This window comes from Pisolithus orientalis (assembly GCF_024613125.1).
Source record: "Pisolithus orientalis strain OTSU chromosome Unknown F5J12scaffold_16, whole genome shotgun sequence".
NCBI classification, from domain to species: Eukaryota; Fungi; Basidiomycota; class Agaricomycetes; order Boletales; family Pisolithaceae; genus Pisolithus; species Pisolithus orientalis.
Window position 1 is genome coordinate 1 of NW_026260797.1, and position 911,344 is coordinate 911,344.

General features: G+C 50.0%; 353 protein-coding genes, 7 non-coding genes and 1 pseudogene across 361 annotated transcripts; 184 read left to right on the forward strand and 177 right to left on the reverse strand.

Moving 5' to 3' along the window:
- Window positions 1-6,429: 6,429 nt before the first annotated feature.
- F5J12DRAFT_905771 (cytidine deaminase-like protein) lies at window positions 6,430-7,230 on the forward strand (the record flags this gene model as incomplete). The annotated part of the gene is made up of 6 exons (XM_051748711.1): window positions 6,430-6,435; window positions 6,531-6,599; window positions 6,659-6,763; window positions 6,828-6,918; window positions 6,980-7,043; window positions 7,101-7,230. 6 exons carry the CDS (start codon window positions 6,430-6,432, stop codon window positions 7,228-7,230), a joined length of 465 nt encoding a protein of 154 aa, XP_051599294.1.
- A 280-nt stretch (window positions 7,231-7,510) lies between these two features.
- On the reverse strand, window positions 7,511-10,943 carry F5J12DRAFT_833922 (prolyl oligopeptidase). Its single transcript, XM_051745825.1, is given in 17 exon segments — window positions 7,511-7,831; window positions 7,889-8,020; window positions 8,080-8,098; window positions 8,157-8,245; window positions 8,300-8,367; window positions 8,421-8,452; window positions 8,506-8,690; window positions 8,730-9,078; window positions 9,149-9,338; window positions 9,389-9,486; window positions 9,542-9,633; window positions 9,719-9,830; window positions 9,921-10,174; window positions 10,290-10,367; window positions 10,424-10,496; window positions 10,549-10,645; window positions 10,665-10,943. The coding sequence occupies 17 exon segments, from the start codon at window positions 10,790-10,792 to the stop codon at window positions 7,647-7,649; spliced, it is 2,181 nt and encodes a 726-aa protein (XP_051599295.1). The 5' UTR covers window positions 10,793-10,943; the 3' UTR covers window positions 7,511-7,646.
- An 869-nt stretch (window positions 10,944-11,812) lies between these two features.
- On the forward strand, window positions 11,813-17,366 carry F5J12DRAFT_721591 (uncharacterized protein; the record flags this gene model as incomplete). The annotated part of the gene is made up of 9 exons (XM_051741320.1): window positions 11,813-11,985; window positions 12,067-13,060; window positions 13,172-13,248; window positions 13,621-13,682; window positions 14,277-14,406; window positions 14,466-14,938; window positions 15,027-15,835; window positions 16,652-16,940; window positions 17,089-17,366. The coding sequence occupies 9 exons, from the start codon at window positions 11,813-11,815 to the stop codon at window positions 17,364-17,366; spliced, it is 3,285 nt and encodes a 1,094-aa protein (XP_051599296.1).
- Window positions 17,367-17,905: 539 nt separating this feature from the next.
- On the reverse strand, window positions 17,906-19,533 carry F5J12DRAFT_833938 (copper fist DNA binding domain-containing protein). The gene is made up of 6 exons (XM_051745826.1): window positions 19,424-19,533; window positions 19,347-19,375; window positions 19,073-19,284; window positions 18,921-19,019; window positions 18,263-18,870; window positions 17,906-18,211 (listed from the first exon to the last, which is right to left on the reverse strand). The coding sequence occupies exons 1-5, from the start codon at window positions 19,424-19,426 to the stop codon at window positions 18,263-18,265; spliced, it is 951 nt and encodes a 316-aa protein (XP_051599297.1). The 5' UTR covers window positions 19,427-19,533; the 3' UTR covers window positions 17,906-18,211.
- Window positions 19,534-29,553: 10,020 nt separating this feature from the next.
- On the forward strand, window positions 29,554-29,801 carry F5J12DRAFT_678910 (uncharacterized protein; the record flags this gene model as incomplete). Its single annotated transcript, XM_051740221.1, has 2 exons — window positions 29,554-29,633; window positions 29,678-29,801. Coding segments are annotated over 2 exons (204 nt in total), but the record flags the coding sequence as incomplete, so codon positions are not given.
- A 629-nt stretch (window positions 29,802-30,430) lies between these two features.
- On the forward strand, window positions 30,431-32,327 carry F5J12DRAFT_833961 (cytochrome P450). The gene is made up of 6 exons (XM_051745827.1): window positions 30,431-30,849; window positions 30,901-31,014; window positions 31,073-31,147; window positions 31,200-31,863; window positions 31,919-32,110; window positions 32,148-32,327. Exons 1-6 carry the CDS (start codon window positions 30,539-30,541, stop codon window positions 32,241-32,243), a joined length of 1,452 nt encoding a protein of 483 aa, XP_051599299.1. The 5' UTR covers window positions 30,431-30,538; the 3' UTR covers window positions 32,244-32,327.
- Window positions 32,328-34,718: 2,391 nt separating this feature from the next.
- Window positions 34,719-35,504, reverse strand: F5J12DRAFT_905774 (HSP20-like chaperone; the record flags this gene model as incomplete). The annotated part of the gene is made up of 6 exons (XM_051748712.1): window positions 34,719-34,766; window positions 34,789-34,827; window positions 34,884-35,099; window positions 35,156-35,213; window positions 35,272-35,378; window positions 35,445-35,504. The coding sequence occupies 6 exons, from the start codon at window positions 35,502-35,504 to the stop codon at window positions 34,719-34,721; spliced, it is 528 nt and encodes a 175-aa protein (XP_051599300.1).
- Window positions 35,505-35,653: 149 nt separating this feature from the next.
- On the forward strand, window positions 35,654-36,836 carry F5J12DRAFT_120595 (uncharacterized protein). Its single transcript, XM_051738027.1, has 3 exons — window positions 35,654-35,699; window positions 35,759-35,863; window positions 35,918-36,836. Exons 1-3 carry the CDS (start codon window positions 35,695-35,697, stop codon window positions 36,564-36,566), a joined length of 759 nt encoding a protein of 252 aa, XP_051599301.1. The 5' UTR covers window positions 35,654-35,694; the 3' UTR covers window positions 36,567-36,836.
- Window positions 36,837-38,042: 1,206 nt separating this feature from the next.
- On the reverse strand, window positions 38,043-40,364 carry F5J12DRAFT_120590 (beta-1,4-mannosyltransferase). The gene is made up of 10 exons (XM_051738026.1): window positions 40,166-40,364; window positions 39,924-40,114; window positions 39,722-39,870; window positions 39,585-39,674; window positions 39,461-39,533; window positions 38,962-39,409; window positions 38,791-38,905; window positions 38,668-38,743; window positions 38,294-38,617; window positions 38,043-38,242 (listed from the first exon to the last, which is right to left on the reverse strand). The coding sequence occupies exons 1-9, from the start codon at window positions 40,227-40,229 to the stop codon at window positions 38,441-38,443; spliced, it is 1,383 nt and encodes a 460-aa protein (XP_051599302.1). The 5' UTR covers window positions 40,230-40,364; the 3' UTR covers window positions 38,043-38,242; window positions 38,294-38,440.
- Window positions 40,365-40,727: 363 nt separating this feature from the next.
- On the forward strand, window positions 40,728-41,438 carry F5J12DRAFT_783115 (HIRA-interacting protein 5; the record flags this gene model as incomplete). The annotated part of the gene is made up of 2 exons (XM_051742825.1): window positions 40,728-41,291; window positions 41,340-41,438. The coding sequence occupies 2 exons, from the start codon at window positions 40,728-40,730 to the stop codon at window positions 41,436-41,438; spliced, it is 663 nt and encodes a 220-aa protein (XP_051599303.1).
- Window positions 41,439-42,344: 906 nt separating this feature from the next.
- F5J12DRAFT_833992 (WD40-repeat-containing domain protein) lies at window positions 42,345-45,098 on the forward strand. Its single transcript, XM_051745828.1, has 10 exons — window positions 42,345-42,547; window positions 42,605-43,167; window positions 43,216-43,339; window positions 43,390-43,494; window positions 43,546-43,601; window positions 43,660-44,097; window positions 44,152-44,446; window positions 44,506-44,615; window positions 44,669-44,785; window positions 44,844-45,098. Exons 1-10 carry the CDS (start codon window positions 42,376-42,378, stop codon window positions 44,979-44,981), a joined length of 2,118 nt encoding a protein of 705 aa, XP_051599304.1. The 5' UTR covers window positions 42,345-42,375; the 3' UTR covers window positions 44,982-45,098.
- A 44-nt stretch (window positions 45,099-45,142) lies between these two features.
- Window positions 45,143-47,820, forward strand: F5J12DRAFT_120704 (HEC/Ndc80p family-domain-containing protein). Its single transcript, XM_051738028.1, has 8 exons — window positions 45,143-45,431; window positions 45,507-45,918; window positions 45,977-46,163; window positions 46,215-46,309; window positions 46,359-46,503; window positions 46,551-47,104; window positions 47,158-47,288; window positions 47,339-47,820. The coding sequence occupies exons 1-8, from the start codon at window positions 45,184-45,186 to the stop codon at window positions 47,484-47,486; spliced, it is 1,920 nt and encodes a 639-aa protein (XP_051599305.1). The 5' UTR covers window positions 45,143-45,183; the 3' UTR covers window positions 47,487-47,820.
- A 174-nt stretch (window positions 47,821-47,994) lies between these two features.
- F5J12DRAFT_834010 (uncharacterized protein) lies at window positions 47,995-49,245 on the forward strand. Its single transcript, XM_051745829.1, has 2 exons — window positions 47,995-48,227; window positions 48,303-49,245. The coding sequence occupies exons 1-2, from the start codon at window positions 48,182-48,184 to the stop codon at window positions 49,097-49,099; spliced, it is 843 nt and encodes a 280-aa protein (XP_051599306.1). The 5' UTR covers window positions 47,995-48,181; the 3' UTR covers window positions 49,100-49,245.
- F5J12DRAFT_834013 (uncharacterized protein) lies at window positions 49,246-51,447 on the reverse strand. Its single transcript, XM_051745830.1, has 8 exons — window positions 51,186-51,447; window positions 50,763-50,863; window positions 50,663-50,681; window positions 50,439-50,608; window positions 50,358-50,384; window positions 49,856-50,302; window positions 49,701-49,802; window positions 49,246-49,647 (listed from the first exon to the last, which is right to left on the reverse strand). The coding sequence occupies exons 1-8, from the start codon at window positions 51,423-51,425 to the stop codon at window positions 49,467-49,469; spliced, it is 1,287 nt and encodes a 428-aa protein (XP_051599307.1). The 5' UTR covers window positions 51,426-51,447; the 3' UTR covers window positions 49,246-49,466.
- Window positions 51,448-51,481: 34 nt separating this feature from the next.
- F5J12DRAFT_834024 (carbohydrate-binding module family 43 protein/Glycoside hydrolase family 72 protein) lies at window positions 51,482-53,633 on the reverse strand. The gene is made up of 6 exons (XM_051745831.1): window positions 53,381-53,633; window positions 53,122-53,323; window positions 52,854-53,069; window positions 52,649-52,798; window positions 51,985-52,598; window positions 51,482-51,930 (listed from the first exon to the last, which is right to left on the reverse strand). Exons 1-6 carry the CDS (start codon window positions 53,535-53,537, stop codon window positions 51,590-51,592), a joined length of 1,680 nt encoding a protein of 559 aa, XP_051599308.1. The 5' UTR covers window positions 53,538-53,633; the 3' UTR covers window positions 51,482-51,589.
- Window positions 53,634-54,023: 390 nt separating this feature from the next.
- Window positions 54,024-54,107, forward strand: F5J12DRAFT_t118. Its single transcript has one exon. It is a non-coding gene; the product is annotated as a tRNA-Lys (tRNA).
- A 100-nt stretch (window positions 54,108-54,207) lies between these two features.
- Window positions 54,208-58,712, reverse strand: F5J12DRAFT_834030 (ARM repeat-containing protein). Its single transcript, XM_051745832.1, has 16 exons — window positions 58,627-58,712; window positions 58,505-58,566; window positions 58,227-58,436; window positions 58,124-58,162; window positions 57,449-58,058; window positions 57,338-57,396; window positions 57,118-57,288; window positions 56,739-57,053; window positions 56,452-56,689; window positions 56,231-56,401; window positions 56,009-56,175; window positions 55,819-55,932; window positions 55,602-55,772; window positions 55,431-55,550; window positions 55,273-55,383; window positions 54,208-55,222 (listed from the first exon to the last, which is right to left on the reverse strand). The coding sequence occupies exons 3-16, from the start codon at window positions 58,320-58,322 to the stop codon at window positions 54,683-54,685; spliced, it is 2,922 nt and encodes a 973-aa protein (XP_051599309.1). The 5' UTR covers window positions 58,323-58,436; window positions 58,505-58,566; window positions 58,627-58,712; the 3' UTR covers window positions 54,208-54,682.
- A 337-nt stretch (window positions 58,713-59,049) lies between these two features.
- On the reverse strand, window positions 59,050-62,719 carry F5J12DRAFT_120946 (UV radiation resistance protein and autophagy-related subunit 14-domain-containing protein). Its single transcript, XM_051738029.1, has 10 exons — window positions 62,455-62,719; window positions 61,304-62,392; window positions 60,947-61,245; window positions 60,789-60,891; window positions 60,635-60,716; window positions 60,451-60,580; window positions 60,045-60,395; window positions 59,913-59,991; window positions 59,761-59,864; window positions 59,050-59,703 (listed from the first exon to the last, which is right to left on the reverse strand). The coding sequence occupies exons 1-10, from the start codon at window positions 62,647-62,649 to the stop codon at window positions 59,118-59,120; spliced, it is 3,018 nt and encodes a 1,005-aa protein (XP_051599310.1). The 5' UTR covers window positions 62,650-62,719; the 3' UTR covers window positions 59,050-59,117.
- F5J12DRAFT_707065 (uncharacterized protein) lies at window positions 62,669-63,859 on the forward strand (the record flags this gene model as incomplete). The annotated part of the gene is made up of 4 exons (XM_051740581.1): window positions 62,669-62,719; window positions 62,771-62,826; window positions 62,877-62,982; window positions 63,044-63,859. Coding segments are annotated over 4 exons (1,029 nt in total), but the record flags the coding sequence as incomplete, so codon positions are not given.
- A 284-nt stretch (window positions 63,860-64,143) lies between these two features.
- On the reverse strand, window positions 64,144-65,118 carry F5J12DRAFT_893110 (uncharacterized protein; the record flags this gene model as incomplete). Its single annotated transcript, XM_051747627.1, has 1 exon — window positions 64,144-65,118. One exon carries the CDS (start codon window positions 65,116-65,118, stop codon window positions 64,144-64,146), a length of 975 nt encoding a protein of 324 aa, XP_051599312.1.
- Window positions 65,119-65,370: 252 nt separating this feature from the next.
- On the reverse strand, window positions 65,371-68,258 carry F5J12DRAFT_834044 (uncharacterized protein). The gene is made up of 5 exons (XM_051745833.1): window positions 67,964-68,258; window positions 67,788-67,908; window positions 67,725-67,731; window positions 66,728-67,673; window positions 65,371-66,667 (listed from the first exon to the last, which is right to left on the reverse strand). Exons 1-5 carry the CDS (start codon window positions 68,246-68,248, stop codon window positions 65,504-65,506), a joined length of 2,523 nt encoding a protein of 840 aa, XP_051599313.1. The 5' UTR covers window positions 68,249-68,258; the 3' UTR covers window positions 65,371-65,503.
- Window positions 68,259-68,319: 61 nt separating this feature from the next.
- F5J12DRAFT_834047 (NO signaling/Golgi transport ligand-binding domain-containing protein) lies at window positions 68,320-69,253 on the forward strand. The gene is made up of 2 exons (XM_051745834.1): window positions 68,320-68,653; window positions 68,706-69,253. Exons 1-2 carry the CDS (start codon window positions 68,376-68,378, stop codon window positions 68,935-68,937), a joined length of 510 nt encoding a protein of 169 aa, XP_051599314.1. The 5' UTR covers window positions 68,320-68,375; the 3' UTR covers window positions 68,938-69,253.
- Window positions 69,254-69,402: 149 nt separating this feature from the next.
- On the forward strand, window positions 69,403-70,513 carry F5J12DRAFT_721465 (uncharacterized protein; the record flags this gene model as incomplete). Its single annotated transcript, XM_051741315.1, has 2 exons — window positions 69,403-69,570; window positions 69,629-70,513. The coding sequence occupies 2 exons, from the start codon at window positions 69,403-69,405 to the stop codon at window positions 70,511-70,513; spliced, it is 1,053 nt and encodes a 350-aa protein (XP_051599315.1).
- Window positions 70,514-70,949: 436 nt separating this feature from the next.
- F5J12DRAFT_702154 (high mobility group box domain-containing protein) lies at window positions 70,950-71,471 on the reverse strand (the record flags this gene model as incomplete). The annotated part of the gene is made up of 1 exon (XM_051740518.1): window positions 70,950-71,471. A coding segment is annotated over one exon (522 nt), but the record flags the coding sequence as incomplete, so codon positions are not given.
- A 1,471-nt stretch (window positions 71,472-72,942) lies between these two features.
- Window positions 72,943-74,044, reverse strand: F5J12DRAFT_834060 (uncharacterized protein). The gene is made up of 4 exons (XM_051745835.1): window positions 73,977-74,044; window positions 73,873-73,925; window positions 73,403-73,832; window positions 72,943-73,354 (listed from the first exon to the last, which is right to left on the reverse strand). Exons 1-4 carry the CDS (start codon window positions 74,035-74,037, stop codon window positions 73,137-73,139), a joined length of 762 nt encoding a protein of 253 aa, XP_051599317.1. The 5' UTR covers window positions 74,038-74,044; the 3' UTR covers window positions 72,943-73,136.
- A 1,136-nt stretch (window positions 74,045-75,180) lies between these two features.
- On the forward strand, window positions 75,181-75,887 carry F5J12DRAFT_834064 (uncharacterized protein). Its single transcript, XM_051745836.1, has 3 exons — window positions 75,181-75,375; window positions 75,427-75,662; window positions 75,718-75,887. The coding sequence occupies exons 1-3, from the start codon at window positions 75,205-75,207 to the stop codon at window positions 75,797-75,799; spliced, it is 489 nt and encodes a 162-aa protein (XP_051599318.1). The 5' UTR covers window positions 75,181-75,204; the 3' UTR covers window positions 75,800-75,887.
- Window positions 75,888-78,881, reverse strand: F5J12DRAFT_742896 (uncharacterized protein). The gene is made up of 7 exons (XM_051742044.1): window positions 77,905-78,881; window positions 77,741-77,855; window positions 77,674-77,688; window positions 77,489-77,619; window positions 77,362-77,436; window positions 76,211-77,311; window positions 75,888-76,161 (listed from the first exon to the last, which is right to left on the reverse strand). Exons 1-7 carry the CDS (start codon window positions 78,701-78,703, stop codon window positions 76,025-76,027), a joined length of 2,373 nt encoding a protein of 790 aa, XP_051599319.1. The 5' UTR covers window positions 78,704-78,881; the 3' UTR covers window positions 75,888-76,024.
- A 56-nt stretch (window positions 78,882-78,937) lies between these two features.
- On the forward strand, window positions 78,938-79,660 carry F5J12DRAFT_834072 (proteasome maturation factor UMP1). The gene is made up of 5 exons (XM_051745837.1): window positions 78,938-78,973; window positions 79,029-79,187; window positions 79,242-79,343; window positions 79,398-79,491; window positions 79,539-79,660. Exons 1-5 carry the CDS (start codon window positions 78,971-78,973, stop codon window positions 79,598-79,600), a joined length of 420 nt encoding a protein of 139 aa, XP_051599320.1. The 5' UTR covers window positions 78,938-78,970; the 3' UTR covers window positions 79,601-79,660.
- A 742-nt stretch (window positions 79,661-80,402) lies between these two features.
- F5J12DRAFT_121271 (uncharacterized protein) lies at window positions 80,403-81,548 on the reverse strand. The gene is made up of 3 exons (XM_051738031.1): window positions 81,271-81,548; window positions 80,689-81,221; window positions 80,403-80,635 (listed from the first exon to the last, which is right to left on the reverse strand). The coding sequence occupies exons 1-3, from the start codon at window positions 81,382-81,384 to the stop codon at window positions 80,521-80,523; spliced, it is 762 nt and encodes a 253-aa protein (XP_051599321.1). The 5' UTR covers window positions 81,385-81,548; the 3' UTR covers window positions 80,403-80,520.
- On the reverse strand, window positions 81,468-85,706 carry F5J12DRAFT_834085 (RdRP-domain-containing protein). The gene is made up of 7 exons (XM_051745838.1): window positions 84,049-85,706; window positions 83,042-83,997; window positions 82,922-82,994; window positions 82,756-82,869; window positions 82,117-82,710; window positions 81,583-82,068; window positions 81,468-81,524 (listed from the first exon to the last, which is right to left on the reverse strand). The coding sequence occupies exons 1-6, from the start codon at window positions 85,636-85,638 to the stop codon at window positions 81,778-81,780; spliced, it is 3,618 nt and encodes a 1,205-aa protein (XP_051599322.1). The 5' UTR covers window positions 85,639-85,706; the 3' UTR covers window positions 81,468-81,524; window positions 81,583-81,777.
- Window positions 85,707-85,775: 69 nt separating this feature from the next.
- F5J12DRAFT_121259 (microfibrillar-associated protein MFAP1, Zn finger, CCHC type protein) lies at window positions 85,776-87,786 on the reverse strand. Its single transcript, XM_051738030.1, has 8 exons — window positions 87,333-87,786; window positions 87,242-87,282; window positions 87,116-87,183; window positions 86,914-87,059; window positions 86,577-86,860; window positions 86,272-86,521; window positions 85,888-86,213; window positions 85,776-85,824 (listed from the first exon to the last, which is right to left on the reverse strand). Exons 1-7 carry the CDS (start codon window positions 87,649-87,651, stop codon window positions 85,927-85,929), a joined length of 1,395 nt encoding a protein of 464 aa, XP_051599323.1. The 5' UTR covers window positions 87,652-87,786; the 3' UTR covers window positions 85,776-85,824; window positions 85,888-85,926.
- On the reverse strand, window positions 87,671-88,983 carry F5J12DRAFT_834109 (SBDS protein C-terminal domain-containing protein). The gene is made up of 7 exons (XM_051745839.1): window positions 88,839-88,983; window positions 88,733-88,784; window positions 88,639-88,682; window positions 88,455-88,584; window positions 88,204-88,404; window positions 87,970-88,143; window positions 87,671-87,912 (listed from the first exon to the last, which is right to left on the reverse strand). Exons 1-7 carry the CDS (start codon window positions 88,868-88,870, stop codon window positions 87,796-87,798), a joined length of 750 nt encoding a protein of 249 aa, XP_051599324.1. The 5' UTR covers window positions 88,871-88,983; the 3' UTR covers window positions 87,671-87,795.
- Window positions 88,984-89,143: 160 nt separating this feature from the next.
- On the forward strand, window positions 89,144-90,826 carry F5J12DRAFT_905792 (uncharacterized protein; the record flags this gene model as incomplete). The annotated part of the gene is made up of 8 exons (XM_051748713.1): window positions 89,144-89,172; window positions 89,279-89,319; window positions 89,376-89,408; window positions 89,434-89,484; window positions 89,541-90,030; window positions 90,097-90,280; window positions 90,317-90,646; window positions 90,695-90,826. 8 exons carry the CDS (start codon window positions 89,144-89,146, stop codon window positions 90,824-90,826), a joined length of 1,290 nt encoding a protein of 429 aa, XP_051599325.1.
- Window positions 90,827-90,845: 19 nt separating this feature from the next.
- Window positions 90,846-92,272, reverse strand: F5J12DRAFT_121415 (uncharacterized protein). The gene is made up of 5 exons (XM_051738032.1): window positions 91,979-92,272; window positions 91,608-91,911; window positions 91,511-91,551; window positions 91,329-91,446; window positions 90,846-91,267 (listed from the first exon to the last, which is right to left on the reverse strand). The coding sequence occupies exons 1-5, from the start codon at window positions 92,048-92,050 to the stop codon at window positions 90,951-90,953; spliced, it is 852 nt and encodes a 283-aa protein (XP_051599326.1). The 5' UTR covers window positions 92,051-92,272; the 3' UTR covers window positions 90,846-90,950.
- An 11-nt stretch (window positions 92,273-92,283) lies between these two features.
- On the forward strand, window positions 92,284-93,391 carry F5J12DRAFT_834132 (uncharacterized protein). Its single transcript, XM_051745840.1, has 4 exons — window positions 92,284-92,629; window positions 92,687-92,768; window positions 92,821-92,966; window positions 93,017-93,391. Exons 1-4 carry the CDS (start codon window positions 92,492-92,494, stop codon window positions 93,035-93,037), a joined length of 387 nt encoding a protein of 128 aa, XP_051599327.1. The 5' UTR covers window positions 92,284-92,491; the 3' UTR covers window positions 93,038-93,391.
- A 1,299-nt stretch (window positions 93,392-94,690) lies between these two features.
- On the reverse strand, window positions 94,691-96,873 carry F5J12DRAFT_121984 (ammonium transporter). The gene is made up of 6 exons (XM_051738034.1): window positions 96,687-96,873; window positions 96,464-96,615; window positions 96,000-96,416; window positions 95,528-95,941; window positions 95,158-95,474; window positions 94,691-95,093 (listed from the first exon to the last, which is right to left on the reverse strand). The coding sequence occupies exons 2-6, from the start codon at window positions 96,489-96,491 to the stop codon at window positions 94,851-94,853; spliced, it is 1,419 nt and encodes a 472-aa protein (XP_051599328.1). The 5' UTR covers window positions 96,492-96,615; window positions 96,687-96,873; the 3' UTR covers window positions 94,691-94,850.
- Window positions 96,874-96,997: 124 nt separating this feature from the next.
- F5J12DRAFT_121699 (ATP11-domain-containing protein) lies at window positions 96,998-98,548 on the forward strand. Its single transcript, XM_051738033.1, has 3 exons — window positions 96,998-97,336; window positions 97,411-97,600; window positions 97,685-98,548. Exons 1-3 carry the CDS (start codon window positions 97,185-97,187, stop codon window positions 98,426-98,428), a joined length of 1,086 nt encoding a protein of 361 aa, XP_051599329.1. The 5' UTR covers window positions 96,998-97,184; the 3' UTR covers window positions 98,429-98,548.
- F5J12DRAFT_940760 (NAD-P-binding protein) lies at window positions 98,497-99,247 on the reverse strand (the record flags this gene model as incomplete). Its single annotated transcript, XM_051749685.1, has 1 exon — window positions 98,497-99,247. Exon 1 carries the CDS (start codon window positions 99,157-99,159, stop codon window positions 98,497-98,499), a length of 663 nt encoding a protein of 220 aa, XP_051599330.1. The 5' UTR covers window positions 99,160-99,247.
- Window positions 99,248-99,258: 11 nt separating this feature from the next.
- Window positions 99,259-100,315, reverse strand: F5J12DRAFT_834140 (lipoyltransferase). Its single transcript, XM_051745841.1, has 2 exons — window positions 100,260-100,315; window positions 99,259-100,194 (listed from the first exon to the last, which is right to left on the reverse strand). Exon 2 carries the CDS (start codon window positions 100,087-100,089, stop codon window positions 99,304-99,306), a length of 786 nt encoding a protein of 261 aa, XP_051599331.1. The 5' UTR covers window positions 100,090-100,194; window positions 100,260-100,315; the 3' UTR covers window positions 99,259-99,303.
- Window positions 100,316-102,271: 1,956 nt separating this feature from the next.
- On the reverse strand, window positions 102,272-102,955 carry F5J12DRAFT_688215 (uncharacterized protein; the record flags this gene model as incomplete). The annotated part of the gene is made up of 1 exon (XM_051740344.1): window positions 102,272-102,955. A coding segment is annotated over one exon (684 nt), but the record flags the coding sequence as incomplete, so codon positions are not given.
- Window positions 102,956-103,007: 52 nt separating this feature from the next.
- F5J12DRAFT_893130 (uncharacterized protein) lies at window positions 103,008-105,601 on the reverse strand (the record flags this gene model as incomplete). Its single annotated transcript, XM_051747628.1, has 3 exons — window positions 103,008-105,040; window positions 105,088-105,353; window positions 105,441-105,601. The coding sequence occupies 3 exons, from the start codon at window positions 105,599-105,601 to the stop codon at window positions 103,008-103,010; spliced, it is 2,460 nt and encodes an 819-aa protein (XP_051599333.1).
- A 3,154-nt stretch (window positions 105,602-108,755) lies between these two features.
- On the forward strand, window positions 108,756-110,610 carry F5J12DRAFT_893131 (ammonium transporter; the record flags this gene model as incomplete). The annotated part of the gene is made up of 7 exons (XM_051747629.1): window positions 108,756-108,798; window positions 108,870-108,882; window positions 108,951-109,021; window positions 109,071-109,487; window positions 109,546-109,959; window positions 110,013-110,329; window positions 110,386-110,610. 7 exons carry the CDS (start codon window positions 108,756-108,758, stop codon window positions 110,608-110,610), a joined length of 1,500 nt encoding a protein of 499 aa, XP_051599334.1.
- A 1,329-nt stretch (window positions 110,611-111,939) lies between these two features.
- F5J12DRAFT_834178 (Prenylcysteine lyase-domain-containing protein) lies at window positions 111,940-114,375 on the reverse strand. Its single transcript, XM_051745842.1, has 8 exons — window positions 113,982-114,375; window positions 113,732-113,916; window positions 113,588-113,679; window positions 113,332-113,533; window positions 113,136-113,273; window positions 112,626-113,081; window positions 112,487-112,575; window positions 111,940-112,427 (listed from the first exon to the last, which is right to left on the reverse strand). The coding sequence occupies exons 1-8, from the start codon at window positions 114,247-114,249 to the stop codon at window positions 112,250-112,252; spliced, it is 1,608 nt and encodes a 535-aa protein (XP_051599335.1). The 5' UTR covers window positions 114,250-114,375; the 3' UTR covers window positions 111,940-112,249.
- F5J12DRAFT_834180 (uncharacterized protein) lies at window positions 114,355-116,508 on the forward strand. Its single transcript, XM_051745843.1, has 6 exons — window positions 114,355-115,146; window positions 115,181-115,462; window positions 115,652-115,910; window positions 116,031-116,133; window positions 116,185-116,430; window positions 116,486-116,508. Exons 1-5 carry the CDS (start codon window positions 114,617-114,619, stop codon window positions 116,232-116,234), a joined length of 1,224 nt encoding a protein of 407 aa, XP_051599336.1. The 5' UTR covers window positions 114,355-114,616; the 3' UTR covers window positions 116,235-116,430; window positions 116,486-116,508.
- Window positions 116,509-117,074: 566 nt separating this feature from the next.
- On the forward strand, window positions 117,075-117,422 carry F5J12DRAFT_721453 (uncharacterized protein; the record flags this gene model as incomplete). Its single annotated transcript, XM_051741314.1, has 1 exon — window positions 117,075-117,422. A coding segment is annotated over one exon (348 nt), but the record flags the coding sequence as incomplete, so codon positions are not given.
- A 3,245-nt stretch (window positions 117,423-120,667) lies between these two features.
- Window positions 120,668-120,940, forward strand: F5J12DRAFT_690769 (uncharacterized protein; the record flags this gene model as incomplete). The annotated part of the gene is made up of 1 exon (XM_051740377.1): window positions 120,668-120,940. A coding segment is annotated over one exon (273 nt), but the record flags the coding sequence as incomplete, so codon positions are not given.
- A 6,472-nt stretch (window positions 120,941-127,412) lies between these two features.
- Window positions 127,413-129,849, reverse strand: F5J12DRAFT_834247 (uncharacterized protein). Its single transcript, XM_051745844.1, has 9 exons — window positions 129,536-129,849; window positions 129,418-129,458; window positions 129,233-129,356; window positions 129,067-129,167; window positions 129,004-129,009; window positions 128,819-128,940; window positions 127,914-128,754; window positions 127,771-127,841; window positions 127,413-127,703 (listed from the first exon to the last, which is right to left on the reverse strand). The coding sequence occupies exons 1-9, from the start codon at window positions 129,603-129,605 to the stop codon at window positions 127,640-127,642; spliced, it is 1,440 nt and encodes a 479-aa protein (XP_051599339.1). The 5' UTR covers window positions 129,606-129,849; the 3' UTR covers window positions 127,413-127,639.
- An 849-nt stretch (window positions 129,850-130,698) lies between these two features.
- F5J12DRAFT_122337 (uncharacterized protein) lies at window positions 130,699-132,226 on the forward strand. The gene is made up of 4 exons (XM_051738035.1): window positions 130,699-131,052; window positions 131,107-131,248; window positions 131,304-131,535; window positions 131,600-132,226. The coding sequence occupies exons 1-4, from the start codon at window positions 130,917-130,919 to the stop codon at window positions 131,906-131,908; spliced, it is 819 nt and encodes a 272-aa protein (XP_051599340.1). The 5' UTR covers window positions 130,699-130,916; the 3' UTR covers window positions 131,909-132,226.
- A 196-nt stretch (window positions 132,227-132,422) lies between these two features.
- Window positions 132,423-133,723, reverse strand: F5J12DRAFT_769258 (rab-type small GTP-binding protein). The gene is made up of 6 exons (XM_051742228.1): window positions 133,565-133,723; window positions 133,487-133,508; window positions 133,299-133,429; window positions 133,133-133,241; window positions 132,869-133,076; window positions 132,423-132,820 (listed from the first exon to the last, which is right to left on the reverse strand). Exons 1-6 carry the CDS (start codon window positions 133,706-133,708, stop codon window positions 132,691-132,693), a joined length of 744 nt encoding a protein of 247 aa, XP_051599341.1. The 5' UTR covers window positions 133,709-133,723; the 3' UTR covers window positions 132,423-132,690.
- A 1,839-nt stretch (window positions 133,724-135,562) lies between these two features.
- On the forward strand, window positions 135,563-136,396 carry F5J12DRAFT_834262 (Endonuclease/exonuclease/phosphatase; the record flags this gene model as incomplete). Its single annotated transcript, XM_051745845.1, has 2 exons — window positions 135,563-136,065; window positions 136,094-136,396. Coding segments are annotated over exons 1-2 (665 nt in total), but the record flags the coding sequence as incomplete, so codon positions are not given.
- A 1,840-nt stretch (window positions 136,397-138,236) lies between these two features.
- On the reverse strand, window positions 138,237-141,048 carry F5J12DRAFT_834268 (uncharacterized protein). The gene is made up of 4 exons (XM_051745846.1): window positions 140,535-141,048; window positions 140,337-140,484; window positions 139,297-140,281; window positions 138,237-139,242 (listed from the first exon to the last, which is right to left on the reverse strand). Exons 1-4 carry the CDS (start codon window positions 140,828-140,830, stop codon window positions 138,341-138,343), a joined length of 2,331 nt encoding a protein of 776 aa, XP_051599343.1. The 5' UTR covers window positions 140,831-141,048; the 3' UTR covers window positions 138,237-138,340.
- A 25-nt stretch (window positions 141,049-141,073) lies between these two features.
- On the forward strand, window positions 141,074-141,806 carry F5J12DRAFT_940807 (uncharacterized protein; the record flags this gene model as incomplete). The annotated part of the gene is made up of 3 exons (XM_051749686.1): window positions 141,074-141,259; window positions 141,291-141,312; window positions 141,364-141,806. 3 exons carry the CDS (start codon window positions 141,074-141,076, stop codon window positions 141,555-141,557), a joined length of 402 nt encoding a protein of 133 aa, XP_051599344.1. The 3' UTR covers window positions 141,558-141,806.
- A 44-nt stretch (window positions 141,807-141,850) lies between these two features.
- F5J12DRAFT_834285 (uncharacterized protein) lies at window positions 141,851-143,173 on the forward strand. The gene is made up of 2 exons (XM_051745847.1): window positions 141,851-142,949; window positions 143,047-143,173. Exon 1 carries the CDS (start codon window positions 142,307-142,309, stop codon window positions 142,931-142,933), a length of 627 nt encoding a protein of 208 aa, XP_051599345.1. The 5' UTR covers window positions 141,851-142,306; the 3' UTR covers window positions 142,934-142,949; window positions 143,047-143,173.
- Window positions 143,157-144,157, reverse strand: F5J12DRAFT_122593 (reactive mitochondrial oxygen species modulator 1-domain-containing protein). Its single transcript, XM_051738038.1, has 4 exons — window positions 143,951-144,157; window positions 143,766-143,837; window positions 143,602-143,695; window positions 143,157-143,533 (listed from the first exon to the last, which is right to left on the reverse strand). The coding sequence occupies exons 1-4, from the start codon at window positions 144,001-144,003 to the stop codon at window positions 143,381-143,383; spliced, it is 372 nt and encodes a 123-aa protein (XP_051599346.1). The 5' UTR covers window positions 144,004-144,157; the 3' UTR covers window positions 143,157-143,380.
- On the forward strand, window positions 143,955-145,497 carry F5J12DRAFT_122541 (Pex12 amino terminal region-domain-containing protein). Its single transcript, XM_051738037.1, has 5 exons — window positions 143,955-144,157; window positions 144,209-144,286; window positions 144,343-144,423; window positions 144,474-144,760; window positions 144,823-145,497. The coding sequence occupies exons 1-5, from the start codon at window positions 144,106-144,108 to the stop codon at window positions 145,288-145,290; spliced, it is 966 nt and encodes a 321-aa protein (XP_051599347.1). The 5' UTR covers window positions 143,955-144,105; the 3' UTR covers window positions 145,291-145,497.
- On the reverse strand, window positions 145,340-146,076 carry F5J12DRAFT_122497 (Sm-like ribonucleoprotein). The gene is made up of 5 exons (XM_051738036.1): window positions 145,990-146,076; window positions 145,910-145,936; window positions 145,773-145,835; window positions 145,526-145,607; window positions 145,340-145,445 (listed from the first exon to the last, which is right to left on the reverse strand). The coding sequence occupies exons 1-5, from the start codon at window positions 146,026-146,028 to the stop codon at window positions 145,390-145,392; spliced, it is 267 nt and encodes an 88-aa protein (XP_051599348.1). The 5' UTR covers window positions 146,029-146,076; the 3' UTR covers window positions 145,340-145,389.
- A 75-nt stretch (window positions 146,077-146,151) lies between these two features.
- On the forward strand, window positions 146,152-157,573 carry F5J12DRAFT_783149 (dynein heavy chain protein 1; the record flags this gene model as incomplete). Its single annotated transcript, XM_051742826.1, has 21 exons — window positions 146,152-146,157; window positions 146,207-146,453; window positions 146,510-147,074; window positions 147,126-147,210; window positions 147,266-147,360; window positions 147,420-147,499; window positions 147,551-147,564; window positions 147,612-147,657; window positions 147,707-148,819; window positions 148,877-149,164; window positions 149,222-149,297; window positions 149,348-149,689; window positions 149,745-150,200; window positions 150,253-152,143; window positions 152,194-152,900; window positions 152,951-155,361; window positions 155,416-156,465; window positions 156,517-156,677; window positions 156,729-156,867; window positions 156,973-157,257; window positions 157,314-157,573. The coding sequence occupies 21 exons, from the start codon at window positions 146,152-146,154 to the stop codon at window positions 157,571-157,573; spliced, it is 10,317 nt and encodes a 3,438-aa protein (XP_051599349.1).
- Window positions 157,574-157,713: 140 nt separating this feature from the next.
- On the reverse strand, window positions 157,714-158,891 carry F5J12DRAFT_722084 (homoserine kinase; the record flags this gene model as incomplete). Its single annotated transcript, XM_051741343.1, has 3 exons — window positions 157,714-157,935; window positions 157,988-158,107; window positions 158,172-158,891. 3 exons carry the CDS (start codon window positions 158,889-158,891, stop codon window positions 157,714-157,716), a joined length of 1,062 nt encoding a protein of 353 aa, XP_051599350.1.
- A 406-nt stretch (window positions 158,892-159,297) lies between these two features.
- Window positions 159,298-160,200, reverse strand: F5J12DRAFT_893145 (uncharacterized protein; the record flags this gene model as incomplete). Its single annotated transcript, XM_051747630.1, has 2 exons — window positions 159,298-159,561; window positions 159,613-160,200. 2 exons carry the CDS (start codon window positions 160,198-160,200, stop codon window positions 159,298-159,300), a joined length of 852 nt encoding a protein of 283 aa, XP_051599351.1.
- Window positions 160,201-160,899: 699 nt separating this feature from the next.
- F5J12DRAFT_834313 (HAD-like domain-containing protein) lies at window positions 160,900-162,519 on the forward strand. The gene is made up of 9 exons (XM_051745848.1): window positions 160,900-160,965; window positions 161,018-161,037; window positions 161,106-161,277; window positions 161,333-161,416; window positions 161,468-161,510; window positions 161,565-161,732; window positions 161,792-161,942; window positions 161,993-162,408; window positions 162,469-162,519. The coding sequence occupies exons 1-8, from the start codon at window positions 160,936-160,938 to the stop codon at window positions 162,042-162,044; spliced, it is 720 nt and encodes a 239-aa protein (XP_051599352.1). The 5' UTR covers window positions 160,900-160,935; the 3' UTR covers window positions 162,045-162,408; window positions 162,469-162,519.
- Window positions 161,707-168,968, reverse strand: F5J12DRAFT_940825 (uncharacterized protein; the record flags this gene model as incomplete). Its single annotated transcript, XM_051749687.1, has 41 exons — window positions 161,707-162,331; window positions 162,385-162,408; window positions 162,469-162,578; window positions 162,632-162,646; window positions 162,713-162,959; window positions 163,011-163,136; window positions 163,190-163,212; window positions 163,264-163,327; window positions 163,384-163,513; window positions 163,563-163,569; window positions 163,623-163,672; window positions 163,735-163,854; window positions 163,905-164,007; window positions 164,073-164,312; window positions 164,362-164,423; window positions 164,477-164,620; window positions 164,667-164,835; window positions 164,884-165,145; window positions 165,198-165,290; window positions 165,344-165,403; window positions 165,450-165,462; window positions 165,521-165,608; window positions 165,661-165,709; window positions 165,765-165,874; window positions 165,925-166,230; window positions 166,284-166,346; window positions 166,399-166,425; window positions 166,478-166,505; window positions 166,555-166,600; window positions 166,647-166,782; window positions 166,832-166,862; window positions 166,920-167,016; window positions 167,063-167,126; window positions 167,176-167,557; window positions 167,609-167,723; window positions 167,775-167,821; window positions 167,878-167,918; window positions 167,975-168,038; window positions 168,092-168,268; window positions 168,316-168,579; window positions 168,630-168,968. The coding sequence occupies 41 exons, from the start codon at window positions 168,966-168,968 to the stop codon at window positions 162,206-162,208; spliced, it is 4,662 nt and encodes a 1,553-aa protein (XP_051599353.1). The 3' UTR covers window positions 161,707-162,205.
- A 404-nt stretch (window positions 168,969-169,372) lies between these two features.
- Window positions 169,373-172,442, forward strand: F5J12DRAFT_834336 (uncharacterized protein). Its single transcript, XM_051745849.1, has 15 exons — window positions 169,373-169,535; window positions 169,593-169,613; window positions 169,669-169,793; window positions 169,847-169,917; window positions 169,990-170,121; window positions 170,169-170,403; window positions 170,455-170,583; window positions 170,633-170,712; window positions 170,763-170,836; window positions 170,893-171,196; window positions 171,248-171,277; window positions 171,329-171,415; window positions 171,467-171,542; window positions 171,596-171,816; window positions 171,869-172,442. Exons 1-15 carry the CDS (start codon window positions 169,405-169,407, stop codon window positions 172,307-172,309), a joined length of 2,157 nt encoding a protein of 718 aa, XP_051599354.1. The 5' UTR covers window positions 169,373-169,404; the 3' UTR covers window positions 172,310-172,442.
- Window positions 172,443-173,281, reverse strand: F5J12DRAFT_834342 (40S ribosomal protein S27). Its single transcript, XM_051745850.1, has 4 exons — window positions 173,128-173,281; window positions 172,964-173,075; window positions 172,796-172,906; window positions 172,443-172,743 (listed from the first exon to the last, which is right to left on the reverse strand). The coding sequence occupies exons 1-4, from the start codon at window positions 173,128-173,130 to the stop codon at window positions 172,718-172,720; spliced, it is 252 nt and encodes an 83-aa protein (XP_051599355.1). The 5' UTR covers window positions 173,131-173,281; the 3' UTR covers window positions 172,443-172,717.
- Window positions 173,282-176,039: 2,758 nt separating this feature from the next.
- F5J12DRAFT_123054 (uncharacterized protein) lies at window positions 176,040-177,292 on the reverse strand. The gene is made up of 4 exons (XM_051738039.1): window positions 177,024-177,292; window positions 176,938-176,949; window positions 176,780-176,882; window positions 176,040-176,637 (listed from the first exon to the last, which is right to left on the reverse strand). The coding sequence occupies exons 1-4, from the start codon at window positions 177,090-177,092 to the stop codon at window positions 176,267-176,269; spliced, it is 555 nt and encodes a 184-aa protein (XP_051599356.1). The 5' UTR covers window positions 177,093-177,292; the 3' UTR covers window positions 176,040-176,266.
- Window positions 177,293-180,516: 3,224 nt separating this feature from the next.
- Window positions 180,517-182,041, reverse strand: F5J12DRAFT_834398 (uncharacterized protein). Its single transcript, XM_051745851.1, has one exon. It carries the CDS (start codon window positions 181,896-181,898, stop codon window positions 180,555-180,557), a length of 1,344 nt encoding a protein of 447 aa, XP_051599357.1. The 5' UTR covers window positions 181,899-182,041; the 3' UTR covers window positions 180,517-180,554.
- Window positions 182,042-182,056: 15 nt separating this feature from the next.
- F5J12DRAFT_834403 (MFS general substrate transporter) lies at window positions 182,057-184,553 on the reverse strand. Its single transcript, XM_051745852.1, has 14 exons — window positions 184,367-184,553; window positions 184,299-184,310; window positions 184,131-184,246; window positions 184,057-184,075; window positions 183,815-184,004; window positions 183,736-183,767; window positions 183,651-183,687; window positions 183,140-183,601; window positions 182,976-183,091; window positions 182,784-182,927; window positions 182,651-182,728; window positions 182,549-182,599; window positions 182,475-182,497; window positions 182,057-182,419 (listed from the first exon to the last, which is right to left on the reverse strand). Exons 1-14 carry the CDS (start codon window positions 184,449-184,451, stop codon window positions 182,219-182,221), a joined length of 1,566 nt encoding a protein of 521 aa, XP_051599358.1. The 5' UTR covers window positions 184,452-184,553; the 3' UTR covers window positions 182,057-182,218.
- Window positions 184,554-184,651: 98 nt separating this feature from the next.
- Window positions 184,652-186,270, forward strand: F5J12DRAFT_893152 (DNA glycosylase/AP lyase; the record flags this gene model as incomplete). Its single annotated transcript, XM_051747631.1, has 11 exons — window positions 184,652-184,667; window positions 184,735-184,847; window positions 184,906-184,951; window positions 185,012-185,088; window positions 185,145-185,222; window positions 185,284-185,542; window positions 185,598-185,767; window positions 185,823-185,861; window positions 185,909-186,028; window positions 186,083-186,142; window positions 186,196-186,270. 11 exons carry the CDS (start codon window positions 184,652-184,654, stop codon window positions 186,268-186,270), a joined length of 1,053 nt encoding a protein of 350 aa, XP_051599359.1.
- A 385-nt stretch (window positions 186,271-186,655) lies between these two features.
- On the reverse strand, window positions 186,656-196,895 carry F5J12DRAFT_905816 (STKc type histidine kinase; the record flags this gene model as incomplete). The annotated part of the gene is made up of 59 exons (XM_051748714.1): window positions 186,656-186,720; window positions 186,774-186,903; window positions 186,949-187,004; window positions 187,062-187,112; window positions 187,161-187,253; window positions 187,308-187,830; window positions 187,887-188,121; window positions 188,174-188,300; window positions 188,431-188,509; window positions 188,568-188,614; window positions 188,668-188,710; window positions 188,763-188,800; window positions 188,852-188,916; window positions 188,969-189,021; window positions 189,072-189,388; window positions 189,437-189,492; window positions 189,550-189,652; window positions 189,709-189,738; window positions 189,787-190,034; window positions 190,087-190,187; window positions 190,236-190,287; window positions 190,336-190,400; window positions 190,455-190,503; window positions 190,555-190,689; window positions 190,741-190,826; window positions 190,848-190,851; window positions 190,951-191,095; window positions 191,144-191,201; window positions 191,250-191,278; window positions 191,326-191,387; window positions 191,442-191,555; window positions 191,604-191,700; window positions 191,753-191,802; window positions 191,857-191,876; window positions 191,933-191,988; window positions 192,048-192,177; window positions 192,204-192,367; window positions 192,414-192,430; window positions 192,483-192,583; window positions 192,638-192,734; window positions 192,787-192,851; window positions 192,905-193,193; window positions 193,250-193,396; window positions 193,448-193,479; window positions 193,527-193,749; window positions 193,806-193,834; window positions 193,884-193,929; window positions 193,981-194,339; window positions 194,390-194,451; window positions 194,502-194,548; window positions 194,598-195,022; window positions 195,146-195,187; window positions 195,271-195,360; window positions 195,410-195,936; window positions 195,991-196,013; window positions 196,156-196,205; window positions 196,311-196,551; window positions 196,608-196,744; window positions 196,809-196,895. The coding sequence occupies 59 exons, from the start codon at window positions 196,893-196,895 to the stop codon at window positions 186,656-186,658; spliced, it is 6,912 nt and encodes a 2,303-aa protein (XP_051599360.1).
- A 574-nt stretch (window positions 196,896-197,469) lies between these two features.
- On the forward strand, window positions 197,470-198,958 carry F5J12DRAFT_893154 (mitochondrial carrier; the record flags this gene model as incomplete). The annotated part of the gene is made up of 12 exons (XM_051747632.1): window positions 197,470-197,489; window positions 197,545-197,552; window positions 197,621-197,635; window positions 197,691-197,730; window positions 197,779-198,068; window positions 198,100-198,242; window positions 198,294-198,314; window positions 198,376-198,392; window positions 198,455-198,573; window positions 198,634-198,680; window positions 198,730-198,864; window positions 198,917-198,958. The coding sequence occupies 12 exons, from the start codon at window positions 197,470-197,472 to the stop codon at window positions 198,956-198,958; spliced, it is 897 nt and encodes a 298-aa protein (XP_051599361.1).
- A 1,025-nt stretch (window positions 198,959-199,983) lies between these two features.
- F5J12DRAFT_834462 (P-loop containing nucleoside triphosphate hydrolase protein) lies at window positions 199,984-202,292 on the forward strand. Its single transcript, XM_051745853.1, has 9 exons — window positions 199,984-200,107; window positions 200,181-200,603; window positions 200,660-200,930; window positions 200,985-201,051; window positions 201,098-201,292; window positions 201,341-201,708; window positions 201,757-201,832; window positions 201,885-202,046; window positions 202,107-202,292. The coding sequence occupies exons 1-9, from the start codon at window positions 200,027-200,029 to the stop codon at window positions 202,177-202,179; spliced, it is 1,716 nt and encodes a 571-aa protein (XP_051599362.1). The 5' UTR covers window positions 199,984-200,026; the 3' UTR covers window positions 202,180-202,292.
- A 342-nt stretch (window positions 202,293-202,634) lies between these two features.
- Window positions 202,635-204,243, forward strand: F5J12DRAFT_123729 (uncharacterized protein). Its single transcript, XM_051738043.1, has 3 exons — window positions 202,635-202,918; window positions 203,001-203,740; window positions 203,794-204,243. The coding sequence occupies exons 1-3, from the start codon at window positions 202,858-202,860 to the stop codon at window positions 204,154-204,156; spliced, it is 1,164 nt and encodes a 387-aa protein (XP_051599363.1). The 5' UTR covers window positions 202,635-202,857; the 3' UTR covers window positions 204,157-204,243.
- A 113-nt stretch (window positions 204,244-204,356) lies between these two features.
- F5J12DRAFT_123719 (uncharacterized protein) lies at window positions 204,357-207,107 on the reverse strand. The gene is made up of 9 exons (XM_051738042.1): window positions 206,593-207,107; window positions 206,241-206,495; window positions 206,069-206,170; window positions 205,849-206,013; window positions 205,732-205,795; window positions 205,196-205,672; window positions 205,024-205,137; window positions 204,870-204,970; window positions 204,357-204,821 (listed from the first exon to the last, which is right to left on the reverse strand). Exons 1-9 carry the CDS (start codon window positions 206,737-206,739, stop codon window positions 204,558-204,560), a joined length of 1,689 nt encoding a protein of 562 aa, XP_051599364.1. The 5' UTR covers window positions 206,740-207,107; the 3' UTR covers window positions 204,357-204,557.
- Window positions 206,927-208,219, forward strand: F5J12DRAFT_123683 (rab small monomeric GTPase). Its single transcript, XM_051738041.1, has 7 exons — window positions 206,927-207,078; window positions 207,139-207,161; window positions 207,245-207,325; window positions 207,394-207,439; window positions 207,506-207,730; window positions 207,788-207,933; window positions 208,002-208,219. Exons 1-7 carry the CDS (start codon window positions 207,058-207,060, stop codon window positions 208,069-208,071), a joined length of 612 nt encoding a protein of 203 aa, XP_051599365.1. The 5' UTR covers window positions 206,927-207,057; the 3' UTR covers window positions 208,072-208,219.
- Window positions 208,220-208,239: 20 nt separating this feature from the next.
- F5J12DRAFT_834475 (uncharacterized protein) lies at window positions 208,240-209,269 on the reverse strand. Its single transcript, XM_051745854.1, has 2 exons — window positions 208,986-209,269; window positions 208,240-208,915 (listed from the first exon to the last, which is right to left on the reverse strand). The coding sequence occupies exons 1-2, from the start codon at window positions 209,180-209,182 to the stop codon at window positions 208,348-208,350; spliced, it is 765 nt and encodes a 254-aa protein (XP_051599366.1). The 5' UTR covers window positions 209,183-209,269; the 3' UTR covers window positions 208,240-208,347.
- Window positions 209,270-209,292: 23 nt separating this feature from the next.
- F5J12DRAFT_721682 (PXA domain-containing protein) lies at window positions 209,293-211,067 on the reverse strand (the record flags this gene model as incomplete). Its single annotated transcript, XM_051741324.1, has 3 exons — window positions 209,293-209,758; window positions 209,814-210,280; window positions 210,330-211,067. The coding sequence occupies 3 exons, from the start codon at window positions 211,065-211,067 to the stop codon at window positions 209,293-209,295; spliced, it is 1,671 nt and encodes a 556-aa protein (XP_051599367.1).
- A 66-nt stretch (window positions 211,068-211,133) lies between these two features.
- On the forward strand, window positions 211,134-212,620 carry F5J12DRAFT_834480 (uncharacterized protein). The gene has a single exon (XM_051745855.1). It carries the CDS (start codon window positions 211,333-211,335, stop codon window positions 212,203-212,205), a length of 873 nt encoding a protein of 290 aa, XP_051599368.1. The 5' UTR covers window positions 211,134-211,332; the 3' UTR covers window positions 212,206-212,620.
- Window positions 212,434-214,856, forward strand: F5J12DRAFT_123879 (aminotransferase). The gene is made up of 8 exons (XM_051738045.1): window positions 212,434-212,825; window positions 212,884-212,964; window positions 213,017-213,083; window positions 213,141-213,304; window positions 213,361-213,469; window positions 213,535-213,681; window positions 213,744-213,911; window positions 213,979-214,856. Exons 1-8 carry the CDS (start codon window positions 212,661-212,663, stop codon window positions 214,359-214,361), a joined length of 1,284 nt encoding a protein of 427 aa, XP_051599369.1. The 5' UTR covers window positions 212,434-212,660; the 3' UTR covers window positions 214,362-214,856.
- F5J12DRAFT_123812 (uncharacterized protein) lies at window positions 214,107-215,556 on the forward strand. Its single transcript, XM_051738044.1, has 2 exons — window positions 214,107-214,855; window positions 214,910-215,556. Exons 1-2 carry the CDS (start codon window positions 214,439-214,441, stop codon window positions 215,327-215,329), a joined length of 837 nt encoding a protein of 278 aa, XP_051599370.1. The 5' UTR covers window positions 214,107-214,438; the 3' UTR covers window positions 215,330-215,556.
- A 118-nt stretch (window positions 215,557-215,674) lies between these two features.
- F5J12DRAFT_742993 (uncharacterized protein) lies at window positions 215,675-218,784 on the forward strand. Its single transcript, XM_051742045.1, has 7 exons — window positions 215,675-215,848; window positions 215,915-216,033; window positions 216,094-216,474; window positions 216,542-217,845; window positions 217,902-218,114; window positions 218,179-218,259; window positions 218,319-218,784. The coding sequence occupies exons 1-7, from the start codon at window positions 215,784-215,786 to the stop codon at window positions 218,553-218,555; spliced, it is 2,400 nt and encodes a 799-aa protein (XP_051599371.1). The 5' UTR covers window positions 215,675-215,783; the 3' UTR covers window positions 218,556-218,784.
- Window positions 218,785-218,911: 127 nt separating this feature from the next.
- On the forward strand, window positions 218,912-220,727 carry F5J12DRAFT_905827 (uncharacterized protein; the record flags this gene model as incomplete). Its single annotated transcript, XM_051748715.1, has 5 exons — window positions 218,912-218,917; window positions 219,391-219,566; window positions 219,625-219,681; window positions 219,738-220,655; window positions 220,712-220,727. The coding sequence occupies 5 exons, from the start codon at window positions 218,912-218,914 to the stop codon at window positions 220,725-220,727; spliced, it is 1,173 nt and encodes a 390-aa protein (XP_051599372.1).
- A 152-nt stretch (window positions 220,728-220,879) lies between these two features.
- Window positions 220,880-225,375, reverse strand: F5J12DRAFT_921301 (uncharacterized protein; the record flags this gene model as incomplete). The annotated part of the gene is made up of 11 exons (XM_051749289.1): window positions 224,741-225,375; window positions 224,415-224,595; window positions 224,205-224,362; window positions 224,054-224,153; window positions 223,791-224,002; window positions 223,662-223,736; window positions 223,425-223,604; window positions 222,956-223,369; window positions 222,772-222,900; window positions 222,304-222,701; window positions 220,880-222,227 (listed from the first exon to the last, which is right to left on the reverse strand). The coding sequence occupies exons 1-11, from the start codon at window positions 225,347-225,349 to the stop codon at window positions 220,880-220,882; spliced, it is 3,804 nt and encodes a 1,267-aa protein (XP_051599373.1). The 5' UTR covers window positions 225,350-225,375.
- Window positions 225,376-225,515: 140 nt separating this feature from the next.
- F5J12DRAFT_893165 (uncharacterized protein) lies at window positions 225,516-227,099 on the forward strand (the record flags this gene model as incomplete). Its single annotated transcript, XM_051747633.1, has 5 exons — window positions 225,516-225,605; window positions 225,680-225,920; window positions 225,981-226,141; window positions 226,193-226,485; window positions 226,541-227,099. The coding sequence occupies 5 exons, from the start codon at window positions 225,516-225,518 to the stop codon at window positions 227,097-227,099; spliced, it is 1,344 nt and encodes a 447-aa protein (XP_051599374.1).
- Window positions 227,100-227,482: 383 nt separating this feature from the next.
- F5J12DRAFT_783165 (uncharacterized protein) lies at window positions 227,483-232,949 on the reverse strand (the record flags this gene model as incomplete). Its single annotated transcript, XM_051742827.1, has 19 exons — window positions 227,483-227,815; window positions 227,872-228,206; window positions 228,261-228,560; window positions 228,611-228,944; window positions 228,996-229,475; window positions 229,530-229,891; window positions 229,980-230,054; window positions 230,122-230,304; window positions 230,370-230,371; window positions 230,454-230,517; window positions 230,686-230,746; window positions 230,914-231,512; window positions 231,565-231,729; window positions 231,780-231,904; window positions 231,954-232,040; window positions 232,090-232,140; window positions 232,191-232,285; window positions 232,349-232,748; window positions 232,828-232,949. The coding sequence occupies 19 exons, from the start codon at window positions 232,947-232,949 to the stop codon at window positions 227,483-227,485; spliced, it is 4,173 nt and encodes a 1,390-aa protein (XP_051599375.1).
- A 124-nt stretch (window positions 232,950-233,073) lies between these two features.
- F5J12DRAFT_834550 (uncharacterized protein) lies at window positions 233,074-234,095 on the forward strand. Its single transcript, XM_051745856.1, has 2 exons — window positions 233,074-233,802; window positions 233,860-234,095. The coding sequence occupies exons 1-2, from the start codon at window positions 233,159-233,161 to the stop codon at window positions 233,927-233,929; spliced, it is 714 nt and encodes a 237-aa protein (XP_051599376.1). The 5' UTR covers window positions 233,074-233,158; the 3' UTR covers window positions 233,930-234,095.
- A 2,649-nt stretch (window positions 234,096-236,744) lies between these two features.
- Window positions 236,745-238,068, reverse strand: F5J12DRAFT_124242 (uncharacterized protein). Its single transcript, XM_051738046.1, has 4 exons — window positions 237,737-238,068; window positions 237,552-237,669; window positions 237,383-237,477; window positions 236,745-237,197 (listed from the first exon to the last, which is right to left on the reverse strand). The coding sequence occupies exons 1-4, from the start codon at window positions 237,922-237,924 to the stop codon at window positions 237,044-237,046; spliced, it is 555 nt and encodes a 184-aa protein (XP_051599377.1). The 5' UTR covers window positions 237,925-238,068; the 3' UTR covers window positions 236,745-237,043.
- On the reverse strand, window positions 237,957-238,933 carry F5J12DRAFT_834574 (Rhodanese-like domain-containing protein). The gene is made up of 3 exons (XM_051745857.1): window positions 238,626-238,933; window positions 238,324-238,559; window positions 237,957-238,276 (listed from the first exon to the last, which is right to left on the reverse strand). Exons 1-3 carry the CDS (start codon window positions 238,857-238,859, stop codon window positions 238,213-238,215), a joined length of 534 nt encoding a protein of 177 aa, XP_051599378.1. The 5' UTR covers window positions 238,860-238,933; the 3' UTR covers window positions 237,957-238,212.
- Window positions 238,934-240,522: 1,589 nt separating this feature from the next.
- On the forward strand, window positions 240,523-241,347 carry F5J12DRAFT_893171 (uncharacterized protein; the record flags this gene model as incomplete). The annotated part of the gene is made up of 4 exons (XM_051747634.1): window positions 240,523-240,640; window positions 240,696-240,785; window positions 240,849-241,066; window positions 241,144-241,347. 4 exons carry the CDS (start codon window positions 240,523-240,525, stop codon window positions 241,345-241,347), a joined length of 630 nt encoding a protein of 209 aa, XP_051599379.1.
- A 1,187-nt stretch (window positions 241,348-242,534) lies between these two features.
- F5J12DRAFT_721790 (Ctr copper transporter) lies at window positions 242,535-243,165 on the forward strand (the record flags this gene model as incomplete). The annotated part of the gene is made up of 3 exons (XM_051741332.1): window positions 242,535-242,742; window positions 242,795-243,002; window positions 243,060-243,165. 3 exons carry the CDS (start codon window positions 242,535-242,537, stop codon window positions 243,163-243,165), a joined length of 522 nt encoding a protein of 173 aa, XP_051599380.1.
- A 231-nt stretch (window positions 243,166-243,396) lies between these two features.
- Window positions 243,397-244,446, forward strand: F5J12DRAFT_124376 (uncharacterized protein). Its single transcript, XM_051738047.1, has 4 exons — window positions 243,397-243,592; window positions 243,649-243,738; window positions 243,807-244,024; window positions 244,101-244,446. The coding sequence occupies exons 1-4, from the start codon at window positions 243,475-243,477 to the stop codon at window positions 244,302-244,304; spliced, it is 630 nt and encodes a 209-aa protein (XP_051599381.1). The 5' UTR covers window positions 243,397-243,474; the 3' UTR covers window positions 244,305-244,446.
- Window positions 244,447-245,573: 1,127 nt separating this feature from the next.
- Window positions 245,574-246,666, forward strand: F5J12DRAFT_834603 (uncharacterized protein). Its single transcript, XM_051745858.1, has 3 exons — window positions 245,574-246,033; window positions 246,092-246,254; window positions 246,320-246,666. Exons 1-3 carry the CDS (start codon window positions 245,934-245,936, stop codon window positions 246,465-246,467), a joined length of 411 nt encoding a protein of 136 aa, XP_051599382.1. The 5' UTR covers window positions 245,574-245,933; the 3' UTR covers window positions 246,468-246,666.
- A 128-nt stretch (window positions 246,667-246,794) lies between these two features.
- F5J12DRAFT_834618 (uncharacterized protein) lies at window positions 246,795-247,983 on the forward strand. The gene is made up of 3 exons (XM_051745859.1): window positions 246,795-247,218; window positions 247,272-247,326; window positions 247,383-247,983. The coding sequence occupies exons 1-3, from the start codon at window positions 246,803-246,805 to the stop codon at window positions 247,509-247,511; spliced, it is 600 nt and encodes a 199-aa protein (XP_051599383.1). The 5' UTR covers window positions 246,795-246,802; the 3' UTR covers window positions 247,512-247,983.
- Window positions 247,669-249,160, reverse strand: F5J12DRAFT_834621 (Rhodanese-like domain-containing protein). Its single transcript, XM_051745860.1, has 6 exons — window positions 248,749-249,160; window positions 248,653-248,689; window positions 248,389-248,585; window positions 248,242-248,329; window positions 247,868-248,177; window positions 247,669-247,810 (listed from the first exon to the last, which is right to left on the reverse strand). Exons 1-6 carry the CDS (start codon window positions 249,086-249,088, stop codon window positions 247,757-247,759), a joined length of 1,026 nt encoding a protein of 341 aa, XP_051599384.1. The 5' UTR covers window positions 249,089-249,160; the 3' UTR covers window positions 247,669-247,756.
- Window positions 249,044-251,091, forward strand: F5J12DRAFT_834627 (ATPase V1 complex subunit C). The gene is made up of 10 exons (XM_051745861.1): window positions 249,044-249,066; window positions 249,143-249,382; window positions 249,462-249,713; window positions 249,772-249,863; window positions 249,920-250,018; window positions 250,081-250,149; window positions 250,212-250,304; window positions 250,357-250,450; window positions 250,512-250,649; window positions 250,732-251,091. Exons 2-10 carry the CDS (start codon window positions 249,236-249,238, stop codon window positions 250,921-250,923), a joined length of 1,176 nt encoding a protein of 391 aa, XP_051599385.1. The 5' UTR covers window positions 249,044-249,066; window positions 249,143-249,235; the 3' UTR covers window positions 250,924-251,091.
- A 516-nt stretch (window positions 251,092-251,607) lies between these two features.
- F5J12DRAFT_124438 (cytoplasmic protein) lies at window positions 251,608-255,426 on the reverse strand. The gene is made up of 10 exons (XM_051738048.1): window positions 254,939-255,426; window positions 254,588-254,884; window positions 254,220-254,540; window positions 253,955-254,164; window positions 253,668-253,892; window positions 253,152-253,610; window positions 252,898-253,098; window positions 252,423-252,843; window positions 252,169-252,362; window positions 251,608-252,089 (listed from the first exon to the last, which is right to left on the reverse strand). Exons 1-10 carry the CDS (start codon window positions 255,245-255,247, stop codon window positions 251,709-251,711), a joined length of 3,018 nt encoding a protein of 1,005 aa, XP_051599386.1. The 5' UTR covers window positions 255,248-255,426; the 3' UTR covers window positions 251,608-251,708.
- Window positions 255,427-256,895: 1,469 nt separating this feature from the next.
- On the reverse strand, window positions 256,896-258,419 carry F5J12DRAFT_905840 (pyridoxal phosphate-dependent transferase; the record flags this gene model as incomplete). The annotated part of the gene is made up of 6 exons (XM_051748716.1): window positions 256,896-257,153; window positions 257,205-257,658; window positions 257,712-257,775; window positions 257,827-257,891; window positions 257,948-258,173; window positions 258,302-258,419. 6 exons carry the CDS (start codon window positions 258,417-258,419, stop codon window positions 256,896-256,898), a joined length of 1,185 nt encoding a protein of 394 aa, XP_051599387.1.
- A 304-nt stretch (window positions 258,420-258,723) lies between these two features.
- On the forward strand, window positions 258,724-259,512 carry F5J12DRAFT_124696 (DUF1909-domain-containing protein). The gene is made up of 4 exons (XM_051738051.1): window positions 258,724-258,934; window positions 258,990-259,115; window positions 259,176-259,198; window positions 259,292-259,512. The coding sequence occupies exons 1-4, from the start codon at window positions 258,926-258,928 to the stop codon at window positions 259,362-259,364; spliced, it is 231 nt and encodes a 76-aa protein (XP_051599388.1). The 5' UTR covers window positions 258,724-258,925; the 3' UTR covers window positions 259,365-259,512.
- A 4-nt stretch (window positions 259,513-259,516) lies between these two features.
- F5J12DRAFT_834668 (Tim10/DDP family zinc finger-domain-containing protein) lies at window positions 259,517-260,113 on the reverse strand. Its single transcript, XM_051745862.1, has 2 exons — window positions 259,880-260,113; window positions 259,517-259,828 (listed from the first exon to the last, which is right to left on the reverse strand). Exon 2 carries the CDS (start codon window positions 259,780-259,782, stop codon window positions 259,552-259,554), a length of 231 nt encoding a protein of 76 aa, XP_051599389.1. The 5' UTR covers window positions 259,783-259,828; window positions 259,880-260,113; the 3' UTR covers window positions 259,517-259,551.
- F5J12DRAFT_124698 (WD40 repeat-like protein) lies at window positions 260,077-263,146 on the forward strand. The gene is made up of 6 exons (XM_051738052.1): window positions 260,077-260,408; window positions 260,468-260,635; window positions 260,697-261,118; window positions 261,175-261,955; window positions 262,015-262,464; window positions 262,519-263,146. The coding sequence occupies exons 1-6, from the start codon at window positions 260,148-260,150 to the stop codon at window positions 263,125-263,127; spliced, it is 2,691 nt and encodes an 896-aa protein (XP_051599390.1). The 5' UTR covers window positions 260,077-260,147; the 3' UTR covers window positions 263,128-263,146.
- Window positions 263,147-263,503: 357 nt separating this feature from the next.
- On the reverse strand, window positions 263,504-264,361 carry F5J12DRAFT_721446 (uncharacterized protein; the record flags this gene model as incomplete). The annotated part of the gene is made up of 6 exons (XM_051741313.1): window positions 263,504-263,605; window positions 263,668-263,793; window positions 263,849-263,861; window positions 263,916-264,036; window positions 264,091-264,169; window positions 264,233-264,361. 6 exons carry the CDS (start codon window positions 264,359-264,361, stop codon window positions 263,504-263,506), a joined length of 570 nt encoding a protein of 189 aa, XP_051599391.1.
- A 200-nt stretch (window positions 264,362-264,561) lies between these two features.
- Window positions 264,562-265,818, reverse strand: F5J12DRAFT_834677 (peptidyl-tRNA hydrolase PTH2-domain-containing protein). Its single transcript, XM_051745863.1, has 9 exons — window positions 265,769-265,818; window positions 265,490-265,710; window positions 265,383-265,437; window positions 265,334-265,336; window positions 265,226-265,275; window positions 265,139-265,164; window positions 264,985-265,086; window positions 264,876-264,928; window positions 264,562-264,825 (listed from the first exon to the last, which is right to left on the reverse strand). The coding sequence occupies exons 1-9, from the start codon at window positions 265,779-265,781 to the stop codon at window positions 264,776-264,778; spliced, it is 573 nt and encodes a 190-aa protein (XP_051599392.1). The 5' UTR covers window positions 265,782-265,818; the 3' UTR covers window positions 264,562-264,775.
- On the forward strand, window positions 265,798-267,903 carry F5J12DRAFT_769365 (DEAD-domain-containing protein). Its single transcript, XM_051742229.1, has 6 exons — window positions 265,798-266,135; window positions 266,192-266,391; window positions 266,442-266,559; window positions 266,609-266,910; window positions 266,966-267,286; window positions 267,340-267,903. Exons 1-6 carry the CDS (start codon window positions 265,862-265,864, stop codon window positions 267,790-267,792), a joined length of 1,668 nt encoding a protein of 555 aa, XP_051599393.1. The 5' UTR covers window positions 265,798-265,861; the 3' UTR covers window positions 267,793-267,903.
- Window positions 267,904-269,432, forward strand: F5J12DRAFT_834681 (uncharacterized protein). The gene is made up of 8 exons (XM_051745864.1): window positions 267,904-268,033; window positions 268,103-268,205; window positions 268,260-268,302; window positions 268,375-268,387; window positions 268,444-268,491; window positions 268,561-268,615; window positions 268,667-268,825; window positions 268,885-269,432. The coding sequence occupies exons 1-8, from the start codon at window positions 268,019-268,021 to the stop codon at window positions 269,193-269,195; spliced, it is 747 nt and encodes a 248-aa protein (XP_051599394.1). The 5' UTR covers window positions 267,904-268,018; the 3' UTR covers window positions 269,196-269,432.
- Window positions 269,426-270,085, forward strand: F5J12DRAFT_834684 (uncharacterized protein). Its single transcript, XM_051745865.1, has 2 exons — window positions 269,426-269,731; window positions 269,798-270,085. The coding sequence occupies exons 1-2, from the start codon at window positions 269,527-269,529 to the stop codon at window positions 269,899-269,901; spliced, it is 309 nt and encodes a 102-aa protein (XP_051599395.1). The 5' UTR covers window positions 269,426-269,526; the 3' UTR covers window positions 269,902-270,085.
- An 81-nt stretch (window positions 270,086-270,166) lies between these two features.
- Window positions 270,167-272,996, forward strand: F5J12DRAFT_834686 (CBS-domain-containing protein). The gene is made up of 6 exons (XM_051745866.1): window positions 270,167-270,462; window positions 270,618-270,893; window positions 270,937-271,071; window positions 271,130-271,658; window positions 271,712-271,806; window positions 271,856-272,996. The coding sequence occupies exons 1-6, from the start codon at window positions 270,313-270,315 to the stop codon at window positions 272,726-272,728; spliced, it is 2,058 nt and encodes a 685-aa protein (XP_051599396.1). The 5' UTR covers window positions 270,167-270,312; the 3' UTR covers window positions 272,729-272,996.
- A 1-nt stretch (window position 272,997) lies between these two features.
- Window positions 272,998-274,849, forward strand: F5J12DRAFT_834699 (uncharacterized protein). Its single transcript, XM_051745867.1, has 11 exons — window positions 272,998-273,168; window positions 273,215-273,324; window positions 273,383-273,393; window positions 273,460-273,614; window positions 273,664-273,758; window positions 273,808-273,923; window positions 273,974-274,005; window positions 274,074-274,128; window positions 274,181-274,227; window positions 274,283-274,565; window positions 274,627-274,849. The coding sequence occupies exons 1-11, from the start codon at window positions 273,130-273,132 to the stop codon at window positions 274,668-274,670; spliced, it is 987 nt and encodes a 328-aa protein (XP_051599397.1). The 5' UTR covers window positions 272,998-273,129; the 3' UTR covers window positions 274,671-274,849.
- Window positions 274,850-274,928: 79 nt separating this feature from the next.
- F5J12DRAFT_834710 (uncharacterized protein) lies at window positions 274,929-277,003 on the forward strand. The gene is made up of 7 exons (XM_051745868.1): window positions 274,929-275,427; window positions 275,479-275,651; window positions 275,703-275,771; window positions 275,823-276,306; window positions 276,360-276,426; window positions 276,481-276,567; window positions 276,638-277,003. The coding sequence occupies exons 1-7, from the start codon at window positions 275,080-275,082 to the stop codon at window positions 276,727-276,729; spliced, it is 1,320 nt and encodes a 439-aa protein (XP_051599398.1). The 5' UTR covers window positions 274,929-275,079; the 3' UTR covers window positions 276,730-277,003.
- Window positions 277,004-277,203: 200 nt separating this feature from the next.
- Window positions 277,204-277,800, forward strand: F5J12DRAFT_905849 (uncharacterized protein; the record flags this gene model as incomplete). Its single annotated transcript, XM_051748717.1, has 4 exons — window positions 277,204-277,214; window positions 277,270-277,459; window positions 277,520-277,576; window positions 277,645-277,800. 4 exons carry the CDS (start codon window positions 277,204-277,206, stop codon window positions 277,798-277,800), a joined length of 414 nt encoding a protein of 137 aa, XP_051599399.1.
- Window positions 277,644-280,351, reverse strand: F5J12DRAFT_834732 (cysteine proteinase). Its single transcript, XM_051745869.1, has 10 exons — window positions 279,659-280,351; window positions 279,512-279,593; window positions 279,434-279,463; window positions 279,339-279,383; window positions 279,203-279,276; window positions 279,071-279,150; window positions 278,600-279,017; window positions 278,412-278,552; window positions 278,271-278,357; window positions 277,644-278,219 (listed from the first exon to the last, which is right to left on the reverse strand). Exons 1-10 carry the CDS (start codon window positions 280,244-280,246, stop codon window positions 278,049-278,051), a joined length of 1,716 nt encoding a protein of 571 aa, XP_051599400.1. The 5' UTR covers window positions 280,247-280,351; the 3' UTR covers window positions 277,644-278,048.
- Window positions 280,352-280,435: 84 nt separating this feature from the next.
- F5J12DRAFT_t119 lies at window positions 280,436-280,541 on the forward strand. Its single transcript has one exon. It is a non-coding gene; the product is annotated as a tRNA-Met (tRNA).
- A 37-nt stretch (window positions 280,542-280,578) lies between these two features.
- Window positions 280,579-282,377, forward strand: F5J12DRAFT_125075 (mitochondrial carrier domain-containing protein). The gene is made up of 3 exons (XM_051738053.1): window positions 280,579-280,973; window positions 281,024-281,261; window positions 281,309-282,377. The coding sequence occupies exons 1-3, from the start codon at window positions 280,620-280,622 to the stop codon at window positions 282,154-282,156; spliced, it is 1,440 nt and encodes a 479-aa protein (XP_051599401.1). The 5' UTR covers window positions 280,579-280,619; the 3' UTR covers window positions 282,157-282,377.
- Window positions 282,378-282,932: 555 nt separating this feature from the next.
- F5J12DRAFT_921323 (TIP-1 family-domain-containing protein) lies at window positions 282,933-286,177 on the forward strand (the record flags this gene model as incomplete). The annotated part of the gene is given in 14 exon segments (XM_051749290.1): window positions 282,933-283,124; window positions 283,180-283,316; window positions 283,336-283,458; window positions 283,516-283,731; window positions 283,784-283,906; window positions 283,957-284,083; window positions 284,139-284,252; window positions 284,310-284,568; window positions 284,619-284,780; window positions 284,834-285,120; window positions 285,182-285,423; window positions 285,488-285,668; window positions 285,733-286,035; window positions 286,055-286,177. The coding sequence occupies 14 exon segments, from the start codon at window positions 282,957-282,959 to the stop codon at window positions 286,175-286,177; spliced, it is 2,565 nt and encodes an 854-aa protein (XP_051599402.1). The 5' UTR covers window positions 282,933-282,956.
- A 15-nt stretch (window positions 286,178-286,192) lies between these two features.
- On the reverse strand, window positions 286,193-289,188 carry F5J12DRAFT_834745 (MCM2/3/5 family-domain-containing protein). The gene is made up of 5 exons (XM_051745870.1): window positions 288,380-289,188; window positions 287,711-288,323; window positions 287,142-287,654; window positions 286,618-287,078; window positions 286,193-286,562 (listed from the first exon to the last, which is right to left on the reverse strand). The coding sequence occupies exons 1-5, from the start codon at window positions 289,153-289,155 to the stop codon at window positions 286,352-286,354; spliced, it is 2,574 nt and encodes an 857-aa protein (XP_051599403.1). The 5' UTR covers window positions 289,156-289,188; the 3' UTR covers window positions 286,193-286,351.
- A 151-nt stretch (window positions 289,189-289,339) lies between these two features.
- Window positions 289,340-291,864, reverse strand: F5J12DRAFT_834748 (pre-mRNA splicing factor). Its single transcript, XM_051745871.1, has 7 exons — window positions 291,618-291,864; window positions 290,764-291,555; window positions 290,450-290,713; window positions 290,191-290,401; window positions 289,871-290,138; window positions 289,770-289,815; window positions 289,340-289,718 (listed from the first exon to the last, which is right to left on the reverse strand). Exons 1-7 carry the CDS (start codon window positions 291,828-291,830, stop codon window positions 289,713-289,715), a joined length of 1,800 nt encoding a protein of 599 aa, XP_051599404.1. The 5' UTR covers window positions 291,831-291,864; the 3' UTR covers window positions 289,340-289,712.
- Window positions 291,865-292,089: 225 nt separating this feature from the next.
- On the forward strand, window positions 292,090-294,468 carry F5J12DRAFT_721860 (uncharacterized protein; the record flags this gene model as incomplete). Its single annotated transcript, XM_051741336.1, has 8 exons — window positions 292,090-292,236; window positions 292,286-292,590; window positions 292,658-293,129; window positions 293,265-293,677; window positions 293,731-293,914; window positions 293,963-293,994; window positions 294,051-294,246; window positions 294,319-294,468. The coding sequence occupies 8 exons, from the start codon at window positions 292,090-292,092 to the stop codon at window positions 294,466-294,468; spliced, it is 1,899 nt and encodes a 632-aa protein (XP_051599405.1).
- Window positions 294,469-294,774: 306 nt separating this feature from the next.
- F5J12DRAFT_834765 (TPR-like protein) lies at window positions 294,775-296,340 on the reverse strand. The gene is made up of 4 exons (XM_051745872.1): window positions 296,180-296,340; window positions 295,692-296,121; window positions 295,209-295,626; window positions 294,775-295,157 (listed from the first exon to the last, which is right to left on the reverse strand). The coding sequence occupies exons 1-4, from the start codon at window positions 296,286-296,288 to the stop codon at window positions 295,080-295,082; spliced, it is 1,035 nt and encodes a 344-aa protein (XP_051599406.1). The 5' UTR covers window positions 296,289-296,340; the 3' UTR covers window positions 294,775-295,079.
- Window positions 296,341-296,393: 53 nt separating this feature from the next.
- On the forward strand, window positions 296,394-298,142 carry F5J12DRAFT_743075 (nuclear matrix protein NMP200). Its single transcript, XM_051742047.1, has 3 exons — window positions 296,394-296,574; window positions 296,636-296,852; window positions 296,920-298,142. The coding sequence occupies exons 1-3, from the start codon at window positions 296,406-296,408 to the stop codon at window positions 298,067-298,069; spliced, it is 1,536 nt and encodes a 511-aa protein (XP_051599407.1). The 5' UTR covers window positions 296,394-296,405; the 3' UTR covers window positions 298,070-298,142.
- A 259-nt stretch (window positions 298,143-298,401) lies between these two features.
- Window positions 298,402-301,524, reverse strand: F5J12DRAFT_834768 (OPT oligopeptide transporter). Its single transcript, XM_051745873.1, has 6 exons — window positions 301,119-301,524; window positions 300,914-301,048; window positions 300,274-300,862; window positions 300,185-300,218; window positions 299,882-300,097; window positions 298,402-299,828 (listed from the first exon to the last, which is right to left on the reverse strand). Exons 1-6 carry the CDS (start codon window positions 301,427-301,429, stop codon window positions 298,765-298,767), a joined length of 2,349 nt encoding a protein of 782 aa, XP_051599408.1. The 5' UTR covers window positions 301,430-301,524; the 3' UTR covers window positions 298,402-298,764.
- Window positions 301,525-303,183: 1,659 nt separating this feature from the next.
- F5J12DRAFT_893195 (uncharacterized protein) lies at window positions 303,184-305,344 on the forward strand (the record flags this gene model as incomplete). Its single annotated transcript, XM_051747635.1, has 5 exons — window positions 303,184-303,193; window positions 303,260-303,651; window positions 303,709-304,288; window positions 304,343-304,759; window positions 304,818-305,344. 5 exons carry the CDS (start codon window positions 303,184-303,186, stop codon window positions 305,342-305,344), a joined length of 1,926 nt encoding a protein of 641 aa, XP_051599409.1.
- A 1,879-nt stretch (window positions 305,345-307,223) lies between these two features.
- On the forward strand, window positions 307,224-308,227 carry F5J12DRAFT_125559 (uncharacterized protein). Its single transcript, XM_051738055.1, has one exon. The coding sequence runs from the start codon at window positions 307,363-307,365 to the stop codon at window positions 307,975-307,977; it is 615 nt and encodes a 204-aa protein (XP_051599410.1). The 5' UTR covers window positions 307,224-307,362; the 3' UTR covers window positions 307,978-308,227.
- On the forward strand, window positions 308,115-310,101 carry F5J12DRAFT_125305 (glucosyltransferase). The gene is made up of 9 exons (XM_051738054.1): window positions 308,115-308,343; window positions 308,407-308,495; window positions 308,563-308,857; window positions 308,911-309,052; window positions 309,110-309,238; window positions 309,303-309,459; window positions 309,513-309,572; window positions 309,627-309,769; window positions 309,822-310,101. Exons 1-9 carry the CDS (start codon window positions 308,251-308,253, stop codon window positions 310,064-310,066), a joined length of 1,353 nt encoding a protein of 450 aa, XP_051599411.1. The 5' UTR covers window positions 308,115-308,250; the 3' UTR covers window positions 310,067-310,101.
- A 33-nt stretch (window positions 310,102-310,134) lies between these two features.
- Window positions 310,135-312,617, forward strand: F5J12DRAFT_769402 (uncharacterized protein). The gene is made up of 2 exons (XM_051742230.1): window positions 310,135-312,370; window positions 312,427-312,617. The coding sequence occupies exon 1, from the start codon at window positions 310,254-310,256 to the stop codon at window positions 312,363-312,365; it is 2,112 nt and encodes a 703-aa protein (XP_051599412.1). The 5' UTR covers window positions 310,135-310,253; the 3' UTR covers window positions 312,366-312,370; window positions 312,427-312,617.
- Window positions 312,618-316,100, reverse strand: F5J12DRAFT_834810 (kinesin-domain-containing protein). Its single transcript, XM_051745874.1, has 11 exons — window positions 315,601-316,100; window positions 315,137-315,544; window positions 314,535-315,086; window positions 314,333-314,479; window positions 314,131-314,283; window positions 313,815-314,076; window positions 313,656-313,756; window positions 313,483-313,605; window positions 313,298-313,426; window positions 312,892-313,241; window positions 312,618-312,838 (listed from the first exon to the last, which is right to left on the reverse strand). The coding sequence occupies exons 1-11, from the start codon at window positions 315,877-315,879 to the stop codon at window positions 312,724-312,726; spliced, it is 2,619 nt and encodes an 872-aa protein (XP_051599413.1). The 5' UTR covers window positions 315,880-316,100; the 3' UTR covers window positions 312,618-312,723.
- Window positions 316,101-316,106: 6 nt separating this feature from the next.
- On the forward strand, window positions 316,107-317,371 carry F5J12DRAFT_834824 (S-adenosyl-L-methionine-dependent methyltransferase). Its single transcript, XM_051745875.1, has 7 exons — window positions 316,107-316,193; window positions 316,244-316,328; window positions 316,381-316,439; window positions 316,490-316,557; window positions 316,614-316,823; window positions 316,875-316,979; window positions 317,024-317,371. Exons 1-7 carry the CDS (start codon window positions 316,127-316,129, stop codon window positions 317,090-317,092), a joined length of 663 nt encoding a protein of 220 aa, XP_051599414.1. The 5' UTR covers window positions 316,107-316,126; the 3' UTR covers window positions 317,093-317,371.
- Window positions 317,372-322,913, reverse strand: F5J12DRAFT_834827 (tricalbin). Its single transcript, XM_051745876.1, has 19 exons — window positions 322,567-322,913; window positions 322,189-322,505; window positions 321,451-322,140; window positions 321,141-321,406; window positions 320,807-321,087; window positions 320,280-320,745; window positions 320,198-320,225; window positions 320,076-320,142; window positions 319,988-320,026; window positions 319,917-319,933; window positions 319,824-319,865; window positions 319,321-319,771; window positions 318,999-319,270; window positions 318,830-318,944; window positions 318,717-318,779; window positions 318,555-318,667; window positions 317,909-318,501; window positions 317,748-317,859; window positions 317,372-317,697 (listed from the first exon to the last, which is right to left on the reverse strand). Exons 1-19 carry the CDS (start codon window positions 322,793-322,795, stop codon window positions 317,482-317,484), a joined length of 4,377 nt encoding a protein of 1,458 aa, XP_051599415.1. The 5' UTR covers window positions 322,796-322,913; the 3' UTR covers window positions 317,372-317,481.
- F5J12DRAFT_834830 (uncharacterized protein) lies at window positions 322,914-324,538 on the reverse strand. The gene is made up of 3 exons (XM_051745877.1): window positions 324,243-324,538; window positions 324,116-324,186; window positions 322,914-324,066 (listed from the first exon to the last, which is right to left on the reverse strand). Exons 1-3 carry the CDS (start codon window positions 324,397-324,399, stop codon window positions 323,377-323,379), a joined length of 918 nt encoding a protein of 305 aa, XP_051599416.1. The 5' UTR covers window positions 324,400-324,538; the 3' UTR covers window positions 322,914-323,376.
- Window positions 324,539-324,594: 56 nt separating this feature from the next.
- F5J12DRAFT_834841 (ABC transporter transmembrane region 2-domain-containing protein) lies at window positions 324,595-327,793 on the forward strand. Its single transcript, XM_051745878.1, has 17 exons — window positions 324,595-324,886; window positions 324,937-325,068; window positions 325,128-325,368; window positions 325,416-325,449; window positions 325,505-325,674; window positions 325,734-325,990; window positions 326,046-326,110; window positions 326,164-326,213; window positions 326,264-326,422; window positions 326,478-326,596; window positions 326,649-326,676; window positions 326,727-326,780; window positions 326,831-326,953; window positions 327,003-327,166; window positions 327,213-327,382; window positions 327,434-327,508; window positions 327,561-327,793. The coding sequence occupies exons 1-17, from the start codon at window positions 324,674-324,676 to the stop codon at window positions 327,628-327,630; spliced, it is 2,124 nt and encodes a 707-aa protein (XP_051599417.1). The 5' UTR covers window positions 324,595-324,673; the 3' UTR covers window positions 327,631-327,793.
- A 100-nt stretch (window positions 327,794-327,893) lies between these two features.
- Window positions 327,894-328,716, forward strand: F5J12DRAFT_125763 (PRELI-like family-domain-containing protein). Its single transcript, XM_051738059.1, has 3 exons — window positions 327,894-328,012; window positions 328,070-328,241; window positions 328,297-328,716. Exons 1-3 carry the CDS (start codon window positions 327,981-327,983, stop codon window positions 328,627-328,629), a joined length of 537 nt encoding a protein of 178 aa, XP_051599418.1. The 5' UTR covers window positions 327,894-327,980; the 3' UTR covers window positions 328,630-328,716.
- A 74-nt stretch (window positions 328,717-328,790) lies between these two features.
- Window positions 328,791-331,170, reverse strand: F5J12DRAFT_125760 (BRF1-domain-containing protein). Its single transcript, XM_051738058.1, has 7 exons — window positions 331,020-331,170; window positions 330,786-330,963; window positions 330,665-330,736; window positions 330,406-330,614; window positions 329,347-330,352; window positions 329,247-329,296; window positions 328,791-329,183 (listed from the first exon to the last, which is right to left on the reverse strand). The coding sequence occupies exons 1-7, from the start codon at window positions 331,020-331,022 to the stop codon at window positions 328,803-328,805; spliced, it is 1,899 nt and encodes a 632-aa protein (XP_051599419.1). The 5' UTR covers window positions 331,023-331,170; the 3' UTR covers window positions 328,791-328,802.
- Window positions 331,171-331,289: 119 nt separating this feature from the next.
- On the reverse strand, window positions 331,290-335,866 carry F5J12DRAFT_834848 (uncharacterized protein). Its single transcript, XM_051745879.1, has 5 exons — window positions 334,181-335,866; window positions 333,914-334,132; window positions 332,182-333,860; window positions 331,827-332,127; window positions 331,290-331,776 (listed from the first exon to the last, which is right to left on the reverse strand). The coding sequence occupies exons 1-5, from the start codon at window positions 335,803-335,805 to the stop codon at window positions 331,422-331,424; spliced, it is 4,179 nt and encodes a 1,392-aa protein (XP_051599420.1). The 5' UTR covers window positions 335,806-335,866; the 3' UTR covers window positions 331,290-331,421.
- Window positions 335,867-335,873: 7 nt separating this feature from the next.
- Window positions 335,874-338,301, forward strand: F5J12DRAFT_834858 (P-loop containing nucleoside triphosphate hydrolase protein). Its single transcript, XM_051745881.1, has 19 exons — window positions 335,874-336,007; window positions 336,063-336,078; window positions 336,127-336,141; window positions 336,194-336,207; window positions 336,271-336,432; window positions 336,485-336,553; window positions 336,608-336,719; window positions 336,774-336,925; window positions 336,982-336,987; window positions 337,044-337,107; window positions 337,155-337,192; window positions 337,242-337,275; window positions 337,328-337,354; window positions 337,405-337,442; window positions 337,498-337,556; window positions 337,605-337,728; window positions 337,793-337,851; window positions 337,959-338,038; window positions 338,089-338,301. The coding sequence occupies exons 1-19, from the start codon at window positions 335,990-335,992 to the stop codon at window positions 338,100-338,102; spliced, it is 1,101 nt and encodes a 366-aa protein (XP_051599421.1). The 5' UTR covers window positions 335,874-335,989; the 3' UTR covers window positions 338,103-338,301.
- On the forward strand, window positions 338,302-340,107 carry F5J12DRAFT_834880 (beta-lactamase-like protein). Its single transcript, XM_051745882.1, has 6 exons — window positions 338,302-338,842; window positions 338,896-339,008; window positions 339,060-339,086; window positions 339,135-339,259; window positions 339,311-339,395; window positions 339,450-340,107. The coding sequence occupies exons 1-6, from the start codon at window positions 338,607-338,609 to the stop codon at window positions 340,019-340,021; spliced, it is 1,158 nt and encodes a 385-aa protein (XP_051599422.1). The 5' UTR covers window positions 338,302-338,606; the 3' UTR covers window positions 340,022-340,107.
- A 120-nt stretch (window positions 340,108-340,227) lies between these two features.
- F5J12DRAFT_721436 (MSF1-domain-containing protein) lies at window positions 340,228-341,079 on the forward strand (the record flags this gene model as incomplete). Its single annotated transcript, XM_051741312.1, has 4 exons — window positions 340,228-340,259; window positions 340,327-340,659; window positions 340,698-340,803; window positions 340,858-341,079. The coding sequence occupies 4 exons, from the start codon at window positions 340,228-340,230 to the stop codon at window positions 341,077-341,079; spliced, it is 693 nt and encodes a 230-aa protein (XP_051599423.1).
- A 114-nt stretch (window positions 341,080-341,193) lies between these two features.
- F5J12DRAFT_125816 (RIC1-domain-containing protein) lies at window positions 341,194-345,436 on the forward strand. The gene is made up of 18 exons (XM_051738060.1): window positions 341,194-341,285; window positions 341,347-341,521; window positions 341,578-341,685; window positions 341,732-341,916; window positions 341,969-342,150; window positions 342,207-342,567; window positions 342,619-342,849; window positions 342,904-342,940; window positions 342,990-343,044; window positions 343,102-343,166; window positions 343,213-343,329; window positions 343,380-343,613; window positions 343,662-343,926; window positions 343,976-344,061; window positions 344,114-344,336; window positions 344,386-344,480; window positions 344,528-344,836; window positions 344,889-345,436. The coding sequence occupies exons 2-18, from the start codon at window positions 341,369-341,371 to the stop codon at window positions 345,129-345,131; spliced, it is 2,949 nt and encodes a 982-aa protein (XP_051599424.1). The 5' UTR covers window positions 341,194-341,285; window positions 341,347-341,368; the 3' UTR covers window positions 345,132-345,436.
- Window positions 345,437-345,472: 36 nt separating this feature from the next.
- Window positions 345,473-346,922, forward strand: F5J12DRAFT_893207 (Clavaminate synthase-like protein; the record flags this gene model as incomplete). The annotated part of the gene is made up of 8 exons (XM_051747636.1): window positions 345,473-345,566; window positions 345,604-345,769; window positions 345,823-345,844; window positions 345,896-346,070; window positions 346,115-346,175; window positions 346,232-346,281; window positions 346,339-346,526; window positions 346,575-346,922. The coding sequence occupies 8 exons, from the start codon at window positions 345,473-345,475 to the stop codon at window positions 346,920-346,922; spliced, it is 1,104 nt and encodes a 367-aa protein (XP_051599425.1).
- Window positions 346,923-347,005: 83 nt separating this feature from the next.
- On the reverse strand, window positions 347,006-351,685 carry F5J12DRAFT_721385 (glycosyltransferase family 1 protein; the record flags this gene model as incomplete). Its single annotated transcript, XM_051741308.1, has 17 exons — window positions 347,006-347,353; window positions 347,402-347,592; window positions 347,644-348,021; window positions 348,059-348,263; window positions 348,311-348,334; window positions 348,388-348,424; window positions 348,477-348,637; window positions 348,685-348,792; window positions 348,842-349,354; window positions 349,388-349,512; window positions 349,563-350,466; window positions 350,522-350,713; window positions 350,768-350,881; window positions 350,929-350,996; window positions 351,042-351,092; window positions 351,119-351,508; window positions 351,562-351,685. The coding sequence occupies 17 exons, from the start codon at window positions 351,683-351,685 to the stop codon at window positions 347,006-347,008; spliced, it is 3,933 nt and encodes a 1,310-aa protein (XP_051599426.1).
- Window positions 351,686-352,387: 702 nt separating this feature from the next.
- Window positions 352,388-353,850, forward strand: F5J12DRAFT_834948 (SUR7/PalI family-domain-containing protein). Its single transcript, XM_051745883.1, has 5 exons — window positions 352,388-352,554; window positions 352,605-352,733; window positions 352,785-353,214; window positions 353,271-353,513; window positions 353,564-353,850. The coding sequence occupies exons 2-5, from the start codon at window positions 352,637-352,639 to the stop codon at window positions 353,583-353,585; spliced, it is 792 nt and encodes a 263-aa protein (XP_051599427.1). The 5' UTR covers window positions 352,388-352,554; window positions 352,605-352,636; the 3' UTR covers window positions 353,586-353,850.
- On the reverse strand, window positions 353,774-353,858 carry F5J12DRAFT_t125. Its single transcript has one exon. It is a non-coding gene; the product is annotated as a tRNA-Lys (tRNA).
- Window positions 353,859-354,414: 556 nt separating this feature from the next.
- Window positions 354,415-355,549, forward strand: F5J12DRAFT_721784 (uncharacterized protein; the record flags this gene model as incomplete). The annotated part of the gene is made up of 2 exons (XM_051741331.1): window positions 354,415-355,210; window positions 355,266-355,549. The coding sequence occupies 2 exons, from the start codon at window positions 354,415-354,417 to the stop codon at window positions 355,547-355,549; spliced, it is 1,080 nt and encodes a 359-aa protein (XP_051599428.1).
- A 524-nt stretch (window positions 355,550-356,073) lies between these two features.
- On the forward strand, window positions 356,074-357,018 carry F5J12DRAFT_834954 (clathrin adaptor complex small chain-domain-containing protein). The gene is made up of 5 exons (XM_051745884.1): window positions 356,074-356,140; window positions 356,197-356,468; window positions 356,536-356,607; window positions 356,665-356,740; window positions 356,794-357,018. The coding sequence occupies exons 1-5, from the start codon at window positions 356,119-356,121 to the stop codon at window positions 356,940-356,942; spliced, it is 591 nt and encodes a 196-aa protein (XP_051599429.1). The 5' UTR covers window positions 356,074-356,118; the 3' UTR covers window positions 356,943-357,018.
- Window positions 357,019-358,476, reverse strand: F5J12DRAFT_834959 (MED6-domain-containing protein). The gene is made up of 6 exons (XM_051745885.1): window positions 358,231-358,476; window positions 358,033-358,175; window positions 357,887-357,978; window positions 357,751-357,833; window positions 357,192-357,699; window positions 357,019-357,137 (listed from the first exon to the last, which is right to left on the reverse strand). The coding sequence occupies exons 1-6, from the start codon at window positions 358,300-358,302 to the stop codon at window positions 357,118-357,120; spliced, it is 918 nt and encodes a 305-aa protein (XP_051599430.1). The 5' UTR covers window positions 358,303-358,476; the 3' UTR covers window positions 357,019-357,117.
- Window positions 358,463-361,568, reverse strand: F5J12DRAFT_834969 (SGT1 protein-domain-containing protein). The gene is made up of 9 exons (XM_051745886.1): window positions 361,179-361,568; window positions 361,034-361,121; window positions 360,595-360,969; window positions 360,362-360,541; window positions 360,231-360,305; window positions 360,002-360,165; window positions 359,637-359,942; window positions 359,072-359,583; window positions 358,463-359,021 (listed from the first exon to the last, which is right to left on the reverse strand). Exons 1-9 carry the CDS (start codon window positions 361,496-361,498, stop codon window positions 358,522-358,524), a joined length of 2,520 nt encoding a protein of 839 aa, XP_051599431.1. The 5' UTR covers window positions 361,499-361,568; the 3' UTR covers window positions 358,463-358,521.
- F5J12DRAFT_126756 (ATPase, V1 complex, subunit F) lies at window positions 361,480-362,566 on the forward strand. Its single transcript, XM_051738062.1, has 5 exons — window positions 361,480-361,660; window positions 361,711-361,792; window positions 361,851-361,933; window positions 361,995-362,082; window positions 362,171-362,566. Exons 1-5 carry the CDS (start codon window positions 361,604-361,606, stop codon window positions 362,221-362,223), a joined length of 363 nt encoding a protein of 120 aa, XP_051599432.1. The 5' UTR covers window positions 361,480-361,603; the 3' UTR covers window positions 362,224-362,566.
- Window positions 362,433-363,824, reverse strand: F5J12DRAFT_721769 (TIM21-domain-containing protein; the record flags this gene model as incomplete). Its single annotated transcript, XM_051741329.1, has 5 exons — window positions 362,433-362,524; window positions 362,588-362,636; window positions 362,726-363,208; window positions 363,279-363,439; window positions 363,524-363,824. 5 exons carry the CDS (start codon window positions 363,822-363,824, stop codon window positions 362,433-362,435), a joined length of 1,086 nt encoding a protein of 361 aa, XP_051599433.1.
- A 276-nt stretch (window positions 363,825-364,100) lies between these two features.
- On the reverse strand, window positions 364,101-364,173 carry F5J12DRAFT_t124. Its single transcript has one exon. It is a non-coding gene; the product is annotated as a tRNA-Thr (tRNA).
- Window positions 364,174-366,348: 2,175 nt separating this feature from the next.
- On the forward strand, window positions 366,349-368,780 carry F5J12DRAFT_721580 (uncharacterized protein; the record flags this gene model as incomplete). The annotated part of the gene is made up of 4 exons (XM_051741319.1): window positions 366,349-367,812; window positions 367,865-367,885; window positions 367,936-368,388; window positions 368,442-368,780. 4 exons carry the CDS (start codon window positions 366,349-366,351, stop codon window positions 368,778-368,780), a joined length of 2,277 nt encoding a protein of 758 aa, XP_051599434.1.
- A 358-nt stretch (window positions 368,781-369,138) lies between these two features.
- Window positions 369,139-370,339, reverse strand: F5J12DRAFT_721742 (kinase-like protein; the record flags this gene model as incomplete). Its single annotated transcript, XM_051741326.1, has 2 exons — window positions 369,139-369,549; window positions 369,605-370,339. Coding segments are annotated over 2 exons (1,146 nt in total), but the record flags the coding sequence as incomplete, so codon positions are not given.
- A 1,263-nt stretch (window positions 370,340-371,602) lies between these two features.
- On the reverse strand, window positions 371,603-373,866 carry F5J12DRAFT_721771 (amino acid permease ScVBA-like protein; the record flags this gene model as incomplete). The annotated part of the gene is made up of 14 exons (XM_051741330.1): window positions 371,603-371,707; window positions 371,764-371,808; window positions 371,858-372,016; window positions 372,079-372,272; window positions 372,325-372,505; window positions 372,558-372,634; window positions 372,685-372,813; window positions 372,864-372,928; window positions 372,979-373,108; window positions 373,167-373,202; window positions 373,262-373,445; window positions 373,503-373,565; window positions 373,613-373,759; window positions 373,810-373,866. 14 exons carry the CDS (start codon window positions 373,864-373,866, stop codon window positions 371,603-371,605), a joined length of 1,572 nt encoding a protein of 523 aa, XP_051599436.1.
- Window positions 373,867-375,022: 1,156 nt separating this feature from the next.
- Window positions 375,023-376,794, reverse strand: F5J12DRAFT_721893 (DnaJ protein; the record flags this gene model as incomplete). Its single annotated transcript, XM_051741338.1, has 6 exons — window positions 375,023-375,260; window positions 375,313-375,652; window positions 375,702-376,269; window positions 376,321-376,401; window positions 376,460-376,626; window positions 376,686-376,794. 6 exons carry the CDS (start codon window positions 376,792-376,794, stop codon window positions 375,023-375,025), a joined length of 1,503 nt encoding a protein of 500 aa, XP_051599437.1.
- Window positions 376,795-376,933: 139 nt separating this feature from the next.
- F5J12DRAFT_834998 (SET domain protein) lies at window positions 376,934-377,971 on the reverse strand. Its single transcript, XM_051745887.1, has one exon. It carries the CDS (start codon window positions 377,959-377,961, stop codon window positions 377,326-377,328), a length of 636 nt encoding a protein of 211 aa, XP_051599438.1. The 5' UTR covers window positions 377,962-377,971; the 3' UTR covers window positions 376,934-377,325.
- Window positions 377,972-378,085: 114 nt separating this feature from the next.
- F5J12DRAFT_941252 (Pkinase-domain-containing protein) lies at window positions 378,086-379,918 on the forward strand (the record flags this gene model as incomplete). The annotated part of the gene is made up of 8 exons (XM_051749688.1): window positions 378,086-378,167; window positions 378,223-378,299; window positions 378,359-378,639; window positions 378,669-378,762; window positions 378,815-378,979; window positions 379,050-379,198; window positions 379,248-379,396; window positions 379,445-379,918. 8 exons carry the CDS (start codon window positions 378,086-378,088, stop codon window positions 379,510-379,512), a joined length of 1,065 nt encoding a protein of 354 aa, XP_051599439.1. The 3' UTR covers window positions 379,513-379,918.
- A 3-nt stretch (window positions 379,919-379,921) lies between these two features.
- Window positions 379,922-381,394, forward strand: F5J12DRAFT_905895 (mitochondrial carrier domain-containing protein; the record flags this gene model as incomplete). The annotated part of the gene is made up of 7 exons (XM_051748718.1): window positions 379,922-380,209; window positions 380,275-380,332; window positions 380,387-380,415; window positions 380,475-380,816; window positions 380,872-380,949; window positions 381,002-381,312; window positions 381,373-381,394. The coding sequence occupies 7 exons, from the start codon at window positions 379,922-379,924 to the stop codon at window positions 381,392-381,394; spliced, it is 1,128 nt and encodes a 375-aa protein (XP_051599440.1).
- A 330-nt stretch (window positions 381,395-381,724) lies between these two features.
- F5J12DRAFT_893221 (ribonuclease H-like domain-containing protein) lies at window positions 381,725-382,861 on the reverse strand (the record flags this gene model as incomplete). The annotated part of the gene is made up of 5 exons (XM_051747637.1): window positions 381,725-382,062; window positions 382,167-382,388; window positions 382,442-382,510; window positions 382,564-382,790; window positions 382,848-382,861. 5 exons carry the CDS (start codon window positions 382,859-382,861, stop codon window positions 381,725-381,727), a joined length of 870 nt encoding a protein of 289 aa, XP_051599441.1.
- A 554-nt stretch (window positions 382,862-383,415) lies between these two features.
- On the forward strand, window positions 383,416-384,131 carry F5J12DRAFT_893222 (uncharacterized protein; the record flags this gene model as incomplete). The annotated part of the gene is made up of 2 exons (XM_051747638.1): window positions 383,416-383,652; window positions 383,709-384,131. 2 exons carry the CDS (start codon window positions 383,416-383,418, stop codon window positions 384,129-384,131), a joined length of 660 nt encoding a protein of 219 aa, XP_051599442.1.
- Window positions 384,132-384,805: 674 nt separating this feature from the next.
- On the forward strand, window positions 384,806-386,571 carry F5J12DRAFT_127239 (uncharacterized protein). Its single transcript, XM_051738064.1, has 6 exons — window positions 384,806-385,456; window positions 385,513-385,654; window positions 385,708-385,722; window positions 385,774-385,849; window positions 385,904-386,079; window positions 386,129-386,571. Exons 1-6 carry the CDS (start codon window positions 385,066-385,068, stop codon window positions 386,310-386,312), a joined length of 984 nt encoding a protein of 327 aa, XP_051599443.1. The 5' UTR covers window positions 384,806-385,065; the 3' UTR covers window positions 386,313-386,571.
- Window positions 386,572-388,042: 1,471 nt separating this feature from the next.
- F5J12DRAFT_127384 (Translin) lies at window positions 388,043-389,269 on the reverse strand. The gene is made up of 6 exons (XM_051738065.1): window positions 389,150-389,269; window positions 388,874-389,094; window positions 388,719-388,818; window positions 388,525-388,672; window positions 388,387-388,470; window positions 388,043-388,335 (listed from the first exon to the last, which is right to left on the reverse strand). The coding sequence occupies exons 1-6, from the start codon at window positions 389,243-389,245 to the stop codon at window positions 388,184-388,186; spliced, it is 801 nt and encodes a 266-aa protein (XP_051599444.1). The 5' UTR covers window positions 389,246-389,269; the 3' UTR covers window positions 388,043-388,183.
- An 89-nt stretch (window positions 389,270-389,358) lies between these two features.
- F5J12DRAFT_743161 (uncharacterized protein) lies at window positions 389,359-390,273 on the forward strand (the record flags this gene model as incomplete). The annotated part of the gene is made up of 4 exons (XM_051742048.1): window positions 389,359-389,568; window positions 389,665-389,692; window positions 389,749-390,051; window positions 390,121-390,273. Coding segments are annotated over exons 1-4 (681 nt in total), but the record flags the coding sequence as incomplete, so codon positions are not given.
- A 109-nt stretch (window positions 390,274-390,382) lies between these two features.
- On the reverse strand, window positions 390,383-398,974 carry F5J12DRAFT_913406 (uncharacterized protein; the record flags this gene model as incomplete). The annotated part of the gene is made up of 49 exons (XM_051749092.1): window positions 398,641-398,974; window positions 398,345-398,587; window positions 398,176-398,293; window positions 397,758-398,109; window positions 397,600-397,701; window positions 397,267-397,550; window positions 397,156-397,198; window positions 397,064-397,104; window positions 396,814-397,014; window positions 396,635-396,766; window positions 396,560-396,577; window positions 396,206-396,506; window positions 395,849-396,151; window positions 395,767-395,797; window positions 395,705-395,717; window positions 395,481-395,655; window positions 395,366-395,424; window positions 395,207-395,312; window positions 395,117-395,153; window positions 394,960-395,064; window positions 394,723-394,912; window positions 394,626-394,675; window positions 394,474-394,575; window positions 394,314-394,426; window positions 394,259-394,265; window positions 394,176-394,209; window positions 394,008-394,122; window positions 393,829-393,956; window positions 393,740-393,779; window positions 393,508-393,692; window positions 393,300-393,461; window positions 393,242-393,247; window positions 392,982-393,190; window positions 392,693-392,934; window positions 392,525-392,644; window positions 392,348-392,472; window positions 392,075-392,296; window positions 391,981-392,028; window positions 391,738-391,931; window positions 391,596-391,683; window positions 391,523-391,547; window positions 391,338-391,465; window positions 391,247-391,286; window positions 391,138-391,196; window positions 391,031-391,086; window positions 390,925-390,979; window positions 390,683-390,874; window positions 390,492-390,630; window positions 390,383-390,432 (listed from the first exon to the last, which is right to left on the reverse strand). The coding sequence occupies exons 1-49, from the start codon at window positions 398,898-398,900 to the stop codon at window positions 390,383-390,385; spliced, it is 6,048 nt and encodes a 2,015-aa protein (XP_051599446.1). The 5' UTR covers window positions 398,901-398,974.
- On the reverse strand, window positions 398,975-400,105 carry F5J12DRAFT_835123 (uncharacterized protein). The gene is made up of 3 exons (XM_051745888.1): window positions 400,035-400,105; window positions 399,799-399,979; window positions 398,975-399,747 (listed from the first exon to the last, which is right to left on the reverse strand). Exons 1-3 carry the CDS (start codon window positions 400,049-400,051, stop codon window positions 399,055-399,057), a joined length of 891 nt encoding a protein of 296 aa, XP_051599447.1. The 5' UTR covers window positions 400,052-400,105; the 3' UTR covers window positions 398,975-399,054.
- Window positions 400,104-402,076, reverse strand: F5J12DRAFT_127531 (biotin synthase). The gene is made up of 9 exons (XM_051738066.1): window positions 401,577-402,076; window positions 401,508-401,528; window positions 401,176-401,446; window positions 401,071-401,125; window positions 400,872-401,014; window positions 400,743-400,818; window positions 400,518-400,692; window positions 400,448-400,464; window positions 400,104-400,392 (listed from the first exon to the last, which is right to left on the reverse strand). Exons 1-9 carry the CDS (start codon window positions 401,806-401,808, stop codon window positions 400,255-400,257), a joined length of 1,128 nt encoding a protein of 375 aa, XP_051599448.1. The 5' UTR covers window positions 401,809-402,076; the 3' UTR covers window positions 400,104-400,254.
- Window positions 401,865-403,360, reverse strand: F5J12DRAFT_127665 (uncharacterized protein). Its single transcript, XM_051738067.1, has one exon. It carries the CDS (start codon window positions 403,248-403,250, stop codon window positions 402,345-402,347), a length of 906 nt encoding a protein of 301 aa, XP_051599449.1. The 5' UTR covers window positions 403,251-403,360; the 3' UTR covers window positions 401,865-402,344.
- A 472-nt stretch (window positions 403,361-403,832) lies between these two features.
- F5J12DRAFT_769489 (thioesterase-like superfamily-domain-containing protein) lies at window positions 403,833-406,829 on the reverse strand. The gene is made up of 15 exons (XM_051742231.1): window positions 406,638-406,829; window positions 406,294-406,587; window positions 406,084-406,244; window positions 406,010-406,028; window positions 405,611-405,960; window positions 405,176-405,364; window positions 405,112-405,120; window positions 404,763-405,059; window positions 404,572-404,706; window positions 404,485-404,516; window positions 404,363-404,432; window positions 404,281-404,312; window positions 404,186-404,222; window positions 404,084-404,131; window positions 403,833-404,030 (listed from the first exon to the last, which is right to left on the reverse strand). The coding sequence occupies exons 1-15, from the start codon at window positions 406,681-406,683 to the stop codon at window positions 403,935-403,937; spliced, it is 1,815 nt and encodes a 604-aa protein (XP_051599450.1). The 5' UTR covers window positions 406,684-406,829; the 3' UTR covers window positions 403,833-403,934.
- On the reverse strand, window positions 406,830-409,334 carry F5J12DRAFT_835155 (histone deacetylase complex catalytic component RPD3). Its single transcript, XM_051745889.1, has 13 exons — window positions 409,180-409,334; window positions 409,074-409,126; window positions 408,944-409,019; window positions 408,765-408,882; window positions 408,628-408,702; window positions 408,472-408,579; window positions 408,391-408,421; window positions 408,197-408,338; window positions 408,055-408,147; window positions 407,898-408,006; window positions 407,707-407,847; window positions 407,489-407,656; window positions 406,830-407,434 (listed from the first exon to the last, which is right to left on the reverse strand). Exons 1-13 carry the CDS (start codon window positions 409,228-409,230, stop codon window positions 406,947-406,949), a joined length of 1,653 nt encoding a protein of 550 aa, XP_051599451.1. The 5' UTR covers window positions 409,231-409,334; the 3' UTR covers window positions 406,830-406,946.
- On the reverse strand, window positions 409,335-410,456 carry F5J12DRAFT_835158 (uncharacterized protein). The gene is made up of 5 exons (XM_051745890.1): window positions 410,104-410,456; window positions 409,795-410,054; window positions 409,701-409,742; window positions 409,621-409,644; window positions 409,335-409,570 (listed from the first exon to the last, which is right to left on the reverse strand). Exons 1-5 carry the CDS (start codon window positions 410,324-410,326, stop codon window positions 409,481-409,483), a joined length of 639 nt encoding a protein of 212 aa, XP_051599452.1. The 5' UTR covers window positions 410,327-410,456; the 3' UTR covers window positions 409,335-409,480.
- A 300-nt stretch (window positions 410,457-410,756) lies between these two features.
- Window positions 410,757-412,422, forward strand: F5J12DRAFT_783215 (succinyl-CoA synthetase beta chain SSC-beta; the record flags this gene model as incomplete). Its single annotated transcript, XM_051742828.1, has 9 exons — window positions 410,757-410,795; window positions 410,857-410,925; window positions 410,986-411,058; window positions 411,112-411,211; window positions 411,257-411,347; window positions 411,395-411,744; window positions 411,791-412,030; window positions 412,084-412,287; window positions 412,338-412,422. The coding sequence occupies 9 exons, from the start codon at window positions 410,757-410,759 to the stop codon at window positions 412,420-412,422; spliced, it is 1,251 nt and encodes a 416-aa protein (XP_051599453.1).
- A 114-nt stretch (window positions 412,423-412,536) lies between these two features.
- On the reverse strand, window positions 412,537-417,387 carry F5J12DRAFT_721645 (uncharacterized protein; the record flags this gene model as incomplete). Its single annotated transcript, XM_051741323.1, has 6 exons — window positions 412,537-413,547; window positions 413,605-415,350; window positions 415,413-416,450; window positions 416,505-416,638; window positions 416,681-417,024; window positions 417,113-417,387. The coding sequence occupies 6 exons, from the start codon at window positions 417,385-417,387 to the stop codon at window positions 412,537-412,539; spliced, it is 4,548 nt and encodes a 1,515-aa protein (XP_051599454.1).
- Window positions 417,388-417,710: 323 nt separating this feature from the next.
- F5J12DRAFT_835168 (breast carcinoma amplified sequence 2) lies at window positions 417,711-418,631 on the reverse strand. The gene is made up of 4 exons (XM_051745891.1): window positions 418,447-418,631; window positions 418,215-418,387; window positions 418,004-418,157; window positions 417,711-417,947 (listed from the first exon to the last, which is right to left on the reverse strand). Exons 1-4 carry the CDS (start codon window positions 418,615-418,617, stop codon window positions 417,801-417,803), a joined length of 645 nt encoding a protein of 214 aa, XP_051599455.1. The 5' UTR covers window positions 418,618-418,631; the 3' UTR covers window positions 417,711-417,800.
- On the forward strand, window positions 418,611-419,806 carry F5J12DRAFT_835170 (F420H2 dehydrogenase). The gene is made up of 6 exons (XM_051745892.1): window positions 418,611-418,793; window positions 418,842-419,292; window positions 419,346-419,368; window positions 419,417-419,457; window positions 419,510-419,586; window positions 419,637-419,806. The coding sequence occupies exons 1-6, from the start codon at window positions 418,700-418,702 to the stop codon at window positions 419,743-419,745; spliced, it is 795 nt and encodes a 264-aa protein (XP_051599456.1). The 5' UTR covers window positions 418,611-418,699; the 3' UTR covers window positions 419,746-419,806.
- F5J12DRAFT_835175 (maintenance of telomere capping protein 1) lies at window positions 419,807-421,372 on the reverse strand. The gene is made up of 5 exons (XM_051745893.1): window positions 421,307-421,372; window positions 420,702-421,254; window positions 420,494-420,651; window positions 420,314-420,442; window positions 419,807-420,262 (listed from the first exon to the last, which is right to left on the reverse strand). Exons 2-5 carry the CDS (start codon window positions 421,243-421,245, stop codon window positions 419,879-419,881), a joined length of 1,215 nt encoding a protein of 404 aa, XP_051599457.1. The 5' UTR covers window positions 421,246-421,254; window positions 421,307-421,372; the 3' UTR covers window positions 419,807-419,878.
- Window positions 421,362-424,836, forward strand: F5J12DRAFT_128167 (uncharacterized protein). Its single transcript, XM_051738070.1, has 15 exons — window positions 421,362-421,507; window positions 421,561-421,601; window positions 421,658-421,672; window positions 421,722-421,750; window positions 421,804-421,928; window positions 421,979-422,061; window positions 422,119-422,235; window positions 422,288-422,550; window positions 422,599-422,670; window positions 422,722-422,739; window positions 422,790-423,156; window positions 423,207-423,813; window positions 423,865-424,024; window positions 424,079-424,421; window positions 424,472-424,836. The coding sequence occupies exons 1-15, from the start codon at window positions 421,453-421,455 to the stop codon at window positions 424,526-424,528; spliced, it is 2,352 nt and encodes a 783-aa protein (XP_051599458.1). The 5' UTR covers window positions 421,362-421,452; the 3' UTR covers window positions 424,529-424,836.
- An 853-nt stretch (window positions 424,837-425,689) lies between these two features.
- F5J12DRAFT_835219 (uncharacterized protein) lies at window positions 425,690-426,312 on the forward strand. The gene is made up of 2 exons (XM_051745894.1): window positions 425,690-425,921; window positions 425,994-426,312. Exons 1-2 carry the CDS (start codon window positions 425,697-425,699, stop codon window positions 426,039-426,041), a joined length of 273 nt encoding a protein of 90 aa, XP_051599459.1. The 5' UTR covers window positions 425,690-425,696; the 3' UTR covers window positions 426,042-426,312.
- Window positions 426,313-427,526, forward strand: F5J12DRAFT_835221 (peroxisomal membrane protein 4). The gene is made up of 3 exons (XM_051745895.1): window positions 426,313-426,549; window positions 426,615-426,816; window positions 426,875-427,526. The coding sequence occupies exons 1-3, from the start codon at window positions 426,404-426,406 to the stop codon at window positions 427,157-427,159; spliced, it is 633 nt and encodes a 210-aa protein (XP_051599460.1). The 5' UTR covers window positions 426,313-426,403; the 3' UTR covers window positions 427,160-427,526.
- F5J12DRAFT_721753 (uncharacterized protein) lies at window positions 427,218-428,306 on the reverse strand (the record flags this gene model as incomplete). Its single annotated transcript, XM_051741328.1, has 5 exons — window positions 427,218-427,280; window positions 427,333-427,426; window positions 427,500-428,071; window positions 428,106-428,149; window positions 428,201-428,306. 5 exons carry the CDS (start codon window positions 428,304-428,306, stop codon window positions 427,218-427,220), a joined length of 879 nt encoding a protein of 292 aa, XP_051599461.1.
- Window positions 428,307-428,751: 445 nt separating this feature from the next.
- On the reverse strand, window positions 428,752-429,603 carry F5J12DRAFT_721839 (small GTPase superfamily; the record flags this gene model as incomplete). The annotated part of the gene is made up of 5 exons (XM_051741333.1): window positions 428,752-429,112; window positions 429,166-429,199; window positions 429,251-429,344; window positions 429,447-429,485; window positions 429,538-429,603. 5 exons carry the CDS (start codon window positions 429,601-429,603, stop codon window positions 428,752-428,754), a joined length of 594 nt encoding a protein of 197 aa, XP_051599462.1.
- Window positions 429,604-429,919: 316 nt separating this feature from the next.
- On the reverse strand, window positions 429,920-430,695 carry F5J12DRAFT_128154 (uncharacterized protein). Its single transcript, XM_051738069.1, has 2 exons — window positions 430,574-430,695; window positions 429,920-430,511 (listed from the first exon to the last, which is right to left on the reverse strand). The coding sequence occupies exons 1-2, from the start codon at window positions 430,575-430,577 to the stop codon at window positions 430,237-430,239; spliced, it is 279 nt and encodes a 92-aa protein (XP_051599463.1). The 5' UTR covers window positions 430,578-430,695; the 3' UTR covers window positions 429,920-430,236.
- Window positions 430,696-431,768: 1,073 nt separating this feature from the next.
- On the reverse strand, window positions 431,769-432,538 carry F5J12DRAFT_128722 (Yippee/Mis18). The gene is made up of 4 exons (XM_051738071.1): window positions 432,258-432,538; window positions 432,159-432,202; window positions 431,995-432,103; window positions 431,769-431,939 (listed from the first exon to the last, which is right to left on the reverse strand). The coding sequence occupies exons 1-4, from the start codon at window positions 432,354-432,356 to the stop codon at window positions 431,859-431,861; spliced, it is 333 nt and encodes a 110-aa protein (XP_051599464.1). The 5' UTR covers window positions 432,357-432,538; the 3' UTR covers window positions 431,769-431,858.
- A 541-nt stretch (window positions 432,539-433,079) lies between these two features.
- On the forward strand, window positions 433,080-434,610 carry F5J12DRAFT_905910 (uncharacterized protein; the record flags this gene model as incomplete). The annotated part of the gene is made up of 6 exons (XM_051748719.1): window positions 433,080-433,089; window positions 433,145-433,234; window positions 433,283-433,570; window positions 433,622-434,294; window positions 434,350-434,427; window positions 434,481-434,610. 6 exons carry the CDS (start codon window positions 433,080-433,082, stop codon window positions 434,608-434,610), a joined length of 1,269 nt encoding a protein of 422 aa, XP_051599465.1.
- A 157-nt stretch (window positions 434,611-434,767) lies between these two features.
- Window positions 434,768-437,403, reverse strand: F5J12DRAFT_835261 (NPL4 family-domain-containing protein). The gene is made up of 7 exons (XM_051745896.1): window positions 437,130-437,403; window positions 436,998-437,078; window positions 436,827-436,945; window positions 435,579-436,776; window positions 435,292-435,525; window positions 435,109-435,235; window positions 434,768-435,053 (listed from the first exon to the last, which is right to left on the reverse strand). Exons 1-7 carry the CDS (start codon window positions 437,130-437,132, stop codon window positions 434,854-434,856), a joined length of 1,962 nt encoding a protein of 653 aa, XP_051599466.1. The 5' UTR covers window positions 437,133-437,403; the 3' UTR covers window positions 434,768-434,853.
- A 407-nt stretch (window positions 437,404-437,810) lies between these two features.
- Window positions 437,811-439,085, forward strand: F5J12DRAFT_835269 (uncharacterized protein). Its single transcript, XM_051745897.1, has 3 exons — window positions 437,811-437,967; window positions 438,046-438,478; window positions 438,534-439,085. Exons 1-3 carry the CDS (start codon window positions 437,848-437,850, stop codon window positions 438,824-438,826), a joined length of 846 nt encoding a protein of 281 aa, XP_051599467.1. The 5' UTR covers window positions 437,811-437,847; the 3' UTR covers window positions 438,827-439,085.
- Window positions 439,086-439,114: 29 nt separating this feature from the next.
- F5J12DRAFT_129021 (uncharacterized protein) lies at window positions 439,115-439,687 on the forward strand. The gene is made up of 4 exons (XM_051738072.1): window positions 439,115-439,245; window positions 439,298-439,409; window positions 439,461-439,620; window positions 439,683-439,687. Exons 1-3 carry the CDS (start codon window positions 439,161-439,163, stop codon window positions 439,561-439,563), a joined length of 300 nt encoding a protein of 99 aa, XP_051599468.1. The 5' UTR covers window positions 439,115-439,160; the 3' UTR covers window positions 439,564-439,620; window positions 439,683-439,687.
- Window positions 439,688-440,378: 691 nt separating this feature from the next.
- Window positions 440,379-442,021, forward strand: F5J12DRAFT_905913 (PLC-like phosphodiesterase; the record flags this gene model as incomplete). The annotated part of the gene is made up of 11 exons (XM_051748720.1): window positions 440,379-440,492; window positions 440,545-440,600; window positions 440,653-440,704; window positions 440,764-440,832; window positions 440,881-440,986; window positions 441,043-441,251; window positions 441,302-441,340; window positions 441,401-441,441; window positions 441,490-441,724; window positions 441,780-441,843; window positions 441,912-442,021. 11 exons carry the CDS (start codon window positions 440,379-440,381, stop codon window positions 442,019-442,021), a joined length of 1,095 nt encoding a protein of 364 aa, XP_051599469.1.
- A 258-nt stretch (window positions 442,022-442,279) lies between these two features.
- F5J12DRAFT_835317 (FAD/NAD(P)-binding domain-containing protein) lies at window positions 442,280-444,477 on the forward strand. The gene is made up of 6 exons (XM_051745898.1): window positions 442,280-442,741; window positions 442,796-443,268; window positions 443,323-443,520; window positions 443,582-443,654; window positions 443,707-443,866; window positions 443,923-444,477. Exons 1-6 carry the CDS (start codon window positions 442,685-442,687, stop codon window positions 444,282-444,284), a joined length of 1,323 nt encoding a protein of 440 aa, XP_051599470.1. The 5' UTR covers window positions 442,280-442,684; the 3' UTR covers window positions 444,285-444,477.
- An 11-nt stretch (window positions 444,478-444,488) lies between these two features.
- Window positions 444,489-445,694, forward strand: F5J12DRAFT_835322 (Rieske [2Fe-2S] iron-sulfur domain-containing protein). Its single transcript, XM_051745899.1, has 4 exons — window positions 444,489-444,852; window positions 444,907-445,428; window positions 445,484-445,512; window positions 445,563-445,694. Exons 1-4 carry the CDS (start codon window positions 444,627-444,629, stop codon window positions 445,623-445,625), a joined length of 840 nt encoding a protein of 279 aa, XP_051599471.1. The 5' UTR covers window positions 444,489-444,626; the 3' UTR covers window positions 445,626-445,694.
- F5J12DRAFT_835326 (kinase-like domain-containing protein) lies at window positions 445,695-447,958 on the reverse strand. The gene is made up of 6 exons (XM_051745900.1): window positions 447,796-447,958; window positions 447,373-447,741; window positions 447,067-447,319; window positions 446,874-447,019; window positions 446,710-446,817; window positions 445,695-446,661 (listed from the first exon to the last, which is right to left on the reverse strand). The coding sequence occupies exons 1-6, from the start codon at window positions 447,852-447,854 to the stop codon at window positions 445,791-445,793; spliced, it is 1,806 nt and encodes a 601-aa protein (XP_051599472.1). The 5' UTR covers window positions 447,855-447,958; the 3' UTR covers window positions 445,695-445,790.
- Window positions 447,959-449,986, reverse strand: F5J12DRAFT_835332 (SprT-like family-domain-containing protein). The gene is made up of 11 exons (XM_051745901.1): window positions 449,852-449,986; window positions 449,635-449,795; window positions 449,367-449,573; window positions 448,968-449,315; window positions 448,860-448,921; window positions 448,711-448,810; window positions 448,615-448,657; window positions 448,521-448,560; window positions 448,442-448,463; window positions 448,348-448,388; window positions 447,959-448,289 (listed from the first exon to the last, which is right to left on the reverse strand). The coding sequence occupies exons 3-11, from the start codon at window positions 449,486-449,488 to the stop codon at window positions 448,072-448,074; spliced, it is 996 nt and encodes a 331-aa protein (XP_051599473.1). The 5' UTR covers window positions 449,489-449,573; window positions 449,635-449,795; window positions 449,852-449,986; the 3' UTR covers window positions 447,959-448,071.
- A 49-nt stretch (window positions 449,987-450,035) lies between these two features.
- On the forward strand, window positions 450,036-450,139 carry F5J12DRAFT_t120. Its single transcript has one exon. It is a non-coding gene; the product is annotated as a tRNA-Lys (tRNA).
- Window positions 450,140-450,298: 159 nt separating this feature from the next.
- On the reverse strand, window positions 450,299-453,295 carry F5J12DRAFT_835335 (MCM-domain-containing protein). The gene is made up of 13 exons (XM_051745902.1): window positions 453,145-453,295; window positions 452,967-453,093; window positions 452,333-452,914; window positions 452,074-452,281; window positions 451,876-452,021; window positions 451,742-451,825; window positions 451,451-451,687; window positions 451,314-451,397; window positions 451,135-451,259; window positions 450,956-451,084; window positions 450,563-450,902; window positions 450,491-450,507; window positions 450,299-450,430 (listed from the first exon to the last, which is right to left on the reverse strand). The coding sequence occupies exons 1-13, from the start codon at window positions 453,288-453,290 to the stop codon at window positions 450,418-450,420; spliced, it is 2,238 nt and encodes a 745-aa protein (XP_051599474.1). The 5' UTR covers window positions 453,291-453,295; the 3' UTR covers window positions 450,299-450,417.
- A 114-nt stretch (window positions 453,296-453,409) lies between these two features.
- F5J12DRAFT_t121 lies at window positions 453,410-453,482 on the forward strand. The gene has a single exon. It is a non-coding gene; the product is annotated as a tRNA-Thr (tRNA).
- On the forward strand, window positions 453,420-455,118 carry F5J12DRAFT_835338 (maintenance of mitochondrial structure and function-domain-containing protein). Its single transcript, XM_051745903.1, has 9 exons — window positions 453,420-453,640; window positions 453,693-453,769; window positions 453,827-453,955; window positions 454,006-454,094; window positions 454,143-454,380; window positions 454,427-454,519; window positions 454,581-454,681; window positions 454,787-454,855; window positions 454,909-455,118. The coding sequence occupies exons 1-9, from the start codon at window positions 453,567-453,569 to the stop codon at window positions 455,029-455,031; spliced, it is 993 nt and encodes a 330-aa protein (XP_051599475.1). The 5' UTR covers window positions 453,420-453,566; the 3' UTR covers window positions 455,032-455,118.
- On the reverse strand, window positions 455,119-456,156 carry F5J12DRAFT_835346 (leucine-rich repeat-domain-containing protein). The gene is made up of 4 exons (XM_051745904.1): window positions 456,029-456,156; window positions 455,941-455,981; window positions 455,551-455,886; window positions 455,119-455,489 (listed from the first exon to the last, which is right to left on the reverse strand). The coding sequence occupies exons 1-4, from the start codon at window positions 456,108-456,110 to the stop codon at window positions 455,202-455,204; spliced, it is 747 nt and encodes a 248-aa protein (XP_051599476.1). The 5' UTR covers window positions 456,111-456,156; the 3' UTR covers window positions 455,119-455,201.
- Window positions 456,157-459,009, forward strand: F5J12DRAFT_835354 (SacI homology domain-containing protein). Its single transcript, XM_051745905.1, has 14 exons — window positions 456,157-456,252; window positions 456,313-456,413; window positions 456,464-456,547; window positions 456,599-456,873; window positions 456,918-456,943; window positions 456,996-457,038; window positions 457,092-457,125; window positions 457,178-457,491; window positions 457,542-457,670; window positions 457,720-457,838; window positions 457,894-458,114; window positions 458,171-458,436; window positions 458,490-458,556; window positions 458,608-459,009. The coding sequence occupies exons 1-14, from the start codon at window positions 456,224-456,226 to the stop codon at window positions 458,907-458,909; spliced, it is 2,010 nt and encodes a 669-aa protein (XP_051599477.1). The 5' UTR covers window positions 456,157-456,223; the 3' UTR covers window positions 458,910-459,009.
- A 69-nt stretch (window positions 459,010-459,078) lies between these two features.
- Window positions 459,079-460,385, forward strand: F5J12DRAFT_835363 (uncharacterized protein). The gene is made up of 6 exons (XM_051745906.1): window positions 459,079-459,237; window positions 459,290-459,501; window positions 459,554-459,706; window positions 459,753-459,896; window positions 459,954-460,261; window positions 460,320-460,385. The coding sequence occupies exons 1-5, from the start codon at window positions 459,102-459,104 to the stop codon at window positions 460,122-460,124; spliced, it is 816 nt and encodes a 271-aa protein (XP_051599478.1). The 5' UTR covers window positions 459,079-459,101; the 3' UTR covers window positions 460,125-460,261; window positions 460,320-460,385.
- A 585-nt stretch (window positions 460,386-460,970) lies between these two features.
- F5J12DRAFT_941471 (acetyl-coenzyme A transporter 1-domain-containing protein) lies at window positions 460,971-463,534 on the forward strand (the record flags this gene model as incomplete). The annotated part of the gene is made up of 15 exons (XM_051749689.1): window positions 460,971-461,316; window positions 461,371-461,390; window positions 461,447-461,462; window positions 461,510-461,733; window positions 461,780-461,846; window positions 461,900-461,914; window positions 461,963-462,089; window positions 462,139-462,241; window positions 462,291-462,369; window positions 462,422-462,758; window positions 462,807-462,882; window positions 462,940-462,997; window positions 463,052-463,117; window positions 463,167-463,328; window positions 463,380-463,534. 15 exons carry the CDS (start codon window positions 460,971-460,973, stop codon window positions 463,415-463,417), a joined length of 1,734 nt encoding a protein of 577 aa, XP_051599479.1. The 3' UTR covers window positions 463,418-463,534.
- Window position 463,535: 1 nt separating this feature from the next.
- Window positions 463,536-467,976, forward strand: F5J12DRAFT_129524 (uncharacterized protein). The gene is made up of 6 exons (XM_051738075.1): window positions 463,536-464,000; window positions 464,057-464,225; window positions 464,287-464,841; window positions 464,892-466,834; window positions 466,890-467,202; window positions 467,258-467,976. The coding sequence occupies exons 1-6, from the start codon at window positions 463,656-463,658 to the stop codon at window positions 467,554-467,556; spliced, it is 3,624 nt and encodes a 1,207-aa protein (XP_051599480.1). The 5' UTR covers window positions 463,536-463,655; the 3' UTR covers window positions 467,557-467,976.
- On the reverse strand, window positions 467,909-469,779 carry F5J12DRAFT_129383 (uncharacterized protein). Its single transcript, XM_051738074.1, has 3 exons — window positions 469,242-469,779; window positions 468,193-469,178; window positions 467,909-468,138 (listed from the first exon to the last, which is right to left on the reverse strand). The coding sequence occupies exons 1-3, from the start codon at window positions 469,665-469,667 to the stop codon at window positions 467,991-467,993; spliced, it is 1,560 nt and encodes a 519-aa protein (XP_051599481.1). The 5' UTR covers window positions 469,668-469,779; the 3' UTR covers window positions 467,909-467,990.
- Window positions 469,780-469,881: 102 nt separating this feature from the next.
- F5J12DRAFT_941505 (glycoside hydrolase family 16 protein) lies at window positions 469,882-471,880 on the reverse strand (the record flags this gene model as incomplete). Its single annotated transcript, XM_051749690.1, has 6 exons — window positions 471,105-471,880; window positions 470,765-471,043; window positions 470,403-470,678; window positions 470,164-470,347; window positions 469,977-470,107; window positions 469,882-469,925 (listed from the first exon to the last, which is right to left on the reverse strand). Exons 1-6 carry the CDS (start codon window positions 471,397-471,399, stop codon window positions 469,882-469,884), a joined length of 1,209 nt encoding a protein of 402 aa, XP_051599482.1. The 5' UTR covers window positions 471,400-471,880.
- Window positions 471,881-474,460, reverse strand: F5J12DRAFT_129379 (vacuolar protein 8). Its single transcript, XM_051738073.1, has 9 exons — window positions 474,366-474,460; window positions 474,221-474,307; window positions 473,931-474,167; window positions 473,745-473,867; window positions 473,476-473,598; window positions 473,171-473,422; window positions 472,746-473,120; window positions 472,572-472,694; window positions 471,881-472,518 (listed from the first exon to the last, which is right to left on the reverse strand). Exons 1-9 carry the CDS (start codon window positions 474,397-474,399, stop codon window positions 472,007-472,009), a joined length of 1,866 nt encoding a protein of 621 aa, XP_051599483.1. The 5' UTR covers window positions 474,400-474,460; the 3' UTR covers window positions 471,881-472,006.
- Window positions 474,461-474,608: 148 nt separating this feature from the next.
- F5J12DRAFT_893257 (ATG16-domain-containing protein) lies at window positions 474,609-475,630 on the forward strand (the record flags this gene model as incomplete). Its single annotated transcript, XM_051747639.1, has 4 exons — window positions 474,609-474,699; window positions 474,765-474,897; window positions 474,952-475,210; window positions 475,268-475,630. 4 exons carry the CDS (start codon window positions 474,609-474,611, stop codon window positions 475,628-475,630), a joined length of 846 nt encoding a protein of 281 aa, XP_051599484.1.
- Window positions 475,631-475,866: 236 nt separating this feature from the next.
- F5J12DRAFT_129874 (uncharacterized protein) lies at window positions 475,867-477,490 on the reverse strand. Its single transcript, XM_051738076.1, has 3 exons — window positions 476,512-477,490; window positions 476,204-476,459; window positions 475,867-476,152 (listed from the first exon to the last, which is right to left on the reverse strand). Exons 1-3 carry the CDS (start codon window positions 477,391-477,393, stop codon window positions 476,103-476,105), a joined length of 1,188 nt encoding a protein of 395 aa, XP_051599485.1. The 5' UTR covers window positions 477,394-477,490; the 3' UTR covers window positions 475,867-476,102.
- Window positions 477,491-477,854: 364 nt separating this feature from the next.
- On the reverse strand, window positions 477,855-479,242 carry F5J12DRAFT_835407 (band 7 family-domain-containing protein). The gene is made up of 9 exons (XM_051745907.1): window positions 479,117-479,242; window positions 478,962-479,065; window positions 478,835-478,912; window positions 478,565-478,777; window positions 478,416-478,511; window positions 478,351-478,362; window positions 478,268-478,298; window positions 478,184-478,215; window positions 477,855-478,135 (listed from the first exon to the last, which is right to left on the reverse strand). Exons 1-9 carry the CDS (start codon window positions 479,148-479,150, stop codon window positions 477,914-477,916), a joined length of 822 nt encoding a protein of 273 aa, XP_051599486.1. The 5' UTR covers window positions 479,151-479,242; the 3' UTR covers window positions 477,855-477,913.
- On the reverse strand, window positions 479,243-481,775 carry F5J12DRAFT_835412 (asparagine synthase-domain-containing protein). Its single transcript, XM_051745908.1, has 13 exons — window positions 481,612-481,775; window positions 481,369-481,553; window positions 481,290-481,307; window positions 481,134-481,234; window positions 481,059-481,080; window positions 480,814-481,011; window positions 480,697-480,759; window positions 480,400-480,647; window positions 480,116-480,347; window positions 480,041-480,064; window positions 479,923-479,988; window positions 479,673-479,867; window positions 479,243-479,619 (listed from the first exon to the last, which is right to left on the reverse strand). The coding sequence occupies exons 1-13, from the start codon at window positions 481,712-481,714 to the stop codon at window positions 479,284-479,286; spliced, it is 1,791 nt and encodes a 596-aa protein (XP_051599487.1). The 5' UTR covers window positions 481,715-481,775; the 3' UTR covers window positions 479,243-479,283.
- On the reverse strand, window positions 481,776-484,127 carry F5J12DRAFT_835423 (6-phosphogluconate dehydrogenase). The gene is made up of 11 exons (XM_051745909.1): window positions 483,942-484,127; window positions 483,855-483,888; window positions 483,700-483,802; window positions 483,232-483,648; window positions 482,912-483,178; window positions 482,645-482,856; window positions 482,526-482,588; window positions 482,391-482,475; window positions 482,192-482,337; window positions 482,058-482,136; window positions 481,776-482,007 (listed from the first exon to the last, which is right to left on the reverse strand). The coding sequence occupies exons 1-11, from the start codon at window positions 483,953-483,955 to the stop codon at window positions 481,952-481,954; spliced, it is 1,476 nt and encodes a 491-aa protein (XP_051599488.1). The 5' UTR covers window positions 483,956-484,127; the 3' UTR covers window positions 481,776-481,951.
- Window positions 484,128-484,492: 365 nt separating this feature from the next.
- F5J12DRAFT_905932 (Oxysterol-binding protein-domain-containing protein) lies at window positions 484,493-487,062 on the forward strand (the record flags this gene model as incomplete). The annotated part of the gene is made up of 10 exons (XM_051748721.1): window positions 484,493-484,598; window positions 484,651-484,864; window positions 484,913-485,021; window positions 485,071-485,206; window positions 485,262-485,845; window positions 485,894-486,093; window positions 486,143-486,291; window positions 486,343-486,409; window positions 486,467-486,647; window positions 486,673-487,062. The coding sequence occupies 10 exons, from the start codon at window positions 484,493-484,495 to the stop codon at window positions 487,060-487,062; spliced, it is 2,136 nt and encodes a 711-aa protein (XP_051599489.1).
- Window positions 487,063-487,228: 166 nt separating this feature from the next.
- F5J12DRAFT_941569 (aconitate hydratase) lies at window positions 487,229-490,890 on the forward strand (the record flags this gene model as incomplete). The annotated part of the gene is made up of 17 exons (XM_051749691.1): window positions 487,229-487,533; window positions 487,648-487,750; window positions 487,802-487,941; window positions 488,028-488,164; window positions 488,221-488,303; window positions 488,352-488,412; window positions 488,462-488,652; window positions 488,705-488,863; window positions 488,910-488,924; window positions 488,965-489,093; window positions 489,150-489,183; window positions 489,303-489,489; window positions 489,510-489,708; window positions 489,760-489,843; window positions 489,927-490,089; window positions 490,180-490,235; window positions 490,287-490,890. 17 exons carry the CDS (start codon window positions 487,229-487,231, stop codon window positions 490,536-490,538), a joined length of 2,298 nt encoding a protein of 765 aa, XP_051599490.1. The 3' UTR covers window positions 490,539-490,890.
- On the reverse strand, window positions 490,576-494,144 carry F5J12DRAFT_941573 (muts domain V-domain-containing protein; the record flags this gene model as incomplete). The annotated part of the gene is made up of 12 exons (XM_051749692.1): window positions 490,576-490,888; window positions 490,942-491,163; window positions 491,215-491,566; window positions 491,617-491,701; window positions 491,796-491,877; window positions 491,924-492,072; window positions 492,120-492,211; window positions 492,269-492,740; window positions 492,796-492,897; window positions 492,950-493,643; window positions 493,698-493,766; window positions 493,869-494,144. 12 exons carry the CDS (start codon window positions 494,142-494,144, stop codon window positions 490,688-490,690), a joined length of 2,796 nt encoding a protein of 931 aa, XP_051599491.1. The 3' UTR covers window positions 490,576-490,687.
- A 74-nt stretch (window positions 494,145-494,218) lies between these two features.
- On the forward strand, window positions 494,219-496,208 carry F5J12DRAFT_835444 (septin). The gene is made up of 11 exons (XM_051745910.1): window positions 494,219-494,392; window positions 494,451-494,582; window positions 494,642-494,723; window positions 494,776-494,913; window positions 494,969-495,086; window positions 495,135-495,236; window positions 495,288-495,436; window positions 495,488-495,583; window positions 495,636-495,717; window positions 495,794-495,873; window positions 495,928-496,208. The coding sequence occupies exons 1-11, from the start codon at window positions 494,323-494,325 to the stop codon at window positions 495,980-495,982; spliced, it is 1,104 nt and encodes a 367-aa protein (XP_051599492.1). The 5' UTR covers window positions 494,219-494,322; the 3' UTR covers window positions 495,983-496,208.
- Window positions 496,209-496,272: 64 nt separating this feature from the next.
- F5J12DRAFT_769592 (uncharacterized protein) lies at window positions 496,273-499,562 on the forward strand (the record flags this gene model as incomplete). Its single annotated transcript, XM_051742232.1, has 4 exons — window positions 496,273-497,311; window positions 497,371-499,131; window positions 499,181-499,239; window positions 499,295-499,562. Exons 1-4 carry the CDS (start codon window positions 496,517-496,519, stop codon window positions 499,560-499,562), a joined length of 2,883 nt encoding a protein of 960 aa, XP_051599493.1. The 5' UTR covers window positions 496,273-496,516.
- Window positions 499,563-500,137: 575 nt separating this feature from the next.
- On the reverse strand, window positions 500,138-501,125 carry F5J12DRAFT_783241 (uncharacterized protein; the record flags this gene model as incomplete). Its single annotated transcript, XM_051742829.1, has 2 exons — window positions 500,138-500,760; window positions 500,945-501,125. The coding sequence occupies 2 exons, from the start codon at window positions 501,123-501,125 to the stop codon at window positions 500,138-500,140; spliced, it is 804 nt and encodes a 267-aa protein (XP_051599494.1).
- A 3,097-nt stretch (window positions 501,126-504,222) lies between these two features.
- Window positions 504,223-504,911, forward strand: F5J12DRAFT_722056 (peptidase S24/S26A/S26B/S26C; the record flags this gene model as incomplete). Its single annotated transcript, XM_051741341.1, has 2 exons — window positions 504,223-504,294; window positions 504,348-504,911. Coding segments are annotated over 2 exons (636 nt in total), but the record flags the coding sequence as incomplete, so codon positions are not given.
- A 983-nt stretch (window positions 504,912-505,894) lies between these two features.
- On the forward strand, window positions 505,895-507,422 carry F5J12DRAFT_835458 (saccharopine dehydrogenase). The gene is made up of 4 exons (XM_051745911.1): window positions 505,895-506,170; window positions 506,222-506,698; window positions 506,749-507,018; window positions 507,076-507,422. The coding sequence occupies exons 1-4, from the start codon at window positions 506,013-506,015 to the stop codon at window positions 507,275-507,277; spliced, it is 1,107 nt and encodes a 368-aa protein (XP_051599496.1). The 5' UTR covers window positions 505,895-506,012; the 3' UTR covers window positions 507,278-507,422.
- Window positions 507,403-508,948, forward strand: F5J12DRAFT_835463 (uncharacterized protein; the record flags this gene model as incomplete). The annotated part of the gene is made up of 4 exons (XM_051745912.1): window positions 507,403-507,411; window positions 507,535-507,865; window positions 507,925-508,668; window positions 508,697-508,948. The coding sequence occupies 4 exons, from the start codon at window positions 507,403-507,405 to the stop codon at window positions 508,762-508,764; spliced, it is 1,152 nt and encodes a 383-aa protein (XP_051599497.1). The 3' UTR covers window positions 508,765-508,948.
- F5J12DRAFT_835468 (uncharacterized protein) lies at window positions 508,949-510,925 on the reverse strand. Its single transcript, XM_051745913.1, has 9 exons — window positions 510,803-510,925; window positions 510,433-510,740; window positions 510,198-510,373; window positions 510,075-510,140; window positions 509,653-510,013; window positions 509,481-509,597; window positions 509,371-509,424; window positions 509,232-509,315; window positions 508,949-509,178 (listed from the first exon to the last, which is right to left on the reverse strand). The coding sequence occupies exons 1-9, from the start codon at window positions 510,862-510,864 to the stop codon at window positions 509,027-509,029; spliced, it is 1,380 nt and encodes a 459-aa protein (XP_051599498.1). The 5' UTR covers window positions 510,865-510,925; the 3' UTR covers window positions 508,949-509,026.
- A 195-nt stretch (window positions 510,926-511,120) lies between these two features.
- F5J12DRAFT_721744 (Tim10/DDP family zinc finger-domain-containing protein) lies at window positions 511,121-511,504 on the forward strand (the record flags this gene model as incomplete). The annotated part of the gene is made up of 3 exons (XM_051741327.1): window positions 511,121-511,153; window positions 511,208-511,296; window positions 511,351-511,504. 3 exons carry the CDS (start codon window positions 511,121-511,123, stop codon window positions 511,502-511,504), a joined length of 276 nt encoding a protein of 91 aa, XP_051599499.1.
- Window positions 511,505-511,600: 96 nt separating this feature from the next.
- F5J12DRAFT_927752 (uncharacterized protein) lies at window positions 511,601-513,142 on the reverse strand (the record flags this gene model as incomplete). Its single annotated transcript, XM_051749416.1, has 5 exons — window positions 511,601-512,191; window positions 512,260-512,391; window positions 512,512-512,622; window positions 512,684-512,853; window positions 512,884-513,142. 5 exons carry the CDS (start codon window positions 513,140-513,142, stop codon window positions 511,601-511,603), a joined length of 1,263 nt encoding a protein of 420 aa, XP_051599500.1.
- A 577-nt stretch (window positions 513,143-513,719) lies between these two features.
- Window positions 513,720-517,130, forward strand: F5J12DRAFT_941600 (uncharacterized protein; the record flags this gene model as incomplete). Its single annotated transcript, XM_051749693.1, has 4 exons — window positions 513,720-514,078; window positions 514,115-515,317; window positions 515,382-515,608; window positions 515,658-517,130. 4 exons carry the CDS (start codon window positions 513,720-513,722, stop codon window positions 516,842-516,844), a joined length of 2,976 nt encoding a protein of 991 aa, XP_051599501.1. The 3' UTR covers window positions 516,845-517,130.
- Window positions 517,131-524,768: 7,638 nt separating this feature from the next.
- F5J12DRAFT_893276 (uncharacterized protein) lies at window positions 524,769-525,425 on the forward strand (the record flags this gene model as incomplete). The annotated part of the gene is made up of 1 exon (XM_051747640.1): window positions 524,769-525,425. One exon carries the CDS (start codon window positions 524,769-524,771, stop codon window positions 525,423-525,425), a length of 657 nt encoding a protein of 218 aa, XP_051599502.1.
- Window positions 525,426-527,362: 1,937 nt separating this feature from the next.
- Window positions 527,363-528,584, reverse strand: F5J12DRAFT_893277 (uncharacterized protein; the record flags this gene model as incomplete). The annotated part of the gene is made up of 6 exons (XM_051747641.1): window positions 527,363-527,668; window positions 527,730-527,902; window positions 527,961-528,076; window positions 528,126-528,198; window positions 528,256-528,356; window positions 528,403-528,584. 6 exons carry the CDS (start codon window positions 528,582-528,584, stop codon window positions 527,363-527,365), a joined length of 951 nt encoding a protein of 316 aa, XP_051599503.1.
- Window positions 528,585-539,166: 10,582 nt separating this feature from the next.
- On the reverse strand, window positions 539,167-539,955 carry F5J12DRAFT_685291 (uncharacterized protein; the record flags this gene model as incomplete). Its single annotated transcript, XM_051740302.1, has 3 exons — window positions 539,167-539,451; window positions 539,518-539,656; window positions 539,696-539,955. Coding segments are annotated over 3 exons (684 nt in total), but the record flags the coding sequence as incomplete, so codon positions are not given.
- A 2,884-nt stretch (window positions 539,956-542,839) lies between these two features.
- On the reverse strand, window positions 542,840-543,343 carry F5J12DRAFT_783249 (uncharacterized protein; the record flags this gene model as incomplete). The annotated part of the gene is made up of 1 exon (XM_051742830.1): window positions 542,840-543,343. One exon carries the CDS (start codon window positions 543,341-543,343, stop codon window positions 542,840-542,842), a length of 504 nt encoding a protein of 167 aa, XP_051599505.1.
- Window positions 543,344-543,512: 169 nt separating this feature from the next.
- On the reverse strand, window positions 543,513-544,142 carry F5J12DRAFT_721406 (uncharacterized protein; the record flags this gene model as incomplete). The annotated part of the gene is made up of 1 exon (XM_051741311.1): window positions 543,513-544,142. A coding segment is annotated over one exon (630 nt), but the record flags the coding sequence as incomplete, so codon positions are not given.
- Window positions 544,143-544,717: 575 nt separating this feature from the next.
- Window positions 544,718-547,796, reverse strand: F5J12DRAFT_905944 (uncharacterized protein; the record flags this gene model as incomplete). Its single annotated transcript, XM_051748722.1, has 12 exons — window positions 544,718-545,167; window positions 545,223-545,534; window positions 545,584-545,778; window positions 545,829-546,008; window positions 546,060-546,113; window positions 546,215-546,324; window positions 546,409-546,620; window positions 546,680-546,876; window positions 546,940-547,119; window positions 547,168-547,352; window positions 547,436-547,655; window positions 547,695-547,796. 12 exons carry the CDS (start codon window positions 547,794-547,796, stop codon window positions 544,718-544,720), a joined length of 2,397 nt encoding a protein of 798 aa, XP_051599507.1.
- Window positions 547,797-565,671: 17,875 nt separating this feature from the next.
- On the reverse strand, window positions 565,672-565,744 carry F5J12DRAFT_t123 (annotated as a pseudogene). Its single transcript has one exon. The product of its transcript is annotated as a tRNA-OTHER (tRNA).
- A 15,438-nt stretch (window positions 565,745-581,182) lies between these two features.
- F5J12DRAFT_941603 (chitin synthase-domain-containing protein) lies at window positions 581,183-582,355 on the reverse strand (the record flags this gene model as incomplete). The annotated part of the gene is made up of 4 exons (XM_051749694.1): window positions 581,183-581,656; window positions 581,715-581,799; window positions 581,920-582,008; window positions 582,062-582,355. The coding sequence occupies 4 exons, from the start codon at window positions 582,353-582,355 to the stop codon at window positions 581,183-581,185; spliced, it is 942 nt and encodes a 313-aa protein (XP_051599508.1).
- Window positions 582,356-594,536: 12,181 nt separating this feature from the next.
- On the reverse strand, window positions 594,537-598,524 carry F5J12DRAFT_905946 (uncharacterized protein; the record flags this gene model as incomplete). The annotated part of the gene is made up of 12 exons (XM_051748723.1): window positions 594,537-594,854; window positions 594,922-595,251; window positions 595,311-595,489; window positions 595,601-595,757; window positions 595,848-595,902; window positions 595,984-596,120; window positions 596,174-596,375; window positions 596,433-596,629; window positions 596,682-596,762; window positions 596,929-597,108; window positions 597,279-597,503; window positions 598,513-598,524. 12 exons carry the CDS (start codon window positions 598,522-598,524, stop codon window positions 594,537-594,539), a joined length of 2,073 nt encoding a protein of 690 aa, XP_051599509.1.
- A 1,479-nt stretch (window positions 598,525-600,003) lies between these two features.
- F5J12DRAFT_783253 (PAXNEB-domain-containing protein) lies at window positions 600,004-601,570 on the forward strand (the record flags this gene model as incomplete). The annotated part of the gene is made up of 3 exons (XM_051742831.1): window positions 600,004-600,470; window positions 600,535-600,781; window positions 600,833-601,570. The coding sequence occupies 3 exons, from the start codon at window positions 600,004-600,006 to the stop codon at window positions 601,568-601,570; spliced, it is 1,452 nt and encodes a 483-aa protein (XP_051599510.1).
- Window positions 601,571-602,866: 1,296 nt separating this feature from the next.
- On the forward strand, window positions 602,867-607,431 carry F5J12DRAFT_721494 (uncharacterized protein; the record flags this gene model as incomplete). The annotated part of the gene is made up of 8 exons (XM_051741316.1): window positions 602,867-603,659; window positions 603,715-605,875; window positions 605,929-606,270; window positions 606,331-606,628; window positions 606,682-606,875; window positions 606,925-607,205; window positions 607,264-607,341; window positions 607,397-607,431. The coding sequence occupies 8 exons, from the start codon at window positions 602,867-602,869 to the stop codon at window positions 607,429-607,431; spliced, it is 4,182 nt and encodes a 1,393-aa protein (XP_051599511.1).
- A 509-nt stretch (window positions 607,432-607,940) lies between these two features.
- Window positions 607,941-610,154, reverse strand: F5J12DRAFT_783255 (amino acid permease; the record flags this gene model as incomplete). Its single annotated transcript, XM_051742832.1, has 10 exons — window positions 607,941-607,949; window positions 608,071-608,304; window positions 608,356-608,684; window positions 608,738-608,813; window positions 608,861-609,073; window positions 609,129-609,348; window positions 609,412-609,556; window positions 609,678-609,807; window positions 609,859-609,979; window positions 610,027-610,154. The coding sequence occupies 10 exons, from the start codon at window positions 610,152-610,154 to the stop codon at window positions 607,941-607,943; spliced, it is 1,605 nt and encodes a 534-aa protein (XP_051599512.1).
- A 1,525-nt stretch (window positions 610,155-611,679) lies between these two features.
- Window positions 611,680-614,276, reverse strand: F5J12DRAFT_835519 (uncharacterized protein). The gene is made up of 6 exons (XM_051745914.1): window positions 613,729-614,276; window positions 613,679-613,706; window positions 613,551-613,623; window positions 613,452-613,497; window positions 612,547-613,396; window positions 611,680-612,492 (listed from the first exon to the last, which is right to left on the reverse strand). Exons 1-6 carry the CDS (start codon window positions 614,128-614,130, stop codon window positions 611,903-611,905), a joined length of 1,989 nt encoding a protein of 662 aa, XP_051599513.1. The 5' UTR covers window positions 614,131-614,276; the 3' UTR covers window positions 611,680-611,902.
- Window positions 614,277-614,385: 109 nt separating this feature from the next.
- F5J12DRAFT_835521 (uncharacterized protein) lies at window positions 614,386-616,162 on the reverse strand. Its single transcript, XM_051745915.1, has one exon. The coding sequence runs from the start codon at window positions 615,706-615,708 to the stop codon at window positions 614,551-614,553; it is 1,158 nt and encodes a 385-aa protein (XP_051599514.1). The 5' UTR covers window positions 615,709-616,162; the 3' UTR covers window positions 614,386-614,550.
- On the reverse strand, window positions 616,045-618,307 carry F5J12DRAFT_130879 (RNI-like protein). The gene is made up of 6 exons (XM_051738077.1): window positions 617,864-618,307; window positions 617,623-617,810; window positions 617,411-617,576; window positions 616,825-617,343; window positions 616,413-616,766; window positions 616,045-616,362 (listed from the first exon to the last, which is right to left on the reverse strand). The coding sequence occupies exons 1-6, from the start codon at window positions 618,203-618,205 to the stop codon at window positions 616,333-616,335; spliced, it is 1,599 nt and encodes a 532-aa protein (XP_051599515.1). The 5' UTR covers window positions 618,206-618,307; the 3' UTR covers window positions 616,045-616,332.
- A 55-nt stretch (window positions 618,308-618,362) lies between these two features.
- F5J12DRAFT_835530 (uncharacterized protein) lies at window positions 618,363-620,057 on the reverse strand. The gene is made up of 4 exons (XM_051745916.1): window positions 619,594-620,057; window positions 619,373-619,529; window positions 619,009-619,323; window positions 618,363-618,983 (listed from the first exon to the last, which is right to left on the reverse strand). Exons 1-4 carry the CDS (start codon window positions 620,006-620,008, stop codon window positions 618,449-618,451), a joined length of 1,422 nt encoding a protein of 473 aa, XP_051599516.1. The 5' UTR covers window positions 620,009-620,057; the 3' UTR covers window positions 618,363-618,448.
- F5J12DRAFT_835537 (uncharacterized protein) lies at window positions 620,058-621,472 on the forward strand. The gene is made up of 9 exons (XM_051745917.1): window positions 620,058-620,226; window positions 620,387-620,488; window positions 620,543-620,590; window positions 620,643-620,687; window positions 620,745-620,789; window positions 620,872-620,907; window positions 621,051-621,121; window positions 621,172-621,237; window positions 621,282-621,472. Exons 1-9 carry the CDS (start codon window positions 620,101-620,103, stop codon window positions 621,391-621,393), a joined length of 651 nt encoding a protein of 216 aa, XP_051599517.1. The 5' UTR covers window positions 620,058-620,100; the 3' UTR covers window positions 621,394-621,472.
- A 216-nt stretch (window positions 621,473-621,688) lies between these two features.
- Window positions 621,689-623,809, reverse strand: F5J12DRAFT_905951 (uncharacterized protein; the record flags this gene model as incomplete). Its single annotated transcript, XM_051748724.1, has 5 exons — window positions 621,689-622,539; window positions 622,568-622,694; window positions 622,744-622,774; window positions 622,826-622,993; window positions 623,043-623,809. The coding sequence occupies 5 exons, from the start codon at window positions 623,807-623,809 to the stop codon at window positions 621,689-621,691; spliced, it is 1,944 nt and encodes a 647-aa protein (XP_051599518.1).
- Window positions 623,810-624,320: 511 nt separating this feature from the next.
- F5J12DRAFT_893304 (NADH-cytochrome b5 reductase) lies at window positions 624,321-625,678 on the forward strand (the record flags this gene model as incomplete). The annotated part of the gene is made up of 7 exons (XM_051747642.1): window positions 624,321-624,588; window positions 624,651-624,732; window positions 624,789-624,882; window positions 624,998-625,412; window positions 625,472-625,499; window positions 625,547-625,607; window positions 625,664-625,678. The coding sequence occupies 7 exons, from the start codon at window positions 624,321-624,323 to the stop codon at window positions 625,676-625,678; spliced, it is 963 nt and encodes a 320-aa protein (XP_051599519.1).
- Window positions 625,679-626,048: 370 nt separating this feature from the next.
- On the reverse strand, window positions 626,049-627,528 carry F5J12DRAFT_941627 (uncharacterized protein; the record flags this gene model as incomplete). Its single annotated transcript, XM_051749695.1, has 6 exons — window positions 626,049-626,556; window positions 626,617-626,842; window positions 626,901-626,960; window positions 627,018-627,113; window positions 627,166-627,277; window positions 627,337-627,528. 6 exons carry the CDS (start codon window positions 627,526-627,528, stop codon window positions 626,490-626,492), a joined length of 753 nt encoding a protein of 250 aa, XP_051599520.1. The 3' UTR covers window positions 626,049-626,489.
- A 78-nt stretch (window positions 627,529-627,606) lies between these two features.
- Window positions 627,607-630,121, reverse strand: F5J12DRAFT_131112 (uncharacterized protein). The gene is made up of 11 exons (XM_051738078.1): window positions 630,106-630,121; window positions 629,715-630,055; window positions 629,399-629,656; window positions 629,210-629,326; window positions 628,945-629,155; window positions 628,779-628,892; window positions 628,713-628,731; window positions 628,351-628,667; window positions 628,098-628,298; window positions 627,924-628,048; window positions 627,607-627,869 (listed from the first exon to the last, which is right to left on the reverse strand). Exons 2-11 carry the CDS (start codon window positions 629,805-629,807, stop codon window positions 627,705-627,707), a joined length of 1,620 nt encoding a protein of 539 aa, XP_051599521.1. The 5' UTR covers window positions 629,808-630,055; window positions 630,106-630,121; the 3' UTR covers window positions 627,607-627,704.
- A 722-nt stretch (window positions 630,122-630,843) lies between these two features.
- F5J12DRAFT_905954 (DNA-directed RNA polymerase III subunit Rpc5) lies at window positions 630,844-631,802 on the reverse strand (the record flags this gene model as incomplete). The annotated part of the gene is made up of 3 exons (XM_051748725.1): window positions 630,844-630,951; window positions 631,010-631,359; window positions 631,412-631,802. 3 exons carry the CDS (start codon window positions 631,800-631,802, stop codon window positions 630,844-630,846), a joined length of 849 nt encoding a protein of 282 aa, XP_051599522.1.
- Window positions 631,803-632,087: 285 nt separating this feature from the next.
- Window positions 632,088-632,744, forward strand: F5J12DRAFT_905955 (P-loop containing nucleoside triphosphate hydrolase protein; the record flags this gene model as incomplete). Its single annotated transcript, XM_051748726.1, has 3 exons — window positions 632,088-632,285; window positions 632,335-632,480; window positions 632,531-632,744. The coding sequence occupies 3 exons, from the start codon at window positions 632,088-632,090 to the stop codon at window positions 632,742-632,744; spliced, it is 558 nt and encodes a 185-aa protein (XP_051599523.1).
- A 210-nt stretch (window positions 632,745-632,954) lies between these two features.
- On the forward strand, window positions 632,955-634,334 carry F5J12DRAFT_835586 (cyclin-like protein). The gene is made up of 4 exons (XM_051745918.1): window positions 632,955-633,090; window positions 633,202-633,451; window positions 633,504-633,696; window positions 633,747-634,334. Exons 1-4 carry the CDS (start codon window positions 633,024-633,026, stop codon window positions 634,257-634,259), a joined length of 1,023 nt encoding a protein of 340 aa, XP_051599524.1. The 5' UTR covers window positions 632,955-633,023; the 3' UTR covers window positions 634,260-634,334.
- On the reverse strand, window positions 634,335-635,106 carry F5J12DRAFT_835589 (uncharacterized protein). The gene is made up of 4 exons (XM_051745919.1): window positions 634,834-635,106; window positions 634,711-634,779; window positions 634,631-634,663; window positions 634,335-634,582 (listed from the first exon to the last, which is right to left on the reverse strand). Exons 1-4 carry the CDS (start codon window positions 635,081-635,083, stop codon window positions 634,575-634,577), a joined length of 360 nt encoding a protein of 119 aa, XP_051599525.1. The 5' UTR covers window positions 635,084-635,106; the 3' UTR covers window positions 634,335-634,574.
- Window positions 635,107-638,351, forward strand: F5J12DRAFT_835595 (uncharacterized protein). Its single transcript, XM_051745920.1, has 4 exons — window positions 635,107-635,855; window positions 635,910-636,516; window positions 636,574-636,596; window positions 636,647-638,351. Exons 1-4 carry the CDS (start codon window positions 635,463-635,465, stop codon window positions 638,213-638,215), a joined length of 2,592 nt encoding a protein of 863 aa, XP_051599526.1. The 5' UTR covers window positions 635,107-635,462; the 3' UTR covers window positions 638,216-638,351.
- Window positions 638,352-638,457: 106 nt separating this feature from the next.
- F5J12DRAFT_893309 (uncharacterized protein) lies at window positions 638,458-640,532 on the forward strand (the record flags this gene model as incomplete). The annotated part of the gene is made up of 3 exons (XM_051747643.1): window positions 638,458-638,678; window positions 638,743-638,884; window positions 638,937-640,532. 3 exons carry the CDS (start codon window positions 638,458-638,460, stop codon window positions 640,530-640,532), a joined length of 1,959 nt encoding a protein of 652 aa, XP_051599527.1.
- Window positions 640,533-640,657: 125 nt separating this feature from the next.
- On the reverse strand, window positions 640,658-642,032 carry F5J12DRAFT_131126 (GTP-binding protein ypt5). Its single transcript, XM_051738079.1, has 5 exons — window positions 641,777-642,032; window positions 641,620-641,660; window positions 641,424-641,561; window positions 640,988-641,372; window positions 640,658-640,934 (listed from the first exon to the last, which is right to left on the reverse strand). Exons 1-5 carry the CDS (start codon window positions 641,835-641,837, stop codon window positions 640,783-640,785), a joined length of 777 nt encoding a protein of 258 aa, XP_051599528.1. The 5' UTR covers window positions 641,838-642,032; the 3' UTR covers window positions 640,658-640,782.
- Window positions 642,033-642,199: 167 nt separating this feature from the next.
- F5J12DRAFT_721389 (uncharacterized protein) lies at window positions 642,200-644,893 on the forward strand (the record flags this gene model as incomplete). The annotated part of the gene is made up of 17 exons (XM_051741309.1): window positions 642,200-642,361; window positions 642,418-642,521; window positions 642,574-642,660; window positions 642,714-642,727; window positions 642,786-643,086; window positions 643,145-643,163; window positions 643,220-643,247; window positions 643,298-643,337; window positions 643,384-643,410; window positions 643,470-643,539; window positions 643,595-643,684; window positions 643,741-643,884; window positions 643,995-644,222; window positions 644,282-644,419; window positions 644,478-644,505; window positions 644,564-644,784; window positions 644,834-644,893. The coding sequence occupies 17 exons, from the start codon at window positions 642,200-642,202 to the stop codon at window positions 644,891-644,893; spliced, it is 1,761 nt and encodes a 586-aa protein (XP_051599529.1).
- On the reverse strand, window positions 644,841-649,270 carry F5J12DRAFT_131357 (uncharacterized protein). The gene is made up of 5 exons (XM_051738080.1): window positions 648,703-649,270; window positions 647,191-648,649; window positions 646,713-647,130; window positions 645,924-646,663; window positions 644,841-645,869 (listed from the first exon to the last, which is right to left on the reverse strand). The coding sequence occupies exons 1-5, from the start codon at window positions 648,919-648,921 to the stop codon at window positions 645,031-645,033; spliced, it is 3,675 nt and encodes a 1,224-aa protein (XP_051599530.1). The 5' UTR covers window positions 648,922-649,270; the 3' UTR covers window positions 644,841-645,030.
- Window positions 649,271-649,509: 239 nt separating this feature from the next.
- Window positions 649,510-651,463, forward strand: F5J12DRAFT_743325 (uncharacterized protein; the record flags this gene model as incomplete). The annotated part of the gene is made up of 7 exons (XM_051742049.1): window positions 649,510-649,723; window positions 649,789-649,888; window positions 649,943-650,094; window positions 650,141-650,466; window positions 650,521-650,803; window positions 650,860-650,946; window positions 651,006-651,463. 7 exons carry the CDS (start codon window positions 649,510-649,512, stop codon window positions 651,164-651,166), a joined length of 1,323 nt encoding a protein of 440 aa, XP_051599531.1. The 3' UTR covers window positions 651,167-651,463.
- On the forward strand, window positions 651,445-652,372 carry F5J12DRAFT_131675 (conidiation-specific protein 6). Its single transcript, XM_051738082.1, has 6 exons — window positions 651,445-651,463; window positions 651,531-651,668; window positions 651,732-651,858; window positions 651,909-651,924; window positions 651,971-652,128; window positions 652,184-652,372. The coding sequence occupies exons 3-6, from the start codon at window positions 651,841-651,843 to the stop codon at window positions 652,262-652,264; spliced, it is 273 nt and encodes a 90-aa protein (XP_051599532.1). The 5' UTR covers window positions 651,445-651,463; window positions 651,531-651,668; window positions 651,732-651,840; the 3' UTR covers window positions 652,265-652,372.
- Window positions 652,373-652,411: 39 nt separating this feature from the next.
- Window positions 652,412-653,045, reverse strand: F5J12DRAFT_721853 (RNA polymerase I; the record flags this gene model as incomplete). The annotated part of the gene is made up of 4 exons (XM_051741335.1): window positions 652,412-652,520; window positions 652,573-652,607; window positions 652,660-652,910; window positions 652,961-653,045. The coding sequence occupies 4 exons, from the start codon at window positions 653,043-653,045 to the stop codon at window positions 652,412-652,414; spliced, it is 480 nt and encodes a 159-aa protein (XP_051599533.1).
- Window positions 653,046-653,071: 26 nt separating this feature from the next.
- F5J12DRAFT_835627 (maintenance of mitochondrial morphology protein 1) lies at window positions 653,072-654,607 on the reverse strand. Its single transcript, XM_051745921.1, has 5 exons — window positions 654,240-654,607; window positions 654,078-654,194; window positions 653,925-654,023; window positions 653,738-653,875; window positions 653,072-653,686 (listed from the first exon to the last, which is right to left on the reverse strand). Exons 1-5 carry the CDS (start codon window positions 654,501-654,503, stop codon window positions 653,414-653,416), a joined length of 891 nt encoding a protein of 296 aa, XP_051599534.1. The 5' UTR covers window positions 654,504-654,607; the 3' UTR covers window positions 653,072-653,413.
- Window positions 654,608-656,379, forward strand: F5J12DRAFT_835628 (tubulin-tyrosine ligase family-domain-containing protein). Its single transcript, XM_051745922.1, has 5 exons — window positions 654,608-655,417; window positions 655,511-655,548; window positions 655,593-655,634; window positions 655,678-655,926; window positions 655,981-656,379. Exons 1-5 carry the CDS (start codon window positions 654,700-654,702, stop codon window positions 656,281-656,283), a joined length of 1,350 nt encoding a protein of 449 aa, XP_051599535.1. The 5' UTR covers window positions 654,608-654,699; the 3' UTR covers window positions 656,284-656,379.
- A 104-nt stretch (window positions 656,380-656,483) lies between these two features.
- On the forward strand, window positions 656,484-657,966 carry F5J12DRAFT_893319 (Pkinase-domain-containing protein; the record flags this gene model as incomplete). Its single annotated transcript, XM_051747644.1, has 6 exons — window positions 656,484-656,971; window positions 657,025-657,309; window positions 657,362-657,525; window positions 657,630-657,720; window positions 657,770-657,835; window positions 657,888-657,966. 6 exons carry the CDS (start codon window positions 656,484-656,486, stop codon window positions 657,964-657,966), a joined length of 1,173 nt encoding a protein of 390 aa, XP_051599536.1.
- On the reverse strand, window positions 657,888-659,846 carry F5J12DRAFT_131651 (uncharacterized protein). The gene is made up of 7 exons (XM_051738081.1): window positions 659,812-659,846; window positions 659,664-659,759; window positions 659,341-659,613; window positions 659,076-659,293; window positions 658,904-659,024; window positions 658,356-658,855; window positions 657,888-658,303 (listed from the first exon to the last, which is right to left on the reverse strand). Exons 1-7 carry the CDS (start codon window positions 659,812-659,814, stop codon window positions 658,036-658,038), a joined length of 1,479 nt encoding a protein of 492 aa, XP_051599537.1. The 5' UTR covers window positions 659,815-659,846; the 3' UTR covers window positions 657,888-658,035.
- Window positions 659,847-659,948: 102 nt separating this feature from the next.
- F5J12DRAFT_131785 (uncharacterized protein) lies at window positions 659,949-664,244 on the reverse strand. Its single transcript, XM_051738083.1, has 6 exons — window positions 662,660-664,244; window positions 662,415-662,611; window positions 662,228-662,364; window positions 661,978-662,175; window positions 661,394-661,927; window positions 659,949-661,343 (listed from the first exon to the last, which is right to left on the reverse strand). The coding sequence occupies exons 1-6, from the start codon at window positions 664,111-664,113 to the stop codon at window positions 660,117-660,119; spliced, it is 3,747 nt and encodes a 1,248-aa protein (XP_051599538.1). The 5' UTR covers window positions 664,114-664,244; the 3' UTR covers window positions 659,949-660,116.
- A 37-nt stretch (window positions 664,245-664,281) lies between these two features.
- Window positions 664,282-666,510, reverse strand: F5J12DRAFT_835656 (Pescadillo N-terminus-domain-containing protein). Its single transcript, XM_051745923.1, has 5 exons — window positions 666,335-666,510; window positions 666,042-666,285; window positions 665,725-665,986; window positions 664,526-665,659; window positions 664,282-664,474 (listed from the first exon to the last, which is right to left on the reverse strand). Exons 1-5 carry the CDS (start codon window positions 666,453-666,455, stop codon window positions 664,412-664,414), a joined length of 1,824 nt encoding a protein of 607 aa, XP_051599539.1. The 5' UTR covers window positions 666,456-666,510; the 3' UTR covers window positions 664,282-664,411.
- F5J12DRAFT_905970 (uncharacterized protein) lies at window positions 666,478-667,145 on the forward strand (the record flags this gene model as incomplete). Its single annotated transcript, XM_051748727.1, has 6 exons — window positions 666,478-666,492; window positions 666,645-666,812; window positions 666,860-666,880; window positions 666,933-667,009; window positions 667,059-667,078; window positions 667,126-667,145. The coding sequence occupies 6 exons, from the start codon at window positions 666,478-666,480 to the stop codon at window positions 667,143-667,145; spliced, it is 321 nt and encodes a 106-aa protein (XP_051599540.1).
- A 453-nt stretch (window positions 667,146-667,598) lies between these two features.
- F5J12DRAFT_701382 (uncharacterized protein) lies at window positions 667,599-667,797 on the reverse strand (the record flags this gene model as incomplete). Its single annotated transcript, XM_051740510.1, has 2 exons — window positions 667,599-667,684; window positions 667,734-667,797. Coding segments are annotated over 2 exons (150 nt in total), but the record flags the coding sequence as incomplete, so codon positions are not given.
- A 73-nt stretch (window positions 667,798-667,870) lies between these two features.
- F5J12DRAFT_835669 (uncharacterized protein) lies at window positions 667,871-672,297 on the forward strand. Its single transcript, XM_051745924.1, is given in 12 exon segments — window positions 667,871-668,123; window positions 668,149-668,319; window positions 668,372-668,446; window positions 668,510-668,535; window positions 668,582-668,748; window positions 668,804-669,008; window positions 669,064-669,093; window positions 669,141-669,923; window positions 669,974-670,872; window positions 670,924-671,715; window positions 671,735-672,173; window positions 672,227-672,297. The coding sequence occupies 11 exon segments, from the start codon at window positions 668,041-668,043 to the stop codon at window positions 671,861-671,863; spliced, it is 3,360 nt and encodes a 1,119-aa protein (XP_051599542.1). The 5' UTR covers window positions 667,871-668,040; the 3' UTR covers window positions 671,864-672,173; window positions 672,227-672,297.
- A 1,803-nt stretch (window positions 672,298-674,100) lies between these two features.
- On the forward strand, window positions 674,101-675,961 carry F5J12DRAFT_131904 (cyclin-like protein). Its single transcript, XM_051738084.1, has 2 exons — window positions 674,101-674,706; window positions 674,767-675,961. Exons 1-2 carry the CDS (start codon window positions 674,440-674,442, stop codon window positions 675,799-675,801), a joined length of 1,302 nt encoding a protein of 433 aa, XP_051599543.1. The 5' UTR covers window positions 674,101-674,439; the 3' UTR covers window positions 675,802-675,961.
- Window positions 675,962-677,256: 1,295 nt separating this feature from the next.
- Window positions 677,257-680,212, forward strand: F5J12DRAFT_835692 (uncharacterized protein). The gene is made up of 2 exons (XM_051745925.1): window positions 677,257-678,252; window positions 678,308-680,212. Exons 1-2 carry the CDS (start codon window positions 677,607-677,609, stop codon window positions 680,131-680,133), a joined length of 2,472 nt encoding a protein of 823 aa, XP_051599544.1. The 5' UTR covers window positions 677,257-677,606; the 3' UTR covers window positions 680,134-680,212.
- A 642-nt stretch (window positions 680,213-680,854) lies between these two features.
- Window positions 680,855-684,565, forward strand: F5J12DRAFT_132062 (chromatin remodeling complex protein). The gene is made up of 12 exons (XM_051738086.1): window positions 680,855-681,074; window positions 681,137-681,312; window positions 681,375-681,449; window positions 681,507-681,534; window positions 681,582-681,896; window positions 681,958-682,226; window positions 682,280-682,565; window positions 682,622-682,952; window positions 683,003-683,322; window positions 683,378-683,990; window positions 684,043-684,156; window positions 684,205-684,565. The coding sequence occupies exons 1-12, from the start codon at window positions 680,944-680,946 to the stop codon at window positions 684,331-684,333; spliced, it is 2,787 nt and encodes a 928-aa protein (XP_051599545.1). The 5' UTR covers window positions 680,855-680,943; the 3' UTR covers window positions 684,334-684,565.
- A 1,707-nt stretch (window positions 684,566-686,272) lies between these two features.
- On the forward strand, window positions 686,273-686,506 carry F5J12DRAFT_704793 (uncharacterized protein; the record flags this gene model as incomplete). The annotated part of the gene is made up of 1 exon (XM_051740554.1): window positions 686,273-686,506. A coding segment is annotated over one exon (234 nt), but the record flags the coding sequence as incomplete, so codon positions are not given.
- Window positions 686,507-694,833: 8,327 nt separating this feature from the next.
- On the reverse strand, window positions 694,834-695,773 carry F5J12DRAFT_721903 (ARM repeat-containing protein; the record flags this gene model as incomplete). Its single annotated transcript, XM_051741339.1, has 5 exons — window positions 694,834-694,874; window positions 694,930-695,061; window positions 695,109-695,491; window positions 695,540-695,642; window positions 695,698-695,773. 5 exons carry the CDS (start codon window positions 695,771-695,773, stop codon window positions 694,834-694,836), a joined length of 735 nt encoding a protein of 244 aa, XP_051599547.1.
- A 298-nt stretch (window positions 695,774-696,071) lies between these two features.
- Window positions 696,072-697,462, forward strand: F5J12DRAFT_905974 (WD40 repeat-containing protein; the record flags this gene model as incomplete). The annotated part of the gene is made up of 8 exons (XM_051748728.1): window positions 696,072-696,249; window positions 696,309-696,472; window positions 696,522-696,648; window positions 696,721-696,823; window positions 696,874-696,939; window positions 696,992-697,245; window positions 697,296-697,315; window positions 697,373-697,462. 8 exons carry the CDS (start codon window positions 696,072-696,074, stop codon window positions 697,460-697,462), a joined length of 1,002 nt encoding a protein of 333 aa, XP_051599548.1.
- Window positions 697,463-697,684: 222 nt separating this feature from the next.
- F5J12DRAFT_905975 (DnaJ domain-containing protein) lies at window positions 697,685-698,597 on the reverse strand (the record flags this gene model as incomplete). The annotated part of the gene is made up of 6 exons (XM_051748729.1): window positions 697,685-697,729; window positions 697,783-697,922; window positions 697,974-698,040; window positions 698,094-698,321; window positions 698,376-698,442; window positions 698,503-698,597. 6 exons carry the CDS (start codon window positions 698,595-698,597, stop codon window positions 697,685-697,687), a joined length of 642 nt encoding a protein of 213 aa, XP_051599549.1.
- A 102-nt stretch (window positions 698,598-698,699) lies between these two features.
- Window positions 698,700-701,744, reverse strand: F5J12DRAFT_835752 (uncharacterized protein). Its single transcript, XM_051745926.1, has 5 exons — window positions 701,580-701,744; window positions 701,164-701,526; window positions 699,739-701,060; window positions 699,197-699,688; window positions 698,700-699,145 (listed from the first exon to the last, which is right to left on the reverse strand). The coding sequence occupies exons 1-5, from the start codon at window positions 701,647-701,649 to the stop codon at window positions 698,777-698,779; spliced, it is 2,616 nt and encodes an 871-aa protein (XP_051599550.1). The 5' UTR covers window positions 701,650-701,744; the 3' UTR covers window positions 698,700-698,776.
- On the reverse strand, window positions 701,727-704,171 carry F5J12DRAFT_835763 (FMN-dependent dehydrogenase-domain-containing protein). Its single transcript, XM_051745927.1, has 12 exons — window positions 704,016-704,171; window positions 703,911-703,965; window positions 703,606-703,866; window positions 703,479-703,548; window positions 703,266-703,432; window positions 702,875-703,222; window positions 702,777-702,825; window positions 702,650-702,724; window positions 702,431-702,556; window positions 702,307-702,377; window positions 702,145-702,255; window positions 701,727-702,097 (listed from the first exon to the last, which is right to left on the reverse strand). Exons 1-12 carry the CDS (start codon window positions 704,060-704,062, stop codon window positions 702,056-702,058), a joined length of 1,422 nt encoding a protein of 473 aa, XP_051599551.1. The 5' UTR covers window positions 704,063-704,171; the 3' UTR covers window positions 701,727-702,055.
- A 79-nt stretch (window positions 704,172-704,250) lies between these two features.
- F5J12DRAFT_835767 (uncharacterized protein) lies at window positions 704,251-706,699 on the forward strand. Its single transcript, XM_051745928.1, has 7 exons — window positions 704,251-704,356; window positions 704,418-704,482; window positions 704,533-704,914; window positions 705,033-705,134; window positions 705,193-705,431; window positions 705,478-706,213; window positions 706,248-706,699. Exons 1-7 carry the CDS (start codon window positions 704,288-704,290, stop codon window positions 706,386-706,388), a joined length of 1,734 nt encoding a protein of 577 aa, XP_051599552.1. The 5' UTR covers window positions 704,251-704,287; the 3' UTR covers window positions 706,389-706,699.
- Window positions 706,700-722,153: 15,454 nt separating this feature from the next.
- F5J12DRAFT_835782 (CMGC MAPK protein kinase) lies at window positions 722,154-724,544 on the reverse strand. The gene is made up of 12 exons (XM_051745929.1): window positions 724,363-724,544; window positions 724,049-724,295; window positions 723,794-723,987; window positions 723,680-723,740; window positions 723,557-723,630; window positions 723,257-723,505; window positions 723,097-723,208; window positions 722,896-723,044; window positions 722,777-722,842; window positions 722,659-722,719; window positions 722,572-722,607; window positions 722,154-722,522 (listed from the first exon to the last, which is right to left on the reverse strand). The coding sequence occupies exons 2-12, from the start codon at window positions 724,113-724,115 to the stop codon at window positions 722,479-722,481; spliced, it is 1,113 nt and encodes a 370-aa protein (XP_051599553.1). The 5' UTR covers window positions 724,116-724,295; window positions 724,363-724,544; the 3' UTR covers window positions 722,154-722,478.
- Window positions 724,545-724,630: 86 nt separating this feature from the next.
- F5J12DRAFT_913483 (putative rRNA pseudouridine synthase) lies at window positions 724,631-726,913 on the reverse strand. Its single transcript, XM_051749093.1, has 6 exons — window positions 726,676-726,913; window positions 726,435-726,619; window positions 726,000-726,386; window positions 725,767-725,949; window positions 725,464-725,714; window positions 724,631-725,414 (listed from the first exon to the last, which is right to left on the reverse strand). The coding sequence occupies exons 1-6, from the start codon at window positions 726,882-726,884 to the stop codon at window positions 725,106-725,108; spliced, it is 1,524 nt and encodes a 507-aa protein (XP_051599554.1). The 5' UTR covers window positions 726,885-726,913; the 3' UTR covers window positions 724,631-725,105.
- A 57-nt stretch (window positions 726,914-726,970) lies between these two features.
- On the forward strand, window positions 726,971-727,636 carry F5J12DRAFT_835793 (ribosomal protein L22e). The gene is made up of 4 exons (XM_051745930.1): window positions 726,971-727,063; window positions 727,126-727,303; window positions 727,353-727,458; window positions 727,512-727,636. Exons 1-4 carry the CDS (start codon window positions 727,061-727,063, stop codon window positions 727,564-727,566), a joined length of 342 nt encoding a protein of 113 aa, XP_051599555.1. The 5' UTR covers window positions 726,971-727,060; the 3' UTR covers window positions 727,567-727,636.
- Window positions 727,637-727,780: 144 nt separating this feature from the next.
- Window positions 727,781-733,136, reverse strand: F5J12DRAFT_893342 (P-loop containing nucleoside triphosphate hydrolase protein; the record flags this gene model as incomplete). Its single annotated transcript, XM_051747645.1, has 20 exons — window positions 727,781-728,017; window positions 728,070-728,154; window positions 728,206-728,469; window positions 728,526-728,585; window positions 728,641-728,791; window positions 728,853-729,075; window positions 729,125-729,295; window positions 729,355-729,496; window positions 729,551-729,629; window positions 729,678-730,124; window positions 730,173-730,345; window positions 730,396-730,490; window positions 730,541-730,850; window positions 730,902-730,999; window positions 731,049-731,195; window positions 731,243-732,345; window positions 732,404-732,440; window positions 732,491-732,642; window positions 732,702-732,810; window positions 732,870-733,136. The coding sequence occupies 20 exons, from the start codon at window positions 733,134-733,136 to the stop codon at window positions 727,781-727,783; spliced, it is 4,350 nt and encodes a 1,449-aa protein (XP_051599556.1).
- Window positions 733,137-733,326: 190 nt separating this feature from the next.
- Window positions 733,327-739,309, reverse strand: F5J12DRAFT_835814 (SNF2 family DNA-dependent ATPase). The gene is given in 18 exon segments (XM_051745931.1): window positions 733,327-733,838; window positions 733,887-734,118; window positions 734,165-734,773; window positions 734,820-734,961; window positions 735,011-735,302; window positions 735,360-735,521; window positions 735,573-735,781; window positions 735,836-736,004; window positions 736,052-736,306; window positions 736,361-736,542; window positions 736,597-736,800; window positions 736,848-736,952; window positions 737,010-737,349; window positions 737,401-738,222; window positions 738,271-738,399; window positions 738,437-738,493; window positions 738,554-738,843; window positions 738,863-739,309. The coding sequence occupies 18 exon segments, from the start codon at window positions 739,032-739,034 to the stop codon at window positions 733,434-733,436; spliced, it is 4,776 nt and encodes a 1,591-aa protein (XP_051599557.1). The 5' UTR covers window positions 739,035-739,309; the 3' UTR covers window positions 733,327-733,433.
- A 49-nt stretch (window positions 739,310-739,358) lies between these two features.
- F5J12DRAFT_835821 (L-Aspartase-like protein) lies at window positions 739,359-741,644 on the reverse strand. The gene is made up of 13 exons (XM_051745932.1): window positions 741,453-741,644; window positions 741,320-741,402; window positions 741,113-741,269; window positions 740,969-741,055; window positions 740,809-740,912; window positions 740,612-740,753; window positions 740,430-740,561; window positions 740,287-740,376; window positions 739,956-740,234; window positions 739,825-739,888; window positions 739,650-739,772; window positions 739,543-739,601; window positions 739,359-739,517 (listed from the first exon to the last, which is right to left on the reverse strand). Exons 1-13 carry the CDS (start codon window positions 741,453-741,455, stop codon window positions 739,461-739,463), a joined length of 1,380 nt encoding a protein of 459 aa, XP_051599558.1. The 5' UTR covers window positions 741,456-741,644; the 3' UTR covers window positions 739,359-739,460.
- A 181-nt stretch (window positions 741,645-741,825) lies between these two features.
- F5J12DRAFT_132958 (peroxisomal biogenesis factor 11) lies at window positions 741,826-743,303 on the forward strand. Its single transcript, XM_051738089.1, has 7 exons — window positions 741,826-742,010; window positions 742,067-742,187; window positions 742,242-742,384; window positions 742,439-742,555; window positions 742,608-742,717; window positions 742,774-742,884; window positions 742,952-743,303. The coding sequence occupies exons 1-7, from the start codon at window positions 741,924-741,926 to the stop codon at window positions 743,010-743,012; spliced, it is 750 nt and encodes a 249-aa protein (XP_051599559.1). The 5' UTR covers window positions 741,826-741,923; the 3' UTR covers window positions 743,013-743,303.
- F5J12DRAFT_835831 (uncharacterized protein) lies at window positions 743,137-743,627 on the reverse strand. Its single transcript, XM_051745933.1, has 2 exons — window positions 743,481-743,627; window positions 743,137-743,429 (listed from the first exon to the last, which is right to left on the reverse strand). Exons 1-2 carry the CDS (start codon window positions 743,566-743,568, stop codon window positions 743,338-743,340), a joined length of 180 nt encoding a protein of 59 aa, XP_051599560.1. The 5' UTR covers window positions 743,569-743,627; the 3' UTR covers window positions 743,137-743,337.
- On the forward strand, window positions 743,628-745,269 carry F5J12DRAFT_835833 (uncharacterized protein). Its single transcript, XM_051745934.1, has 8 exons — window positions 743,628-743,878; window positions 743,928-744,123; window positions 744,177-744,333; window positions 744,385-744,442; window positions 744,494-744,691; window positions 744,714-744,766; window positions 744,823-745,001; window positions 745,052-745,269. Exons 1-8 carry the CDS (start codon window positions 743,670-743,672, stop codon window positions 745,160-745,162), a joined length of 1,161 nt encoding a protein of 386 aa, XP_051599561.1. The 5' UTR covers window positions 743,628-743,669; the 3' UTR covers window positions 745,163-745,269.
- Window positions 745,270-745,418: 149 nt separating this feature from the next.
- F5J12DRAFT_722071 (ribosomal protein S28e) lies at window positions 745,419-745,663 on the forward strand (the record flags this gene model as incomplete). Its single annotated transcript, XM_051741342.1, has 2 exons — window positions 745,419-745,457; window positions 745,511-745,663. Coding segments are annotated over 2 exons (192 nt in total), but the record flags the coding sequence as incomplete, so codon positions are not given.
- A 363-nt stretch (window positions 745,664-746,026) lies between these two features.
- On the forward strand, window positions 746,027-747,571 carry F5J12DRAFT_133037 (glycosyltransferase family 8 protein). The gene is made up of 5 exons (XM_051738090.1): window positions 746,027-746,364; window positions 746,421-746,445; window positions 746,500-746,642; window positions 746,698-747,385; window positions 747,495-747,571. The coding sequence occupies exons 1-4, from the start codon at window positions 746,093-746,095 to the stop codon at window positions 747,188-747,190; spliced, it is 933 nt and encodes a 310-aa protein (XP_051599563.1). The 5' UTR covers window positions 746,027-746,092; the 3' UTR covers window positions 747,191-747,385; window positions 747,495-747,571.
- Window positions 747,256-748,273, reverse strand: F5J12DRAFT_835843 (uncharacterized protein). Its single transcript, XM_051745935.1, has 3 exons — window positions 748,099-748,273; window positions 747,774-748,016; window positions 747,256-747,719 (listed from the first exon to the last, which is right to left on the reverse strand). The coding sequence occupies exons 1-3, from the start codon at window positions 748,234-748,236 to the stop codon at window positions 747,630-747,632; spliced, it is 471 nt and encodes a 156-aa protein (XP_051599564.1). The 5' UTR covers window positions 748,237-748,273; the 3' UTR covers window positions 747,256-747,629.
- Window positions 748,274-748,277: 4 nt separating this feature from the next.
- On the forward strand, window positions 748,278-750,068 carry F5J12DRAFT_835844 (pyruvate dehydrogenase). Its single transcript, XM_051745936.1, has 6 exons — window positions 748,278-748,396; window positions 748,461-748,603; window positions 748,659-748,721; window positions 748,774-749,438; window positions 749,495-749,657; window positions 749,707-750,068. Exons 1-6 carry the CDS (start codon window positions 748,363-748,365, stop codon window positions 749,974-749,976), a joined length of 1,338 nt encoding a protein of 445 aa, XP_051599565.1. The 5' UTR covers window positions 748,278-748,362; the 3' UTR covers window positions 749,977-750,068.
- Window positions 750,069-750,136: 68 nt separating this feature from the next.
- On the forward strand, window positions 750,137-752,792 carry F5J12DRAFT_743387 (uncharacterized protein). Its single transcript, XM_051742050.1, has 4 exons — window positions 750,137-750,331; window positions 750,387-750,588; window positions 750,645-750,930; window positions 750,987-752,792. The coding sequence occupies exons 1-4, from the start codon at window positions 750,258-750,260 to the stop codon at window positions 752,450-752,452; spliced, it is 2,028 nt and encodes a 675-aa protein (XP_051599566.1). The 5' UTR covers window positions 750,137-750,257; the 3' UTR covers window positions 752,453-752,792.
- An 85-nt stretch (window positions 752,793-752,877) lies between these two features.
- Window positions 752,878-754,524, forward strand: F5J12DRAFT_905995 (nuclear protein DGCR14; the record flags this gene model as incomplete). The annotated part of the gene is made up of 5 exons (XM_051748730.1): window positions 752,878-752,901; window positions 752,939-753,082; window positions 753,129-753,653; window positions 753,706-753,919; window positions 753,968-754,524. 5 exons carry the CDS (start codon window positions 752,878-752,880, stop codon window positions 754,522-754,524), a joined length of 1,464 nt encoding a protein of 487 aa, XP_051599567.1.
- A 94-nt stretch (window positions 754,525-754,618) lies between these two features.
- On the reverse strand, window positions 754,619-755,504 carry F5J12DRAFT_905996 (N-terminal domain of NEFA-interacting nuclear protein NIP30-domain-containing protein; the record flags this gene model as incomplete). The annotated part of the gene is made up of 6 exons (XM_051748731.1): window positions 754,619-754,868; window positions 754,919-755,042; window positions 755,097-755,136; window positions 755,187-755,204; window positions 755,259-755,322; window positions 755,386-755,504. The coding sequence occupies 6 exons, from the start codon at window positions 755,502-755,504 to the stop codon at window positions 754,619-754,621; spliced, it is 615 nt and encodes a 204-aa protein (XP_051599568.1).
- Window positions 755,505-756,390: 886 nt separating this feature from the next.
- Window positions 756,391-758,002, forward strand: F5J12DRAFT_835853 (uncharacterized protein). The gene is made up of 5 exons (XM_051745937.1): window positions 756,391-756,649; window positions 756,706-757,225; window positions 757,279-757,380; window positions 757,435-757,492; window positions 757,545-758,002. Exons 1-5 carry the CDS (start codon window positions 756,535-756,537, stop codon window positions 757,920-757,922), a joined length of 1,173 nt encoding a protein of 390 aa, XP_051599569.1. The 5' UTR covers window positions 756,391-756,534; the 3' UTR covers window positions 757,923-758,002.
- A 48-nt stretch (window positions 758,003-758,050) lies between these two features.
- Window positions 758,051-758,716, forward strand: F5J12DRAFT_133163 (uncharacterized protein). The gene is made up of 3 exons (XM_051738091.1): window positions 758,051-758,252; window positions 758,304-758,338; window positions 758,395-758,716. The coding sequence occupies exons 1-3, from the start codon at window positions 758,088-758,090 to the stop codon at window positions 758,522-758,524; spliced, it is 330 nt and encodes a 109-aa protein (XP_051599570.1). The 5' UTR covers window positions 758,051-758,087; the 3' UTR covers window positions 758,525-758,716.
- On the forward strand, window positions 758,560-759,793 carry F5J12DRAFT_835857 (uncharacterized protein). Its single transcript, XM_051745938.1, has 6 exons — window positions 758,560-758,595; window positions 758,646-758,808; window positions 758,860-758,938; window positions 758,992-759,227; window positions 759,259-759,311; window positions 759,363-759,793. Exons 2-6 carry the CDS (start codon window positions 758,802-758,804, stop codon window positions 759,636-759,638), a joined length of 651 nt encoding a protein of 216 aa, XP_051599571.1. The 5' UTR covers window positions 758,560-758,595; window positions 758,646-758,801; the 3' UTR covers window positions 759,639-759,793.
- A 278-nt stretch (window positions 759,794-760,071) lies between these two features.
- F5J12DRAFT_721703 (ribosome biogenesis protein SLX9-domain-containing protein) lies at window positions 760,072-760,598 on the forward strand (the record flags this gene model as incomplete). Its single annotated transcript, XM_051741325.1, has 3 exons — window positions 760,072-760,120; window positions 760,172-760,427; window positions 760,484-760,598. Coding segments are annotated over 3 exons (420 nt in total), but the record flags the coding sequence as incomplete, so codon positions are not given.
- Window positions 760,599-760,715: 117 nt separating this feature from the next.
- On the reverse strand, window positions 760,716-763,407 carry F5J12DRAFT_941828 (uncharacterized protein; the record flags this gene model as incomplete). Its single annotated transcript, XM_051749697.1, has 4 exons — window positions 762,955-763,407; window positions 762,672-762,905; window positions 762,569-762,624; window positions 760,716-762,543 (listed from the first exon to the last, which is right to left on the reverse strand). Exons 1-4 carry the CDS (start codon window positions 763,216-763,218, stop codon window positions 760,716-760,718), a joined length of 2,382 nt encoding a protein of 793 aa, XP_051599573.1. The 5' UTR covers window positions 763,219-763,407.
- A 1,077-nt stretch (window positions 763,408-764,484) lies between these two features.
- F5J12DRAFT_941850 (uncharacterized protein) lies at window positions 764,485-766,937 on the reverse strand. The gene is made up of 7 exons (XM_051749698.1): window positions 766,432-766,937; window positions 766,163-766,383; window positions 765,960-766,116; window positions 765,879-765,910; window positions 765,557-765,825; window positions 765,168-765,505; window positions 764,485-765,113 (listed from the first exon to the last, which is right to left on the reverse strand). The coding sequence occupies exons 1-7, from the start codon at window positions 766,656-766,658 to the stop codon at window positions 764,789-764,791; spliced, it is 1,569 nt and encodes a 522-aa protein (XP_051599574.1). The 5' UTR covers window positions 766,659-766,937; the 3' UTR covers window positions 764,485-764,788.
- Window positions 766,938-769,141: 2,204 nt separating this feature from the next.
- F5J12DRAFT_906000 (uncharacterized protein) lies at window positions 769,142-771,405 on the forward strand (the record flags this gene model as incomplete). Its single annotated transcript, XM_051748732.1, has 11 exons — window positions 769,142-769,158; window positions 769,180-769,231; window positions 769,265-769,303; window positions 769,325-769,360; window positions 769,388-769,513; window positions 769,547-769,781; window positions 769,812-769,897; window positions 769,935-770,255; window positions 770,281-770,438; window positions 770,459-771,135; window positions 771,191-771,405. The coding sequence occupies 11 exons, from the start codon at window positions 769,142-769,144 to the stop codon at window positions 771,403-771,405; spliced, it is 1,962 nt and encodes a 653-aa protein (XP_051599575.1).
- Window positions 771,406-771,450: 45 nt separating this feature from the next.
- Window positions 771,451-773,260, reverse strand: F5J12DRAFT_906001 (uncharacterized protein; the record flags this gene model as incomplete). Its single annotated transcript, XM_051748733.1, has 6 exons — window positions 771,451-771,615; window positions 771,677-772,070; window positions 772,095-772,880; window positions 772,943-772,977; window positions 773,044-773,135; window positions 773,188-773,260. 6 exons carry the CDS (start codon window positions 773,258-773,260, stop codon window positions 771,451-771,453), a joined length of 1,545 nt encoding a protein of 514 aa, XP_051599576.1.
- Window positions 773,261-773,457: 197 nt separating this feature from the next.
- On the reverse strand, window positions 773,458-776,091 carry F5J12DRAFT_906002 (translation initiation factor eIF-3b; the record flags this gene model as incomplete). Its single annotated transcript, XM_051748734.1, has 9 exons — window positions 773,458-773,853; window positions 773,909-774,177; window positions 774,227-774,385; window positions 774,435-774,579; window positions 774,647-775,330; window positions 775,377-775,502; window positions 775,550-775,727; window positions 775,781-775,966; window positions 776,021-776,091. The coding sequence occupies 9 exons, from the start codon at window positions 776,089-776,091 to the stop codon at window positions 773,458-773,460; spliced, it is 2,214 nt and encodes a 737-aa protein (XP_051599577.1).
- A 147-nt stretch (window positions 776,092-776,238) lies between these two features.
- Window positions 776,239-778,889, forward strand: F5J12DRAFT_835902 (uncharacterized protein). The gene is made up of 12 exons (XM_051745939.1): window positions 776,239-776,811; window positions 776,864-776,908; window positions 776,957-777,093; window positions 777,141-777,257; window positions 777,304-777,375; window positions 777,424-777,683; window positions 777,730-777,810; window positions 777,858-777,995; window positions 778,050-778,298; window positions 778,347-778,442; window positions 778,490-778,715; window positions 778,761-778,889. Exons 1-12 carry the CDS (start codon window positions 776,265-776,267, stop codon window positions 778,815-778,817), a joined length of 2,025 nt encoding a protein of 674 aa, XP_051599578.1. The 5' UTR covers window positions 776,239-776,264; the 3' UTR covers window positions 778,818-778,889.
- Window positions 778,890-782,204, reverse strand: F5J12DRAFT_835912 (FtsJ-domain-containing protein). Its single transcript, XM_051745940.1, is given in 12 exon segments — window positions 778,890-778,998; window positions 779,048-779,562; window positions 779,615-779,641; window positions 779,661-779,736; window positions 779,785-779,929; window positions 779,952-780,619; window positions 780,674-780,769; window positions 780,823-780,940; window positions 780,986-781,309; window positions 781,362-781,701; window positions 781,753-781,913; window positions 781,964-782,204. The coding sequence occupies 12 exon segments, from the start codon at window positions 782,023-782,025 to the stop codon at window positions 778,951-778,953; spliced, it is 2,580 nt and encodes an 859-aa protein (XP_051599579.1). The 5' UTR covers window positions 782,026-782,204; the 3' UTR covers window positions 778,890-778,950.
- A 63-nt stretch (window positions 782,205-782,267) lies between these two features.
- On the forward strand, window positions 782,268-783,104 carry F5J12DRAFT_835917 (uncharacterized protein). The gene is made up of 5 exons (XM_051745941.1): window positions 782,268-782,409; window positions 782,471-782,577; window positions 782,629-782,762; window positions 782,814-782,867; window positions 782,913-783,104. Exons 1-5 carry the CDS (start codon window positions 782,334-782,336, stop codon window positions 782,932-782,934), a joined length of 393 nt encoding a protein of 130 aa, XP_051599580.1. The 5' UTR covers window positions 782,268-782,333; the 3' UTR covers window positions 782,935-783,104.
- A 165-nt stretch (window positions 783,105-783,269) lies between these two features.
- F5J12DRAFT_709191 (uncharacterized protein) lies at window positions 783,270-785,104 on the forward strand (the record flags this gene model as incomplete). The annotated part of the gene is made up of 2 exons (XM_051740613.1): window positions 783,270-783,945; window positions 783,999-785,104. Coding segments are annotated over 2 exons (1,782 nt in total), but the record flags the coding sequence as incomplete, so codon positions are not given.
- A 328-nt stretch (window positions 785,105-785,432) lies between these two features.
- On the forward strand, window positions 785,433-786,872 carry F5J12DRAFT_835923 (P-loop containing nucleoside triphosphate hydrolase protein). The gene is made up of 8 exons (XM_051745942.1): window positions 785,433-785,668; window positions 785,726-785,757; window positions 785,816-785,854; window positions 785,909-785,927; window positions 785,983-786,164; window positions 786,220-786,326; window positions 786,381-786,514; window positions 786,574-786,872. Exons 1-8 carry the CDS (start codon window positions 785,653-785,655, stop codon window positions 786,624-786,626), a joined length of 582 nt encoding a protein of 193 aa, XP_051599582.1. The 5' UTR covers window positions 785,433-785,652; the 3' UTR covers window positions 786,627-786,872.
- F5J12DRAFT_835924 (Prephenate dehydratase-domain-containing protein) lies at window positions 786,851-788,281 on the forward strand. The gene is made up of 5 exons (XM_051745943.1): window positions 786,851-786,956; window positions 787,005-787,062; window positions 787,120-787,340; window positions 787,391-787,598; window positions 787,654-788,281. Exons 1-5 carry the CDS (start codon window positions 786,888-786,890, stop codon window positions 788,001-788,003), a joined length of 906 nt encoding a protein of 301 aa, XP_051599583.1. The 5' UTR covers window positions 786,851-786,887; the 3' UTR covers window positions 788,004-788,281.
- Window positions 788,282-791,177, forward strand: F5J12DRAFT_835933 (uncharacterized protein). The gene is made up of 12 exons (XM_051745944.1): window positions 788,282-788,408; window positions 788,474-788,503; window positions 788,571-788,611; window positions 788,665-788,709; window positions 788,761-788,864; window positions 788,920-789,238; window positions 789,296-789,422; window positions 789,475-789,945; window positions 789,994-790,337; window positions 790,392-790,548; window positions 790,598-790,707; window positions 790,756-791,177. Exons 1-12 carry the CDS (start codon window positions 788,349-788,351, stop codon window positions 790,874-790,876), a joined length of 1,929 nt encoding a protein of 642 aa, XP_051599584.1. The 5' UTR covers window positions 788,282-788,348; the 3' UTR covers window positions 790,877-791,177.
- On the reverse strand, window positions 791,178-792,297 carry F5J12DRAFT_835947 (uncharacterized protein). The gene is made up of 3 exons (XM_051745945.1): window positions 792,028-792,297; window positions 791,616-791,973; window positions 791,178-791,559 (listed from the first exon to the last, which is right to left on the reverse strand). The coding sequence occupies exons 1-3, from the start codon at window positions 792,178-792,180 to the stop codon at window positions 791,297-791,299; spliced, it is 774 nt and encodes a 257-aa protein (XP_051599585.1). The 5' UTR covers window positions 792,181-792,297; the 3' UTR covers window positions 791,178-791,296.
- Window positions 792,298-792,446: 149 nt separating this feature from the next.
- On the forward strand, window positions 792,447-795,752 carry F5J12DRAFT_893365 (uncharacterized protein; the record flags this gene model as incomplete). Its single annotated transcript, XM_051747646.1, has 10 exons — window positions 792,447-792,585; window positions 792,642-792,808; window positions 792,860-792,964; window positions 793,015-793,080; window positions 793,138-793,652; window positions 793,703-793,829; window positions 793,887-794,151; window positions 794,201-794,320; window positions 794,370-794,719; window positions 794,787-795,752. The coding sequence occupies 10 exons, from the start codon at window positions 792,447-792,449 to the stop codon at window positions 795,750-795,752; spliced, it is 2,820 nt and encodes a 939-aa protein (XP_051599586.1).
- A 114-nt stretch (window positions 795,753-795,866) lies between these two features.
- On the reverse strand, window positions 795,867-797,573 carry F5J12DRAFT_906009 (uncharacterized protein; the record flags this gene model as incomplete). The annotated part of the gene is made up of 6 exons (XM_051748735.1): window positions 795,867-796,039; window positions 796,086-796,502; window positions 796,554-796,645; window positions 796,756-796,986; window positions 797,009-797,067; window positions 797,364-797,573. 6 exons carry the CDS (start codon window positions 797,571-797,573, stop codon window positions 795,867-795,869), a joined length of 1,182 nt encoding a protein of 393 aa, XP_051599587.1.
- A 241-nt stretch (window positions 797,574-797,814) lies between these two features.
- On the forward strand, window positions 797,815-802,051 carry F5J12DRAFT_906010 (Metalloenzyme, LuxS/M16 peptidase-like protein; the record flags this gene model as incomplete). Its single annotated transcript, XM_051748736.1, has 22 exons — window positions 797,815-797,968; window positions 798,024-798,062; window positions 798,109-798,145; window positions 798,192-798,301; window positions 798,350-798,456; window positions 798,504-798,598; window positions 798,649-798,740; window positions 798,797-799,113; window positions 799,167-799,252; window positions 799,300-799,486; window positions 799,544-799,716; window positions 799,763-800,126; window positions 800,177-800,238; window positions 800,296-800,544; window positions 800,593-800,816; window positions 800,871-800,968; window positions 801,018-801,089; window positions 801,138-801,278; window positions 801,340-801,426; window positions 801,477-801,542; window positions 801,600-801,686; window positions 801,740-802,051. 22 exons carry the CDS (start codon window positions 797,815-797,817, stop codon window positions 802,049-802,051), a joined length of 3,159 nt encoding a protein of 1,052 aa, XP_051599588.1.
- Window positions 802,052-802,084: 33 nt separating this feature from the next.
- F5J12DRAFT_722006 (uncharacterized protein) lies at window positions 802,085-803,348 on the reverse strand (the record flags this gene model as incomplete). Its single annotated transcript, XM_051741340.1, has 3 exons — window positions 802,085-802,276; window positions 802,340-802,907; window positions 802,972-803,348. The coding sequence occupies 3 exons, from the start codon at window positions 803,346-803,348 to the stop codon at window positions 802,085-802,087; spliced, it is 1,137 nt and encodes a 378-aa protein (XP_051599589.1).
- A 665-nt stretch (window positions 803,349-804,013) lies between these two features.
- On the reverse strand, window positions 804,014-805,150 carry F5J12DRAFT_906012 (uncharacterized protein; the record flags this gene model as incomplete). Its single annotated transcript, XM_051748737.1, has 3 exons — window positions 804,014-804,735; window positions 804,827-805,057; window positions 805,117-805,150. The coding sequence occupies 3 exons, from the start codon at window positions 805,148-805,150 to the stop codon at window positions 804,014-804,016; spliced, it is 987 nt and encodes a 328-aa protein (XP_051599590.1).
- Window positions 805,151-805,354: 204 nt separating this feature from the next.
- Window positions 805,355-806,498, reverse strand: F5J12DRAFT_835987 (60S ribosomal protein L13a). The gene is made up of 5 exons (XM_051745946.1): window positions 806,417-806,498; window positions 806,108-806,272; window positions 805,789-806,055; window positions 805,630-805,725; window positions 805,355-805,574 (listed from the first exon to the last, which is right to left on the reverse strand). The coding sequence occupies exons 2-5, from the start codon at window positions 806,264-806,266 to the stop codon at window positions 805,494-805,496; spliced, it is 603 nt and encodes a 200-aa protein (XP_051599591.1). The 5' UTR covers window positions 806,267-806,272; window positions 806,417-806,498; the 3' UTR covers window positions 805,355-805,493.
- A 58-nt stretch (window positions 806,499-806,556) lies between these two features.
- F5J12DRAFT_893371 (uncharacterized protein) lies at window positions 806,557-807,447 on the reverse strand (the record flags this gene model as incomplete). The annotated part of the gene is made up of 3 exons (XM_051747647.1): window positions 806,557-806,949; window positions 807,000-807,104; window positions 807,154-807,447. The coding sequence occupies 3 exons, from the start codon at window positions 807,445-807,447 to the stop codon at window positions 806,557-806,559; spliced, it is 792 nt and encodes a 263-aa protein (XP_051599592.1).
- F5J12DRAFT_835997 (acyl carrier protein) lies at window positions 807,422-808,529 on the reverse strand. Its single transcript, XM_051745947.1, has 6 exons — window positions 808,290-808,529; window positions 808,156-808,236; window positions 808,048-808,105; window positions 807,965-807,994; window positions 807,517-807,911; window positions 807,422-807,459 (listed from the first exon to the last, which is right to left on the reverse strand). Exons 1-5 carry the CDS (start codon window positions 808,464-808,466, stop codon window positions 807,904-807,906), a joined length of 354 nt encoding a protein of 117 aa, XP_051599593.1. The 5' UTR covers window positions 808,467-808,529; the 3' UTR covers window positions 807,422-807,459; window positions 807,517-807,903.
- Window positions 808,530-808,857: 328 nt separating this feature from the next.
- Window positions 808,858-809,982, forward strand: F5J12DRAFT_835999 (ribosomal protein L17). Its single transcript, XM_051745948.1, has 4 exons — window positions 808,858-808,943; window positions 808,993-809,077; window positions 809,126-809,587; window positions 809,643-809,982. Exons 1-4 carry the CDS (start codon window positions 808,879-808,881, stop codon window positions 809,907-809,909), a joined length of 879 nt encoding a protein of 292 aa, XP_051599594.1. The 5' UTR covers window positions 808,858-808,878; the 3' UTR covers window positions 809,910-809,982.
- A 31-nt stretch (window positions 809,983-810,013) lies between these two features.
- Window positions 810,014-811,669, reverse strand: F5J12DRAFT_941942 (GroES-like protein; the record flags this gene model as incomplete). The annotated part of the gene is made up of 7 exons (XM_051749699.1): window positions 811,599-811,669; window positions 811,304-811,549; window positions 811,105-811,253; window positions 810,816-811,056; window positions 810,561-810,765; window positions 810,229-810,508; window positions 810,014-810,176 (listed from the first exon to the last, which is right to left on the reverse strand). Exons 1-7 carry the CDS (start codon window positions 811,626-811,628, stop codon window positions 810,014-810,016), a joined length of 1,314 nt encoding a protein of 437 aa, XP_051599595.1. The 5' UTR covers window positions 811,629-811,669.
- A 162-nt stretch (window positions 811,670-811,831) lies between these two features.
- On the reverse strand, window positions 811,832-812,953 carry F5J12DRAFT_769745 (uncharacterized protein). Its single transcript, XM_051742233.1, has 3 exons — window positions 812,745-812,953; window positions 812,308-812,692; window positions 811,832-812,245 (listed from the first exon to the last, which is right to left on the reverse strand). The coding sequence occupies exons 2-3, from the start codon at window positions 812,514-812,516 to the stop codon at window positions 812,065-812,067; spliced, it is 390 nt and encodes a 129-aa protein (XP_051599596.1). The 5' UTR covers window positions 812,517-812,692; window positions 812,745-812,953; the 3' UTR covers window positions 811,832-812,064.
- F5J12DRAFT_836013 (uncharacterized protein) lies at window positions 812,954-814,477 on the reverse strand. Its single transcript, XM_051745949.1, has 4 exons — window positions 814,302-814,477; window positions 814,154-814,254; window positions 813,848-814,105; window positions 812,954-813,793 (listed from the first exon to the last, which is right to left on the reverse strand). Exons 1-4 carry the CDS (start codon window positions 814,423-814,425, stop codon window positions 813,392-813,394), a joined length of 885 nt encoding a protein of 294 aa, XP_051599597.1. The 5' UTR covers window positions 814,426-814,477; the 3' UTR covers window positions 812,954-813,391.
- Window positions 814,478-814,546: 69 nt separating this feature from the next.
- F5J12DRAFT_836017 (ML domain-containing protein) lies at window positions 814,547-815,549 on the forward strand. Its single transcript, XM_051745950.1, has 5 exons — window positions 814,547-814,737; window positions 814,785-814,897; window positions 814,953-815,032; window positions 815,083-815,174; window positions 815,222-815,549. Exons 1-5 carry the CDS (start codon window positions 814,605-814,607, stop codon window positions 815,326-815,328), a joined length of 525 nt encoding a protein of 174 aa, XP_051599598.1. The 5' UTR covers window positions 814,547-814,604; the 3' UTR covers window positions 815,329-815,549.
- F5J12DRAFT_836021 (uncharacterized protein) lies at window positions 815,550-818,760 on the forward strand. The gene is made up of 14 exons (XM_051745951.1): window positions 815,550-815,634; window positions 815,687-815,759; window positions 815,807-815,929; window positions 815,985-816,088; window positions 816,138-816,200; window positions 816,255-816,492; window positions 816,550-816,596; window positions 816,646-817,026; window positions 817,080-817,247; window positions 817,293-817,388; window positions 817,438-817,857; window positions 817,906-818,040; window positions 818,096-818,155; window positions 818,218-818,760. The coding sequence occupies exons 1-14, from the start codon at window positions 815,587-815,589 to the stop codon at window positions 818,494-818,496; spliced, it is 2,235 nt and encodes a 744-aa protein (XP_051599599.1). The 5' UTR covers window positions 815,550-815,586; the 3' UTR covers window positions 818,497-818,760.
- F5J12DRAFT_927804 (RlpA-like double-psi beta-barrel-protein domain-containing protein-containing protein) lies at window positions 818,761-820,263 on the reverse strand. The gene is made up of 4 exons (XM_051749417.1): window positions 819,595-820,263; window positions 819,447-819,543; window positions 819,334-819,395; window positions 818,761-819,280 (listed from the first exon to the last, which is right to left on the reverse strand). Exons 1-4 carry the CDS (start codon window positions 820,082-820,084, stop codon window positions 819,138-819,140), a joined length of 792 nt encoding a protein of 263 aa, XP_051599600.1. The 5' UTR covers window positions 820,085-820,263; the 3' UTR covers window positions 818,761-819,137.
- A 75-nt stretch (window positions 820,264-820,338) lies between these two features.
- Window positions 820,339-821,870, reverse strand: F5J12DRAFT_836033 (uncharacterized protein). Its single transcript, XM_051745952.1, has 5 exons — window positions 821,651-821,870; window positions 821,439-821,598; window positions 821,215-821,385; window positions 821,065-821,164; window positions 820,339-821,013 (listed from the first exon to the last, which is right to left on the reverse strand). The coding sequence occupies exons 1-5, from the start codon at window positions 821,813-821,815 to the stop codon at window positions 820,473-820,475; spliced, it is 1,137 nt and encodes a 378-aa protein (XP_051599601.1). The 5' UTR covers window positions 821,816-821,870; the 3' UTR covers window positions 820,339-820,472.
- Window positions 821,871-821,959: 89 nt separating this feature from the next.
- F5J12DRAFT_906022 (cation efflux protein) lies at window positions 821,960-823,676 on the forward strand (the record flags this gene model as incomplete). Its single annotated transcript, XM_051748738.1, has 9 exons — window positions 821,960-822,032; window positions 822,083-822,134; window positions 822,186-822,225; window positions 822,281-822,428; window positions 822,485-822,565; window positions 822,619-823,122; window positions 823,177-823,475; window positions 823,527-823,602; window positions 823,654-823,676. The coding sequence occupies 9 exons, from the start codon at window positions 821,960-821,962 to the stop codon at window positions 823,674-823,676; spliced, it is 1,296 nt and encodes a 431-aa protein (XP_051599602.1).
- A 337-nt stretch (window positions 823,677-824,013) lies between these two features.
- On the reverse strand, window positions 824,014-827,261 carry F5J12DRAFT_682345 (mediator complex subunit Med5-domain-containing protein; the record flags this gene model as incomplete). The annotated part of the gene is made up of 14 exons (XM_051740270.1): window positions 824,014-824,314; window positions 824,374-824,578; window positions 824,638-824,843; window positions 824,894-825,069; window positions 825,120-825,200; window positions 825,244-825,417; window positions 825,465-825,572; window positions 825,625-825,775; window positions 825,824-825,942; window positions 825,990-826,055; window positions 826,106-826,312; window positions 826,360-827,003; window positions 827,070-827,145; window positions 827,205-827,261. Coding segments are annotated over 14 exons (2,571 nt in total), but the record flags the coding sequence as incomplete, so codon positions are not given.
- Window positions 827,262-827,522: 261 nt separating this feature from the next.
- F5J12DRAFT_836058 (uncharacterized protein) lies at window positions 827,523-830,765 on the reverse strand. The gene is made up of 8 exons (XM_051745953.1): window positions 829,846-830,765; window positions 829,651-829,790; window positions 829,559-829,601; window positions 828,969-829,510; window positions 828,313-828,915; window positions 828,155-828,262; window positions 827,845-828,105; window positions 827,523-827,793 (listed from the first exon to the last, which is right to left on the reverse strand). Exons 1-8 carry the CDS (start codon window positions 830,699-830,701, stop codon window positions 827,716-827,718), a joined length of 2,631 nt encoding a protein of 876 aa, XP_051599604.1. The 5' UTR covers window positions 830,702-830,765; the 3' UTR covers window positions 827,523-827,715.
- Window positions 830,766-830,780: 15 nt separating this feature from the next.
- On the reverse strand, window positions 830,781-831,972 carry F5J12DRAFT_836060 (peroxisomal membrane anchor protein conserved region-domain-containing protein). The gene is made up of 6 exons (XM_051745954.1): window positions 831,893-831,972; window positions 831,635-831,841; window positions 831,529-831,582; window positions 831,195-831,479; window positions 831,030-831,135; window positions 830,781-830,992 (listed from the first exon to the last, which is right to left on the reverse strand). The coding sequence occupies exons 1-6, from the start codon at window positions 831,953-831,955 to the stop codon at window positions 830,841-830,843; spliced, it is 867 nt and encodes a 288-aa protein (XP_051599605.1). The 5' UTR covers window positions 831,956-831,972; the 3' UTR covers window positions 830,781-830,840.
- A 28-nt stretch (window positions 831,973-832,000) lies between these two features.
- F5J12DRAFT_134572 (translation elongation factor Tu) lies at window positions 832,001-834,209 on the forward strand. Its single transcript, XM_051738093.1, has 14 exons — window positions 832,001-832,099; window positions 832,156-832,245; window positions 832,297-832,365; window positions 832,419-832,625; window positions 832,677-833,033; window positions 833,081-833,116; window positions 833,164-833,207; window positions 833,266-833,350; window positions 833,399-833,424; window positions 833,477-833,621; window positions 833,671-833,786; window positions 833,835-833,905; window positions 833,955-833,983; window positions 834,039-834,209. The coding sequence occupies exons 1-14, from the start codon at window positions 832,042-832,044 to the stop codon at window positions 834,077-834,079; spliced, it is 1,374 nt and encodes a 457-aa protein (XP_051599606.1). The 5' UTR covers window positions 832,001-832,041; the 3' UTR covers window positions 834,080-834,209.
- A 129-nt stretch (window positions 834,210-834,338) lies between these two features.
- Window positions 834,339-835,173, forward strand: F5J12DRAFT_721404 (glycine cleavage H-protein-domain-containing protein; the record flags this gene model as incomplete). Its single annotated transcript, XM_051741310.1, has 6 exons — window positions 834,339-834,450; window positions 834,528-834,677; window positions 834,784-834,827; window positions 834,880-834,967; window positions 835,030-835,067; window positions 835,123-835,173. 6 exons carry the CDS (start codon window positions 834,339-834,341, stop codon window positions 835,171-835,173), a joined length of 483 nt encoding a protein of 160 aa, XP_051599607.1.
- A 226-nt stretch (window positions 835,174-835,399) lies between these two features.
- Window positions 835,400-835,864, reverse strand: F5J12DRAFT_721534 (ESSS subunit of NADH:ubiquinone oxidoreductase-domain-containing protein; the record flags this gene model as incomplete). The annotated part of the gene is made up of 3 exons (XM_051741317.1): window positions 835,400-835,511; window positions 835,563-835,678; window positions 835,727-835,864. The coding sequence occupies 3 exons, from the start codon at window positions 835,862-835,864 to the stop codon at window positions 835,400-835,402; spliced, it is 366 nt and encodes a 121-aa protein (XP_051599608.1).
- Window positions 835,865-835,932: 68 nt separating this feature from the next.
- Window positions 835,933-836,981, forward strand: F5J12DRAFT_134593 (uncharacterized protein). Its single transcript, XM_051738094.1, has 2 exons — window positions 835,933-836,652; window positions 836,713-836,981. Exons 1-2 carry the CDS (start codon window positions 836,013-836,015, stop codon window positions 836,799-836,801), a joined length of 729 nt encoding a protein of 242 aa, XP_051599609.1. The 5' UTR covers window positions 835,933-836,012; the 3' UTR covers window positions 836,802-836,981.
- A 431-nt stretch (window positions 836,982-837,412) lies between these two features.
- On the reverse strand, window positions 837,413-838,242 carry F5J12DRAFT_893386 (uncharacterized protein; the record flags this gene model as incomplete). Its single annotated transcript, XM_051747648.1, has 3 exons — window positions 837,413-837,616; window positions 837,669-837,894; window positions 837,950-838,242. The coding sequence occupies 3 exons, from the start codon at window positions 838,240-838,242 to the stop codon at window positions 837,413-837,415; spliced, it is 723 nt and encodes a 240-aa protein (XP_051599610.1).
- Window positions 838,243-838,635: 393 nt separating this feature from the next.
- F5J12DRAFT_941972 (uncharacterized protein) lies at window positions 838,636-839,873 on the forward strand (the record flags this gene model as incomplete). The annotated part of the gene is made up of 4 exons (XM_051749700.1): window positions 838,636-838,952; window positions 839,013-839,169; window positions 839,217-839,285; window positions 839,339-839,873. The coding sequence occupies 4 exons, from the start codon at window positions 838,636-838,638 to the stop codon at window positions 839,522-839,524; spliced, it is 729 nt and encodes a 242-aa protein (XP_051599611.1). The 3' UTR covers window positions 839,525-839,873.
- Window positions 839,874-840,151: 278 nt separating this feature from the next.
- Window positions 840,152-842,317, reverse strand: F5J12DRAFT_836084 (RIO1 family-domain-containing protein). The gene is made up of 9 exons (XM_051745955.1): window positions 842,212-842,317; window positions 842,017-842,158; window positions 841,847-841,960; window positions 841,711-841,765; window positions 841,529-841,649; window positions 841,385-841,473; window positions 841,138-841,332; window positions 840,900-841,086; window positions 840,152-840,843 (listed from the first exon to the last, which is right to left on the reverse strand). The coding sequence occupies exons 1-9, from the start codon at window positions 842,272-842,274 to the stop codon at window positions 840,352-840,354; spliced, it is 1,458 nt and encodes a 485-aa protein (XP_051599612.1). The 5' UTR covers window positions 842,275-842,317; the 3' UTR covers window positions 840,152-840,351.
- An 8-nt stretch (window positions 842,318-842,325) lies between these two features.
- F5J12DRAFT_134876 (acyl-CoA N-acyltransferase) lies at window positions 842,326-843,388 on the forward strand. Its single transcript, XM_051738096.1, has 7 exons — window positions 842,326-842,417; window positions 842,472-842,530; window positions 842,579-842,668; window positions 842,728-842,904; window positions 842,955-843,076; window positions 843,126-843,162; window positions 843,215-843,388. Exons 1-7 carry the CDS (start codon window positions 842,379-842,381, stop codon window positions 843,312-843,314), a joined length of 624 nt encoding a protein of 207 aa, XP_051599613.1. The 5' UTR covers window positions 842,326-842,378; the 3' UTR covers window positions 843,315-843,388.
- F5J12DRAFT_134874 (Eisosome component PIL1-domain-containing protein) lies at window positions 843,214-845,222 on the reverse strand. Its single transcript, XM_051738095.1, has 3 exons — window positions 844,746-845,222; window positions 844,353-844,684; window positions 843,214-844,295 (listed from the first exon to the last, which is right to left on the reverse strand). Exons 1-3 carry the CDS (start codon window positions 845,092-845,094, stop codon window positions 843,462-843,464), a joined length of 1,515 nt encoding a protein of 504 aa, XP_051599614.1. The 5' UTR covers window positions 845,095-845,222; the 3' UTR covers window positions 843,214-843,461.
- A 32-nt stretch (window positions 845,223-845,254) lies between these two features.
- F5J12DRAFT_836089 (eukaryotic translation initiation factor 4E class I) lies at window positions 845,255-846,749 on the reverse strand. Its single transcript, XM_051745956.1, has 6 exons — window positions 846,707-846,749; window positions 846,317-846,656; window positions 846,071-846,261; window positions 845,959-846,022; window positions 845,793-845,906; window positions 845,255-845,740 (listed from the first exon to the last, which is right to left on the reverse strand). The coding sequence occupies exons 2-6, from the start codon at window positions 846,515-846,517 to the stop codon at window positions 845,414-845,416; spliced, it is 897 nt and encodes a 298-aa protein (XP_051599615.1). The 5' UTR covers window positions 846,518-846,656; window positions 846,707-846,749; the 3' UTR covers window positions 845,255-845,413.
- On the forward strand, window positions 846,536-848,005 carry F5J12DRAFT_134926 (mitochondrial carrier domain-containing protein). The gene is made up of 5 exons (XM_051738097.1): window positions 846,536-846,656; window positions 846,707-846,836; window positions 846,895-847,165; window positions 847,216-847,846; window positions 847,900-848,005. The coding sequence occupies exons 2-5, from the start codon at window positions 846,707-846,709 to the stop codon at window positions 847,930-847,932; spliced, it is 1,065 nt and encodes a 354-aa protein (XP_051599616.1). The 5' UTR covers window positions 846,536-846,656; the 3' UTR covers window positions 847,933-848,005.
- On the reverse strand, window positions 848,006-849,503 carry F5J12DRAFT_134927 (Phox homologous domain-containing protein). Its single transcript, XM_051738098.1, has one exon. It carries the CDS (start codon window positions 849,174-849,176, stop codon window positions 848,079-848,081), a length of 1,098 nt encoding a protein of 365 aa, XP_051599617.1. The 5' UTR covers window positions 849,177-849,503; the 3' UTR covers window positions 848,006-848,078.
- F5J12DRAFT_906036 (uncharacterized protein) lies at window positions 849,406-850,748 on the reverse strand (the record flags this gene model as incomplete). Its single annotated transcript, XM_051748739.1, has 5 exons — window positions 849,406-849,690; window positions 849,742-849,978; window positions 850,029-850,228; window positions 850,301-850,413; window positions 850,516-850,748. 5 exons carry the CDS (start codon window positions 850,746-850,748, stop codon window positions 849,406-849,408), a joined length of 1,068 nt encoding a protein of 355 aa, XP_051599618.1.
- A 122-nt stretch (window positions 850,749-850,870) lies between these two features.
- F5J12DRAFT_783323 (concanavalin A-like lectin/glucanase domain-containing protein) lies at window positions 850,871-852,796 on the forward strand (the record flags this gene model as incomplete). Its single annotated transcript, XM_051742833.1, has 3 exons — window positions 850,871-851,255; window positions 851,318-852,397; window positions 852,465-852,796. 3 exons carry the CDS (start codon window positions 850,871-850,873, stop codon window positions 852,794-852,796), a joined length of 1,797 nt encoding a protein of 598 aa, XP_051599619.1.
- Window positions 852,797-852,921: 125 nt separating this feature from the next.
- F5J12DRAFT_134976 (uncharacterized protein) lies at window positions 852,922-855,174 on the reverse strand. Its single transcript, XM_051738100.1, has 7 exons — window positions 854,949-855,174; window positions 854,538-854,900; window positions 854,340-854,483; window positions 854,129-854,288; window positions 853,696-854,077; window positions 853,519-853,642; window positions 852,922-853,469 (listed from the first exon to the last, which is right to left on the reverse strand). The coding sequence occupies exons 1-7, from the start codon at window positions 855,087-855,089 to the stop codon at window positions 853,194-853,196; spliced, it is 1,590 nt and encodes a 529-aa protein (XP_051599620.1). The 5' UTR covers window positions 855,090-855,174; the 3' UTR covers window positions 852,922-853,193.
- A 1-nt stretch (window position 855,175) lies between these two features.
- On the forward strand, window positions 855,176-857,228 carry F5J12DRAFT_134971 (pyridoxal phosphate-dependent transferase). Its single transcript, XM_051738099.1, has 6 exons — window positions 855,176-855,618; window positions 855,671-855,780; window positions 855,832-855,960; window positions 856,023-856,244; window positions 856,298-856,848; window positions 856,899-857,228. The coding sequence occupies exons 1-6, from the start codon at window positions 855,513-855,515 to the stop codon at window positions 857,053-857,055; spliced, it is 1,275 nt and encodes a 424-aa protein (XP_051599621.1). The 5' UTR covers window positions 855,176-855,512; the 3' UTR covers window positions 857,056-857,228.
- Window positions 857,229-859,094: 1,866 nt separating this feature from the next.
- F5J12DRAFT_836118 (uncharacterized protein) lies at window positions 859,095-860,411 on the forward strand. The gene is made up of 5 exons (XM_051745957.1): window positions 859,095-859,516; window positions 859,567-859,635; window positions 859,689-859,910; window positions 859,968-860,093; window positions 860,146-860,411. Exons 1-5 carry the CDS (start codon window positions 859,306-859,308, stop codon window positions 860,223-860,225), a joined length of 708 nt encoding a protein of 235 aa, XP_051599622.1. The 5' UTR covers window positions 859,095-859,305; the 3' UTR covers window positions 860,226-860,411.
- A 502-nt stretch (window positions 860,412-860,913) lies between these two features.
- On the forward strand, window positions 860,914-862,346 carry F5J12DRAFT_836128 (uncharacterized protein). The gene is made up of 2 exons (XM_051745958.1): window positions 860,914-861,984; window positions 862,042-862,346. Exon 1 carries the CDS (start codon window positions 861,318-861,320, stop codon window positions 861,879-861,881), a length of 564 nt encoding a protein of 187 aa, XP_051599623.1. The 5' UTR covers window positions 860,914-861,317; the 3' UTR covers window positions 861,882-861,984; window positions 862,042-862,346.
- A 195-nt stretch (window positions 862,347-862,541) lies between these two features.
- Window positions 862,542-864,382, reverse strand: F5J12DRAFT_836132 (3-ketoacyl-CoA thiolase). Its single transcript, XM_051745959.1, has 10 exons — window positions 864,138-864,382; window positions 864,031-864,085; window positions 863,777-863,975; window positions 863,646-863,712; window positions 863,496-863,594; window positions 863,169-863,444; window positions 863,024-863,119; window positions 862,900-862,976; window positions 862,813-862,850; window positions 862,542-862,759 (listed from the first exon to the last, which is right to left on the reverse strand). Exons 1-10 carry the CDS (start codon window positions 864,345-864,347, stop codon window positions 862,617-862,619), a joined length of 1,260 nt encoding a protein of 419 aa, XP_051599624.1. The 5' UTR covers window positions 864,348-864,382; the 3' UTR covers window positions 862,542-862,616.
- A 252-nt stretch (window positions 864,383-864,634) lies between these two features.
- On the reverse strand, window positions 864,635-864,855 carry F5J12DRAFT_679717 (ribosomal protein L32p; the record flags this gene model as incomplete). Its single annotated transcript, XM_051740225.1, has 2 exons — window positions 864,635-864,708; window positions 864,756-864,855. Coding segments are annotated over 2 exons (174 nt in total), but the record flags the coding sequence as incomplete, so codon positions are not given.
- A 153-nt stretch (window positions 864,856-865,008) lies between these two features.
- F5J12DRAFT_893402 (Ndufa5, NADH-ubiquinone oxidoreductase subunit) lies at window positions 865,009-865,461 on the forward strand (the record flags this gene model as incomplete). The annotated part of the gene is made up of 2 exons (XM_051747649.1): window positions 865,009-865,331; window positions 865,386-865,461. 2 exons carry the CDS (start codon window positions 865,009-865,011, stop codon window positions 865,459-865,461), a joined length of 399 nt encoding a protein of 132 aa, XP_051599626.1.
- A 530-nt stretch (window positions 865,462-865,991) lies between these two features.
- F5J12DRAFT_721595 (uncharacterized protein) lies at window positions 865,992-867,306 on the reverse strand (the record flags this gene model as incomplete). The annotated part of the gene is made up of 6 exons (XM_051741321.1): window positions 865,992-866,219; window positions 866,272-866,617; window positions 866,663-866,758; window positions 866,812-866,917; window positions 866,986-867,216; window positions 867,267-867,306. The coding sequence occupies 6 exons, from the start codon at window positions 867,304-867,306 to the stop codon at window positions 865,992-865,994; spliced, it is 1,047 nt and encodes a 348-aa protein (XP_051599627.1).
- Window positions 867,307-867,424: 118 nt separating this feature from the next.
- Window positions 867,425-870,383, forward strand: F5J12DRAFT_135262 (uncharacterized protein). The gene is made up of 2 exons (XM_051738101.1): window positions 867,425-867,520; window positions 867,577-870,383. The coding sequence occupies exon 2, from the start codon at window positions 867,852-867,854 to the stop codon at window positions 870,285-870,287; it is 2,436 nt and encodes an 811-aa protein (XP_051599628.1). The 5' UTR covers window positions 867,425-867,520; window positions 867,577-867,851; the 3' UTR covers window positions 870,288-870,383.
- Window positions 870,384-870,461: 78 nt separating this feature from the next.
- On the forward strand, window positions 870,462-871,723 carry F5J12DRAFT_721599 (uncharacterized protein; the record flags this gene model as incomplete). The annotated part of the gene is made up of 4 exons (XM_051741322.1): window positions 870,462-870,613; window positions 870,668-870,759; window positions 870,812-871,475; window positions 871,525-871,723. Coding segments are annotated over 4 exons (1,107 nt in total), but the record flags the coding sequence as incomplete, so codon positions are not given.
- Window positions 871,724-871,924: 201 nt separating this feature from the next.
- F5J12DRAFT_721889 (Sm-like ribonucleoprotein) lies at window positions 871,925-872,520 on the reverse strand (the record flags this gene model as incomplete). Its single annotated transcript, XM_051741337.1, has 4 exons — window positions 871,925-872,095; window positions 872,152-872,267; window positions 872,325-872,393; window positions 872,466-872,520. The coding sequence occupies 4 exons, from the start codon at window positions 872,518-872,520 to the stop codon at window positions 871,925-871,927; spliced, it is 411 nt and encodes a 136-aa protein (XP_051599630.1).
- Window positions 872,521-872,682: 162 nt separating this feature from the next.
- F5J12DRAFT_t122 lies at window positions 872,683-872,772 on the forward strand. The gene has a single exon. It is a non-coding gene; the product is annotated as a tRNA-Ser (tRNA).
- F5J12DRAFT_135311 (histidine phosphatase superfamily) lies at window positions 872,692-874,132 on the forward strand. The gene is made up of 7 exons (XM_051738102.1): window positions 872,692-872,890; window positions 872,948-872,978; window positions 873,031-873,082; window positions 873,147-873,228; window positions 873,288-873,353; window positions 873,406-873,869; window positions 873,920-874,132. The coding sequence occupies exons 1-7, from the start codon at window positions 872,860-872,862 to the stop codon at window positions 874,001-874,003; spliced, it is 810 nt and encodes a 269-aa protein (XP_051599631.1). The 5' UTR covers window positions 872,692-872,859; the 3' UTR covers window positions 874,004-874,132.
- Window positions 874,133-874,153: 21 nt separating this feature from the next.
- F5J12DRAFT_906046 (MEMO1 family) lies at window positions 874,154-875,620 on the reverse strand (the record flags this gene model as incomplete). Its single annotated transcript, XM_051748740.1, has 8 exons — window positions 874,154-874,568; window positions 874,615-874,746; window positions 874,802-874,913; window positions 874,963-875,075; window positions 875,124-875,192; window positions 875,252-875,357; window positions 875,410-875,448; window positions 875,599-875,620. The coding sequence occupies 8 exons, from the start codon at window positions 875,618-875,620 to the stop codon at window positions 874,154-874,156; spliced, it is 1,008 nt and encodes a 335-aa protein (XP_051599632.1).
- Window positions 875,570-876,504, reverse strand: F5J12DRAFT_836199 (60S ribosomal protein L32). The gene is made up of 4 exons (XM_051745960.1): window positions 876,232-876,504; window positions 876,046-876,178; window positions 875,843-875,988; window positions 875,570-875,787 (listed from the first exon to the last, which is right to left on the reverse strand). The coding sequence occupies exons 1-4, from the start codon at window positions 876,276-876,278 to the stop codon at window positions 875,727-875,729; spliced, it is 387 nt and encodes a 128-aa protein (XP_051599633.1). The 5' UTR covers window positions 876,279-876,504; the 3' UTR covers window positions 875,570-875,726.
- A 125-nt stretch (window positions 876,505-876,629) lies between these two features.
- F5J12DRAFT_836204 (kinase-like protein) lies at window positions 876,630-879,374 on the forward strand. Its single transcript, XM_051745961.1, has 4 exons — window positions 876,630-877,883; window positions 877,935-878,385; window positions 878,436-878,553; window positions 878,608-879,374. Exons 1-4 carry the CDS (start codon window positions 876,954-876,956, stop codon window positions 879,029-879,031), a joined length of 1,923 nt encoding a protein of 640 aa, XP_051599634.1. The 5' UTR covers window positions 876,630-876,953; the 3' UTR covers window positions 879,032-879,374.
- Window positions 879,352-881,520, forward strand: F5J12DRAFT_836208 (translation elongation factor EF-1 alpha). Its single transcript, XM_051745962.1, has 8 exons — window positions 879,352-879,646; window positions 879,698-879,832; window positions 879,891-879,985; window positions 880,044-880,256; window positions 880,310-880,446; window positions 880,495-880,812; window positions 880,863-881,272; window positions 881,327-881,520. Exons 1-8 carry the CDS (start codon window positions 879,613-879,615, stop codon window positions 881,362-881,364), a joined length of 1,380 nt encoding a protein of 459 aa, XP_051599635.1. The 5' UTR covers window positions 879,352-879,612; the 3' UTR covers window positions 881,365-881,520.
- Window positions 881,521-881,568: 48 nt separating this feature from the next.
- On the reverse strand, window positions 881,569-883,623 carry F5J12DRAFT_135461 (dienelactone hydrolase). Its single transcript, XM_051738103.1, has 13 exons — window positions 883,075-883,623; window positions 883,004-883,019; window positions 882,874-882,944; window positions 882,766-882,825; window positions 882,691-882,716; window positions 882,611-882,640; window positions 882,495-882,555; window positions 882,416-882,444; window positions 882,354-882,362; window positions 882,164-882,304; window positions 882,090-882,107; window positions 881,967-882,038; window positions 881,569-881,915 (listed from the first exon to the last, which is right to left on the reverse strand). The coding sequence occupies exons 1-13, from the start codon at window positions 883,187-883,189 to the stop codon at window positions 881,739-881,741; spliced, it is 825 nt and encodes a 274-aa protein (XP_051599636.1). The 5' UTR covers window positions 883,190-883,623; the 3' UTR covers window positions 881,569-881,738.
- On the forward strand, window positions 883,434-884,366 carry F5J12DRAFT_942018 (uncharacterized protein; the record flags this gene model as incomplete). Its single annotated transcript, XM_051749701.1, has 3 exons — window positions 883,434-883,580; window positions 883,637-883,799; window positions 883,850-884,366. Exons 1-3 carry the CDS (start codon window positions 883,469-883,471, stop codon window positions 884,364-884,366), a joined length of 792 nt encoding a protein of 263 aa, XP_051599637.1. The 5' UTR covers window positions 883,434-883,468.
- Window positions 884,367-884,376: 10 nt separating this feature from the next.
- Window positions 884,377-885,835, forward strand: F5J12DRAFT_836228 (uncharacterized protein). Its single transcript, XM_051745963.1, has 4 exons — window positions 884,377-884,686; window positions 884,740-884,862; window positions 884,914-885,347; window positions 885,398-885,835. The coding sequence occupies exons 1-4, from the start codon at window positions 884,404-884,406 to the stop codon at window positions 885,584-885,586; spliced, it is 1,029 nt and encodes a 342-aa protein (XP_051599638.1). The 5' UTR covers window positions 884,377-884,403; the 3' UTR covers window positions 885,587-885,835.
- F5J12DRAFT_721572 (uncharacterized protein) lies at window positions 885,806-886,898 on the reverse strand (the record flags this gene model as incomplete). The annotated part of the gene is made up of 2 exons (XM_051741318.1): window positions 885,806-886,380; window positions 886,433-886,898. 2 exons carry the CDS (start codon window positions 886,896-886,898, stop codon window positions 885,806-885,808), a joined length of 1,041 nt encoding a protein of 346 aa, XP_051599639.1.
- Window positions 886,899-887,017: 119 nt separating this feature from the next.
- On the forward strand, window positions 887,018-888,600 carry F5J12DRAFT_836233 (PUA-like domain-containing protein). The gene is made up of 11 exons (XM_051745964.1): window positions 887,018-887,380; window positions 887,428-887,481; window positions 887,533-887,562; window positions 887,614-887,709; window positions 887,760-887,776; window positions 887,829-887,869; window positions 887,919-887,981; window positions 888,028-888,104; window positions 888,165-888,198; window positions 888,248-888,307; window positions 888,363-888,600. The coding sequence occupies exons 1-11, from the start codon at window positions 887,025-887,027 to the stop codon at window positions 888,411-888,413; spliced, it is 879 nt and encodes a 292-aa protein (XP_051599640.1). The 5' UTR covers window positions 887,018-887,024; the 3' UTR covers window positions 888,414-888,600.
- A 9-nt stretch (window positions 888,601-888,609) lies between these two features.
- Window positions 888,610-889,540, forward strand: F5J12DRAFT_836239 (uncharacterized protein). The gene is made up of 2 exons (XM_051745965.1): window positions 888,610-888,810; window positions 888,866-889,540. The coding sequence occupies exons 1-2, from the start codon at window positions 888,754-888,756 to the stop codon at window positions 889,268-889,270; spliced, it is 462 nt and encodes a 153-aa protein (XP_051599641.1). The 5' UTR covers window positions 888,610-888,753; the 3' UTR covers window positions 889,271-889,540.
- On the forward strand, window positions 889,535-890,948 carry F5J12DRAFT_836244 (metal-dependent protein hydrolase). Its single transcript, XM_051745966.1, has 8 exons — window positions 889,535-889,595; window positions 889,648-889,735; window positions 889,785-889,956; window positions 890,001-890,088; window positions 890,137-890,289; window positions 890,340-890,513; window positions 890,566-890,806; window positions 890,858-890,948. The coding sequence occupies exons 1-8, from the start codon at window positions 889,584-889,586 to the stop codon at window positions 890,911-890,913; spliced, it is 984 nt and encodes a 327-aa protein (XP_051599642.1). The 5' UTR covers window positions 889,535-889,583; the 3' UTR covers window positions 890,914-890,948.
- Window positions 890,949-891,293: 345 nt separating this feature from the next.
- F5J12DRAFT_721843 (uncharacterized protein) lies at window positions 891,294-891,940 on the forward strand (the record flags this gene model as incomplete). The annotated part of the gene is made up of 3 exons (XM_051741334.1): window positions 891,294-891,436; window positions 891,486-891,627; window positions 891,677-891,940. The coding sequence occupies 3 exons, from the start codon at window positions 891,294-891,296 to the stop codon at window positions 891,938-891,940; spliced, it is 549 nt and encodes a 182-aa protein (XP_051599643.1).
- A 498-nt stretch (window positions 891,941-892,438) lies between these two features.
- F5J12DRAFT_135970 (uncharacterized protein) lies at window positions 892,439-894,274 on the reverse strand. Its single transcript, XM_051738104.1, has 9 exons — window positions 893,915-894,274; window positions 893,724-893,862; window positions 893,416-893,674; window positions 893,315-893,368; window positions 893,185-893,269; window positions 893,009-893,133; window positions 892,831-892,945; window positions 892,719-892,784; window positions 892,439-892,632 (listed from the first exon to the last, which is right to left on the reverse strand). Exons 1-9 carry the CDS (start codon window positions 894,117-894,119, stop codon window positions 892,616-892,618), a joined length of 1,065 nt encoding a protein of 354 aa, XP_051599644.1. The 5' UTR covers window positions 894,120-894,274; the 3' UTR covers window positions 892,439-892,615.
- Window positions 894,275-894,512: 238 nt separating this feature from the next.
- F5J12DRAFT_906058 (ribosomal protein L15e) lies at window positions 894,513-895,319 on the forward strand (the record flags this gene model as incomplete). The annotated part of the gene is made up of 5 exons (XM_051748741.1): window positions 894,513-894,589; window positions 894,637-894,791; window positions 894,844-895,034; window positions 895,085-895,171; window positions 895,224-895,319. The coding sequence occupies 5 exons, from the start codon at window positions 894,513-894,515 to the stop codon at window positions 895,317-895,319; spliced, it is 606 nt and encodes a 201-aa protein (XP_051599645.1).
- A 248-nt stretch (window positions 895,320-895,567) lies between these two features.
- Window positions 895,568-897,624, forward strand: F5J12DRAFT_836289 (glycoside hydrolase family 16 protein). Its single transcript, XM_051745967.1, has 14 exons — window positions 895,568-895,843; window positions 895,901-895,936; window positions 895,999-896,010; window positions 896,070-896,186; window positions 896,236-896,312; window positions 896,365-896,383; window positions 896,444-896,471; window positions 896,519-896,591; window positions 896,642-896,685; window positions 896,737-896,896; window positions 896,948-897,088; window positions 897,140-897,154; window positions 897,208-897,290; window positions 897,343-897,624. The coding sequence occupies exons 1-14, from the start codon at window positions 895,713-895,715 to the stop codon at window positions 897,490-897,492; spliced, it is 1,086 nt and encodes a 361-aa protein (XP_051599646.1). The 5' UTR covers window positions 895,568-895,712; the 3' UTR covers window positions 897,493-897,624.
- The last annotated feature ends 13,720 nt before the right edge of the window (window positions 897,625-911,344 follow it).

Genomic DNA, 911,344 nt, shown 5'->3' on the forward strand with positions numbered 1-911,344 from the left:
CTATTGCAGAAGCTCAAAGTGGCTCAAGCAGCAGCACCATTGGCAGGGCAGGCATATATAAAGCTAGATGAAGCCTTGACTGCAGAGCAGTGAAACAGCTGGTGAATGCAAGAGATTCATGCACTGCACAATCACATTGACAACCCATCTGTCATGGACATCTTCGAAGTTCAATTAAGGGCAGGTATGGCATCCACCTTTTTGGATAAATGCAAAATACTGACATATCATGAGAAGCACCAACAGTGCATGCCATCAAACTAGTGTTATTGGAGGAACCAAGACCCAGCAGAAGCCTACATGGAGCAGCTAGTTGGCTAGCATGTGGTTTATGCTTAGAAGAGGCCATAACCTCACTTCACACAGACAGAAAGGATGTTGGGGAATGGGCATCAGAATTGAAAAAATTGGCTATGGCACACCATGCTGATCACATTGCATCTGAACAATCAGGTTTTATCATGGATGCCACAATTTACTTGAAGTGGGCTCCAACACTTCCACCAGCAAATCTGTACAGCAGACCATGTTTCTTGATGCAAATTCAGAGTAGGATTATGCTTTGGATGATGGTTGGCTGGACAATGTGGGGGATGAGTTGCCCACTTCAGATGGAACCCTGGCAGGACTGCAGGACAAATTGCCAATTCCATCCACTCTTGGCATTGATGCATGTCAAGCTAATGATGCACTACATGGCCTCCATCTTACATTGGCAGACAAGGCAGCTGTCTTTTGGGGGGTGGTGTGCACAGCTAAGAGCTATTCTGCAAAAACTCAGGCCTGGGATATGATCTGTGCTATCAATGTCTCAGTAAAACAACAGGCCATGATTTATAATTGATGCAGAGATGCCATGGTTGTACTTGGTGCAGGTGCAGATATCTTAGGATGTTATCAAGAGCTTCATAAAGAAGACCTGGCTGTGCAGACAGTGGCCTTCTCCCAAAATGCACAGGAGCACTGTGGAACCCATCTTCCATGGTTTTGGTTGATTGACATCCTGCAGGACACAGAATCAAAGAGTTGGATGTCTGAATGTATGTTGACCTTACTGTTCAACAGTGCTTTAAGGTTGATGAACTTTCTTCAATTAGTTTATCACATTCATTGGCTGTGAGCAAAAATCCATCAAAGATCATTGGGAAGAAGAGGAAGAGCTCATAATATCAGAATTTCAATGGGCTATAAGTTTCTTCAGATTTCAAGCAAAAGAATGGCATAAGATACAGATGGGAAGCAGTGCTATTGGAGCTCCTGGGGTGTGGTGTTATGCAGCAAGGCAGAGGATGATGTATTCAAGGTTGGCCAAGCATGCTGAATGCAAATGGCAGGCCATGAATGTGACTGATATTCAGTTTGTTCTGGAGAAAGATTTGTAGTTAAATGTTAGCTTAATGTGAACCTGCAGTTTCTGTTCCCTGCCCTTGCATTCTGCCCTGTAGCTGATGGGCAGGTCAGCAGGTACTTTGCAGGAGATGTCCAGTGGCAAGCTAGCCCATTCATTCACCTTTTTCATGTTTTATTTCCATTGTGGATATGTCTCATATAACATGAGTATGTATATTGCTTGTCTTGAAAGGCTCATGCATCTGTGGGCTGAGATGAATGGCAACAAACCATTGTTGGGAAACAGAATACTTATTGCTCACTACAGAGGGTGAATTGGTCACTAGTGACTGGCTGAATGCCCTTGGTTGTATTTCCATCTGCAGAGAAATATTTATCTGCTCATTTGCCAAGCTTCCACCTATCAAAATACATTGGCTCCTGCAATAGCAGAATGCATCATTTTCCCTGAATTGAACCTTGCAAATCTCACAATCTGCTTGTTTGCACATGTCCCACCTGTAGGCATACCTTGGATCCTACATTAGCACAATGAGAATATTGCTTTGCATTTGCATCTGATGACTGATTGCTCTCAGCCTTGCATCTTGCACAGTCCACTCATTTTGAAGGGTTCCATCTATCAGGATCCATCAAATGCCATGTTAGCAGGTCGAGACAGTCCATATCAACCCCCACTCATTTGGAAGGGTTCCATCTATCAGGATCCATGGAATGCTGTTCTCACAGGCTGACATCTTTCTTTGCATCATTATTCTATTATTAGCCATTATCTTGTTTTGTAACTCTCAAGTGAACACTGTAAATAGCATAGCCCACTCATTTGCCAGGTGTCCATCTATTCAGATTCATCAGTGGCCATATTAGCAGACTCAGATGTGTTGGCCAAATCAGACTATTAATTTGTGTCAAATGGCAGGTTGCTATTGCATATCACACAGTCCATTCATTTGCAAAGGTTCTGTCTATCAGGTTCCATCAGCTCCAGTTTTAGCAGAATGAGACCATCCCACTATCTCATTTTTTAAGTTTCAAGTTAACTATTCTATGTCAAAAAGCCATGCATTCACTAAGCTTCCACCTATTGGGATACATTAGCAGCTGTTTTAGTAGAATGAGATTATCCTTTGCAATTTTGTTGGCTGTCTAGCCATTATTGTCTTTTTCTCACTCTTGAATAAAGGTTGAATATACAATGCAGCATGAGTGGTCAATTAAAATGGAAATACAAAATGACATCATATGTACCATGGAGGAGTAAAATGATAGATGGCCTCATTCACCCTGCTGTCCTATCTGCCCTTGTCTCATCTGCCAGAGGCCCTAAGAGATCAATGAGATCATCACCCAATGCTTGTCCATATACCCAAATATGCAGAGCCTCTAGCTTGCAAGCCATCCTGTCCAGCATCTGCATGGTTTCATCCTGTTGTATTTGGAAATCATACATTTGATCCTCATAGTATTGGCAGTGGGCCTCAGCATCATGGAGTCAATGTTCCAAATCTTTGATTCACTCTTTGATTGTGTTGGATGTTTGTGACACCTTGGTGATTGGGGCACAGATGGGTGACAGTGTGCTGGGAGTTGCAGCAGTTGTGAGTTGGACAGGTGCTGCTGTTGTTGATGGGTGGGTGTCTGCTTTGAATACAAGGGTTAACTGCAATAATTAGCATCAATGTAGAGTGATTAAATGTACCTGCTGCCATAGATCCCTCTACCTCCTGTGCAATGGATGGGCCAGCCTCGACAATCAAATCCACTTGTACAGTGGCTGGGATTGGGCAGGAATCCCTGTGTTTGAATGCAGGAATATGAATCTCTAAATAAAATTTGAGTCAGCATAAATACATGAAATTGTGAACATACTGAGTGAAGATCCCTTGGGGATCATCTCTCCCTGGTTGGAGGGCCCAACCCCAGTGTTGATGGCTTTAGAAGCCATGGAAATGTGTCACTTTGGGGGACAGTTCCTTTGGACTTTGGGATTCTTGGGCCTCCATTGTCAGGGACAGACTTTGAGCTTGCTTTTTTCCCCTGGCTTGTGATGGATTCCATCGAGTTGGAGTGGCAATCCCACCTTTGGCATGGCTACATCAAATTTTGCAACTGTCACACAGGAAGCAGAACTTCCCAGGGCTCTTGTAGCATTGGACCTTGTGTCTGTAGCACAAGTCACAGGAATGAGGGTTGGGGGAAGGTGTCCTTCTGGCAGCTACAGCAGCATGACCATATAGTCTGGCCAACAGTGGATGAGGCTTGCATTTCAATTGGCCTTGAGCAGGAATGTCTTCATCATCATTGGTTTCTGCTGTTGCCTTCCTAGAGTGGGATCAACGTCTGGATCGATGGGACATCATTTTCACAGCAGCTTTGTGCTTCTGCCTGCCTCACATTGGTTCTTCCTTGTTGTCCTCCTTCTCTGGCACCTCATCTTCACCCTCATCATCCACCTCCATCCTGTGCGAGCTATCCACTATCATTTGCTCCACCTCTGCCTTGGTCACTTTCCATTTTCCTTTGTTGCTCATAGGCATTTCAGTCTCTTGAGCAGGTGGTGTTGGTGTTGGCACAACATGGGGCATAGGGAGGCCCAACTGGTGGTAGTCATATCAATGCTCGACAATGTCAAGCCACTTGTGGTTGGCGATGTTGGTTTTAGAAGGGGATAGGGCAGTCTTCCACTCAGGCCATGGGTGCTCAATCAAGCCAAGGTCTTCATGCCACTTTAAGAACATGTTGACACCAATGAGAGTCATCAGAATCTCATCCATCCTAGCAATGAGGTTGCATACAGCATCCTGAATGCATCAGTTAGTGAAAAAAATGTGATGATGCTATGATGCACTAGTTCATTGTTTATTGCCTTGATGGCACCTCTCCACTTCACAATCTTGTCTGCCTTTCCCAGCTTACTGCTTTCTGTGATATCCTTGAAGTAAATTTGAAGGATGCAGTTGGCCACAGCATCAAGCTCAGGTGATTTCTTGAAGAGCTTGCAAGACAACGACAATGACATGTTTCTGATGATGAGATGATGGAGTAGTTTGACAGTGAGAGTGGTGATGGTGATTGGAGAGTGGAAGAGTCAGAGGTTAAAGACAGATGATGAGATATGTGGATGTCACATTTTTTATCCTGCCTATGAATGATTCCCATGGCATGATGGCAATACTGGTACAAGTCAATAATCCTGAATGCATATATGAAGCAGAAGCTCAGATAAAAATATGATGCATTGTTCTGGAATAGCATTGCTGTTTGTTTTGTGTGTTTCCCATCTGCTCCAATGGCAGAGCCTGGCTCACAGCTACATAGACCAGCACCTGAGATTCCAACTAAATAGGCAAATCATCCAACATGAAACACAATTTATAGTGGGAAATTCAGATACTCTATAGTGCAAGAGGTTCTGCTTTCTTCATTTCTTGTCTTCCTGGGCCTGTCTTATGCAGTGACAAGGGTTTGTAATCCTGTGATGGACAGATCAGCCCATCTTATGTTGTAACACTGGTTTTTGTTTTCCCTTATCTGCTGCCTGAGAATACCATGGATGGGCCCATCCTTATGTAGATCCCTTTGATCTCCCTTTCTGCCGCTTGAGAATGCCTTACATGGACTGTCCTTATGTAGATAGCTTGGATCTCCCTTTCTGCTGCCTAAGAATACCATACACAAACTCATCCTTATGTTTCAACAGGGGTGCATCTTGCTAGATGGGCCCATCCATTTGTTGTGATGATATACATGATACTACTGAAGGGCCTGTCCTTATGTTGTGATGCTATTAGATGATATTACTGACAGGCCCATCCATATGCTGCAACAATATAAAAAATACTACTGAAGGGCCCATCCTTATGTTGTGACACTATTAAACAGCATTACTGATGGCTGTCTTTATGTTTCGACAGGGTACATCTTACTGGGGCCAGGCCTGCCCATATGTTGTGATGAGATAAATAATACTACTGATGGGCCCATCCATACATTGTGATGCTATACATGAGATTACTGATGGGCCTGTCTTTATGTTGTGACAATCCAAATAATATTATTGAAGGGCCCATCCATATGTTGCAACTCTATTAAATGATATTAGTGATGGGCCCATCTTTATGTTTTGACAGGGTACATCTTGCTGGGGCCAGGCCTGCCCATATGTTGTGATGATATAAATAATACTACTGAAGGGCCCATCCATATGTTGTGACTCTATTAAATGATATTAGTGATGGGCCCATCTTTATGTTTCAACAGGGTACATCTTACTGGGGCCAGGCCTGCCCATATGTTGTGATGATATAAATAATACTACTGAAGGGCCTGCCCATATGTTGTGATGCTATACATGAGATTACTGATGGGCCCATCTTTATGTCTCATCAGAGGTACATCTTACTGTGGACAGGCCTGTCCATATGTTGCATAATTCTACTGATGGGCCCAACCTTATGTCATGACTCTATTAAATGATACTAGTGACAGGCCTGTCTTTATGTTTCAACAGTGGTACATCTTACTGTCAACAGGCCCATCTATATGTTGTGACATTATGAAGTGACATTACTGACAGGCCTGTCTTTATGTTGCAACAGGGGTACAGCTTATTATGAACAGGCCTGTCTAGATGTTGTGACACCATAAATGATATTACTCCCAGGCCCATCCATTGCCAACTTTGTATTCTAATCATAGATGGGCCTGTCCTTATGTTGTGACCCTCTCCATGTTATGATAGGCAGGCCCACCTTGATGTTGCAACAGCCACTGAGTTCATTCACATTGTGATGCCACCAGTGTGTTGAAGCCACATCCCTCCTCATGAGTAAGGCTCCATTTGCCCTCCTAGATGGTGGGAGACGAGCGTCAGCCCGTCGCGTCGGGCAACTCCCTCCTAACACCCAGGATCCGCAGCTAACACTCGTCTCGTAGATCACCACCTCATCACGGCCGGAAGGCGCTGCGCGCCTTCGCCCACTCCTGCTTAATCGTTACATACCGCTACTAGCACCCCTTTTCTCACTTAACTCAGACAGCAGCGATACGCAAAGAGTACAGTGTTTGATGTGTATCAGTATGATGGCAAGTGTTGGAATTTGAACTTGGGTGCTGTTCAAGGTCATGGTTGATCAACGCAGACATTCATAGTTCCTCATAATAACATGGCTAACAATGAGCATCTGGTCCTCGACTCATCTGACGCAGGTTCCGTCCACCTCAACTGGATGCGCATGGCGATGATCATGGTGTGTCCGCCGACAGTCGACCGTGCACTACAGCGGTGCTGAGAACATATTATATACAGGCGGAGGAGGCACTTGCAGCGGGAGAGGTCCCTGTAGGGTGTGTCTTCGTGCGCAACGGCGAGGCCATCGCAAAAGCGCGAAATGGGACTAATGAACCTCGCAATGTAAGAAGGGACTTCCTTCTGGTCTTCTTTGTCCTCTCCCACTCAGCCCCATATTCATTTCCAGGCATCGAGACACGCCGAGCTTGAGGCTATCGATCTCATTCTTGCCAACAATGACGGCGGCAACCGGTATCCCCTCTCTGACACCAATCTATGTGACAGTAGAACCCTGCATCATGTGTGCCTCGGCCCTCCGACAACTTGGGATCAAGCAAGTATTCTGCGGCTGCGAAAACGACAAATTCGAGGGATGTGGAAGTGTCTTGGGAGTAAATGCGCCGTCGGTAATCTCTTCCCTTTCTCTCTTTTCTCTTGATTTTCCTCCTGTCCCCCGCAGTTCGGAGCACTCTATACACCCGGCCTACGATGCCATCGGTGGTTATCTTCGCGAAGAGGCTATAATGGTATTGCGGCGATTTTATGTTACCCAAAATGCGACCGGTTCGTCGTTCCTATGCAAAATGTGATTAGTTTAAACTTTGTTATATTCATACAGCGCCTATTCCAAGACAGAAAGGCACCCGCGTCCTGAAAACAGAGATACCCTCTCTCTCGTACCAACGGTTCGTGAGTTGTCTCCTCCACACACGTGGAGGCTAGAACTGCCAGGACGCCAAAACTACCATGGATCGCTCATACGACGTCGAACCTAAGTCTATGTGTACATAGTTGTATTGATCATTTCCGTGGTAACAATGATAGTACCCGAAATGTCCGTTTGATGAGGAACCTCCTTGGTCTAATTGGACTCCTTCCACAGGCAGCTTCGTCCAAGTAACCAAAAACTTCGGAGGGTATATCACAAGACTCCTGCCATTTCAGACCCATAGACTGGGCCACGAAGCCCCATCTGTCTGCTGCGTCCTGGATCCTGCGCATGGGATCAGCACTGCCATCTTGACACTCCACAAGAACGAGAGAATATATACCGTTTCTCAGTACCCTTACCGGCCCCGTGTCCAGCTTTCTTGTCGATTCTAATGAGAAGGGGGTGAGCGTTTTGAGGTAACGTATGCTGGAGTGTGGCTGCGTGCTTGAATGAATGTAGAGGGACAACTCGGTCGTCATCTACGTGTAGACACTTGTCAGTTGCTGGTGTCAGTGATAGATAGCTGCTGTACTGACGATCGGCCGTCATCAGCAGTAACGGCGACAACACCTTGTCTGCCGAAACATTATGTAGTGGAGAAATAGGATATATGAAGTCAAAGTCGTGGGGGTCGTGTGGGTTACCGTAGCCAGATACCCACGCCTTGCCTACAAGGTTTGGGTGAGTAACAGTCACCTCCAGATTGGCACATGAACGTTAGACTGACCGATGGTGAAATCTGCAAACTAAGACCCAACAACCAATGTGAATAGCGGAGGGAGATGCAAGGCAGGCGACACACACCTTCAACATATCCAAGACACCGACCTCGGCAACGGCTGCCCCGAAGGTGCCTTGCGGTGCGATATTTACGCACGCGGCGACGAGAAGACCTATGAAAGGGATGGTCGGATCACCCTCGACGGTATGAAACAAATGAGACATACCTCCATTAGAGCCGCCATTAATGGCAACCTTTCTCGGGGCAGCTATTTTGGTTTTGATGATATGGTCACTAATATGGAAGAGCGTTAAGCGGTGACAGAATGTAAAACTTGACGAACTCACGTAGCCGCGATGAAGTCGTTGAACACGTTGATCTTCATTGATATCAGATAAACCCGGTCATACTAATCCGCTAGCAGGCCCTCACCTTCTTTTCTCGGATACCCGCTTCGTGCCACACCTCACCGAACTCCCCTCCTCCACGAATGTTTGGCAGTGCAAATACAGCTCCGTATGACTTGAGGAAATTCAGAATTGCCGGACTGAAAGAAGGGTTTACGGATCTGCTAAAACCTCCATAACCTACCGTAGTCAAGTGTGTTGAGCCAAAATCTGGTCACGGCATTCCGGTAAATCCGACTGCAAACTCACCGTATTGGATGGCCGGAGCAGTCCCGTCCCTTTTGGTGCTCTCATGCCTTGCGAGGAACATTGGGATCCGGGTGCCATCCTTACTCTCGTACCAAACCTGTTCAGCGGTGAATTCCTCTGCTTTCAACCCCTTCACATGCGTCGTTCGGTATACACTCCATTTCTTTCCGTCGTCCGCTTCACTCAGGTTGTACCGACCGATAATACCAGGATTGGTGAATCCGGTAAGGGTGACAAAGAAATCATTTTGAGAGCGACGAGCGCTAACCTCGGCGGTGCCGACAAAGTCGGGGGCAAGTCGGGTAAGGCGCTGTCCATCCAGGGAGTAGACATATATCTCATCGATGACCTATGAGTGCATGTGGTTGTCAGCCTTCAATCTCAAGCTCATGAAAGACACGAAACCATGTCAGACTAACGTTGCGCTTGTAGACGACGGCGAAGTGGTCCTTGCCCACGGCTGTCACATCATCGAGGAAAGCGTCCTTTTGTTCTGGAATTAGGTCTTTGCGCTGACACTTCGGATCTGCCAGATCAACGGTGATGACTTTGTACCGAGGTGCATTCTCGTTGGTAAGGATGTACAATTTCGTCCCGTTGTTCGCAATTCTGATATGATAGTTTGCCAGATGAGTCAAACAGCGACGCCACGATCTTACACTTGATATTTAGCATCAAAGTTGTCGATCAACTTCTCCCATTTCATGTTTGGACCGATTGCACTCTCCTGAAGGTCGCAAACCCATAGCAGATTTTTCTGTGTCGCCTCGAGTGTGAGGATCACAGTAGCATGAACTATATGGGGAACGTACCCTGGCAGTGTCCCTCTTGACACTCATGTAAAGGTAGCGCCCATCCAGTTCAGACACGGAAGCCCCCCACAACCACTCCGGGTGTTCGGCATCTTTCATGATTAGGATGTCCGCGGCCGGTAGGCATCAAATCGTCAGCCCATTGTAGGTAAGGGGCTTGTAGAGTCGGAGACTGACATTGTGGGGTCCCGACTTTATGGTAGTAGACCATTGCATTCTTATCGTCGATGGTCTCGATCCTCGCTTTATCCTCCGGAGTGATACCATGAGACTCACGGTCGGGAAAGCGCTAAATCGGAAAAAGAATGCCATATAGAAAGCGGAACGTGGCAGTCAACAAGCCGTCACCATGATGATTTCCGAGATAATTCATATTCACCTGGTAGAAAAATCCCATTGAGTCATGCGTCCAAGTGATAGCAGAGAATTTGACAAATCGGATTTCCTCCGACAATCGTTTCGCATGACGATCATTGCGTCCCCCATCTGCGGACGCCAGAGGATCACTGGTGCGGCGGGCATAGATCGTGCAGAAATCACTGCCCTGGAAAGTGGCAGCTTGGTTATGAGATCGCAAAAATTCCATTAAAGGGGAGCTTGCCAACAAAGATATGCCATACGAGTAGTATTCACCTGAGTGGGAGAACGCAGAGCTGGCTATGGCCACTGTCCCATCGTCGGATAGCAAGTTAGGCTGGGAGAAAGAGTAACATAGTAAACGTCAGGAAGAGTGCGACAAACAAGGGACGTACATCGAAGAATACCTCTCCTCCTGAACCACCCTCGGAGAAGTCAGGAAGTGCGTCACCCTTGGAGCGATAAAGGACTACAACCCAGGGTATCAATGATCCCATGAGAATTCAGAGAGGCCAGAACGCATACCTGGCTGAGCCTGTAGGCCACTGTTGCAGAACCAGTACCATCGCCTATCGAATCTGAACGATGGCGCAGTGAACTGCACATTTCGTCAGATTTACGCCTAGTGCACTTTGAATCCAACGCTGTACCTTTTCGTAGTCGGTATTGGTTCTGATCTCCTTCTCTAATGCGGCACGATATTGGTTCCTGTTCAAGTACGCCCGAGTAAACTCATCTTGTTGTCCACTTATCAGTCTCCTCTGACCGATCTTCTAGCCACTGGTAGGGATCGTGGACGCGAACTTGTCCGTTTGTGTCACTATTGTATACGTCGACAAGATCAGAGCGTCGAGCTGTCGGATACTGGTTCGGGATCCAGGGAGTAGGAGACATCAAAGTCCTGGTGTGGGATAGTTTGCAGATGAACGAGAAGCTTACTGCTATGGAAAGCCGGACAACCGCGCTTCGTTTGGCATGTGGTTCTTGTGCCGATGGCAAACGTGCAGCACGTTTTTCGGTTTCGAAGTGCTGTCAGCAGAGGGGCGCCAGACACTGCAGTAGTGCAGTTTTTGTCACGTGACCCCTTCTCCTCTCAATCTCTCGGCTTCATAGTCACGTGACTTCCGCTCTGTGCGCGCGCAGTCTCGGCATCTCGACACACACTAGATCGCATTCTCCTTTGTGATCTACGTTTGTCTAGTCACTTTCGTTCTGTTCACTTCCTTGATCACTTAGCTCGTATCTTCATCTCTTCACCCCGTTCGTTCACCTAGCTACGAAGGCAAAGTATTTGTCTGTTTAATGGTAGACTCACAGGTACTACATCAGTAAAGCTAAGCGTTCAAAAACCTGGGTTTTCAAGCGCTCAATGTTCGCCAGTGTTTGCGGAGCATTCAAATACAGTCTAACGTGCATGCTGTAATTTGGCTGAATTTACTGATGTTGCAACTCCCAAAGGAGACCGGAATGATTTTCAATTTTGCAAGTGATGCCGAGATGCCGGGGGATTGGCGGTTCTGAGACAGAATGACATCATACGTCGGAAAAGGGTCTAGAACGCTGGCCTGGGTGTCATGACATCTTGATGATATCATACCCCGTGACCTCCTTGCCAGGGACATGAGCGCGGGACGAGTTTGGGGGAGAGAAGGACACAGAACACTGGAGACTACGAGGAGCAAAGTGGAGCGCTGTCCCGACTATCCATCACCGTGCGGCGACGGCAACACTGTCCACGTTTCGACATTCCCTTATTTAATAAGGTGGCCAACCTTTTCTAGTGGGCGGATACATGCGTGACCTGTTGGACTTGTTCAACTGCAGCTGATCTTATTGCAGTGTACTGTACTACAGAAGTCAACAAGGTGCCACCTTGTGTCATTATTTTCTGCGTCTTCCCTTCCTCCACCCTTCATGTCGGACGACTTTTTCAACAGTGTGCCTTTCTCGGGTCAGAATACCAACGAGCAGGAATCTGTCGACTCCTTTGCACAAGCAATTGCCGCACGCTTTGGCTCCGCCGATCTTCTTACTGCGAGGCTCCTCCCTGACGACGCCCAAAAGGACGACCACAAGCAGCAAGTCCAGTCGCACGACCGTACCCGCCCTCCCAAACCATCAATTCCCCTCCCTCCACCCGCCTTTCCCCTGTTGCCTCCGCCTTGCAGAGATCCCCGACCCGACCAATCTCCCTCTGCATCTAAATTTCCTGAAAATTCACCGCCGTCATTAAATCAGTCTTTCACACCGGTCTCCCCTACTGAGCTGGCGTCTTACCTTTCGGAACACCCTACTCTCACCCTCGACATCAGACCTCATGCCGCCCATGCTTGTGCTCGCATCAGTCACGCCTTGTCCCTTTCAGTTCCGTCAACTCTTCTCAAGCGTCCTCTTTTCTCTCTCTCTAAGTTGGCTCAGATGATCCCCTCCTCCACTGCTCGCTCTCGGTTCTCTGCATGGCCAGAAGCATCCCATATCCTTGTATATGATGCGGATTCAATACATCTACCACATAGCAGCAATGTTGCTGGCCTTCTTCGCAAATTCCGCGCAGAGGGTTTCACCGGTGAGCTTGGCTGGATTCGGGGAGGTTTCCAAGCTGTATGGAGGGAAGCTAGAGAACTCACGACCACAGATCAACCGAGTCCGGAGGATGATGACACGGAAATCGGCAGTGGGTCAGATGCCCTGAGGACAAAGCGCCTCCCCAAGTCAGCCTTTTCTGCTACTTCAACAACAATGGGGTCCACAGGGGTTGGCGCCGATACATCGGGGGTAGCTCAAACTCCAGCACCGGCCATCGCGCGCGCTGCCAACCCATTTTTCGATGCTATCAGACAAAACGCTGAGCTATCGCAAGGCATCACCGAACGTATACCTCTTCGCCTTCCTCGACGTGTTAGGAAGCGCATCAATGATCTCCCCTTCGCATGGCTTCGGGAAATCGCCTGTCGTTCTACCGTTCGACACTTGCCATCATCGTCACGAAGCTACGGATCAGAGTCGGAGTCGAGTGATGAGCCACATGCGTCCGATCCAGATGAACACGACCCAGAAGTAGAAGAAGGCACAGAGGCACTGGCGATGCAGTTTTATCGGATAGAACTCGCGGAACAAAGACGATTGTGGACTGTCATGGAACACCATTCGAAAGAGAACGATGTGGCAACTACAGGTAAGATCATACATGCCGGTAGAGAGAAAAGTAAAGCTGACTGAGCGGTCTATGATCGCATCGCAGGTGAGGGTATGGGACGCACGCCGATGACCAAGACTGTGCCAAATACACCCCATCCCTCTTTGTTCCCATTCTCGATCACCGCAGGCGTGGAAAAGGGTGCAAAGAACAGGTGGGCCCTTTCGGAATATTTTACCCTGTGCTGGTTTTTCTTTACTTGTCCTGTTTGTTATCCTGTCCCGGTTACTTTCCTTTTTCTTCTTTGCTTGCATCTCTTCACGTTTCCCGATTTCGCTGTTTGGTATGTTTGCTTATCAAGTTGTTGTCCTGGCCACGATCCCGTTCTTGTTTCGCGTCCACGTAGCGAGACGAGTTGTGCACGTTCCGATTGCCACTGATCGGTCCGGAAATTGACTTCGACGGCATTCTATGCCACATTGCGTGTCTTGCCCACGCCTACGGATAACACTCCGCTGAGGGCAACTTCAGTTCTCTCTGTTGCCTTGTTGGTGAACCCTATACTTACCACTCTCTCTGGACGTAGATACACCCACATCTGGCCTTTCGAACACGCCCGTGTGCGCCTACATGATGGCCGACACCAGGGTTCTCACCCTGGCAAGGGGAGCAAAGGGAAGTCAGCGAATCTCGCGTCCAGTTGGGTACATGAAGGGAAGCGCCAACGATCCACTTCAGCCACGGACGGTGTCGGCGTGATGGATAATGCTAATGCGACCCGGAAGCATCATTCGCTTGGCATTAACAGAATAGCGGAGGGTGCTGGCGATAATGATCCAGGCAACGCTAAGCAAGACCTACTACGAAGTTCCTCAGATCTTTTGTGCCAGTCTAATCTTGTGGACATCGACACGCAAATACCAGAACCCCTCACTCCTGCCAGCGGGCTCCAACGGCGGACACTGATAGCTCCTATGCAAATGCGACCCCCTTTCACACTTCCCTCCACTTCTCTCCAGATGGACGCGCGAGACTCGCACGCAAGAAATAGTGCAGTTCCCAATAGCGGTGCTCAGTCTCAGATGAGTCCACCTGCACTCGCTTTGCAACTGCCTCGCCCTCGAAGGGGTTCTTGGTCGCCCACGACGGCCGGACCCAAGACAAGTATTCATATGCCATCTGTTAGCGAAGATGGTATTCATCCCGATATTGATCCGGATATGCGGCTGGGGAACAGAACAGGGAATATTCGGAGTGAACCCTCACCTTTGGATGATTATGTCAACGCTTCGTACGTACAACCGTTAGGCACTCGCAAGAGGTACATTGCGACACAAGGCCCCTTGCCTGCCACCTTCCTTGACTTTTGGACGTGCGTTCCCATTACTTGTTGCCTACTTTCTAGGTTTTTCTGACAACATTATTGAGCAGTTTAGTTTGGGAGCAAAATGTGCATGTCATTGTTATGCTCACCCGCGAGGTTGAGAGTGCCATGGTCAAATGTGGAGCCTACTGGACGGATACATGCTACGGACCATTCCGCCTCCAGTTACTGTCGACTTCACCACCGCTTTCTCCCTCGCTACTGGCTGATTCTATGGAAACGTCCAGGCAGGGATTCTTCTTTGCCCTTCACGAGCCAGGCACTAGTAGCAGGAGCGGAAATACTCCTACCACGATAACGCGCAGATTCGCGCTCAGTCACACGTCCTACCCTGGTGTACCCCCTCGCCACATTACTCATCTGCAGTATCTTGACTGGCCGGACATGAATGTCCCTGATGACGCTCGCGGAGTTCTGGATCTCGTTAGGCGTGTCGAACATGCTGTAGCGGAAACTACACCGGCTCCTAGTCCGAGCGAGAGCTTGAGCCCTGAATGTAGCACTAGCCCTAGCCCTGGAAGTGCTTCTCCATGGATCACCGGCCCAAAGAGGGCACGCTGTACATAAAAAGCGCGGCCATGGCTGGCGGCATCCAGAACTTGACCCAGCGACTGGCATTGCATCGTTTGCATTGGGGAAACATCCACCAGTGCTGCTTCATTGTTCAGCTGGGGTGGGCAGGACGGGTGGTTTCATCGCAGTTGATGCAGTGTTAGATGGCATTCGAAGAGAACTTCGAAAGCTCCGGGAGACGAGGGCAAGGGGAAACAGAGATATTGACACCGAATCCAGAGCTAGTGGGACAGAGAGTAGGGCTTCCGACGCTAGTACCGGAGGAGACGAGGGAAATAGTATGGACGTTGATGGGCCACCAACTAATAATGGCGAACCCCACCTGTACGCACCAGTGCGCCAACCGACTGCGTTACTTCATGTCACCGCTGGCGAGCGCAAAAAGGGCAGAAAGCAGTATGGTACGCGTGCGACCAGTTCGGAGTCGCTAGTCTTGCATGTGCCAATTGCAACGGTCCATCGAAGTGCTGATGACGACACCACTAATATGCAGTTCGACAACCCACGGACGGCGGGCTGGAAGCCTTCGTCGACTCGAGAGTGGGCAGAACAAGTCTCAGATCAAACGCATACCAAGGAACACTGCCCTGAACCTCTCACAACCGCCACGTTCATATCAGCTGTCCCTCCTACGCGTAGAACCGGGTCTCCTAGCTCTTCGAATAGTAGTGGACCTTCGGTGCTAAACTCAGCCGACGACTCGGTTGGCGGGTCAGCAAGTGTAAGCGGCTCCGGCATCGGTAGCAACAGTAACGGAGATGGAAAGAGTACGAGCGGGAGTGTTTCAGGGAGCGGCGGCAGCCTAGCATGCGCCCCACCTTCGTCTTCAGCCTCGATGTCCCAGGTCTCCGGTTCGATCTCGGCTTCAAACTCAAATTCTGGTAACGGTTCTGGAACTGGGTCTGATAGCTTGGGAAATGATTCGACCGGCCTCTGGAGTGTCATGCATTCCCGCCTTGCGGAGAGCTCTGCGACATCTTTGTCCAACCTTTCTGCTGGGTCTCCTTTCCCTAGATCATCGAAGTCACCAAATGGACCTAGCCTTATCCAACAGCCGTCGGCCGTGTATGGATCATCAAAGGGACGTACCGATATGGATATTGACGAACCCCCACGTGCCGTCTCCGTCCCGCTTCAGCGTGCAAAACAGGTCCTCTTGGATGAAGTTAACCTTCGCGGTGCTCCTCATCTTCACCGACAAGGTTTGATCGGATCATCACCAGTGGCTAGCCTCTCAGCTCCGTCGTTAACTACTGGCGCACCGACTAGTGGCGTCGGGTTTAACAATACCGGCAAATCTGTCTCACCTACGAATTCGAATCCAAGCTTGGACGAGCTTATGAGCCCTTGCCGGGAGTCCGAAAGTGGCAGAAGTGTGGATGCAGACAACGCTCCGAGTATACACATGAGTGTAAGGAGCAAGTCCGTTTTCACTGGTGAGGCCACTAGGACGAACAAGTGCACGACGAACAACTTTCAGGTAACTGATGTTGACCAGAAGCTTGGGGCGGTCGTAGCCGGAGTTACAAAGCGCTCGCCGCTACCTTGTGATACCAAGGGTGAAGCCAAAGCCGAGCCAACGCCTATGCGAATTCTAGAGGTGCCTGCGCAGCGGGTGGGTGGCAACGCTGGGGACTTTGACCCTGGAACCAACGCAAAGAATTCAGTCATCGACTACAAGCTGCCACGCGAACTGCATTTGGATATATCCCCACCATTGTTATCTTCGTACCAAAACCCGATCTGTATGGTAATCCAGGACATGCGAGAGCAGAGGATGAGCTTATGCCAGAGCCTACGGCAATACGTTTTTGTCCACGCCGTTGTGATAGAGGGTGCCTTGCAGATCATAGACGAGGAACAGGGATCGTGGGGCGACAGTGGCGGTAGCGACGATGGGCCCGAACTCGACCCCAGCGTCTTCGAGAATGCGAAGGAATCAGTTGGCAGTGAAGCTCAGGATGCGTGGATCGAAGACGTGAGTAATACTAAGTTGTAGATGATGTGGTGTCCGTTACTCAGATGGATGGTACTTCTGCAATTAGGCCTCTGCGAGAAGTGGAAGTCAGCATTTTCATTTCACAACCGCTGTTCCAGCATCCTCCGTTCTCTCTTCTTCGCCGAGCAAAGGTAAACGGAGACCCAGTCCCACTGAACTCCTCAAAGAGGACAAAACGGGCGCTCTGTCGCTAGCCAAACGCCCCAGTGTTAAGCGCAAGACACCCAGCGACGATGAAATACCACCCACCTTTGAGAGCAACGCTTCGGCTGCGGGACCAGTTGGCGTCCCTGCCGGGTCAGGCATCGCCGTTCCATTGGCTATAGGACCTTCATCGCAGGAGCACGGTGGTTGGTCTGGCCCGGCTGTGGAGTAGTTCAGAGTACGTGTGTGTTCAAAATTTGAGGCCCGTATCGATAAATATATCTCTAGTGGATGGATATCAAGGACTTTTTGGCACAAACTGTAGAAGAAACCAATCGTGCCCTTCTGTATCCTTATACCGACTTGTCTTCTTTGAAGCGCCCGTGTTGGCGACCTATTGCATCGGAAGCTCTCTTATATACCATGTAATTCTATTTTGCGTCCCTTAGTCACCTGTGCTGTCAAGCCTCTCGAAAATGCGACAAGAGTATTGTATATCGTCCATGCTGCAGGAGTTCGCAGGAGTGTTGTTTGTATGATAATGATGGAGTAGTAACCCAATGAGAACGTTCTCGGACCTTACTATGGTAGAGCACAAACGTTCTTATCTGTTGACGGTAAGCGTTGGAGCTGACTCCCGATCGACAGCCCCCCAAACTTCTACCCTGAGTTCACCTGCCATCTTTGCTCAAGGCTCCCTGATGAGGTGCCAAATATTAAAATGACAACCGGTTTTCGGTCTGGGAGGCCGTTTAGCCTCCGAAATTGAGTAGATCCTAGTGGTCCCCATTATTTACAGTACTATGGACGTATTTTACAAACCTTCCGCTTACGAGTAAGCGTGTATGCACGGTGTATGATCAAGCAATATGTGGAGCAGTACGTAACTATCCTGCATTCGGGAAGCCATACAACAACGAGCCCGTGAATACCCTAATGTGGTCCCGAGCTAACTCGCACCAGCGTCCAGTGATCGTCGCCATGGTCCACAGAAACCGGGTGCCGTGCTCCTTGCTGTCATTGTGGAGTGGAGGCGCACTTTATCGACCACAAGAACACGTATTCAAATGAAGCGCTCTATATCAATTCTTAGTGATCGAAACGTGACATCGAAATGCTCGGACCCACTTATTGTTTGCTGGGATATTCCATATTAGTCTCCACAGAATTGGCGATATTTGACCTCGGTAACCCGGGAAGTGCGGGCAAACGATCAAAAAACGCGTCAAGCATATTACCTTTCGGACTAGCTGGAAACAGTCCGGGAAGCGCGATTGTACTATGATCTACACAGTCTCCACAACCATCCTTGCAGTCTCTCAACTCTGTCGTTGCTTGCTGTGGGTTTCGATGCTCTGCGCACCCCGGACAGGCACAATAAAGACCACAAGTGCACCCTGAGCCTGCGATGGATTTAATGGCCTCGAGTGGAGGCATAAACGAAAAGTCAGGAACTTGTGATAGGGATCCAGAAGAACCGGAAAGAATAGGCGGCAGATCAAATTTTTGAGTAGTGATGCGCGATGAGGATGGTTTGCTACAGCAAGATCGTGTAGAAAATGTCGGTTGAACCGGAGACTTTTGATTTACTTTTTCGCTGGACATTGCCGCAGCATCTGCAAGTGCTGTTAAGCCTGAAAAACGTTGCTCGAGAACAGTAGGTCCAGAAGTGGTCGTCGAACCACACGTGCACGGGCCATCACCCAGACATTGACACGGATTGAGCAACGCATCAACTAAGGGCGATTAGTACCACAAGCTCGACCATCTGCCAGATGATACGCACGACATTGCTTCGAACTGGATGGACCCGCCACCTCCGATGACTTGAAGACATCCACAATCCCGTTGGGAAGAGTCGGCACACTAGGCATGAACCGCCGAGCTGGAGGCACTGCCCTATCAGCGAGTCCTGGACTTTTGGCAAAGATGACATACGCTTCCTATCCGGACGAGCCGCAGGAATGGGGACCTTGTCGATCGCCGTTGACGATGGATTACATGTACACTTGGAGTGCACCCGCTTTGCCTGACGGAGATCACGACATTTAGGACACTGGGAGACAGGGCGACCTTTCTTCTTCACTTCAAACAAAGGCCGCTCGGTATGCCCACAGGAAGAAGACCTATGTCCCTTGATACAGGACTCGCTAGGTTACGGTCGACATGGTTAACGCGCTACTTCCGGAAGGAGCATCGAACACCAGCTCACCAGGCATACTTCTTCTCGTTTATAAACACCTAGCATGCCATCTAGCTGTGCTGGAGAATCAGAATAATTCCACTCACCATAGTTACTGGCAATGACTGTTCAGGTACGTGTGGAAGGCAAGCGCTCTGGCCACCCACGCCAGTGTTGGTAGCCAGGAACCGGATGTGTATGTCACATATGGCCGGCCACATGACTGGTACCGTAACAGTTTGTTGCACCGGCGGCAGAACTTCCTTAGTCACGGCTCAAGCGCTCATTCGCGCATAACCACCGACTTGTTGTATGTACGTATACTAAATCTCTTAGGTATTTATCGCCGAGTAAGCGTGCAAAGATTTCTGAAAATTTACCTACATCATGGTGCTTGCACGGCCAAGTTCAAATCCGACGCATAGATTACGTAAGTGAAGCACCGCAAAGTCACTAGTAGCTCTATTAACAGAGCTGCTTCTGGCTGTGCAAGACGAGAGGCAAATGCGCAAGTGGTTGACACGAAAGCTTCGGTCTGTCTGGAAACTAGGTGTGCGCTCGCGCGAATATCCCTTCTACGTGCTGGACCTTGCTCCCTCCTTCAGACGTCCGTCATGTTAGCCTTGTGACTGTTGGCTGTTGGAAATATTCCTAATAGTTCCGACGTCTAGATTGATCCAGATTTACACGTGTATCAACATGTTGTTCATCACATGACATTCCTTAGCAATCAGCTCCACAATGATGTCATAATGATATCATACTATATGTCATATTCCATGACCTTCTGTGCTATTCCTTACTATACTGAGTAGTAATTTCCTTTTACATTACTGGTCCATGCGTACCTACTCATGTATATAAACTCGGGGATTTCTTCCTCAATCCCTATTGAATCATCGAATCATCATATTCGTTCTTCACTTGTCTACTCAACAACTGAGCCCCTCAACGCTTAACAAGCTTACTTCAAATGCTACTACCGTTCTGATAAAAGGCAAGTGTTCTTGCCATTGCTCTTCGTTCCTCCCGTTCCTCTGCACAATAGGTTATGAGCCCCGCCAACTAGGCGGTTTGCTATTTGCGGTATTTGCATCGAGCATTCACTGCCGACGGGCATAACACGATGGATATCGTAGGCCTAGATGCACTAGGAGCGGTAGTAGTAGTCTTCGCTGTGTCACTGGTCGCTGGTGTAAACCAGGCCGTTTTATTACTTCATTATGGTGGCCATGATCCAATTCATCTATGTGAGCTTTGCATACGCTTGGTGGCCTTTTGGTTTTCTTTTCTAGGTCTCTCTGCCTGGTGGTGAAGGCGACAGAACTTGCTTCAAGAGCAAATTCTTCGCAGAGCACTACTTCAGTGTCTCATACTTCATCCACCGACTCCACCACCTCATTACCTTCACTTCCATCTTCCCGATATCGATCACAACACCGATTTAGATCCTGTTCCGCCTTATGACAAGCTTGAAGTGCGTGACCCGCCTTCTGCACGTCGGGCACCTACTCCTCTACCTGAGGATGTTGTGGCTGTCAACGAGTTGTTGAATCCTAATGTCATTCTCGCTATCGTTGATGATAACGCTGAGTTCGATTTGCTTTAAAAACTCATTTGCTTTGTCGAACAACAGGAACTAATTGTTCAAAAAGATGTCTCTCGTCGTTGCAAAGAAACTCGAACTTGCTATTGCTGAGCAGCAGGATGGAATGTATGATGTAAAGTGGCGGAAATATGCAGTTAAGGAGATCATAGAATATATTGAGATGGTATATGTACGAGATTGCACCAGCTGGAGAGAGGCTGTACCGTCGTCGGTGGCTTTCTTCAAGAAGCCAAATCCTGTGACTTATCTTGTCCCTATTGACACCGTGGAAACAGCGTGGCAACAAATGCCCCACTTTCCTGGTTTCGAATTGCCCTTCTTCTACCCAGGCCTCCATTTAGCCTTCCATGGCTATCTTACCAATTTCTTTCCAAAATTATCCCATACCTCGACTCCTCACGCCATAGCTAACTATAATGGTTGTGATCTTCCCAGTGCTTACTATGAAGATCCTTCCCTCGACACTGTTCCCGCGTTCACCATCACCCATGATACGTTTATTTATGTCTACTACAATGTCCACCCCCTCTATGATCCATGCTTCAACGGCGTCATCCCTCCTCTCCGCCTTTGGAACCAGCATCTTGAGTTCCATTTCAGAGGAACTTGGGTTGACGGATCGACCGACGTTACCTGTATCCCGGGATGGTTCCGAGAACACCGACGCGGAGGAGACAGCTTTGATAGCGACCTATTTAGGTCTATACGATGATATAGGGATGAGGCAGATGTGGGAAGTGCCTTGCGATATAACTCTGCTAACTGGCATCTTTCATGGGGCCTCGACCCCGCTAACACAGAGTTTGCTTACTGGCCTGGAACAGAAGAGGTTCTACGTGATCTCGAACGTGTCACGGACGACACTACTTTTGATTATCTCGCAGCATCCCGACCTCGCGGAATTCGCACCATGGCTCTTAGCCGAGCTCGTGAAGCTCAAGCCATACGACAAAAGTTATCCTCTTCCAAACTCACTGGACGCACTGTACGTATCAGGCAGCTGAAACCATTGGGCAACTAATACTTGTACTCTTTACGAGTCATACAATTGTTTAGAAGTATTAGTTAAGGACCGACATCCTCGCTATTCTGTTGCACTAAATGTACCATATTCTTGTGCCGATCCCTATCTTGGGTTTCGAGCAGAGGGAATTCCATTGCACAATTGCAATTGGAGTTTTATGGCTTGTCATTATTTCCCTCCGCTAGACTTTTTAAGTCTAGAGCGCAATAATTCTTGCATCTCATCTTGGAGATTCGCTGAGAAAGGTACCATAGCACCAGAGAACAAGTTACAAAAGCGAAGGAATCCTTGTCCTTATCATAACAGCCAATGTACCTGCAAGTGTCGTCCATCTCAAGCTGCTAGAGCATCTGCTCGCAGACCCAAAAGGAATCGGATTCATGAATTAAATCCTCCATCCATCCAAATTCATCTGACTCACTCGTTCTTATACGAACACCTGCTTATGGACTTTTGACACTAGATGTCCAAAGGTCTTTCCAAGCAGATCCCCAAGCTTAATGGCTTGAACTATGCCTCTTGGTCGGTTCTTATGAAGGCTTACATGCAAACTCTCGGTATTATGGGAATCGTTGATGGCACAGTCGCTCTACCTGGAGCAGCAGCTGGGCAAGCAGCAATTGATGCATGGAATGTCTCCGACACCCACGCACAAGGAATTCTTACGCTCTATTGTGATCCAATGATCGCAATGTCCATTGATGGACAAGCTTCAGCTCATTTAAAATGGCAGGCTTTACAAGCCGCATATGGCGCTCCTTCGGCCATGACTACATTCATGGAGTTTCAGTGACTCATTCGCATTCAAATCAAACCGAAGGATGACATCATGACCAAAATTGCGGAAATCACTATGCTTATTGCTGCAATTAGTGCTCAGGGCATCGCCCTCAATGATAAAATGAAAGCACTAATTTTGGTACATTCGATGACACAAGCCTGGGAACAAGCTCCCGTCAATATTCTATCCTCCATTGCTGCCGATCAACTTTCTCCCGATACCGTAATCCCTCGCATGAAAGAAGTCTGGGCCCACAAATCGGGCAAAACTATGCTTCCTCAACAGGATAAAGCTGGGTCATCTTCGACCACGGTAAAACAAGAATCTAATTCACTCCTGGCACGTATGAATAAGCCGCCACTCTGTCAAATTTGCAGAGGTGGACATAATACTTCCGATCATCAATCTGGATCAGGATCAGGATCCTTTCGCAGTTACCATGGAAGTCGCGGAAGAGGTCGCGGAGGTTGTGGACGTGGACGTGGAGGTTATACTCCCTATACTCCACAACAACAGCAGCAAGGTTCAGGTTCTCGTGGCCGAGGCCAGAATCGTCACCGAGGCAAGGGCAAAGCCCGAGCCAATAATCTCGAAGTAGAAGGCGCGGAAGCAATTGACGCTGCCTATATCGAGGAACTTCCTGATGGTTCCTACGATCCAAATTCTAGATCCTGGGATGTCTACCTGGATCAACAATACTTCGAAAATGCTGCTACTTCTTTTGATGCGGGAGACTTTGATATTACCACACTAAATATACCTGTCCGCGAACCATCTCCTGAATATTCTCTCCCGGAAGCTACTCCGGTTGAACGAGTCTATTCTTCCGACCCTAATACATACCTTGGACAACATGTCATCACTGACACCGAGATGTATGATCCTGATCTTTCCCACCAAGATTTACAAATGGCGATGGAAACTGTTGGGGATAACCCAAACTATCCAGTTGATGTGACAACCGGAAATCTTGCTCCTTGGTATCTGGAGGAAATTCAGAATTTCCAACCGGATCAAGTTGAGTCAGTCAAGATTCATGTAAATATTCCTGGCTCTAATTCCTGCCAATGTTCTATTTGTCGCCGGACAGCCACAGCTTACAACCTGCTGGAGGTTTCCCTTCGGGAACCGGAGCAACGGGAGTACTCGGACTCTCATCCGAGGAAGATTTCCCTTCCCCCTGCTGAGCAGGACAGGACACGTCAGAGTGGTTCCCTCAAACCCTCAGTACGAATGGGAAATACTGTTTTGGCTGGCGAGAACTTGGTGGAGAACAGGAATGTTAAGGATAATGGCAATGCGTCTTCGGCGCAACAACAGACTTTTAATCTCTCTTCCCCTCGACTTCGAGGACAGAATAGTAGAGATGGAGGATCTCTCCGAAAATCCGTATTAGTAAAAGCCACTAAAAAGCGTGCTAAGCCTATGTCCTTATTTCAATTTCACGAATCTGTGCCAGAATCTCCTGTTGTAAAATCTCTTCACATAAAGCATAATCCAGACATCGAATATGACCCAAACGAATCTGCTTCTGGGTATTTACCCATGCAATTCGATGGTCATGCTTTCGATTCTTATGACTTGTACCCCTTGGGTGTGCCATTGTCATATGCGAATCTCAAAAAGAACCTTCCAAAGGGTGAGTCATTATGGATGTTGGATTCCAGAGCATCACATCATGTGACTCCTTTTAAAACTGATTTCTTGACTTATCGAGAGTTTCAAAATCCACCTTTGGCCTCTACTGCAGGCACTAAAAAGGTTCAACTTCTCAGTCAAGGAACAGTGGTTATTTGCCTTGAAAATGGCAGTAACCTGCCACTACATAATGTTGTTTACAGTCCTTTGTTTTCAAAGCGACTATGTTCAAGAAGTGCGCTCCTGGATAACGGGTGTCGGAGCACTGCGACACTTACTAGCGAGACTATCAGAGCACCAAGTGGCTGGATTGTCCTTGAAGCAAAAGTAGCTTCACCGACTTCACCTCTACACTGGTTTGTGGGCGTACCGCTTCCACCTACCACTGCTTTTGGGGTCCTTTGCCCTTTGGTCAAGGAAACACAGGAGTCTCTATGGCATAATCGCATGTGTCACCCTGCACAAACAGTTCTCAGACATATTCGCAGATTAGGCCTTAAACAAGATATACATTTACAGGGGGAGACTACCTCTTGCAAAGGTTGCGCACAAGGCAAACTTTCTTCTGAAGCCTTTAAACCTTCTTGGAAACGTGCAACTCGACCACTCGTGTTGGTTCATGCGGACCTCCTCGAATTACCTGTTGAATCTTATTTTCGGTCCAAATATATCTTAACCCTCTTGGATGATTACTCGTCCTATGGTTTTTGCCTCTACCTTCGCAACAAATCCAACACCTATACTGCTTTTGCCAATTGGATGGTGTCTGTCCAAAATACTACTGGGCATCATCTTCTTGCACTCCGTTCGGATCAAGGGGGAGAGTTTATGGGTTCTACTTTCAAAGCGCTCCTTTCTTCATGCAGCATTACCCATCAATTGTCTATAGCCAATCAACCACAGCAAAATGGTCATGCTGAATGCTTTAATCGGACTATTTCCGAGAAAGCTGGGACCATTCGACATCATGAATGTGTTCCCAAACGCTTCTGGAACTTTGCTTTTGACTGTGCACTCCATGTGTACAATCGAACTCCTCTTAAGAGGATTCAGTTCAAGACTCCGGTTGAACTTTTCTTAGGAAAAATCCCAGACATCACTTACTTTCGCACCTTTGGCTGCAAAGCTTTTGTATGGGTTCCGAAAGAACAAAGAAAAGATAAACTGGAACCTCATGCAGTCGAAATGATTTTCTTAGGCTACGAGCCTAATACAAAAGGATATCGGTTCCTCCATGGACAGAAGATAATTCTTTCTCGTACTGCAAAATTTGTAGAAGACTCTTTTCCTTTCTGCTCTGGTCAAAAGAAATCCAAAACCTTTGACCCTGATACTGAAGACGACCATGAATCATCTGTTTCCGATACAGAAAGCCTACATTCCGTTCCGGATCCTGATCAGATCCAACCGCTGACTCATCACTGACAACCACCTCGTCCTAATACTCCACCACAACCAAACCCACAGCAGAGAGCTGTGGACCAGCCTAGAGCTCAACAACAAAGAAGAGCACCTGCTGCTGCACCATCAGTCAACCCTCGTCATCTTAGACATCCTTATCAACCAGAATTTATTCAAGGAGACTCGCACAATGTTCGCAGAGCTCATCCTCCTCAAATGACAGAGAACCTCGTCCAAAGCGTCGTTTTATACCAGTATCTCGTCCTGGAAATATTTATGGAGATAGACCTCCTGTTCAAATCGAACGAGATATTCAGAGAAATCGGGATCAAGCACAACAGTGGATTCAAATGCTGAGCAACATGCTTGTAATTCCAGAGAAGATATTTGGAGATATGCAGAAGAAAGAAGACCTCCTTCTCCGAGGTTACCTCCTGCACTTATTCCTCCTGAAGTTCCTCATCAGTGGACTGAACATCCACAAGGAACTACTCCTTCATCTCCTGGATCTCCACTCTACTCCACTCCTGGATACTCCTTCTTCACCCTAAAGGCATGCCAGACCAACATGCACAAATGCCAGGTCCAGAAATGCATCCTTTCGAGTTTGCATTGGCAGCCAGGATTAAAGAATCTCCGGAGCATTATAAAGATGTGCTAAAGTTATCTCCCGAATTTACAAACGAAAATGGTTTCAATGCTATGAAGGACGAATTAAAGTCTATTGAAGAAAGACAAGTATGGACCTTGGTGGATCCTCCTAAAAATCAGGAAACCATGTAAAGTGTCGATGGGTTTTTCGCTATCAAAAGCGATGGTCGTTATAAAGCTCGTCTTGTGGCAAAAGGCTTCACACAAGAATTCAGTACCGACTTTGAAGATACCTTCTCTCCAGTAGGCTCGCTTTGAAACATGTTCGCATTCTACTCGCTGTTCGCTGCCCAAAGGAATTGGGACACAGAAGCACTGGATGTTAAAACTGCCTTCTTATATGGCAATCTTGATGAAGAAATTTATATGGAGCAACCAGAAGGTTTCAAAGTTTCGGGTCAAGAACATAAGGTTTATCGGTTGCTTAGAGCCCTATATGGCTTAAAGCAAGCTGCACATTGGCATGGAATAAAGCCCTTCCATCAATCTCTACTCACTATGGGCTACATTCGATCCAAAGTGGATGCTGGGATCTATATCCACATATTCCAAAGCTGGAATCAGTCATCTTTCTAGTCTATGTCGACGATGGACTCTTTCTAGGATCAGGACAGATGTCTTCTTAAAGCCAAGAAAGAACAATTTATGAAGAAATGGGAATCCAGAGATCTTGGTGAAGTCAAGGAATATCCTTGGCATTCAAATTCACCGGAATAGGTCGAAGAAAGAACTTTATCTCGACCAAATACCTTATGTCAAAAAGGTTATCAAACGATTCAATATGGAGACTGCTCGAAATGTTCGCACTCCGTTACCCTCTGGATATCAACCGGAAAAAGCACCATCAGATTATCAAGCCACATCATTCTCTTCGGTCACAGTACCAGTCAATCATAGGGTCATTACTCTATATGGCTCTTGGTACTCGTCCCGATATTGCCTATGCGGTTATTCGCATGTCTCAATATATGGCAAATCCGACCGAAGATCATCAAAATAAAGCCTTGCATATAGTTCGCTATATTGCATCTACTCCAAAACTGGCTTTATATTATTCGGGACTTGAATCTCGAATCTATGGCTTTGCGGATTCTGATTGGGCTTCAAATAAAGACACTCGTCATTCCACTACCGGTTATGCCATGTATCTTGGCAATTCCCTCATTTCTTGGTGATCAAGAAAACAGAAGACTATCGCACTTTCCTCTACTGAAGCCGAGTATATGGCTTTATGTGATGCTGCCAGACAAATCAAATGGCTCTCAATGCTATTTGATGAACTACAACTCAAGACCGAAAAGACAATTCTTTACTGCGATAATATGGGAGCTCGCTTTATTGCTGAGAATCCTGTATCGGATGGTCGTTCAAAACATATCGACATCCAATGGCACTTCGTTTGCGAATGTGTTCAAGATAATTTGTTCAGTATTGAATACGTTCAAACTGACAAACAGAAAGCAGACGGTCTTACAAAATCGTTAACTTGGCAGAAGTTCGAAACAAATCGCTTGTCAATGGGTCTTGTTACCCTACCATTTTAGAGTGAGGGGGAGTGTTGGAAATATTCCTAATAGTTCCGACGTCTAGATTGATCCAGATTTACACGTGTATCAACATGTTGTTCATCACATGACATTCCTTAGCAATCAGCTCCACAATGATGTCATAATGATATCATACTATATGTCATATTCCATGACCTTCTGTGCTATTCCTTACTATACTGAGTTGTAATTTCCTTTTACGTTACTGGTCCATGCATACCTACTCATGTATATAAACTCGGGGATTTCTTCCTCAATCCCTATTGAATCATCGAATCATCATATTCGTTCTTCACTTGTCTACTCGACAACTGAGCCCCTCAACGCTTAACAAGCTTACTTCAAACACTACTACCGTTCTGATAAAAGGCAAGTGTTCTTGCCATTGCTCTTCGTTCCTCCCGTTCCTCTGCGCAATATTGGCCAGCTAATGCCATTCCTGCAGTGGACGGCTATTTGTAGAGGTCATTCACTATCGTGACTGGCTACCTGTACTAGTGAACTCATCCCCTCCGCACGATGGTGAGTAAGTTCCGGCGCCGTGTAAAAGGGTAAAAGGGAGTCTCGCGCCCAGATAGTATCAGTTTATAAGGTGTATCGACGTCACTGCAATCTTCGCCAGCCCGACAACGGCAAGAGTTGACATTCAAGGAGAGTGGCAAGGAAAAATGACGATGGGAGTTTCATGTTAAGGCTCCGGCACTCAAGCTTCATGTAGGTACAGCCGCAGGTTTATGAACATCGCACCTTATGGACCATATGGTAGAGCTTCCCTCATTCGTGTCTTGCAAGTAGTCCCTGATTACTGATACTCGGTGGCTGATGCTGTGGGTAATAGTGTCCCTGTGGCGACTGATCGCCCTTCTACTATGGCTTGGTGACTCCTCAAGTAAAGCACCAACATGTGTTATCCAAGGGAACTTCACCCCCACCCAGAACGCAAGTCGTTTAATAAAAATATATCCCGTCGGGGATGGCCGACCAGTTTCCTCCCGAACGGACTCACGGCGTGGGTGAATCACATGGCTTACTCACACTTGTTGTGTTTGGTGCCCTCCCCAGATCGCCTCGGCAGCCATAACATCCACGTTCACAACCTCCGCGTCAGGCAGATTTATCTTGAGGCGAGCTGCACTGGCGTCACTGCATCTGGTCCAACAGCCACATCTTCTTTTTTAAATACATCGGGGCTTCCAATGGATCGCTTTTTCAATACTACAGCAGTGCCCAGTGCCGTTGCCGTGTCGCAAGGCCCGTTCCAGAACCATTCCACGTAGGGTATTACTCTTTCTGCGCACTACGGTGTGACCCACCCCAGCGAATAACTGCATCGCCTCTGTGGGTGGGGATTTCCTCGGGCTTGCCTCGGACGACGCTGTTGACCTCGTCGACGAGAAGAACGTTGGCTGAGCTGAACTTGCCTACAGATGGTTACCAGGCATTCAACTTCGCGAATCCTGACAACTACACGTACTACGCAAGCACAACCCTTTGATCGTTTATATCTCTGTGGCCCAGAACTCGACGCGGATCAAAAACCTTAACGACTTCGCTTATGAATGAGGGCGCTCCAGTCAGATATGATATGGGGTGAATTTTATCTGCAGGTGGGAAACAATACGCTATCTCAGTGGATACTTGTCACGCCCAACTTGAGGGAGCAAGTGTTATGGTATCGATGTGCAAGGGAAGCCGCTCACAAGCATCCAGCGGCGGGCGCGACACGGATGCTGTCTCTATATCTGATTGGTCGAGCTTTCGGCTTCTGCCTCTGCTCCAAGACCCAAACTTCAATACTTCGAAGACACTCATCTTGGTGACCTTTGACGAGTCAGTTTGTCACCGCCGACGCGTGAATCGGCAAACTCACTAACCAGAGACGTACACGATCAACACCCAGGTTTACATTACCCTGCTCGCCGGTGTCATCCTACATTCACTACCCGACGTGAGGATACCCCCTAAGCTATGTGTGACATTGTAGTGATTCCCGCAGGATCTCTACGGTCGAAAACCTCGGCAACCTTGGGCGTCAGAACACCGACAAGACTCTAGCCAGTACGTGGAAAATTTAATATCATAGGACCGCTGATGATTATCACGGCTACGAAGAATCCATACCAAGTACTCCGTGCCGTACCCGGCACCGCACACGAGTGGCGTGGGAGGTGATGATGGATCGGCGAACGGTACGAATAATGCTCCTGTACCAGTGAACCTGGTGGTCTCGAGTACCAGTGCAGCTGTGGCCGCGGCATCCTGGGCGGTATCTTTGGTCGTTCCTTGGTATTGTGATAATAAAAATACATAACACCATAGCTAGTGAGTATGTACAGGGGATTCTAATACTCCTTTGAGCACTTGCAAGAACGTGCGCCGCGTTCGTTGTGGTTGCCGAAGCCACGCGACATGTCCGCGAGGGGTGGCGAAAATGTTGAAAATACTTAAATTGCGTAATGATAATCGACCCATTCCGATAAAAATTCGTCGGCCAATCGTCAGTTGCGTATTTCTTTTTTCTTCTTTTCTTTCTCTGAGCCCCCCTGGACTCTCTCTCTCAGTTGGCCGGTCATGGCGTCCCTGCATTCGTCGTCCCCCTCAATGCCGACCTCACATTTCAGTTCCTTTGTCGACATTCCCGTCCCGTCCTTGCCGTTCCTCTTCTCCCAGCGTGCGACTTGGCTATATACTACGGCAGCACTGGTCGGCGCGCTTCTTGTCCTCGAGCAGTCCATCTACAGGTATAAGAAGAAACATCTCCCTGGTGCTGCATGGACAATTCCAATCATAGGCAAATTCGCTGACTCCATGAAACCAACCATGGAAAACTACATGGCACAGTGGAACTCCGGTGAACTCAGCGCTGTCAGCGTTTTCAACATGTCAGTACCCACGCTTAGTTCTGTTCGTTTGTACAAACGTCACCCCCCTAGTTTTATCGTCATGGCCTCATCCAACCATTACTCGCGTAAGATCCTCAACACACCAACCCATGCTGAACCATGCCTCGTAAACTCTGCTAAACACATCCTCATGCCTGACAATTGGTATGCTTCCGTCTCCCCCTATTTACTCGACAGCCGACGCGAGCATTAAATTGTGTAGGGTCTTTTTGACTGGCAAGGAGCATATCGAGTATCGCAGAATCCTCAATACCCTTTTTACAAAGAAAGCCCTCAGGTATTCTAGATGGTACTCTGTTATGCGATTTTACTCACACATGCCCTCCAAGCATCTACATCGGCGTACAGGATGCCATTACACGCAAGCACTTTCACCAGTGGCTCGCAGATGCGGCTAAAGATCCCTCTCCAAAACCGATCATGATGACTGCTCGTAATTTGAACATGGACGCGTCTGTTCGCGTATTCTGCGGCAACCATATCCCAGAAAGTGGGGTTGTGGAAATTTCTGAAAAGTACTGGGACATCACACAAGCTCTTCAACTCGTCAACTTCCCATTTGCATTTCCTGGCACAAACGTCTACAAAGCCATCCAAGCCCGCAAGGCCGCATTTAAATGGCTTGAGATGGCCGCTGCCAAAGCCAAAATTGCCATTGCTAGCGGTGCGCAGCCGCATTGTATGCTCGACGAGTGGGTCCAAGTCTTACAGGATCCTACCTACAAGGGCCGTAAGGACTTTAGTGACCGCGAGATGGCCATGGTCGTCTTTTCGTTTTTATTCGCTTCTCAGGACGCAATGAGCAGCGGCTTGATTTATGGCTTCCAGCATTTATCAGACCACCCTGTGATTCTGGCGAAGATTCGTGAGGAACAATACCGTGTTCGTGGTAATGACACCAACAAGCCAATAACCCTGGAAATGTTGGAGAACATGCCTTACTTGAAAGCCTTCGTCAAAGAAAGTTTACGTGTGAAGCCACCCGTGACCATGGTATTTATCTTTTCTCTTTGGTTTTTCTTCTACTCCTCACTTCGCCGCCTCCCAGGTGCCTTACAGGGCGACCAAACCATTCCCACTTTCTGATAACTACACGGCCCCAGCTGGCAGCATGGTGATACCCTCTTTCTATAACTCACTCCATGACCCCGAAGTATTCCCTGATCACGACTCATTAACTCCCGAGCGCTGGCTGGACCCTAATAGCCCCGCGAACGCAAACCCGAAAAATTATCTCTGTGTTTGGCAGTGGTCCTCATAGATGTATTGGTATCGAGTACGCCACCATGAACATGGCACTCGTTCTGGCTACTGCTAGTATCCTCATGGATTGGGAGCACCATCAGACCGCTGAGAGCGACCAAGTCGAGTGAGTGTTTACATTCGACATCTGCATATAATTATTTCCTTCTGATACCCATCTCCACCACTTAGAATCATTGCAACGTTGTTTCCCAAAGACGGCTGCCAACTCAAGTTCACGCCGCGCCCCAGGCCACAGAGTGCATGAATATCCTCATCTGTCGTTTCGAATCACTGTGCTGGATACAGCTGCCTCTATGCCAGGTTAACTTACGCTCTCACCAACACGGCAGTATATTTCATCTCATTGCATGCATGGGCGTGGCAGCCACAACACACCACGCTCCTTAATGTTTCTTTCCCATCTTACGAATGCTCAAGTAACCTCGTCGCTGGACATGTAGGCACCTAAGTTCCTTGGGTACTGGCACCTGAACGTACGGACAATAGAGTCGAGTCCATCTTGGAAAGCAAATCCAGCTTTGTCTGCTCGACTTTATACACTTACGCACCTTGGATAGCAGTATCGTCATGGTTTCCCTGTCACTCGCACTTCCTAATCATCCTCTTAATAGAACCAGATACCCGTATACAACTTCCATGAAGGCCAGGTTGCCGGTGCTTGTTACCTAAGATATGATGGTCGGCGCGCGATGTCTGGACAGTGAGAACTAACTTGAAATCTCTCAAGGAATCGTCTGACGAGGTAACAAGAGAGCCAAAGTACAGGCCACAATAGTACTGACATCGCCGTGGCACACTCGATCTAGCAAGGTGTGACTGAAATGGGATCCTTGCCATTTTTGGTAGTATGTTTTAAAGGTTCCGAGTGGTTTTCTTCTAATGACCATAAAGAGCTTAATTTGCTGCTCTCCAGCCGACGGCAGGTTTTTCTGGACGAAGATTGGTGTTGCCGCCATGTGAACCAAGGTGAAGTAATGGGGCAATTCGACCCGACTTCAATAGTCGAAGTGCGACCGAAGGGAGTTCACGAGAGGCTGCAAATCTAGATGTGGCCTGACGTGCCGTTCGGGCCGCAGCTGGCCGCGCTGCCATCATGTCATCGTGCCAAGCGGGCACCGTATGGTACTCCTTGGAAAGATGTCTGAGGTGGTGCTTCATGTCGCTGTGATAGCTGCAAGTCCCGCTGTGCGATGACCAAAGAGTAGGCCAGGTATCCCACCACTAATGAAGGATACTCGTAGTCTATCGAGGGTGTGTCTATCGTCTTTGCCCTCGTGGGGAACGCTTGGGACATAAAGACAATCGGAAAGCGGATGGTACAGAGAGCGTCCTCCAATTCTGCATATAATCTCCATCAACGAGGTAGTTTCCATCTTAAAATCAACCTGGGAGGGGAAGTAAAACTAGCAAAACCTGCTAGCCCATCTGCAAGCACGTCCGACCAGTCAAGGGCCGAAGCCCCCTCCGCCACCTCAACTATCAGCAACCAGAAAAAGCCCGAGCAACCGCCCACAACCCCAAAGATGTCGAGCCGCACCTGGTCTGATGGTGGCCTGTACCCTCTCAACCCAAGATTATTGAATTGCTGTCAGTAACACGCAAGGGCAGCTGGCAGTTGTTGAAGGCTCTACTACACTCCGCGAATATACATTTGAACTAGTATGGCATGTACACTTCGAATAGCCCCCGCGAGATGAACGACTTCGGAAAATCGAAGTCTGGGCGCCGAAGTCGCGAGGTCATTTTGCACCACCTCCAACTGAGTTCAGTTCGTGCGGCAACACTAGACGTGATCCCCGAGGATCGACCCAAGAACTGAGTACGCCCTACAAGCTGTGGTGCTTCGATCGCTCCGTCTACTGATACGTCATTACATCCTAACGGCACAACCTCTTAGGCCCCAGTACCGCCTTCACGGACCAGGTTCAACCACATATACGGCGGACGCACTGCATGTTATCACGACCTGATGTAATGGCTGCTTCGCCTCAAATCTCGAAATCCACGATCTGATGGCTCATCAACCGCACCGAGGTACGGACAACCACATTCGGATTCGACCGCTGTAATCTTCCATTTGGGTGTGACTGTTGTCCTGCCTGCCGGAGGTCCTCCCGTGCGAGAATTTAACACTGTTTTTGTGGGTGAATGACCTTCATCTACTGCATGCTGGCGACAATTGGGGACGCATACGGTAAATTCCATCCGCGTAGCGTACGTTTCGTAACTTCACCCGCTTAACCTCAGTTCCAGTCAAGCTAAGCCACGGGAGTCCGAGGGGCCACTGTGCTCGCATAACTGGGACAAGCCACCGAACCCGAGTATATGAATACCTAACGAACGAAATCGATCAACGCAGCTTAGTGCGCCGAAAGGCAGAGTCATTTTGCCCAGTGACAGGCTGAAATTACCTAACGATGAGTATCGTAGAAGCTTGACTGCCCACTGCATCGTTAATGAAGGGATGACACCAACAAGTGGTGGAAGGCGTGTCAATATGGACTCATCACAGTAGTTAATGGTCATAATGAACTCCTAACTGGTTGCCGCGTTCGAAACCGTAGTGCATTTCCATGACGTATTTAAGCGTCCTCCAATGGAGGTGGGCCGTCGTCATCGTCCGATTCAGCCTCAGTCCTCCGGAATAGGAACACTTGCAGTGCCTGTATCATTTGCATCACCTCCCAGCATCTGGTGTTCAACTTACTCAGCCTATTGCAAAAGGGGACAGCGAAGAAATTGGTCACCTTACTGAAATCCATATTGCCGAATCCGCCATCCATACCGAAATGGTCGTCAGGGGCTCCGTCTTGCTCGTCCTCATCGACCCATTTGTCAAAGTCTGTTTTGACGAACGGCGTCTTGGCCTTTTCCTTTGTCAACCGAGGCCAGTATTCCAGTTTCCTGTCTTTCTTCCGGAGGACAGCTGTGAACGAACGGGAGGTAAGTTTGTGCTGAGATAGCTGGAGTACATCAGTCTTGCGCTGCGCAATTTCGTGAAGGAAAGGAGAGACAATACCTCCGGAATAATATCATTGTATAAATCCAAAGAAAACTCGTAGTGCTTGGTTTCGGCACTGGTTCACGGCGCGGGTTAGTTGATACTGTTTAGTGACTACATGAAGAGTAGCGTACTTTGCGGGTCCAGCATTGGCTGCGAAGTTGATACTTGCGGGACTCAATTCATATTTTAGTGATGAATCGTGGATATTTGGAAGGCTGACGGTCAGATATATGACGTTCTACGAAAGCGCCGTGTCACAAATTGTCTCAGATCGGCAGCGCTGCTAGGGGCGAGGGGGCAATACCTTTGAATCGTCCGACTCGCTGCTACGCTGAGCCCATAGGACCTCTGGGTGCGTTGACATCATGATGCTTCCTTCTCTGTAAACAACGTCGACGTTATATGTAAAACGTTGGGTCGGTTCGAATTATACCGAAAGACGGAGAACGTCCTCGATAACTTGATTCAATGACATGCCGATAGCCACACAGTCACGTGCTCCTGGCTTAGCAAAGCTCAGCGAACTGCCTCGCATCCCTTCGTAAGACTCAAGTATGTGGTACGTCGGTGCATATCCAACTAATAGACGCAAGAGTCGCTAACGGCCACACTGTACAGGTGCACGAGGTGGTTTTTGCCGCTGTTGCTGTTACCACTCCCTACCGCCCCCCCATACTTCTTAGTTTTGTTTCTTTTTACACTTGCGCTACACGCGAGGCCATGGTGAGTACGTTTGGGACGTCAGCAGGTCCGAAGTCTTCTGAGCTTTTTTCCCAGTTTCTATTGCATCATTCTCCTCGCTGCGCTTTTTCTCAGTTCATGCTACTGGCAGTCGTTCCCCTTGCACGCACCTCTCTCAGCTCCATGGGCAGACAATATCACGACCTTCCGCGAAGCGCTAAATGCTAGCGTTTCACAAACCCTCGACATGTATGAAGTCGTACCGCCAATCATACGGGTTTCCGACAGATGTTGGTGCGATTTTGCGTTTGGAGTCTTCGAACCCTACGATGTACAGAAATGGGAAAGGGATAGTGTGGAGAGAGCGGTGGCCGAGATAGAAAATCAACTCAAAACCCGCCTTGAAAACCGGTCAGACGAAACGATGTTCGCATCGACGTTGGACGGCGGTGAGGCAGGGTCAATGTCTCACTCGCAAAAGTCACCAGAGCAGCGTGCTGTACCGTTGAAGGAGTCTCTGTTTATCCTTCGAAGTTTGTTCGGAAGAGGTCGCTCGAACGATGTAACATCCATGTCTACCTCAGATTCCCCGCAGACATCAGAGACGACATCAGAAGACCCCGCAGAGCGACTGCCTCCTGTCGAAGCATCTGCTCCCGACAACCCCCTTTTCCCTGGGCAATTGGACTTGCGGCCTCACGGATTCGACGTCATACTTGACTTTCGATGGTCCAGAACCGCATAGCGAGTCGTTCATGTGATCTTGGGTTGGCGGTGTAATATATCTGGGCTCACTCATTCTGAGGGATAGGTCCGCATTCTGAGCGTGACGTGATATCAATCCGTACGCCCAGGGATGATTGACCTGTTTTTTTGGGAGTTGCGGTATTTATGGTGCTAGGATGTTTGGCCGGTGCATTGTGGGGCCAGAACTAGATGTATGCCATCGTAACATATCTGCTGTACTACTAATGACAGTTTACTTCTGGTCGTCCGCCGTGCCATGAATAGCAGTGGTGCTCTAAGAAGACCAGATCGATGTAAGACCCTCGGCTGAGGCTGCTACGATAGAAGGCAGTAGGTAGAGTGTACATGCTAATTATCAGTACTCCAGGACCAGTGACTAGTTCCTAGCTTATCGGCATACTATATGTCGAGCAGCCCTCAGTGTCGCGCACTGAAAGCATGTCGAGAGGACAGCGCGGATTGACACTTGGCACGCTGATCAGGGTCGCTTGCCATAGCCGAGAACAACAGTTCATTGTACTTGTCAGTCATCTAGAAAATGCGACATCCGAGCAGTCCTAATCGCCCAGGGTGCTGGGATGTGTGTGGAGCAGTCTGGTTGGTGTGTGACTTGAGGACGTCGAACGCGACGTATTTCTCAAAGGCTTCCCGTGTTCGCACCTTATCGTCGCGTGTAATAATATCACTCACCCTGCCGTCAATCATATCACCTGCCTCCTTCCTGGTCCGCTTCGAGAATAGACCGCTAGTTTAGCATGCCTAAGTCACCAAACCACGGTTTTTGAACGATACGGTGCACACGATCCTGAGCTCGGCGACGAGTGATACCTGCCAGTGTCAGCTCACCAGTCACTCTCGGAGCTGTACGGCCAAACACGTTGAGCAAACTGTTCACTGGAAATGAAGAATGATGATGACATACACGAGAACTGTGTCTGGTCTGCAACTTAGACCAGCTCTCGTGGACAATATGAGTACATTGATATTCAGATTCTCCGCATTGAACTGCCGCACGAGCACGGCGCGCTCTCGGTCTTCGTGCTTCCACTTCCATCAAGCAGATCATCTTCATCTTCGTCTTCGCGTCCGTTGCCTCGATCGTCTGGAAGATAAGGACCCGGAAGCCCGAGGCGAGAAACTGGGGTAGGACACGCGAGAGGAGTGGAGCCTCAGATGCATGGGTGAGCTTGTTGTCGACTACCTTGCCGGGGTTGATTTTACCCTCGTTGCTCTGAAGGAAAATCAAACAGGAAAGGGTGGCATGCTAGTAGAATGAGAGCATCGAGAAATCGGATCTCGCCATCCACTTTTCTGGCACTCCCGCTCCTCAGACGAGGGAGATAGTCCATATATGACTATCCATTGCAGATCCCTGAATTGACAGTCTTTGAGATTTCCATCATGTAGTAATGACGACAGCCTCCTAACTTTTTTCGATATCCGTGGGCTACGGTGTAGTGATATACCTTGCCTTCCTCGTCGGAGCACCAAATGTCACTTCGCTGGCCGGGCCGTCCTCACTCTCAATAGGGGCCCGCCTCGTTCTGTTGGGTGATGACGACTTTAGCCAACGAATCCAGTTGGGAGTCTGTCTGACGAAGGAGGTGAGTGGTACACGTATCCTTGGCCGGAAAGAAACTGGAAGTACATGAGGGCGAATAGGAGAGGAGGGACCTGGACACCGTCGTCACTCTTCAATTAGCATGGGGGGAAAAATGTCTCAGCTTGCCATGGCCGTGGTCACAATACCATCAAGCACGGGTCACTTGGATGTGAGACGTTGCGAAAACTCTGGATTCCGCAATGTCTCACTTCCATGATATGGCCTTGGGTCAACGACAGTAACGAGCTCTCAACACTAATCAAGGTGCTCTACTCATCCCTCAGTACCAACGGCTTGACAGTGCGGTTCCAGTTGTCGGCCCAGCTGCACCATTCCCCCTCCACGCTACCTGAACTTAGAAGAGCATCAGGAAGTTTCGCCGCTTCCCGAAGAGACGAACGAAGTGCCTCTAGTCGGGCAGAGTTGGGGAAGGACTTCAAAAGAGCCTAAGATAGAATGGTTAAAGATGCTTCGTATTGGGGTAAAGCCGACGCACTTCCATCTGATTCGCCAGTTCTCCCGACCCTTTGAATACCATGCCATTCCGACCATCTTTGACAAGTTCTGGGAGACTGTTGGACGGTGAAGTGAAGCCTGTTATCAACATAAAGCAACGTACCATTTGAAATCAAGGGCGCAGACAGGTAACCCGCATCCGAACATATCTACCACCTTCATCGGCAAATCCAACGCAGACGAGCTCGCATGCAGGCATATTCCCAAGTCTGCAGATCCTGAGAGATTCAATCGTTGGAACATGCGCGAACACGTTCAACAAACGTGAACTAACCCAACAGGAGCGGGTAGTCCTCCGCCTCAAGCCACAAGCTGCTACACCTCACGAATTTCCACTGTTCCTGGAGCTTCAGCACTCTGGACATGTACATCGTCCGAAGAGGGCCTTTTCCAGTGATCACCATCCATATTTTTGGGAGTTTCCCCAACGAGGAAGATTCGAGATTGTCGTTAACTGTCCGCGCGCGCTCCTCGTATAACGCCAAAGCTTCCAGGAGGATGTTGAAGTCCTCATCAGGTGTCCACGAAGTACTGCTTATGAGTAAAGCAACTCTATCCTCACGTAACTTGGGCATATTTATTTGCGAATGCAGCGACGAAACACGAGAGTCACGAGAAGGCCAACTTGTCGTCGTAAACTCAGTAGAGTATGGGGCATTGGGTTTCGGCAGAAAATCTTTCAGGACAGGATCTTTCAACGAAGGGCCGATGCGGATAAAGAGCTAATGGGCGAATGTGAGCAGTGCGCCTACCAGAGGAATCTTGTTATATACCTCATGTACTTCGGGTGGCAAACATCTATGGAAGTGGCTCGGAGGACGATCGTAAAGGACGGCCATTTTACCACTTCAAAACGGTCAGCCAACATGAAGCTATATAGACAAGTTTACGATGTACACCAAGTTCCAATCATTCACGAGGTGGTCACGCATAGCTTCAGTAACGAATAAGTGGGCATATGCAGAACGCCCAAAAATCTTCTCAAATCTGCTTCACAGTCAGCTCAGCACTCCGAATACTGTGGTGTCACATACCGTTTAGCAATCATTACAAACGGATGGGCGTGGCCCAGCTTTAGAGCCAGGATGCTATGCCCAAGATTGTGCCAATCAATGATGACTTTGGTTGCTCGGACCCGGCCTACAAGCCATACAAGGGCAAGTGTAGGGATACTGGGTGGGTTCTACAACGAAGTTAGATAGGCCTGCATGTCAGGAGTGTGGGAAGCGAACGAACCTGCACCACGATGAATTCTGGTGGATGAGTCATGGCAAACATCAGTGTGTACAGAATGCTAAATGTCTGGTACACTATCTTGACCAAAGCAGAGAGTCCGAATGACACCTTCCCGACGAACGTCGGAGGTTCAGGTAGGTAGTGGAGGTGCACGTGGGGCAAAGAAGTGAGGGATGGAACTGGTTTCGAGCCTAATCGCAGACAATCTCATTAGCTGAAGTTGTTCTCGTTCTGTTGCATACCTCTATATCCGATGAGGTAGGTTCTGAATCCGAGTTTTGCAAAGCTCTCCGCATGATACATCATCCTCGGGCTGCGTCCCACATCGCCGAGGACGATAATGGCGACAGTGTGTTGTGCCGGCCGCCGCCTCAGATAGCGAGAAATAGGAATAGCAGCTGCAATCAAAAGACTGCAGGATAAGAAGGGTGTTCATCCGAGTAGCTTGGAGTCGAGTTGAAATACATACCAGTTACAGTGTCCGGCACGCTGACGTAAGCTGGATTTAGCTTACCAACTTCAAGTTCTTAGTTCCCTCTGACTTGTATCGACATGCAGCGTTCGACGAGACATCTTAGGGCCGTTCTCAAGGCCAGACCGAACCCAAGAACCTGTCTCGCCATAAATGCGTCATGCAAAAGACACGCCTCCTCGGCCACACGTGCTGGCCCACCGTTGGTAACACTTCCCCTCGGGATGCTCACACGAAGTCCGACGTTCCCATCTAGTGCAAACTTTCAGCAAAGTGAAGATTTTCACCTCCTTCCGGGTGTTATTAACTTATTTTTTTCACTAGGACGTTCCATGTTCATACAGACGGAAACGACGCCTAACGAAGATTCGCTGAAATTTATACCAGGAGTGAGTGTCATGGGCGAAGGAGCTGCCGAATTTCTCGACACCCGATCTGCTATAAAATCGCCTTTGGCCATTCGGCTTATGGGTATCGAGGGTGTTAAGGGTGTGTTCTACGGACCAGACTTCGTCACCGTGTCAAAAGAGGCGGAGACGACGTGGTCGGTGATCAAGCCGGAGGTCTACTCGACATTAATGGAACACTTTTCTTCCGGCATGCCCCTCTTTCGGACGCAAGAGGACAGAGACGAAGCTGGACCTCAAGATACACGGATCCTCGACACGGACTCGGAGACCGTGGCGATGATCAAGGAGTTGCTAGAGACACGAGTACGACCCGCGATCATGGAAGACGGTGGAGATATAGAGTATCGTGGTTTTGGAGAGGATGGATGCGTCAAAATCAAATTAAAGGGAAGTTGTAGGGGATGTTCTTCAAGCACGGTGACGCTCAAATCAGGGATAGAGAGGATGTTGATGCATTACATCCCGGAGGTGACAGGTGTCGAACAGGTGAGGGCGCCGAGCGGTCTGTATGTATGTGGTACTGAGTGTTTCTAGGTGCTGGATGAGGAAGAGATCGTCGCGCAGAGCGAGCTGGAAAAGCTAGAGCAGCGCCTAGCTAGGGAGAAGGAGAGACCGAGAGAAGAGCACGAGTAGGTTGGTTAACGTGTTGTGTTGATCGTAAGCTGATGAGTAGGGACAGGATGGCGAAGTATATGTCTGTTTAATGGTCTTGTACGCATACATGCCCGAATGGGTGTGATCATCGAGGAATGAACGTCCTGAAACCTGGGGCAGATCAGAGATGTTTCGTGAGAGTGGACTGTAGATCGCCGTCTTTGAGTTGAGGATCGCTTGGAAGCAGCAGCAGTAGGGAGACGGGGACGACGCCCTTTGTCGGGGCGAAGATTTTGCTTTTCCAGTCCTGTTGCGACATTATGGCTTGTTGGAGTTCGAACACCTGTATTTGGGATGTTGACCTGGTTGGGCGTGAACGACACGTCCCGGGACTGGTGTAGAGCAAAGGGGTTCTTCGCAGCGGCAGTCATATACATATGTCAAACCAACGCTATGTACAAGGTGATGAATGTGGCCGTCTGCAACCGATAAAGGTATGTAGGCGGGAGAGTTTCATGGGGCAGTCCGTGGTGCTGTTGAATGGAATACGATAGATGACCAGGTCCAGGACAGATCAAGCGTTGCCTGGTGCCATTCCTGGCCATAAGAGTTGGGAATCGGCAGGGGAGACAGGAACGATCTCGTAGAGCACCACCAACCCATCGCCAGTAGCCCAGTTATGCACTTGATAGTATTGTAGGACACTCGCAGGCATACCCCGTGGCGCATGCTGGTCATTTGGCGTGTCGCCTGTAACTCTTGGCAGATGTTTCTTGTACTGTCCGATGGCATCAAAGTGCCAACTCTAGTCTTCCATCAAAGGTCTCGAGCAGTTCCTCTTCAGATGCGGCATCTAGGCGGGCCGGTCATCCCAAAAAGGGAATGCCCCTGTCCCATCGGAGTTTGAATAGTACTTGAGTGAGTGTGGCACGTGATGAGCGTGGTCTTGGTTATCCCGTCGTGGTAATGCAACCGTATGGCTTCTGGCTCCAAGTCCAAGTCTGCTGAAGATAGGAAGGAACCAGTCTATACGGCAGACGGACATAGCTCCTCTGCAGCCTCTCAGTCTAAACTAGCATTCATGTCGAATACCCTCCTCGCTCCCTTTGCACACAAGAAGGCCGACTCCACGCGCATTCTTTCTGACCGTGAGCTGGTTTATATTCAGTGTGGTCATGACTTACCTCTTTGAACTCGTGACTTAGTTGCTCCGGTCATCATGACACCGCGGATGATGAATGCAGCGGCGACAGTCACTTCCCGCTCGCGCGGGGGCATTAATGGTGTTCTGAAAGGAAGCTCTCGCGTGGACTTTGCTGCCCTCGGGCGCGCCCCGATGCGTCTAACTCTCGGTGCCCGCCGCGTCACCTCACGCGACCTGCAGATCGTCGAAGCAAAGGAAGAGCTCCTCGGTGCTGAAGTACCCGAACCAGAGGGCATTGCGTCAGACGTGAGCCTTCTCCGTGGATTTAATGCAACGATTCCGAGCTCGGACAGTAATAGAACAAGGAGACGACAGGTGCGGAATGTGGATACACGCAACGTCGGATTAAAGCGGGGATTGTTCACGAGGGGTATTACCGACGAGGGGGGGGAAGCACCGAGTGCGACTAGCGAAGATGGTGCTCCAGTGGTTGGTCCTGGGAAGAGGAAGTCCAAGAGGAGGCCACGGGAAAGCTTGAGCACAACAAAACTGCTCGGAAAGGACGAGCTCTCACGACAGGCGCAGGAGATCGTCCGGGACAAGGAAAACATATATGTTCGCCGGGTTAGTAAATCTCTATGGATAGTTGCACTTTGCTGATATCGCGAACAGAGCCTGATCACAAGTGAAATCGCCGAAGTAGACAGCAAGATCACGGCTCTGAACGAAATAAGACACCAGTTAGAACGTGACCTTCTGAAGACTCAAGAAGATGAATTGGAACTTGATGATGAACGTGTGTCCTTTCAGCTCACTTCCCTGTCCCACGTCTTACTTTTAAATCAGTGCAAGGAGTACGTGAACGCTTGGAGTTCGAGGAACTATCGTCGAAGCAACAGAAAGCTACGCCTGTTCATACTACGCACGTCGCTCCCTCGCGCCGTCGCAAAGGTATAGTATCTGGCTTGTCGTAAACGTCCGTATTCATCAAGTATTATACAGGCCCTGTCTTCCTGCCTTCTGAACACGATGAACTGCCACCGGCCGTGGCTTTCATGGTATGCAACTGACGTCCTTTTTTATGTATTTTTAAAAATCTGTTCATTTTTTCCAAAGACTCTCGAAAGCCACATTTCGCCTGTAACTGCTCTCGATTTCTCAGAACCATATGGTGTACTCGTCAGCTCTTCCCAAGACGACACACAACCCCGCGTTTGGGATCTGATGACTGGCTCTGAGGTAGGTCGGCTACGAGGGCATCGTGGGACAGTGAAGTGCATACAGGTCGAGGATAATCTCTGTCTCACCGGTTCGGATGATGGCTCTGCTCGGTTGTGGAATCTTAGAGCTGTCGACGATGACTGGGAAGAAGCGACCTTGAGTGATGTGGCTGAAGAAGACGGAGACAACGACGGAGAACTTGTCGAAAAACCCAATAGCATCCGGTGCAGTAACTCGAGTCAAGCGAGTACAGACGATGACGGTCCCTGTTTACGTCGTCTAGAAGGACATAGCAAGGCAGTCACTGCCTTGTATTTCGAGGATGACTGTCTGGTACATCATTCCCTTGCTTCTCTCTGTGTGGGGAATGTGACTGATTTGAAATAGGTTACTGGTGCATCGGACAAGACACTGCGCCAGTGGGATCTGACCACAGGACAGTGTGTTCTAACAATGGACATTCTTTGGGCGATTTCGCACTCTTCAGTTGGTGCAGCTGGTGTCCTGTCTTCCACTCCACTTTTTCCGGGATTGGCGGCAGCGGGGGCTAATTTCGCTGTCCCCACGCCGCCACATGCGGATGGTAGCTGGGAGATGTACGAAGATTTTGTGGGCGCTGTACAGTTCTGGGGGTGCGCCCTCGTAAGCGGCAGCGGCGACGGTGCGGTAAGAATGTGGGACAGTGAGTCGTCCGCCCAATTGTGACGCACGTGGATAGAATGACATGATCGATTGTAACAGTGCGTACCGGACAAGCTCACCGAACACTTACAGGTCACACCGGGCCCGTGACCTGCCTGCAATTTGACGAAGTCCATATTGTCAGTGGTAGTCTTGACAAGTCCATACGGGTACGTGTCCAAATTGCGAAGTATGTAAAGGGTGATGCTGAAGGCATTGACAGATATGGGATGTTCGTACTGGTGGCACGTTTGAGACGATCGAGTATGATCATGGGGTGAGTTGCTTGCAGTTCGACTCGCGCAAGGTTATTGCTGCCACCGGTGAAAACGGCATCAAGGTAGGCACCGTTCCACGAAGTGTTTTTTTTTTTTCACTCTGTAACTTCCTCATGGCAGATATATAACCGCACGACGATGCAACATTCAACGTTGACCACTAATGGTCACACCCGGCCCGTCGAGCGGTTACGATACATGGACAGGTATCTCGTATCAGGTGGGCGTGACGCTACGGTCAAGGTATGGACGCTTTGAGGGTTTGGTTAATTTAACAGCCACGCCGCCACTACGGAGTGTGATCGTGAATACCATTAAGCAGTTTATCTCTCGGTAATATCGGTAGATCTGCAATACATGTAGCATACACATTTGACTTCCCTGGCTTGTCACGTGAGCGCGCCGTCATCGATATGCCTCACCGACCGACGCGTTCGCCGCACACAACTGTGTTTTATCTATGCTACCTGTCCAGGACACCCACGGGAACGCTCGTTCAGGCATTCCGATGCCATCTACAGTGAAGAAAGCGCCGCCGTCGTCAGTACGGATGAGTCTGTCTGGACCAGCGTTGCGCGCGCCATACTTCCCTCCAGCGGGTTCCGGTCCAAGCTCGAATCCACGACACTCTGTCTACAGATCCCAGAATGCCAACCCACTTTTACAAAGCACCTCAAAGCCACATTACGGAAGAACACCTCTTCACAAGTGAGCAGCCTGTCTTTGATTCTGTGTGACATCGCGTTCATCCACACAATCGCGTACTCCGACTCCATTACACAGTTCTACGCGGCGTGGATCGATATGGACAGGCAACGCTGTCCTAGCCGCTCCGTCTGGGAGCCAAACACTGAAAGATCCCCGGCCCATACGCGAACGCGCCTACCAATCAAAGATGCGTCAAGAGATTTTCTCCTGGCTTCACGCCACGGGCTACGAGATCTCAATGCAAACCTTGACGAGCATCACTGGAAAGGACTATCGTGCCATGTTTCAACACCTCGTGAATCTCATCGACCCCTGTTATCCATTTGAACCCAAAGTACGATTCGAGGACGAGTTTCAACCGGCGTTGAGGGCACTTCGGTATCCGTTTGTCTCACAGATAGACAATAAGTGGCTGGCGGCACCAGGAAGCATGCATTCGTGGCCTGCACTTCTTGCAGTACTACATTGGCTGGTGGACACAGGCAAGGTGCGGCGTGTCTGTTACTTGTTCACACCCCTCATATGAACTCCACGCGTTGTCCCAGGCACGATTACAGTACTTGGAAAGTGACGACCCGACACTCCAAAATATAGAGAGAATACCGGAAGAATTCCACGAGCCTATGCACCACCAAGCACTAGCTTTCGAATATTTTTCCGAAGCGTATATCGCATTCTTCCACGGCGCAGATGTATTCACAGAGCAGGACAAAGTACTCGAAGCTCGCTACGGTGAAATAACTGGTTCCGTTGCCTGAATCTCGTTCTCATGCGTTGTGACAGCAAAGAAGAACGAGAGAGTGCTGAATGATTTGGAAGAACAAAAGGAACAGCTTACTCAACTGCATGCGGAGTTTGCTCAGCTGCAAACTTCAGGGGTAAGGAGAGTGATGCTCCCTGATACTACTTCCTCACAAACTCTTCCAGGCACCTCTGGAGAAACTTCAGAAGACCCATGGCTACCTGGTCAGCGATCGAGCTAAATTTCATGACGTTCTTCAGAGGTTTGAGGGCAGGAAGAAGCACCTGATCGACACCATCGCACACGAGAAAGAAGAATTGAACCTGCGAAGTACGGTTTTTCATTGCCCCTTGTGTTTTCACTAACCCTTTTCGTAGTCGCGAACCTCGAACAACTCGAAAGCGAGCACAACAAACTACTTGACACTGTGAAAGCTCAAAATCTCACACCCGAGGAGGTGGCGCGTATGAACAGCGATCACGAGACGTTATCGCGAAACCTCGTAGAGCTTAAACAGAAGATATCCGAAACTCAGAAAACTGTCATGTCGTTGGAAGTGAAGATGACGAACCACGGAGCAGCCGCAGAGGAGGCACTGGACCTGTATACAAATTTATTATCGTCCCTTGGATTATTCCCACCGCTATCGCCCCCCTTCGAAGGTGTCGACCTCACTCTCCAGCTCAATCTGGCAACAACAAACGTGTCACAATTGTTGATTGGCGAAGATATACGCAAAGTTATCAAACCTATGTTAAATGCTGTTGCGGAACTGAAACGGACAGAGCGCGCCGAAGTGGAGAGCGAAAGAATCAAAGTGGACAATGATCTCGACCAGTTGACTTTGGAATGCGAAAACATACACGAAGAAGTGAGGGAGGTAGAAAAAAAAGTGGTGGTTTTGAACGAGCAAGCAGACGAGCTTCGCGATGTGAGTGGGGCAATCTTGCTGTACGTCTTGACGCCCATAATTTGGTTAAATAGGCTGCCCAGCAAGAATCGATGGTTAGCAATGCAGAGGCAGCTCGGCTGGAGAGGGAACTGGCACACGCGCGCACAGCGGCATTATCGAGCGGGATGGGCGTGAAATCTCGGTTACAGGCGTTACAATTTGAGTAAGCGATCTACTTGCACCACTGAGCTGGCTTCCTCACTGTCTGTTTAGCTATCGAGAGCAACAAGCAAAGATAGCACGCCTCAAGGACGAGACCATTCGGGCGATCGCCAAGAACAGCAACGAAATTGCTTTGTTTAAAGAGGAAGTATCGTCACGCCTGAGAAAGCTTAGGGACTTCGTTGAAGAGGGAGGGTAAACCGCAAGTATGATAGGGTTCAGGGTTAAGGGTTAAGGAACGTCGTTCCCACGTATGCCGCGACAGTGGGGCTGGTTGAAACAGCCATCACAATCGCTGGTAAGCACAGCATGGCAGGGGTGGGTGCTTCATAATCGGCTTCGTGCTTGTTCTTAGAGATAAGGCCACATGGGGACAACATCCCACCAGCGCCAGTCAGAACTTGCCTTGCTTGGCGGCCCCTGACGTTCGAAAACCCTATTAGTGCAGAGGGCAACCCCTTAACAGGAACTTGATAAGAGAAGAGTGGAGACAGGTGGGGGACACTACAGTACTGTGCCAAGTCGAAGTGAGGCGTCTGCATTTGACGCTTCTTACTAAGAATTACAACCATAGTTGGTGGCTATGAAAACTAAGTTACGCGGCGACTTCCGACACAGCGGTACAAAGGCCTTCTTGTACTACCCGGACAGCGGGCGTAGTTATAATGCCGGTAACCCTTCCCTAAGTGATACGTTCACCACAGGAACAATTGCATCTCAGCGCTGAGCTCTTTATGCGAGCCGTGTATGGACGACAGGGCCCCACAAACTAATTTTGGGGGACTCCACTTTGTTATTCCCACCCGAAGGTGCCCTCTTTTTGGGAGGCTATAAAGTTCTCATGCCTGGAACACAGTGCCCAACACGCAGCCGTCCTCTATCTGCTGATATACGATGAGTTCACTCTGGAAAGGCGTGCGCGCTAGAAACATCAACGTTGGTATGTCTAACTTCCGTCTTGGATGTTTTCGAGTGTGGAACTCAAGGACTCTTATCCATGTTTGGACCTCTTCAGGCCAGTGGGGCTCTTGTCGCACAGCACTCTCGTCTGACAACGGGCGCATCCGCGCGTTCCACTCCTCCCCACGTGCCCTTACTCCGTCTGAGTCCTATGCAGTCGACGATCACACCGTTCCAGACTTCTACATTAGGCACAAACTGGGTCGCAAGGGAAACTCTAATCTGCCGTCGTCCTCTTCAGCAAGTTCAGTATCCCAGACTTCGTCGTCTTCCCAACTTCGAACGGACACGACTGCGGATCCAGCATCCGTTACCCAGCACGACGACCCATCAAGCCTAACCACGCGTTCAATCAAAGCCCGCGAACATGAGGAAGCTGCACTCATGAAACAACTTTTTGACTCGGTGCTTTCCGATCAGATTCTGGCAAGCACTCGTCGGCTCAAGGCCAAGATCCCGGTCGAGCATTACGACCGCACGCATGACCTTATACGTCACCCAAGTGGATTTGTTGTTCCAGGCAACGGACATGCCAGTGCCAGCGACGCTGCGCGCGCCAAGGAGCACGCTCGGGACGAGGTAGAGGACCGCGCTGTGCAAACGACCAACGTCGCAGAGCGTGTGAGGGAGTCTGACTTGGACTCTGTGCATGCTGCGTGTGCGAGCACCCGTCCGCGGATGAGCAAAGTACCTTGCGAGGTTCGCGAACCAGATGGCACGTTCAAGCATCCCAGTGGATTTGTCCCCCCCACTTCCGTTCAAGAGTTTGAACGCGTTGGCACTGCGCCTCTGGGAAATGGTACCTACGAAGTGGTAGTCAGACAACGTATCCTTCATGATTCAGGTCGCTAGATTCAGTTAAAGTTACATTTTATGTCAATACATTAGTTTATCAAATTACAGCGTCACTTGTAGTCGTACATACTTCGTCCTGCAGTCCAACATAAAGGGGGAGAAACACTTCAATGTACATTACTGTAAACGCTCTTGAATTCACTCATTTTTTTTCGCTTTGTACTTCTGGAGGTCATACCCATAATGGAAGTAATATTATTGTGCAAACTGTAGACGAGCGAAAACATACCACTAGGGCAAAGAGGATCTGAGCAGTGGCAGACAAATATTCAACTGAGGCGTAGAGAAGACTAACAAGCTATTTATGGTACCTGCTATGGCGAGGGAAAGCACACTTGCCAGAGAATTTCAGAAGCCAGTACTTTCAGAGTGGCCTGTAACTGTTGCCGGAGTCTCGGCCGTTATGATAGTAGTCCCTGGTTCTTCCACTATCCCGCACGGATGCCGAGTGCCTGTCGCTCGCATACCCATTTCCAGAGTAGTTGCTTGAGTTGGAGTAGCCACCAGGTTCATACCTCGAGGAACGAGGGCTGAGAGAGCGACGGCTGACGGGACATCGTCAACTTGCGGAAAGTAAGTCGTTTAGACGTCCACCCACCGATATCGGACTGTTTCCAAGCTGCGGCTGCGAGCATAATCGACAGAACGAGGTGGGGTAGTTGGCCGACCACGTTCTACACGTTCCGGAGGTTCAAAGCCGCTACTAAACATGTTAACTATTGGTGTGTGCAGGTCACATCAGTCGTAGCGTACCGCGAAGGCCGATCGTAGTGATCCCGACGACTTGGAGGAGGGCCAGGAGGCGTCCTGGGCCGGCCGCCAGGCGGCTCATACCTGTCATCTACGAGTCTTCTTTCGTATCGATCATAGTCCCTAGGTGCGGGTGGATTCATCGACGAGTATGAGTCCCGGTCGTATCCGGATCGGTCGTAACGCGAGGATGGCGGGCCCCTAGTCCTGCAGTCGTCGTATTCACGCGAGGACCGCGGAGGTGGCATCGGATAGTCACGGTGGTCCCTTGGAGGGCTCGCAGGGCGTCGGTAATCCCGCGAAGGTGGCGGAGGGGTGTCATAATAGCGACTTTCTCGAGGTACATACCGACTAGGGTCGTCGCGGTAAACAGGATAGTCACGTGCCGTTGGGTAGTCCCGCGGATGTAGGCGATCAAGTAGAGTCGATTCAGTTGCTGCGCCACTGCGTCTAGAAAAATGGGTATGAGCGACAACACAAAGAGAATGCCCACAGCTTAGCCTACGAGTGCGTAGTTTGGCGAGAACATTCCCTGTCAAACCGCCCGTGAGTAAGTTCGCACCTATGGTGCTTAGAGCGTGCACACTTTGCCCAGTGACCATTTTCTCCACATTTAAAGCAAGCACCAGGATCTTCTGTTCGCTTCGTGCCACGTCCCTTACCGTGCGCTATCTCGACTCGCACCTTGTTTCCCATGAAGTACCCCTCGTGGTACTTCGCAACACTTTCTTCTGCTGATTGGCGATTGTCAAATTCCTAACAAGGACGTTCGATATCATCTACCAACGGGTCGATACTTAATACACTCACCACGAAGCCATAACCAGTCCTGAAGAAAAGGTAAAGAGAAAAAGGGAAGAGTTCAGAAGTGCGCTGCTGAGGATAGAAAAAAAAAAGTACGGTGACCTACTTCAACTCGATATTAACGATTTTCCCTAATTTCCCGAACCCATTCCGAAGGTCCTCCGGGCGTGTGTTTTCCGGGAGACCGCCGATGTATACTTTGTTCGGCTGCGCAAGACGCAAACTGAAGTTCAATACCAGGAAGACAGGAGACAAGAACAAGGTAGACAAGGCCGGCCGTAGAAGTAGAAGGCTCCTGCATGAGACGGGAAGTGTAGAGGGGCCTAGCCAGACCTCTTAATAGACATGTGCATGGCGACCCAGCCTAGTAACAGTCAAATCAACAGGAACCACCGGCGCCACGTAAACATCAAGCATCCAGCCATGAGGCAGCGAGGAGTGGCCAAGCAACAGCAGATGACTCGCCACGACGAGCGAAGGCAGAGACGCAGGAGAGACGGAACGGCAAAACAAGTGAATTGTTAAGCACCTTGGGTGGTCTGTCGCGAGCAGCGTCGTCCCTGGGCTTGAGGGTGCTGGTGGAAATGTCTTCGCCGTTGCCGTTCACAAAAGCAGAGGGGTCTTCCGCAGCGATGGCAGTCGGCAGGTCGTCCATGACAGTATCATGGTCGAGTTTTACAGGGCCCATATCGTCGATACCTTGGTCGTCTACTGCGCCCCACCTGTCCCTGGTTTGGATGTCGTCCACAACACTGGGGGAGGCAGCCATCGTAGTGGAGGAAAAAGGAAAAAGTTGTCAAGCAGGCGCCCACACAGGGGAATGACCTCAAAAATCAAACTCCGCTTGCTACGTAGCCAAATACAAAAACAGTCCAGTAAGAGAATAAAAAAGAAAAATTAGGAAGTAGGTCCATCCTCAAACTATATACCCTACTACGCAAGTGTCATGAAACCGCTGACCATACTCGTCACCACAAGAACGCCGACGCCAAAGAAGACCCTCGCATCGAAAGCGGCAATCGGAGCGCCGCCTGACGATTTTCCGGATCCCGATCCGCTAGAAGATCCAGCTCCAGTAGGGGTCGTTGAAGCCACTCCGCTGGGCAACGTGGGCACGAAGGTGCCAGTGGCCGTCGCCAAGCACGAAGATGCCGCCGAAGTAGGTGCGGATTTAGCGTTCGAATTGACGGTACCGTTGCCACCAAAGCTGCACGACTGAGGGTTGTTGCTAGTGGCGCTGTAGTACTCGCTCATAACATATGACAACATGACAGCTAAAAGAAATAAACGTCAACGAGCATCCCTGTTCGCATGGATACAATACGTACTGGGATCACACTCAGAGACAAGGCCATATGTACCACTCGTGCCATTGGCAGAAATATCATTGCAGGAGCCTCCGGACTGACCGAGTAGGCTGCAGGCGTAATCCAACAGGGAACCCAGGATCGAAGTATAATTGGATGTCGTAGGAGTAAATTGACAGCCGAGATTGTTCTCTAAGCACGTGCATGCTGATAGGTTGGGTGTTGGAGGTAGGGTAGTCGAGGCTACGAATGTGGAATTCTGTTGAGGGCATGAGGGGTAGCTAGTCGAACCGGCGGAACTTTCCGACGGCGAGTTCGGAGGGGACGCCTGAGTGTATTGTGCCTTGAGATTATCAAAGTCTTGACCAGTGGTAACAGTGCTGCCGTCAGACGAGATGTTCACCATGCCGAACTGGCCTTGAACACTGCTTGCCGGGAAGTACGAAAATGCAATACCACCTGACCACTCGGGGGACATCTCAGAACTGAAAATGGCGCCGACTTCGGTCCAAGGACGTGGAGTTCCTGCTGTAATACATCCGAATTCACTGAAGTAAGCCGGAACGTTGTAACCGGCGAAGTTGCCCTCCGTGCCCGCATAAGAAGCTTCGAAGGTGGAGTCGCCACACCACTCGCTAGAATATAGAGTGAGTCGCACCAACCCAATGCACCGACTAACACTGACTAGTTGTTCAAGCCATAAAGATCAATGGCTGTAGCACCTGAATTCGAACCAGACGGATCACAGGACAAGTAATTAGCCAGAGGAACGATCCAGGATGCATCTCCGTCTATAGCTGCATAACCAACGAGAGCGGATGATTGGATGGAGTTGCTGACATGATGCATTAAAACGTGTTGGCCAAAGTAGGAACGTTTGCACTGCTTACAGGTAAGCCTTGACGTCACGAGCTGCGGCTTTGACGAATGTAGCTGCGCCGGTTTCGTTCGCCGCCGTGACAACCTCGTTACCAACATTGTAGGCAAGCACGTTGTCGTACTTCGAAAAGGTGTTCACGGTCTCGAGGTAGAGATCCAAGAGATTCGTAGTCCATGCAGGGGAGTCGCGGTTAATAGACCCATTGACTGGCAGTGACAAATCGATGCTGAAAAGCTCATGTTCGTCGGATAGCGGAAGTACGAGAGACAGGAACTCACATAGCGTATATACCTGCGTTGCTAAATAGTTGCATACATGTGTCGTGGTTGAGACTAGAATCGACGCTGTAGGCTCGAATAGTATTGACTCCAAGTTGCTGGAGGTAAGGTAGGTCGCGCTGGCAGTCGGTTCCGTTGGCGAGAGAATCGATATACGTAGATGGCTCCAAGAACGGATTGCTAGTGTCAGCCACGACAGCACCTATTGAAAACCCATCGACCCCGAACGAAGACGGAACATGCACTACGATTCACGGACCTTGCTGCTGATACGCGACGCCCTTAATGTAAAACCTGTTTCCGTCCGCAGTATAGAGGTATCTACCAGCCCTTGAGACTCTTTGGATGGCATGCACGCCAGAGACAGCAAGAGCTGCGGCGGTGAGGCCGGCAGCGATGCGATACAGGGAGCGCATAGCAGCCAGCTTAATAGTTTTGTAAAATTGAAAGGGAGTGTAAGTGAGAGGAACAAAAAAAAATACTGAGCGGGTGACTTGCGTCCCTCTGGTTCGGCAACGTTTTATGGACTAAAGTGATTAGTAATACGTCATACTTTGACTCCCCGCAGCAACTTGTCTTCCAGATCTGATTATCGGACACTCAAGCTCAAGGATGTCGTGCTAGAGTATTAGACAAACCCCTACAGCACTGAAGTGCCGAAATTTCCTGCACTGGTGGCTGAACTCGACACACACCGGGAGCTGTAGTTACGGGGTCCATGAGATACCTAACCCCAGCAAATACTGTAGCATCTGTCGGTCATTTCGCAACTCGCACCTCCATACGTCCCTGACCCTGCTTTGGCAAGCCTCGAACGTGGCCCACTTAAGTGTACGATGCAGCACAGTCGCACTAAGTGACAAGCTGCTGTCTTTTGTGCTCCAATGGAGCGCTTTAACGTCGCCCGCCTAGCTCAATCGGATAGAGCGTCAGACTCTTAAACCTAGGCGATCTGAAGGCTGCGAGTTCGACCCTCGCGGTGGGCTATGGAGCTTGTCTTTTTTTGTTCACCTACCTTTCGCCACAAACGGTTTCGTCTTGAAGCTTGATCCTCAGAACTGATGTTAGCCACAGGCATCCTAAAACGTCTGGTTACCAGGCCTACTCAGGTCCGGAAACATACATACAAGGCTCCGTTAGCTCCGAGTCAACCATGGCATAAAATTGCACAATAAGTACAAAAACGTAGTGCTGCGACAGTTTAAACCATTAAACAGAACATTGCTTTAGATGATGGAGAGACCAAGATTAAGGCTATACAAATGCGACGGAACGGTGGGGAAAGTAAAGTGTTCAGAAAGCAAGCAAAATAGTACTGCAGGGAAATTGGTTGTATGCCGGATCAATGTACAATTGCGGTGGTGGTATTGATCGAAGCCGGCCGATCCCTTTTGGCGTAAGTACCTCCCAAACAAACCGCCAGCTTGAGCGAGCCATGCAACGCGAATGAGGTATCGGTCGTCAAAATGCAAGGGCCATAGAATATACATAGAAATAGGGAATGGTGAGAGCCACAACGTCGACCGAATTGAATCAGTGTGCAACTCAGCGGACCACCCTTTCACATGCCGTAGCCGTAGTTCTGGTAAGGATCATTTAACGACCCAGTAAGGCCGACGTTGCCAAACGCGCTCACGCTAGCATACCCGGAAACGCCAGAGTACCCCCCACCGTGGGTGTGGGGTGGAGTCAACCTGGAGTTGTGGGGAGAATGGCTTTGCAGAACGTATTCATCAATCGATCGTGCTCCGAGACCGTGCATCTGGGGAGCCAATGGACCATGACCATACGATCCTTGACCTTGCATCCCGTAAAGGCCAGGTTGAGAGCCGTACAAGTCCGCCATAGGCATATTTTGGGGAATGTGACGTGTAGCAGGACCCAGATGACCATGTCCAAGTCCAACGGCTTGATTGCCGAGGTTCATGTTGACTATCGCCTGGGGACCCTGGTATCCACCGTTGAAATTGTCAACATGTTCGCGTTGGAGCTTGTTTTGAATCCGTTTCCCATAAGGGGTATTCCGAATCAACGGCAATACAGGTCGAATGCCTTCGACCAGTAGCGCGCGTTGACCAGGGTCCGCATAATCCAGGGCAGTCTAGAAGAAAGAATTCAACGAAAGCGGACGGGCTAGCGCACACTCCTCACTTGAACGCAGTAGTTGCCGTACGAATCGCGCAGAAGTTTCTCCAAACGCGACCGGTTGAGGAGTTCTTCGATAATAATCTTCCTGGTGCTGTGCTCAGCAACCCGGATGCACTAGGTGATGGATGAGCAATACAAGAAAGTACCAGATGAAGACCAACCTTCTCGATGACGTTTGAACTAAACTTCTGTACAGATAACGCGCAAATATTCCCCGTGAACTGACGGATGACTGCATCACTGAAGCGATTATCGTTCAGATCCAAAATATATTGCACGACCTGAGGCGCTGGTGAGCAGTCGCAGTCAGCAGGGCGAATATAACGACTCACATAGTTCCCATATGGATCTTGAACCAGGGTAAGAGCATTGTAGGTGATTTCATTGACAAGCTGGATACGCTGGTGGTCGGAAGCATGATCAATGCACCGCTGTAGTACACAACATCCATGACGATGAGTGGCAACTTCCACACAATTTGCAGCAACAGCATTGTAAATAAACTTTCACAACGTCAGATAAACTACGAGGGGATTAACAGCTCCGTACCTGATTGTCCTCGGGAACAAGCTTGTTGAGGCACTTTTGTATGACATGATTGCCGTTGAGGTCTTTGATTAGCACAACAACGTGAAGGCTAAGCGCAACAATGATCGAGTGAATCTGTATATCGTATCTTTGATCAGCCTACACTCTTGCCGTAAGTGTTGAAGTGAAAAGGCACTAGAATCTGACTTGCCTGTCGTCTAGTTGACAGGAAGTCAATCATTTTTTGTACAGCACGAGTACCGTGCATGTTCAGCGAGATATTGACCAAATCCTGGGCGACAGACTCGCAAATCAAGTTCCGTTGCTCGTCCGTCGAGTACTCTAGCAATTTCTGACACAGGTAGTTGCCAAACGGATCTTTGCAGCAACACGTAAATGCCTCCGCAAAAGACAGAGGAACGAAGAGACATACCCGTCATCAGATCAGCGAAGTGACCGAACGTTTCGCGAAATATCATGTCTCGATGTTCTGGTATGCCCTCTTCCAGTTTCTTCTGGAGGTAACGACATCCATGTTGATCCTTGCAAAGGGCGAGAATCTCTCCTTGTAGGTCCTCCAGACGAGTCCCAGCGAAACGGTTAACTACAGAAGACACTCAGCCACGCCACAGCAAGAATACAGGAAAAACTTACGATCCATATCACCTCGCTTGTGCTTGGGTCCATGGAGTCCGTTCATCTTACCATCGGGGCCACCGCGACCCATGCCGGGCCCGTAACGCGAACTGTTGTGATGATAGAGAGCGGTCGGACCACTAGCAGCGCCGTTCACACCGTGGCCACTTCGAGTACTGGAATCAAAACCGTAAGTGTTGTAGCGGGTACCATCGAGCTGGTTGTTGAGATTATACACCGAATCAACGCTGTACTGCTGCAATGGTATTGAGTGAGAAAGAATAAGGAGAGCGCTGTCCTCGCACCTCGAATGACAAGGCGGATCCGTCATATTGACCCGACGATAGACGCGACAAAGAAGGCTGAATATCAGTTTTAACCTCGCCACCCAAGTGCTGACTGCCTTGAGCAGAAATGCGACCACTCATACCCTGAGTGTCAGGAGTGAGCGGAGTCCCAGGGGCTTGAAGCATATGAGAGCTCCCATTCGTAATAGAGAGAGGCGTAGCGGGCACTGATCTCGTCGAAAAGCTCTCCAGAGCCCCTGCAGGAGAACTCCTGCGAGACGAGGGCGCCGCACCGAGGGTAATCTGAGGATGTTGGCCGATTGGTGGTGTCGACTGCTCCGGTAACTATGCTAGACAACTTGGCACTGAGGTCTAGGGGAGATGATGTAAGTGTAACCGTCGGCGTTGTGACGGTACGCCGTTCAGCACGTGAGGCGAGGCTTTCTGGGACGCGGGGATTACCAGTGAACTGCGGCCACTCAGACGGCTTGTCGCGACCGGTAAACGAATTACGTGGGGAAGTCTGCGACCGGTGCGCAAGATCCAAAGCGGCAGACGACGTCGATATCTAACCTAATATATGGGCTCGGTGGGGAATGTAGACTAGAAGTGCTCACCTTATTTGCATAAGCTGCAAATTTGTCATCGTCTGACGTTGGTAAATTCCTCATCGCATCTTTGAAATGTAAGGAAACTAGTACAAAAACGAAAAAAAAAGAATGGCTCACTATGCATTTCCTGGTCTAACTGTTCGTCGAGCATCATGCCAAAGTTATATTGTTGGCTGGTGCGAGTGTGGTCCTCCTCGCTGAAACGTGCTCTCGTCAACATAGACTGAGCCACGGGTCCCGGACTTGGAGAAGCTCCAACGGGTCTTTCACTGGAGAGGGCCATGCCTCTGAAATGTTCAGCAAGTTCCTCGTCGTGACTGCTTGTGGACGTGCGACGACTTGCCGGCATACTCTTCGCCCCTCCGCGAGCGTACTGGCCGTTGAGCACATGAGCCGACCCAAGTTCGGGGGAACGATCGACGGAGGGTGCATAGGTGACAGACTTTCTCTTGTCGACAGCAGAGCCAACGGCTCTCGACAAGACGTCAGCATCGACTGAAGAATGAGATAATGATGACTTGGCGAGCCCATCTCCTTGCAAGATAGCGTTTACCCGGGGAGGTGTCGTCGGGGCAGAGACAGCCAAATGAGCAGAAGTCATCGACTCGTAAGGGATACTGAGGAGCTCCTGCGCTTGCTGGTGCTCCAACGCACGCATCTGGTCTTCGAACATCTTCCTTTGCAATGCGCGCTGACGTTCATGTTCCAATCTCTTTAGCTCCACGCGCTTTTTACAAGTATCGAGGTTGAGATGGACAATCTTGTGCGAAGGGTTGAACACAAAAAACTCACCGCCGAGATGTCGGGCATATTGGTACCCAACCTCGCAGCCTGCCACGCGTCGCAGTCACATTTTTTAAGAAAAAGCGTTGCTGTATTAGGGTGTTGAACGTACCGAGTCTGCGAGGTCGAGGAAAGCAGGAGGGCTCTGCTTTCTGCCATCGGACGTACGATTATCGGCTGAAACATTAATGTTTTCTGCAGCATTCATCTCGAGTAGCGCAGGCCGACAACTTTTCTTCCAAACGTTTGAAAAGAGGGAAAAGGTATGTGACGAAGCGAAAGAAGATTAGAAAACGGTAAGGGTAGTCACACAATGGCAATCCTGCATTGAATCGACGCGAGAGATCAAAAATTGCAGAGACCGGGATATATGTGCCAAGGGTGTCTTACCTGCAAGCCAATTTAAGCCCGTCTAGTATATTGGTGATGGTACAATGGGGGTGTATGGGCTGCTGCGGGCACGATACGAGGTAAATGAGCGTCTGACGTCGTGTTAGATGGCTCTGAAATACCTGTTGGGAAGTGTCCAGATTTTTTCAGAGCGCAATGCGAGGGAGGACGCTGATAGGCTTGTGTTGTTAGGACCAGCGAATTTAAGGCACTTCGGTAGCGCGTGGGGGGGTGTCAAAAAGCCCGGACTTGGCCTTATTTTTCAAAGTCCGCCTATTTTTTGACTTCTTTTTTTTTTTGCGTAAACGCCGATCGTCCTAATAGTGTTCTTTTTTTCTATTCCCCGTCCCCGATCCCTGCTTTGTATCCGTTTATTTGATGCATGTATCAGTATACTCGGTGTTCGGACGACCTTTCATGTTTGCTGTGGGATTTTATGCATTATCGCTTGTTTTGTGTTTTTACGGAGCAGCCATCATTACAACATGCCGCAAAATGAATTGACTCCAGCCCTTGAGTTCGATTCGACCGGACGTCTATTATTGCCACGGATATCATTTTTTTGACGTCGCATCGGCTATGGCAATCGTCGGGGTTCACAGACAAGCGTTCACTAGCAACCGCTCTCATATACATGAACGACAGTAGATGGCGTAGTCAACGACGATCCGTCAGTGAGCTTCTCTTCCGTAGATGGCTCAGAAGGCACACGTCCATTCATCACTTTACCCTCATCTGTCTGCTCTGTATGGTGAACACGTACACCCTTGATCGTCCGCCGATCGTCGTCATCTTCACTTCCAGTCTGCCTGACTGATTCCTCAGGACCCGACGAACTTGCTGTACTCCACACAGCAGACGACCGTGGTCCTTCTTCGGTCTGTTCACATGCAGACCTGGGAGAAGAGCGCAAAATAGAAGCCGGGTTTCGGGGACGTAAGAAGCCCGTTAGAGGCGGAAAACCAAGCGTAAGCTTCGAGTACCGTGAGTGCGTGGTACCCTCGGTAGGTGTGGTGGTCCCCATTCCTCTGCCACTCCGGGGAGGCGAGTCGACCTCCGGAGGCAGCTCTGAATTGACAGAGTGCGGACTCCGGCCCGCCTTGGGCGTATCGGAAGACGGATGAGTAGGAACAGACGACGGCGACCCAGGAGGCGTAGCCAATCCCGAAGTAGCCGGGGAATCTGGTATCTGCGAGTATCTAGTGAATAGCACCGTAAACCGAGCCGACTCTAAAAAGCACCGAACGAACACTAACCGGAGGTTTGCACATTCTCCGTCAGTAAGTGTAAGGAGTAAGTTCTTCAAATTAGGTAAGGTATGTCGCATATCAAGGGCTCGTAAATCTCGCTCTGCCATAAGCTTCAAAGCAAGTTAAGAACTAGAACTCAGCCACAGAGTATGGCTTACCATCTCAATGTCTTTGTTCAATAGAAATACACCATATTCAAATCTGTAAGTATCAACCCCTTTGGAGAAAAGAGGGAACCTTGAGCAGACAATCAGTGTTTGTGTGGGGACCCAATACACGACATTACCAACATTCGTGGACCAACCATAGCGGAGATATTATCTTTGATTAGACTCCTGCTTCCAACATAGGTGACGGGATACACCAGTCCTTTTCCCATGTACACAGCAAGCAGCTGGACTAGGTGTGCGGCGTAACCCAAGGCCGTGGCGACCGCATCTTCCGTCACTTCCTTGTGAGACGGGAGCGAAAGCGGAGGCGCTGGCTCATTTCCATTCAGAGGAATGGGCAAAGGAACGCCGAGAATTGTGTACAGCAAGTCGGAGGGAGAGTCAAGCTCGATCGGGTATATGGAGGCCAATACCGAAATCAACGATGTCCGGGTAGGTGGTATACGATTGCGCGTGGCCACAACAGCACTTCTAAAACAACCAAGGAGCGTTACAGACGTGTCAGTGTCCGCACGTTGAAACTCACCTTTGCTCAGCAACTCTCTCAGCTTGAATTGAAAGTAAAATAGCACTTTCAGCATGTACAGCCCTGGCTCTTTCGAGGCTCTCTCTACGGGCCTGTATTTGTTCACGGCGCGTAACAATGTCGCCACGCACTGCGTACGAAAAGACACGTGAGACACGTAAAGCGTAACGGGTCAAAAGCTTACAGGAACTCATGTGCTCGATAACGGTACGGACCTCGGCTTGTCGGTCCTGAATGCGCACCTCGCGCTCACAAACTTCCCGCCTCTGGAGGGGCGGACCCGCGACATGACGTTCATGGGTCAGTTCAGTGTGCCAGGTACGTCAAGGTCAACATACCAGAACCATGACATCGCTATTTTCCAATAGTTTATCAGTCCCCTTCACAACAGCACGAAGCGACTGCTCGGTGTCTCGAATGCAAGACTGCAGAGTCGCGAGTCTGTCATACTTTTTAACTTGCCGGCTCTTTGATTGGAAACAGAACGGTAACACACTGAAAGAGTTCCTGAAAGCTGGCAGTCCTTGCAGTGGACCTACGAGCTCTGCGCGACAAGCTTAATTGCGAGTAACTATCGGAAGCGTGCGTGGTCTCAATGGGGGTCGACGAAGCGGCGTGGTCGAATCTGCGAATCTCGGCTTCCGGGTCAGTGTTGTAACCAGATGGAGATACAGATCGGGAGCGGGAAGGACCCTGATGCCGGGGTTGTGAGACGGGCACATAAAAACTCTGTCCGGAGGGAGAAAAGGTTATGACAAGCGAGTTCGAAGGCAGGTAGGACTGGCGATTTTCGAGCTTGGAAAAATAGAAGAAGTGAATAGACTTGAAGTTAAGCACGGTCGCCGAATCTTACCTCGGGCGGGAGTGGTACCATGTCTGACAATACTACGTTCCATTCGTCAAGAAGCTTCCACTCCGACCCCTGTGAAGAGACGTCATTTTGGCTACTGATTTCCTTCTGCTTTCCTTTGGAGTTTAATGACAAGCTTCTTTCCTCTGTCTTTGCCCAAAGTTCAATCCTGACGGTGTCTGAACTCAGATCAGTACCCTGAGTAAACTCGTTTGAACCGGAATCAACTGCAAAGATCGGGTTGGTCGAAGGGAGATGAATAGGAGATATGTAGTTGGGTACTTGTCTCGTTCTGACTTCTGGAGTGGCGGGTGGCGGTGGTTGGCTGTTACCCTTCTGCGAAGGGAAAGAAGATGAAGGCTTGTGTGTCTTGAATGACGATGACGCCGTAGTGGGCTTAGATGGAGCATGAGCTTTACGGGTCGGGGCAGCAGTCGGCCGCGTAGCCGTCGCGGTATTAGCACGCGTTGCAAGTGTTTTAACTGCGCCAATACTCGCTGAACGAGAGGCCCGCGGCGCCTTAGGCAAAGGAGGAGCACGCGTATTGCTGGATGATGACAAGGAAATAGCTGAGCCTGCAGGTGGACCACTCTCGGCGCGAAGCCTTGGGTTGGGACTAGCCTTACTTGACATGGACGAAGGAGGGGCTGCAGTTTCCGGGACGGTGACTGTGATGAATGTTTCTACGAGTCGCGACTTGATAACTCTCTCCAGCATACGCTGGGAATTGTCGAAGGAAAAAGTAGCGGTTGGATGGGTCGGCACGCTTGCGGAGACGGAAGCCAAAGCTCCGTTTCCACTGAGACGTGCAGGGCCTTTGCGGCGGCTCCTTCCTTCGAGATTGCCTCTGGCTTCGTCCGGGGAACCAGTAGCGTCGTCAACTATCAAGTTCTTTAATGTACTACCTGAAGCGGACGATATTCGACGGGGTCGTTTGCGAAGGAGCGTCAAGTCGAGGTCATCGGAGAAGTTTCCAAGTGGTGTGAACTGAGAGTGGGCTGCGGGCTGTGACAGAGCAGTAGCAAACGCATCCCTGATTGGAAAAGGCGTCAGGTTGACGACCTGGACGGAGGTTATGTGACGGAGTCGCCGCTGAAGGCATGTCTATCAGAAGAGTGTGATTGTCTCTGTGCTGCAATGGGGGGTCTGCTCACCACTGCATGCCACGGAGACGGCGACGGCACACGTCCATCTGGCAAACTGGGCGTAGGTGCTTCGTCCTGACCACCCGCCGACATGATCTGCGTTGAGGTCGGCTGGAGCTCTCCGGCGAACAGTACCACTGCTTGGATCCATGTCGGTGACGATTTGGCACTTCCTTTCTGGGAATGTGCTCCTCGTGGAATCATGTCGTCTGCGACGAGTGACCCGCCTGGAATTCTGGTACCCGAGATCGACGCACTCACGACCGTTCTCAAGGTAGATCTTGTCTTGATTCACCAGTGAAGACATTCTAATGTGCGACCACAGAACGCCGTCTTTAAGACAGGCCAGATATACGCCTTCCACGCTGATTCGCACAGACTGTGAGCTCTTTACTTGTATCGCACTACCACTCAGCTCTCTTGTGAAATAGTGGTTTGCGCAAATATGCACCGCACCCGCCCCGCGATTTAGCAGCTTCCCTTGGTCACGAACTACAAAAGTACGATCAACTGTGCGATGCTATCGAAATACGTGTGGTGCGTAACAATCTCGTCCATCCTGCCTCATCGCACCATCTCAGAGCCGCGCTTCCGATAGCTGCACGCCATATCTGTCCTGAAACGAGACTTGGCCCGTGAGGAGTATCGCACCAGACAGGCGGAAATCGCTGCTATAGCAGCCCAGGCGCCGCCGCCTGACACGGGCTCAATCACAGCGGATACTACCATGCAGCCCCCTCCCACACCTATACACGGACCCGCTCAGGGCCCTACCCCTTCCCGCCGCCAATCCGCAATCTCCTTGTCTTCACTTCACAGACAACCCTTTCCCCTCAAATTGGACTTGTCATCGTCGTCCATGCACATGTCAGCCGAAGAAGCTGCTCTTTATTCCAAGGGTCTTCTCGCTTCTCCAGTATCACTCGCACCTAAGTCAGCACGGCCAACCGGTACCAGCGACATCGACTTGATGGCTGCATTTGCCTCCGCTACCGCAGCCGGTGCGTCGCAGCACGTGGATATCGACTTAACCGTGGATGACAGTCCTCCCACCATGATGTCAAGAATTAATGCTTCCCTGGGTAGCTCCGCTGACAAGCCAATCGAACTCGACTTGGAGGGTATCGACATGAATATGCCAAGCATGACAGATTTATTTGGAGACGGTCCAGAATCGAGCTCGGGAGACGGACAGACGGGTATGGATGGTCTGTTCACACCCACCACCACCGAAGCTGGAGGTGACGTGCATCCTAAGGATGCGAGATCAAGCAATGCCGTGGGCATGGGAATCCTCGATGCCTTAACCGCCGAAAGCAGTAATCATGGATCAAACTTGTTTGAAACTATTCAGAGAGGCTCCAGTGGCCAAATGAACGACGGCGGCCAACAGGCAGCGCATGGAAGTGACTCTCCTGGATCGCTTCTGGCAAGCTTCACCAACCAGTCGCAGCATGGCTCTGGAGCGGAACACATGCAAACGGACTTCGACTTATCGTCAATAGACTTTTCCAATCTAGACTCGGCCATATTTGGGGGGCAGGGCATGGACATGGATACTCTCCTAAATATCCATCATCCCGGAGCCAGTTCCGATGTGCAGAGGTCCAATCCATAGCTAACTTTTGTAATGATATGTCTGCTGCGAGTCAATGTGCACTAAAACAGGAATGATAGCGGTGATGTTTAACTGGGCCATCATGAAGGAAGATCTCTTGCCAGAGTTTTCAGTTTCTTTCGCAGCGAATGGGTGTTGTGCGCTCCCACAGCGAGTAACATCTCGTCAAGATCTGAGGCCAGACCTCGCCGTGTCACTTGATCCACCCCTTGCACTTCCAAAACTTTTTGTACAGCACGAACTAGCCGACCTTCGGGACGGCCCATCTTGGGTTTGGTGACGGACGGCGCTCCTGCTCTCTTCCTCCTCTTCGTTTTTGGGGCAGCCAACAAGGGCTCGACGAACTCAGTTCGGAACCGTCGCAATGCCAACGCTTCTATCGTGACGACGCGGTCCAAGGGACTTGCTGCCTCGGCACATAACTCCGCCAGTGCAAGTTGCTCGGGCGATCCGCCATCCTGATATCCCCACTTCTTGATTTCCTGCATACGCTTCCTCTTGAGTTTTTTCAAAATTTCCTCTCGCGTAACACCACCCCCGTCCTGAATTGACTTGGCGACTGTGTCGAGCATATCACCAAGCGTTAGCCATCCTTTGTCTTCGTCCACAGCTCGTTTCACGTAGTGCCTGTTCACGTAGTTGAGAAGACGGTTGATAGAATGTGCGCTAACAGTGTAGCGCTTGAAACATGGAACGAGATACTGAATCAACGTCGTATCATCCTCCGGTGCACCAAGGTGCAGTTCGCGCACGAGATCTGCGAAAAACTGGTCCAAGTGCATGTACAGGTCCGCTCCCCTCACCATCTGCTTTTCCCTGCCGCTGGCGGTCACGGTTGCTGTTGGGTAGGTGCCAGGGGTGCCATCCCGCAGTGTAGTGAAGTAGTCGTAAGTCGCGGTGTGGATACCCATGCGATACGAAATGTCAATACCGGGCGCCTTTTCGAAGTCATTGGTGGGGGAACGGGCTATGTGGTTGAGCGCCGGGAGGATATAGCCCCACAATGCGGGAAGCGAAGCAGACGGGTTGGCGCTCCCCACCGACGGATTCGACATTGTGGGTAGCAGGAGCGACGCTGGCAACGGCTCTACGTGCTTGCCTTTGTTGACCGACATTGGCATCTGGGGCGCGAAAACCGACATTTGGGCCACACTTTTGTAGGGTGGCAGGTGGATCAGTAAGTATTAGCGTCGTGTCCCTAAAAATGGCACGTTGGGACCGAGGCCTGGAACACCAAACATGCCTTGAAGCCAAGATCTGATGGTCTCGCAAAACATCCCTGAGGGACATGTCAAACCGAACCTGTTTCCGGTAAGAATGCAGACAAGTATGTACTAAGTAGGGTAAGTACAATGAACCTGAGTAAAATCAAGAGGGAATGTACATCCTAGTACATCGAAAATATATCCAGATATTTGCCAGTACTTCATATGTACACCTCTAAACAACGCCAAGAAGGACGGTAGCTCGTAAGCTTACCTCCTTTGGTGTGGGGCCAGACCGTTTCGGTTGGTCATCCTCACCCCCGTCGCCTATATCATCACTCCGTAGCGAACTTGACTTCCACCCCCAACTCTGGCTTACGGAAAACACGTCAGGGACGCTGGTGAAACGGGTGATCGAAGAGCCCGTAGAACTCATGCACGAGACAGCGAAGTAAGCAGCTACGGATGGTCTAGGATCTCTGTACGGCTGGACAGGAGCTATAGGTGGTGCTGTCGCAGGAATCGCATTGCCAAAGGATTGATGCGCCTTGTCAGACCCGTGTGAAGCTGAGGGTGCTGAGTTGGGCGTTATGCTTCCGGAACGGGGATGTATTGATGGGGAGTAATGAACCGTCGGTGAAGACACCGATGTGGGGATATGGTGTGGAAGGGATGGGACCCTGTTGTGGTTGCGTTCCCGTACACATTGCACGGGAGAAGATGCGCCAGGGATAGGATCCACACTCGACTGACGATGAAGGTATATTCCAAGTTGTGCGCCTTTCTTACGCACCACCTGGACATAAACATTGAAGAGATTGCCAGCGTACCAGATCGTGTGTGAGTGGAGCCGAGATTTCTCCTTGAGAGCGTCGATGTCCCAAAATTCAACCGCAAAACGGCACGGGGGGTATTGAGACCAACGAGTTTTGCCGGTCGAGTCAGTGGCAATACACTCCAATGCTGTCTTGCGCTCTGTTTTGAGACCAAAGAAATTCGCCTCCGAAGTTGGAGTTGACTTGCTATCGGACAATGACGTGGTGTGTTCAAATAGTTGGTCCATGGATGCACCGTCCAATCCACTGCTGTCTCCCAGTCTCATGGACGAGTCCTGGGGAACAGGATGGTAGACCTTTTCCTTCTCGTCGTCAGGGACAGCTTGTTGCTCTGATGGTGAGAGGCGCGAGAGAATCTGGGCCGTAGTTAGGCATAGTCCAAGTTCCTTGTCACGCATTGGCGGGCTGGGCGAAGGCAAGGATGTGTTGGTAGACGATGTTGTAATGTGACAACGCAATAGAGACTGGTTCCAATGTGCAGCTTGTAATACCGGCGTCGGTACGAATGGTCGTCCGGTTGAAGGAGAAATATCCTGTGATATCGCGATGATATCCTCAACCAGCTATAAAGCGAGCACGATGTCAGCATTCTGGTCTAGGGGAGATAAAAGGATCTCAAGTACCATGTTAGCATAGTAGATTCCTTCGGAAAACATTGTTTCCCAGTCTTTTTCCTCATCCTCATCAATGCCCTGTTTCCTCCTAAGTTCGACTACGGCTCGCGCCAAGTCATATCTCTCGCGTTCCGCTTTGACGAATAAGCTATCCGAAGATATCAACTCCCGTATCCACTTGGATGTTAACCCACCTCTGGCCCATATTGTTGGCAGGCGAGGGGGGACATGAACTGCGGCTTCTTCTGACGGTCGGGAAGGTAGCGTCTCTGCTCTTTTCCTGGTAGAAGGCGCAACAGCGGGTGGTGAGAGAGGGAAGTCTCGCCCCGATAGTGCCTTCTCTTCGTATACGAACATATCCGGACCCCATCTTGCCAGCCAACAAACAGCTGCTTCGCCTATCTTATTCGACACAGCCCCATAATCAAAGCAAGGAGTATATCGTGGCCGATCCTCACCCTCACCGTCAGACCGGGTATCAGATTCACCAGGATCTTCTTTCTGTACAGCCAGCCCGTGGAACTTGTCAGTGAGTAAGTCTCGTGGCTCAGCTTTACTGGTATCGTGAGAAGTTAGTGTGGAGACGGAGCTGCTGCCGGGGCTGGTCAGGACAGCGATCCTTTCCAGGCCAACTGCGGCCTCGGGCTCGTCGTCGTCCGATGCTTCTATTGGTACACCCGTAGCAAACCGGAGATAAGGCAGAATTGTATATGGTCCGACAGTGTTCAGAATGCAGCTGAGCGCATGAGATGCAATGGTAGGAATGCTCAGGTAGACCGCGGTCGCAAGCAAGGAGAGGAGAAATCGGGGTGTCGCTGGATGATGGCCCTTTGGGAGTTCTGAAGACGATGAAGGAGAGGAGAATGACGGCGTGAGTGGTTGATTCTGGGTCGGGATCAGGGAAGGACAGACGTGCAGTGGTGGCCCACCGCCATACAAACGCGCGATGCACACTCTGCAACATAAATTATGTCAGACAGCACCATGCCAAGCCTCGACAACGTACTCGAAAGCTGGAGAGCATGTGATGTCAGGGGATGTGGTAATAAGCTGTGGATGACGGACGTGCCTGCACGTGTAATGTTGCAATCGTCAAAGACGATGTTAACGTCCTGTTGTCCTGACGGGCTACCTGATAGACTAGGCGATGACTCGAGAAATCCGGCAGTGAAGAGCGAGTTAAAGAATCCCTAACTGGTGCATGAGCACGTACAGGACGACCGCGGTACCGTCGATAGCACTTACTGCCTGGATAAGAACGACTCTGTGGAGCTTGTAGACGGCTTGCCATGTTCCCTTGACATGGAGAGCGACATCTGCTGTGCGCGATTCCAGCAGGGAATTGTAGATGTGTTGTTGAAGATCTGCGGGGGAGGAGCTGCTGCCGGTGCCTGGGTTCATAGACGGTCGATGCGTGCCCCTAGAAAGATCTGACCCAAGGGAAACGTTCAATCTGAAGGCTGGCAGAGACGCAGACGCACGCAGAACGTGACTGGGAGAAGGAAGAGGAGCTGCCGGGCGGGTGTCCATAAGTACTTCGCTTGGCTTCGGCCTCACTTATGTCACGCTGGGCGCATTAATGTATTGATCACGTGCCCATACCGACATACTATATCACCCCCTGCACTGTTGCACTGGTAGCACTAGCGAGGTGACAATGCAGCAACCCCATTCTCGTTTCTCGGTGCTGTCAAACTCTTCCTTGTCTTCAGCGGACCTCCTGTCCCCAACAGGCTCGTCGCGTTTCTCCCTCCCGTCTGCCCCGTCGATCAATGCAACCCTCGGCCAGACTCGACAGCGTCCCAACATTTATGACAGAAACCTCAACAAGACCCGATCATCAGAGGTATCGGCTTCGGCATTCGCGTTCCTTTTCTCAGAGATCGTTCAGTACACTCAGAAACGCGTCAGCGGCATAAACGATCTCGAGAGGCGGTCAGAGTCATCCGTTCACTGCACGAGAGCAACTTGTTTCATTTCCCTCTAGGCTAAACATATTGGGCTACCGCGTCGGAATGCGCGTCCTAGAGCTCATGACATGGCGCACTGAATCATCGTCCAAGGCTCCCAAACGAGAAATTCGCTTCCTCCCGGCTCTGATGTCCATCCATACTCAAGTCTGGAGAGCAGTATTCGGAAGACCGGCGGACGCCATCGAAAAGAGCGTGGAAAACGAAGATGAATGTCCGTTTCCCCCTTACTTCGCGGTCGGTCGTTGAGCTTTTATCTGGCACAGACATGATTATCGACAACGATCCCCTCCCCGAACGACACATATCGGTACCAAGAGACATGAGCCAGCTCAGTTGTTCGTCCTTCACAGCGGGTATTGTTGAAGCTGTTCTAGATGGACTGGGGTTTGTAAGTCACACACGCACTTTCGCTCAGGCTATGCTGCTGAGGGCAACGTTAGCCCGCACGCGTAACCGCCCATAACACTCCCACTCAGCAGTACCCATCGCGAACGACCATCCTTATTAAACTAGAAAAGTCTGTATTAGAACGAGAAGAGATTGTAAAGTGATGTACGCTGGTCATGTACCTCTCGAGGGTTTACCCCTGCTTCGTTATCTTATCATCGAATGCTTATCTGCCCCGTGCATGTAACATGTAACAGCAGCTCGAAGAACTTAGATACTTGCATTCACCAACACAACATACCGCCGTCGCCGTGGGTCCCGTCGATGGTCAGGGTTCGGGGAATAGACGTTCACCCTCCGTTGCTGAACACATCCTGCGCCTGGGCGTCTGACCTGCAGCAACTCACAGCACTCTATGATTGCCTGCATACGGGCGCCGTGAGCACACGGACAGCAACGTTATCTGGATTCAAGGAAGACTCTTCGCATACTGTTGGTGGGCGACTTCTCGTTGCAGCGAACGTGTCCGATCTTGAGGTTGATCTGCCAGGTAGCATTTCTAGCTGGCTCGTTGTCGTCGATCAACTCGTACGGGTACTCACCGCACCCTCTGTCTTCCTATATAACATGGGTGCGAATGCTCCTCGAACGGGACTCCCTATCTTCGAAACCCTTCATTATCAGCATCACGGAGTCTGATCCAGAGTCTCTCCGCAAGATGATGACGGCCATTCAAGATCTGCGCGCTGCACACCCCTCCTGGCACGCCCGGATAGCCATCGAATTCAACGCGAGCTGTCCAAACATCAAGGGACACCCGCCTCCTTCCTATAACTTCTCCAGCCTCTCTCCCTTTCTGGATATCTTCGCGGAACACTTCTGGGCTGACCCCACCTTGACAATTGGTCTCAAGCTACCGCCTTACACCATAGCCACTCAATTCGACGACGCCATCAGTGGTATTACGACGTACACTCGCCAGCGCGGACCTTCGGGACAATATGTGAATCCACTCGCGTTCCTCACCTGTACAAACACCCTGGGGAATAGTTTGGTATTCTCCGATCAGACTGTCGATAGTGGGGCGGATGCATCATCCTTTGCACTCCCTCCTGGCATTGGCGGTCTTGCGGGAGAAGCAATACACTCGTTATCTCTTGGGAATGTGTATTCCTTCTCACGGTTGCTCACAGAGTCGGCTGATCCGGCACTGCGGGAGATCGCCATCATCGGCGCTGGCGGTGTTACTTCACCAGAGGCTGTGGCACGCATGCATCGCGCTGGGGCAAAGCTTGTCGGATGTGCAACGCTCCTTGGGGCACTCGGTATCGCGGCGTTTGCGCACCTCAACAGAGAACAGCTGAATGCAGCAGTCGATGGATCCAGCGACTCCAGCAGGGACAAAGCGACAGGATCATGCATTCGAAGGAGTTGAAAAGGTACTATGTGGATACAGTGGCAAACAAACTCGGTGAAAATGCTACATGAAACAAATAGATTCGGTGTACTGGAGTCAACCAAAACAAACTAAGTGAGGAAATAAATCAATATACATGGGCCGCCGCTGTCCGTCAGAGGTATGAGGAAGACGAAGAAGAGCTGGTAGTGGACGAGAAACTTTCGTCGCCCCACGAAAATTCAGGCGACGACAAAAAGTGTCCATGGTTGGCATAGTCCATGAATGGCTGATATTGATCAGCAACGGGAGTCAAATGTACAGGCGGCATTCCAGTCCTAATGCGACAGTCATCCCAAGGTGTCGTCCATGGTGCAGAATCGACGGCAGGAGAGACGTGAACGACATGCTCTTGGTAGTCACTAACTTGAGCGTCGGTAAGATGGAAGACCGGCGCAGAAACGACAGGATCAGCAGGAGGTAGTAGAGGGCTGCGGAAGGGAGGAATGTTGGAATCCTCCGAGTCACTAAGTTGTGACTGCCAGTCATGGTCGTTCACTGGTGACTCTTCGGCATCTCGAGAGGCGGCGTGATCCAAGGCTTCTGTCTTGAGGGAGATGTCGACCTGCTTTACAGCGTCCTCCAACTCTTCGCCCGACTTTCCAGCGAGTAGCAGCTCTGCCACTTTCTCGCAGCGTTTCTTGTCTTCGATTCCGTTGCGGCGAACGTTCCGTTTGATTGGCTTCGTGGTTCGCCCGATAGGTGAGAAGCGGTAGTTTGGGTACTTCTCAGCATGCAAGGCCTTTTCTGCAGCAGCCTTTTCACGCCACACCTGCTTGTCGGCATCGGAGAGGCGGTTCCAGCAATGAGCTATGATGCGCGTGATGTGGCGGTTGTCGTGCTCGACGGTGGTTCTAATCTTCTGAGCTGCTGCGAAGGCAGAGCGGAAGAGCATGAAGGCGTTACGCGGTCGGGGAATGTGGTTAGGAGACTTGTTGCGCGACGTACCGCGTGCAGGAGGGATGGGCATACTTGCCAGCTCTGCGGATGAAGGGAAGGCGTGGGATTGGTCTAGCATGTCAGGAAGACCGTTTACTCCAACAGCAGGTGACGGAGATGACTGAGTGGATGACGACGGAGAGGTGGAGGCAGATGAGGGGGGATACATGACGGGGAAATCCAACGACGGCCATTGGTGATCGGGCGGGACCAATGGGGCGTCAAAGATGGGCGGAGAGATGAAGTCATGCAGGAGCGCGGTGTGGATGTCCGCCCCGTCGCCAGCTGCTTTTATGATGCTTATGACCGACCGCGTGCCACACGAGACATGCAGGACGTACCGTAGATGGTGCTTGGAATGGGAAAGTGGATGAAGTGAGTCTGACTAGACATGGATTTAGTAGGGGACAGACGGGGTTGGAAGGAGTGGTCCTGCCAGTGGACTGCAGAGCCATTTTTATACGAGGCGAGTTATCTTACAGATGTGACTGCCTGGAAGGAGGCGATCAGAGGAACCCTTCCAACAAGTCACATCGTGGCAGCCATGTGCATCCACCTGTTCTCTATTTGGAAGCAACCCCTTGCTGTGATCACAGCATACTACCCGAATGGGATGTGACGTCGTCGGAGAGTTGCGAGTTCGGCAATCCCCTGTCCACGTTGCACGCTACAGTCGGGCATTGGCGCACCCGTCAAACGATCCTCCTCGGAGAATGGAGCCAGCTTCCAATTCGTCCGGATGCCCGCACCGACCTGTCGACTCGGCTGTCACCTGACCCAACCGCGGATGTCTTGAATAACCGAATGGTATCACTGGTCACGCGATGTACAGTCAAAACATTTCACGTCTGTTCAATCTTTATTGGCGTCTAACGACAGCCATGGGTGTCAAGGCGACTAAAGACATAGGTATGAATCAACAAGCTAAATGGCATGATGCCAGCGTTGTACTCGAGAATTTGCGAAGGTGCATATGCATCCTGGATGTCACAATGGTTCCGTATATATAACGAGGTGAGAAGTAGTGCGTATCTTTCTCGGACAGTCAACCAGATCTCCTCTGCAGTGAATATCTCCATTCCAACTCCAGATGCAGCAAATCGCTCGAACGCATAAACGAATGACGTGCCATACTGGATTTTCCAACCTTGTGAAGTCCTATTTTGTGACCCTCATATAAAGGCGAGCGAAGACGCAAAGGTCAGCCGTCAAGCAGCCATAGCTCTTCTTGGAGTATGGCGAAAATGAATGTTAATCTGCAACAGTATTCCCCCGGGGGGCGTACTTGGTGTTTGCGGTGATGCATGTGTATTTGATCAACTCTCGCTCTAGTTGTTGCAAAAGCCTTACCTGTGCCAGCTCATCGACACGCCTCTTCTCGGTATTTGTGGAGGCGGGGGTGCCGTCACCAGAGTACGGTCTTTCTTACGTAGAGATAATCCAACTTCAGAGCGAAGAAATGAAATACAATGAAACAATACTTCCAATCTAATCCAGAGCTGTCGTTAAGAACATCCTCTGTACTCAACTCGGCACAATACTGGCAAATATGCTCCCAAAGCATCGAAACATCCATTGCACACGTTTCAATCAAATATCCAACGGCCCAAATGTCGAGCGCTCTTCTTTTGCGTATGTAAAAAATGCTATTCTAAGTAAAACCCTAACCGTGCGCGTCCCGAAAATCATTGACACCAGACGGAACGAGGTTGGCCAGAAGGGGGAGAAGAGGTGAGAGATTGATCAGGTGCCGTACGTTGGCAATTCGATCCTCCTTTGACTTTAGATCGACGGTGATTATATCACAGCGCCCTGGCTTCTTTCCTTCGGCTGGGGCCGTAATGGCAGTGAGAGTCATTTTAGTTCCGACACAATAATAGCCTATGAAGGGAGTTCAGATAGCTATGTAACTGAACGTAGAACACTCACCGAGCATGTAAGGGGCAGGGTCATACCTCCATATGAACTTATCTATCAGCGCCGCCTTGGGGTTATTTGGGAAGTCTAGTGCCGTCTCCTCGCCACGAAACGGGCATACGTTTTTCAAAATAAAAGCGAATCCGGGGTGCGTCGGGCCAGAGTGGAGGCAATCACGGATAGCTCGGCCATACGGCACGAGGATCTGGAGGATGGAACGAATATTACTGTCCCAAAAATGAAGCAAGCCATACGCTGTACAATCGTCATTAGGCGCAGGCTCAAAAACGGCATTATAATTAGCCGTGCAGTCTGTGTTGAAGTCGCCTATTTTGAACAAACTGCTGGCCGCATCCATGCTACACCTGCCACGGATATGTTTGCCAACGAGAAATTCAAACATCGTCTCCGTAAGCGGGATCTTCTCCGACTTGTCTAGGGCCTTCTCGACCAGTTTCCGGAGGTGGCCAACCGGAAGGAACGTCCGTCATGCACCGATTGGTCACCCACGTGCGAACAAGATCGATGCGGTCGGCTATGGCACGTAGGAGATCAGTGGTCCAGAGGTACATGGGCATTGACTTACGTCGGGGTCGCTTCGCAGACACATTGAACAAGATAATGACGTGCAACTTCACATGATCCATATTGAGGGATGATGTGGGAAGTAAGGGGGAAACTTTTCCTTCCAAAAATTCTTTGTCTATCGGCCCAAGCTGGGCCTTAACGTCATTAAACGACCGTTCACGCCAAATGACAGGATTCAGCAGCTGAATGAAGGTGAGTAATGGAATGTATTGGGAATGCGAGTTTACATGCCTTGTAGGCCTTGACAGCAACCTCGTCTGAATCCAAGAGTTGATAGGCAGCGTCAGAGGCGTGGTCAAGCAACTCTTGGACCTCCGAGATGTCGTGGGTGATCTGAACGTCATAGATTTGGTACACTTCGGATGATTTCTGAACTAGAAGATACACAACTCTGGGCATAGCGTTCAGTAGTGGTAGTTCTGGTACAAGGGTGGTGGCACACCTCTTAGGGGGTTTACGCTGGAAGCCCCTATTTCTATCGGGGGTCCAGCCGTCTTGTGCGGTGATTCGTCAGCGCTTTGATCTCCATACCTACGTAGCGGCAAAAGGAAAGCGGAACTGAAAGGAGGGACCAAGTGATTTGGTGATCGCCTTACAAGTTACTACTGATCCCCTACTATCCCGAAGTGTTGCCAACGCACTGGCGGTCAGGAATGCGTCGGGGACTCGGGATGCGGCTGACTTACACTGCAGTAGGTCACTCTAGCAGAGCGAAGCATCAACGCAGCAACGCTAAACGGTGTTCCCAAGAACAACATCCATTCCCTGTTCTACTGATACTGCCCACCGCTGACTCTCTGCAAGGGGACCAAAATCGGGGGGTTAGAAACTGAGTGGTAGACGATAGTACGCTGTAGACATGCAACCTGCACGTGGGTAAGTGCCATCCGGATTGGCATGTCGCAAACACTGGTGACTGGCCAGTTGGTTGAGACATAACCCTAATTTATGTTGTCCCCCGCATCATGACTGCAGTGAATGGGTATCTTTGGTCAACTTGGGTTTCGTTAAACTCGTTCTGATACGGTGTACCTGGGCACGAACTTCGTGTGTAATATATACCTGGCCATGGTTCCAATCAAGAACTTAAGAACACAACCAAGTTTTGTAGATGGCACAATTTACGGAGGTCCTTGTATCTGTAAGCAGCTGACTGAGCGTCTCCGTGCGAAATTCGCCGCCCGTGATTGGCCGGCCACCGTCAAGCGGCTCTTTCATGCTCTTTCATGTTGACTGCACTGGCACGACGACGCCTCCGCCTCCCAGCATTGTCCCTGTGTCGTGTCCGCACGGTGGCGTCAGAAAGCTCACGATCACCACCAACACCACCAGCAGTACCGCCGGGCGTGCAACGCACCCGTCCTAGCCCTCGAGCTACCAAGGCAGTGATTGCTATTGTACGTTGACTTATCTCCCCATTGCAACCAACCTTCGTTAACGAATCTCAGACCCCTCATGCCGTTCGAAGACTGCAAGATTTGCTCCACGGTCCTACACCTCGACTCATTCGGATCGGGGTGCGGAACAAGGGTTGTGCCGGGCTTTCATACCACTTGGACTACGTCGACAAGCCCGGGAAATTTGACGAAGTGGTGGAGCAAGATGGCGTTAAGGTGTTCATAGACAGCAGGGCGTTGTTTTCTATCATTGGTAGCGAAATGGACTGGAAGGAGGACGCGCTAAGGTGAGTCCCAGACTTTCTAGTCGTTTGAGTTTGTTAACCAGGGCTGGTTGTGAAGCGCGAAGTTCGTTTTTAATAATCCTAATATCAAGGACGCCTGTGGATGCGGTGAATCATTTACAGTCGGCGCACAACCCTAATCAGATGTCGTTAGGCCGTCAGGTCAAACACTTTATATCACTACAGCCCACTCAGACAATTCTGTATTTCTAGCACTTCATGCTCATGCAAGTTATAGATGAAGGTTGGACACGTTCGACTTCACTGCCGTATTACTTTACATCAATGATACGGAATAACAAAGTCCTTTGTTTGGAACCTGAGTCCATCGCTGCTGCGTTCCTAGACTGTGGTAGTGCTGTTCATCAATTATCGAGAAATTCCTTTTGAATATCTGCGAACGCAGCAGCTCCGTTACCCAGCAAGGCCAACTGAGTGAGGCATACGGCGGTCTGGCGGTATAACCTGTCCAACAAGGGTTGTGTGGGGTGTCCTTGGGATTCTTTGCGGTCATCAGAACTTACACATCATCAGGATCCCGTTGTACGTACGCAAAATAGCTTGATTCAGCTCTGTAGCAAGTGCCACTCTTGCAGATTGTCCGGCGACTTCGGCCGCATCACCTCCAGCCTCAAGAGGGTCATAATAGGCCATGATTACGGTCATTCGTTTGAAAATCGTCCGGACCTCCGAGCGATGTTTGTAGTCTGCTTCCAGCTGCTGCCCGTACGTTACGGCCCTTTCAAGGGCAGCGCCATACTGGGCAGCCGTGGCGGCTGCCGAAGTGGCAGTCGAGGACGTTGGAATAGGAGCCGCCCGTGCAGTCCCAGGACGAACATCAGGATAAACCCTAGACCCGTTAGCAAGGCTGTCCATCCCCATTCCCAACATTTCATCATCCACGTCCATGTCTGTGCCCTCTTCAAAGGTCCTAGTGTTGCTACCATTCAGTGCATCGTCGTGGTGCGCGAACTCGACGCTCATTCCACATTCCTCCGCTCGCATTTTCTTCTTCATCTCCGCTGCTTCTAACACGAGCTCAACAAACTTTCTGCAACGGAGCTTAAAAAGCATGATTCCACTGTCCGCTTCAAGAACAAGTGGGTAATGTGCTCGTGTTTGCGCTAGTGCGGTATCGATGTCACCAGCTATAACGGATTGTACGATGTGTGTGCGGACCTCAATGTCGTCGGTTGTTGCTAAATTGGAAGGTCTGCGGGTGGAAGACGCAGCCACAGAGGTGTCTTTCCCCATATCCATTTCCATAGCACGGCCCTGGGTTGAAGTGGATGGTACCACTGGGACCACTGGCAACAGTGAGGCTGATAGCCCTCCCCTATTATTGCAGCTGGCCTCGAAAGCGCGAGCTGTACGAACGTAGCCATGATGAGACAGATACGCAAGTACAAGTTCATTTATCGACATCTTCACGTCCTCTTCGGGAGTTTCGTGGGAAATACTTTCATTGGGCCATTTGAGGGGAGCAAGCTGGATCTTGGTCCAGGTTTGGTTACGCTGTTGCAGCACGTGGTCTTCTATGTCGTACTTGAAAGGATCCTGACCAAAGTTTGCTCGGATGGATTCTCCGGTGTGGCACAGTCCAACAGAGGGATAGACATCGCCATCCTTTCCGACATTGTCAAATACAGTACCTGGATATCAAGATGAAAATATGACAATGCTAAAGACGGTAAGATATTACCCAACATGGAGCCGTTCTTGGTGTAAAACACCTTATTCTGGCAGAAGTCCATACCACAACCAATGATATCTCCCACTGCTCGAGGAGTCACTGTCAGTTCTCACGCCTATGAGGAAGGTCTGCGCACCTCCAAACGTAGTTCCAAAGGTCGTGCCATTCCTGTCCCCAGAGCATATAGTGCCACTGTCACCATGATATCCCCAGGAATTCTTCTCCCACCCTGGTAAGCGGGAAAGTTTGACATCGCGACCTACAAAGCTGTACGTCCAAGTCATTGATTAACCCCGTGTCAAGACACGTTGAGATGCTAACCCAATGCTGACACGGCTGTGCACACGACCTCAACAAACGCTCATAGAACGAAAGTACATCCACGCACCTCTTTGAGGCCTTGCCTGTCAACTCGATTTCAAAGTAATATATGCCACATGCAGAAGGGACGGGAACAATTGTACGAGCAGTGGCAGTGTCTTTCTCAGATGTGGTTGGGGTTCCTAATGAGGGGTAAATCATAAAGCTACCTGTCTACATGTTTCAGCTCACCCTGATAAACGAGGTCTCTTCCATCGCCCGATACGCTGAGGAGTGCGTTCCTGTACTCGTCACACCACCGGGTGGGTAATAACAACGCAGGCAGGGATGCTGAAACTACGGGAGGTGGGCTTTTGCGCAATTCCCTGGGTGGGCTGGAGTCCTCTTCGTCACTATCGACTGAGGGAGATCTGCGGGATCTGCTCCCACTAGATGAACTGTCCACTCTAGTAGTCGTCTGTGATCCGCATGGGGGAAGTAAAGATGGAGCTTCCGTCTGTAACAGGTCGCGCAGAGCAGAATGTTCTAGATAGGCTGGGCGAGGAAATGGCACTGGCTCTGAACTGGTGGTGAGATACGGTGCAGAAGACCTCTGGGTGCTTGGTGCCCTGGATGGGCCAGCACCACTTGGTCGTCGAGCACGAGGTGACACCGACGAAGATGACGGACAGGTGGCGTCCGCATTGCGAGCCCCGTCAGCTCTAATCACGCGAGGTTCATAAGTAGGATAGGGAGCAGTGGTCCCTCGACCGGAGGAGACGGAATGTGCCAAAGGCAGAGCACCAGTCCTTGTCGGCAGGCTTGATGCGACAGTGTTGTTCCGGCGTACAACGTAGGAAGCTCCGAGAGATCTTTGTTCACCCACTGAAGCGGTTCTTGGCGACCATGCTTGGGTCATGACCCGAGGGCGGGGCTGGCCTGTACTGATGGAGGAAGGCATAGAAATCACAGACTCTATGTTGCGAGCAGGAGAGGAAGTGATTGTGGCCCGAACTGGGATACTAGAAGACCTGGAGGGTCTATTGGACATGTTAGCAACTTCCACGCCAATGATAGTCCAGGGATGGATCCGCGAGTTTACCAGAACGAAGTGGTCTGCGTAGATCGGAAGACAGGCAGCTTTAGACGTTGGACAGCAGATGGAAACAAGCAGAGAGGCGCGCGCTCCGTGTCGTGTCGACAGTGCCCTTGGCTCGGACAGATTAGAGTCACGCTGTGGGGAAATGTCACAGAGTGGTCACATGTCACACCCAAGCACATCTGTCATGACGCGTCCACTGACTGACACCCATCCACCATGGTATGTCTGGCAGCATCACGTCGGCGCACAGATGGTTGACTCAGGCCCGTTCCAGGAACCGTCTATGCGCATCGTACCACCCGCACCGTCCAAATCTGCGTCGCTGAGGGACACCGCTGGCAGTCTTGGTCTGCATGACACGCTGCAGTTTGGTCCGCGAAGCATCGTAGCTGAGACCAAGTCAACTGATGGTCTTCAACACCGTCTTGCTCACGTACGTCCTTGGTGTTCCTACCCTACTCTATTCTAGTTGATCGGCTCCTCGAAGTGGGAGGAAACGCAAGACAACCTGAAGTTGACCATGTTGCGTGATCTGTATGGCCTTCATGCACCCGCTCGACTTCTTATGGAGCGCAGAGCGGTGTCCACAGTAGGTCTCTTGTATATGGTCGTTCTGCCGCCCACCGATTGGCTGTCCTCCTAGAACCCTCATATGCCTGCCTTGCAACGTAGCAACATTCACCTCGACATCTTGATGGGCCGAGATGAAACTCTGGATCCATCAGACTTCTTCCTCGGTACGTCTCCGCGATGTTTTATGTATTCATGGCTGACGTACTTCAAGGTATGGAGTCTGGCCCATCTCTCAACACTCACATGGAGATGGAAAGGAAACTGCAAATGTAATCGTAGATTTCTGTACACACCAATCTGATCAGCACGTTATTTGGAAAACTTGGTCGTGTTCAGTTGAGCTCGTGACTGAAATCATGACCAGCTATATATACACGACGAAGTTTATACCCAAGAGCTTCCGTCCATGCAGTGGGCCACCACCAACTACGTAGAGCCGCTTCTTTTGAATAAATCATGAGTGGGCATACCATCAATCAGACGGGTATGGTCAGCATAAGCAAACGGCAAGGTGAACACGACGAAGAGACATCACTAGATCTACAAAGCTGGTGTATAGCTTACTGTTGTCAACAATGAACAATGCAGCCCCAGGACCATACAACTTGGGGTTGGGCCTAGAATAACCGACATTAGCAAAGTACAAAGACTTTCTTACATGGCGATATTCCAACTTCAAAGTGAGGAAATGAACAATACCTTCTGTTAAGAAGCATAAGAACATCCTCTGCACGCAACTCGGCAGAACACTCACAAATATGCTACCCAAGCATCCTCAAATCCGCTGAGGTATGCACAGTTGCACACGTTCGAATCAAACGTCGACCTCTGGTCCGTGACTGTCTTCAAATATAACTGAGGAGTACTCGTCTTTAGGGAACGATACCATTCCAAGCAAAGCTCTTACATACCTCCACACCTCTTGGAGATCATCGACAGCAGACTGCACGAGCTTGACCAGGAGGGGGAGAAGTGGTGAAAGACTGACCAGGAGCCGTACGTTGGTAATGCGATCCTCCCTTGACTTCTGATCGACATTGATTATATCATGAAGCCCTGACTCATCTCCTGCGGCTGGAGCCGTTATGGCGACGAGCGTCATTTCAGTTCCGATACGTTAGTAGCCTATGAAGGCGGTTTGGATAACTGTGCAACTGAACATAGAACACTCACCAAGCACATAAGGGGCAGGATCATACTCCTATATTAGCTTGTCTATCCGATCCGCGTACCGTCTCCTCGCCGTAAAATGGGCATATGTGATTCGAAAGGAATACAAAGTCGGGGTGCGTCAAGGCCAACCGGAAGCTATTGTGGATTGGTTGGCAATCCGGCAGGAGGAACCAGAGGATGGAACGAACATTAACGTCCAAAAAAAACCCAAGCTATAGTCTGTGCCACGGTCATCAGGCACAGGGTCGAAAACCGCACAATAGATAGCCACGTAGTCTGGGTTGAAGTCGCCAATTTTGAACAAAGTTCTGGCACCATCCACGCTACACGCGCAGCAGAGAATGAGACCTTCAAACATGGTCTTCGTGATAGAAATTTTCTCCGACTCGTCTAGGGGTGTCTCGACCGGTTTCTGGAGGCGTTCAACGGGAGGAACGTTCGTCCTGCATCGACCGATCACCCACGCGCTGACGCGGTCAACTATGATGCATGGAAAATCAGTGGCTCGGAGGTACATGGGCATTGATTTACGCATGAGTTGCTTCGCAGACGAATTGAAGATGACGATGACTCGCAACTTCAGGACACCCGCCTTGAGGACGGATAGGTCAGGTAATAGGGTAGGAGTTTGCCATCGGAAAAACGCGTTGTTTATTGGCCCAATCTGCTTCTCAACATCACCAAGCGGCCGGTCATACCACTGAGTGACAGGATTCAGCAGCTATATAAAGGTGAGTAGTGGAAGGTATTGGGAATGCAAGTTCACATGCCTTGTATGCCTTGACAGCAACTGGAACTGAATCCAAGAGTTGACAGGCAGCGTCAGAAGCGTGGCCAACCAACTTTTGAACGTGTGAGATGTCGTGGGTTATCTCAACCTGCATCTAGTACACCTCGCATGATGTCTGCGGAACCAAAAGATACGCGGTCCGGGGCATGGCATTTTAGCGCTTGGCGTAAGTGGTACTGAAGATTCTCCATGTTCCACACCCTGGGGGTGGCGGTGGAGATCCTACATGTCGAGGTGAGGATTCCTCCTAAAGTTCATGCATATCAGGCAATCCATGTTTCAAGAACTACAGATGGAACATTAAATTTCTGTACCGATCAGATGAACGCGTTATTCGTAAACTTGGGCGTGTACTCGGACTCTTGACTTGAACCATAGCCAGGTAGGTCATTTGTTCCGACAAAACAACCAGGTATATTTTACACAACGAAGCAGGTAAACGGAATGAGTTCCAAAATGAAATCCAAGCTGACCAACAATATCCCATTCACTGCAAGTACTTCGCCGCCTTGATCAGCTCCAGCATCCATCCGAGAGCTATGAATCCGAAACTCTGTGGCCCGTACGAAGCCGGGTATTCGCGCAGTGCCTCCTCCGCAACGTACCATGCCGCACATGCACGACGGAAATGGTTGGCTATCACCCGGATCTCTCGATAGAAATCGTCTTCATCCTCTTCCTCATAATAGTATTCATCAAAGTCTTCCTCCTCGTCAAATTCGAGCCCTGTTTCTCTGGCTCGTAGTTCAGCCCGTACAGCGCGGACAAGCTCATAGGTCTACCGAACATGAGAATTGTGTACAATGAGGATTACAACAACACTTACTTGCCGATTCATGGCTGCGACAGCTTCTCTACGTCGGTGATGATCCGACCACGTAGCCATGAGTGTCCCACTGACGAGTTCAGCCTCTGTAACCCAAATGTCTTTGTTTTTAGAAAGAGTGTGAGACTTTGCAATGGCGCTCAGTTGGTCACAATACTCGTCCAGGAGGTATCGCATTTCATCGTATAGCTCTGGAGGTGGTACCTGCAAAGAAGGAAGACCAAGGCCGTACAGTCCAACTCCACGTAACGCCTGTTCGATCATATCTCCTTGAGAGGGAGAGTCTGCTTGATTCCATTCCCGGGGAGTCCATGGGTTAAGAGGGACCTTGCGATACAGCAGTCCGAGAAGTTTCTCGCTGTGGTAAAACTGGTCGGTCGTCGAATCCCGGCCCTCATGTGCCAGGAAGTCGGGCTTGGGCACATCCTTGAGTCGTGGTATGTCCTGGAATCTCACAGGTGTTCCGGTTTTTGGAAAGTCGACCGCGTGAGAACCATGTTCTGCAAGTTTCAGGCATTCTTCGCAGCTCGGATCCTTGAGATCGGCAAATCTTAAATGCATTATCGAGATCTGTCCTACTAGGTCTGACTCGATCTAACAAAGATTGAGTACGAGACGGGAAGTATATATCAGACTCACGTAGTCGAAAACAAAGTCTACAACATCCGAAATTCCGCAGGGATGCGGCGTCTGTTTGATTCCAAGCGATTGATACGCTCCGGGTATGCATTGTATCACGGGAAGCAGAAGAGGCTACGAGACTCAGTGAGCGGCAGAGTTTGAACAGACGGCGCCTAAGACATACGTCTAGGATGACATTAAAGTCGTCCCCATCAAGGTCTCCGCCGCCCAGACAAGAAGCCAGTGGTCTGTCACCCCTGGACATTGCTATAGTCAATGATACCCAAACATACGGAGTACTTACTTGCACGAAAATACAACTACGTTCGTCAAGTGCTCCAATTGCGGGCGCCTAACTGCAGTTACGAGCTGGACATCGCCTGGATGGATTTGAGGGCTACGGGTTATGGCAACACAACCGGTGATCTCCGTCCTGGTGCCCTTCTTCTCATCCAAAACAGTGGCATATATCTCGCCTTCGTCCAGGCAATTCCACTCGTCTGACACCCCATAAAGCGTAAATGAACCGGGCACAGCAATATGACCCCGATACTTCAGTTCGCGCAATACGTGCGTTTCAGCACAGGCCAACGAATTGAGCAGCAAGTCACTGTGGTAACCTTCTTCTCCATCTTCCGTCTGGAAGTCTAGATAAAGTACAGTTTTGATGTTCTGGACTAACGACGGGAGTTTAAAAGAAGAGCCCAGCCCATGCTGCTGAAGTACTCTGGATGCGTCAGTGAGCGAATGGCGGAGGGATTGAGCTTCGGAGATGGCATTTGATTGCAGTCGAAGAATGTGCTCGGAGCTCGCACCAAGGTACTCCAGCAGGGCAATGAGTGGTCGGTTGAGGAACATGGCCTTTGGTCGCAAGGAGGTGGCTTGAATATCGAACGTACGGTTTTCCGGTGCGTCGAATTTGATCTGAGAGGGGCGAAGACAGACCACTTTACCGACCAAAGTGGGATCCTCGACAACCATTCCCTTTGCACCCCCCAAGCGAAACTGTAAGGCGGCAGGACGAGTACATTTCGAGCCGTATTTCTTGTTTCGCGAATACCCCTTCCAAATGTCACGCAAGAGATCGGTGGATATTGGACTGCATCCATCCGTCATAACAGTTCCCGACGGTGACCTCCTGTCGTCAATTTTCAGAATCTCGTCGGGTTGAATAACTACTGATGGGTCGGTAGCGGAAAACGCCTGAGACCAGCGGGCTCCAAGTCTCGCCGGCTGATATAGGAGTTGCGAGAAGTCTCCCTGAAAGAAGTTATGTCAATGGTGTGGTCAAATGGTACTTGGAAAACGTACCAGGCTCTTCCTGATAGCCTCAGCGTCCCATGATTTATCATCTACATCTTTAAATGGTACGACAAACCACATGGAATGTTCGCGGAGGCCGCTCATCGAATAACCAAGGAATTGAAACGTCCGTCCCGCTACCCGACAGCCGTTGAGCAGGACCGGGCGGTAACGCCTCGCTAGTAATTCATTGATGGACGTTTCGAAATCTCCTCGTAGCTTCGAACGGTTCTCATCTTGGAAGGAAACACGAAGGAAATATTCACTGCTTCCGAAGCGGCGAAGAACGCTGTTTGACTGATCAGCAATTGGACCCTCCAAGATGTGTCTAGTCGGCGTCAAAACCAATTGGAAGGTGTACGAAGGGGCAGACTTCGATGGTTGAAGTCTCCCCCTTGGTCTCTGCTGTTCTGCGATGTAATCAAGGCGAGCTTGCCTGAGACGCGCAGCCAAAGAAGGGTCAGCCGCATTCCGGCGACGTCTCCTACGACGGCGGCGACGTGCCGAGCCCTGTTCTTCCAAATCAGCTACAAATCTTCGTAGTATGGTCGCGGCGTCGTCCTGGGAAGCCTCGGAAAACTCGGTCAACGGATCCTGCAGAGACATCGCTTCCCCGATGGTAATAACACGGTTTGTAATCGCCTTCTCTACCTCAAAGGCGACTTCGAAAGGAAGACTCGCAAGAAAATCGTCGAAAGCACCCTCGCTGTATGAGGTATCGCTTTGAATGACGGGTACGTCGGATAATGGGGTGTAGTTTATTCGCAGCCTGTACTGGCAAGCGTGGAGAAACGCGTTGCGATCATTGCGACTGTTGAATGTACACATCAAGCTGAAACAGCCTGGAGGCATCGCCTTGTCTATGAACAGGCCTTGGGCGCGTGACACCTTGGTATCACCCAAAAGCCCCGTCTTCTCCACTTTGAAGAGCGGAAACGTAGTTGCCCGAAGGAAAAGCACGAGGGAGTCCGTCGTATCACTTCCCCGGATGTCGCTCAAACAGCTAGGCGGGTACCAAGCAGAAACTGCAGCATCCGATGACAAAGCCATGCCTAGCATCGAGGCGATGTCGTCAGAGTCAGACCCGGGATGTCGTCGTTGCTTGCGAAGTGTTAAGCGAATCTGACGTCGCTCCAGATCGCAAGCAACTTCGGCATCCCCTTCCGCTGTGCATTCGGCAACGAACTTCCCATCTGCAAGAAAGTGGCCGAAAGCGAACTGAGTCAAATGATACGGTTTTCCCTCGTCTATCAGTCTCTCTCGTTCCCTTTGCAATTCCAGCGGGTCTTGCCAAGGTGTGGAGTTGAGCTGAGTGATCTTCTCAGGGGTAATGGGCTTCGTACTGTGTTTGAAACGAATGCGAGCACCTTTGACAGTGACTCCGGACGAGCCGTAGGAGCGCAGGAAGGTCTCGCCGGCTGAGGCTGTTGGGAGAGCAAGAATCCCAACGCGACCCCGTGAGTCATATTTGGGGAAAATAGTGATGTCGAAGTTTAGAGGGTCTTCGGGAAAGGGTGGCTTATGAAGAATCTTTGCCAGCTCGATTTTGACGTCGTCTGCCCTTGCAGCCAGGGCCACTTGGGTCATAAAGATATTCATCTGGAAGATGGTGTAACGAGGAGATGGCGTCTGCTAAGGTGACACTCACCGTATCAATCAATCACCAGCGGTACACGACAAAGAGTCGTGCTACGTGGGCCTTATAATGACCCCCGAGCCACAGCATTTTCTCCACTGATTAGAGATGTCGATAGGAGATAAGGTTATCGATGGGATGACAGAAACCTTCCAGAAAACGCGATCGGTCCACAGCAAAGGGAGTAATAAAGGTGCCTATTAATCACTTACATGAGATATACAATCACACAGCGGATTATTGTAATATAGCTAATCTAGGCGGCGGCGCTTTGTGCCACAATCATCCCGGGCGTGCCCTTGATCCTTGACTGTCCGGCTGGCCCCGTATGGCGAACTAGGCGGTGACTGTCGTCTCCGAGAACTCGGATTATAGTGCCTATCGTCACTATCTAGACGCCGAACTTCGCCTTTCTTTGTCGGGAGACGATCGTCCTCATTGCGATCACGATCACGCCTGGCACCTTGATGTCGCATGTCGGGTTGACTGTAGGTCGCCAGTCCTCGCACAAAGCTTGGTGCCATGTTTTGGGGACAGTCTGCCAAAGTAAATCTTAGTGAGAGTCGGAAGCCCCATCACAGAAAATTTGCTCTCACCCTTTTTAAGATGTGGTCCACCACACAGAAAACAGCCACCCCCATCTGTCGAAAAACCACCTGACCTGATCGAACCTACCCCACCAAAACCACCGGCCCCTGCACTAGTATCTTGGTCAAGAAGATGCGTGTATTTGGTCCGGCTGCGCTTTCCGAAATTTTTCACTTGCATCACCTTGGGCAGCATCGATACGTCCACAGTAGACTCCGTAGCTTCCGTGTAGTCGTGTCTTTTGAGGATGTCATCATCCTGCGAAGTGGTATAAGGAATTGGGCTACCGCGACTCCTAAATGAAGGCTCTCACCTGGTGGAATGCACCCTTATGCCAATATTTTTGGAGGAATTTCTGTTTTCCCTGTGGCTTCTCCTCCCTTGACTTTTTCGCCCGCTCCAGATCTTCCTTCAGTCGCTGTTCCTCCGGTAGGGCGCGCCTCCGTTCGATCTCTTCCCTTTCCTCTTCCCGTCGGAGTTCCTCCTCCTTCTCCTGCCTGATCCTTCCAAGTTCCCGCAACCTCCACGCCTCAAACTCTCCCTCAGGGTCGATTCCATCAGTATCATCGACATCAGGAACGCTGTCTTCTTTCTCCCCTGCAAGTATGACACATAAGCGTATGGAATAAACCGGTGAAAAAGGGTCATACTTTCTGCCAACTCTCGTTTGATGCTTTCCGCAACAAGGTCGTGACTTTCTTTCTTCCTCTCTTCTGCAGCCAGCTCCCGTCGCCGTTCCATCTCCTCCACTTCTTGATTAATAGCATCTCTCTCTGCTATTGTGGTCCGCCCCCGTCTGTGATGCACGATCGGTTAGTAAGTGGTCCGGACCGACGAACGAGCACCACGTACTTAGGTACAAAGACCGGTCTGAATATAAGCGCGGGTTTCTCATCCTCTGACTCTGATTCTTCGCTAGACTGAGAATAACTTGAGCATGATAGCAGAGTTCAACGACACAATGGTCACCTCTGATACCTCTTCTTCTTCGATACTTTCCTCCTCGAACTCTTCTTCGACTACACTTTTTATGTATTCACGATGTAAAACATTGGTGACAAGAACCTACCCGACTCCACGCGATCAGCAACAATGACCTTTCCGTCGCGTGATATCTGAACGTCTTTGAGAGCTACGTTGATTTTTGCGCTCCTAACTACAGAGGTCTTGGTCGGGAAGCTGTCGGGTTCGCTGTCCTCGTCGCCAACCTTTGGGGACTCATGCTCCCCGGCGACGGGCACATCCTGTTCTGCCTGTTGTTCCTCATCTTCATCCGAGTCCGAGGCAATTTCAGCACCCTTTGGTGCCCTGCCCTTCCAGTATCGCCCTGCCGCCTTCGCTGGGCCCTTGGCGTGCTTTCTGACTTGTGTTGCAAGGATAGTGGACATGATCAGAGAAGATTGGGATTGAACGGCTGTGTACGTAAGCAATTGTGTTCATCAAAAATACACTACGCAAGCTGCTACTACTAAGGACCGGAACCCTTCAAGGGTTCGCCTGCATGTGCAGTCACTCTGCACTCAAAAATGATTTTAACCGCTGTCAGCCATAACAGCCAGCATAAGGGTCTCCACTCGGCCCTTCCCCTTACATTCTTTCAGTAGCAAGTCATTGAGAACTTTGAACTGCGTTGGATCTATAAGCATCACCTAAGTTTTACAAACCATCAGTGCTGGAAAACCAGTGAATTGTGCGGAAGAAGATACCATCTCCCAAATGTCGTCACGCTTCTCTGCTCGTTCAACGCGCTCTGCAGAAGATTTGATCTGCGGCTCAAGACGTTCGCCATCTGCGGAGGGGATGACAACTCGCACTCGCATCCGTGCACGTTGGATAGGCAGTTTCGAGCCAGCTTGGATCAGTCGCAAAGTCTCTGCTACCTAAGAAGTGTGAAACGAGTTTAGTTGCAAGGCAGGCAGATAGGGGTAAATGCTGTATACCTGGCTTTTGGCATTCTTGCCAACCTTCACACTCACTCCGGCTTCCGTCATCGCCTTTTCGATCATACCAACCGGGTAGGGTCTCTGGGTAGCGGGGTCCACGCACTTCTCGGCAACCATGGTTGCAATTTCTTTGCGCAAAGCTGTAAGGTCGTGTTCGCGCTCTTTCTCGCCCACCTGAACTTCTCCTTTTTTCAATATCTGAGATGAAGGTAAACCATAGGTCCCCAAACAAGTGATCTTCACTTTACCTCCTTTACAACGTCATCGACGGATGAAGTCCCAAACGCTTTTTGGAGGTCATTGAACTTGGCCACTTCGCCTTTAGATACATTGATAAATACGTTCGAAATTTGGAGAACATCATCTAAACTCGTCTCGCTGAAATTATTGTTAACCTCCGAGCGGGAATTGGAACACGGATGTCAGGCGCACACCCCGTTCCGCCATTCTTGTACTTTGTTCTTATAACATGCGATCTGGTAACCGATGTAAGGATTATCCACGCCTGAAACGTGGTATCACTTGCCTCAAATCGCTTTCCCCCTTTCTTCAGACGAACGACAGAAACGTTCGTAAGCCTGAACAACCGATATGTTTGACCACGGAGTAAGAAGTTATGATACGGTACTCACTTGATTTGATTTGACGGCTGTTGGATGGGCATGGTAGCGATACAGATATGTCAATTATGAACACAGTCTTGAGAACGATACAACAAGTTATCTTTCGGTTTATGGCACTTGCCACTGGTGCACTGATGACTGGTGTCGATGCCAGACCTTCCTTGGCTGGTGCCGCAGAGTTACGTAAGCAACGCTATCATCCGGGTCCCCTAAGGACGCCGTCGTAGTTTGACCATCGGTCGTATCCCATTGATCCTCGCCCAGGCTTCAACCACGCGAAGTACATTTGAGCCCCACAGCTGTGCCTCTGCGCAATGAAAGGCCTAACCAAGGCGATCAAACGGTGAGTAACTTCCTCTTGCCCCAAGACAAATCGAGCGCAGCCTCCTGCGTTCGCCCCAATTTTCTGTGGCGGGGTTACTCGCGGTCTCTGACAATTTTTCGTCTAGAACACCACATTTCGTGACGTCAAAAACAGGCTTCTCGAAGAGTGAGCACGATTCTGTTGTCCTACCCCTGGACATCACCAAGTACGCTCTGCCTTAGCATCCTCCGATCCCGAGTTCGATGACCTCAATCGTCACTTTCGCCGTTCTCGAGCAAGCCACAGAGAAGCTTTTGAAAGATACCAAAGCCTTCACGGAGGCAGTTAAAGGTAAGCTTCCTCCTAGTACCTATGTAAATCTCTTAGCTATGTCGCTCCTGTCAAAGCCCTCTTTACTTCTGCAAATGCCTTCGCAAACCACTTTAATTTCCTCTTCTCTCCGATTTCGGGCGAACTCAGCCTCGCGAGCAAGCACCCCTCCGCAACGGACACGATCAACAACACACCCGATTATGCCAAGTACATGGATGAACTTCGCACGACCCTATCTCCAGAACTTGAGTTAATTGACAGTCGCGTCGTCGGTCCCCTGAAGGAATTCCAGGGCGTGCTCAAGATCATTCGCAAGACAATTACCAAGCGCGATCACAAGCTTGTCGACTACGACAGGTTCAATAACTCACTCACCAAGCTCAGGGACAAGAAGGAAAAAAGCTTGAGTGATGAGAAGAACTTGTTCAAGCTGGAGCAGGACTATGAAGTTGCCACGAACGAGTATGATTATATCAACAATACTCTCAAACAAGACCTCCCAAGGTTCATGCAACTTGCGACTCATTTCATCGATCCTCTTTTCCACTCGTTTTATTACATGCAGTAAGTCAGCCTGCAACTCGTTCGGTCGATGCGGAGAATTGACCACCGGCGTGCATCCTCCTCCAGGCTTAACATCTATTATCTCTTTCTCGAGAAATTGAACACATTTGCTGAGGGTAGATACGATGTCAGCACCGTCCCTGGGTCCCAAATCCAGTCGGAATACGAAAACAAGCGGACGGACGCGTGGAGCCAGATTGAAGATCTTAATATTACGAAGAGAATTATCTCTACCTGTGCGTCGGCGTGCGTCTCTCTTTAGCCTACTGACCCCGTTTCAGCGAAGCTCGTGCAAGCGAATCGATCTACGCCGACCTCATCCCTTGGTCGCGCTCCTAGCGTGATGACCACATCCAGCACAGCCAGCGCAGCTGCTCGCAGCATGCCATCATCGTCACATCCGGCACTTCCCCCATCATATGTCAAGAAGGCACCTCCGCCGCCACCTGGCCAGCAAGCCGCTCCTCCACCGCCATACACACCTTCCTCATCTGTCACTAGCAATGGTGCTAGCACTGCAGCAGCAACGAAGCGACCTCCACCGCCGCCACCACTGAAACCGAAACCCAAGCCAGAGCCCGAGTATGTTACTGCCTTGTATGATTTTGATGCGCAGGTGAACCCTCTCTCGTCTTGCCGTACTGACCAATCTAATGCATCCCAGGCGGAGGGTGATCTGTCGTTCAAGACCGGCGATCGCATCGAAGTCATTGCCAAGACAGAAAGTCAGGAAGATTGGTGGACTGGTCGCCTCAATGGCGCGCAGGGTGTCTTTCCTGGCAATTATGTGCAGTGATCATTAAAGGGACCAAAGCAAATGTAACATTACATAAATTACAGGACGTCGGCACGGACAGAAATTTGCTAAGAACAACCGGACATAAGATTCTCGACTTTGACATACTCTCTCTTGATCTTCGTTACAGGGCCAGAGTTTCTTTCACAGTCTTGAAGTGGAAGCCCGGAAATAATTTGTTTGCTGATCCCGCAAGCTCAGGATCGTCTTTGCCCACGGTGATGTCATAACCTGTGCTCATCGCGCCTTTCGCCGTATAAGCCTGTAACCATTCCCTGCCGTCTGCACGCGGAATATCCTTGGGAATGCTTTCGACAAATTCGACAGGCGCATCGTATAACTTGCTGAGTTCCCGCAACGTAGAGCGCTCGCCTTGAATACGCAGCTCAGCGTTGCTGAGTTGCTCAATCGGAAGGGTTGTGAGGACATATGCAAGATATTCTATGTTGCGGCGCGGGCAGGATAAGTAAGATGAACGGGTAGAGCTTAGGTGCGGAGTTACCTCCGACGTCAGGTATGGCAGTCAGAGAAAGGGGCTCATTTCCACTCCCCTTGATTAGAAACTTTCCGGCCTCCGGCACACCAACCATGAACGGGAGGAATTCTTGGTACAGACCATCCTGTCCGGAGGACGTTGTGTCAGCTGCGTGCGTCTTTCCTTGCGCAGACATTATCCGTACGTACGTAGATGCGGGTGATAGGTAAGCCAATCGACTGCGCATAGGCTAACGACCACATGGGTCATTCACCCTGTCCATGACATCGATGGGCAGGCACTCACCTGCAAGTTTATTCTTCTCCCCCAACACTCCTTCTGTTGCGCCACTTGTCGGCATGCCGAACTCGGAAGGCACGAATAACTTTACCCCGGCTGCCTTGGCTGCGTCTGCTAGCTTGTACTGTGCATTAAACCCATCTCCCGACAGCGTAGAGATGACAACATCAACCGCATTCTCTCGGAGAGCAGCTGTAAGTGCGTCGTGGTTGAAATAGTCGACAGGAACAGCCTTAGCACCCTCCGGGAAGGTCTTCTTCGAAGACGGGCGAGTGAGAACAATGACTCGAGCATTCCTTGCGAGGAGAGACTATAAAAATGCGGATAATACGGGTTGAGCGGCAGGTGAATAGCTAAGAATTGGCAAAACTGTCTACCTTGACTATGGGCAGCCCTACTGTATTTCCTACCCCAGCGACCGCGAACGATTTCAAGGTATTGGTCGACATGATGAGGGTTCGGACAAGAAAGAGTGTCGCCTCTACGTCATCAGGGTAAAGCCCCTCTTCACTTAAAACGACGATGCGGCGCAAGTTTGCATCTGCTTCGGCAACAGGCTACGCTCGACTTACTAACGCTCGAACGAGTACGTCGTCGACGCGGTACGCGTCTGGAGGTAAAATATCGTGGAACTCTACGACCACAGAAACATACGTGGAGAGGCGTGGACGAGGTCTCGACACCATTACCCACGGTAATGACTCCAAGAAGGCAAACGTAAAATCGTTCCCCCTCCATCAGACAAACGGCGATGCCACGTGAAATGACATATGCGTTTCTCAGGTGTGACGTCATGGCTCCTTGACGTCTGCTTAAGAGCCTGAGCACTCGGTGCTGCTCCTCACAACTCGTAAAGGTGTTGGCATCTCGTTCTATCTATTACCTGCCGAATGTTGCGAACGAAGCTACACGGCGTTGCACGGAGTGCGCGCGCTCTCCGACCAACCATTCTATATTCTTGCCAGATTCACGACACTCGCATAGCATCAAAAACAGTCACAGAGAAAGTTGCAGAAGTCGCCGATAAGGTACCACCATGTACGAATCATATCGAATTCTCATCGCTTACTCTTCTATTGCGTCAGGTCAACATGAAAGTAGGGAAGGGTTTAGCATCCGCGATTGAAGCCGGCGAAAAGGCCACGGAAAAAACCAAAGAGACTCTGGGTAGATAGAGATTTACGTCACTCTCGGATCCTTACTCAATCGTTCCCGTTAGCAGCCTCGTCGGCAAAAGCAGAACGTGTATCACAGACCGCACAGGAGAAGGCTGAGAGTGCAAAGCGAGCTGGACGTGAAAAGATTGAGAGCGTGAAGAAAACCACTGGAGAAGCAACTGAGGAAACCAAATGCAAGGCCAATGAGGTCGGTGATATATATCCCTGAAGATATTGACATGACCTGGTTTATGACAGGCGGAAGGTAAAGCAAGCTAGAAGTGGGGTATAGCTCCCCTCGACTGTAGCTAACCAGCGACGAATTGCCGTTCACCTGCGTTTGTGATATGACCGTTCGTCCGGAGGCTCGTCGAACGTTATGGTGACGTGTCTCCCAGTATGAATACCGTGCTTGTACTTCGGAGATCGATGTAGTCACTTTCCGTATCGTACTAGTATGGACAACATTGCTCACGAAGTGCTCTGCCAAAACACTTTACTACTACAGTAAAGTATTACCATGCATGACCAGCCCAGCATCAGGTGAATTCACTAGCTCAGTTCAGAAGTTGATGTCCGAGTGCAACAAAATCTTGCGCGCAAGACAAATCGGTGTGGAAAGCCAAAATCAAGTAGGGCGTCACGAATGATGTATTCTTGTAACGAAGTGGGTGGCACGGTAGAGATCGGATGCAGAGCGTTGCTACCGGGCGTTGTAGGAACAGGTTGAAATGGATTTGGCTCGGTAGCGACTAGCGGATGGGTTGTGGAGGAGGGAGATGAAAATCCCATTACAAATGGAAAAATTCATGTGCTGCTCAGACCCGTCGCCTGTCTCTGGTTTGATTTGCCTAGGAACCGGTAGAACAAAAGGACATCTTTTTGCAAGGTTCGTCATCGTACGCTTCGAGATCCAAGGACAAGCAAACATCCGCCCTGCTCGTTCCTCCAGAGCCGGTGGGTGGTTTAAAGCGCAGGTATTTGTGGTGGCGTATGTGGGGTGACCAGTAACTTGGCGACATTCAGGATGCAGGACGAAAGTAGTTAAATACGAGAATGATGCAAGTTAGTCAAGGAACACGATTCCAAGGCGCAGCAGGACGCAACCTGGTAACCGACCTCATGCAAGACTCATGAATTGTATGTATCTTGATTGAGAGCTATCCTTTCGCGGGCTAGGGAAATTCTTTGTCGTGGATTGGGCAACTCCGAAATCGGTTGCCGGGATGGTCCTGGAGTAAAATCGCCGCACAATGGCAGTATCGGCTTCCTCCTTATGTCTGCGAAGAGATTCCTGGCGGGCCTGTACCTTCAGTTCATCAAGGGCCATACCTTGCTAATACGCTATGCCCATTCTGTTGGTAGGGAAGGGTTTAGCATCCGCGATTGAAGGCCACGGAAAAAATCAAAGAGAATCTGGGTAGGAGATCATGAATTATGTCAGTCAGATCCTTACTCAATCGTTCCTATTAGTAGGCGTGTCGGCAAGTGTAACACAGACCTTACATGAGAACGCTGAAAGTGCAAAGCAAACCGGACGTGAAAAGATTGAAAGCGTGAAGAGAACCCCGCAGAAGCAACTGAGGAAACCAAATGCAAGGCCAATGAGGTCGGCGATATATATCTCTGAAGATGTTGACATGACCTGGTTTATGACAGGCGGCAGGTAAAGCAAGCTAGAAGTGGGGCATAGCTCCCCTCGACCGTAGCTAACCAGCGACGAATTGCTGTCCACCTGTATTTGTGTCATAGCCGTTCATCCGGAGGTTCGATCGAGCGTTGTGGTGTCTCCCAGTATGAATGCCGGTGCTTGTACTTCGGAGATTGATGTAGTCACTTTCCGCATCGTACTAGCATTGCTCACGAAGTGCTCTGCCAAAAGGCCCAGTCATGTTTCTGTTCAACCCATCAGGTGTAATGAAGTGAATTGGTGGTAGCCGTTCATTTTGACCATGGTGCTTTCAATTTTGCGTAAGTCCTACGTAATGTAATGGTGACGATCAGCCTCCCTAAAGGTAAGTACCAGTAGGAATCAGAAGTTTGGCAAAGTCAAGGACAGTGCGGTTCAATCCCTAGAATTTTACCAACGCGATTAACGCTCCTCCGGAGTAAGCTGCGGTTCGTCAACAATTCCAGTGTTCTTCTCGTAAATTATCTCGAGGGCGGGATCTTCCAACCGGAGGCGATATCCGTCCTTCTGGTGTTCTGGCAAGCCATCTTTACTACCGGCTGTAAACATCTCAGACGTAGCCGAATCAGCCTTGTCATTGCCCAAGGCTGACCAGTCGTGGAAGTGTCTCCGGACTTCAATGTAATCGTTGGCGAACTCGCCGATCTGCAAGCAAGCAACTTAGCCATTCCAGCATTCTTAACAATGTCACGAGACGGATACAACCCACCTCGACCTCATCCAGACCGGCCGACTCACCCTCGGGTGTCGTCCTGAGATGTAAACCGGGTATCATGTCGATAGCTTTGGCAATAATAGCCGTCGCTGCAAACGTATACACGCACGCCGCGAATGCGTAGTTAAACTGGATATACAATTGCTTCCAGTTGTGATCGATCCAACCACCATTAACGTTAGTGTTGATGCCATCAAGAGCAGTGATGGAGTGAGAGGCAAAAATGCCGTTAAAGAGAAGACCAATAATGCCGCCCACGGCATGCTCAGCGAAGAGATCCAAGGCGTCGTCGATACCCAGAAGGAATTTCACTAGTTTGCGTGGGTTGTCAATATCAGCAATCGTCGAGGTTTCCGTGACTTACTCTTCGTTGCGTAATTACACACTGCACCGGAAACGATGCCCATGATAACCGATGCCCACGGGTGTATGTAACCGGAAGCCGGTGTCGCAGCAACCAAACCAGCGATAGAACCGGAACAAAATCCGACCATACTGTATTTGCGTTCCAATCTGTAGTCAATAAGACACCATACAATACCGCCAAATGCCGGGGCAAGCATGGAGTTCCAGATTGCCATTATGGCACGAAGATTGACACCAAAGGCGCTACCTCCATTGAAGCCGAGCCATCCAAACCAGAGGATGAAGGTACCGAGGTTCACCATGGCTACGTTGTGTGGTCTGAAATTAAGTAACTCCTTTTCATGCCGCCGACCGAGGATCCATGCATATGCAAGGCCTGCAACGCCGCTGCCGATCTCCACAGGGCCCCCACCTTCAGGTCGGGTGAGCAAACCAACTGTTCTCGGATCATGAATGGAAGTGCTCCGCACCTGCATAATCTAACACGCCCCACTTAAAACCCCAACCATTAATATTCCAAGCCCAGCAAGCCAGCGGACAATAAACAAGGGTCATCCAGAAGAATGTAAATACCATGGCTGGAAGGACCCGACCGCGCTCCGCGATACCTCCTACCAAAATCCCAATTGTTACACAAGCAAATTCCATCTGATAGAAGCTATAAAGCAAATCTGGAATGAGGGGCGAACCAGGAGAGGGATCGCCGAGCACGTTTAGCAGTCCAAAATTGGCAAGATTGCCAATGAAACCATTGGTGGCAGTAGGTGAGAAGGCGAGAGAGTATCCCCACAGGTACCACTGGAAGATACAGACGGCATTGCTTGCAGAGACGGCCCATATCAGAGACAGGGCAGATTTCCTTCTCGAGAGACCGGAGTATAGGAAAGCTGAAGATATCAGGATAGTAAGGTCATGGCAAATTAAAGTTGCGAACCTAAACCCGGTATCATGAAAGATACCATCGCGCCTGCGACGATGATAAACGAGACATCCCCACGATCGAATCTGGGGGGGATAGCAGAACAGATACGGGTGAGTTCTGACACGGGAGGCGTTGGCTCTCATTGGCTCACTGGCCGGAGTCCCCTGAAAGCAAGATAACGAGCGCGCAAATCAGGAAACTGTTTATCTGGTGTATGGAACACTCGTGAACGTACTTTTCAGCAGAGAGGGTATCGCAGAGAAGTCGCCGAACTTCATTTTCCACAGCTCTGAGAGGTAACAAGTATGAAGCAGAGCTGTCGCTCGCGTCTTCCACCGCTGGTGTCAGTTTTTCTTAGGCGGCCTAGGGTGAAGAGAAAGTTGCGCTGGTCGCGGTCTCTGTATTCATACTCGGGTGTGCATGTCCTGAATAGATAAATCCCTGCTTGCCCATTGGTTGATAGCAGACACTCGGTAGGTTATGTTTCATGCGAAAGGGATCAAATAGGAGAGGATACGAAGTATACGCGGGGAAGCCTCGTTTGAAATGGACACATTGTACTCGTTCGGGCGGGACTGTTGTCAGTTGGTAACTGGCGCCACGTGGCAACCGGATACGAATCGAAGATCGACGTGGACAGCGTGAACCCACCGACTTCTAAGTAGTGTGTCACCGCTGGAGTCGAGGCTGTCGAGGGCCGATTTGCACTTCAAGTTGTTCATTTGGTGCAGTCATGTACTTCCGACCCGTTCTCTCTTTCACCAGAACCACCGCTCGACGTGCTCACCTGACGAACTTCTCTTGGCTTAGACGGGTTCATACGCAATCAGACGTATCTGAATATGATATCAAGTATGCGGACAAACTCCATCAAAAGGCAAACGAGTTAGTGGCACCTTCCTTTTCGTGCACTGGAATGACAATTTCTGACACTTCACATAACCATACTTTCCCAACAGAAAGGGTGTGGCTCTTGACGAATTGAAGGTACAGGCCCGCCAGGAAGCTCGTCGCAAACAGAAAGAGGAGGCTGAAGTTGCCTTAGTGCGAAAGTTTCAGTCCGAGACCATCCTGAGAGCCGATGGAGTTACCCAATCCACAGCAAAGAAACCCCTTCCTAGCCCGCGAAAGGATAGCTCTCCAATCAAGGTACATACATTTCGTGAGCAGTGGGTTGGCTGCGCCTTGGAATCTTGCTCCCTGCATAACTAGTGTTCATATTTTGATACTTAGCCACTTTCGTCTATCCTGAACGTCACCAAGTTACTGGCCACACCGCATACGTCGTCACAAATATCTGCGCTTTGGACCGCCTACCATGCATCCCGATCCGGAGGCACGGGTAGGGGGCACATCTGTGCCTCCTTGCCTCTCGATGCGTATGACACGATGACGAACGTTGCAAAAAGATATTCTTCTTTCGTTCTACCGTTGCCTAGGCAAATCAAGCCAGAGGCGTTGTCAGTAGGTGATACGTCTGAGCCAGCGCACGAATTTTTCTATTTGCAGTGGGATTTTCATCCCCCTCCATCGCAACCATCTGCTACCGAGCCACATCTATTTCAATCTGTTCCTCCAACTCCGAGAGGTACCGCTCTGCCTCCGGTCTCTACCGTCCTATTCACACCGCTGCAAGAGTACAAGAGTCGTAATTCATTTGCGACGCCGTATTTGGTCTTGACATTCCACACCGATTTGTCTCACTCGCATGGCCTCGTTCTTCTCCGTGGAGAAATAACACCGTCTGCTGCCATGACAAATGGGGAACCTACGCAGGACGTGGCAGGGCGTTATCTGCTAAATCAGGTAGATGCACAACTGCTGGCGATGGGTATACAGAAATATTATCTGTGGGGTGAGAAGAAGGGTGCGAAAGCGAGTGGCTCTCCTGCTGAAGAACTGTTAAGGCGGTTCCACGAAAGACCAGACGATTTCGATTGGCAAGAACTGTTAAAGCAATCGGAGGTTACGGTGTAGTACAGCTTAGGGGGGCAGAGGGTGTGGGGACTTAAGTACTACTGTTCGTATGACAAACTACTGAGTTATCACGGAGAAGTCACAAGCGGACGAGCTTTCACCCACTCCTTCTTGGTAAGTTCTTGTAACACGAATGCCACAAAAGCGATTCTCGTCAGACTAGTTGTAGTCTGACCGTCACCGACATATCCAGCGACGAAGGACTCGTTACTGCCACTATTCAAGAGAGGCACGCGAACGATGGTCCAGTCGATGGTGTCGCCTTCCCTGCAGATGGTTTCTCCGATCGCTACGATGTCCTTGTATGCCGTACTGGCAAAGGTTGCCACGCCGCAGACGATGGTGGACATGACTAGACTATGCTTGTCGTGGGGATCTTTAATGCTGGGCGTGCCCAGCGCGATGAGCCGGGAAACTCCACGTTCCTTCATTACTTTGATAATGAGTGAATACGCATGAGCGAGGGGCTCTCCTCTGGGATGAAACGGTCCGCGAGAGACAGCGGGGCCGAGCGCAGATAAGACAGTATCGACGTCCTGTAACGCATCGGACAAAGACTCTGCATCCGTCAGCTGACCCTTGCGAATGATGATCTGGGAGCTGTCTCGGAGGTTCTGAGGGAGTTTCTCTGGGGAGCGGGCATAGACAACAACGGTGTGTCCGTCCGCGACAGCTCTTCCGACGAGGAGCACCCCTATACCACCTGTTGCCCCGAGAATAAGAACGCGCATGATGGAAGTCTGAATGAAGCTTTCAAGCGCAGCTCAAGGCAGGTTGGAATGTCAGGACCGTCAACGTCATCGAACTTGACTGACACAATCGTGCACTCCCCCACGGCATCTGATATGCGTCCTTGGTTCTGTTGTAATTACATACTAGTGGGGTAGCGTAGCGGGACTCTTTGGCCAGTCTCCTGCTGCCAGTGCCTCTTCTTCCAAAGCCACGATAGCTTCCCCAATCTCACCAGCAGACTCGACCCTCAGCCTTTCCATATGTCTGCCGTACATCGTTCCGAACGCAGCGATTATGCCTTCCACCATATCATCAACTCGAACGGCCTTCCCGGTCGCCAGCTCTATACACCCCGCTTTCACCTCCCCAAGTCCACAAGCCACCACCCTGTCGAACCACGCCAACGGTTCCTTGGTTACGTTCATCGCAAATCCGTGCATTGTCAGTCTATGGCGGACCTGCACACCAATACTAGCAACTTTCGTCGTAGCGTCCAGGAACACGCCTGTGTGCTCTGAAGGAACATTCCGCAACCCGTGTTCCCCTGCAAGACATGCTTGTATCGCTCGTTGCATCCGACATATGTAGTCCCTAGTTCCCATTGCCGGCGACGTCCGACCGAGATCGAGAAGCGGGTATCCGACGAGCTGACCGGGTCCGTGATACGTCAATTGACCGCCACGTGACGTTGTAGCAAAGTCGGCGCCGAGCTGAGTGAGACGCGTTCTTTCGGCAACGAGCTCTTCAGCGTTCTGCCGACGCCCAGCCGTGTAAACGGGTCGGTGTTGCAGGAGCAGAAGGACGTCATGATGGGATGAGGTGCGACGAGCAGAGAGCTGGATTTGGTGCAGTCTCTCTTGTAAAGCGAGCGTTCTCGTGTAGGGTAAGGGCGTTTGGAAATAGTGGTAAAACACAGGAGGTAATGACATGGCTTTGAAGTCTCCCCGCGTTGGCACGACCGCCTATTGTGCGAATTTTTGTTAGCTTGGGCTCAAACAGGCTCCATCGACATTACGCGGACACCACAACATCAACTTCATAATAATAACATGAACACATGGTAAGTATGACCTTATGAAATGTGCAAGAAAACGGATACATTTGTTGGATCACGATTGGGGTCGGGGGCAATCAAAGGCTAAGCTGAAGCCCGGTCGTACGTGACGTTCACTCACAATAGTCAGGAGCTCTCGTCCGAATTGTGCGATATGCGCATTCTAGGCTAATGGTGAAATTCAATGTATGCCCATGGAGCATGTTCTCGTTTAGCTGGAATCTGTGACGGTGAAGCCATAAGCAGTTGTCTTTGTTTATTTTATTACTACACTCAACTTACTACTTACACCACAGAACTCCCTCCAGTTAGTTCCAGTTGTTCCGTCATCCAGTCGCCCATACCCACAGTGAGAGACCTCATCGATCGTTCAGAGGCGAGAATAGAGCGAAGACCTGTGCTTGGACTCACCCTTTTCCTCCGAGGTCTGAATATCGGAGTCTGGAGGCAATGGTCTCCTCACGTGAATCCATAATTGTGACTGTCTTACTACGTGACGAAACCGGGAGCGTCCATCGAATGGCACGTATATTGTTGTGATGTGATACGTGCACTTGTGTACTTGTGCAGTATCAAACCAAGTCTTATCTGTTCACCAGCAGGACACGTATATCTTTCCTTTCTTGCACAAACACATGCGCTGACGATACTCAGTTCGCAGACGTACGTACTCTTCCATCGATCTTGAATAGAGTCATATACTGCCTTCTCAAACGACAATTATACCTGACAATGGTGAATTAAGTAAATCCTGTCTTTTTCTGTTCTTTCATGGTGTCCAATGACACTTCAGCAGGTTAATGGTGTAGGTCGCCCGCGCGGTTCTTGACACGTTTGGGCAAGGGACCTTTGCCTTTGAAAACTGTGGGGGGGTCCATCACGAAACAGAAGCGCCTGTACAGCTCAGTGCAGGTCTACTGAGGCTCCTTCATGTCTTGATCGGGGGTGTCGCGTGTTTTATGGTTTTCCACGTGTTCATGATCATATGCAACAAGATTCAATATTGGCTGTAGGAACGACGTACACCTTTACTTTCATTGCAGAATGAGATGAAGCATTCTGTGTTCTGTTTCACGCTCTTCTGACTACACCATAATTACTGGGACTCAAGATGATTGTGGATTACGATCGAGTGTTGCCGTGGCATGCAGGCAGACATCGCCATCAGCAAATGGTGATTCGACGAGATGTTGTCGACTCTGCTCTTCTCCTTGATGTCAAAGTGCGGAGCGCGGGGAAACAGCGTTGGCGTTAGACATCGTGCGCGGATGTTTTGGTACCTGAACAGTGAGTGTAGTAAATGTTCCGAGGTTTTCTCTCTATATTTCCTGGGAGGTAGGTACTGTACACCTCCAGGGTTCAAATTCACTACGTTGACTCTGCGTCAGATTTCAGATCAGTGTGAAATGAGAACGGTTGGCATAGCACGAAGTGGGTATAATCGCCTCGGCATCGTGGCGCATGACTATCTAAACTATGGTAAATGTCCTAACTTTGCTTTGCAAGATACTGGTGCAGTCTACGGGCTGGGCGATGGTGAAGGTGGAAGACGCAATCCGTTTATATTCGTTGTGAGGCAGTTCCACCAACAGAAGAGCGTTAAATGGCCGCTCCAACGTTGACAGCAGCCGCTGTGCGGCCGTGGGGTCTAGCCTGGCAGATGGACCAAGTAGCTTCGAATTCCAAGGGCGAACAAGCTGCAAGACACCCGGTGACGTTCCTACATTTTCTAGCTCCCGTGGCAATGTAATCTCGAGTGGTCTCAGACCAGACGCCTCAATTTTGTATTTAACGTGAGAACCTGACTTTTTCACTTGAATCGCCGTAACACGGTAGGCGAGGCATGGCAGTATGAGGCGTCGATTGATAAATCGTGGGAGAGATGACTTCGCGAGCGAGCTATAAAGCTTTCGCAGTGCTCTATTTGACGTAGCCTCCTGGCCCGTCGTCGATGCAAGTTCCTCTGCATCAGGCTGGGGGGACGGCCGTAATGGCAACCTTTGGTATGAGGCGACGTGGGCTGGGAAACAGCTATGAAAATGCGGCGCCTCTCCTACCCAATCCAGAACTGAGATTTCCCCAGACTGTGCAATGATTTCGGCTAGCAGACGACCCAGAGCCTCTTCTGGAGGTTCGCCATAAAGAACGGGTAGGTGGAGACCGAAGATCCCAAAAAGCGAATAGGCGGTATCCTCAGGACGGGTGGTAAGCCGTGACGATGCCCACTGCAGTCTTGAACGTGCGTCATCCATGCCTGGAGAAAAGTCCGCCAGGAACCGAGACGCTATTCCTGTTGCACTTTCAAGCTCTTCTAGCACGATACTATCTGATTTGTGATTTGGAGACCCGAGGTTCTTGTAGAGCGACCAGTTTTGGGTGTAGAACAGTACAGTGCGGGGAGCTAGCAACTCCTGGAGGGTCCACCCGCGCTGGAACCACTTGCTGCTAACAAGCGAATCGTGTTCCAAAATGTCGGCGAGGTACACGACAGTTAGAGCGGACCTTCGATACCATGCGAACATCGATCCTATCGCTTCCTGCAACTCGGCACTGCTCTCCTTGTTAATGCAGCACGTATCGCTCCAGGCCCACAAGTACCCCCGCCTGCAAGCAACAAGACAGAAGTCTTGAAGCTTTCTGAGACCCGCCTTTGGCACCACGGCCATGTCATATATGGAGGAGCCCTCGACGTCGCGCAACGATGGCTCGCCATCACCCCAGTAGTGAGAAAGAGTGACAAATTCAAAATATAACAAGACGGCAGGACGAATGCACTCGAAGTCGATGTATGGATCACATGTTGTCACTGACGACAGGAGGCGGTGGTATTGTTGGCTGTTCACGAAGTGGGATTACCTGGACGTCCCGGCTGCACAACTTGCCGGTACGCGTGTGTAGCAATCTAGTCGGCGCGTTTTTCAAGGCGTCAAATGCGACGTGCCAGATGAGTTGCTCGATGCCAGCTCGTTCAATGCCTGGAGTACCAGAAGTGATCATCCCCATTGGCGAATGGATCTTCATGTGCAGGTAGGTTGTAAGACGCTCCAGGAGTAGGTCATAACCCGGGTCTCCGGGCGTTAGTAGGTCCGTGGCTGCTTGTTGGAGTTCAATCGCCTTGTCTAAATCAGCCCTTGTAGCGTTTTCACGAAACCTGTCCACTAGGCATAGCGCGAGGGTGTGAAGAGATGAGGCACGGGCAGGGTGTCGAGCTGGACGGAGTCGGATTACTTGCTGAAGTGCCATAACAGCCTCGTTTAAGTCAGTAATGTCATGGTGGCTGCAGAACCTGTCCCGAAGGAAATTCGCGAGGATGTGTAGATAGTCTACCACTCGCCCAAGGATGGCAAATTCATCCAACCGTTCCACCAGGGCCAGAGATTGAGCTCGTTGATGAATGAAAGGGGTTGCGGGTCTGATAAGGGTTGTGCCGCGATTTGGGAGTCGGAGCTGCAAAACGGTGGTCGCAAGACGAATAGCATCGGCTAAGTCGACCGTTGCGGCTTGTTGCAGAACCGAGTGCCGAAGGTACAGTGAGAGGTTGTGGGGTGACGAGGTAAGGACAAAATGATCTGTTGAATGGGCCCTCGAGAAGGTTTGACAAAGAGATTGTGCCTCGACCGAGCTGAGCAATGCGAAGTGTCTCAGAAAACTCGCCCAAAGAGGGACAGCAAGATCATACAGATACTCGCGACGGTCAAGATGACCCATTGGATGGAGATCGAGTAGCATGTGCCTAAGCATCACAACCTCCTCGAAGTCAGCAGTTGCCTTCTGCCTGTTAAACCTTTCGGTAAGACAGGCAGCAAGCTTGTTGAGGGTCCAAGGTCGATCAGGATGTCCAGAAGGACATTGTTCCAATGCTTCACGGGACAACTGAATTGCCTCTTCTAAATCATGCATCGTAGCCTGCTCCTGGAAGCGTCTCCTAAGGTAATCAGCAAGAGTGCCAAGAGCTTTGTGACGACATGGATGCCCTGGTGGACGGAGTTCTAGTACCACATGTCCGAGCGTGATGGCTTCTTCCAGGTCCGCAACTACCTCCTGAGCATCATATCTATCCCTGAGATAGAGGGCGAGGGAAGAGAGCAAACACGACCGATGAGGATCTGCAGAGGGACATAGATCCAATGCTTCACGGCGCAACTTGATTCCCTCCTCCAAGTCACACATTGCGGCTTGTTTATGGAATCTCCTCCAGAGGAGAGAGGCAAGGTTCCCGAGAATTTCGCCACGACCAGGATGCCCAGGTGGGCAGAGCTTGAGCGCTGCACGTTCGAGGGCTCCAGCTTCTTCTAAGTCAGCAACCTCCCCATGATTGTCATACCTACTCGAGAGACAAAGAGCAAGGTGGTGGAACATCGAAGACTGATCAGGATGCGCAGGCGGAAGTAGTTCCAGTGCTGCACGGTAAAACTCAGTTGCGTCTTGCAAGTCACATATTGCAGCTCGTTCCCAGAACCTCTCCCAGAGGTAATGGGCAAGATTGTAGAGACATATGCCGCGACCTGGATGCCCCAATGGGCAGAGTGCGAGTGCTGCACGTCCGAATGCAATAGCTTCTTCTAAGTCGGCAGTTACCCCCAGATTGTTGTATTTATTCGAGAGATAAAGAGCAAGCGAGTGGAGCGACAAGTACCGATCAGGATGTCCAGATGGACGTAGTAGCAATGCTGCGCAGTGCAGCTCAATTGCCTCCTCCAAGTCGTGCATTGTAGCTTGCTTCTGGAACCTTGTCCACAAGTCACAGGCAAGAGCGAAGAGAGCTGCATGACGATTTGGATGCCCTGGTGGGTGGAGCTCGAGTGCCGCACGTCTGAGGGTTATGGCTTCTTCGAGGTCGGCGACCACCCCCCCCCCCGATTGTCATACCTACTTGAGAGGCAGAGAACAAGATGGTGGAGCAATGGAAACCGGTCCGGAAGTCCAGACGGAAGTAGTTCCAGTGCTGCACGGTAGAACTCAATCGCGTCCTCCAAGTCACATATTGCAGCTTGTTCCTGGAACCTCTTCCAGAGGTTATGGGCGAGATGGGAAAGAGTCGTTTCACGACACGGATGTCCTGGTGGACAGCGCTCGAGTGCCGCACGTCCGAGAGCGACAGCTTCTTCCAGATCCGCTAGTATCCCCGTATTGTCATACCTACACGAGAGGCCAAAAGCAAGTCCGTGAAGTGATCAGGGCCGTTCGTGACTTTCAGCCGGTCGGAGTGCAAGGGCAGCGCGGTACATGGCAATTGCCTCATTCACGTCATCGATTTCCTCCTCATTTAGGAACCTATCACAAAGGGCCTCTGCCAGGTTGTCAAGTGCAATGTCCCACTCCTCATGCCCTGGACAGTAACGTTCTAACTCTGCTCGTGCATGCGAAACGTCGTCTGTCAAACTCATCGAACACCGTTACACTGGGAAGATAAATGCAGTGAAAATGGTTTGTCTTTCGGAGTTGGTTGGGCAATCAGCTGCAATAAAACAGGAAGGTGAAACCATACATTATCTCCAAGCACGAGAAATCAATGGAGCTCAAGAAATCTTGAACGCCAGAATGCTACTTGAATCAGCGAGCTAGGTGAACTGAATACCATATGTGAAATTACTCACGGGTAAGGATGCCAAGTATATAATTCTAGAGAAATCTTGGGTATCGGTGAGAACAAAGCGTAGATTTGATATACTCGGAGGTCAATGGACACAACACGACGATGGCCGATAGGGAATTCACCAGTAGGTGCGAAAAATGCAAGTTGATAGCGGATTTTAAGTCCGGGAAACCGCCCGTCAATCTACTAGACCTGGACGTCTTAAATGTAGCAGATAGTACAGGATTACTGCCCACATCAGGGGGACAGGGAACAGTGGAATCACTGCCATGACCAGAAAGGGACATCTATTCGCTTACTGATGTGCCCCTGCCCTTGGCCAACACGAGTCTGCCGCACTCCGAAGCTCCTGCAATACTTATCCTAAACAGAACAGCTTTTACAGTAATGCAGATAAAAAATGCAGATGCACATGAATAGGCACCACCCCGAACAAATGCCTTCTCATAGCGGCTTCGTAATTCGTCCAGACATCGCCGAATAAGAGCCAGTGAACTCTGGAGTTCTCGAAATTAAACTTTCTGGCGGAAAGGAACGATGATGGTATCAAAAATCACACATGCCAAAGCTCTGGCGCTTCTACAGGGGGTGACAAAAATTTCGGGTTGTTCTACCCATGTGGTTCTGTTTATATATATATCAGCACCACGGATACTACAGTTGGTCTACGTACTAGAAACCACAAGCCCTCGAGATCACAGATCACCAGTGAAAAGGCAGAACCAATCTGACTCTGGGCAATTCCCTGCTACAGGAAGTGGCGTCGCGGACTAGCAAAACGAAGGAACTTGTGAAAACCTGCATAGAGTTGCGTAGGCCCTTCTGTTTTGCCGACGGGCAGCTATGGGGAAGGCGACGCCGTCGACTGCACGGTCTCCCGCGCGCCTCTCTTGAACAATAGCAGCGGTGACTCCGTCGTTGGTTCTGTTGGTAATGATTAGATCGCACCTTGTCAGACGAGAATTGCTATTATGTTACAACAACTTTCAAGGAGCGGGTGAATGCTCGTCCGCTGGTAGCTTCTCTGTGAATTGCTGCGCAATTGCGCGTCAGTACTTATTATAATTATAAGCCTCCACATTCCCTACCTGTACTCACCGATTGCTTCAACAGTTCTTGCCAATCGAGATCGTCTGGTCCTTCGTAGAACCGTTTCAACAAATCTTCAGCAACAGGATCACGCACTTCCGCACCCTTCCTTTTACCACATGTGTGTGTACCTATCGCCAACAGTCGCACGTCCATTTCATTCAGCACATAACGGTCTGCAATGACCCGTCCGAGTTACGCATCTGTCATGGTAGCAGGCAGCGCTATTTCTCCGCGGAGAGAACACAAGTCTTGTGCACAAGACAAACCGGTGTGGAAAGTCAAAATCATGTAGGACGTGGCGAATGATGTATTCTTGCAGCGAAGTGGATAGTACGATAGAGATTGGAGGCAGAGGGCCGCTCCCGGGAGTTGTAGGAACAGGCTGGAATGGATTTGGCTCGGCAGCGACTAGCGGATGGGTTGTGAAGGAGGGAAATGGAAGTCCCATTGCAAATGGAAAAATTCGTGTGCTGGCTCTGAACCATTGCCTGTTTCTGGTTTGATTTGCGTAGGAACCGGTAGAACAAAAGAACATCTTTTTACAACGTTCGTCATCTTACGCTTCGAGATCCAAGGACACGCAAATACCCGCCCTGCCCGTTCTTCCAGAGCCGGTGGGCGTTTTGAAGCGCAGATATTTGTGGTGACGTATGTGAGGTAGCCAGCAACTTGGCGACATTCAGGATGCAGGATGAAAGTAGTTAAGTATGAAAATAATACAAGTTAGGCAAGGAACACGATTCTGAGGCGCAGAAGGGCGCAACCTGGTAACCAACCCCAGGAGCACTAATCGTGTGTACCTTGATTGGGAAGCTATCCTTTCGCGGGCTAGGAGAATTCTCCGGCCAACTCCGAAATCGGTTGCCGGGATGGCTCTGGAGTAAAATCTCCGCACAATGGCAGTATCGGCTTCCTCCTTCTGTTTACGAAGAGACTCCTGGCGAATCTGTACCTTCAGCTCATCAAGGGCTATACCCTGCCAATACGCTATCCCCTTTTCTGTTGGTAGGGTATGGATACCAGCGAGCACGCCATCGTTACGAAGTGTCAGAAATGTCATGCTGATGCACAAGAATAGGAAGGCGCCTCTCACTCCTTCGCCTTTTGATGGAATTATCCAGGCATGTCTGATTGCGTATGAAGCCCTCTAAGCCAAGAAAGGCTGGTGTAGTTTGTCAGGTGAGAACGTCGGTCAGCTCCAGTGAGAAATGAGCAGGTCGGGAGAACATGTCATGAAGCACTGCATCGAATGAACGACGTGCAGTGTAAATCGACCCTTGACAGTCTTGACCCCAGGCGCGATAGTACAGATAGCATACTACAGTGTTACACTGTACTGAGTGGGTCCATGCTGTTATCATGTCGACGTCGATCCCGGTCAGATTCAATACAGAGCCGGTGACCGGGTCGCCAGGTGACACCACTCACCGACCGACAGCGAGTTCAGTGAGGCCCGGTGCCCACACCACCTGCTTGAACGAGTAGATCGCTGAGCACGGATTTCAAACGAGACTTCTCCGCATGTGCCTTGCATGTCTGTCCTATTTGATCCCTTTTCGCAATGGACCAAAGGGGCGGTTCGAGCTGTCACTAATCACCACGACAGCCTTTTTTTCGCCTGTCTTCTCCGACCCTGGTGATTACATAACCGACCGAGCCTCGCCTCCGCTATCGACCAATGAGCAGGCAAGTATTTATCTGTTCAGGACGTCCACACCCGAGTATGAATACAGAGCCCGGGGCACCACAAATTTCTCCCTCGTCCTGGGCCAGCTAAGAAAAACCGACACCATCGGTAGAAGACACGACGGACAGGCCCATTTCATACTTTTTACCTCTCAGAACCGAAGAAAATGAAGTTCGGCGACCTCTTTGGGACCCCCTCGTTGCTGAAAAGTACGTTCAGGACCATTGCCTCCACCAGATAAACAACTTCCTGATTTGCGCGCTCGTTATCTCGCTTCCAGGGGATTCCAGCCAGTGAGCCAATGAGAGTCAACGCCTCCTGTGTCAGAACTCACCCGTTTCTGTTTTGCTATCTCCCCCAGATTCGATCGTGGGGATGTCTCGTTTATCATCGTCGCGGGTGCGATGGTATCTTTCATGATACCGGGTTTAGGTTCGCAACTTTAATTTACCATGTCCTTGCTATCCTGATCCTATTCCAGCTTTCCTATACTCCGGTCTCTCGAGGAGAAAATCTGCTTTGTCCCTGATATGGGCTGTCTCTGCAAGCAATGCCGTCTGTATCTTCCAGTGGTACCTGTGGGGATACTCTCTCGCCTTCTCACCTACTGCCACCAATGGTTTCATTGGCAATCTTGCCAATTTTGGACTGCTAAACGTGCTCGGCGATCCCTCTCCTGGTTCGCCCCTCATTCCAGATTTGCTTTATAGCTTCTATCAGATGGAATTTGCCTGTGTGACAGTGGGAATCTTGATGGGAGGTATCGCGGAGCGTGGTCGGGTTCTTCCAGCCATGATATTTACATTCTTCTGGATGACCCTTGTTTACTGCCCACTGGCTTGCTGGGCTTGGAATATTAACGGATGGGGGTTCAAGTGGGGCGTGTTAGATTATGCAGGTTCGGAGCACTTCCATTCATAATCTGAGAAACGTTAACGTTCTTCCCGCATCAACAGGTGGTGGTCCTGTGGAAATTGGTAGCGGCGTCGCAGGCCTTGCATATGCTTGGGTCCTCGGTCGGCGGCAAGACAAGGAGTTGCTTAACTTCAGACCACATAACGTGGCCATGGTAAACCTCGGTACCTTCATTCTCTGGTTTGGATGGCTCGGCTTCAACGGAGGTAGCGCCTTTGGTGCCAATCTTCGTGCCATAATGGCAATCTGGAACTCCATGATTGCCCCGGCGTTTGGCGGCATTGTGTGGTGTCTTCTTGACTATAGATTGGAACGCAAGTACAGCATGGTCGGTTTCTGTTCGGGTTCTATCGCTGCTTTGGTTGCTGCGACACCCGCTTCCGGTTACATACACCCGTGGGCATCGGTTATCATGGGCATCGTTGCTGGTGCTGTTTGTAATTATGCAACGAAGCGTAAGTCACGGAAACTTCGACAATTGCTGATACTGACAATCCACGCAACCTAGTCAAGTTCTTGATGAGAATCGACGACGCCTTGGATCTCTTTGCTGAGCATGCCCTTGGCGGCATTATTGGTCTTCTCTTCAATGGCTTTTTCGCTTCGCACTCCATCATTGCTCTGGACGGTGTCAACACTAACGTTAACGGAGGCTGGGTCGACCACAACTGGAAGCAACTTTACATCCAATTTGCTTATGTATGTGCGACGTGCGGATATACATTTGTGGCGACGGCCATCATTGCCAAAGCTATCGACATGGTACCTGGTTTACACCTCAAAACGACACCAGAGGGCGAGTCTGCCGGTCTGGATGAGGTCGAGGTGGGTTGCATTTATCTTGCGGCGGAGTTGGAGACGGCTAAGCCGATTACTTCCAGATCGGCGAGTTCGCCAATGATTACATCGAAGTCCGGAGACACTTCTCCGACTGGTCAGCCTTCGGCGATCGTATGGTTGATTCGGTGGCGTCTGAGATGGGCGGCTTGCCAGATCTCCAGAAGGACGGTCACCGCCTCCGGTTAGAAGATCCCAACCTCGAAATTATCGAAGAGAAGAACAGTGAAATTATTGAAGAGCCGCAGCCTATTTCGCAGGAACGTTGATGTTGCGGTTGTTCTATTGGGTCCGAGCAGAAGCCGAGACAAACTTGGTTTCATTGGGTGTTTCCCAAAACTCCTGGCAATTTTGCGGTTCAGTGATACCTTGCATCACATACAACTTAATATATGATTTGCTTATTATCTCGGTGCACTTCTGTATTTCAACTGTGTGTTCCAAGTATCGTACCTCTGCCCTTGAAGGGCACCTCGAAGCGTTCAGGATGAGCTACGAATGTTGCAACCGTATTTCCTTGCGGACTACCGGTGTCATGTCTCGAGGTTGAAAGGTGATGTATGCCTTCATGGTGGTTGTAGCAGTGCGGGGTGTTACTGATACAGAGCCGAACGGATCGGCATACGCTCTGTACTATATTTGCTCGCCGGGAGCAACCACACTTTGAACTGCAATATTCATCGATACCTATGCATACGAACAGGCCTAAAATCAAGTCCACTGCCCACCAGTTTTATGGGACATTCGTGATGGACTTGGGAGGGATACTGGTTGTTACTACAACTATACGATTTACTACTCTCATGATGCCTGCTCTTCAACTTGTCTGGGAGTCAAGCTAGCACTCAGTGTCGCGTCCGCCAGTACGTTTAGGGGCCTTCAGACCTTACTTAGTCCATATCATTGTTGACTCTGCACGCGTCAACATTATTACAACTGTTTTCGAAATGGTATCGAAAACTTACTGGTTGAGAATCTCAGTGCTCGGAGAGGTTTCCAGTTCAGCAGGTTCTCCTGGCTGAGGATGAACTTGTGACCTCTGGACTGACCCTCCAGCCTCCAGGTTGAGAATGAGCGGGTGAATGTGGCGAGAGCTGGATTCGGTTCCTGTTTCTGGGTTTGGCTAGGCTAACTCCTCCTGAGCTAACCTGAGAGACCAGGGGCGTCTTTGAGAGTTACGGTCGTCCATCTCATTCGTCCACAGAAATACACACATGACAAGCTGTGGGGTGTTGGTAGGCCGGTGTGTGTGGTAATTTGGTGTGAACGGAGCACAGAAGAAGACAGGAGTTGGGACGAGGCAAATGAATGGAAAGGACATCCCGCTTATGGGCCATTGATGCAGAGAGCCCCCACATCAGCATTCAAGATATCGGGGTCAATGCCGTCATTGGTGGAATGAACATACTGGACGATGACGGTGAGAGAAGGACCTCTCGGAGTCTTGGCTCTTAATCCAATCTTTAGTGAAAAAAAGCAGTGGTTTTGTGATTTGCAAGAGTAATCGCACGAGACAGGCACCCCGGAAATAACTGAGTCCGTCTCGAGACAATTACATAATATTCGCACCTCGCCAACTGCGTCAAGGCGCGTCTGTTCTGTATCATATCTGCGTTTAGCTGCAATATCTTGATGGTTATGCTTTTGAAGTGTCCAAAAGCCGCTGCGATTTCGTCCACCCTGTCTACTCACTTTCGCGAGTGGTCTTCGACAAACCGTGTCTCACTTCAGCTGAAGTCGTCAAGGTGCCCCAGATATGGCAGATTCAATATCCGAGGGCACCCTCAAGTATTGCTTGAAAAGAATCCGTGACACTTTCGAGGCCGACAAGGACGGAGATGGACAAAGTAAGAACTGGTAATAAAGTAGTTATCCAGCAGATATATACACACAAAGTTCCCGGAATGCCTAACAATCCCAGCCAAGTACGAAATCTTCAGAACCTCCATCGTGTCCCGGGTTTCCCTCGCTAGTCTCAGGGCCAGAAAGCTGTGAGCCACATATACCGCTGCCAAATTCTTCGTGCAATAAGAGGTCAACAACGTTGCGCGACGCAATAGTTTCAGTTTCCATCGTGGATATGAACCTGCGGTGGGGACCTGAAGTAAGTATACCCGAATACTGTAAGCGAAACATATGACGCACGGTTCGAAGGCGTTCACGTAGTAGAACCCTTGTTCAAGCCTCATAGGGGGGAACTTGGTGGTAGGCGGTAGAACGGGGTAAGCATCCCACTGAGGTAGACTTATTAAACTTCGAGTACCGTGCACAGGAAGAGACCAACCTCTTTCCGATAAACCCACCCAACGTGCCCGAATACTTTCTCCAGCCATTCATCAGTGATACGCTCTTTGGAGAATATTTTGACTTTCCACTCTGGTTTCTCGTCTGCGCTTCCGGGAGCTCTCTGAATTCGTCCATGGACGGAAATGGAATTAAATTCCGGTTCCACACCGCCGGCGCGTGCACCCTCGTGTGTAGTGAGTATCACCTTTGGAACTTTTTCGCCGGGTGATAAACCGAAGTAGGTTGGGTTTGTGCTCTCGGATCTCGTAGTCAGTAGCGTGACGTGGAGATGAACGTAGGGTTGCGGAGGAATGAGTTCGGCGAGATCAGAGGCAACACTAATATTGGTCTGGTGGAAAGGAGCGGCCAAGATGACAGCCTTGTAAATTCGGGAACCAGAAGAAGTGTGGAGGATCCAACGTGATGACCCCGGGACGCGTAGAATGTCTCGGACCTACGGGAGAAGTTTTCTAGGAAGACAACCCTAGCATAGCTGAAAGACACATACCTCGGTATTTAGATAAACATTGGCGCCAGAGTGCTTCAGGAAATTTTCAAATATGAGGAAGTTCCCATCGCGGACGCCAGATGCACCGGTGGCTGCCAAAGAGCAAGTGCCTTCCAAAGCGTGGATTTTGTCCACGTCCTACATACATGCTGAGCACCAGTGTCGCCTGCCGATAATCAGTGGCGCGGAGACCTACCTGTCCATAATTAACCCGAGTAGCAGCCTCGACCATTTCTCTTGACCACTTCTCTGCAACGCCTTTCGAAGAAAGATATTCGAGAGTCGTACTATTTACAAAGTCGGTCCAATTCATCTTCTCAACGAGGTCCGCGATGCCATCCCAACGATGTGATGTCGCCGTGTATAACGAGAGATACTCCGCGATCATATTCTTTACGCTTCAGGGCCGATCGTCATCGAGTCGCAGGTGATGCCAACGATATTGTACTCACATGGACTGCGTTTTCACTGGCGCTGAATAACCATAACGCCACAATACCTTCAACGTAGTCCACCAGCTCTTAGTATAAGTGCCCTCATTCAACTGGTGAAGCCTCTCAGCGAGACTGTCAAACTTGCTGATATAAATTACATACTACGATGTCGAATTTCTGTCCGTCCCATAAGCCGGTGTCGGAGAATTCGTCGATGAAATCCTTTAGGGTCAGATTGAACTCCTTGGCTGCCCTCATCAGGTTTTTGTTTGCGTCAACAAAGATTGAAGCTCCAAGCTCCATTGGGGCGAGCGTGGTGTCATTATAAGGGTATACAATAGTGCTGCCTGGATAACGGAGAGCGATGAGGATGCTACCCTAGAAACAGTCGAAGGGATCTACAAGCACTCACGTCCACCTATGTATGATGCACGTTCGTACACGTCTATTTCTACATCGATGCCAAATCTTTCTTTGGCTTTAGAGATCCAGAAAGCAGCAGAAGATCCTGCGGCACCTGCACCGACGATAGCGATTCTTGGGGTAACCTGAGGTGCTACTTGGTTGTCCGTGAGGACATCGACTTTCTGTTTGAAGAAGGGTAGCTTGAACGGGAACTGGAGACAAACAGCCGAAGTTGCCAATAACGAATACACCGCGACCTTCGTCAGCGAAGACATGGCGGTCGTCGTCGTCGTCGTCGTCAGCAGACGTCTAGCAAGTGATGGGCGTGCACAGGTGTCCAAATACCTACAAACAAATATCTGAGGTCATCATTTAATTCATTCAAATAGACTTGGTTGCACTTCCCCTGCCCTAATACTAGCCTTATAGGCTGACCAGGGATTTGGAAGAACTGCGCACGTCGTACGTGTCAGTGACTCTAATAAATTGTGGCATATGGGTTTTCCCTTCCTGTGTTTGATCTACACGGTGTAGCGAAGCCGCTTTCCCATTTAATTGGAAGAAGCACAACGTCTTTTCCACGTCTCTTCTTAAGCCAACCAACGACGGTGGATCCTTCCCACCCCCCCAGGCCGGACAGTGATGAAGCATAGAAATGGGATCCAATCTCTGTCGCCAGAGATCATCGAACACGCCCTGATACATTGTCACCCCCGAGACGTGGCAGCTTTCTCTCAGACCTGCCGTGCTGCCCGCCAGCTCGTGTACCACAACAAAGATCAGTATCTCTGGCGCCAACTTTTTCTCTCTTGCCCGTTCGATGACCCTGGCAAAGCACTTCAGGGGCTTCATGGGTCCTTCGACTGGAAAGGCGAACTCCAGCGAAGGGTCTGCGCAGAGATGATAGCCCATTCATCCCGTGCTACAGCTGAAGAATTGACGGGTGCCCTCGAAACATTTCTTAATGTCGTGCGCACGGCATCTCCTGTCACACAAGGATACGAGCGGGTTCCCTCGCAGAGCTTGTTATGGGTCGTCGACGTACTGCAATCCAGCAACATGTTACATACTCCTTTGTTTGACCACTACAACACGTCCCAGAATCTCGCCCACCTGCGATCCTATCTTGCTCTCACTCTGGATGATTACGACAACGATGACGACCTAGTGTGGTATTGAGTGGATGAAAGTATTGCGGACCAAAAGTCGCTGCTACGTGTACGACCTCAGCAACTATTGCAGGGAGAATGATTGGGGCCCCTTCCGGAAAAATGGACGTGTCAATTGGGTTCATGTGGAGAGTATCATAAATGTTTTGTTGTCAAATCTGGCGGAGTCGTCCGAACCGTCTCAGATGGATATAAGGCCCCCCTGCGGACTGGAAGCGACACGGGCATACTCTGCGCCAGGCGCGACAGCTCGTAATCCAAAGGATTGGGCAGGGGTTGAAGGGACCTGGGCACGATATGTTTCGTTCTTGGACCACCGGTGAGCGTGCCTCATATATGTTAGATCATTGGAAAGTTGATCTGTTGATTTCTGCATAGCGATTTATATGGTAAGCCATTACGAACCTGTGGTGGTGTTGACTAATTTCCTTTCGCCAGCGTTCAACGTAAATTCCATTCGAGCCATTTCTTGCCACCGGCTGACATGCTTTGGGTAGGCCACTACGAGGAATTTCCGTCTGGACGGTGGTGCTTTCTTCGACGGAGCACGCTACGGGGAAGCCACTTTCTTAATTGACCTCAATTTATACATCATAGAGCCAGACTCCATCCCAGACTATTATACTCTGGAGAGATTTCCCGAGTCCGATAATCATCTTTATCCTACTCTGTACTTCTCTGGGACATCCATTGGTATTCAAGGAAACGAAAACCAAATTATCGGATCCGTGTACATGAACGAAGACGGAGTGGTGCGGTGGCGATTCGTGAGTACAATTGTTATTCTATTGCTTAGGATATAAGCTTTACGCACTTGAATCCAAGGCCTCTGTGTATAATAACCACTCGCGATGGAGGTGATTGTCCGACGAATTCTCGCTATCTAGCTAAATGCTCATCTTGTCTTCAGCTCAGAGGGAGTTCAAATGGGAAGCATAGCTAGTGCAGCTGGCGTCGTCGGATCGTGGACGAGTGTGTATCACGAACATGGCACGTTAACTCCTTCCGTGCTCCCTCCCTAACTAACCATGCAATTTTTAGCGGACCCTGTTGGTAAGAATGCAGACCTTCAGTTATTTGCGTCAGCATGACACTTGACAGGTCCGTTCTGGCTCTGGAAAGTATCCAACCCAACGTAATCAAGCCATGACTCAGAACTAGTTTATGACCGCAATGATCTAACTCACGACTTTTCTGCTAACGCTCCAAGTAATCATGTCTAAATATCATTGCGTATACGCTCGATGTTCTTCACGAAGGAGAGATATTGAATGGTCACAATACGCAGTAAATTTTCTCTACTTGAAACGGATAACACGCCTTCCCTACCGTCACCCATTAGATATATAGCACTGAAGTAGGGGGGAATGAGGGACAGGAGGAGATAACGACGACTACAGCTGACGATAACAACTGAATCTGCCTACTCTAACACCACTTCGACATCACTAGAATCTTCGGTAGGGAAGGAAAACTCGGGATCACTTGCTGAAGCCTCTTCGTAAGGGATCTCGGAGTCGCCCTAGATAGAAACCCCCCGGAACTGCAATCCTGAGGTCCCTGATGGTTCACACTGCCCGCCTATGGGTATATACTGATGGCGGGGATTGCGCCTTCCGCACGGATGGCGGATGTTCCTTGTTTTCGATGGGTGGCGCGTTCTACACGGATGCGGTCTGTTGGGGTTTCCGAGCCTGTGTGGGTAAGTTGTTACTATCCGTCTGCGCCTCCTTATGTTACTTATAACTGCCGTTGTGGGTTGTGTTTCTTTTGCGGCTATGTCAGCGACTACGGTGTTTAGCTTCTTGGCGTTGTCGTTGTCCGGGGGTCAGCGTGTCCAAATTACGAAGGTAGATGGGTTTGCCACCCTCTTCACTAACCCTGTCGTCGTCGAATTCGGCTTCGCCTGCCCGCCGTAAGAGCAGGCCGCAATTGCGGCGCTAGCCAGCCAGACCTTAGTCGGCAAACTTGGGCATGCATTCTGGGAGGCCTTTCTAGGTTCTTCGACGACAAGTCCTTCATTACACCTCGCCCCTACATCTGCAGCTATGTGTAAAGAGTGGGATGCCGAGAAAGTCCGCAAGGTGGTGGACGTTGAGCCTGCGCAAAATGTCGTACAGCCTGTTCCGTCGGCATCGGCATCCTCTTCATCAGCCCAGCAGCCGAAGGCGTTTGAGTACCTGTGGCTGCCCTCGACGACAAACGTCGGTGTACAATGCCAGACGGAGACCAATGGAGCGCACGAATTACGAGGCGAGACAGCGTCAGTTTTATTGTGAAAATTGGTGATTTTCGACGACAAACCCAACGTTTTGCCGAAGATCGGGATGAGCAGGTCACCCGTGCAACGCAGGCAGTATTTGCAGCTACCCAGTATAGGGCAGAGGAGCTTGCAGAAGCTTTGGGACAGCTGAAACGGGAGAACGAAGCCAGTGAGTAACCTATGGTGTTGTATTTCTCTTTCCCGGGGATATTATTTCATTCGCCAGAACGCGATCGTGTGCGGCTTATGCGCACGACGCGTCATGCTTGGCATTGGGCCCGTAGGCGTGCCCTCCTCAGCAGTTATCACTCCTTTCTACACCATGAATCACTTGTCACACGCAGGCTCTCGCTTCCAAGACTCGAATTTCTGGAATTTTAGTCGAGCAGACATTTGTGCCGGGGTCGCTACAGAGGGAATGCCAACATGTGTTGCTTGAGACTTGCTTTGCAACCCTCGGCGATGATTTCAGTAGGGGACACGTAGGTTTTTCTATTTGCAAATGACTTCACGCATGTGTCCCAGGCCATCCTGCCACCTGCTGATTTCAGTCATGCCTACCGTTTGTTTATATATCTTGGACACACAGGATGCTGAAGACAACGATCTTGACGGCCCGTCAGGGTATGAAGAGATTCCATGCGATGAGAGTGGTTGTTGAAGAGCTTGAGGAAGCCGGCGTCGCAGGCAAGTGCATGGGGACATCATCAAGCCCATCTTTAAACCGTCGTTGTGAATCGCTTGCAGAGGAGGCACTCAAGGCGCTACGGCTTACCCTGGTGGAATAGTCGCAATGACGTGGATTGTTAGCCTACTCGTAATGGGGAACTCATAATACATCAGGAAATTAACACTTTACTATTTTTGACCTTTTGTGACTTTTTTTGACTTTTTTGTGACTATTGTGACTATTTGTGACTTTGTTGTGAAGGAACCTACTAAATGGACTTAGTTCGAAAAATTTGTAGGTGGCGATGCCGTGGGAACTTCCTTAAAAGGAAAAGCCGCCCTCAGGTGGGTGGGCGGGGAGGGGGTTCGGGCATTCGAGTGGGCCTGCGGGGCATCACACCGTCAGGGCTCGGGCGGGATGGCTCGGGAGGTTGCCGAGGAACTCTGTTCACGTCCTACACATGTTTATCTATGCTCTTAACCAACGAAAAGTGGGAAATTTGCATCGGGCATGGGTTGCAAAGTGCAAAATCCATTGTAAACTGTGCTAAGTGACTTAGCACCGGGAAATTTGCAGCCAGATAAGCAAATTTTCCCAGGCGGGAGGGCGGCCCGTGCCAATTTTTTTGCGAGCGCGCGTTCGCACGCGCCACATGCGAGGCGTGATCACGTGACCGCTTCCCGCGCCCGAACACCACTCATCTAGCAAATTTGGGCGGGTCTCTTCGCAGAATACCCATTTATTTCGTGAATAATTACATGGCCGACATAGAGTGGCTTCCAGTAGCATTGAATTGAGTACAGATGTACAGGCAAGGGTTGTGCACAGCCCGCAAGTCTCCCGACCCTCACTTTCTCGCAGGCGCGCCTTCTGCTTAGTCAGCGAATTTGCAGTGGCTGTAAGCACAGCCACCTGCAAATTTTTCGGAATAAATGGACTTTTTTTTTGACCATATACAGCATTTTGAAGAATGAAAAGAGAACAGAATCTATTGAGACAACTAAGTGATGATATATCTAAGCCAAGAAGACTAGAAAATGTCTGAAAATTCAGAGATATTGAGCCATTGGTGTGATGCACACTGTCTGAGAGAAAAATCACAATATCTCTTTGGAACCTCCATCAATTTGAATGTATGTGGTATCTACTGAAAGCTATGAATTAGGTGGTTTGAACAAGACCAAAATCAGCAAGAAAAGTGCAGCCATGCCTGCAGGACATGGGGAATGATAGTAGATTCCTTCCCAAAAAGTCACATTAGTCACAAAAAGTCAAAAATAGAAAGTGTTATTTTCCTGATGCTGCTGGCGCAACAGCTTCTATTTTTCAGAGTGGCACACCTCAATCCACGCCAACCCTGCCTACCACGTATGCTAGTTCCTTGAACCTTCAGTCCCAGTGAAAACTGTGTAGGATTGGGTGGGATGGGAGCTGCTCCAGCCAGATTTGGTCAGAATTCGTCTGTCGGAATTGGGCGAAATAGGATTCTTGCCAACAATTTCATATTACATGTAACACTTCTGTAACACATTACATGGTCGTCATAACACAAGAAGTACTCATACAGCGCGATTGCATCGATAACACGCACTGCACTGCGTGCATTTGTTACATCATCATATGACGCATTGCACTGCTCACTTTGTCTTGTCAATGTAATGCGATGTGACGGTACGTACAAGTCTTGGAAGTCCTGTAAGGTACTAACCATATGCTCTGCAGCACTTCCCAAGTTGACCAGATACCGAAATCCAAGCATGCTCGGCAAGCTCACCATGCTCTAGTAAGATCTGGTACAGGTGTAGCAGATGGAGTTCGAGGACGCACTAAATGGGCATGTTCACACCAGGAGGTATGTCTTTTATATACTCTTCAGCTATGCTTGGTTTACAGGCCCTTTAGACAGACGCTTCTACCAGCACTGGTTCAAATACACCTGGAGAAGTGAGTATTCCTGTTTTATGGTCCCAGATTCTCACTGACTCCTGCAGATGGGATGAACTGGTCTTCAAATCTCCCAACAGGATTCTAACTGTGAGAACACCTCTGTGACAGGACCAGCTGACGATAACCCACCTCAAACACCTCCCTGAGAGCCATCTCCACCCCCCCTACCTGGAGAGCCAGCAAACTCTCCTCCATGGGTGCCGTCTCTGCCTCCTTCACCTGGAGAGCCAGCAAACTCTCCTCCACGAGCACCGTCTCCACCTCCTTCACCCAGAGAGCCTACAAACTTTCCTCCTTGAGTGCCACCTCCACCTTCCCCGCCACCTGCTCATCAGAATCTCTCTACCTCCCATGCGACTATTGACATTGATGCTCTCAGGTGCCTTGCTATCAATCCCAAGCAAACAGATGCCATCAAATTCATTGATCTTCTCACTGAAGCTTCGCTGGACAATCCTGTCACAAAATTAGATGATGCAGCTCTCTATAGGCTACACAATCCACCCCATGCTCAACTCACAATAGATGATGATGCTATCTGTTTTGGGATTGAAACATACTTCGCACTTGAGCACTCTGCTATCAGTGCATATGAGTCCATATGACAATCAGCAGCCCAGTGTTTCGATGGGACTGCCACAGATATTCCTAGTCATCACACCATTGAGAAGCTCATTGCTGGGTACATGGGGGTTGACTCAATTGAGCATGATATGTGTCCAGATACCTGCGTGGCCTTCACTGGCCCATATTCTTCACTTGACATGTGCCCCATATGCGGCAGAGATTGCTACAACCATATCAGACTATGCACTAGTGGGGGGAGGTCTCGCATGGCCCATCAGAAATTTGTCACCATACCACTTGGCCCACAGTTGCAGGCTCTCTGGCGTGATCCACAGCATGCCAAAGATATTGGGTATCTGCAAGAGGAGATGTGTTGCATTCGGGAACAGATGCAGGCTAGCAGTGGTTTGATTGAGTTATTTGATGACTTTTGCAAAGGCTTGGATTACCTTGAGGCCATCCAGCGGGGTGACATCAAATCAGATGACATGGTTCTCATGATTTTGCTCGACGGTGCTCAGCTCTATGAAAGCAAGGAGTCCAACTGTTGGATATACATCTGGATCGTTATGAACCATGCCCTGGACAAGCGCTACAAGAAGCGCTACATCCTGCTGGGCAGCTTTATTCCAGGTCCCAACAAACCGAAGAACATCGACTCCTTCCTCTTCCCCAGTATCCACCATCTCACTGTGCTACAAAACAAATGTTTATGCATCTAGGATGCATCTCGAGATATTACCTTCCTGTCAGACCTGTATCTTCTCTTTGTGATGGCCGATGGCCCAGGACTTGTCTACTTCAATGGGATGGTGGGACATAGCGGCCGCAATGGCTGCAGACTCTACTGTGGACTCCACGGATGCCACAAGGGCAATCACTACTATCCTGCACTACTCCTCCTGAACAACTACAACGTGGAAGGTAGTGATCACCCTGACTGCAGTCCGTATGACATCCAACAACCTGCAACATCCGAATACTTCAAAAATCTCTGTGACTTGGTCACCGCCTGCAATCCAACACAATACAAGAAACTATGCATGGAAACTGGGATTACCAAGCCCTCGATCCTTCTCGGTCTCTATCCTTCCCACACACTGGGCATCCCAGACTGCCTTACCCCCGATATCATGCATCTCGCAGGACTACTCTCAGATCTACATCTATCGTTGTGGCGCGGTACCATCGACTGTACACCCCCAGACCATGTCTCCCGATGGCCATGGGCCATCCTCAAGACCTCCAAAGCCTGGGAGACACATGGTGCACTTGTCTCGTCTGCCACACAGCACCTTCCCAGGTCATTTGATCGGAAGCCACGCAACCCTGCTGAGAAGATCTCTTCTGGATACAAGACATGGGAGTTTCAGCTGTATATGTTCTGTCTCGCACCCATGCTACTTTATGGAGTCCTGGGGGAACTGTATTGGCGCAATTACTGTAAGTTGGTTTGTGGATTTCAACTCATATGCCAGAACAACATCACCCAGTCTGAACTTTGTGATTCTCATCTTCTGCTTATGGAGTGGCCACTCGATTTTGAAGAACTCTACTGTCAGCGCTCTCCCTCTCGACTCCACTTCATTGGACCATGCATACACCAAGTCGCCCACTTGACACAGCAGACGGTCAAGAAAGGACCTCCTAGTTGCTATGTGCAGTGGGCCATGAAGCGAACGATTGGCAACTTAGGTCAAGAAATCCGACAGCCATCAAATCTGTATGCCAATTTGTCTCATGAGGGAGTCTGGCACTGTCAAGTCAATGCACTGAAGGCAATGGTACCTAGCCTGTGCCCTGACAAGCCATCCTTTCCATCAACAGCTGTCAAGCTAGATGTCGGATATGTCTTGCTCCACAAACGTGATCCACGTCCAATCTCTCCAAAAGGGCTTGCAGCAAGGGCAATCTCGCATTACTTAGGATGTGCATCCGACATCAAAATACATCGTTGGGCCCACCTGTGTCTACCCAATGGACAGATTGCCCGAACAGCATGGAGAGAGCTATGATGACCACTGGAGCAAATATGTCCGGCTTGCTTTGTGAAGGTAAGTATCCACTCATTTAAATGATCATATGCCCTAATTATATCTCGTAGTTCTTACTCGAAGGAAGTACATATGTCGCTGAGGTCCAGTACTTCACTCGCCTCAGAGTTCAAAACGAAGATCCCAGCTGCACATCTCGTTGGTTTTGGAAGAATGTCACCATCATTAGAATGTTCTCGCCCCCCGATGCAAACCTTTTCTCACTCTCGTATCAGACAGTCTTTGCATGCTGCCCTCTAGATGAGGATGTGCATGTCATCGAAGTCAAATCGATCACAGGTGTTGTCGGGATGGTGCTGCATAACTTTCAAGGATTAGGCCATTGCTTTTTTATGGTAGAGTGACCCGGGCTTGACATCGCTACATATGGTGTTCCATATGAGGGGGAGGGCGCACAGGAGGATATGGCCAACAATAATGATGACAATGAGACAGATTCCATTGATTAGTACTTAGTGTTTTTAGCTGCTGTTACAGTCCTTATAGTCCTCATCAAAATGGATGGCTTCTTGTTCACTTTTTGTGTGCCGTATCACTTCAGAATCCATAAGAAATTGACTAACTATCGTTACAACACTTCCTCTAGTTCACTCTTCCAATGGCATATCATATCAAAATTCTTATCTTTTCCCTCCCAGTCATACCACTTCGAATCCTCCTCTCGTGAGACATACTTCCAATAAATTGAGCCAGGAGGAGGTGGGCTTGGAGTGGCGAAGATACTTTTGCGAATGGGCATAGGTTTCTTGATCATAATCGCATCAGTGGCTGGACATGCCGTCGAGATGTCTTCCGTTGGTGGTGGGGTTTGGGTGTGCACTGGCACATCCGACTCAGACTCAGTTGTCGAACCTGGAGAAGGGTGCTGTGCTGCGGTTGGGACAGTGGGGATGGCTGGCCAAGGGGTGGAGATATGCTCCAAGCCTCAACAAAGGGCTAGCTTATGATTAGATAGAGATAGTCTTCCATGTACCTACCTGGATCAGACTCTGGCTCTGTCATCAAGCCAGGAGATGGATGCTGTATTATAGTTGGCCAGGGGGTGGAGACATGCTCCAAACCTTGTGGAAGTACACTATGGCTGGTTAGAGATAGCAATCTGTGTACCTACATACCTGGATCAGACTCTGGCTCTGTCATCGAGCCAGGAGATGGGTGCTGTGTTATGGGGTGTGGTGTCTCTTCCACTTGGCAGGTCGATCTTGTGCATACAGGTGGGGGGTGCTCGAACCTAGAGTAGAATGCCTACAAATCAATTGAAGACACAATATCCAAGCGTACTCACAGTGCGTCCGTCCAGTCCGTATCAGAGGGGGTTCCTGGGAGCCTGTATGGAAGAAAACAACATTTAAGTTGCGCATATTGATTGGGGTGGGTCTGCTAATATTCCGGGTCAAGAAGCTGATCATCAGAGGCAGTTAAATGGGGGCTCGTGCTGCTCTCAGTGATGGAATCACTGAGAACGGCATTGTCGAGGTTGATATCGGATGGGATATCGAAGAAATGCTGGACGGCCATGGGTAAGTCCATCACAAAGTTTATACTTAGCCAGACTTATTTGCATGAAGTCAGTGGTAGCACGGTGTAGTACGGAGGTCACGAGTTCGTGGGAAATGTCTCAAGCTGGGTGAACACCAACTGATCATTATCTCCATCTCCCTCCTTCTCGACAAAGGATGGACCCGCTTGCCAGATCACAGTCTGGCTTTCTGAGCAGGACTCCATCGAGTCTTTTAGATACCCCTGACATCTCTACGCAGATTGGGATGAGTCGCCAACAGAACCAGTTCAACACGCTCAACGAATCGCAGTCGTTCTCGCACGATAACTTCTCTTCCCATCCATCTCAGGTGTGTTCAATCGTAAAACATCTTTCATTTGGCCCAATTGATCGCTTGATTTATGTGGGGTGCATATATGCGCCATGTAGCACCAACAGAACGCCATTTTCACGTGCACACACATGATACACGGTGCAATGTATGAGACCAAGATAAATGACTTACAGAACCAGTTGACCAAGGTTACCGCCGAGCATGACACAATAAAGTAAGTAACAGATGTACCACTATCATTGTTTGACTTGTTTCTTTTCAGGGCAGCGTTTCATACCCTCGCATCTGTGCTGAAATTGCCGGATGACATGGACCCGCTGACATTCTCACTCACGGACATTGACTTGCAAACGAAAGTGAGCAAGGATAAAGGCAACCTCAGGGAAAAATACCCGAAGATCCGCTTCTGGTCAAGGTCCGACTACAAGGCTTTCGTGCTATCACCGGAAGCTCAAGGCATCGACCGTGGGAAAGCCCCATGGCTAGAACTAGAGAACGGCGACCCTGTTACAGCAAAGACACTCAAGGCCATCTGTGCAAGCGCTCGCAGTATTTGGGCTGAGCTCGTTCAACAACAGATTGTGCCACTGACATGGACCCGAATAAGTTCATCTGTGAAGGCTCTTGTGTCCAAGTATATGCTCAAGGAACATCCCCTTCTCGGCCTCGATGAGGATGGCTTCAAGCTGGAGATGCTCTGCATCAATGACTATTCAGGGTGGCGCAAGAACCACTTCACACCAAGCAGTGAACTCAAGGGCGCATCATCAACGAAAAGCGAACCAAAAGAAGAACCTAAGGAGGAGTCGAATGATACGATATCACCACTTGCTACAAAAGGTAATAAGCGCAAGAGCAACCCCGCCCATTCCATGAACGCGCATGTGAAGTGGCCAAAAGGTGTGTTACTTCATCCGATTTGTGCGGTTTGGGCTGATCACAACAATCCGAGGATGCAATATTACTACAGAATTATCAGCGGAAGAGACGCAGAGCCTAACTCTGAAACCTAGCAACACAGACATAGGTAGGGTGAACGCAAGCATAGATGGGGTGAACAGCAGTATTTATTCAGTGCTAACTTCACTGAAGCGACAGTCGATGATAATAGCGAGTCAGCGCGACCTCAGCCAGATCCCGTTTTTTCCCAGCCGCAAGACGAACTCGCGATGATGCCTGTCGTTCCCATGGACGACAGCCTATTGCTCCAACCATGCTGAAGTCCCCCCAATATTCCCCATGGTGTTTATTTACCAATGCCCCACCATAGCCATTCGTGGTCCTGATCAAATTCCATCACACGTGGTGAGGCGTCCAAGGCTGCTGGTCCATCCAGCCTGTCTTGCCATAACTCAAACAAAGAGAATGAGTTCCCACTCCAGAATCCTCTGTAAGTGTTTTTCATCACACAGATTGTGAACTGATACCGTTTTCAACTCAGTATGAATGTATTTGGTCTGAATGGAGTCACAAAGAAGGTGCCACTTGCACCTTCTCAGTCAAAGACGAACATGAACATGGAGTCGTTGACGTTGACCACCTCAGTAAAAGGGGAAAAGAAAACTAAGATGCGACCTGGCACAGCAAAAAATGCGAGGTATGTCTAGTATCTATCTCGTTACAATACTAACTATACATTTTCTAGAAACCTCTGCACACTTAGGTGGCACAAACATATCAATTCGACTGGGACGACCGAAGAATTCCGTGTGTACTGGGATGGATTGACAGCGGAGACACGAGAGAAGTATCGCCTTGAGGCTGAGCGCCTTCAGAAGGACAGAACGTGGACAAAACCATCCGACCCAGCTGCCTGCAACGGTACAATATTTTAGACGATGCAGGTGCTTCTCACTTTCATTCGTGCTTGGCTTAATGTTGTCGCAGGTGTCTCTCAATTGTCGCCTGCACCCTCCGTCGCACTGTTTCGCTGTACCCGCCATTCGCAAGTTCTCGACTGCCAACTCGATGCCTCATTCGCGCTGCTGCCCTGCTGTGGCTGCCGTTTTATCACCCGCTCTCCTCCGTTGTTCCGTTTCGCTGTACCTTCCATCCCGGGTTTCTCGACTGCCAACTCGACGGCTCGCTCGTGCTCCTGCTCTGTTCTGGCTGCCGTTTTATTACCCGCAGGTATTGGGGCACGTGTACCGTGTATAATATGGGCACGTAGTGTTAATTGTATTATTGGACTGCACCCGATGGGACTGGAATGGAATTTGTTGCATTCTGACCCAATATGTGTGAATCTGGTGAGACCAGAATGAGAGAACCCTAATCCAATCCAGACAGACGTGCACCGCTGTCATCATATTTATGCTACAGACAGAGAGGTAGCTACTATCTGCTGAGATCTGTCAGGATCGGATCATGAGTACCAAAATCCTACATCACCCAATGTCGGCCTGCCTCGCCGTGCAATATATGCGTTGATTCCAGTTCGCACCTGATCAAAACGGATATTTTGCTTACCAATCGACCCCGTCAGATCTCGCCCGACTAGAGCCGCCCTCATCCTGGTAAGTTTTGACTGGGCTTCAGTGCTAACGCATAAACGCCCACTGAGTGTGCAGTTGCAAACACGGCGCTAGGTGCCGGGACTCTGGTGGGTACTGCAAAGGCTGCGTACATGCCAACAGCGTGGCCCGCTGGAACCGTATGGGTCATGTAACCGCATATGTGCGGTCTGTGATGTCGCCCACCGTACAGACTCCGGGCGACTGGGACATAACCCATAGGATACGGATCTGCAAGGTATTCCGGGCCGTACCAAGCGACACTTCGTCGCTGCAGCCATGACATGACACTCGTAGTAAACCATTTGACGTCAGCAACTTGGAGGGAAGTACCATCCATTGGGACGGGACTGGTCGTGGAATGCCAATGAGTTGTAGAATGACACATGAATACACTCCTATCCAAGCTCATATCGATCGAGCGTTCAAGTTTTTGCCTCCAAGGGTAACCACTCCGAAGTGAGCCAGAACTCTGACGGGGAGAAGAATTCCGATCAACACTAGTCCGGGTCCGTAATTACAGAAGTTTGAATCGAAGGAAAATAACCCAAAGCATAGTACATATACACGACAGCCAACGTCGACAGCATATGCAAAAAGAAAATAGCTGCAATACAATGCTCATGCTCATGCGCTATCATGATTCATCATACAAGCTCCACGAAATTGGCCGGAAAGATGCCTTCCTTGCCATTAACTTTCCCGGTCCACCTGTAAACAGTCACCACAACCAGTGGAGTCGTCAGCAGAAGTACGACAAGAAATAAAAATGACTTACCAGTCGTCCGTGCTATCACTCTTACGAGTGACAACGATAACATCTCCTTTCGAGAAAGTAAGATCACCAGCCTACCCCCCACCAGATCAGAAAGAAAGTTTAGCCCGACGAGAAAGCGATCACGCAAACAAACACACACGCACCTCGACGGCATGAAAGTTAAAAAGCGCAATAGCGCGAGCGACTCCCTCCTGAGGAGAAAGTGGTTGAGTCAGTTCTCGCTTAGCATCGATGACAAACGGCTGCTCGAGACCATCCGCTGCTTTTCCAACAGGAAGAGAATTCTGATAATGCGGAGGAACATCAGAAAATGGGTCATCATAATTCGGCACAGTGTTTGGCGGTTGATGCGTGGTGGAGGGAACACTAAGTGAACGGTAATGTGAAACTGCCAGTCCCCCAATGAAAAAAGTCTCGTAATCAAGTAAAGAAGACGCACGGTCATTGCCAGATGTTGATCCAATGTGCCGCCTATCCAAGCTAATACTCTGCGAAGCGCGATGTCGATCCAAAGGGCGAGACGACAACGTCGAGTCAAAAGTCTCGGGAGGAGGGCCCAAGTCACCGGTGGTGTCAGAGTACGAGCTATAATCATTTGACGTGACCCAGTGTCGTGGAGGGAATTCTAGACCTTTCTTCTTGCCAAAAAGCGAAGAACGCTGACGTCCTCCTGTGGGTGTGACCTGAGGCGAGGCAGGTTTACCGCCGGGAGCCGTAGTACCGCCACTGATATCAAACGGGTATGAAGATGGTTCATCAACACGGTCATCGATCCATCTTCTCGTTCCCGGAATGCCAGTACACGCTTCGAGAGTCCTGACTAGGGAAGACGCCCACTCTGGACGAGGAACGGCACCACTAAGAAGCATCTTAGCCGTGACATCTTGTTTGTACGCAAGCGCATTGGCATCCTGGCGCTGGACGATGACAGACCCTTCGACGGAGACTCCTCCGAAGAGCCCCCTTGTCTTTGAGTAGCTGTACCTAAAGAGAGTTCGATATATTATATCGAGCAACACGCGCAGTGATGATACTACACAATACGTACATTGCAGCAACTTTTCCACTAGAGTTTACGGAACCAAGTGCTTCGCCGTTGCGGCCTAGAGGCCCAATGGCGACACTCAGATTTCCACCAAGCGTTAACGACCCGGAAGACATGAACGATTTCTAACGTTTCATAAAATCCGTTTAGATGAGTTTCGTCCGCATATATGTGTTACCGACACCTACAACTGCCTGGGTATGGACTGTCAGTTAGGTGAGTTCGTGGCGCAGACATTGATGGAAACTCACAGAAGTTGAGTTAAGGATAATCAAGAAATCCGTCAATTCTGCACCAACCTGGCCTCCTACACCCAAACCGGCACATCCAATTGCACTGGGGGCAGACCAGTCTGAAAAAAAAAAAGCGAGATCGTTTGGATGGGGCTAGTACAGAACTGAAGAGGAAGGGACCTACTTCCATCACCTAACTTTGCGATGACGATGCCAGTGCCGGCCCTGGCTGAGAATAAGAACCCGGCCTTGAAGACAGTAAAGATAGCAAATCCTTTGGCATTCTCAAGTACGTTTCGCGGGATGACCTATGTAGTAGCAAAAGAGCGTTAGCAGTGGATCTTGCAATGAAAGCGAGCCCACACGAACGCCATCGAGACCGTTATTCTTACTGTCGACGAAGGAGCTAACTGCAAGAGACGTGTGTCACGGGTGTCTGCTTATTATGACGTATGTGTGTGAGAGATGGGTGGGCTCTCTGACTCACAGATTCTGGCTGCTTTCTCGCATTCCTTGGGCAATGTTTGTGGTAGGGCAGTATTTATAAGCTTCATCATGTATCGATTGGCGTGACGGGGGAAGGATGGCCACTAGGACGCTACCACTCTGTGACGAGTCTGAGAGACTTTCGAGTAGAGCGGCACCACCGCAGTAGGAGCAGGACATGCAAAGGCAGTACTGTCCCCTTGCGCAGTAAGACTAGGACTCATGGTAACACGGCACAATCCGACTCGAGCTCACGAAAGCGGTATTCGCGTCCCAATCGCACACGAATATAGGAAAACGCAACTACATATCCTTCGTTGCTCTAGGAAGATTACAGTAATTTCCTAGTCGTCCTATGAGACCACGTTTGTCTCAAGTTTGTTTGGGTTTAGACTTCTTTACACGACAAGAGTCGTAGCATAGCCACCTCTGGCTTGCCTGTGCGTCATTGCTCACGTCGTCGCTGCAGGCCTGGCAGTTTCAGGGGCTAGGCTGAACCCTCCTGACCGGTTCCCTCTTAATTTCCCGTAGTCTTTATCTTCTTTTCTGACCGGTTCTCCCCATCTTGCTAGCGTAGCATTTTTGAAGAGCCCAACCCTCCCTCCCGCTTTTTACGCATCCTAGAATAGCGTCCATCTCGCGTGTGGTTTTGCGTTTACTGATGTATTTGTATGGCCGTTTGTCCTACCCTACGGTGCTCACATTTTCGAGTGCTATGCTATGTAGGGCTGTGCTTATTGCGGCCCCGGTTTTTGCTATTCTTGCCCTCCTATCTGAAGCCGGTCAGCCAGTCATAAACCAGCCCTTCCTACGAAGGTCCACATCCACTCCGATGACTGACTTGAACGCATACGTTGAACCCTCTCTTGAACAATGCAGGTGGCTGCGGAACCTGACTCGAGCTTGTGGCAGCGATCGGTTGGTCTGTATCGATAGGAATCGCTCACCGGGGTTTACTACAGTGGATCGCGATATTTAACACGGCTTCAGCTAGCTTCCGCGATCGGAACGTCACCCGAACATACATATCGCACAGCAGAAAAGCTCCCGGCCCCCAATGAGGCCTGAGGCAGGACACTGTTCGGCGTTCCGTGGGTGTCGACTGCATCCGTGTCCTCACAGCCACCTAGAGAATGAGACTATAGGAGCCTGCACCCGCAACCGACTGCACCCGTTGCACAGATTATGCTGCACAGCCTTTATGGTCATTTGTATGGGTGCGTTTTTCGGCAGATTGATGCAATCCCTTGTCGCGACCGGTCCGCTGCACGTTGCCTACAAAAGAAGGGCGTTGATGGTCCATCATCCTACCCCATCACGTTTCCTATCCCTTCATCCCGTTGTCTTCGTTGTCCTAAAATCGCGGGTGCACATCCCAAGCAATGTCTCTCGATAGCCAAGGCATCCTCGCAGCAGTAACTCTCGTCATCTATCTCCCAATACTCTTTCTCGCGGTCCGCATCGCGATCAAATATGGACTCCAAAATTGCTGGGTACTTCTCATCATATTTAGTTTGAGTACGTCTGCATTTTCCCGTATTTTTCTCATCGACTAACCATGCCATACCATAGTACGGATCATCGGAGGGGCGTTACTAGTAGCTGCCGAAGAAATAACGCCGGCTGTGACTGGCCTCTATATTGGAGGATATGCCTTGGAGGCATCTGGTTTATCACCGCTATTATTGTCCACCCTCTCGTTGTTGCAGCAAACGTGGGTCTGCCCTGCTAACCATTTCAATGAACAAGGCTGACTAACTCGTGCACAGGACACAGACTCCGGATGGACAGTTGAGATATGGCCGCGTCTTCAGGTTACTGCACTTGGTGGGAATGGGTGCCTTGGCTTTGACCATCGCCGGCATCTCAATCAGCTCGTCATCGGGAACTACTATGCGTCGTGTAGGTGTACTTCTTTTTGCTGCGCTGTGCATCATACTTGTCGTCGGTGCCCTTGCCCAATGGGCTAAAAAGCAACAGGTCATGAAATACCGCAAACAGGTATGTCATAATAACCTCTCCGTAGATAACTCCTTTTAATTCACTTTGCGATACTTGAAAACAGCTCTTGATCGCTATTTCGGTTGCTTTACCCTTCCTTGCCGTCCGCACACTATACAGTGTGCTCTCCACGTTCTCGTCGAGTACATTCATCGTCACAGACTCGACGACGACGACCACTACGTCAGATGGCGCCCTTGCCAAATTCAACTTGGTCACTGGCGAATGGCAGATATTCTTCGCAATGGACATGCTCATGGAATACATTTGCGTACTTATTTACGTTTTCGCGGGCTTGAAGCTGAAGCTGGACCAAGACTATGAGCTGCAGGACCATGATGAATACCCGCTTTACCACTCCAAACCCTACTAGAGCTTGTAACATTACGACCTTGCAGAGCATTACGACGATTCGATGGCCGACGACCATACCATACATTGTAAATGTTACTGTCACTAGGGATAACATATATATTTGTTTTATGTAGTAGAGGATATCCGTCAGCGATGTCAGAGCTGCAGAGTCAAGCCCTTCCCATGCTGCCTCTAAGGGCAGTCGCCAACGGGTCTGGGAAGCGCTCCGGCTTAGTTGAGCTCCTTGGACTGTCCGTCTTCCCTCCAAACTGCATACCCGTAGCCATGCGCAACGTTGCTGGCAGAGAGTTGCTCCGTTTCCTATGCCCGAAGCCGAGTGGAGGTTTGTGAAGAAAACCTGCGAACTTGCCACGCGTGGACAACCAACGTGATTACATAATACACAATTCAACCCCTATCTGCAATTCTGCATGAGCGTCAACGACTCGTTACGTATACCAGACCATTTAATGACCCTTATAAGGAAACGCGCAGGCATTGTCAGGCGCCTCGAAAATTTGCGACAGGGAATGGCGATCTTTGCAAATACGGAAGAGTTCAAAGATGTAGTAGTTACTCGACAGCGATACGAGGGGTGGGAACTGGAATGCTGCCCAATAGTCCACTTACGAGTGTGTAGATAGGAAGTACTCGCAATAGTTTGATCTTCGGGCCCCTCGCTTCCCCGTCACACTGGAATTCGACTAGCCCTTCATGATAGGTTAAAAATCGATGCACGCGTACTGTCCTAAGGTATAGGTACGAGTAAGAGTGAGTGTAACACGTGTAGAGCGACAGAGTTCATAAGCAACAGGTCGACATCGAGTGTGCAACTGGTTGGTTGACTTTGACGGATCCGTCAGCATTTGTAGCACTACCTGGCGAGCCAGCGACGTCCGCCTGCGAGTCGATTAACCTCGTTTTGCACGCCCTGTTATAGGGTTATACAATGTGACAAAGAGAGAAAAATACAACGAACCGTGCGAGAGTGAAAAAAGCCTCTTCGACGCCGTCGTTCAATTTGGCGGACGTTTCCATGAACCCGATACCCAATTCCTGGGCTAGTGCCAGCCCCTGCTCTTTGGTGACGACACGTTTGTCGTCCCAGTCTGATTTGTTACCGATGAGGATTTTGTTTACACCTTCTGACGCGTGCTGTTCTATGTTGGCGTACCACGTGCGAATGTCTGTTTAGGGCATCTTGTTTGGAGAAAATTCAAAAGATAGCTGTACGGCAACTTACTATTGAATGAGCGTTCGTCTGCGACGTCGTAAACGAGCAGGATGCCCATAGCGCCGCGATAATAAGCCGTTGTGATGGTTCTGAATCGTTCCTGACCAGCGGTATCCCACTACAAATTCCTATGTAAGTTCGGCAGCGTAAGATGCGCACGACGGAATGCACTCACGATTTGAAGTTTGATTCTCTTTCCATCTAACTCAATCGTGCGAATCTTGAAGTCGATACCGATGGTCGTGATGAAAGATGGAGTCCATGCGTCGTCGCAGAAGCGGAGAAGGAGACAGGATTTGCCAACACCTGTTAAAGGAGCATGAGATGGTCAGACCTGTAAGGGGGGGGGAGGGGAATACTCACCTGAGTCTCCAATGAGAAGGAGCTAAGAAGGTGTTAGTATGTATTTTGTGACAGGATAACCGAATACAAGTGGCGTACCTTGATGAGAAAATCGTAGTGTGGAGGAGGCATTATTCTGCAGACGCATTTGGTTTCAAGTCCTGTGCAACCCGTCCGCCGGCTGACATAATCAAGGAAGAGCACGGGGTCCCACGGCTCAACCCACCCTGGACACACCCGCATGAGGGCATTCCCACAAGAGACGCCTTGCTTCGCTCTGGCAGTAGAGATGTTGCATATCTGATATTTCAAGCTGCAAATTGTGGCGTCGGTGTCTCCCCAAGTGACCCCCGGGCTCCAGTGCCATTTTTTGAATTGCTTTTGGTTCACGCCGCCGCCATTCTTCGCATTGCTTTGGGGCATGTCTCCATGCCACCATCAATGTAGCTCATACGGTATAGTGAGCACTGTGACATATCTAATATTGTAGCATCTATGACAATATCTACGAGGAACATCCCAAATGCACTTCAAACATTTGACTGGGGCTCAACGAAAGAAGGAAATACACCACTTGCAATTCACAACTAAACTAGCAACACAATAATTTAAAAAAAGCTAATGAGAAAAAAATCCATCAGACAGACACCCAACTCGCTGGTTCTGGTTCACTGAACTGTAAGCAGCCCAACAAAGCACAGAACCAAACGTCCTCAAGACCCCGCCGGAGCGAAAGGCCATGTTCTCTGTCGAACGAGTAGGCGCAGATGTCATCGAGTGGATTTGAAGGATGTGGCATGTGTAAACATGCGAGACTCGAGTTAGTTTCTATAAAATAGATCCTAGCTGAGTATGTTCTGAGGAAACAGGTATGTCGGGGTGGGGTTTATATACGTTTCAGAGGTGGTCCGTGCGCACGGACACGTGATGTCTTTAGGGCTAGTATGTAGTATTGGAGGCCAGGGGCTAAGGATAGCATGTGAATTGTCTATGCAAGTTCGCAAGTCCTAAGTAGCTACGTCATCAAAGCACCATCTCTTCGAACGTGATATTGGTGGTCACTTTTGGATCACATTCCATCCCATTGTTCGTACAGATAAAGAGTGCGATAGGGGCGGTAGAACAGGATGGGCTGCAGTTTTGGTTGTTCGTGCAGGTCATAATAGTACCCAACCGAGGAATTCGCTGCTATCAGTCATCTTTCTGCAAGATGACAATATTTGGGTGGGTCAACACTGTGCAAGGTCAATCAGGATGTCCAGAGGGACATAGGTCCAATGCCTCAGGAGACAGCTCACTTGCCTCGTCTCAAGTCATGCATCGCAGCTTGTTTCCGGAACCGCCTAAGAGGTCACAAGCAGATTTCCGAGAGTTACGCAGCTCCCCCTTGAGACAGAAGGCAAGGTGGTGGAGCGATGAGCATGTCCAGAGGGACATGGCTGCAATGCTGAAAGGACGCACGCTCGTCACCTACTTGTAATTCATCATCCCAAGTCTTCAGAAGGACACATTCCAACTGGTGTTTTAATCCGCAGAGCTACGAGCTTGCTATCTACTTCGGCGATTTCACTTGTGATCAGGTTCTGTTATGAGATATCACCATAATGCAATTAGCCGTAGGGATTTACTGAGCAGAGGAACATGTAAACGTTCCTTGTCCCGGTTGAATCGATGATCCGCTGCGACTATCGTGAGAGCTCGTCCTTGCCAAGTAATAGTTCCGTTGTGCTCAAGCTCTCCCGCGGCATCCTCTCGGCCTTCCTCATCCTCTCGGCCTTCCTCATCCTCTCGGCCTTCCTCTTCCCAGGATCAACCGCCAGAGCACCTCCGCGAGCCAAGCTCTGTACTTCCTCCCCCTCTTCCCCTAGGTTCGGCGTACTCCTTGTGGGCAACCCCTGCCTTAATCAGGGTTGCGCGTATCCACACCCCGTACCTGCCATCTCCTCATTTTCTTCCTGTCCGAACTCCGAACCGTTGCATTGAATCCGCGGAGAAGGCTCCCTCTGGTTCGGGTACTTCAGCACCGAGGAGCTCTCACTGCGGGAAGTGAGGTCAGTTTTTTTTCAGTGACTGAGACGCTGATATCATATATTTAAGGGAGAACTTTGAGTATATCGAGTACATATTTCACTAATTTTGCTCAGTTTATTACTAAACTAATGGGTCGATGAGGGGCACTTCAACCCCTCCACCTGAACCTGGGCACCCATATCTTCGAGAAACGCACAGAGACAAGTCATGCAAAGGCTTTCTCTCATATCATGGAACATCGACGCCTTCTCCTTGCGGGCCATCTCACGCACCAAACTCATCCTCAGCCATATCCTCGAGGGACCGAAATCTCCTAATATCATCTTTTTCCAAGAAGTCACGCCCGATGTTCGCACCTCTCTCCTGAAGGATGCGAGAGTCCGTGCTGCCTTCCTGGCGACTGATGCCGAGGACCAAACGTTGTCCGAGAAAGTACCCTTTGCAACCATGAGGTTGCTGTCCCGCGCGCGGTTTACCTCTGGCCTGTATTTGCAGAAGGAAGATGATGGGATCGAGGGAGGGGAAAAGTTCATGCTCGGGCGCATCTCCCGAGTAACACTCCCGAGCAAGTATGGGAGGGATGCGCTCTGTGTGGAGATCATCCCCTCCAAGCGCGCCGGGCACATTCTTCCGTCTCATCAACGTGCACCTTGACTCGCTCGGGGATACGCCACATTACCGCGCCCAGCAAATGGAGATACTGGCCAACACCCTGCGCAAGCCAGGATGCGGTGGCGGGATCGTTGCGGGTGACTTCAATGCCATCAGCCCCGAGGATGATGGGCTTGTCGACAAGAACAAATTGGTAGATGCGTGGGTCGCATTGCATGGGAGGGGAGACCCTGATGGAGCTACGTGGGGTGTTGGCGTGGAACAGCGGGACGGACTGGGGTCAGGCAGGTTGGACAAGGTTGCAATGATGGGCTTAAAGGCTAAGGAAATGGAAGTCCTGCGCCCTGGTCCTATTGAGGTGCCCAGGCCGGGAAAGATACCTCTCGAGATCCCTTGGAGTGACCATTGCGGCCTGAGATGTACCTTTACCATCTGAATACTGTCAAGTAGGTTTGGGCTGGTATCCTCATTGTCGAGTCCCTGAGACATCGACATTTCAGTCGTGACAGATATATGTTCTTTGGACATCGCTCAGTTCGCGTGGTTATGTAGAGTAGTAAAGTGTTGCTATGGGATTTAAATACAGGGGGAAGCGATGCGAGGGCGGGTGGGAGCGCCTCGCAGGGCGGACGTACCGGCGGGTTGTGCTGACGCGCTCGGGACCCCGGGAAGTGACTGAGAGCAAGACAACTACGATCATGATGCCAACCTCAGTCCCATTTGGACACTAGGACACAAAGTGGGGTAGGGGAAAGCATGACTTGATTGGTATTCAATCACACCGCCTCCCATTGAAATGAGTTCTCTGTGGCAAGCCTGAAAGGCAGAAGGGGAACTATGTATGCAAACGAAAGATTTGCGCTAAGCAAGTTGGCATCAGTCAAGTGATCTTCCTTTGTTTCAACGATCTGCAGCTCGCGTAAGGTGACGCGGCGAGCACCAATAGTTAGACGCATCGCGGCACGTCCGATGGTCCGTTCAAAACACCGTTGGTGACCGGAGTAACTAAATAGCATGTTAGCAGAGTTGTCGCGTGGCGGGAAAGGAGCCCCGTCCGTTTGCCATATATAGGTTCCCTCCTATCTTCAGAAAACTTGGACTTGGAGGTGGAAGCTATACCGTTGCGTCACATGGAGGTATCCAGTTGACTCACTATGACTCCGATAGATTATATGACAATACTACGAGTGCCTCCTACACTCCTTCATTCCTCCTTTACAATGTCTCATGTCACCCCGCCGAAATCTGAATTCCGTGGTGCATCCAGTGGTAAGCTCTAAGTTGTGTTAGCCACCCGTTGACCCATCCATCGATCCTAGGGTGTAGATGCAGTACCCGCTAAGGGTCCACTCATGTTGAGCCGTGTCTTCGTTGATGACTATCAGAAAGGTAGGCTCTAAGCTCTGTCATCTACCCGCTGACCCACCCATCCATTCCCGTGCGTAGATGCAGTACTCGTCAAGGGTCTACGATTTGCATCTGGTATCGATAGCCATCGAAAAGGTAAGCTCTAAGCTGCGTCAGCCACCCGTTGACCCACTATTGATTCCCATATGTGGACGCAGTATCCGCTAAGGGTCTACGATTCACATTTGGTCCAGACTCTATTGATGACTACAAGGAAGGTAAGGTCTAAGCTGTGTTAGCCACCCGCTGACTCACCCATTCATTCCTGTGTGTAGATGCAGAACCCACCGAGGAGGGTCCGCCCGAACAAGACATTGCGGTAGCGTATGCGGATCTCCTCTCTGTCCTCAATCGTTGACAGCCGCCGGTCACGTCAAGTGTTCTACAGGAACTGGAGAGGGTTATACAGGAGATTTATGCATTGCGCCAAGACATCTCTGCGCTATCGTGCAAAATTGACGAATACTTCAGACGTGTCGATAGCATACAAAACCACTCCCATCCCGAGTATTCCCAAATAATAACCATGTCGTCCTTGCTTTATATGGCCAACTTACATAACTTGACTAGCTGTTGGTCTGTCCCAGCTCAGGGACGACGAGCTGGATCTGCATGTACAACATTTCATACTCTAAGACGACGGACTGGGACACGAAGCTTTCTTCCCTACTGTCTTTTATTGGTTCAACCTAGTACAGTAATAAGCAGTACTAGCTAGAATGTATGTATTTACGTGTGCCATTCTACAGCCTATTCACATTCCTCACAATTCAATCTGTCCCAGTCCCCCACAGTCGCGCTGAATAGTTACGACAAGAGGTATTGTCACGACTGCGTCGGAGACGGTGTTGCTTGGTACGCCCCATAATAACCTGCAGATCCATATCCTGTGGGATATGGCCCAGCCACAGCAGCAGGAGCCTGTGTAGTGGCTGACATTACAGACCGCATATGAGGCGGCAATGCCGTTGCGGGGACATAACCCGTACCAGGCGCGGGGGTTCCTGCGGGCCACGCTGCTGGCGCATATGCGGCCTTCGCAGTAGCACCCGCCGCAGTCCCAGCAGCCAACACTGTGTTCGCGACTGCACGTTGACCGGGCGTCTGTGCGTTAGCACTGAAGAAACTAGCGTATGTGGTGGGCAGGGTTGGTGTGGGTTGGGACGCGCCACCTTGAGCAGTGGAAGTCGTTGTGCCAGCAGCAGCAGCGGCCTGGGCCTGAGGAGTGTACTGGTACCACGAGTAGGCATACTGTTGTTGTCCCGTCGGATTATAATGCTGACCTGGGTAATACTGGGAACCTGCCTGTGTCGGCCCTGACGATGTCTGGGGAGCGTACGCATTGGGGTAGTAGGGTTGCGGAGCTTTATATTGATACCCAGGGCGGAAGGGTGCGGCGTAGTTGTACGAGTAAGCCGCGTAGGGCTGGGTCGACGGGGTGGCCGTCGTTGCGGGACCCGTCGTAGTCGGCGCAGGAGTGGCCGCGGCAGGGGGGTTAGATGGGACGGAAGTTGCGGTCGACTTAATATAAAGGGTCGAGTCGTCGCGTAGGGCGGTAGATTGGGTAGACGGAAGAGTGCCATTCCAACCGGGGGTCGGGGCTGTGGGTAACGTTCGGTGAAGCTTGCGGAGCACGGAGGCAGATGGGACCAGCGGCGGAGTATCGTTGCCCGATGACCTCGGCCGTAGCGATGCGAGAACGGCGAGCGAATCGAAGATGCCTTGTGCTGTAGTAGGACATGTTAGCAGGCAGGGCACATGTGATCAGGGGGGAAACAGACCAGTTTCCCACTCCTCTGAACCTTCCTCGACTGGAGTGAACCCGCCAGGCTTTGTCAAGCGTTGGATCTGGAGCTCTTCGAGCCGTTTCAGGGCCCGCGCGTTGCGCTCCAACAATTCCTGAACAGCACCCTCGACCTCGAGGCTGCCGAGAGCGTCTTTCAAGAGTCGTATTTGGTCCTTGGAGAATAAACCCTCGAATGAGTCCTCGTCCTCTAGGACTCCGTTACTTAGGGAGGGGTCGACAGTGTGCGTAGTGCCGGCGTCCGGACTATCCGATACCGGCGAAGATACATTGTCCTCGTTACTATCGGTTGACGAGCTCGAGCACTCCTCCGACCATCTCCTCTTGCGCTCCTCCCAGCTACGATAGACTTCGCCCAAAGTCCATCTGCCGACTTCTACACCGTCTTGTTCGAAGGATGGGCCAAAGCTAGCATAAGGGCCGTAGTCCAAGAAAGAACCACAGCTCACACGACGTGGCCCAGGAAGTTTTTGTTTTTGTCCTGGTGGCTTCTTGGCACCGTAAGTACCTAACGTTGTGGGCGACGGCTTTGCCTCTGCGGTATATCCTTGTGGTGGCGTAGTCAAAGGGTCGACGTTGGATGGCGCGGGTAGAATTGCAACTAATTCTGCGTTTGCAGTCTGAAGATCGGTAATGGCTTTCTCGTCAGAGGGAACGAGGTCGGAGCTAAGTGACGTCCACCATGTTGATCCAGATGGGAAGCGCTGCATCAGCGCGTATCTGCATTTCTGGTGGTGATGAGGCGGTTTCTTCCAATGGGAGGGTTCGAATTCGCCGTTTGCAGGTGATTCGGGGACATCGGAGAGGATAGTTTCGATATCGAGGGGTAGTGGGACGGAGTGGAAGGATGCCTGGTCAAGGAGAGACTGTGCTAGGTTGCAGAAGCGAAGTTGCTGTGTTGCAGGGGAAGACGTCCGCGAGCGGGGGTTATATGATATGGGGAAGAGGTTTTTAACGGCAGCCTGAGCGGATGTCCATATGTGAGGGGGAGAAATGGCGAGAGAAGAAAGTACATACGCGGAGTAAACGAAGTGGGTGCTGGGATGATTCTCTGAGCAGTGCGCGCAGAGAGTAAGTCCCCGACTGAGACTTGGATGTAGATGGCTCGGAGAGGCTAGAGGACGGTAAGGGGAACACACGATCCAGCAAGCCTTGGGTGTCGACACTGCAGACGATGAGTGACAAAGAAGGGATGGAAGGGATGATGTGACATACAGCTCGAGGATGTCGAGTATTTGCTGGGCGTCGGAGGCGCGGATTGGGACGTCTGCGGCGAGGTCGAGCTCAGGCAAAGCTCGGATTGGGGGTTGTTCGTCGTCGTCTGGGATTGCCTCTTCTTTTATGCCGTTCTCGGGGTGGTGCTGCTTGAGAGGTGGGTGATCGCCGCTGTCTGCAAGCGATACGCGTTTGCGCTTCTTTGTGGATTGCTTTGGACGGGGTGGGGCCGAGGCAGCAGGATCAGGCTGTTTGTCCTTTTCGTGAGCAGCGGCTGAGCGAGTCGCACGGGCCATTGCAGCGCAACTATTCTACTAATTGGCTTTGAATTGGCTAGGATTTGTTGTGTTGCCGAGTCGAGTCGCGTCGCGTCGATGATCCTACTCGAATATAGCTTTTCCGTTTCGCTGGGATTCACGCGTGAGTCTCACTCGGGGCTGACGTTGGCAGCCAGAGCCAGTCCCCCTTTCAGTCGCCGATCCAATCCCTCCCCCTTCGCTTTCCATCTCCGACCCAAATCTCCATTCGTCCTCTCTCCGATGGCCACGCAGCACCTATGGCGAGCCCAGCTGCGCTCATACCCAGCCAACGGGCACACCGCGTTTCTCCCCCAGATCCGTAAGGTCGTGCTCGAGTTCTGCCAGCACTATCCATCCTCAACCAACACCCGCACCTTCATTTCAAACCACCTCGAACGCGTCGCACGCCAAAACCCTCACTATCGAGTTTGTCGTCAGGCAGCGCAACGGTCATGAGCCCATAGCACGCGGCTTTTATGGTATATCCATTGTACTCAACAACCCCCCGGTTAGCTCACTCGCCCGCCTAGCGAACGGCCGTGACAAGGTCATTCCACTTAACAAGCTGGAAGTGACCGGCATCGAGAGAAAAGTCGAGCTGCTGATGGACTCTTCCGGTGCAAAAATCAGACCGCTAAAAGGAGCACGGACGGTGGAGAGTACCACCGAGTCTGCCAGGGGAGTGTGGAGTGGACTGCATGTCGACACGCCATTCACCATATAGTCGGACCTGTACGTATCTATATATCGCTGGCATTCTTTCTATACACTACACCCGTTCGGAACGACTTCGCTAATGGACTCGACCCACCGGCCGAGCAGCCCGGAAGAGCGAATTAAAAATAATGTGAAACCTGTGCCTCGTTGCACTAGTGTGTCTTGTCTTGTCACGAAACACGCCTTCGCCACCTTGCAAATGCCCCGCCCAGCTTTTTGAGTATCTTCATCTTCCGTCCCTGGCTTCCAGCCCTCTCTACACGTGGAGCACTCATATACCTCGAGACCTCTCGCACCCATGGTTCCTGGCTTCCCCTCGTTCTCTACGACGATCATGTCCACTGCCTCATCCTCAAAACCCATCGTCGTAAGTCCCTCATTAACACTGGTGTCTTCGAGAACACACGTACCTTCCTTTCCTAGTATCCAGAGTTTGAAAAGCCCGCATCTCCGAAGAGCGACGAAATCCTGCGAGATTGGCTTGATACGGAAACAATCGTGAATGTAAGCTCCCTGCCGTCCCATGGGTCCCGATCATAACGCCCAACCCAATTCCACTTCACTGCTCAGCCCACTCCGGACCTTTCCCCAGTCACTACGCTTAGCGATCTCGCCGTGAGCTCGCCTCGCCATGTCAACACCCGGCCCCACTGACGTCCATCGCCAGGACGTCATCCCGGAAAAGGACGAGTATCGTGCGATGCCGCACAGCCTGCGTCGTGTCCTCGTCAGTCCCGTTCTCTCTCGTATTGTACCATGCCTTGCTCAACCCTCCCTTGCCAGACTCCCCCCCAAGAAGATGACGAGCATGCTACCCGCCAACGTAGCGTTCTCTTCGACTCTTCCGTTTCGCCTCCCTCGTCACCAACTTCCCCAGCGTCTCCGTATTTCAGACAGAAATGGCCGCCAACGCTAGATCATCCCACCAACAACGGCGTCTCCCGTGCTAGGCAGAGCGTCTCTTCCATTGGCTCTTGCTCCACCGTGCAAACCCGGACCGCACCCGTCAAATCTATCTTGACGAGGCACGATTCGGGCATATCAATGGCAACGACGAAGACACGACGAACAAAAAAACGCTCTCCACCGTCGGTCAAATTTGTGGACCCTCTGACGGGGCACAATAATGACTCAAGACTTAGCTCCCCACCATGCTCTCCCCCATTAACGGCTTCATCGTCCAGTCGACGCAAGCTGACACCTGCTGAATGGTTTATGAAATGGTGGAGGAGAAAGCCAAATCCACCCCCACGACCGACGATATCTGGACCATATCGTCTGTCGCAAGCAGCATCACTGGCAGAGTCGCGCGCCAAGTCCCGGAAACCGGAGCCAGGGAAGCTTAAGCGTCTTTGGCTACGCGTAACCAATGCTACAGGATAGCACGGGCTGGCCGCAAGTGAGGGGTTTTTGCGGTCGTGGTGCTCCCTAGCCGCTAACGCCTCATGCTATCCACCATACGCGCTACTCACGCATCTTCACTATGAACTCTCAAGGCCTTTCTTCTGCGAGGCTGGGTATGGCTATGTTTGGGGCCATGCAGCTTCTGCGTTGTTAAGCTTTAAATCCGCAACCATCCGTGGATCGTCTGGTTGTGATTAACCGAGCCGCGGGACGCTCGTGCTAAGTTATGGATGCATAATCATCCATCGCTCATGATATATGCACATGCCACGTACATAAATGTCATCATCATCGCATCTTCACGATAATGCAACGCACGCACGCACGCACGCACATATCTGTAGTCTTACTTGACATCACTCACTGACTGTTCGCCAATAGGCTCTTACATGTATTGACGATAGTCGAAGTAGCCGAGTGAGATGATCATGAATCCGCCGATTGTTGTCGAGCTTTTTCTGCCTCCCAGCGTGCTCGCATGCGCATAGCCCCTTCGTAGCGCGAACGTACGAGAGGGGAAGCAAACTGCATCGATAAGGGTTGCAGATGAGGAGGAATATCTCCCTCATTCCGAATGACCTGATTTCGCAACAGACATGCATTTACCTTAGACCACGTAAGTCGTTGTTGAGGGGAAATACACGTACAGAACCGATAGCAAGGAAAAACGAAAATGTTGCTGCACTGCTGATCATGTACTGAGAGAGCGTAGCCAAGAATCCTCTTGGTCCTGCTCCGTTTCTGTCAGGTGTCATTGGTTTGTTAACAAGCTGGAATTGAGGCCCACTGGACAGGACATTGGACTGCTCACCTGAGGATGCTATACGAACCGAAGATGAATCCAATCGTCAGACCGACGCCTCCTCCCATGAGGGCACCCATCCTGAACAAAAAAGTGGATCCTTGGCTAGACTAAGGTGAAATGTGCACGGAGACATACTTTACTGCACTGAGTGTCAGAAGACTTGCGTTTCGAGAAACGATCCATATATTTACTCACACTTCTGCCATACTGAAGGCTCCTGCATGTGTCGCACTGGTGTTGCCATATGTCTGAGTATACACGGGGTGAACGGGCGACTGAGTGTTGTTGACGGAAGAAAAGTGTGGTGTCGGGTGGAAAGCTGTTTGACCAGAGGTTACGGCACAATATGGCTCATCGACATCCACCAGCGTTTCCCCATGCTCGACAAGCTCAGATCAGTGGGTCTTGCATTACTTTTACACACGATTTCATCTCTGACTGCATTTCAGTCCGCGCAAACCAGAGGGATTTATTTCATGTAGTTTCGTTGAAGGAGCAGGTGGAAAACGTGCTCCGGTCTTGGCTTGGTAGGGCCCTCACTACGTCATACATCGCCGTCTAAGCCACTGCTGAACGCGCGCAGGGACCAGACGGTTGATGCGATGGGACAAGGAAGTCGAGTTGATGGTAAAGCTGTTGTACTATGGCCTGTCCATGAGTAGAGGTGCGTTCTCGCGTGTTAGCGACTAGTGTTTTGACCCGGTCCTCTCGCAGCATTACAGACCCTTGGTGAAGAGTATACAGACATTTGGGAACGTTCTACGACAACCGGACGATCCCCGTCCAGGGTTACGCGGATAGCACTAATCCTTCTGCCAACCCTACCCTCTTACATTTATGCCAGGTCGGAGTCGCACTTGGATAAGCTGCCTCCCAAACTCGCCTGGATGTTGCGAACGTTGCCCACGGTTTTGGAGGTGGCGTCTGATGTGAACCTGGCCATATTTTACCTGAGGGGAACATATTACGACCTTATCAAACAGATGCTGGGTATTCGGCATGTCGGTTGTCATTTCATTATTCTGCAACACAGACCGAGGATGACTATTTTCCTTGTGCATAGATTTCGTCCACACCAGAGAATCCGCACGTCCGACCTCCTTCGTATTCGCTTCTTGGAGTCCTCATCATGATCAGACTGCTTTATCGACTCACTGCTCACCTCCGGAGTAGGTTATCGTCGGAGCCATCAGCAAAAACACGTGCTGCAGATGTTGGTGCACGCGAAATGTTTATCGATGACCGACCCGTATCTACCATGCTCGATGCAGGTGATTTTGATGCACAGCAAACCAAGTCAGCAGAGGATGACCAGAACACGGTCCTCGACATTAGTTCATTGCCGCCTCGAGTGAGGGCGGCGAGGACATGCACACTGTGTCTCGAAGAAAGAACTGACGGTTGTGCAACCGAGTGCGGGCATCTATTTTGTTGGAACTGTATCATGGGATGGGGGAGAGAAAAGGCAGAATGTCCACTCTGTCGACAGGCGTTGAACCTTACCAGACTGTTACCGATCTATAACCTTTAGTGTAGCCCAGGAGATTTCACGCCTTCGCATTTATTATACAATACATGCATGTCCGGGCGTACGCAGGGGGGGGATCGTTTTTACAGATCAGAGTCATCGTCATCCGACGATTGGCTGGATAAGAGTGATGTTGTCGCCTTTTAGCAGAATACGACCTAAACCGCAATATCGTAACGGTGAAAAGTTAGCACGAGCATGGGGGGAAAAAGCGCTCCGGATAAGATACGATTCGTACCGAGTTCTCGTCGTGGTTTTGCATCTTTAACGTAGACCTCTGTGGCTTCGTCCATAACGAGATTCATGAATTCGTCGAACCCCTGAAGAAGATATGATTTCAGTAAAGAGGGGATACAGCGGCAAAGTAGGTAGGCATATGACAAGGGGTAAGTAGCGTGCAAGTGGGTCAAGGGGTTATGACTAACCCCACAGACATATATAACATTTCAAGTGTGTGCGATCCTCAAGAACCAGAAAACACGTACAATGATGCGTCCTTCGATCCTCATGTCTATATTGTCGTAAAGCCATATGACGACTTTCGTTCGCTGTCATGTATGATTGTGTATGTGGTTAGCGATCGCTAAATCCACGAGGGTTAAGGTCTGGCTCCAATATGTACCTGCTGCAAGTTTTTGAAGATCACGTTCTGGGTATGAATGAGAAATAGGCTCTATATAAAAACTGCCAATTTGGACGTACGATGGGCTGAACCATCACTCTCTGCTGTCGGGACCCCATGGCTGTTGTGTTTCTGTGAGGTGGACGCGACTACCAAGGTGATCAGTGTGTTGTCTTACATAATCACCGCCCACGCGTGCTATATACGCGCGGTCTGCCATCGAAACCAGTTGCAGTGACACGATGGAGGTGAGAGACGTCGACGACAACTGCAATTGTCCGAACTCATTTGTTGCAGGTGTTCAGTCCCTCCAACTCATCCACCGCAGCAGCGGTGACGTTCATCACTTTCGTGCAGGACCTCAAACGCAAGACCAAGACATGGGGTCCCATGATAGAACTTTGCGCAAACGGAGAGAAGACACTCGAACGCTTTCGATTCCAGTTCCCAGATGACTGGCTCTACAGCGACCAGCTTCGCGGGGAATGGAGTGCTTATAATGAAATACTGAAGAGGAAGAGCGACTCTATTCAAGAGCAATTGGGTACAGAGCTCCGTGTTCACGCCGCTTGCTTTTTGTTGATTTGAGAAATTGTATAGCGGGTTTGCAGCTGAAGATTGTTGCAGAAGATAAGATCGTGGAAAACAAGATCAGCGATATCCTTACAGAATGGGAACAGACGCGACCCGTACAAGGGAGCATGCGCGCTGATACAGCACTGAACACGATCAACGTATTCGAGGGGAAGCTGAACCGTGTTCAGGAAGAGTATGATCTCGTATGCCGAGCGAAGGAGGCCTTGGACCTCGAATTGACGCGTCATACCCGACTGGAACCCGTTTTCGAGGAGTTGCGTGGCCTCAAAGCGGTCTGGACCGCTCTTTCTGGTGTCTGGAACCAAATCGGAGAACTCAGGGAGATGTCGTGGTCCACTGTGCAGCCTAGAAAGTTAAGACAGCAGCTCGACGGATTACTTTCTTCCACCAAGGACATGCCCACGCGTATGAGGCAGTATGCCGCGTTTGAGTACATACAGGACGTTCTCCGCGGTCTCTTGAAATCAAACCCAATTATATCCGACCTCAAGTCCGAGGCTCTCAAGGATAGGCACTGGAAACAATTGTTCAAAGTCCTCAGAGTGCCCGCGCAGATCAGTCTTCCAGTGTAAAGTGGCCCTCGTTGATTCCGCGTTATCTCTCGCTGATTCAAGTACAGGATGACCCTAGGGCATGTCTACGATTTAGATCTCAAGAAGAACGAGAATCCTATTCGCGAAGTCATTGTCCAGGCGCAAGGAGAGGTGAATTCGATCAATGTTATAATTGGTGCCCGCAATTGACTGACATGATTTCAAGATGGCGTTAGAGGAGTATATCAAACAAGTCAAGGAGACCTGGACCAACTATACCCTAGACCTGGTTAATTATCAGAACAAGTGCAGACTAATCAGGTATGCTGTTGCTAGGATAGTTTTGGTGTGGAGTTTACGTTGCGATTGTGAATTTACAGGGGATGGGACGATCTCTTTAGCAAGTGCAGCGAGAACCTCAATTCATTGACTGCAATGAAGCTGTCACCCTACTACAAAGGTAGGTCCAGACACTGGCTTGTAGCAACCTGGTCCTAACTTCCCTGCGCAGTGTTTGAGGAAGAAGTATGTTCTGCAGCATTTATTCAACTAGCTGTTAACATTTGGTAAAGGCTGGCTCGTGGGAGGAGAAACTCAATAGGATCCATGTGTTGTTTGGTGGGCATCGACAATACCCATTGATATCTGTTACTGATTCCCGTACAAGATGTCTGGATCGACGTGCAACGTCAATGGGTCTATCTCGAGGGTATATTCTCCGGCAGCGCCGACATTAAGCACCTTTTGCCAGTGGAAAGCGCCCGATTCCAGAACATTAATGCGGAATTCCTCACTGTCATGAAGAAAGTGTACAAGTCTCCCTTCGTCATCGACGTCATGAATATCCAGGGTATCCAGAAGAGTCTGGAGCGATTGGCGGACCTTTTGAACAAGATCCAGAAAGCTCTCGGTGAATACTTGGAACGCGAACGTTCCTCCTTCCCTCGTTTCTACTTTGTTGGTGACGAAGATTTGCTGGAGATCATCGGGAACAGTAAAGATATCCTGCGTATCATGAAACATCTGAAGAAGATGTTTGCGGGCATTTCAACCATCAAGCTGGACGACGACCTGACGGAAATCCAAGGGATGGCGTCACGCGAAGGCGAAGAAGTGACGTTTAGCGAGCCTATTTTATTAAAAGATTATCCGAAGATCAATGATTGGCTTGCACGCCTTGAATCTATGATGCGGCTTTCGCTTGCGAACCTGCTCTGTAATGCTGTCGCTGATTTGCAGTCCTTCTATGGGACCGGATCTTCTCTCGATCGAGACCAGTTGATGTACTGGATGGAGAAGTACCCTGCACAGCTTGTCACCCTCGCCATTCAGGTCGCGTGGACCACGTCAGTGGAGGCCACACTTGATTCGGGGATACTTCCTGAGGAGCCTTTGGACACCATTGGTCAAGCTCTGGACCTCTTGGCTGATGTCGTCTTGCAGGAGTTGAAGCCGGTGACACGTCGCAAATGCGAGCATCTGATCACGGAACTTGTCCATCAACGTGATGTTACCCGTACCCTCATCCAGCAACGAGTAGCGGACACCAAAGCTTTCACGTGGTTGTCCCAGATGCGGTTCTACCTAGAGCGATTGACGGAGAATTTCTTGGACCGTCTTGTGATTCGAGTTGCGGACGCCACCTTCCCCTACGGCTGGGAATACCTTGGTGTACCCGATCGTCTTGTCCAAACTCCTCTCACCGACAGAGTGTATCTTACCCTCACACAAGCACTGGATAATCAACTTGGAGGCTCTCCATTTGGTCCGGCGGGAACAGGTTTGTTTTTTGTGGTTTTTCTTTCCCCAGGCGCATGCCTTTAATATTTGTTACTAGGCAAGACAGAGTCGGTCAAGGCTCTTGGTGTTCAACTCGGTCGTTTTGTGTTGGTATTCTGCTGCGACGAGACCTTTGACTTCCAAGCCATGGGCCGCATTTTTGTCGGTCTCTGCCAAGTTGGGGCATGGGGATGCTTTGATGAGTTCAACCGACTTGAAGAACGCATTCTCTCTGCGGTTTCCCAACAGGTACAGAGTATCCAACAAGGCTTAGTTGCTCTAGCGAAGAATCCGAACATTGAGATCGAGCTGGTTGGAAAAACACTAAAGATTAACAAGAACATTGGTCAGTTATTGCAGTTGAATCCTGACGACCAATGAGACTAATCTTCGTTTGCGGCAGGTATTTTCATCACTACTAATCCCAACTATGCTGGGCGGTCTACACTACCCCCCAATTTGACAAAGCTGTTCCGCCCGTGAGCAAACACCCTCGATTTGCATGATTTGGGCCCTAACTAGCTATCAGGATGGCGATGACGAGACCCGACCGTGAGCTGATTGCCCAGGTCATGCTATTCTCTCAAGGTTTCCGCACGGCGGAGTCACTGGCTTCCAAGATCGTTCCGTTCTTCAACCTCTGCGATGAGCAACTGTCTCCTCAACCGCATTATGACTTTGGTCTCCGTGCGCTGAAAGCGGTTCTAGCTAGTGCCGGTATTCTCAAGCGCGAACGCCTTCAAAATACTAAATTGCAAGACGACGCTGGTGGCCTCTCTGACACCGTGTCTGAGCAGATTATCCTTATTCAGAGTGTCACAGAGACCATAGTGCCTAAGTTAGTTGCCGATGATGTGCCTCTGTTGACCAGGTGAGTTCTCAGTACGCTTGCTGAGGATGGTGGATATTAATGTATCATCAACAAGCCTCTTGGCTGATGTCTTTCCCGGCACCGACTACGTTCCCGTCGATTTGGATGCATTACGCGAACAGATTATCCAGGTTTGCAACGAGCGCCGCCTGGTCCCCGGCGAGAAATGGGTGGCCAAGATCCTGCAACTATACCAGATTCAGAAGATCCAGCATGGTCTCATGATGGTCGGTCCATCTGGAACTGGAAAGACTAACGCTTGGCGTGTTTTACTGCAAGCGTTGGAACGACTTGACGGTACGGAAGGTGTCGAATACGTTATTGACCCCAAGGCCATGCACAAGGATGCCCTCTATGGCACTCTCGATCCGACTACTCGGGAGTGGAATGATGGTCTATTCACGCACATCTTGCGCAAAATCGTGGATGATGTGCGTGGTGAAAGCTCTAAGCGCCACTGGATCGTCTTCGATGGTGATGTCGATCCTGAGTGGGTTGAGAACTTGAACAGGTAAGGGCGCTTGTCTAAGATGTCCTACGGTCTGATTCTGAATTGTGCGCAGTGTGCTCGATGACAATAAGCTTCTTACACTGCCTAACGGTGAACGCCTGAACCTACCACCCAATGTACGCATCATGTTCGAAGTAGAACATTTGCGATACGCAACTCTTGCGACCGTCAGTCGTTGTGGTATGATATGGTTCAGCGAAGATGTGATAGAGCCTTCGATGGTCTACAAAAATTACCTTACCACCCTCTCTTCCATACCTCTGGACGCCGACGACGAAGATGCCACAGATGTACTCGGTCGACGCCCAGATGCTCTAAGCACAGAAACATCCGGCGCCGCTCACGTTATTACTCAAACTCAGGTCGCTTCCATCCTGGAACGTTACTTCGCGGATGGCGACCTTGTGAGCTCTGCTCTCGAGTTTGCAGAATCCATTGATCATATCATGGACTTCACGACTACACGTGCGCTACATACGCTCTTCTCTCTTCTCAACAAGACGGCACGAAACATCATTGAATACAATATCCAGCGCCCAGATTTTCCTCTGGCACCCGAGAAGGTGGAACAGTACGTCACGAAGCGTCTGCTAGTTAGCATAATTTGGGCCTTCTCTGGAGATGCTAAACTAGATCTGCGCGCGGAGCTGGGAGATTTCTTGCGTAAGCAAACCGGAACCGACCTTCCTCCCATGGCTCCTGAGAACTCACTTATCAACTTCGACGTCCAAATTGCAACTGGGGACTGGGTTACATGGCAATCGAAGGTACCTTCCATCGAGATCGACGCACACTCTGTTACGGCATCGGATGTTGTCGTCCCTACTGTGGACACAGTCCGCCACGAAGAAGTCCTTTACTCATGGCTATCGGAACACAAACCCCTCATGCTTTGCGGTCCCCCGGGTTCCGGAAAGACGATGACCCTGTTCAGCGCACTTCGCAAGCTTCCGGATATGGAAGTTGTTGGTCTCAACTTCTCTAGTGCAACTACCCCTGAGCTGATCTTGAAGACCTTCGAACAATATTGCGAGTACAGGAAGACTCCCAATGGTGTGGTCCTCGCACCTGTACAGATTGGACGTTGGTTGGTCATATTCTGTGACGAAATCAACCTGCCTGCCCAGGACAAGTATGGCACTCAGCGAGTCATTTCGTTTTTGCGTCAGTTGGTTGAGTGCGGAGGTTACTGGCGCGCGAGCGATAAAGCATGGGTTAAGCTCGAACGAATCCAATTCGTTGGTGCATGCAACCCACCCACAGATCCTGGCCGTGTCCCTCTCAGTCACCGATTCCTTCGTCATGCTCCACTTGTCATGGTCGATTATCCCGGAGAAGTCTCTCTCAAACAGATTTATGGCACGTATAATCGCGCGCTTCTCAAGGTCATACCGACGTTACGGGCATATTCTGAGCCGCTTACAAATGCCATGGTTACCTTCTACTTGGCTTCTCAGAAGCGGTTCACTACGGATGTCCAGGCCCACTACGTCTACAGTCCTCGTGAACTAACCAGATGGGTACGTGGTATCTACGAGGCCATTCGTCCCCTCGAGATCCTTTCAGTGGAGGGCCTTGTACGAGTCTGGGCGCATGAGGCTCTGCGTCTCTTCCAGGATCGTCTGGTTACGGAAGAGGAGAAACAGTGGACCGACGAACACATCGACCTCGTCGCCATGGAGCACTTCCCAACTATCAACCGTGACGAAGCACTCAACCGCCCGATTCTGTTCTCGAACTGGACATCCAAAGATTACATCCCTGTGGATAGAGAGATTCTCCGCGAGTACACAAAAGCTCGCCTACGTGTGTTCTACGAGGAAGAACTTGATGTACCTCTGGTCCTCTTCAACGACGTTCTGGATCATGTCCTTAGAATAGACCGTGTCTTCCGTCAAGTGCAGGGACACTTGTTATTGATCGGTGTCAGTGGGAGTGGAAAGGTGCGTACACAGATATGCACAACTACATTCATTGCTCATCGGCTTTGCAGACGACACTTTCGCGCTTCGTTGCGTGGCTGAATGGGTTGAGCATATTCCAGATTAAGGTGTCCAACAAATACACCGGCGATGACTTTGACGACGACCTGCGGACCGTTCTCAGACGTGCTGGTTGCAAAGGCGAGAAGATTTGCTTCATCATGGACGAATCCAATGTGCTTGACTCTGGATTTTTGGAGCGCATGAACACTCTTCTAGCCAATGCCGAAGTTCCTGGGCTGTTCGAGGGCGACGAGCACGCAGCTCTTATGACTGCTTGCAAGGAGGGATCGCAAAGGGATGGCCTTATGCTAGATTCTCACGAAGAACTTTATCGATGGTTTACCCAGCAAGTAGCGAAGAATCTGCACGTTGTCTTCACCATGAACCCGCCGGAGAACGGCCTGGCTTCTCGTGCTGCTACATCCCCCGCATTGTTTAACCGTTGCGTACTCGACTGGTTCGGTGACTGGTCTGATCAGGCGTTCTACCAAGTCGGCATGGAGTTCACCCGCGCTCTGGACTTGGATTTGCCAGCCTACTCTGTCCCTGCTCACTTCCCCATTGCTTACCGGGAGTTGTCTATGCCTCCTACACACCGCACTGCCATCGTAAATGCTCTTGTCTACGTGCACATGTCCATGTATCAGATCAACCAACGCATCAGTCGTCGACAAGGTCGGTATAACTACGTCACACCCCGCCATTATCTGGACTTGTAAGTCGATTCAGAGAAGAAGAAAGTCAGTTATCTGATGGCTTCCACAGCATTAATCACTACGTCAGGCTGTACAATGAAAAGCGCGACGAGCTTGAAGAGCAGCAGCGGCATCTCCATGTTGGTCTGGACAAGCTCAGGGATACGGTGACTCAAGTGGAAGAGCTGCGCAAGAGTCTTGCCATCAAGCGTTCCCAGCTTGAGGCTAAAGATGCTGAGGCGAACGAAAAGCTGAAGCGCATGGTGGCAGACCAACAGGAGGCCGAGCAGAAGAAGGCTGCCTCCATTGAGATTCAAGCTGCTTTGGTAGAACAAGACAAAAAGATCGCGCAGCGTCGTGCTGTTGTTATGGCCGACCTTGCAGATGCAGAGCCTGCCGTCTTGGAGGCACAATCCGCAGTCAGCAATATTAAGAGACAACATCTACAAGAAGTTAGAACGATGGCAAACCCACCAGAAGCAGTCAAGCTTGCTATGGAATCTGTCTGCACCCTCCTCGGTCATAAAATCGATAGCTGGCGTACAGTCCAGGGCATTATTCGCCGGGATGACTTCATTCAACGGATTGTAAACTTCGATACTACTAACCAGATGACCAAAGGACTTCGCGAACTCATCAAGAAAGAATTCTTGAGCAGACCTTCCTTCAACTTCGAGACCGTCCAGCGCGCCAGTAAGGCATGTGGCCCTCTCGTCAAGTGGGTGCTGGCGCAAGTACGCTTCTCGGAAATTCTAGATAAGGTCGAGCCATTGCGAAACGAGGTGCAATCCCTCGAGACACAGGCCGAGACGACGAAGAAGCAAGCAGCCCAGATAATCACTATCGTTTCCGAGCTGGAGTCCAAGATCGCCAAATACAAGGAGGAATACGCCCTGCTTATCAGCGAGACTCAGGCCATCAAGTCCGAAATGGAACGTGTTCAGAGTAAAGTGGACCGTAGCATGAAGCTTTTGCAGAGCTTGTCATCTGAGAAGGAAAGATGGGAGGCTGGTAGCCGTACATTCGAAGTGGAGATGAGCACCATCGTTGGAGATGTCCTACTGTCAGCAGCCTTTCTCGCGTATGGTGGCTTCTTCGATCAACACTACCGGGAAGTTATGTGGCAAGATTGGTCGAACCACCTCATAGACGCCAACGTCAAATTCAAACACGAACTGTCCTTCACGGAGTATCTATCTACTGCTGATGACCGCCTGAACTGGCAATCCAAGTCTCTACCCGCGGATAACCTTACCACCGAGAACGCCATCATGTTGAAGCGCTTCGACCGTTATCCTCTCATTATCGATCCCACCGGCCAGGCTACTACCTTCCTGCTAAACGAATACAAGGAACGAAAGATCACAGTCACCAGCTTCTTGGACGAGGCCTTCCTGAAGGTGTTGGAGAGCGCTCTTCGGTTTGGAAACCCGCTTTTGATCCAAGATGTCGAACATCTAGATCCTATTCTCAACGCAGTGTTAAACAGAGAAATCCGCAGAACTGGAGGACGTGTCTTGATCCGCATCGGGAACCAGGACATCGACTTCTCTCCCGCGTTTACTATGTTCCTCTCTACTCGTGATCCTTCGGTGGAATTCTCTCCCGATATTTGCAGCAGAGTCACTTTCGTGAACTTTACGATGACAAGGAGCAGCCTTCAGAGCCAATCGTTGGACCAAGTCCTGAAAGTTGAACGTCCGGATACTGAACGCAAAAGAACGGACCTGATGAAAGCTCAGGGCGAATTTCGTCTTCGCCTGAGAACTCTAGAAAAGCTGCTTCTCCAAGCCTTGAACGAGTCCACAGGCAATATTCTCGACGACGACAAGGTCATCAGCACCTTGGAGACGCTAAAAAGGGAAGCTGCGGAAATTACTTACAAAGTGGAAGAAACAGACATCATCATGAGGGAGGTAGAACAAGTTACGGCGGAGTATCTTCCATTAGCGCAAGCTTGCAGCTCTGTGTTCTTCATCCTAGAGCAACTCAACTCGGTCAATCATTTCTACCAGTTTTCCTTGCAGTTCTTCCTTGATATATTCGACTACGTGCTTCACCACAACCCCAACCTCAGGAACGTCTCCGATTACAACCGACGACGAGACATCCTTCTCAATGATCTCTTCCTGGTCGTATACAAACGCACATCGAGGGCATTGCTCCATCGAGATCACATTATGCTTGCTGTACTCCTAGCTCAAGTCAAGCTACGCGGGACCGAGGACATTAGTGAGGAACTTGAATTCCTGCTGGAAAGTGGTCAGGGAAGAGCTGCTGCGCCAACCAGTTCTTTCAATGGACAAAGTACGACTGCTGTGCTCTCCCCCGACCAAATAACAAACCTCGAAACCTGCGCGAAACATAGCTTGTTCAGACCCGTTTCAAGTCACATCTCTGAGAATCCGGACGACTGGCTTCCGTTTTTGCAGTCCTCCAATCCTGAATCAGTGGTTCCTCTCCCTTGGGAGCCAAGTACGCGTAAGTTTGTCCTCGTGTAGTCTTCCAATTGAGTCTTGGCTAACCTCGCCTCAGCCGCCGTTGAAGCCCTACGGTCTATGCTTGTTATCAAATGCCTTCGTCCAGACCGCTTGCTACAGTCTACAGCGCTGTTCGTAAGGACCGTGTTTCAGAACGAGCTATCTACCGAATTGGATCTGGGGGCTATGGTTGCAAATGAAGTTCCTTCGACTACACCTCTGGCTCTCGTTTCTGTAACCGGTTACGACGCCAGCTACCGCGTGGAAAACCTCATACAAACCGTCGGCGCGCGGTCGTCGTCTGTCGCCATGGGTTCACAAGAAGGTTTCACCCTAGCGGACCAAGCAATAGCCGCAGCGTCCCGCCAAGGGACTTGGGTTCTCCTTAAAAACGTCCACCTGGCTCCGACGTGGTTGGGTCAACTGGAGAAAAGGCTGCACACTCTCAATCCCCATCGTAACTTCCGCCTGTTCCTGACTATGGAAGCCAATCCAGCGATACCTGTCAACATTCTGCGCCAGTCTCGGATAATCATGAACGAGCCACCACCAGGAATTAAAGCTAATCTCCTTGACTCCCTTCGTTCCATTGCACCGCAACGTCACTCCCAGGGCCCTGCTGAAAAGGTCCGCCTTTACTTCCTCTTGGCCTGGTTCCATGCTGTCGTACAAGAGCGTCTGCGCTACGTACCACTGGGTTGGAGCAAGATTTACGACTTCAATGATTCCGACATGTCGTCTGCGTTTGCAACTATCGATACTTGGCTTAACAGGGTTGCCAAAGGCAGAACCAACGTTGATCCTGCGACAATACCATGGGATGCTCTCAGAACCCTTATCAAGCAATCGGTTTACGGAGGTCGAGTCGACAGTGACTTCGACCAGCGAATCTTGGATGCTTTTGTTGACAAACTCTTCACTCCGGCTGCATACAACGTCGATTTCAACTTGGTGCCAAGTGTCAATGGAGGACAAGTTCTCGAAGCCCCCGAAGGCACAAAATTGGAGCATTTCTTATCATGGGTACATGGCTTACCAGATCGTGAACCGCCTTCATGGTTGAGTTTGCCACCGACAGCTGAGCGAGTCATTGCAGTGGTGCAAGGTAATTTGCTTCTTGACATTTTGTATCATCATATTTATCACAAAACACTAGGAAATGAGCTCCTGGGCAAACTGCGCAAGATGCGAACGCTAGCGGACGACGACGACGAGATCTCGACTTCTGGTCCCTACAAGAGTCAGACGTCTCAACAGCCTGCTTGGATGCGTAACCTGCACGAAAGGTGCCGCGAATGGCTTACGCAATTACCACAGGTAATTATTTGATTCCGTTATTGGTGAGGAAGCCACTGACCCTCTTTGAAGTCAATCAACACGCTACGCAGGCAGGCTGGTGACAACACAGATCCGCTATACCGTTTGTTCTCCCGCGAAGGTGCTATTGGCCACAAGCTTCTAGACCAAGTTCGCAAGGACCTCGCAGATGTGGTCAAAGTGTGCGAAGGTGCACTTAAACAAACCAACCATCTTCGTACTTTGATGAGCTCCCTGACCAAGGGTCGGTACACCTCTGGAATTTCCCCTTTGCTGATACTAAGATATGTTCCAGGTACCATACCCACGCATTGGAAACGGTACAAAGTTCCGAAAGCCATGTCTGTATCTGAGTGGATTCCGGATTTGGCTCGCCGTCTGGCTCAGTTAGACGGAATAACAGCAATGCAGCCATCTTTGTCCGATGTTGAGGTTTGGCTCGGAGGACTGTTCTTCCCTGAAGCATACATCACTGCGACGCGGCAAGCAGTAGCACACCGCAAACGATGGAGTCTTGAGACCCTGCATCTTAGACTAGACATTGGTCAGATGAATGATCCAGAAGCTTTTATTGTCGATGGTGTGTATTATATCTACAAGCACCCATATCCATCAGCTGACTTGGTTGTTCCCAAGGTTTGATCCTCGAAGGTGCTGGCTGGGACGCTGAAGTTGGCAAGTTGGTCCTCAACGACGGCGAAGCAGTTCACTTGGAAGCATCCCAAATTCGATGGGTGCAGGATGACGAGGATATGCACGACGAGAACTTGGTGACACTTCCCGTCTACCTGAACAGCGACCGGAGTGATGTCATGTTCACCGTAGACCTTCCCTTTGAGGACAGCTCAGCGTCACTGGTGGCCATGAGAGCTGTTTGTCTAAATGCACGAGGATAGGCACAGCACGAGGAACGAGTGTTATGATTTATGATACTTACTCCATCCTTATCCACGATGTAATAGTCATGATGCATACCTACCATGAGAACAATCTATTATCTCCTTCTAGATTCGTACATTGTGGCCTGCACGTAAGGTTAGACCCCCTTGACCTCACTTCCCCCGACTACCTCAAGGAGTTTCCAGTCGACTTGTATATTCTCTTCCGCAAAAATTTCGCTTGCAGATTCTGCGATAGCCATGAAATTCTGAGTTGCCAGCGCCAGGATCGTCGGGCCAGCCCCTGATAAACAAATCCCAAGCAAGCCAGGGTGTGACTCGGGAGTGATCAATGAAGTCACTGCAGGCAGTCCGGGAATCTTCCGGAATAAATTAGCGTTCGCTTCTTTTTAAATGTTGCAGTATGCTCACCAATGCTTTTCGGTACGGTTGGTGGACGCGATCTTTCATCGCCTCGTATATTAGTTCTGGGTCTGGTGGTGACTGCCCTAACGCTGTTGACAGTACAGCCAGACGTTGCATGTTGAAAACCTTGTCAAGGAAGAAACAAAAAGATTTCAAGTATTGCACTAAAACCAGACGGAAAGCATTGTACCAAGTCTTTTCTGGAATACTGCATTGGCAACGCCTCTCTCGCCTTTGCAGTACTGAGCTCAAACCGAGGTATAATTGCGACAGCCTTGATGCTAGGGTTCCAACTGAACTTTACGTAGTGGCCAATGCCCACTGGAGGGAGTGGGGGAGACAATCCCCAATCTTCACCTGCGTCAGGAGGGTACTCGGGTAAGACTTCGGAGAGAGGGACTTGCGATGCCACCGTTGCGGCTGAATCAAGCTCCCTTAGATATGACCCGACGAATCCGCCGACAAGTGCCGCGGTGACGTTGTCTGGATGGCGCTCGATCATGAGTGCGTAGTCCAGTAATCGTTCGTTCGTGAGGTTGAGTTTTCCAAGAACGTTTCCAAGAAGGACGCCGGCAATGACTGCTGCGCCAGACGAGCCGAGTCCACGGCCGAACGGGATCTGATTGTCAGCATGGATACTGACAAGGTCCGCCGGGAATGAGCTTTGATTGTTGCATCGGAGAACGTAGAGCGCAACACGGGTTAGGAGGTTTTGGTATGGATTAAGGGGGACCTCGTCTGCGCCTTCACCGGAGTAAGTGATCGTGAAAGGCTCCGAGGATGGCGAGCCAAATTTGACGGTGAGTGTGAGGTATAGGGACAGTGAGAGACCGACGACGTCAAATCCGGGGCCAATGTTGGCCGATGTGGCAGGAACTTTGATCTCAACGGTTGGTCGTATGTCCGACATGTTGGTAATTACGGGCTGCTGATTGTGATACAAGCTAAGAACTTCCACCAATAAGTCATAAACGATCATCATGACCACCGATGCAATACTGAAACTTGGTCACTTACACGTCTTCCCCAGATCGCAGCTCGGTTGACACGCTCTCGAGAATAGATAGATCGCTGACAATCGCTACGAGAGCAGACCTCGGGTCCTCCTCGCATCGTGATCTCATCGTGATTAGCGACTGCCTGCCATATCAGGAAAGTTCAGGGTCACTGAAAGTTTATGTATTACTTAGGCAGAGTGTACTACATGCTGGCTACGATACAGGCGATACATTTATATCATAATGACAATTCGAGGAACGACCTTGAGCTGATCAACAGCTCACCGGATGTCATACTAGAATACAAGCAGATCATGCCTAACAATCAGTATCGTCAGCGCCAGATGGTGTAGGTGAAGGCGTAGCAGAGGTAGGTTCTGCAGGCGTTGGCGTTGGCGTCTCTTCCCCACAACCAGTGTCGTCTGCAGAGGGTGTTGGGGTGGGCGTAACGGGTGTCAATGTATTCACAGTGGGAGTTGATGCCGACGGAGCAACCGAGGGTGTTTGTGAAGGCATGGCGGAAGGTAGTGTAACGGCTGTCGTGTTTGAAGTGCCATTGTTGCCACCAGCAACGACGGAGAACTAACAACGAAAGATAAGTTTTTGAAGACATCGCGGACAGCAGAGACTCACATATATGGCATCATCTAAAGCGCCACGCTGGACGACAGGTACTAGCAAAGGCTGATGATTCATTGCCGCGCCGATCGAGGACATCCTGTATGAGCCTTCAGGTAGTCCGCCGGTGATATTGGTATACAAAAGACCCTGGGCATCCGCCCTGCCATTCAAAGCAGAAAAGAACGCAAACTTGGTGGGATCAGTAGGTGTGGTTTGTGTGAGATTGTCGAGCTGTTCAATAACGATGTGGGCGTGGCCCATAATTTGGCCAGTGGTCATGTTCAACTGCTGGGGAGCGGCAAGATAATTGGTGTCCGCATTGGCGAAGAACCCGGTTTCTAGACCCTGAACGGCCAGAGCAACCTGAAATGTGGTATTGGGTGGGATGACAGCCAAATTACTGGGCGAAACGAATTTGGCGCTCGGCATGTTTGAACTAGACGGGATGGCGCCCATGGGAGCTGGGTTACAAAAACCCGACTGCATTTGAGTGCCGTTGGTGATCGTCAAATTGAGCGTTGAACACCAATTAATGAAGTTGTTCTGAGATGTTAACGACGGAGTAATTCCAGGCTCTGAAGCCATTGCCCGTCGTGCCATTGTTTGCGAAGGCAGGAACGAGAACGGATTGAATGAGCGTAAGAGAAGCCTGCGAATCTGTCGTGTTGCCGCCCGAAGGACTGGTAGAGTTGACAGGGATCGTGGAGTTAGCGGGAACGGTCGTGCCATTTGTGCCGTTGATTGGACCACCCGTGGCATCAAGATAGGTGTTGTAGAGGGCGCCACGCCGCGTCAGACTTGGTCGGGCAGAGACAAGGGAAGTGAAGGCAAAGAAGGTGAATGTACCGAGTTTCATTATTATATCTAGAGATTTTTCAACAAAAATGAGGGCGGGGTTGGCCCAGGGAGCGAAGGCAACGAAAGACACAGACTCCGGGTCTGGATGAAGGAGAGTGGAATGTTTAAGTGTGGCCGGGTTGCTTTTATTGCAATCCTCGAAACTGGCGTAGCCGTAAACAATGGAATGTCATGATTCTGTTTATTTATTTAGCCCACCAGCACAATAGACAACTCGCCTGTAACCTCCGACACGGACCTGCAGCTATTTATATGACCATGCACGAAGACATGGAAGCCAGGTACGAACATTACCATGGACACCACTCACTGAGTGATGGCCATCTCATCTCTTCGAAGTCCCGCATTGTCCACTACAATAGTTGCCAAAACAGGACTGTTCCTGATTACGTCATACGTCTATAAATCTAATCTTATCTACGTACGTTCAAACGGCTTGCTGATCAACGAGCCTGCGCTGGCTGTCTCAAGGTTGGAATGATACCCTCTACGATCTCTGCTGAAGCCGTACGATTTCATTTCATTTCATTTTCCCTTCCCCCTCACATATTTCTTTCAGATTCTCTTCGATCTGGATGGGTGCGTGCAGACTGGCACTACCACAAGTCCCACGCAACAATCTGACGGATAATTACTTACCGCCTTAGAACCCTGATAGATTCGACACAGGGTGTGTTTAATGCTTGGGAGGAATTCGGAAAAAGACATCCTTTCATCGACGACCTCGGCTGGAGGGATGTGGCGCATAAGACCCATGGACGGCGGCTGGTCGAAACGCTGAAGCACTATTGCAACATCCCGGACGATGAACTACAGCAAGTTGGCCCGTTTCGAGATTCGTCTTGTTACGAATTGTTGATTTCTCCGATCAAAGGCGGTTTATGAGTTTGAAGATATCGTCATAGATCACGGTGGCGGACCTGAAGTGCTGCCTGGTGTACCTCAATTGTTGAGCGAGGTATTCTCGATTCCGAGCGTGAATGTTCAACAGCCCTGAGTGAAACCCTAGCTCAATCGAATCATACCCGACGGATGGACTATTGTAACCTCTGGTCAGTCTCAGTGACATGCTTTGGCTGGAGGTGCTTATCTTAGGAGTGCTATAGCTTCTAGCAGATACGCATCAGCTGCTCTTACCAGGTGTAACTTGCCTGTTCCAAGTAAAGGTTTCGTCACTGCGGATGACATAGCACCCGGACAGGGGAAACCCAATCCTGCTCCGTATCTCGCAGGTGCTCGTAGGATTAGCAGCGAGGATGATTTCATTACTAAATGTTGCCGGGTCTTCTCTCCGAGTTTATGGGGCTGTTGACTGACCGATGGGATCTTGCAGGTCTTGTCATCGAAGATGCTCCATCAGGTCTCACCGCAGGACGGAGGGCCGGTGCTGCTACGCTTGCAGTTTGCACCAATCATACCCGTGAATTCTTAGAGACTCGGGCCGGTGACGAGAAGCCCGATTTCGTCGTGGATAACCTCGAGCAGTAAGAGCACTACTAGTGCACGAAGATTTCGTCGACTGACAGGCATCCAGCTTAATTGTCCAAGTTCTTCCATCGGGAGGCTTGTCGTTAACCATCGACTGAGCAAGCGCGAGCTCTTTGGTGCCAAGCCTGGAGCAATTACACCATGACACATGAACGACATTCACAATCACTAGGTTGGCGAATGTCTATTTATGAGTAAATACAATCTGCCCTTGAAATATTTCTACGTTCAAAGTATTCTCTTAAGTTCCTTCTGGGATTTAAGTGGTCGTTTCCTCCCCATCTGCCATGGCATACAGTACATCTTCGTCGCCGCTCTGATCGACGAGGGCACGAAAACTTCCCCGCTCGTTCTGAAGTAGTTCTTTGGGACTCCCAAACTCGACCTATTAAAGTATGTAGTCAGCCATGACGAAGTTAGTGTGCTTGTTCGACGCACAATTCTTCCCGCGTCAAGTACCATCTAGGACAAATGCGAAATTATAGTTAGAGCTATCGTGGAGAGATGGGACTTCAAGCTCACAATTTTGTCAGCGTCCATGATAGTCTGCAGACGATGCGCAATGATCAGCTGGGTAACGTTCCGCATCTCATGCCGGAGAGAAGTTTGGATCGCCGTGTCTGTCTTGTAATCTATGGGGGGAATAAATGCATAATGAGAGAAGCATTATAAACTGAAATCGTACCTATGGCAGACGTCGCTGTTGTCGTATGTGTTTTGTCGAAAAAAGTCAATCGCCGAACACAAGCATTCCATACAAACATACCTTCATCCAGTATAAGCAACTTGCTTCCTCTGACCATGGCTCGTGCAAGCGCAATGATCTGACGCTGGCCAACGGAAAGGTTGCTACCACCCCCTGCGATGGCACTATCAAGAGTCAGTCTACCATCGTCCAAATCATCTTGGATGGCGAAGAGGCCAGCCGAGCGCAGTGCATTGTTAAGGGTGGCATCGTCATGCTGGTCGAACGGATCGAGATTCTGGCGAAGGGTTCCGCTCAGTAGTTCGGGCTACTGGAATGTTGAAGGTCAGAAACTAAGAGATAGATACGAGTGACGTACGATCTGAGGGATGATCGTGATGTTAGAGCGAAGGGCATCAAGGTTAATACCGCTCGTAGGGATCCCGTTGTAGTAAACATTTCCTTCGGTTGGGATACAACGTAATAGCGACAGGGTTAGCGAACTCTATAGGCCGCCTGAGTGATGCGATAGATTTGGAACTTTTGTGGCTAAATTACCTTTCCACTTCCCGTCCTCCCAACTATGATTAGATTTAGAAGTGGACTACGCAAGCAAGGCATACGATACGCACCAATACCAACTCTCTCTCCTGATTTAACATGGAAAGACAGGTCGTGCAAGACTTTCGGGCCATCCTAAAGAAATGAGATCAATGTAGCACGTGGATTGGCAGCCAGAAAAATCTACTAACACCCGAGTAGCGAGCAGAGAGCATTTCGACGGTGAGGTCACCACCTGTAGGCCAGTGGGCTGGAGGCTGTCCTCCCTCGATTGGCTTGGGTTCTTGCTCTATGTTGATGTAGCTGTTGATACGCTCAACGCTATAGCGCGGATTAGTTTCCCTGATTCAAACACACACAGAGAGCCTACCTGTTGCCTAGGCATCGAATAGGGGTAAACAGTGGATCTAGTATGTAAATGATGACCTACCGTCTACCTCAGCATTGTTCAAGATGCGGACCCAGAACAATATCATGGAGCTGAAACCAACTACGGCACAACTAAGAGATCGAAACGGCTTAGTTAACGGAAGATAACGGACCAGCCATGTTCAGAGAGAAACCGACGTTGCCAGCTTCGGAAGTGCGCCCTGTAAACAAGGTAGGCTGCAAGAGCGCTAGTAAACAGTCCACCGATGAAATCGATACGGATGCAAACCCATCTAGTCGAGAAGTTAGTTTCTACGAACAGAGCATCGAAGTTTTGCTTTACCGGTTTAAGTTGTAGAACATGCGTGCCGACCTCGAGTAGCAATCAATACGGTCCAGAGACTGAAGCCTGAAAGCATCTTGCGCTCCATAAGCTCGAATGGACGCTTAATAGGAGGATGGGAATAAAAGGTCAGCGTTGAGGGTTAAAGGTCTTCAAATAGGCAATCACTCAATCCTGCAATAGCCGCGCCGAAATGGCCAAGAACGGGCGCCTTCGCATTGCTCATCTCCCGTTTCACCGACAGTTGAGCTTTCATGTAAATCCGGCCAACCCATGTACCGACAACGCCCACAAGTACCCCTGGCAGAAGGAATAAAGGGGTAAAGAGAACGACTGCACCAAGCTTGAATAGGAGGCTGATGGTGAGTTCCACGACCCACGAAAGTTCCTGAGCAAAGGGTCCATCGGCTGTAAGTACGTCAGTAAAAAGTCACCGCATTCGAGTAGGCCACCATACTTGCGCGAATGTCTTGTGTACAGCGAGTAATGACGCGCGAAGTGGGCGTAGTGTCAAGCCATCTGTAATGCGTCAGAACGGAGGATACGTGTGCCTATATATGGGGTGGACACACCTTAACGTGGTACCCAAAATAGCTTCAACGAGTTTCTTGTGGATTGCCCGCGATGCCCTCAACGTGCCCCGGTAGTACAGTATGAACCCAGGGATATACAAGCAACAGCCAAGCAGAAGAAGGGCGCCGTACACAGACAAGTAGCTAAAGCCGTTGAATATACGTCGGGCTCAGGGAAGATCACACTCACAATTTGACATCCACCTCGGATGGCAACCTGTACTCATACTGTGAAGCCCAGTAGCCAAGGAACCAAGTTTGCACTACGCCTACAACTTCAGTTGCTGACATCAAGAACAGAAACGCGAACCAGAACAGCATGGTATGACCTCCACCGAGACCGGCGAAATAGAGTTTTACTACCGGTGGTATGAGTTCGACATCAGTAAAACGGGGTAGACACGTACGCGCAGACCAAGAAACGCGTCCTTCCAGAATTTCCTCTTCCAAGACGAGTTTTCCTTCTCCTTTCTTCGGCGGCGCCTGCTCAGCGCTGACGATAACTTCCTCTTCTATTTCCAAACCTTTCTGCTCCTTTGCAACTTCCGCAGCCAGTTTGTCATCTGTGGCGATTGCCTCCGAAAGAGTTCCTTGGCTAGCAATGCGACCATTCGAAGCGAGCGACACCACAAATTGCGCCACCGGGCTGACCATGGCTACGTTGTGAGTCTGTATCGGAACCTTAGCGAAGTAAAGAATGTTAACATTGGAATTCTCGAACCACAAGAATGATTGTGCGATTTTTAACCAGGTCACCAGCAAAACACTTCCCAACAATCCACTTAGACGTGTGAACGTCCAACGCAGCTAGAACCTGCATCAATCAGTCCCACCGAGCCAATTGCGCCAAGTTGTTCATGAACTCACATCGTCCAAAAGCAGAATTTCTGCGTTACTGTAGATAGCTCGAGCAAGCGTGACCCTCGCCTGGAACTAGTAAGAACCTTGGTCGAGTAGCCCTCACGTCACTCACCTTCTGGCCGCCACTGTAGGTAGGGATGCCATGAGTTCGTAGGTTTGGTTAACAATTTTTAGAAGTCGTACCTCAATGTGAGCCCCTTTTCACCCACTTCGGTGCAATCGCCGGCTTCGAAGAGCTCCAAATCACGCTCGAGTGCACATTGATAAATGACTTCAGCGCATGTAAGATACTCCAATACGGGAGGTGGAGGAGTCACTTTCACCTTTTTTATAGCGTGCTTCATTGTAAGGCGCTCCGAAAAGGATATTATCCTTGTGGAATGAAGCATTCACCAAATGATGATGCATGCTTTCAGAGTTTACTCACTCTGATAGTTTCATTCTGCACCCATGACTCCTGAGGGGCGTAAGCTACACCCCCCTTTCGTGGAAGATTATACCATGAATTGGGACTGGAAGGCACGAAATGCATTTCGCCTAGGAAAACATGAGAACAAAGAAAACCAGAATTGCGCGGCAAAACCAACCAAGCAAAGCCATGAGTAATGAGGTCTTCCCTGAACCTGTCGGCCCAACAACGATATTCATGCAACCTCGCTTGAAAAGGACCTCGCTGCCGGTCCGCAGCTTGAACTTGCGCCTACTCTGTGTCAATGTCCCGTTTGATTCATTCGACCAGGTGAAAATCGCGTCTCGGAAACCTATGACTTCTGAATTTTCGTCCCTGATCTCAGCTGGGAATATCTGGGGCTGGTCTTCTCCGTGGGAAGCGTATTCATCCAGAAGCTCGGTGTTATTGAGGAAGTCATTGATACGACCGAGTGAGACCTTAGCTGTATTCCAGACATCAGGGACCTCTCGCCTGCAAATACTACAGGGTGCTCACCTTGTATGATGGGGGGTAACATCCAGAATATCATGGCGAGTTGGCCTCTCATAATGTCAAAAACTATAGAGATCGAATTGAGAAAGCCCGAGTCCCAAAGCACTCAACTACTAACCTGTCATAGAAGAGAAGACCCGTGATGCTAAGCACCCGCTCAGTAACGGGGCTAGACTGCTACGACTAAGTGGCCATACCGGTTAATTGCTTTCCCATGACAACAGTCTGGGACGGTTGTCAAGCAAGATAAGGAAGAAGGTTCCAAGAAACGTACGTATGTTGTATAACAGGCCATCATGGTGAACAAAGGAATAACGAAACTGCGCAGCTCTGGAGTGATATCATTGGAATAAGCATGGCACTTACTTCAAGGTATTGTTGGCGAGGTCCAAAAGTCGGTACTTCCATGTCCACACGAGCTCAATCTCTCGTTTTTCGCAAATGCGTTCGTTCATTTTCTTCTCCCAACCGAAGAGTTTGATCATACGTAATGCATTCATAGCTAGGGAGTTCCTTATGAGATGTCTTTCGTCGAACAGCAGGCTACCCACTTTCGGTGACAGTCTGCACTCTCGCATCGGTCTTGGTAGCGCACAGTATTGCTCAGCTACATGGGATTGCTCGCGCCAATGGACTCACCTTTTCCATTTTAGTCCGCTGGACACTCTGTATCTTTTTAGCTACCATGCCAGGCAGAGGGAACAACAGAACCATGACAGCAAGACCAACGAAAGCACTAAGGAAGCATGAGGGAGCGAGAGAGGAAGACAATATGGCCGCACCTCCAATCCAAAATATGGTATAGGAACCAAGTACATAAGACCAGTTGCAAAGGTACATAGGGAACTGAGAGAGAGTCACGTTAAACCAGACAGAGTAAATGATCCAGACTCACAGAAAAGGAGGAAATCACGTCCGTCTGTGATGTTGCCCAGATCGGTGGTAATGAGGTTGTTGATCTTGCCAACGAAATTTTCCGTACTCGATGCAGACTTCTCGCCACCGGTATCTCCTCGTTTGCCTTCGGACTGTGGCTTTCCATTCGTCACTGACGCCGCTACGTCAGTCGTAGAGGATCGACCCTCGTCAGGGCTGCCTTCACGGCTACTCTCCACAGCAGTAGCAGACTCCGAAACGGAAGCGCTATCTGGAGTAGTTACTGTGGAATCAGCAGAGCCTTTGTCAGTATCCGGAAGTTCAGCTTTCATGCGAATCCTCAAAGCATGTTCGAACACGAGTTGCGTAATAATGCATTCGGCGCGAACAATCGAACGGGTCTGTAATCACCCATTAGGGAGTACGAACACGGTGGCATGAGATAAACCCACAGTCAGGAATATATACCACTGGAAGATTATGGACCCAAAGAATTGCCCAGCAAAAATGGCTACAATCCAAACCCATGGGCGGATAGTGGCACCTACGCCACCAGTCTCCAAATATCTACATGTCGCGCAGTTAGTAGTGTCAAGACAATCTAATCCAATGATTTACTCAAGAAGCTTGTTAATGCTAACGGGGGCAGCGAGTGTGGAAATGACCTGACGAAAGAGTTGTTTAAGTGTCCAGGTGCGTGAGATGCAAGGTAATGCCTTACACGGAGGACAACCAGAAACGTCATGATTGTATACTCGGTGCCTTTGGAATCAAGGTCATGAGCTATGGCACTACGGAAGATAACTTGGAAAACGGACGGAACACCCTCATAAGCCCAAAGAAGAGATGTCGCTTCCCCCCGCCAACGAAAGGGTCCAAATGCTAACGCCACAGAATAAGGCCAATAACTTTTGCCAAGGAAGGTTGGGACGTACTGGAAAACTCTGCTTTCTTAGATTGCGAGCGTAGTCGTAGTCAGCAAGAGGCGGCAATTGGTTACGGGCCAGATGTGTTACGCGCTGCGCCTTGAAGACGATGGGGTCTAGCCAAGTGTACAGAGAGAAGGACAACCAAGATGTTGTTTGTTCGGGATGAGGGAACTCGGAGGGATACTAAAACGAGTAAATCCGCCAGAAACCTGAGAAACAGGAAAACATACTTTCGGGTCAACAGGAATATACTGAGTAGGGCACATGACAGGTAAAACGATACTGGTCATCGTCAATATGACGAGTTTGGCCCAAAGTAAGCGGCCCTCTTGCGAATCCCGTGGCTCCTCTGTAAACGTTAACAGGGGATACAAATCCCGGTGGGCATACACAGAAAATAACGCGAGGAGCACGACCACAAGGTGGGCAGAAGCGGCGCGACTGTGGTTAAGTTTCGTCGTAACCGAGATCAATCCCAAGACAGAGGCGTATGCCTGCCAAACCATGAAGAACTGACACAAGGGAACCCACTTGTCGAACTTACAGCGGTTGCGCAGACTGCGAGTTGTGGTTGATCCAAAACTTTGAGTGCCGGAGAACTTTGTTCGGACGATTTCAACAAGGAGGCTATACAAAGCCCCAGAAACGCCAGACAGCCGAGAAACCTCGCAAACTTGAAACCGTATATAATGGGACCTCCCAAGGATATGATGAGGGGTTGCTCAGGACATTCGCTGAAGTCAGGACCTCTGTCCACGCAGCCTGGTTGCCTTGGGCACACGATCCGCGCGATGTATTTTCGCAATGCCTGGGCAGGAGAAGTAGAAGCAACTGCACTGAGGGCCAGAAGCACTGCAGACGCGATCGCGAGATAAGAGGGCATGGTCAGAGAGTCACCCAACGCGCTACCACACCAAACCCTAAGTCCGTGACTGTGGGGTACGAGAAGGCAATAACTTACGCGTCCGTGGAAATATTGAGCGCAACGAAGGGACTATTGGGCAAGACGACTTGCCAGTGTCCCGGGCCACTGAGCTGAGCTGACCAGGACATTTTTTTGCGGTGTGGGTTGCTTCCGCCCTCAATGATGGGCGAGAGCTGACTGGTCACTAGGGTCCGCTAAACGGGTTAAGTACCCGGTTATCAGACGCGCGTCCCACATGGTTCGCCGAGCCGCTTATAATTACCTGAGGCTGGGAGAACAGAGTTTTTGGGGTCCTGTTTGTACGTGTTTGGATACGTTGCAGATTCAGGAGGCAAGGGGCGATCAGCGTACGAACGGGTCAACAATGTCGAACACACCTTCGTCATAGTCTGCCATGTCTGCCATAACCACTGATTCTGCACGACCTTCGACTTCTGAGGCCCCAGCTCAATCGGGGCCAGTACCACTGTTTGATCAGCACCTCAAAGTTCTCTCAGACTCATATCTCAGCTTCTTCCAGGACAGGTACGCACACTGGGTATACCTCCATCATTACTCTGACCATCGCCATGTGTCACGCAGAAAACGTATAGAAGAGGTTTAGTAAGTCCAAATTTGTGCAATTCTCCGTCGGTTGTATTTAACTAACGCATGAAAGTGTCGAGTCCTTGCTCAGATTGCATCGCAAGATTAAGTCAGTAGACGCTTGGTTAGACGATCGCAGCACTGAACTCAGTTCTGCACGTCGTGCTTGGAGCGAAGTCGTCGATAACGTTGAACGAGGTCAGGATGGCCGTCTCTGACGTCTGGGTGCCTGACCAATGACGTGTGTGCAGAGGCCCAGACAAGACAAGCTTTTTTGAGTACTCTGACCGAAGACGCGGTAAATGCATTGACCACATTGAAGGTATGTTTTCTTTTTTGGATAAAAAATAGGTATCCCATGAGGCCGAGCCTCCCTCCATCGTAATTTAATTAGGAAACTCAAGAACGGACGCGTAAACGGATAAAGGACGACATCAAAGACTCTAACAATGCGTACGCGGACTACGCAGAAAACACCTTACCCAAGTTAAAACGTACTTATCTCAGGAAGTGTCAAGAAGTGGAAGTGCGTAGCTTGCGATTGTTGTGATTCGTCTTCCGACTGCATTTCAGGACCTCAAGGCTGCCGCTACAGCACCCGCCCCCAGTGTTCAGAACACACCTTATATGGATCAAGAGGGAGGCAATGTACCCAGTTCCCGATCGAACCCGAACTTGCCTGCCAAGCCGGTTGTCACTGGGCCACAAGTCCTTCGCCCTCTGGATCGTAGACCCTCTGGAACCGCACCTGGACCCCGCAACCGCTCGCCATCTTCTTCTGGCACATTTTCTGATTTTGCTCAACATGGTAATTAAGTGCTCTCGTTCTTCAAAGGCAAGCTCATCCTGAAGCCCACAGGGAAAAAGCAGCTTAACCAGTTGATGACATTTCTGGACAAAGGTGGAAATGTCAGGGAAACCCTGGGTGTGCGTTCAGAAAATAGTGCTTTGCGGGCTGTGCGTGCGAAACGTGAAGCCGATGAGGCTGGTGAGAATGATTTTCATACGCGCATTTCATCTAACTCATTAAGATGCAGATAAGGAATACAGAAAAGGTGTTCATTGGTTAGAAACACTCCGACTTCGCAAGACAAAGATCCTCAAAAGTGCCTACGCTGTCCGTAACTGGCTTCTTTGACGTCACGGGTGTTCTAATATATCCTGCAGAGTCTGGAAACTTTTACCCATGAATACACAAGTACGGTGAAGATCGTACTCGAGAAATATGTGGACAACTTGATGTGTGGAAATAGTCTTATTCTCCAGCGCTTGGACTCATCCTACATACTATTTTCAGGGCGACTACCGTGACCCAAACACAACTATCCGAACACGCAAGGGCGGTGATTCAAAAGATTTCACCGGAAAAGGACTTAGCCCTAGCCACCAACCAACTACCCCGTTCCATGGCATCTTTAATCCAGAAGCCAATACTATACTACAACTACAATGTGGGGGAATGCAACGATTTGATTTTCGGTGTCAGCTTAGTGGACTATGCCACATCGCGAGGTCTGTCAGAGGGTGTGGTTCCTAGGATCGTGCAGCTCTGTATAGCAGAGGTAGACAGGAAGGGACTGGAGACAGAAGGTATTTACCGAGTAAGCATTACTGTTCCATTCCAAACGTTTTTTGTTCACGAAACGATTCAGGTTTCTGGCCGTCACGCCGTAGTTCAGGATGTAAGGAATCTTACCTGCCCGTGCGTTCCCCGTGTAACTGAAATATCTCAGCTACAACACAAGGTGGAAAGGGACGAAACCAATTTCAAATTCAACCCCATTACGGACGATGTGTATGCAGTTGCCTCTTTACTCAAGGTATGTGTTTCATACACCGTGGCCAAACTCTATAATGACACAAAGTGACAGATGTACCTCCGCGAACTGCCGGAGCCATTGTTCAAATATCCCTTACAGGACCGCGGGGAGTACACAGATGCACGGGGTATGATTTTCCGACTTATTAGCGGGGTAAATGAGTCACCCCAGTTGCCGCAGAACACAGCCAACTTTCTCAGATGCGTTCTAAGATCCGAAGGTTGCCTGCTATCCACCGGGAAACGCTACGGACTACAGTTGAACACCTCGCCCGAGTGGCGGAACATTCGGACAAGAATAAGATGGACATCAAAAACCTTGCTATCGTATTTAGCAACGTAATATTTGGTGAGGACGAATTACCAAAGGGCGGTGATCTTCTCAGCATGCAGCATGTGAAGGTATGCACAACTACATCCTCTGTGACATAGTTTGACTCTAATTTGGCGCCAGGATACACGTATGGAGGATTTGATTTTGAACGCTCCCCAGCTATTCGAAGAGCACCCACTGAGCAGCTCGCCCCCACTGCCTGCAGCACCGGCAGGAGAGGTCCCACCTGTGTACCAGTACGGTTCGTCCCACACGAGGATCGCAAGCGTTCCGCCTGCCTTGCAATCCCCAAGACGAGAAGAGGATTTCACGCCAGTCCTCCCCCCACGGCCGACGAGCAGTATACACCCTTCACTTCGCGCTAATCCTGTTTCTCCTATCCGGGCGACGGCAGAGATACCTCCCTTACCGCGACCGCACACGCTCGAAGAGAAGCTCTCGTCTCCCAATACCCGGTCTCAGATGAATGATCAGTTGATATCCGATCCTTCCTTACCACTACCCCAATCTCCCCAAGCCAGTGTCATCTCACTTCCCTCGAGCGAGTCTCCTACATCTTAGTATGTCGTTGTATGTATTTTCTGCGTGTTTTTCGTACTGCACTAGGGACGCCTTGAACTCGTTGAATGTGGTTTGTATTGGTACGTATAGGTTTAATATAATGGACACCAAATATCAGAACGTGACCCTGAGGGCAGACGGTACCGATCACAGCTAGTGCAATTTCAAATGACTCGCAGTAGTCGAGAAGATCAAAACATTCGGATGCTGCGGGGTGAGTCACCCCTGCGGGTGTTTTAGTATTCACCGAGATACATGGATGGCATGTCGGAAGGTACAAGGGAAGTGATATGGATCATAGCATTTTCCATAATCTTCATCTTCGAAGAGTCAAACTAAGTAGATCATGCGATGCCATGCAACACGAAGGGGAAAAGACAAAGTACAGTGCAGTGTAGAGATGTGCATCTAGTTCTTCCGGCGGAATGACGAACCTGACAAGCATTTATCAGCACCGAGTCATCCAGCTGTGGTGAGATACGGAACCTTCTGTCAACCTTGCCTTACCACCTGTGGGCTGGCAGAGCACGCTTGCACACGACCCGCAGAGCACTACCGACTGCGCATGCGAGAAAACGGTTGTAATAGCAAAGCAACCTGACAAATGATGTCTGAAGTGACTAGTCATCCCACCGAGCAAGGACCTATACACACCTGGACATTTGACGTCCATAAAGTAAGAGTTAGGTGACTGCACAAGACGCTTGAGCTTGTGCTTTTTGTTTTCTGCCTCAGCTGAGGGGTTCAAGAGGTCGATGACAAGAGGCTGGGCGCAGGATTGAGATCTACAGCCCTACGCCTCAAACAACACAGCGCACCATTTTGGCGTGTTAACAGGTCGTATTTTCGGTTTGGTTGACGATGTGCGACGACGAGAAAATGCGAAAACGCTGAGTGTGTGGTATGCTCAAATGCGACAAGCGAGAAGTTGGGGCAGCGACGGTATGGCGAAAATTAGGTTAAGGTTTTTTCGGAGTATGAAAGTTTATTTCTCCGCCAAAACTCCTACCGGACGGCCGATATGATCTCTAGCATCTCGTCATTGACCCCTGTTGCCAGCAAACTCTACGCGGGTCGTGGTCAGTGGTTTCAGCATTATAGAAGGCCACTGGTCACTGATCACCAAAGAAAACGTACGAGTACCTCCACTGTCGACTATCACCTACTACATTTCGTTATTTGAACAGGTGAGGTATTCGATGGCAGGTCGATGAGGTTCTCCAAGCGACTGAATAATGGTGTGTGTGTGTGTGCTATACGTATCGGACACCCGGTAGGAGCTGTTGTACTCAGACAGTGTCGATGCCGCTTGCCAATGGAAAAAACTGTCCATCATGGTGAATAACATACCGCAAGAGACGCCTCACTTCACTCCGGCAGTAGAAATGTATATGTAGTATTGGGGGCTGAGGGCTAAGGATAGTGTATGGACCGTCTGTACAAGTTCGCTAAGTCCTAAGTAATTGCATCTTCAAAGCAGAGGTCGCTAACAACAGAAGAAGACTGTAGGTGTGCTGGTATGTTTTGCAACGTTGGAGTACTCGTCCAGTGGCGTGCGTTGATTCACATGTGAATAAGCGCATGCCACTGGGTGGTAACAGCGCTCACTGCAGCACCGCTAAGCCAGGCGTACGCCTACAGCTGGAAGGCACACCACCAAACGCCTCATAGTGCTGTGGGGTAATCCTTGTGAACACCCTCGAGTTGCGGAGACTAAAGGCTTGGACGTCCTTCTGACCCGATCAGCGCGTGAACCTCTTCATTCGATCAATGGCCAATAGCTTCGAGGTTATGAGTATGCTGGCATATGCTGTAGTGTATCGTCGATTCATCAATCATGTCGAAGATAGCAGATCCGCTATAAATATACTAGGATATCAGCGAGCAACGATATTCTCCGAAAGCGTATGGACACTGAAAGCCATAGAACAAGGAGTGTAGTTTGTGCATTTTGAGGATCACTGGATTGCGGAAGGCGCAATACCTGCACACTAAGGCAAGTCAATACTACTGAGGCACGTCTCCCCAGTATCTCTCGATCATGAAATCTTGGTCCATCTCATCATCTATACTACCCACCACCCATTCGTCCATGTTCGGTTCAACCATCCAATCCAGTGCATTGTCAGTTTGGCTGACGTCTGAACGTTTCTGATTGCGCAGTTTATCCCACCATTCAAGTACTTTGGGATGCGTCGTGACTCTAAGTCCATATTACATCATTGCACTGGTTAGATACAAGTCAGCTCACCTCCCTGGGTCGAAATTTAGGATCTCAAGACCGTCCATACTTGTTGCTCTCGACAGAGCGACATAAGCTGGAAGATTACACTACTAAGTCTTGATCAATTAAAGGCAATTAGTGTGCAAACCTTGACCTTTCTCAAAAATACGACCGAGATCAACTTTAACTCGAGAAAGGGTTTGACCTTGGGACTTGTGAATTGACATGGCGTATGAAAGAGCAAGTGGTATTTGTATCCTCCGTGCCTCGATGCCGCCCTTTATGTTTTCGACAGTAAAGTCCGTCGGAGCACAGAGAAGCTGTTTTTCACCAAACTTGACTAGTGGGAAAGCTTCACCCTTGCAAAATTCATGCACTGTATCAGCCGGAGTGAGTGTATGATTTGGAGGCAGCTCCCGGTTGCTCATGTCAGCAATATCGAGGAGGCGATTCCGGGCTTCTCGTATGGTAATAAACTCCATCACCCTCCCAAGCGACCCATTTACAAGGTCACCCTCGGGTTGGTTCTGGTATCCAGTCATTCAGTAGGGATTAATAGGGTCTAGTGAATCCAGCACAGACACGAAGTAACATCACTTGGGCCCCTACCTTGGAAGTTGGATGCTTCAGCAACACCTTCTAACAAATGAGGGAAACTCACTTTCAACGTCACTACCTTGGCTACAACTAGCCTCTCCAGCAACTGCTCACCCAAGTATGCCTCAATTGGCATGTCGTTGATGTCACGGCCATACGAATCCATTGCTCTGAACACGAAAGCTTCTCCTGGCAGAGTGCGTAGTCTTTCGTGGTTGTAACGCTCTACGTCTCCTTTCCGAGGGAAGCTAGCGCATTTAGTAGTATCATTCGCCCAGGACACCAGCAGGCCACGTACAGCTGGGTTGGCTCGATGCCATCCACATAATGAAGGGGGCGCGACAGCTTGTAGAACTCCTCGATTTGCCGCCGTTCCAACTTTCCCACTCGCATGGCAGAAAGCATATCAATGAATTCTGTGAACAGTATCCCGGTGCGTCCATGATAGCATTGCAGAAAACTCACTATCGTCCTTCTGTCGAAAAACCTTGCTTAGCTCCCCCATGAAATCGATACACCGGGACCAGCATTGTGCTTCGAACGCGAACAGTGCAGGTATTGAGGTGGTGGAGTCTTTATCGCTGACAGGAGGAAGTTGGAAGAAGTCACCTGATATTACAAGCTAGATGTCAGGGAATTTTCGGTGAGTGTGGCAACGGGAAGATCAATAAACAGACCTGTATCCCCCCGAAAGGCTTACTCGATTCACAAAGAGGGGGATCTTCCCCGCGAACTAACCGTCCTATGTGTTCCTGTCAATGAGACACCTGTTTCAAACAAAAGTATATTCATCATGAAATGGTACTTACCAATTTGTCGAACAGATTGCCGTCCAGCATGGAGACTGACACCAAATGGTTTACGGTAGTGGATGACATGACAAGTGGCACGCGTACTTTCATCAATGATTAGGGCCTTCGTGGACCTCCACCGCCTTTTCTTAGACATTGAGAGTCCATTGTAGAGTCTTTGAACAGACTCTTTCCCATAACCTACGCCCGCCCACGAATGAATTGTTCTCCCGCCAATGTTGAGTCCAGCCACACCCGTAGGTGCGGTTATAGCAACTTCCTCAGGACTATACATATTCGTAAGAACCTTAATAATCTCCCGAAGTAAGACAGATTTCCCAGTTCCTACAAAATGGTATCAAGGATGCTTCGTCGATAAAACAGATCGAAGGCCGCACCAGCAGCACCTGTGAAGAAAACATTCTTTCTTCGCCTCACCAAGTCCAAAATGCTCTCCTGTTCCTCTGAAAGTGTAACTTCCTGCTCCGGGGGAACAGGTGGCGGAACCTGACTCGGAGGCTGTTGAACGTGCTGAGGCGGCATGTGTGACCCCATATGTGTGTGATGCACTGGCTGCCGGGGAAATGTACTTGAACCGTGGGTGACCGACGTTGTCATTGCTGTCGCAGCCGTCGAAGATGTCTGTGCCCCTGCGCCAGGCGGTTGCATAATATTATTGGTGATGTTGACCGTCACATTGATATTTGTATCTGTACCTGAGTGGAAGAGCGAGTGAGTGGCAGTACGGAAGGATAGGAGCTCTTAAGCCACAGCACGAGGTCGAACGTATGCGGGTCGAAAACGACTACGAGAGTGGCCCTCCACCCCACAAGAAGATGGGAGGACGACACTACTCACGCATTTGCATCGCGGCCATTCTGCGGAAATGCATATTTAACCACTGTTGAGCCTCCTCAATCGTGTCAAAGCCTCTACCACTCGCTCCGCTCAGCCCATACGTCTGGGTTTGGTAACAGGTCAGAGCTACCGCCCATGCAATGTTTCAGCTCACTTACCGCTCTGAAGAACTAGCAGTTGACACGTGCATCCCCAACCTATGTATCGAGATTGTAAACGATGATGAACAAAGAGGGCCGCTCACCTTAGCGGAGTTATCATAAATCTGCGTACCCTCCCTCCCAACCAACACAGCATAATAGTTGTATGGCATACCCAGGTCAAAAACTCTAGAGGTACAGATCACTGTGGTCGAAGAAAAAGTAGTAACATGTGTCGTAACGGGGAAACATTGAACAAGTACTCGTGGCGACAAGCTATGTACGTAACTGGATCACCGGTAGCTCCTGATAGGGGTAAAATTCACTCGTTAGATCACACTTGCCAACTCAATGTGCCCTCCTCAGATAAGTGTACGCTTTTCACCGTCACAAGGACGTTCCACTGTCACCATTCCATTTCTTCTTCTTCCATCTCGTTATTCCACTCCAGCACACGGCGATGCACCATGACCCTGGATCTTAATATCAGTCATTCAATCCCATTTCTCTTCAAGTTGACCCACTTCGAGGCATGGAAGTTATAAACTTCCAAGGCATTGATGCTCGTTGCGCGCGAAAGAGCTACGTAAGCTACAGCCCGTTTCAATTATTTCGGAAAAAGCATCAGTAGAGACACTGGCCTTGACCCTTCTCAAATGTACGACCCAAGTCCACTTTGACGCGCTCCAAAGTCTGACCTTGTGACTTGTGCACGCTCAGTGCCCATGCGAGTATGAGGGGGATCTAAACCAAGTTTTTGTTATTGATCCGCAATTAAGATAGACCTCTTCAACATACCTGCCATCGGGTGGCCTCCACTTCCCCATAGGCATTGCTGACAGTAAACTCAGCCGGTACGCATAACAGTTCCCTTCCATTTGTAAACCGCACCACAGGCCACTTCGCATCGGTGTATCTGGTCACGTCTCGTAGCGCTTCGGCTTTATTACCTTTTAGACCCTCCTCCGTACCAATATCGATTGGGCTTTGCGATGCTTCCTGTGGTGTGCAAAACCCAATGACTTGGCCTACGCTACCGTTGACTAGTTGACCTTGGACCAGGTTCTCAAGAATAATAGCGTCACAATAGCTCTATCAAGGCAAAAGCCGACCTACCTTGATGAGCATGACCTGAGCACCAACCTTCAGAAGAACAGATCGAGGAGCTACGAGTCGGTCCAGCAAGCGTTCCATCTGTGGAAGGCTTACTCGCTCTCCATAAGAATTGATTCCCGGGGTGTCGGTAGCGTCGTAACGGGTCCCTGAACCGGGCAAAGCATCAAGTCTTGTTCGATTTGCACGTTCAACTTCTGCTCGAAGCGGGTATCTGGATGGTGTTAGCACAGAGATTCGTCATACGAACGAGTACTCACAACTCGGTAGGGCCGATTCCATCAGTATAGGGAACGGGCCTTGCTAGGCTCCTAAACGTCCGGACTACTTCGCCACTCGTTTTTCCCCAGCGCAGAAGATTGAGCATGTCAACAAAACCTGGGTACTGGTGAATCAATGTTGTGTAACTAATGTCATGAAAACGAACCTTGCTCCTTCTGACGGAACACCTTCGTGAGTACGACTGGTCGAGGAATACACCGCCTCCAACTCTTCGCCTCAAAGGCAAAAATCGCTGGCATACTGATGCCATTCTTGTCGCGGTCGGGAACAGGAGGAAGTTGGCAGAAGTCACCAGAAACCACTAACTGACAAGACACAAGCTGTATTTCTGAGTATCTCACGTGTGAGTGAATCGAAGTTACCTGTATGCCTCCGAAGGGGCGTTCATCTCTTCTCACCATCCGAGCAATGTATTCCTGACATGTGTAAAGCCCTGATTCCTCGCCTCGATATATTTGTGACTCACCAGCTTGTCAAACAAGATACCATCGATCATGGAAACTGAATCACGTTGAATGTCAATGAAACTCGAGTGCTCAGTCGGGGAATCCGGCCACTCACTTTCGTCGATAATTAGAGTCTGGACTTTACGCCACCGCTCGACGACGCTCTCAAACTTGGGCTGACCAAGAAACTTCCCCGCCAGCCTCTTTGCGTCTTCTTGTCCCAAACCTATCCCTGCCCATGAATGTACAGTGGTACCGCCAATATTTATGCTGGCTATACCCGTCGAAGCGGTAATAGCTAAGCGGCCAGATCCACGCCCTCCACAGACTCGGATGATTTCACGAAGCAGGACCGATTTACCGGTACCTGAAAGATGAGATCAACTGAGCAAGGTAGGAATATAGAATGTACGTTTGCCTACCAGCAGATCCGGTGAAAAATACGTTCTCACCCCCTTGAACCATAGCCAACACTCTCGTCTGCTCAGGGGAGAGAACGATATCTTGCGGCGGTGATGATATCGATGGCGTCTGGCTCCGCTCGGCGTTCTGGTCATCAAGGGTGATGCATTTCCCGACGGTCGCTGGCGTTGGTGTGGACGCGCCCGCCGGAATGAATGGCAAGTTGGCAGAAAAAGTAGCTGTGTAAGAATAGAAGCACATTCGATCTCTGCTCTGTCTAGATATATTTGATGTCAGAACCTCACCTCGTCTGGAGGGTGCTGCCATCCATTGCACTGCATCTTCTCTGGAGGTAAAAGATTTGTATTCAGCACGGGGCCACCTCGAAACCTCAACTTGAGGTCCATTTCACTGATCTCAATTTTTTGTAGCAAGTGAACTCACGTTAGCGTGGCACTGGAATAGGAGGTCAGTTACCATCGAGCACGGTAACAGTGACGCTAGCGAACTCGCCTCCGACCAAGTATCATAAATCTTCGGACCCTCGCGTCCTTCCCTCACTGCGTAATATTTTCTTCGGGATGAACTTGGCATATCTGTTCTGTTTGTAGTTTAAAGTCGCCTTCAGATGTTGATAATTCGTTGTAATCCACGCCACTGCAAATGGCTTTGGGAGTTGAAGCTTGAAGCCCCGCGATTCCCCGCCCCGGTGGTGCATGTACCAACCATCGAAGGTGGCATTAAATGATAATGTCTTGCCCAGAGAAGCTTCGGAGACGCTCTTCTTACTTGAAGGACTTTCCTCAAAAAGCAGCTTCTATGTGCGGTCACGACTCCAGCTTCTTCGACAGTTTGGGTCGGCAGTCGAACCATGTATGAGCTGTCGTGCCCGACGAGTTCCAAACAGCTACGTGGATGGAATTAACGGATAGGTAGGAAGAAACAGAGGTAATATATCTATGTGTCGACGATAGGTGTGACCAACTATCTTTATATGGCACACTCCATTCCACTCCAATGCGTATATGTATAATAACTTGATCACCTTCCATACAGGCATTTGTCTCCCGAGATAGGAATATCCAGACGTACTCTCTTCTGGTTTGACTTCGGATACACGATCATTTCTTCAATCGTTGTCGGGAGTGGGTATAGGCGGCAAGCATCGGAATGCGGAGCAGCGTCGTCACCACACATCTCTGGAAACACCGTGTCAGTTTCAGAGACGTCTTCTACACCCGGCGGTGGCCTCCAACCCAACCGTGCAGTCAGCTGTTCCGCAGCTGTGGGATATGAGAGGTACCTCGGCCCACGGCGGGTACGAGGGGGTTCATCATCATCAGACACTATCTCGTCTCCATCTGCATCCAAGTGCGCTGTGTGATAGTGCGCTCATAAGCCAGAGATGTATGAGTACTCATAACCAAACTTACCCCATCTTCTTCGTCGTCTGGTTTGACCAGGCTGTTGTTGTGGAGAGGATGTGCGTTCGCTCTGCCCGGTACTAACATTGACATTGTGATTTCCCCGTCTGGCCACTTCAACTGTTGGATGAGTTGAACGGTCGGGGCGCTCCCGTGCGAGGAGGTCTCGTAGTCTATCTCTCACTTCCACTGGATTATCAAGATCCAGGAAGACAGGTAAGGCCACCGGAACATCAGGCGTACCAGAAGCAGTTCGGTCAGAGCCAGGGGCATCGGCAGCAGAAGAAGTTGTTGGCAGAAGACCTGATGAAGATGGCGGCGGGTCGGGGTGTGTTGTAACATCGACACCCCCAATTCTGGATAGTGGTGTCCGCTGGGAGACACCTCTAAAGTGACGCGGCGATGCCAAATCATTGGGAAAAGGACCCAAACTAGCATGCGGTGGCTCATGACGAGTAGATCCGTAGGCTGCAGTAGGGACAGCCAATTGTCCAGTCCTACGTGCAATCAATCGATCGGTCATATTCTGCAGCTCATGTGCAATCTGAGCTGTCTGTGCCTGTAACCTCTGCTCCAACGAGCGAAACTGCGAGGTGCCATGCGAGTCGTCTGTCCAACCCGCAGCGACCCGAATTGCAACGCGTCTTCCGATCGTCGTGCTTGCTTCATCCAAGTCACTGCCCAAGAGTTCATGACGCATGTATGGGCGCGGCTGCGTGGATGTACGTGTACCTGGTACCATGAGATCTGGCATCGGTGGCGACCGGGAATGGAGAGGCGACACCGTCGTTGCTTGGAAGGAAGGGACATCATTTCTGAGATACCTCGGCCTTTCGCCGTGTAAAAACCTCTCCCATTGGAAAGGCTCCCTCCTGGTCATTCGTGTCCTCTCGAAGTCCTCCAGTCTCTGCCGAGCAGATGGAGAGATGAGCGTCCTCAACCTCTCCGCTCGTAGATTCAGCTCTCCTGCAAGTTCGCCATTCGAGAGCATTATTGCTGAGTGATCAGGTCCCATTCCTGCTTCTGAACCTCGATAAGGTGGTGATTGAGGAGTACTCCCGGGTGGCACTCGATTTAAGAGGCGGTTTATGCTAGTCCGTAGTTGAGTTATTCGCTCATAGGCAGCGTCTAAGGCTACCGAGGCTTGCCGCAAGCTCGCCTCGCTCTGAGCGTCGAGGTTTGGGGGTGATGTCCAGGTTCCGCTCGAAGACGACTGCGAAGGACCGTCGAGCGTCATCTCGCTACCTGCCGGAGTGGAGTCCACTCGAGAGACATCCGTCGGCGGTGGAACGTCACTCTCGTCCGGGTCCATGCCAAGCTACAAGAACGATTAAGACGACATAATCACTGTGTGACGAGAAAGTAGGCTTCCACCTCATGAAATTACCCTGTCAACTTTCGAAAGGGGTGGCGTAGGGGAATTCCAGGAGATGGGATAGCCACGGGACTCGGTTACTATGTAGTTATAGTAGTATTAACAATCATCATGCACATTTGTAACCCGGGATGCTTTGTACAACCAAACGCGGCATTAAAGTACTTCCTAAGAAAAACAAGGAGGGATTCTAGGCTATCTGACCACGTAGGTATATATTATTGAAGAGGGTCCAAAAGCTTGACTACGGCCCAATCCTACTCTCGCGCAGGTGGCTCCAACGTCTGTTTCTTCGGCGGTGATGTTTCCTGATCATTAGATGCAACGTGGGGTCGGAAGACCTTTGAAAGCAAGGGATCCGGCCCCGTATAGCAGAAGGCGAGTATGATGCACATCATAATTAGTGCTACCGTTATGACACAGATCGCTACCCATCCACGCCTGACATGGTCGTAAATCTACCAAGAGTCTAGTCAACACTAGCCAACCGTCAGAATGTGGACGCATGCATACCTGTCCGCCGATCACAGGGCCAACTTGGAAAAAAATCAGCCTCGTGAGAACAAATTCTGACGTACTGTTCTCACCTGCGGTGCCAATTCCGAATGCAAGATTGAACGCTCCATATACATGTGCATCTGAATCGTGAGGTTAGCCTGGACCCGCTGAAAGAATCAGAAGCCACGCACACCCTACGCCCTCCATGTTCCGTGACACGGCAGCCAGCTCGGAAGTGACTGGTGGGACAACCCCACCGACAAAGAAACCTGACATTTGGTTCACAAAGGACACAGACACAGAAATGGCAGAAAAACTACTCACTTTGTATAGCCAAAGACGTGATAAATAAAGCCAAGGATTTTCGCAGTGTCAGCACTAGCCACCATGGCGCTGTAAAGGCTAAGCAGAGTACAGTAATGTAGTCTGTTCCTATGCGGTCAGCTAGCCAGCCGGCGATAGGCGACGCTGCAAGACGAAGTCAGAACGTGTGTAGACAAGTGAGATATAACCAACAGATCAGAGCTGGTATGAAAGCAGCGAGGTACACCAGACCAACTTGACTGGAATCAAGGCCCCATACAGCTTGTAAGTGTAATGGCAAGGTTGGCTCCTCCATGCTATTCACAACACTGCCGAGAAGATGAGTCGTGAAACTGGGAAATGTAGGTGATATTCACCCATAAACCAACGACATGAACAGGGCGGTGAGAGCACGAGGCGACCGCAGTAAATCGGTAATAACAGAAAGCAGAGAAGAAGGTTTCCGCACAAGGGCGGCTTCGGAATCTTGTAGCATCCCAGCCAACGACCGACGACGTGGTGATTCAGGTGTGATAAGTCCAAGTTCCAAAACATTTGTTTGGTCAGATATCGCTGTCGTCACCGTCAGGACAGAATCTGATGGCATGGAAGTCGGTGGACGTTGTACGTCTGTTACCAAACAGGCCGCCGACGCCGATCCAGCTGGTGGGTGATACACAGCCCATGGATCGACGCCCCATGCAATAGCTTCATGTCTTTCGATCACAAGAAGACGGGCAAGGAGATCCAATGCCGCGCATATTGATCCGAAAATGAACGGTCCGTGGAAGCCAAAACGAGAATAAAGTGCACCTCCCACGGGTGAGCCAACAAGCAGGCTAGTCACAAGTCAAACGACGACAGTCAATGCTGATTGGTGGAACTTACCCCACAGGCAAGCCAGTCATCGCGATGCCCAGTTGCCCTGCATGGTTGTGTTATAACCAGCATGTCCGGACGATCAAAGACTTACTTCCAACCTTGTGCTCCGGTGTGGTGTCGCATCTGATCGCGGTTGAGCCCAATCAATCAATAGCAGAGTGGCAACTTACAGTAGAGCGAGGCCGACGACCCATATCATGGAGGAACTGATACCCTGGGATACTCTGGCAACAGCCATAAGGGCATAATTTGGCGCCAACATCATGAGAATTTGAGATATGATGAGGGCGATGAGACCGATAGTGAGGGGTATCCTCCTACTACTGCTTTTTTCGGAATAAACGGCAATTGGAATTGTTGCTGGTAAAGAGGGTGGGCAAAGAATATGAGCTTAACGAAGGGATGACCTTACAGAGAACGAGGCCGGCGGACTGTGACATCCATGTCAATGACAGGGGCTAGTCAGAGAGGAGGAAGGATACGCACGTATGCGCACAGCAACCATCCTGTGAGTGCAGATACGCTCTTATATTGCAGACGCTGCAGTTGGAAAGGGATGACTGGAATAATGATCGAATAGACGAGTAGGTCCGTCGTGATACCTGATGCGGGTCAGGAGAAAAATATAAATATGAGGATGAGAGAAAGACAGACCAAGACTGACGACTGTTGGGCAACACTGTCAGCGGGAAAGAGGGGGCGCGAATAAGGGCGCAGCGTACCGGCGGTGACAAACCATACAGAAGACCGCCAGCGTAGTCCCCAAGGTCTTCTTGTGGCCACAGTGATCCTCGGCAGAACAGGCATTGTGGGAGGGCTGCAAAAGACAGCCTAGCGGGTCGTGAGGGAAACGGGGGGAGATTAAAGAGAGGAGTTGTTTTTGCGAATACACGGTCTAAGTACTGCATGGATGACTGCAATTGGTGCTTGCGCCGACTCTATTAATACTGTCTTATATATACCAATTTGGTTCCAAACCTCGAATTTCCCACTGCCAGCTCAGTTCCATGCCAGAACTCCCAGGTAAGCCGTTGATCTCTACCTCGGCAGGCTGATGGGACCCCACAATCTGGCTGGCTGGCAATTGCAGAAGTAGAGTATGCCGCTGCTCTCATCCGTGAGCATGCAGTGGGGAAATTGATTCATCACGTCGACACGTTCGATGACAGCCTCGTCTTCTCTGGCTCTACCCACCAGGAATTTGTGCGTCTCTGCAACCCACGTTCCTGTTCCTCGGCTCATCATTTTCGCCGCGCACCAGGCGCGCGAAATCACCGGTCGCATCGTGGATGATGCAGCTCGTTACGGTAATAGTTAGCGTCGCCTCATTACAACGTCGTACGATTTCTTTCCTTCTACTTCCCCAGGAAAATATTTCTATATTCAACTGCAAGGAAACGGAAGGATGCCCGTTCTCCACTTCGGCATGACTGGTGCTTTACAGGTGCGAGGCTACCACGTGTGACGTCACTGTTCCCGTCAGACACGTATCCTACCAAGGTGAGAGGCCATGCCACGGTCAAGTACAAAGTTGGCGCCACCAGCCCATCCGATGTGTGGCCGCCACGTTACGTGAAGGTACAGCACACCTCTGTCTTCACGTCTGTCAATGATTGGTGATACTGTATCCCGTCCCCAGTTCATCCTATACATCCAGAATGGCAATTCTGCTACGTACTTCACAGAAATTGCATTCTCAGATGCCCGCCGCTTAGGTCGCATACGTTTGGTCGTGTCCCCACTCAATGAGCCGCCTATATCAGAACTCGGTTTCGACCCCGTGTTATCTATGCCTTCGCTAGAGGATTTCCATGCTTCCTTGTCTAAGAGGACTTGCCCAATCAAAGCCCTTTTATTAGACCAAGCTTTCAGCGCCGGCGTCGGGAACTATCTCGCAGGTATTTTCACACAGGTATCACTTTAGACTGCCATTTACTTGAACCCTATTCCCAGACGAGATCCTGTATCAGGCCCACGTGCACCCAGAACAGAGGTGTAACACTCTAGATAGAGATCAGGTTATCGCTTTGCACCACCATGTCGCTGACGTGTGCCGTATCACGGTTCAGGCCAATGCTGACAACAGCAAGTACCCTAAGCATTGGCTATTTAAACATCGTTGGGTACGTCCAAGCTCTAATCACCGCGGTCAGTACGAAGACTCGCGTGCGCTAACAGGGGAAAGGCAAGAATGTCAAGACAACCATGACACTTGTTGTACCCTCTCCTGCGTGTCATTAGCTCGGTCACTGACTCATCGGTAGCCGTCGGGTGAGCCCGCCACGATCAAGTGGATAACCGTAGGTGGCCGCACATCGGCGTATGTCGCCGAAGTTCAGAAACGTTTGCCATCCTCAAAGGGGAACGATCCCGTTGCAGCTGCCGTATGTCGTGTCACTAGTTACATGAGCCGTATTCAGCGATGACATTCACTTTAGGCAAGCGACACTGTTGCAGATCATGACGACGTTGCGCAACGCAAATCACGGGGACGACAGGTACGGTGCTTGGAATGCCCATTGCATCTGGTGGTAATCCAACTATCCCACAGTCCAGACGTGTAGATGACGACATCGTAGAACAAGGGTATACAGTGCGTCCGAAGAGAAGACGGACCAATACATAAACGTCATGATCCCTGTCGGGGTGAATACAACAGGGGACTTCGTACGTATACGGTGACATAAAATGCATCCGCTTAAACTCATCGATCGCGGCAACGCCATCAAGCGTTGCATCGAGTAAGGCTGATCGACTATGCCCTAGCGACCATATCAATGGTAACATACATATGTCCTAGCAATACTTCTGAAGAGCAAAATCTAAGTCTGGGCCTCATTGAATGTATCAGATAAAATACAACTATGGTAATTACTGTAGTACAATTCAGCGTGTATATGTGTACCTACAATGCGTAATAAATGCGACAACGCGAAAGAGAGTTGGACACCGGATGGTATATGATATGTAGTGATATATATCGGTGCATAACCGGACCTCGTCTCAAGCTATCAGTGAGGGCTTACAGCGGTGGCAAGGGGAGGACCGAACATTTCTAATAGAGAGGAAAGATCGGCTGGAGAGGACTAAATCAGCAAACAGTAGCAGCATAAGACGAGCCAACTCAACTCTTCTTCAGTGGCTTACTCAGGAATAAATTCATCCCGGCACTCAGGCAGAACTGCTTCGTAGATTCTTGAGCATCCGCGCTCAAGGCAATGACTGTCAACAAGAAGTAAGTAGGGTGTAACAGCAGAGCCTCGTACAAGTATGTACCTGGCAGCGAGATTGTGGGACACCTAACGCTCTCAAGCTTCCTTAATCTCCTGGTCGCCTCGACACCATCACACACGGGCATGTCTGCAAAATCGAGGATGAGTCACACCTACGTATATCAATCGAGAAGAAATCGCTAACGGTGATCGAAGAGAGCAAGTGCAAAGTAACCAGGTTCACGTGATTCCCATGCTGCACAACTGGTCAACAAGTAGCTAAGCCACCAGGAAGCTAGACAACCTTTCAGAGCCTCAAGACCGTCACTTGTCGCAACGACTTTGAGTTGGTATCGTTCAAGCTGTTTGATCAAGAGACTCCGTGCCACGGCATTATCTAATGAATGATCGGTAAGAGAAAATGACAAGTATGCTGCAGATCGATAATCACCTTCGGCTATGAGAACATTGCCAAAGAGCGTCCTTCGTGGGGTTTCCGCCACCGGGGATGTCGTAACGACAGGAGACAGAGGTGCAGAGGGAGCTACGACGCCTCTCAATTCCGCAAGAACTTGAAGAATACGCATTTTGCGAGCGGGCTTGATGATCTTGGCAACGTTTGGATTCCCCTCGATGGCGGCTGATTCCGACAATGATTGTGAGGTCGGTGTGTAAAGGTGAATGATCTTGGTTTGGCGAAGTCCAGGTGTGTTCGACCATCGGAGGATCTGTATAACATCTACGACTTGTGTTTGGCCCTGGTCGTCGAGTATCAGGAAATCTAACCAATCATCCTTTTGATATTGCCCCAAATGGGAATGCAAGGCATCCAGGTCAGACAAAAGAGTGACGTCAAAACCTTTCAGAATGCTGCGCAACAACGCGCGTGTCGCAGATGAGACAGCACAAATCACGACTTTGCTGGGGCGTAGTCGAGTCAAGGCATTCCGAAGATGCTCGATCTCTGAAGAAGCCTTTCAAAAACCATGGATTACCACAGGTCGAGCCTCAGCAAGTAAGAATAACTAACCTTCCGCGAATCTTCCGTCTCACAAGTTTTGACGGGGATCGTGAACCAAAACGTCGATCCGACATCCGCATTAGACTCCACTCCGATAGAACCACCAAGCAGTTTGACTAGCTGCCGCGAGATTGACAAACCCAAACCAGTCCCTCCGAAACGCCGTGTGGACGAATTGTCGACCTGTTGGAAAGGCACAAACAACATTCCTCTGGCATCTGGAGACAAACCAATGCCCGTATCCCTAGTTGAACAATGTGAGCCCAAACGAACTTCACCCAGAGGAAGCTCCCTACTTGACTGAAAACTTGATAAAGACTTGTCCCGAACAGGAGGGTACTGATTCCTTATCGACAGAACATAGGACGGTCACAGATCCGGACTCGGTGAATTTGATGGCGTTCCCAATGAGGTTCATGAGGACTGTATCTCGTCCGTCTCAGGGAACGGAAACCGGCAATGGGGCACCCACCTTGACGAATGCGTGTATGATCCGATAGGATCCCTGCATCAGCTTCAGAAAGTTTCCAAAAAAAAACAGTTGAAGACTAACACTCTGGAACGTCCTCTTCGATGTTATATGACAAATGCAGCTTCTTCGCGGCAATCGGAAGAACTAGCTCCAGGCAGTCCTGGAAAATGCGGGAAGATAGTGAAGATGATTGCGACTGTTAGGCGAAAATCATTTACCGCAATGACATTCTCAACAGGGAAAGCCGAGAAATCAAGTTTCATAGCTTGAATAACAAGTCAGCAGAATCCACGAACGATATAGGGAAAGCATAATTACCGGAAGCTTCGAGCTTGCTGTAATCCAGTATGGAATCTATGATCTGCATCACATACTAAGTAACCTAACACATCAAACCATCGCGTTTCGCCCACTTTCAAGAGGATTTCACAAGACTGTTTTGCTGTGTCCACTGAGTGCAGTTGAGAACTGAAAGGTCATCCGAGGCAAAGAGAACACCTGCCGATTTCCCTTTGGCCTGCATTGAGTTCCGTCCCGCTTAGGAGATCAAGCAAACCATAGAAAGAACTGTAGCGAAGGAGATCAGCACCCAGAATAAGGTCAAAAACACGCATCCAACCTAAACGGTGTCCGCATCTCATGAGACATGTTGGCGATGAAGCGAGATTTGACCTAAAAGACCGTCCGTAAGGACGCTCCCGATCAAAAAAGTGCTTAATTACCCTCGTGGCACGGATGGCATCCTCTCTGCTCTTCCGTGCAGCTTCTAGGGCCTCTCTTTGAGAAGCTATCATCTTCAGGTTTTCTCTGGTACCCGCCTGCACTGAGCGGAACAAAATCGCACTAGATATGCTGATATTTGCTTGTTGGCAGAGGACGTTCAGGGTGATCACAGTAGTCTGCGATAGAACCCTTTTGGTCGAGACGTAAAGCGCTCCGAGAATCTGGCCTCTGTTACTGAAGATTGGTAGACCGATTTCAGACAGAGGCTCGTCATTGTTGTGCTCCTCTTTATGGTAGTTCTGTTTTGAGTCCAACACTTGTACCTAGTTAGCATGGCCTCTGTCGATACATTTAGACGACTCACCACTTTGGATGGCAGTTATTTGTGACGACTCCAGCATTCGCAACGGTTTCGGATTCCTAGTACCCGAATATTAGCACCTTTGCAACTATACCAAAATCACCATGATCACGTACTCAAATACCCGGCAGAGTTCCGGAGGTTGGAGAATTGTCGCCACGCCATACTCGCCAACCTCAGTCATGATTACGATACAACAGCAATGAGACTGACACATGTCTGGTTTTGAAGTCAGAGCACAGCGGGAATGGTGCGAGCAGCATACGAATACGAACCAGCAGTGATCTCGGTCAGTCTTTGCAGAGCTACCACGTAGTTAATTACACTACACCAAGGAGATCGAGGAAAGTTACCCGACGACAGGCTTATGCAGTCCGCTATTTCTTTGCTCCTCCTGATAACCAACATCAGGTCGGACGGAGGTAGAGACGATATGCCGTTCAACTCGTCAGTTGCCTGGGTGTCCAGAGACATTGTCCGCGAAACAGACAAAGGTGAGTTGTCAACGTAGATATCTGTTTGAACCGCTGTGTTCACATAGGACACAGAACGCCTGGGTGGGGGCCGAACATGTGGATCCACGATAGCTGTTAAATTGCGGCTGCGAGATGGATAAGAAGTGTGAGTCAATCATGACGCTAAGCGCAACTTACACGATGCCATATGCGCCCCATTGCATTTCCTTCGCTATTCCTTGCTGCTGTAACTCGGCTCCGAGGCCTTCGACGCCAGTCCGGACAAGATGACTGCCTTCCTTCGGGGACGTGAGGCGAAATCAAATTGAGTGAGCAACCTTGCGCACCAGATAAAGGGCCAACCCTTCCTCAAGGACCCACCCATGGTTATTGGCCAATCTAAACGCTGGTTAACACCAAAATCGCGGTTCTTGCGGTTGCACGTACTTGACTGCCATGTCGTATAACCGCAAGGCTCCATTTTCGCCATTTAAAGAGGCCATCTCCGCTTCCTGCGTAGCATCTCAGGCAATACCGATGAAGTTAGCAGTGGAAGCGATGCGTACAACGAGAGCAATCCAAGTTCCTGTGTTTACCGGGGTTGACGCTAACCACCTGCGCGCGATTAAGAGAAACCAACAGTATAAAGTGCAATTTGACCCGTACCTGCGAATGTACGCTTGGTTCTTTATTACTTGGTCCACATAGCGCGACCGAGTTTTTGAGTCGAGGTCTCCCCGTCTCAGACAAGCTATCAGGGCTAGACTGTGGAAGAACGTAGAATAACGGGCGTGTCGATGACTGTACTGAGACGTCAGAATCTATACCACGCTTCGAGAAAATCTCACCGACTTCGGGTGACATCCACGAGCATCGTAGACCATAAAACCGAGTTCGGCGGCGGCATCGACGAAACCAGTACAATATAAGGCAACGACCTATTGGGATAGTTAAGTAACCCGCCTACTAGGTGAGCAACAAAATGGGAAGACCTTGAATGCATTATACCTTCGAATAGTGGATGATCAAAGCTTGGACGGCAGGACGTATGATGCCACTCACCAGCCTAGCGACAAGAGACTGTTACCGGTGATCTGGGTAATTCTTTCCTGATACTCTTTATCGTCGAATGCGTCAGTGTTGAACACAGTGTCAATAGACGATGCATCTGTATAGCCGCCCATCGCCCTGACGCAGTTAAGAAGACCTATTTCAACTCAGTAGAGAGCCGTTTATTGCACTAAGACAGACAGACCTTGAGCCAAAATCGTTCCGTCGCTGTTCGGCGTCCACGCCTCTACGTCGTTAGAGCACTGTATCCATAGTGAGCCAACACAACGGATCAAAACAACTGTGCGGACCTCTTCTGCAGCTACCACCAAGTCGGACACTGTAGTCCGTCAGTCCCACTTATGACTATATGCATTAAATACCTACGGTGTTCACACGTGTAAAGCCTGGCAAGTACGGTATAGACGGACACGAAGCATGTATAGCCGCTGACGTCGCTATATGAGAAACCATAATGAATTGTGGTTGCCTTCGCGACTTACCGATCACCAGAGCTATGACCATACTTGAGCCCATCCTCTAACAAGGGAATGGTGTGGCGCATATGAACGTTGTCATAGGGTGCCACCAGAGCAGAATACAACAAGGTAGCACGGCTGGCAAGATTTAGTCAGCGAAGATGGATCCAAGGGCCACACACTAACCATTTTTCCATCCCCCCTCCATGCAGATATGCAATGCGTAATGCCAACTTTCCGAGGTCAACAGAAAACTTGAACAATTCTCGCTTTTCAGCTGCGGCTATGTGAAGAGTCACCCCACCACGTGGAGGATAGGACAAGAGAATAATCACCTCCGATTGCCCAGAAGAAACCTAACGATGTCCCCGGAGAAAAACCAAACCTACGACATCGTTCAGCTCTCCAAACGGCTCGATCATCAACACAGTAGACTTACCTTAAGGCAAGATTGATTGTCTGGTCGGAAGGATGCCTCAAAACGAACAGCATTGTTTAAAGTAAGCGTGCCTTACAGTCAGACCTATGACATCAATCATACTCTCCGACAGGGTCCAGTAAGCATTGGTTCCTTTTTTCGGTAAAAAGGACATCAGCAAAGTCTGAAATGTCAACAACAAAGCCGCCTACCAGCGTCATTCAGAATCGATACTGCTAGATCTATTCGTGGGTTTGTTGCCCTTGGTATCTTGAGCATCTCTTCGTACCCAATAGCAAGAATCCGGCCTTTGACATCCTCAAACATCACATCTGCAACCTCCTGAGTAGCAGATGATCCATTTCGACACCTAGAATACGCAAAGCGTGAACGAGCGTATCCAAAGCATTACTAAACTCATTCCGTAGGAAATGGTTGTTGGCTCGTATTCGGAGAGCGCGAGCTTGATCTTCAGGAGATTGAGCGTGCTGTATGTATTCCGCTATCAGGCTTTCCGACTTTGTCAAGTCGCCTAGCGAATGTTTAGAGCAGCCCACACCACGACAACCTCACGTTACCTTTCCAGGTACAAAGTCTCAAATGCGGAATAAGCATAAATGAGACGGCGCATGATACACGGAACTCACTCGGCCAATTTAGAAAGCAACAAAGAGGATCGCTTGGGATTGAGGGTCCAGTGATCCGTACTCAAAAGGCTTTGGGCACTGAGAAAAGCCTGAAACGCAAGCTGCGAAGGGTCGATCACTCCCATTATACATAGCAGATCGCCATCATACTATACCTCATGTGCCCCTCTTGCCCAAGCAGATTCACCCGCGTCAATAAGCACGTCCAACAGTTGTTCGCGGTTGGGCTGCTTCAACAGAAGGGGTATACATCTATAACCAAGAGTCACGAAATTCATTTGTCAAGTCTCACTGCGCGACGAACCGTCCAGCATGATCGACAATCTTATGCACGTCCGGAACCGCATCGTGCAGCACCGCCAATATGATCTTTAAGATTATCAACGTCACATGTTACGCAGGGACCGGCACGATTGACTTACACGAAACGACATCTTCGATAACACATTCCCAGGTAGAGCTGCCACTTCTTGCTGAACTGCAAGTCGATACTGGTCATGCGCAAAACTGCACATATCACGTCCCTTCTGGACAAGCCATCCCTCGTTGATAGCCCCTTGAAGCCCTCGCATCGAGTCGCCAACACTCGAGCCGCGGTTTTTGAGGATGGATATGGCTTTGGACAAGTTCCACACATCTTCGTCTTCGTCTGAACTGCTTCCGCTACTGTCCTCCCAGTCGATCAGGAGTGCGACTTCATTGGCCTTAAACCTGGAAGTAGCATGTCAACGACGTGGACACTATACTCGCATGGGGTCGCCACTGACGTCGTTCCAAAAAGTGAAGCCCACATAAGGTACTTCTTCGTGGCTTCAGGAAGCTCACGAAAATTCTCAACGAGGAAGGACTTGTCCATCGGGTCCGAAGTGGTTTCCTGATTTACCAAAATAGACTCGATTGTGGTTATGTCAAACCTGTCACAATGTTGAACACCCTCGGTCTGGCTAGACCTATCGCATACTCACTGCCAGTGATTCCGAGCCCAGTCGAACGTGATCTATGGCCGCCGTGAGCAAAGTGTACGAATCTCACGCATACACCCACGTGGTGATGTCGTTGCATGGCATTCAGGAGGCTTCTGGCCAAGAATGCATTACCCCCAGAAGCCGTGTACACTAGTCTTGACAGACGCGAACATTCTTCTCTAGGTCGGTGCAATGCTTTTGCAACGAACGACGATATCGCAGAAAACGGCAATTGTTCTAGGGTAATCCAGGTCGCCCTTGCGCGGTGAGAACACATCGAGCGTATTCGGTCCATTAGCTGCCTACATAATGCACGTCCATCTGTACCGTCGGGATGCGAGGTCGTAGTAGGACTTACCCCTCCGGTTTAACTGTAGCGAAGACAAGCTGTGAAACCCTTAGTTTACCGAAATTATCCACTAGAGAGGGTACGCACCATGCGACTCCTGGAGTTGATAAGGGCCTCCACGAGATCTAGGGACCTAGCGCACACTTCAGCTGGGACACTGCCACCGCACAGTTGCTCGACGTACGCGTTATCTGCTTCATGTAGATCATCCAGAAACAATGCGACGGGTCTGGTTTCAGTAATGACGCTAAAGACACTTTCAACCAGGTTCTGAAATCGTGCGCTTAGTTCGCCCGTTGCTAATCTGGCCCATCCCCCCGGTTCTCCAGAAGCTTTTTCGATCGCGTTTTCAATTCCGTTTCCTAAAGCGGCAGTGTTCATTCCCCAAGCCTCGAGTACAGCTTTGACAACAGGAGATCCTGCGAAAAGCAAGGGTAAATTGGCTAGTTGGGGGCCAAGGCGTTCTGTTAAAGTTCTAACGAAATGATAGGCGTCAGCCGGTTTGAACGTCAGCTGGCGAAGCGCGGAGGACAAGGCAGAGAGCTGTGATTGTTTCAGCGTCCTGAACGTTACAGAAGAAGTAAGCTACGTGCCAAGGCCGCGAAAGGTGCTTTGTCTGTGGTCTGAAACTTAGCCTGCGCCCATAATCCATTTACTGTTTAGTAATCAATTAGAAACCAGAAAAGTGAAAGGATTGCAAACTACCTTTCCACTTCGATTGATTGGCCATCACTAGTGAGCTCTTTCCCACGCTGAGAGACATTACAGAAAAACGGTGATGAATTGGAATACAACACTCACCCTCCATCCCCAACGACTACAATTGCATGAGTCTTAATGCCCCGCTCCTTAGTCTGTAACGCGGCTCTCCGCAAACTTGTAGCTACATCAGATGTCCCAGTGGGGGGCGGAAACACTGGCTCTCTGGCATCACGCCCGGACTTCGCAGCCGAGTTAATGGGCGACGCGGTGGCTGCGTTCTGACCGACTGGCAAGCTGTATACGCCCTCTACCTTGGCGGGGGCTAGTTTCGGACTCTCCTCGGTACTGACAGCAGAAGAGGATATTGCATCCTCGTCATCGTTGTCTGTCCCCGTCCCTTGAGAGCTCGTGGAGGAGACGGACGGGGGGGTCAAAGCTTTCATTATCGATGATTGACGGGAGAACGACGTCAGGCTATGTCTGATGACGTTCCGGATGGTTTCCAGCTCCTTGTCACGACCACACTGCCCAGGCGGATGACTTTATTTGGATTGTGCAACGAACGGCACGACTCACCAGTGTATGTGGAATGATAAAGGTCTACAATAACTCAACAATGAGCAGCAAGAAGCGTAATTCAGACTCACCGAATATTTGTCTTCTTGTCCAATTTTAAACGCGGGTATGAGCTAGACATAGATCAACGTCACATCCGGAAAGCACCAGCAGCTTGACCTGCCTCGGTCGATGGCTCTAATGAAGATGTCGACACACTCGACAGCAAACGTTTTTGGCATTCAAGCAAGTCAGCCTTGAGCCCATATGCACTCTGATATCGCGCATCGGGCGACTTCGACAGGAGCTGAAACGTGGTGAGACACGAAATAAGAATATATAGGATCTTCTCTCACTTTATCGATGATGTCGCCGATAACAGTGGGGACGTCACTTCTTACTTCACTAACGGGAGGGGGTCGTTTGGTTCCCAATGCTGCCAAGACCTCCGCAGGACTGACGTTGCCATGATTGCTTCCGCTCAGGGCAAAAGGTAATCGACCTCTGCCCACAACACACGTCCAGAACAGCATGCCAAGTGAATAGAGGTCTGCGCGATGATCTTCCTGGACAACTGAAGGTGAGGAAGAAACTTGTTCGGGAGCCAAGTAATGAAGTGCTTCGATGACCTTCTCCGGGGATATCGATCGAGATACTAAGATGGTATCGCTATAATTAGGGGATTTGGACGTGGAAATATCGGGTGATGAAGCGCTGGCCACCAACTCTAGTGACGAAGCTGAAAGGCCATAATATGGATGAGAGTAGTCGAGGACAAGTTGTGTTGGACCCCCTGCTTCCTCCAAAGATACAGAGCGGTTTCCGAAGTGCACGATCCGCACAACACCCGAGTGGACGTTAATGTGGAAAGCATTGGCACGAACTGAACGGATTTTCGTGTGAACAATAAAGCGACGATCATCACTGGATAACCTACCCTCTCGATGAACGAAACCGAGCCTTAAGGGGACAGTCAGAGTACTCCTTTTATATATAAGACATGATCGCACCTATGTACCATGTCAAGACAATGGGTTGCCTGAATAGCAAACCTGCAAAAAGTCACGTTCGCAACGGTAGGTTATGGCATCAGATGACGCACTCTAGGAACGAGGCAAGATCCATCACATCATATCTCTCCTCCTCGATGTCCTCTACGTCGTTGAAATCCAAGTTGTCGAGGGGTAGAAATGCACCATCGTAAATGTCATCGTGTTGTTCTTCTGTTCTCTGCGTCTCGTCGGTACCCCCGCTGACTGTGGATAGCTCCTCTGTGAGAGAAGTGTCTGGATCACGATGGGCCTGTTGTGATCCTTCAGCCTCAGCTAGGAGAAAATCATTCACTTTGGATGGGGGAAAGTATTTCGGCAGTAGGTTTGCGCCAGGATGCACAAGCAGCAAGACCACACAATCCCCATCAACACGTGGTAGTACCAGAAATTCGATCAACCGCAACGTGGTGCTTAAAGCCTCTGGAGACTCTCCGAGTTTACTCAAACTATACGAAATGGGAAATGAGTGTTTGAAATTGAAGCATAGGCAAAAAGTGTTCACATATGGGCCTCGCGCTGGAGACATATTGAAGATGCGGAATGTGCTGGGGCCATCTTCGCGAGGACGAGAGCACCATCCTTGAGACTGCGACCCTCTGCAATGAGAGTAGAGCTGCCAGTGTCGTTCCATGGGTAAGCCTGGCAGTCAGACGGTAGTTAGAAAGATTAGATTGCACAGGGGTTCCGACGAATGGAAACTGACTTTCTCGAATGCGTAACCTGGCACAGAAAGTATGTTATCCTTGAAGTAGAGTGTCGAGCTGGACTGGGAGGTGTCTGCTACAGACATGGAGGATACGGACGAGATATGAATGGACTCTGTCGTGGAGGAAGTCGGGCTACGATCGAAGCCCGTCAATGACGTATCAAGAAGGTATTAATGGTAAGTCTCTTCCACGAAGATCGAGGCAGGAGTGGCATGCCAAGCCTTGTCGTCACCCACGACACGAAATTCTGAGGGGTTTTCTGGTCGCCCACTGGGCCATGGTCATATACAATTGCGCAGGATGTACTTGTCGCCACGCCCAACACCAACTGGCGTCGATAACACTCCATTTCCCCACCAATCACTATAATAATCAGATCTGAGAGCTTGGTGGCCATGCATTATTACGTATCTCCGCATCGCATGCGGTCGCCGTCTGCGCAATTTTTCCTCTTTTTTCCCCCCGTCAAACTTGCGACAAGTACTGCAGCACGTAGTCACTCGCTTTCTTCACCTAAACTGACCAAGGACAGGAACTGCAAGTCGCCAGTGAGAGGAGACCAGCAAGCTGGCCAAACAGAAGTTCCGCACCCTTCCGTGCTCCAAATCCTTTAAGGACAGCAATATCTAGTGGTTGGTGATAAATTAGAGCCTGGTCATGTCCAATTATCCATTTTGGTGAGTGGAATCATCTGGTATAGCTTTATCATGTGTGTTCACCAATGATGACAAGGCTTGGAGGTTGGTCACTCGTTGTCGCTCAGAAATCGTCTAAATCAGTACCTTACTCAAGTTCTTCGGGCACGCAGGCATTGCTGCTTCCAGTGTGTCGTGATTTATCTGGCTAACTGCTCCTGCTCTCATGTAGACTCTTAATAGTGGCAGCATCCATCACCCATCCATTGGACCTCACCAAGATGTAAGTTCCGTTGGCCATTGTCCAATAGCACTTGCTTGACCATGGCAGCCGCATGCAAACCCTCGGCCCAGCAGCACAGCCGCCCTCCATGATTGCTGTAATGCGGGCTTCCCTGGGTGAAAGTGGCTTGAGAAGCTTTTATACCGGTCTTTCTGCATCTCTTCTCCGACAAATGTCGTATACGCTCGTTCGGTTGGGTAGTTATGAAGAGATGAAACGAAGAATGTCTCTAAGAGGTCCACTTCCGACCGGAAAGCTCCTTCTGGCGGCTGCAGCAGCAGGTGCACTTGGTGGTGTTGCAGGAAACCCGGCAGGCATGTTGAGGCGTAGAGACTTTCGTTTGCAGCTCTTTCGCTGACTACGGTGTAGACATTCTCTTGGTACGGATGACCAGTGACTCTTTAAAACGTCCGGAGAAGCGTTACGGGTACCGTAACGCTCTGACAGGCCTCGTCAGCCTTTTGAAGGAGGAAGGGATTAAAGGTATTTACAGAGGCCTTGGGACCAATACGGTGCGTTTCGACTTGTAACTTTACGATGGCCCAGCTCTGACTGGCTTCAAGGCACGTGCAGTGTTGATGAATGTATGCTTCAATGAGTTGCTTTTCTTTCTCCGCTGATATAATGATTGTTTTCGCCCAACAGATATCTCAAGTGGGATCGTAAGTAGGGCTGATTGCTCGCAGTGATTGATGCTATTCTCACGAATCGTCGATCTTCCCAGGTATGACTTCTTCAAGGCCACGCTCCTTAAACGTCGTTTACCTCTGGTAAATTATCAATTCCAAGATAACTTCTCGCTCCACTCCGTAGCAAGCTTCGCAGCAGCGACGTGCGGTACAAGTGCGTTGACCGCGCTCGCGGACTCATGAATCGATGTTGACTATAGTACTCGAATTCTAGCTGTTTGTTCACCTGCTGACGTTATAAGAACGAGAATTATGGCCTCGGTCTGTCTGAACGCCCCTTTGACAGTTGCATATGTTGATTGTCCTCCAGTCGGCGCAGGCGAGCCCTATACGCATCGTCATGCGTTCTTTACGGGAAGAAGGTCCGATGTTCATGTTCAAAGGCTGGTGTCCAGCCTTCATGCGCTTGGGACCCAACACAGTTCTCATGTTCGTTTTCTACGAGGTGAGTCTAAAACAGCGAATGGATAATTTACGGCCCTGATGTGGCTGTACAGCGACTCAAACGCTGGTGGTCCTCTATTGGCCACACTCGGTAGAAGTGGTTGTCGGGTCTCCTCCCTAGAGTTTAATTGGCGCGTGCCATATAGTTAGCTGCGTTGAGCATTTTACACTTCGTTTTGTACAAGTTTTGCGTCACGGCACTGATATTATACCTTGACAAGACACATATCCCCGATAGTGGGGGAGGGTTTTCTCTGCGGCAAATGGTCAGTGACCCTGCAAAAATGGGTTAATGCCGTGAGATTGAGTCGTGTTAGCAACTACAAATGATGCATATCTCACCCTGGAGATGGCAAAGGCAAGAGGAGAGGAAGACAAGTGACAAGCTGCCTGTGGGGTCTCCACTGAAGAAAGTTGCTGTCATGAATGACATGGTCCCCATGGAGGTGACTATGTAGTTTCCGTTCTGATTCGTTTCTTGGTGCACCAGAAGACCAAAAAGTTAAACTTAGTTCGAATTGCCTTGTACTACATGTGTTCTCAGCAATGCATCCGTGGCTCGGGCACATAGCCTTCGGAGACCTCGATAATCACGTCCCTCACCCCCATGACCGACTCCTCTCTCGCGCGAATCAACGGCAATTGGCTGAAATCGGGATCTCCTGCAATCCGCCACACGCTCTCGGATTGACGAACCGAACGCTCTTAACACCCGTCCAGTAACCTATCATCCCGATGCACACACGGAGACAGAGAGATCACTCCACGCCCCATTCAGCAAGCCTAACGGCTGACGATTCAGTGTAATTAGAATACCACAATTGACAGAAGTCTTAAGCTGTCCCTGCTACTAGGTGGAACGTCTGAAACGGCCGGCGGGAACGGCGGCCGAAGGCCTTGCCATATAGTGCAGAAGTCGCTCACTAGTAGGGAATGTGCGGGTTACGGGGGGGGCCTAGTCAGTACGCTGCTTAGGACGACAAGCCCTAATACACTTAAAATGCGAAAGAAAGTCTTTAGGGTCGGGGACTACATAGCGCCCACGCTGCTATACTAGATATTAACGTAGATATTGAGTAGATGTACCAGAGCGTGAGTTTGAGTCTATTTGGCCAACTACCCTGCTTTTGGTACGTGCGGATTTTAAGACAAGAACTGCACTCATGGATGCCTTTCAACTCCTTTCCCGGGGGGGAGTACGCTTTGACAAGCAAAGATTCCAGTCGGATGTACGGCTGTTCAATGTAAGTATGTACAGCAATCTTCCATACACGGTCTCAGCCTCACGGTTCACGTCGTTTTCTTTGGACGTGTCAGAAATCGAATAACACTGAAACCAAGGCTGCCGTGTCGGTTTCGCTGGACTCGCAGTTGCCTCCAGAGCTCGATTTTTTCAAGTATGCTACGGGCGGACAGAGCAAAAGAAAAGTAACGCATGACGAGAGCGTAGCTGGAGCTTCGAGACCGGCGGACCCCTCAGGCAGTATTCAGAAAAGGCGAAAGGTCGATGCAGAGGATCAGCTTTCGGATGATGGTTCAAACGATGAAGAAGCGGACGGTACTCCGGCACGCAAGCATCGCGTGGTGTCAAAGGGTTCAGATGTTCCGATGCCTGCAGATAAATTTGAGGAATTGGCGGAGCGCTATGGGATGGCTCCCCGTCTTCTTGCAAACCTTCGTGAGCATAATTACAAGCACCCAACAGGTGTACAGGCACACGGAATACCAATATTACTTGAGGTGAGCCCGTGTGGAGATATAATCATCTGGCGTTTTCATTTGATTCTCTGATGCAGGGGCGTGATCTTGCTGCCATCTCGCCTACGGGTACCGGAAAGACCCTTGCGTATCTACTTCCCGTGTTTTCGTCTTTACGTGCCCCAGTAGCAAGTCTGAACGATGCGGGGTCAGGCGTTCGTGCTCTCGTACTCGCACCCACCCGCGAACTAGCTCATCAAATACATAACGAATGTTTGAAGCTAGCGACTGGCCGCAAATGGCGGCTAGTTTTGTTCAACAAGGCTACCGCTAGTACCTTACGCGACAAGAATGTGAGAGATAAAGTAGGTAAGATTATCCAGATCAAAGATAGATCTCCAGGAAGATGATCATTGTGCGCAGACATTATTATAAGCACACCGTTACGTCTCGTTGCTGCAATCCAGGAAGGTAGCCTCGAACTCAACAAGTAAGTCACTGAACTACAGTATCTGGGGTTAGCTGACTTGGGACAGCGTTCGACACTTGATACTGGACGAAGCAGACCGCTTACTCGACAACGAGTTCATTGCCCAGGTCCAGGAAGTGGTGGCAGTATGCACGTATCCTGACGTGCGCAAAGCCGTATTCTCTGCAACCCTACCAGCTGGTGTCGAAAAGCTGGCAATGGGAATGCTTCGCAATCCAATTCGCATCGTGGTTGGCTTGAAGTATGTTTATCCTCCTTGTCACCTTACAGTTAATAACCGCGACACAAGGGATACTCCTCTTCCGTTAATTGCCCAATCTCTCACTTACGTTGCTGACGACGCGTCGAAACTTCCGAGTCTTTTGACCTATCTCGCTCAGCCTTATAATCCCCCACTTCTGATATTTACTTCAACGCAACCCCGCGCTAGTTCACTGGCAGAAGAGCTCACTATGAATGGGGTACCTAACATAAATTGCTTACATGCGGGAATGACAAAGAAAGAGCGTGACGATGCGGTTAGCCGCATGCGCCGTGGAGAGAGTTGGATTATGGTAACTACGGAAGTTATGGCGCGAGGGATGGACTTCAAGGGTGTAAGAGAGGTTATCAACTATGATTTCCCGATGAGCGTGCAAAGTTACATACATAGAATCGGTCAGTGTTCTCTGCATCAAGCAAAATTTATGAACTCATCATTCCCAGGTCGTACTGGTCGCGCCGGTCGAGAGGGCAAGGCAGTAACGTACTTCACCGATGCTGATGCTCCCTACTTAAAATCGTATGTCTTCTTAGTTATAGCAAGAGATTGCCACTCTAATCGAGTTCTTCAGAATCGCAAACGTTCTGCTACAGTCCGGATCCTCGGTGCCGGAATGGATACTCAAGCTGCCCAAGCCCTCGCGACTGAAGAAGAAGCAGATGGGGAGGGTTAAGCGTGCCGAGACTGTCAATCCTGCGCGGAAAATTGGGCGACGGGATGCAATCAGGAAAAGGTGAGGTTTTCACGAAAAAAAAATTCGGGGATACCAAAGGTGTTGATTTAACACCTCAAGGGACATGGTTACTGCGTCCAAACGGCGGAAAGAGAAGGAGCAGGCTGTTGAATGTGTGGATTCCGCAACCTGACAAGTTTTCTTTTATCGGTAATAGTAGTGCGCATGCAAATTATTGCCCCCGTAGTGATTAGGTACTGGGCATCAAACACTTACTTACGAAGGAAGTGATTGTGAAATGTGAAGAGTTAACTTCGGTTTCACAATCACTCACCGCGGATCGGCGGCTGCTTTTGCAGCTTATGGTAATGAGTACGACTCGGTACGGGTGGCACAGACAAGAAACATTTACAGCAATCCGTGACGGGTGGCATGTTACTCGGTGTCATGGTAGATATCCGTGGACCAGAAACAACAGCTAGAGAGTAGCAAGTTCCAGGAACGCCTTGGAGAAAGCCCAAGCGGACTCGACCGTGGACCAAACCTGTCTGTATTTTGGTTCCGTCTCTGTTGTGACGGCACAGCCTATCAAACAAGCAAACTCGTGCAGGGGCGATCGAGATTTAGCGACATATATGGTTGATCACAAACACTCGGAAACCTCGAGGCTGCCTCGAGGTGACGCGTTGAAGAGGTCCTACCCTCTTCGCAGAACAGGTCGAATTTGGCCTTGCACTTCAAAAGGAACCACAATCTACTGCGAGATGGGCCGTGAATCTACTAGTGGCAGATTACCGGTGTTCCCCCCAACTCGCTTAAGACCCTACTCTACTACGTTGTTCTCTCCCTCCTTGCCTTCCTTGCACTCGTCATGCCCGCTCAACGGACTACGCGCCGATCCCGTCGGCTGTCCCGACGTTCGCCAATAAATCGTAAGCCCGGATTTATTGTTTTTCACGGCCATTGACCGTGATCGTTCTCCGTTTCTAACACACCTTCCAAATTCGGTTGCAGTCGCGGACTATGGCGTCTACGAAGATTCCCCTGTTGCAGATCACAATATTCCGTCTCTTCACGGGGGTAGTAGTAGCAGCAGTATTGCTATGCCCATTCCAATCCCACTTCCACCGTCACTCCCGATGTTCACAGCTAATACATCCGACGATGTCCCCTCTTCTTCACCCTCGCCTACTATCGCCACACACCTCCCATTTACCCCTGGTTCGTCTCATACCAGGAACCGCAGGAAGGGTCATATCCCTCGTCCCCCAAATGCCTTCATGGTTTTCCGCTCCTGGTTGTGGAACAAGGACAACCTCAAAAATGTCGAAAGAGATAACCGCAACGTTTCTCGTATTGCAGGACGCCTCTGGAACGACCTCTCCGAGGAGCAGCGTGCTCCTTTCCGGAAAATGGCTGGAGAAGCCAAGGTGCGCCATGCACAGCTCTACCCCGAGTACAAATATACCCCGACTTTCCGCAAGCCCAACAAGTCCTCTCAGCGTCTTCCCAAGCGTCGTCGCGAGGGATCGACGAAGAAGACCCGCATTACCGTACCGGTGGTACCTCAAGTCAACTTCCAGGTCCCACCAATGGCGCCTAGTTCTCAAACCGCCGCAATTAATATCAAGCAAGAAACGCCCCCTCTGTCAGACTTCCGTACCCCAGATCTGGTATGGCCACTTGAAGAACCAGAAGAGTTCGTCCCCACCGAGGATATACCTCTTCTTTCACTAGACGACTGCTGCGTCATGGTAACTATCCCCCCACCTATTTAAATGACTGTCGTTCACGTCACACCATTTAGACTCTCAAGATGCCCGAAGATTGCCCACTGCCGCGGTACGTAGACCCCGCAGTTGATAGCGCTCTTTGCGGTGTAAAACCAGAAGCCGCACTTTTCGTCGACGAATGCATGCTCACTGCCTTCAATTCGTATTCCCCGCTGCCTTCGACGTCTCTTTTCGCCCCCTTCGAACAATCCCAGTCGTCTACCTACGATGGCTTTTCCTGGGGATCCTCTTCCCCTACACGCTCTCCGATCATGTTCTCAAATCCGTTCGAATATTCATCAGACGAGAAGTCCTTTTCACTACAGACCCTTGATCAACTCTTCGACCAGTCCATATCGCCCATCACTCTCATCCCCCCTCACATTAACCACTGGTAAACGAGATGAAGCTAATTTTCTCACTGGCTGGATCCCTTGAGCGCAATTGAACTTTTCTTCCATTCCCCATTCTTTTGTACTACGCATCGCCAATACATACTCGGCGTTTGATGGCTCGCATACTTGTAAATAGATTCTTGCGGGCCACTCATCCTCCACGCATTCTGTACATCTTCATTCACTCTCTTTGGCACTAGGTCCGCAACTGATCCCCAATACCCCTTTTCCCGCTGCACATATCTCCACATTCCCAACCCCATGGCTTTTGTATCTATTACCTGGTACTGTGAACTTTTCGTAAAGGTAGACAGACGTGTCTCGTGGATACTCGTGTAGATAAACCGCTTGTATGATAATATGACAATGTTGAAGCAACAGAAGAACGGACAGGCATGAAGTTGTTAAACCCCTCCCCGACATTGAGTTTGTCGCTTTGCTCTCTTTGACGTTCCACCTTCACCAGCCTGAGTACGTTTACTACCTGATGTCGACTCTATCAGTGCTTGTACGTTTATTCGTCTCGAGTTACACTCCTCCTTAAGCCAACTCGCGCATGCAGCCTTGTCACCTTCGGGGTGCTCAAGTTGCCACTCGAAAACTTTGTCAAGTACATTTTTGGTCCAGGGACCCGGTTTGCTTTCAACCAGGTTGGTGACTTCGTTGCCCTGACGACAATGTCTGAGAGTGTGCAAGAAGCCCAGCGACTTACTTACATCAAGTAGAGGTTTGGCGTCTGCGATGTTACCTAGCCCTAGCTCATCGATCCGCTTCGCGAACGTGTTGTATCGCTCGATACATTCTTTGGCCGCACCATCTACGTGCGGGATGTAGGTCATCGAAAGGGGGGTAGCATTACAATGAACTCACCATTGGGTAGATAGCCTAAGCGAACCAACTCGCAGACAAGTGAGAATAAAAGAGAAGAAGTCCAGTGAGTGCCCGAGTGCGACTTGTGTAATTTCGGATTTCTCAAAAGCAGTCCTGGGAAGATGAATCAATCTCGGATGGGCATATTGCAAGGGAGGCCATATCATCATACCTAAGGAAACGCGTTCCGAAGGATTTTTGAATCTATCCTGACCCAGGGAAAGCCCGTTGACAAGCTCGGATGCAGCGCTATAGAGTGCTGGTATTGCGTCGAGGTAGTAATTCTTGTTTCCCAGCTTTAAGCCCTCGCGGATGACAGCTTCGACAAGATGATGGTCCTTTTGTTTCTGATCCTTGTACGTGATCCCATAAAGAGGAAAGAGACTAGCAGCCAAGAAGAGACGTGCTTTCGTTCCTGGGTCACGCGATATGTGGGACAGAAGCGTAGGGTGCACTGGCACCAATGGCTGATTGGTAGAAGAGGATCCCGGGGACAAAATGTTCTCGAGAATTGTGCACGCAGTAACGGAGGTCTCTGGAGAAGTCGAAGGACAAGATGCCGCAGCAAGAATATTATCAGGGACATTAAAAATGCAGTGGTAGAGAGACAGCTCGTTTATAAGCTGTACCGCGCGAAGCGGTTGGACACCTATGCGGAAGTCGTAAGACAAGTCCTGATCGTCGCCGGGGGAAGGAACTATCACATACCCTTCATCATCTTGTCGAGCTCCTCTCCTATTCGTTCACGGCTGATTTTAGATATCAGTGCTTCCTTTTTGGTTGCGCATGAGCACATGGAACACCGTCATAGTTGAGACACGTTACTTGTATAGAACCATCTCGTGCAGCGTCCCGTAATTCAGGAGTCATCTCAAACCCGAATCGGCTAGCGAATCTGACACAGCGTATAACTCGTAGCGGATCATCACGGAACGTCTGCAGGGGAGGTAGAGGGGTCCTGACCACCCCGCTCCGGAGATCATCTAATCCCTGTCAGAGTGGCCATTTAAAAAAAACCAATACGTCTGACTGCGATTGATGGCACCTTCTCGGTAAGGTCTTCGACGGCTCGTGTGTGGACGTTGTAAAACAGTGAGTTGATCGTGATGTCCCTTCGCAAAGCATCTTCCAAGGGAGTACCGAATTTCTAGGAAAAGTCACTGGTCAATTGGATAATCTGATCCACTCTCCCGACCAAATGATGATCGAACACGTACGACCTCCGTCGGTATGCGACTATTTTCAGTATATTCTTCACTCCTAAGATTGACAAAATCCAAGTCGATATCGAATAAGGTCGTCCGTGCAGTTTCTAGGTGTTTTGATTGACCGGGGTTACTTTCGATCTTAGCAATCTTGTGCACGGGGATGTGCTTCTTCTCGGACAGGTAGGCCACGAACTGCTCGACGAAGGGCATGCCCATCATGTCGGATAGACAGATGTCTACATCATTGCTATCTTGACCTAATAACTGGTAAACGAACAGGACAAATTCCAAACATCAGACCCGTTTTGCTTTCCTCCAAAGGAGGTCTTATGAGAAAAAAGAAAGAAAGAAAAAGATTAACCTTGTCCCTGACCCAACCTCCGCTGATCCGGCATGTTGTCCTGACGCCTTTTTCCTTCTCAAGGTGGCCCGTGAATTCATCCAGTAGGGCACATAGTCGGTCTTCGGCATCAGTCAAGTCAATTTGTTCTCGTATTTGGGGTGCCATGCGATTCAAGCTCAGGTTTGAGAACGCTCCACCCGGAATGAACAGTACTGACTTGACAGCTGCGAGACCTTTTCAGCAACGACGAGCAGCGCAGAAGCATCCGCGGCCAAGCCAAGTCTAATAATCCAATATATCCACCGAGTCACTGACGCGGTCAGGGGGAGATGAATTTCACGCGGAGTTTAAACTGCGCCCCACCCATGTGCCGTGTTGCCGGAACTACTAGTACTTGCGACTTCATTGCTGTGACCGAACCCCTGCAACAGTCCCGGACGACTCTTCTCAAACGACAAGCAAGCCTTTCATTCAACAGTCTAAATGGGTCGTGTACTTTTAAAGGTTCGTACCGCCACATTGCCCTGCCCCAGCCAACCAGTCTGACTCCGCCATGTGTACAAGGTCATCATTTTGGGCGACAGTGGGTGCGTTACCTCCTGACAGGCGGGTCTTCCTACATGGTCGGCGGCGCACTTATCCCGTGAATTGGTTCTATTCTCCTGTATAGGGTTGGCAAGACGTCTCTCATGAATCAGTACGTGAACAAGCGATTTAGCAATCAATATAAAGCCACCATTGGAGCCGACTTGTGAGTGTTTGTGTCCCCTCCCAAAGCGCTTATCGAATTAATATTTGTGACCCTTGGTACTAAACTAGCCTAACAAAAGAAGTCATGGTGGATGACCGCCTGGTAACAATGCAAGTACGTGTTCGACGGTTATGACGTGAACCGAAGTGGCTGTATCTCTCAACTTCGTCATTCCGACAGCTTTGGGACACAGCAGGCCAAGAACGATTCCAGTCTCTCGGAGTGGCTTACTACCGAGGCGCAGATTGCTGTGTGCTCGTGTACGACGTTAACAGTGCCAAGTCGTTCGAGACGTTGGATAGCTGGCGGGACGAGTTTCTCATCCAAGCTAGCCCACATGACCCGGAGAACTTTCCCTTTGTCGTTCTCGGAAACAAGATCGACGTAGAGGAAAGCAAACGGCAGGTACGTGATCCAATAGAGAAAACCACACGAATACCATTTGCTGAAATGGACGTGTAGGTAACGCAGAAACGTGCAATGGCATGGTGTCAGTCGAAAGGCAACATTCCATATTTCGAGACGTCTGCCAAAGAGGCTATCAATGTAGAGCAGGCCTTCCAGACGGTGTCGAAGAATGCGCTACAACAAGAAGCAGAAGAGCAATTGTGGGTGCCATGTTCCCTATGACGTATCCCTTCCCTACAACTCACCACCCTGCCCTGCCCTGCCGTAGGTATGTTGACTACCCAGACCCCATCCAAATCGACCGAGAGGGAACCCAGAACTACGGTTGCAACTGTTAATCTATTAGACCACGGATTTTTTGTGATATTTCTGTGATCCACTGTTGGCAGCGGCGACGGGCCGCTTGTTACCCATTTGTCACGACGATGAGTGTTATCTTACCGCTGTTGCCTTATGCACATATTTCACTGCACGTTTTACCGGGTGAAAGCGTGTCATCATCGTGAGTGCGAACAACAGCGTATCCATATCTGAAGCCAGTTAGGCATAAGTACACCCAATGGTCGTACAACTAATTACAACATTCCAATCTCTGCCTCATTCCACTCTACCGATCACATGCTGAAGGACGATTTGGGGTACTGAAGCTTCGCCGATGCACTGTCATCCACAAACCAGTACAGCTGGCCTGGATGGACAGGTCTCACCCGCGAAGCAGGAAGCCCCTTTTCTGGATGGTCCAAAATCATGCTAAGGACATCCGCCTTCCCTTCGCCCGTCGCGACGAACGCGACACGGGCAGCATGGTTAAGGACAGGGTACGTGAGCGTAATACGTTTAGGGGGAGGTTTAGGTGAGTCGTCGAGGTAGGCGACCCATGTGTCCTCTTCAATGAGTAGCTCGTGGCCTGGGAAAAGCGAGCAGGTATGACCGTCTGATCCGATGCCCAGCAAGATGAGGTCAAAGACGGGGAAGCGAGCAGAGTCCTTTGGTGCGAACTCGCGAATGAGTTCTTCCTCGTAAGCAGCTGAGAGCATTTCGAGGTTATCTAGATGCGTGGGATCGAGCGTGTGAATCGCAGGGGGGTTGGGTAATTTTCCGAAGAGCTCCGTCATGCAGAGGTTGTGATTGGAATCTTGGTCATCGAGCGGGACAGCGCGCTCGTCAGCATAAAAGACCTGCCTGTGGCGGCATCGACAAGTCAGTCAAGATCGGATGCGAGTACTAGAGGGAGTTGTCTTTTTGAACTTGCCATTTATCCCATTTGACACGTGGGTTGTCGATGAGGTCCTTGAGTTGCTGGGGGAGAGAACCGCCCGAGAGCGCGATCGTGAACCTGCCCTTCTTATTAACCGATTCGTCCTGAGCCTTGAGGATGAACGTGGCGAGCGCTGAGCTGAGGCCGGTCCTCAGGGAGTATACGACGGGTGAGTTGGGCGGCTGGTGCATCGTTACCGTGGTTGTGGTCAGGGGAAAGACTCTACGCCTTATCGTGCAAATGACGTCGTCGGTGCAGCTGCGATGGAGAGTACACAAACACGCACAAATCACTACACTGCCTAGTACTTGTCTACTAGACTAGATGGCGTGGGCATATCCTCAGCGATGCTTTCCACGTCGCCTTCTCCACCCTCGAGACTCTCCGAGAGGACACCAGGGCTCACTGTCTCCATCTTGGACGACGACCCTTGCATCCCTAACTCAGGAAATACAGTCAACAACACGGCATCAAACAAAAACACGACCAGATGGATGTTGCATGTGTTGTCACTTAAGGGATCGATGACAGCTTCGAGTGACGCAACCGGTGACGATCCCAGGAGAATAGTCGATACGGGAACCGGCAACATCTCTGAGACCCTCCGGATCAGCAATCGACGAATCATGGCTTGTTCTTCCGGCGTTGGATCCACCGGGGGCGGTCCGGGATAACCATTTGGGAACAACGTCCGCTTCGATAGACGAACGAGCGATAGCATGGATGAAAAAGATAACACCTGGCTGTACAACATGTAGGATAGGAAGCTGAAAAAGCAAAATACTGAGGGAAACGTAGACGTCGGTCAGATATGACGCGTACCTGTTGATAAACGTCCTGAAACAAGTACACAACATGAACAGAAAGTTGAAGGCTACTGCACTGGAAAAGCGCCAATGCATCCTGAATATTTCACAGAACATCACTAGCAGTCCCCGAATAAAATCGTGAGGGGCTTCGACAGCCGTGGCTTCGGGCAAGCGCTCAGGGGTATTCGTCGAGGGAACAGATGAGGAAGACGACGTGCGAGACATCGGTATAGTACAATTTTGACGTTTTGAAGGCGGCACCTCCGGTCTTGATGCATTTGATGTCGCGTTTGCAGCCCTCGGGTGTTTCGTGGCAGTAGACTCGTTAACAAGTTTGATAGTAGATATAGCTTGCTTGTATACGTGGATAAGGGCAAGACATGCACCGGACAGGGACTGGATGGTCGAGAGGAGCAGCACGATCAAGTTGGATAGCTGGGAGAAATGGCCATGCGAACTGGAAGATGAAGCGTGTGGGGGCTGTTGAGGTGTCAGTAACAAGGCTCAGCGGATAAGAACGAAATTATACTTGGGAAGGCACGTCTTTCTCTGGAGGCGGTCCGAGCAAGTCGAGGACGGTTTGTTGGATAAACCAGGGTTGCGTCACTCGGGGGATGATGTCTCGAACAATGAGCTTGAGGAGGACTTCCCGGATGATATACCTTTCGGCATCGGGTGCATAATCCTCGGGAGGCAGGCATATTTTGAGAACGAGATCGAGAGCATGTCTGAAGTACTCCTCGTCTATGTTACCCTCTGGAGAGACAGCCAGGTGGGGTTGAAACAGATGGAAAAGCTGAGGTACGGTGTGAGCGCCGCCAGTCGCATAGGAAGTAGACACCTTAGAAGCGGCATGTCGGTAGTCTATGAAGTGTTCGGTGACGAGAGCTGGGACGTCGCAGAAGACCAGGGTTGACAGATCTGCGCTGAGTATACGTTGTTCGAGCACCCGGATGACATGGACGAGTACGTTGGTGAGTTGGGGGAGAAACTCCTTGTCGTAGCGGGTGATCTTTGTCCACCACGTGTTGACATATGCTCGCAAAGACAGCGCGATGAAATCGTAGACCTCAGCATGCAGTTCAGGCGGACATGTGGGCGACAAGAAGAGCGGAGGCAGGTCGGAACCAGGTGGGGTGTTGGGGAACAGCAGTCGTTTGGCCAGACCAGCCTGCTGCTGTTGCCTGGCATTGGTGGACGCCAGCGACGCTGTTGTCGTCGAGCGTGCGCTGTGTGTCGGAGGCCCACGGCGCAGAGCTGCTGGCATCGCCAACGACAAACGTGCGCTTGACGTCGATGGCGACCATAATTGATTAATTGATTACCACCACCCCTGACTACTGCTATGTAATGGCACTTGACGTTTCCATTTCCTAACCTTCACCTTTACGGTTTTTTTCTCGATGCACAGGGAATCCTTGTAAGTTAGCCCGGCACCGTTGACACACGCTCCTTTTCTCTGTAGACCAACGCTCGTTACATCCCGACACTCCTTTCATGTTCCTTGTGGTAGCCTGGCAGCCAACACACCCATGAATGCAGTTGCTGCTCATTCGCGACCCCGCAGGCGCTTCATGCTGCCGGGCACCAGCCAGACAACGACCATTATCGTCGTCGTCGTCTGTGCCATCGGCGTCCTCACACTTTTGTACGTGTTCTTCCGCATGACGAGACGCTGTTGGGGTCGCAAATCGGTGCCGCTGCCTCCCGTGCAGCCAATCGCCTACCAAAGACAACAACTGGCCCAGCTTGCTGAACGGAACGCTATGTCCCTCACGCCGACTTACCCGTCGCGTTTTTCCACCCCGGAGGACTTCTCGCCTTGCGGGAGCGATTTTTCTCTACCACCAAACAGGGAATATATAGGCTCCCCCTCTTCCTCCTGCCGGCTCTCCCCCTTGCTTGATACCTTACCTTCGGGCAACGTTATCTTGACCGATTTTCCGACCCTCTCACCTTCAAATGGACAAGCGGGCGAACGTCTCTTACCAAGGGCCTCGATGTACGACGCTCGGAGGAACAGCGGTAGTTCTGTCGGTTCTGGGTCCCTGAGGCCACCATCGACGATTCACAGCTCGACATCTCCTTACGGACCTTCTCGTGTAGCCCGTCGCAGTCATTTGCAATCGATAACTTCACATCATAGTACCAATACCAGACATACGATCATTGGCTTACCTCACAGCCGACACAGTCCTGTGCAAATCGTCCTCCCCACACCTCTAGCACCTGCTGTGGCACCATATCTCAGCGGGTCCAGATCAAGCGAAAATATTCGGGATTTAAGTGCTGCTGAAAGTCGAGGTCGCACGCGTCTTAGTGTTGCAGACCCGTGGACCCACACATTACACCAGTTCGGAAGCGATGGTCACCTATGTAGGACTCCCTCCGAGGCTCACCGATAATGCGTACTGACTTCCGACTCGAGATTCTACCCGCGCCGCAGTTCGTCGGCCAGCTACGGCGTCGCTGTCCCGTCTAAAAGTTCCATCTTCAACCCACCATATCACACCTGGTCCGAGAGATCCGCCTGTTTTTCCTTCGTCCCCCTTAGTCCCTGCCGAGCACAATGCAAGGGGCCCACCATGAGATGTTCTCGTGTCGCATGCCCCGACACTCTAGCATCTTTACCATATTTATTGTTTATTTGCAAGACTACGTATTTTATTTTATCTTGTCAATTGGTCTCGGACGGTATATGGAGAAATAACGTGGTCATGAGGAAAGTAGTCGATATGATCGGGTCCAGATTACTCGGGTGTTTATCTTTGCTCCGTTTATGTAGTGACTCGAGGCGTATTATAAAAAAAATTACGAGGCGAGGTTGTCTCAGCAACTGTCCCTTCTAAATCGCTATCAAATGCTTCTGTCCCGACTTCCTTCGGCGCCTCTGCGACCTGCAACCACCTCGTCAGCGCGTCTTCCATGGCTTGTGGTCACCGCAGCGAGGAGATACATGTCCAACGACGTCGGAGTAGATTCCACGACGGGCGAGGCCATCAGGACGGACTCTGCTGATATCGAGGTGCTTTTTTTTCTTCGTCCACTCCTTCCTCGCAGACGATGTCTGACTCCCGTTGCAGCCGTCCCTACTCACCATAACGCGTACCATGGCACCCAGAGAACTCCCTCCATCCTCAAAACTACTCTTTGGCCGACATTTTGTACGTACAATTTTCTCTCGAACGCGTGTCCAGCTTACACGCGGTCCTCCAGTCGGACCACATGCTGAAGATCCGGTGGACTGAGGCTAGCGGCTGGGATGCACCTTCCATAGAGCCATGTAAGTGATCTCCATCAGTCTACCACCCACTGTGATGTGCTTATCACACTGCGGAAGACGCCCCCCTCAGCATATTGCCAAGCGCAACCGTACTGCACTATGCTCAGGCCATATTCGAGGGCATGAAGGCATACAAACATCCAACAGGCACTGTCACCATGTTCCGACCTGACATGAACATGGAGCGGATGAATACGAGCGCACGGCGTTTAGCATTACCTGTCAGTCTCCCAGACCTGGGTGCAAGGAGAGCGCGTTTAATGAAACCTTTATTCAGACCTTCAATGGGAACGCTTTCATCGAGTGTATGAGACAACTCATTGCCCTCGAACGCCGTTGGATACCGACGGAACCAGGACATAGTCTATATATCCGGCCCACTTTGAGTGCGTGTCCATTCTGACATCTCCTGACGACGACTTTCAACCAACCGGTGATATTGTTCACTCAGTCGGAACAAATGGCACTCTCGGTGTGCAACCGCCCACTGAGGCTCTACTCTTTGTCATTTGCAGTCCCGCGGGCCCTTACTACCCTCAAGGTTTCAAGCCAGTGCCTTTGTATGGCACAACGGAGTATATCCGTGCTGCCCCTGGCGGTCAGTTCATTGGTCATGTAGTTTGACTGTTGTCCCACACAACCTTGGCCTTCCTAACGCAGGCACCGGTGCTTACAAACTCGCTGCCAACTATGCGCCAGGCGTAATGGCACAGAAGATGGCTGCCAAGGCTGGCTATGCTCAGAATCTCTGGCTTCACGGGCCGGAACATTACCTGACTGAAGTGGGCACGATGAACCTGTTCGTTGCTCTCAAGGGCGAGGACGGAGGTGAGTTCCGGTGTCAACCCGGTTACAAATATGTCGCCCTCTGCTACTCTAACACGCATCTATTCAGTGACTGAACTCGTCTCGCCACCGCTAGATGGGATGATCCTTCCGGGCGTGACTCGTGACTCTGTGCTCACGCTCGCTCGGAACCACGTCTCCGGCAAGAAACGACTTCCTGGGCTTCCGGATAAGCTCAAAGTTTCTGAGCGGCCGATTACGATGGGTGAGGTTAAGACCGCAGCTGAGACTGGTTGCCTCGTCGAGCTCTTCGGGACGGGTACTGCATGCGTCGTCACTCCTGTGGAGAAAATTGGATACCTCGGTAGCGACGTAGTCATCCCTACGGGCGAGGACGGGATGGGTCCATTGTCGAGGCCACTCTGGACTGAGCTCACGGGCATTCAGACGGGTGAGATTGAGAGCGAGTGGAACTTTGTGGTCACCAAGTAGAGAGATTGTAAATCTGATTGATCAGCTTGGGATCCATTGGTTCTTGGTGTCTATCAGCTCATAGCTTTTAGGGCAGTATGAAGGCTCCCCTATCGATTCGAGCATATCCATATGCCAGACGAGCGCAGCTGCTCCCCAGGCTATGTCCGACACCGTTTCGCCAGCTGTTCTCGTCCTTGTCTCGCGATGTTGAAGCTGCGCTAGTCGCTGACCAGCGCCCTCCTGGGGAACTTGGCAGATTCGTCAGAGAGTATGAGCAACGTTCTGCAACAGTCCTTCAATCCCAGTTGCCGATAGAACACATCCCTTGTCCGACCAGGAAGGTCGACGTCAGCTCACCCGACTCCGGGTCGGTGCTTATCGTGCACGCGTTGGACTGTGGTCGGGCTGGTGTGAAGAAAACAATCGGAAGTGGTTTTGCCATACAACCACGTCCTGCCAGTTCGTTGGGCGAGGACACAACGGTGCTGACTTGTGCACACACGCTAGAAGAGGTGTTTTACAGAGCTGCATACGATCGCCCTAAGTACTGACTTGGAGTGTGTTAGATCGTTCAAATCGCGTCTTCGCACTCAGAGTCAGATCAGGATCGTGACGATAAACACCCGTACTCTCGCTCAGGCAGTTGGGTGATATCAGAAGTTGATGGACAATCCACTATGGAACCTCTCCGCTCCGTACTGTCTGCTGTACGGCACGCGGATCTCCTCCTCCTATCCGTGCGGAGTCGCTTGCCCCTGCGTACCCTCCCCGTCTCGCCTTTCCCTGCGACCGTCGGCTCGACTGTGTACGTTCACTTTGTGTTGGCCGAGAAACCTGAATCCGTTGACCACGAGTGGTTTCCCTGGGTCGGAGGAACATGGAGGACTTGGATGCCCTGCACGGTGACAGGCTACAAGGACCGTCGAGGAAGAGTTGCCCAGGTATGTTTCCAGCAAGCATTTAGCTCACGCTATAACCGCAACTAACGATGATATATTGTCCTGAACCCAGGCCGGAACGTACGACGAACTAACACAGATGACCTTCCACCCGGCGCCGCCTCCAGGTTCCAGTGGCGGGCCCATCGTCAACGAGTGTGGGACTGTTGTTGGCGTCACGCTTGGATCGATGAGAGAATATGGCCAGCCGCAACACCAAGGATGGGGAGTGCCAGCGCAAGATATTTACGAGGTGAGCCAGATCATCGTTGTCCGTGCGTGAGTTGAATAGTGCGCTAGATGTTCACTCTAATAGCGAGGTAGTCGGGTATTACTTAGTGTAGAGTAGCACTTGCTTAGTCATGTATTATCCGCGCCACTCTCGAGAAAAGTCAGCGAAACCAAAGTCAAAGGCACGCTCGCCATCGTCGGCGCCGTTCTGCTCGTCGTCCCAGCCCCCGCCTAGTCAGCCGTGTGCACAGTCGCAGTTGGGTACTGGAAGATGCTCTCTGATCCATCTACGGTGCCTCACCTCAGACAATGGCTAGTCAGGACGCTCGAACCCATGTGCGTGTTTGCTAGCAACCGGTGTGCTTTCGCTGACTTGGATAATGTTGTCTTGCAAATCGCAAGATGTGACGCCGAGCCAGGGGCTCTTGCGGATTATGTTCTTGCTCTGCTCAAACACAATGTACCAGAAAGCGAGATGCGAAAGGAGCTTACCATACAGTTGGACGAATTCCTTGAGAAAGGTACGTAGTCCCCCCTCCCCCCTTCCTCCTACTTGTATCGTCCGCTCACACATTCTACAGAGGGTCCTCCGTTTATAGATACATTATTCACCGTCCTTCGGACTAAATCTTATCTTCCTTACGACAACACCCTTGCCTACCCTTCCTCGTCCACCCATCACCCCAACGACGTTGGAATTCCTATACCGCTTGATGGCTTAATACAAAACAACTCCACGTCCCCAGAACGAGGACAGAAACGCAGTCTCGAATACGATGACCATCGTCCCGTCAAAGGACCTCGTTTAAGTGCCAGCGGCCCGTTCTCGCGCTATTCCGACGTTCAGGACTACCGCGTTTGGGAGGACAGGAGCGACAAGTCAGGTATGGGAGGTGTGAACGGGCAGCGAATCCAGTCATACCAACCACCCGACCGGAGGGGGATATGTCGAGATTATCACAGTGTGTATATTCCTTACCCTCCTGCGCATCCTCTCACGCGCTTAACGCGACCTTGTTCTTCTTCTAGAAAACGGGTACTGTGCTCGTGGTGCCCTTTGTAAATACAGTCACGGTGATGACGCCTTTGTTCCTTCCCAATTGTTCCCCATGAATGGGTCAGGTCCACTGCCTTTCTTGCCTATGTTCCCGCCGTTCGCGATACCTGGTCCTAGCGCAGCTTACGACCCGCACGAGGCACGCATGGACATGCGACCTGGCCCCGGAATGATGGATATGAATGGTCGAGCTCACCAACGTCCCCCACTCATTCCTAGAGCACATCAAGAAGAACATTCACGCTCGAAAAGCACTGGGGAATTGCCTGTAATACAGGATCTCACGCCTCAAGACGCTGCGTTATTGAAAACGTCGCCTCAACCGGGACAGAGCGCCATCCAGGACACCCTCTCCATGCAACAGCAAAGCGAGGATTTGGATGTGAACATGGTCCTAGAGGGAGACACGACAAGTCCTTCCGCGCGCGACATGCGCAGTGGATTTGAACCTAGAGGTACACGAGGTGGGAGGGGAACTTTCGCGGGGAACGTTCAAAATTTCCGTCCAGGAAGACGAACAGATAAAACCCTCGTCATCGAGAAGATCCCACACGACAAGCTGTCGCTTGATGCTGTTAATAGTTGGTTCAAGCGGTTTGGAACTGTAACCAACGTTGCCATCGACGTGCACAACGCTAAGGCGCTTGTCAGCTTCTCGGAACACCACGAGGCAGTTGCTGCATGGAAATCTGAAGATGCAGTTTTCAACAACCGATTTGTGAAGGTATTCTGGCATAGGCCATTGGAAGGTCACGGTCAGAAAGGTACACGGATGTTGGCAGCATCTGCTCCTCTCGTGGCGAGCATCTCCAGTCGACCATCAGCTTCGGCGAATGCTGCTTCCCCTCCTGTTCAAGCGGAAACACCGACACTTGCGCCTGCACCGACAGCCGTCCCCCCTCGCAAGCTACCGGTGTCCAATACCGCATCAGACCTCGCCACAAAGCAAAGACTTCTCGAGCAGCGGATCGCAGAGCAGAAATCTCTGATGTTGGCATTGGCAACGGCAACCTCGGAGGAAAAGAAGCAAATCATGGCCCGGCTGCGAAAACTTGGGGAGGAAGTACAGCCGGGGGCGACCCCTGCTTCAGCTGCCGAGATACCGCAGTCACCGTCGCCCGCCGCAGGACGAGCGACCAGTGCTACTGCTCAGGCATCTGACCATGAGCAGAGGGAAAGGGAGCAGTTAGACAAGGAACTCGAACTTCACAGTGCAACCTCTGGCCGAGAGTCCACGGAGGAGTTGCAGGCTAGGCTGGCAAAACTGAGAGAAGAGGTATGAGTATATTCACGTTATGTTTACATGCCGTTTCTCACTCGCCATGTATGTAGGCTGCAACCTTGGGCATAACGGAATATGGGTCTCCTGTGCCTGGAGCCTACCGACCTTACAGGGGGCGTGGTCGTGGAGGTCGTAGTTTCCACCGGGGTGCGGGAAGAGGCGGCCCTCCTCGAGGCAGCATGAAACTGGACAACAGACCCAAGCAGTTACTCATAAAGGCTGTTGCAGATGATGCAGTGCCAGCAGTACGTAGTTGGTTTGAGGTGAGGATACTCGTTCCCTGATCTGAGCCACTACCATACTGAAACTCTTGTGGGTCATTACCAGACAACTGGTCAGTTGGAATCCGTTGATACTGTGGATGGCAACGTTGTCGTTGGTTTCCGCACGAGAGCAGCGGCGGAACAAGTACGTTCGGGTCTGACTTCCATCTTTGTGCTTCCTCTGAGCAACCGTTTTTTTCTCAGGCTCTTGCCAAAGGCAACGACATACCTTCCATCGGCACCGTACAGATCATTTGGCATACTGCCCAACAACGGCCGAGTTCTGGCTCGCAAGCGCCGGCGTCGTCTGAGCAACAAACCGACAAAGGTACTGGTACTGAGGAACCTATACGAGATTCCCCTCCGTCACCTCGCCCGCAAGAGGAAGAGGTTGTTTCGAGTGGATGGGGTGATGCTGGCGAGGATGGCATGGGATTCTAATTGCATCGTAGAAAGAGTATCTTTTGCTGCGAATATCCTTATTTCTGCCCCTTCCTATGTGCATATCTGGTCTGCTACTTTGTTCTCTCAGCTCACAGTTTATTCTCGGCGTGAGGTGGACATCCATGTTTCCTAACACATCAGCTGCGGAGCCACCAGAGCGAAAGTTGAACATGTGTTCCTGTTTTAAATCAATTACCAGCTGCATCAGTGAAATTAGATTTTGGCCTGTCTGGCATGAAGGATCTACCATAAGAGCCTGGCATTTCACCATGGTCACAGTGAAATGAGACTGGAAACTAGCTAGACAATCACACTTCCATATGGCCAAGATTGGGAATTTTTCTAGTGGCAAGATGGCTGTGCAGCACATATAGTTGAACCTCCCTTAACCCATAATTCTTACAAGAGATGCCTTGTAGGTAGGTAGTATTGGAAGCTAAGGGCTAAGGATAGTGTGTGAACTGTCTGTAAAAATTTGCCAAGTTCTAAGTAGCTATGATATCAAAGCAGAACCACTTTGATTATGATGGTAGTCACCTTACCTCCAGGGTGGAGTAAGATCCATGCATATTGCTGATGATGGATATGAATAGTGTTATGTATAACTGTCCATGAGCATCTGTAAAATGGCTGAATCTGCCAGTGTGCTGCAGGAGACCTCCAAGACAAAAATGGAATTTTATGATTACGAGTCAATTTCCTGAGATAAACTGACTTGGTGAATCTGTCATGAAACAAATAACACCTGAGAACACAAACAATGTCGGGCTGAAACCCTGCACTCTCCCCTCCAGGGTACAAAGTCCAAATAGCACTTGGCTAATTTGCTGAGACTGAGATGGACCTTTCCTCACTCTCCCTCTTCCCAGCCACTCCAGAACAAGTTCTGATATCTCGTAGGCGAACATGGCCCCAATGGGGTGGTAAACTGACAGAGGAACAATATCTCGAAAGGGACAGGCAGATGGATGCCATGGAGCATGCTTCACGTTCCAAGCTAATAACATGGTAAGGTCCCAGCACCCCAAGCATGGGTGAACCCCTTGGTATATGTTTAGAACTTCAGGGTCTTAGCGCCAAGAGACAACCCAACGACTCTGAACTTCATGTGCTCCTGTGAGACGTAAGTGGGTCCCACAGGATATCTGGTACACTTCATGGCAAACTTCCTATCTCCAGCTTTCGTCGTCGTGGATTAGTTCGGTACCTCGAATCCAACGAACAACAGAGCGGGATACAGGAAGTCACCTGCTACGGAATAGCCAGCGTGTACACGCTACTTGACAAGCGAAGGAGGGGATATGCTTCGCATATGATGCGACTCTTGCATTGGGTACTATCTGGTCGCGGCAAAGATTATAACCTACCTAAGTTCCCAGTGGAGTGGGGTCAACCACCCCCCGAAGTGGAAGAGGCCGGGAAGGGGCTATTTTCTGCGTTATACAATGACATTGGGGGGAAATTCTACCAGACGGCTGGTCCTGGGCTCGTTGATTCAAGCGGTTGGGAAGCGAGGGATCCCATCTCCACAGTCTGGGAAGTACCTCAAGAACCTTTCGCCTCGCAATTTTGTTCAGGTTTCACGTGGCTCAAATATGAGGATCTTGGCCGACTGTGGGCGAAGGATGTCCAACTAATCAAACGTTCCATAGCGGACATGCCAACCTCGGCAGGTTTGACTGCGCTTGTATCCTTCCTACCCGATGAGGGAGTCGCTTCTTTCCAGATCAACCGCCCGATTGTTGGAACTGAGAAAGACGTGTCTATGGACGTTTGGGGGGTCGAAAAAGACCATACAAGCACTGATCGACCCACGTATGCAGTGTGGTCAGTCGACACACATCTCTCAGTCCCAACGCTTATCGTGATTTGCCTGCGTGCAACGGAGGAGACATTCCCCGATCTCATTCACATGATCCAGGAGGCAGCTCGTAGGCATGGGGTATGGAAAATGGAGATCTGGAATTTACCCGAACCTCTGATGGGCCTTGCTGCACACTTCGGGGGGAAAACCTTTGAAAGAGACGAGCATCTGCCGTTCATTAAATGGTACGGTAAAGGGGACACTGCTGATATCAAATGGGTTTTCAATGAGAAGTGAGTCTTGGTGTGTAGAATGCTCGGACGTGGGTTCGCGCTGACAACGCTTTCAGGTTCTGTTGGTGCTAAAAACGTTGTACGAGCAGTTGCCTTTCAATCAGCAGTGTCTACACCCCTTTGCACCTGTCTTCATTTAGCGACGCCAAAGCGATACGGAATCCGTCAATACTATTAGATGTTACATTACCGGCCACTGCGGATAACAATAACCAACTTGGAATTCATTCGAAAGAAAGGTCCGCGTCGTCGGCTACAACAAAACTGCCAAAGACGTACTCATCGGGCTCGTCGCTCTCCCTCGGAGGCGAACTCGAAAGCACAGGTTGACGTCGCGAGTGCTCGCGTGCCGTTATGAATGCACCCTTCTTCACTGGCTTGTTTGCGAAAACAGGCAAGCTTTGCGTCTGAGGAACTTGAGTGAGAAGACTTCGTCTATAAACCTGGAATTGGTCGTATGATGGCGAAACCTGAGTGTCCGGTATATCTTTTAGGAACTGTCTGTCGGACTCGCTTTCGACATCGTCCGCCGAATGGGATGAGCCGTCGCTCACTTCATCTCCGGAGTGTTCCGCTTCTCCGTCCAACCAGGGGTTATGGCGAATAGAGACCATGGGTTTTCTCCGTTTCTTTGGCTGAGGCGGTGGTGATGGAGGCCGCGAGGCAATCTCAGTGTCCTTCCTTACTAGCCTCCGGTTAGGTGAAATAGCTGGTGAGAGTGGTTCCCCATCTTCGATTGCACCGATGTATCTTTTCTGGAGACGCTTGCCAGCTGGACGTATTGCGAATGATGCTTCAGGGACATCTACATCGGAGGACCACGATGAGGATTTTAGGTCACCAGGGGAGGGGGGTCGCGCCACAAGAGAACTGCGATTATGCCATGTCTTGGGCACCAGAGACGACCCGGTTACGCCGATGTCGAGGTCGTCATCGTCATCGTCATCGTCATCCAGTAGCCATGATGCAGCCTGATGGATGTCTGGTGGTGGCAGGTCACCATCGCATGCAGAGGGTTCTTTACCATCCTGCTCATGCAAGATTGAACGACTAGGGGAGGGTGACAGTGGGAGCGACGAAAGGGGCGATGGGGAAGAGGTTAATTCAATCACTTCGCCTACAGCTGGCTTGACGGATGATGAACTGGGAATAACCGCTGGACTAGCAGGCCTAGGTCCGAGTTGGGGAGAACAGCGCCGAATGGGATCCAACTGCTTGCGACACTTTATTGGCGCTTCATCAGAGGCAGGAATCTGAGGTTGCAAAGGAGAAGCGCCCGTAACGATTATATCGGGTGATGACATCCTAAAGGCGGGCGAGCCACGAGATGATGGGGTTATAGAAGAGACATTAGAGGAGCGGATGGCAGGAGATATGTCGGGCTCAACGTCCATATCATCACCAGGAACTTCGCTCTTGAGGGACGGTTGGCTAACAGTAGACCGTCCCTTGCCTTTCCCTTTCTTGCTAACGGAAGCTGAAGCCTGTTTCCTCCCTGGATTGTCGCTACGGGCTTTGCGTATAGAAGTTTTTTTCTTCGAGTTCTGCTGGGCAGCCGCCGACTCGGATACGCTACGGCCTGTGCACATGAGATTGGTCTGCAGTTCCTATATCCGTCGAATCGTCTTCCGCCAGTGTCTCGTCGAACCTCCTCGCTTTGGTTTTTTTCTTTTTCTTCACAAGCAAGTCTGCGACGCTTACAAAACCTTTGGTAGCTTCAGGTGGGATATTGCGGTCAATGTCATCATTTCGTTTTCGCTTCTTGCCCTTCGCAGCTGGCACGGCCTTCGTTTTGACACTGTCGGGCTTCTCGCGGCTGTATTCTTCGATCTCCATCTTCTTCTCCAAGACCTGCGGCCGCGTGTGATCGGGCAGTAACCGGGGAACATCACCATAAAGTTCGAGCTGGTCTCCACGAACAATACACCTCTGCATCTCTCCGTATGTGTCCTTCGCTTTGTCCCAATTAAGTTCTTCGCGAACTTCAGCGAGGAGGACATGAACGTAACCATCACGTTTTCGGCCCGTACGCCCAACACGCTGGAGCTGGAGGAAGGTCAGTAAGGATCGATCGATAGACACGTGGCATGTGGCAGCGGCGGACGGAACTACGTACCATTCGAATCGGTGTCTTTTGGGCGTCATAACATACGATCATGTCGACTTCGCCGATATCAAGACCTTCTTCACCAATTGAAGTTGACACCAGCACATTAAATTCTCCAGCCTTAAACTTCCTTATGACCTATAGATCAATGTCAGACAGAAGAATGGAATTCTACAACCAGACTGCACCGTACCTCTAGTTGTTCCTTTTGCGCAAATCCCTTGCGCCCTTTCTTGTCAAGACCTTGCCCAACGAACTTCGTTGCCTTTAACAGTGGCCTTTCCTCGTTGAGCATAGCTACTATCTCGTCCACGCATTCGCGATAGGTGACAAATACCATCGCCTTTGTGTCTTCGCTCGTTTCCTCACCGTCAGCCATGCGCGAGCCGAAATGTTGCATCAGAAGCAGCTTAAGGGTCTCCATTTTAGGGTGCATCCCAAACCCGCCTGGCCGACCCTTATGACTCTCAAGCTCGGAGAGGAGCTTCTGGAAGGTTGGATCATTCTTCAGAGCATTTTTTGGCCCTTTCTTTCCATCGTGATCTTTTTCCTTCTCGGTGACATACTCCTGAAGACAATTCATGCACATCTCAGTACTAGCTTCCATCTGGTTGCCATGAGCGTCATGTGACCCCTTTTCAGCATGCACATAGCATACATACCAGGTAACCCATGGCACGAGCCATCATTCCCAATTTAGAAAGTACCCCCAGAGCCCACTTGTGCGGATGGTTTCGCTGGCAACTAATGCGTTGTTGAGTTGCTAATGCACGGTACGGGTGCATTTTAACTACATCGAGTGGTTCGATGACACCTTGTGCGATAAGAGGTTTCAGTATGCCCTTGGTGTGACTCATATTCAGGGTCGGGTCATGGAAGGTGAGATACCATTCACGAACCTCCATAACGGTCTTCAGCAGTTGCTGAAAGTGAATTATCTCGTCGTTCATTTGAATAATATGTTGTTTGATTTGCTGTTTTAATAAAGCATTCAGCGTGTGAACGCCTCAGCAGTGTTGACAACCAACCTTTTTATGCATATACTCTCTCAAATCAAGACTCCGCTCATCCCTAATTTCGATCCTACTTATGTGCAACGAGTCGACGATTGCTTGCACGGCCTCCTGTGAGCTCCCTGGCGTGGCAGTAAGCGCAAGCACGCGAAAGTGGGGATTCTTCGCCATCAAAAACCGTACGACCTGTGCGTACGCATAGTCCCCTGTGCCCTTGTGTGCTTCATCTGAGGGAGAAATGCATACTGCTAACTGCAACGATCGTATGACAGACGTACCAATAACAAGAAGGATTATGTCTCTCGGGTCACAGTTCTCCGTGACGAGGTCATTCATCAAAGTTTGGGGCGTCATATAAAATACACGCTTCTCCGTCCACTGCAAAGAGCCTGGTTAATGCCGAAATGCACCCAATACGCACCTACGCACCATTTGCGATCGATAGGTTCGGGAGTTATTGCCTGTCAATTCTACAGCATCCCTGCCCGGAATACCGCACGTCTGGTGGCAAGCGGTGATTTGTTGTGCGACAAGGGGTTTGGTTGGCGCAATAAAAACCACCTTCCCATCAGGAAACCAGCGGTAATCTGGAAGAAAAAAAGCTCATGAGATTAGTTGGAGCGAATCCACCTTGCTTACAATTGAGCATCACCACACCGGCAATGAATGTCTTTCCGAGACCAGTCGGTAGGGCTACGAGAGTGTTGTCGAATAAACAGCGCTGTACGATATTGAACTGGTAGTCCCGCTTCGGCTGATTTAGCGGGTAGATCCAATGCTTAGCCTCTAGCAGATCTGCTTTAAGTTTCAGAGGGGGTGGCTTAGGAGTATGGGTGAGTTGTGTCTTGGAAACTCGTAGAGAACGAGCGTACTGGACTTTGATAGTGTGCGAACGGAGGCTGGGTCATCAGACATTCTATGCGCTTTCATAAAAGGACATACCCGACTGTATCATGAGTGAGTACGGATATGTGACCATTGAAGGGGAACGCACCTGATACAAACGGCGCCGGAAACTGTTCAAATTCTATTTCTTCTTCTTCTTGACTGTCATGAGGGTCTGCGACACCTTTCCCCTTGCTTGGCTTGGGTTTTTTCCAGCCGGATTTTGCGAATGCGGTATGGTCCCACATCTTCGTCTTAGGGGCTGGTCCACCAGCAATATTTCGGGAGTTCGGTTTGGTAGAAGTCCGCGCCACGTCTTTAGCGCGACTCGTTGATGGAGTAGGCTGTAGTACGTCACCGAACAGTGTGGTTTGCAACGACAGTCGCTGGGAACTCGGCTTTGATGAACTGGTTGGACCAGCCACTGCAGCTGGTTTCCCCCGGTATGCATCATTAACGAAAGAATCCAACCGTTGTAGTTCTGTTGCATCCAATTCCAATGAGAGGTCAACGTATGAGTCGTCAGCTTCGAGTCCTCTGGGTTGTTTCGCCGAAGCAGGACACCACGACTGTGGATTCGGCTTTGGCGGAGGTTTAGCGTCTGCACGGTGCGCAGCTTCTATGACATCAAGTTGCTGTAAGACACCAGAATCGAGCTCATCGTTGAAGTAGTAGTCGTCAGAATTCATCGCTGGGGAGTCGCGACTAGCCCAAGTCCAAGAGACGCGACCTTCCGTGTTCCACTGGACTCGGCGAGACGCGTGATCATGTGATCTATGACGGCTTGTCCCAAGCCAGCAGACTGACAGCCTGTGGCCAACACAACGACCTCTTATTGTTCTTGTACTGCCAGCAATGTCAGAACAGTCGATTGCTCGGTGGAATGCTATTCCTATGGAAAGACAAGAGTTGGAGAAGGAACAAGGCCGGGGTTCATCCTTGAAGGTACTCTGCCATATTTTTTGGGGCCATTAGAAACACGGAATACTGCCCTTTACTCTTCCATTCCCCCCATCCAGCGATCACGCTCAGATCCAGATGACAGCGTTGACGAAAGTGAAGATAATGTCTCGCTTGTCTCTCGTAGTCCTTCACCTCCGCCACGAGCCATGGATATCGACAAATATGACGAGTACATCCGCGGAGCCCCAAGAGAAATAATCACTGTCGAAACGAAGATTAAGAGCACAAACAAAGGGTTCGCCATGCTCGCCAAGCTTGGGTGGTCGGAGGGCCAGCCGCTGGGACTCTCGGGGGATGGTACGCACCAGAACCCGTCGTTTTTCTCTAGAAATCCCTCACAAGTTCATGTACATACAGGACGCACCGACCCCATTCCCTTTCATATCAAGAATGACTTAACTGGTCTTGGAAAGACAAACCAGGACTTCCGCATGATCGAAACGACAGTCGCGCAGAGGCGCGTGCTGGACTCAGAGAGGCAGCGCAAAGAAACCGAAGATCAACGCAAAACACGAGAAGTACATCCGGCACTTTGTGGGTTGGAATTTTCGCCCTAACTTGGAACTTAGGACATCGTGGCCCGGCGTGCTGCCGTGAAATCAGAAATCACCGACACCTTGCGTCCCTTTTACTGCGCTCTCTGTGAGAAGCAGTTCCAGAACGTGGCTCAATACGACGAACACACCAACTCTTACGCACACCATCACAAGGCACGTTTGAGGGACATGCAAGCCAATGCACGTCCGATGCTTCAAGAGGAAGTCGAGAAACGAAAAGAAAAGGAACGTAAGCGTGAAGAGAAGGAGCTGAGGAAGCTTGCAAAGGCAGCTGGTATCAAAATAACTAAGCCACCCCCTGCGGCGTCCCCCGCTTCCTGTGCTTGCACCGGCTACTAGCTTCGACACCGCAAACATCAGCGAAACGAAATCGAATGGGTTCAAGAAAGCTGGCTGGACTACCATCAGCACTAGTGAAGCCGATTTCACTCGTACAGGTCGGTCTGCTGTTGACCCGGCCACTACTTCGTACAGTCGTCCACCTTCACTGCCACGACCCACTCCACCTTCACCCCCACCTCCCCGCCAGTCGCCCGCTGCACCGTCTTTCAGGGCAGGTGGTTGGACAACGCTGGACACTGGGAATTCGAAGTCATTTCCCTCGTCACCGCCTCCTCAAGAACCATCAGCTCCCCCTCCATCCCCACCACCTACACTGGCGTTTCCACCGCCTCCGCCTGCTGACGACTCACAGCGACCTCCCCCGCCTCCTCCGCTCTCTGGTCCAGGGTTTGCCAAGGGTGGTTGGGCGCCCGTTTCGTCTCAGCTGACGGGTGGTCCTCCAGCTTCTGGACATACACTTACGTCTTCGACTGGCTTGGCTGAGCGTGTTTCTGTCCCACCACAACCTGCACCTCAGGAACCAGCCAAGTTAGGCTGGCAGCAGTGGAAGCAAAACAAGAATTTTAGGCGCAAATAACATGCTGAAGCTTTTCCAGTTGCTCTCGTATGATCGCTTGGTTATGTAATACCTCGTTCGTTGGGTTTTCACTTCCCTGACATCGCACAGGAGCGCTGCTACCCGCGTTTCAGGTGACTAGAGGTCCCAATAGACCACAACTCGCTAGCTAGGATTAACAGTAACTACATTGCTGTTCTTTAATTTTAGTGACAGTATGTATGTACGCAGGTGCAGAGTAGAAAAAAATAAGGATGAGCGATCGGTTCAAAGGAAAGTGATAAAAAATCGAAAAAAAGGCCACGCTACGAGCATGGTTATGTCGAAGAGTGGGGAGCCTGACACCACAACCGCAGAAAGTCCAACGCCATCTATCTCAGGAAAATATATCGCGAAATGCATGCCTACTCGGACTCGCTGCCCGAACTGTCATCTGAACTGGAGTCCGATGAATGTTCGCTATCGTCGGCTCTGCCAGCAGGCGGAGGGGGACCGGTCGTTGGTCCGGAGCTCGCCTGATCGAAAAGCCTCATGCGCTCCTCCAGTTGCCGAATCTTCTCCGCCTCGATGTTCTCATCCATGCTCTTCCGCTTTAACCCTCCCGTACCAGTACCTTTACCAGTGCCGCGACTGCGCTTTTGAGCTGGCTGCCGTAGTGGCCGTATGACGAAGTTGTATAGCTTCGTCAGCACATGTGCAGGAAGAAGATCAATTTCAAGCTCAATTTCCTCGGTGCTCTACAAAGGTGCATGTAAGGAAACCAATATATCGAGGACGAAGATTGTCGACATACGTCGCGAATCTCGGGAACGCCCTCGTGAATGATGTTGATAACCTTCTCGAGTTTGGACTCGTCCAAATTCGAGATTGCCTCGCTCAGATCTTTCTTCTGCTCAAATGTGAGGATGTCGTCGTCCTGTGTTTGCTTCTTTGACTTCTTCTTTACAGCGCCGTTCGCGGCATTCGCGGCTTTAGATATACGTGAACCCGACGCTTTCGACGTTGAGGCAGTAGACGGCTTCTCTTTCTTCTTCTTCTCCTTCTTCTTCTCCTTCGCAGGTTGGTTTTTGAGAGCAAGCAAATTGCCCCGCATGGACTCGATCTGTGCTTCCATATTTGCAATCCTGCCTGAACGTGGCGACCAATCAGTACAAGTATACAACCGTGAAGGCAAGAACCTACGCTTCCGTTCCTCCTCCGACTCATTCTCTTCCTCTTCTTCCTCCTCGTCACTCGCCTCCTGCAGTGGTGGCAGATTCCTCCACTTCTCATCAAAGAGCCGCTGCAACTCAATGCCTGCTTGATTGACTGGTGTACCGGCAGGGTTGAAGGTGAAACAATTGCGAATCATGAGTTTGAAATCCTCGAAAAACTTGGTGGCGTTCGCATATTCGCCGTTGTCGAGTTTCTTTCGCATGGTCGAGAAATCCATCGGCTTCTTGATGATCTTCGGGTACGTTGGAATGTCGAGCTTGACAGGATCTGCCAGGAATTAACCTCCAAAACACGCACAACTGGCGACGGACACGCACCAACTGGCTCGTAAAACGGATGCGCGATTGCCCAGTGCTGCTTACGGTGCAAATCATTCAGGATTTTGGCACAAAACCTCAGCTGCTCTGCAGTGCCATCATCCTTGACCTTGGGTTTGCGCAACCTCTTTGGCACATCGGCATATGGCAAATCCTTGGGCGGTGGTGGATGGATCTCTCGCTTGGGTCGCGCAATTGCCGCGTGTTCACTATCGTTGCGACGAATAACAGGAACGGAGGTGGAGGCGCGGCGCGGGGGTGCAGTGGCTTTCTTCGGTTGAACTGGTTGGGGTAGAGGCGGAGGCGTAGCTGCCTTCTGAACACTGGGCTTCGCCTAGCATTATGAATCTCGTTTACTCAGATTACAAAAAGCGCACCAACATACCGGTGCAGGAGGCGGGAGTTGTTTGATCTGTTTATCAAACACAGTTTCTAAATGCTTTCCTGCTACCGAAATGACGTGATCGGGACCGTTGAAAGTTAAACAATTCGTGAATACTAGACGAACATCCGCAATAAATTCGTCTGCGCTGTTATAACGAGGATTATTTGAATTTGGGTCTGGTTTGGCAGGACTTGAGGACATGAGTTTCCTTTCGATGGTACCCAAGTCCATAGGATTCTTAATGATGCTCGGATAATGAGGAATATTGAGGGCGATGGGATCAACGGGATGCAGGAAGGCAGAAGCGTCCTTCAGCTTCTTCAAGGACCGTATCGTCGACAAACAGAAGCGGTGCTGTGCGGCGCTCAAGGTCGAGGCGCCCGAAGGGGCAGGCAAGGATGGAAGAGGAGTTGGGCTTTCAGCAACCTGATCACCCTCAGTTTGGATGGACGAAGCTGTCACTGGCGGTGGTGAGGCCGTCTGATACGAAATATATTAGCATACACAAGAACGAAGAGAATGGAGAGTTCCTACATGGGCAACAGAAGCCTGATCCGCATCAGAGAACTTGCGCGCCCGTTTGGCAGGGGGTGGTTTACTATCATCGTCCGTCTCAGGGTGGGATGGGGAAGCCGAAGCTGTGGGTGGCGGTGACATTGGAGCAGTGGGAGATGGACCGCCCTTTGTGTCCGTCGAGTCAGCTTGGCCGTTCACGAGCGGCGATGGTTGTGTCATGGTAACGTCGCCGTCGGCATCGAGTGAATGACCGTTGATGCCATTGGTGGTCGTGGTAGCTTCACCAGGGTCGTTACCGTTGGCGGTAGGCTCCGAGGGAGCCATGTCAGCCACCGGTGACGGTTCGGCCATTGAGACATCTTCAGACGGATCGCCCTGTGCTGAGGATGGGGTTGTGATTGGACGACATACATGAAGGGACGCTGCTCAGATAAGACGGTGGTTGTGCAAGGGACTCCACCTACGGACCTGCATAGACTTTGGGCGGGGCATCCATGTCAGAGACAGCGTTGGGCACTCCGCTTGGGGACTCGGCGTTTATGTCTTTGAATTATTATTTTGCATAAGAAAAAGAATTATATATATAAATAAAAAGTCGAGTCACGTATACCTGGGGCGGGGGAAGGATTGGGAGAGGATGCTTTGTCATGCTCGCTGGTGGTGGGCGGGGTGTGTTGTTCAGCGTCGGTCGCGTTCATCGGGAGGCGCGTGACGTGTGAGTCACGCAGTGTGACGTTGGCAGAGAGGGGAAGGGAGATTTTGGATTTGGGGAATCGGACGCCACCCATTGGGTCTTTATAGGCGACCGGAATTAAGGTTCGATCTCAAACCAACGCAAGGACCACCGAACTCACTCACACCTCATCACTCACACAGACGTCTTTGACAAGCTACAATGAATCCACAGCCTCCAACGTCGCCCAATCCACACGTTCTCCCTACTTTTCCTCCTCCTCGTCCTCGGACACGTTCGCAAACACCGGCTTGGGTTGGTTTTGTCGCCACGCTGCGAAAAAAAAAAAAAAATAAGTTCAGGTAAAACCCGCCACGTCAGCCGGCCGATCGGAACAAACACAGCAACACAAAACTTCAGACTCCGCTACGGCAACTTTCCTATTGTTGACTCCGCAGCGGCGAGACTGGAAACACATGCAAAAATAAACCATCCACTCACCTGCAGTCCAGACTGGATCGTCTTCTGTGAGCTTCGCATACTTGAGAAGCGCCTCTCGAGGCTGTCACGCAACAATGTAGTGTGAAAGAAAGAGGAAACATTGTCAGTCGCTCGACATCATGGAAACCATCAGAAAGAAAAGAACAAAGGGTCACGTGCCACGACCCGATGCCCAAACTCAGGCACAGCAAGAGCAAGATAGGAGATATGATCAAACAGAACACTCACATCTTCGTCTCGTGTGGTGTCCCGTACGAGGTTCTGTACAATGTGCTGTGTCGCACTTGCACCGACGCGACCTCCCTTCCCTGGACCAGTGACAGGTAACTCTGGTTTTCTGCTCTTCCTGGGATCCATCCGATCTTTCTCCCTCCTTCGCTTTGTTCCTTTCACGACACCGTCACCATCCCGGAACATGGGAAGCGCGTGTGGCGTCAAAATTGCAGGCGCCGCAAGCGCGTCAGAGAGATCTTCCACCGTTGGCCGCTTCGGTGCTCCCTTCGCCAGCAACAACTTCGCACCATTGATCGACGTCACCGGGGAGTAGAGCACTGATACTGTGCCGTTCGAAAGTCCGGTCAGAATTTGATTTATTTTCGAGTGCCAAACCACTTTGACTGGCGTCGTCTCCATATCCGTCTCTTCTACAACGCTCAAATCTGAGCGCCGAAGAAAGACCAGCTTTCCCCGTCCTCCCTTTTGTGATGCGCCGTCGCTTGTGAGAATGAACTTCTCGTCCGGGCTGAATACAGCGTTCGTGCCCGGATATAGCGTCGCTAGGCCTGAACCCACGGCAAGAGGTTTTTTGAAGGAGCGAAGATCCCAAACTACACGATCCATCAGAAAGGGTAGCCCCTGCTTTTCGAACATCGGACATACGTTTAACAGTCTCATCCCCCCCTCGTGTGAGGACGATTCTCCCATCAACGGAAAAAACGATCGAACCGACGTCGCTTCCCTTGGTGTGGGCGCCTTCGACGGTCATATTTGGCCGGACGAAATTTGACGATGCATTCCACATGTGCAAAGATCCGTCAAGGCAAGCTATAGAAACCTGCATTAGAAGTCGGTACAGATCGTACACAGGGACGTACCTCCACTAATCAAGTTTCCATCAAGAGAGTAGGCGCACGTGGTTACCTTGGTTCTGGCACCTCTCTCCTTGGATTTCACAACAATGACACTCTTTTGCTTTCGCTTGTTCTCCACATCCCATATTCTCCGGAAGTTTAGTCAGACTAAAAGATGAAATCAAAGATGCAAAATACCTAATCGTTGAATCTGCAGAACTAGTGATGAAGTATTTCCGATCTTGTGGATGCCACGCGCATGCGGACAACTCCCCAACGTGACCGCTATCGTGTGTTCCAGTCAAAGTTGTTAGAACACAAGAAATACACTCACGCAGTATTCTTCATATCCCTGATATACATATCGCCCTTGACGAATGTTGCCCTGCGGTCATTCAAGCCATTCTGCTCCCAAACGAAACGAGTCAAACTTACTTTTCTTCGCCGTCGCGGTCGTAAAGTTTCGCTTGGATCGTGGCTGAAATTACGAGAAATTGTTGGCCATCGTTAGAATATTTAAGGTCGTTAACCTGGCCAAGTAATGGATGTCAGTTCCACGTTCTCGCCATGTCCTACTAGGCACGAGGACCTACATAATAACTGCCGGCTGGCTCCCAAGTCTTGAATGATCTTGTTTGAGTGGTCATACCACCAAAGTCCCAGAGTTTGCAATCATAATCGTACGACCCGCTCAAAACACGTGCACCACTGGGGTCGAGCGCCAATGCCGAAATGACCTTCGTGTGCTCCTTGAGCGTCGCCTCATGAGTGATAGGAAACTCAGGCCCTGAGGGAAGTGATGGGTCGTACTCGGGTTCGTCGTGCGCCGCGTCATCTTCCTCTCCAGATACCTCACCACCATCGCTTGCTCTCGAGGGACCCTCCTGCCTGGAGGTTGACGGTTTGGAGTCGTCCATTTCATCGTCTTCATCTTCCGATTGCGCAGCGCGCACACCAACCTCGGAGGAGGGCTTACTTGGACCTGGTACAGGTCTGGATACGACAGATGGAGGTTGGACATGCGACGGCTTAGGAATGGTTAACACGCGACTGCGGTACGGTAGCTAAGCACCTTACCACGGTAGAATCCACCCTCTTCGTTTTGTCGAATCTGGAGGGGTCTAGTTCCCGCTTTTTCGCAGCTTTCCCAAAGCCTGATATGCCCATAGCAGCGAATACGTCCATGTCCGCCATTGTAGCGAGTGTCCTGTGGTTCTACCGCTGAGATGCCACCAGCACTAAAAAGCCTCAGGGTATTATTACGCAAGGAGTTGCCAATTTTGGAAAGTCCATATTATTATTTATTCTGGACCAGGCATGAGAAACAGCCTATGGCACAGACAAGCCACACGCTGACGCAACTACATACCCTTCCTACCTGACGAGCTTACTTACCCAGCGACATGCTGAAGCGACAACGACCAGTCACGCCTCCGCCGTCTTCACTTGACTTTCCTACGTATTTACCGGACATACTGGCCAAAGGGCCACTTCCAAGTCCAGACCTAACCTCGATAAGCGAGTCCTCTGGTAAAAGGCGACGGTTGGAGCGGCCAGACAGGGAGACGCTGAGAGGTTGGACACTGCCATCATCTGACGTTTCACACGGAGAGCACGGCGACGGCAAAGAAGACGTCGAACGATCGAGCCATGGTGACGGGGCAGAGGGGTTATATGATGGTATCCCTAACCAGAGCATATTATCCCCGGGAGACGGGGGATACAAACAGACGAATAACATCCTCCATGAAGTACATGTCCTCAACCAGCACAGATTGGTATTCTCCCCTTCGGAACGCCCACCCCAAAGTCATGCACCCGAGATATCTCCACACTCCGTCCATATCCATCCAAACTCTCAGGAAGCTGCGGAATCTAGTTACGGCCTCCCGTCGTCAGCTTACAGGAAGTCACCAGTGGGATCGAATTCTTTCCAGCCTGTACATCGCATCCCGGCAGGCCAATCATGTTCTGCGAACGTTGCAGACGACCATGCTGACCTGCAAGAGGCGCAGGCTGTGTGGGAGCACTATGGAGGCACAAATAAGCAAGTCTTCTCTGCCGTGTGTGGCTGTTGCACGTGCGCTAATGCACTTTTCTTTAGACTTCTGGGTTCCCTGTTCCTCTCTCGCAGGCGTGAACTTCAAGGGGCTTTCTACACCCTCGAATCTTAGCGGTGCAATTCCTTACGCTGCTCTGCTTTCTTGGCGATCTCAAATCAACATGCCCCCTTGTAGCAGCCCTATCCCGGTTTCCAGTCGTGTGCAATGATTGTATGTGTTGTTCTCCTTTCATCGGATGGAGCTTATCTTTCACTTCGCATGTTATCTTCATTCTAGGGCTCTACCCATCCATTTGAGCGGATCAAAACACGCACGCACGTTTCCCCAATGACATCGTAGATTCCACTTTCTGGCTAGCGGCAATTAATTGGCTTTCCGATGCAATGGTGAAGCCCGAACACTTGTGTCACATCTCGATCCACATGTATTTTATCCATACCACGAAAATTGCCAGATCGTATCTATTTAGGAACTACATCACGCAATGTTTAACTGCTGCTCGAGATGGCAGTCGATTCAGGGCGCTGGGTGCTCCCCTGACGTGTACCTGTGGCTTTGCCTCACGGTGGGTGGGTTTCGCTGCGACTCCCTGACCAACCCGCTCGATAAGGAGTTTCGCATGGCCATCTTCGCTAGTGATCGGCCAAAATTACACAGGCATCTCCCTCTTCATTGCTTGGATCTTGCGTTGACACGGAGTGCCGCTTTCGCCTCAGTCAATTTACTCCCATGAATCCCCCAATCCCAGAGCAATCTTAACAGAACGGTGCTGATGTATGTATTGTAGTTCATGCGAGGCTCCCGCCGGCCATGTTGCCCGGGATATTGTGCACTACCACACATAAGGAGGTATGTCTTTCATATCCAGTTGGACGGGAATGCACTCCTTGGACTGATCCACAGATTGTAAATGCGTATCCTGCGCATTTATTGACGTTGGTTCCGACTGGTACTTTGCAGTGGATTGCTGGATCCAGAAGTGGCAGCTCGACTTCGATCATAGTCACATCGGAAATATAAGAACCATACATGTTGGTACAAGGCATCGGTCCACCACTCCCTTGTCGGTATCCACCAATCCCTTCAAGAGTAAGAAGGATCACTCCTTACACCTTGTGACTCCAAGACATCTCGGACTGTTTCCGGCCAAGGCTTCGAGGTGACCACGGGTTTCTGCTGGAGTCGTCTGTGGAATAACCGCATAAGTTGCACTTTGACTCTGCTCGAGGCACTGTTCAAATTTTGCTTGTTCCCCATCAAAGCATTCCAAGTATGTCCTTTCCAAATCAGTTCCTTATGACCAATTTTCGGAAACTTGTTGTGTCGTCCTAGGAACGCTTCCCCTTGACTGATAGCTTTCTTCCCTTAAGATGTCGACAAGCGCACTGTTCGATGTGGGTAACCACAACAAATGATCCTACAGTAACGCCGCTGCGCCCCCAATGACGGGAGCACATGTCTTTGCAATTGAGGTTGGTCCGAATATTCTTCTCTACTGAGAGAGCAATGCATATGTAAGCCTCGTTTGAACGGCTAGTTGGAATTCCATCTGCTCTACTGAGTGAAAGACAGGTTTTGGCCGATATCGTCTGAATATAGGGGTGCAATGTCTCGCTGCCTTTCTGTTGACACTTCTGCCGTCACAAACACCCTTCCGGCACCACGCTCACGCTCTCCAGGGACGCTGTCGGATTTCTTGCGGTACGCACTTCAAACAGGACGTGTAATACCCTCTACGAACAAAACTCACTCTCGCCCACGGGATGGCCATCAATCAACCTCCATCCGGGTCACCTGTAATGGACGGTCGCGGAATCTCGACAATGTTTATAATCGACGTGGACCGTCATGTCCTCTTGTGTACTCGACATTATCATGTTCGTGCAAGAGGACCGTCTTCTGGCTACAGATGCCACTTAGTTCTTCTAATAAATGGTGCAAGATGATCTTACCTCGCAACAATCGCGCCTTTCTGTCTCGTAATCGCACCGATGTTATCATCCAAAATGTCTAGGGTAGTAGCAACGGTCTCCTCTATCAAGTTCATGTCAAGCATTTGAAGTTTGGTTCGGTCGGGTCGCCAGAACCAATTTCATTTCATTTGGTCTCGGTTCAGATTTGTGAATGAAAGTAATGTATGCTACCACGCCAAATAATGCGAAAGCCTAATTGCCCGGATATTGACTACCAATACGCCGATCGCGATGCACACGGATGGCGTCGCCGGAAAGGCGGGACTGCGCGTGGACTCGTCGTAGCGGTACACCTGCGTCAGGGGCCCCGCTTTTCTGTCCGCGGGATGGACGGATATATTTTACGTCCATCGACTGGTTGAATTGTGGCTTTTTGGCGCAATCTGGAAGGGACACGGAATTGCATAAGATGGCCCGCTGCTGTGAAAAACTCGAGCTGGTTTCGAGGACCAACATGCCAAGTCATTACTCGGCGGCGGCGTCAGGGCAGCCCACGAGGGATTCACGTGTAAGAAGCGACTCTGTCGGATGAGAAAGCGTTTGGACCCTTTCATTGCGGTTGTAGCTATGGATTGGAATGATGGCGATCACAGGCGAGAGCAGCCAGGATCTACCGAGTGACCCATGATGAGTATGCAGGGACTACACACGCATGGATTGTGTGGGTACAATTATCTTATCTGTCATTTTATGTACTTCATTCACGCACCTCGCGTTTAGAGGGACCAAAGACACGGGGTTCACGTTCAGAGCAAAATAGGGCGAGAAGATGGTGACCGGTGGATCGTGGCGATTGCGTGACCTTTCCATGCTTCAGAGGCACTGAAGCAAGCTGGCGACGGTAGAGATAATGCGTACATACGGTGCGTGAGGTGGGTCACTTAAGGGAAGGCGTGGGTCTGGAACGGAGGTTGCATGCAGCCACAATATGATGGAATCTAATATGTCAGTGCTTAATGACGGGTCGGGTAAATATTGTGTGAAATGAAGCAAAAATGGGGGATCAAATTCATAGCCGAGATGGTACTACCGACCCACACCTCGACAATTGCAAATTGGCCAAGCAGCGTAAAGGTCATATCACTACTCCTGCCCGAGGTGCCGCATCGGTGACCGAGGCATTCTCCTGGGGTGCGGAGGAGACGGTGGGGGGCGTGTATACAGTCTGCACCACTTCCACGTGGGGGGTTGCAACCCGGCGTTTCTCGATGTCGAAATCTGCAGCATTTCGGAAAACGATTCCAAAGGATGTCTACGCCAAATCAGAAACTCGACCTAAATCCAGACGGACATCACGTCCCAGCATTTCGCTTAGTTCACGTTGCAGCAACATGCCCAGCTCTTCTCCGTCCCTGGAATATCGCCAATCATCCGTAGCTCTGACGTAGTCGTACCGTTTCGGACCGCTGTTCAGGATAATAGAAATATAGGGGGATCGTGTACATCCGCGTTATGTTCAAATTCACGTAAGTGGGTAAACAGCCGATTTTCAGCAGAACATGTTGCAACATGAGTAAGCCGAGCGGGAACGTATGGCATCGATGCACGAAATTGAACAAGATGTCATTCAGCTTGGAACCGTCCCACTCACCTAAGTGGCGAGGAAAGCCAAATTTGCTTGTTGGGAGGCTGCTTGTTGATCACGTACGTTCCGTGCGGTCCGAGCTTAAGCGTCAGCACACCGCTCTGAAAATACGTTAATACATCGCGCGTGGCTGCATTCTATACCCATATTTCAGGAGCATTTGCTTTGAACTCACATGGTAATCTACTTCCGCGTCGTTATTGCCAAGCCCGTCAAGCAGGTCCTCCAGTCGCTCGAGCAGTGTGGTCATAGTGGCATCTGAAAGGGTATGGTACTCTTCTATGTGAAGCTCACTGCGGGTAAGGTGCAGGTTTCATAAGCACCCATGACCTGTCGGGAAACTGAACAAGAGTTTCTGACCTGAGGCCCGTCTGTGGTGGTGTGGTTAATGACCGTTTGCGCATGTACAGCTGAGACCTCCCATGACGTGCCTCTCCTCCAGAAGAGAAAACAAGCGAGGAGAGCCTCTTTGACGACGAAATCAAAGCGCTGTGCGCACAGATAGCTCCAATCCTCGATGTACGCTGGCAAAGCGCTCGTGAAAGCATTGGCAGGGTAACGGATGAGGCGGGGAATATTTGTGTACATGTGATTGCGCAAACACCCCGTTACAACGTGCAATAGCCGACAGAAAACATATACGTGGACACTCGGTTACAGTAAGATAGCAATCAACCACAGCGACAATTCAAGTACGGTAACATGGTACAGGGAATCTTTATTGAAGACCATCGCGGAACGTACGATTTACAACTCCTGATGACATTACCCCACTCAATGAACGGAGCACACTGCGAAACTCCCAGTCAACCGCCATTTCCACTGGATCGCAAAGTTCAAGGTTTCTGCCCACCTTCCTTTGCGACCCAGTCCAGCCACGACCCTTCGTAATTGAAAAGGCTTTGCACACGTCAGCAGCGCAAAAATTAAATTGACGGTTGACTCACTTCTGGTATCCGTGCCTCCGCGCGATATCACATGCAGAAGCACTCCTCTTCCCACTCCTGCAGTAAAACACAACTTCTTGCGTGGTGTCTGGTTTATCGAAGCCGTATTTCTCACGAAAATCCTGCGGCTTGAGATTCAGGGAAGTGGCAAGTGTTGATAGAGGAAGGTTGACGGATGAGGGAATGGAGCCTCGGATGACCTCGTCAGGCTCGCGCACGTCAATGAGATATGCGTCCTAAATAAATAAAATAAAACCACAGCTAGTGAGGAAGAGACCAAAGATCAAAGTGGAAAAACAAACATCGCTTGGCTGTAGAGTTTTTGGCTTAACCTGTTCATAGGTAAGAATAGGGCTCTGCCAATTCCTCTGTAGGGCGTCTTGAAGCTTGCGCGCAGCCCTCAAAGCCTCGGGATCAGCAGGCTTAGAAGACTCATATCGTGCGAGCGCTTGGAAGGAAGGTCGGAAAACGTGAGTAGACACATACGCAGACCGCAGCGAAGTGCGGGGGGTGCTAACTAGTGCTGCTCGCAACATCTCTCGTGAGTGAAAGTCAATTGCAAGTCGGGGCAAGCCGCCGTTGCATTTATGGAACTGCTTGCAAGTACCCGTGCCAGCAAAGCCTTGCTGACGTGATCCGATGTAATGTCGTCGCTGAGCACGTGATCGTGAGGATAGCTTGGCTAATAGCGGTGCTTCCGGCAAATTTGCCTCACGCATACTAATAATTGCCGCATCGACCGTCTCCATGGCGCACACGACATCCACCCTCCAAGTCGCTCGCCTCCGACCACGCAAGCTCAATCTGTATGCAGTCGTTGGGCATGGAATAGCCATCTACCCATACCTCAATGTCAAGTTCCATCTGCTGGCGAGCGCTTGATGGCAGATCGCCAGACAGGTGGGAGCGTGGTTCTCAACAAACCTGTCTTGCGATGTGTCATCTTTTGCTCTCAAAAATTCTCCTGTGGATATGTGGCGTCGTAATTGTTTTTTATTTAAACGGTCGCTCTGCGATTTTCTTCGTATCAAATCGCAGCGACAAGCGTTACAGGCGAACCCAATGTGTGATTACAAACTTGGAACCTGTAGAGCTACTGAACCTTCCAGCACACAAGATGGAAGTATGTAACGCTCTGTCATGGTTGTGAGTCCCTCTTCTTTCTTGTTGAGAATGTGTCATTATTGCGTATGGGCACAATCATTTAGGTACAGTAATTGACTCAACGATCCTAGGGTTTCTGCACCGCTCTGATGACGAATGTCCGGTTGCGTTTTTGGCAAGCTCGATTGCTAACTTTTCGAAACATGTGAACTTCCACGTAATGGTACCATCGTACACCTATCCTGGCGTTCGCTGTTCTTGATCGTTCTCTCGCCGCGTCGCATCGCTCATTGGAGGACCATCGGAGAACAAGGTGGTTGTGCACATAATGGCTACCAACTCATCGACGGCGGTCAGTAGAATGCTTGCTTTTCTCCAAACGCGGCGGCGCGCACGAGATCATCATCTGCCTCCAAAAGGCTGTAAGTATCGGGGAAGTTGTGGTCTAAATTTTGTGCCTGACTACCCTGAGGTCCATCCCCCACTTCATATCATCCCATGACACCCCCTCGTGTGATATTTCACGCCATTCTGACGCTGATAGTCATGTGGGCCTAGCGCTGTCAAGATTTACTGAGTCAACCCGCCGAACTAACTTCTGTCAGATGTTCAGGTCTGCCTACATTATTCCGGTCATCTTGGGACTGTGTAGGGGTTCCGTTTGGAGTACTACATGGCAAGTACATATGTGCCTGCTTGGCGCGTCGGGTTTATTGGGCCCTCAGTTATGCCCTCTCCCACCATCAAGTACTGTGTCCTTCAGTACCGTCCATTCCTCCCAGCAGGTGAAGCTCAAGTTACCTCAGCGCGGGAGGCCAATGTATCGAATCAAATCACTCGTACCACGAGATACATATGCTGAAGGCCTACCGGCTGTTTAGTGGCAACTCAAACTACTATTGCTCAAACGGACACGATTATGGAACCGGATGCCAAGCATCCCTACTTGACAGATGATAACTCAACAAAAGCAACGTCGGCCGCAAAAATACGAAAATTTCCACACCCTAGTAACAGTTAAATAAACCAGTATATCAGCCATTTCTTCGTCCAGACTGAGCAGTCCCTAACGTGCAATACTTAAAAGCAGTCACCATGCTACCAGCGACTCTCTTCCCTCTGGTGCTTGCTGCCGTAGCAAATGCCCATTTCCAACTTCAATATCCTGCTCCTAGGGGACCATTTGTAGCCGCCCAGGAGCCCACGTTTTGTGGTAAGAACTTCACGACCCTTCTTGTATGTACGATACAGGCTACGATCACACACAGATGGCTACACGGATGCCGTATCCAATCGGACAGTATTCCCTCTCGCGAATGGGGTGGTTAACTTCATCAGCAAGCATACGCAGTGGACTGGTATGATAATTAATTCGGTTGGTGGCAGTGATCATTCTAATTAGATCGGTCTGGCTCGAGCAGCCGGCGTCATTGTATCCACGAAACAGAGCCCTGCGTCCTTCTCCGACTTTAACTCTTCTTCGGGATACCAAATGGCTGTCCAATTTTTTCAATCAAGCGGGGAGGGGCAATATTGCTTTCCGATGGATCTAGCAACCTCAGGTGTCTCAGGAATTCAAGACGGTGCCAACGTGACCATCCAAGTTATTTACGACGGTGGTGATGAGAACCTCTATCAGGTACGTATCATTACTTCATTCCTATCACTCAGTCGCGTTCTCAATTTCTTCAAATTTGATATTGCGTATCAAACCAGTGTGCAGACTTAACTCTTTCCGCAAATGCAACGGTCCCAAGCAATGCGACCTCCACTTGTACAAATGTCACCGCAAGTGCGAGCGGAACTGCTTCTGCTTCCACTTCGACTGCAACGCATACCAGTAGCGCCAAAAAAGATTGCGCAACGGTTTTTGGGATTGTTGCCGCCGCGTTTATGGCCTTAGGGCTTTCGTTTTTCTGAACTCCCAAGTACATAGTTGGCAAAGGCGACAGTGAACGTCGTCACGCTGAAAGGGCGTAGCTACTTCCAGAGCAGTAACAAGGACGAGTGCGCGGGAAACCCACGATTCACGCCAGGGATGCATCGGCTAGCCTCTGCATTGCTGGTAGCATGCTCAAGGAGCCTCAGGAGTATGAACATTAACCACATCGCCTGAGTTTGACGCGCCAGACAGGCTCAGGGCTGGATGCATTCTGCTTCTCTGTGTCATGGTTGAATTCAGACATCGTCCAGTCGTCTAGACTGGTCAGTGCATAGTGACGTCGGGACCCATACACACGTTGGGTTAGGTATGGAAGCTCCAGTGCGAATGGTTGAAAGGTCAAGAAACCCGCGCGCAAGCCGCAATGAAATGCGGGAAATGTGCACTAGCACTATTCCCAACATCTCTCGTAGATGAAGTCGACGTTGCAATCGCAGGTCGGGGGCAGGCCTAATTGCTTGCGAGCGCCGCAAGCCTTGCTGAGTCATCCAATTAACACGTGATCGTGGGTATAGTGTGTTAATGCTGCGATGCTTCTGCCATTGGCTGAAAAATTGGCTCAACGTCAAAGAATTGCCTCACTTCGTTTTGTCTGCACACAACGTCCCCCCTTCAAGTTGTTCGCCTCTAACCAAGCAAGCTCGATCTCTATGCAATCGTCGGGAACGACGCATCGCGTATCCACATCTCCATGTCAAGTTTCATCTGCTGGTAAGTCCCTGGTAGCACATCGCTAGACAGGCGGGGGCGTGGTTCTCAACAAACCTGCCTTGCGATGTGTCATCTGTTCCATTTAATTGTTCGCTCTCAAGTTGCTCCGATGGACATACAGCGTGGTTGTTCTTTTTGATCCAAGCAGTCGTTCTTCGATTTTTACGATATCAAGTCCCAGCTGTCGCGCAAGTGTTCCAGGCAAACCGACGCGTGATTACACATCCAAGTCAAAAGCTGTTGGGCACGCACAGAAGGGAAGTGTACTGATGTCCTGTCATAGTTTGTCTCCTTGTTGACTATTGGGTACGTGTGCCTTCACCTCATTGGTCGTTATGCATTATGCATCATGACCTCGTGTGAGATAACTTCCAAATAATGTTCGGCAATAGCCGAAAGCATCCGTACTGTAGTAGTTAAGGTTGTCTGGACATGTTCGACAACCATACTGACCATGAATGCCTGGTTGCATTTTGGAAAGAGCGATTACCTGCTCTTCGAAACGTGGAGACCTTCGTCTAATGGTGCCATCGCCGGTACATGTATAGCTATCTTTGCGTTCGCCATTTTCGATCGCTCTCTCGCTGCATTGCGTCGCACTCGGGAGGATCATTGGAAAACAAGGTTGGTGCATACACATAAAGGCTTCCAACTTATCAACGGTGATCATTAGAACGTTGGCTTTGCTGTCAAAGCAGCTGGCGCGCACTCCAGCATTATCTGCGCTAGACGGAGGAAAGGCTGTAGGGACTGGGGAGGTTGTGGGAGAAGTTCTTTCGACCGACTCCCCGCACGACGCCAAAAATATCTCCCGCGCTACCCTGAGGTCCATTCCCCCCTTCGTACCATTCCATGACATCCCTCGTGGGATTATTTATGCCATTCAGACGGCGTCTTCTTACATCCTGATGCTAACAGTCATGTGAGCCTAACACCGCCAAATTTCACCGAGTCGGCCCGCCAAACTGACTTCTGTCAGGACGTTCAATGCGGCCTACATTATCTCCATCATTTTGGGATTGGGTGTGGGAGAGGTTTTGTTTGGACGTATTGCGCCTGGGCCAAGTACCCACCCGGCACATTAGGTTTATCAGGTCCTTGACCTTAATTACTCCCTTAAGTACTCTGTCGTTAAGTGCCGATATAACATCCTCCCAAGTAGGTGGAAGTCCGACTTACTTGAGCACGGCAGGTTGATGTATTGAATCAGTTCAAGATGGAGGCAGCTCAAACTACCATGCCCATGGAAAGTTGTATCATATATTTGTCACACTTACATAACAGATGGTAACTAAACGAGCCACGTCGGCCGCGAAGAAAACTTTTTCGCACCGTAGCATAACAGTTAAATAGAGCGAATCGGCCGTTTCTGTTGAGAGTGAACAGAAACCATCATGCAGTTAGCAACTTTCCTACCTCTGGTACTCGCTACCGTAGTGAATGCCCACTTTCAACTTCAATATCCTATTCCAAGGGGACCATTTGTAGAGGACCAGGAGCCCACGTTTTGTGGTGAGCGCTTCAGACACCCTTCTTGCAGGTATGATGCAGATTACGATCACCTACAGATGGCTACACGGATGCTGTGTCCAATCGGACAGTGTTCCCTCTAGCAAATGGGGTGATTAACCTCAACAGCGAGCACCCGCAGTGGGCTGGTATGATCTTCATTTGAGTTGGCGGCACCAGTGGTTGTGTTCTAATTAGATCCCTCTGCTTCTTATAGTCGGCGTCATTGTATCCACACAACAGGATCCCACATCCTTCGCCGCCTTTAGCTCCTCTTCGGGGTACCAAATGGCTGTCCAATATTTCGAAACTAGCGGGGAGGGACAATATTGCTTCCCGATTGATCTGGCAAGTTCAGGTGTCTCAGGAATTCAAGACGGTGCCAACGTGACCATCCAAGTTGTCTATGATGGCGGTGATGGCACCCTCTATCAGGCACGTATCACTGCTTCGTCCCCATCGCTCGGTCACATTTACAAATCTTTCATTTGATATTCCTTATCAAAAACAGTGTGCCGACTTAACTCTATCTGCCAATGTGACGGCCCCAAGCAATGCGACTTCCACCTGCACGAATGTCACCGTAACCGCAAGCGGAACTGCTGCTGCCGCCGCTGCAACTGCAACAAGCACTGGTGGCGCCAAAAAGGATGGCATAGCAGTTTCTGGGATTGTTGCCACCGCATTGATGGCCTTGGGGCTCTCTTTTGTCTGAACCCCAAAGTCACGACAGGGAACGTGATAACAGAAAGCGGCGGATGGATGAATGAAAGTAACTACGCGGCAGTAACAACCCAAGTGTAAACATGTGTCCCATTTGTTGGGAGGGCCGAGACCTAAAGACGTCTCCGTGAATGAAACAGAACCCTGCAGAAGCAGGAAGATGGAATGGACTAGGCTGTCAGCAACTGTTATTGCGCTATTAACGGTCGTCCCGCGACTGCGGGGGGAAGCACGAGGAAGCCTCGCAGCACGCCAAAATAACACTCATGAAACGACTTATTTTAATTCATATGTATAGAGGAAAAGGCCGACTTCGCTCACGAGTAGAACGAGGGGTTCTTGGCAAGGGTGTGTCTGGTTTTGAAGGTGCCTCGCAGACTCCAACGTTCGGGGCATCCGATTGCCTGGTATGGTCATGATGCTGGACTCACGCACCTTGGCCGCGTGGTGCATTTCAAGAAATGAACGGAACAGATAGCAAAGGCACATATTGGTGGCACTGCGACTGAGTTGATGGTATAAAGATGGAGGGCACTGACCTCCAGCGATGACCTTGAAACCCGAACAATACCATCAACCACTGATCGTAGTAGTTTTTATTTGATCGTAGATACGAGATATTGACAAGAGGTTTTCTAAGCGTGTGCTCATCATACGAGAGAGTTGTACGCACCACATTATGTCCAGGGGGGATCCCAAGCACGAACAGCCATACGTCCGAGGATGGAAATATTAATATAATGGGTTAGCTAGTCACCGTGTTAATGAGCAGATGGATTCCTGTGTAAGGCGCCTCCATTATGATGGCAATAGCTACGCGGACCTTCCTTGAACATACCGGACGAGGATGTCATTGAAAGGTGGAACAAAGCTACATTGTGTAACTACTACAGAAGCCTGCAGTCTGTCGTCCTAACAGAGACAAACACCCGCTGACCTCATTGCCACGCTAAAAGTCCGTGTCAGGCGTGGGTAGGCCCTCCACATACATTCAAGGTCAGTAAAAGTAGACGACCCGCCGCCGATCTGCGACTTACATATTACAGGAATCAATGGCGGCTGACTCAGTTATGTATAATAGTGGGCTATTCCAGTTTTATTCACCAAGCGATGACGCGTCTCTGGGGACCTTCTAGTCAATTGCCGATAACGGACATGCCAGTGGGACGCGTGTCTGTTATCGGCAACAGGCAGTGAATCGAATCACACACAGTGGGACTTCTCAGGGCAAGGGTTCTTGCTACTTCGTATTGGAAATGACTGACGAATCTGTGTTGGCCGGGTGTCAGCTGGTATCAGCAACCGTAATCATCGCAACAATCGCTGGTACGCTTTACCCAAGCCTCCCGATGGGTGTCTTTCCTGACTTAACGCGGGTTATTGGCCCATCACTGTGGTAGGCGGTTTGACTCATGCCCATCTTATCTGAATCAGCCAAACTTGATGGCGCCCAGCCACTGCACTGTAACAGAGGCTTACGTCTCATCTGATACCGCCTGCGCCTCGTAGTGGCGGTGCCGAAGAGGCTTCCGACGGGGCGTCTTTAAGTAAACGCGAAAGACCAGCGAATATCTTCGTCCCTTTTCTTCCCGGGCTGTATTGTACTGGAGATTCGCCCACCATGAAGTGGTTCCAGCGGCGGCGTCGCGAGGACCCTTGGGAGGTTGTCGGATGTGAAACCGTAAATCCTGTTTTCATGCTCGATTCCGGGGACGACGATGGTGTTTACCCCCTCAATCTGTGCTCCCGACCGCGACAATGCTAACATTTTTGTCATAGATCTAATATATGTACATGAAGGGGACACGTGTGGGCGATACATTTTCGACTTCACGAAGCAGGTTCCCAGTGGGGTGCACTGTGCCAGCGCGCTGCAGTTTGCGAGGCAGCAGCTTCTACAGCAAGTTACTACAAAGGGTTACAACATCTTGCTGGAAGAAGGGTGAGTATTTCTCCGCTTATACCGGGACGGGATATGACTCGCCGGAATCTGAGATTTGCCTCCAGGTGGTCACTGACCCTTTTGCGGCGAGGAGAGCGTCATCGTATACAGGTCGACTACACAGGGAGACCCGGCTGCATGTCAGGGAAATTACCTCCACTCCGAGCACCTCCTTTCGTCGCCCTTTTAGAAGGGAAACATATTTTCTCGTAACTTATCGATCGTACGTGCATCCGACCACCACCACTCATCCTTGTATCTCTACCTTTGTAATTATTGTCAAGCTCCATCCGTCTATATCACGCCTGTAAACTTATGCATACTGTTTTTCAAATTACAAGATCCATTAGGGGTACCCGCGACTGCGAGCCAGCTCGTTGGGCACGTTCAGATCACACGCATCTTATCCAAGGAAGTATGATCGTGAGCAAGTGATATTACATCAAGTCCTTGTTATTACAATGCCTCGTGTAAGGGTCCTGGTTAGCAAACGGTGAAAGCCTTTCACATCGCTTCTTTCAGTGAACCGGGAGGATGAAGGACAAAGAATGCCGGACTCCATAGCATATAAAGAGACCTGGGCACAACCATCCAGGATACTACAAGCTTCTCCAGCTTTCGTCTATTGGATGTACTTGAAGCTCTCTCCCCCACGCGATATGTTCGACTACTGCCTTCACGTCTTCTCGAGCCTTTGTAGCAATCAGTTCGCCCTCTGTCGCAAGCTTCGCGACGTCGGCGGGGCGGAAGATGATGACTGCAGTGTAAAGAGTTCATCCGGACCAGCACGTACACATGCTATCCTCGCCGACACCAAACCCGTCAAGGTCGGCCCCCGTGTAATACACACGGAGCAGTTCATCTGCAAAGGAGGTGTCGACACGGGGAGGCTCCTCGACATATCTCGCAAGAAGCTTTATACGACTGCCAAAGCAATGGGCGGTAACGTCCTTCTTGATGAACAGTAAGTCTTGTTCTTGATCGCCCCCTCTGCGGCTGCTAACGGAAAGGTTGTAGGTGGGATTGCAGCATTCGGCATCCTAAACTTCAGAAACATGAATTTAAAGTTACGGTGGGTAATTTCCTTGTAAAATCCGGGTCATGGAAGTAATATAACGTTTCTTACAGATTCGTTACTCCGCCACAGTAGCACGGTCATTCTTCCCAGACGGCCAACGGCCAGTGGGTATCGAAGCCGCCAAAGGCATCAAGGGCCTGATGACCGTTTTGGATCGCCAAGTAGAGCTGTGGTGTTAAGGCGGATGATACACCTAGTCTTTCCTTTCTTTCTTTTTGGGTTTCAAGGGTTTTTCAGTTGGTATTTTATGACTCAGGGATAACCGCTTCCACGCGCTGTAAAAATAGTCACATCATCAACTACGCCTACAAAATAGGGCACACGGAAAGCTTGCGATGTTGTACGACCACTTACGAACTACGATACCAGTTCAATTAGTTTTTCTCTACCTACATAGGTTGGAATCACCTCTATACAATCAACTTCAGGCAGATTTTTCTATCCGACTCTCGCTTCGGCTCGCGTAGCCAGTCCAAGACTACACCGCCAAAATGTTCATCATCAGCAGTCAGTCAAATGAAGATTGACGACTCACTTCATCATACAAGGAAACGCTTTTGGCCCCCAACATTCTCAATCCCAGCCACAAGATACCAGCAGTCATGCCGCTTCCGCAGGAGGTTGTTATCCTCCGTTTGCCGGAAAGGATTACCTCCACTTGTTCGGTCCCTATGGCATCAACAAGTGCTTGTCGTAACTCAGATATAGGAAGGAATGTGGTATACTGGGTAGATGTATTAGGTATAGTGTGAGTCCTCAGAAATGCGTTGAATGGGAGCGAGAACGAATGCGGTATGTGTCCTGAAGATAAGCCAGGTCGTGGTTCGGGATCAGTACCCGTGAAGCTACATTGTATTAATGACGAGGAGTCAGTACAATGTGATGTGGAGCGGTAGTCAAAAGGCGCACCGGCCACGGGAACGTGCGTCCACCACCAGTTCAGCTGAGGGGTCCAAGGCTGGGTCCAGCATGGAGTTCTCCACTACCTGCTCGTATGCTATCGCAGACCCTGAGGATCAATAGGATTGGTAGATAGGGAAAATGAAGGTCTCTCACAGCGGACAACGGTCCTATCAAGGATAGGAGTGGGATACGTGGACTTTTTCCGGTCTACTGGTGGTGCATCCTCCGTCTCAAAGCCCCCTGTCTCCCAACGCGGTAGACCGCCGTCCAGGATGCTGGACTTGCTGTGGCCAAATGCCCTGAACATGAAGAGGGCACGAGGCGAAGAAAAGACGCCATGTGTATCGTATCTAGGGAAGAATGGGGTGGTTTTAAAAATGTCCTGTTCATTCTGCGGAAGGTGCCTGTGCAACGCACATTACTACATGTGAATTAGGTTCAATGCCGAATCCCTCTGGCACGGGGAACTGGGTGTCAATGAAAGAATGTGGGACGATAGCCTACTCCACTGACCGCACGCGGCCGCGAAGACGCTTTCGGAAGGCATCATGTGTTTGAGGCCAAGCTCATGAGGGCTAGCCACTTGGTCTAAATCCAAGAACTGTGCGCCAGGAATCCGCTTTTTGTTGAACTCTTCCTGAGGTTTGCGGGGGGAATTTGGCATGAACCAACTAGCGTCCAAGACCGATACTCCGCCAGAGGACTGCAGGGACTCATGCAACTGCGACGGCGATATCAAGTACGGGGTCGTAGCCATTGTGGACATCGTGGACGACCGAGACCGCCTGAAGGAGGTCCTGATCGTAACGTTCCGCACGCCAATCCGACTTGCTACGGGCAACATGGCCGTCATTCGACGAATGACGGAATTACAGTAATTATTATTATTAATAATATTAATACTTACACATTTGTGTAAGCCCCGATTTGGCGCTGGACTCAGCAGCCCTCTTGAACGAACTTGCGTGGAGGAGGCTTCAAGCAGAGGCCAGGACAGGACATGCCATCTGATCAGAGCACCTGGTTGATTGCTGTTCCTCATGATGGTGATGCAGAAGGCTTGTTGCCCGAAATTGCGACCAAACTCTCCCAATTGTCACGATCATCCTCGAGCACCGTGGCAGAACTGGGTATACCTTGTTTCAAGGTCTGTAACCTTGTTGGCCAGCTACAGGCTTGCACACGCACACGCACACACTCATATATTGATGCCGTGCTGGCTGTAGACAGGAACACTAGACTCCCTCATTGCGTTGTCTGAGGAGCTCCCAAAGCAGGACGCCTTCTTCACTTCCGTCGTTGCCAAAACCGTCGAGGCTCTGCGCAACCTCCTCAACAATGACCCTGTCAAACTCGCGCAGCATATCGTGATTGATGAGAGAAGCGTTGATGACTACCTTCTGAAGGGTTGGAGGTGGAACGAGGGGAGATACAACATACAGCGGAGCCTCCGTGAAACCGTCGATCTTCTGAACAAGGTTTTTCTTTGCCATTGCCTTTCGTAGTGGCGGAAATCACGCTAATCACGCCATTCAGGAAATGGCCTCTATTGACAGCATGATGAAGGCCAAGCTAAACAACTACAACCTTGTTAAGGGTTCCCTCGTGCAGATGCAACGAAAGAAGACGTGTGTCGTACGTCCTTTGCTGTCGTGGAACCAGTCATTGAGATTTCCTCCCTCAGGGGAAACCTGTCTGTACGGTCTCTCGTGGATGTTGTGTCCAGGGAATATATCATCCAGGACTCGGAATACCTTGAGACCTGTTTCGTGGCGGTACCAAAGTCAGTTACTTCGTTTCTGCCACGGCTCCCCGGCCTTCTTTACTCACCCTCTCGATCCTTAGTGCTCTGAAGAAGGAGTGGAGTTCGAGATATGAACGACTAACAAGTATGATTGTACCACGTTCGTCGATGTGAGTCACGAGTTGTTCCATCGACGTGACTACAAACCTTGACCAAGTTACCACATGTAAAGGCTCATCGCCTCCGATGACGAATATAGCCTTTTTGGTGTCGTCGTGTTCAAGAGGGTACACGACGAATTCGTCCAGAAATGTCGAGAAAATAAGTGCGTCTTCTCTAGTTGACCGGCAACGCCACTGTTGAGACCCCGTGGCTAGGTTCATTGTGCGCGATTTCGTCTATTCCGAAGAAAATATATCCAAAGAACGCGAAGAGTTGTCTGTGGCTGATGCAACCGAGAAGGAGCTTTGGGTATTACTTTTACTTTTCCTCAGGGGACGTTTTCCTTTGACCTTCTCGTATCCACTCTTAGACAGAGCTCCTGCGAGTGTCTCGCACGAATTTCTCGGAGTCCTTCCAGATTTTGGTGCACCTTAAAGTTCTACGACTCTTCGTAGAGAGCGTTCTTCGATACGGTCTACCAGCTGACTATATGGGTCTAGCCATCAAGGTATGCGGAGATCTCATTTCTTGCTCCGGGACCTGCCCAGCGCTCTAACTGCCCTATCCGTGCGCGACGGCTATGCCATCAGCCCGATCCCAGATATCTCAAGAAAACATTCAACGTTCTCACGAGTCAACTGAACTACCTTGCACCTCGTTCTGGGCGTTCCAGCAAGAAAGACAAGGGAGGTGGCGAGGAGTTCATTGGAGAATACCAGGCGTTACTGGAGCAAGAATTTTACGACTTCGTACTGTATGAGGTACCATGGATCATTTATTGATTGCAGAGCTTTTCGCATGGCCGATTTGAAACGTGGCTCTCACTCACCAGTTTATTGGCTATTTTTATCGACATTAGTTGAGGGAAGTACCCCTTCACCACGCCTGCCACAGTACTTTTTGAGCATATCTGTTGGTCTCACTGTTCGGCCAGACTCTATCAGATGGATTGTGCTTTTCATTAGTGGAAGGATAACAATATGACCAGCCCACTACGGTAGAAATATCAATTCGATTGTAATGTACAGAAGACCGAGATGAGAGACATCAGATTGACAGAGATGAAGCGAGCAAGAAAGAAAAGAAAAGAGAAAAGAATGGGTGCTGTAGTGAGATTGTGGAAGGGAATGTAACACCGGACCGGCAATGAGACACCAAGAATCGGGAGATAGACCTTGTGGAAGAATGTAGCGCTAGTAGTGACCGATCGTTACTGGAAAAACTGGGGAGGGGGTGACAAGTGCAGGTAGCATTTGTGTGGGTGACAAGGGTGAGAGGGAGGAATGGCTGGAGTTGACGGTTGACGCAACAAGTGACATGAAACTGTACTGATGATGGTTGCAAGCGAGAGTGTGTGGTGGAGCATAGATCGTTCGTAGTACAAACCCCTGGATAAATAGGAATCCTATGTTTGGATGATAACGGATGCGAGGACAAGATGATGAGACAAGAAAACGAGCTACGGGTGACCCTCCGTAGAGGGTATGTACACATGCAGGCTGTCGTCCCTCTAAAAATTTTCACTGCGGCTCCTTTTTTTTTCGTTGCTTCAAGAAAAGACCTTGGTTCAGAGGCCAAGGTTGGACATAACTCGCGAAACCTCGTCCGTCACGTCCTCAGAATCTCTCACTCGTGCATTCCGTTGCGCAGATGAGCCGATGACGGATCGCGGCCCATACACACTAGGGAAGGACGGAGCGGTAGCCGACGTTGGGCTAGAATTGCCGCCTGTTCCGCCCGTCGACGTAGTCGGCGACTCAGGCGGCGGAAGACGTGCGGAGGCATCAGTCAATCGCGATAGTGAGTATGTGAGATCAAGGGACTGCGCGCGGTTCTGGAGGGATCGCGGCTTCGAGATTTGTTCCTTGATCTTGGACTCCAGCAGCGAATCGGAACCGCGCTTCAGGGCGTCTTCCGTGTTGCGGGTACGTGTGGCAATGCCCGTTCCCTACAGATGCGCGTTTGCGTAAATGTCGGGGAATCACAGCAAGAAAACATCACGTCAGGGTTGAATGAATGCTACTCACGATCGGGGGTAGTGGTGTCCAATAATCGAGCCCAGCAGATCCCGGAGGGCCATACGCAGACTGCGAGTCCTCGCGTTCATCCAAATCGTAGATGTAGGGTGGTGTGTTAAACAACGCCTTCACGTCGGGTGAGGAATTTGCAAGCCTAAGCCTCCGATCGCCGAGGATCTCGGATCGTGACAACTCGACAGACTCTGTTCCTATGTCGTCAGAGATCAAATATGTGGGACGACAACTAATAGCCCCCGACTCACCGTGCCGCCTAGCTGTCAACACTTTGCTGTCAAAGTGGGGGAATGCTTCGGCGAAAGAGTCGCCTCTCTTATGTGTATGCGCCGTTGCAGACGGGTACACATGCACATTGTGATTCAACAAAAACTGCTCGAGCAACTCCCGCGCTGCGAGCAGGAAATCGGTATTGGATCGTTGGCAACGGAACTTGAAGCTGCAATCCCCTGGTGCTCCCTGGGCCTGTGAAGATGACTGGCCGTGATCGGCAGAGCTACTTGACCCATTCGTGTGCACGGGAGCTGTGGATTTAATGGTGGGCATGATGGAAACCTGGAAGTCCCGTTTGATGCGTTCGATGAATGCGCTGAACTCCGCTGATGCGCAGACCCTGGGGAGATCAGGGCTCGGGGGAACGGCCATATCTGCCTCGAACGGCACGTGTTCCTACATAAAGATCGTTAAGAGAGTACACCAGCCGTCCGAAAACTTGCAACTCACCAGTAGCATCGCAGCAGCAATTTGAACCTGGTTTTCCGGTCCAAAGATGACTACCAGGTCGGACGCTGTCTCCTTGTCCGGGAACCGCACTCTCGAATTTGTCTTGGTCTCGATATCGTGAATGAAAATGCCTTTCTCTCCCAAAAGCGTGCGATGATACCGCCTTGGGATGGAAAGGGTTTCGTTGACGTAGTCCTTATCCTACAGGGCACTCTCGGCAAATGACATCGTACGCGCACAACCAGTATACGCACCTTTGGGTTCACGATTTCCATCACTGACTGCTTTAGGTTATCCAAATTGACCGCATTCTTGGATGGTGTCCGTGCGACCACATTGTCCTCATTGTCGTTGTATCCGCCCAAAGCCGCGAACTCCTCTGCATTCGAGAACTTGACATACACGCCGTATTTCTTCATGATCCGTTGAATATTCCGCCCGCCAATACCGATTATACGCTTGTGATATGCTTCGGGGACGTGGAAGGAAATCTCTGCGGGTAGTTCTTCCTGAAGCAATGTCAGACCTTGGATCACAGACGCGTCCGAGCCGGAAAGGTCTATCAAGAAGTTGTGTTCGTTGAAGGTCTCGAATTTGATCTTGACCCCCGTGCTTTGCATGATTTTGTTTATTTTCCCATTTTTCTTACCCGAGATGAACTCGCGATGTTCGTTGGCGAGCTCAACCTGGAAGCGAATCTCGTGGTGGAACGGCTAGAAGAACCTGTCAGGATGCCACGGTACGGTATCAACGAGGGCCTCTAAACTTACCTTGACGATATCCAAATCAAGGATGGTGCTAACGGCAGCTCTTACCTCGTATTCCAGTCCATGAATCTCGAAGCAGTTACTCTTAAACACAATTTCCGCGCCAGTGGTGAGGGAGATTTGCTTAAGCAAAGTCGCGACCTGTGCTGGGTTTAACGACGACGGCGGAAGGAGGACGTTGAATTGCATGGGGAGGAGCCAAAATGATCCAACGTAATGTTGGCATGCCTGATAATCACAATGGAAAGCATCAAGGAAACGGACATAAGAAACCTTGTTGGACTACGTACGAGTTGCATGATGCTACGGATCGTCCGCTGCACGTTGACAAGATGGTCACCATACACTGCTATGAGACTTGTGCTACTCCCGATGGGTGGAAATTGAATAAACGTCGCGTTGTCTGACATGATGGACTTGAGGTCGTCGGCGCGGTCGAGCACCATCCAGTCAAGTTTACGAGGTAGAATGACGGTCTCGCGGGATTGAATCGCTTTGCTCTGAAGAGTGTACAGTTAGCGTATGTATGCGCATGAGAGGAGACGTCGTGCGCACCTTTTGGACGGAGAGTTGGAATAACATGTCCTTGGCTCTCTGCACCCCGAAGAACTCGCCTGTTATCCAGATCACGTTCGGACTGTAAGCTTGTGCCTGAGCTGGACCAGCCTGCACGCCTGTGACATGTTGTTGACCGGGAGTCTGCGGAAGTGTGGCGGCCGTGATGATTTCGGGACCGACGAGACCTTGTAGCGGTGATGGAAAGTAGATATTCGTTGCGGTGTCTTCCTGTACCTTCTGGAGAACATTGCGCTTGCGCCCTGCGGTGATTGCATGTAGTTTATGGTCGATTTCGCAGGGTTCGGCATGGAGTCCACTCTAGGAGGATAGTGAGCACTGGTGAGGGGGTGAGATAGACGACTGACCAGTTCGTCGAGCATGACGAGCAAGCGAACGCGGGCCAGCTCGATCGCGTCGCTTGATCCGGTAATGACGAGTTCGCATACGCGTTCTGTCTCAAGACCACTCCAACCTGCGGTACTGGATACGCCATCTGGAGGGGTACGGGAGGAGATGGAAAGGGGTGAGTTTACGACGGCGATGTGTGCGTAGGTGAGGGAGGCGATTTCGTCCAGCCGACGACGGACATCTTGCTTGAGGACAGGTTTTGCGGAAGGAGGGTCGAGGATATCTGTACGGGGGACCTTGATGGTGGTGCGATGCTGAGGAAGGGGGGTGAGCAGCAGGGGACGATGCAGAGCAAGGGGTACACGGACCTGCACGGGACTATCTTTGAGCAGCATTCCTCGAGCCTGCATTACCTGTGGATACGCCCCAGATATGTGGAAGTTCCAGCTTCTGCCGCCATCTGCGAGGAGCCAGGAGACCTGGACGTTGAAGAGGGAGGAAGCGAGCTTTGTGAGCTTTTCTACGGTGTCGTTGTCGGCCTGGTTGGCGACTGGGTGTGTTAGGGAATGTTGGAGGGGGAAGTGTTCAGAGTTGTTTCTCGGATGCGGGTCGAACGGGACGTGTTGTTGTTGTCTGGACCTGCGTGGGTGGGTGAACGAGACCGAGTAGACGTCCATCGTGGACGGGTATGCCAACGCAAGGCTAGTAGTGCTAATCGTGTGGGTATGCAGTCGATCGCTCGCCGTGCTCGTCGTGCTCGCCGCTGCCCGCCTTCGTCGTCGTTGCTGTCGATGCCAGTCGTTGGCTGTCAGTCTGTCAGTCTGTCCACTGGCACGCTGACTTTTAAAAAATGCATGACAAACTGGTCGACGCCTGTGATTCTATAAGTAGTAGTTCTATTACTATCAAATTCTAATTAGCATTAGGCGGGTGCCGTGTGCGGGCCATCCCCCGACCCGCCCGCGCCTTCTCCTCCTTCAACTACCCAACCTTCCACCGCATCACCCGCCGTCTAGATGTGAATCATCGTTCGCGACCCATTCAAGTGCATCGGCTTCGGCAGCTGTCCAACACGGCCTCAGTGCACACTCCAGGTTGTCGTCCAACCCACACTTGCCATGCACGTCTCTGTCACGCTCGAGATACCCACCCCAATCTCTTCCAGCTTGCCAGAGCATGCACCAGGGGGAGGTGATGCGTCAGTGCAGACGCCGCAAGGTACGTCGTCTGTCGCATGCCTCCCCCAAACACCTTGCGGAACCACCTTGAACCCTTTGGTCCCCACCAGACAGGAGCGCCTGCGATGCCCAAGTCAGTCACGATCACTTATCCATCTCGTCGCGACGCACCAAGGCCCCTTGAGAAACACAAACTGACAGACTCGAATGGCTCGCATAACCCCTTCATCAAGGGACCCGTCACTACCGCAACATGCCAAAGGCGCACACCATCAAGGTGTATAATGATTCCCTTTTCTCGTGCGTGCTTCGGTGCGGAATCACGGTCCCGTTTAGCGTATTCTCCAGGGAGATAACGCGCGTAGGTGCTCTGTAAAATTTGTCATTATGACGCAGCAACCAAAATGACATGTCGCATCCTTACATATGGGCATCAGCTCCACTGAAAATTCGGGGCCCAATGTCCTCCCATGCAGGGTGATATGAAACACGGATACACGATAGCGCTTTCTGTTCATACCGCAACACTTGCCGTTTTCTGGGAACACGGGTGTGACGTTCGCCCCAGAATGAAAAGCTTCCATACCGCGGGTCGTTAATATCAGTAGCCGAGACTCTTGCTATCTTGGCCTACCGGTACACATGTGCCCGCGCCATCACACAAAACAGGATAGGGGGGCTGCTGCAAGTGGGTTCGAAGTGCCACTTGATTGCACATCGTCCCAGTTGGCATGAAAAGTCCGGCTTCCTTCCCGGTCAGCCGAGCAACATGTGATTCGACCGCGGCCGTTGATGGCTCGGACAATTCAAGTGGAGATGAGTCCTATCTGTGACCGTGTCTGCTACATCATGTCGCCGCTTTAACTTCAACTCGCCACCTAAGCGCGCCACTCACAAACGAAGGTCCTTGAAATCTCCACCCTCCTAGCATCATTATCTCCGTCTTGAGTTTTGGAATGGACATCACACCTTGACGTCTTCAGCCAATTTGGCGAGTCTGGTCTCCGTCATAGGCAGCATGACAAGTTCTTTGGTACGTCATCGGTTCATCCATTATATCTGATAAGGCTGAGTCAGGAATCAGTTCCCGCGAGCGTAGAGTATTCTCTGGTAATGACATCACTACATATTCTAAAATTACCCTCCACTACGCTGTCGGATAACCCCTTTCCGCGTCTGTGCCGCTCGGGCCGACTGGTAGGTCGGGCGACTGTGTGAAACCATCTTTCAGCTTGTTTTCCTTCAAGGTTCGCAAGACAGCCAAAAGATCATCTATGGCCTCGGTGGTCGTTTGAATATGCACCACCAGCCGCGGTCCCATGGCTATTATTGGCTGCGGGAGTGCTGCAGCCCTGTCTTGAATCTCCTGATATCCGATCCCAATAGGCGACGGATCATAATACAACTTTTGCGCAAATAAGTTCTCATTTTCTAGGAGGTCGGTTCCTCTGCTCACCATGCAAGTCTCTGCAGGAGACAGGATACGAACACCGAGGTCCCGTAACCCTTGTTCCAAGCGCTTAGCCAGCGCGTGCACCCTCGGCAGCTGAGGGAAGTTATGGGTGAGTGCATAAGCTATCGCTGCAGCGATGATGCCAGTCTGTCTCATGCCACCGCCCCATGCCTTGCGAAACCACTTGGCTTTCTGAATAAACGCTTTCGACCCGGCGAGGCAGGTACCCATGGGAGCACCAAGTCCTTTGCTAAAACATAAACTAACCGAGTCGAGCGGCGCACACAGTACCGACATCGGGATATATGTCGTCGCGGCGACATGCCACAAGCGCGCACCGTCAAGATGCACCAAAATACCGTTCTCGTGGGCGAATTTGCAGATATCGACGATGTCGCTCTGGGGAAAAATCAACCCATCCAGGGTGTTCTCGAGGCATATCAGACGCGTCGGGGCACTTATGGCCGCCTAAATAGGATGATTTGCAGGTGAACAAACCTGTAAGCTTACCTGTGTATGTCCTCCCCTAGCACTACATGAGGTCTGATGTCCTTGAGGGTGAGGTGGTGGTGTCCTGAAGCCTCCCATTACGGTCATACCAGGAACTGACGAAGGCGTAACGTACCGTTTGACGGCATCAAAGGGACGGTGTGAGCGCCCGTATGTAGTGCAGCTCCACCGGATTCAGATCTACGAATAGAACGTCAACTACACGGCACGACGAGTGCACAGAAACAATAACTGACTTATTAATATGAGACCGTCCATCACAGATAACGGAGAATGGTGGCTGGTGCAGATGAGTTCGGACCGCAAGCTGGTTTGACATTGTTCCACTCGCGACGAGGAGGGCCGCCTCTTTTCCGGTCAACTGGGCGATGTGGGCCTCCAGGGCCTCTGTTGATGAGTCATGCCAGACAGCGTCGCCAACGGATGCCTTCGTGGCATACTCATACATTTCCTTGGTAGGAACTTGACAGCGTTATGAGCTTCATTACTGGTATCAAGGATACTAGCCAATGATTACATGCCTGTAACCGTATCCGCTATCGTGCAACAACTCAGGATCAGCAAAGACTGACAGACAGAGATTAACTTACTCGCAAAACACCTCGACACTGCTTCTAACTGCTTGGCATTATCCAAGTCGTGCGTGGGGGATACGGCGTCAACCTTGATTTGGTTGATTATGGACTCGAACGATGGATCTGCCGACATTTTACGAGGTAAAAGGGGGAGAAAGAGAACGTTAACCGCAGTTACCCAGTTCGCACGGCTGTGCACATCACCGTTGGGAGAAAATCCTCATGAGGTTAAAGCGTCAAGAAGTTTGGAGGAGACGACAAAGTTCTGACAATCGTTGTAATACTGTACCCTGTCGCTCACACCTGATACGAGTCTTTCCAGATGGGTCAGTCGACCCGTTGCTCATTCTATGAACATATGAGATAGCAGTGCACTAGCAAGTGCACACGATAGTATCATAGGCACGATTTGATTATGACACACTAATCTTGTCCGTATTGTTCCATTTACGCGATCGACACTTCACTTTCCTGGCAGCTGTCTTGGGTTATAGGCTGATACCCTTCTGGTGCCTATGACATTAGGGTGCACTTGCAACTAGTATTTGCATTACATAATACTGTCCTCGTGAAGGTCTTCTCCGTCGCCCACAACCTCTTCTACATCGTGTCATCGTCATCGTAGCCAGTGGATACCCAATGGGAAACGCAAGTGCATGTCATTTTGAGTTCAACACGCTCGAGTCTCATTGCCAGAACTCAGGGCGCCAAGGCTGCTCAGAAACGAGAGCGCAATGCTAGCAAACAAGCTGACAAAGGGCCCACCAGCCGGCTCAAGGTCAACGAGGCTGCCAAGAACATCGTCTGTCAGATATGCAGACAGACCTTTGTGCGTCCTTAATACGCAGTTTGCATTCTAATGGCCTGACATCGTTATCGTTTTATATAGTTACTGACCACGCGTGCACCTGCGTAAGTCCTTTCGGCTCAAAACCTCACATTTACTCTATGCAACTAAGACAAAAAAAGTTGCTAACCGCGGTGTTTATGTGTGTATACATTTAGGTTGGAGGAACATGCGACGAATAAGCACTCCAAATCACTAGCTGAGTGCTTCCCCGGCTACACTGGCAAGTAACCCTGATAACGCGCGGCCCACGTGTGTTGTATGGATAATTTCAATGACGTATCTTGCTCTACGAGCGCACGCAGCTGCACGACTCCTGAAATGCTATCATGCCGAGGTAATTGGTTGGATGAGGGGTGACGAGACTACCATACAGAACTTACCATGGTAGGATGTGAGCATGTCAATGCCTTAGGTATCATAGTGAGAAACTGGTAGAACCCGTGGCCTGCGCATTAGCCCCTGCGCTCTGCATTTTTTCGCCGACCTTTTTGTTGACTTCGAAAAACTTGGCGACACATCTATCAATGCAAACGCTCTCCCCCTTGTTAAGGTCACCTTCAGCGTATCGTGGACTGATGCACTTGCTGTGGCAGGAACTAGAGAAAAGGGTGATTGAGTTGACAACACATTGCTGTACATACAACATGGCTCACGAGACGATCCGGTTGAACACGTCAGACACCATATCGATTCTGGAAAGGGCACGGTTTAATTAACGAAGTGAACTGAATCGAATGACGCACTCGTTGATGGCCATTTCAATGCGTTCTTGATTGACGGCCCCAGAAGGGGTTGGTGCGCCACGCCCGAACAACGACATCTTCGAGGTCGACGGTGGGGAGGTATGGGGAGGTGTACGTCTGAAGTTGGAGCCCTCAAAGACCCGGTGCAAAATAACTTGTCCGTCTTCCGGAGCCACGTGACCATCGACGACACGTCCCAGAAAGGCAGGCGGGCAAGAAAAAAGTCCAAGTCGAAAGTGATGTCCATCGTGGACGACAAGGCATCGATATGAACGATAATCCAACGCCCATTGCACTGCATCGGTGCAGATTTGTGGACTATTCGCCGTCGCCGATCACTGCGTTGGCTTTCCCCCCCTTACCACTCCCGTCTCTGAGAACCAAGAAAGCAGGAAAGGAACGTGAGCGCGATCGCGTGCAGGAATACGGAACACTCGTGGTGGGACATGCGAACGGGAACATCGATCTTCTCGAGTGGACAGGCGAAGATGACGAATTGCAGGCACGACAAGCCTGGCAGCTGCGCAAGGTGGGCTCGCTGCAGTGGCCTTGACTCTGTGTCACTTACACTCTTCCCGGTAATAACAGACACTGCCTGGACCGAACCCTTCAAAAGTGGATACTTTGGCACTCACCATCCGATTCCCAGACACCTTTCCGTCTAACAAAACTCCCTCCCTATCTGACCTTCGCTTGTTCTCCTGCGGCGGTGGAAGCGAACTCCTGGAGTGGGATACGGCCAGGGGCTGCGTGAGGGTATGTCGTCCATTTGTTGGCGTTGCTTTATGTGAACTATCTCACTTACTAAACAATGCAGCGAACTGTACCCTCACAAGGCGGCTCGATATGGAGCATGGCAGCCAATCCCGCGTCCACGATGCTTGCGTTGGGATGCGAAGACGGAACTATTCGTCTTCTTTCGCTCGCTGCAGATACGCTCGAGCATTTCCGTCGCTTTGATCGTGTCAAAGGCCGTCTCTTGTGCATTGCATGGGGTCCTCCGCTACCACGACTATCGAAACCAGCAGCCGCAGAGAAATCGGATCCCAGGGATGATGATGATGATGCTGAAAGCGATGACGATGACGAAGAAGAATGGAGTGACTCTTGGCTAATAACTGGAGGGTCAAACAGTTGTTTGCAAAAATGGGATGTTAGAACTGGGAGACCTATCGATCGCATGATTACAGACAAAATGAAAGGGGAGAGGACCTTAGTATGGACTGTGGGCGTACTAGCGTGAGTCTCTCCCCTGTTCATTTGCGGTCGCTTTTCGTTGAAGGGAACTTTGGCAGAGACGGCACAATTGTATCCGGGGACTCTCTCGGGACGGTGAAGTTCTGGGACTCGATGACTTGTACTCAAAGCCACAGTTTTTCAGCCCATGCAGCAGACGTTCTATGCCTGACCATTGGACCTGAAGGCACTACGGTCTTCACCTCTGGCGTAGACCAAAAAATCGTCCAGTTCAGCTATGTGTCTGGCACACCAGAAGCGCCATCCCCAGCGAAGTGGATACAATCGGCCTCTCGGCGGGTCCATTCGCACGATGTGCGTTCGCTTGCTATGTGGCCCCCACACACGCCTTTGGCGGCATCCTATAGACGGAAACCTTCCCCTGGATCACCATACATTGCACCAGTCCTTGTTTCTGGTGGTTTGGACATGTCTATTACCCTGATCCCTGCTCTCCCTGCTCATCTAACGACATCTAATGTTGCTGCCCGTGTTATCAATCCCATAGCAAGCGGTGTTGCGACCACCTTTGAGGATTCTTACTATCGCCGTATTCCATATCACACTACGATGTGTGTCGCGAGGAAAGCGCGTCTCGTCTTGTGTATGTATGAGACAGGGTTGAGAATCTGGCGTATCCTTGACATTCCCAATGCCTCTACGGTAATTGATGGAATGGACAACACCACAGATCCGGAAACCAGAGTTGGTTGGGAGAACGTACTGGAAATGGAATTAAATGTTCATACCAACCTGATATCCAGTGCGTTGTCGGACGATGGCCAATGGTTGGTTGCCTCAGATTTATACGAAACGAAGTTATTCAAGTTGACAACAACTGTGAGTGCATTTGCGAGTATGCCAACGATATTCCTGAGATTCAAGATCCAAAAATTTAGCCGACTGGAGCCGTGAAGCCGAAACGCGTTCGGTCGTTCACGCCTCTACTTCAACAACAGCTTTCCGTAGCGGGTTCAAAAGAACTACCATCGACGGGAGGGAGCAAGTTCGTGTTCACGCCTGACTCGACCAAGATGATTATGGCCTCCGCATCTACGTCTATCATTGTCGCGATCGACCTTGGGCCTGCCGAACCCACTGTCCTTAGGCAGTTTGAACATCACCGAAAGATCAGCTCTCTGAGTGGTGGACGGGTAATCCGAGGGTCCAGCAGGGGCAAGACAACGCATGCAAGTCATCAAGACGAGGAGCATGACGGCACGGACGGGATGAGCAACTCAGGAACAACGCCATCCATACTTCAAATGGCAGTCAGTCCAGATGGACAGTGGCTTGCGTCTTCGGATGAATGGTGTCGGACATTCATATACAACCTTGATTCTATCCAGGTAACGTCCCTTTCATCAACCTTCAGATTCCTTCAATAACACGTGTAAATGCAGTATCACATCACCATTCCTTCTTTACCGCACCCTCCAAATGCCATGGCGTTCGTTCCCAATAAACCACAAATTCTCTTTTCCATCTTACCTAGCAACACGATACACGTATACGACGTTGAGACCGGGGAGGTCCCTTCATGGGCTCACGACCTCAATTCTCGTATCCCACAGCAAATCTTCAGTACACCCGACCCCGTCCTCGGAGTGCTCTTTGAGCCTGTGGAGTCTCCGCAGCCTCTAGCCAATGGTGATGTCATTATGGCGGATAGCTGTCAGGAGTCCCCCCGTAGTACCTCAGCCCTACCACCGACCACTATCCTGTGGGGCTCCTCCTGGTTGTGTAAACTAAGGCTCGATTGGCTAGGCCAGTACAGCAAGCAACGAAAGCGACGAAAATCTGAGGTAGAAAAACAACACCTTCCTCCCGTATCGGACATCCAAAACAGCGCCAGTGAAGCACGCAATCTGCGTATCATTACACACTACCGAGCCATTCTCGCCATGGACTTCCTAAAGTCCCGTGAGTTTGTGCTCGTCGAACAACCATTAGTCAACGTACTGTCGAAACTGCCACCAGCTTTCTTCAAGCCCAAGTACGGTCGCACATAGTGCAGCCCTTTGGCATCGTACCTGCACAGCTGCATAACTTATCTAGTAATGCGAGGTACAATTATCTTTACATTGTATGCATCCAACGCAAAGGGACAATGCCAGAGGGGCTCATCAATCGTAAGACCTATTGACTTGATTACAACAAAAAACCCATGGGAAGGTAGGGAAATACTACTATACATGCTAGGGAAAACAGTCTAAGGTAAATTGTCAAGAGAGGAACGGGTAAATGTGGGAATAAATGGATCTAACGGCATCTAAAGGACCTCTAAAACGTCTACTGGGTTTGATGGATTGTGATCTTATGCCCCTGTTTCTCGTCTTCCCTGTAAATTGGTCAGGCAAAAAAGAACCTCGATTCGATACAAAAGACCTACTTCGCATTCAGCAAGGAAAGGTATAACGTCCAGAAAACACCACAAGTCGATTGGAAGGGGATCCTGTATGGTAATGGCGCATACCGGAAGTTTATAAGCTGTTCGTCCGGACATGAATATGCGATGAGAAATAGCTGCGGAAACGTCCCGAAGGGCTTACCTGCGCCATGGGCCAGACCTTCCAGTTTGCTAGTAATGCAGTGGTATACATGTCGCTGTATCTCTCGCGTATTTGAGCAAAGCTTCGGCCTTCCATTGCACCCATACAACCGACGAACAACACAAGCTATGGATGAAACGAGATGTGATGGAACCGACAGTTGCAAGCCATAACTACTCACGCCGAAAGGTGCCCTAACCCAAGAAGCCTCAGCGCATGATTAACACAAGATACTAACAGAAGCTCACATTAACAGCTGATCTGCAGCTACGCGCTTGGAGAGAGCCCAAAAGTTAATCTTGTGGCTCCTCCGTCTACACAATGGAAACCTGCGCTCAAGGACGACATTCCATCTGCCAAGTAGAGGGCCTCCGAAGAAGCGGGTTCAAGGTTCGCCCTCGTTAAGAAAACCAAGAGACGTACTTATCCCAAATCCGAAACAAAAGAAACGCAAAGTCCGTGCAGCATCCCATCCCGGTCTGCGCTGGTGATCTTCGCACAACTACAAGATCGTAGCATGGGTGTCGAATATGAGATTTACATAAAAAAGAATAATAGCACAAACCGTATTCTGGGACACCTGCGCGACAATGTCGCCAACTGCGTTAAGTATTCCGCCTGTGAGGGCAAGAGTGCCGTTGGGGTGAGTATCGAAAAAATGCTGATAGGCTCGAGTAATCGTTAGGGTAGTCATGGAGGAGCGAATAGCCTGGAAATATGGGGGGGGAATGGCAACCGTTATATCATGGCCGTGAAGCTCCAACCCTTTACTCCAAGAAAATGACAGAAGATTCAAGACAGCCTATTACGACGCCGTCTAGATCAATACATGGAACTCCGCGTGACTGACATAATACAAATTTGGAGTATTGCACATGATTTCCTCGCGTTTCGAGAGAATGCAGCCCGAGTCAATTACTGTAAAGTAGGGATGCCAGCATCACGGGGGCGCACTGTCTATGTGCTCCAAGAAACGAGCTTATGACGGATCCACATCGGACGCAAAGTGAAATACGTGTAGGAAATGAAGAAAGTCTACATGGTTCGTGGTATATATAGCACCGACTGTACAGTGACCTAACCATACTATAACAGTTGGCAATAGTGACTATAGCAGCTTGAGGTGGCCAGTGACCTGGTTGATCAAGTCGACCGGTGCTGTAAAACGTTAGCCATAATGAGCTGATAAAGTCTAGGTCCCAACGTACCCGGACCAATGCCAAGGACAGTCCGTGAGCCCGCTGCAATCTGCGTACGGCCACTGCAAGTTGGTTGAATTCAGCCTGAGCATAATTTTTGTCAAACAGGCCAACTCACGCGTCTAAGATGGAACGGGCACAGAGGTTGAGGCTCTTTGCAATGGCCTCTAGCTCTAGTAGTTCGTCCTCTGACGAACTCCTCAGAGCAATTTTCGCCTGTCTGTTGTAGTTCATCAGCCATAGGCTTAGAAGCAATTCCAAGTAATAATTACCCCGTTCGTTCCCAGTGCTGGACAAGCTGTGTGTATATCAAACACTTAGTCAGCTCTATTGCACGGAAGTTTGGTATCTTGTTTCACCCTTGGATTGGTTTTCATGAGAGCCTTGTAACATGCCAGAGTCGCATGACTGGAGACGTCAGTAGCCACCACCGAGCTCTGCAGAACGCGGGAATCATTACCTACCCACACCTATGGGAACGGGGTTATATATTACCAAGCCCAAGGGTGAAGACGTACTGAGCCGCGATCTTTCCTGTTGTCATCCCCAGATCCGTTCGTACCACAAGCACCTTGTATTGGCATTCATTTGCATGTGTAAGCAGGGCGAGTTTCAGGACTTACAAGTTTGCACTGTTGCAGCATTCCTGGTTTGATAGCAGCCAAGTCACCATCTGCCAAATCCTCCTCTTCCTCCTCCCCGTCTTCCTGATCACCTTCCGGTTGATGTTGTGCGACCGAGAGGGAAGGCGCTGTGATCGAACTGGAGCGAGATCCTATGAAGTAGCCGAGTCCCACAGAAACCCCAGCGACAACGAGACAAGACAGCGCTGTAATGTTTCGAACTGAGAACGGTTGTGCATGGGTAATGGCAACTGTATTCCAAAAGAATTACACACTGACCTGACGAGAACATAGAATGATTTTGAGTCGGAGTTTGCCGAATATCCCCGTCCTGGCATCCCATCAGAGCCTTAACACGAAAATACTAAGCAGATGACAACGGAAAAATCTGCTACACCAGCCACGGATCGGCAGGATGCCGCAAACCGCGAACCGTTCTCTTCGCTGGATCTTTCGCCGCCGACAAGCCGTGCTCTCAATGACATGGGATTCGAGACAATGACGCCCGTGCAAGCTAAGGCGATCCCTCCGTTACTTGCAGGCAAAGATGTCCTAGGCGCGGCACGCACAGGTTCGGGGAAAACACTCGCTTTTTTGGTTCCTGCTGTTGAGCTGCTGCATCGGATGAAGTTCAAGCCTAGAAATGGTGTGTTCGTCTTCCATGCCCTGAAAAGCAAGCATATGTAACTGCGGGTGATGCAGGGACAGGTATCATCATTATCTCCCCCACACGAGAGCTGGCACTACAGATATTCGGTGTTGCAAAGGATCTGATGGCGTATCATTCACAAACTTTCGGTATCGTTATTGGTGGTGCGAATCGGAGAGCTGAGGCGGAGAAGCTTGAGAAAGGGGTGAACCTCCTTGTTGCAACTCCCGGCCGGCTTCTTGACCATCTAGAGGTACGTATCTCATGCATGAAGCCTGGAATCACGATATTCATTTCAAGCAGAACACCAAAGGTTTTGTGTTTCGCAACTTGAAGGCCCTTGTGATAGATGAAGCAGACCGTATATTGGAAATCGGTTTCGAGGAGGAGATGAAAAAAATCATGGCCATTCTTCCAAATGGTAATATGCTCCCGGTATTTGAATGGTCACTGGCTGAATCTTAGCCCAGAGGGACGGCAGTCTATGCTATTCTCCGCTACACAAACAACAAAAGTTCAGGACCTGGCCCGTGTATCACTCCGCCCTGGGCCCCTCCACCTTGACGTCGACAAAGAAGAATCGACAAGCACTGTCTCCACCCTTTCGCAAGGTTACGTTGTGTGCCCGTCCGACCGGCGTTTCCTACTGCTATTCACCTTCCTAAGGAAGAACCTCAAAAAGAAAGTCATAGTATTTTTCTCCAGTTGTAATTCCGTGAAGTACCATGGAGAACTACTTAATTACATCGACGTCCCGGTACTGGACCTGCACGTATGTCAGATAGGCTTGATTTTTTTTAAACCCTGCTTACATGGAATCATGACAGGGCAAACAAAAGCAACAAAAACGCACGAACACATTCTTCGAGTTTGTTAATGCAGATTCTGGTATCCTTTTATGTACGAATGTTGCAGCTCGTGGACTGGATATCCCACGGGTTGACTGGATCATCCAGTATGATCCCCCAGACGATCCCAGGGACTACATTCATCGAGTCGGTCGGACAGCACGTGCTGGGAAGGTCGGGAAAAGTTTGTTGTTCTTACTCGAAAGCGAACTCGGTTTCTTGCGGTACCTTCAGCAAGCCAAGGTGCCTCTGAATGAATATACGTTCCCAACGGAGCGTATTGCAAATGTGCAGAGCCAGGTAAATATATTTTTCTGATGTTTTCGGCGAGATTCACTTTGCGTTGCACACAGTTGGAGAAACTTCTCCAGAAGAATTACTTCTTACACCAGTCTGCACGCGACGGGTTCCGGTCATATCTTCAAGCTTATGCGTCATATTCATTAAAGCAAATTTACGATATCAACAAACTTGACCTCGCCAAGGTTGGAAAGTCATTTGGCTTTGCAGTGCCTCCGCGGGTGAATCTGAACATTGGTGGGGGAAAAGTAAGTTCAGGGAAGAAAAGGAAACGTGAAGTAGATGAAGACGATGAGGAGTGGGAAGACGTGCCCTTGGGTGAAGGTGCGGAAAGTGAAACGGAAATAGATATCGTGGGGCAGGAAGAGTCGCGGAGTACCTCACGACGGCAAGGCAAGGGTCGACGGATAGAGACACTGGGGAAGAAGACGGTTGAGAAGGAAGTGTATCGGAAAGGCAAGACAATGCATAAGGCTAAAGCATCCGGTCAGCAATGGAGTCGGTGACGAGCGCTGTACTACGGGTCTATATTCGAGTACCTATGGTTGTGCAGCATGTGTTGTGTATACCTCCTGGATTCCTCGTGCCTGTAATCGTGTTGACACGAGCTGCTCACGTGTTCACCTGCCCTAAACCAAGCAGGAAGCATACGTCGTTCACGTTTGACCGACCTTGCAGCCAAAATTTCTATCGTTACTTGTCTTCTTCTTGCTCAGTGTAGAATTCCAGATAATGGCGACGACGCAGGTACCTCTCCGATGCAATTCTTCATGGAATCGGGCTGTATTGACTGAATCTCGCTGCAAAATATTACAGCACTACGTCTGGGCTGGCGGTCACTTTTTACTCCTCGTCTCAGCTCTAAGATACCTCGTCGCTTATGTCACGTTCAAGACTGTGTCTCCCTGGTGGTACAGAGGTGAGCCGTTGTATTCCCTCCGGTCTCTCTGCGACGTTGTTTAACCCTGCGCAGCAAGTTTCTTAGGTGCACTTGTCAGTTATGCAATCGTATGCTAGTGAGTACGCCGTTTTGCGTAGAAGCAGGACAGACCGTAACCTATTCGGCGTGCTTTTATCGCGTTGCGCAGTAAATCTCTCGGTGTGAGTGCCGCACTTCTATCGCGTGTGATACACTGCTCACGTGTGGGGTCCCTCAGTCGCCTCAACCCACTGGAACATATATCAAGAAGGCATTGATGGACGAGGTTCGATATTCGCTAACTCTGCTTTGGTAGCTGTGGACGCCGCTGAACTTTTAATCTCACGTCAAACAGAACGTCCAGTACTTCCTCCTCGCGTCCTTCTGGTGGAGTTCCAAACCAGTCCCACGTACGTTGTTTTCTTTCGCTTGTGGTGTATTTTGTACTCACATAAGTGCAGTCGCATTAATACCGTTTTTCATCTTTTCGTTGTTCCACGTCTTGACGTTTACCCGTACGACTCTGATGCCTCGCTTCCTTCCTCCTGGCCCTCCCGCAACTGCAGGGGGAGCGCCTCAACCTCATCCTTTGGCCAAACGATTACAGTTGTGGGTTAAGGGTGTGTGCTCACGAATATGTGGACGTATATGCCGACCTTAACGTTCACCGTGTCTTTAGTCAACTATGACAAGGCGATGCGCGTTGTTGCCTACGCTGAGCTTGCTATCTTGGTCCGCGTTGTGTTCGGTGCCATTTTCTTCAAGAATTCGTTTATCGCGCCGTTAGTCTTCTTGCACTTCTTGCGGCAACGCTACTATCAGTCTGCATTCACGCGTGATGCGATCGCCGTAACCGATGCTCGCGTGACTGAGCTCGTGCGTCGCTCGGGCAATCCTGTCGTCGCTGAAGTATGGGACAAAGCGAGGGAGCTATTTGCACGGTGGGCAGCTGGTCCAATCCAGGCTGCAGGTGCTACAAGGAGAGATTAGTTGGCGAGTGGTTCAAGGGTCAGTCGGGATATTGTGGATTCTCGCTGGGTGGCGAGCCGGTTATCGATATCAGCGACTTCCGTCAGATGAAACGGGTCCATTTTGACCACATCGTACTCTACTCGTTTTTTACCAAGCTCAGTTTTTGTGATCCCAGTAACTGTATTGATTTGTCGTACCATAGTTAAGATATGAACGATAGATTATTGTTGCCTGCGTTTGTGAGGTCACTCCAGGCTCCAACTTATGACGCACTTGTGATGCCACTGGTCTGCAAAGGGGTATAAACCAGCTGCCCCCGGGAGGCCAAGGTTGGACCAAAAGCCTCATCATGACAGCCTCCCTGATATCGCCCCTAACAACCTTCGGACACTCGCTCGCTTGTATTGGCGCGTCTCTGGCACACTCGGCTGTGTTGGTGGCTAGTGCAGTACTAAACTTTGCGATCACGTTGGTCGAATCTGTGATCCAATTCGGGAGGAGTGTCGGGACTTTGTTGGTGGAAATGTTCCAGAGCATATTGGGATTTATAGTCGGTAAGGGATTGCGAAGTTGCTGCACCGTGCCTGTCATCGAGCCCCCTGACTGAACTACCCCGATAGCAAACTTTGCTGCCATCGTTATCATCGGTTCTATCTATTACGTCTACACCCGTAGGAGGCAAAGGGGAGTCACAGTTCCAGAGTCTCTGAAGAAGATACGTTGAATAGGGAGAGGTGCAGAACATGAATGTTGAGAAGAAGCGGGTTTGTGTGAAGCTATTCAGAGTGACCATGTATTCTTGCGGAATTCCAATGCGGTATTTCGCCCCCTTCTACTGGAAGATTTCCTGAGGGACCACTAGGGATCATAAAGTAAATACAGGCTTCCAAGCTTTGAGCAAAGCATGGTAATGGCTGGTAATAATGTTTTCCTTGGCGTTCTCTGGGGTCTGACGGCGCCACTGTGATCAAACAAGCACAAACAAGGTGCTCCCCGTTCTCCCGAGTTTGGCTGCCGTCGGAAGAATTTTGGAGAGTTGGATTGAGTTGGACCAGAGTGACCTACGCCGGCGACCCTGCGAACATCGCGTCTGGCAGGACTGACCCACATTATATAAATTCCTTTCTGGTTTCGGATGTCTCGCATCCCCGTCCCAGCTCATTCTCCGTCTGTCCAGAAAACACTTGACCGTTCTTCTCCAGTTCCTCCTCGGCAGCCAAGTACCATGTCTGCGTCGAACCTCTCCCTCTCTGATACACGGAAGAAGCAGTCGAAACGTGACGAGGTGGGTGTCTCTGCAGTTGTTTCGTTCCGTAGGCAGCAGTAGCGCCGCCTTGCACGCACTTAATCACTTGAACATTCGAGAGACCGGAGACGCGTCCACCCCACTTACAGACTTGGGTCTAACACTCGTGACAAGCAGCTAACCCTTTCTCGTAGGCCATTCGCAAAAAAATCGAATCTGAGCTCGCCCGCAAGCGCACTATCTCAAGCACTCATCATACTGGCACGCGCAGCAGGCGAACGGCAAAACCAGCTGTTGCAAAGGGGACCGTCGCGGCTCTCAAACCAAGTCCGGCACTCACTGTTCCGGATAACATTACTGTCGCCGAAGCCAGTCAGCTTTGCGCCGCCAAGCGTACGGATTGCGTACTCGTTGTCGACGATGAGGAGGGTCTTAGTGGCATATTTACAGCCAAGGATTTGGCCTACAGAGTGCGTCGTCTACCTCTCACTTTTTAAAGCTAACGCAGCGCAGGTAACTGCAGATGGGCTGGATCCACATCACACACCCGTCAGTCAAATAATGACACGGAATCCCATGGTCACTCGTGATACGACGAGCGCGACCGAAGCTCTTCAACTCATGGTACAACGACACTTCCGACACTTGGTATTTCGTTTCTTGTCTTTTTCCCCCTCCGTCAGTACGTATTTACCCGCGAAACTAGCCTGTCTGCAACGAAGAGGGCAACGTCGTCGGTTTATTGGATATTACCAAAGTATTCCATGAGGCTTTGGATAAGGTCGAACGCAGTTCGTCCGCATCCGAGAAGTTGTACAATGCTCTTGCCGGCGTACAGTCCGAGCTTGGCCCAGGAGTAACATCCAACCCTCAGGCCGCGGCTATGCTTGCATACGTCGATGCTTTGCGCGAGAAGACTGCCCTACCAGATCTGTCCACGGTGATGGATTCGCGTACCCAGCCAGCAGTTGTCTTGCCAAAGACTACGGTTCGCGACGTTGCGAAGCTGATGAAAGAACGCCGGGTAACTGCAGTTTGCGTAATGGAGAATACCCCCGGCCCCGACAGCGCGCACCCCAAGATCGTGGGCATTTTTACGAGCAAGGATGTCGTTCTTCGAGTTATAGCGGCGGGATTAGATGCGAATATGTGTAGTGTTGTCCGGGTAATGACACCACATCCGGACACTGCTCCTCCGACGATGAGCGTGCATGATGCACTCAAGAAGATGCATAGTGAGTGTGGTAAATCAGGGAAATGGCTTTGCGTTTTGATGACCTGCTCGCAGATGGTCACTATCTCAACCTTCCAGTCGTTGAGACGGACGGCCGATTGGTAGCCATAGTTGATGTCCTCAAACTCACTTATGCCACCTTGGAGCAGGTTTGTGTCGGTTTTCGTCGGCAGCAACTGTCATTCATACCCGATACAGATGAATGCAATGAGTACGGAGGCGTCCGGAGATGCAGAAGGTGGACCAATGTGGGGTCGCTTCTTCGATTCCATTGGTGGACATGAAGATACGGAATCCGTGCTTTCTGGCTCGCACCATCACACGGACGCTCACTCTCTTTCCACACGCAACTTGTCTTATCTCCATCAATCCCCTAACTCTGAGGTTCACCCCAACGACTCTGCTTCCGTTGTCGATGACGACTCTGCCCTCGAAGGATACCCAAGGAAAAAGGGTGACATCCCTGCTATATCCGGCGCGGCGTCTAGCATTCCTGTTGATGATGGTACATATGTATTTAAGTTCCGCACGCCAAGTGGGCGCACGCACCGCTTCCAGGCCCGTCACGATAGTGTGGAGATGCTTCGAGAGATTGTATACGGGAAACTCTCCACGGATCCTTTCTTCATCGAGTTTAGCGGGAACTCAGAGGATAAGCCGGACCCTACTGATTTTACTTTATCGTACACGGATGCGGATGGAGACACGGTGCTAATGACATCCGACTCTGACATTGCGGATGCTGTCAAGATTGCAAGGACGGGAGGTTCGGACCGTGTCGTTTTGTTCATCCAAGGTGGTAAACATTGGATCGAGGCTGGAGCAGATAAGAGTGAAGATGGGGCTAAGGCAGCTGCAGAAGCTGCAGAGGAGCAATTGAAGGCGATGGACAGAACGGAGTTGACTCCTGAACCTGCACCTACACCATCACCGCCATCGAAGGTGGTCCTGCCACCAGACCAGGAACTCGTACTGGGTATTCCCAAGGACCTTTTACTCCCTGCAAGTATAGGTGTATTGGCGGCGGTCATTCTTGGTGTGTTTACCATCTCGCGTCTAACACGCGATTAACCGAAAGTTGTGAGGAAGTAGAGGTCTGGCAATGTCATACCATCTTCCACTTATTTGCAGAAATCTCTTTACTTTCATGTTATCTGCTTCATTTACTTTCTGCTACGTACAAGGTGTCATTGCTGGCTTACCCATCGTCTTCCACTCGTTTGCGTATACAACGTGCCCTTGATATGATACCTGACGACCTCATGCATTGTCTTGATTTACCGGAATTCAATAAAGGAATTTCATCGCGATTGGATTGCTACCTCAAAAGTATCCCCTTGTGTTCGCTCTAAGATGCTCGCTTTATCTTCAGGCAATAACAGTTCCGAAGTCACGTGCTGCCGCCGGAGGAGGCCTTGCAATCGACTCTGAGCACTGCCAGTGTGTATTGTAATTTCAGACTTGCAGAAGGAATGTCCAAGTCAGAGAGGGAGGACGTCATCTCACATTTGGTACGTATGGGTCATTACCGCAGTCCGAGTTCTAACCACCCCTCAGGCAGACAGAATATTCTCTGCTATGTTGGACGAGCTAACAATGGATGCCGCCCTCCGGGGCCATCGCGAAATAGCTCGAAATAGGTCTGTTTGTCGAATATGTCATACCCAGTGAGAATTCTGTTTAGATTGAATGACTTTGAGCTGCCGACTCATCTGTATGGTGCAGCTGTGGCATGGGTGCGACCCTTATTTGATCGATGTGGTTCACCAGAATTCACAAAATGTGATCCTGTCTCTATGAAGCCCACGCCAGTAATGGCCACCAACAACCTCAAAAGGCCCAGAACGACGAGCGGTCACTGCTGGAAGGGAAGACCGCATCGAGCACCGGTACCAATACGCCCACCAGTACGAAAGATGGGAATGTACTGTTCGAATGCACTGTGTGCAAACGTCAAGTATGTATTTTTTATAAGGGTTTCCTCGCGTTACACTCCCATCTTTCAGGTTGCTTCGAATCGGTACGCACCTCATCTCAGTGGTTGCATGGGCATAGGAACTGGGTCCAGACGCACGGCGGCACGCGGGAATCTCAAGACAAAGTAAGAGGCGATGGAATAATAATAATCCTTCTTGCCTCACCAATTTCAGATTACCTATCGAGACCATCCGTGCGGACTCACCCCTGCAAGGTTCAGAAAATGGTAACGCCTCTGACGACAATTCGGGCGGGAAAGTGAAAGGGAAGTCAAAAGGTAAAAACACCGGTGAATGGATACATTGTCGTCTCAGGGAATATATTCTCATTGCCGCAAAGATGACGATGAATTCAATCTCAAGCGCAAACAGGCAAGCCAGGTGTTCGTTGCGAGAATTCGGAACATGTATTCACCACCATTGGATATCCTTCTTCATAGCCGCTTTCGCCACAAACCTCCCCCGCAAAGAAACAGAAGAAACAGAAGACAACAGGCAAGTCGCCACTACTTCCATAACGCTCGTTTGCATAATTACCCTCCCAAAGGTTCAGTGGCATCGCGTCTCAAGGAGGGTACAGCTACGGGAAGTCAGGTTAGTCGTAGTCCTTGTGTCATATTCCCTGACCTTGTGACCCACGTCGTTACAGTCGAAAATTCCTTCCAAGTTGCGATCCTCGTCTACAGCCTCATTTTTGGACCGAGATCGATCAGCAACGCCCGCTTCCCAGTCTTCTTCGAGCACGCCCATCGCGACCTCTGTCTCCTCGGTAATATCGGGTCAAAGTCCTGCCGGGACGGGGCCACCAAAGCGTGGTCGCCCGAAGGGCAGTAAGACCGGGATGGGTCGTGGAGCGGCTGCTTTGGCTGCGCAGGTAAAACGACCGAGTCCTCCGCGACCACCACCGCCTCCGCAGCCCGATTACCTCATAGGTATGTTTCCCCCCAGCATACTGCTGTGTCCGCGGCGACGTTGCTGATTTTATTTCTGCAGACGTTGAAGGAGACGAAACTGGTTCATCGACAGACACGGACTGAGGATTTATTTTACTTCCACTTTTGATCCGCCGACGGCCCGTCGCGTGGTCGATACGTATGCGTATTGTTTTAGGCGACTGTACAATACCCTTGTTGAAACGTTGAGCTGTGATTCGGGTTATATAGAGTACATAGAAACTTTTGTAAGCAATTCCACAAGCGAAGAGTCTAGATGGGTGGCATTCTTGGCATGCTATAAAAGGTAGTGTTTTCCCGCCATCAATGTCGGTGGGTGCGAGGTGTCGGACCCTCTGCAAAGTACTGGCACCGCTGTGCAACGACTCTCTCGACGACCAGCAGAGCCTGACAGCCCTTCGCGCACTCCTTTGTCTTTCGATACCACGCTCGCTCGCAGGACGAACACATTCATTTTCCAACTCCCTTCGTTGACGCTCTTCCATCTCAAGCCATGGCTCACCAATATACGAACCATGGGGACCGCTCAACCGACTACCTCTCCACACTCCATGCCAACCCGTCGAACCTAGACGAGTTCAAGTCATCATACGACGACCTCATAGACCAGTACGCAGAACCTTACTCGAGAATATCAACCCACCAAACCTTCCGGGTTCAAACCGACCTCACCAGCGATCTTGACTCACGAAGGCCGTCGTATTCTTTGGACAAGAAAAATCCATACAACGTGGGCAAAGGGGAAGAAATAGAGGACGACCCCGCTCACTCACTACCACAAGCTTACCCTCCTAGACAAAAGCAAGAAAAGATCGTGGACAACCGGAGCTTTGTTTCAAGAGTAGGCGCACGTCTTGGTATGCCCGTTAGTTAACACCTCACAATATGATAGGTTCTTCCGGACTCTTGGGCTTGCCGACTCTTCGTTATCACTGTCGTCGTCGAAACGGCTATAGACCTTGCCATTGAGGGCGACTTACTCGTACGATTACAAGACGGAGGCGATGCCGAAAGTGAAAGTGCGAAGAAAATGCCCGTATACCTTAGCATCTTTGCACTTGCGCAGTAGGTTTCAGTCGCCACATATGCATGAACGAAGCTTCTCACAGTTTACAGCATTTTTCAGCTTGTTCTTGCTGTGGATGCAGTGTATGCTCGAAATACGCTGCAGTTTATCTGTCTCATGTAAGGGTTGTTCAGCGCTTCTTTACGATAACCTTCCAACATTTTTCGTAGATTGTTCAACCTCCTCTTCCTGATCTACGCCGTCATCCAAATAGGGGAAATACAAGGCTCGACGACGACTTCCGATGGGCCCATTCACATACCAGTGAACGTGCTTACGAACATAATCCCTGGCGTAATATCGGCTGCAGAACTAGCGTACATCGCCCTCGGCTGGAAAATTTACAAAGAATTCGGCTGGAAGGTATACAAGTTTCTTGGTGCCGACCGACGCATCAAGAAGATGTATGCCAGTTATCAGATCTTCCAATGTCTCGTCAAATTTGATCTCTTCTTCTGGATCGGATTCACCGTTCAGTTTCTCTGGCTAGTCCTTGAAAAGAGTGACTGGGAATACTACGTCACCCTGGCCGCTTTGCCACTATCCATCATTCTTCTCATTGAGGGTCACCTCGCAGCACGCTACGAGAACAAGTGGATGATGGCAACTTTCATGTCAGGATGTATTGGGGCTTTAGTGTACTTCATTTACAAGGTGAGGTGACGTCTAGACGTCAGGTTGTCACGCTAGCTGATGCTGTGTGTCAGCTTTACAAACTCTTGAAATATCGCAATACGGACTACGCTGACGTATGGCACTCGCTAACCACCTTCTGTATGTACTTCCGAATCTGCTCAGTTTTGTTTATGGCCGTGATTCGTTTTGCAGCTGCCATTGCCATCTTTTTACTTTTGATAACGATTGCTTTCACCATCATCGTGATGCGAAACTTTGGCAGAGGCTTGAAGAACTCAAGTAAGCAGAACTGTGAATTTTGGCACTCCCTCGTCATTGAACTTACCCCTGCTATCCCCACCCCCACCAGTTGCGAGAAGCACAAATCACGCGCGTACAGGTTCTCAGCCCTTCCACCGCGGACCGATGAGCATGAATCCCAACCGGATGAGCATTGACTGAAGGCATAATTTTGTTTGCCCATTAAATGGACCTTGTGTACTTTATAGGCGTTATCGCCATCTTGTTGACTCATTATGGCGCTCCTCTTCCCTCTCCCTTGACCAGCATCCATAAGTACTCCCCCTTTTTCGGCGTCCTTTGCGCATATTTCTCCATGATACATATATACCGTCTCACCCTTGCCTCCTTTGATTCTTGATTTATAGGTATTAGTATGATATATCCTCACGCTTGATGCGTTTTTTGTTATCATATTTGTGAAGTTCATGCCAGACATTGAAATTTGGGCGTGTAATATGAGCCTACTCACTGCTGATCGTCGCGGGGCCTTGAGCTGAGCTGGTCAATTACCGTTCTCAAGTAGACGCCGGTTCCATTTACTTACGTGGCATCCATTGTCCAGCAACCCGGATCCAAAGGGGTTCTCCATTACGCGCTCGCAGTACAATTTGACTTTGCAGAACTTCGCCAAGCATGTCCCAACGGTGAGGTCGATTCGTACCGGCCAGTATGGGCCCGGCGATAACACACACCCAGCAGATTTCGTGCACCCAACACCCTGCGCGACCGCTCTGCGTTACTTGGCGTTACACCTCCACCCTCGGGGCGTTCGTCTCCTTTCGACCAGTCGTCATACCAGCCTTCGGGGCATCGTTATGCAGACGATTTGGAGAACCAAAACGACGAGGCACTGGAGGGTTTGTCTGCCAAGGTCAAGCTTCTCAAAGACGTGGGTCTACGGCTTTGTTGGCCGGCTATAGAGTCAGTTCTCATGTGTTAATTTCTGCAGATCACTATTGGCATTGGGAGCGAGGTCCGAGAGTCTACTATTCAGCTTAGCCAGATGGTATGTTTCCGGACTCTCATTTTCTTTCTCCTGTCCTTTAGATCATGATATATCATCTTTTCTTCCAGAACGATGCGTTCACGGAGACAGGTGGCATCCTTGCAGGGACATTCCGCAGAATGAACAACATGGCAGAACGACAAGGATGTCGTTGGCTGTGGTACATCGTCTTCCTTATACTCGTCTTTTGGTTCTTTATCATTGTATGGTGGTTTCGAAGATGATGTTTACTCTTCCACCATTATTTTGCTGTGAACAAAAATGGACTTAACCCAGCCCTACAGTGAGTGTCTTCAATATCATGCGCATGCTGGATGACAACCAAACGATCAAGACTCTCCCCCTCTCCCATCCAGTATCATTATACTCGTACCGAAGGCAATTTAAACTATTTCCAACTTGTCGATAATGAGGTTGATATATGGTGCACGTTACAAATAATAAGACACATCTCAACGGCGGCGGCCGAATGCTATCGCCAGTCCAGGAATTCTGCGTGTGCTATTTCCCATATCATTCGCCGTCGGAGGCAAGTCATGTCACGCTGAGAAAAATTAAAACACTCCTCTCCTCGAGACAACGATTCCAAGAATTGGCACGTGAAGACACCACAGTCGTAACCATTTTCCTGTTGTGGCGTGTCCTGCGAAAACAGGTGAGTAGAGGGGATGGGCTAAGAGAAAGACGATCTTACCTCAGGATCATAATCTATCCAATCCGTGAAGTCAAATGGTTTCCCTTTCTTATTTCTGTGTTCCAAGTCAAGATACTGGCGCAGTTTCTAATGACTGGTAAGTGATTTTGGTGCAATGCACGGAGAGCTGGGAAGACCCACGTGGAACACCAGCTTCCGAGGCACATTCATACTGTCGTACGATTCTATTCGCTTTTCACGGAAGTTGATGGCAGCTCCCGTCCAGTGCATGTTATCGTGGTTAATAGGGATAAGGATAATGTCCTTTGCGAAGATATCGAACTTGACAAGTTATCAGCGGTGGATGAATGGATGCCTGAATGAAATACCTTTTTCGTCCATTTTGCAAGTCTAGCGCGTTCATAGCCCTCGCTCAGCAATTTGGTCCAGAAGAAACTACTGAAGTAGTGTACATCCAAAATCTTACTCTTCTTGGTACCATTCAGTGGTGGCTTGTGTCTAAATAATTCGGAACGTGACAAGATCATGGCGCCGTAGAAATTGATAATCTCATCGTTAAGCCACTGGCACGGCTGCAGACGCGAGATGTCTTTGTCGCTGACTTGCTCCCGTGCGATCTTGGAGATGATACCTCTCTTGCGCAAAATTACGTTCACCTCGGTCTCTATTTCCGGGGGCAACGCCTTAGGAAGAGGGGGCCGAAGGAGTCTGTTAATAGCTTCATCCTTCCTACGAGCCGCTTCGCGCAGGCGTTCGTGACGAGAAAGTAGGGGTGGCGGGGGTGGGCTGTGGATTGCTCAGTCTGCGAATTACGGATAAGCTGGCCCTGAGAAACCTACGCAGCGAGAGTCGACTTCGCTTTTTCAAGGGCGCGCTTTAAAACTTCAAGGCTAACTAGCTCGTGTCCGTCCACGCGTTCCTGGCAGTGGTCAATCAGACAAGGCGCGTAATTGTGCCAAAGAACCCCTCACTTCTCCATGTGAGCGCCTGCGGGGGCGAACGGGTAACCGCTTCTTCTCGCGCAGGTCTGACCATGATTGAGATGCTGGAATGCATGACGCCGGTTACGACGGAAGTACTGAGACCGTATGCAAAACAGATACGCACGCGTAATTCCGCGCCTTCTGAGCTTTTCTTCGTATCCAAGCAGGGCTATAAGTAGAGATAAGCAAGTAGCTGCGAAACGAGGAAATGTCACCTACACTCCAACGATTCGATATTCGAGGTAAATCCTTGCCAGCCGTGAATCTATCGCATCCAAGAAGACAGACTTTGAATACCTTGTTTGCGTTTGATTTCGTGTAACTCCTCCAGCATCTTTTGTCTATCTTGTTTCCGTGTTTCTCGTACCCGCGTTTCATGCTAGAGCACGAGTCACGCGATGCAGTTAGGGCGACAGCGCGAATGCCAGACGCAGTTAGACATACCTGGCGCTGATAAATATGAGGCTTAGTTGGGAGGCGTGCCAACATGGTCTGAACGGAATGGTTCATTTGACATTGGTGCAATGAATTCGCAAGCCCGACATCCAGCGAATTGCTCTGAGCCGTTGGGACCGGTACAGACTTGATGGAGGTGGCACTGGTGGAGGTGGAACAAGGTGCACCATCGGTATCTGACGATACGAAGGACGTTGAATTTGACGGGACGGACAGGTCATTATGGGCTGGGGGCTCATGCGATTCTGGTGGTGGTGATGGTGGAAGAGGAAGTTGAGACGGTGAGGAAGCTGCATGTGGAGGTTGAAGAGGTGTCGGATATAGAGTCTCCTGTGCATGATTGCCAGAACCTGAGGGGGAGTCCATCGCTAAGTGGCCTCGGGGGCGGAGTGGGAGAGACGTACCAGGTATAAATTGGATCACAGTGTCTATCGCTTTGGCTGCTGTATCGCATATAAGCTCGTAGGCGTCCATGGCGAGGATGCACCAGGCAGCCCGCAAGTGCGTTCTGGGGTGTTTCGGAGGCCTGTGGGTTGGCAGGAGTGAATCGGGCGCCTTCCTCTTGCGAGGATTCATCACCAAGGTATAAAGAAGGTTGGCGACACCAATGCCAGCGAGTTTGTGCTTGAAGAACAAGCGACGATCTGACGAGGACCAGTTGGACTGTCTGAGACGAGGCGGACGAAAACAAAGTATCACCGGGAGTAGCGCTCTGCCCCACGTGACAACCACTCTCGGACGTCCGTCGACGGGTTTCACACCGACGCCCGCTTGGCTCAGTTGGCTAGAGCGCAGGTCTCATATCACATGATATGACGTAATCGTGGATTGCGTAATCCTGAGGTCGCAAGTTCGAGCCTTGCAGCGGGCATTCTTTTTCTTTTCTTTTGCATTTTGTTTTATTTATATTTTCTATGTCCTTTTGTCGCATGTTTCTCTGATCCACGCTATGGGCACCAGTCCGTCCCTCCGCGACCTGTACAGCCCTCCCGCTCATTCCTGGACATTTGTCCCTCCCAACGGCGCACCTTCAAAGCCGAATCCCTCCAGTCCTTCATACCAATGGAATGCCCGGCCGTCATCACCTCACATCCTACATCTATCGCTGGACACCGGAACACCCCCCGCACATATCACCCTCTTCTTCCGCTCCATCGTAGTGTCGGCTCTGGTGCACTATAGTAGCACCGCACTCGCCATGCCTTTGGAGGTCGGAAAGCTCCTCCTGCAGATTCAGTGGGTGCCCAGAGATGCTCTCTCCGCGCCGTCAGACACCGAAGAACAGGGAGACGATGGGGAGGATGTGAGTGCCATGGGCTACCCCCCTTTCACCGTCTACTAACATGTCGGTAGCTGAGCGACACTACAAATGAAGAAGATTCCTACTTCGTGGATCCCGGCGTTGGTCCCACTCCCAAGTACCCAGCGCCGAAGCTCGTCGACGATGACGGGTACGTGGTTAGGACTTCTGTCATGGAAGAAGGCACCCGTCCAGAGTATATCATCCCAGTTGGCACCGCCAAGAGTACGTGGGCAATGGTCAAGCGTCTTGTCAGCTTCCGTGGAGAGGGATGGTTCTCCCCTTGGAAGGGTAATTGTCAATGAGCTCCTATCTGTCGTATCTCATGTTTAGTGCAGGTTTGTTTACGACCTGCATACATGACGTCTTGCTACTCAGCATCCAACCATCCGTCGACAACGTTTTGTCTTCGTTTTTCCTCTCCCCGTCCCGTGGATTTTATAGGCCGCCCTTGTGGCTCCCGGTGGCTTCGCACGTCGTCACTGGATTTGTTCTTTCCCCTTTAGACCTCGTTCGCACACGTCTCATTGCTCAGTCCTCCATGCCTAGATATAAGAACTATACAGGCCCCCTTGATGCCCTCTCTCAGATCCTCGTCCATGAAGGCGGATTGAAAGGGGTATACTTCCACCCTCACCTTCTCCTTCCAACTATTCTCGATACCGGGCTGCGCGCTTTCACACACGTCCTCCTGCCCTCCCTCATCGCTCCGTATTTGGGCTTTGGACCTCATGTTGCTGCAGATACACATCCAATAGCATGGGCACTTGCAGAAGTGCTTAGCGGGTGTTTGGGATTGTTGGTTACCTTACCAATAGAAACAGTGCGTCGAAGACTGCAAGTCCAAACCCGTGGTGCAGCGAAGCCTTTACGAACATGCGTGGAAACCCGGCCAGTCCCATATAACGGCGTCGTCGACGCATTGTGGCACATTCTGACGGAAGAACGGTCAGACCTACCCATCAGGAAGCCACGAAAACATCGAAGAGACGGGCCAGGAGGGTCGGGAAGCGACGAGGCAGAAGAAGAAAGTGATAGCCGGCTAAGACACACGGGCATCGGACAACTTTATCGTGGGCTCGGTATGCGCCTTGCAGCGAATACTATTGTATTCCTATTGGCTTCCTTCGGTGGTGAAGAAGTAGATGGTGGATGGGCCGAACTTGTAATGCCCTGTATCTTTTGAATATACGACATGGATTTCCCTCTCTTCTCAACATCGGCGCATCGAAACCCTTTTTTCCCCTTCACGGGATCATCGATGCCGATACAGTAGTTAGGAGGGAATTTGGCCACGGCCTCCCTGCGACGAACGCACCGTAACACGAATCCGGACACCAAAATTGTCAGTGTTTCATCTGTGACCAATTGGCTCGCGTCCAAAGAACGGTACTGGTAGCCATGCTGAGGTAGTAAGGCACAGTTTGGATCAACTACCTCAACCATCACTTTGCATTGTTGTCATCAGTACGTTGTTACATCCATCAGCCTAGCTGGCCTATCGCGTTACGACGGCAGACATTGAGCCAGACTACTGAAAATACCTTCACGGTGAATATGCTACCAGCGTTGCGGAAACATTGACTCCGCACCACAGGGATCCAGAAAGCCCTGCAGGAGTACACGACTACACAACGAGACAAGAACACAGACTATCATGATGCGGAGTTTTGTATTCACTAAACAAGCAACCATGCATGCTGCTACGATGCAGTGTGGTTCGTTCGAAGGTGCAAATCTTCAGTTGAGGATGACGGTGAAGAACGAGATTACTCCTATCAGAAGAGCTAGCGGCATGGATAGGGTCTATGTTTGCATGATCTAGGATCCATGATGTGATCTCGGAAAGAGAAATACGAAGGGCACCTACGTACAATTCCGAGTTTTTACACCTTCTGTTCTATAGATAAGATAACCACGTGACATCTGGAGCACGCCGATCAGCAAGTGTCGCCGGAGCAGAGCGAAGCTTTGCAGAAGGGATTTATGTCTGCGCAGACACTACACCAGCTCCAGGAGCCCCCAAGCACGAACCTTGCACACAAGGCGGCCGTCGAAGTTCTCAACGCGAATTTCGCCGACGCAACCCACCTTGGAGACCTCGAACACGTGTTGCGGGACACGAGTGCAGGACAAGCTATAACGAAACAACAGGTACGCACCTATGGAGCCGTTCATGTCTGCTACATACTGACAACGGAATGGTTAGCTTTTGGAATCCGAGAAAGCTCTAGGGTCATTTATCACCAAGACTAGGGTTGAGGCCATAACCCAGCTCGAGAATGCCCGAGACCTCGCCTCTCAACGAGATGGAATAGAAGATGAACTTTGCTTACCTTTCCCATTGTCTCGTTTCTTCCCTTAGTCCTACAACTGAGGACAATGTCGCTACACTGCTAGAGGACATAGAAGTTATGCATCGTGCCTTGAAGGAACTCGAGAATGTCCGTGCCTATGTTGCAGTCGTCCAACGTGGTCTTGCACTGAGGTAACTGCATTCTTGATTACCTAGATACAAAATTATTGTCCCTGACATTGGATAAAGCGAAGCAGCGGTGTCGCAGTTGCATACTCGATCCTCTCCTCTCTCTGCTACCTCAGTCTCTGAATATGTCGCCTTGCAAAGTTTCACTGCCGACGTTACTCGGACATGTAGAGCCGTGGAAGACCTAGGCAACTCCCATGGTTCCCTTCACCTCCTATCATTCCTAGAAAAGCTCAGCGAGAAGACTTGGACCGACATGAAGGCGATTCTATCTGCGTATGTACTGAACTTTGGTTTCCCCAGGCCCGCTCGGTTTATGACCTCGTAGGACGCTCGTGTCTGCGGCAGAAAACGTGAATTGGCCGATGGCAATTGACTTCTCCGCCGCAAGCGAAGAAGTGCGTTCCAAGTTCGACTCGGCTTTCTTAGACCTATTGCAGCTTCAAGAGATGTGAGGCTGTTCATTCCATTCTCTCTTCCATCCGTTCTTACTCTGGTCAGTGGACAGTCATTGCAGTCTTCCCAAGAAGACGAGAGTCTGTATCCTCTTCAGGCATTGGTACACCCAGTAACGTTGCGCTTCAAGTACCACTTTGATGGGGAACGGGAGACAAACCGGCCAGACAAGGTGACAAGTTTTGCACATCACACACATTACATGTTTACATTGTGACCATATCTAGCCTGAGTGGTACTTCACTCATATTGCTAATGTCGCTCACGACCATAGACCATTCATGGAAGGTGTAGTGCAAAGATTATTGATCGGAACCAAATTCCAGAATGTCAATGCATGGGTCTGCACATTCTCACAATTTCGTCATTTGCATAATAATAATCACCTCTTTTCATAGCACCAATATGTCAAGCTCCTTTTAGGCATTCTCGAACGCAAAATCAAGCGTTCCGTGCCGCAACTCCTTGGTAGTCCTGCTTTATTGGCACACACAATCTATCAGTCATTGCTGTTCGACTCCAGTTTGCGCGAACTGGGTTATGAATTCGTTCAAGTAGAGGGCAAGAGAGACGAGGAGGCTGAGAAGGGGGGTATCAGCAGACTAATTCTCGACGAAAAGGAGTGGTTTGATGCATGGATCGAAGGAGAAAAGAAATGTATGTCTCATCTTCTTCCTTTCAAGTAAGCTTACCAGGGGTATGGTTAGTTGCGGATGACCAGTATCACGAAATAATCAGCGCCACCGACGCATGGGTTATTGTTAATGATCACTCAGCCGACTCTGGAGAGCTCACCCGTTCAAATGAGAGTGATATTAAAGCGACGAATTCTGCTCGGAGGGTAAAGGCTCTGGTAGAGCAGATTACAGGTAAACAATCCTACTTATGTCTACTCGTTTCGCTGACATTCTGCCCCCATCAGATCGCTACATGCCTCTACCTTCTTTCCGTCAACGTTCTCAGTTTCTCATCTATGTTCAAGTTCCTGTACTCGAAAATTATCATTCACGAATATCTTCGTCTCTTGATGCGTTCGAGACCCTTTCATCCGCTTTCGTCCGGGCAGTGCCAGGTGCTCTCGGAGTCGATACCACAAAGACCGATTCCAAAAGACTTACTGGAGGTGTGGAAGGAAGTCAGCGTCTATGCAAGGCACTCCTGAGCGCCCGCTATGTCGACAGCGCAATGAGGACATGGGGAGAAGAAACTGTGCGTAAGATACCCTTGCTGTCGGCTTACCTATGGTTGAGACGTCGCTTTGGTACTACAGTTCTTTTTGGAACTTTGGGCCGAAATTAACCGGCGTGCATACCTCCGTACTAGAGTTGGTGCACATCCCTCCTTGCCGCATCCAAACACGTGGAACGTGCAGGGAACACCTGAGGGTACGATCTTCGAGGAGTTGGTAATGCAGTACGCAAAACTCGTCTCGCGAGCTGAGGACATGCTCATTCAGCAAATTTATGGAGAATGCGAGGCTACCTTGAAAGCTCATTTCAATGCCTTAGCTAGGTGAGTTTGCATACCTTACTCCGCATCCTCTCTCAAGGGTGGGATATCACGCGTTACCGGTCAGCCTTCCGAATAGCACAGAGGGAACTGCAGACAGCATAATGATTCCCCCAACGCTCTTTCCCTCGGTTGCCCTCCTCTCGTCCCACCTGACCTATCTTCGCTCTACGTTGCCATCTTCCGCCGTCACTCACCTATATCGGCGCATTGCCTCCCGCATCTCCGAGCACGTCCTACAACGTGAAGTACTCTTTCGTCCCGGCCTTGGTCGAACCTCGACCTGGCCGCCATGTCTTCACACGTCCCCAGGCCTATACCATCCAGGCAGAATGCGAACTCTGGGTGGAGACCTGCCAGGGGGCGCTGAATACGTCACATGCGCGGGCGGAGAAGCCTTGGGGTAGGCTACTCGCAGCGGGAAGGTTGTTGGCTGCAGAGGTGCAGGGTCACGAACGAACGTTTCAGACGTTTTCGAGCGAACGTTGGTGGGAGGCAGATGAGGATGAAGATGTTTGGGAAGATATATTGGATGACTTGACCGGACTGGGAACGGGAGGCCTACGGAAGGATGAGGTGAAGGCAATTTTGAGACTAAGGGATATCGATACCCCAGTGAGTACGAGTTCGGTAGCTTCTTTTCACTACATTGTACCCCTTCTACCCACTCTCCCGCTCTCACTCTCGTGAAGAACGGGATGTCACTGTCACTGTTATCATGCATGCAATCGAAATATTTTCTGGCTTCCAGCTGTAGGACACGGAATCTGGAGCTTAGGTAGTTGCCAAATACCTGCATCACAGGCGCACATTAAAACTATGAAAACTACAAAAAGATACATGCGTGGGCAACGATAAATAAACCTACAAAAGGATGCACGTGGTCCAACGACCCCAACGACGAACCAGGGGTGTATACAAACACTGAGATCTAAACTTTGTACACAATGCCTTCGCTTAGCATAAGCTCGTCGGAATTGCTCATGATCTCGCATATCGTTGTTGCCTCAAGGGTTCCGAACAGGGCGTCCGTCGGCAAACCGTCGTTAATCATCTCCACAAGCTCATGAAGGAAAACTTGTTCTTCGTCTTGGAGGCGTGTAGCGAAGATATTGGCTAGTTTTGAGCGGAACAGTTGTATTCTGTGGTTTTAAGTGAAGTTATCGCCAGATATACAGTCAGAAGTAAAAGGCGTACCTGTCAGGTTGTACACCGTTGACTGGGACAGACCCAGAGGCGCTTGTCTCAGGCACTGTGGGAGTTACGTCTGGCATCTGCAAGTCTTGACTGTCATCTTGCCATAGAGAAGATCCCTGACTGGCTTGAGCCTGATTAGGGGCCGGGGCCGGGGGGGGTGGTGCAGGCATCTCCATTCGCTTAGTTTGCGGCGGTGTCGGGTCCTCTTCACCATCTTCATCGCTGCTGTTCTCATCTGAGCTGTCTTGCGAACCATTCTCGCCATGCTTTGCACCTGGAAGCTTGCGCTTCTTGCGCTTCTGCCGACGACGCTTTGCGACCTCTTTATACAGAGCATAGCGCATAATTTCTTCTGCCACTATGGCATCCTGTTCTTCTACTTTCAAAGAAAGCCGAGATTTGGCGTGTGCAGTCGAGAGGCGGATGAGAGTTTCGAGTGTACGGGCCGTCAGTGGCGCCGTCTACGCGTCATAAAATAGATCGGGTGAAAAAGTCCGTGCCACTATGAGAGAAATTCAGCCCACCTTCTTCTTGTTCGTTTGTCCCTCGTCTTCATTCCGCAGGTTGGCATATACGTTCACGATGTGATTGGCAGCACCACTTGTGAGAACGGGGACAGGCCGGTTCTTGGCGTACTGTATGTACTTTTTGATAAATGTTACACTCAGCACTTCAACCTTGACCTGTTTTCCCCGACGTGTACGTGACTTGGCAGCAGTGAATCCAGCGTGTAGGAGGGGGTCATACTTCTCGAACGGGCTCGTCTCTGCTCCTCCACTGCCATACGCAGCCACATCCGGATCGGCAGGGGGGACTCCGGGGCCCTCGATCGCGAGCGGCTGCGAGAGATTATCATGGACGGGCGTACCCTCCTCGAGGCCAGGGGGGAGATACCTGTGCATCCGGAGAACATGATCAGCGATCCTGCGGTCCCGTTCTTCATCGACATCATCTGTCACGACAAAGAGCAGGTCGAAACGGGAGAGAAGAGAATCGGGGAGGGCAATATTTTTGTGTGGGTCTTTATGGATATCGTACTGTACACAATAGATGTTGTCATTGAACCTTAGTGCTCCCTGAACAATATACATACCTGTCCATATATGGGGTTCGCGGCTGCGATAACGCTACACCGCGCATTCAAGCTCGTGTGGATACCCGCCTTTGCAATGGTGATAGTTTGTTGCTCCATGACTTCATGTATGGCAACGCGGTCAACGTCCGACATCTTATCGAATTCGTCAATACAGACGACACCTCTATCCGCGAGGACCATGGCCCCCGCCTCAAGTCGTCGTTCGCCTGTGTCTCTGTCGGTAGTGACAGCAGCAGTCAGACCAACGCCGGAGCTACCTCGACCTGTGGTTGCAATTGCGAGTGGGGCAGTGTTTAAGACAAACCGCAGGAGTTGCGATTTGGCTGTGGACGGGTCGCCAACCATGAGTATATTTATGTCTCCACGTATATGCGTGCCGTTGGGCAAGTTCTTTTCTGCCCCACCCAATAGTAAGAGAAGGATTGCCTCCTTTATTTTATCATGGCCAAATATCGAGGGTGCAAGGGACTGCGATAAAAGTCGAAATATATCGCGTCGCTTCGCAAGCTGGTTAATTTGACGGATATCAGTATCCGTGAGGGGAGTCTGGGCGACTCCGCCACCTATTTTGGAGGATAGTAAGTTGACATTGTTCGCAAGGATGAGGGACCTCATAGACAAAATTCAGCGTCTCTCTAAGTTAGGAGAATACACCGATTGACTTACTTGAATGCGCCAGTTGAACCACCTCCGACGCTGCGATACAGACCAACCATCTGCACACGGTCACCAGGCTTACACTTGTCCACGAGGTCATCGTCAAGAATAATATCGGTACTCCGTGGCAGCTGCCCAGGAGGGGCCCGTTCTGGCATTTCCTGAATGCTGATCCTCTGATGGTCCCTAAATACACAAAGACCATATTCCATCTGCAAAGGACGACCATCATCGTCTTGCTGCGGGGTTACCGTCGATGTCGGAGGCAGATTGGATGTCGAAGTAGTCGAATCCCTGTACTCTCGTGCATGGAAAAGCTTGGTCTCCGGACAGTAATGTACCGACTTGAGCATTTTGGGTCTCACAAGTGAACACCGTGTGATGATGCCCTCAAGGGAGATCATCTTTCCGAGATGTTCAGCGCGCAGTGTACGCGGGCTGACGTGGTGATCTCCGAATGATCCACTGAATCCGACGCGGTAGCTCTTGCCCTCGAGCGTGTGCTTGTCCGTATCATGAACTTGGGTGACAATGTTAACAAGAGCATCGTCAAATGCGGGAAGAAAGTCGGTGGGTTGCTTGAGAAGTCCATCCGCATATTCACGGTTGTAGTCGCGAAGGTCATCGATATTGACGATCAGGCGGGTCCGGTCGGCGCGCAGCATGCGTCCAATGTCATCGCGATAATTGTAGATTGGCGACTCGAAGGTGAGGAACTCCTCAAATATGCGGGTGCGGTCCCGCATGAGATCATCTTGAGGTATTGGCTCGTCGAGCATCGACATCGTGGGCGATGGCGTTGGGCGTCCAATTGCAGCTAACGGACGCGTTTTTCACGCAAACGCGCATTGTCTTGCCCTAAATATATCACGTGACCCGCGTCTATTCTATTCACAGGCACCAAGTTCATGATAGAAAGGGCACTCTTGGGAAAGAGTACCACGTGAAGTCAAAGGGAAAAGGAACGGCCAACCAAAAAGACATATATTGGTCATTCCTGGTTACATGGATGGGGATGCAATACCATAGCGAATAAGGAGGACAGGGAATAGGTACACTTTTTGCAGCCAGCGGTCAGGGATGTGAGCAGAAGGATTCGCGAACTATGCAGGAGGCCGCGGGACTACGACGGGACCGCGCGAGAGCATGGCTGCTGTCCGCATATGGCAGTGGAAACGACCTTGTGCCGTCGCTCCCGCATGCTGTTCGTTGAAGCCCCCTTACGGTTCCGAGAGTGCGCTTTCCCATAGTAATATCTCTCAGCGACTGCCTTCGCTAACAAATGCATAATACGATGTCCTGCGGCATTGGATAATAGGTGATACGTGTACCGGTACAGTCATTAGTCCTATGGATGGAACGTTCGTGAAATGTTCGATACTAAATTTAAGCGACTCACCCATAACTTTATCAATCCATCCCATGACGCCGTCACAACCTTGGACTACAGGTCGAATAGTTAATACCATGCACACCCACGCGGGAAAGCACCACCTACCTGTCTCATGTGGTAGCCACTCGTGAGCAATCACCACCTTGCTATGAGCTTTTAGCCGCGACTTGATTCGACCAGTCTTCCAATCCCAGAATATTACATCTCCTGTACTGTCTCCACTACTAATCCACTTCCCGTCAGGCGAAAACCCAACCTGGCAGGCATACCCAGCAACAGAGTGTCCAGCGAACCGTTTCTTGCGGTTCTGCCGGAAATTATCCGTACTGTAAACAAGAATTTGGTTGTCCAAGGACTGTGCCGCAAAGTACTTTTCTATTTGACAGAGTCAGCGGTAATTTTTCTGAAAGGTAGTGTGTCAACCCACTAGATGGATGAAGAGTGACAGCAGGCATCGAATGCATGTGGGGTTCAGCAATGTACTTGATCACCACTGGAATATCAAAGTCCCACGCCCGGATTGTTTTGTCATCCGAGGTAGTCACAAACCGGCGGTTCTCATCCACGAACGTGATCGTGTTGACGGGTCCCAAATGCTGATCATACTCTTGTGTAATCTCCCCCGAACTTATATCATACTACTGCCTCGTCAAATGTGGTCATCGCAATCACATGGAGCTCCTTACCTGGATGATCTTCTTGTCCGACATACCGGCGAGGAAGATATTTTGTTTGTCGTCGTCGGGGTGGAACCGGACAACATATGGCGTCTTGCCGTTGCTAAACCGCTGAAGACATTGGCCCGTCTCGGTGTCCCAAAGTTTCATCTGGCGGTCATACCCGCAAGACAGAAACCTCCTCCCGTCGTTCGAAAAGGTGACATCCTTGACGGCTTGAACGTGGCCATGAAACGTTCTGAGACAATTTCCATGCGTGTAGATGTCCCAAAGCTAAACCAACGATGTGGTCATTAATTACGGGATACAAAGGCTATACATACCTTGATTTTGGTGTCCATAGATCCGCTGAGCAAAAGGTGACCTGTGTCCGGGAACAGGCGTATGACGGACACGCCTTGCGTGTGCCCCGTCCACGTATGAATGCATTGCTTGGGGATGAATGTCTCCTGAGATCCGGCCTCGTTTGAGAGGTGGGGAGCTTCGGCAAGGGGGGCGTGCATGTATGTGCGTCCTTGGTAGTCCGTCATGGACTTGCCATGGAACACGGACATTTCTTGGCCCACGGCCCCACGTTTCGGCCTAGCCTTTTTGCGGGGAACAGAAGATTCTGGTTCCTCTGCCTCTTCGGTTTGGCCTTCTGGTACCTCTTCGACACCGTCGAGGAATCCGACCTGCTGTTCATCGTCCCAGGATGCCCACGGGCCAACGTAGGCACCCTCACCGTCAACAACATCGACGTCACCCTTGTCTTTCCGTTTCCGCTTAAGTTCCCTCTTCTGAGTCCTAGTTGTTCTGAGAGAGTCAATGGTAGCGAATCCATTCTCGCGGGCTTTGTCTAGGGAGCCGACGATCGCCGGAGCACTTGGGTCCATGGATGGATTTGCGGAATACCCGAGAACAGCATGCGTGAGGTGCTGTGCCTTGAAGGCGTGGTCGGACATGGCCTGTTCCTCAACGTGTCCGGCAAGTGCGTTTTGGTTGAGGAAACGGTTCCGATCACTAAAAGGGTTCTCGGGGCCTTGAAGGGGCATGATCATGTCGGCGTAGGGGATGTTGACATTCATCTGGGTGTCCGTTGGTCGTGTGACGAGCGAGGTCTGGTGGAGAGGATCCTGTCATTGGCCTGGGTGAGTCTGACTGCGGTGAGTTGGAGATGACAGACAGACATCCATACCTCTGCCAGGACGTGAGGTGCGGCATCGGCGACTATCTTCTGCTCAGCCTCGTCCGCACGGGCTTTGTCTGCGAGTGGCAGACTTGAAATGCCGAATGCATCGTTAGTAACAGCGACATCCTCGTCTGACGAGTAGTAGCCTTGAACGAGGGACATGCTGCTGTTCTGTTCGCAAGTTGACAGCACTAGTGGTGGAAAGGGCGTGTACGGCATTACATAATCAGCTGGTACAGCCCAGTTGAGGTCGGTCAGTAGCCGCTCGGGACTTGAAGGCCTTGTTTGGTTTTTTTTCACGTTCCGTTCATTCATTCATAGCTGCGTGCGCGGGACACTACTGACTCGAGAACGGGTGATGCGGTATTTGCCAACGACGTCCTCGAGGCACAGATATTCATATTAGCCATTTTGCTTAAATAACAATCGGGGCCCCTCCACCGCATCAGAAGATCTACCAGACAAACATATTGGCTACATGACGGCAGAGCGCAGCGTAGGACGGCCGTGGACCACGCATGAAGACGAGCTGTTGGCTCGAGCAGTCGCGGAGCACGGAGAAAATGATAACTGGAAGCGGGTCGCGGAGTGCGTCCCTGGACGGACGAACAAAGCCTGCAGGAAGGTAAGCAGGTATGTGACGTATGGGCTGCGGAGCTCTAATGAATCATCAGCGTTGGCTGCACTCTTTGTCGCCGGACGTGAAGAAGACAGCCTGGACCGCAGAGGAGGATCGGACGTTGCTTGAATTGTACGATATCCATGCCGGTAAATGGGCGGCGATTGCAAAACACATCCCTGGACGAACGGACGACGCGTGTTCGAAGCGTTATCGAGAAGCGCTCGATCCGATGTTAAAGAAAGGAGAGTGGACACCGCAGGAAGACTTGCAATTAATGGAGGCGTACAAGGAACTCGGTGGACGATGGGGACAAGTCGGGCAACGTCTGCAACGCAGTGGGCTTGGCTGCCGTAACAGGTGCTTTTTTTTTGTTTCCTTTGCTTCGATCGCGTCGGTGTTCACCCCATTTATGCTCACCAATTAGATGGCGTCTATTGGAACGAAAAAGATCGACAACCGCCAATAGACAAGACTTGCCGACGACCGACTTGAACATGTCACAGCAGCAGCAGCAGCCAATCCACCTCAATCCCTACCACACTTGGGATGATATGCAGGCCGCAGCTGCTTCGTTCCAATACGGTTCCTCGTCACTCAGCTCCGCCCTTGTCGCATTGCCACCCACAACACCGGAGCCTTCTCTCGCTCACTACGAGTATTCCTCCACGTCCACCTTCGCTGGCCTGCCTAGCACCTCCACCTCCCCGGCGACCCATTCAATCGAGTTCGCCATGACCAACGCCGCGCCAACTTCTGTGTACGAGGACGATGCAAGGCAATATGATCAGCTCCACCGACGAACACCGCCCCACGATTACTACATCACACCTGCAACACACGAGGATCGGCGCATGTCACATTGTCAACCTTCTTATCCCCATCAGCACCCTGAACGCGTTCCCCCCTCGCTCCAAAGATCCGATCTCTTTTATCAGCAGCAACTACAGCAAACTAACCATTCATACTCATCACGTGATCTTACCCCTCAGCACACCATGATCGTGCATCAGCCTCGCGCCCAATACTATCAGGACCCGCATCCCGATCAGGACAGCTATCCCTCACCAGCACGCCCGCCGACACAACATGACGTTCATTATGCCCAACAACAACAACAACAACAACAACATGAGAACCTTGTCAACCACTCTCCACGCCCTTCGTCCCAGCCGGATCCTGGGTCGTCCGCTGATCAAAGCTATCCGCCTCCGTCTCAAGCACACCCATCGCTTGTACACCGCTCCACACCCACGCTTTCGATGGCTTCAACCACGTCTCCATATCCAAAACCGTCCACCTTGTTGGATGCTTCACAAGTTAACCAAGAGGATCCTAGTACTTCTAGCCTACGTCCGAAACAACGTACTCGGACACCTGCAACGCGAAAACGTCCGGATAGTCAGGCACCGTTGCGCTTATCATCCGATCTTCCCGCTACGTCCGAGTACGTGCTGACGTCTGTTCGTGATGTCAATGATGTATTGATGACGCTCACAGCCCATCGATCAAGCCATACGCTTGTGGTCACGAGAGCTGCTGGCCAGCTAACGCACTGACGAGTCGTGCATGTTACTCCACGTCGCGCAGCCTTTCTGATCATAACAAGGCCGCCCATCCTGATGACGTAGGTAGCGATAGACCTTATCGATGTGGACTTGAGGGGTGCGGCAAATCTTGGAAGGTAGGCGATCAGATTGTAATCGCATACCTCATGGTAACCCTGCCGTAGAGCATCAACGGATTGCAGTACCATTTACAAATGTAAGCCCGTCTCTACGCTAGAATTATGTTCATGCCTGACATCCCGTTATCTGCAGTTCAAAAGCTCACTTCCAACATGCCATCACATCCACCTATTTAACCCCCTATATGGAAGGTTTATCTGTCCCTGCATCAGTGGAAGCATCAACGTCCGGTCAGACGGAAACGAAAAAGAAGCAGTATGCATGCCCACATGAAAACTGCCCTAATCGGTACAAGCAACTCAGTGGGCTGCGATACCATTTGGCACACGTCAGTCATTCCGTTGTTCTGATTTCCCTACTGACACTGCCCTCCTTCCCCCGTCCTCTCTTATCTTTTTAGGGCCATCCTGCCGACCTCCCTGCGCAACTCGATCTCGTACCACCTGCGTTGAGCCGAAAACTAGAAGAGAAGATGCGGATGCAGGGCCAAGCCCAGGGCTCTGATCTTTCTGCCGGTCCCTCTGCGTCGGCGCATCAGCAACGACCTTAGCAAGTGAAACTGTCTCTCCTGTGTCACAAGTAACTAGTGGACAGCCTCTCCCTTGACGGCGGCTGATCATCCACTGCCAGCTCCGGTTCAAGATTTACTTTATGGGCCCCTCATAATTAATAAGTCGTTGCTCTGTTTATCAAGCTACCGTTTCTCCTGTCTCGACTGATCGTCGTCGAGTTGTATTAGGCGCTGGTCACGGATTCTTCATTTTACTTCCCCGGCGTTTGGTGCGTCGTAGCTAATGCCTGCTTGCCAAGGTCACTGTCATTGTAAATAGCTTATGCCTAACTATCTCACTTGCCTTGGTCGTCCTTGACTCTTCGCGGTACGTATGTATGTCTAGAGTAGATCTAGCACACTTCCTTGATCCACACCTAATCGTCTCGGCTTTCCCTTTCATTTATTGTATGTAACGTGTGCATATAGTATTGTGGTGCAGACCAACAACTCTCCAAAGACAAAAATCATTGTGTTACCTGGCGCTGGAACCTTGCAAACAAAAAACTCTTCATTGCTCAACGGGTACCACCTGAACCTGCGCCAAATTGACTAGCTCTGTAGGACACGCGTAAGTACGAAAGAGGGTAACCTGACGGAAAATGAGACGGTTACAGGTTGCGCATAGTTGGATCAGACATGAGTTCTTCCATGGAGGGAAGGCCGCCGCCGTTCTGTACACGATTCATCTGGCAATCGTGATCAGTGCAAGAAAACCATATAGGGAAACGGATACGCACCATATTTGCCACGGATGGATTGGACATCATCCGCTCGAGTCCGCCATTTGCCATGAGTTGCTGGGCCATCTGCATCATCATTGGGTTGTTCATCATACTTCCGAGATCGGGCATGCCGCCACCTTCTGCCCCACCAGCGCCGCCCATGTTGCGGAACATGTCTGCCAGACCGGCCATGTTGGGGAGTCCACCTGTGCCTGCTCCACCGCCTGCACCCCGGGTAGACGCTGAGGAAGGTGAAGAGGGTCGCAGTTGATCCTCTGGAATTAGTGGAGGCGGAGAATCGTCGTCGTCTGACACGCGGTCAAGCGCGGATTTAAGTCCGGATTTGAGGTTCTCGTTCGTCGGATCTAGTTCAGTACCCTTTTTGAAGGCGTCGGCTGCAGCACGATAGTTACCAAGCGTGTAATGTGCATGACTATTGGGAGAGGTCAGGATTGTGCATAGGCAGGTGGGGAAGACTGCAGTACAGAGGACACGCACCCCAATCTCGAATACGCCTTAACGAAGTTCGGATCAACCTCGATCGCACTCTCAGCGTCGAGCACCGCGGCAGCGTTATCGCCCTTGCTCGTGTGTGCAGCGGCGCGATTAGAGTAGAATACGGGATTGGAAGGGTCAAGGGCGATTGCGCTCGTGTAAGCATCTATTGCAGCGGTATAATTCTTGGCATTCATATGCGCGTTTCCTTTAGCTTTGTGCGCCTCCGCCTGTTTCTTAGCTTCTGCTGACGGTGGAGAAGCCTTTGTGGTGGAGGGGCCGCCGGACGAGGGAGCGGTAGACGGAGACACCTTACGGCGCGTCTTGAGGAAGACCTCGAAGATGGACTGGAGTGTTGCGGGCTTGATGGTGAGCTGTTCGCGTTGCCTGTCGTCCGACGGATCGACCCCAAAGGCCTCGCCGATACACTGGACTGCATGTTGTTGGTCGGTGAGTGATATAGACGATTAGATATGACGGTCGCGACGTACTTGCTACCTCCAGCCCTTCCCTGTCGTCCTGCTTGATGGTTCCATCATCTATGGACTTGTTCAGGAAGTCGATGATGGAAAGCACCAGCTGCTGTTTCCTGTCTGCCATGCGATTGCGCGTCTTATCCTAATGGCACGAAGTACGAGAGGGAACGCCAAACAAGACACAAACAAAAGAGTCGACACAGCGCATCTCCCCCCGCTTATAGTCATCGACAACGACGAGATGTACTTCTGCGGTATATCAGGCGAGGCACCTCAGGACCCGGTCATCTCTGCAAAGTCTGGTCACGTCTACGAGCGACGCCTCATCCTCAAATACATCACCGAAAATGGCACAGAGCCGCTCACAGGTGACAAGCTGGAAGAGTCCGACCTGTTGACCATAAAAGCCAGTGCGTGTCCCCCCTCGCCGTATTCATGGTTCCTACACACTGACACGCCACTTGAACGCAGGTCCAAAAGCTGCAGCACCGCGCCCACCAACCGCGACCTCCATTCCTGCTCTCCTACACACCCTCCAAAACGAATGGGACGCGCTTGTGCTCGAGACTTTTGGCCTCAGGCAACAGTACAATAATACTCGACAGGAACTTAGCTACGCGCTTTATGCACAGGATGCTGCTAACCGCGTAATTGCACGACTCGTTAGAGAACGCGACGCTGCAAGAGAGTACGTCTCGCAACTTTCCCTGTGACAAACGACCGGTCTCCTTACGGGGCATTTTATTGCTTTATAGAGCGCTTTCCAATGTTCAAGCTACCCTTACTGTGACACCCGCCCCTGCAAATGGTGGAGACGTCGATATGGCAGAGGAGGGCGGGGAAGCAGCACCTCAAGAAGGTGTCCTCCCAAAGGAAATCGTCGACGAGATCGACAAGACACAGCAGGCCCTCTCCACCACGCGCAAAAAGCGCAAGGTCCCGGCTGGATACACCTCTGCGGCGGGCGTGAAGACGTTCACAGCAAAACACACTATTGCCTCTCTGCACTCCCCATCCCCTGCCGGTATCAACTCCATCGCCCTCTCTCGGTTTAATCTGGGTCGGTTCGTCACGGGCGGGAACGACAAGATTGTACAACTATATGATAGGGGGACAGATAAAGTTCTCGCTACTCTCAAAGGGCACACGAAACGCGTTAACCAAGTCGCCTTCCGCGAACGCGAAGGAGATCCCACGCTCGTGCTCTCCGCAGGCGCGGACAAGATTGCTAAAATATGGGCGCATGACGAGGCGTCTGGGGAGTACCAGCCTCGCGCAACGATCCGGACGCATAAGAGTGATGTAACAGGCATCGTTGTCCACCCAACCTCGACGTTCGTTATGCTTTCATCCCTCGATAAGACCTACTCCGCGCACAATCTCTCAGACTTTGCCCAAGTGTACCACTCGGCGCCGTCTGAGGATCCTTTCACTGCGCTTGGTGTCCACCCCGATGGAGCGCTGTTAGCTCTCGGAACGCCAACTTCGAAGATCCAGATATGTGACGTCCGTTCGGGAGAGGTTGCAGCTTGCATTACACCACCCGAGGCAACTACCGGCCCATTCACAATCAATACCCTGTCCTTCTCTGAAAACGGGTACCATCTGCTTGCTCCGGACAGTTTGTCCTCCGTTGCGATCTGGGATCTCCGGAAGATGAAAGCGACCCACTCAATTGCACTAGGCGACTCATTTAAAGTTAGCAGAGTCGTATATGACTGGGGCGCGCAGTATCTCGGCGTCGCTGGGAACGAAGGCGTTCGGCTGTATGCTCATAAGACGTGGGAAGAGCTCATTCGATTTGATGATCTGGCTGACGTGACGGATATCGTGTTTGGCGAAGAAGGGAAAGAAATCTGGGCGACTAGCGGGAGGGAAGTAAGAATTTGGGGCGTGCCAGAGTAGGTGTACATACATCTGTCCGTAATTCTTTTCTATCGTCATAAGATTTCTGCCTTGTGCGATGCGTTTGTAGGGTCCAATTACTCGTGACGCATGGCAAGTTCAACGTTCAACAGTGACTTAGAACGAACTAATCGTTCAAGGACATTCAACTGAGTAGGTAGAACGTGTCCCGTTTACTATTAGCTGACCCTGTTGCTGGACTCGTTGATCCGCTCACTAATTGGGCTTCCTGCAGGGCTTTTTGCATGCCTAGCTGGTTAGTGAATGGATAACAGGTATCCTTGCTCAGCAAGATTTTTTGACAATAATCCATAGATGCAAGGCTTTGCATAAGCGGGGCAAGAACGCTTTGGTAGTGGCTGTAAATGGATTGCAAATAACCAGTACATAGTACATTACGATGTGCACGGCTTTCAAAAAAAAAAAAAAATGAATGCGAAGAAGAAGAATAGTAATGCGAAGGTAAGTATGTATCCAACAGTTGATATGAAAGATTGTGAATGCGGTCGGAGCATAAGGGCGCAGGAATGATGAAAAATAATTGATCCACTACAGGCCACCCATTTGTCAAAGAAAAGAGAATCTACAGCTCATAAAAAATACAACACTGATCATCCACTGAGAAAAAAATTCGTTGCATACTCGGCCGGACTGACTCAGGGCGAGATGTGTTGCGATTCCAATTTGTTATGACACTACCACGACGAAGGACCAAACGTCTGGCCCTGGGCAACGGTGCGCATTGGCGTACCAAGGGCATCGGCCGTATTCTGCCATGCGACGTTGCCCCACCAATTGAGCTGGATGCCACCTTTGGGCATCTGCAGTGCGAAGAATATGAAGAGGATGCCGATAGCGACGCCAGCGTCGAGACCAGCAGAGAGGATGTAGTTGTACCGCATCCACCAACGGAAGTGATATCGGCGCATGAACCACTGGAAGATAAAGCCGACGAGGACCCAAGAGGAGTAGTTGATTCCGGTTGCTGGGGGGAACGCCCCAATGCCTGCGAAGAGGACAGGAATGTTGATGTACCGCCAGTACGAGAGGGGGAAGCGACGAGCAAGATAATAGAATGGAATCGGCAGGACAGCACCGATGAAGAAGAACCAGAGCAAAGGACTGTACATAGCACCTGGGCTGAATAGGCGTTGCGGCCCGATACCTCCCCAAATCAAGGAGGACGTGGCGAATACGGTAGTGGATGGGCAGGTAAAATAGTCAGGTTGGTTCGGTTGGCAGATGTCAACAATATTGGTGAACATCCAGTTCTGTACAGAAATGACCACGAGACTGCTGACCAGAGCGGCAATAACTTGGGCAGTGAACATAAGCCGAGGTGGAATCTTCATGTAGTGACCGAGCTTCAAATCACCAGAGAACCCAACTGCTTGGGTGGTTCCAGCGAAGGCAGCAGCCTTGAAGATCATAACAGCGATCGGCTTTCCAGGGAGGAGATAACCGCCAAGAAGTTCGTACATGACGTTTAGCGCGATCTGCTGGTTGGTAATGGCCTGAAGAATGCCAGCGGGGACTGACATCAATGCTGCAAGAAGCAGGGCAACACAGAGGGCCCAAATCGGGAGGTCTGTCGGGAAAACCTCAACGACGATAATAAAGACGAGAAGCATGACGATGCCCAGCGTGGCATACCACCATTGCGGGACCTCTGGGTATGCTTGCATAAGGCGCGAGTGAACATCGCGTTCGTCACGCAGATCACTGCGGAAGCGCCTGACGATATCGCGGCGGTACCACACTGAAAGTAATTCAAGTTAGGAAGCGTCATCCAAATCACCTGAAGACACATACAGAGTGTATGCACGACCACAGATGCGAACGCAGCGAAGGCCACTCCATACGCAATAGCTAGCGTTGATGGCATGAAAGCAGGAGAGTAGGCTGCGTACTTCGATTCGTCAAAGGTGCCATTAGTGACGATTTGGGTGGGATCGTAAGGCATGCCCGTATTGTCAAATGTGACGCTAGCTGACATCGGCAAATATTGCATATACCAGGAGTTCGTAACTGAAAATCTCATCAGGAAAGGCAAATACTATCAACGTGAAGACACCTGCAGTAGACGATCGGTGCAATGATCCAGAAGCAGATCACCTAAACCAACAGCGGTATTTGCCTCAGACCACCACTGCGACAAAGACGTCAGTGTGCCGTCATGCTAAGCTCCAACATCGCAAACGTACCGGCGTAACTAGAGGACTGCCAATATACGAAATCATAGACCAATCGAAGGTGAGAAGTCCCATCCCCAGACCAGTGGAAGTGCCAAACAAGGAGTTGACCGCTACGTTGGTTGGGACAATCCAACATACCCAGTTGAAGACGCTAAGTCCCGTCCAGAGGTAGCCTGGCAAAAAGTACCAAAGGAAGCTACACGCAACAACGATTGCAAAGAATTTTCCTCTGGAGATGTGACGGCGCTCTGGTTTTCCGTACGTTCTGTGTAACGTGTTGAAGAGAGCAGAGTTCACTAGGGCTCCAGGCCAGATCATGCTGCAGGGGTAGACAAGGAATCGTCGGAGGAGACCGCCCAAAGAGAATCCGATAAGTTGGGTGGCTAGCACAAGGAAGTACTGATAAGAGTTGCTGAGTGACTGATTATAGAAGCTGCGCTGTGTAGCGAGGATATCAGTAGCGTACGCGCCATTGACGACAAGATTTGCCATAACAGTGATGACGACGTGTTCCTTGATGTTGAATGGACCAGGATTGAGTGACCAAGTGTAGCCAAGGGTACAGAAGCGGGTGGTTGGCAAAACACGTTCCAAAGCCCTTACCCAGTGGTAAGGCGGTCAACTGAGCCACAATACCAGTGATGATGACGAGAGGGATATCGCATTAGAGAAGAATTGATTTAGTCCAGATATGAGGACTGCGTAGGATAACCCAAGGAACCACATGCGGAAGGTATTCACAGGCATCGTTGGATCATCGACGCTTGATACCTGCAGCCCTGAACTTCGGGGTACGGGGACTCGCTATCGATGCTGTGAGTTAACTGATCAGCTCGGACGGCAGGTCCACTTACTCATCATACTCAAACGAAGACGAAGGTGTGTCTGTCCTGGACGCTGTAGAGTACCTCATGGAGCGGTGTGAATGTGACTCAAGATCGGAAGTCATAGTTGAGTAGGCGTCCGCAGTTTTGTTGTGCTCCAGCTCGTATATCTCGGTGCTGGCGTCCATGCTGGAACGAAAGTCTGCACCGTAGTCAAAATTGGGGTCATTCAAGTGCTCCATGAGGAAATCCACGTCCTCCGGCACATCTGGGATGCCCCGATGGCGGACGGTTGGAAGGACTGCGACATCTGTCGCAGAGGAATACGCTTTCGGCTCCATGACACAACCAGGTCCAGGAGTAGGGTATGGAAATCAGTCGGAGATGGTGTGTATGGGCAAACTGGGCGTTAGGATGGCAGGGGGGAAGGGGGGAAAGCTCTGACCTTCCTGCCATGAAGTTCCGTGGCCTTTTGAGGACGCTCGGTTGGAGATCGCTCGAGTTCAGGTTTTCGTTCCACACCACCAGGACAGGGTGATTCCTGGTATGGTAATGCCGACACTCATGACACGGCACAAGACAATAAGCCCAATTTGATATGAACCAGGCTGGAACAAAAGGCTGGGAGAGCTGCTAGATAGAACTCGGTATCTCGCAACTACTCCCTAAAGGATTAGCACTGACCCCGGCAGGATGAAACCAAGTATGAATGTCCTTTGCGCACCGAAAGTTCCGGCAGATAATGCCTCTCTCAACCGCCAACTAGCTGTAATCAGGTGACAGATAGTAGCAGTACTAGCGCATAGCAAAGCAACTCCTCGGTGCGGCGGATCACCGGGAACGCCTATTGTGTGTCCATGCCGGTTTGAGACATGTACTATTGTCTCGGCAACGTCAATTGGGTTCTGTCCTAAAATCGTAGGACCTTGAAGACAATAACGAGTTTTACTAAGGGTCCGGAGATTTACACGGAATGCCGGCCCTTTCCGTCTGGTCATGAATTAATCACCCACCATTTTATTCTCCATTCAATTTCGTTTCGGAATCATATAAGTTCTCCCCGGGTGATAATACTATTCTCATCACATGTTCATGTTCTTCAAATAAAACGTCACTCCTCAATGGATAATGTATGATATGACGCTGCATCTGTAACATTAAACAAACAAAAATAAAACAGTTGATTGCGCGACTTTTGCAGCACTGTTCCTGCGCAACTTTTTATACTACCCCTGCATAATTTTTAACACAGCCACCTTGTACCACTTTGCACTAGCTAGGAGGGCAGATAAAATAGATAAACGTAGGCAGGACGTGAACGCAGTTCGTCGGCACCCTCCCCAGTCATCCCGCCCAATCCACGAGGCCGTGATGCCCCACAGGGCCCGCTCGAACGCTCGACCCCCTCCCCCGCCCCTCCCGCCTGGTGGCGGGATTGCTCCTTCGGGAAATTCCCACGGCATCGCCACCTGCAAATTCATGTGACCGCACTCCGCGCCACAAGTCATCACTGGCCTAGCGAATTTAGGCCCATTTCTTGGCAAATACCCATTATTACATGGGTTATGTACAGTAGCATCGAAACGAGTCCCGAGGAACGGGCGAGGAGTGCGTGTAGCCCTGACTCACTCGCTCCCCCGTGCACGTGCCCTGCTTTGTCGCAAATTTATTTGGTCCATTGTCACGTGCCCCCATTGTAAGCAGCATGTAATGGACCACTTGCCATTATAATGGTCAGGTTTGGCTAGATTATAGCAAATATGTGATATTTTATCTAAGATATAGTGCAAATGTGTAAAATATTATGTACAAATACCCATTTTTGGCAATCTTTCAATGACACATGGGTGGCATTGGCATGGCTTATAACGGAAGTGTGAACAGCCACCGTTAACATGTATTATAAGGTTCTTATCACGTGCCCAAGAAATTTGCGACATTAGTCAGTAGCTGTGGGCACAGCCACCTGCAAATTTTCTGCGCATTACTGCAAAAGTCGCGCAATCAGCTGTTTTATTTTTGTTTGTTTAATGTTACAGATGCAGCGTCATAATGCAGCGTCATAGGGGAGGCTAACAAGTTGGTAAGCGATAGTATGTCGAATGGTCAGTTTTTTTCCTGACGTTTTGTTGCTCTTCAGCCCTACTAATCCACCCGTATCCTTTACTTAGCTGAAGAGGTTGACCTTCCCGTCGAAGAGAACCTCGAGGACTACGTGAACACTGCCCGGTTCGACCAGGAGTGCTCCACAAAGGCACACTTGCACGCCTCATCCTCGGATGAAAGCAGTGATTCCTCCGACAACGAGAGCATCTGGTCTAGCTCCACCAGCGAACCCACTGCTACCACGGTTGAAAGTGATCCCTACAAACCTTCCAGGATCGAAGCTCATCTCTACTATGCGGGTCTCCGCCCAAAGGGTCGCGGGCCCAAGCTCGTCTATAGAGATTCCTCTGACGTCTATGAGGAATTCTCTGGCCCCGAGGAATACAAGCGACTCATGAGACTGGTTGCCGTTCCAGACGATCCGAGTTCGGGAAGGATGGCTTGTGGGATAGGGTCCGTGATAAAGTGCGTGGCCTCCTCGTAACGCAGCAATTTGCCTAACGTTCGTTCTAAGGTCGTGGAGCTACTCGACGCAAAGAATGTCGAACCCACATGTGTCGACTTTATTCGATTCACCTGGCTCAACAAGAAGAAGGACCGGGAGATCGAGGAGGGCGAGGACGAGGACGAGGACGACAACGACAACGGCGATGAAGAAGATCTCGACTACGACGCCATGGCTCCCATCATGCCTGTCGAAGACGGCGACCGTTACACCACCAACCCTACCATCTGGGTGGGTGTAGCGCCCGGTGCTCTCACCGCTACCGCTGCGTTCGACGTAACCAAAGATATTCGCGCCTTCCTTGACGGTCTCAATGTCACCAAAATCGACATCGCATATCGCGAGACAGTCCCCAAGTCCTCACCCGGTCACGGGTCAGCTCTCTTCCCTACCGTCGAAGACGGCGAGCCTCTCAAGGAGGTCATCGACAATGTCTCCGTCGCGCTCAGTCTTCCTATCTCTGGTCTGAAGACCACGATGCAAGGTACTATGGGACCTTACTTCCACGCCGGCAACAGGCTTTTTGCCGTCACCATCCGTCATAACCTGTTCCGTCCCGAAGCGGGCAACGCGGAATATAGGTACCATGGTACGTTTGCTTTTGACTTGAGCATCTGAGATCTTTCTGATTCTGGCCATTCAGGATCTGGACCCAAGAAGGATGTCGTTCTGATGGGCAACCCTGCCTTCACGAATTACCTGGTCTCCATCCAGGCACATATTGGAACGCTCCTTGAAACCGTCAAATTTATCGAGAGAAAAATCAACACGCTCACAATCAGGGTGCGGGATCGAATCAACCTCCCAGAGTCGCAGACCAGGCTCGACGAGAACGTGGCCGAGCTCGAGAAGGTCCGCACAAAGATTGACGTGTTCAAGGATTTCTACGTGAACATCAAGAAAGGGTGGAGTAAGATCAAGCAGCGTGTCATTGGATACGTCGTCTGGGCGCCCCCTATCGGTGTTGGTGTTACACCTCACCAGTACACGCGCGACCTTTGCGTCGTTGAGTTGTATAAAGATAGGTTCATGCATCTCACCGGAAACGTGCTCAGTCTTGGTGCGGTGCTAGTTCTGTTTCATTAAATGCGCTAATCTGAAATGTACATCTCTTCTAGGTCCCGAGCACACCCCATTCAAGCTCAAGGGGTTACTACATGAACGCGACAATGTCCCGTCCGGTTTCAAGTACCCTGAAGATGGTCTGCTTCGTCTCCAAGGCATACTCACCGCCGAGCAGGTCAGGAACCCTGACACGAAGAACCTCCAAGGCGACCCCGTTCGTCGTGTTCTCAAGCGTGGCTTCACTACCAACACCACCGTCGGCACAGCCACCAGATTTATGTCCTTTGTCCGAAAATACTTCCCCACCGGCAATCTAGAGTCGATCGAGTTGCCCATTACTCCTCACGAAAACGAGACTGGCACGTTCTCCAAGGGAGGTGATTCTGGGTCCACCATCGTCTCCCCCCTCGGCGAGTTTGTTTCCTTGCTCACCGGCGGGACCAACAAAGGCACTGACGGCTCCGATATCACTTACTCTACTATGTTCGAGTGGGTGTGGGAGCTTGTGCTTGCGGAGTTCCCTGATGCAAACTTATACTGGGACGACATTCCGGCCTTCTTGGCCGCAGCGGCGGTCTAGGTTCGTCTCTTTCTTCCATCTCTATCCTATCATACCTACCAGTAACTAACAGCCTTTACGTCAAGGAATGGCAACTCGACCCTCGTCCTCAACTTTTCTGCGACCCCTTTCCTGTCTTCTTACCCCCACGCTCACTACCAGTTTGTGACTCGTTCTGCGGTTTCGGTGCTCGCTTCTATCTATTGGATCGTGATTATTGGTGCAGATAAGATTGCTTTGACCGTTGGGCGGCTGAAAAGGTTCGTCTGCTATCTTTGTCTTGTATTCTTTTGTCCTCATAACTGACGATGTCGATAGCCTGGGCATTGGCCGAGTCGTTCCACATTGCCTTCTTCTACATCCTCTTCACCTCCATAAAGAACTCGGGCTCGCCTCGTTCATTGCGAAAGACACCAACGATTAGGTCCTGCGTTTTATTTTGATGTCAGTCTCGACATGGATATAGGGGCTTGGGAGCAAACTCGCGCTGTAAGGAAAACCTCGACCGCTCCCTTGACGGGCAGTGGATGGTGTTCTTCCAGTACTGACGAACAGTCTTTAAGCATGCCTTCTCGCCGTTATATCTGCCATCAATAGCATGGGCCATCATCCGCATGAATTCTTCGGGCGTTTGGAAGTTATCGAGCTTGGCACCGGGTTCAAGGTCCTGGTAGCTGTTGGTCACGATGAGTACAATGGGTCTGAGGCTATAGGAGACGTTGAGGAGGTAAAGTTGCGCTCTCCGTGTCCCTAGTGCGCGCTTGTAATTGGTTTCGGTCCCGGATGCAATAGGTCTCCGTTCCTGTTTGTTGTTGACGATGCCTTTCTCGTCGGGCGGACTTCGCTCTGCGCCCTTCTTGAGGAACGCCTCAAACGACTTGGCTTTGGGGGGCATGGCTGAGAGCTAAGAGTGGCGAGACTGTAATAGAGATCAAGAGCTGGGCCTAGTCAGATCGGCAAGGACGTGAGTGGGGAGTGTGTAGAGCATCGAACACGAAATAGGACCTCCTTATATAGGGCTAGGAGCATAGCCCCCTCGACTCAAGGATCCCATATCGGCTTTGGACTTGGATAAACGAAGCTCATGGACTAGGCGGTGACGACAAGAATGGTCACGCTTACGCTGTGATATCCCGGACACAGGATCGCGTCGTGGCCATATTTGGAAAGACTCACCTCCAGATAGGCGCTTGTTCATGTACAGACCTTGGACAAAAACGGACACCCAAAGTTCTGCGACCGTCTATAAGAGTATGTACTGTATTTCCATAGGCTCACCAACAATGACGCCGTACAACGAATGGTGTATTGCATCGCCCTCGCACCCCATGGTACGTGTAGCCAATTTAGAGCTATACCAATCAATGCGATCCCTTTCACTTTGATCCAAGTAAAAAATTGACCAGTGTCCATTGTTTTCCAAAGCTCAGTCAAGGCTGCTTGTTGCAGGATGCGCACCTAGTCATCGCGCCTGCCGGTCGGGTATTACTATCCCGCAGCAGAGAATCTGAAGCGTCAACTTCGCCGCTGAAGACAGTGCCATACGATATGCTGATTACCTGCCGGTGAACATATAGCATTCCATCTCGAGTTTTCCCGCTCCAGTTGGGAACCACGAGCACGAAAAAAATCCCTGAACGACAGCTTCCATCGCGTTGGTGCCACAACTTTTCGCAAGACGCACATCTCCCTCTAACACCACCCGAGTTCACCGTTAGTGCAGCTTCCGCTGCACGTTTTAGGACTGCCAGAAGTATCATAGATTCCAAGTTTAGGCACCAAAATCCGCGGAGTTAACCTATGTAGAGCACCTCAACAGCAGCGAGAGCGGAGGAACGGTCTAGCGCCTTGGAAAAGCTATTGACCTGGGCCATACAATGGGAAGGGGCCGTGGGGAAAGGGATTGTTGACATTCAGGGATCAATCGAACCTCGTTCATCAGAAGCCAGAAGTGTATCCGGAGCGGAGAAGATAACCCCTAAAGATTCGTGAAATGTGTCCATTGTTCGCGCGTGGCATCTGCAGTTCCTGTATGCTTGATGAATACTCGGGAATCCAGGTTTTGTATACAAATTGCATCTGCCCATCCCAAAAGTTGCACCATCCGGAGTATGTGTCGGCATTCTCAGATTATAACTAGAACGAAAATCGTCGAGCATTCCGATGCTTTCGTACAACCAGTTATCTGGGCATTTACACTCTTCCTTCTCTCACAGCCCGTGATTAGTAGTGAATCGCTTTACATGCGTCGACACGCAAGAAGTTCACCTTACTTTGTGGCCCTCTCGCACGCTCTCGATCCGGTACATTATGATGGTGAGCAAGTGAACATCTACCACTTCGGAAGTCGGGGTGATGCTACGCGGGACGAACTTGTGGAACACCCATTGTCAATTATGTCGACAATAGGTTACACGACGCACCGTTGCTCTCAAAGTGTCTTGCCGGGAACAAGGAAGCGAGGGAGGACGCTGGTGGACAGTAGGTGGAGGCCTTGGGCTGTACAGTATCATGAAAACTGCTCAGGTCAAGATACGAAACTTCGCAATGATACAAATATTCATTTTGGGAGAGTTGCCGCGAGCTGGTATCACCTCTCGAGCAGAGCACCCTGCTCCACCGACCAGCAGCAGGATACCGTGCTCTCCACCTGAGTACAGACATGACAGTTAGCGGGCGTGTTTGCTGTGTGCACGTAAAACGTACTATGCAATAGGGTCTTTGGATTGTAAGGACATGTGCAATTGCAAAGCAGTTGCAGAGCTGTGTAGAGTGGTGTTTGTTGTCGGCTTTCCAGTGCGGGTACGGACGGGCGCGGTCGCTGTTGGCACGGGTTGAAGTCATATCGCGCTGTACCTGTACCCGTGGGCAACCATAAAAACGCTTGCGTCCAGATTCCCAGAATTTGACGCACGACACCTTCCAGCATGTCCAACAGTGGAGCACTCTACCTGGTGTACTGTGGGGTTGCCGTGTCTGTGCTCATGGCATTCAACGGTGAGGTCATGGACCCCTACATGGTGAGTCCTGCATTTCCACCATTGCTGTATTGAATTACACCCTACAATCACCCCCCCAATCAGGACGAGCCATTCCACATCCCGCAAGTCCTGGCGTACTGCCGAGGAGAGTGGTCTACTTGGGATCCAAAGATCACTACACCACCTGGGCTGTACGTCGACACGCTTGCCGGCGAACGGTGAGGTGAACGCGGTGCGCTGACCATTGACAAAAAATAGATATGTCCTGAGCGTCTTGATACATCGTATCTTCGGGTTTGCTTGCAGTCTATGGACGTTGCGCGCGACTGTAACCCTTACTCTCATCACTCTTCCACTTTTCCTCACCCAGCTTCTCGCGTTCCATCAACGACGCCCTTCTTCTCTGTGCCCTACGACGGAAGCCGTAGTGCTGTCTACTTTCCCCCTCGCTTGGTTTTATGGCTTTCTATATTATACAGACGTCCCGAGCCTCATCTCCGTACTTGCGACCATGTTGTTCTCGACTCGAAGCCAGCATAGTCTAGCTGCAGTGGTACGTGATTACTTGTCAAAGAACCAATCATCTTGCGTGAAGAAACTACGTAGTTTGGCGTGGTTAGCTGCTTCTTTCGCCAGACAAACATCGTTTGGGTTTTGTACGCGTTCTGCGCAAGCCAACTTCCTTGTCTCCACCTAAAACGCGGAAAGAAACCACTGTACGACCCGCCCGCATTAACCGCTTGCCCAGGTAAGAAGCACAGTTCCAAACTTGAGTCCATGAGCGAGGCACTGAACGGAATTGTAGGAGATCTCGTGAGATCGATATTCAGTCTGTTCGGCAAAGTACCGCAACTACTCCCACCGTTCGTGCCTTACATGCTTGTACTGGCCGTTTTCGGTGGTTTCGTGTTCTGGAACGGCGGAGTCGTGTTAGGTGCGTGTATCTGGGGTAGGTGCACAACCGGACCTCCGTTAATCTGCGTGATTCTGTGTTGCAGGTGACAAGGCCAACCACGTTCCAGCGATGCATGTACCCCAGCTGTATTACTTCATTGCTTTTGCGACAATATTAGGATGGCCTGCTGTTGCCCTTGCTCAGGACGGTCCCCGAACGCTGATGTTGGAGGTAGCGGGACGAATGTTCGGGAGCACACGGTTCGTGGAGACCAATTTCTGGGAGACTTGCAAATGTTCCAAGTTCTAAACAGGAGAGTCATTGTAACTGCCTTCCTTGCGGGGATGATGGCAATATCAGTGAACCTTTTCACGTGCGTCCCAAACTTTGGTGTATGGTTATCTCATTATAGAACGGGTGCTGGCAGGATTCATCATCCATTTCTACTTTCCGATAACCGCCACTACACGTTCTACGTGTGGCGCCGGGTATTCATGCGACATCCAATCATGCCATACTTATTCATACCAGGGTATCAAGCATGCGCCTGGGCGTGGTGGCTTCGAGTTGGTGAGAAGTAAGCTTATCATCGGCACATTTGACCCTAAACGTCATAAGCCAGCCCGTAACCGATCGTTGTTGGAAACTCTGGTGTTGCCTCTGGCGATAGTGCCTACCCTATTGCCCACACCACTTTTGGAGCTGCGGTACTTTTTGATACCATACATTTTACTGCGATCGCAGGTGGTGGGTGTTGGTCGTTCTGGACTGGTGGTGGAGGGACTGTGGTATGCAGCGGTCAACCTTGTGACTACGTATGTCTTTCTTTACAAGGAGCGACCGGGCGTAGGTAGATTCATGTGGTGAGGGGACAAACAAGACCACACGCGTTCGGGGCTGCCACTTGCGCGCGAAAAAAACAAACACAAAAAAGGGTGGTGTTCAGGTCCTGACGACCACGCAACGTTCACGAACTTGACAGACTACAGTAGTGCAACCAAACAGTTCCCATCCTGGACACTTCCTCGTTTCTTCTCATTTGATTCTTGTCCTCATGTCTCCGGAAACTACCTCGAAGCCGTCTCGGCCTGCCAAACCAACCACGCGCGCATCGCTGCGGCAATCGTTAAACTTCACTTCAGTAGGCAAGGCCCTAGCGGACGTGATTAACAAAGATCCCCGTGAACGCGAGGAGAAAGCCCCCAAGAAGTCAAAGGAGTCCTCTCGTCGCCTCAGTGCTCTCATGACTACTGGCACAGCGATGCCGAAAGCCACTGCTGCTAACCAGAACTCAAAGTCTCCTAACCCCACATGTATTAAGGGGGGCGAATCCCCCACGAATAAGACTCTCACCCGTAGTAATAGGAGACAGTCTGGTCTGTTTAAAGGCACATCCCCTTCAGACGAACTTGGCATCAAGGTCGCGGATGCTCGTGCGGCGAGTCCTGTCTCCAGACGCTTGTCCACCCTTCGTCCTAGAACAGCGACTGGGAGTGCTACTTCTGCCCTGCCCAAGTATCGGCCAAAGTCGGTGGTCGTCGCGAAGCCCGCTTCTCCAGCTCATGCAGGATCAAGGAGGCGTTTAAGCACCTCTGAAGAAGACGACGCAGAGCGTGGAGAGTCCCCTAAGAGAAAAGGATCTTTACGACTGTCTGATGCAAAGACTAGGAGGCCTGTCAGCCCCCTACCTCACAGGGCGTTGTCGGTGAAGGTCAATTTGCCCAGCCCTACGAGACCTTTAACCCCCCAGAAGAGCAAATCTACCCTCTCCAAAGACAGGCCGAGTGGGTCTCCTGCTCGTAATGACTCCGCACGACCAAAGAAATCCTTGAAGACGGGGTCCCCATCGCCCTCGCGATCGACTTTTGTGCGATCCGCCTCGTCGGCTTCATCCACCAGCTCCTCACGGAGCCAGAATTCTCCGTCGACACCATCATCACTTAAGAATCCATTCGGGTTCAAATGTTCAAAGGCTTCTACCCAAGCTCCGAGCCCGCTACGAAGCGCTGGTCGTCCTATTCCTGAATCACCATTTGCAAGCCACTCCCGACACGGTTCCAGCAGTCTTGGATTAGAGAATACCCCCACAGGCGCTGCCCAGGGCGGGAGTGATGATAGTATGGAAGTCGGCGAGGTCGATCTCCTACTTGCACCTGTTGCGTCACTGGCGGTGCCGACGCCAGCAATTCCGAGGATTCAGTATCACCAAAGTGATTCTCAGCCGCACACTCCATCCCGGCCGCCCAGCCTCCTCCCAACTCGCGCAAATCTTTCATATCTGTCTCCCATTCCCCCAAGTTACGAGAGCTCGCCTGCCTTGCGCCCAAAGGGTGGTAGTCACGACCACCACCATGGTTCTGTTTTCTCATGGGACCATTTAGCTGATCAATCGCAATTGCTGGCACAAGATGAAGTAGAGAGTATGTTGGCCGACGTGACGGCCCCCTTTACTCCCGGAGGGGTTTCACCCAATGTAAGCGCTATGGGCTTAGAAATGCCCGATAGCCCTAGTCTATCTGCTCTACCCTCTCCTGCCGGCTATGGTTCCATATCGCAGGTCCTACTTCCTGATGTTACTCCTTCACCCTCTGTTCATCATCTGACGCAAGTGTTCGAAACTTCGACCGAACTTCACGTACCTACGGATTCTGGAACTGTCGCCCTTCTTCGTCTTCAAGTTGCGCAAGCTGAGAAGACTGCCAGAGAACGTCTCTCACTAGTGCATGAACTAGAGGAGCAGCTCCACAGTCTGAAGCAGTCTCGTTTGAAAGAGACGGAGGAACTAGCGAAGCAAATATCGTTCCTCGAAGAGCAGCTCCACTCGAGCGTCCAAACCAGAGAGCGGATGGATGAAGAGCGTGTGGCGTTTACTGCATCATTGCAGGATGAGTTGAGGCATGCGGAGGTTCGGCGCGAGCAAGCCGCTCAGGAGGCATTCGTCAAAGGACAGGAGGAAACTCGCGCCTCGTTGGATACTTTGCTCGATGCGTTGCATAAGAACTGGGAGCTTTCTTCGGCAGCGAGGGAAGCCAGTTCTCTTTGGTCATTTGTAAGGGGCCAGGCTGAAGAGGAGAAGAGTAATCTTCAAGCGAGTCGCGATATGCTACGCGTTTTCTTGGCTATGCTGGACAGTAGCGAAGACCAGATTCAGGAACTCCTTGCCTGATTCACGTATGTATTTCGTTAATGGCGTCTCCCCAAGTTAGATTGCTCATCGCTCGCCATAGGACATTTATGATATTCATACCAACGTTTGAATTATTGTACTCCATACCCTCAGTGATTACTATGTTCACTTTCACTCCGTTCGTTTGTTCTGTCCACTGTAATGGTTCTACGCAGACAATAACGCACACCTCGCTACGACCGCTGATGTTCACTACTTATGACGATACAAATGCATTGCATTATGGATGGACGGCAAGGATCACAACAGATGCGCAAAGTACAATAACTGGCGTAAGGCCAGGATGCAGATCGAGTAGTAAGATACAGCATGCAATTTCATCTGTGTGCGCTCGCGCTTAACTTGCTCGGGCCATACGCTTAATTCTCGTGCTTTTGTCTGTTTTCAGCTCCATCGCTCCTACCACCTGCTCTACCTGCTCTTGTGTGATGACGGACTTTGAACCTAGTTGTCTTGAAACAACTATCAGCAATATGCGTGCGCTCATCAGGACGCAAGGCATCACCTTTTCTTCTTCTTCACGGCGTCCAGTTCACCCTTGCCGGGTATATAGACGACTCCTGTATCCGTACCTGCTCTCCTGTTCGGTACGATGATAATTGAATCATCAACTTCATGGTCCATGTCGACTGTCTTCGCAGATGTAACAGTAAGAGGCATGTTCTCGTCACTCTCGCCGACTAACATTTTGCTGTCTTCCATGGTTGCACTAGTTTCACCCGATCTTTCGTCGGCCGGTATCGACAGCAAGGTAAACTGTTTTGTTATGCTTCCAATAGATTTTCCAAAATTCGCTTTTCCATCAAGTGGTGAGGAAGGCGGGTCAGAAAAATCTTCCGCCACGCCACAAGAACCCTATTTAAAAATGCTTAGAGCGTACGGACCGAAGCACCAGATAACCCACAACATACGTCTTCATCCAACGAGATCGAACCATCTATCTCGCTTTCTGACACAACAGGTTTCTTCGCCGTACCAAGCAAGCCAGCCTGGTGTAGCATATCGATCTTGGCATCCATCTTCCGTTCGTTTCGTTCCACCTGATTCCGTCAGCGCCGTCAGCAGTTACAACATGCTTAATGTCATTGATCTATACCTCGCTCATTAGTCTCTGCGCGTAAGTTCTCTCGACTTCGCGCATCCTCTCTTCCATCTCTTTCATGACTTCCTCTCTTGTCTCGGCCTCTACAACGGCACAGCGGATCTCTGCTTCGTATAACTGAAGATGTGACCGTTGAAGAGACGTCCGGTGTGCGACATTGGATTTACCTTCAGCCTGAGATTTTCTATTTCGTCGAACAGCGCATCTACTAATGGATTGATGGCTTCGTCATCGGATTCATCCTCCTTTCCGTCCGACTCTTCGTCCTCTTATATTCATACGGCGTATTTGAGCGTGAGATAAATCGCAGACGGGTTGAAACATGCCTTCAAGTATAGTTAACTGGGCTTCGCTGACTTTCTTTCCTGGTCCAATACTGGAGATTGTCACCTTGCGTACAACTCCTCGCGGTATTCTAGAAGGGTTTAGCCCAACATGCAGTCCCAGCTTGTTAGGACTGGATTGCAGTCGGGGCAATGGAGCATTGTTAACGACAGTGGAAACCTCTCTAGCCAACGCAGAGAATTTCATAACATGGGAAATTTCTTCGAATCCCGTGTCGTATGGATTAACATTGACTATCATGACCTGTAATGAGACCTCAGTAACAATTGAGTCAGCAACCGTAAGGCAGTATCATACCACTTTCCCATCCCCTACGAAGTAGTCCATTAAGATTTCTGTGAGTTTGCTGTGTCTGAAGGGTACGATCGCTAAGGCCTTCCTAGGTTCCTGAGCATCATGTCCTGGAATTGCCGAGCCACGAGCCAGGCGCTTTTGGTTTGTACGCATGGCCTAAAGTGACATTAAAATAGAATAAAAACAGCGGGAGAATTTCAGATACCTCCATGCATTGACCAAGTATCATGAGAGATTTATTGATGTTTCCAGCTTCCTTTAGGCGGTCACCACTGGTTTGTGCGTTTTTTGCACGTTCCGAACCGGCGAGATCAACCACAGACAGTCGTGACATTTGCAAGGAGGTAGGATCCTGAACTTCCCTCTATGAAGAGGGATATGCAAGAGTAATTGAGTTGGGGACTCACGTCTCTTTCGGCACGATGTCCTTTGAGTACTCTAATTGTAACAATGCTGTGACTGCGACTGCTCTGGCTATTTGCCAGCGTGCCAAAGACGCGTCGATGGAGCTGGCCAAGTTTGATTAGTGCTTTTGCTTGCAGAGCGTCTGTAACACGGAATTGTTTCAATCCGGATATATATCGCCCGGTGCTCCCACTGTCGATAGTGTCCGTTGTGGGTGACGGCTTCACCGTGAGTGCCTTTCGCTTGAGCAGTAAGGGGTGCACACCCTGTTCTTGGTGATACCCAGTGCCTTCTTCATTCTCGTCTACGGATGCCAGTAGGTCATACACCTTCTCATTGTAGACCTCCACATAGGAAATCCAAATAGAATACTCATAATTGCGATCCACTTTGATCACTGTCGGGTCAGTATTGTCAGTTGGTTTATCTGTAGTTGCCAGATGTTCCTCCAGAACCTGGGCGAGAGCAGGTCCATTGGGAACGTCGAACTCTGTAGGTGGAGCGGACTCCGAAGGGTCGGCTTCTTCGACACCATAGAGGCGCACTGGCCGATACTGCGACATCCTTTATGTGTATACACGAAAGGTGTTTTTTGGGTACTTACTCGACCATCACTATGCAAGCCATCGACGCTATTGAACAGCACATCCAGAGTCCTGGGCAAGATGCCAGCCGACCCAGGTTCACTTCCACCCTGAATCGTGTATGTCTTGCCCGAATTTGTTACACCATATGCGAAGAGAAGCCCATTTTGACCATCCAAAAGATCCCGAATGAGAGGGAGTGTTGTTGTTGCAAAAAAATCTTCTTGTGTCGTCGAGGGAGGGAATACGTGCGAGAATTTGTATACAGAGGAAGGCGCGATGACCGACACCCGACAACCAGATTTTGCGCCACCTTGACGATCGATGCTGGGATCCGACATCCTGACTGATGTGTCTGACAGTGACTCCAGATACGGCATTGCCATCGGTTCGTCATCTCCCAGGTGAGGTCTGATACGAAGATACGCCTGACATACTCGAGTATAAGAAAAAAGTACTGGTGCAAGACCCGAACTGGACATACCACCGTCGACTCGCGTTCCACATACGTTGCCTTTGTCGGCCGAGGGCCACCTCCAGCTCCAATATTTGGTGCAGTAGAATCGTCGTCAGGAGCATTGGCCTTGTTAACAAACGGTTTACGCGATGCGGCTGTCTTTGCTTTCGACGGTCCTGTTTGACTTGCGGTTCTGCCCTTTGCCGTCCTGACCACGGACGGCCCTGTGCTAGGAGCAGGAACAGGTGTCTTAGTGCGCGTTGAGGCACGTGTGGCTGGGCCAGCTGTATTAGATCTTGTCGCCATCACGTTAGGATGTCAATTGGCCTATGGCAATGGAAAATAGTGACCACTACGCCGTGCACCGAGCAACTTCCTTACTGTAAAAGACGCTCAGTTGCAGCAGGCACGGGGTGTGTAATAGCAATAGCAAACTTAGCCTGACATGAAATCTTGAGACGCGACGCGCTGTCAAGCCACGTGATCCTGAAATATAATAATCGGAATTTCGAGGCTACACACAGAAGCGTCATCTGAGGACGAGTTTCCACGAATGATCCCGACGCCAGATCTTTCACATCTTACAGATCAAGATAAACTCCACGTGTATGACCCTGCCGGTACGCGTTTTGCCCATGCTCACCGGACGGGAACATCTCACGTTATTTAGAGGACACATTCTTATTCCTTGACGCGCTCGAACAAGACGCCGAAGATCTCAAAGGTGAAAAGCCGTTGATCTGCCTTGAGATAGGGTACGAGGGACAGTTTCCTCGTCTTCGCTAACATGTGACGTTCCCAAGATAGCTCAGGATCAGGATGTGTCTCTGCATTCATAGGTTCAATCCTGGGATCCACAAATACACGTGAACGGGTTCATGCTCTCGAGAAATGCACTCTCTGAATCGTTCTTCAGTCTATCTCTGCACGGACATAAACAATCGTGCTTCAGACTGTACTCACAGAACTGGTCGCCGTAACAAGGTATTGTTTGCTGAAGTGAAGACCCCTGCCGACCAATTCACGTCCTAGCAATCTAGATCCCACTAGATCCAATCACATGTGATCTAGCTCGACCACTGTTAAAGCGTTTGCAGCGCTCGGTCGATATCATCTTGTTCAACCCGCCCTATGTGCCAACGGAATCAGAAGAAGTATTGTCTGCCCAGTTAGATCGTGGCATTTCTGGTTCATGGGCAGGGGGGACCAATGGCATGGAGGTAACCAGTCGCTTCTTGGAAACCGTCGAGGTGCGAAGCCTTGTGGCATTGAACCAAATATCGTGTTTATTTAGTTGCCAGGCACTACTGTCCGAGCGGGGCAAATTCTATCTCGTCACTCTGGATGGTAATGACGTTCCGGAGATCCGCGAGAGAATGTTTCGTGCATTCCGTCTGCAGTGCCAGGTATGTCTCTAGACATGCAATAATCTTGAGTTGACACTTGCCAGATCGTAGCGCAGCGGCGGGCGGGCATCGAGAACTTACACATCTTGCAGTTTTCACGGGTGAATCGGTAGTGCCTGCTGAATCCAGGCAGCAGCGATCTGGTTGACTTTGCCCTATTTGTTGCGAAGTATGCATACGAAGTGACTGCAACAACAATTTGCTCTTATGAGTTGCAACGGATAAGCTTTCCACTATCTGGGGAATATGGCCAAAGGGCTGGTTCCCTCCTGCTGTTGTTGACTGCGAGAACTGACTTATGTATGTCACGCTACCAGCCCAACTGTGCAATCGCAACCTTCCCATGGCATACCCACCTTCGTGATGCTTACCGTTGATACCAAAATCTGACTGGCATTGATATACTATAAGCTCCATACATCATTAGGATAACAATTCGAGCGTATCGACTCGATCAAGAAAGTAGCATGAATGTAACAGACGGTTAGCACGTGCCAATGCTTCAGCTGTCATCGGTCGCGCCAGGCCGTCGACCTCGAAGGCTGAACCTCGAAGGTGATACCGGTGTTGGGCGTTCCAAAGAAGTGACTGATGGGTCGTGAGCGTGCGCGTTAGCGTCGACATCGAATTCCAAGTGGAGTCGGACTTGTCCTCCTTCTCGTAAATCTGCAGTGAGGTCGGCGACAGAAGACTGGCCCGGTTGGAGGTGTCGCCAGATCTAGGTGCCAGAGGCTGAGTCACGATATTCGCTATACAAAAACCACATACCTCGACCTCTCCTTCCCCGAGTACCTTGTCTTTTCCAAGGGTCTTGTGGTCGTAAACCCACACGTAGAGTTTTTGTGTCGACGAACTGGCGGGAAAAACAAATGTTTCGTTCCTGAAAACCAGTTACTAGGCAGTAACACTTGGGGGCATCGGATACGTACCATTCTGGAGTAGAAGTCTTGCTGTGGCCATGCTTGGTTTTGTGCTCCTTCTCGCCAACCCGAACAAGTGCGTAAGGCTTTGCTTCGTTGGTGTGAAGGCCTTTCGCACTGAGTACCACAACCTTCAACACACCAGGATCTGAAGGTGCGCCACCGGTTGTGTGAAGGGATTCCACTGATCGTGACGCAGCGCCTCCGCTTCCCAGTGACTGGGTCGCTGCCAGAATTTCTGGATGTGAAGGTAGACTATTTTCCTTTTCGTGATCCCGTTTGAATATACTTCCGACACCCTGCAAAACACCTCTCCCCGCTTCTATTGGCAGACTGCCAATATGAGTCATGGCACGACCGGCGACAGAGAACGTTGAAGTGCTCTTGCGTGCCCTAGCGATGATTTCGGGTTGGAATACCATGCGCAAATGAACAGCCCCTTTCTCTCCGTGTTTCTCCGACGAGAGGGTGACGAACCGCTCTGCCGATTCCAAAGGTTCAAGGTCATCAAGACGGATGCGACCAACACCGAGACTCTTATCTTGCTCAAGCTGGTTCCAGTCGAAGACCTCCACTGTGAAGTCGGCGGCAACGCGGGAAGGCTAGAGGGGCTTTTCAGCGACAGGGAGTGAGCAATGTCGTACAGCGAACATACCACATTGATGTTGAAAATTTCGTTCCATTCCGGATGCAGAGTTTTCTTCTTCGTTTGCGACTTACACTCCTTCTGTCCGTTAAGCGTGAAGACAGCGTAGGGGTCAGATTTGCCTACGATGAAACATTAGCGGAACAAGCGCTACAGGGTATCACCACGCACCCGTTCTATCAGCGGATCGAAGATCTTTGGCACCGACTAACTCGACACGAAGCACACCCTGGTCTAATGACAGTGTCAGAGAACATCCATTGGGTCAAATCCATCAAACTAACTGTTGATACTCTCCCTGGGCTCTAGTTTCACGGGGACCGGAACGTAGCGCGTCTCGATAACCACGGTGGAAGTTTTATCTTCGTCGTTGGTGAGGGTGTAGGTGCAACGACGATCCTACAAAAAACAAACATCATAAGCACCTCCCTTAGCTTGTCGCGTAGAACTTACCAAAGTGGCATCCACGAAGGGTTTTGCGTTGCCCTTCCATTCTGCAATGATATCATCTTTGTCACCCTCCGCATTCTCGTTCAGTCTTAGCCAAATACGTCCAAAGTCCAGTTCCTTGATGAATGCTTCGCCAACGTACTGCCATTGCGCACGCGTGCTCCGCGCTTTAATAGTGCTAAATGCCGGCCAATAACCGTCATCCAAAAGTACCTCCAACCGTGCCTTCTTGTGTAGTTGCCCAGATAATATGTGGAAGATGATGATACCAGATTCTGTGGGTAGATCAGTTGAGGCTCGTAACAACAAGTGGCCCAATACACACGATGCTTCAAAAGCTCTTCTTTGCCGAGCTCCACTCCTGATATCTCCTTGTCTTTTGTCTCATCACCATCAGGATCGCCCTCCACCTTACCCGCAACGCCGTTGCCAAAGGCACCTTCACGCTCTTTCCCTTGCACACCATCCATGGGTGGACGGACCGTGACGTCTCGTTTCTCGTTGCCAGAAGAGTCGCCGATATCGCTCACACGATGAGCCACTTGTTGCATTTCATTCTCATCCGCATCAAAGTGCACATTCTTGAGGTTAAGGCAAGGTATGAACTCGGTAACATAGTGGAGACGGCCTTGGAATGTCTGTCCGTTACCACCGTCTAGCTTGAGGGGGTCTTCTGCCTCCTTCTTTCCGGTAGATTCGTAGCGGTACTGAGTGTCTGTCGGGGACTCCCGAGCTAGCTCACTGACATGGAGTTCCACGGAACCAAGTGACCGGTCCTACGGAGAGCCAATTTCGTAAACACCGGTCAAGAGAAAACAATTTGCTCACCTTCGTCAAGTGTTGGTAGTCCATAACTTCCATGAACATGGACTGTAAAGCGCCTCAGCATTTACTACCCGAAGCAGTAACATCAACGCAAACCTCTCTGAGTGAATGAACTGTAGGTGAAAAATCAAACGGTAATCAGCCAACTGCCATCTGGATGGACATACCAGGAATATAGATGATTTGGTCCCAGTTCGGGTTGAGGTCTGCGAATGCTAAATTCCTAAACATTTCTATGTGTGGACAACGGCTTACTGTTGTTGATGACTTCCGTCCTCCCCTTGATGACGTTGTTCACCAGTACTCGTACATAGGGGTCGCTCTGCATGCAATACTATTAGTCCATGGGGACAGCAGCAACACCATGCCGATTTCACCTTGCCACCGAGAGCCGCTTCAACGTTCCTAGACCCGGCGGTCAGCACATCACCTACCACGAGTCAATCTACAATCACTTACTTGACATCCGTCGCTCTCTGCAACCACAATCTGACGACACCAATGGGAGGCACATACTGGTCCACACCACCAAGTACACCAGCCATTTGAAGTGGTTTCCACTGCAAGCTGATACGAATCTTGCCAGATTTGCATGCACTGAGGGGCCACCAGTCACGTCCTTCCGACATACCCACGAGTAGATCCTCCAGCCGAACAGACATGTACCCGATCACTGGATCCTTCAGAATGTCGCGGTCGTCGACTACTTTAAGGGTAATCAAGGAAGACCGTTTATCCATACACAGGAATTCGGTTGGCGATTCCCAAACAGGGTTATTCGTGTGCTTGATGATCTGCGTACGGTGGATGGCGGAAGGGTCCTCGCCTAGATAAACCTTCACGAGTGGAGTGAGGTCGCCAGTAAGGGACTTAGTAGAATCAAGGTCCTTTGCTTGATGTACGGTAAGTCGAACTATGCCAATATCTGCCAAAAAAATAGGTTCAGCAAAAAAAAGATTGTGCCTAATGTCAGTCGAGCTACGAACTCGTGTCTGGAATTTGCTCCTTTCCTTCGATCATCTCCGGTTTCAGGACTGGATAGTATGACAAGTTAAAACGCAACAAGCCACGCTCCTTGCCATCCTTCAGTATAGGTTGTTCAATGCCTTCGATGGTTGCGTCATCCTGTAGTTTTTGCAAATCGAATGTAGCCGACCCAAGACGAGTGTCCTTCCTGTGCTCGTTATAATCCATGACATTCAACACCAGTGGTTCTCGCAAGGTGTTCACCAGGATAAATTTAGTTTCTGCCCACGTTGGATTATATCTATATAGGCAGATTAACTGGGTCGACTTGACGGCGTATGTATGCGTACTCACGTATTACTCCAGTGATTCGTCCTGGAAAGCTCTTGCCGATCATTTATGGTCACACTAACATATGGATCGGGTGATCCACCGCCAATCTTGCTACCCTTGAGTCCTCGAGCAGCTTCGATGGTGATCTGAACAACACCAATTGCCGCATCCAGCGGGACGCCTGACAGTAGTTGCTCCAAATTAAGCGTGAAAACGTTGGGATCGTACATCATCGGCCCGAGGTTGGCATGTACCATCTCGCGAATAAATTCGGATAGCCCAGGGATCTGTGCACGTCAGTAAGTATCAAACAGGTTGCGATAAAACTTACGTGGGCGATATCAAAACCAAACGTATCACCTCCTACGGGTTTCAAGACATAGTCAAGGGTGGGTTTCTCCAGGAAAGTGATGTCAACAATTTGAATATGGGGAAAGTTCGAGACCAGCTTAAGTTTGACTCGTATAAGGCCCGCGAAAGTTATGTCCTCTATAAGAATCGGCATCGCTGCACTCGCCAATCCCCTGCCTACTCTCACTGACAAGACAATCTTTGGATTGACCTTCTTCATTGCCTCGCGAGGGGTCATATCGGAAATGTCGTTTGGCATAAAGGAGATGCTCCAGTCCATCATCACGATATCATCATCAGTGTTGGGAAATGTGCGAACTTTGACAATACGGGGCGCCTTGGTACCGAGAGTGAAGGTACTGAGACGAAGAGAGTCCAAGAAGGCAGGAGTACTAATGCTGAGGATCTGATCCACGGTAGCCACGAGCGATTTAGAGAGTACCGGTTCATATATGAGCCAAAAGCGATCGAGGAAATTGTTCAGCCAGTCGGCACTTTCGTGTTCTGAGGCCAGACGAGTCTTGACCAGTTCGCGCTGGATATCATCTCGCGCGCAGCGCCTGACACGAGCCATCGACGTTGTGTAGTAAGTGCAGCAGACTGCGAGAAGGATAAATAGCCATCCCCATCCGAAGTTGAAACGCGTGAAGAAATGAGATGCACACACAGCCTGCGGAAAGTGAGCCGGATTAAAGTTGACAAGTCTCAACAGACGCACGAAAACGATGATACCAGCGTTATGGTACCAATCACCGTAGAATTGTTCAGGCAAGAAGCGTTCGAGGACCGCCTTATCCGTCGTTTGTTCGTCTTCAGACCGAGGAACGTCGACGTTTGCCACAGAACGCCATCCAACTTTATACCATTCCGGTATCTCTGGGGCTGGCCCGGACGGATAAGCGCCTATGTCAGAAGGTGAAGCAGGGACTGGAGCGGCTTTGTCCTGCTTCTCCAGCTTCTCTTCAGCTGGTCTGTCTGCATCTTCCACAGTAATGGTCGGCACGACTCCCTTCGTTCCAGTATCAATAGGCATTTCTGAACGCAACCGAACTGTTAAAGGCGGTCGAAATTGCCAGAGGTCGCTCGAACTACGTACCTTTGCATGCAGGGACGTCGCTGCCTGAACTCGTATAAGGCTTGAGCTTATCTTGGCTCTTGGCCACGTCAGAGGCTTTCTTCTCTGGAGGAGCATCTGGGTCAAATACGTGGACGGCAGCGCCCCTGGATGCAGCTTCGTCGACAATTCCGAGCACCTGCGCGTGTGCGTCCTCCTGGATCTGTTGCTGGCGGGCCTGCACGCTCTCTGGCGGCGCGTTTGTCGCCATCTCCAGAAACGACGGTGAGGAAGGAAACTAAACGGTTTTATAAGAAAGAGGAAGGTGCCAGTCGAACTACAGAAGACGAGAAGCGAACTACTGCCAACGGGTCAGGTAGAATGCAGCGTGCCCTTCTCACTTCTGCCTAGAGACGTCACCCTGATGTCACTGCTGCCTTTTAAAGCAGCTACCACCCCGACAGATACTAAAACAGTACACTCCTCCGGCCGGCCTAATACCTGCCTTCCACTTGGATCGTGCCTGATATAGAAAGGCCGAACTGTAACAGACAGGCTGTCAAACGGACCGTCAGCCCACAGTATATGAGGGTATACACCTGGATGATTTGATGGTGCGACAGAGTCTGGCTTGACATCACTTTCCAACTACCTGTAAGTAGTTCTATCCTGTAAATGTCCCAGAAAGTGCCAAGGTGCGCGTGCGACGGAGGTGCCGCTTTGAAAAGAAAGAATATTAACTTGGACAGTTGAAGTTCTTGTTCAAGTTTGATGACGATATGGTGGCAAGGCCGGAATGCGGAAGTGACCTTCTAACACAAGCAAGGAAGCATCCTGCAGAAACTAGTGGTCTCACAACCTTCCGGCGGCCCTCTCTGCCTCCACATGCGCAACAACCTCGTTCCAGTCTTGTACACGTTTCACGCGGACCTTGGGCGAGTTAACCTTCCTCAGCTCTTCCTCGCAATGGATAACGTCGCGCTCAAGAAACCGGTTGTCACCTTCCACCTCAATGCGCTTGGCGTACACCATGTCATCCTGCTCCTCCGAGTGCTGAGATAACCGCTTGTTCCACTCGTACGAACCGAAAAGCAGGACATGGGGTGGTGCAACCCCACCGCCAGATTCGGCCGTGTGCCGCATGCATGCCATGGCGTTCTCGACGGAATCATCGATGAGCAGCTTTGCGCCGATGTCCATGCATACCTGGGCCTTGCTGAGTCTGGTGGCCACCGCATGTCCGTTGTTTGCAACGAAATGCTTGTAAGTACCATCTGAGACGGCTTTCTGAGCATTTGCAAACTGCCCAGTGCATATGATGCATTCAAAGAGGTCCCCGAAGTGGCGATTGACCCACTTCCAGCTGGCATGCTCGACTTCCTTGTTCCGCGCCGTTACAATGATGAGACGATAGCCCATTCGACGCAGTGCTTCCACACCCTCCTTTGCCCCCGATACGAGTGGTACGTGCTCGATCCAACCTGTTTGATAGAATTCGCGAACTTTACCATGGGTAACACTGGGTGATCCCCAGAATGGGTTCTGCTCATGCCTTGCGTTACGAGATTACCTGAAGAAGAGACGCACTTACTTTCCAGTAATAGTAATAGTAGAAATTAGAAAGGTTTATTTCGTCTGGTGTGCCGTAGTTGTCATTGTGCCCTGTTCGTGTGGTTATGCTGGCAAATACAATAGCTGAATCACAAGGACTCACTTACACTTGGAAATTGCGGAATTCGTCTGGCATAGTACATCATCTAAATCCACGGCGAGAACGGGACCTCCAGCAACTAGAGAACTGAGATTAGTAGTGATTGACACTGTGTTAGCATCGCTTGGGGCATCCTCAGGTCTTGTAGGCTCTCGAGGAGACATCTAGAAATAAGGGTGTTCTCGTGCAAGGCGCCGAACACGATAGGAATCCGATTTTATACGCCCGCGGCCAGTAAGGATAGCGATGGGGTATTCTGTGACTACCGAGTTCTAGGTGGATGGCAGGCTCGGACAGTGGGTTGAGCATTACATAAGCTTATATGGCCACAAGGAATCACATGTGCACGGCTGGATGCTGACACCGTCCTTGTATGGGGATCCCCGCCAGCTCCGGCCTGGCTTTAACTTTGAGACTGGACACCTTTCCCCAATCACGATGGCTATCCTCTCCAAATGCCGTCCTTCAAGAGAGCGTATCGCCGGGCTTACACGTGCCTACTCAGCTCACAGACCCCTCATTCAGCGGGGCCTCATGACCGGCTTTGTGCTTCATGTCCTGCTGGCTGCCTATCGAGGGGTTGCGGCTCGTCCCAGTCCACGGCGGAGGGGTGGAGCGAAACTATCGGACGGTAAAGCCACCCGTGTGGCGGTGGGTACCCAACGAACGATCACGGGGAACACTTCAATAGCGATTTACAGGTTGATGCGGCGTTCTACCAGCGACTCAGAGTCATCCTACGGATCGTCATCCCAGGCATACGCACGAAGGAGGCGCTCTTACTTTGCATGCACTCAACCTTGTTGGTGTTTCGAACCGCGATCTCTCTATATGTAGCGGCACTGGACGGAAAGTGAGTGGCTCGGTGAACATAGTGCAACTGACGAACAAGATCAATGCATATACAATAGGATTGTTGCGTCAGTTGGTTCGCGGACAATCTTTCCAATTTTTGCTGAATATCATCCGCTGGTTACTTGTTGCTGTACCTGCCACCTGGACAAATAGTTGGCTTAGTTATGTCCAGAATAAATTGACAATCGCATACCGGACGCGTTTGACGAATGAAGTTCTCAAGCAGTATTTTGGGGAGGAAGCTGAAGGGCCAGAGGGGAAGTGTTATTACAAGCTTTGTAAGTGAGCGAACGCGGAGGCGTGTATCCCGCTCACAGTCATTCAGCAAGTCTGGATGACCGTATAAAAGTACCCGACCAGTTAGGTCCCGTACACTTTTTGTTTTTGCTTTCGTTGTTGACGCGCTTTCTTTAGGATGATCACTTATGATATCCAGCGGTTTTCCGCACACCTTGCAGCTATCTATGCGAATCTCGCGAAACCCACTCTCGATGTTATTCTCTATAATTACCAACTTGCACAGAATGTAGGTGCGGAAGGGTTGGTTATTCTGACAGTTTTAATTCAAACATCTTCCGCTTTACGTACGTTCATATCTCTCTTTTTTTTCTCCCAGTGATGCCAACGTTTATTTCTTGAATAGTCCGGGTGTTATCCCCGTCCTTCGGTACTTATACTGCCCAGTCTGCAGCACTTGCAGGCAATTTGCGGCACGGTCACTCTCGTTTAGTGGAATTCGCAGAAGAGATCGCATTCTTCGGCGGGCAGGAAACAGAGAGGGAGTTGCTTGAGAGAGAGTATATCACACTGGCAAGACACGAGGAAGAGGTTATGAATAAAAGGTGGTGGTATGCTTGTGCGGAAGAGGGGATTATCAAGTGGTTGTGGGGAAGCTTCGGAGTTAGTGGTCTTTCTTACTATGTCGGGGCCTCCACCAACATGAACTATCTTCTAGCTGGTCATATGCGCAATTCCGGTATTCTTCAAATTTCCAGGCGCAGCACACGTTGATCTAGGGAGGTCGAACCGAAGGTTTCTTCGTGTTCTTTCATACGCGACCTCGTCTTATTCAGCCTGTATTCAGGTTTTGTTACCAACCGGAGATTGCTGTTGTCATCATCAGGTACGTCGATGCATATCCTTGTGTTGTTGCGGTGATTGATGCGTAAGTAGATGCTGTCGGCCGTGTGATGTACTCATACAAGGATCTCGCTGAATTGGCTGGGTACACGTCTCGTGTTTTTCTCATTTTGGACGCCTTATCCGATGTGCGGGCAGGCAAATTTGAGAAGGCGCTAACAAACGGCGCAACGACGGGAGAGAACGGTGCAAGTAAGTCACGCAGTCGATTTGGCAGTCAATTCCTGCTCAGCCTTATTGCCTTTAGTCCTACGTGGTCGTGGCCAAGTTTTCCTGTCGGAGGATATCCAATTCGAGAATGTTCCGATCGTCACTCCGAATGGTGATGTACTTTTGCAGAGTTTGACTTTCAGTGTCAAACCGGGGGTAGGCATGCGCTTTCTCGTAGGTGCTCATCGGTTGAAATGACACATTACAGGAAAATTTGCTCATCGTTGGACCAAACGGTAGATTAAGATATATCCTTGATTGCAATTTGAATAATGATTTCGTCGAGGCTCTGGGAAATCTTCACTGTTCCGAATTCTTGGAGGTCTCTGGCCAGTTTACGGTACGCATCTAGTCAGAACCTCTGAAGCAGAATACATAAGCATTTTCCAGGCGGCGTTGTGCGGAAACCCCCAGCCTCCGATTTCTTACTGATCCCGCAGCGGCCGTATCTTTCTTTGGGCACCTTTCGAGACCAAGTCATCTACCCCCATTCCGAAGAACAAATGAGAGAGCGTACGTATGTCCAGATCCACCGCCCTTACGGTCCTGATACACTTTGTAGGTGGGGTATCGGATACCGATCTACTTGCTGTGCTGGCTGTGGTGCAAATGGATGGCATGGTGGAGCGTGAGGGCTGGGACGTGACACGAGAATGGAGAGAGACTTTGAGCGGTGGTGACCAACAGAAGCTTGCTTGGGCCAGACTCTTTTATCACAGACCTAAGGTAAAGTTTGGACCTGCACCTGAGGACCCTGTCTCATGTTTTGCAGTATGCTATCCTTGACGAGGCGACATCACTTGTCCCTCCGGATGTGGAAGGAAGAATGATGGAGCATGCTACTGCTTTGGGCATAACGCTTCTGACAGTCTCTCACCGGTCTTCGCTGTGGAAGTATCATTCGCATATCCTACAGTACGATGGTCAGGGTGGATATATATTGTGCGTCGACTCGTTTCTAACCGCAATGCTGGGGACTGACCACTATGGTAGCACGAAGCTCGATGTGGAGAAACATTTGGCACTGCAAGAAGAGAAGCTCGACCTGGAAGCAAAACTCATGGAAGTGTAGGTATTTTTGACTCCGGGGGAATGAGTTATGGTTAATTCCCGCTGCTAGACCGAAGATGAAGGTGCGCCTGGCTGAGCTCAGGCTGCTCGTGGATGCGCAAGGGGGGAATATGCCGTAGTTCTGAAGTTGGTACAGGTTTGGAATAGAAGGAAATCGTGGCCGACACGAGGCCGTGAAATATACTGTACACTACACACAATGTAAAGACAGATAGCTCATACAGTCGCGAAAACATGCTCGGTTAGAAAGACGGCACCAGAAACATGGTGGGGAAGAGGAAGTAGAAGAATGGACGAAGCTTGACGGCAATTGCAGAGTCGTAATCACGTGGTCACAGGCTGGCCGAAAAGCTCCGTCCTGCCCCGTCCTGTCGGATCGGAAGTTGACAGCCTCACTGGGTGTCTGTGCTCCGCAAATTTTCAGCTAGGGAGTCCCACCCTTTCTCCGCTCCAGCAATCCTCCCCTGTGATGCACTTCTTCTCTCAGACATTCAAGTACGAGTACGTGTAAACTTTTGCAGTGATAGGTCGCATATTCACGCTCAGGGCTTTGTTCAGTCATCCATGGTCCCATGTCATTATTGGGATGTGGCACAAATATCCAAACCCGCACTGCACTCATGTTGTCACGATCGATGTCGTTGATCGCTCTGTAGACCCTGAAACTGGCATAGTGCGGACGGAACGGGTGCTTGGTTGCAAACAAAAAACACCAGCATGGATCGTCAAGGTAGATTCGCACTCTCGTCCTTCAGATGCCGCTCGTCTGACCACATCTCGCTCAGCTCTTTGGGGGATCAGAAGATGCTTTCGTTCGAGAAGTATCTTACATCGACCCCACAGCGCAGACCGCAACCATTACTTCGGTTAACTTGTCTCTCTCGCAATTTGCAACATGTCTGGAGCGGATAGAGTATATGCCGACGTCACCACGCCAGACTTCCTTCTCACAAACAGCGGAAATACAGGCAAGGGTGGCAATGTGGCGAAGTATGGCCGACAGAATGGAGAGCTGGTTAGTGCAGCGGTTCGAACAAAATGCCAGACTCGGCAAGGCTGGGTTTTCAGATGTGCTGAGAGCAATGTGGGAGGCAAAACAACACGAGGTAGCATCATAGATTTCTTATTTCCACCCATATTCGCCCCTCCTCACCTTATAGATTCTCTCCGAAGACTACCGTCGGACCTATTACAATATTGGATGCTCATATTATTCCCGGATATCGGGTCATTATACATCTCTGGATATATAAAAGCGGCGCGGTGATACATGGAATTGTGAAGACTACTGCTACACTTCTTGCTCATAAGCATCCTCCCATCCTAGGGTCGGCACTTCATCACCTTTCTCGCTGTCTTCGTCGCCAAGGTGTTCTGCGTCGGTATCGGGTGAGGGGTAACGAGTCCGTGGTTTCTGGATACCAACACCATCGTCCCCTTCTTCCACTACAACCGCGCCGTCATCGGTCTTATCGTCTATAGAATACAAATCGTCGTTTTTGTTCAGGGCCGGGTTGGAGCTGCTTCCATCAACGAACAAGTCTTTGAGGGCATCGTAGTTAATCCTTTTGCTGTATTTTGGATTTTTCTTTATGAGATTGCGGACGGACTCAGCAGCAGTGCTGCCTGACGGTGTTGATTCATCTCGAGGTTTCATGGTTGTTTTCCGTCTCTGACCAATAGAAAGTCGTCATGCGAATACTGATTAAAAATATGGCGGCGAGAGGAAACGAACCTTGCGACTTTTGGGTTGCACTACGCCATTCCGCGATTGTTCCTCCTTCGCTATTGAAGGCCTCAACACAAATGTACTTCGTAACTAACTATAATCGTACCTGCAAGAGCTTCCAAATAATCTCGGTTGATTTCCACCCAGACGCGCTCTTTAATTTTCACCTCCTCTTCAGACAAAATGAATTGGGAAAGCTCTTCTTCGTCCAATCCTTTCAGTTCGTCAACTTCTGCGAATTGAGTTTGTCGTCGTTCTTCTGCCTCGTCCAAAGCTTGACTGAGCAAGAGACTTTGTTGGCTTTGAAGGAAAGTCGCGACTTGCTCTGCCAGCGCTCTATCGACAGTCTCATCAATGGCCGCGGCCTCAGATTGCAACGTTTCAGAGCCCTGTAACCCCTCGATGACGCCCGGGCGGAGCATAGGGTCAATATGAGCGTAAACGGACTCTTCTTCCTCCGGGTAGAAAAGCGGGGGAGCTGAAGAAGTGCTAGCAAGTATGCCCTGACTGAAAAGTGCAGGATCGATGACCGGTAGCAGGTGCGCTCCAGATGTACCTGTCTGATTAATCTCGGTATCGTCGCCCTTGGTGTCATCCTCTGCCCTCTTCCGTTTCCCAGTCCGTTTCGATTCCGGTACTTGCTTCCTGGTCCCATTCACCGCTTGCTCTTGCTCCCTCTCCTCCCGCTCCCTTCCTTTCGTGAAAGCAGGTGGATCCATCTCTTCGTCCAGCCATACCGTCCTAAAATCGGCCAATGTAAGCATGCCGCTGGGCGTCTTTTTGAATTCTTCGAGTCGTTTCTTGAGGGTTGTATCTGCAATCTTCACTACTTGGACAATTTCTTCGATGGATCGCCTGAAGTTGTTCATCCGAGCAGCAAGGAGGAGGGCGGCACCACATATCCCAGCGGGTCTTCTACCTTTGGTAACCCAGTCTCGATCGAAGCGCTGCACCAAACGCACAGCATCCGTCGCAACTTTGTGTGTCTCATCACCGAATTCCAACAAGGCAGCAAAACGAGAGATGTAGTGCGACGGGTCTACTAAAGGTAACTTTAGGTTAAGGGTTTGCACTAGTTGGAGGTAGATGTGACCAAGGTCAAAGACATTGACCTAAGACAAAGAATCAGCATGCAACTCAAAGGTAAGGTACACAACGACTTCACCTGAAGAAGGTCCGAGAAATCGATGAGCATGTAATTGCGGGTTTCTTTCTGTCTGCATGCAACATAGAGACAGACTGCGGCAACGTGAGTACTCCGCCGACCTTTGGTGAACTTGTGTTCTACAGCTAGTGTATAAAGACGTGTTGCGGCAAGAGCGACAATTTCTGAGAGGCGGAGGGCTGCAGCAAAACTTTGTATCCTTCTGCTTGCTTCACAAATGTTTATTTCACTTGTGTGTCGAATATCATCATAAGCGTACCATTTGCAATAGTTTGTTCCCGAGATTCACTGCTACCCCTGTTTCCAAACGGACCGCTCAGTCGTGCACGCGCTACATTTAATCAGGAAAAGGCATAATTTTGGGGAGGACTCGTACTTACTAGCCCCCTGTCCGACATATGCACCTTGAACCATAGCCGCTCCCGTGGATGTCTCACCAAATGTAACCTCCGACACTATGGTGTTTTCCTCCACGACAGTACCACACTGCACGCAGAAGCCATTTCCCGCAGCGGCGTCATATTCAATTACTGTTCCTCCACAATCAGTACAAGTGGTCTGAATGAATTGAATGTTGAGAAAATGCAAGTAAGCAACAAAAAATAAAAAGCTACCATGGTTGAAGCAGATTACTACAAGTGGGACAGACAAGTCGGCCGTTAATAAGTCGTATGGAATATCTTCCGATGATTGCGCGCAGTCGATGACAAGAACGTTGTAAGATCGCAATCTTGGAACATACTAGTAGTAATAGGTTCAAGTCGGTGATCGAGTCAGACCACCTCAGTAATCTGTGGCGGTTGTCACGTCACAAAGTCACATGATCGATCCCGAAGTTGACCTGGCACTTACATAGAACTTGAATTGATAGTGTCCAATGTCGTGAAGTGTGGTACTTCGAGATGCCGCTATTCGCCCAAACTCAAACCGCGTTGACAGCATGGCACAGCTATGTTGGATGACAGCGACAACTACAGGCAAAGCAACTAAACAGCGAAGAATACAAGTGACTGGAGTTACTCGGGGGTAAGAACGCTCGACGATGACAACGTTGGAGAAGGCAACCGTATAGTTTCAACCTCCTTTTCCCCAATGATGGCTGCTTGCCTCGCCACCAATGCCGACTCAAAATTTTGCTCCGGAGGTGTTTCCATAGGGGGACTCCCTGACAACTGAGATTCGCCATAATCAAGAAAAGATTCGCCAAATTGGAGCATCCAGGGATGGTCCAGAAGCTCAACCGCCGTCGGCCTCGCCATCGCATCGAGAATGAGGCATTGCTTGATAAAGTCAATCCCCAGGTCACTCAGTTGTCCGGGTTCCGGAAGAGGTGGGTGTTGTCTTGCAACACCAATATGGAACATGATGGCCCTGGGACCATTTAGTATCGTGGTAGGGCGAATGGCATGATGCCAACATACCATTCGTTGTCAAGATTATTCCATGGCTTCTTCCCTGTCGCAAATTCAAGCACTACGCAGCCAAGCGACCATATATCCATAGCACCATGCCTTCCCCGTTTATCGTTCTTGATAACCTCCGGCGACATATACATTGGCGTTCCCGTTAGACTGTTAAATCCTAGATTACCGCCAAGGGCGCCTGCCTTCACATTCCCCGCGTCCCCGCGCCGTGAACGCTGTAAAGTGCGATTCTTAGCGAGAATCTTGGATGCTCCGAAGTCAGCATATTTGATCACGCCTCGATGGTCCAACAGAATGTCTACCGGATTGTCAGACAAAACTTTCGTTGATAGTCCAAACTGAATGCACGCACTGTCGGGCTTAATATCACGATGCACAATCCCCTTCGAATGCAAATACGCCAAACCTTCGAGCATCTGCATGGTATACAATTGTATGATGCACTCGTCCTCAATGCGGCCATGTTCCAAGAGAGCCGCTAGGCTACCACCCTGACAATACTCTTCGAATATGTACACCTTATCCCGGTGGACTTCAATGCCATAATATTCCACAACATTAGGATGGTGGAGCACCTCCATGATGCTGAGTTCGTCTCGTATCTGGGAGTACAAGTTCGGTAGTCCAGTGAGTTCCTGAAACTTAATTTCCTTAACAGCCATGAGCGAGCCTGAGTCGAGGTTGACAGCCAGATAGACTGAACCAAAAGCACCAGCACCAATAAATCTCCGTTGCTGCCAACGGATCGATATATTCGAGCTGGATGATGCAAGGAAAAGAAGGGAGCGGTCCTCCAGTTTTTCGTCGTCGAGTACGCGACCGGCGATCCGGTTGTCGCAGTTTCTCTTCGCTCGTTCGTCCTCCAACGCAGAAAGGGCTCTAGAGATCCTGTCCCAATAAAGACGCACACCTGTATCTGTATACGCGTGTCCGTTTACGCCCAAGAGGTGGTCATCACTGATCGGCGATTGAGATCGAAGAGTGTGGTCCGCTCCATCAAGCGACGGGAGTCGTCTGCGACGTAGCTCCTCTTGTCTCTGCTTCTCCTCGCGTACTTTTGAACGAGCACCCAAGACGTCGAAGTGGTGCATGAACAATTCCATACACCGAGCAACTTTCCGCTGAAGCATCCTGAATTGATCGTGGGGCATTTGGAATATGTTGCGGCGAGTCTGACGGAGAGTAAACTCGAGAGCATGTATGGCCCATCTAAAAGTTTTGCGATCGGATACGTCGCAATCATCGCAAACGAACGACACCCAAGAGATGGCGAGACGGATCAGGGAGCGATTAAACTTGCTTAAAACTGTACGTTCCATGTACTCTTGTGCGTGTTGCCCGTGTTCTGAGGCGAACGAGTACCAGTTCTCTAGCAATTCCTGATACTCGGCAGTGGTACGCAACGAGTTGCGGACATGATGCACTGAATCGACGATAGATTCAGCCAGCTTGTTCGTGGCCCGAGCAATCTTGCGGAGTTCTCGATTGACAGCAGGGATATGTGCTTGTTGCTCAAATATGCAGTGGAGGGGAGGCAGTGCGTATTCAGCTGATTCGTCGTCGTCGTCATCGACGGGAAGGAAGATGTCGGCAAACTGCTCCTTTGCTATAGCAAGTCGCCTCTGCGTTCCGTCCGCAACTAATCGCACGCGGTTATCCTTCATGTCAAATTCGATTTTGGGAAGATCCAGGACAAGCACCAGGCCATGCCACATGAAGGCGTCCCGCGGAGACAGCAGCAGAAGATACTCCGCTTCTTCATCCTCATCGCTTTCGGCATACTCCGGATCACCCGCATTCATACCTACGTCTGCGCCCTCATTCACATGAAAAGACTCCAATAACATGCGGCGTATGGCATCCGCACGATCGCGTAGCGCGCTCGATGCAATGATGTACGTTCCTTCTTCCTCGTACGTTCTGGTGTAAACCAGAAAATGATCAGAAGCTATCAGAGCCATTATAAATTGCTCCAATGGAACGCCTTCGAGGCTGTATTCCGCGGAATTGCTAAACTTTTGGGAATGAGCCCTACGGAAGTGTATATGTCAGCAAAATCCCGAGGGATGACGAAGAGAAAGCACCTAGCAAAGCGTTGTAGTTTGCGGTACCTCAACCTCACATTGTCGAGGATTTTCCCGTACCAGGCTACCTTCTGCTCATCGCTCATCTGTGCATTACTGATGACATCTGCTTGGAGCATTGCAGCCTGTGATTTCCGCGAGTGACTTTGAGACATAGGAAGGCGGACTTGGGTATCGAAGTAATTTGCTACCCGAACCATCAGCCGATTGGTCAGTGAACTATACAGAAATGATCAAAACAATCCTACAGGAAATGAAAATACTGACCAAACTTGCTCTGCCACGAGAGATGAACCACCTGCGACCGTCATGCTCACATCATTGAACGTTGCCCACTGCGACTCTATGACATCGGTTTCTTTGAAGTAAATACCCTTGACACCACTCTTCAGTTTCCAATGGATCAGTCTGAAAAAGATTGTTAAAGCCTCGAGGATCGTCGTGTCGTAATCGTCACTTATACAGCGTGGCAAATTCCACTTTCCTGGATCTGGCGCGAGAAAAGCTTCGTATTGCCGCTTGAGAGTACAAGCGAGTCCCAGGCTGATTTTCATGTCTTCTGCCACTTGATCAATAATAATGACCTCAGGATCCTTGAGCTTTTGAACATAGCCTAACCGAACGCGGAGACATGCTTGGGCGAGTTTCGTTGGGAATGAGATGAGGGGTACCAGCTCACTCTCGAACGTAGGCAGGTTCATCTCAGCAAACAGTGGGGACAATCTGACCTGCTCCTGGCGAGCCGCAGTGATAAAGGCATGGACGGTAGTGAGGAAGCCCTTCTCGAATGTCTTTTGCAGGGAATCCTCCTTCAAGACTCTCTCCACGAATGTCGTCTCGACAGCGAGGCCACCCGGATATACGCAGGGGGGGCTAGATGATTGTGTGTCCGTCGCTATGGATGGATTTGCCACATCAAGCGATTCGCTCCCTGTCCAGCGCTGTAGAAGAGTAATATGACGTCGCAAGGACATAACGACGTGGGACCATGTGTAAAGAGTTTCGCATCGTGCCTGGAATTTGGGGTCAGCAGCAGCAGTTTTATCCGAGTAGAAGGATTTAAAGGTAGGGTAGAGACTCTGGGCTGCGTCAAGACGAAGGAGCAAAGCGTTGACTCGCTTGAGCGCCAAGCTTGGTTCCCGTTCCTCATCCTCTAGCCTGAAATTAATGATCTCCTCCAACACCGGATCTACCGTGCGCATTCTCCTCTCTTCCAAATACTTTCGCTCATCGGCTTCCGAGCGGCCGTTGAACTTCGCCCGCAAACCTAGCCATATGCTGAGGTGCAGGCTGTTCTGTTGCTCCTTCGACGGGTCCAGCGCACCTGCTATACGGGTTTTCTCAGATTTAAGCACGTGCCCACGGAGAACGGATGCAAGGCAGTATCGCCAGTCCAAGCGCATCCGCTCTTGTGCATTCCGGGGTTCCTCCGGCTCGGACTCTTGGGTATATGTAGAGTAACCGCCTCCGCCTGTCATGAGCCCCGGACGCCCGATGTCCTCATCGTCGCTATCCCCTGCATCCACCAGTTGACCCAGGCCTCTGTAGAAGTAGTTGCTATCCGGGTCGTTGCGTGGGTCACCGTCCAGCCCAGGCTCAGATCTGTAACGTTTCACGAACTGGGAGTAGACATCTGAGTACCTCGGTGCGTTAGATGGGGAGTTGTAGCTATATGAAGAGACAGAAGTAGAGGAAGCGAATCCCGGGGCATTTTTCTGTCTTATCTTGCCTCTGCTTCGCAGAGAGTTGGGAGTGCTGGACGAATGCATGTTTGGGGGTGAGGAGTGTGCTCTTGCTGAGATTGGCTTGTCCCATTGAACATCTTCACCATCGTTCGAGTCCTGTTCCTCAAGGGCGAACAAGGACGGAGTGTGTGAAAGCCCTCTTCGCATCAGGCCTTATGCTGAGGTTGCAAGTCAGAACCCGGTTGCTGCAGGTGCCAGAGCCCGTTTGCCCTGCTCGCCTCTCTCCCACGTGACCATGCGATCAGTTGCCAAGTACTGTTGATCAATCTACTGGTGCTACCAAGGTTTGGCGTGAACTCCCGACTTGCTATTTAAGCGGACGTCAGGCAAGATGGGCATCGTGGAGAAGGTAATGACTCTTAGTTCTCAGCCTTTTGCTCTAACCTCTCCTGATTGTTGCTTAGATCAAAGAGATCGAGGGTGAGTAACACGTTTGGCGGCGTTGTTTCCTCGTTTGATTAGTGACAGAGGAGATGGCTCGAAGTAAGTATCGTTATATCCTTGAAGCTGATCCTGTGGTTTGACAGCTCCTAAGCCCAAAAGAACAAGGTACTCGGGCTTTGCTCCCATGAGAGAGGCAAGGACCATTCTAATGTCATGCCATACAAGTAGGCTACGGAGTACCATCTCGGCCTGCTCAAAGCAAAACTAGCCCGATATCGGGCCCAGTTGCTAGAGCCAACGTCGAAGTCTGGTTCGTCCGGTACAGGATTTGACGTGCAAAAAGCTGGGGATGCTCGGGTAGCACTGATCGGATTTCCCTCTGTCGGAAAGGTGACACTCCCAGTCGACAGCGAGTCTCTTCTGTTCTGAACTTGCTCGTCAGTCAACCCTTCTGAGCAAATGCACGAATACAATGTCAGAGGCTGCAGCTTATGAGTTCACAACGCTTACGGTAGGCCACTGGCGCATTTGCAGATAATTATACTTTCCAGCCTAAACGGACCAGGCCATTCCAGGCGTCATGGAATACCAAGGGGCGCGAATCCAACTTCTTGATCTTCCAGGTATAGTGGAAGGTGCCAGCCAGGGCCGTGGCCGTGGTCGACAAGTGGTGGCAAGTTCGTGCCGTGCTGCCTAGCGACAGCTACCCTTTCTCACTTACCCTCCTGCAGCCGCCAAGACGGCGGATCTTATATTAATCATGCTCGATGCAACAAAATCTGAGGAGCAGCGTCGTCTTCTGGAAATCGAGCTGGATGCAGTTGGCATTCGGTTGAACAAACGAAAACCTGACGTAGTATTCAAGCGTCGCACTACAGGAGGCGTGAGTAATCTTCTGCTTCTGCATGCTAGGTAACAGACTGAGTCAGATCTTTCCAGATCACGGTATGATACTTTAATATACACAAATTGTCTCAGGTGTGACTCGATTGTCATTCCAGCTCACGACGACCGTCAAATTGACGAAGACGGATGAGAAAACCATACGGACCATTCTGGCAAGCTGTACGGGGTTCCTCTCACACGAATATAGATGACTTAGTCAGAAACAGACAAGTTACACAACTGCGACGTGATGATTCGAGAAGATGTGAGGTTGCTTAGAATTTACTATCACATATTCACATGCGCGCCTCCAGATTACTACAGACGAATTTATCGATGTGTTGATAGGTAAGTTCAGTTCGCCTCTCCTCGAGGTCGCTATCGTCTGATTTCCCCGCAGGCACGCGCAAATACATCCCTTGTCTATGTTTGTTTCCAGATTCGCTTTGGTTGTTATCATTGACTCCGGCTCCGTAGATGTGTACAACAAGATAGACGCAATCAGTCTAGAAATGGTGCGCATCGACCCCGCTCTACTGTTATTATCGAAACTTTGACAATTTGGCACAGGTGGACAAACTGGCTCGCAGCGAAAACTCGGTAGTGATCAGCTGTGAGATGGCCCTGAAGTAAGCATGTCTGACTGTCGAAGGACTGGATTCACGTATGAAGTTTAGCTTGGACTACCTTGTCGAACAAGTATGGGAGAGCCTCGGACTAGTCAAGGTCTACACAAAAAAACGAGGGGAACGCCCTGATTTATCTGACCCAGTGTGTCTTCGAAAGGGTGCAACGATAGAGGTATGCCCTACATCTGCTCAGTACACTCAGGGTATTCTGGAATGAATATCAACCCGTGTCCCAGGACGTTTGCCTTGGTATTCATAAATCGCTAGCCACCAACTTTCGATATGCTCTCGTTTGGTGAGATAAGATACCTTCGCATGCGCTGTCGACACTGACACTGTCTTTGACTTAAGGGTAAGGAATATACAAGTTCGACAGGTGATATTACTCAACTCATTCCTTTAGGGTCGGTCCTCCAAGTTCTCCCCGCACGCGCAGAAGGTCAGTTTAAATCATCAAGTTCAAGATGAAGATGTTGTTTCGAGTAAGTTCCTTTGCCCAGTGATTTCCGTCCCTCTCTAAGTCACTCCCCAGTATTCACCAAGTAGATGCTGCAAGAGGTGTGGTTGGTTATTAGCGACACAAAGATCGTTGCCCAGGTGGTTGTTTGACCTCACCGTTACCAAGCTCAGTTGCCCAGTGACTTCGTCACTATCACCAAATGTTTTGCGAGTCACTACAATTCCACAAACCTTATTTAGTATAGTCGGCTGAACCAGTCCCAATCGATGAGTTGTATTTCGAACCACCCTACAGCAACTCCACAGCGTAAATCTGCGTTGTTGTAGATACATCATGAATATGGCGCGCCCAAGCAAAGCTGGCCGTTACGGTTTTCTTTCCCGCACCCTGGAACTCGAGGCATCAGAATAATGTACAGTAGCTGTCTGTCCAATGTCTGTCAATGGGGTACGTGGCACGCGACCCCTCCATATCGAATTACCTTACTCCGATAACTCCACTGCACTCATTTTATCGATCGCCCACCACCGTGCGTGTTTGATTGTTGCGAGGTTTGCAGGCGAAGAGGCTTGGATCCTTCCTCAGCTACGATGAGTTCAACGTCCTCAGTTTCGTCGATCGACAGGACGCCTCCATCAGATATCGAGCTTATATTTCTGGGAACAGGAAGCTCGTCATCTGTACCTCATCTTGACTGCTTAACGGCGCCTTCAGATAGAAAACCTTGCAAGACGTGTCTCTCCACTCTGACCCAAGAGGGGAAAAAAAACATTCGCCGGAATACCTCTGTTGTGGTTCGCTTTACTGGCAAAGATCAGAAGAAAGTGTAAGCTCGGCGTTCACAGAGCCACCTTTTTTTAATCAAGCTGATCCCCACAGGACAGTCGTCATTGATGTAGGCAAGACCTTCCAAGCAGCAGCTATGGAATGGTTCCCGAAGTACGGCCTTCGGGAGATTGATGCCGTACTTATAACTCACGCTCACGCAGACGGTAAGTAGAACGTTGTCCATTACGCGACGGGGGCTGAGCATATATTACCAGCCATGAATGGACTAGATGATTTGCGAGGTGATAGGGACCGCGATTCTTTGATGGCTTCCTGAACAGGATTAACAGGATGGACACTTGGGGCCGCTATTCAACAACACATCGATGTGTATGTCTCCGGTAACACTTTCCGCGAAGTAGAGAGGGCTTTCCCCTATCTGGTTTCAAAAGAATTTGCTTCGGGAGGTGGTGATGTGCGTGGAGTGCCGTGTCAGATAATAAAAATTACCTAAGCAATTGAGCAGGTTCCAGAATTTAAATGGCACATTATAGAAGATAAAGTGCGTTTCGAAATCAAGGATACTGGGGTTTGGATCACCCCGTTTCTAGGTGAGAGTCAGCGAGTTCTTCTTTATGAGGGTAGGTCAACTTCATCCCATGCAGTGCAACATGGTAGACTATTCACCAGCCCGGCGACATTTGCCGCACCTTCCCCATGTACGACTCAGCCCACAACTCCAATCGTTTCAGGACGATCCTCGCCGAGAGTGGGCGAAACTTCGCTGCCGAAGGTCCAACCCTTTTGGTGTTTCGGCTTCGTAATTCAGAATGCAATTGTCTACATGTCCGACGTGTCACGTATACCACAAGATGCATGGGAACTCATTGAATCTGGGCAGAGGAAATCGGTGTTGGTGATTGATTGTCTGAGACTCCGTCCACACACGTCGCACATGGGGATTCGGGACGCGGCTGCAGCGATTAAAAGACTGGCTGCGGAGAGAAGCTATCTGATAGGTTTTAGCCATGATCTCCACCACGAGGAGTGGGTGACCGTCACCGAGGCTGCTGGGAATGATGCAATCGGCTTGTCAGGCAAGAGCCGGCCGGTCCGTGAGGGAGTTGCAATGATCTTGGAGGAGAAGGTAAGCGGATGTTGGGTACGACCAACTCATGATGGACTCAGAGTGTTGGTGTCGAGCGATGGATCCATACGAGACGAGACGTATGATTAGACCGCCATACCTTCCTACTTTCCACTTTCCCAATTAATAAGTTGTCATTAGTAAACAAGTACGTGACGTCGGCTGCACGTGACGCTGTAACAGAACTTCTCTTCATACCTGCGTTCCGTACTTTCGACGCCCCCGAAGTCACCCTGTCTATATTAAAGGTGAAGTAGGTTGCTGTGAGCTTCTCCGGAGAACAGGGGTCGTTGGCCATGAAGTTCTTTAGCCAATCCTTCTTGTACGAGTACGTGTCTTCTTTCAGTGCAGCCCCGGACGTATGATGCTCAGCTACAACACTTTTTTTTCCTCAGCGATCCCTGGTCAATCGTTTCTCTTGCCTTTTTCCTGCGCTATCCAAATCCATATGCTGCACACGTAGTTTCCTGCGATGTTGTCGACCGCCAACACACCAGCTCCGGAACCTTGTTGACCACAAGGCTTATACTAAAGCGAGGCGCTCTTCCGAGATGGGCCCCGAAGGGCATCATTTCGAGAGCAGAATCATGGGTCATCGAAGAGAGCGAGATCGACCCCTACGGTAAAGTTGTCAAGTGTCAGACGAAAAATCTCGATCATGTCAAGGTAATGCAAATCGTCGAGACACAACTGTTTGAGCAAGCAGCAAACGGGTATGCTACTCCTATGTATTCACGACCTAGCACCACTGAGCATTACACGGCAGAACACTGCAAACTACGGAAGCGTACATAACATCGAAGTTCGGCTGGGGTTTAACGAGGAGAATCGAAAATCATGGTCTTTCTCGGTTTAAGGCGCATGTCCAAAGAGTAAGGCTGTTCTTAGCTCGGCTTTATCATGACCATCTAATGTGTTTACTATAGTCCCGGCAAGGAGTGTCGCTGATGCTGGATCTTATCCGACAAGCACGCCTTCAACCAATGACACTAGGTTCATATACTTCCCAGCTTCACTCGGACCGGACTTCTTTTGCCCCAAATGCACCAATTTCGTCTCTTGACGTCAACGAGGACACATGTCGGGAAGACCACTCGTCACCCCCACAAAGCGGCAGGTGGTATGGCAGGTTCTGGGGCAGTAGGTAATAGTGCGCGCTCTCCTGAGAGAGGAGTGCTACATTTTTTGGGTTCCTGTGACTAGCTAGGTTTCGTACGCACCAGCATTATTGCTTGTTCCATCACATGTCAGTTGTACCAGTGATTCAATAAACAATGTCACCACTCTTTGGGTTTCATTGCTAGCGGTCATGAGCATACCATATCCATGAGAAGTCTGTGACAGGTGAGGACAGGTGCATATGACTCTTAGATTGTCAAGCCCGTGCTTTGCATTCAAGTATTGCCATCATTTAGCCGTCGAGATCAAGCGGAGACCATGTACTTCCCCACGTCAGCTGCAAGACAACTATGCACAGTCCCTACCGTCCCCGACGCAAAAGCAGAAGCCCTCTTATGCATCGAACCAAGTCCTCGAAAATCGCTATTTTGTGCCCTCACAAGAAACGAGCTGACAGTCTGGCGTGTTCGGGTGTGTGTTCCCTTATCAAAGCGGTGTCCTCGGGTTGACATTTAACTGTATGCAAGCCTTCCGCCCCTCTGGCGTATTTAGCGAGGTCAGAAACGTCCCTCAGCGAGCACGGCGAGAACGTCGCCGTGTCATGGTCCCCAGACGGGAGTCGCATAGTCATTCAGGTGAGCTAACTACTTCCACGGTGATTTCTACCAATACCACTTGTAGACTACCCGCCCATACCTGGTACTGGTCACTGTCGAGTATGTTCCAGAGATCTCCGCGTATCATGCCCCGGAGATTGCGCAAGGTGCTCAGCGCAAGTTCTTAGCTGGCCCCGGGGAGGCACAAGCACTTCAGTCATTGAGTCTTGCGTTTGAAGGAGTCATACGCACGGAGGGTAATGTCATTAGGTGCGGTATGCCATAGCTCACATACAAAGAAACCTGACCCAGACATTTATAGCGTTCTTCCATGTAAGCACTACATGTTATTTTCGACCGCTTCTCCCCCTGCCGTACAACGCATCCCTTGGCCTGCATATGATGACAGCGACAGTGGTGGCCTCCTTGTGAAGCAGTCGTTCGTAGGGTGCAATACATGGGTACTCAATGACGAAGAACTGCCGTGGTTAGTAGATCCCGATGGTGCGCCATTTATTCGCCACGAGTATATCCACATAGGCCACATCTCCCCGTTTTAGTTACGGTTACGGAGATCCAGCAGCCAGCGGCAGGGGTGGAAACATGGATCACTTCAGATGGACGGGTATACTTTGTTCGTTTACAAGAGAGTAGAAATTCGGACAGTGGTAGTGACGAGGGAGATGCAGCAGGTTTTGGTGAGGCCAGCTCCCTTCAGGAAGGTCACCGCAGCTCCACACCCGAACTCCAGCAACACTGGCAGGGTACTTGTGTCCACCACTACGAAGTCCCACGATGGGTCCAAAAGTCACGGCGGGTTGAAAGGGACAGCTCCGTGCGTCCAGCGTACGTGGAACCCCGACGTGCAACAAAAGTGGCTGTGAACGCCAGATTTTCCCTGATTGCAGTAGGAACTCTTGGGTGACTATTTTTTCGGCTTGTAACGAGAGAAAATCTTACACAAATCGCTAGTGGGAATGTTGAGTTCACCACTTTCCCCATCTCAGGATTTCCCCCGCAACCTGAAATTGTTGAAGTCCCTAATCTTTTAAACCGACCACGGGGGGAAGTCCTGACGTTGGAGTGGAGTTCGGATGGTTATGTCCTCGCTGTTGGTTGGCACCATGGCTGGGCGATCCTAAGCATAGGGGGGCGCTGTCTGGCATCCAATTTCGGTGTCGACGGTAACCTCGATAAAGGGAGGTAAGTCGTGCGAAGCTGGCTGGTGTCGAACACATGGAAATGATGAATGGTTAGATTACAGGATATGTTCATGCACGGCATACGGGATCTTGTAGGTCCATTTTGCCTGTGTTTGTGGGAAATATCTGACGAATACTCAGTTTTGGGGGCCTGGAAATTTCGAACTGGTTGTGCTTCCTAACTCTCGCCCGACTAGTCAGTTGCACTTTCCATCTATTAATTCTAATAGAGGACTACAATCGTGACCGCCAGAAACGGATGGCCAAATATTTATCCTCCCTTTCGCCAAAAGCGCAACGACATCCCAACTCTCGCCAGTTAGTCGTTTGCTCTAAGGTCCGGTATGCGGCTCATTTCTCTCAGGACAACACGCGATACGCGTTTCTCCAGTTGGACGACCGTGCACTCGTGTACCGTGGAGCTGACCAACCAGACATGAGTGTAATCAATCCGGAGTCTGATGTCTGGCAACATATCAAGGTAAGTCAGTATGAGCGCTCGATTTTCCACGCTGACTCTGGAATTGTCAGGTTCCTCAGCCGTACTTGGCCTCGAATTGGCCTATCAAGTACTCTGCACTAAGTAATGATGGTCGATTGGTCGCGGTTGCCGGTCGTCGTGGTTTAATCCATTACAGTGCAACCTCCGGTCGATGGAAAGCTTTTGCCGATTTCAGTCAAGAGCAATCCTTTACTGTGAAGGGTGGACTGTTATGGTTTCATCACGTCTTAATCGTTGCTGTTGAGATGGCTAAGTCATATCAGGTATGCGCGTTTTCTCTCTTTGGGACGAAGTTAAGTTATGCCTCGTAGATACGCTTGTATTCGCGCGACCTTGAGCTGAGCGACCAGAACGTGCTTTACCGCGAAATAATTGTGTCGCCAGTAGTTATCCTCTCCTTGGTGGATAACTCGTTGTTGGTTTATACTGCAGACAACATGCTCAGCCACTATTTGATCATTCCCACTTCTGACGCGATCCAGCTACATTACTGTGGTAACATCACCTTCAATGGGGTCATTGCTGCACCCTCTTCTGTTAGAGTGTTGAGCTGGATGATTCCAAGCGCACAGAAACGTGGGGTATCATGTCTTATTGATGCTTCGTCTGACTGGTATCCTTGCAGAGTTCGGTGATCCTGCGGATGATCTTGCAGTAGCTACTGTTCTTTTGATGGTTGGCGGCCAACTTGTGCTGCTCCGGCCGAGGAAGGCATGTTTTCAAAAATCAATATCCCGAGTCTATTGATGATATCCTTGAGCAGGGGGAAAATCAGGAGGTGAAGTATGACATGCAAATTTTTGCGGATCGGATCGAGTTTTGTTGGATACATTTGCGGGGCATTGGGGCTCTCGAGAATTCGCTATGGGGCTACGATGGGCGAGGTATGCGTGTATGGCTCAACGCCCTTACCATGGAGTCGCCTTCATCGGCTCCTCACCGTATCAAAGAAAGTGTTAATATTCCGCTCGATTTTTACCCATTATGTACGTACTCTGGTCATGACTTCTTTCCTCACGCTGATGCGATCCTTAGCCGTACTCATGGACAAGGGGATTATCATAGGCGCTGAATCCGAGTTAATTGCACGAAACAACCTTCCATTCGTGATATTCAGACAAGCAACTAGTGTAAGATGTTTCAACACTCTATGAAACTTACTAATAAATGCTTTCAGTCTCATCTGTTCCTTCATCATATTTTGCGGGTTCATCTGGAGTCAGGCCAGGTGCGAGAAGCCGTCCAACTTGCGACACAATATCAGAATCTTGTCTATTTTGCACATGCACTTGAGATCCTTCTTCATATTATAGTGGAATCCGAGGAACCAGGAGATTCGCCCGGTACATCATTGCCTGCCGTGATAGAATTTCTAGATCACTTCGATGTTGCATTGGATGTCGTTGTTGGTTGTGCGCGGAAAACGGAGGTCACAAGGTGGAGGCGACTCTTCAATGTTGTTGGGAGTCCTCAGAAACTCTTTGAGGTTTGTAATATTGGTATATTTGCAACGTTCTTATGCAACCGGCTACGTCCAGATATGCCTTGCGACCGGTCGACTGAAGACTGCAGGTTCCTACCTGCTGATTTTGCATAACCTTGAACAACTTGACGAAAATAACGAAGATGTCATCCTGCTTCTACGCAACGCTCTGGATGCTCAAAACTGGCAGTTATGTAGAGAGCTTTTGCGATTTCTGCGCTCTGTTGATGATTCCGGAGTCGCCCTTAGACATGCATTGGCAGAGACTGGTCTATCAGCAGAGAAACTCCGTCCATAGCATGATGTATAACAGCTTCATCGCGATGCGAGTGGCTAAGGTAGTCTACATAGTCCTAGTCACCATCCACTCTCTTTCGGTTGTAATTGTAGCATTGTGTCGTGGCGGAAACTAATACCCAGCCTCTACTGAGGCCAAGACACTAGACAAATGCTAACGCTAGAGCGCTAAAGCTCGGGCTCAAGTTCTACCAAATAATTGAATTGCACGACACCTGCTGTGACCTCTGTACTAAAACTCGCTCCTGATGGCAGTTAACCCTAACCAGGTTATGCCAAGATGGAGATCGGCGATGATATCTCTTACCTCTTACCTGTAAACTACAGACATCAAATACCAAGATGCCTGGTGTCGTGTCAATCTCTTATCCTACGTTAGTGTCGTCACCGCTTTCGTTGCGAACTTCCATAGGCGAGTCTGTATCGACTTCTGATGGTAGGGTCGCAATACCTAACTCCCCATTAACGTTCAGAACAAGCATTCGGGTCTCATCCCCAGGCACTCGGCATTATTCTCGTTAAGGATCTACCAAGTGTCTACAAGTCTTACAGAGAGACGCTATTGAAGTTTAGTTACAAATACGCTCATTTACCAGAGGATATCAAAGAGCGTTATACCGATCCAGACAGCAGTTACAGGTGTGAATTCAAGGTACTGCTGAGACACTTGCCTGACAGTGGTTTGCGGATAGCTTTGGGTGGTCGCATGGAAAGGTTAGCCTTTTTGATGATGTTGGAAGGGTACTTACAGATGTGACAACGCAGGAAATTATGAACGGAAAGCCAGGTGGGTTCTGCGAAGGCCTAGTCGCACGCATTTCTTCGAGTAGTTATCTAGACACTCTAAAAGGGTCTTATTATGCTAACCCCATCGTCGACGTCCCCAATGTATCGCCAGCAATAAGAGAACAACATCGGGAGTATTACCGAGAAAACATCTGTAAGCGGTTTCGCTCTGCAACAACAGATACTAACCTAAGGCAGGGCCGGACGCCAATGAGAAAGGTGTCGAGGGGTTCGAAAGTGCATTTAAAGACCTCGGAAGGTAGGATCGACTGTAATTGGCTGCGTACATGGTTTTGTCATCGTCGATTCCCCCAGGTTCGTCTTCCAGGTGGGATGTGAGCTGGCTGCGGCCTGCGAGCCTTTTGGTCAGTCGACCAAACCGGCGTCTGCGTGATGGGTATTTCTTACCGGAGTACCCTTAGTTTCAAAGCACTTGGGCGACACGTCATTTTCTCTAGCAGAACTTATTGCTCGTTCGCAAACCACCAAGGCACGGCTCCTACATTACTTTCCCCCTAACCCAGCAGATGTGAAAGAAGTGGATGACGAACCCATCGATAGCTGGTGCGGCTTTCATCTTGACAATTCGCTTCTGACTGGGCTGTGTGCAGTAAGTCGGTCATTGATGGAGCTAACTGTAGATTGAACGTGCGTTTAGGCCGTGTTCTTGCGAGAGGAAGATGACGGACAGCCGAGCGTGGTTCCCTCCCCTTCCCCAGAATCCGGCCTATATATTCGAACTAGGGGAGGTGAGTTAACCAAGGTTTCGATACCAGACGACTGTCTGGCCTTTCAGACCGGCGAAGCCCTTGAACTAGTCACTGGTGGAAGGCTGCGGGCGACCCCACACTGCGTTCGTGTTGGGGGAAGTTGTGAGAGGATATCAAGGGAGACTTTTGCTTTGTTCATGCAACCCGACACACACCAGAAGGTGTCTGCTACTGAGACTTTTGGACAATTCACAAAAAGAATACTAGAAAAGCACTACGGGAAAAACTCTACGTGATTTGACAGCTGACGAATATCAATACCATCCCACGAAATTCGTTTATACTATAATACAGACAATCGACGGACGTGTTACATCCCTTACGGATGACGAGACGATGTAGAATTGGAGCGTCGATGATCTGAGGACGCAAGGGCACCAGGAAGAACGGACATCACCGCTGCTGCTAGACTGTGCCGTTTTAGCGACGTGGGGTCACTCCGTCGAGAGCCAAACGACGATCGACTTTCATCTGGGTCTGAAACCATGCTCCAGTCTTCACTTCCACGCTGAGAGCCACCTGAGTCGTATCTCGATCGAGACCCAGCGCCCTCAGGCGTAGGAGACTCTTCAGCTTCTTCAACGGCGTTTGGTGGCCGCTTGATTAAGGAACGCGCATAGTCGAGATCGCGGTAGATGGCCTCAATAGCAGTCGCAACCCCATTTTCCTGCAACAGTATGTGAACATCCGAGTTCCGGAATAGCCACACACTTACCGAGCGAATTTGTTCCCCAACGAGCTTTGCTCGGTCAATTTGCTTCTGGTCCGTTGTAGCAACCACAAGGGCATCCTTTAGATTTTCGACGGTAAGCTTACGAACGCTGGCTCCAATCCCCAACGCTTCAACACGGTCAGCCCAGAAAAACTGATCTCCAAAGAATGGCTTGATGATAGTCGGTATTCCGGCTATAAAGGTAGTTCACAACGGGGGAATAATTCGAGAAGACACGGACGAACCACGAAGACTAGCCCCAGTTGTGCCAGCACCACCATGATGGCACGCAGCGTCGATGCGTCGGAACAGCCAGTCGTGAGGTATAGATGAGATGGCGTATATCTGCTTTGGAAGTGGTTCTTCCGGTTCACAAGCTTCCGATGTCTTGGTATGTAGCCTGTCCGACCATCCTTTGGAAAGAATGGCATAAACACCACTCTCGACAATGGCCTCGATGATACAGCGGGTCATCCCTCTCGGATCAGATACCACGATACTTCCGAAGCCGATATATACCACTTTCTTCCCAGCTTGGTGGGCGTCATCAATGAAAGAGATAAGATCCTGAGGGGGCGTCCACTTCTTAGCCCCTACCTCAGCATCATCCAGGAACCAATAACCTGCCCTGTCCGTTAACACACGGAACATTCGCAGAACCAGCCGGCTTGCCTGTGACACGAATCCATTCCGGCCAGTCAAGGGGCTGAGGCACAATCGTCGGACTAAAGTTGTACAAGAAAGGAATCTTGTGGGGTTCCATGCGATCAAGACTCGTATTCTCCAGGTGCAGTAAATTGCGACGCCAACGGTTAATTTGACCGGAGATTGCACGCCAGAACACTTGATCAAACATCACATAAGACTGACAGAGTAAGTTAGGGATGTGTGCTTGGAAAAATCTCCGCATACCATGTAGTTATAGCCACCGCCCATCTGACCATTTTTCAGCGCCGTTAATCCTGATGCATTGAAACTCGACTGCGTACCTTGTGGTCAGGAACAGCGAAGGCATGAGGGTAGGCTCTGCGTCAAGGATATGACACTGCATTCCTCCTGACAGTAAGAAAACACGAACCTTGTCCGCGTCCACGTCATAGTGAAAGCTCGGAAATATGGGATCCTCAAAGCTTCTGCGATGTGATAACCCCCCATTGCGCTTGGGCTCTCAACGAGAACATCAGTGCCTTGACAGGCTTCCCAGGACGTTTTGAGTAAGTCATCCAACCATCCACGAAACTATCACCACCTAAGTGCTACGTTGGGTGTACAGAGGGAGAAAGTACCTTTAGAAGTCCTTCCTTCAAAAAGGAAACGGTAAAAGTGCCATTTTCCACACAGATCCGCATGAGCTCTGCGGGGTCTCCACCAACATAACCAAATTCAATGCCGTGCTTTGAAAGGTAAGACCACGACAAAGAGAATGTAGTATAATTGTCTCACAGACTCAATCCACGCTTGAAACTCTCCGTGAGTAGCAATTCTACAGCGATGACCGTCTGCTATCAGGCCCTTCGCAAGGGCGATATAGGGCTGGACATCTCCTCTTGTGCCAACAGTAAGGAAGGTGAAATGCAACGACTCCTTGGGCTTGAATGTCAAGAACGTAGACGAGGCGGACGTAAACATGACGGCAGGCAAGGATTCTGACAAGGCCTCTGATGGAGGAGCAGGATCAGTATCGCTAGACGCTGAGTTCCGGGGTTCGAACTCTTCCAAGATCAGAGCATCGCGCTGGCCTTGGCTCAGTTTCGGGATCTCACCGCCACTGGGACGTTTCCTCAGGTCCTCCATTTGACGCTCTAGGATAGAAACGAAGGCGGTCCGTCGGTCCTCAACGCCAAATTCGAAAAACAATTCTTCGTGGCCTTTGATAACAACGGTAAGGCCGTAGTGGCCAAACCTAGTAGCCCTCGACTTCTCCACATTCAGGATATCTCGAATGGGTAATATCATCTATACACGATGTCAGTATCATTGGGAAGAGACGGTACACATGGACCTTGCCTTTGTTTTCGGAGTTAGTGGTCCACTGGATTTAAAACAAAAGTAATTTGACGACACATATAAACGCCCGTAAAGAGGTAGAACTCGAAATAGGTAACCTGAAAAGTCTTGAATCAAATTTAGCGGTCACCGTAACCCCTGCATAAAAAGCACGTACGACCAAGTAAAACCTCCCTGTCATCAAAGGCAAATGCAGCTCTGAATTTCTCGGTTGTCTCCGGGTCGACTACAGCTTCAGCTGTCTCCAATACACTGTATCCGAGCTCAGCAGCTGTACCAAGGGGTTGATCGGAGGACGACCGCCGAGGTGCTGAATAAACCTCCCGCACACTTCCAAGACTTTGGGACGATGTAGGCGTTGGACCGATTCCAGTGGTAGAAACAGAGCTGCCCGCGGCCTTACGGGCGCTTCGCAGCCAAGAAGGCACGCTCATATTCCAAGGAACACCCGATGGCAGGATCCTGATGGGAGATGAAGTATTAGATTCAATCGAAGGTGTCGTCGGTGGGTATGTGTGGTCTCGGACGAGTGCTGGAGTACTCGAGGGTATTGCAGGCGTGGAATTATACGTTGTGGGCGAAGCTAATTCATTAGCAGAGTAAGACTGAGGTGACGCTGTGATTGGGACGAATGTGCCGCGTTTGGATATGTGCGTGTACTCCTCAGCGCCGTTTGGCGGTTCGGGTGAACTGGACATACGAGCAATCGGAAGAGGAAGGGAATCTTGAAACGGTCGAAAGAGTAACGATAGTCGAGACGGAACAGCACCTTTAGCATCGGACGTAGGCAAGCTGCGAGCGCGATCGATTCCGGGAGCTACACCTGTGGATGGCTTGACGGTTGTGTCTAATACAGACTGGGGAGACGTGGGGGCCAGTGCACGGTGGGCGCGCACAGCATCGCGAATGTGGTCCAAAGCAGCTTGTATGTCATGGAAATATGCGAAAAAATAGGAATCCGGGGAGTCGACCTTGTCCATAACTTTGACTTCGATCGTCTCGCTGAAATCCATAGCTGTGGATTTCTCTACATCGAGAATGACTGAATAAGGTATAGCAATCTGAACAAAAGTGAATAAATGCAATTTCTTCAAGAAACTGCAAGGCAACCTTGACGGTGTCTCCCATATTCTGCGCCTTAAACATCACCTTGCGGATTGCTTTGACCCATTCATCCCTGCTCGGAACCGAGTCCGCAGATAACAGCACATTCTTCTGATTTGTCCGAAGCCGTATCTCCTTCTCACCTACTGGTTCACAAGCCATGACATATCGCAAATCGACAATCCCGTTCAGAAAGTAAGGATCCTATTTGGGAGGTCAGAATATATTCCAGTAAAAAAAACACATCGCAAGAAGCACCGATGAGGACTGGTACCAAGACAGCGCATCATTCTTGAGAACAAACCAATATTTAATCCACCGCTTCGTCCGGGTGGCTTTCTTGCTGAGACTTCCAGATTTCAAAATTTGGTCCTGCAAAAGGTTGGAAATGGCAAGTGCCAGTAATAAAATATCTGTACCTCTCTACTTGGCATGTGGGCAAAAAAGCATATGTGCGAATTAGTGAGATACATATATCCCTGTAATACTACTCGCGATGAGTTGCATTTTCCGCCGCAAACTCTGAACTCACAGACGGAGCGCAGCAACCAACACGGCATCTCTGAGGCATAATGAGAATTGGCTCCTAAGTGCATGATGATCACCTACCAGCCCAGACTTCATGGAAAACATCAATATCAAAGATCTCCCTGAGCTTCTCCGCCAAGCGAGCTCTGCGACTGACTTTCACAGTCGCCATACTACCAGTACGACTGGCTGCCCGCCGTTTTAGGGACGTACTCAGCTCTGCAGCCATAACAAGTGGCGACGCCTCAGGTTTCCGAATGTCGTCCGGCCGCGGAGTCGTCGCTTCGAAGTCGTCGGCATCGACGTCGTCTTCGAAAGCCATGCTCAGCTCCGGATCTAAATCAGTTTCTCCAGACACATCTGCCAAAACAGATCGTTGTTTCGCTGAGAGATCAGGGAGGGAAGATCCTATATGTCTCGACCACGCCACCGGACGATAGATGGCATGGATAGACGACGCTACATGTCCCTCTGTGAATGAGATGTTCAAAACCGTTGCTCGCGATATCCAAAGGGTGACGTACTAGAGCCGTCGTCAGAGTCGATATTCGGTGCCGTGGAAGACCCCGGATCGTCGTCATTGTCGGGATCGTCTACCCATGGAAGTGCTTGTAGTGCTTGGATGAGTGTCTGAGTCCCGGCACGCATCTGTCATCAAGAGATTGTAAGATTAGATTGCGAGCCCAGAGCAGAACCCTTTACGCACAGACCCTACGCCCTGGATCGCTTGCAAGGATGGCCGGTCCGGGAGAGTTGGCGGAGGCGAAGGAGGCCTTATGAACGGGGAGTCGTCGATTGAATTGAGGGCAGATGCTCGTTCAGGTAAGGTTTGGGACTGGGTTGAGTCCGCATGTCTCTGAGGACGCGACGGTGGCGTCGAGAGACCGGTGGCTTGATCTACTTCAGTGAAGGACGTTTCACCACGTCGTAATCGAGTGAAACAAAGTACCTTCTGCTTGATCCCGGCCAGGGGTGTCCTTACCTTTACCCTTCCTATTCGAGCTGAACACACGACGAGATTCTGGAGACGTCGAGGAGGACTGCATTCTTCCAGTGATGCTCTTTCTGAGGTCAATGGTCCTTGCTGCGACCCTCTTGATACATTCTTGAGGTGAGACATGGTCTTCTCGGCCCTGTTCGCCGCTCTCGCCCTGAGACGACGGGTCTCGTGCGTCATCTGTGGAGACCGGACTGGTACGAGACTTTCGTGGAACTAACCTCGACATTGGTGGTCACTGGTATTTCCGAGTGATATGATGAAGTAGTGACTGCTGGGCGGCACGGCACTGCACGTCTGCCTTGAGCGTTCGTCACCCCCGTTTGCTGAAATCACGTGATAGGCTGCGGGGAGAACGGCACGCTTGTGTCGCGTGGACGGCGCAAGTGGGAGTCGCGTTAATTGAACTTGTCTCAGAGGACGACAGTCACGACTTTGCTTCTCGTTTCTTTGCTTCAGCACTGAGAAAAATAACGATAATGAGGGGGGAGTATTGCATCGGAGGCGCATCTTTTCTATCGTAGGGCTTGCAAATTCTCGTGTTCTTCTGGACCTCACTGCCTTCTCAAGTGCCGTCGCTGTGCTACTCATGATCTTTGTCCATGTATGTCAGAGGAAGAAGTCTCATGGTCACAATCTTATCGACGCCCGCAGGTCGGACAAATCAACACCTCATCAGTTCCTTATGGAATTTCCATGGTAGCTCGTTCATGTTTTCTTTGCTCTCCTTGACTGACCGCGCTAACACAGGCAACTCTCAACGTCTCGGGCTATGGGTGAAGATTCTCACGCGGAGGTTTATCGCCTTATTGACGTCGACGTTCTCCAGCTATGCCCTCTATCAGGCTTTCCAAGATCCCATACAGGGCTTGTACACTGACGATGCGTCACTGCCTCTAGGACAGGGGCTTGGGCTTCGACAAGAATATAAATTCGGCTTGTATTCGTACTGTGCCTATGTCAATGGCTCGGCAGGGTCCTGTTCGAACCACACTGTTGCCAGCAGATTCGAGCCGTACAGCGCCATAACAGCGGACATGCTGCAGAACTACTCGCAATACTCGGATTATATCTTCGTCGATACCACGTTCAAGAATTCATCATACCTGGGGTACAACTCCCACGTCGCCTATTACTTTTTGCTATTCGGCACGCTCTTTGCGTTCCTCTCATTGTTGACGTGAGTGCCACCCGGCTTGTTTCCCGTTGTTTGCATCATCTGAAGCTTTGTTCCAGCGGAGTCCTCAGACACACGTTTCTTTTCTTCATTTCAGCCGCGTTGGCCATCTTGTCCACGATCTTCATCCTGATTGGGGCTGCTATATGGACATCCTTGGTCAAGAAAGCGGAGGGCGTAAACACTCTGCAAATTTCCTCCGGTGTCCCGGATGGCATAAGCATGTCATACGGGACTGGGATATACCTTAGTTGGGCGGCCTTTGCATGCTTAGCGGCCTCCATTGTGCCATATTTGATAAGGTATCCGGTTTCTAATCGAGGACTCTAGTCATCTAACCGTGATTTTATAGTTGCTGCACTTACCGTGGATAAGGTGATGCCGGGCACACGAAGCAGAATGATGATATGTTGGCGACACGTCTAACGAAAATGATACCACACACCCTGACACCCCACGCGAAACCCCTTTTATGTATGGAAATGACGGACAATGAAGCATACATAGTAATGCATATTTAAGGCCTGTCGACACGGTGTGTGAACAAAAAAGAGAAGCCAGTAGCCCACCGCGAGGGTCGAACTCGCAGCCTTCAGATTGCCTAGTGGTTAAGAGTCTGACGCTCTATCCGATTGAGCTAGGCGGGCGACAGACAAAGTGCGACGCTGCTGCTATAAGTATGTGCCCAAGGGCAATTGCCAATTGGAAACCGGGTGAACGGTATCTCCGTTTGAGTACAGCCTTGTCGTTGAAAGGAACGCCACACAGATCCGGTATTCGCTGGACACATGCGTTGCAAGGGTCCTCACAATACTGCTGCAGGACGGAAAGAGGCACCCCGACCTTTCCATCACTCTTCATCTGATGTGTCGTGGTGATGGAGCGAGGCAAGCTTGCCAAGGGCGTGGCGCACGCACGGACGGACGACCGACGGGGCTACACGATGCGAGGTCGTGGAAGGCAATGCCAATCACAGCCGCGCATCTATCGTCGGACACCGCCGGTGCCTTTTGCTGAGGGCACAAAAGGAGAATGAGTGGGTGGGGATGAGTCAGCGACGATGACGATGCCGATGACAAATCGATATTTGTCCGTATAAACAAACTGTCGTGTTCCGCAGTCGCTGCTCCTCGTCCACATAACTCCCCACTTGACTCCTCCCAACGCCTTCCGCAACCAACGACGTCTGCGCAGCGCTTGACAATGTCTGATCCTCGAGACGACAATTTGTTCTCCTCCTTTGAGCTGTATGGGCCAGAATACGCCAAGCAGCAGCAGCAGCAAGGCCTTGACTTTGTTTCATTTCACTCGCCATCTGACATCCTCGCACCTCATCCCGATCTCTTCGAACTTGAATTGGACTCCAGCCTCGCGGCCTTCAACGAAGGGGTCCACCTCCAGCTTCTCACCGTTGACTCCAACGACGCTTACTCCTTTTTGAGATCCGACACCCCAACGTGTGGCCCCCCTTCCACTATCACAGCTTCCTCCGAGAGCGCCTACGAAACGCTCTCTTCTCGTTCCGAGTCCTTTTATAATTTCTCAGACTCCTCCTATCCCACTACGAACTGTCCCTTCCCTCTCGATATCGAAATGGATTTCCAGCGCATCCGTGTAACGAACAGCGGATGTTCCGAGTACGGTACCAGCGCAGCTGTGCAGGCCAACCCCAACAACATGCCCGTCACTGTAGACCCAAGTGCCTTCGGTGCTTTGCCCATCAGCCCTCGCAGTTCTCCCACTGCGCCCGTTGACCACTCCGTCAAGCGGGCCAGCTACTCCGATTATGGCGGTGCATCCCGCATCGCCGCTGTTCCACGCTCCAGCACCGCCGACTTCTACCTGTCCTGTATGGGCACAGATTCCGCCGTCTCCCAGTCTGGCATGTCTCAGCTAGCTGTCACGCCCTGCCTCTCTCAGTCGAGAGCCGTCCGTAGTTCAGAGGAACATTCAAGAGACGATCCTCGCAAGAAATATCAATGCCCTACTTGCCCCCGTGGTTTGTCTCTTCTATCCAATGACATCCCCTCTACGTTGCTGACTGCTGCCAATAGCCTTTGCTCGTGCTTACAACCTGAAGACGCATATGGCAACGCACGATCCTAACCGGCTGAAACCTCATGTATGTCCCCACCGTAATTGTGGACGTTCGTTCAGTCGCAAGCACGACTTGGGTCGACACCTCGTGAGCATTCATCGGGAGGAGTCCGTTCGCTCTCTGCCATCCGCAGCGCCCAAGCCTATCGGTGTCGACAGTGGACCGAGGGGATGGTGTGACAACTGTGGCAAGGGTTGGGTTGGCACAGCCACCGAATGTTCGTGTGCAGACATTAAATAAAATACTCGTTTGCGATGACCTCTGGTTCCCTGGTGGGTTGTCTTCTCTCCAGTTCCCGCATCAAATTGATGTCGGATATTCAGGCCGGGCGATACTTGTCGCCAATCGCTTCGTCGTAGTTGATGATTGATTCGTCTGCTGCGCACATTTGTGACGTGTTCAGTCATCCATTCTACGCGTTTTTATTCGTGTATCCGTATCGTACCGTTCGTGCTATGTCACGGACCCAGCGACGAACGTGATCTCGAGCTCATGTATGGCAAAGGGTATTTTAACTGGTGCCTTCCGCGTATCTATGTTCTTTACTCGACTGCCCTCGAACATTTCTATATGATTTTGTATATACCTAAACTGTGGATGGTCGTAACTATTTTGCTACTTCGACGTCTCCCCTTCCGCTGCCTGCTTTTCATGTTTTACCTGCATTTCGCTGTCTGTTGGGTGAAGGTGTGGTGGAATTCGATCAGGTTGTGGGCGATCACGTGCCCTGCGTATCCAATTAATTTCCGACCGTCTTGCAGAGGCAATGTTAGTACAAACCATTGCAACACCCCCTGTAAACTGTTGATATGATTCATGCCGTGCTCATATGTGAGAATTAGCGTTCCTTTGCGCCCCGTACGGCTCCAAACTTTGTAGGACCCTAGTCAACACCTCTGGCATCCCCAGACTGACCAAGTTCTATACCCCCCTCCACCAATCCTCCCAAACCGTTGTCCAGAAGATTTTCTCTCTCATATCTGTTCGTCCCCAAGGACTCTGCAACTTCCTAGATGCACCCGAACTCGAGGCATTCCTGGGCCCCAAGGATGGCTCGAATGAACGGTGGAGAGTCGTGTACAGAAATTATGCTACACTTTACTTTGTTTTCGTCGTCGACGGCGCAGAGAGCGAACTCGGAATACTGGATTTGATCCAGGTATGCTTGCTTGTGTCCTTGTTGGCTTCCTACTTCTCGTGAAATGAATCTCAAAGTCCTTCTGGAGGTGTTCGTAGAAGCACTCGATCGTTCCTTCCAGAACGTCTGCGAACTGGACCTTGTTTTCCATTTCGATGAGGTACGTCTGGGTTTTGATACCGATAAGCGTGCGGATCGCTGACCACATCCGCCAAAGGTCCATCATATCCTCGCAGAAATTATTCAAGGCGGTCTTGTCTTGGAGACAAACGTCGAAGAGATTAACAGTTCTGGTTGGTTATGGCCGAGTCTACTGCACCTCTGACAATGACTCTTCCTTCCACAGTAAAGTCGGCACTCAAGGCAAGAAAGGACTCGTTTGTATCATCAAACCCCCTAGCCTTGGGTGGTAGTGTTGGGGGGTCACGGAATGGTGGCCTACCAACGCCCCTGAACTGGTTGACCGATAGACTGACAGGCGTAAGCGGGCGGTGAGGCCGCTGTTTGCACTACATATTAAATACGTTGCATACCGTGTACTATACAAGGCGACTATTTTGTCAATTCCTGAATTATCATCATCGGTTTCACTTGAATAACTACTACACAATTTCTTGCCCAAAGTTCCTTCACATGTACTATCTCGAGCAGCGTTCAGGAAAGCAATCACTTATGATGCTAGCGAGGCACCTAAATGTCAGCTTGGTGTTATGGTCGCGCCTATAAGAGGAATAGTGCGCGTACGTTTCTTCTTCTTCTTACCAGCGCCTGCAGAACTCTTCGCGCCCGTGGTATCTTGCGGCGTAGAAGCATTCGAAGAAGAAGGTCTGGGTGTGGTGCCCCGCCCAGCGGGCGCAGGCGTGACGGAAGTCCGTCGACTGGTCCCAGGGACAACAGATTCAGGAGGGTTGCTCTCAATATCTGGCACCAGCGAGCGTGGTGCCACGAACGTGAGCGTCGAGTGCAGTGCGGTCGTCTTCATCGCATTCATCATGAGCATATTATATTCCTGTTTCTTCGTGACGTTGGTACCTGCACTACCGCCAGTTCTTTGCTTGTCGAGCTGTGACGGTGTCGATTCGCCAGTTCCGCGAGTGCCAGAGAGCACTTCTTCTCCCGAAGGCTTTTTGCCGACATTTTCCGCCGAGGATGTATCGACTATGGGCCAGACGAAACCGGTACGAGGGGTGTAGTTAGGCCTGTACTTACGGAGAGTGTCGAGAGAGAATCGAAGTGAACTCAACGACGCCAACTGAACGAAAATCATCAATTACAACTCGCTGAAAAAATATAGGCTAGGCACCAAGCGATTGGATAGCAGTGTGTAGACGTCCGGTGATTGATAGATGCGGTTGTTGATGACAAAATACGCCGCCAGGGGACGAACTGGCCTCAAGATGTCAAAACTAGGTCCCATCGCAAGCAGCAGACAAACTTACCCTCCTGTGGAGACAATCTTTCTCGTTTATGTATGATGAACAAGGATGGCGGTTGTGCATGTACCAGAGCGAACTCTACACCTGTAAATCGCCTGATTGGAATTCACGTAGTCAAAAATATGCTATTGCAACAGCACGAGACGTACTTGAGTTCCTCAGCTTCGTTCAGTATTGGCACGCCGGTATGCATCGTTTGCATCCTCAAAACTTGGTTGTTACTCTGTTTATCGTAGAACATAGAGGCTGCGAAATAATCGAACACATTCTCTGTTGTGAGAGGTCCATTCGCCTGAGCAAGAGGCATGAGCCAAGCGCTCGATGAAGAATGAATCAATGGAACGAACTTGAATCCACTCGTACCAGATGAAAAATCTGTGACTGTAATCGTCCGTAGGATGTAGGTCGTTAAATTCCATGACCAACTTCGATATGCCACCAAAGTCGATTGAAGGTAACCGGTAACGGCCCGATCCCGCCCGCACGGCGGATAGGTGCGATAACGAAAAGTGGTGTAGTGTGCACTGATGGTCAGGTCAAGTATTATTTGGAACGGACGGGTTCTCGATGCACTATCTTCGCGAAACACAGTTCGTATTAACCTCAACCAGCCGAGCTAGACCTACATCACATGTAAACTAGGCATCGTCCCTAGGCATTTTCCAATCTGGCACTAGCCGTCCAGCAAGATTGCTGACTGGCCCAGAAAGACCAGCCTGACTCTTGAAACTCTCGAGGAAGTTTTTGATAAGATTGTAGTCCAAAGAAGTCTCGTCTTCATCTTCCGAATCTTCTGCATCACCTTTCTCAAGGGCAGCATTAAGTTCGGCTTCCATTGCGGCTTCGATATCGATATCCAAGCCAGCACTCGGAGGACCTTTTCCTTTCCCCTTGTCTGCGGGCCGGGATACTTTCGCTGTTCCGGCTTCAGGTTGACGGAGACGTTTGAGCTCCGAATCCATGGCCTGCATGACGGCTTCGAACGAATTAAGGTTCGGGTTAGCATTAGGACGGGGACCACTAGTCGGCATGCGTAATGCCGCTTCCGAGGTTGGGGTCCCGGTCTTCTGAATCTCTGGCTCTGTTTGCTGAACTTGCCGGAATTTCTTATCAAATTTCGGATACTTCGGAACGAACGCTGTTTCAACGGGCGTCACTACCGGCTAGATCGTTTGGGCAGGAACATACCTCCTCGACGAACTCGTTCCTGGAGGATGTCGTTCCACATATCATCGGATATTCCGAGTGTCTGGCGCGAGAATTCGATGAACTCATCTTGTTCTTCTGTCATATCGATTTCCACTTCTCCCACCACTTGTGGGCGGTCCTCTTCTGACTCATATTCATCTTCGTCGCCTGCGATGGGGTCAGAGGAGGAAGCTTCGTCATCGGAGTCAATCCCTTCGTATTTATCGCGTGGTAGAAGTGGTCGGCGGATCGGTCGAGTTGAAATAGCCTCTGTGGTTGCACTCTCAGACGGAATGTCCACGGTTTCGTTTTCAATCGTAGTTTTAGCGACACGTTGGGTGTTGAAAGAAGCAGGCATCTGACCATACTCAGTGGCAGGAAGTGGGGGGACAAGCTTGGCCATCGCCTCTTGGCGAGCGACCTCGCCAGCAGTGAACCCTTCCGGTTCCTCCTCATCTGTGTCGACAATTTCTTGAACACTGTCGCTGTCATCACCATCCGAAAATGCCTCACTAAAACGAAAGTGTTACGTTCCTCACAAAGTCCCAGTCATGGAAATACGCACTCTTCGAAGCGTGCACCTTCCAAGTCACCTTCTCCCTCTACAAACTGCTCTACTTTCGAAGCAAGGTCACGCAACCTTCCCGACTGTTCCTGAATGGACCGACTGTTTTCCTGCCCGTCAGAACCAATATCCATGATGTCCGGTTCGCCATCATTCACGGATTGTGTGAGCATTGCATCAAAGCTTGAGGCGTCAACGTTCAACCATTCATCTGAGTCTTCTGGTCCAACGTCGTTTGGAAGAACCTCACTAGCACGGGATAACGCCACGTTAAACTGGGTCGTGAACGATGGTCTCGACGACTCGCTGGATTGACACCCATCAGATGAAGTAGCTCACGGCCTCTGGGCGAACTGGGCACATACCTTGTACGGAGGGCTTCGATGTAAACTTCAGATGCTTTATCTTCAAGTTCCTTCCAAAGTTGGGACCCCTCGCGTTCGTCACGGAAATAACCATAAGATACTAGTCTCGAAATGAAAGATCTATATTCCAGTGTGCGATGTAGCGCATCCTTCCTAGCCTCACTCTGTTACCTAATGGTCAGAATTCCAGTGCAGTTGGGTTAGAGTAACCCTGACGATGCGGACTGACGGAGGATGCAATTTGGTCGGTCGTAATATTTGAGCGACTCTTTGACTCTTGATAGAGCATCTCGAAACCGCAAGCCTGGAAGATGCAGTAACTAAGTGATGCCAGACATAGCATCGCAACGATTAACTCACAAGTTTCATACCAATATCACGCCAGCGCCATGCGTTAGTATCTTCACGCTCCTCGAATTGCCCAAAAATTCTTGGAGGGTGAAATTTTTGGCCCATAAGCTGAGCAAATGCTGTTCGTGTCATCCGTACATTTCTGAGAACATTTGGGGACGGGGGAAAGCGTGCCATACGGTGCGCCGCCTAACGCTTGGCTTCAGTGTCAGCTTACTGGATACACGAGAGGGACTACCTACTCGGAGTTGGATAGCGTCACGGGTGTAGAAAGTTTCGACTGCCTTTTGGACAAGGGAACGATCGACGGAAAGTGCGCGAGCAACGTCGACAGGAAGGTAGGCCTTGGTCGTGTGTACATGTCTTTCTGCGGCGCTGGGATATCCAGATATTCGCTTCCAAACGGCGTCCTCCACCTCATTCGGAGCTAGAGTGCAAATGCACGCATCTCGAACGAGACGTAAAGCATCGTCAATAGCAATATAATCCTCATCGCTGTCCTCGAGTCCGGTACTAAGTTCCTTCTGTTGTATAGCAACGGGATGTCTTCGTGATTTGTTTGGCACCGAGACGTGAGACAACGGGATGAGATGCAGGCGACCACTGTATATCCATACCTAGTCATGGGAGTTAATTTGGTCTATGATCCTTACTCCTGGTCACCAAAGAGAGTGTGCGCACCCGGTTCAGTGCATTTGAAGGATTGACCCAGCCAGGGAGGAAGTCTGCAGCTTCGATAAGCAGAAATTCGCCATCCGAGTCGTTGACGCTGGATGACAAGTGCGATGAGCGCAGATATACGGTGGTGGTACTGCAAGACGAATACCTGATGACCACATCCCAACGGGATGATATCTCTCTGAGGAGCCAGACCACGCACCACTCATCGTCCACGCAATCCCCGATGCGCATACGGCCTTCAAAGGCAAATTTATTGTCTTGCTGGCTGGAAGCGGGGTCTGGAATGACCTTGAGCTGGAAGGAATCCCGATGCCAGATAAAATTAGGCAACAGGGAGGACGTGAAGTCATGGATGCACGCTGCTAGTGAGGCCGCAGACGCCTTGTCCTGTAAGGCGGCAGGTAGAACCACCGTGTAATGCAATGTATCCTCGGAAACGGATGGCGGTCGATTGAAGATATCCATGGGTGAACTTCACGGTGGACGGCGGTGTAGTGATAAGATGGATACGTCACTTGTAATGCCAGCTTTGTGTACCTCGTACCAACGGTCACCCAACTTGAAGAGGGCATGGCATCTCACACGTCCTTCAAAGACAGAAACCTCATTGCAGTCATCGGAGATGAAGTAGGAGTGCCCATTCCAGTTTGCAGCCGCACGCTGACATCTCGTCACAGGATTCGATCACAGGTCTCCTCCTTGCCGGGATAGGACACATCAACGAACAACAGAAGAAGAATTTCCTGGTAGTGGATTCCAGTGAGCTTCACTCTTGTCTGGATTCATACCCGGTGGCCAGGCTAACTTCTTCCTCTAGAGACACAGGTATCCACAATCGAGGCAGCTTTCCAGGAGTTCACAGAACGCAAGGACGTTGCAATATTGCTCATTAACCAGCATGTGTGTGCACAGCAGTGAACTTCCCCCGTCTCCCCCTTCACTTACGGACCGGCGCGTCCAGATCGCAGAGAAGATTAGACCTACCGTTGATCGGTATCAGCAGGCATTTCCAACTCTCCTTGAGATACCATCGAAGGACCATCCATACGGTAAGTCATTTTCCAATTTCATTCGGGTGCGCGTTGTTCATCACACCACTGCACTCCGCCCCTCCTTCCACACGCCTGGCTTCCGTAGATCCCGCCAAGGATTCAGTTCTCAAACGCGTGCAGAAACTCTTCGGCGAATAATCAAAAACCTCACTCTCAGAACCGCACCCCTTCCGAGGCTCTGCTACGTAGTAACCCTACCTTTCTCGTCCATTAAACTCAACGGAACATGCAGCCATTCATTTATATTCATTCATGTAGTACACATTATATGTACGCAACGCCGCCTCGTTCCAGTATTCGTTGTTGCTTATCTCCGCGAGAGCGTGCAAAAAGGCAGCGAATGTCCTCTATGAGGTGTGGAACCGCACAATAGGCTCCTTTTCTCGGACGTCTGGTGCTTTATCGACGTATACCCTGAGCGAGTTACGGGCTTCTGAGCCTTCGTTACCCAATCAAAATATTCAACTTGAGCAATGTCAGATGAGAGCATAACATCACGTACTTGGAATGTCAATGAGCAGGTACCGGAACGTGAAGTAGCCATCGTCGTTCTGTTCATTCACGTCAGCGTGTGTCACTGGGCAGACTGTACAGGTATGCATGCTCCAGGCGCCATGCGCAAGATGTCGACCTGACTTACCCGCACCAGCTCGGCGTGTACTTCACCTTCTGTCCATACTACGTCGGTGTCCATACTAGCCTCGCCAGATGGTCGCCATCTTCGCAACCCTTTGAAAAGCCCAGTGATCCCCCACAATGAGCGCTCCTCGTTTCTTTCTCTCTCTTCTTGTTTTTCTTCATCGACGGGATGAGGAACCTCTCTTGGAAGAACGACGTCTCCACTCAGAAAACGAAAGGCGCGCTTCGTCGAATCGGCCAAGGACCAGACCTTTTCCTTGATATCGTCGTAGGTGAGCTCGTCCAAGACCCACTGGGATTTATCTTCATCTGGGGCAGAGGACGTTGAGGATGACCCTTGAACGTAAAAGCTCAAGAACATGTGTTCACGTCCTGATGAATCCACTGCGATTTGGGACGCAACATGTCGGTGACGATGGCGCGGGCGAATAGCAGAAGGGGGGTTATTATGGAACGTAAGAGGAGCACGGAGGTACCTCGCGACCTAGTAAAGAATACGTCAATAAATACTCTGCAGAAAGCCAGCAGGAAGGATATTTGCCGGTGAGTCGTACCTGAGGGGACGACTTGATGCGTTCGCATGCTTCATTGTAGAGCACCGTTGGCGAATTTTTGGAGAAAAGTTCGGATGTCAGGGCATAGAGAAGCACAGCAGACAGACCGGCGCCAAGCAGTATGACCGTCAGATTTGTCGTCCGTTGGGTTGTGCGTAAGACTGCACGACAACGTCAACATTCATTCGCGTATTTGAGACTCAATGCCGACACGAAGGGGTGGGCAGTAGCATGAACTGACGGACCTTTCCCAGTTGTACTCAATTCAGACCATCGTTTCACTCTCTTTCCGTGTTGGGGGGAGATACCGAGCTGAAATGGACCGACCGACTCCTCACGCTGAAAATCCGCAGAACGCTGTTTCCGGTCGAGAGCAGAATTAAGGAGGGGCGACGGTGCAGTGTTGTGACGGGTAGCGTATTGCCTGCATGTTCCTTGCAGTTCTCGTATATTTCTACCCGAAAATGCGACTATGAAGAAACGGCGAGGATTTCCGAGAAGGAACCGAGAGCCCAGAGGCCGTAGACTAAACGATGGGATCGTCATGGACAACCAGCTGGACTTCGCTCAGGCTGACTTGCATCGACGACCAGCCAAATGACAAGCAGGGTCCCTTTGCCCACTTTGGGAAATAAGGTCGGCGTTCCATTCGCTGATAGCGGCTACTACGTACGAAATGTTGCGATCATACGCGATGCAATCCGCTCAGTGCACCGTACGTACGATATCTTAGGGTCTAGTAAGGCGACTGGGCTCGCAATAGCTTGCAGCGGTATACATGACAAGTCTTTCACACGAAGTTGGGAACGCCAAAAAAGAAATTTCCCATTAGCCGACTTGAACGACTGACCTCGTCATTACTAGTGACGCGCTCTACCAACTGAGCTAAACGGGATACATATGAATGTGCTTGAGACTTATATACTAAGTGCTTCCCTCCAAGTTCACCAACATTTCAACTGCACTGGTTCCGACGGCTTCCCTTGTATAACGCCTTATTACTTGGACTTTAACTCCCTCGGTGCTCACCGGTGCTGCCATGCCTCAGTGTGTAGTTGCAAAGTAGGACCTGGTTCTCCGCTGTTTGCTGGCAGTGCATAAACATACAAGCTTCGGCAACAGCGCTAGCTTTCCCGGCGCTGCACGGAGGGGAACAGGTGGAACGTGGTAGCTTCCGTGAGCGGTGATCAAGTTGGAATCCGAACAAGAATGCGGATTAACACTAGTCACACGTTGCACACTTATAATCTATAGGGGATACGCGAACTCGCAACATACAGTTGGGTTTTTCGCCTTCTTCATTCAATAGGTAATCCCCAGGTTCACGACCCGAACATTGCGCCGATGGTTGTGCGTATGTATGATGCCTATCTGATCAAAAGCCGCATCAGTGAAATGATGGCGCGTGATGAGCCTCGTTTTCCGCTGCCAGATGATAGGGGGCACATGTCCCTTATCTACAGATAAATCACATCGTGGGGGCTCCGATCATTCCATGCAGCTTTGTTGGAGGATAACGAGTCTATCTGCCATGAAGGAATCGATGGTCCTCCGCAGATACGATTTTCCGACCAAGCGCGGAATCAGAGCAAGCGCATACACTACACCTTCCCGATTTGGGATTGTTTTTGGCAGCCCGCGACGGGATCCGGGGTGGACGCGGCCACGATGGTTCCGTGCCTTTGCTTAGCATACAGACGCCACGCCGTGCGAGCTCCCACTCACAGCAGATCGGAACGCGGGATGCTGCAACGGGATTGTAAACTAGTCCAGAATTTCTCTGGCAGGGCCAGCCGAAGTTGCTTGCCATCACCCCCACCCACGTGGTGGCCCTGGGAACACCAAGTTGCGCCCGTCTGGAACACGTGACTCATGATAATCAACAAATTTGACATCCAACATGGGCTGCCAAGGGACAGTGCATACATGCGTGTATGCTGCCTGAGTTTTGAGATTTATTTCTCCACTCTGGGTCATATAATAATGAGTGATTGTGAAGAGTGAGTGGGCTTGGGGAATGGAGAGGTGGAGAGAGGTGAAACACCCCAGCCAGCCAATTCTATTGGTCGCACTTAGTAACCAACTTGGACGGTTTACGACACCGCAAGGCCCCAAAACCAGTGCAGGCGAAGTCGAAGAAATGCGGTTCGTTGTCTTTCGTCTGTCTCTTGCAAGTGGACGACTACCATCGTCCCCCCGCTATTTAACAGGCCATCGATACGACGGACACGAGTCTTCAAGCGTGCTCTTCTTGGTTGCTAATTCGGAGGTATCTAACGAGAGACCTCACTATTATTATTGCCAAACGCCGCCTCGAGAAGGGCACGTTGCAGATCAAAATCCTTCACAGTTCTGCCAGTCCTCCCCTTTACCTCGTTCCATCACCATAACTCACAAAACCCTCGACCGCCCCATCATCTGTTCCTTGCCAGACAGTCGTACTTGATCTCGACACGCGACCTATAGTCCTCACGTCCCTCTTAAGCCTAGGTTTCGCTCATCTTGATTTTTATACCTATCTTGTGCTCTCTTCCTAGATCTCTATTCCTCGTCCCTCTTACCCTGCAGTTGGTGACGACGAGTTCTATCTATCTGTCAATTACGCTCTCCCAAACATCTTATACTATACTCCACCGCATCCGTTGATTATTATCTCATCCATCTCAGCAACCGTTTTGTCCTGCATTCATCATTCGGACGCACATCGACTCTAATTTACTGGTCAGTCCCCGAAATTTGCTGTTTCTCTGGGCGCTAACCCTGCTTGATCATCTCAGATTTAAATGCAAAGGGTGGTCGCCAGTACTGCTGCATCGAAGGACAGTTTGTACGTTGCACACGAATCAGCCTTATCGATATTTCCTACCCGACCGCAGTCGAACGGCGTACTTGATTGGACTCCAACACGTGAACACCACCAACTCAGTCACGAGACAGGAAGAGAGGTTGGTACTCGTGTACTCCTCGCTTCTTCTTTCTCACAAGCTCCCAGCAAACTTGGAATCTTACTGCAATCCAGCATTCAGCCCCAGAATTGTCTTCGCTGCTCTCACTCAAAAATTCATCGAACATGCCCACGCGTACTAATCTGGGAGAAAATAACAACTCTTCAACGGACACAAGTTGTGCTTCCGATAGAAACTCGAGCAACGGCCTTCGTTGGCGGGTCAATGGCTCTGGCCAACTCGTCGACTCAGGCGCAACGCAAGAGTGGGAACTTGCTCAGGACATCGCCAAACTCAATCTGGGTTCGGTCAGTGACCTAGCTGATGAAGTGCATGGTCACTTGAAAACTCCACCTCAGTCCAAGCTCACGAAGGCAACTGCTGTGCAATTCAACGAAGCCAGTCCGCTGGAGACCGCTTCGCAGACAAGTATCGATTCCTCACAGCACTCGGATCATCAGATTTCTCCATCCCACTCCCGTGTATCCTCCACGGATACCCTGGACTCGCGCGAGTCTGTCATGTCTTCCGCTAGCCACACCCTACGTGCCCCCCCGCAGCTGAAGATCGCAACCGGCGGCGAGGCAAAAGAACGGCCGCATTCATTCAGTGGAGGACTTTCTACTGCTGACTTGCGCCGCTTGAAGCAAGCTGGCGAAGAACCGGCTGGGCTTAGCCAAACTGGTAACGGATTGTCGGCCCACCAGTGGTCATCTTCCCACTACCGTGACCTCCTTGGTAGTGCAGATAAGACCTTTCCCACTGATCAGCCGTCTTACCCGTCCTTGGTGAACTCTGGCACATTCGGCCGTGGTCAACAGCAGTATGACTATCGGCCGCCGCGCGGAACCGTCAACGGAGCTCTACAATCGGAATACGGTACTGCTCAGAGGGGTTTTTTCCCTCCCGCTCAAGGGATCCCTAGTGCATCTCAACATTTCGTACAACCTCGACCTACGGATGCCGCGCCCGTGAAGGCGTATCGTGCTTCGCAGCGTGGGTTCCCTCAAACTGTTTTGCCAAACCCTACAGGTCTTGGATATCCAACAGGTCACGTCCCCCACTTGTCGTTGGGTACTGCACAGCAACTGTATGATATGGTTGTTCCTCATGCGGATCACCCTGCGGTCACGCGGGTTCAACAACAACACAACGTGTTTCGTGCAACCCATCAGCATTCGGCTTCTGACCCTGCGTCACTGAGGGACGCTGCGGCGTTGGCTCTACTGAATAATCAGGTATTCGGCACTCATGGCCTGTATCAAGCTGCGCTGGCTCCACCTGCTATGGGGTTGTTTTATCCGCCTCCTGATAGTTATGCTCCAGACGTGGCTACGGTCAACAGGCTGCAACCTCAGTACTCCGGGCCCTACGGTGCTGTGTCCAACCATACCGGCCACTCAAACACCGCAGGATCAAATGGCGGTTCACAAGTAACTGGTGGACCTAGTGCAAACAATCGCAAGCTGGGTTTGTACAAAACAGAATTGTGCCGCTCTTGGGAGGAGAAGGGTTCCTGCCGTTACGGCACTAAGTGTCAGTTTGCTCATGGCGAAGATGAACTTCGCAATGTGCCTCGCCACCCCAAGGTAGTGTTCATTCTTTGTTCTCGGTTACCCGCCTTTCTGATCGTTGCGTTAGTACAAGACTGAAATCTGCAGAGTAAGTATGGTCCTCCAGTTGCGTACATGATTTCTCATCCATTGTTATAGACTTTTTGGGTATCTGGTGCTTGCCCGTATGGCAAACGGTGCTGCTTCATCCACACAGAACTTCCCGTCTCTGGAGCTACCCCTGGTGCAGATGGAGCTCCCCCGCCGTCGGCGACCACAGCAAACCGAGAGAGGTCCAACAGTGATCCCAACGAAGTGTCAAACTCGTTGCTGGCGCGGATTCAACGAAAGAATGAAGCTACCCCGGTCGACGTTGCACCTCCTTCTAATTCGTTCTTCACCCGACCTCCCACTGGGTCATTGCGTGTAGACACGTCTGCGCTCAGCAATGTCTCCAAACAGAACAAGTCCGCGTACCCGACGTTCGCGAGCAACGCATTGATGCTCTCGAACCCCGAGCAAACTACTATCAAATCTCCTGTGCCTCTCACGGCTGGCCCTGACTTCGGAAGGCACAATGCAACTAGGCTTGATATTGTGGGACTCAACCAGGTATGATTAATGGCTTGCTTCTGACCTCCTTGTCTTACGCATTGGTTGGCTAGCGTCTCAACAAGGCTTCGACTAATCCGACTGCACGTCACTCGTTTAACGGGACAGATATAGACCTCGATTTCACCTCACCGTCGACTCCATCTGCTGCCAACCCAGTCTCGTCTTTTGCGGTGTCCAATGACCGCATCCCTGGAGGCAACGCGGTGCCACGTAGTCACCATGTGAGATCCGGCAGTGCTGGAAATTGGGGCAGTGTTACACGCAGCACCAACTTGACTGCCACTTCTGCGTACCCACAATCCCCAGAGGACAATAATGTTTCCAGCGCCCCGTGGTCGACGTCGGAGCTTTCCGTTGGAAGCACGAGGCTCGCCGACAGTTGGATGTAATAACCCATCCGACTGTCATTAGAGGAGGCAGCTCCTTATGTTGGTCCGTGGAAATCCGTAAGGACACTGGAGGCACCACCGCTAGTTGGAAAATTGTTTCCTAACCCTGAACACTGGTGCACTTAGCCTTTTGCCTTTCCAATCCCTCGCACACCGTCACTTTTTACTTGTTATCTGTGTATTTGTTATGCTTTTCATATGACCACGCCTCGCGACGATATCAGAAGTCTCATGTTTTATGACCTTGTTTTTACTTCCGTTTGAAAATCTGTTCTGCCGCATCCATCGTTTGCAAGGATGGGATGTTACATATAATTACGAGGTATACATCGTATACAGATCGTGAAAGGCGAGCCTATTAAACACCTAGTTCCTCGAGATCGCGGATAAATGCTTCCATTCGGCATTTGGCATAGCCAATGTAATCAAACTCGCCCGCTCCTATTCCTCTTTCTAAATTATCCTTAGCTTGCACGATACCCCACACCGACCACATTGCGTGGGATGATGGGCTCCAAATATGTACTTGACGTTCTAGTCGTGCCAGACTAGTTTCACTGATAACATCATAGGAGGCAGAGTTGGACGACTTGACATGCGAGAGGTACGCTTCGTAGAAGTTGCGCCGTTCTTCGGGGGTGGGATAGCGAGATGGATGGAGAAAATGGGGTGTCGACGAGCGGTAATCTGCCGTCCATTCATGAAAATGGTTGGCGATGTCAAAAGCAAGCGGATTTGGGGCTGCATACTCGAAATCGACCACAACAATCTCCAATTGACATCAGCAACAAGGGACGGGACGGAATGACGAAAGCGTAGCATACTTTGTGGTGTTCTGGAGTTCCCTCTGGCAATCTTCGGGTCAACCTCAGAAGGTTGCCGTACTGAGCATCGTTGTGGGCAAAGACACGTCGACTGCAGCCTTCAGCTTTCTCGACATGAGAAATCCATCGCATGTATCTCGACCATCTCTGACGAAAAACATCCATGTTGAGAACAGTAGCATCTTCTTCTTTCATGTTCGGGTGCGCAAGAACCTCGGCGGCCAGGGGCAACCATGCCTTGATATTCCTCTTAACGCCTATCTCCCAACTCTTCCCTTCCTGGCTGCTGATTGCTAACGGACCTTCCACAGCACTGATCTTGACTGAATGAAGCTCAGCCATTCGAGCGCCAATCCAACGACTGATGGTCTTCTCCCGAAGATCACGGGGCGTAAGTGTGACGGAGTCAAAATACTCCTCAATGCGACCATTTGTGAAAGTGCCGTATATAACGGGTCCAATGCTGTACTGTGACGATAGAATATGAAGGATATTCAGTTCACGGGGTCGTGATATGAGGGAATCGGTAGAGAAGCCGTAGATACGCAATAATAAGGTAGGAACGCATTGGGAAGATGGGCAGGAAACGAAATACACAGAATTCGTCAAGGACCCAGACACCTTCCGGACAGAGAGCAATGTAGGGGTGAGAGACGCCCTGCACCAACCGGGCACCTGGAGAGCGACGATTATAGACAAGAGTTGCGCTGCAAAAGTCTGAGATTTGTATTTCCTGTAAAGGAAACAAAGAGAAGGGACATGAGTAAAGTCACCGGACCAGAGACGAGACACCAGACCGTCGATGACGTGACAGGGGGTCAACTGTACGAGAGGCGACCGTGCGCAGACAGTGAACGGCGGTCAAGTAGAGGGATGGCTTACCTCGGGTCTAGCTTAACGTGAGCAACACGAAGCCCATTGACAATATCAACCGCAAGAGCTGAGTTTGAGGTAGATAAGGGAGTGTGGAATGATGTTCTGGAAGAACCATCCTGCTTTAGGGCAGTGGCAGGGCGAAATGAAGGGGATGCTGTTTCGACCAATGACATCTGAGTATCGGAGGTATTTCTTGTCCCGGTGGAAGATGTGGACTCTGTGACCAGCGCCGTCTCAGCCATGGTCGTCCGGAGGGAAGCAAAGCTGGCAGCTGTTTTCCGGCACGCGACCGGTAAGAAGATTATGTAATCATCAGGACCCCCGACACTCAAGCTTCGCCGAATACGAAAGGGTTATTAGCTAAAGATTAATTCGACTAGGACAAGCTTGCAGACACAGGGGCGCTGCTACATAAAACCCGCGGGGAAGGCAACTCCATCCTTGCATGGCAGTTTCGCTACCGAATTGGTAGTGTTTAATCACTCCCACCGATCAATTACGTGCCCCTCGGCATTCAAAGAAATACCAGTCCATGTAATAACACTCGAGGTCGCCCCAAAATTCTAATTCTTACATCATTAGAATATCAATCGAAATCATTGTCTGGTTCTACCATAGCGCCACGGATTCACGTGTCACACACTTGACGCATGCAGGCAATATACTGTTTCCTTGCCGCAGTTTCTCGGCGAAGCCCCCTTGTGTTCGAATGGAACCTAGCACGACTTACATGTGATAAATGGGCTGCTCCGGAAAACATTGTGCTTCGTGCGGTACTTCGGGACTTCATTTCAGTTTCTTATTACATGTTCAGCGGGCTGCGCGGCGGACTCTAACCAGCCTCGTGCACACCATGCATTTCGGCCGCTCTTTGCAGGCGAACCTCCAGGCGACATGGAGATAACTTAGGCTGATGTACTCGTGTCCAGGGGGACGAGGGACAGGTTCAACGCGTCTTTATCATTATCGATATACTCCTGTTGATCTGAGGTACATGCCGTGAAAGGTATATGCAATGCGATCAGGTACTCCTTACAAATGTACGTGGCAATGAAATCGTGCATAGAAAGAAAGAGATGATTTGCCTACAATGTTGTACCAATCAGATAGAGTTTGAATGTTCTACACTTCAGATCCCGAGACTGAACATGGAGATTTCGCGCACTGCTTTTCTTGTGAGTTGCAGTCCGCATCTTCTATCGAGAACCGCTTCGTAAACAGGGATATCTACCGATACTCGGCTCAGAGATGCGATGAAACGACTACAGGGGGGACCCACTGACCAGGAATGCTAAGCCTAGAAGTGGGGTGCAGACAACCCAGATCATCTACAAGAAAACGTGTCAGTGACAAATAGCATATCACGTACACACCGACCTTGATCGCAACGGCTACAGCGTGCAGTACTTCTGATCTAAGGGATGTCGGTTCGATAAACTGTAATGAGCTCCAATCAATGGAGGGAGATGACTCGATCCAGTAGGTCGCTGGCATGCCACGCATGAGAGTTTCATTATAGACTAAACCTGCTACCGCCTAGTATTTCCATACGCGCGGGTCAGGCCTTAGCGAGATGCAACCTAGAGAAGCGTCCTCACCAGACCAATTGTGGCACCCGTAAACCGTACCAAGAAAAAGGCACTCGTGCCCGTAGCCAAAGTAGCGGGATCTAGCGCTCTCGCAAATACTTGGTATGGTGCATGGAACAGCATTCCTATTCCAATACCGGCTGTCAATGGAAGAATGATTTGTAAAGCAGGCGTGGTCATGTCGTCCAGTAGGGTGAGGAGACCTGACTGTGGCGTTAGCGGAGGCGGTCACTATCAATGTTCGGAGAGGATTACCAAATCCAACGGAAGAAATGAAGAGTCCCATGGTGATGATCCATTTTTGCCCATTAGTATCACCGGTCTTCTTCTGAAGATGTCCAATGAGCCAGGCGGCAGGCATAGAGGCAAGTGAGGATCCAAGAGAATATGGCAACATCTGAATGCCAGCATCCAGCGGTGTTAAACCATAAACGGCCTTTGTACGAGAGATATAAGGTCTGGGGTTCGCAAAAGCGCAAGAGTCATACCTGAAAGTATAAAGCAAGGTAAAAAGTCCCAGCGTTGAATGCAAAGTTATGCAAAAAAGTGATGACCAAGATAATCACTACAGTGCGCCTATTGAGCCGTGGTCGATGGAATGATATCCGTTCTTACCAACTGTAAGATCCTTGAAAGCTGAGGGCGGGAACAAAGCGTCTCGTTTGGTATGGACCTCATAAAATCCACCGAGGACGAGGACAAGGGGTCCTGATATGACGAAGGACAGAGTAGAAGGTGAATTCCCTGAAAAGGAGTCAGATCAAGAACCGTTCTGCCGGAAATGATCGCCTGACAACCGACGTCCATGGCAAAACTAAAGCCAACTGTGAGACACCCCGTGCCAGCCATAAAAAGCAACCTAAAAATCTATCATGAATGCGAAGAATGATCGAGAAGCTTTCCGCGTACAACCCAACGAAATCAAAGCGCTGGGCCAAGGCATGCCACGATGCACATTTAGCGCGTCCGAAGCGGATGTTCCGAAGTGACGATGTGATAAGAACCAGAGCAACAAAGCAAACGGGAAGATTCAAGTAGACTGATTGGAGATAACTTTAAGTGATAACTCTGCGCCCTATTGCCAAGTTACGACTTACAGGCCCATCTCCAATTAAATGTGGTAGAAGCACCAGCTGCGCATTGTAAGCGCCTGTTACGTCATTCCCCCACAGCTGATAAGATTACTTACAACTGAATAAGCCACCCAAAAGCGGGCCAGCAATAGCTGAGCAACTCCAGGTCACGCTGAGCGCCAGCGACCATTTGGCCCTACTTCTTGGTTCTACAATTTCTGAAGTTAGTACCCATACTGAACTGACAATTCCGCCGCCCCCAATCCCAGCCAAGGCTCTGGCTAAAATAAGGCCTTCAATAGACTACGATCAGCTGAGTCAAATGGTATGAACATTGGCAAAGAATTGAACGGAATTCACGTGTGCTGCACCGCAAAGTAATGAACCGATGGAGAAAATCAACATGCTTCCATATAAGATGTTCTGAGTGGTTATCAGCACCACAACACTGCGTTTGTCCAGCTGCCCACCTTACGTCCCATTAAATCCGACAGTTTTCCGTAAAGCGGCTGAAACGCTGTCTGCGTCAACATATAGGCTACGCCAACCCACGTATATTGGCTCTGAGATGCTGCCAAGTCACTAGCAATGGTTGGCAAACTAGTCGAGACAATGGTCTGCAAATATAATATGAGAGGAAGGCCCAGCGTAGTGCCACTATACGTACAGCATCTGTGGTTGCTAGAAACAGTGCCATAGCAGCCCTATGGCCTTGATTAAGCATGTCGGAAGGAAGCACATTCCGGAAGTATATTTACCCTATATGCACGAAGAGCAAACGCGAAGTAGAAAAACCAGGATCGGCCTGCGCCCCTTGTGAAGGGATCGGGGCAGCAGCTTGGATAGGGGAACCAACGGCCGCCGAAGTTGGCGGCACTCCAGGAGTGGGGGCGGGTTCACCGTTCGTCAACGAAGGGGCGGCTGGTTTCCGACAATCGAACGGCAGAGAAAACATGACTTATGGGTCAGGGGGTTATAGACAGGGATCTTAGTGTAAACTGTGTTGTCTGATCATAGTCCTCCCCCCCCTCCACTCCATTTTATACTTGGCGAAAGAGCCCCGGAAGTGGCTTCGAACCATGGTGGTGACCTATGTTCATTGACAAACGCCGCGATTCGACCTGAAAGGGTTTTGACCCTTTGAGCAGCCACGAAGGGCTGCATGATGACAACGGGACGCGCTTGAAATGACCAGCAAAGGTTGAATGAAGGGGCTTTGTGCCTAGGCCATAACGCATAAAGAAGCAAAGAAGACAGATTGCTGCCGGGGGGCACGTACTTTGAAAGAATATGGAAAGCCGGTATTGTAGGTTCTGGTCCCAGGAAAGAAATCCCTCGTCACATCTGCGCAAGGAACGGTTGGATCGTTTATGTGATGAGACCTACGAGACGAGATCTGGGAAGCTATCGCGGCCAAATCAATAATTTTTGAGTTTGAAACTTCGAAGGCCTTTCCAGGACAATGGTCAGATACGGATGGTAAAGGAACGTGAAGAGTCCTGGAGATGATAGTGGTTCCAAGTGGTTTCACCGCGGTGCTTTCAAGCCACGCGCCGATCTGAATGTAATCGAGTGTGCAACTCATTAGTACTACACCCGTCCCCTTCACATGTCGTCCACGCGACAGTGACGTCCGTTAATGTGGTCAGAATTCACACATATATCGTCCGTATTATTCTACCATTAACCATGCGTAGATAACATGGTGTTTCTATGCGGCGTGCAGCTAAGCTGTAGCCCTCCTCTTGGAATCCTTTTCCGCGTTGTCCGGAGAAGTATCGTCCGTTGCAGCGTCCCTTGTATGAGGTCCCTCTACCGAGTGGGATTGAGGAGCAATTGATGACATCAAGCGAATGTCGCGATAACAAACCATGGATAAATCAATGCCCAGTGAGCTCTCGTATTCTCTTCCGCACGCGAGACAACCACCCGTCCTCGGAGGACAGTGGTGAATGAGGAAAAGAAGCCGTACCGTTATCAGTAGATGCATTAGTATTATATGAGCTTCGGCCGTCAGGATTCCCCTTGTCCGCAGTGGTCGATGATGAAGTATTGCTCCGGCCCTCAACATCGTCTGCATACTGCTGTAGTATCTCCCGTTGCCGCTTCGATAGAGATCTGTCATCAGATCAGTTTATGACCCCACGAACTCATTACGACAGCACTTAACCTTGGAAGCTGAACAATGAACGATACAAACAGGTCTCCCTTGCCACTGTCAAAGACGGATGGTACACCATGATTACGGAGAACCATTTCTTCGCCATGTTGCGTCCCGCTTGGTACACGAACATCGACGTGTCCGTCGAGGGTAGGGACCCTGATGCGACCACCTAGAATAGCGACGTGCATAGGTATTCGAGCTTCGTGATGCAGATTAGCGCCTTGCCGCCGGAAAACCTTGGAAGGGGAAACGCTGACGCGAACGAGAAGGTCTCCGTGGTTACCTTTCCCAGCCAAAGGGGCATCACCGGCTGCAGGTACACGTATGGTCATACCATCTTCCACCCCTAATATTGCCGGTGAATAAAAACTTCTAATAGAAGACGCGCGACTCACCTGGCGGTATATCAACCTTAACAGTCTTCTTGGTTCTAATATGACCTTGCCCGTTGCAAGTGGAACACTGACTCCCTCGAGGGACAGTGGATCCCGTTCCAAAACATGCATTACAAGTGCTTGCCATCTGGAAGCCGCTGTCGATAACAAAAGTCTGCGTTCCAGTACCATGGCAGGAAGAACAAGTTGCCCGTTTCGCGCCTCGCTTGAGACCAGTGCCGGAGCACGTAGGGCACGCGATGACTGGGTTCACATTCACATCGAGCGAAGTTCCTTTGCAGGCATCCATAAAGCCAATATTGACGCGAGCCTCGACATCAGCACCTCTAGAACTCTGGTGAAATCCCCCAGAGCGAGTGCGGCCGCCGAATGCCCCGCCAAAAAGCTGGGAGAACAGATCGCCCTGACTAGACCCAAAAGCCTCTTTGAAATCATGGAATCCCGAGAAACCACCTGCGCCTGCATTTGCAAAAGGATTCCGAGCAAATGCGTTTGGGTCGAAACCCGGCTGTTGTGAAGCAGAACCATATTGGTCGTAAGCTGCTCGCTTCTTGTCATCTTTCAAGGTCTAGGAAAGTGTAAATATGCTTTGTAAATGGCACGAGGCACACACACATACATCATAAGCCTCCTGTATCTCCAAAAACCTCTGCTGAGCTCCCTTGTCTGGGTTGGTGTCCGGGTGGTACTTGCGCGCAAGCTGGTACCCGAAATGGATAAGCCAAAATGACCACGAATAGATTAAATGAAGCCCGTACAGAGAAATAGGCCTTCTTGATATCAGTGGATGATGCGTCCTTGCTTACACCGAGAACTTCGTATGGATTTTTCGCGCCAGCCGAAAGTGGTGCGGATGTATGAAAGCCTCGCTGTAAGGAAATATGGTTAGAGGACGCGTGTTTCACGGAAGAAATGGAAATTGAACCTTGGATTTGCATTTGCTCCTGGAGACACGATGAGTTAGTGTGTCTAGCGGAGGTAGACGAGAGCATGTTCCGGGGTGGTTTCGATAGCTATGCGTGAGCTGCTGTCTTGCGCAAGCGTAAAACGACACGAAAGAGGAAAAACCTTGTGAAGTGAACCGAACGATCATCTGGCGCCGGCGTCCAGTTGGCAGCAACCAAGCCAGTCGACTTTTTAAATTTCTAGTACCGCCTCAAAGGGTGTCCAGTCAAGCCGGTGTTTGAGTCTATTTGGAGGTCTGACTAATCACCCCCTAATTGGATTGTGCGCAAGTGGCGTATTACACTAACTTGAGGTGAAAATCCTAAAGGTACGTACGGCAACGATATCACTTCTCACAGTTCTCCCGATTGATCCGCACGGTCTCAAAGTTCAACGTTCAACATTCACATTCATTCCTAAAGCATGCAAGGGAGGGGACTGGCACACCCGTTGTGAATTTAATACGGATGTAGAATAGAACACACACGTAAACTAACTGCCTCCATCTCAGGACACCGCAAGTGACACGGCCACCTCTCCCCAAAGTCCAGCCCGTGCCAGCCTGGCGTACTAGGAAAAAAATATTTTGACGGTGAAGATGGTCAGCAGGTCTAAAGAACCCACGATCTATCGCTCACCTTACAAGGTCAGCTCAGATCCAGGGCAAGGTAAATTGATGTTATCCACCATGTTGGTCCCCTCTGAATCGCCACCAAGACTTGCCGTACGACACCAGTATCTCGTCACCCTTCTGAATGTGGTCTGATGAACTCCATACACTCATGCGCAATTCTCCCATGGCAGTGCGATACTCCACGAAGATAGCATTGGGCTTGCATCGGATGCCTCGATAGTCGTTAACAAATCTTGCTTCGTTTCCCATCTTACTGGCGTCAACGCCCACATTTACGCCGTCTTGCGAACGATGAAGTGATAGATCATAGTTCGAATCTAGTCTGTCCTGGCAATGCACTTCACCGATATAGTCAATGATGTGTGTCCTTGGGGGAATCTTCCTGGCGGCGAAAAGCCCAAATTGTCCTCGTGCAGGGTGAGAAGCATCCGAGATGGATCGAATGCGCACGACGGTGCTCATGGTGCTATTAGACGGCTTTGGAGGGGCTGGATGGCTTGTATGTCTTGCGCCATTAGTCAGGAATAGCCGCATATCAGTTCGTACAGAAGCATGGTATCGCGGAGAGGTGATGTACTGAACGTCTGGGGGCCACAACGAAGGTCTGGCCACGGACTGCTTGGCCATGTAGCCTATAACTGCGTTGACTGACACGTCGGAAGGGAGAGGGCGTCTGCTCATGGCTGGCGCTGACGGACCGTGGGAAAATTCCGTCTTCCACCAGTCCCGTAGTACCACTACGGGCAGCCTCAGTGCTTGCAGCCAAGATTAAAACCTCAATCATCCCACTTCACGAAAAATATTCATGGTGCGACCCCCAGCGAAGTCTGTCGCACGCGTCTACCGGGATGTCAATGCACAGTTTGGCCCTGCGTGGTATGAATATGGTCAGCGCGCTTGGCCTTTGTTTGCCGTTCATCAACTGAGCCTTTGCTACCACAGATAATCTGCAAGTGCAGTGGGGTTCTCAGGATCACTATGAAATCGTGCGCAAGGTGGGGCGTGGAAAGTACTCGGAGGTGGGCCAATGTTGGAGATCATGCCATCTGCAGATGCTGATACCCTTGATCCTACCAAGGTATTCGAAGGCGTGAATATCGTAAACGACGAGAAGTGCATTATCAAAGTCCTTAAACCGGTCAAAAAGAAGAAAATAAAGAGAGAAATTAAGATCTTGCAGAATCTCGCCGGCGGTCCGAATATTGTCGCTCTTTTAGACGTCGTCCGAGACCCGGCATCGAAAATTCCCAGTTTGATCACAGAATACGTTGACAATGTCGATTTTAAAGTGCTATATCCAAGGTTTACGGATTTTGACGTTCGCTACTACATGTTCGAGCTCCTCAAGGCAAGTTTTCTGTCGCAATCTCCTTGTGTACCCGTTGAAGTGTCATCCAGGCTCTTGACTTCTGTCACTCAAGGGGGATCATGCACCGGGACGTCAAACCCCACAACGTCATGATCGACCACGAACGACGAAAGGTATCTATTTTGCCATCGCACTTCGAAATCAGCTACTTACATGTTCTCGTAGCTGCGGCTTATTGACTGGGGCTTGGCAGAGTTTTACCACCCAAGAATCGAATACAACGTTCGGGTTGCCTCCCGCTATTTCAAGGGGCCGGAACTTTTGGTGGACTTCCAGGAGTACGATTATAGTCTTGACATGTGGAGCTACGGATGCATGTTTGCTTCAATGGTAAGACCATGATGTGCCAATCGTCTCTCCGGATTCCCTTCCTCTCTTCTTTTTTATGCTTTGGCTGTAGATATTCCGCAAGGAGCCGTTCTTTCATGGACACGACAATTACGATCAGCTCGTTAAAATTGCGAAAGTCCTTGGCACGGATGAACTAAACGCTTACATTGAAAAATATGGTATCCGACTTGATCCACAATACGACGAGCTCCTGGGAAGGTTAGTATTGCCGTTCGGATAATTAGAAACAAGCTCAGGTTTTGGTCAGGTATCCTCGCAAGCCATGGCCAAGATTTATTACTTCAGAAAATCAGCGCTATGTCTCTAACGAAGCGATAGACTTCTTGGACAAGTTGCTGCGCTACGATCACCAAGAGCGGCTTACTGCACGCGAAGCTCAAGCCCACCCATACTTCGGTGAGCACCAGTTTATTATCGACAATGTTGTACTCACATCCCAGTCAGATCCTGTGCGCAACGCAGCTGCGGTCGCTGACGGTGAGAGCGAGGACTCAGGCGCGTCCTCGGTGTGATCTATAACTTTCTAATTTCTGCCATCTTGAATCTCCGTACACATTGCATATAGATATTACGAATTTGACTTGCGGAATACCCGGTAAATCGCTATATGTCGACAGATATCTGTAATCCATACTCAGAACACCTCCTACTTTGATGCTGGCACTTGCTGTTTCACCCTTTCCTCTATCTTTCCCTGTATACCGCACACTTGGTGCTTTCCTCGAGTGCTTTGAGCTTGGGCTAGGCTCCATTTACCAACAAAGTCTGGCCAGTTGAACGTCCTCTCAACATTCCAACTATGCTAGGCCTACTGCCACTCAGAATGAGTCTGCTAAGATGCAAATCATGCTTAGCAAGTTATTAACCGAAGTACACATTCGTTAGGCGCCCCTAAAGCATTGCAATCTCCCAACGACGACCATGTCAGTTGGGGCCAACGTCGCGGTTGTAGAGGATGTGGATGCTGTCGCACCAAGCGAACCAAGCGAACAGCAGCCCCTCCTCACCTCTTCTACCAAACCATCGCACTATACGGTCGTTGTCACAGCCTCTCAAGACGACGAAGTAGCGGACTCAGATGTAGATGCTGCTGCAGCAGCAAAGCCGAGGTCAATTCAGAAGATCTTGTTTCAAACGCTTGTCGTACTTTTCGGAGTGTTCATTCTCGTCCTTTTTATTAAAGGATTTATCGATGCCGACGACGTGGAGGTATGAGACATGAGTTCATGTCTCGTTGTCTCCTCCTCATCCTACGCCCCCGCAATATCCCTTAGTTCGATCTAGGAACTGCCCTCAAGAAAGCTCTTGGTGGCGGACTCAGCGGCGCTGCAGGTGAGAGGGAGGGTGACACGCGGAGGGTACACCGCTGACTTTCCACTAAAACAGCCATGGTCCTCCAGGTGTTGACTTTGATGGTAAGTCCTTCGGCTCGGTCGCTCGATGGGGATTCAAGACGACAATTACATTCATCCAGCCTCTCCGAACGGTAATGAACTACCAATACCGCTACGGGACAACAACTACCGAAGCGATCAAGATCCTCAATGCAGATGGTGGATTTTCTCGGTTCTACCAAGGTCTCACTGCGGCGCTCATCCAGGGGCCCATCGCGCGATTCGGCGACACGGCTGCCAATGCAGGGATTCTTGCCTTACTGCAGGGTAATGTGTACATGAAGAAACTTCCCACTTTGATCAAGACTGTGTTCGCGAGTGTTGCCGCTGCATGCTTTAGGATGATACTTACACCTGTGGATACGGTCAAGACGGCCCTGCAGACGCAGGGCAGGGATGGATTGAAGTTACTTAGGGAAAGGGTAACTGGAGTCGGTGTTGCATCGTCTCCATCTTAAAGCCAGCCATTTCTTTTAGGTGAAGAAATACGGTATTGTCAGTCTCTGGTACGGCGCATTTGCCACGGCAGCTGCGACCTTTGTTGGCCACTATCCCGTACGTGTCTCTGTGTTGTCCACGGGTGAAGCTTGAAAAGTGAATTCATCAGTGGTTTGGGACATACAACTACCTGGACGCTGTTCTTCCACTGCCCGTCACTCTGGCACAAAAATTCCTTCGGTCTGCATTTATAGGCTTTGTTGCATCTGTTGCTTCCGATAGCATTTCCAACTCGTTACGTGTCGTCAAGACGTATCGCCAGGTAAATGCGACACGTATCAGCTACATCGATGCCGCGCGGGCTGTCATTGCTGCGGACGGACTTCAAGGATTACTTGGGCGGGGCTTGAAGACCAGGATATTGGCTAATGGATTACAGGGATTGATGTTCTCGGTCCTATGGAAACTGTTCATGGACTTGTAAGTTCATGTGCTTCGATTTAAGTGGTATCTTTGGAAGACTAATGACGGCTTTGACAGATGGAATGAGAAAACCAAGTAATGCTTGCTTATACCAGATAGCCTGGCGTGGGTATCAGTGATGTGAAGGGATTTGGTTTTTAGATCGTGTTCGTCCCTAGAACTACCTGGTATCATAGATCCGCGAATTTCACTATGGATATATCAGCAGGGATATGGTGACCGAATGTAGTAAAAGTTTGTCTCCAAGCTCCAAAGCAATACACCGACGGTTATTCGATGAATAATATAATTTGATTCAGGCTTCGACTATAGTGTGTTGTATCCCCGCACTTCATCTAATGTATACACACCATTGAAAGTTTTCGCGCATTGCAGACGCTATTCAGTACGCTCACGATACAGGCATCAATCATCGACGTCGTCGCTTAGGAGAAATGCCTTGTCGCAGTACACTCCCTACGGGTGGCATTGATAATTCCCCCAAGGACTCCGCGGCGTCTGCAGTCGTCGGAACTGCATTCTGGGATTTGACCCTTTGAGGGGTCTTGTTCTTTGGGGGCGGGGGCGGTCCGGGGTCATAATTCGGATTGTTGGGTGCCCAAGCAAAGCGGTTGACGCGATCATACAATTGACCACTAACGCAACTAAACGAGTAGCAATCCAGGTGAGGAGGTGGAGTCATGGTCTGCGCGATGGTCTGCAGATGGGTATAAATAGTGTAGCCAGCGTGTGCGTCATTGGCCGCATCTAGGGGGTTGCATTAGAAAACTGAAGGACAGGTCCATTGGAAAGGGGTTTTCGCAACACCGAGATTTATTGTGACGAAAAGACAATGTTGTCGTGTCACTTACAAATTTGCTGGGTAGACGAAAGAGGAAGTTCCCAGTTGCTTCGTTGGGTTCTTCCTTTATGAAGGGTTGTCCCGTGGTAGGTTTGAAGAAGTCTTGCCAAGCCGATGGGATTGGTATAGCGCCCCTTCCATCGGGCGTTGTCGACGGACCGAGCCATTAACGACAGGTCAACACAATTACGAACGCTAAGGCGATAATCCCTGTATAATTTTTTACAGTCCTCTGCACAGATAGTGTAGGCGATAACGTGGGCGTAAAGGCGAAAAGCGAGTTACCTTGTATGTTGACGCCAACTTTTATCCATTGTGAACCATTTAGTACGTCTCTAATCTTGTGTGGAATTTCTGCCGAGTGCACGGGTGTCAGAGAACTACGAACATGGTATGCGTGCCCGTACCTCTCATCTTGCATATGTGGAGGAGCAGAACGCAGTCAGCCGCCGCGAGCTGTATGAGGGCTACGCGGTTCTGTGGCTGATCCTTGCGATAACAGGGTTTCCATTCAAGGTCGAAACCAATTGGGCCATGTGGGAGGGCTGAAAGACAGTTGTTCGCGACGTTGGGATCGGTTATGTAGATTGGGGGGAGAGGAAGAGAGTGCAGCGGGTAAGTTTCCTGGTCACTCCTAAGGAGCGTTTAGTACACGATAGCCTGTGATGTATGATATATGAATATTGCATACTGGGAGGTTGCCATCGTCGGACGACACAGGCCACGGGGTTCATGGGAGGGGGGGTATAGTGGGGAGGGCGGGGGGTCGAGATACCAAAGAGAGGTTTACGGTAAAAATAGAACAAGGCCACAAATTGAATTGGTCAGACGGGCCGGTTCCTGGCGTAAGCAGGCGACCAAAATGAATGTATTTACCACGGATATAAATAGGAAATTCCTGCCAAGACATTGTTAAAAAAAGGTCACACCTGGAGAGTGTCACACCGCGTCACACGTTCTTCGTCTGATGCCCTTGCTGGTGGCGATCTGAGGTCGACTGGACCGTCGACATTGGGTGGGACTGGATGGGATGGACGGACGGACAAGGCAGACAGCGAGAGAGCAGGCGTGCAAGGAGGCTGATCGACCCTCAAATATAGATTCCACTCCACTCAGCAACTCGGATGGTTTGAGCCTCGACTTTGGCTTGGCATTCTAATTTTGAAGGACGGTCGTGCTCAAAGATAGAACGTTGGACTTGGCTCTCCTACAAAAACTATGCCTGCTCTCCTCACAGCCCCCCTCACTTCATCCCAGCCATGCACGCCCCCCCCTCCCAGTCCTCCGCCGACCTCAGCCGTCTCCTCAACTCCTCATGGAATCTCATCGAACAGGTACTCCAATCACCCCTTAGTGTTAAACCCCTCATATATATTGCATCTCCACAGTCTCCACCTCCCAGCCTACGGGAGATCCTTGGGGCCTACAAGGCAAAGGGTGACGGCGACAGAGACATGCTCTTGGCCATGCTCAACGCCAAAAGTGCCGAAGACCAGGTTCGTGTGGCCCACTCCCCCTTCATCACTGTGCCTCATCACATATCAAAATCTAGCGACTTGCTGCCGTGGCTTCTTTGCACAGGACTCTTCTTGACTTGTCTTCTCTGCACCATGCAACACCTTCCGCATCATCACAACCGCTTTTCCCCCCCTCCTCATATAACCGCAATTCACGATACACTCCCTACCCTGCTGACCTACACGTCCCACGTCATCCCCCCAGGGATTCCCAATACCATTCCCAACCGTTGGCCAAGCGGCGTCGTTCTCGCTCTCCGCCTTCTCATATCGACGCCCGTCCTTCCTCTCACGACTTTCCTCCCTCTCCGTACTCCTCGTCGCGAAGCGGTTCTGAGGAGTACTCTCCCCGCTCAAGGGCTTCCATGGCTATAGGTTCTTTACTCTCCACGGGTCCCCCCAAGGATTCTGTATCAGATGACTCCCAAGGTTGTGATCGGTCTCGTATACCTTGTTAAGAAGCCACGCCCGCCATTCCCCCACTGATCATATCACTCTGATTTATTCGGTTTCAATTGTGTACTCTCCATTGTACAGTAGTTTCGTAGCCATATCTTTGTTACCTCATGCACTCGTAATAGACGCACCCTCTCACTCCTGAAACCATGCCATTCAGTCCCCGCTGTCAATGTTTTTTCTCCGACAATGGCGGCTGGTGTTCTGTGATAATTATCACTTGGGCTTGGCTTGATGGCCTTCCTCCAGAACTTGGCATGTTGGAAAATCTTCCCAGCCCATACACGTGCGAGGCAGTGCGTCCTATAAGCCTGTGAGGGCCGTGACGTACGCTATAACTGCATGTGTGCGCTCGAGAGGGAAAGAAAAGATGGCTATCCATGCAGCCGATTCGCCGCTTGCGCGTGTAGCCCATCTTGCCACCTTTGTCTTGCCTGCATTATATCGCCCATCCCAAGCTCCCCTGGCCTGGATGTTTTTTTACTGGGCCGGGGGACAGCCTCGGACAACAAAGTAAACTCTTTCCGCTTCTACGATGTTAGATTAAATTTGTGGGGAACTAATGTGTGATTGCCAGGGTATCACGCCTGAGAGTGTCTCTCCGGCCATACTGACCCAGATCTCACTGGTCATCCGAAATTCGGCACCGTTGTATCAAAGCCGGCCTCTGTTTAAGGAAGCGCTGCGCTTTGTCTTCTCGTGCTCGAGGCATACGGAACAACCCTGCAGAGCCACCGTGTTTGTCAGAGATTACGAAGCCAACTACATTGATGGCATAGCTCTCCTACCTCAATATCAATGTCAATGGCTGAATTGAACCAGACAGGCGGCGGTCATTTTCGGTGCGCGGATCTGGTATAGTAAAACACTGGTACAGTCACGTGATTCTCGTGTTGAGCGGACCTGTCATCGTCGTCGTACTTTGTGTTGGGTCCAATGCCACACTCAGACAGTGATGACGAGTTTCCAAACGACTTTGACGGTGTCGACTTCAGCGCTGTCCCTGAACTCCAAGCCCAGCAACTTCCACCATCTCAAGCCGGACCCTCAACAATACCCTCTAGTCAGTCGGATCGTGCGGGTACCCCCACATCCGGCCAAGGAATTGGCATCGTAACCCCCATTTCCGGGACCAGGAGTACTAGTCGGGCGTCTTCTCATTTTGACTCTTTCGACGAATTGGACGTGGATCCGTACCTCCTCGCCGCAATTGACGAGATCGAATCGCGTGCCCTTCGGGAACATCAGTCAGGTACAGTCCCCGCGTTTCCCGAACCCCCTTTCGCGAACGTGTCGCCCTTGGGTGATTTTGGCAAGGGGAAAAAACGTGAGCAAATGCTACACTGGGACATGTATGTGCATGCACACTGACGCTTGAGCAAGGCTCCATTGCTGAATGTGATTTTGATTCACAAGTTCTGATAACACCTCCCGTAGTCTTAAGATTGGACGCACCCAAGTCCAACTCTGGAGAGAGCCTACAGACCATTCTTGAGGGGTATGAGAACGAAATAATGTGTCCAATGCATGTCTTTCAAGTCAACTATCCACAAAATACGTCATTGACCTTGTATCCAGCTGCTGCGACATCCTGTACGACGACCTTGCGTGACATCGAACACAATCGTTGATGTTATTTTTCAGCGTTGCTGCGTTCATGTGTAACCCGTGTGGCCATACAACTTGTGGAGACTGTGGCTATGGATGGATATCACGCAACGTGCGCATTTGCATTACTTGATCTCCCGTGTGCCTTTATTCGCCTACCTTTCAGAAATATTCCCCTACATGTGCTGTATGCCGCTCAGAACTCATAAAATCGAAACCTCTCCTCCCAAACTATGCCATTGACAACGTCGTTAAACACCATATCAGTGCTCTGGCAGAGAGCGGTCGAACAGAATGGCAGAAACAAGGATATAGGCTTATTGATTGGAAGAAGAGATTGGAGTAAGGTACCACTACGACATATTCCCCCCCACTAAACCTTCGCTCCCAGTGCATGGAAGAAACAGTATCCGAGTATACTAGCGGAAGAGAATGCTCGAGAGGTGCGAACACGACAACCCGTCGATCACCCTGCCGAGTACTACGAATCTCTTCGGCGTGCTTTGAACTACAGCCCGGCACCACCTCCTCCAACTAGTAATCGTCGGTCGAGACGGAATCGACGGCACCATTAACGACGTAATAGTATCACGCTTCTCCACTGGACTTCCGCTGCATCCTGTCAGAATTCGAACATTGACTTCTTGCAACTAAGGAATTCTGCACACTATCCTCTGGGACTTTTTCGGACCGACATCCGTATCTGTGACACTAAAGTTGTATCGCGCAGCGTACTAGTTTTCTTTCTCCTCATAAAGCTTTCATTTCCGATTCTAAGCTATGCCAAAACGCTCGTCAGCGCTGATCCAGGAATAGTCAGAATAAATAAGACGAATTAGAGTCGGGCGTACAAACTAGAGACCGTATTGACCGAAGTGGAGTATTGAAGCTGTGACCAGTGTCGTACTAAGGCGGTGTAAGCATTTGCGGGTAGCCTGCGGAACGAGTACGGTGACGTCGCAGCCCTTGCAACGTACACCCCGACAAAGCTGTAGATGCATCAGACATGGAGCAGAGCCCTTCGCCAAGCTATACAAAAAAATATCCATTCAAATAATGCCGTACGCAAAAATCACCAATAACCCAGGGGTCCATGTCACCGGGGCGGAAAAGGGGGAGATTACTAGGTATCATGATATTGATACTGTATGGGAGCTCAGTGTCGGGGAAGGATCTGCTTGTCATTCACAGGCCATGGGAAAGTAAAAACACGTCGCATCCTAAAAGCGACGCCAAAAGAGCTGTGAAAAGCACGGCGGGAAGAGGTATGGGATGCGGGAACGGATGCAGCTGAGCTCTAACATTAACTCAGTTGATCGGTGATCGTGAGAGTGAAACCCACCCTTACTCGATATCCGTAATGAGTGCTAATAACCAGGGCTTGATAAGAGCAATGCGTGGTTGTCTGGCTTCGTAATTTCCTACCTTGCTGAGAAAGCAAGTTGACAGTACGATGCAGCCTACACGCTGCAGCTGAGATCATAATCTTCTAGAACACCGTAGAGAATGTTCCCCTTCGGTGTACTGTACATAAAAATCGGCGACCTACACTCGCGTAGACTTCTGAGAACGTTTTCGCCATCAATAAATGTTCCTCGACAGTCGATACTAATCAGCAAGTATTTGGAGTAAGCTCGAAGTGTGCGACGAAAGTGATCTGTTGGATTATCAGTTTCGATCAGAATCGTGATGATCCAAGGACGTAGCTGGGATCCTGGCATGACTGTGGCGTTCAGAACCAATACATACGTGGTCCGCTGAAACAACGGAAAGACTCTTGGCAAAGAAGACATTAATATGATTCTATCACCGCTCGGCAAAGTTGTGTCAACCTATCCAATCAACATCGCCAAAGCATAAGTAAACTTCATGCACCACATCACAAGCAGTTGATCCACTCAGTTCAGTTCATGTAGAAGAATCGGCATATCTCCGATGTCGTCGGAAAGTGAGTGAAGCTTGAGCTCACCGTTTGGGGAAAGCTGGATGTTTGGAATGTCAGCGGAACCCAAACAACTGCACTGCCCATTCTTCGATGTCACTGTAACTATCTCGTCCTGGACAGGTACTAGCCAAAACCTGATCTCTTGCGGCATGCGGCATTCCTGGGAATAAGGGCCATAGGCGGATATAATTGACTGTTTGCGCCTGGCAGGGGAGAGCATGAAACTTCGTGTTCAGGGACGCACAAATCATGCTTTACGCCTGGTTCCGCCCAATAGAGGCAAGAACGTTACATCCCGAAAACTTCTTATTCTACACCTGGATCTCCTGCCAGCATCAGCTGAAATATTTTGCGCGCAGGGTACGGATAAGAAATCGGTTCCCCCGTAAGGGTCCGATCCACCCTGATAGAAAAAGAATTGGTCTGGTCTGTCCTGCGCTGGAGTCGTCGACAGTACGATGGGAATTGCGGGAGTATTAATTGCAGACATTGAAACGGTGCTCAGTCATCGTCGCGCTCGTCACCACAAAAGTGCCGACCACTACCCTGAAAATCTCCGCCGCAGCTGGTCGATATTGATCGCGAAATAATACCATCGAGAATTTCGTCGGACAAGTCGTACTCGGAGGTCCGAATGACAGTGGCGTAGACGGCTACAAGGCATGTCAGCACTCAGGAGCTAGAGTAAGCACCACTATAAACACCATCTTCGATTTTTGCCAACGACTCTGCGGCAACAGCCTGCTTCTTGCGAACCTCTTTTACAAGTGGGGCGCATTTGCCAAGTTCTGGAAACTTAGTAGATCAAGTAACCTTAAGCTTGTAGCCCCTGAGTTACTCGCCAGTCCTGCACTCTCGGACAATACCACAGATTTGTCGCGCCCGATCGCGTCCACCTTTGCGGGCAATACCAGATATCGCTAATCGCATGAGTTCCCCCGTCAGGTCTGACAAACCGCAAAGGTAGTCCTCCAGTGGGAGGGGAAAGAACTGAAGTCGTAAGGGAATGTTGACGAAGTTTAAGGCGAATGCATACAGGGACACCGTTTTCGTCTGACAGCTCCTGCTGAACCTGACTAAAGGACACCAGCGTAGAGTGTCCAAGGTACCAAGCGAAGCTGGTTGCCTCCACGTACCTAGCCGACGTGAGTGATTTCAGAGAAGAACAGATGAGAGAGATGGGCAGTTTACTCCTGCAAACATGGGGAAATGGCTCGATGGTGACGCCAAAACAAGTCACCCTGGAGCTCCATCTTTATCTTAGCGTATAAGGCTTGGACCTCACGTAGCTTTTCCATCCCAGACTCGGATGCCCTCTTCGACAGCGCACTGGCGTCCTGGACATCCTCGTTCATGATACGATGAAGGAGGAAGATGACCTTTTTAGAAAGATTGGTGATGTCGCGACTTGCCTGGATGACCAGCTCCTAAGCGGTGGGAAGTCCATAGGTTCTGTCTATAAAGTACCTTGATAAGAGACTCCCTTCTATCATTTTGAGCGTCGAATTCTTTTTTGAACCCGTCGAACATGTCCTGGATCATGCATACGTCCGATGTAGCCATGGTTCTGTCCTGTTCTCATTCTGTCCCCTGAATCCCTATGGAGGAAGTGTCACACCGTGACCGTGACAAGCGGGTGTTCATTTCTCAGCGCTTGTCCGGTAGCGCTGCCGCCCTGCAATCATCCTCATGGCATTTGCTCCCAAAGCTGGCTGTCCCATGTGTGGGACTATCGCTGACGCGGTCGCGGCTGTGCAGACTGCGAGCTCTTCCACGCCGCATCCAAACGTGAGCCCGGATGTCCTTTGGAAAGATGACAATTTTACTGCGTGCCGGGAAAGTGTGAATCCTGTGTCCAGCAAGGGTCACATAATAATAGCGTTCAAGTAAGTTTCAAATGTATATGGTTCCTCCTGGTCTAGTGAGGTCGCGTTTCAACTCATTGATCATTGTACTTGGTTGCAACCAATCCAATGGCACAGCTTCCACGTCCCCTCCTTGTACCATTTGGTACGTACCGCTCAGTACTTTGCACTTACCCTAAGAGCATCTGATCTTGCACTCAGTCATCGAGTGACCTCCCACTCTTAGCGTCCCTTAGGGATCTTGCTAAACGCCTCCTCTCCTCCATTTCTCCTTCAACAGCTCCGGGGCCGGGATACACGTCCCCCATTCCCGCACGTAACGACGCTCATTTCCGCATCGGGTTTATAACGCCGCCTTTCAGAGACAGTAAAATCCCTGTCACGGGCCATCTGCACGCGCACGCCTACATCGCTCCCGCAGATCTTCTCGGCTGGTGGAGAGGCCTCGCATATAGCTCACTAGCTTGGTACGCCATCGACGATCTGATTGCGGAAATTCGGTCTGTTGCCATTTATTTCTGGCTCTTTCCCCCACACCTGATAGGTTTGGTGGCTGTTCCTTTCATCAGGGAGTCTGTCTCCAACAACCGTGTCAAGTCAGGCTACGAAGGTCGCACGAGTGCCCCAATAGATTCTGTACCCGAGGCGGGAGCCAGGACAGGCTTTGCGAACGGTAATGAACATACCATTCCCAGCATAGCCGTTTGCGACAAGGAACTTGGGGAATCGTGAACGTTCTAGTCCGAGTGACGCACCCTGCATTGGCTTGCAATACTGATTGTCAGGGATACAGTTACCCAATTATTCTTTTTCCATCTGATACCTATATACCAACTTATAACCTCTTATATCCAATCAATTGACATGTCAAGTGTTGCACCGTGCCTAGGCATCTGAGGAACGCAGTCAGGACACACCAAGGTTACTGATAAGTCAACACTCACAGTATGACGACCCAGTCAACAGAGTTGAGAGTGCAGCCAGTTGATCCTCGGTGAAGCGGCGGGAGTCCTCGTGCCAAGTATCTTGGTGGGTCTTCCTAAAATTACTCGCGCACCTGTGAATGGTCGTCGAGATAGGGATCTATAGAAATGAGTCAGATTCCATGGAAGTAAGCATTGCATTTGATACAAACAGGATCATGCGCATGCTCTAACATCACAGTCGTCAAAAGTTCCGGCATCCACTTCTCAATAGTGTACGGAAAACTGTCAACCAGAGCGCATATACCGATAATAGCCGCATGGCGTTGTCGTAGAGAAGGGTTATATTCCAGCGATTCGCGGTTAGGCAAACAGCTCTTGCTCGCCAGTTTTACGAATCGGTCCTGTCGCCAAGCTCAACATTACAAAGACGACAAAACTTATTAATACTTACTCTCAAGTTCAAGACACTACGTCTTGGGGACAACCTAAGTATTCCAGAGAGTGTCCTGCAAGCATTTAATTCTTAGTCTGATAGTCGGGCAAGCCCATCAGCTTACGTTCCGGCCATCTCCCGTACTTCAACCACGTCATCATCGAGGCATTTACACAAGACCTGGGAGTTCCGATGAACGGGGCCATCTGTGAACGCGAAACAAGTACTCACATCCAAAATTTCGACCACCTTCTCTTCGTTGATGAGGGGCAATTGCCGGAAGTACAAAACTGTCAAAATAACCGTGACAAGAAAGACTATACACAGGACAAGATCATACCTTGCAGAGTAGGCAACGCTTTCAATCGCACTTTCCAGGACTACGGTGCGGCGGCATGAGCGTGGAACTGTAAGCATCGAGCAGGACGTACTGGCGAATTCTGTATGGCGGCGAATATGGCATCTAGAAGCGGTGAAATCAATGGGCGCGGTGGAATAACGCCACACATGCGAAAGAGTAGGACGCTGGCTCGCCGAGCCAATTCCTCGTTGTCACTGACTAACCAGACAGAGTGATGAGAACAATTTGCACAGATGTGAGGAACGGTATATTTACTTTCGGTGAAACGGAAAATTTCAGGCTAACAACAGCAGTCAGTAGCAGTGTGAAGTGAGAGCCAGTTACTCACAAGCAGCGGGAGTATATAGTCAAAGGCTGACATTGCTTCTGTGTCGTGTAGAGATTGGTATAACCACCGACAAACTGTTACCCCCACCCTAGTACATCACTAAACTTAGCTTGCCGACGAGGATCCGTGGGAACAAGCATACCTATCATATGTTGACTGGAAAGCACGCACACCTGGCAGACGCTCTTCACGCCACTTCTTCAAGTTCTCGACCAACTCTGCTACCCGTTGGGTATGGTATGTGCCGCGTATACCCATAATATCGTGGTCCAAAGGAAGTGTCCGGCACTCTTTAACAAAAGTTTCGACGTCGGGTGACGAAGGTCGAGGATCCCACTGAAAGTGGGATTAGTGGCGGGGGTTGACTAGAGAAAGCCAAACAGACCTTTATGCCTCCGCACACAGATAAAAGTTCGGCAACGTAGGCCCGTACCTGTTTAGCCATGAGTAGAAGCTCGCAGACAAAAACATTCTCTTACATCATCATGTTCACTATACACTTCCGGCCAGAGGCGTTCTAAGATGGCGTCCGTCCAGGGCACGAACTTCCATCCCATGCCGGTGTAGAATGCACGGAACAGCGACAAGACTTTCACGGAGTCGATTGCTAACTGACCGTTGAGATCTATTCGGCCAAGCAGATCCATCACATGGTTCACAAGCGGGATAACGCGTCGAGGGTCCTTGCGGTGGAACATGTACTAGAGGAAATGTTAAAATTCGGCTGCACCAGAAGCGGAATGTACGAATACATCTAAGAATGTTGACCAGATTCCAACGTTCTCAGTCTTCATGGTTTGGTTGAGCGTCTTATACACGAGAGGTTTGGCCCAGTCCCAAACGCGCTCTTGTTCCTCCAGACTCCAGTGTTTTGAACCTAATTCCAATCGACTCGTCAATTCGACGGTCACACCGGTGCCAGTCCTTACCATTGAGTACGCCTGCTAGCAATTCTGCAGCCGCACGTTGCTTGTTCTTGTCTGGATCAACCAACAGTTCTTCCACTTTCGGTTTCATGATGTCACAGATTTCACTTCCTAGAAGTTGGACTACACGAGAATCAATGAAGTCGACGCAAAAGCAACAGCGATACTCACATATAGACTTGATGCAGGAGATATGGTCTTGTACAACTACACTCTCCTGAGTTTCCTCCGCGTAGTAGCCAGAAACCTTGGTCCAGAAGTCTGCATTTAATGCCATCTCGCGCACACAGGCTATTGCATCTTTGCTTTCATGTTCCCACTGGAAAGTTGGTGCGAGGCGATGCGGTGGTCGATAGGCTGTACGAGTCTTACGGCAGGCGAGCCACCCTTCGAGCATATCATCAAAGTAAAGGCTATTGCACTCAGAACACTGTTAAAAAGACAAATATTTCCTACCTACCTTTGTGGGGAAAGGTGTTCAGAAGGTGTGACTGGCTTTCCTGCGAAATAAGCGTCGAAAATTTCTTGCGTACTGGCTTTGCAATCACTGACGGGCCATTCGACCTTGAGTGGGGTAGAGGGGTTGGTCAGGGCAAGGGAAGCAGGATCCGGACAGTATGTTCTGAGCTTGATGTATCGAAGCGCCTTCATGACCGCACGTTGCGCATACTGGAATTATGTTTAAATCTGGAGTGGAGCTATAACCAGCGCTTCACTCACGTAACGCTGTACTGCGTCAGACAAGATGATAGAGACGGTGGTAAAAGAACAGACACACCATGCTTGGATTACTATCATATAGTTTCTCGAGGAAGAACTGAAGATGGTCACGCGCTATGGGCAGATCGCTTCTGATGAGCGACCGCAATGCACGGGTGGCTGCAATTGCGTAACGCCAATGGGTGTCTGCATCGCTAGCCACTTTCAGCACTGCACTGATCTAAAAACGAATGAATTGATCCGCTTTCCACTAAACTAATGCATACCGTTTCGTTTGTGGCACTGTCGATGCGGCTGACACGTTCGACACGTTTCGCTCTGGCCTTGGCGACTATTGGATCTTCAAGGAGGCCCTGACCCACGCACTCATTCAACTTCTGATTTGCATCGGCAAGCGCTGCGTTTTCGACTTGGAATACAAGGTGGCAGGGTTCTAACAAACGAGAAGCGGCTGCAATACTCTAAGTACCAAGCACGCTTATTTTCAGAGTCGCTTACTATTGTCAGCTACACTTGCAACGCAGTTTTGTATTGATGGCTGGTTGGAACGATGAGTGACAAGTCCGAATGCATAGTTAGAATAGCACCTTCTCATTGTGGTGACAGCCAAGAAGGGTAATGATAAATTGGGTTGCTAGCGTCGGCTCTAAAAGAGTCGTGTTAGCGGTGATCCATTCCAAAAACCACTCCACTATACCCGATATTGCGAAACGGCCTGCGAGAACTAGTTAACAGACCAGAACTCGTGCGTGCCTTAAATACTTACCGACAGCAGCGATGTTCAACGTCCACAGCGCTCCCTTCATACGGTCGTCTTCTGTGCCGGGCTGCAACGCCTCGTACAGTTTCGGAAGTGCACGAACTCTCAGTCCATCGTACACCTCAATGTGAGGAAAGTCAGTGTCTTCGAGAAGGCTTGCACATTCTAACACACCGAAGTCAATGATTCGAGAAGTGCTTGGCTGGACCTGCAGCCGTGATTAGGGAAACTAATAATTAATCAACTTTTGTACCTACTGTCGCACTGCAAGGCAAGTCAGCGTTTGTTGTTTGGCATGTAAAGTCTACTTACCGGTGGGATAGTGCCACATACACCACTCCACCACGTCATCGAGCAAACAGTCTTCAAGTGGTCCTCGTGCACGCTCGATAGAATTCCAGTGAAGCCGAGTTGTATGGTAGAGCCTGTGAAAGTTTAAACATCTTCTGTCTGTCTCAAGTCGGAGACTTACCGCGCCCGGCGCACGAGAACGGAACGAGGCCATACTTTCTGACCCGCGTAATAACGAGCAACGCTGATTTCCGACGAATACTGCTCTGCGTTAACGTAGTAACTAGGGTAAATTCAGTGCATGCAGACTCTTGGTAATCCATGTCGACGGACCCATCCCGACTGTCACCATACTCCAACAAATAGACACGAATTGAAGAAATCTGGACATCTTTTAAGTCAGTGAAGATGCTACTGCAAAACATATTACCAGCATTTGAACAGCATCCACCGTATTCTCTTCCCACTGGTCTCGCAATGCCAGAGACGCTTGATGCAGGAACTCCCCAAATTGGCGTTTAAGGGCGGTTATGTATTGATAACGCTCGTCCGTAGGATCTGTAAGACAAAACCCAGAATTCAGAGAGTCGACTGATGCAATCATCTCCGGTATTTCATCGCTGCTGAGGTGAGAAACAAGGCTGGTTCCCGAGGTTGCTCGACTTACAGAATGTCGCTGGTGTCGAACATTGCCCTTCGGACTTCAGGAGAGATGTATTCTTTGTATAGGGTGGGTATTCCTGAGAAGGCTTGCCGCACAAAACACAGACATCTGATCGTATGGGCTTGAACTCAATCTTTTGCAGTCGATCGACTGGACTTACCGACAGAAATCATTTCGCCAAACAGCATCGCGTATTTCTGTAAAGGTGGAGGTGAAGCGAATCACAACGTACATTCTAACATCGACATACCTGCACTGAGAAGTTGATTGAGTTTTTCCAAACAAGGCTCGACCAACTCGCTGAATATCTGCAATGCAAGGTCGATTTCTTCCTCATTTGGGACGTGCCATGTAATCTGTTTAGTTTCTAATTAGTTTAGGGCAAAAATCCAAACAGAAATAGACGTCCCTTCACATCTTCTGGCTTGTAAAGTTTTCCCCAGTGAAGATAATGTTTCCGTTGGAACTCTGAAAAAAGCAACATATTACGAGACATGACCTCAGCATATGCGGGTCCCACACACCAGGATCGTCCCATACGTCGGGATTCACAAATTTATTTTCGGTGGGATAAGTATGAGTGAGCGTGATTAAAGCGCTGGATAGTAATTTCGCGCTCCAAGAAAAGCCACGCTTTGAAAACGTTTTATCTCGAAGTAGCCTCAATAGCGAGAGAAACCGTTCTTTATATTTTAACAACTATTTCGCGTGGTCAACCAACGCCAAGGAACACATTTAACGCACGCACCACTTTGCCATCACTAGCCAACAGCTGTCAAAGAAAAGATTTCAAACAAAATTGGCACTCACTTGTAGACAGTACCCCGAAGGATGGCGAGACCTTTTTAAGATATTAAGATGCGCGAAGTTCGGTAAGCTATGTTATACTCACTCCAATGTAATGTAGCGTCAGATGGAAGCGGGGTAGAACTCGAAGTCGTTCGAACAGAACTGGCACCATGCTCTATTTCGGCGCGAATTGATGCCTCGCAAAACGGGAAGAACTTGGCCAGGGTCTTCTCTGGATTGGCATTGGCAACACACTCTACGAGCTGATGGATCGCTCGGACAGCATTAGACCGAACGTTTGTGGTGGCGTAATCGAATATCATGTTCAGGACAAGGTCAAATAAGGAGTTCGACAAGTGAACACATATTTGACTGCAAGCCCCCGTGACTGCATCAACAAGCTGGACTACCAGACGCCACGTTAACGTACGCCGAGCCTCGAGTACGCCAGAAACCTCACCTTCAGATGCACCGCCCGCAGTGCCATTAGCGCCTTCGTCAGGGAGATTTTCGAGTAGTTGGATTACCCGCCTAATGAAGCTAGCGATCCAAATAGCAAAGCTTCCAGTCGTGTCCCTGAGCAAAGCGTCCTCTTCTGCAGGGGATAGCTCGTTGACGTCATTCGTGTCACCACTGTCTTCTCTTATAGTGATCCCTGATGCATCGGGAACGTCGATATCTCCGACGTCGTTCTCCAAAGACGTGACGTCGTGGAACATGACATACTGCGACACTTCAGATAAAAATGCAGTCGTGCACATCTAGACAAAACCCTAACTGAATAAATCTTACTCGGAAATCAAGAATGACGTACTGTCTTCGTTGGGTCGTTCTGATATACAAGGAGCGTGTTTAGTCAGATGGCCTTCGCTGTAAGTCTAATGCTTACCAGGTCGATTCCAGGAATAAGTAGCTGTAGTATAGTGATGAGATGCTTAGCTCCAGAGTAGTAGATCTCCCGCGAGTGAATGGCAGGTGCTATGGCACTGAGCGCTTTGATAACCGACAACGTCCGCTGGGTCTACAGCAAGTCAAACTGCCTGGGTAACCTCGGTTGTTTGTACGCACCTCGACCAAAGCCTCTAACGATGGTATGGCCCGTTCAACAATGGGTTGGAATATGAGGTTCGGCTCCATGGTAGACATGGATTTCAAGCAACTCTGAACATTAGAAACTGTCGTAGAGTCTTGAGAGAACATGGCAAGCAAAACGACCGTGCGAATGCTCTTCACGAGCTCGCGCCTCATTTCACGCGTCAGGCGGCGATTCTGAAATTCATGTGAAGAGAATCCAAACACCACGCGAAGACCAACTTACTGGGGGTGTTTTACAGTCCTCCTGCTGTTCTTCGTGCCACCCTGGAGAAGACTATTGGGAAGATAGCTTCAGGCAAGAACGATGCGACTCACTTTTGTTGAATTCATAGACGAGATACTTTAAGAACGCAGTAAGCTATCAAAATGACCATCAGCTTAAAAATCAACAGCCATAGATGACGGGGCAATGACAGGATAACGTACATCCGAAGTCCAGGAACCAGAGTTTGTCGGATGAAAGAAGTGCTCGGTAGACGCGACCAGACGAGCGAGGGAATCAAGTGCTTTGGAACCTGCAAGGTAGGTTTTTTGCGTAGGATTCCAACGGTGGAAGAAGCCCGTAACGTAGTCTCCTACGGAGTCCTGGGGAGCCTGGGGGGTGCAAACCCCAGATGTAATAGGTGTATATATTGGAGTAGGAGCACTTGAGGCGGGGGATGAGATGCCATCTTGGGCCATGGAATAGACGATTATTCGAGCAAGAGAAGCTAGCGGATGGTTGATTCACAGATTACCAGGAAAGTCACGAACGCTTACGAATCCGCCACGCAGCTTTAGGCAAGCGACCTATCTCGAAGCTCGAAGAAGTGTCCGCCGAAGGTCCGGTCGTTAGAGATCCGGCATCCTTTAGCAGAATCTCTGCAGGCACGAGCTCACATCAGTTGATGGGACCTAGAGTTTTGGTAACTACTTACCCATTGAAGCAAGACACTTGCACATGATAAAATTCCACTCATGCTCAGTAAATATTCCAACATCCTTGTACAAACCAGACCACTTCGGCGAAGCGGAGAGATCATCGCGACCCCAACAGGGTCTATCTTCACCCTCAGACCGTTCATCATCTGGTATACTCTCTACTTTAGCAGGATCACTGATAGTCGGATCCACATGCATTTCTGCGAGCGTGGACAGGAATTCCAGCACTCGTTCATCAAACATGTATGAGTTGATGGATTCCCACAAACGTGTAAGCATTGGAAGATATGTTTGGGGATGTGTCAAAGGAAGGAACGTTAGAAGATAGTATTGGGACGTGAGGATGCTCTGAAAAAATGAAAGAAAAAAAAACGTTGAGCGGTCCTGAGCTCTGTCCCGATAGAGAGAACTTACATCGAGGTTTGTGCCATTGATGCCCGGGACGAAAGTGGCGAGCATTTCATTGGTAGCAGCAGGGTGGAAAAACCGCCGGACTGTATCGGCAATATGACCCATGTACCATGACAGCTGACTGACGAAGTCCTTCAACACGAAAACTTACAAAAAAGATGAAAGTACCAACCTGTATTCGAACTGCCGACGAGTCAAGAACAAGTCCTTTCTAAGGATGTCATAAAACGGCTTCCACGGAAGCCGCATGTCCTCTACGGACAACTTCTTCTTGGACCGGGTCAAGTTTGATAATCCCTCCGCACAAATAGCAATTACTTGAGTGGACATTCCTGGAGTCACGCAGATTTCAAAATACAACTTCGTTAAAAGTATCCTTTTCTCCTTCGGGATTGGATATTTCAACGTGCTCCAGCTAATACGCAGTATGTGAAGCCTTGCCAGCGCCTAGACACCGGAGCAACTTACTAGCTAAGCATGCTATCCCACTGGACCAAACCTGGTTCGTAATCTTTCGCTTCCACGCATTGTGTAATGCGTAGCAAGATGAAGTCCAGCATTTGCAGCATCTTCGCGTATGGCTCAATCGTGTACGGTAACGAGAGCGCATATTGCTTCAGTTTCTTCATATACCTGTCTGTGTCGTCCTCAATATCTTCTGGCAGTTGTGGCGCATATTCGGGTTTCCGGCTACCAAGCGTCAACCTGGATATATCGGGGACGGTCATGGTAAAATGGGAAGATATAGTTCGAGGTCAAAAGTTGCTGAACGTGAGTCTGTACAAAGCAAACCCTCCGAGCGCCTTATGTTGTCCTTGTTATGTAAGACGTGGCTACATAAGAGCGCCCGTGTACAGATATCTACTATCTTGATAGTTGGCATCAATCTGCAACCGCGTTAAGCGCAGTATCTTGTACCTCCTCGACGGCCTTCTCCCTCACGATCCCCCACACCGTGTCGCGCTGGGAGCGAGCGTCTCCCAAACTCTCCCTTATCTCCTCCAGTCGCTCCACATACTCCCGTCCATCATCCTGCAGCTCTCGCAGCGTCGCCAGCGCTTTTTCCAGGCTATCTCGTTGCATCTCAGGCGAAGCAAATTGAGATGGATCGAGTACAGGTGCGTCGTTTTCGGGATACGACGTCAGAAACAACTTGTGGGCGTTGGGAACCGGGTCCGGCGCGCGTTCAAACCTGTGGTCCAACTCCTCCTCGTCTACGTTGCTGTCTGCATCCTCTCGTTTCGGTACCACCACCTCTTCTTCTTGAGCATTTTTGTCAGGATCATCATTTATTACTTGCCAGAGTCTCCCCAGTGCCCGTTTCATCACAGCCTCGCCCTCGATGAGCCTATTGGTTGCGTGTTCGAGCTCGTCCAGTAAACTCGAGCGGAATGAGTGTGTCACGGATCGATCCATTACGAACGATGTGAAACTTAGGTGTTGTGCCAGTGGAGGTGGGTAAGGGGCGACTGGAGGCGGCGACAGCGAGGGAAGATGGGGAAGATGGAGGGGAGATGGTGAGCGCCGCTCTGTGGGTAGCAAAGATCGTATACGTTGCCGTGCCCTGTCCTCTGCCTAAGTACTGTTGCATGAGTAGCTGCCACCCAATACAACTCAGATTCTGACCTCCCACTCGTCTATACCGGGTCCCCAGGATGCGATTTTACCCCTGCGCACCCATCTGGATCCCTTCATAGTTTTCTTCCCCCAATTTCCCCCAGCAACGCTGGTATTCAGCGATTCCGTGTCAGAGTCAAAGCCCTGAGAAGGATAATACCACGCATTATGGTCGTTCGGGACCAAAGGACTGTACAGGGTGAGTTGTTTGGACACGCGACCTACAGCGCAGACAGACGGCGTACTTTGAGTCCTCCAACATGTTTGAGGGTGCTGTAGTATGAACAGAGTTTCGATAACCCACCGGAATCGAGTTGCGCGGCAAAGCCCGACTCCTGACGTGCCTTGCTCTATGTTCGAGTACAGTACAACTCACTGTAATTTATTGACTACACAGACCGTTCCAACCTCGCGACTCACACAGAACGCCGAAGTGGCTTAGCCACTCCTCGCGACCACCATAGTCTATGGTCTGATCGCATCACAGTGCGTATCACCGGATACCCCGCCGTCGCGGAGGGTAGCACCCTCTTTCCGTGCAACACTCTTCTGTTCAAAACTTTCCATACCCTTGAGTCCCCACTTATCCATCATCGTTTTGTCCTGATGTGGGTGAGCCAGATTCCATAGCAGCAGTAAGCCCGATTGTGAAACTTACCACATCCCAAGGAGAACCTACCATGAAACCACTGAGTCAATGGAGGCTGAGATTCGTAAAATATACTCACACGGTGTCGTCAACATCTGCTCTCCAGTAAAAACGGCATTGGCACCAGCCATGAAGCACATCATCTGCTCTGCTTCGGACAGCGTATTTCTACCTGCAGCCAATCTGATAATTGTCTCAGGAAGAACGATGCGAGCAGTGGCGATTGTGCGGACAAGCGTGTCATGTGGAACTCTCTGTTCCGTTGGTCAGAACGGACGGACTACGGCCGCTTGCCGAAACGAACCTCGTTCCCTTCCAGCGGAGTTCCTGGTATCGGCACCAACGCGTTCACAGGGAACGATTCTGGGTGTTCAGGCATGCTAGAAGTAAACGTGTGACGGGGATACGTAAAGAAATCGTGAGCTTCACTTGCCGTGCTACCTCATAAATGAGCCCCACCCTATCACGATCCGATTCTCCGAGACCAAGAATACCACCGGAACAGACGCTGATTCCGGCGTCACGTACGGCTTGGATGGTTCCGAGGCGATCATCGTAAGAACGCGTTGAGATGACCTGGAGAGAAGTCAGCTACTGTCGAGTGCAAATTATTGCGAACGTGAAAAATGTACCTGCGGATAGAACTCCCGCGATGTGTCTAGATTGTGGTTGTATGCTGTCAAACCGCTAACGGGGATGTGAGGCCATTCCCAAACCCAGCATAAAAAGAACCTCACGCTTCTTTAAGTTGTCGCGCTTGATCAGGTGTTAGCATCCCTAACGTTGTACACACTTCCATGCCCATCGCCCGGACCTCCCGAACCATTTCTAAAATCCGTTCAAAACCCCGCTTGCGACCTCCTACATCCCTCCATGCGGCACCCATGCAAAACCGCGTGCTGCCATTTGCCCTAGCCTTCCGAGCTGCCTCGAGAACGGGACCGACTTCGAGGAGGGGAGATGCCGTGGTCGGAGTGGAATACCGCGATGACTGCGAGCAGTAAGAGCCTAGAGAGCGTCGTCAAGCATGTTAAGCACATGGTGGGGCGAGGCTGATCATTGGACTCACAATCCTCAGAGCAACCCCCAGCTTGAGGAGAAGGTTAGCTGTGGTGGGAAATAGGGAAGGTGGACACACTCTTGATATTCATCAACGTGCAGAGCTGGATCTTGCTTGGGTCATGGTGTTGGCGATGCACCGTGCTGGCCTGGTAGACGAGATCCATTAAAGAGCTGTCGTAGATCTTTTGAATTTCATTGCGGGTCCAGTCGTGTCTTGTTGCACTGCTAGGAGCAACTGTAGCAAGGAACCGGCTCGATCTTAAGATAATCGAAGGTCGAGCAACCGCATGGAACAAAACTTGCGACATGGTGAACGAGTAAATGCAAGGTGCCCAAGCAGCACTCTCTCGGATTCTTCGGTCGGAGATACGGGGGTAGGTCACTGACACCACTGACAGCCTGTGGGTACTACTCAGTATTCGTACCAGGCCTAATGCAGACGGTGAAGAGGTGTGAACCGTGAAGTCATCGATGCGGAGCTCACTACGTTCAGGCACTGTCAGGTCCAGAGATGCATAGCGAAGCTCTTCCAGTTATTACAACAAGTCTATCATACCCAGTGGTGCGAAAGCACAGAAAGCAAGTTAAGGGGAAAAAAGGAAAGGAAAGGAACACGTGCAATATGAAAAGATGATACACACCCGAGAGGAATTTGCATAAAGAGAGGAAGGTGGACGACAAACCAGGAAATGCAATATCGGTGCGGTGATATAACGTTAAACGAGAAAATGCTAAGATATAAGATAGTCCGATAGTTCAGGAAACGTTGGCTTTTCGTGCATGAGTGGCGTAGTGGTGTCATGAGCAGGTAACAAAAGGAGAGTGGCGACTAGAATAGTCTTCTTTACGCTCTACGCCAGTTCGAAGTCGGTGCAGGTGCAGCCTTTCCCTTGACGGGCGGAGCACCAAGCATGACTCCACCGGTGAGCACAGTAGTCTTTCCACCATCATACGGAGTCACCTCAGTCTTGGAGGTATCCACAAATACCCGCGCCTGTCTAGCTTTCTCCCTGCGAGAAAGCTTGGAGGATACGGAAGAGTAGCATGAACTGGAAACGCGAGAGTCCGTTCGTGCACTAGAAGAATAAGACAGGCAGGAACTGGAGTTTGATGAGCGAGAGCTGGAGCGAGAATCGGTGGATATCGCCGAGAGGGGGGACTCGGAGCGCAGAGGGGTAGGGAAGTGGTCGATGACCGGGGTCGTCCATGTTGGGGCACTGACTTCATCAGCGATCATGGCAAACAACTCGTCATCTTCCGCACTGTCACCCTCCAATAGCTGCTGGGCGAGCGTCTTGCATTGACCACGGTAATTGGTACAAGTCCCTTTTACGAGAGAAAGGTCAGGAAGGGCAGTTAGCTCCGCGGCGTGATCCTCGGACCAGAGATTGACGAGCTTCGACTCTTTGCCGAAGCGAACTGAGATGCATCCAGGGTCGACGAACAAATCAAATTCACGACCACCCAAGGAGGCAATCCAGTCAAACCACTGGACACCAGTTGCTAGGCATGCAGAATAGATCGTCCGTGGGGGCAGGCATGTGGGGGATAGCGTGAGGCACCGACGACCGGAGCCGCGGAGCGGGTCCTCGGGCACCCAAGAGGATGCAAAAAGAGCGGTAAGGTTAGCCTCGAGGACAAGCTGGAGTCTGATGACGGTCGTGGCTGGGTAGGAGAGGCTGAGAGGGCGGGTAAGATAAGCAATGGCCTGCGCAAGTGTTACAGAAAGGCTGGTAGCAGGGGATGCCATGACGTGCACTGGAGGTCTAAGGGAGGGTGTGGCGGGGACGTGTAGAGTATATGAACGAAGAGAGAACACGAAGGAAATCGACCAGCGATGTGTGAGCGGTGCGGGAGGTAAGCTCGCTGAATTGGGGAGAGGGAGTCGAGATTCAGGTCAATCGTTCGTCTGAGTGAGACCGTAGTGCGTGAATCCACCTGGTGACAAGTCAAGTCTGCACCTGGGTGGGTTTAATGAAAGAAAGACTGACCTCGCAGACTATTAATGCCGGGAACGGCGGACGTGGAAAGCGGAAGAAGGACGGGTAAGCGGAAGTGGGGACGGGTCTAGCCGGATGAAGACTTACCTCGCTGCAAAGTTAGCTATAAAGAAAAAAAAAATAGAGGGAAAGGGAGAAAACGGGATTGTCAAAATCCAGATGGCAAAAGCTTGGGGCGGCCATCCTCTCTGCGATTTATACCTCCCCCAGGCGTGTGGGTGTATGGCAAATAAACGGCCACGCTGTCTGCACTTGCATTTTAGAGAACAAAAGAAATCGAAGCACACTTTCCTTTTTCGTCAACAATAGATGGTTTATGGAAGGACTTGTTCGCCCTCTTTTGTTGTTACGCCCATCAGAAGACTTCCTTACATATATTCATACACTGTGGGTGCACTGAAATCAATTGCGTTATTACATAGCATCCTCCAGGTCTACAGCTTCGCTTGGGGCTCTGGACCCCTCCTATCCGCACGAACAACACCTTCCTGACAGGTAACCGCAACAAACGTCCCCGACCGGCTGTATAGCTAATGCGGAAAACGTCGATAATTAATAAACCCTGCAGAAGCAACGCACTTACCCTTCCATGTACAACTCCGCGTCCGTCCCCCGCCAGAGGACAGCTCACCTGGTTACATCTATGTACACAATAATACACCAACCGCAATGGAAAAGGACGTACCACGTAAAGCAACCCATCTTCACAGCAAAAATTGTCGCTATAGCACGAATTGATGAGCGCTCCAGTTGGCGGAACCAAACCCACGGTAAACCTACTCGTAATACCAAATCGAGTGATCCAAGGTCGACTACATGCCTACGAGTCAGGAACGAAGCGAAACGACAGATAATTATTCACATTCATAGCCAGAGCATCGGGTCCAGTGGCAAACCGCCGCAGCTTCAGGGTGTCAGCTGCGACGGCGATGCTGATCAAGGTTAAGAAATATGCAAATACCAGAATCGAAGCCATTGGCTCACAAATTTAGGTCTGACATGTACGCCAGTATACACTATAGACGCCTGAGTACCTCAAATCAGAACAAACGATAAGGTTGCTACACACACCTTTTGATAAGGTACTTCGTAGGACTCTGACCTTCCAGTCCGCGCTTGCATCCAGTACGTCGACGCAACTGTGTCATTACTTTCCTTCACATTCCATGGCACCCTCCTAACCGCAATGGGACCATTGGCGCGTTCCTGCATTTGCACACTTCCCGAGAACGCGCTTATGCACGGAGGCGGATTCTACTCACAGTAGCATACGTCAGATATATTTCCTTGAGCCTCTTGTCTATGCCACTTTGCATCGCCCGCCGCCTAAAAAGGTCCTCTTCCAGCTCGCAGTCCTCGAGTTTCGGAGCGTCAGGCATGGGCCATTGGTAGGAAGGCTGCCACGGTTCGGGCGCGTGGAATGAGCATAGCAGCATAAAGATGGCCTTGCCACTCTGGACAGCTTTCACGCCTCGCGTACTGTACGAACGCCCCTCACGCAGTCTCTCCACGTAATAGATGATAGGAACGGCCGGAGATGCACTAAGCAGGAAGTAACACTGGTTTAAAATATGAGGGGCGGCAAATAGGCCACTGGCAGTCCGAGCTTACATGAATCGACTAGCCTCTGAGTGTCAGCAAAGCGTCGACAGCAATATTATGCATGGGTGCTTACATGAAGGCCGAAAGCAGGATTAACGCATTGCGTTGCGGAGACGATGGCCTGGGAGATGACTTGACCGCCAAAGACGCCTTTCGAGCGCATGGGCACGAACAGACTGACTGAACGAAACAGATTGTTATCAATTTGTTCGACCTCTAGAGAAGTAGAAATTTTCGAATGTTCTGCTTGGTCGGTCCGCACCTCCATGTCGTTTACGCAGCAACAGACAGGGCAATGGTGAAGAATCTGTTGCAACCCGTGATGAAACACTACTTGGCCGGCATCAAGTACTATCAAACATGAGATCAAAACCTGATGCTTGGGCGCGAATATTAATGCAGAAGCACGTGAAAATCCTTATTTGACCGGACGTCCCAACTCCTACCAGAAGATATAGACTTCCCGTGACCCGAAGATAATATCATGTTTAGTTTATATGATCTCCACGTCCACAGTAAATCCGCACTCATGACAAACCTGACGGTCATGTCCGTCTTCGGTCCTGTGAGCGGTCCCGAATACATGCTTGTGTTCTTGATTCTTTCGCCTTTGCCATATACCCTCTCGCGTACGCCGTCGTAAATCCCGTAGTGACTCCTCGAACTTCTTGTTTTTCTTTTTCTTCTTCTCTTCAACCCGACGTTCCCACTCGGCATCCAATGCTTCTGGGGAACCCCATTTCTTCCATGCAAAATCCTCAACCTGAAGTCGCAGAAATAGCATCATGTTTGCAAATGTAGATTTATGCGGGTTCGCTTTAAGCAAATGAGGCAGGAGTTCGCGGTCCCGCAGCTCGGCTCCAAGAAAGTGAACAAGCAGCAAATAGTACTTGAATTGGACACCCACCATCTGTCAACAAATAATCCTGCAAGCGTTGGGATTAAATTCGGGATGCTTAGATGGATGGACAACTAGCGAACCTCTTTACACTCGGTCTTCGTCAGGAGGCTGTACTTTTCTGGATACTTCTCCTTGCACGTGTTGCAAACTAGACACCCAAAGACCTTCCGAAAGGTGTAGTCAATATCGACATTTTGACATTCCCTGCACTTTGCGTTGAGGATCGGATCAAGGTAAATCGCTGCAAGTGCCTCAGGAAGAGCAAATTCTCAGTAAGAGGAGCAACGCACGCGGCTCTACATTCTGCATTGCGCGTTCTCTTTCGCGCTGACGCTCCTTGGCCCTCATGTCTTCATCTACCTCTTTTCCATCCTCGACCAAGAAACCACCCTTGGAGTTGACCATCTTCGATAGGTCGTACTCGAAGTATGAACCCAAGCGAGAGTCGCGTTTGAGTGGCTTTGACGCTTCGGGACGAGTGGGAGAATTGGAGGTGGCAGGCGTCACCTCGAGCGGGCGTTTCTGATTCGCGTTTCGCTCAGATGAAGACTCTACATGTTCCCGCTGTTTCTGGCGAGCCTTTGCTGAGGGAAGAGCACTCCATCGTTGTTCGGAAATGTTTCTTTGTACTCACCTTTCAGCCGGTTGAGCTCGATCGTCCTCAACTCCTCAGGGATCATAGTGCTCACACGTCAAGTAGACAACCTGCGGAAGTGGTATACGGGGGCAGTTGGCCCTTTCCGATCTCAGGTCGTCAAGTTCTTGAGTGCTCAGCACGAATGACTGACTCAGATAGAGACAATATTAGTGGTTTTTCGTCGAGGACTGTACAGCCAAGAATCACTGGAACGGGTTAATTATTATGTAATCTATACAACACGAAATGTGCGGCAGACGACATGCATTGGTAGCCTCGGATTTGAACCCAAAAATGTAAGAACATCTACGATGCTTCCCCATCAGTGAGAGGTTTTTCATCCGTGGCTGTCTCTTCTTTATCCCTGTCCGGAGAGACGTCATCCATAATCCCCTCCAATGGTGTCACTCCCCTCTCCGTTGCTGACGGTATATCGTCGACGTCCATAGAGATGAGCGCACTCGCAGTCTGTGGAAACGTCGTGTGCCCGCTCGGTCCAGCTCCGTGAGTCGAGCCAGAGGGACCCGAAGTAAGGATGCCCACACCGATTCCAAACTTCCTCATCCCTCCGTCCTCGGTCTCACTTGAATGACTTCTGCTCTGGCTTCCCCGTTCTCTGTAGTTGGAATGATCCCTCCTCCCACCTTCTCCTTCGTCATCTGAATCAGAAAACTCTCCGTCGGCTTGGACGCGTGAGTCAAGGAGGCGTCTGTGTCGTCTTTCATTCGGAGGTATAAGATCCTCGTCCTGATTCATATCGTCCATCGCGTCGTCCATCGGCAACTTTGGAATATCTGCTCATTTCAAAACTACTCAGGGAAATTGTATGACAGAGTTGACTGCCATACCTGTCATTTGCACACTAGGTGGGCCCTTCAACCTGCGTAGATTGTCAAGGACAATATTTTTCACTCGCTCGAGATATTCCGGGGTGTTCATGTCCTCCGTATTTGACGCTTTCACATCAAGTTCATAATCTGGACCAAAATATTCGTAGTACTCGTTGACTGGTATATCTGGCCACTCATTGTCAAAAAAATGGTCGAACAAGTTAAAGATTACGAACCCCGTCCGAGTTCCACCCCGGCAGCCAAACCCGTTTCGTAAGCCCACGCTCGGCTGACGTTACGCATGGTGTAGCCGCCACCACCAAGAAGGAGCAGTGGCTTGTTGAAGGACTTGACAAATTTGACACAGTTCGCGTGGCCTATTAACTCAGTCAATTTCGTGCGAAAGCAAGATCATTCCGATTCGGACCTCTCATGGACAGATTTAAGCAACCCAACTTGTCACCTGATAGCGAATCTGTTCCACATTGCAGTACAATTGCTGAGGGGTCGTAGTACTCCATCACTTGTCGGATGACCTGCACGAGTATCAATGAGAGGAACCAGGAAAATGGCGATGGACTGACAGGTTCGAATACGGACTTGTAATTCTCATCAGAGATACCGTCCCGTAGCGGAAAGTTGAGGGCATAATGCTTTCCTTTACCAATGCCTATGTCCTTCTCCGGTATTCGCAAAGCTACATGAAATAGTAAAGGAAGGACCCACGCGAAGTTCACCGGTCCCAGGGAAATACTCCCCGTATTTGTGGAAACTGACGGTCATAACACGATCGGTAGTGTAGAACGCTTCCTCTACCCCATCGCCATGATGCACGTCAACGTCAATATAGAGGACGCGACTGTGATACCTGGAAACATGAAGTGTTCAGATCCTGCTCATGAAGAGCGACCGATTCTCACCTGAGGAGTTCCAGTATACCCAATACAATGTCTACTAATTATCAGGGCTAGTCTAAACTGCAAGGATCTTTGAAAGCGTACCGTTAACATAGCAAAAGCCACTGGCCTCGCTCTTCTTCGCGTGATGTAGCCCCCCTGCCCAGTTTATCGCAATATCGCATTTGTCTCGGCTCAACCGCGCAGCACCCTCTGTTGGCGTTCAACAATTATGGTCGCGAATAGTAGCAAGCTACTTACCCATCGAACCACCGGCAGAAATGGAGCAGTAATCAAAGAGACCGTCGAACACAGGACAATCATCACCAACGTTGTCTGCAACGGATTGTAACAACGCTTTAAGAATGATAATTCGAGCGAGGCACAGAGAGGCTAACATTTATGCTGCTCTTTGATGTATTGATTCATGTTGCTGGGCGTTATTCGACTGAGGAAGTCGACATACTCGTCAGAGTGAAACTGCGTCATCTCGCGTTTCGTGGCTGGTTTTGCACGCTAAGACAGCATAAAAAGATTAGGGTCTCATGTGGGCATAGGACTAAGACCGTGCACTGACAAAGATCTCCATTTTTTTGTAGAGGCCGTAGTTCATGACGAGGGAGTGACACATTCGTATCCTGGTAGGTTTCATCCTGCATTTTGTACAAATATTAACGGGTCATGTCAGTCCTCTGAGGTGCACTCACGGATGACCGGGTCCATAGTGGAAACCCCCGATGTCCGAGTCGAAGAAATAGCACTACAGTTAGATAGGGTTAGAGGACCAAGTCGAGGATACCGAGAGCTATGTACCACGCGTTTCCTCTGAGTATCACCTTCAACAGGAGTCCATTCCCCTGCCATCTTCCCTGACAAGAGAGATTACCAGTGATCCCGACGATTATTTCTTGGAAACGTCACAAGAGGGTGAGGTCGAGAATTGGGCTGAGGCAGATTTGAAACAGGGTTACATATGCATACGCTCCTTGGCACGTGGCACCTTAGGAAATCCCCCTGTCAAAAAGCCTCACTGCAACACTGCGACAAGTTTACATCCGAATTCGTATTACAAAAAAGCTCGCAGATGATGTACCAAGTAACTCTCCTCCGTGTTTCATATCTTAGCCTTACCTAAGGGTGCATCGCTGCCCTTGTGGACGAGAGTGGATGGTGCAAATCCGAAATCATCAGGTAACATTATACCCTACGACGCGGGATCAGGTTTCCCTACGGCAACCGAAACGGTGGGCATACCTGCTCGCTAGCTATCACGCGGATCTAGAGCGAGACGAAAAGTCAGCGACTGACCAGGGTGAGGAAAGTGTCACCCGTACCATAGACCAGTGATGGACCGCGTGCAATCCAGCGAACCATAACTTGAAAGAACACGAATTATGTCACAGTTCTCATTCGTTCTGAGATCCTTACCTCTCGGCCGAACGTTGTTTCGAACGTTTGCGGAAAGGGCGTTATTGCGTTCAAGGTCATTGGTTGATCTAATTTCGCGAGAGGTGCGACGGCCTTGACTTGCGAGATGGCATCTGCCAGTGCGATACGAGCTTTGGATAGGCTGCTCTCCATGGGAGTGTTACGACTGCGAGTGTCGTACGAAAAGACGTACGGCCCATCTCCGCCTATGCAGTCCAGGAGCAGAATGAAATGGTCTCGCGCGTGTCGCAAGTGTTTTCCTTGAGCTTTTTCAGCTACGCTGTAAGCCAAGGTAAATGGACGCCATACCTATGGTTGAGCCAGGAAGGGACTTCGATTGTTTAGTGAGTTGGTCATCATCAGTGAGGATGTCGGTAACGAGGTCGAGAGCCTGTCGCAGGACAGTGGTAGACACGAAGACCAGGTCAGCTAGCGGATCAAGGTGGTCATGATCACCGGATTCGACTGGAGTTAATGTAGATGGCAGTCCGGACATGATAGTCAACCGAGACTGTGCTGCGCTGGACAACATATCGGTGTGTGGGGATCAGTACTCAGTGATCTGTCCAACACACGTTCCAGCGAAGAAAGGAATAATCAAGCCGATATTTATATGATAGGAGACACAGCGGTAGCATTCAAGTGAACGGAATGATAGAAGTGTACCATACAGGGATTGCTGTATATTCCTCGAGCCAAATTTCGGACATCCCACTTTGACACGATAAGCTGCCCGAACTCAAGACGAGGACCGCGAAGATTTCTCTACCAGAGATGCTCCAAAGCGGATCAGAGACAGGAAGATGAACAAGAATCGATCAACCGTCGTCGTCACGCTGGCCTCGCAAGAGTAGAAAGAACCATCAATCCTGAGAAGCTGGCCTTGGTCTGCTGACATAATCCACTACACTTCTATACCCGGTTCTTCCCTCCGATGGCTTCCAAATTCTCCGCCATTAGACATGTTCACGTCCCTCAGGCAAGCTCGTTTGCTGGTCCAAGTAGGTGGATTACAACAGAAGCCTGAAACCCTTTAAGTGACCAGTCTGTTTTCTTGGACAGGCAAGTCACGCCGGCCAAAGGCGTTTCCTCTCTCTTCACGAATACCAGTCTGTGCAGCTGCTCAACTCGGTGGGTCTGCCCGCGTACCAATTGATGCCAAATTGACGGCAATTTAACTCGTGTCCTTAGTACGGTATTCCAACGCCTAAAAGCATACTAGCCAAAACCCCCGAAGAGGCATACAGCGTCGCAAAGAATTTCGGTATTCCACATTCATGAAGCACGGCATCGAGGAGTAGTAATCAATTTCAACAGGTACCGACGAGCTTGTTATCAAGGCCCAGGTTCTCGCTGGAGGCCGGGGTAAAGGCAAGTTTGACAATGGGTTCCAGGGCGGTGTCCATGTTGTCAGCAGGTACGTTTCTCGAAGCAAAGTTTTTCACGTACCCACCTGTCTTAGCCCCGAACAGGTTAAGGAATATGCGAGTAAGATGATCGGATCCAAGTTGATCACCAAACAAACGGGTTCCGCTGGCAGAGTTTGCAATGCTGTGCGCACTTTTCGAATGTCCCTGTATCTATATTCAATCCTTGACAGGTAATGCTTGCTGAACGCCGTGACCCCGCTCATGAGTACTACGTCGCTGTTCTCAACGATCGAGCAACACAAGGACCAGTGTTGGTTACTTCGAATCAGGGTGGTATGAATATCGAGGAAGTTGCTGCTAAGGATCCCAATGCCATCATCACGACACCTATCGATTTTGACAAGGGTTTGGATGCAGCCGTTGGTCTTGACATTGCCAGGAAACTCGGTTTCAAGGGCGAGACTGCCCAACGCGAGGCAGCGGGTATATTTGCCTCTCTGTATAAACTCTTCAGGGAGAAGGATGCTACACAAATCGAGATTAATCCTATGGCAGAAACCGTCGATGGTCATGTCCTTTGGTTTGTTTTCCTTCAAAGCCTGTCTGAGTTGCTCTGACGATAACAGCATGGATGCGAAGCTTGGGTTTGATGATAATGCCGAGTTCCGACAGCGGGATATTTTTGCCCTTCGAGACATCTCGCAGGAAGAGCCTTCTGAGGTTGAGGCTCAGAAAGCAAATTTGAATTTCATCAAGTTAGATGGGTCGATAGGTTGCCTTGTCAACGGTGCTGGTCTGGCAATGGCAACCATGGACGTTCTTTCGCTGCATGGTGGAAATCCAGCCAACTTCCTTGACGTGGGAGGGTATGCTCGTCTACTATCACTACTGTCCTTGCTTGGCTGATCATACCCTATAGCGGCGCCACCCCGGAAACTGTCAAAAAAGCGTTTGAGATTCTGCTTAGTGACCCGAAGGTGAAGAGCATATTCATCAACATCTTTGGAGGCATCATGCGGTGTGATTACATCGCCGAGGGAGTGATCAAAGCAACAAAAGAGCTTGGTCTCAGTATACCTTTAGTTGTCCGACTCAAGGGTACGAAAGAGGCCGAGGCAAAACAGTAAGCTACATACTGGAGATTTTTCTGAACTGGCTGACTTTCTTCTGTAGGATGATCAGAGAGTCGGGTCTGAAGATTATACCCTTCGATGGTCTTGACGAAGCTGCCGCCAAGGCAGTCGAGTTAGCCGTGTAGTTTGCTATCGACTCTATTTTATGAGTTTGATGTACACTTGATTCGTGCGTGTCATCAGGGGAGCTAGATAAGAGGTACTACCGGGCGCATGGGATAAATACTATATCGACACAATCAACACCATGGACGAGAAAATGGAACATGACTGTACACAGGTTGAGAATGTTGGTTTGAGGGATGTGACTGCTGGGTGAGGGGGCTGCCGGTTACGCCGTCCGCACGTATCGGTCCACGGGGTGGAACAGCTGGACTCATGTATGGTGGCCGGTGTGCCGTCGGCATTATTGGAGGGGGGTGCATCATGACGGGGCTCCCACCATAGATCGGAACATTGGCAGTGGCCGCAGGATGCATAACAGGGCTCATCATTGGTACGCCACGAGGGTGCACGGTCCCACTGGTTGAAGTCGATGTGTTTTGATTCGTAGATGCAGGCCCATACACAGGAGGCATAGCACCTGCTGCAGGATACGCAATCATCTGGGTAGGGTAGGGTGATGCTATGGGTCTCATTGCACCATTATGATTTTGTGAGCCTTGTATTGGAACCCAGACGTGTTGGCTGTATGCTTGAGACGGGCCATTCACTGGCACTCGCGGTATAGGGCTTGTTGTGGCGGGGTATAGATTAGGACTTGAGGAATGCACAAGCATCGGAGAAGGAAACCCCGTGTAAGCAGGTCGCATAGGAAGGTTGGGAGGCTGGACCGGGTTGGAATACGTGAAGGTGGATGATCGGGTAATAGGGCCACTCGGAGCCTGTGGGGACATCGGAGCAGCTCGATATGAGGTGCCAGAAGAGGTTGGCACTTGCTGGAAAGCTCTCGTAACCTCATGGATTGACATTTTCGAGGGCATAGCAGAGCTTGTTGGAGGCGGGGTTTCGCCACCTTCGGACTTGACATCTTGGATAGTGAACGGTAGAGCAGTGAGGTCGTCAGCGATCCCTTCCAGTGAATTCACAGCCGGAATTGGTTCCTTATCAGCAGCTTGTGACCATACTGCTTTCAAGTGTTCTGGATCCGGAGCCCTTGCAGGCGAGTCCTTGGGCGTGAAGTTCAGTGGAGACTTTGTCCACGATGGCCCGAATGACGCTGATGCCGGGTTGAGCAGTGAACGTTCGGTCTGTCATGCAAAACAGGCCAGTTAGTCTGAATAATGAAATTCGAGAAGTAAACTAACAGAACCCTCAGAATTCTTGCTTTCAATTTGCGCGTTAGTAGCAGTCTTTGGGGACTCCATATCCTTTGCAGGCTCGCGAGTAACAACATCTTTGGAGTTGGCAGGCAACAATGACAGGGAGCTTGAAGGAACCGAGGGCGTAATCGCGATGCTTGGCTCTTCTGAAGGCAGATGGTGTCCATCCTCCAGCTCGCTACCGACAATGAAATTGACTGAGCCATTAGGTTGTTGAGTAGTCGAGCTAGGATCGCGATAGAAACCGACAGCCGAACCTGGTGGCAGTTTGGGCTGGGTCCTTAACCGCAAGAACTGTTTTTCCGCTTTAGCAGAGGTATCATCCTCTGCTGACTCCGAGATATCTCCCGCGGAAGGTTCGGTGGTGCGCGCAGAACCGTGTGAAACATCGCAAGAGGGGGGAAGTTCCCCTGGCTCCACGGATTGTTCAGACACCTGACCTTGTGAGTTGGAGTGGACCCGGCGCCACGATACAAGCTCATCAAGTGCCTTCGGTCTCCCGGGTTGTGGACTAAACTTCGAAAACACTGTCGGGAGGTGTACCCTGGGTGCATTGCCCGCTTGCCTAGTGGGACGTGGAAGCACGATTTGGTACTGGTGGCTTGTGAATTTTTTGAAGAGTACGTCATTGATCGAGAAATCATGCTTGTTCATCTCCTCCACTGGAGGATCCCAGGACAAAATGTCCCATCGCACGCAATCGGGTCTAGTAGCAAGGTATAGCTGTTGCTCGGGCACTGTGTCAATGTGCCGAGAGACATGAGAAAACTTCACTTTGACACCCGATGTGAGTTGAGGAGAATGCAGTGGGTCACGCCCTGTGACTCCAAAAGCATCATGTTCATAGTTATGATGCAAGCGCGGGAGCCTCAAAGCCGGAGGTAGCCACCTTTCTTCTTTCGGAAGCGTTCTAGCGGCCGCTAGGGGTTTCTTTGACGTCTGGCCAACAGGCCCCGGACGACCATCAGCCACATCGCTGGGGACATCCTTTGCCGAATCCACCTGCATGTTGTCGAGCGCGCCCTTGATACGGGATATAACGACTTCTAGAGCTGATATAGGGGCCTCACGGAATGACGTGAAGTTCCTCTGTGGCCGATGGATTGAAGAGTGGCCGATACCCGATGAGAAACTGTCAGTGGAGGGTCGGACGGTCGAAAGATTCTGATTGAAAGCGAGGTGTCGTTCTGTGGTTGAGCGTTCCGCAGCGCCTACAGTCTGTCTTTCTGTAAACTGCCTCATCCCTTCGCGTTCTTGGGATTCAGTAAGAATCTGGTCACCGGGTACATCTCCCAAGAAATCACCTTGAAGAGGTTGCCCATGTTGCAAGGGGGGTTGGCCCCTTGAGGACGCCGCATGAGTTCCCTCTGCACTGACAAATCGGTCGAGGTCCGAAAAATCCACGACTTCGAGGCTTTCATCAGGAGCGTTGGTGTCCGGTGCTTCACCTCCATAAAGCATTGGAGGGCGGGACAAAGTCAGTGATGGAGTGAGTGACAGCGGTCTTTGTAGAGGAGTACGTGCATTGCTCCTCCAAGATTTTACATCACCAGGGCTGGACGGTTCTTCAGGAGCGGAATCGTGGGAAGTCGCGCTTTGGTGCGAAGGCCGAGTATCTTGCTTCAAGGAAGGTGTCCTCTCTAATATTGTTGGTTGGGATGGAAGCGAGGACGTCTCTAGGTCATGGGCCAATTCGGCCTCTCCCGTAGAGCTGGCTGCCATTTGACCAATCTCGACAACAGGGGCCTACTCTATCGGTCAGCGGAAGTTCTATCCGTTAGGTAATGATTAACCTGGGCTTCCTTATTAGCTTCAGCAACGTTCATCTGCAGCTCCAGTTCAGCAGCTTTCCTCCGAGCACGTTCTTTTTCCTTCTCGCGCTCTTCTTCTTCACGCTGCCATCTTTGCCTTGCCTTCTCGGCAGATATATGCATAGCCGTCTTGTGCACAATCTCCACATCTAATTCCACCACTTTAGGCAGAAATACCTCGGATGGTGCCGCTGCAGATGCAACGCCATCGGTCAGTCCTTTGTTTTCCCGTGTATCCAGCGGTAAGGAAGATGAGGGTTGCAGGGGCGATTCTTGCAGATGTGCGAGAGGAACTCGGTAAGTATTGTTCGCCGGAACACCGAAGTGAGACTCACTTGACGGACGTCGAGGTTGTAGTCCACTAGTACCGCGGACACCGTCAATCCCTGGTCCGGATGGTAGATTTGTATCTCTTCCTCGTGGTCCGTTTTGGCCATAGTGAGATAAGAGCGCTGGTGAAGCACCAAGGCCGATTGATGGCAGATCTCGCGAACCATGCACCGGTCGCGGAACGCGATTGCTCTCTGCAGATTTTTGCAGAAGGTGTATAGCGGGACCGTTCGGTACAGCATCACGACCGGGCGGTTCTAATCTACTGTCCCTCTTCGAACCGCCGTGAGGTCCGCTTAACCGACCCGGTGGATATACGCTGTCATAGGGTTCCAATCGGTTGGACCGCTCATTGAACAAAACCCTGGGTCCCTCCAACGGTGAATGACTAAATTGCGATGACACGGGAGAATCTGATGCTTGACGAGGTGACAGACTAGAGTAATCCTTCGGTTGGGTGGAGGGCGAGTGCCTCGAACGAGGCCAACTGCGATCAAAGTCGTCCGCAAATCTGTCTTCCTGGGTGCCGGTTTCACTCAGAGTCTGATTTATGACATCGGTGGAAGTGCCTTCCTTTTGGGTAACATGACTACTTGGGGGCCGTTCCGGCTCCGTTGGTATTACCTTGTACTGCCGGCCATCGCCAAATTCAATAACGTTGTCCAGGAAGTTATCATCATCCTCTTCCATCTATAGTGTACTTAGTAGATGTGAAAGGTAGGGGAGAAAACAAGTTTTACAAACCTCGTCCCAATGATGAGCATTCGGGTCAAGGTGGAGTCCCCTGAAGGCGTCCGCTTCTTGTGGAGCCGCTCCCTTGGATGGGAGCAACTCGTCAGATTTGTCGTCGTCAGCTCTTGCACTCCTTCCTAAGTGACCTTCAACACACTCTTTTCCAGGGCCAGAAAAGCCCAACTGACCTTGAGCCACTTCTGCCGCAGTGGGGAAGTCAACGGCATTGTCAGTGAACGATACTCCAGAACTAGGTTTCGAATTTCGCCAAGCGGGTTTGGTGGGGAGGCCGTCCTTCTTTGTGAGCAAGGCTGTGGAAGACGCTGTGCTTCGGGGTTGTGGTTGAATGACTTTCCCCACGTGTGGAAGTTGGGGTGCAGGTGGAACCGGCACAGACGGTAGTGGCTGTTGGGCATTGGAGGGGGTGGGAGTCGTGGATGTAGCGGAAGGAGCAGCAGAAGAAGGGCGGGACCAGCTGGGGCCAGTAGTTCCAGACAGTTGGGGTGTAGAGGTGAGTTTGGCAGTCACGAGCCTTGAGTGGGAGCCAGAAGGCTGCACGATTGGCCGGGCTGCCCAAAAGAACCATATCAGGAAGGGCCAAATGATCATAATGTGCACACATACGAGCGGGACTGCCGGACTTAACAATGCTTAAATGGCTGGACGCAGCAGAAGGCGCCGACGAGGTGGTAGAAGTCTTCTGAAGAAATTTCTTGTTGATATTTACTGCACTGAATTTCTTAGGGGGAAGATTGGGAAAAGCAGTGTGGGATGAAGAGTTTCCAGGAGGGGGTGATTGGTGCGAAGGTGGGGCAGAGACATCTGCAGTGAGGGACGGCGAAGGGGGACCTTTGACGGAGTGCGCTGGATCTGGGTGTGTGACAGGAGGTTGCATAGAGGTGTCCACGGGGGCATCTGCATTCCTGGAATCTCCTTTCGTGGGGCCATCCTTTGCACTGGATTCTGACGACCCTGTATCTGCTCTGTCGATACTGGCCATAAACACGCCCACTTCCTCACGGAGATGTTGCCTTTTGCACGCCAGGACGATTGCAATGCGAGCCGGAGAACAAACGATGTCAGTACTGCAATACTGAGCCGAGACACGGCCAACAGCGAGCTCAAGCAACACACACTCACGTTTTGCAGAAAGTGACAAGCTTTGCGAGTGGTCTGTGCGACAATGTCTCCCTGCAGCAGCAAGGAATAAAGAAAGCTGTCGGCAGCAGGAAATCAACCATTTTAGGCATTCATATGGGACCAAAAACCAGCGTGCAAATGCTAAAATCGAATGCTAACAGTACTACGCTACATGTTCTCCAGCTCTGCCTCTCGCTTGTGGATACGACTCACTTCTGCGTCCAGCGCGACATTGGCCATCTCTATCTGCAGAATGCTGGACAGCAGCTCTGTCCATTTTATTTCCAGTGCTGTTAGCTGCGCGCCGTAGTTGGTCTACCAACACCAACAAACTCTGAGCACGCGGTGGAAAGAGAGGTGGCGCGTATTACCTGCGTGTTTTTGCGTTGTCTGTTCAGCTCGACCGTCTTCTCCTTTAGCTCTTCCAACGCTTTCTCGGCTTGTTTTGCTGCCTCCTCTAGGCGGTAGTTATGTATTCGCCACGCATTAGCACCATACGACTGCAGCAGGGCGAGATTGGTGTGCCTGAAAGAGAATGTGTTTGACTAGGTTACGGGAAATCGAAAAGAGTGCAGTATGTACCGAATACGTTGATGCTCCAGCTGAGCGTGCGCATTGCGGAGCGCTGCTTGCCATTCCTCATCGGTGCCTGGTGACGTCGTGGGTGCAGGCAGTTGGTATCTGACGGTGTCAAGGGGTGGCAGAGGCTGGTGAGCCTCCACGCGTGCTAGTTCCGCAGCCAGCATCGGATTGTTCTACCATGCATCGTTGACACTCAAGGGGTAACAAGAGTGCTTAGTGTAATGGTGCGCACCTTGAATAGGTCATAGGGAGGGGGAACCAGTGGATGCAGACCTTGTGGTGGCTTTGGCTCTCGTGCCAGTTCCTGTTCCACCTTCTCCTTGAGAATGGGATACTGTTCGAGATCGCTGTCATAGTACGGTAGCGAGTCGAGGACTGCTGACGGTCTCTGAGTGCCATCCATGTTGTAAGTGAGCCGTCATCCGAATTCCGATCCGACACGCCTTCGCTTTGCCACCCTCGAGTCGTTGACGACCATCTGAACGATGCTCAGAACGCTCGCACGTCCCTGCGTACGCCTGTCATCGTCGATTGGCACTGTCGGTCGACGCTGCATCCAGTCCTCTTCTGTGTCCAAGGGTAGGCGTATTGTCGTCGCACTGTCGAGTCTGGCTCACCCTCGCACAGCTTCCGCCTCCCCGTTCACCGAGCCTACTTCTCCCAATCCCACCGCAACGAAATATGCCCAGACCACCGAGTCCTTACACACCTACGGCTCCTATCTCACTCAGTGCCTTCCCAAGTTCATTCAACAGTTCTCCGTCTTGAAAGACGAACTTGTTCTCCATGTCGCACCCTCGGCGATCATTCCTGTCTTGTCGTTCTTGCGGGATCATTCTCAGTGCCAGTTCAAGAGTGCCGTGGACATCACAGCCGTCGATTTTCCTGAGAGAGAAAAGCGCTTCGAGGTCGTGTACAACCTTCTGAGTGTCAAGCACGCAGGCAGAATTCGGGTTAAGACCTACGCTGCCGAGTCCGACGCAGTCCCAAGCTGTGTATCTGTCTTCCGTGGTGCAGACTGGTATGAGAGAGAGACTTGGGATATGTTTGGCGTGTTCTTCTCTGGTCATCCTGACCTGTGAGATTCTTGACTTGCTGGTTGACCTTCTTTAACTAACGTCCTCTCGATAGTCGACGTATACTTACCGACTACGGTTAGTCACATGCTCAACCTCTCCATCCTTACTTATTTTCTTTTCCAGGCTTTGAAGGACATCCACTTAGAAAAGATTTCCCCCTGACGGTAGGTCGTATGAAGCGAGCTCGCGTGTCACGTCATGTTCACATTCTTCCAGGGCTACACAGAGGTTCGCTACGACGAAGAGCGGAAGCGCGTTGTATACGAACCGCTGCAGTTGACCCAGGCATTCCGGTTCGTTCATTCACCTGTGTTGACCTTCGCTTCGATAACTCTTCATCTAGCAACTTTGAGTCGCTCTCACCCTGGGAACAAGTAGGTGGGGGAACTGAACCTATACGGCCAGCAGAACTCAAACCTGTCCCACCTCCTGCGGACAGCCCTCGAGAGTAGCACTTTTGCAAATCAGTACATTCCCTGTTAGACGCCGTTCAGGCCACACCATATAATACATCATCTCAGGGTTGTTGCAGTCATGCAGTTCCAACATACAATCGTCGTGCAGATATGCTCACGTGGCTATTCCTCATTCTTTCTGCTGATCTTCTCTCTTCGCCCAGCCCATTCTCGCTACAATGTAGTCCTGGCCGAGGATTTCCACAGCGACCCTCAGGCACTCTGCAACGGAGTCTTCCACCCAGTCATACCGATCCCATAGCTCTAGCCAGGCGGTTGGTACTGCCTGAGTTACCGTAGTGTGCACGAGGTTATGGTCAGGGTCCGATAAGTGCAAAACGAACTGCAAATAAGATGTCTTAGAGGTAGTGTCGTCACTAATCTGAGGGAGCGTCAGCACGGTGTTGAAAGGTTGAATGCGCAGGTAGATGGTGGAATAGGTGACAGGGTTTTCGGCTGATGACGCCTTCCGCTCTAATTTGGAATTATCTTTGGTAAGTTGATCCAAATTTGCCTGATAATCTCGGGTTAGCAAACGAAGATGAGGAAAACGCAAGTGCGCTACCTGGGCAAGTTTGAGGGCGGCTTCATAGCCTTCCACGGCGTTGATATCTCGCGAGTCTGAAGTATCCTTTGGCCGAGATTCGTTGCCCCTGTTGACTATCAGGTCTCCACCCTCCACTTGCTCCATGACCTAGAAGCATATCAGCAAGACGCTGATGCACGCCTACAATGCATCACTTACTCTCGTTAACGCCTTGTACACAAGACCCTCTACACCATCATAGCCTTTCATGTCGTGACTGAGCCATACTTGAATAACTTCGTGTTCGGAAATGGGGGGAGCAACAGCATTTAAAATTTCGTTCAGAGTAGACAATCCCACTCTTTTGAAATCCTGACCTGTGCATCCAGTGAGTTTGCGAGTGCCTCGGCGCGAGCGTTTGACGTACCAAGTTTGTCCAACTGAGCATTCTTTGCATACTCAAGGACGCCTTCACTCCATTTGCTTACTTGGTCGTTCTTCGGTAAACTCTTCACCTGCTCGTCCACAACAGACCTCGCCTGCTGGTAAGCAGCGGATGCACTCGACCACACGCCTGACCATCCCCATCGACCAGAAGAACTGGAAGCGGTGGTATCTGGTGCCTCGGACTTGCTTGGCACTGATGGTCCGGGTGACGCCGACTCAGATTTACCAGACAACGAAGAAGACGAAGAGACGGGGTGGACACCAACTTTGACACGTTCGGTGCTCTTGCGCAGTGAAGGTGTGCCAGCACGAGAGATGGGACGCTCCGTTGGCGGCGCCGCTATTCGGGTGGGTTCTGAGGACTTTTGCGTGATCTCATCGATGAAAGCCAGCACGTCAGCAGGATCTCCGTCTTGCTGTGCCCCTTTGCTAGTAGGAGCGGCAACATTGGGAGGATTGAGAGAATCGAGATCATCGAGAAACTGAAGAGCCTCCTCTTGTTTAGACTTCGCCTTTGAAACCATTCTGTATGACTTTGTGGTCACTTGGGTAGGATGTCAGACTTGCCGCGTCGTGGTTACTCACGAGTACTGGCACCAGCGGGGCATTCAGCTGTAAGTGATTGTCGTCAACGCCATGCCCGATTAGGAAATCTCTCCACCTTGCCACCTTGCTTCCACAGAGCGGTTTACGCTGTTGCTGCTAAGTAATATCTGACATAACAAGGAAAAATGCCGAGAAAGAAAAAAGCTGCAGAGGATGAAGAGGATGAAGTTTACCACGTCGGTGAGTGTCGCGTGGCTATCGATCGTCAACCAATTCTAAGAGTAGTCTTGCAGAGGTTATCACGAAGGCTCGAGTTAGTGAGGAGGGGGGTTGGGTGCGTGTTGTTTCTATCGAAACGTATTGGCCAAATATTACCTTTATAAACCATAGGAGTACCTCGTAAAGGTAATGCGTCGTTGTCATCGTTCACGAGTTGTCACTTACGATCGGTTAGTGGGCAGGATACGACTCGGACGCGGATAGGCGAGTATCCTGATATGCTCTTGGAATTCTCTCTCACAACGTTTGGGCACTAGTTGGGAACCTGCAGAAAATGTCAAGCAATGTGACCGTCTACTCGGCAGTTTCTGGAGGCATGTCGGAATAGACGACGAAGACTATGCTATTGGGTATGAAGTGGCTGCGCGGAAGGAATGGATTAGTGAGCCATTTGTTGTCTCTTTAACTCTTAATGTCCAACAATTTGTGCAGACAAAGAAAAAAAGTACTTCGCAGACACATTCGTCAAACCTGCAGATACGAAAAAGACAGAAAAAGAGACCAGAAAGAAAGATGTCAGTGCCTCCATTCTCCATTCCTCCGTTTACCACTCTCATAACCATGAATGACAGGATAAACGGAAGCCGCAGGTAACAGCCTCGAAGAGTGACTATAGTCATTCGGATAGTTCAGACGATGTTCCTTTGTCCAAGGGCCTTCCCAAAAGACGAAGGGTCACTCATTCCAAGGTAAGTAATCTAATTCGCGGATTTCTCTTGCATGGAATGACTCGTCTGTCAGTCTAACCCCAACACGGATGCCGATAAGTCGCTCCATCCCCCACCAGTGCTGGGAAAGCCAGGCGCCCTTTCGAGCAGCACGTCGAACGCGTTAAAATCGCTATCCTTCAAGAAAAGCAAACCACAAGTCCCTGCTATTCAAGCGAAGGATTACACGAAGTTAGCTAGTACAAGCGCAGCACCACCTCCGCCACCCACCAGTGGGACTGACAAAGAAGATACGGCAGATGATTCATTTAGTTCCCTCCCGGAGGACATACCAATGTGAGGCCTTTATTGGTTCTCTGCAGATAGTGTGTTGAGATGTTGTAGCTTTGAGCCAGCTACAGAACCTTCGGAGCAACTCATGGCAGAAGATTTCTTGAAAACAATTGACATTCCTGCGTAAGTGTGTTATGTGGTGTCATACTTTGTTCATGACAGAATGATCCCCAGTCTTAGTGCACCAATATTGTGAGTTGGGCGGTATCCCATGAAATGGATGCCTACTGATGCCATTCCAGGGAATCTGAGAGTACACCTGGCTCTGTCGTCATGCAGAAAATCACAGCCACCATAGCAGGCCCTCTGAGGATACCAAAGAAGTGGAAGTGGTCAGGAGATTTGTTCATCAGTACATCTGACAGGGTTGAGCTATTGTGCAACATCACCATCAAAAACCCCACTGGTTCTGGTGACAGCTCCTCTATCAGCATGCTGATGTCACAGATGGACATGTTACAGATGTCCAAACTCTACCATGTCTCTGAACTTTGGCCACTGCTTCGAGCATGTAGCAAACCTCAATACTTTGCACAACTTGAATCTACACAACTCCAAGATCAAGTGCTCATACAAGGTTTGATGCACTATATGACCCATCAGCAGCATGTAAGTTGTCCCCCTTACCCATGATATTTTACTGACTTTTGGATGTGTAGGTAGCAATGATAGTCCTCTCCTTGGATCAAAATGAAGTTGCAGTGCTTGTGGTATTTCCAGCTGCATTTGTCACCATGATCAAGCTCTTGCAGGTTCCTGATGACCAGGTTGTTGAGGGATCACTGCAGGTTGTGCTTATACCCTTCTTAATTCCTCTGCCATTGCTGGTGAAGATGGGGAATAGAGCCATTCAAGGCATCCAAACCCTGTCCCTACCACCTGGGAAGCTTCATTCCCTTCACAAGAAGCCCCTCATTTTCCAAGCAATTGTCTGCCTTGGGTTTCCTGCTAGTTTGCTGGAATTCTTGGACATTCCAAACAGAACCTATGCAGTTTGGTTTTCTTCCTCTGACTGTGGCCAGTCAACCTCTGGATTGGAAACTGCACTCCTCCAGCTTGTTCTGGGAGCTACAAAAAGCACACTGTCCAATGTGAAGGATGATGTTCGAGTGGTTTTCATCCACATTGGCTCTCTGTCAAGGATCCAAGCCTTGCCATCTGTTGTCACCAAGCTATCTGAATTTCCAGAAACCCAATTCTTCACATATGGAACTCACCCTAGTGTGGATAGTCAAAGGTGGGGTGTCCATGAGATTTTCCCATTGGGTAAGTTGGGAGTTCTGTTGATGAACCAATTATCTGAATGCCCCTATGCAGGTGGAGTTGTGAGCTTTACACCAGCTGTACTGGCTGAAGAACCAGTGCAATGCTACCAAATGATGCTCAAGATTTCTGAACATCCAATTTGGGATTGCTTTATCACTCCAAATGTGCTGGCTGCAAGCAACCTCCTTGCCATGTCATGTAGCTCTTCAAGGTAGGTATACAAAATCTAAGCACATGAAACTTGCATTGTTAAATATATACACAGCAGTTCATCATACCTGGACCCCATTCTAGAACTCATTGATTCTGGCCAAGTATCCCTGATCAGGTTCCCTGGTGGTGGTGGCAGCAGCCAGCTATGGCTACCATTTGCTGTCAAGGAGCATGCTCTTGCAGGGAATGAGCTACTTGAGGCCTGTTCTGCAGGTTTCAGTGGTCAGATGGACATGCCAGACTTACCTGGACCTATGCTCAGATCAGGGATTAATAATGAGCTTGTTCAGGATATGGCCAAAATTCAGCAACAACCTCTCGTTACGGATAATTACCGAAGATTTGTAATTATAAAGGCATCATCGGAAACTGACATACCCTATGACAAGGATGGGGTGCGTACATCCCCTCCCCTCCCCCGGATGACAACTGATGGTTGCTTTAGTTCGAGTGGCATTCCCTTGGCTCGTTCACTTTCAAAGATAATTTCTTCGAGGATTAAGGACCTGTAAGACAATTGTAACTAATAGGGCACAGTCAAACCAACTTTGCCTACATAGGCCAACTCCATACATCATTACCAATCTTTAAATCTGTGAAAGACGGTGCGATCAGTTAGGTTGTGTCCGAACTCACTCAATTTGCATTCCACCCGATGTCGTCATGGAAAGTTTTCACGAAGCCCCTCGACGTGTACCCACACCTGAAACCTGACAAGATACAAAGTGAGGGACGTGAAGAAAATCACGAAGCCAAAACAACCACCGCCGTCCAAGTGGTTATACATACGGGCAAACCTTCCTAATGCTTTCAAGGTTTGTTCTCCAGCGTCTCTGGAGGCACTGGCCTATAAGTACCGTTGCAGGAACGCGGCGCTGTTCCTCGCGAATCCTGGTCTAAATCTTAGAGTGAGCCGACAGTTGTTGAAAGCTGTAAATCAAGCCGCTGCCCATAATATCCTAAGGAGAGGCACAAAATATCTGGAAGACGGCCATCGCCGTCCCGCGGCTCAAGTCCTTGCCGCCTTCCCAGGTAGGATCCTGTAAAATTTCGATATATTCTTCGAGTATGGACTGTGGTTCAGCGCCGTTAACGATTGCAGCTTTTTCCAAAGGATATGCGGCGTTGGTTGCATGTACCGTTGGTAGCGGACAAACATACATGCCTGGCACCATGCATTTCCTTTCCCGTCTCGGTGCGCGTATATGAAGTCCGCAGTCTTCTCCGTCATGTAGTCTGCTTGATCGATGTGAAACCAGGGATTGTAATCAAACCAGCACTCACCTGGCAGATAATCGCCCCCAACGGTCTCTTGCCTGATACAACGGCTGATGTCCGTCCGTCCGTCAGCCACGCCCAACTTCGTTGCGACGGGTCATTACGCGTCAACATTCATCGGGTCAGGTCAACCTGTCAGAGAAGATCAACACGTTGAAACTGACTTAGCTAAATAGTCGAAAGAGAGAGTCCACGCTCCGTCTAGAAGAGGTCGGTTAATGTGCTAAATCAGGTACAGTGCGCGTGTACCGTAGCCACAAAACGTTAGGGGGTTAACGCGATGGTTGACTTGGGGTATCAAAAGAGAGCGTAGAAAGCTGAAGACCTCAGCAGGTCGGCAGCCCACTCATCCACGTTCTCAATCGGCATCAAAAAGCTACATTATAAACAAAATGTTCTCTCGCACCTTTGCCGCTTTTTCCCTTGCTTTGCTCGTCACCGCCAATGCACATCTCGAGGCTCGTGACCAGTACAACACGGAAACTATCCAGCGTTGTCAAAGCCTCCAGATGATGAACTTACCTGTTGATTTTTTTGCTGTCGCAATATTTGACGGTGACGACAATAATAGGCGAGCCAAAGCGTATCGTTGGTTCAGAAGTGCGGGTGAACGGTTACTGGTGCCGCCACCCAAGGTCTAGTCGGCACAGACTGCGTGTTGCAAGAAAGTTTACTTGCTATATCCTCACCTCTGTTCGAGTCTGACCAGGTTATTGGAAGTCAACATCAACGCTTAGACGTTACCCGTGAGGTTGCACCGGAAGATTGTTGTTGATAATAATAGCGATGTTCCAACCGTCGTTATCTCCATACCGCGCCATGTGTAGTCGCTCTTGTTAATTCAACAGCGCACTTCAACCCCCCTCATCTCGTCTCTGTGTGATTTGTCTGTCTTGTGTGGGCGTTTTCGGGTTGACGTCAACACCTGTTGAATTGTGTATAATCGCAGTTTTGCCATGCAGCTTGATAGTTTGGGCGGTTGTCCAAGCCGTCTACATGTGATTGCAGTGGAGAGCCACGGCAAAAGTGCACCGGATCCGGCACTGATGCGACTGAAGTCTGAAGGAGAGCCAGTGACTTCTTCTACTGCCTCTGTACCATGTCTACTGTTGATACATGGTTGCTAAACCCTGCGTTCCATGACTATCTCGCCATCCTTAAGGGTGCTCGAAATGGATTCATCTACGGTGTAAAAGTCAGGTTCCCGCACGCTTTAGTTATGTCGGTGCTGTTTGGGCGTGGCGAGTGAGTCAAACTATACCTCAGCATTCGGATGAGCAGTCTTCTCATGACCCATTGTGGTGACTTAGCTGGATAACACGTCTACGGGCGATCCTACGAGCGACGAAGGAACATGGTTTCAATTTGGCGAAGTTCGTCTCACTGTACAAGACTATTCTTTTATTACAACGCAAGGCCAACGGAGGAAAGGAACGTGGTTGCGATACATTCATCGCCGGATTGATTGGCGGGTACGTTGTCTTCGGAAACAGGAGCGCCGTAAATGAGCAGGTACGTCCCTCTGGTGCGACGTCCTGTGAGTCTTCTTGACACCATTGTTATGGTCAAGATCGTTCTTTATGTCGTTTCGAGAGTACTGGCATCTTTCCTCCCGCGTGCAAGGACCAACAACCCTACTTCATCCGCGTCGGCTACAGGCGCAGCTGTCCGACCCATGCCCCCAGACGCCCAATACTTCTCGGTTTTTGCAGCGCTATCCTGGGGCGCCGTTATGTGGCTTTTTAAGCACCGGGGCGAGACTATCCAACCAGGGATGTTCAACTCCATGACCTATTTATACCGAGACTCTGAGGTCTGGACTGACTTAAGGACGTTACTGTGGTACAACAAGTGACCCATATCCATGGGTAATCGCTATGTTTGTTGATGTCTAGAGATACTTTATGTGATCCTCAGGTTACCTGTCTACTCGATGGAAGATATCCTATGGTCCTTGCAATGCGACGGCATTTATACTCGGATTGCAGGCTTGAGTCCACGGAACAAGCAATTATGAAATGGACACACCTCGAGCATCTCGGTTGCCGCTATACAAGCTTTCCTGCACGTTTGACAGGATGAAAGTTGATCTACTAACGTTCGCATCTCTGCTGCTATATCGCTAGCTAGAGGGACGGAAGGATTAGGATTAGGATTAGATCTCCATCTCGACAGGAGAACCTTCACGGCTGCACTCACCTGCCTCTATCTTCGGAACAAGCTCCACTCGCCGGTCGTTCCACAATCGGGCAGTTTCGTCGGAATGCAGGGTGCACAAGCCATATCCAAATGGAAATATTTCTTCTGACAGTAAAACCTCCTGCAGCCTCTTTATCCTGTGTGCGTGAAGTTGTACAAGATCGTGGTAAGCTGCGACTGTTGGGATAACCGAGATATCATCCTTGCTGTAGGATGCAAGCGGCGGATGTAGCAGATAAGTACTTGCCTCTACGGCGACATCCTCAAGCCCGTTTTCTGTGGCAAAGCCGTACACCTTGAGGGGATGCAAGAACGCATTTGCGACCAAGTGCAAACGCAATGAACGAACGAGCGAGTCTGATAGACCGTATTTATCGGCCAAGCGGATCATTCCAGGTAAAAGTGGAAAAGGTATCACTGAGTCATGCTCGTATCGTTGGGAGAACGGTAGTTTCATCCAGCGCTCTTGTGCGGACTCGCAGTCAGGGAGGGAGAGCAGAGGTGGGGGAGGTGGCTGACGGAGTAGTTCCAATAGGGTATTCAGGGCCTGGGCAGGCTCATCAAAGTTCTACATAGCAACCCGCGTCCGCAAGGGTTTTGACCCCAATGGACGCAGATCCCTGATCGCAGAGTGCAAACATATCCCCTGTACATATACTTTGTCGGAATCAGTCATACATTGTCTATTGGCACGTACTGAAGATTTCTGACTTTTCAAGGTCACGTCGCCATACTTTAAACTCGATCTGGTCAGGGATCGACTTCACGACGAAGTCCGTCTGTTCAGTTATCGGTATGTCCATTGCGGAGGGGATCGATCAACAGGGTAGACGGATATACTGAATACCCTTTGTACCTGGTCTTCATGACATGTCCCTTCGGCAGCGCAGCAACGTGGCTGATGCGGATTAGTTGGTGCACAGCAGGCAGGTTCACACCTGCATTGCGAGAAATGTAGATCAGAACTCAATCAGGTACGTGGGAGATGTTATAGGACATGATGCAGAAAATGAGAGAAATGTTTCCCGTGAGTTCAAAATACATCGTAGGCCTAAATCGCGTATGACACAGTGATACGGCAGAACAAATGCGGTGCGGTTCGGTTATAGTGGAAAGATCTGCCTGGAAGAGAGAGAAACGAACTCAATGCTGAGCAAGCGACAAGAAGCAGAAATTGGTGGAGGTATCATCAAACAGAGGTAAGAGACGAGCAGAATCTAAATCACCGAAAACCCAAGAAAATATCCGTCACATCACTACGCATTTGGGCTTCTTCGGATCCTTCAGAGGCTTGTCCTGCTTGCCACCGGGGCCGGTCTCCAGTCGTTTAGTCTGCCGCAGCGCACGGACAAGGTTGGTGAAGAGAAGCTCCACATTGTACGCCGTCCGGGCCGATGTCTCCATGAATTCGCATCCAAATGATCGTGCCAGCGCTATGCCCTCTTCGCGCGATACCTCACGCTCATATGTCTTGTCACATTTGTTTCCCACCAACATGAAAATTGGTTTTTGCCGTTTAACTTTGAGCATTGACTGTCGGAAAACTTCAAGCCGTTCGAAGGTGGATCGTGAAGCAATCGAGTACACAAGAATAAAACCTTGGCCCTCTCTGAAGCGCTCTTCACTTACGAAGTCGCGGCGCAGTTTAACAATGATACCCACCTCACCCATTGATCACGGAGAGTTGCGTATTCCTCTGTACACCTTTTAGAACTGATATCGTAGGGGTAGAAAAGTGTAGCGTCACCTTGACCGGCAGTGTCAATAACTTCCACAAAGCACATCTTGTTGTCCACAATTAATTGCTTCCTATACGCGTCTTCTATTGTGGGGTCATAGGTCTGAGAAGGCACAAGAACAGTCAGGACAGGGCCAGAACACCGAATGAAAGTTGCCCGACCTCTGCAATGGGAATGTCAGGGTATAAGTCCAACAACGGATACAATAGCGGATAACTTACCGACGAAACAATTCAGAGTAAACTGGGGAGGATACTCAATGAACAGCGAAGGTGGAGGTGACGGAAGTACATACCTGAACAGCCAAAGCAGTTTTACCTACACCACCATCACCCAGAACAGCGACTCTCCAGCTATCCATTGTTCCAAAAACGCTTGGCAGAAGGATCTAGTTGAAATGGATGGCGAAGCGAGAGAAGAGAGTGGGGGATAAGCCACAAAAACGTAGAACGGGTCTGGGGTCGGAAGGTCGATGAGTTGTGTGAACCGCTTCAATGATACAGACACAAAGAGAGCCTTAGTAAAAGAACAAGACGTCGTAAAAATCGTGTAAGGTCGTAAAAAAAGGTTCGCGAGGCCCTTCGCAGGAGACTTGAAAGGATGTGGCAGTGGGGAGGGAAGAGAAAGTGAACAGGCGATGATGGAGGTGCGGCTGTCCCCTGGAGGCGGTTAATCCTTTTGCTGCTACAGCATGGGACGAATTTGCGTCTGCTTGCAACACACCCGTTTTCAAAAGGTCCGGTGTCTAAATCAAGCGGCCAATTCTCCACGCGACAAAAAAAAACATTCAAGACTAGTAGGGTAAGGCGGATACATGAACAGGGTATTCGTACGACTGTTACTATGCGGCATAATAGGTGGGGTATATGGTAGTACAACAGGGAATGCAATATAGTCAACCCACCACAACCGCTCAACGAAGCGCGAAGTGTCAAGGAATACTGAGCCATCCGAGGAAATCTCACGATGCCGAGTGAGGGGTTAGGCATGACCATCAGTCTCTTCGACTGAACTCCCCCTGCGTCAGGTCTAGGATGAAAGTCGTCTTGAAATTTTTCGGTGGTTCAATGATTTTAACCGGTCTCTTCGACAGGTTCTGGGGGAGAGATGCGAAGGGTCGCAGAGGGCGAGACTGAGGGAAGTTGGCAGCAAGCTTTGGCACAGCTCCAGGGGGTGTGGAGGATGTATGCGACGACCCAGCCAGGGGTGACGAGACATACGGAGAGGTTGCTCCAAAAGGACGACGCATGGACGTCATGGTGAGGGCAGCTTTCCGGAAAATACAGGTGGGTCAACTGCATTCTCGTATGGCTAGCAATATGTAGACCTACCCATTGCAGGAGAGTTCGAAGATTGGGAGCTATTTGGTCGCAAGGGTGCGGGGCGAAGCGAAAAGGGACCGTGAAGATGGCAAGTCGCAGACTGGCTGTCGTTAGCTTATACGTGGGTTTTTATAACACCCCGCTGCAATTCTCTGGGGCGGGTTTCGCGAGTGTCAACGGGGTTTCGGGTTGGCCAAACATCGCCAAACATCGCCCTGGAAACTTCCACCGCCCCAAAGCTATGTGCAAATGCCACGGATGCAACTTGAATCAGTGCCTGACGCGGTAGACATTATTGATCTGTGCAGACGTCTCCAGCGTCGTTGGTAAAAAAGAACTTTGGACTTGCCAACTATATTCGCATTATGGCTGGTTATTCCGTGTGGCCGCAGCTTACCCGATTCAGCATCTAATAGTGTGGAATGTTCCCCAAAAGTTTCGAAAGACCCGCTGCGGCAAAGGAGTGGCCGTTAATATTGCGTTCGTACATGTCAGTGCACACCTAGCTGATCGCAATACTGTTGGCAATGAGCATGATAGATAGATTGATGGTCAAGTGATTGTGACCTGTGTGCGCATCTACGCTTGACTGCTTGATAATGATTGATTAGGTGATAACAATCGGATCTCGCTTGACAATGAACCATAAATTCTGATTGAAATGCCACCACGATGTACAAACCGACGTATAAATACAATGCTATATGAAATATACAAGATTCACAGACAACTTGGTCGTCCTTTGCCTGCTATAGAAGGCAAAGAAGTAAGGTGGAATGATAGTTAGACAAGGTGCAGGCTTGGATTTCGTGGCTGCAGTGACGACGGGGGGAAGGCATATCAAAACGGGAAGAAGAGAAATCCTACTAGTTTCATTAAAATGTCAGTTGGTAGGATATGCAAAGGAAATGTGATGGGCGCCGATCAGATAAGGAAAACCGATCGAAGCGCGTTGAGCGATGGGCATCTATGTTCGCAGCCGACGGGTGACGCAAGATGTGGCGTTGGCTCGTGTGTTCAGATGTCAATAAGGACGTTGCCTAGCTGGAAGAACGTTGCGCATAATCTCAAGAGTGTGTGGCCCTTGCGAAGCTATTTACGTGAAGTTGGATGATTAGGTGTTTGCTTGCTTGCTGTGCTAGGAAACTTGGATGCAGTTTACAGAGTCCAATCGCGGAAAGGTGGCTGGCGACGGTGATAAGTGGACTTCATCAGGAGGAAAACCACGGTGTCGGAAGAAGTCGAGAACCTCGACGATCAAGGAACTGCCCAAACAACTGGCGTGTTTGAGAGCTCATTGAACATCTACAAGGAGGTTGCGCTCGAGGATATACTTTCCCTCTTTGTACCTCTGCGAGGCTTCGTATGCACGGTCCTAACGTTTAGCGAGTCGAGTTTAGAATGAGGATGGAAGGTACTTCAGCACTCACATATTTCCATCCCAAGATGGTAGCACACTTGACACAGTAGATATCCCGGACGGTATGGTTGCCAGTGGTCATGAGGCGGTCACTTGGTTCCCCTTCGACGACGTTAACGCTGCAGAGGATCTAAATATTTGGACGAACGGGTTGGGCTGAGGCAGAACACTTACACGCCTTCGAACAAGTAAGCGCGACCATGTTGACCATTGAATGCCTATCGGAGCCATTAGTCGACCAGGCGCTGGAGGGGACAGATGGGGGACACTCGCTCGTGATATCATCGAATGTATTGTAGCTAAGTGGGTCTTGCACTTCGAGCAGCCGTAGATGCGCTCACCAGCAAGATAGCGACGATATTTCATACCCATGGTGGATGTAGTCAGGCAGTAGTAGTGTAGTAAAGTAGCAGGGGTGAGGTAGCGAAAAGGCCAGCAGGAGAAGGGATCGTCCTTTATAGAGTAGACGTGTGAAGAAAGGTGAGAGAAAGGTAGGAGGAGGAACGAGTCGGAATGAGTGGAATTATGGTAATGTGCCGCAAGGAGCGCTGCCGAGCGACGCTGCCAGCCGTCCAACCCACACCCCTCCCTTCTGTCATTCTCATATTCCGTGTACCTAGCACATGCGATCGTACTTATTAGACAACGTCTGTTTCAGTCGTCCGCCGTGTATATTCACTCTGGCATTCCACAGGATTACAGACGGCACCTCGCACGCAAAATGCAATCAGGGTGCCTTCTAACTGCGCTCTAACACCTGACCTTTCCACAGTCAGCGGGCTCCGTTGAGCTCATTTCACCGGAACGGACACGCCGAGGCCTCGAGTCCATGCGGCATCATCCCCGCGTGTGGTGGTAAGCCAGCACCTTGCCAGCACCTAAGCTGTGCTTCACCCACGTGAAAGCATCAGTATTAGTGTAGTGAAGTCATAATTAGCCCCTGATGACTGGTGGCTGGGGTCCTGGCTGTTCGAGTGGCAGGGGTCTCCCAGTAAGCGCGGAGCCTTTCCCCAACGTTTCGGACGCAGAGATGCGAAAGGCTGCGTTCCTACTTGAGGTATTAGATCGAGTAATCCTTAGGAGTCGGACTACACAATGGACCAAGGTAGGCTATCGATCATTCGCCAGAACTTCGTTGACCGCTGCTGCTTCTATCACAGGGAAACGAGCGTCTGTCGTGCAGTTGCTGTCGCGTGCGCTACTCAGTATCCGCACCACCCCCCCACGCATCATTGCTTCCCCTGCCACTCGTAAGTGCCTTTGCTCCGCAAACCTTCTAACTACTACCTACCGTGCAGAGCCTCGTCGTGCTGCCGTCGCGATCGTCATTCGTGTGGCGCCTTCTGCCCCCCCGTCTCCGAACGACGCACCCGTACCTACTCTCAGCCAGTTTTTCGACCTTGAATGGGTAAATCACCCGTCTGCACGCCCAGAAATTCTTTTCGTAAGAAGAACAGGCTTTGCACCTGATGGCGTGCCCGGACCTATTGGCGATGCAGGACCCAAAGCCAAGAGCAGCGAAGAAGCCCATCTTGCCTTTCCTGGGGGCCGCACTGAAGATGGAGACGAAGGGGGTCTGTACACCGGTATGTACGAACGTGACTTCGCTTAAACTCGACTGTTCACCCTACGTACAGCTATGCGGCAGACATGGGGAGAAACTGGCTTGGACCTTGCAGAAAGGGACTTCATTTGCATTGGGCAGTTAGATGACCGAGAAATTACCACCTCATTGGGCAAGCGCCTACTCATGATACTTTCCCCATTCGTTTTCCTGCAACTCACGCCCAGTACACTACCCACCGATCCGTCAGAGGGGACAACGATTCATTGGATTCCTTTGCAGTCACTTGTAAACCCCGTGCTACCCCACGCAGTTCGTCCATCGGCCTTGGCAGGAAGGTGGTCCAGCGTGACGGTAGACGCTGCATCAAGACTAGCACCTCGCCATGCTGCTATCTTGAAGGTCCTCGTCAGACTCTTATTAGGGAGCATGCAATTCCCTGCCATACTCATCCACCTACCGGACCCCAACTCTTCACGGCCACAGAAGACATATACGGATACTGTATCCAGTCAAACGACGAGAACGTGCGAACTAAAGTTGTGGGGTCTTTCCCTGGGCATGACGCTCGATTTACTTGCCAAGATGGTTCCCGACATGGAGGGTGGTACTGGATGTCCCTCTGCAGCCTTACGATTACCATTCCACCCTGTAGGAGGTGAAGGTATGCGGATTGATGCAATTGCGCCAAGCTTGGCGAGCGTGTTCCCGCGGTTCTCGTATCCCGATGTCAATTTCTGGATTTGGTAAGCCGTTCAAAGAGTCGTCCTCCCATCCCTCTCCGATATTGACTGTTTTTAGGGTCTTTGGGAAACGTTACCGCGAAGTTATACGTAGCTGGGAATCCAGCATACGTGAGGGTGGGGCGAACGACAAACGGTGGGTCACCAACCATCGACTGCCATCCTTCCACTGACACACCGCTTCGTCAGCCTCAACTGGACAGGCACTGCACTAAGCAATTTCTATGCCGCTGTACGCAAGGCGCTTCTGGTCGTTCTGGTTCTCAGAGCAATTGGTGTCGTGTTCGGCCTAGCCTTATTAGGGTGGTGGGTAATTTGACCCCGGTTCCAAGGTCTCGTCGCTGGTCTTGCATCGCCCAGCCAGGCGTATCTGACCCATAGTGTTTGATTGGCAATCATTCAGCATCAGCTTTCACACTTCCAAGACAACCCTCGTCCTAGTATATTGTGTTTTTCCCGTTTTATCAGGTTCATGTAGGGTAGGTAATATGTCATTTGTCTATTGTACAACCGTGCAGTGTGTGTATTGCGAGACCCATTAGTTTCCTACAGGCTCAATTCTCTAACCCAAAGGTAGGCCACAGACTTCACAGTCGCTTCCTCCGTGATCATTCTCAAAAGTACAATGAGGACAAACTCTGGTGCGGGAGCTTGTCCGGACTTCGCGGGACGCTGCTTCTTCTGCAGCAATTTGGTCGAGAATTTCCTGTGGAATGTCATGGTCCACGTGCGAAGTCGATGCTGACGGTAATGGTTGAGAAGCTATGAGGGAGACTGGATGTGATAATGAGCAGGACGGGTGTGCAATACGACTTACGAGCACTTTCATGCGCGAATGTTATTAGCGTTTGCCAACCCTCCGTCTTCATAAGCGCATCCAGTGATCTTGAGTCTTCAACCAAACTTGGTGACGTAGCTGCCCGTAAGAGTTTCTGTATATCATCCTGATCACGAACATTGTCGGGACGATAGCACTCATATTGGTACCAAAGTGTCGCACCTTCGACATCAGCTGAGTAGAGTCTAAAAAGGCAATGAGATGCCAGTCGCTCAACCACTTTGCCAACTTCACATGATTGGACAATTGGCGGCTTCCTTGGGTCGAGACGCTAAGCTGATTCAGAGAACCAAACAGGTTCTCAACTTGTTGGTCTTCGAGACCTGGGCGGTTCTCAATGGCAAAATTGGTAGAGCGGAAGAGGGGAGACGGATTTTGAGGGAAACCATGCGTAACCTGGGGGTTTGCTTCATCAGTGAGACTGGAAGGATCAAAACGGATTGTCTCACATTCACGAGAAGGTACTCAACCGGGAAGCACGGCTTCGCACTCCTCTTCACGTCGATGCCATACTCGTTCTTGTATCGGTAAAACACGTCCGGGACATAACGAGCGGACTCGTTACTCCGATCTTCCTCCTTGACACGCACAATTCCAGGCTCCACGCTAGCTTCGATCATGTCGGCATCTACCATTGCACACGCTTGTTCAGACACCTGATAGGCAGATATGTCTACCTGCCCGTCTTCAGAGGCTGACAGTATAGCTGTGACCATACGTGAGCCAAAGTATCCAGTCGCCGAGGATCTCGATGGCGTCGGGTTGGCGTTTTGAATTGTGGCTGCGAAGATGGTTTCCAGAGAAGACACAAAGAACGACTGTGAGTGTCGCTTGTACACGTTCTTCGTCCTGTCTTCGGCAGTGGGTTCAAGGTCGGTAAAGATGTACCCGACAATTGTCAGTGGTATTGTTGCTGATTGGGCAAGTTCCCTGATGCGAGGCTCGTCCTCCCACGGGATGCCAAGAGTCAATCCGTCCAGTTCACCTTCTTGTGAAGGTTCATGAATCGCTTCGACAACCGCTTTGATGCCCATGGGTACTTTTTCATACGGTTCGTAATGACCTATCAGCCAGCCAAAGCGTTGCAAACCCGTCGCTCGCCACGCCTGCAAGAAACGTTCCACAATTTCCTGGGACGCAATCTCTAAGTGATCCACCATCCGAAATGGTTGTGACTGGAGGGTGATCGGAGACGGTTGACAGGCAGTACATATCCCTGCCGGCCAAGATGGATGCCCGCCGCTTGGACAAGGGACTTTCACCTTGTACGAGATGGGTGTCAGGGGTGGAAGAGCCTGAGCAACGCTTGAGGACGTCTTTGGATACATTTTGCGCAGATACGCATGGAACGACAGATGTTTGATATTGTTCTCTGCTTGATAGGCAGCATCGTAAGGCTCCAGGGGCATGCAGTAATCGCACATGCCATTAGGACCGTGCTTGCAAAACCGAGAGTCACGGTTTCTGGGAATTTTTCCGTCCTTCTGCCGCCAATATAAGTCTACAGCATGCTCCTGCACGCGCTCCGAGACGTTGATGGCGGAGTGGGGTGTCGAGGATGGTGGCTGGCTGGGATTGGCGGTTTCTGCATCGGGGGGTACAGATAGTGAGGCAGACTTGTAACCCACAAAAACTAGATCACCATGTCTGAAATGAAAGTATGAACATTTTCGCAGGGAGACGTAAACGTAGCATACTTCAAACCAAGCGACTGCAAGGTTCGCCCCTTAAGACGCGATATAGGTGTTTCGTTACCACGAGGCTGATTTGATATGGTGATCGACGATGGATCTGCATCTTGCGTGGTTTCAAGGATCTGTAGAACAGTTAGCAGATGCGCGTCGCTGGAGCCCTGGTCTGCATCATACCTTGTTCAACAGCTTCGAGATATCATCCGCGGGCTTCAGCTCGAAGCGAAAATTGCCGTCCTTTGACCTGATTCTGACCAACTTTCCTAAAGCATCAAATATGAGTCATGGAATAAGACCGATCTATCTCACCATGATAGTATGATCTGAGGACTGTCGGCTTTGGTGAAGCTATTAGCTGGACCGAGGTTACGTTCAAGGCAAGGTTACTTGGGACGCGTAACGGCCTTTAATCTAGCCGAGCTGACTAATCCACGGATACGTTCTGTGTCTCGTCTGGCAGTCGTTGGGGTACTTACAGCGGTGTGCGACGACGTCTATATTAATGTTGCTACTAAATCATGCTGACAAGCTCTGTGCGAGTCGTACCCAGATGCGTAGAAGGGGGCATCATAGCTTCTCACTTGCTCCTCCCCTCTCTCGGGCCCCTGTTGCTGCACAACTCTTCCCGGAACCACACCAGCCAGAGGACACACCATCCTAGTAGTCTAACGTCGCCCATGTATCACTATCTTGCAATGAAATACACCGAAGTCGTATGGCGAGGAGATAACGATTGAGGCGGTGGTTACGTAATCCGTCTTTGCAGGTTCCGTTTACCAACGCAATCGGGCTGGCTTTGTCGCAATCCTGAGAACGTATTGCGAATTGCACACCCTCGGATACGTTACAAGTCCTTCAATGCAACAGCGCTCTACCACCACGCATCTTTCGGCGAGCGCTGCAGCTGGATATGTCCTTGGCCGTTGGCAGCGCCGTCAACGTCAACCTTGAGGAGCTTGATCCCCCCTCTCTGGAAAGTATCCAGACTGAACTAAATAATTGGCAATATATCACCTTCTACGGAGACATGGACAACTCTTCCGAGTCAAATGATTCAACCAGCGGCCAAAATAATCGTCCCTCTCTGTCAGCCCCTTCGTCATCCATGACCACATCCGCACATGACGACCGCACTGCAAGTAATAATGTAAGAACCTCCCTTACCACCCGCTTTACTCGACTCTGCTGGAGCTTACCGTAATGAACGCACGCTCTTCGTGATCAGGTTCACCAACCACTAATCAACAACCCCTTCTTGCCCCCTCTGCTTGTCCCTCCCCCACAGATCACCCCCGAAGCATACAACTACCTTATCCACGCTTTGCTCGCGTTGCAGCGTTCAGCAGGACATCAGCATCCCCTGCCTCTGGGTCAGCAGCACACACAGGGTTTATCACCTACTTATGAGTGGCCGCCATCGAATAATACCCCTTCTGTGACAAGCATGGCTGGACAGCCCCCGGGGTACTCACAGGTGTATCATCATAATGCGATGCCTTCGTTTCAGAACTCGCCTCCGCAACCGATCGAAGCCTCGTCGTCGTTCGCGACAACATCGCAATCGGTAGTAGCGCCCACCCATGTGGTGGAAACCGAGCAGACAGACGAGGCCATATCGACCGCAGAGGACAAGCGACGTAGAAACACCGCGGCATCAGGTGGGTCACCATTTCGAGTCCTATGAATTCCATCCTGAAAGATCCATCACATTAGCCCGCTTCAGGGTTAAGAAGAAAATGAGGACGCTTAATCTTGAGCGTACCGTTGCTGATCTAACTGGTCGTACAGAAGAACTTGAGCGGGAGGCTGCAGATCTGAGACGGGAAAACGGGTGGTTAAAGGAGATAATCTTGCTCAAGAGTCGGAGTATCGGTGGGCTTGGTCCGACCGAGTCCCAGCCAGTAGGGTCAGCTAGCATTCGGGAATCGCAGCAAGGCAATGTCGATGGCAGTCCGTCCATCGAGAGGAGAAGCAGTCAGAAGGGTAAGGGTAAAGACAGTGGTTGATGGGAGAGAGCAGTCACTCCCTTCGAGGAGAGTCCGCAATTTATATGGCAGGGACCACCGTCCTATTAGCACCATTTGGATAAACATGTAATAGATATTTTGTATAGGTGGGTGAGCCCGACGCTGACAGCCAAAATTATTCTATGTGTAACGAAATCAAGGAACTAAACCTTCTGGGCACTAATTAACACTCGCAAGAGGCCGTCCACTCGTCTCTACAGTATTAGTAACTCTCGAACGTGGATGTAAGGACTTGGCTCATTGGCATGAATATATATTGCACTCTCACGTCGCCAAGTGTGGCGTCAAAGCGCTCGAGCACATCGAATTCGACATGTCTTTCGGCCGACCACCATCCGTTAACGTTGGATTTAAGACGACACCCCCAGACCGTGGATCGTTTCCTCTCGACCATTATGGTCAGCCCGTGGTTGATGCTGTTCTATTGAGTGCATTGACTTGCGACCCCAGGTGAATGCAGCAAGCAAATGAAAGAGTACATGGAATGTCTCAAGAAAAACTCGAGCACCTCAACACCTTGCAGGACATTCAATAAACAGTATTTGGAATGCAGGATGTCAAAGTAAGTTCTTGCTTTTCCTGATTTATGGGTGTTGGACGACCATTGGTTCAGGGGTTTGATGGAGCGTGACGAGTGGTACAAGCTCGGTCTAGGCGATGTCGAGGACGCTGCGAGCACAAAAGCTAGGGTTCCGTCACAATCTACAAGTACGTAGTCCTGAAGGGAATTGCACGTCATGTCAATTCGCCTTCGTTAAGTCTTACATTTTCCCGTGCGTGATCATATGTGTTGACTCGTCTCCACCTCTCCAACGTTCGCTTACTCACGGGACAGTAAGGAAGGAGCATAGTACTGCCGAGTGTGTTGGGATAAGCATACCTACCTCGAGCATTTAATAGACTAGTGTACCAAGCGTCGAGCTAGTCCCCCTACGCAGACCAAACTAAAGATTTGACAGACAACAATCGTTCTCTCTCGACAATACGCCCAAAGCCTTTTCCGATTGGAGATTTGAAAGGTCGGTTCCACTATGAAAGCATGCTCAACATTTAAACTGACTTAAACCCCCTAGCAGCCATTTCCTGACCGAATAAACGGTTTTGCAGAGTTTTCTGGAAAGTTTGGGCTGTTAGTCCTGAAACGGCCGACCAACAAGGGACTCCGTCAAGCCGCCCATATCGATCGGATTGTTCCGTTGTGACCTTCCGGCGAATTTTTTTTCCCTCTCTCCCGCGACCGGAACGCATCTTTCACTAATCCATATACAATCGGATGATTGGTTACCATTCCCTTTCTATACAGTGGTGTTTCGCCAACTTACGGTAACACCCGCACGTTTCCCCTCCCGTCTCGGTCGAGGTAGTACTTACCATATCAGGCAGCCCAGGGATTGCACCAATCGGATGCTCCCATGCAGTGAAGAACGTTCGTCCCCCTCACAGCCCGACGTAGGCGGCGCCATTAGAATGCACCCCAAAGCCCACCTATATGAACACCGATTTGTTTTTCATTGTTCTGCAGTGAGACCCGATGTCCCATATCGCTCTTTCCGCTCTCGCTGTACTAGGCACCTTCCTCGTATCGGCATCGCCTACACAAGATCCTTTCTCTCTCGATTCCAACAAGAAATTTTATGATGTCCAGGTACGTACGCCTCTTCTGATGAGGTAGCTGTTGCTCACGCGCAGTCGCCCAGGCCCACCGTGGCGGCAGAGGGAACACTGTTGAGAGCACTCTGCCAAGCTTTGCATGGTACAGTGGTGACAATAGACCTTGCCTTCGTCTATTCCATAACTGCCTGTAGGGGACTCGTCGATGGCTCTACCACTCTTGAATTAGATAATGGCATCACCCTCGTAGGTATTTCCGCGGTGCACATATGATAGTGGTCACGGACTTTTTCCTTTTTTTCTAGGATGGAGAGGTTGTCGTGTGGCATGACGTAGGTATTATGGCCAAGAAATGTCGAGATACCAATCCCGTGGTAAGCGGAATTTGTGACGATGCATCCTAGTTTTCCAACAACCCTCAGGTTCCAAATGATCCCATGTTCCCCTACGTAGGGAAGTTAGTTGCTAATCTCACTCTGGCCCAAATTCAAACCCTCGACTGTGGGTCACAGCGCCAGGCAGACTACCGTGAGGAAACGTCCTTCATCTGCTTGTGGTATGATAGGAATAACATTTGAGTGCAGCTCAACAACTACTCTATCCCGGCGCGCGGATACCGACTCTGAAGGAGGTGTTCGACTTCGTTTCATGCGCTGATCCTTCACATCGGATTTTGTGGAACATCGAATCGAAGATCGACGCCCGCTTCCCTAATCGCACCGCTGGCGTTCAAGACTTTGTCCAGAAACAGTATTCGATTTTTCGAGACAGTCCCTACTACCGATCCATAACGGTATGTTTCCCTGGAAATCGAATTTGTGTCTTTGTGAACCATGCCAGCAGTACCAAAGTTTTGACTGGAGAACCCTCATCGCTATGAAGGCAAGAGGACTGCCGATTGACGATGTATAAGTACATAACCTAATCTGGTCCCACTAATAGGAACTCGACCCAACGATAACTACTTCTGCATTGATTGACGAGTGCGTAAAGTAGTTGCTTCAAACACAGTTAATGCTGACCCAAACCAGGGACACTGTGTTCGCACCTGAGTGGTTGGCGGGTTTGCAACTAGACAGTTTCCCAGGGCCGTCTCTCGGGGAACAGATGGCCCAGGCTGCGCACGCCGTTAAAGCCGACATCTTATCACCTACTGCAACTGTTCTTATCCCTTCTCCTGAGGATCCCTCTGAGAGCATAAAATTCACCACACAGAGCCTAGTAGACGAGGCTCACCGACGTGGCATGCGTGTGAAGCCTTGGACGGTAAGTCATATTTGTCGCTTCTAATTGTTTGTTACGCATTCTGATTTTATGTTAGGTAAATCGTCTGGATATCGCTGATGAGCTCCTTCGGTGGGGTGCGGATGGGATAATTACGGATTGTGAGCCAACTAAGTCACACGGCAAGAAGTTCACAGTGCTAACGAGACGACGATTCTACCATGGGCAGATCCCAACGTGGTTCGCAGGTGGGCAAAACAGCAAGGGCTTCCCGTGGCACCTAAATACCCCAAGCAGCGTGTCTTTTCCTGCTTGGAGAAACACATGCGAAGGGTCTAGATGCGTCAACAGGACGTGGTATGTATGCTTTCTGACGCACGGGTAGAGGTATAGATATGGACGACCAGGCATTTGTACTTTAATATCCAGGTTACACCTAGAAATTAGACACACGATCATAGAAATACTCGTACCTGCGTCTTGGTTTGATGGTGACGTGTTCATTGACTGTTGGCGTTTGAACTGTCATGGAACCTTGCAGAATTCGATCAGCGAAGTGTCAATTAGGATTAAAAAAGTCAAGATGTTACCTATGATCTCACGACAGCACAGCACCTCTGACGTTTTCTCTAGGCAGACGTCGATCACACACGTGATCAGCATACGTGGATTGCAGGCTCAAGCACTCGTGCCGCAAGTCGTGGCGGGTCGGCGACCGGCAGGGATTGCGCGTCTCCAAGCGGGTCGACGACGCCGTGACACCCTATCATCAAGTACTTTTGTGGAAGACGTGCAGCTCAGGGTAGGTCACTCCACATGCCATGCCACTGATCGCAGTTACGTTGCTACATACGCGTCTCGCCGGCACTGCCAGTGACGCAGAGAATACTTGGGGAATAATAGGAACCAAACAACAGCTGCGGGGCTGCTGTGCAGTCATCAAGTCGCATATAAATTGCCGGTCATTGTCCATTGTCACTGATCTCCTATTGATCTTCTGAGATGTCGCACGGGGGCGAAAAGTTTCAAGTTATCATTGCAGGAGCAGGCATTGCAGGGGTGAGTACAGATTTGTAGATATCATTGTGACCTCGTCCAGCTCAGCGTCATTAGGCTGCTATGGCTCTCTTCCTGTCACGCCTAGATATTCATCTTACTATCCTCGAAAGTCGTACCTGTCGGCCTAACACAGCTGAAGGCGGGATGATTATGCTCGGACCAAATGGCATGAACGTCCTCCATGGACTCGGATTGAGCAGAAAACTATTTCAGAGAGAGACCGGTATCCAAGTGTCGCATATTACGATTAGAGATGGCTCGGGTGACCTTATTGGTCAAGTGCCTCAAGGCAGCGTGGAATGCCATGGCTCCGCATCCACTGCACTTCTGCGGTGGGATATTCATGAAGTTTTGTTGGACGCCCTTGAGGAGAGGCGAATTGACCTTCGGTGGAGCTCGCGCGTCGAGTCTACGGAAGAACTTGACAGCGGTATCACCGTCCGCTGGTCGGAAGCCGGTGAAGTGAAGGAGAAGAAGGCGGATCTCTTGATCGGAGCAGACGGTATTTGGAGCACCACTAGACCCAGGTATCTTTCGCTTTGATATAGGCGACAATGTGTGTTTGACTTTGTCTCGTGAAGTATGTACGAATGCCTGGGGTTGGCGGTGCCTAAGCCAAGGTACAGTGGCCTCGTTGGAATTGGGTTTATCCTTGACACAGACTCTGTACCGGGCCTTGCAACTTTCATTACCCTGGAACAACCGATCGTTATGGTCCATGATCGTCTCGGTTTCGTTGGTATAATGTTATATGACAAGAAGGGCCAGAAAGTAGGCTGGTGGGTAATTTGGCTACCATTGCGGCTCTCGGCGCTCTTGATCGTGATTTTGTTGGCATAGGTGGACGACGCATGAAGCCTCCGAAAGGTCTCGTGAGGAGTGGAAACTTCCAAGAGAACAAATACTTCATGAGGTGAGGTCCCAGAAGCAGCCTGGGAAACCGAACTGACTACCTAGCTACGTAGCTTTATGAACGATACTCTACGTGTGCGTTCCCCATACACCAGCTGATACAAGCATCAGAAAATTCCGGAGATCAGCCCTTTATCTGGCCGGTATACGAAGTAGAGAAACTTGGCCACTGGCATAGCCGAAGGACGGTGTTGATAGGCGATGCTGCTCATGGTAAAGACCGGCCTCACTCAGAATGGATGTGGTCTAGGCGACTGACGAACTCTTAGCCATGCCACCGCACTCGGGTCAAGGGGCATCGCAGGCCCTTGAAGACGCTGGGTACCTTGCCCACCTCCTCCGCCAGTACCTCAACCAGCACCGCGACTCGGTTGGAGTGTCCGCGACGGCAGATTTGCATTCCGTCCTCGATACCTTTCAGAAAGAGCGACAACCTCGGGTTGATGAGATTGTCAACGAAGCCAATCGGCGTGGAGACATGAAACGCGAAACTGGTAGGGTGGGGATGTTCGTCCGAAAGTGGATGATGAGAATTATCTTCTTCTTTATGACACAACGATGGATGGACAGATGGTTTGCATATAAGGTGCCAGGCATCGAAGATTGGGAGACATCGTGTCCGGGAGAGTAGTTAGTCTCGCTATCTTTGTTCATTAACTCCGACATGTCTTCTCTGACGACTTCCAGCAGTACGTATGTACCATGTATTTTGAATTCTTAACACAGGATGCGTTTGGTCAATACACTCACCCACTACTGTTTCTCCAACATCGCGCCCTTAGTGCCTCTCACAATTTGCTTGCAACCATGTTTTATCTTTCAAGGCTACCAGTGACTTGGCATGTTGCGTAATAGACGGCCAAATAAAGTCAACGTTACCGGGGAAGACCGGGTTTGACAGACATTGAACTCCGACAAGCAAAGACCTGCCAGTAGAAAATTCAGTGAAAAGGTTGTTGGCAGCAGGATAGACATGGCCTCGTCCTCAGTGGTTAGGAAAGCCATCAACGTTCCTCCTACGGTCCGCACTCTTCCCAGTGGAATACCCAGCGCACCCCGTCTCAATTTAGCGGCGCGCGCGCCCTCGGACGGTCACCATCATGGCCGTGGTCCTACCCTGCGCTCAGACACTCCAAGTCGTTTCACGGGTGGTGGTCTGAAGACCACTCCCGCGAGTCTTCTCTACAAGACTGTTGTCTGTGAGTTATTTGGACGACAGTTTCTGTAATGGTAACAATTCAATATTTGCTCAGCACCAGCAGTGTCAACCCAATACCACCAGCGACACATTCACAGTTCTGCCATCGCAAAGGATGCACCCGAAGTCCCTGACTACTCTGCCTACCGCTCACGGTCGGATAGCAATAACCGCGCTTTGTCTTATTTCATGGTTGGCTCTCTTGGTGTGCTCTCCGCTTCCGCCGCCAAGTCCACCCTCACCGGTTTCCTGGAAACAATGGCCGCTTCGGCTGATGTCCTGGCCATGGCCAAAACTGAAGTTGATCTTGCGAGCATTCCAGAGGGCAAGAATGTCGTTATCAAATGGCGAGGGAAGCCTGTTTTTATCCGACACAGAACCTCGGATGAAATTGAAGAAGCTCAGAGTGTTAACTGGAAGAGTCTGAGAGACCCTCAACCAGACGAAGCGCGAGTTAAAAAACCGGAGTGGTTGGTCATGCTTGGTGTTTGCACTCATCTCGGTTGCGTCCCGATTGGCGAGGCAGGTGACTATGGCGGATGGTTCTGCCCATGCCATGGCTCGCATTATGATATCTGTAGGTGTTACTTTTGGAATCAGATTGTGTCTGGATCTGATGTTTCAATCTGCAGCTGGTCGCGCGCGTAAGGGACCTGCCCCTGTAAGTCCATTTGGCTACGAGGTATCCTTGATCTGACCTCTTTTATCTAGCTTAACCTAGAAATTCCTCCCTACGAGCTGAATGAAGCCGATAACAAGCTTGTTATCGGATAACAGTCCATACTACTACATTGATATATAGTCCCATGTACATGGGTAATATTATCAGATGGCTATCATAAACCTCAAAACGAAAATAAGCTCCAACGAACTGAAAGAAATGCGAAGTCGCGTTCGGTAAGGGTACGCGAGGGTATATGTAATAGTATACTGCTCCACTCATGATAGCAAACGGGGACGCTGTGAGTACGACAAAAGTGACCCACGCCTACCAAAGAAACGTGCAATTCCGCCTGTCTTGCTATCCTTCGCGGGCAATTCGTCGCCCTTGAGAACATTGCGAGACGCGCTGCGGGCAATCCTGCCCCATACGCTCGGCGCAGTGGCAGGTAGCGCTGCACTTGGCATCTCCGTGTGAGGCGAGGTTGAAACAAGAGATATTGACATGGAACGCAGGCGCCGACGAATTGGAATTGGGGCAGAAGTGGAGACACGCTGGTCTTCCAACGGGATGGTCGGCTCTTGTTCCAATTCCTGCAACTGCGAGGATTTAGATCGCGAAGATTCTGAAGATGCGGTTGGGGAAGACGAAAGGGGTAGAAGTAGTGATCCTAGGATATCTGGTTCCGTCTCATCTTTTAAATCCATAGTCTCCAGCAGCAGATGGCTGGCGGTTGGTGGACTGCCTGTGGCTATAGCGACACGTGGATTAGAAAAGTGTTCCTCCTGTATATCTTCAGGCGCCACCAGGTCGATTTGTGGGTGAAGATCTTTGCGTGACAGAACGGAACGTTGGAAGGAGTCCACTTCGAAACTTCCCCTGAAGCTGAGGGGTGGCGAGAAGTTCCTTGCACCCTGAGGTACTCTTGAATTGATCGTCCCGCGTATAGATGGGGCACTGGACCCGATTACGGACGAGCTGAAATCCCACGAATCCACCGTACCTTGGCTCGTGAGACTCGGTGGATATTTTCGTCGCTCCTGGCGAACTGCGAGAGGTGGAAGATCAGCTAAGATCGTCCCTATAAGGTATGACTTCTTCTTCGCGCTTCTGAAGAATTGTGTCTGCAAGAGCTGTGCAGCTGTCGGCCTGACAAAGTCTTGGCATGACGACGTCATGTGGCTGCATAACACTCACCGCTTGGCAGGGTCCTTTGTAAGGCAGGCGTCAACAATGTCTTTGAAAGTTTGAGAGTATCGATGAACGCCACTATCTCGGTCTAAGGTAGGTGGCTTCCCTTGGACACTGCATCGCAAGCAGAATAAATATCAATTGGGAATATGACAAAAAAAAACTCGCACATCTGCAACAAAACAGAATGAGGGCTTTCACGTGATCTTGGAGGCCGCCCCTGTGTCAACTCGATACAGGTTATGCCAAACGACCATATGTCGGCTTTTGCGTCGTATCGCTTTCCTTCGATAAGTTCCGGGGCCATCCAGCACGGCTGTGGCGCCGTCAGAACATGAAACGCGAAGGTGGTATCATGCGCACCGTCCCAACAAAGGATTTCCGCTTTCCCACTTGAGGGCGTGTGCGCCCTGTAACTGAGCTCCGTTGTGCTTGAACACGATCAGAGTTCGTCGTCCCCTCCTCATAATTTAGAGTGGGTCGGCAAGAGAAGTCTGTGTCTTCGGTAAGAGATGCTGCTACGCCTAGATCACCCAAGAGAACAGTGCCATCATCGTCGATTAATAGGTTAGCTGCCTTGATATCGCGATGAATGAAGCCGTTCACATGCAAGTAACTTGAGGAATGGCAGATGAGATTCCACAAAAGCACGAAATGCCGTGTGCATACTTAAGGCCTTCAAGAGCTTGCTTGAGGATACACTTGATCACTTCCTCTTCCATGCCACCTGGCCAGCCATAACGCATGATGTCCGCAGCACTCCCTTTGTTCATGAGGCGAAGGGCAATGTATAATTTGTGGCCATCTATCCACGAACCACGAACACGTAGGACGTTCGGATGTTTTGAGAGGGACATAAGTTGAGTTTCGCGCTGCAGCAAAGAAAGAGATCGGGGAGGGAGGACATCGAGGTCAAGAACCTTGAGAGCACATTGAATCGAGGGTTGCGGAGGAAGGAGATGGCAGACAGCGTCGTAAACAATAGAGGATGCTCCGAAACCTATGGGTGCGCCAACGGTATAATCACGAGGGCAGTCACTAACGTACTTGAAATAAGGTTGACGCCTCTACGTGAGCAAACTTGAAGTATACCTGAACATCTGCCACTCATCCTGGACAGCGCCAATAAACTTCCTGGACGAGCTGGCCATGGCTAGCCCACAGGATGGGGGTGGTAACAAGAAGCAATACTTGACCTGGAGATAAGGGGCCCTTATAACAGTTCTTGCTGGGTGACAAATGTAGAATAGGTCCGGGATAGAGTTGGACAACGCGGTTCCTTGGCGATGCCGGGACTTGGCCGGACCGGTCACCAAATCACTAGTAGTACGTATATCCCTCAGCACTAGTCCAAAAGCACTTTAAATCCTAAAACCTGCGACGTTCGATAATTAAATCCCTCAATGCATCGACAAGCCCGTCTTCTTCCACCAAGGGTGAGGGATTGACGGGTACTGCGAGCCGAGTGCCATTCAAAGTATCCTCGCCAGTAGGTATCAAGGCCCTCGTAACATTGATCTTCTTTGCCCTGGTCGTCTTCTGGGGGAACAACGGAGTGAGTTTGCCAACCTTACAAGCTCCACAGACTTGCAGAGCGGGGTCATCATTACGCAAAGGCGTGGCAATTGTGACACAAAGACTTACTGCACTCCTCTGGCTTGATGGACTTGGCGTATCTACCGTACCTGAAGCAATACTCGTCACGCATTGCGCCCCATTCAATGAACGTTTCACTTACACTTTGGAGCACAGGTTACATTCTGTCGGACAGCTGTCAGCAGCCACCAGCATTATGACAGAAGGGGAAGTAGACTAACTCCACTGATAAGGGTATACGATCTGGTAGTTGTGACGAGTCTTCGATTGGTAGTGGTCAGTACATCGTCTGGACAGCACACGTACTCCTCTTACTGAAACCTGAATGTCGGGGTACCTCCTCATGATTTTTCTCGCCCTCCAATAGACCGTGAGCTACTTTTGCACCAATATTTCAGATCTGAGCCATACCATGATTTGAACAGTCGCCCGTGCCCTTCCCGCGGATTGTCACTGATTATCCAACATGCCAAGTGACACATCTCATGGGACAGAGTATTACGAATACGTTCTATCGAGAATGTCTCCATCTTCGACAATCTTCCAACACGTCAACTCACCATTGCAGTCCAAAATCTTAGTGGCAAGTTCGATCTTCGTGGTTTGTATACCATCTTGCGATCTGCATACGTATTGGTCTATGATTGCTCGAGTCAGATAATACCCACCGGTGCCAGCGCGCTCGCCCGGCTGTGGTCAGTAGCCGTGTGTTCCATTCTAATTTTGTATTCTTGGGAAGACCATCATCGAAGACGGTGTGGTTAAGCTCTGCGAACAGATCTGCTGCATATTTCTCCCTCCCTGACTGCTCCGCTGCGTCTTGCGTTTTCTTTGATGTTTTTGTAGGTGACTTTTCAACAGAGGTGGGAGCCGCCCTCTTGGACGGAGGGCACACTGGCACTGGTATGGTATCATTGTTCCTTTTCAACGCTGTGGGAAACTTGCGCTTTGGGGTATCTTTGGCCGGATAAGTCATTGTTTCTGGTCTTCGAGATTCCAGGGAATTCTCATTGAACCTAAATATTCATTTGGATCTGGGGTTGCGGGTTGGATGGAGGGACACGCACCGAGTGAGAATTGCCTCCTTATCAGAGCTATCGTCACTCGTGTCGGCATAGAGTGGCAAATATTTCCGTGCAGCAGGGCTTGTTTTCCTCGGAGATTTCGGAGGGCATGGTCGGGTAACCATCGGAGACAGTAGGTCAGGAAGCTCTAGAGACGTATCGCTGTCTATCAGCTCAATTATATTCCTGCACCCTGAATTATCCGTGTTTCTGTCGAACGTTAGCGGAACGGTTGGGAACGTGTGGACTGGCATAACCGACAAGGCCTTACATGGTACCACGCGTATCGCAAAAAACACTATCAGGCAGTGAGAATGAGACGCATGGCGACAAGCTGATGGTTATTCCAAGGAGTTGTGATCACCTACATATCAGAATCTGAGTCTGACGAGATCTCTATGAACTTCCATGGGTGGGTTCACTTTACATGCCCTAGGACGCACGTAGATATGGATTAGCTAAAGTCGCGACGATAATGGAAAACTTACCGCAAATCCTCTTCATCACTTGAAAAGCTAGCGTGGCTTGAGTTCCCAGCCATTTGATCTGTGTTTTTGGCTAAAGGAACTGTTTGTGAGATTGACCAGGACGCGTCGCGTTTGGTCCCGTGACTCAAATTCAACCCTGCTGACTTGTGGGGAGTTCAGGAGACTTGGTTAAGTGACATTCACTGCCCGCCTAGCTCAATCGGATAGAGCGTCAGACTTTTACAATCCGTACGAGTCGTACGTGGCGGTGTGATCTGAAGGCTGCGAGTTCGACCCTCGCGGTGGGCTATAACTTTTTTCCCCTTCTTCCTTTGTAATCATCCAAAATAGACCACAGCTCACCGTTTTCAGGAGGACGAGGAATTTGGAACCAGATTGTTGCGCCCAGATCGTCGATCACTAGATAATTCTGGGACTTGTATGATCATGTTGCGCATAGTGTGAACACTTTGGTAACCTTCAAGGTATCTTGCTGAGCACAGATCACCACAGAAATCTACAATATTTTGTAATACACGACAATACGGTTTATTCGAGATACAAAAAGCATGAGGGAACCTCAGCATTCATACACCAACCCTACGCGGACGTCATCGTCAGTAAAAATCCTGTTAGATGAGTGTTCATATTCGGGCTCACCTATGGACGACTTTTTTCTGCAATCGAGCTGGTCAGCAAGTGCGGGAGCGATATCCATATTTCCGCACTTACCTGACTCGAGTATCTGATAATTTCCCGCTTCTCAAGAATGTAAAGAGTGCGTTCAAGTGCATGGCTCGAGTAGCCCTGCTGCGTCACGAACTCACGGACTAAGCTCTGATAGCTCGTGCTCCACCCAACGGGAAGCCGTCTTCGAAGTTCTTTCTCTATTCGAGACATCTCTTCATTGAGTTCACCGCGTGACATGCCATCCACCGAACCAGCTGACACAGCGTCCATGGTCGAAAACTTGAAAAGTCGTATGGCCTCTTCCACGTGGTAGTTTTGTACAACCGTGGAAAGTGTAATTTTGGCCAGAGATTCGGATATACGAATGATAGCTTCCAGTTGGCTGAATGTCTCTTCGTCAATGATGAGATTGGGTATCTTTTACTGGGGACTAACCGCACTGTAATGGGTATAGAACTCCGTTCGTCGTTGTCGCGCTCCACTTGCTGTACCTGCTTTCGCAAGCTCACGAAATGGCTACTCAGCATCTCTTGAGCGTCGGGTGAAATCCTGGGTGCACATTTACTAGGGACAAGTTAGCAAGTAGTTAGAAGAGTTAACATTAGCCCATTCACTTCTTACAGTAGGCAATATACCGCCTCATTTTGTCGATATCAATTTCACCCACAGCCTCGCCATTCTCGTCGGTATTCTGATTTGGTCTATTCATATGGATGTTCATGACGTGTTTAGCAATCATCTAGTTGCGAGGGTCTCAAGGTACTCAACCCATCGAACAGATTGAGAGACATACCCTGTCCCGTTGTTCATTATGTTCATCCTTGACAATGAAGATCATGTCGAACCGTGACAAAATCGTGGTTTGGAAGTCGATGTTCTGAAAGAGAAAGATAGTATCGGCAGAATTTAAACAGTGTACGATTGCTATACCTCGCCAGGACTTCGCCCTTCGTCGTAGCGACCCCATACAGGATTTGCCGCAGCAAGAACACTTGTCCGCGAATTCAGCACAGTAGTAATACCAGCCTTTGCAATCGAGATAGTTTGCTGCTCCATAGCTTCGTGGATTGCAACTCTATCCTCATCGCGCATCTTGTCAAACTCGTCAATACACACTACTCCGTTGTCGGCAAGCACCATGGCACCGCCTTCTAAATAAAATTCACGCTGTCGAGGTTCCTCAACTAAGTTGCATTCAATTACCCCATTGCAATGACTTACAGAAATGGCATCGCGTTGGACCGAGGCTGTCAGACCAGCCGCACTTGAGCCCTTACCTGACGTATATACAGCAATCGGTGCGACCTTGTAGCGGTATTAGTCACGAGTTCATGACTTGATCATGAGAAACTCGCCTTCTCGACAAATTTTAGTAATTGACTTTTTGCTGTACCGGGGTCGCCCAACAAAAGAACGTTGATGTCTCCTCTTAGACGCATGCCATCAGGCAAGACCTTTTTAGAGCCTCCAAATAACAAACAAGTGATAGCTTTCTTGATGTCTAGATATGTCCTCAGGTCTCTTCTTTTCGTGCGCGCAAACAAACAACTGACCGAGGCAGCCAAATATACTAGGGGCCACACTCTTCGCAAATCGTTCGTAAAAGTTGTCGCTCCTCGCCATTTCAGCAAATTCTTCCTCCTCCTCCGGGCTAAACTGGGTCCCAAATGGATTTGAGGCGCCCCCAGCCGACGGTGATGACATTTCAATGTGTACAAGGCGAAGATAAGGCTGTCGAAGTGCAGCGGGGCCTGCAGATTTCTGAAGAAGGGTCAACATTAGTCGAGTGAGACGTAAACACCGCAAACTTACGTTGCGTGAGGAATTGAATGTTGAGTAGATTCCTGTGGCAATTATACGCGAACCAGGGACAACCTTCCCAGTGAGGTATCTGTCCGCAGAAAGTAGCATATGGCGAGGTAATTCTCCTACAGGGACCATATCTGGGGCCTCTTGAAGCTTAAGGGTTTGCTGATCTACAAAGGCGGACTTGTTGTGGTTTATCATATAAGGGTCCAAAGGGCAATCTTTCTTTTGATTCTCTAGCTCGGGGGCGTCACAGGTTCTAGGAAGGCCGCGATCCGATCCACCCCCCAGCCCACCAAGTCCACCAGGGGGGTATATTATCTTGGTAGATTTACATGCTCGGCACTGAAGGTGAAGTTTGGTGGCTCGGGAAGACAGTACAGAAGCAGATATCACGATGCCAGGCACGCGGACAAGTTTGTTCATAGTATCAGCTGTTAGATCACGGAATCGTTGCATGTTCAACCCGGATTGCATCATGATCTGAATTCTGGGAATGGCCTGTAGTGCAGCTTCCGCTCGGTCATCCGAGCCACTGGCGAGCGGGAATAGTATCGTCCTAGCTGCCTTCGTAGCCGCATTTTCAAACTGACGCAGGGGTGGTCAATTCATCACAAAGCTGAAGAGGGGAACGACTTACCAAAGGCAGGATGTCCGCCGGCCTATCTTGCATGGCATGGGCGAGTTCATCGTTATACAAGCTGAGATGGCGAAGGTCCACCTCAAGTTGATATTGCTTCAACAACAAGTTTGCGCGCAGTTTATCTCTACGGGAGAGTTCAATACGTTTCGGCAATTCATTGCTTGCATGCACTGACCTGTAGACAAATTCTTCTCCAACCCTATACTGTAACAAAAAGTCCAGAAGGAGTTTCTCCAGTTGCGACGGCGTTTCTGTAGAGGGAGCGCTGGACCGGTCGCGCACGGATACTGAGAAGACATGGTTTGCGTCGAAACCAGACATGGATGGGTGAGGGAGTCGTTGCGCGCGGGACGCGATAGCCAAATGAATATAGGGCAGGCTCTTTCGCGCTCAACGGTGGAAAATGAAACGTATTGGCTATCGTAGTGCCCACTAGTGTCTCCCGTTTAGCTCAGTTGGTAGAGCGCGTCACTAGTAATGACGAGGTCAGTCGTTCGAGTCGGCTAATGGGAATTTTCTTTTTCCACCAATGGTGCCCCTTTGGTAGCCACCCACTGAACTACATAAATAACTTGTGCAGGTCCGTCCTACCACAGCATGGCATCCATGGACACCGACGAACAATCAGTTGTGCTATCTTCTAGCGCAACTTCAGGCCTTTCACTCTCGCTGTATGGCCTTTTTGCTACCCCGGAAATTGATTCGATTTGACAGCAACACTAGACATCCCTTACCCATCTTAAATATATCAGAGCACTTGACGCGATTGAAGTTGCAAACGAAATCGACTGCACCTTTTGGTCAGTGAACCCTCTCGCGGCTCCAACCGTTGCCTACCTTACGTAGAATTGCTATAGTTTTGGGCGCGTTGCTCGGTACGCAAAATGGCCGAGAAGTGGAGATTGTCAACAGCTTCGAGCTCGCCACTGAGGCTGGGCATGATGACATCGTAGATCACGGTTTCCTAGTCCAAAGGAGAGATCAATGTAAGTCGCGTGCTTGTTGCTGGGTGAGTTCCATCGCCAACGCATTGCAGACAAGCAGGTTTTCCCCTCTCTGGAGTTCATCGGATGGTACACTGTCGCATCTACAGTCACTTCACAACACATCGCGCTCCACGAACAGGTATATCCACCATGACATCTAGTTGAGCAATTAACACTCGTTTCGCAGTTTACAGGATACTGCTCAACGCCACTTCTCCTTGTTCTTCAATGCTCTACGAGCTCATCATCCGGGGCGGACGTTACAAGTCAAGCCCTTCCCTTTAAGGCGTATGAACCCTCGGTTGAAATCAGGGAGAGGAAGACACGGTCTGTATTCATCGAAGTACCGTTCATGGTAGAAACTGGCGAGGCCGAACGTATCGCTGTGGATTGGACCGCCAGGGGTGGTGGTGGAGGCACCAGTTGTGAGTATTTAAAACGGTATAACTAATGTCCACCTCATATTTGCAGTGGAATCGCATTTACATACACAACAAGCCGCTGTGAAGATGCTGCATGAAAGAATCTTGGTGTTGGTGCAATATGTAGCAAATGCCATAGCAGGTACGCACTCCAGTAATGCCTTTGTCTGCAGCAAATCATGAGGCTTACTTCATTGCTGTAGGTCAAGTTCCGAAAGACCATACCGTTCTCCGATCAATCTCTGCCTTGATTGCTTCCCTCCCTGCCAGCGAGGACGACGCTTTCCGCGAGGAGTTCAATACTGTGAGTGCAGTCTTTTCTCGAATTAATATAGTGCTACCTGCACGCTACTCTGCTTGTGTACCAAGCGATGTATTATTATCTGACCTTTGGCGAAATCCTATACAGGAATACGAGGATGTCAAGCTCACGGCTTTCCTCTCCGTACTCACTAAATCCACGAACACCTTAAATAATGTGAGTTGCCCAGATCACTCTACTAAAATCACATTGACCTTGCGGGTGTACAGCTCGTGGACAAACACCTGATAATGAATGGTGGCATGCGTGATGAACGGCCGCTAATACCTGGCCCACGAAGGCGAGCGGGAAGGCCAGGCGGTATGCCTGGAGACTGGTCCGCGCATGCCTGAGTCTCATGATCATGTGGAGTCTGTCAACAAGAGCCTCCCAACACCCGTAGAGTCGATGAGCCATTAGTCAAGTACGACATATACCGGTGGCATGAATAATACAGTTCTCTGGTTGATTTCCAGGCCCCAAGGTACTTGCACATCAGGGAAAGACTACACTTTACAACACATCATGCGCCTACCAAGTCCATTCCCGGCATATAACCCTCCTTAAGACTCCTTTCTAACCTCCTGATCTCCTCGATGGAGGTTGCTTTTGCAATTGCCTGCTTGACTCTCTCCGCTTCCTCCTTCGTCATCAAACGACCTGCCTTCCCGGAAGGCATGGTCGGTTTGGGCTCGTCAATAGTAATAGCGATTTTGGTGCCGTGTTTGGAGACGGTCGTTGATATCGTGGTTGCAAGGGCAGTGAGTTGGCCCTCAGGTGTGAGGAACAGTGATTTGCCCTTCTGCCGTTCCTGCATGTACGATTCCCTTGGTGAGTTGCGCCCTGCTAGCAAGCCGGTGTCATCCGCGCACCTTGTCCCGAATCCTCTGAAAATCTAGAACTCTCAGCGACGGTATTCTCCATGCAAGCCACTCGCGATACCATTTTTTCTCCCGCACAGGATTCCCAAGTAAGGACAGATACTGCAATGCCCTCAACTCTTTCAATGGTTCGAGGTCACCCAACTCTGAAATATTGTTCCCATTGAGAACCAGCGTTGTAAGATTCGGAGCAGATAGATGAACGGAGGGAGAGATGGACGTGATTCGGTTGTTTGCGAGAAGCAGAGTCCGTAGTCGCTTCAGTAGGGGGAGATTACCCAGTACAACGATGGAATTGTCCGTCAAATCGATCGCGTCGTGCTGATCCTATACATGAGAGGTGACATGAGACTAGCCTGAACAGAATGCTACTGCACTTGCCTTGGTGACACCGAGGTTTTCGATAGTAGGTATTTTGTAGCCTTAAAGGGTATGAACGCGACCGAAGGGATATTTTCGCAGCACTTACCCCGTAGATCCAGCTGACGTTCTTTGACGGGGTTAAAGCCGGCAGCTGCTTGAGCCAGGAGCTCTGGGGTGAGCTTGACCATGGTGTGTTTTGGAGGCGTGTCTTCGGCGTTTCAGACTCAGCCGTCGACGCGAAGACAGGCCAAGTCAAACAGGCAACGTCCACCTTCACCGACCACGCTTGACATTGTCCCCCATGAAGCCCGTATACCAGAGACTCAGTTTGTATGCAATTACCTGTCTATTTCCATACTGGCCACCCGTGTGTTCTGACAGTCTCCCCAGATTCTTTGACGGCGAGGCCGCATATACTTTCGTCCCAATCGAGCCGCTCGGTGCGCAATCTCTCACCATACACAGGGCTACTGGAGACATTGTCTTGAACCGTAAGCATAACATGCATGTGTTCTGGCTGTCTTCGCTGACACAGGCAAAGCCCCGAACAAGGCCGTTCCTTCCACTGCCACGAGGTACGAGAAAACTGTCTATGGAATCCTTGGAATGATATCGCTCGCTCTTTGTAGGCCTTAGTTTGTTGTGTTTACATTGCAGCTGACCCGTGACCTTGTAGCTGAATACGTCGTCATCATGACGGGTCGCGAACACCGGGCACGTTTCTTGGGGCATGACATATATCGTGCAGCCGACTTTGACATCCTCCCCCTCAACCCGAGCGTCTCTGTGCAGTACCCCTCTCATCCGGTGGAGGGTCATCTGCTGGCGCTTGTACGAGCACACCTGTTTGGAGGTTACTTTTTATTTAGTTACACCTTCGACCTGTCGCGCCGCCTTCAGGCTCAGTGGAATGAAAGTGGGAGTGACGCTACGAGGCCCTTGTGGGAACAAGTGGGTTGATACTCAGCGAATGATTCCCTGCTGACTTCTAGCAGGCAGACGATAGGTTCTTCTGGAACAAGTGTGTGCCTCCCCCCTAAATGTCCTTTGTTCTTGCTGAACTGCCGCTCTAGGTTCCTGCAATCTAGGTTAATCGACACTGAAATCGCCCAAGACGTAGGTGATGTTCTCCTCACGTCTGCAGTTCTAAGTAATCAGCAACGTTACAGCTTAGCCCGTACATACTTCCGATCGTTTACGGCAGTCGGTGGTCTTTTGCTTGCAATCATTACTATGCAACTCATATGACGACTAGCATTCGACCTGCGTACTGCTTACATTCACGGTCACAAAATCCAGTTATGTCTCATAAGTAGGAGGTCACGATACCGCGCAGGGACACGGTACTTCCGCCGTGGTATCGATCATCAAGGACACGTTGCTAATTTCAACGAGACGGAGCAAATTGTACTCGTCGAAGAGTCCGCTGCGGGGCGCATCTCCAACTCTGAAATTTTCACCCACAAGCTTAGCTTTGTACAAACCCGCGGCAGTGTACCAGTTTTCTGGGGAGAGATAAACACTCTTAGATACAAACCCGACCTCCAAATTATGGATCTTCAAGATACAGTTGGTGGATGTCGCAGGTCATCGGAAGACGCTCGTTGATTCTTTGACAGGTTGATGCCATGCGCTTGCATTTAAAGGAACAAATTTCACTCTATGGGGAACAGTGTCTTATCAACCTAGTCAACCAGAAGGGTTATGAACAGCCTGTGAAAGAGGCTTACGAACGCATTGTCGCCCAGGTATGTTTCCTATCTTGTCTCGTATATCACTCTCAAGCGTCCTTTTCAGACTGAGCTGCCTGAGGCCAGGTACCGCTACTTCGATTTCCACAACGAGTGCAAACATATGCGGTGGAATCGCATAAATATCCTCATTGAAAGGTTGCAGGAAGACCTCCTCAATTTCGGGTAAGGAAAACTGCCCTGCATGATGCGTCCCTCCGCATGTCAATCTTCTTGTTAGATACTTTCATCTCAATATGAATACGTCACAAGTCGAGCCAGCAGTGAAATTGCAAAACGGCGTGGTCCGTACGAACTGCATGGACAACTTAGATCGGACCAACGTAGTTCAAGCCGCTCTAGCCAAGTGGACTCTGAATTACCAGCTAAAAAGCCTTGGTGTCTTGACGGAAGGCGAAGAACTGGACGACTTCCAAGCGCTTTCCCAGGATTTCCGAGAAAGTGGGTTTGCTGCTTCCCTCTTCATTCAAGCTTGCTGACTTGCACTTGTGCTCCAGTTTGGGCTGACCACGCTGACTTGATTTCAAGGGCATACGCAGGGTCTGGTGCTCTGAAGACCGACTTTACACGGACGAACAAACGCACTAAGCTGGGCCTTCTCGAGGATGGTTACAAAAGCGTAATGCGGTACATCAAGAATAATTACTTCGATGGGACAAGGCAAGATGGTTTCGATCTTGTAACAGGCGCGTGGACACCACGGAAGAATCCCATTACAGCTGTCTCGTTATTGGCTGACACGAGGCCCCTGATAATCCGTTCGGTGAGTTTTGTAATCTCTCGGAAGGCTCCCTAACCACTCAAATGATCTTCCAGGTGCCTTACATCGCGTCTTTCTCGTTGTTCATGATCTGCGCGGGCCTCACTCTACCAAGAACTTCAGGCAAGTCCATTTGTTCCGTGTTGTCACACGTCGCCCAACATGACGTCCTAGATTACTCCCTCCTTTACTACTTCATGCTCTGGTTCATGATCGCTATGCTTTCTATAATCTTCATCATGTTACACGGCATTGAATACGTTTCTTGGCCACGGTTGATACCTCCAACGGACATAATCCACTACAATGGGCCTGGTTTCCGCTCGGCACATCATGGAAAGGGATTAATGGGACCATTGGGCAAGAGATTCGCCACTCCTAGGAAAGCCATCGCTGCCAATGGGATTGGGCGGAAAAGGGCTCCAACAAACTACATGGAGGAGATCGAGAAGGGAACAAAGTCAAGGGTTGATTAAGTCTAGTGAATGATTGCCCTTTACTTCATACATTGGTACCCTAGAATGTCATTGTTTTGGATGTTAACTTGCATACTCGATCGATCTAACATTTCCACATATGGCAAAACCACGCCACAGCGGAGTTCGGAACGATATATGTCCAAAATTTCGAAGACTCTTCCACTCACATCACGTCTCAGCTCTCCTACAATGTTTGGAAAAAAGCGCGCGTCCCCCGGTGCTAACCAGGAGATTAACCCACTTGAGGGCGTCGAACTTAATGACGAGGACGCCAAAAAGCTCCAAGATGTCCAAAAGCAGATTGAACGAGTTGACATATTGATTGGTAGGCGTTTCATTCCACCGGCCCTCTCGAGAGATCAACGTCTGTCCTGTAGAACGTTACAGTCAACAACAACTTCTGCCTGTGTATGAACGGAGGCGCCCCGTAGTCAAGGCAATTCCTAAATTCTGGCCTGTCGCGTTGATGAACAACCCGTTGATCTCTTTTCAAGCTCAACACAATATCGACCGTATTGCTTTGAGTTATCTAGAGGACCTGTGGGTGACTCGTGATCCTAAGGAGCCAAGATGTTTTACCATCGAATTTGTATGCGCTGTCATTGGTTCGTTCGGACTTTGGTCTGACGCCGTCGCATTAGTACTTTAAACAAAACCCTTACTTCACGGACTCTGTCCTAAAGAAGGAGTATAAATATGTCTGCCCACCAGGCGCCGCCGACGAGACGCCCGACGCTGATGGTTTGAAGCCTTCCATGTTGGATTTCTCCTGGGAACGCGACGTGCAGCCCTCCGTAAGTTAATCCAACCGTGTATGTGCTTTGCTAAGCCTGAGGGTAGGCCATCAAAATCAATTGGAAAGACCCCCAGAACGCACTGACTAAATTACATCCTCGCGTCGAAGATGAAGACGAAGAGTCAGATATGCCTGCTGAAGCTGGCAGTTTCTTTAACTTCTTCGAAATCACCTCTGACCCCTTCGATGTGAGCTGTCTTGTTGCCAGCTGCGCTGCACTATTCTCCTGACGTCCTGTACTACAGATTGGTGCAACAATTGCTAATGAGGTCTTCCCCAATGCCACTGACCACTTCCTTGGCACCATTCCTGGTGACGATATGGACTCTGACGAGGAGAGCGAAGAGGATGATGATGACGACGCGGACGAGATCGATTTAGAAGAGCCTAGACCCAAAAAGCAGAAGAAGGAGTGATACTACATTCCCTCTGCACCCCCAGTATGCAAAGGACCAGTGGTGTTGCCTTATTTAATTGTGATCATGTCTTTGATATCATACGAAATGTTGTAGGCTGATTGGCCCTTGTCGACTGATTTTTGTGACCCACAGACACCTTGTGAAGCGGAGTTAGTGCATCTGCAAAACTACCCGAGGGAGTGAGCAGGTTATACCTGCCTCCGTTTGGAAGTGACTTGTCGTAAGACTCGCTAAGACATTTGCTGGCCAATGAGAGAGCTCGTTCAAGTGCGGAAGAGCTGTTAACAGCCGCGTCGCGTAGCTGTTTCCCAGATGTGGAAGGCTGTGAGGAAAATAGACTGGTTTATGTAAAGTAAAAACGTCATTCACACTTCATCGTAGGGTGGTCTCGTTGCGTGAGGGTAGAAGTGCACAATGCTTGAAGAGTGTTCGGATAACTATACTTCACACTGCGTCTATTTACTTGGGTAACATGGAAAGTGGCCTGATCCAGAATGCAATGGGGTGCTCCGGTTGCAAATGACATCGTCAGTGAATACACTAGCGAAAACAAATAATTTACTTTCATCCATTAATCCTACTCAGAATTTATGGATATAATAAGGATAATATGTGGCCCCAGACTTGAAGCTTGAAAGCTTGATCGGCGGGTGATGGCGTGTCAGTTGGCCATATTTGGCAACCACCGAGAATCAAAAATAGGTGAACTCGTACTACATTATCCTCTTTACGACCCCTGGTATACTTTTCATACCTCAACAACTTCACGGGAATCACCCAAAGGTCTCGAGTCTACAGATCCGCAGAGTCCACGTCCAGTCTGACTCCATATCTAGACCCCGCATGTCAAGCCCCCGGAAACAGACGACCGCGAAACATACACCTCAATTGCGCCATAGGACTAGCAACGTCGCCCCGGACGTGATGGATCCACACATGTCTCGTCATAAAAGTGCTGTCGCATCTTCCCTGGATGATGTAATAATTTCTCCCCGCGTTCCCTCTACAGTGCGACCCGCTCGAGGGTCTCCAGACGTGGTCGAAGGTGATGAGGTGGAACTGAGTCTTCTAGATGGTGATGAGAGGCTAAGGGCCGAAGAAGGCTTTGGCGACGACGAGCTGGCGACAATGAAGTCCAAAACAATTTCTGCAAAGGACAGGCGAGCCATGGTCTTGCTCATTATACTTTGTTGGTGTCTTGCACTTCAACTCACTGGCACCTATTGACGTGTCGACTCCAAAGATTTAATTCAGGGTGTTCCAGTACGCAGCGTCCATATTTTTGGGTATGAATGAGAAATTCTGATGTTTGTCTACAGTTGGGCCTCGCGCTTGGTAGGACTCGTCTCTACCAAAAAAATATCTCACTTAATGTGACACAGGCTCAATTCCATTCATTTTAAGGGATCATCTGTCTTACTCCCAGCTAGGAGTATTCGCTCTTTCCAACTATCCATATTCACTCAAGCTTCTATGGTCCCCTCTTGTCGACTCGATTTTTATCCCTTCGATTGGCCGTAGAAAGTCATGGATTATTCCCATGCAGCTCATCATTGGTTCTATGATGCTATACATCGCTGCAAATGCTGAGAGGCTATTCGAACATGTAGGTTGGCATAGATCGTCCCATTAAGAGTACGAACAATTCGTAGCCTGCAGATAATATCTACGAGCTCACGTTCGTGTTTACGTCCCTCGTCTTCTTTTCCGCCACCCAAGGTACGCGTCTTCATGAGTTTAGGAAGCTCGCACTTACAGGCTCCTTTCAATAGATATTGCGGTTGACGGTACGTGGAGAAACTCTCCCTCGACATGATGTATCTTAGGTGGCTCAGGTTGGGCTTTGACATTACTCTCCAAGGAGAACTTGTCATTCGCATCAACCTGCCAGACGATTGGATTAAATACGGGATTTTTTGCTTCCTTCACGGTATTCCTTGCGTTAAATAGTGAAGTGTTCTCGTAAGTCGCGAATTATCGTTTACTTGCCGGACGTTGACCAGGGGCTCAGCCAGAAATGGGGGATACCGCGTTTGACCTTGACTGGATACCTTCAATCATGTAGTATTCTTTGCTTTGCGGTGACAATATGGCTTGTTTTCTTCGAGAAAGAGGTGTGGAAGGGTGTGTGTTATTTGCTTGGTTATGCTGACCGTGATGCAGGGTCGAGAATCTCTCGATAAGTCTGAGATGACTGTAACGACAGTCTACAAGACCATCTGGGACATATGCAAGCTGAAACGTTGGTACCATGGATGTCTATTCCATAACTATTACTCACCCTGGTTGTAAAGACGTCCGCTCCCTCATTATCATGCATTGCTTCGCAAAGGTCGGGTTCCAGGCTAATGAAGCCGTCACCAGCTTGAAGATGATTGAGAAAGGGCTTGGGCGCGAAGACCTTGCGATTGTCGTTCTGATTGATTTCCCCTTCCAGATTATCGGCGGTTGGCTGGCAGCAAAGTGGGCAAGTGGAAGTCAGCCACTACGTCCATGGATATGGGCGTTTGGACCGAGATTGGCTTTCGCCCTTCTGTCGACTCTTATCGTTTATTGGTTTCCGACACCACCCCTGTCTTACAGCTTCCTGGTATTCTTGGTAATTCATACTGTGCTGCAGGGGTTTGCATCGTATGTGGTTTGCTGATGTTCGCCGATGGTGAAGTTAACACATCGTAGCACAATTCAGTTTGTTGGTATATCAGCATTCCACACTAGAATCTCCGATCCCTTGATCGGGGGAACCTACATGACGGTCAGTTCTGTGGATCAACGGGGCTGACCGGATGTTAACGAAACCATTCCTTTATAGCTTCTCAATACATTTACCAATCTCGGAGGCACTTGGCCCAAGTATTTCGTTCTGAAGGGTGAGCTAGTACAGATGACATTTTGGTGAAATGAAACAACGAGCCACGTCACAGGGGTGGACTTTTTCAGTGTGGCACACTGTACTGTCAAGGACACAGACACAGAGTTCGTTGTCAAAGGTAAGAACATCATCAACACGTGCGTTCGAGACACTTACCGGAGGTTCAGCGGCGGAATGTGTGTCTGAACTCGGAAAAGAACAGTGCTCGAACATTGGTGGCGAGTGTGTAACTGAACAAGATGGCTACTATTATGTATCAGTGATATGTGTCACCTTTGGGGTGATCTTCCTCGTTAGTTACATCATCCCGACTGCACGCAGACTCCAAGGTGCGTTCCTTACTGACTGCAGTCGTCTTGTTGGTCACGATTTTTCCGCAGCCCTGCCGACTCGCCGGTGGCGAGTGGGGTCCGAGTGAGGGTTAGATAGAAACAATTCATAGAGTCATCTGGGTGGAGAACAATTCTGTAGCATGATGTACTGTTCAGGAGCGATCCCTGAGTTGCCTGCCCTAAATCTATTTAGCGTCTAATCACTTCGGGATACACAAGTCTACGCTATTTTCCACAAGAAAGTTGCAATTCACCGACTTCAACGGGAGCCGCGACTTATCATTCCAAAACACTTCTCTTTAGCCAACCTACATACCGAAAAAAATGACTACCACCATGCATTTTGGCCCCGAGTGGATGCGCGCAAAGCCCCAGACTCCAGCTCGCCAACAACCTCCGCCATCGCCTCAGCCGCAACAAACCGTACCAGCTACACACCAATCTACTGTATCAACTTATTCTTCTCTCGTCACCTCAGCAGTGCAGGAGCAGGAGAAACACGATGAATCCCGTCCGTTCAGATACACTAAGGAAGAGATGCTCAGGATTTACAAAGAGGGTGGAGGGAAGGGCGGTCTGGGACTCGAAGTAGAGCGATGGGAGGGGATAGTACACGAAGCTGGCAGCGAACCTGCGAGTCTGCGCGAAATGGACGAGGCCGAGAAGAAGGTCAGATGAAAACCTGTAAATTATATCATGCACTTTTCACTCACACGAACATGCAGCTGTTTGCGGGGCCACTAAATTCTGAAATTCGTCGACGTCAACCAAGTGATTTAGTAAACACTTTGTCTTCAACATCCGATAGACCCAGAGTGAACCACGTAGGTGGCGGGGGTGGTCCGGTGCGCGACCGCCTTGGCCCGATGATGGGCAGAAGAAGGGAAAGCGCAGGTGAACTCTAGCTGGTTTTCGCTCTCTTGTTAGTCTGACACCCATTTGTTTGTTAATCAAGATCAAGCTGCATTGATGCCTCGAAAGTTGTCACTGTCCAACACGCAGGGTAGTTCGTTGGCCTCCCCTCGTGAGGCACTTTCTTCCCCGCGCAATAGAATGGGTACCTTTGGTTCTGGTTTTGACGGCGTTCTTAATAACGGGGACTCTTGGTCGAGGAGACGTCCTTCTACGAGTCTTGTTGGAACAGCCGGTACTCCAGTACGACTGGAGGGCAAAGATGTGGAGTCGAGGCATTCGAACATCAAAGAAGAGGAGGTTCATGTTCCCTTGGACGTTGATGAAGATGACTCACCGGGAACAAACCAACAACTCCCGTCAGCCAGTCCAGATCGGTCTCGGGCGGTGTCTGCGGATGACAGTCAGCCACCCACATCTATTGTTAGTTCTGTTGTCCAGGGTATTGCTGATATGAACTTGGGAGAACCAAACAATTTGGATATGAGCCTGCAAATCACAACGGCTACTAGCGCTCCGGTAACCGGTCCCCCGCCTGGTTTACCAGATTCCGCAAGCGTCGAATGGTCTTACTTGGACCCTCAGGGTCAAGTGCAAGGTCTGTCTGACCCTTGGGAAGTGTTCGATGCTCTTACCCTCATCTTGTAGGTCCGTTCCGTGCTGATGTTATGCAGAAGTGGTTTGATGAAGGTTACTTTACCCCCGAATTACTCATGAAACGCACACATTTGGACGTCGAATGGATTCCCGTTGCAACTCTTGAGCGACGCTCTAACGGAGGAAAAGTCTTTCTTTCGCAGCCGCTCTCGGTTCCTGGTCCACCGGGATTGACTCTCTGCACGGAGTCACCTCACGGCTACTCTCCCGCCCATGAACATAGCACCTTTGATGGTCACCAACCTGTACCACAACGGGCAGTACGAAGCACGACCTTGGATCCATCATACCTCAGTAATGTCTCTCCTTCAGACTCTCCGTCCTCATCCTTGGGAGCTGCCACATTCGGTGACGGCTCGCCGGACCCAACAGTATTTGGCAGTAGAAGCGGAGGTAGCGCGTACTCCGGTGATATTAGCTATGGAGGCCGTGGACTTGCACCACGGGTGCAACATCAAGATCCAGTTGCAGATCCCAGAGTACCGTTCAATAACAGGGCACCTGGCAGGGCTACTTCGCTTGATACATTTGGCAGTTACAACGAAGGAACACCGTGGTCGACAGGTCTCAGCCCATTGAACCAGGGCCTCAGCACGAATGAACGACATCCTTTCTCCGATGGCTATAGCAGCGTAACCTCGAATATGATCGGTCCCAATATTCCCGTGACCCAAGTCCATGGATTCAACCAGGAGCCGTTCAACGATGCACCGTACAACGACATCGGCGGCCTCGGCGGTCACCAACATCCTCCATTCGTAAAACAGGTTATTGAGGCCAATGGAATAGCGTTTAGTAATGGCATGATTAATGGTCTCAGCGAATCGCAGTACAATTCTCCGACTCGGTCTCAGTACTCCCAGCCGTCTGCCTCGTTCCCACCCTCTGCGCAACATCAGGCTGTGTCCCCCTTTGGGGAGGCGTTGACGCAGCCCTCAGTATCTCCTCACGTACCTCACCCCCCGACCTCTGCCGTACAAGCTAATAGTGGTACATCACCCTGGCCTGACCCATCTCCTGTCTGCCGTACGAGAACAGTTGACACCTCTGCTACCTCATCACCGGCTGTGACGTCTGCTCAAGCTCAGCAAGGATTTAACTGGGCTCGACCGATTCAACCTCCTCAGGCCGTACCTCAACTGAACGATCCATCTCCTTGGCTGACGGCGTCTTTGGGGGGTACTGATGACAGATGGAAAGAGATCCCTGATGGGCAAGGCGCAGAGGATGTTTGCGTTGCCGGTTCTCCTGTTGATGGAGGAGTCCCTACTCTTTCCATCCCGCAGACACCGGCGGATGAGCTTCCAGTAGCGTCCGCAGTTCCAATACCAGCGTCTCAACCAGTCCCCCCCAGTAGCGAGCCCCAAGTGACAAGCAAACCTAGCCGTAAGTCAACAGCACATGATGCTCATGCATCAGTTACTGTTACTGTACCAAAGGGTACACCGGCAAGCGTTGTCAAGGGTCCATCTCCTGTTTCTATAATCTCCCCGCCTGCACCGAAATCTGTGTGGTCCAGTGCGGACGAGGAGAGGAAGGCGAAACCTGCTGCGACAATGAGTTTGCGCGAGATTCAAGAGGCAGAGGCGAAGATGGCGGAGGCACGTAAGGCTTCTGAGAAGGAGCGGGAACGTGCCCGCAGTAACATTACAACTTCTCTCGTTGCTTCCGGTTCCGAAGACGCCCAGCCGTTTACTGCATCCTGGGGATTGCTGACATCCCAAGCGGGAGGAAGAAATATCGCAGCACCGAAGGAGCCCCCGACGCCTGTTACCCCGAGCGCACCTGTTTGGACGACTGCTGCACCAACCGCTACCGTGAAGAAGTCGATGAAGGAGATCCAAGAGGAAGAGGAGAGGAGGAAGAAGGTAGTAGTGAGAGAGAGCGTGGCGTCCGCCGCTGCCCGCCGGCCTTACGCTGAGACTACCTTCAAGGTTGGTGTTAATCTGTCTTGTCAGTTTCTCTGTTGCTGACACAGTACTACACTAGACTGCGCCTTGTGTACAGAATACTGGCAGCGGTGCATGGACAACTATTGGGGCAAACGGTAAACCAGCCACGCCTGTGGTTGTTCCCCCGCGACCCGCGGCGACTACGCCTGGCTCAGCAGTTGCTGTAGGATCTCCGGCTACAGTACCTCGACAACACGGTGCTGCTACGCGTCCGGGAACGTCGGCGGCTACGCTGGCACCTACTAAACCCGCTGCAACACCACGTGTGGAGGATTCTCCTGTTACTCCGTCGCATGACTTTTTGAAATGGCTGAGTGATTCATTGAAGGGCTTAAATAGCTCCGTCAATTGTGAGTAATGTTGTCGGCACGATTCTAGCTAACTCGTCTCTGAACCCCCTTGCAGTGGAAGAGATCACTTCGATGCTTTTCTCGTTCCCGCTTGACCCGGACCCGTCAACGATCGAGATTATTTCTGACCTTATCTATACCAATAGTACGACGCTTGACGGTCGCAGGTTTGCTTCGGAGTACGTAAACAAGCGCAAGGCCGATGCTGCGGCGAGGCGAAATGCTGCCGGCGTAGGTGGTAACAGTGGCAAGCCTATTTCAATCGCAGACGTTGTGAAGACCCAGCCAAAGACCGTCCAGCAGGAGTGGGGTTTCAAGGTAGTCAACAAGAAAAAGAAGGGGGGCAGGTCGTAAGCAGGCCGTGATGTGTCGGCCAGAGTCACATAGGCAACCCCAGCGATATATTACTCGGGTAACCAATGCATCGTTCCCTTCGTTGTGCTGTATCCTGTGTGATACCCCTCGAACACTTAATAATATCTTACCATGCATCATATCTACGCAAGATTCAGTGGTTCCTCCCTCAATCCCACTGCTACGTACACATTCCCACTGTAACCATACCGTGGTTTTTGCAACACTGCGAACATCGACATGACATTTGGAGCCCACGAAGTAGCTCATTTGTGCATATTATTCAATCCTCGACTGAGACAGAGCTGGAGGATACACCACCGCGACAAGATTGAGGGTGACTATTGACAAATATCATCTACTAATAGTGTACATTTGACAGAAAACTCGAAGATCACTTGGGAGTGAGGTACATATGTGACGTGGGAACAGCGCTATGCTTCTACATCAACCCAGGCATCCTCGTCTTGTTCGAGCTCGTTGTCGGGCATTTCGACAAGTAGGGCGTCCTCTGCCACGTCTGAACTAGTCGATGCTGAGGACGCGGTCGTCGGCGACGGCGGTGACGATGACAATGATTGACTGAGCAAAAATGCATCAGCTTCAGTGTCCTCAATCGGATGTGATTCCGACGACCTTCCAACCTCCACGGAAGGACTCGTCGGTATAAATCGCAACGAAGAAGTGATGGCGACTTCATCTGGGGTGCATGCCGCGTCAACCTGACCGTTGGTCGTCACCGAGGCTGCGACAGTCTCTACATCCGGCGACACTGGCTCCATCATTGTACCTGTCTCGTGTGCGGAAGTAGAATGGGTTGGAATAGTTGCCGGTTCAACCATGTCCGTGTCCGGTGCGTCTCCTATATCCAGCTCGTCGTGCCTCTCTGTCAGTGGCTCGCCCTTCTCCATTCCGTCGTCGCGCTTTTCTTCTTTCGCCTTGTCAGTATCGCCAGCAGCTGCTGACTCTGACTCCGTCGGGCCACTTGTCATCTCATCGTTCATCTTCAGACTTCCGCCTTCAATAACTTCGTCACCCTCCTCGCCCTCTCGCTCTTCCAATGACGCTACATCATTCGCAGCTTTGCTTATTTTCCAAGTGGCGACCTCTTTCTTCCTCTCAATTTCTTCTTCCAACCTTTCTAACGCCCTCTCCACTCTGTTGACAATCGCCCTCCTAGCTTCCCTCACCCTCGCCGAACCATACGATGCAACAGTGTCCAGCTCTGACAACAGCTCTTGCAATGCATGATCGTAGTATCGCACAGGCGCATTCCGTGAGGTGTAGGCAAGCTTCAGCTCCGGTAACGAGGAAGGTTCGAAGTCGAGTTCGTCGGGGAACACAAACTCATTCTCGAGCTTCTCGAAGGATGTTTCGATCTCTGCGATTCTGGATATCGATTTTTGAAGAGCGCGCGGATCTGTGGCGCGTTCAACCTCGGAATCTGTTCCAAATTCACTGGCAGACTCCAGTTCGTTTGCAGGAGAGGGTGCGTTTGCGCCGACTTGTTTCGATTTCCCTTTCGTTTCGAGATCTTTATTAGGGGTCGAGATTGGACACGAAGTGGACGTTCGGGGGTTGGGATTGGTTGTAGTGAATCGATAGCGATGAGACTGCGAAGGCTTATGTTCCTGTTTCATTAGTTCGGATGATACACATTGGCAGCCGGTACTCAAGGCGCTTACCAGTGTCTCCTTCATGCTGAATCCGTCCTCCCTTTCCCTTGCGTGGAGCTCTGCCGAATTCTGAGCATAGGGGCAGTTGCCCTGTCCAAAGTATGGGTTGCCGCAATTGTGGTCAATAGGTCCCCAATTAAAATAGGTAGGGGCGTGCCAGGGGTATCCCTGTCCCGTGGCGGTGGATGAAAGTGGGGATTCGTACGTGTCATCGAGTTCTAGCGCTCCAGGCATTTGTATGGGCAGAGCATCGAGAAATGCTTGTCTCTGAAGCAGTTGGCGGTACTCCTGTTGTCTCCGGGCACGTGCCTCCATTGCGCGTCTCGCTTCCTCTGCCTGGGCAAGTGCTGCACCGAGGTAGTGGTCGCGGGACAAGGAGGCGGTGTATGGCGTGTGATACTCGTAGCGGGGCCGGGGGTCTATCACGAACATCATCGTCAAGCTGTGGGTTGGCTTGTGTGCTTATTCCCCGTCCTCCCCTTCCCCCCTCTTTTATATCAGCTATAGGGGGAAGTTCGACGCGTCACCTGCCAATTCCAGAAACATCCCGAATGTCCATATATGGATGTGGTACGCGCGTCGCCCTGTATAAGCAAGTGGTTCCATTGGTTTCTAATACAAAATATTACATTCCACCCGTCGTATCATTTCATGACTGATATTGGTATATCTTTACACTCGAAACTTCCCAATCTGTCGCACGCGAAGTTAGCTGAGATGCCAGGAACCGTAAAATGTACTCACAGGCCTCGGCAAATGACGCGCCGCTATTCAGCACAAAGTCAGAACACGATGAGTATCCAGTCAACTGTGCACAACTCTCCGACTGCCCAGGGACGCCAGTTCCAGACCAGACGGCCCCAGCCCAATCACCGCTGCGGTATTCCACGGTTAGGTCGGCAATTTTTCGTCAAAAAAGCATGCTACCCACCAAAGTGTCGTGTCAAATATCACGCTGTGGTTATAGAAATGCGACGCCATGTTGCAATCCGTCGAGGGCCAGTTGGCCATCGGCGTAGACCAACTTTGAGGTTGCGGGGCGCCAGCAGTGATATCCGAGGGTATCGATCCTCTAGGGAAGAAATAAACTTGTATACCAGAATCTTGCCACAGCACTACCGGAATCCCTCAGTACTTTGCATTGCCAAGCAACAAAATAGAGTCACTTACTTGCGTAAACACCACCCGAGATAGAATTAAACCCAGAACCAAATGTATAGTTGTAGTTGGAACGAACGCCACATCCCTCGTTATCAGTTTGATCTGCGGCGCAGTTCGTCCCACCGACCACCGTGCCAGCTATATTAAGCTGCGTCGTATCAGACGTCGGTAAAGAGCACCCGTCGCTGGTGTGAATCGTCGCCTGGTTGTTTGTATAGTTGTTCACACCTTCAATGATATCGATTTCGCCACCAGCTGGCCAGTTTGGACCGTTTGACCAGAAAGCTGGACAATGATATAAAACAGTGCAAGAACGCACGTTTGTCAGAATAGTCGCACAGACGACCGTAATGCCAAGGTATGTCGCTCACCAGGCCATGTCGCACATCCCGTTGGCATGTGGACGGCGTCCAATATAACGAGACCCTCCGTGAATATCAAATTAGTGGTGATACGAACGGAATTCCTGTTCGTCGACACCGTAGGAGTCGTATCGACTCGCATGACGGCGTTACCTGCTGAATTGATTTCGACCAGCCCTGCGTTCTGTGCGTCACTCTGAGACAGATACTGTACGGTTCCATGCGTTGGATCCGATGCGGTATAGAAGGACCAGCCATTGAAGAAGGTGGAGCCACCGTAAGTCGACACTGGCTTCCAAGGAGATGATGAAGCAGAAGCGGTGGGAGCAGACGTAGGATGACCTCGTACTGCTCGGAGAGGCGTGACCATTCGCAAGGGAGGTGCCCGAACTGGTGGGCAAGGAAGTGCCGTTCCCTGCGTCCGAGGAAGAAACACAGTAGGCCTTTTGTTCTGGGTTAGATTGCGGCTCGGAGACAAGGATGCCAGTGAACGCGATGCGGAGATCGCGAGCAAGGCCGGTACTGTGCCTTACGGCGATCTTGTGAGCACGAGAAATGAGGGATGAGCGTGTAGCGCAGGCAGATTGAGGGGTAAGTGCGAGTGTAGCCGCGATGAGAACGGCAATGCGAGTGAAGAGCTGCATGAAGGCTGCACGGCAGGGGAGAACAGAAAAAAAAAAAGAGAAAGAGCAAATCCAAATGCCCTAGGCTCAGCCTGAGGACAGTCGATGGAAAATTGGGACGAAAAAACGGTATAGATTGACGCTGGGCAGAACAAAGGAGAAAGACAAAAGCCAGAGCGCCGAACCCTCACAAAGACAGACCAAAGGACGTCCGACGGATGGCCGTGGCCCGGGCTTATCTATTTATTGTGTGCGTAACATGTACACGTTGCAACGACGTTTGGGGCTGCGGACTACCACGACGAGACCGTGTGTGGACACAGCTCTTTGCAGAAAAAAAAGGTGCGGACTTCACGGATCAAAGCATATCTCATTGAATGTCGAACGTGCAAAACGACATCCATTCTCAGCGTGAACTTGGCATTTACGCAGTCGTCGCAACAAGCAGGGGAGAGAAAGAGAAAACATGTAATTACTGCTAAAGAGGGGAAACCCACACGCATCGAAGACCGCCCCTTGGTCAAATACAACAAGAATGCACATAAAAATGGAGACCACACTTGATGAATGGAACCCTCACAGCGACAGTACCTACCTCAATGTCCATGCACAGCTGCTGCCGTTACCGCTAGTGGTATGATCCGGTGGACGAAAATGCCTCTCGAACACTTCGTCTCAACTCCTCGTGCTCTCGACCCGTCGAACTTGCCACCGATGATGTGCCAATATGTGAACCGGTAACGCTCCGCGGAACACCTCCATCTGTGTCCTCCTCCACAATCTCCTGTATCCGTCGTGCCAACAACTGGATCTCCCCATGGCCATCCCCCGCTTCGGTATCCTGATACGACTGCGTTTGCGAGTGATGTGATCGAGGGGTACCAACAGACGCTGTCGGTGTTGGCGTACGCGACGTCGCCAATTGTCGGATAGCCGGAATCAGCAGGTTCGAATTCCGGATGTTACTGATCAGCTGCGGATCTCCTGACTCGAGTAATTGCACAATCGTCCACACAGCGATGTGCTGAAACGTCGCATCTACGCTTGTCAAGAAGTTGTACAAGTACCGATGCATGCCACCATCGGGTTTGTCCCACACATCATTAAACGCCGAGTAATCGTCAGAAGCCGTTCGTCCGTCTGAGTCGTGTGTTAGCATGAATGCGCTTCGTCAACGTTCAACCTGTGCTTGCCTTTGGATGACAGATTACCAAGAGCCGCCGCACTGTTTCCCTGCACCTCCGAGCTAGGGGAATTCGTTAATGGTATCAGCACTTCACATATACCCATCTCTAAAAGTCGTCCCTTGAGCTCATCTGCAACAACATCAGTCCACGTACGAGCAACCCTCCGCAATAACCACCCACCACTCAATGCCAAAACGGCAATGCAAGCCGTCATCTCGCTCTGTACATTCATCGGCACCTCAAGCACCAGCTCCTTGATCGTCTGTACAGCCCCAGCCTTCACAATGGCCGTCTTATTCTTCTCCGAACTTGCCGCCAAATTCCGAAGCGTAGAGATCGCATGACATTGTACCTCCTCGTTGTCCTTGAACGAAAGCAGCGAAATTAGCGGTTGCAGGAATCCCGACTCGATGATGGGTGACTCGTTTTGAGGGTGAATAGACACGTTCCGTACGCACGCCGCAGCTGAGAGTATAAGCGGCAAATATGTCGACTGCAAGAGACGTAAGAGGGGAGTAAGGCCATCTGCCTTCACGATTTCCAGTTGATACTTCTCTTCAAAGTATGTCAGCACTACACGCAATGACGAGGAAGAAGTGGTGTACCGTCACTAGCTAAATTCCTCAAGGCAAGTGCTGCCTGGCACTGGACCTTGAGACTTGGACTGTCCATGAGCGCAACGAGACTCGAGACAAGCTTAGGTTCCGTCTGAGCAAGCTTTTTTCTGTTCACGCCGTCGACCGCGATGTTACTCAGCGCTGTCGTGCAGTAGTATTGCACGTCCGTATCCACAGAGTTCAGTAGACTGACAAGCACAGGAATGGCACCGGCATTGACAAGCTGCTGTCGGTTCTCATCTAGGCATGTTGTTTCAGCAGCAGTAGTAGGGAACCAGTCAGGATTGACATACCGGAGTGGGTCATGTTTAGGAGTGCGCCTGTCGCGTTGCGTTGGACCCGCATGTCCTTAGAACGAGCTAATCGAGTAAGAGGCACGAGAGCCCCAGACTTTGCTATCTTGGTCTTGTTGTCATCTACACGTGTAGCGGAGAGAAGTGCAGAGGATGGAGGCAAATAGAAGCCGTGGAGGAAAAGGGGCGATACATCATTAGATCATCGATTAAAGAAGGCACTCACGGAAGGAAGCACAACAGACATAAGACAGGGATGGGACACTTACCGTGAGTAGCGAGGTTGGTGATACACCCGACGGCGTTGCACTGAACCTCTACATTCGGGGAGAGCATCTGGCGGATGAGAGGTTCCAATCCGCCCAGTTTGACAATGAGGAGCTTATTCTCGGCTGAGGTGAAGTGAGTAAGGGATGCGGATCAAAGGAAAAGGAGGACGGCGGAACGGAACGTACTGTTCACTGCCAAATTGCCGAGCGCAGCACTGGCGGCACGTTGGACTTCGGTATCCTGGCTACTCAGGAGGAAAAGGATGGGATCGAGTGTGTCCCGGCCAACGGGACGGACCTCCTTTTCGGTTATCTCTGCGAATGCGAGAGCGGCGCTACGTTGTAGGTCGACATTGTCCGAGAAAGACAAAGTGGTGAGAGCAGTGAGGGGGGAGCCTTGAAAGAAATTAGTGGTAGTACGGTCTGGAGGGTGTGTCAGAGGACGTCTGGGAACGAGAGAGGAGGAGAGGACTGACTCTCGAGATATTGGAGAAGGTCAGCTACTGCTTCCCGCTCGTTCTCCAGCAGGAGTGGCTCGTACTGCTGAGATCTCCGTGAACGGACTGTTTCCAAGGAACAACGTTTGTAAGTTTGACACGAAGAGGGGGGAACAACACTTGCAGCAGGATTCACAGCAACTGCTCACGACGCCCATGACTGAGCTGGCAAGACCAGGACAGGGTAACCAAAAAAAAAAAAGATGGAGAAGGGACTACTAACAACCCGTTTACAAAATGAATACACCGCCAACAGCGAGCTCGACGGCTCACCCGTGGGAAAATGGACCGCACGTTGCCGAATGAGGCTTACGTCATCGACTGCACCAAATAATCGTGTGCTGGGGTGGACTGACACGGGCTTGCGATGGCCGAGCCGTCGTGGCAAGAAGCAATTCGCATCCGACTCGTCGAACGAAATGCTAAACAGACGGCATTCGCGTCCATCATCGAGCAATGTAGGCCATCCCCAGATCAGCAGCACCAGAACACCTCACCCACCCAACCCATTCATGTCTGTCAGATCGCAGACTTGCTCAGCAGACGAAGCTGCTCAAAGAACGCAACGCGTCACTCCTCAAGGCAGTTGGATCTGTCCGCCCCAATCCATCTAGTTCGACTGTCTACATACCCGGCACTGCTGGATCAGGCGAAGAGTATGTCTTTCCTCTCCCCCCGTTCTCATCACATTCACCGCTTCCATACGACAGCAACCCCGTCCGCGTAGCGTACATCGCGTCTCTCGAGTCCCAAATCTCGTCCCTTCGCGACGAGCTCGCCTCGGTATACAAGACACAGGGTCAGAATGCACAACGCCTCCTTGCCATGAACGAGACCCTTCGCGAGAAAGAGGAGCTCTCTCGTATCGACTCCGAGAACCTTCGCAAAGCTCGTGATGACATAGCCCATCTCAGGCGCAAGGTAGACCAACATAACGAGATCATGGCAGAGAAGGACCGCACGGCCCAGGTGAATATCACATACACTCTCCACACTTCGATCTTATGCCCTCTGCCCCGCCCACAGGTCCTCCATGACGAAATCAATACACTCCAGCTCGAACTGGGCCAAATCGAGGAGCGAAATCAGATCCTTGTTAAGGACAACGCCAAGCTTTTGCAGCGCTGGCTCGATGACAAACAGGCACAGGCCAACAAGCTGAACGAGGCAAACGACCTCTACGAAGACTTGCGTTCTCGGCACCAAGCCGTGATAAACTGGCAAGGCCAACCACAACCACAAAACACGCCTGCAGGGACCGCTTCGCGGATAACAATGGCATCTCAGTCGGGAAACGGAGTGCGCGAGGGGGAGGGGAAGAAAGAGACGACGACAGCTGGGCAGCGCTCTCAACCGGAGACACAGCAGGATCAGAGTCCGAATGGCTGATAGTCAATGCATGAGTCCCTTAGTTACACGATAATCACACCCCCTCGCGTTGCACATCTCACTATGACTCATGCAGTGTTCATATAACGAGGGAAAACGTTGTCGGAAATGAAGTTGAACGAGAAACCGCGCATCTACCATGGCAGTGGTGAGGATATATAGGGGAGCAACCGTGACTGTGGCGCAAAACAGAAAAATAAAGGAAGAAACGGTAGCAAAATAACAAGAAAAAAAAGCACTCAGGGGTACACCAGCTACGCACCACAACAGACGCCTGGAACAACAGGATCGACAGTTCCTGCAGTACCGTACAAAATTGGTAGTTCGTCTTTTTGATTCATACTCTTCAAGTGGTTAGAAAGAACAAACCGCAAAACGGATAACTTCAGTGCGAGAAATAAAGCTTCCATGGCTACATTCAATGAGAGCGCAGATGACGCTTTGAGCGTGTTTAGAAGGCAAATGATACACATTAAGCACCCTGGCCGTCAGAGCCCTGTTGAGCCTGTTGACCGTAATATCCTTCGTACTACGTCAGCACTGCAGAACAACAAGACAAACGTCAGAACGTACCACCCCAGTAGTTCGAGTAATAACTGGGATCACCGGTGGGCCACTGGGCCTGAGCACCGATGGCAGCACCAGCGGCAGCAGTAGGATCCGCTGTGGACTGTCCAGCCCCAAGACCGGTGCCCACGGCACCAGTACCGGGCTGGGGAACACCAGGGCTTGCAGGGTTGGCAGTACCAGCAGCTTGGCTGGGGAACCCGCCGTACGCACCGAACCCATATTGACCGTAGGTGCTAGGCTGTGGCACGCCATACATAGGCTGGAGAACCGCATCAGCAGAGCACTATTGTGTGAATTGTCGATTCGCTTACCATGTTACCATACGGAGCCGCGGTGGGAGAAGGGGTCAGAGCACCCGGCTGGACAGTTGCGCCATCGGCTCTATCTTTGCCCCAGCTGCACTTGATAGGGCGGCCATGCACCATCTGACCTTGGAGTTGCACGATGGCCATGGCAGCATGCTCGTGAGTATCGAGTTTTACAAAGGCAAAGCCCCGATCAGCTTGCATGCGGATCTCCGACAAGTACCCGATAGATTGAAAGAGCGGTATCAAGTCGGCCTGAGTGCAATAGGGAACCAAGTTACCAACATAGACGGTGGTATTGTATGAAGGCGTCTGCTGGACGACGGCCTCATACGAGAGGGGTCCCCCTTGGAAGTTAATAGGTGCAGGTGCAGTACCAACGCTCGCAGCAGGTCGAGGCGCAGCAGGGGCACCCTGGGTTTTTTGATTGGCCCAATTGACACGGATAGCACGGGAGCCGAGCCATTCACCATTCATCGTAGCGATCGCTTGTTCAGCGTCTGTCTTGTCCCTGAAGGCCAGGAAACCATATCCCCGCGACTTTCCCGAGTTCATGTCCCACATTACGCGAGCATCTGACAAAGTGCCAAAGGCACTGAAAGCCTTGGCGAGAATATCATCGTTGACCTCAGGGCTAAGATCACCGACAAAAACATGGTAGTGACCAGAGGTGTCCTCTTTGTTTTGTGAGCCCTGATAGGCCCAATTAACCCGAATCTCGGTGTCGAAGATCTTGCGGCCATTAAGAGTCTGTAGGGCAGTTTCCGCAGCACGCATATCGAGGTACTCGACGAAACCGTAGTTTAGACCGCCGTGTTGGTAGTTGCGGTCAGGAATAATTTTAACGTGCTGGACCGGACCAGCGACGGCGAATATCTCCGTTAGCATGTACTCGGTAACCCGAGGGCTCAGGTTTCCGACGTACAGATGAGCCCGCCTCTATAGGAAAAAATAGGGTGTGAAAATGGGATGGCGTACTGAGATGGGTGAACAAACCGGAGCTTCGGCAGGGCCTCCCATTGCACCCATTGGATTCATGACTTAATAGACAGACGAAACCTGGGGAAGCGGAGGTGGATAAGCGGTTCTATCGAGGAGATCTGAAGCTTGGCGGCGTATGTGTGCGTGCGTGTGTGATACGTACAGGAGGAAACAGAGAGAGAGTCCGTCACAGATCAGAGAGAGAAAACCGAGAAACGGAAGGAGAAAGAGAGATGAAATGAGAAAAAGAAAAGAGACGACAGAACAGAGAGATAAAAAAACTGGCTCGACCCTCGCGTCGTACTCGACAGATCAAGAGAACGTATTATCTGCTGACTCACAGCCACACAGCCCGTCCGCCTCCCTCCCACCGGATATCCCCGGATCATGTGTTTGGAAATGACTACACATTGATGATTACTCTACCTCACTGCTTCGTAGGTACGTTCAACAATACGTTGCCACCGCTACTTGGAATGTACGATACGTTGCTGTTGTTGGCCAGCGACTGCACGATCGCTTTGCTAGCCTCAATTTTCCTCAGCGCGAGGAATGCATCGCCTGCCTTCTCCAACGCTTTTGAAACTGTAGCCGCAGCCTCTGCCTCACCCTCGGCGCGAATTACCGCCGCTTGTCGCTCTTGCTCGGCCTAAAGCACTATCAGTCATATGGCCAGCTAAACACCGCAATAAATAACCTTTTCGACAATAAACTTGGCCCTTTCCGCATCTAAGACTCGCCGTCAGCTCGTCAAGACATCTGCAAGAGGATTACTGCCCACCTTGCTGTGCTATTTGCTTCGCCTCGACAGCCTACGGAAACTCGGGTTTACTCATAACACACACAAAGGCGTAAGATACAAACCTGCGTGAATTCCTGTGAAGATGTTGAGCCGTGCACATACCCCTTCTGACCAAAAAAAAACTCACTTTGCCAAATGTTAAATGTGTAATGGAAACATCTTCCAGTTTGATGTGGAATTCGTCAGCACGTTGCAACAAGTCCGACCGTATTCTCGCAGATACCTATCCAACAACCATTCACAAGCACGTCAACGGCAAGACACCATACCACATACCACCTCTCGTTGGGTAATCAGCTCAGCAGCGTCGAACTGGGCGACGATGGCCTTCAAGACCTCATTTGCAATCGAAGGTAGTACGCGTTCATCGTAGTCCAAGCCCAAATTTTGGTAAATGCGGGAGAGATGGCCGACGTCTGGCCGCGACAGCACACGCAAAGTTATGGACACCATTTGCAGATCTTTTGAGCCAGTAGTCGACGAGATATTCTAAAATTACAAGCAAGTTGCGGAGCCGTGGATGTGACTCGTGAACGTATGGCTTACCCTCGGCTTAATGCGACAGTCGAAGAGGATAGCTTTCTGCAGCCATGGAACGAGGAAATGCGTTCCCTCGCCAGTCGCCTGGCGAGCTGTCAGCATGTAAAAGCCCTTGATCAAACGGCAGACCAACCTGATCCTTTACACCGGCAAACCGGTCGAACATGACTGCTCGGAAACCTCCCGGAACATCGTATATGCTGCTCTGTATCAAGACTACTGCAACACCCAGGGGTACTGCGTTCAACAAGTCAGTTTCAACCGTGCACTTATAGGCGGGCTTCTCACCAATTACTCGGTTCAACCTGAGTGGCAAAGACATCTCGCAAGCTTCGGAATGGACCTTTGGCTTGGAGGAATTTCACGAACCTCACACAAATACCCGAGCAAACAACACACTGGCCAGTGGCGTGACGCAACGTACGCGGCAAGTACGGTCACACAGAAACTAAGATCTACAGGTCCACAGGAGATACAATTATCAACTCTCCCCTTCTCTCGCTCCCGCCTGCTTCCATGCGTGCAGAGTGACTACCGAACTGCATCGCACGTTTCTTTCTTGCACTTGCCTCTACCAGTCCAAGCTTGTGTGCAGCAAGTCTCAACAGTGTCTTATCTCCCTTCCCAACATCCAGGCGTGGGTCTAGCTTAAGATACACCGGTAAACCAGCCAAGAAAGACACCACCGACAACGATAGGAAAGGATGTCGTGTCTCTTTGCCGTGCGAGGAGATGATGCGGTCGTCCCGTCCGAGATTACGGGTTGGGATGCGGTCGAGTTCTAATTGGAGCTACGCGATATCAGTATGATGGTTGCACGAGCATTTCAGTCAGAATCTTGTACCTCGTCGATGACACCTCCCCAACCCCTCGCAGTGAATGCCGTGCGATGCCGACCATATCCACCAAGCAATTCATCAGAACCAAGTCCGTTTAGCAGTACCCTTGCATGGCTCGTGTATGGTTGGTAACACTCTGATGGCGAACTGCGTATGCGACCCACGCCCCGAGATGCAAAATACAGCGCCATTGCCAAACTCTACATCTCGCCTTTGAGTCAACGTGACAAGCTTGGATTGTCAGTGACCGCTTACCAGGTCCATAACGGTCCTGCTAGGCCACATAACTGCCTCTACACCAGATCTTGCTGCCAGACTTTCCTAACCACCTGAACAATGAGAATTTGCCAAGTTGATTATCACTTAAAATGACCTCATAAGGGACATCTACTTCCACCTTCAGACGTTTTTCAGTGATATAACAACTCATTGGGAAAAAAAAACTTACAAAATTCCATGTTCTCCCCGGACATAGTTTCCGCAGTTCTTCCACTTCTTGTAAGCCCGTGATACGGTCCGGCACTAGGTACGACGTGGTTCCTCCATCAGCAACTTTCCGGTACCTCTTCCTCTCCCTCTTTGGAAGCATGTCCGATTTACCTCCTAGTTGCACTTGGATCTTTCGAGGGTTCTCGAAGGCAACGTTTATCAAGTCTATTGTCTCATCTCCAGGAACGTGACTAGCAAATTCGTCCACGAGCTGAAATTATGTATTGTCGACATTGTACGCACCGATGAGCTAGAAATGCTAGCATAGTGGAGTCAATTCCACCGCTGAAAAGGACGGCTACCCGGGCCTTCCTCCCTTGACCAAACTGAAAAGGGATATCTTTTACTCTCAACATTACACTCCGATCCAGGTGCGCAACGAGTTCATTCACTGCGTCCGACCATGCTTCTGGACATGCCCCGCATCCGAAGGGGTCCAAGGAAGGTAAATTTTTCGGGGGGAGTGCAGTGTTCACCCTGGATATTTCCGCCTGAACATCTAATCAAAAGGCTGGATCTCATGGGAGTCTTGCTACTTACAAACTTTGCGGCTAAGGCCCTTCGGGGTATGATAGATAAGGAGCCATCGAATCCCTTTACAACCTGCGATGAACCTCGGGTCAGCCATCGCTGCATCAGTATGTGTATGGTACGTACGTCGTTCGATTGGCGCATTCGGCCGACGTCAAGACATAAGATACTTTCTGTGGATAACTCCTCAAATTGATATGCGGGGTGATTGCCTGCGGACACAGACGAGAGGAGAAGGTACGGGAAAGATGGGCTCGGCCTGTGTAGTAGCAATGACCGCCTGCCTAGTGGGTCGCGCGCAAAATAGAGCTTCTCTGAGCTAGACTACAAAGCTGTAGCACGGCTCCGATTTTCGATTGAATGAGACCTACATGATAAAAGACAAATGCATATCTACTGAAAAGGTTAGCGATGTAGCAGTCGGGGGTTACCAAGAGATTACTGACGGTCCCTCGATATTGCCAAGTAAACCAGGCACCGAATCAACAGTACAATCAAGTCGGAGTCGAGCAAAGAGTTTTGCACCATCGTTCTCCTCAGGGCCAATCTGTGTTCGGGAAGGTCGATATGAAGTCGCGATGTGGCGTCGGAGATATACATACGTCAAGCCCTTCGAACACCTGTTGGTCACCATAATCAGGGCCATACAATGCCGAACGACTTTTTCCCAGAGGTACCCACCTCTCCATTCCAACAGAACACGTCCCCCTCTTTCTGATGGGGCTGGACCACTGCAGTATGGCCCCTTAGCAGGAGCTCGGATGCAAAGAATTCGATTTGAAGCTCGGTGCCACGCGCTTGTCCCTCCGAAGGATTCCGGCGTAGAGCAGGCAAGCGAAATGTGTACGATGTCTGCGCATCTGGTCCTGATGATGCGGGTGGGGTCAGCTGTCTGTAAAGCCCGCACGAATGACTTGGGCCCACCTCTAGCGCCATTTGCACTCTTCAGTGGTTGCGACAAGGCCTGGAAAACTTCTGCATCGACATGGTGGCCTGTAGCAGCTATAGAGCAGTATATGCCACACATGGAAGTCGGAACGATGGTAGCGGATATCGATGCCCGCCGCTACTATATAGTACTTCAACAACTGTACATTGACTCTTCGATCTAAGGGAACTGACACGTCTAACATGTTACACATCAGAAACAAGTCGTATTTGCTATCACTATAATACGAAATAGCACGAGCGGACGAAAGGTACAACATGCGAAACGCAAGGAAGTCTAAAGGGATGCACACAAGTCGGGCACGCGGCCTGAATTTTATGCGGAATATGTGCTGGCGGACACGGTCCCTCCCCGCCCAGTCCAATTGATATCTATACAAATCGTGTGAAGCTAGTCAAGGGAATCAATGAAGAAGACGCACGAATGTCCTGGTCTTTCTTGAGCCTGTCGTTTTCTTTACCAGGAAGCACACGGAAGGTGTGGGCACCGAAATAATCACGCTTTAAGTACCATCACTCCGTCAGATTGTGTAATCTAAGTATGCGATAAACATACCTGGGCTTGGATAATATTGGCAGGAAGGATCTCGCTCCTGTAACCATCGAAGAATGCCAAAGCCGTGCTGAATGCAGGAGTTGGAATGCCCCAGAGAACAGCCTGGGCAATGATACGCCTCCAGCCCGGCTGTGCGTTGTGAACAGCTAAGTAGAACATAAGATCAGTGTTAACACAACTGAAAAAGCTTAGCAGTAACCTTTGTTGAAGAAGTTATCGAATAGCAATGACTCGAGATCTTTGTTCTTCTGATAAGCAACTGCGATGTCGTTTAAGAAGACACTCTAACATGAGATGTATCAGATACAATTCGCTATAGGTAGGGTATATTTACCTTTATGATGCAACCACCTCGCCACATGCGCGCAATACCAGCGTAGTTGAGGTTCCAATTCAGCTGATATCACGCAAAACGTAAGCGCGCGGAATTAAGACTTCCGAAGACATGTGCACCTCCTTAGCAGTTTGTCTCATCAACATGAAGCCTTGAGTGTAAGAAATGATCTTAGAGGCATAGAGTGCTTGCTCGAGGTCGTCGATGAACTGTTGCTTATCCCCGCGGAAGGGTTCCTTCTGAGGACCAGCAAGAACTTTGCTTGCACGAACTCGCTCTTCTTTCGCAGCGGACAGGAAACGTGCGAACACCGCCTCGCCGATCAAGGTAACTAAGAAAAATTGTCGACATATTGCATTGATTGGGTGATTGATAAGGGTACTGACCGGGAATTCCTGCGTCCAGGGCGGCTACGGCAGTCCATTTGCCAGTACCTTTCTGGCCTGCCGAATCGAGGATTTTAGTGACAAGAGGGGCACCGTCGTCATCGTTGAACTTCAAGATGTTGGCTGTAATCTCAATGAGGAAAGAATCCAGAACACTCTTGTTCCACTTGGTGAAAATGTCTCCAATCTCGCTCTCACTGAGTCCGAGGCCGCGTTTGAGGATGTCATATCCTTCGGCAATTAATTGCATGTCACCGTACTCAATACCTAAGATAAGAGACTTAGATTTCGGATCTCTGTCGGAGCAACAGATAAGTTACCGTTGTGAACCATCTTGACATAGTGACCGGCACCTCCCTCGCCAACCCAGTCACAGCACGGCTCTCCGTTAACCTGTGCGGCGGTTGCCTGGAATATCTCCTTGATGGCAGGCCATGCAGCTGGTGAACCACCTGGCATGAGAGAGGGACCATGTCTTGCACCCTCTTCACCGCCAGAGACACCACAGCCGACAAAGAGGAGACCCTTTGCTTCGAGCTCCTCGCAGCGACGTATGGTGTCTGGGTAGTGTGAGTTTCCACCATCGATGATGATATCACCTGGCTCAAGGTGAGGTACGAGCTGCTGGATAAAGTTATCAACGGCAGGCCCTGCCTTGACAAGCAGGATGATTTTTCGGGGTCTTTTGAGCTTCGCAATGAGCTCATTGATAGAGTGAGCTCCTTGAACGTTTGTTCCTGTGAGGGTCCATTAACAGGGGTATGTGAACAGGATGATATCATAGCCACCTTTGGCTTCGTTGTTCAAAAAGTCGTCGACCTTGCTGACCGTACGGTTATAGGCGACTACGTTATACCCCTTGTCGTTCATGTTCAAGATCAAATTTTGGCCCTTGAGGTGCGAGTTACGTCGGCGGGCACAAAACGATGTCTAGGCTTCTTACCATCACGGCCAGGCCAATGAGGCCAATGTCGCCACTGATAAGAGACATCAGCATCATTCGAGGCGGCAGGAGGGGGGGAAAACGTACGTTGGAGCTGACATAGCTGAGTAGTGGATGATGGGTGGTAGACGGGGGATACCAAGGTGGGATGACGGATGATATATGATAGACCGATGATGGATTAGATCACGTATCTATTAGGAGTTAGCCAAGGCGTGAGACGACCAAGGCCCGATATGGCTGTCAGTGACCGTGATGACTGATCAATATATTGTCTCGACGTTGCGGCCGACGACGAACTTGCCTGAATATATACATATGATAACTAGTCGACGTGTCTGGATGCTCCTGTGAGAGAGGATGTCTTCCGTGGGTCACTGGTGGGCGTCCCGAGAGCCACTACTGTGCACTTCAAGAAGAATGCACTTATGAAACGTCATCCGGTTGCAACCGTAGTTAGCGGCGGTCCGCAGGCAGCTTCTCAGCTACCCTCCGGATCCGCGTCTAGGTCTGCGTACCATGTTAATTTCCCCCTCTAGGCTCTAGCTTGCTGTTCGTGAGACATGTGTTCAACATATTCTCCCCCTGGTCATCCACGAACACGCTGTCCACGTACCTTGACTCTCAGGATCGAGGAAATGTCACTGTCATACTTACATCACTCTGCTCATCTAGCTGTCAGTCCCGACCAGACCATCGTCTGTGAGGGATGGCTCCTCAAGAAGAGAAGGAAGAAAATGCAGGGTATGCAACCTTCTATCGTACACGTCGATCCTGAAAGCAAGCCTCGACACAGGTTTCGCTCGTCGCTATTTCGTGCTGCATGAATCTGGCATCCTCTCGTACTCTCTCAGCCCAAAGCACCCAGTTCGCGACCAAATCGCTATTCCCCACGCTGCTCTCTCTACTGCAGAGGGGCGCAAGGATATCCACGTAGATTCAAACAATGCAACTTTCCATATCAAATGCCTCACCACGGAGGATTTCAACACGTGGATGGCAGCGTTTAGGTTGGTCAAGTCCCGTCAGGAAGCCTAGCCATTATGACCTTTGCCTAGAAAGTTCATCACAGCAGACGGACGTAAATCTACGGCAGCCAGCAGGATATCGAGACTCGGCCACTCGCAATGGAACCGGTCCAGTATCATTGCTGAAGACATGGGCTCGGTGTGTCCATCTGGTTGTTAACGTCCCCAGGGTCCCTGATTATCGACAGGTTATTGCCGAACTGGAGACTGCAATTGCACTCCTCCAGATAGATGACTCGCACAAGAAAAGCAGCTCCCTAAAATCCAAGTCAGACAAGGAGAGGCCCAATCACAAAGATAACAAGTTTAGCATGTTCAAGAAAGGTGAATCCTTGCAATACATTGTGCGTCTTCCGTGCAATGACACCCTGCCGCGAAGCTGGGGGACACCATGAAGATGGAACACTCGCCAAACCGATGACCGAAGCCGATTTTCATGCGCGCTACCAGCGAATAATCGCAACGCTTGAAACACTGAAAACTCAACATGCTATGCTACTTCGGTCCCTCAATGGCATGCAGGGCGACGCGTCCCAGCCAGCAGCTAGAGCGTCACCTCTCCCCGCAACAGCCGAAGGCAAACCCGAAGAGTTACTGCCTCCTTCGCGTTTCTCTACGGCGCTGACGCGTAGATCGAAGAGGGCATCGTCGATAAGTAGTCTGAGTGATGGTGCCCCGGTGGAGTGGTTCGATGCTCAGGATGATGTTGGAGAAGAGTTTGTGCTGGAAGAGCCGACCCCGGATGAAGAAAGGGGTCCTATCGCGCTGCAGACTAGTTTCTCCGGCGATAAAGAATATGAAAGCACGTCTAGTGATGATGAAGAGACCGCACCGCATCTATCAAAGCCAGAGCCAGACTTAACGCTGCAAGCGCGCCAAGTCGCCCGGAGGACCTGTCTGCCGTGCGGTCCAGTAGGTGATGAGGGTAGTTTGTTCACTATGCTGAAGAAGAACGTGGGCAAGGTATGGCATTCTTTGCTAAAAGGTTTGAGAATCTGCAATTTGGCATAGGACCTCTCGACCATTACTTTCCCGGTATCTTTTAATGAACCTTTGACTATGCTCCAGCGGGCAGCGGAAGAAATGGAGTATCATGAACTTCTTCAGCAGGCTGTTGATAGCAAGGATCCCGTCGAACGAATATGCTTTGTTGGGGCGTTCGCAGTATCTGGCTACGCACACACAAGACATCGTACTGGTCGGAAAGGATTGTAGGCACGCGCACGTCACTCTACATGCATATGGTTGACCCTATAGCAGCAACCCCATGCTTGCAGAGACCTTTGAAGATACTCGCATGAAGTTCATCGCAGAGAAAGTTTTACACAACCCAGTCGTTATTGCTTATCACGCCGAAGGCAATGGATGGCACCTAGACGGAAAGTCTGCCGGCAAGACAAAGTTCTGGGGTAGTTTGATTTTGATAAGTCGTTGTTATGAATGTTGACGACTTTGTACAGGGAAGAGCCTGGAAGTTATACCCCTCGGGACAACTCAACTTAAGATCGAGGGAGACGTCTACGAGTGGCGAGTGTGATGTTCTGTACGTTCGACAGTTTCGGCTGATCTCTACCTTGTACTTAGGAACAAGCCGTCGTCTTTCATACGAAATCTGATGATGGGAACGAAATATTTTGAGCACTGCGGCAAGATGACGATCAAGAACCTCACGAACGGACTCAGTTGCACCATAGAGTTTAAACCGGCTGGTTACTGGGGCGTGTCGAATGAAGTTGCGGGTGCAGTTGTATCACCTTCAGGAGAAGTATAGTGCACGTATCGAAGGCAAGTGGGATGAGCAACTCGCTTTGGCCCTTGATCCCTCGCACCTTCGCGTGCTATGGCGTATTTCGCCGTTCCCGAAACAGGCCCTCGATTACTACGGGTTCACAGCATACGGCATCACTCTAAACGAGATCACAAGTGACCTAGAAGGTAAACTTCCGCCAACTGACTCGCGACTGCGCCCGGATGTTCGGGCTCTTGAAGAGGGGAACGTTGATTTGGCAGAAGAACAGAAGACACAGTTGGAAGAGCGACAGAGGGAACGCCGAAGAAGGGGGGCCGACAGAGAACCCCGGTGGTTTAAACAAAGTGGGGAGGATTGGTTATATGTCGGAGGATACTGGGAAGCAAGGGCAAAGGGATGGAAGGACTCGCCGGTGGAGCCTTTGTGGTGATGAGCATCTGGCGTACACGTGTTTACCACATGTTAGTACATACCTAATTAACAAGCCTGGAAACCTTCAATTAGTTCGGCTGCCAAGAGGTCACTGCTAAACAGTTTTACTTCAGGAAATACAAATCAGGCTGAGTGGGAAAGGCAGGCTCTGACGAGGAAACATGATGTCCTTTCCAGCCCTTCGGAAGGGTGTCGTCGCCAGACGCGCTGTACAGCGATGTCTCGCAACTCATGCGCCGGTCGTCGAGAAAGACTGCACTTCCATCACGCCGCCTTACGAAAAACTACTGGGGAAACTCGAGCGCGTACGGGAACTACTCAACCACCGCCCACTCACCCTAGCGGAAAAGATTCTATACAGTCACCTAACTGATCCCGAAAAAAGCCTTGCCGGTGGAGGGAAAATCAGGGGGGATGCTTACTTGCAGCTAAACCCTCAACGCGTAGCCATGCAAGACGCCTCAGCACAGTCAGTTATTCTCTTCGATGGTTGAGAGGAAACTAATTGCCGCACCGCAGAATGGCCCTGTGCGTTAAGCTATACACTAAAATCCGCCCTAACATTTGCTGATGTCCACTATAGCCTACAGTTTATGAGTGCTGGTCTACCCCGTTGCGCGGTTCCTACGAGCATCCATTGTGACCATCTCATCCAGGCTGCTGATGGGGCTGCATCTGATCTTGAGGTACTTCGCTGCCGTTTATTTAAGATTATCCTGCACTTTAAAGATACCTAGAGATCCATCATTTCGAACCAGGAAGTGTTCGATTTCCTGGAGAGTGCCGCGCGTAAATATGGCATCGAGTTTTGGAAGCCGGGTTCTGGAATTATCCACCAAATCGTCCTAGAAAACTATGCTGCTCCTGGAATGCTCATGTGAGTTGTACCTTGCTCCCTCTCATCTACTCACTCAGCGTTGTGTTAGGCTTGGAACCGGTAAGTAAGGCGTACGGCGTAAGCAGGCCATTAATTTGTCCCGCAGACTCACATACACCCAATGCTGGTGGTCTGGGCTTACTCGCTATAGGTGTTGGAGGAGCGGACGCGGTGGACGCTATGACAGGAACACCTTGGGAGCTGAAGGCACCTCAGGTAGTCGGTGGGTTGCTTTTCAGATCAAATTTCCACAGGCTTTAAGTGATGGTGTAACGCTAGGCATACATCTGACTGGTGAACTTGATGGCTGGGCAACTCCGAAGGATATAATCCTCTACTTGACCGGGAAGCTCACTGTTCGGGTGAGTACGAATCCTGCAGGGCACACTATTTAGTTGATCAGCATTTAGGGAGGCACTGGTCGCATCCTGGAATATTTTGGTCCGGGTGTTCATACCCAGTCTTGCACCGGTAGGAGTCACTTCCTGGATTTTATGGCCTAGACACAAACTCTGTTCAGGACTTGCAACTGTCGCGAACATGGGAGCTGAAGTGGGGGCGACAACGTCTACATTTCCCTACACGGCTAATATGCGCGCATATTTACACGCGACCGGCAGAGGTCCAGTGGCCCGTGCTGCCGATGAAGCCGCTGCCAAGGGTTACCTTAGTGCTGATGAGGGCTGTGATTATGATGAGGTCATCGAAATTGTAAGTTTTGCATGACTTGGCTTAAGCGGATTTTGATATCATTTCTATGTAGAACCTCTCGAAACTGGAGCCCATGATCAACGGGCCGTTTACCCCTGATTTGGCAACCCCTTTGTCGAAGTTCGGTGCATTTGTTCAAGAACGCGGGTGGAAGGATGAGGTTTCTGCGTGTCTCATCGGCTCATGTACCAATAGTTCTTATGAGGACATGGTTGGTTCAAGTGGTTTCAGGGTAATATCAGCTGACGACTTTGAAGACTAGGGTTGCTGAAGTCGCTGAGCAAGCGAGGGCTTGCCGGGCTCAAAACCCAGGTTCCCTTTTTATGCACACCTGGTTCTGAGCAAATTCGTGCCACCATGGAGCGTGACGGAGTAACGACCAGTTTGCAGGAGGTAGGCGCCATGGTTCTCGCTAATGCTTGCGGTCCATGTATTGGTCAAGTAAGTGGTCGGTCTACACCGCCGCTTCCGGTTCGTATTCTAACTTTTTCTGTAAGTGGAAGCGAGATGACGCCAAGGGTAAAGAGAACGGTGTGTGATAGAACTGGGAAAGTTTTTCACAGTAGCTGACATGCACAAAGCCATCCTCACATCCTTCAATCGGTAAGGTCTCTTCTGCAGATTTTCCACCAGTATCTGACCATCCACAGTAATTTCAAGTCTCGTAACGACAGGGAATAGTTACACTATGAATTTCCTCGCATCACCAACTATCGTTACCGCAATGGCCTTCTCTGGGAAGCTTTCGTTCAACCCGACGACCGATTCTATAACTTTACCAAATGGAGAGCCTTTCAAATTCTCTTCCCCTAGAGGTCAAGATTTGCCTTCGAATGGGTTTTCCCTCGGGAAACCAGAGTTATTACCCCTAGCCCCATACCAGAGCCTCAGCCAGAAACTGAAGTGATCATTAAAAGTGACTCTCAACGTCTTGAACTTCTGGAACCTTTCTCAAGTCACTTTGGACCCCAAAATCCTAGAGGCCTCGAGCTCCCTGCATTAAAGGTGTTGATGAGGGTAAGAGGCAAATGCACAACTGACCATATTTCTGCCGCCGTGAGTGATCCTTCCCTATCAGAAGGTCAGCAGTGTTGATCGATTGTCAAGGGCCCCTGGTTGAAATACAAGGGACACCTCACCAACATCTCAGAAAATACTTGTTCGTCCCGTTCTATCGAATTCGAAAGAAGTGTACTGACTAGTTTGCATCCTCAGTGATCACGGTGAGATAATGATACATTAATTTTTCTTCTTTTCTGAAACTGTGACTTTAGGCGGTGAACGATGAAGGCGGTGATATCAATGTCGCTTTCGATCATGACCACGGTGCAATGGAAACTGCCAGTGATACCATCCCGACAATCGCCAAGAGACTCAGATCCCGTAACCGACCATGGGCGTTGATCGCTGACGAAAACTATGGCGAAGGCAGCGCCCGTGAGCACTGCCGCACTGCAGCCCCGATTTTACGGTAAGATTTTTGCTCTACATTCCAGCTCTGCAGGCAAGCATTCCTCATTTCCTTAGGGTGTGCCATGATTGTCGCGCGTTCTTTCGCTCGCATTCACGAAACGAACCTCAAGGTGAGATCAGACATTCCGTAACCTACGATATTTGTTCTGAGAATCATCTAGAAACAAGGTGTCCTCCCACTTTGGTTTGTTGATACGGCCGATTATTCTCGTATCGGGTCCGGAGACACAATCGAAACTGTTGGTGTAGCTACTCTCCTTGGTGGGGATCCAAACGCCGCCATTAAGCTTCGCATTTTGAAGCGCAGTGGAGAAGCCATTGAGATACCCGTCAAACATACGATGTCTGCTGACCAGCTGAACTGGTTCCGGTCAGGATCGGCATTGAACTACATCCGCTCACAGATGGCATGACTACGACTACGTGATCCTTAGAGCCAGTGTACTAGCAGGGACATGCAATATATATGCACTTTTGGTACGAAAGGTTCCCCGAAGATTAAGCCCGATGAAAACTGGCTTTCATGACCCTCCCATGTCGCAGAACAACTCCGAGAAGAGGGTTACTCAGTGGTAGTCGCCATTTGCCCAAGCTGCGAAAGCTGCGCAACACTCAAATGCTGCTGTCCTTGTAGCGCACTTAAGACATTCTTCGCAAGTAGTACAGCGGACGTCGGCATCCCTGCCAACTGGGCAACTTTGAGCGCATGACTGTCGCGGTTGACGCCCGGCCTGAGGCAATGAGAGTAGGTGAAGTAGCCATCCTATATGTAAATGAGAATATGTTCTTTGCGAGTGACGAGTCAGCAGAACATACTTCAGTTTCACGTACATCTGTGCAGAAAAATCCGACGCCCCGAAAGACCCCACCACCATGGTGGTCGACTTCGGAGTAGGAGAGTAGATCAGCCAATTCATGGAAATGGGTCGCAAACAGTGCTCGACATCGGTTGTTTACGACTAGATGATGCACGGTGGCAAATGCGATGGCTAAACCGTCTCTGACCGTTGTGCCCCGGCCAACTTCATCCATGATGACCTTCAACTTGATAAGTTGTCTGATTCATCGCCATGGGTGCATGTAGCTCACCAAACTTTTGGGAGTCGCACGTCGAAGGATTTCAGCCGTCTCTAGCATCTCGACCATAAATGTACTCCTATCTCGAAACAGGTCGTCTTTGGCCCCGACCCTGGAAAACAGCCTATCGACTACACCGATAACAGCATGTTCAGCAGGTACAAATGATCCAGTTTGAGCAAGAATCGCAATTATTGCAGTTTGCCTTAAGAATGTTGATTTTCCAGCCATATTGGGTCCAGTAATGATATGTAGCTGTGAGTCAGCTTTCAGCGACACAGAGTTTGGCGTAAAAACTCGACCAGAGGTAAGAAGACCAAGTTCGACTGTCGGATGGCGACCATGTATCACTTCGTACCCAGTACTGAAAGACGTGACATCAGATTGAACAGAGCTGCCACAATGGATACTCACCCATCTTTTACAACTGGCCTAGTAAGCCGGAATTCTGCCGCAAGGTTAGCAAAGCCGATCGTAACATCCAATTCATCCATGATCACTGGCATTTCGTCTCAGTTGGGGAGCAAAAACCTTAACCTACGACAACTTCAGCAGGCGTCGAAAAATGTCGTCGAAGAAAATGACCTCGTCACGCAAAGTGTCGAAGATTTCTTTCTCAGCATTTGAGATAGCTGTGGCGATTTCAACGATTTGGTTACCAAGTTGCGACCAAGGCTATCATTGCTCAGCATGAGAGAGGGAATCGGTCAAAATAACATACCAGATAGAAGAAGCTGCCAGTGGAAGCATTCTCCGAAATACTGATGAACTCCGGAGAGGATTTTATCTTACTCTGATCCCGTTTCGCCCGAGCAAGGTGAACATGCATACCCTGACCAGGGGATGTGCGCAGTGTCAAGGAAGGTGCATCTTAGGCGATCTCAGTAGTATCTAACGCATGCGTGAGCCTGACATACTATATTGAACTTGTAATTCTCGCTCTAGCGTTCGCCGACGGTCAAGGAGGTTGCTTAGCCTCTGGTGTAATTCCGCAAGTTCTTCTGCAAAGCTATGGCAATGGCTGAGCATCCTGCCGAAGACACGGAGCGATCATATGGAAACTCACTCAGGTCTAACCGTCCATTTGTAAACGCCATTGTATGCAATCGTTTTCACGGCTTTATCTTCCTGAGAAACGTCGTCTTCCTCTGGTGCTTGCGTGGAGGGATCCGCACTTTCGACGTCATCCAATGCAGATGCGATGCGATGCGATAAACTCTGAAGGTCCGCAATGCTAGACATCATAGCATCAATGTTGCCCCATTCGCTAGCGGTCGAAGTTCCGCGTTCGAGAGTCTCCATCTTCCTCTCGAGTTCAAGCCGTCTTTGTATTAACATCCAAACTTCAATGGTCCGATGGATCGATAGTAAATCCCTTAGTTCTCCTTTCCGGAGGAGAAACATTTGAACAATGCGAAGAGTGTCCTCGCATTCCTTCAACGATTGCACGATGTCTTCGCGGAGGTAGGGCCTGTCATAGAAAAAAGCCACCAGTGATTGGCGTGTCCCAATCTCCCTGACTGATGTACTGGGTGAACCTGATGAATTTGTCAGCGCTATTGAAGTCAACGTCAGTAATGTGGCGACACCCACAAAGTCTGCGACTCAGTAATCGTGTCCCACTGCTGGTCACTGTTCTCTTAACCACGCTAAGTAAACTACCCGCTGTCCCTCCTTCCCTTGCGCTCTCTCTGACTTTCAAGAGCTTCGGTGGTGTGAGAGTCGATATGCATGCGTTCCTCCATACCCTCCCTGCTGGGGTTCGAAAGTTGAGGCATATGTTCCAAGAGGTTTAGGCGCATGTAATTCGTAAGGATGTTAACAGCTTCTAGTTCGTGGGCCGTGTACGTGCCAGAAATAGAGGAATCTGACGGGGGATCATCAAGAGGAGCCCGCACTGTGGCGGAAGGGGGTGTATACGCGACAAGAATGTCTTCGTCCTCTACTGCTTTTCGGACTGGATGATCGGCACAGGATTTCAGTTCGTCCGGGAGAACGATTTCTCCGGGACATATCCGGGCCAGATGGTCTTTCAAACCTTCTAAAGGAAGGGTTTTGGTAAAAAATTCCCCCGTAGACACGTCGATCCAAGCCAAGCCAATGGTCCCTGTGTCCTTCTCACTATTGGATGATAGTGAAAATGCAATTGCGAGAAGGTAATTGTTCTGGCAGTGATCCAAGAACGGTTCGTCTATGAGGGTCCCTGGGGTGATGACACGAACGACACGGCGCTCGAATGCGGGTTTTTGGCCTGGCTTATGGAGGGGAAACTCTTCGCACATGGCGACGAAACGTTTGTGATGAAGGACAAGGACCTTGAGGTATTTGTCAAGATGCATCAGGGGGAAGCCGCACATGGTGATATTCTGCTTGTCCCAGACGCGAGAAGTCAGCTTGATGCCCAAGAGACTCGCCACCTCTTCTGCTTGATCAAAATATGACTGAAGAAGCATGTTACGATTAACCAATCGCTTCGCGGACAGTTACACACATACCTCGTAAAATTGGCCCACTCTTGTGAGTAAGATACAGTGGGGGAAGTTTTTGAGATTGGTCAAGATTTCCTTGGCAAGCGCGTTTCTAGGCTGCTTGGAGCAAGAACTGGCATCTGGGTGGTTTCCATTTGGCGGGTCAGTTACTCCTGAAATCTCTTCACCAGCATTTACATGGAGAGAAGGCCGTTTTGCTTTTCGTCTCCTCGGTCTCGGTATGGGCTCAGAGATACCGGGAGCAGGCGACGGATGGAAGGGGGTATTGTTGCCGTTGGAAAGCACGCTGGCGGACAACGCGTCGCACGTCACTGGCGCGGTCTCAGACGCGGACAGCTGCTTGCGAGGGAGTTCAGAATACTTTTTCTTGGTGATCGTCACGGATGGTCTCTTGGGCTCAAATGCTCCGGCAGAGGAGTGAAAGACGCGTATTAGCCTGACGCGGTGTGCCATTAAAGTCAATCAATTAGTTGGTACGCGTCTGACAGGACTCTGGGGCTTCGCGGCGTCGCGGTGGCGCCGAAGGGTCGGAGTCTGAAAAGTGGTTGGGACGAGTTGCTCCCTCTCTTGCCTTGCCGTTCGCAAGTCTAGCAAGCTCACTGACACCAGACAACACCCTTCGTCCATCAAAATGTCTTTCGCTGGCAGACGCAGAGGAAACAAGATCAAGAAGGGTGTCCAGTTCACTCTCATGGTCGTCGGTTCGTCTCCTGCCCCTCTCTTTACACGCAAATTTTGACTTTTTGTTCGCTTCCATAGGTGCTTCTGGAACGGGTCGTACAACTTTTGTCAACACCCTCTGTGACTCTGAGGTCTTGGCCCACAAGGTGTCCGACAACCCAGACACGGCGCACATCGAGGAAGGCATCAGGATAAAGCCCGTCAACGTCGGTATGTCCGTTTCCTGGCGGCCTAACATTACCGCGTTATGTCCAACCCTTCACTTGTAGAACTCGAGGAGGATGGTGTCCGCATCGCGCTCACCATCGTAGATACGCCTGGCTTCGGTGACAACATCGACAACGAGTTCGCGTCAGTACTACCCTCTCGCTTACGTGGATTGGTTCGACTCCTTTTTTCGTAGTTTTCAAGAAATTGTTGGCTACCTCGAGCGCCAATACGACGACATCTTGGCGGAAGAATCCCGTATCAAACGTAACCCTAGGTTCAGGGACAACCGAATCCATGCTCTGCTTTACTTCATCCCGCCAACTGGCCATGCGTACGTCAGCTCAAGTTGCGCGTGACGTCTTTTGCTGATATTCCTCTCTCAACAGTCTGAGGGAGATGGATATCGAGTTAATGCGCCGCTTGTCACCTCGCGTCAACGTGATCCCTGTCATCGGCAAGGCGGATTCTTTGACCCCAAGCGAACTCCGGGGTTTCAAGAAACGCGTCAGTATTGGCACACAGAATTTGTTCCCGCACTGACTTGCACGACAGATCATGGAAGACATCGAACATTACGACATCCCCATCTATAACTTCCCCTATGACATTGAAGAAGACGACGAGGAGACCATCCAAGACAACAGTGAACTACGGGTTGGTATTTCGACACATATCCGTCCTGCCAACGTTAATCGTATCGTACAGGCCCTCCTTCCCTTTGCTATCATAGGTTCTGAGGAGGTGCTCGATGTAGATGGACAGTCCGTTCGCGCCAGGCGATACCCTTGGGGTATCGTTGAGGTCGACAATCCGAAGCACTCGGATTTCAGCAGACTCAGGAGTGCCCTCTTGAAGTGAGTTGATTCTGCACCGTCATGTGAACATTTACAAGAAAGAATGGATAGCTCTCACCTCTCGGACCTCAAGTCGCTCACCCACGACGTGCTCTACGAGACGTACCGTACCGAAAAATTGTCCAGGACGGTGCACGCCGATGCGCAGTACGAGTTTTGGTTTGTACCCCGAATCCATACTGACCAGTGGTGTCTACAGTGACTCGTCTATTCTCCCTGAGGAGCTTGCCACCCAGAGCGTGCGTCTCAAGGAGGAACAACTCCGCCGTGAGGAAGAGAAGGTTCGTGAAGGGTGCTACGCTGGTTTCCGGTAACTATGGCCTGACTGTGTTCCTCTTTTTTTTTCTCTTTTTTTAGCTTCGTGAGATCGAACTTAAAGTACAGCGGGAGATCAATGAGAAGCGACAGGAGCTGTTGGCCAAGGAAGAATCTCTGAGGTATGATCTGTTACAAGCGATGATTGACAGGCACTGAAGAAGACCATGTGACAGAAATCTGGAGAGCCGACTGGCTGCCCAAGGTTCACAGGGCGAGTTCCGAGACTGATGGAGTTTCGATTGGTGAAAAGCATCGGACTGTGTGGTCTAGAGTATACCCTGTGCCGCGTCCATTCCTTACTGACTTGTCCATTCCCTCGTTTGTGGTTACTTCTAATCTCTGCGACTCTATTAGCGGATAATGCAGACGCTCCTTGTGTTGCCTTGTCACTATTTCTTGTCTTTGTGTTCCTTGCTCCATACAAAATGCCACTGTCACACTTGACGCGTCGGAGTTGAATCAGCTGTGAAATACTTGTAACTCCGACGTTCCTCATTTGGATATTGAGTGATGCGGCCAGTGAGAGCACGCACGCCCCGTCGTTGGCACCGCGCAGCCCAGCGGTCAGCACACAGCCGTATACGCATCGGCGCCGCTCTGCATGGTCTCCAGGCTGTACAGTGATTAACACCACCGTTTGGACACTGGACGCGGCCGAAGTTCGCTCTTGTTCGCATTCCGGTCTTTGCTCCAACGGTTCTGTTTTTTTTTTTTTTTCTTCGTGGCTTTGTGGTTTCCCACCGCGACCTTCGATTCCGCGGTATGGTCCTCGAGCTCAACGTCAACCCCCGACCGCCGTCCATCGTCCATCGCTCTCGCCAGTGGCATGATCACGTGTCGGGACCTTCCCAGCCCTCGTCCCCCTCTCCCACTGCTGCGTCCTTTCCACACGCCCAACGCCGTCGTTCGTCCGCAGCTACCGTACCCCCCGCCGGCCCTCCCCCAACCCAGCCCATCCCTAGTCTCCCGGCGACATCCTCAGCACTCACAAATGGTGCGGATATGTCCGACGAAACTCGGCTCGCGTCAAGACACAGGCCTAGCGTCAGCTCTAGTCAACATACTTACAGTCGACCTGCTGCGTCTGCCAACTTGGTCGCCGTCGCTGCCTTCCCTCAGGCTCAACAAGCTTCTGTTTCGCCATATCCCACATTCGAATCCCATCTATCCTCGACCGCAGTTTATCCGTCGATTCCCTCTGACCCTACCCCGAGGATTGGACCATCTCATTCGCATTCGCATTCAACCACCCAGGACATCGTTCCTGACCGTCTGCTGCTGTCTCCGGCAGAACCACACTCGAGGACTGAATCACGGCCCTCCTCGCGTCGGGCACTGACCAGAGCACTTGAGTTGGCGCGTGAAGCCGTTCAGCTCGACGCTACCAATCACGACCCTCATGCTGCTGTCATCGCTTACGGAAGGAGTGTCGCTCTTCTCAGTGAAGTCATGGAGAGGGTAAGGCGAGGTGAGGACAGCACAGACAGTCGGAGACGAAGTGGTCGTCGGCGCAGCGTAGTTGCTCAGGAGGAGGAAGTCAAGCGACTGAAGTCCATTGTAGGTCGTTTATACTTACGCCTTGCCACATATGCGAGAGGGCGCTGACCATTCCTCAGCACGACACGTACGCTGACCGGATGAATATCCTCAGCTTGATATACAGTATACCACCAATACCACACTCACCGACGTCCTTGTATGCGCTTTCCACCTCGACAGAGTCTACTCAACCTCCATCGCCCTCCTCACCGTCCCTGTCATCAGATTCCCATAGGTCCTCGTCTTACCGTACAGACCATACCCAAGATGAGCTCCACCCCTTGATGCAAGGTGACCTAAGTGATGAGCAGGATGCACATGAAGGCATCGGTTCTGCTATGTTGAACGCTGCCCACTTGTCCCAGGATTACTCTTCTCCTACCACCCCTGTACATCCCTATGCTTCGCCTGACTCTTCGCCAAGCAGACACCAGACTACCCTCAACCGACCCAATCAACCACAACACGCACCCGTTCCTGTTGGCAGACCTCGCGCTTCCTCTGTACAACAGCTGCCTCCCCGTCCGATACCATCCCCTCTTCCGCCTCCTGAGATCGCATTGCCTCCTCCGCCCGCAATACCCCCGCAAGCAAGTCGGCTCCTCGAGGTCAGCAGGACACGTGGAAATTCGCTTGGACATAAGAGAACGGGATCTGGAACAAAACTTACCTCCGTCACCGAGGAAGGCGTTAGGCTGGATGGTCCTTCGCAGAGTGACGATGCCGAGCATGATGACAGGTCGGGATCCGTCCCATCCCTTCCTCGGAGACCAGATACTCCGCACACGGTGAAACGAGACTCTCACCCGCTCCCACCTCTCCCGTCACCAACTCAAGTCCACCCGTTCCGTACGCCCACCGTCGCCGCTGTTCCAAAACCATCAAGTTCCCCAGCCACCACGCAATTCCTCACTTCACGGCCCCGTGGGGAGTCAATGATAGTGGCGGGTGCACAACCGCTCATCAACTCTTCGACGGCGATGAGTACTTTACAGCAGCGACGGAACAAAATGTCCGCTCCACCATCGACTACCACTACAGACTCGTCATCCCCTACCGAGTCCTCTCCATCGCCTTTTTTACCACCACCGTCAAGACCATCAGATTCACCCACACCCTCAACTTCTACTTCCACTTCGGTTACTGGACGAAGTCGTGCCTCGTCTCAGCCTGGTCGTCGACCGTCTGTCGTTAACGGTCGGATATCTCCGTTCGAACCTCACCCTCCGCGGTTACCTCAGACAGCCCAACCCAACCCACCCCGCAAAGTATCCAACGCTTCCAAATTAAACCAAAGTATCAACGTCAATGTAAATCTCCCACCTCAACTTGTTGTACAAACAGATGTCTTGTCCCCTCCACCTGCCCTGACCCTCGCTCCACCATCTGCAATGCTCACTCACCTTCCGACCACCCCAACTTCTCCCCTTCCACCTGCTCCGCCCGCTGACAGTCAGCGAAAGCCGTATCATTTGATGAAGCTCCTGGCGAGCACAATGAACTCGAAGTCGGGTGGTTATATTACCCGCCGTCTACACGTACCACAGGGTGTATGGTCGCAAGGCGGAGCGAAACTTTCGAACATCCCTGAAAAGGTTCGGGTTGTGGAGGTCCTCTGCTCGGCTCTCGAGGAAATGCAGCAAGTTTCTGTTGAGCTCTTTGGGGCTGGAAGTGTTTGCAGTGGATTTGCACTTGGCATTGGTAGTGTTGGGCGCAAGGAAGCAGAGGCCTGGGTGGCAAAGTTGGAGGACTTTTCATCGATATGCGATAGTGTGGTTGCAAACTTCGGCAAAAAGCTGGGCGTTGGGGAAGGTTTTGTGTTGAAGAAGAGTGGTGGAGTGCGTAACAATCAACAACGCTTTGGAATGTCCTAACATTGTAACTCAGGTTACTTCATGGGGCGGGAAGTTGACACGTCAATTCGACAAGTTCACGAATGGCAAACAGTATGTCTGACCTCAGATGTGTTCAGTGATTACCACTTACTCACTCTCAATTTAGCCTTGATTCGCCCGCAGCATATGTAACCGGCCTTGGCAGGCTGTTTACGGATGCACAATTGCTTGACGAGCATTCGCAGGCATTGCTGGCGCAACCCTTGAGCCCGATATATGCTACATTCCCCGCTGAGGCCAGGAGTGCCGCCGAAGTAAAGCTCAAACGTGCCTCAGAGTTCTTCGCCAGCGTCGTGCTAACGTTTGTCATTCGTGATCTTGCTCAGTTATTGGACAAGTACGCGAAGAAATGCGAGAAGTGGCTTGCGGAATGAAGTACTTATCGCCCCTGAGCAGGGCTATAGCCTTCTTTTTTGAACGCGCAAAATGTATTTTATTTTTGGGGACATGACCAGTCAGAACACCCTTCGTTCTTTTCGTCTGATGGTCTCTTGATTATGGTTTGGTTTATCGCATACTACGATATACATTCTAGAATTTGTGCCATAGTAGTCAATATATAGGGCCTGTGCTATTCGTTCATGGAGAACGGTATACTGTAACGCAATGGAAATGCTATCGGCAGCGCGCACTGTCACGACGCCTATCAGAACGGTTTTCTGGTACCGAACCCGTTGTCTCTGGCGTTGGTGACTTGCCTCGCAGTCGAGAGATAACTTGTATTCGCTTAGCTGCAGGATGTCAGCCCACAGATGGTATGTACAAGTAGCTACTGCCAACTCACAGTAGTCGAGTCGAGTGTGTATGTCAGGGCATTCCTCGTCAGAGTCCGCCAGAGGATCCGAATTGCGAACCATATGCCAGGCATCTGCTCGAATAGCCACCTTGGTCAGCTAGGCTTCTCTCAAAGTACGACTGGCAGGATCAGAACGCCTACGTTGCAACATGTTCACGCTGTGGGACAGCCGACTTTGATGATAGCCCTGAACGCGGATGACGGGGTGGGGCATGAGAAACATTTGGTCGTCGACACCGGTGCACGTCCACGGCGGGTGCAGGACGATGGACTTCGTGTTGTACCGATTGCGAAGGGGGCCGTCCGCACAGGTATCCCCCTGGTCGGCAGGAACTCGGTCGCAAGTGAGCTAACAATAATATCAACATTATCGTTATTTGGCAACGAGTTCGCTCGCGTATCGAAAGAGATGGGTGGGTGCTCACCGTCCGAAAATCGTTCGCTGGCCATGGGTTTCATTGGGTGTTCTGCGTTAGGCGCACTTTCAGCCTTTCTTTTCCTGTCTCCGGTGCTGTTGGATTGTGGTTGGCTCGGGTCTGTGGCAGCTGGTTTCAACACTGGGCCCTTCCGTTGCTCTAATTCCCTGTCTTCCATTGCCGTAGACTTGCTAAAGCGGCGTTGAAGGATAAAACTGATATATGGCAAGTGCCTTGGATTCTTTCGTGAATGCCGAGATTCTCGGCGTATCTGAGACTCTGAGTCGAGCGTCAAACGGTAACTCGCTGGCTCGACGAGGACGACAATCACACCAGAGATCGGCTGGGCCCCTCGGAAGGCTGGTGACAAAACGTTCTACAGTGATTTGCAACCATGACAAGGGTGTCGTATGTGTTTTTCTTGTACCAGAGGCTATGTCGAGCCTATCTCCAGCGCTTATATCACACCGCAATAGATTATCATCGTTGATTGAACGGCGTCGCACATCCTGACCCTCTCGTCTTCAATTCTCATTCTCCCCACTGCTGGACATTGGGTTGGCCACTTCGTCTCTGGCAGGCGCTCTGGGTTCATCCCTGGCTTGAAGCGGAACGTGAACATTAATATTATACGTGAGATGCTGGCCATCTCCTGGCACCGCCATCCATCCAAGCTTGGCCGAGCCTGGCTGGGCTTTCTTTTTCTCGTCACGCTCCCGTCCCATGCTCACGATGAACAATTATATGAAGGACCATGTCTTCCCTTAAGATTGGAATCGTGGCTTTACGGGTTTGGTGACGATGCGGTGGTCTGCGATCCATGTTGTGTCGTCATCCTACCAGCTGATGACCCGCCGTTACTGGCCACTGTTGGTATGTCGGTTTATCCCTTTGGGTGTCCCTCTGCCAATCCTACTTTCTCCATGAAGGGTCCTCACCGAGTGTGACATCTTCGCATGCATTCACCACCCCTTCGATTGTCCTGCCTAGCACTGTTCCACAAACGTACTCGGGACAGGCGCAAGAAAGTGGTGGTATTCCAGGTTGCGTTAGCTCGCACTCAACTGCCTCATGTACTGCTGCTACACCCGTTACACCCTCTCTTGCATTCACTGCACTCTCCCCGACGACGCTTTCACCAACTTTGGCATTCTCACCCCTCACCTCGCCTCCACCCGGCTCCACGGCTCCGTACACAATGTCCCGTCCAAATAACGCTAATGTTCAGACGTCAGAATTATCCGCGACGGTCGTCGCTGTCATTGCCATCGCCTCGTTTCTCGGGTTGGCGTCCTTGTTACTGGGGGTACTGCTGTACGCCCGAGCGCGTCAGTCATCCCAACGACGTTCGCGAATACGGATCTCTGACTCAGAGTTGGGCAACTCGAACACATCCAGAGACTGGTCGGCTTCAGGCAAGATTCTGCCTCGTCGGCGGAACCCCTACGAAGGTTTGGTCCCTTCCCACCACATCCTCCCTCATCCAACTACACACCTTCTTTTTCTTGTGGCAGGACACACAGGCCCTGGTCTTGCCTTGTCCTGGCTCACACTGCCCCACTGTCAGACTCACTACACAGCAAGTACAGGGGGGCCACCTGGTCACAGTGACCACCACAGAGGTCCCAGGGACCCTCTGGGTGGTGTTGATGTCATACACCACACTGCATAGTCTAAGAAAAATGAGGCTGCGAGTCAGTTCCACCTGACTCATGGTACTCCACCACTCACCTTTGTGCAGCCTCATCCCATCTGGCCTGGGCCCTCTGCCTCTGTCTTTCTGCCTCCTCCTCTGCCACCTTCTTCCTTTGAGCCTCCTCTTCCTCCTCTGCTCTCTTCCTCTGCTCCACCTCCAGTCTCTCCTCTTCTGCCTTCCACCTCTTGGCCTCCTCATGCTTGGCCTTGCACTCTGCCTTGCACTCTTTCTCCCTCTGCTCAGCCTCCTCTCATCAGTGCACCTTCTCCACAGACTTCTCTCACTTGGTGTCAGTGGAGTCATCAGTCAGGATGACCAGCTCTTCATCCATGACTTGGGAGTAGTCATGGATGTGACTAGGGATTGGTTGGGGGGTTTTGCTCTGGCACTGGGAAGGCATGGTGATGGGAGGAAAGGACAAAGGTTCAGTATCCTGACATGTGTTTTTTAAGCAGTACTTCGAACTCTGATGAAGCTCCACTGTGGCTAAAGCCATTATCCTTGAGGCATCAAAATGGTTTCAAATGATCAACTTGTGTTGATCCCATCCCATACATGTGGCCTTCAGGGGTTCAGGCCCTAAGGGGGGGCACTGTCATAATCATGCACTCATCCTAAGTCCTCACTCACTCCACACCCCTTTCTGCCAGTCATTCACTCACTCCACACCAACTCCACCTGCCCCCTGATGTTTATGAGTCATCTCTGCTCTGACTGCTGTTGGACTTGTACTGCTCTCCTACTGGACTGAATGGACCATTCTCTGAGGGGTCATGTGACTACCTTTGGACTCCTTCCTGACAGCTTGCAGTCAGGTACTCTGCAGCACATGCACCACATGGTCCAGCGCCTGGACTGTTTCCTTTTCTGGATGTTCTATGTTACCCATTCATATGTCCTCCATCTACCCTTCATTCATCATCTAGGAAGTTTTACTTGAAAATTTCTGGGTCTCCATATGTCAGTTCCAATTCTGGTTACTGTACCTCCATAGTAGTATAAAAGCATGCATCATACTCTGCCATTCCTCAGTACAAACATCAACTTAGTTCCTACTCCCTCTGTCTCCATCTTCTGCCTGTCAGAGTTACCTCCAACTGTCTGTCTGTACTCCCCCTCTGAAATACAAGGGCTGAGATCATGCAAGGGGGTAGCACACAAGCTAAACCTGATGCCCTCACTTTGCTCTGCCCTTACCTTCAGCAGACTTCATTCTTGCCAACACTCTGCCAGTCAGAGTCCTGCTCTTTCTGTTGGACTTGCTTCCAAACCTCTCCCCAGACCTCATCCAGCATTGGAGTTGGTCAGAGTAGGCCTGGACTTGACAGGTCAAAAAAAAGCACAGATAGTAGATTCCTTCAAAAAAAGCCACAAATAGTCACAATAGTCACAACATAGTCAAAATAGTCTATGTGTTATTTTTCTGATGACTGGTGGTGGCAGGAGATCTCAGCAAGGGTCTAGTACAGTGGACTTTGCTATCCAGCTTTCACATTTGTACCTCAGACAACTAAGATATAACACCACAATAATGTCTCCTATCAAATACTGTACAATAAACTTTGCTGTCGAGCTCTCGCAGTTGTGCGTTGGACGGACACCACAATAACGTTTGCCATCAAGTACTCTACACTAGACTTTGCTGTTGAGTTCTCGCAGTTGTGCATTGGACACTTACGAAATATTGACAGTATTGGACCCCTATTACACGGCAGTCCGGAAATGGAAAGAATCCCCGTGGTGAGTTGGCTCCCACGCATTTATGACCCCGGTAGAAGCCTTGCAAGCAAGGTAACCTCGAAAACTGCCAAAACGAAGCCAAAACGGGGGATATCAAAGCAAACTGCCGTTTTCGGCCTTACCCGGTCAACGAAACGAAAACGGCATCGAAAACGCACGATAACGACGCATGAAAACGCGCTGTGAATTCCCCTATTAGTATGAACTGGCTTGGCGAGCGCGCGAGTCGGGTCGTTTGAGGTGGCCGTCAAGTTGTCGACCACCACCAGTACGTATGACAACGCTGCCATGGATGCACCAGGCCAAGTTCCTCCTCAAAAAATTCGGTCTGGGGTCTTTGCATGTTCGGTTCCATCAGCTCCTCTATGACATACAGGTACTGACATCGCTTTCTGCAGGCAGTTAACTTCGTGTGCGCCTTCCACCTGTTCAAAGAAAACGTAGGCAGCCCATGTCTCGTAGGTCGTTTTACTCCTCATCCTACTGTGAATGGCTCATACATACCTCTTAGATGGATGGTCCTTCCATGTTTCCGACGTTTGACGTCAATGGTGAAATCGCCGTAGAATGCGTCTTAGCGTACCGTCTGTTCCCCGACTTGGTCCGAGGAGAACTGGTTTCCCTCAAGTCACCGTTCAACCCTAACAGGATCGTGTGCAAGAGGGTCATCGGGCTCGCCGGAGATACAATCTGTGTTGACCCCACGGGTTCGAAGGCTCCCTCAACAGAACATGTCGTCGTACCGGAAGGCCATGTCTGGGTAGCAGGAGACAATACCTCGTGCTCAATAGACTCCCGCGACTACGGACCAGTATCCATGGCGCTTATCAGGGGCAAAATTGTTGCAAGAGTATGTGTTTGGTTAATTTTCCTGGACGACATAACGCACTCGGACTACAACAGGTTTATCCTTTCGATCGATTCCAAATATTCATTCCAGGGGTCACGTATGTTGACCAAATTAATAGTAGCTACAAGTGCGACGGTGATGGTAAGGGAAATAATGCAGGGTCATGATAAAGTCAGCGGACGAAGTTCATCGAATAACCTCCTTGCCCGTTTGGTTCAAACTTGAAATTGTCCGTAGAGAGTCCGAACCGCCCTGTACAGCGTCGTCAATACGCGCAAGTTTGCACTCGGGTGTCTACGAACCAAGAACACTGTTGCCAAGACATTTCAACTTGTCGATCATTTCATCGGTCTCTCTTTTCTGAGCGGCTTTCACCCGAGGTTCCAACAATTGTAACGCCCTCTTGATTCGCGATACCTCTGGTGAGCCCGCGGGAAAGAGCTCTAAGAGTAGTTTGTAATCTAAACCCGGTTTAAGTCACTGGCTATTGAAAAGTCTGAATCCCTGACCATCCTGAGCTCGGGCTAACAAAGACCACGAATCAATTTTCTCGCTAGCGGCTGCTCTGCGTTGAAGAGCTTTGATGTAGTGCGGATCATCTTCTAGAGCTGTGGGCAGAAGTGAGACGCGCATCTTTCATCACATGTAGTATGCGATTGTACCGCTTGTACAAGCGTCTATGACACCTTTGTTATCGTCCTGAGACCTGGAGTCAACGATATACCTAACGGAGAAGAAATCCAAGGCTCACCAGCTTAATCAAACACGCAGCTATATTGGCGTTGACCACGGCGCGAGCTTTCGAGAGCTCCACTTCGTCTTGGGTGGGAGCTTCTGGTGTACTCTCTACTGCCTTGTCGTGCTCGTCTGGGGTTTCGGTGATGTCGCTGGAAGAAGGGTCGACATCGTTGGGTTGGTTAACAGTGGCAGGGCGCTTTCTCGGGGGCAAATGGCTGAGTGCTGTCCTATAAGCAACCAATGCCTCGGTCCACTTGCCTGCCTTGAACAGGTCATTCCCTTCTAGTTTCAGGCCGTTTGCCTTGTCCAGACATTGCTGGCGGCGCAGATCAGTTACCGCTCGACACGATCGCTCGAAGGCCCGTTCAGTGTGCTGACCTTGACCGGCGCCGCGTCCTCTGAAGACGGTGGATTGTCGCAGGGTTCAGACATGAGGCGTTACACTCTCGAAACGAATGATAGCAGTGCTCGATCAGATCGGGTGACTACACCTGGTAAGACAAATATTGTACTTAGTATCCATCACATGACTCCGAGTCATTTCCGATTTTCACTCAAAAAACTTGAGTTCCAGTTCGGCCCTCCATCATGGCTTCCAAGGTGTTCTGGCTTCGCTGCGAGACCAAAGAGTTTGAGCGTCGCTCAGCTCTCACTCCATCCACGACTGAACAACTGATCAAGGATGGCTTTACCATCTATGTAGAGCGCGATCAGCAACGCATCTTCGATGATGAAGAGTTTGGAAAGTATGTGTGCTACTTTCATCCGATCTCATTTTATTCACATCGCACCCGCAGAGTGGGATGTGAGTTAGTCCGCAACAGTTCGTGGCCCGGTGCGCCGCTCGATATCCCGATCATTGGGTTGAAGGAACTGCCCGCATCAAACGATCCATTGCCGCATACCCATATCCAATTCGCGCACTGTTACAAGGGACAGGCTGGGTGGTCATCCGTACTGTCCCGCTTCCAAAGGGGCGGAGGTACTCTCTACGATCTGGAATTTTTGACGGACGCAACTGGCCGTCGCGTCGCAGCATTTGGATTCCATGCAGGCTTTGCTGGTGCCGCCGTCGGTGCGCTTGCACTGGCCTCACAGAAACAAGGGCAAAAATTGGGCCTCTTGGAACCTTACCCAAACGAAGCGGCAATGGTCGAAAATGTAAAGACCGCCCTTGGCGGCAGTGGTAAGGGTGTCAAGGCGCTTGTTATCGGTGCCCTGGGCAGATGTGGACGCGGAGCGGTAGATCTGTTCCGTAAAATCGGACTTGATGAGTGAGTGTTCTAGTTGCTTCGTTACTAAGGTTGATTGGCAACTGCTGAAGGGATGACATCCTCAAATGGGATATGGCTGAGACAGCCAAGGGTGGACCTTTCGAGGAGTTGCTCGGCGTTGACATTTTTGTCAATTGCATATATCTCTCCTCAGCGATACCTCCTTTCTTGAACAAGCAACAGCTAGAAGCTGCTGGCACGCAAAGGAAATTGTCTGTTGTGGTAGACGTCAGTTGCGATACTACAAATCCGTTCAATCCATTACCCATTTACAATGTCAATACCACATTCGCCGAGCCCACAGTTTCAGTCGATTTATCGTGAGTGGGGGTCTTGTTCGATCGCCTGTATGATGAACAAGTCTGATAATGATGCAGCCAAGGACTACCACTTTCAGTGGTTTCAATTGACCACCTACCGACCCTTTTGCCACGGGAAGCATCGGAGCAATTTAGCTCGGACCTACTGCCATCCCTGAAAGAGTTTCCTCAGAGGGAGACTTCACGGGTTTGGACAGATGCCAAAAAGTTGTTTGATGATAAGGTCGCAGAAGCGGTTGCAGACCTGGCAGGGTCGTGAGCACCTCACCTCACTGTCGAATGATGTGCGCATATTACGGATGTAATGTACACATAGAAGAAAAGATACTTAGATATTTGGTGTGTATCTTTGCGGCTGTACCGGGGGCTATGGTCGGCTGTGCGATGCGGAAGGTTGGTGCAGAAACCAGAGCAAAATCGCTCTCCTTCGTTCGTTCTTGTCGGCGCAGGTCGCCATAAGTCTTTAGCCACGTATCGTCGGTCATTCTAGCTACCCCAATAAGCCTCATGTTGCAGCCCGTCGGCTCTCCCATTCCTTTGATATGCGTCTCTCCAGCCTCACCCGAAAAGCCCCAACCAGCGCCCTACTCTCCATTTCCAGATGGCGAGCCAGAGGCAGACGGCGACGGTTTCAGAGCCAAACATCTGTCTCCACCACCTAATGTGTCTCCGAGACATCAGACTTCTCCCCTGCGGCAGTCGACGTCTCTCGTCCCCAAGGGTCTAGGTCGTGAGCAGTTCGATATCTTACTCAAAGCGTCTCGCGAACGGAGGGCAATTCTAGGAGCCCCAAAAGCCCCTGACCTGCGCAAAGAACTGGCGATAAAAAACCAGAAAAGCAAGCAGCGTATGTGTTTCGTGCGATGTGCTACGCCGGTCTGGTCGCTCACACTACCCACCCCAAAGTCAAACGACGAGCTCGGTTTTTGTCCAAAGTGTCTGAACCACCCTCTCCCACAGCGGCCACTACCCCGAAGACTCCGCCAGAGTCGCCGGCGATCCTCCACTGCTCGTTGCCTTCCCCAGGGCTGGAGTCTCCACGTGCAGTATTCGCATCGGTGTCGAGAAACGGTTGCGGAGAACAACCGGACGGTGGGATGTCTCACCAGGGTTGGGTCGAACAGATTGACTTCCGCATACCCATCGGCAAACAACGTTCTGCTGGCAGAGCAGGTTCTGCTGACGTGAAAACCCCCACGAAGCTGAGGAAGTTCGCACCCTCTCTTGATGAGATTACTACTCGCATGAGCAGCGCTACTCTCGGAAGGTCCTCTAAAGACACAGTCGCCTTTTCGAATCAACAGACCAACCACTCATGCCCCCAGCTCCCAAGTGTCCCCGCGGAACCCCGACCGAAACTTAACGTTGGAAGGCTGCACATGCCTCTTCGGGAGCTATCACCTGGTGCTTCCTTCGCCGACGGCGGGGAAAGGTGCTTTGTTCGGGCTCCACCATCAGCTCTCCTTACTCCTGCATTGGAAGTCACGACAACATTTGTACCTCGCACTGTCAGGGCGGCGCCTTTCCCTCTCAGCGAGTCGAACCTCCAAACCTTCAGTCGTTCGTACACTGCAAGAGACATGATTAGGACGCTCAAGCGTCGCAGCCTGTCACCACCGCCTCTTGGAGGACTGCGAGGCGAAAAACCGTGTTCTTCAGAAGAGGTGGAGTGCCCCAGCTGAGCTTTATGGCTGTGGAAGAACTAGCTTTCAGCATGACGTGCTGTCAATGCCAGGAATCTTTTGACTGACCTGGAGTCTTTTATTTTCGAATGGATGGTGGCCAACTACTAACTCCCCCTCTCCTAACCACATTGCTCATGCCCAAGCTCACCGTTCCTTTATAAATACGCTCACTAGACATCCCTGTCGTTTGTACATGTCTAACATGTCTCAGATGACAATGCATTCCAATTTATGGAGCACGGTGTATGCGGCAAGTTGTATAGTTTACAAGTATATGCACGGCTGTCGTGTATCCAAAGATAAAGGCGCGTAAGCTTCCAGCCTTACTTCCATGATTCCACCGTCCGCCATCGATGCTCGCGGCTGTTGGGCACGTTGTTCGTATATGAGGCATCGGGGATGTCAGTAGCCACTGGATCTGGTGGTGGGGTTGGCGGCTTCCCACGCAGTCTGCCGATGACATCTATGCGGCGGCCTGCAACAACTGTGTAAGAATTCAACAGACGTTGGGAATCGGAGACTACTCGCTGTAGTCAGCCCTGACGCACTCGTCCATGAGCTCTTCGTCAGAGTCGGCTAGGGGATCGGTCTTCGTTATCACCTGCCACGCGTCTGAGATGGTGTTTAGTAACGCATGACTTTCCAACAGGTCTGAAATGTCACTCACGTTCTAACATCGACCGTTGAAGAGCGTGTGCGCTACTTCCCCCAGCTCGAAGTTCTGCAGTAGCGGACAGGGTAAACGGCCGGATGACCAGAGATAGGAAGAGCACGAACCCGGGGGATTTGATCCTGGCACGGATCGCTGTGGCGGCAAGTAATGAATGTACGGCTTTTCTCCAGCACCGTCATCTGACGGCCGTGCTACGCGGGATCGACTAGAACTGGAATCGGCTACGGAAGAGGGGGACGTTTAGAGTGGAGGCTTCTCTTGGGGCAAAGTACATACTTCGTTGCATCGATGACGCAGCTTGCGCACTCTTTGCCTTCTTTTCGTTTTCCTGCGAAGTTACGAGGCGTTGCAGGAAAAGGTTCCTTTGGGCTGACATGGTCTTGCCCCATTCGATCTCCTCGATAGTATCGACGTTTTCCGCTGCCGTTTCAGCATCCGAGAGACGACGCAACCGCGGCACTTTGCCAACGTTCTGACGAGAGTAGTCGTCGTCATAGGGGTTTGGTTGATCCGGCCCCTCCAGATAATGAAACATCAACCATAGAAACGCTCTTGCACGATCGGCGGAGGAAATCTTCATGGGGAGGAAAAGATCGAGAAAATTGAGGGGAGGATCGAAGTGAGTAGCAGCAAGAGGCTAGTCATTATGGGGTGTGTGACCCTACTGTGATTGGGTCGAACTGGGCCATAAAACTCACAGCTGCGTGGTTTGCAAGGACAAAGATTAGATTAACAACACTTGTTGGAGGGAGCTGGCGTGCACGCTTGGATCGGAAGTGTAAGTGTGATGATGGGCAATGGGTCTCAATTAAGACGCGCACCGCATTCTCGAGGATCTCTTCCGGCGTTGATGGCGCCATGGATTTAAGTTCTGATGGTAACAAGGCTGCTTTCAGACAGTTCTTGATCCGCGGTGCATCTTGAGCATTACCGTCGGTTTTTTGGAGTGAGGGAACGGGATGATAGGTTCTGAGGGCCGTCTTCATCTCGGGGAAAACTGACGATCTAGTTAGGGCGATCACGCGGGAAGCAGGAGGAACGGATCCTCTGACGTACATGCCATAGTTGTGTTGATCCGCCCAACGTTTGTGAGCAAGGATATTTTTGCAAGCTCGACTGCAAATGCAGGGGTTTCGATCATCTTATCTTTGAGAACTTTAGAACATTTGCTAGAATTGTACAGTGCATTGACATAGAGATCGCAGAAGTTGACTTTGCCGGAAGAGCCAGGTGTTTGACCCGTAAAGACGGCCTGGGTATCACAAAAGATGTGATGGAGGAGATCGTACTGGACATCCTCTCGGGTGAGTGGTTCGGCATCATTTCGCTTTATGGGGAGGGCCTTGCGGCTCAGGTATCCTACGCTGGATGGTCGGGTGACATGAGAGAGCTAGTCGATCAGGCAAAGGGATCGAGAGATACGCACAGCGGGACGGGATCGTTTGGCCAGCCAGAGCTATGGGCAGATGACTCTGATATAGAGGTCATTTGGATGGGAGATGGGAGTCAACATGAGGCAGACTTGCCTATTCATGATTGCGGCAAGCTGGTCAATTGACGGAAACTCCACGTGTATAGTGCTTATGGATCGACCCGATGACTCTCTATTCGCACGACCAACTACAACCGTGTCGGAGAGTTTGTGTGACTACGACGGGTGTTTTGTTGGCCCATCGCCCGTAACGGTTCGCGAGTCGACCGAAGGCTACATAATTACCTAACACCCGGTTTTTATAACTCTTCCATGGACCAACTTCAGTTCGACGATGCAACCAAGGTGGGCACACTATTTACACTCGCTCTTCGCACAGCTTTGCAGACGACCTTACAGAAAGAGCTCGCCTCCTTTCTGGAGCGCGAACAGGCTCATGCTCGTGTCAACGATTCCATCCGAAACTTGACTGGCATGTGCTGGGACAAGTCAGCACCCCAATCCTTTCCTTTCCTTCCTCCATGCTCATGTCTTCTTTCTAGGTGCATCACGAGCACTCCGGGAAGTCGTTTCGCTCGTGGTGAAGAAAGCTGTCTGTCCAATTGTGTAGAGCGCTTCTTGGACACCAGCATCTACATCGTCACCCAGGTGCAACGGCAGCAACAACAGCTGCTACAGGCACAGGGCGACTCTTGACATCCCCCTGAAATGGTTTCCTCACACCAATCAGTATACCCAACTACCGTACACATCCAACATTGCCCATCCCGACAGTAGTCAGTCCGTGCTATACTAAAAAAACTGCTTCGCCAGCTTTGACCAGGTGTAAGCCACAATGACAGGTATGAAGTAACAGTATGCGCCAGCCACTTGAACCTTGCCTTGCAACTCCAACGGGACCTGCACTGGTTTCTGTGCGACTGACGTGTCACCCTCGAGAAATCGAGTCATATACCGATCCTTGCAAGTCCATAGTTCCCGAAGCCATTCGTCAAAGCGTTCCCTTTCACCTTCGGGGATCCCAGTCTCATAGAGACTGGGAGTCGCCCACCCATTGGCTATAGCGGTAGGCCCGCACTTTGAAATGTTTCCGATGGGCACCTCCTTGGCAACGTCGAATATACGCAGATGCATATGAACAACTGGGGGCGGAACCCGATCGCAGAATATCGAGCGTAGGGTATAGTATGATTGTCCGTACCCTCTAGGTGGTATCCCTGGAATACTACGTCGAGCGTGTGTCCGTAACTGCCATGGAACAAACCCACCTGGGTAAATAACGGTAATGTCCAGCAGTTTCAAGGTAGGTAAACGAGGTACAAGCGACCGGAGAGAATAGAGCAATCCTGTCGAGCGGGGAAGCAGAACGTTGTGGAGGTCCGGCTTTTGGTGACACCGAGATCACCGAAATTAGCCATGAGGCGTTCGGCGCAGTACAAGGCCGAACGTACGATTCCCAGCTTGTCCGCATAACTCCTGCTTATGGGTCTCGTGTTTTTGCTTACGAGAGTTCCCTCTGGGAAGAGAATAAACATGAAAGGCTTATTCTCCTCCTCAGCTTGCCTGCCGAGTTTCGAGAGTTGCTTGGTGAGTTGTACTTTGTCGGACAGCCCAGGCACGGCTTAGGAATATGAACCTGAACATTTGCATTCCCTACCATTGGTTCAGGACCGCAGCCCGGAGAAAAATTTAGTGCTACGCACTGTTCCAAGGACGGGGATCCACTTGAGACTCTTCTTCAGCACGATGAAGACGTCCTTGTGGGCTTGCATGAAGTATGTGAGACACCATACGTACCACCAGTCGCAGTACACCTGTGTCAGTAATGCCGAGGGTTGTGTTGGCTACTCGGGAAACGGCAATGACTGTGCTCACTTGGTGATTGGAGGTGATGACCATCTTGAGCGGCAACTTTAATGCGACCACTTTTCCAGACGGGTCTCGTTGTATGATTTGTTCTATCTCTTCCATGGTGAATTTTCCCTGGCCCTGGGTTTCGAAAGTGATAGACAGATACGTGGGTGCAAACCACTGGTTCATCAGGTCTGCGAAGAAGGGTTGTCAGAGAGGATGACGTGTAGAGAATGACGACGACTGGCTCATGAGCATTGCGAAACACCCTTTCGTATGCCGTATGCCCTCGTCATACAGCTTCCTTGACCATTGCGTGGGTACAAGTTTCAGGGGTAGCAGATAGAGCAATTGAAAAGCGTGTATTAAAAAGCACCCAAAGAGGAACGCTGGCAAGAAGGCAAGTGCGTTGAGCCATTGAAGCCACGACCTGCGTGGTCTTGCGTTAATTGGGAGCTGGTGTAACGACCTAGGAGTGGTCATGGAAGGCATTGGGCGAGAACGACGCGCAATACGTCATACCTCATATGCTCGGCTGTGTTCTGAAACGTTTTAGTTGGCTCTCAGCACAGACCGGAACTCGTCTAGTGGCCTGCTAAGGTAGTACGAATTACGGACGGCGACTCCAGCCCATTTTCTTTTCTTTTTCCCGCTGCAAGGTAAGGGTATTTACATGATCATGGTGATGAATATATTATTACCTAATATTTTCTGGAGGCGTGGCTGTGCTGTCCCTGTCGCTGTCGTCGTCGAGCTGCAATGTGCCGGAATTGTTAAGAGGCCTCGTCGCATTTTTCTTTTGGTTTGCAGGCGACCGCAGGCCAACTGAAAACCACAGCTTCTGCTGGTTGTTCCGTTTTCTTTTTTTCGTCGCGGCTGGGACACGCCAGGACGCGTGGAACATACGAACGAGCTCGTCGTCGCGTCACCCTCGCGGAGACTCGTAGAACGACCCGCCACTCCCCCACAACCACGTCAGAATACCCAGCGGGCACAGCTTCCAGTGGCAGGTCCGCACCATATCTGTCCTTGCACAGTGTTCCCAAAGGGTGATACCCCCATGCCTCACAAGAACGAAGCCAGCATGACAACCGAGCATGCCTTCCATCACAGAAGCCCATCATCCTACACGCGAGACCTTAACAAGTTAACCCCGAAGCCTGCTTCCCCTTTGTACAAAAGCTACTTCGACGTCCCCTCCAGATCCCAGACTAGCCCTTATCACGCTGCATCCGACTCTGACACTTTCCAACGGAAGCAATTTCGCAGACTCGAAGTCGACAGCAGCAAGGAAAAGACAACAGAGAACGCGCTTGCGTTCCCTACTTCTGGCGTCCTCGATGACTCTTTTAACTTCTCGGGCCGTGGAGATCTCACTCCTCGTCTTCCTCGTGTCCGCACCCGTACTGGCCCTTCGCGGTCTAAATTGCAGGACGCTCCAGTCCCTCCCTTGAGATTCTCTGGGACGTCCTCTTTGGAAGAGCCTCCTCAGACACCTAGTGATTTCTCGTCAGGTCGCGGTTGCCCTCTCGACTTCTCCGTTGTCGTCGCTGCACCAGTTGCAGGGGTGGAGACTCTGGATGCGTTGGTCGATGGAATGAATGGATTGGGCGGGACTTCCATGGAGGATCTTTTATCCGGAAATTTATCCAGTCGTTCCCGCTTCGCCCTCCCTGCTTACCATCCGTTATACCAGCCTCCCCTACCTACCCCACCCCCCGGTGTCGTCTTGGGAAAGGGAAAAGGAGCAAGGAAAGAGAAGAGGGTCAGTTCGGATGACGACGACAAGCCCTCCACTTCGCACTCGGCTCGGTCAAAGCTCCGTCACACGCTCTCTCAGAGATCAGCTTTCACAAGAAAATTATCCTCATCCACTATTACAGTTGACTCTGTCTCCACCGGTGTCACCACGCCGCCCCCATCAAATGACTCTATTGATGACCTTCCTAGTGCCGTACCCCCGCCGGCAGAGCGCCCCAAACCCGTCATCCCATCCATATCGGAGATTATCCGCAGTCATGCCCCCTACGCGTCCCAGCAACACTCAGGTCCAAATTCTTTGCCAACCTCGCCTCGCGGCGGCAGCAATGACCATGCTCATGCGGAAGAAGAAGACTCTGAACCAGAGCCTTTGACAGCCGATGAAGAGGCAGAGTTCCGTAGCAGATCTTCTATGGATAGCATCGAGCATGAAGTGAGGCAGACATACCACAATCAAACGTACTCTCCTGTGATGGCGTCGGCCGGTGGTCCCCGCTCCCCGCCATTGGCCTCTCTCCCGTCTAGCGGCTCCGACGGTGGAAGCATTCACCTTGGATTACGGAGCACCGCCTCGGACACCTACACCAATACATCCTCAACAGCGTCTGGGCATGCCTCGCCGCTGATCGATCCCTCCCAACTCTCCATGTCTCCGACCTCGGTATCCCAGATGATCGCCGAGTACCTTCGTTCTGCGCGGTTGACCACCTTGCTCAAGCTCACTCGATACCCCCACGCATCCATGGACAATCCCCTTACGGTTAGCCTTGCTGATATGGGCGATCCGAACGGATTCCCTCTTGTCGTGTTTCTGGGTTTGGGCTGCGTTAGACAAATTATCGGTCTGTACGATGAAATGGCCGACTTGCTTGGTTTGCGGTTAATTGCCATTGACCGGTACGTATGCCGGTGGTGAAGTAGTTTTGTATTTTCAGATTGACACTCCCAACTTTTCTCTCAGGTGGGGTTTGGGTCGCACTAATGTGCCGCGTTTAAAGTCCGCGCGAGGGATCATGGAATGGGCGTCTGCTGTGGAGGAAGTGCTTGACCAGCTCAACATTTACGAGTGCAGCGTAATGGCCCATTCAGCTGGTGCTCCATATGCTATGTCGTTTGCCAACCGCGTACCCGAGCGTATCCGAGGTGATTTATGCCTACTGGCCCCCTGGATCGGTGGTAGCGAATCTGGTGAGGTTACTTGGCATGTTGATTGTTCAGCGCTGATGATGATGCGCAGGCGGTTACAGGTGGTTGAAATATGTCCCCAACGGTATCCTACGGACTGCTCAAGCAGCAGAGTGGAAGATACAAGCATGGATGTTGGGAAAGCCCCCAAGAATTACCTATCGAGGTATTGGTTACACCGCTCCGCCATCACCTGGTCTTCGTAGCAGGAAGCCCAGTCCCCCTGGAACTGCGGAGTCCGATTCCTCGTGGCAGACTGAGAGCTTGGGTAAGATTGGCAACGTGTATCAGTCGCCGGACACAAGACGACGGATGAGTGTGGCCTCCAGCGTGTTCAGTGACTACGACGATTTAAGGGACTTTGACGGAAGGTTTAGTAGCCAGAGTACGCTGGAGGCACGCTCTATCAACCAGCAGAGAAGGAAGTCCTCAAGGGGTATACTTGGGAGACTCAAATCATCCAAGTCTACTTCGCAGCCTCCGTCACCGATACCAGCTGAAATCATTCCTCAGACAGGCGTGGGCAAGAAGCTCAAGACCCTCAGGTCTATGGGCTCATTAAAAAGCAAATCTTCCGCGTCTGGCATGAAGAAAGAGAAAGTAGAGGTGCCTGGTCCGCAGTTGCCACAACCCATCACACTGGGTGGTGATCTGGGTTTGGGCGACTTCGAATGGAGCAAGTCCACTAGTCCGAGCCTAGATTTACCATCTCATGCGACACCTGCACCAATAAAAGCCACTCGATCAGCGGGCAGCGCTGTCGAGAAGCCGATGTTGCCCAGGGAAACCGGTAGACGATCTATCTCGTTCGGCGCTTCAAATGCGAAAGTTAGGCTGGGTCCTTCCAGCCTACCCTCGTCTCCTCGCAATAGCATGTTTTCAACCCCTTGCTCGAATATCGTGGTAACAACGTCGAATTCATATCAGGCAGCTCTAGGCAATGCCTTGATCGCAGCCTCGCACGCTGAAGCGTCCAGAGGCACGCACAGTGACCTCCTACAGATTCTCAATCACGACAACCGCCCGTGGGGATTCTCCTACTCAGATTACCCTCATAAAGTGCAAGTATGGTATGGTGACAGGGACGAAAAAATCGCAGAAAATGCCGTGCGATGGATGGAACGTGCAATGGGTGAAGATAGATGTCGTGTGAGGGTCGTCAAGGGTGCTGACCATGCTCTGATGTACAAGAGCTCGGTGGTTGTGGATGTGCTAGAGTGCGTCAGAGAATTCTGGTGATCCTTTTTCTTTTTGGTCCGTTTCTGATGTCTTCACGTTCGCTGCACCTCAATTTTTCATTTGCTCGTTGGTGCACCATTTATTCCTCCCTCACGAGTTTGATTTTGCACGATGACTATTCATGATTTTCCTATGTGCGTTCTATGTTTCTTGTGCATACCCAGTCATTCCCCCTCTTTGAGTACTACAATTTCACTGGATGGAAGGGATTTCACTGTACTGTTTTGCTGCATTCGACCTTTGATACCTTCGCACTTCCGCCCGCTATAATGTTGTTTAAGCATTATTAATGACTGTTACTTTATGCGTGCCCTTCGCGCGTTCCAATTACCACAAGACAAAATTCCAAATTGGTAAAGACCGCCTGAACATTTTCATTTGACCTCGCCCGCTGACCCTTAACTGCGAACCACCGCTGTTCGTAACCTTGGCGACAACGCCGTGACATGAATGACGGGTGGACCAGGATCCGGAGGAAGCAAGGGGACGTGGTGGGACCATCATGGAAGAGAGCAGGGACAGGGAGTTCCCAAGGAGAGAAGAAGAAGAGACCACAAGGGAAGGGGAAGGAGAGAGTGACAGAGACAGCAGAGGCAGATGATGAGCAGGAGGTGGGCAGAGAGGAAGATGAACCAGTGACCCTGCTTGAGGGTCCCTCAGGTGTGGGAGTCCACATGTGGTGGGCAGAGTGGGAGTGGGAGCAACAGTTGCAGGCCATGGAGAAGCAGGCCAAAGCACACAAGGCTGCTGCTCTGGCCTTTGAAAGGATGGCAGATGCAGCAGAGTGGATGGCAGAGGCTGCAGAGTGGACAGCCAATGAGTGGGCACTGTACTGCACCTGGGCAGAGTGGGTGGAGATGAGGAGGAGGGAGGATGTGCAAGAGGCCAGGATGGCTGAGCTTGAGTGCACAGGCAGTGGTTGGAAGAGGCCTCTGTTGGAGGTGGCAGAGGAGCAGTGTGAGGAAGCAGATGAAGGTGCAGAGGGGGATAATGAGGAAGAGGAAGAAGTTGGGGGAGAGCCAGAAGGCAGAGAAGGACAGGAGGGTGGCAGAGAGCAAGTGATGGAAGAGTAGAGTAGATTTCTTTTTTTTTTTTGTCTTTTGTTTTTTGTTTGTATATTTTGTACTACTACTAAATAGACTTGTGACCTTGTTTGTGATTTTGAGAAGTGAAATGGACAAGCAGAGAAAACTCTAAAGTACTTAAGGTAGTTTGGTAAGGGGTGGAGTTGGCCTGTGGAGGAAGGTTGTATGGGTGGAGTACTATGGTGGAGGTTGATACAGGCCAGGTTTGTGTGGATATCATTTGTGGAAAGCAGAGACTATGTCAGAAGTGTGACCTAGCTCAGTTGCAAGCAACCAAGAGGTTTCTTCATCAGTGTTCTCATAACCAGCCCAGTGGACTAGGTACAAGAGTTGACAGTGGCAGCAACAGCAGTCCACCTTAGAGTCAAGTATCTCTGATACTTCATACTCAAGGTCACCATCAACATCCACTGGTGGAGGCAGAGGTTGTTGTCAGTTTGGGAAAGGGTTAGCCACTGTGGCTTCCAGTTGTGAGATGTGGAAGACTGGATGTACCAAGCACATAGAATCAGGGAGCTTAAGGGTGATGGAGTGCATGCCTGGCCTGGCCAAGATGGTGAATGGACCTAAGTACTTTTTGGAGAGTTTTTCCAAAGGACAAGTGGAGCAGAAGTACTTGGCTTTGATGTAGGCTTGTTCTCCAACCTTAAACTCAGGTGGAGGTATGCATCTGGCATCTGCTGGACCCTGGTAGTGCTGCTGAGCAGCAGACATTTTGGAGTGGAGGAAGTCATGAAGGGCAGAGAGCTCAACAACATAGTCATGAGCCCTTGGAGAGGTGAAGTCTTGGTCAGGAACCACAGACAGGTTTGGGTGGTATCCTTTGTTAGTGAAGAAGGGAGAAACTCCAGTTGTTGCACTTGGTGTGTTGTTGAAAGCAAACTCTGCTAGAGGTAACAGCTCAGCCCAGTTGTCTTGTTGGTAGTTGCAGTAGACACAAAGGTACTGCTCAAGGGTTTGGTTTATTCACTCGGTCTGGCCATCACCTTCTGGGTGGTAACCCAAAGTAAAGTGAAGACACATATCAAGGGCCTTTCCTAGAGAGTGGAAGAAGTGTGAGATGAACTCAGGACCTCTGTTGGAGGTGACATTAGCTGGCACTCCATGCTTGGAGAAGACATGGGTAAGGAAGAGCTTAGTGAGTTTGGTGGAGGTGATGGAATTGTGGGTGGGGATGAACACTGCTTGCTTTGAGAGGTGGTCCACTACCACAAGTATGGCAGAGTAGCCATTGGAGTTGGGGAGGTGTTTGATGAAGTCCATGGAGATGGAGTTCCAAGGTCTCTCTGGGATGGGGAGTTGCTTCAGTAGACCATAAGGGCAGTGACATGGAGTTTTGCTCCATCCACAGGTGGTGCAGGACCTGACATATTCTTTCACATCGGAGCAGAGGTTAGGCCACATGTAGTCCCTGCAGATGAGTTCTAGGGTGCAGTTTTGCCTGAAATGGCCTGCTAGAGGATGGTCATGCTTGAACCAAAGCACTTGAAGGTGGAGGTCATCAATGTCAGGGACAAAGATGTGACCATCAAGGTGGAGTAGACCATCGGAGTCCAGGGACCACCGAGGCTTAGTCAGAGTTGGAAGATGGCTGGCAGAGACAGGGTTGGATAGTAGGGCAGAGATGATGTTGGAATGCAAGCACTCAACATTGAAGACCATGGCAGCACAGAGCATGGGTGCCACAAGGGTAGTGGTACAGAGGGATGATGCGAGCTGCTCCTGTGTAAACATAGGGCAGAGATTGTGAGGATTTACCTGCACATAGTCCCTATCCCCCCCTTTTGGGTAGATGTCCCAACATCATGTAAGTGCATTGGGTTTGGCTCCCAGGCAGCCAGGTTGGAAGCAGATGGAAAGGTTAAACTGTGAAAGGTACTCTGACCAGTGGGCCTGTTGATGAGTGAGGACCTTAGAGGTGGAGAAATACTCAAGGTTTTTGTGGTCCATCAGCACATTGACAAGTAAGGCAGAACCTTCTAGGTAATGCTGCCAATGGCAGAAGGCCTTGAAGATAGCCAACAGCTCCTTGTTGTGGGTATCATAGTTGAGTTCTGGTGCAGTCATGGTGCAGGAGTAGAAAGTGACTGGGCAGAGTTCACCATCAGAGCAGGTGATTGACAAAATGCCAGCAATGGCATAGTTGGAGGTGTCAGTTTCAACTGTAAGCAGTGTGTCAGGGACCCAGTGTGTGAGGACAGGAGCAGAGCTGAAGGCATCCTTCAGGCAGAGGAAGGCAGAGTGACACTCCTTGGAAAAGTTCCAAGGAGCACCCTTTCACATGAGGTGAGTGAGCAGAATGATGATGTTAACGTAGTTATTAATGAATCATCTGTAGAAGTTTGTGAAGCCAAGGAAAGACTGGATGTCTTGCACCTTCTGCAGCTCAGGCCAGTTGCAGACTGCCTGAACCTTCTCAGTGGACATGGTGAGACTGGAGGGAGAAAGAACATAACTGAGGTACTTGACAGAGTTAGAGTGAAACTCACACTTCTCTGGCATGGCATAAAGACCATGCTTTCAATGGCAGCAGAATACCTCTTTTACATGTTTGCAGTGCAACTCCATGTCTTGCAAATAAATTAGGATGTCATTGAGTTATACCACGATGCAGACATTAAGCATGTCTGCAAAGATGCTATTAACAAATCACTGGAAAGCTGCAGGCACATTAGTCAGACTGAATGGCATTACCTGCCACTTGTAAGAACCATAATGAGTGTGGAAAGCCATTATCCATTCATCTCCAGCTGCAATGCAGACTAGATGATAGGCATGGTGGAGGTTGATCTTGGTGTAGACTTTAGTGTGGCTTGGGGAGTCAAGTAGGTCAGAGATGAATGGCAGCAGATAGTGATCTTTTTTCGTGATTTTATTGAGTCCTTGATAGTCCACACAGAGGCAGAGTGAACTGTCCTTCTTCTTTACAAAGAGGACAGGGGCACTGTGAGCAGAGGTGGACTGCTTGATGAAACTGTAGCCAAGGTGCTTGTCAATGAAGGTGTGGAGAGCTTCAAGCTCTGGTGGAGACAGAGAGCAGATCATGCCAATGGGTGGAGAAGCTCCTTCCTTGAGGTCGATCTTGAGATCAAATGAGGGGTGTGGTGGAAGTTCAGTAGCCTTGTCTTTACTAAAGACATTGGCAAACTGGTGATACTCAGGAGGGACCGAGGAGAGGTCAGGAGGTGGAGAAGAAGCAGAGGATGCATGAAGCTTCACATCATCAGTGGAGAGCTGTAAGTGAAACTGTCTAGAGACAGGGAGAGCACAGGCTCTGACATATGTGGCAGCATTGATGAGTGAGACAAGTGGAGCAGAGCATGGTGAGTCTGTCAGAGGTGCAGATGGAAATGTGGACTGAGCAGGGGGTGTCAGATCTGGAGTGGAGGTCACAGCAGAAGGAGACAAAGGAACCTGGGGTGTTGGCATTCCCTGTAATGATGGTTTGAATGATATACTGCCCAGTACCCAGTCAATCAATGGATTGAAGCAGGTGAGCCAGTTGTGTCCTAATACCAGTGAACATAAAGAATCCAACAGAGTAACATAAAATGAAACAGAGTTGACATCACCAGAAGGAGAGTGGAGGGAAAGATCTACTTCTTGGGAAATGACAGTATTTGTACTACCATCAAACAAGTGGAGCAGAATTGGTGGAGAAATGGAGGAAACAGGAATAGTGTATTTTTTGATTATGGATGGTCTACAAAACAATGAGAAGAGCCAGAGTTGATCAATGCAGAAACAACATCAACAGAGTAATCAAGAAGAGTTACAGATGGAAGTAGAGAATTGGGACTAGAGAGAGCAGACACATTGAGTCAGATGTCCAGTTGTGCACAGTTGGGACCAATGCTTCCTCCAGGCTGTGCAAGCTCCCTGGAGGAGCAGACTAATTTTTTGGCTCTGCCTTCTCTGTGGGTGGAGGAGGTGGAGTTCCAGCCATAGCTGCATGGGCTTTGGCTGCATGAGAGGTAGACTTGGGACAGTCCTTGGCAGAGTGGCCAGCCTCACCACAGAAGAGGCAGAGGTTGTTTTTCATCCTGTGCTGTCATTCAGTGGAGGTGAGTTTGCCATCCTTGCCCAGAAGATGGGCAATATCAGACTTGGATGCATCAGACCTGGGTGGATCTTTCTGTTTGCCCTTGCCTTTGGCATCAGACTTCAGAGTGGAAGTGGAGGATGACAATTTAGACTTGTTGGTGGCAGGCTTGGTGGTGTGTGAGATCTCTGCTTTATGTTCCCAGTAGTGTGCATTGATGGTCTGAGCAAGTTTGTGGAGTTGTGTGAGGGTAGAAGGTTTTCCTATGCAAGCAATCTCATCCTTGATGTGGTCTGGAAGTCCACTATAAAAGCAGTGGCGGAGTGTGCTGACACCATAGTCTTTGACCTGTGAAGCCCAGCAATTGAACTCTACGACATATTTGGTAATTTGAGAACTGTCTTTCATAGTAAGGTTTTCAAGTTGTTGGATGGCATCCACTATGGCATCATGTGGACCAAAATTAGTTGTGTAAGAACTTGTGATAGTCATCCATCCAGAGTGGGTGGTCATAATTGTCAGGGTTTAGTAGGTCTGGCTTGAACCAAGCCAGAGCCATACCCTTAAGATAAGACTGAGTGAAGGTAACCTTCGCTCTGTTGGAGTGGAATGCATGGGGGTGGTCTTGGAAGTTCAGCTTGCATTGTATGAGGAACTCATGGAGTTTCTTAGGGTCAGAGCTGTTGAAGGCTCATGGACTTTGGTTTTCAGAGTGGAGTCCCCAGTGCACAAACCAGACTGCACAAGCACATGGACAGCCCTAGCAAGAGCTACAAGGGGATCCTCTGGCAGCTCAGCTGGGTCTTCAGGGATATCCCCATCACCACTGCCCCCACTGTTGGGATCACCATCAGGGTCATCAGGGTTGGGTCCATCATCTCAGTTATGAGGAGACAGAGTATGGAAAGTGGTTGGATGGAGGTTGGAGTGACCAGCTTGTGAAGCACTTTTGCCTTCAGTGCGAGAGCAGCATCAAGTGGAGAATGACTGGAACTGTTCAACAATGGAAGGGAGTTGATGTGGATTAGCTAGTGCAACAGCAAGGTTCTCAGTGACCTCTCTCTGGGATTGAGCTTGAGTTCTCATAATGGTGTAAGTTTTTCAGAAGACAGAAAATGAGATCATACAAGTGCAAGTATGAATATACTGTCAAGTCCAGGCCTACTCCGACCAACTCCAATGCTGGATGAGGTCTGGGGAGAGGTTTGGAAGCAAGTCCAACAGAAAGAGCAGGACTCTGACTGGCAGAGTGTTGGCAAGAATGAAGTCCACTGAAGGTAAGGGCAGAGCAAAGTGAGGGCATTGGGTTTAGCTCATGCACTATCCCCTTGCATGATCTCAGCCCTTGTATTTCAGAGGGGGAGTATAGATGGACAGTTGGAGGTAACTCTGACAGGCAGAAGACAGAGACAGAAGGAGTAGGAACTAAGTCGATATTTATACTGAGGAATGGCAGAGTATGATACATGCTTTTATACTACTATGGAGGTACAGTAACTGGAATTGGAACTGACATATGGAGACCCAGAAATTTTCAAGTAAAACTTCCTAGATGATGAATGAAGGGTAGATGGAGGACATATGAATGGGTAATATAGAACATCCAGAAAAGGAAACAGTCCAGGCACTGGACCATGTGGTGCACACACTGTGGAGTACCTGACTGTGAGCTGTCAGGGAGGAGTCTGAAGGTAGTCACATGACCCCTCAGAGAATGGTCCACTTGGTCCAGTAGGAGAGCAGTACAAGTCTGACAGCAGTCAGAGTGGAGATGACTTGTAAATGTCAGGGGGCAGGCAGAGTTGGTGTGGAGTGAGTGAATGACTGGTGGAAAGGGGTGTGGAGTGAGTGAGGACTTAGGATGAACACACAATTATGACATGACCACACACAGCATTGAAGAATGAAAAGAGAATGGAATCTATTAAGACAACTCAGGAATACTAAGTAGATGATATATCTAAGCCAAGAAGACTAGAAAATGTCTCAAAATTTAGAGATATTGAGCCATTGGTGTGATACACACTCTCTGAGAGAAAAATCACAATATCTCTTTGAAACCTCCATCAATGTGGTATCTACTGAAAGCTATGAATCAGGTGGTTTGATTGAGACAAAAATCAGTGAGAACAGTGCTACCATGCCTGTGGGACATGGGAATCATACCTGTGGGAACACTGGCCCCTGAGGTTGTTGGTTGTTCCCACAGGTATGTTACCCATCTCCAACAGGTATGACTGCACTGTTCTCACTGATTTTTGTCTGAGAGTGTGTATCACACCAATGGCTCAATATCTCTAAATTTTGAGATATTTTCTAGTCTTCTTGGCTTAGATATATCATCTACTTAGTATTCCTGAGTTGTCTTAATAGATTCCATTCTCTTTTCATTCTTCAATGCTGTGTGTGGTCAAAAAAAAGCACAGGTAGTAGATTCCTTCAAAAAAAGTCACAAATAGTCACAATAGTCACAAAATAGTCAAAATAGTCAATGTGTTATTTTCCTGATGCACTTTGTGTGTAAATCTAGTCCATCTAGCCAATCATTTTCTGCCAACTTAGATTGCTGTTGGTACTCATTGGACTAGAGCACTGGATTTACACTATGGATGATGAATGCTATTTGTAGATGGTGCAGCATAGACTACATGCTGTAAAAGGTACTATAAAACTTATCTCCCCATGAGTAAGATGCAAACAGCAAGCAAGGTTAGCACTGACACAGGTGGCACTTCCCAAGTTTGAATATATGTAGATAAAACATGTTAATTATCTTGAACAAGTCATCAGAAACCATATGCCTCACACCACAGAAAGGCAGAAAGCTGAAGAAGCCCTTCTTGATGTCTATCTGGCTACTCTACTTGCTGAATCTCACTCATACCTTGATCCTCCAACCTCTTCTGACTCCAATTCCAGTGGTTCTGAGAGTGCAAGATCTGAATCATCTGATGAACACCTGTATGGTGCCTCCTCAGCCAGTAGTGCTGTGTTGAATGCCCTTCCAGGATTGTACTTGCAACATTACCTGGCCAATTGTCAACCCATCAAAAAGACAAGTGCCAACTTGGAGTTGCTTCTTGGCAATTGGAAATTCAATCATCCTGAGATTTTCAGATCCCATCTTGGTGTCACTCCAGCATGCTTTGACCTTCTAGTCAAGGCTCTTCAAGAGGATCCAGTTTTTCACAACCAGTCAACTTCAGAGCAGATGACAGTTCAAGACCAGGTTGCCATTGCACTGTATTGCTTTCAGTGCTATGGGAATGGTGCAACAACAGTGAAAGTTGCCCTTTGGGCTGGCATTGGTTATGGTACAGTATGCCTGGTGACTAATTGTGTTATGATGGTGGTGTGTTCAGAAAGGTTTTGGAGATCTGCACTTCACTGGCCTGATGATGACATGAAGGAGAAAGCCAAGGCCTGGGTGGAGGAGCACTCCTGCCCTGCATGATGGGATGGTTAGTGCATGGTTGATGGGACCTTGGTGCCTTTGCATGCCTGACCTGGTTCTTATGGAAATACTTGGTTTGATTGGAAGTCAAATTACTCACTCAATGTTCAGGTATGTCATCTTTTCAACTGATCCTTGACTCCTCTTAATATTTTCAAGATTGTATCAACCCCTGATCTTCAGATCATTGACTATGTTGTTGGCTTACCAGGTAGTCAGCATGATGCAACAGCTTTCTCTGATACTCACTTTGCAAAGGACCACAACATCTTGTTGGATGATGGAGAATTCATATGGGGTGATTCTGCATGTCCCCTGCATACCTGGTGCCAAGCACCCTACAAAAAGTAAGCTGCCAGCATTGAGCAATACTGTGGCACATCTTATTTTTCTAGGCCAGAACAGGATATCCCTGAGAACAAGACTCACAACTATTATGTCTCAAGGATATGTATCTGCTCTGAACATTGTGTTGGGTTCCTTAAAGGTCACTGGTCATCTCTTTGTGGACTCCAAGTCAACATCAACAATGAGGATCATATCAAGTATGCAGTGCTGTGGATCATCTCTTTTATCCATCTGCATGCATTTGCAACAGGGCATGAAACAGGCATTAACACTTCAACTGACTCATTCTGTCATGACCATGACACTGACATAAGCCCCTAACACCTACTCCACCCTCTTCCAACATGTTCCATGCTTCTCTGACCTCCTCCAACATGTTCCCATGCTTCTCTGCCCTCTTCTGACATGTTCCCACACTCCTCTGACCCTCCTGACACATCTCCACACCTCTCCAAGGTCCCCTGTCCATGTTCCAACCAACTCTGCTCAACTCTGCCCTCAGGCTGGTCATGTGGAGGCCAGACCTTCATCTGTGCTTCCTCTGAGGCCTTGGTCAGCTCAGCAGGCTGTTGGACTTGTGGCCCTGCATTCCAGATAGGGTTCTGCCCTCATGTTGGTTTTTCTCCATTCTTCTGCTTCTTTGGTGTTTACCCTCTCTCCCTTGTTGTAGTAGTTTCCTTGTCTCAGTTAAGGTCCCCATTGTCCCTATCCTCTATCCCTTGTGTCAGAGGGACTACTAACCTGTTATACACTTATTGGTTTGCATTCTATGCTGCACTGCCCTTGACCTACATCATATATAAGGCCATGTAGTACTCCATGTAATCAGTATGAATATTGAATAAAGTCTCCACTTCTGACTCCCTCTGAGTTTGCTCTGGAGTTTCATCTCCACTCCCTCTGAGTCCACTCCACCTCTGAAATATGAGGGCTGAGCTCACACAAGGGGGCAGCACACTAGCTGAACCCAACACCCTCTCATCTGACCTCTGGCCTCTGACCTCCAACCTCCAACCTCCAACCTCTGACCTCCAACCTCTGACCTCCAACCTCTGCCTCTGAAACTTTCCTCCATACCCCTCTGCTCACTGTTTGTTGCATATCTCACCACCCAGTGGCTGGATTTGCTTCAGACTTTGACTGCTGTACTCTGCAGCCCAACCTGCTCCTACTCTGCCCTAAGAGGAAGCCAGGGTGTTGTGTGACCTTGACACATTCTATTGTAATGGGATTCATATTATGGAGAAGGAGGCCCAATGGTATGCTGAATGGTATGGTGAAAGTGAAGAAAATGCAGGGAGAATGGAGGACAAACATGAAGAGTCAAGGGATGTTGCACTATTGGAGGGGAAAATTAAAAGGGAAGAATTAAAGAAAAGCCTATTTGAATTTTTGTATAGTAAGTGACAAAGAAGCTATTTGGAAAGTTGGGGATCAATAACAGAAGGGTGCATACTAGTAGAACCCAACCCAGCTCAGAGTTCCTCAAGCCTAATCTGCCTGTCCATCATCATGAGCTCATGTGCTTGCTGATGATCCCCCTCTTGCTGATGCTTGAGATGGAGCTGCTCAATCTCAAGTGCCATCTCTCATGCAGCTTCCCTCTTGATATGCCCCCATCCAGTCATCTCCTTTGCACTATTGAGACTCATCTGCAGTTGAGCTGCATGCTCACCTTCCACAATCTCACATGCAAGCTCCTGTGGGGTCTTTTTCCTCTTGACTGAAGAGTGGTCTGTGCAAGGTGATGCAGGATGTTTCACTGTGAGCTTCACCTTGGGCTCAGGAATGGACAATGGGGCAGTCACCTCCCCCTTGCTAGGTGGCCATTCAGTATCAAACCCAGGAGACCCAAGATGGGAGTTGTTCAATGGTGATGAGTCATGGGGAGCACTCTAGAACATTTGATCACATCAAATCAGTTATGGATCACACATGTACATAGTAACAGAATACCTCAGTGATGTCTCCACCTTCATCAAAGACATCAGCATCATTCTCAAATCTGTCAAGAACAGGGAGGTCAAGAGATGAAGTACTGTTGGATATGGCTACATGACTAGCTATGGGGCTAGTGCCTGAAAGCTCATGCATCCATTGATACCATAGAAACTTCACTTTAATGAGATCTGAAGATGCCACATAATTTTTGTTGAGTACATGTCCACAACACTTACCAACACTTACCATAGGCATTTGTGATCTCAGACACAGGTGTAATTTCATGTTCATGGTCTGAAACAATGAGACCATGCCCAGTCTCACCAAGCTGCTTGAAGTAGTCATTGTAAGTTGTGTGAAGGCTAATGAACACTCAGAACATCATCAAATGAACCAAGTTACATGACTCACCTTGAAATATGATTTTTCACAGCTTCTGTCAGCTTTTTTAGATCTGCTGGTCCAAATGGTGTGCCAGGTTTGTCTGTAATGAATAGGGCTCAGGCAATCTGGGCACAGCACTCAATGATAGTGAGCCCACTGCTAGCAGATGACTTGTCAAAGCCAAAAGCCACCATCCACTTCATATTACTCTTGACAAGAGTGAGCAGCTCATCAGTGAGCTGAGGCTGCTTTTTCCATCTGCCACCAATCAATAGCTTGTCTAGCAGGACCTGAATGGACTTACAGTACAAGAATACCATGCTTTTTCCACCTGTTGGTCACTCTGTTCTCTTTTTTGGACTTGTCTTCAACACCATTGAGAGGTGTGCATGGGGTTACTGTTCTGCCATGACCAGCAGGCTTCTTCAGCTCTTTTTTCTGGGGTGGAGTTGCCAGAGATAACCTCAGCTTAATACTATGGGGCATAGACCCAGAAGAAATCTACTAAAAGGATATGATGTGTATGTGGTATAACATGCATGATGGGGAAATGATGACTGACATGCTGAGTCAGCACTGGCATCTGTGAAGATGTTGAAGTGCTGTTTTTGCATTGTTTTTGAGTGGGCATGTCCAAAATGAAAATGAAAATGGCATGAAAGTGTGCTGTGAATTCCCCTTATAATCCACAAGCCAGATGTCCTTGACAGATCTGCAAACTCTAAAAACATGTTTGTGGTCTCAAATGCAGCTGGTGGATGCTATATATTATGCTGACCAACTCAATGCCACATCTCAAATCATCAGTCCACACCCCATGGAGTTGATGCAAGCCTTACTTTGCAATGCTGTGCCCTCCCTTGTGGAGATGGACCATATAACCTACAAACCTGCCAAAGAGCTCAGGAGAGAAGTGACTCATCCTGGTGGGCAGCCAGAAAAGCTTGATTTTTCTCCCCTAGCTACTTGCTTTCATTGTGATATGCCTATGCTTGATCAAAAGGTCTGGCATTGCCATCATAAATCACTTATGCTGGTACTGATCATGTCTGATAGCCTCTCATGTGCTCAGGATGTAAGTCCATAGTATTCTGTTCCAAACAAGTCAGTATGCCTCTCTTGAGTTTTGACCAATCCATTGTTCCAAACATCTTCCCAAGTGTCATACAGCTGAGTGGAAAAATGGTCAGTTTGGAGCTCAAAACCACAAATTGTTCTGCACTAAAAACAAGGAGTCATGACCTGCCATCCATTTGCAGTGATATTCACTCATGCACAGCTACATCTAGTTTCACATGGAAAAAGTACCCCTTGTTCAAGCCATTCTCAAACAGTTTCCTTGGGGTTGCATCAAGAAAGACAGTACTTTTGCTGATCAAGTTATTCTTGCATATTATGGTGTTCTGGTCATGAAGGTTTCAGTTATTGGAGCATTCCAGGAGGCAACAGTCCTCATATGGTCCACTCAGATACTTTTGGCCTGGTAGACCACAATTTACTGAGGGTCATGTCTCAGGAGGGTTACCAGCAAGGTTATCAGCTTCTCTGCAACAAGCATCTTGATGACAAGGAGGGCTGGAAGCTTGAAGATTGTTTGATGCCTAAGTTGCACTTTGAATCTGAGATGGAACCAACAATTGCATTGTCACACACCAAAGGTGTTTGGTGAGGTGAACATGGATATAGCTGATGAATGGAGATGAAGACCATAGCCCTCATGCAAAGAAGGACAGCCAGAAATGTTGGCAGTCATCCCTCACACAAGAATGAGTCATCAATGCCAAAGAAAAAGGAAGGAAGTGAGTTAAGCACCAATAAAAATTCTTAAGACCCATGTACAGCATTCCAGGTTTTGACATATCTCTGCCATTGCTGCAAATACTGAAACCATTCCCACACTCACTTGTAGTGCTCAGCCACATGATCCTACCTTCCAAAATTGGAGAGGATCTGCACACTCCACACATTTCTACAGCACTCCCTCTACAAGACACTCATTTTGCTAATTCCTCTGATATGGCCACCTCCACATCAATCATTTCACTTGTCCCCTTTGCTAGGGACCATGGCTATGTATATCTACCAGGAGTTCCTACCAGCTTCCATCCTGAAGTGTCCTGGTACATCCCACCCTCATCTGCCCCCTCTCAGCCCATCCAGCTTGGACAGTGCATTCTTTTTGTCAGTATGACCTCTAGGAGGATGTTCTTTGGTCACCTCAGGTCTGTCATGTGCTTGGAAAGGTCATATGTGGTCATTTCAGTCTCTCCAGTCCAAGAAGCATATGGATCCTTCCTCCCTGCTCCCTGCAACATCTTCATACCAGTCTTGTCCATCATTCTTCCAAAATTGTGACAGCTACAGTATAATCTACTGTTCTCCACTCTCCCTGATCACATCCATGATGAGTATGATGCACATCTTGCCTCCTTGTTGCAAGATACAGCAGAAGACACTCCCCCTTCATCCTCTCTACCAACAGAGCCTTGTTCATGAAGTTTTTATTTGCTTCACTGAGAGGATGGTTTGGGGGGGGGGGGAAAGTTGTGATCCCCTATGCTCCTGTCACCCCACAGACCCCCAAAGCTTGACCCCTGTTAACATCTGACTCACCCTGTCCACTTTTGGATGTATTATATCAGCATCAGATCAGTGCTGCCTCTCTGTCATCCCACCTTGGCCTAGAAGTGATCTCTTCAAGATGTGACATGCACAGCCTCCCCCTAATGTGATTTCAGTGTGCTTTCCCAGTTCCTGACATTACTTGACTCATACTTTGACATTCTGACTGTCCTTGACTCACCTATTGCCAATACTTACCAATCTTTTGACCTTGCTTACTGATTCTTTGCATTATGCTTACCAATGTTTTCTAAGACAATTACCCATTGCTTACATTCCTTACTCATCAGTTACCAATCACTTCCCAAGTGTTTGCACCTTGTTTTCCATAGGCAGGCAATGCCCCTGTACTGTATATAAATCACTGTACTTAGATAGCTGAATAAGAGGAAGATGTCAGAGAGCCCCTCTTGCCTGCAATTTATCACCTCTCAGTAATTCATTCAGCAGCTTTGATAGTTGAGACTTTATTAAGGGTCTAACTATCATCTACTTCACTTATCATCATCTATCATCAATCAGCTTTGCTCCAAGTCCTCCCTGAGCTCAGTCCAGCTCAGAGCATCAAATTAAGTCATCATCCATCCTTCTGTAGGCTGACAGCAGTCTACCCCATCACAATCTATTGCATTCTTGCTCCCTCTTCATCAGGAGCACCCCCAACCATCAGCACTCATCTCTGAGTGTTGTAGCTCACAAAAACCCACCCAAATCAAAGGTTCTACCATCTAGGTACTGCATAGGCACACCACCACTCACTCTTTTTGTCTTTTGTGTTGGTTTTGGTTGGTTTTCACCACTGAACCACACTTTGACTCACACTGGTCTCCCTGACTGTATCAAGGATAAGGTCTGCTGGGTTGGCAAACCTAGAACCCTGCACAAGCTTCATCATTTAGCTCAAGAAATTGACATGCACTACTGGGAATGCAAAGAGGAGGTTCAGCAGTCCAGTAAGCACCAGGAGTTGTCCTCTGGTAACAAGTCAACTCCCAACCCTGGCCACAACAACCAGTCTAAGCCTGGTCAAGAGAAATCCAAGACTGGCGATAGCTCTGGAAATGGCAACTCTGGTAACCAGTCTTCAGCTAAATCCACCTCAACTGGTCAGGCCAGCTCTAACATACCCAAGCCAGACTCAAGCAAGTTGGGAAAAGATGCCAAGCTGACACCAGAGGAGCACAAGTGTTGCAGAGATAACAACCTTTGCATGTTCTGTGGGGGCACTGGACATTTTGCAGATAAGTGTCCCAAGAAAGCTGGGAAAGCCAAAGCTCATGCTGCAGCCACTGCTGAGGCAACACCAGCCTCAACCTCAGGCTGTGCCCCTGAGGCAAAAAAATAGGTAGCAGCTCTCAGGACTCCACACAGACTGAGAGGTGCATTGACTCTGGCTGTGCACTCACAGAGGCTTGTCTCAATGCATCCACTCTTTCTAATCCAAATTCATTAACTCCCCATGTTTCTATTGTCAGTCACAGTTTGCCCCAGTTTCATACACTAGTGGACTCTGGTTCCACACATAGCTTCATAGATAAAGAATTTGTTAATCAACACTCTTTTGCCCCTTCCATGTCCCCTATCCAACTCTGGCTCTTTGGTGGGTTGTCAAGTTTCATTATCACTCAAGTGGTAGATCTTTTGGTTCAATTTGCAACTGGCAATGTCACCCTGGTAACCCTGTTTCTAGCCTTGTTGGATTCTGAATGTAAGATAGTCCTTGGACATGACTGGCTTACCTGCTACAATCCATTGATTGATTGGGTACTGAGCAGTCTAACTTTCCAGACATCTTCAGGAAGAATGCCAACCCCATCAACACCCCCTGCCACACCAGTCCTAACTGGTCTTCCCAATCCCAGTCTACCTGACCAGCTCAACCCCAGCCCTGCACCATCTGTACCATCTGTCAACTCACCAGTTTGCACCACCCTGAAGGCTCCCCCTATTGCCCTGATCAATGCAGCTGCATATATATGTGATTGCAAGGTAGAGGGATCCACCCAATTCCAGCTTCATCTACACCCACTGGACCCAGTCCTGGCCCAGTCAGCCTCTACCAGCCCTCCACTGGACTTGGCCAGTGTACCAAAGGACTACCACAACTTTGCTGATGTCTTTAGCAAAGCCAAAGCATCTACTCTCCCCCCACACTGGGAGTACAATGTTAAGATTGAATTGGAAGAAGGTACTACTCCACCTGTTGGAACCATCTACTCACCATCCCCAGTTGAGCTGCAAGCTCTCTGGGCTTTCATTGATGAAAACCTGACTACTGGTTTCATCCAGCCCACTTCTTCCCTCTATGCTGCACTGGTCCTCTTCATAAAAAAGAAGGACAGTTCACTCCAGTTATGTGTTGACTTCCAGGGGCTTAACAAACTCACCAAGAAAGACTGGTACCTCCTACCACTAATTTCTGACCTACTAGACTCCCCTAGTCACACCAAGATCCACACTATAGTCGACTTGAGGCACACATACCACCTTGTCTGGATTGCACCCAGTGATGAGTGGAAAATGGTCTTTAGAACATGCTATGGGTCCTATGAGTGGTTGGTGATGCCTTTTGGTCTTACCAATGCCCTGGCCACCTTCCAGTGGTTTGTCAATTCAATCTTTGCAGATATGTGTCAAAGTTGTGTCTCAACCCTGGCTGGACTCAGCCTCATGTTCATTCAGTCTGGCCTCAGCCTCACCAATCCCATATCTCCAGTTAGTCTAGCGCAGTGAACACTGCTTTGCAGTGCTTGTCACTTTGGTTGAATCCTGCCCAGTCTTGTCCCCGGTCCACCCTGTCCTGGTCTCCATCACATTAGTCATACATTACTAATACCATTCTTACCAATCACCTTAGCAATCTTTGCAAGACTGGCATTACCAGTCTCTGTACTATAGTTGCCTCTAGTATATAAACTTGTAGATACTTGGCCTGTACCCTTTGGTCTGAAATCAACAAAGTTACTCTGATAATCCCATCTCGGCCTTGGACTCAGACTGAGACCCACACAAGGGAATAGCACTGCAATCTCAGTCTCTAAGTCCAATCAGTCCACCCCTCTGTATCTTTGACCCTCCCCCTGATCCTGACCCCTCAGCCTTGCACCCACTTCAGTCTCCAGTCTGGCCTCAACCTGGACTCCACAAACTTGACAGTATTTCAGATTCACCACTTGTGTGGGTCTAACATATCATGGTAACAAAGACCTGTTTCCAACCTCCCCATGGCTGCTCTGCCACCAACCCTGACTCTGCCTCAGCCAGTGGGGCTTGCTGCAAGACAGCACTAGCTGCCTTGGGCACCACTAGGTGCTCTCCAGATCCTGTCCTTTCAGGGGCTTTTCAGCCTGGACATCCAATACTCCCACCCCATGTCATCCCACTGCTCCCATCCCTGAGGATGACCCTGGCAATGATGGGCTAGGTGACGATGATGATAACAATCCAGATGATGATTACCCTGGCAATGGTCCTGGTGATGATGGGCCCAGTGACAACCACCCAGATGAGAACAATCTGGAGGACAATCCAGACTTCCCAGACCTGGACACAGAACCTACCATTATGGTCCTGGACAACCTTGCAGTGGCCATCAAACTGTTGGCTCACAATGCCTGCACTAGTCCTGAGTCCTCAAGCAGGACCAAGTTATATGAGCCTGACACCTTTGATAGCACCAACCCCAAGAAACTTTGTGCCTTCTTCATTCAGTGCGAGTTGAATTTCCAAGACTGGCCTTGGGCTTTCAGGACTGACTTTGCCAAGGTCATCTTCACACAGTCTTACCTCAAGGGCATGGCTCTTGAATGGTTTGAGCCAGATTTGCTCAGACTTGATGACCCTGATGACCAGCCCCTCTGGATGGACTCCTGGAGGGAGTTCATTTTAGAGTTACAAACTACCTTTGGCCCCCATGATCCAGTCACTGATGCTGAGAGTCAGCTTGACCATTTACATATGAAGGATAGTCAGCACATTAATAGATATGTAGTGGACTTCAACTGGCTTGTGTCACAAGTCTGGGGCTACAGAGATGGTGTGCTGTGCCATCACTTCTATTCTGGGCTTCCAGACCAGATTAAGGACAAAGTCTGTTGAGTTGGAAAACCATGGACTCTTCATGAGCTCCACCATCTTGCTCAAGAGATAGATGCATGCTATTGGGAGTGCAAGGAAGAAGTCTAAAGGGCAAGTAAGCACCAAGGCTTGTCCAACTCCAGCAACAACAATCAGCCTGAGACTGGTCAAGAGAAAGCCAAGACTGGCAGCAATAATACTGGTTCTACCCAGTCCAAGCCAGCTTCATTGAAGCCAGGCAACAATAATAACAGCAACTCATCCAAGCCCAAGCCTAGCAAACTCAGGAAGGATGAGAAGCTCACCCCAGAAGAACACAAGCATTGCATCAAGGGCAACCTCTGCATGTTCTGCAGAGGCCCTGGCCACTTTGCTGAGAAGTGTCCCAAGAAGACCAGAAAGGCCAAGGCTCATGCCACAGCCACCACTGCAGCTGCACTGGCCTTGGGCTTGGGTTCTACCCCCAAGACAAAAAAATAGGTAGTGGCTCCCAGGACTCCACACAATCTGGGAGCTGTGCTGACTCCAGTTGTGCAAACTTGGAGGCTAGACTCAACATGTCCACTCTTTCCAGTCTGAACTCTTTGACCCTGTATGTCACATTAGAAAATCCAGAATTACCTCAGCTTCATACTTTAGTGGACTCTGGTTCCACTCATTGTCTTATAGATAATCAATTTGCTAATCAACACTTGTTTACCCCATATTCAGTCTCCCCAATCTGACTCTGGCTCTTTGATGGAATGTCTACTTTCACCATAACCCAAGCAGTAGATGTCAATATCTGCTTCACATCTGGTGATGTCACCCTGGTAACCCTGTATCTAGACCTGTTGGATTCTGAGTGTAAGATAGTCCTCAGACATGACTGGCTCACCTGCTACAATCTGTTGATTGATTGGGTACTGAGCAGTCTAACATTCCAGACTCCTGCACAAGGAATGCCAACCATGTCAACACCCCCTGTAAGCCCAGTTCCCACTGGCCTTCCTGACCCCAGTCCTAGTGACCAACCCAGCCTTGCACCATTTGTACCAGTCTCTGACCCCCTGGCTCACACTCCCCTGAAGGCCCCTCTTGGTTCCCTAATCAATGCAGCTGCCTTTGTGCATGCCTGCAAACTAGAAGGGTCTGTCCAGTTCCAACTTCAGCTCCACCCCTTGGACTCAGTTCAAGCCCAATCAGCCTCAGCTTCCCCTCCTCTGGCCTTACCCAATGTACTGGAAGAGTACCATGATTTTGCTGATGTATTCAGCAAGGCCAAGGCCTCAACACTCCCACCACACCAGGAATATGACCTGAAGATAGAGCTCAAAGAAGGAACAACCCTGCCTCTCAGCACCATCTACTTGCTGTCCCTGGTCAAGCTCCAAGCCCTCTGGACTTTCATCAATGAAAACCTGACCACTGGTTTCATTTGGCCTACTTCCTCCCCTTATGCCACACTGGTCCTCTTTTTCAAAAAGAAGGACAGCTCCCACTGGCTCTGTGTAGACTTCTGCAACCTCAACAAGATCACTAAGAAAGACCAATACCCACTATCACTAATCCCTGACCTCTTGGACTCACCAAGCTGAGCCAGGATCTATACCAAGATTGATCTCCAGCATGCCTATCATCTCATCCAGATTGCCCCAGGTGATGAATGGAAGACTGCATTCTGGACTCAGTACAGTTCCTATGAGTGGTTAGTGATGCCCTTCAGCCTCACCAATGCCCCAGCCACTTTCCAGTGCTTTGTCAACACTATCTTCACAGATATGTTGGATGTCTGTGTGGTCATCTACCTAGATGACATTTTGATCTACTCTGGAGATAAGGAGTCTCATAAGCAGCATGTCTGAGAAGTACTCTGCTGGCTTCAGCTTCACAGCCTTTATGCAAAGCCAGAGAAGTGTGAGTTCTACTCAGACTCAGTCGAGTACCTCAGCTTCCACCTTTCCCCTGCTGGCCTCATGATGTCAAAGGAAAAAGTCCAGACCATCCTGTGATTGGCCTGAGCCTTGCAAGGTCAAAGACATTCAATCTTTCCTCAGCTTCACTAACTTCTATTGCCAGTTTATCTTTAATTACTCAGACATTGTCATACCACTGACTCAGTGTGAGTCAAAGTGTGGTTCAGGGGTGGAAACCAACCAAAACCAACACAAAAGACAATGAAAGTGAGTGGTGGTGTGCCTATGCAGTACCTAGATGGTAGAACCTCTGATTTGGGTGGGTTTTTGCAAGCTACAACACTCAAAGACAAGTGCTGAGGGTTGGGGGTGCTCCTGACAAAGAGGGAGCAAGAATGCAATAGAAAGCAATAGGGTAGACTGCTGTCAGCCTACAGAAGGATGGATGGCAACTTAATTTGATGTCCTAAGCTGCACTGAGCTCAGGGAGGGCTTGGAGCAAAGTATATTGATGATCGACAAGGATAAGCAAAGTAGATGATAGTTAGACCCTTAATAAAGTCTCAACTATTGAAGCAGCTGAATGAATTACTGAGTGATGATAAAATGCAAGCAAGAGGGGCTCTCTGATGTCTTCTTCCTTTCAGTTATCTAAATACAGTGATTTATATACAGTACAGGGGTGTTGCCTATGGAAAACAAGGTGCAAACACTTGGTAAGTGATTGGTAACTGATGAGTAAGGAATGTAAGCAGTGGGTAATTGTCTTAGAAAGCATTGGTGAGCATTGGTAAGGATAAGTAAGCCAAAAAGCAAAGAATCAGTAAGCAAAGTCAAAAGATTGGTAAGTATTGGCAATAGGTGAGTCAAACACAGTCAGAATGTCAAAGTATGAGTCAAGTAAGGTCAGAAACTGGGAAAGTGCACTGGAATTGCATTAGGGGGAGGATGTGCATGTCACATCTTGAAGAGATTGCCTCTGGGTCCAAGGTGGGATGACAGAGAGGCAGCACTGATCTGATGCCAATATAGTACATCCAAAAGTGGACAGGGTGAGTCAGATGTCAACAGGGGTCAAGCTTTGGGGGTCTGTGGGGTGACAGGAGCATAAGGGATCACAACTTTCCCCCCCTTACTGTCCTCTCAGTGAAGCAAGTAAAAACTTCATGAATGAGGCTCTGTTGGAAGAGAGGATGAAGGGGAAGTGTCTTCTGCTGTATCTTGCAACAAGGAGGCAAGATGTGCATCATACTCATCATGGATGTGATCAGGGAGAGTGGAGAACAGTAGATTATACTGTAGCTGTTGCAACTTTGGAAGAATGATGGATGAGACTGGTATGAAGACATTGCAGGGAGCAGGGAGGAAGGATCCATATGCTTCTTGGACTGGAGAGACTGAAACAACCACATAAGACCTTTCCAAGTGAATGACAGACCTGAGGTGACCAAAGAATGTCCTCCTATGTTGGAAAATCTGTGTATTAGTTTCAATGCATCACAAGTGATTGCAATGCCTGCAATCAAATGCATAATTAAAATGGCATTGCAATACTAAAGTTTTCTACATAATCAGACTTACAATAGGCATTGCTATGGCATAGCAAGGTAATATTTGGGGGTCAATAGTACAAACATAGTGCCATCACCCCTACATTGCAATGCAATTATAATGTAATTATAATGATTGTTATGATAGCCTTGTCATGTGACAAACATCCAGACCCTGGGCACTGCTGTCCTACCATAATTGGACTTGCAATGTATTGCAATGAGAGCCAAGGATCGCAATACACTTCAGACTAAGGCAACAAAAATTTTATATTATATTACCTTTTGTAATCTTATCTTATCACCTGACCACAATTCTATTCTATTCTGATTTTGATTTTGATCTATCTTATCTTTGTCTACTACATGCTATGCTATTAGTATCACCTTACATGGAAATCTTTACTAATACAACCCATCCCCAATCTAACTAGTAAGTATTACTAAGTATTTTTTATGGCTCTGATCAGGATTCAAACCCAAGGACTCAGTGTTAGTTAGTCTAGTGCCAACTAGTAGTGAGACTTACTTTAGCATGTGTTACCATTAGTCCATGCGACCAATCTGCCTACACAAGCATCAACACCTCTTAAGGAGCTTTTCAAGACTTAGACAAAATTTTCGAAATTGCATACAAGTAGTATTACAGTACACATGCTTGTGACTAACAGTAATGACAATTAGTAGCTACTTTGCCCATCTACCTCTACCATGATGTCCACTAGACTTATTCTGTGCTGTAGTACCAGTACTGGATTCCACATTATTGCTATTGGCGGTGGCTGAGTTGGTGGTGTTGCCCATGCCAGGAGCAGGTATGGATGTCACATTGATGTGAACGTTCACATTGGCGATTGAGACTGAATCCAGAGTGGACAGACCAGAGCTACTTTTGTGAATGTTGGAATCAGCAGCAGCTACCTCATCTGTATCATCATCTGACAACACAGTGGCATCCATTGCTGCCATGGCAGCATTGATCTCTGCAGACAGGTCCTCCATCACACTGGTCTTGGACTTGGTAGCCCCATTGGGATTCCCAAACACAAAGTGATTCATCTCTGCAACAATGTTCTGGATGTGATGACCCATCCACTTGCTGATAAGCACTTGTTTGTATGTGCGGAACACTTGATAGTAGTCAATTTTTGAGATTTGTCTGCAGCCATTCCCTGGGAACTCTTTGTTGGGTGAAAGTAGAAACATACACTATAATGATGGGGATTGAATCAGTGACATGTGGTGCTGTATCAATGCAAGCAATCTACTTACCACTGTGGCCACCCATGCAATAGACCCTGGTGTCACCACAGTGACCTTCCATTTCTGCCCATTTGTCCTTGGCCCACCATGATGAACAAAGCCTTCTGTGAGGGACATCTTGCCCCACAGTGCTCCCTTCAAAATCTTTTCCCTGCCAGTGCAAACTTAGAACAGTAGTAGTTTCGAACACACCAGAGCGAGTGGCTTCCAGTTCATGAATGTTTTGCACACATCAACTTTCATGTCCTTGAACAGAAAAGGGAACCAGATGGTGAAGCATTGGTTAGGAGTGCCCACATCATTAACACCAAGCATCTTGATGATTTCAGGAACTTTGAGACAAGATACAACTGGCAGGAAGTGGTTCTTTGGTAGCCCAAAGATTTCATGGGCATTGTCACGTAGTTTGTACAGAATGTCAGAATGACCATTTTGCATTGCCTGCATGAACTAGGATCTTGTCAGTACAGGAGAACCAAGCAACAAATGTGAACGTATGATGTCGAGAAAGAAGTGTGTATGTCTCAATCTATGTAGATGTTCCAGGAGAATCGAGTCAAGCTCTGCAATGAGACTGTGTTCCTCCACTGCAGTGCTGGCATAACACTCAGCTGTTGCAAATATGGGAGTGGGGGACATAGACACTCAGACATTGCATTAGTTAGTGGTGTTCACAGCAAGAACATCTCCATCATGACAGCATACTTCTTCCCAAGTGTCTTGATCTCACTATCATATGTGATAATGTTGGCAGGAATGTCTTTCACAGACCAGTGTGTTTTGTTTGCCTCGAGGATGGTATTCTTCTCCAGTAGCTCTTGATTGTGGGATTTCTCTACATCAAGTTGCAGTTGGATGGCCTTCAATGCCTGTGAAGCAGTCAGTAAGAGCAGGAATTTGCATAGGCATGGTACGAGCCTCTGCAAGACCACCACTGCCATCTCTTGACCCAGCTGATGCACTTGTGGTCCATTGGTTACCTTCACCAGTGTTGGCTTCATCTAAGTCAGTGAGTGCAGACAGAGAGTGCCCACTGAGATTCATAATGGTTGTGCTCAGAACACATAGACAGAGTGTAAGGGGACTGGGCAGTGGCATTGTCAATCAGTTTCTTGATGACCTTTTGAATGTGGGAGTGGTGTGTTGTCACACACCAAAGGTGTTTGGTGAGGTGGACATGGATGTAGCTGATGAATGGAGGTGAAGACCATAGCCCTCATGCAAAGAAGGACAGCCAGCAATGTCAGCAGTCATCCCTCACACAAGAACAAGTTGTCAATGCCAAAGAAAAAGGAGGAGGCAAGTTAAGTGCCAATAAAATTCTTAAGCACCCATGTATGGCATTCCGGTTTTTGACATATCTCCACCAATTCTGCAGACACCGAAACCATTCCCACACTCGCTTGTAGTGCTCAGCCATGTGATCCTACCTTCCAAGATTGGAAAGGATTTGCGCACTCCACATGTTTCTACAGCACTCCCTCCAAAAGACACTCATTTCACTAATTCTTCTGATATGGCTGCCTCCACATTGGTCGTTTCGCTTGTCCCCTTTGCTAGGGACCATGGCTACATATATCTACCAGGAGTTCCTACCAGCTTCCATCCTGAAGTGTCCTGGTACATCCCACCCTCATCTGCCCCCTCTCAGCCCATCCAGCTTGGACAGCATGTTCTTTTTGTCAGTATGACCTCCAGGAGGATGTTCTTTGGTCGCCTCAGGTCTGTCATTCACTTGGAAAGGTCTTATGTGGTTGTTTCAGTCTCTCCAGTCCAAGAAGCATATGGATCCTTCCTCCCTGCCCCCTGCAACATCTTCATACCAGTCTCGTCTGTCATTCTTCCAAAATTGCGACAGCTACAGTATAATCTACTGTTCTCCACTCTCCCTGATCACATCCATGATGAGTATGATGCACATCTTGCCTCCTTGTTGCAAGATACAGCAGAAGACACTCCCCCTTCATCCTCTCTTCCAACAGAGCCTCATTCATGAAGTTTTTATTTGCTTCACTGAGAGGATGGTTTGGGGGGGAAAGTTGCAATCCCCTATGCTCCTGTCACCCCACAGACCCCCAAAGCTTGACCCCTGTTGACATCTGACTCACCCTGTCTGCTTTTGGATGTACTATATCGGCATCAGATCAGCGCTGCCTCTTTGTCATCCCACTTTGGCCTAGAAGTGATCTCTTTGAGATGTGACATGCATGGCCTCCCCCTAATGTGATTCCAGTGCACTTTCCCAGTTCCTGACATTGCTTGACTCATACTGTGACATTCTGACTGTCTTTGACTCACCTATTGCCAATACTTACCAATCTTTTGACTTTGCTTACTGATTCTTTGCTTTTTGGCTTACTTATCCTTACCAATGCTTACCAATGCTTTCCAAGACGATTACCCATCGCTTACATTCCTTACTCATCAGTTACCAATCACTTACCAAGTGTTTGCACCTTGTTTTCCATAGGCAATGCCCCTGTACTGTATATAAGTCACTGTACTTAGGTAGCAAAGAAAAGGAAGAAGACATCAGAGAGCCCCTCTTGCTCGCAATTTATCATCTCTCAGTAAATCATTCATCAGCTTCAATAGTTGAGACTTTATTAAGGGTCTAGCTATCATCTACTTCGCTCATCATCATCTATCATCCATATACTTTGCTCCAAGCCCTCCCTGAGCTCAGTACAGCTTAGGACATCAAATTAGGTCACCATCCATCCTTCTGTAGGCTGACAGCAGTCTACCCTATCGCTTTCTATCACATTCTTGCTCCCTCTTTGTCAGGAGCACCCCCAACCCTCAGCACTCATCTTTGAGTGTTGTAGCTCGCAAAAACCCTCCCAAAGAACAGGTTCTACCATCTAGGTACCACATAGGCACACCACCACTCGCGTTCATTGTCTTTTGTGTTGGTTTTGGTTGGTTTTCACCACTGAACCTCACTTTGACTCACAGCAGTATGCTACTGACCCTGACCAAAAAAATAGCACACCATGATGCAGCCATGATGCCTCTTACTGAAGGGCTGGTGCATAATATCAGGTCAGACAAACCTCATGGCAAGGGAAAGTCACTGTAGATCCATGGCTATGCCATCCTTACTGGGGAAAGGTGTATTGAATTCGGCAGAGGATTGCAGGGGCTAGGAATGGATGGAACATAAAATAGTAGACTGCTGCAGAATTGGGGCACAGGGAAGTCGGCACATGACAGAGGCCACTAGTGAGCACAGGATGGCGATGCAAACTGATGGTGCATGTGGAGTCAATGAGGTACTACTTAAACTGGTTAGAACCCAGGGTTAGCATGATGACCTAGATAACTTAGCTGGCTAGTCATGGATCAATTCAATTTCCTGGTTGAACACCTTCTTGGGATCATACCCACAGAACAATTCAGGGAATCTACATTTCAAGTTCAACAATAGATCACAGGGAAAGGAGAGATATGCACCAATTAGACAGACACTGGCATGACTGAGAATCTCCTTCTCATACTGGCTTCTAATGTCCTTGTCATCCACAGGCTCTCCTGTCTTGGTGTCTACCCAACCAACATGTAGAGTACCATCTTTGAGGTGGCTGTCAAAGTGCTTAATAGAGCCCATGATCCATGCCATGTTGATGCAACCTTCAATAGTGAATTCTCCATGAGCTTCCATCTCCTGCTGAGTCCATGAACTATGCCATGGGCTGACTTTGGCAAACCCAGTTATGACTGATGACTTTTTCCAAGTTGATGATACCATGTGATTTGCTGAGTTCCTCAAAGGCAGAAGCAGGTTCAAGAGTAGGGAGATCGAGCTTGAAGTTAGCACAAGGTACAACATTGACATTCTGGAGCACACATTCTGCAAACTGAAGATGTTGAATGCCATCTTTTTCATGGAGAAGGTGTGCACACTGTAAGCTTCAACTTCCTGAGTGACTATATTGGTGGCATCCATCAAACCTGTACTGCGGGTCCATCTAAGATGGGAGTTAGTTGTAGGTGCCAAGCTGGGTTTAATGGGTTATGCACCCAATCACAGCACCAGCCAGGCATAGATATTCACCCCAGCTTTTGGAGTTCCAGCAGTTGAACAAGGTTTCAAGTGAGATCTTGGACTCTGAGTACAGGTCATCATTGCCAAAGAGGCTGTGGTTTGGTGACAATGGCAAAATAACCTGGGTAGGCCGAGTAACAAGCTGACCAGACACTTTTTTGGTCTTGATGGCACCCAAGATCTGCAGCAAGTTGACAAGCATAATAATATGGTGAGCAAGCTCCAATTTGTTGTCCAAGCCATCAATCTCATGCCCATTCTCTGGAACAGCAGAAAATGGAAGGATGTAGTTGAGATCCATGCCAAGAGTAGCATAGATATAGTCGATGAGTGCCTTGACATCCTGCTTGGACCCCTGATTGAAGGGCACAACAGTGAGTGCTGAACCCCAGGCACCAAACCTTTGGTAAATGTCTTGGTAATACTCCACAGTGCAGTGACTGTAGTGGGAAGTGGTGATAACAACATGGGCACCACTGGAAATGAGGCCCTTTAAGATCTCAACACCAATGGAACCTTTGCTGACACCAGTGAGGAGAGTGTTCTTGTCCTTGAAAGTCGTTCCAGGCATGGCAATTTCATGAAGAATGGCATCTCGTCAGAAGATATGGATGTGATTATAGAGACCTGAGGTCAAAGAAACTGAGAGGAAGAACAATGGTTGCAATGATGTTGATGAGGCTGGTCAGGGCCCCTCCTCAGCAAATGGACAACACCTTCATACAGAGCCTTGATATGGCTCTTCCGGTCCTGGCTGATTCTGGGTTATGAGTTGATGACTGTCCAGAGTTTGAGGACATCTTATTGAACCTTTTGAATGTTCATGGTAGAGATCATGTCACCACTGGTCATTTCTTCCACATATGCTTCCATTCTGTGAATGTTCACATGAACAACCTCAGAGTAGCACATACTCACAAATCTCTGTGGTTCAAAGATGAAAAGATATTATTAGCAGTAAGGTAATAAATGAACCAAAGCAAGGAGGTGACTATGGTCAAGGGAAAATAACCTTGTATGCTGTATGGATCTATGAAGTAATGAAAATGTTGTTATTTTGTGGGCTAGACAGCTTGTCAATCCTCAATACACTGATGATCAGAAGGGGGACTTGTCAGTTTCAAATGAAAGGGTTTCAGAAGGACTATGTATGAATAGACCATTTCAGAGGTGCCCTGCCACTTTGTGCATCATTTGCACATGAAGGAACATGTCAGTGTCGATTGTGTCAACAACAAGATACTTGCCTGGTCTTGTATGATCTGGATATAGAAGGGCACTGTGAATGATTGAGTGGACTGAAATAATTTCAGATGATCTGTGTGGTTGCACACATACCCTCCAGAAGTTGAGGTGGTTGTCCTTCCAGAGCCGTTGCCCAATCAGCCAGGCATCATATGGCTGTAGCAAGGCTAAGGGGAAGGTTTCTTCACCAATGACACAATTGAACAAAAGTACAAGTTGCCCAAATATGTCTTTCTCCTGAGTCTTGACAAGCACACAGTCATAACAAGGACATCCATGGAAGTTAGGATGGCAATGTAGATAATCTGTGTACTGACACCAGTCAATGGTGGACTCGAAGTTCACTTTGATGAAGTGATATTCCATGATCTTTGGTGAATATTAGAGATACCAGAAACTGAACAAAAATGATGTTTCATCTTACCTTGTCATTCCTTTGGAATTGAATGGGCTTCCCTATAATGTTGAAGTGTTTATTGAGGAACTCACTGAGCTTTCCATGGAATCGATTGAATGCATTGTTGGTAACACTCTTCTTCTCGATGTCCTTGAATGTTAATGGTTCTTTCACTTCACTACCAAACTTGACATGGAAAAACTCCTCCTCAGGTTTGTCAGTAATGGCTTCGAGGTTATCCAGATTTGTTGGTTTTCCAGTCAACCTGTAAGCATCATATTCTGTAATCCTGCCATGAATATGTTCAAGAACCAGTCTGAGATGATCAACATTGAGAATCTACAGAAGTTTAGGCATGCTGAATACTAACAAACAATTTAGGACTTACTTGCTGAGCAATGTCCTTGAAGTTTGTTTGTTGTTGATAAGCTTCCTTCAAGGGGCCATGCATTTTCTCATTTGGATTTGTGTTGAAATTGTGGGTGACACCCTTGGCTTCGATGTCATTGAACATGTGCATACAGGTATGGTTCTTTGGAAAGTTCCAGTTTTTCCCTGTATGTTGCATCTTCTCTGCATATTTCTGGTCAGGAAACAGTGAGGGAGAGCTACAACATTGAAAGCAGAGCTGACCTGAATCAATGAATTGAAAGTAGCAAGTGCCTCCTGCCCAGCAGCAAGTGTGTGTGTCATATGTAATTTGAGCATGGTATATATATCAAACTCGATGTAAGCATGCAGACAGTGTAACAGGAGGTAACTGTCTTTTTCTGTCTCATGGGGGAAGATGTCATGACAGGTGAATATGGTTATCTGTTCAGGAAATGTCAGTGAAATCAGAGCTTGGTAAGACACTTACAATACCTTGGATAGGTCCTCAAACTTTTGACCATCTGTGTATGAAACTGAAAGTGCTTCCTCGAAATGATTGAGACCATGCCAACAAGGCATCACATTGAGACCAGTAAATTATCAGCATGACTGCTTCATGCAATGAGATAGATGCACTTATGTTCAACTTTTCCCATTGTCTGATGACCCATTGTCTCGAGAATCCTCAAAAGTTCTCCCCACAAATGGTCACCAAATTTTCCCACACAGTTGACATGGAGTCTATCCCAACACAATGCTCAATAAACATCCATGTTCCTGACCTCCCAGAAGGCACTCTAGAGGCAATTAGAGCTAGAGCAAAGGTAACAGCATGAGCCACTTACATCTACATCATGTAGTCCCTGTTTCACCAGAATTTGTTCCTTGCCATCTGCTCGGGTCTGTGAGTGTGCTTCCTGTAATGTCTTGAAAATGTTCTCACTGGTACGACATTCACAGTCCTTGGGGAATTTTGATATCTCATTGCAATGGATAAGGCAAATGGGGCAAGGGTGATTTGACATCACACCACATATGAGTGCCATGACTGCTCTGAGTGACAAAGATTGTCAGCCTGCATTCATGATATTTTGGGCAGCATATCCACTTACTGCTCTTCATCATTAGCTGAAAGAATTAGTACAGTAGGAAAAAGTCGGCATGCAATGCCATCCCAACACCTTACCCAATAGCCAGTTTTTGAGTACTCTGATATTGTATCTAGTATCTTCTTGAACAATTCATGCCAAACATGATTCTTGAACTTGGCAAATGATTTCTTTCCAGAGTACTTCTTGTCTTCCTTCACCTATTAGAAGTGCAATACAGAAAATCAGCCAGTGTACTCAATGCTATCAACAAAGGAACTTACAATTGGTAACCACCCAACTACATGGCCACCACCTAAACCTTCACCATTATGGATCCAAGTAGGTAGATTCGCAATCTGCACAACAACTGGATACCCTTTATGTTGACCAAATGACAACAACTTGGCTTTATCAGCATATAAAACAAATGCTAGAACTTTGCCATCCAAAGGTAGATTACTCTGAAAAAAAATTGTTGAAGTTGCATGCAAAGAATACTAATGACATACTTGTACATCCCAAAATTCATTAGCTGTCCATGGCTCATTGATGAAATGAACAAATGAAGCACCATTGAACTTGGATAGGTCCTGAGCATCGAATACAAAATATGGGCCCACACCTGAATCCTTCAAGAGATTGCAGGCCCAATCCCACAACGAACCATAATACATCTTAAATTCCATCATCTCACCTCCAAACAGTGCACTTATTATCGTCGTCTGAAACTGGGCTAGGATGTAATTAGGGTTGACAATGACAATGAATAGATGCCACTTGCTGCTGTCATGCAGTGCAAAGCAGCCCACTGAGTGCTCTCAAGATCATTGTAATTATTCAGCATCCAGTCCTCAGTGTGAGAACATTTCAAAAGCTTGAGGATACAATTTGCTTGCTCCTTGTCAAGAGCAGCATTGTGGATAAATTCTGAGAGGTCAAAGTTGAGATGGGTTTGGGACAGGTACCACAGAGTGGTGCATGGATCCAGTTTGTATGTCTTTGGTGCATGACCTCAGGTGAACTCAGCAAATGGCACTTTCACAGTTGGCTTTCCAGCATTCAGGTGGTATTTGACTTGGATATTGTCAACAATGTTGATATTGACCTTGGGTTCAGCAACTGCATAACATATTGGCATGGAAAATATGTGATCACATATCAACATGCACCATTCAGTTCACCATTCACACCCATGTCAGCACCAGCAGGTGGCTTGAGATCCATAACCATGGGCCAGAATGTAGCAGGCTCTGCTAACAATTGTGAGAGTCCAATTTGGAGAGTAGCAGGAAACTTACCTGGTGCTGGCTCTGTGTGTGTCTCAACAGTGGGCCCTGTCACTGATCCACCAGTAAGAATGCCTGTTCAAATCGATCCAGTGGTAAATCAGAAATAAAATCAACTGGTAAAATTCCTATGTACCTTCTCAACAAAGCAAGTCAAAGTGAGTGTGAACTTCATTCATTTTGCAAGCCCACCTGATGCACAATTTGCGATGAGGTCCTATTCCAGTCAGCTTGAATGTTTTCCCACACAATTCGCAGGTAGTAGTGTGCTTTTCCGGAGGCATATTACTGGTCAACAAAGGGAATGCATCCTGTGAGAGTAAAGACAGTAAATACAATAAAGAAAAATGAGTGGACAGCAAAGCAAGATGCAGACAGTAGTGGTTGCTGTTGCAAAGGGCATTGCAATGGCATTGCCAGCATATTGCAACTCTGCACTCTCACATGCAATCTATTGTGAACTGATTATCACTGTGTAAAAATCTGACATCATTGCAATGGACCAAATAATTTTCCAACATAGAGGTCATACTGACAAAAAGAACACACTGTCCAAGCTGGATGGGCTGAGAGGGGGCAGATGAGGATGGGATGTACCAGGATGCTTCAGGACAGAAGCTGGTAGGAACTCCTGATAAATATACATAGCCATGGTCCCTAGCAAAGGGGACAAGTGAAATGATTGATGTGGAGGTGGCCATATCAAAGGAATTAGCAAAATGAGCATCTTTTGGAGGGAGTGCTGTAGAAATGTGTGGAGTGCACAAATCCTTTCCAATTTTGGAAGGTAGGATTGTGTGGCTGAGCACTACAAGTGAGTGTGGGAATGGTGTTGGTATCTGCAAATTTGGTGGAGATATGTCAAAAACTGGAATGCTGTACACAGGCACTTAAGAACTTTCATTGGTGCTTAACTTGCTCCCTTCCTTTTTCTTTGGCACTGATGACTTGTTCTTGTGTAAGGGATGACTGCTGACATTTCTGGCTGTCCTTCACATGAGGGCTATGGTCTTCATCTCCATTCATCAGCTGCATCGATGTCCACCTCACCAAACACCTTTGGTGTGTGACATTGGCTTACCTGCAAGGGGGCTCCTTGGAACTTCTCTGAGGAGTGCCCCCAGTCATTCAATAACCTCAAGGCTGCCTTCACCACCATGCCAGTCTTAACTCATTTCATCCCCAGGGTCCCCATCACTGTCAAAACTGACACATCAGACTATGCCATCACTGGCATCCTCTCTATCACCTGCAGTGACATCCAGATACATCCAGTCACCTTCTACTCCCAGACTCTGATGGCCCCAGAGTTGAACTATGATACCCATGATAAGGAATTGCTTGCAATCTTTGAAGCATTCTGGACCTGGCACCATTACCTTGAGGGCTTGGCCTCGCCAGTTGATGTTGTTACCAACCACAAGAACCTAGAGTACTTCTCTACCTCTAAAGTGCTCACCCACCACCAAGCTCACTGGTCAGAATTCCTGTCTCAGTTCAATATGATCATTATATTCAGGCCCAGTAAGCTCAGGGCTAAGCCCAATGCCCTAACTAGATGATGGGACATCTACCCCAAAGAGGGGGATAGTGGCTATGCCTGAGTAAACCCACAGAACCTGAGACCAGTCTTCACCCAGGAGCAACTAGTGGTCTCCCTTTGCACCACTTACCTTGAGTACCCAGTCTTATGGGCAGTTGCTGATACCAAGGCCTGACTGATGCTAAATGCATGCTGGCCCCAGACTTCAAGGTCAGTGACCAGGTATATGTCAAAGCCAAATACTTCTGGTCAACTCAGCCTTCCAAGAAGCTTTCAGAGAAAAACCTTGGACCATATCCAGTCATAGCTCAGGCCAGTACCCATTCATTCACACTGCACCTGCCAGACTCAATGTGCACAGTCCATCTGGTCTTCCACATTTCCCAACTCAAACAGCCATCCCTAATACCATCCCAAACTGGACTCAGCCACCACCCCCACCAGTCAAAGTCAATAGTGAACTAGAGTTCAAGGTGGCTGAAATCCTCAACTCCAAGGTTGACCAGTGTCACCAGTGTTGGCTTCAATACTTAGTCCATTGGACCAGCTACAAGGGGACTGATGAAGAAGCTACTTGGGTACTTGCCACTGAGCTAGACAATGTGTCTGAACTCATACAGGAGTTCCATTCCTGCTACCCCAATAAACCCAGCCCTTTCCAATGAGGACTGGCTTTGACTGGCCTCAGTTTCTGTTCTGTTTCCTATTGGTATCTAGTTTTCCTTTGATCTCTTACTTACCTTGTTTTCCCCTTCTTGTTTCTCTTACTTTATTGCATAGCACTGGACACTGGACATGTCACATTTGCAGATAGGGATAACAAAGGTGCTATGCTAGTGTACTACTTGGCCTCAGCCATGGGCTCATCTTCCCCCTCAGCCTGTAGCCACTCTGCTTCCTCATGCAGCTCATCCAAGTCAAGCTCAGACAAGCCTGAGTCTGAGGGGGGGACCACCACCCCAAAGCCATAAGACTTGTTGATTATGGCCTCAAGCATATCAGCAATGCAGCCTGAGTTCTCAACTGTGGCCTCTTAGAGTTTGAAAAGGCCCACCAAGTTGTTGGCAATGAGCCCTGCAATGTCAATAAGCTGCTTGAGCTTGTCTTCCAAGCCTGAGAATTCCCCTGCCACAGCCTCCCTAGCCCTGCTCCCACTGGCCTTGGGCTTGTCAATCTCCAGCACCTCAGTCAGTCTCAACTTCACCCACTTCTTCTGGCTCAGCCCAGGTTCAGGCATCTCTTTGTCAGCCTTCTGCTTCTTGCCTTGATCAACCTTGGCAGTGGCCTTGGGACCAGCCTCAGTGTCCTTCCCATCTCCTGGCCACCAGCACTTGCTCTTCAATAGGTTGCACTGGATGCAGGCAACCCATTTCTTATTGCTGTCTATGAGGAACTCACAGATGACTTTAGCCCAGGAGCAGTGAGTACATCTAAAGAGGAGATTAAATGAAAGACACACACCAGGTTGAAAGGATACTCACCCAGGGTCCATTACCACCCTCTTCACTTCACCCCCAGCCTCACCACTAGCACCCCCAGCACCAGCCTCATCACCCTTGCTGGACTCAGCCTCCCACCTCTCCTCCCCTTCACATGCCCTCTTCTCCTCAGCTTCCATCTCTGCTCGCTTGGTGTTGACTCTCTTTCTTTCTGCCCTCTCAGCCTCAATCTGCTCCCTCTCTGCTCTCTTGGCCTCCAGCCACACCTGCTCTTCCTGCTGGGCTTGTTCAGCTGCCTTTCACCTCTTCCTTTCCTTCAACTTGGCTCTCATCACCTCCTCTTTGTCATTGGTGTCATATCTAATGTCATCATCAGGGACTTGGGCCCAGTCAACAATGACTTGGCCTTCATTGTTGTTGTCAGTGGTGATGATTGGTCTTGAATCAGACATGATGATTGAGATGTAAAGAAAAGACACAAAGGGCTTAGCAGGCCACAAGTATCACTTTTTCAAACTCAGCCAGTTTGCAGACTCAGCCTAACACTCTCAGGGGTCTCATGGGTTTGACCCCTAAGAGGGGGATACTGTCATAGTCATGTCTTGACCCTGGCCAGACTCAGCCTTGTGTTCATTCAGTCCAGCCTTGGCCTTGCCAATCCCATATCTCCAGTTAGTCTAGCATGGTGAACACTGCTTTGCAGTGCTTGTCACTTCAGTTGAATCCTGCCCAGTCTTGTCCCTGGTCTGCCCTGTCTTACCAATCACCTTAGCAATCTTTGCAAGACTGGCATTACTGGTCTCCATACTATAGTTGCCTCTAGTATATAAACTTGTAAATACTTGGCCTGTACCCTTCAGCCTGAAATCAACAAAGTTACTCTGATAATCCCATCTCAACCTTGGACTTGGACTGAGACCCATGCAAGGGAATAGTGCTGCAATCTCAGTTGCTAAGTCCAATCAGTCCACCCCTCCGCATCTTCAACCCTCCCCCTGATCCTGACCCCTCAGCCTTGCACCCACTTTGGTCTCCAGTCCAGCCTCAACCCAATGTCACACACCAAGGGTGTTTGGTGAGGTGGACATGGATACAGCTGATGAATGGGGATGAAGACCATAGCCCTCATGTGAAGAAGGACAGCCAGAAATGTCAGCAGTCATCCCTTGCACAAGAATGAGTCATCAGTGCCAAAGAAAAAGAAAGGGAGTGAGTTAAGCACTGGTTAAAATTCTTAAGTGCCTGTGTATGGCATTCCAGTTTTTGACATATCTCCACTGTTTCTATACCAAGACCATTCCCACACTTGCTTGTAGTGCTCAGCCACACAATCCTACCTTCCAAAATTGGAAAGGATTTGTGCACTCCACACAATTCTACAGCACTCCCTCCAAAAGACACTCATTTCACTAATTCTTCTGATATGGTCACCTCCACATCAATCATTTCACTTGTCCCCTTTGCTAGGGACCATGGCTACATATATCTACCAGGAGTTCCTACCAGCTTCCATCCTGAAGCATCCTGGTACATCCCACCCTTGTCTGCCCCCTCTCAGCCCATCCAGCTTGGACAGTGTGTTCTTTTTGCCAGTATGACCTCTAGGAGGACATTCTTTGGTTGCCTCAGGTCTGTCATTCACTTGGAAAGGTCTTATGTGGTTGTTTCAGTCTCTCCAGTCCAAGAAGCATATGGATCCTTCCTCCCTGCTCCCTGCAGTGTCTTCATACCAGTCTCATCCATCATTCTTCCAAGATTGCAACAGCTACAGTATAATCTACTGTTCTCCACTCTCCCTGATCACATCCATGATGAGTATGATGCACATCTTGCCTCCTTGTTGCAAGATACAGCAGAAGACACTCCCCCTTCATCCTCTCTTCCAACAGAGCCTTGTTCATGAAGTTTTTATTTGCTTCACTGAGAGGATGGTTTGGGGGGGAAAGTTGCAATCCCCTATGCTCCTGTCACCCCACAGACCCCCAAAGCTTGACCCCTGTTGACATCTGACTCACCCTGTCCACTTTTGGATGTATTATATTGGCATTAGATTAGCACTGCCTCTCTGTCATCCCACCTTGGCCTAGAAGTGATCTCTTTGAGGTGTGACATGCACAGCCTCCCCCTAATGTGACTCCAGTGTTCTTTCCCAGTTCCTGACATTACTTGACTCATACTTTGACATTCTGACTCTCTTTGACTCACCTATTGCCAATACTTACCAATCTTTTGACCTTGCTTACTGATTCTTTGCTTTTTTGCTTACTTATCCTTACCAATGCTTTCCAATGCTTTCCAAGATGATTACCCATCACTTACATTCCTTACTCATCAGTTACCAATTACTTACCAAGTGTTTGCACCTTGTTTTCCATAGGCAACACCCCTGTACTGTATATAAATCACTGTACTTAGATAGCAAAACAGAAGAGAAGATGTCAGAGAGCCCCTCTTGCTCGTATTCTCTCATCACTCAGTAATTCATTCAGCAGCTTCAATAGTTGAGACTTTATTAAAGGTCTAACTATCATCTACTTTGCTTATCCTTGTCTATCATCAATATACTTTGCTCCAAGTCTTCCCTGAGCTCAGTGCAGCTCAGGACATTGAATTAAGTTGCCATCCATCCTTCTGTAGGCTGACAGCAGTCTACCCTATTGCTTTCTATTGCATTCTTGCTCCCTCTTTGTCAGGAGCACCCCCAATCCTCAGCACTCATCTTTGAGTGTTGTGTTACGATTCCTAGGATCCGCTTTCCTTTTTCGACTTCTCGCAGTCACATGTGTCACGTGCCTCGTCGCGTCCTTTGTTATCGTCGTCGTTCTAGGGGTACGGATGCTAAAGGGTGAACTCGGATCACCTGTTGTCCAGGTATTTCCAATACCTGTCGAGACTCATCATCTGTGATCCGTCCGTGACATTCACCGCTCTCGTACCTGTAGAGAAGTTTCCTTCGTGCTCCGGTGACTCCCCATGACTTGTATTAATTGCTCACATGTTGTACTATAGTTCCGGAGTCTGGCTCCTTACTGTGCATTGATTGCACAGTCGGTATAGCCTTCGTTCCCGTCCCCACCCCCATCAGTGACTCCGATGGACTCATATTTATTTCAGTGATTAGTTCGTTGAATACTGCGGATACGCATCACGACGTGTGTGTCGCGACTGGTATGGTACTCGTCCTTAGAGGTATAAAGATCCTCGTACTGTACTCTGTATCCTTAGTTTTTCGATAGCTTGCAACTGAGCTAATTACTTCGCTTTAATCCTTGTTCTCTCTCTCCGCACGAACAACCTTAGGGACTCGCCAGTAGAAAGGACCTCTGTCGGATCATCGCGATAACTCAGCCATAGGGGTTACGATAAGTTCGGCCCGTAGTCTCCCACCTCGCGCGCTTCGTGCCTATTCCATTTGAAGAAGTCACCGCGCTCAGGCATAACAAAATCGAAAAACTCTACGCAGCGTTCGGGACTCGTCGACCTCTTTGTGAAAAGTCTACTCGTCCCTGGTTACTGAACTTCAACAAACCAATCTCGCTCTAAACAAGGCTCGTCGGTCTCCCTACGTGTAAAGACTAGCTTGCCTTTGTCTCCGCCTCTCAACTCGACCCCGTCAAGTCGATAACAAAATTGAGAAGCACCCCGCCACCTTAAATCAAATCCACCGCTCTACAGGCAGCCATTAGGCTTTAATAGATCGCCTCCCTAGAGTCCTTTCACGTTGCGCTCATTGCTCCCTACGTGTAAAGTCAACTCGCGCATCACCTTTTAAGCTGACAGGTTTTCTTCGGAAAATAAATCCTCCCTCAGCCTTCGTTGTCACTATCCGTCAAAGTGTCAAACCCGCAAAAGTCGAGACCACCAGTCCCTCCACGTTTACCTCAAGGACTTGGTAGGAACCTGCCTTTACCGCCAATCCCACTAGGAAGACTTGGGCCGTCAGCCACAGCAAGTAATCCTAGGTTGTCATATTTATCCTGTTTTAGAGAATCAGAAGTCCGATACTTCGTTCGGATCAGTCCTCAAAGAAGAACCAGAAGCACGCACGTCGCCCGTGATGTCATCAATGACAATTGGACACGGAGAATCAGCCCCTGAGATGCCACCAAAGGTATACTCCGAAGAGGAGCTGAAGGAGAGGTTGGAAAGACAGATGCACTCTTTGGCCGAAGACTGGCGCAAGATAGCTGGTCATGGACAGTCGAGTGATCCCTTCCCAACAGGAATGCCTACGGACTCGGCTCTACGAGCTTGGTATGCCCGGAACTTTGGAAAGGTAATTCCCCCAGAGGTCCCCGTCGGAGGGTCCAGTAAGGGTAAGGCCTCAGCCGACCCAGACGACTCGTATGATGTCTGCCCACCCAACGGAGGTAGGGAGTTTAATGTCGGGCATCCCAGTGAATACGATGGAAGCCACAACGGGCTTCAGACCTGGGTAACTCAAGTCGAAGGTTATCTGAACCTTAACAAGCATGTCTATAACACGGAATCCCTCAAGATTTCGTTTGCCCTTACATACATGACGAAAGGAGCTGCCGTCACTTTCGCCGAGAACTACCAGAACGAAAACAAGTTACTCGACGGTACCATCTGGTACACTGACACATTCCAGAAGTTCGTTGAACGTCTGAAAGCTACCTTCGAATCTGGAGATCAAACCGCTCTCGCGATTTTACGACTCTCCGACATCAGCCAGGGCAAATGCGAACTAGAGGCGTATATTGCCGAGTTTACCAGACTTGTGAACAAAGCCCAGTTAAAAGAAGAATCACGTGAAGCCGGTATCTTTTTCGGGAAAGGACTCAACAAGGAATATCGTGATTGGGTTCTCAATTCAGGGCGCGCCCCATCCACGGTCATCGAGTGGATACAGTGCACGGGAGAAGCAAGAACCGCGATCGCCACGAAGCATATCCTTGAAGGGAAGGAGTCCAGGTATGAACGGAAGTACATTCATTTCCGAGGAAACCCCCGAGATCCCGATGCAATGGACGTGGATAAAAGAAGGCGATATATACGCCGATCAAATGACGACATCACATGTTTCGAATGTGGGAAGAAAGGCCACTTCAAACGTGATTGTACTTCTCAGAAGACCAAAACTTCGCCTGGCGTAAGGATTGCTTTTACCGATGATGGAAAAAGGGTCGCCTACGTAGGAGAACGCCTGGCAACGGCCGGGGAGTTAAAAGCACATGGTCTTGACGAGAAGGATTTTTGAAAGGGACTACGGACGCTCCTCCTGTTGGTCCCGCTTCAGTTCTGTCTGCTGTTTGTACTACCACCATAGATGACGAATCGAGAATGCGTGTTGGATCACCTATGGGAAGGGGATGGCTCACAGACTATAATGCAGGAGTAATGGTCTGCCTCGACTCTGGGGCAGAAGTCTCGCTCATCTCGGAGCGAATCGTCAATAAACTCAAAATCCCTACATACCGCGTCAAGGAATGGTTCAAGACTACTTCCTTTACCGGAAAGGACGTGGAATGGATTACACGAAAAGTCAATCTGAAGATGATCATCAAGAACCGCGCCATCCGCGTCAAATGCTACGTCGGGCCCTTAGTGGGAAAAGAACATATCCTACTAGGAATGCCGTTTCTCCGGTTTTACAAGCCACGAATAGATTGGGAGAATAATAAAATCATTTGCTGGGATGACGGGTATGTTCCAACAAGATCGACTGACGTGTATATTCGCAGCCAGATACCTTGGTACCAAGGGTATGCCGTCAAGTTCAATGATGACGGCTCTGTTAAAGAAGACAACGAGGAGGTCCGTATTAACAAAACCACCTTGTCGACGGAATTAGAAGCCACCCTGGCTTCCTCGAAGGACGAAGTGAAACTCCCAACGGAATATCGGGAATTCACGCAAGTATTCTCAGAAGAAGATATCCCGCTACCCCACCATCGTCCTGGGTTAGATCACGAAATAAGACTCAGGGACGACTTCAAACCCAAAAAGGCAGCGGTATACCCTATGTCTCCTGATGAACTTAAGGTTTTAGACGAATTCCTCGAAGAAAATTTGAAATGCAAAAAGATCCGACCTTCCACTTCACCGCAGGCAGCGCCTGTGTTCTTCGTAGCAAAGAAAGATGGAAAAAAGAGGTTGATTCAAGATTACTGTTACCTCAATTCTTTTACCATCCAGGATGCCCACCCGCTGCCAAACGCACAAGCTCTGTTCGACGAGCTGGTCGAATCAAAGTATTACGCCAAATTCGATATTCGTTGGGGCTTCACCAACCTCCACGTAAAGGAAGGAGATGAGTGGAAAGGAGCCTTCATCACTCCCCGAGGGCTCTTTGAATCTACGGTAATGTTCTTTGGGCAGTGCAACTCACCACCTTCCTTCCAAAGATATATGGATCGTACGTTTGAAGGTCAACGAGGAAAACAAGTAGGTTACATGGACGACGTTGCGATCCATGGGAAAACTCGCGAAGAACTCCGCACCCGCATGCATGAGTTCCTAGAAATATGCCGTAAAGAAGGGCTTCGGTTGAAGATTAGCAAATGTGTCTTCGAAGCCGAGGAGATCGAATTCTTAGGAATGATTATAGGGAAAGGTCGTATCGAGACTTCGCCTATGAAGACTGATGCGATCAGCACCTGGGAAGCCCCGGACAGTCTGACAGGGCTTCGACGTTTCTTAGGATTTTGCAACTTCTATCGCAAGTTCATCCCATCCTTCTCAAGTATCGCTAGACCGCTTCATGATCTTACGAAGAAAGGGGCCTCCTACACGTGGACCCCGGAATGGGACGAAGCCTTCAACAAGCTTAAAACTTTGTTATGCTCGGCTCCGGTCCTCTCTATCCCGGATTTCACGAAGCCTTTCGCTCTTTTCACTGATGCCTCAAAACTAGGCACCGGGGCGGTCCTCGCCCAGAAGGGGGTCGATGGCGAATGGCATCCGTGTTCCTACCTCTCGCAGTCGTTGGTAGGAGCAGAACAGCGTTACCAGGTATATGACCTGGAAATGCTGGCTGTTATCCGCGCCCTCAAAGCGTTCCGCCCTTACTTGCTCTCCCCGGTAGAGCCTACCGTGGTCTTCACGGACCATAGGAATTTAGAGTACTATCGGGAACCACAACAACTGACGCCATGCCAGGCCCGTTGGGCCTCGACTGTCCAGTCTTATCCAATCAAGTTCTCCTGGCAGGCCGGTCGTTTGCAAGTCCCCGCCGATACTCTCTCACGGAAAAACGAGTCCACCGAACCCGCACCTGTTGCCACGGTCCTCCCTCCGGCCCTTTGGCTTTCCGAGGGGGTGGACACGGCAATTCGACTCGTTTCTCCCTCCTTTTCATTAACAAAACTAATAAAAATACAAAAAATAAATAGAAGCATATGCATTGGACGACTCCCAGCCCATGCAAAACGCTCTCGTACTAGGACGCACCCATATTCTCGCCCAAAAGAGGAACAGTCAAAGGAGAATAAGGTCGCTCCGGCTCGCCCAGTTGAGGAAAAAGTCAAAGGAGCCAAGGGAGTCTTCGCGGTGTCAGCAGAATTGTACGAAGAAGTAAAGAAAAGCGCAAGAAAAGAGTCGCCAGTTCACAAAGAAAATATCACCACAAATCCCGACGGCACGCAACTGTTTGGAACCACCCATCTCTACATCCCTCTGGAAAATCGTCGTCACTGTATGAAAACCTATCACGACCTTGAATCGGCCGGTCACCCAGGACAGAAGGCAATGATGGCAAAGATGAGAAAGGAGGTATGGTGGGAAGGCATGGGAAAGGACATCAAGTCCTACGTTGCAGGATGCCCGGTATGTCAGGGAAGTAAGGTGATAACTCACCCTCCAACACCGCCCGTTACCCCTCACGACACGACCGCGGTGGTACTCCCGTTTAAACAGATCTCGATGGACTTCATCACGGATCTCCCCATTTCCGGAAGTGAGAAGTTCGACGCGATTCTCACGGTTGTCGATCAGGGGCTTTCAAAGGCCGCCCTGTTCGTCCCGTGTCATAAAACAATTGATTCCGAAGGCTTAGCAAGGCTGTTCCATCGCTTTGTTTACGCCCGATTTGGGTTACCTGAATCAATCATCTCAGACCGCGGACCACAGTTCGCTTTGTCATTCACGAAGGAACTATACAAAGCAATTGGAATCCGTACTAAGCTTTCAACAGCTTACCACCCCCAAACGAATGGAGAAAGCGAGAGGGTCAACCAGGAGGTAGAAGGATATCTCCGCCTTTATTGCTCCGAGTTCCCTAACTTGTGGAGCGGTAAACTCCCTTCCGCCGAATTTGCCCACAACTCGCGGATCCATTCGGTACATCAAATGTCACTGTTTTCCCTCCTCCTTGGATACGAACCTGCCCCTTATCCGGAGGTCCAGATCACTCCTGTCCCCTCGGTAGAGGAAAGGTTGGAACGGTTAGCCGCAAATCGGGATGTCGCAATATTGGCGCACAAAAAGGCGCAAGAGCTGATGCGGTCCAGGTCAAAAGGGACTTATGTTGCGCCAAAGATAGGAGACCGAGTTCTCCTGGATACTACAAACCTGCGCATCAAAAACCAGTGCGACAAGATCGCACCCCGACGTCTCGGACCGTTCGAGGTAACTCAGGTGGTATCACCGGTTGCTTTCCGACTAGATCTACCTTTGACTTGGAAGGTCCACCCAGTGTTTCACGGATCGAGGCTGTTCCCGTTTGTCGAAAACGAGGTTTATGGAGCTGCGCCCGCAGCACCACTGCCCGAACTTGTGGATGATGAGGTGGAATGGGAGGTCGAGTCAGTAATTAATCACAAAACAGAAGGACGGCACGGAAAAAGAAAATTCCTCGTTAAGTGGAAAGGATTCCCCCATTCGTCAAACACGTGGGAACCTGAAGAAAACTTAAAAGAGCACGCAGTGGAAGCGCTTGAGCAGTACAAACTCGCTCGACACCTTCGCTCATAAATGGATTCTCCCCGCTCCGTCAATACAGAAAACGACTATGTCGACCTCCCCATCCCCGACGAATCCCTTCGCCTCTCCGACGACGAGTGTCTCGTTCCCCCCATCTCCACGTATGCGCCATCCTCTCCCCCAACGTCCCCTGCCGGCTTTTATATCTCCGGCTACTCCTCCCCCGTGTCCCAGCCCGGCTCGTTACTGTCCCCTGCCGCCCGAGATGTTAGGTCGCGTCCACTCCCGGGGATCACGGTCAGGCGCGTGCCCACCCCCAAGGCCAGAGTCTTCCCTAGGGAGGACAGTAACCGAAAGGGAAAGGCGAAAGCGAGAGCTGACCATGACTCCGATAGTTCACCCGCCGCCGCCGACTGCCCCGATGCTCCCGAACCTGCCGACGTACGCCCCGCCTTCGCCACCTATGCCAACCGAGGTGATCGCGCAGCGCTCGAAATGCTCGCCGCCACCGCCCTTGCCGGGAATGACAAGCAGCGACTACCAGTCCCAACAAGTGAATACGTGGACATTGTTCGGGCACTTGACGTCTTCCACGACGGGGACCACATTGACGGGTGCACATCAGAACAGGTTGAGTATTTTCGGATGCTGTCTGAGATCTACAGAGCGTCAGACGTAATCAACGGGTTGGTGTCCAAGATCCGAACTAGGAAGCTGACAGGGGTGGCACCCTTATTGGAGGTAATCATGATTGGCATGCTGGAAGAAGCTTCTGCCGAAATTACCGAAGCAATAACCGGCGGAGCCTATCATCACCTTCGCCAGCAACAAATTAATGAATTCCTCGCGCCACCTGCCTCCAGGGTTCTTGATCGGATCGTGCCGAAAGAAACCGTAGCCCCGAAACCTGTTCTAAAAGAAGAGATCACGGATCAGGAGAAGGAAAAGCAGTGGAAAGCGATAGAACTACGGTTCGTGGACTCGAGCGAGTTATTTAAGGAAGTAGGTGCGCGACTGGGAACAGGGACTCACAACTCTGCTTGGGAGGTCTTACTGCAGGATGCCTCGTGGGCCGGTATGCACAAGAACTACCATAATGCCATCCACGCCTCCGACCCTCTCCCTGCTACTCCCTTTGTCCCCATCCCTGGGGATCAGCTTAGATTCTACCTCGGGGGCCAGTCCCCGGTCCCCGCCGGTCATCCCTTATATGAGCATGCGTGCTACCAGTGTCGTTACTTGGGACATTGGTCCTGTCGTAACGGACGTGGCTCCCGTTTTACTCCAGCCCTCGAGGAACCGCCGTCTCCATTGCCACCATCGCCCGTCGCTAATAGAACTCGCTCCCGCGTCTACACTACTCGTAGACCCTTATCCACGCGTCCCACGAATGCCCCGTCCGGCCCGTCCTCAAGGGTCTGAGGACCTTAGAGGGGGGGTGGTGTTACGATTCCTAGGATCCGCTTTCCTTTTTCGACTTCTCGCAGTCACGTGTGTCACGTGCCTCGTCGCGTCCTTTGTTATCGTCGTTGTTCTAGGGGTACGGATGCTAAAGGGTGAACTCGGATCACCTGTTGTCCAGGTATTTCCAATACCTGTCGAGACTCATCATCTGTGATCCATCCGTGACGTTCACCGCTCTCGTACCTGTAGAGAAGTTTCCTTCGTGCTCCGGTGACTCCCCATGACTCGTATTAATTGCTCACATGTTGTACTATAGTTCCGGAGTCTGGCTCCTTACTGTGCATTGATTGCGCAGTCGGTATAGCCTTCGTTCCCGTCCCCACCCCCATCAGTGACTCCGATGGACTCATATTTATTTCAGTGATTAGTTCGTTGAATACTGCGGATACGCGTCGCGACGCGTGTGTCGCGACTGGTATGGTACTCGTCCTTAGAGGTATAAAGATCCTCGTACTGTACTCTGTATCCTTAGTTTTTCGATAGCTTGCAACTGAGCTAATTACTTCACTTTAATCCTTGTTCTCTCTCTCCGCGCGAACAACCTTAGGGACTCGCCAGTAGAAAGGACCTCTGTCGGATCATCGCGATAACTCAGCCATAGGGGTTACGATAAGTTCGGCCCGTAGTCTCCCACCTCGCGCGCTTCGTGCCTATTCCATTTGAAGAAGTCACCGCGCTCAGGCATAACATGTTGTAGCTTGCAAAAACCCACCCAAATCAAAGGTTCTACCATCTAGGTACTGCATAGGCACACCACCACTCTCTCTTTTTGTCTTTTGTGTTGGTTTTGGTTGGTATTTACCACTGAACCACACTTTGACTCACACTGGACTCCATGAACTTGACAATATGCTAGATATCTGCATCATCATCTACCTCAATGACATCTTAATCTATTCCAGAGATGAGTCTTTTCACAAGCAGCACATCTGGGAGGTCCTTCACCAGCTCTGGTTGCATGGCCTGCATGCCAAACTGGAGAAGTGCAAATTTCAATCAGACTCTGTGGAATATCTGGGCTACCACTTGTCCCTGACCAGCCTTACCATGTCCTTAGAAAAAGTCAAAGCTATCTGCAACTGGCCTGAGCCCTGGAAGGTAAAGGACATTCAGTCCTTCCTGGGCTTCACCAATTTCTATCACTGGTTCATTTTCAACTACTTGGACATAGTGGTACCTTTAACCCAATTGACATGCAGAGGTGCTCCCTGGAACTTCTCTGAGGAGTGCTGCCAGTCTTTCAATAAACTCAAGCAGGCCTTCACTACTGCCCTGGTCCTCACTCACTTTTCCTTGGATGCTCCTATTACTGTCAAGACTGATGCATCTGACTATGCCATAGCTGGTATTTTGACCATCACCACTGGTGATGGTCAAATCTGGCTGGATGCATTCTATTCTCACACCTTAACAGCCCTGGAGCTAAATTATGACACTCATGATAAGGAATTACTTGTGATCTTCAAGGCATTCTGGACATGGCAGCACTACTTAGAAGGATCTGCAGTACTGGTTGATGTTGTCACTGATCATCAGAACCTGGAGTATTTCTCCACCTCAAAGGTTTTAACCCAGTGCCAGGTGCACTGGTCTGGGTTTTTGTCACAGTTCAATATGGTTATCCAGTTCAGACCTGGTAAACCTGGTGCTAAGCCTGATGCCCTAACTAGACAATGGGATGTCTAACCCAAAGAGGGGGTTAATGACTATGCCCAGGTCAACCCACAGAACCTGAGACTGGTCTTCATGCAGGAACAACTAACCACCTCCCTGCATGCCACCTACCTTGAATACCTGGTCCTACATGCTGTTGCACTGATGGACATAGAGAAACTTCATAGTGATATCCTCTCAGCTCTACCCTCAGACCTGGTTGCCCAAGTCCAGTTCTCAGATACATTGGATTCCCAGTGGTCAGTCAATGACACCAGCTTCCTCTGCCTAGATGGAAGAATCTATGTACTGGACACTTCAGGTAACTATTTTTCATAAGCATTTAGGCTGAATAGTTTCTCCAAACCATCCAGCCTAATAGTCTCCCAGACCAAGGCCTGCCCAGGGACATCTGGTCATGTCCCAGGGCTATGCAGATTTTTAGGCCCTGGGACAGATGGGATTTTCCACATAGCCATCCATTCAAATGCAATTATTTGGGATGTCCCAAGACTGCCTTGGGTGGCAGGGGTCCCTATTCCTGAAAGTGCAGCTTATATTAACATTGAAATAGCTGCAGAAATCCTAGCCCCCTTGCTCCTCTGACAGGTTTAATCCACAAAGTATCCTTTGACCAATACATCCACTCCCATCCCACTGTGCATAGTAGTATACAATAGTATTTTTCATGTACATCTTTGCAATGTTAATTCTGCTGTATTGGGACATCTTGCTAGTTGCCAGGGGGATGACCCACCTGGGTCTCTACATTTGCCATGAAAATTGCAATAATACATTCAATCAATTTGTGTCTATACCTCAAGCACTTTGTACTGTATGAAGGAAGAAGTAAATGGTTTTTGAACACTTGTGTGACAAATCAATATCTCAAAGTCCCCCACATAGAACATGGTGTTGGTCACTGTGGGGCTATGACTACTGGAATTGAGGTGTGACATGGTGGGGCATGCCCCATGAGATTAGCACCATGTGCCCTGCAGTAGCACCATCTCAAAGCCTCAGAAATGCAAATGGGCACATCTGAACACCAAGTCTAGTAGTGAGTTATAGCTTTGTGATGAGCATTGCAAAGTGTACCATTGGAGCATATCACATTTCTGTCACTTTGAGGGGATGCAACTGCAAGGGACATGGTGCTAATCTCATGGGGCATGCCCCACCATGTCACACCTCAATTCTGGTAGTCATAGCCTCACTGGGGAGTGAGCAATGAAATGTTTTTGATATGTTTTAGCAATCTCCACAATTTTATTTGCACTTTTTGGGGTTTTCTGACACATCTGGGATGTGTAATTGGCTTCCTGTTCACTCAGTTCCCAATGGACTGCCTTGAAATCTTGCAAATAGATGGATGTAGACATGGGGAATCCAGTTGAGGTATTAAATATGGAATGTGCCCAGTGAGGGATGCATGGTGTGATGTTTTCTGGCTTTTTTCAATCCTTGTATATCCCAGAAACCAGAGATTTTGATTGGTTGTTCTTTGGACATGATGTAGATACTATGTAGACCAGTTCACCTACCGAAATACAGACCATTCCATTGAGGAATGAATGAGTAGTAACATGATTCATGTTGTTGCACAGCCACAGTCTGGAATTCCACACTTGCATGGAGATTCCCCCCACCTGCTTGGAGATTCTCCCAACTCACTTGGAGATTCCCCACACCTGCTTAGAGACTCTCCCAACCCACTTGGACATTCCCCACACTTTGTTGGAGATTCCCCATAACTGCTAGGAGATTCTCCCAACCCATTTGCTGAAAGCCTCATTTAGGTCCCTTTTGGCATGGAGAAAGTCCAATGGAGGTTCTATTTCAGCTGGGGAAACCCTCATTTGGGTCCTTATTGGCATGGAGAAAGTCCAATGGAGACCCTATTTCAGCTGGAGAAAGGCCCATCTGGACCCCAGTCACTCTGACATATTTGGGGAAACATATATTACTTGTGGAGAAATCCATAGGGGGCCTGGAGAATCCCCAGGCATGGTGCTGGAGGAAAAACTTTCCCTGCCAGTGGTTGGGGATACCTGACCTGTCAAGACCTCATAGGTATATACATCTGTAGAAATATGTAGACCTAATAGGTCTCCAAAGGGGGTTGACTGAAGTGGTGCTCTGACTGTTCAGCTGTGTATATTGTCTAGGTGATAGCATCAGTAGCATGGGGCATAAACCAGTAATGTGGGAACAAGACTATGTAGAGTGCAGTGCACAAAATACACCATTTCCAACATGGTCCCTCAGTCTGGGAATTTTTGGAGTGCAACAAGGGTGCATGCCTCCTATGGTCATGCAAATGGTCTGATAGCATTTTGGCCTTGTATTATGTGGAGGGTGTTGTGGGACATCTTGCCAGACAGGGGGGTGGGATGTCCCAAATTAGCCATAGAGGCTGCTGTGGGACATCCCACTGCTGGCCAGGTGGTGGGGAGGGATGCCCCAATGTAGGCTTAGAGGCTGTTGTGGGACATCCCACTGGTTGGAAAAGGGGAGGGTGGGATGACCCAATGTAGGCTTAGAGGCTGCTGTGGGACATCTCACTGCTTGCCAGAGGGGGGGAGGGATGTCCCAATGTAACCTTAGAGGCTGTCATGGGACATCCCACTACTTGCCAGAGGGGGGGAGGGATTTCCCAATGTAGCTTTAGAGGCTGTCATGGGACATCCCACTGCTTGCCGGAGGGGGGGAGGGATGTCCCAAAGTAGCCTTATGAGGAAAATGTGACCAATCCTAAGATTGAACCAGTGACCTCCCAGGTGTTTACCAGGTGCTGCAACCACTGAGCCATATGGTCTGGGTACTAATGTCAGTAGCTTGGGGGCTTATACTAGCACTGTGGGAACAAATCTCCATGAAGTTAATGCACAGAATGCACTGTCTCCAATGTGGTCCCTTCATCTGGCCACTTTTGGAGTGCAAAAACAGTGCACACCCCCTAGGGTCATGCAAATGGTTTGATTGCTTTTTGACCTTGTATCATGTGATGGATCAGGATTTACTGCTGTGTTTCCAGGAGGCCTACTATCAGTCCCCTTGTGTCCATGTAACTCATGTGATCTGGACTTACTAAGGATGCTGCATGACCCATTGTACTGAGCATGCATGGGTTCCAGCTGCAGCTCCTAACCTGATGAAAATGTGACCAGAGCTAGCATTGAGCCAGGGCCCTCTCAGTGTCAAGCAGCTGCTCTGACCATGGAGCTACCTTGCATTGGATTCTCTATGGTGCTTGTAGGATTACTGCAGATTACTACTTCAACACCTTAGAGGCTGTTTTGGGACATCCCTCTGGTTGCCAGAGGGGAGAGTGGGATGTCCCCATGTAGGCTTAGAGGCTGTTGTGGGACATCCCACTGGTTGGCAGTGGGAAGGGTGGGATGTCCCAATGTAGGCTTGGAGGCTGTTGTGGGACATCCCACTGGTTGGCAAAGGGGAGGGTGGGATGTCCCAAAGTAGCCTCAGAGGCTGCTGTGGGACATCCCAAGTCCCCTTATGAAAGTCAGTGGGATGTCCCATCCCAGCCTCAGGGGGCTATGATGGCACATCCTCCTAAGTTACCTTTGCAGACCAGCACAATGCCCCATGACAACCTCAGAGGCTAATCTGGGACATTCTGCCCTCTGCAGATGGTGTTGCAAAGGTGACCAACACCATGTTCTATGTGGGGGACTTTGAGATATTGATTTGTCACACAAGTGTTCAAAAACCATTTACTTCTTCCTTCGTATGGTACAAATTGCTTGAGGTATAGACACAAATTGATTGAATGTATTATTGCAATTTTCATGGCAAATGTAGAGACCCAGGTGGGTCATCCCCCTGGCAACTAGCAAGATGTCCCAATACAGCAGAATCAACATTGCAAAGATGTACATGAAAAGTACTATTGTATACTACTATGCATGGTGGGATGGGAGGGGATGTATTGGTCAAAGGATACTTTGTGGATTAAACCTGTCAGATGAGCAAGGGGGCTAGGATTTCTGCAGCTATTTCAATGTTAATATAAGCTGCACTTTCAGGAATAGGGACCCCTGCCACCCAAGGCAGTCTTGGGACATCCCAAATAATTGCATTTGAATGGATGGCTATGTGGGAAATCCCATCTGTCCCAGGGCCTAAAAATCTGCATCACCCTGGGACATGACCAGATGTCCCTGGGCAGGCCTTGGTCTGGGAGGCTATTAGGCTGGATGGTTACCTGAAGTGGTACCAGACTCTAACAACCTTTGCCTTCATGTCTTGAGGTTCAAACATGATCACCCCTTGTCTGGCCACTTCAGCCAAAACAGAACCCTAGAACTCATCCAGTGTGAATACACCTGGCCCAGCCTAAGGACATTTGTCAAAGACTATGTCCAGTCCTGTACTACCTGTGCCCAGGTCAAGGTACCCCACCACCAGCCTTATGGCCTACTCAAACAACTCCCTGTGCCAGAGAAGCCATGGAGTTCCATCTCAATGGATTTCATAGAGCAACTCCCAGCCTCAACTGGCTTTACTGCCATCCTCATCATAGTCAACTGGCTTTCAAAGCAAGCCATCTTCACACCATCACAGCCCCTGAGCTTGCCAAGCTCTTCCTCATGTACATATTCTCCAAGCATGGTGTGGGGAGAGGGATCTCCCTACACTAGGAGTGTATGTATAGCATTAATTGGAGGTCTACTAAGTGGCTATAGGATTGGTGACAAAAGCAATGCAAACATGACCCCTCTCAAGCATCTTTGACACACTCTGGGCTCCAGGTTGCCTAATACTCTACCCTGTCCAGTTGCACCACTCCTCCTGCTGTTGCATGACCTCTAGACACTCCCCCTGGCCAATGCAATGAGGTTCTGACACTTGCAGCTGTTTTCAGGGCACCTGCACTTGCCCACTCATGCTCTTCAGGTCTGCACTATGGGTTATGTAAGCATGTTTCTGTCACTCTCACTGTACTATTGTTCACTTCCCTTCAGGACACTTGTGCTTCCTTGCACTTGCTTTATTTTAGTTGCTCTTTTGATTGCTGATGCTATACTGGCCTCATGGCCATCATTACATCAATCTCTGTCAATTTCCATCATTTTCTGTTGCTCTTTTGACTTTTGACATCACTTAGTTCATAGTTACATACTCCCCATGTAGCTACTGAGGCCTGTGCACTCCCTAATCCACTGCGCTTTCTGTTTACAGGTCAAGTGACTTGCATGACTCAGTTGCATTCATTCCTATCACCCTCCTATTGCTAGAGTGACTCCCCTTGGGTCAAACTCACCCTTCAGATTGCCTATCCCTAGGCTGGAGCCCACATTCCCATACTAGGTAGCAGATACCTGCTCCCCACAATGGTGTACCAATCCATGTGACCTCAGACCAGGGATCAGAATTCATATCCCACTTCTTCCAGTCCCTTGGTAAGGCTCTGGACATGTGACTACACTTCACCTCTGGGTATCACCCAGAGGGGGATGGTCAGACAGAGTGCACCAATCAGACCCTCAAACAATATCTACAGGTCTACTGTAACTACCAACAGGATAACTGGGCTGAGTTACTACCATTGGCTGAATTTGCTTACAACAATGCACCTAGCACTATGACCAGGGTATCACCCTTCTTCACCAATAAGGGTTACCACCCTAATATCTTGGTCTTCCCTGAGTGCTGCCACACACCAAAGGTGTTTGGTGAGGTGGACATGGATACAGCTGATGAATAGAGATGAAGATCATAGCCCTCATGTGAAGAAGGACAGCCAGAAATGTCAGCAGTCATCCCTTGCACTAGAAAAAGTCATCAATGCCAAAGAAAAAGGAAGGAAGTGAGTTAAGCACCAATAAAAATTCTTAAGCACCCATGTACAGCATTCCAGTTTTTGACATATCTCCACCATTTCTGCAGATACTGGAACCATTCCCACACTCACATGTAGTGCTCAGCCACACAATCCTACCTTCCAAAATTGGAGAGGATCTGCACACTCCACATGTTTCTACAGCACTCCCTCCAAAAGATGCTCATTTCACTAATTCTTCTAATATGGCCACCTGTCAAGTTCATGATGTCCAGGTTGAGTCTGGACTGGGGAGCAAAGCAGGCACAAGGCTGAGGGGTTGGGATCAGGAGGAAAGACAAGGATACAGAGAGGTGGACTGGTTGGACTTGGCAACTGAGGTTACAGCACTATTCCCTTGCATGGGTCTCAGTCCAAGTCCAAGTCCAAGGCAAGGTTATCAGAGTAACTTTGTTGATTTCAGACTGAGGGAGTACAGGCCAAGTATCTAAGACTTTATATACTAGAAGTAGCTATAGTACAGAGACCAGTAGTGTTGTTCTTGCAAAGATTGCTAAGACAATTGGTAAGACAAGTATTAGTAATGTATGACAAAGATGATGGAGACCAGGACAGGGCAGATCAGGGACAAGACTGGGCAGGGCTTAACTGAAGTGACACACACTGCAAAGCAGTGTTCACTGCACTAGACTAACTGGAGATATGGGATTGGCAAGGCCAAGGCTGGACTGAATGAATACAAGGCTGAGTCTGGCCAGGGTCAAGACATGACTATGACACCACCTCCACATCAATCATCTTGCTTGTCCCCTTTGCTAGGGACCATGGCTACATATATCTACCAGGAGTTCCTACCAGCTTCCATCCTGAAGCATCCTGGTACATCCCATCCTCATCTGCCCCCTCTCAGCCCATCCAGCTTGGACAGTGCATTCTTTTTGTCAGTATGACCTCTAGGAGGACATTCTTTGGTCACCTCAGGTCTGTCACTCACTTAGAAAGGTCTTATGTAGTTATTTCAGTCTCTCCAGTCCAAGAAGCATATGGATCCTTCCTCCCTGCTCCCTGCAACATCTTTATACCAGTCTCATCCATCATTCTTCCAAAATTGTGACAGCTACAGTATAATCTACTGTTCTCCACTCTCCCTGATTGCATCCATGATGAGCATGATGCACATCTTGCCTCCTTATTGCAAGATACAGCAGAAGATGCTCCCTCTTCATCCTCTCTTCCAACAGAGCCTCATTCATGAAGTTTTTATTTGCTTCACTGAGAGGATGGTTTGGGGGGGAAAGTTGTGATCCTCTATGCTCCTGTCACCCCACAGACCCCCAAAGCTTGACCCCTGTTGACATCTGACTCACCCTGTCCACTTTTGGATGTATTATATTGGCATCAGATCAGTGCTGCCTCTCTGTCATCCCACCTTGGCCTAGCAGCAATCTCTTCAAGATGTGACATGCATAGCCTCCCCTAATGCATTTCCAGTGTGCTTTCCCAGTTCCTGATGCTACTTGACTCATACTTTGACATTCTGACTGTCCTTGACTCACCTATTGCCAGTACTTACCAATCTTTTGACCTTGCTTACTGATTCTTTGCTTTTTTGCTTACTTATCCTTACCAATGCTTACCAATGCTTTCTAAGATGACTACCCATTGCTTACATTCCTTACTTATCAGTTACCAATCACTTCCCAAGTGTTTGCACCTTGTTTTCCATAGGCAACACCCCTGCACTGTATATAAATCACTGTACTTAGAGAGCTGAATAAGAAGAAGACATCAGAGAGCCCATCTTGCTTGCATTTTATCATCACTCAGTAATTCATTCAGCAGCTTCAATAGTTGAGACTTTATTGAGGGTCTAACTATTGTCTACTTCACTTATCATTGTCTATCATCAATATACTTCGCTCCAAGTCCTCCCTGAGCTCAGTGCAGCTCAGAGCATCAAATTAAGTGATCATCCATCCTTCTGTAGGCTGACAGCAGTCTACCCCATCACAATCTATCACACCCCCAACCCTCAGCGCTTGTCTTTGAGTGTTGTAGCTCAAAAAAACCCACCCAAATCAAAGGTTCTACCATCTAGGTACTACATAGGCACACCACTACTTGCTTTCATTGTCTTTTGTGTTGGTTTTGGTTGGTTTCCACCACTGAACCACACTTTGACTCACAGCACAACCTCACATCCAACTGGGCTCATGATTATGCAGTTGACTTAGACTCACTGCACCAATACCTTTGTGAAGAAATGGCTCTCTGTCATGACTGTGCATTCATCCTAAGTCCTCACTTACTCCACACCCTTTTCTGCCAGTCATTCACTCACTCCATGCCAACTCCACCCACCCTCTGTCATTTATGAACCATCTCCACTCCAACTGTTGTTGGACTTGTACTGGTCTCCCACCAGACTGTGCAGGCCATTCTCTGAGGGGTCATGTGACTTCCTGTTGGACTTCTCCCTGACAGTGCACAGTCAGGTACTCTGCAGTGTGTGCACCACATGGTCCAATGCCTGGACTGTTCCCTTTTTTGGATGTTCTATGTTACCCATTTGTATGTCCTCTCTCTACCCTTCATTCATTGTCTAGGAAGTTTTACTTGAAAATTTACAAGTCTCCATATGTCAGTTCTGATTCTGATTACTATACCTCTGTAGTGAGTATAAAAGCATGTACTGTACTCCACTGTTCTTCAGTACAAATATCAACTTAGTTCCTACTCCCTCTGTCTCCACCTTCTGTCTGTTGGAGTTGCCTCTGACTTTCTGTCTGGTCTCTACCTCTGAAATATGAGGGCTGAGATTGTGCAAGGGGGTAGTGCATGAGCTAAACCCAACACCCTCACTCCACTGTAGGGAATGTAATTTCCCTACCAGGGGAATTGCCTTATTTTGCTTGTTTTACTTCATTTTTGTTCTAGATATTTTTTTCTATGAGTTGCACTTAGATTTCGCATTTTTGGTTGCTTAGTCAGCAGTAGTGCTACTTGTGTATGGTTTTTTCCTTTAGAAAGAATAGACAAGTTACCACAGATGAGAGATGAGCTTGAGCAGGTCATTCCCTGCACCAAGACAGCCATAGAAGCCTTCAGACAACTACCAGAATCCAGTCCCAGGCTATAGAAGCCCCTTTTGGCCTACTCTCTCCCATCAGATTTCACCCTTCCCCTCACTCTCCCATTAAAATCCTACTTTCCTACACTGCTCCACCTTTGTCTGAGTGGACTTTGTCCCTGCTGACACTCTGCTAGTTGGAGTTCAGTTCCCCTGTGTTGGACTTGCTTCTGAACCTCTCCCCAGACCTTGTCTAGCATCAGAGTAGGTCAGAGTAGGTTGGACTTGACAGTATATTCATACTCACACTTGTATGATCTCATTTTCTGTCCTCCAAAAAACTTACACCATTATGAGAACTCAAGCTCAATCCCAGAGAGAGGTTGCTGAGAACCTTGCTGTAGTGCTGGCTAACCTGCATCAACTCCCTTCCATCATCAAACACCTTCAATCTTTCTCCACTTGACACCACTCTCACACTGAAGGTGAAAGCACTTCACAAGCTGGTTGCTTCAACTGCCACCCAACAACCTTCCATACTCCATCTCCTCATAACTGAGATGATGGACCTGACCCTGTCCCTGATGACCCTGATGGTGATCCCAATGGTGGGGGCAGCAGTGATGGGGATATCCCCAAAGACCCAGCTGAGCTGCCAGAGGACCCCCTTATTGCTCTTGCTAGAGCTGTCCATGTGCTTGCATTGTCTAGTTTGTGCACTGGGGATTCTGCTCCAAAAACCAAAGTCCATGAGCCTGACACCTTTGATGGCTCTGACCCAAAGAAACTCTGTGAGTTCCTCATGCAGTGTGAGTTGAACTTCCAAGACCACTCCCACACATTCTGTGCCAACAGAGCAAAGGTAGCCTTCACCCAGTCCTACTTGAAGGGAATGGCTCTGGCTTGGTTCAAGCCAGGTCTGCTAAACCCCAAAGGCCATGATTGCCTGCTCTGGATGGATGACTATCACAAGTTCTTGTTCTTGAATGAGCTCACAACTAATTTTGCTCCACATGATGCCATAGTGGATGCTGTCCAACAACTCAAGAACCTCACTATGAAAGATGATTCTCAAATTACCAGGTATGTCATGGAGTTCAATTTCTGGGGTTCACAGGTCAAGGACTATGGTGTCAGTGCACTCTGTCACTGCTTTTATAGCAGACTTCCAGACCACATCAAAGACAAGATCACTCATGTCAGAAAGCCTTCTACTCTGGCACAACTCCACAAACTCACCCAAACCATCAATGTGTGCTACTGGGAATGCAAAGCAGAAATTTCATGCACCACCAAGTCTGCCACTGACAAGTTGCAGTCTTCCAACTCCAACAAGCCTAAATCATCATCTCCTGCCTGCACTCTAAAGTCTGATGCCAAGGGCAAGGGCAAACAGAAAGATCTGCCCAAGCCTGATATTGTCCATCTTCTGGGCAAGGATGGTGAACTCACCTCTGCTGAATACCAGCATAGAATGAAAAATAACCTCTGCCTCTTCTGTGGCAAGGCTGGCCACTCCACTAAAGACTGTCCTAAGTCTACCTCTTGCACAGCCAAAGCCCATGCAACTATGGATGGAACTCTGCCTGCTCCACCTGTGGAGAAGGCAGAGCCAAAAAATTAGTCCACTTCTCCAGGGAGCCCACACAGCCTAGAGGAAGCATTGACCCCAACTGTGCACAACCAGACATCTGACTCAACATGTCTGCTCTCTCTAGTCCTAATTCTTTACTTCCATCTGTAACTCTTCTTGATTATCCTGTTGATGTTTCTGCATTGATTGATTCTGGCTCTTCTCATTGTTTTTTGTAGACCTGTCCATAATCAAAAAATGTGCTATTCCTGTTTCCTCTGTTTCTCCACCAATTCTGCTCTGCTTGTTTGATGGTAGTACAAATGCTGTCATTTCCCAAGAAGTAGATCTTTCCCTCCACTTTCCTTCCAGTGATGTCAACTCTGTTTCATTTTATGTTACTCCATTGGATTCTTGGTGTTTTCTGTTATTAGGACACAACTGGCTCACCCACTTCAATCCATTGATTGACTGGGTATTGGGCAGTATATTGTTCAAACCACTGTTACAGGGAATGCCAACACCCCAGGTGCCTTCATCACCTTCCACTGTGACCTCCACTCTGTCTGCAGCTCTGACTGCACCTCTGACAGAGTTACCTCACTCCACTCACTCATCAATGCTGCTGCATATGTCAGAGCCTGTGCTCTCCCTGGCTCTAGACAGTTCCACTTGCAGCCCTCTGCTGATGATGTGAAGCTTCATGCACCCTCCACTTCTTCTCCACCTCCTGACCTCTCCTTGGTCCCTCCTGAGTATCACAAGTTTGCCAACATCTTTAGTAAAGACAAGGCTACTGAAATTCCACCACACCGCTTGTTCAATCTCAAGATCAACCTTGAGGAAGGAGCTTCTCTGCCCATTGGCATGATCTACTTGCTGTCTCCACCAGAGCTTGAAGCTCTCTGCACCTTCATTGACAAGCATCTTGGCTACAGTTTCATCAAGCAATCCACCTCTGCTCATGGTGCCCCTGTCCTCTTCATAAAGAAGAAGGATGGTTCACTCCACCTCTGTGTAGACTATCAAGGACTCAATAAATTCATGAAAAAAGATCACTATCTGCTGCTGCTCATCTGCAACTTACTTGACTCTCCAAGCCATGCTAAAGTCTACACCAAGATCAACCTCTGCCATGCCTATCATCTAGTCCACATTGCAGACAGAGATGAATGGAAAACAGCTTTCTGCACTCATTATGGTTCTTATGAGTGGCAGGTAATGCCATTTGGTTTGACTAATGCACCTGCAGCTTTCCAGCAATTCATTAACAGCATCTTTGCAGACATGCTCAATGTCTGTGTCATGGTATACCTCAATGACATCCTAATTTATTCACAGGATATGGAGTCACACCACAAACATGTAAAAGAGGTACTCTGCTGCCTTTGAAAGCATGGTCTCTATGCCAAGCCAGAAAAGTGTGAGTTCCACTCCAACTCTGTCAAGTACCTTGGTAATATTCTCTCTCCTTCTGTTCTCACCATGTCTGCCAAGAAGGTTCAGGCAGTCTGTGACTGGCCTGAGCCACAGAAGGTGTGAGACATCCAGTCCTTCCTTGGCTTTGCAAACTTCTACAGATGATTCATTAATAACTACTCTGACATTGTTGTTCTGCTCACTCACCTCATGTGAAAGGGTGCTCCTTGGAACTTTTCTGAGGAGTGCCACTCCACTTTCCTCTGCATGAAGGATGCCTTCAGCTCTGCTCCTATTCTCACTCACTGGGTTCCTGATGCTCCACTTACAGTTGAAACCAATGCCTCTGACTATGCCATTGCTGGCATTTTGTCACTCACCTGCTCTGATGGTGAACTCTGCCCAGTCACTTTCTACTCCCACACCATGACCATGCCAGAACTCAACTATGATACCCATGACAAGGAGCTGTTGGCTATCTTCAAGGCCTTCCACCATTGGCAGCATTACCTAGAAGGTTCCACCTTACCAGTTGACATGGTGATGGACCACAAAAACCTTGAGTACTTTTCCACCTCTAAGGTTCTCACTTGTCAACAGGCCCACTGGTTGGAGTACCTTTCACAGTTCAACCTTTCCATCCACTTCTGACCTGGCTGCCTGGGAGCCAAACCTGACACACTTACATGACATTGGGACATCTACCCAAAAGGGGGGGATAGGGACTACACAAAGGTAAATCCTCACAATCTCTGCCCTGGAGCAACTCATGTTGTCCCTCCATACCACTACCCTCATGGCACCTGTGCTCCACACTGCCATGGTCTTCAATGTTGAGTCCTTGCACTCCAACATCATCTCTGCCCTACCATCTGACCCTGTCTCTGCCAGCCACCTCCCAACTCTGACTAAGCACTAGTGGTCCCTGGACTCCAACAGTCCACTCCACTTGATGGTCACATCTTTGTCCCTAACATTGATGATCTCTGCCTTCAAGTGCTTCAGTTCAAGCATGACCACCCTCTGGCAGGCCATTTTGGGCAAAACTGCACCCTAGAACTCATCCACAGAGACTATGTGTGACCTAACCTCCACTCAGATGTGAAAGAATACAGTGAGGGACAAAAGTGTTGCAATGTTTGTGAGGTGTGACTTGCTGCTGATGTAGCTTTGGCTATTCTGCATGGATGATCATGATACCTATACCATTGGAAAGGGGTGGCTCTAAGCTTTCCAGAGCATGCTGAAATACACCCTATTCTTTCCAAAAAGTGCATTGCAATGCTTTTGACCCTGACTGGTGAAATAGTGAAAAGTGACCTTTTGATGGGATTAAGGACATGAAGGATGGGAGAATATGATTACATAATAAACCACATGGTCTTCCAGATGATTTGTCAGCTTCATGAAATCATCAAATGTTATGGAGTTCAATCTGGCACTTCAGCACATGGTGAACAAACCAATCCCCTCTCAACCAGTGCATTTCTGGCACAGTGACACTGGTATGGAGGTTGGGGGGGGAAACCTCCTTGTGCTCCAAGCACCCTAAGAGGGTTCACTAGATCTTGCTCAGATCTAAACTTTGGATGACTGGGGAAGGGTTATTCAGTCACATGTGAGCAAAGGAAATATTCAGGGCCAGATGGAAGCACAGGATTCTGCTCCATGGCAGTTCAGTAGCATATCCTTCTGATGACACCCAGGGGTAAAGAGGATTTTGTCCTGCCCTAACTTCCATACCACTGTCCCTGTGCCAGAAATGCATTGGTTGAGAGGGGATTGGTTTGTTTACCATGTGCCAAAGTGCCAGATTGAACTCCATAACATTTTCAGCCTTCCAAGTACTGATTAGTCCCAGAACACATCAGGCATGAGGGGGGAAACAGTCCAGGGAATGACTGACAGCAGGTTTTTTAAGGGACTGATGGTTCTGAGAGCATGTTATACTGATGGCACTGTGGTGGCCACCAGTATTTGATAAGAATTCCTTGAGAAAATGACCATGTGAGCCAGAGAGATGATTTCATGAGTTGTGCTAGAAGAGGGAGGGGTTAATGGCACAAGTCCAATGTTTGTCATTGTTTACATGCTGACAAATCATCTGGAAGACCATGTGGTTTATTATGTAATCATATTCTCCCATCCTTCATGTCCTTAATCCCATCAAAAGGTCACTTTTCACTATTTCACCAGTCAGGGTCAAAAGCATTGCAATGCACTTTTTGGAAAGAATAGGGTGTATTTCAGCATGCTCTGGAAAGCTTAGAGCCACCCCTTTCCAATGGTATAGGTATCATGATCATCCATGCAGAATAGCCAAAGCTACATCAGCAGCAAGTCACACCTCACAAACATTGCAATGCTTTTGTCCCTCAGTGTATGCCAGGGCTGCTCGGTGACAAATAGAACATGTACAGGTGGAATTAGAATTAGGAATTCGAACACGAATCTTGACTGACTCAACTTGATCTGGTTGGAAATTGGAAATTTCCTCCAGATACCAAGGAGCAAGATTTCCAGTAGTGGCATCAACTGGGTAGTTGGGAGTAGTTCCCACAGTTGCCATAGCCATATCTAGATCATGGCGAGACAGATCTGGATCATATGACTCAGTCTCAGAGATAACATGAGATCTGAGATAGGTGTTAAGGTCGTTAGAATAGACTCATTCAACCGGAGTTTGATCCGGGAGAGAATATTCGGGAGAAGGTTCGCGAGGGATATTAATAGCAGTAATATCAAATTCTTCAGCAGCAATCTCAAATTGTTCCTGATCTGGATAAGGATCCTCAGGAAGTTCTTCAAGGAAGGCGGTATTCATAGTTTCCATGCCTTCAACTTCGAGATTATTGGCTCAGGGTTTGCCCTTGCCTTGGCAATGGTTTTGGCCTCAGCCACAAGAACCAGAGCCTTGCTGCTGTTGTGGTTGTGAATAGGGAGTATAACCTCCACATCCTCCATGACTTCTTCCACAACCTCCACAGTAACTGTGAAAGGATCCAGAACCTGATCCAGATTGATGGTCACTAGTATTATGACCGCCTCTGCAGATTTGGCAAAGAGGTGGCTTATTCATTCATGCCAGAAGAGAGTTTGACTCTTGTTTAACATGGGTCTGAGAAGAAGACCCAGTTCTTTCCATTTGTGGTAACATAGATTTGCCCAATTTGTGGGCCCAGACTTCTTTCATACGAGGTATGACAGTATCAGGTGAAAGTTGGTTGGCAGGGATAGACAAAAGAATATTGACAGGAGCTTGCTCCCAGGCTTGAGACATCGCTTGCACAAGGATGAGTGCTTTCATTTTATCATTCAGGGTTATACCCTGAGCAGCAATGGCCGTAAGGAGCATAGTAATCTCCAAGATTTTGACCATAATATCATCCTTTGGTTTGATTTGGATGCAAATGAGGTGTTGAAACTCCATGAATGTAGTCATTGCAGATGGAGTGCCATAGCTTGTATTAAGTGCAAGCCATTTTTCATTGGAGGTTGCAAGTCCATCGATTGACATTGCGATCATAGGATCACAATAGAGTGTCAATATTCCTTGTGCATGGGCATCGGAAGTGTCCCATGCATCGATTTCTGCTTGTCCAGTGCCAGCTCCAGGTCTGGCTACAGTGCCACCAACGATTCCCATAATACCGAGTGTTTGCATATAAGCCTTCATAAGAACCGACCAAGAGGCATAGTTCAATCCATTAAGTTTTGGGATTTGCTTGGATAAACCTTCAGACATCTTTTTAAAAGTCCATAAGCAAATGTTCATATAGGAACGAACAAGTTGGATGAGTTTTAATGGATGGAGGATTTAAGAAATGCAGTTTATTGCCCTTTTGTCTGCGAGCAGAAGCTCTAGCAGATTGAGATGGGCAGCAATACTTGCATTTGGGAACATGAGGATGAGGATTTCTCCACTGCTTTATTATTGGTGTACCTCTCTCAGCAAATCTCCATGAAGAGATGTGAGAGTTGTTGTGCTCTAGACATTCAAAGTCTAGTGGATGGAAATAATGGTAGCTCATGAAGCTCCAGTTGCATTCATGCAATGGTATTCCATCTGAACAAAATCCAAGATATGGATCAGTGCAAGAGTAAGGTACATTGACAGCAGGAGAATATCTAAAATGTAAATCTTTACAAAGGACTTCAAGAACATTGTAAGATTCGTCAATGATACAACTGTCAGTTCCCTTGTGGTATCGCCCTCCTGATATGTATGGTACGTCCATTGAACTTGGAAGAGGATAGCATCTGGCATATGGCTCGAGCTTCACAAGCTCAGCTAAGAGCAGTAGTGCGTATTCCACGAGGTCAGGGTTCTGCGAGATAGTCAAAAGTACCTTTCTCCATGATACGTTGGATATCAGCAATAATCTCTGATTTTCTGGGCCAGTAAGCGAATTCAGCATTAGTGGGGTTTGCACCCCATGAAAGATGCCAGTTAGAAGACGTATATCGCAGGCAATCTCCCATATCTGCTTCATCCCAGAACCGTCGAATAAACCTAAAGAGACCGCTATCAAAGCAGTCTCCTCCATGTCACCTTTCTCAGAACCATCTCGGTATGCAGCAGATGTCTGTGGAACCATCAACCCAAACTCCTCAGAAATGGAACTCAAGATGTTGGTTCCAAAGGCAGAGAGGAGGAATGATGCCATTGAAGCATGGGTCATAGAGTGGGTGGACATTGTAGTAGATATAAACGAATGTATTGTGGGTAACCGAGAAGGCCAGAACAGTGTCAAGGGAAGGATCTTCATAGTAGACAGAGGGAAGATCGCAACCGTTGAAGTTAGCGATGGCATGCAGAGTCGACATATGAGTTATCTTTGGGAAGAAGTCGGTCAGATATCCGTGAAACGCTAAGTGAAGCCCAGGATAGAAAAATGGAGATTCAAAACCGGGAAAGTGGGGTATTTGTTGCCATGCTGTTTCCATGGTGTCAATTGGAACAAGATATGTAGCTGGATTTGGCTTTTTGAAGAATGTGACTGACGAAGGAACTGCTTCTCTCCAAGTTGAACAACCGCATACATAGAGCATCTCAGTATACTCTATAATCTCTTTTACCACATACTTCCACCACTTTACATCATACATCCCATCACGTTGCTCGGCAATGAGCATTTCAGTTTTCTTTGCGATGACCAGAGACATCTTTTGAGGACCATAGATTAGTTCCCATAATGATAATTTTTAACCACAAATGAATTAGATGAGATCAAACTCAGCATTGTCATTATTAATGACAGCGAGAATGAACTCTGGATTAAGTAATTCGTTCAGTGCAATGATCTCTTTGGGAAGAGGAGTTGGAGCATGATGAGGAGGCAGAGCATCAGCTGCCTTGAACTCGTGGTATGGAGGTACAGGATCTAGGTCAGCATCATGGTCGATGTTGGGAAGATGAAAATGAAGATAATGTGGAGGTGGAGTCAGTGGACAGCGAACAAGCATCTGTAAAAGAGCTCGTTGAACAACTACTTCTTGAAGTAAGAGTTGTCAGCGTCACCAGCAGGCGGAGAGACCTAGAAAGGACAACCAAAAAACGGTAGAGCGTACAAAAAGCTCCCACAAGTAAACAGCATCATAATCACCATAATGAAGTATGAGAATGGCCTGATTAAGGCCTGCCACGAGTGACACAGCAAAAACAACTACAACCATTCCTAGCACATCTAGGCCTATGACATCCATCGTGATTTGCCTGTTGGCAGTGATCACTCGATGCAAATGCGTAAATAGCTCACTCACCTAGAAGGTGGGGCTCATAACCTATTGTGCAGAGGAATGGGAGAAATGAAGAGCAATTAGACAAGAACACTTGCCTTGTTAGAATAGCTGTAGCTTTTGAAAGAGTATTGAGTAAGTCTTTAGATGAGGCTCAGTGAGTAGATTGGATGTGTAATCTGATGGGGACTCTAGGAGAGAAACCCCAAGTTTATATACATGAGTAGGTATGCATGGACCAGTAGCGTAAAAGGAAATTACTACTATGTATAGTAAAGAATAGTGCAGAAGGTCATGGAATATGATGTATAGTATGATGTCATAAGTGACATCATTGTGGAGCTGATTGCTAAGAAAAGTCATGTGATGAACAACATGTAAGTCTGGTTCAATCTAGATGTTGGAACATATAGGATATTTCCAACAATTGGAAGCATGAATGAGAAAATCGGGATGGCCAAGATATAGAAATCCATCCATCCAACCATGTCCCACTTGTGATGCAGAACGAACACAAAGGCTTGCAAGCCATACATGGCAGCAATCATGACAAGGAAGATGAAGGGGATGGTACTGTGCTCATAAATGACCAACACGATCAAGTAGATGATCTGTAATCTTATAAGCATCATCACACTCCAAGGACAATGAATCAACCTACATATGTGACAGTGATGGGCTGAATCAGCATCGATATGAGATCCATCATGACAATGAAACACATGGAGAAGCAACAGAAACCACAAAGCTGATCCAGGAACATGAGTTCACCAAGATTATGAATGGTCGAGTTGATCCAATGATGATGTTGTGAGAGCAGAACCTTCCAATCGTCTGGAGCGACTGTCTTGGCATGAGTGTCCCTGATAAATTGCATCTTGTACATCAGGAAGTGTTTGAGCAATAGGGTTGTCAAATAACAATCTTCTCTGAGAAGCAGTAAGTTCTTCATGTGTAGGGTATCAACACGGTTCTGGGAATAATCTTGGGTAATTTGGTTGGAGACATTGTGCGTACCTGGCATGCACAGACGGAACAAGGTGAAACAACCAGGCAAGCAAGTGAGTGAGCCAAACAGACTCTCAAATGCCTTCACCATGTGATGGGAGATGAAGTACTCATACACCTAATGAACCACCCTCAGCCCTCGCACCAAACAAAGACATCGCAGGGACTATATGCACCTGCATCATCATCACAATTGACTGTTTGGCATTGGCAAGGGATGTTTCACTGCACATGCCAAGGACTTTCTTGTCATGAATCATTCTATGGCTGGTCAGTTTCCTCAAATCCCCTACCAAGCAGCACAACATGACTTATGCAGAAATGAGGTGGTTAAGTGCATATGGCTCTGCAGTCATATCTGCATCAATGGCAAATAGATACTCATAAAATGTCTGGTTGACACCAATGATGTTCTTGATCTGGTGATACATCTCGAGCTCAAGGGGATTCATCAGCGTATTGTAATGCACCTAAAAACCCACTGTTGGTGCCCAAAAACTCGCGTAAACGTGAACCAACATACCTTGTTCAAGAAATGCATGACCACCATCTGTGAATCACACTTTCCATGATTTCCAGGATGTGACCTCTCTGTTGGCTTCCCAACCTTGACGACCACAAGGTAAGGCACGACATGTCCAGCACACTTGTACAGACCCAAGTACACTTTGGCCATATTATGCTGTTGGGTGCCCTCACCAATCGATACAAAACTGAGCGGTTCAGGGTCCAAGTTCGGGTCAGCACCCAGAATATCAAGCATGATATGTGGTGTCAGGTGATCGTTGCCAGATCCAACAATGTTCCCATTGCACATGATGAGGATCAGTTTGTGCTTATTGTCATACTTGAGCACAGCCAGTGAATTGATCATATGCCAAAGTGACGCCTCACCTTCAGTGTAACATGGAACTTGGCAAATCACGAACTTGTCATGGTCCTCAGGTGCACGAACAGCCCCAAAATTGATCAACACAATGAATTTGAACCCGATGATGGAGACCATGAGAACTGAAAGGATGAGCAAGATATATTGCGAGAACAGACACTGAGGCAAATTTCGATTGTCAACCACACCGATCAAGAATAGATTGCGAAGACATGTCCTCTGGCTTTCGAGTGTTGCAGAATCAAGTCCAAGACCATCCTTGAACTTCTTCATAAAATCCTGCCCAGAGTTGATCTTGAACAGATCAATGATGGTGGAACTCATGAATTGTGTGTTGATGCCTCCACCCACTTGCATACTGGTAGGCATAATGACAGCAGGTGGATAGCTGAGATACATGGTTAAATCATAGATCAACCCATTGAGGATCCCGACCAATGATCTGCTATTGGCCATATCCTTAATCTCCAAAGGCATGTACCCGACATACCCAATGTGATTATTCCACCACATGATCATCATGCTCTTGAAATACCAGTTCAGGCGAGAGTCATTGGTAAAAGCATGGAAGTCATGGTACTGAGCATTGGGGTCAGTGTTGTTGGCAGAGTTGAGCATCACCCAGGGGCTCACAGAACCTGAGACGCCATTACATAGCATGCTCACCTATGTCTTTACATCAGAGGAGACCACACTAAGATACCCTGCACAGGGAAAATCACATCTGAAGCCATGCCACCATACTGGAGGACAGACTTGGTCAACACTGTGCTAAAGACATGCTGATGCATCGCCGCCATGGCAGTCAAATCAAAGACCCCTCCTCGATTCAACATATAAATGTTATTCAGATTGTTTTGATATGAATGCAATGCCAGTTCAGACATGCTGAACACATACTGAGTAGGTCAGAAGACCAACCCCAGCACGGTAATGATGAAAACATACACAGTGACAGTAACAAGCTGAATTAGTGTTGATATGAGATCCATTGCGATGAACAGAGGCTGCAGTGCTGAACCAAGGGCATGAGTCCACCGAGGTTATGAGTGGTTGAGTTGATATGATGACAAGGTTGCGAGCTAAGCAGAACCTTCTAATCATCCGGAGTGACCATCTTGGCATGAGTGTCTCTGATAAATTGCATCTTGTACATTATGAAGTGTTTGAGTGACAGGGTTGTCAGAAAACGATCTTCTCTGGGGTGCAGTGGGTTCTTTGTTTGTGGGGTAAGTCATGTCACCCCTGCGGCACCTCGCAAAACGTACTGGGCTTTCTTCCCACTCGCACGCCATCAGCTAATGGCAACTGAGTAGCCAGTCAACTGGGTAATATGGGTGGAGTGACCCCATTCTGTCAACATTACCTCAGGCTTGCCTTTCATGTCTGATGATGAATGGACCTGAACCATCCTTACTCCTCAAGATCAACAAGCTTGACATATACTGATCACTGTGAAGTCAGGTCCATCTGAACCATTCAAACGTGCTGTTTGGAGACTGTTATGCCCGGGTGCGGTGACTTCTTCAAATGGAATAGGCACGAAGTGCACGAGGTGGGAGTCTACGGGCCGAACGTATCGTAACCCCTATGGCTGAGTTATTGCGAAGATCTGACAAAGGTCTTGTCTACTGGCAAACTGTTAGGGTTATTGCACAGAGAGAAGACAAGGATCGAAGCAAAGTAATTAGCTCAGTTGCAAGCTATCGAAAAACTGAGGATACACGGTGAAGTACGTAGGCTTATATACCCCTAAGTACGAGTACCGTTCCAGTCGCGACCGACGCATCGCGATGCATATCTGCAGCAATCAACAAACTGATCACTGAAATAAATACGAGTCATCTGGTGTCAGAGATGGGGGTAAGGATGGAAACGAAGGCTATACCGGCTGTGCGATCAACGCACAGCAAGGAGCCAGACACTGGAGCTACAACACAACATTTGTATCATATAAACGAGTCAGAGGGGAAACAGGCAGATCATGAAGCATACAAGTTGTCCATCAAAGGGGCAGTGTAGGGATACCGGATCAAAGTGAGTGAGTCTCAACAGGTATTGGAAATACCTGGACAGCCAGAGATCCAAAGTGTCCCTGGAGCATTCGAGCCCCTAAGATGGCAACGATTACGAGGGACGCGACAAGGCATGTGATGCACGTGACCATGAGAAGTTGAAAAAGGCAAGACCCCTGACGGAAGCATAACATCACCCCCCCTCTAAGGTCCTCAGACCCTTGAGGACGGGCTGGAAGTCACATTGGCGGAGCGAGTGGATAGGGGTCTGCGAGTAGTGTAAACACGGGAACGCATTCGGTTGGCGATGGGCGATGATGGCGATGGAGATGACGGCTCCTCGAGGGCTGGAGTATAACAGGAACCATGTCCGCTGCGGCACGACCAATGTCCCAAGTAATGGCATTGGTAGCAGGCATGTTGGTATAGGGGGTGATCGGGGGGTACTGGTGACTGTCCTCCCAGGTAGTAACGAAGTTGATCCGCAGGGACAGGGACGAAGGGAGTCGCAGGGAGAGGGTCAGAGGTGTGAACGGCGTTGAAGTAGTTTTTATGCATGCCAGCCCACGACGCATCCCTAATTCGACCGCATGCCACTCCTTCTCCTTCTCCTGATCCGTTATGTCCTTCTTTAATTTAACCTCAGGGAGCTGCGCTTCTTTCAGAACAACTCAATCGAGAACCCGCGAAGCCAGTGGCGCAAGGAATTCATTGATCTGTTGCTGCCGTAAATGATGATAGGCTCTGCCAGTGATGGCTTCGGTTATTTCGGAAGAAGCTTTTTCCAGCATCTCGATCATGATTACCTCTGACAAAGGTGCTACTCCGGTAAGCTTTTGGGTACGAATCTTGGACACCAAGCCGTTGATCATGTCTGATGCTCGGTAGACTTCAGACAACATCCCAAAATACTTAACTTGTTCTGGTGTGCACCCGTTAATGTCGTCCCCGTCGTGGAAGACACCAAGTGCCCTAACAATGTCCAGGTATTCAGCCACTGGGACTGGTAGTCTTTGCTCATCAGTCCTGGAAGAGGCGGCAGCGGTGAGGAGATCGAGGGCTGCCCTGTCACCTCTGTTCGAGTAGGTGGTAAAGGCGCTGCGAACGTCGGTAGATTCGGCAACATCGGCACGGCCGGACGTGGCTGTTCCACTATCAGGGTCATCGTCAATCCACGCTTTACCCTTTCCCTTTTGGCTACTGTCCTCATGGAGGGGGACTCTGACCTTCGGGGCCAGGACGTGTTTGACTGTGATCCCCTGGTGTGGACGCGGTCGGAGAGGGCGGGCGAAAGCGGGCGATACCGCACGGGACTGGGACAGGGGCGAGGAATATCTGGAGACATGAAAACTGGTGGGGGACGTTGGAGGTGAGGTCGGGGCATAGACAGTGACGGGGGGTATGAGCCCGTCGTCGTCGGAGTGACAAAAGGATTCTGTGGCAACGGGGAGGTCGACATAATCGTTCTCGGTGTTTACAGAGCGAGGGGAGTCCATTAATTTCTGAGGTGTCGGGCAAGTTTGTACTGGTCGAGCACTTCTTTCGCGTGCTCTTTTAAGTGTTCTTCGGGTTCCCACGTATTTGACGAATGTGGAAAACCCTTCCATTTCACCAGGTACTTTCGCTTGCCATGGCGACCTTCGGTTTTGTGATTTATCACAGACTCCACCTCCCATTCGACCTCATCATCAACCATTTCTGGTAAGGGCGCTGCGGGTGCAGCTCCATATACCTCGTTTTCAACAAACGGGAAGATCCGCGAGGCGTGAAACACTGGGTGGACCTTCCAGGTAGGGGGGAGATCCAATCGGAAGGCAACCAGGGAGACAGCCTGAGTCACCTTGAATGGCCCAAGATGTCGGGGCGCAATTTTATCGCACTGGTTTTTGATGCGCAGGTGAGTCATATCCAGGAGAACTTGATCTCCGACCTGCGGCGCAACATAGATCCCTTTTGAGCGGGATCTCATTATTTCCTGTGCTTTCTTGTGCACGAGAACGGCGACATCTCGACTAGCGGCCAGTTGTTCCAGACGCTCCTCGACTGAGGGGACTGGAGTTAGTCGCGTTTCGGGATATGGGGAGGGGTCGTATCCAAGAATTAACGAAAAGGGGGTTTGCTGATGTACCGAGTGGACACAGGAGTTGTGGGCGAACTCGGCGGAGGGTAGTTTCAATGCCCACGAGTTTGGGAACTCGGAGCAGTACAGTCGTAAATATCCCTCTACCTCCTGGTTGACATGTTTGCTTTCTCCGTTCATCTGTGGGTGGTATGCGGTAGACAACTTTGTTTTGACCCCTATCGCCTTGTAAAGTTCCTTGGTGAACGATGATGCGAACTGCGGACCTCGATCTGATATTACTGATTCCGGCAGTCCAAATCGGGAATAAATGAACTGATGGAACAGCGAGGCGAGGCCAATGGAGTCAATAGTTTTGTGACAAGGAACGAACAACGCGGCTTTCGTAAGTCCTTGATCGACAACCGTGAGAACAGAGTTGAACTTGTGTTCTCCGGAGATGGGGAGATCCGTTATTAGATCCATGGAGATCTGTTGAAAAGGGAAAGGGGTTTTCGGGGTATCATGGGGAACAACCGGGGGTGTCGGCGGGTGAGTGATCACCTTTGTAGTCTGGCACACCGGGCATCCTGCAACATACGCCTTGATATCCTTAACCATTCCTTCCCACCAAACCTCTTTCTTCATCTTTGCACACATTGCTTTTTGTCCGGGGTGTCCTGCAGACTTGTGATCATGATAAGACCACATACAGTGTTGGCGGTGATTTGGCGGTATGTATAGTCGGGTGGTTCCGAACCGTTTCATTCCGTCTGCAGCGGTAGTAACATTAGTCTGGGGTTCTGGGCCTTCGGTAGCCTCCGAAGCTTCCTTTTTGATCCGTTCATACAGCTCGGTCGACACGGCATACACACCCCTGGCTCCTTTGGCAACTTCCTCAGAAGGGCGAGCGTCAGGCAGCCTTTTCCCTTTTGACTTTTCCTCAGGTGGGCAGGAATAAGGCTTGGTGTTGTTACGGGACCATGCGGACCTTGCTGGAAGACGTCCTATACGGCATAAACGATTTATTTTTAGCTGCTTTTGTAATTTTGTCAACGAAAAGATGGGGGAAATTAGGCAAATTTGGGAATCCACCCCCTTCGAAAGCCAAAGGTCCGGAGGAAGGACCATGGCCACTGGGGCGGGCTCGACCACCTTGTTTTTACGAGAAAGAGTATCAGCGGGGACCTGCAACCGGCCAGCCTGCCAAGAGAAGTGAATGGGGTAGGACTGGACTGTAGCAGCCCATCGGGCTTGACGCGGGGTAAGCTGCTGGGGTTCCCAGTAGTACTCCAGGTTCTTGTGGTCGGTAAAGACCACCGTAGGTTCGATGGGGGAGAGTAGATATGGACGGAAGGCCTTGAGGGCGCGAATTACTGCGAGCATTTCCAGGTCATAGACCTGGTAGCGCTGTTCGGCACCGACAAGGGATTGGGAGAGGTAGGAGCAGGGGTGCCACTCATCATCAGAACCTTTCTGCGCAAGCACGGCACCTGTCCCAAGTTTGGAGGCATCCATGAATAGAGCGAAAGGTTTAGAGAAGTCGGGGATCAGGAGGACCGGAGACGAGCATAACAAAGATTTAAGCTTTTCAAAAGCTTCGTTCCATTCCGGGGTCCAGACGTAAGACATCCCCTTTTTGGTGAGGTCATGGAGTGGCCTTGCGATGCTTGAGAAAGAAGGGATGAACTTCCGGTAGAAGTTACAGAAGCCTAGGAATCGGCGTAATGCGGTAACATTCTCGGGGATCTCCCAGGTGTTGATGGCATCGGTCTTGGTAGGCGAAGTTTCCAGCCTTCCTTTTCCGATGATCATTCCGAGGAACTCGATTTCTTCGGCTTCGAAGACACATTTGCTGATCTTCAACCAAAGGCCTTCCTTTTGGCAGATCCCTAGAAATTCTCACACATGCATGCAGAGTTCTTCTTTTGTCTTCCCATGGATTGCGACATCATCCATATAACTGACCTGCTTCCCATGCTGGGAAGCAAAAGTTTGGTCCATGTACCTCTGGAAAGACAGAGGTGAGTTGCACTGTCCGAAGAACATTACCATGGGTTCGAACAAGCCCCTAGGGGTGATGAACGCCCCATTCCACTTGTCTCCTTCTTTGACCCTAAGATTGGTGAAACCCCATCTAATGTTGAATTTTGCATAATATTTTGATTCGACCAGCTCATCGAAAAGTGCCTGGGCGTTCAGGAGCAGATGGGCGTCGGGGATGGTGAACGAATTGAGGTATCGGTAGTCCTGGATCAATCATTTCTTTCCATCCTTCTTGGCGACGAAGAACACCGGTGCTGCTTGCGGCGAGGTAGATGGGCGAATCTTTTTGCATTTTAAGTTTTCGCTTAGGAATTCATCTAGCACTTTAAGTTCTTCTGGCGACATCGGGTATACCGAGGCTTTCTTCAGCTTGAAGTCATCTCGGAGTCGGATTTCGTGATCCAGACCAGGTCGATGGACTGGTAACGGTATGTCCTCCTCAGAGAACACTTTTGCAAATTCCTGATACTCTTTTGGGAGTAGAACCTCTTCCTTGGTTTGGGAGAGAGCGGCTTCAAGTTCGGTAGACAAAGTAGTTTTGTTGATGTTGCTTGTCTGCGGTTCTTCCTTGACAGAACCATCTTCATTGAACTTGACCGCATATCCCTCATAGGAGGGTACCTGTCCCTTGATGTAAACGTCCGATTCTCGAGTAGGTACAAACCCATCATCCCAGCATGTTATCTTGTTGTGCTCCCAGTCCATTCGGGGTTTGAATGACCGAAGGAATGGCATGCCGAGGAGGATATGTTCTTTTCCTACCAAAGGCCTGACGTAACACTTGATGCGGATGACCCGGTTCTTGATGATGAGTCGGAGTGAGACCTTTCTAGTGACCCACTCCACATCTTTTCCGGTAAAGGAGGTTGTCTTGAACTTGGCCTTGACACGGTAAGTTGGTATCTTGAGTTGGTGAACAATTTGCTCCGATATGAGCGATACTTCTGCGCCAGAGTCGATGCAAACCATTACTCCTGCCATGTAATCCAGCAACCATGCTCTTCCAAGAGGGGATCCCACTCGCATATTCGATTCATCCTCTATAGAATTACATTTTGTGGATAACACAGAAGTGGGACCTGCCTTAGGAGTATCGGCGGTCCCATTTAAAAATTCAACCCATGCGCTTTCATCTCTTCCGGGGTTGCCAGACGATCTCCCATGTAAGCAGTCTTCATTCCGTCAGCAGAAAGAATGACTCGAACGCCGGGGGGTGGCACGGGTTTACTTGATTTACAGTCACGCTTGTAGTGACCCTTTGCTCCACATTCGAAGCAGGTGACGTTATCGTTTGATCGGCGTATGTTTTGCCTTCTTTTGTCAACATCCATCACATCAGGATCTCGGGAACCTCCACAGTAATGAATAAACTTTCGTTCATACCAAGATTCCTTCCCTTCAAGGATATGTTTGGTTGTGATCGCGGTTCTCGCCTCACCAGCACACTGGATCCACTCTATAACGGTGGAGGGGGTATGTCCAGAGTTAAGAACCCATTCGCGATATTCTTTGTTTAACCCTTTTCTGAAGAAGATCCCTGCTTCACGTGATTCTTCTTTGAGTTGGGCCTTGTTAACCAACCCCGTAAATTCGGCAATATACGCTTCCAGTTCTCTTTTTCCTTGGGAAATGTCGGAGAGCCACAAAATTGCGAGTGCTGTCTGATCGCCTGACTCGAACGTGGCTTTAAGCCGTTCCACGAACCTCTGAAATGTATCAGAGTACCAGATGGAACCATCCAAAAGCTTGTTCTCGTTTTGGTAATTTTTGGCGAACGATACGGCGGCTCCTTTCGTCATATACGTAAGGGTGAAAGAGATCTTGAGCAATTCCATGTTGTACACGTGCTTGTTAAGGTTGAGATAACCTTCCACTTGGGTAATCCAAGTCTGAAGCCTGTTGTGGCTTCCGTCGTATTCTCCAGGACGCCCGACGTTAAACTCCCTTCCTCCATTGGGTGGGCGGACATCGTATGAGTTGTCGCCATCTTCGGCTGGGGCCTTACCCTTACTGGACCCACCGACAGGGCCCTCTGGGGGAATTACCTTTCCGAAATTTCTGGCGTACCAAGCTCGTAGAGCCGAGTCTGTAGGTGTTCCTGTTGGGAAGGGATCACTCGACTGACCTGTACCGGCAATCTTGCGCCAGTCTTCTGCCAAAGAGTGCATCTGTCTTTCCAACCTCTCTTTCAGCTCCGCTTCGGAGTATACCTTTGGCGGCATCTCAGGGGCTGACTCTCCATGTCCGATCATCATAGACATAACAGGTAACGATTGTGCTTCTTGTTCTTCTTTGAGGACTGATCCGAGAGAAGTGTCGGACTTCCGATCGTCTTCTTCTTCTGAACTAAGAGCGACTTCCGAATCCCTAAACCGGGACAAATAAGATAACCGAGGATTACTTGCTGTGGCTGACGGCCCAAGTCTTCCTGGTATCAGCAGCAAAGGCGGGTTCCTACCGAGTCCTAGCGGGGTGTTACGTGGAGGGACCGGTGGCCTCGACTTCTGGGGGTTAGACACTTTAACGAGAAGTGATAACGAAGGCTGAGGGAGGATTTATTTCTTGAAAGAAACCTGTCAGCGTAGTAGAAGTTTTATGAGGGTGCGCGAGTGTTTTTACACATAGGGAAACACGAGCGCTGGCTCTAGGGAGGCGATCTATTAAAGCCTAGTGGCTGCCTGTAGAGCGGTGAATTTGGTTGAGGGTAGAGGGATGCTTCTCAATTTCGCTGTCGGGTATTAATCCGATTTGAGAGGCGTAGACAAAGGCAAGTTAGTCTTTTACGTGTAGGGAGACCGACGAGCCTTCTTTATTTGAGACGAAGATTTGGTTTGTTGAAGTTCAGAAACCAGGGACGAGTAGACTTTCGCAAAGAGGTCAACGAGTCCCAAAAGCTGCGTTGAGTTTTTCGATTTTGTTATGCCTGGGCACGGTGACTTCTTCAAATGGAATAGGCACGAAGCACGCGAGGTGGGAGTCTACAGGCCGAACGTATTGTAACCCCTATGGCTGAGTTATTGCGAAGATCTGACAAAGGTCTTCTCTCCATGCAATAACCCTAACGGTTTGCCAGTAGACAAGACCTTTGTCGGATCTTCGCAATAACTCAGCCATAGGGGTTACGATACGTTCGGCCCATAGACTCCCACCTCACGTGCTTCGTGCCTATTCCATTTGAAGAAGTCACCGCGCCCGGGCATAACAGAGACAGTTAATTAGCATTCTTGAGCCTCACTTAGTCTGCGTGTTCAGGGTAGATCAGTGGACATGGAATTGAAAGAAACTATGTATCACCACAATAGTCAGTATGTGTGAAACATTATATGAGCCGTAGTGGAGGTATCACTATTTCTTTTGTCTAGTAATGCAGGTAACCCTTGCTGGAACAGCCCCAATGCCTTCCTCCATCACCTTAGCCTGTCCTTGGGTTTCTTTCTTGCCTTTCTTAGTGGCCTTGGAGGAATGGCTGCTCACTAAGGCTGGCATGACAACAAGGGGGTCGAGAGGATTCAGATGGGTCAAAACAGATGGTTGGGAGCTGCCGAGAGAAAGAGTGGAGAGGGGAAGGGAGAGTTCCGAACTGGTTGCCAACACAATCACTGACTGCGAAGGAGAGACAGTCCTGGCCTCTAGAACAGAAATACTAAGGTTTGTATTTGGCTGAATAGCACTGGAGATGGAAGTGCCATTCCCCCAGGCAGTGCTGGCAGTGCTGAGCGAGTTCATATGTATCTGAGGAGGAGGGAAGTCTTCAGCTTGAATGGTGCTGGTGAGAATGGAAGGGTGTGTAGCTGACTGGCTGGTGACAGGGACAGTGGGAGGGTTCGAGTTTACCTCTGCAGTCCCACCGACACCTCCAAGTTGTGCCAAGATATCATCTTCCCAGCTTCTCGGCGCCTCAACAGAATCTTCAGCTTTGGGAGGTGGTTGTTGGGATCCATCACATCGGTTTGCACCAAAGACAGCATTATCAAAGTGCTCAAAGATCCCCAAAGCCCACTTCTTGTTCTCTTGTTTTTGGAGCAGCTCTATATAGAATTCGAAGTCCTTCTCGTATGAAATTCCAGTTTGACTACCAGTAGATGAGAATTCATCATCCCCAGAGAGCAGGAAGCAGGCCTAGCAATGTATGATGAGTGGGTGGCTGTCAGTGCAGGTAGGATGTAATTTGACTCATGAATGTACAACAAATTGCGATGATGCCCTCTGGCGTTGTTGTCACCTTCAATTTCTGACCCCTGCCAGGTGGACCACCTTTTTTCTTGCCTGTCAGGATGCCTTTTCCGAAGTGCAACACACATGCAATCTAATATAACAAGACAATCAGCTGTGAGCGTGTCCAATACATTCAGCCAGGAAGTGGTTTACCTGAGTGAGTGCCTTGTTTTTGAAGAGGCCAGAGACATTCATTGCTGATGGGTCTTCAAAAAGGATTGGTGCAAGTGGTGTATATGCCTCATCATGGTTTGCTGGGTTTTGCTTGAGGAGTGACAAAAAGGCAGGATTGTCCATTCTCTTTCTCCAGTTGCTGAGTGCCACCGGATCCAGTCCTGGACTCAAATGAGTGAAGAGTTGTGTGACGGAGTCCTTGACAGGTTTAAGAATGTTGCCATGTTCGCCATTCACTGTGGATGTGAACTGTGAGAAGCAATAGTTAGCAATCGTTTGCTGGATTAGGTATTCTTCACTTACAAGTTGCTCGAAGTGTTCATACTTCATAGTCTGAGCCCAAAGCTCAGGGGGAACCATAAGGTAAAGTTTGGCACCGTTAGCAATGGCCTTGGACTCAGGAGTTTGATAATGTATCAGATCATGTAAATCAAAGTTGGGAGGGCATGTGCAAAGAGGGAAGATGCTGCTAGGGACCCATAAGTGATAAAAGTAAGCATACTTCTTTGCTAGGGTGACGATGGTGGCATCCAGCAGGCCTTGAGTGATCGACTTGAGGGCCCAGGATTGCACTCTGGGTGCTACCTTGGCCTTAAATTTGTTTAGCTCGTTCCTCGTCTTTATTAGTTCCTCTCATAGGTGATTAAAGGAGACCTGCACTTGGCCCAGTGCCTAGTAGTGGTAGTCAGTAATATTCAGTTTTGTAGGCAGGTCAGAACGCATACCTGGCACAACTCAGCAGGGCTCACATCCAGTGCAGGGGTAGCCATAACCCTTCGCACCTCATCAAGTTCCCTGTCCAAGTTAGCACCTGCACCTCTGGCCGCCCCATGGTTTGCTGCACATGGGACATCCTCATCATTATCAGTATTCTCATCAAGGCTATCATGGCCCACAGCATCGATATCTAGAGTAAAATCCTCAGACATCGCTGGAAACTGGTAAAACAGACCTAGTCAAGGTTGCAGCTGATGTTCTGTGACCAGCATGTAACAAATTGGGGGTGAGGTCCTTGTACTAAATGTTGGCGCCAAGCAGATCCCTTTGAAGGGTGTTCAATGAGGCAAAAGACGGAAATGAAGTTGACTAACTGTTTACACCAGTGCAACATTGTTGAGGTATCTTATTACCTACCAGTAGAGCATACCAAGTTAGAATGGCAGCCAGGAGAACCAATCAGAATGGCAATAAGAGCAGACTCACCATTTGAATGTGTCTGTAGGAGTAATACCATTTGTTGTAGTCCAGATAAAGGCCCCACCACCACTGCTTCGATGTTATTGAGTTGACATGATGTCAGTAAACATGCAATATTATGACTCAAGAGATCGGAATTAGTAACTCAAAACATAGCGACAACAATTTGAAGGATAAACTGTATCATTGTTAGAGATCCAGTGAGAGATTCAGAATACACTAGCACAGAGCATTGGTATGAGGAAAAGAGAGCAGCTATCTAAAGTACAATATAATGTTTCCTTACTCCTGGTCTAGATGATGCCCATTCCACTCGTTGACACGACGAAACATGTCTCCATCAATGTGCTCCACCACAAAATATTTGTCTTTATATTTGGGGTCAGGGTACAGCAATGCTCCCCTAATGGATGAATATCGACACTGTGTGGGGACATGCTTTAATGCACATGAGCCTGAAGGCATTGTTGAAGGAGCTGTGAGCCGCATTGATGTTGGCTGTATAGGGGTGAATGAGAGCAAATTGATAGGTGCTGAAGTCAGGAATATTGCACGAAAACATGAATACCAAGCGAGCAAAAGCAATCTCACTATGTGAAAGCTGAAAGAGGACAGTGTCATAACAAGGCTTGCCATGGAACGAAGGGTTGCACCATAGGTAGTCGGTAGCTTGCCGCCAGTCCATCCTTGATTCGTAATTGACCTTGAGGTAAGCATGTTCCTGCAACTACATGCATAGGTCGTTGTGAGATGGGGTAATGACTACTATGCAACATGGTGAAATGTACCTGGAACGTTTCAGCAAACGAGATATTTTTCCAAGAATTCTGGTCGCAATTGAGGTAGATAGGAAGGCACTGATTGACGAACTGAGTAAACTTCTGATGGAAACCTTGGAATTCTTGCTGTGAAGCATGATCATGAATGATCAATTGAATGCTCTTCGGTGACTGCAGTGAACCGAGCTTAACGTGCTTGCTGAAACTCATGAGGACATCCTCATCGCCCCTGCTGTCAATATCATCGTCATCACAATCTTGCTGTGTATGATTAGCTTCAGCATCCACCTGGTTCCTAATTAGTTTCATGGCTAAGTGGTGGTGGTCAACATGAAGGACCTATGTGACTTCAGGTCAGCAGGACTGAGTGAGATGAGAAGAGCAGAAGCTGGATGCACCTGAACAGCAACATCCTTACCATTTGAGCAGTCCTGATATGCATCTTTAAGTGAGCCGTGCATTTTCTCGTTGGGCCGAGTGCTGTAGTTACGGGCTGCTCCTTTATTCTGAATGTCCTGCATGACATGTTTCCAAAGATGGACCTTTGGAAAATTCCAGTCCATTTTGAGGTGTTCTGCTAGCTCACCATTAGCCACACAGGAGACATACTCCTAGGTCAGAGCAGGGGATCAACAGTCAACTCAAACAGCAAGGAAATATCACATACCTTTAGCTCACTCCCAAAAACCAACTGCTCCCTCTATCAATTCAAGGGTCTTGTCAGTGTGCATGTCCAGCCCAATGAGACTGTCCAATTCTAAGTAGCTGTGGAGCATCCATAGGAGCTGGTAGCCTTCACGGCTTACATCGTTTGTCAGAATATTCAAAGCAGTGTAGAAGGTTTGCTTGTGAGTTCATTAGCTTATACCGGGAAGTCAAAAGAAGAATCTCACCTGCGTGAGATCTCAGAGTTTGTTCCCATCAGCATAGCTTACATGTAGGATGCCATTGAAGTGCGCCAAACCTTGCCAGCTTGGAAATGCTGCAAGCCTGCATTCAATTTAGGATTAGGATGTCTTAGCAAAGTAAATAGAGGGTAGTACGTACTGCTCCTCAAGTTGCGCTGCATACTTACACAGTAATTTGCTTAAAAGAATCTTGAGTTCTTCGAGTAAGTGGTGCCCAAAAAGACCATCATGCAGAGCATGGAGGCAGTCGAAGCTCACAGCTTCCTCCGGCTCCGAGTTCTCAACCTTCCAGAAAACGTTCTTGTGATTTGGTTACATGGTTGGCAAGAGTCACTAATAAATACAAAACTCACCACAACCAGCCAAAGCCTGAGGGCTTTGAGGATCAGTTCACTGGCTGACTTCTTTTCCTGATAGATGGCAAGGGCTTCTTTTGCCTGTCTTATGGTACACGTTGGAAATGATTTGGCAAGCTGGGATAAATCCTCAAGGGGAACCAAACAAGCTGGGCATGGACATTTACTCTTCGTGCCTCGAATTAGGCTCATCATGCATCTAATGTCAACATAGTTATTAGTATATCAATGCACACTTGTAGTGCCCTCGACTTACTGTTCTTCATAATCAGCAGATAAGATGAGAATCAAGGGAAAGAGCTGCCAAGTGATCTTGTCATAGCACTCATATTTGTATCCTAGCTTTGAGAGTTCGGCAAGTCTATCAATGATACAAAGGAATGCTTCATGCCAAATAATGTGTTTGTAATTGGTGTAGCTGGTCTTCCCCTCTTCTTTGGCAGACTCGGGAACCTTGCATAATATACATGAGCAAGGATGCTGAAGCCTGCACTCAGTAACTTACAATAGGCAACCAGCCGATGACACATCCACCACCAAAGCGCTCTCCATTCCTGATGTTCAGTGGGCAGATTTCCACAACAAGCTACAACAGGATAACCCTTGACAGTTCTGTGGGAACTTAGACATGTTCAGTCAGCATATAGGATAAAAGCAAATGGGGCTGCATTTTCAACCTGAGGTAAACAAGACTAGAAGCAAGCGCAAGTTAAACACAGTATATACAAAGTATACAGGTTATTACAACATACTTGAATGTCCCACCAGCGATCACCAGTCCATGGTTCTGAGTAGAATCTCTCATACTCATGGCCATTATGTTGGAAGACCCGTTGGGCATCCCAGATGAAGTGAGGTGCAAGGAGGGGGTTCGATAAGAGATCAAGAGCCCACTCCCATAACAAATGTGCATAAACTGCGAATGTTAAGTTCTCTCCATTATAAGGTGCAAGTCACGTTGTGTCGTGTAAACTAGAGTAGAAGCTTGTGGATGAATGCACAGAAGCTCACAGTGTATGAAGAGAAAGAACGTACCAGTGTCACCTGCATGGCCGCCCTGTCCCATGCACTGTTGAAGGTCAACATCGTTCCGCAAGGTAACATTTGCCTTTCCTTGGACAATGAGTGAAATGAGGGAAAGCAGCCCATTGATCTGCAACACGTTGAGGCCTGCTTGCAATGCTATTTCAGCAAACAAGTAGTCACCCTCCTTGATAAATGGGCACCATGGGTGTGGATCAGGGGCCATTGTAGCAGTAGCACACTGACCAAATTCTTCTTGCAACTGGAAAAGCGATGGGGTATTGCTGTGGGGATGGAACTCAGTCTTGAAGTCAGCAGGCAGCTGTTCAGGGGATGGTGTTTGGTCACTGCCATTACTCGCCATGGAGACATTTGATTGATCTATTCATATCAAGCATGTATGTACTTAGTATGGCACACTCAGGAAACCAGGTAGCAGCTGAGTTCATGCACTCACCACTTTGTGCAGCAGGATCTCCATGAGGCTCCCACATGTCCTGATCAACAAAATCCATGCATCCCGAGTGAGAAATGTTGGGAGCTGTAAAGAAAATGGCCTTAAGTGCAGGTATATCATAGGTTGAATGAAATGTACTTGGCAATCCATTGTTATCTTCATTAAGCATGCAGGCTACTTGAGAAGGGCCTGCCTGCATGATGTGCATGCGCACTGTCAAGTATGCAGATGTGACCAATGCTACCCTCAATTCCTCAGCTGAGAACGATACACAGCAAAAACTGGATGCACCTTGCTCCTTTTCCCTCTCATATTCCTTAGTAGTGTCTATTCATTGTATTTCCCTTGTTTGACAAGCCACACAGTGTGTCACATGGCTCTTGATGCCCTGAGGTTTGAATAGTTTTCTGCAGATTTGGCACTTCAATGTTTTTGAAAGCATTTTCTCTGAATAGTTATATTTTGTGTGACAAACAGGGGCCATTTCCAAAATGCTGAAGATGAAGGGATTGCAGTGGTTCAGGAAAAAGGGCAGGGGATTGTGAGGATTAAAGTACATACCAACAACATGCAGCACAAGCCACCACGTTGCAATGCCGCTGTGATGATCTTATGGCAATCTTACCCTGAAGATAATGGAACTCGTTGATTATCATATCTCAGCTGCATTGCCAGAACATTACTGATGATCATTATTAAGCAGGAGAGGGGTTTCATAATGTGTATTACAATTTGTCATCATTGTCATGACCCTAAACATTTTTGTGACATCAGCCTCTCTCGTAAATCTCTTTTTCTACAGCACTCACAAAGACTTTGAACCTCTTTGAAATACCTAAATAGGTCAGATGCACACCCCAAGAACCATGGTGCATCCCTCAAATGCCTCAGTGGCATTCCCTCGAGTTCTTCTGGCACATTCTCACAGCTTCTTTGCAGAAATTCGACTACTAATTTCCCTTCAGATTTGTTTCTTGACTCAAGGGATCTTCAACTTCATCACTCACTCAACATTTGCTGCTCAAAAAATTAATTCTGAAAATTCTGGAGTTCCTGAGTGTAGGCTGTAACTAGAATTGAGATTCTGAGTACTTAGCTTGTCCAAATTAACCCAGCAAAAATTTTGTGCAGCGATAAGGAGGTGGCTTCTTTCCCCAAAATGAGCAGAACCCCCCTCATGGTGGGCTCCAGATGTAGGAATAGGTAATAGAAGATACCTAGAAATAGAAATTAGTCAGTAAACAGGTGAGTATGCACTTGACCCAAAAGGGAGATCCTGTTTTGGAGAAATGAAGTGTAGCAAAGGTGTAAAAATGCAAACTGGAAAGACTACTTAGCTCTGTCTGTCCAATACCTCTTGCCAGTCCTCCTGGCCCTTTGGGTACTCCCCAAAGTAATAATTCTAGCTTCAAAAACTCACCAAAATGTGAGACTATATCACCCTACTACTGAGGGTCTCTGACATGGATTTCTTTTGGTAAACTGAACTTGCATGAACACAGCACATGCACTTAGTCAGCAACATGGCTGCTCACCACTAAGTCCAGTGGTACAAACATGACAACAAAAGCAAGAAATAAAACAAGTCCCCCAACCCCCTAAACTCCTGACCAAGATGAATTCTCCTAGGGAACTCAAACTCATTCCCTACAGTGGTCTTGAAAGTTCAGCTCACATTGAACAAGGAACTTGCAGAGTTTCTTAGGGTCAGAGCCATTGAAGGTGTCAAGCTTGTGGACTTTGGTTTTTGGAGCAGAGTCCCCAGAGTGCAAACTAGATCATGCAAGTGCATCAACAGCTCTAGCAAGAACTATGAGGGGATCCTCTGGCAGCTCAGCTGGGTCTTCAGGGACATCCCCATCACTGCTGCCCCCACTGTTGGGATCACCATCAGGATAATCAGGATCAGGGTCAGGTCCATCACCTCAATTATGAGGAGATGGAGTATGGAAGGTTGTTGGGTGGAGGTCAGAGTGACCAGCTTGCAAAGTGCTTTTGCCTTCAGCACAAGAGTGGTGTCAAGCAGAGAATGATTGGAACTGTTCAATGATGGAAGGGAGTTGACATGGATTAGCTAGCACAGCAGCAAGGTTCTCAGCAACCTCTCTCTGGGATTGAGCTCAAGTTCTCATGATGGTGTAAGTTTTTTGGAGGACAGAAAATGAGATCATACAAGTATGAGTACAAATATACTACCATGATTAGGTAAAATAATGAGTTATCAAAGTCATAATCATGAGATGACATGTGATTTCAACTGCATGTTCATGGAAAGTGGGTGGCATTACAAGTCATTAAAAGGTGGTGTGGGAAATCCGCTCCTATTAAGGTATGCTAATGACTTGTCATGGATCTAGGAAATTTGCGACATTATCAGATGTCTTTCAAGCGACGCATCCCCTCGAATCATGCTAATTTCCCCCCTGGCACTCGAATCTCTCCATCGTCCCCATCGACGGTATTGATTTCGACCGGAATACCGTCCCTCGATGATGTTCTGGGCGGTGGTTTGCCCTTGTCGTGTTCGCTAGCTCTCCTAGCACCTGATAATCATTCCGCGTATGGTGAGCTGGTTCAAAAGTACTTTGTCTCCCAAGGCATTGCATGCGGTCAACAAGTGTGCATAGTCGACGATGATGGTTTGCTTCTCGCAAGGGGGTGTATGTGGACGTCTGTGGGATCTTCGGCTTCATCGCCTCCTGTTAATCACGACGAAGATGACGGAAAGTCTGCTCAGAGCGACGAACGGATAAAGATCGCATGGCGGTATGAAAAAATGAAGATGTTTCAGACCACTGTGCCCTCGTGTAACTTGTACGTACTGATCCCTCTCTGTACACCATCTGTGAGCGCTCGTTGACGAACAGCACACGCGTAGATCGAAGGACGACTACTGTCACACATTCGACCTTTCATCCCGTATACCTGAATCAGTGGTACAGGATGCCTGCGATACTAATCGTCTCGTCATCCTGGGCGTACATGCGGACCATGAGGTCAAGGTGTCGATGACGGGACTTCTCGGAAAAATTCAAGACAATCTGAGCATTTCCTCGGAGACAGGACTTATGCGATTATGTATCCCTACCCTAGGTTCTGTGCAATGGGGCGACGTAGAACCCGCGGTAGGTCATTGTTTGTTCGCCGGTGGTCGGGTATATTGATTAAACATGCAGGATGTTTTGTACTTCCTCTATTCATTACGCCGGCTTCTGCGCCAATATCCCCATGCATGTGCCAGTGTCGGTCTTGCACCGCACATCTGCTCGGAAGCTTGGGGTGGGCATGGCTGGATTCACAAGGTTGGATGGCTTACGGACGCAGCTATCTCGATGAGTGGTTTTGGTGGTTCGTGCAGGTCTGGTGGAGATTGCGGACATTGGATTTACAGACATCTTGCAGCCAATCCATCCCTTGTTGGGCTTTTCCCATCCCACCATGGTCTAGTCCAAATTCACAAGTTGCCTGCGCCACATACGATCTTACCTGCCAGCGATAAGTACTCGACATTGCGAGGGTTGTCTTCCTCTGCAGGAGCAAATGCTGGGAGTGGAGAAAATAACCTTGCGTTCAGGTGCACGCGGAAACGACTTATCCTCGAAACGATTCACCTGGATGTGGAGGGGGGGGTCACAGAGAGGCGTACCACCCTGTCTACCAATACGACCAGTCTGGATACGGGTCTTATAAACGAAGTGATTGATGAACACACAAGCAACAAGGGTCGTTCACGCGCGGCACTGGAGGTGGAGTTCGAAAAGGCTGTTTCGGTGACAGCTGACCCACTGGGCTCTCAACCTCTGGCATCGTCCCAATCAGCAGCCCTTGATGCTACGACTACTACCCCAAAGGTGAAAAAGCCCAAGAAGAAAGTTGCCTTTCACTCCGATAGACCGGATCTGTACGATTTTTAGCTATGGGGTATATAGAGCAGGGTCATGGGGTCCCTTCGGGTCAATGACAGGTGACAGCATATAGGTGCTTCCGTCCGTTGCGGCTTCTCGCGAAACCTCACGGCCGGGACGATGTTTTCCTCGCAGTGTCTAGAGTGTCAAGGTGGAGTGAGTGCTCCGAGGATCATTCCAAGGGACGAGCCTGGACGTACATATTAATAGTCTTGCAGAAAAGCTGCGACAAGGTACGGAGATACGTTGACAGGGTGGGAAAGGGGTCTTTAACCAGAGGAATATTGTGTACCGATGATTTAAGATTCTGATGAAACGTCATGACGATGTGGACTCGCGTGCTGCGCTGTGCAATTTTTTTACTGTGACACATCAGAGATTATCTGGGCAGGATACAATTTTTATGTAAAGAGCTGACAGTTGTTCTGGGAATAAAACGACTGACTGCATCAGCGTGCTCTCCGACTTCAAGTGGTTCGTTCAAGCTGTCAAGTACTGCTGTACTGTTGTACTGCAGAGACCTAGTCAATTTGACGCGGTATTCGCAAGATCCAGACGGACAACATATCAGGCCAGGCACCGGGCTGTTCTTTTCCTTTTCTTCTCCCGATGATGGCAACGTATGTCAGGCTGTATCGTATTAAGCTGTCTTCGATGATGACATCCGACATTTGTGACGCAGGCATAAACTCCCAGCAGCACTCCTGCCCGCAAGTCCTCGCCAGTCTTCGTCGGTCCCAAGCTCGCCTCCCGCCGCGTACACAAGTGCCCGTGAGAAGCCGCTCCCGCCAATGCCACCCCTCGGGCCGAGCCCTTCACTCGGCACGACCGACATGGACATACACCTGGGCAGAAGTTGGGTGGGTGCAGTGGGTGCAGGAACGGACCGACCTGGTAAGAGTCACGCTATAGTTTCGTGTCCGTTGCACATGAGCGGGAAATGTCGCAGAGATGGAGATGGGAGATATGAGAGCCTTGATTGTTTTGCCACAATCAGCTTTTGGGTCCGGTTGCGGTTGCGACAGCTGCTGCCTTGTTTTGTCGGACAGTCTTGTCCCTTGACTACACGCTAGTTTTTCCTTGACTACCCCTACTACTCCCCGCCCATCTTACAACCAGGACCTGACTCGTCCCTCACCGTCGTTTTCAGATTTTCAGGCTGCTCTTCCGTTACCGCCGTCTCCCTTCTCAGGTCCCAATTCGGCAGAATCACGCTCACGTGCCCCGACACCCACCACCACCGGTGCCGTCGACCACCTTCAAGTAGGCTCGTCCCCAGACCACATGCCGCAGAGCTTCGGTGCCATGGCAAGTTTGCCTTTTGATGGTGACAGCAGTCCAACAACGCTGCCACATGTGGTTCATGCCTTCACTCGGTCCGCTCTGGTTAGGTCTGTCTCCGAGAGCGAGGCTTCTTCTCACTACGATTCTTCTCCACCACGGTCTTTCGCACGCCCTCCAAAAGTCCCCTTAGTCGATCCTTCCCAGTTTCCAGACCCTTACCCACAGCGTTTGCCATACAACCGCACTTCCGACAGAATATCCTCATCTATCCCCGGTCTTTCGTCTGCAGGCTCATCATCCGCCTCTACGCGTTCATCAGCTTACGCAAGCTCAGGAAGTGCCCTGGCCGCCAGCGATTACGGCCACGTCCACATTGTCTCCGGTGACGAGGAGGAAATTGGCATCGCCGTCGAAGTTACTTCGGATGACGTTGCAAGGGCCCTCGCAGTCGAAAGTAACACATCATCATCCGCTGGAAGGACACCCATAGATCAGACGCGTTGGTCGGAATACTCAGCGAGTATCAGATCAAGATCCTCTTCAATTGGGCACATTAATGTTCAGCCTCTCCACGAGAGTATTGCACCCAAGCTGCGCGAAAATCCAAGTTTCGACATGGGCTGGCAGACAGTGGATGAGAGAGACGAAGCTGGTCTTACTAGCGGTGACGAAACTGATGATTTGTGCGAAGAGGAAGTGCCGACCGATGAGAAGGGCGAGGAGCGTACGTCTGCGATCGTGGTGGCAGAAGAAGGCCGAGCCCTCATTGTAAGGGGAGACCGAAGGTCGATCTCTCAGTTAAACGTCCACGCAGGTGTGTAATACAGGATCTATCACATCTGTTGTTCCTGAGCCAAGGGACATTGTAGATACTACCCACCTCCTTATTGGCTCTTCTAGTACCCCAAACTCGGTGCCCTCTTTTCTCGCAAGCGTTTTACCTAGGATATGGCATACTCTGCTCGCGCTGGACATTTCAGCCAACTTCCTCGTCGCTCTACCTCCGGCTCTCGCTTCCTGCGAAAATATGGAGGAATTGAACATCGCTTCAAATCCGCTGCGCGTCTTACCGGTCTTCCTTTCACACCTAGTATCTTTGCGAGTGCTCATCGCGGATGCGACGGGAATCAGTACCCTCCCAGACTCGTTATGTGGGCTTGACAGGCTACACACGCTCAGCATCCGGCGAAATAGGATGCATTCCCTGCCTAGTTGGCTATGTCTCTTACCATCCCTCCAGGAGCTATATCTTGACGGCAATCCGTTCCAAGGTCCGTGGCAAGCCCTGGTGGAACCACTCCTTTCCAAGGTTCCTGCGACCCCTCTTTGTCCCCCTGTTTCTGCAGCCCCTTCGACTTCTACTCCACCTTCGCCTGTCGAAGCGGAGACGGACACCGACGATTCTGAGGTTGCTGATGCCAGTGTGGGAACAAACTTTTTACAATTAAATGAAGATGAAACTATCACGCCCTCTCGAGCACCTCCCCTCGAGCGATCGGTGACGTCTCCTGGCATTATTCCTATTCCCCCTGTCCCCCCAGTTTCCGACCGAGGCCTCACGCGTACGAGGACCACTCCCAATAACCGGGCGTACAGTTCCAAAACCCGTCCGCAAATGGCGATCGCTGATAAGGATTTTGGGTCGGCTAATGCACCCGTGCGTGGGAATGACTCGGATCATCTCGCCGACCGCGAACTTCGGAAGATGAAGAGTGCAGGGGAGCTTAGGACAAGTTTTGAGCGGCCTCGCGAGGCTATACAGCCGCCTCTATTAGCGACGCCTATCCGACCCGCTATCTCCGCGTCGGCGTCTAGTTCCAATTTGTTGAATATGTCCTCGGGGTCTACTGAAACTGACCGAGTCGTGGGGCCAAAACGTTATGCGAGTCTGGGTGTCTCTGTGCTCACCCCTGTCCGTAGCTCATCTAGGCCGATGTTGACACAGAGTCTTTTCGACAATAAAGCCGAGGGTTCCGAGGCCGTCAGCAGGTTTGGCCAATCACCAGTGGTCTCACCCCCTACTTCGCCCCCGCGTTCGTCTACCATTCAAGATATCGGCTATGCAACACCCAGCCCCATGGAGCGACATAGCAATTTGCGTCACGCGCAAACTAGAGACAACAAGGAGAAGGAGCGAAGCAGCCGATGGGGATTTTTTAAGAAGATGTCGATGGGAAAGATGAGACCTGATCCGCCTGTAAATCTGCGACCAAGCACCACCTATGCTCGCCTATCTCGCCCTGATGGCTCAGGCAGTCCAAATACAACGTCAAGCTCTTCGCCTCAAATTGATGTGCGGTTCTCGACGACGGGTTCATTGGGTCCAATGCCAAATTCGACGCCAATAGTTGCACTGTCGACACCAACGAAGGAAGAAGTGCCTGCTCCAGTCTCAAACACAACCCCGCCTCCGTCTTCTGCATCTGGCAGCCTCCTTGCCCCACCTATGTCCCCTGCTCCGCGGGCCGCCAAACGCAGGAGTTTCTTGCCTATAGATGGGAGTACGGTATCAAGCTTGATGATTCCTTCTCCCACTTCGTTTATTTCCGGGACAACACTTGTTGGTGAAGCAGAGAAAATTACAGAGCCGAATACCACACCCTCTCTAGCCGCTACACCTATTGGTGTGAGCCAGTTTGCCATACGCCGAGAGGAAGAGAGGGCGAAAGAAGCGTACACGCGGGCTTTACGTTCAGTTATGGCTTACCTGCGTGACATGAATGACTTATGTCTCTCTCAGGCTAATCCTCTCAGCGTGTACGGGCATGTAGGGGACGAGCCGCCACCGGTAATTCGTTCTCGCAGGCCAACAGTGATCGATAGGACGCAATCTGAGCCGTCTCCTGCCATCTCACGGGCCGCCTCCATTTCTGGTCAGCTGCGCTCTCCCGAAAGCATTGCGGGCCTTCGAAGTGGTACGGCCTCCCAAACGATGAGCATTGCGACCACGGATAGTAGCGGGTCCTGTGAGGAGAGGAAATACAAGGATGACAAGGGCAAGCGAGCACTTATTGTTCGTGAGATTGTTGAGTAAGTGCATACTACACCATTGCATTCTGACTGCATGCTAACTCTACGGTTAGGACGGAGAGGACTTACGCTAAGGGGCTGCAAGAACTGGTTGATATCTACATCAAACCAAGTGCTGCACCGGTTAATCTTATTAGTGGCGTGGGCTCTAGGGAGACCGTCATCCCACAACCAGAGAGGAAAATTGTCTTCAGCGGAGTTGAAGCACTATTCTCTTTCCACAAAGAGAGTTTCCTTCCGGCACTCGAGATGGCTGCAGCACCATTGATGAAGAACCCTGCACCTGGCGAAGAACTTGACCCAGATGGCCAATTGTCCGTGGAAGTGACAAAAGCGATGGCAGACACCTTCCTGAAGCATGCTGCATTCATGAAGATGTACTCATCATACATCAAGTAAGTAAAAACCTGAGCTCACGCATCATATAGATATTCACTAAATTGGGGAACTATTAGCAATTTTGACAATTCCGTTCAGCGCATAAAATGCTGGTCGACTGACCGCTCTCAAACGGCAGCATCCAGTCCGTCTCCAACTGGTGCTGCACACGGTCTTGCTGCGGTCTCCGTCTCTGGAGCTGGCAACATAGTTGATCCATCAGCGACAGGGAGTGTAGCCACCCTCACGTCAGGGCAGAAAAGGCGTATAAAAACGTTCTTGAAACGGTGCCGTATGAATCCACGGCATTCACAACTGAATTTGGAAGGATATCTGCTTTTACCTGTGCAACGGATACCCCGTTACCGCCTGCTTGTGAGTCTGATTCCGTTCAGGAACTTTGCCCCACGTTGATCGCTGTTCTTCAGCTTGAGGAACTGCTTCGAAGTACCCCCCCTACCTGCTTCACCGACGATGCACTTGATAGGGCTCTCTCCGAGATATCGTCATTGGCAACTAATATGAATGAGGGAAAGCGTCAATCGGAGTGGCGGCGAAAACTGGTGCAATGGCAAGCTAGGATCCGTGGCAAGTTCCCCAGCCCGCTTGTGCAACCCCACAGGTACGGCTCTTGTTGATCTCAGTGGTGACATTCAGTAACTCTCGTAAAGGCGGCTCATTATGGACGGCCCACTCATGCTGACTCGGGTCGTCCGCAAAACTGTTGTCTCCTTTGAAATTTTCAATGCTCAAGGAGACGCTTCTGCCGTGCAAGTAGAGTGTCTGGCACCCGAGTTGACACCTCGACCCTTAATTGGTATTCTATGCAACGACCTTCTCGTACTCTGCCGCGACCCAAGCGACGGGAAGGATCCCATGTCGCCCGTTGACCTCTGGGCAGTCTTGCGCATGCAAACGCTTCCCCAACCGGCTAGTATCGTCCATGGAAATGGTAAGTCGCGACTGCAATGAATGCCACTCAACAGATGACCGACAGGTATGCATTACAGCGTTGCGTATTGTCGATAATAAAGCCATATTATACTTCGATGCACCTTCGCCTTCTGACGCCTTGAAATGGTTTAGAGGTATGTAACCACTGTTCTAACATTGTCTCTACGAAGAGATCTGAGCGTCTTACAGCTATTAACCTTCATATCCCCGCATCCAAAGCATAGAAAACACTCATTACCGTTCTCCCTTCGAGTGCATTTGCGTCCCATCCCATCCAACTCTGGCGTATTTCCGTAGCTCGCTGGAAGGGCTAACTTTGTGGTACCCGTATATATCGATCATTAAATTTTTAGTACCCTCTTCTGCACTCGCATCTGCCTCTTTGGCTTTCATCCTCATCTGTACTTCACTGTATCAGCTACAATCGATTTCGATTGCCCTCTTCCCCTCGCTGGTCAGAATCAGAGCCTCAGACAGCTTTCCCAGAGATTTTGTAAATCACTGGCCTAAACCAAGGCGAGGTACCTTCACACATGATGTCAGTGACACGAGGACGGCTTAGTGGGAAGAGCGCATGATGCTTTGTGCTCAGGTGCATACATACATAAAGGCACACGATAACATGAAATACTATTCAAACAAGTACTATCGAGGAATACCGGATGTACAAGTGGAAGAAAACATGCGAGTGATAAAGGTTGTAGAGGCCACTGTACACGCCGTAACCATTGTACTACATGTACTGTGATCCGTGGATAGTAAGTACTGAGTATGAAAAATAAATGACCGTACAACGAACAACTACATCTGTCCCGGACATTAACTTTCTGGAATGCAGTTTGACTAGAAATTACAATGCTTACCAGCCATCGCCAAAAGGCTTCCATTTTGTTCTTTGGTGGTGGGTCCTCAACCTCATCGGCTGCTATTTGAGCAAGGCCGCTCACGAAGTCCATCTCAGACGCCTTCACAGGAGGCGTCCGGTAGTAAAAATACGCGCCAGCATAAAGCACAGGGAACAGAGCGAGAAGAATGTAGTTGGTGACAAACGTAGCGACATCCCAATGACCCTTGAGGAAAACACTCCATCCACTGAACTGTTAGAGAATTATCAGTGTTCTGTGCGCAAACTGACGAGAGTAACATACGAAGCAGATGATAAAGGTGCCAAAACACCCGTACCAAGCTGCGAAAGGCTGGAATCTTGTATAATAAGGCAGCGAAGTGCGGTCGATACCCTGGGCCTGAAGACCCTTGTAGAAGCGGAGATATGTTACGGAGATACCGAACCAAGTGGTAAGGCCAGCCACAGAAGTCATGCTAGAAAACCAATCGAACACAGAACCGGCGCCAGATGATACTGCCATGAAGGCAAGCAGAGTGAACGAAGCACAGAAGAGAACAGATACATAAGGCAAGCCGGATTTGGAAGTTTTCAGGAAGACCCTAGGCGCATTCCCAGAGACCGCTAGGCCGTCTAGACGGAACCAAATCAGTAGACGCTTATTTCTCCAATGGTGAACCACTCACAAAGCGCCCGAGACGATGTATACAAGTCACTGGAGGCAGCAGACCAAGCAGAGCTGAGTAAGCAGGCGTTGATAATCTGAAAATTGGTTACATGCTCCACCACGGTCCCTTGCGGCTACTCACAGAAGGGAGCACTTTGATGCCAGCGTTCTGCATGGCAATGACAAACGGTGATGCGGCAGTGCCACTGTTCAACACCAAGGACGAGTTGTTCGAAGGAACAAGGAGACCGATTACAAAAGTACCTCCAATGTAGAAGAGCAGGATACGAATGTAGACACGGCGAATAGCTTTGGGAAGGTTACGTCTGGGATTCTTCGCCTCTCCTGCGGCGATCTATGATGGATAGGCCAGATGAACATGCGAATTAACAAAGTGGAGCACGACCTACCGCAACAATTTCGGTACCGATGAAAGAGAATGCAGCCTGGCTAAGGACTGCCCAGTAGCCAAGGAATCGTCCCTTTGCACCAGAAATTCCATCGTACTGGACGAAAGGGCCTGGATTTTTCCAGTACCGGAAACCAATACGGTCGTGATCTGGGCCACCTCCAAGATCAATAACGATGCCAAGGATAATGAGACCCGTAATCGTGAGAACTTTGATCGAACTAAGATGTAAGGGTTAGAAGGGGAATGGAGCAGGATGGGAGCTCGGATGCATTGCAGCTTACGCGAATATAAACTCTGCTTCTCCATAAGCTCCAGCACCTAGCATATTAATGGTGAGGACGACGACGATACAAATGGCAACCCAAACAGCATTATTAACGTTCGGATGCCAGTAATCCACCAAAATGGCTGCCGCTGACAATTCGGCTAAACAAAACAGGCAGTGAGAATTTGGCACCACGGATGTGACGTCGAGTAAATGTATGTACCGGGAGCTGGTTGGATTCAACGATGAGATCGTGAGGTGGAGAATGTGGAGCAAACGAACCGACGATAGTCCAGTTATACCAGTAATTCCAACCCATTGCAAATGAAAATGCAGGGTTGACAAAACGTTCGGCCAGCTTGATGTGGCCACCAGGAATGGGGAGGAAGGCCACCATCTCACCCAAGGAAATCTGGGGGGAATTTGAGTAACACAGAAACAACGTGAAGCACAGGCAATGTACCATAACTGCAAAAACAATCGTCCCCATCGTGACAAAACCCAGAAAAAGGCCAACGGGACCACCATTGGCGAGGGACTGGCCCGTGCCAACGAAGAGACCTGTACCGATGACACCACCAATACTGGGGGTGGGTTAGTGTGCAAGTACCGGAGACGGACGGAGGTTGACCTTATCATGGCAATATGACGATTCTTAAGCTGCCTATGTAACCCTCCCTCTGGCGCAGGGATTGGGGCGAATGACTCCGTATCTTGCACATAGACATCCTTGTTCTTTTCTGATGCCTCGCCCGACATGGTGAGAGGAAGGGGCAAAGAGAGAGGGAAGGGAATCAAGTATCATTTGGAAGGTGGAAAGCGGGGAGATTTATGGGGTGGGTTTGGCCGTGGCAGTGTGGGGATGGATCGCAGAGGGGTAGTAACCGATAGAAGAGATACGTAAATGGCAAGCTACAGTATCTCGGGAAGTGCCAGAACTGTGAAACGCGCGCGCATTGTACGGACTTCGTATTATAAGGGGGAAAAACCAGCTCAGGAGATGCGAACGAGGCAGAGATCCCCGTAAACTGAAGGGCGCAGTTGTAACTGCAGGTCCGATGGGATGATTGAGGACATTACTCCTGGACTTCATCACCAAAAGGTTAGCTCCTAACTTGTCAATTCATCATTGGCTCTTCGCCCAGAAACCATACTGCGACCTAGCCGACGTTGACCTATGCTCGCGTTGCATGGATCCATCTTCCAGTAGAAACCTTGTTAACAAACGTGGTAATTGGAATTCAACGTGGAAGAGCAAATCTACCGGTCAAGACAAGTACTATGAAAGATACCGAACAGCCAATGTCACGTTGTTGGTTTCCTAAAATGCATCTCTCCCCCGCTGCTCGCGCAAATACTTTTTAGCTTTTCCATCAGAAGACTACAAATCACGAGATGAGATATCAGCACACATGATGATTTTCCGATCCGATCCTCCACTCCTGTTGGTTATACAACGACTACAGCGTGTAACGTTCCTGAGAGACATCGCTTTCCAAGCAAAGCTTCAGTCGTTTTGACCAACGCGTGACCTCCTGGGATGTATCAGTCTTCTTCGAGCTTATCTGGTGCGTGTCCGGCGGCGCTCGCCACTCCGATCGGCGCACAGACTGCTGTGACTGCTGTGTCCTTGGTTCCCGAGATGCATAGAAACGGGTGAACTGCGGGACCAGACGGGGTCAACCCGATGGCCGCGAAGAAAGCCGTACGCACATCAATATGCCTTGCTACGGTTTAAGCCATGATTCCATTTTAAATGTCAATTATTGGGTGACTTACCGTGAGTTTCTAATCCAAGATTAGTATTTTGGAGTGGGGAAAGGCTAGGACTCGTCCTGTTTTGGAACCCACACACCAGCAACCTTCCATCTTGAGAGAGGCGTAACGTATACCGACAGACTTACCACAGCAATCCCAACGTAATAGGTCTGAGCCTTGATGGAATATTTTGGATAAATATTATCAGCTCCATAACGCCTGTCAACCCGCGGAACGTGGTGCGATGTCACTGCGTGGATTCCTGTGTATATAGATTCAAACCCAATACTTGTACTACTTGTATTATGTACCGCATTGGCGGCCAGCGCTGCGGCTCCCCTCAACGGCGTTCTTCCAGAGCCGACCCAATAGACAAACTTGGAAGTTGGGTGGCGGAGCGCATGTGGTTATATTCCTTGTGTCAGGGTCGGGTGCACTAAGTACCGCCGGATCATACCGGAACGCTCCGAAACTGGCATTAAACGTCACAAGTCCCCACAATCATCGTCTCGTCATACACCATGAACACGCCAAGCGGCTTGTCATGTTATGGCGGACAAGGTAATACATGCCAGTGCCAAGCATTCCTTCAGAGCAGGTTTGGGGCTTTGCGCTGTGGTGTTGCGATCAAGTAATAATTCAGGTGGATACCCCGGCCAAAACAGTAGTACTAATGAATACAGGAATTAATTGCGCAGTTCGAGTCCAGGGACAAACGAAAATAGAGCTAGGATAAATAACCAATGCATTCAGCGCCTCCATGGAATTAAAGACGTGACGAATGTCGAAAATATCCTCCAAGCAGGAAGCACGAAAGCGAAAGGATCTGGTGCCACCAAGTTAATCGCTGACCCGGGACGTCTGCGACGGCGTCGAGGTCCCACTCTCCTGGCATGCGGAGTGGACAGCGATGGGTTTGAGGTGCGGGGTTTTTTGAGGACGACAGTGTCGTCGGTGTCTCTGATTGTGCTACTTGGCTCGGCATCTGACTGCCCACCCCCCTGCCGCTCCTCTAAGTCTTCGACTCTTTTTCTCTTCAGGATGCTACGAGGGGGTATCGCAGAGATCACGGTGAAGCTGGGGGATCCATGTTGTGGTCCCGCTGGGACTTCGGGACCCTGAATACTCGACGAGGAAGGGGTCCGAGAAAGTGCCCTTCTACATCTCGTTCTAAAGCACTTCGGGTGAGAACATTGGCGAATTATCTTCACCCTCTCTCCGCATCGGACAACCCGACCGGTCAACGCGTCTATATGTCTGTGGCTCTCGCCTCCGAAAGTAACGCGTTTCATTCGGCGGCTGTTGTTGTTGCCCGGATCGCCATCAATGGACTGACCGTCTAGAATGGTGGCACGTAAGAAATTGGTGGACTGTGGATCAAGGCGACACTTACGACGTTGTCCTGCATGGGGTTCTGGTGACTCAGAGCGCGGGCGTTTTGCGGGGAAAGGCCACGTCGAAGGTAGTTCAAACGCTTCATCGAATCTCCGTTTTGAGCGTAAAAACGCACTTGTAAGAGAGGAGGTAAGGGTGTCGTGATCTCTAGGAGTTTCATGTGCCATGTGGCCGACGACGTCAATGAAGTTTTGCACGGCACTAGCGACGTCAACTTCCGTCTGTCCGGGGACAACTACGCGGTGTGGTGTGTCGTCGGCTGCCTTCATCCAGTCCTCCCGGAAGTCTTGGTGGTGTACCGGGGGTTCTGACACCTCATCCTCAGGCTCGGGCTCATAAGGTGAGATGTACCCAGTCTTATCTCCGTTTTTCCGGCGTTCCCATTTTCTTCTTCTCATTTCGTTCCTCCTCACTCGGTTCAGGTAAGCCTGAACCTTATCCGCTTCCCTTTTCCTCGCGCCCCGATAGTCAAGCTTGAACTTGACCTTGCGCATTTCCAATAAAAATTCTTCCGGCTCTGCGTGTTCGAGCTCGACCGAGTCGTCTGCCGTGATCGCGCGGCTCATCCCGAAATCGATAATGGTCACTCGGCCATCTGCACCAATCAACATATGGCGCAGCTCAGGGTCGCCATGGAGGACTCCACGTGTGTGAATCTTCTCGAATGCAGCGATGACGCGCTCTTTGAGGACGTCAGGCATTGTCGGTGAAGACTCGATCCAAAAGGAGTCGTGTGGAAGTTCCATGGTGACGCTAATAGCTTCGGGCATGATATGCACACCAATGATAGTAGGAACAACGTCCCCCTGAAGAGGCTTGAGATACTGTTCTGACGTGTAGAGAGCGAGCTATTGGGATAAGCGGTTAACAGGCATGGATTGTCTAGGTTCGGTCAAGACGCACCTCGGAGTGAAAACCGATCCATTCCTTCTCTCTGCTGGTGTTCCATCTAGACAAGTACATGAAGTCATGCATTGTTAACGAGGGATTATAGACACCCACTTCCTGCAAATATACTTGATCTGTTTTCCGGCGATAAAACCAGTGTCGATCGAGGCAGCACACATTAAACCCGCTACCGTGGTCATCGACATCAGAAACAAATGAACTTTCGAGAAGGAATGACTCACTTCGAAGTGGTAGCAAAGATCTAGGGTTCTCTATTGGAAAACCCGTCGACCACTCCCACCGACCGTGCTGGTCTGTATAGCAGCTGGTCAGGCGGAGTTGCTTGAGATGCACTCGTGTTGTCTTCGTTAGACATATCTTCGTCCACGAGCGGGGGAGCAAAGTGGACCATAGCCTTGCATTTATCTCGGTGCTCTTGGGGAGGTACCCACCGACGCCGGGTAGGCATCGGCGCCGGTGGTCTGTACACCGCTGCGAGAACCTGGAAAAACACAGAGGTGCGCTCGAAACGGGATGGAATTGTGAAGTCGGGAGGGAGGATGGTCGGCTCGCTGTTGTATGAAGGCAGGCCGTCCCATGACGGCTGGGCCTGCGGGGACTCGTGTGGTTGGCCAAGGCTGCTGGGACCTGCTTCTGGTTCCGCAGAGTATGACCTAGGAATCGTGGCGGGCATGCTTCCGTGCGCAGATAGTGTGAAGGGAATTCGCTGGTGATAGCTGCGCGAGATATCTCAGGGATAAATACTGTGCAATGATGGACATGACCTCCTGTTCTTGTCCTTTTGAAATGCGACCAAAGCGTGTCAAGGCAGCTCAGACATGGCTTTGACACGGGCTTCCGTCGCTTTGATTGGAGAGCGCATCTACAACAACTGCCTTTTTCGGACAATGGGCACAGCAACACGCTTTGTTCTCCCGTGCAACGTTGTCTTCAGTTCTCTGCCCCGTGTCTTGCACGCAGTGTAGTACACACACAACCCAAATACACTACATTACACATTGCTGCAAATAGTGAATAATACAATATATGCGATGGCGTTCCGATAATAATAAAATGTGTCTACGTGTAGGTCCGAGCGGCCTCAATGTTACAATTAGCAAAAGGTCCATCCACCTGGCATGCTGAACTCCCGTGACTTCTTCCCTGGCAGACAGCGCTCTGCGTCTGTCGTCCCATGCGTGTTTCCTGCATAGCGAGATATCGGAGTCATGTCAAACGACTGAGATGGCAAACGAGGCAGTGAGCAAAACCGAGAGGGCACGACAAACGACTCGGCCGACAGTATCGCGAGTGAAGTAATCGGTTGTGTGACCGTTCTGCAGAGATCAACACCGTTGAAGGGCATCACTGCACGGAAAACGTTCATGTGCCCGCACATCGCGTTAGGAGATCCATCTGGCAGATGCATATCACACCCTTGGAAGCCACAAACCCATTCGTGTTCGCCTTCACGAAGGTCAAGCCAGCTGCCAATCAATTCGTATTCTTCTATTGTCATCCCTCGGGGCGTGTCGCGGCACGGAACTCCGGCCGGTGCACCGCATCGCTCCGCCAGCCAGGTAGCAAGAGCAACAGAATCCGACGAAGGGAACGACGCCAAGGAAGCACGAGAAAGTGGGTCATCGCCTTCAAAGCAGTCAGGTTTGGGCATCGGGGTGCTCTTTGGGGCGCCGGAAGAGGGTATGGTGTATTGAGTCCCGGACGATTCCTTCGTAGGCTTTTTAGCCATTCCTAGACACGCAGCAACTTTCTTGATCCTATTCTTAATGTTATTTCTCATGTTCATCCAGGATTTGGCAACCCGGGTGGTCCTGGGAACTTCTTTGGACCTGTCCGAAAACGTAGATGATGCCCAAGGTTCTGGCGCAATAGCACCACTCCGAGGACAGCAAGATTCAACAGCGGACGATATGGATGTAGGAGATGGCAGCGGAAGAATGCGTTCACGGACGGATGGCGTCCAGGGCACATAAGGACTGTTTGGGTGATGAAAAGCAGGGATCCAATGGGGGCCAATAGTTACCTCCTTCTTGCTCTTCCTCGCTAATCGCTTCCGAGATGATGTAGGAGTCGGAGGGACACGGAAGAGAACGGCAGTGGGTGCCGAAGATGCTGGACCGTGGAACTGCGTTTGAATGGAAGGAGTGGAAGGGGACGTTGGGAGATCAAGAAACGACGGGAACTGTAGTGGGGAGGCAGAAGGCAGAGGCGGAAGTGGCCGATAAGGGTTGTCATCGAGAGCGGCCTTCATACTTAGAGATTTGTCAAGTTTGGGGAGTTTGCAGCAGGGCACGACGAGTAGGGTGGGATCTTCGAGTCTCCCTTGTGGGGTAGTATTGGTTGGCTACGCAGCGTCAAGTCAGATCTCGGAAGGCATTGCTGGAAGACTCAACATACGACGCTGTTCGAATTGGTTTTATCTCCCAAGGCGACCCGGGCCACTACCCGGGATTTACGCCTTGGAGTCTTTTCGACTTCAAGATAGCGTTCATGGCTGATGGGGCAATTAGGTATTACTGACGGTACTTTGGAAGGAAGGGAGATCTTCAGGATGATGTTGTCGAGACCAGCAAGACGATCTTTGGAGAAGTGGAACATTGAAGGAACGACAGAGATATTAGCGAACGACTAGCGAGAGTGAGGGAGGAGGGACAGACGAGGCGTGTTGTCGATGGCGGACAGGCTGGCTGCTTGTATACATACACCCAGCTCACAAACGATAACAATGGTCCATTACGTCACAGTACTACGCAAACTATAGGCTTCGCTTAGTTTGAAGACAAAGTATGCCAAAAGCGGAAAAATTTGCAGCCTCGAGGCTTTCCATGCCAATTGTGATGCGACGGCAAAGCCAGTCACCCGTGTACACGCTGCTCTACGTGTCCTTCCACTCACGTTCCCAAACCTTGAACAGATGGTTCAGACAGGACGATCGACGCACATGGGGATATATACCTCAAAGAATCTGCGTCGATCTGCGATCTTGATACCTCGACAGCTGGTGAGGTCAAGTTGCTCGAGTTTCGGGCATGCATCGATTATAGGAAAGAGCCCAGCACCTGTGGGACACAGGTTTATCAACAGAGAGTGTACACGCGAGGCAAGGAGCTGACTAGTTATCTTGGTCCCCGCTAGTTCAAGGGAAACAAGCGAAGAGCAACTTGATAGATATGGCGCTGCCTCGTCATCGACACCAGTGTGATTCAAATTGAGTTCTCGTAATCGCGGTGGGTCTTCTTCGTTCGTCTCAGCTACTAACCCACACAGATCCCTTGATCTCAGATACTGCAATCCGGAAAAATTTAGTTGCTATCCCAATATGTTTCAGATGAAGGATAAACTTAGGCGAGCGGGTGGAGTTCGTTACCTTGAGTCTCCTTCCCACTTTCTGAACGAATTCTGTGAGCGCTCCGTTCCCTCTGAATGTCACTCCCAACTTCGAATTGCCCACGAGACTGACTCTTTCTAGGTCCCTGAGCGTTACAAGTTTATCTGTGAGGAACGCCAGTGACTCGTCGGTCATGCTCATTGCGGAGGGGTTCCCCACGGAAACAAATGAACCTTGTCCACCACCACCAAGGGCTCCCAAAGCGAGTGTTTGTAGATGAGGCAATCCCGCGATCAAAGCTATGACATCCGTGGGCGGCACATTTGTAGAGGTGAAGGTCAGCTTCTCCAATGCGGGAATGGAATTTGTGTCAAATGGCGAGCGGCGAATGTGTGTGAAAGAAACATCTAGGCGCTTCAGGTTGGGACAACGAGCCAAAAAGGGCTGTATAGATACATCGGACAGCGAAAGTTGCCTCAACTTCAGATTTTGTAGATTTGCGAAGACGGTGTTCGTCTCCGAAAGACGATCGAACAACTTCGCAAATGTTGCGTCTGACTGCGAGAGGGTGCCATCTTGAGTCACCGCAATACACTCCACTCCGACAATGAAAACCAGTACTTACCCAACTAGATATTCCGGCTACTTTTATGACTTGCAACGACGTGCAGGAATTGAGAATACTGCCAAGGGATGCTGGAGTGACCCCAGTATAGTTGAAGTTGACTTTAGTCAGGAAATGACATGAAGCCGCAGCCTCTGCGGTCTTTACACTAACTTGGGTACACCCGCTGGACCAGTGTCAGCCAGCCTTTGTACTTGGTCGTTGCACCTCACCGAAGCACGAGAACGCGCAATTGCGGCAGGTGAGACACCAATGATGCAAAGAGCGAGTCCGAGTACTTGTCAAATCCAATCAAGTGGAGCTCGCGAAGGGAGTCGTTCCTCGCGACAGAGACGATAGTCTGCTTTAGCACACCTGGCAGGGCACTGGATAGTACGAGTGAAGGGCCACGGAGAAAATACTGCCCAACCACGCCTCAGACGAATTTATGCGTCAAAATAACCATGTGCGTACCAACGCGATGAAACCATGCGAGAGGAGGTTTGGACAAAACCGTTGCAGCATATTGAATAGTTTTGGTACCATAACGTCTGGCAGGCGCTTTAACCACACTCTGACGTACCGCCAAAGCCGTTCATTTGATGATAGCACTTGGATGTTTTCCACAAAACAACGGGCAGCCAATGTTGTCAACGTTGAAATAGGTCCACCTGAGGTCAGAGTACGAACGGACAGTGCAGAAGCAGACGGTATCTGCCTTGGCTCTCCTGTCAGAAGGTCATCCTCAGTTGTTGCTCCAAAAGCCTGACGCCCTTTGGGAAGGGCCGTGCGTGAGCGTGATTTATTCCTTGACATGGCATACCATGGCAGTCCTTATGGCCTGCGGTTATGTTGCACTGTCCAGAGCCTGCGATGGAGGGTGGTGATTAGGATTGAGTTACCGTCTCGTGTCTAAACCACGCAAGGCTATTGCCACCACCTTATTTGGCTTGATCGATACCAGGACCCTCATAATCATATGACGTCAATTCAATTACATTCTCTACGGTTACGGACTGCGATACTCTGGAGTGTATCAAGTGCTTCAGAACATGAGGCTTAGACCGAGCCCCAAAGCCAGATGCTTGCGACCACAGCGCCAAGTAACCCTACACTCACCCTCCATATGATTATCTCCACCTTCTTGACTCTTGGCGCTTGTGGATATCCGAACATAGAGCGAACAAAGGTTAGAATAATCAAAGGCAGCGGTAGGAGATTGAAGGGAGGAAAGAAGACATGTCCGGTATAGCGGACGACGGTACAGTAGAATCGTTTCCGAGCTAATTTGCCAACCGCAGGTGTATATCGATCCCAAGGTTCGCCCATGGTAACAACGGACATCTCCGCGGCAGAGAAGCTCATGAAACTTGCAAAAAGAAATAGCCCAATGACAAGAAGAAAAAGCAGGGAAAACGAAGCCCGTGTGTCCATGGGAGCCGGATTTAAGTTAGAAGGGTGGAATGTGGAGTCGGCAAGGGAGGCGGACACAAGGTATGAAGCGAGGAGAAGGGCAGGCAAAATAAATACAGTGGTAGGTAACAAGATTCGGAGAGTACCTTGTATCAGCAACGTGGAAAGTGGAGCGAAGGTACTCGGATACAGGAGATAGACGATACCGGGTGGATAGGGGAAGTGAAGGGAAACAACGTGGACCATGAGGGCCATATGCAGGAAGGCTGAATGCCAAGCTTCCGGGGAGAGGTGCTGAGGGTAGCGTGAGGAGGAAGCCAAGAAAGGCTAGGAGATATGATAACGAATATATTGACCAAGGGGCAACGAGGGAGGAAGCTGCGATAACCAAGATGAAAGTTTCGCGTGCACCGTACCAGCGGTAGCTGAAAGACGTAATGAATGAGGGGGGGTACAGCAAGTAATGGGCTAGAGTGCCAACGAAGATAAGGTGACCTAAGAGATGAAGAAAATGAATTGCCCTTTTACTTTCGTGAGATGGCTGGCACCCATATGAGTGAATAGCCTCACCTGGGTGAGGTCAGAGTATCGAAGCGTTGCCAACCGTGATGCCTCGAGTCATCGCTGCAACGCAGGCCCATTCTCCAGGTAGCCATCATAGTGGCTTGAATGATAGGTTGAGTCAAGAACGCTGGTGGTACATGGTCGGCGAGGAAGGAATCCACCACTTGAAATGCGTAGTGCTCAGAACAAACACAAGGGTTGTTACCTGATAGCATAGCCCTGCTCACCTCTCAGGATCTGCACAGATTCAGGCTGCGAGGGGAACTCGGACCACAAAACAGATTGAATTTCTTGAAGTGATGGATTCGTGTCCAGGTACTCCGACCATAGGACAAGTAGCCGATTCTCAGTGTCATTTGCCAAGGATGCAATGTCCTTCGCTGAGGTCCAAAGGGATGTGAGGTCCTTAGATCTATCTGTCGGGGGAAAGCAAGATCGGTACAGGTGTATGTGCACGAGTGTCAGGAAGGCCATCCGTTCGTCGGGATGGACGTCGAACTCCAGGATATCGCGATTTGCAGCAACGGCATCCCTCAAGCGGCCGACGGCAGGAAATACAGCAGGCCGTCGTCTCCGTAGTGAACGTTGGGGTAGCAGCGGGCACCCTTCATCCTGCTGATCAGGAGGTGGTGCACTCATCATGCGTCATGTATCATCCACGGGGTGTTGGTGCTTGAACTTCTTGCTGAGACCCATCCACGTGACATGTCCAACGACTCTTTCTCCTGCACGATATGAGCACTCAGGCAGTACCACTGCTACAGACCATTGAACCGGACGACCCGTCCGCAGAGAACGTGCACAAGCCAAATGCTGCTCCTCAACAGAGGCAGGAATCTCGCTGCCAGCTCAACGATGGCGTTAAACCATGACGACGCGGAATCAGGTCCGAAGCCTCGCCCGTCCATCCTGATTTCGTTGTTACTGACGCGTTCTGTCCAGCCCTTTCTGGCATTCTGAAACAAGCTGAGAATAATCCATGGATCGTTGTAGCCCTCACCCCCCTGATACGCGCCACAGTCTGCACACCCAGCGGTGCTGCTCTGCCTGTACTTCTTCCGAGTATCAGCCATTTCGGTCTACGTCCTCTGTGGCCTCTTCACTGATAACTACGTACTCTCTGTAAGTGGTGGCCTGATGCCATCAGTTTATTGGACATCACTTACACGTCCACAGACTGTCGTAGTCGTCGTGCTCCTTGCAATGGATTTTTGGAATTGTAGGGTAGGTATAAGCATCGTCGCACCGTTCTTCATTCCAATATGTTTTTTAAAAGAATGTTGCCGGCCGTAGACTGGTCGGGCTGCGGTTCTGGAATCAGGTATGCTCTGGACATTGGCATTCCAGGCCTTTCATATAATCTCAAATGAAACTCAAGATTGATGAAGATGGCGAGAGCTACTGGGTCTTTGAAAGCAGAGATGTGGGTCTTCTCCTTTTCTTTCTCGCGGCGTTCTCGGAATATTCACCGCCTTGTTGGCATTCCATTCTTCCACCCCATGCAGCCGTCCCGTCCCGCAAACCCCGTTGATTCAAGGCAGGTGTTCCATTCCTCACAAAGAACACGCATTCCGATCTGGAGCCTGACACTCGTTTCCCATCTAGGATGTTTTGGGTGGGTGATTACAATGCTAAAATCAACGCCCATTGAATTGTCACCCCATGCGTTCGCAACGTGCTTTAGATCGCCATTTACGTCTTCCCTGTGTGCTGGCTGCTGCTATTCGTGATATCTATCGTGAGATTCAATCTTTCGTAAGTTTCCTGCGTACGATCAATACGCCGTGATCATTCACATTGTGTAGCTTCATACCGATCGTGGTACTTGCGCTAGTGTTTAATATCACGAATGCAGTAGGTTTTACCTATGCGTAAGTGAAATAATGGGTATCAAGCTTTTACTCACAATCTGTAGTGATAGAGATGCCAAACAGCGGGGCATTGCTAGTTCAGCCTGGAATGTGGGTATCGGTGGGCAGATCATGTCCGGTGTTGTTAGGAATAGCATCGGCAAGATTTTTGGATAGATGGCCACATGCTAGCTTCCATCTTCAAAGACGAGTATGTTCATTACCCAGAATTGCAAGTAGTTGCTCCAACAGACCTCACACTATCTTTGCGTCCTGTGAATCGAAGCCGACGTGACATAGGTAACCATAGCAAAGTGCAGGTACTAATTTTACACAAATGCAAATGTGCAACGAGATGCAACAAAATCGCGAGTGAATAACAAGTCTGGAACATGGACATGGCATAGGAGCACGAAGACTAGTGTGCATACAATGGTGGCCGCGGTCGTCCACTTTGCTATATTGTTCGAGCCTATTCCAACCCTACCCAGCCTCTGGCATCGACGCGTGAGTGCGCCGTGGTAGGGGCCGCGGACGAGCCAACTCCGATGAACGATATCGTACGACCTCTGGAGGAGGCCATTGCCACACGCGGTGTGACCTGCGACGGGAAGGGGTACGCGTTGGGTTGCACGCTAGACGTAACAGTCATGGTAGCTGGCGTACGCGTCGCTGTGGTGACGGTGGGCGATGGAGGAAAAACGAAGAGAGTTTGTGTCGCAGATAACAAGGTTCGAGGGGTTGTTTTAGAAGGGAAAGTTACCTGATTAGAGGTATCCGGAAGCTTGAGCGAAGGTGGCACATGTTTTCGAGAACTTCGTTTCCGGCGAGGCCGAGATGGCGGATCTCCGACGGGCGCAAGGACTGGAGTAACCGGGGAGGGAGGAACCGGGGGTAATACTCCAAGGGTGAGTGGCCGGCGCCTTGCTCTGCTTGGAGCAATGTTGGCTGACGCTCGGACTACAGATTGCCGCGTAACGTGGAATGTGAGCTTTGTGGGAGATGCCGACGGTGCAGACATCAGATGTCTACGGACAGGTAATGGGCGAGCTGGGAAATTGTTGAATGTTAGAGGAAGTCGAGAATCGGACTCGCTCGGAGAACCAGGAGATTCACTCGACAAAGATGGACTCCGCCTCGGCTCCGTTGTGTCGTCAAAGCCACCGCCGACGCCCAACAGTTCGGCCTCTTCGTCAGCTTCTACCAAGTTCTCGCTGAGTACACTCCCGCAACTAGTGCGAATGCTTGCGACAGATCCTGCTCGCTTTCGCTCGTTTAGGCTTTTTTGGGTAGAACTCAAACCAATTTCGGAACGCGTCGAAGCTGCTGACGGCCTAGCGTGCAATGATACGTTCTTCCATCGCACGGTCGAGATCCTTGGCCTCCTGTTGAATGGCATCGTTATCCCGATCTTCGTAGCCCTCGGCTGCGAATGCATCGCGGCGGCGTCCCCATTCTTTCTCCTCGTCGGACGTCGACTGAGTATTTGTCTGATCGGGTAGGGGAAGCATTCCCACCTTGTAAAACCTTCTCATAATCGAGCAGTTGGTAAATGAGGCTGTGGAGCGAGGATTAATTAAAGACAGGTTGCAGGGGCACGCATACTTACGACATGTTGGGACCCACATGCTTACTCTTCTCTTTCACAAAAGAGTAAGCTGCTTGCATGCCCCTGAGTTCCCATACTTCTGGGGGAACAAAAGAGCAACGTGTTGCAGCAGCGCGCATGACAATAGCGATCATCAGGGTGGCTGAGCGAGAGACTCCACATTGACAACTAGAATCGGACATGAGAGAAGGAGACACGGACTGAACACTTTACCCACTGTATGAGAACGCCCTCATTGCGAGCAAGAGCGGCATCTACGAAAGCCATGGCAGCGGGGAAGCCTTCACTGACGAGATGCCTTTCGCCATGAGACCACTGCAGTTTGAGGTAATGGATTCCCGGACGACCTGTGGGTGAGTGAGGTGGATAATAGGTCGACTCTGGTTCTCTTGCTCTAGCACTGAGGTTTGGAGTGGAGGCTGACTGGCGAAGGGGTTGAGGATGGGATGCGTCGAAGGGAGAATTGACTTCCTTGGCGACGTTGAGGATGGCCTTGATACGGCGCTGGATGAGGGCCGGCCAATCACGGGCGTTGTCTTCGGAACCGAGCCATATGCCAGGAAGGACCTGAATTGGGCCATCGAGATAGGGCACGGTCGGAGAACCGTCTTCGTCTTTTCTATGAAGGGCAGGGGCGACGGTAGTATTAGGGAGGGACAAGATGGAAGGACGCCGGAGAGCTGGAGTGGGAAAGGGGTGGAGGTCGAGGGCACTTTGGGGAGGTGAGAGGAGTGAATTCGTGGACGAATCTGCGGAAGGCAGGTTTATAGATAGTTTTTTCATGTTTCTAGAAGAGCGAGGTTTCTGGAGGGGACACTTGAGATGCTCAGAGGTTGGGGAGGACAGGGTTGAGTGGGAAGAGGTGTCGTCTGTGGAAAGCACTATAAGGGGGTTATGCTGAGGAGTGTTAATGCGGAGGGCTGTGGGAGGACATCTTTTGCGTGGCACTGGGACCTGGGCCTCATCCTGACTTGTCGAAGGCATGATAACGAGATATATGAACACTCCACGTCCAGCGTGAATTTCAATCGATAAAACAGACAAGCCAATCCTGGCTCTTTGCACACTCGAACGAAGAATATAACAGAGAAATAACCGAAGAAGAAAAAATAAGGGAAAGAAGAAAGGAAAAGAGGTATACAGAAGAGGGTTGCCCTCGACAATGCAGGATGATGGTTCGAATCTGTACTTATGTGTTGCCGGTGGGGCCCCTGCGACGACGACGGGGGGCGTGTTTGTGTGTGTTTGTTTCACGCCATGGCGACGACAACACAGGCGGTGCGCTGGCTGTCGGATGAGGCTGCCTCGTTGAAGTCCAGCGGTCCGACACGTTGTTGATCTGAACAAGCTGAGCGGAAATGGCCTGGGGCTGGGACCGCAGTGTCCATGAGGATGGTCACGCCGGACATTGGACACTCCGTGCGATAAGCAATGTATATGTAGCATCAAATGTTGGGCGCTTGTTTCGTAATGCTCGCCTAAGGCGCGCTTCGACATGAACAACCACGCACTCTTCATTGGCTCGTTCTTCCTCACCTTCACGACCCTCTTCGTAGGCTCGCGCTTTCTCAACGCCAGGCTCGAAGAAGCGGGCTACGACACCTCCAGATTGATTCTCATCGGTCTTGAGCCAAAAGGTCACACCACCCCGGCAGGCAGCAACATGGCGTTCTCCTCCACCACAACCGGATACACCCACTTTGTGGCTTTGGCACTCGCTCTTGCTAGCAGCGCTTTCATCTACCTCAAATTTGCGTCGCCGAGTGCGTTCATCACCATTTCACCCTTCCACCCCCTTCATTGACGCCACCTGCTGACTTCATAGAACGAAAGCCAGTTCTTGACCCCAAAGTTTGGCAAGAATTCACTTTGAAGGAGAAAATTATCGTGTCGCCGAATACCGCCGTGTAGCTGCCGCATCTTCCCACTTCTTCTGCGTGTAATGACTGACGTGGACACTTAGTTACCGCTTCGCCCTCCCTCGCCCCGAAGACGTCCTTGGTTTACCCATTGGGCAGCACATATCCATTTCTGCGGAAATTAATGGCAAGGAAATCGTACGCAGCTATACCCCCACCAGCAGCGACGACGACCTAGGCCATTTTGACCTTTTGATCAAGGCAAGTGGGATTTGCCTCTTTATCGTTTACCAACGCCGAACGTATTGCCCAGACCTACGAGAAGGGCAACATCTCCCGCCATGTGTCTCTCCTTAAAATTGGCGACAAGGCACGAATCCGTGGTCCCAAGGGCTTTTTCAAGTATATCCCGACCCTGGCGCGCGAGATTGGCATGATTGCCGGTGGTACTGGCATCACACCCATGCTGCAAATCATCCGCGCGGCATTGAAGAACCCTGCAGACAGGACTCGCTTGAGTCTTATCTACGCCAATGTTAACGCTGAGGACATTCTTCTCAAGAAAGAACTCGATGACCTCGTTATTGCGCATCCCGATCGGTTCTCGGTATACTACGTCCTCAACAATCCGCCAGAAGGGTGGACCGGAGGCGTCGGCTTCGTCACGAAAGAACAGATTGAAAAATACTTGCCCCCCACCGCCGAGGACATCAAGCTTCTCATGTGTGGTAAGTTTTCTCTGAGCCGTAGATTGAGCCTATCTACGAATGTCATAAATCCCTACCAGGTCCTCCACCAATGATGACAGCGATGAAGTGCGTTTGATGTACTTAAAACATATTACATTGTTCATTCCACACAGGAAGCACCTTGCTGAATTGAACTACACTGCACCCCGCACCGTCAGCAAACTCGAAGATCAGGTTGCCGCACCATTTTTTTTGTTGCAATGCACTCGCACTGACGGACATTTGCCCAGGTCTTTGTGTTCTAACATCGGACGGCTGATTGTTGGATTAGAACTTCGATGAAATAGACCCGAGATGACCAATAGAAATTTGTTCGTCTTGACTTGCTCTCTTGATGCTGCAGACCATGCAAATAGAGATCACGTTATGAGGCACGGTAAATGGACAGCATCACTAGTGTCAAGACTGCGCCATCAACTCGTCAGCCACTAGTCACTGGCCAGGAACTGCATTGGTTTGATCTCATTTCAAATTGCACTACCATCTGCCAACAGAGATCTGGCTGATCTGGAAAGCTTCGCTCAGCATAGATCAAAGTACGCCTTGTCTCGTTGGAACAAGCCCAGGAATGTCAATCCCCGCACAGGATATGTACTATGATATTTGGATATCCCACATGCCTCTTGCCATAAGGTTGCGCCGTGTCGCCCTAATAACAAATCGGAGGCACGCCTTCAGGCAGATGCTGCGTCTTCGCGAACGTATCTTGTTGAATGCCACCCTGTCTCTCATCAAGCAATTGCTGTGGCACTAGCAACGAGCTGACTTGAAACGGATGGCGAGTCAAGGTGTGTTCGTTCACTACCGCAAAGGTAGTGAACCCCCGTTCATGGTGCTGCACCTCGTCCGATGCATATTAGGCGCGGGCCTTCTGTTATCTACAGTACTGAAGAACGTGTATGCCTTCGAGGCTAATACAGACCCCGACGTGTCAGCCCCCCCCAAGGTATTCCACATGTTAGAATAATAGAGTAAGTGGGAGAGAAACTTATTAGTTAAGAACACATCGCATATTACAATACTGTACGATGGTTTCATGCCTCACCAATCCAATGATCAGGCCATTGGAGAAGTCAGCCGAACGCTTGAATCCTCCAGCATCTCGACTCGACACTCATTTAATCTAACGAAGGTGTGGGAAGCTCTCGTAAGACAATGAGAACGATAAGCGGACAATGCCTACATTTTTCCTATTTCGTTTGCGGCTAGCATACCGATCAGGAATTCTTCTTCAGTGGGCTCCCTATGGGACGTCCGCGCCAGCTGTATTGCGGAGTCATAGTAATGAAGGGATGTGAATCCATCCCCGTCTTTTGGTAATAAGAGAAGGATGAATCGAAAATGGTGCAGCATGCGAGCATGAGGTTTCAGTCGTGGATGGCTGGGAATAACCAAGTGTGCCTTGGCATCTTCAGTGAACGGTGAGATTCCCCCGATCCCAACGCAACGGCAGCTCAGGAGACACACCAATGTCAGCGATGGTATCCAGCAATGCACGCCGGAAGCGAATTCCAGAGTACTCGGTACCTGAAACCCCACTGGTGATGAGCTCACGGCGAGCAAGAGAACAACATCAATACTTACCTGGTCTACCCCAGCCCGGGTGAATGATATGTCGAGGTTGACACTCGTACGACACTAGGCAAGCCCGAGAAAACTCTTGGGAAATGTACTCGCGGACTTGCTACTGCAGGCATGAATGCGACTCCTCAGCACCTACGTCACGACAAACTCGCCTTGGGGGCTTGGGTCCGGTTAACTGTAGTGTAGACCTTCGATATCCGCTGCAGCCTTCTCCTGACCGCCACTCGACGCCTTACACACAATGTTATGGAGACCAGGAACTGGACAGCGCAGAGACATTCGACTTAGTCTTGGGGGAAAAGAGGAGAATAATACTAACCACTAAGAGATAGGTGGCGGCTATGCAAACTGCGTTCCAGTTATTCCTCCACGACCTAGTCGGTGCGGTCCTGACTGCCTGTGAGAGTAAGGAAGCGAGGGAACCTGCAAAGAAACATCCCGTGATGAGTGCCAAAGCAACATAGCTTGCCTCCGAGATCCAGAACAGCGCGCGGGGCGACAGCGTCCGCATCAAAATAACACGATGAATCTTACATAACTAAAGAATGCCATGCGGAGTGACTCCAATTCTAATAGGCTTGTTTCATTACCAAGGTCTACCCAAGCTACCTATACGGCTTTGACATCATGCACCTCCATGCAATCATTGACTGGTTATAACAAGCCCTTGTATATCTCATTTTTGAGTCACGGTCTGGTTGCAGAAAGGGACGACTGTTCGCTCGCAGTTCTGAGAACGAGGATCAACCGCATGGCATCCCGATATTCACAAAGAACTGCTTGGTAGTTTAAATTCGATTGCGTCTTCACCGCTGGGTCATGTGTTTCTTGCAGTTCCACGTTGCTGAGGAGCTTATGTATCGGATAAGGAAGAATAATCCAGCACACAGAAGATTGCAAACTCACTGTCAGTAGGGTGTTCGCACTTTGTGACATTCTATGTCTCGATAGTTCGCCGGACTCAGAGGTTGCCAAGTGCTCTAGTGTCTCGCACAACGTTACGGTCTTCGGGCTTGCTCTTACATAACTTTCTGAGAAGTCGTCAACGAATATTACAATCTACACCAACAGCCCGCTCACTAGTATCATTATCAATATGATTCACCAGAAATAAAAGGGCATCACATATCGTAGGACCGACAGCGAGAGCCAATGGTTCATCCTCGGATTGGTAGGGATGTGCTTTCATCAGCATCAAGGTGTCGGATAGGTACTCCCATGTGCCCAGGTACCAGCACGGCTCAAGTAATGGTGCAGACATGATATAGGCGGAGACCGCCGCTGAGTTGGGTCAGTGTTTCACGGCGACCACTCTACCGTCATCGGTGCTTACAAGCAACGACCAGACTTCTTGTCTCTGAACTTATGTGCCTCATCATCTCCACGTCCAAGACTTGAGACGATTGGCTGTTGTTGTAGCCGGGACAGCGTTGACGGATGATTGTTGCAAAGGTCAAAAACGTTTCATGAAGGAGCGTCGTCTCCCCTGACGAGGTGTCGAGTAAGAACTTGCCGACACTCTCGGCAACACGAACGGAGGATTGGTCGTCGAGAGCATCGACATCTTTTGAGATGATGATCGAAAGAAACTGCATCAGCTGTTGCACCTGAAGCAGTCGGTTTTGCTCAACGGGTATCTGGGTCAGAGATCTATAACAATTTGCATGGCCGTAGTATTGGTAAGATTCTACTCACACACCCACTGCCGCATTAGCTAATGGACAGTAAGCACTTATGTCGACCCAAAGTGATAAGGCATACCTTCATCGATGATAGTCTGGAAAGGTATACTGGAGTCGCCGCGAATGAGTTTCCACACCTCGCAAACGCAAGAAGCATGCATAAAGGACAGGCTCTGAATAACGAGATTATTGACTTTGGGGTATCAGATCAGCTGGGTTGCTTTGAGGTTCTTTTTACTACTCACCTACACTGCCTTGTTCCATTCGACACAACTGTAAAGCAAGGACCAATAGGGCCTTGCAGTAACCAATTGAATGATGTGCACCACAGTTGCCAGTGACGATGGATTGTCTCGCGAGGAGACATGTTTCACGAAGAACATCCATCACTAGCGGTAGTGAACCCGCAGGAGACGAGCTTGCAGAAAGCATGATAGTACACCTTGTGAGTAGTTCCTATGCCAGGAACAATTAACATCCCCTGGAGGGCACGCCCACTTGGAGCCTCACCACCAGAACTGTCATCACAGCATGTTGGTAATGGCTGTGGGACCCGCTACCCTGGCTGGACAAAATGGTTCCAAATACGTTTGACTCCTCCACATGATGGCGTAGATAAGTCGTCGCCTTGCTTACGCAGTCAGACTTTTTTTTTTAAAAAAAAAGAAAAGAAAAGAAAAAGAAAAAGAGAAGACACACGAGATGAATGAATATGTCTGCGCGAGGACTTTGGCATTCTTCCCAAACACCTAAGCACCATAAAGGAACCGCCCCAAAACGGACGAGCATGCTTGAGGCGGCATTCAACTCTTCCAAGGGACAGAAAATTGTAGGGAGTGTGAACTCATCCTTGTCCATGACGAAGTTCAGTAAGCAGATAATCGCGCTGTTGGTTTGAGGGCGGAAAGGTGTTACGGAGTGCGTTTCAGTATCTGTTCGCAAGGACATGCTCGTAACCTGTATGGGAATGAGAGGCGAGTGATGGTCACCTAGAAGGTGGTAATATCGGACTCACGGCGAGTAAAGTAAGAACCATGGCATGTACGAGGCGCTCTTGCTCGACAAGGGACTGATAGCCTTGACCAGCGACTGCCATCGGTTCGAGCATTTGGCGGTCGATGGACAAGATATGTTCCGTCAACGCAGTGGGCAGTGATTGCGGGCTTCATTTGCACTTCCAATTTCGTGAATGAAAATTTTTCATTTCCACCACTTACAAGAAATCACGGCCCACGCTCGTCCCAGAGATGCGAGGATAGAGCACGTACGATCCGAACAACAGTTGTACCGCCAACCGTTTTGCCGCGGGCGACGTGCGATCAGATGTAAGTAGGGACGGCACCAGATCCCAATTATCTTGCTGTTGTATCAGAAAAAAAACTACATGCGTGAAGCAGTCGAGATACCAGCCAGCTGCATAGCAGCTTTCAGTCTGCCTTCCCGTTGACGAACCACAAGGACGTTGGCGAGGGTTTCTTCCGAAGAGAACACGCGGAAGTCCGTTGCAACCAGTGCAGAAAGGTCTCCCAACTTTGTCAGGATAATATCGACCCAGCAAACTGTGGTGGGAGCTGCAAACCCCAGCCTCAGGTCTTTGGCAGCTATGGTACGAAAGAGCCGACGGTACTGAAATAAAAGGTTGAGGAAAGAGGGAGGCACTGCATACTTTAGCAGGAAGCGGAAGCGGCTAACAAACGAGACTGTGACACCTACACAAGCACGATATATCCTTGAGGGCCATGGTCCGGTCTTGATCTGAGAGAGTTGACTGCGGCAACAGGAGCATATCTATGAAGCGCACTATGGCGGTGACGCATTCTTGAACGACCCCATGCAAAGAATCATCCTAAAAACCATTGAGGGAATTGCTAGAAGTAGTTATGCTAAAACATGCCTCTCGTAGCACGCCAAAGTCGAGTGTTGCCAGTGTGCTCGTGGCCCAATTTACAGATTTAGGAGCGACATTGGCCTGACAAGGTTTCGAACCACACGCCTGGGCAAATACAGTAGAAAAGCTGAAGGTATCAGTGAGGGATGGCTCTGGCTCGGATTCCGTGTCGCTGTCGGACATGCCGGATCTTGCTGGTCAGGTTGGCTTGATCAGAGCTTATATGCTCCTTATTTTGGCGCATACATTCACCACATCACAAGCCCCGAATTGATTTCAACAAAGTAGTAATGCTCGTCTTACACTCCAGTCGCTCCTCGTTGTCTGAAAATATAGACTGGAACACCTGGTTCGACTCCTCTGTCTATGTGAGAGAAAAAAAAAATTAGATACGCATGAGCACTCGCCAACCATACACGCACCTCTCCATCGCAGAATTCGACAGCCTGCCACGGCTCGTCCTCCACGGCCCGAATTGCCAGCAACATCTCACGTCGGATAGCAGACATTCCACCTTGCATATTGCTGTTCCTGTCCTCGACTAATTTACGGGCCGACACCTGCACTTCCTTTCCCTCAGCAAGCTTCTTCTCTTTCTTCGGGGCTGTCACTACAGGCGCCGGCTCATCTGGATCCGGAGGGTAGTCATCTGAATCCGAATCCGAGCCAGCCCCCCTTCTTGACCGCCCACTCTTACGTGAGGTGAGATCTAAGTACGTTAACGTTGGGCGAAACTGGTGGGTTTCGCTGACCGGAACAAGGTGCAAGCGATCTAAGAAACGGGATAAGCAATAAAGAAGAGCAATACGATCACACAGCCCTACCATTATGAATGACTCCTAGCATGTACACCTCCTGCTGGGGTATTTGTTCACTTTGCAGTCGAACTTCGGTTAGTCGTGGTTCCTCCCCTTCCCTCTGTTTAGTGCTACTGCTGTCTTGATTCTTCTCCCTGTCGTCCTCAGTGCGCGCAACTCCAAACTGCTTGCTCTTATCTTGATTCCAAATCTCCGGTCGCGTATCTACCGGAACGTGGATCTCTAGTTTGCGGGCCATAGGCTTGATACGTGCGCGGATCCGTTTTCCGCTGAGAGCTGCAGACGGCGGTGTCTGCAGCGGTCGAGTAAGTAGCGGAAACTGGTGAACGTGTACATCCGGACTCAAAATGTCCGAGTAGTGAATAGGGAAGACGCTAACAATCTCGTCCTCCTCCATGATGGAAACCTTCGAGATCGAAGAAAATGCACCCCGTGGGAATCTTATCTCTAGCACATACGCTGTGTGCATTGCGGTACCCAGTCAGTTTCGATAGCTACGCGCGTTACTACTGTACATTGCATTCTGATGTGGGTTGTGATCTGACTCTGTTGACGTCTGCTAGGATTCATGATGTGGACTTCCCGTTATCGCGTACATAGGAAGATCCTGGACTTGGGCTCTCTCGAATAAAATTCACCAGTTCCCATTATTACTTTTCATTCCAAACACTGCATCAACACGATGGCTGCCAGTCGCTCTTACCCCAACATTATTATCACTGGAACGCCGGGAACGGGTAAATCGACGCATGCACAATTGCTTGCACAGGAATCACCGATCCCCCTGAAGCACATCAATGTCGGGGAAATGGTGAAGGACCGAGGATTGCATGAAAGCTTTGACGAAGAATGGCAATCATATACCGTGGACGAAGACAAAGCAAGTCTAACATGATGCCATCGACATTTTTGTTGACACATTTCCGCAGCTCCTTGACGAGTTAGAACCGCTCGCCGATCGAGGCGGATTAATTCTCGATTGGCACACTTGCGACATATTCCCAGAACGGTGGATCGACCTCGTTATCGTGCTCCGTTGTAAACATACTCTCGTCTGGGAAAGACTAGAAAAGCGGCATGTTTTGTCATTCATCCTCGTTGACCAGTCTGTCTCATGTTTGTTAGAGATTATCCGTTGAAAAAAATCCAAGAAAATAACGAAGCAGAGATTATGGGTGTCGTATCCGACGAGGCCAGAGAATCTTATCAGTCAGAGATTGTCGTGGAACTCACAAGTGAATCTATGGAAGATCTTCAAGAGAATGTCTCGCGGATGGTGGAATGGATTAGCAATTGGCTTGACAATAACGCCAAGCAACACAACGGGACCCAAAGCTAGGTCGCGTCGGGACGCATGCACAAGGCCATTCTAGTATTCCTTCGGCCCAAATGCGAGTATTTGACCCGAATTCCCAGTGGTTATCGTCGCTAGGGGTGTAGGGTTGGAATTTAAAAAAAACGTCGCTCGTTACATTATTGGGCTCGCGAGCACTTCCAACATTATGTAGCAAACTAGTTGACTTGGAAATAGGAGTGGCTGGAGACAAAGCACTTGACCTCGATGTTTTGACGCTCACTGCCAAGCACTACCGCCTAGCGGGCTTTGCCTGTGGCATTAATGACGACTGAGCCCTCCGAGACACGCAGCAACTCACCCCCTGGAAAGGTGCCTCTTTACGAGGCCAGTACGCAATTTCAAAAGCTGGAGGTACTCTCCAAAGCGACTTCGACACGTCCGACAGACGCTTAATGCCGCTGCAGTCGCAGCAATCCGCAAAACCCTGGAGGCTGACGAGGTGCGTTGTCTTCAGAGTTTCTTGAGGAAAGGCATATGTTTGCTAAACTATCTCAGCCAGGATCGTCAACCTCTGTCTCGTTCTTGCGGCCCGACGATGAGTTGCTGCTCGTAAAGCTCTACACTACTAAGATCCCTCAGTTATGTGGCCACTTCCGCTTCCCTGAAGAGGTGGAAGCCACTGCCATAAGTTACTTGAAACGATTCTACCTCAAGAACACAGTTATGGACTGGCATCCAAAGAACGTCATGTAGGTCCGCATCGCCGGTCTCGTGGAAACTCTAATGCATCTGCACGAACAGGCTCACGGCACTCTTCCTAGCTACGAAAACGACAAACAATCCAATATCTTTGGACTCTTATACTTCCAATATCCCGAAAGCTTCCCAGTCCGATGTTCTGGATTTGGAGTTTTTGGTTGCGCAGAGCCTCAACTTCGAGTTTGCGGTGTGGCACGCTCACCGAGCACTTTGGGGTCTGTGGCTTGATCTCCAGGTACTTTTTCGATCGTTTTCTAACTTGGTTCGCCGCCTCACTCTTCGCAGAGCCTTCCTGATGTTACCGAGAGCCTCCGCTCCCTGGAGGTGTATGAGACCGCTCTCAAACATGTCCGCGTGTCACGTTTTACGGATGCGGAGCTTATCTATGCCCCATCACAGATAGCTCTTGCTGCTCTATCACTCGTCTCCCCATTTTTGTGTCAAAAGTGGTTGGATTCGAAAATGCCCTCAGATCCTACCGCTGCAGAAGCGCACCGGCAGATCTTAGAGCAGACCAACAACGAAATTGAGAACATGATAATGCAGCATGGACAACCGCCCGACGTAGAAGCCGCTCGCGAGGTTGATCGTCGCCTTAAGCTGTGCAAGAATCCTGAAAAGGTGGTTGGAAGCAAGGCGTTCCTTACTCGGCGAGCGGAGGAAGAGCGTCGCGCAGAGGAGAAACGGAATAAAAAAGCACAGGACATACGTAAAACTTCTGAGGGAGAGGATCCTTTTGGAAGTCGACTCACCGGGTCACGGGAGTCCCCAAGCGTGGATGACGACGACGACGATTGAAATCCGTTTATATTTCTGTTTAGATCACACTTCTCTACAGGAGCTACATAGACACAGGGCTTGTAGATATGTCGTCCATAAGATTGATAGATAAATTCTCAAACGACACAAGGGCTCGATGAGAAGTGTATATTTATACAAAGGACATCGTTGTTGGCTGCACATTGACCTCACCGACCGTGGCTTCAGAAGTGGGCCGGTGAGGCTTCGATAGAGCCAGATTACAGATAGGCTCATCTGGGGAGATCGCACCGCACTGGAGACATTCACCGACGGATCTGTCTTTCCTGGAAACTCGTAATACAAGGATCACTATCAGAAGCCTGTGACTGGTGAATAGTTGTCTGGCTGGCGAGAGAAACGGAACGTACAGCAATTACAGTCGAAGGGACACAGCGGTGCGTCTTTGGAGGTGTAATTAGACGGCTCGCAGAAAATTGAATGGACGCACCTCCACCCTCGTTGCCGATGCCGAGTTCGTCTTCCTTGTAAATGTTGTACCCTTCTTCGGTTTTCTGACCTGAGGGTGGCAGGTTGGTTATCGTTAGATATGTGCGCTGAGCAAACTACCCACGAGAACCAGTCCCTCTTGAGTCCTTGAAGCGATCGTCGTCATGTTGGGGTCGTTGGGTAGACGAGCTTTTTTTGGATTGCCCGTCGATTTTTTGGCGTTTTTTTGGGTGATGGCGAGAAGAAGACGAGTCAACGACAGTCTCGGGGTTAGAGCGTTTGCTCGAGGACTGCTTGGCTTTTTTCTTTGTTTTGGAGGCCGTTCCCTGTGGCTTGGCTGCAAAAATCTCGTCTATTTCTGAGGAGGCAGGCATGGAGAGTGAGTGTGACAGGGTGTAACGGCGTGACACCTGGCATCGACGGTCAGCTTGTCCCCCCAGAGTGGCCCTCCTCGACGAGAGTGCCGATGTTGTAAGTACACTCGCTTGACTGGCTGGCCTGTCTGCCTGACCCAACCCGTTGCCCCCTGCCAGACCCCAGTCTCCCCACCAGCTGCGGCCCCACAACCCACAGATCCCGCTCCCACCCACAGCCACCCCATTCCTGCCCCAGAACCCCTCTTTCGATCCATCATCCCTATTCAATCTCGACCAGACGTCCGTCAACCTCCGCGATCATCAGATTAATAATAATAATGTAACACCCAATGGGCGCCAGCTACCTCCATCATCCTCGGCTTCATTCCGCCCAGGAATGCCGTTCACCCCCACAGTCTCGCTTCCTGGCCATTCAGCTATGCAACCATCCGGTTACCCTTCTTACCCCAACCCTTCCCTCCAGTCTGCGCCCTCGTTCGACCCTGCTGCACAGCTAAACCTGCCTTCCCGTCAACCTCCAAATCCAGCGCATGTCAAGCCCAAACAGCGCTTCCTCACCGGCCTAGCCAACTTTCACATCTCCCGTGGTCATCCCCTCCCCCCTGCATTGACCGGTTGCCCTTACCCACCCAATTACGACCCCGCCAGTTCGCCCTGGAAAAACCTTGACTGTCCTTCAGGAGAGATCGGCATCTTTCGATTGGGTGGTAAGGATGTCGACTTGTTGAAGCTATGGAACGTCGTCCTGCAAGGTGGTGGTTTTGCCAAGGTATGTGCTCCGTTTAGTCCTTCGTTGTATCGTAAGATGATCCCAAAAAACTAGGTCACGCAACAAAACGGCTGGCCTCAAATCAGTCGCCATTTCGATCTGCTTGACAGTCCTCCCGGGATGCCCTCCGCCAATCAGCATCCTCCCGCGGTAGTCCTTGCTCGTTATTATCAAATCCTCCTCCTACCCTTCGAAGAGGTTTTGACGCGGAGCGCTCAAGAGGGCAATAGAAAGCCGATGACCGCTCCAGGTCGGCCAGCCGGTGAAATGCCAGACAGCGTCTCCAATATCCCTCCCCCTCCAGGAACGGCTTCGCAAATCGGAAGTATTACCCCTTCTCACAGCATCACCGTCCCCATAGACCAACCTACTATCTCCGGCATCCAAACCCGTCCCAGCGGAAGCCCACCAGGTCCTCCATCCCAACCGCTGCCACAGAGCCCGTGCCCTCCTCAAGCGCCACCCGGATCAAATTCTTCAGGGTCGTTTGGGTTATCAGAAGCTTTAGCTGGCAATTCGTTGTCCCAACCTTTGGGTGGCACAACCCTCGCCCAATTACCTACCGGTACGGCAAATGATCACCAAGATCAAGATCTTTCGGGTTTGAAGCGGAAGCTGGAAACGGACGAGGTTGACGGTAAGCGAGCAAAGTTAAAAACAGGTGAGACTGGCCCATTGACGTGGTTCGCGTACGTAATAACCTTGGAACAACGATAAGGAGGGACAGAAATGGCGGACCCAGTGAGCGCTTATTCTCTCTTTTCCATCCAACGCATTCACCGCTCGTGTAGCTACCTTCGTCAACTCCCTCGATGGACCGACCATCAACTTCTTCTGCCCCGCCAACGACCTCAAGTGCACCGCGTTCACGCTCACAGTTGATGAGAACCAAAGTTGAATATATACCTCTGGCTCGTGAGGTGGACACCTATGGAGGCCGAGATCTCAATCTACTAGATGAGGAGTACCACAGAGCGCAGCGGCGGGCAATAAGGGACATCAATGAATGGGGAACTGTGGACATCGAGGCACTCACGATGTCTATCCGGTCACGCCTGACGGTCGAGTTGTCATATGCTTTAACGACCCTGACGCTTCTGTCGACAATGAAGGGGCCTACGCCTGGGTCTGGTTTCCCGATCGCCCAATGCACTGATTTGCTGGAGGAAGTGCTGGATCTTTTAGAAGATGAAGCGTTTGACGGCGTTACTGATGTGCAACAGCATCTACTAGCTGACGATACCCGTATACCACGTCATCGTGAATTGGTGACATTGGTGCACGACGCAGAGTCACTGCCCTTTGCTGGGCTCAAGGGTGGACAGATATTGGGCAAAAAAGAACAAGACCCGCGACATCGTCCGGGAACTATCGTGCTAACCGTCACCAATATTATCCGGAATTTATCCGTTATCCCGGACAATGTGCAATTTCTCGCGAAGCACGAGCGCATGCTAGAGCTTGTGTTACGAGTCAGCGGTATCGTCGTTCCTGGGGACGGTGGACTACCACGGTCAGCCTCACCATTCCTCACGCTCTCAGAGGTGCTTCAAGTTCGCAAGGATGCCATCCACATTCTCAGTAATGTGGCCCCCATGATTGTCTTCCCCTTGGACTCCCCGCCGTCTGATTCCACAGCCCGGACTGTTGCTCGAGTATTCGAGCTGGTGGCATCTATCATCGTGGAACCTATAGATGCAGTGCCCCCTACGCAGACACTCAAGCTAAGCGGCATTCCGTTTCCGAACTGCCGTCCTCCATCCCTTCCTGATCTCACTCTCGACGTTTTTACTCGCATCGCCCATCTAGACCAAAACCGCCAAGTATTCTCTAGAGTCATACCCCAGGAGTGGATATGGCGTTTATTGGAAAGCTTGGTCCGCCGTCTTCCAGTTTCCGATTCCGATTTTGCCTTCCTCTCGCGGGAACCATGGTTATCATACCTAGAGAAGGCCACAATGGCAATTTATGCCATTTCTTTCCTATCTCCACCGGAATTGAAGAAGCGAATCAAATGCGATAGGTCGCTGCGATTCTCACAAGTTATGATCCGAATGGTCCAGCGACTCCTTACGACCAGTTCTGTGCCCGAAGCTCGCACCTGGTTCATGGTCACTGCACGAAGAGCCATTGAGGCGATGAAAGTTGTCGACGATGGGGAGGACGCGTTTGACACGTCGCAATCTACTCAACCAACCTTGGCGTTTGGGATGGGTTTCGGGGAAACGGGCGAGATGGTAGTGGAGAAGGGAACCGGGATGTTGGCTGGTCGACGTGACGTTGCATGGGACCTGCTTATGCAGCGAGATTTGGATCCGGTGTTGTTTGGGGAGCTGGAGAGCCTGATGAGAGTAGACTGAGTCCATGATCGCGAGCTTCGGTCCCATCATTTGCTCATACCTTATGCACGGGATATCTGGTGCCCCGCATGAAAACCTTGGCTTCTTATTACCTTTGTACCTACGTTAAATGATTTACGCTAAGATAATCCGGTGTCCACTGCTGCGTTCACTTGCGTCGGAAATGGCGATCACCATCAGCATTAATATTCACGCGTTTCCACCGCAGTTTGCACTTCGAACCCCTCAGCAGCCTGCGTGCCATGCCAGTCGAGCTTGCGCCTCCTCCCCTGTACTCCCAGTTGCAGGAAGAGCCTTCAGATGGCAGACGTGATACGGAGACGCCAGGCGTGCAGATTCTCATTGTACCCGCTGCAGACGGCACAACTTTCCAGAAGGGCTGTCTTGGTGCGGAGGGAGAGCATGCGGCCATAGAGGGTGAGGTCCATCTCAAGGGTGCTCGACCAGGATTATGGAAGAAAGTGTCAGTCGCCCCTCTTTCCTGTCTCCTCAGCCTATTGTGCTCATGAGATCTTTGACTGGTGAAGGTCCATCACTTTGTGCACGACGGAGTCCGCCTGTGGACGACAGATCGAGCTAGGATCGTCCGAGGTCGACCTGTTATCACAGATGCCAATCTCTGAAACCATCCCAACCTCGTTACCCTTTGCCATACCGCTGATGCCTGATGTGCCTCAGTGCATACACACTACACAATCCGCCTTGACACATGTCCTCACAGCAACGTTGCACCCTATCGATTCTACAGCTTCCGATCGTATCGAAGGACGCTGTTGTCCATGTCAGACGCTATACCTCCCACACGCACACTGTACAGACATTGCCCGAGACTCATGTCTTGACTGCACCCATGCGGGTCGAGGTCGAGATACCTCGATCCACTTTCGTGGTTGGCGAACCTATCCCGGTGTACATCACAGTGCCACCTCCAGACTGGGAACGTATTTTAGATGGTGGTCTCAGGCTCCGCAATGTCAAAGCGGAACTCGTAAAAATTGTCGAGACGAACAATGGGGATGGCAGTCATGACACTTCAATTCCGGTCTTTGTAGACCCGACAGGCGAAGTTACCTCTTCCCCACAGGATCTGTCGGAGGGACCGTCGTCTGCGGCGTGTCCACCACCAGAGAAGCTAAGCAATGCTTCATTACTTGCTCCCCCAATCTCCGAAAGCTCTGCCTCGTGTCACACCACTGTACTTTCCCGTTCCGGGGCGTCTTGCAGGTTTCACAATACGAAAGCCGTTCGATTACGCTTGATTCTGTATCAACCGTTACCCCCATCGTCCCCATCGGACCAGCCGCCACCGTCCGTACCTTCGGGCTATGGATGTTTGGAGTCCGATGTCCAGTGTGTCTCAATCACTCAAGCTACCCTCTTGCATAATGTCTCGTTTCGGCTCAAGGTACTGGTGTCGGTCGTTGACATCAATAATAGGACCGAACGGTCCTTCGTACTGTCCATTCCCATTGTCATTATCCCTTCACCAGCTCCACTTCCCGAGGTTGAAGAGTGGGTAGACATCGCGTATCAGAAGAAACACGACCGCCCACCAGTCAGGACGGTGCGGCAAGAAGACACCGAGTTGTCTGTGCCAGTGTATCAGGAAGGGACGGCCGGGCCCAGCTATTTGCAAAGCGGAGAGCCTCCGCCGTTCGAAGATCGAGACGTTCCCCCTCCTCCGTTCTTTGCTTCTGTGCCCTCCACTTCAACCCATCTACCTACGTTCCAAGAGTCGGAAAACGAAGCGTTCATTCCCACGGATACAGAGGAGCATTTCACCCACGCACCTGAGCCGAGGATTATCATTGGAGAGGGCGTTCTCTTTGGGTTTTCAGCTTCTCAGCAATTCGATGGACACTCCGACGTGATCCATCCAACATCGACACCGCCGCCTACAGTTGAGGAGGCAGCGCAAGACCCAGACGTTACTAGTCTCATTGACATGGTTCAGCCTCGCCGAGCGTTAGGTTTAATGCTTGAACAACCAGATGACTCGGCTAGGGATTGTGGTTTAACCCCGCCGCCACCACCACCATTGATGGATGATCCGTCTGATCCCCCTCCGTCCATTGACTCTGAGTTCAGGTCCCTTACGACTCACGGAACCATTCAGGTGCATTCATCAACTTCAATTGCTCATCATCCATTCTCCCAGTTGCACGGACATGATGATTCATTATCACAATCACGAGAACTCTTGCACCAGACATCACCGGACACGCACGCGCCGCCTCCTTACCTTACGGCGAATGATCACGAACAAGCTGCAACTCCTCCACCTTATATGGACTTCGTGCTTCCACGTATCCGTTGAATGGGCGTAGTTAGACTCCAATATTACTGTACTGGTATACGTATAAGTGCATGGACAATTTCTAGCTCACCTCCGAGGGGAGGAGTGACAGTTCGATTTGCAAAGTTTCTATAGTCCGACAATCCATTAGAAAAGGGTAGAAAATTACAAGTGAAGCTAGCAATCGCGAACATATAGATCAAAACGGTTACTTAAAAAACAGGATGAGACGGTTGTGAATGTGGTTCGCATAACAACTAGGGAATAACCGCTAGCAATTGCAGCCATCTCTGCCCTTCGTCTGGTTCTCTTCCAAATTCACATTACCCTCTTGTCGCGACGCTCCAGGTCGGCTAACCTGAGTGCCATTTCTGCCAGCCCCACGGGTGGAAGCTAATATATGTTCGATGGGTATCTTCTTGGCTGTGTCACCTATCCGTCAGACCAGGCGGCTAATTCAGTGGAAATATACGTACCGATTTCTGTAAATATTTCGATAATGCCCTGACCGGTCTTGGCGCTGGTCTCAAAGAATAGCAGCCCTGCTTCAGTGGCATAAGCTTGTGCCTCTTCGCGAGGCACCTGTCTTAAGGACTCGGGTTCTCCCGCTGAGCCGGGTGTCTCTCCAGGGGTCGCAGTTGCGTCGTCGGCTTCATCTTCGGAGTCGGAGGCGGGGGCTGCGGTGGAAGGTGAACTGGATGACTGTACTAAATCTATCTTATTGCCTGCGAGTGCAATGACGATATTGGGATTGGCCTGTCTCTGTAGTTCTTTTACCCATGACTTGGCCTTCTCAAGACTGCTGGCTTTCGTGACATCATAAACGACCACGGCCGCCTGGGCGTTGCGATAGTACATGGGCTACAGTATGTTGTCGGTGGCGGAAATAGATGTCCCGAGGTATTTACTTACTGCCAGAGAGTGAAAGCGTTCTTGGCCAGCGGTATCCCAGATTTCATAACGTAAAACACGATCCTCCAGACGACACTTTTGTGTCAAGAAGGCAGCACCTATGGTGGGTTCCTTGTTGGGCTGAAACTCGTTGTTGACCTAGACGGAGGACGGCGTCCATAAGCCGATTCCCTATGACACATCATCTTTTACTCACGAATCGGAGAACTAGAGATGATTTGCCCACAGCTGCCTCGCCTACGGTACAATAAGTCAGTAGTCTGTAAGTGCCAGAAGGTTTATCTGGGTTTGGAAATGCCAACGAGGGAGAACGCCGGAGGTGACGAGAGAGACAGACGGGAGACGAGACGTACCCAGAAGGACCAGTTTGACTTGGACAGATCTGTCGACAGCTCCTGAGGCGGCGTCAGTCATCGTTTAAGTCGAGACGTCCTTGAGACCAGAAGGGGGGGCTTGTCACTGGCGGTGAATGGGAGAGCCAGGAAGGTGTAATGGCTGGCAGCTATGTGGCTGCGTGCTGGAGCAGTTTGTTTGCCTTTGTGTTCGCCAGCAGCTACGCATCGCAGCAAACTTAGGAATGGTCGAAACATCAGATCCATGGGAGATCAGAAACTTAGTAAAGGTTCTCCTCGTGCAAGGACTTAGCTTGCAGGGAATGTAGACAATTGCTGTACAACAACAGTGGATAATAATATATTTTCGGACATGTGACCCACAGACGGGAGTATCGAGCGATGTTGCGCGTACTCTAGCCTCGACACGCCACTATTGTGCCAATGGGTGTGCCATCCGTCTTGGGCCCGTCTATCCGTTGTGTGGACTTACTGTCAGTTGTAGACCCATCCTCTTTCCGCCCAACCTCAGACAGTGTTCCTCCGCCCAATGTCAGCTACCAGCAGAAGCAGCTCCAAGGCGTACCTGTGAACTACCATCCACTCGTACGTGCATCTGCTCGCCTTCATCCTTGGTTTCCGTTCACCCCTGGACATGTCAGAACCCCTTCACGTTCATTTTGCGTGCAGCCCTCATATACCCGGATAAACTCGCGCTTGCCCACCCAGATAGCAGGGAGCCCGCCTTCTATACATATCGCGTATGGTAGGCGCCGTTCCGTGATACTCATTGTTGCGCGTTCTTATCCGCTCCCCAGGGCCCAGCGTATTCAGAACTTGGCCTATGCGTTAATACAGGCAGGGATACGCCCAGGGGACCGCGTCGCTGTGCTGTCCCCTAACACGTCAGTCCTTAGCTCTTCGTGCTCTTATTTCGTTAGACTGACTGATCCCCCAGGCCCATGATTGCAGGTCAACACTATCCCATTGTCTGCTTCCGTTCTCTGGTCATCACTCAACCCAATTACAGACGCCCACTTCGGAGTCATTGCTGCTCGCGCGGTACTAACCCCAATCAATACCCGCCTGACCTCTCACGAAATTGCCTACATCATTGACCACAGTGGTGCTAAACTGATATTGGTCGACCATGAGTGTTCTCATCTGTTGCCCACTTCCAGAGTTAGAACCATCGTCTGCCACGATACTGGGCGCGAAGGCGATCCTTATGAAGGGTTTCTCAGTTCAGGTCGAAAGTTCAGTCAGGAAAGAGGTTGGGCTGGACTGGACGTAGAAACAAATGAAGATACTGGTGCAGTCTTGTGCTATACGTGTGTTCAAGACTCTACACTGTTACCTGTTTTGACTAAATTGTTCTCCGATCTTTAGTTCTGGTACTACCGGCAGAGTGAGACGCTTTTTTTGACGTTTCCTTAGACTGGTTGCCTCTTACCGCCTCCGCAGCCCAAGGGCGTACTCACTACTCTACGAGGTCAATGGCCGGTGCAACTGTATAGGTTCAGTGGATTGATTCCCAAACAGGTTCTTACCTTGCTGCTATAGCCAATGCTGTCGAGGGACAGTGAGTGATCACTATAAATTGTGCATAAATACTCATGGTTTGCAAGGATCAATCGACAATCCACGTACTTGTGGTATGAACTCCTATATATTGGATGGATAATGTCAAGGAGGTGCTAAGTCGTAGATTCAGGGTGCTCCCGATGTTCCATGCGGCAGGGTGGACCTTCCCCTGGGCAAATGTCTTCGGATGCGCTACCCAGGTGTGTTCCTGTGCTTATTGCTAGTCTAGGCTCATTCGAAATGGGTTCCGTGGAGATCATTCTAAGATCAGTTAATTATCCTCTCATCTGGAAGCATCTGCTCCACTCAAACGCAACCCATTACTGTGGGGCACCGACTGTCCAGGTTGGTTTGCATGACTCCTAGTGAAATGTTGCCTGTAGCGTTACTGGTTGTTTCAGATTGGAATTGTAAATGATCCTGCCGCACGATCATTGTCTCGACCCGTCACCGCTATTATCGCTGGTTCAGCACCCACTCCACAAGTCATAGGGCAACTTGAGCAAATTGGCATCACACCCGTTCATGTTTATGGTTTAACGTATGTTGGCGACGTTTCCGGATTCATGGCATGAATACTAACTCGTCGTGGTTAACAGCGAGGTGCGTTAACAACCTTTTGCCATGATCACATCGCTTGATGTGCAACGTAAAGACCTATGGGCCCTTCACACGGTGCTATGACCATCCTTTCTGGTCTAACCTCCCGCTTGTTGAGCGAGCGAGGCTAATGGCTCGCCAGGGCCAGAGTTTTGCCACAGCCCAGGACGTTAGAGTCGTCTACCCCCCGAAACATGAGGACGACCAAGATATAGTGGATGTGCCAAAGGACGGAAAGACTATAGGAGAAGTCGTCACCCGCGGTAACATCGTGATGAAGGAGGTTAGTTTGCAGGACTCGTCATTATGAAAATAGCCAGGCTCACAGAAACGCCACTGCAGTACTTCAGGGACCCCGAAGCGACTCGTAAAGCATTTAGAGGTGGTCACTTCAACTCCGGAGATCTTGCTGTGATGCATCCGGATGGTGTCATCGCAATAATGGATAGGAGCAAAGACATTATCATCTCTGGAGGGGAGGTGAAAAATCATATTTGCCATCCCAAAGACGTACAAAGCTCATTACCGCCTGCTCTAGAATGCGTCGAGTCTGGCAATCGAACAAGGTCAGGGGCACTTCGTCTTTTCTCGTTACAAGGTTCTGATAATTTCTACGTCGCGAAGAGCTCGCCAATCACCCTCATGTACTGGAGGTCTCCGTAGTTGCCCGGCCTCATGTAATATGGGGCGAGAGACCAATGGCCTTCGTGATCCTTCGTCCGGAGTTTGTCTCGAAGTGGGCGACAGACAATGCGGGCTTTGAGGTGGAGCTCAAACGTCACGCACGTGAACGTCTTCCAGGTTTTGCTTGCCCGGAGTGGGTCCAGGTGGTCGAGGAGCTACCCGTGAGTCTGCTCGCCGCAGACGTAACAGAAGTCTCACTATTTACCGTAGAAAACGTCCACTGGTAAGATTTTGAAGAGCAGTTTGCGCAAGATGGTAGCAAAATTATGACAAATCCATATACTGGTGAGGTATCCTGACCATCGGCTAGGTATCTACATGTGTCTGACTCTAATAAATATGATGCAGATAGTGGTGTTAATGCAGTAGTCAGGGAAGGAGGGTAGGTTGCACATGGATGTGAACGGTCATGAAGACTCCGGACGGAGTCTCAGTATCCTAAATGTACCTGCATTGCGCTCGCAAAGATAGAGATCGTCTCCCGTCCGTCCGAGGAACAAGATTTCCTCCGTTACGTCGGGGTCACCATCGCCAGAGCCTGCAAACTCATTTTTGCCGGAAGATTTACCTGCGGAATAGCTACTTTTCTTGCTGAGGTGACCGGACTTGCTCTTAGTTGACGGCGCAGGAACTTCAGCGTTGCCTGGAGCAATAGGCATGCCAATCCTCCAAACGAAAGGCAAACGTCTATTGGTATTTGAGGGCGGAGGACTAAAATTCGGCAGTACGCTGCGCGACCTGTCTGCTGGTGTGAGTAGGGCATCTCCAAAATCCATAGCTTCCAAGCCTCCCTGCCGCATGGCGACAATGATAGAGCGATCCTTGATATCGAAGGTCTCCAGGCGTTTCACATCACCCATACGCTGTGGGAACGGTCTTGAGCCATTGTTTTCGTCAGGACTCCAGAAAAACCGTCCTTTCAACACAGCTCGTCCACGAATATCAACGATAGATGTGCTGTGTCCTCCCCGTGACGAATAGAATAATGCGGGGGGACCAAAGTGACGCGACTGGAGGAGAAGTGATATCGGGGAAAGCAGTGGCTTCGAAGAGTCTGGGAACGGTCGGCTGGCCGATACCGTGGGCGGGGGCGGAACGGAACGGAATGGATAAGCAGGGTCGACACAATGTTGTCTGAGGTCTCTGAGAAGAATGAATTCCTCATCTTCCTCCTTTCGAACAGGCAAGTCAGGCGGGAGTAGGCCATCCTTATACCATGCTTGCATCAAGGTTTCTTTCCAAGGTCCTGAGCAGTGCGTATAAGTAACTGGTGCGACTGATGTGACATATCGGCACTCACCGTGAATTTTGCCCCTTGGGTCGCGGTATAACCACCTTGATGGAGGAGCTGGAGCTGGCATAGGTAGGCCAGGGGGGTTAAACTGGATGTTCGCGAGATCAACATCCCCATTGCAAGATTCGGGCTCGTGCTCGGCTCGGTATTCAAGGAAATCAGCATATGTAGGCGGGATAATATAATCATCAGCAACGGTTGCAAGCGGAAAATTGGGTGCAAAGGATAGTTGCTGAAACGTCGTGTATGGGCCTATTTGTGTGGAGGCAAGTGCTACCAACTCCTCTGCGTGTGCCAAGGCAGCTTCGTGCGTGATCCCACTGGAAGCATGAGCTGAACCGTGGAGTTGTGCCATGGAAGTGCTCCGCGCCAATGACCCCTGGGCCTGCACCGACAGGCTGATGCTGACATTGACGTTCGTCTCTTCATCCTCCATATTTGGTGGGTCAGTGTCGAAAATGTCATTATGACCCGATCGTATTTCCCGGACTCTGCGGCGAGCAGCTCTCCGTTCGGCCCGCCCAATCCGAACCTCACGCACCCTAACTGTGGCGGGTTCCAGACCGAAGACATTTTGCGAAAACATTAAGAAGACTTCCACTAAATCATCGCCTTGCAGCTGCAGTTCAAGGGATTTCGGAGAATCCGGGAGAATAAAGGTTCGTGATAACCCAAGGGCTGTTCTGTACGTGCCAGCAAACAACTCTACTTTTTCACCATTCTCCCCACACAAGATGGCCAAAAAACTACCAGAAGATTGAGAAAATTTAATCAGAACAGCAGACTCGGACAAACCTCTTTTTCGGCGTTTCAACGGCTTTAATCATCAGAGCGCCTTTGGTTCCAGGAAGTTTGACGTATTCTAATTTCGGTGGGGGCGCGTGGGGAGCTACCGGGGTCTGGGCATTGCTCCGTCTCGTGTCTGCGTCCAAACTCTTTAGTGTGAACGTGGGGGGTCGCTCTCCAGTTCTTCGAACGTTGAATGCGTTGCTGAATATCCGAGGGAAAATGCGGGAGTGGTGTGAAGTTGCCGGAAGAGAAGGTGTGGTTGGTACAAGGGGTGCCACATTACTAACAAACGAAGTTCTATTGCCATCTGATGTGGAGGGACGAGGAGAAATGGACGTCGGCGCTGTAGAGGGTCGTAGACGTGTAAAAGGATGCTCCGTGGACATGCTACCCTCCTGAGGTATACTAGGCGTCGGGGATGCGGCTGATAGGCCCGATAAATTATCTACTGGTGGGTTGGGAGCAGCATCCTGAAGTCCGTTACCTGCAAAGATCCCTCCCAGAGTAGACCATCGCCGCCGCCGATCCGCTCGACTTGCTATATTGCGGGTATTGGAACATGGATAAGCACTATCACCACTCGTTGCAGTAGGCGAGTTCGCGATGAGAATTGGTTCTTGAGGATGGAGAGTCCCCGCCGGTGGTAAGCCTGGAATTCTACTTTCCAATAGTGCCTGAGCGAGCGTGATGCGTTCGCCAGGGACGGAGCCTGCGTCGTCGTCGTCGTCCTCATCAGCCTCTGCATCTGGAGTACCATTCCGTGCCCCACTATCTATTGCAGCATCTGCAAAGGGAAGGCGAACAGATGGAGAATTCTGCAAAGATGGTCGTCGATTGGGATGAATAGGGTGGGTTCGGACGGGTAAGGCACTACCAATAATATTGTTGTTTTGGTCCTGGTTCCTATGCGGAATGGAACTCGTCCTCTCATCCAGAGCTTGGCTGCCACTCGCCCCTGCAGTCAACATATCTATGGCTTCATCGTCACTGGCGCCTTGCCAGTCTGAAGACTTTGCTTCAACACAAGGGGACCGCGCAGGGCGTAGTGCAGGAACTGGTGGGGGTACCACAGGAACCACAACCAACGACAGCGAAGATCTCCTCGATCGGGGGACGCTAGCAGACACAGCAGACCTCTGGTTTCCTATTGTTAGCCGACCATCTGGGGCACTGGTATAAGGAGGAGGTTGCCCAGCTGGGCGGAGCGACGGCGGCTGTGAAGTGGGAGGTCTAGGTTTCTTCGGCATTCCCGTGTGTGGACGCTTCGGTGCAGAGTCATCCTTCCGCTGCACGTGGTTCATGGGGGTTGACAAAGACAGTTTCCCCTTCTTCTCGGATGACTCTCGTCGCTCCAAGTTCAAACCACGGGTACCCGTCTTTTTAATTTCCTCTCGTCGGGTGCGCTCACGCTCGCGTCGAATCTCCAGTTCGATCCGCCATTCAATCGCCTTCTTTACCTCTTCTAACGCATACACCCGTACGCCATCCCTCCGTCCGGCTATCGCGACCAAAACACCGCGATGCTCCATGACGAGCACACTCTTGAAAGGTACTCTTCGGACGAGAGCGTAAGGTTGCAGGGCCGGGGGTGAGACGAGGGGAAGAACGTCCAGGCCTTGAGCATGACAGAGTAAAAGATAATGTGGCGCCAGGAAGGTGCCATTCGTGGGTGGTGTGCTGAAATGAGAAGGTGATAAGGTAGCCGTTATGGCCATCAGTGAAAGTCCTAATTCCTGTAGAGTGGGAGGCGGCAGTGGAGGTGGTGGAGTGATTGGTCTTGCTGGGGTGGCAGGAGAAGATGCTCTTGAGTTTGAGGGAGACTGTGAGTAAACCGGTGTAGAGGACCGTTGGTCATGAAGGGAGCGAGGGGTGGCTGGTACTGCGTTGTCACGGCGATGAATAAGATTTGAAAGGAATCCAGAAAAGCGGTTGGTCGGACGAGTCTGATCAACCAACAGTAAGCATCCATGACGAGGCAGGAACGGCCCGAACTTACCTCGTTGAGTGAGCGACGCCTATGTAGCCTATCCCTCGCAAATGGAGCTGTGGGAGGGGCCTGGACAACTACTTCTGAATGAGCGGAGGCAGATTGGGGAGGATGCGGGGAGGTGGTAGATGGCTGCGACAAGTTAGCGGCGGAGACGGAGACGTGCATGCTGGTAGATTCGTTCTGCATGCTGACTGAATCGGAGTGGCCATGGTCTGTCCTGCACATGAGGCAGGTCCACCGGGGGATTATCGTCCTTTTTCGGGTTAGTTGTTACCTTAACGCCTCCGGCGGCGGTCAACTCCTCAGAGTCAGCATCCCGTAGACATTCGGTGACTTCTTCGACTGAGCGCGGGGCCTCCAGAGTTACTAGGGAGTCGCTCCACTGGTCAACAGCTGGGCCGTCAACTTCGTCAAGCATAATTGATCCTGGATGGATGACGTGCTCCTAGGATACGGACTAGCTCGAGCCTGGCTCCAGAAATCAGGATCAGGAGACGGAGACGTCGTAGGACATGTGTGGGCTGGAGTGCCAGGAAGGGGCAAAAAGGAAGATTGTTCCCACGCCACCCTCCGGGGCCTTTGTCGGTGATCGCTCGGCTTAAGCTTCCACAGAGTCAATCATGTTGGCTCTGGGCACAGGTTGGTCGAAGAGTTTGGTCGGCGCGCGTTTCTCGGTCGTTCTCGCATCTCAACACCGTGACAGAGCAGGACTTGGCATATTTCTCCAAGGTCCTGCCTCCCTCCAATATCCTGTCTACACTCCCTCCAACCTGCACCCCTCATGATGACATGACACCTTACAACGTGGACTGGATGGGTAAATACCACGGGAAAGCAAATACCGTACTGCGGCCTCGCACCACACACGAGGTCAGCGAAATAGTCAAATATTGTGCAAGTCGGCGGATCGGCATAGTACCGCAGGGCGGTAACACTGGTCTGGTGGGCGGAAGCATTTCCCTTCATAAAGAAGTCGTCCTCAACCTTGGCGCGATGTCGAACGTGCGGAAATTCGATCCGGTCTCTGGTATTTGTCTCAGTAGCACCGTATATTTCCACACGTAGTGAATCCAAACCGCTTCTTCTCCTCAGGTATACTAGTGGCAGATGCAGGTTGCATCCTCCAGTCACTGAGTGATCACATCGCACCCGACAGTCACATCATGCCGCTCGATCTGGGGGCAAAGGGAAGGTTCGCTTCACCCCACTATTGTCCATGTTCAATACTTTGAACACCCGCCCCAAGTTGTCAGATAGGCGGAAATATTTCAACGAATGCTGGAGGTTTACGGCTTCTGCGATATGGGTCTCTACATGGCAGCGTCCTTGGACTCGAGGTCGTGCTTCCAGATGGTACTATACTGGATCAGCTTTCTACTCTCCGCAAGGACAACACAGGTAGGTTGATCTAGTCCATTGAGAAGACACCTCTAATCCCCCGCAGGATACGATCTCAAACAACTTTTCATCGGCGCCGAGGGCACACTTGGCATAGTTACCGGCGTCTCCATCCTCACCCCACCCGCACCACAGGCAACTAACAACGTCTTCCTTGCGTTGCCTCATTTCGACAACGTGCTCCCCTTGTACCAAACAGTGAAGAGACAGCTCGGTGAAATCATGTCAGCGTTTGAATACATCGATCGAACTGCGTACGACATGGCACTGTCACACGGTCTTGGACCTGTGTTGGATGCCAAGGAGGTGGGTGACGCACGATGCTTTGTGCTGATCGAGACAAGTGGAAGTAACGAAGACCATGATATGGAGGTGAGTAGACGAGTGACGGCCAAGGCTGTGTGTACTGAGAGAAGTTGATTACAGAAACTGAATGTGCTCCTAGAATCATTGATGACAGCGGATGAACCCCTGATACTTACAGGAACTCTCTCACAGTCACCTGGCCAATTTGAGTCTCTCTGGGCAGTCAGGGAGGGCCTGCCCGAATGCGTGCAGAAGGAAGGGAAACCGTACAAGTATGATGTTTCCGTCCCTCTCGCCGACTTTCAAAAGGTCGTGGATTCTGTCCTTGGGCGGATGATATCCATGGGCTTACACGGGGACCATGCGGTCTCGAAGGTCGTGGGCTTCGGCCATATTGGTGACGGTAAGTCCGATAATGGGGCAAGATAGTTTTGATCGAGCCTCACCCACAAACTACAGGAAATCTGCACCTGAACGTCATTGCTAAACGTGGGTACAGCCCCGAAATTGAGGCTGCTCTTGAGCCTTTCATATACGAACTTGTTGGTACGTTGCGCCTGATCATCATGCACTAGATGTCGCCGTGCCGACAAAATTACCTGTAGCATCCCGCAGAGGCTCTGTTTCGGCAGAACATGGAATTGGGTCGATGAAAACACATGCTCTCCACTACTCAAAGGACAGCGTGAGCATCGAGTGGATGCGGAAGATTAAGCAAGTATTCGATCCGCTCAATATCATGAATCCAGGCAAGGTTCTCCCGTAGAGCAAGTCGTCTATTACAACTCGTGTATCTACTCATGGTTTTGGCGAGGAGGCTAAGCGCTGAACAATCCTCCAGCGAGCATTCAACGCTCATAGTCGTCCGATGGCATAGGTAGCAAATGTGACGTAAGCATCACCTCTCGACTCTACTTCGGACAACGCGAACGGCAATGCCATGTCTGTAGTGAGTACATGAGACTGGATCTCGTTAGTAGACTACTCTGTGCTGGTCTGTATCATAGGCTGCTGAGGGAAATTGCATACGAATCGTACTGCATACTTGAACCCGAAAAAATGGGTGAGATACTATGCAGTCATTGGATCTCGCTGGACTTGGTCCGTCATTGAACGGGCACATTTTTCAGCCCCGAGTATCGTCCCCTACCTACAAAACTTCAGCCCAACGCAGGCAGACACTACACGAGACAAAACTACGTCATAAGCTGCAGTCTGTTCTAAGGAACACTGATTGTCGTTACTGGCGATGTGAAACTCGATACCATGTGATTTCAAATGACTTCATAGTGATCGCAGGATTACTTATCACGTACACCCAATTACTTCAGGGGAGCGTCATGTTGACCTACAAGTGGATCTTCCAGTCGATCGACTGACGCAGTGGTCGGAATTAAAAACTATAAAAAGGCGAAAAAGGCGCTTCCCTTTCATCGCACGATGGCTGACCCTGGAAATGTGAGTCCTGCGCCTCGTTAAGCTGCGTCGTGCTAATGCTCAAACCGTAGATTATACGTGGCCACAGTATGTCCTTTGCGGTTGTACAGGAGTGTGGGCTAATCGTTTACAGAGGCTAACCTTGCGAACCCCCATACTTCCGAAGAGTCGAAAGAACGTTCCAGACAGGTCCTTGAAGAGTTGGAAGCTGGAGAGAGTGGCATGGGGGAGCCTACCTTCCAAAGGTCCCCCACGGAGAAGGATCCTGAAAATGTTGCTCGCGGTCTGAAGGTGAGGTCGAGGCGGTGATCATGCTACGCGCTGAGATACTTAATACTTGAACCAGGCTGCTGTGAGCAACCCCCGCGTTTCTCAAGAAGCCAAGGAGCGTGACAAGCAGAGGCTCCAGGAACTCGAAGAAGACTAGGTCATCCCTGCGAACTTTGTGTGCTATGACATTTCCGTGATTGTCAGGTTATTGTGTCTTGTATGATACTCGATGATTATCGATACATGAATGTTCGAGCCCATTGCGCCGCGATGTGTCTCCCATCCGGCGAGCGATCACATCACTTTATTTTCTAAGTAAAATGAAAATTGGGTCGTTCAATACGATGTTTGCCATGTGGCGGAAGGACCCCGTTAGCGATAGCAGTAGTCCTCCAAATGATGCATACACCGTCCTAGGCGTTTGTTAACTTTCGCAGAGAGGATACAAGTCACGACGAAACGCACACTGTCTCGGCATTTCCTCCATCGAATCTGTAGACCTAAACCATGGCCTGTCTGCCTTGCACTGATTGACGACTGATAAACACTTACCCTTCCGTACATCACGTAGTCGTAATCTTCCTCGAGGCCCCTTCTACCCTTGCCATCGGGACGCCAAACATCCCTATCCTTGTCCTCCACATCAGCCCCTTCGCCAGCACCTGCTTGGGCACTGTCACGCGACAAGGACGATGCGAGAGCCATAGCAACAGTTTGGTCATTTGATACAGGGAATAGTTCTACGTCATAGTCCAGTGTCATGTCCATGTCGTAGTTTCTCGACCGCGCGTACAACCGAGACACTGTGTGGAGATAGATCCCAGCCACGGGTGACCAACGACAAACGACAAACCTCTGTCAAATTTTCTCCCTTCTTTGTCGATAGCATAGATGGTGAAGATATCGTCGAAGACGACGTTTGATGATGTCGACGACATGATACGGTTAAAGCACAAACTGTCGTGCGTGTGAAATACCAGTGTATGTAGTAGTACTTCTATGAGTCGATTACAGCAAGTACCTGCGGCAACTACTTGTAGTGCTCTACAGCGAAGGAACAACGCCGGAAAAACTTGGACCGGGTATGATCAGGAAGATCGAAGAGAATTCGATTCCTGTGAGGCTCCCGACGTACTCCTTCAACGTCCGCAGCGAAAGAATCTATCTACCATGCTCACTTGATCCTTCACTGGTACTTTCAAACACCGGCTTCCTGTGCGGGTAAGATGTGGTTTTGTGGCATGTTTCGTCTGAACCGCTCGTCATGACGAAAACAGTGAATCTAAACCTATCAATGGTACCAGCATCATGCAGGAGTCTCAACCGTCGCGTTATTGTGTATTGCAGCCTTGATCTCGGACACACTCGCAAGGCCAGGCAAACCGACCTTCCAAGTCCCCTTCGCGGCGAGTACTCGGCGAACTTGGCACTCAATTAAGTCATGGAGCTTGGGCACGTCTTTGAGCATAGCACGGCTACCCATCAGTGACGTAGTCTTCAACCTGAGTGTAAAGTCTGGAGGTAATGAGACAGATAAAACAGGCGGAGCATCTCCAGGTGATGGGGCGGAGAGGACAATCTGTTACAACGTCAGTGCGAGAAAGACATCACCCTCGCAGGCGTTACTTACAGAAGATTCAAATCGGGAAAGAGAGATTGTGAGCGAAACTGGGAGCCGGGCAAAAGACGACATTGGATAGTTGAAAAGATACGTGGTAGAAAGTGAAACAGAGATAGTATCGGAATAGGACATATCAAACTTGACATACTGCATCGAGTAAGTACGCACTCGGAAAGCAAATACGAAGTGGACTAACCGGCAGTGCGTCATGGGCTTCGCTGGCATCTACCATTTGGGCATTAAACAGCTGGGGTGCAGAGTTCCCGAGGTCAACGGCATGCACAGTGATGTGATCCTAGGATAGGCGAGTCAACGCGCAGATACAGAGCACAGTCTGATATTAACCCACTAAGAAGTTACGAGGTCGTATGGTGTTGGCGTAAGCTTCTACTCGCTGTCTGGCGACTTCAATCCCTTCGAGTCCAGTTAGCTCATTTTGTAACTTGGCACGATAGACGTCAATGACCTGGAAAGCGTCGGGAAAAATTCAATACATAAACGGGTGATCTACCTGACGCGCGAGCAAGTTGAACCAGGCAGTGGACTCAAGGCTCGCTTCGGGGGTACCGTCCTCCTCGACTTTGGGTGTGCGGCTCCACGACGGGTGGTCAGGTACTGTACGAGGATGGAAATTCTGTATATTGGGCTGTTCGATCGGTGAAATGAAAAAAAGGTACTTGAGCACAAGTGCAAGGAGGACCAGTATTGACAGTTGACCGAGAACGAGGCCTTGCGTGAAGGTCGGCGTCAGTGAGAATATGTAGTTGCTGCCCATGACGACGACGAGGACGACGACCGCACGACGAGACTTGTCCTGAGTTGAGGACTCTCAGCTCATACAAGATGTGTTTCTAACGGAGGTCGTTGCCGGCCTCACGTAGCGCGTCTGACCACAGCCAGCCTGGCTTGTCAACACACAGCAACTTCATTCCCGCGTCCTGCCGAGACCTTCTGGTGAGGTCGGCCCTGCTATGTCCACGAAGGAGCGTAGTGACTGCTCAGAAAGTCACCCAGGTATGTGTTTCACTGCTAATACCAATGCTATAGCTCCATGTCCATACGTTACCACAGCAAACTGCGAAGATGCCCTATCGCAAAGACTGGTCGCCTTGGTTTCGTGGCCAGCTGCACCTCGCACCGATTCATTGGTTCGTACAGCATTAACAAACATCGGACAAGTCGAACTATTGCAGAGCCTACCTATCGCTCTGCTACCTCCCAAATTACTGCAGTGGGCTGCATATGATAGCATTGATCACTCTCTAACAGCCACGGAGCCCAGCCGTGTACTTTCATCCGCATATACCATTCGCAAAGCGCTCATTCGGAAACATTTCCTCGCGAGATGCATCCGGTCCTACGTACTCAAGCACCACCAATCAGTTCTGGCTACATCCGTTCCGCGGACCTGGGATATCGAATTATCTTTTGCCCACGAGCTCGATGAATTGTGGCACGACGAATTATGGGATCTTGGAGAGGAATTAGAAACCTCTCCCGGCAGGTGGTACATCCTCAAGCCAGGTATGGCAGACGCTGGAATGGGTATTCGACTCTTCAGCAGCAAAGATACCCTGCGTGAAATATTCGAAGAATTCGAAGGTCGCTCTGATGACGAAGAAGCTGAGAGCGGCGATACCTCCGTGATAACATCTCAACTCAGACACTTCGTCATCCAGGTATTCACAAGTCTGTGTTGATCACTCCCTCGTTCAATATGTAAATGCAGGAATATATTGCTACTCCGCTCCTCCTTGATCCTCAGTGAATCCTTGCCTTCAGGTCACGTAAACGCAGCAGAACGGTTCAGGGGTCACAAGGTACTCGCATTAAATCCCCTTTAACCGTCGTTGACGTTCTATAGTTCCACCTCCGGACGTACGTCGTTGCATCAGGTGCTTTGAGAGTATACATGTACTAGACGGATGCTCGCCTTATTCTCTTGCGAGCCATACGACCTCCCAAGGCGCGGCAACGATAAATACCTTCTCCCACATCTCACTAACACGTCGCTACAAATTCACCGGGGAGAAGAAGGGGTGCGCCTATTCGACGAACTGATAGGTTGTCATATCCTCTCCGGAAGCAGAGGGGATCTCCTCCTATCCGAATTAGATATTGCCGATATTAAAGAGCAGATGGCATGGATACTTGCTGATGTATTCAAAGCAGCCGTAGAGCAACCAGTTCACTTCCAGGCAAGTTGTTTACATGCTTTTGACTCTGATTTCCCAATACTCGCCTGAATGTAGGTTTTACCCAATGCTTTCGAACTTTACGGGGTGGATTTCTTAGTATCTCACGTGCAGAGTGGGTCACATGGAGCTCATTTTCAACTCAACATCTTGGAGGTTAATGCCGAGCCTGCAATTGAGCTCACTGGTCGTAGGCTGACTTGGATACTGGAAGACCTCTTCAAGTCTATCCAAGTTGTTTGTATAGCACCATTTGTGGGCGGAGTAAGTGACCAGCTAAACTCCTGGAAGGTAGGGGAAGTTCGTTATAATATGCAAAAATGCCTTGATATGCAAGTACGTGGTGGAATGGGGTGGTAATGGGGATAATGACACAGACAAGGTTAATACAACGTGCTTTTTGATGCTTTATTGCTTTCAGAGAATTTCCTGATACTTGCTGTAGTCTGTAGATGATGGGCGTGACATTATTGTGACGTGCCGTGGTATCACTACTAGGATGGATGAAACCAGGTAATTTCATTCTGGGCGCCAGTCGCACACCTCAACAGTGCAGGCCAATGTCCACAGTCGCGGAGGGTAATTCTGCGCCTTCAAGGAAGCGAACAAAATGGGACGAGGAAGATCACGAGAATGAAGCGATACGTCGGCGTCAGCAAGCCCTCAGTCGTCAACTCCGATCATTGCGAAAACCTCGAATGACGGATGTCACGTCTGTGCCAAAGGGCACGTCGTTATCTCGTAGTCCTATTCGCGACGCGTACAGCATTTTTGTCCCTCCAAGAGCACATCATCCACCTATCCAACCCTCACGATCGGTATACTGTTATGAGAGGCTCAACCAAATTGAAGAAGGTTCATACGGTGTAGTATTCCGTGCAAGGGACAAGGAAACTGGCGATATAGTTGCTTTGAAGAAATTAAAGCTGGAGGAGGAGAAACATGGGTTCCCCATTACAGCGTTGCGAGAAATCAACGCTCTAATGTCGTGCCGCCACGAAAACGTAGTGCACATACGAGAAGTCGTTGTTGGCGATACCTTAACTCAGTAAGTTCAATCAGTTATGAGGCCGAAGTTAGCCCAAAAAATCGCCTTCAAAGGGTTTTCGTTGTGATGGATTTCATCGAACATGATCTCAAGACACTGTTAACGCTGATGCCAGCCCCATTTTTGCAATCAGAAATTAAAACCTTGATGTTGCAACTCTTATCCGCCGTTGCTCATTGTCATGCAAACTGGATACTTCACCGAGACCTGAAGACTAGCAATTTATTGATGAACAATCGGGGCACCATCAAGGTAGCAGATTTTGGCTTGGCCCGACGCTATGGCGATCCCATCGGGGTCGGAGGTCTCACACAACTTGTTGTAACTTTGTGGTACCGGTATGACCAGTTTCAAGAATGTTTTGTACTCTAGCTCATTATTCCGTGGAAGTGCGCCAGAAATCCTTCTTGGAGCAACAAATTACTCCACCGCAGTAGACATGTGGTCCGTTGGATGCATCTTCGCAGAGTTGCTCCTGAAGGAGCCATTGTTCCAAGCCAAGGGAGAGATTGAGCTCCTTTCGATGATTTTTAAGCTACTCGGACCTCCTACAAGTGCGACTTGGCCAGACTACTGCACCCTTCCCCTTGCAAAAACCATCGCCATTTCCTTCACCCCATGCTCACCAATTTCAGGCAGCGCTTCCCGCACATGACAGCATTGGGATTAGACCTTTTGACGTCTCTATTGACATATGATCCGCAACAACGCATCAGTGCGGAGGAAGCACTTCACCATCCGTACTTTAGGTTAGCCTTGTTGTACTATATTTCACGGAACCTGACTGTGCTTTAAAAGTGAATCACCCCTCCCCAAACATCCGGATCTGTTCGCCTCATTTCCCTCAGCTGCTGCCGGAGAAAAGTTCGTTCAATTATTTCTGGTTAAAGCAATTGTGTTGATTTATCAATTCTAGACGAAAGAAACCGTTTGATAGCCCCTCAGCACCTCTTAGGGCGGCAGATAGGATATTTGCAGAAACTGAGCTGCCGTGACGCTTGTCAGGGACAGCTCGGAAACTTATTCAAGACTCGGGTTATAAGTTTGTACGGATCACTTTATCACTACGATACATTACCCTCGTCACCTAGGCCTTCAGAGATAGTCGACAGTAGCTCTCGCATTTTACGGAACCGAGCCCGCGTACGTTCCATTTCGCCACATTTGTCGTAGAACTCTTTCACTTCTTCAACAGTAAATCTATATTCGTGCGCAATGTCACATATTGCTTGGTCAATGATATGTAAGTTGACGTGTGCCACTGCGTCGCTGCTCGTTTGTGGTAGGGGAGGTGGATGTGGTTCATCGCCCAAGATGGAGGTTGGGTAATTGCTACGAAGAATTTTCAGTTTAATCAGCCGTACCGACTGTTCGAGGAGCGTACATCGACCTAGCTCTTTTCGCATTGGGAAACTCTTCGCTGTCCAGGGTATCGGCATTGCGCTTCCCCCAGGCAGGCAAGGGTTCGTTCCCAATCCGAATCTGCCATTCTTCAATGTCTTCACCATCTTCCATCTCTTCCTCGTCTGGACTTACTCTAGGTATTGTGGATGTCGAAGGTTGCGATCCAGCCGGAAGTTGTTGCGTCGGCACGGAAGGAAATATGATGATTGGGGGTGTGCCCGGCATATTCCCGATGTCGCCAATAAGTTTCTCCGTTTGGAAAGTTTCCTCTGCAGACTTTCCGCGCCTTTTCCTTGCGCGTCTGGTCCTCTCCTCTGCTTTCCGAACATAGCCATACTGTCCCTTTTCACCATGGACAGGCTTCTTCTGTTCCACGATAGCCGCAATTAAGTTATCTAAGCGAACTGAGTTCTTCTTGTACCGTTCGCGCCAGGATTGCCAAGTGTGGCGAGTCACCCATGCATACTCAGGGTCTACAGTCTTCCACAACGTCACGAGACTCAACGCTTCATGAGTTGGTATGCTTACCATCTCGCAAAGTTGCTGGTACAATCTGTTCCCGGTTCTGCCCCCAGTTTCCTTGTAAGGAATTTTGGTCGCTATCCACTGGCAAAGGCGCTCCTCGTCCTCCTCCGTAAACGACGTGCGTCTAACAAACAGTCAGGAAGGATCACCAGAGACGAATTGCGCATATACAAACTCTTCTCCTGGGCGACGACCACCAGGGTTTTTGTAAACCAGTGGCGTGTACAGTAATGCACCCTTCTCTACACACTTCTTGACCCAGAGGTATGATTCGATGTACTTGTCCGGAACACCTTGGTAAGACTTGACCAAATGTTGGAATACTTCGGTGTTAGGGTCGGCAAGGATTACCCGAGCAGACTGTGGAGACGCAGTAGGATCACCACCGGAGTGCTTGAAGCACGAGTGAGGCACACATCAAGAGTACTTCGTCCACTCACCATGATCCGTTGACTCAGAGCCGCACGAGCGTTAACATTCGCGATGCTGTGGTGTATATGCATTTTGATAGGTGCTCCACTGTCGACAAATATCTGCTTCAGCAGCATCCCGGCGATCTTACAAGCTTCTACATAAGTGTAGGGCACGAAGTAACGCTCGGGGCGATCTGGGCTAGCCCAACACAGTCGGAGACGTTCCGCTTCGGCAGTGCCAGGTTGAACAAGAATATATCCTTGTCTAGGGACCTTCGGTTCAACTCGCCCACCAAGGGACTATACTGACATAAGAGTCAGTCGCACAGTAGATAGCACTCATCACTCACAGTGATGGTTTCACACAACTCTGCCTGAATTTCTTGACTAATGTCTTTCTGTACGAAAAACTTGACAGCCAGGCCGTTTGCGTCCTGGAAGATAGGCTAGGAGAATGTGCGTGTTATGCGCCAAGCAAGTACTATGTAAAGCTCTCACCATCGCTTCCCACAAGTAGATATATGAGTTTCAATGTGGATGGAGGTTACCAAGGGAGAACCCATGTCTCGGGTTAGGGTTATTGTTTGGTCCACGCAAACAAGTGCCACCCACAGGTTAAGGGGTAATACCAGGGTCACTCATCGGTATGTAGGGTATAGAGGTGCGTATGTACATATATCAACAAGGAAATTATGAATGTATGCAATAATGGCATGGATTACGGTACATGTGGAGTAGGATTGTGCGAATGTCATTAATAGGCTGATCTTGGGATGCCGCAGCTCACGGTGGAGGTTCCCTCATTAAGGACCAAAGTCGTCGGCGGAGCGTGGATGGCGTGACAATTTTCCTAACAGACCAACAAGACGCAAATCAGATGGCAACCGTACCAAGGAGACCCGCTTGGCTGCCCGAGTTTTGTCCCAGTCTTCCGGCTCTTCTCGAGACTCAGATGAAAAGGATAGTTTCTCCTGTATTGAAGTCTGCGACAGTAGCTGGTTCAGCGCTGAGGCCGACGAGTGTGAATCCTCATCTAGGAGGGGATGACTTGATGGAGTTCCATGGATGTCAGCCGATTCCCCCATGAAGGAAGCTGCTCGGAAGGCAGAGATGGCAAAGGCTTCGCCTGAAGATGGCCAGTCGGGACCGAGATCAAGTACAGTACGGAATGACGGCCCGGAAGAGGAATCAAAGGAATGAGAAACAGAACGGCAGCCATCCTCCAGTTGAAAACTATTTTCACCTATATCCAGGGAAGTGGCTGGGGAAAGCATGGATTCAAAAACGTCATTATGCAATATCTCCGTAGCCGGCTGTAGAGTCAATGTCGTTTGCTCAAAGGTCCGTATTTCTGCTGCGAGATCGTTAAGGAGGATATTACGGTGGCATACAAGTTTGGTGACATCCAGACGTAAAGTCTGCAGCCGTCTTGACAGCGTCTGGACAGCCTCTTGCAAACGATCACGGGTTGACTTTTGAAACGGTGCCAAAACGGCGATATTACGGGCGACGCGAAGGTCAACGCCTATCTCTGAGTTCGTAGCGCATATTCGATCTTCCAGGTCGCGTACCGTGGAATGGATTATCTGCGCTCTAGAACGGAGGCCGAAAGGTTTTTCCATAGAAGAATAGGGTGACCCCAGGCCGCCAGAAGGGACCGAAAAGTCCTCCAAGCCAACTGTAACTTTATCAGTACCAGAGCGCATGCCTGCCGGTCTGGCTTCAACAGCATTGCATCTCTCTCTGCATTGCAATGCCTCATCAATATTGGGGCCAGCCGGCGAGTCCGAAGCTCTAGGCTGCCCTGCGCTGGTAAACTGTAGATCCTGAAGATGGGATGCGGCAGCCGTAGTCCCAGCAAGGTCAACGTCTTCTCCCGGTATCCCTAATGACCGCATGTGTATCCCCGTTGACATAAAGGCACTCGCGTAGTTAATGCGCGATATCCACTCGTTCATCTCTCCTTCATCTTGTGTTTGTAAAAGGATGTGGCGGCCGTCGGAAATGACGAGACGGAAGGTATGCGTATGCTAAACAACATAAAAATGAGAGACAGACTCGTGACAGAAGACAGGCGTACCCTGGTATATAACCTATCAAAAACTGCTAGCGCATCTTTAATGGGTATGACTTCATCCGGTTTAAACTGCATTGCCTGAAGTGGGGGTGGTTTAGGGGTGTCGTTCCAGGAGAGAAGGATTGGAGTCCATGATACATCGCGAAAAAGGAGCAATTGTGACCAAGTTAGGGCAACGCTGTATGGTCGCCACTTGCGGGAAATGGATCGCTTTCCTCCCTCAACTACATCATCTTTGAGATTGAGGGTGGCTACTTTGACAAGTCTCAGGCTCCAAATCCCAGGAGATGTGGGGTGTAGACTGCTGATTCCGCCACTTTCGGCCAGTGGGTGACTGGGGAAGCCTCCGATGCTCGACCCAAAGAAGGCTACGGGTAGCCGAGTACCATCCGAGGAAGATATCACGACGACAAGACTTCTAGCAAAGGCTAGGAGAATCTCGTCGTAGTCCCAGGAAACCCCAGTTCCTTCCCAACTAAAGGGGTTCTCTGTAGGAACGTATTCCTCGACCTTGACACGCAATTGATCCAGCAAATTCTGGAGAATAGATCATTGAGTGGTCAGGGAGGATTGTCATCAAAACTAACATGCATAATGAGGTAGTAGGGGTCAATTTTCGGCTTGCTGAGTAGGGGGGTTCCGACCGCGGTCAGTGGACTAGGAAGGGTGGCAGGAGTGGAGGGCCGGGTATTTCCCCCCTCGGAAAATCTATTGCCATTAGTTCCACTGTCCAGGGGATCCTCGATAAATACGAAAGGCGCAAAAACTACGTTGTCATAGAAGCACTGCAAGCACCAGCTGTAAAGAGTGATGAATGCCCTAAGGAAATCGACATACATCAAGAATCTCGGTCATCAATCCTGGAAGAGACGTGTTCTTCACATAATCGGCTTTGGACATTTTGCGTCGGTTAGACTTGTTGAATGCGTCGGTATGTAACATAATTAGGCTGAAAGCCAGGATATATGGATGGTCTGGAAAGACTGTTACTATCATTGGCGAAGAAAATGATGAGGGAACGTGCCTGAGGAAGAAAAAAGGTCAGGGTTACATGACATATACCTGCTGGCAAAAGCTTCTATAACTCTGTCGATCTGTTGAGTCTCTCGGGGAAGACCGACATTCATTAACAACCTGCGCAATGCAACATCAAGGGGATCGCCGAAGAAGGCAAAATAATTGATGTATGATTTCAACGAGTCCGCATAAATGCTTTCAGCACTGATTGATATAAGCGGAGGCATCTCGTGGTGATTATCCAAACCATACCTTGATGCCAGAATGCCTGCTATGTCAGCCTTGGAAACGAATGACATCAATCGTTGTAAGAAAGCATCAGGGGGTTCACCCGCTTGGGGTTTCAGAGCTTCCGGCGGTAAGTGAGATACGGAAGGTCGAGGCGACCTTACTGTTGGGGATGAGGAGCCGTTTCCAGTCCCGCTAGAGGAGAATAAATTAACAGAGAGTCGGTGTAAAAAGGGAGGGTTGGTAGCGGAGCGGGGGCGCGGGAGAGTATTTGATGAGTTGCCCTTGGGAGATTGAGGTATCGGCTTACTCAGACCCTTGGTAGCAGAATCTTTGGAAGTGTTTGCGGGTCGAAACGACAGAGGAAAAAAGGACTGGGAACGGATACGTGCAGGCGTTTCTGCTGTAGCAGGTCGCCGCGTCACGGCCGGTGACGATAGGAAAGGATTAGCAATGGACGAGGAATCAGATGTTCTTGATTGATTGTGAGGAAGCACAGGTACGTCGCCATTACCGGTCGAGGGGCGCTTAGAAAACTTCTCTGAATGACGTCGTGTCAGTGTAAACAATGGAACTGCGGCTCCATGGCTTTGCCGTGTAGCAGCGTTAGGTGCAGGGTGTAAACCGAACAGAGAGGGAGACATGGGGTGTCCAACTGGAAGAGAAGGTGACTCCGAAAGACCGAGACGCTGTATCGGGCTAGTGGTTTTGCGTGACAAGAACGAGGGCTTGCGAGTTAAACGGGAGGACGGATATTCGCGTTCCGTGGCATTGGGGGTTGCTTTCTTGCTCTGGGGGAACGGTGCCATCGAGACGACCCGGTTGCGAGTATCGTTAGGTGTCAGAAACCCAGTGAATGCAGCCTCCGAGGACCGGAGAGCGTGTGCACTTCTGCTCGGTCGCAAGTAACCCGGGAGCTGGTACGTTGCGTCAATACCATTCGGATCAGCCGAGGATTTAACATCGATGTTGATATGGATTTCAGGTTGTTTTGATGATGTTTTAGAGGGAGCGACCTGAGCAGCAGTAGAATCATTATGCAGAAACCGGTGGCTAGGCTTCATGACCTTCCGGTCAGATAAAGATGACATTCCTGGTGCATCGTCATTGGAACGTGACCCAGTATCGTGGTCTGGTAGAGGGCTTGGAGGTAAATCCTTGTCCCTGTTGAAGGCCAAGTTGGAAATGGGCATACTACGTGGAATTGTGCCGTGTTCGTTTCCGGATGGACTGGCACTGGCAGGGTTCTGGCGCGATGGCGCTGGGCGTCCGCGACGTCTCCAGACAGGGAGCGAAAAGGAGTACGGCTGCCTTCCTGAGGTTTCAGAAATATGACCAGGCGTGTCCCAAGGTGCCACATCTTTGGGAGGAAGGGAGGGGGGATCTGGCTTGCAGGATGCCGCGTTTAGTGACACCCCAGAGCGACGCGCTTCCGACGACGAGGAACCTCGACTCCCAAGACCAAGAATGCCCACCATGTTCAAATATGGAGATGCTGTGGAGGAACAAGAAGCGCGTTCCAACCTCCACGGAATATGGTGACACAAGTCAGCCTATTATGTAGCCAGGTGATTTGAATCCGCAGTGATGGCGGAAGTCAGAAGCCATCATGGCGCCAAAATTTTGGCAGCATCGAGGCCGTATTAGACCCTCCATCACAATTAGTAATCCATTTTCGAACATCGTATACTACACCTAACGATGTATGTATGTACGCATTTGCAACCTGTGTAAGTCACGACTCCGAGTTTAGTAGACCAGAGCAGACACTGGCTATCATCGGGCAGACTGTCGATTTTGTCTGTCGATTTTTTTGCGCTTTTCCCTCAGTGCATCGTGCTGTCGAAGCATGAACAACGCAGTCAGCGTCGAAAAGACTATATCACGAACCTCGGCTGCCTGCTTCCTCTGGCTGTGCTTCATCCTCTCGTACAACTTGCGCTTCTTGTTACTCAACAACACCTTACTCATATCCTCCTCGTCGCATCGCTTGGCAGTTTTGCCCCCCACTCCACGGCGCGTGGTCTGTAGCTTCTTTACTCCTGTCTGGAATTCATCGTACTCGACTCCCGCAACTTCTGCAGCCAACTCTGCGGCGCGCAGAGATTCTGCATCGACGTGCACAGGTACAGCTTTCTTCGTCCCACCTTTCACTTCTTCGCTGTCACTTTCGGCTCCCCCTACTTCCTCATTCTCTTCATGAATGGAAGCTCCTGATTCGTCCTCGGACAAAGGTGCAGTCGGGTCATAAGCGCCGGGTTTGGCATCGAATGGTGACAAGTGAGGTGGAAGAGTCGCGCCTTGACGATAGAGATCTTCAAGGAGTATCCGCCCGGCGTTAATGCAGTCTACAACCCATTGTGGCTGCACGTATTTTCGCTTTCCTTTTTGCTCACTTCCTTCGCAAGACTCGTTATTTCTGGTAACTGCGGGTCTATCGATGACGACATGAGTGATGCTCTCATCGGATTCAGTGAAAGGCGATCCGCTCCCAGAAGACACGGGCCACCCCACGCGACCTCCAAAAGAACGAATTAAAAATTCGAACACAGGTCGTGAAACCTCACGTGACAGGAAAAATGTATATGGCGAGAAGAGAGATGAGGAATTCGACCTAGGAACTGAAGATATCGATTGCAAAGTAGGAAGCGATGCTGTCGGGCTGGAATCATTGGCGGATGGATGAGGGACGAATTCCTCGTCTACCTCCGTTGCCTTGGGTGGGTCATCGACAACGTCCATGGACTCAACACGACCAGTTGGTGATTTCCCTGTAGCGATGCTCTTGATCGCTCGGCGGACTTCCTTTGATGAGGCCTTTTTCGCAGTATTGTTTGGTTCAAGAGCCACGACTTTGCGGTCGGCTACTTGGAGACTAAATGCGCCGATGCCCGCCCCAGCTTCATCTCGAGTTGTATCCAGGGGAGGAGGATAAATTAGCCCGGCGTCTGTGTAAAGCTTGAAGAACACGAAACCCAGCAGCGTCTGATAGAGCTCCAAGAAAGTAAGCATCACCCGGACGTCCTACGTCAGAAGGGACCTGGTAGAATGCTCTGTAAGGGTGAAAAGCATCACAACCGAATACTTACATTCTGAGTGAACTGATAGGGTACAAGCCATGTTACATTCTGATCCATGACGTCTGCCTGATAATAGATCCCCTTGATCGACAAGAAGACCTTCTTGAGCGACCGTGAATGCATTATATATAACTGCCATTCGGCAGCGAGACGGGAACAATTAGCTACCAGCGCAGCGGAAACGCGGTCGTTCGCTGGAAGCGAGGCAAAAAGGAATATCATGCATAATGCATCGTCGATGTCCCTCACAGCGTCAATAAATGTGGGGTATCTGCAAAGTGCGTCAGCGTGTCCGAAATTGTGCCTTCCACTGGTCACTATCAAACCTCTCTTTTATGATATGATCCAGCTTATACGAAGGTTTTTGCTCCTCCAGATGTTTCGCGATACTCCACTCACCCCTTCCGAGTGCACGGGAGATTTTCTTTGCGAATGCTTTATGGTCTCGCAATTTGTTCAGGACAGGCTCGTGCAGAAGATACGCAATATCTTTCGCATAATAGAAGGATGTCGGTGCAGTCGACCCCTTGTTGGCCTTCTTCTTGTTTCGCGGCTCGCGAGGAAATATGCCTATCGATAGGCCATGTGAGGTCAAGCCCAACGAATACTGAGACCCAACCTTTTAAAATGCACAACCGTCTGAAATCAGCCAGTGAGCATTGCAACTTTTTCACCGCGGTAGAACGCGTCATATAAGCCTTGGCTGCGCCTGCCTTCCCCTTCTTCCTTAAGCGTCCCATGGTGTTGTCTTGGGCCTGAACGATGCAAGGCAAGAAGGTTATGCATAATTCATCGCAGAATATTTGTTTGTCCAAACCAAACAAAGTCGCCCTTCTCATCATACCCCGATCATGAGGTGAGGAATACACAAACGTAGGAGCGTCCCAACTCATCCGCTTCTAGTCAATACGTTCACGTCCCAAAATCAGAAGCTAGACGAAGCTCAGCTCCGTCAACTGGAGGAACACGAGATCAGCCAAGGTCCACTGTCAGTCCTACAGCAAGCCGTACGCAACAATGCGCAGGTACTCATCTCCTTGAGGAATAACAAGAAATTGCTAGCGCGCGTGAAGGCGTTTGACAGACATAGCAACATGGTAAGTTGAGATTTCTTCCGTATTTCATCGTTGTTCGTATTTTGCAGGTTTTGGAGAATGTCAAGGAGGTAATCTTCTCGGTCACGTCTCCACTTCCAAGACTAATGATTGACCGCACAGATGTGGACAGAGACACCAAAGGGGAAGAACAAGCAGCCCCTGAACAAAGATCGCTTTATCAGCAAGATGTTTCTGCGGTTAGTGTTCCGTTCGGCTGGGGTACTGTTTGTCTGATACCCTTCGCAGCGGTGATTCCGTCATCTTAAGTGCAATGCTATTTCTTTCACCTCGTTTGTCACCTGACCCTTTACAGTTCTTCGAAACCAGGCTTGAAATGGCCGCGTCTGGCAATTCACACCAAGTCTCGCAAATCTATCGATCATCGTGTGTGCATTGTTACACTTGCACGACTGGACCGAGAGATCCCAAAAAATTCACTGCGTATGAATGGTACAAGAGTAGCCTGTGCAAAATACGGAGCAAGTTCGCATGTAGATCGTCCACGAAATGCAAAGTCGTAATTGTCAAGAATAGTTCCTAGATTTTTGAGTGAGAAACAGCACTCGAGTCATGATCCACACCGAAGTAGTAGATTCCTGTATGCCATGCGGTTGTGGAGTTTTGAACCGAAGTATACTCGTTCGAAGTACAGGACTCAAGTCACAAGTGTCAAGAGACCCGCAGGACTTGACTGTAACTCGCGGAGGGTAGTATTTATTTTGCTTTCTATGACGCCCTAACCAGAGACATGAGGTTCGGAGAGGCGATGGAAAAGTCTAAGCTACTCACGACATCTGTCAAGTGTTTATTGCGCTCGATTTCACCTCGAAACCATGCTACTGTCTCCGAACGAGCAGCTGAATCTGGTATGGCTAGAAGAAATGGTGGCCATCTGAGCGGAGAAAAAGTTAACGACCATACATCGTGAAGCCCTTATAACCTGACGGTACAGATTTAAAACTTCTTTTTGTAAAACGAAATGCCTTGAGAGTGAGTATGCACATGGCTGGGTCTTCGCTGGCGGTGTCTTATGTGGCCAGGTTTGGTCAGCGTGAGGAGTGGTCACAACAGTCTCAGAGCCGTCCCAGCAAGCGAAGTCCTTACAGTGCTACTGCGAGGGCGAAGACCAAGTTGCAAGCGGTCAAGTTCACACAAACCTGTTCCTTTTTTCTTTTTTCTTTCTTTTTTTTTCTCTCCATAGATTTGCCATCTCTTCAGAGTTCAGACCATGTCGCTACTAGCAGAGAACGGCGCAACTGCTGTCGGCCCTTCTCAACCATCAGGTGCTGCTGTGGAATGCTTTATCGGACGGTCTCTCCAATGTCTCCCTTCAAAGTGTCGATACACCCGACCCCAAAGATCTTCCTAGTTCTGTTCTCCCCGTGCCGCGAGGCGACTCGGTACCTCGACCATTCGTCATGTATTCTCGTTTTCAGCTTCTCTCCCTCCACAAATCTCCCTTGGTAAAGATTCCAGATGGCATGCCCCTACTGAAGGACTGGTTTGGGTATACGTCACCCCTCTTTCAATAATTCATATGCTCAGTACACGTTTACAAGGATCGACAACGAGCAAAGTATCTCTAAAAAGGATTCTGAGATATCGATGGGCTCTGGTAACGCTCGAGATAGGCGGTGAGTGTGATGTTCACTCTTACTTCTGGATCTTTCCACTCACTCACGATGCTAACTGCATAGATTCCGTCGTGATGCAGACGACGGCGGTATGCGCTTACCCTGTTAATTAATTGACTGCCTGACCATTCCCAGGTCAAAATAGACCATCATTTCGGGGAACCACCGTCACACAACCATCTCAAATGGGCAACTTCAAACACCAGTCTATCCGTACTGCAGAACGCGAGCGAGAAAGAGAAGTCGACAGGGAACAAGACCGAGATTCGAAAGTTAAAGAGGGACATGAACGGCTGCGCAATGTGGGTGTTAATGCAGCAACTTTTTCTCGACTGCATTAACATCTTCCCTCTGCAGTTGTCTGACAAGTATGACCGCGACCGGCGTGCAATCTCCTCACTCTCTCAGCTACGGTCCAAAGATCGTGAAGTTACCCCTCACCTTGCCAACTCTGGGTCGCGTATCGCTGCGCAAGGCCAGCAAGTGCTGAGCGCACGTACCACTGATGGCCGAGAGTCCTCCAAAAAGAAAGATGGAGAATCCACGGAAGATTGGCGAAGAGGTTTGTCGTTTCTGTGGTGTCCTACTTTAGTATGCTGATTCACTCATCCCCTTAGGTACGGAATCGTCTCGTCCTGCAAGGGAACGTAAGTACTTTGATTTGCACCACTGGATTATTAGTGAACTTCAACAGGACCCGAGAGCGGCCGTAGGGAACGAGAAGATCGTGAGCGTGATCGCGAAAGTCCCCGCTCTAGAGTACGGGATTCCTCCAGAATGCGAAGAGATGGCGACCGGGAGAGTGATAAGCGGACTGATCGCGAGGATCGGCTTGGAGATGTAGGTTACCGGAGGGATCTGGACGACCGTGACAAGGGTTACGATCGGGAATCCGAAGCGGACGATCCCAGGAGGTGGAGGGACGATGGCAAGAGAGAGGAGCGACTGGCTGCCAGGCGTGAACGGGAATACCGCGAAAGAGAGCGCGAGAGGTCGGCTTGGGACGGGAAATGGGTAGCTGATGACCGTGATAATCGGGGCAAAAGGGCAAACGGTCGGGAGCGAAGGGTCGGCGACGACACCAAAGATCGAGACGAGCGCAAAGACCGTGAACGGGAGAAAGAACCTGCGTGGATGGATACGTATATTCCAAGTAGCAGTGGGAGTGGTTTCACTATGCAGCGCCCCGACGGTGAACTTGACGGCATCCAAGCCTTCAAGAAGGAGCTCCGAGAGAAAGAACAGAAAAATCAAGTTCCATCGAGCGACGGCGAGCCTCTTCCCGACTCCTCCCCCAAAACTGAGTTGCCGGTCCCGGAACCCGAAACCCAACTAGACGAAATCCAGCTTTTCAAGTTAATGATGAGACGAGAAGAAGAAAAGAGAAATACAGACATTCCTGTAGCATCATCGCCCCGTCCCCCTGAGACTATCGCGGAGAATGCATCATTGTCCAACAAGGATAGCAATTTTGAAGGTGTGCCCCTTCGCTTGAGGTATCTTAGCCAGACTAAGCCGGTGCCCCAGTAGCTCAAGAATCCAAGAGCGACTTTGCTACGTATCTCTCCACCTCGTCGAAAAGAGGTACACCTTTACTGAGCGTTACATCAACCGACGAAGCTGCCAGTACTGTGTCCAGGCCGCTGCTTGTCCCTGACTCTGTTTCTTCTTCACCTTCCGTTATCACAAGTGGCAACAGGCAAGAACCCCTTGAGAACCCGTCTTCTGTAAATTCTAGGCTTTTCCAAGCCCATGCAAATTCCGAGTTGGCATCTCTTCATGACAATGTGAAGCTGGCCACGGATGTTTCTACAGTTGCAAGTCAAGATGTCCCATCCAACAATGCAGTGGGATCTAGATTACTTGCTCTGGCATCCCGGTCTTTACAGAACCCCATTGGGCCGCCACGGTCTGCTGCTATGCAAAGCCCGGTATCGTTTTCACAGAAGAATAACCTCGTTCGGATGAATATGCCTGCAGGCGCCGCAGCAAATCACATACACGCTCTCGGTGACATCCCAGCACAAAATCCACCTCAGTCAGAGGTCTTATCATCTCTCAGCGGGTTTTATCCTTTCGATGAGCATCGAAACGGGACGCCCTCGTCAGATGCTATGTTCCGTCATCCGCTGGGACAGGCCATCACCGAACAGGTATCCGTGACGGAAACTGGAGCTGGTCTTCCTGGTAATACCTCAGGCCCGCCGTTAGATTGCGTTAACTTCGGACCTGCAGCGGCGAAAGGCAGTCGATTCGCCAAATTCTTCGACGGGAAGAGAGAGAATCAACCCCCGCCTCCGAAAGGGTTTGCGGGTAATTCAGGCCCTGCTTCCCAGAAGGCGGACATGGGTGTCCTACACCCGCCTAGCAACGCGGACGCCAAAGCAATGGAAGACATTTTTGCGATGCTGAACAATTCAGCCTATGTAGGTCAAAAATTCTTGCAGTTGCCGTTCGTCTCAACGTTTCCCTCGTAGGCTCAGAGGCTTAATTCTGTCCCCGAAATGCCAAACCTTGATCATCTAGGGTCGCAACCTACTAATCTTCACCCTCTACAACCTCCCCAACCCCAACCACCCACCCACGCGCGCCCAGACTCTCTATACGATAGCCTTTTAGATGACAGAAACTTTGTACCAGATGGGATGGTCCCTGGTCTCCGGTCTTTGCCACCTCCCCGTATCCGCCAGAACGCCGCAGTGTTCTCGGATGTCCAGGATGATCCTTCACAATTCAATGTTCAGCGAGGCTCCGCGCAGATGTATCAAGGTGCCATACCATCTATTCATCTACCCCATACCAATGTAGGGAGGAGCGGCACTCTCCCTGTGCAAAATACTCAGCACCGTGGCGGACCGTCACCTAACCCTCTCGCTCCCGCACAGCGCTTGCCCCCTGGCTTGGCTAACCTTGGTGGACGACCTCCCCACGATCCCAACCCGTTCGTCAACACTTCCATTGGTCTTGCAAACGGCAATATTCACGGTGGCCTGCATGGCAACGGGCCAGCTCAGCAGCCTTTCACTAACTATCAACAAGCTGCTAGCCTAGGCTTCAGTAGCGGTCCTCAAGTACGTATGCCCCACCCCGTGCACCAGTTGCAGGGTGCACTTGTGCACAACCCGTTGCAAGGACTCATTCATCCTGCCAACCTGGGGACAAGTCATGCACAGCTGCTTGGTCTCGGGGGAGCTGGTGGATATCCTGGCGGTTTGCGAGGGCCGAACGCCGGCTTTGGACAAGGGCCTCAAGGACAGCCAGCCACACATGTCATTAAGGCAACACCAGCAACCACAGCAGATTCCTCCACACATGTTACCTCTTCACTTCCAGCCGCAAGGTCTGGGCGCTGCTAACAACCAACCTGCTCACGATCTGATGTCACTTTTGATGAGTGGTGGCCGTAGGGTTGAGTAACGAACTTGTTGGCTCTTCTGCCATAGCTTCAGGACTACCGTAACCTCTGTTTCCATTTACCTGTCGTCGGATCACGCTGGACACGTTGACGTTCTTTATCGATATTGTGTTTCGACTGCTCGTTCCACTTTTCTGACTCACTCTCCAGTCGTACTTATATATGATCTAGTACAGTTTGTTACGCAGGAGTAACGTTTCTTTGTACATCCAAACTGCGAGCGATCTATAGTTCTACACGTTCTAAACCTCTCCAAATGGGGCGAAGTTCACTGTGCAGCCGTGCATCTCTCATGGTCAGATGCTGCAAGTGGTACGTACTGCATCGAAGGGTTCGCGGGTTACGTGGTTTCACATTGTCACGAGTGAAACTATGGAACTATCTTGGCTGGCGAATCCCAAGCGGTTCTAGTGGCTCCCGCGGCTTGAAACCGGTACTCTGCCCAGGTTAACTTGAGATCCTCCGCGGTTTGGGCTCGACTATCTACAGCCGCTGTAGTCCTTCGATGCGTATCCGTGCATAACGCAATCGCCCTGGGCATACCCATGTAGGGTATTTGCAACTACCGCTGCAAGGATTCTACTCGGTTGCAGCGCATGGCAGACACTGGAAGCTGTCACCGGAGATCAGGTCATCAATTCGTAATTTGGGAACCGGGTAGGTTCGATGGGCGAAGGGCGGATGATAGACGGGGGTGATAAGACGTGACTGATGGGAATGGACCCTGTGGGAGAAGTAGTTCCCAGAGACGTCACTAATTGTCGTGTGCAGTGTAATAGTTCAATTATATGTACAGACAGATAAGTATCAGTTAGCAAGATGGTACAGGGTTCGGTTGTGTTGTACGAGTGATCAGCGAGATGAGGACGTCGACGAAGACGTCGACGACGACGACGAGGGGCACCGCTCGAGGTAGCCACTGGGCGGCCGATGAGTTACTTACATAAAGCAGACGATAACAACCGCAGGATAAACCTGGCCTCGTTGCCTGCAGGCGTGCAACGTGGACTTCTTGTCACTACCAAATCAGATTAATCCCCCTCAATGAATGAATAATTTTCACCGAGAATCGACAAGGGACGGCTTGACCGCTAGAAAGAAACAAAGCACAAACCAAAACACGCCTTCCTTCCAACGCTCTCTCTCTCCCTTTCTCTCTTTGTGCGATTGCAAATTTCGCGCCCTCCTCACATTCACTCTTCAACCAAACCACTCACCCCGGTGACGCCCGTCTTGTTGACGAGTCGAAGCCACTGGAAGCGTGCCTTGGCAGCTCGTGGTGTACCACGCTCTCGATTTAAGTTCGAGTCCATCGTCTTATAGTTGTTGCGCTGTGTCCCACTTCCAAACACCCAACTCACCCGTCTCTCCTTTTAACTGTCTCTCCTTCTGCTATCCATTCGTAACCACTTGCATTGCAATAATCGTCACTCCCGTCTGTCTTTACCCTTCTCCAGAACTACATATACCACCGCAGCGCACCAAATCGATCGACTGTGAGTTGTTCGCACTAATGTATTGATCATGATCAGCTGAAGGGCCGCTACAGCAAACTCCTTTTTTCTTGAGTACGGCGGTCAATCCTCGCTTACTGGAACCCGAATTCTAGTTATCTGACTGACCTATAGACACAAGCACATTACACGAGATTCGTCTGCACTACTTAGGGTGAGTCGATTTTCCTGACACGACGTCATTTGTGAGCTCGCTGTAAAACGTGGACCGTGGGAAGCACCCGCCCAAGCGGGGGGTGCCTTGGCGGTTGATGGTCTCATGGGTGGGCGTAGAAGCGGCCATTGTTCCTTGCTGTCTTCCCTTTTGCTGGCAGAAGGCATACTCACGTTATTGGGCGCGTCCTATACGTTGGAAGGCCCACGGGCAAAGACATCCGAGGGATTTGTCTCAGGTTCCTCAATAATGACCGACTTGACAGCTTTGCGCTGTCGTTATGTATATCGAGTTTTTCCATGCAAGTTTTTATTATTTTATCCTTGACTTCTCGCTGCAATAATTTCGCCGAATTTTCCTTTTTCGATTTCTTCTTTTATAATAATACCTTCCGACTTTGACGCGGCCCTGCGTTCCAACACCAAGCACTGCTTCCAGCGGTTCTCTTCTATGTCTCTTTCCGTTCACTTTTCTGTTCACCAAACCCGAGGCCTGCCTTTCCTAGCCTTCACCCCTCCTTATACCCTGACTCCGGATCATCACGCTGACCACGACTTCATTATTACCAGTCCATTCGCTCGCGACTCGCCACTGCCACCCACTTCCGTTTGCTTTCTACTCGTCGTTCCCTCGGTGCGCGAAACTATATTGCATGACCATTATTCCCGTTGTAGTAAGTCGCCTATCACCCATCGTCTACCCTCCCACGTCAGACGGATCAAATTGGCACTATGAGTCTCTGAAACCTTTGTTGGGCATCCGGAGTGCCTCTGCGCGAGCTTCTGTTGCGCTCGTGCTAATGGCGCTTATGTGCTCGGCCACTTCGTATGTTGCTTGCTGACTACCCTTTCCTTCCTCAGTCGGATATTGGTCAAACGCGCCCAAAGCTTGATTCCGCTGCCACTCAGTCATGAAGGACATCTCCATATCGTCTTACCGAAGCTCTCGAAATGTGGCATATCCGAAGAGACGCCCATCGCCCTATGGTATCTCAAAGTCCCACAAAACTCCCATTCTCGGACCTCCACCTGCTTGTAGGCTGTCCACCTACTCTGCGAAGTCTACTTTCCTCCAGCAAAGACAACGCGAAGCGCAAATTACCGCTCTGAGGCGTCAGGGAGTACTTTTAGAAGAGGAGTATCGTGAGGACATCCGTCTCTACATGCACGAAATGGAGGTCAGTTAAGAGCAGAGTCTCCAACACAGTCGTTGATTTCAGCGGTAATCCCGCTATCAGAGATACACCATGTCATCTTCTCAATCTATGGATCAGCAACCTGAAATCCGATGGCACATGCGTCCATGTCTGGTCGATTTCCTCGTGGAGATTCACTTTGCGTTTCGCCTCCGACCGGAAACTTTATACCTTACCCTGAACATCGTGGATCGCTACGTGTCGCGCCGCATTGTGTATATCAAACACTACCAGCTTGTCGGCTGCGCCGCCCTTTGGATCGCTGCCAAGTTTGAAGATGCGAAGGAACGCGTTCCCACAGTCCAGGAATTAGCACAGATTTGTCGTGAAACATACGATGAGTCTGCCTTCATCCAAATGGAAGGGCATGTGCTTGCAACCATACAGTGGACACTCGGCCATCCAACCGCAGAAGCATGGCTTAGATTGATGTGCTGCGACCCTTTCATTGAAGAAGAAAAAGTGCAACACGTTGCCCGCTTTCTGATGGAGATAACGCTGTTTTACCGCGAATTCGTCAAGTACACGCCATCATCGATCGCGCTTGGTGCCCTTACCCTCGCCCGTTTCCTATGTGGCAAACCTCGTCGTATGTTTGAGGAGACGAACGAATGCAGGGAGATTGTAGAACTGCTCGATAATCGGCTAGCCAAACGTGTCAATGACCTCTCGGAGACTTTGGTGAAGAAATACTCATATGCATTCTATTCCAAGGCGGCAACGTTCGTTCTCCAGTTTTATCTCCAAGGCGGGCGTTTCTCGTGGCACCACTTGGTGCCATTCCCCGTTACTCCGACGCGTTCTTCTGTTTCTGGTACAAGCACGCCGATATCTGATACCTCCGACGAATTCCCCCTCACACCAACGAGCCCTGTCTTGTTTTCGTCAGACCCGTTCTCGAGTCCCCTTTCATCTGACGACGATAAGGAGAATTTGCCCTCTGCGTTTGAACCCGTCCTCAACAAACAACGTATGGAGGTCCCACCCGATCACTACCTTCCTCACGAATATCTCACGCTCAGTCGACCCGCCCTGCATAATTTGAACGGTTCTCCTCGGGTGACTACTGTATCGTAAGGGCTCTACATCTCCGACCCATCAAGAAGCTCTTCATTCTCAAAATGTAATACCACCATACACTGCCCAGTTCATCTGCGCACTTGTCTTTGCAACTCAATCATCCATGCATTACCCTTGCAATCGTCTCTTTCTTGTTATAATTCCCACCACCGTTAGCGCAGGACTTGAGCAACGACGAGGAGCAGAGCCGGAGCGAGCCTTTATTCAGTTTGCCAAACGCTGGATACTCCCTGTTTGTCACTTGTTCCATCCGTTTCTCGGACCCTGTGTATCCGACTATTGTCATAAGTCAAAGCACATTCATTTCTGTCCCTTCTATGCACACATCGTCTCTCGTCGTCCCTTTTATTTTTCGCTGCATTTCTCCTCGCAACGAGGCCGACAAACCTGTTATGGTGTTTATCGCATTTGTTCTATATTATTCTTCAATTTATCAAAGTCGGCCGTTTGGCTCGTCGCGAAGTCCTTTCTTCTACCTTCTTTACGCGGTCTCGCTCTGTAGCTCCGCCCGACCAACTTTTATTACTCTTAGTTGGTACTTTCTGCACCGTTGTTCCACACCCCAACTTGTCATTGTTGCAGCAAACCTCGCATCCCCAACCCGCAATCGAACTGTCCTTTACAATACCACTTGTAATCCCTGAGTCGTTTTCTCTGGCTGTTCCTGCATATGTGAATGTGATCAGTCATTTACCCTGCACAGCAACCGTGATCCTAAGGAACGCCGGATCAGTGTGGCTCCCCACGATCTGAGACCCGTGAGATACACTCGGGTACCCTTGTTCCGAACATACATATCATCTGATCGATTGACGTTTTACTTACCTTTACCCGTGTGCGATGTCCGCCCTTCAGTGAAGCCGACCCGAATGTCTTGTTACCTATAGTGGTTAAGATATTTATCACGCCTGCGCGCTTAAGGCCTCAATACTTGAGAGCGCGTTGCCATAAGAGTTTCTAAATGGATTACATCGATGTTCCGGGAATAGTTATACGTTTATTTACCGCATTGTAATGCCAGGCGGACAAAAGGCAGGGAAAAGCCAAAGACCAATTTCATGGCCTGATCGACCTCACCCAATGTTGTGACGTCGTCGGGACATGTAGCGCCCAAATATTCGTGCTACTAGCAAGGATAGAGACATCGGAACTCCAAAGATCTCACCCGCTATTGTTCGTAATAACGCACAGTGCAAGAGTAGTCTCAGGTTGTCTATAGTGACAGTTGACGGCGCACCTGACTGTATATATGGCCGGCAGACTCATCATCTAATCAGACATTAGACAGAATCGGACGCTGGGTCTCCCTACGATTGATATACTGGACCGTCTGGCGCCGGGCCGTTACTTGCCTTTTAAGAGGCACCACCATGTGACAACCACGTGTTCTAATTTGTGACGTCACCTACTGGTTGTGCGTGCCATCCACGCGCTTTAGCAAGAGATTTTGGGTGTTGCCAGTGAGGGAATGAGTGGTGCGTGGAGGCCGTGGCGCTAGTTGGCTCAGAAGCGGCCCACGTCGACTGCGTAGTCACAGCCAGCACATCGTGCCGGCCTGGTCAGCTCTCGCTACGACGTGGCGAGTTCCCCCCATCCACCGCGTAGCTAGTCAGGACCTGAGGTAACCGCCCACTTTACTTCGTGCAAAGCACGTTTTTTCGTAACAACACTCATCTCCCCATTGTACTTTTTGCCACCCGTTTACCTGACGTTTTCCAACCTGCTTGAGCTTTGTCAAGGGATATCCGTGCCAGTTGTCCTGGCGGTACTGCCACCCATCCTGGTCATCCATCACGTTCATCATGCAACCTGCGACGTCCGACTCAGGTTTCGTACCGAGGAAAGAGTTCATTCGTGACCAGCGTACCAGATCCGATTTCGCTCTCTTAGCCATTTCTGGCTCCAGCTTCATTAGGCTCTACTCCTTTTCCCCCGACGTCATCGTCGATCTTCGTCGTCTCTTCAACCATTTCTTTCTGAATGCCGCTTCCCGTGAGGACAGCTCCCAGAACCTTTTCGAATTCCAGCTTCATGGGAAACCATGGGCTTCTCCCAAGAGTGAACGCACGGAGCGCATTCTGCTAGACATACTCGTCGTAATTTACAAGCACGGATACACCATTCTCTCCACTATTAACTATGGTCGCGAACGTGACGACCGTTTAGCAATATCCTTTTCTAGGCTTTCAACTTCCCTGATAGTTCCACCTCATTCGCCCATCCCCGCTGGTTCCGGGAGCAACCTGTCACACACTACTCCGAGAAACGAACGCAAGATGCTCTTTGCAATCTCTTTCGTCTCCAGCACGGTCGTGCGGGTCATTTACCCACCACTAAATTCTACACCAGCTATATTACAAGCCGTGCGGGGGTCTTGGCCACGAGGCGTTGTATCGGAGAGGAAAGTTAGTGAAGCAGCATTTGAATTCAAGCTCAAGGGTTACAGCTGTGTGTATTTATTCTGTATCTTCCCGTTGATGGTTTACCAATGCTGTTTTTCCAGGGTTCAACGAAGACACGTTTGCAACGGATTCTTTACAGCAAATCCTTTCAATTTTGTCGTCCCTGGATGAGCATGCTTGCTCAATGATAACTTCTCTTTCCTTCAATAGCCACTCACGGGTGAAGGATTTGTGGGTTTTCACGGGCCCGGGATCTGCTGATTCATACGAGCAGTACTGGCCAGACTCGCCTGTTAGCCAGTCGGGTTCCATGTTAGACGTACGGCGTTCAAACCGTGCATCAACACCGGACCAAGCATTGAATCCAGACCCGGGTATCATACCATCTTCTTTACACAGACGAGCTGCTACTGTGTCACAGCACCCGGCACATGTATATCCGCACTCTCAGTCTACAGCGATGTCACATAACCGGGCGGCCACGGAAGCTAATATTACTCTACCTCCCTACTCACCGACTCTGCCGCTCGGCTCACCTCGCGCAGCTCCCGGGAATGGCATACGCAAGCCAGCACCTAGAGCGCAAGTACCAGTTTCCGTTGACTTAGACGCGCATGACGAGGATGAACACCTGCGCTATCGAACTTCGCTGGCTTCGGTTGTGCCGAGCAGCTGCGAGAACATGACTGGCATTGGAACCCTCCATCGGAATAGACTCAACCCCAACACCAGCCCGGCAGATGTGTCAGGTACAACGAAAATATCTGATGACGATGACGAGACTATCCATCTACACCAAGAAACTTCACAGTCAGCTGTACCCCCCCACCGTATGGCGAACGCCCTACGACCTCAGTCGACGCGTTCCAAGACCCCACCACTTTTTACATCACATGCACGTGATGCTCGCCCTTCTACTAGTGACACCGAGGGCATGTCTCAGGTCCAAGACCATGTGGTCACTGGCGAGAATGCACCGCTTCTTAGTCCAGGGATGTTCCGCATTCGGGATTCTGCGTTTTCAGCTAATTCTGTCGGCACATCGGGTTCGTGTGAAGTCCCCATCAAGTGGTCGGGCCTAAGTAGGCCTGAGGGCATCGGAGATATCGAGGAAGAGCCAGACCAATATTACGAAGATTCCGGTTCGCGGCACGTCTCGCCGCCTCCCACACTACCTGGTGCGTGGGGAATGACATCTGATCAGGAACAGCCCATGCCGGATGGCGAGGTATTTCACCCGCATAAACCTACCGTTCGTCAGCGCCGCAGGAGTCCAGATAGGTCTGTGCATGATGTCGATGCCCGAGTTGCGTCTCCAGAAGTGATTCGCGAGGATGCGGTACGCAAAAGCGAGACTGGACTAGTAGGGGTGATCTCCGCACAACCGCCGCAACCAGTTCCTTCACCGATCTCAATGCCATCGAAAGAGAGTCTCGGGAGGACTAAACGAGGTTCGGGTGGCCCCCCGGCGTCGCCTACTAAGACTGGCAGTCGAAGCGGAAGTACGGACCGTTGGGTGCTTGTTAACCTCGAAGGAAAAGATCACATGGGACATATGCCCTCGCCGCTAGCAAGTCCCACTATTCCGCAGGCAGCCGATCGGAGCCGCAAGCCGTCAGCGAACGTGGTGAGTCAAGTTCGCGGGTCATCACCAGCCAAAGCTGCTGTCGTCAGTGCCACGGACGGCAAGAGTGCGAGAGACAAAGGGTCGGGCTTAAGGCGCCTACTGTCACTTTCGCTCTCTGGGAAAGGAGCTGAACTCAACGACGACGCGCAGTTCACGGCCAATCGACCTCAAGATTCGACATCAAACGGTCCCCGCAAGGGGCCGGTACGCTCAGGGCGCTTCCGGAACAAGCTCTCTCGTTTCGGCACTGCGGAGACCCCCACGAAACCTCCAGACAGAGTACGCGTCAAACTCGACTGATGTCTCATTCATTCACGGCATCTCCTTATTACCCTTACTTGTGAATCGTAGTTTGATCTTTGATTGTAGTCACAGGGATACCTACTGTCGTTCATCTACTCCTCTACGTTTTTTTTAATTGCAGTTTCCGTGTTTGCAATTACAGGGTCGAAGCCAGGGGATTACGTAGTCATGCCTTCGCCACGTGGAGAGAGAGGTCACATGATACAAGGACGGGAATGCAACGCAGGGAAGAAGACATGCAACGAATGAAAAGTTTAGGCAGTTATATGAAGAAGTTTCAGTGCTTGCAGGGGTGTTCATGCAAATGACTGTAGAGGAAAATCAAGCCTGCGGAACAATAGGCATGGACGTAGCAGAAAACGGTGCGCAGTATGGAAGACGCACTATCTAGGTGCAATCGATAGACACAGACCATCCAAGGCATGCAATTGCCTATGACGAGGTTGTGAGCCTGACGACGGCAAAATGTAATGGGTCTGGAATCGATTTGGTTTGAGAGCGTGTGGTGATTCGCAACCGCCACGGGGTAGGCTAGCAGCGAGCGGCTCTGTCGCGATGTTGGGCAGCATTGTGGATCGGGGACGATGGAGAGTAGGCAGGATTTTGTTACATTGCCAGGGAATGGCATAGGCAAGGAGAAAGGAGGGCCGATGTGGCGCGTCTGCTGGTCGGAGGCAGAGGTTGCGAAAAAGTGCACAGGGACGGGTCTGTACAGAGGCGACACGTCTTCGTTTCCTCCCTATTAGCCACCCGCGCGGCCATTCCCCTCCTCCCCCCATCCTCTCTCCTCTCACTCGCCATTCCATCATGCCAACATGCAGGCGCAAGCGTGTCGTCCTCACAGAGCCATCCCAAGCCCTCCTGCAGGTGGCAGAAAACAACCCGGACAAGGATGTTTACTATCTCCAACAAACAGGAGAGATCTTTGAAACATACGAGTACGTCCCGCCCAGTTCCCTGTCATCCCCAACGGTCTCACCGTCCGCCAACTCCAACTCAGGGCCTATGCGGCGAGGATGTCATTCTACAGACTCAAGCAGTTCCAATGTGAAGTCACCGGCAAAAGTGGCCTCGACTACTTTCAGGCGCTCGAAAGTGAACAGCAAGAGGCGCAGACAATGCACTCCAGGTTCCCCGAGCCACTGAAAGCTGCAGTACTCAGGGCTGTCCAATGGCGTCCGTGGTCTCCCAGCCTACCTTGCCCGTTCCCCAACTCACTGTGTTTGGCCTGTCTACAGAAGTTGTCGGCCGTCTAGATCATCTCGTGGAAGCCGTTTTTGACCGGTTCAAGGACCGCTACTTTGCAGACGAAAGTGAGTCATGCATTCTGTGTTGGTTTGGCCGTACGCTCAATGCCATCCTCAACTCAGAGGTCTATGTCGACGTTCAGGGCGACAAGTGAGTACCACCTAACCATCTATGTCATCCTACCTGAGACCCTCTAGGTTCTACGCCAGGATCCTCCACGTTTATCCGCCAAAATCCGGGCCCAATAACATGGACACCGAGAAACAAGCTTCAACATCCACCTCCCCACCAGTCTGCACCCTTGAAGAAAGCACACAAATACATAAGATTGGCGGAGACCTCAAGATTCCTGCCAAGGAAGCATTGGCTCTAGACGACCCGCTCAAATACCTTTACAAGGTTCAAATTCTCGAAGAACAGCATGACAGGAGTCATGAGAAAGGCAAGCTTTCGTTAAAGGAGAAAGTGAAGTGGAGCGGCAGTGTGATGGACGTTCAGTGTACGGTTATGAGGTGAGCATGGCATCTTTCAAAGTCGCTTGCTTTGGCACTCGGCTCAACCTCCTATTGACAGTCGTGATCGCCTTGCATTCTCCAAGTCGATCCTCCGACGGTTTATCCGTGACTGTGTGGACCGTGATGCCGCAGTGGCCTCACCATGGACTGTGAAAGAAGCCGTTGCGAAGCATTATGGCGTCGATTCCGTGATGCCAGAAGAAACTCGAAAAGGAGTGGAAAATATCAAACGCGGCGAAATCGACAAGCGTAAAAAGGCCTGGGAGGACAAAGATGGTCCCCCGACCAAGAAGCAAAAGAAGATGACAGCAGCACAGGAAGAAAGAGGTGAGTTGTATTATCTATTGCTGTTACCTAGAAGTGTTAACGCCGTTTACTAGTGAAGGCTCTTGCTGCCGCTGCGGAAAAGCGGGAAAGGGAGGCGCGGGAGAAAGCAGAAAAACAGAAGGCGAAGGAGGAGGCTGAGCGACTCGCAGCCGAGAAAAAGAAGAAAAAACCTATTCGTTACCCAACCGAAGATTTGGACGTCCACATCTCCGAGAAAGACAAAAAATCCGGCGTGAGGGTGAAGAAGCCAACTCCTAGTCGAACCCTTCTGCCTTTCTCCGAGGATCCAGCCACATTTGAGTCTTTCCTCATGGCTTGGAATTTCCTCGTCGTCTATGGGTGAGATGGATTTCCTGTCCATTTACTCCAGTCCCAAGCTTATTGATCTATCACAGTCAACCCTTGCATCTCTCTGCACTTACCATGGATGAATTTGAACACGCGCTTCGGCATTCTGCCGCAGAAACCTCTTGCGTCATGCTTGGCGAGATTCATTCCACGCTGATTTACAACCTGCGTACCGTACCTTTCAACCGTCATAGTGCAGTCCTTTCATTGTTACGCATGAAAGATGTACTCGAAGAGAATCACAAAGTGTTCGGTGTCACCATCGAGCAACTTACAGCGGTCATGGCAGACGTCGGAAACAACTGGGAGCGTGTACCCCTTCGGCATGCAGACTTTAGGAATGGTTGGGAGGATGCACTACTTGGATGTCTTAAGGACGTAAGTCCGTGCCTTCCTCACTACTGCGACTTTTTTCATTTCTTCCCCAGCATGCCACGACCAACAATTTCCCGCGTCTCCGAGAAATTCTCACGAGATTACTTTTCGCCCCTGAGACCAACTCGGAGTCTTCAGCTTCTTCCTCCAGTTCCCGAGTATCAAGCGCAACCCCACAGGTCTTATCTATTGCATCATTACCCAGTGAGCGTTATCATAGCCTACCGCCCGCCGATCGTATTGCAATCTTGGCGTTCATGTGCAACCTCGCCGTTACCAGCAAGGCAATCCATGCTCACATGGATGGTTGCGAGGAACAATTGACAGCATTACGCAAAGAAAAAATTGAGGTTAACCGCATGAAGAAACAGTAGTAAGTTTCACACTGCTTTGTCATCGTTTCCTGGTAACATTAGGTCCTGCCACAGTACCGAGGAGATGAACGCTCTTTCAGGCGAAGTCGAGGCCAAACAGAACCAGACCGTTAATGGTGCAGAAGACAGTATCGCACAGGACCTGAGTGACCTATCGGATTCACCTTCGGAAGAAGGCTCAGAGACTGCATCTGTCACCAGTGGTCGGCGAAAGAGTTCTTCACGCCAAAAGGACCTCCGCCAAAGAGCCCATACTCAAGCACACTCGAAACAGCGAGAGATCGCACGTGCCAAAGTTGCCGCCGAAAAACAGGCACAAGCTGAATATCGTAGACTCGACGAAGAAGTCAACAAGATTGAGCGGCGACTTGAGGCGATCGAGCGGGAATTCCGCAAGTTGCTTGGAGCAATTCGGGTCAAACCGTTAGGAAAGGACCGATTTCACAACCGTATTTGGTGGTTCGACGGTCTCGGTTCAGCATCACTTCTAGGAAGCGGTGGTGTTGTTCAATATGGAGCTGGAAGAATATTCGTGCAAGGACCAACTCAGATGGACGTAGAGCTGATGTCGAAGCATGATGATGACATAGACACTCGGAGACAAGAAGAAGAAGGAGAGGGCATGCTGACTCCTAACGAATGGGCCGTGTATACAGAACCAGAAGAGGTACGCCGAGTTTGCATGAGACTACATTCTGGACTGTACTCATGTCATGTAGATCGAAGAGTACGTGGCCTGGCTTAATACGAAAGGCATTCGAGAACTCGCACTCAAAAATGCCATGATGAAATGGTGGAACCACATCGCTCCAGGAATGCGTAAACGCCTCTCGGTTTGTCCCGCATCCCATTTCCTTGTTTACAGTGCTCACTTTCCTTAGGACGTTAACGTTACTGCCAGACTACCAGAGGCACGTCGTTCGACACGAGTGAAGCAAACAAGTGGCCACGATATTTCACGTGAACCGTACATGATGTGGACTAATCGTCGAGCCGTAAACTCGTCTTGATGTCGGTGGTCGTGGGACTGTCCATTGTAAAGTCTCGCCGAAGCATTGGGATGCTTTCGTGCCTCTCGCATACACTTGCAATGTGCCTTTTCTCTCAACTATCACATGCACCCAATAGAGTAGCACACAATACAGTGAGTATTTATTTTATAGTTTGACTTTGACTTGGCGTACCAAGATACCACTGTGCGCAATGTAATCCTGTCGTCCTGGTTTTACCTCCTTGCAACTGAGACGATCCCCACGTCGGCATGCCGCGCTACGAACAGTTTTGCAGTATCAAGGATTAAACCATTAGGGGGCGTTCCTGCGTCAGGCAGTCTTACGAACCTTTTTGGCTTCTGTTGAATTCGAGCCTTTTCCGGCTCATGGAACAGTCAAGTCAACTGTGTTTGTGGATTCAACCTTGCCCCTGCTGGAACACTGAAAGTACGTAAGACCAGGCACAGATAAATTCTAGGCTTGCGCGACTTCTTGCAGTCTTCTTGCAGTGTCTTCAGCGGACCGGCACTGAAATAAGGCCTCGTAGCTTCTGACGACTTGGATGCCCTCACTAAGCTATTTTGTCAAATCCTTCCAGAACAACCCAGTTACATAGTGCAATGATGAGTTGCCCGAAATGACCCTTGTTCGAAATTTCGACGGTGTTATACATAAAGACCACTTTTCGCGTCAGTTAGAGTCTTAATCCCCAGTGAAAACTGTGTAGGATTGGGTGGGATGGGAGCTGCTCCATCCGGATTTGGTCAGAATTCGTCCGTCGGAATCGGGCGAAATAGGATTCTTGCCAACAATTTCATATTACATGTAACACTTCTGTAACACATTACATGGTCGTCGTAACACAAGAAGTACTCATACAGCGTGATTGCATCAATAACGCACACCGCACTGCGTGCATTCATTATGTCAGTCATACTGACGCATCGCACTGCTCACTTTGTCTTGTCGATGTAATGCGATGCGATGGTACATACAAGTCTCGGAAGTCCTGTAAGGTACTAACCATATACTCTGCAGCACTTCCCAAGTCGACCAGATACCGAAATCCAAGCGTGCTCGGCAAGCTCACCATGCTCTAGTAAGATCTGGTACAGGTGTAGCAGATGGAGTTCGAGGACACGCTAAACGGGCACTGTTCACACCAGGAGGTATGTCTTTTATATACTCTTCAGCTATGCTTGGTTTACAGGCCCTTTAGACAGACGCTTCTACCAGCACTGGTTCAAATACACCTGGAGAAGTGAGTATTCCTGTTTTATGGTCCCAGATTCTCACTGACTCCTGCAGATGGGACTGAACTGGTCTTCAAATCTCCCAACAGGATTCTAACTGTGAGAACACCTCTGTGACAGGACCAGCTGACGATAACCCGCCTCAAACACCTCCCTGAGAGCCGTCTCCACCCCCCCTACCCGGAGAGCCAGCAAACTCTCCTCCATGGGTGCTGTCTCCACCTCCTTCACCTGGAGAGCCAGCAAACTCTCCTCCACGAGCGCCATCTCCACCTCCTTCACCCAGAGAGCCTACAAACTTTCCTCCTCGAGTGCCGCCTCCACCTTCCCCACCACCTGCCCATCAGAATCTCTCTACCTCCCGTGTGACTATTGACATTGATGCTCTCAGGCGCCTTGCTATCAATCCCAAGCAAACTGGATGCCATCAAATTCATTGATCTTCTCACTGAAGCTTCACTGGACGATCCTGTCGTGAAATTAGATGATGCAGCTCTCTATAGGCTATGCAATCCTGCCCCGTGCTCGACTCACAATAGACGATGATGCTATCTGTTTTGGGATTGAAACATACTTCGCACTCGAGCACTCTGCTATCAGTGCATATGAGTCCATACAACGATCAGCAGCCTGGTGTTTCGATGGGACTGCCACAGATATTCCTAGTCATCACACCATCGAGAAGCTCATTGCTGGGTACACGGGGGTTGACTCGATCGAAGCACAATATGTGTCCAGATACCTGTGTGGCCTTCACTGGCCCATATTCTTCACTTGACATGTGCCCCATATGTGGTGGAGATCGCTACGACTGTATCAGACTATGCACTAGTGGGGGGAGGTCTCGCATGGCCCATCAGAAATTTGTCACCATACCACTTGGCCCACAGTTGCAGGCTCTCTGGTGCGATCCACAGCATGCCAAAGATATTGGGTATCTGTGAGAGGAGACATGTTGCATTCAGGAACAGATGCAGGCTAGCGGTGGTTCGATCGAGTTATTTGATGACTTTTGCAAAGGCTCGGATTACCTTGAGGCCGTCCAGCGGGGTGATATCAAATCAGACGACATGGTTCTCATGATTTCGCTCGACGGCACTCAGCTCTATGAAAGCAAGGAGTCCGACTGTTGGATATACATCTGGATCGTTATGAACCATGCCCCAGACAAGCGCTACAAGAAGCGCTATGTCCTGCCAGGCAGCTTTATTCCAGGTCCCAACAAACCAAAGAATGTCGACTCCTTCCTCTTCCCCGGTATCCACCATCTCGCTGCGCTACAAAACGAACGTTTACACATCTGGGATGCATCTTGAGATATTACCTTCCTGTCAGACCTGTATCTTCTCTTTGCGACGGCCGATGGCCTGGGACTTGTCTACTTCAATGGGATGGTGGGACATAGCGGCCGCAATGGCTGCAGACTCTACTGTGGACTCCACGGACGCCACAAGGGCAATCACTACTATCCTGCACTACTACTCCCGAACAACTACAATGTGGAAGGTAGTGATCACCCCAACTGCAGTCCGTACGACATCCAACAACCTGCGACATCTGAATACTTCAAAAATCTCTGCAACTTGGTCACCGCCCGCAATCCAACACAGTACAAGAAACTACGCATGGAAACTGGGATTACCAAGCCCTCGATCCTTCTCGGTCTCAATCCTTCCCACACTGCTGGGCATCCCAGACTGCCTTACCCCCTGATATCATGCATCTCGCAGGACTACTCTCAGATCTACATCTATCGTTGTGGCATGGTACCATCGACTGTACACCCCCAGACCATGTCTCCCGAATGGCCATGGGCCATCCTCAAGACCTCCGAAGCCTGGGAGACACATGGTGCTGCTTGTCTCATCTGCCGCACAGCACCTTCCCAGGGTCATTTGATCGGAAGCTGCACAACCCTGCTGAGAAGATCTCTTCTGGATACAAGACATGGGAGTTTCAGCTGTATATGTTCTGTCTTGCACCCGCGCTACTTTATGGAGTCCTGGGGGAACCAGTATTGGCACAATTACTGTAAGTTGGTTCACGGATTTCAACTCATATGCCAGAACAACATCACCCGGTCCTGAACTTCGTGATTCCCATCTTCTGCTTACTGGAGTGGCCACTCGATTTTGAAGAACTCTACTGTCAGCGCTCTCCCTCTCGACTCCACTTCGTTAGACCATGCGTACACCAAGTCGCCCACTTGACACAGCAGACAGTCAAGAAAGGACCTCCTAGTTGCTATGTGCAGTGGGCCATGGAGCGAACGATTGGCAACTTAGGTCAAGAAATCCAACAGCCATCAAATCTGTATGCCAATTTGTCTTGTGAGGGAGTCCAGTGCTGTCAAGTCAACGCGCTGAAGGCAATGGTACCTAGCCTGTGCCCTGACAAGCCATCCTTTCCATCGACAGCTGTTGAGCTAGACGACGGATATGTCTTGCTCCACAAATGTGATCCACATCTGATCTCTCCAAAAGGGCTTGCAGCGAGGGCGATCTCGCATTACTTAGGACATGCATCCGACATCAAAATACATCATTGGGCCCGCCTGCATCTACCCAATGGACAGATCGCCCGAACAGCATGGAGAGAGCTACGACAACCACTGGAGCAAATACGTCCGGCTCGCTTTGTGAAGGTAAGTATCCACTCATTTAAATGATCATACGCCCTAATTATATCTCGTAGTTCTTACTCGAAGGAAGTACATATGTCACCGAGGTCCAGTACTTCACTCGCCTCGGAGTTCAAAACAAAGATCCCAGCTGCACATCTCGTTGGTTTTGGAAGAACATCACCATTGTTAGAATGTTCTCGCCCCCCGATGCAAACCTTTTCTCACTCTCGTATCAGACAGTCTTCACATGCCACCCTCTAGACGAGGATGTGCATGTCATCGAAGTCAAATCGATCACAGGTGTTGTCGGGATGGTGCCGCATAACTTTTGAGGATTAGGCCATTGCTTTTTTATGGTAGAGCGACCCGGGCTTGACATCGCTACATATGGTGTTCCATATGAGGGGGAGGGCGCACAGGAGGATATGGCTGACGATAACAATGACAACGAGACAGATTCCGTCGATTAGTACTTAGTGTTTTTAGCTGCTGTTACAGTCCTTATAGTCCTCATCGAAATGGATGGCTTCTTGTTCACTTTTCACACACCGTATCACTTCAGAATCCATAAGAAGTTGACTAACTGTTATGCCCGAGCGCGGTGACTTCTTCAAATGGAATAGGCACGAAGCGCGCGAGGTGGGAGACTACGGGCCGAACTTGTCGTAACCCCTATGGCTGAGTTATTGCGAGAATCCGACAGAGGTTCCTTCTGCTGGCGAGTCCCTAAGGTTGTTCGCACAGAGAGGGAACAAGGATTAAAGCAAAGTGATTAGCTCAGTTGCAAGCTATCGAAAAACTGAGGATACACTGTAAAGTACGTGGGTTTATATACCCCTAAGTACGAGTACCCTAGCAGTCACGACGCGTATCCGCAGTAATCAACAAACTAATCACTGAAATAAATATGAGTCAAGCGGTGTCAAAGATGGGGTAGGCAGGCAACGAAGGCTATACCGGCTGCGCCATCTATGCGCAGCAAGGAGCCAGACACCAGAACTATAGTACAACATATGAGCAATATAAGTGAGTCAAGGAAAGGGGAAAGTAGACATCTCCTCAGCGACGACGGCGATCACGAGAGCGGTGAACGTCACGGACGGATCACAGATGACGAGTCTCGACAGGTATTGGAAATACCTGGACAGCGGGTGATCCAAGGTTTCCCCATAGCATCCGTACGCCTAGAACGACCACGACCACTAGGGACACGACGAGGCACGTGATGCACGTGACCGCGAGAAGCCGGAAAAGGAAAGAACGGGAACGGAAGCATATCACTAACTATCATTACAACGCTTCCTCTAGTTCACTCTTCCAACAGCGTATCATATCAAAATTCTTATCTTTTCCCTCCCGGTCATACCACTTCGAATCCTCCTCTCGTGAGACATACTTCCAATAAATTGAGCCAGGAGGAGGTGGGCTCGGAGTGGCGAAGATACTTTTGCGAATGGGCGTAGGTTTCTTGATCATAATCGTGTCAGTGGCTGGACATGCCGTCGAGATGTCTTCCATTGGTGGTGGGGTTTGGGTGTGCACTGGCACATCCGACTCGGACTCGGTTGTCGAACCTGGAGAAGGGTGCTGCACTGTGGTTGGGATGGTGGGGACGGCTGGCTGAGGGGTGGAGATACACTCCAAGCCTTGACAAAGGGCTAGCTTATGATTAGATAGAGATAGTCTTCCATGTACCTACCTGGATCAGACTCTGGCTCTGTCATCGAGCCAGGAGATGGATGCTGTATTATAGTCGGCTGGGGGGTGGAGACATGCTCCAAACCTTGTGGAAGTACACTATGGCTGGTTAGAGATAGCAATCTGTGTACCTACATACCTGGATCAGACTCTGGCTCTGTCGTCGAGCCAGGAGATGGGTGCTGTGTTACGGGGTGTGGCGTCTCTTCCACTTGGCAGGTCGATCTTGTGCGTACAGGTGGGGGGTGCTTGAACCTAGAGTAGAATGCCTACAAATCAATTGAAGACACAATATCCAAGCATACTCACAGCACGTCCGTCCAGTCCGTATTGGAGGGGGTTCCTGGGAGCCTGTATGGAAGAAAACGACATTTAAGTTGCACATATTGATCGGGGTGGGTCTGCCAATATTCCGGGTCGAGAAGCTGATCGTCAGAGGCAGTTAAATGGGGGCTCGTGCTGCTCTCAGTGATGGAATCACTGAGAACAGCATTGTCGAGGTCGATATCAGATGGGATATCAAAGAAATGCTGGACAGCCATGGGTAAGTCCATCACAAAGTTTATACTTAGCCAGACTTATTTGCATGAAGTCAGTGGTAGCACGGTGTAGTACAGAGGTCACGAGTTTGTGGGAAATGTCTCGAGCTGGGCGAACACCAACTGATCGTTATCTCCATCTCCCTCCTTCTCGACAAAGGATGGACCTGCTCGCCAGATCGCAGTCTGGCTTTCTGAGCAGGACTCCATCGAGTCTTTTAGATACCCCTGACATCTCTACGCAGATTGGGATGAGTCGCCAACAGAACCAGTTCAATGCGCTCAACGAATCGCAGTCATTCTTGCATGATAACTTCTTTTCTCATCCATCTCAGGTGTGTTCAATCATAAAACATCTTTCATTTGGCCCGATTGATCGCTTGATTTATGTGGGGTGCGTATATGCACCATGTAGCACCAACAGAACCCCGTTTTCACACGGCGCACACATGATACACGGCACAATGTACGAGACCTGAGATAAATGACTTACAGAACCAGTTGACCAAGGTTACTGCCGAGCGTGACACAATAAAGTAAGTAACAGATGTACCACTATCGTTGTTTGACTTGTTTCTTTTCAGGGCAGTGTTTCATACCCTCACATCTGTGCTGAAATTGCCGGATGACATGGACCCGCTGATGTTCTCACTCACGGACATTGACTCACAAATGAAAGTGAGCAAGGATAAAGGCGACCTCAGGGAAAAATACCCGAAGATCCGCTTCTGGTCAAGGTCCAACTATGAGGCTTTCGCGCTATCACTGGAAGCTCAAGGCATCGACCGCAGGAAAGCCCCATGGCTAGAACTAGAGAACTGGCGACCCTGTTACAGCAAAGACGCTCAAGGCCATCCGTGCAAGTGCTCGCAGTATTTGGGCTGAGCTCGTTCAACGACAGATTGCGCCACTGACATGGACCCGAATAAGTTCATCTGCGAAGGCTCTTGTGTCCAAGTATATGCTCAAGGAACATCCCCTTCTCGGCCTCGATGAGGATGGCTTCAAGCTGGAGATGCTCTGCATCAACGACTATTCAGGGTGGCGCAAGAACCACTTCACACCAAGCAGCGAACTCAAGGGCGCGTCATCAACGAAAAGCGAACCAAAAGAAGAACCTAAGGAGGAGCCGAATGATACGATATCACCACTCGCTACAAAAGGTAATAAGTGCAAGAGCGACCCCGCCCATTCCATGAACGCGCATGCGAAGCGGCCAAAAGGTGCGTTACTTCGTCCGATTTGTGCGGTTTGGGCTGATCACAACAATCCGAGGATGCAATATTACTACAGAATTATCAGCGGAAGAGACGCAGAGCCTAATTCTGAAACCTAGCAACGCAGACATAGGTAGGGTGAACACAAGCATAGATGGGGTGAACGGCAGTATTATTCAGTGCTAACTTCACTGAAGTGACAGTCGACAATAATAGCGAGTCAGCACGACCTCAGCCAGATCCCGTTTTTTCCCAGCCACAAGACGAACTCACAATGACGCCTGTCGTTCCCATGGACGACAGCCTATTGCTCCAACCATGCCGAAGTCCCCTCGATATTCCCCATGGTGTTTATTTACCAATGCCCCGCCGTAGCCATTTGCGGTCCCAATCAAATTCCATCACACGTGGTGAGGCGTCCAAGGCTGCTGGTCCATCCAGCCTGTCTCGCCATAACTCAAACAAAGAGAATGAGTTCCCACTCCAGAATCCTCTGTAAGTGTTTTTCATCACACAGATTGTGAACTGATACTGTTTTCAACTCAGTATGAATGTATTTGGTCCAAATGGAGTCGCAAAGAAGGTGCCACTTGCACCTTCTCAGTCAAAGACGAACATGAACATGGAGTCGTCAACGTTGACCACCTCAGTAAAAGGGGAAAAGAAAACTAAGATGTGACCTGGCGCAGCAAAAAATGTGAGGTATGTCTAGTATCTATCTCGTTACAATACTAACTATACATTTTCTAGAAACCTCTGCGCACTTAGGTGGCACAAACATATCAATTCGACTGGGACGACCAAAGAATTCCGCGTGTACTGGGATGGATTGACAGCGGAGACACGAGAGAAGTATCGCCTTGAGGCTGAGCGCCTTCAGAAGGATGGAACGTGGACAAAACCATCCGACCCAGCTGCCTGCAACGGTACAATATTTTAGACGATGCAGGTGCTTCTCACTTTCATTCGTGCTTGGCTTAATGTTGTCACAGGTGTCTCTCAATTGTCGCCTGCACCCTCCGTCGCACTGTTTCGCTGTACCCGCCATTCGTGAGTTCTCGACTGCCAACTCGATGCCTCGTTCGCGCTGCCGCCCTGCTGTGGCTGCCGCTTTATTGCCCGCTCTCCTCTGTTGTTCCGTTTTGCTGTACCTTCCATCCTGGGTTTCTCGACTGCCAACTCAACGGCTCGCTCGCGCTCCTGCTCTGTTCTGGCTGCCGTTTTATTACCCGCAGGTATTGGGGCACGTGTACCATGTATAATATGGGCACGTAGTGTAAATTGTATTATTGGACTGCACCCGATGGGACCGGAATGGAATTTGTTGCATTCTGACCCAATATGTGTGAATCTGGTGAGACCGGAACGAGAGAACCCTAATCCAATCCAGACAGATGCACACCGCTGTCATCATATTTATGCTACAGACAGAGAGGTAGCTACTATCTGCTGAGATCTGTCAGGATCGGATCATGAGTACCAAAATCCTACGTCACCCAATGTCGGCCTGCCTCGCCGTGCAATATATGCGTTGATTCCAGCTCGCACCTGATCAAAACGGATATTTTGCTTACCAATCGACCCCGTCAGATCTCGCCCGACTAGAGCCGCCCTCATCCTGGTAAGTTTTGACTGGGCTTAATCGACGATGCCGACTGGTAAATGGTTTCCTTACCATACACATTTTCGTATGGTTCCGTCTCCAGCTCCAGCAGCATGATGTATGCCGTCGCGTACTGTGGGTCTTCCCCAAGCCCAGGCTGTGATCGTCATTTACTTTACCATCTCGCAGACCGGCGTGCATAGTATTACCCTAGTTCTAACGTTCAGTCATCCAATTGCCGGAGGACGATGTCAAAGATAATGATAATGACTTGGAGGCCAGTCTGTCAGAAGGTGATGGGCTTTTACAACGGCAGCCTTAGCGCTCAGTTCAACACGGAGGAGAGGCCATCCTTTCCGTCATGGACGAGGAAAATGTTACTACAGGTCCCAACACTGTCCCAACGGCTCACCTTGGACGCTCAGACAAAGATAGGATCAAGGCTCCATCTGGTCGCGGGAAGGAGATTTATTCGACAACGTACAAGTCTTAGCGACGTTCTACAATATACCGTCCTCAAGGCCGTCCTGATGCGCCTGGTCTCATCGGTTCTAGTTCAGGACAGTTCACTGTCGAAGAACGTCCGTTGAGCAGATCTCCATCAAATATCCACCTGACAAACGTGCAAGGTACGTATGGAGGCCAGAGTACGTATCATCAGAGAGACAGGGAATGACGGAATCGCGGTCACGACCAGTCAGTGATGGGTTTAAACAGGTTTAAACCATTTTTTACGCTTCCTGATGAAGCCAGTTTGATCGCATGGCGAATTGTGCGTTCGTAACTATCCATCCACCAGAGAGCATACGGTGCCTGATGGTCTGAAGACTTGCTACCACTGTTTATACTACAGTCGGGTTTATCGAGTATCTAATGTTTGGTTCATCTATGAGGGACGCAGTGAACTACATGCCGATCGGCTTAATGAATACTACATCCAAGTACGACAGATCAGCAGTAACTTACTAGAGACCTCAGAGTATAATTCCAGTCTCAACAAGCTTGCTATGTGGTCGCTTGTGATCACTCCATTGTGAGTTCGAGTTAGAAGATGTGCTCGAAATTTGCCTTAGGCACTCGCCCTATAAATGCCTAGTCTCGTTTATAGAACCACTCGTCCAACTTTGTCACTCTGTAGCTCGACATCATCCTTGAAGGTATCTTTGGTCAGGACCCAAACTCCGATCTGGTTGAAGACAGTGGAAAGACTACTTTGCCACCAGCGAGGATTCACCCAAGTCGGAAACTGTTCATTACCCTCGAGCGTATTCTAGTTTTGGTTATGTCCGTCACCGGCTCAATCCTTGCTTCACGATTCGGTACCCTTACGGCATTTCTTGGATCCTTCTCTGTCTTTGTAATATGTGTCACTGGACCCATACTCACTAAAATCGCCATGGCAGGCCAATGCCGTCGCCTTGACGGTACCGTGCTGGTTGTATCGAGTGTGTTGGCAATCTGGAGAGCTGTCTCAGCGTTCTGAATAGCCAGAGTCAGTATTCGGAGCATTCACAGATGGGTACACAGCTGCCTGCACTTTAGACGACGTTGAAATATACAAAACATGTATCCAGGTCGTACATAATTATTTTACTTGCGCAGCGTGTGCAATCACTTTTTGGAGTTCTGGTAGAAAACTACATCACACGGGAAATACAGGTCAGTTTGTCGAAGTACTCACGTGCTAACTTGACGTTTTCACGAATCACGACTGATTCTATCTCGTTATCGGGGTTAGAGGGGATGGAAACCGTCCTGATAGAAATGTCGAGACTCCATCCCTGCTTCTCGATCCACATTTCCAGTTCAGGGCCTGAAAACGTCAGTAACGTTCTTCCGGGGAATAAACATGTGCCCAACCTGATAGGTCAACGTATGTACCGAGTCTATCCAGACCAATTCGTGTGAAGGTCGCCTTGACTGCACGCGCGGCGACCTCCCGTATGGCTTCCTCGAAGCCAACACACTCTACAATGTAATTTTCTCTGAGCGATTCTAGTTCGTCGGAGTGGTAAAACGTCCAGAAAGCTGGGAAACGACATTGATGCAGGAGATTATAAAGATTCGTGAGTATTGGGAGAAGGACTGGCAGAGGATCCGGCTCGTCGGGATTCATGTTTACTAGGCGATCGTCTAGTAAAGATGTACAAAGATTATAGTCGGGGAATGGCTCTGCAGTCAGCGCTTTCAAGAGGATGTTGACGACAACATCAGGGTTATAAAGATCAGAATTGAACTGATACCTATTCATCATAGTGAGCAGTGTGAAGGCGTGGGCACAGTGCACATACAGTTTCAGAATGGCAAGGTTGGCGAGACAGTCATACTCCCCACTTCGAATTTGGTGGTAGAGGTAGTCCTCGAGGATGCTAACGTTGGACGGATTATAGCGGTCTTCACGGATGATCAGTCTTGTTAGTATTGTGTGTTGGTGCGTCACGCTACCCACCAACTCCTGATACCAGGTTTTCGATGAGCTCGGTTCGCGTAGAGGGCGTAAGCCATTCCGATGTAGCCGATGTCATTTTGGCTTTTTTTTGTGCCCGCACTCGCAACGTTAGAGAAACAGGTGGTATATGTAGGTTCGAGAAGTCTGAAGATCTGAGCACTGTGTAGGACCCCGAGCACCAGCTACCGTCGCGGAGTCCTCGGTGGCCCCCCTACTTCGACTTGTTCGCAGGTCGTCCGTCAGCTGTCTTCAGGTATTACTTTACGATGGACCCCGGCGCGGCGGGGCCCCGTCGGAATGCGATGTCCGTCTCTGAAGACGAAAGCCTTGAGTCGGGCAGTGACATGCAGTTCTTGCTTCAAAGTTCCAGTAATATGGCAGGCTCTTATACACATCCCCCAAGCGGCATTCCACTAGCAATCTCCGGGGAAGGACTTGAACCATCATCGCAAACCAAGCCCAACTATCGAGCGAAGTACATTCTTGGTGGGCACACTATGGCCATATCTTCCTTGAAATTCAGCCCCACTGGTACTCTGCTCGCATCTGCCGGTGCGTCGTCCACTTTTTTCAAGTTGCGTATTCTAGACAGCGTTGTCGATGAAAGCAAGCTGCCGACAAGCAGATAAAAATATGGCATGTTTATACTGGTGAAATTTTGAAGACATTTTCGGGTCATCAAGAAGGCGTGAATGATATCACATGGTCTAGCGACGGAGAATTCCTAGCTTCTGCTTCTGATGATAAGACCATTATTCTCTGGAACATAGAACTGGTAAGAGGTATACTTATTTGCAAGTCTCGTTTGTTAATCATGCCCGTAGGGCGCCGTGGCAAAGACATTACATGGCCATACGAACTTCGTCTTCTGTGTAAGCTTCAATCCCCGATCGAATCTCTTGGTATCAGGAGGGTACGATGAGACGGTACGTGTCTGGGACGTCGCTAGAGGTACGTATAGTCTTTTTCTTTAAACAAGGAAAGAAACGAGAAAGAACTACGGTTGTGATGTTTCACGAGCAGGCAGGTCAATGAAAGTGTTACCGGCACACTCGGATCCTGTGACTGCCGTTGGTTTCAGTCACGATGGCACGCTTGTTGTCTCATGTGCTATGGACGGGCTAATGTGAGTCCAGTTGAAAGTGATTGTTATCCAGACTCTGAACCTCAACGTAGTCGGATTTGGGATGCAGACTCGGGCCAATGTCTCAAGACATTAGTAGACGATGACAACCCGATCTGGTTTGTTGATATATCATCCTGATGCATCCATCTCATTCCCTCCTCAACATAGTTCACATGTGGCTTTCTCGCCAAATTCCAAATATATCTTAGCTGCAACGCAAGACTCGACGATTCGACTATGGAATTATCAGAACTCTCGGTGTGTGAAGACATACAAAGGGCACACCAATCGCACATATTGCCTTTATACGTGCTTTAGTACGGTGACTGGCCATTACATTGTCAGCGGTAGCGAAGACTGCAAAGTATACTTGTGGGACCTGCAGAGCCGCGAATTACTACAGGTTCTTGAAGGACACCGAGGTATGTTTATTGCATATCGTTGTGGTGTACGGTCTCAATACCACGCACAGACATGGTGCTGGCGGTAGCAGTAAGCACGTTTCAATACCATCCCGTGAGGCAGGAAGATGAAATTATGGGCCAACAGACTCATCCTGAACGCGCAGTCATTGCATCAGCTTCAATGGAGAAGGACCCCACAATACGACTATGGTTTGACGACGCAAACAAAAGATAATCGTAAGCGTATGAATGTTATTGGTAAGAAGTTATAAAATGCTAATTTCAGGTGCCAGATACTCCTTGTGCCATGTACAGACGTGTCCTCGCTCAAGGTGACAAAATGGCTATTTAAGTCAGGATCGATTTCCCGAGAAAACATGTATGTTAGATACTAAAGCAAGCCAACGTACATCATTGGAAGGAATACATATGTAGAAGTACAAGATACATCGTCACCCTATAGTGCAGATCCCAGGACCTTCACTGCCAACGCACGAAGTATCTGAGACCAACCATCAGTCTTGTCAATGCAGATAGCCTGATCGTAATGCGCACCTCGACTTTCTGGTCTGTCCCAAGCTCTGCGAAGACTGCGGCTACACTCTTGCCTTTGGCATCCCGAACTGCTCCTATGCGATTTCCTGCGAAAGCGCCGAGCATCAGGCCAGGGACGTTGGCCACAATGAAGCCCAGACCTAGAACATGTCAGGACCGCCGTTTGCTTGGTTTAGACAGGTAATACATACCTCCTCCGCAAGCAGCACCCACCCATGCCCACCATGGCGCATGACGCTCAACTTCCGGGCGAAGTAGCTGAAGTAACACAATCAACCTGAAGCTAAAACGGACACGTATGTCAACGATACCTCATCGAAAACATCAGCAAAGACAGTTTCGGCGTCCGGTCTTGCAGCATTGTTGGGAGTGGAGTTGGTAGAGCTTCCAGAACCAAACATGTTCGCAAACTGAGCGAAGAAGTTTGACGACGCCTTAGGGTCACCGCTCTTCGCGTTATAAGATTTCGATGCATAGAGGGAATCGTATTGTCGCCTTCGGACAGGGTCTGAAAGAACATAGTATGCATCCGCGACCGCCTGGCAGGTGTCCTCAGTCTCATCGCCACCGTAAAGCACACCATATGGAACTACCTGGAATCTCTCTGTTGCGAGCTTCCTTTCGGTATCAGTAGCCTTCGTCAGTCTGTCGGGATGGGTCCTAAGTGGCTGTCGTATTCAGAACGCGACATAAATGGAGGGAACAATAAAAGGTTCTCACTTCAAAGACTCTCTCTTGTATGCCTGCCTAATTTCCTCTGTGGTAGCTGATTTTTCAAGCTGAAGTATTGCATAGTAGTCTGGAAACGACGACATGGAGGACGTATTGAAGCACCACAGCAGCTATGCTGCGTACGGGTTCGTGACGGGCGACTGACATGCACGCGCTCCACGACCGGAGAGTCACGCGTGACTGTCCTCATGAACAGGTTCCAAGTTGATTCCAAGAAAACATTCGTCAATGTGCCAGTATGAACGACGCTATGATACGCCTCTTACACTCTAACGGAACCTCCACCAGTCATTTGTCTCACTAGGAACATTCCCCTGCCCTCATCCACACTCTTCCCACTTCTGATACCTATTACACTTTTTGGTCGTGGACGTGGAGTTGAGAGTCCAAGTTGCTTTGTTGGGCTTCCTGCAAGTTGTCTGGTCGGGCTGAGTCCCCCTCCAGTTAATTGTCTCATCATCGCTGCATCTGCACTCCGCATCCCAGTGAATTGTCGAGCAATCGTCGTCGACCCTGTGAACTGAGGAGTGACACTCTTGGAGAAAGGGCCGCTACTTGTGCTTCGGCCAGTAAATGACATGACCAGAGGTTTCTCTTCAGTAGGATTTCTCATCCGCGTAGGAAGCAGAAGCTGAGAGTCGTCGACATAAGCGTGACTCAATACACAGAAAGAGGGCCTTACAAGACATTCCCTGCACCAAACACCCCCGTCTGCGTCCCGTTTCGCAGCGGAGTCAAGTCTCTTTCCACACCCAGGCTGCGACTTATCCCTTCGAATTTTGTTCGTCTTTTTACCCCCACACACCAGGCAGGAGGCATGCCATCTGGTCCCTTGAGGCCCGGGAACAACCCCAAACTCCATGAGAGATACCGCCTTGAGACAACTGGGACAGGTGGTTGAACTGCCGAATCGCGCAGCTTGAGCTGGGGCCGTCGGGGTTGACGATAGGGTTCGCTCATAGCGCGATGAAATGGAAGGGCTACTATGCACAGTTGGAGAGCTTCTCTCCTGTGTTTGAGATTTGCTGTAGAGAGTGGCTCCTGTAGATGTCAAAGCGGTATTTGTAGCAGGCGCCGACGGTGACGATGCTCTAACTGGTGAGTCCGTGAAAACGGACTTAATAGGACTCGAGAGAATGGTAGAATTTGATTGCACTTGCTCAGGTGGAGCACACTGAATGGTAAATGAGATTTTGACGCTTGTAGAATGCACGTTTCACCTACCTCCAGATGACAGCTCCCTCCCTCATTACGTACAAACACTGCCTTGCCATTAGGCAACTCCTTGAAAGGACCATCGCATATCACACATCGAAAACATTCCGTATGATACGTCTTCGCAGGTCCGTTGGCATTGAGTTCCGGTACCGTGACGAAACGACCAGTCCCCCCACTTGCGAACAAGGAACCACCGCATTTCGCACACAGTGACCCAGGAGAAAGGGTGGCTGCAGGGATTGAAAGCCTTCTCGGTGAATCCTTCTGTGTCGGCGTCGCTGTCCCAACCAAATTTGGGCGATCCTGCAGCACGTGTGTGATAGTCGTAATTTCCTTGCTTTCAACTCCACAGTTGTCGTTGGAACGAACTCTGGGACAAAATGCCGGAGGTGACGAGGGTGCCGATGACTGCGTCATTGTGTCAGAAATATCGGGCACTAAATCGGGGGTGGAGGGTGTCCATGATATCCTTGCGGATCGCAAGCTTGAAGTACTGGCAACATGGCGGAGTGCATGCGAATCACCTGCCGAGGATGTCATCCTAGGAATCCTTGACGGCGTCAAATTGGCACGGGTCGACATCGGAGAGTGGGAGGAATTGTCGGTTGAGGAGACAGAGTCGGCTTGGTTCATAAAGCGCCTTTTCATTTCTTCTACAGCATCAAGTGAGGGTCTTCCCGACGAAGGGCTATCCTTCCCGTCAGGAGTCCCAAACCGCTGACGCACTGGCCGAGTCGGAGTAGAACCAAGTCGTTCGACGTTAACCGCTGAATCGTCACCCTCCCGGAAAGATAGGTAGGAAGGCGAGTTGAATCTGTGCCTTTCCTGTAAGCGCGGCACGAGAGGGCTATTATCATGGCTACTGGGTGGTGATTTATGCGACCGAGAGGTAGCCGGTGTAGGGGAATCCTCTCTTGTTCGATTGAGTACAGCGTTTAGCTTTTGGGTGAGTTCTTCCAAAGCGGGGCTGTCCTCTCTGCGCTTCGCGATACCCGACCTCAGCTCCAATATGTCCACGTTAGGACTGCCCTGGCAACTTGTCATGCCTACCTGAGAAGTGGAAGGCGGCTTCCTCTGACCTCTTTCAAAGCTGGGGGATTCGATAGACTTTCTAGGGGTACTGTTTCTTCGAAGATGGCTACCAAAACAGTCAGCGCAGGTGGGTTGACCCAGCAAATCTACCACGGGGGTATCTCCAATATCCTTCTGGCAACCTTTGCAACGGAAGCAACGCTTGTGCCAAACGTTGTTGTTCGCTTCCACGAATCCACCTTCGCCCCTGAGAATCAGAACTGGTCGACCACAAGCTATGCAATCGCCTTTCGACCCTCCATTAATTACGAAACACGGTTTGCATAGAAAGCGGGCAGCAGAGTCAGGGAGAGGAAAGATCAGGATAAATAGTGGCATCCGGTTGAAATTCAAAAGCACATATCGCGCAAGAAAAGGTGGCAAGGGTCTCCTTTGGTTGAAGGACCGATCCATATGCTTTCAGCAGTTCAGGTTCGTTGGGGACGCTAACAACACATGTAGAATGCGGGTCTACGGAAGAGAATGAAGGCTGGGCTGCGGTCGGCATTCCAGAGGAAGACCCCGTTGTGACGGTGTGGTAGGAACCTGTGCCTCTATTCGATAGAGGGGGCTTTGGCTCGTCGTCGGGAAGTTCTACGGTTGTTGAGGATGTGGAGCTTAACTGTATCGGAGGTCGCGCGGGTGACTTTTCCCGTGAAACGTAGATTCGAGACCACTTGTCAATAGTCTTTCCCTTCGAAGATGACCATTGTATGACAGGCGCTATTAGGCCCCATCAGCTTGCGATGGTACACTGTATCTACGCAGGAACGAACCGACGGCAGTGCCACCACATTTGCAGCGCGAACCAACGACAATATCTCCACACCTGCGACAAAATCCCATTCCTGCCGAGAAGACACCAGTCAAGGAGCGAATGATTCGTTTGAAAGTGTGGCAACGGACAATTCTAAGGTAAAGATGGAAGAGATGGCAGAGGTCATTCACCAAGTTGAAATTCAGGCAAACCTCTCGCGTGATGTGTCACGTGAACAATGTCAACCACTGCACCGATCCGTTATGTAATCGAGTAAGTGGCCAAGAGATGGTTTCCAAGTGTTGACTACGCAAAGACCTCGAGCTCAGGGCGCCATACTATCTCAACGTGCCTACAACCTCAAAACTCCGCCACAATTAGGTCCGTGACTAGTGCCTTCCACGAGAATGACGTCCTCCGCCAGTCTGTTTATGTGATTTTCAGACCATGAGATCCTCACCGTGTAATCTTCACGTAGATTCTGGACAGCTAATTTCACAATTTGGAGCCCAGGGGTTGCCAGTCAACACGTTCTACCTTCAGAAAACGTGATTTTGTCTGTTCAAGTCATGGGAAAAACCTACCAGTTCCGGGGCAAGTTGATCAATTGTGCGGACACCAAGAGAAGCCATGGCAAACTTAATCTCCCGTTCCAAAATACGCACTAAATGAATGGCTCCAGCTTCTCCGTAGGCCTTCAATATCATCAGTGACTAAGGCCGACGACAATCAGCCATGATACGTACACTCTGTGCATAGAGAAAGGCGCGGCCGAGGCCAACCGTCCTTGCTCCAAGACAAAGAGCTTTTAGGATGTCTGGGGTGCAAGTATGAACGACCGAACCGGAAACCATGAGACCATGCACATGCCTGTTCCACGACGGACACCTCCATCAATGTAAACTTCGGTCTTTGCAAACACGTCAGGGCGCTCGCAGCGGATCTTGTAAAGCACCTCCATGGGAGGTAACGAACTTGCAACGTAAGAAAAACAACCTCACTTGGCCGAAATCCCTTACTAGTCAAGTTGGCGGCCTGTGTGTTGAAACTGAGATGAGATCCTTGGATGAATGTTGTATCGTTCCATACCTCCATGGTTCGACAGCACAATACCTTCGCATCCAGCCTCAACGGCAAGAACAGCATCTGCAACACATTGGATACCTGTGGACCTATCAGTACACCAGTACTTTCAAACGGATCAGCAACTTCGCACCTTTAACGACAATAGGGAGTTTGGTAACACTTCTTATCCAAGGTATAGTCTAAAACAAATGTCCAGGAAACTTGTAAAGGATTGAAAACGTAGCTGACCTTTTCCCATGTCATGTCTAGATCATTATTGACAATCAAACCTCCAGCCGTGCCAAGCGTGCTGACGTCCCCTGACTTGTCTGCAGCATTTCCACGCGTAATCTTGCCCTCATTTTCATATTCTTCAAGATAATGTGAAGCACGGGTATCCAGTTCGCGGTTTGAAGGCACAAGGGCATCAACTGTCAAGCAAATCGCTTTGTAGCCTAGCTCCTCCACTTCTCTGATGCGTCTTGCTGCAATGTCGTCATTCTTATGTTTATACAACTGGAATAATAATGGTTGTTCCGAGGAACCTCGCGCTGCCGCGATTTGAGCGTAAGACAAGGAGGAATTCGACGAGACCATCTGCAAAATGCCAGACCTTGTAGGCAGCCCGGGTAAGGTTAACTTCGCCTAATGGGTGCCCTAGACGAGCCAATGCCGACCCGCTGATATAAACTGGTATTGAAGATTTATATCCTAGCATGGTTGTCGATGGATCAACACCAGAAACCGCTTTCATGACGCGCGGACGAAAGAAGAAGCGACTGAACGCCCGTGCGTTTTCCACGCAACCTAGAACATGTTGATACGGGTGAAAATATCAGGGGAAAGCGCGCACTGATCGAATCATCAGCTGCAGAAGCGTAGTACGCCATTGCCTTGTAGGGAAGAATTTTCTTGGCTATCTCCTGAAGTATCGCAGGTAATGTTGAGACTCCGCACCCAGAGCATAGTGTGGGACCTGCCTCAATGTCTTGGATATTAATCATCCGCCCCAGCGGCGGTTTGTTCTTGACAGCTTCCTCAACTCGAAGCTCATCTCGAGACTTTCCTTTGCTCTGGTTGGCAGCTCTAAGTTCCCGAATAGAAGCTTCGTCAAGGGTTCCCAGGTGTTTTTCACATGGAAGGTACTTGTCCAAAGTATCGGACGGGTGAATTGGGACGAAAGCTGCGGTAGCGTCTTTCCCAGCGTAGTCCATAATCACTTGTGGTCCTCCGGGGTGGTTCTAACCAATCAACTTGACCCTCAAGAAGTGAGCGAATGACTCACGAAAATGAAATCTGTCACATCATAGACCTTATTTCGTATGATAACCCAGCAGGAGCTGTCCGGAGTAAATTGAAACGGTTAAGGAAGGGGAGTGTATCTCCCTACCTGGTGGTGTTGCACTCGGCAACCTGTGCAAGTGTAAAGGTTGACATGGTATCTTAGCGCCAGTGTCTGAAAGATCCTTTTGGCTAAGAAGGACACTGGGAACACGCGTTCGTGAGTGAACAACAACTCGGAGGGCCCACTCGACCCTGATCTGGGGTTAGGTGTAGCAGAAAGTCACGTGCACGCAGCTGTGGGTCGCGTTGTTTGTTCAACCGTCTTATTGTATACACCCTGGCCTGCCTCAAGCAAGCCGACTTTCCCTCGTCACGCCGATGGGTCCGGTACCAGGTAGAGAAGCCTTGGAGGCTATGAAACGAACTGATATTCAGAAATTATGCAAAGTCAGCGAATTCTGGATCTCGTTCCGTTTTGCTCAATGACCAACGGCATGCCACTCTTTAGGATTATGGTGTAAAGGCGAACCTCAAGACAGAGGCACTCATCGATCTTCTTCTGGACGCTTCGAGGTGAGCTGTGCCGTTTTATCTGTGCCGTTCCGTCAACTCACCGATACCAGACCGCAACCCTCCCGCTCCAACCCACCGCAACCTCCAGAACGGTCTACTTCCAGGATTTCCAGTCACTCGGGGATCCGCCGTGGTTCGTTGATCATCCACGGCGCTGGAAATGATATCATAGAGGAAGGCACTTCAAGTCCTGTGGAGGAAGTCAAGCCGCCGCCGCCGCCTTCCCCTCGACAACTTCCTCGCACACGGAAAGCTAAGGAATCGCAGTACCGGCTCGGAGTCGGCCGTCCAGTAGTAGCCGGTGGAAGTGGAGCTCGTTCCATCACGAAATCAGTCAGCGTGTCGCGAAAATCGAAAAGGGGTAAGAGCAGTACATCCGTAAAGCCGTCAGAAGCAACCATCACAGAAGGTAATGCGACAGCAATTTTATGCGTCCCTCCTTCATTGAACGCTTCCAGAACCAGAAATGGAGTGTACATCTCCCTCTCCTTGTCAGTAGGCTCTACTCCTGCTATTCGAACACCATTCACTCTTAAATGTCACAGCGAAGAGATATGCCAACAAAGATGATTCTGGTGTGACTACAAATGGTGGTCTGCAATCGGAACCGGTCGTTTCGAATGAACTTGTGCAGTCTGCAGTCGCAAAAGCCGTAAGTGCATAAGAAGCTCGCATTTCATTCGTTTTCCTTAGGCACCATTTCTTACTAGCTTGCTCCCGTCCAAAAAGAACTCGAACTTCAGAAGACTCAGTTGTCCGAACTCAAGGATAAAGTGTCCGGCATGATCGCCTCCTTCGAAATTCGCATTCGTGACCTCACATCCGAAATACGTGACCTTCGTGCAAAGGCGGTGGGTGCGACCGCAGACACACGGGATGCTGGCCCATCTGCGCGAATTCCTCAGCCCCCCTCAACGCCAAAACGCGTTTGGACCCCTCATCGGTCGTAGTAAGCCAAGTTTTCGAAGCTGTATATAGTGCTAACCGCGGCATAGCTTTGCTTTCGGTGAAAAGGGTGGTCCTTCAGAGCTTTTGAGCGATTCCTCTGATCGCGGTGCGCATGCGCACTCTGAAGCGGGATCTGGTCTCAATGTGAAACCCGCTCAAAGTGGTGTTCTTCTCCCGGGGTTCGCACAATCGACACTCGGGAAGCGTGCCCGGGACTCGACTTCAGAGGAAGACGCGGAATTACGTGGGCCTGCGGGCTCCGCTGAAACCGAGCTCGAGATCCGCATTGGTCGCTCCGCATCAAAACGCGCGAAATCACATACAGATGACAGTGAAGATGTGCGAACTACACAGCAGAGACAGTCCCAACCCCTTTCCTGTATAGGAGAAATCGATGAAGTTCCCGAGCTTGAACCTGCGATTAAATCCCTTCCAGAACTCTCCTGTGGACCTTCATCGCCGCCTCCCACGAATGTGCCAGCCGCGAGCTCCGACCAGTCCGACAGCCAGAACGCGTTTCATTTTAACTTTCTTCCTACTACATCCACACCAACTTATGCCGCATTTCCGCTTTCAATGGGAATGTTCCCACTTCCAGAACGCCCTATATCACCTTCCCCTGCAAGCAATGCGGAACGGGGTCAAGTGGAGGGCTTTGGATCTTCCACCGTTCCACAGGCGAGTTCGCGATCAAGTAGTGGGCGAGGTGTTTCGGGAGACTCTCAGATGTATACAGAAGCGAGTGGATCTGGGGGTGTTCGAAGAGTGCCGTCAAGCAATGAGGTAGCAACGGGGACTCGGGCTGACGGTCATCAAGACTTCGGCAACCGACCCGGAGACCCCTGCACCGCCGGCCAAACGCACCATGTATGGCACAGAGTTGGAGGCTGATACGCGATTCGGTGACTTTGGCGTAGAGGGCGTTGCGTCTGGTTTTTGGGCTAAAAGCAGATTTTGACAGATGTAGGATTACCAGTGTACTCTAATTAGTGTAGACCCAGCGTACGTGTGCCTGCGTACTTCCGTAGATCCACACTCTTCGCTTCTACTGATAAGGTTTTCTGTGTCTTTTATGTAATTCATAACAAACAGCATTTTTGTCATCTGAAGGAAAGTTTTCTCGAAACGAGCCTTCCACTCTCCAAATCGGAAGTCCGCATATCTGACCCTCTATTACAGAGAATGGAGCAATTCCCTGCAGCGGATGGGACTAAATACTTACCACATCTGATCAACTTTGGAGGTTCAGCAGCTTCTGTTGGAAATATGATAATATGTCCAATGTCTAGGTTCATCTAGACATACACATTTTGATACATGTGTTCTATCACATGACTTGCCTTAGCAATCAGCTCCACAGTGATGTCAGAATGACATCACTTATTGCATCATATTCCATAGCATTCTCTGCTATTCCTTACTATAGGTAGTAACTGTTTCCATTTACATTACTGGTCTGTGCATATGAAAACTCACAGAAATCTATAATGAGATCTCAGTTGAGTGTGTGAGTGGCAAATGTCTATATTTGCATTACCTATAACGAGATCTAAGGTAACGACATGAGTGCAAAGTACATGAACATGGAACAAGACACTATACCCACCTCAGTTGAGTGTGCGAGCAGCAAATGTCCGAGGTGGTGTTACTACAGTAGTGAGTTAAGTATGCTATACGAAACAAAAGGGGTGAGACATGGGTGTTGAACCCAGTGTTGAAACTACAAGCATGGTCATAGCGCAAGTCCTTGTACCATTAATTTATACGTATGAAACATTTGAAGACAATAAAACAAAAGTTACCGTGCTGTATTGTCAGCGCTCGAGAATGACTAAGTATTTTCGTCTTGTAGACCTGTAAACAGGAAGTGTTTCCCATGGTAAGGAAAAGTAGTGTCAATTAATGAACAAAGACTATGAGCGACTTGCCAAATCTAACACTCCCCCTCAAGTTGGACGTAGGCCGAGTTCAACTGCGAAATGCTTCACCTTCGGAGACAGCAGCACCTTCGTTAATGTATTGGTGATCATGTCTGCGGTCGGGCAATATATGAGGTGAATTTTGCTGTTCTCTATGACCCAGTGAATGAAGTGAAAATGGATATTGATGTGTTTGGTGCGTGCATGATACTGGTGGTCTTTGGTGAGTGCAATGGCTGATTGATTATCAGAAAACAACGTGGTTGGCTCGACGAATGGCTGAAAAAGCTCTCTGATGAGCGACTGAAGCCACAAGGCCTCCTTGGCCACTGTGAGTCAAAGTGTGGTTCAGTGGTGAAAACCAACCAAAACCAACACAAAAGACAATGAAAGCGAGTGGTGGTGTGCCTATGCGGTACCTAGATGGTAGAACCTGTTCTTTGGGAGGGTTTTTGCGAGCTACAACACTCAAAGATGAGTGCTGAGGGTTGGGGGTGCTCCTGACGAAGAGGGAGCAAGAATGTGATAGAAAGCGATAGGGTAGACTGCTGTCAGCCTACAGAAGGATGGATGGTGACTTAATTCGATGTCCTAAGCTGTACTGAGCTCAGGGAGGGCTTGGAGCGAAGTATATGGAGGATAGATGATGATAAGCAAAGTAGATGATAGCTAGACCCTTAATAAAGTCTCAACTATTGAAGCTGATGAATGATTTACTGAGAGATGATAAATTGCGAGCAAGAGGGGCTCTCTGATGTCTTCTTTTTTTTGCTACCTAAGTACAGTGACTTATATACAGTACAGGGGCGTTGCCTATGGAAAACAAGGTGCAAACACTTGGTAAGTGATTGGTAACTGATGAGTAAGGAATGTAAGTGATGGGTAATCATCTTGGAAAGCATTGGTAAGCATTGGTAAGGATAAGTAAGCCAAAAAGCAAAGAATCAGTAAGCAAAGTCAAAAGATTGGTAAGTATTGGCAATAGGTGAGTCAAAGACAGTCAGAATGTCACAGTATGAGTCAAGCAATGTCAGGAACTGGGAAAGTGCACTGGAATCGCATTAGGGGGAGGCTGTGCATGTCACATCTTGAAGAGATCGCTTCTAGGCCAAAGTGGGATGACAGAGAGGCAGCGCTGATCTGATGCCGATATAGTACATCCAAAAGCGGACAGGGTGAGTCAGATGTCAACAGGGGTCAAGCTTTGGGGGTCTGTGGGGTGATAGGAGCATAGGGGATCGCAACTTTCCCCCCCAAACCATCCTCTCAGTGAAGCAAATAAAAACTTCATGAACGAGGCTCTGTTGGAAGAGAGGATGAAGGGGGAGCGTCTTCTGCTGTATCTTGCAACAAGGAGGCAAGATGTGCATCATACTCATCATGGATGCGATCAGGGAGAGTGGAGAACAGTAGATTATACTGTAGCTGTCGCAATTTTGGAAGAATGACGGACAAGACTGGTATGAAGACGTTGCAGGGGGCAGGGAGGAAGGATCCATATGCTTCTTGGACTGGAGAGACTGAAATGACCACATAAGACCTTTCCAAGTGAATGACAGACCTGAGGTGACCAAAGAACGTCCTCCTGGAGGTCATACTGACAAAAAGAACACGCTGTCCAAGCTGGATGGGCTGAGAGGGGGCAGATGAGGGTGGGATGTACCAGGATGCTTCAGGACAGAAGCTGGTAGGAACTCCTGGTAGATATATGTAGCCATGGTCCCTAGCAAAGGGGACAAGCGAAATGACTGATGTGGAGGCAGCCATATCAGAAGAATTAGCGAAATGAGCGTCTTTTGGAGGGAGTGCTGTAGAAACGTGTGGAGTGCGCAAATCCTTTCCAATCCTGGAAGGTAGGATTGCGTGGCTGAGCACTACAAGCGAGTGTGGGAATGGTTTTGGTGTCTGCAGAACTGGTGGAGATACATCGAAAACTGGAATGCCGTACACAGGCGCTTAAGAATTTTATTGGCACTTAACTTGCCTCCTCCTTTTTCTTTGCTATTGACAACTTGTTCTTGTGCGAGGGATGACTGCCGACATTGCTGGCTGTCCTTCTTTGCATGAGGGCTATGGTCTTCACCTCCATTCATCAGCTACATCCATGTCCACCTCACCAAACACCTTTGGTGTGTGACACCGAGTCATCCACAATGGTGTGCATGATGGAACAAGTGCAGTGGTCGAGACCATCACCATCATGGAACTCCATCGCAGGATGGGACATATTTCACCCACTGTTGCTTGTTGCAACAGGTGAGAGCGATGGGGCCGTGTTGGTCACTGCGATGGGAGCTGGAGGCATTAACATTGTGTTTGGTAAGTACCCTTCTTCTTCCTCCCCCTTGTGAGGTAACGACTCAGCAGAGGAGGGATCCCAATACACATTTCTTTCAATTGTAACTGACTTCTTTTCAGGCCAGTACACTTGGCAGCCATTGGGGCTGTTATCGTCGATTCCAACCCAACGACCCTTGACAACACGCCCTCCCAGTTTGGTTCCTCCCTCGGTACGTACCCATACACATGAGCCCCATGTGCGTACCTGACTAAGGTTGGGTTTCTGTCCTGTAGCGGCTTCGAGAGGGGTTCCACCCTTGAGCGCTTTTGTGGGTGTCCGATTTTTCAACCAGACAGCATGACAAATGGCCTTGCCCCATAGGGCGCACAGTAAGCCACTCTCGTGCAGCATAGCTCTGACCTTTTCCAGCAAGGTACGATTGAGGCGTTCAGTGATGCCATTGTGTTGCGGGGTGTCATGAATGGTAAGTTTTTGCTTCATGCCGCTTTCCTTGAGGTGCATGACGAATTCTTTTCCTAGATATTCACCTCCATGGTCGGGGTGCAAGACTTTGATGACAGCATTGTGTTGGGTGTGACACCAGGCCTCGAAGTCCTTGTAAGCTGTGAAGGCTTCGCTTTTCTGGCAAAGGAGGTGGATGTGCGTGAGGCGAGTCTTATCATCTGTAAAGGTAATGTAGTAATGTCTTCCTCCGAGTGTTTCAACAGGAGCTGGTCCCCATACGTCAGTGTGGACCTCAGCAGTGAACTCCATGGCACATTCACCAGTGCGCTCCTTGGCGATGGGTTTTCTAGTGGCCTTTGCATAGACACAGGCTTCGCAGAAAGTAGGTTCATCCTTTGACAGGTTGAATTTCAAACCTGACATGAGCCCATTCTCAGCCAGGCAATGAGCAACAGTGGGTGAAATATGTCCCATCCTGCGATGGAGTTCCATGATGGTGATGGTCTCGACCACTGCACTTGTTCCATCATGCACACCATTGTGGATGACTCGGTGTCACACACCAAAGGTGTTTGGTGAGGTGGACATGGATGTAGCTGATGAATGGAGGTGAAGACCATAGCCCTCATGCAAAGAAGGACAGCCAGCAATGTCGGCAGTCATCCCTCGCACAAGAACAAGTTGTCAATAGCAAAGAAAAAGGAGGAGGCAAGTTAAGTGCCAATAAAATTCTTAAGCGCCTGTGTACGGCATTCCAGTTTTCGATGTATCTCCACCAGTTCTGCAGACACCAAAACCATTCCCACACTCGCTTGTAGTGCTCAGCCACGCAATCCTACCTTCCAGGATTGGAAAGGATTTGCGCACTCCACACGTTTCTACAGCACTCCCTCCAAAAGACGCTCATTTCGCTAATTCTTCTGATATGGCTGCCTCCACATCAGTCATTTCGCTTGTCCCCTTTGCTAGGGACCATGGCTACATATATCTACCAGGAGTTCCTACCAGCTTCTGTCCTGAAGCATCCTGGTACATCCCACCCTCATCTGCCCCCTCTCAGCCCATCCAGCTTGGACAGCGTGTTCTTTTTGTCAGTATGACCTCCAGGAGGACGTTCTTTGGTCACCTCAGGTCTGTCATTCACTTGGAAAGGTCTTATGTGGTCATTTCAGTCTCTCCAGTCCAAGAAGCATATGGATCCTTCCTCCCTGCCCCCTGCAACGTCTTCATACCAGTCTTGTCCGTCATTCTTCCAAAATTGCGACAGCTACAGTATAATCTACTGTTCTCCACTCTCCCTGATCGCATCCATGATGAGTATGATGCACATCTTGCCTCCTTGTTGCAAGATACAGCAGAAGACGCTCCCCCTTCATCCTCTCTTCCAACAGAGCCTCGTTCATGAAGTTTTTATTTGCTTCACTGAGAGGATGGTTTGGGGGGGAAAGTTGCGATCCCCTATGCTCCTATCACCCCACAGACCCCCAAAGCTTGACCCCTGTTGACATCTGACTCACCCTGTCCGCTTTTGGATGTACTATATCGGCATCAGATCAGCGCTGCCTCTCTGTCATCCCACTTTGGCCTAGAAGCGATCTCTTCAAGATGTGACATGCACAGCCTCCCCCTAATGCGATTCCAGTGCACTTTCCCAGTTCCTGACATTGCTTGACTCATACTGTGACATTCTGACTGTCTTTGACTCACCTATTGCCAATACTTACCAATCTTTTGACTTTGCTTACTGATTCTTTGCTTTTTGGCTTACTTATCCTTACCAATGCTTACCAATGCTTTCCAAGATGATTACCCATCACTTACATTCCTTACTCATCAGTTACCAATCACTTACCAAGTGTTTGCACCTTGTTTTCCATAGGCAACGCCCCTGTACTGTATATAAGTCACTGTACTTAGGTAGCAAAAAAAAGAAGACATCAGAGAGCCCCTCTTGCTCGCAATTTATCATCTCTCAGTAAATCATTCATCAGCTTCAATAGTTGAGACTTTATTAAGGGTCTAGCTATCATCTACTTTGCTTATCATCATCTATCCTCCATATACTTCGCTCCAAGCCCTCCCTGAGCTCAGTACAGCTTAGGACATCGAATTAAGTCACCATCCATCCTTCTGTAGGCTGACAGCAGTCTACCCTATCGCTTTCTATCACATTCTTGCTCCCTCTTCGTCAGGAGCACCCCCAACCCTCAGCACTCATCTTTGAGTGTTGTAGCTCGCAAAAACCCTCCCAAAGAACAGGTTCTACCATCTAGGTACCGCATAGGCACACCACCACTCGCTTTCATTGTCTTTTGTGTTGGTTTTGGTTGGTTTTCACCACTGAACCTCACTTTGACTCACATTGGTAGAGACCTGCTTGGGTCTTTGGTATGCACCCGATAATGTTGTTGTCAGGACTGTGGATGGTACAGGTTCCATCAGCGAAGGTAACAGAATATCCTAACTGATCAAGACATCCGACAGACACCAGGGTGTAACCCACCGCAGGAGAATATAAGACTTCAGTGAGTCTTAACTTTGTTACATTGCATCTGTTTGGGACCTCGATAATTAAATCACCAATTGTGGTTGCATTAAAGGATTGTTTGTTAGCAGCTGCAAACATTTTGGGCAGGATGTCAGTTAGGGACAGGAAGCGATCTTTGTATGGAGAGATGTGCTGCCTGGAGCTGGAGTCATAGAGTTCTACGGTGGTCACGCTGACTGGCCCATCATGCATGAGATTGACCAGATCAGGTGGTAGGTAATCTCCATCATTTCCAGTGTCTCCTATTTCACTGAACAAGTCTTCCTCAGTGGGGACGTAGTTTGCCCTTTCTTCATTGTCATCATCAGAGATGCTCAGCAGGTCAGGGATAGGAAGATCGTCATCAAGGTCATTCACAGTGATGACGGAGAATGCTCCTTCCTCCTCGGAGTCGAAAATCACTGCATTAGCTGAGTCCCTTTTCACGTCATCTGTCGCACCACGATTGGCTGACCTATCAAGTTTCGGGCATCTAGATTTGAAATGCTCTCTTGATCTGCAGTTCCAGCAAGGGCTGTGCTGACGAGCAGGGCCTGTGGAACTTCCTCCCTGTCGTCTGTCTCTCCAATTTCCTCACCCATGACTGGAGGAATTCCTGGGGGTCATGGCCAAGGCTTTGTTGCCTTCATGAGCCCTATGTTTATGATGTGAGTGCTGCATCTCTTTGTGGTTTTGTTGTTCTGACTCCTCGATAATGAGGGAAATAAGGATATCGGGGTCAATGGTTTGAGTTGGACTGTACAGACAAGTGGTTGCGAGTTGGCTGGATGTGAAGCTGGCAAGGTATTTAGGTAAGGATTGAATGATAGTCGATCAATAATCCTTTTCTTCGATCTGTATGCTGATGGCAGCTAACTCATCCCTTTTTGTATGCAGATCATCCAAGAATTGGTGGACATTGCCATTGACGGGGCATTGCATGCCCAGGAACTTCATTCGAAGATCCATCTGAGTGTAAGCTCCCTTTTCGGTGTACTCACGGATGATTTCACTCCACATGCCTGTGACATTTCCGAGGCTGTGTACCTGCAGAGTGGTGGAATCTGGAATTCGTTGAGTGAGTAAATGTTTCGCCATACTCTCGCTTTTCTGCCATTTGGCGAGCTCATCAGCATTGGGGGGGATTACAGTCACATATCTGTCCTCATCAGTGGAGGTCATGCTGGCAGGGCAGGGTGAGGTGCCATCAAAGTGAGCCCACAGCTCCTTGGCTTCGACAGTGGTCTGGAAGCAAAGGGAGAAAATTGCCCAGTTTGCACCTTTGATGTCGAGCTTCGGAACGTTGCCTGGGAGAGTGTCTGTAGTGAGGGGAATGGTGGCTGACATAGGGGTCAAAGGCTATGAGTGACAGTGAGAGTATCGAAAATTCAGGTGAGACATTTTATAGGCTATTAGAGCTTGGGGCTCATAACCTCACAGAAATCTATAATGAGATCTCAGTTGAGTGCGCGAGTGGCAAATGTCTATATTTGCATTACCTATAATGAGATCTAAGGTAACGATGTGAGTGTGAAGTACACGAACATGGAACAAGACACTATACCCACCTCAGTTGAGTGCACAAGTGGCAAATGTCTGAGGTGGTGTTACTACAGTAGCGAGTTAAGTACACTTTACAAAACAAAAGGGGTGAGACACGGGTGTTGAACCCAGTGTTGAAACTACAAGCATGGTCATAGCACAAGTCCTTGTACTGTTAATTTATACATATGAAACATTTGAAGACAATAAAACAAAAGTTACCGCGCTGTATTGTCAGTGCTCGAGAATGACTAAGTATTGTGGTCTTGTAGACCCATAAACAGGAAGTGTTTCCCACAGTAAGGAAAAGTAGCGTCAATTAATGAATGAAGACTACGAGCAACTTGCCAAATCTAACAGAAACATGTATATAAACTCAGGGATATTCTCCCTTAGTCTACATTGAATTTTACATTCATTCTATTGTTCTCTCAAGAACAAGAGCCCCAGTAAGCTTATCTTCAAAAACTACTGTTTAACTCAAGTATAAGGCAAGTGCTCTTATCTATTGCTCTTTGTACCATAGCCTGTCCTCTGCACAATAGGTTATGAGCCCTGCCTTCTAGGTGAGTGCTATTTATGCAATTTGCATAGAATAGATCACTGCTGACAGGCAAATCACTATGGATCATGTAGGCCTAGATGCGCTGTCACACACCAAAGGTGTTTGGTGAGGTGGACATGGATACAGCTGATGAATGGAGATGAAGACCATAGCCCTCATGTGAAGAAGGACAGCCAGGAATGTTGGCAGTCATCCCTCACACAAGAACAAGTCATCAGTGCCAGAGAAAAAGAAAGGGAGTCCTGGGATCCATGTTGCTTATCATGGATACTTTACTGACTTCATACCCAAACTGATGCACTCCTCCTCTCCTCACACTATAGCCAATTTTAATGGCTGCAACCTTCCCTCCATCACCTATGAAGATCCTTCATTATTCACCATCCCTGCTTTCACCATCATGCATGGCACCTTTGTCTATGTTACCTATAACACCCACACTGACTTCAGTCCTGAGTTTTGCAGGATCATCCCACCTCTTCAGATTTGGCACAAGTATCTTGAATGCCTTTTCCAAGGAATTTGGGCTGACAGTTCCACTGATATCTGAGGTGTCCCAAGGTGGTTCTGTGAAAGACAAAGAAGTGGAGACATCTTTGACAAGAGGTTGCTTGCCTTCACTTGTGAGCTTAAAGTACAAGGAGATATGGGTACCATTTATTGGAGATATATTCTCCCCTGTGTTCTGCTCACTTTGGTGCGATGTTTGGGTGCTTACATAATCACCTTAGAGCGCACATTTTACAGTAGTTTATTCACTGTTCCCTCAGTAGCTTGTTGCACTACTGAGGATACCTACAGCATCCTTCAAAACCATTGTCTGATACTTGGCCACTAACTGCCATCTTGGATGGATTGACCCTACTGGTCACAGAAACTATGCTTACTGGCCATACCAGGAGGATGTTCTTTGAGATCTCGAACATTCCATGGAGAAAGGTGATTTCGACTATCTCGCTCAACCAAGAGGCTGCCCAACACCTTGTACTGCTCTTGCCAGAGCTCACAGCTCTGCTGCCACTCATGCACAGCTATCCTCTGCCCAGTACAGCAGACATATCATATGCATCCAGAGGCTGGTACCATGAGGCTTCTGATAGTTGTATTATTGGGGACTCGTATACTTCTTTTGAAATACTTGTATGATATGGATGTCTGGGTTCTCACCATCATGAAATTACTTTTCCTTTTCCATATAGTTGTGCCAAACCTTTCTTAGGGTTCACAAGGAACAGACTTCCATTACATGATGTAATGTGGAGCTTCTTCAGGTACCACTATTTTGGTCCCTTAGATTTTGATCTCCTTGAAAGAAATAACTCTCACATCACACTTTGCCAATTTGCTGAGAGAGGCACTCCTATCATTAAGGAATGGCACAATCCCCATCCTCATATCCCCAAGCCTCATTGTAACTGCAAGTCTCAGTCTGCTAGAGCCACTGCTCACAGACCTAAATGCCAAGCAGATCATTTATTGAATCCTCCATCCTATTTGACTCATCCTGTCAAGTCATTCCTTTATAAACACTTGCTAATGGACTTCTAAAGATGTCCAAAGGATTGTCCAAACAGATTCTGAAACTTAACAGAGTCAATTATGCCTAATGGTTGGTTCTTATGAAAGCTTATATGCAAACTCTTGGCATTATGGATATTGTTTCCAGCACAAAACCTCTTCCTGCCAATGTCACTCAGCAGGAACCCTGGTGGATCTCCAATACATGTGCACAGGGTATTATTACACTATACTGCGATCCAATGATCACAATGTCTATTGACAGACAAGATACTTCCAAGAAGAAGTGGGACGAACTTAAATCCAAATATGGTGAACCATCTGCCATGACTACATTTATGGAATTTCAAAGGTTGATCTGAATTCAGATCAAACCCAAGGACAACATCATGGTAAAGATCTTGGAGATCACCATGATCATGGCCACCATTGAAGGCCAAGGCATCAGGCTTAATGACAAAATGAAAGCCCTAATTCTCATCCATTCCATGTCCCAAGCCTGGGAACAGGCACCTGTCAATATTCTATCATCTATTCCTGCTGACCAATTATCTGCCAACACCATCATACCTCATATGAAAGAAGTCTGGAGTCACAAATCTGGAAAGTCCTTGCTTCCTCAGCAAGAAAAAGTGTCTACCTCTGGCACAACTGTTAAGCAGGAATCCAATTCCTTGCTTGCTCATATGAATAAGCCACCACTTTGTCAAATATGCCATGGCAGGCACAATACTCAAGATCACCATGGAGGTGGCAGATCCAGTTCTGGTTCTGGATTCCACAGAGGATGTGGAAACCAAGGAGGTTGTGGAGGTTCATGCAGAGGTGGTGGATGTGGCAGTTTCACACCTTACCCACAAAATAATCAACAACAGCAGCAGTCCAGTTCCTCTGGCCATGGCCAAGGACAAAACCATAGATGTGGCAAGGGCAAAGCCTGAGCCAACAATGTTGAAGTCAAGGGTGCTGAGACTGTAGAATCAGCCTACATTGAAGAGATCCCTGACTATCAACAATATGAGTATGCTGCTGATGAATTTGATATCACTGCTATCAAAATACCTCATGAACAAACTCCAGAACTTTCTCCCAAGCAACCTGCTCCAGTTGAGAATGTTTACTCTAATGACCTCAATACTTATATTGGCTCTCATGTCATTGGTAAAACAATGGCATATGATCCAGACCTCACCTGGCAAGATATAACAACTGCTATGGAATTGGTTGAGCTTACTCCCAATCTCCTGGTTGATGCCTCCACAGGCCAACTAGCTTCTTGGTATCTTGAAGAAATTCAGAACCATCAGCCAGATCTAGTTGAGTCAGTCAAGATTTGTATAAATATCCCTCATTCTAATTCACCTTGCACCTGTTCTATATGTTGCCAAGCAGCCCTCACTTTACACCAAGTGGTCTCACCCCTATGGGAACCCTGGGAATGGGAGACTCTGATCTCTCATTCAAGGCAGATTCCCCTTCCCACTATTGGGGAGGACAGGATATGTCCTTGTAGTCCCAGCTTGCCCTCAAATCAAGTGGCAGATCCTGTTTTGGCTCATGAGGACATGGTGGCGATTAGGGATGTTGAGGGAAATGGCAGGTCGTCTCTGAAGGCAGATGGGTATTTTAGTAACCCTGCTGGAGATGTTTGAGGACATGATCATTGCAACTGAAGATCTGTCTGAGTATTAAAGAAAAACTGCCCTATGTCATTAAAGACATTTTATGAATCTGTGCCTACACCTGTGCCATGTAAACCTTTCTGTATTAAACATAATCCAGACATTGAGTATGACCCTAACAAATCAACTGTGGGATATTTCCCTGGTGAATTCAATAGGAATGCATACAATGCTTATGACTGCTGCCCCTTGGGTGTGCATGCATCTTTTAAGAACCTACCAAAGGGTGAGTTGATATGGATGTTAGACTCTGGTGCTTCACATCATGTGACACCATTTAAAACTGATTTCCTTACTTTTCAAGAGTTTAAAACTCCTTCCCTTGCATCTACTGCTGGGTTAAGTAGAGTTCAACTCTTAGGTGAAGGAACAGTGGTTATTTGCCTTGAAAATGGGCAGAATTTATCATTCCATAATGTTGTTTACAGTCCTTTGTTCTCAAAGAGACTATGTTCAAGAAATGTGCTGTTGAAAAATGGGTATCACAGCCCTGTGACATTAACAAACAAGGTGATCCAAGCACCAGATGGCTGGATTGTCCTTGAGGCACACTTAGCCTCTCCGACTTCACCATTACATTGGTTTGTGGGCATACCACTTCCACCTACCAACACATATGCAGTCCTTTGCCCTCTGGTTAGGACTTTGCCAGAGTTACTATGGCATAATCATCTTTTCCATCCTGCTCAAGCAATACTTTGTCACCTCTGATGATTGGGTCTTCCTGAAATACAAATACAGGGGGAGACTTCTTCCTGTAAAGGTTGCACTCAAGGCAAACTTTCTTCTGAAGCCTTTAAACCTTCTTGGAAACATGCAACTAAACCTCTGGAATTGGTTCATGCTGACTTAATGGAGTTACCAGTGGAATCCTATTTCCACTCCAAATATATTCAAACTCTTCTTGATGATTATTCATCATTCAGCTTCTGTCTCTACCTCTGGAATAAATCCAACACCTATACTGCTTTTGCCAATTGGATGGTGTCTGCTCAGAATCAGACTGGTCACCATCTTCTTGTGCTCCATTTGGATTGAGGGGGAGAATTTATGGGTTCTACCTTCAAAGTGCTCCTTTCTACGTGTGGTATTACTCATCAATTATCTATCACCAATCAACCACAGCAAAATGGTCATGCTGAAAGATTCAATCGAACCATTTCCAAGAAAGCTGGAACCATCCAGCATCATGCATGTATTCCAAAACACTTGTGGAACTTTGCCTTTGACTGTGCACTTCACATGTACAATAGAACTCCACTCAAGCAGATTCTATTTAAAACTCCTACAGAACTATTCTTAGGAAAAGTTCCTGATATATCATATTTTTGCACCTTTGGCTGCAAAGCCTTTGTATGGGTTCCAAAAGAACAACAAAAAGACAAACTGGAACCTCATGCTATCGAGATGGTTTTCCTAGGCTATGAGCCTAATACAAAAGGATATCATTTTCTAAATGGTCAGAAGATCATTTTATCTCATACAGCAAAATTCGTAGAAGACTCCTTTCCTTTCTGCTTGGATTCTAAAAAGATTGATACCTTTGACCCTGGTTCCAAAAGTGACTCATCATCCAAATCATCATCTGACTCTGAAAGCCTTTATTCACTTCCAGATCCTGATCAGATCCAACTGCTGCCTCATCACCAGCAACCACCTCATCCATCAATACCATCAAACCCACAGCAGGGAAAAGCTGTGGACCAGCCTAGAGCTTCCAGTTCAAATCAACTGATAAGAAGAGCACCTGCTGCTGCACCATCAGTCAACCCTCAAGTTCTTCATCATCCTCATACTCCTTATTCTATTCCTGGTGACTCCTGAAATGTTCAGAGAGCTCAGCCACAACAATCTGAAGACCAAGAACCATGTCCCAAGCATTGTTTTATCCCTGTTTCCTGTCCTGGAAACATTTACAGAGATAGACCTCCAGTTCAAATTGAACAGGATATTCAACAAAATCAGGATCAAGCTCAACAATGGATTCATAATGCTGAGCATAATATTAGAGAAAGAGAAGAAGCTAGGAGATGATATGATGAAGAGCATAGACCACCTTCTCTGGTCTTGCCACCAGCAATGGTACCTCCTCAAGTTCCTCATCAGTGGACTGAACATCCACAAGGAACTACTCCTCCTTTGCCCTTATCTCCTTTAACTCCACTTCCTGAATCTCCAAAAGGAATGCTGGATCAAGAAGCTGAGATGCATCCATTTGAATTTGCTCTCACTGCTTGCATTAAAGAGTCACCAGAACATTATAAAGATGTTCTAAAATTATCTCCCAATTTGCAAAAGAAGTGGTTTGACACTATGAAGGATGAATTAAAGTCTATAGAAGAAAGACAAGTCTGGACCTTGGTGGATCCTCCCAGAGATCAGAAATCAGTTAAGTGTCGATGGGTTTTTGCTATTAAAAGCGATGGTCACTACAAAGCTTGTCTTGTGGCAAAAGGCTTTACACAAGAATTCAGCACTGACTTTGAAGATACCTTCTCTCCAGTGGCTTGATTTGAAACTGTGCAAATTTTACTCACATTCACTGCCCAAAAGAACTTGGAAATGGAAGCCCTGGATGTCAAAACTGCCTTTTTATATGGCAACCTTGATGAAGAAATTTATATGGAGCAACCAGAAGGTTTCAAAGTTCTGGGTCAAGAGCACAAGGTCTATCGGCTGCTTCAAGCCCTTTATGGCTTAAAGCAAGCAGTGCTTGCATGGAATAAAGCCCTGCACACTTTACTTCTTTGCATGGGCTATACATTCTCAAAAGTGGATGCTGGCATTTACATCTATTCCTCAAAAGCTGGCATTGTCATTTTCCTCATCTATGTCAACAATGGATTATTTTTAGGATTGGACAAACATCTTCTGAAAGCCAAGAAAGAAGAATTCATGAAGAAATGGGAATCTCATGACCTTGGAGAAGTTAAAGAATATCTTGGGATTCAAATCCATTGAGATTGATCGAAGAAAGAAATTTACCTCAATCAAACTCCATATGTCAAAAAGGTCATCAAACAATTTGGAATGGAGACTGCTTGAAATGTTCACACTTCACTTCCTTTGGGATATCAACTGGAAAAAGCTCCTTCTGATTATCAAGCAACTTCCCAAATCTGCTCCCAGTACCAGTCAATTATAGGGTCTTTACTCTATATGGCACTTGGAACTCATCCAGACATAGCCTTTGCAGTCATTCACATGTCACAATACATGGCCAATCCCACTGAGGATCACCATAATAAAGCCTTGCACATAGTTCACTATGTTGCTTCTACTCCAAAACTTGTGCTTTATTATTCTGGACTCGAACCATGGATTTTTGGTTTTGCTGATTCTGATTGGGTGTCAAAGAAAGACACTCATCATTCGACAACTGGTTATGCTATGTTCCTCAGAACATCCCTCATCTCTTGGCAATCACATAAACAGAAGACTGTCACACTCTCCTCTACAGAAGCTGAGTATATGGCTCTCTGTGATGCCACATGTCAAATCAAATGGCTTCATATGCTATTTGATGAACTTAAACTCAAAACCGAAAAGACCATACTCTACTGTGACAACATGGGTGCTCGCTTCATTGCTGAGAATCCAGTCTCAGACAGATGCTCAAAACATATTGACATTCAATGGCATTACATACACGAATGTGTACAAGATGGTTTGTTCAGTATTGAATACATTCAAACTGACAAACAAAAAGCTGTTTTGAAGGATGCTGTAGGTATCCTCAGTAGTGCAACAAGCTACTGAGGGAACAGTGAATAAACTACTGTAAAATGTGCGCTCTAAGGTGATTATGTAAGCACCCAAACATCGCACCAAAGTGAGCAGAACACAGGGGAGAATATATCTCCAACAAGCTGATGGTCTTACAAAATCTTTGACATGGCAGAAATTTGAAATGAATTGCTTGTCAATGGAACTTGTTAATCCCCCATTTTAGAGTGAGGGGGAGTGTTGGAAATATGATAATATGTCTGACATCTAGGTTCATCTAGACATGTTTTGATACACATGTTCTATCATATGACTTGCCTTAGCAATCAGCTCCACAGTGATGTCAGAATGACATCACTTATTGCATCATATTCCATAGCATTCTCTGCTATTCCTTACTATATGTAGTAACTGTTTCCATTTACATTACTGGTCCATGTGTACAGAAACATGTATATAAACTCAGGGATATTCTCCCTTAGTCTACATTGAATTTTACATTTGTTCTATTGTTCTCTCAAGAACAAGAGCCCCAGCAAGCTTATCTTCAAAAACTACCATTTAACTCAAGTATAAGGCAAGTGCTCTTGTCTATTGCTCTTCATACCATAGCCTGTCCTCTGCGCAATAGCTTCTACTGTCATCTACATAAATACATGTTAACTTTAGTGTGAGCAGTAGATGAGATTATGTGGTGTCCATCGTGTGTCCCATGGTTAGTACATCGCGGGAGATAGTAAATATTGCATGATAACAGATAACAATAGCAAAATTAAGTTATGCACCCAATAAATACGTCAACAGCGATTGCTGTCGACTCTCCTCAAATACACGGCGTGAAAGACATGATTTCCTCGTACAGAAGCTCTGTTTGCACATGTCAGAAATGATGCTGAGTGTATGAATACTTGCAAACCTTTGAGCTCAGCTTTAGTGAGATCGTCCTTGTACTCTGCCAAAAGTGTCAAAAGACGGGCGAATGTGCTATGCGAAAGGTGCTCACGGTCAAAATAAAAGTAGTCGGGATCCAGTGACGCAACCACAGGTTCATCTTCTGGATCGTGCTTGACAACGGTCAGTACAAGCTGGCATGGTTTCTCGGAAAGTAAAAGGTGACTGACATAGGTAGCCAGGTATGGATGCTCAAGCGCTTCATCGACGGTCATCCTCTTCCTCTGATCAAATGTCTAAAACAGAGCAATTCAGGAAACGAGCCTGCTGACAGTTTGAAAGATAATACCAGTGTTTTCTGAAGGAAATCGATAGCATCCGGGGAAACTTTAGGAAACAGCGTTGTGAATGATTTCCGCTTCCGTATAGGTAGCGCCCGAATGTAATCTCTTGATCTTCTCGAAGTGATGGAATAAAATTCATCTAACGTTGGAGTGCCTAGACGAAATGCCATTGGATCACAAGACATAATCCCATGTTACATCCTTACCTATGACATCTAATATGAGGTCGAGTTGATGTCCGTAGTCCCGACCGGGAAAGAGAGGCTTTCCCGTCAGCAACTCTGCAAGGATGCAACCGACAGCCCACATATCAACAGCCTGTTGTCGTTAGCGGCAAGTTGAAGGGAATCGGTGGGACAAACTTACCTTAGTATACATCTTAAAGGACAACATAATTTCAGGAGCTCGATACCACCGAGTCGCTACGTATTCCGTCATGAGGCCCATCTCTTTTCCTCCAGGCACGGTTGATTTGACACTACGTGCCAAACCAAAATCACAGACTTTAAGATCGCAGTTTGCATTGAGTAGGAGGTTTGCTGGCTTGAGGTCACGGTGGGCGATGTCTGCACTGTGAATGGACTTCAGCGCCCGGAGAGTTTGATATATGAAATACTATGTGAACCGGGGTCAACGACAATAGCGGAAAATGCAAGTGGAACTGACTTGGCAATGATCATCTGACAAGGGTTGTGTGCGTATCACTCGATGTAAGTCCGTCTGCATGAGCTCTTGAATGACTGAAAAAATCGCGTAAGAGTGGATACACCGGTGTCAAACTGAGCTTACAATAAACCTCCTTAAAATCGTCAAACGAAGACGGCTTGACGATGTCCAAGATGGAGATGATCTGGGCTCATGAGTCAACAAGAATGGCATGACATACCAAAGGGGGACACTCACATTCTCATTCACGCAAGTTTCGGAAAAAAATTTGAGTAACTTGAGTTCCCGTAAGGTTCGCAAGCAGAAGAGGGCATGGTCGAAAGGGAGGATCTTCTTGATGGCCACATTGCGACCGCTAGGCTTGTGCAAAGCAGCGGTAACGGTGCCATATGCTCCTTCGCCAAGACTGTGGAGAATCTGGTAATCAGGACCTTGTGTATGATGGTAGTATAGTCAGTTCGATCAAGGAAAACTAGAGAGGCTTAAATTTACCGATATTGAACTTTGGCATTGGTTTCTGACTTTTAGATTTAGGTGCTGGTGCTGTGGCAGCCGTCATCTTAGGCAGAGCAAAGGGAGGAAAGTCAAGTGTAGTGCAAATTCGTGGACACACCTGATGCTATATAATATATCAGGAATGGTGTTCTGGTATAGACAACCAGAGGCTGGAATCTTTGATGTGATGATGGACGAGAAGGTAACGGGCAGTGCCTGGTGTCTGAGTAGCCCTCTGCATCGCCTGTCGATCCACGAGCTGAGCACATACGAACAGTACCGCTTCTTCCCGGAATGCCATGCGAACGTACCAGTGGCGATGCGGGCAGCAGGGGCAGTGACAGGGGCATATTAATGATTGTTGGGGACATTAGGTGTCAACAATTTGGTTTGATGGAAGTGTCCACTGCGAATGGTAAGCTCTGATTTGTGGTTGGACACCCCTGCAGACATGGTAATATGTAGGTCGCTGAGAAAGTTTCCTGTTGGGGTTCGAGGTTACTTGCATACGGTTAAGTATTTGATCGGATCAATCTGATGGGAAACTGGCCCACTCCATCACTGTAGTCAATATTTCGCCTGTATACTACTAGACACGTGGGACTGGGCTTCTTAGACACTGCTGTGCTCCAATGTGGGACTGTGATGTATGATACGTCAAGCCGGATCAAAGGTAACCCAGCCCTAATTATCATGCTATGAGGTGGCTCATCGCCCTCTGATCAGTCCCTCACCTCCCGCATTAAAAACCTGTGAGTGCAAATCTGTATTTATATAGATACTGCCGTGAGCAAAACTGTATAAACATATGTGCCAAGACGCGCTCCCGCCAAGTGCAACGTCCCATGCAGTGAGCCGGTGAATGCATGGACCCAATAGAATGGCTGTACATAGCCTGGGTATGGCGTCTTTGAGGCTACGGTGGAACGTGTCAGTCGTGCATTCTGCGCACTGCGAGGTTTTTCGAGATCAGTCAGGACCAGTGTTGCCGCCCTTGTACAAGACAAGAAAAAAACCTTGGAGGCTGAGTTGGACAACATGCGTACACCCGCCTTTACTCATCATCTCCAGCCTCTCGCGCCTTTTTCTCCTTCTTCAGGCGCTTTCGCTCTCTCTTGGCGTCGTCATCGTCCCGTCTGTCCTTCTTATCCTTCTTCCGTTTCTTGTGCTCGCTGGGTTCGGTACTGTCCACTCCTGCGGGTACATCAATGGTCATTGATTGATCAACTTCGGATTCTGCAGCTTCCGATTTCCGTTTCCTCTTCTTCTCCGGTTCAGCCTTGGTTGTTTCGGAAGCGGGGGCGAGCGCAGGAGTAATAACCGGGGCGACGGGAGCTGCAGTCCCCGCGGTAGCTACTGGGGGCTGAAGAACAGCGTTTCAACATTACTGCAAAATATTTTAATGTACTCACGTCTCTATTGTAATCCATATAGTCTCGACTCCACTCAGCTGGAGTGACACCTTCGATCTTCTCTCCATGTTTACCGAGTTTCCCATCCTTGACTAATTTTTTCTTTTGGAGGGCTACTGGACCGAGACCCCATCGCCGAGGATAGGTATCTCGTTCCATAATGCAACGTTTGACCTTGGCCACTACCCCGTGATCACATGTGGCAAGTTCAACCGTGGACATTTGGGCAATGGCAAGAGCAATTGCCTCTCCTGCGCAAGCCATCAATGCCTGACTAGCGGTGGGCACAGGCGACAGGTTTACCTTTTGTTGTCATCAGTACCACTTCCTCGCTAACGGCTATGTCGGCATCGTATCGCAGAAGTCCAGGAATCATAAGCTTAGCGCCATAGCACACGGCATTGACGGCACTATCTTTCACAACAATGCGTTTATAGCCCACCAATAAGCTTTCCAAAGGCCGGATGACACGTCGGAGATACGATTCTACAATCCAATCAGTCAATGTTACACTGTCTTCGCGATTGCTGACCTACCGTCCCGTGTGTTGTCATACATCCATTGCGCATCCAAAACGTCGTGCATTGTTACAATATCATCGTTCTCAGACATAGCACCACTCCGTACTCTTCGCAACTCCTGCATGTGGCCGCCGACTCCAAGTAAGAGGCCAAGGTGAACGCATAACGTACGAATATATGTGCCAGCTTCGCACGATACCCAAAAAATGGCGAGGTTACGCTTTTCGTCGAACTCTAGAAGCTTTGATTCGTAGACCGTACGGATACGGAGTTGTCGCTTCACGGCAGAAATAAGTGGCGGACGTTGAAACAATGCACCGCTCAGAGTCTGAAGGGCTCGCGGAAGAGCAGTAGGGCTCGGAAGACTGGAATGTAGTCGGAGGACGCAAACATATTCTTTCCCTAATGACACATCAGATATTTTTCAGTCAGGTAAAAGAAACAACAAACCAGCCCCTTGTTGCGACTTGACTAACCGAGTTGCTCGGTCAATGCAAACGATTAAACAGCCCGTGACCTTGGGATCGAGAGTACCACTATGTCCTGTTTTCTCCACTCGTAATATGCGCCTAATCCATGCAACCACCTCATGTGACGACGGATTGGATGGCTTGTCAAGATTGATCACGCCTGACCTACGGTGACGAACAATGAGTTTGTTGATTAACCAGCGTATGAGAAAAAGTCCGACTTCACATAGGAACTGATGTCACGTTTGAGTGGACTGCTTCCTGATGGGATTGGAGTGAAATGGCTTGAACGAACAAGCAAATTATCGTAGTTCTTGAGCAACAAGGGCCATTGGGAGGTGTCGAGTTTTGGTTGGTAGGATTCCGATTTTATTGCGTAGTCTCCTTGAAGCTGAGCAACAGCAACCTGTCTACTGGTGAGTGACGACATTTTTTGTGGACGACGACAAGGCGAACGCTTCGATCAGTCGACTACCACCGTGGGAATTTAGATGACATAATACACAGAGGGCGTGAGAATGCCACTGTACAGTTAATATCCCGTCGATCATCCCTCCCCCGACGGGCCTCTATTGTAGTTCCAAGTCACTTCTACCATTTTTCACCATGGTCAGTTCGGGCGATGCTTTGCTGAGTTACCTTCTCAGTAGGCTAATGCCTCTCGAATGTAGCCTAAAGCTGCGGCTGCCAAGACCCCCACAACCAAGAACAAATTCGTGATCGACTACTCGCGTCCTGCCGCTCAGGGCGTATTCGACGGTGCAGACTTTGAAAAATACCTTCATGATCGCATTAAGGTGGAAAACAAGGCCGGTCAGCTAGGAGACAAGGTTAAAATTGCTCGAGATTGTGAGAGCTTCATCCCATTCTTTTTAAGTTTGTTGACAGTGCTCCACAGCCAGCAACAAAATCACCATTAGCGCCAATATCCCTTTCTCAAAACGGTATCTTAAATACCTGACGAAAAAGTTCTTGAAGAAGAACGCTCTGCGGGACTGGCTACGGTATTTAGTCCGCTCTGTTGTGACGCTACCCATCAACCCTAATTGACTGATAGAGTGGTTGCGTCATCGAAGGACGTATATCAGCTCCGCTTTTATAATATTGCGTAAGTTCTTCTCTCCTTCGCTCGGACTATGCTTACTTTGGGTGATTACAGTCATGATGAAGAAGAGGAGTGAGACTGATGTTGCCTCGCCCGCATGTACTTAGCAATGATGCATATCCACTAAGAATACATACTCAGCCAGATACCTGGTCTGTGAAACACATTTCCTACTTAGGGTAGCTCTAGTCTACTCATTGATCCGACCAGATGCATGAAAGTTAGTGGATAAACTTGATATTCCCCCCGGTAGCATTTTGACACCCCTCTTTGGGTCCGCTGAGTGCAACCATGGCGAGTTCGTACCATCGAGATTGAAGCGCTGTTAACGGCTTCCCTTGAAATCTTCGTGCTAAGATGTTCTGCAACTGCCTGCGTAGAATTTTTATTGCGACGTTCGCCTTAGGTGTTATGCGATATCTAATTTTCCGGTCCACAATGGCAGAGTCGGATATGAGCTGTGCAATCACTTTTGAACTTCTGCGCGATTGCAAGGGTGGATACACTTACCTTAAATTCGCAATCCCCACATCCCAACAAGATGGCAAGATCATCCACAGGCGCAGTCTCCCGGGCATAGAACTTTTTCGAGTGCCTATGAAGTCACTGAGATGGCGTAATGCGCGGATGATCCGGCATCACTCACATCAAGGCGTAATGCACAATGTGATTGGCACTCAATTCCCTGGGTTGCTTCCGGAAATTCACCGACGAAGGGTGGAAGGAGTATGCTTGGTTGTTCGTTATGGTACACATTTGGCCCGTAGTGGCATCAGTCGAAAGAAGTTTTGGAAACAAGCCCGCTACGACCGCAGCATTGATTATCGAAAGACTATTGCTGTTGCTGTTCAAATCAGTTGGAATGGTCACGAAACGAGGTTTATATGAGTTATTACGGCCGAAACGAGCCCTTTATTTCAATTGAGCCATGAAGCATAAGCCGGGATGTTTATAAATCATACGCACCGATTAAGTTCCCTCATAACCCCAGGGTCTACGTCAATGAACGACGAGTCAACGAGGTAACTCAAAAAGAAAAGAGTGTTACACGCGGAAAGAGCGGTTCACGAGCATAACTGACCCAAATAACTGTTGGCGCAGCTCCTCGATTTGTAGGAGGTTTTCGTAGCTGAGGAAATTTTGTCGACAGTACTTGCGAGCGGATCCTGGATTGTGACAAGCCCTGCGCCAACTTGAAAACGCGTTGTAGATTGTGAGGAAGTCTGAGTTGTCTGGGTTTTCCAGTGACTTTAAGCCCGAAAGGAAATCTTCGAAGCAGAAAAAAACCATTACATAGTTGAAATGAGTCTTTCGCCCTATTGGCTTCATGTTCAAACCCCAAGGGTTTCACGAATAGTGATCGCGAGTTAAGGGCGGCCGCAATCGTTAACGCCGGGTCCAAACATCGGAAGACGACAGCTATCAGGAGGAATTTTCCAAGGTATACATCTGAAGGAAGGGCACTCAGCAAGCGACCCATCGGAGTAATGTCTTCCGTCATTGTGAGAGCTTTTGCCTTGGAATTATGAGTTTACAATCGTGCCAAGTTCGGGTTAGACCGGTACCTCCACCAATGCAGATATGGCCCTGCGAATGTTGGCTGGAGTGGGTGGGTCGAGAGCACCGCACAGAACACCCTCGATTGAATCGCCCAAGTTCACCTTTAGGGTCTTGATGCGCAGGGCAATGTCAGACAGACTTAGTCGCATAATCTCCGGTAACGGACGCTCAGCGAGCTGCGAAAGAAACGTTGACACGATACGTAGATATCGACGTTGCTTCAAGGCACCCTTACCAACGTGTCATGACGAAACCTCGTGAACAGGTGGAAACAAAGACCACGCTGTAGTCGACCAGCTCTACCTCTTCTTTGAGCAGCATTGCTTCTGGCGACGAAATTGTCGACCAGACGACTCAACTGACGCTTTTCATCAAACCTGTAGCATGTATGTCTGAGTGAAGAAATTCAAGAAAGTGGAGGTAACACAAACATCATTTCTCTATGCTTCCCACTGTCAATAACGCATGTTATGTCAGGAATTGTGATGCCCGTCTCCGCAATATTTGTCGCTGGGTGCGAGGTATTAGTACAATGGACAACTGGGTAAAGTCATTTACCGATGACAATCTTCCTAACTCCAGAGGGCAGCATGTCAAAAACCGCGTGCTGATCGTCCGTAGAGATTGTTGAGTGCAGAGGATATATACGGAACAACTCTTCGTTCCTAAATAATTCATGTTCTGAGAGGAGCTCGCTCATGCGGCGAATTTCAGCCAGGCCGGGCATAAATATCAACACTGCACTAGAGTAGGCGCTGATCGCCTCGTCCTTGAAACATAGATGTTCGAGAAGACGAACGATAAGTTCGTAGGGAATGAAGCGTTCGTCAATGAGCTTCATCGTGGTCAGCGTCCCGGCGGAATAGGACTTGTCGAGTTTGGTAGATGTTGCGGTACGCTCTTCGTTAACCACGGTTCTTTCGTCGTCGTCGTCATCTCCTGCGACCAATGTGGTACTCTCTTCCCAATCTACGCGAGTTCTGTTTTTGTGAGAGTTGCCAAACACTAAAGAAAGAGGTGTGTAACATTGTAGACTCGCTCGAGACAACTTACGCCGTTTTGCATAAGGTGAATCTTCCGCTATTGACCAACCCGTGCGTTCCACTGCGTCTTCCATGAAAAACACGTCCACAGGGAAGGTGCGACCCGGAACGTGCAGTACAGGGCAACCTCCGAAATAATCGGAGAACTTGTTAGTGTCTAGTGTTGCAGACATGAGTATGATCCTGTCGTTATGTTAATTCACGATGGGTAAGAAAATCAGTATTATAGTCACCTTAGGTGGGGCTTCGACTGTGCTAAAGATTTAAGCACCATAAGCAAGAAATCTGATTCGATGGTACGTTCATGAACCTCATCGATAATGATGTGCTGTTGTGTCTCGTTCACATTAAGAATTACAAGAAGACAGAACCTCGCACAGTGATCTCGCCAAAGGCGGTGCTGGGGGTGAGACCACTGGGCCCACCTTCCAGCATTCTTAAGGCGACACCTGTGGTCACATAAGCCAGTCTTGTGTTCCTCGTTGTGCGGTTCTCAAGGCGAATGGCATATCCTACCAGTGAACTTGGTGTGCCAACTATGCCAGGGGGATCACCTAATTCTCGCGAAACGCGTTGAGCAAGCGACACCGCTGATATACGACGGGGTTCCGTGCAATAAATTTTACACTGCTTCCCGCGCCCTAAATGATCCTCGAGTATAAATGCTGGGACTTGGGTGGACTTCCCACTGAGTAATGCTTTAACCTAGCGGTATAACCAACGGAATCCAATGGCTTACCAGCCAGTTTCACCGCACAGCACAAGAATCCGCGACCGCTCCAGAGTTGCGAGTATCTGCTTGCGGAACTTTGCAATGGGCAACAATTCACGATGAGCCTACGGAAATGTGAGCATTCTTTATGCTCGGCGATAAAGATTCCCTCACAAGCATTTCTTGGTAGGCAGGGCGCTTCTGGCGCGCTTCGAAATCTGCGATCAACTTATCTGGTTCTACTTCGAGATTTTGCCGGACAGGCGACCCGGATCTAGCACTCCTGTTGTCGGTGCCAACTTTTGGGCCGGTTTCGCTGGGCTGTGGGAGTCAAAAGAAATACAGAGTGATGTACCTTTTGCACTCACTAGGTCCCTTGGAACCTTTTTCTCCGCAACATTCTGCAGCTTAGTCCAAATGCTGCGATTGATACAATCATTCGTATTCTTCCAGGTAGCGTCCAACTCGTCCCAGAGATTTCTAAACGCAGGTGGGAAGAACCGATACGAAGTGAATCCTACCGGCCGTGCAGTTTGTGATCCAACGGCAAATCCTTCCGCCTTTGAGAATATCAAGGCATGCAGAGCAACTGTGGCAATGTACTGCTGCGCCTGAGACTCGTCGTGGCAGGCAACGTCTTCCATTGTCCACTCATCCACTCCCTTCCAGGGCCATAGCACGCGAACCCTAGCACGCTTGGCCCTACTCAACCCCGATATGATATTGAATTCTACCGTTGCAAAGCGATCAATTGTAGAAGCGTATTCCACGAGAGCTGAGTTCGGTAGCTTGGTTGACCCATGCTTGGAAAATGACATATCTTTGATACGGATCGTGTTGCCCTTCGTGTCTTGGGTCCCGGCTGGGATGGCTTCCAGGAGTTCTAGTAGGCCCCCAGACGATTCGTCGCCTTCATCGAAGAAGTCTGGCTCGGAGTTGGGTTCGGGCGCTTTGGTGGGCGTGCCAGGGGACAGGGCTCTCCTAGGGTGCTCTGACCTCCGAGGGGGAAGAAAACCCCGTAATTTGTCCTGCAGTATTTGGGTATTCGCTTTCTTAAGTTCTGCCTGATACAGACTCTCGGCATCTCTCTCGTCGAAAAAGTAATGTCCTTTCGCTTCTCGGAGTTTATCCTCCAACTGTGCCACCATACTCACGTTTTGGCCATTCCTACGAATATTAATAATTTGCAACTTGGTACGGGCATAGGCAACATTAGGATCTTCGGGTTCGGGAGAACTGCACGCCAAAGTACTGGCATCAAAGTCACTACTAGCGTTTGTTGGTGAGCTCGTTCGTTGCCTGTCCAAGAGCATGTCATCAAGGGGCGGAAAGGACGCCGCACCCGTATCCGACTTCGCAGATATCTGGGAACAATGAATGTCACGGGTAATGTCGGAGGGAACCTGAACACCCTGGACATCTTGAGGAGTTCTACTTGGGTCTCCCCTTTTCGCATGTGACAAAGTTGTGTCTTCATTCCATGCACAGGTTCGTGTCAGTCTTTGCTGGTTATAGTCGAGATGACGCACCATTCTCCAGTTCGGCGTCGGAACAGTGGACATACAGCTAGAAGTCGTGTTGGCATGATAGATAAGCGACAGAGGGAACGAACTAACCCATTCACAGGCTTGGTCAAGGTCGACACCTTGGATAGTATGCAGACACTGTTCGACCTTATCCACTGCAAAACCGAGCCTTCGCAATATCCCGTATGTGACGGCCGCACGAGCCGCGACCTTCTCTACAGGTTCGTCGAGATACTTCCGTACTGCTCAGTCGGAGCGCTAATTAAATGAAGGAAAAGCATGCAAACACAATGGACAGAACCTTCTAGGGCTTCTTCTTCCTGGTGCAACTGAAAAATCTGATCTACAAGTGCGGGATCAACTGATAAAGATAAAAATGTTCTCGAGTACCGTCGATCAGCTTCGATGGCCTACCAAGGTCACAGTGAACATAGGAAACTTTGACGCAGCAGTTCGAAGGGATGATTACCTTGATCGTCTTTGATATGTCCTTCTCTACCTTATCCTGATATTTACCGAGTAGATTTTGTACTTGTTGCTGCTCAACGACCTGGGTGTTGGGCTCATTTTGAGCGGTATCCTCAGTGGAACTCGGTCGGCTCTCTGGACATTCTGGCACTTGGCAACAGTCTGACGTTGATGGTGCGGTCTCCGTAATGTCAGCTTTCTTGGGCACCGATGTAGTTGCGAACCCGCGGGCAACAGCCTTCAATTGCGTCTTCTTTTTCTTGGCCATTCGTATAATTGTTGTCCAGGAGTCGTTGCTCACAATCGTCGGGTGTATGACAAGCACCCTGATTGGAGGGTATTAGCGACTGAATACGAACCTATTGTAAGCGGTAGTATCAAATAATTGTACGAAGACTTAGGGCTGGCCCTCGGCGGCACATTTGGAACACCAGCCAAATATTAATGCAAAAGCTTGATGCAAAATGATAGAAAGAACTATAAAGCTTTACATGCTGTATCCAAACTTACTCTACATCTACGCGCCCGTAGAGATGCAAATAATGAATGAAACAACAAGGAAAATTCAATCATCTACCCCAGATCCAGCTTCGTTACCAGCTTCGACTTTCTTCCTGGCAGATTGCTTACTTCCGCCTTTCTTAGGTCGCACCCCACTTGCTCCGGCCTTGCGCTTCTTTCCCCGACTTGGTACAGGAGCAGACTCGCCTTGGTTCCCCTTGTCTACAGTTGCGGCGTTGACCGCATGTCCAAAGAAGTCATCACCTTCTTCGTTCCAAAGGTCCCGGGCGGTATCGCCGCCACCATCGTTCGAGCCAGCAGCCCGCTTGCCCGACTTCTTGGATGACAAGCCAGAAACGTCATGGCTATCGATACCAGCGAGCTGATCATCATTAAGCAGAAGCTGCACAATCTCGCTTGGTTTCGTGACGTCGGTGAAGTTTTTGTTGCCAACAACAATATCTTGAACCTAAGAGGGGACTTGAGCCAGAGAATATCCACGAAGCAAAGCACTTACATCTTTCTTGACACGTGCCAATTGAATAATCCGTTCATCTATGGTGCCCTTCGTGATAAGACGATAAACAGTGACCTGTCGGGTTTGTCCAAGACGATGCGCACGATCCATAGCCTGGGCATCATTGGAAGGATTCCAATCGTGATCATAGAAGATGACCGTGTCTGCGGCAGTGAGGTTTATTCCAAGGCCTCCTGCTCGCGTGCTGAGCAGGAAAATAAAAATATCCGGCCTGATACCATGAGTCATGCAAAAATTAGGACAGTGCAAAAAATTACCTCGTTTGCCAATCCATCACCATGTCCCTGCGATCTTCGAGTTTCGAGGAGCCATCCAAACGCAGGTATTTGTATTGTCGGAAGATCAAGTACTCTTCCATAAGATCCATCATCCGCGTCATCTGGAAGTAGATCAAAACGCGGTGGTCACCAGCTTTCAGCTCTTGTAGCAACGAATCTAGCCTCGCAAGCTTGGCAGAGTCGTAAATGAGCCTCTTTGCTTCGGGGATTTGCATTCTAGACCGCGGCAATTGATCTAAAGCTGACGACGTTACCAATCCCCCTGTCGGTATCGTTGGCAATAGGTCATTGTAAAGGCTACAAGCTGCTGGTGACTCCTGCAGTCGAGGAGGAATACCGTATAGTGCCATGGATTCTAATGGCGCATCGAGGAAATGCAGCCGATGCTCAATGAAAGTCCGGTCCGAGCATGACATAAATATCGACGGTGCTACAGCAGCGGGAACAAACCAGCTGAGGCTTGCTCTGCAGAGGCACGACTCCGTCCACGCAGATAACGAGATGGTGGACAGGCGAAGGTGTTGTGACTGGTTGGTTGTAAGTGAATAACGAGGGGTTGAAATATCCGATGGACCAAAACTCGTATCCCTAGCAAATCTCAGGTTTTAACTCAGTGACAACGACATGCGCTTACTGCAAGATAGTCGATCTCTCCACGATGCGATTTTCTTCTTGTAATTCTGTCAAGCGATTGCGCAAGAAAGAGGACACACGAAGACTATGCACTTCGCTGGGAGAGGAATTAAGAAGTCGAAGGAAGGCAAATGCGGGGGACGCTACACCCTGGTTAATGGTATTGTCGAAATACAAGACAGTGAACAATACCTTCCACTTCGTCGTAAAGAGATTTGGATATCCGCTCCACGTCCCAAATGTTGAACAAGTTGCGGGCACAAAGAGAGCGGGACCGCAGATCATTTTTCTCGCACGGGATCTCGCATAGCCCTCCGTCATGGTAAAATAGCTCTGGTATGCAATATTCAATAGGGTTTTTCGTAGAATATGGAACAGAGGCCACGTCGCCTTCTCTATTGAGAGGACCTGATTGACCAAAGTGGGAAAATGAAAATGGTGCTACAACGTCGGCACGTTCAAAAAGCTCCGGGTGATTGCAAACCTTGGAGGTGACGAGTCAGCAGCTATATTGGGCGAATTGTTAGGGCCGACGACGAACCTTGCGGAATTGCATCACAAGGTTCATGAGAGATCGGGCGGAGTCAGCATCACCAATGTTTGCAGCCTTTTCCAAGAGGTCAGCAACCGAGACATTGACCAATAACGCGCGGTACAAGGCACGCTGTCGAGAACTAAGGTCGACATAAACATCAACTTCAATCTGTATGTGACGCGTTAGAACATGAAGCTGACGGTGGCCAGAATACCATGCCTTTTCGCTTAGTTCGTTTTGGACATGCCTCTTCACTCGGCGAAGCATGAATGGTTTCAATATCATGTGCAAACGTCGAAGCTGGTGCTCATTCAACTTGCTACCTTTGTTTTCCGCAGCATTTTCGATGTCCTTGGAAAACCACTCGTTGAATTCGTCATGGGAGTCGAAGAGACTCGGCATGATGAAGTGAAGTAGCGCCCACAGTTCTATCCCCTTAAATCAACACTGGAAAATATTAAAGCTACGGAGATATGCCATACCCTGCATAGAATTCTGGATTGGTGTACCAGTCAGCAAGAGGCGATTCCGACACTGGAAACCCAGAAGTGTCTTCCAACGAACAGACGATGCATTTTTGATATTCTGTGCTTCATCAAGTATCATATATTGCCATTTCACTCGCTGAAAGTATTGTTGGTCTTGGGTAACCTGACAACGCATGAGGTCCAAAGCAATGGCTAGGTTGGCGAACGCACCAGCTGGTAGCTCGTAATGAGCACATGGAAGGGGGCATCTTTGTTGTAGCTGATCTCCTTCCTGCTCCAAAACTTTCGCAGAGTTGTCCGATCCTTGACGTTTCCCCAGTAAGGTAGAGCCTTAAGACTCGGCACAAATCGTGTAATCTCCTGTTGCCAGTTGTGCAAAGTAGAAGCTGGAGCAACAACGAGAAACGGGCCCCAAATGTCGTGCATTTCCGCAAGGTATGCGAGCAGTGATATTGACTGGACAGTCTACCAAAGGAACTCAATCCAGAGGCCAGAAAAGGGAGAAAATCAAGAAAATACCTTCCCGAGACCCATTTCATCTGCGAGGATACCGTTTATGCCTTGCTCATAAAGCGTTGCTAGCCAGTTAAGACCCTTCAGCTGGTATTCTTTCAACTGGGCCATCAACATCGTAGGTTGTTTAATCGTCAATGGACCGCTCAAAGACGTGGGGTTCTGGAAGTTGAGTTCATCCGAATCAACTTAACATGAGATAATCAAGGACTGCTGCCAACGACACGAAATGTGAGGCTCACGATCCACCAGGGGTACCGACGGGGGAGATGATGCGGAGGTATTATCATCATGAACATGGGCTTGGCCCTTGGCTAATTTCAGTGCCTCGTTGGTTTTCCTCTCGAGTGCCGCTTGCGCGTCAAACTGTTGTGCTCGCTCCTTTGCTAGAGTGACTGCTTCCCGCGCATTGTGTCGGGCATGGCGATGCAAGTTAGTCTGGTCCTCTGAAAGGATGTCAACAGACCAAAGGAATGAAAGGGCCACAACTTGCCGTCGTCAAAGTCAATCTCTCGTAACATTGATGGGTCCACCTCTCCAAGTTCGCCATCGCTGGGAAGTGCAGGAGGCTCTGCGGTATCCCCTTGGACTTCAGCGGCTAAAATCAGTAAGGACACACAATAAGCTTCCGCCTTCACCAACGAGAACCACCTACTCTTCAATTTATTGCCAACGAAATGACTGTAGAGCTCGGTTTGGCTGATTAAGAACTCGAGCTTACGTGCTTGACGTGCCGCTTCGCGCTTCTCTTCCTCGACCTTGGCTCTGTCAATAGCTTCCTTCTGTTCACGTTTGCGAACATCTCGCTCTTCCCTCTCGTTTCTCTTCCAGAATACAAGCATCTCGCGCATGAGTCGCTTCGCCTTCGCCTGCATATCCTTGCTGGCCTTCGCTGTCTTAGTGAAGGGTCGGCGGGCTTGCATTGACGCGAGCATGGCAAGGCGTTTGGCTTGACTCTGCCTTGCCTGGTAACCCAATGCCGCATACTTGTAAACCTAAGCGGCGTTTGTTGATACCACCCGGACAACAAGTCTTAAGTTACACACCTTCGTAATGTCCCTCCGTGCGATATTCGTCCAAACCTTTCGCTGGGCTTCCTCCAAGGTTTTTATACGTTTGGCCATGGCGTTTTCATCGATTTTTTTGGCCCTCCTCAGAGGCGGAACAATCTCGTCGAGCTCGTAGACTACCGTAGACCCTACGGTCAACGCTGGTGATGCTGGGCGAGAAGCAGATGGTGTTATATCGCCGTTTACTGACCCCGCTACCGATCCGTGACCAGCTGAATCTACCCCTAAGGCATCGAACTTTTTCCTCGCCGCCGCCTTTTTACGCCCCTTGGGAGTGAGAGGCATGCTGTCCACACTACGCTCCCTAGGCTGAGAGAGTTTACCCTTGCCTTTGGCCCTCGACGAGGCGCCTTTGGAGAGGGATAAGGGTGCATCATCTACTGCGCACTCAAGCTCCTCCGCAATGCTGGCTGCGTCTTTGTCCACTTTACGTTTCTTCGTTGCCGGCTTGTCTTTCCTCGAAGCAAGGGTAGGTACTTCAAAATCACTGCTCGCGTCGGATAATGGTCCTTCTGCAGGACGCTTAAGTGGATCTCTCCGTTTAACTCTTCGAAGAGAATCCTCCAACTCCTGCGGAGTCTCCTCGGCGCCAACATCCATCGACCTCCCGCTGGCGTCATACCCTTTGCGAACTCCGTCGAAACCAGCGAAACCAGCGTGGGGCGGGGTGGGATGCAAAGTAGACAAGAGGTCATCTTCCATTGGTACTACGGGGGGTGACGGTGGGGGAAGGGGTATACGTGCGAGGCGCGAGACGTAGTGTCTAGAGAGTGCGGCTGCAGTGGTAGAATTGCGTTCCTGAAAAAGGGTTGATTATATATCATACGAAACTTCGGAGGTACACACCAGTACACTTGCTTCGAACCAAGACTCTACCTGAAGCTGTCGTTTATGTGTCTCCATGATGTAATCACTTAGGTCTGCGATCCAAACTTCCTCACAATCCGAGAGGTCCGAGGATACGAGGCGACGATTCTTCCTCGGTTGGATGAAGGCTCTCGCCATTCTCAACTTGGGGTGATCTCGAACGTACAACCTTTGAGCGGGGAGGGTTCCTCCTAAGCCCAGGCTGAAGTGACAATGACTGGTAAGCGAGATGCGACTAGAACTGTAACGCGCGCAGACGTACGCGCTTAGATGCTGGAGGAAGATAATCTGAGTCATCGTCCATTGCCTTCCTTCTCCTCTTGGATGCGAGGTCCTCTTCGCCATCTCTGTAGTAGGCGCCTGCCGAATCCGGGCGGGTGTGTGCGGGACCCGGAGGAGGTTCTTCTCGCTCACGATGGGGGTAGTAATTTCCACCAGGACCCAACGGAAAAATATCTCCTTGTACATAATTGCCCGAGTAGGGGTCCCATCCCCCAGCACCCTGATAAGAGACCGGCTGGTAAGCATAACCACGATGCGGCGGAGGCTGCTCTAGGGTGAGGGCTTTGACCGGGATGATTTGGGTGGGTATGAGGAGATATGACTGCGGAAGAAGGGGTAGGCGTTACGTCTGTGAATGTATGATCAACAGCAGCAACACGAGAAGGACCAGCGGGAGCTGAGTGAAGATGTGCCAAGGAATGTGGTGGTGGCTCGTCATTGAGAATGCGTTTGAGGGACATGTCGGAGAGTAGTATACGGTAGTTGAAGCACAATGTCTGCTACAAGACCGGGTTGCCTCGTGGGACCTGAAACCGCAGAGGATGAAGAGAAGAACAGTTCAGATTTCTCGGAAGCCGAGTGCAAGGGGGGGTTGGTCGCCAATGGTGGTAGGAACAAAACAAAAAAGTAGTGGACAAGCTCAAAAGACGGTACTGATGACAACGGCGGACCTGTTGCTGTGCAAAAATCCTGGCAGGTGCAAACAGGCCTTGGATAGGCGGGAACTTATATGTACGTGGTGCTTATTTCGTTTTGTTGGACATTGCCCTCCTCCCAAATTCGGTAATTCGGTCGGCCACTTCTTGGCGGAAGGCAACATGGTCACTGGTATTAACTACTAGCCACTCGACTGTCTACCTCGCAATGCACATACAGCGGGCTCTACGCTATGCCTCGTTCGGGTGCAACATCAGCTCCGGTCGTACTTTCTCGTCAAATTCCTCCTGGTGTCAGAAATCCAAGAGCAACCGCTGCCTCTTTCAACGTCGTGCCCTCCCTATGAGCTTTCTTCGCGCACGTGGCAACGTCTAGAGAAATATCAGCGTAACGTATCAGATTTACAAGGCAATACTCGCTGTCATAGCCGAGGTGGCTGTTCAAGATGGTAGCCAGCATCAGGCTCTGATTTAACAGGAAGTTGATGCGCTTCTCATTGGCTTGCATACCGACGACGCAGTTCTTTGTGAACGATCTTGACGCTATAGTTAACGTCAACCACACAGCCCGGGCAACCGCACTTGAATCACTCGCCATCCGACAAAAGTCGTATGCTTTGCAGCACGTTGTTGATGATGACTGGTTTGAATACATTCAACTACAACAGGTGACACATCGGTGACATGAATAGCGTAATTCCCCGCGGTATAGCTGGCATCGCTCACCTCAAAATGACCATTGGAACCAGCAACTGTCACAGTAGTGTGGTTACCCATCACCTGGGCAGCCACCATTGTAACAGCCTCGCATTGTGTGGGGTTGACCTTGCCTGGCATGATGCTGCTCCCTGGTTCATTCTCGGGTAACAAGAGTTCACCAAACCCGCATCGAGGACCAGAGCCAAGGAAACGAATGTCGTTTGCGATCTTCATTAGAGAGCAAGCAAGAACGTTGAGAGCCCCATGTGCCTCAACCAACGCATCGTGGCTGGCAAGCGCCTCAAACTAAGAGGGATATCAACGTGCGGGAAACTGATCCGTTTGGCCCGTGACCTACCTTGTTCGGAGCTGTCTTAAACTCCAACCCAGTAATTTTCGAGACTTCAGCTGCAACTTTGACATCGAATCCTTTTTTCGTGTTCAAACCCTGGAAAAAAGATAAGATGGATGGAAAAGACCTGGCATCGCTTAGCGCCTCACCGTTCCAACAGCAGTTCCGCCCTGAGCAAGAAGACTGAGGCGCGGGATGACGGCTTCCACTCGATGGATACCATTTTCAATCTGTTGAACGTACCCACCAAACTCTTGGCCAAGCGTCAGGGGTGTGGCGTCCTGATCTGGCTCTCAGTTGGGAGGTAGAAATAGATACTAGGTTTCTTCACCTGAAGGTGGGTACGACCAATCTTAATTATATCCTTGAACTCGTCCACTTTACTCTGGAGAGCATCCCTGAGTTCGACCAGAGCAGGCAGAAGTGAACTGTGGATTTCTGTGACAGCTGCAACGTGCATAGCTGTTGGGAACCTGCAAAAGGCGCAACTTGAGTGTCAACTAGAATCAGATGCACGCATATCCTTACGAGTCGTTGCTACTTTGGCTCATGTTAACGTGGTCATTGGGATGGACGGGCTTTTTCGAACCTAGTTCACCCCCCAGGAGCTCGATAGCCCGGTTCGAGATAACCTTCGCCAAGGCTAAACAATTACGTCGAAAGTGACCGACAGCAAGCCTGCACGTACCTCGTTAGCATTCATGTTGCTCTGAGTACCACTACCAGTTTGAAAGACAACCAATGGAAAGTGGTCAATTAGCTTCCCGGAGATAACCTTGGCAATTGTTCGACACAAGGACAGGAAAAGCTATGGTGAAAAGGACTCGCTTACTTCATCTGCAGCCTTTTGGATCGCCTCGCCTATCTTTGGGTCCAAACCATAACCAACGTTGACGATGGAGGCGGCCTTTTTGAGAACACCGAAAGCCTTTATGAGAGGTGCGGGAAGCCTTTCGGCGGGACCACCTATGTCGAAATTCTGCAAAGAACTTTGCAGCGGAAGCTGCAGTTGAGCGTGGAATGTTACCGGGAAACGTACCGTTGTGTTTGGGCACCCCAGTAGCGATCGGCGGGAACCTGTATATCACCAAAGGTATCACGTTCCTGTCGGAATGCATGTGACTGAATGAAGTGAGCAATGGGAGTGCCTCGCAACAGCCATAAAAACATACCATGACGCTATGAGACACAGAGAACCTGCGGTGACGTGCGACGTGCAGCAGCTGGGATTCCGAGCGTCACCGAGGAGGAGGATATATACAGGGGAGGTTATCACGTGAGATTTCAAATGGCAAAGCAAGCCCAGTACTCACTCGAGGAAGGCGCAAACTGGTAGTGACGGCCATTAAATTGCGAAAGTCGTTGTATGGAATCGGACAGCGCGTGATCAGCATATATACGGAACTCCCCGTCCGCCCGTCCGAAATCCTCCGGAAGTGACCGGTCGGGTGCGATGCAGCCCGGACAACTCTGTTTCTCGGTCCACAGACCACCGGAAGACGGAAACGGAAGTTTCACGTGATTTCCTCCAGGTAAATACGGCGGAGGTGATTGCAGTCAAGGCGGCATGGTCACTCTGCCACCCGTACTATATTACAGTCTCCCCATCCTCAGTTTCCATCTGTGTGCTCTATCACCAAGAAATGTCCACAGCCGCGTCCCAGGTAATCCTGCACCCGTACGTCTCTCAGGCGCTTAAATACGGGGGGACGAACCTTGGTAGAGACAAGGTAAGACAAAACCTTACCATCGCTTGTTAATCACAACGATATGTATTGCTCTGCAGCTCTACCGGACTGTTCAGTACTTCGCCCGTTTCCTCGCCTGGTATTTACAATCAAGGGGTCAGAATCTCCAGGCCACCCGCTGGACAGCACTGAAGAGCCATCTCGCACTTGCACGCAAACGTGAGTCCATTATAATGTTCGCTGACGCTTGACTTAGTACATTCTATTCGTTAGTAATGCGACTCGGTAAGCCTGTGGAACATCTACAAGCCGCCCTGCGCGCTGCGCAGACAGCCGGAGATGTCGGCGAACAACTCGCTACCATTGGCCGCCAGATAAGTTATTTCGGATACCTGGTTTACGACGCAGTGGTTTGGGTCGGTACTTCCTGGACATCCCATAACCCCGATCTTACCTTCCTACGCGCTTAGGCAAACGCCGTCAAGATTATAAACCTCAAACCTTCCACCAGTCAGAAAGTGGCTAGAGTCTCCAATCAATTCTGGCTATCCGGGATATTATTTAGTGTCGTACATGGCTTACTCAAGGTAGCATCCATCGTTCTACGGTGATTGAAAGATCTCTCATCGATTGTTATAGGCTGGCAGACTTGCAACGGAAACAAAGAAGTTGCGTTTTCCAGACAGTCACGGCGAGAAGGACCTCGCACACGAAGCGCAGAGAGAGTTGAGGCAACTTACCCTTCAGAAGTTCGTTCTTTTTTTTTTTTTTCCCTTGCGAGATTTTGAAGATTAAATTGAAACAGAATGCGGGAGGACGTTCGCTATCAATTCATAATCGATATCATGGACATCTGGATACCAGCCTCGAGCTTAGGGCTTGTAAATGTCAACGATGGCATAGTTGGTCTAGCAGGGTTAGTCTTCCCAAAGATAAAAGAATGTTCGACACCCCATGTGCTGACATTGCCACCGGAACCTTAGGTTAACGTCTTCGATCATGGGTATGCGCACGCAGTGGATTGCAGTCAATGGGTCAAAGTAAGGCAGATTTTACCTTCGTTACAACATAATCGTGTGTAAACCATCAAACTCGATACTCTTGTAAAGTTATAGACCAGCTTTGTACGACAGTGATCCGGTTCATTGACTTGAGTATATGTGGTCCAGGTGGCAAGCTTAAATTTTAGCCCTAGTTTAGTTTTACGATGTGGCGGACTCCGCAACCAGTTGGGCCTTCGGCTCCAGGGGATATTTGGTTCCTCAGGCGCATATACTCAGCTCGTACCTTGGCCATTGGTTCAGGCCCTGTGCTGAAAATCATACGTACAATCACGCAATCAGATGGAGAGGTGAGAGCAAGATACTTACTACTGCAACATGCACTCTTGCAAAGACTTATACTGATCCCTACAAGCCCATACGACCGACACCGTGCGACCAGTAGCACACTCCGCGAAGTCTTAGAAGCTCTCCTCAGTGCAATCCACCACTGATGGGAAGGAACGGGTACCTCTGACAACTTGATCACATTCCTTTAATGCGCGTGCTTTCGTGGTTTTGAGAAGGGTTTCCTCTTCCCTTCGAGAAAGTGCGTTCATCGGCGTACGTCGGGATCCCGGAAAAAATGCAAAAAGGAATAAACATGGATTTCCTTTTTGAGACACACTTGGCCTTGCATCCACGTCCCAGTCAGGTCCCAATGGCCAGCACCTCACTCCTGAAGTTTTTGTTATATCCTCGTCCTCTTCGCTGCGTTCGAGGTCATGTGCGATATTTGGCTATGCCATCCAGCATGAGCACCAAGAATTCCAAGACCAACTTTTCCCGAGTCCTTGCGGATGGACCATCATTAGATGACTTCATCTCCCAGGATCCCGTAGAAAAGGTGGTTCTCGGAAACACAAAGGGGTGAGTCCTCCCGTTCTTCGTCCTAACTTTGGTGCCACACATATTCCAGGCCACGCCTTCCGGACTTCTTGAAGACCAAAATACCATCTGGGGCTTCGTACAATAGAATTAAGAATGATCTCAGGGGCTTAAACCTGCACACTGTTTGCGAGGAGGCACGCTGTCCAAATATTGGGGACTGTTGGGGTGGAAAGGAGGGCGCGTCGGAGGAAGACGGCCGGCGCGCTGCAACCGCGACAATCATGGTGCTTAGTGTTGTTTCCTCCGACCGTGTCAATAGCTCACTCTACGTTTTCAGCTCATGGGGGATACGTGCACCCGAGGTTGCCGATTCTGCTCCGTGAAAACTTCTCGCGCGCCTCCCCCGTTGGATCCTCACGAACCTGAGCACACTGCAGAAGCCATAAGTCGCTGGGGTCTTGGCTACATCGTCCTCACAAGCGTGGATAGGGATGGTAGTGTCATCTTATTTTACCAAAGTATATCGTCTCAACTCTTTCCCTCAGATCTCGTTGACGGTGGCGCGCACCATTTCGCCGAAACCATTATGAAGCTCAAGCAAAAGTAGGTGTCACCTTACATCGTTTGTTTGACATTCGCCAACCCAAATTTCAGGGCTCCCCAAATTCTAGTGGAAGCTCTGACGGGTGACTTTGGAGGGTCATTAGAATGCGTTTCCGTTGTCGCAAAATCCGGGCTAGATATTTATGCGCACAACATCGAAACGGTTGAAGCATTGACGCCATTTGTTCGGGATCGACGCGCGACTTTCCGCCAAAGTTTGAGCGTGCTTGAACACGCTAAGAAGGACGGGTGTGCGCATTACAAAGACCAGTGTTATGCTCGGTGTAGGCGAGAATGAGGAACAAGTTATGGATGCTTTGAGAGGTAAGTGTTGTAACGCGAAAGCACATGCTTGCTCGTGTCTTACGCATATCCGCAAGAGCTACGAAAGGTTGACGTAGACGTCGTAACCTTCGGGCAGTACATGCGCCCAACGAAACGCCATATGAAAGTAGATCGCTACGTGGAGCCGGCGGAGTTTGCCAGGTGGAAACAGATCGCCGAAGACATGAACTTCTTATATGTGGCCAGCGGTCCATTGGTTAGAAGTAGTTACAAGGTAAGGTATTACGACGTGTCACAGAATCACCTTATTAAATTACCTTCCAGGCAGGAGAGTACTTCATAGAGAACGTGCTCAAGGGAAAAGCCTCAGAAAAGCGGACGAAGAAGCTGCTTGGTCAGGATACGACCACTGTTGAGGGGAATATGCCGTCGTAAAATTCATTGTGCATACAGACCTTGTCCGTTATATTCTCGCACCAAATATTCTAATAAGCAATTGATTGAGCGCAATGTGTATTACATAATGGAGCTGTGTTGACCCCCCGCAACTTTCCGGCGGAGCTTTGCGAAAACTTTATTTAGTACAAACTTTATCGCCCAGTCCCTCCTTCCAAACCACAGTCGTCGTCAACATGGTATGTATGCATGTGATGGAAACTTCAGACCGTTTGGCTGACAATTGACGCAGGACTCGACAAAGTCTCAAGTAAAATTGGCCAAAGTAATAAAAGTTAATGACCACGCTACTTATATGTGTATGGGCCTCTGAGATATCCATCATAGGTTCTTGGACGAACTGGTTCACGAGGAGGTGTTACACAAGTCCGTGTCGAATTCATGGATGACACCACACGTACAATCATCCGAAATGTAAAAGGTCCTGTCCGGGAAGAGGACATCCTTGCGCTCTTGGAGAGTGAACGTGAAGCTCGGTAAGTGAGGAGTTTTCCGACTTAGTCTGTACCTGACTCGTTGCTCAGCCGCCTCCGTTAAAAATGTCTCGTTTCTTTCTTTCTTTTTTCATTCGCTATAAGCATCGTTTCATATATTCCATGGCCAGATTGAATTCAGGCATATAGGACCTGTGTTGTTGACTGTGCAAATAGAAGATACGACCTGAGATGATAAGTACTTGAGCTATGGGCGCCGGTGTACGCCGGGTACACCAACGCTAGTGTTGTTGCAGTATGGCAGAACTGGCAGCCGTCAGGGGGTCTGTTACAGTCCGTTCGCTCGAATAATCCAGTGGCAAAACCCTCAGATCTAGAATAATGCTGCCCCCTAACCTACTAATCCCTACTACGAAAGCGCGCGTGGTTATCCATTGCTTGACGTCTTCACACGCCGCTTGATCGGTCCACTGCTATGTCTTTGGACCGTAAGGCAGCCTACGTGACCTTGCTGACGAAGTCGAGCTATCTTCCCGGCGTGCTGGTCCTTGACTACACCCTTCGATCAGTGGGAACATGTTACCCGTTGGTTGTAATGGTGACACCATCGGTGCCCCAGGAGTGTAGGGATGTCCTCGCAAGGAGGGACATACAACTAAGAGATATCACGGCCCTTGAGTCTCTGCCAAATGTCCATTCGTTGGCAACTCACGATGTTAGGTTTCGCGACACTTGGACAAAGTTAAGGTGAGCTTCCGATGTAAGCAACCCAGAGGCATTTGCGTTGACGTCACTGGGTGTAGAGTCTTCGAGCTCGTGGAATTCAAAGTGGGTGGTACCCACTAATTTTACATCTTTCATTCGATGATCCAATGTCACCAGCGAGCGGTCCTCCTCGATGCTGACATGATCGTCATGCGCAATATGGACGAGCTGTTTGATATTGAACTCCCCGAGGACAGTATCGCCGCCACTCATGTGTGCGCATGCAATCCTAGGAAATTGCCTCACTATCCTCCTGACTGGTCAGTATACTTATACCGTCTACGATTTGGTCGCTGAGCGATGTAACTTCCTAAGGGTACCAGCGAACTGTGCTTACACCCCTCTGGTACACCCGTCAGGTTCGACATCTCCAACCAAGATAACCAAAGACAGCCCACGCCCTCATACGCAACTAAATTCGGGTCTTGTAGTATTAAAACCTTCCCTCGAGCTCGCTCAGTCTGTGTACACTCACCTTCACACCTCGCCACTTGTTCCAACTTGGTCATTCCCCGATCAGGACCTCCTTGCCGACTTCTTCAAGGGTAGGTGGGAACCGTTACCTTGGAAGTACAACGCCCTCAAAACGTTGATGATTATCCACAAACCACTGTGGCGTGACGAGGAGATCAAATGTTTGCACTACATCTTAGCGGATAAGCCGTGGCAGGCCAGGGTTCCCCAAGATGGGAAGGGTGAATGTGACAAGTGCAATCAGTGGTGGTGGGATCGGTTCGAAAAATTGGCGGCTGAAATGCAGGAGAACAATGAGGACTGGGAACTAGTACTAGCGAATGTCGCAAAATGAGGATTTCTGTACACGCCTGGCTGATGAAAGAAAGAAACGTGCCCAGAAATCACCCACAGGACAAATGCTGTAGAGTTGCGAAGGGGGTTTGAACCCAGGTAACGCAAGATAAAAAATCATGTCAGGAGTCCCACCCGTAGCTTCATGGATAATCCACACATCCAGGGATTGTTCCACTTATAACTCCAGCATGCTGTAAGCGAAATTTCCTTTTTCATGATCCACGTAGGGCGCAAGTTTAGATCAGTGCTAAATGCTGACAACCAGATTGCTCAAGCTCGTGCTCACGACATTTGTACTACAGGTTTTCGGGTTTCGCACATTTACGCTTTTCTATCCGGCCAGTTCGCGGACACCTCATCGCCTGCCATGACATTGGTTCCATTGTTGCTCCTGCGGAATAATCAAACATGTGAGGATGTGAAAAACAAAATGGGTGTCACGCACCGGCCTCGCTGGTCGCGAAGATGACTCCAAGGTCATTGCGAGCTGTCGTTATGTAGTAGCTGCGAGCATCACCGAGAGATATCTGCGCAGAGGTGGTCACACCACGAGAAGTCATTCATGTGGAAGTAACATTTACTACAGTGCCCTTTATGACATCTCCTCCACGAAAACACTCCCCAATTCTCACCTTGTCCTTCTCTGTCGCCCTAACGTCTTGACTTCGTATGACTCCGGTGAATTCCTCGCCTGCGGGCAGAGGGAGTCCGTCCACGACGGATATGGCCACAGTAGCTTGTAGTGGTGACAAGCGCGTGACTACTCCAAGAACCACCGAATTCGTAGTTGGAGGGTGTGGTCGTGCGCGTGATATTGCTAACGTCTGTTCGACCAACGTATCGCCGAAGACATGATTCACTGGTCATTCAAGCAGTCCGTGAATATGGAAGGGGAAAGAAACCAACAGGTCCTTCATATCGAGGTACCCCGACGAGACTCGCCCTAACATGACCATCCTTGGCATACAATCCAGCACCGAGGGTGGGGGAGGGACCGAGGGGTAGGGCGACTGGTTGGCCCGGTAGTAGTGTTTCGGAGGTCATGACACTAGTATGTAATCCCTAGCTAGATGGAAAAAGCCGGAAACGCTTGTCCCGCAGGTTTGGGGATATTTGGGACCTCAAAAAAGCTGCCCATTTGCTTTTCATTCACTTCTTTGTGTAACAGCCATGGCTTCCTCGCTTGCACGCTTTGCTACACGGAGTAGGTCTATTCTCTTTCTCTTTTCTCCCGACAGCCCAGAGACTAACACGCGTCCTGACCGAAGGTCTGCATACTTCTTCTCGGAGACATGCCCTCTCCAAGTTTGCAATGCCTGCAATGAGCCCCACCATGACGGAGGGTGGTATTGCTGCCTGGAAAAAGAAAGAAGGCGAAGCCTTCTCTGCTGGAGATGTGTTGCTTGAGATCGTAAGTCTTCAAGTGGTGATGCGCCGTGCCTCGACTCGTTCTTACAACCTCCGAGGAAACCGACAAGGCAACTATAGACGTTGAGGCACAGGATGATGGTATCCTCGCGAAAATCATCGTATGTATTGACATCTTTTGGTGTCGTGAGTTATGCTCACTACATTGGCTAGATTCCGGACGGCGCCAAAAACATATCCGTAGGCTTGCCAATAGCAATAATGGCTGAGGAGGGCGACGACCTGTCTGGCGCCGCCCAGATGGCTTCCGAGTCGGCAGCTCAACCTTCTCCTGAGCCCACAGCAAAGGAGGAATCCAAGCCTTCTGCTCCGTCAACTTCCGAGGCACCCAAAGACCCAGTCCCACAGTCTCAGCCTCAAGAGGCCAAGCCAGGGTTAGCCAAGGGTGCTCGCATATTTGCTTCTCCAATAGCCAAGAAGATTGCCCTGGACCGGGGTATTCCCCTGTCCCAAGTCAAGGGTACTGGTCCCGAAGGTCGTATCATATGCGAGGACGTCGAGAAATACCAACCTCCTATCTCTGCTGTTGAGCCAGCACCACCAACTGCAGAATATGTCGATATCCCGATCTCCAACATGCGCAAAGTCATCGGTACCCGTCTCACGCAGTCCAAACAGGAGCTACCTCATTATTACTTGACCGTCGAAATCAACATGGATAAAGTTCTGAAGCTGCGTGAGGTCTTCAACAAGACGCTGGGAGAAAAAGACAAGACTGCTAAGCTCAGCGTGAATGACTTTGTTCTCAAGGCGGTGGCCTGTGCTCTCGCTGATGTTCCAGAGGCCAACTCAGCTTGGCTAGGGGAAGTCATCAGGCAGTTTGTATTGTTTCCTATCATTGTTTATTCATTTATTTTGAACCAACGGCTTCCAGGTACAGCAAGGCGGACATTTCAGTAGCTGTTGCGACACCTACTGGTCTGATCACCCCAATAGTTAAAGATGTGGGTTCCAAGGGGCTAGCGACCATCTCTGCGGAAGCCAAAGGGCTTGCTAAGAAGGCCCGGGATGGCAAGCTCACTCCTCAAGAATACCAGGTAAGGCATACACTTGTTCGAATACGCCTGATTCTTACTGTATATCCAGGGAGGAACGTTCACTGTTTCCAACCTCGGCATGTTTGACATTGACCACTTCACGGCTATCATCAACCTTCCTCAGTCCTGTATACTTGCTGTTGGTAGCACGAAGCCCTCTATCGTTCCCGCCCCGGAAGAAGAACGAGGGTTCAAGACTGTCAACGTAATGAAGGTTACACTGAGTTCCGATCATCGGGTCGTTGACGGTGCAGTTGGGGCGCGTTGGATGGCTGCTTTCAAAGGCTACTTAGAGAACCCGTTAACCTTTATGCTCTAAGTGCCTATCGCACTGCTTTTATAGATTATTACGCGTACGGTTCATGTGCTACCCATGAGGATATCTGTGCCCAATTTAACATTTCAATCATGAACGATATTATCTTGAGGAATAATCAAGGAATAATAATGCTCAGAAACGTGTAATAAGTGGGTTACATAAGCAGCTCTCGGTTCGTGTTGTCACCAGCTGTGGCAAACTGCTTCTGGTCGGTGCGCCTTGTCGACGCTCAGTCCTTGTCTCTGGTTGTTTTTCTAGGCTGTATTGTATTCACTTGGTCTATGACAGCGGTGCTCTCCGCTACAGATGCGCTTCGGAGTCCTTTAATGGCTTCAGTTGACGACAACCAGATCAAGTATACCCTTCCCTTCTGCCACGCAACCCCTAGGTTTGACATACGACTCCTTTAGCTATTCTTCCACAGATTGGAAGACGAAATACTATGAAGTTGCCGACATGCTTGCTGAAACCCGGGCTGAGCTCGACGAATTTCACACCTCCAGCAAGGAGCTGGAAGAGGAGCTCATCAAGGAAATTGAACGGACAGAGAAGGCACAGCAAGATCTCAAGGTCAAGATTTCTCGTGTAGAGTCAGACAGAGATGAATGGAAGGTTTGTCGTTCGAATTCAAGTCCCGTCAAGTTCCAACAATTCTTACCCTGTGGTAGTCCAAGTTCATGTCACTGCAGACAACCCACAACACAACCACGACTTCCTTGCAGCGCGAGTTGGATACACTGAGACAGGAGTGTCAAAAGTTGAAGGTACAACTACGCGAACTCGAAATGGGAAACGACGATTTAGAGCGTAACGAACGAGCAGTCAGCTCTAGCTTGGCTGATATTGAAGCGAAATATTCTCGTGCTCTTGAAGAGAAGATCCTCCTAGAGCACGAATTGCTTGACAAAGCCCATCTGGAAGAGGAGTGTCAGCGGTTGAAAGACGAATTAAGAGGTCTGTTCCATTCTCCATTTTAGACGTATTTATGTCGACTGAAACCTTGACAAAAGACGCTGGGGTTGAAATATCTATACTGCAAGACCAGCTCGCAGCACTCCAGTCTAAAGTTTCAGCTCCTGCTACAGAATCTCCCGCATCTGCCGCGCCCTCAACGTCACCCCAAATTACACCATCTTCTACAGAAGAGAATTTACTCCACACTCCACCCCCACCTGATCTTCAATTAGCAGAATTGTCTGCTCCCGGCAAATCATTATCAACGCGCTCTCATCCATCATCTGTGTCTTCTGGTTCAACCTCGGGGCACCCCATTGCATTGCCGCGAGCCCTTTTTCAGACGAACAGAATCAATACTGCCCATTCTACTCCGCCCCCCATCACCCGCTCAAGCACATTGCCTGCTGTTCCCGCTCCGCGAAATCCTTTTCGGCCACCGATTCCTCGCCCGAATTTTCCTTCCCCTTCGACACCCGTCGCTCAAGCAGCCAGTGCCATCCCAATGGTAGCAACGAAAAGTCGAGGAGTCCAGATGGTTTCCGAAATGCGAGCCAGGGTCAAGAACTTGGAGCAAAAGATCCACACTCGAGTTCCTCGCCTTCGTATGGGCAGCAGTGCTGGCAGACAAGGCGCAAATGCCTTAGCTTTGCCTACGGTAATGACGGCTTCTCCAGCTTCAGCTTCCTCTGGGCCCAAGACAGCCGCTTTCCGCACAGCTGCACTTGACTCCAAGCTCAACAAACCGACCCCTAAACGATACAGTGCAGATATTGACACCAAGAAGAGTGAAGCTACGACACCTGATCCGAACGCGTCCGGATGGGTATTGATTATGGACGATACCCCTTCTCCAATTAAGAATTTGGAGAAAGAGCGCCGGCGAGTGTCCAGCCCTTCAGGGCCAAGTGCATACCGTACTGGTCTTCCCAAGGCGTCTTCGCCCACATTTTCAAAGCCCAACCCTCTGGCTCAGAGCACGGCTCGGCGACCACAATCGCGCCTGTCTGGAGCGAGCATGAGTACCATTGCCACGGTCAGCTCGATCCCGACGCCGTCCTCTCGGCCTACCACACCCACCTTCTTGCCTCTCCCCATTTCAAGTTTGTATTCGAACAGTCATACACCTGGTAACACCTTGTTGAAACGGTCTGCTGGACCTGGAATTGTTTCGTACGCGCTGCCAAAACGTTCGTCATTGGGTTCTGGTACTCCCAGTTCTCCAACTCCATCGTCAGACAGCGAGGCCATGGGCCGGGAGCAACCTGCTCCCTACAACGCTAAGACTGACCATCATGTCGAGACGGAACTGACCTCCCGCGGATCCTCCCGCATACCCTCTTCTGTGAATTCCTCTGTCCTGAGCCAGAGTAGGATTGGACGACCTGCTGGAGTGGTAAATGGACGAAAGAATTTTGGGCTGCAACCTCCCGGTGAGGACAGCGGGGCATACTTGGCTACGAACGGGAACAAGAAGAGCCGAGGAAGGTCGGGTAGCAGTACATTTGGTTTGGGGCGCTAACAGTCCGCGCAAGCCGAACGAGTGACTTACATACTTGACGTTCTCCAGAGCCCAGACTATGGGCAGTGGTTGGATAGCCTGGAGGGCTAAATTCTACGTTTTTATGACGACACCCGGGATAATGACAGAATGCGCTATGTACCACCCCACTGGTGCCCTGCTACCCGCTTTCGTTATACATATACAACTTTCGTCTGCAGTAAGATATTACAGATAGTGCCTTTTTTTTACTGAATTTCCGTTCTTTTATTGTTTCGTTTTCTTTTCTTTTACAGCTGGGCACCTGCAGAGGTCGTTGATACCTATGGTATGTTCTATGGTACAGTGAGCGGGATGGGATTGACATGTAATAATTACGTAATGCCCATAAGCTGGCTCCTTCCCTTCATACAAGCTTGCAAGCAAGGCCCCTCGCTTCACCAACCATGTCTTCACCTAAGAGTAGGACAGTTTACTGCCCCACAGAACAGATCCTTGAATAGGCAGGAAATTCTTGAGGAGGATGAATACACGGCAGCTTTATCTCACATCATCGCCCGAGATTTCTTCCCGTCGCTCGTCCACTTGGATGCCACTAACGACTATCTCGATGCTTTGCGAACGAAGGATGCTAGCCTCATCAATGCTTCCGTTCGGAGGCTCCAAGAAATTGGCAGCACTCCCTATCCCCTCTCAGCGAAGCACCCTATGTCTAACACCCTCTGATACCCCGTACGGACCTGGCCCATCTGAAACCCCTGTGCCGTTGCCACGCCCTGCCAAGCGGCCACGATACGACACAAATATGAGCTTGGATACGTTTCAGGTGAAGTATACTTCCGAGGACAACGCGAGCTTCACCCAGATTTTGGATGACGAAAATAGACAACGCAAGGAAAGGTGGGGGTGGGCTTGGGAAGCTCAGAAGAGGGTGGAACAACAAAGAGAGAGGATGTTGACGGCCAGGGAAAAAATGTTGATTGAACAACCACCAGTACCAGGAGTGAGGGAGAAGTTTCTTATAGAGCAACCCAATGTTGCTGGGTTAATCACGTCGAGCATGGTGGAGGAGGCCACAGAACATGAACCAAAACAATTAGACGAGGGAAAGGAGTCACTAGCACTGTCCGTCGCTGAACCTCAAGCAGAGGTAACTGTCGTTGATGTGCTAGCACCGCAGAAAGATACACGTGCTGCTGGGGTCGATGCCTGGAAATTTAAGGTCACTTTCCTGCATCATTTTATTTCCGTACCACAATGCTCACGGCAGCCAGACACGGAATTCCCTCATGTTTCCGCCTGATGCCGATGTCACGACATACGATAGGCCTGCAAGTTCATCGGCGAATGCTCAGCCTGATGCTAAAGTCATTAAACACGCTAATACACGTCTGGAGGAACAGGATGCTACAGATCAACCCAAGAACTTATCTGCACCCTCCAGTCCAACTTACAGTCGTATCGAGGCTGCTATCAGCGGCACGCCTTGTATGTACATTCACCACGTTGCCGATACGCCGCTCACATACTTGCTAGATAGACCCAAGACCCCCCCTAACAATTTCTCTCTTGTGTCGCATGTACCGTCACCTTCTTCCGCGGAGATGGGGCCGTCCGCGATGAAGCAACTCATGACTTGGGGAACCCTAAATGCTACACCAAGGATACTACCACAGTCGGAGGATTCTACGGATCTAATACTTCCGCCAAATACCTTTCATATATCGGCGCCTTCAAATCGGGAAGCTCTCTCTCACAAGTTGTCAGCGACCGCAGCGAAGAGCCTCCGGGAAAAGGCCGGGTTACGTGGTGGATCAATTGGACGTACGCCGTTGGCTCATCCCGCTAGGGGAGGCATAAAAGCTGGTACAATGGCACCTCCGAATTGGACGCCGCGCAAGGCGGATGCCGCAGGTAATCTGACACCCGCTGCCAAGCGACTGCTGGATAGAACTACCGTGGGTACTGCAGCTACGCGACGAGCTGATGTCACGGGCAAGATGGCAGGGTCAGGTGGTAACAGTAGACGGAGAGAAGCGGATCTCCAGCACGTACGGTGGACCCCAACTCCAAGTTCTAATTCGCGGAGATGATATACGCTTAATGCCATTGCGTAACATGATGATGATGATGATGATGATGAGCAGGACTGCATGCAATTACTGAGGTACTGATACATGGGGAACATTATGATATCTTGCGACGCTTCATTTTTGGTTGATCGTCTCTGGCGATAACAGGATCTTGCTGTGGTAGGACTGGTGACTTGGGCTTTTTCTTCACAACGACTCCCTTCAGAGCTTTTTTCGTGTCTCTCTTGGGTGGGCCAATGGCAGACTTGTCCTTGTCCTTTCCGGTTGAATTATTTGCGGGCTTCGAAGACGGTGGGATGACGGGGGAAGGTTTGTTCATCGCGCTTTCTCTGGCCGCCACAGCTCTCCGAACGAAGTCAGCCTAGCGGCGAATTTAGGACAGAGAACAGGTTACTTTCTAAAATCTGATAATTCTGCTCCATCCTGAGCTTTGCGAAGGCGCTCTTCCTCTGCCTGTTTTTCCCGTATGGAGTCAAGGAACACAATTTCGTCCTCTTCCAAGGCTCGAAATTGGTTGCCTACCCTTCGGTGTTAAACTAAGGAAAACAACGGGAAACTTGGTACATAGTTACCTAGTTTCATTTTCTCTTCCCATTCTTCTTGCTTAGCCGCCTGCATGATGTGTCGTAGATACATTAGTGATACGAGGGGAATCAATGTACCTTATTAGCTGCCAATTTCTACGGTGACGGTGAGCAAAGAGGAGCTCCAAATGGAGTAGCAACACCACTCGCCTCAGCCAAGCTTCGGCCATCGAAGGAATCATCCGTGGGCTGCGGAGGTGGTTCTTGACCGAGTCTAGAAGACGACGTGCATGGAAGTAAGAGCAAGCTAAAGACGAGTAGTGCGCATGCTAGAAACCTTGCGTATGCGGCTCTCCACTGCTCCTCCCTTCTAGCCCTAGCAGCCTCGACGTCGGACTGAGAAACGAAGCGTGATGCAACCCCACTGACAGACACTGAAGGGACTCCTTCTTCCATGGTTCCTTGCTTAGTAGTGAACCAAGGTGATGTAGTATGAGGCGCAAGAGCGACTCGTCGTGGTAGTGGTAGACCTGGCGTCAGTCAGTCAGTAATGTACAGAACACTCTGGGCACACCGTACAGTGAAAGTGATGTGTTGCTTGGAGATTTGTTAGCACAAGACCGTAACAGCCAAATACATCAGCAAATGGAACTCAGGCTGGACTGTCCTGGGCAGCGCCTGATGATCCATAGTCACAGAGTTCCCAGGGTAGTCCATTCTGGACACCTCTGTACAGTGTGAGTTTCTGCCCAGCTTGCCATCAACTGCACTACATATATACCCAGAATACCAACTTTATGTCAATTCAGCTGTGAGTTTCTGTTGTTTCCTGTCTAGCTTGTCACAGACCACATGGGGTGTATGCACATATGTAGTACACTCCTTTCTCTTCTCAGTTCTCATCGCGATTGACTGATGTACATGGGGCTCTCGCCTATGCCATCCCAGGCCCTCACTCCTGCATTGAAAAATCTAAGCACTATCACAGATATGTGGATGTCATTAATGCGGAAAGGGGTAATGCTGACACTGAAGATGATGCTAGTTCATCACAAAATGGAAGTGCAATGAAATCATGGATATCATGCTCATAGGCAGGTGACTGGCATCTCGCTTGTCGTCTGTGTACATGAGATGTCTATACACTGTTCAAGACTTGAATGTCACTAGTATTATTTCTTCAAACACCCTAGTTGGCCCCTTGAAGTGTTCGTCCCTACGAGCATTTGAGACTCGCATTGAATCCCCGCTTAAGAGTGCCGGACAGTTCCTGCCGGAGTTTTCAAAATCCAAATGCTTAATGGTTCTTCGTCTGCTGTAGTCCTGTCGCTATTCTGGTATACTGCCGTCTTCTTCCTGTGCCCGCTCGCCTTATGAAGATTGTGTTGTCATCTGACACTGCCTGGAGGATTGAAGCCGCATCGCGTGATTAATCAAACCATGCTGGTGTATCTACTTTGTCAGCAAGCCCATGTACTAGGTCCCGATGACCACTGTCCAATCAACCGACAAGCCTGTCCCCCTTCGCCCGTCTTTTTCTCATTCACAGAGCTGGGGGCTCTCTTCTGCACCAATTCCCAGGGAAGTGGTCACCGCACCTCGTATGCTCACTACCACGGTCCAGTCGCGACTTTGTGAACTCACCCTTATTATGCAGCATGGGCAAACGAACCTCCGTCGCCAATCGAGCACGCCACAGACGGTGACCTTCACGGCTCTGTGAATTTTATGGTTCATCGATCTTCAACGTCTACATCTTCTCTTGGGAGATTAACCGGCCACGGAGTAGAGCGTCGTTCCCGGTGGTTCGCTTTCGCTCGTCCACATTTCGGGGGTACGACCAGTCCCCCACGATATGGAGCTGCCTCCTTTACCTGGGCAGCCCCGGGTTCCTCACACCACAATGGAAAAACCTCAGACGATGTTTCGCCCGGCTTCCCCGCGATCACGTCCCCTGAATCACATCGTGCCACGCCATCAAGCAGCCCAATGCTCAATACAAACCGGATACCACAAGTGGAGTCTCGATCGAACAGTCAAGGCGACTATTCTCAACTCGACAGGGGTTTGAATGCACGATGTGATGATGAGTCAGGGGTTGAGAGGTTGACAGCTAGCCGCTCAAAAAAGGGGATCAGAGCTTTCATACTTTACAAGCACATACGTCCCCTTAGTACGTGCCTCCGATTCATATCACATTGTCATGTTGACGATCATTCTAGCTCTTCAGATTCATCAATATTACCTTCACCACTGCCACATTGGCATTGGCAGTACATATCCGGGGGCTGGAGATGCGCTATGGAGTGAGGGGTGTACTTGGAAGCTCACCGTCAGTTCCCTCATCATTACGACGTACGGCTTCCGGTTGACGTGCATTCTGCAGGACACTTGTAATAATGTTTGCTCCCCTGACACTTGTTCATGTCATGGTAGCTGTATATGTAAGCGTCAGCAATATGCGTAGTGTGGTCGTGGTCTGACCTCGCGCTTTAGCTTGAGTACTTCGGCCGGCCACTTGGGTTATGGCGCACATCGGGGAAGCTCGCCCACACGCTTTGGGAAGTGTGCTTCATCTGCGCATGGTCTGCAGCCCTGTCCCTTTGCTTTGATAACTTCTTCACTTCCCCTATCCCCTGCGCGTCTGCCCAAAGTATTGCGTGGTACAGTCAACTACAGAGACCGACGTCCCAGGTTTCGGGTCTTAGCGCTGAAGAAGGAAGCATAGGAGACACTCTATGCGACAGTCAACTCGCATTGATCTTCTTTGTCGGCATTAGCCTCATCACGTACTGCATTAACCTTGTCATCAGTCTTTTTAGAATTTTCGAGAAGGTCAAATATCATGCAGGTATTCGCCCACGTACATCGTAACAGGCTCTTCATTGGGCGTAGTTTAACACTTTGTTTGAGTTATCTTACATACGTTGCTTGACTAACCTCGAAACTGTACAAAGTATTTTACGTAACTAGCGAACCACGCATGCGAATATTGTGAGCTTAGGCGTCTTACCGCCTGGCCAACGACAACGCTGTTGGATGACCCCAGTTCGCATGAGTATGGTGTCAGACGATAGTAACGGGACCAGGTCAAGGTCGGATTCCCGCACTCTCAAAGATTTTGCAACCAGCAATTATATCATTGGCATATGTCTCCTTCTCGTCGTCGTCATACTTTGGACTTTGTCCAACTTCGTAACACAGGTCTGCACCGTATTTCAACCGTACTGGAAGTATTGGCTAATTTTACCGCAGTACATGTTTGTTGGAGGCTATCAGAAGCCTTTCTTGTATGTACCGAGGCCCGCTTCATAGCCTCGTTCATATGATTTACTTCCAACCGTAGGATCACGTATACAAGCACATCTGCGTTTACTTGCTATCTCATCCCATTTTACCTCCGGCACCTACGGGGAAGATATAAGGACACCAGGTGGAACCGCCTCCTCCACCCCGAAATTGTTCACTGGTGCTAATCTGCCCTATCTGCGTGTCCGCAGTTATCAACCACTAGCGCAGGATATACCCAGCGAATCCCAATTCCAGTGTACCCTTCCAAATGCATTTTACATCGGCGCATATTCATTTGTGCACTAGGGCTTTCGGCGCTCTTATAATGAAACCTTGCGGCTTACCCCTCGGGAGACCGCTTGGCTAGCCCTGTATTTCTCCTTCCTCTGGTTCACCGCCAACTGGAGTCTCAATGCCGCCCTGGCATATACAAGTGTAGCAAGCGCGACCGTTTTATCCAGCATGAGTGGTGGGTACGCTGTTTATCGTCGTCCACAATTTGACCTAGAAGATGTGATAGGTATATTTACACTTGTAGTGGGCCGCGTATTCCATGTAGAGGCGGTAACTATAGTCAAGATTGGCGCGGTTCTGTTGAGGTATGGAGAACTGGCTTGTGAATGCATATACTAGATTTCACGATTTATGCTAGCTTCGGTGGGGTGGTTCTTGTCTCATTTTCTGACTCCCAGGATCCCGGACCATATTCGATGACCCGTCCGTTCTATCTGCTCCCAATCATAGGAGATATTCTTGCTCTGCTCTCAGCTCTTCTCTATGCGATGTATATGATATTCCTGAAAGTTAAGATTCGGGAGGAGTCACGGATAGACATGCAATTGTTTTTCGGCTTTGTTGGGCTCTTCAATATCTTCCTATGCTGGCCCAGTAGGGCTTTTACTCCACATCTTCGGGGTAGAACGTTTGGAACTTCCAAATACTCGTCAGGCGTTGGTCGCCATTATCGTCAACGTGGGTACTCAGTTCATAGGAAATCCACCATACTTACATCCCGCGACATAGATGTTCATTACACTCTCAAGCGACTACATCTACGTCATCGCTATGCTGAAAACCACACCCCTCGTAGTGACCATAGGCCTTAGCCTGACTATTCCGTTAGCAGTCACGGGCGATTTTTTCCTTGGCAAACCTGCTGCAGCCCAGGTCGTGATAGGAGCTCTCTTCGTACTTTTTGGGTTCATTGTAGTTGGCGTAGAGAACGCCAAAAAGGAATCGTGCGACTACCCCATCGAAAACTCAGAGGAGACAAGGCTGCGAGTACAAGTGCCTCCCTGACGGGAGCATTCGTACGTGGTGTGGAGCCACTGTTTCAGAACTGTAGGGCCCAAGTAACATGCGTAGTTTGTACCCCGAGCGCGTTGTTTTAGATACGCTGCTTGCTAGTAGTGCTCTGCGGAAAAGGCAATGACTCGGAGTGGGAAACAACGTTGAACGTTAACTGAACTATCAGTGACCTCAGACCAATGGTACTAATGCGCCAGACTCATGATCAATCGCCCCCTTGCTAACTTACTTGAAGCCTAAAGAACGCAGAACGCGCGTTACGCCGCATCGACTTGCTAAGAACCCATTCGCCGTCCCAGATGCTTCAGATGAAGGAGATGCCTCTGCATCGGTATAGTCTGATTCTTGTGCTCCCGGACACAAATGGGTAACCTCACTGCAGGGCCACGAAATTCTGGAGGCCCCCGCAAGGGCACTGCCGGGTCTGAGCAAAAAAGAGAAGCAGCGGTGTAAGCATGAAGCTTTCATTGACAGTTCGTCCATGATCCTTGGTTTTGGGTTCAGGATGCTGATGGACAATTTAGAGCTTGTATCCTCTGTGTCACCATATTCAAAAGCACAGCGGCGACGTTTCAACAAGAAAACGCGTGAACAAATTGGTGGTGGAATGGCCGACATGGGTCTCGCCTTATCTGCTTTACAAGAGAAAGATCCCTCTCTTCAATCTGCCAAGGGGCCTGAAACCGTTGCACCGTCGTCAATGGCAAGGCAGACGGCGACTAGTCGAATAGGCAAGGGCAAGGGGGTTCCCCTGACCAAGGCCCAAAGAAAGCGCACTCTGTAAGTCTGATAAATGCTACCCTACTTAGGATCCCTTGTTGAGAAACTCGCCTTAGGGAAATTGAAAGCCTTCGACACCCACTCGTTCTTTCAGATCCCCGATTTGCGGATAACCCCTTTGAAACCATTCGCATCCATGCGCGGAACACGCTCGAAAAAAAAAGTACTTGAGTGACCTGTTTCTCAACATTCCATTCGACCACTTGGGGCACATTTAGTATAGACATGTAGTACAATATAGTTTTAAAAAACATATGCACGTCCAATAACACCCATGCACTGTGACTGTCATGGTTCGGGGTCGTCTCCAGCTCTACTCATGCCAGCGCTCCAGACGGTGCTACCGCTTCCGCCACCCCCACTCATCTTACTTCTGCGGCTTCTCCATTCGTCACTGAGATTTTTCGGAGAGATCTCTGTGAACCCTCCTGTACCTCCCTTCGCAATTTCCTCGCTTAGGCTACGTTCGTGAGCATCGAGTGCTGCGAGCGTGTTTTCTGCCTCTGCCTGTTCCAAAGCTTCCCGTGTTAGCTCGGTCCCGCCATCTATGGAGACGTCAGGAGTATGTGTTGTAGCGCTTTGGGAAGTAGCTGGGCTGTCTGTAGGACTGCCAGAGTTACCAGTCGATCGTGATCTAAATATCGAGAAACGACTGAAAGGTGTCGCGGTTGGTGGCGGGCTTAACGGGGAGGAGTAGCTTTTCTGCATTGGCACTGCGGTAGGAATGTCGCGACCGACGGATGAAGAATCAGGTTTCTCAATTCCCAACAGTTTCATTGTTGCACGGAGGCGCTCTCGTTCCCTTCGGTCCTCCTCATCTTCGTAAGTTTCTAGCTTCCGCGCACTAGTAACGGACGCAGTTCCGGATTTCAGGGTCAGTGGCCGTAGAACCGGGTTCTCCGCCTTTTTCTCTCCTCCAAACATGGAAAAACCCCTCCAGTCGAAGGATAATGACCGTCGTTGTGCTTTCGTCGTATTAGAGGGCGTAGACGTAGAAGCATCTACATTACTCGAAAGAGCCGGCGTAGGAGTTGGCTCCTGGAGACTTGCAACTACAGAACTGGATACCGTGTGACCAAAGATCATCGATTGAGGTCGACGGTTAGAGCCCTTCGCGACTGGAGGGGCGGCGTTAAGGACAGGGGGGAAATTTGGGGGGAGCGTGGCAGCAGATGGCGTCTTCTGACCTTTTTCGTAGTCAACTGCGAGCACACGCTCGAAACCCTCCTCCGCAATAATTCGATCGATGATTTTAGATGCGTACAAAGACAGTGCCTTGTTGGCATCCTTCAGAGACTTTACTTCCATGCGAAGTGCGTCAATATCACTGGAGGTCGTAACTGGATCTTGACTTTCTGATGAGGAAATGTGCCCTGGCTCCGTGGAGCCTTTCCACCTTCGTCCCTTACTGAGGCCAGCCCGTTCGTCGATCGAAGTCCCCAGTTCGATCCCTTTGTTCTCAGCACGCCCCAACTCTGCAGCAAGATCAAGGCCTGGCCCAGCCACAGGTAGGTCAGCTAAGGACTCGCCACGGGGAACGCGGCCAGGTGAACGAGACACAGAACCATTCTTGCGATTGTGGCGAGGATGGCGACGCCTCGAATCGACCATTTGTCGGTCGCTGTTGAAATTCGGATGCGCAACACCTTCGCCTTCCTCAGCAATCTCTTCGACTACGTCTAATGCACTCCGTCCGGCACTCCGCAGACTACCCATGTCATCCTCGCTCGCAAGGTCGTCGTCCTCGAAGCCGGAGGTCGTGCTAAGAGTGCCACCAACTTGTCTCATGAGGTCGAATTGCCCACTCAATGTCCTTTCCCTTAAGAGAATCATATAACTCTCGTTCTCCTCCTGCAGCTGGTTGTTTACACGTTTGAGGTCCACCAACTGCGATTGCAAAAGCTGGAGAGTACTTTGCAGAGAGGAATAGGACGTCGACAGCGTAGATAATTCCAAACGAAGAGCCGTCATCTCCGCTGGTTCGCACTCGGGGTCATCTACGTCTTGCTTTCGAGCGAAAACGGACTCAGAAGAATTGCCGGGTAAGACCGTTTCCTCCGTGGTCACATCCAGTTCCGCATCCACGGTCCGGGAAGATTCCTGATTGCTTACGAGCCTGAGTAAGTGACTGTATCCGAGACTTGAGGTGTTGTTCATTGTCGTAGAAGGCTTGGCGCTCGGCATCGAACGTAGACATCTGGGGAGATTGTTATAGATGAATATCAGCCAACATTAAACAGTTACCTGTTCGTTATAGCGTCTCTGAAGGTCACGTTTCTCTTTCTCGAGGTCCCGGGTTTGTGATCTCAGTTTGTCGATAACTTCGATACGAGCTGCCAATTCCTCCTCCATGCGAGCTTGATCGGTATATAATTCGCTAAGCCTGGATTCAGCAGCGTTAAGGGAAGACATGAGGCTATCGTTCTCGCTTGTGAGGCTGCCAATGGTCTGATCCTTATTTTGCAATTGAATCATTAACTAGACAACAGTTAGGCGAGGCATGGGATTCTACGTAAGGCCGACAGACCTGTTCCTTCTTCTCAGTCTCCTGCCTGAGGGAAGTAGAGAGAATGTCTCTTGACTCATGTACTGAGCCTAGTGAACTGGAGGGACTCTTCACAGAAGGGTGGCGTGAAACACCAGAATTCGTCGAGGTAGTGCCACGAGCAGTGGCCAACGCTGCACGAGCGGATGAGGCATTCCTCATTACGGCCGCTGAGGGAGGCGAGACACTGTGAGAGGTCCTCCGAGAAGGGGGAGGTGTCGCTCTAGACGAAGCCGAGGTAGCCATGTGGGTGAGATTGTAGGACAAGGAGGGTAGTACGTCGTGTCAGGTCTTGGTAGATGCACCTTTATCGATGCGACATAGAAAACCTGGGTGTATCTGTGCAAGACAAACTGTAGGATAGTCACCGAACGATTTGTCTGATGGACAGCGGCCATGAGCCTGTCCACAGTCCATGAGGTAAGCAAGAACGACATCGACCAGACACCACCCGGCCAGAATACATTGAACATACATTAATGAACGTGTCCCTCAGTGAAACTTCCCTCTGAAACACTCCAGCATGCATGTATTTTGCTTTTCGTATACTATGAGCTGCTTTAACTCATATCTTCCAGTTGCTTACCACCGTCAGGTGTCACGGTAGGGAACCGCTATTTCGGAAAACTAGACGCGTTTGACTCCCGCCCTCCTAGCGACTCCAATCGCTATTTCTCTATTCGATGACCATCCTCCAATCAGTCGTGGAGACGTCGTCGAGATTCAAGGGCCTGCCTCATCTGGAAAAACCCACCTTCTCTATCACTTGTTGCTCGCTTGTATCTTGCCTCTGGCTAGGTCAAGTCATACATCGTCGTCCTTTATGGCTCAGCGGACATCTGCCGTTGTATATGACTTGGATTTTTCTTTCGATGTCTTGCGGTTTCATCGTCTGCTGGCGAGGCGGATCTCCTGTCTGTTCCCTATGTTGGACACCACCGAGCATGCTGAACTCGTACAGGCATCCCTGCGACGTCTACACATTTTCCGACCAAGATCCCAATCACAGCTGGCCGCTTCCATCAAGTACCTTGCTTCAGTATCATGCGTCTTGTATGCCAGAAAATGAAATCGGATTCCTTGCTATAGATTCCGTTAGCACTTTCTATTGGCCAGAACGCTTCCGAGAGGAGCAAATGCACCACTTCGTACCCGAAAAAGCGAGGGGCAGATCAGACACTGCTATGCAACATCCTGGGTGCACTTAGCGATGTTATCCAATTATACGGTCCTGTCGTTGTTCTCACTAATTGGGCCCTCCATGCCGTGGTTCAAGTCCATCATTCAGCAGCGCTTTACAAACAACATCTTCGCCATTTCCCATTGCTACATAACATGACGTCTTTTGGTGCTAGGACTGCCCCAGAGAGCTCTGATACGAATATATTATCGCATCCAATAGCCCTTGCGCATCATATATCGTTATCGTGCCCCGCCGCCTCCCTTCCTGGTGCTCAAAGAAGTTTTGTTGCAGGACAGGACCTTCGGAATAGTGAAGGAACTATGGAAAAGGGGCACAGTGTGGTTGGCTCGATAGCATCTTCGTTAGCTCAGGGAAGCAGACCCTTCGAATTCTTGATCACTGGTGACGATCTCACACAGAAGTTGTAAGCAGACCCCTGAAAGGGATGTGTTAAGAATACTGTATTTTACTGTGTTATATGATACATGCGACTGATGGATACAGGACAACAGGCACATTACGGCCATTACTAGGGTATGTAAAATGTTCCCGCGGAAATGCAAAAGTGCTGCTTGCAATGAAAGAATTAAGGTAAAACTAATAATTATACCAAATATTAGGTCGTCCATGATCTTAATCAAGGGATGCATAAATTTCGTCCAGCCGTGCCTTGTGGAATTCTTCCACCGCTTTCCGTCTAACATTGCCCTTCGTCGACGTTCTAGGAAGGGACTTGGGCGGGACAATGATGATGAGCTCTTTGCGTGTGATGCGTTCGTGAAGGTAGCGCCTTGAGTGGAAGGCACGTGTCTTCCGAAGGACTTCCCTCTGTAGTCTCTCGTGATCGACCCCTGGTGCAGGTTCGATGAACAGGGCTGGAGACGGCCTGCCCGTCCCGACAACAATGCACTCTCCGATCAAATCACCGCAGGTACTGCGGACATTATCTTCTATGGCTCTATACCGAGGAATCAGTAAGCATAAGTAGGGCCGCAATGACTGTAATACATACTTAGTATCACAACGGAGACTGTTCTCGCTTTTGATCCAATCATCGTTACGCCCGCGAAAGACGTACATCCCAGGTGTCGTCTCTTGGAACAAGTCACCAGTGTGAAAATGACCATCGTTGCCCCGTAGAGACAAATCGGGGCAATCACTGGAGCCAGCAAGGACGACGAGTTCCAGGAATTGGACAGAGGATTGGTGGGTGCCCTCAGCACCGTGATCACGGTCGATGGGAACAAACCCGTATGAGGTACCGGGCAAGGGGCGCAGGAATCGAGCATTTCGGCTTGTGCCACCAACGGAAAGTAGCGTAGCTCCACATTCCGTGCTGCCAAAAAGGTTCTAAATCCCATTAATTCCAGTTTACGTGATATTTTGAGAGGGAAGACATACCTTCATCTTCAGCCCGTTTTTGTATGCCCAGTCTTCGTCATCTCGATCCAGGGGCAAACCACTGTAAAGGACCTCGTCTAAATGCTGAAGGGCGTGCAGCAATTTCGGATTCTGCCGTGAATTGCGAAGGTGGGTAGATAAGAAGGTTGAAAATTGGTTCAAGCGATTGAGTCCACAACGCTGGATCATATCTAGGAGCTCTTCTGATGAGAACCCCGGTCTGGTTGTTTGAACCGTGCAAGTTCCGTGTTGGAGTGAACCGATCAGCACTATCGGATAACTGGTCAATAATGTTGTTGCCAAGGATGATTCTCTTACGTACTAAAGTTTTGTCCGATGTGACACATGCTTCCACTAGGAGAGAGTTAGTGGCGACGCAGGTAGAAATCGGAGGATAACTTACATGGACACGGTTACGTCCTGGCGTTGTGGATCTTGCGGGGCGGTTGTGAATCTAGCTTTATCCACGATGCTGTGCAACCACCGCTGGTTGCATGGCACGAGTTTCGGGCGTCCAGACGTAGATCCGCTAGTATGGAAAATGAACACCAAGTCATCGCCTTTCGCAGAGGAAGCGAGTGGCAGGCAATACGGCGCTGGTCATACTCATGTTGGTCTTGTGCACAGCAGGGTGCACGGGAAGGGAGAAAGAAGCGGTCAATGCCGCAAATTCGGAAGCAAATATCAAAGCCCTGGCGTTTGCTTCACAGAGTAATTCGTGGACAACGTCAGGATTTGGTAGTCGGATGCTGAACAATTGGGGCACATAGCCGGCCCTGGAGATACCATAAATGTGAAGAACATCCTGGTAATCCATGCCAGAGAGCCTGAGTTGTGTGAGAGCAGGCTTCGCCCCGAGGAAACATACGACGTACCATAGTCCAATCACCGAACGATGGGGGATGCCCTGAGTACGGAGGACGCCACACCAGTAGCGTGCAGTGACTTCGACATCTTCCTTGAACTGCCGATAGGATATTGGTAGCCAATCGTGCACTCTCCTAGTCATTGGATCCGATACGGGCACTCTGAAGGCCAAAGCGGAGGGGTAGAGCGCGGCACTCTGCTCAAGTACCGTAAGATGGGACTGGTAGGACTCCATGGGAGGTTGGCGGAATGTTGGAGAACACAGGAGGAGTCAGAGGGTCCCTTTATACGAAAGCTGCACCGAGGGAACATCCACGCGAGCGCGGCGGAACGGGCACGGTGACGATGATGCGTGACGTTTGGAATTTCTCGAGCCGGAATAGCCCCCGCGACGGTGATGTAGCCGGATTGAAACATACCCCAGGCACTGCAGTGTGGTTTAAGTGCAAGATCTGTGATGGGTACTTGGCGCCGGGGTTACAAGATCGACTTGATTTGGGATGATTTATGTATACAGGAACGGCAGCATTCCCGTGAAAGAGGGAGGGCTATTGCTGTAGAAAGAGCTGGGTATTGGATGCGATATTGAGCACTATTGATCGATGCGAATATGAATTTAGTCAGAGTAAACGTCCAATATTTCCTGCTGCCACCCATCACACGAAAAAAAAAAAAAAAAAAAGATTACTCACCGGATAGTTGGGCGGGGACAGGACTTGATCTCCGTCACCAGCGGAATGAGTCCGTCCGTGTACTACGTGCTCTGCCCAGTATAAACCACGTGTACGACCACTGGGCGTTTATCAGTAGATGTCATCGACGGGCACGGGCAACGCGAAATGGTAGGACCTACTAGTTGCACCGCCTGTACGGTAAGACCCATCTACATAGTTACAATCCCACTGCAACCCTGATGCGATGGCCCGGCCGACGCCATCGTGATTAAGTACATTACTCACCACCCACTACATCGCTCCTCGACTGAAGACTGCTCGGTGGTAGAAAGCTTGCCGTGGCTGGGGCATACGAACGGATGGCGCCGCTGTTCACTTCATTTCAGGAGATGGCTATCCTTAAACAGAAGGGAACGTTGTATTGCTAGGTAGATACGTATCGTCGGTTGTATGGCGCCCGAAATCTGGGAGCAAACACCCCGACCTGTCCGCCCCTTAGTGCCAATGAGGATGGGGCTCTGCCAGGGCAGGAAGACAAAGGATTTCTGTGTAACGTTGACGAAAAGCCAGGACCGAGGCGACAGGATCAATGCCGGTGAAAACGAGCACAGCACTGATGCACGCAATGGGTGGTCCGACGAAATCGATTTGCCATGGTAGTAAATTGGCCCTTCCTGCAATGCATAAACAACGGAGTCCGCTGCCCGGCGAGTCACTGAGATAGTATATCAACCTTCCAACGCCCCTGTTGTCTTACGTTTCGGGGCCGACGGATCCCGTTCAGATAAGCGGCAAAGCCAAAAAATATCGTGGAGATATTGTACATTGACTCGTGTACTACCACTGCCATTGCAACCTTTTCCACACCCGGTGACCCGTTGGCCACGTCCACGGAACATGGGATGGTGATTCCTGTAGTGAGTTCAACGTTCTCATCTGGCGACCACTCACCATACGTAACGCTTCTTTCTTCGAGATAATACTCGATTTGGGTCACTTTGCATAGGTCAATCTGGTGTGAATGTCAACGTTCGAATCCATTACGTAGCTCCCCCGTGCTTAGGCCTTCTTGGTGTGAAACTGCTACCTGATCTGCTTGATTCACCTGAAACGAGTCACTGAGTCGTCTCGTTCTGTTGGTGACTACGGGCCTCCAAGACGCCTGGCACTGGATGAGCTTTCCATTTCACCTGGAACGTTCGTTTCTTAAGAGACACGTTCACGGGCCGGTCACAGCACCACATGGTGCTGTGTACTAGTAGCTTTCTCGGTTGCAAGGTCAGGGAGTCGAACGCTGAACGTTTTAGTGAACACCACTGCAAGGGACGACAACGCTAGTAGATTTGTGGTTCATAGCCTATCGCTGACCAGACCATATCCGAGAGACATACTTTTCCGTCTGAATCGGTGTCGCCAACTGTACATACTTGCGAACAGTGGTAGCCTACTACATAGCAAAGCTCGAAGAATTGATCCGGGCATTGCCGAGCCGTGGTGCGTTGCAGACGGATAGCTATAGTCACTCGGCTTCCGAGTCGTACTGCAACACACTACTTGGTTGCCGGATCACCACTATACTGTCCGTCTCCCTGCACAGGTACGCTGGTATTCTGGAAACCGTCCTCGAGTCAATCGGACCAATAGAAAGTTTTTTTTAATGCCGTGTAGGTTCATCAAACCACCACGGTGGACGTGACAGCCACACCAATTCTGGCTGTCCATGCTAAGGGGAGCTGGCCGCATTCGCAGGCAGCACATCAAGCAGGCCTTCCTGAGCATCGAAAAAGAGCAAAAGCACCGCGGACAGGTCCTGACGTTTCTGCCATCCTATTCCTGCATTCATCTACCATGCATTTCACGAATGCCTCAAGCACTTGCTGTCCACTCCCGGTGCATTCTAGAAGGCAATCCGGCCACCCACACCTGCATGGCGCCTTCCAGTGTGCACGTATCTGTCGCCACACGCCGTCCTTCCGTCCCAAGTACGTGCACTTCACGAAGGCTCAGCGCGGATTGCGGCCGCTACCCCTCGGGAATAATAGCTATGGTCGATGCATTCACGTGTGGGACCGACGAGCAAAGAAAACGCATTTTGCACGATATCCAAGAATGTCCAGCTACCCGCGCGTACTTCGTTCACAGAGAAACGTGTGGACAATTAGCTCAGGCCATGGCATTGACGACGCTGCCGTGCAGAGCAAACTCTGTCTTGACCATTGCACACAAGTTAGGCTGTCGTTTCAAGCACAGTCACTTCGAGAGCGTAACATATCAATTGTCGCTCAGGGAGCATTGGTCCTCTGTGCCCTCTCTTGTCTCGTTAGCAAGGCATCACTGTGGTCGAACGACAGCTCGCCTTCTGAACTGGAAAATGAGGGCATTTATAGAATGCCACCGTTTCGACCAGTTAAACTATGTCATGATGGAGTTTACTCGAGACAACATCAAGCCGATCCGCAGAACATTCCATCTACTCCTGTCCGCGCATCTTCGCAACCAAGACCTCGATGCAGCCAAAGGGGTCATACGGATGATGGAGAACGCTGGGTTTCCTGTAGATGCCTCTACGCACGCACTCATTTCCACCGTCTATCGATCCCTTGGCCTAGACACTCAAGTTCACGCTCGAGCACTCGATTCCCTACCCAGTATCGACTCCCGGACTGCTACCCGTGTCCTCAACAGTATCGTACAACATTTTCTCGACGTTGGAGACGAATTAGGCGCGGCCCAGTATATCAAATACTTCAGTCTGATCGGGGTCGATGTCTCGTCACCTTTTGGAAACAATATCACAGAGGTCGTCGGCGCCCATCTCTCGACGCGACATCATACAGATCCTAGCCAACATAATCCGTATCACCCCAGATGCTGCTACCTTCACCATGCTGATAGACTACTTGGCGAACAAACGCTGCTTCTCTCAGGTCCACAGCTTATTACCCCGCCTGGTCGAAGCTGGCGTCAGGCCCGACTCTGGCATTGTCGCTTCCCTCATTCGTGCATCCATCCTCAACTGCCGTGATGACTTGGCTGTGAGCTTGCTCAGCTCTATGCTCCATTCTAACGTTCTTGCACGTGCACTATGCGATCTTATGGGTGTGAAATCGGTTCCTCAGCCGCCTATCGACGCAAGGGATGTCCCTTTGGCAGTGCACGTCTTTAATGCTATTCTAAGGCGAGCCATGGAGCTCCGTGGTCCTTAGTGGAGCGAGGTTTATCTTCCGTGTCATGCGTGCCAGGGGCATCATGCCAAGCCCAACCACTATCGAGATATTCCTCGATTGCCTGGATCGCACGGAGCATGCTACACCCCGCCAACTCATCCGAAGTCCTCCGTAGTATGTCCCACATCTTTAAGTGGACTAACGCTTCGGCATCTCCATATCATCCTACGAAGCATCTTGCGGCGGGAAAAGTACCTTTTTCATGGGAGTGGCTGGAACTCTACTGCTTCCAAGTTCTCTCCGATACGGGAAGGCACATCCGCTCTTCCACAGGGCCGTATCCTTCTTGACAGTCATACTTTCAATATCGATAGGGGTGCTAACTCATGCCGGCAATTCACGTACGACTCCTGGCTGCGGCCCATTGTCATTTCACTTTCCCGTAGGAGGGTCAGAGGTGATCGGGCTACGATCGCGATGCGCCTCAGGCACGAGAGTATGCTGGATCCTAGTCTCGATACTGCTAGAGATGTTCTCCGACACATGGTCGACCAGGGAATGCATCCGAACCAGTACCACTATGCTGCTCTCATGGACGGATACGCCAAAGGTGGGAACATACGAGTCGCGGAGCAGATCATGCGGGCCGCCAAGGACGCAGGCTTCAAACCAGAGGTGGTCATGTACACAGTACTTATTGCTGGTTACGGCCGGCAAGGTAAGCCCGAGCTAGCTATGGGGGCGTTCCGTCGCATGATATCTGCCGGTATTGCGCCTGACGTCCCGGCGATCGATGCCCTGGCGCATGCCTACTTTGCTGTCGGAGCTTACAAGGTCGCGAGGCGCGTTCTCTTGCAATTATGGACTGCAGGTCAAGCCATTTCAGCACGAGTTACAGGGTGCTACTTTGAAACAGTTGGCAACAGCCTTTCGCACGGATCGTGGAGATCGAGGGGCTCAAAGACAGTCTCTAACTAAGCACCAACAGAGGCTACTCAATTGCAAAATCCGAGGATTTCAGCGAGAGTGGAGGCAGCTGGAATTACTGCGGGGGCCACAGTCTCTTTCCCGCCGTTTGAATGGATGTCGGGAGTGGCTACTCGACCATTCATGTTACAACTTAGTGAAACACCGCACGTGATTGTATGTCCTAAAGTTCATAATAACGAACGTCCAGGGAACCGCCCTATGATCGTGCATGTGCGAATTTGGAGTCTAGCAGCCGAAGCGCTTCCCTCACTCCGTCTGCATTCACTTCACGCATCCTTCTACGGCCACACTCAATCAGAACGTCCTGAGGTACAAGTCGTGGTGGCGAGCCGTGTTCCTGGTGGAATCGCTCATTGGGATCCTGTGAGTAGTATAGACTGGCTGCCTTCATCCTCGCTTCCGTCATGCTGAGGTCCAGCCACACGTTCTGGAGTGATGGATCCCGGAGCAGGAGATATGACAACGCGAGATCCTGTACACTTCGACCTACGTGCTACCACTTCGGCCAAGAGCGTCAAATCCGCGAAAGCGACGTTAGGATGTGATTTAAGTTGACGCCATGCATCATCCGTTGGTATGATCTCGGGATGGCGCGAAGAGTTGGCCGAGGAAATGATGGGTGCGATTCCGCAAGAACCGCATTTACTGACATCCCCACAACATTCGCCCACCAAGATTTTATCGGAATGATTAGTTCGCCGGGGACAATCAATGCATGGTGCGGATGACGCAATGGAGTGGCTGATGGCTTCACAGAACGCTTTTCCGAAGGTATCGTCTGCACATGCCATACAATTATCGGGGTCACCAGAACACCTAAGGATAGTCGTGGATGGTGACGATGGCAGCGGGATGACCGGGAAAACCGGGTTAGTGTTGGATCCGCCTGACTTCCGTCGAAGTGGCACGGGCGCTTGGTAAGGGGGTAGGTTGTCAAGTATGCTTAGATGAGCAGCAGCATCTAGAGGTACGGGTTGGCTCAAGGAAGAGAGAATTGACGGCGGGTTGAGTTTATCGGGGGACGATTCCAGGGCAGAGGTGCTAACGGGAGCTCCGTTTGTGGCCTGTTGAAAAGCGATCTCTTGACAAAGGCAAGGGGCGTCCGGGCTACATAGGATGCACGGGAAGGAGTCGACGGTGCTTGATACAGTAGTTGCTGCATAAGTAAGCCCATCATCAGCTGGAGGAGCAGGCGTTGGGAAGTGCGGTGAAAGCGCCTCGCGGGCAGAAGAAAAATCGGTGCCTTGGAGGGTGGATTCAAGCGACGACGGTACCGCAGCGGATGAGGATGTAGCGAAAGGTAGAGTTTGTGGGTTGTCCCCCGCTTTAGCCCTTTTCCTCTGGGATTCATTCGAGGAATCGTCATAAGGCCCTGCAGCAGAATCACCCCTAGGTCGTTTTTTATCCAGCTCGACTTTCTCCTCCAGCTGTTGCTCCAGCCTTGCAATCTTCTCCTCGAGGATAAGATTCTCCTTGCGTAGCTGCTCATTTTCCTCCTTCATTTTCTTCGCTACGTTTTGTAATGCAACATTGCGTTCTATTTCTCCTTGTTCATAGGAGTGTAGACGAGCCTGGAGTTCGGCAAGTTGTGACTGCTTACGCTCACGGAAAGCACGCTGTGCAGCTCTATCAAGTGGTACAAGCTCAGCAATCCTTGGAAATGCTCCTGATGACTACGTGGTGCCTACCTATTCTGTACACGCCTACCCGAGGAATCGTCGCCCTGGAGGAATCAACAATAACGGTTGAATATCTGAACAAGACCGATATTTAACCCATGGGGGCTGACCTCCTCTCTGATGACTGGGACATTGCTGAGAGATTCTTTCTTTGGCTTCCGCCCCGGTTTCGGTTTCGCTGGGATTGTCCATTCCTTCGAGGCTGCGTTATCACGAGGGTGAGTCATTCTTTTGGAGAGTGAGACAGAACCTACGCGTGGCCCACAATATTGCAGAGGACGTGGATGGAACCTTGGATGTTGAAGCTGAAGGACCGATAGGCATCATGGTCTGCAAGTATCCGCACTAGTACTGACGGTGGTATGTAGCCGTTGGTGGGAGACCGTGGCCAGAGCCGACGACAAGTCTCCCACAGCACGACGACAGCCTTCGCACAGGGGTCAAACCGGTGACCAGCGACACTAGGGAGTTTCCAAGAAAACGATTTCCGGCCTACAGTATAACCAGTACTAGTGTACTCTGGTTCATTCTGCCACCTCCTCAATCTGTTCAATGACTTCGTCAATCCACTCCTCGATTTCCTCCTTCTCTTCTGCGTGCCTATCACCATCCACCCTTTGACCCCTGCTCCGCTTCTCATCAACGAGATCGCGTTTGCACCGCACTCGCCATGCATTCCATTCGTCCACAAGGCGCTTACGGAGAGCGATGAGTTCAGCGCTGACATTGCTTTCCTCTGCTGCGTCGTCTTCGTCGAATGTGCGGCTGTATTCCTTGAGGTTGCGGCGTATCTGACGCTGCTGCTCCTTCGTCAGTAGTGTCGGGGGGCGGGGTCGCCAGATAAATTGCTTGAAGCGGTCCAAAATGTGTTTTTCGATCACTTGGCCACGGAAATCCCAGATCGCGTAGCCGTTTTCGAGCTTCGAGTATTGCAAACGTCAACAAGTGTCATATCATGAAGTGGTGGTGACTTACAGTATGCCGCCAAGCGCTCGCACTGGTTGCAAGATAACGACCACTGGGGTCCCATTCTACATCAGTGACCCCATAATGATCTGCAGAGCCAACGTGTTGAATGCCGCTGCCCCATTCAGCCGCCTGTCCCTCCCTACGATCTTCATTGTTGAAGTCCAAATCCCAGAACTCTAGCTCGGATTTGGTCGACGACCCAACCGTTGCAAGGACAACATGTCGCCCACGTGGTGACCAACGAATGGTGTTGCTTGTGCGTGATGCGAGGGTACCTATTCACCATGACTAACTGAGTCATTCAGTGTCTGGTAGGGTACGCACGCAATAACCTGAAGTCATTCTTGCCTCGATCGAGCTGGTAGAAGCTAATGTCAGTTTTGATCGTGATGCCGGGAGCGGGATTTCCTAGGTTGGGGTCATTGCTTGAGACGATAGCAAAACGCTCTCCTTTAGGTTCCCATGAGAAATCGGTGACGGTGTCTAATAATCGGTCAGAAACCCCTACAGGCTGCAGCTTCTCTCAACTGACCCTTTAGCTCCACTACTTCAACTGGGAAGTCCTTCTCGCGTATTCGGAAAATCTCCAGACTGCACAGGATCGACTTCTTGGTTTTCGTATGGCGGTCCACTTTGACGCACAAGAAGTCGCCCTGATTCTGCCAATATAGTTTGCACTAGTGAAAACAATCCCATATTTTGTGACTTTAACATTCAACTTCAAAAAACGGGAACCATTCTAACCTCGGTAACGTTGAAAAGGTTCTTCTGGCGCAGAATCCTGCGGCTTGGGAACTCCAGCAGCGTGACTCGAGCAGGCTGATTGGCAACCTCTGGAGTCCAGTACGCCAGCATATTTTCCTTGGCCTTCTTCGGAGTTTTGCCGCTTTTGACAGCCTTCTCGGCTTCGTCCCTGTCCTTTTCACCATGAGGACACCATTCAAAGTCAATAACGCCCTCGATCTTTATGCTCTTTTTGTCGTGCAAGCCCATACTTGGCAGCTCATAAACGCTAATCTGCTGGCCCGGTGTTACCCGGGCGACAAATTTGTCGTCTAGGCTCCATTTGAGTGCCGGCCATTGCATTTGCTTTTTCATCGACGAATCCTCGCCTTCAATCAAAGAAGTGGGAAACGTCCGGAGGAGGTGGCCAGATTTAATGTCCCAGACCGCGATATTATTGCCTTCATCTTCAGGGGAAAAAAACTCAGGTCCTTGGGGAAGGTTTGGAGGCACAGTTATGGGATCATGAGACCACGTAACAAGGTATTGCTCGCAGGGTGAAAAGTCCATCAACTTTACCAATGGATGGGCAAAGCGTTGCTGGGGCTCCCATGATGGACCACCCCACAGCCGGACACCTTGGCGAAAAAGTGTTGCGAAATATGTTCCCATAGGTGACCAGGAAACGTAAAGTTCAGTCCAGTTCTGCTCTATCATGAGCAACAATACAGAATTGACAAAGTGACCGTGCCTTTTTGGAATAAGCCACCTCACATTGCGATGCTTTTCCGTGCCAATGTATCTCGACGTCGTCGCCACGATAAGTGACATACTGATCTCGACCCAGTGGGTCGGCAAGCCAGGCTTTCAAGTGTTCCTGCGGCATGTAAACAGGTTGCTCGAGAATAGAGCGTGATGGCCAACCTTTGGGCGGTATTCCTCAACCTTTGGCTCGATGTACATTTCGTCCATACTTGCAAATTGTTCTATGTCCGTAAATTTGTTCACGTAGAAAGTATGTCTGGCATCAAACGGATGCCCATTCATTGCATTGGCCGCGTGAGTGGCGGCATCTGCACTACCGAGGTCCATGAATATGAACCTAGAACAGGCGTTCGGTGCGAAGGAGAATAGAAGTTGAGAAGGTTTGCATACCCCTTGCTTTTTCCTGTGAAATCGTCCCATGGTACGAAAATATTATCTGGTTTGACCGCAGCCCCTTTCTTAGTAAATTCTTTGGAGATCTTCGCAACTAGCTTCTCTAATTTGGACTTATCGATCACTGGTACACCATCTACAACGATGAGATTATCAAGGTTGTCGTCCAAGTCAACACGGTATCTGCGGCCATAATATCATCAATATCTCTTCTTTGAAGGGTTATCAGCAGCTCACTTTGCCTCGATATCCGAGAAATCCAGTTCTGCTTCTATCTCATCGTACAAACCACTGTTTGGTACGGCCATGTTGCCTTGCTCAGCGCGCCCCTTGCAAGAGTAGAAAATTTTGGCTACTACTAACGATTAGGACGGAGCTCAAACGCTTGGTCGGTGAGATCACGTGACTCGCGCGGGACCGCACGATAAGTCGATTGAAGACAAGAGGAAACAACATGCACCTTTGTGCTCGGCCATATTACATGGCTGCCCCGCTCCTACGACATTCCACAATACGCCGCTGTTTGTTTCCAAAATGTTACAAAAAGTTTCTGTCCCAGGCGGTACTGGCTTCACCATCCGCATCCACTGGTCAATGCGGGGATGTCCAGCCAAATAACAGCGCGGCTCGCGTGACGCGACAACAGGAGGCCACACAGCCGGACACCCTTGCGAATAAAAGTTTCCTGGATCTCACAAAGGTCGAGAATTATCTTACATCCATTCGGTCCAGCGGTTCGCAGCCAACGATAGAGGACATAGAGGGCTTCCGGCCTTCTAGGCACTCACGTCCTGGTACGAAGAAGTACGCAAACGAATACCGCGACCTTCTTGGCACACTTTGTCGAGCGTTCAGCAAGGACCAGCTCCGCCACTTCACGGAACTGTATAAACTTGATCCGTGGTGGTCTCGTGCGAAGCGGAGGAAGGCGGAGTATGCGGAATCTATCATTGAACGGGTTTGGGGCTGGCCGTCGCTAAAGGAATTAGAAGAAAGGCGCGTAGACAGGACGGAGGTAATATCTAAGAGTTCGTTTCCGTCGGTATTTTTCTTGTCTGCCTCATTTAATGTCGCATGCAGGTTTTCCTATGACACCCAGCGAACTTTTTGTCGTTCTCGGGAAGGGTGGGTCGAATCAATACTTTCTCTGGTGGTCTTCTAACGTACCAGAAGACGGTGCTGATTTATTGCAACTTTCCATTCAATATAACGTACATATATCTTTGGTACCTGACCCCCTTGCTCTACATGTTGAGGGGCTACGTGGTGCTCTGAAGCAATTGACGGAACATATTGATATGTTGCGGAAGGTATGGTTTTCGGTTAGGTTCAATCGTGTGTTATATACCTCTGCTAGGACATCAAAGAAGAAATATTCGAACTTCCCACTCGACGGACGATCCTACAGGCTTCGATCCAACGCATATCACGTCTGGCGGGTGCCTACGTAGAGAATTACGGCGACGGAGGCAAAGTACAGAGGATCCTGTCAACATTCATTTGTTCCTAATGGTCCCCAGGTTAGAATTTCTTCCCGCGAGGACGGTAGCATGAGGAATGCTCAACGGCTGGCTACCCGTGCATCTATGGAGGCGAGCTCGCTTTCTAAACTAGTTCGGCCCTCACTCATTCCACCTTAGGAAGGATCCGGTGCCCAGGTCAACGTGCTGTGCTATGAGCTTCCCGACTCAAACAGTAGTTCTATGGCTCCCACAAGCATGCCACATTACTACTCCGCATACCCGTTTCTGAGTCCAACCCCTTTTCCTTGGACAATGCATACTGGCAGCGCCTTTCGAATTCGTCGCATTGCCGATTGGCTTGGGCTCAATAGCCGAGAAGATATCACCAAGGCAGGTGGATTGCTTAACAGTGAGGCACGATTCAAGGACTTTACTGGGTAAGCAGAAGAATGACGTGCGGAAACATTATTCATGTTCTCCTAGGAAGGAAATTGATCTCCGCGAAGCGGTATTGAATCTGCCGACTGGCGACGGCAGGGGTGATCACAGGCTCATCACAGCTTCGTACGTTGATATAGCTGATACATTGACCGACTGTTCAAGTCTGCCAGGTTGGGCCATCTTCTACTATCACCTGGCGAAGACTCCCGGGCCGGGAGCTTACTTCATCCACTAAGGGGACGCATGTCTCTTCGCAAGGTCTTGGGATGGTTTCAAACAGCTAGACCACCGATGGTTTTTGTTCCTAGGTAGGAGCGAAGTCGCCAGTGAGCTTGCGTTCATGATACTCAGCGTGTGGGTAGTGTTCCGCCATCGGCATTGCCCGTGCCCCCCGCCAAGCGCCGTACATTTCATCGCTTGGTATATAATACCTTGCCCTGTGGAAGTACACATATGAGCGATCTCCTGCCTTCCTTAATTATAAAAGTAGAAGCGGAGTGCTCGTCACATTCTTCAAGCGAGAACTCCTCTACTATCTCCTGTTCCGAACCGTCGGCTCCACAGTACTGGATAGGTCAGGAGGTATTGCTTAACCTGATGATTCCGGATCGGTGAGATTGTTCTGCTAGTATCATGCCATCTGACCGACTCCACTTCAGTCCCATGGATCTGCAATTTTCGGTCTTTGACTACCAGCCAATATCTGAGGAACAGCTTCCGGACTTGAACGACTATTTGATGAGGCTACGCGAATAGTGAGCTTTTGTCTTCCTTCTGATCTCGTCAGTCAAATTGTGTACAGTGCAACTCCCGGTGCAGGTGATCACAATCCACTATATCCGCCAGCAACTTTCGATTTCAATGGGCGTACATTTCACCTTCACGATAACTGGAGTCTACATCGAAGTGTAGACTTCGTCGATTTACCCGCCCCATTTGCGGACGAAGGTAGTGCTTACCCGAGAATGCGCGTCTTCCATGAGAAAATACTGGACCTTGAAGCCGGTCAGCGGTCGGAATTGTGCCAGGTAAATTTCAAGATACTCGTCTTCAAAAGTACTCACCGTTGCTAGCTGAAGTTGGACTCGAGCTCTGACTTCGAGTTGGAGGAGTTTCCTTACAGCATGTGATCAACTTACCGCACCCTTGTCACAGGCACGAAGCAAGGAGATTTGAATAGAGTGCTTTAATAATTGTTTGACACTAATACACTCCATATATCCATGCAAGCATATCGTGACAGCAATATCAATGAAATATCCACTAGCGACGTTTCCCTGTACTCTTTTCTCTTCGTTTCCGAGCTTTAACCTAGGGGAGGAAGTTGAGTTCGATTTCAGGTAGTCACGTCAAGACAAACCTCTTTTTTCATCCTGGCATCAACCATCGTATACCGACCCTTCACCCCTTTCGGTCGGCCTTTGACCCCTTTATAGCCACCCTTGGCAACAATGACTTTAACTTCCTTCCGTTTGGCTTTAGAAGCACCCTTCTTCATCAGTACTTCGATTTGCTTGGCCTTCTCACTTTCTGTCATGTCTACGTTAGCATTGACAACTTCTGCCTTCTTCATGGCTTTCTCGAGTCGCCGAGCAGCACGCAATCTTTTCCGACCCTTGGCTTCCGCAATCTTTTTTATAGGACGGGCGTCCAGCGTACGTTGACGAGCTCTAAGGGCGGCTACAGCCTCTTTGGTGATAGGAATGTTGGGTTTATAATGTTTTACTTCGTCGTCGAGGAACCACGCTGGAAGCCCGTCCTTTGCGTTCAAGGAATATCGATTAAAACCATCATCGATCAGGCGAGTGGTGGTCGTTTTACGATTTACCAGTTGCTGGGCAAGTGTGACCGCTTCCGCAGTATTGAGCCCATATTCTTCCGATTATTCAGTCTCAGGCTGAACATCAAGAAGACTCTGAGAACATACCCTCAATATGAGCTCTGCGTTTATCTTCTGGATTTCTACTATGAACGTCCCATATCCTCTGCATCGCTTTCTCCGTGGTCCCTTGGAGCAATGTCAATCTCCAAACCTTCTTCGTCTCCTGCCTGCAAAAAGCATTCAATATGATGACGAGGAGAGTGGAAGCGGATTACCTCAAATTGAACACCTCCAGACCGACTTTCAGCAGGTGATGATGACATATCGACGTCTTCGTCTACTTGTTCTCCATCAGCGTCATTTACCTTCGTGTCAATGTCCCTAAACATGTCTTGGCTGAACCAAACTTGTGCAGCATGACTAGACGGGGGTGGAGGTTCACAGGAGATTTGCTATGAGCTTGACCTTCTTGTTCGATGATGCACTCGCCAGTTCCTGCCGGCTGCGTTTTTGGCGAACATGGGGTTCTCCATCGGACTCCTCATCTGAAGAACTATCTTGGTCCATCTGCTTGCGTGCTGCCATCTCCTCCCAGCCACCTTCGTCGGAGTCGCCATCGCTGTTATCCCCAGCGCCGTTTTGGGTGCCACCCCACTCCTCTAGCACCCCGTTTTTTCTCTTGGTTTCCTTCAATTTGTGCTTGGTATCCCTCTCCTTCAACTTCTCTTGATACGCATCGTACATCCCATCAAGCTCAGCCTCGAGAGCACTTAATTTCCTTTCTCTATCCTGATCCACATCCAGAACCTCATCTTCGGTATCTTCATGCCCCGATCCTTCCCCTTCTTCGTCTTCGTTGTCTTTAGGTAATTCCTCACTGTTAACGAATCGAACAACACCACCGTGTCGGTTTAGCCCCTTCTCCGCACCGACCAAATCAAAAATATCTTCTTGGCCCATGTTCAGAGACATATCGTTCAGTTCTAAACCAATGTCCAAAGGAGCGGTCATTTGCAATTGCATTCGTTGTATAGTTCTTGCTTTAAGTTCGTTCGCCCGTCTCCGCTCCCGTTTAGCTTTCACGGAAGCTTCTGCTTTGAGACGTTCCAACTGCGACATAATTCGTGTGAACCATACCAACAGCTGATTCAAAAGTTCACACACCTCTTGTTGTATCTGTTGTTCCTCGTCCATAACTTCGGCTACTTCGACAGACTCCGTGAACTCCTCGGCGGGTTTCGCCTTCATATCCAGCCCAAGCTGAGGAAAGGGACAAGTAAGAGACAGAGATATCACAATACACACAACGTTACCTCCTCGCGGAGAGCTAACCGCCATTTTAGCAATGTCTTAAAGTCGCGTTTGCCAAGAACTTTGAGGTCGTCGCAATTGACCTTAACGTCTGGTGTCGTAATGCTGAGGCCTAGCCACCTGTGAAACTAAATAACAATTTACTGGTGAGAAGAGAAAACCCACCCCTTTTCCTCTTCCGACTGGAAGACTATTCTGTTTGCTAAGCCAAGCACGTTAACGGGTTCTGAACTTCGAATGAAGTCCCCTGCAGGAACTTGTCGGAATAGGGTGTAATCTCCATCATCATACCCTTCCCTCTTTCGACGTTTCTTCTCCGGCATAAAAACGTTTTCGTGGGCATTGTTGGCGGACAAACCCTTGTCCAAGCCAGAAGCGGCAGATGCACTGAGATCCTTGAATACATGCTTAGGGTCCAGAAATTTCGGGTCAACATGTCTCGGGGCTAAAAAGTCGTGGCAAACGACGAATATTTCGGCAGACACATTTCTTCATTGAACTATTAGAACAGTTCAGGTATGCAACTGGGAGGTATACATACCTCGAGGAAGGTGGCTTTGTCGCTTCTACTTTTCCAAACAATTGTCCAAAGACCCACATAAGGTTGTTATAATCGGCACTGCGGAAAACTTTGGTTACGAATGTGCCCCCTCTCCTGAGAAATTCGACGGCCAGTTTAAGGCTCATGAGGACAAGCTCCGACTGGCTATAGGCATCCTGAACCCAGGCGGTACCAACGTTCGGTGCTCCGTCGTGAAGGACAACATCAGCTTTCCAATCCTTTAGCTCATTGCGAATGAAATTGCGACACTGAGTTGTAGTGATGTCGGCAGTAAACGTTACGACTCGCGGAATCGGTTTGATGGGCACCAAGTCCACACCTGGAACAAGCAGTCATTTAAGATGAAAGTGAAAGACACCACTGAACACACCAACGATAACGCTATTGGCTGGCATGTATTTACTAGCGACCTGCAGCCAGCCTCCTGGTGCAGCGCAGAGGTCGATGCAGCATCGTGCCGACTCGAGGAAGGCAAACTTTTTGTTGAGTTGGATGAGCTTGAAGGCAGAACGGGCACGATAGCCTTGTTCCCTGAACTTTGGTAAGTTTGTGGGTGACGGAAAAAGAAAGTGAGCACCTACTTGGCAAGCTTGTAATATTTGTCGAGACGCCCTTTCCCAGTTTTCTTTTGTGCTTTGCCCATCGTCGTGCGAGTCGAAAGTGACGAGGTTATGTAATGACCTTTTACTTGCCCTTTCTGGGTGTGGTACTCCTATCAACATGTTAAGCTGCCTCACTTCCGAAATCATTGCTTGCATTATAGGCAGCGAACTGCTGCGAAACGAAATGCTCTTAGATATGGCTGACCATACATGGTATGTGATAGGATTGCAAAGAGTTTGAGTTTCTTTGGTCGCATCTACACTGAGAGCCGTCACGTGACCACTTACAGGCAAAGGTTCAAGGGGCACTGCTATATTGCAACACGTTCAACCATTCAGCGCTCCAGCAATGGTTTCGGAGAGCACCCCACTGCTGTCACGTACAGTTCCTTCCCCATTTCTTTGGAGGTCTGGCGCAATTCTAGGTTGGTCTCGTCCTCAATCGACCCACTGTGATGTGCATTCTCTTTTGGTTTGCTGTACTAGTGGCCACTGGCATGATTGTTGATGCATTCGGCACACACACGTTGCGGCGTCGCCCTGGGATCACTGTCGACAATCTCAACGCATGGCGCACAGCGGCCAACTACGCGGTTTGCGAGTTTCCAGATCTCTCTGGGTGGTTGCTCATGCTTTGAGGCAAGATCATAAATGGGCTAGGCCTTTTGCTTGTATCCATGCATCCCAGATTCTCTACCCATCGCTTCGCTGGATATGCTATCCTCGGGGGTAGCGCGGTGTTCTCTGGTAGCATCATGGCCCTTGTTCTGTGGAAGAAGTATGCCTTGTTGCTATGGCTGAGCCGAGCTGATCCGCTCACGTTCTTCAGCGTGAAATTCCTAGGTCCCATAACACCTCTTGGTGGCATGATGATGATTGCTGGGTAAGCGAGGACCAATTGCCCTGTGATTGGGCTAACTTGCCACAGTTACGCCGCGTTGGCATTCTGACATGCATTTACACTGTCTTCGGAGTGCTTCAAATGGGTATTAGTTAGCCTTGCATAATAATATTGTGAAGAAGTCTTCCTCACGTGACTGACGCGTCGAGGACGAGACGTGTCAACTCCGCTTAAAATTGACGACAATAAGCGGGTGTCCCTTCACACCGCCCTTTTCTGAATCTCAAGTGTCCCCTCGCACTCTAATACGGTGTTCCGTCGATCTGATCGGTTTCTTTTCTTTCTTCTTGATTTTTTGTACTTCTAGTGAGTAAGTAGTGTCCTACCGATGGCAAGACAACTCGAGTCTGATTCGTCCTGGTATCAGCCCTGAGCCTACTCACCATGTCCGAAGCGCCTGCATCCTCGAAAACCCCACTAGACTTCTCACAAGCCAGTTGCGCCACATCCTTGCGCAACCTGAAACGACGACTCTCGTCTTCCGTTGACCCTGCGTTTTTCTCATCTGCCTCCTCTTTTAACCCTAAGCCATATGTCCCAAACGTGGCGTCGTCGCATACGTTCAACGCACCGAAGTCGTTTCCGCCCACCCGCGGTCATTCATCAGCACACTTAGCACAGTCCATTCAGGTCATGGATCCCTCACCCTCAGATCCAAACGCTGTTTTCATTCATCCACCTTTCGCTGACTTCCCGAATTCCCACTTGTATCCTGAAGGGCTCTCCTATTCCTTGATGGCCGCCAACCCGGAATGGTTCTTAGATCAGAATGATTTCATCTCGTCGGTATCGATGAACCCCGGTGCCATCCCATATCCTCCTCAGCTTGAGCCGCCCAGAGGCTGGTGCCCAGCAAAGAAGAAAGACCTCAAAGCCCTGGGACCAGATGGTTGGCCAGATGGTGAGGAGCCACGGTTGCGGTGCACTTTTTGTAGGAGGACGTACGCGGGTGTCAATGCGAAGAGTATGTGGCGACGTCACGTATACGAGAAGCACAAGATTGCCATGTCAAACCGTCGTGACAATCATGATCGTACACGCGGTCGCCGAGCCGCCCATAGTAAGAATTCCTGTTCCTTTCCTGCCATATCCTCTGACAGTCTCGAACAGAAGATCACCGCCAGGGAACATCCGACAAGGAGAACTTGTCAGATGACCCCCGGCGCGATGTCAAACCTTTGGAATTGTGCCCCATAAAGTCGAGGGCGCGGTCGCCTTTGAGCCCTTCTAAGACATTCTCTAGCAACTTTACTGGCGACCCTACAGCCGAACCGGAGACGGCCTCCATCCCTTCAACGCCCCTGATTGAGCAAGCGAAAATTCCTCGAAGCGATCATCACCACGAAGGTGAACAAGTGCCTTCAAATGAAGTGCTTCGCACCGGCCCAGTGGAGCAAGGGGAAAGTCATTCACAACCGAAACCTGAGGGGACGTTCCTGTCTCCCAAGACCACAAATTTTTTGGTCCCGTTTTCGCCTTACGATCCAACGTTGACACCATCGTTCCGACACTCTCCTCCACGGCTCCCTTCGGACCAACCTTGGCGCTTCCCTAGTCCTAGCCATCCTCTCCACTCTAAAGCGAGAGAGATGTGTCTCAGCATGCTAGTTCGGGGTGGTGCCAGCCCAGTTGTCAAAGGTGACCCAACTGCCTGTTCGAGTTCCCCTAGCATGGGTCCCCCTAGCATCATCAATACACCGTGCAGCCTCGTGGAACGCAGAGCTCTGGGTGACATGGCACCAGTATTTATAGGAGGAAATTCTCCTGTGATATTTAGACCGTCTCCTCGACAACTATTTGCCGACGGACAGTCGCCAATCTCATCCTTCAACCATCTGGACTACCGTAAACGTCTTAATGACTCTCCCCTAGGGGGTGGTTTGCGACGTCGTTCGAACTTGCGGAAGAAATCTACCATGGCTTCTAGCCTTGACGTGCAGAACGGTTGGCTGTCCGACGCCTCACTATCATCCGCCGGCAGCATGACGGCGGGAAGCCCTGCACGCCTCACGCACGATGATCCCTTTGGCAACCTCTATAAACCATTACTCCAGCCCAAAACAAACGATGGTATACACCAAAGGAGCCCTTCACCCTTGTCATCTGACGAAGCTGGAAGCCCAGTAGTACGGAAAACTCGACCGTCAGGAGTAGGTGCGCCAGAGCTGGAAGCGGGTGTTGTAGGACTCGGCATTGGGTTGATGGCCCCCTTTACGCTGTCCACACTCCGAACGGCCAGTTCGGGATATGACGAGGCTGACGAGCTGGAGGTAGAGAGATCACTGGCAGATGCACAGCGGCAACATTCCCAAGGCACCTGTGGCGAAGGCGGAGAAGACGAAGATTTGCCGCCCTTGAAAAGGCGGCGGAAAGCCACGGAGGATTCAAGCGTGACTATTAGTATTCTCTACCGCGACTGCGCGCACCCATGTATTCATAGTTTTGGTTCGTCACGTGGTATTTTGTTTATGCCTGTTGTTGCGTGGGAAATCTTTCGAACAGATCACATGGCTGATTTTGGCAAGTCGTCACATCATATCAGGCTGGCATCAACCATTGCAGTACTGCCATTCCAACCTGGATTGAAACCAACTTTTTGTCGAATCTTTGGGTGTTCGTCTTGTGTAGATTCGAGAGAAGCGACTTGGCTTTGGAAATCCTAGTGTTTATCTAGTATTCTTCAACCTTGTTTACCTCCAGAATTGGTGGCGTCACCTAAATTCTCGCAATTCTCCGACTTGAAACCAGGCAATTGTGAACGACCAGGATGCAAGCCATTAAATGTGCGTACTCGAGCAACCCGCTTCTCCTGTCGCTACCTATTCATTCCTCCCCTCCAGGCGTTGTCGTAGGCGATGGTGCAGTCGGCAAGGCAAGTGCCCGACATGAGACACCTCGAAGCAGAGCAGCTTATCGTTGTCGTCCCTCAGACTTGTCTCCTCATATCATACACTACGAACGCTTTCCCCGTAAGCCTGAACAGTGGTTTTATCGAGTTTGCACAGCTAACATGAGGACGGCAGGGGGAATACATACCAACAGGTTTGTTTGTTTCGACCGACCTCGCGACACAGACCTCACACTTTTCCAACGGCAGTATTCGATAACTACTCAGCAAATGTAATGGTCGACGGGAAGACAATATCTCTTGGATTGTGGGACACTGCTGGTCAGGAAGACTACGATCGACTCCGTCCACTTTCTTACCCCCAGACGGACGTTTTCTTGATCTGTTTCTCGTTGGTTAGTCCACCAAGCTATGAGAACGTGAGGACCAAGGTGCGCTCCCGTCTACGCAGCATCTTGAATTAGACATGTTGATAACCCCGCTCAGTGGTGGCCGGAGATATCGCATCACGCTCCATCCACGTCTATAGTCCTAGTTGGAACCAAGCTCGATCTGCGCGAGGACCCTGCGACAATCGAAAGATTGCGCGACCGGTGGGGGCTAAGAGTTCACTGACACTTGCATGATCACTTAACTATGCGACATAGGCGCATGCAACCTATCACCTACTCCCAAGGGGTTGCCATGGCTCGGGATATAGGAGCGGTGAAATACCTGGAGTGTTCCGCTCTGACGCAGAAGGGGCTGAAGACTGTTTTTGACGAAGCCATTCGTGCAGTTTGTGAGTGATGTTCTTGTTCGTCGCACCTCGACAGACCTAATGTTCCTCCCGAACTGCAGTAAACCCTCCCCCGAAGAAGGAAAAGCGCAGTCGTGGATGTGTCATTGCGTGATTGCGGACGCTGTTGGGCCCACTGCCCTCCGATTATGCGGATACATAGATTTCCTCCCCACGTCACACCCATTTATGCCTTGCTCACCGTTACGCCTTACGACCTGGATGCTATACTTGACTTTTAGGAATGAAGTTGATCTATGAGCCTGAGAGAATTGTACCATTTGAGAATCGTGTGGATGTGTTTGCCCTTGATCATACTCGTGCACACGTAGATAACATCTGCACTACCATTTACAAAGTGTCAACAGATCCGAAGATGTGCGGCCTCGACCCGATAAGACCAACTTTGGCTTTCCTGGGCCCAGTTGGAACATACTCTCATCAGGTTTTCGAGTCCTGCTGATTCTCTCGACTTATTTATGATTTGTCTTAGGCAGCATACGACTGCTTCGGAAACTCAGTCGACTACGTGCCCAAGCAGACCATCCAAGGTGAGGACATATTTACGTATCGGGCCGATCTTGCCCATTCCTGACAACATCACCCAGCTGTTTTTCGATCCTTATCTCTGGACTTACCTCTCGGCATCGTGCCTCAGGAAAACAGCACCCATGGCTCTGTCATAGAGACTTACGACATCCTCCGCGACCCCGCGATCGGTCAAAGCAACTTCATCCGAGGTTCCACCATCTTGGCTGTCCGACACTGCTTGGTAGTCCGGCAAGGTGTCAAGCTGGAGAATATTGATCACGTCCTAAGTCATGGACAGGTAGGCATGGGCGTCGATGTTGAGAGTATGCCAATCGATAACTTGTCCAGGCATTGGGTCAGTGTCGGTCATTCCTAGCTCGGCTTCTACCTTGGGCATCGCTGGTGCCTACTGACTCGACAGCAAGCGCCGCTGAGCAAATTTCCAACGGAACGACTGCTTTCGATCCTTATAGATGTGCGGCGATCTGCTCATCCATCGTTACTACTGTATTTGAGGGGTTGGAGGTTCTTCTAGACAGCATACAGGATGGAGAAGGTTATCTATTACCCCGCTCGTCCGTCGGGACCGGACACTGACACTGATTCCACAGCCAATTCCACTCGTTTCTATATCGTTTCCCATGGTTCGGATAGTACATTACCGCCGAGCCGAATCTCTCCAGTGCGGAGGGAAGCCTTGTTGCGTACCAGTACTTCCCAAGAAAGCCACGGAACATCGGAATGCAAGAGGTTAAACTTCGTGAAATTTATCAAAGCTCTTGATCTCGAGATCCTGCGCGTTGATCGAAGGCCTGCATTACATGCTCTTACCTTTCGGGACGTGTACTTCCTCGAGGTTGGTGATATAGGCGGCAACACACCATGGTCCGAGAAACTTTCGCAGGCACTACAGAGGGCGACGTACCCCGGTATCGAAGTGACATTGTTGGGCAAGTGGTGAAACCGCGGGTCAATTCAGAAAACCGAACATCATTGTCCCATATGAATCGTTTGCTACGACTCTTTGGTAGTTGGGTTGGCAGTTCTCACACGAAACCCGCCAAGTGTTACAGGGGGGAGTGGTCGTGTGGCTTCTATATTCGCTTATAAGCCGCAAGAGTGGGGGCCTCCTCACCGATGTAGAGCACCACTGTCGAGAATAGTAAACACCTGCAAGCAAACTCCCATCGTACTTAGTAGTAGTACTCGAACCACTCCCCGTCCTTGAACGTTTGCCGACTATCCATTTTTTTTCTTCGCCTCACATCTGGAGTGGCAAAAGGCAATTTACTCAGCGCAGAACCCAATGCCAAAGGCAACCTCTAGCACCAGCTCAGGGGCACGTCCTGCCCTTCGCAGAAACCAGGTACGGACATGGAAGTACACCACTAGGGCCGTTTGACTGACGGTGGGCGCGTTCACCAATTGAAGGCTTGCCGCTCTTGTCGTAAACGGAAGCTTGTATGTATGGCAGCTTCTTGTATTGTCTTCTCAGTAGTTCCCGCGAACTTATGGTCGCCATTTCAAGAAATGTGATGCTGCTCGTCCCCATTGCGGTACCTGTGTCAAGTGCGTCGCGTGTATTGATTTCACTTGCCAATCTTTCTCTCATTGCTATTAAGATACTGGCAATCCCTCATAAGTGTTCCTGCACCTGTCGGATATACGTCAGTAGTTTCTTCATTGTCACGAAGAAATCACTCACATGGCATTATTAGACACCCTGCCGAACCTCAGTGTGTGTATGATCCGGTGGATGGGTTGACTCTCTCCCCCGACACGGATCCACTCGAGAAAATTCGGTTGCTGGAGGAAGAAGTTTGTGAGCCTTTCCCCAACTTTTCCTGTCGAAGTTCTTAATGGTGGTCCATGCTCAGCGAAACTTAAGATCCAATTACATGAGCAGAACGTTCCTGCTCGAAGTCCAGGGCCCTCGATGTCGCGTCGGCATAGCTATGGTCTTTGTAGACCTGGATCCTCCCCGACGTTATCGGGATCTGATAGTCAAATACCTGTTCCTGGAAGTAAACTTCCTGCTTACAATCCAGGAGATTCATTAGGGTTGAATCATCTTAACTTTCGACAAGACAACCTTGGCATAAACATACAGTGTGCGGCTGTTACCGACGCTCATGCAGAGTTAATTCACACCGGTTGGAATACTGACCTTCCCGAGCCTCGCGTCCTCGATCATTAGTGAGGGGACTTCGGAGGAATCTATACCACAAGGCAGCTAACCCGTTGTATTTTTAGTATAGAAACGTTTTTCAGGTGTGACCCCTGTGGCCCGCGCATACTTCACCGGCCCTCCTTCTTGGCCGCCATACGCCTTCATCCTCGAGATCCAGCGTTTCCGCACTCCGCTATCCTGCATGCTATTGTAAGGCTTGGAACCTCATCTGGTTTTGCAATTTGCTGATAGACCGTTTGAGTGCGCTTGCGCCTCCCGGTGGTCGTCTAGGAGTGTAGCTATGCAACCAGACGGGTCCGGAAAAGACGAGTTTGCGGAGTATCATGCAAGTAAAACTCGAAAGTACATAGATAGGACAATGGCTACAGGGGAAGACATTTTCCAAGTGGTTCAAGCATGCATTATTCTTTCCTGGTACTTCTACCAAGAAGGTAGATGGGTGGAAGCGTGGGTGTTCGCTGGTTTCCAAACACGTGTTTCCATCCCATTGCGCCTGAACTATCCTGGGACCTTTTGCACGCATGGTCACGCTCTGACAGCAGGATACTTGCCCCCTCCGAAGGACTTTCGCGATCTCGAAACTCGGCGGCGTACCTGGTGGATGTCCATAGTTTTTGACCGGATTGTTGCCGCAGGCGGCTGGACGCACTCCATCGATGAGAGGGACATTGGCACGGAGCTTCCGTTGAGAGGAGAAGATTTCGACGCCGAGGTATTCGTTCTGCCGCCCGTATTTCGCACTGCTTGATATCACGTATAGCATCTCATTCCAAACAACCCTCAAAATATGAGCACGGAAGACTTCTTTACTACGCACCTCCCGAAATATACCGACTCTTTTTTACTGTTCATTAAGGCCGTTATGATGTTCGGCAGAGTCACAGACTACAACGTTCGTACCAAATTGCGGACCTCAACACCCCTCAAAAAGTATCAGGATCCATTTGCACTACCTGGCTTCAAAGAGTTGGACAGTCTAGTCCATAAAGACTTTCTTGAAAATCTGCCACACTCACACAGGTTCAATATCGGTGTAACCGACATGTCAGCTAATGGATCATCTGTTGATACTGACCTCTACATGGCTCATGTCGTACCCTACGCGTAAAGCTTTGATTGTTTGAATCAACCTTCTGACGTCGAACTTCGTTTCCGCAGGGCGAGCATAACACTCCATAACCCGTATCTGGACCTAAATGATGTTCACCACCCTTCCACCAGCCGTTGTATCGAAGCTGCACAGGCGATATCATCAGCGTACTACATGCTTTCCGCCACATCTCTTGATACGACACGATTGCATCCTTTCATTACTGTATGTGCATCGCATCCCCTTCAATCCTTCCTGAGATTCGTTTTGTCAGATATGTTGGTATCTCGCAGCGGCTGTCCAGGTTCAAGTTTGCAAGCATTTTATTGAAATGGGTGACCGAGTCAGAGAAGCCCAAGTCTGGGGTGAAATCAACGTACTGAGGTTGGTTCGCCCTTGGTTTCCATATCATAGTGCTGACTTGTTACATAGAGAGGCAATGTTGAATTATGGAGCACGGTCTCCCATCGGAAGTAGGGACCTGGCTTTAGTAGGTTCTGATATTACTCACATTGTTTGCCAGCTCGGCAAGAAGGCCTCCTACGAGGCTTGATGAAAGAAGTCGTTCAGCTGTCAAGTCAAAATCAACCCCTTGAAGTCGGATTACCTCTGTACCCGTTCTCCCATTCTACTGTGTTTGCCAACCCAAACGTGCCCTACTGCGATGGGCCCATAGCACCTCTCCCCAATCCAAGTGTACCGGAACACTATGAAACGAGATTCGAGGAAAGTACTGTTGGGGTAGAACTTGCTGGCCAACCTCCATCACCGGCGCTCTATGCAGGGGCTTCAATGATCGCAGACCATCTGCAGGGCGATGTTCCCCTTCATAGTGGTGACTTCTTAACGTGGGACAGCAGTAGCAGTCGATAGCCTCCTTTTTATTAGTTACTCATCACAGCACCAGCAGTTATGCACACGTCAGGCCCCTCTTGTAGCATAAATTCGAGTAGAATTGATAGTGTTTTCTCTGTCAAAACATCTCCCGGTCCCGATCCTGACCTCTCCGTCTTTCAGCTTCTAGCATTGCCTCGAATCTCGCCTGAGCAGTTGCGCGGTCGTCTGGCTTGTCCGTGGATTGACCATCGTACGCGGATGGCACAGGAATTCTACTGCGCTCTTGCCGTTGCCTTATTGCATCCCAGGTCGATTGCTGACTGATGTTTCGCGCATTAGCGGCGCGAATCTCATCCCACCGATTCTTGAATGCAGTTGAGGAATTTGGATTGTTGTTTCCTGTCCCACGCCGGATATCAATTTAGGTACGACTCTTCAAGGGCAACCGGACGCACCAACGGGGTCTGATCGTGTCCGATTCTCGAAGCCTGTTTCTGAACCTTGCGGGTAGTCGCCGGTGTCCGCAGTTGTATCAATTTTCTTCTGTTGAATACGCCGAAGGGTGAAACCGATGTTTCCGTCTCCGCCAAGTTTCTTGTGAATATGGCTTAAGGCCAAAACAAAACCCTCGGGATCCTCGAGGGCTTCGGCGAACTGTCGGTGGGCTACAAACCGTCTGAAACCACCATACATCATTCCCACAACGTAGGCAGCACCTCCAAAAATGAAGGTTTTCCTCTGTCCCCATGGCGGGCGAGTAACGCGATACCCGTAGAGAGCTGTTGCGCCTGCGGCGCCAGAGCCATAAAGCATCTAACATGGCGTACCTGTGAGAAATCGAGGTTCCTTGGTAGTTGGCGGACATACCGGCCAATTACTGTGAGAGCCGGGCAAGAAACGGACAGCTAGATCAAAATCATGTTGGGCTAGGACGTTATTTTCCAGCTCGGGTTGGAAGAGTTCGACAGTACGCTCCCTGGAGCGAAATGTTGACGTCAGCCAATCTAGCGGATAGGACATCTTGATGGAAAGTGAACAACGTGGGCGGTGTAATTCGACCACGTTTTAGAAACTGGCTCGCTGCTATGCAATACGGTCGAGTACTACTGTGTTGGAGGCGATGAATGTTTTTCATGGTCGAGTGCGTCGACGGGAATTTCCCGTCGAAGTGGAGATCACCCACGTTCAACTCGATGTTAATGACCAGCAGACGTTTAGTGTTTTAACCCTCATATACATACATACGTCGGCTGTGATCAGTGCTAGTGATCACCCCCGCGTACACGATGGAACCTCTGGCCAGCACTCCTCTGCAAGATGGCGGTTCCCCACCACCTCCACCGCCAAAGACGACCGACGATGTGCCAACGAGTTCTCTACGAGAGCGACTGCAACTTCCTCCGATACTTGCTATGGCATCGTTAGGTTAGCGGTTTCGCCACGATTCTGTCGATCTGTCCCCATTCTGACTGCCACCTCAGCCCTCGACATCCCGTCTTCTCCCATGACACCCTTGTCACCATCAGTGCCGTCTAATTCGACCGAGTCCCCCACGTTCCCTGGGGAAAGACCCAAGAAACCTAGTCCGTTAACGGACCTGATAGAAAGCGAAAAGCTTTATGTAGATCTCCTGACGGGGGTCATTCGAGTGAGTGATCCTAGCCATCTGCGGTTGCTTTCGCCTCACTTCTGAGCCTAGAAAGTAGCTGCGGCGTGGTCGAAATTAAATCTTCCCCCACCGGAGCTGGACGTCATGTTCCGTAGCATAGAGAGTGTGTACAAAGTCAACCGTACATTATTGAGGGTAAGACCCTCGCGTCGTTCTTTCCGAACATTGCCTGATCCCTTCTTCAGAGATTGAAGGATATTGGAGAAAATCCCTCTTCTCCGAAGGCTCTCGGCGATCTCTTGATGCGCTGGGTGAGTACATATATGGTATGCATGGAGTCTTCAAAATTGATTCTGGTGCAATGAAAGATTGATGATCTGGATCGTCCATATACGATATATACTGAAACATATTGCTCTGGATTCGACTCTTGGGAGCCGGTCAAGTCGAATCCGAAAGTCGCAGCTGTATTAGGCGCGTTCTCACTTTCCAATCCACCCCCGCCTAGTATCGCGCAGAGTAGTCAGCTTCCAGATCCGTCTGTTTGGACGCTTGATGCTCTCTTCCTTCTCCCGAAAGGCCGTTTGCAATACTACAGGAAGTTATATAGCAGATTACTTAAAAGCACGACCCCCGGTCGAAGCGATTATCGTCTATTGACAGGCGCACTGGAAAAGCTTGACGCCCTCTTGGAAACCCTTGATAGTAGAGCCGGCTGCAGAGTTGAAGCTTATTCGCCTTCTTCGGTGACGTCGGAGGGTGCCAATGGGTTGCAGGCACCTGTCGTGGAACTTGCACCTGGTGGTGCTCTTCTTGCCGGGCGGTTCGGTGCTGGTGGGTCAAATATGACTGTCTTGGCGACGAGCCGTCCCTCCACAACAGAGTGAGTCACAGAGCTTAGCTTCCTAGCCTTCATTTACATGCCATTAGCAGGCACTCAGCAGAAAGTCTGCCTGCTCGCATTGACTCTGATCCGGTACTGGCAGTAGCTTCCGTTTCAGACCTAGAGAAACGCTTGACAACGGAAAAAACACTCGATATCTTTACAATGGAACCCAAGGTTCGTTTCATGCTGCTATAGTGGCAGATCCGACAAGTTGACACGACGAATCTGCAGCAAGTTCGATTACAACTTCTACCACCGTCGTTACCATATACCCGTCAATTGCGTGCTTCGGTTGCTGTGATCATTCGAATTACCCCTAAATCAACCGGAGTAGAAGTCGTGCATCGCCACGGCCACATCTTTATCCTGTCAGATCTCTTTCTCGTCTGCGAACGAGTATCTCCGGAAGAGAGGCTCGCCCTCGATGCAGACATTCGCTTGTGTTACCCGCCCATTTCAGGCAAGGTTCTTAAAGTGACGGATGTACCTGAGCAAGGTTCGTGGGGTAAATCCCTTTTGACTGGTCTCCCTCATTCGCTCCTCAGGCAACGCTCTAAATGTTTCCATCATGCGCAAAGAAATGCTCACCTTGGAGGCTAATTCCCAACATGCACGAGATCAGATCGTGAAAGAATTCATGGAGTGCATATCGTTTGCCCGAACTAGTAAGTGTGGACACAACATGTCCTGCCTGTTAACTCAGGCCCCTTTCAGTTTCTGGCGCTGCTCGGGAGCCCGTTCCCCCTCTGCCTTCCCAAAGTGTTATCCCTCAGCCACCTTCAAAGTCTCCTGCGAGCCCCCCGGAGCAACCGAGGTCGCAATCAAATGGGTTTTTACAACAATCAAAAACACAAGTTATTGATGAGGAATTTGGCGGAAATGCCTCACCGTCGGGGCCATCTAACTCTACCCTAGGTCATACCTCACCGACCCAGGAAACTGTCATTCAGCCCGATATTCCTGTTTCATTGGGTCATTTACATGGTTCCCGCACCAGCGCTGGAAGCAGTCTTTCTAGTGCTGTAGTGTCGCCCGAGTCCCAAGCAGCCTCTATAGCTCACCGAGTCCCTTCACTACAGAGTCCCCTTCCAAGTCCGACACATATTGCACGTCAACCTATCTATTCCTCAGGGAACAAGATATCTCCTGCAATCCTCTTTTGTGCCTGAACAAGTTATCCCTCCTGCTCGTAGTGACAGCATACGGTCTCCCTTTCCTGACTCGGATGGCATATTTTCAAGAACTCCAAGTCGTGTCCATTCGCCCCCCTCGCGAAGTTCCATTGGGCAGCCTACACCGCCTGCTTCAGTACATCCTCTTCGCCATCAACTTTCTCACCATAGCTTACATCGAGGTCCACCTCACAATCCGCCAGCGGGCATGCCTATTCAACACTTTCCCCGCCCAGCCACCAGTCACACATACTCATCGCGCCCTCCTGGATCCCAATATGGAGCGCTTCCCCAGAGACCTCCTTCAGAGCCACCGAGGCTTCATAAGTCCCCGTCATCACGGTCGCTGGTATCTCAGTACGTACCCGACCACGCTGCTCCGCCTCCAATGCCATCCTTTCCTGGAGGGCTGCCGGCATCGCAGCGTCCTTATCCGGGCGGTGCTATGAGTCCTACATCTTCCCGACCATTTCTTCCGTCTCAGATGGGGTCGAGAACCAATTCCTTGGGCGAAACTTCGCTCCAGGACCCTAGTCCACCTACGTCACCAATCGAAGAGCCGCGGCCTTTTGGCCCGACTCGATCCACAGTTACTGCCCAGATGAAATGCAAAGTGTTCCATAAACAACACCACGCACAGTGGAAATCGCTCGGATCAGCTAGACTGACACTTTATAGACAGGAGCCAACCAATATTAAGCAATTAGTCGTTGAGGCTGATAGCAAAGACAAAGGAATTCTCATATCAACCATCGTTTTGACTGATGGGGTGGAACGGGTAGGGAAGACGGGAGTGGCAATTGAGCTTAGTGATGCTAAAGGTGGTCGTACGGGCATTGTCTACATGATTCAGCTACGGAGTGAAAGTTCTGCGGGCGGGCTGTTTGAAACATTGTTGGCAGGATCCGACAGGTCGTCCAAGTAACGTTGCAAATAGTAACTTCTTATTTCGGGCAATTCAAGCATATGCCAGTGCCGCGTAATTCTATTCGCATGTTCTTTATGCGAACACTGGAGTGGAATATATCAAGAGGCGTATCTACTCTTCACATGGAGAGATGGACGTCCTAAGTTGGGCACACAGCGAAAAGTGATCGCTGCCGCAAATCCGGAGTTGAGGTAAGCCCTGGATGACATTCTCCGTGCGATGTGGTTGAAGATAACCTATCACTTCCGTGTGTGTGCGTGGCGAGTCTAGGAAGAATATATAATCTAAAGTGGTTGTCAGACAACGTAGGTATTGCCTTGAAAGACCAACCTAAAGTTGTCTTCCAATAATGTGTATAGCTGGTCCACATTGGCTCGTTCGTACCCAATCTCGCAGTTGAAAATGGTATCCTATCGCCGAATGTCACAACATCGGTCGGTGTTGCCATTGCCTTGTACACCCTTTGACCCTCGTCGTATGCACTCCGCAAGCGACATCGGAAAAGGTCAAGAAGTTCAGAGTCTGATAAGAGCCCGTCGGAAATCTCCGCAACCCGAGAGTTGCGGATAACTCTATCAGGATCCTCTTCCTCTCCCTCCTCGGGTTCCGTTGTTGAGGACATCGAGACACCGGGATCTATGGAAACATGTACCACGCGTGAAACATCCAACGAATGTTTTTGCTCTGCCGCCAACGGGTCACCAACCAGTAGCGAGTAGGCAGGATCTTCAGGAGAGAAGTTGAAGTCTGCGCGACTTTGATTTTAGTACATGACGCTATATGGACGAGTATCAATACCTCCAGCTATTATGCAGGGCCAATCGTGAAGTTGCATAAGGTCTCTCCATCTGACGACCTCACGAAGTAGGAGTCCTGCCTGCCTGTATCCTCTTCAGCGGTATGATCAGCGAAAGAGGAGATAAATAACCTTGCTCGTTCATAAGTGTATCTGGAGCTCTGTTCAGAAAGACACGAAGAAAGGGTTCCGACGTCAACCCACGCAGGATGCCAAAACAGATGTGTCGTAGCGACGATGTAGCCGACTTTGTCGGTATCCACCCTTTCCAATGCAACTAGCGAGCCGATGTTCTTCGTCCGATGACTGGAGGCGATCCGAGCCTGAGGGCTGACCGGGGCGTTCTCCCTTGCTTCAACGTCATCGTATTGTACCACCTTTTCGCCCACTATCCGGAACATATCCTGCTTATAAGCGACGACGCAAGCCATGGGGCTTTAGTGGCCCGGTTGCATACGTATAGGAGTACCCAGCATTTTTTAAGACAGGGAACAACTTGTCCTGACGATCTGCCTCCTGAGCAGCCCACGTGCTTCAATATATATCGTTCAGTCGGGGTAAGAGCAACTAACTTGCAAGCACATGATATCTGCATCATAAAAGATAAGCTCGTCATGTATCATTCGTTCCCTTTCAGCTGCTTTACGAGATTTTCCGCTAGTAGGAAAGAGTTCTGAACCTGGGTTGGATCAATATGGTGTGTGCATGCTCAGTAGCTTCGGTTAAACATACGCATGAGACATTGTGCGAGTATCTGAGATTACGTAGGAGGCTCCGTAAGTCAAAACGTAGATAAACGATCATGCACCGACGTTCCAGGTCATTATCTTCACGGTGTAAGCTCCAGGTACATCCTTGCAAGAATCGGATAGTGAAACCCAAGGCCTGGCTAAAAACTGCGGTTGTCTTTGGGGCTCAGGAGAGTTTCTCTGTACGGCGGACCTGTTAGCTTGACGTTTCAAGCGTTTTTCCTCTGCAGCAGCAAGCTGTTCGGGTGAGAGATGGTACTTAGCATTCGACATAATGCCACGAAATTCCAACGCTGAAAGTACGCGAGAAATGTGCATCGCTCACGTGATCACTATGTTTTGATTACTTAAGCGGCTCATGGGCCTCTTCGAGAGTTGGACTTGCGTGGACAGAACTCTGTCGATGCTGCGTTCATTGTCAGTGGGACTTCGCCTGCATCGACTGAGACGCAATCCTGTCATGCTCGCCAACAAGCCTTTCTTGACTCCCTGCCACCCGTATTCAACGTCCCGCATGTCTAATGGGTCGGCTGTGGTCGCGGATAGTGTCCGGTCGTTCGGGAACTTTGACCTTATCAAACGCGTGGAATTGCGAGATAATGACATAGTAGTGTCAAAATGGCAGAGTCGTGTCACCGGCCTTACCGTCGTTCATCTCGATCACGAGGGTATACTCGGCTTCTCTCTCGTAGGGAAGTATTCCTTTACTTATCTCATCCATAGCTCCCCTTGTCAACGGATATTTTGTGGTCGCGACCGAAAGTAGGCTGATCTCAGCTGACAATTTTCCCAACACTCATTTTTCTAGTTTTCGATGACAGTGGGTGTCCACATACTTTAGAACAGTAGGCCTTACATTTCATTGTCGAAACTCATCGTTAAGAGTGATAGTTTGGTCTTCATGGGTTCCGAAAAGTATCCCTACAAGGGTATCATAGACCACCTGGCTAATCGAGGGTTTTCTAATGGCACGAATGCATGGACAGACACCGACCATACAGGTTAGTTGGATTGCCTGTAAATTCAAATACGATCCTCAGTTCACACAGCATACACATCCTCAACCGCCGGAGATCAAGGATTTCTTCAGCTTTTGCCTGTTTTCTTGGACCACATCTTGTACCCGACAATGGTCAAATCAGCATTCCTGACCGAGGCGAGTGAACAGAAGAAGTATGGTTGTACACCTAACCCTTTTTACAGGTCTATCACATCAATGGAAAAGGCGAGGACGCTGGCGTGGTGTACAGTGAAATGCAAGGTCGTCAGAACACTTCCGCAGACCTCATGGCCCTTTGGTTTGCTTCATCTCGATGCAGCTGTACTCTATTCACTGATTTTGTCTCAGTTCGCAGCGTACCTTGTATCCGGTCGGTAGCGCATATCGCAGTGAAACTGGTGGTCTCATGGAAGCCCTGAGGTTGTTGACTGTCGAGCAGAGTAGTCCCTTTTCTTCTTTTCTTTTCCTTAAAACTGATTACCAGGGTTGCACTCAGTTCGTAAATACCATGGCACATATTATGTTCCCCACAATCTGTCCCTCATTGTCACGGGAAAACTTTCGAATGGCACGCAGTCTCTCCTTTCAGTGATTCAAGACAAAGTTGAGCCCACTATCATTGCACACGGTCAGAATCGTGGGCCAAGGCCTGATGGCTGGAAACGGCCGTTTATGGAGACGCCCAGCGCCAACAGAGCACCCATCCAGCAATCAGTCAAGAAGGTTGTCGAGTTTCCCGAGAAGGACGAAAGCCAAGGCGAGCTGGTTATCACGTTTTGTGGTCCATCCCCAACGAATTTTCTGGATCAAAAAGTAAGCAAGCTGTCTTCTCGTGAAAGATTTGCACTGACACTTGGCGATCTAAGGCCCTAGATATATTGGCCACCTATCTTACATCCTCTCCCGTAGCTCCTCTGAACAAGGAGTACGTAGAAGTTGAATCACCTCTATGGTGCGTTTAATTCACTTCGTTGAGAAGCTGTTCTCAATTTTCTGTAGCTCGTATATCTACTTCAGCGAGGATACCCGTGCAACCATGGTAGACTTACCGATATACATAGGATCTATACCTGTGGAACACATAGACGACTTTGACCAGAAGTTTGTCTCGAGCTTACGCCGCATCAGCCGTGAGGGTATTGATATGGATCGTATGCGTATGGTCATTAATAGGGACGAGCGACAGGTATGGGGTTCGATATCTGCAGTCTATAAGGGTTCTTATTTTTTCTTTCCTGTTTAGCTGCGTAGCAAACTAGAATCTTCCAAAGGAGAAACCCTTTCGGGCGCGCTCATCACGGATTTTCTGTATGGCGCCCTCGATGGATCGGATCTGCCAGATGCCTTGGACGAGATGAAGTACTACAATGTGCTGCGAATGTGGTCGAGTAAAGACTGGTCAAACCTATTGAACAAGTTAGTTGTGATTTGTAGCTTGTTTCTCACTAACTCTCTCCCCCAGATACTTCGTTGATGCTAACTATGTTGCAATCATTGGCAAGCCTTCTGCGCACCTTGCTGAGAAGCTTGAAAGAGATGAGAAAGCACGTCTTGCTGTGCAGGTTGAAAAGCTGGGTCCTGAAGGTCTGGCGCAAGCGAAGAAGGATCTTGAAGCTGCCAAGGAAGAACACGAAAAACCGATACCTAAGGATGTCCTTACCTCATTCCCCGTACCGGATGTCAAAAGTATTTCTTGGATTCCCGTAGAGAGTGTACAGGAGACAAGCGAAAGTTTTGACGTGACCCGGACGCAGTCTTCCTTGGCTAAGCATATCGAATCGGATGGTTCTCCGTTACCAATGTTTATCCAGTATGATCACGTCAAGGTCTGTATCTGCCATTCAGCGGTCCACCTTCTTATTAGTCATCTTTGTAGTCCGATTTTGTCTCCATCCATGCGTACTTTTCTCTGGCCAACGTCCCTGATAGACTTCGCCCGTTAGTTGTCTGTTTGACCCTTTGACGTTTATTCTAATCACTGACCATCCACAACAGGCATATTTCGACTTATCTCGCTGCGTTTTTCTCGCTTCCTGTGAAACGCACTTCTGGCCAACATCTGTCACACGAAGAGGTTGTCAATAAGCTAGACGATGAGACTGTGGCGTACGAATCTGCGCTTGGTGTTTCCGAACAATTCACAGAAATGCTGCGCGTTACTTTGAAAGTCCAGGTCGGGCAGTACGAATCCGCTGTCGCCTGGCTCCGCGATCTTATTTGGGGCGCCATCTTTGACAAGGAAAGGTGAGTGGTATTGGGAAGTTGCCTCTCAATCCATTGAACAGTTCGAAGACTCCTTGTTTCCGCCGCAAAGATCGCACAATCCCTTCCCGAGCTTAAACGTGATGGTAATAACGTCTTGTCATCCGTCTGGATGGAATGTCATTTCAGCGCCAACTCGACTTCTCTGGCGAGCGCTGTGCTGTCCCAGTCGGAGTTCGTCCCTAAGCTTATTGAAGAACTGCGGGAAACGCCGGACAAGGTCATCGCGGATTTTGAAGCGTTGCGCACCTACTGTGAGTCAATCGTAGATCATGGAGAGATAAGCAGCCGCTGATGAGCCTTATCAGTGACTGATCCATCTGGCGTCCGGTTTTCTGTGACTGGCAACGTTCTTGGTGTTACGAAGCCTCGCAGTGTCTGGGGAAAGTATTTCGGGAGCCTTCCTGTAGGTTGATATTTACTGTGTGATGCAGAGTGCTAACCCGCCTCGCCAGAAATCCCGCCTCACTCCAATTAGATTTTCGTACGAGACACTTAATGATCTTGGAAGAAACCCTGCCGGAAAGGTCGTTCTCTGCAAGGTCTACTATTCTACCTACTTATATTTCTTCCAGGCAACGGTCGTTAGTTTACCCACTATCGAGAGCTCTTTTGTCAGCCACACCGCCCGGGGCATCCAAGGCTTTGACCATCCCGAATTCCCGGCGCTTAGAGTAGCTCTGGAAGTGCTTAACGCCACGGAAAGTTACTTATGGGTACGTAAAGTACATGATTTGCCCTTGCGAAGCTGAATCTTGAGTCCACTATCTACGATAGCGCTCCATTCGAGGTTCTGGTCTTGCATATGGAGCCTATGTCACCGCGGACAGAGAAGCCGGTTTGTTGTCGTTTATATTATATAGGGTGAGACAGAGTTTGTCTACGAATGCCGATCTCTTACCAACGCTTGGAAGAGCTCGGATAGTATAGCAGCGTTTAAAGAGGCCAGAAAGGTGCTGACTGGTTTGATAGACGGCACAGTAAGTTCTCAGTCGTCACTAGGGCATATGTGCGCTGATGCAATCCGCTCATTTAAGGTTGAGCTAGAGGAGACCACCCTGGACGCAGCCAAGAGCAGCATTGTCTACGGTGTTGCAAGGAATGTCGCAACTCCTGGCACAGCGGTAAGAGCGCATTCCGCCTTGCCAGTTATGGTGTGGTGACTTGAGACATCTAGGCTACTAATTCTTTCCTTGATCAAGCCATAAAAGGCGTGCCTCAGGGCTACAATCTGAAGCTCCTGGAGCAATACCAAGCTGTGACGAAGAGCGACGTGCTAGCTTCGCTCAAGAAGCACGTTTTGCCAATTTTCAGTTCCTCCTCTTCCACGGTTGTCGTTGTCACAACCCCTTCGAAGGTAGACCAGATTGCAGGCAATTTAGAAGAGTTTGGCTTTAAACCCGAGAAACGGACTTTGGAGGTTGTACTTGAAGATGGTACTGATGACGACAGTAGCTCTGAGACTGGCTCACAAGCAAGTCATCATTGAGCCACCGCATACTTACATTTACATAATAGAAAATTAACCAGACGAATGGACTGCTTGGTCCCCCTTGTCGGTTGTGGTCCCATTATTACTTGCGACGACTTCAATCATCCTTTCCCGTCCTTCACCGGGAGATGGCTCCACCTCTTGAAGGAAGTCATTGTCGACTAAAAATCGGATGGCTTGAGATAAATTTGAAACAGTGATTCGTATTTCGGGTAACAGTAGCTTGAAACGCCGTGAGTATGGACGGATTCAGTGGTAAACGCGCCAAAGGAAAATTAGGATTACATTACGTAGTAGATCTGGCCTGGACATGAATGGAGTCCTTGGCGGTTTCTTTGCTTGAGGGGGGGCTCGGAGTAGCTTTGCTGGCGCAACGGATAACACTTCCGTTCTGTTGAGATTAGAATCGAGGTCGCAATCTGGAGGTGCTCTAGATGTTGTTTCCTCCGGTGGCTCATCTCCAGAGTCGGTGTCGGCGTTCACATGGATCTGTTGAGGAAGCTCATCCGGTGCGACAAACGCTGAATCCGTAGATTCCCTGGCATTCACGGTTGGTGGGACCCCATCTCGCCTGCCCGAAGGACCTTGTCTGCTTCCAATGCCTCTTTTAGAACGCTTTCCCCGATCTGCGGACAGGCCGTCTGTCGGATGATTATCTCTACGCCTTTTTCTTCTACCCATTCCCATATCTTCAGGTGTCAGCTGTCCTCGGGCAATAGCTTCCTCAATCTTGCGTTTTTTCTCTTCCACTCGTTCAGAGGTCGGAAACCGCTTTCGTCGTTCGGTTATCCAGGCATCAACAGCTTCTGGTGTATTTAGTAAGAGAGATGTTCCTTGAATCGGGATAGGTTTCCTATAAGCGGAGCAGCAAAATCAGTTGAGACGGTCAATGAAAAGATCGCGAAAGAGGTGCGTACCCTTTCAGGCTAGGATCAGCGTCCCAGTCGTCTTTCTTATTCTTGTCCCATCCAGGCGGGAAAATAAAGTGACGATCCATCATGTGAATCTCGACCGACTTTTTTGAACCCGTGAATGGGCAGCCTTGCCTTTGACATCGAAAGTTGCCAGGCTGATACCAGCTGCCATGTTTCAATGGATCAGTCACTACTCGCTTTCCGACGAGTGGTAATGGGCGAGCATGGTCTGCAGAGGGGTTTGGGAGAGGTTTGTTTGCTGGCGTCCAATCTTGACGCGGAGTATACGTAGAGGAGAATGTATATCCATCTGCAGTCGTCGCGGGACGTGACCTATTGTACGAGGCTTGCACGTAGACATTGTAGTAATGGGGAGTCATCCCGTACGGCGCATACGACTGTATGTATGGGTTCGTGAGCGCGGTAGTCATCGCGCCTGTATCGAAGAAGGGCGGACGACCACTCGTCGACCAGTCCGACGCGGCAGAATTCTGTGGTGGAGGTTGCATGGAAAGTCTATATTGGCACACGTGACCTACGACTTGGTAGGCACGTTTACTAAATACTAAATAGTACTGCAGACATGGATCTCGGAACACATTGGAAGCGGGAACATAATGTGCATACTGTATATCGTCTGTGAGAGTGCCGTACGACAATGCGGCATAGTATACGAAAACATCGAACGCGAGGGCCAGAGAAGTTTTGCGACGAGAGGGGAAGATCACAGGGTACGAACAAAATCGCGTCAAGAATATCGAAGGGAAGACGAAAGCCAATGCAAACGCAAATGTTTCCTGGCCATCTGGGTAGTCAATATCAACGTAGGAGGGCGCAAGAGCAACAAACACGTGCAAGGCGGCCAGGAGAGCACGCAGGCAGCAAGGACAACAAGAACAGAGGCGATCTACGGGAAGGATAACGTTTTTGGGGTAGTTGGACTAGTCGCCATAACGAAGCACAAACACGATCGTGCGATGGCAAGTGGTCCACTCGAGACATTGTCGTGTCTGTTGGGAGGCGTAAGGGCCGAGTGGGGGGCTCTTTATTCCTGTGACTCCTGCTGCTGCTGCTCCCTTCCAACCCTCCTCTCCTTCTCGCTCTCCAGCTGATTGTATAAAAGGAACAAAGCCTTCTCATTGGCCTCGGGCGTACCAACGATAGTAAACATGCGTTCGTTAGTATCGTCGTGCGGCATCTTTGCGATTGATATTTTAGATCCCGAAAGCCGACGGATTTCGGTGATCTTGCTCCCATTACGACCAATGATGCAACCAACCATGTCAGAAGGGATAGATATGTTCTGCGTGCGAAGATTGGTTGGCTGCTGCTGGGTGGATGGGGAATGGGGCGAGGGCGGTGAAGAACCGCGCCGTACTGTGTCACCATTTGACCTGCGGTTGGCCATGGGTCCGGGAGCATAACCGTTGGTCGAGCGCTTAAAGCTAGACCGTTCTTCGCTTGTACCTGCACCTGGGTAGAAAGGTACTGTGCCAGCACCCCTTTCCCAGTCTTCCAACAGGCATTTGCCAATTTCTTCAATGGCACGACCAATAGCTTCTGGGGAGCCCTGGACTTCCACGATACGCTCTGTAGACTGCGGTAGCATTTCTTTGGATGCGACCATGCGAGCGCCGGAAAGTTCTTGGATGGTTTTGATTTTCAAGCCACTTCGACCAATTATGGTACCCATCAAGTTGTGAGAGATCAGGAGACGGATGGAAGTATGACGTGTCGAAGAAGAAGGATATTGGGATTGGGTGCGGACTTGATGTGACGAGCTGAGTGATGATCTGCGTATATGCCTGACGTTGAAAGGGTTAGTAAGGAGGTGGAGGGAGGACATCGAGCAGATCACGGACCTTGGCGACAGATTCGACGGAGCCCGAGACTGTGAGGACACGTTCGTGCACGCCAGGGGTGACCTTGCTGACGCCCGCTCTCACATGGGCTTGTTCTCTCAAATCGGCGACGTTTTTCCCCTGCTTTCCGATGATGACGCCAGCCTCCTTTGTGTTTACGAGAGCGCGAAGAGTGAGGATGTCCTGAGCAGAGGAGGGTGAGGGTGAGCGAGATCCGGCTGGAGAGGCTAGTAAGGAGAGAGAATGAGTATGCTGAATGAACCCCTAGCAAAGATCTCGAGCACACCTGAGCTATGGCGGGCCAGTTTTTCGGTGGACATTGTGTGGAGACGGGGATATGTGATCAGAGTGTGTGCAGATGGGTGGAGCGCTGGGCAGGGCCGGGGGGACGACGCAGGGGACGGGGACGGGGACGGGGCGGGGACGGGCAGGGCGACGACGACGCAGCTGGTGGCGGGGAGAAAACTTGCAGGACGGACGCGCGTCACGCGATTCCCTTTTCCGGATCCGGGCACACGCACAGCCACCCACTCTATGATGTATTCCAGAAAGTCATAATAAAACCGCTGGGCGGGCAGAGATCGCATAGTTACATGCATGGTGTCTTATAGCATCTTATAGCATACAACTCGAGGACATCGCCCGTAAAGCAGGCACCAATACCTAGTACCCATACTCTGCAAGCTTCCCAATGGATGGCGAGGCATCCGAAACTGCCTTTTGGCGCAGCTTGATGGCTGCAATCTATCCAGTAACAGGTCAGCAGACCGCTCATCGCTCATCATCCCCCTTGGCATACCTTGCGTTCATGGAATGCTTGTGCCTTGATCTTCCTCTTCTCCTCGAGCCGGTCAACAACGTCCTTGTAGCCCCAGCCAACCTCATGCGACAAACGCTGATATTTCCCACCGACGTCAACATATATACTTACTGAAAACGTGTCTCCCCCCCTACTTACCTTAACGGTACAGTATTTCCTGCCAGGCTTCAGCCGCAACACCCGTAGAGCCTCAGGTACTACCATCCGCTTCTTGCGGTCATAGGGTGGAGGAACACCCTCAAACAATTTCAACCTTTCAAGCGCTGCAGCACCCCGGGCCGTCTTGTGGGGAACCATGCCTCGGATAGCACGGAAAAGGATTTTGGAGGGAGCGCGATGATGGAAGGGACCAGACTTCTTGGGGTTGACAATGTGGCGCTTGTGAAGGAAGTTGTGGTAGCGCAACTGCATAGTTGTAAGCATACAGCACGGATCGAGTCAAACCCGCCGGTTGTACCTTGTTGCGGAAGAAACTGCCAGAGATATTGATCTCTTCGCACCTCACAACAACAATCTTCTGTCCGGAAAGGACCTGTTTGGCAATGATGGAGGCCAAGCGACCAAGAAGGTGACCCTTTCCATCGATCACGATGGGCGTCGAAGAGAATGTGGCCATGACAGTCTGCGTGAAACAAACAAAAACACAGGCGAAAATTCAGGGTTTGGGTGAGAACGGAAGATTCTGTGCTCACCTGTGTGGACGACGGATAATGAGAAGGCGCGTTCAGAGCAAGTGACGGGCTGCTAACAACTATTGTCCACTTACCTTGAGGGATCTTGAAGTCGTCTCTGTGGGGGAACCGTGTGGGAATCCGAGCCATGACAGCCACCGTGACAAAGAACTGTGTAGCGGGTCGGCGTTTGCCGGTACAATCATATTACATAATATGACGTCCATAGCGTAATCTACAGCTTGTGCCGTTCAATTTGGTCAAAGCCGGACGCCGCTGCCCTTGCAATCCACTCGGCCGTCCCGTACTTGGTGATCGTCCATGGTTTAGCCTCGATATTGTTCTCCTTCCAGTACCCCGCTATCCTGGGTCGCTCGAGCACAGCTGTCCATAGCTTCCCGCACAACTTATACTCACCATCATTCCCAAGCATTCCCCGGATCGATGGAAAAATTTGCGTGACAAGACTGATTGTTGTGGTAACAGCAGCAGCCATGCCTGTCAGTCGATCGGTTTGAAGCGGCACCACCCTGATATTCCTCTCTAATTCGGAGAGCGCGTTCTCGGTATCCTTCAAGAATCGGCTTACGATGCCCCGGATGGTGGTCCTCTGTGGAGGAGCTAACCACTAGACCCGTCAGCCGAGAGGCGCGGATGGGCGTCCGTGACAAGACACACCTCACTATTTCCAGACATCCCAAGTATTCTGACCATGGCGAACAGGGCTGCCTCCTTGACCATTTGAATGCGTACTCTCACTTCGAGTGGTAAGTCTTTCTCCAGCTGCGATGCATGAACACATAAGCGTATGGCTTCACTGCACAGTGCTCACAGTTGTCCCTGCTGGGGCGAGGGCTTCATTTAAATAAGTCAAAATAGTGGAAGTTTCTGCCAATACGAATTCCTGCTGCCCATTTTGCACCACTTCGTGTCTGACGCGCAGAACAGGGACCGCAGAATACGGAAACTTGTCACTAGTGATTTGGCGCGCCTTCTTCCATCGCTCCCATGTAACCACTGGAATCTCCTCTAAATTGAAAGGGACGCCCGAATCTACGAGCAGAAGCAGGATAGGCTCGCCACGAGCTCTGACAGGGAAATATACCAAGTGGAAGCCATGGTCCATGGCTGTTCCAAGGTGTACAGCTTGCAGCTTGTGCATAGGTTATCTGCTTACCAATCCAAACTCCCAAAGCACGTGCAACTAGTTACAAGTTCGCGCAAGGTCGCTACAGTCGCGCTAGCATCCAAGTGCAGCAGTTTCTCTGCATGCCGACCTATCTATTTGCAATCCGTGGTAACCCCAGGCATCCCACTGGATGTCTAGTGTCATGTAGAGGCTAGGCGTCGAACCCCTCCAGCGAAAACATAGTGAAGGGACAAATAACTCCTATACCCAGAACCGGACTTCTGGGAACAAGGTTCGAGGCTGGCAAAGGTGTCGCCTAATTGAAGAACTTTACACGGAAGCTGGCTTCTACTTTCTATTGTCACAATTCACACTTGCAGTGCAAATAAGACCATATGTTAGAAATGATGCTGGATACAGAAGTGACAAGGAATAACAAGTCAGATAGCTGTCTCAGTGAGCTGAATGGGAATGTGAGGGGACTGCCGGCAATTACATGACGAGAGCACAGTACCTTCTGGCGTCTTGACGATATAATTGATGGCTTCGAACATAATATTAACAACGACATCCGCGGAGCAACCAGGACAAACTCACCCTGTTGGACAGTTTTTATTTCATCGGCTTCGGCGTCAGGTATCTCGATGGAAAATTCCTGGAGAGACCAGATCAGTACATGTCCGGGTGGAACGAAGAATTACGTGCCTCTTCCACGGCCATCACGACTTCCACCGTGTCTAAACTGTCAAGACCTAGGTCACCGGTGAAGGAGGCTGTCGGCGAGAGCTATAGAACGAACAATGTAGCACACTGGACGGTAATAAGCTCGCAGGACTAACCTTGGCTTGGTCAACCTTTTCGAAGCCCTTCAGCACATTCATAATCCTCGACTGGATGCTTTCCGTAGACAATCCTGACACGGCGGAGTAGTTTGCCCGGAGCACTCTGTGTGGTGGGACATGAAATGTAGCTCTAGAACGAGTCAGGCTGCGAAGAGCTAGGCGGGCGAAAGACATTCTGGCGAGGCCGCGTCCGTGTCACTGCTGCAAGCAGGTTTAGCGTAGAAAAAAGGAACAGCGTAGACACATACCCGGCTGTCGCCGAGCGCTTAGCTAAGCCACACAGAACCGCGGACATCACGTGCCAAAACGTTACATTTGCGTGACAAGGCCAAAAAATTGAATAACAATCCAACAAGTCGACGAAATGGGAAATTAGTCAATAAGATGTTTGGAATGAACTAGTATACACTTTCTGCATTGAGTAGAATGTGAAGCTTCTACTTTAGAGAATTGGTTTTGAATTTCTTCGAATCTCGAGCGAAAATGCGCCCAACTCCCTGTGTCACACCGTCACATTCACGTGATGTTCGAAGACAACTACCTTAATACCTTTGAAGCACTTAGCCAATTTTGAATCTCTGCAAGTATGAAGCATGGAGTTGCATTCAGAAAATTCTCGAGGACGTCCTCCCATCGTAATCTGATGCTTCGGTTCGTTTTACCACATGCTCTGGGGACTCGTCATTCATGGTATTCTTAGTAACCTTGTCACTGCTCTTTTTGAGCACGAACAGATCAGGACAACCCTTCCGAAGGCGAAGGATACCGCAAGGCTTGCGGAGAAGGTTGGTTTACGATGCAGTACGATTATGTTTCTAAGTATTCAAGGATAGATCATCTCGCTGGGCAAGAGGGGCTCCGAATCTGCGTACAACCGAGCTCAAGCATTCGTGCTTAAACCTGCCGTGCTTCCGAAATTGTTCGAAACATTTGCACAGCGTTACGCGAAACGTCCAGGTGGGTATACCAGGATACACCGCATTGACAACCGCACTGGCGACAACGCTCCCATGGCACTTTTGGAACTCGTAGACAACCCACGCGATTTCAAATTTGAAATGACTGCCCGGGCTGTGGGAAGGGACCTGCTGACTGAACAGCTTCGATGGAACTCTCCTAGAACCGTGCTAAACAGCGGCGTCGACGCTACCCAATCCATTGCCAAGGAGGTCATGCTTAGTGCACGTGAAAAAGGAGAGCTGCGACCCTCAACACGAATCAACTTGCAAAAAGTCGTGAAATATCGCGGAAGTTCGGCTTTGAAGGAAATTGGGAAAAGGGCGAGTGCGTGGGTTGTAAGTATCTTATAATCATAACCTATGCGAAACGTGAGGGTGACCTGGGTTTCAGGAAACCCTTCTGGCAATACCTCTGCAACAGAAAAAGATGCAAATAGCTGCAGATGCATCTGCTGCCGCTAAATACAAAGCGCAAACATCTAATTATGTGGAGAAATTCCCAAAGACAACTATCCGCGCAGGTGCCGCAGTGCCTGGCGATGTGCGATCTGCCATGCGGTTGGCCAAAGGTGCGATTGCACGCCCCCGTCGGCCACCCAGATCTATTTCCCTACCATCACCTGCCCGATATGACTCGCAAACGTTGCATCGTCAGTGAGCCATTGGTGGGCATCTCCTGTTTTTATATATGAAAACAATGGAATCGATTAATTGAAGCTACTCTCCGCCGAGATTCTGTATCAATTTAAAGTTCGAGAGTACCTAAGCTTTCCAGTCAGTCACCCTCGTCGCCTTGGGACAACCCTCAGATGGCAGTGATGAAAACTTGGTCTCAACGAAAACTTTTACTACACCTCCGACCCTCTTATCGAAAGCGGCATACAACTTAGCCATGTCCTCGAGAGGGACCCGGTGAGTAATCATGCTAGGATACGGTATCAGGCTGTGTTTCGGATTGAACATATGCATCCACTCACAATCGGGGGTCAAATTCCCCTGGCCTGATGTAGTCGTGGAGTAGTTCTTCCCAATATTTGTGGACTGGTGCCTGGCCGTTACCTATGAACCTCACACCCTTTTCCATCAATGCCCCGATGTTGAAACCATTGGTGAAGCCGGCGTATGCAGCGATCAATCCACATCGACCCATCTTCCTCACCGAGACAATCATTTCGTTGACAACCTCTGGCACGTCTGTCTCGAGCATAAGCAACTTCAAACCTTTGTGCAGCAACGTCTTTGGTGCATGAAATGTGCCTTCCAAGAACCACGAAATCAGGTCGGAACAGTACAATGAAGAGGGACTCACTGCAATCGATTGCTACATCGAGTCCCCCTGGCACAAGTTCGCGGAGCTTCTTTGGTATGTTTTTCTCTTTACTGAAATCGACAACCTCGAAACCTCCAGAACTTGCCATCTCGAGGCGTGCAGCAACCTCGTCTATGCAAATGACACGACTGGCTCCCTTAAGTTTTGCCCAGCGTGCGACGCACTGACCGATGGGTCCAAGGCCCTGACGAACGGGTAAGTTATTGCACTAGCCCATCGCGCGGTCTGGCGTACCCAAACTGCGACGGTATCTCCTTCTTCTACGCCAGTATCTACGATGCTGTGATAACTGGTAGGAAGGACGTCAGAAAGGTACAGTGCTTTTTCGTCTGGAACGTCATCGGGAATTGGAAGAAGGTTGACTTCTCCGAGGGGGACTCTGACGTATTCCGCCTGACCACCAGGGAATCCACCTGCGAAATGGGAGTATCCGAAAAAGCCTGCGTCGCGCTCGCCATACAAGTAGTTTTGCAACCTAATTCTGTCGTCACACGCCATGTTTCACGACCAACGGGAAACTCACGAGGAAGAGCATGTTTTGTCACAGAAAGAAGACAACTTCTGTTGGCAGTACCTACACCTTCCGCAAGCGATTTGGAAGGATGCCACGACGCGCTGGCCAAGTTTGAGGTTCCTTACGTTGGGACCGATCCGGTCGACCTTTCCCATGAACTGGGTGAGAAACGTCAGAATTGTGACCATACGAAGGGAACGAGTGTGACCTCGTGCCCAAGGATATCACCCTTCTGGAGTGCAAGGATTTCTCCATGATAGAGGTGGAGATCTGACCCGCAGATGGTGGTGCCAGTGACTTGGACGATGACATCGTCGGGCTCGGTGATGTCAGGAATGGGAACATCAATCACGCGTACGTCCTCGGTGCCGAACCATGCAAGAGCCTTCATGGTGGAACCGCCTTCGCGAACCTTGTATTGCTCTTGAACAACAGTTGGGATTTTACCCATACGCTGCGGACGAGTAAGGATGAGTTACTGCGTCAGGAACGAGACCACTAACGGCCTGCGCTACATTAGCTGCGGTCTGCATGAAGAGTCGGTGCTCTGTACGGAGAATGAGAAAGCAGGTAGTAGATTCCGGTGGACAACTATTATATCATTGTCCCTCGAGCGATGACCTTGGCATGACGCGCACATTGACGCGCTTCCCCACGTGACAAATTGTTAGGAGTCGGGAGTTTTTGATCGTGGGAAGCCTCAGCGGTATTGAGCTGGCGCTGGAGGAAGTGTGGCCAAGAAATAAGATGACATTCTACGTTAGATATTATGCAAAAACTGCAATGGGGGATGTATTATCTGCCAGCAGAAAGAGTCCTACAATCTGTCCATGTCATGCATGAAGGGATGCTATGAATCTCAGCTGCCTATTCCACTGCATACTTCATGACCATGGCCAGGAGCCCAACGCTCATCACTGAATATCAGGGAACGGCGGTTCGGTATTAGTTTATGCAACGTCAAAGACATCAACCACTTGCCGAATCGTTCCAAACATTGAATCGATAGTCGCGCCATATGCGGTCTACCGTTACACCGTTTACGTAGTTGGTAGATGGAATCGAAGCACATGGCGAGGGCGAGCGGGGGGATGACGCTCCGCCGAACAACTGCGATATGTCACAATGTACATCCCTCCAAGACCGGGCGCTGTAACGCACGACGACTGATCGAGACGAGCATCGGAGACACCAGTAAGCATGTACACGTACCTCACGTTGGCGACCTTGGAGCGTGATTTCAGGGCATACTTGTACATGGAGCCTGCGTCCAAAACAAGAGTGATACTCTCTCCAGGTTGCAGCAGCACAGCCGTGCTAGTGTTTCTCCCATAATCACGCAGTAATTGAATTGTCGCGCAGTCGTGCATGTCGTTGGTAAAGTCCAGGAGGACTTCATACGATTGGGTGAGGGCAGGCATGTCAGGCTGGCGTTAAGAGTCGAGTGCTTCGAGGAGGGGGGGCAGCTCAGTGGGCAAGTGAGAGATAGGAGAAAGAATAGAATAGCCAAGCCTCGTTGGATGTGAAGCCGTCCAGAGAAGCTTCCTCCTGCTTTTGTTCGCTTTACGGCACACTCTATGGCGCTGTCAGTGTCTCTCTGGACGTCGACTGTGAGTGCAGCAGTAGTAAAGTGTTTGTTATCGTTGGACCTCTGCACGTTACATTTATTCCGTCGCCGTGAAGCAAGGCAACGAGCTGGAAAACAAATAACGCGGTGCAGTGTCGCCACGTTGTTTTCCTTATTGTGTTTGAACGGCGCAAGGGTGTCCCCAGCACACGTTGGAACGGTGAGGTAGATCTATTACACGCCAGGACCGTAGTCGAAACGAGCTTCTTGCAGTGTGCAATACTGGCGCTGTCTAGCTATGGATTATGATACCGAAGCTCTTCACGCCAATTGTCCCAATCTAAGCAACTGCAGCGATAGTCGCCCGTTCTCTCTCAGATCTTAACAACCACCTGCCCCAAAGTATCCAGTGCAACGCGCTCGCACATTGCAGATGAAAGATCAGAATCATGATACGCCTCTAATTATCCCGCGTGGCATCCGGAAATCACAATCAGATGCTTCGCACGCCGTGCTGTCCTCTCCGCGAAAGGAAAGAAATCTTAACAGATACACTGCGTGTGCGGTAAGCTAGCCAACAGGAGACGTGTCGACGGGGTAGCATAATAATTGCACAGTTGTCAGTAGTTACAACTAATTGCAAGGTCGGGAATGTACATGGTTACAGTAATTCTGAAGACTTGACATCGTGTCGGATGGCCATAAAAGTATATTCTCGGCAAGGAGTGGTCACGCGCCATTATACCTTGCATAATGGTTTGGAGTGTAAGGGGAAGGCTCCATTTCTGAAGCACTGGACTGGATTATGCTTGTCTTCCTAGAATTCTCGTGCTCCGGACCTCCATGCGGAGCATAGGAAGACAAAGTGTAGTCACCATAGCCCGCGTTGTTAGCTTCCCTGACAGGCGGAGCACCTGCAACAGTGGACGCAGTGCTCGTGTTCCTCGAGTGTCCATAGCCACCACGGCCATATTCAAACTCTCCAGATGCTCTAGAGTCCCAAGGATCGCCACGATCAGCCATTGGGATATCATCTGTCAGTGGTTTCGTGGAGTCATTGAGTGCCTCGTACTTCTCGTGATCCTCTCTCTGGGAGGCGCCGTAAGAAGAAACGACGAAGTAAAGATAACCCTGTCACAACAGTAAGTGCGGGAAAAAAACGATAAAGAAGAAAAGACACAGAACTTGTACTCCAGCAAAGAATATCCAAGCGGCCCCCATGAGACCCACATCAACCCAAGGGAAGATGTTACACATCGTCTGACCCAAGGTAGAGGTGTCGTTTCCGGAATCACTCGACGGAAAGAACGTATTCTCGCAGTTAGACTGGGCAGTCGAGTGACGGGCAGCAGATATAATGGTCCAAGTAGCGGCTATTGCGAAGGCCGCACAGGTGCATATACCGTGTAGAGTGACATATCTGCGATATAAGATGGGTTTTTCCTACAGAGCCAGTAAGTATACAGAGCCCGACACAGAATTGACACTTACTTGGGCGACACCAAGAAATCCAAGTATCTGAATCGCTGCCCCCACGTAACAGATAATGGCGAAGAGCCAAGGAGCAATAGAGGGAGTTGCCGCTCCAACAACTGCATGACGAGTTCAGTTCAGTTCAGTTCAAGGGCTAGAAACTCACTGGAAGGGGTTGCTACCGAAAGCGTTCCCACTACAATACCTAGTACGAACTGTTCCGTCAGTGTCGTATAAATGCCAGGGTTGACGAGGGGGATAGCGCAGCAGCAATATTCTCTTGGTTTCATGACTGTGACTGAGTATGGAGCGACTTCACCGCAGTCGATGGTAGAAATAAGGACCGCCTCTTGGGGGCGGTACAGGGACAAGTAATCTATTTTAGAAACTCATTCCCACGCTCCTTTTGTAGTTCTTTACTTCCTTCTGACTTTACCAGCTGTTCTCTCGCCCGCCGCTCTCTTCCGCAATGGTTGGCTTTCTGTCCTTGTCCTTGCTCTCCCTTCTGGCTGGTTCCGCGTTCTCAGTCATCCTGCCCGAGCAGGAAGTCATCTTGGATGCTCCTGCACGGACTATGGAAGGCTGGTCGTACGTCAACTGTGGTACGTATTTTGGTCCGGCTTTGACACTGGGACTCACAAGCGCGCAGGCCTACCATCAGACGTCGTTCAGGTCAAGTCGATAACATTGTTTCCAGATCCTCCAAAGCCCGGCAAGGACCTTATTATTACTGCCGTGGGGACTGTAAACCAAGTTGTTGAGGTCGGTTTGAGTCCCACTTATCGGCTCCAGAATGTGACGTCTCGTCATCTTCCAGGATGGAGCCTACGCAGATGTAACAGTGAAACTTGGTGTAATCAAACTTTTGCATAAGCAGTTTGATGTGTGCCACGAAGCGTACGTGCTGATTTACCGTTGGCGCGTCATTACTCACTTGCGGGAAATAGTCGCGCTGCCAACGCTTCCATTCAATGCCCAGTTGAGAAGGGAGAGTATACCGTCGTGCAGAACGTCACTTTGCCCAATGAGATTCCTCGAGGTTTGTGAGTCCTTCGTGCACCACACTCGTCGCTCACTTGTCTCCAGCCAAATTTTCCGTCAGCGTAAGGGGGTATACAGCAGAGGATGAAGATATGCTTTGCTTGGATTTGAAGGTCGACTTCATGCAGTCTCCATTCCCCAGGATTCTTTGATGACCGGCATGTGATGGTCGATTCTCGGAAGCCCTTCGCAGCATTACTCGTGTACGAACAGTAGATAAGACCGACCGTCTCTTTGTCCGTTTCTCAGCTTCATTGTTAGCCCTGTACGACACTTGATGCTATGACTATACCAACTGAATGTTTGTAGTATATCGTTGGACTTCAGTCTTCATATTCTAGCCATGTTAGCACGTGGGAGATTACATAGGATCAAGTGATTGCTTTTTGACCCTCGTACGCTGAAAATCAATGCCCAAAAGTTCTAAGAAAAAAAAAGAGAAGGTAGCCGACTTTGCAGTGGGTATTGGAGTGTGATGGCCATGGACGTTCACTGAAACCTGCTTGACAGAAAGCAAAGCTCAAACTAGGCAAGGGGAAGAAAATATCCAGCAATGTAGTTGACACCTCGTTCAAGGCTCGGAGTACGCTAGTCTTGCCTTCTAGTATGACGTCTAACGACATGGACAAGGTATCGCGCTTCCAACGCAGAGCATCACTGTGGAAAAGGACAACGTACCAACGACCAGGAGGAAACAAACATTCGGGGACATACTTTCCCTTCTAAAACATCACAATGCCGGCGTGCGCAAAGGTGAGTTGCAGCATCGCATGCTATCTGTTTATGCTAGATTCAGTTGTTATCGCAGATGCAATATTTAGTGTAAAGGAATTATTCAACGATTACCCAGACCTCGTCACTAGCTCGATGGCACCACTGTTTAGTGTCTGCGCACGTCTTATTGGCGATACGGTGCGCCCGGTTCTATCTTTCTTGGAGTAACGGTCCTTATTCGTGGTAGGATGCTGGGATTCGCAAAGCGCTACTCTCTTTCTTTGAATGGCTACTAGTACGAGTACCCAAAGTTCGAATGGTTCTCTTGTACCCGCTTTTGAGTGACTCACTTTCTCTTAACTAGGACGATCTAATTCCCCATGCACCCTTACTTCTTCTTTTCACGACCTCAGCACAAACTCACATATTCCCTGAAATACGGGTCGACGCAGTGCGGCTCTTGAACCTGTTCATCGGGACCCTGCCAGAATATGTCGTCATGGGTTGGAATGAGAGTGGGTCAGGCCTTGGCAGGCGCATCTTAGACGGCTACTTGGGATTGTTAAACATTTCCACCAAGTTTGGACAGAATGCATCAGATGGTTTGTGTCCAGACCATCGTGATTTGTTTGAGCATTCATCGAATCGTTTCATGCCAGACAGGACTCCTGTTGCATCAACGGGTTCCGTGACGCTTTCTGCTCAGGTATTCTGCCAAATCATCCCAATCTGGCTATGTACTGATTCATCCGAAGTCAAAACTTGTAGTTCTGCGCTCTCTTTCCAACTTTCTTTGTTATGCAGTCTGCCGACGACCTGCTACTGAAGCAGAAGTCAGTAATCAAAGTCCAGCTGTGCTGCCTCTTCCGACGTGGTTCTTACGTCCGTTCTTCGCATCCGCGCGTCTCTACGAAGAACATGGCCGCCTATTCAATGGACCAATTATGGGCGATCAGGAAAAACATATGTTCTGGGCACCCGAACCGGCATCTGATTCGTTCGATGAAGACTTCGTCTACAATTCCGATATTGTTGTCAGTCTGCCGGTAGCAGCGTCGTGTCTGACGGAACTATTTGATAGTTTTGCCGACCGTAACGGGTCCTCCGACTCCGCGAACGATGTTGATTTTCTGATGGTGGGTGTAGTAGCCTTAGTGAATACCCATGATTGACTTTCACAAATATACAGCGTCTGGCTAATGCCCTCCATCCGACTTTGATCGCTTCATATCTTGAGTGCGCGCCTGTCATATTTTCGCCAAGCATCAACCCTTCGGACACTGATCTCCCATTGCTGACGACGGCGATGGAAATTACGCGAACGCTCTACAGCGTTATATTGCAAAGTGCTAGTCAGGTACGAACGAACCTGTGCGTGTTGCCAAGACTTACACATCCTAAGAGCTCTGAGGCAGCTACTCGTTGCGATGATTTGAAGGCACTACTGGGCCACCTGTCTTGCTATTTTCCCTTCAAACCAGCCTATAAAGACGTAAAGGTGTGCACCCCGAGCTCACCCTTGATTTCCTGATGCAGAAACAAGACAGATGGAACAGGCCTTCCAAAATCTCAATGTGATATACTGCGAGCTGGTGTCTCTCTTAGTTCTTGTCTTATCTTTGCCAAGCCCAAAGGCAAGTAAACAAGGTCGGACATTGCTCCCTCACACGAAGGTGGACAAGAAACTTCAAATGCAAGCGGAGTCAATTCGCATATACGTTGTCCGTCTTCTGAAAGGGGAAGGCGAATTAGGCGCACAACTACCCAGGCCCATCACGCCCATAGCGTATATCGCGTTGCTACCGTCGATATGGGCGTTGCTGAATCAGCTAGATGGCCCCAAAGACCACTTGGATGAGGTTGTCTCATCGTCTGTCCTGTCAGCGGTCCTCGATCACGCCATCAGGACGCCGTCAAGTTCTGCGGTTAAACACGTGACCATAGAATTTTTGGCTCGACTCCTGCTTGTAAGTCAACGGTTCACTCGACATTCATCCTGTTGACGGTCCTATTAGCTTGAAAAAGAAAGAGGCTATGTTGGGGTTTTTAACCCTCGAAATGCTGCCGCAGACGAGAAGTGGCTACAGTGGATTCTTCATCTTCCGAGGGTACTGTGGGAGTTGGGTGACAGCAACCTGTCAACTTCTGTGGTGTGTCACCCTCTGGAACGCGTTTTTTGTATGCTGGACGAACCTCATTTCGCAGACACTCATCCAAGCCCTTCTGCGTCTACTTCAGCGTGGATCATTCGTGGTCCATCACAGGGTTCGTCTGCTCTCGTCCTACACCTTGGCTTTCGTTTATCAACTAAGTACTCCCTCTTGTAGCACGTTGCGTTACTGTGTGCCCGCCTCGTTCCGTTCTTCACGATCACACACCCTTCGCGTGGTAAAATCGCTGGCCCGTTCCGCAAGCTTGCAACGTCTTCGCCACGTGCTGGTCGTCTTGCTCTCGACCTTTCCGCGACACTTCTTGCGGAGCGGGTCAAGGACGTATCCGAAGATAGCAGCAGTAGCTTCCAAGATCTCGATCAGGCTATACGTGCAGCGATCAAGGGCACCGTGGAAGAGGAGTATTGGGTTCGCTTGGCCAACTCCGTGGTGTGAGAGTGATAGTGTGCTTACGGCCGTGGTCCGAGGAGTCTGACAGGGTGCGGGTGGTTGCCAGGAGGAGAATGCGTTGATCGGGCTTTACACAGTTTCCGCGCACCCTCGGCTTTCCTCGCCCGAGCCCTTAGATCCGCGGGTGGGGACCTGCCGGGACTTGCATGCCACCATACCACGGGTGAAGCTGCACCCCCATGGCATTAGTACGCTATTTACAACTGTCGTTCATGACTTGCAGCATGTAATCTGATGCCCGCTTCACGGAAATGAAGGCAAGGCCAGGTTCGGATCAGGCTAACCATGTTACTTCTCTGGTTAGTAGCATCTGGCAAACACGGTCGATATAAGGAGGCTATTGTAATTCCATTTCATTCCAGTTTCACTATTGACATAATTTTACCGAAACCCCCTTCAAGGGGGTGACATTGGCCCAGTCAACTACAGTCAATCCTGCTACTATGAGGAGTCGTAGCCATGCGATCAAGCATGGGGGTCATGGGATGACGATTTGTAACTTCTCTACTCGGTAGAGGGTGCCAGCGTCGGGTTGGGTTCAAGTATGTAATAACTTAAGAGAAAAAAAAAAATGATGGAGTGGGACCGGCCGAGTTTGCCGTTAAGTGGCGCTGGGATTATTGCGTCTAGGACCAAACCCAGGAGATGTCGATGCGCCCAACAGACTCGGAGGCAAGGTCAGAGAACGCAGTGGGAGAGAAGTCCAAATCCGTGAGTGAACAGCCAGTGCACCTGTCAGTGATAGTTACAGTCGTGCTCTTTCCTTGATCTGATAAGAAAAGAGTCAGAAGAAGAGATAAATGTGAGAAAACTAGTCCTCACAGGAAGCCGTAACCTGCTTGCCACAAACGGGGTTTGTGTTCGGGTTTACACCATCGTATCCACTGCATGAGGATGTCAGACGACGACAGTATCCTTAAGGGGGTGATACACACGGATAGGCGTCAAACAGTTCCCACGAAACAGCCGCGATGAGTTGACTATCAGTGTTGGTGATACCACAGGCACCAAGTCCAGTTTCATAGTACGTGCCTGGAAAAGGAAGTTAGGAATGAAACCTGACAGGAGGGCGGGATTACTTGCCTTGACCCGATTGAGTGCCGACCATCCAGCTCGGGTAACTGCTGCTATCAGAAGTACTAGAAGTAGCAGCGGCAGCGGAGGATGTGGTTGTGGGAGTAGGCGTGGTTTTCTCCAGGACAGCAGGGGTAGACGTAGGAGTGGGGGAAGACGTGGGAGTGTTGTCCTTCTCCTGGGCGGGGGTAGGCGACGGGGACGGGGACGATGAAGAGGTAGCTGGGTTTGGTGCGACGTTCACTGGCACAGCAGAAGGCGTGGCAGAAGCGGAGGTTGCGGCGACAGCCGTCCCATTGGTGGAAGGTTTAGAGGAGCAACGCTTGTTCAGAGAGCGTTCGCGCCTGAAAGCCGACACAGGGCGGGCGGGCTCTGGAGTAGGCTTCTGCAGCCCAAGTGCACGGTGCTGATGAATGTTGTGGGAGATATGGGGGCTGGTGAGTGCACTGGCGAACATAGCCAGGGCAAAGACAACGAAGACTTTTGCAAGAGGGGCCATTTGAGCGAGTGCGAAGGAGAGAGTGGGTTGAGTGTCGGATAGACTGAACGGTGGAAATGAAGGGTTTTTATATACAGCGAATGACGAATGCCCCTTGAAATGGGAGTCACTTGGAAAGGAGAGGGGGGGAAGAGGGGAACAGTCTGACCGAGCAGAGGGGGGGGGAGGGGGAGAAGAGAGGCGCTGGTGGCTGGGTGCTCGCCGGGAATGTTTTATCTCTTGCCTAATCTTATGTAAGCACAAAGGGGTTGTTACAACATTTCCGTCGCGACGGACTGCGGACAGGTTCATTCTTCCATATACTCGATAGCCATGCGCAGCCTTACACTAGCCCCTTTGGGTTGCAGAAATTTTACAAGGACACGTGTAAGAAAACTGGATCACTGATTCACGTCGTGTGTCCGGCCCGCGCAGCGTACATTTTCGCCAACCCTAATCCTGCTGCACTCTCCAGCGTCTTTGCATACGCGTCCAACTGTCCCAACAACAGCAAGCTGTCCAGCCGACTTGGGTCAGGTGGGATCTTAAACATCCGGCTCACGTCCTCCTCGGGGAGCGGATTCAGCCCCTGAGACACGCGTTGTGCATTCTCTTCCCGCCGCTTCGCCAGGTGGGTTTCCAGCCGCAACTTCTCCCGTGCAATCTGCCTCGACGCATAGGCGACGTTACCTTCCTCCGTCCGGTAATTATCAATCCCTTCCGCAACCTGTTCCAAATTCCGTGCAAGCCCAGAATTACCGAGATCGAGTGCGGAATAAGAAGGCGGTATTGCGCTTGTCGCCGGCGACCCAAGATGCGCGGATGTATACGGACTCGCCGAAGACGGCGCGGCCAAAACATTCAAGAACGAACTCAGCAACGGATTTGTACGAATTCTCAACGGAACCTCTTCTAGGATCGAGGAGAACGTCAATCGATGATGCACCAAGCTGCATCATTCAGTTAATAACATGTTCCTTCCGGTCACTGCAACCACTCACCTCGAGGCGCTGAAATTAGATTTTTTGTAAACGTCTATAAACGACGGCGTCAACTTGAACGCACGGAATGACGCAGTTCCCCGCGCCGTCTGTGATACGTCTAAACCTTTCGGTCAGTGCACCAAGTAGGACCGCGGGATGCAAAGCTACCGTGCACAATGACAACACCCCCATGTCTTAGTCTCTCCTGGTGTATTGCTTGGGTATCTATCAAAGATTGGCTGTAGAAAGCACCGAGGCTAGTCGCCTGGTAAAATCCAACAACGTTATCGTCGCCTTGTACCTCTCTCAACGATCGCAACATTGATGTCTGATAACGTGCTAGAGTCCCATCAACACGAACCTTACATTTTGTTATTCCGAGAATGCCGCACCGAGAGATTTTGAGACCTTTTCGTCGTCATCGTTGGTGTGATTTGGTAGTGGGAAGCTATTGGACACCTCTAGGGTGCCCTCCAAATCCAGACCAAGTAAAAGGCCGTGTGCAGATCCCGAAGGGGAATCTTGACTGTGTTGTATGATCTTGGAAACAACCTGGGAACAAACAAGTGAGTGATAAAGAGAAAGGTGGTGAAAGAAGGCGCACCAAAGCGTCTAGCTGAACACATGTGAGCGGTATTTCTGCTTCGACATCGATTGCAGTTGACATGGACGGAGGAATGGCTTCATATGTGGGCGCAGCAGGCGTGACAGCCGCGGCTGGTGCGGGAAGTGATGCAGCAAGCGCTGCGGCCATGGATGGGGCCGACATTTTCAAGGTCGCTGGCGAAGACGATGAGCTCGAAAAAAGCAAGATAAAGAGCCCCTGCTGACTAATTAGCAACCCACCTACATATTCACTTCCCAGCGGCTACTATGCAATTTGCAGTGACACCTTCTGTCAAGCATGGCCGCCATGTCTCGTTCTGCGCGAATAACCCTCTTGCTCGTCATAGACATTGTCTTCTTCCTTATCGAACTCGTCGCTGGTATGGTTCTCGTCTATCCACAGTTTTCGTCTTGTCACCTTACCTTCCAGGCTATGCGGTCGGGTCACTTGCTCTCGTCGCTGACAGCTTTCATATGCTCAAGTGTGCCGACATTTGGTCGTGATGTTGAAACTTGTCTGATTCCATACCCAGCGATGTCATGAGTTTAGCAGTTGCGCTATACGCAATCAAGGTTAGTTTCCTTCCCGACTATTTATTCGGCCTTATTGACAAGGGCCACTCCCTAGCTCACCAACCAGAATTCCATGGATTCGCGCTACTCCTATGGGTGGCATCGGGCAGAGATACTTGCCGCCCTCATCAATGGCGTTTTCCTACTTGCACTATGTTTCTCCATCGCAATGGAGGCTTTGGAGCGCTTCGTCTCCACTCCAGGTGTGACGCTACTCGAACCTGTTCGTTTTCCTTCCTGACCTGCGTGTTACCGACAGAAATCTCAAACCCGCGGCTTGTTGTCATAGTCGGGTCGTTTGGTTTAGCTTCAAATCTCGTGGGGCTCTTCCTATTCCATGGTGCTTGTCAAATCACACTTCGTGCCTAGTCGCCCTAAACCGTCTTTCTGCAGAACATAGTCATACCCACAATCACAATATTCCCTCCAAGCCGTCCAGCGTTCACCGGATGCCGGCGGATGAAACTTCACATACTCGGGAAATCCCGATTAGAAAACGGTCGGATTCGTACTCATCTATGTATGGCCATCCGGCCGCCACCCGCGCATCGCTTGTGCAAACCGCACAGGATATGGCGTCTTCCACTGGAGTGACATCATCTGGCCGCCCTTTCAGCCCAGATTTATCGGAGGAAACGCCCTTGCTGGACGAAATACATGAAACGGAATATCGCAACACACCAACGCCTAGCGGGCTTTCAAGTAGTCATACGCACGCAGGCTCAATGAACATGCATGCCCTCATACTCCATGTGTTGGGTGACGCCTTGGGCAATGTTGGCGTCATTGCTACGGGCCTTGTTATATGGCTCACCGAGTGGTCATACAAGTATTACTTTGATCCTACGATCAGTTTGGTGATCACAGTCATTATATTCTCTTCTGCGCTACCCCTCGGTAAGCCCAACCAAATTCAGTGGCTTTAATACATAGATCTAATGTCGCGCAAAGTTCGCAGTGCCTCGTTTATCTTATTGCAGGGTGTTCCACCAACCATATCCCTTGACGCTGTGCGGCAATCAATTTTGAATGTAGAAGGGGTGTTGTCTGTGCACGAGCTCCATGTCTGGCAGCTTTCGGAATCCAAGATAATTGCCTCAGTCCACGTCATGGCATCACATAATCATGACTTCATGCCGGTGGCAGCGGAAATCCGAAAGGCTCTGCACCACCATGGCATCCACTCTAGCACGATTCAACCCGAATATCACCCCCGTACCACACATATGGTCCCTGAGGATCACTTGAAGGTGTGTTTTCGCATCGACAGCAATAGCAAATGCCACTTAACTGTCGTATAGATGTCTGCCAATTCCTCATGCTTGATACTCTGTCCTGCTGATCAAAACTGCAATCCTACTGAAAACGCATGTTGTCGTGAGTACAATCCAAATCTACATGAATATGTCCATTTACATCCCCTCACAGCACCTCCAGCCCCCGGGGCATAGCGTAAATCATTTCTAAAACCCACGTATATCTCACGAAACATGTAGATGATGTTTATATCCACAATATTTGTTTTCAAGGCATGAACACCGGAAAATTCGCGATGAAAGTAGACAAGCTACTCAGTCGCTGAAGCATCACTGCGCTAGTTTGCGAGCTCGTTTTCTGAGCACGTAAATCGGACGCTAGCTTTCTTGCAATCATTGCGCTAGTTTGACCCGCCATGGCTTTCTGTTCGCTGCACACCGTCTGAATTGCCCATTCCAAGTGGAGTGCCGCGGAGAGTACCGTGGAGACGATTGTTACCATCAGGTCAATGCTTGCGTTTACGTCACTAGTTTGCTGGTCAATCCTGGCTATCAGAATAGGAAGCACATTATGCACGAAGAGCGGGAGAAGCGGCGGTGCGCCAGATCGTGGGGTCACGAGGACGAAAGTCGCGAGTCGCCGGCACGTCTCGATCTCCCCTAGGCTTGCTGCAGCACACAGCTCTGACCAGACAAGTAACAAGAACTTGGTAGGTGTAACGATCGTAAGGCAGCGCGCAACGTCGATGTGGAGTCCCTTGCGTTCCCGTGCGAGCATGAAGGCTTCACGGATTTCCCGTCTTGGAAAGTGTAGAAAAGTCTCCGGGGGTATGCTTGGGGCTTCTTGCGCAGCCGCTCTTCCTAGGGGTCACGGACATAGTATGATATCGACTAAGAAGTCGTGTCCGAATCGTCCCACTCACCATCTTTCTTCAGCCCCAGGGTTTGGAAAGCAAGTGCTTTGATAGCCTCAACGTCTAGAATGCCTGGGTTCACTACTTGGGCTCTCTTGCTACATATTAACCTTAGTATGTTGGGGCTGCACAAGCGGAGTACAACACGGGGGCAGTTCGGTGCCAGTAGAAGGCTGCGAAGAACTTCCAGTGGATGTGTGGCAGCGAACCTGAGTGAAGTCGGTGAGGATGTTGAAGCAAACAGTTTCGTAAGACTTGCCCTCTCTGCTGAATTTCAAAAAGCATGGCGTGCACAACTCCCACCAGCGTCCAATTCAAAAGCGGCTCAAGGAAATACGATATGCCGTTGCGCAGCGCATCGATGTCGATGCGGTTCTCCTGCCTAGCAACGCAAGCCTGGGAAAAGAGCGTTGCCGACATCTGGAGAAGTGTCCTAGGTCTCGTAGACCTATTGCATCGAATCAGAGACAAACACAAGGTCAGAAACGGAGGCATTACCGGAATATGGCATCATCAATGCCATTGTCGCTGCTGCTGTCGAAAATGGCTTTGAACCATGCTGGAAATACAGATTTAGCCTCAAGCGGCAGGTCATCGAGATGGTAAACTCGTGAAGACCGCAAGAAATCTGTGCGAAGTACTTTGTCCCCCTTCTTTAACGTGGATGCCGAAATCTACCACGAACTTAAGGCCTGAGAGGGCCTGTCGCGATGAATTCACTTACGCGGAATTTTGTCAGAACTACCTGGACAAAGAGCACGATATTCCCTAGGTGGCTTGACGCCGTTTGTGGATCTCCTGTGGTCTACATCAGTAAAAGAAGTGTCTGCGTTTTGTTACACACCGACGGTCTCGCAATCATAATCAGTAAGAAGGTGGATCGCATCAAACAACACATCAGATATCTTGAGATGCAAAGAGAGGATATCAAGTGCAAATTCATGGGTATACAAGATCTTCATGAGATGACTCAAGACTTCCAAATCCCCCGTCCTAAAGTGTGCAGTGAGGCACTGAAGTACCTGTTAGAACGAACCCGGCGACAGGGAACAAGCCGTACCCGACGGACGGCTGCGGCAAAAAAGTGGTGACTGCCCGGTTCACCGCGTATGCGATCAAGCACTGCCTGCAAATCTACTTCACTCGATTCCGCAGTAAGCTTAGACTCGAGGTAATTCTGACGAATCGCATTATACATGAGACATAAACAACAAACGAGCCATGATCACCTCAAGTGTGCAATTGTGCTCGGCAGCCTCGGACTGAAGGCGCGACATGGATTCATTAGCAAGCGTTGGATCCATGGTAACGACGAATTGTTGGTCTATAAGTTCTGCCACACGCAGTTGCTGCATAAGTTGACCGAGGAAAGGCTTCTGGCTACAAAGCACATCAATGGCACGTCAGGACTGAACATGCGAGACGAACACGTCGATATCCTCTAAACCTAGCTCCCTATTCCTGGCTCGCGGTTGAACCTTGTCGCACTTCGCTAGTAACTCCGAGTGTTGTAGTACGCTAGCTATTGCAGAGTGCATGGCGTGGTGCTGGAATCAGGTAAGCCCCCGGTATGGCAGATTCACAGATCCCAAACTATCCCAACCTCATTTGTGCCATGTCTTTCAAGGGTCTTCTCAAGCATGTGCAATAAGCGGGGCAGCTAGATAATTGCGGTGAGGACAACACACGGATCGAAAAAGAAGAACCCACTCGACCAAGTACGAACGCCTTCCAAATGAAAAAGGAGTCCTCCCGGGCGTCTCTCGGCGAGCTTCCCGCTACGCAAGTCAATGCTGCAAGGAGAATTTGGGTATAGAAAACAGCTGGTGCCCAAGACGTCCATCGAATTGTTCCCATAAGAAGAGCAACAGCCTCTAAATCGCTACCCGCGCCATAGTCTCCAGCACGCGAGGTCACCTACCTAGTTTTGAGCACAATGAAGAAGATCAGTGGATTATACCTACCAGACTTTGTAGTAATAGGCTACATGTGACGGTATCGGCCTCAGTATTAGAGCCGAGGACATCGTTCCTGCCTAAGCCAAGCTGCATTGTGTGAATCAACTGTGCTTCGCGCTCGGCCTTAGCGTCGTCTCCAATTAGCAGACTCAAGGACAAAGCAAACGTTTCCAACGCTTGGCGGACACCGGAAGAAAGTCGTATAGTGTGAAGAATGTCATTAGCCTCCCCCAAATACATCATCGCCTGAGCGGTTGGAATGTGAGGAATGTTTGTGGTGCATGATAGTAGAAGTGTAACGAGCTCTGAAGCCGAAGCTGACAAGCGGTGAAACTTGGATTGGGGAAACGAATATGCGTTGCGAAGAAACACCAATGCATCATGCACTGTGCTCAGAACGGTACTTTGCGGGGCCGTAAGTGAGAGAAGGGATCCAAAGGGGGGCAAATTGGACGCATAATGTGCATCCAAAGCCAGCCGACATAGTCTGTCGAGGGTAGAAGCGCTGTGTATTTCCGACGAGTTCGCAACCTGCAAAAAGTTGGCCACAAAAACTGAAATGGGTAATAGCCCACTGCAAAGGGCTTCCTTCAAGTAGCTCTGGAGAGCAGGGTCGGCATCGTATGTACCGCACAACTTGAGAGTAGTTTCTGAATGGAATTGACACTCCAAGGTTAATTGGCCCGTCCGTGACATGCTTTCACGGCACGCACCACTGATCACTGGCCCGACATTGGAAGGGTCTTGAAATGAGCCTTTCTGCTTCACCCATAGTTTGCAGAGATCAAGCCACTTTGAACATTCAGACGGTTAATGGTACAAGTACGCATCATCCTCCATCAGCGCCTCACCTGACTCGCGTTGATACCGACGTGATATGAATTCCTTGTCAAGTCTGCAAGAGACATCTAGTGCTGCTTGCTATGGTAGTCGTGTACAACGCCGATGTGACGAAATCTTTACTGAGGAACACACGACGAACTATAAGACCAAACCTTGCCGTGGGCCAAAGTGTCGAAGAACAAATTGGTACATACGCGCGGTTGGTGTGTTAGTGGTGCAGAACACAACACCGCGTAGTCAGTAGTAGTTACAGACTTCTCAGAGTGGGTCGCCGTTGCAGACAGTATTTGTATGATCATTGTAACCAGTGGCTGCTGGCCAGAAGCAAATTAAGCCCAGGATTGCATAGACTACGATATCCTCCCTCGGGCAACGCTCAGACTACTGACAAGCTTTGCACTTCTCACCAGGACTATATTAATCTTATCCTGCAGCACAATTCCCGAGTAAACCTGGGGCATGCTGGAAAATCTACCAGAGACTCTCGTTGCGGTATAGATAAGACCGTTACTGGAATAACTAGACTTTTGCAATCAGCCGGCGAGTTTCTTGAGGGGTGAACCGCAAGATGGTTGACAGGACCCGTACGAGGTTGGGCTAGAACATCGGTAAATCAGGAGATACGCTGACGTAGTGAATTTGACTGACTCTCATCTCCTTGTGTTCAAGGAACTGTAGGATGACATTCCGCAAATACTCGTAGTTGATATCTTCATCACGTTTCGCTACGGTAGCTGCTGTTTGCGGTTCCGGAGACGCAGCGCGGGAGGGAGTGTCTGACGGAGATGACACTGACGTCCGCGAGTCCGCAGTTCCAGTCCGGGAGGACCAATACCCCACGCCTGGATTACGTTGGCGCTCCAGCAAGGTAGCCGAGTTTTGTACCTTACGAAGCTCCTCTCGCAGTGTCTACGTGACACATCAGTGACTGCATTTGCAGGTTTGATATTTAACGTGCCTTGTTGTGGGTGCGCAACTGGGCTTCTCGTGCTTTGCTTTCACCGGCTTGCATTCTGTGCTCGTCCGCTTCAGCCCTGGCTTCGGACAGATGACTTTGTAGAGTTGTCTGAATAGACTTAAAAATTTGCACATATGAAAAGACTTTCGCTCACCTACCTCGTTGGCCTTCATCTGCTCAACCAATGACTGCAGTTCGGAAAGACGACTCTGTTGCAGCTGAGCATCGCCTTTGAGTCTTTCAACCACAGTTCTAAGGGACTCTGCAACATCCTCCTCCTGCTCGCGGGACCGCGTAGACGTTTGCAAGAAGGACCGAAGCTCGTCCGCTTCTCTGGCCTTCAGCAGTAGTTTTTTGCTCCAGTTGGCTTCGCTTTCGGTGCGTTCTCGCTCCGCAGCAGCCATTGTTCTCCTAAGCTCTGAAATTTTTGCCTCGTATTTCGTCTCCACAGAATTGATCAAATGTGAGACGTCCTCCGTTAAAGCACCGCACCCTTGCAATCGACTTTCGTGTTCACTGCGGAGATCGCTAAGTTCATCAGTAAGGAGGGCAACTCTCTCTTGTACAGCCCGTAGTTGAAACTGGAGCTCAGTATTTTGACTCTGCAAGGACTCGGCATGAAGCTGTGATGACTCCAGTTCGGCTTGTCGCAGCTGCAGCTGATTAAAGAAGGATTTGTTCTCGTTTGAAAGGTTGTTCACTGACTTCTCCATGGTTGATATGTGAGATTCCTTAGCGGCTAGTTCAGCTGAATGGGAAGTCTATAACACATGTGGTCAGTGAATCGTACTGCAGGTTGCGGCGACTGAGTGACCTTTAGCCTGTCAAACTCTGCAGCGAACTGCGTTCTTGCCGAGGATATCTCTTTCTCCGCCCGATCATTCACGGCCGCCAGCTCTTTGTCGAATTGCGCTCGCAGGCCAGCAACAGCCTTTTCGCGCTCGAGGTTGACAGCATCAACCTCACTCTGCAACCTCACCCTCTCCGACTTCAACTTCTCGCGCTCCTGCCTTTCTTGCTCCTTTATTTCGTTGAGCTCCCTCACCGCGTCGTCTCTCTCTTTTTCTGCCTTGACTAGCTTCTGCCTCACCGTTTTCAGCAGGCTGACGGCTTTAACGCGCTTTTCTTCCTCCTCCTTTGCCATTTCCTTTGCCTTCGACACGTCGGCATTTAGCTGCGCGATCTCGCTCTTCTTTTTGATCTCCTCTTCTTCAGTTTGACTTGCAGAAGCTTGTGATGCAGAGATAAGAGCCTCTGCCTCTGCCAGTTGCTGCTTCAGCTTTCCGGCTTGGTCCAAGTGAGATGCAATCTCAAGGCGATGAACATCTCGAAGTTCTTCGATGCGTTCCTCCTGACCTGCAGACTGATCGGCACGCAGCAATGTCACCAGGGAAAATTACACACGGGTGAGTTTGCCTCCAAGGCGCTGTAATTCGTCTTGGCTCAACTGCCGCGATGAGACATAGCGTTCTAATGGAAGACCAAAGCAGGCCTACCTCGAGCTTCATGTTCATATTCGTGAGGTAGTCGCGTAAAGCTGCTACATTTTTAACGTCCTCCAATGGAGTCAACTCGCGTATAAGGGCGTCAGCTGCAAACCGTTCGGCCTGAAGCTTCTTGAAAGACGTGGACATGTCTGTTTGGCAATTAAGCACAGTCAACGTGGTACTATGTGAGATCTAAGAGGTTACCTGTAAATCGTTGCTCCACAAGCTTCAGACGCTCTTGTAGAGCTTCCACATCCGCAGTCTGAGGGATGACTGAAACCGGGGACTCATGAAAAGCAGGGGGCGTTTCTAGGTGATCTGGAGAGAGATGTGCGTCTGCTTTGGTGTTACTGCCTGCAGAGATCGTTGCCACTGTGGGGCAATCGTCGACATGTTCCGGTGCCAGCCCTTGTGCGACATCGCCGTTGGTGTTAGTACCTGATGCGCGCGGTTCAACCCCGAGCTGGTTGTACACACTCGATGGGACCGTCACATTCTGCAACTCAGAATCTAGTGTCGAAGGGGCCGTATTTTCCAACGATGTTAGCGGAGGAGAGGGAGAATGGGGAGCAGGTATGGTGCATTCTTCGGTCGGAAAGTTGGGCGTAGCTTGGATCGGGGACCCAGGCAGGGGTATTAACTCGGGTGACAGCGCATTCTGAGGAGCAGGCGAGGTATCGGGGCCGGGCGATGCCCTGGAGGAAGACGGGTTGGATGTTGCACTGCTCGGCGTTTCGCCGACAGTAAACGAGGCACGTAGTCGTTCCTCGAGTGTTGACTTGCGCAGGCCGGTGTCGCTACTGCTCTTCGGGACTGAGGGTGGTTGAGGACTGCCAGAACGCGACTGGGGGCTCGCAGATCGTTGTGGAAGGACAGTACCAGCACGCTGCGTCGCCAATGATTTGCGCAAGTTCAGGAAGGCGGATTCAGCAAGCTGACTTGAAGAGCGGGATGTGTTCACGTCCGGCGAACGAGCGCGGGTGCTGCTTGGTGGTTCGTCGCCAGGACTGGACTGGTCTTGCACCAGGGTTTCCACTACTTGGCGTAATTGCGAGAACATAGTCAAGTTGGAGCAGACTCGAAGCTACCGCTGAGCACTGGCTGGCGGTACCACGTGGAAGCGGATCAGGCGCTTGCGCGACAGTCGATAAACGCTACTCATTATTTAGCAGTTCCGACAAGTACTTCAGAGCTACAGATTACGATGCATGGTCTACAGGGATCTCCAAATCCTTCCCCTTCCCGTTAGACTGTATCGGTGGTGTAAATGTACCGGTTCGGCTGCCACCCGCAGGCTCAGACGAAGGTGTCGGTGCTGCGCCTACAAGCTGCCAAGAAGGTATTCGACGGTCTTCCCGCCAGTGCTGGTAGTGATGTTGATGGTGTACTCGACAGAGTACCACTCCGGCTGAGTAACAAGGTCTTTAAGGATTTGAGCTCTTGCTGCAGCTCCGAGAGTGATTGCTTCTGCGCCTCTTTGTTGTTCTCGATCATCTGCCCAGTCTGTGGTTGAATACCAAGGTTCATATCGGGGTCGGACCAGCGTCACTCACCTTGGGTAGCATTTCCCGGATGTTTTCCACTTCATCGCGGATCTCTCGCATCTCATCCCTTGTTCTCGCCTCTCCTTCGCGCATCTCGACTACCACAGACTCGACGTCCTTGGTGGCTTTATCCACCTTTTCCCTTTGTTCTTCGACGGCCGCGCGCACCGAAGCCGTCTCATCCTGTATTTCCTTTAGAAGAGCTTCTGCAGCATCGAACTGAGCCGTTAACTCGTCCCGGTCTTGTTCGTATGCAGTGGCCGTCGGGGGTTTCAGATGGGGAGCCAGGTGCTTCTGCACAGGGGTAAACAGGTTGCATTGGATATTGGCAGCGATGACTTGCCTTGAACAAGGACACGGCACCGTATACCACCGTTCCAGATATGACGGCGGTTATCTGAAGGTGAATGAATCGCCGATAGCTCCGCTGGACAAGCGAGTACACCTACGAAGTAGTCCCTCCAATCCCATGGTTGTGGTTGGAGAGCGTTGTATGGGGATGGGCCATACAACACGGAGTGTGAATGAGTTTGCGGAGAAGGCTGCAGGGGTGGTGTTTTGTTGGCAGCCTGTTTCAAGGCCTCCTCGATTTCTGGGCTGGTGAGACCTTTTGCTTCGAGGAATTGCACTCGCTGTGCGAGCGGAGCCTGCTGAGTCTTGTGGGGATCGTCAGAAGTGTGTCGGATGCTGTCCACGATGGCACTCACGCTGAAATCAGAGAGAAATGCGACTGCATTGCTGATGAGGTCTTGTCTGTCTGGTGTCGTCATGAGTGGGAGTGTCCTCGCTTACCGCCCAGTTCATTCTCCGCTCCACCCGCCAATTTTCTGACCGGTCCTTGCAACCACAACCAACCATGTTTCGTTTGGCCGCACAGAGAGCAATCGCCCACAGACTCGCCGGCTCGTCGAGAGGTATGCCTCCTAGCGTTGTTGACAACGAGCTCGCTTGACACCACACATTCATCCAGCCGGTCTGAGGGTGTCTTCCCTGCACACTCGTTGCTGGACTGCGACATGGAGGTCGTCTTCTCCACCACTCCCTTCGTTCTCGAGGATAGGTTAGAGAGCTGTTTAATCATACATCGACTTTAACCTTTCTACGTGCACAGGCCGCCGTGGCTACGCTGAGGCCACCAAGTTTTCTCGGACCAAACCTCACATGAACATTGGCACGATCGGTACATATTTTATGCTATTCATATCCAATTTCACCCATCTTGCCACGGAACAGGTCACGTCGATCATGGAAAGACCACCCTCACTGCCGCCATTACCAAGGTATTGGCCGACAGAGGCGCGGCCAAGTTCACCGACTATTCTCAGATAGACAAGGCGCCGGAAGAGAAAGCACGTGGCATCACTATCAACTCGGCTCATGTCGAATATGAGTCCGAAAACCGCCACTACGCCCATGTCGATTGTCCTGGACATGCAGACTGTTCGTCCTATGCTTGCTCGGAATTTCCCTCCTAACATTGACGTCGCGCAGACGTCAAGAATATGATTACCGGTGCTGCTCAAATGGATGGTGGTATCATCGTCGTTGCAGCCACCGACGGCCAGATGCCCCAAACACGTGAACATCTTCTGCTCGCCCGCCAAGTCGGAATCAAAAAACTCGTTGTCTTCATTAACAAGGTAGACATGATCTCGGATCCTGAGATGCTCGAGCTCGTCGAGATGGAGATGCGTGATCTCCTCTCCACCTACAACTTCGACGGTGAGAGCACACCCATCGTGGCGGGCTCTGCGTTGGCTGCTTTGGAAGGTCGCGACGATGAAGTTGGGAAAGATAAAATCTTGGAATTGGTAAAAGCATGCGACGAATGGCTTGACGTTCCTGCACGTAAGTCTTCGATAACCTGTCCCTTGCTACCTCTAACTGGCTCTCAGGTGATCTCGACAAGCCATACTTGATGCCTGTAGAGGGTGAGCAACTCAAGTCCTTCGACTCGTTTCCTGTTAACCGTGCGCAGACGTCTTTTCCATACCCGGTCGTGGAACTGTTGCCACTGGTCGTGTATGTGCCTTATTTGAAGGTCCTGTCTAACGTCTGTCTCTAATCTACAACATTTTAGGCGGAGCGTGGAGTCATAAACAAGGGTGACGAGGTTGAAGTTATTGGCCTCGGCACTTCGTACAAGACCACAGTTACTGGCATTGGTATGCAGAGGCATCTCCTTTTGACTTTTGGTATTGACGTGTGAATAGAAATGTTCCATAAGGAGCTCGACCGTGTAAGTTTCTCGCTCTACCATTAAAGCATGGTTTTTGAGGCTTGCGTGATAGGGCGAGGCTGGCGACAACATGGGCTGCTTGCTTCGTGGTATCAAGCGCGAGCAACTGAAGCGTGGGCAAATTATCGCTGCTCCTGGCTCGATCAAGGCTGTTAGGAAGTTTGTTGCACAGCTTTACATTCTGACCCCAGACGAGGGTGAGTTCACAGGTCACGGCTGTTGGCGCAATTTACTCATTTGGCGAAGGCGGTCGTTACACGCCCTTCATGGCTCACTATCGACCGCAACTCTTCCTGCGGACTGCCGATATCACCACTTCATTAAATTTCCCGGACGGCACTCCTGACGCGGATGAAAAAATGGTCAGCTTACACTGCTACTTCTCTGTGCTCGACTCAATCCATCACTAGGTTATGCCTGGGGACAATGTGGAGATGGTGTGCGCGCTCCACACTGATGTTGCTGCTGAAGCCGGCTCTCGGTAGGCTTTTCCAACCTTTCTTTTCTGCTCTGGTACTGACCATTCTTAGCTTCACTCTTCGTGAGGGCAACAAGACCAGTGAGTAACATGTCCTGTTAACATTGTGCGTGAAAGCTGATTCTCGTCGGTACAGTTGGTACGGGGATAGTTACCAAGATCTTGGAGTACGCGTGAGACTTAGGCTACACATAATTTACTGGTATAATTACATGTTAGATCATATCGCATTTTGCATCCCCTCTCAGTATTAACCGAGTGTTGCCACGAGGGTATTTGGAAGATTTTCTTGAGAACATCTGACCCTGCATTCTCCTAATGTCAATGCCGCCTGCCGAAGGCGAATTTTTCCGAGCCGTGTAAAAAGCACCCAAGGTCTTGGTGTCTCACACCTTTGCTACGTCTACCTGCTGTCATCTTTGCCAATTTTACTGCCATGTTCTCTGCAATCCGCTCCGCTGCCCGTGTCAGGGCGTTGCCGCCGTTGGGAACAGCCAAGACCTCTTTCATCTCGTTCCGTTTGGCCCCTGGGCATCGCACTCTTGTCAGTACGTGCACATCTTTTTGCCGTCTGCTGAAGGAGGGTGTCAGCCACTGTCCCTGACTTTTTTGCTTTCTGCTTTAGCGACGAGATACACCCAGGAGCATGAAGCAGTCGCATTCGACGATGCAACAGGTGTCGGTACCGTCTCAATCACGGATCATGCGCAGGAGAGTCTTGGAGACGTCGTTTTCGTCGAACTGCCTGCAATAGGTTCCAGGGTAGGCAAGGGTGGTGAGTATGCCAGATTCCAATTAGTTGCGGGGAAATGAGAGCCGGTCGTGTGAGGGTCTGTTCCTCCCATGATTTTGCTAACACCGTCTTTTTTTTTCGTGAACAGATCAAATCGGCGCTGTTGAGAGTGTCAAGGCAGCCTCTGATATAGTTGAGTGATAGCGTGGTTCTCATGTGTGGGATATACACTGAGAAGATACAGTATGCACCGGTGTCAGGTGAGGTCTTGGAAGTGAACGAACGTCTGAACGACGAGCCGGGTTTACTGAATCGTTCACCTCAAAATGACGGTAAGACACTCTTTCGGATGCCTGGGTTGGTGCATTGGTTTGACCTTGGAGATGTTCTCCAGGTTGGCTTTGCAAAATCAAGCTTGCCAACCCAAGCGAGGTAAGATGACCAGCGGTGGTTTATTCCATTCTAGTGCTAATGCTGTGGTCGAAAGATGGAAGCGCTGTTGACGGCGGAGGGTTACAAGCAAGTCTGCGACTCATAATGAAAGAGCGGGTTAACGACCGATGATATTGGGTCCCATAATTTGGCTTCAACTGCCATCCTCGCATTTCCATATCTGATCTCTAAATTGGACGATAGACATTCCGCTGTGTTTTTATGGGTTGGTCAATTGCTCTAACTTGCTGAATGTATGAGTGGGCAAAGATTATGTCTTGTGTTGTTGGGGTCCACAGTGAGATGTACAGGCTAAACACATGACTCTATCTCTACGAGGATGACGGTGAAGGTGAAGGCGACGATGGAGGGGGCTCGTACTTGTACTTCTCCCCCCTCGCCTCCATTCTCTGCTTTGCTTCCTTGAGAGCCCAGGTCTGAATGCTAGCGTGAGATGTGAGCCGGAGAGGATGGGATGGACGAAATGGGGCACACCTGGTATCTGGCTTGTAGTAGAGCAGTACGGCCGCGGCAAGCATGGTGCCAAACATCCCCACATACCAGATGTTCTCCCATTCCTCTTTTACTCGTTTCTGACCAGGCGGAAGAGGCTGCAGAAGTCAACACGAGAAAGTCGGGTGCAGAGCCGCATCAAGTACCTTCTCGCCGAACAACCATCCTCCTGGCTCGTTATAATGTGGGGCCCCGTGAGACGCAAAGCGGGGGCCAACTATTGCGCGGGGGTGGCTCCTTGTGGCATGGAGTGCCCGCAATAGTTGTGGATGGGTTGGAGGCATGACCGACGTTTGAATGGGGGCTGACTGCGTTGCAGGAAGGCTACCACGCTCATCCGAGTAAACACGTGCAAACAAGCCTGGGCAGTCCCAACCCTAACCATAATAATTACTGTACGGTCATACATACGTCTCACACACAGCACCTACGATGGACAAGGATGATCTGGAGACATACCAAGTACAACTCTCGCAGGTCGAGCTCGCGCTACAGACGGATCCGGACAATGAACAGCTGTCGTCGCTGCAGTCGGAGCTGAAAGAGCTCATCTCGCTCGCACAAGAGGCGATCGCGCAGTCTGAGGCTGCTGCGTCGTCTTCTCGCAATGGCACTTCGCGCAAACCTTCTTCCGCTCTGCCCATGTTTACGTGGAAAGCGGGAGAGGAATGCCTTGCCAAGTACTCTGGGGACGGGAGTTGGTATCCTGCGCGCATTATCAGTGTGGGTGGATCGACGGAGAATCCGGTTTACAGCATCGTCTTTCGGGGGTATAACACTACTGAGCTTGTCAAGGGCACGGAGATTAAGTCGCTGCCTGCCAATTACCAGGAGAAGGTTCCAGCTACGTCGAATAAGCGGAAGCTGACAAACGTGGAGGAAGAGGAGAGGGAGAGGAAGAAGAAGAAGAACGAGAAGAAGTTGGAGGCGAAAGCAGCTAAAGCCAAGGAACAAATGGCGAAGCAGGCTCAATGGCAAAAGTTTGCGAAGAAGGCAGAGAAGAAAGGGGTGCAGATAGCTGGCATGTCGGGTACGAGTATATTCAAGACGCCCGATAATCCGCTGGGACGAGGTGAGAGTTGTTTTTCCCCTTTCTTTTCTCTCATTTGGAAATTAAATGGGATATCCGTAGTGGGTGTGACGGGGAGTGGCAAGGGGATGACAGAGGTGAAGCTGATGGGCAAGCACAAATTTGCACCCGTCGACGAGACGGATCGATAGGAGAGAGGAGGGACACGGTCGACGGTGTATGATACACGTGACGCTTTCTTTTTTCCACTATAATATTTGTTGCAACCGCCTCACCGACGCATTTTGTCAGCTGGAAAGAAAATGTAAATATAAAGTGAGCTGCGCCGACGGGACATGTGCTCCTCGGGGTGCGAGGGGATCAACAAGGTCTGTGGTCGGGCTTCCCATTCTGCGAGGTGGATTATTTTCGGACTGTCCAGCGCGGTTGCAGGACGTCGTCGTGTGCAGTCGTGGACGACCGGACATGCCAACTCCCGAGCCCCACACTGCCTCGTCGGATGGAGAAAGGCAAGTCCGTGCACTTCAGCCCACCGTCCTGGCGTGTTCCGATCAGGTTTCTCTGTCTACGGTTCTGGACGAGTTGCTGCTGCTTCGAACGATATATTGCACGTCGGAAATGGCCGTGCGCGGGGTGTTTGTGCGGTGTACCCTTGCAGCGACGCGACGGTCTCCCTCTCTTCTGCGGGTCCAGCCGTGCCTGGCAATTCGTTCCCGCGAGTGGCTTCCGAAGATAGAGTACATACTGGCGCTGTCCTGCGTGTATAGTGGACTGGCTAAGCTACGAATACACATCGTCTCCCCTACAGTTGCCCTCCGAATGGGAATCCCATGCCATCGAAGCCGCTGCCCCCACTCGAGGACGGACTGCTCGAGTCGTACGTGCCGCCCTCGGAACCGAAGACGACGGAACCCGGCTCAGCTATATAATTAGACGAGGGGTCCACGTGTCGATACGAATCATTTCCATCGTGCGCGACGACCACTTCAGCGGACAAGTCCAGAAACTGCCCACACGCGTGACCGGTCAGTCTGCGAAGGGAGTGGTCGGGCACGTACGACTTGTTCCTCGGCCAGAATACTCTGGTGGAGGTTTTTGTTGACGCTCTGCATGTGCACGAGAAGCGTGCGAATGCTGCGCGAGGAGAGACCCCTGTAAGTGGAGACGCGCTCGAGGGCCAAGGGGGGCGTGTGCACGAGTCTGAGTTGCTCGTGCAAGTACAGGACGTAATGTTCCAAGCACTCTAGGTAGTGCCGCTTCTTCTCATGCGACGAAATCGTATCCCTATGTGTGTATTTTAATCACCAGCCGATACGGCAACGGAATCGTCCAAACGTACGGGTCGGTGGGCACGAAGCCAATTTCCTCGGCGACAGCACGCTGGCGGGCCTTGCGCTGTGTCTCTGTTTTGTTTACCAGAGCAGCGTCGAGGTCTGATGTCGGGGGGAGGGGATGTTTTGGCTTGTCAAGGCTGTGGCGATGGAGCAGGTCCGAGGGGGTGGGAATGAGGGTCTGTGGGGTGTCTGTGAACATGTGTGTGGGGGGCTGCTCTGGCTGGGGCGGTGGCAGGGCGATGTCGTAGGCATAGGTGTCGTAGTTGAGGGGGAGGTACTGGTGGTGGTATGGGAGCATGGTGGCCGTCGACGTCGACCGGGGGAGGGCCAGACCAGGAGCAAGATATAACCCGGCGACACGGCTCAGGGGTTGGTCGCAGAAGGCAAGCCGGTGTCCGTTTGGGGCAACTCCGGTTTGCAGATCACGCACTTCCCCGAGGAGCTTGTTTTCTCGAATTCCGGGCCCAAACCAGCAACTGTCCTGCCCCGTCTGTGCATGACACATCTGCCCCTTTGGGAATGTCTTCGAGCCATCGCGGAGATCTAATTCAAAATGATCCAGCCTCAGCGACGTGCAATTTAGACCAGAGCGGAAGGTAAGTTTAATATTAAATCTCCGACTCGGACTTCCTTTTCGGGGCCAACTGGTATTTAATCATTTCTGGCCGGCCCTCGTCCTCACCGCAAAGAGATGTACTCGGGCATCCCCATCGACCCTCTGCTTGCCGCCTACTCGTCCTCCTCTGCGGACATCTATGGTCTCGCAGAATGCCACCCAGACCCATCATCTCATCCGCCCTCCACACTCTCCTCCTCCACCGCCTCGTCAAGTGTGGACATCCCCCTCTCCACCCACCCAAAATTGTCCCCCCGCGATTCGAGTCGTTCAGCTGCCAGAATTACCATCGCACACCCCTACGCCCGTCTATACGCCAAAAAGGACAGTACGAAACGTCGCAAAATATGGAATCATGTGCTCGAAAAGCAGCTCTTTTCGCCCCAAGAACTGTCCGTAATGCGCTTTACCCCCGTTTCTGCTAGAACACCCACTCAATAGATCATCGCTAGATCGACCATGGGCGCCCCTCACAGACGCACTATTTACATCGCTTCCCTGGAAGCCCATATCGATCGCCTTCACAATCAGCTCCTCAGCAGTGGTTTATATCCAATCCCCTTTAATCGCCTCGAACCTTACCGCGGCCTCAATTCCAAAACTGCCAAGGTACCCGCTTACGTACCACGATCGCCAGCTTCTCACTCTCCCCGCAGAGCATGGTTGCAGGCCTCCAGCACGATGCTACACAGTCGAAATTAAAACTCCTCGAACTAGAACGTTCTGTGAGTTTCTCTCCCCCTCACGCACGCCCTCCTCGTGCTTACTCCCCCTTTAGAACACCAATTTGCGCAAGTTTCTGGGCAAATACGACCCCAATGCTATCTCCTTGTCGCATTCTTCGGCACCTTCCACCCTCGCACTCGAAGCTGACGTCCGCAGGCACTCGGTAGACTCGTCTGGGATCGGTATGGGCACACATACAAACGTGAACCACGGTAACTACTGTTCCTACTATCCGTGATCTTCCGCGCGAGGTATAGCGTACGCAAGCGCTCGCGGGTAGTGTTAATGTCTTCCCCCGAATTACTCAGTTTGTTGTATGTACGTTCTCTGAGCACTTCGATTTGCAGGCCTTGTCTGGAATCTTAATATTGATGATATCGTCTCACGCTGTGGTGCGAGAATGGAAAACAGTTGGGCGCCTTGTGAGTCATCTCAAAGAAGAGGGCATTAATTCCAGGCGCATTTTTAGGGGGCGTTGCGAGAGTCCACAAGTAATTTTCATTACATGTTTGTTGGAGCCCTTAGCATGCTGCGTTCCGGATATGCAATGGATAAAGTTGCCTGATAGTTGCTTCTCCGGCACTTGGCGAACCCCACTTGCGCACACTCACCGCTGCTCGTGAGAGAATACATTCATTAATAAAAGAAAAGAAAACCCTCGCGGCGAGACCCAGAACGAACAAGGCAGGGTCTTCCGCACCGGGCTGCGTTGGTGGGTGTGCTGGAGAGGGAGGCGATGGTGACGAGACTCTCAATTGCCAAACGCATGTGGCGTAAACCGGGTGAAAGCCATACGTGAGCAGGTGCGAACTTGTTCCTCCAACCCTGGACAAGTCTATTCCTTATCAACTTACTCAATTTTAGTGCCTTGCCTTGAGGTGATGGAGCATGCACCTCGCTGGCCGTCATCCGATCGGAACGGCTGGCCCTTAGGTCACGGTACACCCTAACGTACCACATCCTGCACTCGATCGGACGCCATCCTCATTACCATTAGTAGCACACACCTGCGACCAAGTAGTCATCGTCGTTTTTCTGGCGATATCATCGCCCCCCTCGCCACTCTCACCAAAACCCATCTCTGTCTAATTTTACCCGCCGATCCTGCTTCCCTTTGCTGCCATGAGGCCGACCTGCTCTTAGCGCACCGCGTTTACTGTGGTACTTTTTCTGTTGCCGAGTGCGTCTTGCCAGATCCGTCGCTACCCTTTCGCGTATATCTGGAGTATGCAGACTCATCGCTACTGTCATCTTCTCTAGTGTGTCAGGAGAAGGCGAGCGCGATCGTGGTGGAGACCGAGAGAGCTGAGAAAATCGACTCGATGATCGAGACGGAGGCGAATTATCTTGACTTGTTCCGTGATCATCAAGTGGCTGTGTGCTGGCTCCTGCTGGCTCAGTCACCTCAGCCCCGGTATCTTGCGATCCTTTGGGGCAACTTTCCATCTCGTCATCGCTTGCATCATCAGATCCTTGACTGTCCTCTTCCTCTTCTCCGTCTCCAGATGATGTATCGTTGTTCTCTCTTGGCTCCCCAGCCTTCACAGCTTCCATGTACTGCCAAGGAAATAATCAGTGCTTCCGCAGCCTGTCAGCAAACTTTGGAGACTAACCTCCTCCAGGAACTTTTGGTCCTTCTTCGCGAATCCACTGGCCGCGACCATGACATCTAGTCTGAATCCCTGACTTTCCTTATCGTCCTCATTCTTGATTGATTTGAATCGGGGATAAAGTGCGCTTTCGTACTTGAAGCGGCGGCGGAAAAACGTCCGGATGCATTCAACATCCCGGTTAAAATACCTGATGGAGAAACCGTCGGCTCGAGCCACCAAAGCTCACCCATCTACTCACCATTCTGCGTTCTCATGTGACGTACTGACCATCTGGGGAAAGTCGATGACGACAGGCTCCCCAGTATCTCTACGTATAAGTATATTGAACTCGTTGAAGTCACAGTGTATTAGTCCAGAATGGGCGAGTCGAACGATGATATCCATCAATGTGGAGTATAATCTCCCCGGGGAAGGGATGTCAGATATCTGTCGACTGGGATAGGCGTTCGTCATAGAAGCAAGTGGCAAGGGTAACCATGACGTACAGAGGATAGGCATCGATGGCCTCCATGAGTATGCAATGCCGTGCGTGGTCAACGGGTTTAGGGACGGGAAAGTCGTGTTCGTAAAGGACCTGAACGAACGACATTACACACCAAAACCGCATGGTTCCGTCAGAAAAGGCCAACCTTCATGAACGCCCACTCTTTTTGAGCGGCCAGACGAGACATGCACATCCACGACGCTGACTTGCGCTTTCCGAGGTAATCCCTCTTTTCCTTGATGGCGCGGAACGAGATGCGGCCCAATCTGAGGCAGAGAAGTCCGCTCATACGGACTGACAACAACGAACATGAGTGAGGCGCCTTACCTGTGGAGTTTCAGCACCATTTCATTGCCTTCCCCGTCTGCGACAATATATACATCTGCACAGATGCAGTGAGCGGTCGAGCTTCGTCGTGATACGGGATCTGTACTGGGCCAGGCAAATGATGAGACCAACGTACCTGCTTCCTTCCCCACCCCAATTTGATTTCCAACCGAGTATATGGAATCACGCTTAGACAGTGCACGCATGGCCAGGTAATCGTATCCGCCATATGTTAGTCTGTACCCGTCGTCTGCTCGTTCATCTAGTCAATACCCATCAGACACTGGGGGAATGCAGTACACTGACATTTCGCATTCTGAACTCTTCCTACCAAGTTTCTTTTCGCCAGCGAACCTAGAAGTTTGTTGACTCCGCCGTTTCTTAAGCCAGAAATTTGAACGACGAGTGGTGTGGGCACGATTTCATGGTTTTTAGACCCGATCTCGACCTACCCCCAAGAGTATTAGCGAGACGATGTGCGAGGCATGAGTCTAGTCTGACCGCTGAAAGCACTCTGAACTCGTCTGAGGTGATATATCGGAGATCAGTTGCATCGAGCTTCATTATGATCGTGTCGACCGAGACGAGAGTTTATGGAGAACTGCCAAGACGGGACATGTCGCCGGGACTCAGCAACTTCATCGACGCGGTACACTGTGATACACTAAATGCCTACTGGCAATGCAGCTATCCGCAAGGCCAACAAGGTTAATACATCTCTCCAGTCCACCGTATGTTTTCGGCCCCTCATGCTCCTATAGGCAACAGCGGTGGAACTCGCAGTTTCTGTCCCCGCCTTGTACCAGGCAGATGGTCGCCAGTACGCACTTTCTTCTCCTTTCGCGTGCATCTCTCTAATACGACTTAGGTTCAGGATCTCCGTAAGAACGGCAAAAGACCTCTCCGAGCACGAGCGCGCCCAGATATGGGAGTTGTTCGAGGAGAACATGTATACCCTGTACGAACGAGCTCGCAACACGCTCTCTCATTCGCAGCCTTTCTCACGTCGAAAGTTAGCTACGTCGACTCATCATTTGGGTGGACCCCAAGATCTAAGAAGCAGGAAATGTTCGATGCACGATCTCGTTTCATAATCGCTTCTCAAGAAGACGCCCTAACTCCTAACCCGCCGGACATCGTTGCATACACTATTTTTCGCTTCGACAGAGAGGAACGTCAGGATGTCGTTTACTGGTACGCCCCGAGTGATTTTCGTCGACCGACTCTTGCATGTCGCGTGTAAGTTACGAACTTCAGGTTTCCAAGAGCGCCAGACATTGTGGTCTTGGGAAACTACTCACGCAGAAACTTTCCGACATCGGCGCAACATGGGGAATGGAGAAAGTCATGCTCACAGTCTTCAAAGGTTGTGTGTAGGTTGAATGACCTTCGTACCTCTTCTAACCCCCTCCCAGATAACCAGTTGGCACTTTCGTTCTATCGCTCTGTCGGGTAGGAAACCTCTTCTAATCCATCCTCGTTGATGTTTATGATTTCCCTGTAGCTTTTCTATCGATGAGATTTCGCCAGATCATCTGGCCAATTCAGAAGAGGGAGCTTCACACAATACCGACTATTCCATTCTGTCAATCCCAATACTATGATACAGGCTCACACGTCCAATACTAAGCGGTAACATTTCAGAAGTATGTACATACACCGTACAGAAAAGCGAGCAGATACGAGGTAGGAGATACAATTACATGTCAGAATAGTCCAAGTAGTGCATTACAATCACCATGCCCAACATTTTATTCTTCAAAGTCCTTGTAAGGTGGGAGGTCCTCTGAATCTTTCTGTTCTCCCTGGTTCTGACTTGCGCCTCCTCCACCCGCACGAACACGCTCTTGTTCTTCCCTTTCCAGCCGCTTCTTCTCGTCTTCAGCAGATTCGAACTGTGGCTTGGGGGCGCTGGTAGCAGAACGCTCCACCTCTTCGCGCTCAAGACGTTTCTTTTCTTCTTCAGCGGTCTCCCCGTGCGATTGAGGGCTACCGTAAAGGTCGTCCACCGACTCCTTTCGGACTTGATCGCCGCTCTGAGCACCCACGCCATGCGATCCATTCCGTACATCCTTCAATGAACCACTGGCAGGTCCTGGACCGGAAGGCCCAGCAGAGAGAGGCACACCAGTTTCCGCGACCGTAGGGACGCCTCCAGGGATGGATGATCCGGGGGAACCCTCACCCACTGGATGCGGACCTGGGGACGGATGTGCGGGAATTGGTGCCGGGCTTCTGTTTAACGCATTCGGGTCGATAGGTGCGGGTGAAGGGCTCTTGCATTCAGTTTCGCCCGGGGGCGGAGTCATCGAGAGACCGGGATGTGTTGGCTCTCCTGCCGGTATATTGTCAAGCTCAGAAGCATGGCTCTCGCCGAACGAACGTGTGTCAGAGCGAGAAAGGTCAGCCACGGGTAAGGTGGTCAGTCCAGGCCTGTATTGGTCAAGAGCCCTTTGGAGAGCTGCACGAGCCCCGGCAGTTTGTTGTGCGCCGGTGTATGGGTTGTTCTGGGTAGGTGGCAACGCGGGCAGAGCTTCAATGATGGGATTCGCAGCTTGCGAGAGCAAGATCAATTTCTCGCCATACTGGAAAAGCAGGTCAGCCATCAACGAGGCAATCTATCACAAGTACTAGTCGCCTACCTCGCGGATCGCCTCCCACTTCGCCCTCTCGCTATCCCTGACGGCCTTACGCTTCAGGATCAGAATTTCTTTCTCTTGTGACTCGTCATTCTTTTCCGCCCGAGCCAGCTGATCCTCAAGTTCGGCGATCTGGCGTTCCGCGTTTTTGTCCTGGCTGTGCTCGAGTTTTCTGATGCGACTTTGCAAGTTGGCACGAGCGTTCCGCTTCGGTGTAATGGCCGATTCTGCGTCGCGAAGTGCTTTGAGAGGGGACCTGGCAGCATCGAGTTTGACGGCCAATGACGAAGCAATTGATCCATTTACGAAATTGAGATACGCCAGCCGATCCGTGACTGCAAGGGAGCAAGCAACATTAGTGACAAATCCGAGGCCGATCGCATCGATGATGCTCACCATCTCTGAGATCGGCTTCATCACCTTGACCCCAAGTGTACAATTCTTTGCTCTGCGCCTTGGCGTCCCTTGCAAGACTATCCAAGTCGAGCGCAACGCCCTTCTCGGTCGTGATTATGCGTTGGATAGGCGTGGTATTTGTGTACTGCTGGCCGATGTTGCGCAGCTGGAACTGCAAAGTCTCGAGGGTATGGGACCGGGTTCCACCGCCTTGGGCAGCTGCTTGATTTGCAGAGGGCTGCTCGCCCCCTCCAGAGGATGCACCAGGGACATGACCAGCCAGGGGGGACTGGTTGATCGCGCTCTGCGCTTTGTCTGCGATCTGAGAAAAGAAGCCTGAAAACGACATGATACAAGTCTGTAGGGAGGAAGGAAGTCACGAATGCGACGACAGCTGTGGGGGTCGAGGGTTATATACCCAAATTGCGGCGCAGCCACTATGGCGTCAGTGACGGTGTTGGACTCCAGATCGCTGCGGCTACACAGCCACTGGGACACACAGGTATTGCTACAGACTACACACAACATATTTCATTCATTATACCGGTCTTGCTATGGGAGTCTACAGCGCAGCATTCGAAAACTGGCCTCTCGGATAAAACAAATAAATCAGCCAGAAGGAAAATGCGAACCAACTCATACAGAAAAAAAGAGGAAAGCGATGTGCCCTAGACAATGATCTTCTTCGCTGTCTTGCCCTTCTTCTCCGAGTCCTTGTGGGACAAGAACTCCACCTCGGTCGCAAGCGGCCCTGCCAACTTTTGTGGCTCCGGATATCCAAGGACATTCGTCTTGAAATGCCGCCCTATGACCTCGATTCGCTCACGCAACTTGTCCTCCTCCAATGAGGGGGCAAGCCGCGTCCAAATCGAAAGTCGGTAAAACTGAGGTCGGGTCGAGACGATCACCCCGGTAATTAGCGACTGTGGGTTAGGGTCTGATGGATCTGCGTTCGTAAGATAGGGGTCGAATGTCTCCCCAATCGCAGCGAGCATCTATCATCGCTTCAGCGCTCAAAGGAAACCAACGCTGGGAATGTGCACATACCGTATAAAGCCACATTTTGTCTACGTTGCCCCTGTTCTTTTCCTTTGGCAGCTGTATACTCCATTTTCCGCCATGCTTGTTTGCCTCGTCTTCCCAAGCCGGGATGATGCCGTCCTTCAAGACTAGGTTTGGTGCGACGAAGTATGCAACATCACTCTGCACCTACCTTGAAAAGATAGTAATTGGCTTTCTGAGGAAGTTGTGAGGGAGGTACGATGTGGTTGTACAAGCTAGCAACTTATGAAAATCACGACGACGGCTGGACAAAGATGACCTACCCCCAGAACTCTTCTACGCTATCGAAACTAATAACTCGTTTGATGTCTTCCATCCACCCCTGCGCAGAAGCTGCGCTGGGTGTCTGAGGAAGCGGTGTCTGAGGGAAGGCGGTACTGGGGGTTTGGGGAAGGTTCCGGCCTTTTGTAGCCGGCGAATCAAACCAAAGTGTCCAAGCCGAGTAAAGGGGGTGCTGGCAAGTGCGACAGTGAACAATCTAAGATCAGCGGAAGTACGAAAGAGCATACTTTGACGTTGAAATTGGCGGGGTCGCTGAAGACCGTTCGGATACCCTCAGCTTGGGCCTGCATGTCGACTTCCTGTATTTCGCCAGGTTCAGAGTCATCCCCCGTGGACTTGTGCTTGCTGCTGTCTGGGTTCTCAGCCAGAGCGGCGTTGAGAGCGGCTTTGTTGGCTTGCTGAGCGGATGCAGGGAGCGTGGAGGCCATGCTGGGTTAAAACAAAGACAAAATTGATGCAATCCGGCTGCTTCTGAGAATCTTTGGGTGTGATACGACTGTCAAAGCCACTATCGAAAAGGCGAGCGAGGAGTCGACGCTTTGTGATTTCCAATGGGTGGGAGCGTTGGTGCGTCGTTGTGTTTTTTTTTTCGAGTTATTTATTTCTTATGTGATAAGATGAAAATAATAACAATAATAATAATAACTACGTATCCTCGGCCGTCCATCGTAGTCGCCTGCAGGATGGACGCATTCCAGGCCAAGCTCGTCGCTGCAGCGATAGGCTCCATGGCGACATCACTATCGAGTAGGTCCGCGTCTACACAGTCCACGCGAGTTGCATAATGAACACACGCTTTCTACAGTGACCCCCTTTGACGTCGTCAAGACCCGCCTTCAGACTCAACCCAAGGAACCGTTGTTTTCCCGGCCACCGCTCAACAAATGCTGTCAGCCGTCTCACATAACTTGCGTTCGGAACATGTCGTCCCTTGCCAGACCTCTAGAGGAGGTCGTGTGTGTATATGATCATGGCATATTGCGCCGCGAACGAGTCAATGGCTTCCTCGATGCTATCCGACACATATGGAGGCATGAGGGCATGCGCGGCCTCTGGAAAGGTGCTGGAACATCCCTGTAAGTACCACCACCCGCACCTGAGAATCAAGACACTAATTTTGGCAAAGCTTAATCGGCGTGCCTTCGTCGACCATGTACATGCTGACTTACGACCACCTACTGCGAAACGTGTTTCCACATTTCATCTCATCGCCTACCCTCGTACCTCTGGTGGCTGGAATCACTGCTCGGACCGCCATTACCACTGCCTTATCCCCCCTTGAACTAATTCGTACTAACCTGCAATCCACGCCCAAATCACCTGACCAGCCACATACGCTCCCTTCTGTGCTCCGATCAATAGGGGCAGTCGTCCGAAGACAAGGCGTTCTCTTCCTGTGGCGAGGTCTAGGCCCTACATTATGGAGAGACGTGCCTTTCAGTGGCATCTACTGGGCAGGGTACGAAGGATGGAAGCGCTACTTTGAGTCTCAAGGTCAAAGCGGTGCATACGTCACATTTACTTGTGGGGCCATAAGCGGCACAACAGCCTCTCTTCTGACGTCCCCTTTTGACGTCCTCAAAACCAGAAGGCAAGCATTGCTTATGGCCGGAACAATTCCTTCCCAAGCAAGAGGTACAATACCCCTGTGCCTGCGGATAATTCGCACAGAAGGCCTAGCCGCGTTGTTTGCTGGTGTATGGCCACGGACAACCAAGATTGCACCTGCCTGTGGTATCATGATCGCATGCTTCGAGGTACATTGCCAGAGATCCATTCGATGACCTCCCCGCTGACCCCCTTTCACCAGGGCATTGGCAAGTTTTTGGTGAAGAAGGATTAGACCCCATACCGTCTTGCATAGCTTTCACATTATGCGACAATATATTGAGCACTCACACATTCGTTTGATGCATCTCTACTGGTTTATGGTATCCGTAATAACTCAACATGGTGTCATTACATGGTCCTCAGCCCAGACAATTATGATCACCCCAACCGATTCAACTGCTTCTTGGCACTTGAAAGCTTACCACCGACACGGTCGACGTCGTTTGTCAAGCCATCGAGCATTTCATTGTGTAGCCTGAGCTCTGCACCGATAGCTTCTCCGAGATGCCGTTGGCGCTGCAGGATGGTCGTTAACTGAGACAATTGAGCATCCTGCTGTTCCATCTGCACTTTCTGCAGCCCAAGTAAGCCATGGTCATCGAGAGGGCGAGTCTGCTCAGTCTCCTGTGGGTTCTTCAGAGCCGCACCGAATACGCGTGAAACGGGCTTGTTGCTCCCGAGGAGGGCAACCCGGTCAGACTCGGGTGCAATGGAGACATTGGTGAATGTGGCAGGAGTAGGTGTTGTCAGAGTATTTGCTCGAGAGGTTTGACGGGCCACAGTAACTATCTTGCCCAGCTTCTCGCAGTCGTCCTGCAGTCGCGCGACCATGTCGGTCCTGCGCTGTAGTTCGCCCTCTGCCATCCCCGTCATACCTAGTTCCTGCAAACCCTCTGTCAGAATGCGCACACGAGAGAGGATCTCTGCTAATTTCTTCTTCGCCTGGACGTTTGCGGTGTGCGAGGCGCCCACGTCACCCCTATCGGAAAGCGTGTCCCGTCTGTTGATGTCCGCACGGGCGTCACGTATGCGGGACTGCAACTCGAGGTGCTCGTCAAGCCATGACGCCGAGGAGAATTGCATGGAGCCACTCCCAGCAGCTGGTGTTTGCTTTCCAACTGGCACACCCAAGAATTCCCGGAACGCATAGCTCTCTCTCCACTTGTCCTCTTTAGCGCCAATGATTGCTCGGAGGTACGCCTCGAGCCCCGCTCTACGCTGTTCAATCGTCGAGCTCTCGTCTTTAAACGGGCCTTTGAAGATGGCAAACGTGTTCTTGGGTGGGAGCACCGCGGGTGGTGGCGAGCCGGTCGACTTGGTGAGTTCGGTGTGGAGTTCGATGAACTCGGAGTACCGTCGCCACATCTGCCATGAACGAACGTGAGCTTGTATTTCGATGCGGTATACGACATGGGGTTTGGGTGTCTGCCGCTCTTCGTGCCCGCGAATAGAGACTGCTTGAATGGCAGCGGCCATGGTGGTATTGACGACTCTAGTCGCGTGCGCACGGCACTGATCTCCACACGACTCAACACAAACAAAGCACGTATCATCCGTACATATTATACAACACCTCGCGCCCCTCCATCACGAGCACGGGTTCTCGACAGCCTGCTGCACTTTATCCGTGGAGGACGACGCGCTCTCCTCTATTGAATCTATTCCTTCACCAATTGCCACGTTGCCGATGAGATATCGAAGAACGTCACTGAGGGTAATGATGCCCAGCAGCCGACCCTTCTTCCCCCCTCTTTTTTCCTCCTCCTGAATCTCGCATTGAGTATTGTTCTACGGATGCAAGAACCCAACTGACCTCTCCTTGGACCACCACTAGTCTGTGCACACGACGCTTCTTGATCAACTGCAGAAGCGTGCCGAGCGAATCTCCAGCTGTGCAGATGACCACCCCAGGAAAATCGGGGGATCGCTGATTCAATGCTTCAGAGATAGTGAGATCGAGTGCTTGGTAAGCACCGAGTCGCACAAGTGTCTACCGTAAACCTTCATTGAGAGTTTCACCTGAGATGCCCAAGTAACGTACGATAACGTCGACGGTCTCGTAGAGATTGACTACCACGCCGTCTTTGTCGATGATGGGAACGGCAGATATCGCGCGCTCTGAGAACATGTGCACGACATCAAACACGGGGGAGTCCAATGTTGCAGTGGCAATAGGCCAGTAAGGGTTAGTGTTATCCGGAGGGGGATTTTGAGAGACATAGGTTCCGATCTTCAATTTGCGCAAGGACAGGTGCAGTTGTTGAATTTCTCTCGTGCACTTAAAAAAAGAGGTTGATCTTGTGCGAAAGGAAAGGCAATGGGCCATACGTTTATAGATATGAATTTGAGGAGACGATATTGGGTCAGGACGGAGACTATGACTTCATGACCCGTTTCAGTGTCATAATCGAGCAAGGGGAGACGGCGGGCGTGGGTTTGGATGAGTAGTTTAGCGGCATCGTAAAATGTGCTACTTGGATGTTCACGAAGCATCGGGGGAGTTGCTACGCCGAGACTTTTCTCGATGTCTGGAATGATCATTGAGCAACACGAGCACATTAGAAGAGAGAAGGTGGACTGGCCTCTCAATGATTCAAGACGGAATGTTTCGACATCTGCTGTGGCGGTATCGTAGTTAGCGTTGTCGTAGTAGTACTGGATCAAGTGTATGATGTCCAGGACGGTCAGCATGCCTGCAAACTTGGATTTTTCGCTGTTCCAAAGGGGAGCAGACACGACTCCTGCGGGGAAATAGAACGATCAATTGCAGATATGCGATCGGAGAGAATCCGGCTTGCCATTGAGGAGAAGACACTGGAGGGCCTTCTTGACGTTGAGTTTGGTGTCGAGGACGATGAGCCTGTAGCTGACTGGGAAAGCGTCGTAGCAGGTGCGGCCCTTGAGGACGTTGCGGATGGCGTGGAGTGCGGCATCGTGTGCCTCCTGGGACTGCACAGGCGGGAGGTGGGAGGGTGCTCGTGGCCTGCGGGTTGACGGCTTGCGCTTGGGAGTGCGTGGGGACTGCGTCGGCGACAGGGACGCGTTCATGGGGTGTGTGCGACGAGCTCGACAGTTATTTTTATTTTTATTTATGTAGATTAGCATATTACATAATTATGATCGGGGGGGCTAGCACATCAACCCCGTCGTCGTCTCACCCAGTCCCCGTCATGGCTGCGGTCGTTGTCGGTGCGCATGACCAGTCCTACGACGAGCCCAAGGTCGATCTCCAAGTCCCATCATGGCAGGACACACTTTTTGGCACAAATCATCAGCCAGACTATCCAGACCAGCCAACTAACACTCCAGACCCGCTGCTCTTCGTTCTCCCGCTTCTCATCGTCCTCTCAACCTTCTTTTTCATTCTGCTGCTATTTCTCATATGTATCATATTCATACGCAAACGTCGCGGTATCTCTCTCGGCGACAGCGACGGCCCAACCGATATGAGTCGAGAAGACTACATCGATGGTGAGGGCGGCTTCGAAGGTGTAGAGTCTCGCTGGCTCGAGAGTGTCGCAGAACCGGTCCGCAGAGAATATCTCAGAGCCAAAGGTATTCTTGCACTCTCCCCTTTCCATCGGCGCAGCCTTCTCATCTCTTCCCCCGCCTTATAGACTACCAACTCCAATATCCTCCCAACTCACAACCAACCGATATCACCTTATCGCAATTTGTATCCATTCAGGAAAAAGGCGTTGCTGCCTGGTCTTTCGAACCAGACGACTTGACCATTAATTCCCTCCTCGTCCATGCCCGTACAGAGATCACTTTCCTTCCCGACCCTGCCACCGCTTCCAGTGTTCAGTCCAACCTCCCGCTTCCCAAGTTAAACGAAGTCTATTATTGGGAGGTCAAAATGTTCGATCTTCCGGAAACCACCACCGTCGCCGTCGGATTGGCAACAAAACCTTACCCAGCTTTCCGGTTGCCCGGTTTCAACCGTCATTCCGTCGCATATCACTCTAACGGTGATAGATGCTATAACTATCCCTTCACCACCACTTCCTTTGGCTCTCCATTAAAAGAGGGCGATGTCCTTGGCGTTGGTTATCGTCCCCGCAGTGGTACAGTTTTCTTCACCAGAAACGGCCGTAAGATGGAGGATGCGTTTGTTGGCTTCAACCGATTCAACCTATTCCCCACCATTGGCGCAGACGGTCCGTGCAGCGTTCATGTGAATCTAGGCCAGGCAGGTTTCGTCTTCATCGAGGCGAACGTCAAGAAGTGGGGGCTAGCGCCCAGTGTCGGAACGCTCGCTCCTCCGCCGGCCTACGGCAGCGAACGTGGTAGCATCCTGCTGGATGTCGGCGGTGGTGTCCGACCTGGTGGGATAACATTTTGCCCTCAGAGTGCGCCCAGCGCTTCATCTATCCGCTCACCTCGGCGTCACCGCCTCAGACGGCCAAAGAGCACACCTTCCAACAGTCTCCCCACATCATCACTCTCACGTGGTACTGGTACTTCTCAGCAGTCGTCGACTCTGCCCCAGCCACCTAGTCCCATTGACGAAGAAACGGATGAAAGCAATGCTGGACCATCAGCTAATCGTGGATACATCTCGTCTACCGATTTACTATTCCATACCCCCCCATTAGAACGCCACCCTCCATTATCATCCGAGGATGAAGGTGGTATACAGGAGGATCCGCACTCACCATCCTCTTCCCGCTCACGATCTTCCGACAGTGAAGATGGTACGAGTAGTCCCTAACCTCCTGAACCTGTAATGCGGTTCGCTTACCCACTCTTTACGATATCCAGGTTCGGACTTGACTATCCAGGTGCATCCACCACCTGATTCGCCCCACACGCCGGACTCTCCAACCCCGAATCAAGATATTCGTCTACAAGCTTTACCCAGTGCTCTCTCGCCGCACCGTGGAGAGATTGACAGCGGGGAGTCGCTTTCAAGGCGCGACCCTCCCGCGTACTCTCCACTGGATGCATACGCTTATCCGGAAGGTGTTCATATTGACTTGCCCGCGGATGTCATAGCTGCTGCGCTAGAAGGGGGCGCGTTGCCTGCCAGCTCGATCGGGCACGGTTCGAGCGCACGATCCGAAAGACGTCGCACTCGGCGGGAGAGACGATAAGGTGGATATATCACGATGGTTAGTTGAGGGGTTCCTCTTGTAATGAGGTACACATCAGTACTCACTGTTATGCTTCATCGCGATTTTAGGGTTCATACGCAAGCTCTGTAACATCGCATCTAGGATAAAGTAATCTCTACTTTTCCACTTACCGACGTCGTACGCTATGTATTATGGACTTATCATTTCACGTCCACCCTTGAACCCAAGACATTGAAACATGGAGGGCGACCCAACGTGTACAAAAGGCTGACAGCGATGTGATTATTCCTTTACAATTGTAGATCTATAATTTTAATTCTGGGCATGCATAGCTCTCCATGAATATGACAGGTTTTGATGTACCATCCAGTAGCCAACTAAGTCCTTTGATGGGGTATACCAAAAGGCATCTTTCTCAAGGCTCTAAGCGTTTGGGGTCCCTTGGGAACAGCGATGCACGTCTGATGTTATTGAGCTTTAAGAAGAGCATCAGCACACGTTCCAGTCCGATTCCACCTCCGCCGTGGGGTGGACAGCCCAAGCAGAAGCCGTCGAGGTAACCTTTCATGCTGTCCGGGTCAACACCTTTGGCTCGCATTTGCTCGCAGAGGAAATCGGGATCGTGGATGCGTTGTGCGCCCGACATGATCTCTTCCCCCCTCATGAAGAAGTCGTATGAATTAGAAAGCGTCTGGAGACATGGTTATAATCAGGAAATTTGGGGTAAACTCGAGACTCACGGGGTCTTCTGGGTCAGGCATAGTATAGAATGGTCGAAGGGCCAGAGGGAACTTGTCGACGATAAAGTAGTCAGTATCGTATTTGGCTCTGACGATGCGTCCAAGTCTCTTCTCGTTTTCCGTGCTGGTCTCCTTGTCAAAGAAACCAACGGAAGAACAGTGGTTGAAGACGCTTACTTGATATCATCCAACGCCTCTCGATCAACCCCGTCTTCAACGAGCAGATCGACAGCTTCTTTGAACGTCAGAACGGGTGTCTCCTCCTTCCACTTAAATTCCTCTGCTTCAAACTGTTGCCTCACCACCGCAATTTCGTGTCGATATTTCTCCTTCAAGCCTTTGAAGATCGCTTTGAACATGCCGTCGATCAAATCGCGGACCTCATGATAGTGCTCCTCGATCGCCATTTCCAAATCGAGGCCGACGAACTCGGTCATATGGCGATGAGTGTTGGAATCTTCAGCACGAAAAACAGGGGCAATTTCGTAAACTCGCTCGAAGTCTGCTGCGATTGCCATTTGCTTTGCTAGTTGGGGAGACTGTGCGAGATAGGCTTTGCCTAGCATGAAAGATGAGAAGCAGAAGTTGAAGAGTTTGAAAAAAGGCATACCCTTGAAGTAATCGACTTTGAAAACGGAAGCTCCAGATTCTGTGGCAGATCCTTGAAGCTTAGGGCTGTGAATTTCTATGAAGCCGTTCGCGTTCAAATAATCGCGGTACAAATTCCCGATAGCATGCTGGAGCTTGAAGATAGCCTGATTCGTTGTCGTCTGATGCCAACGTCAGATGTCCGAGTAAGAACAGAAGGATTAAACACGCACGCGAAGATCCAATACACGGTTGTTTAGGCGTGTGTCGAGTAACACTTTGTTGAACTGCCCCTCTACTTCTGGAGCGGTCTCAGATCGAGAGGCATCTTCAAGCGAAAATGGCAAACGGCTTTCGATGCCAGACAAGAGCCAAAGCTTCCAATCCGAGTGTCACAACAAGTTCAAAAAGCGTTGATTACTGTCGCTCACTTCTACAATGTGAATCTCGACCTCGCTAACGGAAGCGCTTTTGATCGGCTCTGGACTCTTCTTCACGACACCCTCCACAAGGACGATGCTTTCGTCGGCGAGAGAACCTGCCCACTTAACCATTTGCTTGCTGATCGTATCCTTGGTGACCGACATTAACGCCTGGACAGTATTCGTGCGTTGCCGTAAATTGAGGAAGACCATTTTGTTTCCCTGAAGACGGGACGTCTGGATTCGTGCGCGAAGGAGAACCTGCTTCCCATCGTCTTGAGCAGTTAGGGTCGATATATCAGTACGTTCGCGATTTTGGCGCGACTGCGATTGATGCATTGGGAGCTTGCCATATCGGCCAACGGAATAATCCTGTAGAGGATGAGCGCATGACAGCCAAGATGTGAGGAACACCCTTGCCTCGTCTGCAGCCGCACGAGCCTGTTCTGCTTCCATTGCTTTGGCCGCCTTCTCGGCCTTTTTCTTTGCCTTTTCTGCCTCCTTGGCCGCCTTCTTCAGAGCACTCTTGGTAGGGGCATCACCGCCATCCGCGCTAGACATTGGATTAATAGGTTGAAAGAAACTAATTATCGCTGATGGGCCTGCAGCGAGTCACTGATTACTTTCAGCCAGTTATCTCATGATTGCTTACATAAGTCATAACATATCGTTTGTCTCGAGGTTTCGTGATCTCGACTTTATTTAAGTAGAGGACTTATTCTTGTCGATCGCAGCTGGAACCATCCATACTTGCTTGTCATGCAAATGGCTCTACCATAGATGACTGTCGTCTGTAAACGCCCTTCAATGTCCCGAACAGTGCTTGCACCGGATAACACCGGTCTATTACCGACTTCCCGATTTGAGGCTGCGCCAAGTCTTAGCCTTTCTCAGTAGTGAAAGCCTGAAACACCTGAAAAACTCAACTTACACCCCGACTTTCACTATCCCGACCACTTTCCTTCTGTTTTTCTTGTAGTAATAATGCTGGCCACCACTGCCGTTCGTCGTTCCACTGCTGTCTTTCGTAGTACAGCATCGCTGTCGACGTGGGGTGCCGTGCCCGCCGGTCCACCCGACGCAATCTTGGGTGAGTGCTGTTTGATGCACATTCCCGAACGCGCACACTGAACTCCAACGAGGTATCACGGAGGCCTTCAAGGCCGACAAAGATCCCCGCAAAATTAATCTAGGCGTGGGTGCCTACAGAGACGAAAACGGAAAGCCGTACGTCCTGAATGTAGTAAAGAAGGTCGGGCGTCTGGTGTCTATGCTATCTATGTCCGTCTGAAATGCCGTTCAGGCAGAGGAAAGGATTGCAGCTGCTAAAATGGACAAGGAATACCTTCCCATCACCGGTCTTGCATCTTTCACCCAGAATGCGGCGAAGCTTGCCTACGGCGCAGATAGTGAGCCCTTGAAACAGAACGCGGTTGGTCGCCATTGTCGTAGCCACAAAAAAGACACAAGGTCTAAACTAACTATGGTTGTCAGATCGCTATTGCACAATCCATCTCCGGAACTGGAGCTCTTAGAATTGGTGGTGCTTTCATGGCAAGGCATTACCCCCACATTAAAGCTATATACCTCCCCACCCCGACCTGGGGAAACCACATACCTCTCTTTAAAGATTCTGGCCTAGAAGTGCACCGTTATAGGTATTTCGACAGCAAGACCGTGGGTTTGGACTTTGCGGGTATGAAGGAGGACCTCAAGGTTTGGTCGGTTTTGTGTGTTCGAGTGACTTCGGCTCAGATAGTTTGCTGTAGAATGCACCTGAGGGCGCTATCGTGTTGCTCCACGCTTGTGCACACAATCCTACCGGGGTCGACCTCACACAACAGCAGTGGAAGGAACTGTCCGACCTCGTCGCCGAAAAGCAGCTCTTTCCATTCTTTGACATGGCTTACCAGGGTTTTGCTTCCGGGTCCACGGATCGTGATGCATTTGCTGTCCGTCATTTCGTCTCACAAGGTCACCGCATTGCTCTCTGCCAATCATTTGCTAAAAACATGGGTCTGTATGGTGAACGGGTGGGCGCGTTCTCGTTGACGACACAGAACGAAGAAGAGAGGAAGCGAGTTGACAGTCAAATTAAGATCATCATTCGTCCGATGTTCTCGAATCCTCCGCTTCACGGTGCCCATATTGCCAACACCATTTTGTCTGACCCGGAACTTTACCAGGAATGGGAAGGTGAAGTGAAGGGTATGGCTGGCCGCATCATCAACATGAGAGAAAGGCTGTATGATCTTTTGACTCATGAATTGAAGACTCCAGGAGAGTGGGGTCACATCAAGAGCCAGATTGGCATGTTCAGGTGTGGGAGACAGAGAACTTTCTTAATCCTAATATTGACTTCGCATCTAGCTTTACTGGACTACAGACTGAACAATGCAAAGCTCTTGCGGAGAAGGCACATATTTACATGACGATGGACGGACGTATCTCGATGGCTGGCTTGAACGGCAGTAACATCGAGTACTTCGCTCAAAGCATGAACGCTGCAGTTAGAGGCAACCTGTGATTTTCCTGGAATAGATGCTGATAATGTTATGGCTTTCATATTATTTATTTCCCTTGGGAGGACTTGCTACTCAGTGAAATGCAGTATGCATCGGGCACCCAGCACCAGCACCCCTCGAATTTTTGAACGTTGATGGTGGCGAATCACTTGATTGCGTGCCGTGTCTCTGCACGTACTGTGACTTTGTTCAGGCTCTTAGTGCGGGAAACTCCGATGTACTTAAATACCACGTCCATCTTTCTTTCTACCTACATATGCTGACTCTCGAGCAGCCCACGGGTGTGCGGTGCCAATCGTGAGCTTCGTGGTCAATTTAGAGGTTGAAGGCTACGGATAGTAGGTCAGACAGCTAATGCTTTGCACTGTGCGAAGGTGCTTCCCCATCCACGCCTTGAGCTGACGGCAGGACGACACCTCGCTGCGAATCATTCTTTCATTATCCCCTATCATCCCTCCAACGTTTCCCACTGCTGCGACCACTTGGCACTCCACAATCTGGGGCAACACCGTATAGATGCCTTCACTAAGTGATGAGCTCACGGTCGCGGATTCAGCTTCAGCTAGACCCACCTCTGACTTCGAGGGTGTTGACTGCGAGGCAACAACTGAGTAAGTATCGCCCGCGGACGCCAGCTCGGCTACGCGTGGATCGAGCGTGTGTTCACCCTCGGAAGAAGTCAGTGACGTCAATCACGAGAATCCGCCTTCATCGGGAGTTGCACCTTCCAATCGTCGGAGAGTGTTTGAGGGAATTTACCGTATTTTCCGCGTAATCAGCATGATGGCACTTGGTTTAATACGGGTAACATCCCACCCTGCCACCCGCCTTCAAATCCTCAGACCGGTTTCCCTGCCTTGTTCAAATGATGGATGGCTCCATATCGCGTCCTCCGTCTTCGCAGGTTAACTGTCAGCGATCCTTCAACCCTGCAAAACATCTCACGCTGCAGCCAACGGGTACGGAAGCTTTCCCGTCTACCTTTGATGGCCTGGGATTGTGGAGTGAAGGAGAAGGAAAAGAGTTGGATTCGAATCCGCATCTCGCGGAAAACTTCCAAGTTCCACAAGACTCAGAGATGCATGGAGCGGGAATGGCCATCCGCACACCTCCACTGTCTGGGGACCAATCCCCCCTACTCCGCCACACGCTCCCAACGAGGCATTCTAATGGCATCATGCAGCGCATTAGGAGGGCTGGGGCCCGCATCAAAAGCTTGGTTAGGCGTCAAAAAAGGAGTACGGATAGTGGTGGATTGATTCGAAGTAGTAGTTCTGGAGTCGCCATGGTGCCTGGGAGTGACGATGGAAGTGTCGAAATTGCCGCTCCGCTCCTTCATGGCAAATTTCCTTCTACATCGCTTCCACCTCAGATTCCTCCTCTTAGCTTCGATGACGGGGGTACACCGAGTGAAGAGGCAGAGGCGAGCCCCGAACGGTTACCCAAACTAATTCTCTACCGCAGCCCCTCCAAACGTGCCTCTACCAGTGGCTCTGTTCCTTCGCGGGAAGGGAGGACTAGCAGGACGTTTAAGCGGCTTTCTCTTGCCACATAAAACGACCGTGGATCCACTTCCTAGTAGACTCGCGAGTATGTTTGTTGGTATGTTACTCTTTTAGTCCTTCCTATACACCCAATATCCATGCCATGGATTTTTTTACCCTCGTATCCTACCTTGTACCCCATTTAATGGGTCAGTTACGCACCCTATTGCTTGTTACCGGTGTCCTCCAGGTTGGCTGACACCTTACTTGTATTAGTGCTATAGCCGCTCGGCGAAGTAGGCAGCATCGGAATTATTTTGCACAGCGGCCTTGACGTATCGTGCATGACATTCCCGGACCCATAGTATTGTGAATCTGTTGTCTTCTTGATGGCCTAGACACACCCCTCGGAGTAGGCGATACTACGTTGTCAAGCGGCAGAACAAGAGTAGTAGGGACCGCGCGTATGGAATGGAAGTCGGTTAATCAGGATGCCTTCATTAATATGACAGAACAATGGCGTCGGTCTGCAATTGTCCAAATAAGGCAGGTAGTAACAAAGAACAAAACCTCTCTTGCAACGGCATTCAATGCCTCCGGCTGAGGGACCGGGGCGGTTGTCAATATAAGTTCGGTGAGACCACAGGCTCTCATCACGTTCACTCCCACTCTTCCTGTCTGCAGTCTCCTTCAACCAGCCGTGCAGGACCGCGCGCTTTTTGGACTTCTCCAGTCGAAACCTTCACGTTTGATACGTCTTTGAGAATCATGCTGGCCGATCTTTCGAAAGCCACCACCCTCTACCTTACACCGATCCTAATGCTTACAGCTGTATTCCTCATACTTTTTGCATACCTCTCACCCGCTGCCATGCTCCACGGCCAGGTCGCCCTCCTTACAGTGACACCATCCACCGTATTGACTCAGCCAGGGTCGAATCAACAAGTGGATGGTCCCACACTGTTTGCGGGACTGCTAGGTCAGTGATCGTCTGCTTGTCATCGAATGCAGAGCCCATGGCGGCGACAGGATCATGTTCGAAGCCTAACAATGCTGCGGGGCTCACCTGCGCCATGCCCTCTATTACCCCAACCTACAGTCCGTTTTCTCAATCACCATTGCACATGTTCCCTTCTGAGCGCACTCTACAGATATGTCAGTGTTCACTTCCAATACTCCCAGTTCCGTTCTAGCAGCCCCTCCTGCAACGACCCCGGCGTTCCTCGCTGTTGCACTAGGATTCACAATCGTCTTCTTCGTTATGTATACTGCCATATCCTTCCGACACTTAATGGGGAAGGCAGGAGGTTACTGGGAGAAACCAGTTGTGCAAAGGGTATCTGCCTGGATTGGGATCTGTTCCTTCTTGGTTGGTAAGTGCTACAGTTTTAGGCTTGACAATGACGAAGATCCGATATGCTCTCTTTTAGGCCTTGCATCTTTCCTTATAATTCGCATGTACTTCGGAAAGGCGGTCTCTGACTTTAATCAAAGTATCCAAGGGCAAGGGACTAACGGGCCTCAACTCATCGCAAATACGAGCAATGCCTTTACCAGTAAGTGCCAGTCGTCCGCACAGCCATCTCGAAGAGTGACGCGCTTGGCCAGTGGTCTGGGTTGGATATGCATTCTTTGCCATTCCTGTCATCGTCTCGCTGGCAAAGTTGCATGTTCTTGCAACGAAATAATGCATGACATTTTACGCGTACACTGAGCATGTAGACTTTTCAAAGACGGACATCAAGCACACTATTTTAGTTTTTTTTTTTTGGATGTGGTATTAGGCATGTATGTAGTAGGACTTTCAGACGCCCTGCATAATTTTGGTCGGCGCCTGAAAAACTCGCTGAAAAGATTTTATTTTTCACTCAAACCCTCGTGCTTCTTGCTTTCCCCTCGGTTTGACCGCAACGTACCAGGTGAGTAGTTAGCGTTCTTCGATATTTTTTCCCCCCAAGTATCCTGGGACATACGATGAGTGTTGTATAATCAACCACCAACTGGCACCTCTTAGTCGACTTGATACCGTTCATCCAACTCAGGCTGTACTGTATCACTGACATGAATGACTTTCTGATAATTCCTTCATTTCGTCTCACTCGCCGTGTCGGCATTTGCTGACGTCCGAGTTCTCTTTACAGTATTTTCAGAGGTGACTGCACTTGTCAGTCTAAACATCATAGGAATCCCAAATCACCACCCGATGTACCCGCGTCCAACCCACGTCTAGCATGTGTTCGTGTATGACTATCAGTTATCATGTCGTACGTCTGCCGTAGCGAGTAATCCTATCTTGCTTTTGATGAACCACTGAGTGTATTGTCCTTGTTCTTGCCTCTGTTCGACGATGCCGTCCTGGTATGTTCTAACCGTTGACAAACGGCAACGCCAGAGTAAATCAATACTGTCACAATAGCTGATTCAACAATCACCCGAACCCTCGCGGCTCTCCGGCGCCCGAGGAGATTGACATCGCCAGCGCACCCGTGGAAACTTTGCTTGTCAAGCTTGCCGCTAGCGAGTGGCTGTCATTTAGTGTCACCACTGCATTCTATAAGGTTCTCCCCAACTTGTAGTTGTCTCGCCCATCCGAACCCGATGCAGAGCATTTGCCCTCTCTTAGGTCAACTACTTGACGGAAATATTTGTCCAGCGTGCTTTGGCTCGTGCCACTGAGCTTGACCAGTACTTGAAGAAAAGCGCAAAAGTTACTGGTCTGCTACGTGGCTTGTCTGTTTCCCTCGAAAGACCGATTGTGTATCAAGGGCTTGGAGACAACCATGGGATATGTATCTTGGATTGAGAAGGATGTGGACAACAGTGCAATTCTTGTCGATATCCTATACGACTGTGGAGCAGTCGTCCCGTTCGTAGGCACGAATGTGCCTCAAACACAGATGACAAGTTACCATGGGTGTACTCTACGGCTTGTCATCTTTTACTGGTGGGGAGAAAAACTTAACAATACACGCGGTAGAACAAGTACTTCGCACAAGCGGTTTGTGACGTCTGGCGGTTCTTCCGGTGGCGAGGTAATTCCCTCGCTCCTAGGCTTACTTCTAACCCTCGCATTGCAGTTCCATTCGCATTTCGGCTCCTTTTTGCAGTGTCTATGGCCTGTAACCTTCCTACGACCGTGTCCCATATGGTGGTGCAGTGAGTTCCATAGAAGGGTAGAATTCGATTCTGTCCGACCATGGCTAGGAGATCCACTCGCAGTGCGCGAGCACCGGAATCATGAGAAACACAAGTTGGCAAATCACGGACATGGCAAGGACCTTTGCTTTGCAATCATGTGGGATGATGAAGTAGTCATCCACCTGTCAAGAGAGCACTTGAAATGACGAAGGCGACGTAATCCTTTTTCCTGTCTCAGGTCGCTTTCTCCTAATTATTTCGGTTGTAGGGTGGATGCCCTTCAAGTACCGGGGACTGTCTGAAGCTGTCGTACGTGCGCCGTCTTAGTGTCTGTCGGTTACCTCCGAATCTGAAGCATTTCTTCAGTTCAATATTCGGCGTTCAGGTGTGGTAGAAGACATTTGCGGTCGCTACGTCGGCTACTAGGGAGCCCCTCATCCACATCATGTTACCTTTTACCGCTGTTCCGGAAGCAGAGTGGAATGACGGCTCATCAACTCTGGCAAGTTCAGTGTCAGCTTTCAGTTACACTGATTACGCCTCAATGTGCAGCGTGTTGGATTTCACTTCCTCGGTCACAAGTGCCGACCCGGACTTGGACGCAAAGCGGCTTCCCCATCATGTATAGACACTTTTAGACTAAGAAACAGAATCATGTTTGTGTCCATCAGGAAGCAAAAAAATGGTTTAAACTTGTTTAAACCTGTCACTGACTGGTCGTGACCGCGATTCCGTCATTTCCTGTCCCTCTGATGTCCCTCTGCTGGGCATCCCCCTCGTATAATCGTTCGAATTTATGTCTGCATAGGTGAGTCGCAAACGTCCCAAAACGCCCCCGTTTGTTTGCAGCTAGGCAGAAATTGTGAGTTCCGCTCTCAAAGGGTGAATGAAATTTATGGTTTTATGTTACATATCGATACGAACATGGATATGAGTGTCGACTAAAGTTTGGATAAAGGCAATGCCTCGTTGATAAAAATCCCTGCGGCTCCCATGCCGCTGCCTACACACATGGATGTACACAATACTTTTTCGTGCCTCCTGCGTAGTTCTGCGAGGCCAGTGACTACTTGTCGCACGCCCGCTAGGATGAAAGAAACATGAGTGAGAGTTGTATTACAACGACGAGAAACACACTCATTCCGAGAGGATGCGACAGGGCAATAGCACCGCCACTAGGTAAGAGTCAAATCAGTGACTCGGAAGCCACGCGATCTAGCTTACTTTGGATTAATCTTGTCCATAGGAATGTTGAGTTCTTCTACGCAATATGCAAATTGTGACGCGAATGCTTCGTTGATCTACGGATGGTCAGCGCAAGGAAACAAGACGCTAAGATACCATCTACCTCATAAACGTTGATATCCTCTTTGGAAAGACCGAACTGAGCCAAGACTTTGGGTATAGCCACTATCGGGCCGATACCCATGTGTCTCGGTTCGACTACCTATGCTATGTGATTAGCATCACCTGCACGGCTCAGATGCTTACGTACCGACAACAGCGCTCCCAACCCATTTCCCGACGATATCCATTCCCTCTCGTTGTGCACGCTCCCTTGTGGTAAGGATGCAAATTGCAGCCCCGTCGCCAATACCGCTTGCATTACCAGCCGTTGTAGACCCCTCGCCCCAGTCGGGAAAGACCGGCTTTAGAGCAGACAGGCCTTCCACCGTCACTCCAGGACGAATTGTATCGTCGACTGAGATAACGCTACCCCGAACCTCGATTGGTAAGATTTCTTCGGAAAATATGCCATTCGCAAGGGCCTGTTTCAAGGAGCTTGTATATATACCGGGGCTCGAGGCTTGAATACATACCTGGCTAGCTCGCGTGTGCGAAATCAATGCATACATGTCCTGTTTCTCTCGGGAAACGCGGTACGTCTGAGCGACCATCTCGGCGGTCCACCCCATGGGCTATAAAGCATTCTGCAAGTAATTCATCGCATACGGATTGAAAGAGGTTACCTGAATGCAATCATGAGCTTGGTGATTCTTGTCTACTGCCTCAGATATCAAAGGGGTGGGACGAGGACTGTGCCAACGTGTTGGAATGCACGGAAAGGACGAGCAAATCTTAAAAAACAGGCTCGACGTACTTCAGCGTCATATTTTCAACGCCGACTGCAAAGCCGAGCGATATTTCGCGAGACTGAATAGCTTGTGCAATGTATCGAATGGCCATGAGTCCAGATGAGCACAATCTGTTTAGAGCCGTGATGGGCACATGGTGTGGTATACCGGCAGCTAATGCAGCCGCTCTCGATGCATAGGCAGGGGAGGGTGGATGACATGTAGCTTGAAGAGGGTAGTGAGTACAAGAACACCCCGATAGTTATTGCGCAGCCGTTACCGACGCAGATGTCGTCTATTTTACTGGGATCCAACTTAGTCTTCTCGAGCGCGGCCTAGGGGGAACTAGTAAGTCGAATGCTCAAGTGGTGGGAGCGTCGAACACGCCTTGAACATGGCCTGCATCATTTCGTCCACGGGAACATCTTTGAACTGGCCTTTCTTCGCCCTCCCCATCGCCGTACGCTTCGCAAACGTTATGACAACATCGTCGGGATGTTTCTCGAGAATCGCGGGCAGCCCATTGGCAGCTCGCGTAGACATGTTGCGCATGGTCAGTGAAGCGAGGCCAAGGCGAAGCGGGGGAGCGGGAAGCATGACGAAGTAGACAAGAGGCAAGACTGACGCCGTAGGGGGGCCTCTGAGTCGTACTATGCTACCACACCAGCAACACAGTATATTAAATGTGCTCTAGCTGGCCGTTGCATGGTGCGGCCAGAATTACAAAGTGCAGGTACTGAAGTACGCTACTCATGGAGCAGGAGAACGAACGCGTAGAGGTAGCTGGGTAGCAGGGGTCGGTCACCGATCTACTGTGTCTGCTGCTGGAATGACATACTTCAGTTCCGTTGTTCCTTCTTAGAGTCCCGTCTGAGTCGTGAGATGATGCTGTCGTAGCAGCTTCTGCACGCGTGGTGGGCAAGTTTGGGTTGTCCGCAGCCGGGGCAATGGACGATGTCTGGCAGAGGGATAAGTAAGGAATGTATACGACGTGCAAAGACTGACTCAGTTTGTCTTTGAGACCCTTGTGCGCACTGCGCATGGCTTTGCGCGAGTGGGACACTTTTTTCTTGGGGACAGCGAGCACGATGGGCGGGAGTAATTCCCATAATGATTGGAGAGTAGGCAAGGCCAAACTGAGGGAGAACGTCCGCCATGGGGACTGGAGGGCCCGGGGAAGTGCTATGGAGGTCATGGCTGGAAGGAGTCTCCAGCGCAAGTTTTTTTGGCGTGACCACCCTTTCGCCTCCGAACGACCATGTTCAGACTCACGCGTCCGTTGCTACAACAAGTCCTCAAGAAAACTACTGGAATCACGGGTCTCGCAGTACACCCAAACCCCCTTCCAGAACTCGTCCGAACCTATGAATCCACCCTTTCCGTCCTCTCTACCATCCCCCAGACTTCTGTCTACAGACAGAGTGCAGAGGCACTCACGAAACACAAGCTCGACATCGTCAAGGGTGCCAATGGAGATGTAGCCTCCGTAGAGAGACGACTGGACGAGGGGCAAATTGAGGAGTCATTAGATATTGCACAGGACGAGTTGAGGGTAGCAGAGAACATGCTGGAGTGGAAAGCGTCAGTCCGGTCTTTCTCGACGGTGCAAGATCATCTCTGACAGCGATACTCTAGGTGGGAACCGCTGGAGGAGCGACCCCCAGCTGGCCAGTGGGAGTATTTCGGGAACACATCCAACCCAGCGTCGTGAAGGGTCCCTCAGGCAGTGTCTACATAAACACAGATGCTCATTGCTGGATAATGTACAGCGCCTCTTCTGCAATACTACTGTCATCTGGTTGCGTCTACTAGCGCCAGACGTGAACTGCGCTGACGGTGTTCTCAGCTCCGGAGGAAATTCTCGCAAACGTCTGCGCGTCAGCAAGACTAGTAAGTGGGCTGGAAGAGAAAAAAAAGAGGTTCGGCAACGGGGAGGTTTATATGACTCTCGGATATGACCGGAAGCACACACTGATTCGTCAAGAGTAGTCGTTTCATGCAGGTGAATATAACATGGGTCACAAGAGAACCATACAGACAAGCGATCATACGAAGGTGGATCGAAAGTAAGTAGCACACGCGATATGATGTATATGACACAGGTAGATTTTCGCTTGGAATAAGAGGAACCAGTGAGAGAATATCTTGTTTGGCACAACCAGACCGTTCTCCACGACCAGATACAAGGGTAAGAAGGTATGAAGGGAGGGGACATGGTGCCCGATGCCTTGTTCCTGCTTTCTACGAGAGCGCAGGGAAGGCTCTCTCGTCATCCACATTGACACCAGTGGATGCGGTATTGCCACTGAATCCACCACGGCCTCGGCCACGTCCGCCCCGGCCACGACCCCGGTCGCCTCTGTCGCCTCCGCGACCACGCGTTCCGCGTGATGGACGGTCGAAGCGGGCCTCGATTTCGATAAAGACTTTTTCCTTCTTCTCGGTGCGGGACTTGGCTGTATTCCTGGTCTGCGAAAAGAGTGAGAAGCTGCACAAGTCCAGATAGAAGCGGGTGAGTAACCTTTCCAGCGAAGTACGCGTCGCCTTCGCCTTTCTCGAGGCGGGTGGCACCATCCCAGATACGGTCGTCGGAACCTTCGTTGGCCTTGCGAGACTCGAGCTTCGGTAGCAGGCTGGATTCCTTCTCCTTTTGCTGGGCGAGGTACTGGTCGAGGGTGAGGGTGTTGTCCTCTTCTTCCTCTCTGTCGCGACGACGACTTTCGGTTTTGCCGGCTTCGGCTTCACCTTCACCGTTGACTGGAGCGGGTGCTGAAGCGTCGGCGGGACTTGCACCCCAAGCATCATCGACAGCAGCACCACCAGCCCAGTTGTTGGTGTCGCCTGTCCCATCGGCAGCACCGTCACCGCTGACACCAGCCCAGTCGTTCACGTTGCCCGCCGCATCGACAGACTCTGCGGCGGCGTCGTTGGTGGCAGCCTCCTCTACCTTGAGTTCGGTAGAGCCATCGTCGCCGCCCCAGGACTGATGGACTTTCTTTTCAGAGTCGCTAGAGTTCGTGCAGGTAAGGAGGAAGGGTTGTGAGCGTTTATATCGACTTACGTCTTGCCCGTGCCGCTATGCCTGTCGAAGGCCCGTCCTCTTCCGCCACCACGGTTGCCACGACCTCTCCCCCTGCCTTCCCTGCCTTCCCTGCGTTCGCCGTCGACTGAATCACACCCAAGGTTGATCAAGGGGTGAGATGAATGGATGGGCATGAAAGTGATAATGGCTTACATCGACGCCTGTTAGACTCTGCACCGGCTGCGGGTTCCTCCGCAGTGGTAGTATCGCGATTGGTGTCGGTGTTTTTGTTGGCACCGCCGCCTCTGTTGTAGTAGCGACCGCCGCGAGAAGCGGGGCCACCCCTGCCGCGCTGGTTGCCCTTGGAGGGTTTGGATGTGGGTTGAGCGGGGACGGGGGCATGGTCAGTGGCAGGGGCTGGGCTGGAAGGGCGGGATGACTCCTCTGGGGGGGGGGAGGTGAGGATACCAAAGAGAGACACGAGACAAGCTCACCGTCCAGGACAGAGAAAGGGTTCTTCGAGGCCACCGACATGGTTTGGCGGGGCCTTTTCAGCGATCAGTCGGACGTGACTTGAGGGTGATCTGTGAAAGACGGATGCTCACAGGTGTCGAGGAGGAAAAAAGGGAACGGGACAATCAGGCTGGGGTGCCAGGGGGTCTCTGCAAGCCACACCCACTGGCTGTACAGTTCCATCTATAAAAGGAAGCCCGGGTGTCGGCCGCTCTCTCCAACGCATTTTACACAGGTGAGCTCGTCGTCGTTGTCGTCGCCGTTGTCGAGGAGGAGACTAACGGGTATCAGCCTGCAAAAAGCATCTCGACGACGAGTCGCTTGCCTGGAGCAATGCAGGAGTGGAGTGAGTCGAGGACCTTGAGACCGTCTAGTCGGGCTGGAGATGGACGTCGATTCGACGGGACGTGGGTGCGACGTCGTCCGTCGTTGCGGATGGCTGTTCGTGGCTGCCGTGTGGACGGGGTCGCAATGTCCTGTTGTACATACTGTAATGCACCAATTTGACTACGAGCGCCAATTCGATTTGTGATTTCTCTGTATCATATGTACTTGTCCCATCGACGATGTCCCCGCAACGGATGGCCATCGCATCGCTGCTCTGTCCAGACGACCAGCCCAGTCCTGCGCACGAGCCAGGCCGTGTGAGACACCCAGAGAAACCACGCACGATCGATGCCCTTCTCCACCCCGCCCCAGTGCCGGCCTCCACTCAGCCCCACCCAATGATAGTGACAACGACGACAACGGCGGCGGGGGCGGCGCTCTCCACGCCGGGCACGTCTCCCTCCCAGCACCGAGCCATGTCCTCATCGTTCTCCTACTCGCCGACCGACTCCATCAGACACCCGTTTCCCTCTCCCCGCTACTCCCCGCTCCACTCCACCCGCACGCCCTTCGCCGGTCTGCAGGCACTCGTCCATGTTGCCTCTGAAGAACATCGTCGCATCAGCACCCTCGACAGAGAGCGAGAACACCCCGATTCTCGTCTGCATTACCACCACAACTACAACTACCCGAGACACCCCGACATCGACTACCACCACCGCCCCAACAAGCGTCTCCGCGTGTCCCGTTCCGCTTCTCCATCCCGCCCCCCATCCCCCAACACAGACACACACCCCTCCACTCCTCCTCCACCTTTCCAATCCGAGCAACACGCTGCACGCGGTCGCTCGGCTAGCGGGAGCTCACAACACAGACAACCGCCACCAGACTCGCAATACTCCCGTTCTTACGTCCACCTCGTGCATCCCACCAGCCGTGTGCCACACCCGAGCACATTCTTCCCACCCGTGTCGCACTCCCAACACTCGCCTCTCCTGCCTTCCCCTCCCATACACCTCTCCCGCGCCCTTCCATCGCCATCGCGCCATCCGCCACTGCACTCGTTACTGCCACAACCACAATCATCTCCCCAGTCGACACGTCCTCCTCCCTTCTCTGGCGCAGCCTTCACCAGCACCACCAGCGTACCGAGAATGGTTGGGGGTATCTCGCTGCTAAGAGAGGACGTGTCGCCCCCCAGATTCGAGACATCGCGACACAGGACGGACCCTCCATACTTGCGAGTGCAAGAACATCTGCCGGTGCAGTCCCCAATCCCACGACTACCAGCAGTAGCATGGGATGTCCGACAGGACACCCCACCGAGCGAAGTAATCCTCTCCAGTAATCGAGAGAACAAGTCAGAACTCCAACAACCTCAATCATCCTTTCCGGTCGTTCCCCTGCCCTCGCAGTTCTCTGAATTCGAGTCGCACACCGCCGTCGGGCTACACCTACAACCTGGTTCTCTGCCTGTGGGCAAGACTAGCAATCTTCTAATGCAACAGCGATCGGTGCAAGACACACACCCCACAGAGCAGGTCTTCTCGTTACCACTTGCGCGTACGGACAACTCTGAGGTCTATATCGAGGCACAGTCTTTTGCTGACAGCAGGGATGCACAGGAAGACGGCAGCTCAGTGGATCAATCTACAGCAAAGACTTGGTCTGCACAGCGTGGGCCTACTCCACATCCAGGATCGCCTAGCCGTACGCCGTCTTCACTACCAGAGCGGAATCTGGCGGGGGATACCCCATCGCCGGTGGAAATCCTAGCAACGCCTCCACCCGTATCTCCCGCCCCACCTCCTCGAGGAAGTCCTCCAGTTGCGTCGGTACCTGCGTCCCCGCATTCGGAAAGAGTAGCACCAGAGCACACATATTCTTATATGACATCACCCCGTCCAACACCATCTCCGCCACCGCATGCCGTTCAGCGCGAGGCACGCCAGGGAATTGACAGTGGACGTACACAAGCTCCCGAGCCTGAAAACGAACCTTCGCAGGCTCTTGCACCTACGAAAAACGAAAAGGTAGAAGAGGAACTTGCAGATCTTCTCCCCGAGCCGATGGCAGTCGATGATTCCACTCGGAAACCGGCACTGCCGTTGGAACTTGTGCTAGGAGATGCACCAGTGATGCCAGTCGTTTCACCAGCAATTCAGCACTTGGAACCCGAGTTGGGTCTCAAGCTCGAGGGCGAAGGAGGCGATTTCCATGTCACAGAGCCTGCAGCGAGCAGGGGTAGCTCTGCGACACCATCCACATGCATCAAAGCAGAGGTACACCCCGAAGCGGACAATGTCGACACCTTCCTACCCATCTCATCTCCGCCCGAGGTGGACTGTAAATCTGCACGAAAGTTTGAAGGCAGTCATGACATGGTTGGCATGGACATCGACGTCGACGAGGAACTTCTGAGCCTTATCGAAGATCGGCCTCCTATACGCCGTGTGCAACCCCGTAGTGCCAGTGCACAGGCGCCAAGGGTCGGCGAAGAATCAGAACAAGGGCCAGCCGTCTCGCGGGCCTCGGCAACCGTCACGGATGAAGAACCCGAACCGGACTCAGCGCTGCCCCCTATTCAACGCACGAAGAAAGGCGCTTCCACGACTGCGGCTAAGAAGAAAAAGCAGGAAACTGCCAGCAAGGTACGTCTCTTCATTTTCAGCTAATGTCCGAATCAAATATTGAATTTCGTTCCAACTGGGTTGTAGCCTCCGACCAAGGCTAAGCAACCTCCAAAATCTCGGGCGAAACCTGCTGCGAAAACAAGGGCGAAACTCGGGGTTGAAGAACCCAAGGACGCCTGCAAGAGTATCCTCAAACCTGCTGGTGCAGGTGCTGGGTCACGTTCCACGTCTGTTATGCCAGCCAACGATTCCAAAGAAGACAATGCACCAGAGGGCGAGGTAGAAGAGAGTGATAAAGAAGACGACAAGTTGTACTGTGTATGCAAGACCAGATATAACGAGGATCGGGTGATGATTGCGTGTGATAGGTATGTGGCTGAATCACACTTGTCTTGGCTGAATATACCGACGCGGTGATGCAGATGCGATGAGTGGTATCATACACAGTGTGTCAATATGCCTGATCTCGAGATCGACTTAGTCGATCAATTCATTTGCCCGCCGTGCGTGAAGAGTGGGTTTTGGACTGTGTCTCGGATCCCCGTTTTACTAACATTTGCCTACAGAGAATCCAGAGCTCCGTACAACTTGGAAGCGACGGTGTCTGTATGGTCTTCGACACGAAAATCCTTCCTCACCAAGCGCATGCCACAAACCCGCCCGTGGCGCCTTTTCTAAGTATTGCTCAGATGGGTGCGGTAAAAAGTACATGGAAATGCATATTTCAAAATGGGAATCCAGCGGTGGCAATCGAGATGCACTTTGGGAGGAGGTCAAGCACGCAGAAAAACGGGAGGGCGTAGTTGTCCGCCTGGACGAAAACATTGGGAGAACGTCAGCTGGCGGTGAAGTTCACGTTGACGGCACCCGAGAAAGTTTCCCCGAGGTACCCTCCAAATGCAGAGTTGAATGGGAAATCGGTCGGTTGAATGCACGTCTTGAGGAGGTTGTGAAGCAGAGAGAAGTAGTCAAACTTGAGATGGATATGGTACTGTGGCGAGAAAAGCTTGTCAACCTGGCTGCCCAACGTGCTGCGAAAATGGACGAATGCGGTTGGGACCAGAGGCTTTGCTTCGGAAAAGAGGAGTGGACAGATTTTGGAGCGGAAGTGCTAGACAGCTACGAGGAGAAAATGGAACATGGGAATGACACTATGCATGTCGACGACACATCATCTAACCATGGAGAATGGTGGTGCGTCGGTAAAAAGAAATGCGAGCGCCATGCTGGGTAAGCTCTGCTGGGATAGTTTGTGTTGTATGATTGATTTTGTGGTCAGATGGCAGAAACTCCGAATGGCGGAGGTCTCATTCGATAAAGAAACGAAAGAAGGGGTACTTGTCAAACTGACAACCTGTGAACGCGAGATACGCAAACGCATCGAAGATATCCTGTACCCCCGAGCTCATAGCACATCTCAGAAAGCACTTGTCCCGCTAAGCCCGGGACTTCGCCTCAACGGAACCCATAACTCCTAATCGGGCGAAACAACGACCGCGTCTGCATCCATAACTATTCTTCGTGCACGCATTGCCTCTCGACCTTGTCACTTCCTTTTTATTCCCTGCGCATAGCCTACCTAGAATCGAGTGAACTCTGCTTCGCAAATGTCGTGAGCAGCCATGGATACGAATGCATCTCTGAGGATAAAAATGAAGTGATACAACTGTTGCGTGTTGTCAATAACCATCACCCTCCCCTCCTTCCTTGCAAAACCCCTTTTGTTCATACAACACCCTAGCCTTGAAATCTTCTCGACCTTTCCTATCAGCAATGTCCATTTTATGATATGGATCGAGCACATTATAATCAACCTGTCGTAATGGGATGTCGTCCTCCTGATCGAGGTCCTGGTGGGGATGTATGAAAGAGAGACGGCGATGACAGAGGGCCTGCAGAAACATACAATTTCACCCAACAGCACCACGTTCTCACCCCTAATCAAAAATAGGCCGTGCCAGTGTTCGGCAAATGCATTACCGTGGTATATTCGCTCTACAGTATCTTCGAGAACCAGATTTGCTGTGTGAACAGCCTGTTGGAATGTAAAATCCTAGATGATTAAAGGCACGTACGCACCGAACTGATCATAGGAGCGCAATACACCATGTAATTTTCGACCGTCTCGAAGAACCACAAGCATCTTTCCTAAGCCAGGGCACAGTGAAACAAAAAACATGGATGACTTGGGGCGAATGAATGACAGGTGGTCAGACGTACTGTCCACGCAATCTACTAAGGCTCCAGAAGTAGTGAATGGGATCAACGAATCCATTGAGGGGCAACGCTGCCACCAGGCAGCCAGACGGTGTAATGAGCGTAGCGATAACGACGTCGAGAATTTGGTGGAGGACGACGACTCACAAGCAATTACTGTATTATCCCTGCAGCCTTGTCCTGTAGTACAAATTTTGAAGTGGACAGACAGGTTCGTCAAGCTGATATGGCCGAGTCGTTAAGGCGAGTGATTTGAATTCTCAACATCACTTGGGCATTGCCCGCGTAGGTTCAAATCCTGCTGTCAGCGAATCTTTTTTGGCTTTTTTGTATTTTCTATGGCTAGACGGTCTGGCATGACCAGAGGTATGTCTAACCATTGTCACTCATTCGCACGATGATCGAAACGATATACATCGCTAGGCATGGTCAGCACCACAAACCAACCGACCCAGCAGACATAGCTCACTTGTCATGGTTTTCAGGTTTTCGATCAAACTGGGTTGACCCCATCTGGTCTGTGTTGTCTACCAGTTCGTTGTTGGGCTGCACTGACGAACTGCTGCAGCGGATCTCCTACGGGCCTTCCAAGAGATTATCCCTTGGCGGCGTACGGAGAGGTGATTGTCGCAACCTAGATATGTATACAGCACCAGGGGTGCCAGTTCACGATTTCCCCCCCAGACTCAAGCACAGGAACTCGCTGCATACTTTCAAGCCCTCCCTGTGTCAAACCGACCAACCGCGATATTCTCTTCCCCATACTGTATGTCGTACTGACCTCCCCTCCTCCAACTTGTCTCTGATGGTCGATCGCTTACCTAGATCGCTGCCTTCAAACGGCGTTACCTATGGCTTCGGCCCTAAATCTGCCGATTTACACTGAGCATGGTGGGTGTTCAAAACTGTGCCCGACTCGGAAAAGTGACCACTGAGTGCTCAGGCATCGCTGAATGGTACTCTCCTGTTGTACCTGGGACAGGTTTACACCCCCGTCCAAAGATTGCCTCTGAACTGAAAGCCTACTTCACTGAGATTGATCCGTCGTGGTCTTCCGTTTGGTATCCCTCTCGCAAGGGTGAAGACGTGGACCAGGTTCATGCCCGTGTCAACGGATTTCTCGAGCTCTTCGTTCCCGAGGTCGAAAGACGATTCTCTGACAAACACAAGTGCATTTTGTTGTTTTCCCATGCAGCCACGATCATTGCACTATGTAGGGGTCTCCTAGCCCAACCCGACATGCCACTCAGGGTAGGCTGTTGTTCCATCTCCGTGTTTACTCGGAAACCAGGTGCAGTCGGTATCGTGGGTGCCTGGGAACCTGAATTGCTGGCAAATGGAGACCACTTGAAGGATGGGGCCTCGCGAGACTGGGGCTTTGAAGATATTCACACCTCCAACAGAAAGGTATACAAAAACTGAGTGAATTACACCGTCTTATTGATCGAAATTTCTAGGTAATCAACCATGTCGGCATTCCTGGTACAGAGCATCTGGCGGACGACACGTGTGGACCACAAATACAACGTAGTTCCCTTTGAACTATACCCCACCCATGACAGAGGAACTAGATTTCTATCGACTCAACAGCTACTATACCTACTCGTTGGAACAGGGTTTAAAGATGCGAGTCTGTTTCTAGATGTGCAGTCTATTACAAGAAGAATCCGTTGATACACCGTCTTCGTTGTCTACAAGAAAGACACGTATGCACTGGCGTAACTTACACTAGAGTCCCTAAGATTCTGACATTTACTGCTTTGCTCGTAGTGCACCCACTCGACCTTTGGGTGTTTACCATGCTTCTCGAGCTCCATGAGGGCTCCAAGGAGCACACCAATCGGATGTCTGCCACATATTGTATTCCCTGTACGGTCGAGGTAGTCCGAGAACTTTTTGTGAGACTGGGCCGCAGGTGTTTCTACCTCTGGCGTTGGGCGAATAGTCAAGATGTCCGTGGCTTCGTGGTCGAGGTCGGAAATAGAGGCGTAGATCGGCCTCTGTGAGAAATTATACTGCTGTGGGCCAGAGCTCCTGAGGCGCACACCTGCAATTTCACTGGGGAGAGGCTCTGGATAGTAAAACGTGTATCGGAAACGAGTGCCCCTAAACGACAGTCAGCATGGGGTCAGTGCGAGATAAAATCCCCCACCAGTGGCAAAAGTCACTGGAGATGACGAAGAAGTTTTCCGGATCGGCTAGATAAGGAGCCAAAATGCGACCGTAATCTATTTCTTGAGCTCTGTCAATTGCTCCCACCAATATGGGCACCACTGTGATGTTGCTACTGCATAGATCACGTCAGAAAGAGCGGGCGAGAAAGAGAGGCGTTTGCTGACTCTTGAAATACATGATAGATGTATGGTAAATGCATCTCGATGCTGTGTTCGTCTTCGTCCGTATCTAAACTCATTGTCTTGAACTTGCCAGTTTGCAGTAACTCATCGTTAACTAGGTGATGTCTTGAAATGAATTCACAGAAAGTGTAAAATCCCCTCACCCTCTTTATCGATGCTTAATTTACCCAGAGGCGTCTCATAATAATCGCATCCGGAAACATCGCATCGCGTGAGGTATACATGATGAGAGGGGCCAAGAATGAAGACGCGTTTGCTGCGGGAGGATTGTCAAGGCAAGCTTCTGAGCACTGGAACTACTTACATCCCGGTTGTATCGATGGTCTTATACGCCCAAGCGGCTGCACGCCCCGAGTACGAATAGCCGGCATGTCTGGATAAGAAAGTCGTCAATGTGTTGGCGATTCTCTGATTAGCACGATGGAAGCGCACGGCCCGATGATTGCTTTGCATCCTGCGATAGGTGGCTCGAACTCCTGCTCCTCCGTGGGTTTGACGGCTGCAAGCCATCCACTCAATTCCTGACCGAGCCGATAACCTGGAGCATATCTCATTGTACGTGAGAGATCCCGATGATCCATGGAACACACCATTTCCTGTGTACCATGAATCGGCGTGTGTCGCACAGGCTTCGAATAAAGGGGTGAGTGGCAGCAAGGCGTACTTGAAAGGGCCTTACCGATGGCCGCCCATGACAACGGTCGACTGTGGTGAACGGGAGGTGATTTTACGGAGGAACTGGGAGAGAGAGAACCACATCTGGCTTTCAGGGGACATACTAGATTTGGGAGAATTGTACATAGAAGCAAGCCATAGGAGAATGAAATATAGAAAATTGCACGCGAGCATATTTGCATGTCGACTATCTCCTACATATGGGAATGGATACAGGACAGTGAATAACCATCTACTCCTCTGACCGCAGCCGTGCTGCAGGGTTCGTCACCTTGACACCGAGAGCCTTTGCCCTAGGACGAAACTTGTGTCAGAATGCAATGATGCGGATTGACAAACCAGAGTCACCTCTCAAGAATCAGAGCACGGTTTCGACTGCTGACGTTGTGTGCAATCTCTGCGGCATAACTTTTATTGTGCATGAGAAGGATATCAACCTCCTTCACGTTGCTGACAAGGAATTTCTTGAGGCCACTGGGCATTAGGTGGCGGGTCTAAGGAGAGCGACGGATGTACAGCTGAGTGCGACAAGCTTGGAACGGATATCGTACCTTCTTGTTACTGCCATAGCCGATCTTAGGCATGGGGAGTTGACCCTTGAATCTGCGCCTCACTCTGTTGTCGATACCCTTGGGTTTCCGCCATGCCTCCTTCACACCGTGATACCGATCAGACTGGTGACGCCTATGCAAGCAATAAGTGAGTGTGTATCCGAGTTGGCGGGGCAGGTGACGAACTTGAATGCCTTCGTGCGCTTCTTGACAATGGGGATCTTGACGGCCATGGCGGTCTGCAAGGGTCGTCAGTATTCAGCGTGATAATACCTCCACAAAACAAGACATAAGTGGTCCGATCGCGGTACTACATCGCAGCCCAGGTAAGTCCATCCAGCCTGTTTGGACAGTAAAGTTTCCCGTGAACCGGATGGAAGTGCGCGATTGCAGTGTTGACCGACGGTAGCACGAAACACCAGACTGTCATACTCACAGTTTTTTGAGGTTTGGGTGTCGACGGCTTGCTCGTCCACCAGACGTGCGTTCTCTTTTGGCCGGAAGAGGGTTCAGATAAACAAATGTCAACAAAGCGCGTGGCTGTGCTGTGGGTTTGCCAAGCTCCTGCTTCACTCTGCCCGCGACAACCTTACAGTCTTACACGGTGCTGTGATGGGTCACTGCGTTGGGTGTCACCCACAAGACAGTTTGTCTTCCGTTCCCCAAATGCTCGCTTTGAGCGTTACTCTCGGCATTAGGCTCCACCGATCAATAACGGTCCCGTTTGAACTGCTACTTTGTGTTCCTTGCACTCCACAATATTATGTCCATCCCACCACATTCAACAAGTGTGCCTTCCCCGGTGTTTTTCTGGATTACCATTGTCGCACCGCCCGAAGCGCTGGTGGCGATTGGTGCTGTGATTGCTGGTTTGGGCACGATTGAAATGAGTTTCAGAACGTGATATAATGGCAGGGATGAGCGTGAGAATCGATGATGGGGTACTGGTGAAATCAAAAAGCCCACCGCCATCGCATCCTCTCTCGCTGTGGACGTCCTTGGCTTCTGCTTTCCCCCCCCTGCGCGCGTGCCAGTTTATAACTCAAGCCTTCATGCTGGCCGAGTCTACTTTCGACCGGACTTTTGATGATGATGACTGGCTTGCCCCCGCTCCATCCAAATTGCACAGGACAGCAAGCGTCGGCAATAGCTGGGGTGTTACCTACGTAGGGCGTGGTTTCGGTTGGAGTACGAAGGACGACGATCATACGGAAGATATCCCCAGCCTAGATCCCCACGCGCTGCCCGACGAGTCGCTGAAAAGCGAACCTGTTAGTTCATCCAGCTCAGTGCAACGATCACCGGTAGCTTCTCCCGTGCTGATCGTACCCTCGTCCTCTCAACCATCTCGTCCCGCCGACCTCGGACCGCTGATCATACAGCCTTCGCCGTCGGCTCCGCAATTCTTCGCATCGTCCCCAGTGGCAGACTCTCCAGCTTCCTTCCAGGCTCCTTCCTCCCTCAGATCTCACAGTCCCTTGTCTACCTATCATTCGAATGCACCCAATGCACGCCGCCCCTCTCTTTCGCGATCTCCCACTCTCCCGCGCCCCCGACGGCGGTCCTCGCAGCAGCGTGTCTCTCTCATAGCCGGACGGGTCTCCATTGCACCTATCGAACCACATTCTCCTCTTCCAATGCCACAGATACTACATCGCACGGGTAGCTCCACAAACTTGCTCTCGTCTGTGGCTAGTACAAGGGCTCCTTCGCCTGTGCACGATATAGTTCCAAGTAAAAAAACGATATCAGATTTCTTCATTGTCGGAGATTTAGGCCGAGGTGCTTATGGACTTGTCAAACGAGCGCGAGAATGCAACTCAGATGGATCGTTTGGGGTGAGGATGGTCTGGCATTAAATCAAGTTTATCCACCTCATGCACTCGCAGCAACTTGTAGTAATAAAGCAGATCATCAAATCTCGGATTCTCGCTGATTGTTGGAAACGCCATCACAAGTATGGCACCATACCGATAGAGATCTTTGTCATGTCCGTCATATCATCCACATCGTACGAGCTTCCTCCCGTTCGTCCATGGAATCCGGGTCGCCGGCACCACTGCCCACCTAAGACCGGGGAAAACGAATACTGGGAAGAGGGAAGGATTGTCAAAGGACATCCAAACATATGTCCTATACTGGATTTCTTTGAGGATAACCACTATTACTATCTCGTTCTGCCTTCGACCGTACCCGAACGCCTTCCAGAGCAATCGCCACCTCCAACTGACCTGTTTGATTTAGTCGAAGCCTACCCGGAAGGCCTTCCCCCGGGCCACATTCGCAGTTACTTGGGCCAACTCGCTGATGCGCTGTGTTTCCTGCATTCCCACGGCATAGGTGAGCGGCTGTGGACATCTTCATTTCTTCTGTTTTTACCGTCTATGCAGTGCATCGCGATGTCAAGGACGAAAACGTCGTCCTTGGACCAGATGGGACCTGTGTTCTGATTGATTTTGGCAGCTCTGGGTTGGTCAGAAAGAATGGTTGGGATACATTTAGTGGGACGTAAGTTTATTTGATACTCCATTTCGCACGCGTGTTCACGGACTGCTTGTAAAGTCTGGATTATGCCGGCCCCGAAATTCTGCGAGGCGAACGTTACTACGGAAAGGAGCAAGATGTTTGGGCCTTTGGGGTCGTTGCATACGTTCTTCTCGTCGGAGAGTGCCCATTCCACACGGCAGCGCAAGCGCAAGAAGGCTTGGAATCACCTTTCTCGGATGCCTTCATTGCGTTGGACGATCGATGCGGCGATGAAAAGCAGAGAGCAGGTGAAGAAGAGGATGGGGGCGGAGCGCTAGGGGATGCTGCGGTGCTGGTAAGGGCATGCCTGCGGGTGGATGTGCAAGCTCGGCCGACATTCGAAAATATACTTCAATGTCGATTCCTGCGCGGTTATGATGGGTGGGGGATGAAGAGTCCCTATGGGAGTCAACAACCGCTCTCACCAAAGCCAGGTGCGTTTCCTGCATGTGTCAGCTGATTGGAAGCAACGGGTAGGAATGTCCCCTATAAACTGTTACCTGATTGCATGGGATAGAATGTCATTGGTTGTCCGTATTAATTTCAAGCCGCTTTGCACCTGTTTGGTTGATAGTATGTATTTATCACACCACCACCCTGTCGGCCTCGTATCAAGCTTGCATCTACATTACAATCGTCACATCATGTCTTACTGTTACTTGTTGTAGCTAGCATCACAGCCACATCGAAGGAGTCATTCATCGCTTACTAAGCATCTCGGGTGGCGCCGAGCGGAGTTGAAGAGTTATGTCAGTTTATCATCAAAAAATCGATGTCGATAAAATTTTTCGATGCGGAAAGGGTATAATTATCAGCAAACGCCCTCTTGATCTCTCTTTCTTTCATACCACCACATCCTCTCCCTTCTTCACTTTTTCTTTCTTTCTGTACTGTTAAGTGAGTATCGTCGTCGTTGTCGTCTTCTTTTCTACATCAATCTGCATATTCTGTTTCTTGTACCTCTCCATCGTTATCCAAATCATCATCCGCCGCCCTGTCGTCGTATACTGACACACCATTTCTTCATAGAAATACATCAAAATGGGAAAGGAAAAGACCCACGTTAACGTCGTCGGTAAGTGTTCTTTGATCTGCCCATCGGGTTGCGATCTGACTCGATCACAAGTCATCGGCCACGTCGATTCCGGAAAATCAACCACTACTGGCCACTTGATCTACAAGTGCGGTGGTATCGATAAGCGCACCATCGAGAAATTCGAGAAGGAAGCCGCTGAACTCGGCAAAGGCTCCTTCAAATATGGTGGGTCTCTCGGTGACCTGGACCGGCTTCGCATCATAAACTCATCCGATCCTGATAGCATGGGTGCTTGATAAGCTCAAGGCTGAGCGTGAGCGTGGTATCACGATCGATATCGCCCTCTGGAAGTTCGAGACACCAAAATACATGGTTACTGTACGTATCGATTTCTTCCTTACACGATCTTGGTTACCGATCGCGGAATTTTTTGTAGGTCATTGATGCCCCTGGACACCGTGACTTCATCAAAAACATGATCACCGGTACCTCCCAGGCTGACTGTGCCATTCTTATCATTGCTGCTGGTACTGGTGAGTTCGAGGCGGGTATCTCCAAGGATGGTCAGACCCGTGAGCACGCCCTTTTGGCGTTCACGCTCGGTGTCCGCCAGCTCATTGTTGCCGTCAACAAGATGGATACTACCAAGGTACGTTTTGTCCTTCGATTGCCTCTATTCGAGCGTTTACGAGATATCATTAGTGGAGCGAGGACCGTTTCAATGAAATCGTCAAGGAAACTTCGACTTTCATAAAGAAAGTTGGCTACAATCCCAAAGCCGTTGCATTCGTCCCTATTTCGGGCTGGCACGGTGACAACATGTTGGAAGACTCCACCAAGTATGCTTATCTCTTTTTGTCGCAGACCGATTCTCATCCGTTGAATAGCATGCCATGGTACAAAGGTTGGACCAAGGAAACCAAAGGTGGTGTCGTCAAGGGCAAGACCCTTCTTGATGCCATCGACGCCATCGAGCCCCCCGTTCGTCCTTCTGACAAGCCTCTCCGGCTTCCTCTCCAGGATGTCTACAAGATTGGTGGTATCGGCACAGTACCAGTAGGCCGTGTCGAGACTGGTGTCATCAAGGCTGGCATGGTCGTCACGTTTGCACCTTCGAACGTTACCACTGAAGTCAAGTCCGTCGAAATGCACCACGAGCAGCTTGTTGAGGGTGTTCCTGGTGATAACGTCGGTTTCAACGTCAAGTATGTAATTTCGACAGGTTGAGGGAATTACTTGTTGACCTCACCCATAGGAACGTCTCTGTCAAGGATATTCGTCGTGGTAACGTCGCCTCCGACTCCAAGAACGACCCCGCCAAGGAGGCTTCATCTTTCACTGCTCAGGTCATTGTCCTCAACCACCCTGGCCAGATCGGTGCTGGCTACGCTCCTGTGCTTGATTGCCACACCGCCCACATCGCCTGCAAGTTTGCCGAGCTCATCGAGAAGATTGACCGTCGGAGTGGCAAGTCGCTCGAGCAGGCTCCTAAATTTGTCAAGTCCGGTGATGCTTGCATCGTGAAACTTGTTCCATCCAAACCCATGTGTGTGGAGTCCTACAACGAGTACCCACCTCTCGGTCGTTTCGCCGTCCGTGACATGAGACAGACTGTCGCTGTCGGCGTCATCAAATCCGTCGAGAAGACTGACAAGACTGGAAAGAGTATGTCCCTGTATTTCCTCCTATCGCCCCGTTCATGGTTGACCATATTTCCAGTGACCAAGTCTGCGGAGAAGGCCACCAAGAAGAAGTAAACGATTGTAGAAGTAGTGTATCGATCTTCTTTGTTTTTCTCTGTTTCCTTAGTTTTACTTCTCGGTATACATACCTGCATATCTGTAAGCACATCAATGAAGACAGCGGGATGCAGTATTCCCCGCCCACGAAAGCGCTCGAATCAAAACAATCACAACCTCGGAAAGAGGTGGCAAAGAAAGACAGTACGACACGAGCAAGTCAGGGTGAGAAGTTTTAGGACTGTTAAAGGAACATCGTACAAAACACGTTCTACATGACCGCTGAATGTGACTCACATACCGTGTGCGACGATCCCAGCGAAACCACATCTGGTTCCCAATATTACTGTAATTACTCCGCTTACAATCGACGCGGTCTCCTCAGCCGACTCCTAACAAACATGTTCCAACTTCTCCCCCTCGTTGATCCTTGGCCCAAGGTCACGCCCGATGGTCCTCTCGAACACCTCCAGCATGAACGTAAACAGCGATCTGGTAAGCGCAGCGTCCCACCTGCCCTTGGACGATTCATCGCGAATAAAGGCGTGTTGTGCTCGCACCTCCAGGAACTGCAGCACGGCGCCTTGTTAATAGGTCGATACAGTATAGTATAAGCATACCGAACATAGAACATTTGCGTCCTCGAGTGTTTTCCGAATCAAATCCCGCCCAGAGCGTGGGACATGGGTGTCCTAGGGACTTTCACATCAGGAAATGAATGCTGGGGGAAGAAACGTGTTTACCTCCTTGCCGAATATCATCTGCGAATCCATGGGTTGCATCAGCAAATCCATAATCCGGCGCGGATAGTACTCACCACTAGTTCCCCCTTTCCGGTCATGTCACCCTTGCGAACAAGCTCTAGCGAGTTGTCCTTCTTTCCCTTTCCCAGGGTTGCGCAGTGTATATCTGTCGCGAAGAAACATACAGACGATAGAACCTTGGCATCAAACGCAGCCTGTAAAATATTGAGTGTAAAGTTGTAAAAGCTATACCGATGTGAATACCCGGAAAGCCTAGGTGTAATACGATCAACTCGGAGAAGGATAAGGATCAGAGAGTTACAAACCAAATGTCCACCAAGACACATTCCTGTCGCTGGGGAGAGCATGATATACCGATAACAGAGGAAAGGGCGCATCTCTGACCTGCAATGCGACCATTACAGTTTGGGAGCGACGTGAGTAGGTCGATCGTAAGTGTTGCATCCTAAAGACAAATCCTGCGTAAGGGAAGTGCAGGTGGCACCGTCGGCTAACAGTACTTCGTCATAAGCTTCTACGGTTTTTTCAATCTTCACAGAAGTCATCAGAATATTGGCTAGTGTAGCAACAACAATCTGACCTTGTACCTGTTGCCTCGGTCGGTGCCTGAAAAACGGTGATTAGCAGGACGCTGATAGGGGCTTTACAGTACTACCTTCCGTGTCGTACGGGATGGGTTCGGGTCCTTCAAATTCATGGAAACTCGATGGACATGCTGCGCGACTTAAATGCGTTCCTAAAGATGAGTCGTCGTACGACGCACCAACGACATATCCGTGGCTTGCAATCTGTCCAGCGAACCTCTCCACTGGTCCAGTTACTTGATAAATCTCACTACAGCCCAATATTGTCGGTTCCGATAGATCACAGCGACGGTATGAGTGCGTACGTACCTGAAACATACGACACCTGGCCTCGACTCTGTCAGTTCTGATTGGGTCCATCTTGGTGGAGAAATGCACACCTGGGAACTTGGCTTGGGGATAGCCGGGTACCACAGGAGAAATCACGAATATGCGGATCGGCCGCTCGTTGCTGAGTTTGCTGGGCACATCGTGATAAATCTTGGTGATCAACATGATAACTTGCAGAACCTGTCACTGTGTAGTAGATGGCTCGTCCAATCACTTGATCACGTATATATCCGTTGCTTTGTCTTTTTCTTTTGGACCGTGTTCCGTACTTTACCACTAACGGTGTTACTAGGACATCCGACTTGGCCTGTTCAACAACGCAGATGTCGTAGAACTGGCAGTTGACAGCGACAGGCACAAGTTGACAAGGACACGAACGTGCGACTGTGGTAGTACATATGCAGTTGAAGGCTGGGCGTATACACTTTTACACTCGACCATCCCATGGCCGCGCCGAATGCCCAGATACGTCCTTACAAACTCAAAGATGAGAAGGTGGTCAAGTTTGCCATTGGAAAGGCACTGATGGAAGGGTTAGCAGTTGCGAACCGACGAGGTAGGTTCTTCTGATATCCACAATTCCGCCTCTCCTTCACTATTGCGACCAATCAGCTGTTTTCCACCCCTTCACGCTGAGTATATGGGTTGCGCTGTCATGTATTATGGTCGAGTACTTGGGCTGGTGGCCGAATCTCGAGCACGGTTTCTTGCGATTTTTTTCTCCCATGCCTGCTTTTGCGTGCTGGGCGGTCCTAATCCTGGCTTTGATTGACTGGTCTGTCTATCTTTTCAACTCTGATCAATGCTCTGAATTTAGTTGTGCAGGATCAACCGCCCGTACTTCGAGGATGCTGCGTCCGACGCTCTCCATAGGCTAGATGTTGGGAACATCGAAGAATATTACGCCCGTTCACCCTCTTCAGGGTTTTTCGTTTTGGAGTATGACAGCTCTATTATTGGACTCATAGCAATCGATGCATCGGAGGACTCTCAATCGATCCAGGGTTTCGAAGAAAGCAACAAGGTGAAGGAAGAAAAAAGGGGCACCTCGTCGGTGGCTATGATCCGGCATTTCTACGTTGACGAACTCTTCCGGAAGGCTGACGTGCAGGACGATCTGGTCGCGTTCGCAGTCAGGTGTGCTTTCGGCGCGTCAGGAGAAGTGAAGGAGATCAGAGTAGCGACATCGTCTCTGCTTGGTTACGTGCAAAAGTCACTTAGTAAATTCAGGTTTAAAATGGATGGAATGACGAGGATGAATCTGAGTGTGTACGGTTGGACGACGGGGATGATGAACTTGAAGAGAGCCGATTGGGAAAAGGAGAAGTCGGTGTTTACTTAGTCTAGCCTGTCGTTTTGTTACAAGTGACGAAGGCAAAATGTCTCGACTTGCATCCATCATCGCCAATCCAAACGGTCTCGTTATCTTGCAGTCATCGGTGTCCCAGACGTGTTTGCCCATCTTGCGGCAGGTCCTCAAACCAACGAGACTACCACCGCCGCAGACTCTCTTATTCTCCTTCCTTTACCCCCCCTCTTCGTTGATCGGGAGTTTAGCATCAGATGCATCTCTTATTAGCGTCTTCGATTATACCGAACGTATCCCCGGATACGATACGTGGACAGACTCGCAGCAAGATATTCTTAATGCTATCAAGGCAGGTATGGACCACAAGGCTGTAGAACCTATGTTAGAGCTGATGCACCTACCAAAGCACCTCCTGGTTCACTCAGGGTGGTCATCGATTCCGTGGACACGCTTGCATCAGACATCTCGTCCGACTCGCAGACGTTCAAATTCATAAAGACAATCTTCAATTTAATCTCTTCCCGTCCGCGTACGTCGCAATGTCTCCGGCACACCATACCTTTGACCGTTTGTTAAACAGAGCCCTCCGTCCTCGTGCTCCATCTCCTGTCTTGTTCTCTCCTGTCCCTTCTAACGCAGACGGCATTGTCACCCACACTAACGCACGTCATCGCGCACCCCCCAGTGTTGATTGAGCACCTCATAACGGCATACTCTACGCCCCCACCTCCAGCGGGACCAGCAGAGAAGTTCTGGAGTGTCTTCATACCTATCTCTGAGCGTGCTCCTGAGAGCCAGCGACTCGTGTATGGCCCTGATGGAACGGGTGCATGTACGGGAGCTGGGGATGATGCGAAAGAGTTTATTGTCGAGTTGATCATCAGAGGAGTAGGCATCGAAGGTGGGAAGCGTACTACCGAGAGAATGCTGGAAGGATGGAATGGAGAGGCTGCAGAATCCCCCGAGAAGTTAGGGAGCTTAAAGGCCCTCTTGTCTCGGAAAAAGGTTGACGAGGTAAGATTTCGACGACCGACCTCTCGCCTTGCTAGATGTATCATTTACAGAAACCGCTTGACCCCATGCAAAGCGTGTCTTTCAATCTCCATCTTACAGCGTCTCAGGAAGAGTCACGCGGACGAGTACCCCTTCCATATGCCCATCAACTGTCGGCAACATGTTCGACTATTTATTATGAACCGGATTCCGCTGATGACATCGACGATGATGATCCCGACGAAGACCTGGATATTTAGACAGGGTCGTGACACTCTGAAATGCGTATATATATGATCAAGCAGCGATAGCTGCAATTTAAGTTCGCGAAAAGAAATCCCCATTGAGCGTAAGAGTGGTATCGAATTTGAGTGGAGTGTCACCGCGTGCAGAGAGCTAAGGAAGTGAACGCTTGGTATTCTAAGGCGCACTATTTGATCCTCTTAAGCTAGACAGGGCATCAGCGTGTTTCAAAGCGTTTATGTGAGGCCACACACCCTTTCGGTCTGTCTGAAGACGCCACCATCAAGTTCCGTAGTTTTCTTTCCGATAACATCCAGTCGCTGATTCTGAGCATCAAGCTCTTGTCCCATGGTTGTCCCAAGGGCTTTCAGTCTCTTTGCAACGTCGGATATTTCATTCAAGTTGTTATCCAGCTCATCCTCAATTTCATCATCTGATGCTCCCGCTTCAAACTGGTAACGCTTTCGTTGCTCCTTCTGCGCTGCGAGCTGCCCAGCAGCTTGGGTGGAGGCTCTGGAGACGCCAGCACCTGACACCCCCTCTTCGTCTTGCTGACCGTAGGTCATGGCGCGGCCCAGTCTGTTCTGCGTCTCTCGAATGTCCGTCATGGCTTTCTCCCTCTCACGACGTTCGTCTTCATAGCGTTGCATTACCTTGGCATCTTGGGCGGCTCGTTTGGCGTCCTTGTTCCAGGTAATCACTGGACGGAAAATCGACCTGTTGAGTTGTTTGAGCTCATCGATCTGATCTTCAGCCCTGTGTGTATGGCCTTTGGCGACATCGAGATGACGTTCTGTGTTGGCCAATTTCTCTGTGCTGATTTGAGGACTACTGGAAATGCGGCGATCGGCAAGGATACATACCCGATTGGTCGCCAAGCCGGGTTAAGGTACCTGTAGCGGTTTCTTCTGCCTCTCTCGCAAGGCGAAGGGCATTCCTGGTGGAGGTGACGCTCTCTTGTTTAAGAAACCTTGTCTGTTGCTTGATGCCCTCTACGTCGTCGTCATTCTCCTCCCCGTGTGCGGGCTCCCGGGGAAGCTCGGGGCCATCGAAGAAACGACCAGAGCCTGCCCTGTTGGGATTGTACCCTGCAAAGAGTTCACTGCGTGCACGGTCCAGCGTAGGGTCGGATGGGGGAGGGACTTTTGCTGCGGGAGAGTCGTGATTATCGTGAGGATTGGGCCCGTCTCTGCTAGGAACGTAGGTACTGGCGTTAGAGCGGTAACTAGGAAGAGGGGAGACACTGCGAGAAGAGCCACGAGTACCAGAGGCCGCCCCAGCGTCCGCCGGGGGGATGAGATTTTTGTCCTTGCGTCTGAAAAACGACATGCCTGCCCACCGCAGCTCAGTGCACGACTCGACTCTATGTACTCGGGTGGCGGTGCCACACTGAGACCACGTGACACTGCATGAAAACGCGGTCACGAGCGGATTCTGTCCAGTTCGGACTGCAAGATGGCCCCGAGTTACGCAGAAGAGCGTGAGGCTAACATCCATCGTAACAAGCAGTTGCTCATCGGTCTTGGTGTCGAAAAACTCGTGCCGACGCAAGAACCAAGGGAGACCCTACGAGTCAAGGCCAAAAGGACAGCTACTGAAACGGACGAGGAGTACGAGGACGATGAACGTCGACGAAAATTGGTCCGCACAAATGCACTCCCGAAAGCTACCTCAGAGAGCAGGCGTCGCAGTATCCGCCTGTCAAGTCATGCCTTGACGGGAGAGCAGCAAGAAGACACACCTGTCCCTCTCACTGTGAGAAACCTCTCCAGCTTCTCTTCCGGCTCAAACAAGCAAAGGACACATGACCCGTAAGTAACCGTTGAAACCGCACAGCATTCGTTGAATCCGTGTGCAGGAAGGTATATGGTCACATACCTGGCGTCGAAGTTGGCTCGTGGTGGGCTTCACGGTAAGTGATTTGTTAGCTGATTTCTACTTGTAAAACTCACACACTTTTCAGGGAGGAATGTTCAAATGATGCGGTCCATGCGTACGTGGTGTACGATCTGACTTTCTTCCTTGATTTGTTGACAACATACAGCCCCTGGGTAGGTGGCATCGCACCCGGCCAAGACGGTGCATATTCGGTTGCAATATCCGGCGGTTACGAGGACGACATCGATGACGGCTATGCATTGTGAGTCAATTTTGGGCATGGTTCTTCGTTCAGGTTGAGATGCATACCAGCACATACACTGGGGCCGGTGAGACATATTTCGGGCGTTGCCTGAACGCCTCAAACTTAGGGTGTTATAGGTGGCAGAGACCTGAAGGGCACAAAGACAGCTCCAAAAAACGTACGGTCCCCTACTCAAATTGTGTATCGACCTCTGATATCCCTTTCAGCTTCGGACCGCGCCACAAAGCTCTGACCAGACATTTGAACATAATCATAACAGAGCACTGAAGGTGGGGTAGCAGTGGATGAGCCAGACAAGTTGCTGATTTGCCCTAGCGCTCCGTGGAGACCGGGAACCCGGTGAGAGTGATTCGCGGTTACAAGTTGCAATCAAAGTACGGCCCAAGCGAAGGGTAGTTAGAGCACGTTCATCCCACAACTCCCAAATTTTTGACCTCAGCGTTCCAATGCAGATATCGGTATGATGGCTTGTATACCGTGAAAAAGGTAAGAATGCCCGGTGACTAGTTGCTCACGTGCTAACTCAGTGTGAAAGTGCTGGAGAGAGGAGGGCCTGGGAAAAGGTGGCTACCTAGTATGCAAGTTTGCCTTTGTCGTAAGTTTCTTACGGGGGAAGTTGCTGTATGAACTCATGATAAATTTGCACTCAGCGTTTAGAGGGTCAACCACCCATTCCCGTGAACCCTGCTAAGGAAGGATGAGGACTATGAGCTCCTGAACCGAACTCGGCAGTTGGGGATGCCGACGATATAATTGTGGATCAATTCCGTGTCAGAGCAGAGGTTTTATGGACCGCTAACTCTTCGTACACACATGATACAGAATTTCTGTGTAATCTACGGCTATGTAGAAAATGGTCTGATTGTCACACGCACACGTATTTGACCCCCCAAAAATGACCCCTCCAAATTCTCTTCTCACAAGCACTTCATTCTCCCCGCCGCAGGTATTTCCAAAGCACAACCCAGGACCCCACACCAGTAGGTTGGCAAGAAGTTCTATTACTTCCTTGTGTAACGGCGAGGGCAGGCAAGGCCGACGATGAGACTTTCTTACTTATTCCCCTACTTGGCTTTGCCAGTGTTCGTACTTGCACAAGTTGAGTGCTTTACCTCTCTTCTTCGCTTTATGCGAACATCGTATCTCCGTCTAGTCTGCTCAGGTGACGACTTCCTGGGTCGTGCAGCAAACTGTGGGTTCAAACCAGCAAACTAGCACCATTTCGACACCCACGGTCATCACCATCGGTCCAACAACCAGCCTGACGAGTTCAGGTTCGGCGTCACCCACTGGTAACAGTACAACTGCAAGCGGATCGGGTTCGGGCAACGCGACCAGCACTACTGTGGCCAGTAGCAATCTCCCGACGGCCCCTACCTCTGTTGCTGGTGCTAATGGAGGCGGTTCTGGTGGAGGGGCCCCTAGTCCTGGAGCGTCGGCAGCAGGTGGAATATATGGACCCCCCGACGGTTATATTGCCGGTGCAGAAGCCCTCAGGAGCGCCACTGTTTTGGGGGGCATTGGATTTGCAGTGGGTGTGGCATTGACGTTCGCATAGACTTGTGGTTTGGCTCTTCTGGATGGTGTTGATGTTGGACATGACCCAGGAATTCGTGCTTTCTCCTTTTCACCATCTTGTCAATGGACTCATCCGGCGCTGACGGACTGTCTCGCACATACGTTTACCATATATCCTGCATCTGCACGGCTTAGTTCGTCGACACGCTACACTTATTTTTCAGACAATTATCCAAGGACTTCGTGCAGCCAATGAATATTTAATACTTGTTAATTGAGCCTGTGCTTATGTAACGTGTATGATATCAAATGGTCATTCGTCACCTTCCAACTTCCAACACCACCGAACAGATATGGAGGCAAAGGTTCGTTATCTGAGGAGGAAGCGATAGCTGGGTTCGTGATCTTGATTTGTAGACAATAGGAACCCACAATGGCACCTTTCACTGTGATGAGGCCCTAGCCGTCTTTCTCTTGCGACACACCCCCACTTATCGGGAAGCAAGTACGCATTTCCAACTGATGCAGCGCTTTTAAGCTCATAGCCATTTCAGGTTTGAAAAGAACCAGAGATCCGTCCATCTTGGATACGTGTGACATCGTCGTCGATGTAGGAGCCGTGTATGATGTTGAAAAGAGGCGTTTTGATCACCACCAACGTGGTTTCGAAGAAGTGTTTGGGTATGGCTTCGGGATTAAACTATCGTCGGCTGGCCTTATCTACAAGTACGCTGTTTTTTTTTGTCAATGAATGTTCATCACGTTCGCAGGCACTTTGGGAAAGAAGTCATCGCCCGTGAATTAGAGTTGGACATCGAGGATCCAAATGTCACAGTTCTCTGGTTGAAACTGTACAAGGTATACCTGGTACCACATATATACCCTCCTCGTTCATCAATTCCCTAGGAATTTATAGAGGCCATCGATGGCATTGATAATGGAGTATCTCAGTACCCCTCAGAACAAAAGCCGCGATATCGTAATCGGACCGACTTGTCAAGTAGGATCGCTTGGCTCAACCCACCTTGGAATTATCCGACGGATGCAGGGGCCATCGATGTGCGTGATACACCCTTGGGACGAGCGCTATTCCCTAAATTACTTGCCAGTCCCTGTTTAGCAAGGCCTCACAGCTTGCCGGGGAAGAATTTCTTGGCAGACTGAGGTACTATGCGAATGCGTGGTTGCCTGCCCGAGGTTTTGTTGGAGCCGGCCTTACTGCTCGGCGTGGGGTCGATCCCAGCGGGAGAATCATACTATTCGAACAGTTCATTCCCTGGAAGGTACTGTTGCCACCGCCGCCGAGACTATTCTTAAGCAAACCGATTTCTTCAGGAACACCTTTTTGAGCTCGAAGAAGAGCAGAATATTGCAAGCGACGCTCTCCCATTGTACGTCATATACCCTGACGAGTTCAGCGGTAATTGGCGCGTTCAAGCCGTGCCTGTCGCGCCGGAGAGCTTCGAGAGCCGGAAGGCACTACCCGAGAAATGGAGAGGGCTTCGGGATGATGAATTGTCTCGGGCTTGCGGCGTGGAAGGGTGCATTTTTGTACACGCATCAGGATTTATAGGAGGTGAGGTAAAAGACACAGACCCACTCCTTCGTCTCATAACACGTTCCCTAGGCAACAAAACAAAGGAAGGAGCGTTGGGGTTAGCTAGACTTGCTGTTGTGATGTAATCTTAAGAAATCAACAAGCACCTCTTTTGATCTCATCAGGTATTGTCGTGCTTTTTGCATAGCCTCTCACAGCCTTTTGGTGCCATCCGTACTGCGGTGAGTCGAAGTATTGAATCTGCGCGTAATTCAAGTGTTACGCACGCCTGGAACACGTGTTCGGACCTCTCAGCGGCCACATGACCCGCTCGAGGCACTCTTGAATGTACACCATGAATGTGGAGTGCGTCGGATAGAGAGCCTCACGCTGTTCGCATGTTTCGCATTGCGTGTTGAACGTTGAACCACGGATAACCCTCACCCGAACCTCTACAAACTTCGATATCCAAGAACATTACTTCTCTCTCCCCACATTGGTCCTTCAACTGTCAAACCTTTTGACGATGCCCTACATCAAGGCACATTACCATCCAATCCTTTTCGCTCTCATTACAGTTTGTGCTATGGCTGAGCTGGGCCTCGCAGCATTCCTCATCAGCGCCGGGAACGAGAACAATAACTGGCCGAGTGATCGTTACCACTCAGTGTAAGTGCTTCGGAATGTAGGTTGCTCCAAAGTTGGCTGATTCTCCCAGCTTGATTCTTTTCGAGTTCAATGCCGTCTGGACGACCTTGTTTGGAATAGCATATCTTTTGTGGATAATTGACGGTGCTATACATTTCCTGGCAAGCATAGCGAGCTCCATCATCTGGCTTCTTGTTACCACGATTCTATGGGTGGGTAAAACAAGACACGAGAACGAGTCCTATCTTGACTTTTTTTTAGGGAGCTGCCGCTGGCGTGATGCACGGAGCAAGATCGGGAGGCAACTGTAATTGGATATCCGCTGTCTCTGGGTTCGTGGAGGGAAACTCGCCATGTTATCTACCGCAGGACCTGAGCAGCGTCTCCAGGTGCAGGGAAACTCTGAGCGTGGAGGCCATAGGGTGGATCGAGTTTGCGCTGTGCGTCCTCACCCTCCTGGCAACGTGCATGTGGGTGAGAACAAGTAAGCGGAGCTATGTGAGTGAATATAGCAAGTTGGCATGATTTTGGATGTAATGTTCTCCCCTTTGACATTGACGCTGTGACTGGAATCAAACAGCAATCTAGCTTTTACGTATAACGACTAGCGGGACCAATGGACCTGTAGAACAAAACATTTATTTCCTTCATGCGACCCGTACCTAGCCCGAGTATGTACTCTGTCAATTCGTGTGTGTATGAGGCCTAAGTAAAATTCGTGTGCGCAGAGCATACCGCTTCGAAGGTGGACGAAAGATGGCGTGAGACGTGGGACGTCGACATGACCCCTATTGCTATTAGCCCTTCATGTCCCGGTTACCCTTTTTTTACCTCCAAATTGACGTGATAGACTCTTCTGGGCAACTTGCTAGCCTCGAGTATCTATGCAACCACGTCACCTTGTTGGTAGATCTTTCGCACGGGCTGTTCCAAATACACTCAAAAGAGATCAGGTCCCGTAAAGATGGCACTTGGAGCGTTAAGAGCCTGGCATTGGTGAGACAAAAGATAGTATACTACTGTGTACAAAGGAAAGAAGTGCGCGTAAGCCAGTGGCCCCTTTTCTCTCCAACTTCGGTGTGGTCGGAGGACACCGTGCAGGCAGCGTCATCGGGATCATCCGTCCACAAACTCCCATCATATAGTCCGTCGAGGTCTTCCACTGATGATGACGAGAATAACTCTGCATCTTGCACATCATCAGAGCCAGGTAAGGTCTGACGCCATCGTTCGACCATGCGTTTGGTTGCGATGAGATCTCGAGGCCGTACATACGGTATCGGGGCCCAATCGGAAACCTCACCAGAGGCACCTCTCTCAGAATCCAGGGCAGGTACTACCTCCGCGGCGTGTGCGGACGATGCTGGCTCTAAAACGTACTGAGCGTGATGAAACCAAAGACGGGGGCGCGGTACCTTCACTTTTCCCGGTCCAGCTGGACAAAGAATCGACGATGGTAGCTATGTCATCGATATTGTCGTGTGGTGGAATGGGTATTTCACCTATTACATAATCTACCGGTTCTGGGATCTGGTCAAAGATTCCAAGCCTGTCTGAGAACCTACCAAATTAGGCGGAGGCTTGCTTACGCACATAGGGGGGAACGTATCCATCTTCGACAGCGAGGGCAGAAGCAAGCCAATATATCGCAGCATGAATTACTGTAGGATCTCGTGATTGGGCACCCATCGGTGGGGACACGAAGGCGTTCGTAAAACCTACAACAGTTCTCCCAAAACGAGCAAACGGAATGATAGGTTTCACATTACCTCTAGAGAATGCACCAAAAACCCACTGCTGATAGGAAGTCACTATGAAGTATGTAGAGTGTCGCCGAACACAAGTATCCCAGAGCTACTGCCTGGTGAGCCATAGAACTTTGCGTGTTACTAAACATACCCTGGCCCAAAGACGTTCCTTCGCGCGTAGGGGTGGTGCATTGTTTGTCGGAAGCTGATGGTACATCAGTATGTTTACAAACAATAGATTCCAGTACTCACAGACTTCAACTCGGTGAACTGCCACATGTCCTCGTCGGAAAGCACCCATGGCGGTTGACATACCACAACCACAGAATTATATCTAATATCTGGTGACGGTGGATTACGTGTGTCTGTGAAGTAAAATTCTTTGCATATGTCTGTGTTATCGGTTCCGGTATTATCTGATACGAAATTCCAATCCCGGATCTGAGGAAAAATGATATGGAGGACACGTTGTATTGTCCGCAGAGGGAAGTGGTCAATCCAAGACCACAGGCTGTGACTGGATTAGTAAGCTTTCTGGGGAGGTGGCATGTCATGCTTACCGGGTGGAATCTGTGATAGGGGCTGGTATGGTTGTGCTGACCTTGAATTTCCTCGCCGATGGAACGGTTATGATTTCTCCACTCTCCTGGTCTTCGTTCCGGAAGCCAGCTGATTTTGCAGGTACACGTGCCGAAATCCCTAGGAAACACACAAATTAAGTATTAGCTGGTCTGCACAAAATTGTTCTTACATTCAGTAACCATTTCATCGAACGACGGTCCCAAGTAGTGGATGGCGGACAAATGCCTGTATTTCCTGAATCGCGTAGAGAGGGTATTGCGATGGCTCTTATGTCCTGGAGGCGGTAGATCTGGAGTATCCGGGCCGTACTTGAGCTCGGGGAGGACAGCATCTCTGAGGTACCCTCGAAGATCGTCTGTCCGTTGCCATATCATGGTATGAAGTATATGTAGGATTTCGAGTTCGCCATCCCTATAAATCCTCAACCTTGACGACCAGAAGTACAAGACTTGCTAGTATAAACCACAGTAAGACCACAATAGCCTAATTTGGTTATCGGCGGGATCCGGTCTCTCGGTAACTGCCGTTGCAGTCAAGTCCGCTACACACTCCAAGGACGGCCTCGTCATCGTCCCTGCGGTTATCGCATCAAGCCCAATCCAAAAGGTATGTTTTCGCCGCTTGATACGCCCGGGACGCCGCTCGTGGTGGTTGAACGCTGAAGTGCTGTTCAATCCATGTGTGTGGGAGGGTGGATGCTGCATCAACCTCCCAGATGTTTGGTTGCCAGAGTTGACTGACTTACTCTTATCATCCCAGCTTGGAATATGGGTGCTTACAAGTATGTCAGCGAGTTGTACAAGAAGAAGCAGTCCGACGTGTTACGATTCCTGCTCCGTGTCAGGTATGCGGTGGTCGATATCCAAGGGTGCATCTCTCAGTCCTATGTAGGTGCTGGGAGTACCGTCAACTGAACGTCATCCACCGCGCGTCCCGTCCATCCCGTCCAGACAAGGCTCGCCGTCTAGGATACAAGGCGAAGCAGGGTTATGTTATATACCGCATCCGTGTGAGGCGGGGTAACCGCAAGAAGCCTGTGCCGAAGGGCAAGTCCTGCCGTTTGTGCGCACTTGGACTGTTACTGAGCTTGAGATTTAGGTGCCACTTATGGCAAACCTGTGCGTCAGGGTGTCAACCACCTTAAGTTCCAGCGTAGCTTGAGGAGTGTCGCGGAGGAGCGTGTCGGCAGGCGCTGTAGCAATTTACGAGTCCTGAATTCCTACTGGGTGAATCAAGACGGTGTTTACAAGTACTACGAAGTCATCCTTGTTGATCCCAACCACAAGGCTGTGAGTTCCCGGTCTCGTTTTGGTCAGCTCTCCTGGTTAAGATGTCATAGATTCGTCGGGATCCCCGTATCAACTGGATCACAAAACCTGTCCACAAGCGTCGCGAGGCCCGCGGCCTCACCAGCGTTGGGAAACAGGTTCGCAGATCCCGCTCACTCCTCCGGGGTATTTCCACTTACACTGTTCCAGAACCGGGGATTGGGCAAAGGTCATCGTCACAACCACGCGCCTGCACGGTCCACCTGGAAAAAGCACAACACGCTCAGCTTGCGCCGCTACCGGTGATTTTGCATGGGCGACCAGCCTCTTTGTTGTATGCACTATACGTATCCATGTTTGCTACGGTCATGCGTTTCCTCGAGTTGCAAAAGACAGCATTCATCTATTCTATTTTTTTTGTCTGAAATCACCGATCGCCATTGGGCGTAGGACTTGGGCTGTGCTGTGTTGCAGAGTTAACCTCGTGCGGTCTGCATGTCTGTTTACGTACGCGTGTGGGAGCCGACCGCAGCCTTCTAAAATTTACGTTGTGGAGAGCTCTCGCCAAGTGATATAAGTTAATCTCGGAGGGGAACAGCCCCGTGTTGGATTTCTACTCTTATACCCCCATCGATACCCAGCCTGAGCTTAACTACCCTCGCAATTTCGACACCTTCCAACGGGACACGGTTTCAAACGATGTTCCGGAAGCGCAGCCCCTGGAGTATATGGGCACTATGTGCCTTTGCGATGACGTCTGGGTCCATCGCCCAAAACACGAGTGTGATATGGGTGATTGAAGATACGTATGAAGGACAAACTTTCTTCGAGTCTGTCATTGTTTCGCATGTTTGCCATAACGTTGGTGTGCTGACACGGTGCCCAAGTACTTTTGATTTCTATACCGGAACGGACCCAACAAAGTTCGTAGGCACCTTCATTTGCCGCCCACTCCACTCTGACTCTTGTGTTTTCCCTTGCGAAGTGGTATGGTAACGTGAGTCCAATGGCTCTGTTCTTCCGGTCAGTCTTTCCAATCGATGGACGAATATGCAGGTTCGTCGACCAGCAGACTGCATTCTCCAGTGGCTTGGCGTACGTCACATCGGACAACAAAGTCATCATGCAAGGTGACAACACAACCTGGTTGCCGTTGGGTACCAATCGAAGCAGGTAATGCTCGCATGAAACCAAGGTAGATTGCACTCGTTGACGTCAGCAGCGTTCGTATATCGAGCCAGGCTATGTACAATACTGGCCTGTTCGTTTTAGACCTCGATATGGCACCATGGGGTTGTGGTTAGTATTCTTTATGTGTGTGGTTTCCTGAGCTGATCTCTCGATGCCTAAGGTGTTTGGCCCGCTTTCTGGTAAGTGAATTCATTTAACTGAACATTCTACGCTTGAAATTCTGACGTATGTATGCACAGGACGCTAGGTAGTGGAACATGGCCTTACGTGAGTGCTGTCGCCTTTCCCTCAAGTTGCTATAATTCTTTCCCAAGAATGGCGAAATAGATATCATTGAAGGTGTACACGACAACGAGCATAACCAAGTAACCTGGCATACTGCTCCAGGTACGTCCATCTCACAGTTACCGAATGCACTCAAACACAGGCAAAAAAAGATTGCAACTTGACAGCTACGACCAACTTCACTGGTACTATTGTTGTGAGTATCATCCATGGATAACGCCAGGGCTCCCCTCATGCTCCATCCCAGCAAACCAATGGAGTCGATAACCTGCAATGTAACGCGTTTATAAACAATAATGCTGGCTGTGGCGTTACTGAATGGAGCCGAGCGTCTTATGGCCCATACTTTGACTCCCAAGGTGGAGGCGTTTTTGCAATGAAATGGGACGATAATGGGATCGCCGTCTGTTTGTACCTGAATCATGTTTGGGAGAAGCAAAAAAACTCAACCTTTTCAGGGTCCTTCTATCGTGCTGCTGTACCTGAGGACATAGTCGATGGTTTACCGGACCCATCCACCTGGGGCGAGCCCGTCGCAGAATTAGCTCCGAATTCATGTAATATCGCTCAGTTCTTCGCCAATCATTCCATAATTTTTGGTGAGTGACCTCCGTGGTGTGGTCGCGGATCTCCGTCAACTTTCCCGACAGATATTACATTCTGTGGTAAGACAGCCATCTGATTCGCAGGAACCTGCCGATATCAACTTTTTTTCTAGGTGATTGGGCTGGAAACTCCTATGCAACATCTGGATGCCCCGGAACATGCGAAGAAACACTGATGGATCCCGCGAACTTTGTGGTGGGTACACCAGGTTGCTGTATTGGAGTTATATAATTCCTTTCATTCGTAGAACGCTTCCTGGATCATCAATTCTCTGAAAGTCTATAAATCAGCAACACTATCTTCTGGATCTTCCAGTGCTGCCACGGCATACTATTCCCAATCAGCTGTGTGGATCGCCGCAGTCGCGATGACACTTGGCTGGCTCTCACTAATATAAGATGCTGGCATCTCATAGTTTTCCAATAACGACTTGCGTGGACCTTTGCAAATATATATTACTATGTTGTGGATCTTCATCCTTTTAACTACTATCATGCCACCCCTTTGCGAATGGACCCTAATCTGCAACATTGAAAGTTTGCCTCAGTACACTCTGCAATTGAGTGTAGAATATGAAAAAAGTTCAAGTGTGGAGCCTAAAAAGTGGCAAGCAAAGTCAGGTACTCAAATTAGGCTTGAGGTATTCAGTACATGTCTCAAGATCAAGAGCACTTGAAGACATGGATCCACTTTGGTTCAAACAGTACACATCAAAGGTCTCACATGGAGAGTTCTTCAACAGGAAAATGGTCCATGATGCATACAGAATATAGTTATCAGTACAGTGGTGTGAATTTCAATGACTGACAGCTGAAGTTGTCAGACTTTGACAATACTATCACTTACCCAGAGTTGCAAAAATGACAAGAGGTGCAAAATCATGATTCTACTACAACACAGTCAATTTTTTGCCCATCCAACAGTCAGAGAAGGATTCCCATATGTTTTATGACCAGCCCCTATTTTTTGGTAGAAAAAACAGTGCTGTAAGGAGCAAGATTCACTCAATACACATCAATTTTGTTATGCCCACATCAGGGGTCTTTCCTTTTTCAACTTCTCATGGTCACATGTGTCACATGCCTCATCATGCCCCTAATAACCATCATTGTTATGGGCATGTCCATGCTCAACCAATGGGTTGGATCTCCAGCAGTTGTGGTATTTCCAATGCCCTCTGATGCTGCACACCTGTAGGTGATCCAGTGTTCCACCCCCATCTCTGATGAATGGTCAATTTCATGTTTCACCTCTGACTCATATTTATTGCTCTGATTGTTTACTTCTTGCTCTGGTGTCAGGCTCCTCACTGTGCATTGATTGTGCAGCCAGTATAGCCATTGTTCCCTATGCTACCCCCATCATATGACACTGTATGACTCCTTTCTATTTCATTGTTTACTGCTGCAGATACTTACCATCACCTTGGCATGACTTGTATGGTACTCTTGTCCTGAGGTATATATACAGCCATACTGTACTCTGTATCCTCAGTTTTTTGATAGCTTGCAACTCAGCTTCATCCCTTTGCTTTTGTCCTTGTTCTCTCCCTGTTGTGATCTCAGAAGAACTCACCAGTGGAGCAAACCTCTGTTGGACTTTTGTGATAACTGAGCCATAGGGGTTATGATAAGTTTGGCCTGTAGTCTCCCCCTTGCACCACTCATGACTAGTCCATTTGATGAAGTCACTTGGCTTGGGCATAACAAAATCAAAAAACTTGTGCAGCTTTTTCGGGACTTGTTACCCTCTTCATGAAGGACAACTTGTCCCTTGGCTTACTGAACTTCAACGAAACCTCTTAATCTTCAAAATTGCTTTTGAGCAACATCCTTCTACCCTCAATCAATTTCACCACTCTACAGGCAGCCATTAGGCTTTAATAGATTGCCTCCCTAGAGTCTGGGCTCATGTCTCCCTACATGTAAAGTCACTCACCCACCACCCTCAGTTGCTGACAGGTTTTCTTCAGAATATAATTCCTCCCTCAGCCTTTGTTGTCACTATCCATAAAAGTGTCTAACCCACAGAAATCAAGGCCACTGGTCCCTCCTTGCTCTAATCCTCTTGGGCTTGGACAAAACCTGCCCCTGCCTCCTATCCTGCTTGGAAGACTAGGACCTTTGGTTACTGCAACAAATCCCCAGTTATCTTATCTATCCTGTTTTAGGGAGTCAGAAATTGCACTTAGTTCAGAAGAAGATGATCAGAAGTCAGAATCTTCACTCAGATCAGTCCTCAGAGAAGAACAGAAAGCCAATAAAGAAAGTATGTCCATGACTGTCAGTCATGGAGAATCTGTCCTGGAGATGCCCCCAAGAACCATATTGGAGGATGAGATGGGACAGAAGTTGGAGGAACAAAGAGTGCTGATGGCAGAGGAGCTCTGCCAGGCAATGCATGCAACTACAAGTGACCTGTTTCCTCAAGGTATGCCTACTAACTCAGCTTTGCAAGACTGGTATTGCCAGAACTTCAGGAAGGCTGTTCCCCCAGAGATCCCCACTAGTGGGGGCAGTAAGGGAAAGAGCCAGAACAACAAAGATGATGCAAAGTACTTGAGCCACCCACCCAATGGAGGTCAGGAGTTTAATGTTGGGTGACCTGGTGAATATGATGGAAGCCACAACAGGCTTCAGACCTGGATCATGCAGGTTGAAGGTTACCTGAACCTTAATTGACATGTTTATAACACCAAGTCACTCAAAATCTTGTTCACACTGATGTATATGACAAAAGGAGTGGCAGTTTCATTCACTGAGAACTATCAAAATGAAAACAAACTACTCGATGGAAGCATCTACTACACAGACACTTTCCAGCATTTCATGGAAAGGCTAAAGGCTATCTTTGAGTCCAGTGATCAAACCATGCTTGCAATTCTGTGTCTTTTGGATATCACACAGGGGAAATGAGAACTTGAGTTGTACATTGTGGAGTTTATGGGGTTGGTTAACAAGGCCCAACTCAAAGAAGAATTGTGTGAAGCAGGGATCTTCGGAAAAGGATTAAACAAAGAATATCATGACTGGGTCCTAAACTCCAGACAAGCACTGACTATGGTGGTTGAGTGGATTCAGTGTGCTGGGGAAGCCTGCACAGTGACCACCATGAAGCATATCCTGGAAGGGAAGGAATCTCGGTATGAATGCAAATACATTCATTACCATGGAGGTTCCTGAGATCCTGATGTGATGGACATTGACAAACATAAAAGGAATGTGCACTGATCTGGTTCAGAAATTAAATGCTTCAAATGTGGAGAAGCCAGTCACATTCAGCATGGCTGTAAGAAGAAACAACTTTCTAATGTTCACATAGTGGTTGCAGAAGATGGTACCAAGACCACCTACATTGGCAACTGGGAAGCTAATGGCAAAGAAAAGAAGTTGTTGGGTTTTTAAAGGGGACCTCTGGAATACCTGCTACAGTAGGTCCCATGTCCATATTGTCCACTAATTGTACCTCTATAGATGACAAGTCAAACATGCAAATTTGTTCTCCACTCAGATTGGTCATCTTTCCAGACTACAAAGCAGGAATCTGGGCATGCATTGACTCAGGCACTGAAGTTTCTTTGATCTCAGAGAAGATGGTGCAGAAACTCAAGATCCTGACCTACTGGGTCGAGCAGAAGTTTGAAACCACCTCTTTTACCAGAAAAGATGAAGAATGGGTTACCCACAAAGTAACTCTGAAGATGGAAATTAAGGAGCATATCATACAAGTCAAATGCTATGTTGGTCCCCTCATAGGGAAAGAACATGTTCTCCTTGGAATGCCCTTTCTCAAGGAATTCAAACCATGTATGAACTAGGAAGCTGGGAAAATTATGTGTTGGGATGATGGGTATGTCTATCCAGAAAAGGAGAAGGCTAATGTTTCACAGGTAACATCTTTGGACATGGACAGTAAGAAGGAATCTCTCAGTCTGTCCCTGAGAGTGGTAAAATAAAATCTGGTGAAACCCCAGACATAAAGATTAATAAAACTACCCTGTCCACAGAATTAGAAGTGGCTTTAGCTTCTAAAAAGGAAGAGGTTACTCTTCCAGAATGGTACAAGGAATTTGCTAAAGTATTTGCAGAAGATGTCATCCCACTGCCAAAAAATTGCCCTGGATTAGATCATGAAATCTGGTTGAAAGAAGATTTCAAGCTGAAGAAAGCAGCAGTATATCCTATGTCTCCTGATGAATTAATGGTTTTAGATGAATTCCTTGATGAAAATCTCAAGTGTAAAAAGGTTTGACTGTCAACCTCACCTCAAGCAGCCCCTGTGTTCTTCATGGCAAAGAAGGATGGAAAGAAGCAGTTGATTCAAGATTACCACTACTTGAATTCATTTACAATTCAAGACACCCATCTGCTGCCCAATGCTCAGGCTCTGTTTGACAAGCTTGTCAAGTTGAAATACTACACAAAGTTTGATATTTGATGGGGGTTTACTAACCTTCATGTAAAAGGAGATGAGTGGAAAGGAGCTTTCATCACCCCAAGGGGGTTGTTCAAGCCAATGGTAATGTTCTTTGGCCAGTGCAACTCACCTCCCTCTTTTCAAAGGTATATGGATTGCACCTTCAAGTCTCAATGAGGAAAACAGGTGGGGTATATGGATGATGTAGTGGTCCACACCAAAACCCTGGAGGAACTTCACCAATGGGTGTGGGAGTTCCTAAAGATCTGTGAAAAGGAAGAGCTGCCCCTCAAAATTAGCAAGTGCTGTTTTGAGGCTGAAGAAGTTGAGTTCCTCAGAATGATCATTGGGAAAGGACATATGGAAACTTTGCCAATGAAGACCAATGCCATCTCTATGTGGGAAGCCCCCAAAAATCTTACTGGGCTTCACTGCTTCCTCAGGTTCTGCAACTTCTACCACAAGTCTATCCCTTCCTTTTCAAGCATTGCTAGACCTCTTCATGACCTAACCAAGAAGGGGGTGTCATACCAGTGGACTCCAGAGCAGAATGCCACCTTTGAATGGCTAAAATCTTTATTATGCTTGTCTCCAGTCCTCACTATCCCAGACTTTTCAAAGCCCTTTGCTCTCTTCACAGATGCTTTGAAACTTGGGACCAGAGTGGTCCTGGCTCAGAAGGGTACCAACAACAAATGGCACCCCTGCTCCTATCTATTGCAGTCCTTGGTTGGGGCTGAACAGTGCTACCAGGTCTATGATCTTGAGATGCTTGCCATTATTCATGTGCTGAAGGCCTTCCACCCATATCTTCTTTCCCCTATTGAACCTATGGTGGTCTTTACTGACCATAAAAATCTGGAGTACTACCAGGAGCCACAGCAGTTAACCCCATGGCAGGCCTGGTGGGCTGCAACCATCCAGTCCTATCCTATCTGTTTCTCATGGCAGGCCAGCCATCTTCAGGTCCCAGCCAACACACTCTCTCACAAAGGCACCCTAGAGGAGCCCACTCTTGTGGCCATGGTTCTCCTGGAGAACCTTTGGCTTTTGACAGGGGTGGATTCCTGCATTTGCCTTGTTTTGCCAACTTTTTCACTTACAAAAATACAAAAACACTTAAAAATCAACTGTCTTACTCATATAGGTCATGTCCCAGCATGGATTTCTTGCAACAAAACTGGCTCAAAGCCTTATTCTCACCCATCTGAGGAGTCAACAAAGGAGAAGAGGCTGTCTGACACTCACCCTTTGAGGAAACCCATAAAAGGAGTGCCAGGTGTTTATGCAATATCTGCAGAACTGTATGAGCAGGTCAAGAACCACATGTCAAAGGACTCTACAGGACTGGAACCCAAAGACAATGTAACCATTTCAAAAGACAGAACTAAATGATTCAGAATGACTTGGTTGTATATCCCACCCAAGGATCATTGCCACTGCATGCACTTGTATCATGACCATGAGTCAGCTGGACACCCTGGAAAAAAGGCAATGTTTGCCAAAATGAGAAAGGAAGTGTGGTGGGAAGGTATGGGTAAAGATATCAGGTCTTATGTTGCAGGATGCCCTCTTTGTCAGACCACAAAGGTCATGACTCACCCTCCAATGCCACCTGTTGTCCCCCATACAACCCTTAAAACTGTGTTCCCATTCCAGCAAATATCTATGGATCTCATCATGGATCTTCCCATTTCAGGAGAACAAAAATATGACTCCATTCTCATGGTTGTTGATCAGGGTCTTACAAAAGCTGCCCTGTTTGTTCTGTGTCATAAAACCATTGACTCCATCAGCATTGCCTGACTCTTCCATCAGTTCATTTATTCCCATTTTGGCATTTTGGAATTGGTAATCTCAGATCATGGCCCTCAGTTCACTTCTTTGTTCATGAAGGAGCTGTATAAGGCAATAGGGGTAACCCCTAAACTCTCCACTGGTTACCATCTGCAGACTAATGGAGAAAGTGAATGTGTAAATCAGGAGGTCGAAGGGTATCTTCATCTTTACTGTGCAGAAACACCAAACTCTTGGTTGGCCAAGCTACCCTTGGCCAAGTTTGCTCATAACTCCTGGGTACATTCCATACACAAGATGACCATGTTCTCCCTCCTTCTTGGATATGACCCCTCTCCATACCCTGAAAAATGACTCACCACAGTTCCCTCAGTGGATGAAAGACTGGAAAGGCTGGCTTCCAACTGAGATGTCATCATCCTTGTGCATAAACAAGCACAGGAATTGATGCATTTGTGCAGCAAAGGATCCTATATCATGCCCAAAGTTGGAGATCAAGTCCTCCTGGATACCAGGCACCTTAGGATCAAAAACCAGCATCAGTAAATCACTTTTGCTGGCCAGAGCTGTCCAGAGCTGTCCAGCACTGGACAGATTCCCTAGGACTACCAGCTCACAAAGTGGTCTACTGATGAGTGTGACAAGATTGCACCCAGACATCTTGGGCCCTTCAAGGTGACTCAAGTCATGTCTCCAGTCACTTTCTGATTGGAGCTCCCACCTACTTGGAAGGTTCACCCCATGTTTCATGCCTCCCAGATCTTTCCCTTCACTGAGAATGATACTTATGGAACTGCACCTGCAGTGCCTCTACTGGAGTTGGTGGATGATGAAATTGAATGGGAGGTCAAGTCAATAATCAATCATAAGATTGATGGGTTCAGAGGTAAACAAAAATACCTGGTCAAGTGGAAAGGATTCCCTCATTTGCCAAATACCTGGGAACCTGAAGAACATATAAAGGACCACACTTTGGAAGCCCTTGATCAGTACAAACTCACTTGTCACCTTTGAAACTAGATGGATTCTCCTCATTCTGTTAACACTGAGAATGACTATGCCAACCTCCCCTGTGAATCCCTTTATGACCCACAGCCAACTGGCCCAAGTTACTCATGCCCCCCATCACCATCTATATGCCAACCTCTCCCCTGATGACCAACACCTGTCTTCCTGAGTTGGTTGCCTCATCCCCCATCTCGCAGTACCACCCACTATTGCCCCCTGTCTCCCACTCTCTTTGACCACATCCACTCATGTCCTTCTCAGTTAAGTGGGTCCCCACCCCCAAGGCCAGAGTCCCCCATGATGGGGACAGTAACCAACAGGGAAAGGGAAAGGGTAAAACAGCAGCTGAGAATGACCCTGATAACTGAGGAACCATGGGCAGTGGCTCCCATGCTCCTGAGCCTGCCAACATATGCACTGCCTTCTCCACCTACTCTGATGGCACCTGCCATGCCACCCTTGACCTTCTCACAACAATGGCCCTTGCCAGGAATGATGAGCCACAACTACCAGTCTCAGCAAGTGACTACCTGGACATTGTTAGGGCACTTGATGTCTTCCATGAAGGGGACAACATTGATGGGTGCTTACCAGAACAAGTTAAGTATTTTGGGCTGTTGTCTGAAATCTACAGAGCAACAGACATAATCAATCGTTGTGAGTCAAAGTGTGGTTCAGTGGTGAAAACCAACCAAAACCAACACAAAAGACAAAAAGAGCAAGTGGTGGTGTGCCTATGTGGTACCTAGATGGTAGAACCTTTGACCTGGGTGGGTTTTTGCAAGCTACAACACTCAAGGACGAGTGCTGAGGGTTGGGGGTGCTCCTGATGAAGAGGGAGCAAGAATGCAATAGAAAGTGATAGGGTAGACTGCTGTCAGCCTACAGAAGGATGGATGGCGACTTAATTTGATGTTCTAAGCTGCACTGAGCTCAGGGAGGGCCTGGAGCAAAGTATATTGATGATAGACAAGGATAAGTGAAGTAGACGATAGTTAGACCCTTAATAAAGTCTCAACTATCAAAGCTGCTGAATGAATTACTGAGTGATGATAAAATGCAAGCAAGAGGGGCTCTCTGACATCTTTTTTTTTTTGCTATCTAAGTACAGTGATTGATATACAGTACAGAGGTGTTGCCCTTGGAAAACAAGGTGCAAACACTTGGTAAGTGATTAGTAACTGATGAGTAAGGAATGTAAGCAATGGGTAATCATCTTGGAAAGTGTTGGTAAGGATTAGCAAGCCAAAAGGCAAAGAATCAGTAAGCAAAGTCAAAAGATTGATAAGTATTGGCAATAGGTGAGTCAGAGACAGTCAGAACATCAAAGTATGAGTCAAGTAATGTCAGGAACTGGGAAAGTGCACTGGAATTGCATTAGGGGGAGGCTGTGCATGTCACATCTCAAAGAGATTGCTTCTAGGCCAAGGTGGGATGACAGAGAGGCAGCACTGATCTGATACCAATATAGTACATCCAAAAGTAGACAGGGTGAGTCAGATGTCAACGGGGTCAAGCCTTGGGGGTCTGTGGGGTGACAGGAGCATAGGGGATCACAACTTTCCCCCCCAAACCATCCTCTCAGTGAAGCAAATAAAAACTTCATGAATGAGGCTCTGTTGGAAGAGAGGATGAAGGGGGAGTGTCTTCTGCCATATCTTGCAACAAGGAGGCAAGATGTGCATCATACTCATCATGGATGTGATCAGGGAGAGTGGAGAACAGGAGAACAGTAGATTATACTGTAGCTGTCACAATCTTGGAAGAATGATGGATGAGACTGGTATGAAGACATTGCAGGGAACAGGGAGGAAGGATCCATATGCTTCTTGGACTGGAGAGGCTGAAACAACCACATAAGACCTTTCCAAGAAAATGACAGACCTGAGGCAACCAAAGAACATCCTCCTAGAGGTCATACTGACAAAAAGAACATGCTGCCCAAGCTGGATGGGCTGAGAGGGCACAGACAAGGGTGGGATGTACCAGGATGCTTCAGGATGGAAGCTGGTAGGAATTCCTGGCAGATATATGTAGCCATGGTCCCTAGCAAAGGGGACAAGTGAAATAACTGATGTGGAAGTGGCCATATCAGAAGAATTTAGTGAAATGAGCATCTTTTGGAGGGAGTGCTGTAGAAACATGTGTAGTGTGCAAATCCTTTCCAATTTTGGAATGTAAGATCACATGGATGAGCACTACAAGTGAGTGTGGGAATGGTCTTGGTATCTGCAGAAATGGTGGAGATATGTTGAAAACTGGAATGCTGTACATGGGCGCTTAAGAATTTTAGCCAGCACTTAACTCACTCCCTTTCTTTTTCTCTGGCACTGATGACTTGTTCTTGTGTGAGGGATGACTGCTGACATTCCTCGCTGTCCTTCTTCGCATGAGGGCTATGGTCTTCATCTCCATTCATCAGCTATATCCATGTCCACCTCACCAAACACCTTTGGTGTGTGACAATGGTACTTGTACTTAGAGGTATATAAACCCATGTACTTTACCTTGTATCCTCAGTTTTTTGATAGCTTGCAACTCAGCTTCATCCCTTTGCTTTCATCCTTGTTCCCTCTCTGTGTGACTACCCTAGCAGATCACCAGTAGAGCAAACCTCTGTCAGACTTCAGCAATAACTGAGCCATAGGGGTTACAACATGTTTGGCCCATAGTCTCTGTTATGCCTGAGTGCGGTGACTTCTTCAAATGGAATAGGCACGAAGCGCATGAGGTGGGAGTCTATGGGCCAAACTTATCATAACCCCTATGGCTGAGTTATCACAAAGATCTGACAGAGGTTCTGTCTACTGGTGAGTCCCTAAGGTTGTTTGTGTGGAGAGAGAACAAGGATCGAAGTGAAGGGATGAAGCTCAGTTGCAAGCTATCGAAAAACTGCCAATACAGGACAGAGTACGTAGGATTATATACACCTAAGTATGAGTACCATACCAGTCATGACAGACACGTCATGATGCGTATCCACAGCAATCAACAAAACCATCAGCCCAATAAACAGGAGTCATACGGTGTCAACAATGGGAGACATCAAGGAAACAAAGGCTATACCAGCTGCACAATCAATGTGCAGCAAGGAGCCAGACACCAGAGCTATAGTACAATGACGAAGCAATATAAACGAGTCAGAAAGGAGTCACCAGAACAAGGAAGAAACAAGTCGTCCATCAGAGAGTGCAGTGGGATACTGGATCACAGTGGCTTCCCTGACTCTGGCAGGTATTGGAAATACACTGACAGCAGGGGATCTGAACGTTCCCTGGAGCATTCGAGCCCCTAGGATGGTGACTACTATTAAGGACATGACAAGGCATGTGATGCATGTGACCACGAGGAATTGAAAAAGGTAAGACCCCTGATGGAAGCATAACATCACCCCCCCTCTAAGGTCCTCAGACCCTTGAGGACGGGCCGGGACCTGCATTGGCAGGGCAAATGGAAAGGGGTCTGCGAGTAGTATAGACATGGGAACACATCTGAGTGGTGATGGGTGATGAAGGCGATGGAGATGGTGGTTCCTCAAGGGCTGGAGTATAGTGGGAGCCACATCTGTTACAACATGACCAATGTCCCAGGTAACGGCACTGGTAACAGGCATGTTGGTAGAGGACATGGTTGGGCAGGATGGGAGACTGTCCCCTGAGATAGAAGCAAAGTTGATCATTAGGTACAGGGATGAAGGGAGTCGAAGGGAGAGGATCGGTGGAGTGGACAGCGTTATGATAGTGTTTGTGCAATCCAGCCCACGATGCATCCTGTAACAATACCTCCCAAGCAGAGTTGTAAGTTCCTGTACCAAGGCAAGCACCAACCTCTTTAAAGAGTTTGCTCGAGCCGACATACCCTAACTCCACAGTGCACCACTGCTTCTCCTTCTCCTGATCCATGACATCTTCTCTTCCTTCCGAAGCCGATGATTCCTCTTGCTTCGGTTTGATCCAGTCAAGGATGCAAGAAGTGGGTGGAGCTAGAAACTTGCCGATTTGTTGGTTCCTAAGGTGATGATAGGCTCCTCCCGTGATGGCCTCAGTAAGATCTGAAGAAGCCTTCTCTAGTATGTCAACCATGATTACCTCTGATAGTGGGGCAACCCTGCTTAACTTCTGAGTTCAGATCTTCGAAACGAGCCTGTTGATTACATCTGATGCTCTGTAGATTTGAGACAACATCCCAAAATACTCAACCTGTTCTGGTGAGCACCTGTTAATGTTGTCCCCATCATGGAAGACATCAAGTGCTGTGAGTCAAAGTGAGGTTCAGTGGTGAAAACCAACCAAAACCAACACAAAAGACAATGAAAGCGAGTGGTGGTGTGCCTATGCAGTACCTAGATGGTAGAACCTGTTCTTTGGGAGGGTTTTTGTGAGCTACAACACTCAAAGATGAGTGCTGAGGGTTGGGGGTGCTCCTGACAAAGAGGGAGCAAGAATGTGATAGAAAGCAATAGGGTAGACTGCTGTCAGCCTACAGAAGGATGGATGGTGACTTAATTCAATGTCCTAAGCTGTACTGAGCTCAGGGAGGGCTTGGAGCAAAGTATATGGATGATAGATGATGATAAGCAAAGTAGATGATAGCTAGACCCTTAATAAAGTCTCAACTATCAAAGCTGATGAATGATTTACTGAGAGATGATAAATTGCGATCAAGAGGGGCTCTCTGATGTCTTCTTTTTTGCTACCTAAGTACAGTGACTTATATACAGTACAGGGGCGTTGCCTATGGAAAACAAGGTGCAAACACCTGGTAAGTGATTGGTAACTGATGAGTAAGGAATGTAAGCAATGGGTAATCATCTTGGAAAGCATTGGTAAGCATTGGTAAGGATAAGTAAGCCAAAAAGCGAAGAATCAGTAAGCAAAGTCAAAAGATTGGTAAGTATTTGCAATAGGTGAGTCAAAGACAGTCAGAATGTCACAGTATGAGTCAAGTAATGTCAGGAACTGGGAAAGTGCACTGGAATCGCATTAGGGGGAGGCTGTGCATGTCACATCTTGAAGAGGTCACTTCTAGGCCAAAGTGGGATGACAGAGAGGCAGCGCTGATCTGATGCCGATATAGTACATCCAAAAGTGGACAGGGTGAGTCAGATGTCAACAGGGGTCAAGCTTTGGGGGTCTGTGGGGTGACAGGAGCATAGGGGATTGCAACTTTCCCCCCCAAACCATCCTCTCAGTGAAGCAAATAAAAACTTCATGAACAAGGCTCTGTTGGAAGAGAGGATGAAGGGGGAGCATCTTCTGCTGTATCTTGCAACAAGGAGGCAAGATGTGCATCATACTTGTCATGGATGTGATCAGGGAGAGTGGAGAACAGTAGATTATACTGTAGCTGTCGCAATTTTGGAAGAATGATGGACGAGACTGGTATGAAGACATTGCAGGGGGCAGGGAGGAAGGATCCATATGCTTCTTGGACTGGAGAGACTGAAACAACCACATAAGACCTTTCCAAGCGAGTGACAGACCTGAGGCAACCAAAGAACATCCTCCTGGAGGTCATACTGACAAAAAGAACATGCTGTCCAAGCTGGATGGGCTGAGAGGGGGCAGACGAGGGTGGGATGTACCAGGATGCTTCAGGACGGAAGCTGGTAGGAACTCCTGGTAGATATATGTAGCCATGGTCCCTAGCAAAGGGGACAAGCAAAATGACTGATGTGGAGGCAGCCATATCAGAAGAATTAGTGAAATGAGCGTCTTTTGGAGGGAGTGCTGTAGAAATGTGTGGAGTGTGCAAATCCTTTCCAATCTTGGAAGGTAGGATCATGTGGCTGAGCACTACAAGCGAGTGTGGGAATGGTTTTGGTGTCTGCAGAATTGGTGGAGATACGTCGAAAACTGGAATGCCGTACATGGGCGCTTAAGAATTTTATTGGCACTTAACTCACCTCCTCCTTTTTCTTTGGCACTGACAACTTGTTCTTGTGTGAGGGATGACTGCCGACATTGCTGGCTGTCCTTCTTCGCATGAGGGCTATGGTCTTCACCTCCATTCATCAGCTACATCCATGTCCACCTCACCAAACACCTTTGGTGTGTGACATTGCATTGGTGGTTGGTTGAAGAACAAGGGAAGGATCTCAGTTGATGAGCACAATTGCTACTTTTGGGCTGGTTTGTCCCCTGTTTTTCGTAGCCTGGTCGAGAGCCGTCTCAGGTTGAAGGATCCAAACCTTGATACCAGCAGGCCCTTCGCTTATGCAGATGTATGCCAGTCTGCTGAAGAAGTCCTTCGTCATGATCGCTTTGATGCAGATGATCTCAATTTCCTTGGCCCCAGAGCTGCACCTAATGCTCCTCAGCCCCAGAATAGCACTTCTCATCGCCCTGATGGCAGAGATGATAGTGTTCGACCCTTACTCCCTGCCCATGAAGCCAGAAGAAACCTCAAAACTTTGGAGAGAGAAGCTCCTACTGCTCGCAAACAGGATGAGGTCGAAACTTTGATCAAATCCCTGTCTTGTATGTCACTTAGTGACCCAGACTACTCCCTCCTGTATTATCGAGCCATTAAAATGGATCCTGATGCTGCAAAGGTCCTTCGTGCTCCATCTCTTTGTCCTGCTCCTGCTCCTGCTCCTACTGCTGCATCTGCTGCTCCCATTGCTACTCCACCAGCTCAGACCCGTCCTGCTAGAAGAACCATCACTTGTTATGGATGTGGTGTTGAAGGTCATGGTCTTGATAATTGTGAGGCAGTTAACGATCTTGTTCAGAAAGGTTCTTTGGCATGTGATGAGAATCGTTGAGTTATCTACCCTAATGGGCAGCGTATTTATCGCAATGGAGAAGAGACTATCCTCCAGGCCTATGAGCACACTATGGCTGCAGCCCAGCCTGCCAATGTGGTTCACTTTGTTGTCCATGAAGATGTCGAAGAAGAATCGAGTGCCAAGATCTATGAGTTGAAAGATGAACCTCTCGTTGCTGCTGTGGATCATTCCACCAAGATTACCAACGAGAAAAGAAAGGCTGCCTTTGACGGTGTTCTTATCCCACCTCGCTCGCATG

Excerpts from the sequence above, each read along its gene's own strand:
- F5J12DRAFT_833922 (XM_051745825.1), bottom strand. The coding sequence starts at position 10,792 with ATGTCTCCTACTCCCTGGATCCCGAACCAGTATCCGACAGCTCGACGC. Across the intron at positions 10,497-10,548 it reads CCAATACCGACTACGAAAAG|TTCACTGCGCCATCGTTCAG; the intron begins GTACAGCGTTGG and ends CGAAATGTGCAG. Across the intron at positions 8,453-8,505 it reads CGGGTATCCGAGAAAAGAAG|ATCAACGTGTTCAACGACTT; the intron begins GTGAGGGCCTGC and ends ATATCAATGAAG.
- F5J12DRAFT_833938 (XM_051745826.1), bottom strand. Across the intron at positions 19,020-19,072 it reads GGCTCGTCCGGATAGGAAGC|CTCGGCGGTTCATGCCTAGT; the intron begins GTATGTCATCTT and ends CAGTGCCTCCAG. Across the intron at positions 18,871-18,920 it reads ATCCAGTTCGAAGCAATGTC|TTGATGCGTTGCTCAATCCG; the intron begins GTGCGTATCATC and ends AATCGCCCTTAG.
- F5J12DRAFT_833961 (XM_051745827.1), top strand. The coding sequence starts at position 30,539 with ATGGCGTCCCTGCATTCGTCGTCCCCCTCAATGCCGACCTCACATTTC. Across the intron at positions 31,015-31,072 it reads ATCCTCATGCCTGACAATTG|GGTCTTTTTGACTGGCAAGG; the intron begins GTATGCTTCCGT and ends TAAATTGTGTAG. Across the intron at positions 32,111-32,147 it reads ACCCGAAAAATTATCTCTGT|TACGCCACCATGAACATGGC; the intron begins GTTTGGCAGTGG and ends ATTGGTATCGAG.
- F5J12DRAFT_120595 (XM_051738027.1), top strand. Across the intron at positions 35,864-35,917 it reads GCGCTACACGCGAGGCCATG|TTTCTATTGCATCATTCTCC; the intron begins GTGAGTACGTTT and ends CTTTTTTCCCAG.
- F5J12DRAFT_120590 (XM_051738026.1), bottom strand. The coding sequence starts at position 40,229 with ATGATGTATCATGCGGAGAGCTTTGCAAAACTCGGATTCAGAACCTAC. Across the intron at positions 39,410-39,460 it reads TGCCACCCGAAGTACATGAG|CTCTTTATCCGCATCGGCCC; the intron begins GTATATAACAAG and ends TTCGCCCATTAG. Across the intron at positions 38,744-38,790 it reads TGCGCCCTTGATTTCAAATG|TCTCCCAGAACTTGTCAAAG; the intron begins GTACGTTGCTTT and ends ACCGTCCAACAG.
- F5J12DRAFT_833992 (XM_051745828.1), top strand. The coding sequence starts at position 42,376 with ATGGCTTCTGGCTCCAAGTCCAAGTCTGCTGAAGATAGGAAGGAACCA. Across the intron at positions 43,602-43,659 it reads CACCGGCCGTGGCTTTCATG|ACTCTCGAAAGCCACATTTC; the intron begins GTATGCAACTGA and ends TTTTTTCCAAAG. Across the intron at positions 44,786-44,843 it reads CCGGTGAAAACGGCATCAAG|ATATATAACCGCACGACGAT; the intron begins GTAGGCACCGTT and ends TCCTCATGGCAG.
- F5J12DRAFT_120704 (XM_051738028.1), top strand. The coding sequence starts at position 45,184 with ATGCTACCTGTCCAGGACACCCACGGGAACGCTCGTTCAGGCATTCCG. Across the intron at positions 45,432-45,506 it reads GGAAGAACACCTCTTCACAA|TTCTACGCGGCGTGGATCGA; the intron begins GTGAGCAGCCTG and ends TCCATTACACAG. Across the intron at positions 47,105-47,157 it reads AAGCAGACGAGCTTCGCGAT|GCTGCCCAGCAAGAATCGAT; the intron begins GTGAGTGGGGCA and ends TTGGTTAAATAG.
- F5J12DRAFT_834010 (XM_051745829.1), top strand. The coding sequence starts at position 48,182 with ATGAGTTCACTCTGGAAAGGCGTGCGCGCTAGAAACATCAACGTTG. Across the intron at positions 48,228-48,302 it reads CGCTAGAAACATCAACGTTG|GCCAGTGGGGCTCTTGTCGC; the intron begins GTATGTCTAACT and ends GGACCTCTTCAG.
- F5J12DRAFT_834013 (XM_051745830.1), bottom strand. The coding sequence starts at position 51,425 with ATGGCTGCCTCCCCCAGTGTTGTGGACGACATCCAAACCAGGGACAGG. Across the intron at positions 50,864-51,185 it reads CTCGCGACAGACCACCCAAG|CCGAACAAAGTATACATCGG; the intron begins GTGCTTAACAAT and ends CGTCTTGCGCAG. Across the intron at positions 49,803-49,855 it reads CACTACGATCGGCCTTCGCG|CGGCTTTGAACCTCCGGAAC; the intron begins GTACGCTACGAC and ends CATGTTTAGTAG.
- F5J12DRAFT_834024 (XM_051745831.1), bottom strand. The coding sequence starts at position 53,537 with ATGCGCTCCCTGTATCGCATCGCTGCCGGCCTCACCGCCGCAGCTCTT. Across the intron at positions 52,799-52,853 it reads CGTGACGTCAAGGCTTACCT|CAACTCCATCCAATCATCCG; the intron begins GTAAGCAGTGCA and ends GCATCATGTCAG. Across the intron at positions 51,931-51,984 it reads TGTCTCTGAGTGTGATCCCA|CTGTCATGTTGTCATATGTT; the intron begins GTACGTATTGTA and ends TATTTCTTTTAG.
- F5J12DRAFT_834030 (XM_051745832.1), bottom strand. The coding sequence starts at position 58,322 with ATGAATGCTGCAGAAAACATTAATGTTTCAGCCGATAATCGTACGTCC. Across the intron at positions 57,397-57,448 it reads GTTAGACCAGGAAATGCATA|ATGCGATGAGGAATTTACCA; the intron begins GTGAGCCATTCT and ends TACATTTCAAAG. Across the intron at positions 56,690-56,738 it reads GATCCGCCTTGTCATTCGAG|CAGTACAGCGTTGATTCGGT; the intron begins GTGCGAGGACAG and ends ATACCATTGCAG.
- F5J12DRAFT_120946 (XM_051738029.1), bottom strand. The coding sequence starts at position 62,649 with ATGATTCCACGAGGAGCACATTCCCAGAAAGGAAGTGCCAAATCGTCA. Across the intron at positions 60,892-60,946 it reads AGCTTTCAGGAACTCTTTCA|ACTCGCGACTCTGCAGTCTT; the intron begins GTGTGTTACCGT and ends AAAGTATGACAG. Across the intron at positions 59,992-60,044 it reads GCTATGGTTGGTCCACGAAT|GTTCCCTCTTTTCTCCAAAG; the intron begins GTTGGTAATGTC and ends TGTCTGCTCAAG.
- F5J12DRAFT_834044 (XM_051745833.1), bottom strand. The coding sequence starts at position 68,248 with ATGGACACCCGCCCGGCAGCTCCTCTTCCTTCTCCCAGTCACGTTCTG. Across the intron at positions 67,909-67,963 it reads GAGTCGTTCTTATCCAGGCA|GGATTCTTTAACTCGCTCTT; the intron begins GTAAGTGCTATC and ends TGCACCAGTTAG. Across the intron at positions 66,668-66,727 it reads GAATCTACTATGCTAACATG|CTGGTTGAGGATATCATCGC; the intron begins GTACTTGAGATC and ends CTCGCTTTATAG.
- F5J12DRAFT_834047 (XM_051745834.1), top strand. The coding sequence starts at position 68,376 with ATGCAGCAACCCCATTCTCGTTTCTCGGTGCTGTCAAACTCTTCCTTG. Across the intron at positions 68,654-68,705 it reads ATAAACGATCTCGAGAGGCG|GCTAAACATATTGGGCTACC; the intron begins GTCAGAGTCATC and ends ATTTCCCTCTAG.
- F5J12DRAFT_834060 (XM_051745835.1), bottom strand. The coding sequence starts at position 74,037 with ATGGATCATGTGAAGTTGCACGTCATTATCTTGTTCAATGTGTCTGCG. Across the intron at positions 73,833-73,872 it reads CCAATCGGTGCATGACGGAC|GCCCTAGACAAGTCGGAGAA; the intron begins GTTCCTTCCGGT and ends CTGGTCGAGAAG. Across the intron at positions 73,355-73,402 it reads CCCTGCCCCTTACATGCTCG|GCTATTATTGTGTCGGAACT; the intron begins GTGAGTGTTCTA and ends CTCCCTTCATAG.
- F5J12DRAFT_834064 (XM_051745836.1), top strand. The coding sequence starts at position 75,205 with ATGTTGACTGCACTGGCACGACGACGCCTCCGCCTCCCAGCATTGTCC. Across the intron at positions 75,376-75,426 it reads CCAAGGCAGTGATTGCTATT|ACCCCTCATGCCGTTCGAAG; the intron begins GTACGTTGACTT and ends AACGAATCTCAG. Across the intron at positions 75,663-75,717 it reads TGGAAGGAGGACGCGCTAAG|CGCGAAGTTCGTTTTTAATA; the intron begins GTGAGTCCCAGA and ends CTGGTTGTGAAG.
- F5J12DRAFT_742896 (XM_051742044.1), bottom strand. The coding sequence starts at position 78,703 with ATGTCCAATAGACCCTCCAGGTCTTCTAGTATCCCAGTTCGGGCCACA. Across the intron at positions 77,856-77,904 it reads AAGAGACCTCGTTTATCAGG|GAACCCCAACCACATCTGAG; the intron begins GTGAGCTGAAAC and ends ACCCCTCATTAG. Across the intron at positions 77,437-77,488 it reads CTTTGGAACTACGTTTGGAG|TGGGAGATATCATTGGTTGT; the intron begins GTGCGCAGACCT and ends CTCCTCGAGCAG.
- F5J12DRAFT_834072 (XM_051745837.1), top strand. Across the intron at positions 79,344-79,397 it reads AGCGCAGAGCGGTGTCCACA|AACCCTCATATGCCTGCCTT; the intron begins GTAGGTCTCTTG and ends CTGTCCTCCTAG. Across the intron at positions 79,492-79,538 it reads TCCATCAGACTTCTTCCTCG|GTATGGAGTCTGGCCCATCT; the intron begins GTACGTCTCCGC and ends ACGTACTTCAAG.
- F5J12DRAFT_121271 (XM_051738031.1), bottom strand. The coding sequence starts at position 81,384 with ATGCAGGTTGAGATAACCCACGACATCTCACACGTTCAAAAGTTGGTT. Across the intron at positions 81,222-81,270 it reads TTGCTGTCAAGGCATACAAG|CTGCTGAATCCTGTCACTCA; the intron begins GCATGTGAACTT and ends ACCTTTATATAG. Across the intron at positions 80,636-80,688 it reads GGTTTTTTTTGGACGTTAAT|CTTCCGGTTGGCCTTGACGC; the intron begins GTTCGTTCCATC and ends AATCCACAATAG.
- F5J12DRAFT_834085 (XM_051745838.1), bottom strand. The coding sequence starts at position 85,638 with ATGAATATCTTTATGACCCAAGTGGCCCTGGCTGCAAGGGCAGACGAC. Across the intron at positions 83,998-84,048 it reads AGGCTATCAGGAAGAGCCTG|GGAGACTTCTCGCAACTCCT; the intron begins GTACGTTTTCCA and ends AACTTCTTTCAG. Across the intron at positions 82,995-83,041 it reads GTAGTTGTATTTTCGTGCAA|GGGTGACAGACCACTGGCTT; the intron begins GTAAGTACTCCG and ends AGCAATGTCCAG.
- F5J12DRAFT_121259 (XM_051738030.1), bottom strand. The coding sequence starts at position 87,651 with ATGTCCACTATCCTTGCAACACAAGTCAGAAAGCACGCCAAGGGCCCA. Across the intron at positions 87,283-87,332 it reads TGCTGATCGCGTGGAGTCGG|TCGAAGAAGAGTTCGAGGAG; the intron begins GTAGGTTCTTGT and ends TAAAAAGTGTAG. Across the intron at positions 87,060-87,115 it reads AGACCGGTCTTTGTACCTAA|ACGGGGGCGGACCACAATAG; the intron begins GTACGTGGTGCT and ends CGTGCATCACAG.
- F5J12DRAFT_834109 (XM_051745839.1), bottom strand. The coding sequence starts at position 88,870 with ATGCCCATCCAACAGCCGTCAAATCAAATCAA. Across the intron at positions 88,585-88,638 it reads CAAGAATGGCGGAACGGGGT|CGAGACGAGTTTAGATGATG; the intron begins GTGCGCCTGACA and ends CAATAATTTCAG. Across the intron at positions 88,144-88,203 it reads GCAAGAATGCCAAAAGCCAG|GTAGCAGAGACTTTGCGACT; the intron begins GTATACAGCATT and ends CACACTTCTTAG.
- F5J12DRAFT_121415 (XM_051738032.1), bottom strand. The coding sequence starts at position 92,050 with ATGTCGACCAATACCTTGAAATCGTTCGCGGTCGCTGGGGTAGGAAAT. Across the intron at positions 91,912-91,978 it reads TAGGGCTGCCCATAGTCAAG|TCTCTCCTCGCAAGGAATGC; the intron begins GTAGACAGTTTT and ends GCATTTTTATAG. Across the intron at positions 91,447-91,510 it reads TACCTATCACCCGCATCTAC|GATGGTCTGTACCAAGAATT; the intron begins GTACGTACGGAT and ends TCCTCCGGACAG.
- F5J12DRAFT_834132 (XM_051745840.1), top strand. The coding sequence starts at position 92,492 with ATGTTGCGAACGAAGCTACACGGCGTTGCACGGAGTGCGCGCGCTCTC. Across the intron at positions 92,769-92,820 it reads AAAAACCAAAGAGACTCTGG|CAGCCTCGTCGGCAAAAGCA; the intron begins GTAGATAGAGAT and ends CGTTCCCGTTAG. Across the intron at positions 92,967-93,016 it reads CCAAATGCAAGGCCAATGAG|GCGGAAGGTAAAGCAAGCTA; the intron begins GTCGGTGATATA and ends GGTTTATGACAG.
- F5J12DRAFT_121984 (XM_051738034.1), bottom strand. The coding sequence starts at position 96,491 with ATGGTATCTTTCATGATACCGGGTTTAG. Across the intron at positions 95,942-95,999 it reads GGGCGTGTTAGATTATGCAG|GTGGGGGCCCTGTGGAGATC; the intron begins GTGCGGAGCACT and ends CCCGACCTGAAG. Across the intron at positions 95,094-95,157 it reads CCGGTCTGGATGAGGTCGAG|ATCGGCGAGTTCGCCAACGA; the intron begins GTGGGTTGTATC and ends GCTTGCTTGCAG.
- F5J12DRAFT_121699 (XM_051738033.1), top strand. The coding sequence starts at position 97,185 with ATGTACTTCCGACCCGTTCTCTCTTTCACCAGAACCACCGCTCGACGT. Across the intron at positions 97,337-97,410 it reads CTCCATCAAAAGGCAAACGA|AAAGGGTGTGGCTCTTGACG; the intron begins GTTAGTGGCACC and ends CTTTCCCAACAG. Across the intron at positions 97,601-97,684 it reads AGGATAGCTCTCCAATCAAG|CCACTTTCGTCTATCCTGAA; the intron begins GTACATACATTT and ends TTTGATACTTAG.
- F5J12DRAFT_834140 (XM_051745841.1), bottom strand. The coding sequence starts at position 100,089 with ATGTCATTACCTCCTGTGTTTTACCACTATTTCCAAACGCCCTTACCC.
- F5J12DRAFT_834178 (XM_051745842.1), bottom strand. The coding sequence starts at position 114,249 with ATGTCTTCGCTGACGAAGGTCGCGGTGTATTCGTTATTGGCAACTTCG. Across the intron at positions 113,917-113,981 it reads TGCATCATACATAGGTGGAC|GCAGCACTATTGTATACCCT; the intron begins GTGAGTGCTTGT and ends TCCGTTATCCAG. Across the intron at positions 113,274-113,331 it reads CTCGGGTTAATTATGGACAG|GACGTGGACAAAATCCACGC; the intron begins GTAGGTCTCCGC and ends GCATGTATGTAG.
- F5J12DRAFT_834180 (XM_051745843.1), top strand. The coding sequence starts at position 114,617 with ATGAAGCATAGAAATGGGATCCAATCTCTGTCGCCAGAGATCATCGAA. Across the intron at positions 115,147-115,180 it reads AACGATGACGACCTAGTGTG|TCGCTGCTACGTGTACGACC; the intron begins GTATTGAGTGGA and ends GCGGACCAAAAG. Across the intron at positions 115,911-116,030 it reads GAGTGGTGCGGTGGCGATTC|CTAAATGCTCATCTTGTCTT; the intron begins GTGAGTACAATT and ends CTCGCTATCTAG.
- F5J12DRAFT_834247 (XM_051745844.1), bottom strand. The coding sequence starts at position 129,605 with ATGATGAAGCTTATAAATACTGCCCTACCACAAACATTGCCCAAGGAA. Across the intron at positions 129,357-129,417 it reads AGAATAACGGTCTCGATGGC|GTCATCCCGCGAAACGTACT; the intron begins GTTCGTGTGGGC and ends GCTACTACATAG. Across the intron at positions 127,704-127,770 it reads AGTGATAGCACGGACGACTG|GTGGACCGGGAAAGTTAATG; the intron begins GTAAGTCATTTT and ends GACTGTTTACAG.
- F5J12DRAFT_122337 (XM_051738035.1), top strand. The coding sequence starts at position 130,917 with ATGTCTCTCGATAGCCAAGGCATCCTCGCAGCAGTAACTCTCGTCATC. Across the intron at positions 131,249-131,303 it reads CTCTCGTTGTTGCAGCAAAC|GACACAGACTCCGGATGGAC; the intron begins GTGGGTCTGCCC and ends ACTCGTGCACAG. Across the intron at positions 131,536-131,599 it reads TCATGAAATACCGCAAACAG|CTCTTGATCGCTATTTCGGT; the intron begins GTATGTCATAAT and ends ACTTGAAAACAG.
- F5J12DRAFT_769258 (XM_051742228.1), bottom strand. The coding sequence starts at position 133,708 with ATGCGGGTGTGTCCAGGGTGGGTTGAGCCGTGGGACCCCGTGCTCTTC. Across the intron at positions 133,509-133,564 it reads ACTACGATTTTCTCATCAAG|CTCCTTCTCATTGGAGACTC; the intron begins GTACGCCACTTG and ends ACACCTTCTTAG. Across the intron at positions 133,077-133,132 it reads AGACGAACGCTCATTCAATA|ACATTCGCACGTGGTACGCC; the intron begins GTAAGTTGCCGT and ends TGCCCTAAACAG.
- F5J12DRAFT_834268 (XM_051745846.1), bottom strand. The coding sequence starts at position 140,830 with ATGGCCCGTGCGACTCGCTCAGCCGCTGCTCACGAAAAGGACAAACAG. Across the intron at positions 140,485-140,534 it reads ATACTCGACATCCTCGAGCT|TGTCGACACCCAAGGCTTGC; the intron begins GTATGTCACATC and ends CATCGTCTGCAG. Across the intron at positions 139,243-139,296 it reads TTCAGAGGAGTGGGAAACTG|CACAAGGCATCTTCGATTCG; the intron begins GTCTGTTTCCCC and ends GTCCTACTACAG.
- F5J12DRAFT_834285 (XM_051745847.1), top strand. The coding sequence starts at position 142,307 with ATGCCTTGCTCAACCCTCCCTTGCCAGACTCCCCCCCAAGAAGATGAC.
- F5J12DRAFT_122593 (XM_051738038.1), bottom strand. The coding sequence starts at position 144,003 with ATGGCAACACCAGTGCGACACATGCAGGAGCCTTCAGTATGGCAGAAG. Across the intron at positions 143,838-143,950 it reads TCAGTATGGCAGAAGTGTGA|GATGGGTGCCCTCATGGGAG; the intron begins GTAAATATATGG and ends TTTTTTGTTCAG. Across the intron at positions 143,534-143,601 it reads TTTTCCTTGCTATCGGTTCT|GTCATTCGGAATGAGGGAGA; the intron begins GTACGTGTATTT and ends TTGCGAAATCAG.
- F5J12DRAFT_122541 (XM_051738037.1), top strand. The coding sequence starts at position 144,106 with ATGGCTCATCGACATCCACCAGCGTTTCCCCATGCTCGACAAGCTCAG. Across the intron at positions 144,287-144,342 it reads CGTGCTCCGGTCTTGGCTTG|GGACCAGACGGTTGATGCGA; the intron begins GTAGGGCCCTCA and ends GAACGCGCGCAG. Across the intron at positions 144,424-144,473 it reads TGGCCTGTCCATGAGTAGAG|CATTACAGACCCTTGGTGAA; the intron begins GTGCGTTCTCGC and ends GTCCTCTCGCAG.
- F5J12DRAFT_122497 (XM_051738036.1), bottom strand. The coding sequence starts at position 146,028 with ATGGGGTCCCGACAGCAGAGAGTGATGGTTCAGCCCATC. Across the intron at positions 145,937-145,989 it reads GAGTGATGGTTCAGCCCATC|AACGTGATCTTCAAAAACTT; the intron begins GTACGTCCAAAT and ends ATTCATACCCAG. Across the intron at positions 145,836-145,909 it reads TCTTCAAAAACTTGCAGCAG|CGAACGAAAGTCGTCATATG; the intron begins GTACATATTGGA and ends CATACATGACAG.
- F5J12DRAFT_834313 (XM_051745848.1), top strand. The coding sequence starts at position 160,936 with ATGATACCCTCTACGATCTCTGCTGAAGCC. Across the intron at positions 161,417-161,467 it reads TACCTCAATTGTTGAGCGAG|CTCAATCGAATCATACCCGA; the intron begins GTATTCTCGATT and ends GTGAAACCCTAG. Across the intron at positions 161,733-161,791 it reads GGATGATTTCATTACTAAAT|GTCTTGTCATCGAAGATGCT; the intron begins GTTGCCGGGTCT and ends GGGATCTTGCAG.
- F5J12DRAFT_834336 (XM_051745849.1), top strand. The coding sequence starts at position 169,405 with ATGTCTGCCATAACCACTGATTCTGCACGACCTTCGACTTCTGAGGCC. Across the intron at positions 169,794-169,846 it reads CGTCGATAACGTTGAACGAG|AGGCCCAGACAAGACAAGCT; the intron begins GTCAGGATGGCC and ends ACGTGTGTGCAG. Across the intron at positions 170,122-170,168 it reads GGAAGTGTCAAGAAGTGGAA|GACCTCAAGGCTGCCGCTAC; the intron begins GTGCGTAGCTTG and ends ACTGCATTTCAG.
- F5J12DRAFT_834342 (XM_051745850.1), bottom strand. Across the intron at positions 172,907-172,963 it reads TATGGACGTCAAATGTCCAG|GTTGCTTTGCTATTACAACC; the intron begins GTGTGTATAGGT and ends ATCATTTGTCAG. Across the intron at positions 172,744-172,795 it reads TAAGGCAAGGTTGACAGAAG|GTTCGTCATTCCGCCGGAAG; the intron begins GTTCCGTATCTC and ends AATGCTTGTCAG.
- F5J12DRAFT_123054 (XM_051738039.1), bottom strand. The coding sequence starts at position 177,092 with ATGCCATACAACTATTATGCTGTGTTGGTTGGGAGGGAGGGTACGCAG. Across the intron at positions 176,638-176,779 it reads AATGGCCGCGATGCAAATGC|GTACAGATACAAATATCAAT; the intron begins GTGAGTAGTGTC and ends TCTTCCACTCAG.
- F5J12DRAFT_834398 (XM_051745851.1), bottom strand. The coding sequence starts at position 181,898 with ATGGACCCGGACGAGAGTGACGTTCCACCGCCGACGGATGTCTCTCGA.
- F5J12DRAFT_834403 (XM_051745852.1), bottom strand. The coding sequence starts at position 184,451 with ATGCCTGTTCTGCCGAGGATCACTGTGGCCACAAGAAGACCTTGGGGA. Across the intron at positions 182,729-182,783 it reads CACGTCTTTGGCTATACAAA|GTTTCTTTGTCGGTGGGGTT; the intron begins GTGAGTAGTTTT and ends ACCAAATGTCAG. Across the intron at positions 182,420-182,474 it reads GCCCTGTGATCGGCGGACAG|ATTTACGACCATGTCAGGCG; the intron begins GTATGCATGCGT and ends GACTCTTGGTAG.
- F5J12DRAFT_834462 (XM_051745853.1), top strand. The coding sequence starts at position 200,027 with ATGGATGCCTTTCAACTCCTTTCCCGGGGGGGAGTACGCTTTGACAAG. Across the intron at positions 200,931-200,984 it reads GAATGTGAGAGATAAAGTAG|ACATTATTATAAGCACACCG; the intron begins GTAAGATTATCC and ends CATTGTGCGCAG. Across the intron at positions 201,052-201,097 it reads GGTAGCCTCGAACTCAACAA|CGTTCGACACTTGATACTGG; the intron begins GTAAGTCACTGA and ends GACTTGGGACAG.
- F5J12DRAFT_123729 (XM_051738043.1), top strand. The coding sequence starts at position 202,858 with ATGCCCGCTCAACGGACTACGCGCCGATCCCGTCGGCTGTCCCGACGT. Across the intron at positions 202,919-203,000 it reads CCGACGTTCGCCAATAAATC|TCGCGGACTATGGCGTCTAC; the intron begins GTAAGCCCGGAT and ends ATTCGGTTGCAG. Across the intron at positions 203,741-203,793 it reads TAGACGACTGCTGCGTCATG|ACTCTCAAGATGCCCGAAGA; the intron begins GTAACTATCCCC and ends CACACCATTTAG.
- F5J12DRAFT_123719 (XM_051738042.1), bottom strand. The coding sequence starts at position 206,739 with ATGGCACCCCAAATACGAGAACAAATTGACTTGACTGATGCCGAAGAC. Across the intron at positions 206,171-206,240 it reads GTCGCATACCGACGGAGGTC|AAATTCGGTACTCCCTTGGA; the intron begins GTACGTGTTCGA and ends GACTTTTCCTAG. Across the intron at positions 204,971-205,023 it reads CTTAGGCTATCTACCCAATG|ATGGTGCGGCCAAAGAATGT; the intron begins GTGAGTTCATTG and ends TCCCGCACGTAG.
- F5J12DRAFT_123683 (XM_051738041.1), top strand. The coding sequence starts at position 207,058 with ATGGGTCGTGTACTTTTAAAG. Across the intron at positions 207,079-207,138 it reads TGGGTCGTGTACTTTTAAAG|GTCATCATTTTGGGCGACAG; the intron begins GTTCGTACCGCC and ends CATGTGTACAAG. Across the intron at positions 207,162-207,244 it reads ATCATTTTGGGCGACAGTGG|GGTTGGCAAGACGTCTCTCA; the intron begins GTGCGTTACCTC and ends TCTCCTGTATAG.
- F5J12DRAFT_834475 (XM_051745854.1), bottom strand. The coding sequence starts at position 209,182 with ATGCACCAGCCGCCCAACTCACCCGTCGTATACTCCCTGAGGACCGGC. Across the intron at positions 208,916-208,985 it reads CGTGTCAAATGGGATAAATG|GCAGGTCTTTTATGCTGACG; the intron begins GCAAGTTCAAAA and ends ATGCCGCCACAG.
- F5J12DRAFT_834480 (XM_051745855.1), top strand. The coding sequence starts at position 211,333 with ATGAATGCAGTTGCTGCTCATTCGCGACCCCGCAGGCGCTTCATGCTG.
- F5J12DRAFT_123879 (XM_051738045.1), top strand. The coding sequence starts at position 212,661 with ATGCTTCTGTCCCGACTTCCTTCGGCGCCTCTGCGACCTGCAACCACC. Across the intron at positions 213,084-213,140 it reads TGCACCTTCCATAGAGCCAT|ACGCCCCCCTCAGCATATTG; the intron begins GTAAGTGATCTC and ends ACACTGCGGAAG. Across the intron at positions 213,682-213,743 it reads TATCCGTGCTGCCCCTGGCG|GCACCGGTGCTTACAAACTC; the intron begins GTCAGTTCATTG and ends TTCCTAACGCAG.
- F5J12DRAFT_123812 (XM_051738044.1), top strand. The coding sequence starts at position 214,439 with ATGAAGGCTCCCCTATCGATTCGAGCATATCCATATGCCAGACGAGCG. Across the intron at positions 214,856-214,909 it reads GTGCACACACGCTAGAAGAG|ATCGTTCAAATCGCGTCTTC; the intron begins GTGTTTTACAGA and ends GGAGTGTGTTAG.
- F5J12DRAFT_742993 (XM_051742045.1), top strand. The coding sequence starts at position 215,784 with ATGCTCTCTGATCCATCTACGGTGCCTCACCTCAGACAATGGCTAGTC. Across the intron at positions 215,849-215,914 it reads GTCAGGACGCTCGAACCCAT|ATGTGACGCCGAGCCAGGGG; the intron begins GTGCGTGTTTGC and ends GCAAATCGCAAG. Across the intron at positions 216,034-216,093 it reads GGACGAATTCCTTGAGAAAG|AGGGTCCTCCGTTTATAGAT; the intron begins GTACGTAGTCCC and ends CACATTCTACAG.
- F5J12DRAFT_834550 (XM_051745856.1), top strand. The coding sequence starts at position 233,159 with ATGCTGAAGCGACAACGACCAGTCACGCCTCCGCCGTCTTCACTTGAC. Across the intron at positions 233,803-233,859 it reads CACTATGGAGGCACAAATAA|ACTTCTGGGTTCCCTGTTCC; the intron begins GCAAGTCTTCTC and ends ACTTTTCTTTAG.
- F5J12DRAFT_124242 (XM_051738046.1), bottom strand. The coding sequence starts at position 237,924 with ATGCTTTCACGAGCGCTTTGCCAGCGTACATCGAGGATTGGAGCTATC. Across the intron at positions 237,670-237,736 it reads CCACCACAGACGGGCCTCAG|TGAGCTTCACATAGAAGAGT; the intron begins GTCAGAAACTCT and ends CCTTACCCGCAG. Across the intron at positions 237,198-237,382 it reads TGGCTTTCCTCGCCACTTAG|CGGTCCGAAACGGTACGACT; the intron begins GTGAGTGGGACG and ends TATCCTGAACAG.
- F5J12DRAFT_834574 (XM_051745857.1), bottom strand. The coding sequence starts at position 238,859 with ATGTTGCGAGCAGCACTAGTTAGCACCCCCCGCACTTCGCTGCGGTCT. Across the intron at positions 238,560-238,625 it reads AAACTCTACAGCCAAGCGAT|GACGCATATCTCATTGACGT; the intron begins GTTTGTTTTTCC and ends TTATTTATTTAG. Across the intron at positions 238,277-238,323 it reads CGGAGGCACGGATACCAGAA|CCTTTTCAATTACGAAGGGT; the intron begins GTGAGTCAACCG and ends ACGTGTGCAAAG.
- F5J12DRAFT_124376 (XM_051738047.1), top strand. The coding sequence starts at position 243,475 with ATGCAGTTAGCAACTTTCCTACCTCTGGTACTCGCTACCGTAGTGAAT. Across the intron at positions 243,593-243,648 it reads CCAGGAGCCCACGTTTTGTG|ATGGCTACACGGATGCTGTG; the intron begins GTGAGCGCTTCA and ends GATCACCTACAG. Across the intron at positions 244,025-244,100 it reads GTGATGGCACCCTCTATCAG|TGTGCCGACTTAACTCTATC; the intron begins GCACGTATCACT and ends TATCAAAAACAG.
- F5J12DRAFT_834603 (XM_051745858.1), top strand. The coding sequence starts at position 245,934 with ATGAAGTGGTTCCAGCGGCGGCGTCGCGAGGACCCTTGGGAGGTTGTC. Across the intron at positions 246,034-246,091 it reads CGATTCCGGGGACGACGATG|ATCTAATATATGTACATGAA; the intron begins GTGTTTACCCCC and ends TTTTTGTCATAG. Across the intron at positions 246,255-246,319 it reads AACATCTTGCTGGAAGAAGG|GTGGTCACTGACCCTTTTGC; the intron begins GTGAGTATTTCT and ends ATTTGCCTCCAG.
- F5J12DRAFT_834618 (XM_051745859.1), top strand. The coding sequence starts at position 246,803 with ATGCCGGACTCCATAGCATATAAAGAGACCTGGGCACAACCATCCAGG. Across the intron at positions 247,219-247,271 it reads AACGTCCTTCTTGATGAACA|GTGGGATTGCAGCATTCGGC; the intron begins GTAAGTCTTGTT and ends GAAAGGTTGTAG. Across the intron at positions 247,327-247,382 it reads AACATGAATTTAAAGTTACG|ATTCGTTACTCCGCCACAGT; the intron begins GTGGGTAATTTC and ends CGTTTCTTACAG.
- F5J12DRAFT_834621 (XM_051745860.1), bottom strand. The coding sequence starts at position 249,088 with ATGACGGCCATGTTGCCCGTAGCAAGTCGGATTGGCGTGCGGAACGTT. Across the intron at positions 248,586-248,652 it reads CCTAATTCACATGTAGTAAT|ATACGATACACATGGCGTCT; the intron begins GTGCGTTGCACA and ends ATTCTTCCCTAG. Across the intron at positions 248,178-248,241 it reads GACGCACGTTCCCGTGGCCG|CTTCACGGGTACTGATCCCG; the intron begins GTGCGCCTTTTG and ends AATACAATGTAG.
- F5J12DRAFT_834627 (XM_051745861.1), top strand. The coding sequence starts at position 249,236 with ATGCCATCTGATCAGAGCACCTGGTTGATTGCTGTTCCTCATGATGGT. Across the intron at positions 249,383-249,461 it reads TGGGTATACCTTGTTTCAAG|ACAGGAACACTAGACTCCCT; the intron begins GTCTGTAACCTT and ends TGCTGGCTGTAG. Across the intron at positions 249,714-249,771 it reads CCGTCGATCTTCTGAACAAG|GAAATGGCCTCTATTGACAG; the intron begins GTTTTTCTTTGC and ends CACGCCATTCAG.
- F5J12DRAFT_124438 (XM_051738048.1), bottom strand. The coding sequence starts at position 255,247 with ATGGACGTCTACTCGGTCTCGTTCACCCACCCACGCAGGTCCAGACAA. Across the intron at positions 254,885-254,938 it reads TCAAAGATAGTCCCGTGCAG|CATCGCACCACCATCAAGGT; the intron begins GTCCGTGTACCC and ends CCCCTTCCTCAG. Across the intron at positions 253,099-253,151 it reads TGGAAATCGTGAACCCAAAG|GATAAGGACTACGTCAACGA; the intron begins GTGCGTATACTG and ends AGTGCCCTGTAG.
- F5J12DRAFT_124696 (XM_051738051.1), top strand. Across the intron at positions 259,116-259,175 it reads AGATATGCAGACAGACCTTT|TTACTGACCACGCGTGCACC; the intron begins GTGCGTCCTTAA and ends CGTTTTATATAG. Across the intron at positions 259,199-259,291 it reads CTGACCACGCGTGCACCTGC|GTTGGAGGAACATGCGACGA; the intron begins GTAAGTCCTTTC and ends GTATACATTTAG.
- F5J12DRAFT_834668 (XM_051745862.1), bottom strand. The coding sequence starts at position 259,782 with ATGTTGTATGTACAGCAATGTGTTGTCAACTCAATCACCCTTTTCTCT.
- F5J12DRAFT_124698 (XM_051738052.1), top strand. The coding sequence starts at position 260,148 with ATGAACGATAATCCAACGCCCATTGCACTGCATCGGTGCAGATTTGTG. Across the intron at positions 261,119-261,174 it reads TGGACTGTGGGCGTACTAGC|AGACGGCACAATTGTATCCG; the intron begins GTGAGTCTCTCC and ends GAACTTTGGCAG. Across the intron at positions 261,956-262,014 it reads TATTCAAGTTGACAACAACT|CCGACTGGAGCCGTGAAGCC; the intron begins GTGAGTGCATTT and ends CCAAAAATTTAG.
- F5J12DRAFT_834677 (XM_051745863.1), bottom strand. Across the intron at positions 265,438-265,489 it reads TGCTGCAACAGTGCAAACTT|GTGCTTGTGGTACGAACGGA; the intron begins GTAAGTCCTGAA and ends TGCCAATACAAG. Across the intron at positions 264,929-264,984 it reads GCCCGTTCCATCTTAGACGC|TGGCCGTACGCAGATTGCAG; the intron begins GTGAGTTGGCCT and ends ACCAACTTGCAG.
- F5J12DRAFT_769365 (XM_051742229.1), top strand. The coding sequence starts at position 265,862 with ATGACAACGGAAAAATCTGCTACACCAGCCACGGATCGGCAGGATGCC. Across the intron at positions 266,560-266,608 it reads CATGGCCATTCTTCCAAATG|AGGGACGGCAGTCTATGCTA; the intron begins GTAATATGCTCC and ends ATCTTAGCCCAG. Across the intron at positions 267,287-267,339 it reads TTGCAAATGTGCAGAGCCAG|TTGGAGAAACTTCTCCAGAA; the intron begins GTAAATATATTT and ends CGTTGCACACAG.
- F5J12DRAFT_834681 (XM_051745864.1), top strand. Across the intron at positions 268,206-268,259 it reads GTCTCCCTGGTGGTACAGAG|CAAGTTTCTTAGGTGCACTT; the intron begins GTGAGCCGTTGT and ends AACCCTGCGCAG. Across the intron at positions 268,616-268,666 it reads GAGTTCCAAACCAGTCCCAC|TCGCATTAATACCGTTTTTC; the intron begins GTACGTTGTTTT and ends ACATAAGTGCAG.
- F5J12DRAFT_834684 (XM_051745865.1), top strand. The coding sequence starts at position 269,527 with ATGACAGCCTCCCTGATATCGCCCCTAACAACCTTCGGACACTCGCTC. Across the intron at positions 269,732-269,797 it reads CATATTGGGATTTATAGTCG|CAAACTTTGCTGCCATCGTT; the intron begins GTAAGGGATTGC and ends CTACCCCGATAG.
- F5J12DRAFT_834686 (XM_051745866.1), top strand. The coding sequence starts at position 270,313 with ATGTCTCGCATCCCCGTCCCAGCTCATTCTCCGTCTGTCCAGAAAACA. Across the intron at positions 270,894-270,936 it reads CCAAGGATTTGGCCTACAGA|GTAACTGCAGATGGGCTGGA; the intron begins GTGCGTCGTCTA and ends AACGCAGCGCAG. Across the intron at positions 271,807-271,855 it reads CTTATGCCACCTTGGAGCAG|ATGAATGCAATGAGTACGGA; the intron begins GTTTGTGTCGGT and ends TACCCGATACAG.
- F5J12DRAFT_834699 (XM_051745867.1), top strand. The coding sequence starts at position 273,130 with ATGTCCAAGTCAGAGAGGGAGGACGTCATCTCACATTTG. Across the intron at positions 273,169-273,214 it reads AGGACGTCATCTCACATTTG|GCAGACAGAATATTCTCTGC; the intron begins GTACGTATGGGT and ends ACCACCCCTCAG. Across the intron at positions 273,759-273,807 it reads CGCGGGAATCTCAAGACAAA|ATTACCTATCGAGACCATCC; the intron begins GTAAGAGGCGAT and ends CACCAATTTCAG.
- F5J12DRAFT_834710 (XM_051745868.1), top strand. The coding sequence starts at position 275,080 with ATGGCTCACCAATATACGAACCATGGGGACCGCTCAACCGACTACCTC. Across the intron at positions 275,652-275,702 it reads AGCATCTTTGCACTTGCGCA|CATTTTTCAGCTTGTTCTTG; the intron begins GTAGGTTTCAGT and ends CACAGTTTACAG. Across the intron at positions 275,772-275,822 it reads CTGCAGTTTATCTGTCTCAT|ATTGTTCAACCTCCTCTTCC; the intron begins GTAAGGGTTGTT and ends CATTTTTCGTAG.
- F5J12DRAFT_834732 (XM_051745869.1), bottom strand. The coding sequence starts at position 280,246 with ATGAATCCTCGCAAGAGGAAGGCGCCCGATTCACTCCTGCCAACCCAC. Across the intron at positions 279,277-279,338 it reads CAGAAGGCGCGGAATTACGC|CATCTCAATCATGGTCAGAC; the intron begins GTGCGTATCTGT and ends CATGCATTCCAG. Across the intron at positions 278,220-278,270 it reads GGATAGATTATGATCCTGAG|GACACGCCACAACAGGAAAA; the intron begins GTAAGATCGTCT and ends CTGTTTTCGCAG.
- F5J12DRAFT_125075 (XM_051738053.1), top strand. The coding sequence starts at position 280,620 with ATGGGCACCAGTCCGTCCCTCCGCGACCTGTACAGCCCTCCCGCTCAT. Across the intron at positions 280,974-281,023 it reads AGGGAGACGATGGGGAGGAT|CTGAGCGACACTACAAATGA; the intron begins GTGAGTGCCATG and ends ACATGTCGGTAG. Across the intron at positions 281,262-281,308 it reads ATGGTTCTCCCCTTGGAAGG|GTTTGTTTACGACCTGCATA; the intron begins GTAATTGTCAAT and ends TGTTTAGTGCAG.
- F5J12DRAFT_834745 (XM_051745870.1), bottom strand. The coding sequence starts at position 289,155 with ATGTCGATGCTCGACGAGCCAATACCTCAAGATGATCTCATGCGGGAC. Across the intron at positions 287,655-287,710 it reads CGAACCCCATATATGGACAG|TACGATATCCATAAAGACCC; the intron begins GTATGTATATTG and ends TATTGTGTACAG. Across the intron at positions 287,079-287,141 it reads GACAAACGAACAAGAAGAAG|ACGGCGCCACTGACGGCCCG; the intron begins GTGGGCTGAATT and ends TATGACGCGTAG.
- F5J12DRAFT_834748 (XM_051745871.1), bottom strand. The coding sequence starts at position 291,830 with ATGCCGTACACGCCCTTTCCACCACTAGTGCTGTCAACTTGCGAACAG. Across the intron at positions 290,714-290,763 it reads CTATGGACACCAAAATCAAG|CTTTGGGACATCTACACGCA; the intron begins GTATGTATAGCC and ends TCGTTGGTTTAG. Across the intron at positions 289,816-289,870 it reads GAGTGGCTACCACATGAGAC|GTCCAAGGTTGTGACGGCGT; the intron begins AGGTAGGTGGTG and ends ATTCGACCTGTA.
- F5J12DRAFT_834765 (XM_051745872.1), bottom strand. The coding sequence starts at position 296,288 with ATGGCAGACAGGAAACAGCAGCTGGTGCTTTCCATCATCGACTTCCTG. Across the intron at positions 296,122-296,179 it reads GGAAGGGCTGGAGGTAGCAA|TCCAGTGTATCGGCGAGGCC; the intron begins GTACGTCGCGAC and ends AACAACATGCAG. Across the intron at positions 295,627-295,691 it reads AAGGCGTATTCGAGATTGGG|TCATGCACATTACACGCTTG; the intron begins GTGCGTGTCCTC and ends CTCTCCCAATAG.
- F5J12DRAFT_743075 (XM_051742047.1), top strand. The coding sequence starts at position 296,406 with ATGTACTTCTGCGGTATATCAGGCGAGGCACCTCAGGACCCGGTCATC. Across the intron at positions 296,575-296,635 it reads CCTGTTGACCATAAAAGCCA|GTCCAAAAGCTGCAGCACCG; the intron begins GTGCGTGTCCCC and ends ACTTGAACGCAG. Across the intron at positions 296,853-296,919 it reads GAACGCGACGCTGCAAGAGA|AGCGCTTTCCAATGTTCAAG; the intron begins GTACGTCTCGCA and ends ATTGCTTTATAG.
- F5J12DRAFT_834768 (XM_051745873.1), bottom strand. The coding sequence starts at position 301,429 with ATGGAGCCGAAAGCGTATTCCTCTGCGACAGATGTCGCAGTCCTTCCA. Across the intron at positions 301,049-301,118 it reads TCTTCGTTTGAGTATGATGA|TTCAGGGCTGCAGGTATCAA; the intron begins GTAAGTGGACCT and ends CGTACCCCGAAG. Across the intron at positions 300,098-300,184 it reads AAATACCGCTGTTGGTTTAG|TTACGAACTCCTGGTATATG; the intron begins GTGATCTGCTTC and ends TGAGATTTTCAG.
- F5J12DRAFT_125559 (XM_051738055.1), top strand. The coding sequence starts at position 307,363 with ATGAATACTCGGGAATCCAGGTTTTGTATACAAATTGCATCTGCCCAT.
- F5J12DRAFT_125305 (XM_051738054.1), top strand. The coding sequence starts at position 308,251 with ATGTCCAACAGTGGAGCACTCTACCTGGTGTACTGTGGGGTTGCCGTG. Across the intron at positions 309,239-309,302 it reads GAACGGCGGAGTCGTGTTAG|GTGACAAGGCCAACCACGTT; the intron begins GTGCGTGTATCT and ends TCTGTGTTGCAG. Across the intron at positions 309,770-309,821 it reads GGCGTGGTGGCTTCGAGTTG|CCCGTAACCGATCGTTGTTG; the intron begins GTGAGAAGTAAG and ends GTCATAAGCCAG.
- F5J12DRAFT_769402 (XM_051742230.1), top strand. The coding sequence starts at position 310,254 with ATGTCTCCGGAAACTACCTCGAAGCCGTCTCGGCCTGCCAAACCAACC.
- F5J12DRAFT_834810 (XM_051745874.1), bottom strand. The coding sequence starts at position 315,879 with ATGGCGACAAGATCTAATACAGCTGGCCCAGCCACACGTGCCTCAACG. Across the intron at positions 313,757-313,814 it reads CCAGTTAACTATACTTGAAG|AGGACGAAGAGTCGGACGGA; the intron begins GCATGTTTCAAC and ends TATGAATATAAG. Across the intron at positions 313,606-313,655 it reads TAGAAAATCTCAGGCTGAAG|TTATACGAAGCAGAGATCCG; the intron begins GTAAATCCAATG and ends TCACATCTTCAG.
- F5J12DRAFT_834824 (XM_051745875.1), top strand. The coding sequence starts at position 316,127 with ATGATCCCGACGCCAGATCTTTCACATCTTACAGATCAAGATAAACTC. Across the intron at positions 316,329-316,380 it reads TTGATCTGCCTTGAGATAGG|CTCAGGATCAGGATGTGTCT; the intron begins GTACGAGGGACA and ends TTCCCAAGATAG. Across the intron at positions 316,558-316,613 it reads GAACTGGTCGCCGTAACAAG|ATCCCACTAGATCCAATCAC; the intron begins GTATTGTTTGCT and ends CTAGCAATCTAG.
- F5J12DRAFT_834827 (XM_051745876.1), bottom strand. The coding sequence starts at position 322,795 with ATGGCGACAAACGCGCCGCCAGAGAGCGTGCAGGCCCGCCAGCAACAG. Across the intron at positions 322,506-322,566 it reads CGACGTCCCTGCATGCAAAG|AAATGCCTATTGATACTGGA; the intron begins GTACGTAGTTCG and ends GGTTGCGTTCAG. Across the intron at positions 317,698-317,747 it reads TCGGGGAAGGAGAGGTCGAG|ATCTGGCGACACCTCCAACC; the intron begins GTATGTGGTTTT and ends TCTGGCACCTAG.
- F5J12DRAFT_834830 (XM_051745877.1), bottom strand. The coding sequence starts at position 324,399 with ATGTCTCCTCGAGAGCCTACAAGACCTGAGGATGCCCCAAGCGATGCT. Across the intron at positions 324,187-324,242 it reads GAATTCCGCAATTTCCAAGT|GGCACAATGACAACTACGGC; the intron begins GTAAGTGAGTCC and ends CCACACGAACAG. Across the intron at positions 324,067-324,115 it reads ACTATTACTATTACTGGAAA|AACCCATTCTGGGGATCACC; the intron begins GTAAGTGCGTCT and ends AGGCATGAGCAG.
- F5J12DRAFT_834841 (XM_051745878.1), top strand. The coding sequence starts at position 324,674 with ATGGCTATCCTCTCCAAATGCCGTCCTTCAAGAGAGCGTATCGCCGGG. Across the intron at positions 324,887-324,936 it reads GTAAAGCCACCCGTGTGGCG|GTTGATGCGGCGTTCTACCA; the intron begins GTGGGTACCCAA and ends AGCGATTTACAG. Across the intron at positions 327,509-327,560 it reads GAAGCAAAACTCATGGAAGT|ACCGAAGATGAAGGTGCGCC; the intron begins GTAGGTATTTTT and ends TCCCGCTGCTAG.
- F5J12DRAFT_125763 (XM_051738059.1), top strand. The coding sequence starts at position 327,981 with ATGCACTTCTTCTCTCAGACATTCAAGTACGA. Across the intron at positions 328,013-328,069 it reads TCTCAGACATTCAAGTACGA|TCATCCATGGTCCCATGTCA; the intron begins GTACGTGTAAAC and ends GGCTTTGTTCAG. Across the intron at positions 328,242-328,296 it reads CACCAGCATGGATCGTCAAG|CTCTTTGGGGGATCAGAAGA; the intron begins GTAGATTCGCAC and ends CATCTCGCTCAG.
- F5J12DRAFT_125760 (XM_051738058.1), bottom strand. Across the intron at positions 330,737-330,785 it reads ATATGTCGGACAGGGGGCTA|CGCGTGCACGACTGAGCGGT; the intron begins GTAAGTACGAGT and ends GATTAAATGTAG. Across the intron at positions 330,353-330,405 it reads ATTTCTCGGACCTTCTTCAG|GTCAATGTCTTTGACCTTGG; the intron begins GTGAAGTCGTTG and ends TCTTTGTCTTAG.
- F5J12DRAFT_834848 (XM_051745879.1), bottom strand. The coding sequence starts at position 335,805 with ATGCGAAGAGGGCTTTCACACACTCCGTCCTTGTTCGCCCTTGAGGAA. Across the intron at positions 334,133-334,180 it reads CTCGTGGCAGAGCAAGTTTG|TTCACTGACCAATCGGCTGA; the intron begins GTCAGTATTTTC and ends ATTTCTGTATAG. Across the intron at positions 333,861-333,913 it reads AAACTACAACGCTTTGCTAG|GGCTCATTCCCAAAAGTTTA; the intron begins GTGCTTTCTCTT and ends ACACTTCCGTAG.
- F5J12DRAFT_834858 (XM_051745881.1), top strand. Across the intron at positions 336,554-336,607 it reads ATGAGTTCACAACGCTTACG|GCCATTCCAGGCGTCATGGA; the intron begins GTAGGCCACTGG and ends TAAACGGACCAG. Across the intron at positions 337,729-337,792 it reads GAAAGGGTGCAACGATAGAG|GACGTTTGCCTTGGTATTCA; the intron begins GTATGCCCTACA and ends CCCGTGTCCCAG.
- F5J12DRAFT_834880 (XM_051745882.1), top strand. The coding sequence starts at position 338,607 with ATGAGTTCAACGTCCTCAGTTTCGTCGATCGACAGGACGCCTCCATCA. Across the intron at positions 338,843-338,895 it reads GGCAAAGATCAGAAGAAAGT|GACAGTCGTCATTGATGTAG; the intron begins GTAAGCTCGGCG and ends TGATCCCCACAG. Across the intron at positions 339,087-339,134 it reads TGGACTAGATGATTTGCGAG|GATGGACACTTGGGGCCGCT; the intron begins GTGATAGGGACC and ends CAGGATTAACAG.
- F5J12DRAFT_125816 (XM_051738060.1), top strand. The coding sequence starts at position 341,369 with ATGTACTTCCCCACGTCAGCTGCAAGACAACTATGCACAGTCCCTACC. Across the intron at positions 343,330-343,379 it reads ATGTCTGGCAACATATCAAG|GTTCCTCAGCCGTACTTGGC; the intron begins GTAAGTCAGTAT and ends TGGAATTGTCAG. Across the intron at positions 344,337-344,385 it reads GCTCGATTTTTACCCATTAT|CCGTACTCATGGACAAGGGG; the intron begins GTACGTACTCTG and ends TGCGATCCTTAG.
- F5J12DRAFT_834948 (XM_051745883.1), top strand. The coding sequence starts at position 352,637 with ATGTATGTCAGAGGAAGAAGTCTCATGGTCACAATCTTATCGACGCCC. Across the intron at positions 353,215-353,270 it reads GCGTTCCTCTCATTGTTGAC|CGGAGTCCTCAGACACACGT; the intron begins GTGAGTGCCACC and ends GCTTTGTTCCAG. Across the intron at positions 353,514-353,563 it reads ATTGTGCCATATTTGATAAG|TTGCTGCACTTACCGTGGAT; the intron begins GTATCCGGTTTC and ends GTGATTTTATAG.
- F5J12DRAFT_834954 (XM_051745884.1), top strand. The coding sequence starts at position 356,119 with ATGATTCATGCCGTGCTCATAT. Across the intron at positions 356,141-356,196 it reads GATTCATGCCGTGCTCATAT|TCAACACCTCTGGCATCCCC; the intron begins GTGAGAATTAGC and ends GTAGGACCCTAG. Across the intron at positions 356,608-356,664 it reads TTGTTTTCCATTTCGATGAG|GTCCATCATATCCTCGCAGA; the intron begins GTACGTCTGGGT and ends CATCCGCCAAAG.
- F5J12DRAFT_834959 (XM_051745885.1), bottom strand. The coding sequence starts at position 358,302 with ATGGAATTTAACGACCTACATCCTACGGACGATTACAGTCACAGATTT. Across the intron at positions 358,176-358,230 it reads TCTGGTACGAGTGGATTCAA|GCGAATGGACCTCTCACAAC; the intron begins GTTCGTTCCATT and ends CCTCTTGCTCAG. Across the intron at positions 357,834-357,886 it reads AAGATTGTCTCCACAGGAGG|TTCGTCCCCTGGCGGCGTAT; the intron begins GTAAGTTTGTCT and ends TCTTGAGGCCAG.
- F5J12DRAFT_834969 (XM_051745886.1), bottom strand. The coding sequence starts at position 361,498 with ATGGATATCTTCAATCGACCGCCATCCGTTTCCGAGGATACATTGCAT. Across the intron at positions 359,584-359,636 it reads GAAGGTGCACGCTTCGAAGA|TGAGGCATTTTCGGATGGTG; the intron begins GTGCGTATTTCC and ends CTTTCGTTTTAG. Across the intron at positions 359,022-359,071 it reads GGAACGAGTTCGTCGAGGAG|CGTTCGTTCCGAAGTATCCG; the intron begins GTATGTTCCTGC and ends CCGTTGAAACAG.
- F5J12DRAFT_126756 (XM_051738062.1), top strand. The coding sequence starts at position 361,604 with ATGGCATCTCACACGTCCTTCAAAGACAGAAACCTCATTGCAGTCATC. Across the intron at positions 361,793-361,850 it reads TTTCCTGGTAGTGGATTCCA|AGACACAGGTATCCACAATC; the intron begins GTGAGCTTCACT and ends TTCTTCCTCTAG. Across the intron at positions 362,083-362,170 it reads ATCGAAGGACCATCCATACG|ATCCCGCCAAGGATTCAGTT; the intron begins GTAAGTCATTTT and ends TGGCTTCCGTAG.
- F5J12DRAFT_834998 (XM_051745887.1), bottom strand. The coding sequence starts at position 377,961 with ATGAGCAGACGCCCTCTCCCTTCCGACGTGTCAGTCAACGCAGTTATA.
- F5J12DRAFT_127239 (XM_051738064.1), top strand. The coding sequence starts at position 385,066 with ATGCCACACTCAGACAGTGATGACGAGTTTCCAAACGACTTTGACGGT. Across the intron at positions 385,850-385,903 it reads ATGGATGGATATCACGCAAC|AAATATTCCCCTACATGTGC; the intron begins GTGCGCATTTGC and ends CCTACCTTTCAG. Across the intron at positions 386,080-386,128 it reads GATTGGAAGAAGAGATTGGA|TGCATGGAAGAAACAGTATC; the intron begins GTAAGGTACCAC and ends CTTCGCTCCCAG.
- F5J12DRAFT_127384 (XM_051738065.1), bottom strand. The coding sequence starts at position 389,245 with ATGGCTACATCGGACGTATGCATGATCCAGGACATGTTCGACGGGTTC. Across the intron at positions 389,095-389,149 it reads GAAGGGAGTCTCTTATCAAG|GCAAGTCGCGACATCACCAA; the intron begins GTACTTTATAGA and ends CTGGTCATCCAG. Across the intron at positions 388,673-388,718 it reads CAGACGAAAACGGTGTCCCT|TTCTTTCCCCTCCCACTGGA; the intron begins GTATGCATTCGC and ends TTACGACTTCAG.
- F5J12DRAFT_835123 (XM_051745888.1), bottom strand. Across the intron at positions 399,748-399,798 it reads CCGGTATAGACGAGTGGGAG|GCAGAGGACAGGGCACGGCA; the intron begins GTCAGAATCTGA and ends AACAGTACTTAG.
- F5J12DRAFT_127531 (XM_051738066.1), bottom strand. The coding sequence starts at position 401,808 with ATGTCGCAAGTTTTGTTCCATGCGGTTGCTCGACCTTCGATTATCTTA. Across the intron at positions 401,447-401,507 it reads TGGGGGTTGCTCTGAGGATT|GCTCTTACTGCTCGCAGTCA; the intron begins GTGAGTCCAATG and ends GACGCTCTCTAG. Across the intron at positions 400,819-400,871 it reads CTCATTTATGAGGTAGCACG|CATGCCTGAACACCCAGAAT; the intron begins GCAAGTGAAGCT and ends GTTTACTTCTAG.
- F5J12DRAFT_127665 (XM_051738067.1), bottom strand. The coding sequence starts at position 403,250 with ATGGCATCCCCTGCTACCAGCCTTTCTGTAACACTTGCGCAGGCCATT.
- F5J12DRAFT_769489 (XM_051742231.1), bottom strand. The coding sequence starts at position 406,683 with ATGATCCCTGAGGAGTTGAGGACGATCGAGCTCAACCGGCTGAAAG. Across the intron at positions 404,707-404,762 it reads TATATCTGACGTATGCTACT|GAACGCGCCAATGGTCCCAT; the intron begins GTGAGTAGAATC and ends GTGCAAATGCAG. Across the intron at positions 404,313-404,362 it reads CCGATGCTCTGGCTATGAAT|TCGACCTTGGATCACTCGAT; the intron begins GTGAATAATTAT and ends GTAGGCATGTAG.
- F5J12DRAFT_835155 (XM_051745889.1), bottom strand. The coding sequence starts at position 409,230 with ATGGCAGGGGAATGGACTCCTGTTGAAGGTGATACTCAGAGGAAACGC. Across the intron at positions 408,883-408,943 it reads ACAAAAAAATGGAGATCTTT|CGTGCAAAACCAGCCACGAA; the intron begins GTCAGTGCACGG and ends ATGCTGTCTTAG. Across the intron at positions 407,848-407,897 it reads CTTAAATCTGTCCATGAGAG|GCCACGCGAACTGTGTCAAA; the intron begins GTCCGAATCGGA and ends CTGAGTTAATAG.
- F5J12DRAFT_835158 (XM_051745890.1), bottom strand. The coding sequence starts at position 410,326 with ATGTTGTCCAGCGCAGCACAGTCTCGGTTGACTATCATGTCCGGACTG. Across the intron at positions 409,743-409,794 it reads AAACAACGTTCGGCCGAGAG|TTATGGTTCGCTGGATTGCA; the intron begins GTAAGGATCTCA and ends TGTTCTTTCAAG. Across the intron at positions 409,571-409,620 it reads GCGTGATAGCTAGCGAGCAG|GGTATAATGTTACCTGATGA; the intron begins GTATGCCCACCG and ends CCCGCGTCGTAG.
- F5J12DRAFT_835168 (XM_051745891.1), bottom strand. The coding sequence starts at position 418,617 with ATGGATGGCACTCAGAGACCGTCAGCAGTCCTCGACTCGCTACCGTAC. Across the intron at positions 418,388-418,446 it reads CTCCCTATGACCTATTCAAG|AACAATCCGATGCTGGCTGC; the intron begins GTGCGCACCATT and ends GATGCATGGTAG. Across the intron at positions 418,158-418,214 it reads CTGGAGCATCAACGTATTCG|GCACACCAATCTCGCCCTGC; the intron begins GTACATACTGCA and ends ATTCTCTTTCAG.
- F5J12DRAFT_835170 (XM_051745892.1), top strand. The coding sequence starts at position 418,700 with ATGCTCAGAACGCTCGCACGTCCCTGCGTACGCCTGTCATCGTCGATT. Across the intron at positions 419,293-419,345 it reads TTCTCTGGTCATCCTGACCT|TCGACGTATACTTACCGACT; the intron begins GTGAGATTCTTG and ends TCCTCTCGATAG. Across the intron at positions 419,369-419,416 it reads ACGTATACTTACCGACTACG|GCTTTGAAGGACATCCACTT; the intron begins GTTAGTCACATG and ends TTTCTTTTCCAG.
- F5J12DRAFT_835175 (XM_051745893.1), bottom strand. The coding sequence starts at position 421,245 with ATGGTTTCAAAGGCGAAGTCTAAACAAGAGGAGGCTCTTCAGTTTCTC. Across the intron at positions 420,443-420,493 it reads TGTACAAGGCGTTAACGAGA|GTCATGGAGCAAGTGGAGGG; the intron begins GTAAGTGATGCA and ends ATATGCTTCTAG. Across the intron at positions 420,263-420,313 it reads CCGCCCTCAAACTTGCCCAG|GCAAATTTGGATCAACTTAC; the intron begins GTAGCGCACTTG and ends CGAGATTATCAG.
- F5J12DRAFT_128167 (XM_051738070.1), top strand. The coding sequence starts at position 421,453 with ATGCCGAGAAAGAAAAAAGCTGCAGAGGATGAAGAGGATGAAGTTTAC. Across the intron at positions 422,236-422,287 it reads GAAGGGTCACTCATTCCAAG|TCTAACCCCAACACGGATGC; the intron begins GTAAGTAATCTA and ends CTCGTCTGTCAG. Across the intron at positions 423,157-423,206 it reads ATATGACCCATCAGCAGCAT|GTAGCAATGATAGTCCTCTC; the intron begins GTAAGTTGTCCC and ends TTGGATGTGTAG.
- F5J12DRAFT_835219 (XM_051745894.1), top strand. The coding sequence starts at position 425,697 with ATGTTCTCTCGCACCTTTGCCGCTTTTTCCCTTGCTTTGCTCGTCACC. Across the intron at positions 425,922-425,993 it reads GAAGTGCGGGTGAACGGTTA|CTCTGTTCGAGTCTGACCAG; the intron begins CTGGTGCCGCCA and ends CTATATCCTCAC.
- F5J12DRAFT_835221 (XM_051745895.1), top strand. The coding sequence starts at position 426,404 with ATGTCTACTGTTGATACATGGTTGCTAAACCCTGCGTTCCATGACTAT. Across the intron at positions 426,550-426,614 it reads GTGCTGTTTGGGCGTGGCGA|CTGGATAACACGTCTACGGG; the intron begins GTGAGTCAAACT and ends GTGGTGACTTAG. Across the intron at positions 426,817-426,874 it reads GGAGCGCCGTAAATGAGCAG|ATCGTTCTTTATGTCGTTTC; the intron begins GTACGTCCCTCT and ends GTTATGGTCAAG.
- F5J12DRAFT_128722 (XM_051738071.1), bottom strand. The coding sequence starts at position 432,356 with ATGGGTATGAAATATCGTCGCTATCTTGCTGGTGAGCGCATCTACGGC. Across the intron at positions 432,104-432,158 it reads GCTTACTTGTTCGAAGGCGT|CGTTAACGTCGTCGAAGGGG; the intron begins GTAAGTGTTCTG and ends GATCCTCTGCAG. Across the intron at positions 431,940-431,994 it reads CCATCTTGGGATGGAAATAT|GACCGTGCATACGAAGCCTC; the intron begins GTGAGTGCTGAA and ends GCTAAACGTTAG.
- F5J12DRAFT_835261 (XM_051745896.1), bottom strand. Across the intron at positions 435,526-435,578 it reads TTGAGTACCTTCTCGTGAAT|GTTACGCATGGTTTCCCTCA; the intron begins GTGAGACAATCC and ends GCAAACCCCCAG. Across the intron at positions 435,236-435,291 it reads CTACTCAGCTGATGTCGAAG|GATGATATACAGAAACTCTT; the intron begins GTGCGACACTTT and ends GTTCGTGATCAG.
- F5J12DRAFT_835269 (XM_051745897.1), top strand. The coding sequence starts at position 437,848 with ATGGACAACTCTTCCGAGTCAAATGATTCAACCAGCGGCCAAAATAAT. Across the intron at positions 437,968-438,045 it reads ACCGCACTGCAAGTAATAAT|GTTCACCAACCACTAATCAA; the intron begins GTAAGAACCTCC and ends CTTCGTGATCAG. Across the intron at positions 438,479-438,533 it reads TAGAAACACCGCGGCATCAG|CCCGCTTCAGGGTTAAGAAG; the intron begins GTGGGTCACCAT and ends CCATCACATTAG.
- F5J12DRAFT_129021 (XM_051738072.1), top strand. The coding sequence starts at position 439,161 with ATGTCTTTCGGCCGACCACCATCCGTTAACGTTGGATTTAAGACGACA. Across the intron at positions 439,246-439,297 it reads GTTTCCTCTCGACCATTATG|GTGAATGCAGCAAGCAAATG; the intron begins GTCAGCCCGTGG and ends TTGCGACCCCAG. Across the intron at positions 439,410-439,460 it reads TTGGAATGCAGGATGTCAAA|GGGTTTGATGGAGCGTGACG; the intron begins GTAAGTTCTTGC and ends CCATTGGTTCAG.
- F5J12DRAFT_835317 (XM_051745898.1), top strand. The coding sequence starts at position 442,685 with ATGTCGCACGGGGGCGAAAAGTTTCAAGTTATCATTGCAGGAGCAGGC. Across the intron at positions 443,655-443,706 it reads GAGAACAAATACTTCATGAG|CTTTATGAACGATACTCTAC; the intron begins GTGAGGTCCCAG and ends CTAGCTACGTAG. Across the intron at positions 443,867-443,922 it reads GATAGGCGATGCTGCTCATG|CCATGCCACCGCACTCGGGT; the intron begins GTAAAGACCGGC and ends ACGAACTCTTAG.
- F5J12DRAFT_835322 (XM_051745899.1), top strand. The coding sequence starts at position 444,627 with ATGGCCTCGTCCTCAGTGGTTAGGAAAGCCATCAACGTTCCTCCTACG. Across the intron at positions 445,429-445,483 it reads TGGCTCGCATTATGATATCT|CTGGTCGCGCGCGTAAGGGA; the intron begins GTAGGTGTTACT and ends TTCAATCTGCAG. Across the intron at positions 445,513-445,562 it reads CGCGTAAGGGACCTGCCCCT|CTTAACCTAGAAATTCCTCC; the intron begins GTAAGTCCATTT and ends TCTTTTATCTAG.
- F5J12DRAFT_835326 (XM_051745900.1), bottom strand. The coding sequence starts at position 447,854 with ATGGCCAGCTCGTCCAGGAAGTTTATTGGCGCTGTCCAGGATGAGTGG. Across the intron at positions 447,320-447,372 it reads CAAGCTCTTGAAGGCCTTAA|TTACTTGCATGTGAACGGCT; the intron begins GTATGCACACGG and ends CCATTCCTCAAG. Across the intron at positions 446,818-446,873 it reads CATTCTGTTTTGTTGCAGAT|TGTCCAAGGGAAGCCACCTA; the intron begins GTGCGAGTTTTT and ends CTTGCGATGCAG.
- F5J12DRAFT_835332 (XM_051745901.1), bottom strand. The coding sequence starts at position 449,488 with ATGGTTACCCGACCATGCCCTCCGAAATCTCCGAGGAAAACAAGCCCT. Across the intron at positions 448,922-448,967 it reads GGGCGAGCGCGCTGGCACCG|ATCGCAAGATGGTATACAAA; the intron begins GTGGGTATTATC and ends ATACGTATGCAG. Across the intron at positions 448,389-448,441 it reads TGTAACCTGTGCTCCAAAGT|GTACGGTAGATACGCCAAGT; the intron begins GTAAGTGAAACG and ends GTATTGCTTCAG.
- F5J12DRAFT_835335 (XM_051745902.1), bottom strand. The coding sequence starts at position 453,290 with ATGTCTGGTTTCGACGCAAACCATGTCTTCTCAGTATCCGTGCGCGAC. Across the intron at positions 452,915-452,966 it reads CGGCGGACATCCTGCCTTTG|TTTGAAAATGCGGCTACGAA; the intron begins GTAAGTCGTTCC and ends CCCCTGCGTCAG. Across the intron at positions 451,826-451,875 it reads TACTAAAATTTGTCGAGAAG|GTCGCACCGATTGCTGTATA; the intron begins GCGAGTTTCTCA and ends TACCGCTACAAG.
- F5J12DRAFT_835338 (XM_051745903.1), top strand. The coding sequence starts at position 453,567 with ATGGCATCCATGGACACCGACGAACAATCAGTTGTGCTATCTTCTAGC. Across the intron at positions 453,956-454,005 it reads AGTCCAAAGGAGAGATCAAT|ACAAGCAGGTTTTCCCCTCT; the intron begins GTAAGTCGCGTG and ends AACGCATTGCAG. Across the intron at positions 454,381-454,426 it reads TGGTGGTGGAGGCACCAGTT|TGGAATCGCATTTACATACA; the intron begins GTGAGTATTTAA and ends TCATATTTGCAG.
- F5J12DRAFT_835346 (XM_051745904.1), bottom strand. The coding sequence starts at position 456,110 with ATGGTCAAGCTCACCCCAGAGCTCCTGGCTCAAGCAGCTGCCGGCTTT. Across the intron at positions 455,982-456,028 it reads ACGTCAGCTGGATCTACGGG|GCTACAAAATACCTACTATC; the intron begins GTAAGTGCTGCG and ends ATACCCTTTAAG. Across the intron at positions 455,887-455,940 it reads AAAACCTCGGTGTCACCAAG|GATCAGCACGACGCGATCGA; the intron begins GCAAGTGCAGTA and ends TCTCATGTATAG.
- F5J12DRAFT_835354 (XM_051745905.1), top strand. The coding sequence starts at position 456,224 with ATGAAGCCCGTATACCAGAGACTCAGTTT. Across the intron at positions 456,548-456,598 it reads AATGATATCGCTCGCTCTTT|CTGAATACGTCGTCATCATG; the intron begins GTAGGCCTTAGT and ends GTGACCTTGTAG. Across the intron at positions 457,839-457,893 it reads GAAGACCTCCTCAATTTCGG|ATACTTTCATCTCAATATGA; the intron begins GTAAGGAAAACT and ends TCTTCTTGTTAG.
- F5J12DRAFT_835363 (XM_051745906.1), top strand. The coding sequence starts at position 459,102 with ATGTTTGGAAAAAAGCGCGCGTCCCCCGGTGCTAACCAGGAGATTAAC. Across the intron at positions 459,238-459,289 it reads ACGAGTTGACATATTGATTG|AACGTTACAGTCAACAACAA; the intron begins GTAGGCGTTTCA and ends TCTGTCCTGTAG. Across the intron at positions 459,502-459,553 it reads GATGTTTTACCATCGAATTT|TACTTTAAACAAAACCCTTA; the intron begins GTATGCGCTGTC and ends CCGTCGCATTAG.
- F5J12DRAFT_129524 (XM_051738075.1), top strand. The coding sequence starts at position 463,656 with ATGACTACCACCATGCATTTTGGCCCCGAGTGGATGCGCGCAAAGCCC. Across the intron at positions 464,226-464,286 it reads CAGAAGAAGGGAAAGCGCAG|ATCAAGCTGCATTGATGCCT; the intron begins GTGAACTCTAGC and ends TTGTTAATCAAG. Across the intron at positions 467,203-467,257 it reads CTTAAATAGCTCCGTCAATT|TGGAAGAGATCACTTCGATG; the intron begins GTGAGTAATGTT and ends ACCCCCTTGCAG.
- F5J12DRAFT_129383 (XM_051738074.1), bottom strand. The coding sequence starts at position 469,667 with ATGATGTTCGTGATAGACCCCCGGCCCCGCTACGAGTATCACACGCCA. Across the intron at positions 469,179-469,241 it reads TCAGCATGAAGGAGACACTG|CCTTCGCAGTCTCATCGCTA; the intron begins GTAAGCGCCTTG and ends CAGGAACATAAG. Across the intron at positions 468,139-468,192 it reads CCTTCCGTGGAGGTTGGAAG|TCAATCATTGTCATCGTCAC; the intron begins GTCGTCGGAATC and ends ATTTTTGCTCAG.
- F5J12DRAFT_129379 (XM_051738073.1), bottom strand. The coding sequence starts at position 474,399 with ATGGGCGTCGTGAGCAGTTGCTGTGAATCCTGCT. Across the intron at positions 473,423-473,475 it reads CCTAAACATGACCCACTCCG|ATGAGAACCGACAGCAGCTT; the intron begins GTATGTCAATCC and ends CAACATGCCTAG. Across the intron at positions 473,121-473,170 it reads GAGGAATTTAGCTAGTGACG|AGAAGTATCAACTGGAAATC; the intron begins GTACACCACTTC and ends CATACTTTGAAG.
- F5J12DRAFT_129874 (XM_051738076.1), bottom strand. The coding sequence starts at position 477,393 with ATGCTAACGGAGATATTCGCCGTCGCTGGTCCGGTCCAGCACGTTAAA. Across the intron at positions 476,460-476,511 it reads CGGCTCCGTATGGTAACATG|CCTATGTATGGCGTGCCACA; the intron begins GTAAGCGAATCG and ends GCGGTTCTCCAG. Across the intron at positions 476,153-476,203 it reads TTACTCGAACTACTGGGGTG|GATATTACGGTCAACAGGCT; the intron begins GTACGTTCTGAC and ends CGTAGTACGAAG.
- F5J12DRAFT_835407 (XM_051745907.1), bottom strand. The coding sequence starts at position 479,150 with ATGTCTTTGCCACTCAGGTTGAACCGAGTAATTG. Across the intron at positions 478,778-478,834 it reads ACTGTCGCATTAAGCCGAGG|AATATCTCGTCGACTACTGG; the intron begins GTAAGCCATACG and ends TTGTAATTTTAG. Across the intron at positions 478,512-478,564 it reads TGATTACCCAACGAGAGGTG|GTATCTGCGAGAATACGGTC; the intron begins GTATGTGGTATG and ends GTTGTTGGATAG.
- F5J12DRAFT_835412 (XM_051745908.1), bottom strand. The coding sequence starts at position 481,714 with ATGTGTGGCATATACTGCTCTATAGCTGCTACAGGCCACCATGTCGAT. Across the intron at positions 481,012-481,058 it reads ATGCATTTGTCTTTTATCAT|TCTAGCTCAGAGAAGCTCTA; the intron begins GTAGGTCTCATT and ends ACAGCTTTGTAG. Across the intron at positions 480,065-480,115 it reads CGGGGAGAACATGGAATTTT|GTGGAAGTAGATGTCCCTTA; the intron begins GTAAGTTTTTTT and ends AAACGTCTGAAG.
- F5J12DRAFT_835423 (XM_051745909.1), bottom strand. Across the intron at positions 483,649-483,699 it reads TTTGAACAACGAAGCCAAAG|GAACAAACGTTCAAGGAGCT; the intron begins GTGGCTATGATA and ends GGACCCTCACAG. Across the intron at positions 482,008-482,057 it reads CAAGAAAGACCAGGACATTC|ATATCAATTGGACTGGGCGG; the intron begins GTGCGTCTTCTT and ends CGATTTGTATAG.
- F5J12DRAFT_835444 (XM_051745910.1), top strand. The coding sequence starts at position 494,323 with ATGTCTTTCGCTGGCAGACGCAGAGGAAACAAGATCAAGAAGGGTGTC. Across the intron at positions 494,393-494,450 it reads GTTCACTCTCATGGTCGTCG|GTGCTTCTGGAACGGGTCGT; the intron begins GTTCGTCTCCTG and ends TCGCTTCCATAG. Across the intron at positions 494,914-494,968 it reads ATCCCGCCAACTGGCCATGC|TCTGAGGGAGATGGATATCG; the intron begins GTACGTCAGCTC and ends CTCTCTCAACAG.
- F5J12DRAFT_835458 (XM_051745911.1), top strand. The coding sequence starts at position 506,013 with ATGGCTTCCAAGGTGTTCTGGCTTCGCTGCGAGACCAAAGAGTTTGAG. Across the intron at positions 506,699-506,748 it reads CGTAAAATCGGACTTGATGA|GGATGACATCCTCAAATGGG; the intron begins GTGAGTGTTCTA and ends CAACTGCTGAAG. Across the intron at positions 507,019-507,075 it reads ACAGTTTCAGTCGATTTATC|CCAAGGACTACCACTTTCAG; the intron begins GTGAGTGGGGGT and ends ATAATGATGCAG.
- F5J12DRAFT_835468 (XM_051745913.1), bottom strand. The coding sequence starts at position 510,864 with ATGACCTCTATATCAGAGTCATCTGCCCATAGCTCTGGCTGGCCAAAC. Across the intron at positions 509,316-509,370 it reads TCAACGGTCGATGTTAGAAC|ACGCGTGGCAGGTGATAACG; the intron begins GTGAGTGACATT and ends ACACCATCTCAG. Across the intron at positions 509,179-509,231 it reads GTGCGTCAGGGCTGACTACA|GCCGCCGCATAGATGTCATC; the intron begins GCGAGTAGTCTC and ends CAGTTGTTGCAG.
- F5J12DRAFT_835519 (XM_051745914.1), bottom strand. The coding sequence starts at position 614,130 with ATGCCCGCCACGATTCCTAGGTCATACTCTGCGGAACCAGAAGCAGGT. Across the intron at positions 613,624-613,678 it reads ATCTTTGCTACCACTTCGAA|CGGGTTTAATGTGTGCTGCC; the intron begins GTGAGTCATTCC and ends TGACCACGGTAG. Across the intron at positions 613,498-613,550 it reads ATCAAGTATATTTGCAGGAA|ATGGAACACCAGCAGAGAGA; the intron begins GTGGGTGTCTAT and ends GTACTTGTCTAG.
- F5J12DRAFT_835521 (XM_051745915.1), bottom strand. The coding sequence starts at position 615,708 with ATGAAGGCCGCTCTCGATGACAACCCTTATCGGCCACTTCCGCCTCTG.
- F5J12DRAFT_130879 (XM_051738077.1), bottom strand. The coding sequence starts at position 618,205 with ATGTCAAGGAATAAATCACGCTCACGCACGGCCCTTCCCAAAGGGCGT. Across the intron at positions 617,811-617,863 it reads CGCATGGTTTCATCGCGTTG|TATTTTCTCCGTGGCCCTTC; the intron begins GTACGCACATGG and ends GTGGTTGGGCAG. Across the intron at positions 616,767-616,824 it reads AAGTGGGAAGGAGACTCAAG|CAACTAAATTTTTCCGGATT; the intron begins GTAACGAACTCC and ends ATATTGGGATAG.
- F5J12DRAFT_835530 (XM_051745916.1), bottom strand. The coding sequence starts at position 620,008 with ATGATGAGTGCACCACCTCCTGATCAGCAGGATGAAGGGTGCCCGCTG. Across the intron at positions 619,530-619,593 it reads ATCTGTGCAGATCCTGAGAG|TGGTGGATTCCTTCCTCGCC; the intron begins GTGAGCAGGGCT and ends ACGCATTTCAAG. Across the intron at positions 618,984-619,008 it reads TCACTTCCCCTATCCACCCG|TACCTTCGCTCCACTTTCCA; the intron begins GTATCGTCTATC and ends CCTGTATCCGAG.
- F5J12DRAFT_835537 (XM_051745917.1), top strand. The coding sequence starts at position 620,101 with ATGAGCACTCAGGCAGTACCACTGCTACAGACCATTGAACCGGACGAC. Across the intron at positions 620,227-620,386 it reads GCTGCCAGCTCAACGATGGC|TCTGCACACCCAGCGGTGCT; the intron begins GTTAAACCATGA and ends TACGCGCCACAG. Across the intron at positions 621,122-621,171 it reads ATCGTGAGATTCAATCTTTC|CTTCATACCGATCGTGGTAC; the intron begins GTAAGTTTCCTG and ends CACATTGTGTAG.
- F5J12DRAFT_131112 (XM_051738078.1), bottom strand. The coding sequence starts at position 629,807 with ATGCTCGAACCGATGGCAGTCGCTGGTCAAGGCTATCAGTCCCTTGTC. Across the intron at positions 629,657-629,714 it reads TGGTTCTTACTTTACTCGCC|GTTACGAGCATGTCCTTGCG; the intron begins GTGAGTCCGATA and ends ATTCCCATACAG. Across the intron at positions 628,893-628,944 it reads AATGGAACAAGGCAGTGTAG|TCAATAATCTCGTTATTCAG; the intron begins GTGAGTAGTAAA and ends GATACCCCAAAG.
- F5J12DRAFT_835586 (XM_051745918.1), top strand. The coding sequence starts at position 633,024 with ATGACGACTGAGCCCTCCGAGACACGCAGCAACTCACCCCCTGGAAAG. Across the intron at positions 633,452-633,503 it reads TGGCATCCAAAGAACGTCAT|GCTCACGGCACTCTTCCTAG; the intron begins GTAGGTCCGCAT and ends CTGCACGAACAG. Across the intron at positions 633,697-633,746 it reads GTCTGTGGCTTGATCTCCAG|AGCCTTCCTGATGTTACCGA; the intron begins GTACTTTTTCGA and ends CACTCTTCGCAG.
- F5J12DRAFT_835589 (XM_051745919.1), bottom strand. The coding sequence starts at position 635,083 with ATGCCTGCCTCCTCAGAAATAGACGAGATTTTTGCAGCCAAGCCACAG. Across the intron at positions 634,780-634,833 it reads CTCAAGAGGGACTGGTTCTC|GTCAGAAAACCGAAGAAGGG; the intron begins GTGGGTAGTTTG and ends TGCCACCCTCAG. Across the intron at positions 634,664-634,710 it reads CATCGGCAACGAGGGTGGAG|ACGCACCGCTGTGTCCCTTC; the intron begins GTGCGTCCATTC and ends ACACCTCCAAAG.
- F5J12DRAFT_835595 (XM_051745920.1), top strand. The coding sequence starts at position 635,463 with ATGCCGTTCACCCCCACAGTCTCGCTTCCTGGCCATTCAGCTATGCAA. Across the intron at positions 636,517-636,573 it reads GCGAGCAAAGTTAAAAACAG|GAGGGACAGAAATGGCGGAC; the intron begins GTGAGACTGGCC and ends AACAACGATAAG. Across the intron at positions 636,597-636,646 it reads GGACAGAAATGGCGGACCCA|CTACCTTCGTCAACTCCCTC; the intron begins GTGAGCGCTTAT and ends CCGCTCGTGTAG.
- F5J12DRAFT_131126 (XM_051738079.1), bottom strand. The coding sequence starts at position 641,837 with ATGACTGACGCCGCCTCAGGAGCTGTCGACAGATCTGTCCAAGTCAAA. Across the intron at positions 641,562-641,619 it reads CATCTCTAGTTCTCCGATTC|GTCAACAACGAGTTTCAGCC; the intron begins GTGAGTAAAAGA and ends TCCTCCGTCTAG. Across the intron at positions 640,935-640,987 it reads CGAAATATTTACAGAAATCG|CCAAGAAGATACCCATCGAA; the intron begins GTACGTATATTT and ends TAGGTGACACAG.
- F5J12DRAFT_131357 (XM_051738080.1), bottom strand. The coding sequence starts at position 648,921 with ATGTGCAGGACAGACCATGGCCACTCCGATTCAGTCAGCATGCAGAAC. Across the intron at positions 646,664-646,712 it reads GTTGAAACGCCGAAAAAGAG|TTTTTTGGCCATCTTGTGTG; the intron begins GTTTGTCCGAGT and ends ATCTTCTGGTAG. Across the intron at positions 645,870-645,923 it reads CCCAAGGGGCAAAATTCACG|GACCTTGGAAAGAAACCTTG; the intron begins GTGAGTGCCGAT and ends CGCACTGCTCAG.
- F5J12DRAFT_131675 (XM_051738082.1), top strand. Across the intron at positions 652,129-652,183 it reads ATGTTGCTCGCGGTCTGAAG|GCTGCTGTGAGCAACCCCCG; the intron begins GTGAGGTCGAGG and ends TACTTGAACCAG.
- F5J12DRAFT_835627 (XM_051745921.1), bottom strand. The coding sequence starts at position 654,503 with ATGGGCAGCAACTACATATTCTCACTGACGCCGACCTTCACGCAAGGC. Across the intron at positions 654,024-654,077 it reads TACGACCTCGTAACTTCTTA|GATCACATCACTGTGCATGC; the intron begins GTGGGTTAATAT and ends CGCCTATCCTAG. Across the intron at positions 653,687-653,737 it reads TTTCCCGATTTGAATCTTCT|ATTGTCCTCTCCGCCCCATC; the intron begins GTAAGTAACGCC and ends ACGTTGTAACAG.
- F5J12DRAFT_835628 (XM_051745922.1), top strand. The coding sequence starts at position 654,700 with ATGTCCACGAAGGAGCGTAGTGACTGCTCAGAAAGTCACCCAGGTATG. Across the intron at positions 655,418-655,510 it reads CGTCATCCAGGTATTCACAA|GTCACGTAAACGCAGCAGAA; the intron begins GTCTGTGTTGAT and ends CCTTGCCTTCAG. Across the intron at positions 655,635-655,677 it reads TTGCATCAGGTGCTTTGAGA|CCATACGACCTCCCAAGGCG; the intron begins GTATACATGTAC and ends TTCTCTTGCGAG.
- F5J12DRAFT_131651 (XM_051738081.1), bottom strand. Across the intron at positions 659,614-659,663 it reads AGTTGTGTGAAACCATCACT|TCCCTTGGTGGGCGAGTTGA; the intron begins GTGAGTGATGAG and ends ATGTCAGTATAG. Across the intron at positions 658,856-658,903 it reads ACCAGCAACTTTGCGAGATG|ACTGTAGACCCTGAGTATGC; the intron begins GTAAGCATACCA and ends ACGTTGTGGAAG.
- F5J12DRAFT_131785 (XM_051738083.1), bottom strand. The coding sequence starts at position 664,113 with ATGGTGGGCATTCTTGGTCTTGGGAGTCGAGGTTCCTCGTCGTCGGAA. Across the intron at positions 662,612-662,659 it reads GCAGGCATTCTGGCATCAAG|TGCTGAAAGCATTTATGCGG; the intron begins GTATGGTTTGGA and ends TATATCAATCAG. Across the intron at positions 661,344-661,393 it reads TTGATAGGTTATATACCAGG|CATACGCATACCTTCCGTCT; the intron begins GTACGCCTGTCT and ends TATGTTGTTTAG.
- F5J12DRAFT_835656 (XM_051745923.1), bottom strand. The coding sequence starts at position 666,455 with ATGGGACGCTTAAGGAAGAAGGGGAAGGCAGGCGCAGCCAAGGCTTAT. Across the intron at positions 666,286-666,334 it reads ACGGTTGTGCATTTTAAAAG|GCATATTTCCTCGCGAGCCG; the intron begins GTTGGGTCTCAG and ends GCCTATCGATAG. Across the intron at positions 665,660-665,724 it reads CCTATCAGTTCACTCAGAAT|GACGTCCGGGTGATGCTTAC; the intron begins GTAAGTATTCGG and ends CTTCTGACGTAG.
- F5J12DRAFT_835669 (XM_051745924.1), top strand. The coding sequence starts at position 668,041 with ATGTCGCTACTAGCAGAGAACGGCGCAACTGCTGTCGGCCCTTCTCAA. Across the intron at positions 668,124-668,148 it reads GTGGAATGCTTTATCGGACG|TGTCGATACACCCGACCCCA; the intron begins GTCTCTCCAATG and ends CTCCCTTCAAAG. Across the intron at positions 669,094-669,140 it reads GTCTCGTCCTGCAAGGGAAC|GACCCGAGAGCGGCCGTAGG; the intron begins GTAAGTACTTTG and ends GAACTTCAACAG.
- F5J12DRAFT_131904 (XM_051738084.1), top strand. The coding sequence starts at position 674,440 with ATGAAGGACATCTCCATATCGTCTTACCGAAGCTCTCGAAATGTGGCA. Across the intron at positions 674,707-674,766 it reads TCTACATGCACGAAATGGAG|AGATACACCATGTCATCTTC; the intron begins GTCAGTTAAGAG and ends TCCCGCTATCAG.
- F5J12DRAFT_835692 (XM_051745925.1), top strand. The coding sequence starts at position 677,607 with ATGCAACCTGCGACGTCCGACTCAGGTTTCGTACCGAGGAAAGAGTTC. Across the intron at positions 678,253-678,307 it reads CAAGCTCAAGGGTTACAGCT|GGTTCAACGAAGACACGTTT; the intron begins GTGTGTATTTAT and ends CTGTTTTTCCAG.
- F5J12DRAFT_132062 (XM_051738086.1), top strand. The coding sequence starts at position 680,944 with ATGCCAACATGCAGGCGCAAGCGTGTCGTCCTCACAGAGCCATCCCAA. Across the intron at positions 681,313-681,374 it reads ACTCAGGGCTGTCCAATGGC|AAGTTGTCGGCCGTCTAGAT; the intron begins GTCCGTGGTCTC and ends GCCTGTCTACAG. Across the intron at positions 683,991-684,042 it reads TGTATACAGAACCAGAAGAG|ATCGAAGAGTACGTGGCCTG; the intron begins GTACGCCGAGTT and ends CATGTCATGTAG.
- F5J12DRAFT_835752 (XM_051745926.1), bottom strand. The coding sequence starts at position 701,649 with ATGGGATTTTGTCGCAGGTGTGGAGATATTGTCGTTGGTTCGCGCTGC. Across the intron at positions 699,689-699,738 it reads GAGGGAGCTGTCATCTGGAG|TGTGCTCCACCTGAGCAAGT; the intron begins GTAGGTGAAACG and ends TTTACCATTCAG. Across the intron at positions 699,146-699,196 it reads TTTGGTGCAGGGAATGTCTT|CTTCTGCTTCCTACGCGGAT; the intron begins GTAAGGCCCTCT and ends GACGACTCTCAG.
- F5J12DRAFT_835763 (XM_051745927.1), bottom strand. The coding sequence starts at position 704,062 with ATGTCAACCTTTACACTTGCACAGGTTGCCGAGTGCAACACCACCAG. Across the intron at positions 702,378-702,430 it reads AGGTGTCCGTCGTGGAACAG|ACATCCTAAAAGCTCTTTGT; the intron begins GCATGTGCATGG and ends CTTGCACCCCAG. Across the intron at positions 702,256-702,306 it reads CCTTTCTCTATGCACAGAGT|GCCTACGGAGAAGCTGGAGC; the intron begins GTACGTATCATG and ends ATGATATTGAAG.
- F5J12DRAFT_835767 (XM_051745928.1), top strand. The coding sequence starts at position 704,288 with ATGGGTCCGGTACCAGGTAGAGAAGCCTTGGAGGCTATGAAACGAACT. Across the intron at positions 704,915-705,032 it reads ATGCGACAGCAATTTTATGC|AGATATGCCAACAAAGATGA; the intron begins GTCCCTCCTTCA and ends GTCACAGCGAAG. Across the intron at positions 705,135-705,192 it reads AGTCTGCAGTCGCAAAAGCC|CTTGCTCCCGTCCAAAAAGA; the intron begins GTAAGTGCATAA and ends ATTTCTTACTAG.
- F5J12DRAFT_835782 (XM_051745929.1), bottom strand. The coding sequence starts at position 724,115 with ATGACGGCTGCCACAGCACCAGCACCTAAATCTAAAAGTCAGAAACCA. Across the intron at positions 723,988-724,048 it reads AATGCCAAAGTTCAATATCG|GTCCTGATTACCAGATTCTC; the intron begins GTAAATTTAAGC and ends ATCATACACAAG. Across the intron at positions 723,209-723,256 it reads CCTTTAAGATGTATACTAAG|GCTGTTGATATGTGGGCTGT; the intron begins GTAAGTTTGTCC and ends TAACGACAACAG.
- F5J12DRAFT_913483 (XM_051749093.1), bottom strand. The coding sequence starts at position 726,884 with ATGTCGTCACTCACCAGTAGACAGGTTGCTGTTGCTCAGCTTCAAGGA. Across the intron at positions 725,950-725,999 it reads GTATGACAACACACGGGACG|AATCGTATCTCCGACGTGTC; the intron begins GTAGGTCAGCAA and ends ATTGGATTGTAG. Across the intron at positions 725,415-725,463 it reads ATATGGATTACAATAGAGAC|CCCCCAGTAGCTACCGCGGG; the intron begins GTGAGTACATTA and ends GCTGTTCTTCAG.
- F5J12DRAFT_835793 (XM_051745930.1), top strand. Across the intron at positions 727,304-727,352 it reads GGTTAAAATTGCTCGAGATT|CCAGCAACAAAATCACCATT; the intron begins GTGAGAGCTTCA and ends AGTGCTCCACAG. Across the intron at positions 727,459-727,511 it reads GCTCTGCGGGACTGGCTACG|AGTGGTTGCGTCATCGAAGG; the intron begins GTATTTAGTCCG and ends ATTGACTGATAG.
- F5J12DRAFT_835814 (XM_051745931.1), bottom strand. The coding sequence starts at position 739,034 with ATGTCCCTCAAACGCATTCTCAATGACGAGCCACCACCACATTCCTTG. Across the intron at positions 738,494-738,553 it reads TTCCTCCAGCATCTAAGCGC|CCTGGGCTTAGGAGGAACCC; the intron begins GTACGTCTGCGC and ends TTGTCACTTCAG. Across the intron at positions 733,839-733,886 it reads TGGCACGTGTCAAGAAAGAT|GTTCAAGATATTGTTGTTGG; the intron begins GTAAGTGCTTTG and ends GTCCCCTCTTAG.
- F5J12DRAFT_835821 (XM_051745932.1), bottom strand. Across the intron at positions 741,056-741,112 it reads TCCAAAAGGCTGCAGATGAA|GTTATCTCCGGGAAGCTAAT; the intron begins GTAAGCGAGTCC and ends ACAATTGCCAAG. Across the intron at positions 739,602-739,649 it reads CAGCCACCTCGGCTATGACA|ACGTTGCCACGTGCGCGAAG; the intron begins GCGAGTATTGCC and ends ATATTTCTCTAG.
- F5J12DRAFT_132958 (XM_051738089.1), top strand. The coding sequence starts at position 741,924 with ATGTCCACAGCCGCGTCCCAGGTAATCCTGCACCCGTACGTCTCTCAG. Across the intron at positions 742,011-742,066 it reads CGAACCTTGGTAGAGACAAG|CTCTACCGGACTGTTCAGTA; the intron begins GTAAGACAAAAC and ends ATTGCTCTGCAG. Across the intron at positions 742,385-742,438 it reads TTTACGACGCAGTGGTTTGG|GCAAACGCCGTCAAGATTAT; the intron begins GTCGGTACTTCC and ends CTACGCGCTTAG.
- F5J12DRAFT_835831 (XM_051745933.1), bottom strand. The coding sequence starts at position 743,568 with ATGAACGCACTTTCTCGAAGGGAAGAGGAAACCCTTCTCAAAACCACG. Across the intron at positions 743,430-743,480 it reads ATGTGATCAAGTTGTCAGAG|ACTTCGCGGAGTGTGCTACT; the intron begins GTACCCGTTCCT and ends AGAGCTTCTAAG.
- F5J12DRAFT_835833 (XM_051745934.1), top strand. The coding sequence starts at position 743,670 with ATGGCCAGCACCTCACTCCTGAAGTTTTTGTTATATCCTCGTCCTCTT. Across the intron at positions 744,443-744,493 it reads ATTATGAAGCTCAAGCAAAA|GGCTCCCCAAATTCTAGTGG; the intron begins GTAGGTGTCACC and ends CCCAAATTTCAG. Across the intron at positions 745,002-745,051 it reads TGGTTAGAAGTAGTTACAAG|GCAGGAGAGTACTTCATAGA; the intron begins GTAAGGTATTAC and ends ATTACCTTCCAG.
- F5J12DRAFT_133037 (XM_051738090.1), top strand. The coding sequence starts at position 746,093 with ATGTCTTTGGACCGTAAGGCAGCCTACGTGACCTTGCTGACGAAGTCG. Across the intron at positions 746,446-746,499 it reads TCGAGCTCGTGGAATTCAAA|CGAGCGGTCCTCCTCGATGC; the intron begins GTGGGTGGTACC and ends CAATGTCACCAG. Across the intron at positions 746,643-746,697 it reads CCTCACTATCCTCCTGACTG|GGTACCAGCGAACTGTGCTT; the intron begins GTCAGTATACTT and ends TAACTTCCTAAG.
- F5J12DRAFT_835843 (XM_051745935.1), bottom strand. The coding sequence starts at position 748,236 with ATGACCTCCGAAACACTACTACCGGGCCAACCAGTCGCCCTACCCCTC. Across the intron at positions 748,017-748,098 it reads TACCTCGATATGAAGGACCT|ACGTTAGCAATATCACGCGC; the intron begins GTTGGTTTCTTT and ends TTGGTCGAACAG. Across the intron at positions 747,720-747,773 it reads ATGTCATAAAGGGCACTGTA|ATATCTCTCGGTGATGCTCG; the intron begins GTAAATGTTACT and ends ACCTCTGCGCAG.
- F5J12DRAFT_835844 (XM_051745936.1), top strand. The coding sequence starts at position 748,363 with ATGGCTTCCTCGCTTGCACGCTTTGCTACACGGA. Across the intron at positions 748,397-748,460 it reads TGCACGCTTTGCTACACGGA|GTCTGCATACTTCTTCTCGG; the intron begins GTAGGTCTATTC and ends TCCTGACCGAAG. Across the intron at positions 748,604-748,658 it reads GAGATGTGTTGCTTGAGATC|GAAACCGACAAGGCAACTAT; the intron begins GTAAGTCTTCAA and ends ACAACCTCCGAG.
- F5J12DRAFT_743387 (XM_051742050.1), top strand. The coding sequence starts at position 750,258 with ATGACAGCGGTGCTCTCCGCTACAGATGCGCTTCGGAGTCCTTTAATG. Across the intron at positions 750,332-750,386 it reads GTTGACGACAACCAGATCAA|CTATTCTTCCACAGATTGGA; the intron begins GTATACCCTTCC and ends CGACTCCTTTAG. Across the intron at positions 750,589-750,644 it reads CAGACAGAGATGAATGGAAG|TCCAAGTTCATGTCACTGCA; the intron begins GTTTGTCGTTCG and ends ACCCTGTGGTAG.
- F5J12DRAFT_835853 (XM_051745937.1), top strand. The coding sequence starts at position 756,535 with ATGACCACTGTCCAATCAACCGACAAGCCTGTCCCCCTTCGCCCGTCT. Across the intron at positions 756,650-756,705 it reads GGAAGTGGTCACCGCACCTC|CATGGGCAAACGAACCTCCG; the intron begins GTATGCTCACTA and ends CTTATTATGCAG. Across the intron at positions 757,381-757,434 it reads GGTGTACTTGGAAGCTCACC|GACACTTGTAATAATGTTTG; the intron begins GTCAGTTCCCTC and ends TGCATTCTGCAG.
- F5J12DRAFT_133163 (XM_051738091.1), top strand. The coding sequence starts at position 758,088 with ATGACCCCAGTTCGCATGAGTATGGTGTCAGACGATAGTAACGGGACC. Across the intron at positions 758,253-758,303 it reads TGTCCAACTTCGTAACACAG|TACATGTTTGTTGGAGGCTA; the intron begins GTCTGCACCGTA and ends ATTTTACCGCAG. Across the intron at positions 758,339-758,394 it reads GGCTATCAGAAGCCTTTCTT|GATCACGTATACAAGCACAT; the intron begins GTATGTACCGAG and ends TTCCAACCGTAG.
- F5J12DRAFT_835857 (XM_051745938.1), top strand. Across the intron at positions 759,228-759,258 it reads TATCTTCCTATGCTGGCCCA|AACGTTTGGAACTTCCAAAT; the intron begins GTAGGGCTTTTA and ends TCTTCGGGGTAG. Across the intron at positions 759,312-759,362 it reads TGGTCGCCATTATCGTCAAC|ATGTTCATTACACTCTCAAG; the intron begins GTGGGTACTCAG and ends CCCGCGACATAG.
- F5J12DRAFT_941850 (XM_051749698.1), bottom strand. The coding sequence starts at position 766,658 with ATGGAGTCCTACCAGTCCCATCTTACGGTACTTGAGCAGAGTGCCGCG. Across the intron at positions 766,384-766,431 it reads CGTTCGGTGATTGGACTATG|GCTCTCTGGCATGGATTACC; the intron begins GTACGTCGTATG and ends CACACAACTCAG. Across the intron at positions 765,826-765,878 it reads TCACATCGGACAAAACTTTA|TGCTGATCGGTTCACTCCAA; the intron begins GTACGTAAGAGA and ends GTTATCCGATAG.
- F5J12DRAFT_835902 (XM_051745939.1), top strand. The coding sequence starts at position 776,265 with ATGGCTGCCCCGCTCCTACGACATTCCACAATACGCCGCTGTTTGTTT. Across the intron at positions 778,443-778,489 it reads TTGATGAGGCTACGCGAATA|TGCAACTCCCGGTGCAGGTG; the intron begins GTGAGCTTTTGT and ends AATTGTGTACAG. Across the intron at positions 778,716-778,760 it reads AGCGGTCGGAATTGTGCCAG|CTGAAGTTGGACTCGAGCTC; the intron begins GTAAATTTCAAG and ends CACCGTTGCTAG.
- F5J12DRAFT_835912 (XM_051745940.1), bottom strand. The coding sequence starts at position 782,025 with ATGGGCAAAGCACAAAAGAAAACTGGGAAAGGGCGTCTCGACAAATAT. Across the intron at positions 781,914-781,963 it reads AAATATTACAAGCTTGCCAA|GGAACAAGGCTATCGTGCCC; the intron begins GTAGGTGCTCAC and ends ACCAAAGTTCAG. Across the intron at positions 778,999-779,047 it reads ATGCCAGGATGAAAAAAGAG|GTTAAAGCTCGGAAACGAAG; the intron begins GTTTGTCTTGAC and ends TTCCTCCCCTAG.
- F5J12DRAFT_835917 (XM_051745941.1), top strand. The coding sequence starts at position 782,334 with ATGGTTTCGGAGAGCACCCCACTGCTGTCACGTACAGTTCCTTCCCCA. Across the intron at positions 782,410-782,470 it reads GAGGTCTGGCGCAATTCTAG|TGGCCACTGGCATGATTGTT; the intron begins GTTGGTCTCGTC and ends TTGCTGTACTAG. Across the intron at positions 782,868-782,912 it reads GGCATGATGATGATTGCTGG|TTACGCCGCGTTGGCATTCT; the intron begins GTAAGCGAGGAC and ends AACTTGCCACAG.
- F5J12DRAFT_835923 (XM_051745942.1), top strand. Across the intron at positions 785,758-785,815 it reads GCGATGGTGCAGTCGGCAAG|ACTTGTCTCCTCATATCATA; the intron begins GCAAGTGCCCGA and ends GTCGTCCCTCAG. Across the intron at positions 786,515-786,573 it reads CGAAGCCATTCGTGCAGTTT|TAAACCCTCCCCCGAAGAAG; the intron begins GTGAGTGATGTT and ends CCCGAACTGCAG.
- F5J12DRAFT_835924 (XM_051745943.1), top strand. The coding sequence starts at position 786,888 with ATGTGCGGCCTCGACCCGATAAGACCAACTTTGGCTTTCCTGGGCCCA. Across the intron at positions 786,957-787,004 it reads TTGGAACATACTCTCATCAG|GCAGCATACGACTGCTTCGG; the intron begins GTTTTCGAGTCC and ends GATTTGTCTTAG. Across the intron at positions 787,599-787,653 it reads CAGCATACAGGATGGAGAAG|CCAATTCCACTCGTTTCTAT; the intron begins GTTATCTATTAC and ends CTGATTCCACAG.
- F5J12DRAFT_835933 (XM_051745944.1), top strand. The coding sequence starts at position 788,349 with ATGCCAAAGGCAACCTCTAGCACCAGCTCAGGGGCACGTCCTGCCCTT. Across the intron at positions 789,239-789,295 it reads CCTCGCGTCCTCGATCATTA|TATAGAAACGTTTTTCAGGT; the intron begins GTGAGGGGACTT and ends TTGTATTTTTAG. Across the intron at positions 789,423-789,474 it reads CCGCTATCCTGCATGCTATT|TGCGCTTGCGCCTCCCGGTG; the intron begins GTAAGGCTTGGA and ends AGACCGTTTGAG.
- F5J12DRAFT_835947 (XM_051745945.1), bottom strand. The coding sequence starts at position 792,180 with ATGTCCTATCCGCTAGATTGGCTGACGTCAACATTTCGCTCCAGGGAG. Across the intron at positions 791,974-792,027 it reads GCTCTCACAGTAATTGGCCG|ATGCTTTATGGCTCTGGCGC; the intron begins GTATGTCCGCCA and ends ACGCCATGTTAG. Across the intron at positions 791,560-791,615 it reads GACACGATCAGACCCCGTTG|GAAACAACAATCCAAATTCC; the intron begins GTGCGTCCGGTT and ends GGCGTGGGACAG.
- F5J12DRAFT_835987 (XM_051745946.1), bottom strand. The coding sequence starts at position 806,266 with ATGGCCACATTCTCTTCGACGCCCATCGTGATCGATGGAAAGGGTCAC. Across the intron at positions 806,056-806,107 it reads GCAGTTTCTTCCGCAACAAG|TTGCGCTACCACAACTTCCT; the intron begins GTACAACCGGCG and ends ACAACTATGCAG. Across the intron at positions 805,726-805,788 it reads GGAAATACTGTACCGTTAAG|CGTTTGTCGCATGAGGTTGG; the intron begins GTAAGTAGGGGG and ends GGGAAATATCAG.
- F5J12DRAFT_835997 (XM_051745947.1), bottom strand. The coding sequence starts at position 808,466 with ATGTCTTTCGCCCGCCTAGCTCTTCGCAGCCTGACTCGTTCTAGAGCT. Across the intron at positions 808,106-808,155 it reads TCGTGATGGCCGTGGAAGAG|GAATTTTCCATCGAGATACC; the intron begins GCACGTAATTCT and ends TGGTCTCTCCAG. Across the intron at positions 807,995-808,047 it reads AATAAAAACTGTCCAACAGG|CCATCAATTATATCGTCAAG; the intron begins GTGAGTTTGTCC and ends TTATGTTCGAAG.
- F5J12DRAFT_835999 (XM_051745948.1), top strand. The coding sequence starts at position 808,879 with ATGAAGCATGGAGTTGCATTCAGAAAATTCTCGAGGACGTCCTCCCAT. Across the intron at positions 809,078-809,125 it reads CCGCAAGGCTTGCGGAGAAG|ATCATCTCGCTGGGCAAGAG; the intron begins GTTGGTTTACGA and ends ATTCAAGGATAG. Across the intron at positions 809,588-809,642 it reads AAAGGGCGAGTGCGTGGGTT|GAAACCCTTCTGGCAATACC; the intron begins GTAAGTATCTTA and ends CCTGGGTTTCAG.
- F5J12DRAFT_769745 (XM_051742233.1), bottom strand. The coding sequence starts at position 812,516 with ATGCCTGCCCTCACCCAATCGTATGAAGTCCTCCTGGACTTTACCAAC. Across the intron at positions 812,246-812,307 it reads TCCAAGGTCGCCAACGTGAG|CGCCCGGTCTTGGAGGGATG; the intron begins GTACGTGTACAT and ends CGTGCGTTACAG.
- F5J12DRAFT_836013 (XM_051745949.1), bottom strand. The coding sequence starts at position 814,425 with ATGAAACCAAGAGAATATTGCTGCTGCGCTATCCCCCTCGTCAACCCT. Across the intron at positions 814,255-814,301 it reads TTCGGTAGCAACCCCTTCCA|TTGTTGGAGCGGCAACTCCC; the intron begins GTGAGTTTCTAG and ends CTCGTCATGCAG. Across the intron at positions 814,106-814,153 it reads GATTTCTTGGTGTCGCCCAA|GAAAAACCCATCTTATATCG; the intron begins GTAAGTGTCAAT and ends CTGGCTCTGTAG.
- F5J12DRAFT_836017 (XM_051745950.1), top strand. The coding sequence starts at position 814,605 with ATGGTTGGCTTTCTGTCCTTGTCCTTGCTCTCCCTTCTGGCTGGTTCC. Across the intron at positions 814,738-814,784 it reads CTGGTCGTACGTCAACTGTG|GCCTACCATCAGACGTCGTT; the intron begins GTACGTATTTTG and ends ACAAGCGCGCAG. Across the intron at positions 815,033-815,082 it reads TTTGATGTGTGCCACGAAGC|TCGCGCTGCCAACGCTTCCA; the intron begins GTACGTGCTGAT and ends TGCGGGAAATAG.
- F5J12DRAFT_836021 (XM_051745951.1), top strand. The coding sequence starts at position 815,587 with ATGCCCAAAAGTTCTAAGAAAAAAAAAGAGAAGGTAGCCGACTTTGCA. Across the intron at positions 816,597-816,645 it reads CCGTGACGCTTTCTGCTCAG|TCAAAACTTGTAGTTCTGCG; the intron begins GTATTCTGCCAA and ends ATTCATCCGAAG. Across the intron at positions 817,027-817,079 it reads ACGATGTTGATTTTCTGATG|CGTCTGGCTAATGCCCTCCA; the intron begins GTGGGTGTAGTA and ends ACAAATATACAG.
- F5J12DRAFT_927804 (XM_051749417.1), bottom strand. The coding sequence starts at position 820,084 with ATGGCCCCTCTTGCAAAAGTCTTCGTTGTCTTTGCCCTGGCTATGTTC. Across the intron at positions 819,544-819,594 it reads CGGCACTCAATCGGGTCAAG|GCACGTACTATGAAACTGGA; the intron begins GCAAGTAATCCC and ends TTCCTTTTCCAG. Across the intron at positions 819,396-819,446 it reads GAACTGTTTGACGCCTATCC|TGGATACGATGGTGTAAACC; the intron begins GTGTGTATCACC and ends ATCCTCATGCAG.
- F5J12DRAFT_836033 (XM_051745952.1), bottom strand. The coding sequence starts at position 821,815 with ATGTCGGCCCCATCCATGGCCGCAGCGCTTGCTGCATCACTTCCCGCA. Across the intron at positions 821,386-821,438 it reads AAAGGTCTCAAAATCTCTCG|CACGTTATCAGACATCAATG; the intron begins GTGCGGCATTCT and ends ATGGGACTCTAG. Across the intron at positions 821,165-821,214 it reads GGGTGTTGTCATTGTGCACG|ACGTATCACAGACGGCGCGG; the intron begins GTAGCTTTGCAT and ends CGAAAGGTTTAG.
- F5J12DRAFT_836058 (XM_051745953.1), bottom strand. The coding sequence starts at position 830,701 with ATGTTCTCGCAATTACGCCAAGTAGTGGAAACCCTGGTGCAAGACCAG. Across the intron at positions 829,791-829,845 it reads TGTGGAGCAACGATTTACAG|ACATGTCCACGTCTTTCAAG; the intron begins GTAACCTCTTAG and ends ATTGCCAAACAG. Across the intron at positions 829,602-829,650 it reads ATATGAACATGAAGCTCGAG|TTGAGCCAAGACGAATTACA; the intron begins GTAGGCCTGCTT and ends TCATCGCGGCAG.
- F5J12DRAFT_836060 (XM_051745954.1), bottom strand. The coding sequence starts at position 831,955 with ATGACGACACCAGACAGACAAGACCTCATCAGCAATGCAGTCGCATTT. Across the intron at positions 831,842-831,892 it reads CATTTCTCTCTGATTTCAGC|ACTCAGCAGGCTCCGCTCGC; the intron begins GTGAGTGCCATC and ends GATCCCCACAAG. Across the intron at positions 831,583-831,634 it reads GGGATTGGAGGGACTACTTC|ATAACCGCCGTCATATCTGG; the intron begins GTAGGTGTACTC and ends ATTCACCTTCAG.
- F5J12DRAFT_134572 (XM_051738093.1), top strand. The coding sequence starts at position 832,042 with ATGTTTCGTTTGGCCGCACAGAGAGCAATCGCCCACAGACTCGCCGGC. Across the intron at positions 833,622-833,670 it reads CATTCTGACCCCAGACGAGG|GCGGTCGTTACACGCCCTTC; the intron begins GTGAGTTCACAG and ends CATTTGGCGAAG. Across the intron at positions 833,906-833,954 it reads GCTGCTGAAGCCGGCTCTCG|CTTCACTCTTCGTGAGGGCA; the intron begins GTAGGCTTTTCC and ends GACCATTCTTAG.
- F5J12DRAFT_134593 (XM_051738094.1), top strand. The coding sequence starts at position 836,013 with ATGGACAAGGATGATCTGGAGACATACCAAGTACAACTCTCGCAGGTC. Across the intron at positions 836,653-836,712 it reads CGATAATCCGCTGGGACGAG|TGGGTGTGACGGGGAGTGGC; the intron begins GTGAGAGTTGTT and ends GGATATCCGTAG.
- F5J12DRAFT_836084 (XM_051745955.1), bottom strand. The coding sequence starts at position 842,274 with ATGAAGCTCGATGCAACTGATCTCCGATATATCACCTCAGACGAGTTC. Across the intron at positions 841,961-842,016 it reads AAGAGTTCAGAATGCGAAAT|ACGACGGGTACAGACTAACA; the intron begins GTCAGTGTACTG and ends ATGAACGAGCAG. Across the intron at positions 841,650-841,710 it reads ATGGTGCTGAAACTCCACAG|ATTGGGCCGCATCTCGTTCC; the intron begins GTAAGGCGCCTC and ends TCTCTGCCTCAG.
- F5J12DRAFT_134876 (XM_051738096.1), top strand. The coding sequence starts at position 842,379 with ATGCCTACTGGCAATGCAGCTATCCGCAAGGCCAACAAG. Across the intron at positions 843,077-843,125 it reads CATGCTCACAGTCTTCAAAG|ATAACCAGTTGGCACTTTCG; the intron begins GTTGTGTGTAGG and ends ACCCCCTCCCAG. Across the intron at positions 843,163-843,214 it reads TCGTTCTATCGCTCTGTCGG|CTTTTCTATCGATGAGATTT; the intron begins GTAGGAAACCTC and ends ATTTCCCTGTAG.
- F5J12DRAFT_134874 (XM_051738095.1), bottom strand. The coding sequence starts at position 845,094 with ATGTCGTTTTCAGGCTTCTTTTCTCAGATCGCAGACAAAGCGCAGAGC. Across the intron at positions 844,685-844,745 it reads TGAAGCCGATCTCAGAGATG|TCACGGATCGGCTGGCGTAT; the intron begins GTGAGCATCATC and ends GCTCCCTTGCAG. Across the intron at positions 844,296-844,352 it reads AGTGGGAGGCGATCCGCGAG|TATGGCGAGAAATTGATCTT; the intron begins GTAGGCGACTAG and ends CTGCTTTTCCAG.
- F5J12DRAFT_836089 (XM_051745956.1), bottom strand. The coding sequence starts at position 846,517 with ATGGCCTCCACGCTCCCTGCATCCGCTCAGCAAGCCAACAAAGCCGCT. Across the intron at positions 845,907-845,958 it reads CCAATTACTATCTTTTCAAG|GACGGCATCATCCCGGCTTG; the intron begins GTAGGTGCAGAG and ends CTAGTCTTGAAG. Across the intron at positions 845,741-845,792 it reads ACAAAATGTGGCTTTATACG|ATGCTCGCTGCGATTGGGGA; the intron begins GTATGTGCACAT and ends AAGCGATGATAG.
- F5J12DRAFT_134926 (XM_051738097.1), top strand. The coding sequence starts at position 846,707 with ATGAAAATAATAACAATAATAATAATAACTACGTATCCTCGGCCGTCC. Across the intron at positions 847,166-847,215 it reads AAAGGTGCTGGAACATCCCT|CTTAATCGGCGTGCCTTCGT; the intron begins GTAAGTACCACC and ends ATTTTGGCAAAG. Across the intron at positions 847,847-847,899 it reads TCATGATCGCATGCTTCGAG|GGCATTGGCAAGTTTTTGGT; the intron begins GTACATTGCCAG and ends CCCTTTCACCAG.
- F5J12DRAFT_134927 (XM_051738098.1), bottom strand. The coding sequence starts at position 849,176 with ATGGCCGCTGCCATTCAAGCAGTCTCTATTCGCGGGCACGAAGAGCGG.
- F5J12DRAFT_134976 (XM_051738100.1), bottom strand. The coding sequence starts at position 855,089 with ATGTCTAGCGCGGATGGCGGTGATGCCCCTACCAAGAGTGCTCTGAAG. Across the intron at positions 854,484-854,537 it reads TCGAGATTCACATTGTAGAA|CTTTGGCTCTTGTCTGGCAT; the intron begins GTGAGCGACAGT and ends TCGGATTGGAAG. Across the intron at positions 854,078-854,128 it reads CAAAGTCGATTACTTCAAGG|GCAAAGCCTATCTCGCACAG; the intron begins GTATGCCTTTTT and ends CTTTCATGCTAG.
- F5J12DRAFT_134971 (XM_051738099.1), top strand. The coding sequence starts at position 855,513 with ATGCTGGCCACCACTGCCGTTCGTCGTTCCACTGCTGTCTTTCGTAGT. Across the intron at positions 855,781-855,831 it reads TCCTGAATGTAGTAAAGAAG|GCAGAGGAAAGGATTGCAGC; the intron begins GTCGGGCGTCTG and ends AATGCCGTTCAG. Across the intron at positions 856,849-856,898 it reads AGCCAGATTGGCATGTTCAG|CTTTACTGGACTACAGACTG; the intron begins GTGTGGGAGACA and ends CTTCGCATCTAG.
- F5J12DRAFT_836118 (XM_051745957.1), top strand. The coding sequence starts at position 859,306 with ATGCTGGCCGATCTTTCGAAAGCCACCACCCTCTACCTTACACCGATC. Across the intron at positions 859,636-859,688 it reads CTCTATTACCCCAACCTACA|ATATGTCAGTGTTCACTTCC; the intron begins GTCCGTTTTCTC and ends CGCACTCTACAG. Across the intron at positions 860,094-860,145 it reads TACGAGCAATGCCTTTACCA|TGGTCTGGGTTGGATATGCA; the intron begins GTAAGTGCCAGT and ends GCGCTTGGCCAG.
- F5J12DRAFT_836128 (XM_051745958.1), top strand. The coding sequence starts at position 861,318 with ATGGGATATGTATCTTGGATTGAGAAGGATGTGGACAACAGTGCAATT.
- F5J12DRAFT_836132 (XM_051745959.1), bottom strand. The coding sequence starts at position 864,347 with ATGCTTCCCGCTCCCCCGCTTCGCCTTGGCCTCGCTTCACTGACCATG. Across the intron at positions 862,977-863,023 it reads AGGATATCAACGTTTATGAG|ATCAACGAAGCATTCGCGTC; the intron begins GTAGATGGTATC and ends GACCATCCGTAG. Across the intron at positions 862,760-862,812 it reads GTCGCATCCTCTCGGAATGA|CGGGCGTGCGACAAGTAGTC; the intron begins GTGTGTTTCTCG and ends CTTTCATCCTAG.
- F5J12DRAFT_135262 (XM_051738101.1), top strand. The coding sequence starts at position 867,852 with ATGTCCCCGCAACGGATGGCCATCGCATCGCTGCTCTGTCCAGACGAC.
- F5J12DRAFT_135311 (XM_051738102.1), top strand. The coding sequence starts at position 872,860 with ATGATCGAAACGATATACATCGCTAGGCATG. Across the intron at positions 872,979-873,030 it reads AACTGGGTTGACCCCATCTG|CGGATCTCCTACGGGCCTTC; the intron begins GTCTGTGTTGTC and ends GAACTGCTGCAG. Across the intron at positions 873,354-873,405 it reads GCCGATTTACACTGAGCATG|GCATCGCTGAATGGTACTCT; the intron begins GTGGGTGTTCAA and ends CTGAGTGCTCAG.
- F5J12DRAFT_836199 (XM_051745960.1), bottom strand. The coding sequence starts at position 876,278 with ATGGCCGTCAAGATCCCCATTGTCAAGAAGCGCACGAAGGCATTCAA. Across the intron at positions 876,179-876,231 it reads AAGCGCACGAAGGCATTCAA|GCGTCACCAGTCTGATCGGT; the intron begins GTTCGTCACCTG and ends TTGCTTGCATAG. Across the intron at positions 875,989-876,045 it reads GCTATGGCAGTAACAAGAAG|ACCCGCCACCTAATGCCCAG; the intron begins GTACGATATCCG and ends CGCTCTCCTTAG.
- F5J12DRAFT_836204 (XM_051745961.1), top strand. The coding sequence starts at position 876,954 with ATGGCAGGGATGAGCGTGAGAATCGATGATGGGGTACTGGTGAAATCA. Across the intron at positions 877,884-877,934 it reads ACTCAGATGGATCGTTTGGG|CAACTTGTAGTAATAAAGCA; the intron begins GTGAGGATGGTC and ends ATGCACTCGCAG. Across the intron at positions 878,386-878,435 it reads CCTGCATTCCCACGGCATAG|TGCATCGCGATGTCAAGGAC; the intron begins GTGAGCGGCTGT and ends CCGTCTATGCAG.
- F5J12DRAFT_836208 (XM_051745962.1), top strand. The coding sequence starts at position 879,613 with ATGGGAAAGGAAAAGACCCACGTTAACGTCGTCG. Across the intron at positions 879,833-879,890 it reads CAAAGGCTCCTTCAAATATG|CATGGGTGCTTGATAAGCTC; the intron begins GTGGGTCTCTCG and ends CGATCCTGATAG. Across the intron at positions 880,257-880,309 it reads ACAAGATGGATACTACCAAG|TGGAGCGAGGACCGTTTCAA; the intron begins GTACGTTTTGTC and ends AGATATCATTAG.
- F5J12DRAFT_135461 (XM_051738103.1), bottom strand. The coding sequence starts at position 883,189 with ATGTTGATCACCAAGATTTATCACGATGTGCCCAGCAAACTCAGCAAC. Across the intron at positions 882,826-882,873 it reads AAGCCACGGATATGTCGTTG|CATGTCCATCGAGTTTCCAT; the intron begins GTGCGTCGTACG and ends TAAGTCGCGCAG. Across the intron at positions 882,556-882,610 it reads CCGTAGAAGCTTATGACGAA|GATGCAACACTTACGATCGA; the intron begins GTACTGTTAGCC and ends ATTTGTCTTTAG.
- F5J12DRAFT_836228 (XM_051745963.1), top strand. The coding sequence starts at position 884,404 with ATGTCTCGACTTGCATCCATCATCGCCAATCCAAACGGTCTCGTTATC. Across the intron at positions 884,687-884,739 it reads TCTTAATGCTATCAAGGCAG|CACCTCCTGGTTCACTCAGG; the intron begins GTATGGACCACA and ends CACCTACCAAAG. Across the intron at positions 884,863-884,913 it reads TTTAATCTCTTCCCGTCCGC|AGCCCTCCGTCCTCGTGCTC; the intron begins GTACGTCGCAAT and ends TTTGTTAAACAG.
- F5J12DRAFT_836233 (XM_051745964.1), top strand. The coding sequence starts at position 887,025 with ATGGCCCCGAGTTACGCAGAAGAGCGTGAGGCTAACATCCATCGTAAC. Across the intron at positions 887,381-887,427 it reads AAGCAAAGGACACATGACCC|GAAGGTATATGGTCACATAC; the intron begins GTAAGTAACCGT and ends ATCCGTGTGCAG. Across the intron at positions 887,870-887,918 it reads CAAAGACAGCTCCAAAAAAC|CTTCGGACCGCGCCACAAAG; the intron begins GTACGGTCCCCT and ends TATCCCTTTCAG.
- F5J12DRAFT_836239 (XM_051745965.1), top strand. The coding sequence starts at position 888,754 with ATGAGACTTTCTTACTTATTCCCCTACTTGGCTTTGCCAGTGTTCGTA. Across the intron at positions 888,811-888,865 it reads CAGTGTTCGTACTTGCACAA|TCTGCTCAGGTGACGACTTC; the intron begins GTTGAGTGCTTT and ends ATCTCCGTCTAG.
- F5J12DRAFT_836244 (XM_051745966.1), top strand. Across the intron at positions 889,736-889,784 it reads CCCCACTTATCGGGAAGCAA|GTTTGAAAAGAACCAGAGAT; the intron begins GTACGCATTTCC and ends TAGCCATTTCAG. Across the intron at positions 890,514-890,565 it reads AACAGTTCATTCCCTGGAAG|GAACACCTTTTTGAGCTCGA; the intron begins GTACTGTTGCCA and ends CGATTTCTTCAG.
- F5J12DRAFT_135970 (XM_051738104.1), bottom strand. The coding sequence starts at position 894,119 with ATGATATGGCAACGGACAGACGATCTTCGAGGGTACCTCAGAGATGCT. Across the intron at positions 893,863-893,914 it reads CGATGAAATGGTTACTGAAT|GGATTTCGGCACGTGTACCT; the intron begins GTAAGAACAATT and ends TGTGTTTCCTAG. Across the intron at positions 893,270-893,314 it reads AGGAACGTCTTTGGGCCAGG|CTCTGGGATACTTGTGTTCG; the intron begins GTATGTTTAGTA and ends ACCAGGCAGTAG.
- F5J12DRAFT_836289 (XM_051745967.1), top strand. The coding sequence starts at position 895,713 with ATGTTCCGGAAGCGCAGCCCCTGGAGTATATGGGCACTATGTGCCTTT. Across the intron at positions 895,844-895,900 it reads GAAGGACAAACTTTCTTCGA|TACTTTTGATTTCTATACCG; the intron begins GTCTGTCATTGT and ends ACGGTGCCCAAG. Across the intron at positions 896,897-896,947 it reads CGATAATGGGATCGCCGTCT|GGTCCTTCTATCGTGCTGCT; the intron begins GTTTGTACCTGA and ends CAACCTTTTCAG.